The following is a 1,153,433-nucleotide window of genomic DNA, read 5'->3' as shown; positions in this document are numbered from 1 at the left end:
TCAAGATTACTTTGGCTATTCGAGGTTTTTTGTATTTCCATACAAATTGTGAAATTATTTGTTCTAGTTCTGTGAAAAATACCGTTGGTAGCTTGATAGGGATTGCATTGAATCTATAGATTGCTTTGGGTAGAATAGCCATTATGACAATATTGATTCTTCCAATCCATGAACACGGTATGTTTCTCCATCTGTTTGTGTCCTCTTTGATTTCTTTCATCAATGTTTTATAGTTTTCTGTGTATAGGTCTTTTGTTTCTTTAGGTAGATATACTCCTAAGTATTTTATTCTTTTTGTTGCAATGGTGAATGGTATTGTTTCCTTAATTTCTCCTTCTGTTTTTTCATTGTTAGTATATAGGAATGCAAGGGATTTCTGTGTGTTAATTTTATATCCTGCAACTTTACTATATTCATTGATTAGCTCTAGTAATTTTCTGGAAGAGTCTTTAGGGTTTTCTATGTAGAGGATCATGTCATCTGCAAACAGTGAGAGCTTCACTTCTTCTTTTCCTATCTGGATTCCTTTTACTTCTTTTTCTGCTCTGATTGCTGTGGCCAAAACTTCCAACACTATGTTGAATAGCAGTGGTGAGAGTGGGCATCCTTGTCTTGTTCCTGATTTCAGAGGAAATGCTTTCAATTTTTCACCATTGAGGGTGATGCTTGCTGTGGGTTTGTCATATATAGCTTTTATTATGTTGAGGTATGTTCCTTCTATTCCTGCTTTCTGGAGAGTTTTAATCATAAATGAGTGTTGAATTTTGTCAAAGACTTTCTCTGCATCTATTGAGATAATCATATGGTTTTTATCTTTCAATTTGTTAATGTGGTGTATTACATTGATCGATTTGCGGATATTAAAGAATCCTTGCATTCCTGGGATAAAGCCCACTTGGTCATGGTGTATGATTTTTTTAATATGTTGTTGGATTCTGTTTGCTAGAATTTTGTTAAGGATTTTTGAATCTATGTTCATCAGTGATATTGGCCTGTAGTTTTCTTTTTTTGTGGCATCTTTGTCTGGTTTTGGAATTAGGGTGATGGTGGCCTCATAGAATGAGTTTGGAAGTTTACCTTCATCTGCAATTTTCTGGAAGAGTTTGAGTAAGATGGGTGTTAGCTCTTCTCTAAATTTTTGGTAGAATTCAGCTGTGAAGCCATCTGGTCCTGGGCTTTTGTTTCCTGGAAGATTTTTGATTACAGTTTCGATTTCCTTGCTTGTGATGGTTCTGTTAAGATCTTCTATTTCTTCCTGGTTCAGTTTTGGAAAGTTATACTTTTCTAAGAATTTGTCCATTTCATCCAAGTTGTCCATTTTATTGGCATAGAGCTGCTGGTAGAAGTCTCTTATGATCCTTTGGATTTCAGTGTTGTCTTTTGTGATCTCACCCTTTTCATTTCTTGTTTTGTTAATTTGGTTCTTCTCTCTTTGTTTCTTAATGAGTCTTGCTAATGGTTTGTCAATTTTGTTTATTTGTTCAAAAAACCAGCTTTTAGCTTTGTTTATTTTTGCTATGGTCTCTTTAGTTTCTTTTGCATTTATTTCTGCCCTAATTTTTAAGATTTCTTTCCTTCTGCTAACCCTGGGGTTCTTCATTTCTTCCTTCTCTAATTGCTTTAGGTGTAGAGTTAGGTTATTTATTTGCCTTTTTTCTTGTTTCTTGATGTAAGCCTGTAATGCTATGAACCTTCCCCTTAGCACTGCTTTTACAGTGTCCCATAGGTTTTGGGTTGTTGTGCTTTCATTTTCATTCGTTTCTATACATATTTTGATTTCTTTTTTGATTTCTTCTATGATTTGTTGGTTATTCAGAAGCGTGTTATTTAGCCTCCATATGTTTGAATTTTTAACAATTTTTTTCCTGTAATTGAGATCTAATCTTACTGCACTGTGGTCAGAAAAGATGACTGGAATGATTTCAAGTTTTTTGAATTTTCCAAGACCAGATTTATGGCCCAGGATGTGATCTATTCTGGAGAAGGTTCCGTGTGCACTTGAGAAAAAGGTGAAGTTGATTGTTTTGGGGTGAAATGTCCTATAGATATCAACTAGGTCTAGCTGGTCCATTGTATCATTTAAGGTTTGTGTTTCCTTATTGATTTTCTGTTTAGTCGATCTATCCATAGTTGTGAGTGGGGTATTAAAGTCTCCCACTATTATTGTGTTACTATTAATTTCCTCTTTCATACTCGGTAGTGTTTGCCGTACGTATTGCAGTGCTCCTATGTTGGGTGCATATATATTTATAATTGTTATATCTTCCTCTTGGATTGATCCTTTGATCATTATGTAGTGTCCTTCTTTGTCTCTTTTCACATCCTTTATTTGAAAGTCTATTTTATCTGATATGAGTATTGCGACTCCTGCTTTCTTTTGGTCTCCATTTGCATGAAATATTTTTTTCCAGCCCTTCACTTTTAGTCTGTATGTGTCTCTGGTTTTGAGGTGGGTCTCTTGTAGACAGCATATATAGGGGTCTTGTTTTTGTATCCATTCAGCCAATCTTTGTCTTTTGGTTGGGGCATTCAACCCATTTACATTTAAGGTAATTATTGATAGGTGTGGACCCGTTGCCATTTACTTTGTTGTTTTGGGTTCACGTTTATTCAACCTTTCTGCATTTCCTGTCTAGAGAAGATCCTTTAGCATTTGTTGAAGAGCTGGTTTGGTGGTGCTGAATTCTCTCAGCTTTTGCTTGTCTGTAAAGCTTTTGAATTCTCCTTCGTATCTGAATGAGATCCTTGCTGGGTACAGTAATCTAGGTTGTAGGTTATTCTCTTTCATTACTTTCAGTATGTCCTGCCATTCCCTTCTGGCCTGGAGGGTTTCTATTGATAGATCAGCTGTTATCCTTATGGGAATCCCTTTGTGTGTTATTTGTTGTTTCTCCCTTGCTGCTTTTAGTATTTGTTCTTTGTGTTTGATCTTTGTTAATTTGATTAATATGTGTCTTGGGGTGTTTCGCCTTGGGTTTATCCTGTTTGGGACTCTCTGGGTTTCTTGGACTTGGGTGGCTATTTCCTTCCCCATTTTAGGGAAGTTTTCAGCTTTTATCTCCTCGAGTATTTTCTCATGGTCTTTCTTTTTGTCTTCTTCTTCTGGGACTCCTATGATTCGAATATTGGGGCATTTCACGTTGTCCCAGAGGTCCCTGAGGTTGTCCTCATTTCTTTTGATCCTTTTTTCTTTTTTCCTCTCTGCTTCATTTATTTCCACCATTCTATCTTCGACCTCACTTATCCTATCTTCTATCTCCGTTATTCTACTCTTGGTTCCCTCCAGAGTGTTTTTGATCTCATTCATTGCATTATTCATTTTTAATTGACTCTTTTTTATTTCTTCTAGGTCTTTATTAAACATTTCTTGCATCTTTTCAATCTTTGTCTCCAGGCTATTTATCTGTAGCTCCATTTTGCTTTCAAGATTTTGGATCATTTTTATTATCATTATTCTAAATTCTTTTTCAGGTAGATTCCCTATCTCCTCCTCTTTTGTTTGACTTGGTGGACTTTTTTCATGTTCCTTTACCTGTTGGGTATTTCTTTGCCTTTTCATCTTGTTTAGATTGTTGTGTCTGGAGTGGGCTTTCTGTATTCTGGAGGTCTGTGGTTCCTTTTTATTGTGGAGTTTTTACCCAGTGGGTGGGGTTAGATGATTGGCTTGTCAAGGTTTCCTGATTAGTGAAGCTTGCGTCAGTGTTCTGGTGCGTGAATCTTGATTTCTTCTCTTTGGAGAGCAATGGAGTGCCCAGTAATGAGTTTTGAGATGGGTGTATGTGTTAGGTGTGACCTTGGGTAGTCTGTATGTTGACGTTCAGGGCTATGTTCCTGCGTTGCTGGAGAATTTGCGTGGTATGTCTTGCTCTAAAATTTATTGGCTCTTGGGTGGTGGTTGGTTTCAGTGTAGGTTTGGAGGCTTTTGGACGGTCACTTATTACTTAGAGATCCATGTAGTCAGGAGTTTTCTGGTGTTCTCAGGTTTTGGGCTTAAGTCTCCTGCCTCTGGATTTCAGTTTTATTCTTCCTGTAGTCTCAGAACTTCTCCAACCATACAGCACTCCTTTCGAAGACAATGGGCTGCTTTTCTGGGCACCTGATGACCTCAGCTAGCGATCAGAATTTGTTTTGTGAAGTTTTCTCTGTGTTCAGTTATTCTTTTGATGAATTTCTAGGAGAGAAAGTGGTCTCCCCGTCCTACTCCTCCGCCATCTTGGCTCCTCCCCCTGACGTACTCCTTTTCCTATTTGGAACCAGTCTGTCGTTCCATGCCCAGTTCTAACTGTTGCTTCTTGACCTGCATGCAGGTTTCTCAGGAGGCAGGTCAAGTTTCTCCCTATAGTCTACTCTCAACACAGCAGCCACTCCAGTCCACTTGGAACAAATCAGATGGCAGTCCTCCAGTGGCTTACTCAGGGTCACAGCCACGGTCTCACATCATTTGGCCTCTTTACTTGCTGACTCTTCTCCTACTGTGTTCCCCTTCTTAATTCTACTGCAGACACCTTGGACTTCTTGCTTTTCCTCAAGCACCCCAGGCAAGCTCCTACCTTAGGGTCTTTGCACTGGATATCCCTTTTGCCTGAAATGTTCTTCCCCCTAATATCTGTGACAGATCTTTCGCCTCCTGTAAGTCCTTGCTGAAATAGCACACTCTAGATGAATCCTACCTGACCTTCCCGCTTAAAACTGAAACTTGCCCACGCACCACTCCTGGTCTTCCTTATCTTGTTCTGTTTTTTTCCAAAGCACTTATCATCTTCTGACTTGCTATACACACACACACACACACACACACACACACACACAATATAATTAATATATGTGTTATTTTCAGTACCTATTGTTTATTGTCAATCTCCAGCAACCCATAGAATGTAAGCTCTTATAAGGTGGGGTGGGAGTTTTAGTCACTTTGTATTCAGGTGTCTAGTGCAGTGCTTGGTATTTCCCAGGGGCTCAATAAATAGTAATTTATGCCTAGTCTATTATCAGCTGTTTTCACTTTTTACATTGTGAGCAGTTTCTATGATTAACACTCTTATACTTGATTCTATGTCCAATCCGATGTGTATAGTGACATATTGAAGACCCTAATTCCATGACTTTATCGTTATCTTGTGAATAAAAGAATTCAGATTTTCTCTCCAAATGGAAAAGACCTTCAAACCCCGTCTCTCCAGGCCCCATCCTGAGGCTTCATTTCTGTATCAGAGTACTGTAAGGACATTAGCAAGGCATAATGAAAATCAGAGCTAAGACAGCAATCTGTTGTCTCTACAAATTCCAGAATGAGTAAATCAAGCACTTTTGCAGTGGCATAGTGGTTAAGAGCATGGTCTCTGGAGTCCTTGACTTCTTATCATGGAGCCAAGATTTGCTGGGCCTATATTTTGTCATCTGTAACACTGCCTTACTATTTTAATCATTGCTGTTGTTGTTGGTCCCATAAGAGTTGAACAGGTGGTATGGTGGGCAGCATAATGGCTCCCCAGAGATGTCCACATCCTAACCCCCAAACCTGTGCATATGTTACTTTACATGGCAAAAGGGGGCTTGGCAGATGTAATTAAGGTTACAGACCTTGAGGTGGAAAAATTATCCTTGATTATCTGTGTGTCCAATGTAATCACATGGGTCATTAAAAGTAGAGGAGGGAGAGTCAGTAAGAAGAGGCAAGAGAGACACAAAGCATGAAAGCGACTCACCCCACTGTTGCTGGCTTTGAAAATGAAGGGACAGTGAGCCGAGGAATGTGGGCAGCCTCTAGGAGCTGAGAACAACCCTGGCCAGAAAACTAGCAAGGAAACAGGACTTGGTCCTAGAACCATGTGGAGCTGAACCCCACCAGCTGAGCTCAGCCTGCATGAGCCTGGATATGCCTTCTCCCCTAGGCCCCAGGGAGACAAACACCTTGATTCTGACCTCGTGTGACCCATGGCCAAGTCCACTGAACTTCTGACCTATAGAACTGTGAGATAGTAAATTGAAGTGCCAAATGACTAGGAACATGAAGGACAACCAGGTCACTATTTATTACTCAAATTCCCCATATAATGCTGCAGAAAAGCTTTCCAGTGAGATGGAAATTAACATGCTTGCCTTGTGTCACACACCATGCTAAGACCTTTATGAATTTCATCTCATTTCAAACACAGAGACTGGGGCATATACATTGCAAGACTTCTACAATGAGGGTAGAAGGTCAAGTGTTGGATCATGAAAGGGAAAGAAATCCCTTTGCACTTTATGTCTTTCCTGTCTCTTCCAGAAATCATGGCTGGGGTTACTAGATTTTCTAATTGTAGTAGTTTTCAGTGAAGTATATTATTTTTGTTACAAAAAATTAGAGAATATGACAATTATCAATCTACCTGTCATCTAGATTTCACTAATGTAAATGCTTTTGCCATATTTGACTCAAATCTATTCTTTTTTTTTTTAATCTATTCTTTTTATTATAAAAACAAAGATGACCCAGGTTTACTATAGTCCTCCTGTGCCTGGCCAACTCTCATCCCCTCTTGGGCCTAAGAGGTAACCACTTCTATTTAGGAACAGAAAGCAGAATGCACATCCTTTCTGTCCAGGTTTCTATACTGGTACTACATATGCATCTACCCATGTGACATAGTGTATTGTATTGTATGTAATGTATTATTGTAACGTATTGTTAGTGTGTTAGCCTTATACAGATGGAAGTGCACTGTACCTTTTATCCTGCAGTGTGCCTTTTCCATTCTATATTGTATTTTCACTGTTTTATGTTGATATGTATAGATCTAAGTTGTTTAACTGCTGAATAACATTCTAATGAAAGGAGCAACTAGTTTATTTACATATTGATAGACACTGAGTGAGTTTCCAAATTTTAGCTACTACAGAAACCGCTCTAATGAGCTCTCCTGTGCATTATCGTTGCATGCGTGTGGAGACTTTGCATAATATGTAAGTAACTTACATCTAGGAGAGGACTTTGTGTAAGATGTAAATACCTTTTGTCTAGGAGAGGACTCACGACACGTAGGCTGTGCACATCCCTGCAGCTGCGCCTTCTCTTGACATTGCCAAGGGGCTCACCTGACTTGTACACCTACCAGCAGCACACCAGAATGTCCCCAACAATAATGATCATCAAGCTTTTAAAACATTTCCCTATGTGATACATGTGAAACTGTCTTTTTGTCCCCCTAGGTTTTCTATTATTTCCACTTATTGTTGGAATCATTATGTCTTTTTTTTTTTTCCACTTAAAAAGTTTCTGTTGGAGTACAGTTGATTTACAATGTAGTTTTAGTTCCAGGTATACAGGAAAGTGAATCAGTTATACATGTACATACACCCACTCTCTTTAAAGATTCTTTTCCCATACAGGCCACTGCAGAGTATTGAGTAGAGTTCCCTGTGCTATACAGGAGGTTCTTATTAGTTATCTATTTTATATATAGTAGTGTGTATATGTCAATCCCAATCTTCCAATTTACCCCTACCCTCTTTACCCACTAGTAAGCATTTGTTTTCTACATCCATGCCTCTAGTTCTGTTTTGTATATAAGGTCATTTGTACTCCCTTTTATTTTTTTGGATTTCACATATAAGTGATACCATATTTGTCTTTCTTTGTCTGACTTGTTTCATTCAATATGACAATCTCATGTTGCTACAGATAGCATCATTTTGTTCTTTTTATGGTTGAGTAGTATTCCACTGTGTATATGTACCACACCTTTTTTATCCATTCCTCTGTTGATGAACATTTAGGTTGTTTTCATGTCCTGGCTATTGTAAATAGTGCTGCAATGAGCATTGGGGTGCATGCATCTTTTCAAACTACAATTTTCTCTGGTATCTGCCCAGGAATGAGATTGCTGGCTCATATGGTAGTCCTATTTTTAAGTATCCTCCATACTGTTCTCCATAGTGGCTTTTTAATTATAATGTCCTAATTAATTGTAAGGTTGATCATCTTCCCATATCTTAACTAGCCAGTCAGTTTCTTTCTTCTAGATATTACTTATTTATAACTTTGTCTGTTTTTTAAAATTGGTAGGTTCATCATCTTCTGGCTCATTCATAATTCATTATATAATCCAGAAACACATTTGCTTGTTATAAGAATTGCAAATATCTTCTCCCTGTTGGTTGCTAGGTACTATAATTTTATTTGGGGCGGCTTTTCCAAAAAAGTGCAGAAACTCATTTAACACAGTCAAATGTATGGATTTTTTCTTTCATATTGTGTACTTTCTGGATTGTGTTTGAGAAACCCTCATTACCCTGAGAGGATACTTAGAGGAGACTGAGAGGCCCCCAAGGGATGAGGGAGATGAGAAGGGGTCATTTTTGTGGACTTTTCTGTCTCTGCTCTCCTCATAATAGTACCTCATATGTCTATTTTATGTTTGGACTCCTACATAGCTTTGCGTTGAAATAGTTGTCTTGCTATTTTAAAAAATATATATTTTGAATATTATTATATTTGCTCTGAGATCCATGTCTATTGAGACCAAAAAAAGGTGAGTGACATTACTCAGAAGAGAAAATAAAGAATAAATATAATCTGTCAGTTTTTGTTTGCTAGGGAAAGGAGGACTACCAATTTGCCTGGAAAGGGAAACTCTTAGCACTGAGTCCTAGCTGTGATATATCACATGAACCCTCATGTCAAGGAAGGACCCAGTGGGCAGTATAAATAGTAAATATAAATAGTAGGTTCAGTATGTTCAGAAAGATTCTCATGTGGCCTTGCTTATAGAACTAGATGGAGACAAGAGATTCGTCTTGGAATACAGGGTACTTTCGGGACTCTATTGAAATGGGAAACTCTGTGTGTTCTGGCTATGTCCCAAGTCACATATCAGCTTTGAGCTCCACCTAAGAGCTCTGATTGGTGCTGCAGTATCTGGTGAATCACAGGGTCTGGAGGAGGGAGCTATTCCCCCTGCTCAGGTGTTCGTTCTAGTTTTCAGCCTCTCCTCCTCTTTGTCCTTTCTCTAGCAGGCATTAAAGGGTTTATTATTCAGTGAACTCAGATCCTTTCTGTTTTGAAGGCTCTTCATATTCAGCAGCCTGCAAAGGTGAAATAAACATGCACAGACCACTGCTAACTTCCAGTTTATAAAACCTTCTTACCCACAGCTCTGTATTTGTGAATTTAACGCTTTTCACCAGATGGGTAAATCTAGCTCATTCTTTATTGCGGTGTTGGCTGGATAGCTCAGATTAGCTGGAATATCTTGTTTTGAATTGTGCATCTTTTCAGAGGTACTCCTATCTCTAGCAAAAGTACGAAGGCAAAAGAAAAGATCGTTTTACTTGATTACTTTTTTCTTTTTTATTGGAATATAATTGCTTTACAATGTTATGATAGCTTTTGCGGTACAGCTGTAGGTATACATATATCCCTTCCCTTTGGAGTCTCCCTCTAACTCCCTGCCCCAGCCCTCTAGGTCATCGCAGAGCATTGAACTGAGGTCCCTGTGCTATGCAGCACCTTCCCACTAGTGATCTCTTTTACACTTGTTGGTGTGTATATGTCAGTGCTACTCTGCCAATGTGTCCCACCTTCGCCTTCCACAGTGTCCACCTGTCTGTTCTCTACGTCTACATCTCTATTTACATGATTATTAACTTGAATTTTTAAATCTCTTACTCCTCCGCACAAATATATTCCCCCCACCTTTTTCTCTTTTTCTTATTTTAGTTTGTATTATAGTCTCATTTTAAATTCTGTCAGTTAGGGCTCCTCGGTTATGCTTCACTTTGTTTTTTTAAGTAATCTGCTTAAGTTTAAAATGATCTGTTTTCTTAAACAGGGTTAGCACACATGATAATATGTTTCCTGGCATTCTGCCACTGTCCTGTCACCCAGCTCTCTGGATTTATGCTTGTTTCTTCAGGAATGTGCAGAACTGTTCTGAATAAAGATAAAGAAAGGAATTCAAAACTCTTGTCCCAAGAAAGGCATGCAGAGTGATTTTTTTCATACTTATACAGTAAAGAGGATGACTAAAGCTTTTCCTTTGAATAGTAAGAATATAAAATTAATACTCAGCTGGATTTTTCTACCCCCACCCTGGAGTATGTATTAGTGGAACTTCCATAGTGTGCCAATCCATAGACATTTCTTCAAATAGTCTCCATTTCACAGGTCTGGGGGTTGAATCAAGTAAAAAGAATGCATGGATTGTTCCTCAGATTGTGAAAGATCTCTAGGTCCGGTTCTAAACCACTACATGGCTTACATACACACACACACACACACACACACACACACACACACACACACACACTGTCTCAAGTGTTTACTCAGAAAGCATCACGTATCTCGACTTACATGCCTTTCAGAGTACAAAGGAACAAGATCCGCTCATTGCTGTCAAAGTACTGGCAGACAGAATGCAGAATTCCACTCATAGGCTTTCATTGACAAGACTTTAATAAAGGAATCATTTATAGGGTAAATGAAACCAAAAAGGATGTTGAAAGTTCAGGGACCAGCAAGAGGAAGAAGGCATTTTCACCTCTGAAGCTTAAAAGAAAGGATGTCCTGGGAACCCAGTGGAGCTAGAGCTGGGGAGGGCTGCCTGGCAGTTGCTGGGGCCACAGAGGAGTGTGGCCAGAAGACAGTGAAGAGAAAATAGGGAGCAAGGACAAAATATGCCAGATCTTCTTGCTTCCTGCCCTTCATCTCCAGCTTCCATGGACCAAACCCAACCAGCCAAGCCAGAAGGCAAGGGAGCCCTGATGGAGTGGTCCATGGGCCAGCCTCTTTAGGTACAAAGTAGGGAGGAGGAGCAGATGTCAGATAAGAGATGGTTGCACAGGGGTTAACAGTGAGCAGGTTTGAAATTTGTTCAAGACTGTCTTCTTAAGGGTAATCTGATTCGGTTCATGAAACTTGGGTGGGAGGTGTGGGGATGTTGGTAAATGGCTTAATTTGTTATGAAGAAGAACTCTGGTCTTCTGGGTGACATGACTTTGCTAAAATATATGAGCTAATTGATTGGACTTTTCTGACCTGATAGAGTGATGAAATGTTTGACCTGGAGGGGTCATTTAGAGAGTATCTAACCCAATCACTGTTCTTTGGAGACAGGAAAAATGAAGCTTCTAATGGTCCTTCCTTCCTTCATAGTAAGACATAGAGTATACCTATTGTGTACATAGTCTTCAACAGTGAACTAAACAAAATCCTATGCTGATGGGGCTTACATTCTACTAGGAAAGAGAAGCAATAAATAACAACAACAGAGTATATGATAGGTCTGAAGGGGACATGTGCTATGAAGAAAAATAAGACAAGATAAATAGAGTAAAGAAGGACAAGGGATGTGGTTTCTCCTTTATGGAGTAGATGTGGAAGACCTCTTTGATTAGCATCATTTGAGCAGGGAGGAGAAGAGGGTAAGGGATGAGCCATATGGATATCTAGGGCAAGAGCGTTCCAAGCAGGAAGAACAGGCAGTATGGAACCATGAGTGGGAGCATGCTTCAAGTAGAGTTCATTGAGAAGCATTAGGGTGATGGGAGATCACCTGTGAGCAAGGGCCAAGGAACTTTGTGGGCTGCGTGGAACTTTGATTCATTCTCAGGGTAATGGGAAGCCATTAGGAAGTACTGAGCAGGGCAGTGACGTGACCTGACTTAGGTCTTAATAACATCCCTTCAGTAGCTGTGTGAGAGTAGATTGCGGGACGCCAAGGGCCAAAGCAAGGAGAGCAGGGAGGACACTGTTAATTTAACCAGGGGAGGTAGGATGATGGCTCGGACCAGAGTGGATGTGGTGGCAATGACGATGTACTCAGATTCTGGGTCTGAACATCAAGTCCATGGGGTTTACTGACATAGGAGATAAGAGAGCCAGAGAAATCAAGGGTGACTCCCAGCTTTTTGGATTGAGTATCAAGAAAGGGGGGGGGGGGGGCTGATATTACTGAGCTGGGAGAGGTTTGGTGGAGTAGGGGTATAAACAAGAATTAGGTGAAGGACTTAGAGAGTGTTAAAGGCCTATTAATGTCTATGAAAGAAAAAATTTATATATATACACACATGTATACACATACATAAACACAGACATGTATACATATACACATATGCATTCACTGGTGTGTGTGTGGGATGAGTATGAAGCTCAGGAAAGGGATGAAACCTGAGGTATAAATTTGGAGATAGCATTTAAAGTCAAGAGAGGATGAGGTCATCCTCAGAGTGAATGGAGCTGTAGTGGTAGTGGTTTAGTCACTAAGTCATGTCTGACTCTTTGTGACCCCATGGACTGTAGCCTACCAGGCTCCTGTCTGTGGGATTTCCCAGGCAAGTATACTGGAGTGGGTTGCCATTTCCTTCTCCAGGGAGTGGATCTGTAAAGGAGAACAAAAGTTAGCACAGAGCCCTGGAACATACTAATGAGAATATTTACACATTTTAATTTTTATTATTCTTACTAAACACTCCTTCAGCTCTAGCTGTATGCAAGGTACACTGTTAAGCACTTCACATGCATTATCCTGTTTAATTCTCCTCACAACTCTGTGCGAAACTGACTAGTATCCTTCTTGTGCAGAAAACAAGACTGAGGCTCAGAGGAATTACCAGCCTGCCAAAGTCACACAGCTAGTCTGCGGCAAAGCTGGGAATCAAGCCCAGACAGTCTGACTCCAGCTGAAGCAGCCAGTCCAAGCTGACATAGCAAGTTTGTGGCAGAAGATGTCTGATAAGCTGCTCTCTTGGCTATGCTGTATCTGCTGATTAAGTTTTTTTCGCTTCCATGCAGCTCCTCAAAGTGCAAAATCAGACTTGCACATAGAGCACCCTGATAAGGTGCATACTCCCAGGCCAGCCCCAGCTTACACATCCAACCTCATCTCTTCTCTCAACAGTGGCAAAGGTTCTGAATTTTGTATCTTTAGTGTCTCTCTGGTGCTCAGTGTAGGACCCGGGCCACAGATACACCCAGTCATCCTCATTCCTAAAATAGGAATAAGACAGTTCCTAGTTAGTAGGGTTGTTGTGAGGCTATAAACCCAATAGATGTGAAAAGTACCAATATCAGTATAGGAGCTGGGACATAATATATGTGGTGAGTAATAGCTCTAGAGATGATGATGATAATGGTAGCAGTTGTGGTGGTGATGATAAAGATGACAGTTATGATGGTGGAGGTGATGATATTGTTCATGATAATAATAGTGATGATGACAGTGATGGTAATAGTTATGATGGTGGAAGTGATGATGTTGATAATGATAATGGTGATGGTAATAAATATCATCATCCTGCAGTTGAGGACCTGGGCTCGGCCCATGACTCCGAAGGGTATACACTAGAAAATGAGAAAGAATTGATGCTTCAAAGAAGAATGTTTGGTAGATTAAATTAAAATGCTTGGAAAAAGTTAACTACTCAAAAGCTTGTTAATAATTATTAACAGTGATAATATTTAACATTTATTCAGTGTTCACTGATGTGTCAGGCATGGCACCAAGTAGTTTATATATTTCATTGAATCCTAATGATACCCCTTTGAAGAATAAAGTGTAGTTGGCTCCATGTCAGATTAGAAATCCAAGGCTCAGAAAGATTAAGTGTCTGATCTGCAGTCACACAGTAGGAAAGTGATAAAGCAGGAATTCAAGCCCAGGGCTCCAGAGTCCAAGCTCATAACCCCTGCACCATAATGCCTCTGTGCCAGCTAGACATACAGTAGCTTTTCTAAGAGGGAAAAGGTCAGCGTGCTCTGAAATAGTAGCAGGTTCATAGAGCTTATGCTGATGGTTCTTATGAGAAATTCACACAAATAAATAAAAGTGTGTTTGTGATACAGTTGAGACTCCAAACAAGCAAATCACGGATACGTCTTCTTGGCCCCACACAATAATACTAGCTTAAAATCAGGAGATCTCAACTTGGAAATCCAGGTTTCTTGCCTTTTTTTTTAAACAAGTTGGCTGGTTTAAAAAACTGGATCATATGCCAGAGTGGCTTCATTTAACTGGAATGGCTGCTACTTTTAGCTCAGGTATTTGTTGCTGAGCTTGTCCAGTGCCCCAAACTCCCTATTTCTTTTGCTTGCAAACTTCCCTTGTTTGCACACCTGGCCTGGTCCTATTGATCTGCAAAGAGGACCCTGCTGTTGAGGCTCACATGCAGGACCAGGATACAGTTAAGGTCACAGTTAGCTAAGCAGAGGTCCTTCCCCATTAAATGCCAAAGCCAAAGAGAGGAAGACCTGCCCTATGATGGACCAGCTATCTCCTCCCAGGGAGGATGGTCTGTTTTTGTAGCAACTGGAATTCACTCTGATCAGCTCCACCATCAACCAAGGGCTCCTGATCACCCAGGGTAGGAAAGGAGGATCTTTCCGACCCTCCTTGCTGGCTGCTGATCATTAGTTCCCTTTTCTCCCTTTCATAACAATATTCTTACCTCTCTTGTGACCCATTATTTTTACTGTGGTCTTTCCCCGGAAAGGGTTTCAGAAGGTTATTTTTCTCTTGTTTTCATCTTTACATAAATAGTTCCCCAAGAGAACAGGAGCCTAGCAAGCTAACAAAATAATGTAAGACTTCCTTGTAAGTCTTAGTTGAAAAGAGGTACGGATAAATAAAGAGATAAGCAAACATCTCATTTGTATTGCACACACATCTACTATCTTGTCTGATCTTCAAAGCAGCCCAGGCAGGTGGGCAGAGTCAGAGATACATGTTCACTTCTTGGAGACTACAGCTCAGAAGTGAAGTCATCTCAGAGGTTCAGTGATCAGTAGGACAGAGAATGTGGACTGGTGCCCAGGTCTGGCCTGGGATGAGTCAGCACAGACATGGCTCAGCTCCTGCCTCACAGTTAGTGTACCATTATGGACCTTTGTTCTGGGAGAACTGAAACCAAAATGCTAAGGCCAAGAATCTGCGTGTTATAATGCCCTTCTTTCCATGAATGTGCCAGATCCTGTGCTGATCCCAGGCCACATAGTAAAGTCCATGTGAATAACGCCAAGAGAGGAAGAGAGGATGGCTCAAATGCTACAAGAATACCACCTTGTACCTGTATGGATTTTTATGATTTTTAAAGACTTTTTAAAAATTATTATTTTCTGTTTTTGGCTGCGCTGGTCTTTGTTGCTGCGTGCGGGCTTCCTCTAGATGCTGCAAGCAGGGGCTACTTTTCATTGCAGTGCATAGGCTTCTCATTGTGGTGGCTTCTCTTATTGCAGAGCACAGATTCTCAGTGCACAGGCGTCAGTAATTGCAGTATGCAGGCTCATATGCTGAGGATATTCCCATTTTACAGATGCAATTGAGGCTATGAAAAGCTCAGTGACATAACAACTAGTAATCTGTAGAGCTGGGACTCAAACCCAGGTCTGAACACTTTGGGATCAATGTTCTTTTCACTACTGATACTTCTAGCACCTAACAGTATATTAGCACATAGTAAGCGCTCAAGGAATGCTTACCCAACCTAAATTAACACCTTGAACCTAAATTAACCTCTTGAAATGATTCAAACTACCTAACATCAACATTTCTGTTTTATGACCAAGAAAACAATGCACCTCAGGAATCTTGCAAACCTATTGCTCACAGTCAATAGTGCCTGAAATTAAACACTATTATTTTCACCTAAAGCGATATATGAAGCTAGAGAGATTAAAAAAAAAAAAAAAATACCTCTACAGAGGCAGATAACAGCAGATAAAGCTTTTTCTTAGGTTTTGCCCAAGGACAATCTGTTAAGAAGAAAATATTTTTCTTCAAACCACATTCCAGACTCAAAGTTCAATATTGAGTAGTAAGTAGAATTGCTTAATCTTCTCCTATTCTTCCCTGCCCCCAGGTGAGTTTCCAGGTCTTCCAGTAGATAGGGAGAGCCTCTTCCTTGGTTATTGTTCTTCTTTGCAATTCAGTGGGAAACACATAGAGAGCAGTTTGATAGGAAAACTTTGGCTTAGTTTGGCTCATGCATCAGTACAGAAACAAGGGTGAGTGATTCAAGAGCCAGTTCTGTGGCTTGAGTCTCCTGTGTTGGAGGCCTGGCTGGTCCAGGAGGATCTGCTACCTGATAGCATTATCTGACCTGATCCAGCCATCCTTGCAGAAGGCCACGCCCAAGTCACTTCTCCCTCTAGAAAAGGCAGCTTAGACCCTGGCAAATACTAGAGCTTCTGGTACTAACTCACGAAGTTCACAACCTCCTCTGCCTTCTCTGCTAGTTGGCCCTCCCTCCTTGCCTCCTGTTCAGTCATCTCACCACCACTCTCAGAATTGATAGGCACATGGATGGGTGATAGAACTGAATAGACAACAAGAGTGTGAAATCCAGTAAAACAAAGGAGAGGGTACTGCAAAGGAATAAAACTTTTTATATTTAATTTTTATTTTATATTGGAATATAGCTGATTTTACAAGTTTCAGGTGAAGAGCAAAGTGATTCAGTTACACACACACATGTATCCAGTTTTTCAGATTCTTTTTCCATATAGATTATTACAGATTAGAGTTCCCTATGCTATATAGTAGGTGCTTGTTTTTGATCTATTTTATATATGTATACGAAGTCAATTCATATATAATAGTGTATAAATGTAATCCCAAACTCCGAATTTATCCTTCCCCCCTTCCCCTTTGGTAGCCATAAGTTTGTTTTTGAAGTGAGTCTGTTTTTGTTTTGTAAGTAAGTTCATTTGTATCATTTCTTTAGATTCCACATATAAGTGATATCATATGATATTTGCCTTTTCTCTATCTGACTTACTTCACTTAGTATGAATATCTCTAGGTCCATCTATGTTGCTGCAAATGGCATCATTTCATTCTTTTTACAGCTGAGTAGGATTCCTTTGTACCATGTACCACATCTTCTTTATCCATTCCTCTGTGGATTACTTCCACACCTCGGCTATTATAGACAGTGCTGCACTGAACATCGGAGCATAGATATCTTTTTGAATTACACTTTTTTCTGCAGACATATGCCCAGGAGTGGGGTTGCTGGATCATACGGTAGTTCTAGTTTCAGTTTTTTAAGATACCTCTGTACTGTTCTCCATAAATGGTTGTTTCAGTTTACATTTTTTGATGAAGTACATTCCAATTGGTCTGAGGTGATATACCTCATTGTAATTTTGATTTGAATTTCTCTAATAAGTAGCATTGTTGAGCATCTTTTCATGTGTTATGTCTTTTTTTTTTTTTTTTTTTTTGAGAAATGTCTGCTTAGATCTGCTTATTTTTTATTGTTTTTTTTTTTTTTTTTTTTTTTGAGCTGCATGAGGTGTTTGTATATTTTGGAGATTAACCTCTCATCAGTTGCTTTCTTTGAAAATATTTTCTCTTAGTACTAGGTTATGTTTTTATTGTGTTTATTGTTTCCTTTGCTGTGCAAAAAGCTTCTAAGTTTAATTAGGTCCCATTTATTTATTTTTGTTTTTATTTTCATTATTCTAAGAGGTAAATCCAAAGAAGATATTGCTATGATTTATGTCAAAGAGTGTTCTTCCTATGTTTTCCTCGAAGAATTATATAGCATCCAGTCTTAAATTTAGGTCTTTTGTCCATGTTGAGTTTATTTTTTTGTATGGTATTAGTGAATGTTCTAATTTCCTTCTTTTACATGTAACTGTCCAATTTTCTCAGCACCAGTTATTGAAGAGACTGTCTTTTCTCCATTGGATAGTCTTGCTTCCTTTGTTATAGATTAATTAACCATGGACATATGGGTTATTTTGGGGTTTTCTATCCTGTCCCATTGACCAATATTTCTGTTTTTGTACCAGTACCATACTATTTTTTTTAACTTTTTATTTGGTATTGGGGTATAGCCGATTAACAAACAGTGTTGTGATGATTTCAGTTGAACTGAAGGGATTAGCAATTCTCCCCCAAACTTCCCTCCCTTCCAGGCTGCCACATAACACTGAGCAGAGTTCAACACACTATACAGTAGGTCCTTGTTGGTTATCCATTTTAAATATAGCAGTGTGTACATGTCCATCCTAAACTCTCTAACTCTTCCTTTCCCCAGCAACCATAAGTTAATTCTCTAAGTCTGTGAGTCTCTCTTTGTTTTGCAAGTAAGTTCATTTGTATCATTTTTTTTAAGATTCCACCTATAAGGGATGTTGTATGATATTTCTTTTTCTCTTTCTGACTTACTTCACTCAGTATGAGACTCTCTAGGTCCATCCATGTTGCTGCAAATGACATTATTATTCCTTTTAATGGATGAGTAGTATTCCATTTTATATATATACCACATCTTCTTTATCCATCCTCAGTAAATGGACATTTGGGTTGCTTCCATGTCTTGGCTATTGTAAACAGTGCTGCGGTGAACATTGGGATGTATGTATCCTTTTGGATCATGTTTTTCTCCAGATATATGCCCAGAAGTGGGATTGCAGGGTCATATGTAGCTCTATTTGTAGTTTTTTAAGGAAACTCCATGCTTTCTCCATAGTGGCTATACCAGTTTACCTTCCCACCAGCAGTGTGGGACGGTTCCCTTCCCTCCACACCCTCTCCACCATTTTATTGTTTGTGAATTTTTTTATGATGGTCATTCTGGTTGATGTGAAGTGATATCTCATTATAGTTTTGATTTGCATTTCTCTAATAGTTACCGATGTTGAACATCCTTTCATGAGTCTCTTGGCCATCTGTATGTCTTCTTTGGAGAAATGTCTATTTAGGTCTTCTGCCCACTTTTTGATTGGGTTGTTTGTTTTGATGCTGTTAAGCATCATGAGCTGTTTCTAAATTTTGGAGACTAATCCCTTGTTGATCACATCATTTGTAAATATTTTCTCCCAATCTGTGGGCTTTCTTTTCATTTCATTTATTGCTTCCTTTGCTGTGCAAAAGCGTTTGCATTTAAGTAGGTCCCATGTATTTATTTTTCATTTTATTTCCATTGTTCTGGGAGGCAGATCAAAAAAAGATATCACTGCAATTTATGTCAGAATGTGTTCTGCATATGTTTTCCTCTAGGAGTTTTATAGTGTCCAGTCTCACATTTAGGTCTTTAATCTATTTTGAATTTATTTTTGTGTATGGTATTAAAGAATTACCTAATTTCATTTTTTAACATGTAGCTATCCAGTTTTCCCAACACCACTTATTGAAGAGACTGTCTTTTCTCCATTGTATAGCCTTGCCTCCTTTGTTGTAGATTAATTGACCACAGGTGCATGGGTTTATTTCTAGGTTTTCTATTCTGTTTCATTGACCTATATTTCTATTTTTATGCCAGTACTATACTGTTCTGATTACTGTAACTTTGTAGTAAAGTCTGAAGTCAGGGAGCCTGATTCCTCCAGCTCTGTTTTTCTTTCTCAAACTTGCTTTGGCTATTTGGGGTCTTTTATGTCTCCATACAAATGTTGAGATTTTTTTTCTCTAGTTCTGTGAAAAATGCCACTGGTAATTTGATAGGGATTGTGATGAATGTATAGATTGCCTTGGGTAGTACAGTCATTTTTGGCAGTATTGATTCTTCCAATCCACAAACATTGTATATCTTTCCATCTATTTATGTCTTCTTAGATTTAACAGTGTCTTTTAATTTTTCATATACAGGTCTTTTGTCTTCTTAGGTAAGTTTATTCCTCGATATTTTATTCTTTTTGATGTGATGAGTGCCATACTATTTTGATTACTGTAACTTTGTAGTATAGTCTGAAGTCAGGAAGCCTGATTCCTCCATCTCTATTTTTCTTTCTCAGTACTACTTTTGCTACTTGAGATCTTTTGTATTTCCATACATATTAAAAAATTTTTGTTCTAGTTCTGTGAAAAATGCCATTGATAATTTAATAGGGACTGCATTGAATCTGTAGATTTGCTTGGGTAGTAATTAGTCCTCTGGTCCACTGTCTTTTCTATTCTTGTTCCTTTCTCTCTCGTTGTTTAAATCCGCCAGTTCTTTTTAAAGTGTAATGACTGTACCAGCATTATCAGTACTACCTGTGAATTTGTCAGAAATGCAGATCTTCAGGTCCCACTCGAGACTCACTCTCTCTCTCTGGTAGGGCCCAGCAATGTGTGGTTTAGCCAGACCTCCAGGTGAATCTGATGCACACTCAAATATGAGAACCACTAGTTTAAATAATTTCCTTCCTCCTACTGAGGATCATTCTCCTGAAACTGCTCACAGCTCTCTGTCTTCTAATCTTGATATACATGGAGATGGATTTTGTGATCATATTAACTGCCACAAAGCCAAACTATCATTTTTAAGATGAGGTCAAAAGAAATGTCAACCTCTGAAAAATCAGCTAAAATTAGTCAATTGGGTGTGATGGAGAGAACATGGATTCTCATACTAAATGGCTCCAGGTTCAAGTCCACCAAACATTCAAATCCACCACCTGGTGGGGTCTCAGGCTAGTTATTTACATCTCTGTAGCACTGTCCATAAAATGTGGGTAAAAGACCAAAGTTACAACGCCATTTTAAAGACTAACTGAGGGTAGCATATGTGAAGTGATAATACACATCAATCATTCTGGAAACATTTCCTTCTTCCTCTTCACCCATCTCCAGTAAAATCACAGTCAAAATAGACATGTCTGCCCCTGGGTGCTCCTCCTGACCTCTCCCAAGGCTTTACCACAGAAGTTAAGATATTTTCTTGGACCAATCAAAGTATCTCTCAGTCTGTCATCTAATCAGGATGCCCAGCTTTTATTCTCAGGGGTAGCATGTGCCCAATATAAAAGTTATGATGTAGTCCTTTTATTTGAGCTAGTTTTATAGTTACTGCCATCAGAAGAGGATAGAAGTAGGCAGGAAATCTAGAGAAGGAAGATTCAGTGTTTAAGAATTGTTAATATTCATATAGAACTATCCAACAAAAAGAAAGTGACAGATACTTCATCAGAGAAAGCAAATAATTTTGGAGAGGAAACAGTTTAAAGCTTTTCCATAGTCTGGGCAAAGCATCTCTTAAAAGTGTTCTATTCCTTTTGTGCTGAGTCTGTACTAATAATTTATCATTTATTGACTTTTACTATGTTCCTGATTCTAAACTTTTAAATGATATATATGCATTGAATCCTCAGAAGTAATTGCTATTACCACCCTCACCTCCACCCTCAATATACAGATGAGACAACTGAGATTTAGAAGCTAAAGACAACTTGTCTGAGATCACCAAGACCTAGATTCAAATGTAGAATTCCACTCCAGAGCCTTAGTCCTTAATCACTAACCCTCAAATTCCTAATTCATTTTCCTGGGTAGCTCAATGTGAAGGAGTGAAACCTGTATTCTACCCATGGAAAAGTTTTATGTTTCTACTACCTATCACTCAGTTGCACACTGGTTTATAAATCTGTCTCTAGTTAAGTTTTCTTATGAGTCAGTGCCTGGGAACTTGATAAACTCAGAGACAGCTGATAGAATAAAGTATCTAAAACTACAAAGTTTAGGATTAGGTCTTGTCCTGAGATTAAATTACCAAGGAATTTCCTACCTGAGCAGGCCTGCTAGAGGTATCTAGCCAACCAGTCAGTTCTCTTCTTTTCAGTTCAGTCACTAAGTCATGTCCAACTCTTTGTAATCCCATGGACTGCAGCACACCAGGCTTCCCTGTCCATCACCAACTCCCAGAGCTTACTCAAACTCATGTCCATCAAATCAGTGATGCCATCCAACCATCTCATCCTCTGTCATCCTCTTCTCCTCCCACCTTCAATCTTTCCCAGCATCAGGGTCTTTTCCAATGAGTCAACAAACTCTTTGCATGAGGTGGCCAAAGTATTGGAGTTTCAGCTTCAGCATCAGTCCTTCCAATGAATATTCAGGATTGATTTCCTTTAGGATTGACTGGTTTGATCTCCTTGCAGTCCAAGGGACTCTCAAGAGTCTTCTCCAACACCACAGTTCAAAAGCATCATTTCTTTGGCACTCAGCTTTATTTATAGTCTAAATCTCACATCCATACGTGACTACTGGAAAAACCATAGCTTTGACTAGACGGACCTTTGTTGGCAAAGTAATGTCTCTACTTGTTAATATGCTGTTTAGGTTGGTCATAGCTTTTCTTCCAAGGAGCAAGCGTCTTTTAGTTTCATGGCTGCAGTCACCATCTGCAGTGATTTTGGAGCCCCCCAAAATAAAGTCTCTCACTGTTTCCACTAGTTCCCCATCTATTTGCCATGAAGTGATGGGACCAGATGCCATGATCTTCATTTTCTGAATGTTGAGTTTTAAGCCAGCATTTTCACTCTTCTCTTTTACTTTCATCAATAGGTTCTTTAGTTCTTCTTCACTTTCTACCATAAGGGTGGTGTCATCTGCATATCTGAGGTTATTGATATTCCTCCCAGCAATCTTGATTCCAGCTTGTGCTTCATCCAGCCCAGCGTTTCACATGATGTATTCTGCATATAAGTTAAATAAGTAAGGTGGCAATATACAGCTTTGACGTACTCCTTTCCCTATTTGGAACCAGTCTCTTGTTCCATGTCCAGTTCTAACTGTTGCTTCTTGACCAGCATACAGATTTCTCAGGAGGCAGGTAATGTAGTCTGTTATTCCCATCTCTCTAAGAATTTTTCACAGTTTATTATGATCCACACAGTCAAAGGCTTTGGTGTAGTCAATAAAGCAGAAATAGATGTTTTTCTGGTATTCTCTTCCTTTTTAATGATCCAACAGATGTTGGCAATTTGATCTCTGGTTCCTCTGCTTTGTTAAAATCCAGCTTGAACATCTGGAAGTTCTTGGTTCATGTACTGTTGAAGCCTGGCTTGGAGAATTTTAAGCATTACTTTTCCAGCATGTGAGATGAGTGCAATTGTGCAGTAGTTTGAACATTCTTTGGCATTGCCTTTCTTTGGGATTGGAATAAAAACTGATCTTTTCCAGTCCTGTGGCCACTGCTAAGTTTTCCAAAATTTTTGCCTTCTTTTATGCCACCTTAAATGCAATACAATTCAATCACAGCTGAACTCAGAGAAAAAATTTAGAGTGATTATGTTGAAAAGAATAAGTTCCTAGGAGTTTTAAGGATTAATGAATTTAAGGGCTATCAGAAATTCTTTGTTAAAGATGGAAAATGGGTTTCATTTCAAGACTAAAACTGGACCACTTTCTTAAAATATATACAAAAACAAACTCAGTAGATTGGTGGTGGTGGTAGTTGAGTCACTAAATCATGTCCTACTCTTTTGCAACCCCATGGACCGTAACCTGCCAAGCTCCTCTGTCCATGGGATTTCTCAGGCAGGAATACAGAAGCGGGTTGTCATTTTCTTCCCCAGGAGATCTTCTCAACCCTAGGATCAAGCCCATGTCTCCTGCATTATAAGCGGATTCTTTACTGCTGAGCCACCAGGGAAGCCCCCAAAATGTATTAATGGCTTAAATATAAGTCCCCAAACCATCAAATTCCTAGAAGAAATCATAGGCTGTAAGGTCTTTGGCACTGGTCTTAACAATATCTTTCTGGATCTTTCTCCATAGGCAAGGATAATAAAAGCAAAAATAAACAAATGAAACTATATCAAACAAAAAACTTTTTCACAGTGAAGAAAATTATCAACAAAATAAGAAGGCAAAACTGCTGAATGAGAAAAGATATGTGTAACTGTTATCTGTTAGGGGGTTAAAATCCAAAATATATAAAGAACTCACACATCTCAATATTTTTAATAATCTGATTTTTAAATGGGCAGCAGACAAAAACAGACTTTCCCCAACGAAGACACACAGATATCCAACAGACAAATGGAAGATGCTCAACATAACTAATCATCAGGGAAATGCAAATCAAAATACAATGAAATAATACCTCACACTTGTCAGAATGGCTGTTATCAAAAACCTGACAACTAAGTGTTGGGGCAAGAATGTGGACAAAAGGAATTCTTGCGTTATTATTGCAATGTATTATTATTATTGGGAGTGTAAATTAGTATAGCCAATATAGAAGACAATATGGAGAGTCCTGAAAAACTTGAAAAGACAACTGTTATGCAATCCAGAAATTCCAATTCTGGTATTTCTCTAAAGAAAGTAAAAATGAGTTAGAAAAGATATCTGCATCCCTATGTTCAAAGGCATTATTTTTTATAACCAAGATATGGAAATAACCTAAGTGTCCATTGATTAATGGATAAAGAAAATGCGGTACATATATATAAATGGAATACTACTCAGTTGCATTATTCATAATAGCAAAAGAAAATAACTGGAAATAGTACAAATATTCATCAACCATAAAATGGACAAATATTGTAGAATATTTATTCAATGCAATACTATACAGCAATGAGAAGAAATGAATGTCTGCTCCATGCAAGAGCATGGATAAATCTCTCAAGTAAACATATGGTTGAGTAAAAGAAGCCAGACACCAAAGAGCACATACTGCACAATCTGTATAATTCTATTTATATAAATTCAGAAACATTTATTGTAATAGAAGTCAAAAGAGCAACTCTTTTTGAGTGAAATGGGGATCCATCTGGATGGCTGAAAATGTTCTATATTTTTTATTTGCATGGTGATTAAGACAATAATTTCACTTTTAAAAAGTCAATCTATAGCAATAGAAGTCCGAATAGTAAAAATAATGAATTTGAAGGGTCCCAGGAAGCTTCTTGGAGCTAGTGATGTTACATATCTTGATCTAGATGGTGACTTATATGGGGGCCATTTGCTTTTTAAACATTCATCAAACTGCTCACTTAAGGTTTCTGGCCCTTTGGGTGTAGATTTTTTACCTCAGTAAAACTTTACTCAAAAAAAAAAATTCTGTATTTGAGAGAGAGAAGGCAGTTAAATCCCTGAATAATATGATCTGACCATCTTCATTGGTGATAACAGTAAAAGAAAACATTTATAGTATGTGTAATATGTGACAGGCACTATGTCACATACTTTATGTGGATGTTCTCATTTCATTCTCACATGTGTTATGAGGATTGGTCCTATTATTAGCCCCAATTTACAGATGCAGAAACTGAGGCTTGGCAAGACCAAGGGACTTGCCCAGAGCTCCCCATTAGAAATAGCAGACCTAGGCTGTCAGTCCTGGCAGACTGTCAGATGGAAAAATGGGATTAAAATAATGTTTCTTTAAAAAGAAGCAAAAAGACAGGAGTGTGTGTCCCCAATTACCTGGTCATTTATGCACTCTGAAAGCTGCTCACTGTCCACCTGCCCACCCAGCAGATTCACTCTCAGCCTCTCAGGCCCAACAGAAGGATACTGTGAATTGGCTTTTTCTCTGAACATTGTCAGCCTCCAGGACTGAGGAGGAGTGGCTTGTTTGCCTTGGATCACAGGGAACTGCTGTGGCTGGCACTCACTGGATTTCCTGTAACTGGAAAAGAGTGATGTCATGGTGTTGGACCAGGGTGGAAAACAGGCCTCACTGTGAGAAATGTGTGAAACTCCCCCTCTATCCTGCCAGCCCCACACAGGCCCTCGTGGCTCTACACACACACCTTGTCACACCCCCTCTCCAAGCCCCCCGAGACTGTGCCCTTATGCAAGCCCCATGACTGAAAGCATGAAGGCTGGGGCCATTCTCAGGCAGAACTTTCCCCGAGAACTCAGAGCAGCTCCTCCACTGCAGTCCACTTCCCTGGTCTGATTTGGAAGGACAGATGGGGAGTTCTGCTTGAGGAGATTCTGCAGAGGTCTTCTGGAGGCCTCCTGGCGAGTGACTAGATGCATTACTTTAAACACACCCCAGGGGCATTCTAGCATTTGCTAGAATGTTCTAGCTTTTGCAGATCATGCTATCTGAGCATATGAAGAGGCAGGAGCCATACTCAGGAACAGAAACCTTCAGCTCCCCTCAGGAACATGGACATGACTTAAAAGCAGCAGGAGTAAACATGGTAACAAATGAGGAGACCCCTACCAGCCTTCAGTCACGTATCTTCCTTGCACTGCCTTCCAGACAGATTCCGTGCCATCCTGCTCTTCTCAAAAATGCCTCAAGTGCTTAATGTACATTTACTGATATTTTTAGAAAAATCACCAGCAAACAAAAATTCCTTCAGCCAGTATTTTTCCTCTGGGTTCCCTGCATTTATACTCCATTGACTCATTCTTATGATTGATCCACTCATACATTTTATTAATCCTTTCATTGGCTTACTGTCTCACTCACCATATAAATATACCTACTATGCACTCTGGGAACTCAGCTATGAAAAAGAGACATTCTTCTCTTTCCTGAGACACACAATTAAGTGTTCCCAACTCAGTTTTATATATTATCTTATACCTAGATAACATTTATTGAGTACCTACTGTATACTAGGTACTATCCTAGCCATTTTACATATATTATCTAATTTATCCTTGCAATACTTCAGGAGAATTGCCATTTTATAGATGAGGAAACTGAGACAGAAGAATGAAAAGCAATTCTTTAGGCCTTCTCCCTAATAAGTTATACAGCTGGGATCTAAGCCAAGAGGTCTTATTCTACCAACTTTCTCTTCCATTCAGTTCAGCTCAGTCATGTCTGACTCTCTGTGACCCCATGGACTGCAGCACGCCAGGCTTCCCTGTCCTTCACCATCTCTGAAGTTTGCTCAAACTCATGTCCATTGAGTCAGTGATGCCATCCAACTATCTTGTCCTCTGTTGCCCTCTCTCCTGCCCTCAGTCTCTCCCCAGCATCAGGGTCTTTTCCAGTGAGTCAGGTTTTCACATCAGGTGGCCAAAGTATTGTAACTTTAGCATCAGTCATTCCAGTGAACATTCAGGATTGATTTCCTTTTGGATTGACTGGTTTAATCTCCTTGCTGTCCAAGGGACTCTCAAGAGTCTTCTCTACCACCACAATTTGAATGCATCAATTCTTTGGCACTCAGCTTTTTTTATGGTCCAACTCTCACATCTGTGGGCTTCCCTTGTACCTCAGCTGGTAAAGAATCTATCTGCAATGCAGGAGACCTGGATTCAATCCCTGGGTTAGGAAGATCCCCTGGAGAAGAGAAAGGCTACTCACTCCAGTACTCTGGCTTGGAGAATTCCATGGACTGTATAGTCCATGGGGTCGCAAAGAGTTGCACATGACTGAGCGACTTTCACTTTCACTTTTCTCACATCTGCACATGACTACTGGAAAAACCACAGCTTTGACTATATGGACCTTTGTCAGCAAAGTAATGTCTCTGCTTTTTAATACTCTGTCTAGGTTTGTCACAGCTTTTCTTCCAAGGAGCAGGTGTCTTTTAATTTTGTGATCCAGCTACAGTCTGTGGTGATTTTGGAGCCCAATAAAATTAAATCTATCTTTGTTGCCAAATTTTCTACATCTATTTGCTATGAAGTGATGGATAACATGATCTTAGTTTTTTGACTGTTGAGTTTTAAGGCAGCTTTCTCACTCTCCTCTTTCACCTTCATCAAGAGGCTCTTTAGTTCTTCACTTTCTGCCATTAGAATGGTATCATCTGCATATCTGAGGTTGTTGATATTTCTTCCAGCAGTCTTGATTCCAGTTTGTGTGTAATGCAGCCTGGATTTTGCATGATGTACTCTACATATAAGTTAAATAAGCCGGGTGACTGTATACAGCCTTGTCATACTCCTTTCCCAATTTTGAACCAGTCTGTTGTTCCATGTCTATTTCTAACTGTTGCTTCTTGACCTGCATATAGGTTTCTCAGGAGACAAGTAAAGTGGTCTGGCATTCCCATCTCTTTAAGAATTTTCAGCACTTTGTTGTGATCCACACAATCAAAGACTTTAGCATAGTCAATGAAGCAGAAGTAGATGTTTTTCTTGAATTCCTTTGCTTTCTCTGTGATCCAATGGATGTTGGCAATTCGACCTCTGGTTCCTCTGCCTTTTCTAAATCCAGCTTGAACACCTGGAAGTTCTTGGTTTATGTACTGTTGGAGCCTAGCTTGAAGGATTTGAGCATTACCTTGCTAGCATGTGAGGTGAGTGCAACTGTGTGTTAGTTTGAACATTCTTTGGCATTGCCGTTCTTTGGAATTGGAATGAGAACTGACCTTTTCCAGTCCTGTGACCACTGCTGAGTTTTCCAAATTTGCTGGCATAAGATGTTACAGAAAAACATCTTTCTGTAACATCTTACCAAATGTCAATCAAAGTTATATTGTTGTTTGGCAACCTAAATTTCCATCAGTAGATGAATGAATAAAGAAGGTGTAGTACATATAAACAATTGAGTACTACTCAGCCATAAAAAGAATGAAATAATGCTATTTGCAGCATCATGGGTGGACTGGAATTATCATACTAAGTGAAGTAAGTCAGACAGAGAAAGACAAATACCATATGATACCATTTACATGTGAAATCTAAAATATGACACAAATGAACTTATCTATGAAACAGATACAGACTCACAAACCTAGAAAACAATCTTGTGGTTGTCAAGGGGGAGGGGGAGGAAAGAATTGGGAGCTTGGGATTAGCAGATGCAAGCCATCATATATAAGATGGATAAACAATAAGGTCTTACTGTGTAACACAGGGGACTATATTCAATATCCTGTGATAAACCATACTGAAAGAGAATGTGAAAAAGAATATATGGATAACTGAATCACTTTGCTATACAGTAGAAATTAACACAACATTGTAAATCAACTATACTTCAATGAAATAAATTTTTTAAGTTATATTGCTGTTTGGAAGTAGAGAGAAAGTAGAATGACTAGTGACCTGTATTTTATTCTTGCCATATATTTTATATTCTCTTTCATTGTCTCTCTCTCCCCTAATCCCTGCCACTCCCTCCCTCTCCCCACCTATATGTCTAATTCTGTTTTACTTGTATAATGAGAAAAAATTGATAAGGTTATAAATCATTGAAGGAATAGATTGAAGAGGTTAAGCAGTGGAGGTGGTGACTTGGTGGGGCAGGAGCTTGCATTTGTGTCAAAGTCTGACAGATGAAGACATCTTTTCCTCAATACTACACAAGAGGTAGATTCATCTTGACTTTAGGTTCCTTTCAGCTTCTCTGTCCAGCTGTAAACCTTTTTGGTGACACTGCCTGGTATTTGCAAATAGGAAGATTCTAAGTAGGTAGAATTTTTAGTGGCCATGCTAGCTGTGTGAGAACAGTATGTGCTCTGGGAACAAACATGTTGCATAATCACCAGCCCAGAGAAGGTTAACTGCACAAAAATACCTGCTTCGGAGTAAGGCTTGGTGTCAGCTCAGTCACTGTGACAGCTTACCAGTGACCTGCGTTACAGATGCCTCCTTGCCCCAGCTTTCACCATGTTGTGCAGTCAACAGTTACTAAACAGCTATTCAGTGACGTCCTCTTATTCCAATGTCAGTAAGCTTATTTACAACAGTAAAGGATGTGTGCTGTTTCATTTGCTCACAGGAAAGGATCCATAATTCAACATTCCTATTGTTGCAAGTATTTTGCTCTTTAGATAATTTAATTTTCAAAGCAATGCATAAAATAAAACATGACCATCCCCATCTTACAGATGAAGAAATTGAACCTCAGAAAGCTTCCTAAATAACTCATTATACAGCAGTTTTCCAGGAGATGATCTGATAATAAAAAAAAAAAAAAAAAAAAAACCCAACCTTTTAAAAATTAGATGAACTTAAGAAAAGTGTTGGTACAAAATATTGTGAATATTGAAAATGAGGCCTGGAAAAGGACACCCTTCCTTTTTAGAATTCACTTTGTTTTCCTAAAGTAGACCTGAAACCCTATATGGTCCCCTAATGATATATTCAGACCAAAGTACTCTCTTCCATGGCTTTACACAGGTTATGTTGGGGTGTTTTATTCTAAGTACAACAAGAAGCCATTAAAGGTTTGGGGAGAGGTTTGGCCTGAGCTGGTTTGTGTTACAGCTCATTTTGTGTTGAGTGCTGAGTGCTGAGGGAATCATGGTTTGAATATCTGTCTTCCTCATTGGATGCTGGCACCATTGTTTTTTGCTGTTTGTTCACTTATACCTATCTATGCACATTAAGTGTCAGCTCCCTGGGAGGAAGGACCTTGTCTCTCTCTCTCTCTCTCTCTTTTTTTTTTTTTTTTAACCACACCACTTTGCTTGTGGGATCTTAGTTCCCGGCTCAGGTATCAAACCCAGAACCACAGCAGAGAAAATGCTGAGTCTTAACCACTGGAGCACCAGGGAATTCCCAAGACCTTAGTGAAACATGAAAAAATGGGTGAATAAATGAATGCAAGAACAAGTGAATGAGTGAAGTGCCACACAAATAAACAAAAAGGGCAGTGGGTGCTATGAAAGAAGAGCATGGAGGGCCATGAAAGCATCGAAGAGAAAATGATTAAGGGTAGGGAGGACGATAATGGTTGTAGCTAGGAGGCAGAAGAGAAGTGGGTTCAAGGCATGCTGATGACGTAAGATGAGTGGGACTGGCTGATGTACTTGATACGGAGGCTGGGGGAGGGCACAGATGGGAAGGTGAGCTTCATTTCTTCAGCCCTCCAAGCCAGACATCCTATTCAGTTCAGTTCAACTCAAGATGAGAGAGTGTTTTCCAAGATGTTTATTAGCTATTTGTGGGGAAACGCTGCAGAACAGCAAGCATGATATTCTAAATAGTGAGATTTCTCTCACTGACAATAGGGAGATAAGAGAGTTTATTTTTGTAATATCTACAGGAATAAATTGGTAGCAGTCTCTGTGATGCTTTTTTCAACACTCTCTCCCTTAATCTCCTGATATTTCTATAAGGTTTCCATGGATAGGTTTCCATGACACCATAACAGTCTGTTTCATCCATTCTGTCAAAAGAAAAAAAAAAACCTTTCCTGTACCTGAATGAATGCGCCTACTCTCTATCCCTAAGAGACACACACAGTGGTGCTAGCAGAGAAATAGGTACACAGATATTTACAACAACTATCGATTGATTTGTTTAGTTGGGTTAAAATAGCTTCCATACCTTATGGACTTTTGTGAACCATCAGATTAATATTTATAATGAGCAATATCCAAGTTAAGTGTTCTTCCATTCTGAAAGTGATTCTCTTAAGATTAGTTGCTGAAGGCAGACACTATTGTTTATAAATTACAAATACAATTCCTCTCTTCTTACTGTCCTCCAAGACTTGCTGTTATTTTATTATTTTTATTTCAAAGCTAGTAGCAGAGGAGATGATTTTCATATATATATATGAAGCATAGATTTTCCTCTTCCCCTAACTTCCTTGTTCAGAACTTGTTGGCTAGACAGCCCTTCTGAGCTTGCCCAGTGATGGGTTTTAGTTGCTATTTCTATTTCTTTGACATGAATGCTGTGGATGAGCTCACAGAAGGTTTATTCACAAGTTTCAGGAGGCTTTCATTCTCCAGATTCAAGATGCATCCTTCTGTGACACAGGGGGCTGTCAGAGCACTGCCATGGTGACTGATGGATGCATATCTCTGTCGATATTTCCAAGTCATAAAGGTAGGATGACTAAATAAACAGAATGTGGACTCCACCACATCAGGCTTCCTCCTTTGACTGTAGCAATAACTTTTCTTGGGTGGGCGCACCTATAGATGGTGGACAGTTCTTTGTTTTTCATTTTTTTAAAAACTTGTTTTAGTGGGCGATTCTTATGATGAAAGCAATTGAGAGGCTGTGGTTATCTTCTCTGGAGAAATGCTTTGGCAAGGTGTCAGCCAATAAAACACCTCTTAATCATCAGTACTCTTTGGAAGTAAAATAATAGAATGAGCATACAGTGGGCTGTCTGACACCAAAGATATTGTTCTGGGGTTTCTTAATGCCCGTACTCGTAGCTGTTGTCCTAACTCCATTTGTAGCACATCCAATTTCTATTGATTTTCCCATTTGTCTCCATGAAGGTGAGATTCTACCAGTTCTAAAAGCACAACAAAAGCCCAGAGCAGGCATTTAACTAGCCTTATGGGTCCAGCTGGGAATTTTGTACCTTCTTGATGTCTACAGGGTGGTCATATATATTTATGTGTCTCAGTTTTATAAAGGAGCTCTGTGATGGAGAGACCACAAAAATAAATGAAAGTTTCATTTATAAAAAATGTTCCTTGGGACTTGTTCTGCTCTGGTTGTACACAGAACCCTGAATGAGAATATGAGTCAATTTTAATGGGCAGTTGTCTAGAATACAGCACAGTGCCCAGTGAATTTTGGCTATAGATTTTCTGTTTATCTTATGTGTAATGTATATTAGAAATGGGGGAAGGGAAGCACTCTTTATTACCCTTAGACCTCTTAAGATTTTTCCTATTTCATCTGTTTCTTGCTATAACTTAAAATGCCATGCATGATCTCCCTGCTTTTTTCTCATTTCATGCTCAGTCACCTGATCCAATTTCTTTGTAGTCCAGTCACCTGTCATTTTTTTCAATTCCTTGATACCATCATCTTCCCTCCTATCCCAGATCCTTTGTACATATAGTTCCCAGTGCTGGACAGCTCACACATATGTGTGTCGACACACACACACTCACCAACCTCACACATTCATTAGTCACTAATCCTCTTCTCCCTAGTTGACTGTCACCCTTCACACCAGTACCACTTCTGCAGGAAAGCCTACCGTGTTAGATTAGGTTCTTAATACACTCTTACAAACCCTATTTTTTCCTTCAAAGTAGTTGACTCAGTTGGCAATTATATAACAATTTGGGTAATTCTTTATCATTGGCAGTCTCCACCCCAGAATTTGTAAGCCCTGTGGGAACAGAGACTGTATCTATTTTTGCTCAGCATCGGGTCATCAACCTTGTACAGAGAGCCTGGTACATTCTTGGCTTGCAGTTAGTGGTGGATGGATAAATACACATGACTGCATGTGAGTGTATGTGTGTGTGAGAAAGAGTGTGTGTGTATGTGTGTGTGTGGGTAAATGGAAATATTGTTAATGTAACTTGCTGAATATATTTTTTGGTTTTCTTTAAGGTTATTCTGATCAACGAAAAGTAGAAATACTAGTATTCTTCATATGAATCAACTTCTTTGCTAATTCTACTTATGGAATCAGCATTCATTCAGTCACATAAACATCATGAATGATTCATGTGCCTCTAGTTAACATTCAAGGAAGAAAACTCTATTTATACAATTCACAAATATCATGTAAATATCACATCTTCTTTTAACTATGTGTCTGTGTTCATTTCCACTTAATCACAGAAACAGCAATTACTCCTCTCTAATACCATTGACAACCTTCTAATGTGCCACAAATAAATTACTCAATAAATAAACATTTAAATACATTAGTAGTGTCCGATGGAGTGTTACATTGCACATTCAGCAGCAGTCACTTCTCTTCATTTCCCCCTTTCCTCTCCACCTCCCCACAGTGGAGCAGCCTGTGGAATTTGGGACAGCTCCAAGTAGATAGAATGAAGAGCCCAAATATGATGCTGAAGCTTAAAGAGAAATGATATGGGAAAGCCCTGTCATTCTCTACTGACTGGTACAATACAGCTGGGAATGCATTTTTGGTTGTGTACCAGATAATTCAAATAGATGTAGAATTGAGAAAGGTTGAGAAAAAGCATGTGGGGAACCAGAGAGCTTAAAATAGTCAAGACTGCATACCAAGGCCAGGTTTGAATTCTAGCTACTAATGGTTCGTGCCCATTCAAAATCTGGCTTAGGAAGAAATCGTCATAGTATTATAATTCTGCTGGCAAAATTACATTTAAATATAGAAACCAAGACATTTTAGAATTCCCTTATACTTTGGCTTCCAAGTTTGTAAATAGTCATGCCTGAAGGGTCCAACATCCATGGAATCATGGTAAATGGGTTTTGTGTCTCATGAAATGTGTCTTTTCAAGGACATATTCTATGAGGAATGTTGTGGTGAGTTCTGGGGCAAGAGGCATCAATCAAATGCCCATAATACAGTTCTTAATTGTAGCTTCCATTTTTTTTTTAATATGACAAACTTAGAGTCACTGATTTTTTTAAAGCTTGATTTAATTTGCATGGATTTGCATCAGAGAAATTATTCTCCTAAATATATTATTTAGGGTGTTTTTTTCAAACACCAAAGCAATATATGCTCATTGAAACATATATCTATATATAGATAAATGGACATCTATATAGATGTATAATGCATCTACACTAAATAGTACATATATATCAATTAAAACCTGAAATTCATTTTCTCCTGCTGCTGCTGCCTATCATATCTCATACCCAGAGAGCACTAACAATCCAGGGCTAACAATTGATTTTTTTTTTTTTTTACATAAATAGAATTCTACCATATATGCCATTCTTTAACCTATTTTGTCTTTAAAACGTATTTAAATATACCATTGGGGGAAACTGGATGAAGAGTACATACGACTTATTGCACTATTTTTTACTTCTCTTGAGTCCATAAATATTTCAGAATAAGATGTTTTTTAAAAACCAGTAAAGTTTTCACTTTTAAAAAATGTATCTATCCTAGCTAGAGTGTCACTTCAGTACAATGCAACTACCTCATTCTGTTGAATGCTTTACTAGCATTTTTTTAGAATATACAGTACTTGTTCTAATCAGTCTCCTATTGATAGACATTTAGGTTATTTTCCAGTTTTTCAGTATTACGATAATGATGCCATGGAAGGCCTTGTCCATTTACCTCTACCTGTGATTCAGTTGTTTTTCTATTTGTGTCATATATTTAAACTTTACAATCACTGGTAACTATGTTCAGGAAAGTTTTTCTATTAGTAGATTTGCATTTTTGCTTCCCTCATAGTTCAGTTGGTAAAGAATCTGCCTGCAATGCAGGAGACCCAGGTTCGATTCCTGGGTCAGAAAGATCCCCTGGAGAAGGAAATGGCAACCCATTCCAGTATTCTTGCCTGGAGAATCCCATGGACCGAGGAGCCTGGTAGGCTACAGTCTATGGGGTCACAAGAGTCGAACATGACTTAGTGACTAAACCACCAGCCACCACAAGAAACGTATAGTCAGAGCAAACATAAGCAACTTACTGAAAGGTTTGCATCTCCTCCCCTGAAGCTGACTCTGCTTGTAAGCTGTGGTTTCTCCTGGAGGGAGCACGTGCTTATCAGATCCTTCCCCTGTGTTGGGAGGAGAGTCTTAGGAGGACTGCATGACTGAGCATCCTTCATCTTTGATACAAACAAACTAAAGCATCTGAGAGTTCAACAGAGAGGGCACTGTGACACAGACATGGGAATACAAAGATAAGTAAGACACTTGTTGTTGTCTTAATTGCTAAGTCATGTACAACTCTTTTGCAGCCTCATGGATGGTAACCCTCCACGCTCCTCTGTCCATGAGATTCCCCAGGCAAGACTTCTGGGGCGGTTTGCCATTTCCTTCACCAGGGGATCTTCCCTACCCAGGGATTGAACCTATGTCTCCTGTATTGGCAGGCAGATTCTTTACCACTGAGCCACCAGGGAAGCCACCCTACCCCCTCCAAATGACTGTCTAGATCAGCAGTTCTTAACCTCTTGCAGCCATGGACCCCTTTGAGAATCTGATGAAAACAGTTTTGTGTTTCTTTCCATTTCTTGGGTGCCCATCAAGGTGCCTGGCATAGTAAGTGCTCATTGTCTATTCAATGAAAAAAAGAGGAAATACATGTTTATGTTTGGCTGATTCACTTTGCTGCACAGCAGAAACTAACACAACTCTAATAAAACAATTATACTACAATAAAAATTAATTTTAAAAAGAAAGTTTATTGCAAAAGGAAGAGATTAGAGAGCTTCTCTTCTACCCAGTGTGTTCTTCAGTTCATATTCTGCCTTCAAAGATGGCAAGTAGCATCAGTTCTTTGATATAGCTCTCTTTGTTTCTCCTCCATTTTTTGTTTTCCCTCCTATCCTCCCACCCTTCCTCCTTTTCTTAACTATCTGTGATATTGGATAAGTGGAACCAAGCTAGTGTGAGTCTAAACACTCAACCTAAGTGGTCTTTAACTTTATATAATCAAAGATTTTCCATGCTATATGCCAAAATAGAAAAAACTTTAAGCAATGATTTAATTATTTAAATTAGTTGCAGGGTTTGGATACTTTTTAGCTGAAAGCTTATGAAAAAATATAAGGAAAATAACTGTAACTTACCACCAACCCAAGCCAAATAACAACTTTGGAAGCAAAATGGTTGCTGTAACAATAAATCAGTGGTTCAGCCCCTCTTGAGTCTTGGAAACTTATACCTACCCTTGCCAAGAAGCAGTGAAGGAGTAAGTCTATCAGTGAATTCCTTGAGGGCAGAATCTATTCTTGATCCATCTTTGTATCCTAGATAATTGTCTTGCACACAGTGCATTTTTACTGGACTAAATTGGATTCCTGCAAAAATGTATATGTATTTTAATATATGCTTATGTACATGTACATATTATATAAATTTCCTATAAGGGTGGATATCCTAAAAGGACAGGCCATGCCCTGTATCTTCCCACATGCAAACTATAAAAAGCCCATAGTACTCATTTGTGTGTGACCACAGCTAAAGTCAGTTGTGTAATAGAATTCCAGCTACGATATGCATTTTCTGGTTAAAGCCACTGTGTATAGTACCAATTCTTTGTAATCCTCTGGAAACTTTTCCTAAATGAAGAGGTAAAATGATCCATTACAGTGTATACTTAATGTACACTTTTAAACTCAAGTCAGAACTGGAGATAGTATTCCCCCACTTTAGCAGTTAAATTCCACTGCACCACACAGCCTACCCTCTCAGCCAAATGGAGCCCCACTGCACCATCTTGAGCTGAGTGTGGTCCGACCGGGTGGGTTGTTATCACACATGAATGGCCTCTTCCTGTAGTTCATTTAAGCCCTGGTAGACAATTCTGACTCACAATGACTCACAAAGGTTGGCAGATAATGGAGCTGGACTCACAGAAAAGAAATTAAGGAAGGTAGAACATGATGCTAAAATGCAAGTTTTATGAAGGCTCAATGTGTTTTTGAGGAAATGGTTGACAAAACAGAGGGCTACATTCAACAGATAATTGGGGATTTATGGAAGTTATGCAACAATATCTAGAATATAGAAAATGTCACTGTCACCTGGGAGGATGGCCTGCAGCTGGAAGCAACTGGAATCCACAGTAAGTCAGGACTTGGAGATTTAAAGGAACTAGGAAAACACATGTGAAAGCACAATCCCAGGACCATACTTTAACAGCTCCTTTTTGAGCAGAATCAGGTGTAATTCCCATTTTCAGGAATGCGTGGCAAGCTTATACCATGAAGTTATTAAGTTTCCTACCACTTAGAAACACCTAGTCATTCCAAGAACAGAAGGTGGCCCAGAAGAATGTCCCAACCTACTTTCTTGTCTAAATAACTTTTGCAACAAGGAAAACTGAACTGAGGCAAAACACTTGGGGCTACTGTAACACTCAACCTACAATAATTGCATTCTCTAAAACCATCTCTCTGGATTCAGGGGCTTGAATCCTGAAGGCTCTGAGGAAGGGAGCCAGGCCAACTCCACAGCTCTCTTCCCTGTGTTCTCCAGGCCCACACTAGCTGGATTGAAATGTGATCACTCTCCAACATTACCTAATTTAGCACCCTGGCACTTAATAAATATTTAACCCTATCAAATTACTTGCAGGAAACCACTTGGAAATGAATTGCCTCATTTTTAAGCAGCTGCTAGGAAATGGTACATTTTGCAAGGACCAAATTGACCCATTAAAAAAAATTATTCCATGTGTTACATGATATTCTTTTAGTGTTAGTTTCTAAGCCACATTCCCCAGAATATAACTCCCTTCTAAAAGAAAATGACTCAATTTTTTATTAAAATGATAGTGATATTCATCTGTTGATTCAGCAAATATCTGAATACCTATTTGTGTGCAGGACTGTTCTAGGCATTGGGAAGGCAGTGGCAAACAACACAGACACACTTTCATAGTCATTACATTTGAGAAAGCAAATGCACAAATAAGTAGATATATAAGGCCATCTACTGTGAAGAAAAACAAAGTAGAGAAAGGGGATAAAGAAAGATGAGAGATGATAGAGATACAAAAGTAGAAGGCATCTCAGGAAAGGTGCAATGAGGTAAGAAACCAAAATGAAATGAGAGTGCAAGGCATATGAATATCTAGAGAGAGTTCCAGGTGGCTGGGAGAACAGGGGCAAAGGCCCTATGGCAGGAATATCCTTGGCCATACTCAAGGACCAGGAAGGAAGTCAGCATGCTTGCGTGAATGTCGAGGAAGTGAGAGAAGATGAGGTTGGAGGAGCAGTAGGAAGTCGGATTTTACAAGCTTTGCAGGCCACAGTGCGGACTTTGGGTATTGTTCTAAGTATGACAAAGTCATAGAGGCCTTTGAATAAGGCATGATCAGGTGGAACTTTGGACTAAACACCCCCTAAGTATTAAAAACCTTAATTTTTTCATTTTTAGAGTATATAGAATTATCTACATAGACTGTACCAAAACATTTACCAGCAAATTCTTGAAATTTATGAGAGAGTTTAGCAGTGTTACTGGATATAAGATCAGTATACCAAAGTCAATTGCAAATGTAATAACAAACTATAAGCAGGTAGAAAATCTATATTTTAAAAAAAGACACCACTGTAATTACTTCTGAAATATAAGGTATTGAAGAGCAAGTCCTACAATGGATGTGTAAAGTTTTATGTAGAAAATTACACAGATGCATATAATTGATTTACTTTACTGTACAGCAGAAGCTAATACAAGATTGTAAAGCAACTATACTGCAATAAAAGTTAATTACAAATAAAAAAAGGAAAATTAGAAACATATTTAAGGATATTTTATTAAGTGCCTACAGTGTGCTAGGACACTGCTGCATAGTAGAAATAAAAAAGCTAATAAGACGTGATTTTCCCAGTGTCCTCTGCCAGCTGGCTGGTGGAAGAAACTAGTGCCCAAGTAAATGGATGTGATATTGCAGGAACATGAAAGCTGTTCAGTCATGTCCGACTCTTTGTGACCCCACGGACTATACAGTCCATGGAATTCTCCAGGCCAGAATACTAGAGTGTGTAGCCTTTCCCTTCTCCAGGGGACCTTCCCAACCCAGGAATCAAACCCAGGTCTCCAGCATTGCAGGCATATTCTTTACCAGCTGAGCCACAAGGGAAGCCCAAGAATACTGGAGTGTGTAGCCTATCCCTTCTCCAGCGAATCTTTCCAATCCAGGAATCGAACCATGGTCTCCTGCATTGTAGGCATATTCTTTACCAGTTGAACTATCAGGGAATCCCAATACTACAGAAGGTATTTTTAAATACAGTGAGAGGGATGAGCAATGTTTGGGATGGTCAGAAAAGGGTCATTCAAAAATTGGAGATGCCCGTGCTTGAGGATAAACAGGGATTTTCTAGGAGAGCAAGGAGGAAGAAGGAAAAGAATGGGTATAGGACAAACTATGGGACATTTAACAGACCACAGCTGTACCAGCTCGACAGGGATTTGCTGATAATACCTTCAAGTACCCCATCTCTGACCTCTTAGGTGGTCATACAATCCCATCCTGCCTATTCCCTCCATCTGTTCCTTTTAAACTGTTTCCTAGACCTAAGAGTCCAACTCAGATTATTTTCCCTACTCTCCCACTTCACATTGTGATCCATCTCTCTCCTCTGTTTTGTTAGCACCTGGTACCTCTAATTGTAATGGAATATACCGGCTGTATTCTTCTGCTTACCAAATAGCAATTGAAGTATTTCTGCTACCTTTGCAAAATACCACACTGATAATTGAGCAGGTACTCAACACATGTGTCTTAAATGGACTGTTACTTCTCAGCATAAAGTCTTCTATAAAGCTGCTCTTTGCAGTAGATCTGAAGGAAACCTGTATTGTTGTTGGGTTTGTTTGACATGACATCACAGTGAATGATCTTTGTCTAACCCACAGGGGAACCAAAAGACAAAAGCTGTTAACACTTGGCCTCTCAGATAAACTCCACCCTGTGTGCTTCAAAACAATATAAAATTCCCACCATCTCTCACCTTACTCTCCAGCCAAAATCCCCTGAGGGAATGCAGAAAAGTTATTAACTATTGGACTTCATTCTGCTGGTTAAAATGCTTCTTTGCACATCAGCTTGCTATACCTATGCACTACACAACAGGCTCATGTAAACAAGCACAGAAATCAGTTCTGATATTTCCTGCCACTGTACATCCTCTACATCATTTTTTAAGTTAATAAGTTTGTACAATTCAACATAAGTAATGCTGTTCCCTTTCAGGTTCAGGGAAGTATGCAAGTATTGGAGTAGTAAGAAGAACACTAGACTTGAAGTTCCTAAGAAAATACTGCCATGAACTTGGGGACATCTCTTAAATCTTTAGAGCCTCAATTTCCTCATCTTCAAGAAGGTGGTAATGTCACATTCCTGACCTATTCTCATTTGACTGTTGTGAGGATCAGATGGACAAGTGCCTGTGCTAGTTTGAGAAGTGTAAAGATCTGTTCGAATGTAACAATGTGGTGTCATTATTACAAAGAATAACCAGCACAATCTATTAAAATACTTCTCTTCTCGTGAGCTTATATCCTTGAGAAGAATAAGCTCTTGTGAGCCATGCCCAGAAAATTCATTGAGGACATTATTGTTTTTAGACTGCTAAAATTAACCCACATGACTGAAATTTATCATCTTCCTTCAGCATCTTTCAGCATCACCCAAAAGTCTTTTTTTTTTTAAATTGGCATGTAACTGACATAGAACAGTGTGTAAGTTTAAGGTATACAACATGTTGATTTGATTCTTGTATATTACAGTATGATCAGCATCATAGTGTTAACTAACACCTCAATCTTGTCACATAATTATCCTTTCTTTCTTGAGGTGAGAGCATCTTAGATCTAGTCTCATAGCAACTTTGAAATATGTAATAGAGTATTATTATCAATAGCTGTAATCACAATACAGCTTTGTACTGTTTATTCATCTTTATACCATTTGACCAACATCTTCCCAATTCCCTTACCCCAACCCCTGGTAACCACCATTCTGCTTTCTGTTTCTCCAAATCTGGCTTTTTCAGATTCCACATGTAAGTGATATCACACAGTATTTGTCTGTCTTTTGTTTGACTTCTCTCATTTAGCACAATACCCTCAAATTCCATTCAGGGTGTCACAAATGACAGAATTTTCTTCTTTCTCGTGACTGAATAATATCCCATTGTTTGTGTGTATACATTTATGCCTTCTTTATCCATTCATCCGCTGATGGACACTCAGGTTGTTTCCATATCTTAACTACTGTGACTAATGCTGCAATAAACATGGAGTGCAGATACCCTGTTTTCATTTCCTTTGCTTATATACACAGAAGTAGAAGCACTAGATCATATGGTACTTACTCGTATTTTTAATTTTTTGAGGAACCTCCATACTATTTTTCACAGTGACTGCACCAATTTATATGCATTCCCACCTAGGGTTCCCTTTTCTCCACATCCTCACCAAACTTTATATTTTGTCTTTTTTATAATAGCCATTCTAATAAGTATAAGGTGATATCTCATTTGGTTTTTATTGCATTTCCCTAATGATTAGTAATATCAAGTACCTTTCCATGTATCTGTTGCCCATTTGTATGTCTCCTTTGGAAAAATGTCCACTCAGTTCCTCTGCTCATTTTTTAATCTGTTTCTTTTCCTGTTAATGAGTTGTATGAATTTTTTCTGTGTTTTGGATGTTAATTCCCTTTCAGATATATGTCTTGCAGGTATTTTCTTCCCTTCTGTAGGCTGCCTCTTCATTTTGTTGATTGTTTTATTTGCTGTAGAGAAGGTTTTTAGTTTGATGTAGTCCCACTTGTTGACTCTTGCTTTTGTTGTCTGAGCTGTTGGTGTCATATTCAAGAAATCATTGCCAGAATCAATATCAAGGAGCTTTTACTCCATGTTTTCTTCTAGGAGGTTTACATCTTTCAGTTCAGTTCATTTCAGTCACTCAGTCATGTCCAGCTTTTTATGACCCCATGGACTGCAGCACGCCAGGGTTCTCTGTCCTTCACCAGCTCCTGGAGCTTGCCCAAACTCATGTCCATCAAGTCGGTGATGCCATCAAACATCTCATCCTCTGTTGTCCCCTTCTCCTCCTGCCTTCAATCTTTTCCAACATCAGACTCCTTTCCAATGAGTCAGCTCTTCACATCAGGTGGTCAAAGTATTGGAGTTTCACCTTCAGCATTAGTCCTTCCAATGAATGTTCAGGACCGATTTCCTTTAGGATTCACTGGCTTGATCTTGCTGTCCGAGGGACTGTCAAGAGTCTTCTCCAATACCACAGTTCAAAAGCATCAATTCTTTGGCACTCACCTTTCTTTATGGTCCAACTCTCACATCCATACATGGCTACTGGAAAAACCATAGCTTTGACTAGACGGATCTTCCTTGGCAAAGTAATGGTAGAAGGGGTGAAATTGCAATTAGGATCAAACCCCATACCCGCCAGAGACACTCAGAAGGCTCAAACAAAACCTTGTGCACACCAGGAGACCCCACAGAGACTGAGCCAGACCTGCCTTGGTGTGTTTAAATAGCTTCTCTGAAGGTACAGGTCAGCAATGGCCACAGGGGCAGGGGCTCTGAGTGCAGCAGACCTGGGTGGCATAAGCCCTCTTGGAGGGCTTTAACCCCACCTTAGAGGCACCAGAACTTACACAGGACTGGGGAAATAGACTCTTGGAGGGCACAAACAAAACCTTGTGTGCACCAGGATGCAGGAGAAAGGAGCAGTGATACCACAAGAGACTAATCCAGACTTGCCTGTGAGCGTCCAATAGTCTCCATCAGAGTCATGGGTCAGCGGTGGCCAGCTGCAGGGTCAGGGGCACTGAGTGCAGCAGAGCATGCAGGGGACCTTTCAAAGGAGGTCACCATTTTCTTCATTACTTCTACCATAGTTTGGTCTCAGGTCAAACAACTGGGAGGGAGCAAAGCCCTGCCCATCAACAGAAGACTGGATTAAAGATTTACTGAGCATAGCCCCACCCATCAGAACAAGACCCAGTTTCCTCCACAGTCAGTCTCTCCCAACAGGAAGCTTCCATAAGCTTCTTACTTCTTTAAGTCCTATGTTTAAGTTTATAATCTATTTTCACTTAATTTTGATAAGTGTGTAAAAGTGTGTTTAATTTGATTTTTCTACATGTGGTTATCCAGTCTTCCCAACATCATTTATTGAAGAGACTACCCTTTCCCACTGAGTATTCTTGGCTATCTAGTCAAATATTGGTTATCCATATATGGGGAGGCATTATTCTATTGTATTCTATTTTACTTTTCTATACACCTAATTCTACGCCAGTACCATAGTGTTTTGATTTCTAAGGCTTTGTATTATAGTTTGAAATCAGAAAGTATGATGCCTCAAACTTTATTTTTCTCCACAAATTGGGTATAGAAAGTACATACCTCAATATAATAAAGACCATGTATAAGAGACCCATAGCTAATATCATACTCATTGGTGGAAGGTTGAAAGCTTTTTAAGATCAGGAACAGACAGATGTGCCCACTGTCACCATTTTTAATCAACATAGTACTGGAAGTCCTGTTACAGCAGTCAAGAGAAAGAAAATATAAGGCATTCAAATTGGGAGGGAAGTAAAATTGTCTTCAGTTGCAGATGATGCAATCTTAAATATAGGAAATCCTAAAGACTCAACCAAAGAACCATCAAAACTCAGCAATGAATTTAGTAAAGTTATGGGATATAAAATCAACATACACTAATAAAGTTGCATTTTTACATAAAAATGCATTTTACATGCATTTTACAGTGAAATATAAAGTAAAGCAAATAAAATTCCCCCATTCACAATAGCATCAAAATCAATAAAATACTTAGAAATAAATTTAACCAAAAAAGTGAAAAATCTATACAGTAAAAAAACCATTAATACTAGACTTTGGTGAAAGAAATTGAAGAAGATGCAAACAAATTAAAAGATATTCCAAAAGAACTGATATTGTTAAAATATCCATACTACTCAAAGCCATCTATAGATTCAATGCAATCTCTTTAAAATTTCTCAGATTACTAACGATTTGAGGTACTACTTCTTTCCTCATGTGTAGCAGTAATTAAAATTTACTCTTCTGTAAATTGCCTTTTTGTATCCTTTGCCTACTTTTCTATTGGTGTTACTGCCTTTCTTTAGTTAATTTTCAGGAGTTACTTGTATTACTCATGTAGTGGGGTTTAGAAATTTTGAGTATTCTCATACTGCTTCTGTGTGATGAATGTGTCCATGATGGCTTTGAAGAGGAAGCCTTGATGTAAATGGACTCAAGTCATCAGTACTTTGCCTTATGATTTGTGCTTTTGAAATTTTGTTTGAGAAGGTTTTCCTTGCCCTTAGATCACCAAGATATCCTCTTACATTATGCTCCATTAACTTTATAGTTTTACCCTTTTCTCTTAGGTCTTGAATCCATGTAGAGTTTGTATGACATATGAGACAAAGATCCAATTTTATTTTGTCTTTACAGTGAGCCAGTTTTCCCATCGTGAACTGCTAGGTACTAAATTATGATATTCTTTTCATCATATTTAAGTTTCCACATATACAGATCAATATCTGAACTCTGTCATATTTTATAGGCCTACTTATCTGTTGTTGTTGTTTTACCAAGGCACCACTGTTTCTGTTATTACGGCTTTGTTTTGTGTTTCTTGGAGAAGGAAATGGCAACTCACTCCAGTATTCTTGCATGGAGAATTCCGTGGGCAGAGGAGCCTGGTGGGCTGCAGTCCATGGTGTCACAAAGCATCAAACATGACTGGCTAACAGTTTGTGTTTCTACGTCCAGTAGGGCAAGCTTCGTTTCTATTCATGTTTTTTTTTTAATTAGCCATTCATAAACTCTTATTCCTCCAAGTAAATTTTAAAGTAAGTTGTTATCATGTTCCTCAAAAAAGTCAAAGTAGAATTTTTGTTGGAGTTGTATTAAATTTATCAATTAAATGGGAGAATTAATACCATTAAGAATCCAGATAGGAAAAGAAGAAGTGAAACTCTCGCTGTTTGCAGATGACATGATCCTCTACATAGAAAACCCTAAAGACTCTTCCAGAAAATTACTAGAGCTAATCAATGAATATAGTAAAGTTGCAGGATATAAAATTAACACACAGAAATCCCTTGCATTCCTATACACTAACAATGAAAAAACAGAAAGAGGAATTAAGGAAACAATACCATTCACCATTGCAACAAAAAGAATAAAATACTTAGGAGTATATCTACCTAAAGAAACAAAAGACCTATACATAGAAAACTATAAAACACTGATGAAAGAAATCAAAGAGGACACAAACAGATAGAGAAACATACCGTGCTCATGGATTGGAAGAATCAATATTATCAAAATGGCTATTCTACCCAAAGCAATCTATAGATTCAATGCAATCCCTATCAAGTTACCAACGGTATTTTTCACAGAACTAGAACAAATAATTTCACAATTTGTATGGAAATACAAAAAACCTCGAATAGCCAAAGTAATCTTGAGAAAGAAGAATGGAACTGGAGGAATCAACCTGCCTGACTTCAGACTCTACTACAAAGCCACAGTCATCAAGACAGTATGGTACTGGCACAAAGACAGAAATATAGATCAATGGAATAGAATAGAAAGCCCAGAGATAAATCCACGAACCTATGGACACCTCATCTTTGACAAAGGAGGCAAGGATATACAATGGAAAAAAGACAATCTCTTTAACAAGTGGTGCTGGGAAAACTGGTCAACCACTTGTAAAAGAATGAAACTAGAACACTTTCTAACACCATACACAAAAATAAACTCAAAATGGATTAAAGATCTAAATGTAAGACCAGAAACTATAAAACTCCTAGAGGAGAACATAGGCAAAACACTCTCCGACATAAATCACAGCAAGATCTTCTATGACCCACCTCCCAGAATATTGGAAATAAAAGCAAAAATAAACAAATGGGACCTAATGAAAATTAAAAGCTTTTGCACAACAAAGGAAACTATAAGTAAGGTGAAAAGACAGCCCTCAGATTGGGAGAAAATAATAACAAATGAGGAAACAGACAAAGGATTAATCTCAAAAATATACAAGCAACTCCTGAAGCTCAATTCCAGAAAAATAAACGACCCAATCAAAAAATGGGCCAAAGAACTAAACAGACATTTCTCCAAAGAAGACATACAGATGGCTAACAAACACATGAAAAGATGCTCAACATCACTCATCATCAGAGAAATGCAAATCAAAACCACAATGAGGTACCATTACACGCCAGTCAGGATGGCTGCTATCCAAAAGTCTACAAGCAATAAATGCTGGAGAGGGTGTGGAGAAAAGGGAACCCTCTTACACTGTTGGTGGGAATGCAAACTAGTACAGCCACTATGGAAAACAGTGTGGAGATTTCTTAAAAAACTGGAAATAGAACTGCCATATGACCCAGCAATACCACTTCTAGGCATACACACTGAGGAATCCAGATCTGAAAGAGACACGTGCACCCCAATGTTCATTGCAGCACTGTTTATAATAGCCAGGACATGGAAGCAACCCAGATGCCCATCAGCAGATGAATGGATAAGGAAGCTGTGGTACATATACACCATGGAATATTACTCAGCCGTTAAAAAGAATTCATTTGAATCAGTTCTAATGAGATGGATGAAACTGGAGCCCATTATACAGAGTGAAGTAAGCCAGAAAGATAAAGAACATTACAGTATACTAACACATATATACGGAATTTAGATAGATGGTGGCGATAACCCTATATGCAAAACAGAAAAAGTGACACAGAAGTACAGAACAGACTTTTGAACTCTGGGGGAGAACGTGAGGGTGGGATGTTTTGAAAGAACAGCATGTATATTATCTATGGTGAAACGGACCACCAGCCCAGGTGGGATACATGAGTCAGGTGCTCGGGCCTGGTGCACTGGGAGGACCCTGAGGAGTCGGGTGGAGAGGGAGGTGGGAGGGGGGATCGGGATGGGGAATACGTGTAACTGTATGGCTGATTCATGTCAATGTATGACAAAACCCACTGAAATGTTGTAAAGTGATTGGCCTCCAACTAATAAAATAATATTTAAAAAAATAAAAAATAAAAAAAAAAAAAAACAAAAGCAAAGGATTCTCTTCATTTATTCAGATCATCTTTTATGTCCTTTATTAACATTTTAAAGTTTTATGCTTTCTCTGTTTATACATTGTTCATTAATATAATTAAATCCTAGATGTTTAACAGATTTCTTGTTAGAGAATGATATATTATTATTTGTTATATTTTCTGATGGCTGTTTCAAATGCTGAAAATGTTGATGTTGTAGTCAGTGATCTTACTTAGTTCTAGACTGGTTCTAGTAGTCTGTCTTTTGAATCTGTTGGCTTTTCTAGATAAATGATCATACCATATGCAAATGAAGATAATTTTATCCCTTACATTCTCTATTGGGTTTTCCCTGGTAGTTCAGTTGGTTAAGAAGCTGCCTGTAGTGCAGAAGACCCAGGTTCAATCCCTAGGTCAGGAAGATCCCCTGGAAAAGGAGATGGCAACCTACTCCAGTAGTCTTGCCTGGAAAATCCTATGAACAGAGGAGCCTGGCGGGCTACAGTCCATGGTGTCACAAGAGTCAGACACAACTTAGCAACTAAACCTTGACCTTGATTCTCTATTAGTCAGCTCTCACTAAGTTATACTATGATAACAAATGTTCCCCAAATCCCAATGACTTATAACAGCAAAAATTTATTTCTCACTCATATGATGTGTTGAAATACATGTTGGCTGCAGCTCTGCCTAATCAGGAATATGCAGAGGAAATGCACAAGGCAGCCAGCTAATCCACACAATGGCTATTAAAGCTTCTGCACAGAGCTGGCACAGCATCAAGTCCATTCATATTCATTGGCAAAAGCAAATCTCATGGTCAAGGCTGATGACAACAGGGTTTAAAGTTTCCTCCACCCAGAGAAAGGCTCTGCAAATTACATGACAGAGAAAAGGATAGTAAATAATTGTGAACAAGACTATAATCTACCACCCTTTCTAACCTTCATTCTTATTATTTCTTTGTCTTTAGGTTTTTTTCCTCTTTAGCCAAGACTTCTAATGATAGTATAAGCATCTTTGTCATACTTTTATCTTAAAGAGAATGAATCTTGAACTTCTACAGGTAGTATAATACTTACTATAGGTAAGTATAATACTTACTATAGGTAACCTATACTAATAGGTTCTTAGTATAAATAGTCTTTATCAAGTTAAGGAAATTCTCTGCTATTTCTAGTGCTAAGAATTTTAGACATAAATTTGAATAGACTGTTACCAAATGTATTTTTAATCTTGATTGATATAATTTTACAATTTTTTCTTCATTAGTATGTTAATATACTAACATATATAAATACATTTTCTCTGTTGAACTATCCTATATGTCTGAGATAAACTCTACTTGATCTTAATGTGTTATTATTAAATTTATAGTTAGATTAGCTAATATTTTATTTAGGGTTTTTGAATCTATGTTAAAATAAGTAAAGTTGGCCTATTATTTTCTTTTATGTATTGTCCTTATCTAATTTTGGAATAAGACTATGCTAGCTTTGTAAGGTGATGTGCATAGATATTTCCCTTTTTCTATTTTCTAAAGCTTTGTATGAGGTAGAAATTAATATTGCTTAAAAATTAGGTAGAACTTTCCATTCAAACTTTCCATCTGAGCCTAGAGTTTTTTGAGGAAGACAAGTCTTTGTTCATCATTTCAAATTATTCAGTACACACTGATGTATCAAATTCTATAGTTCTTCTCTATACTGATTTTGGCAGTTCATAGTTTATGTAGGAATTCATCCAGGATGTCATCCATTTAAGTAGGTCATCAAAATTGTTGGATTATAACTGATCATAAAACTTACTATGATGATAGATAGAAATATAGCAAAAGGTTAGAAATTATCTCTGAGGGTAAAATTAAAGATAGTTTCTATGTTTTAATTTGTTCCATGTTCTTTTCATTATACTTTATATGCATAGGGTATGTTGTATATAATCAGAAACAACCTAGGCATTTTCATTTTCCATTGAAATTAATTCACAAAACTACCTAGTTTCAGAAAATATTTTCAAACACTCATGCCCCATTGGGAGGTGGATCTTAATGAAACCTCAGGCACTAAATTTATCTGTAAACAAATACAACACCACCAAGGGGAGACTATAACCTCTACATGGCCCTTAATCTCCCTGTGCACTTCCAATGTTTTATAAATAATAATAATTAACAAGTGCTATTTGGCCTTCTTGAGTTTAAGCCAGTTTATTTTATATAAAATTAACATAGTTCATATTAACATAGTTCAGTTCAGTTCAGTCGCTCAATCGTGTCCGACTCTTTGCGACCCCATGAATCGCAGTACACCAGGCCTCCCTGTCCATCACCAACTCCCGGAGTTTACTCAAACTCATGCCCATGGAGTCGGTGATGCCATCCAGCCATCTCATCCTCTGTCGTCCCCTTCTCCTCCTGCTCCCAATCCCTCCCAGCATCAGGGTCTTTTCCAATGAGTCAACTCTTCGCATGAGGTGGCCAAAGTACTGGAGTTTCAGCTTCAGCATCAGTCTTTCCAATGAACACCCAGGACTGATTTCCTTTAGGATGAACTGGTTGGATCTCCTTGCAGTCCAAGGGACTTTCAAGAGTCTTCTCCAACACCACAGTTCAAAAGCATCAATTTTTCGGCGCTCAGCTGTCTTCACAGTCCAACTGTCACATCCATACATGACCACTGGAAAAACCATAGCCTTGACCAGATGGACCTTTGGGTAATGTTTTTTTTTTTTTAATTTGCAGTTGAACTCTTGGAACAACAACTGTTGGTCCTGTTTGTCTTTTTACTGCCTTTACTCTCTACCCAGGGAGCTTCGCAGGTGGCTCAGTGGTAAAGAATCTGCCTGCAATGCAGGAAATGCCAGAGACATGGGGTTCAGTCCCTTCATTGGGAAGATCCCTTGGAGAAGGAAATGGCACCTACTCCAGTATTCTTGCCTAGAGAATCCCATGGACAGAGGAGCCTGGCAGGCTACAGTCCATGAGTTCACAGTCAGATGTGACTGAGCATGCACACATTTTCCACTCAAGTATGTTTTATTAAGTTTTATTAAGCAGTATATATTTCACCTAAGGCCTCAAAAATTACTTTTTGAGGAAAAACCTTTGATTTTGGAGTGAATGGTACCTTATTCATACTTGGTTTTTAATGTGTGTTGTGTGTAGGTCCTGAGGAGTCAATGAATCTACCTCTTTTGTTTTTTGGAAAAGCTGTTGGACAACATATCTTAAATCTAATTTGAATAGACACAGACAAACAAATTCAGCTAGTTAACATACACTTTAAAACAAATGAAAGAGAGACGTAGAGAGAGTATGTGTAAGGGGGGCATTTGTACCATCCTCCTTTTTCAATTAAATGTCTTTAGTTCTCTAGACATACATATTATATATGTGCATGTATGTGTATTATACCTATGTACATATGTAGTATACATATTTTCCATATATGTATGTGTATGTATACATATAGATACATATATTTGTGTGTATGAGAGATACCCTCTTTACCTCCATCTTTGTCTTTCAGTCATACTGAAATAAGTCTAGGTGCTCCAGTGCTTTTTCTTGACAGTGACAAAGGAAGCCAAATGCTCCTTTGTGAATTAATTTGGATGGGGCTGAAAACCACACATTCACAGAACTCTCTGCCCTCATCTTCAAAAAGAGAACATGGTTTGGGAATGTGGCACATGACAGATGTGTCCAACTCACCATTAGATGGATATACAAAATGTTAAAGGAGGAAGAGTCTGAAGGCACAGGCTCAGTCAACTTTTAGTTCAGTGACCTTGAGCAAAATACTCAGTCTCTCTAGCTTAGGTCTTCTAATCTACAAAATGAGATAATAACAGCACCTAACTCATGTGGTTGTCATAGGGATTGACTGAGATAACCTGTTTTCTTAAATTTTTTTAATTGGAGGGTAATTTCTTTACAGTGTTGTGTTGGTTTCTATGATACAACAATGTGAATCAGTCATAACTATATATGTATATGTGTATATGTATGTATATTCCCTCCCTCTTGAGCCTCCCTTCTAGCTGTTTTACAGATGGTAACGTATATATGACATTGCTACTTTCTCAACTAGTCCTACCCTCTGCTTTCCCTACTATGTCCACAAATCCTGTTCTCTATGTCTGCATGCTCATTCCTTTCCTGCAAATAAGTCAGTCCCATTTTTCTAGATTCTATATAGATGTGTTAATATACAATATTTGTTTTTCTCTTTCTGACTTACTTCACTCTGTATAACAGACTCTAGGTTCATCCATTTCAATTCAACTCATTCACATTTGTTCCTTTTTATGGCTGACTAGAGAAAACCTATTAAGGCACCACATTTTATATGGTTATAGTGCGTAGTTATGTATATAATTTTGTTTGTTTTCCCCACTAAACTGAGCTTCATCAGGGCAAGGAACTTTATTAGTTTTGTTTACTATCATATCACCAGTGACTGAAATAGTGCCAAGGATATAGTAGGCTTTCAACAAAAGTATCATGTGTTGAATGAATGCTGAATAAAAAGAAAGAGCATTTACTAACTGAAATGTACCTGGTAAGTACCTAATAAATAGTACAGGATGACAGTAATTACAGGCAGCAGAAATGGTGGTGGTCAAGTTGACAATGATGGTGATGTGTATGGTGGTGATGATGGTAGAAGGCTGATAGTGAAGTGCAGTGGTTCAGATTAAAGGCTTTAGGAACCTGCTGTACATGTTGACTCTTATAGCACTAGCTCTGAACTATAACCACTTTCCTCATTGTAAGATGGGTATAGTAATAGTATCTACTTTATATGGTTGTTGTGAAGATTAAATTAGTTAATATTTTAAACATACTTAGAATAATTCTAGCTGATATTGTCATTATTACTACCACATCTGTTACTTACAAAACTGATCAGTAAATATTATGGATTATCATTTTAAAGGAACACATTCAAAGAAATTACCTTATCAGTATGGTTCTATGTGAAGGAAGGGCTGACCCAATAGAAAAATCAGTAAGAGAATGGAAGATACAATTATAAATGGCCAGAAAATATATCAGTTTGTCTACCTAAACCGTTATTAAAGAATGGTAGTTAAAATAATGAAAAAACATATTTGGTCTTTTAGAATGGCAAAGATGCAAGCAGTGATAACACACAGTATTACCAAGGAATTGGAGAAACAGGCACTTTTGTATTAGATTGACCAAAAGTTCTTTCAGATTTTTCTATAACATCTTACCCAAACGAACTTTTGGCCAACTCAATATATACCTGGTAGGAGTATATTTTAGGATGTTTCTGAAAGCCAATTTAGCAATATATATCAATATCCTTAAAAATCCCTTTGCCTGGAAATAGCGGTTTTAATAATGTAGCCTAAAGAAATAATCAGGTTAATGTTTTGTAATACGTATATATAAGTTATAATCATATGTTGTATATAAGTAGCATTAGAATTTGCATAAGTGTGGAACTAGTTAAAATACCTTATCCATACACTGGAATAATTTTGTAATCATTAAATAAGTTTTTGTTGACATGGAAAGATACTTGTGTTGTTATATGAAAACAATCATACTAGAAGACAATTGATATCACATTTTTATTTTACAAGATAATGTGCACATTGATAAAAAAAAAAATAGCCCAGAAATCTGTATCTTAAATGTTGAGCTAATGTTAATATGTTTACCTCTGGGTTATAAAACTAAAGGTGACTTTCATGTTCTTTATTGTTACTTGTATTTTCTGAAATTTTAAAAATAAACATCTATTATTTTCATAATAGAAGACAGTCGAAAGATCATGTCCAAATTGTGAGAAAGGGAGATTAATCAAGTGTCTGATTAGTTTGATCACTGAGGTCAACCAAATTAAAAAATTTGAACCTCAGAGTCAATTCTATGACCTGAAACAGCAGCAGCTAACAAGAAGTCACCATTTCTGTGACCATTAAACTGAAACTGTTAGTCACTCAGTCGTGTATCTTTGCAACCACATGGACTATAGCCTGCCAGGCTACACTGTCCATGGGAATTTCCAGGCAAGACTACCAGAGTGGGTAGCCATTTCCTTCTCCAGGGGATCTTCCCTACCCAGGGATCAAACCCACGTCTCCTACGTTGCAGGCAGATTCTTTACCATCTCAGCCACCAGGGAAGCCCATTAGTTAGTGACTATTAGTCTTGCTCTGCCCCAGATAAGGAGGATGTGGTGGAATCTTCCAATGCATTTCGTACTATGATTCATCTAAAATAACAGCAGAACCACATGAGAATATGCATGGACAAAGGCTGGACTTGGCCAAAATTACTTGAGTACTTTCAGAGATGACCAAAGAATGAAATGCATTCTGCCAAGGGAAAAAACTAGCAAAGAGGTGCCCTCTGTCTTTTCTGTAAGTGCCACCTTTTATTAATACCTCTTCTCCCTTGGATTGGTATGTTGGTTCATTTGTTTGTTTAACTCAGTGATTTGAAAACTTCTGTACATCAGAATCATGTAGGAAACTTGTGAAACCACAGATTACTGGGCCCATTCCCTAAAGTCTCTGATTGCTTAGGCCTGGAGAATTTTAGTTTCTCACAAGCTTCCAACTGATGCTAATGCTGCTGGTCCAGAGACCATGCTTTGAGAACAGAAATGAGCAGCTTGCATATCACAGATGTAACCATATGGATTATTCCCTTTAAAAATTACTACATGGTCAAAACAAAACTAAAATAATCAGTTAAATCCAAAGTTGAAATTGCCATAGCCTAATTTCCTGTCAAATCCAAGCTTTCATTTATTTCCATTCCCATCTGAACTTTGTCCTGTGGACATTAGGTGTTTTGTTTTGTTTTGTTTTTCATATTTGCAGTAATCATAGATAACAGTAGGAAAAAATCATGAAGTTTTAGCATATTGTTGGAGAATACATTCTGCTTATCTCCTCCAGCTAACCACGGGTGGCCTGGTTTCTGATATAAATCCTTCCACAGCTTCCTCTGTGCACATACAAACATATGTGAGAAACAGTACAAGAAGAGGTCAAGAGCTCTGGCTGCCATCCAGATTCAAATTCTGGTTCATCTCTTAGCAACTCTGTGTCCATAGGCATCCCTAGGCCTTAGAATCTTTCTCCTGTCTGTATCAGAATAACAATAACACCTGCGGTCAGATGGCTGTGAGATTCAAATTAGTTAATACGTGAGAAGCACTTTGCATGCTCCCTGGCATACAATAGATACTAAATGTAAACCATTATTATTTGTGCACATATAGAGGTTATTCTTACATGTATTTCTCTAAGCATTGTTTTCTTTGCAGCACTGACCTTCCTCTGGGTAGAAGGATAGAGCTATGACTAACTCTGCGAACTGGGTAATATTCTCCAATAGCAGGGATGCATCCCTTCTTAGTGAGCCATTCCCAAGTTGATGAGCATTCTGCTTGGGTCCAGATTTTTACCACCACAAATGCTTCAGCAGCATCCTCATCCCCCTCAGCCCTTCAAGGCAGCCTGTTCTGCCCTTCCCCTTTTGCATGTTAATTGCCCCTTACCCCAGACCCCTCCTCCGTCAAGGGTTTCCTCCACAGGTCACCTCCACCTTGCTGCCCCCTTCCTCAATCCCTTCCCTGTCAGACTGGCCAAACCAGAACAACAGCCCTCTGAGTCCTGAAGAGAACCAACTGGCCGCTGAGTTGCTGAGGGCAGAGCCCCTGAGACACCATCATCCTGAAGTTATGCTGCTGTTATGATGCCAGGGGTGGGAATGAAGGTGGAACCAGCAGAAATGTGCCAGGAAGGCATTTTGACTCTGAGGAGGAAACAAAAAATACCCAGGCAATCAGTTTGTGGATGTAGCAATCAGTTTGTAGATGTAGCAATCAGTTTGTATATGTAGCCCAGATGTTTTAATCCATGACCTGGAGAACAACTCTGGCAAGGACCCCAGCCACAGATTTAACCTGTTTCAGGAATGAGCTGTTTCAGGAATAAGGATGCTTCTTATGGGCAGAGGACTCATGCATTGTCGGAAGAATATCTTGCTCTGTTGTGTCATTATGGGTATTTTGACTGGGTTAAGGGACCCCCATGGCTTGGATCAACTGAACTGTGATTTAGTAGTGGTGTTAAGCTTTGCTGAAATACTAGATCCAGCCACCTGTGAGCCAGGTATTCATGTTGTAAGGCAGTTCAAAATGCTCCCTTAAAACTCCCATGATCTCATCCAGGTCCCCCTGGAAATGGGAACTAAAAGTGATGGAACGTGGGTGTGCTTGAATTTGCCATTCAAATGTTATCTGACACATAATTCTCCCTGAAGCCCAGAAACCATTATCCCCATTTTGCAGATAAGGCCACTGAGGCTCAGGGCAGTGAAGCAAACTGCCCAGGGTCACTTACCTGCTCAGGAGTAGAGCTAGAATTCAGGCCCAAGTTCATGAGAATAAAAAACTGTGTCTTCCCCTCTATACACCCACCTAAACCACCAAACCATAACTTAAAAAAAAAAAAAAACCATTTCTGGAACATAATAAGGAAAAAGCCACTGTCCCATAGTTGACTAGGCTTAGATCAGTTTGGAACATCTATTCAACAGTTCTGTCAAACTAGTTTGTACTCCTATCCAGGCAGCTACTTGTGAATATGGTTACACGATGATAATGATGATGATGATGTTGGTGATGGCAGCAGCAATGACTCCTTTTGTTTCGTGTACCAGTCATTTGGATGAGCACTCACTCTGTACCAGTCACTTGAATGTTCACACTGACCCTTGTCATTCTTTCAACAAGCCATGGGTTTTGTGTTGTAAGGCAAACACACATAGACATGCAAATCCTGCCCAAGTATCCAAGCATGCACAGCCAGAACATGGCAGACCTGAGGAGTGGCCTCAGGTCCCTGACTCCAGAGCCTGCTTGGAACCACATCTCTGCACATCATCTAACACAGAGTACTGGTAAAAGAAAACAGACATTGGAAATCTGCCACAAGCTCCCACTGCCCTGATGGCCATTCTGAGATTTACATATTGTATTCTGCAAGGTTCATATGTATTTAGACACTTTGTGTTAATCACAACCTGTCACACTTTATCTGAGCTGTTCATTGTCAGCCAGCAGATGCAGACTTCAGGATCCAGGCATTCTCTGCTTTATATCATCGTTTTTTATTACACAACCGTCACAGTAATAGATGAGCTCTATAGCGAGCAAAAGGCCATTTTTATGGAATTGAAGATAATACAGGTGCTCAGCCTAAATTAAATGGGTATTTGCCTCAGTCTTTTTGGTTATTTGTCATCATGGGCTCCCATACAGCTCAGTCGTCAGTCATGGCTAAAATGACAGTGTCCAACAGGAAATTAAGAAAGAGCAGAACTGAATTCTGCTCACGGCCCACAGGTTCTCAAACTCCCAAACCTGAGCTCTAGATCTGCCCATGACTTGCTTCCCTGAGTGGAACAGAGCTGCCCACTTGGCTACCCGATTCCTCACCTCATGATCAGAGGCCAGGAGTATGGTTGATGAGTGCCCGCCACGTGCCAACCATGTTGGCAGCAGCTGAGCATACCAAGAGCCTCGTATTTCTGCTGTCCTTGACAGCAGGCTTTTAGACAAGAAGAATTGTAAGTTCTTATTAGCAAAGTTTCACACAGTCTCAACTCTTATCTCACTAGAATCAAAGTGGGAGCCAGTTACCAAGACCAGGAAGTTTAACTTTTAGTTGGCAATTTGGGAACTTGACTTTCACTGAGATGAGATCATCCTTCTTGATTCTGCCTTTTACCAACCTGTGCTCCAGAGGTGCTCTCTGCTATAGGATGAGGCAAGGAGCCAGGAGAGAAAAGGTCAAAAGCAGGTGGAAACTCACTGTACTTGCTGCTCCCCTCTTAGAGATTCTTGGTGGAAGCTGACATATCAAAACCTCTGAGGAGACCTGCAGTGTGACCACGCAGTAAATTTGTTTTCTCTGGTGTTGCCCAACCTTATTTGGGTACTCAAATCTTTTGCAGAATGGAAGTTCATGTGGCTCTAAAGCCACATTCTCCCAAGTGTCCATGGCCCCTGGATTCTGGGATCATGAAAATGAAGAAGACACCACTCAGACAGAGGCCAGCGGAATTGGGGAATTGCAAGGAATTCCATTGACTTCATGGCACCCCACCTCCTTCTTGAGATTCCCGGAACATACTGACCCAGAAAGGTTTTCACAGTGATCCAGGATGAAAACAAATGCCCACAGTCTCCTCCACCAGTTAGTTCCAACCTGCTTCTAACTGACACTGTCATGATGACATGAAGCTGGGGAGGAGGAGCCAAAGCTTACCAAGAGAGACTGAATCCCTCTCCTGTTAGGTCTCGTCTCTTCTTTTAATATTGGCATGCAGGCCACGGCAAGGTTCCTCAGAATGTTTACTAGATTTCAGAATACTGAGTTTATAGGTAGATGGTGACATGCATTCTTTTTACCTTCCTCACCCATATTTACAGAGGCCTGAAGTCCCAACCTCTAAAGAGGAGTTTGTTTAACAGAAATATTCTAAGGCAATTAAAAGAAAGGGAAGCTGCGGGAACCATCAGAATCATCCTGGCAGGGATTAAAGATGAGAGGAAAGTTTAAGAATTTTCTGCTTCCTCTGAGTTTACTGCTAATTCTATTTCAACTTCTGATTTCTGCTGAATTAACAACATTAAATCTCAACAAATACCTGCTGACCCCTGACAGAGCACAAATGTTTCATAGAACCCAGTTTGGGGAATGTTATCTTACCTTATCCAGGACGTGTTTAAAGGTGGAATGTTAAGGATTCTTTAAATATTTAAAATTATTTTTATTCCTCAAGTAATACACAGGACTTAATTCTCCTTTTAAAAAATGAAAGTGTTGCCAATAAAGCTAACATCCCCTTTGGCCAGTCTCCTTACTCCCAGTCCCATCCATCTCCCTTGTCTCAGAGGAAACGAGAGTGTTTTGTCCCCTATTTGTACATATACGGCACACCTATACACTTGTATGCACACAGTTATTTATAATTTTTATAAAATATATAATATATAGTTGGATTTTTTTATAGTAATGGTATCATATGTTTCCACCTTGGTTTTTTTTTTAGTACAAAATGTGGACCTAGAGGTTATTTCCACAGTGGGACTGTTCTAGGATATTCAGTGCTGAGCATCCTTGTCTATGGTCCCCTGGGCACAATCAAGGGCTCCCTGGGGTAGATTCCTAGAGGTGTTACTGCTGGGTCATGGGTCACATATTTATTTTTAAATGGTGTTACCAAGCTGTGAGCAAAGCATTCTTATTTGCAAGAGGGTCAAGGGAAGGGCTCTCCACAGGGACTCAAGAAAGTCAAAAAGGAGATGAAGGATGTGGATGTATTAGCTGATTTTGAAAATTCTCTGAGATTTTTTTTTTCATGCCAATAGACCCCCAAACCAATTCACTGTCAAGATTAAAGCTATGGTGACTTTTTCTCAATCCAAAGGCTGCCTTCTACCTTTCTGGGTTTTCCTCTTTCCTTCCAGGCTCTCCTTGGTATTCTTCTTAAGTTGGTATCTTGATCTAACCTGCTATAGACTAAGTGTTGTACACACATGTGGGTGAGGAAGACAGACGTGTATTATCATTGAATGTTTACCGTTAAATTGAAACATGACATTGAATTATGTTTGAGGGAAACTAAAGAATTCTTATTTAGTAAGAAAGAAGTGGATAAGTGACAGCCAATCCATATACTGTTAAGTTGAGTAAAAAGAAAAAAAAAAAGAATATGCATGTCACAATGATGAATTTTCACAGAAGATAGATTTGCACTGAAGAGCAGTAGGATGTTTACAAGGAAGAAATTAGTAACCTATTTGTAATCAATTAGGTTTTCTAAACTCAAGAACATTTAAACCTCAGACTTTAAATTTTTAAATCTAAATTAAAATTTTTAACTCTATAGATAATTGTAAGCCCACCACTCATGATACTTGTCTCTTGCAAAATGTAGGCACAGAGGTCTTATGATGATGATATTATGGAACTTTAAAAAATGGGTAACCAAAAGATAGACATCTATAGGTGCTGAAGGCTCAAGGAGACCAAGAAGGACTAATGCCTCCTCTTTAATAATACAGTTGTTTCTGTCTACCCGCCTCCCATACCACCCCTTCCACTCCCAACTCCCCCCACAACTCTGATCCCAAACTAAAATGAAGGAGTAGAATTGTGACATAAGCGTGTATCACTGAAATTAGAGCAGGGGACTTTTTGCAATTATACCTTGGAGTATAATTTCCTAGAGGATGGAAACTTTTAAGATTTGGTAATAGAAGTCAAAGAGGTAGGAACAATGGTTTATGACTTTTTTACTGTCAGCTGAGAGTATTGTTTGTGGTCTATGCTTTGGCACACCCAGCCAGCAAGGATGGCAAATGGTATAATTTAAGGGGCACCAAAGGGCCTAAAGTATGACAACATATCAGTGTCTGCAATTCCCGCCATTAACCTCACCACCTACGGGCCTCGTAGAGACATGCTCATGTCGTTTTAGTATTAGTCTTTAATTTTTAATTAATGCATACACAAGATTATAAAGAAAAATATTTAACCTTACAGAAGCTATATGATTAAAGCTAAAATTCTTTCTTCACTTTTTTCAGCCTGGAGTTCCATACTTTAAAAGCTACCACTGACCTTTCATAAACCATATATCCTTTCAGAAATCAGATAATGTATAAAGATAGATATATAGACAGACGTATAAATGTTAGTGGTAGCTTAAAATAGTGCATAAAAGCCCTTGAAGCAAATAATATCATCTTATCTATACTGTCTATACCTTACTTTTTCACTTAATACATTTTGGACATCTTTCTAAGTCAATACTTTTTTATCTCCCACATTCTTTTAAGCAGCTGCATGGTATGTCAGAGGTCCATAGACCGTAACTTAGAAATCTGGTCCCCTACTTACAGGCATCAGAATACTTTTAATTACTTTGCTATTATAAACAATATGGAAATCAACATCCTCAAGTGTATGTAATTGTATCTAGAGCTGAGTATGTTTATAAAATTATTCTCAAACAGTGGCATTCCTAGAGCAAAGAAAATATGCATTTTAAACTCATAAACATTACCAAGTTTTTTAAACGTTTATACCAATGGTGTTGGAAAAGGCAATGGCAACCCACTCCAGTACTCTTGCCTGGAAAATCCCATGGACGGAGGAGCCTGGTAGGCTGCAGTCCGTGGGGTCGCTAAGAGTCGGACACAACTGGGCGACTTCACTTTCACTTTTCACTTTCATGCATTGGAGAAGGAAATGGCAACCCACTCCAGTGTTCTTGCCTGGAGAATCCCAGGGACGGGGGAGCCTGGTGGGCTGCCGTCTATGGGGTTGCACAGAGTTGGAAACGACTGAAGCAACTTAGCAGCAGCAGCAGCATACCAATGGTGTACAAAAGTACCAATATACCCCTGCATCTTCGCTGATACTGAGTTTCATCAAGCATTGTATTTATTGTCAAGTTAGTAAAAATGATTTTGTTTGATACTTTTTTTTATCAATCTCCTGAGGTAAGTTGCTTTGCTTTGTGTTTCATTATAATGAGGTTGAACATCTTTTCATGATTATTAGTTACTTTTTTCCCATGAGCCTCTTGTTTGTAATTTTTGCTCATTTTGAAATTTTTCTGTTTTGTACAGTGTAAGCTATCTCTATACAAAGATAACCTTAGTCCTGTGTGCAGCAAATTTGTATTCCTAGTTTGTTATTTATTTTTTTTAATTTATGGTATTTTTATACTACAGAAGTATTTCATTTATGTGGTTTTCCTTTATAAATGCTGGGATATATTCATTTTAGTCAGATATTTGATGATATCTTCTTTTTGTGACTTCTGATACTGGAATCAGAATGTTGTGATTATTAAATCAAAATCAAGAATTCAGAATCCTCAAATCATGTGATTCTTAGCCCAAATTTGATACTTTTACTGACTCATATTTTAGTTAACATCTATGTATGTGTGTCTGTGTGCATATTAATCTCTCGAACTATATAAAAAACAACTTGGATGGCTGAAGGAATGAATTGCTTTTTTACATTCCCCATTCCACAGTGTCCAGTATCTAGAAAGGGAAAAAAATTAAACCTGGGGGAATTTCAAATGAGAATACTGCCAAGAAGAGTAGTATGGGAATCTAAAAAGTTATAGGTCCAAATTGACACACTGGCCCAAAGAAGTAAGATTTCCCCAAAGTAGGTAGGAATGATTCCAAGACAAACCCAGCCTTCTTTCTCCTTCTGCCTAGAATAGAGGTCGTTCTTAGTTTTTCAAGATCTTGCTCCACCTAACTTCCTGATTTCTCTTGTACTATTCTTTCCCTTATTGATTTTATCCTATTACTCTTGGCTTTTTAGATGTGATTCAAATATTCAAGTTACCTGTCACTTAGGGCCTTTGCCTGGTACGTTCTTCTCCTTGACTTTCATGTTCCTAACTCCTTCTTGTCATTCAGACCTGTGGCAGATTAGATTTCCCAAAGACGGCCACACCACTGTATATCCTACAATGTACGGATGACATGCCTCCTTCAAGAGATGGGGGTCTCTGTTGCTCCCTGTTGATCTTTTTAGTCATCTTAACCAATAGAGCATAGCAGAAGAGACTTCCAAAGCTGGGCCACAAGAAATGATAGTGCTTCCACCTGGCTTGCTCACTCACTGTCCTGGGACACTCACCCAGGACAATACGGTGGCTGGAATGCAGCCACCATATTGTAAGGAGACCAGAACATGTAGAGAGACCCTGTGCAGGTGTGCTGGCCAGTAGACCCAGTTAAGCACCCAGCAACCACCAGATATGTGATTGAGCAAACCCTGAAGTGGTTCCAAACCCAGACTTTGGGTCCTCCAGCTTGGCCCCAGACATTATGAGGCAGAAACAAGCTGTCTCCACTGTGCCTTCTGAAGATCCCTGACCCAGAGAATCCATGTGTGCAATAAGCTGTTGTTTTAAAGCTACTGAGTTCATGGTACTTCCAAATGCAGCCATAGTAGCTGAAATAAGACTTCAGCTTAAATGACCTCAGAGTGGTATTCTCTGGCCACCCAGTCAGTCTAAAGCAGTAACCCAGTTATCTCATCACCTTCTTTAATAACATTAAATGATGCATGGCACACTCTTATTTGGTTGGCTTGCTTGTTGTCTGTCTCCCTCTACTAGAAAGTAAACCCCATGTGTGCAAGGACCTTATCTTTCTCATCCACCTCAAAGTCCTCAACACCCACAACAGTGTCTGGTTGTAGGTAGGTGATCAACAAATATTTGCTAAGTTAATAAACGGATGAATGAAATGTTCCTAGGTAAATAGATTCCTCCATTAGACCTTATTTTTCCTACTTGATATAACAAACTTTTACTGAGAACTTCCTCTGTTCTTAGGGGATATGTTATGATTTCCTATTCTGTGACTATAAGTGTGCTTCAAAGAGTGATTTAATGCTAATAGAAGTAAAAATAGTCATAAACATAGCAATTCACATAATTAAATTTTTTAAATTGGGTTTAGAAATGACAGAAGTAGGGAAGAATAAAATAAAGGGAAATAAGGCAAGATCTTTGAACATTAAGAAAGGAAAATAAACAGAGCTTGCCAAAGAAAGTGATAGTTTTCAGTCACTGCACAACAGAACACTACCATTTTTATATGATTTGCAATTCCCTAAAAACAACTCAATGCTTTTTTATTTATTCAAAGAACACCACCATGTTGGTCAGAGAATTCACTGGACAATATGGGGAAAGTAAACGCCTTGAAATCTGATTCTTTCTGGCCAGGCAGGATGGTAACCAAAAGCTTCCTTTCTCTCTCACTTAACATTCTTTGCCCAAAAGAGGTTGGAACCAGTGACCAAACCAATGGAACAGTGAGAAAATCTATAGTGCATGCATAGATCTGAGGCTTTTAAAAAAGTTTAAGTCTAGAGTGCTCTTAGAAATTGTTCATGAAGTAAGTCTGCTTTAGCCAGATACTTGGAAGTTTCTTCCTAAGATAGTGAGTTTTCTTCCATTGGACAAGTATATTTACATTTTTTTTTTTCAAAATCAAAACCACCTTTGCTGTTTTATAAAATGTTGGAGCCAATTTAACAGTTCCATTGGCCTTAGAGAAAATATTAAAATATCATAAGGGAGCATAGAACAGAGCATTATGAAGAGTTGCTAGGGTAAATATGTATTTTTTATGACATCCTTGGGAAAATGAACACCTAGCAGCCGTAAACCTGCAACTTGTTTGTATCTGTTATAACTTACAACTTATAGTGATGACTTCTTGTCACTAAAAATGTTGAAAGTTCCTTGGCTAGACAAAGCGTAGGAGATGAGGCATGGCCTGTTTGAAGTTAACTATCCTTCTAGAATAATCATATAGTGCATAACAGATAATACTTTCCAGAGGATGCTAGGGTTGAAATGTGAGATGCTGTAATCCTCTTCATCCCTTACCATCCAACAATTAACTATTATTCCATGGCCTTTCATTATGTACTCACAGAAATACCCATGTTGATATTATAGTTGACCTTTGAACAACACTGGGCTTAGGGGTTCTGATTCTCTTAACAGTAGAAAATCTGTTTATAGTTTATAGTAGACCATCAGTATTCAAGGTCCCTCCATATCCTCAGGTCAGCATCCACAGATTCAGTCATCTGCAAATTGTTGGAGAAGACTCTTGAGAGTCCCTTGGACTGCAAGGAGATCAAACCTGTCAATCCTAAAGGTAATCAGTCTTAAATATTCATTGGAAGGACTCATGCTGAAGCTCCAATACTTTGGCCACCTGATGCTGAGAACTGACTCATTGGAAAAGACCCTGATGCTGGGAAAGATTGAAGGCAGGAGAAGGGGATGACAGAGGATGACATGGTTGGATGGCATCACTGACTCGATGGACATGATTTTGAACAGGCTCCAGGAGTTGGTGATGGACAGGGAAGCCTGGTGTGCTGCAGTCAATGGGGTCGCAAAGAGTCAGACACGACTGAGCGACTGAACTGAACTGATAGTAATTACTGCTGAAAAATTCTGCGTGTAAGTGGACTCACAGTTTAAATCCATGTTGTTCAAGAGTCAGGTATACTTACAACCACCTATGCCTTTTCTTCTGATTTGGTACCTGTTCTGTAACTTTTTTCATGAATTTCAATTTAGGTAAAATTCTTCATAACCCTCTTTTCAAATACCAGTTGAGAAAAGTGAATTCAAAGATTATAAAGTAAAATTGCTTACCCCTTCCTCCCTATCATCTTCTGTTAAGTCAGAAGGCAGCTGGGGCTCTGACCTGAAAACAAAGCTATAACCAATATTTAGACCAAGTCTTAATGAGACTAAAACTGTAGATTCAGCTCTGCACATGGGTTAATTGTACTTACTTTGCAAGATACCAGAATTCCTCTAGTCTTTTTATATGTCCTTGAAAAAGCAATTAAATGAGGAGAATGTAAAAATTCATCAAAAAACAGCAAATGTCCTCTAAACAGCCTTTGGAAATTTGTGCTCCAACCTGAATTTACTGTCTTAGCTTAAGCCAGGTCCCTATTCCCTCTTATGCGTTGAATGTCAAACAGATGGTTGCTGCATAGGAGTTAACCCAGTTGCTGCCTTCCCAACCTTGGAGCTTACCTTCCAGCAAGGAGACTAACTGAAAGCTCGTAAGATACTTTTTACTCAGGAAGTCAATTCACAGACTAGATTTTCTGCCTTCAAACTTAATGTTCCTTATGTGAGCTATTGCTTTTAGCCCAACCATCCCTGACTGTTTCTTAATTTTCCCTTCCAGTTCTTATGCCTGTTCTATTTTTACAGCATAATTATTAGGAAAAACTTGTTCCAGGAACAATCAGAAAATAATCCAAACCCAATCAGTTGAATAACCACAATCATCATCATCATCATCATCATCCTTATAAGATGGTGGCAAAGGTCAACTTGGTTTTAATAAACAGATTCCAGCAATTCTTGAACCTTCTTTCTGAGTTAAATTCAAACTGAAAATTTTATATTCTTTTTATTCCTTTTACCAAACTCCATACCCTAACTGAATAAAATAAGCTTTCAGGAGTGATTTTTTTTTTATGATTTAAATGGCAAGTTTAAAAATCAAATAGTTCTGATACAACACTTAACTGATGCATTAACGGTCAGTGAATATACCACATGGATGAAAATCTTCCTGAAATGCATGTGGGTGTGTCTGAAGGTAGAGAACTTGAGGCAAAAGACTTTCCAGGCTTTTCTAAAATCCATATATTTGCAAAATTCACTTGTTGCATTTTAAAAACTGATTCCAAATCTAGCCTATTTCAAGGTCAAAGAACTTCTGGTCTTTTTTAGGCACCTTCCTTTTTTGTTTCTATACAAGTTCTTTCTTTCTTTCTTTTTTTTCTTCTTTTTCACGTTCCTCAGTGAGAGAAAATGTCCAGCTTCAGAAATAAGAAGCTTATCCATACTCTCAAATCTACAAGCAAAGCAGCAGGCTGAGGAAAAGAGAAATTGAAATTCATTTCCAGTGGAGTAGCTGATATTGGGCTACCCTGTTCAACTCTAGCAGCCCACCATTGCTCTGGAAATTTTTTGTAGTCATCCTATCGATTCATATGGAGTTTAGGGTTGAGTCTTTTCTCCTGAACTGCTATCAAGCCAAATTTCCCCAATCCTACAGTGGAAACCATCATTGAATTTTGAATTTAAATACAGGTCTATATTGTTATCCTCATTAGCCTTCATCTTGTTGGTTTTGATTCATTGCTTTAGTGTATTAAGATTATTCTGAATCCTAACTCAGTCAGACATTAGGAGGAGATTACATTTTATAAGAAGATTTGAGTCTAATATCCATGCATTTAGTGTTTAGTTGGTTATCAGTGATATTCTAGATAAGACTCAGAATCCTTCTCAGTGTTCCAGTGCCTGCTACTAATCATTCTGAGTTGGCATTTGAGAGCATATCTATTCACTGTGCCTGATTTGGGTATTCACCTTTCTCTTCATTGGAATTATTCATAAATAGACAGTCAAGATTACAGTCTTTAGTAACCTGTGTCTCTTGATTTAGATTTCTTGGACTTTCTGCCATAACAAGCCTGCTTCAGGTCATTTGAAATCTATCTCCAAAGCCTGGGACACACAGCTGAGTCCTTCGAATCACCGCATTTTAACGGCAGGTTCACCTTCTCCCAGGTTCTTATCCTTTCCACATCACCAATCAGTGGTCATTTGCTCATTGGAAAAACAGTGGGAACTTCTTGTGGGGTTTTCCCCCATATTTTTTGACTGATAAAGCCCAAGCAAATCAAATACTTGTCAAGAAAAAATAAAAAGCAGTAGACATTCATTACCGTTTCTATTGACAGAAAGCTAGGTGAAAAACATGAAAAATACTTTCCTACCCATAGACTATATAGACCAAAGGCAAGAGACGACTCTGTTTTATATTCCATCCAAGAGTCTTATCCATTGCATTATCAACATCTGTGAGATAGCTCTTGCTTTCTTATGTTCCACTGTCAACTTGATCTTGTTCATCACCTCTGAGTATTTGTATACAGACAGTAAATTTAGTGAAGGTGGGAATTTTGACTTAGCTCCACAATCCAAGACTGAGTGTGGTACCTAGTATATACTAGACTGCCAGTAGTGGTTTGAATGAGTGAAGGAACATGAGCGTTACACAGTTATTTATTTTTTTCTGAGTAGTATTAACTTTTTCCTATGTTATAGTTTTATATAAAAGCAATTTGAATAAAAATGAACAAGTTTCTATGTTTCAGCTCAGTAGCTCAGTTGTGTCTTACTCTTTGCGACCCAGTAGACTGTAGCACGCTAGGTTTCCTTGTCCATCAGCAACTCCCGGAGCTTGCTCACACTCATGTCCATCAAGTTGGTGATGCAATCCAACCATCTCATCCCCTGTCATCCCCTTCTCCTCCCACCTTCAATCTTTCCCAGCATCAGGGTCTTTTCCAATGAGTCAGTTCTTTGCATCAGGTGGCCAAAGTATCGGAGCTTCAGCATGAGTCCTTCCAATGAATATTCAGGACTGATTTCCTTAGGATTGACTGGTTTGATCTTTTTGTCCAAGGGACTCTCAAGAGTCTTCCCCAAAATCACAGTTCAAAAGCATCAATTCTTCAGCGCTCAGCCTTCTTTATGGTCCAACTGTCACATCCACACATGATTACCGGAAAAACCATAGCTTTGACTAGAGGGACCTTTGTCAGCAAAGTGCTGTCTGCTTTTTAATACACTGTGTTGGTTTGTCATAGCTTTTCTTCCAAGGAGCAAGCATCTTTTAATTTCATGGCTGCAGTCACCATCTGCAGTGATTTTGGAACACAAGAAAATAAAGTCTGTCTCTGTTTCCATTGTTTCCCCATCTATTTGCCATGAAGTGATGGGACTGGATGCCGTGATCTTGGTTTTCTGAATGTTGAGTTTTAAGCCAACTTTTTCACTCTCCTCTTTCACTTTCATCAAGAGGCTCTTTAGTTCCTCTTCACTTTCTGCCATAATGGTGGTGTCATTTGCATATCTGAAGTTTTCATGTTTCTCCCGGCAATCCTGATTCCAGCTTGTGCTTCATCCAGCCCAATATTTCGCATGATGTACTCTGCAAAGAAGTTAAATAAGCAGAGTGACAATATACAGCCTTGATGTACTCCTTTCCCAATTTGGAACCAGTCTGTTGTTCCATGTCCAGTTCTAACTCTTGCTTCTTGACCTGTATACAGATGTCTCAGGAAGCAGGTAAGGTGGTTTGCTGTTTATCAAATTTAATTTTCTGGATTTGTTGAGTCAGAAAGATTTACTTTGAAATCAAAGATTGGAGTTACTTATTTTCAGTTTCTCTCATCTCCTTTCATCTCTCTTCACCTTGAAACACACACACATACACACACACACACACACACACACACACACAGAATGGAAGCGGTTTAATGAGTATGTCAGAGTACTTTGTTCAGTAACAGAAATGGAACTATCCAGACTGTCCCTTGGATCCCTCTCATGTATAAGAATATTTTGGGGCTAAATGGATGGTATATGTTAGGCAAGAGCTCTGGATCAAAGAAGAGCAAAATGCTTCCCATAAAATACAATCATCAGATTAATCTTGCTTAGCCAGGTACCAGTCCAGCTAACCATCCATTGACAATCTTATAACTGTCTGCATTCATCCACAACAAACAAAGCAGTGCCTGATTCCAAAGGAAGACAAGGGGAAAATGAAGTATTTCTGTCTCATTTACTTTTCAAACAAAAGACAAAATGTAAGCTAGGATGCAATATGAAAAGCACAGGTTTAGTAAGATCACAGAAGCTAAGTCACTTTGGGTACAAAGTGTATATTTTTGAGTGTACCTGGTGCTTTCAAATCAGGACATTATAATAACTGAAAATTATAGGTCAGTGATGGAACCTCATGGTTAAGAGTACAGCCTTTGAGGTTTAGCAGAACTGAGTTTGAGTTCCTGTTTTGTCACTTTCTTTCTATGTGCCTTGAACTAATTATTTAATTTCTCTGTGCCTCAATTTCCTCAGTTGTAAAGGGGACACTAGTAGTTTCTATAATATTTTAAAGGATGGGTATAAAAATTAAATGAGATAACCCAGATAGAGTCCTCCCAGACTGCCTGGCACAGAGAAACAATGAATGTTTGTTATTATAGCTATGTGTCGTACATTAATCCGAGAGGAATTAATTTGGTAGGAAGGTTGATAGATTGACTAGAAATAGCACAGAAGTGTCTTATCACTGAGAACATAGCCTTTCTGAGAAATCAGCTGCCCAGCAAGGCCAGTAGCTTAATTACAATTCATTTTACATGAAAGGGAGACAAATACACCATTGTAAGAATTGAGATGGAGAATTGCTAATGAGGATTGAGACAGTGGTTTGAGGAAGAAAAAAAGGCCAGTCAATCTATTTGCTGTGGACAGAACCTCTGGCCAGTGGCCCAGAACAAGAACATATATCTGAAAATCTTCATGACTCCCTCTAAAAGCTGAATTGGAGTCCTTAGAAGCTAGGTCTTTGGTAGCCAACCAGGTGTGCCCTGGGAACTGACGAACACCCCTTCTACAACATGCTGTGAGGGAGGGTCATGAGGCACATTGCACCGGGGGTCTCTGGGGTGCCTGGGATAGGGGTCCAAAGTAGCAGTCTTGCTGGTGGAAGCTGATCCCACTTTCATAAATTCCTTTCATTTGAGATCCCCCAGAGACCTCCATCTGGCCTCATGGAGCTCACAGCTTAGTGAGAGGGTGGCTGGGTTAGAGCAACAGTACAGAGTAATGGGTACCCTGGCAGAGATACACGCGGGGTATTTGTGGAGCTCAGCAAGAACCATGTAGCCAGTTTTCTTGGAGAAAATATCTCAGATGGGACATGAAGAATGAATACAGTTAGAAAGACAGTAGGGCTCACAGTTGGGGAAGAGGAGAGAGGAAAGCATGGGCAAAGGGCCAGATGAGGAGCAAGAGTGTGGTATATTTGAAGGATTAAAAAATGGTCTGTGCAGCTGCAGTGGGGAGCACATTCATTTTGGTGATGGATATCCAACATTAATTTGCACTTACTCTGTGCCAGGCCCTGTGACAAGCAGACCCATTATGAGTATTGGCTCATTAAATCTGCACAGCAACCCTCTGAGCTAGAGACTGTGGTTCACCTCGTGTTACTGAAGGGGAAACTGTGGATCCGGAAGGTTAGGATTCATGACATTAAACCTGAACCAAAGATCCCACCTTTGTAAGTAAGCTGAGATTTCTACCTAGGCTTTCTGGCATGCACACTCACACTCTTAGCCACTGTACCTCCCCGAAGGCATGGGTTTCTGCTACCACAGGCTCCCCATCCCAAGGGTGTCCAGATACAGAGGACTAGAGAGTGCTTTTGTGTAGAAGTTTATGCCTGTGACTGGCCTGAAGTTAAATTGAAGTAGTCCACCCTCCCACCCCCAAATCTCTCCAAATATGTTTCTGAATGATAGAAAGTATGAGCACAAGTTTTCAATTCTACACAAGTTTTACTTCTGCAGACTGGAGTTCCTGCAAAGTCTTGATTGAGACTATTTTTAAACGCTTTGGGTTAAAAAAAAAAAAATGCCTCATCTGAGAGGGTTATTCTATCTGGGACTCAGGCAGAGTTTCTGAGTGTGCCCAAGGCTGGAGTTCTATCCATATCCCAAAGGAAGGAGCTTCCGGGTAGCCTTGTGAGAAAGAAGAAAAGTCACTATTTAAATAAAGTCACTATTTAAAGTCACTATTTAACTTTTCTACACTATACAGTAGCCAACTAGAATACTGGCCACTGTTGGAGTTCAACAGCACCTAGCACATACCTTACTATGTAGGAGATGACCAAAGAAATGTTGGGAATGAGTAGATAAGAGCTTGAGTAAATAAGTGAGAGAAGTTTTTGTTATTTGTTTCTCAGCTTTCTCCTTTCTGTTGATGTATAACAGTGTAAAGGAGAAACATCTCTAACTAAGGTCAGAAGTTATAAGAACAGATACAACTTCTTTGACCACAAAAGTAATACCATCGTGAAAAGATTTTGCACACCCATGTTCATAGCACAATTATTCACAATAGGCAAAAAGTGGAAGAAGCAATCCAAGTGTCCATTCATGGATGAATGGATAAACAAAAATATACATATGCAATGGAATATTGTTTAGCCTTAAAAAAGAAGGAAATTCTGACATACTGCATACATACTACTACAGGGCAGAACCCTGAGGACATCATGCTAAGTGAAATAAGGCAGTAACAAAAGATAAATACTGTATGATTCCACTTATTTGAAGTACCTAGAGTAGACAAATTCATAGAGACAGAAAGCATGGTGGTGATTGCCAGGTACTGTGAGGGTTGGGAATAATACAGATTTATTGTCTAACAGGTACAGAGTTTCAGTTCTGCGAGATGAAAAAAGTCCTGGAGTTAGATGGTGGTGATGATTGAATAGCATTGTGAATGTACTCAATACCACTGAACTGGACATTTAAAATGGTTAAGATGATAAATTTTATGTTATGTGTATTTTACCACAGTTGAGATTTTTTTGAATGAAGATAAGATATTTTCAGGCAAAATAATGCAAACTATTACAGTTAAATCTATGATACTATTATAACACGTACTTTGTATAACATATGCATTAATTATCATCATAGCTAACATCTACTTCATACACTATATTATAATGTAATGATAATCTAACAATAATAATAATTGCTATTATTCTTTTTGTTATGCAGTTGCTAAGTCATGTCTGACTCTCTTGTGATCCCTTGAACTGCAGCACTCCAGGCTTCCCTCTCCTTCACGATCTCCCATATTTGCTCAAACTCATGTCCATTGAGTTGGTGATGCTATTCAACCATCGCAACATCTGTTGCTCCATTCTCCTCTTGCCCTCATTCTTTTCCAGAATCAGGGTCTTTTCTAATGAGTTGGCTCTTTGCTTCAGGTAACCAAAGTATTGGAGCTTCAGCTTCAGTCCTGTCAGTGAATATTCAGGGTTGATTTCCTTCAGGATTGCCTGATTTGATCTCCTTGTTGTCCAAAGGACTCTTCAAGAGTCTCCTCCAGCACCAGTTTGAAAGCATCAGTTCTTCGATGCTCAGCCTTCTTTATAGTCCAACTGTCACATCTGTACATGACTACTGGAAAAACCATAGCTTTGACTAGAGGGACCTTTGTCAGCAAAGTGATGTCTCTGCTTTTTAATATGCTATCTAGGTTTGTCATAGCTTTTCTTCCAAGGAGCATGCATCTTTTAATTTCATGGCTGCAGTCACCATCTGCAGTGATTTTGGAACACAAGAAAATGAAATCTGTCACTCTTTCTACTTTTTCCCCATCTATTTGCCATGAAGTGATGGGACCAGATGCCATGATCTTCATTTTTTGAATGTTGAGTTATAAGCCAGCTTTTTCACTCTTCTCTTCCACCTTCATCAAGAGGCACTTTAATTCCCCTTTGCTTTCTGTCATTAAACTGGCATATCAAAGGTAGTTGACATTTCTCTGGGCAATCTTGACTCCAGCTTGTAAATCATCCATCATGGCATTTTGCCTGATGTACCCTGCATATAAGTTAAATAAGCAGGGTTACAATATACAGCCTTGACATACTCCTTTCTCAATTTTGAACCAGTCCATTGTTCCATGTCTGGTTCTAACTGTTGCTTCTTGTCCTGCATACAAGTTTCTCAGGAGGCAGATAAGGTGGTCTAGTATTTCTATCTTTTTAAGAATTTTCCAGTTTGTTGTGATCCACACAGTCAAAGGCTTTAGCATAATCAGTGAAGCAGAAGTAGATGTGATTTTGGAATTCCCTTCCTTTTTCTATAATCCAGCAGATGTTGGCAATTTGAACTCTGATTCTTCTGCCTTTTCTAAATCCAGCTTGTACATCTGGAAGTTCTCGGTTCATGTACTGATGAAGCCTAGCTTGAAGGATTTTGAGCATAATCTTGCTAGCTTGTGAAATGAGTGTAATTGTACAGTAATTTGAACTTTCTTTGGCATTGCATTTCTTTGGGATTGAATTGAAAACTGACCTTTTCCAGTCCTGTGGCCACTGATGAGTTTTCCAAATTTGCCGGCATATTGGTATTATAGGTAACATCTATTAAGCACTTCAGTTCAGTCCAGTTCAGTTCAGTTCAGTCACTCAGTCGTGTCCAACTCTTTGCGACCCCATGAATCGCAGCACACCAGACCTCCCTGTCTATCACCAACTCCCAGAGTTTACTCAAACTCATGCCCATTGAGTCAGTGATGCCATCCAGCCATCTCATCCTCTGTCATCCCCTTCTCCTCCTGCCCCCAATCCCTCCCAGCATCAGGGTCTTTTCCAATGAATCAACTCTTCACATGAGGCAGCCAAAGTACTGGAGTTCCAGCTTCAGCATCAGTCCTTCCAATGAACACCCAGGACTGATCTCCTTTAGGATGGACTGGTTGGATCTCCTTGCAGTCCAAGGGATTCTCAAGAGTCTTCTCCAGCACCACAGTTCAAAAGCATCAGTTTTTCAGCACTCAGCTTTCTTCACAGTCCAACTCTCACATCCATACATGACCACTGGAAAAACCACAGCCTTGACTAGATGGACCTTTGTTGGCAAAGTAATGTCTCTGCTTTTTAATATGCTATCTAGGTTGGTCATAACTTTCCTTCCAAGGAGTAAGTGTCTTTTAATTTCATGGCTGCAGTCACCATCTACAGTGATTTTGGAGCCCAAAAAAATAAAGTCTGACACTGTTTCCACTGTCTCCCCATCTATTTCCCATGAGTGATGGGACCAGATGCCATGATCTTAGTTTTCTGAATGTTAAGCTTTAAGCCAACTTTTTCACTCTCCTCTTTCACTTTCTTCAAGAGGCTTTTTAGTTCCTCTTCACTTTCTGCCATAAGGGTGGTGTCATTTGCATATCTGAGGTTATTGATATTTATCCTGGCAATCTTGATTCCAGCTTGTGCTTCTTCCAGCCCAGTGTTTCTCATGATGTACTCTGCATATAAGTTAAATAAGCAGGGTGACAGTATACAGCCTTGATGTACTCCTTTTCCTATTTGGAACCAGTCTGTTGTTTCATGTCCAGTTCTAACTGTTGCTTCCTGACCTGCATACAGGTTTCTCAAGAGACAGGTTAGGTGGTCTGGTATTCCCATATCTTTCAGAATTTTCCACAGTTTGTTGTGAGCCACACAGTCAAAGGCTTTGGCATAGTCAATAAAGCAGAAATAAATGTTTTTCTGGAACTCTCTTGCTTTTTCGATGATCCAGCGGTATTGGCAATTTGATCTCTGGTTCCTCTGCCTTTTCTAAAACCAGCTTGAACATCTGGAAGTTCACGGTTCATGTATTGCTGAAGCCTGACTTGGAGAATTTTGAGCATTACCTTACTAGCGTGTGAGATGAGGGCAATTGTGTGGTAGTTTGAGCATTCTTTGGCATTGCCTTTCTTTGGGATTGGAATGAAAACTGACCTTTTCCATTCCTGTGGCCACTGCTGAGTTTTCCAAATTTGCTGGCACTTACCATGTGCCAAATTCTCTTCTAATTATTCTCTATTTATATGCATATAATAATGCTCGGAGTCAGCTGCTATTATTTTTCCTATCTACAGATCAAGAAAGTGAGGTACACAGATGTTAAATAACTCTCAAATTACACATAATAAATACAACTGTGATTAAAGGAATAGCTGAAGGGTGGTAGCTGTGTTGACATCTTAAGACTAGGCAAGGATGTAGATCAGACAAGCCAGAGGTCCTAGTAGGTTACAACCTCACCCCAAATTTCTTCAGCTACAGCTGATTAGTAATAATAACAGTAAAAGGGGCTCCTGGATGCCTGTTACCACAGTAAGGAGTTTAGATGCATCATCTTATCTGATCTTCCCCACAACCATAGAAAGTAGCTGCCACTATTTTCCCCCATTTTACTGATAAGGAAATGGTGGCATGGAGAGGTGAAGAAGCTTGCCCAAGGACACACAATTAATCAGTGGTGGAGTCAGGATGTAAATCCATGCGATCTGAAGCTGAACTTTGTGTGTTGACCACAATGCCGTTTCTTAAATTGTGACTCAGCTTTAACTTCCTGGTACTTTTCATGACAGTGATAATAACAGTTGATATTAACTGAATACTCACCATATATGGGGCTAAATGCTTCCACTGTGTTACTTCCTAAGTGCCCCAAAAGGACCCTGTGAGAAAGTTGCTGTTACTGGCTCTACTTTACTGGAGAAGAGAACGTCCCAGGGCTTCCCCACTAGCAAGAGGTAGAAGCAGGATTCAAATCCAGGGGGTCTGACCCTGGTTTATAATCTGAAAGATGCCTCCCTACCTACTCAGAGTGGTGACCTTGCATCATTGCCAAGGAGAGTTGAAATGCATGCTCTTGGACCCTACTGAACCAATGAGAGTCTGCCTTTTCATAAGCTGGCAGGTGATTTGTGTGCCAGTCGAAGTTTGGGAGATGGTCGATTGCATTTCACTCTTTTCCTGAAAGGCAACCCACAAGAATATAGTAGTAAACAGCCTAGACAAAGTCCTGCCTTCCAATAGCCACCACACTGGTTGAGGGAGGTGAAACAGATCACAGATAAGGAAAGGATTTCAAAAGTGGCAAACCTGGGTTGCTTCTCAAGATGCAGTTTCTGGTCTCGCCCCAAGACTTACTGAGCATGAGTCTTGTGGGTGGAATCTTGGGAATCTGCCTTTAACATGGTGATTCAGATGCTCTCTGAAGTTAGGGACCACTATTCCCCCTGGTAAAGTGCAGAGGAAGAATCAGAGGAGAACACCGGCATCTTTCCTACTTTTCTTATGGCCCCAGTCCTGAGGACCAGAGAGAAACATCTCCAATAGGCTAAACAACTGACAGTCAGACAATGAAGAATTGAATTTGGCCCCTCTCTGTGCATTAATTTAAAATATTGAACTTCAGCGATCCATTGATGCTACTTAATATGGTGCACAAGGCTGCAGGCACTCACAATTGACCCTGGGTGGTATTGACCTGTTCCTATGGAAACAGGTCTTGGTTCTGAGCCTGCCTTTGCCTGTCTGCTGTATAGCCCCACCACCCTTGGGTCAGCTCGAACATGACAGTGGCAGCCAGGACCTGAGCAGACACTAACCATGCTGTGAGCATATCCAGCCAGGAACCAAGTCTCATGTGAGATGCTGGCCCAATGCAAGGCTCCTAGGGTGTTCAGTTCAGTTCAGCCTTTCAGTCATGTCTGACTCTTTGCAACCTCATGGACTATAGCCCGCCAGGCTTCCCTGTCCATCACCAGCTCCCAGAGCTTGCTCAAACTCATGTCCATCGAGTTGGTGATGCCATCCAACCACCTCATCCTCTGTCTCCTAAGGTGTCTCATACAGAAATATTTTATTAGCAGCTCTGCTGCCCTCCTGCTACTGAGAACCACTAGCAGGCCTCAGTGGAAAGAACTAGGGAAAGAAATACAGGCAAATTATTCCCAAGACTTGGAGTTTGAAAAGACAAAACAGAAGAACCAAGAGGAAAGAAATAATATAGGCAACCTGCTTTTTTTCAAACAGTGATAATCTTGACCAACATGTAGAAGGGCTTACATGCTAGGTCCTGCATTAAGAACCAACATGCCTCATTTCATTCTCCCAATAATCCTGTGAAGTCATTACTATTTTAATTATCCCCATTTGACACAGAGATGCTAAGCTGTCACTTTGGAGGAAGAGAGAAAGAAGAAAAGAAAGGTAGGGGGGACAGTGGAAAAAAGGAAGGAGGAAGAAAGAAAAGAACAGAGGGAGGGGAAGGGAAAGGAGGGAGGAAAAGAGGGACAAAGCTCTCAGCTTTCTTCCAAGATAGAAGGAAAAATGACCATGGAAGACCTAAAGCAAAAGAAATTTCCCTGAAGATCAGGAATAATATGAATGCAAACTGACTTTTTACCTTAAATTGGAACGATGGAAGTACTTAAGCGATTGGCTTGTTTCATGTTCTATAAACTGAAACCAAAAAGTTGGCTGAATTTTAACCACCACCAAATAACACACACACACACACACACACACACACACACACACACACACACACACACACACACACACACACAGAGTGTTTGTTTTCCTAATTATGACTTCTTGGGAATGAATGGAAAATTTGGCAATCCGATTAGCTGCGGCTTACAATAAACTAGCACTAAATGGGTGTTTTATATGCCCTTTGTTTCCCATTCTCCTTGGAAGATTGTCAAGGGTTTAATGAAACTAATACTTGGGGATTTAAATCTCTCATAACAAGAAACCAGAGCCTGTCCAACACTAACAACTGGAAGGAACTCAAGCTCTCTGAGCCTGTGGGATGTGTCAGGCACTGAGCTAAGTGCATTGTGTACTCTGTCGCACCAAATCTGCTCACCAAACTCACAATGAAGATATGATGCATAATTTTGTTTTACAGAGGTGGTAACTGAGGCTCAATAAGGCTGTGTAATTTGCCTAGATGTTGAGTCAAGGAGCTAGAAAGGGTACCTAGGCTTGGCTAATTGTTTTCAATGGCTTTACAGATAATGCCTCAGAAAGTCATCATCCCCCACTTAACAGAGAGATTTGACCTATACCCAGGGTGCCGGGGGAATGCCTGTGATTCCAGAATGTTATTAAGGAGTCATTGAGCCACTCAGTCACTCAGCCTTCTCTGCCCAGCTGCCATGGGAAGTGCACATTCCTACACAAGTCCACTGGGCATAGCAGGTGCCCCATAGGGCTGATGCATTCATTCATTCAGTAGATTTTAACCAACTAACTGCCATGTGCCAAGCACCAACCTGGGCATTTTACAAGCTACTACTATTCTTTAATTCTCAAAAGAGCCCTTAGAAGCCAGTACCATTATTATCTCTATTTCATAGATGGGAAAAAAGAAAGTCAAAGCTGTTAACTGTAGCTGGAATTCTCACCAGGTCTGTCTGTTGATTCTGGAATTTTCTCTCTCAAGTGCTATGGAATAGTGTGCATGAAAATATAGACACAATACCCACCCCATAGGATCTCACAACAGCAGAAGAGATGTACAGTAAGCCACTGATTACCCAAATGATTATTTCCTACCATTATAGAGCATACTGGGGGCTTCCCTCATAACTCAGTTGTTAAAGAATCTGCCTACAATGCAAGAGACCCAGGTTCAACCCCTGGGTCAGGAAGATCCCCTGGAAAAGGAAATGGCAACCAACTCAAATATTCTTGCCTGGAGAGTCTCATGGACAGAGGAGCCTGAGAGGCTACAGTCCATGGGGTCGCAAGAGTAGGGCATGACTTAGCAACTAAACCACCATAGAGCATACTACCCAGTGGAAGTAGAGGACCCCCATACACGTGTTGACAGGAGGAGTTGACCTGAGGGAATCAGGGTATTTTCCCTGACAAAGTGATGGTTCAGTTGAGAACTGAAGTGAGAAGGAGTTATTAATGAGGAGAGAAGAAAGGGGAAAACTATTTCAGAAAAAGGGGAATAACTATATTTGAAGACCCTGACTTATTAAGAAATAGTAGTATATTGGAGGGGAAGAGGACAGAAGATACAAGAATCTATTGAAACAAGCACATAATGTCCTCATCCCTTCTCCTTGTCTGGAGACCAAGAGAGGAACTAGTCTCAGGCTGAATCCACCCACTGTCACATTCTTCACTCTGTACCCACTGATGCCTAATACACATTCAGCACATCGCTAATGAATGAAAAAAGTGGGCAAATGTGTGAAAACTGTTTGATCCAATGTCAAACAAATGTACTAGAGAGGGGAAAAAAATCCATAAAATCAGTTTTTCATATCAATATTCAATCTGTGGTTTGTTGAATCTGCTGTGAAGTTTATAAGGATTTTCAACTGTACCCCTAGTCCCCACCCCTCCACCATTGTTCAAGGATCAACTGTATATGAACTAATGAGGAAAGAATTTTGTTTAGTCGCTAAGTCACATCCAACTCTTGCGACCTCATGGATTGTAGCCTGCAAGGCTCCTCTGTTCATGGGATTTCCTAGCCAAGAATACTGGAGTGGGTTTCCATTTCCTAGTCTTTTCAACAAATGATGATAGAAAAGCTGGAGTGTTACATACAAAAGAATGAAGTCACACCTCTCCTTTACATTATACACAAAATTAATTCAAAATAGATCACAGACTTGAATGTAAGTGCTGAAACTGTAAAACTCTCAGAAGAAAACATAAGTGCAAATCCTGTGACATTAGAATACAGAACAGTTTTTTACATATGGCATCTAGAGCACAAGCAATCATAAAAATAGAATTTTCTCAGAATCTAAAATGGTGATGCCTCAAAAGACCCTATTAAGAAACCAGAAAACCAGCCCTCAGAATAGAAGAAATTATTTGCAAATCATATCCATCTAACAAGGAACTTGTATCCAGGTTATAAAGAACTTTTACAACTCAATGATTAAAAAACAAATAGCCCAGTTTTAAAGTGGACAAAAGTGGAAAATGTAGAAAGTGCAGAGAAGTGGAAAGTGTTAGTCACTCACTTGTGTCCAACTCTTTGTTACCCCATGGACTATAGCCCGCCAGGCTCCTCTGTCCATGGGATTTTCCAGGCAAGAATACAAAAGTGGGTTGCCATTTCCTTCTCCAGGGAGTTTTCCAGATGCAGGTTCAAATTCACATCTCCTGCATTAGCTGGCAGATTCTTTACCACTGAGGAACTAGGGAAGATCACGCAAGTGGACAAAAAGGATTTTAATAGATATTTCTCCAAAGAAGATATACAGATGGCCAAAAGCATGAAGTGATGCTTAACATCATTAGTCATTAGGAACTAGAAAATCAAAACCTCAGTGATGCTACTTCATACTCATAAGGATGGCCATAAAAAAATAAATAAATAAATAACATATGTTGGGCAAAGATGTGGAGATTGAAATGTACATTGCTGGTGGGGATATAAAATGGTGAACCACTTTGGAATACAGTTTGGCACTTCCTTAAATTGGTAAACGTGGAGCTATCATATGACTAAGCAATTCAACTCTAATGGAGAGAAATGAAATTATATGTCACATAAAAACTTATACACAGGGACTTTCCCAGTGGTCCAGTGGTTAAGACTCTGCACATCCACTGCAGGAGTCATGAGTTTCATCCCTGGTCAGGGAATTAAGATCCCACATGCCATGTGGCATGGCCAAAAAAGTAAAATAAAATAAACCTTGTATACAGATGTTCATAGAAGCATTATTTTTTAATCTATTTTTAATTGGAGGATAATTGCTTTACAGTATTGTGTTGGTTCTGCCATGCATCAGCATGAATCAGGCTTAGGTATCCACGTCTGCCCTCCCTCCTGAACTTCCCTCCTAACCTGCCCCCAGTCCCACACCTCTAAGTTGTCACAGAGCACAGGGTTGAGCCGCCGTGTTACACAGCAACTTCCCACTGGCTATCTATTTCACATGTGGTAATGTACAAGTTTCAATGCTACTCTCTCCATTTGTCCCACCCTCCCCTTCCCCCACTGTGTCCGCAAGTCTGTTTCCTATGTCTGTGTCTCCACTGCTGCCCTGCACATAAGTTCATCAGTACCATCTTTCTAGATTCAATATATATGCATTAATATATGATGTTGTTTTTCTTCTTCTGATTTATATCACTCTGTATAATAGGCTCTAGGTTTATCTACCTCATTAGAACTGACTCAAACATGTTCCCTTTTATGGCTGAGTAATATTCCATTGTATATATGTGCCATAACTTCTTTATCCATTCTTCTCTCAGTGGACATCTAGGTTGCTTCCATGTCCTAGCTGTTGTAAATAGTGCTGTAATGAACACTGGGATACATGTGTCTTTTTCAATTTTGGTTCCTTCAGGCTATATGCCCAGTAGTGAGTTTGTTGGGTCATATGGTAGTTTGAATAGGAATAGGTAGTATTCCTAGTTTTTTAAGGAATATCTGTACTGTTCTCCATAGTGGCTTTATCAGTTTATATTCCCACCAAAAATACAAGAGGGTACCCTTTTCTCTATACCCTTTGCAGCTTTTATTGTTTGTAGATTTTTTGATGATGGCCCTTTTGACCGGTATGAGGTGGTATCATTGTAGTTTTGATTTGCATTTCTCTAATAATGAGTGATGTTGAACATCTTTTCAGGTGTTTATTAGCTTTGTGTATGTCTTCTTTGGAGAAATATCTGTTTAGGTCTGCCCACTTTTTGATTGGATTGTTTGTTTTTCTGGTATTGAGCTGCATGAGCTGCTTATATATTTTGGAATTCAATCCTTTGTCATTTGTTTCATTTACTATTATTTTCTCCTATTCTGAGGGTTGTCTTTTCACTCTATTTATAGTTTCCTTTGCTGTTCAAAAGCCTTTAAGTTTAATTAGGTCACATTTGTTTATTTTTGTCTTTTATTTCCATTACTCTAGGAGGTGGGCTATAGAGGATCTTGCTGTGGTTTATGTCAGGGATTGTTCTGCCTGTGTTTTCCTCTAAGAGCTTTACAATTTCTGGCCTTACACTTAAGTCTTTAAACCATTTTGAGTTTATTTTTGTGTTCGGTATAAGCATATGTTCTAGTTTCATTCTTCTACACATAGCTGCTCAGTTTTCTCAGCACCACTTATTGAAGAAGCTGTCTTTTCTCCACTGTATATTCTTGCCTCCTCTATCAAAGATAATATGCCCATAGATGTATGGGCTTATTTCTGAGCTTTCTATTTGTTTCATTGATCTATATTTCTTTTTTTGTGCCAATATAATACTGTCTGGATGACTATAACCTTGTAGTATAGTCTGAAGTCAGGAAGGTTGATTCCTTTAGCTCCATTTTTCTTTCTCAAGATGGCATAGAAACAGTATTCTTAACAGCCAAAGAGTGGAAATAATCTAAATGTTCATCAGCTGATAAATGGATAAATAAAATATATTCTATCCATCTACACTTGTCCCTCAGTATCCACGGGAGACTGGTTCCAAGAATGCCAGCAGATATCAAAATTCTGGGATGCACAACTCCCTTATATGAAATCATATAGTATTTTCGTATAACCTACACACATTCTCCTGTATACTTTAAATCATCTGTAGATAACTTATAATACCTAATACAGTATATTGTTCAGTCACTAAGTCATGTCCAACTCTTTTGTGACCCCATGTACAGTAGCCTGCCAGGCTTCTCTGTCCATGGGATTTCCCAGGCAAGAATACCGGAATAAGTTGCTATTTCCTTCTCCAGGGGATTTTCCCAATCCAGGGATCGAACCCACATCTCCTATATTGGAAGGTGGATTCTTTAGCACTGACTGAGCCACCAGGGAAGCCCAAAATATAGTATAAGTGCTATGTAAATAGTTGTAAATAAAACATATATGCTATGTAAATAGTTGCCAGCATGTCACAAACTCCAGTTTTGCTTTTTGGAAGTCTCTGAATTTTTTTTTAGAATATTTTGTATCTACAGTTGATTAAATCTGTGGATATAGAACCCAAAGATATGGAGGGCAGACTATAAAGTCTAACATCAGTTAGAAAAATGAAGTACTGACACATCCTATGACATCAGTGAAACTTGAAAATATTATGCTAAGTGAAAAAGGCAGATCACTGAAGACCACATGTTGTACGATTCTATTTGTGTGAACCCTCTAGAAAAGGCAAATCCATGGACATAGAAAGTAGATTAGTGGTTGCCTGAGGTTGGCACAGGGATGGGGAGTGGCTGCTAATATTAATAGATTTCTTTCCAGAGTAATGGTTGCACAATTCTGTGAATATATTACAAATCACTAAGTTGTACATTTTAAATAGATGAGTTTTATAATATGTAAATTATATTTCACTAAAGTTGTTTTTTAAAACTTAGAACTAGAACTACTGTCATAATCCTCAAATTTATAACTGCCTTTTTGAAGTATAATTGACTTACAATGTTGTGTTAATTTCTGCTGTAGAGGAAAGCGACTCAGTTTTATATATATATATATATATATATATATATATGCTAATCACTTTGGTTGTGTCCAACTCTTTCAGATCCCATGGACCATAGCCTGCCAGGCTCCTCTGTCCATGGGATTCTTCAGGCAAAAAAACTAGGGTGGGTTTCCATTTCCTACTCCAATATATATTTTGTGTAGATATATATATATATACACATATATATATACGCACACACATTCATGTATTCGTTTTTTATATTCTTTTCCATTATGGTTTATCACAAGATACTGAATATGGTTCTCTGTGCTGTACAGTAGGACCTTGTCGTTTATCCATTCCATATTTCGTACCTTATATCTGCTAATCCCAGCCTCCCACTCCATCCCTTCCTCAAGCCCCCTCCACCTTGGCAACCACCAGTCTATTCTCTCTGTGAGTCTGTTTCTGTTTTGTAGATAGGTTCATTTGTGTCATATTTCAGATTACACATATAGGTGATATCATATGATAGTTGTATTTCTGAATGAGTTTACTTAGTGTGATAATTTCTAGGTCCATCCATGTTGCTGCAAATGGCATTTCATTCTTTCTATGGCTGAGTAGGTGCCACGTATTTTTTATACATTCATCTGCCGGTGCACATTTGGGTTGTTTCCATGTCTAGACTATTGTGAATAGTGCTACTATGACCAGTGAGGTGCATGTGTCTTTTTAAATTAGAGTTTTGTCTGGATATATGCCCAGAAGTGAGATTGCTGGATCACATGGTAACTCTATTTTTAGTTTTCTGAGGATCCCCCATACTGTTTTCCACAGTGACTATACCAATTTACATTCCCAACAACAGTGTAGGAGGATAGAATTGCTTTTTTTCCCCCACCCTGAGATAATAAGCGGAGACTTTGGTATTGAATGTCTTTCTACCCCTCCACCTCCCATAGAAGCACTACTTCCAGGACTGAGGGGGCAGGTCTTCTAAACTTTCTACGTTTCCGTCCTGCCCAGTCATCACCTTCCTCCTGATGAGCCCTGAGGCCCTGGAGAGTCCGGAATTATTCAAAGAGGATTAAAATTATACAAAAGTACAGAAGATTCTCTCTACTGTATCTCTAAGCCTTCCCCCTGACTCCCAAAAAGTCTGTGAACAGAAAGCTTGAAATAAATTTTCTTTTTAGTCCAAACTAAGCAGAGCAACTAAAACAACAATAAAACCAACCCATTCCCCAGGAATTCTAGCTATGTGGGTTTTTTCTATAGTTGCAGCAGCATCTTTTAGGCAGATGTTGGCTACAGGGTAAGGAATTTAGGTTACACAGAAGTCATTTTCTTAGGAGTATTGCTGAACAATGGGTTATTGAACAAACATGTAAACTTTCCATCTGTGGACATCTTATTTGCTTTTTAGTTTCTTTAAAGATTTTTATCTGTTGAACTCCAAACTGCAGTAGGTTTAGCATTCCCATAAAGTAAGAAGGCAAACACAATTTCTTATAGTCCACCTCCATTTCTACTACCTAGATATTTAATGGTTTCTCTTCAACTCCATCAGGCCTTGCAGTCCCTTCTCTGTTTTACTGCTGTTCATTTTTAGCTTAATAGCCACCTTATTCTATGCATCATCTCTCTGAAAATTTCAGAGAATAGCCATGTTAGAGAATTGAGCTCTGAATTTAGAACAGTACATTATGTGTATACTTTTATATTACGTTCCATTTGTGCTACTCCAATGGCATTGGGCAAGCTCAATGGCAAACTGAAATGACTATGATGTTTTCCATTTTGAAAGGATGGCTTATTTAGCAGATACATAATAGCATTTATTTTTCTTTACCATTAAACATAGTTTGGTGTCTGCCTCCTAAATCAGTTCTAGGCATCAGCCTCCCAAGTTTGAACTATTTGTCATGACTGAGAAGATTATAACCTCAATGTTTTTGTTTTGCTTTAAGCCTCTTAACCCCAAAGACTGATAACCTATCAGAAAATCTCTGTCTTTAAGATTCATAGCACTCCTATTTTTAATACCAATTACAGACCCTAGGTGGGAGTAATAATTATAGCTAATATTTATTGAACTCTTACAATGGCCTTGGAGAAGGAAATGGCAGCCAACTCCAGTATTGTTGCCTGGAGAATTCCATGAACAGAGGAGCCTGGTGGGCTCCAGTCCATGGCGTTGCAAAGAGTCGGACACAACTGAGCAACTATCACTACAATGGCCTAACCACGCTTAAAAGACATAGAGATAGAGATCAATTATTAATTTACTTAACCCCAACAACAACTCTATGAGACAGGCACTATTATTAGCCCTATTTTCCAGGTGAGGACATTGAGATACAGAGAGATTAGATAACTTGCGCAAGGTCATATAAGTTGTAGTGGCAGAACTGGGATTTAAACACAGGAGTCTAGCTCCCAAGCTACTTGGGTGTGTTGCCTGATAGCGGGACCTGAATAAACTTCTTTGAGTAAACAAGAGTATGTAGTGCAACAAAGAAATCTATGACAGTAAAATTCCATCTGTTCATCTCTACCCATCTTTTCCAGGCATATGCCCTCCAGGAATCCTCCCCATATTACTAGAACAGAAGGGACATTGTTCTGTTGTCCCTCTTCCTAGCTCCTTCACTTCCTTCCTAGTCGTGGAGAGACCTTTATAGGAGATATGTTTATAGGGAAAAACGTGTACTTTGCAAAGCAAACTAATTCCCAGGAACCCAGTTATGAGTGTGCAAATGCACAGAATAAATCTATTCTTTGACTCATTATCACTGTAAGATAAAACAGAATTCTAGTACAGGAGAATATGGAGAGCAAAAATTCTGCAAAAACCTAGAGCTGTGACACTGTGTTTTAACCTTATCTATTTCCAGCATTTACATGAGACCAAGATGGCATGGCTGGAATTGGATTTTATTTGAAAACCTCTCTCTGATTTCTTGCTAATGAATCAGACAAATTAACCAGGCTGCTCTTTCTCAGTTTCCAAATCAGAAGTCAAGAGTTCAGGTCAGAAGCACTTGGCGCCTATAAAATTTTATAGTGGTTGCAACCCTCTTTGTGCACTGAACATGTCATAGCTGCCTCGATCATATATTCAGAAGTGACAGTTAGACATATGATAGCTGAAGGTCCTGACAGAATGGCTAGACCAACACTTTTAAAAAAGTGAAGAGAAGGACTTCCCTGGCAGTCCAGTGGTTAAGACTCTGTGCTTCCACTTCAGAGGTCATGGGTTTGATCCCTGTGCAAGGGGCACAGGTTCCATTTCTGGTCAAGGAATTAAGATCCTATATACCATGCAGCATGGCCAAAAAATAAACAAATAAGCATAAAAAATAAGAGAGATGAGATCTCCCTCTCCAAACCTGGGGATTAGAGTAAGAAAGTGTTCACGCACAAGCCAGGAAGAGGTCCCTCACCAGGAACCAACTCAGTCAGCATCTTGATCATGGACTTCCCAGTTTCCAAAACTGTGAGACATAAATTTGTAATGTAAATAAATAAAATTAAATTTAAAAGTGAAGAGGAGTTAGACTGAGACAACTGAGATCACAATTTAAGAACAAACCTTCCCTCACCTGTTGGGAAATTTCAACTAAGGCTAATTTTTAGCCACACCCTGAAGGGGATGCTGCTTTATATACATGAGCTCATTTAATCCTCCCAACAATTGTCCTACATGATTATCTTTTTACCCTCAGTACAGAGAGGGAAGTAGAGGAAGATTTGAACCCATCATCAAGCTCTAAACCCCTTCCTATAACCATTTTAAGTTTCATAACTTAATGTACATCTAAGCATGAAGACAGAACCTTTGGAATAAATTCCTTTCTTGTTCAGTCCCCAAGTCATGTCCAACTCTTTCTGACCCCATGGACTGCAGCATGCCAGGCTTCCCTGTCCTTCACTATCCCCCGGAGTTTGCTCAAACTCATGTCCATCGAGTCAGTGATTTTGTCTAACCATCTCATCCTCTGCCATCCTCTTCTCCTTTTGCCTTTAGTCTTTCCCAGCATCAGGGTCTTTTCCAATGAGTTGGCTCTTTGCGTCAGATGGCCAAAGTATTGGAGCTTCAGCATCAGCATCAGTCCTTCCAATGAATATTCAGGGTTGATTTCCTTTAGGATTGATTGGTTTTATCTCCTTGCAGTTCAGGGGTTTCTCAAGAATCTTTACTAGCACACAGTTCAAAAGCATCAATTCTTTAGTGCTCAGCCTTCTTTATGGTCCAACTCTCACATCCATGCATGACTACTGAAAAAACCATAGTTTTGACTACACAGATCTTTGTCAGCAAAGTGCTATCTCTGCTTTTTCAATACACTGTCTAGATTTGTCATAGATTTCCTTCCAAGAGCAAGCATCTTTTAATTTCATGGCCTCAGTCACCATCCACAGTGATTTTGGAGCCCCAAAAGATAAAATCTGTCACTACTTCCAATTTTTGCCCATTTATTTCCCACGAAATGATGGGATCAGATGCCATGATCTTAGTTTTTTGAATGTTGAGTTTTAAGCCAGCTTTTTCACTCTCCTCTTTCATCTTCATCAAGAGGCTCTTTAGTTCCCCTTCACTTTCTGCCATAAGGGTGGTATCATCTGCATATCTGAAGTTATTGATATTTCTCCTAGGAATCTTGATTCCAGCTTGTGAGTCATCCAGCCTGGCATTTAGCATATACTCTGCATATAAGTTAAATAAACAAGCCTTGTCATATTCCTTTTCCAGTTTTGAACCAATCCATTGTTCCATGTCTGGCTCTAACTGTTGCTTCTTGACCCACATACGGGTTTTTCATGAGGCAGGTAAGGTGGTCTGATATTCCCATCTTTTTAAGAACTTTCCACCATTTGTTGTGATCCACATAGCTAAAGGCTTTTGGATACTCAGTGAGGCAGAAGTAGGAATAAATTCATTACTGGAACCAATTTGACTCATTTCAATAATCTTCTCAGTAGGATTTTATAGACAGTAGAAACCCATGGACCTAAACATGTTTCTCTCAAGAGCAATATGGTTTTCTCTGTTCTGCCCTCTAGGAGTAAGGTATTATCTCTAAAACACCCCAATGAAATATGGATAGGAGATAATAAGATACAGGTGATGACAAATTTAAATATAGATGTTGGTAAATTATTTTATATTCTTGTGGTCTTGATATTTTATGACAACTCTTCTGTAATATTACACTTGGGTAATAAAATTTGGTTGTTGGTGTTCCAATGTTGCATAATCCATCAGATTTCAAAGTCTTTTCAGCAACATTATTTCATTTAATCATTTTAACACCCTGTGAGGTAGGCAGCTGGGAGACCATTATTCCACTTTTACAGAAGGAAAACTGAGGCTTTGTATTTGGATGTGGCATAGTGACTAAGCAGCTGAGTGGGTGCTGCAATCCACCGCATTTAACTCCCAAATCAGTGCTCTATCAGTCGTCACTATTCCATACTGCTTCTCATAAAATCCACTGATACACGCTTTCACTCAAACATAAATTGGGTTGTTCAATTATCTGTCTCATATAGCTTTCCATGTCAGTTTTGACAGGTAAATACTGAAAGATTCAGTGTATTAAATACCACAGTGCTATCTGAAAGAATAACATTGCAAGTAAGGATATTCATGGCATTGTGGTATAGATAAAACTTAGAAAATAATCCACCAACAAGAAAGCCGATGAATATTGGGGTAGTCATACAATAGAACGCTACACAGCAGTGGAATAAATAATCTCTAGCTAAATTCAACAGTGTGAATGAATCACAAGAACTTGAAAAATGCCAGTTGCAGAAGAATACATATAACACTTACATAGACTACAAAAACACACAAAATAATATTATAGGTTTGCATATGTGTGTAATGAAAGTACTAAGAAATATATGGAAATAGTAACTAAATTCAGACTGCTAGTTGCCTTTGAAGAGCAGAATGTGATCAAGAGGTGATAAGCAGGGATTTAAACTTGCAGCTGTAGTGGATACCTGAGGGTTGTGATATTTTTCTTTACATATTTCTGTGTGTCTTAAATATTTTGTAATATCTTTTTCAAAAAGGAAAGTGAAAAAGGCAATTGTTCACTCTACAAACACTGACTGAGGGCAATAACTATGTCAGGCATTGTGCTGGGTGTTGGAGTCCATGGTGACAAAGGTAAATGCTGCACCTATTGTCACAGACCCTCTAATCTGGTAGAGAATGTAGAAGAAGCAGGTTTTGTATTAGGAAGCACAGGGAACTATGGAAGTCTGTGACATAGAGACCAAATGTAGTTTAGATGACCTAGGAAATCTTCCAAGAGAGAATGAAACTTAAGCTGAGACTAAAGAATGAAAAGATTCAGTTATTAAGAAAAGGAAGAACAGCCTAGATTAGTTGTATTCTAAATGTCCATGTCTAAAACTATACATTGGAGCAAACACAGCAGAAAGAAGCATAAGATAAAGCTGGACAGTTAGGAAGAAACCAGAGCATGCAGGGCCTCATATTCATTCCTTATTGCCATTTCAACTTCTTTTCTTTGTCTTTTTCTACTGAAGTTGAGTTGATTTACAATGTTGTATTAGTTTCAAGTGTACAGCAAAGTGGTTCACACACACACACACACACATTTCTTTCTCAGGTTCTTTTCTCTTACAGATTATTTTAAGACATTGAATTCCCTGTGCTATACAGTATATCCTTGGTTATCTAGTTTATATATAGTAGCGTGTTAATCCCAAACACCTAATTTATCTCTACCCCTTCTTGTCCCTTTGGTAACCGTAAGTTTTTCTGTGAGTCTATTACTGTTGTATAAATAAGTTCATTTGTACTTTTTTAGATTCCACATAAGTGATAGAATATGATATTTGTTTAGTTCACTTAACATAATCATCTCCAGGTCCATCCATTTGCCACAAATGGCATTATTTCATTCTTTTTCATGGCTGAGTAACATTCCATTGTGTATATATATCACATCTTCGTTATCTACTCATCTGTCAATAGACAATTATGTTGCTTCCATGTCTTGGCTATTGTTAATAGTGCTGCAATGAACATTGCCATTCATATATACTTTTTTGAATTGTGGTTTACTCTATAAATGCTCAGGAGTGGGACTGCAGGATCATATGGTAGTTCTATGTTTATTTTCTCAAGGGATCTCCATGGTGTTCTCCATAGTGCTGCCATTTCAGCTTGATGGAGCCTGGTGTGGGGCTAGAGGCTAACAAGTATAGAGTGAGGGTGGGGAAGGGTGGGGAGGGAAGCAGAGAATCCTAAATGTTTCAGTGACTTCACTTCCTTGCTAGATCCAGAACAGTTCCCATATTCTCTGCTAATACAGAAGCAGTTTCAGCGGTTGTGGGCAGGGAGCAAAAGACAGGGAGATAGAAAGTATATGTGAGCTGGAATAAGGCTTTCCCTCCCCTTCCTACGAAAGAAGGCTCTGGCAGATTTCCACATCTGTAGGTGTTTTACCATTTGTCATAGGCAAGTTACACAACTCAGTGATTAAATTATCAACAGAGCTGCTATTTGAGGAGGGAAAGTTCAGGGTTGTTTCTTGCTCCTGTGCTTTTGTTTAAAGGGAATTAAATTAACTCTTTTTTAATCCCCTTGGTTAGAAGGAACATAAAGAAATCATGTCTGGTCTCCAGTTGATGGTGTAAGAAGCAGCATTCAAGCTCATTCATCAGCTGCTAGGGTCCCTGTGTCTAACCCTGGTCCCATGTTTAGATTTATAAAGTGTGAGATCATTGTCAGTTTCATTTATCTCTGTTATTAAATTTACTGGGCCTTCTTCAAATGACATTATATCTTCTTATCTAATTCAAATAAATGTCTCACTCATAGCTAGAATGTAGATGGTGAAATCTCATGGTTAACTCAATAATTGAGATAATCTCATTGTTTTGTTTTCCTAGGAGAATCTTAAATGCATTGCTCATGTCTGGGACGCCACACAGTTGTACAAAACTTTTCTTAAAACTGCTGCTCTTGTGCATTCTCTCTCTCAGAGTTTCTATACAAATGGAATATCTTTGCCCTATTCTTTAACATTTATCTTGGTCTGGTTATCTTATACAAAATAATCACTCAATTTGGCATCTGTGTTTATTTCCATGTATTGAAATAAAGCATACTGATAGTATATTAAGTAAAGGTACAAGCTTTAGGATAAGTCCTACATGTGACCAGTTCTGTGACACCATGGTGACTTAACCTCAGTTTCCTCATCTGTAAAATGGGAATAAAAATAGCTACTTCATAACAGTGTGGTGGAAATTAAGTGAGAGGATTTTCAGTGCATTGCCTGGGCTAAAACCAATCTATTTAGACAAATAGATTAAGATACTGTACTCTGTATTGACTAGAAATACAATTTGTTATTTAAAGATTTGAACCAGCCTTTTGAATTGTGAGTTTTGAAAGGGAGTTTTCTCTTTGCTTTATACCATCCTGTACTTAGGGCATTTGCATCTGAATCATTAGTGTTCCCTGGGTCATGTATGCAAACCAGCATCTAAGGTCATTTTTTTTTATTTGGTTTCATTTTCCTGGTGACTTTCCTAGCCGCCAAAGCGGGCCTCTTGGTCTGAGGGCAGTAGTTGATGGTCCTTCAACACCTTCTTCAGGTGACTACCCTAAAACAGCATTCCAAATTCCCAATCACATCCAGTGCTGCCTGCTTCCCAGGGACAACAGCCTGCAGCCTGAAAATAGTGTATTGGGACTACCACCCACACTCAGCCTGAAACAACTATGGCTGCCACCCTACACCCATGCACTTTCTTACATTTGGAGCTTTATACCTACATTAATCTCTGCCCAGAACAATCTTCCCTATGCTCCTCCTTTGTCAGATTAATTTCTATTTATTTATCAAGTCTCAGCTTGTGTGTCACCTTCTCCAAGTAACCTTCTATGCCGCTACAAGTTGGGGATTTCTATTACGTACCCACCATGACATTCTCTAGTTACCCCTATTATATGTCCTCATTTTACATAGTTCAGGTGCACGAACTTCAGTACCATGATTTAGTTATATAACATCAGTCCTCCAACAATACAGTTGCCTTGGTATATGAACTGTGAATAATTATGCACAGTATAAACTTCCCATCTGGGTTTTCAGTCCACAGATCACTTCATGAATAACAGAGTCAAATCAGTAACAAATTATGTTACTGTTATTATGATCAGTAACAAATTATGTCACTTCTTCAAGTGACATGGTGAGTGGTCATTGCACTTTTGTTATTCATTTTACATACAAACAGCAAAAGCAGCACTTGTGTTGCCCCTTGTCTCCTGGTGATAAAGCCATATGGCATTTTATGAATATGGATAATTGAAAGAGGGAATTAGCCAGAAAAAAATAAAGTGCAGCAAAGAAAGGAAGAGTGATTATCTTGGAAGTCAAACTTAAATCAAATGTAAATATAGTTATAGAAGAAATAGCTGGCCGTGGACTGTATGACGTCTTTCCCATTGGACATGGTCTAGATTTGCAGCCAGAGGAACTTGGTGAAGGCAAATTTACTGACATAAATAAGCAAAGTGTTCATGACAAAAGGGAAGATGATGTCCCAGGAGAAGTGATTCTGCAAACCATTTCACGTGGAAGGAACTCTCAGAGATACTTCACAATGATATAAAGAGAGCAAAGGGTAAAACTGTTAGAAGCTGATCCAAATTTTAAAGGAAATATGATCATTTGCCAAGACATAGAAAGTATGTTTGTTCTGTGTTGTTATATGATGAAAAGAGAAGGCAAGCACTGTTCGAATGACTCTTGAGAAGTTTTTTATACTAACTCTCAAAGTTTCTAATGTTTTAAATTAGAGTACTAACAAAATAATAGTCTTAATGATATTTTTTTTTCATTTCCTTGTACATTTATAACTAACAGTAAGAGAATTTTAAAGGTCATGGAACAGTCATACTTTCCTCATTGATTCCAATGGTCACTTTGCAAATTTCAGTTTGCAGGGTAGTTTTTATGGTCCTGCACTACTGTACAGAGTGAGCACTGCTATAGTATAGTTAGTTTCTGTACAAACACTCACAGATATAATTTTGAATCTGGATGAGTGAGGGAATGAGTGAATTCTATATAAATACTAGAGATGAAAGAGAATATTCCCTTCCTCCCTTGCCAATTCCTCCCCATCTAGATGCATGGCCCATATTCCAAGGAGTAGGTCCACTCTTGTGCCCAAATTAATTCTGCAGGCCTAATAATGGCCCTGAAGCTAAGGGTCAACACTTCAACCAGCAGGTCAGTGCAACCACATGTGAGGCTCCACCAGGCCCAGCCCCAGTCAATCACAGCCACAGCCACTGCTGGCTCATTCTGGAGCTGGGTTTATAATGCAATACTCCTAAATCTTAGAACATGGTCATGGGGCCTAGGAATATCCAAATAAATGAAACTTACACTCTAATATAAACTTCAGTCTGGCCAATAGCTTTTATACCCTCTCCTCCCACGTCTTGACTAGAATTGTTAATAACTATCCAGATTTCATGTTCATTTTTTCACTCTGAGAAGTGGTTAAGTGGCCAAGATGACAGCATTGCCACGACGGCCCTTCAGATCCATTATTGTAATCCCAGGATAATGGAAAACCTAACTCTTCTGGTATTTCTAGAACTTGTATCATGATAAACATGTTGGAAATAAGACTGAGAAGAGACAGACTCTGAAAGGGGCAGCATTCCCGTAGCTTTTGGATGCCAGCTAAGCGATCTCATCAAGACACTCAGGAAATACCACAGACCAACTTATGTGGCTTTTCCTCCTGGGATTCATCTCTGAGGATACCTTAAAAATTGAATTAAGCTCTTTATGAAGGTCCTTAATAATCCCTTACTCCGTGGCTGCACTGAAATTTTCTTCCAAATATGTTGGGGGCAGTTGGGAGCAATTTACTTGGCAAACATTTATTGAACACATACTCTGTCTCCAGCTCCACACTCAGCACTGGAATCAACAGTGAGCAGTCAGACATGCCCTTCTGGGACTTACAGACTGCTGGCAGAAACAGACAATAAACAGACCAACAAAAAGATGTGGAGTTCGGCTCACACCACGTGCCATGAAGGGAGCCTACAGTACACGGAGGAGAGCAGGGAAGACCTTACAGGGAAGATGGTCAGGGAAGACCTGTGAGGAGGGGAGACCTGGAACAGGAGGAGTTGAGGAAAGAAATTCCCTCTCAGAGGAGATGCAAGCCAATAGCCACTGAGATAGCAAGCGTATGACGCGCTCAAGGAAATGTAAGGGAGGAAACTGAAAATCATGCGCAGAATTGTACATAATGGAAGCCGTTTAAGGCCAGAGTAACTGTTGTGACCCTCTGGAGCTGGCCTTTAGCCATGGTGAGTCTGTCACCTCCTCTGCAGCCCTGTCCTCTTAGGGTCAACGCAGTCCACCAGGATGACAGGGAGCCTGGGCTTCACCCCCATCTGTTTGTTATTTGCAGCAGGCTTGTCCTGATCTGAGTCTCTATCCAAGCTGGCTTCTCTGAAACTTGCTGACCTCAACTTAGGAATCACCATAAAGTTCTTAGTTCCAGGCTAATCTTTTCCCAAGTGCTTTTTCTTTTAACAACTTAAAGGGCGTTTGTTTTCTTCATCTTCCCTCACTGCCCACAAGCAGGAGGCTGAACAGTCCTGCCGGCACAAACACGAGGGTAGGGGGACTTATCCTAAAGGGGTCTTCCTGAGTTTGTGGGAGGGGAGAGTGGCCCTGGGCCAGCTTCACACAGCAGGAAACCTTGCTGAGTTAGGGGCACAGAGACTCAACAAATGCATTTCAGGATTTCAAAAGAAGCGTAGCATACGTGGTTGAAGCTCATTATTGCACATAATTGAGAATGTCTGTAATTTGAACTAAGCCAAGAAACTATTTATATGTCATCATGTCATCTAATAAAAACTATATGTAGGATAATTTTTAAATAATCCATTATAGGACTCTTTGGACTGTTTTGTTCCAGTTACAGGGACTTCATAATAGGTATATCTGTTATGATAAGGTTTTAGGGAAACAAGATAACAGAGAAATGGGTATATCCAGTGAGTCACTTCTCTCTGAGACCCTCAGCTTCTTTATTATTTAAGAAGGAAAAGCTATAACTCTTGACTTTGCAGGACTGTTGGGAGGACTGAATAAACTGATGAGTATCAGGCACATGGCCCAGGCTGAGTCATAGGACTCATAAACAGTGACTATTATCATATCATGATGAAATAATATTTCTCTTTTTTAAAAAAAACTTCTGTAACTCACACTTTTTCCCCCTAAAACAAACTCTTCCATCAGTAAGAGCCAAGCAAGGGTTTATTCTATGGGCTGGGTGATTATTTTTAGAATTTTCTTTAGGTTTCTCAGTTTTGTTATGAAATTAGAAATTATATTTGAATCTTTAGTCTGTGGATGGCACAATTGAGTCCCACAGAGGGCAAATTCTGAAACCACATGGAGTCTGGCAAGTTGCTGGTAAAAATAGTCAATCCATAACTGTCATCTTGAGGTCATTAGAACTAGTGACATATGATCTATGCTGTATCTATTTTACTTTCTGAGCAAGAGACACTTTGATACTCATTACAGTATAAAATAGTTACAATCTATATATAAAGGGCCTAATCTTAATCACTGTGATTTTTGATACCAGATTTTTAAAAAAAGAAGCAGAAGAAGAAATCTGTATATTCTGGTTCCTAATGTATTTCTCAAGTGTACGAGTACCGTGTACCAGTACCAGTCCCTGACCATGTACCAGTCACCGTGTTCAGTGTTCTATATGAATACCCTTATCTATCACTCCACCTGTATGCTGGATACCAGATCTATGCCCACTTTATAGATGAGAACACAGAGGCTTGGAGCTGTGAGGTATGTTGCCCAAGGTTACCCACCTGGACAAACCCCCGTCTCTGTTGTCTTGACTGTGCTCTCCTTATGACAAACATGTACCTCTTCTTCAGGCTAACTGTGATCTATAAGAGCACAGACTCCAGGCTAAGTCACATCACCCCTTTGTGCTTCTGTTTCTTCATTGATCAAACTGGGACAATAATCCCATTTGCCTCAGTTAGCTGCTATGAGAATTAAATGAAATGATGCATGTAAAGCACTTAACCTGGAAGAAGCAGCCTCACCCTTTAGGAACCCCGCCCACCCTTTCTGGAATATCATGCTTCACTTGATAGGAAAGAATTTCCCCAGATGGTCTGGCCCAACAGTTCGTTGTTCCCAGCCAAGGTCATGTTCCATAACTAGTTCCACCCCCCAGTTTTGGTTTCCTCGGACAGCAGGTTAATTTTTTATAGTCAATACAACCTCCTTAATCTTCCCAGTCTAAAAAATATACATATTCCAATGATTCTGTTGCTTCCTGGACTAAAAGATTTAACAGATTTCTGGAATAACATGCTTCTCCATTCCCAAGCTTCCTCTTCCTAGAAGTGAAATCTTAAGGAAATCCATGAAGTCAGCTCATCTATTTTTTCTTTTTTGAAGTGTAGGTGATTTCCAATATCTTGTTAGCTTCAGGTATATAGCACAGCAATTCATTTATATATATATATATATATATATATATATATATATATATATCTAAAATTCTTCAGATTCTTTTCCTTTATAGGTTATTATAACACATTGACTATGTTACCTGTGCTATGCAGTAGGTCTTTGTTGGCTATCTATTTTAAATATAGCAGTGTGTACATGTCAATCCCAAACTCCTGATCTATTCCTTTTTCCCACCCTTCCCCCCAGTAACCATAAGTTTTTTCTCTAAGTATGTGAGCCTGTTTCTGTTTTGTAAATAAGTTAATTTGTCTTTACTTTTACATTCCACATATAAGCAATATCATATATTTGTCTTTGTCTGGCTTGTTTCACTTAGTATGATAATCTCTAGGTCCAATCCATGTTGCTGCAGATGGCATTATTTCATTCTTTTTATGGCTGAGTAATATTCCATTTTATATATGTACCACATTTTTATCCACTCATCTGTCAATGGACATTTGGGTTCCTTCCATGTCTTAGCTATTATAAATAACCTGTAATAACTATTGGTTATTATTATTTTCAAACTATGGTTTTCTCTAAACACGTGCCCAAGAATGAGATTGCTGGATTGTATAATTCTATTTTTAGTTTTTAAGGAACCTCTGTACTTTTCTCCATAGCAGCTGTACCAATTTACATTCCCACCAACAGTGCAGAAGGGTTCCCTTTTCTCCACGCCCTCTCTAGCATTTATTATTTGTAGACTTTTTGATTATGGCCATTCTGACTGGAGTGAGGTGCTACCTCATTGTGCTTTTGATTTGCATTTCCCTAAGTTAGCAGTGTTGAGTACCTTTGCATGTACTTTTGGCCATCTGTGTGTCTTCTTTGGTGCTGGTGGTTTAGTCACTAAGTTGTGTCTGACTCTTGCAACCCTGTGGACTGTAGCCTGACAGGCTCCTCTATTCAGGGGATTTTCCAGGCAAAAATACTGGAGTGGGTTGTCATTTCCTTCTCCAGGGGATCTTACCAACCCAGGAATTGAACCCGGGTCTCCTGCATTGCAGGCAGGTTCTTTACCAACTGAGCTACAAGGAAAGTCCATGTCTTCTTTGGAGAAATGTCTATTTAGATTTTCTTCCATTTTTTAATTGAGTTGTTTATTTTATACTGCTGCTTATTCATTTTTTTTCATTTATTTTTATTAGTTGGAGGCTAATTACTTTACAATATTGTAGTGGTTTTTGTCATACATTGACATGAATCAGTCATTGTATTCCCCATCCCAATCCCCCCTCCCACCTCCCTCTCCACCCGATTCCTCTGGGTCTTCCCAGTGCACAGGCCCGAGCACTTGTTTCATGCATCCAGCCTGGGCTGGTCATTTTTTTAAAAAACATTTATTTTTAATTGAAAGGTAATTGTTTTACAATATTGGCTTAATTTCTGCCATACATCAACATGAATTGCCCATAGGTATACATATGTCCCCTTCTTCTTGAACCTCCCTCCCAGTCTGTAGATTGTTACAGGGGGAACCCCAGTGTGAGTTCCCTGAATCATACAGAAAATTTCCTTGGCTATCCATTTTACATATGGTAGACGGGAAGGAAGGAGAGGGTGAGATGAATGGAGAGAGTGGCTGATGGTCCGTTCTTAAAGGATGTGCATTGCAGGAGGAAGGATTGGTGTCACATCTCTGCTCTAGCCAGGCCACATGAATTCATTGAGGGCTGCATATCATGCTAAATCCATTCTCTCTCTCTCTCCCACTCTCTCCATCTATTACCTACCCACCTACCTACGTATTTTCCCATATTCTTCTCATTGTCAGTTCTCATTATCATATGCAAATCCCCTATAAGAAAGTATTTAAAAGACAGGCTCTGGAGCCAGACTTTCTGGGGATAAGCCTGGCCTCACTATTTACTAGCTGTGTGACCTTGGACAAAGTGTGCAGCCTTTCTGTGCCTAGGCCCTCATCTGCAAAAGGAGATACTAATAGAATCTTCATCGTGAAGTTGAGAAGTAATGAGTGGAGCACTTAAAACAGTACCTGGCACATGACTCCCTCAATGTGTTGTTATTGTTAGTTCACTTAATAGATGGTAAACCCTGGTTTTGAAAGGCTGAATAACTTACCTGAGGTCACACAGGCCATGAGTTGCAGAGCTGGCACTGGCTGGTCACAGAGCCGATGCTCCAACTGCATTGCTGTACTGCCTCTTGTTAAGCACAGGCCATCTGTCCGTTACTCGGCAAGTGCTGCTGGGCATTGTGGAGTATTCATGAGACAGAAATGGACTTTGATCATCACTTTCACTTCTAAGAATGGTACTGAAACTGGAACAAGTACATAAAGGCACAGGGATAATGCTCGTTGCAACATTATTTGTGATGGCATCAGACCAGGATATACATTTTCAGCAAAAAGACTGGAATATAAAAAGACTGTTAAAAAGACTGTTAAATTTAGGACAAACTAAATAAATAAATGTTTCTCCCCATGGGATCTTTTAAGCACAAATTTTCATGGAAAATTGACTCTTTAAATATTGTTGGGGAACAGGCTGTGGGAAATATTCAGAGACTTGAGAGAGAGAATTGGGACTTACATGTATCTCTCCCTCTCAGTCTCTTTCTCTCTCTCCTTTCTTTGTAATTTTTTTATTTTATTGAAATATAGTTGCTTCATAGTGCCATATTAGTTTCAGGAGTACAGCACAGCGATTCAATTGTATGTGTGTGTGTGTGTGTGTATATATATATATATGTAATCTTTTTCAGGTTGCTTTTCCTTGAAAGTGAAAGAAACTGTTAGTTGCTCAGTCGTGTCCAACTCTGTGCCCTTTGGGCTGTGGTCTACTGGGCTCTTCTGTCCATGGATCCTCTAGGCAAGAATACTGGAGTGGCTCCTCATTCCCTTCTTCAGGGGAATCTTTCCAACCCAGAGACTGAACCTGGGTCTCCTTCATTGCAGGCAGATTCTTTACCGTCGGAGCTACCAGGGAAGCCCTGGTATAGGTTATTACAAAATATTGAATAGCGTTCCCTGTGCTACACAGTAGGTACTTGTTGCATATCTGTCTCATATATAGTAGTGTCCATGTGTTAATTCCAGCCTCCTAATTTATCCTCCCCCCTTCCCTTTGGCATCTTCCTGTCACTTGATGGCTATCCAACTCTTAAGTACCAAAGTGCCAATCATGTCAGAATACACCAGGTCTAAGAATTCAACTCTGTCTCCAAAAGGAAAGAGAGTTCCTCCCTCCTGGATCAGATTAAGAAGTACCAGGGTTCGTGTCTTGCCCACCTGGGCCAGGTAGGGTGAAAGCTCTGCGGCTGGGTCCCACTCATATAACTGCAGAAGACACTGCTGCAAATTCCAGACTCTCACCCTAGTGAGGACCTACCATATGGAAAATAAATACCTGGATAGTCAGACAAAGATTTAGGCTTTTTTTGTGTGTTTGATTTTTTTAAATTGTTGTGCTGTTTAACACAGCGCACTATGTACTTCCCTTTGCATGTGTAGACACAACTCTTTTAAAATTTGTATTAAAAAATAGATTTGGCAGTGGCTTTTGCTCCCACTTGAGCTTGCCAAAAAGGTTGGAAGTGAGCATGCTTCTTCCTGCCTGTCTTGGCTGTGTTCCCTCTTAGAAGTTGGTGGAGACAGAAGTCTTCTCTTCCATAACTTTCCCTTAAGCATTGAGGGACTGGGGTGGGGTGGGGTCCAGGAGCAGGGCCCCCGCCTTTGATAATCAAGGAGGTGGTGATGTAGAAAGATCAGGTGCTGGCAATGAAATTTTGGAAATTCTGATCAAGTTCCCATGCTGTTGTTTAATCCTTAATCATCCTTCCTGGCACACTTCCCACTGCTACTGCTTGTTTAAAATTGGAAGGGACTAATTGCCTCAATCTGTATTTTCTATATTTTCTGTAAAGCTATGCCCAATGCAAAACCCACTAGGGCTCTCTGCATGATCATCTTGACCTAATAGGCTGTTTTATTTGCTTCCAATCAGTCTCTTCTGTCTTCTCCTTATAGTCTAAAATTTTCTTAGTCCCAAGTGACAGTGAGAAGTATGGGAGATATTTAAACATTTCCTGCAGAAAAACAAGATGTTAGCTGAATTCCACATTCATCTCTCTGAATGGGTTTAACTATCAGTGAGGTTTGCTGCCATGCACAGGGGTCTTTATGGAAATTGCTTTAACTATTTTGTTTTTCCTAAAGACTATTCCAGAGACAAAGAATAATCATTATTCTTCAAATCTTCTATGCCAAAAAATGTCAGATTACTTCATCTAATTGAAATTTGAGGATTGTTGTGATCTAAAACATGCCATCCAAATGTAGGCTTTCTGAGGAGAAAAAGTTCATTGCACTCCTCAAGATTGAAAGTCCAAGATCCACCCAAGTTATTACATAAACTTTTGGCTTATACTCATGGCTAATCACATGCACAAGCAGGGGAGGCCAACCCATAGGTGCTGTCCCTTTGTTGCCAGATAGGCTCTAAAATCTACTTTCCTCTAATGCTTGAATTCTACCTTCTGTGAAAGCTGCCTTAAAATTCCTAATAACCACAGGAGGAAAAATATAATCAATCCCTAATTACTCACAATTTGTTTGTTAAATCTTTCCCTACATTGACATTAACAGTGTTTTCTTTCCATTGCTTTCTTTTTGTAGATGTGACTATAGGTAGATATATAGAGGCAAAATAAGTATACATTATTTAAGAAAAAATGTGAATTTCTTACTCCATGATAAAAGATGTGATAGCACACAGTTGTTTCAAGAAAGGAAGAGAGGAAAATGTTAGGTTGGATGTGGAGAGGCAAATAGAAGAGGAGATAGAAAGAGACATGGGGTACCTAAACCACAGTGATGCTGGGCAGGATGGACATGCTCACCAGGGCTGGGTCAGGTGAGATGTGAGGACAGAATAAGAGACGCACACTGATTTCTGCAGAAGACATTCTTCATTTCCATCTCTGATTAACTGCGCATACCAGCTCTGTAAGATTAACATGTCCTTAAAACAAAATTTGGACTTGTGAGTCTCACTTCATATTCATTGCAGTGAATTCTAAAATAACCAAAGCCAGTTTCCAATCCTGAAGGCATTCTAAACAGATAATGTAAGTAGTCCAACTTCAGTCAGGTATCCATTCCTGAGCCAAATAACTAGGACCAAGAATGCAAGCATGGGTACCTGGAGCCCACCCAGGTGACTGAAAAGATACTCTCAGAGGAAAGAAGGGTTAAAGGAATTATGTCACTTGTGTGACCTCAGGGAAAGTAATTTCACCTCTGTGAGCCACGGCTTATCAGTGAACTAGATTGAACTTCCTATTGTAAGGATCACTGCTCTGTAAACTTTAAACGACTAGTCAAGGATTTGAGGACCTAAGTTGACTATAAGTTTAAGATGAATCACGAGTCTTATGAGGCTGCCAAAAATAGCAAGCATCATCTTGGCTCATAATAAGTATATATACTAAAATGAGAGTAATAACAACCTTCTTCCATTGGATAAAAATCTGATTCCCCTGGAATAGAGTCTTCTGTTTGAGATACCTCACTAAAATAGATATTGGCAAATTGAAATAAGATATGCTGGGATTGGGGCTTTCTGGGTGGCTCAGTCGGGAAAGACTCCACCTACAGTGCAAGAAATTCAAGTTCAATCCCCAGATCGGGAAGATCCTATGGAGAAAAAAATGGCAACCCACTCCAGTATTCTTGCCTGGGAAATCACATGGACATAGGAGCCTGGTGGGCTACAGCCCATGGGGTCACAGAAGTCAGACACAACTTAGCAAATAAACCGCCACCACCACCATGGTGAAATTTAATAATGCTACTTTACAGCATACCTTCATATGAATTAGAAAAGCTTTAAAAAAAAGAAAAAAAAAAAAACCTCTAATCCACAGGGTCTTAAACAATTAGAAATGTATTTATTTATTTAGTTTACATAGCAAAGAGTCTAAGAAGGTTGTTTCTGGCATTGGGTCATTGGTCCATTGATGTTAAGACTGGCATCTCTGTGATTCAGCTAACCTTTCCTTGTGGTTGCAAAATGTCTATCAGCACTCCAGACATGTCATCATGTTCACAGCAGGAAAAAGTGGAGAAGGCAGACTATTGACTTGATCTGTTCACAGTATCAGAAAAGCAAAAGCTTTCTCTGAGAAAATTCCAAGAAGATGTTCCCTTATATCTCATTCATTAGAACTGTGTCTCATGGTCATCTTTAATGCAAGAAAAGCTGGGGATATGTTGAGTGGAAGGCAGCTAGGAAGAATGAGATCTATAAGAGCTGTATTTCAGCCAAACACTGTTATTTGTGACAATTGCCATTATTTCCTCTCCCTTTTTGGAAAAAAAAAAGGAAAGAAATTTTTCAAGTATACACAAAAGAATCATACTGATCTAGCTTAGTCAAGTATCCTCCCTGATTCATCAGCTATGGCTAAGATACAGACACAACTGCAGGTTTGTTACTACAAAAAAATGTTTTTAATGTCACCCAAACAAGCATACCCAGCTTAAAAAAAAAAGAAACATAGCTATCCAGTTGAAGCCTCCTGTATATCTCTCAGTTGCACTTCCTTACTCTGACCCCATAACCAATCACTATCCTGAATTTGAAATCTATTATTCCCACACATATTTTCACTGTATATAGATACTCTCATAATCTTGCTTGGGCTGTTTTAAAATTTGTGCAAATACTGTAACTTAGCCTGCCCTCTTCAACTTCCTTTCTTAGCTAATTAGATTCATGTTTATACATATGATCTAGTTCATTCAGTTTCACAGCGGTATGATAAGTTTTTGGTGAATATAGCACAATTTATTTATCCATTCCTTTGTTGATAGACATTTGAATTATCTATAATTCTTTGCTACTCTGAAAATGCTTCAGTGAATTTCTAGTACATGCCTCTTTCTGCATATATGAAATTATTTCTCTGAGGCATATACCCAGAGGTGGAGTTGCTGGGTCAAAGGTTCTCTCAACTTTTAATTTTACAAAACAGTGCCAAATGGCTCTCCAAACTGGTCTCTCAGTTAGCCATCCAACACAGGGTGTTATTGTTCTAATTGCTTCACATTCTCATCAACTCTTGGCATTGTCAGAGTTCTCAGATTATGCCAATCTCATGAGTGTGGGTGTACTATCTTTAATTTCCCTGATTGCTAGTGAGACTGAGCATTATGCCAGATGTTTATTGGCCATTTGGTTTTCCTCTTCCTTTAATTTCCTGTTGATGTCATTCGCCCATTTTCCTGTGAATGTGTTATCTTTTCCATATCTTTCACATCTTTCTATATCTCACTGCCCCAACCAGACTAGTGAGCATCTCTAGTTGAGTCAGGGCTTCCACCTTTCATTCACTTAATACCCACTATGTATATACCAGACACAGTGGAAGCATTGGAGATTCAGATCCTTGCCCTGAAGTTATTATTATGTCTTTATGTTCTTCGGGTATGTCTGGCACATAAAGAGAGTTGTTGAATGAATAACCAATAAACACAGTTCTAAGGAATCTGAGAGCTGTCTCTGTGGTCTTTGTGTGGACAGGTCCTCAAACTTACTCTGTATCAGTCTAAAGGGAAGAGTAATTTTAGATAGATAAAAGCTACATGGAAAGATATGGGCTCAAACATAACAGAAACTTTCTAATAATAAGATATGTTCAAAGATAGAGTAGTGAATACCCCCACCACTGGGGTATTCAAGTACAGACTGATTAACTACTGAGCAAACCTATTGTGTAAGGAATAGAATATCACATAAGGAGTTGCACCGGGTAAGGTCTTTCTCTATTCCCTGAAATTTTATAAAATGCAGTGCATCATTTTAGTTAACTCAAGATTCCACTTTTTAAAACTATCCCTCATAATTAAATATAAAATTCATATCTGTCCATCTGATGATTTTCATATTCAGCTACCTGAAATTATTCACGAAATGCCATAAATCTGACCTTTCTTATGCCTGTGTTGTTTCATAAATCATTTTCTTTATAGCCTTTTCAAGTGACTTAACTCTTCACATTATAACAGAATGGACTCAACCTTTTATTTCATGCAGCTGACCTACTGTGTTACACCGTAATGCTTAAGAAAAGGTGAAGAAAGACTGGCTTCCTACCCCAGCACTCCTTTAAAAGGAACAAAGTTATTGCTCTGAATCCAGACTTTCTATTACCATACGTGCATCTGAAAACATAGAAGCATAAAGCTTGGAATTAGGCTCCCCATCAGTTTAAAAACACAGTTTCTCCTAGAATCACAGATTTTAAAGCAGGAAGCGACCATAAAATGCTTTATGTTAACTTGAGTCAGGCCTCTGGCTTGGGCGGCACTGAAGAATCAAAGAGCACTTCTCCTGTGCCCTCTGAACATCCTCCTTGTCTGCACATTGCAAATTGCTCTATGGCCACTTAAGTGATCAGTAAACACTTACTGGAGTGCCTGCTGGGAATTTGACAGTGTGCTGGAGTTAGGGCCTGGCAGGATCGTAAGAGAGTCACTGCTCTCCAGGAACTTTCAATCTTAGTGGAGAGAGAGAGGACACATATATAGAGAACAAAGACACTATCAAAGATATGAATGGAAGCCAGAGTCTGGTCCATAGTCAGCATCAGTAAGTGTATCTGTAACAAGAGAGCCCAGAAAGGACTCCAGAGTTCTGGCTTCTGTGTCTGGATGGATGGTAAAGTCATTCACTGAGAGAAGGGACTCTGGCAAGGTCAAGATGGACAGCAGAGGCAGTGAGCAACAGGAGGAACAATCCTAAATCTGTCTTGGCTGTACTGGGGATAAGATATGATTGAGAGTCCAAGAGTTGGATATAAGAGTTTATTGCTTAGAGGGAATATCTGGGATAGGATACTAATTTGTGAGTTGTTTGTACATATGTGGCAAATGAGAAGAGAGAGCCTAGGGCTGTACTTGGGGAAAATGCTGGATAGAAAATGGTATATCCACAGAGGAGGACGGGTGGGTATCACAAAGAGGTGGGGGGACAGGAGAGGTCAGCAGAGTTGAATGCTGCCAAGATGCCAAGTAAATGAGGATGTAGAAGGGGTTACTAGCTTTAGTTTGAGATGGTGAAGTCAAGGCTTTTGCTGATTCTGAAGTGCAGGGTGGGGATGGTATCCAGACATGGAAAGGAAGAGCACAGGCATTCTGGGAAGGGGAACAGCACCACCTAAAACCCAAACAGCAGAGTAGCCATTGGGGTTTGACATGTGTCACAGTGGAACTTTCCCATTTAGTCACCTTCCAGAAGGGGACACTGGAGAGGAAGCCTGGGCTAGGAGGGCCTTGGGTGTCTGGCAAAGAACTTGGATTTTCCTTTCTAACCAAAAAGACCCACCATTGGTTTCTGAGCCTAGAAGTGACTCTGTAAAGCCGTGACACACGCTTGGTAGTTATGGGAGATGCAGCCCTTCTCACAAACTGGGTGGAGGCACACTTCCAAAACACAACATCAAGCTAAGATTCAGTTAACAAAGAACAAAAACACTCTTGAGTGGGCAGATTTGTTGTACCATCCCATGAGCTCATGAATGGGGAACTCTCCACCCTCCGAGGGAGGCCCTATTTAGAGATGTTGTTATAGTAATAGCCACTGCCTCTCCCTCCAAGGGAAAGAGTAGAAAACCAGAGCTCCAGGCAGAAAGTAGGAAAGCAGTAACGACTCTCCTCTTATAATTTCTGACTGAGTGAGTTACATAAGGAGGGGCTCTACTGGGCCCACAGCGGGGCTTTCATCTCCTCTGCCTCCATGACCTTGGCTCATTTGACTACGGCGAGGTCTCTGCTTGCTCTGGTGCACTCAAGGCCCTTAGAGCAATTGTGAGCAGGGATTCACATATGTGTGTTTGAGAAACAAAATGCTGTGGTCCTGACCCCTCTGCCTCTTGCCTCCCATTTCTAGCGGGAAATAGAGGCAGAAAGCAAGATAAAGGAGTTTGGAGTCCTTTCTAGGGGATTGTGGGCAGAGGAGCTGCCCCAGCAGTCAAGAGAGGCAAGAAGAGAGGGACAGCCGTTAAGCAGCGTTCTCTCTGTGGGCCACCTTCCTCTCCCAACGTTCTTCCTTCCTTCATTGACTTTTGAGAACTTACTACGTGCTCAGCTCTGACCTGGGCACTAAAGATCACCCAGTGACTAGCTCAGATGGTCTCCCTACCCTCATGGAATTTGCAGTCTAGAGGAAGAGACAGAGATTCAGGCAATTACATTGGCTGATGTGCATTTGCAAATATAATGCGGGCAGACTGACTGCTAAGAGTGAGGAAGAAAGGCCAGCCCACAGGGTCAGGTTGGGGAGGTCTTCAGGCCAAACCACCAAGTGTGCCACCCCCCACCCCACAACTGATCAGGATACAGGTAGCTGTCCAGGAGCACTGAGCAGTCAAGGAGCATTTTAAGCAGGAGGTGGATTGCAAGGTCAGATTTATATTTGAATCCTCAACAATAACAATAATCATGAGAAGGTTACTGCAACTTGCATGTCATACATATTTGAGTTACCAGGATGCTTCCTCCTCTTCCTTTGCCTAGGTTTGCCCCTGACCCTGGTCCTGGCCCTATACTTTTTCCGGGCTATGATAAAAAAAATCCACCTGCAATGCAGGAGACAGGGGTTCCATTCCAGTGGGAAAGATCCCCTGGAGAAAGATGGAAACCCACTCCAGTATTCTATACTGGGAAATCCCATTGACAGAGGAGCCTGATGGGCTACAGTCTATGGGGTTGCAAAAAAGTTGGACATGACTTGGCGACAACACCACCACCACCATGTGGATCACTTGGCTGCTGCAGCAGGAGAAAGAGGCAGCAGGCAGATGTTCCCCTGGAATGGTGGCCAAGAGAAACTGCTTTCAGGCAGCTGGCACACACTTAGAAACGTGGGAGTCAGATAAGGGCATCTTGGAACTGTTTGGAGGTTAAATGAGCCCGCTTAAGAATGCCATGCATATGAGGGAAATGCCCAAGCTATACTGTGCAGTGGAAAAAGCCAGAGGCAAAGAAACAGAGGCCGCATCCAATGCTCTGGGCGTCCCTGTGTGCTCCAGTACTTAGAGTATGCATCAATATGTTTGCATAGAAAAGAAGCATAGAAGTCAATACACACAACTCTTAACAGTAGGTAGCTTTGCGTAGTGGGACTGTGGCAATACTTTTATTCTTCTTTATGCCTTACTGGGTTTCCCAGACTACTCTGCTCCTTAGAATCTCAAACTGCACCTTAGAGGGACCAAGGAAAGAGATCAATCAGTGATGCCTTCAATCCAGCAGTCATCACTGAGTGGCTCCCTCAGTAACCAGAGCTGTGACTCATGCCATGGAACTTGAACTCACCATGTAGGGTCTGAAAGTTAGGGATGTAGAAAGTGTTCAGAAATGTTTCTTGATGTATTTGTTAGGAACCTTTGAATAGCTAATGAAGCTGAAGTCAACAAAGGGATTTGCATAACCGAGAAGTCTTGAGTATCACTGAGTCTCTTTGGTCTGGCCTAGTCACATGTCCATCACTGACCCAGTCACTTTTCTAAGAGGACAGAATATATTGAGTAGGTTGCTCTGGGTCAGGTACCAGTCTACAGAGCCTGGGCCTCCCGTGGAAGCCCAGATTGAGTTTGGGATGGAAATAGTTCCCCCAAAAGGAAATTGAAATACTGTTGCCATAAGAATAAAGGAATGGATGCCCATCAGGCAAAAATAACAGGTGCCCAGAAAACCAAGAGAATCACTTAAAGGCTTTCTGGAGATATCTGCTTCCAGCTGAGTCCTTGGAGGCAGCATGGTGTAGTAGGTGAAACCCTGGACTCAGAAGGAAGAGACCAGAGTTCTAGACTCACCAATCCTCCTGCCTCTTGTCTATCCCCAGATTCATTTCCATGGTGTTACCATAATGATCCAGCTAAAACACAAATCTAACCATGTCTCAGCTTGAAATTCTTCATTGCTGCCCACCCCACCCCTATCTCCCAACCCCAACCCCACAGCCTGCCAGATCAAGTACAAAGGCTCTCCACAGCATGCAAAACCCTCTACCTGCTTTTCAACATTACCTCCCTTGGCCTCAGACTGTCATCCCAGCACCCTGAGTTCCCTGTAGCACACATACACACATACACACACCAAGCTGAGTCTGTTCATGAATTAATCGTGCCTTTCCCTATAGTACCCGCCACCTTTCCTCACCGAACTTTTGCCTTACCCATTCCATCTCATCCTTGATAACTTGGCCTAGATTTCATCTCCAAGAAGCCCCCCCCTCTGTCCTTCCATGAACACCATCTTACCCTAAACGTACCTCTTTCTTTGCACTTATTATAATTACTTTTTTGTGATTCTATTCCAACAAAAGAACTGTGATATCCTGTCTTTCTTATATGAACCACCCAGGTGCTGGCATGCTCACTGGCCCCAAAGAGATGCTTATTAAATGTTAATTGAACTGAACGTTTCAGGATTCCTTTCCCCCTTACCTAAAATGAGAACTTTGGACTGTATGAGCCATGAGATTCCTTCTAGCTCTTAACGGTCACAGATCAGTCTAGCTCTTGTCACTAGACAGAAAGATCAGGAGAGGATGAGACACAGAGAAGGTGAGTTTTGATTTAGGAGCAGAGATTCAGAATAAGTAATCAAGAGACAATATCATGGCCCAAATTGGGCAGCACATGAATTCTGTATACTTAAGAGAGAATAAGATTAGTGTGCATCCAAAACAAAGTGATGAAAAATAAAACTGTTTTATCTCTAGATGTAAGATCACCACATAGAGCATGTGGCCACTAGAGACACAGCATCTAGTGTGCACTGGTCACAGAGTAAGCACTCAACAATTTTGTTGAATGGAATGCCAAAACCCACCTTTTTCTGCTTCTCCACCTGGAAAATGGATTGGTATTTGCCTGGTAAGGGGAGAGTCAAGGGAACACGTATTTGTGTCATACAAACACCCACAAATAATGCTGACAGATTCCCACCGGACCTGTAGTTTAGCCTGTGAAAAAGTTTCTGCTAGCCAAAAGGGAAAGGCAAAAACTTAAAGAGTGAAAACTTAAGTCCCGTAAAATGCTGAAAGCTTAAGAGCAATAACATAGTCCCACCAGACTATAAACCACTTGAATATTTCCAAGGAAGTCTCATCTACTGTTATCACCCACTTCTTCAGATTTCTTTGCTGTTCTTTGGACATCTGATACAGATCGAATGAGAGACAGATAGAATTTATGATTAGTGGAAAACCTACTCTGAAAGAAGGACAAAAAGAGTCAGTATATCATCCTTGTTAGGCAGAATGACAGGCGGAAGAAACTTCCCAAATTTTCAAAAACTGCATGTCAGTTTCTTGAGGAGGGGGGAGTATAAGTTAAAATTTTAAGAAGATCACATATTCTAGGATTAAATGTAATCAAAGCATTAAGGATGCATTTGCATCAAAATAAAATTAATTCTATTTGATTGATCCATCACTGATTTTCTAACACTGAAGCGAGAGTTTATTTTCAGGAGCATTACCTCATCATCTGTGTTGCTGGTTTGTGTTTTTAATCCGTATTTGTGCCAGGAGATGTGTTTTGTCTTATGACCAAGAGTTGTGGTAGAATAAATGCACTTTGCTTTGTTTAATTTATTCATTTAATTTCTTCTTGGGTGATAGTTGTCTGTCTTTTCCCCCCTTCTAAATCAGACTTCCTGACAATTTTATGTAGAAAATTAAAGTCATATTCTTTCTGAACCTGAATTGATTTTGCCCAGGTCTTATTTCAGAAATAATAGCAAAGAGAAATAATAGACTCCAGGACCTTGAATTTCACAGATTCCTTCTTTGCAGTCTGGTTTGAAGCCATCATATGAAGTCAGAGCTTTTTTTTTTTTTTTTTTCTGTCTCTCTCTTTCTCCTCCTCATCGCCCACATTTAAAGAGTAATCACTTGATTTGTGTCACTGGGTGGTATGACTTTGTTGTTACTGCTGAAAATAAATCAGTTCAAGGACTGGTAATTAAATCATCTGCTTATATATTTTTTTCTCTTTAAAAATCACTCAGAAACCAGAACCTTCCCCTCCTAATTCTGGGAGGCAAGATCAAACAGATCTTAGATTCTTAGGCTCTTAATGTTGATGGGAACCCTCGAGGTTTTGAAGTCCAACAAAATGAGATGGGAAGGAGTGGCAGTCACCTGGCTTTTTGTATTAAAAAGTCACAATCTTTTTTAATACAGTTTTTAAAGATTATGCTCCATTTACACTTATAAAATATTGGCCACATTCCCTGTGTTGAACAATACATCGTTTGAGCCTATCTTACATCCCTTAATTCGTGTCTCCCACTCCCCTATCCAAATATTGCCCCTCTTCTCATTGGTAACCATTAGCTTGTTCTCTGTATCCATGAGTCTACGCCTTTCTTTACTATATTCTCTAGTTTGTGGTATTTTTTAGATTCCATATCTAAGTGATGTCATATGATGTTTGTCTTTCTCTGTCTGGCTTACTTGGTATGATAATCTTAAGTCCATCCATGTTGCTGCAAATGACATTTCATTCTTTCTGTTGCTGAGTAGCAGTCTGTTTGTGTGTGTGTGTGTGTGTGTGCGTGTGTGTGTGCATACCACATCTTTATCCATTCTTCTGTTGATGGACACTTAGATTGCTTCCATACCTTGGCAATTGTAAATAATTCTGCTATGAGCTGCATATTCCTCCAATAATGTTTCATTCCTAACATCAAGTGCCCTCATGATACAGGGCCAACGTGCCTTTATTAAGGTAAGGATTTGAAGGAACTAAGTCTTACACCCAGCATTGTGTCTCCCCTGCTGTTGGCTAATAACGCCTCTTAAATTCTGTGGCTCTCAGTATCCAAACATGTAAATTCAACCTCAAAGTTTCTTCCAGTTCTAACATTGTGGAGTCTTTGATCTCTTCTGAATATCTTCTCTAAACACCAGTATTGTTTGTGGTCCTCTTACGATCTCCAACTTTAAATTATTCTTAAAAGAAGCAAAAGCTCCATGAAACATATATTTTTCACTTTAATCACACACTTTTTTATCATCCATAGAAAAATATGTGATTTTGATTGGCTCTTTCAATTGCCAGTTTAAAGACATTCCCTTTTTTTTTGGAGAGGGCAGTTCCTGCTACTCTAGGACATGCTCTGTAGGGGCTGGTGTGAAAGTGGGTTTTCTCTCATCCCACCCCACTGGGACCCCTCCCCACCACAGAAAGGGCTCAGCCACCAAAGTAAGAGAAGTGTTTCCAAACCCATCCTCTCAGCTTCCCTGTCGTGACCTGAGGTCACATTGAAACCCGAGCTGTCAAATAGAGGTGCTACTATCCCCATGTGGCTCTTGAACACTTGACATGTGTGAATTAAGATGTGTTACTAATATAAAAATGCACACTAGATTTTGAAAACTTAGTAGGAATATATGGGTATAATATATCTCATGAATAGTTTTTCACGTAGATTCTATCTTGAAATGGTAGCATTTTGGGTACATCTGGTCAAATAAAATCTATGATGAAAATTAATTTCCCCTGCCTCGTTTTCAGGGATGTGTCCTAATGTAGATATTAGAAAAGTTTGTTTTTATTTATGGCTGTTTTGGGTCTTCGTTGCCGCACAGACTGTTTTCTCTAGTTGCAGTGAGCAGGGGCTACTCTCTAGCTGTGGTGTGCAGGCTTTTCATTGCAGGGGCTTCTCTTGTTGTGGCGCACAGTCTCTAGGTATACCGGCTTCGGTAGTTGCGGCTTCCAGGCTCTAGAGCACAGGCTCATTAGTGGTGGCTCTCAGGCTTAGCTGCTCCACAGCACGTGGGCTCTTCCAGGACCAGGGATTGAACCCTTGTCTTCTGCATGGGCAAGCAAATTCTTTACCACTGAGCCACCAGGAAAGCCCCAGAAGAGTTTATATATGTAACTCACATTCAGACAAAAGAGATGCATATCTGAGATCCATATCCATTGGGCATATCTGACTCACCAAGAAAGGGGCTTTGATCAATCAGAAAATTCTACCATGGTTGAAGGGCCAGGAGGAAGGCATGAGGCCCATTCTGGGAGCAACTCAGATGAGCACATTTCTTCACACCAGGCAAAGAGGAGAGGCCCAATACCCCCAAGAGGAGAAAACAGTTCTCAAAGTCAGCTTACGTAATTTCTGATGTTTTTAAATTTCTTTGTAAGAAATTCGACAAATTTACACTGATTTCAGCACCAGGAAACCTGCCAGTTTGGCAGTCCCATGATTAATTTTCTCTCTGATCTGAGGTACAAAGTTCCTGAACTGTGTGAGTTTCCCTTCCTGCTATAGTGCCTCTGACCTGCTTGGAGAGGTTACAGTCAAAAACATAAAACTACAGCAATGAGACTGTGTTATGATGTAGGACAAAGTTTGTTCAAGTGGAAACAAAACAGAACTCAAATAGCCTGTGACACTAATGCAAAGAGGGAGGGAAAAAAGATCGACTTTTACAAACTTGGTTCTAAGAAGTTTTTAAACAACTTGTAAAACTCTGCAATCAGATGTATGCTGTAGGCCCCACTTTACTTCCTACACCTTACATCTGATGGATTCCTCTCTGGTTGCCCTCCTTACTAATCTCCCCTGACTCAATCTATGCTGAGCCTTGCTCCAAGTTGCTTGCAAAACTTGCTAAACTCCTTCTCACACTTTCCTCAATCCCCTTCCTCCACCTGGGAAAAAAAGTTACATATTTTTCAAAACTCAGTTACAGCTTGGTTTTCTTTCTGAGCCCTCCCTAAACATCAGACTAGGCCTCTATACAAGCTTCAAGCCCCACACACTTAACACCTGCATTGCATGCTGTGTTTTCCTCCTCCAGTTTGCAAGGTGCTTTAAGCTACAAACCAAATACTATTTGTGTTTCTTTCAGCAGTGCCTGTATAGTTTCTGGCCCATTGTGTGCTGAGTTGCTCATTTGTCTTTGACTCTTTGGATTCAACCCCATGGAAGCCAGCCCTCCAGGCTCCTCTGTCCATGGGGATTCTCCAGGTAAGAATACTGGAGTGAGTTGCCATGACCTCATCCAGGGGATCTTCCAGCCAGGGGTTGAACCTCAGTCTCCCACACTGCAGGTGGATTCTTTACTGACTGAGCCACCAGAGAAGCCCTGGAAACCCACACCCAATTGGAGTGGGTAGCATGTCCCTTCTCCAGGGGAACTTCCCAGCCCAGAAATCAAACCAGGGTCTCCTGCATTGCATTTACAGGTAGGTAAAAAGTGCTTGTGGAAAGAATAAGTCAGTGAATGAAAGAACAAATGAATAGTGAGTTCTATTGTTTCAGTATAAAATATGGGAATTATTTTAATAACGAAATGGAAATGTCATGTTCTCTAGTGCTAAATATACTGTCTTCACTTTTGAACTTTGAAACCTCTGCATGAGACTTAAGTTTAACTCCAAGAGACATAGAGAGATGATCTATTTCTCCATTATTTAGTTTATGTTGAATTCTGTTTATTAGCAAGTGTTCAGGAGGCATGATGAAGAGGCAATCAGATGGCATTTGATGATAGATAAGCCATCTGGATGCATTATCAATCAGTCCATAAGACGCACACTTTGATTTCTTGGTCTAGGAATCAGGATAAGGGCAGAGTCATCTATCTATGTTCTATTATGCAGGCCCTCTGTGATCAATAGAATGAATTTTGCAAAAGGTTTGCTAGGTGAGAGATTTATTTATGTAAGCACAGAAAAACTGACTGAAATCAGCTAACCCAAACTGAAATGGAGGCCATTCAATCCTTACAAAGGTTCAAAACAAAAATGCTTATTCATTCTCTTATTGATTTAGGGCAAATCATAGTATTTGTCAGTAAAGAAAATTGAAAAAAAAAAGTTCTTCTGTTTTTACACCTTCTGTGATATACTGTTATCTTCATGAAGGCGAGGATCTTGTCTGCTTTGTTCACTAAGCAGTGACAACTTCCACAGAAGTACTCCTTAAATATTGCTGACCAATTAGATAAAAGAAGGAACTTACATGTGAGGTAGAAAAAGGCATGCCACCAAATTGCTCTCATAACCACTTGGTGTTAAGAATGGCTTATTTTTGATAAATATGTTCTCTATTCTAAAAGCACTGTGATGTGGTGATTTTGTTAGACTGTAGTTTTCTCCCCACACAGTTCTTGAATGTAAAATTAAGAGAAGCATATTTTACGTTGAGAGGAAGCTAAATAAATGATGGAAACAATTTTTCATTCTAGAAACATCAATAACCAAACATTTCCAAACAGGAAAACATTTTTCTGCAAAGTTACCACATTGGCAGATTCTTCATTATATAGGAAAGGGGGTACTGGTACCATGAGGGAGATAGCAATCCATGGGGACTTGATACATGACTAATTCCATCTCTCTTCCCATTGTATCAGCACAGGTTGGGAAAAAGTCACACAAAGTTTCTGGGTTTCTGAGTGATTTGAACCTTTCAGAGAATGTTGAAAACAGAACTTGGGAATAAAATGTTTCACAGGATGGAAAGTTACAGCCTTAAGGGGACTTGGTGCCAGAGTTATGACTGGTTAAAAATAATTGGTTTGCAAAGAGCAGTTGTTGTTCTGTCACAAAGTCGTATCCAACTCTTTGCAACCCCATGAATCGCAGCAGACCAGGCTTCTCTGTCCTTCACGATCTCCTGGAGTTTGCTCCAACTCATGTCTATTGAGTCAGTGATGCCATCCAACCACCTCATCTTCTGTCACCCCCTTCTCCTCCTGCTCTCAATCTTTCCAAGCATCACGGTCTTTTCCAATGAGTCAGCTCTTTGCATCAGGTGGCGAAAGTATTGGGGCTTTAGCATCAATCCTTCCAATGAATATTCAGGACTGATTTCTTTTAGGATTGGCTGGTTTGATATCCTTGCAGTCCAAAGGACTCTCAAGAGTCTTCTCCAGCACCACAGTTCAAAAGCATCAATTCTTCCACACTCAGCCCTCTTTATGGTCCAACTCTCACATCCATACATGACTACTGGAAAAGCCATAGCTTTGATTATAGACTTTTGTCTGAAAAATAATGTCTCTGCTTTTTAATATGCTGTCTAGGTTTGTCATAGCTTTTCTTCCAAGGAGCAAACATCTTTTAATTTCATGGCTGCAGTCACCATCTGTACTGATTTTGGAGCCCAAGAAAAATTTTTGTCAAGATTAACTTCACCTTTACTGATATTACTCTAAAGGTAGCCTAGTATGGAAGGAAAATTACAGAAGAGACACATCTTACTCAAGTATGAGTCCCCAGACTAAAGTTTTGTCCAGTTCACTAAAGTAGCTTATTCTCCCCAGGATGCCTCCCAGACATGCTCAAGTTTGTGAGCCTTTTCCCAATACCACAGTGTTGAGCCTATTTTCTGGGTTTGCTTACGAGCCATCTGCAAAAATTCACACTCACCCAGAGGTGGGCCAGCTATGCTTGCATAGGAGGCACCAGAGAATTGGGGGTGTCTGAGGGCCATTCAGAGACTCCTTGAGAAATCTAGCCTCCTGATGGAGTCTGTAAAGCAGTTAATAGAATCCATAGCCCTCTGTTGATTTCTGAGCCCTGGTTACTATGAATCCCTACTTCTCTTCTCCACTCTCAGTCTCTCCCAACCACTGAGCCATGCTAATCCTCTCAGTGTTTAGGGTGAAGAGAGAAAGAAGTGTACCTCTCGGTTTACAGTCCACACAGCTGGGGGAGCTGGCCTCTACCTCCCCTCTCACTCCTGTGGGGGAAAAACTGGGGCTGAAGATGTCTTTCTTAGCATTAGACTAAGCCACTTTGGTGTGAGGAGTTGATGCTATAAAGGGAAACTATTCTTATGCTCATCAATGTGTGTATTCTTGGATTACTTTTTTCCTCCAGTGGTGTGATGGAACTTCTCTGCTGTATTATCAGACTCGCACAAAGGTACTCTTGACATGGAGGTTGTCAAAACTGATGTTTGGTCGGGGGGAGGGAGGGGTGTGAGGTGACAGCTGAAAATTCCACTTCCACCATTTTGTTGATGTCATTGTTCAATGAAAGTTTGAGAAAACTTTAAAAGTATTGTATATAAATTATTTTCTGTCATCATTGTTGTTAACATTGCATCAACGTGTATAGCCCTAGCACCTAAAGAGTCGCTAGAGATGCTGTAGTCATTTGGAGATGTAACGGTCCAAAGTGGGGTCTATTGTACTATAGAGTCAAGCTAAGTCTTCCATTTATTACCAGTTGGACTTTAGGTGGGTTATTTAACCTCTTTGAGAATGGGATTAATAATAATATCTACCTACTTCGCAGAGCTGATGTGAGGGTTGGATAAAATAATGCATGTGACATGACTGACACAAGGCAAACACTCAAAATTATTGACTTTTATTATTATCATCATAATCACTGTCATCACAAAAATTAGTAAGTATGGTCATTTGGGGCCAAACTGAAATGTTTATCTTTTACAGACTATGCAAAATAATTATCCTATTAACAAAAATCATAACATAAACAAGGTTGTAAAGGAGGAGTATACTTTTATAATAAAAACAATTTAAGACATTTGATTTTTATAAAACACAATTTACCAGAAATGGTGCATTCAAACTAATTATAAGTTTGCTCTTCTATAATGAAGTTTGCTCTTCTACACTTTGAAGAATCTCATTGTTTCAGCATCTCTGACAATATGTTTCCAGCTTTATTTGTGTCATTAAATATAGTTGAAAGCTGTAAATTATAATTCTTTTAAAAAATATTCTAAAATTCAGATTTTTATCTATTCTTTCAGTGTACAGAATTCAAACAAATGAGTTTTGTAAGTGTAGAAGGAGAGAAGGGAAAGGAGGAAAGAAAAGTCTTTAATAAATTTACTTGTAAAGAAGATGTTTTCTAGAAAACAGGTTTACTGTAAAATCATCTTTGCCTGTGGAAGATGAGCAAGGCCACATCCCTAAGTGACTTTGGAATAGCTCTAAGGACTGACAGATTATACCCTGTTACCTCAGTTCTTTGTTCCCAGCAGTGTATTTCTAAACCACAGCACGGGATGAGGGAGCTTCAAATAGATCATGACCATTGAGACTAGATGGACTGCATAGTTATCAGACTCTGAACTGTTGCTTTAAAATTTGGTTTGGCCCAATTTAACCTTGTAAAGAAAATGTAAAAGTTACAATACTGAAAAGTTGCCAGCAGGCTCCTCTGCGGCAGTTTGATCTCTCTTCAGTTTCATTTATGTATTTTAGTTCACCTATATGTGTACCATGGAAGGAGATATAGGTTCTGGCAGAATGTTTAACCATTCAAATATTACAGATTGACTAGAGATTCTGTATTTCATAGATGTTCCAAAATTAGATTGCAGACTGTCTGCTTTGGCTTTACTGGCTTACTTTCTTCAGGGAGAGGATATCAAATATAAGATCTATAGTTCCCGTTCCAGACATTCTGAAATCACATTTCTAGAGTGGAGGTTGGGGGAAGGACTCTATATACTAACAGGTGATTCCCGTGGGCAGTAGTGTTTAGGAATGGCTGCTGGAGGACTCAGACCATGAAAACCTCCCCTGGATGACCTGCAAGGACCCTGTGACCCTGTTTTCCCTATATGATGCTGTCGATTGTAACCAAAAGAAAGAATTCTAAGTAGGAAGTGGGAAGGACAGAGGTCAGAGGACTTCACACATCCTACAAGACATCCTCTCCATATCTCTTTCTATTCATTATGTTCAGATATTATCTGTGTTTTTAAACAGAATTCATTCTTTGTTTATTGAGCACCTACTAGGTGTGCTAGATGAGCAACAACAGGGTAGCTGATCAAGCGAATGTTAACTGACTCCAACATATGCTGGTGCTATTAACTAGTGCCATGGGAGCGTGGAGGAAGAAACTAACTGATGAGGGAGAGGAGAGGACATCACAAAGGAGAAAACTCACAGAGTGCACCAGGAGCTACTTCACTGAACAGAAAAGTGAGGGAGAGCTGTTTAAAGCAGTGAGACTACCGGATGTTTCTGCTATTTTCAAGAAATGATGAAAGTCTCCTGAATCCTTACTGCTCTCCAACAGAACATAGGAATAATAGCTACCTTAGCTGAGGGGGCCTAGGAGCAGTGACCTGCCAATGCCTAGATCTCAGTTTCTAATATCATCCTCCAGTAAAGGGAACCAGGGCTGCTTGGAGAAATGACTAGTCCCAGGACAAGAGCAGGAAATTTATGGGGCAAGCCAGTGGAAGGAGCATAGGCGCCATTGAAAAGGCTTGGGGCTGGTGCACTGGGAAGACCCAGAGGGATCGGGTAGAGAGGGAGGTGGGAGGGGGGATCGGGATGGGGAATACATGTAAATCCATGGCTGATTCATGTCAATGTATGACAAAACCCACTACAATATTGTAAAGTAATTAGCCTCCAACTAATAAAAATAAATGAAAAAAAAAAGAAGAAGAAGAAAAACCTCCCTGTGACCCAGGTTGAAGCAGTTTGAGGGAGAAAAAAGTAGTATTTGAATTAGAACCCAGGGCATAAAATAAATACTCGTAAGTCCACACTGATATAAATGATGGACTGAATAAATAAATGGAGGCAAAGAATCAAATTTCCCATCCAAGTTCAGTTCAGTTCAGTTAGTCATGTCCGACTCTGCAACCCCGTGGACTGTAGCACGCCAGGCTTCCCTATCTATCACCAACTCTCAGAGCTTGCTCAAACTCATGTCTATCAAGTCAGTGATGCCATCCAAGCATCTCATCCTCTGTCATCCCCTTCTCCTCCAGCCTTCAATCTTTCCCACCATCAGTCTCCCATCCAAAAAATTTCCAAATAACTTAAGTATATGTTTTCCAGAAGGAGGGCATCACTCCCTGCCACTGGGTGTGCTATGCATAGTGACTTCCTTCCAAACAGTACAGTGTGAAAAAGGAAGGGGAAAAGCTCAATTTACTGGAGAGAAACCTGACAAACACTGTCTCAGCCAAGTGACCAAAACTGGCATCAATAGTGATAAGCCATCTTTTTTTTTTTTTGAAGTATAGTTGATTTACAGTTGTGTGTGAATTTCGGGATGGGAGGTCCAGCAAAGTAATTCAGTTTTATATTTTTTCTGATTATTTTCCATTATAAGTTATTACAAGATACTGAATATAGTTACCTGTGCTACACAGTAAATCCATGTTGCGTGTCTATTTTATATATAGTAGTATGTGTCTGTTAAACCCATACTCTTAATTTCTCCCTAATTCTTCTCTTTCCCCTTTGGTAACCACGAGTTTTTTTGTTTTTTGTTTTTTTTTTTTTTTCCTATGTCTGTGAGTTTATTTCTGTTTCACAAATAGATTCATCTGTATTACTTTTTTTGATTACACATATTCAGTGATACCATGTAATATTTGTCTTTCTATATCTGACTTACTTCACTTGGTATATTAATCTCTAGGTCCATCCATGTTGCTACAAATGGCAAAATTTCATTCCTTTTTAAATCTGAGCAATATTTCACCGTATATATGTTCCACACTTGATCCTGTGAACCCTTAGAATATTGAGATAAGAAAGGCACTTCTCTGGAATCTTCCTCCTAAAAATGCATCACCTCAGTATAATCAAGAGGGAAAAAAAAATCCCAATTGAGGGCCTTTCTACAGAATACCTGATTAGTACTCCTCAGAAGCTCTCAAACTTTAAAGGTCATAAAAAACAAGGAAAGTTGGAAAAATGGTCACAGCCAAGAGAAGCCTAAGAAGACATGAGAACTAAATAGTCTCATGATGAGATCCTAGAACAGAAGAAGGACAGTAGGGAAAAAGTAAGGAAATCTGGATGAAGTATGAACTTCAGCTAATACCAGTGATCAATACTGGCTCACAAATGTGTCAAATGTACCATGTTAATGCAAAATATAATAATAGAAACTGAGTGCAGGATGTTAGGCTCTCTCTGCATTGTCTTTAAACATTTCCATAAATCTAAATCTATTATAAATTAAAAGCATATTTTAATAAACAGAGATGCTCATCGGCTTGCCTGCCCATATGGTTATTATGAATATCAGATGGCTTAATGTGAGTGTACTTGCTAAATTCTGATGTATACCATGAATATAAAATGGATTTAAATGTGTTATTATTTCAATAAAATTATTATTTAAATTTTTTATTTAAATTATTTTTAAATATTTAAAATTATTTGTGGTGTGAGGATGGATAGAATTGATTAGGCAGGCTGTGAGCACACTATGAAGAGTCCCAGAAGATGTGTGAAGGAGTTTGAATTTGATCCTAAAGACGATGGATCATTAAGTTCAGTCGCTCAGTCGTGTCTGACTCTTTGCGACCCCATAGACTGCAGCTTGCCAGGTTTCCCTGTCCATCACCAACTCATCTCCATTGAGACAGTGATGCTCCTCAACCATCTCATTCTCTGTTGTCCCCTTCTCCTCATGCCTTCAATCTTTCCCAGCATCATGGTCTTCTCCAGTGAGTCAGTTCTTCGCATTAGGTGGCCAAAGTATTGGAGCTTCAGCTTCAGCATCAGTCCTTCCAATGAATATTCAGGACTGATTTCCTTTAGGGTGGACTGGTTGGATCTCCTTGCTGTCCAAGGGACTCTCAACAGTCTTCTCCAACACCACAGTTCAAAAGCATCAATTCTTTGGCACTCAGCTTTCTTTATAGTACAACTCTCACATCCATGCATGACTACTGAAAAAATTATAGCTTTGAATAGATGAATTTTTGTCAGCAAAGTAATGCCTCTGCTTTTTAATATGCTGTCCAGGTTTTTCACAGCTTTTCTTCCAAAGAGCAAGCATCTTTTAATTTCTTGGCTGCAGTCACCATCTGCAGTGATTTTCAAGCCCCCAAAAATAAAGTCTTTCACTGTTTCCATTGTTTCCCTATCTATTTGCCATGAAGTGATGGGACTGGATGCAATGATCGTAGTTTTCTGAATGTTGAGTTTTAAGCCAACTTTTCCACTCTCCTCTTCCACTTTCGTCAATAGGTTCTTTGGTTCTTCTTTGTTTTCTGCCATAAGGGTGGTATCATCTGCATATCTGAGGTTATTGATATTTCTCCCAGCAATCCTGATTCCAGCTTGTGCTTCATCCAGCCCAGTGTTTCTCATGATGTATTCTGCACAGAAGTTAAATAAGCAGGGTGACAACATACAGCCTTGACGTACTCCTTTCCCTATTTGGAACCAGTGTATTATTCCATGTGTGGTTCTAATTGTTGCTTCTTGACCTGCATACAGATTTCTCAGGAGGCAGGTAAGGTGGTCTGGTATTCCCATCTCTTTAAGAATTTTCCATAGTTTGTTGTGATCCACACAGTCAAAGGCTTTGGCATAGTCAATAAAGCAGAAATAGATGTTTTTCTGGAACTCTCTTGTTTTTTTGATGATCCAGTGGATGTTGGCAATTTGATCTCTGGTTCCTCTTCCTTTTCTAGATCCAACTTGAACATCTGGAAGTTCACGGTTCACGTACTGTTGAAGCCTGGCTTGGAGAATTTTGAGCATTACTTTGCCAGCGTATGAGATGAGTGCAATTGTGTGGTAGTTTGAACATTCTTTGGCATTGCTCTTTGGGATTGGAATGAAAACTGACCTTTTCCAGTCCTGTGACCACTGCTGAGTTTTCCAAATTTGTTGGCATGTTGAGTGCAGCATTTTCACAGCATCATTTTTCAGGATTTGAAATAGCTCAACTAGAATTCCATCACCTCCACTAGCTTTGTTTGTAGTGATGCTTCCTAAGGCCCACTTGACTTTGCATTCCAGGATGTCTGGCTCTATGTGAGTGATCATACCATCGTGATTATCTGGGTCGTGAAGATCTTTTTTGTATAGTACTTCAGTGTATTCTTGCCACCTCTTCTTAATATCTTCTGCTTCTGCGAGGTCCATACCATTTCTGTCCTTTATTGATCCCATCTTTGCATGAAATGTTCCCTTGGTATCTCTAGTTTTCTTGAAGAGATCTCTAGTCTTTCCCATTCTATTGTTTTCCTCTATTTCTTTACATTGACTACTGAAAAAGGTTTTCTTATCTCTCCTTGCTATTCTTTGGAACTCTTTCCTTCTCTCCTTTTACTTTAGCTTCTCTTCTCTTCTTGGTTATTTGTAAGGCCTCCTCAGACAACTGTTTTGCCTTTTTTATTTCTTTTTCTTGGGGATGGTCTTGATCCCTGTCTCTTGTACAGTGTCACACACCTCCATCCATAATTTTTATGCACTCTATCAGATCTAATCCCTTGAAACTATTTTGTTACTTCCACTGTATAATCATACAGGGTTGGATTTAGGTCATACCTGGCTTTCTCTACTTTCTTCAATTTAAGTCTGAGTTTTACAATAAGGAGTTCATAATCTGAGCCACAGTCAGCTTCTGGTTTTGTTTTTGCTGATTGTATAGAGCTTCTCCATCTTTGGCTGCAAAGAATATTATCAATCTGATTTCGGTATTGACCATCTGGTGATGTCCATGTGTAGTGTCTTGTCTTCTCTTTAATGGATCATTAAAAGTTTCTAAGCGGAAGAGTACGATTAGACCTGAATTTTAGCAGTGACAATGGAAGAAAACTGAAATACTGGAAACCACAGAATTCTGGGCACAGGTACTCAGAACAGGGCAGAGGTGGTACAGGGAGAAGTCAAGTGGCAGTGGCAGCCCTCAGATAGGCATGACTTCCCCTCTGTACCCCACACCAGTCACCCTCCAGTTGAGACTTTCCAAAGACAGTTAATTTTATATCATTTTAATATTTTCAATAAAAATGATTCATTATTGAATAAGTATATACCAATGTTTATACCTTGGTTATAACTCTTATAGATACATAAATCATGGTCAATCACAATACCACATTCCTTGATGTACAGTGATAAGGTCAGAGAAGATTATGTGACTTAAGTAGAGCAAATCAAAATCTGTAACTCTGCCAAGCTGAAAAAATACAGCTCTGGGGTTTCCAGAAATTATTTTTTTCTGCCAGATAGGGAGGGTCTACCTCCAGCTGACTGAGGGAAACCAACAGACAAAGAGAAACAGAGACAAACAGAGAGGAGAGAAAGACATAGAGAGGCTTAACAGCATTGTTTAAGCCTCCAGAGGCAGCATTCTTAAACTTTTCGTTCATGAAAACTGATACATACCTGTCCTTTCTCCTTTGTTTTTAGCTTGAGCAGTTTTACTTGGGTTTCTTTAACTTGCAAAAAAGAGTCCTGACTCTGTTTCCTCTTCTTTCTGCTCTGTCAACACTGTACCCCCTTGATACTCTGTAAGCAGTTACTTAAAAATTATGCTGTCAGTGAGGTCATAAGCATGTCATTTCATGTGTCTGATTGGGGTTTGAGAATATTTTACCCTTATTGTGGCAGTCTAGCACATGTTACTGGTTCATTCCTTGGCCTCTGCTTCCTTCTCTGTAGCATGGGCATCATAGGTTGTTATGAGGGATAAATAACCAATATAAAAGCATGTGGCTCATTGCCTGGCATGTAGCAAGCCCATGGCAAATGGTAGCTATTATTAATGGTGGTAATAGAAGAAATAATAGGCTTCTTTGACATTGCTCAGGAGAATGAATAAATATAGTGAAATAAATAAATTCCTGTTGCTACTCACCCTGGAGCCCTGTATGTATTTGCCCTAGTGAGAACAACTAGGACATTGCTAATAAGTGTCGACAGTTGGGAACATCCGCTGTCAGTGACTTTCTTCTTGAGGTTCACATAAAACCATTGTTTCTGATCTTTATCCACTTCATCTTAACAGATTGTAAGCTCTCAACAAGCATTAGTTCTTCTTAGTAGCATTATTACTATCAATAGCACCATACTTCTCCCCGCCACAAACTTGTTCTATCCAGTTTCATGTGCCCTGGAGGGCAATTGCCCATCTATTTGAAATGTCCTCCTTGGCCTTCAAAGTTAATTTTTGTCTACTCCATAGAACCTATGTTTTATGTCAGACTATCCCACACATACCCCCTGGATATCATAAAAGTCTATCCAACTGTTTCCTGGGATGTGATGACAGGCAGATTGACAGAAACTTTACTTTATGAGCATAAGTTGTGAAGGTTCTCTGTGCCCTGCTATAATCTGTGACTGAGCTTTCATCACCAGTTGAGGGCAGGGTCCTTTCCCACCCATCCACATAGAGTGCTTGGCCTCCCATGAGTCTTCATCAAAGCTGGTGACAGTCTCTTTTGGGGAAAACTTCTGGGAAGCACTGCCTCTCTTCCTAAAAGCCCCTGGCAGAGAGGCAGGGCACCACCAAAGCAAACTTCCTGCCATGCACAGTTTTACCTGGGGTTAATTCTCCTATGAAACTCCAGTGCCTGAGCCACCTCCAGCAGGCCCACTTACTTTTAAAAGAAACGAGGCTATTTTCTTCCCTACTCTGCCATTCCAGGAATCCATCTGTGGATTATTTTTAAGGCAAGAACTATCTAATAATGAGTAATTTCACTGGTCTATATTTGGTGTCAAGGAAGATTTTTTTTTTTTTTTTTTTTTTTTAGGTCATTGAAGGGAAGTTCTCAGAAACTTCAAGTTGGAAAAGCGGTGACAGAAGGTAGATGTCATAGATATCTTTTTTCCTTCTAGAGCAGAGGAACTCACCGTCAGGAACTAGGCCTCAGAAAGTTGACAGTAGGAACTCAGTTTTCTCATCAACAAAATAGGTGGTATAGAACTTCCCCAATAGGGCTTTGGTGAGAAATAAAGAAGATAGCAAATAGAACACTTAACTCAGTTCTCAGACACTCTTGGGCCATCTCCATCTGTCAGCCATCACCTCTGTTCCCTCCTCTTTGTTGGACACTCTCCCGGCTGTTTCCATACTTTAGGCTCCTCCTTCTGTCCTCCCAGTTTTCCCTTGTCCTTCCTGAAGCCCAGCTCTTAGGCATCTCTCTCCACCTTGCTGTCATTGTAGACCTTCTTCGGCCTTGTGCTGGTATTCTTGGCCTCCATCACTACACTATGTCCTGTAGTTCTAGACTTGCCTCCCACTACCAGCCTGCACAGTCATGCTGTGTACTGTCTAATAGATAACTAATATATTGATTAAATTAGATGACTTACGTAAAGTCATTACCTGAATGCCCTGGAACACAGTCAATAATATTGTACTGATAGCTGTTGGCATTGTCATTTTGAAGTGTTTTGAGCATACAGAAAAGTTGAGCATAGGAAGTAACAAATATTCATCCAGGCACTCAACTTTGTCAGATCATATTATGCCATATTTTTTCATATCTTTTTTTAAGAACCGAAACATTCCAGGTGTTACTAAGTTCAAGTCCTCTCTGTACTCCTCCCACCTCCCATTCCCGTCCCTCCCATCAGAGCAGTATCTACAGTCCCAAATTTTTTATGAATCATACATTTTTTTGTACTTTTATCTTATATTCTGGAAATTTTATTTAAGTGATATAGTACTGTCTATAGCCTTCTTCAAGTTGCATTTTTGGTCAACATTATGTTTTTGAGATTTACCCTTGTTAGAATATGTGATTTTAACTCATTCACTTTCACTGTCGTTTAGTTGCTAAGTCGTGTCTGACTCTTTGTGACCCCATGGATTATAACGGCCAGGCTCCTCTATCCTTGGGATGTCCCAGACGAGAATACTGGAGTGGGTTGCCATTTCCTTCTCTAAGGGATCTTCCTGACCCAAGGCTTGAACCTGTGTCTCTTGTGTATCCAGTACTGGCAGGTGGAGTCTTTACCACTGAGCCACTAGGGAAGCTATTTTCATTACTGTGTTGTATTTCATTGTATGAGTGCTTTTTAAATTTATTCATTCCATTTCATAGACATTTACATTGCTTCCAAAGTAGAGATAGAATAAATCTCAAAGATCATTATATGAATGAGAAAAGGTAGCTAAGCAAGGGAAGTGATTTAGCTAAAGTCATAGAGAAACTAGTGGAGAAGGACTTTAAGAGATTATATTAATAGTACTCTGCTTCTCTGATGGCTCAGTGGTAAAGAATCTGCCTGCAATACAGGCAACACAGGAGACAAGGGTTCAATCCTTGGGTCAGATAGATCCCCTGTAGGAGGAAATGGCAACTTTTCCCAGTATTCTTGCCTGAATACAACCCCAAGGACCTGGTGAGCCACAGTCCAAAGGGTTTCAGAGAGTCAGCTGGACATGACTGAAAACTGAGCATAGCACAGCACACATAGAAGCCTTCAGTGGCCAGTTTTTTTTTTGTTTTTTTTGTTTTTTTGTTTTTGCCCAACAGATGTTCCCATTTGCCTTCTTCAGATTCCTTAGAGGAACTCATCCCTCATTCCATGGGACCCTGTTGGGAATATCAGTTATTCCGTGACCATTGAGCATGAGAGCCCATGACTCAGTCAAAGTCAATTACAACACCACATTCCTTGGTGTACAGTGATGGGGTCACAGAAGATCATGTGACTTAAGTGGAGCCAGTCAGAATCTGTAACTGCCAAGCCAAAAAAATACAGCTCTGGGGATTCCAGAAAATATTTTTCTGCCAGGTAGAGAGGGTCTACCTCCAGCTGACTGAGTGACGCCAACACACAAAGGGAAGCAGAGAGAAACAGAGGGGAGAGAGGAGAGAGAGAAAGACATAGAGAGGTTTAACAGCATTGTTTAAGCCTCCAGAGGCAGCATTCCTAAACGTTTTACTTATGAAAACTGATAAATACCTGTCCTTCTCCTTTGTTCTTAGCTTGACCGGTTTTACTTGGGTTTCTTTAACTTGCAAAAAGGAGCCCTGACTCTGTTTCCTCTTCTTTCAGCTCTGTCACCTCTGCACCCTCTGGTACTCAGTAAGCGGTTACTTGAAAATGATGCTCTCAGTGAAGTTGTCAGAATATCACTAACACTGGACTTAGCAAACACAGCAAGACTAACTGTGGTCAAAGTTATAATGAAACATTCTCTTCTCTTAGATATTTTGCTCTGATATGCCATCCATTCATTCAGAACATGTTCATCATTTTCCTACTGAGTGCCAGATGGAAGAAGCAAAACAGGAATAGCACGAAGGACATAGAGAAAATAAAATAATTTTCTAAGTATTTTGTAGGAAGTAGTACAATATTAAATCTAAGTAGACTGCCATTAGGAGATAATACCTATTTAAATCCCAAGAGAAAAAAAACTAAAATGCCAAGAAAAGAATTAAATGGAATACTTTAAAATGTCTGATTAGTCCAACAGGAAATAGGAAAGAACAAATAAAGGAACACAGAGGAATGGACAAATGAAAGACAAATAATTAGATAGTAATATTAAATCCAACCTTATCAATCAGTACATTAAAAATAAATAGCCTAAGCCTCCAATTAAGAGGAAGAGACTTTTAAACTGAAAACAAAAAACTTTTAAACTGAAAACAAAGGCAAACTATTTGTTGTCTATAAGAGACATGCTTTAAATATCAAGTTATATTAAAAGCAAAAGGCTGGAAAAATTTTACCATGCAAACTGTAAGCACAGAAAAGCCAACATGGCTATATAATATCAAAGATGACTTATCAGGAGTAACACCAGAGATAAAGACAAACATTTCATAATGACAGAAGGGTCATTTCAGCAGGAAGACATAGCAGTTACAAATGTGTATTAACCTAGAAATAGCAAAAGCTGATGGAACTAAGGAGGGAATTAATATAAAAATCATAATTATAGTTGGAGATCTTAACTTCCGTCTTTCATTAATTAATAAAATAAGTAGACAAGTAGACAATAACTATTAGAGCAAATGCTGTATATAGGGTATCCAAATTCTGTTAATCATTTTGACCTAAATGATATTTATGGACTATATGAAATCACTGCAGAACAGATATTACTTCCAGGTGCATGTGGAACATTCACCAGAATATACCATATCGTCAAATGTGAAATAAGTCTATATCACTTTTTAAAGATTGAGATAAAACCATAGTCTCTGACCACAATGAAATTAAGTTAAAACTTAATACCAATACAATATCTTAAAACTCCCCAAATATTTTAGAACTATACAATGCATTTTTAAATGATACATGAACCAAGGAAGAATAAAGAAATATTTCAAAATGAATGCTAAAGACAATACAGCATATCAAGATGTGTGAGATGTTGGTAACTGCATTTAAAAGGAAAATTGTGAATGTAGATGCTTATATTAGAAAAGAAGTAAAGGAGCAAAGATCAGTGATCTATGTTTATACCTTAAGATATTAGAACAAGAAGAACAAATCAATACCAAAGTAACAGAAAGAAGTAATAATAAGAGCAAAATTCAATGAGATGAAATAAAAAGCAAGCAATAGAAAAAATTTAACAAAACAAAAAGGCTATTCTTTGAAAATATTAATACAGTTGATAAACCCATAGCAAGCCTGATTAACAAAGAAAGAATGAGAACACAGATTACAAATATCAGAAGTAAAGGAAGGCATGTCATTACAGATCCTACAAACATTAAAGGGTAATGAGAAAATATTATGAACAGCTTCATACCAATAAAACTTGACAACCTAGATTAATTGGACAAATTCCTTGAAAGACATCCAAAGCAATTCCAGTAAAAGTCAAATTGGCTTTTTGAGGAAAGTGATAAGATAATTATAAAATATATGTGGAAGTGCAAAGAACCTGAAACAGCCAAAACAGTTTTGATCTAGAAAAACAAATTTAGAGGACCTCACATTATATGATTTCAAGACTTTCTATGAAGCTATAGGAGTCATGACAGTGTGGCATTGGTATAAGTGTAAATAAATCAATTAATCTGAATACAGAGTCCAGAAAAAGACTACACATATTTTTCAATTGATTTTCAACAAAGAATCTATGGCAATTTACTGGGAAAAATACTCTTTTGAGTGATTTGTCCTGGAAAAGCTGGATAAGTATATAGGAAAAACAGAAAGAAACAACTTTGAGACTTATCTCGTACCATATACAGAAATTATTTTTAAATGGATCCTAGAGCTGAACATAAAAGCTTGAACTTTAGACCTAAATGTGAAAACTTCTAGGAAAAAAAGAAAAAACCTTAGAATACTATCTTCATGAGTTTGGGATAAATGAAGTTTTCTTAGATGACACAAAAAACACTAATCATAAATGATAAATTAAACTTCATAAAAATCTAAAACTTCTGCTCATTGAAAGATAGGGATAAACTTTTTGTAATGTGTAGATCATATACAAAGAGTTTGTATCCAGATATATAAAGAGCTATTACAAATCAACAACAACCAAACAACAGTAAAGATGAACAAAGAGACTTGGATATCTCACAAAGATGTGTGAGGGGCCAATAACACATAAAAATGCTCAATACTTTTTTTTTCAATTATTTTTGTTAGTTGGAGGCTAATTACTTTACAATATTGTAGTGGGTTTTGTCATACATTGACATGAATCAGCCATGAATTTACATGTATTCCCCATCCCAATCCCCCCTTCCACCTCCCTCTCTACCCGATCCCTCTGGGTCTTCCCAGTGCACCAGGCCCGAGTACTTGCCTCATGCATCCAACCTGGGCTGGTGATCTGTTTCACCCTAGATAATATACATGTTTCGATGCTGAGCTCTCGAAACATCCCACCCTTGCCCTCTCCCACAGAGTCCAAAAGTCTGTTCTGTACATCTGTGTCTCTTTTTCTGTCTTGCATATAGGGTTATCATTACCATCTTTCTAAATTCCATATATATGTGTTAGTATACTGTAATGGTCTTTATCTTTCTGGCTTACTTCACTCTGTATAATGGGCTCCAGTTTCATCCATCTCATTAGAACTGATTCAAATGAATTCTTTTTAATGGCTGAGTAATATTCCATGGTGTATATGTACCACAGCTTCCTTATCCATTCGTCTGCTGATGGACATCTAGGTTGCTTCCATGTCCTGGCTATTATAAACAGTGCTGCAATGAACATTGGGGTGCATGTGTCTCTTTCAGATCTGGTTTCCTCAGTGTGTATGCCCAGAAGTGGGATTGCTGGGTCATATGGCAGTTCTATTTCCAGTTTTTTAAGGAATCTCCACACTGTTCTCTATAGCGGCTGTACCAGTTTGCATTCCTACCAACAGTGTAAGAGGGTTCCCTTTTCTCTACACCCTCTCCAGCATTTATTGCTTGGAGACTTTTGGATAGCAGCCATCCTGACTGGCGTGTAATGGTACCTCATTGTGGTTTTGATTTGCATTTCTCTGATGATGAGTGATGTTGAGCATCTTTTCATGTGTTTGATAGCCGTCTGTATGTCTTCTTTAGAGAAATGTCTGTTTAGTTCTTTGGCCCATTTTTTGATTGGGTCATTTATTTTTCTGGAATTGAGCTTCAGGAGTTGCTTGTATATTTTTGAGATTAATCCTTTGTCTATTGCTTCGTTTGCTATTATTTTCTCCCAATCTGAGGGCTGTCTTTTCACCTTGCTTATAGTTTCCTTTGTTGTGCAAAAGCTTTTAAGTTTCATTAGGTCCCATATGTTTATTTTTGCTTTTATTTCCAATATTCTGGGAGGTGTGTCATAGAGGACCCTGCTGTGATTTATGTCAGAGAGTGTTTTGCCTATGTTCTCCTCTAGGAATTTTATAGTTTCTGGTCTTACATTTAGATATTTAATCCATTTTGAGCTCAATACTTTTAATTAAAACCATGAAATACCATTTCATGTTCACTTGAGCAGCTAAACTGATAAAGGCAATACCAAATTTTGGTAAGCATTGTAGAGCAACTGGCATTCTTATACGTTTTTGATGGGATTGCAAAATGGGATAGCCACTTTGTAAATCTGTTTGGTAATTCCTTATAAGTTTAAAGATACACTTATTCTATAACCCAGCAATTCTACTCCTAGCTTTTTATCCAAGAGAAATAAAATCATATGTCTACACAAACCCTATACAAGAATATTCATACCAGCTTTATTCTTAATATCCAGAACCTGCCAACAAATGTCCATCAGCAGGAGAATGGATAAACAAATTGTGGTATGTTCATATAATGGAATACTATTCAGCAATAAAAATGAACACAGTACTGATATGTCCAACAATATAGACAAGCTAGGCTATTGTGATAGAAATCAGAGCAGTGGTTTTCTTCAGTGGATTGGGATTGATTGGAAGGAGGCACAAGAGAGCTTTCTAAGGTAATGAACTAACAATGAAGTAATGAAAGCATTCTGTATCTTGATTAGAGTATTGGTTACAAAAGTGTATACATTTGTCAAAGCTCACTAAATTGAACAGGTATTTAGGATTTTTGCATCTCTCATATGTAAAATTTACCTCAGTGAAAACAATGATCTCTTTTCCATTAAAGGGGGAACAGGGTACTGCTGAAGGAAGATGTACCTATGAATCCTGGCTTTACCACTTACTAGCTAGGTGACCTTCAGCAAATTACTTACCCTTTCATAACTCACATTCCTCATCTAAAAATGGAAATGATGATGGTACCTGTCTCATTATGGTTGTTGAGAAGATTAAAGAATGTAGCCCCTGAAAAGGGTTTTGCACTGTGCGTGGTCTGATCTCCTGCCTTCCCAAATAGTCTGAGCCCTGAAGAACTAGTTCCTTGTTTCTTTTCTATTAATTCACCCTCTTGAACTCTAGTTTTCACCACTTTGTTCTTGAGCCTTCTCTTGCTCAGCACTTTGTTTCTTCACCTCACATTTTGATAAAGTTATTATCTTTCTAGCACTTTCCTCTTTTTCCTTGTGTCTAAATGTGACCCCCACAGTAGACTTCAGGTTTCTTTTTTTTTTTTCTCATTTATTTTTATTAATTGGAGGCTAATTACTTTACAATATTGTAGTGGTTTTTGCCATACATTGACATGAATCAGCCATGGATTTACATGTGTTCCCCATCCTGAACCCCCCTCCCACCTCCCTCCCCATCCCATCCCCCTGAGCACTTGTCTCATGCATCCAGCCTGGACTGGCGCTCTGTTTCACTTCAAGCTTTTTGAGACCAGAGCTCTCTCTGCCATTTCCATGCCCTGGGAGAACAGGAGGTACCCAGGTAGTATTCCATAAGCGCTTCTCCATGTTATTATTTACTTTGTGAATAGGTAAAACAAAATTTTATGAAGGAATTTCAGTAATGACTCATGTTGTTCAAGAATTTAAAATAATAAAAATTATTCAATGAAGAATCTCCTCCCAATCTCTTTGCAGTCTCTTTTACCTGGTTCCCATGACCCCAACACCACCAAAAAAGAAAAGAAGAAAAGGAAAGAAAAACTATTATTCCATGTATTTCTTTATGAAATTATGATATATATCCTTATTTCTCCCTCTTTGTTATGTAAAAAGTAGCTACCATCACTTGTGCATTTGTGGGTTTTTCTTTCCCAACTAACAAGACATTTTAAACCTCTTTGCACATCACTACTTAGAGATCAATTATGAAATGTTCCATTGATTAATGTGCTATAGGTTATTTCCATTCTTTTAAATAATAAAAAATGAGTGATCAAACACTTGGATTTCTGCCAAAATCATAAGCAGAAAATGATGTCTCAATGTAGTTTCTCTTATAGGAAACTGAGACCCTTGTTATACATTTATATACCATTTGTTTTGCCTTCTTTGTGAATTGTCTGTACCTATCCCTTGCACATGGTCACTGGTCGTTTTTTTTTTTTTTTTAGTTTCCAGTCATCACTTATATATCAGAAAGAGAAATACTTTGCAGTATGAATTGCAGTTTCTTGGTATGTCCTTTGACTTTTTTCTCTGTTCTTGTGATTTCTACCACACAAAGTGGTTTTAATTTTTACATACTTTATTAACTTTTTGTTTTATAGCTTCTACATTTTGATTCATAGTAAAACATTTTTTTCTTTTTGAGTTGGTTGTTTCTTTGTCCAACAGCTCACATTCTAAAAAGTTTTCAAGATAAAAATGGAAAATTTGGAAATATTAAAGAAAAGACAGATGCTTCTTGAATTGAGTCCAATTTAACTGACACGCTTTCCATGTTTGGGGACACATTTAACTCGACATTAGACCCAGAGAAAGAATTTTGCTAATCCTGCCTGAGGACATTATACTTTGATTGTCCTGTTGGCTAAAATATAACTTTAGCCCTTACTGGGAACTCTTGTTTCTCACTCTGGATGTGGTCCAGACACTTTTTCTAAGTTGCTGCTTTTGTTTCTTTAGTTGCATTGCTCTGTTTTCTCATGAATAGGAAAAACAAGCAAGTGTCAGCCACAGTTATTCAGAGATCCTTATCACTGTCTTTTCCTACCTATCACTGTGGTCCAAAACAAAAGAATTAAATCATTTACTCACTCACTCATCCAACAAATGAATGTATTAAGCATCTATTAAAGGTAGGGCAGCATGCTCTGTTAAGCAAACATGATGAAAAACAGCCCGCAAAGTCACTACATGCCTGAAGTTTATATTCTAATATGAAACGTTGATCTTAAAGATAACAACTAAGTTATCTTAAAGATAACAGCTAAGTGCCAGGAAAAGTTATAAAGTGTCGTGAGAGTTTGTAACAGGAACCCCTGCCCTAGTCTGACAGATCAGGGATGAATTCCCTGAGGAAGTCTCTTTGGAACTGAATTCTGATGGGGTAGGAACTAATCAGGCAAAAAGCAGACAGGGGAAAACCAGAACAGCAATGACTCCAAGGCCAGAAGGAGCATGGTGCCATAGAGAAAGTGAAGGAAGAGTGAGGTGACTGAATTGGAGGAGGAAATGGCATACAAGTTATACACAGACTATTGTCAGTTGAGTTCCCTGACTCTTGGGATCACTAATTAGGAGAAGAGGAAGGAGTAAGACGAAGTGGATGGAGAAGTGGAGCTGTGGTGCAATGGCAGGAAGACCTCAGCCAACCCTGCAGGGAGCTCTGAACTGGGATGGCCCTTCAGTGATGGGCCAAGGGGACAGCCTTCACGTCTCCGTGTTGAACAGTCAGTAGACGTGGGCTGCTCTCTGCCAGTCGGTGCTGTTAGGTCAGGGCTGTCAGGTAGCAGCACTGCCAGCAGAGGTGAGGATCAGCTCCTCGTCCCGGAAGGGAACCTGGGCAGCAAAACACAGTAGGAGTAAATCCCTCTGGGCCTGTTAGCTTATGGTAAAGAGTTTTGATTTTATTCCCAGTGCAGGAGGATGCCAAAGGAGAGCTTTAAGCAAGTCATAAATAATCTGATTGACCATTTTGAAGAGTGGTCTGGCTGCTTTATCTGGGTTTTTTAAGTGTGGGAGAGTGTGGAGGAAGAGAAGACACTTGAGAGGCAATTGTAGGGGTGGCATGGACTTAAGTGGTGGCAGGGGAGACAAGTGGGAGGTGGAAAGGATTTGGCCATAGTGACAATATGATTTACTGATGGAGTGAATGTGGGTTCAGTTCACTTCAGTCGCTCAGTCACGTCCAACTCTGCAACCCCATGGACTGCAGCAAGCCAGGTCACCCTGTCCATCACCAACTCCCAGAGTTTACTCAAACTCATGTCCATTGAGTCGGTCATGCCATCCAACCAACTCATCCTCTGTTGTCCACTTCTCCTCCTGCCTTCCATCTCTCCCAGTATCAGTGTCATTTCCAATGAGTCAGTTCTTCACGTCAGGTGGCCAAAGTATTGGAGTTTCATCTTCAGCATCAGTCCTTCCAATTAACATTCAGGACTGATTTCCCTGAGGATAGACTGGTTGGATCTCCTTGCAGTCCAAGGGACTCTCAAGAGTCTTCTCCAACACCACAGTTCAAAAGCATCAATTCTTCTGCACTCAGCTTTCTTTATAGTTCAACTCTCACATCCGTATATGACTACTAGGAAAACCACAGCTTTTGCTAGACAGACCTTTGTTGGCAAAGTAATGTCTCTGCTTTTTAATATGCTGTCTAAGTTGGTCATAACTTTTCTTCCAAGGAGTAAGCATCTTTTAATCTCATGGCTGCAGTCACCATCTGCAGTGATTTTGGAGCCCGAAAAATGAAGTCTGTCACTGTTTGCATTGTTTCTCCATCTATTTGCCATGAAGTGATGGCACCAGATGCCATAATCTTAGTTTTCTGAATGTTGAGTTTCAAGCCAACTTTTCACTCTTGTCTTTCACTTTCATCAAGAAGCTCTTTTTAAAAAAAATTTATTTATTTTAATTAGAGGCTAATTATTTTACAATATTGCAGTGGTTTTTGCCATACATTGACATGAATCAGCCATGGGTGTACATGTATTCCCCATCCTAAAGCCCCCTCCCACCTCCTTCCCCATCCCATCCCTAGGGTTGTCCCAGTGCACTGGGCCCTGAGCGCCCTGTCTCATGCATTGAACCTGGACTGACAATCTGTTTCACATATGATAATATACATGTTTCAGTGCTATTCTCTCAAATCATCCCACCCTCGCCTTCTTCCACAGACTCCAGAAGTCTATTCTTTACATCTATGTCTCTTTTGCTGTTTTGCATATAGGGTAATCATTACCATCTTTCTAAATTCCATATATGTGCATTAATATACTATATTGCTGTTTTTCTTTCTTGACTTACTTCACTCTGTATAATAGGCTCCAGTTTAATCCACCTCATTAGAACTGATTCAAATGCACTCCTTTTAATAACTGAGTATTATTCCATTGTATATGGGTACCAAAACTTTCCTATCCATTCGTCTGCTGATGGATATCTAGGTTGCTTCCATGTCCTAGCTATTGTAAACAGTGCTGCAATCAACACTGGGGTACACACGTCTCTTTCAATTCTGGTTTTCTCGGGGTGTATGCCCAGTAGTGGGATTGCTGCATCATATCCCACTTCTATTTCCAGTTTTTTAAGGAATCTCCACACTGTTCTCCATGGTGGCTGTACTAGTTTGCATTCCCACCAACAGTGTAAGAGGGTTCCCTTTTCTCCACACCCTCTCCAGCATTTATTGTTTGTAGACTTTTTGATAGCAGCCATTCTGATTGGGGTGAGATGGTACCTCATTGTGGTTTTCATTTGCATTTCTCTGATGAGTGATGTTGAACATCTTTTCATGTGTTAGTTAGCCACCTGTATGTCTTCTTTGGAGAAATGTCTGTTTAGTTCTTTGGCCCATTTTTTGATTGGGTCGTTTATTTTTCTGATATTGAGAAACATGAGCTGCTTGTATATTTTTGAGATTAATTCTTTGTCAGCTGCTTTGTTTGCAATTATTTTCTCCCATTCTGAAGGCAGTCTTTTCACCTTGCTTATAGTTTCTTTCATGTGCAAAACTTTTTAAGTTTAACTAGGTCCCATTTGTTTATTTTTGCTTTTATTTCCATTACTGTGGGAGGTGGGTCATGAGGATCCTGCTGTGATTTATGTTAGAGAGTGTTTTGCCTGTGTTTTCCTCTAGGAGTTTTATAATTTCTGGTCTTACATTTAGATCTTCAACCCATTTTGAGTTTATTTCTGTGTATGGTCTTAGAAAGTGTTCTAGTTTCATTCCTTTAAGTGGTTCACCAGTTTTCCCAGCAGCACTTGTTAAAGAGATTGTCTTTTCTCCATTGTATATTCTCGCCTCTTTTGTCAAAGATAAGGTATCCATAGGTGCACTTATCTCTGGGCTTTCTATTTTATTCCCTTGATCTATGTTTCTGTCTTTGTGCCAGTACTTTAATCATGAGGCTCTTTAGTTCTTCTTCACTTTCCACCACAGGGGTGGTGTCATCTGCATATCTGAGGTTATTGATATTTCTCCCAGCAATCTTGATTCCAGCTTGTGCTTCATCCAGCCCAGCGTTTCTCATGATGTATTCTGCACAGAAGTTAAATAAGCAGGGTGACAATATATAGCCTTGATGTACTCCTTTCCCTATTTGGAACCAGTGTGTTTTTCCATGTACAGTTCTAACTGTTGCTTCCTGACCTGCACACGGATTTCTCAAGAAGCAGGTCAGGTGGTCTGGTATTCCCATCTCTTTAAGAATTTTCCGCAGTTTGTTGTGATCCACACAGTCAAAGGCTTTGGCATAGTAACAAAAGCAGAAATAGATGTTTTTCTGGAACTCTCTTGCTTTTTCAATGATCCAGTGGATGTTGGCAATTTGATCTCTGGTTCCTCTGCCTTTTCTAGATCCAACTGGAACATCTGGAAGTCCACGGTTCATGTACTGTTGAAGCCTGGCTTGGAGAATTTTGAGCATTACTTTACTAGTGTGTGAGATGAGTGCAATTGTGTGGTAGTTTGAGCATTCTTTGGCACTGCCTTTCTTTGGGATTGTAATAAAAACTGACCTTTTCCAGTCTTGTGGCCACTACTGTGATTTCCAAGTTTGCTGGCATATTGAGTGCAACACTTTCACAGCATCATCTTTTTAGGATTTGAAACAGCTCAGCTGGAATTCCATCACCTCCACTAGCTTTGTTCATAGTGATGCTTCCTAAGGCCCACTTGACTTTACATTCCAGGATGTCTGGCTCTAGATGAGTGATCACACCTTCATGATTATCTGGGTCATGAAGATCTTTTTTGTATAGTTCTTCAGTGTATTCTTCCCACCTCTTCTTAATATCTTATGCTTCTGTTAGGTCCATACCATTTCTGTCCTTTATTGAGCCCATCTTTGCATGAAATATTCCCTTGCTATCTCTAATTTTCTTGAAGAATCTCTAGTCTTTCTCATTCTGTTATTTTCCTCTATTTCGTTGCACTGATCACTGAGGAAGTCTTTCTTATCTCTCATTGCTATTCTTTGAAACTCTGCAGTCAAGTGGGTATATCTTTCCTTTTCTCCTTTGCTTTTCACTTCTCTTCTTTTCACAGCTATTTGTAAGGCCTCCTCAGACCATTTTGCTTTTTTGCATTTCTTTTTCTTGAGGATGGTCTTGATCACTCTCCTGTACAATGTCATGAACCTCTGTCCGTAGTTCTTCAGGCACTCTATCAGATCTAAGCCCCTGAATCTATTTGCCACTTCCACTGTATAATTGAAAGGGATTTGATTTAGGTCATACCTGAATGGTCTAGTGGTTTTCCCAACTTTCTTCAATTTAAGTCTGAATTTGGCAATAAGGAGTTCATGGTCTGAGCCACAGTCAACTCCCGGTCTTGTTTTTGCTGACTGTATAGTGTTTGTCCATCTTTGACTGCAAACAATATAATCAGTCTGATTTTGGTATTAACAATCTGGTGATGTCCACGTATAGAGTCTTCTTTTGGTTTGTTGGAAGAGGGTATTTGCTATGACCAGTGCATTCTCGTGGCAAAACTCCATTAGCCTTTGCCCTGCTTCATTCTGTACTCCAAGGCCAAATTTGCCTGTTACTCCACGTGTTTCTTGACTTCCTACTTTGCATTCCAGTCCCCCATAATGAAAAGGACATCTTTTTGGGGTGTTAGATCTAGAAGGTCTTGTAGGTATTCATAGAACCATTCAACTTCAGCTTCTTTAGCATTACTGGTCGGAGCGTAGACTTGGAATACTGTGATATTGAATGGTTTGCTTTGGAAACGTACAGAGATCATTCTGTTGTTTTTGAGATTGCATCCAAATACTGCATTTTGGACTCTTGTTGACTATAATGGCTACTCCATTTTCTCTAAGGGATTCTTGCCCACAGTAGTAGATATAATGGTCATATGAGTTAAATTTATCCATTCAAGTCCATTTTAGTTCGCTGATGCCTAAAATGTCGACGTTGACCCTTGCCATCTCCTGTTTGACCACTTCCAATTTGCCTTGATTCATGGACCTAACATTCCAGTTTCCTATGCAATATTGCTGTTTACAGCATCGGACTTTGCTTCTATCACCAGTCACATTCCACAACTGGGTGTTGTTTTTGCTTTGGCTCCATCTTTTCATTCTTTCTGGAATTATTTCTCCACTGATCTCCAGAAGCATATTGGGCACCTACCGACCTGAAGAGTTCATCTTTCAGTGTCCTATCTTTTTGCCTTTTCATACTGTTTATGGGGTTCTCAAGGCAAGAATACTGAATTGGTTTGCCATTTCCTTCTTCAGTGAACCACATTTTCTCAGAACTCTCCACCATGACCCATCCGTCTTGGGTGGTCCTACACAGCATGGCTCAGAGTTTCGTTGAGTTAGACAAGCCTGTGGTCATGTGATCTGATTGGCTAGTTTTCTGTGATTGTGGTTTTCTGTCTGTCTGCCCTTCTGTTGGAGAAGGATAAGAAGCTTATGGAAGCTTCCTGATAGGAGAGACTGACTGAGGGGAAAACTGGGTCTTGTTTTGGTGGGCAGAGCCATGCAAAGATGGATTCAATAAAGGACAGAAATGGTATGGACCTAACAGAAGCATAAGATATTAAGAAGAGGTGGGAAGAATACACTGAAGAACTATACAAAAAAGATCTTCATGACCCAGATAATCATGAAGGTGTGATCACTCATCTAGAGCCAGACATCCTGGAATGTAAAGTCAAGTGGGCCTTAGGAAGCATCACTATGAACAAAGCTAGTGGAGGTGATGGAATTCCAGCTGAGCTGTTTCAAATCCTAAAAAGATGATGCTGTGAAAGTGTTGCACTCAATATGCCAGCAAACTTGGAAATCACAGTAGTGGCCACAAGACTGGAAAAGGTCAGTTTTTATTACAATCCCAAAGAAAGGCAGTGCCAAAGAATGCTCAAACTACCACACAATTGCACTCATCTCACACACTAGTAAAGTAATGCTCAAAATTCTCCAAGCCAGGCTTCAACAGTACATGAACCGTGGACTTCCAGATGTTCCAGTTGGATCTAGAAAAGGCAGAGGAACCAGAGATCAAATTGCCAACATCCACTGGATCATTGAAAAAGCAAGAGAGTTCCAGAAAAACATCTATTTCTGCTTTTGTTACTATGCCAAAGCCTTTGACTGTGTGGATCACAACAAACTGCGGAAAATTCTTAAAGAGATGGGAATACCAGACCACCTGACCTGCTTCTTGAGAAATCCGTGTGCAGGTCAGGAAGCAACAGTTAGAACTGTACATGGAAAAACACACTGGTTCCAAATAGGGAAAGGAGTACATCAAGGCTATATATTGTCACCCTGCTTATTTAACTTCTGTGCAGAATACATCATGAGAAACGCTGGGCTGGATGAAGCACAAGCTGGAATCAAGATTGCTGGGAGAAATATCAATAACCTCAGATATGCAGATGACACCACCCCTGTGGTGGAAAGTGAAGAAGAACTAAAGAGCCTCTTGATGAAAGTGAAAGAGGAGAGTGAAAAAGTTATCTCAAACTCAACATTCAGAAAACTAAGATTAAGGAATCTGGTTCCATCACTTCATGGCAAATAGTAGAGGGAACAGTGGAAACAGTGAGGAACTTTATTTGGGGGGGGCTCCAAAATCACTGCAGGTGGTGACTGCAGCTATGAGATTAAAAGATGCTTACTCCTTGGAGGAAAGATTATGACCAACCTAGATAGCATGTAAAAAAGCAGAGACATTAACTTTGCCAACAAAGGGCCATCTAGTCAAAGCTATGGTTTTTCCAGTAGTCATGTATGGATGTGAGAGTTGGACTGTAAAGAAAGCTGAGTGCGGAAGAATTGATGCTTTTGAACTGTGGTGTTGGAGAAGGCTTTTGAGAGTCCTTTGGACTGCAAGGAGATCCAACCAGTCTATTCTAAGGGAAATCAGTCCTGAATATTCATTTGAAGGACTGATGCTGAAGCTGAAACTACAGTACTTTGGCCACCTGATATGAAGAACTGACTCATTTGAAAAGACCCTGATGCTAGGAAAGATTGAAGGCAGGAGGAGATGTGGACAACAGAGGATGAGTTGGTTGGATGGCATGACTGACTCAATGGACATGAGTTTGAGTAAACTCTGCGAGTTGGTGACGGACAGATAGCCTGGCATGCTGAAGTCCATGGCGTTGCAAAGATTCAACCAGGACTGAGACTGAACTGAACTGATGCTCAGTAAAACTTAATCCTATTTTCTGTTGATGGGTGGAGCTGTGTTCCCTCCCTGTTATTTACCTGGGGCCAAACTATAGTGGAGGTAATGAAGATAATGGTGACCTCCTTCAAAAGGTCCCATGTATGTACTGCTACGCTCACTGCCCCCAACCCTGCAGCAGGCCACCACTGACCCACGCCTCTGCTGGAGACTCCTGGACACTCCGGGCAAGTCTGGGTCAGTCTCTTGTGGGTTTCAATGCGCCTTTCTCCTGGGTCGTGGTGCACACAAGTTTCTGTCTGTGCCCTCCAAGAGCCTATTTCTCAGTCCTGTGTAAGTTCTGGCAGCTCTCTCGTGGGGTTAATGGCCACCTCCTCCAAGAGGGCTTATACCTACCCAAGTCGGCTGCACCCAGAACCCCTGCCCCTGCGGCAGTCCACTGCTGACCCGTACCTCCACAGGAGATACTAAAACACAGTTTTGTCTCAGTCTCTGTGGGGTCTCTGGATACTGGTGCACACAAGGTTTGTATGAGCCCTCTGAGTGTCGCTGGCAGAAATGGGGTTTGATTCTAAATGCAAATTTTCCCCTCCTACCATCTTGCTGGGGCTGCTCCTTTGCCCTTGGACGTGGGGTATCTCCTCAAAGTCGCTCTAGCACTGCACAGCCACCACTCCAGCAGCTACCATCTTGCTGGGTCTTCTCCGACCTTGAATGTGGGGTATCTTCTCAAAGAATGTGGGTAGGTGGGGAAAAAAATAGAGGAATCATAGACACTGGCTTTGGATTGAGGTTTTGGATTAAGCGGTTCCTAGTTGGTTGTTGTTGTTCAGTCACTAAGTCATCTCCGTCTCTTTGTGACCTCATGAACTGCAGCACACCAGGCTCCCCTGTCCTTCTCTATCTCCTAGAATTTGTTCAAATTCATGTCCATTGAGTCTGTGATGCTATCTAACCATCTCACCCTCTCTTGTCCCCTTCTCCTCTTGTCTTCAACCTTTCCCAGCATCAGGATCTTTTCTGACGAGTTGGCTCTTCCCATCTAAAGTATTGGAACTTCAGAATCATTCCTTCCAATGAATGTTCAGAACTGATTTCCTTTAGGATTGGCTGATTTGATCTCCTTTCTGTCCAAGGGACTCTCAAGAGTCTTCTCCAGCACTACAGTTCTTTTATTATTATTATTATCATCATTATTATTAACTTATTTATTTATTTTACTTTACAACATTGTATTGGTTTTGCCAATACATTGACTTGAATCCGCCATGGGTGTACATGTGTTCCCCATCCTGAACCCCCCTCCCACCTCCCTCCCAATCCCATCCCATCCCTCTGGGTAATCCCAGTGCACCAGTCCTGAGCACCCTGTATCATACATTGAACCTAGACTGACGATTCATTTCACATATGATAATTTACATGTTTCAATGCCGTTCTCCCATACCATCCTGCCCTCGCCCTTTCCAACAGAGTCCAAAAGACTGTTCAATACATCTGTGTCTCTCTTGCTGTCTTGCATACAGGGTAGCACCACAGTATTAAAGCATCAGTTATTCAGTGCTCAGCCTTCTTTATGGTCTAACTCTCACATCCATACGTGACTACTGGAAAAACCAGTAGCTTTGACTATACAGACCTAGGTCGGCAAAGTGATGTCTCTGCTCTTTAATACACTGTCTAAGTTTGTCATCATTTTCCTTCCAAGGAGCAAGCATCTTTTAATTTCATGGCTACTGTCACTGTCCACAGTGATTTTGGAGCCCAAGAAAGTAAAATCTGTCACTGCTTCCACTTTTTCCCCATTTATTTGCTGTGAAGTGATGGCACTGTCTGCCATGATCTTAATTTTTTTAAGGTTTAGTTTTAAGCCAACTTTTCACTCTGCCTTTTCACCCTCATCAAGAGGCTCTTTTGTTCCTCTTCACTTTTTGCCATTAGGGTGGTATCATCTGCATATCTGAGGTTGTTGATATTTCTCCCAGCAATCTTGATTCCAGCTTGTGATTCATCCAGCCCAGCATTTTTCTTAATGTACTGTGCATATAAGTTAAATAAGCTTAGTGACAATAATCTTGTCATAGTCCTGGATGCTGGTGTCATTTAATAAGATGAGGAAGACGAGAAAGAACAGTGTTGTAGGCCATCTCATCACATATTCTAGGAAGTCAACTTTATAATACAGTTGTCAGCTATTTTCTGATTTTGTGCTATTTCTAAACACACACACACGAACACTTTACCCATCCTTTGGGCCATAGTTTTCTCTTGAAACACACATCAAAGACCTTTTCATCCTTCAGTGTCCAGGTCCAGTGCTACTTCCTGTTTTAAACCTTCCTTCATCATAAAACTGTTGGTATACATATAAATCCTGATATTTTATAACTGGGGAAACTAGAAACAAGGAAAATGAACTGATTTGCCCAAGACTGTACTGAATACCAACAGAACTGTGACTGGACATTAAGTCTCCTGATTCAGTGGCTGAAAACTGCGTTAAATCAAGGGAGAATGGAAAGTCAAGAAGTACGGGCAGAGTGAATGCCAGATCAGTTAGGAAATTATTATGGAAGTCCAGGCAAGAGGTGGTAGTAGCCAGCCTATGGTGAGAGTAGGGATAAGAAATGAACATATCTAAGAGGCTTCTAGGAAGTAGAATGGCCATGACTTGGTGTTTGTTTTGGACAGAGTGAGGGAAAGGCAGATGTCAAGAATAACTCCTTGGATAACCTGTCACTCCCCAAGTTTGGAAGCACTAGAAGACTCCGTATGGGGAGAAAGATCATAAGTTTGGTTTCATTTCCATTCAGACCTGAACTCATACTCTTGGGTTAGGGGCTTGGCACTAGGGCTCCTTGGTGGGATCACGAGATGGCTAGTACTTGGATCTCCAAAGGGACACTACAGGGCGGGTGCTCAGAACTCTGACGAGAGCTGCACACTGACTCCTCTCCCTGCCTCCTGCCTAAAAATTTCCACCACTGCCTCTCACTGGCAGGACCTAACTTGGAAACTCAAGTGTCTGGGAAATGCAGTGTCACAGAGCAGATCATGGAGAAGTGGGCTTGGGGCTGAAAGCCGTTATTAGATAATAACTTGTACAATGGGTTTATGAAATGATCCCTGGCTTAGGAATCAAAACACTGGGTTTTGTTTCCAGCTCTGCCATCAGTCGGATGTGACCTTGAACATGTCACTTCCTATCTCTGATTCTCTTTTCGCTTCCTTCAAATGTATAAACCTCTCTTTGATGTTGCGTGTAGTTGGGTTTCTGTCCTTTAAGAAGCCTTCTCTGACATCCAACACTTAGGAGGATTTGGTGCCCCTCCTGTTGCTCATATAAACACCTCTTTTTTTTTTAATTGTCTTTTTAATTGAGAAATAACTAATATACAATTAAAAGCACAGATAAAAAAATATTCAATTTGGTGGGTTTTGACAATTGTATACACCCATGTAATCACCACCTCAGTAAAATTTGCCATTTTAACCATCACTAAGTATACAGTTTTGTGGCATTAATCACATTCACCATTACCACTACCTACCTCTTAGTATCACACTGCATTTTACTTGCCTATTGATAAGTCTGAGTCCACTTTGTTATTGCTGCTTAGTCGCTAAGTTGTGTCTGACTCTGCAACCCATGGACTGCCGCACACCAGGCTTCCCTGTCCTTCACTATCTCTCAGAGTTTGCTCAAACTCATATCCATTGAGTTGGTGATGCTATCTAACCATCTCATCTTCTGCCTCCCCTTCTCCATTTGCCTTCAATCTTTCCCAGCATCAGGGTCTTTCCCGGTGGCTCAGACAGTAAAGAATGCGCCTGCAATGCAGGAGACCCAGTTTTGATTCCTGGGTTGGGAAGATCCCCCAGAGAAGGAAATGGTTACCCACTGAAGTATTCTTGCCTGGAGAATTCCAGGAACAGAGAAGCCTGGCAGGCTACAGTCTGTGTGGTCACAAAGAGCCGGACATGACTGAATCCCCTAATAGAGATTAAACCCTTATGGCTAGAATCATGTCTTGTCCCAGTGATTGGCATTTAGTCAATACTAGTATTTGTTGGTTGATTGAACAAATGAATGAATGTCTAAAGTCTCACTGAATATGTCTTTTTATCTAGTTAATATAATAGTCATCTAAGTACTCCTTTATTTCTCTTCCCTTTCTCAAATGTTTATTGTATCAATAGGGTATCTGTGCTAAGCTCTAGAAATTAAAAGACAACCTGAACAAAACTCCTGCCTACAAGTCCACAGCCACGTTAGCAAGCCCAGAGAAGTAAATAACGTATAATTAAATAAGGAGTTCTTAGTAGAAAGATGATCAGGGTGGGAGTTATGGTTGCAGAAATGAGATTATACCTTATGCTGTCTTGAAGAATCAAGGACAGCTTCATAGAAATTTTGAAAAACAGGCTTTAGTGGTTTTGAGTGACAGAGTTGGGGTGCAGAGAGTCTAGGGGAACCACAGGGAATTCTTTAGGGCTAGAGTCAGAGTCCTTTTACCTCCTGGAGTCCTACTTTCTGCCTCAATGTCTGAGACTATTTTTGGCAGAGAAGTAAGAGAGCTATACTAATTTTTTTAAGCATGATAGGTTTTGCTTACCCTCTTCCTACCCCACTTCCTCTTCATTAAGGTTCTTCCTTATTTCTCAATGGCCTCCCTATTTCTCAATGTTTCCTTTGAGTTAGAGTCTCCTCTTTGTGCATGCTTTCTTTAAATGAGTGGCTTTTATTATTTGTGGCTTCTCATAAAAGGTCTTTGTTCAAGACCTTGGGGTTTTCCCAAGGAAAGCCATACAAATCTCCAAAATAGTTTTACATATTCATTGGTCTCATTCAAAAGTAGCTGATAAAGAAACCTGTACCTACTTGCTACTAAGTATACTCATTTTCACACACACACGCACACACACACAGTTCTCTGATGTCCCCCACTCTACTGCACTCTCCCATTATATGTAGCTTAAGAATGTAAACCACTAGGAAGTAGTTGCCTGTGGTCAAAATGGTGCTACCAGCCTTTAAATAACTTCAGAACCAAGACATTCTTACTTAAAATGCTCAGTGTTTGGATGATGGACAGACAGATGAATGAGCAAGACAACCAAGCTTCAGTACACATGTTAAGGTCGCCCTTAATAACAACTCTTACTAGACAACTCAGAGTGAGTGTTGGCAATGATGATGACGATAATAACAATATTGATGATGCTGTAATATAAACACTACAATGGAAGAATGACAAAAAATAAATGTCCTGGAAAAGAATGTCTATGAGATCCCAAAGAGCTGGACAGGTCTAAGACTTCATGTTCTCCTGCTTCTGTTCATTGGACTGAATATTTACAGTGCAGTCTTCTCAGGCATCACCATTTGTTCAACCCCTACTGTGTGCATTGTCGTGAATACCAAAGAAGTATCAGGTGGCACCCCTGCCTGTTTTAGCGTAATTCATGGCCTAACATAAGAGATCCCCTTCTTTTTGTCAACCCTAAATTAAGTAATTTGGTGAAAGGTTGTGAACTCTAAAGGGTTGGAGTCATCCAAAAGCATTTTTCAATGAAGTCATTTTATTTTCTACTCAAGATAATATTAAATAATAATATTATCTACACTGCTTCTCTGGTTCTAACTATAAGGCTTCTTACTTGAATTATCTGAGAAATCTGAACAAGATCATACTCTGTTTTCAGTAGCACAGATAAAAAAGTGCATCTATAGCTGAGCTCAGTGGAGATGTAGAGCAAGGACATGCCTCTCTCTTTTGTGCCCAAAATGATCAATTTAGAGAAAGACATAAAGATGGAGAAGAGTGTTTCATGCTTTCCTTTCCACCTCTCATTGTCACAAGGGAAATTACACATGATATTGGAATAGCCCAAGTGTTGCATTGCCATGCAGTCCCAAACTCCCTCTTTGCCCATGTGAAAGAGGGATTGTCATATGGCAAGGGCCAGGAAGATTTCCAGAGTACACAAAGTTTATCTGAAGACCCTGGCTTCTGCCCACGAAGAAATCTGACGCTAGTTTCAGAAATAGGAATAACTTGAAAGTCCTACATGCCAAGGGAAAAAGTGAACTGACCTAGTCAGCTTCCCTTATGAAGTGAAGGCAGAACTATGCAACAGTAAGGCTATATGTGGAAGTATTAATAACAGGAGCCAAAAAGGCATGAAGACCTGTGTGCGTGGTAAATTTACATTTGAGCCAAAAGTATAAGCAAGTAGAAGCTGTGAGGTGGCTTGTGGTGCTTGGAACACATTTTCCCCAGACTGCTCATTAATCCTACAGATTTCAGTTTAAACATCATCTCCAAACAAACCTCCCTATCCTCCTTCCCTACTCCTATCCCCAGATATGGAGACTTGGTCAGGGTCCCCTGCTGTGTGCCTTCATCAAATCCTCTGGTATCTACCCCATCACACTTAGCACATTTGTAGTTAAAGGGTCATTTATGAGATTTTCAGTTGCCTGTCTTTCCCTGGCTGGGCTGTAATCTCCATGTTGACAGGGGTCACATCAAGCATTTTCTTATTGTATATACTCTCAGTGTTCACACAGTGTCTGGTTTGCATCAAAAAATGTTTCTTAAAGTATTTAATGAGAAGAAGTCTTCACTCTGCAGAGGTCACAGCCTTGAGAAGCCTAAAATGAGGAGGCTGGCTTCAGAAGACAGGTGGCTGTACCAATTTACATTCCCACTAACAATATACGAGAGTTCCCTTTTCTGCATGCTCTACCCAACACTTGCTATTTGTGGCCTTTCTGATGATAGCCTTTCTGACAGGTGTGAGGTGATATTTGATTGTGGTTTTGATTTGCATTTCCCTGACAATTAGCTGTGTTGACAAACTAGTGGTTACCAGTTGAGAGGGGGAGTGGGGAGGGTCAAGATAGGCAAATGGGATGAAAAGGATGCAAGTTACTATGTATAAAATAGATGAGCCACAAGAATATATTGTTAAGCACAGGGAAAGTAGCTACTATTTTGTAATAACTTTAAAGGGAGTATAGTCTATAAAAGTATTGAATCACTATGTAATATATCTGAAGGTAATATAATAATGTAAATCAGCCATGCTTCAATTTTAAAAGAAGAAAACTGGTTACTATTGCTGTCCCTGGAGAGATCCCACCCAGTCTCTGAGTTTCAAGCCTTCAGCCCAGTTACACTGAAGGCCCTGAGCAGCTTCAGCTCTGGGGTCCCAGTTCCTATCGCAGGATACTTAAAAGGTGAATTCTTGGTAACCCACATATATCCGCAAAACAAATAGCAGAGGGAAAAAAACAGACTGTGTGCCACGTAAGTGGAATTATTGCTAAACGGAATGCTTCTCAAAGTCCCAGAAAGCAGTCAGTGAATTAAAGGTTTATATTAACCTCATTTCACATTTCCCTTCGTTTACAGGAAATTATTTTAATTTTCCATGACCATCTGTTTGATGTTTACTTCACTGACTGTATTAAAAAGTAGCTTCATCATTCTGTTTTGTTCTAGGTTATTTAGATAGAAAAAGGATCCCAATTAATATTTTATTAGTTGCTGTATAATAATTTGTTTTCAAAATACAGGAGTTTAAAAAAATTAAGGATACTATTACATGTCTGTCATACTGGAGAGTGAGAGAAATATTTTTAAAGAACGTCATGTTCAAAAATAAATAAAACATCTCCCTTCTCTTTAGTGGGCCTCAGTCAGCTTCAGTTCAGTCACTCGGTAATGTCTGACTATTTGTGACCCCATGGACTGCAGCACGCCAGGCTTCCCTGTCCATCACCAACTCCCGAAGTTTTCTCAAACTCATGTCCATCGAGTCAGTGATGCCATCCAACCATCTCATCCTCTGTCGTCCCCTTCTCCTCCCACCTTCAATCTTTCCCAGCATCAGGGTCTTTTCCAATGAGTCAACCAACTCTTCGCATGAAGTAGCCAAAGTATTGGAGTTTCAGCTTCAGCATCAGTCCTTCCAATGAATATTCAGGGCTGATTTCCTTTAGGATGGATTGCTTGGATCTCCTTGCTGTCCAAGGGACTCTCAAGAGTCTTTTCCAACATCACAGTTCAAAAGCATCAATTCTTCAGTGTTAAAGTTTTCTTTATAGTCCAACTCTCACATCCATACATGACTACTGGAAAAACCATAGCTTTGATTATACAGACTTTTGTTGGCAAAGTGATGTCTCAGCTTTTTAATATGCTGTCTAGGTTGGTCATAGCTTTTCTTCCAAAGAGCAAGAGTCTTTTAATTTCATGGCTACAGTCACCATTTGCAGTGATTCTGGAGCCCAAAAAAATAAAGTCTCTCATTGTTTCCACTGTTTCCCCATCTATTTGCCATGAAGTGATGAGACTGGATGCCATGATCTTAGTTTTTTGAAAGTTGAGTTTGAAGCCAACTTTTTCACTCTCCTCCTTCACTTTCATCAAGAGACTCTTTAGTGCTTATTTGCTTTCTGCCATAAGGGTGGTGTCATCTGCACATCTGAGGTTATTGATATTTCTCCCGGCAATCTTGATTCCATCTTGTGCTTCATCCAGCCCAGCATTTCACATGATGTACTCTGCATATAATTAAATAAGCAGGGTGACAAAATACAACCTTGACGTACTCCTTTCCCGATTTGGAACCAGTCTGTTCCATGTCCAGTTCTAACTGTTGCTTCTTGACCTGCATACAGATTTCTCAGGAGGCAGGTAAGGTGGTCTGGGCCTACACGGCATATTTTATAGGATTAATTTAGATATCCTGGCCGTTAAACTGTCTGGATTTTCTGTGCATTGTAGGATGTTTAGCCTCTGTCCATGAAATTCCAGTGGCACACACAGGCTACAGTTAAAACAATCAGAAATGTCCCACCACATTGCCACATGTCCTAAGGGGCAAAATCATCACCACTGAGAACTGTTGGTTTAGAGGGCGGGAGACGCTGGCAGGCAGACTGTTTCTACATCCTTTAAGAAAGGCAGACCTAGATGAGATAAGACCATCTTTGGCCTTTTAGGTCATGTATTTTTCTTTTTTCTTTATTTTTGGCTGTGCTGTGTCTTCATTGCTGCCTGAGGACTTTGTGTAGTTGCAGTGAGCAGGGGCTACTCTTTGTCATGATGCTCTGGCTTCTCATTGCAGTGGCTTCTCTTATTATGAGGCACAGGCTCTTGACACGTGGGCTTTAGTAGTCGCAGCATTACAGCTTGGTCGTTGTGACCTGTGGGCTCTAGAGCTTGAGCTCAGTAACTGTGATTCATGGGCTTAGTTGTTTTGTGGTGTGTGGGATCTTGACAGACCAGGAATTGAACCCATGTCCCCTCCACTTCCAGATGGATTCTTAACCACTGGATCATCAGAGAGGTCCAAAGGCTTTTTGTTCTTCTAACTGGGGTATAGTTGGGTAACCAAGTTGGGGTAGTTTCTGCTGTACAGTGAAGTCAATCAGCTATAAGTACACATATATTCCCCTCCCTCTTGGATCTCCCTTGCACCCCTCATCTCCGTCCCACCAATCTAGGTCACAACAGAGCACTGAGCTGAGCTCCCTGTGCCATACAGTAGGTTCTCATTAGTTATCTATTTTATATATAGGGGTGTATATACATTAGTCCCAATCTCCCAGTTTATCCCACTCACCTCCACCTCTCCAGGTCCACACATCCATTCCCTACATCTGCATCTCTATTCCTATCTTGCAAATGGATTCATCTGTACCTTTTTTCTAGATTCCACATAGACACATTAATGTGCAATATTTGCTTTTCTCTTTCTGACTTCACTCTGTTTGATAGACTCTAAGCATACACCCTAAGAAAACCGTAATTCAAAAAGACACATGCACTCCAGCATTCATTGCAGCATAATTTACAATAGCTAGGACATGGCAACCTAAATGTCTATCAACAGTTGAATAGATAAAGAAAAGATGGTACATACAATGAAATATTACTCAACCATAAAAGGAAATGAAATCACACCATTTGTAGAGACGTGGATGGGCATATATTTTTCCAGTCACCAATTTGGTCTCCTTGAACTACTCTGGACCAGATGCAAAAATGCTCCATGGAGTCCCATCCCTGGTGAAAACATGGAACAGAAAATCTCTTCCTAAAATACCCAGAGGCTTTTCTCCTCATACAGTAGAAAGAATACTGTAAAGTGATCTAGTCAGACCTGCTGTCTGCTGCTTGTTCCCCGTGTGACCCTGGAGAGTCCCAGGTCCCTCACAAAGTATAGGTACAATACTTGGTCCCCATACAATAAATATTTAGAAGAATCAAATCAAAAAGTACCCAGTTTTGTTTTCCACAAGGGACAGAGTTATACCAAGTAATTCCTGTCAATGTATTTCCCTTTTTTGAAAATATTACTTTATTCTTAAGGAAGGAGTGGGAGGCAGAACAGAGCATGGTTACAGGTCTGGTCTTTGAAATCTGACCAGGCAGGGCTGAAAGCAACTGTCTCCACTTACCAGCTGTGTAGTTGGTATACTGACTGGGACACATAACCTCTCTTAGCCTGGCTTTCCTTATCAATAAAATTATCATAACACCTACTGTTAACATATAGGATGGATTGTGAGAATTATAGAATATATGTAAGGCACTTTGTACAAGTGTCAAGCACAGTAAAGGCATCCATAAGTTATGTTTGCCGTGACTGAAATCATTTTGGGGGGGCTGTCTATTTTATAATTACATTTATTTACTTGGTTTTGGCTATGCTGGGTGCTCATGGCTGCACAAGCTTTTTTCTAGTTGTGTTGAGCAGGAGTTACCCTCTCATTGCAGTGTGTGGGCTTCTCATTGCGATGGCTTCTCTTGTGGAGTATAGGGCACACGGGCTTCACTAGTTACAATTCCCTGACTGTAGCTGCTGCTGCTGTTAAGTCACTTCAGTCGTGTCCGACTCTGTGTGACCCCATAGACGGCAGCCCACCAGGCTCCGCCATCCCTGGGATTCTCCAGGCAAGAGTACTGGAGTAGGTCGCCAGTGCCTGCTCCGCCCTGACTGTAGAGCATAGCCTTAATCATTGTGGCATGCAGGCTCATTTGCTCTGCGTTATATGGGTTTTTCCTGGACCAGAGTTTGAACCCATGTCTCCGGCACTGAGCTGTCAGGGAAGCCCTGGTTTTGTTTTTAACATTTATTTAGATGTGCCAGGTCTTACTTGCGGCATGTAGGATCTTTAGTTGAGGCATGTGAACTCTTAGTCAGCATATGGGATCTAGTTCCCTAACCAAGGATCAAACCCAGGGCTCACGCACTGGGAACTCGATGTCTTAGGCACTGGATCACCAGGGAAGACCCTGTCATTATTGTTAATAAATGCAGAAAATATCATGAGTTGTCTGGCTCATGGGAGAGACATTTGGGAGCAGAATTTCCTTTAGAATCCCTAAACCAGAGGTTTAAAAGGAATTTCCACTTAAATGGTTTTGCTCAAGCGCTGAAAGACATGTTGGAAAGATTAGCCCTGTGTCAGGTTTTGATGGCAAGAACTGTGTCTTATATGTATTTATATTCAAAGCACCTAGGACAGTGCACAACCAAAGTAGATTCATTCAGTCCTCTACTGGACAGGTTAAGTTCCTGATCATCTACTGGATACCCAAATCAGTGCAAGGGTCTGAAAGGAGGAACAAAGATAAGCAAAAACAGGTGCAGTCATAGCCCTCATGGAGATGGTAGTCCCATTACAAGACTGCAAATCAAAAATTCCCAGGGAATAGGAAGATGTCAGAAAAGTCACATAATCTTTTTGGCCTCTTTAATTTTCCCACTTATGATAGACACGTAGTCATGGAGCAATCATTCTCAGTTTTAAGAAAACCAACATTATAAGACTTACTAGTTAATGGAGTAGATGGCAGATGCTACAGTCTCAGTCTCGGAGAAGTGCCTGGTAAAAAGTGTGGCGCACTGCGGGGGAGAATGTCCCTATTGAACAGGAAAGGTGACACAGTCTCCAAATAGATTTGAGATTTCTGACTCAGATCAGTCTGAAGAGAACTGAGTTCCAACAGTGAGGTACTTATAAAGGACAGCGGATGGCAGGCAGTTGTGAGGGCCGTGAGTAAGGGATATGATCCCCACAAGCCTGGGTTGTAGGAGCCAGATCCCCTAGTCTTTGAACCCATTTGTCTCAGCCAGGTACCTGACAGTGTAGGTCATATTGCGCAACTAGGAGGAAGGTAACAACTGGCCTACCCCTTTATAAAGATCTCTTTTAATATTCACCCAAATTATAGAGATGGGAAAGAGGGAAAACACATTTCATTCATCTTGAGAAGACTGTCAGAAATTTCCTCTCCAGGTGATTTTCAGCACCTTGTTCCTGCAGGAAGAAGCCTGTAGTAGGATCAAGCATTCCTCTGCTAAATTAAATCCTAATGCTTTTAGAATGGTTAATATCAGAAGAACTTGTTGAATGCCTAGGGTTGGGCTTAGCCTCTTGAATGCCTATGATTAGAATCTTCATAGAGTCACATGGGATGCCTCAATCTTGAGATTAGGACCAGGCTGCACTCAACTTCGCTCTTCTTTTTTGTGATTTTGGTCTTTAAGCTGAAGCATCACAGAACTCTGGAAAAGGAACAGAATGAAGGTAGGATTATAAAGAAAGGCAAAAGGAACTAAAGGACATTGAGAGAGGAGATCTCAAAAAGAGTTTGAGGTCATCATAGTTTTAAAATAGATGTGAAGAAAAATTCCAGACTGCATTATTTACTTCTAAATAGGACAACAGCTGGGTCATTTTTAATTAAAAGGTCTGCAACATTTTACACATAAGAAAATGTGCAGTTTTGTGGTCTGTATCATATAGGTTTCAGACTTGTCTGGTTTTCTCTTGGCACAGTTATAAAGGCAAGTATAAATTGAAAGCTATTTTAATAATCTTTATGATGCAGTATTATATATTAGATCCAATTCATTGTTTCTTACCCCATATTTATTTCCCACAGCATACCACTGCTTTTACATTAGATGTCTACCCTGTAGGGAGAAAAATGGGCCTAAAATATAAAGCTAGCCCTTTCTTTTTACAGACATCCTGTAATTAGCTTAAGTTTTCATCTCTTCACAGCAAGATCCTGCTGCACAAAAGTTCTCTTTTCTCAACATGTTTTTGCCAGATGTTTCCACACAAAAAGTGTAAAGGCAAAGTTTTTTTGTGCATTGGTGCATATGACTTCATCCTTAATGACTCCCTCAAAATGCTCCCCCTCCTTAATTAAGAGAATTAGTTCCCCCTCCCCCCACCCCTCCCCACCCACCAGTTCCTGTGTCAAGAATATCTATTGTCTCTTGTCTTCACAACCTCTCAGCATTTCAGCCATGTGTGAGTGTCCTGTGTGTCCTCAGAGGGAATCAAACTTAGCTCCACTCATACTCATCCTGTATGTTTAAAATCCAAAATAAACACTTAAGCTCTTTGACTGACAAAAACTCATTCATGGCAAGTTAACATGTGAATTGCTATTCTCTCTCCAGTTAACCGTACAGTTTTGTCTGATTAAGGGATGAGTCTACACTCTGTGTTGAAATACTGTAATAAGTTTGCATCCATATTAGCAGTCATGCTCTATTTTATTTCAGATAATAAGGTCTTCAGCTTTACTAGAGAATATTTCTGAGTATTCTAAAATATGTTCCATACTTATGATCTTACCTATCTCTGCCATTCATGCTGAATTTTGTAAGGTCAGTAGTGGAGATAACCTTAGGAAATCTGATTCAACCCTTTATTTGGTAGCTAGCAAAACAGAGGGAGTTGCCCCAATCATACACCTGATTAGTAAAGACATCTTGACTCTCATTCTCTATTCCACATCTGTTAATAACAGATGGCACTGAATTTTCATGTGGAAACCCAAAACTAAACAACAAAATTCCTTCATCTTTTATTAATATCAATGACAGAGGCACTGAAGATGATGCCTACATACGCTTCCAACCAGTGGCAAGTCAATGTTTTGCTCCAACTATCTCATGAGTTGGGTTGATGTAGCCACACTTTCATTTAATACACTTGGAATACAACACAACTGTAAGCTCCCAAGAGCAAGAGAAAAGTCTTTACAGTTAGATATGAGTCCAGATCGTGACTGTTACCCTTTATAGAAATGAACTTGGGCAAGTTATTCCACTTCTGAAAACCTCAGTTTTCTTATTTAAAAACCGAATTAGAAATGGGAACTTTTGCAGAGAGCTGTTGTGAGGAATGAATAGACACGTTGATGAGCGTAAGTGTAGATAGTGTAACACCTGACATAGCAAGCATCTGACATACAGCTTTTGCTATATTTGGTTAAAATCCCAAGGTTGGCAACTTCCTGAATTAAAGAGCGGGGGAGAGAAGTGGAGCAGCAGGCAGCGTCACATGTGAAACTGAGGTTTCAAGCCCAGGTTACTAGATATTTCTAGTCTTCACCAGTATCCACTTTACCTCTCCCTCCCAGATATGAGAGACACTGCATTTCCTAGCCTCCTATCTGTTAGGTGGGGCCACCACCCGGACAAGGGTGAGACCAGTAAGTTGCCTAAGATGAAAAATATAAGGAGCTGCTGGCTTTCGGGGTCACACCAGTGCCAGTCCTGTGCTTGCATGACCCAAAGAGCCTGTGCCTCCTTGGATGTCACACTAAGGGCTTCACTCCTCTCAGCCCCACCCTAACCCTGAGTAAGACCATGTGATGAGGGCTGGCCAGTGAGCTGCACGTGGAAGTGACCCTTAGGAGCCAATACCAGATGATCTCCATGCCCTTCTCCTCTGCCTCTGCAGCCGAGGAGGCCACTGGGTCCAGGAGGCAGGGCTCGGTGGCTCCATGTTGTAGGGTCCGATGCAGGCCTACACAGACATGCAGCATGATCGGGAAATGAGGTTGTGTTCAGCCACTAAGGTTTGAGGCTTTTTTTTTTTAATTAGTTGGAGGCTAATTACTTTACAACATTTCAGTGGGTTTTGTCATACATTGACATGAATCAGCCATGGAGTTACATGTATTCCCCATCCCGATCCCCCCTCCCATCTCCCTCTCCACCCGATTCCTCTGGGTCTTCCCAGTGCACCAGGCCCGAGCACTTGTCTTTTTTTTTTTTTTTTTATGTTGCTGCTGAAACAAACCTAGCCTATTTTTATCCTCATTATTACCACTATCCCAATCAAAATAAATCATTTTATTTTTGTCACTCTCCTCCTGAGAATTGAACCTAGGCAGAATGAAGTTGAAATGTTAGCCTTGGCTCTTTCTAATTGTATTTTCTCTGAACTTCAGTTTCCTTGGTCAATAAAATAACACTAATAAGCCAAAGCTTGCAGGGGCTCTGGGTGGTGTCGGGGACAGGGGTTGGGGGTGTTGGTGCTTTTTAGTTGCCTGTAAATGGGAATGTCCTTCTTAAGCTTCTCGTGGGCGGGGAATATCTCTGTATCCCTTGCACAGCGTCTTGGCATGTTATGAATGTTTAACAGATGTTTATTGATGAAGTTAAAAAAAGATTGATTTACTAGTTGTAGCAAGTTTTCTACAGAGTAAAAGCTACGAGACATCAGTCAACCAAGAAAATGGCCCAGATTTTCTTCTATGTCTCCCTGCAAATCTCTTATTCTTTCAGCCTGCATCAACTGGGTTGTCAAGATTACCTCTTACCATCTTTGGGACATTATTAGATATTGACCCATATTGTGCCAAATTATACATGGACCTGGATGTACATTTGCCTCCCTTACTGTTCTGACTACTATCACTCTCCTTTCTCATCTGTTTCCCTCATTCTACTGTATTCAAAAATGGTGAAAGATTTTAAAGCTTGGCTCTTCACCAGAATGAGATATCACTTTATACTATACTGACTCAGTGGGATTTCAGTGGGATTATATTCAAACCTTGAGTAAATTGCAAAGCTCTTTTCTTAGCATTTAGGTGAAAGTTCACCTTTTCCTTCTAAATGAAGCAGATACAACGTGGAGTTTCTTGCATAGTTCTGATGAACTTTCTCACTTTCTTAAGTTGTCATTATCACCATCATTGTTCCAGCAACGTATTTATCTGGTCCTGTTACTGTGTCTGCTCTAAGTCTCCACACGCCTTGTGTCATTTATGCCCCACCACAGCCTTGTGAAAGACACGCCTGTGTTAGTCCTGCTCTACAGATGAGAAAATTGAGGTTCAGAAAATAAGTAACTTGGACATAGAGTAACTAAATACCAGAGCTAAGTTTAAGCTCAGGTTCAATTTGACTCCAGGTCTTATGATCTTACCTTGCCGTTGTACTAAGCAAAAGAGAAACATGAAGGGATCTCAAAGGTAGCCCAGTTCTTTCCTGTTTCATGAAGTTTTAAAGCGTATATTTGAAAAATGGCAGTGATACCTAATATTCTGAGAATGTCAGTAAGGATGGGAAATGAGGAAGAAAAATTAGTGACCCAGTCTGAAGAATTAGACTTAAATAAAGCATTACTTGGAAAAATACCCCACATTTCTTTATAACCTACATTTTTAAGAGAACAGGAAGGGGAGGAGATTTGGTGAAATCATTTATTAAGAGAAAGTATTTTTTAAAAGCTATGTTTAAAGAGGTACAAGAGCATTTTATATATTATGAAAATTAGATCTTTTGACTCATATTATACTCTATTTCCCAAGTCTTTTATATTTTCTTTCTTTGTGCATTTTCTGTATAAATTTATTTTTCATTTTTATGCTTAAAAAGGTAACTTTGGTGCTTCCTGTAACAGGGAAAGAATTTGGATGTTAAGCCTAGTTTCACAAGTCTGTTTTGTGCCAATCAAGAAGGCAGGGAGCCACTGTGTAATTTGTGAGGCAATTTGCAGAAGGCTTCCTGTTAGTCTCCGGGCATCATTAAATAATAGCCATGTGCTGATTTGGCTGCTTTCCATGCAAGGCCTGGAAGCCACACTATCAGCACTCAGTTCAGTTTGCAATCCTGGTTGGTTAGAATAGGTGTTAACACCAGCCCGTAAAGCCACCGCTGCTTTATGAATTTGTTGAAATGTCCAGTGATTTGCTGCTGAGAGAAAGAGTTTAAGAAAGAGAAGCATGGTGAAGGCTGAAAAGAGGGCAGAGGGAAAAATAAAGAAAAAAGAATAAAAGAAAAGAAATAGGAAAAAGATAAAGAAAGTTATTGAAATAAAATGGAAAAATAAAAAGGGGGAAGAAAGAATAAAAGGAAAAAAAGAAGGGAATCAAAATATAATGGATGGGTGGATAGATGGAGAGATGAGAGGAAAGAGAGGGACTAAGTGGGGAGAAATGATGGCGGGAGAGAGGATGGGAGGAAAGAAATCAAAATATAAATCCTCAGGCTAAATTTATTTCAGCCATGCCAAGAATCAGAAATCCTAGGGATGAAAGAGAATACAAAGTTCCTTTAAAACTCTTCTTTTGCAGGAGTTAAACCTGAAGCCCAGAAATATTGAGCAAATTACCTCAAGCTCACACAGCATGTCCATAACAGAATAAGAATCAGGTTCCAGCCCAGTCTCCTGACTTCCAGTCTAATATACCTTCTCGCACACCTTTGCTTCACTGGAAACTTGCTATTGGTTTGAGTTGACTTAAAACATAAATGATATTATAAATATCATTTATAAATAATATAAATATAAATAAGTGATATTATAGCCAAAAGTGGGCCTTTTGACAGACCAGAAAATCCAACCTCATGTGATTTTTTTAGGTTGTAACATATTGTCATAACAGAATTTGACCTATGATGTGTAAACATCAAAAGGCAGATGAGCTAACAGTTCCTCCCCACTTTAAAAAAATTAAAAGGGAAAGTTGTTTGCAAACTCTAATAGAAAAATGTGTTTCAAAGAAAATGACTTAAGACAACTTAGGAAAAGGCCAGAGTCTTCAGTACTGTTTGGTAGAATTTTGATTTTGTGCCATAGATACTTGAGGAACATTGTGCTTTTTTCTATTGCTGTTTAGGGCCAGATAATCAAAGAGAAAGGGAAGCAGGAGGCGGATGTAATTGCAGTTGGCTTTTCATTTCAGTGAGCGTGATTTCAGTTCAAGATATGACTTTTCTAAGAAGGGGAGGGAATGGTGAGTGGTTGAACATCAAAAGGAAAAATTGTGAACAACGGGAAAACCAAAGTATTTCTCCAAATGCCCTTAAATACAGAAAAGATCCCCTTTCATGTGATGTAAATGTGCCCCTCATTCTTGCTGTCAGGAGCAGGACTGGATGAGAGCTGCCTATGACTCTATATGATCCTCTAACAGAAAAAATTAAAAGCCCCTTTGCCCTACTTAACTGGTTATTGCTTTAACTTTCTATTTTACTTTGACAGTGGGGAGCTTGCTCCATCCTATTAATTTATTTTGAATGGCACTCTGCTATATTATCTTAGCTGTTTAAGATTTGTGCCAACAAGTTCAGGGTGTTTCGTTTCATCCATTCATTCAACAAATACGTATTGAGCTAAGTGCCCACTGGGCACTGTTTTAGGTATTGAGCATACAGCACAAACACCAGATTAAAAACTTTGCCCTCACAGAGTTGGCACTCAAGTGAGTTGTTGGTAGCCAGAGATAAACCATAAGTAAATTGGTATGAACACATAGGGTGTGTTAGGAAGTAGTAAGGTAGTGCAAAATGAAACAAAGGGCTAGAGAGGGCAGGGTTAGTGGAGGAGCCTTAATTTTAGGTAGAATGAGAAAGGGTCAAGGCAGGTGGTCTCTCTGATGAGAAAAGGCTTGAGCAAAGGCCTGAAAAAATAAGGAGACATGGGTATACAGCCCCTTGGTTGTAGTATCCATGGTGCACACCAAAATCCACAGATGCTGTAGTCCCTTATGTGAAATGATCGAATTGCAATCAAATATGGAATCTGCGGATGCTGAGGGCTGACTCTGAGGCATTGTTCAGGAGAAGGGAACGACCCTGAGGACAGGCATTCAGGTTGCATGGCAGAAGCACTGTGAGTGAGTGAGCGGGGAAACTCAGAGAGGTGGTACCCAGAGTTTGTAGAGCTGAGTAGCCTTTGGAAGGACTTCAGCTCTGTGAGTTAGATGAAAAGACAAGACACTGGGGATGCTTGAGCAGAGGGCATGATCCACATTTTCACACTGTGGCATTGGCTACTGGGAGGAGAACAGCAAGAAAGGCAAGGGGGGGACCACCAAAAGGGACCAAGCTAGAACAGGCAGGAGGTGATGATTCGTGTCATGGCAGTACTGGAAGTATGTGGCAGATCCTGACATCCTGATATCAGAAATGATATAATCTGTTAACAAATTACATGTGAGGTATGAAAGAAAGGGAGGAGTTGGGATGATTCCAAAATGGATCCGGCTGTCTTCATTCCATTACATAGTCACATAAATCTTCCATGTCCACCACAACCCTCTTATCCTCTACCTCCACCCACCCCAGGCCCAGATGTTAGCACAAGTTGTCTGCCATTTGGACTTATATAATCTATTCTGATTTTCCCTTTATATGAATTTACAGACTCCAAACTGAGTTTGAGACTGTAGTCATAACTACATGTGTTGTATGTGTTTATTCTTCTTTTTCTATGGTTTCTGGAATTTTATTTATGTTTTCATGGCTTGATTGTGTATGAGCTTTTGTTGTTATTTTTAAGCTAGAAAAGACCTGGGTTCAACCCCTGGGTTGGGAAGATCCCCTGGAGAAGGGATAGGCTATCCACTCCAGTATTCTTACCTGGAGAATGTCATGGACTGTATAGTCCATGGGGTCACAAAGAGTCAGACATGACTGAGCAACTTTCATGTTCACTTTAAACTAGAAAAGCATATACAGGAGGAAGGGAGAGAAGAAGGAAAGGAGGGAAAGAATGGATGGATGGATGGGGAAAGAGATAAAGGGATAGTACAGCCACCATGGAGAACGATATGGAGGCTCAGTAAAGAATCCACCTACAATGCAGGAGACCTGGGTTCAATCCGTGGGTTGGGAAGATCCCCTGAAGAAGGGAAAGGCTACCAACTCCAGTATTTTGGCCTGGAGAATTCCATGGAGTCCATGGGGTCACAAAGAATCAGACATGACTGAGCGACTTTCACTTTCATTAAAAAACTAAATGTGAGGCTTCCCTGGTGGCTCAGTGGTAAAGAATCCGTCTGCCAATGCAGGAGACATGGGTTCAATGCCTGATCCAGAAATATCCTACATGCCGCAGGGCAATGAAGCCCATGCTCTAGAGCCCGGAAGCTGCAACTACTGAAGCCCACATGCTCGAGAGTCCATGCTCCACAGTAGGAGAAGCCACTGCCCTGAGGAGTTCATCACTGCAACTGGAGAGCAGCCCCCACTTGCCACAGCTAGAGCAAGTCCGTGCAGCAATGAAGACCTAGCACAGCCAAAAATAAATTCAATAAATAAATAAAATTATTTTTAAAAAACTAAGTATGCAGTTACCATACAACCCAGAAATCCCATTCCTGGGCATATATCCAGAGAAAACCATAATTCAAAGAGATATATGCACCCTGATATTCACTGAAGCACTGTTTACAATAACCAAGACATGGAAACAACCTTAATGTCCATCAGCAGAGAAATGGATCAAGAAGGTGTTGTATATATATGTGGTGGAATATTAGTCAGCTGTAAAAACAAATGAAATAATGCCATTTACAACAGCATGGAAGGACCTTAGAGATTATCATACTAAGTGAAGTAAGCCAGACAGAGAATGACAGACGTCATATGATATCACTTATATGTGGAATCTAAAAAATGATACAAATGAACTTATTTGCAAAACAGAAATAGACCCACAGACATAGAAAACAAACTTATAGTTATAAAGGGGAAAGTGGGGGGTGACTAAGTTAGGAGGTTGGGATTAACATATGCACACTATTATGTATAAAATAGATACCCAACAAAGACTTACTATACAGCACAGGGAACTACAGTCAGTACTTTGTAATAACCTATAAGGGAAAAGAATCTGAAAAAGAATATATATATATGTGTGTGTGTGAATATATATATATATTTGTGGTACACCTGAAACAAACACAACATTATAAATCAACTATACTTGAATTAAAAAAAAATAATAAAGAGATAAAAGGAGAGAGCTGAAGTGGGTAGGAGAGAGAAAGAGAGGAAGAGAGAAAATATGAAATAGCCAAATAATAAACAGGTAATTTGAGTTGGAAAGTAAAGAAGTAAATGCAAGGAGACATCCATTGGGCAGACAGAGCAGAAGAATGTGATGGCTCGGGATAGATTCATCATTCCTCTTTGAGCTATCAAAAATACTAAGATACTCACTGCCAGTGCAGCAGTATTGTGTCCCTAAGTTGATGATTAATAGAACTTAAGGTAATAGTTCACGTGAACTTATTTTGAGGCAAAGCACAAAAAAAAGAAAGAACAAAATTTAAAAGACTAAGAGGAACACCTGAGTTCAGTATATGCTAATTCAGGAAAATGTTTTTATAATTTCAAGAAGGAGAACAGCATTTTAAATGTTCTAAAAAGATAGCAAGAGAGGATAAATAGTAGCACCAGGATGATGATTTTGGATGTCTTAAGTTTATCACATTGAGACCAGATTTACTAATATTTATATATTCATGCTCCATATCCTTGTATGATAGCTTTTAAGAATGTATATAGTAGAAAAGCAGAAAAGTAACAAGTGAAGGAATCACAGCAAAGAGAAAATATTGAGAAGAAAATAAAGCCAAGGATAAAATTAATGAACAATCACTAATTTCCCTAAGAAAAAGAGAAAAGAAATGCAAAGATGAAGGTCACAGTCATTAGAGATAATCAGTAAGTTTGATTTTGAGCTCCCTACCAACTAAAGCAAAGAGGAAAATATGTATAAAAACCTACAGTTTCTATAAGATTAAAACAAACCAGCACTACTGCAGAACCTAAGAGTAAAATCTGAAGAAACTATGTTCTGAAGAGCCACATAATATGGATCAAGACCTTGACAATAGTCTTTCAACAAATACAATAACACGTTTTATAGAACCAGTTTCTTCTTAGACTCTTAATAAGTTGTTCATCTTTTCTACTTCTTAAGGAAAACATCTTAATTCTGATAACTTTCATTTCATATCATTTTTATCATATTCATTTTTAGAACAATTACAAATATACCATAAAATAATCCTTGACACTATGGTAACCATTGGAACTGGCTGTTTTGTATCCACCAGTTAATGGGATAAAAGGGCAACAGTTTCTGGGCATAATTTCTGCAGATATTTTATGTAAAACAACGTTTCTGCAACTTCTGCCATTTGACCTGTGTCAAGCAAGTTTGGAAACAAATCCATTTGACAGATTCTGCTATGATTAGGACTGAATGAAAACCTCCTGATTGGTACTAAAGCCAGGGCTGTTGGTTCCACTGTGGGTGTTCTTGGGCTGGGACAGTTTTGGAGGTCACCCTCATTAGTATCAATATGGCCACCTAATTGGTCCCTCACTTGTTCAACCATTACAAATGTGCTTGAAACTGAGCTCATTTACAACCTAAATGCGTGTGTGGGACAGCGGGCAGAGCACAGTGCTAATTTGGGTATTGTGTCTTAGGGGCAATTAAATGGTATGTTAATATTTTATTCATCTTCAAATCAACTGTAAATTGTGCATCCTCGTGTAGCTCCTCCTCAGGCAAATGAGGAAGTCTCAGTCATTAAAATGAATGTACAAAAATCAAAATGACAGTTATTTTCCTGCAAGATATCATCTCTTTCCACTGGATGGTCATTATGTGGGGGGGTGGGGTTGCTCGCAGCCCCTCCAAAAGTCGCCTCATCCTCTGCTCTTGCTCCCTCTCCCCCTTTCTTGTGCCTGTGCAGACATCTGAGTTGCCCGCGAAAGCACTTTCACTTCTGCTGGGGAAATTACAGCGTGCTTCTTTAGAGGGTAGAGAAAAAAGAGAAAACTTAGATCTTCTGACACCAAATCACTGGACTTTGAAAGGTCAGTAATCTGTCAAGACCAACAAAACCATAAAATGCCCACGTATCTCAGAGAAGCACCGAGGCATAAATAGGGGAGGGATCAAAAGAGTCAGAAGGGGAAGAGAAGGAAAGACTAAGAGGTGATGACAAGCCAGTAGAGTGGCGTGAGTATCCATGCACTCATCTATTCTAGAAGTCCTTGTTGAACATCAGGAAGTGCCTGGCACCAGATTTCACATATATTAGTTTCCACTAGGGTCTGACTCTGGGAATATCTGCTGAACCAGTAGCTCTGAACTGAACCAGAAAATTCACCCAAACTAAGAGAGTAATGGTATTAGTCAGGGTCACTCCAGAAACTTATAGCCGAGAAGAAGAATCCTCTGATGTGAATTTTTCTCATCTTGTGAAATTCCCTGCTCCATGTTCAAAGCAAAGACCACGTGGACAGTCATGATTTGTCCATCAAGGGCTTTACAGTTGTCTTCCTCTAGAAAAAGAGTCTGCATTACCTCTAAACTAGACTTCATTCTCCTGCTGTTTCAGAGCGTTAGCCCAGAAATGGGCCAGCTTCCGTGAGCAGGGCTGCAGAAGAAGGTGTAATTGATGTCCCACAGATCCTAACTTGGATAAGCAGTTAGTGAATGCCTACTTTGTGCAAGAATGGAGAGAAGGCACAGCCCCTACCCTCCTGGGACTTTCATTGCAGCTTCATGAGGAGAATTTTCTCGGGGCTCCTTCCCTCTCAAAACAGAGAAGGCTTCTCAGAGCCTGCTCCAGTCAAGTGTCAGGGAAGGAAGGTAGGTAGTCTTTTCATTCCCATTCCACAGCTGGCTAAAGTGAGTTCTAACAAAGTCAGGTTACTTGCTAAATGTCACCCAGAGGTCAGAGCTTCAGAAAAAAATTATCACAAGATTGATGTCATGTGCTGGGGTAGTTTAAACTAAAAAGGAAGAAAACATTCGTATCTAAAAAAGAAATGGGTTGCTCTGAGCTTCTCAGTTTCATTTATTCAGCAAGTAGGTGCCAGGTACTATTCTAGCAATGGGGGATATAGCAAAACTCACGTGGTGCTAGATAAGAGAGCCAGACAAAGCATTTAAAAAAATATTTAATGTGTCAGATGAAAAATACTATGAAGAAAGCAAAAACACTGGGGATAGAGCGTGCTGGGAGGAGGCTGTGTATAGAGAGTAGGGGGTGGTGCTTCTCTGAGGAGGTGACATTTGAACAGAGATCTCAAGAAAGGGAAGGAGTTCATTATGTGGTATCTGGGGGACTCAGAGCAGGGGAAGAGCAAGTAGAAAGGAAGGTGTTTGTCAAGATTGAGGAACAGCAAGAGGAGCAGCATGGCAGGAGCCCAAAGAACTTGGGGCGGTGGGGAGAAGCAGCCAACATGGCAGCCGGGGTCTGGCTTTGATGCTGAGTGAGATGGGGAGCCGTTGAGAGTAGTAAGCCAAGGAGGACTTGCTACGACCTGGGTTAGTTTAACAGGATCCCTCTGGCTGGTGTGTGCACAGACTGTAGTGAGGCAAGTGTGAAGCAGGGAGGTAGTCAGGAAGCCAGTGCTGAAACTGATCCTGTAAATGAAAGATGGTGAAGACCCAGGTGAGGGTGGAACAGAAGGGCTGGTGAAGGTGGTCATTTCACTGTGGATTCCCAACATGATGTCTGTAGAACTGGCTGGAGGGTGGAATATGGGGTGTGAGAGAAAAAGAGGCTTACAGATCAGAAAACTTAGATGAGCTGTTAATCCCTTACAGCTTCATATTCCATGATACCCATCAGGGCCAAGGAAAACACCCTCCTCTTGGATGCTGGGCCTTTTGGCCTAACAAGATGACTGTTTAGTCCTGGTTCCACCCATTACTAGGTGAGAGACTAGGGCACATGAAGGACACTCTCTGCTCCTCAGGATCTTGGCTGAGAATTAAGGATGGTCATTTCTGCTCTCCCTACTTCAAAAGGAGTCATTGAACAAAACTAGAGTTTAGGCAACTCAGGTTTAGAGATTATTAGTTACGTCATTAGCACCTGCAGAGTTAATTTTATGAGTCAGCTGAGTTACCTTTGGGGTATCATTAATAGATCCCAGGAAGCTCCCCGGCCCAGAAAACTCCTTCTAATACTGCCTCTCGGGATGAAAAAATTTCACAATTAGCCTGATTCTTCTCTGTTCAGGCATCATGGACCCCAGACATCCTCCTTTAAAACAGAAACTCTTAAGCTACCATCAGTCACTTGCCATTTTAGGTGAATTTACATCACGTCTCTGCCATGATAGCTGGCTTAAGTTTGAATGGGAGGAAGGAAAGAAGAAATATGGGGCAGAGATGTGACAATTGGGGGTTGCTGAGTATACTGTGGGCAGATTGAGAAGATCCCTTGTGGGGACAACCTCTGAAAATAAACTCTGTCAATGGTGAAATATTATCCAGACTTGCCTCACATCATAGTGTTTGTCTCATCTAATAAAAAATGAAGTTCTACAAGGACACCATCTTGGAACAGTTATAACAAGTAGCCATGGCAGCCAAATTGCTTTAGAAAAATGTTGAATTTGTGGAGAATAACATGCCATTTGTTAAAGAATCTGCCTGCAATGCAGGAGACCCTGGTTTGATTCCTGAGTTGGGAAGATCCACTGGAAAAAGGATAGGCTACCCACTCCAGTACTCTTGGGCTTCCCTTGGGGCTCAGCTGGTGAAGAGTCTGCTTGCAATGTGGGAGACCTGGGTTTGATCCCTAGGTTGGGAAGATTCCCTGGAGAAGGGAAAGGCTACCCACTCCAGTATTCTGGCCAAGAGAATTACGTGGACTGTATAGTCCATGGGGTCGCAAAGTGTCGGACACGACTGAGCCACTTTCCCCCTTTCACTTTCACTTTCAACATGCCTCAGTGGCCCCTTTGGCTTGCTTTGTTTAAATAAACTTGCCCCAAGCACCTCACACTTCTCTAATTATGAATGTCCCTGCTTTACCTCAGCCTTTTAAAGAGCCCTTTCGCTCTAAGTATTTCTGGAATTGCCAAGGGTACTGAAATGTGACCAGAAATAATTTGGTTGAGTGTCCCCATTGTGGCGGGAACCCATGGATCCAGGCTTCAGTTCTTCCACACAGACTCCCCCTCAGGACTAGACATCTGTCCCCAGCCCCATGGCTGTCACAGAGGCCACCGCCTGCAATCCTGGTAAGATTGAAATACCTGCCAGTTCCCTAAAATGGAAGCGATTGTCACCTGCCCACTCAGCAAAGTGAGAGGAGGACACACGGAGCGACATCCAGCTAGAAGTTCCACAGCAGATTTGCTGAGCCTCAACTGTCATAGTAGCCCAGGGCAGGGCTTCCTCACTGGAGGTGCGGAGAGCCAAGCAGGGCACCGCTCAGCCCACACCCTGACGGCTCTCCCTGGGCGCTGTGTCTCCAAGCTTGAAGCTCTGCTGTCGCCTTTGCGGCCACTGTCATCTTCTCAGGGAGAATCATCTCTGTGCCCAAGCCAAGATAAGTGAGAGTCAAAGGCAGAGGACGTCATGGCTGTAGTGCACTCATCTAGGGCCCCCTGCAAAGTTGCTTGAGTGCCAACGTGTGCCTATCATTATAGGGTATCATTCCTCCAAATGATAGAGAAACACTATGGCATGAGGCAAATCTGGATAATATTTTACCCACAGTCCCTTTCACCAAGGCTGCAGATAGGCCCCGGCAGCCCAGGTCAGGACAAGTTCTGGGCTCAGTTGAGAGACTAACTGTAATCCCCGCTTTCCACACCTATCAACCTTTACTCCTGGAATTGCAGCGCTGGTTTCATTCTTCTCTGGAGGCGCCTGTTCCTCCACATCTGTCCTCCACCTGGGAGCACCTCATTTTGCAGAAGTCAGTTTGCAATTGCATTGGTAGGCAGGATTCCAGTCTTTTCTCTGGACATTCCTAAGTCCTCCTGTTGAAAAGTAGTAGAAACAGATGAAGGTGTTGGGGAAGAGAGTGGACTAACTCCCTCTGAGAAGCTCCAGGGCCACAGTTTATGTCTGGTCCTGAATTATTGTTGTTCAGTTGCTAAGTCATATCCAACTCTTTACAACCCCATGAATTGCAGCACACCAGGCTTCCCTTCCTTCACTATCTCCTGGAGTTTGCTCAAACTCATATCCATTGAGTTGGTGATGCTATCTAACCATTTCATTCTCTGTCGCCCCCCTTCTCCTTTTGCCTTCAACCTTTCCCAGCATCAGGGTTTTTTTCAGTGAGTCAGCTCTTTGCATCAGATGGCCACGTCTGGTCTTGGATACTGTGGTCCTAAACTATGTCTGAATCTTTTCCCTCTTCTCCTCTGAAAAGACACCAAACATTACATCCCATGAAGACACAAAGACTAAAACCTCCTCTCTTTTCCCCACATCTCTGCTCAAGGAACATTGTACATGATTGAATTCAAGACACACTTAGCTGTTACTAATGAATGGTCAACTGGAAGTTCCTAACTGGAAGTCAGAATTATTTACAAGTTCAAAATGGGGATGTATTTTTAGTGGTTGCATGTAAATGTTCAACAGCACTAAACAGGATGGGACCTGGCAGTCCAGTGGTTAAGACTGCACTCCCACTGCAGGAGGTGTGGGTTTGATAACTGGTCAGGGAACTAAGATCCTATGCACAGAGCAGCCAAAAAAAAAACCAAAAGAATTTAGAAAATATTTGTAGTAGAATAAAAATGAAAAGATAATTTACCAGAATTTGTTGCATGCAGCTGAAGCTGCTCCATGCAACTGAGTAGAGTGTAGAAAAGAAAGCAAAGTCGCTCAGTTGTGTCTGAGTCTTTGCGACCCCACGGACTGTAGCGTACCAGGCCCCTCCATCCATGGGATTTTCCAGGCAAGAGTACTGGAGTGGGTTGCCATTTCGTTCTCCAGGGGATCTTCCCGACCCAGGGATCGAACCTGGGTCTCGCTCATTGTAGGCAGACGCTGTTACCGTCTGAGCCACCAGGGAAGTCCTAATAGAGTGTGGAGTCTTAAATAAGATGTGAAAACAAATAATGGACACTAGCATAAAATTTTCTAAATTTGAACAAAATCTGTACTTTAGTTAATAATACTGTATCACTTGTTAATTTCCTGTGTGTTTTTAACAATGTAGTGGTCATGATTTTTGATGGCATCATTCAATCTTATGGATGCAACATAATTTATTTAACCATTCTCCCATTGGTTGAGTTTAGGGTGCTTTCTAGTTTTTATTAGCACACAATGCCCCTCTTATTCTTAGAGAGGTAGGATGTATTGTTAGAAATGGAACTTCCAAGGATAGGTATTTGGCATTTGGGAGTATAATGCCGTGCAGACAGCCAGTTGTGATGTGGCACCAGGTTCTAGGTGGGTGACTGGCCTGGAGAATGAGCAGCTACACATGGTTCGGCTTCAGCTTTTGTTTCTAATGGGAGGAATCCATTACCCAGTTCTTAATGTTCTTCTACCTTAAGTCAGGTACATAACCTTGTCAAATCACAACTTACCTGCCTTGGTTCCCTTTTTTAGAAAACAAGGTTAACCTCATCAGTTTTGTAAACTATAAACTATTGCACAAGGATAAGGTATTAGTTTAATTATGTAAGGTGCTTATAGGGCTAAGGGAAATCATTAGTGCTCTGCATCAGATGGTTGGTTTTGACTTCTGGATCCTTCATTGATTACTTATTATTATGTAACTTAGGGAAGTTACTTCTCTTTTCCTCCATTTCCTCATCGATCATATGAATGCAAAGCACCTCACAGGTGAGCATTAGGTAAGATCATGCCTTTAAAGTATATAGCAAGTTACTATTATCATTGTTGCTTATTATTAAGCAATGAATTTAGACTCAGTGTATTTGAAGCTCTTTGGAAGTCCCTGGCTTTCTGTTGAATGTCCTTAAAGCACTGACGGTGTGAGTACATCCGTATCATGTAATTACAAATGTTATCAGAATACCAAGGTTACTTTATTCAAAAGGCTTAAGCAAATTAGTAAAAACAGTGTTTTTCAAAATGTGTGCCTGAAAGATATCAGTTCTGCAGGGACCTTACGGGAAACAGTGTAGTTATCAGAATGGAAAGGGCAATTGGGAATTTCAAGATTGCCACCACCACCACCACCCACCCACCCACCCACCCACCCACCTCTAGCCAAGAACATAACTTTGCTTTCATGGTGAAAAATTGTTTGCCATCATCAGTTAAAAATTGTTAGCTGATGAGCAAAACCATTTCTCCACAGACCCAAAAGTGGACCTCATTCCCAGGTCCATGCAGTTAGGTGTTACCATGTGACCTTGTAGGCATTGTGGTCTCTGTCTCAAGCACCCACCTCTGCCCTGCTGCATGGGAGCAGCCCTCAGCAGGACGCAAACAAATGTGTGTTCTTGTGTCCCCTACAGCCTTCCAGAAACAAATGTGTGTGGTTGTGTCCCCATACAACCTTCCAGAACTTCACCGTAGCTTGTCAGCCCCTGGACTGGAGCACATCAAGCGAGGAAGGGTTGTACCACGGGGCGGAAAGGGCAGAAATTATCAACAGGAAGGATCTTGTGTACCCTAGCATTAAGTTTGCTTTTTACCCAAAGAGTAGAAGGGAAGCCTTCATGGAGTTTTGGAAGAATATGACCTGGCATATGTAAGCCCTGCCCTCAGCTGACAAGTATTTCAGCTTTCAATCACCATGTGAATCATTGGTCCTATCTGGTTAGTTTCTCTGTAGAGTCTCCTCCTATGGAAATTCACTCCTGATTGAGATGGTATCTTCAGGGTATGACCAGCAGCTAACCCCAAGGCACCTCATGAGGCAGCACTGATAACCTTGGTGAATTTACTGTGGCTTTTAATGCTAATCCAAGCCAGGATCAGAACCTTGAATCTGTCAGCCCACATATCTTTCTCCCTGTCAAACTTACATCGAGTTCAAGTGATCAACATATGAAGTCAGAAGCTCATCATAGTAACTGTCAATGAAAAACATAATTGCCACATGTGAGCTGTCTCCACTGATATACTTACTTTGGAATAACATAACAATAATTATGATGGTTGTCATTTATTCACAATGTGCTGAGCATAGCATGAAGCACTCAGCGTGATAACCTTGTTTAGTCCTCACCACAAGCCTATCAGGTCGGAACTGTGGTTAAGCCCCTTTTACAGAGAAAGTCAGAGGTTATGTAACTTGTAATATGACAAATCTAGTAGGCAGTAGAGCCAGGAACTGAACCACGTGGTATAAACCAGAGTTGGGGCTCCTAACTGCTACACCATAATGTCCCATAGAAGGCATATATGCTCAGAAGGCTGCTAGTAGACAAATCCATAGAGCAAGGATAGCAGAAAATCCAGTTTTCGGGTGCATCCATTTCACAGAAGAGTGATATCACCAGCAGATCCTCAGCTCACAAAGTCCTTTGGTTACAACCCTCCATCCAACTCCACACTGACTGTGGCCTTACCACTCAAACGGGAATTCCCAAATCCTGTTATCCCCTAGATGGGGCCCAAGAAAGCCCTACTGAGTTTTGTTTTATCAACACTTTTCCCTCTGCATCTGGTCTTATCTGACATTCTTTCCCATTAGATGACTGCATCTATTTCATGTAAATTTCATAGTCAAACTATGAGGTGTAATTCCTTCCACCCCACCCCACCATCAGGGCAGTCCCCAGATATGATTAATCATCCCTATCTAGTAAGATGCAAAGTGTTTCAGAATCTGTATTTGTATTCTCACTTTAAAAAAATTTTTTTTAAAGGAAAGAAAAGAAATAAGCCATATCTGGAGTAGAATGGTCAATAAGAACACAGTTTGTCCCATTAAATAGTGAAAAATTCTTAACTCCTTAACTCAGTGTAGACTAGGGCTCTTCCTCAAGGGTTAGACATGTTCACTGGGGAGAGTGTCTCAACTTTTGAACTCCTTCAAAGAAAGCAGAAATGAAGGAATACACCTGCTTTAGTAAACAAGACTGGGTCCTTATGATTTATGAATTACATGCCCAAGAACAAGTCAGATCCTACATCCACTAACACACATGCTCCTCTATCCAAAGAGCAAGCAAGGTACTATTGGTGGAGGCTTCATGGTGAACCAAGCTGAGGGGAGGCAGTAATCACAGGAACCCCACAGGTTAGCCCCAGATACACAGCCATTCAGTACCCTCCAAGAGCTTGTACATCTCTAAGAATAACTCACTTGGCCCTTTAAGACAGTATTTGACCCACGAATTAGTGTACCATAAAGTTCTAATAAAATTTGTTTTTTCAAAGTGCTGTTTTAATGAACAGTTGAATTATCACATAGGAGTTTAAAAATTAGAAGAGCCTTAACAATCAAGTCCTTTAAACTCTGCTCTCCCTTGCTCACTTGACTACTCTTGGTAAGAATCTAAATGAACTTCTCACCTACTATGGAACACATGTATTCTTACAAAACAAATAATAATGAAATAACTCTTCTGCTTTATTATTTTAGCTGATTTGTATCAATGTATCAACATTCCAAAGAAAATAGAAGGCATATGTTATTGGTTTCTAATAATTTTTTTTCTTTTTCATTATTACTGTTGACATAATTCACATAATGTAAACTTCACCACTTTTTAAAATACAAGTCAATGAGTTCCAGTATATTCATAGTTTTGTACAATCAGCCCCACTATCTATTGCCACAGAATTTCCATCAGCCCAACAATAAAACCTGTACCTTTTAACAGTCACTCACAATTCCCTTCTTCCTAATCCACCTGGCAACCACTAATCAACCTTCTTTCTCAATGAACCTGCCTATTCTGGACATTTAATATAAGTGGAATCATATAATATGTGGCCTTTTATGACTGTCTTCTTTCAATTAACATAGTGTATTAAAGATTCATCCATCTTATAATATTTATCAAGCAGTAGTATATTCTCTTTTATCACTGAATAAACTTCTGTTGAATGGATATACTACATTTTGTTTACCCATTCATTGGTTGATGGACATTTGGGTTATTTCCACTTTTTGGCTAGTCTGAATAATTCTGTTCTGAACAGCAATGTGTAAGCTTTTGTGTGAACATATGTCTTTATTTCTACCAAGAAGTAGAATTGCTGGGTTATATGGCAGCTCTATGTTTAACTTTTTAAGGAACTTCCACAGTGGGTGAACCATTTTATAATCCCATCAGCAAAGTTTGAGAGTTCCAATTTCTCCACATCCTTACCAGCACTTATTATTTTCCTTTATTTCTTCTTAATTCTAGCTATCCTAGTGGGTTTGAAGTGATACGTCTTGTGTTTTTTATTTGCATTTCCCTAGTGACTAATGATACTGAGCATCTTTTATGTGTTTATTGGCTATTTGTCTGTCTTCTTTAGAGAAGTGTCTATCAATTCATTTGGCTATTTTTAACATAAAATTGTCTTTTTATTGTCCTGTGCTGCTATGCTGTCGTGTCTGACTCTTTGTGACCCCATGGACTGTAGCCTGCCAGTCTCCTCTGTCCATGGAATTTTTCAGCCAAGAATACTGTAGTGGGTTGCCATTTCCTACTCCAGGAGATCTTCCCAACCCAAGGAGTAAGCCCTCATCTCCTGCACTAGCAGGCAGATTCTTTACCACTTTATCACCTTTACTACTGAATTGAAAACACATGATTTTCAAATATTTCTTCCACTTTTGTGAGTTGTCCTTTCATTTTCATTATTTTCTTCAAAGCAGAAAAAAAAAGCTTTTATTTTGATGGGCTCCATGTTATCAATTTTTTTTTCCCATTTGTTTACACTATTGGTGTCATATCCAAGAAACCATTGCCTCATCCAAGGATATGGAGATTTACACTTGTGTTTTCTTCTAAGTGTTTTATAGTTTTAGCTCATATAGCTAATTTTTGTTCTATTTTGGGTTAATTTTTGTATACGATATGAAGTAGGGATCCAACTTTATTCTTCTATACTATATATGGCTATCCAGTTGTCCTAGCACCACTTGTTGAAAAGATTATTCTTTCTTTATTGAACAGTCTTGACATTCTTGGCAAAAATCAGTTGTTCACAGATACATAGCTTCCTGGATTCTCAGTTCTATTCCATTGATCCAACTATCTCTCCTTATGCCAGTCCACACTATCTTGATTACTGTGACCTCATAGGAAGTTCTGAGTTCAGGAATTATGATTCCTCTAACTCACTCTCCTTTTAAGATTATTTTGCTACTCCTGGTTAATAACTTTTTAAAACATTAAAAATGAAGCTGCAACTCACTAAAGAAAGAAAATATCAAGCAAGCCCTGTGACCTGTGCTTGTTATATACAACTTTCAGAAATGTTTATTCCACATGCTGAATTGATTTAATGTGAAAGTCACTTCTTCTTTGGAGCCTTTCCTCAAACTCTTTTTCTAAGAAAACTAGTAACTTCTTCATTCATACACTGTATATATATCTACCAGCACCTGGAACCGGAACACTTTACTTGTTTATATGTCTATTCCACCACCAACCCCCATTAGACTATAGCCCCATGGAGGACTAAAACCGAACTTGTCTAGTTTGCCTCTGGATCCCCAAAGTCATGTCCTAAGTAGACGGCCAGTATGTATTTGTTGTAAAGAGAGAAGACAATAATGACAGAAGGGTGGATACTTAAGAAGGTTAAAGGGAAGCAAGAATGGCAGAGAAAGAGAAAAGAAATAGGTGCTAAGTCGTTTCAGGCATGTCCAACTCTTTTTGACCCTTTGGATTGTAGCCTGCCACGCTCCTCTGTCCATGGGGATTCTCAGGCAAGAATACTGGAGTGGGTTGCCATGCCCTCCTCCAAGGGGTCTTCTTGACCCAGGGATCAAACCCGAGTCTCCTACAGCTCCTGCTGCTCCTGCCTTGCAGGCGAATTCTTTACAGCTGAGCTATCCGGAAAGCCCAAAGAAATAGGTAACACTTACAAAATGTTTATAATGTTCCAGGTATTGTTTTAAGAGGCATTATTTCATGTGTTCATTCACACAGCAACCCTGGGAAATAAGTTACTCTTATAATCCCCATTTCACAGATGAAAACATGAGTCACAGAGCTCAACAATTTGCCCAAAGTCACACAGCTATCAGGTAGCCTAGGGTAGTCTAGCTCCTTGGCCATTTTCTAAAATACTGTGCCAGGCTGCCTCTCAAATAAAGACTAATAAAACAGAGATCCTTGAACTCTGCCTTTAGATTTTGATTCGGTAGGTTTTTGGTGGTACCCAGATATCTGTACTTTTAAACAGATTCTCAAATAATTTGGTGGAAAGCTCAATTGGAAACCAATGCTTTAAGAAGTGGCCAAAAAAAAAAAAAAAACAAAACACCACACACACACAAAAAGAAGTGGCCAAATAAAACACTGGATTTTGTTGAGAGCAAGGAGGATTCTGTTGAGATGTCACACTTGGGAGGAAACACTAGGAAAAGTAAGAGAAACCTGGGTATGAGTAAAGATGAGGGAGGAAGAAAAATACAAGCTACTGGTAGTCTAACCAAGAAGTAGAACTAACCAAACATCAACCAACCCTCCCTTGGACCCAGCTGGCCCTTGACTATGACTGTAAGGCATATCCTGCAATGACATGTACCTTCTACCACGTCCTTATCATACCTAGAATCATAGGATTTCAGAGTGTCCTATGAGCAAATGAATAAACCGTAAGGGCAAATAGGAACAAATAGTAAGAGAAAGAACTAACATTTATTTACTGCTTATTATGTGCCAGGCTGTGTTCCAGATGCTTTATATATAAGAACTCACTTTGCATAACAATCCTAGAAGGCAGGTCCTTTTGTCTTCCCTCATTTTACAGGTAAAGAACCTGAGTTACACACAGCTTAAGAAGCCTGTAAAAGTCACATGGTAAGAAATGGCAGAGCCAAATTCAAACCTAGGCAGTTTTGCACCAGAGCTCACACTCTTAGACTGCTTCCAGAAGAAAGAGAAAAAGAAGGAATGAAAGATGAGACCATTAATGGGATCAAATTTCCAGGAGACATGAACACACAGGCCCTCTGAGGCCCACTGATGCTGGCCCCACTCTGGCAGGAATGTTCAGAAGACCGAGGGAGCCCAAAGGGCACTCAGCCCCCTCCCCTGAGACACTGGGAGCCACCACAGATGGCTGGGCATTTGGACCTCCATGGCAATGGAGACGAGCCAAGACTGTTCCAAGTTTCTAAGACTCCCAAATAAGGGCTAACTGAGTCTCTTTTTGGTAAATTTCATTAAAGAAACAGCTATCACAAAAAGGGTGTATTTGTCCTGAGTTATCTCAGTAAGGGAAAATGACTTTTTAAAATTACCATTACTTTTGTAGTGAGGAAAGTCTGAATGATGCTACCAGGGTCTCTGAAGGACTTTTATTTCTGCAGATGTTGAAACATGTATGATGTCTGGAGGATGAACTTTCACATCTGAAATTTGGGTCTTTAGAAACACTGCTTTGCTGTGTTTCCTGATGGTGACTGAGAGCCAGCTGCAAGTGGGTTACATCAAGGGCAGGGATTGTTGAGCTCTGCACTGTAGACATTTTAGGCTGGATAATTCTTTGTTGTGGGGACTGTCTTGTGCACTGTGGGATGTTTGGCAGCATCCCTGGTATCTAGCCACCAGATACCAGTGAGATTCCCCCTTCCACCTATGATAACCAGTCTTTGCCAACTGGGCAAAAGTTAGCCGCAGATGACAACTACTGATCTAGGAGAAACCATTATAATTAATGGCTCCTCCATGATCTCTTCAAGCTTTGCATGAAATGTTCACTTTTTAATCACAGTGCTTCAAATACTTGGGTGTTATCCCTAAAACAAATTTGTAAACAAAATATATTTAGTAGTGGGATATGAATATGTTTGTGTCCTTGGAAGAGAGAGAGGAGGCAATATGTTCTTGGTGATAGTAAATTGGTAATACTACTACTATTATTATTATTAGCTATTGCTAACTGTAATTAGTGTCAAGTACTGTGCTAAAATTAGCATAAGTAATCTCAGTGAATCCTCACAACAGCCCTAAGAAGGAATCTAGTCATTATGCCTATTTAATAGACTGGGAAACTGGGTAATTGGGTCAAGATCACCCAGCTAGAAGCAACAGAGCCTGTGTTCTTTGTAGTTCTGCCCTAATCGAAGCCAGTTTCTTTCTCTTAGCATGATCTTTGTCATCTCACAGGAAGCTCAGACTATATCTATCTGCCCCACCCGACACCAACTCTTGCTTATCCTTTAAATCTAAACCTCCTTCCTCCAGGACTTTCCCTGTCCCCTGACTTCACCCTCTGACTTCCTATGCTCCTGTCATACCCTGTACACATCTTTATTATTGCATTTACTGTATTATGTCATCTCTTTGTGTTTCTGACCCCTCTTCACTGGGGGAGAGCTTTGAGGGTCAGAAGCTTCCTTTATTTATCTCTATCTCCAGTACTTTACAGATAGGCGTACAATAGGAGCCAAATGGCAGAAAGTGAAGAGGAAACTAAAGAGCCTGTTGATGAAGGTGAAAAGAGAGAGTGAAAAAACCGGCTTAAAACTCAACATTCAAGCAACTAAAATCATGGCATCTAGTTCCATCACTTTAATGGCAAATAAAAAAGGGAAAAGTGGAAGCAGTGACAGATTTTATTTTCTTGGGTTCCAAAATCACTGCAGGCTGACTGTAGCCCTGAAATTAAAAAACACTTGCTCCTTGGAAGAAAAGCTATGACCAACCTAGATAGCATATTAAAAAGCAGAGACAGCACTTTATCAACAAAGGTCTGAATAGTCAAAGCTAAGGTTTTTCCAGTAGTCATGAATAGATATGAGAGTTGGACCATAAAGAAGGCTGAGCACTGAAGAACTGATTCTTTCAAATTGCTGAAGAAGACTCTTGAGAGGTCCCTGGATAGCAAGGAGGTCAAACCAGTCCATCCTAAAGGAAATCAATCTGGAATATTCATTAGAAGGACTGACGCCGAAGCTGAAGCTCCGATACTTTGCCCACCTGATTTGAAGAGCCAACTCATTGGAAAAGACCTTGAGGCTGGGAAAGATTGAAGGCAAAAGGTGCAGAGGGCAGCAGAGGATGAGATGATTAGATAACATCACTGACTCAGTGAATGTGAGTTTGAGCAAACTCTGGGAAATAGTGAAGCATAGGGAAGACTGGTGTTCTGCAGTCCATGGGGTTGCAAAGTGTCGGAATCGACTTAGCGACTGAACAATAGAAGGAGCCAAATAAATGTGGCTGTCTAGTAAAAACTTCACAGTCTGTTTGGGTTGAAAGACAGAGGAAGTAAAAGTCCAGGGACCTAATCAAAGAAAGACAGTTGAAAAGATGAAAAGAAACCTACCCAAGATCATGTAGTTGGGGGTTGGGTGAGGCAAGAAGGGGTCCCCAAAACCAAAACCCAATCCCCTGCCCACCACTCAGTGCCTTGTCCACTTGCTATACAAACACTGACAGTGAAGTGAAAGGGGTTTTTATGGCACTGATAAAAGTAAACAAATGAATTTGTGGGTTGACACATGGCCAGCAATAAACTCATAAAAGGTAAATATTGACATATGAAGATTATATATCACTGTATTTACTGAGTAGAGAACTCAACCAGGAGTTAGGATAGCTTGTGTGTTCGTTTTGGTTCCTTGGCAAATTAGTGAGATTCCAGTCAAATTTTTCCAGTTCTTTGTGCTTTTATTTCTTTGGCTGTAGGATTTTGCTGATTAAAGAACATATGATCCATTTCTATGCTTTTAAATGTCTTTCTCTATTTAAGCATGCTCAGTTGGAAGTGGAAATATGTGGGCTTCATGGGATAAAATCCCACCATGATCTGTAACTTGTGTGGTTTACAGAATTATTGAACCCCAAAGCTTTGAGGAGCCTGATAAATCATACAGTGAAAATTTCCAGCTAGTGGCTGAATTTCTTTTGCAGAATCCCCAGCAGGTGTTTAGTGAGTCTCACCTCACAATCTGTGATGTGAGGAGGAAAGTGATTTAGACTGAAGGACGCTGGGGTAGTGTGGATGTATGTGTGTGTCTTTCTGATTGACGTATGCCTACATGTCCATCTCACTTTCTGCAGGGGTTATGATTTGTTGATTTCTTTACATTACTAATCTTTAGCACAGGGCTTAGTAACAACAATCATCATGTAACATAACAAGCACTTATATCAGAGACTGTGCTAAATGTTTGACATAGAATAGCTTATTTAATCTGTATAAGAACCTTATGAAAAAAACACTATTATTACCTTTATTTTTCCAATAAGGAAATTAATATTCAGAGAGGTTAACTAACTTGGCTAAAAACACATGTCTACTAAGAGCTAGAGTCTCAAGTTTATTTCCAACAGAGCTGGAGTTATTAATAAATAAATAAATATTTACTGAGTCTAACTAATGAAATCCCCATCTACCACCATGCCATATTTCCCTGCTACAGATGAGAGAAGAATATAAAGCTTACATACACCAAACAGTAGCAATATTTGTATAAATATTGTAGGTTTAATTCAGCTGAGAGATTGGTTTTTCATATTATTGGAGGTTTTCCTTTAGCTATCAAGTTTGAGTTTCAAAAACACAAGTTAGAAAATATATAAAAATACTTATTTTTTTAAAGATATAAAAATATATATATTTAAAGATATAAAAATATATGAAAGATATAAAAATATATAAAATATTCTCACATATACTTCACTAGGCCATATTTACAAATGCTGTATTTAAGTTAATATATTATCAAGTCTACTATAAACAAAGCAGTAGAATATAAGGCTGGATCAATAAAGAAAGCAGAGTAGTAACTTAGGCTTCCCTAAAGAGAAACTGGGGCATCCCTGGTGCCTCAGCAGTAAAGCATCCAATGCAGGAGATGTGGGTTCAGTCGCTGGGTTAGGAAGATCCTTGGAGAAGGAAATGACAACCCACTGTAGTATTCTTGCCTGCGAAATCTCATGGACTGAAGAGCCTGGTGGGCTACAGTCCATGAGGTCACAGAGAGTCAGACACGACTTAGTGAGTAAACACAACAAAAGACAAACTAGATAAAACATTTTTTTGGAAATATTACCAGTCTTTATTTTTTCTGTTAAAACACAACCTAAAGTAGAGAAGTAATTTCTATATTAATTTTAAACAATGGAAATCTAAGGCAGATATAGCCAAAATGAGTAAATTAACTGAAGGTTGATGTTCTCATTTATGGATATATAAATAAAGAAGTTTGGCCATTTCATATAGTTAATTATTAATGGGGAAATGCAAGCCAAACTCACGAAGCACATAAAGTTTATTTTTAGACATTCGGCTGGCTTTTCTCTCTGGCTTCTCTTTTGGGGTCACCCTAGATGCCTAGTAACCTTAGCCTGCTTCTGTCTTCCAGAAGAAGCAGTGCCCTGTGTTTTAGACCTTTACTTCTTCTGTCAGGATCCTTTCAGATGCCAGTGTTACAGAGCTAACACCAACTGGCTAAAGAGAGGAAAAATAATTTATCAGAGTGTGTAATTGTCAAGTCTAGGGGTAGCCGTAGCCTGAGAACCTAGGTATTCGAATTACATAACTGAGAAGCTATCTCCAGCTCCCTTTCCTTTTTCTTTCTTTCTTTTAACCTCTTTCTGATGGAGGTTCTAAGTGGTAGAATACAGCTGCTCCACATAGGCATCTTACCAGTTTAGCTATTCCTGTTAAAAAAGGGCGAGTTTCTGAATAATCCCTGCAGGCCTCGACAGGCTCATTTGTGCCTGTCACATGCCCGTCTCTGACCTAAGGCCAGGCCTGTCATCTCTATAGAGTTTGGGATGGAGTTAAGCCCATCACAAACACATGGACTTAAGTTGGAAAGAGGATAGTCTTCCAAAGCAAAGTTGAGGTCCTAGTACCATATGTGGCGAATGAGTGTGTGGCAGTCACAAACAATATCTACACCCGTCTGGTTATCATAGAGAACATAACAGGTACCCTCATAGGATGGAGACTGATCATCAAAAGCATTGTGGTATCCCTAAGGGACCACATGCAGGTGACTCTTCACAGTTCATATGTAAACCAATCCTCTTGAATTTATAATATAGTTAACATAAGGATGAATATAGCAAAACTGGATCCATAGCAATACACAAGGAATCTTAGGTAGTAGCCCATTCTGCATAGCCACCTGTGACTCCTGCTCTAATTGAATCTTACTGTAATATCTCAAGGAAGATGAAAGTAGAAAATGAGCTGGTAATGGACAAGCAGTTTTCTAATAAGCCCACTAGTGTGCCACACTTGGGTGCTTAATGATTGTTATGAATCACATTTGTCTGAGTAATTTCAATTATATACACAGAAATACTTTCACAATGGTGTGTAAAGATATACAAAGATATTCATAGAAGCATAGCTGACAATTATGAAAAATTGGGAATGACTTAAATATTTATCAATAAGGTAAAGGTTAAATAAATTATAGCCAAACAATAGAAAGCTCTGCTGGTGTTACCTGAAAATGTTGACATGGAGTGATGTCCCCAAACATCTTATTTGATGAATAAAGTTGAAAAAAATATATAGTAAAATCCTAGCTTTGTTTTCTTAAGAAACTATATGTGTGTGTATGCATAGACACGAAGGAGGTCTGAAAGAATGTACACCAACTTGTTAAAATTGTTACATCTGCAAAATGGGATCATATGGAAGAGAGTTTTTACTTTTTCATTTATGCATTTCTCTCTTCTATATGTTTGAATTTTTAAAAACAAGTATGTGTTTTAGCATGTATATTTTAAAGTTTTTTAAAAGACAGAAGTAATATCTAAAATTGTGTCATTCTTCTAATGCCATGCACACAAAGACATTCGTTTTTCTTGAGAGCCCCCAATCTTCTCTCTGTAAAATCTTTCTGTACTTGTCATTTTCATAACTCATACTGTCACTCTTCACTGCTCTCCATTTTGTCTATAGAGGGGTCCCCAACCTCTGAGATCTAATGCTTGAAGATCTGAGGTGAAGCTGATATAATAAGAAGAATAGAAATAAAGTGCACAGTAAATGTAATGCACTTGAGTCATCCTGAAATCATTCCCAGTCCATGGAAAAAATGTCTTCCACGAAACCAGTCCATGATGCCAAAAAATGTTGGCGAGTTGGGGACTGCTGCTCTATTGAAAGACCCAGTCAGGACTTACAGGCTTATTAGGCATTATTTCTAATAAAAAAAGATTGACTTGTAAGGTGTATGTGGAATGTACTAACAGAGTAGCCATTCGGTATCCTTTTCTTTCTTTCCACCCTCACAATGTATCCCCTCACTAATCCAAAGAATACTTAAACTCTTTATAATAAAACTAATCTAGATAGATGGATGGGCAGATGGATGGAGGGATGGATAGATGGATGGATACATAGATATTTCATATGTGGAATAAAATTGAGCAAGTTGAAACAGATCAAGGAGGCTCTGTTGGTAAAATCACAGGGAGGTGAAATAGGGAATGAAAATCAGGACCAAGGAAAGAGGAATAAAAATATGCTGGACATCATTCAATAACTATTTGGTGATGGTAATTATAGGGATGGAAAACCCATCAGGCCTATGGAGTTAAAATTAATCAGCAAGTATTCATGGAGTGCCTCCTGCTTCTTTTACTGGTTCTGGCTTCCTGCCTGCCCAGCACCCAGGCTGGAGACAATTGCATGACAGTCAGCTTGTCAGGACAGAAGGAGCAAAATAAGCAGGCAGAGGCTCACAGCAGCCTTCTATAACCTGTCATGTTCACTGGAATCATATGCAAGCAAGATTAAGTCCTTCTGTGAAAGACTACAAACCTAGCCTACAAATTGTGAATATCACTACATCAACTGAAAAGGGCCAATTAGCAGAGGTACTATTTCTGCAAAGTAATAGTTAATTCATTTGTGCACTATTTGAAATGTTTAAAACAAAAATCCTTATGCATTTCCTATTAAAGTTGGGAAGGGGAATCAGTAGGATTTATAACAACTATACTTAATTTTCAGCGTTCATTGCTGGCAAAAATTTTAGGTCATGATTGTAAAAATTTTAGGTCGTGATTAATTCCCCTAAAATGTAAAATATGGTATTTGTGCCACTGTTAATATTTTGATAAATAGCTGTCGAAGTAGACATCTGTTGTTTTCTGCGTGGCCTTTTCTCCTACTTTAATTTAAAAACCTAATTATTGGAAAGAGCATCTCTCTTCTCTCTTTTTTTCCTTCTCATTCTCTCTCATTTGTACCCCACTATGAAGTATCAATGGTGGGCATTTCACCTAGGCTTTGCCAGTCAGAGTATAATCCCAACTAGACCCAGCGAGATCCATGGAGCTACTCCCAGGGACATCCACTAAAATTTTTGGAAAAGAGCTTTCTTTCCACTGAGGTTACTAAATCCAAGTGCTATGGGCCACCAGGTAGGGGTAACCTTCCCAGGAATAAAGCCAAAACAGAGGAAAGTAAAGCTAAGAGATAGGGGTCACGTCCTTTTTTGAAATAAGTTTTAAAAACTTATTTATTTATGGTTTTGCTGGGTCTTCGTTGCTGCAAGTGGGCTTTCTCTAGTTGCAGTGAGCAGACTACTCTCTGTTGTGGTATGCGGGCTTTAAGTGTGCAGGCTTCAGTAATAGTGGTGCTTGGGATAGATTGCCCTGTGGCATGTGAGATCTTCCTAGACCAGGGATGGAACCCATGTCCCCTGCACTGGGAGGCAGATTCTTAATCACTGGGCCAACAGGGAAGTCCTCAAGTCATTTTGTTATCATTTGCGCCCTTGAATCCAACCATACCTAAAACTAAATTTCCTCTTGATTTTTAAGCAAATCAGTAAACTTTCTTTTTGCTTTAACAGTTGGGTTTCTTTTAAATCCATCAAAATAAAAGTCTTGATAAAATACTAATGGCAAGTTTTCTTTGTGTTATTTCCATGAGAAATAACCTGGAGGAGAACTTTCATAAGTTAAACAAGACCTGTTCACCTCCTGGAAATTCTCCCTGACCACCACCTCCAGACCCACAACTACCTCCCTGTCCTTAAACATCTAGGTGACTTGATGGGTATGTAGAGCTCTATGCAGCTATCACCACATTTCTACACATCTTCCTTGTTTGATAATGACTTGTTACTCTGTCTCCATTTCTTCCTGAGTCCAGGCTGTATCTTAATCATTTTTATGTCCTTGCAACCTTACACTGGGACCTAACATGTAATAGTTGCTATTTTGTTGAAGAAATTATATTTTCCTGAAGAAATGAATGGGAGAGGAAAATAGTTGGGAAAAAATCCCGTCTATTAATGAAGATTCTATGATTGATTGAAATTGTCAATAAAATAACTAGCATCAGAAGGCCAGAGTAAACCAAATTAATATATCCAAACTGAATCCTCAAACTGTCAGTCACTAGGGGGTGTCTAGTTGAGAAATTCAGAGAAGGCAATGGCACCCCACTCCAGTACTCTTGCCTGGAAAATCCCATGGACTGAGGAGCCTGGTAGGCTGCAGTCCATGGGGTCGCTAAGAGTCGGACACGACTGAACGACTTCACTTTCACTTTTCACTTTCACGCATTGGAGAAGGAAATGGCAGCCCACTCCGCTTTTTGTTCTTGCCTGGAGAATCCCAGGGACGGGGGAGCCTGGTGGCCTGCCGTCCATGGGGTCGCACAGAGTCGGACACGACTGAAGTGACTTAGCAGCAGCAGCAGCAGCAGTTGAGAAATTGTCCTTTCTTTGACAATTAGGATTCAGAAGCTGGGTGAATGTGGAGGAGATGGTCCTTTTTTTTTTATTGACTGTTTAAAATTCTGTAAAATTTCACAACCTCTTGCAATATGTTTTAAAACTGAAACGTACAACCTGCAATGTGGAGTACAGGTTTTATGCTGTAAGGGAGGAAGCAGGGAGAGCAAGAATCTTGGTGACCAGAATCTTGCTGCTAACTAGTAGGCAATACAATAGGTGGCTTATAGTAGGGGTCCTCTGTGACAAAGCAAAGAATAATAAGTTCCTGAGGAGAATAAAGAGAGGCAGCACCATCTCTGTAGCACAGGGTGGTTGAGTTTTACAGTTAATATGGGCAAATGATGGGGGAAAAACTCTACTGTACATTGGGATAGGATCAAGGCATTGGAATAACAATCCCTTTATGTGGGCAAAATCTCTTTTTAATTAATTTTTATTGGAGTAGAGTTGGTTTATGATGTTAGTTTCTGCTGTACAGCAAAGTGAAAAGATACACATATATCCTCTCTCTATTTATTTTTTTATTAATTAATTAATTTATTTTACTTTACAACATTGTATTGGTTCTGTCATACATTGACTTGAATCAGCCATGGATGAACACGTGTCCCCATCCTGAACCCCCCTCCCACCTCCCTCCCCATCCCATCCCTCTGGGTCATCCCAGTGCACCAGCCCCGCGCATCCTGTGTCATGCATCGAACCTGGACTGGCGATCCATTTCACATATGATAATATACATATTTCAGTGCCATTTTCCCATATCATCCCACCCTTGCCCTCTCTCACAGAGTCCAAATGACTGTTCAATACATCTGTGTCTCTTTTTCTGTCTTGCATATAGGGTTATCATTACCATCTTTCTAAATTCCATATATATGCGTTAGTATACTGTATCGGTGTTTTTCTTTCTGGCTTACTTCACTCTGTGTAATAGGCTCCAGTTTCATCTATCTCATTAGAACTGATTCAAATGAATTCTTTTTAATGGCTGAATAATATTCCATTGTGTATATGTACCACAGCTTCCTTATCCATTCGTCTGCTGATGGGCATCTAGGTTGTTTCCATGTCCTGGCTATTATAAACAGTGCTGCGATGAACACTGGGGTGCACATGTCTCTTTCAATTCTGGTTTCCTCAGTGTGTATGTCCAGAAGTGGGATTGCTGGGTCATATGGCAGTTCTATTCCCAGTTTTTTAAGAAATCTCCACACTGTTCTCCACAGTGGCTGTACTACTTTGCATTCCCACCAATAGTGTAAGAGGGTTCCCTTTTCTCCACACCCTCTCCAGCATTTATTGCTTGTAGACTTTTGGGTAGCAGCCATCCTGACTGGCATGTAATGGTACCTCATTGTGGTTTTGATTTGCATTTCTCTGATAATGAGTGATGTTGAGCATCTTTTCATGTGTTTGGTAGCCATCTGTATGCCTTCTTTGGAGAACTGTCTGTTTAGTTCTTTGACCCACTTTTTGATTGGGTCTTTTATTTTTCTGGAATTGAGCTGCAGGAGTTGCTTGTATATTTTTGAGATTAATTATTTGTCCGTTGCTTCATTTGCTATTATTTTCTCCCAATCTGAGGGCTGTCTTTTCACCTTGCTTTTAGTTTCCTTTGTTGTGCAGAAGTGTCTAACTTTAATTAGGTCCCATTTGTTTATTTTTGCTTTTATTTCCAATATTCTGGGAGGTGTGTCATAGAGAATCCTGCTGTGGTTTATGTCGGAGAGTGTTTTGCCTATGTTTTCCTCTAGGAGTTTTATAGTTTCTGGTCTTACATTTAGATCTTTAATCCATTTTGAGTTTATTTTTGTGTATGGTGTTAGAAAGTGTTCTAGTTTCATTCTTTTACAAGTGGTTGACCAGCTTTCCCAGCACCACTTGTTAAAGAGATTGTCTTTTCTCCATTGTATATTCTTGCCTCCTTTGTCAAAGATAAGGTGTCCATAGGTGCGTGGATTTATCTCTGGGCTTTCTATTTTGTTCCCACTCTTTTTTTAGATCCTATTTCCACATAGGTCATTGCAGAGTACTGAGTAGAGTTCCCTGTGATACACAGTAGGTCCTTATTAGTTATCTATTTTATATACAGTAATGTGTATCTATAAATCCCAATCTCCCAATATTCCTCCCCCACCCTTTCCCCCTTGGTAACCATAAGTTTGTTCTACATCTGTAACTCTATTCTGTTTTGTAGATTAGTTTATTCGTAGCCCTTTTTTAGATTCCAACTGTGAGTGATAACATATGATATTTGTCTGACTTACGTAGTATGATAATCTTTAGGTCCATCCATGTGGCTGCAAGTGACATTACTTCATTCTTTTTTATGGCTGAGTAATACTTCATTGTGGGCTTCCCTGGGTGGCTCAGTGGTAAAGAATCCACCTGTCAATGCAGGAGATGCAGGAGATGAAAGTTAGATTCCTAGGTTAGGAAGATCCCCTGGAGAAGGAAATGGCAACCCACTCCAGTATTCTTGCCTGGAAAATCCCAGGAACAGAGGAGTCTGGTGGGCTACAGACCATGGGGTCACAGAGTCAGACACTGCTTAGTGACTGAACACACACGTAATATTCTAATGTATATACATACCACATTTTCTTATTCATTCTTAAATCAGCAGACTTCTAGAGTTCTTCCATGTTTTGACCATTGTAAATAGTGCTGCAGTGAATAATGGGGTGCATGCCTATTTCCAATTAAGGTTTTCTCCAGATATATGGGCAAAAATCTTAATGAAATTACTAGATGAGTAAGAAACTTCCGAGTATTTGAGTTCTGGTTAGGACATGTTACTGGTATTTAGGGTTTTCCCTCCTTTCTCCCACTGCAAGGCAGTCAAGCCTAACTTTCTGCATGTGCCTCAAAGAAATGAATTTGAGCTGACAATTTACTTCTGTCCTTCCACATGCTGCTTCCTCCAGGCTGCTGTCAGGTGCAACTCGTAGAAGCACTCACTTCCTCCAACCACTGAGCCTTCTCAGTCTTTGCCAGACAGTTTGCCTTTAGCACGGGTAGTTCTGCAAGTCTGTCTCTTCCATGGAGCTGCCAAATGACTGGTTTGCCTTCCTTTGCCTCCAAAATGCTTCCCCTGTCCAGCCATAGCGTCCCACCTCCACTGGCACCACCCCAGGGCAAATCTGTATGTTTCCTTGAATCCTGTGTGCCCGCCTCCTCACTGTTCCCCCTGCTTCCTGCCTTAGCTCCTACAACCCAGGCTCCACATGACAGGTGGAATGAGCTTTCAAATAGTAAATTAGATTACACCCATAATCAGTGTGCTGATAAATGTCTAACAGCTGCTGGGAGGGAGTATCTCTGTATCTGTTATACAGTTTTACTGATACAAAGAATGCATAGCATACAGTTTACCAAAAAATAATAAAATACACTTTTTACAGTAAATTCTATATAGCCCATTGATTTTCAGATTGGTTTCAATGGTTTTTCCCAAACTCTTGTACCCATAGTCAGCCTACAGCTGCAATTATGTTTTGCAAAAGCAGATCATATTTGGTTAATATTCAGTTCAGCAAAGAAGTCACTCATGCCACTGAAGTTCAAATATGAATGTTGATGATTTTTTTTTTTTTACATTAATGAGAAAGATGAAAGTGAAACAACAAAGATGTATGTTTGGACTACACTTTGGCAATGATGTGAGTGCTTCTCTGTTGATCAAATAGTAGTTTTCAAGTACTGGAAAAATATTTCATCAATTTTTTGTGTTATTCATGAATGAACACACATTGAAGTCCAATCTTTTTTGCTAAATTTTCTTCTATCACTTTCTTAAGTTTAGACAATCAACACAATAAATCAAGGTCTGATTTGCAGTGTTTTCCAATTTCTATAGCATACATACTCCATCACAATTGATTTCAAACTACTGAAATAACATTTCTGAATGCAAAGTTGGGAAGAGATGTTGTATCACACCATTATATGGGATATGCATTATAAAGAATGGACTGAAACAACTTTAAAGCATAGATAATGGTAAAGCAATTAAGAAGTGAAGTTTTGAGCATTTATTACCTTGTTTTTTTAAGTATTTTGTTTAATTGTAAGTTTCTAAATGGTCTAGTTTTGAATCTTGGCCATGATGAACAACTGACTTACAGAATTCCTGAAAACTTAGCAATCAGCTCCCCAGGCAGGTGCACCTGGCTCCAGCACTCATGAGTTGCCTCTCCTCTGAGGGAACTGTCAGGTCACCCATTGCACTATCTGGGAAGGGAGTGAAGAGAGGCGATGATGATTGTCAATAAAATTAATAATTACTTTTGTTGTGGTGAACTAACAATGAAAAATTATACACACCCCTCCTTGTTTTCCCAAGCTTAGTGTTTAAAAACTCCTTTTGTACACACCACCCAGTTTGACTTACAGATTCCTGTGAGGTAGGGGGTTGATATCACCCTTCTTTTATGAATAGAAAAACAAGACTGAGAAGAAGTGAATGACTGGCTGCAGATGATTCAGTTAAGTAAAGGACAGAACACGATTTCAAAGTCAGGTCTCATATTGACCAACAAGAGGCTAGAGAAAATTAATTGACTAATATTGACATCAGGTTTAAAAGTTGTAACAAATGTTCTTTTTAACACTTAAGAGTCTGTTATAAAGTACATTCATATCTTATTAAGGGACCCTATACCAAGGATGTTTTGATCTTTCAACTCCACTATTTCTAACAAAGCCCCACGTGACCTAATAAATAAACAAGGTGTAAGCACCAAAACGGAAATGTAAGTTTTTGAAAATGAGCTGACAGGTCCCGCCTAGAAATGGAACCGATTGAGACAATCTCTACTAAAGGTACATGGAATAGAAAAGGAGATTAAATCAGAAAGAGGAAGAAAGCTAATGACATAATGGCCAGCCACAAATGCCACAGATGAAAAACAAGGTACATAATACTTGTTACAGTTATTCAGTGTGCTTGCTCTAATGTCTGCAAACACTAAAAAACATTAGGTTCCTGCTCACTGCAACATTTATCTCATTTATCTGCTGATATTTACCTCGTCTTTGAATCAGGTATTGCTTAAACTAAGTTCTGCAGCATAAAGAATATAGACTTAATAGGACACCCATAAGCATATCATGCATATGAGTATAAATTGTGATATTTTAGGTAGCTTATGATGAAACCATTGAAAGCATCATGAGAATCAGCAAAACACCAGGGATGCCAGTAACAATTTAGCATTTCCCAGTTCATGTGGGAATGTTAATTCCAATTACAAAAAGAAGTACCAAAATGGAATTCATTATGAGTAAGAACTTGCTGTCCTAAATGTGCATTGTTTATAAAAAGCATGTCTGGTGTGAAATGCAAATATTGAAGCAAAGAAAGATGGGGCTTTTGGAACTCAGCTGGGTTCCGCTGAAATTCTGACCTTACAAAGTTAAACAAGAACAAAAGTATTTCCTAAAGACAGGATACTGTTTTAAAGAGGCATCTAATACCTATGGTAGCTGTAGAAGTAATCTTTTTAAATAAGTTCCAACAACCCATGAAATCTGCTTTTGCTGGCTTCATGTAAAATTAACATATTCAATGAACTGCCATACTCCAAATTAATACATATGAGAATGATAAAAATTTATTGATTCTAATTTACATTTAATGTCATAGATTTAAAGTGAGGTGGGGGGATAAAAGGATAGAATAACCAGAAAGTACATCCATGACAAGGAATCATGGGCTGTAGGAAAATAAGTTACAAGGAGGTCTCTTTAAATAAAAGGAAATACATGTGGTAAACAATGGTAAAGGTAGAAATGAATGTGGTATGTACACTGTGCTCTTTCTTCATCAGGCTCTCTCTTAACTAAAACTACTAAAGGCATTCATATCAACTAATCCAGGTTCTCCATTCTCCCTGGAAACATACTGATTAATGCAGGACAGGCTGAACTCTGGGGCCATGGTTACGTCCTATGCTCCACATATTTCTGTTTCTACCAGTTATGCTCTCCAACAGTTCCTGTCAGTTTTCCCCCCCAAATTATGTTTATTCCATTTGCATCGTTCTAGTAATTACTTGATTTAATTAAATATTAAGTAAAATGATGAAACATGAGTAATGAAACTTTTTGGTTTATAAAATCCAAATGGAAAAACACCCTATAAATAATTGCTGTCAAACTGGGTGAATGTAAGACTGCTTTAAAAGATTGGGGTGAGGACAGAGAGGATGAATCATAAAAATTTAGAAATCTATACTCATATTATTTTTAAGTATTTTTAATTTCTTGCTCTACTTTAAAGAAAACTGGAAAAATAGTAATACCACATATTAATAATAACTGCTAATGATGACTGAACATTTAATATACCCCAAGAATTAGTCAAAGCACTTCAAATATATCACATTTGTTTAATCTTTATCATAATTTGAATTAGTACTATTATCGTAATATCTTATGGAAAAACCCAAGTGAATTTTTTGGCCAACCCAATATCATCCCCATTTTACAGATAATAGAAACTGAGGCACAGAGAGTTAGGTTGCCCAAGGTTACATTATCCATAGAGGTGGAGGCCAGCCAGCCAGTCTGGCTTTTAACAGCTATGCTGATGCAATGCAGGTGTAGTTTATACATGAATGAAAACACAAAATGCCAGTCACTGGACTCTCAAAAGCTTTAGACCCTCATCAAAGGATTAACAACTAAATATTGCCATAAATTCTAGGTTTTAAAGCTTCAAATTTACAACTATAATTTTTATGATTCCCTTGCTTTAACTGACTTTAATACCAGTGTGATCACATTGGTGACAAAGTTTTGCCTTCTACAAAGGTGAAAGTCGTAGTCTTAAATACTGACCAGAATGAGAGTTGAGGTCTATATACACTGGAATAGGGATTTATTGTAGATACTTAAGCAGGAGTGTGACAGGATTTAATTGATGATTTGGAGGAGCATTCTGGCAGTGAGGCCTGGATTTTTTTCTTTTTTTTTAATTGATATATAATTGCTTTACAATGTTAATTTCTGCTGTACAATGAAGTGAATAGGCTAAATGTGTACATATATCCCTCCCTCTTAGATCTCCTTCCCACCTCCATCCCCCATCCCACTGTGCATCCAGGTCATCACAAAGCACCAAGCTGAGCTTCCTATGCTTTATATATAGCAGGTTCCAATTAGCTATCTAAAATGATACAACAGATGAACAGAATTGGAGAATTCACTCTGATAATATATCAATTGCTGTATAAATGTAAAAAAGTGGTTTAGTTACTGTTCAGGTTTAAGGTTTTATTGATTTTAGGGTATAGTCTCAGACCCATTCCATTTCTTCCTTCCTTCCCTCATTTACTTATTTATTTAACAGACAGCCACTGGGTACCTACTATGTACTAGTGATACAGATGGAGAAGGCAATGACACCCCACTCCAGTACTCTTGCCTGGAAAATCCCATGGACGGAGGAGCCTGGTAGGCTACAGTTCATGGGATCATGAAGAGTCGGACATGACTGAGCAACTTCGCTTTCACTTTTCATTTTCATGCATTGGAGGAGGAAATAGCAACCTACTCCAGTATTCTTGCCTGGAGAACCCTAGGGACAGGGAAGCCTGGTGGGCTGCCATCTATGGGGTCACATAGAGTTGGACACACTGAAGCGACTTAGCAGCAGCAGCAGCAGTGATACAGTGATGAAAAAGACAAGACACAGGCTCTGCCATCACAGAGCTTTTAAAAAAATTTTTAATATTTATTTGACTGTGCTGGATCTTAGTTGTAGCATATGGGATCTGGTTTCTTGACCAGGGATCAAACCCAGGCCCCTTTGCACTGGGAGCCTAGAGTCCTAGCCACTGGACTACCAGGGAAGTCCCAGAGCAGTTTATATTCTAGAGGGGGAGACAGAAATTTAACAAATGAATCCAGAAGTAGCAAAGTATCACTGTAATATGCTACCAAGGTAAAGTACAGGACACTATAGGAACAAACAGTAATGGGTCTTTGTTGTTTTTTAAATTTTTTTAGGAAGGAGTACTCAGGTGTTTAAACATAAGTCAATTAAAATGAAGATCTAGAGTGATATTTGGACACATTTCATTAACTCATTTGGCCTCCACAACAATGCAGCAATGCAGTAAAACTGATATTATGTCTAGTTACCCAATGTTTGATTCTAATGTACTGGACTGTATTCTAGGAGTGGAACATACAGCGATGAACAAGACAGAAAAGGTCCTTGCCTTGTTGTAGTTTGGATGTATCACCTCATTGCCACCTTTACTTCTGAGACAATCAAATATATTCCCCCTTAGATAGGGATTCATCCTATTTCTTCTTTTTTGGTAATTATAACTTCCCAGGGTTACAGATTAATAATTTTTTATCTACTAGTAATTTTTCATATTTAAAGATAAGATCGTATATATATGAAACACTTTCAGTGGTGCCTGGTTAGATAGAAGTTCAGTAACTGTTAACTACTGTTAGAATTGCTGTTATTATTACAATGCTTAATCTCATGTCCTTTCTGGTACACAGGATTTCATTTCTTGAATTAAATTCCATACACGTTTATTATAGGCATATCACAGGATTTGCAAACTCTTTTGCGGAAATTACAAGATCAGTGAAGAAAAATCTCTTTAATATTGTCTATTTCTACCTTCCATGCTTAGCTATGTGATCTTGGATAAACCTCAAGCTCTGCAAGCCTTGGGTTCCTCATGTTAAATATATAGATATATAGATATATACCTATCTATTCAGCTGTTGTCAGCAGAAGTGGACAGCAGACTGTGTGTGTGTGTGGGGGGGGGTGTTGGGGGAATCAATAAATGTTAGCCACAAAGAATAACAATTCTAATACTCTAAAAAGCAGACACTGGGCTAATCTAAAGTTTATGCATGCTTTCAGATAAACATGAAAGACTAAAGACTGAGAGGTTTCCCATCAAATTAAAAAATTAACAGGCATACTTAGACCACTGAAAAGAAACAAATCAGGAAAATTTAACATTTTGCTCCACTGAAAGTGTTTTCAATGGTGATTGTTAATTTGAAACAACGAGTCCTCTCCCTCTTTAAAGTGATTCACTAGACCTGCAAGAAAAAAAATGAGATGAGAGAGTTAATTGGGAACTCTTGTAAAAGCAGATGTTATATAAATGCAGGGTGCCAACCACCTGCAATATGAACGGGTAAGAGGGATGAGGTGTTTGTTTTTTAAGAGCAGAGATTCAACTATGAAACTGGATTATGGTATGGGAAAAGACACTTGATTAGATAAGTTAGGGTCCCCTTACATATGTTTTGTTGTTTAGTTGCTAAGTCGTTTGGGACTCTTTTTGCAACCCCGGGACTGTAGCCCACTAGGTTCACCTCTCTATGGGGTTTCCGAGGCAAGAATACAGGAGTGGGTAGCCATTCCCTTCTCCTGGGTGTCTTCCCCACCCAGGAAGTGAACGTGCATCTCCCACATTGGTAGGCAGACTCTACCACTGAGCCACCAGGAAAGTCTGCCCTCCCCCCCTTTATATATGTATATGCTTAAATACTTAAATAATTCCTAGTATGACTTCTAAGCAAATGTACAAGGATATTCATTTCAGTGCAAGTTATTTAACTCACTTTTGAAACAGTAAGGTAACATTGTAGATTTGGGTCTTGACTTTCTTTCCACGAAGCTGTTGGTTGTTTAGGGACCCATCGGGTAAAGACATGTGATTCTAGTATTTGAACTTGGAAGGTAAGAAACCTGGGAAGTAGGCAAAGCAGCATTCTTGGAGTCAATTCTCATTTAGAGGCCACCGTGAGCACCCAAGACAAGGGCGTCCCTCCCGTTGACTACTGCCAAGGAAAAGAAAAGAGAAGTCATTTCTTCTGGATCAGAAAAAAAGTTGCTAACAGAAGGGGTTTTGTTAGCAACTGGCTTGCTCAGTGCCCTTCATAAAAATTCTCCTGGCTGAGGGTTCTACACTGGCAAAGGTCTTGGTTCCCTTCTTTCTCCGGCGGTGAGCGTCTTTTCCTTTGCCAAGATGGTGGCCCTGGCATCATCTGGAGGCGGCCAGTGCAGATCGCCTCCGGACAGGTGGCTTGCTAGTAGCCTAGTTCTCCCCTGTCATCCTCGGACAACACACGGGGCAGCGTCCACCACCTCAGAACCAAGGATGAGCGACTTGGGCTGCCGGGTAACGAGAACCTTGGCCAAGATGGTGGACGCGCAGCCAGGCGGCGTCAGCTGCCTTTACCAAGATGGCGGCGGGCGGCTTCCGGCACGCGCTTACCCAATCCTCTGCAAATGTCAGGGCAGAGCAGCCGCTGCCAGTCTGGGTGCAGCCGGGGGAAAAGTAGCTGCAGCCGAGCGCCCGGGCAGGGCTAGGTGGAGCTGCCGCAGCCTCCGCCCCCGGCAGCAGCAGGCAAGCGATGTCACCTGTAGGGGCGCAAAAGTTACCTCCCCAAACCCTAAAGCAACACAAACACAACCTTTCCCCAAGTCACACAAATGGTAGTATGTGCGGTCCAAGGTAGGAGGTTAGACCCCGGCGTCGCCGTAGCCCCCCCGAAGCGGCGAGCTCGGGGAGAGGGCGGGGGCTGGGGCGTGGGCCTCCCGCGCCGACTCCCCTGGCCCCACGCCCCTCTCTTTGGGGACAAGCCACGTGTTTCCCTCGGATGGAGGGGGAGGTGCGTAACGGGAACAGCTGGAAGGAGTTTAACGCTGACATTTTAAAGCTGCGTGTGTTCAATTTTATTTGGAGGGACTGGGGTCCCATGAACACGAAATAGTGAGCAACGCACTGAGGCGAGTGCAGCAAATGTCAAGATTCTGGGGAAGGGCCTCCGCGGGAAACTTGGACGTGGGCCCCCGAGGGGGGTAGAAGGAGAGGTCAGGAGTTGGGGGTGGCGGGGGAGGAGGGCGTACTTTGCAAGCAACTTACTATTTCGCTTGCAACTTGCTTTTAGGTCTGCCACCTCCTGCTTTCCTTAAAAATAATAAAAAGTGCAAAGAAATCTAGTTCGCCGGAGGTTTTGCATTTGGCGTGCAACTTCCTTCAAGTGTGAGCGCGCTAGGAGGGAGGGAGGGATGGGGGTTGAACTTGGCAGGCGGCGCCTCCTTCTGCCGCCGCCGCCGCCGCCTCGCAGACTCGGAGAAGAGGGTGGGGGACGGTCGCGGCGCGGGGGTGGGTGGGTTCTGCTTTGCAACTTCACTCTGGGTGCAAGCGTGCTCGGCGGGTGCAGACTGGGCCGCCCAGACGATGCGGGGGTGGGGGACCGGCCGGCACGCGACTCCCCGTGGGCCAAGAGTACCTACGAGCCGACCCCCTTCCCTGCCCGCCCCTCCTTGAAGCCTCCCCAGAGGGCGTGTCTGGCTGTCCGGTCCCGCGAGCGGCCGAGACGCTGCGGCACCGTTTCCGTGCAACCCCGTAGCCCCATTCGAAGTGACACACTTCGCTCAACTCGGCCCGGGGGCGGAGGCGCGGACCGGCCCCGCGGCTCTGCTGCGGCCGCGCCCCGGCTCCCCCAGCCAGCCCGCTGTCATCCGCAGGGGCGCTGACGGCGTTTACCGCCGAAGGACCGGGCGAGCTCCGGAGTGGATCCGGAGTCGCGGAGTTGGGCGGGGGCGGGAAGGAGCAGCAAGAAGAGAAACTAGAGAGAAAACTCGGCTTCCCTCCGAAGCCTGCCCCAGAAAGGCCAGGTCGGCCCCGCCGGCGCCTCCTCTCCTTTTGCCTGGTGGGTGGAGAGGTGGGGGGCTACGAGGCGGCCTGGGCGGGAGCCGCGCCTGGGGGCCGCGGGCGGGCAGGCGCCGTCGCGGCCGGGGTGGCGGGGCCCGCGCGGAGGGCGTGGGGGCGGGGGCCTCGGGCGCTCCTGCAGTTGCCGAGCGTCGCCAACAGGTTGCACCGTTCCCCGCGCCACCGCGCGGCCCCTCAGGCGGGGAGCGGCCGGGGGTGGAGTGGGAGCGTGCGCGCGCGCGTGTGTATGTGTGTGTGTGTGTGTGTGTGTGTGTGTGTGTATGTGTGCGCGCCGTGGCGCCGCCTCCGCCCGCCCCCCTCTCGGTCCCGTTCGTTCGCCGCGGCCAGGCGGCCCTTTCGCGTGTCCGCGCTGCCTCCCCTCCTCCTCCTCCTCCATTTTGCGAGCTCGAGTCTGTGACGGGAGCCCGAGTCACCGCCCGCCCGTCGGGGACGGATTCTAGTGGGTGGAAAGAGACGCCGCAGCCGGAGCGGCGGAGCGCCGGCCCGGAGGACGCGCGCCGGAGAGCCCCGGCCCGCGAAGACGTGCGCGGGGCGGGGGTCTGGCTTGTCAGCCGGGAAATGGGAGACTTTCTCAAATAGGGGCTCTCCCCTCCCCCTCATGGAGAAGGGGGCAGCTGTTTACTTCCTTTTTTTTTAAGAGAAAAAAATCTCTCCCTTCTGCTGCTCCTGCTTTCACACGCTAAGTTGTTTATCTCGGCTGCGGTGGGAGCCGCGGACGGTGGCGGGTGAGCGGCGCAGCCGGCAGAGGTAAGGGGAGGGCCGGGGGCCGGGGCCCGGGCGGGCGCTTGCTCCCCGAGGTGCGGGCCGGGGCCTGGAGGCTGGCTCGGGGGCGCCGCGGTAGCTCGCAAACTTTTATTAGCCTCGGGGAGTGGGGGTGGGGGCGGACGAGGGCCGGGTGGCGGTGACGAAAGGGCAGCGCGCGGGTGACAGCGCTGGCCTCTTCCTCTCCCTGGGCCGCAGTCCCTCGGACGGGCCGAGGGGGAGGAACCCGAGCTCCCTGCGAGTGGAGCCTCGTCGAGCCGCCCCAGGTTTCCAGGCTCTCGCTCTCGTTCCCTGGCAAGGAATCCTGATTGGTTTTTTTCTTTTTTTTTTCTTTTTTTCCTCTTTCCTAGTCTCTTTTCTTTTCCCTCCCAGGGGGCCTCCATGACACCCATTTTTCTGGTGAACGTTGAGCGGCGTCTGAATTCTCGCCTGAATCTTTCCACTCCACCCTAGTGCGCCCGAGCGCGAGCAGGGTTTGTGTCGAGGCTCCAGTGCGTCTCCTTTCTGGCGGGCGCGCAGTGTGTGTGTGTGTGTGTGTGTGTGTGTGTGTGTGCGCGCGCGCGCGTGTACACACGTAGGGGGCTGACAGTCTGCGACTTGGAGACTTCGGCCAGGGCTGGCGTTATCTGGTGGAAGTGGGCGTGTCGGAGAAAGAACTCAACAGGTCTGGACACATTTCTCTCTTAACCTCGCACTTTTTCCCCCTCTCCCCTCCCTCGGCCCTGGGTTTGTTCTTTAGCGCTGGGCATCACTTCGCGCCTGAAGGTTTGAAGTAGCCCCTTTTAGAAAAAAGACCCTCGCTAACCATAATAGTTTTGAGGTGCAGTTTTTGACAAGCGCTAGTTTGACGTTTTGAGATTGCAGACTCGACAATTGCAGCCTTGTAATGCCGCTTAAGACCCCTTGGCATGGTTCGTTAAGGCCGATTACTGTTACAGGGTTATTCGCAACTTAAACGGGGGATAAAGTCGTTTGAGGTATCTTTTCGTTTTATGAAGTTTTGTTTTGGTTTCGAGTTTGAAGGTAGCTGTCAAAGCGGCGTGGATATTCATTAGGCTCCTTTTGATACCTTGTGTTTAGAGATCGTTATCAGATAAATACAGCAGAGGGGCGGGGAGAAAAGCAGTTTACCCTTGAGATTTATAGAGGCGGGTACCCACCTCTGCCTGCCTTCATCACATTCCACTTTTAGAGAGGACCAGTGAAGTTTGAGCATCTTAAAGTCTCCGTACAGGAAAAGTTTTCTTTCTTTGAACGGGATTTGACTATAATGTCGCAAATAATGCTTATCGAAGAATACCTGCCTCTTAAAAGATCTGGATTGTCAATAACCTATCAACCTAACCCTCTTGAAAGAAGGCTCAGAAATAGGATAGGTTAAGCTTTAGAATGCGGAGCAAATTTTTTGAGCATTTTGCTTGGATTTATATGAATGTGATTTTACAGGTCTGGGGTGGTTTTTGTTTTTTTGTTTGTTTTTCTTTGTTTTTTCAATATTTAGATATTCAGAACGGAAAAATTTAGAGATTATAGTAGTATTTCATACTGAGGTCGTAAGCAGCTTAAAAACATGTAGTTTCATCAATAGATTCTATTGTGTTGTAAGGGTTTGAGAGAGCTATAGTTCTTGTACAGTATTTAAATAAGCTAAAATTGTAGTGTGAAGCTACTACACATTCTACTTTTTTAAATCTAAATTTTGATTAGCCTGTGTACAGTGCCTGTCATTTCATACGTCCAAAATTTGAAGGCAGGCACTATTAGGCACATTCAGTAGGAAATATGGGTTAAAATAAGAGCCTTTTCCTACTCTATTGGAAGATAAGCAGACCATCATTGTTTATTTTTCAGATCAAATACATGGTTCACCAGTAGGTCGTACTAAAAGGTTTGGATGTGTGACCAGCCAGTAGGAGGGGAATTGAGGAGTAATTAGAAACAGAGAATTCCAGCATAGTGTTTATCAAATTTTACGTTTATTGGTTCTCAGAAAAGCCGATAACCTTGATTAGTTGAAAAGAAATGATCATACTTCCTTTTTTAAAATTAAATACTTTGACATCAGCTGGAACCTTTAGAATAATCAGATGTCATGAATTATGTCTCTGATTAACAAAGTTACCAATTTGTGAGTGGCAGGATGACTAGCCAGGCTTAGTTTGATACAGTATTGTTCAGAGCTGTACAAATGGACTGCATTGTACTTTTAAATGGGGTGACTGAATGGGAGCAGGAGCCTCTGCTTTTGTTTTCTGGAAGGCAGAATCTATCTACTCTTTTGATAATAGGAATTAGATGCGGTGTTAACTAAAAGGTTCACTTAACAGGCTCTTAGTAATCGGATCACAGAGATAATGTGATTTTGTAGCTTATTATGTCCCCTTCTTTTTTTGTAGCTGATACTCACTGATGGACCCCAAGGAGTCATTAAGCACCCCCAATAGAGAAGAAATTCCCAGCAGTGTGCTTGGTCGAGACAGGGGAAATGTGATGGACTTCTATAAAACCCTAAGGGGAGGAGCTACTCTGAAGGTTTCTGCATCTTCACCCTCACTGGCTGCTGCCTCTCAGTCAGACTCCAAGCAGCAAAGACTTCTGGTTGATTTTCCAAAAGGCTCAGGAAGCAATGCGCAGCAGCCAGATCTATCCAAGGCAGTTTCACTGTCAATGGGACTGTACATGGGAGAGACAGAGACAAAAGTGATGGGAAATGACCTGGGATTCCCACAACAGGGCCAAATCAGTCTTTCCTCTGGGGAAACAGACTTTCGGCTTCTGGAAGAAAGCATCGCAAACCTCAATAGGTCAACCAGTGTTCCAGAGAACCCCAAGAATTCGGCATCTGCTGCTGTCTCTGCTGCCCCCACAGAGAAGGAGTTTCCAAAAACTCACTCTGATGTGTCTTCAGAACAGCAGAATTTGAAAGGCCAGAAGGGCAGTAACGGGGGTAATATGAAGTTATATACCACAGACCAAAGCACCTTTGACATTTGGAGGAAAAAGCTCCAGGATTTGGAGTTTTCTTCTGGGTCCCCAAGTAAAGAGACAAGTGAAAGTCCTTGGAGCTCAGACCTCTTGATAGATGAAAACTGTTTGCTTTCTCCTTTGGCAGGAGAGGATGATCCATTCCTTCTGGAAGGAAGCTCAAATGAGGACTGTAAGCCTCTTGTTTTACCGGACACTAAGCCTAAAATTAAAGATAATGGAGATTTGATCTTACCAAGTCCTAGCAGTGTGCCACTGCCCCAAGTGAAAACAGAAAAAGAAGATTTTATCGAACTCTGCACCCCTGGGGTAATTAAGCAGGAGAAACTGGGCCCAGTTTATTGTCAGGCCAGCTTTTCTGGGGCCAATATAATTGGTAATAAAATGTCTGCCATTTCTGTTCATGGTGTGAGTACCTCTGGGGGACAGATGTACCACTACGACATGAATACAGCATCCCTTTCTCAACAACAGGATCAGAAACCTATTTTTAATGTCATTCCACCAATTCCTGTTGGTTCAGAAAATTGGAATAGATGTCAAGGGTCTGGAGATGATAACTTGACTTCCTTGGGGACTTTGAACTTCTCTGGTCGATCTGTTTTTTCTAACGGCTATTCAAGGTAAGATTAATGCTTTCTATTTCTTGAAAATGGTATGTTTAAGATCCATTAATAGATTTAAACATTTATTTGAATGTATTCGACTGCAATTCAAGTGCTTTTTTATGTGAATAAGTTTAAGTGGTCTTTTGAAAGTAGGCTTGGTAGACAAACTACATGATTTATCCATATGGACAAAACCCATTCAAGTTTTGTGTTTGCTTTTTCCGAAATAGTGGTATTTAGTATCCCATTGGGCATTGATTGAAAATTTTATGTAAAAATTTAAAATAATATTGCTCATTAACAGCTAACTTTAGTAAAAGTGACGTAAATTCAGAGGGGGATAATGTGTGGAAACATATTTATTGTGCATGTTTTTAAGTTGTCCTAAAATATGCTCTTACGTGACAATGAAAAACACCTTTAATACTTACATAATCAAACCTTGTGCTATATTTGTACATCTGTGAAGTGTTAGCCTGGGGAAAATTAGAAGTACTAACAATAAACCCTTTTCTTCAAACTGTGAACCTTCCTGTTGAAGATGCTGAGTTCTGAGATTACTAAAGCAATGCAGTGAACAGTTTACCTGACCTGAGTATTAGATGTGGGACAGAGTTCCTGACCCAGAGTAGATAAGTTATGTCTGCTGATTGGTTTCTTTAAGAAAGAAATTGGTGCTGAGTTTACTTTAAAATGTTCCTACAAATTCTCAGATATATAACTAATGGCCAATGTTGTTAAGCTTCTGTCTCGGCTATGTTTAATTTGTTTCTATCTTCTTTATTCCCCATCATTTATAAGTGTACTGACATTTCTGTTTGACTCAAAAAGGTCTATAAAAATGTAATTACCAAGAAAAAGTTTTAAATGTAGGTGAATCTGTTGGTAGGGGTTAAATGCTCTGTCCTGGACACCCATTGCCAATTCAGATAAATATGTATCACATTTTAGGTGTGAAGGAAAATATAAAAATTAATTGTAGAGAGACAAGACTGATTAATCAGTGTGACTTCTTGAGTTGGGAGGAGGGCATAGTAGACACCATGATTTTTTGTATTTGTATTTTTTGTACTTCAAGTTCTAAGATGTTAATAATGGTAGTCACTTTCCACTAACAAGTCGTTGAAAACTTTATTTAAAATTTTAAAAAATACTTTATTAATGATATACCCGAATACTGAGGTGACTCTTTTCGTTCCTCTTTAATTAGGAAGCTTTGCTCGTTGGGGAAAAATTTTAGACTTAGACTTAGGCCATGTTCTATTCCTTTTAAAAGGCTTAGATGTTTCTTATAAAAGAAAAAAAAAAATCCTTGGTTCTTGTGTGTTTTAATGTAAACTACCTACTAATCTGTTACTTAAATAATAATTATCTTTTACTTAGAACGTTTCAACTTTTTATTGCTGTCATTCTGAACTGAAGGTTTAAAATGTTTTTAGTAAGAAGATTTGAGATGTTACTACATTAGCTTGTTGTGCTTCAGTCTTAAAAGACATGCTGTGTTTTAAATTTTTCAATTCAGTTTTTGGTAGTGGAATTCATGATTGTGCTTATTTGTCTTAAAAGAATAAGTGCATTTGATTTGACTAAGGTATTTGTAGGAAACTGCTACATTGATTTATAAAACATTTAATTGTACAAGGAAAAATAATATATCTTAGGAAACACTTGGTGATTATTAATGCTTTTTGTTCTGATACTCAGCATAGTATTGTTTTCATTTTCCTTACTGTAAAAAAGGCGTGGAACAAGAACTTCTCATTTTCTAATCACTTAACTTTCATTAAGCGCTATAAAATCTAGGATCTGGAGAATAAGTCTTAAATGAATATAGTTATTCTTTAATGATTTAAGATAGTTTTAATACTTTTTCAGGTCGTTGATAACATTTAAGGTATGTCAGCCTCAACAACCATATGATCGTAGGCAAAACGATCATGTGGCTCTTTCAAGATTCTTTAATGTTTAGTGAAATGATTATTCTATGCTGATGTGTGGTTTGGAATTATAATCGGTAGTTTGTGTCCTAATGAAAAGATGTAATATCTTTACAGGATAGTTTGAGAAGGTTTGAAAATTTTGTACTTGGTGGCATTATTTAACATTGGGAACTGTGATTACCCTGAACAAAGCTTCTTCCAAGTAAATTGAAACAGTGTTTCTTTTTACCATCATTGAATTAGCCTATTGTTTCCAAACAATAACCCTGATATAACTAAAATTGGTTGCTTTCTCTTCTCTATATGTTACATGGTTCTAGCCAAACTTTATGACTAGTGACCTTGAGTAATCGGCAGATAATTCAACATGATAAGACCACAACTATGTTAAATAATGACTTTCTGACTTTAGATACAGAAATATTAAATCCACTAATAACTTCACTTGCACTCTGTTTAAATTCTTTTAAAGCGTAAATTGTAATTTGACTTTTTAAGATGTCACCTAAAATTGCTTTTTCTTAAAATGCTTAAAAACACTTTTCACTCTCTTTTATGAGGGAAGGCAATTCTTCTGATGTATCAGCATAGTACAACATCCAGTTATTACATTGCTGTAAAATTATGAGTATCACAATGGGCCGTAGTAGACTATTTGAAGATTTAAGTTAATTGATAGTAAAATGAGAGGAACCTTATTGATACTCAGATACATTCTTTAAGTAAAATGCAGTAGCCATTCTACCTTAATATACTTTTTAAATACTGAAATTCAAAAAATTTACCATAAACTTGTAACATTGATGAAGGCACATTTCTGCATAATTGATTTTCAACGCTGTTTCACTTGAGCATTAATGATGCAACTGCTGAAAGGAGGCATAGAAATAAATGGTTTCTGGTGGAATTAAGAGGTTTTATTGGGACTGTGTTGAAACTTTAGTATGAAAAAGTTGATCATTTTCTGAAGCGTTTGGTTATTGGAGAGAAAGAATGATACAAGATGAATTGGTAAACTAAGTCATAGGTGGAGTTTAAGGCTCTGTTGATTGGCATTTAATGAAGCTATGAAAATTTATGTAGATTTTAACATCTCATCATTATTTGCATCTGTGCCTCACTTATTAACATAATGGGATTGAAGACCTGTACAAACACAGGATGAATGAAGCAAATTGTGTCCCCTTTACATTTTTCTCATTAACATTGTGTTGATTGTTTTCTCAGAGAGAGAGGAGGCCTGAGGAAGAGATTTTTACTGATTTCTCTCCTTTTTTAATTGGTCCTTTATTTGTACCTTTTTTCTCTCCTTCCAAAGGTTCTGGCAGTGAGTATTTCAATCAGTGTCTTTTTAAGCTTAATATTTCTGATACTCATAAAATGATTTCTGAATGTTAAAGGAGGCTAGCTTTTGACCCTTTGCCTTCATTTTTTAAAACCCTGTACTTCATTATGGCTTTATTATTAGTAAAAGAAAAAAAAAGATAAACACAATGTGTATTCAGGTGTGTTAGTTTAGTTTGGAATCACTACGATACAGAGATGTGTGATTAGCGTGTGGTCAGATTTCATTGAAATTACTTCTTATGATGTTTCTTTGACTGTTCCATTATATTTTTATAGTTGATAAAAATAATTTGTATTACAATGATGTTTTGGCTTTATCTATTGATGTTACAGATATTTTAGTTAATCTGGCCACTTTCACTATTATATAGACTGTTTATAAATTTTATGAACTATAAAAGACCTATTCTGAAACATACCTTGCATAAATATAGGTTAAATGCATGTTGTAACAGCAGTAAAATTCATATGTGTGTAGAGATCATATTAGTGGCTTTTTGAGATTTTAGCAAAGGAAAGATTGGATCAAAAGTGTTTAGTATGAGTGATTAATATAAAAGAATATCTGTATTAATTGGTTGGTTATATAAGTCTTAATCCACTCTGGGCTGCAGGTGATTTGAAATAGCCTAGTTGTTAGGAACTCTTAATTTACATTGGGTTTAAAATTAGCCTGGGGCATATTTCTTAAAACATATTTTTTCTTACTTTTTCTTACATCATACCTAATTGTAGTGAGCAAAAAGTTTTCATTATGCACCACTGTTTATGTGAGCAAATTAAATACACAAAATAGGTTTGTGCCTGATAGCATATCAGGACATCCTGATAATTTTGTAATGCAATATTTACAGGTGTTTGCCAAATTAATGGGCACTTGCTTCCAAATTTCCAAGTCATGAAAAATGTATATTGATAAACTGTGTTGCAAAAGAATTTTCAAGAAATATTTTGTTAAATTTAACTATAACTGAAAAAAAATCAATTACTTATTGACCTTTATAGAAAGGTTTAAAAGGCAATATACTCCTTATTTCTGTAATTTCAGAGAGACTTCCATTTAGGGGAAAAAAACAAAAGATCTGTTAAGTGTTCCTCTCTTTTTGAATTGTGCATGATCATTTTTACGCTAAACTGGGTTAGAGTGTGAGTTTTAACGGTAAATTTTTGTACTGATTTTTACCCATGAAGGTATATTTTAGAAAATATAGTAGTTCAAAATTAGTTGGAAAGAGTGGTTTCTACCCTCAAACACCAGATTTTGATAGATTGCCTTTTTATTCCTGACTACCACTGTCACATATATGCCTTGAATACAGGCTTCCAGTGGAGTTTGTGGATTAACAGGTGTTGGGGGAAGGGATGTGAGAGGGCGAAGCAGTAAAGATGTGGAAAGGTGGAAGATAAGTTTAGAAACATTCCGAAAACCAACAGTTTGGATCAGCTGTCATGAATTCAGAGGAGTGAAAAAAGAGAACTTTGGAGCTGTGTTTGCACATCAACTCTTTGCACATAAAGCAGTGCATTAACAAGGATTACAATTTAGTTTCTTTTATTTGACATAAAAATCTAAAGCTAATTGTGGCAATACAGCCCTGATGTTTATAGGGATCCTTGTTGTCTTTTGCTATTCTTTATTACCAAAAAAAAAAGGATGGAATGGAAATTTTAGTTTCTTTTAGATTATTTCAGCTAAGACCAAGTTTGTATTTTTCCCATTTTTATTTAGACTGCTATTTACTCAAAAAAGTCTAATTACTGGCATGCAGTTGAAACAGTGATGATATATGATGTGGATATAAGCACTTTATATTTCTCAGTGCATTTTGACATACACTGTCATCTGACCATGTCATACACTTCAGGAGTAGAATCCTCTTCTTGAGTAGTAATGTATTTCCATGGGTTGTGTATTTTTCTACTGAAAAGTAAGGAAATGGATTCTTGTTTAATCTTAGCAATTTATAATAAATTATGTGTGTGTGCATGCTCAGCCATGTCTGACTCTTTGCAATCTTATGGACTGTATCCTGCCAGGCTACTCTGTTTATGGGATTCTTCGGGCAAAGAATATTGGAATTGGTTGCGCTATTTCCTTCTCCAGAGGATCTTCCCTACCCAGGGATTGAACCTGAGTCTCCTAAGTCTCCTGCATTGCAGGGATAGTTTTTACCGCTTGAACCATTGAGGAAGCCCATAATAAACTATGGAATTCTCCAGTTGCTAGATGGTCATTTAAGCTATTTATATTGCAATATATTCCTTAAAGCCAATTATTTTGAATGGAAGTGTGTCATCACCTAATTTTATCTCTGGCCCAGCTTAAATATTAATGACTTATCTTAGTAGAGCTGCATGCTTAAATATACTTTTTCAGAGTAACATATTAATTTTGAGTGCCTTAAAATTTTTTTCATTTGAGCAAGTTTCAACAAGATTAATAATGTCTCTAATACAACAAATTTAGTGAAAATGTCTCTTATTTTAGAATTTTTTTCATTTGCACTGTAGAGCTCCAAATATATATATTTCAGGGGAGAAAGGTTATTAATAATATGATTAGCTATAAATATTTAGCACATTATCTTACATTGAATTTTTTATTTTTTAAACAAGTTCAACTTAAGTATGTAGTATTTAGGACATACAGTTTGTGGCAATGTTAATTTTTCTTTTTATAATAAAATTAACCTTTATTCTGGTTGATTTCATAATTGTCCTTAATATTTAGCTGTGGCTATTATGAAAGTATATTTGATAGCCAATTTTTTAAAGCTATTGTGAAATGACATCTAATTTAGTACATGATTTATTATTTCATGCTGGTTGGGGCAGTGTGTGACTTATGACCTTATGACTGTCACATGTTGAACATTAAAGCTCTACTGGTTTGCTGTGGACACTTTTTTACTTTGCTGTTGTTTTAATGTTTTGTGCTTTTGTTTTGTAATTATTGGGGATAAGGGTTTCCTTAATTTTAAGATGACATAAATGGCAAATTTGTTGGATTTAAAAGAATAATAAAACTTCAATCCCTTCCAAACAATTTCGTTACTTAATAGTAGAAGTAGTAGAAAGAAATAGACTAAAAATCAGGAGACTTGTGTTCTAATGCTGAGCTAAACTGATCTGTGACCTTGAATAATCAGGTGTTTTAGAGTAAAAATATTTTCTTTACAATTATACATGAATTATTTTCAAAACATGTGTGTGCTTCTGTCTCTAAAATCCTACAGTCCTCTTATTATTTTAGTGAATGAGGCACCTGGGGTAGGGAATGAAAAACTGAAATTGATTCTTTGTACACTGTCAAGTATAAGACAAGAATGAAACCAGGTTCAGTATTTTTACAAAATAGTAATTTAAAATAATGTAGTTGGTGGTACATAGAAAATAATATGTAAACACTGTTGTTGGTAGAGCCTGAGAGTTGGGGCTCAAGTTCTCAAAGCTTGCTTTTCCATGTTAGGTACAGTGATTTTAGATTAGAAGTTAAAGGGACTTGAGAGCTCATTTACAGCCCACTTATTTTTTCAGAAGAGGAAATGAGACCTATAGAAAGTGTTTAGAGAAACAGCACAGGATTAGTTAGTGGTATTATCAGAAACGATTTAGCAACTAAACAGTAGCAGCAATTACACTTAGAATAACTAATTCTCAGTAGTCTAAGCTCCCCAGCAGGCCTCTCTTAACATCTGGTCTCTAGAGATCTGAAACAAAATACAGATTAGTCAGGTATTTTGTAAAAGTTATGATGATGTTAACTACTTCAGATTTTTAAAAAATGTATATTATCCATATTCTTTCCTGTATATTTTAAACTTTTTTCTAATAATTTTTTCTATAATTTTCTGTCACCAGTATGCTCAAGACTTTATATGCATTCATCTCATTTAAACCCCTAAACAACCCTATGAAGGCTTTTAATTCTGGTTTCTGTGTTGTTATTGACTCTGTCAATAACTTTGTAGTATAGAAGACAGCTGTTATTTACCTTAGTTTTACAGATGGGGAAATTTGAGACATTTATAGAGAAAGAGAAGATAATAGGAATACTTAATTGTGATCTGAAGGGGAGATATTTAATATTGTCTTAGAAATTCCTCTTGAAGTGAAATGAAAGTCTCTGTGTCATGTCCGACTCTTTGTGACCCCATGGACTATACAGTTCATGGAATTCTCTGGGTCAGAATACTGGAGTGGGTAGCCTTTCCCTTCTCCAGGGGATCTTCCCAACCCAGGGACTGAACCCAGGTCTCCTGCATTGCGGTTGGATTCTTTACCAACTGATACTTTCTATTTGTCATAAGTGAATTTTTAAACAATATATGAAGGAGAAATGGGATCAAGCCACTTGTCTCTCTTGTGTATATTTGTGTAGTCACTTTCTGCTCTCTGTCACAGTTTCAGCTTCTGTAAAATAGAACACCCGGCACTCTTGCTTGAGGGATTTGTGCATGGTTGTTTACTTTGAAAATTAAAAAGTACTATAAAAATTCAGTGTGGCATTCTTAAAGCTCTGCCAAGTCTCCTGAGCTCAAACCAACATGACCCTCACTGGCTTAAGTACATTGGGACATCTGTGCCTGTGTAGGTGTTTCCTATTTATGAAGCATTAAGACATTTTCAGTGCCATTGTGTATAACCCCTGAAGGGTCATGGATCCCGGTTTTATAAGGACGAAATATATTTAAAGCTTTCAAGGGCCAAATCACTGTTTTATTGCATTTTTTTCTTTTTAGTTTGGGTTTTTTGTTAGCTTTTCAGTGTGATGTAAATTTAATAGCCATGTTAATAACTTCAACCACATTGTTATCCTTTTAAATAAATGCTAGAGTATCCCTCTTTCTGTTTTATTGTCTAGTATTCTTCTAAAATCAAGTATGCAAAGATTGTCATTAAGAAACTTTGATCTGAAAAGCTGTGTGTGAAAGAACTTCTGACTATAATGAATACCAAAATGTATCCTCAGGGCATAAGTCTGGGAGAATTATGTAGTTCACTTAACTTTATTTACTAACATTTTTCTTTTTGATAAAGTGGTTGAAAAAATTTTCAGAAAAGCAAAAATAGTGGATGAAACCAATCTCTTTGGATAACAAAGCGTCAAGTTCAGAAACAAGTGACAGTTTAAATGGGTAAGCTGTTAAAATTGATAATATAAAACTGATAATTTAAAATGGTAATATGCTAATTTAAATTGGTAATATAAAAGAATAACTCAGTTTGTAGGCAGCTTTCTTATAGGGAAACTAAAATTTTAATTAGAACTAAATGTGAAATTTGTCATCTGGAATCCAGCTGAGTTTACTAAGGACAAAGTGTGACTATAAAATACCTAGATTGATTTTTTAAAAACAGGAAACACAAAATGAATGTTGTCTTTTTAAACCTCTACCTTGGGAGACTATGTATATTCTTCTTTTGAAATTGCCTTGAAAACCACCTTATAAGACTTATTACACTATAGTAGCACCTAAATGTTCTCGCTTAATCAGAAAATGTGTTTATTCCTGAGCTTGATCATTTACCTTACTTATGTGATTCCAGATGATTTGAGTATTTCCAATAATGTAAAATTTAATCCTCTGCCGAGTTATAACATTTGTTTTCATTGAGATTATTATAAGAACTCATTTAGGTATTTCTGTAGAAGACTTAAATTTAAAAGTTTGTGGAATACCCCTGCAATAAGTGCCTAGCCTCCCAAGATAGGGCTTTCCTGGTAGCTCAATGGTAGAGAATCCTCCTGCCAATGCAGGAGACAAAGGTTCGATCCCCAGGTCAGGAAGATCCCCTGGAGAAGGAAATGGCAATGCACTCTGGTATTCTTCCCTGGAGAATCCCATGGACTGAGTCTGGTAGGCTACAGTCCATGGGATCACAAAAGAGTCTGACACCACTGAGCTCCTCCCAACATTAACTAATTTGAAATGAATGTGGCTCGATTGCTAAATTCAGATTGCTTTCTTTAAGCTATCAACTTATGCTAGCTTTATGCTAGCAACTTATATACTCCCTTTTCTTGACATAGTGTAGAAAAAAATAGATTTACTCACCTCTTAGCCTGATTTTTTTTTATAGATATTAGTGTTTATTTTATGTTCAAGTAAAGTGGGCCTGTCTTTGCCTTAAACTTGAAGGGAATCTGATGTTAGCAGATGTACAGCAAATATAAATTCCTTCAGCAATACATTTCCTTTTCCAAAATCCAAATCCAATCTCATTTCCCAATCCCAAACAATTCATTTCCCATTCCAGTCAGTATATCAGAGAATTAACTATTTGAGGGTAGTTATAGGAAGAACAGGGGCTTCCCAGGTGGTGCTAGTGGTAAAGAACCCTCCTGCCAATGCAGGAGACATGAGAGATGTGGGTTTGATCCCTGGGTCAGGAAGATCCCCTGGAGCCAGTCATGGGAACCCACTCTAATATTCTTTCCCCTAAATAATCCCTGGCGGGCTACAGTCCACAGTCTGAGGGGTTGCAGAGTCAGACATGACTGAAATGACTTAACATGTATGGGAAGATTAACCCAAGTACACTAAACTTATTTATATCCATAAAATAATTTAACAGATAGTTACAGTTACATGTGTTTTCTACTTTTATTCCTTATGACCTGAAAAGAAATGTTCTACTCCTACTGAAAGTACTTTTAAAAATTTAGTAAATTTTGGTTGTCACTACTCTTTTTTTAATTTAGCCATGTTTATTTTTCATAAAATGCTAGAATTGGAATGGATCCCAGCCTTTGAAATCATAAAGATACATGCAGTGGCATTAAAAATACGACATACCTTTTGTATATGGTTACCTTTTGTAACCATTCTGTTAGTGCTGAAATTCTTTGTGAGAATCTCCTTTTTGAGATGATTCTGCTTAATAAGTTTAGCACGTTTCCCATGTCTGTATTGAAAACAACTTGTTTTCTCAAATAGTTATTCTTTCTCCCCCTCAAAATGATCTGTAAGTTTTTGATGGCTAAGGAAAGGAAATAAAGAGCCATTATAATGTGGCCAATGTGCTCTTCTAATAAATTCACTTTTATGTCTTTACTCTTTTATTAGACTGGCATACTCTAGCTTGTTCTTTTAGCTGGGAGCCTGAGTGATGCTTCTATTCAGTAGGAAATGCTTCTTATCACTAAACATATACAATGGACTGGTGTAGGTGCAGTCTGTGGGCACTAGGTTTTTAATATAAGAAATAATTTTAGAAGAAAGGTAAGAAAAATAGGTGAAATAATCTCTAACTCAATATGTTAGGGATGAGTAACCTTTTAATTGAGAACAATCATTTAACAAGGCTGTACAGTACTGTGGGGGTACCACAGACATATTTAAAAGAGAAAGTTAGTAAGTGAAGCCAGAAGGAAAAGTTAGAACAGAAACCGATGGAAGAAGAAAATGAAAATTCTAAATGCCAGTACCAGGGTCTGGTTAAATCTGATTTTTCTATGCCTAAGTGTTTCTGTACGAACACTGGGAAATACATAAGCTTCCAGTTACATTGTGGTAATAGGTGGAGGAGCCACAAAGGCATGTCTTAGGAAGGGAATTCTTGAGATGGGTGGAGTGGGAGGTTAACTGCATCTCAGAGTGCCTCCCAACAGCTCTGGCCGCAGCACACACTTAACGAGCTAGGCACTGGGCATCTGGAGGTGAAGATAAATATCTCCAACCACGAACCTCACAGATCTAGAGATCTTCATGCCTCTTCCACTCTGCCCTGGACTCCAGCTTCCCCCATCACTTTCTGCACCCAGTTTGCTTTTTGAAATGTCCACTTTCCCCAAAAGGCATAACTGAAACCTCATGGAGTACAGTGTGTGGATGAATGGGAAGTAGGAGTTGATTCAGCTATTTGAAATAAAAAGATGGCAACAAGGAGTCTGAGAGAGGCGGAAAGAATGAACTAATCGGATAAGCAGTGGGTAGCTGGGAGTGAACCAGCGGGAGACTTCAGTCATGAGCACAGTCACTCAGTCATGTCCAACTCTTTGTGACCCCATGGGCTGCATCCCTTCAGGCTCCTCTGTTCATGGGATTTCCCAGAGGAGACTACTAGAGCAGATTGTCATTTCCGTCTCCTGGGGATTTTCCTGACCCAGGGATTGAACCCATGTCTCCTGCATTGGCATGTGGATTCTTTACCACGGAGCCCCCAGGGAAGCTCAGTATATACAGTACTGTCACTCTATACATTGTGTGATATAAGAAGGAGGAAACATGACTTGCACCCTTGATGTTAAGACTATTTTCTTTTCTTCCAGTCCGTTGAGAATATCTCCTTACTCTACAAGAAGCATAGCCCTCTTTTTAGGTCCCCTGATGCATTTTATGCCTGGAAACATTCTCCCCCCCCCCGCCCCCCCCCCCCACACACATATCTACACAGCTCTGTCTCTCACTTTATTTAGGTCTCCACCTAAATGTCAACTCCTAAGAGAAAACTTCTCTGACTGCTTTATCTGAAATAGTAGCATTTCTTCTCAACATTATATATCTAATTGTTTATGTCTTATTATTCACCTACTGAAATCTAAGTTGCTTAAGGGCAGTGATGCTGTTGGCCTTGCTTACTCTTGTATCCTAGCAAGTCACAGAGTGTATAACACATAGTAAGACATCAATAAATGCACATTGAATATATGAATAAACAAACCTGACATACAAACTAAGATGTGTGGGGATGGACTGCACCTCTGTCTTTCCAGAGAAAAGAAATGTCAGCAGATAGTATCACTGAGAGAAGACAACCCAAGTTATGTTCTCCAGATAGGAAGTAGATTTTAAGATGGATTAGTGCTTATGCAGACAATGTGTACATAAAGAAAATGTGTTTTTAGTTGCTGTCAGCCTTTAAACTTGCTCTGAGACTTTGAAATGGATTGCTTTTTCACAGTGTCTTAGAACAGTGCTGGTACATTTCTTATTGTTGTTCACTCAGTCGTGTCTTGACTCTTTGCGACCCCATGGACTGCAGCACACCAGGCTTCCCTGTCCTTCACTATCTCCCAGAGTTTGTTCAAATTCATGTCCTTTGAGTCTGGTACATTTACCATTGGGCAAATTGAGGTAGCCAAAGCTTTGAAAGTAAGAGTTTTGGATCTGGCTTTTTGAAATTTATCTTGCTTTAGATAGTACCTTTCATAGCTTTCATCTTATTTCTCACTTGTTTTAGAATTGAGATTACACTTGCAGACATGTAATACACACATTTGTGTTGATTTATCTAGAATAAGTCAGGCAAGAAACCAATTTGCCCGTTTTTCAGATAAGTATGTGTATAATGACTGAATACTCCCAAGAGAGAAGGTGTCTTATTTTTGTCTGAATTTCCCAATTATCTTTCTTAAGCTTATTTAGAACTTAACTTGGGTTGTCATCTCTCAGTCATACTATCTGCTGACATTTCTTTTCTCTAGATTTGACTTACTCTGTTTTTAGTTTTGACTTGCTCTATCTATAGTACATAGCAGCAATTCAAAGCTAGTAAGATATCCCTTCTACCAAAAATGGTAATAGAGTTCAACTTAATATGGTGAAGGCAGTCATAGAAAAGAGAAAATGTAAGGTAAGTAGGCATAAACTAAAGCAAGAAAATCAGATGAGGTCATTTAAGAACGAACTGCTTTAGCATTCAGGAAGAAAGAATGGAGGACCAAGGACAGGGCTCTGGAACGCATCCAGAGAAAGCAGCCACAAAAGATAATGAATAGCTGTAGAATTAGGAGACCAACAATTTTAAACTGGGGTGGGAGAGAGTAGCATATACTGTCAAGTCAACTAGGGAAAAAGAAAAAGAATAGATTATCATAAATATGAGAGACTGCTGTTGAAGCCAATCTGTAAAATATATAAACATTCTCAAAAAGTTAAAGCCAGAAAAATCAGTGAAATCCTAAGTGGAACAGCAATATAACTAGATTTAATTTGATTATCCCTAAGTTTGAGAGCCTGATCAGTCTTCCAAGTTTAGGTGAAAATACTTCCAAGTTTAGGATAATGATAGACACACTTGTGACACCATTGGGACCCTGGCACTGGGTTAGGAGTAAGAGACAAAAGGCTGGAAACCAGGAGGGAATTAGGTTTCTGTTTCTGGAGAAGCCAGTACAGCAGAAAGAAAAAAACAAAAACTGACCATACCCTAGTGCAACGCTGCTCTTACTATTATTCCTCTAATCAAAACATGTCTGTGGTTCTGTTGCTCGTAGCATTGTGGTTTGCCGTCCTCTTTCTACCACAGCCTGTATCCATATAGCAGCCATGTGGATGCTCCGGAACCCTTGGAGAATGTGTATTATGCACAGCTCATGCAGCTCTGTCCTGACCTGTAATATCCAAGAAAGCATATCTGAGTGTAGGATGAGATGGTAGGAGAGTTTGTGAATTGACTTTTTTAAAATTGTTTTTACTATTGTTATTTTCACTAAAGCCTTCTCAAAATTTACAAAAATGTGTTCATTCCCTTCAGCAAAATTATACCAAGAACATTTAATAAACTTCTTCCTCATTGCCTCTCATTTCCTCTTTCTTCCTTTCCTTTCCTGTCTCTCCTTATCTTCTACATTTCTGCATAATCATATAAGCATACATATATATAAGGCATCCTGGATTGTTTTAGATAAAAATAGGATCATCATATACCAGTTTCTCTGCAGCTTGCTTTTCTAACAGTACACTCTGAACATCCTTCCAGATCAACAGGGGTAGATCCCATTTTTTTTTTTTCCATTTATTTTTATTAGTTGGAGGCTAATTACTTTACAATATTGTAGTGATTTTTGTCATACATTGACATGAATCAGCCATGGATTTACATGTATTCCCCATCCCGATCCCCCCTCCCACCTCCCTCTCCACCTGATTCCTCTGGGTCTTCCCAGTGCACCAGGCCCAAGCACTTCTCTCATGCATCCAGCTTGGGCTGGTGATCTGTTTCACCCTAGATAATATACATGTTTCACTGTTGTTCTCTCAAAACATCCCACCCTCGCCTTCTCCCACAGAGTCCAAAATTCTGTTCTGTACATCTGTGTCTCTCTTTCTGTTTTGCATATAGGGTTATCGTTACCATCTTTCTAAATTCCATATATATGCGTTAGTATACTGTAATGGTCTTTATCTTTCTGGCTTACTTCACTCTGTATAATGGGCTCCAGTTTCATCCATCTCATTAGAACTGATTCAAATGAATTCTTTTTAATGGCTGAGTAATATTCCATGGTGTATATGTACCACAGCTTCCTTATCCATTCATCTGCTGATGGGCATCTAGGTTGCTTCTATGTCCTGGCTATTATAAACAGTGCTGCGATGAACATTGGGGTGCACGTGTCTCTTTCAGATTTGGTTTCCTCAGTGTGTATGCCCAGAAGTGGTATTGCTGGGTCATATGGCAGTTCTATTTCCAGTTTTTTAAGAAATCTCCACACTGTTCTCCACAGTGGCTGTACTAGTTTGCATTCCCACCAACAGTGTAAGAGGGTTCCCTTTTCTCCACACCCTCTCCAGCATTTATTGCTTGGAGACTTGGATAGCAGCCATCCTGACTGGCCTGTAATGGTACCTCATTGTGGTTTTGATTTGCATTTCTCTGATGATGAGTGATGTTGAGCATCTTTTCATGTGTTTGATAGCCATCTGTATGTCTTCTTGGGAGAAATGTCTGTTTAGATCTTGGCCCATTTTTTGATTGGGTCATTTATTTCTCTGGAATTGAGCTGCAGGAGTTGCTTGTATATTTTTGAGATTAATCCTTTGTCTGTTGCTTCGTTTGCTATTATTTTCTTGCAATCTGAGGGCTGTCTTTTCACCTTGCTTATAGTTTCCTTTGTTTTGCAAAAGCTTTTAAGTTTCATTAGGTCCCATTTGTTTATTTTTGCTTTTATTTCCAATATTCTGGGAGGTGGGTCATAGAGGATCCTGCTGTGATTTATGTTTGAGAGTGTTTTGCCTATGTTTTCCTCTAGGAGTTTTATAGTTTCTGGCCTTACATTTAGATCTTTAATCCATGTTGAGTTTATTTTTGTGTATGGTGTTAGAAAGTGTTCTAGTTCCATTCTTTTACAAGTGGTTGACCAGTTTTCCTAGCACCACTTGTTAAAGAGGTTGTTTTTTTTTTCCATTGTATATCCTTGCCTCCTTTGTCAAAGATAAGGTGTCCATAGGTTCGTAGATTTATCTCTGGGCTTTCTATTCTGTTCCATTGATCTATATTTCTGTCTTTGTGCCAGTACCATACTGTCTCTATGACTGTGGCTTTGTAGTATAGTCTGAAGTCAGGCAGGTTGATTCTTCCAGTTCCATTCTTCTTTCTCAAGATTACTTTGGCTATTTGAGGTTTTTTGTATTTCCATACAAATTGTGAAATTATTTGTTCTAGTTCTGTGAAAAATACCGTTGGTAGCTTGATAGGGATTGCATTGAATCTATAGATTGCTTTGAGTAGTATAGTCATTTTGACAATATTGATTCTTCCAACCCATGAACACGGTATGTTTCTCCATCTGTTTGTGTCCTCTTTGATTTCTTTCATCAGTGTTTTATAGTTTTCTATGTATAGGTCTTTTATTTCTTTAGGTGGATATACTTCTAAGTATTTTATTCTTTTTGTTGCAATGGTGAATGGTATTGTTTCCTTAATTTCTCTTTCTGTTTTTTCATTGTTAGTGTATAGGAATGCAAGGGATTTCTGTGTGTTAATTTTATATCCTTTACTATATTCGTTGATTAGCTCTAGTAATTTTCTGGTAGAGTCTTTAGGGTTTTCTATGTAGAGGATCATGTCATCTGCAAACAGCAAGAATTTCGCTTCTTCTTTTCCTATCTGGATTCCTTTTACTACTTTTTCTGCTCTGATTGCTGTGGCCAAAACTTCCAACACTATGTTGAATAGTAGTGGTGAGAGTGGGCACCCTTTTCTTGTTCCTGATTTTAGGGGAAATGCTTTCAGTTTTTCACCGTTGAGGGTAATGCTTGCTGTGGGTTTGTCATATATAGCTTTTATTATGTTGAGGTATGTTCCTTCTATTCCTGCTTTCTGGAGAGTTTTTATCATAAATGGATGTTGAATTTTGTTAAAGGCTTTCTCTGCATCTATTGAGATAATCATATGGTTTTTATCTTCCAATTTGTTAATGTGGTGTATTACATTGATTGATTTGCAGATATTAAAGAATCCTTGCATTCCTGGGATAAAGCCTACATGGTCATGATATATGATCTTGTTAATATGTTGTTGGATTCTGTTTACTAGAATTTTGTTAAGGATTTTTGCATCTATGTTCATCAGTGATATTGGCCTGTAGTTTTCTTTTTTTGTGACATCTTTGTCTGGTTTTGGAATTAGGGTGATGGTGGCCTCATAGAATGAGTTTGGAAGTTTACCTTCATCTGCAATTTTCTGGAAGAGTTTGAGTAAGATAGGTGTTAGCTCTTCTCTAAATTTTTGGTAGAATTCAGCTGTGAAGCCATCTGGTCCTGGACTTTTGTTTCCTAGAAGATTTCTGATTACAGTTTCGATTTCCTTGCTTGTGATGGGTCTGTTAAAATCTTCTATTTCTTTCTGGTTCAGTTTTGGAAAGTTATACTTTTCTAAGAAGTTGTCCATTTCTTCCAAGTTGTCCATTTTATTGGCATAGAGCTGCTGGTAGTAGTCTCATGATCCTTTGTATTTCAGTGTTTTAAAATCACTTGTACAGTATTTCATTTGAAATCACTTGTACAGTATTTCATTAAGGTTGTTTCATGATTTTTACCACTACAAACAAGGCTCTAATAGACATCCTTTTTTGTGTATTCTTACACATAGCAACTTTGTTTCTAAACATAGATTCCTCCAAGTAGGGTATATACCCTGAGTCAAGGGTATATACATTTACATTTTTCAACAGGTATTTCCAGATTACTTTCCACAAGGATTATAGCAGGTCAGTATAACCTGGCAGTGTTTATACTTTATAATGAAAATACATAAATCATTATTAATAACAAATTCCTTGCCACAATATGATCACAACATAGCAGTGTGCCGTATGATTTATAAATGATTTAATAAACTTAAATTTTAAGTTAAATAAAACTTAAAGTTTAAAATAAAATTAAGTTTAAAATAAAAGTTTTAAATAAAACTTAGTTTTAAAATAAAATAAATTTAAAAATTAACTTAATAATAAAATAAATAAACGTAAATAAATAATAAACTTAATAATTAAATAAACAAAATAAATAAATTAAATCAACTTAATATTAAAATAAACTTAATAAATAAAATAAATAAATAAAATAAACTTAAAAATTTTAAATAAAATAAAGTTTAAAATAAAAGTTTAAAATAAAATTTAGTTTATTTAAGTAGCTGAGGACTACTGTCGTCTGGGATTCAGGCTCATCCTTTCTGCTTTTAGCACTGTGTCACCTTCTAGATCAGTGTGATGGCCACTCACTTTGTGTACTTCCCTTTATGAGCCCAGCCCATAGCAACCACGTTCCTCATCTGATGGTATGCAATGGCAGCTGCTAATCATGCAGGTTTTTTATATGTAGCTCAGTAATAGAGGACCTAGTAGATGCCCCATAAATATTTATTGGACTAATGCTGTTTTCTTTATATATTTCTTACCTCCTCAACTAGATCCATTCTTCTTGAACACAAGTTTTCACTATAGCACTTAGCACTTAAGATACTCAATTTAGGTTGACTATTTAAACAAGGAACCACAGAGAAAAAGAGCAAATGACATGACTCTACCTTTAATCATATATTTTACCCAGGGCAAATTGGAACTGTAAGACTCCAGTGCCGGCAGTAACAATAAGTACACTTGTGTTCAGCAGTTACAGTATGTGAGGCATAAGTCAGATTGCAAAGGATGCATCAGTGAGCAAGGCTGATGTTGTTTCTGTCCTTGCGAAACTTATGGTCTTACAGAAATTATCTTTAAAAGGTTTGTAGGAAACATTGAAACAGCTGTGTCCAGTTTCGGGCTCTTCCCAGCAGAGGCTGTGGAGTATTTATTCATTCAGCATTTACTTAGGGTCAGTTCTACCAGGTGGCTCTGTGGCAGAGAATCCACCTGCCCATACAGGAGACGCGGGTTCGCTCCCTGGGCCGGGAAGATCCCCTGGGACAGGAAATGGCAACCCACTCCAGTATTCTTGCCTGAAAAATCCCATGGACAGAGGAGCCTGGAGGGTTACAGACCACCAGGTCGCAAAGAGATGGGTGTGACTGAGCGCACACACGCACAACTCTGCCAGGCACTGAAGAGAAAGCCCAGGGGCAGCCAGACCTTTGCTGGAAGGCAGCAAACCAACCAGGGTGACTGGCGCTGGTGACAGACCTGTTCCCAAACTAGCTCTGCCGCTTCCACACCTGTGTATGAGAAGCAAAGGAACAGACCAACTAATGAATGTTAGTGTGTGCTCCAGGGCATTCCTTGTTCAGGAAAGGTGCCAATCCCCGTCACTACTCAAAAGTACAAACCATTAGGGGGTTACTCCTGACATTCACTCCAGTGGAAGCCAGTCTTGCTGTTCAGTCCTCACTTTTATGTGAGGAAACTAAAGCTGAGTACAGTTAGTACAGTACTGTGCATAAGAATTAGGACTCTGTAGTCAGATTTTCTGGGTACAAATCTGTTGAAGAGCTGTGTGCTCTGTAAGCCCTCACTTCCCTCACCTTTAAAATGGGCACAGTGGGATGACGGGTGTAAACTTCTTAATACGGTGTCTGGCGGTTGTAAAACATTCATGAACTGTTAGGTGTTGTTTTTAGTGATGTGGCTGAGATTAGTCAGCTCCTTAAATGCCAAAGGTTCCTGCTTGAGAACTGTGTCCGCTGTGCCATACCATGCTATTCATAAGCCGTTTTCAATTAAGATAATTCTTCAACTAGCTTCATTATGATCTTAACTTTCAAACGAAGTAATTATGGTTGCATAGTGGAGACTTTAACCCCTGGTACCGTTATCAGATTTTTTGCCTGTAGTTTGAAGAGGAACTGAAAAATGTATATACAATGTGTGTTGTGTTCAAATGAGTGCTGAGTGCTCCCTTTCAGGTGCTCTCTCCAATCTGTCCTCCCTCCCCCCACACTTGTCTATTCTGAGTCACTCTTCTACTATTTGAACCTCTTAGGAACTCAGTTAAGCTAAATCAAGGTAACTGAGGAAGAGCAACCCTCTCATGTCTTGACATTCTTGTGCTTTTATAAATAAGTTCATTGCTTCAGTCATTTGATCTCTATATATCTTTAGCTCCTTATTAAAGAGAATATTAACTCTCTAAAAATCATATTGCAATATATAAAGTTTCTATTTCTTCAAAGACAGATTTTAAGAAAATAGTTTCTTAATGATTCAAAGTGAATTGGCTATCACAATTACAAGGATTTTATTTTCCAGATGTAGATTTTACCTAATTGTTTATTTTGATGTCTAAATTTATTATAGATCAACAACATTTTCCATGTTGGAACCATCTTTTGGAAGCAGGATTTTTTTTTTGTTTTGTTTCACTTCTGCTTGCTCAAAGTTAATTTGTTTGATAGTTGTATCAGGTAGTACTTGCTCTATAACAAACTGTCCCCAAATTCAGTACCTTTAAAATAATAACCATTTTTTTTGTTCCTCCTGAGTCTTCAGGTCAACTGGACAGTTCTGCTGATCTGGCCAGGCTTAACTGATCTCAGCCGGGCTCACTCAGTGTGTCTGTGGCAGCCAGCTGGTTGACTGTGGCCATGAAGACTGACAGTCGTGTCTCATCCAACAGGCTCTTCAGAGCTTGTTGAGTGTACCAACAGAAGCGTGCAAAGCTTCTTAAGGCCTAGACTGACTTCTCCCTATTGTCAAAGGTTCTGTTGATCAAAGCAAGTTAGAATGCCCGGCCAAGATGCAGGCAGGAGGTGGAGGAGCTGGGAAGTTATACTGCAGAGAGCATGACTATATTGGGTGTGGGGGTTGGGGGGGGGGGTTTACATTATTTTCCAGTAGTTATGGGAAATGGGTGCATTTGAAATTGTGATCCTTCTGTTGGTGATACTCTAATTGCTTATGAAGCTTGCCCATGGTGGAAAGACAGAGTCACTGCAATCAAAAGGATGAAAGCCTGGAATTAGAGACCAACTGAGGTTCAAACTCCAGCTATCACTTATTTCTACAGTCCTGCACAATTTACTTAACCTTCCTAATAGGCACTCTGTAATGGTTGATTCACTTGATTCTTTATGTGTAATTTATTATAAAGAAAGGGTTAGATTGGATGTCTACTAAAGTACTTAGATAATTGTTTTTATTCATGGAAGCTAAAATTGCTTTTACTCCGGGCTCCCATAGTCCAATCAAGGTGCCAGATTCAGTTATTTCTTTGGAATAAAAGGGAAGGGAAAGTGTGTTAGGGAAGGAAAGAAGAATATGTGACTAGCTGTGACCTCAAAATGACTAACTGGGGAATTTCCCTATAAGAAAAGAATGGCTGAGACCCACAGTTAAGAGAGGAAAATCTATAGGTCTCTTTGGGTAGAATTCACTGATCCATGGGGTGAGAGTTGGAACATTAGACACAGTCCAAATCTACATTTTTAGAAAGAATTTTGGCCTCTCTTAGACACACTGGGTGCCTTAACATTAGATTTGGGAACTGTCATACCTGAATCAGGTATTACATGTGATATGAAAAGAATAGTACCATCCCACATTACCAGTTTTAGGTTGGCTGCTTTTAAAAAATTAAAGGTGCCACACAGAAATAAAACAACATGAATTTATTTTCCTTGTGCTGAAAACAGTTGTCAAATTAATTAACTAGACACAAATCTCTGTCCTGCTAGTGGGAAATAGAAAAGTTCTGGCTCTCTCACACACGCACATATACATGCACATACATACATATATGGTAAAAGTAAAATTAGCTCAGCTCAAACAAAGAGTCAGGTATTTCAGAATCCAAATAATCAGAAATGTTAACTTCTTCTAGAAAAAGAACCAGGTGCATGTCCTCAAAGATCTGAAAACTGAGGCTGAACCACCTCTAGTTTTAGCTGAGAGTGTGAACACAAGCAAGTAGGTGATTTGTCTGTACCTTAGCCACCTTTCATCGAAGTCCTTGGTAGCTCAGCTGGTAAAGAATCTGCCTGCAAGGCAGGAGACCCCAGTTTGATTCCTGCATAGGGAAGATCCCCTGGAGAAGGAATAGGCTACCCACTCCAGTATTCTTGGGCTTCCCTGGTGGCTCAGCTGGTAAAGAATCCTCCTGCTATGCAGGAGAACTGGGTTCAGTCCCTGGGTTGGAAAGATCCCCTGGAGAAGGAAAAGGCTACCCACTCTAATATTCTGACCAGGAGAATTCCATGGACTGTATAGTCCATGGGATTGCAAAGGGTTGGACGCGGCTGAGCAACGTTCACTTTAGCTATATTTCATGCTTAATAATTACATGTTATTCTAGGAAAAGAACCTTTGAGTATACAGTTGACCCTTGAACAATACAGGTTTGAACGTTGGGGGTCCACTTATGTTCTTGAAAAAAAATCTTGAGTGTGTACTACCATATTGCACAGTTCACCAAGTGCAGAACCAAGGGTACAGTGGATATGCAGGGCCAACTCTAAAGTTATAGTCAGCTTTTCACTGCATGGGGGTTGGCACCCTGTTATTCAAGGGTCAGCTCTACTCATTTGATTAACGATAATAAAATATTTTACACTTTCACTGTTTAGAAGCCGTTGTTTTTTAAGGCTAAGCTATTGGATTATGGATTTCAATCTTTGCTTTTCTTTTTTTTAAAAATCATTTCCCAATTTCATCCTTTACTGAGACCATTTTAAACCATAAACCAGGGGAAACTAGCTTCCCCAAATATATTTAGGATCCAGAGATATTTTCCCAAAACATTAATGCTAATTTCATGTCAGTACATGTTTGCCAAACAAACAAAAATAGACTGTGCTAAGGAAAGAACCTTAGTTTGGAAGAACAGTGACTTGGAAAGAAGAAATTTTGTGAGGCAAGTAAAGTTGAGTGCTCAGAAGTGGATGGTCATAAAGAAACAGCAGCAGAAGAGTTTTTCCTCCCTCTGCTGCCTGCTGATCATGTGGGTCAATATATGTATTACTGAGGACCTTCCCGCCTGCTCACTCTTGCACAGTGTGCTCCAAAGAAGTGGTGAAATCACATTCTTGCTGATCTCAAAGGCGCCTGCATCCAGTGGGGGAGACGTGATGTATATCCACAAAACAGTTAAGGAGCAGTGAGCTGTAATAAGTGCTGATGCGTGCTCCAGGGCCAGATGGGAAGGTGTGATGGACCGAGCCCTGTAGAGAAGGCTCCCTCGTGTCTCAGGTCTGTAGGGCCTCCAAGTCCTTATCTGAGAACTTACCTAAGGTTCTTTCCCCTTCTCAGCAGTCAAGTTGTTACTGCGTTTGGGGGACCGAGAGAGACGGCTTTTTTAACCTGCTTAAGTTTTTTCAGATTGTTTCTCTCACGGCTCTTGTGTGTGAAGTATGAGAACTTTTTCAGCTTCCTGTCATCATCTAAGTTTATTCTTCTTTCTGTACACCTTTCAGCTTTCTAATGGGTAGCGATTTTTGCTATTTTGCCTTAGAAAAATTCTAAGTGGCACAGACCTAATTTCAGGAAGACTCACTTGAAAGCTAAATAAATAACATTGAGGGTTTCTGAAAGTGTGGTAGAGCATGTGTCTCCTTTAAAAGGGGAAAAACAGCGAAAAGTTGCAAGATACCAAACCCTGCCCTGTGTTTTGCATCTCTCAAATATTCATCCAGAGACTATTAAGAAATTAACATGACTTTTTTAGGATTTTTTCTTAGCTTTTTAAAAAAGCACTTCACATTTTAACTCGTTTCTCTTTCATTAATCAATTGGGCAAATGATAGAAACTGAAACAGTCAGTTCTCAGAGAAGTAGATTGACAGAAATTGTTAAGTGACAGTGTGCTGTTATGTTAGACGCTGATCTTTTGATTACTTTTGGTATTTTTTGTGCTTTCCAGAAGTTGATGATTTACTTGTAAATAAAAATACATGATCTTCAATTCTTTAAAATATTTTAAAATTTGAATAACATTCTAATTTGTAAAATACGTGTGTGTGTGTGTGTATATATATATATATATATAAATTGTCTCTTGAAAATGTGTAACATATCTGTCAAGCAAATCTACTTTTTAAAAATTACTTTTGTTAGAGTATAGTTGATTCACAATGTTGGTTTCAGGTCTACAGCAGAGTGAATCTGTTATGCATATGTATCTACTTACTCTTTCTTATAGTCTTTTCCCATGTAGACTGCTGCAGAGTATCGAGCAGAGTTTCCTATGCCTTACAGCAGGACCTTGTTTATCTGTTAATTATTTTGGGCATAGCAGTGTGTGTGTCATTCCCAATTTTCCAGTTTATCTCCTGCTTACCCCTTGGTACCGTGTGTGTTTTCTACATCTGTGACCCTGTTGCTATTTGGTAGGTAAGTTCATTTGTACCCCCTTTTTTTAAATTTCACATATCAATAATACCACATGATATCTGTCTGTCTCTGTCTGACTTCAGTCAGTATGATAATCTCTAGATCCATCCATGTTGCTGCAAATGGCATTACTTCATTTTTATGGCTGAGCAATATTCCACTTATATACATACCCCATCTTTATCCATTCCTGCTGATGAACATTTACGTTGCCCCCATGTCTTGGCTATTGTAGATAGTGCTGCAGTGAACACTGGGGTTCATGTTTGTTTCCAAATTATTATTTTCTCTGATATGTGCCCAGGAGTGAGATTGCTAGATCATATGGTAGGTCTGCTGCTTTCTTTCTAACAGCTAAATGGATATACTGTACGTACTAGACCTCCATTGAAGAGAATTTAGATTAACTTACTTGTTGCTATTCCCGTGTTGCAATGTACATCTCTGTGTTTGTGTGTATGTATGCATGCATTTTCACTCTCATTCTTTCAAGTGTTTCTGTAGGTTTGAGTCTTAACAAAGGAAAAGTTCTGAAACTGCCTTAAGTAACATCAGAAACATTAAATAGCTTCTTGTATTTTTCTTTCAAAATTGTATCCTCTATATAATTAGTTTTCACTAATATGTTCTGCATGAAATTCCTGAAATCTTCAGTTTAAGAGCAGGTGAGATGACTAGACTTTCTTAGCTGCAAGAGTAAGGGCCTGAGAAGGGTTTGGGAAAAGTTCAAATATAGGGGCTGACCTGATGTCAGCCTGGAGCCTGACAAGGTGCTTTGTTGAATCCAGCATCTGCTCGCATGCCAGCATCCCATTACTGAGATGTGTGGGTTTCGTCACTCCATGATAGCCATCATAAGTTATAAGATGGGGCCTTTGAAAACAGGTAGGATGTAAAGGACCTTGGAGAAAAGCAGCATAATCTAGCTACTAAGTAAGAACGTGACTTGAGAATTCAAGTCCCTCCTCTCTTTCTTTTTGATTCACTGTAAGTTTTCAATCCTAGTGCTCTGTAAAACATTCTCCAGGCAGGTATGAGGCCGAGGCAAGTTATTAATGATTTAGAACATGGGAAATTAAGCAATATAAATCTTGAATAGTGAACAAACATCAGGAAAAGACAATAAAGGCAGTGGCATATTTTATATATTAATACAGTGGCTTAAATAAAAAAGTTATAGAAGCTGAAAGACAGGAAAGAAAAAAAATGAATTTATGTGATATCTCAAAAACACATTTTTCTCTTTTACCATAGGTACCTTTTTAAGTGAATTATTTCACACATACTGGAAAAAATATGTTATATGTATGATTTACAGAAAATAAAGCAAGTACCTCTTTACACCCACTCCAACATAAGAGACCATTACTATTCTCTCTTAAGCTCACTGCATGTCCCTTCCCGGTCATTTCACCCTCCTTCCCAACCTCTGGTAGCTATAATACTGAATTTTGTGTTTTTGCCTTCTTTTGCTTTGTTTTATGATTTTATTACCTAATTATATATCCCCAAATGATAACATTATTTAGTTTTAGATGTTTTTAACTTTATGCAATAGACTCATATTGAATGTAATCTTTACAACATTTTTTAAATTCAACATGGTAAAGATCATCCATGTAATCTGAACTATATTAATACAGATATATGTTACATGTTTGAATGAATATAGTACATTTATCTGTTCTACTGTTAACGGACATTTGGTTTTGTCTCCAGTTTTCTGCTTTTTGAACAATATTGCTGTGAAAATGTCTCTTGGTGTATATAGTGTAAGAGTGTTCTCCTAGGGAATTCTGTCTAGAAGTGGAATAACTTGCTCAGAAGATATACACACTTACAACCTCTGGAGAATGCCAGATTATTTCTGAGCAGTGTTATAAGTAACCTTTTTGCCCCACATGCTCACCAACATGTGTTAGCGCTGGTCTTTTGTGCCAGTTTGGTGTATGCAAAATATTTACATTTTAATTTTTCATTTTACCATATAAATAGTTTTTTTTTTAATACAAAGAAATCAAGGAAGGATTTTTGTTTGTTTTGTTTTCTTTTAATGCAGAAGTTGAGATTACAAAAAAGGAAATCTTTTTGGTATTCTGGAACTCCTCTGCCTCACTGAATAAAACTAGTATGTTAAATTATGCATGTATGGTTTAAAAGTCAGAGCAATAATTTTGCTTATTGAACAGAATGATAGTAAGCTATTCTGAGTGACTGTACTAAGGTCTCTTGCTGTGGGTCTGTTTCGGCCTCCCCAACTTTTATTGGCTAAAAGTTCCCACAAGTTCTAAAGACTTGTCTTAGATGAGAATGGTGGTGATCTGCTGTGTGAAAATACAGGAGACTACTTCAGGAAATTTTGAAATTTACTATAAAGTGTTAGATGAAGGCTGAGAAAGAGGTACGAAGAAGGTTGGAGAGGATCAGGTAGGCAGTTTGGGGGTAGACAAAGCAATTATTTGAGAAAGAAAAAAAAAAAATGTGATTAGTATTTTACCCTAGCAACAGTGGCAGAGAAAATGGTGAGTGATAGTAACAAAGAACTCCTATAGTATATAGAACATCCCTGTTTTTATCTCATTTAGTGATAATGCTAGAAGGAAGTACCCTTTACCACTGTTTTACTGATAAAGAGACAAAAGATAAGAGAGTTGAAACAAACTGACACCCATCTATCAAGTGACAGAGAGGTGGAGTCCTCAGGGCTCAAGCTCACTGTTCTTTTGCGTCATCCTTTTGTGACCCCTGAGCATCACAGCTGCAGTTTCTGTTGTGGGTGCTGTCTGTCAGCAAGCACTGCTCCTCTGCCTTCGGAGCAAGCTCATGTCCTGCAAAGGTCCAAAAAGAAAAAGCCAAATTCCTACCCAGGAACTTAGAATTGTGGAATGATGAAAAAGAGTGATATGAAACAAGAGATCAAAGTAGTATCTGATCAAGTGCTAGATTGTGCAGTAAAATTCTGCTTTAGTTATAAATCAAAATCAAGGGCACTTTCTACAGTGGAATAAAAAAGAATTGAAAGTTAAAGTTATTTTCAAAATTCAAATTGACTTTTAAGAAAAATACTTTTCATTGTTATTTAAGGTGATAATTATTTGTCTGGTACTTCAGGTAGCCACCCAGTGTAACAGGGGTGTACACATAATGAAAAAAAAATTTTTTTAAAGACCACTACCCAAATCTAAAATAACGGTTTTCCCCTTTTTTGGCCTTTGGTCAGTTGACATATTTAGTTATGAATAAGACTCATAGAAAATATTTTCTTGTATTTCTGTACTTTTGTTAATAGCCTTCCATACTTTGCACTTGACTTTTCATTTAGCTGTGGTCTAAAAATTCATGGACATTTAAAGAACAAATTTTAACAGGTTTTCTAAAGATGAATTGATACATCTTTAGCGTCAGACTTGGATTAATGATCTCAGATACTAAGCTTCCAACTAATTATAGTTGATACAACTATCAACTTATAGTTGATAATATGCTTTTATATATATACCTAATTTCATTTTTTTAAACTTGAGCTTTATATTCTTCAATTGCTATTTTATGAAATTCTTGGAGTCAGTAAAAACTTCTCAGTGATAACTTTGGGGCTTCTGCACCTGTCGGGTTGCAGATAAAGCTGCTCAGGCAGGCAGGTTTTTGAGTAGGGGATACAACCAGTAATAGTCTGAAGTCAGTATAACCATTGCTAAAGCCTGGGAAGACCAGTGTGTTGTAATGTACAGATCTTAGCCAGAGTCCTTAATGTACTGGCTTCATGTCTCAAGACTCCCTTTCATAAATATGCAACATATTATCATTTTGCCCCAGAAGAATTTCAAAATTAACTTATTCCCTCATTTTAAGTCAAGTCAGCTAAATAATAAAGGTATATTTATAATTAGTGATTTTTTATAAGGATGACAGTAATGCATATTATACCTCAGAGTTACCATTTTGCAGGTCTTTTAAAAACAAAAAGTCAATAGGTTTCCTCTGCCTGGAGACTGTGCGGGTGTACCATTTTGCCATTGGCTCCTGGCTGCCAGCCCAAGATGACATGAAGTCAGCTAAAGAGAGTGAACTTAATCAGTTGATAGCATCTGTAATGTGTTTTTGAGCTATTATTTTTTAGTAAATTTCAGCACCATCTTTTTTGAGAGTTGGAGGAAGAGGGTTTGAAAGATCCCATTGAGCTGCTTTAGTATTGTAATAGTATCTTAAACTAAAGAGCCATATTCCATCTTAGTCTCTTTTTCCATAAATTTTTAACTTTGTTCATTTAAAAAAAAAAAAAAAAACCTCTCCATTGAAATACATTCTTTATTAGGCAAGTGATTATAACACCTTTTACAAATTATATTATTGCTTGATCTCATAATCTGATGAAGTACTTAGAGTAAATATAAAATTATCCCTATTTTTTTAATAAGAAAATAGGTTCAGAGAGATTGTGACTTGGATGTTAATTCAGCAGTGCCAGGATTTGAAACTGGGTCATTACTTCTGAATCTGTGCCTTTTCACACTATAGTTCAGTGCTTTCTGCTTCACAGAATTGTAAGCATAATTTACTTCTCATATTTTTCATTCATAAGTGCATTGATTTGGTAAACTAAGCTATTTCTGCCCATGTTCCTGGTTTTCAGACACTCAACAATAAAGAGCTCCCTTTGAAAGTTTTCATGAACATCTTTTATCTCATCTTTCAAAGAAGGAAAACTGACTAGTGATTGGTCAGATTCCAGTTCCAGGGAAAACACTAGAAAAGACACACGGGTATTAGTGTGAAAGCTTTCTTACAGGTTACACACATAATTGTGCAGCACCTCTACAGCAGTATGCACACCTGACCTGAGGTGAGGTGTGGATCCAAGCCACTTGTGAGGTCCTGGATCCCAGCCTCAAAACCAATAATCTCTTCTTCTTTAATGAGTGGAGGGTGAATGCCCAATAGGAAGATTTCTACAAATGAAACATCCTTAAAGCAAGTTCTAAAAATACTGTGATGACTTTCAAATTTCCCAAAATTCTCATATACAATATGGTTGAACTCTTCTCAGAAAAAGAAATTTGAATTGCAAAATCTTAAAGATGTCTTAAAATAGGTGACCTTTAAGGTACACTCTAAACTTGAAACTGATACTTGAACACTCTTTCACCATCTAATTTGATATTGTCAAAATGAATGAGGAATTACAGCTCTACCAAGTTCAGACTTCAGTTCAGTTCAGTCGCTCAGTCATGTCCAACTCTTTGCGACCCCATGAATTGCAGCACGCCAGGCCTCCCTGTCCATCACCAACTCTCGGAGCTTCCTCAAACTCATGTCCATTGAGTCAGTGATGCCATCCAACCATCTCATCCTCTGTCATCCCCTTCTCCTCCTGCTTTCAATCTTTCCCAGCATCAGTGTCTTTTCCAATGAGTGAGTTTTTCACATCAGGTGGCCAAAGTATTGGAGTTTCAGCTGCAGCATCAGTCCTTCCAATGAACACCCAGGAGTGATTTCCTTTAAGATTGACTGGTTGGATCTCGTTGCAGTCCAAGGGACTCTCAAGAGTCTTCTCCAACACCACAGTTCAAAAGCATCTGTTCTTTGGCGCTCAGCTTTCTTTATAATCCAACTCTCACATCCATACATGACTACTGGAAAAACTATAGCCTTGACTAAATGGCCCTTTGTTGGCAAAGTAATGTCTCATCTAGCTTTTTAATATGCTGTCTAGGTTGGTCATAACTTTTCTTCCAAGGAGCAAGCATCTTTTAATTTCATTGGAAATTATTTAATTAGAGAAGGGAATGGCAAACCACTTCAGTATTCTTGCCTTGAGAACCCCATGAACAGTATGAAAAGTTCAGAGTAGTTGTCTCAAATAGTATTTAATGTAGTTTTACTTGGGGGCTTCCCTTCCCTTGTGGCTCAGCTGGTAAAGAATCCACCTGCAGTATGGGAGACCTGGGTTCAATCCCTGGGTTGGGAAGATCCCCTATAGAAGGGAAAGGCTACCCACTCCAGTATTCTAGCCTGGAGAATTCCATGGACTGTATAGTTAATGGGGTTGCAAAGAGTTAGACGAGACTGAGTGACTTTCACTTTTCACTTTCCCTGGTGGCTCAGTGGTAAAGAATTGCCTGCCAATGCAGGAGATGTGGGTTTGATTCCTGGGTTGGGAAGATCCATTAGAGAAGGAAATGGCAACCCACTCTGATATTCTTGCCTGGGAAGTCCCAGGGACAGAGGAGTCTGGCGGACTACAGTCCATAGGCCCACAAGTGTCCAACAAGACTTAGTGACTAAACAACACCACAATTTTACATGATTGATTATTTCTTCCTATTTAATAGATTAAGCTTCACCTTTAGAACAGAATTTTTCCGCCTTAGCACTACTGACACTTGGACTGGGTAATTCTTTGTTGTTGAGGATGTCTGCTCATTGTAGGATATTTAATGTTAACCTTACTTTTTTTGTCTCTGTGGATTTACCTGTTTAGGAAATTTCATATAAATGGTATGCAGTAAATGGCCTTTTGTATTTGCCTTCTTGCAGTTAGAATGTTTTCAAGGTTCATTTGTGTTGTGTTCATTTAACAGTATTACATTCCTTTTTATGACTAAATAATATTGCATTATATAACACATTTTTATTGTTTTTATTTCTCTTTCATAGATACCTAGTTAGGGGTATTAATAGATACCCATGTTTAACCTTTTGAGGAACTGCCAAACTTTTCCACAGTGACTATACCATTTTCCATTTCCACAAACAACATATAAGAATTCTAACTTCTCTGTGTCCTTGCCCATACTTGTTACTGTCTGTCTTTTTCATAATGGCTGTCCGAGTGGGTGTGTCTAGCTCATTGTGGCTTTGATTTGCATTTCCCAAATGACTAATGAAGTTGAGCATTTTTTCAAGTGTTTCTTTGACATTTGTATACCTTTTGAGAAATGTCCGTTCAAATCCTTTGCCTGCTTAATTGGGTTGTCTTTTTATTGTTGTTTGTGAGAGTTGTTATATATTCTGAATACTAGACCTTTACCAGATACATGATATGCAGACATTTTCTCCCATTCTGAGGGTTCTTTTCATTTTCCTCATAGTGTTATTTGAATCACAGACATTTTTAATTTTAATGAAGTCCAATTTACCAATTTTTTTCTTTGCTTGTGTTTTTCACCTTTTTTTTCCTTCTAGGAATTTTTATAGTTTCAGCTCTTAAATTTAACTCTTCGATCCATTTTAAGTTAATTTTTGTATGAGGCAGGGACCAAACTTTATTCTTTTACATGCTGGTACCCAGTTGTCCCACCACTATTTGTTGAAAAGACTAATTTATCCTCTGAATGATTTCAGTACCCTGGTTGAAATCAATTGATCATAAATGTATGGTTTTACTTCTGGACAATCAATTCCATTCCATCAGTCTACATGCCTAATTGTATGTCAGTACTACACTGCTTGATTGCTCTTTTTTCATACTAAGTTTTGAAATTGGGAAATATGAGCCCTCGAACTTTTTTTTTTTTTCCCAAAATTATTTGGCTACTCTGTGTTTCTTGCAAGTCTACATGAATTTTAGGATCAGCTTGTCCATTTCTGAAAAAATGGAAGCTCGAATTTTGATAACAAAATTGCATTGAACTTGTAGATCACTTTGGGGTATGTCGCCGTCTTAACAACATTAAAGTCTTCCCGTTCCTGAACACAGGATATCTTTTCCATTTCTGTAGATCTTTAATTTCTTTACAGTGTTTTGTAGGTTTCAGTATACAACTCTTTTCCCTTCTTTGGTTAAATTTATTCCTAAGTATTTTATACTTTTTGAAGCTATTGTAAATGTTTTCTTAGTTCCATTTTCAGATTATTCATAGCTGCAGTATAATAAAGCAACTGATATTTTGTGTTATTTTGTATCCTGCAACTGCTGAATTTATTGACTCTAGTTTTAAGATTTGCTATAAGTAAGATCCTGTCGTTTGCAAGGAAAAATATTTTTCTTTCTTTCCAATCTGGATTATTTTTACCTCTGTTTCTGCCTCATTGCCCTAGCTAGAACCTCCAGTGTAATGCTAAGTAGCAGTGGTGAAAGTGGGCATGCTTATATTGGTCCTGAATTCAGGGGGAAAACTTTCAGTTTTAAGTATGTTGTTAGTTGTGGGTTTTTCATAGATATACTATATCAGATTGAAAATATATTCCGTCTTTTCCTAGTTTGTTAAATGTTTTTTTACTATGAAAGGGTGTTGGATTTTGTCAAATGCTTTTTTTGCATCTATTGAGATGATTATGTGGTTTTTCTTTCAGTCTCTTGTATAGTTTATTACACTAATTGATTTCACACATTGAATCAACCTTGTGTTCTTGGGATTACTCTTAACTTGACTACGGTTTATAATAGTTTTTGTATGCATCTAGATTCAGTTTACCAGTATGTTGCTGGGAATTTTGCACTTGTCTTTAAAAGGGATAGTGTTCTATAGTCTCATTGTAATATATTTTTCTGGCTTTGATACCATGATACTAGCCTCAGACCAAGTTAGGAAGTGTTCCCTCCTCTCTCGTTTTTAATTCTTCTTTAAACATTTGACTAAATTCACCAGCTGAACCATCTGGGTTTTGTTGGAATTTTTTTTGATTACTGAATTAATCTCTTTGTTATAGGTCTATTCACATTTTCTGTTACTTTTTGAGAGTTTTGGTAGTTTGTTTCTAGAAATGTATACATTTCATGTGGATTATCTAGTTGGTTGGTATACAGTTGTTCATTTGTTCCTTTATAATCCTTTTATTTTCTCTAAGGTCAGCAGTAACTATTCACACTTTAATTTCTGATTTTGGTCATTTAAGTCATCTCTCCCCTCCCCCCACCCCCCCACTATTGGTCAGTGTAGCTGAAGTTTTTATTGATTGTTCGTTGCAGCAACTTTGGGTTTTGTTGATCTTTTCTATTGTTTTTCTATTCTCTATTTCTTTTTCTCCACTCTAGTCTTTATTATTCCTCTATGCTTTCTTCTTCTGGTTTCTCAATGTGAGAGATAAAGCTATTGATTTCAGTACTCTCTTCTTTATAAGATAAACACAGCTATAAATTTCCCTCTTAGCACTGCTTTTGCTGCATCCTCTGAAGTTTATTTTTGTTTTCATTTATCTTAAGGTATTTTCTCGTTTCCCATGTGATTTTTTTTTTAATGTGACTTTTTTTCTTTCTTCCACTGATTATTTGGAATGTTTGTTTGATTTATATGTGTGTGTGTGTCTGTGTGTGTGAATTTTCCAAGCTTGCTTCTGTTAATTTCTGACTTTATTCTCTTGTGGTCAGAGAATATAATTTGTATGATTTCGGCCTTCTAAGTTTTGTTTTATGACCTAATGTATCATCTATCCTAGAGAATGTTCCATGTGTACTTGACAAGAATTAATATTCTTACTTTGTAATTTGGAGTGTTTGATAGTTGTCTTTTAGATTTAATTGTTATAGGATGGCATTCAAGTCTTCATTCCTTGCCAGTTTTCTGTCTAGTTCTGTTACAGATGGAAAGTGAGAGTATTTAAATTTTCAACTACTTTTGCTTCATATGTTTTGGGACTCTGTTGTTAGGTGTATATATATATTTGTTATTCACTTTTATCTTTATACAGTCATCTTTGTCTCTGGGGACAATGTTTGTGTTGTCTTATTTTGTCTGATGTGAGTTGCCGCTCTAGCTCTCTTGTATGGAATATCTTTTTTCATCCTTTTATTTTCAGTTTATCTGTGTGTTTAAGGTGAGTCTCTATAGACAGCATATAGTTGGATCATTTTTTAAAATCCCTTCTGCCAACCTCTGCCTTTTGAGGATTTAATCTATTGCTACTTAATGGAATTACTGATAAGGCAGACTCATGTTCTTCAGTTCCTCATTATGACCTTCTTTTGTAGTAAAGTTTTCTGGTGTGATCATTCTACCTCCCTTGTCATTTCTCTTACTATGTTTTTGGGGTTATTTTCTGACTGGTTGCCCTGGAGATTACGTATTGTCTCTGTATATCTCTGTATCAGATTGTCTGTTATTGTTATAGATTTCCTCTTTATATATTGTGTGCCTGTCCACTTATAAGTATTGTTGATGCTGTTGCCTTTTCAATAAGAAAGGGAAAAGGATTTACAAACAAAAGATACATTTACACTCTTCTGTGCATTTACGTGGCATTCCCTCCTAGCTCAGTTGGTAAAGAATCTACAATGCAGGTGACCCAGGTTTGATTCCTGGGTTGGGAAGGTCACCCCCTAGAGAAGGAAATGGCAGCCCACTCAAGTACTCTAGCCTGGGAAACCCTACGAACAGAGGTTATGTAGTTACCTTTCCTGGTGCACTTTAATCTTCATGTGTATTTGACTTACTGTCTACTGTTTCTTCAGTCCAGCCTGAAGAACTCCCATCAGCAGTCGTCGGAGGGCAGGTCTGCTAATGATGAACCGCTTCAGTTTTTGTTACTTGAAAATGTAGTTTCTGCTTCATTTTTGAAGAACTGTGTTGCTAGATATAGAATTCTTGATTAATTCTGAATTCTTAGAGCACTTTGAATGTGTCGTCCTACTGTTTTCTGACCTGACCCTGCATAGTTTCTGTTGAGAAATCACTTTGGTAGTCTCGTTAAGAGTCACTTGAACATAATGAGTTGCTTCTCTCTTGCTGTTTTCTGTATTTAACTTTTGATAGTTTATGATGTGTCTGTGTGTGGATATTTTTAAGTCTATTCTTATGTAGTCTGTTGGGTTTCTTGGATATTTTTCTTTTTTTCCATTTCAAGTCTGATTCTTCTGCCTGCTCACATCTGCTATTGAGCCCCAATAATGAATTTTTCATTTCAGTTATTATACTTTTCTGCTCCCAAATTTTGATTCAGTTTTATAATATCTCTTTATTAATCTACTCAGTTTAATGACACATTCTTGTTTTTACTTTCCTTTAGTTCTTTAGACATAGTTTACCTTATGTCATGGAACACAGTGAAAATAGCCTTCTCTAGAAAGATAAACATCTGGGCTTCCTCAGGCAGCTTCCTGTCTGACTCTTTGAACTAATTCTGTAAAGGTTGCATTGTTTGTCCATTGTGGACCCTGAAGTCTCCGTTCCCTTAGCTTGGTATCAGCTAATGGTTGAACAGTGATTTTATTAAATATCTGCAAACAAAACCATCTTCCAGTCTGCCCAGGGGCTCAGTGTGTTTGTTAGGATGAACCTTTTAACTCTCACTCCTAGAGCTTACAGCTCTGCCTTAGCCTTTGTCTCCAGCTTCCATAGAGCTTCAAGGTCAATAAGAGGTGAGATTCTAAGGGCCTTCCTAAAGCCATGCTTGTGGTCTTCTAGATCTCCAGATTTATGTCAGACCTTTTCAAAGCTCTAGCTTTGAAGCTTGTAAGTCTTCTGGTTCGTTCTTTGTGTGCCCCCAGTTGTTATCCATCACCTCAAACAACAGCAGCCTAAGACATCAGCATGAACATTGCCAACAAATCATTTCCTTGCCCCCATAGCAGGACTTCAGCACTAAGCTAGGTCCGAGTTAGGCAAAATAAAGACAAGCTTTTTGAGGCAGTCTTCCAGGGAGCCACCAGAATGGTCAGAACAAATAATTAGAATTCTTTGCAAATGAAGTTTATTTTGCTATCGCTGGTGCTAGGAATGAGGCCTGTTATTTTCATGACGACTAGTAAACTGGAGAGTAGGGGGCGGGGCTGGGTAAGTTAAAAACCCTGCAAAGTTTGCTGTTCTTACCAAGAATCAGGGTGGCGGTGGGAGGGGGAAGGGTGTTGGAATAAGCATCGTCTCGGTTGCTGCAAGCCTTTGAGGGTTCCAAAAAAAAGTGGATTCGACAGTTTATGCCTTCTTTCTTTGCTCTTATGTGGGGGTGGTATCTGGAGTTCCTTACTCCACCATTTTTCCAATTTCATTCTTTAAAAAAAAATTTTTTATTGGAATATAGTTGATTTACAGTGTTGTTAGTCTCTGCTATGCAGCAAAGTGAATCAGTTATACATGTTTCCACTCCTTTTTAGGTTCTTTTCCCATATAGGTAGTTACAGAGTACTAATTCCACTTTTATATTAAAAGCACTTTTTGTGAAACCCAAATGTTTGTTTGTTTTTCTGAAGTCTCTCCCAGTTCTGAATAATGGAAAATACTATTATGATTGGGAAAATGAATTCACATTCGCCAAAAGTCAGCATCGGAGCTCTTGCAAACTGTTTTCTATTGGTCTTAACTTTACAGTCTGTTGTCTTGGCTGTTACTGTATAAGTGGTCCTGAACCATTGTAAGTTCAACTTTGGAACAAATGAGCTTTGAGCTTTTTTTGTAAAGCAGTTGCAGTTGTTTGAAAGGTACATGTTTATGCCTTCTCCACCGAACTGTCGTATAGCAGCTGATAGACATTCAAGCCGGTCTTCGGTGGCACTTCCCGCCGTCCAGCAGCTGTAGCAGTAGTGCCGTCTCTGTCTGTATGGTGGTATCTGAGAAGCTGACTGTTTTAGTAATATTTTCCAAACTACTCTGAAGAACTGTCAGGAACTATAGTGATAACTCCAGAAGCTGGGGTTTAGCACAGAGAAACCTACCCAGCTTTTATTACATACTTCATTTCCAGTGATGCTTTTCTTGAAAAAAGAATTCTAGGGTTTTAAATTTTATTTCAAGTGCTATTTGGCATATTATGTTTTTATGTGAATTTAGTGAAGTTAACTGAAAATAGAAAAATTACAGTGCTGATAGAAGGATAAAAATGTTGGGTTTCTATATTTAATAAAATCAGGACAGTTTTAGAAATTGTGAGTATGCACCAAATAGTCGATCCCTGGCTTCATCTGCTTGCTCCTTAATCAGATGTACATTTTGTTCAGTAAAATAGGGAGAAAAATCAGAGAACATGTGTAAGGTATGGGAATATATCACTGAATACAGTATCTTTAGAATGAAATACAAATAAGAATTTTGTGTAGTATACTTTATTTAGCTTTCTTGCAACAGAACATTACCCACCTCATCTCCACAATCCCTTGTAAAATATAAGTCTTTTCACTTGTCACAAATGCTTTTAAAAGGCATTTGTACAGAAACAAGAAGTGTTATCACTGAATCAAGACTCTCCATTGTGACCGATAGAAAACTTTTTGACAACTAACTTACCTTTCATTTCCTTTTCTAATTCTTCTAAAATTTAGTATTTTTGATTATTCCATAATCCAGATGAAGGTTTTAATTCAGTGACATCAGTTCCTGTATTGCTGCTATTTTTTCTGTCATTCAGCAGTGCTTTTCAGCAGTGCTGCCTGTTTATTTCAATGAAACTAAGTTAATCTAACAATCAAAAAATAAAGCTATAAACTTAGTTTAGAAAAACAGCTCTAAACTGTTTCCACACTAAGTATTCAGGACCCTCCAGGTGCTGAAAGGAAAACACTCCATCCAGAGTTGTTCTGCAGTGTGATTACTTTCCTTCATCCCCGCTTTTCCTTCTGTGGGAAGGTTACCTTATTTTAAATTCTCATCAGTGTATCATAATTTCAGTGTGCTCTGTTTTTATTTTTCGCTGGAGAGACTCAAGACAGAACTTTCTAGGTCCTGTGCAGCAGTAGCCGTCAGCTGATAGTGGAGACAGTTTACAGTGTAGCTAGGCTGTGTGCTTACATGTATTTAACTTGGAAGCCACTCTGCTTGCCATTTAGCAGCTGCTTTTCCCTTAAGGAGATAACAGAAACCATAGAAACCTCAGTAGGTGGAGCAATGTCATTAATGTTGCATTAAATGTTACAGTAAGACAAAACCTGGTACCAATTTTGGCAATTATGTGACTAAATATATTTCTTTATTCTTATATTGACATTGTTCCTTTTATGTGGCAGTAGTACATTTTAGGTTAGTCTTAATCAGCAAAGGAAAAGTCTGAGAGTATCCTGAATATCTTGTTTCTAAATAATTTAAGTGATCTAGTAAGCTACTCCTATAGAAATGTAATTGGTAAGTTTGAAAACTTCATCTTCTTTAAAATTACCACCTTGAATTTTACCCGTCTTTTAAAGCTGACTCAAGTCTGAAGCTGAAACAAGGCTGGAATCTTTTATCAATTTTTTTAAAAAGTAGCTTGATAGTAGACAAAGATGTGGAGAAAAAACCTAAACATCTTTCAAAACTGAATCATATATGATCCACTAGAAGTAGTTTTACTAAGTTTGCAAATAGTAAACTCGTGCATTTAGTATATTTAAAAATTTTGATCCAATATTGTGTTTTAAAAATACCTTGATAATTATTCTTTGATCATGTGTGTAAAAACAGTGACTTTTCCTTTGCAACCTAGTAGTTTTCCACAGTGTCACACTTTAAAAATTTTAATTATTTAACCGAATAAGCTGAAACCACACATACCACTTAAACTATGCATTCATGTATGCTTTTTCTATATATATAGGAATCAAGTCTTCATTTTTGAAATTCAGAAGTCATTTTAATAGAAATAAAAGTTTGATTCTTTAAAAATCCAAACTGAAGAAACAATTGTGTACTTGGTACATTTCTTGGTATGTTTCTCTATTAGTCTTGACTATATATCAGGTGGCCCATTAAATTAATAAAGGCAATCACTTCAGAATTCATGAGTGGCAGAAATCACTGAGTACTTTGGGAAATAAGAGGAGAAAGCTTTTGTTGAGGATCGTACCTTGGGAAATAAGAGGAGGAAGCTTTTGTTGAGGATCGTACTTTGGGAAATAAGAGGAGAAAGCTTTTGTTGAGGATCGTACTTTGGGAAATAAGAGGAGAAAGCTTTTTGTTGAGGATTGTTGAGGAAGATTCTAAGGCAAAAGGGGCAGAATACATGAAAATCTAGCTCATTGTAGGCACTCAGAACATTACATTAAGTAAATGAATGAAGGAATGAAGCTGGTCTATTGAGGGGTGCTGAGAAAACATACTGACTGGAAGACAGTCCCTGCAAAAATTTGGTGAGAACACCAGAATGGCTGCTATCAAAAAAGTCTGTAAACAATAAATGCTGGAGAGGGTGTGGATAAAAGGGAATCCTCTTACACTGTTGGTGGGAATGCAAACTAGCACAGCTACTATGGAGAACAGTGTGGAGATTCCTTAAAAAAATGGAAATAGAACTGCCATATGACCCAGCAATCCCACTGCTGCGCATACACACTGAGGAAACCAGAAATGAAAGAGACACGTGTACCCCAGTGTTCATCACAGCACTGTTAACAATAGCTTGGGCATGGATGTGACCTAGATGTCCATCAGCAGATGAATGGATGAGAGCTGTGGTACATATACACCATGGAATATTACTCAGCTATTAAAAAGAATGCATTTGAGTCAGTTCTAATCAGGTGAATGAAACTGGAGCCTATTATATAGAGTAAAGTCAGTCAGAAAAAAGCACCAATACAGTATATTAATGCATATGTATGGAATTTAGAAAGATGGTAATGATGATCCTCTATGCAAGACAGCAAAAGAGACAGAGAGATAAAGAACAGACTTTTGGACTCTGTGGGAGAAGGTGAGGGTGGGATGATTTGAGAGAATAGCATTGAAGCATGTATATTACCATATGTGAACTAGATCGCCAGTCCAGGTTCAATGCAGGAGACAGGGTGCTCAGGACCGGTGCACTGGGATGACCTGAGGGATGGGATGGGGAGGGAGGTGGGAGGGAGGGTCAGGATGGGGGACATGTACACCTGTGGCTGATGCATGTCAATGTATGGCAAAAACCACCACAATATTGTAAAGTAAATAGCTCCAATTAAAATAGAAAAAAAAAGAAGTTGGTGAGAGTTGTTACAGTACAGATTTTGGTTGGCCTTGTTATTACTCGGGCTTTATTTTTATAACAAAAAGGCAGTTTGATAGAGATGTGGAAATGTGGCTCGGGGCTGATAATGGAAACAATGTGAGGTTTTAGGGCAGTGGTTTCCAAACTCTGTTTAAATACAAAGTTTGATGGTAAGCCTGGCATTCCAGTTTCAGTTTTACTGGTTTTAGCAAAACAGCTTCACTGATTCGATTGCTTCCTATATAGATTAATATTATGACTCCAAATGTATAAAATATGCTTTGTCAGCATAATATCACTTTTACCTGTTTTATGTATCGGGTGTTCTGCCAAAAGTTTAATTTTTTAAAACAGGATTTTGCTGCTAAGGGCTTGAAAATTCCTTTTTTAGGAAAATGAAGTAGATCAGGTTAAAACTACAAACAAAGAGAATAGTTTTGAGGTTCTTGTGTTCAGGTTTCTTTGGTAATATTACACAGTAGAATTCTTTTCATAAATATTTAATGATATCAGATATTAGATGGCTGTAATGGCTGAAGTGTTCAAAGGATGCTCCAATATTCATGACTCATGATTGAAATGACATTAAGACTATCTCTCCAAAATTATACCATTTATTTGTTTGGAATCCTTGTTGTTAATGCAGGTGTCCCAGAGCCTTTCTTCCTTTCTTGTCCTCTTGTGACCTGTCCACTGCAGGACTTCTGGGGGGGGTTCCCGATACACTGTGTGTGTGTGTTGCTCAGTCATGTCTGACTCTTGGTGACCCCGTGGACTGTAGCCCACCAGACTCCTCTCTCCATGGGATTCTCCAGGCAAGAATACTGGAGTGGGTAGCCATTCCCTTCTCCAGAGGATCTTCCCAATCCAGGGATCGAACCAGGGTCTCTGCATTGCAGGCAGATTCTTTTCCATCTGAGCCATACTGAATGATACATAATAATGTCTTTTGGAAAATGGATGAATAAAGAAGTAAAAAGAACAAAACTTAACAATTCTATAAATGTTTTGTTTATTGAAGTGGGGTGTAGGAAGAGCTGCTGGTAAAAGAGGATGTGAAGAGGAGAGATATTTGCCTTCATTTCCTTGTAGCCAAACCCCATTCAGCCAGATCCTAACATACTTCACTGAAAACAAATTTCCTATTCAGTAACACATAATAACCTAAAGATCAAGGCATCGTAACTGGCCTGTTTTTAGATGAAAGAGCTGTTCATTTGACTTGAAAAGATACTTGTTCCAGAAAATATCTGCTTAAGTTTTTTCTTATTTACCTCATGTTTTTGGTTAGCTATTAACCAAAATTTCAGAACTCATTTTAGTTCTTATGTCTAACAACAATGTAAGGAAAAGTGAGGCTTGAGGGAAGATGAGAAGATACTTAGGGACAGATGTACCACCTTAATACGAGACAATTAAACTACAATTATGAAGGTATGTACTTTTCAGTGAGGATGACTAGTATAATATCACAGAATTTTCTTTCTTAGTGTTAAAAATGCTAACTTAAAGGCACTAGTCTGAAAAACATATATAAAAATAGTGGGGGAGGTGAAGAAAAGGAGGGAAAAAAGCCCATGGACCCTATCTGTAGTGCCCAAGTCACCCTTTTCCAGTTCAACTGTACAGTGAAGATTACAGAATTCATTTAAAATGTTTTAACTGTGGAACTGTTTTTCACTCTGTAGGTAAATCGTGCACCTTCTGATCTTCTTCAGTTTCAGCTTTCTCATGGCTTGATGCTCAGTTCTGTACAGAACAGAGTTGTTAACAAGAGTAATTTTTAAAAAGCTTTCCCCATTGGTTAAAATTGAAAGGGAAATTGAGGTTAGAAATTTATCTGAGAAATGAAATTATAGAAAATTTATATTTAATTATCAACCTATGAAATTTGAATTTTGTCAATACTATGCATATTCTTCAAGATATTTATCATTGACAAACCAATTTGCTGTCCTATAGCAAATGTACCAGGAAATATAGTGCCCATATAAAATAAAACTTTCAACCTATTTAATGAATAGTTGATGATCATTAGTCCTTTGGGTTTAGAAGTAACTGAGGAAGTACCACTCTTGCCTCGGCATTATTTCGAAATCTTGATTATAAACCATATAATTTCCAAGGCCATGAGTCTGGCACCTTTCCAGGTATTAACTATTGTAACAAAGATAGAATTTGGTTTTATTTACCTACTGATTAAAGTCTAATTTAAACCTCACCCCCAGTGAGATATTAGAAATAACATGTACTCTGAGCCATACCTCATCCCAGAACTCTGTGCATATCCTTTCTTACGTGAGCTCCTAGAGGAGAAGTTTAACAACTATGATGGTCATTAGCACTCAGTGCCCCCTCAAAGTTTTTTTTAGAAAGTAGTACGGGATAATTTATTAAGTTATTTTACAGAATTTACACATGATTTTTTTTTAAGAAATGAAAATTATGAGAAATACAAAAAAGTTAAAGATAGGGCAGAAGAATTATTACCGTAGAACCAAAGGTTGCAGGAACTAGCACTCCACATTTATTGGGCATAACAGACTTAGAACAGGAAGAAACAAAAAACAACCCATTCTAGCTCCGAGGGCCTCGAAAATCCTACATTTAATAAAATTATTCATGCTACCCTTTGGGCTTGGGAATTAGGTAAAATTACCAAGATAACTAGAAAATGGTTGTCATGAAATTATTTCCTTAGGGTACTCTGATAGTAAAAGATACGTTTTTAGAACCTATGGAAAAGTTGGCCCAAGAAGCATATAAGGAAGAAGCCAGAGAAGCAGTCGCCTACAAAATTGTGCTGTCTGTTTTATAGTAGCTAGCTTTGGATGTTTCTGAAGTCTTATCAGCTTACTTCTCCTTCCACAGAGGCTGTTGAAAGTATCTGTCATTTCTGTGGTTGGTCATCTTTTTGCTCCAGATACATGATTTTAAAAGTACCTTTGGTTCCTAGGGCCCTTTGAGCTAGGGTTTATTCCAAATGCTTGGTGACTTGATTCTAGGATTATGTGATGAGACGTTCCCTTTTTATGTCTTATCACTCATTTTAACATTCATTGAACACACTGAGTGAAAGACATGTTCTGAACTTTCAGTGGCCATAGATACCAGTGATGGCAGATAACCTTGGGGAGACATTTAGACAAAATCGATAGTAGACAAGTTTGATCTAAAAGAAAAGGTTTATTACTTACTTACTGGTTTTCTCTAAACTAGCCAGTGTGGGTGGGGAGAGGCTCTCCAAGTGCCAGATAGCAAACATGATTCCTCAGGGCAGACCAGGAATCACTGTTCAAACCATTGTGTCATTCTAACCCACTTCTCACTTGATAATAAGAGTTCACTTTTTCTATTTTTTACTCCTCCTCTGGACATTCTGTTTCTCTTACGATTCTCGGTTTTCATGTTAAGCACTGCATATTTAAAGGTTTCAGTCTTGTTAAGTTCAAAGCCACTTTATAAAAGTTATATTTAAAAGGTGGTTTAGTCACTAAATCATGTCCGACTCTTGCAACCCCATGGACTGTAGCTAGCCAGGCTCCTCTACTCGTGGGTTTCTCCAGGCAAGTATCCTGGAGTGGGTTGCCATTTCCTCCTCTGATATTTAAAAGGTACTTAAACTTATTAGGTCTTCCCTAGTGGCTCATAAAGAGTCTGCCTGCAGTGCAGGAGACCCGGGTTCAATCCATCGGTCGGAAAGATCCCCTGGAGAAGGCAATGGCAACCCACCCCAGTATCCTTGCCTGGAAAATTCCATGGACGGAGGAGCCTGGCAGGCTATATAGTCCACGGGGTCGCAAAGAGTCGGACATGACTGAGCAACTTCACTCACTTCACCTAACTTATCAGAGGACACCACTCATTCCACTGATGAACTGTTAAGATTGTTTGTTTTTGTGTGTGTATTAGTCACTCAGTTGTGTCCAACTCTTTTCGACCCCATGGACTGCAGTCCGCCAGGTTGCTCTGTCCATGGAATTCTCCAGGCAGCAATACTGGAGTGGGAAGCCATTCCCTTCTCCAGGGATCTTGCAGACCCAGGGATTGAACCCAAGTCTCCGGCGTTGCAGGCAGACTCTTTGCCGTCTGAGCTGCCGAGGAAGCCCAGAAGTGTTAGTTGCTCAGTCAATTACTTGACTTTAAAATGCTGAGGTTATGGAAACTGGATTGGAATATTTCAAGCAGTATTAAAAGTAATACCTCTAAGAATTTAATTAAGCTTATAAACCTCTCCTTCTCTGTTGCTCTGTCTGGAAAGGACAGTCTGACTCTGTCTGTAGGCATTCATTCTGTGTGGTGATTGGTGGACAAGGAGTAAACAACTTACTGTAAACGGGCACCACGCCAGCTGGATTCATGCAGCATCAAGCTTGTGATTTGCAGTCAGGGTTAGGAAAATGCCTTTTAACTTATTCATTTCCGCTTCTTTTAAACAGGGGAAAAAGGAACAACTGTACTGATTCATTAAGTACCTCATAAGATCTTTTAAGGCTTACAAGATCTTTTAGGAATTCCTCGGAAGTTATTAGTACTCTTTCACAGGATCTGAATATGTCCCACATAAATAACAATAATACATTTTAAAAGGCAGTTTTAATCATTAAAAGGAATTTTTCAAATTGGTTTGTCCTCACCTTGTGTATTTGGGATTATGTTTGGGAATTTCTCTGACCTAGTTTGAAAAAATTCAATTTACTGGCCAACACTATTTTGGGAAAAAAATATGATATAAAAAACTGAGGGTTTTTTTTTCCATTTTATTTTACTTAGATAAGATAATCCCAAAGATACCTTTCCTCTAAAGGTGTATTATGCCCAAAGCAATTGTTTGGAGCTGGTGAATCATTCAGCCACATGAGCCAACTGAATGTCATCCCTACATGAAAAGTGGAGGCTCCTGAATTCTGTACAATTTTTTACTGATAAACTAGTCAAGGCCTAATGGTATTCTTGAATATTCTATTATATTGTATCCACAATGCAAAAGATGGTTGTGGTTAGTTTTTGGTTTTTTTTTTTTTTTTTTTTTAATTAAGATTAGAGCTGTTTTGTGGAATCAAATTACTAATTTGGAGGTTTTTAACAGATTTTTGTTTACTTGTAAATTTGATGAAAGCAGTTTTGTCTAAATTGAAATTTATTTTAAAAATTAAAGCATTAAGATCTAAAAAAATAATGTTTTGGACAATAAAAATTAACTGCATTATAAAAGTTTTCTTTGGGTGAAAAGACATTTATTGAGTTGGCATATGTTTCCCTTTCTAAGAAATTTCATAGAAATACCTGTCTGTCCTTTCAGTGCCTTTAAAACTAACATAACTGCAAGCTGGAAACAGAAAGACATTTGATTGTCAATAGCCTGCCTTTCTTTCACTGTTAAAGTAGGAAAAAAAAATTTTTTTTTTAGTGTACAGTGTGCTTTAGTGAATGTTTCAGTTCTCCCTGAATTGGTATTTTTAAGTTTTCTTGGACCATAACCCCCTTTGAGAATCTAATGAAAGTAACTGACCTTCTCCCAAAGAAAAATGAAACATACATACATACAATATTTTATCATTTTATCAATGAGGAAATTCTTGGAACAAACTCAAGCTCATTCATGAAACTCAAGTCAATAAGCCCTATGGGTCTGTCAGCATTGCAGACAGTACAATCTAGAAGGCTAGGTTTGAACATCTCTATTGTTAACAATGTTTAAAGAAGTCAAATAATGTGAAACTTTTTTCCTCTTGAAAACTAAAAAAGCAAGTCAAAACTAGGATTGGCATTTGTCATTTCATTCAATAATGCTTTACTTATTTTGAACTTAAGCATTAGGCTAAAAATTAAGATAGTTGATGCTGTAAATAATACTAAGAAATTGACCATTAGTTCTAAAAGTATTCATGGCAGTTTATCAAAAAAAATTAAGTCAAGACATTTATCTTAATATGAATTAAGCTAAACAATTAGCACTAACAGAGGCACCAAACAGATTATGTGCCCCAAGTATGTAAAATATAAATTACATGTTCTGTCACCTCTAACTGGTGCAGAGACTGTGATGAGTAAAAGATAGCTAATCATCAAATCAGAATCCCCTGGGAAATTCTCAGGCTACATACCAGACTTAATAAATTAGAATTTGGGGGCTCTGGATTGGTTATTTATGTATTGCAAAAGCCGTCCGAATGCTTCAGGTATTTCTTCTGAGAACTACTGGCAACATAATAGTGGTGGCCATTATAGGAGTATAATATCATCTTAGATATTATTAGTAATAATATTTCCTGGCTGAAAGATAAAACTAGCATGTTAAAAAAGACATGTTGTAGAATATGTTGAGATGTTCAGCAATATGAATGGAAATTTTTTTCTCTGATTCAGAACATGCTAAATTACAGTAAGTAGGGGAACATACTGCATGGCATACTTTATACTTCCTCTATAAAAAAAAGAAGATGTGTCCAGGATAATCAATTCATGGCAATAAGTGAAATTTTAAGTTCACAATAATAAATTCTTACTATATCAATCTCAGAAAAAATTTTCATAAATATTATTTGGGAATATAAGATAAAGTGCACATAATCTTCTGATTGATCTGAGGATTATTTCATTTATATATCTTTATATATGTGAACATACACATGCATTTATATTTGTTTATCATTTATTTCATTAACCGTGTAATCTAGTACCAATGCAAGCAGCATAAATTATAAAAGGGCAGCACTTTGCTAAGCATTTTATCATCACTGCACTGCATTAAGTGTGTTTACCCATGTATGTGATGGTGCAGAATCTTAGAAAGCTACAAAGAAAAACAAAAGAGAATGGGAATGTTGTGGGGGAGTCAGCTATGCCTGGAATTACATAACAAAACCCACTTGGTCTTTTAGGTCATCTTTAATATTTCCCTTCGATGTGTCACAGGCCTCGCTGATCTGTTTGGATTAAAATTGGATTAAAATTAAAATTTGACCCATATAATTAGTTCCTACTAAGCCTGTGGTATAACTGGAAAGTATGACACTTGCTCGTCTAGGGCAGTGTGTACAAACTACTATCTTCCAGTTAGAAACCACTGGAGAGGTTCTCCAAGACTGGTAAGGGGAAAACCTTTGAAAAGAAAGCCATTATTTCTTTTTCTTGTCATTTTACTTAGCTGAGAAGGTAGTAAAATGAATGAACTGATAATAGGGTGGAAATGTTTTCTAAAAAACAGAAAATGCATTATTAATTGCTAGAACACCACCATTCCCCCTTCTTTAGGCTTTATGTTTCAGGCCATAGCGCAACAGGGGACATTTGAGTTAGAAGACTTTGATTGTTGTGTCAGGTACTGTTTGTTCACTGGGTGGGATAAACAGAGCCCTGGACCCATCTGCCCCCAATCCTTTTTTTTTTCCCCCATAAAAGAAAAATTACTCTCACATCATGCTTATAGTTAAAAATTTGACTTTTTAAAGTGTTTTATAATTTTTAAGGTAATTTTTTAAGTCAGGTGTGTGGAGTGTAGGCAAAATGACTGGACACAGATTGGTACAAAATACTGGAAGTCTCTGAACATCATGCTGAGTAAGCAGTTTGGATTTTATCCTGAAGGTAGTGGAGAATCATTGTGTTTTGACCCAGGATTGATTTGCTCTAAGCTGTACCTAAAAAAGAAATTACTCTAGCAGTTGTATGTAAGATAAATTACATATTGCTTTGTTCTGAGGAAGGGAGAGTTGTAGAAGAGGACTAAATAGAAACATGGTTACACAACCCATTGGTAAAGATCAGGGAAGTGGTAGTAAAAGCAGGAACTGGAGTGGTGGCAGTGGAGAAGGAAACACGTGGACAGACGTGAAAGTCACTTGGGCATAGGACTGACCTTGGTTTCTGTCTACGCTACGGACATCTTTCCAAAGTTACCAGTTAGCTTCTTTTGTTAAATCCAGGCGACACATTCCAGTGACGTACAGTGTACCAGTCCTATGCTAGATACCAGGGTCCTGCTTGTAAAGGAAGGCTTCTGTCCATGCGTTTTCGTAACAATACTCTTTCTAGTTTTCACTCCTCCTACCTCTCTGGCCTCCTCTTTTCCAAGTTCCTCTCCATTGTAGTTTCCCAGAGCTCCGTCCTAGGCCTTCTCACTTTCTCCCTCCCTCTCAGTAATATTATCCTCTTCTGTTGTTTCAGCTACCACCTGTCCATATTCAGTGGACACCTGTATTTTCTGTATCTCCAGCTCAGACACGTTCTCCCAACCTCCTGACCCTTATTTCCAGCTACCTGCTGAGTATCTTTTCTTCGATGAGTTATAGTCCTCTCAGACTCAACATGTCCAAAATGACAAATCAGCTTATTCCAGGCCACGCTTCCTTTTGCCTCCTTCTTTGATCCATACTGTATCCTGTAGTTGCAGTATTTATACATGCAGATAATGATCAGATCATTCCCCTGTTTATAATTCCTTAGGGTCCCTGCTGCTTCAGGACAGTCTCACAGTTTACGATTGCTTCAGGAACTCTTATGATCTAGCAATAACCTTTTTAATGTGTAACTTTCCAAACTAATATCATTTCCCTCTTTCTTTGCATTATGCTATTTCATATACTTCACCCCACCTCTAACCACATATCCTTTCCACCTGGCTAGCCACCTCTTTCTCCTCGGTTGCCAAAACCTAGCTAAAATTCACATCCTCAAGCACACCAATTCCTGATCCCCTGTGGTGGGTTAGATGTCCCTCCTCAGTACCAGGCATTTTCTCTATCCTAGTGTTTATCTCACTGTATTACAATTACCTGTTTACTTGTCTCTATCTGCCATTAGTCTAAAAGTTCTGTGAGAAGAAAGGACTATATCTGTCTTCTTCACTGTGATATACCTAGTGCCTGGTACATGACGGGTGCTCAATAAATATTTAATAAAATTAATATTAAATAAATATTAAAATATTTATGCAAAAAGTAAATACAAATAAATGAAAAATTGAGCAGTAAGAGAGGAAGTAAGAAGAAAACAAGTCTGTGAAAGAAGTAGGAAAGGAGCAAGATAAGAGGTGGAAGAATAGTTGGATTTGTTTTAGGAAATACTGTTTAGACCACTACAAATGAAGCAGAAACTGACGCCTGGGTGTGGGCAGAATCATCAAACAATGGATAGTAGTAGGTGACAGGATGGGGAGAAAGAGCCAAGCTCCCAAGTAGACCTTCAGTTTCAGTTCAGTCACTCAGTCATGTTCAGTTCTTTGCGACCCCATGGACTGTACAGCACACCAGGCCTCCCTGTCCGTTACCAACTCCCAGAGTTTATTCAAACTCATATCCATTGAGTTGGTGACGCCATCCAACCATCTCATCCTCTGTCATCCCCTTCTCCTCCCCACCTTCAATCTTTGCCAGCATCAGGGTCTTTTCCTATGAGTCAGTTCTTCACATCAGGTGGCCAAAGTATTGGAGTTTCAGCTTCAGCATCAGTCTTTCCAATGAATATTCAGGACTGATCTCCTTGGGATGGACTGGTTGGATCTCCTTGCTGTCCAAGGGACTCTCAGGAGTCTTATCCAACACCACAGTTCAAAAGCATTCACTCTTCAGCACTTAACTTTCTTTATAGTCCAACTCTCGCATCCATATATGACTACTGGAAAAACGATAGCCTTGACTAGATGGCCCTTTGTTGGCAAGTAACGTCTCTGCTTTTTAATATGCTGTCTAGGTTGGTCATAACTTTCTTTCCAAGGAGTAAGCATCTTTGAATTTCATGGCTGCAGTCACCATTTGCAGTGATTTTTGAGCCCCCCAAAATAAAGTGTCTCACTGTTACCACTGTTTCCCCATGTATTTCCCATGAAGTGATGGGACCAGATGCCATGATCTTAGTTTCCTGAATGTTGAGCTTTAAGCCAACTTTTTCACTCTCCTCTTTGACCTTCATCAGGAGGCTTTTTAGTTCTTCTTCACTTTCTGTCATAAGGGTGTCATCTGCATATCTGAGGTTATTGATATTTCTCCCTGCAATCTTGATTCCAGCCTGTGCTTCATCCAGCCAGGCATTTCGCATGATGTACTCAGCATATAAGTTAAATAAGCAAGGTGACAGTATACAGCCTTGACATACTCCTTTCCCAATCTGGAGCCAGTCTGTTGGTTGATGTCCAGTTCTAACTATTGCTTCTTGACATGCATACCTCAAGAGGCAGGTCAAGTGGTCTGGTATTCCCATCTCTTTCAGAATTTTCCACAGTTTTGTGACCCACACAGTCAAAGGCTTTGGCATAGTCAATAAACAAAAGTAGATGTTTTTCTGGAACTCTCTCACTTTGTTGATGATCCAACAGATGTTGACCATTTGATCTTTGGTTCTTCTGCCTTTTCTAAATCCAGCTTGAGTATCGATAAGTTCATGGTTCATGTACTGTTGAAGCCTGGCTTGGAGAATTTTGAGGCTTACTTTGCTAGCGTGTGAGATGACTGCAATTGTGCGGTAGTTTGAGCATTCTTTGGCATTGCCTTTTTTTGGGATTGGAATGAATGAAAGTATACCTAGAGAAGGAGTAAAATGATAAATCTACCAAGAAAAGGATTAGGGGAGGGAAAGATAAGCCTGCTCCATGTGCATACAGATCTCACACATAAGGGCTGATTGAGTCATGGTAGTGAGTAACAGCAATGATGGAGTGAAAGAAGAAGTTTCTGACTCTTCTTCTTGGCCTTTAATCTGAAATGGAAACAGAGAAGCAGCAGCCATCATCAGACAGTATTGTAAGGAAAATGGTGTTAATGGGAAAGCATGAGTTTTTGTAAAGCAATGTAGCTAAGGAAGATTGTGTTACCATTTTAACCACCACCTTTACAAAAAGACAATATGATCACCTTTGACTCTCTCCATTCTTTCTCAGAGACTTAAGAGGGCTAAGAAGAGAAAAATCCTTTGGAGTCTAAGAGTCTTCTACCCACCCCCATCCCTTACTTCAGTTTTTACCATATATTACTCAGCAGTAATTAGGAATTTGTATAAAATTTCACTCAGATGGCATGCATGGAGAGAAAAGTAATTATTTAAATGTTTTCCTCTGCCAATAATCCATTTCTGGAAAAATATTTACAAATATAGTAAACATACCAAAAACCATTCTCTGTTTATATTCATATAGAAACTTTCAATTGAGCCCTTAGATTATTTTTAAAAAGGAAAAGCAATTAGTATATTGAAAAAAGTATACTCATATAATAATCTGTTGAATGAAGGAGTCATCCAATGTATATAAATGGATAGGTGGAGAGATATACATAATGGATGAATAGATGGATGTGGATACTACATCCAGATTACATAAGAGGTTGGCAAGCCTACAGCCCACAACCCAAATCTGGCCCTTCTAAAGCCATGAGCCAAGAATGGTTTTTACAGATTTGAAGGACTGTAAAAACAAACAAAGAGAGTATGTGACACATGGTCCACAGAGCCTAAAATACTTATTGTCTAGCCCTTTACAGAAACAAATAGCTGACCCCTCATCTGATCATCCTTTCCAGTGGGTGTGTAATACTCATCCTGTGGATGTCTGTCCTCATTATTCCCTCTACTTAGGTTCCACAGTAGCATCAATGTGAATTAGCAAATATTGAGAGGCATTTGCTACTAGGAGAAATACAGGATTAGGTTTCTATGAGCTTTTATTCACAATATTGTAACCAATGTATCAATGTGTAACCCTGTTATGTGTGTGTTCCTATTTAAAAATACCTTATTTAATAAATATCACTGATTCATTTACATTGAACTCGTGGCCAGTAGCACTGTAAATCAGGCCTGATCAAAGCTTTCCTGATACACATCATTCCTCCCTAATGTACAACCACTTTATGCTTAGGAATACTAACCACTTCATTTTAAACAACAAAGTCACCAACAAAAAGCACAAAAATGCAAAAACATGGCATTAAATATACCACAAAAAGGACACTTGTTTGCAGTATGAGAGCTGAAACAAAAAGTGTTTCATAGTGTCAGTTTGACATCAGCTGGGAACTTATTCATTAGGCAACTCAAAATTTTCACTATTCTCTGCTTATCCACAGAAGGCCAGGAAAGCACTGTGAGCATTTACTTTGGAGTTAAAAATAAATTTTAGCAAGTAGGTGAATTTGCAAATATGGAAACTGCAAATAATGAGAATCACCCCTACCAGTTTATTTGATAATTAAATTAGTTTTTAAAAGTAGTGTTATAGTACCTTATAACTTGCCCTGGTTCTTAGTCACTTAATGTTGTAGTTTATAGTTTGAGTGGGCATTTTCAGTAGTTTTATCAGAAGTCCCATTTCAAATCTTACAACTGAAGTCCCAAAGTATGCTGTAAGGAAAGGTGAGTTGATGATGTGAGACAAAAGCAACAGATAATCTATCATAACTGTGGGCTGGAATAATTTTAAATCTGCATGGAGACTCTGAGATTTTAGATGAATACTGAAGAATTGTGTGCAGAGTAACTCTGTCAGACTACTTGTATTTTGAGGGTCAGTGCTCAAACCCAGAAGACAATAGTGGACAGGAATTCAGATAACCTGGCTGGAGGACAGAGTTTGGAAGCTAACGCTGGGGTGTGTACTTAAAGGAGTAAGAGCTCAGCCTGGATAGGAGACTGGGCACAGTCTGTGGAAAGCTGTCCTTGCTAACTGAATAAATTTGGACTTTGTCTTCTACAAAACAAAGCTGTTGGTTTTTAAGGGGTTGCATAAAAGCTGCATTTTAGTAGCATATATTTGATACAGCTTTTACCTGCCTGAAAGTATCAGTGTCATTTCACCAGATATTCCTCCATGTACAGTTTGGTTTAAGTTTCTACAGTGGGAATGTGATTGCACATTCTTGCCTTGGGAGAGGAAGTGGCCTTTTTAGGCTGAAATCCTTGGGCACCAAAAGATCCTGCCTAATTAAACTTTTGGCAGTCTCTACTTCTATGCATAGTAAAATAGTTTTCCCAAAAAGTCTTTGTGTATACCCTCTGATGTCTATAACAGATAAAATTGTCATGTAATTTAAGTGGGACTTACAAGTGAAGAAGAAGACCTTTAATTCTTTAACAGTTTGATAACCCTGTAAAAATAACTACTATAATAAGATTTGGCGCCTACAAGTAGTGACACTAGCTTAAGTGGTAAGGTTTCATGTGCAAGTTTTTCTTTTTTTTCTCTTTGTTTTTTAAGTAAATGCCAGTACTAGTTCCAGTTTCATTTTTTACAAATGGTAATGACTGCAGTTTATAAAAATGTTCTCTTTTGTACCAGATGAGAGTATCTCGAATTTTAGTCTCTACTTTCTTAGCATTTTATAATAAAAGACAATTAGAATATATTGAAATTAAACAGTTTGCAAGAGATTTTTATATTTATGGGTATGTGGATATTTGGTATTTTATCATGTATACATTTTATATACTGTTACATGTAGGGATCAGAAAGAGAGTCTGTGGGGGTAGGAGACTTGCCATTAAGAGCTTCTCTGAAAAGGGATGTCCTTTATGGCGCTGCTTACTGAATGAAGCCTGTCCTGTAAATCATGAAACACTGAGCACTTATAAGGTCACCCTCTTATTGCTGCTTCAGTAACCTTAGAAACCAGTTTTCAGTAACTCTTTAACATTTACTGTGTTTCTGCTTAAGCAGTCTTTAATTACAGAAGAATCTTATTTGATTTTCTGATTCAAATTTTTTCTCCCTAAATTTAAAAACTACTTGCTACCCTTTTAATTCCAAAAAAGTATTATAAAGCTTCTCATCATTTCACTTTTGCTGCTATACTTTATTAGTATCTTTTAAGAATGTTTCACTTTAACTGCTCCTGGGATCTGAAAATTATTTTGGTGGCAATCTTTATAATCTAGAGAGTATCCAAATATAGGAAATTTTAATTTTCTAGATATTTAATTTTATTATAAAAATACAAAAATCCAGTTTCCTATATATTGTTCAAGGCCGCAGGCCTTTTGTCAAATTATTTTAAGGTATTGATGGCATAGTAGATAAGGAAATCAAACTGATGTTGACTTTTTAAGTAGTTGAATAGAGACCTATTTTCCTATTTCCCTTGTCTCACCTTTTCTTTGAGAGACCCACTCTGTAAGGATTGAGGGTTTGAGGTCTCTAGGACCTCGCTCTTGTTTCATCGCTAAGTTGTGTCTGAATCTTTGCAAGCCCATGAACTGTAGCCCACCAGGCTCCTCTGTCCATGGGATTTCCCAGGCAAGAATACCGGAGTGGGTTGCCATTTCCTTCTCCAGGGAATCTTCCTGACCCACAGATCAAACCTGCATCTCCTGCTGGCAGGCAGATTCTTTACCACCTGGGAGGCCCCTGTAGGACCTGGGTGGGAACAAATTAGGAGACTTCCATACTTAAAATGGCAAATGCCCAGGAAATCAGTTTGTTGTGTGGAAGGGGGAAGAAAGGAAAACAGTGGGATAGTGACCCTAACATAGCCCTCGGCTGACCACAGCTGCTGTTTCATTTAACCAAGTGGCTATCAGCTTAATCTTTTGTCAATTATCTCTAGCTTTCCAGTAGCTTACTTTGATAACCTAGATTTAGAATTCTGATACCATGCAATGTATGCTTCCTAAATACCAGCTGTTTATTAAAGGTATAATATTGTATCACTGTATGTTTAGCATAGTGGTTAACAGGGGCATCTGGAGTGGTTACCTTATTTGGGATCCAGATACAGCTATTTTCTGGTTTTATCTCTTTCTCTGGGAAAATTACCTGACCTGAGTCAAATTTCTTCATCCATAAAATGGAGCTAATGATAATAATGTAGGTGTAAAATAAGGAATTTGGCTACACTGATTGCTGGTTACAATACCTTGAGCAGGTAGAGTTCTCTGAGTGCATTTTCCTTGTCTGCTTCGGGGTAATAATAATAATAATATCCACCTCATATGATTGTAGTGAGGACTGAATAAGGTCAGGGTTTTGTAAGGATTAGAAAGAGCTGATATTTATGAAATACTTAGACCAGTGTTTAGTACATGGTAATTACTCAGTGTTCACTGTTGTGCTATTATTTTGAAGTGGTTCTATTTGGTTGACTTGTGTGCTAACAACATACACTGAAATAAAATTTAAGAACTGACTTCATGTTAGAGAAAAGCAGACTGTTGTACAATGATGATAAGTTATGGAAGACTGTAAAGAGTATGTTTTTCTCTTTCATGGCTAATTTATTTCAGTCCTTTTAAAGTCTGGATTCCCCAAACTAGACATAGTAATATATAATATTTAAATGCTAAGCACTGTATCACAGTAAAGTAACTTAAAGATTGCTCCATGTTATACCTTACAGGAACATAATTAATAGAAGTGTAATTCAGAAAAATAATGCTCACCTAAAATTACTGATTTATAAAAGTAAAATCTTTATTAATCATCCTTTTATAAATTAATTAACCACAATTGAGAACATATGCAATTTATCTTTCTGTGATTTTGGCTTTTTAAATTTCTATAATTTGCAGTATTTGAAAGAGCACAGAGATAGAGGTTATAAAACCTGAATTTTAGTCCTAGTACCATCACTAAACCCCTTAGCACCTCGCTGAGCCTCAGTTACCTCACCTCTAAATAGGGATAACACTCTTTAGCATTGCTAATGTGAATAGACTTTGCAGAGGTTAAGTGTACTCAGTGTACACAGAGTGACCCTAGTGAGCCTGCTGCTCTAGCGGTGCGTGAAGAGAGGCAGCACCCAGCACGTGCTGCTGGCTGAGAGCACGCCCTCCGTGGCTGGGATGCCTGGAAGGGAGATCTGGCTCCGCGAGTAGCTAGTTGTAGGATCTTGGACAGGTAACGTCTGAGTTTGCGTTTTCCTTGTCTGTGTGGGGATAGTAATAGTACCTACCTTAATAGTACCTACTTCATACGGTCTGATTTAAGGTAAGGAATACTGAGTTCACTCACACTGCTTGGTCCTTAACACACACCTACTATTACTGGTTCTCGTTAAGATGGTGGTGGTGGTGTTCATCTCTGGTTGTCTGCCATTTTGTGTCTTAGAGAATCATGGATGTTAGAACTGAAAGAATCCTGAGAAAAGGATCAGGTTCAGCTCCTGCCACCTGCAAGAGAAGTGGCTTTATCTGTCACAGAAGAGAGAGCTTCAAATTCCAGGGAAGCTAAATAGCTTACTGGTGTCACCCCGTGAGTGGGTGACAGGACGTCTGGAATCTCTCTGGCCGCCCATTCTGGGAGGGGGACGGGGATCTGCTTTGCACTAACATGCTCTGCCATCCTCAGCACGAAGGTGCACTGTGACCACTGTGTACTAAGATTTCTGTCGTACCACCTTTCCGTAGACGCTAACACTCGCACTTTATGACTTCCAGATCTCTCTGGGCCTTGGGTTGGACAGTATTTTCTAGTGCTCTTTAGTATTTTTCCTAGTCCTGTTCTGTTGTCTTTCCATTTCCCAAAAGAGCCATACTCATATCAAAAGACTTCTGCACATGCTATCTTTTCTCCCTCGATCCCCTTTCTCTCTCCTCCTTACCTTTCCAGCTCTTAGCATTGATGTCATCTCCTCCAGGAACACTTCCAGACACCTGTCTCTACCTAAAGGTCCTTCCGTATTCTCCCATGGCAGCATGACTTACAGAGTATTATAACTGCCCATCTCCTTGCATGTCTCCTATAATGGGCGTTCATGAAGTGTCATGAAAACAGAACTTGTGTCTAACTTCTCATTGTAATCCTGAGTACAAGAGCACATTTCCTGGCTCTGAGCTCCTGTATAAGAATTCAGTCATCCTTCCTTCCTTTGCTCAGGACTTTGATGCCATCTCAAAACATACTGGGGTACCTCCTCCTCTTGGTTTTGGTAACATTTTTCTCTTACTGCCTTTTGATGACTTTTTCAACTTCTCCTAAAAATTGACTCTTCAAATGTTCAGTAAATATTACTGATATGTCATCAAAGTATAGAGAAGCAACAGAACTCAATAAAGAGACTCCTCAGCCAGATGTCTGAGAATCAGTTCTAGTTCTCAGAGAGCTACCACCTGGGTGATATGATCCTTGACAGTTGACCCTCTGGGCCTGTTTGCTTATTTTCAAAGTGAGGATATTAGTAGAACCCATTATGAAAGATGTCACCAAGATAAAAATAATCACAGTAATTCCTATACTGCATTTGGCACAATGCTTAACACATATTAAGTGAAAATTAAGAATTAGTTGTAGATTAAAATTAGTAAATTAACAGATTAAGTGAGATAGTACCAAAAGGAAAGAAATTCTATTAAAACGTGTTTCAGAGCTTTTCCGTGAAACACTTGCAAGGTACCTCTTTGTTATTCATACTGTTCTGACTGTGGCTGTCCTGGATTCCTGCTGAAGGTCTGAGAGACCAACTAGTCATTTTTGAATGTAGCGTCAGTAGCAGAGCTTACGATTCATCAATCATGTCATCCCTGACAAGCATCAGATGGGTTTGGACCAGGGTTTGATGTGATGAAAGACATTCATTTCTCCTTTCTTCCTTCTCTGTGCTTTCTTTGCCAAAAAATTCTAGTCATGTCAAGCCCAAATTTTCCATAGTAACAACAGTTCAGTTCAATTCTTCATAAAAATTGAGGGCATCTGTGTGTATTATCTGTTGTAAATTAAATAATTCTATATTCATTCATAATTTATTTCAAATAGATCTTTTCTTTCCCAAGGATTATGAAAGAATCCTCTAAGAATATTTAAGGACAGGTTTATATTAAGTATTTAATGTCCTTTCACTTTGTTGTGAAACAAAATAACTATATTAATACTAAAGGATATGAAGCATGTTAAAAGAGTTGAGGCAGTTAGAAGACTTGTCTGCTGGTATTGGAAAGGCATGTTCCTGGGAACAGCTGTGAACAGTGTATACAGATGTTCCTGAAAAGACCAATCATGGATATAGTTCTTTGTCCTTCTGTCATTGTTGACTGGCAGTCTGGTTTTTTGAGTGATTCACTTCTGTTTTTAACTCTTGTGTTCAAACTCACTATTGTTCTAATGACTTTGCTTAAGTAGAGAACCTCCTTTTTACTATAAGTCATCGGAGAACTTACCTTTAATTTTTTTAAAGTACTCAATTAAATCCTGTTCAACTCTTGCGACCCCATGGACTGTAACTTGCCAGGCTCCTCTGTCCGTGGGATTTCCCAGGGAAGAATACTGGAGTGGTTTGCCATTTCCTTCTCCAGGAGATCTTCCCAACCTAGGAATCGAATCCCGGTCTCCTGCACTGCATGCAGATTCTTTACCAACTGAGCTACAAGCGAAGTCCATGTACTCAAATGAGAACCTCATAAATTAAAGAACAACAATAATTCCGAGTTAACACATCCATCCAAGCTTTTGGCAAGAGGAACTTCTCTCTTAAGGAAAGTTGATTTGCTTTCCTTTAACATTCCTACTATCATTTTTTTTCTGATTTTTTTCCTTTAGAGCAGTGACTTAATGTATTTTAGGCGTTTGACTAAACCAAGTGATATTGGTTAATATTTTGAAACTTTAAGAGCATATAAAATATCTGAAAGAAAAGTTTTGTGTACATTCACACACTGACAAATCATTTCACTAAAAATATCTGATGAATGATTTGATCTTTTTATTAGTAACCTTTTCTCAGAAGGTAGAACCAAGGTTTGAATCTTCTGAATTGCACATTTCCATATACATTTGAGAATCAGCACACACACACACACAAAAACCCAGCTGAGATTATGACTCCATTCAATTTATAAATCAATATGGCAAGAACAGATGTAAATGACATTTTATATCCTTCCATCTAGTTATATCTTCTTTAGTTTCCTTCAGCAATGTTTTCTAGCTTTCCCTTAAGAGTTCTTACCTTTTTTCCCACTTATTTTTGTTGTGTGTTTATATGTATTTGTTTTGTTCTAATTATAAGTGATGGGCCTTCCCAGGTAGCCCAGTGGTAAAGAATCCACCTGCCAATGCAAGAGACACAAGAGGTGTGGGTTTGATCCCTGGGTCGGGAAGATTCCTTGGAGAAGGAAATGACAACCACAGTCTGCAGTCTTTGCTGTTGCAAAGCGTCAGACACAACTGAGTGACTGAGTATGTATGCACACAATTATAAGTGACATTAATTTTAAATTTCATTTTTTTGTTTTGAAAAATACTACTTTTTATTATTTTTTATTTACTTTTTTTTCCATTTATTTTTATTAGTTGGAGGCTAATTACTTTACAATATTGTAGTGGTTTTTGCCATACATTGACATGAATCAGCCATGGATTTACAGGTATTCCCCATCCTGATCCCCCCTCCCACCTCCCTCTCTACCCGATCCCTCTGGGTCTTCCCAGTGCACCAGCTCCAAGCACTTGTCTCATGCATCCAACCTGGGCTGGTGATCTGTTTCACCCTTGATAATATACATGTTTCGATGCTGTTCTCTCAAAACATCCCACCCTCGCCTTCTCCCAGAGTCCAAAAGTCTGTTCTGTACATCTGTGTCTCTTTTTCTGTTTTGCATATAGGGTTATCGTTACCATCTTTCTAAATTCCATATATATGCGTTAGTATACTGTATTGGTCTTTATCTTTTTGGCTTACTTCACTCTGTATAATGGGCTCCAGTTTCTTCCATCTCATTAGGACTGATTCAAATGAATTCTTTTTAATAGCTGAGTAATATTCCATGGTGTATATGTACCACAGCTTCCTTATCCATTCGTCTGCTGATGGGCATCTAGGTTGCTTCCATGTCCTGGCTATTATAAACAGTGCTGCAATGAACATTGGGGTGCACATGTCTCTTTCAGATCTGGTTTCCTCAGTGTGTATGCCCAGAAGTGGTATTGCTGGGTCATATGGCAGTTCTATTTCCAGTTTTTTAAGAAATCTCCACACTGTTCTCCACAGTGGCTGTACTAGTTTGCATTCCCACCAACAGTGTAAGAGGGTTCCCTTTTCTCCACACCCTCTCCAGCATTTATTGCTTGGAGACTTTTGGATAGCAGCCATCCTGACTGGCGTGTGATGGTACCTCATTGTGGTTTTGATTTGCATTTCTCTGATGATGAGTGATGTTGAGCATCTTTTCATGTGTTTGATGGCCATCTGTATGTCTTCTTTGGAGAAATGTGTGTTTAGTTCTTTGGCCCATTTTTTGATTGGGTCATTTATTTCTCTGGAATTGAGCTGCAGGAGTTGCTTTGTATATTTTTGAGATTAATCTTCTGCCTGTTGCTTTGTTTGCTATTATTTTCTCCCAATCTGAGGGCTGTCTTTTCACCTTGCTTATAGTTTCCTTTGTTGTGCAAAAGCTTTTAAGTTTCATTAGGTCCCATTTGTTTATTTTTGCTTTTATTTCCAATATTCTGGGAGGTGGGTCATAGAGGACCCTGCTGTTTTTTATATCGGAGAGTGTTTTGCCTATGTTCTCCTCTAGGAGTTTTATAGTTTCTGGTCTTACATTTAGATCTTTAATCCATGTTGAGTTTATTTTTGTGTATGGTGTTAGAAAGTGTTCTAGTTTCATTCTTTTACAGGTGGTTGACCAGTTTTCCCAGCACCACTATAAAGAGGTTGTCTTTTCTCTGTTGTATATCCTTGCCTCCTTTGTCAAAGATAAGGTGTCCATAGGTTCGTGGATTTATCTCTGGGCTTTCTATTCTGTTCCATTGATCTATATTTCTGTCTTCATGCCAGTACCATACTATCATGATGACTGTGGCTTTGTAGTATAGTCTGAAGTCAGGCAGGTTGGTTCATCCAGTTCCATTCTTCTTTCTCAAGATTACTTTGGCTATTCGAGGTTTTTTTGTATTTCCATACAAATTGTGAAAAGACAGCCCTCAGATTGGGAGAAAATAATAGCAAATAGCAAACAAAGCAACAGACAAAGGATTAACTAACTCTTGGAAATTAAAAAGGTGATGGCATAGATGCAAAGCTCAATAGAAGGATTGGGAGATTAAGCCAGAAATGAGACAAACAGATGGAAAATAAATAAAATGCAAAGACCAAGGAGTTCCAGAAAGAGAAAATGTAGACAATAAAAGAAATTATCAATGATTGAAATAAGAAATGTAATATAGGAGTTAACTTGTGTATTTGCTTGTTTTATTTAGAATTTTTAAGAAAGTTGCTACAAAGCAAAGCATACATAAGAATAAACAAAACATATATGAATGCAATTTAATAATTATAAAACTAGCACTTGTATAAATGCCAGCCAGGGAAAGAAAAAGAACACTGCCAACACCTTGGAAACCTGCAGCATGAATGACCTTCCAAGATTACAGTGTCATGTTGCTCCCTGCCCCCAGAGGTAACTACTGTCCAGACACTTAGGATAATTACATTCTTGCTTCCCTTACTCAGTTCAGTTCAGTTGCTCAGTCATGTCCGACTCTTTGCAACCCCATGAACCTCAGCACTCCAGGCCTCCCTGTCCATCACCAACTCCCAGAGTTTACTCAAACTCATGTTCATCGAGTCGGTGATGCCATCAAGCCATCTCATCCTCTGTCGTCCCTTCTCCTCCTGCCCCCAATCCCTCCCAGCATCAGGGTCTTTTCCAATGAGTCAACTCTTCTCATGAGGTGGCCAAAGTATTGGGAGTTTCAGCTCCAACATCAGTCCTTCCAGTGAACACCCAGGACTGATCTCCTTTAGGATGAAATGGTTGGATCTCCTTGCAGTCCAAGGGACTCTCAAGAGTCTCCCCCACCACCACAGTTCAAAAGCATGAGTTTTTCAGTGCTCAGCTTTCTTCACAGTCCAACTGTCACATCCATACATGAACACTGGAAAAACCATAGCCTTGACCAGATGGGCCTTTGTTGGCAAAGTAATGTCTCTGCTTTTTAATATGCTGTCTAGGTTGGTCATAACTTTCCTTCAAGGAGTAAGCATCTTTTAAATCCATGACTGCAATCACCATCTGCAGTGATTTTGGAACCAAAAAAAGTAAAGTCTGACACTGTTTCCCCATCTATTTCCCATGAAGTGATGGGACCAGATGCCATGATCTTAGTTTTCTGAATGTTGAGCTTTAAGCCAACTTTTTCACTCTCTTCTTTCACTTTCAAGAGGCTTTTTAGTTCTTCTTCACTTTGTGCCATAAGAATGGTGTCATCTGCATATCTGAGGTTATTGATATTTCTCCCAGCAATCTTGATTCCAGCCTGTGCTTCTTTCAGCCCAGCGTTTCTCATGATGTACTCTGCATATAAGTTAAATAAGCAGGGTGACAATATACAGCCTTGACGTACTCCTTTTCCTATTTGTTACCAGTCTGTTGTTCCATGTCCAGTTCTAGCTGTTGCTTCCTGACCTGCATACAGGTTTCTCAAGAGGCAGGTCAGGTGGTCTGGTATTCCCATCTCTTTCGGAATTTTCCACAGCTTATTGTGATCCACACAGTCGAAGGCTTTGGTGTAGTCAATAAAGCAGAAATAGATGTTTTTCTGGAACTCTCTTGCTTTTTCGATGATCCAGTGGATGTTGGCAATTTGATCTCTGGTTCCTCTGCCTTTTCTAAAACCAGCTGGAAGTTCACGGTTCACATATTGCTGAAGCCTGGTTTGGAGAATTTTGAGTGTTAACTTTACTAGCATGTGAGATGAGTGCAATTTGTATAAAGAGTGTGTGTGTGTGTGTGTGTGTGTGTGTGTGTGTGTGTGTGTGTGTGTGTGTGTGTGTGTGTGTGTGTGTGTGTGTGTATGTATGTGTGTTAGTTGCTTAGTCATGTCTGACTCTCTGCAACTCTGGTTTGGAGAATTTTGAGTGTTAACTTTACTAGCATGTGAGATGAGTGCAATTTGTATAAAGTGTGTGTGTGTGTGTATGTGTTAGTTGCTTAGTCATGTCTGACTCTCTGCAACTCTATAGACCGCAGCCCACCAGTCCCCTCCGTCCATGGGATTCTCCAGGGAAGAACAGTGGAGTGGGTTGCCATCTCCTTCTCCAAAAGTAACTATAGAAAGAAAGAAAGTGAAGTTGCTCAGTTGTGTTCGACTCTTTGCGACCCCATGGAATGTAGCCTACCAGCCTCCCCAATCCAAGGAATTTTCCAGGCAAGAGTACTGGAGCGGGTTGCCATTTCCTTATATATAAATTATATATATATGACACACACACTCTGTTAACACTATAACTTAATCTGCATGTTTTTTTAACATTAATGAATAGAATAACATAACGTATTATTTTGTGTTGTTTCTTTCACTCTACATTGTACAATTCATCTGTGTTGTTATATTTAGTTTGTAGTCCGTTGGTGTTTAGAATTGTACCACTGTTTATACATCTCTTCCATTTTTTTATGAACATTTGAGTAGTTTCTAGTCTTGCTTTACTACCAAAAAATGCTATTGTCAGCACTGTTATACATTTTACTGTATATACACATTAATTTCTTGGTATATTGCAAGAAGTACAGTTGCTGGGTCTTAGGATATTCTTGTCTTCATCCTTACTGAGTAATGCCAAACTGTCTTTAAAAGTGATGTACCAGTTAAACACAGTTCCTTCTTCTCATTTAACATTTGCCAATCTAGTAGGTATGTAATGGTATTTCATAATGATTCTACTTTCCATCTCCCTGATTACTAACAACAGCTGATAAAATGTTGGAGTTCCTATTTTATAAAGTATCTGTATAAGTTTTTGCCCATTTTTTTCTAGCAGGTTTTCTCTTTTATTTGAAACCCAAATTTGCCTAAATTTTTGTAAATTAATCTCAGAGTACAAGTGGATCTGGTTTTTTCCCTTAGATTTTAGCCTAAGTCCTGTATTATTTTGTCAGCTCACTCTTGCTGTTAAGATGATTTTTCAGAAATGTTTTTTATCCAGCAGTTTGTTTCTGTCAGGCAAGTTGGCCCCATAACCTGGCCTGCCATTTCTATAAAAAGAAACCTGTATGTGTTCTTCACCTGACTTTGCACCATCTCCTGATTTTGACCCTACCTTTATCTGGAGTTTCTGAGCCTTCTGGAATTGCTGTCATATTAATGAGGTAGCTTCTTAGCTTTTCCCACTGGTAACTTAACAGACCCCAGACACCCAAATCCAGTATAAAATGTTGTTGTTTCTGTGATGGCAGGTTATTACAAAAGTAATGGTGGTTTGGCATTGTTGAACTTTGCCATTTGATATTGGAATACATTCTTAAGTAAATGTGGTTATGTTATTTATACATTATTTTAATTCACATTTCTCGCTTTATGTATTTTTACTAATGACTTACTACTTGCTGTTTAGTTTATATTTATTTTAGACTAGGGAAATGTTAGACAAAAAGCAAATTTGAGCAATTTTTTTATTTAAGTTCAAAATGGGCTGTAAAGCAGCAGACAACTTGCAACATCAACAATGTATTTGGCCCAGGAACTGCTAACTAACATACAATGCAGTTGGTGGTTCAAGCAGTTTTGCAAAGGAGACGAGCGCCTTGAAGATGAGCACAGTGGCCAGCCGTCAGAAGTTGACACTAACCAAGAAAAGCATCAAAGCTAATCACCTTAACAACTATCCAAGAAGTTGCTGAAGAACTCAGTGTCAACCATTCTGTGGTCATTTGGCATTTGAAGCAAACTGGAAAGGTGAAAAAACTCACTAAGCTGGTGTCTCATGAATTGATCGAAAATCAAAAAAACTTAATCGTTTTGAAGTGTCTTCTCATCCTATTCAACATCAACGAACTGTTTATTGATCAGATTAGTGATGTGCAACGAAAAGTGGATTTTATACAACTGGTGATGACCACCTCAGTGGCTGCACCAAGAAGCAGCTCCAAAGCACTTATCACAACCAAAATTACACCAAAAACGGGTCATGGTCACTCACTGTTAGGTGGTCTGCTACCTATCTGATCCACTGCAGCTTTTTGAATCCCAGCGAAACCATTACATCTGAGAAGTATGCTCAGCAAATCGATAAGATACACTGAAAACTACAACGCCTGCAGCCGGCATTGGTCAACAAAATGGGCTCATTTCTTTTTTCCACAGCAACACCCAACTACACATTGCACAACCAGTGCTTCAAAAACTGAATGAATTGGGCTACCGAAGTTTTGCCTCATGTGCCATTTTCCTGACCTCTCGCCAACCTCACTAGCACTTCTTCAAGCATCTCAACAACTCAACAGCCTTTTGCAGGGAGAACACTTCTCCAACTAGCAGGAGGCAGAAAATGCTTTCCAAAGAGTTCATTGAATCCTGAAGCATGGATTTTTATGCTACAGGAATAAAAAAATTTATTTCTCTTAGGCAAAAATGTATTTATTGTAAATGGCTTCTATTGTGATTAATAAAAATGTGTTTGAATCTAGTTGTTTTTTTTTAATCTAGTTTTAATGATTTAAAATTCAGGGTCCGAAACTGCAATTGCTTTTTCACCAACGTAAATATAACAAAATATTATTTTTTTGGTCTTTATTCTTAGAGGTTTATGCATTTTAAAAAAATGTCATTATTTTCATTTTACTGGGCTCCAGAGGGAGCTGAAATGAAAGCTTGTGTTAAAAATACTGTCTTTAAATCAGAACTGTATCTGGCTGATCATCTTATTTTCAAGCTCACAGACACTTTAAATAATGATATGGCTAAAAGTAGTATCAAGTGAGCAACAGTATGGGATCTGATCATCATAGACTCTACAATCAGACTTGAACAATTTTAAAATTAGGGCTTTATAGATATATCCTCATTGGACTAAGTGTTAAATACCTAATGTCTAAAACACTTTTATAAATCAAGAGAAGACAAACACCCTAGTAGAGGAATCGGCAGTGATGGTCACTTGACAGTGAACCAGATTTGTTTTCTATTAGGAGTGGATGTGGGGACATGCCTGTGCCTGCTTTCCTGGAACAAGGGAGAGTAGGCAGTTTAACACTTGAAAAGCCCTACAATTATCCATTGTCTTTCCTTGCCCTTTGAGGTATGTAAATTAAGTGTATCATCAAAGATGTTTGCAAAGGTTTATGCAGTGGTGTTTATTGATCATTTCTTTCTTCAATATTACAATAAGGGAATGGCTAAGTTAAACTTTGCAACTGTCAAAGAATCATGTAATGAAATATGTCTATTGTCATATAGGATGTTTCCTCAAAAATGTTCAGTAGCAACCAATGAACCATGCCTCACATATAAAAAGCTGAGCCATTTATATGTTATACCCAAAATAAATAAGGATTTGTATGGAAGTGTTTGCTGGGTTTTCTCTAACAAAAATTAAGATGGCTTTTTTCTAATTTAAACTTTCTGGTGTTCTCCAAATTTGTTAACTGAATATCATTTTTACAATGTTTATTATACATTTCTACATGAATGTAAAGCAATAACCTTGGGGTAGATTATAGAATAGATATAAAGAAAGGAACTAGGAAAAAAACAGTTTGGGCTTTTTATGAATGGACACTGTAACAAGTTTTTCTGGTGTGGGGATCATAGTTATATTGAGTTTATTCAGTTTTCCTTTCCCACATGAATGAAAAAGGGGCAAGTCCACACCTAGAACTGCCTTAGCATGTAACACTCTACTGCACATGATGTTTATTTGTTGATGCTAGCAGGTAGAGAACCAATTTTTTTTTTTTTCTCCTATTCCAAATGAGAGCTTCAAGTCCACAAGTAGACTTGAAGTCAGCCAGTCATTTTAGCTACTCACTGCAGTGGCAACAAAGTGTGAGCCTTTCATATTCTTTATCCTATAACTATCATTTTTTTCAGGCTTATACTATATTTCAGAAATAAAATTCTTTCCTTCATATTACTCTTTTTGGACACTGTGAGAAAAATTAAAATTTCAAACAAAGTTGTCAGATCTGCACTGGTATTCTGTTTCCTGTATACAGAACTAGCTGCTTACATAAGAACTCAATTTTAAAACACTCTCTGATGGCTGACTATTCATATTCTCTTAAGGAAGGGTTAGTTAAAAGAACGGTTTTTGTAATACTCTGTGAAGGTAAAAGTTTTGTTAAAATGTTTAAGATAATTCTGTGAGAATACAGTGTTGGTTTTTAAATCTTCTGCAAAGGATTTTACAAAAAGAATTAATTATTGACTCATAATTACATCTCAAATTCAGAGCTTGCAGACTGCAAGATTCCTACCACAGTAGCTACCATTTATTTTTTCTCAAAAAAGTGCTGCTCATGCCCTTGAAATTTTTATACTCCTAGCATTATCCCCAAAACGTAAGGCAAAAATCACGTCACCACTTGTTTTCAAAACCATCCCCATATGGTCTCTGAAATGTTAGCAGACACCATTTTAGAAGAAACAGAAGTTACTTTTATAATATTCTAAATTGAACTGCAATAATCTACAGAAAACAAATCAAAGCTTGCTTGTTCTTTATTGCTAAATTCAGCAAAGTGAAACTACACGATAGCTAATGTTGCTTATCACTCTTATTTATAAAATTCTACTGAGAAAATCTGTATATAGACAAACACTGAAGTCATAGTAATATGCATTATATACAGTACCACAGTACATTATATTTTCAGTTTGTTTTGATTATGTTTAATTTTATAATTTACCAAAGTGAAATGAAAGTGGAAGTCGCTCAGTAGTGCCCAACTCTGTGACTCCATGGCCTATTACAGTCCATGAAATTCTCCAGGCCAGAATACTGGAGTGGGTAACCTTTCCCTTCTGCAATAATTTACCAAAGGATCTTGCTAAAATTAAGGAAAGTACTGAATTTTAAAACAACTCACATATGTTTTCAAAATGTAGTCAGCCTTTTTTATCTATGTCTGGAGAATGCATGGCAAATAGATAATAAATGAGTATGGGCGAAAATTAATAATTCTAGATTGATGGTAACTATTACTTTGGGCATCACTTGACCTTAGTTTCATAACATCCTATTATTACTATAATGTACTAATTTAATCTACCATGTAGTTAGATAGCCAAGTTTATATTGTATATGCTAAAAATTTAAAAAGCAGTAGACTTTTAAAATAAATTGAAAATACATTTAAATAATTTTTTATATTAGAATTTAGATTCAAGTTTTTACTTTGCCTCTCAGAAGTAGTACTTTTTATTTTATATTGAAGTATAGTGATTCAGTTATTCTATATGTATCTATTTCAAATTCTTTTCACATGAAGGTTATTATATAGTATTGAGCAGAGTTCCCCTGTGCCCTACAGTAGGCCCTTGTTGGTTATATATTTTAAATATAACAGTATGGACATGTCAATCCCAAACTCCCAATCTATCCCTTCTCCCTGCCCTTCCCCCCCCCCCCCTCCTTGTAACCATAAGCTTTTTCTTTAAGTACATGAGTCTGTTGCTGTTTTGTAAATAAGCACATTTTTATCTAAAAAAGATTCCAACTATAAGCAATACCATAGGCTGTTTGTCTTTCTGTATCTGACTTGACTTAGTATGATAATCTCTGGGTCTATCCAAGTTGCTGAACATGACATTATTCATTCTTTTTAATGACTGAGTAGTATTCCATTTTATGTGTGTACCACATTGTCTTTATCCATTCTGTCAGTGGACATTTATCTGTCAGTGGACATTTAGGTGGCTTTCATGCCTTAGCTATTGCAAATAGCTCTGCAGTGAACATTGGGGTGCATGTATTCTTTTGAACCATTTTCTTCTCCAGATATATGCCTAGGAGTGGGATTGCTGCATTTTATGGTAGCTCTGTTGTTAGTTTCCTAAAGAAATTCCATACTATTCTTCATAGTGGCTGTACCAATTTGCATTTCCACCAGCAGTGTGGGAGGGTTCCCTTTTCTCCATACTCTCTCCAGCACTTACTGTTAGTAGACCTTTTGATGACCACTCTGACAGTATGAAGTTTTGATTTACATTTCCCATTCAATAGTGATGTTGAGTATCTTTTCATGTGCCTCTTGGTCATGTGTATGTCTTCTTCTGGGAAATACCTATTTAGGTCTTCTACCCACTTTTTTTTTAAGCCCCATGAGCTGTTAAATTTTGGAGATTAATCCCTTGTCAGTCACACTGTTTGCAAATATTATCTTTCATTCTCTGGGTTGTCTTTTCATTTTGTTTATGGCTGTACAAAAGCTTTTCAGTTTAATTAGGTCTGATTTATTTTTGTTTTTATTTCCATTACTCTAGGAGATGGATCAAAAAAGATATTGCTGTGATTTATGTTCACGACTGTTCTGCCTGTGTCTTCCCCTAAGAGTCTTTTATAGTACAATCTTACATTTAGGTCTGTAACCCATTTTGAGTTTATTTTTCTGTATGTTGTTAAAGAATATTCTAGTTTCATTTTTTTTTTAATGTAGCTGTCCAGTTGCCCAAACACCACTTATTGAACAGACTGTCTTTCTTCATTGTATAGTCTTGCCTCTCTTGTCATAATAGATTAATTGACCACAGATGTGTGGGCTTTCTATCCTGTACCACGATCTATATGTTTTTGTGCCAATACCATACTGTTTCGGTGATTGTACCTTTGTACAATCTATTCCTCCAGCTCTGTTTTTCTTTCTCAAGATTTCTTTGGCTACTCAGGGTCTTTTGTGTCTCCATACAAACTTTAAGATTTTTTTGGTTCTAGTTCTGTGAAAAATGCCATTGGTAATTTGATAGAGATTGCATTGAATCTGCAGATTGCCTTGGGTGGTACAGTTGTTTTGATGATACTGAGTCTTCCAGTCTTAAGACCACGATATATCTTTCCATTTGTATCATCTAATTCCTTTTATCAGCATCTTACGATTTTCAGAGTTATAGGTCTTTTGCTTCCTGAAGTAGTTTTATTCCTAGGAATTTTATTCTTTTTTTTTCTTTAATTTGTTGTTCTGATCTTTTATTGTTAGTGTACAGAAATGCAGATTCCTGTGTATTTTGTATAAAAGGGTCCTGTAGTTAGTTCTCTAACTAGCTCTGTTTTAGTTTCTGAGTTTTTAGCTTTCTGTTTCTACACAGTGGGATTGGTGACATCAACTTTCAGATACTGATGAGAATTATAGAGTATTTCAAGTGTTACATAATCCAGTTGAATATATAATTCTGCTACCTCAGCACTTTTAAAGTAAATAACTACAGTTTTTTGGCTCTAACAGTTGACCTCTCTAGTCAACAGACATAAATCTTTGATCTGTAAAACTGTTAGTGTGACTAGACAACTCCTTTCTAACTAAGGCTAAAGTGTTATGCATTTTTCAGAAGCATACAGAAATTAATCACATCACTATACAGTCCCAACTGAAAACTTTGGTGGAGCAGTATATTTTAGAAAAATTAAATGCATTTCAAAAAATTCTATGGTCTACTATGGTAGTCGCGTAATAACTACAAAGCTCCCCTAAGGGCAAAAATGATATTTTGAGTATGCAAGATACTAATTTCTATTTTTGTATTTTTGATACAAAGTCTCCATGCTATTAACTCAGTATTTAATGGCTAGTGTGACATTGTATTAATAGTATAGAAGTGAGTATGCTAATTTAAGATTTTAATCAGTATAATAAGAATCTAAAGGAAAAATGGAAGTGACCAGAATAGTTTCATATCTTTTAATTATAGATAATTTCTACTTCACTGTGATACCAAGCATAATCAGAAGAGGGAAAAACAAATTATTTTTATATTTACCTTTATCAAGACTCTGATATTTAATGAATCCCACACTCTTATAAGAATTCTGTCGAGCTGAACAAATGTTACCCTGCAGGTCCCTGCCAGATAAACAGTGATGAGGGTAAGGAGCATGGATTTTGGAATCAGACAGTGCTGAATTCAAATTCAATTCCAGATTGTGCTAATGTAACTTTGGGCAGGCACATGGCTTAATTCCTATATTCTGGTTTGTAAAATGAACTAGTAATAAGGATTATTTGATATAATCCATTTTTTAAAGTACCTAGCCATCGATCTTGGCTTGTAGAACTAAGAAATCAGTGGGTGTCACATTTTATTATTACTGTGAAGGAAGTGTTTTGTTCCACCTATCAGAAAACCTTCCTAGTCTTAAATTTTTCATCTAACTGCATGCATTGCAAGCATCCGTAGAAGAGGAAGGAAGAAAGAAGTAATTTTTACGTCATTGCAGATGTAATGTACTTTCTTGTCCCTAACAATTTAAAGGAATAATTAAAGTATGTAATATATGGTAAGAACATCAGTAAACTTGTCCCTAGAAGAGGAAGACAGGGATGTTTAGCGATGTACTTACCATATATTACATACTTTAATTATTCCTTTAAATTGTTTCAATGTGTATCTAAGAACTAGGGTGTGAAGTGAGGGCATCATTATCAAAACCTGAGGAAAATACATATAAGTAAGGAAGTTCTCATACTAATTTAAGAATCTAACGATTGAAGAATCAAGTCTTGGCTTTTTGACTAAGGAAAGTGAAAGTCCCTCAGGCATGTCCAACTCTCTGTGACCCCATGGACTGAATTCTCCAGGCCAGAATACTGGAGTGGGTAGCCATTCCCTTCTCCAGGAGATCTTCCCAACCCAGGGATCGAACCCAGGTCTCCTGCATTGCAGATGGATTCTGTACCAGCTGAGCCACCAGGGGCTGAGGAAAGAGAGGGAGCATGTGGCTTTAGACCAAGTTGAGGCTGGTGTTGGAGAAGGCAATGGCACCCCCACTCCAGTACTCTTGCCTGGGAAATCCCATGGACGGAGGAGCCTGGTAGGCTGCAGTCCATCAGGTCTCAGAGAGTTGGACACGACTGAGAGACTTCACTTTCATGTTTCACTTTCATGCATTGGAGAAGGAAATGGCAACCCACTCCAGTGTTCTTCCCTGGAGAATCCCAGCGACAGAGGAGCCTGGTGGGCTGCCGTCTGTGGGGTCGCATAGAGTCGGACACGACTGAAGCGACTTAGCAGCAGCAGCAACAGCAGGTTGATGTTAAAGGTTTTTTCCCCTTCCTTTATAGACACAACTGTTCTGCCTTTTGTTTGCATTTACATCTTAGGAGTTACTGTGCTAAAACTGTGGAGTATGAGGTAAACATTAGTTTGACTAAATTTCCAAATGTCCCGTAGACTGTCACACAGTTCTAAGGCAGTAGTTTTACCTGATGACCTGCTCTGGCAGGGCTTATTGCAGATCATGTGTGGAAGAAGTCACAGAACATTTGCTTCCTTTTGCTGTACATCACTGAGACACCTCAGCCCTTAAAAGCAGAGGGCAGTTTATTCCTCAATTTGAAACCCTAGCTCTACCTCAGATTCTCAGGTAGTCATGAGGTAGAATACTGGTTAAGAACGCTGATTTTGGTATCAGAAAGATAGGCCTTTGAATCCTGTCTGTACTAGTTACTGTGTCACTGTAGGCAAGTCAGTTTCTCTAAATCTGTTTCCTCATCTTTAAAACATGAAAACAGTACCCACTTTGTAGGTTTGTAGAGAAGATTAACGGGGTTAAAGAAAGGGCTTGCACAGCAGCTCCTAGTAGTAGTGAGGTGATACCTGTAATCTGGGTGCAATCTCATAAACATGTAACATGTGAGTTGCCTCAACTTCTTCTGCAGAACATATAAAGATATAATATATAAGTAAGCTAAATACAATAACATATACTGGACACAGTACAAGATGCTGGTGATATAAGAGACCTAGACATGGACCCTACCTAAAAGGAATTATTGACGGAAAAATATTAATACATCAGAATGTGTCATGTGTAAAGTGCTACATGGCATCGTAAAGGAATGGGAAGACATATAATTGGGAAAGAAAGAGGAACCAGATTGAAGACCACATTGAGCTTGTAATGCTTACATGGAAGAGCCTCGGAGAGGTAATCACTCTGCAAAGAATGAGTTTTAGCATCGTGCGAGATAGGAAAGAAAAGCAGCCAGAGCTGGGAGGAACTACTTAGTGTAAATCATTGCAGTGGTTAAGGCAAGCGGTGAGGGAAGACATGTATGAACATGGAGGCAGAGTGGACAGAAAGGGAAGCGTACAGGGTACAGTGTCATAGAGAATAATAAACAGGATGTGTTAAAGGGACTGGAATTGGGAACAAAGTACTGTTACTAAGTATAGTGAGAGGAATTCAACTCTGAGAAGGTAATAAGGTGTTTAGAAATATGTGGTGGTTGGGAAATGAATACGTTTTTGTCAAGTATTTCACAGCTTTATATTACAAATTTCAGTAAATAATCAAAATTTCAGAATCCAAAAATTAAATAATTTACTTCAAACTAATGTAAAATGAAATAAAATACAGTCAATGCTATTCTAAATCAAAGTACAAACCTAAAACAGACCACAGTTGATGAAATCTACAAAGTAAACATAGATGACTAAAACCAAAGAGGACTCCCAAAGTCAAATAAGTGAAGGTACAAAATACAAGATGTAGGTACAAGCCCAAATTCAAGCTTCTAGTGGAATTACAAATAATTACAGTAACAACAGCATCCAGCAGTAAGACTTGACTCTGAAGTTAACCTACTGAGTAGCACCATAGGAAGATAAGATATTACTACTCTACTCCCTAAAAATAAAACCAAGTAAAACTATAAATATATTGGTTTATGAGAAAAAAACAAGTCTTGAAAGGACATTTTTAAAAATTAATCAAAGATTCAAGCTCAGAAACACTCCACAGCCACTGGTTTCAACCCTAGATACATACACACACACACACATATGAAGAAAGCAGTGAGTGTAATGTTGTCTCAAACCTGTTACTGCCTTATTTGAAGATGTCACCTTTATAATTCTGCATGTACCAAATCATAGTTATTATCCTTGTGTGCTCTTAGAAGCAAGAAAGCATCAAAACAAAATCAGGTCTTCATTCTAGAAATAACCATGTAATGAAGAAAGTTTCTCCTCGCCTAAGAAAGTTTTTTCCTCGTAGTTCTTGCTACTTACTCTTGGTCTTAATGTTCTGTCACTAGAACACCATTACTCCTCCTTGGAACGCATGGCCCTCAGTGCAAGCCTAAGCAAACAGAACTGAAAACATGAAACAGTATTTCTTCTGTTAGGGACTAAGCTGTGCAGCACAGTCACTCGACCATGGACTGACCCTCCTAAAGAAAAAGAAACACACAAGAAAACATGTTATGAGTTTAAGAAAGAAACATAGATAAGGTGACCATATTCTCTCTTCATATAAATAAATGTACAGGTCCAAAGAAGCCTTTCACAGACCCAAGGGTATTCTTCCCTACTTCCTACCTCTACCTTGGGATATATGGACAACTTCTTTGGAGTTTTTTGATTCAGCACCTTCATTTTTACAGACAAGGAAACTGAGTGCAGAGATTGTAAATGACACGCCACTGGTGTCTCAGATCTGAAAAAAGACATCTCCTCCATCACACATCCTTTACTGAAAATACTCCTGAACCTTACAGTACAGGGTTACAGTACAGACTTTGTTCTCTAATCTCCTCCATAAGATGAGTAAGTATAAATGATGCAAAGTTGGAGGAAACTGTCTTAATATGCACCTGAAGTTAAAACCAATAGAAACTTCTGTCAACAAATGCAAAAGCAGATTAATCAGTCTTTCTTTGGTTTGCTAAATAAGATAAAATGCACTCTGCTAAAACCATTTAACAGAAATACTGTAAAAGCCTTCCCCCAGAGTATTTTTCTATTTGATTTGAAAACTATCCCATAGCTTATTATCAAACAACACAGTAATCCTTTAGCTAATGCAGGGATAAATGGGCAGTTAGAAAATATAATCACCTGGTGTGTGCAGCTGAGTATTTACATTTTACCTAATGAACAAAGATAAGAAAAGTGCAGGTGACATTAATGTGTAAAAACTACCTCTTAGGGCTAGAGCTAAAGGAAAAAATAAAATTACTCACTCTAGCTAATCATTAGACCTGTATAGTCCCCTGGCTTTAGGTCTGTTTTGAATCTCATTTTGGACTTGTCTTGAATCAAAGAATATTTGCAGCTGCCTCAGTTAGGGCAGTTGCTCTCCTTTAAAAGGTAGTTTAGAAGGTTTTACAGTAAATTTCTGGTCCTTGTTGAATTTTCTTTTTCTCCACTTTATGTTGGTTAAAGATTTATAGCAAAGATTTCTTAATCCTCAGCACTACTGACACTGAAGCTGGATAATTATTTGTCATGGAGACTGCTGTGCGGTGTGGGAGGTTTAGCAGCACCCTAGCCTCTTCTCACAATGCCAGTAGCACGTCCCAAGTTATGACAACCAAAAATGTCCCCAGACTAACCAATTGTCTCTTGGGAAGTAAAACTGCTGCCAATTGAGAAGTTTCTGGAGGATTTAACCCTCCCCTGGCTCACAGGCAACATTCTTCAAAGCATTTCTCATTCTTTGAGATCGTCCAGAAGGGAAAGAAGAGTCAAGGGAAGGAGGGAAAAAAAGTTAATGCCTGAGTGTTAAGGAAAAACATACTGTTTGATTATCAAGTGTTTACCAGTACTTTATATAATTCAAATATATAATCTACCTAAAAATTCCTGAAAAGGTACCAATAAGGAAACAGAGTCAGGGGTTGGGTCAGCTAGCCACTGTCAGTCGTCACAGTGCTGTTTGTCTACATTCCCTAGCTCCATCTCTTGCAGAAGTACTACCTCGACACCAAAGCAGCCAAAAATAATTCTGCTCCTCCTACCTAGATCGAAGTTGCTAAGTCCACTATGATTTCAGTAACACATTTTCATGTATGAGACAACTTCCATATCATATATAAGACTTCTGTATCCTCACAGTGCCAGGAATTCCTCATCCAGATATCAGGAATCATCTGCTGAGTGAAAGGGTGTAATCTGCCTGCACATTTCACCTGTTCTTCAAGGTGTGTGAGGAACTTTCATAATCCATCCATGATTCTCCATCCATGGTCCTCCTTTCACTGACTGCTTTTTTTCTGCAAGACAACTAAATAGAAAATTCTGCTTTATACTTACTTTGTTTTCTCTCTCAAATGTAAACTCGGTGACCTCAAGAACAGCAATGTCCAGTATACTTTCCATTCTGAATGGGAGATAGCATTCAAATATTCATCTGAAACAGCAATTTTGTTATTTTGGGTCCTCACTTAAAGCACTCTGGATACAGTCAGTTCCTAATAGAATCTCTTAGCATCTTCAGAATGTTTGACACAGCTGTAACACACATTAAGCAAGAACTAAGACATCTTCGCTTTCCTATTCAGAATGAGTGTGATATACACTCTTATTATGTTGTGCTTTTTATTTCTTTCTGTCATGTATCCTTGTTAAAATATGGTGATTTCATATGGTTTTCCCTTGAGTTCTAACCATTTTCTTGAACCTTAGCCTTTTAAAGCAGTATCATAGGGTCATGTTTGCAGTTGAAGACCACTTTGCGTTCATCCATTTCTCCCAGTGGTGTTCACTATAGGCCATCTTGGTGCTCCTATTTGTGTGACAAAAACTGGTTTTTCTCTACTGATGTTTGTGGTATGCTTGGTAGCTTTCCATGAACTCAATTCTTACCTGATGTAGCCTAGAATAACTGCCTGAAGGGATGGCAAAAGCCTGAATAAATTTCCAGATTCTTAGTTGTGGTTCGATCAATCCATTTGTCCATTTAGTTTTAACTTTCCTTTTTGTCATCTCTAGCTCACAGTTGACTGGCCTGAATGTATTTTGCATATGCTCTAATTATAACTGAGAATTTGGGAATACTGTCCTAGATTTTAGACTTAATACTACTTACATAATACTTATACCAGGCTTTCTCATAAAATCTCCAGTTTTCCTGAAAAAGAATGAACATTTATCGAGTGCCTACTAGATGGAGGAATTAGACTTTGAGTGTGTTCTCTTATAACACACAGACACAGATAATATTCTTTCACTGTACTCATGAGAAAACAGAGGCTCATGGTAGTAAATACGTATCAAAGGTCACACAAGCTATGAAATGGTAGAACTGAGATCTGAAACATGTGAGTTTGACCACAAACAGGCTCCTTCATCAACCTCTGACAACTGAGTAACCTCATCTAGAGGTGATGACATCCTTTTCACAGGGTCGTTGAGAGGACAGATGAGACTGTATTCATGAAAGTGTTTCAAAACTATTAAATACTACACCTAAGTACTGTGAAAACATTTTTAGTATATACTAGTGTGTGCAAATATATCATGTACATATATATATTTTATTATATATATAAAAAACCGGCTGAGGAAACAGTACAGAATTAATGTTTGAAATCATTGAATATTGCACTTATTTTCCATAAATGAAATATACAAACAACTGGTTGGTCCCTAAAAATAGATGTCAGATGACAGAGATTGGCTGAACCGGAGTAGAAGCATCTTCAGAACAAAAGCCAGACAAGTTTTTGCTTCCCTAACACGTTGCTCTGCTCACTCACTCCAAGACCTTCCTACTTCTCTGTAAAACTCCGGCCCATAGCAGCTCTGCTACATTAGTCACAAGTTTCCATTAATTAGACATGACTTCTGCCAGACCTACAGCAGAGTCATTTCAGGTTATTCTCTTCCATTGTAGGCTTTCAATATGCACTCAGTCAATTCTCCCAAATCTAACTGGGATCAATACCTTGTGATACAGAAGCATCCAGAAGTTCTCCTTAACAATGTTGAGAGAAAAATATGAAACCCTGGGGCCTATTCCCAGAGCTGGGCTGGTAGGAATGCTGTCCTATTCACTAAGCCTCTAGATAAACATAGGTTTGGCTAAGTCCAGTATGCTTCATTTAAGGACAGAATTTAGGGGGAGCTTTGGAGTTTATCAGCTTAACTACTTAAAAGTTAATCATAAAATAATAATTTGTTACTTTAAGTTTTATTCCTAAAACAAAACAAAAAGATGTTACTTAATAAATACAATTTCTAACCATGTTGACAACCCAATTTCTTTAGTTTGTTCTGTGAATTAGTTTAAGCATATTTATAATTAAGATTAAGCATATTTATAATTGAGATTTAATCATATTATTAGTTGCATTAATAAAGACACACCTAATACCCAATCAAAGTTTATTCCTAAATATTAGAGAATAGGCAGATTAAGAATATTGCAGAGAGAAATTTCTTACATAGGTGGAATCTTTGGGGGGAAGATGGATAATACAGTATCTCTTGATCATGGTGGTAATTACACAATTATTCCTTTAAAGATGATTGTAAACAGATGCTAAGCAACTAAAAACTGTATCTAAGCAAAGCACAATTTCACCACTCTTCTTAAAGGATTTTTTTTGTGTTGGTTTTTTTTTGCTATGCTGCGTGACTTGTGGGATTTCAGTTTCGACCAGGGATTGAACCTGGGACTGTGGAAATCAAAGTGCCAAATCCTAACCACTAGACTCCAGGGAACTTCTAAGGGATACTTAAAAATAAATGACCTCACTCTTAATTTTGTATAGAAGAATAATAAAACATTATTTGACTACGTCTTGGTAGGATTTTTTTTAATTCTTGCCAGTATTTGAAATACACACGTTCAGTGTGAACATGTTTACTGTGGAGTGAAAGAGGTAAGAGAACTGTGTTTTGATACTTGACAGTCCTGACAGGTAGACCCTAACACTGCTTTCTTCCTTCCTAGCCCGGGAATGAGGCCGGATGTGAGCTCCCCTCCGTCCAGCTCCTCGGCGACTGCGGGGCCGCCCCCCAAACTCTGCTTGGTGTGCTCGGATGAGGCTTCGGGGTGCCACTATGGGGTCCTGACTTGTGGAAGCTGTAAAGTATTCTTCAAAAGAGCAGTGGAAGGTAGTGTGTGTTTTGAAGAGTTTTATTTTTCCTCTATTTGGTTTCTGTTTCTCAGACTGGATTCTGTATGCAAAGCCCATTAACAGTGGAAGTCATTAAAATCTGGGATAGGAGGGTGGCTCCTAACTCTTCTAGTGGGAAAAAGATACTTTTAAAAGCAAACTAAGATAAAACAGACAAGTAAAAATTGAAGGGAGGGAGTATGGTCAGAGAACAGAAAATAACCGTAAGAAAGTGCTATGGATGTGAAATGATGGTTTTAGGTTTCGGCAGCAACTACTGCTCATTGTATTAGTATTATCAACTTTAATTCCCATCAGTTAGCTAGTTTTAGAGCCACCCACTATTCTAGTCTGGCAAAAATGAGTGATAATGAGGGGGAAACATGTTTTGTTTTCTTATAAGCCAGGGTTGTGCTATGTGATATAAATGTGATGTAAGGACCTCCCACTGTCCTCTGGGAGGTCACAGTCTACTTGGAAGTGAAAGATGAGTTCACAGTTACAAGGTACAGAGATTATAATACAGAGGAGCAAGTGAAAAACTGCCTGGGGAGGTCAGGAAAGGTGTTTAAAAGAAAGTGATTTCACTTGACAAATATTATATTCACATAATGTTTACCCTTGTTACAGACTCAGTCTGCCCATCACCTCCTTAAAGGTAAAATTCATTCCATAAGCAAACTACTGGAAGTCACACTAAAATTTTCTAATATTAGCAGTGAATCCTCTTGGGAAAATTTAGTTTTTGTTGTGTAATTTAGTTATTTGTAAAGCAGTTAGAAGGCAATGTGGCCTGAACGGATTACCTAAAGCTCTGATTAGATAATTATATTTTTAAAAATTAATGTATTTATTCACAGTACATGAAGTATTATTATTTGGCTTCAGTTATGTTTGCATATGCTTAAGGGTTAGATGAGTCATTTTCTTTTGTTTGGATTGCTTTTAATACATTAGCAAACTATAAAATTACTTAAGTTATTCCACAGAGAGCACAGGAATTGAGGCTTTAACCAGTTTGGTTATCACCCAACAACTGAGTAGAGTCATTAAGTTAAAGCTCATCCCTAATTAATGCAATGCTGCTAACAAAGTGGATGTTATCTGCCCAGATGGAAGCTGCTTCTTGTCCTCACTTAACTTTATTCAGCACTTTCTTCACTGATTAGTTCTGTCCATGGTGTAAATGTGATAACACTGTTACAGTATTCCTGTATATAATAAGTAATATTGACAGATTTAATTCTGAAAGTGAAATTCAGAATGAGACAATGGAGCCTTAAAAGAAATACAGGAATTAAAAAAAAATTTTTTTCTTTTTACCATTTCCCTCATTTTAACTAAAATTATTTCTTAAAACAGGGCTAAAAATTCCAGTTCCAGTGCCTACAGGGATTGAGTATGTGTCATTCTGGCCAAATACAATACCAAATGAGTGAAGAAGGGCAGTCACTGATAGAGGGTGCAAGCATGCCTTACCTAAAAGCGTCCAAATGCAATTTAAAAAGAAAAGAAAAGCTAAATATATTACAAATAAGACATTACTGCAGGCCATATGCCCCCTATGCTTTAGGATTAAATTCTCTGCTTTAGAATTAAATTCTTATGCATGTTTTTAGCTATGAATATGTGAATATTAGCTATGTTCTTTCAAAATATATATATGTATTTCAGTTAACTATGAGATAGCTAGATTACATGATAAATAAGAAAAGGTTAAAATGTAAACTGTGTTAAGTAAATCCTTTACTTGGATTTAAATTTTCTCCATGGTCCCTTCCAGCTCTAAAATTCTGTCGTCATTTGCTATCCTAACTTGAAGCAGCTCTTCCCAATCCAGGGGTTGAGCGTGGGTCTCCTGAATTGCAGGTAGACTTTTTTCCCATCTATGTCACCAGGGAAGCCCTAAGTAAATCCTTTATTTGGATTTAAATTTTCTCCAGAGTCCCTTCCAGCTCTAAAATTCTGTAATCACTTGCTAACCTAACTCACAGCAGATCTACTTTTCTCTTTCTAGACATGATGGGAATCTGTTTTAAGCCCATATACAGATTTTAGAGCACTTTCTTGAACAGTTACAAAGATGAAGCTTGTGTGATTTTCATTACACTACATTCATTCCATTTTTAATACTTGCCAGAAATTATAGGTTATCCACCAGACATAGTATCATAAAGACCCAAAAGTTAAATATTTTTAGGAAATTTGTACAAGTTTTACTTGTTCATACAAGCCAGATCAAGGATTGAGATTTTGAATTTTATTCATTATTTTGGGAGTTACTTTCTGTGTACAGAAAATAATTTGGGTAGCTTCATTTCTTTAGATGTATACTAGTTCAGTGGTCTTTTTTCACTGAGTCCCTTCTTCTTATGCTCCCTTTGCACAAACCATATATTCTTTGTTGGTGGGTCATATTGGAGACAGACACATGCTACTTTTATTAATAATTTACCAAGTACTATGTTTTATGTATGTCATACTACCCTGGGTCAGGAAGATCCCCTGGAGGAGGGAATGGCAACCCACTCAGTGTTCTTGTCTGGGAAACCCCATAGAGAGGAGCCTGGCAGGCGACAGCCTATGGGGTATCTAAGAGACACAGCTGAGTGACTAGCACACCCAAGTATTACGCTTTATGTATGTCATACTACTTACTTAGCAGCTCTATGAGCTCTTAAATGCTCTTATTATCCATATTTGATACACTAGGGAACTGACGTGTCACAGCTTAAGCAACAGACTTAGGATTCAAGCATAGCTGTCTGCAAACAGGCTCTTAATCTCAATGCTACACTGACTTCCTGAAAGGATAAAAATCTCATCTCCTGGCAGTTTATAATCTAGTTACATACTGAGATGAAAGCAATAACAAGGGAAATATTCATAGTGTTCACTGAGTGCTTACAATGTGTTAGGCACTATTTTAAGAATGTTCTTCACAACTGCCTTTAACCCTTGCAGAAGCACAGCAAGGTAGATGCTAATTTTCCAGCTTTACAGATGGAGAAACTGGGAGCTCGGAAAGGTTAATAAACATTACTGAGATCACACAGCTAGGCAGCAGAGCTGCAATTCAGACCAAGGGCTTCCTAGCAACCTTGATACGACACTGGTTTTGACAGCAGTAGAAGCTTTCTTCAGTGTGAAGCTGTCGCACTCAAGCTCACAGTCACAGTTCACATTTGAAACTTGGGTACTTCCAGCAGAGTATGTACAAACTACAAAAAATCCTAGATGATGCCGTTTGCTGTGTGGCCTGTTTCCTGTACTATGTTAATTAATTAACTTGATCATGTCCATGCATCATTCTTCTGTTTACTACCTAGTATTTTTCTTGGATCACTCTTTTTTATAACTTAAATTTATTTAAAAAACACTTTTACTATCCCTACTGTATTAGTTATCTGTTGATGTGTAACAAATTACTCCCAAAATTAGTGGCTAAAAGCAACAGATGTTAATTATGTCACACAGTTTCTAAAGAGCCAGGAATTTGGGAGCAGCTTATTAGCTGGGTAGTACTGAGTCTCTCATGAAGTTACATTCAGACTGTTGGTGGAAGCTGCAGACTCCACTTGGAGCTCATTAACACTGCTTTAGCAGGAAGCTTTGGTTCATCATCATATAGGCCTCTTCTAACGCTGCTCTCAACATAGCAACTGGCATCCCCCAGAACAAATGATCCACAGGGAGAGACTGTGGTGAATATGAGAACGTATTTTCTTTATTACTCAATCTCAGATGTGACATAGTCACTTTGGCCCTATTTTATTGATCACATGCTAGTCCTGGTATAGTGTGGGAAGGGTAATCAGAGTGTGACTACCAGCAGACAGAGACCACTGGGGGTCAACTTGGAGGCCGGCTACAACTCCTACCAGAAATAATCAGTTTTTGGCATTTGATCCTGAGTTTTTAAAAATTTATTTATTTTAGTTGGAGGCTAATTACAATATTGTAGTGGTTTTTCTCATACATTGACATGAATCACATGTCACAGGTGTACATGTGTCCCCCATCACCCGCCCTCCTACCCCCCCTCCCCATCCCATTCCTTTGGGTTGTCCCAGTGTACTGGCTTTGAGTACCCTGTTTCATGCATCAAACTTGGGACTGGTCATCTATTTCACATATGGTAATATACATGTTTCAATGCTGTTCTCTCAAATCATCCCACCCTCACCTTCTCCCACAGAGTCCAAAAGTCTCTTCTTTATATCTGTGTCTCTTTTGTTGTCTCGTGTACAGGGTCATCATTACCATCTTTCTCAATTCCAAATATATGTGTTAATATACTGTATTGGTGTTTTTCTTTCTTGACTTACTTCACTCTGTGTAATAGGCTCCAGTTTCATCCACCTCATTAGAACAGATTCAAATGCATTCCTTTTAATAGCTGAGTAGTATTCCATTGTGTATATGTACCAAAACTTTCCTATCCATTCATCTGCTGATGGATATCTAGGTTGCTTCCATGTCCTAGCTATTGTAAACAGTGCTGCAATCAACACTGGGGTATACGTGTCTCTTTCAATTGTGGTTTCCTCAGTGTGTATGCCCAACACTAGGATTGCTGGGTCGAATGCCAGTTCTATTTCCAGTTTTTTAAGGAATCTCCACACTGTTCTCCATAGTGGCTGTACTAGTTTGCATTCCCACCAGCAGTGTAAGAGGATTCCCTTTTCTCCACACCCTCTCCAGCATTTGTTTGTAGACTTTTTGATAGCAGTCATTCTGACCAGCGTGAGATGGTACCTCATTGTGGTTTTTGACTTGCATTTCTCTGATGATGAATGAAGTTGAGCATCTTTTCATGTGTTTGTTAGCCATCTGTATGTCTTCTTTGAAGAACTGTCTGTTTAGTTCTTCAGCCCATTTTTTGATTGGGTCATTTATTTTTCTGGTATTGAGCTGCGTGAGCTGCTTGTATATTTTTGAGATTAATTATTTGTCAGTTGCTTCGTTATGCCATTATTTTTCTCCCATTCTGAAGGCTGTCTTTTCACCTTGCTTATAGCTTCCTTTGTTGTACAAAAGCTTTTAGTTTATTTTTGCTTTTATTTCCATTACTCTGGGAGGTGGGTCATAGAGGATCTTGCTGTGATTTATGTCAGAGAGTGTTTTTGCCTATGTTTTCCTTTAGGAGTTTTTTTAGTTCCTGGTCTTATATTTAAATCTTTAATCCATTTTGAGTTTTTTTGTGTATGGTGTTCGAAAGTGTTCTAGTTTCATTCTGCTAACGGTAGTTGACCAGCTTTCCCAGCACCAGTTGTTAAAGAGATTGTCTTTTCTCCATTGTATATTTTTGCCTCCTTTGTCAAAGCAAAGATGTCCATAGGTGCGTGGATTTATTTCTGGGTTTTCTATGTTGTTCCATTGATCTATATTTCTATCTTTGTGCCAGTACCATACTGTCTTGATGACTATAGCTTTGTAGTGTAGTCTGAAGTCAGGCAGGTTGATTCCTCCAGTTCCATTCTTCTTTCTCAAGATTGCTTTGGCTATTCAAGGTTTTTTTATATTTCTATACAAATTGTGAAATTATTTGTTCTAGTTCTGGGGAAAATACCATTGGTAGCTTGATAGGGATTGCACTGAATTTGTAGATTGCTTTGGGTAGTATATTCATTTGCACTATATTGATTCTTCTGATCCATGAACATGGTATATTTCTCCATCTATTTGTGTCATCTTTGATTTCTTTCATCAGTGTTTTATAGTTTTCTATATAGAGTATTTTAGTCTTGGTGAATGGGACTGTTTCCTTAATTTCGCTGTTTTCTCATTGTTAGTGTATGGAATGCAAGGGATTTCTGTGTATTAATTTTATATCCTGCAACTTTATTCATTGATTAGCTCTAATAATGTTCTGGTGGTGCCTTTAGGGTTTTCTATGTGCAGGATCATGTCATCTGCAAACAGTGAGAGCTTTACTTCTTCTTTTCCAATCTGGATTCCTTTTATTTCTTTTTCTTCTCTGACTGCTATGGCTAAAACTTCCAAAACTATGTTGAATAGTAGTGGTGAGGGTGGGCACCCTTGTCTTGTTCCTGACTTGAGGGGAAATTCTTTCAGGTTTTCACCACTGAGGATAATGTTTGATGTGGATTTATCATATATGGCTTTTATTATGTTGAGGTATGTTCCTTCTATTCCTGCTTTCTGGAGAGTTTTTATCATAAATGAGTGCAAAAACTGATTTTTATTGTAAAAATAAGGACAATACAAACAAAACGATATTGAGAAATCCCAGCTGGCCTGAAGGATTTTCTCCTAACATCTGCCCTCTTTCTAGTAAGAAGACAAATTTACCAAGTGGTAGAAGACAGAAACTCCAAACTAAAATGTCTTATTCTCTTATCAAATATATTGACAGGGAGTACATGTCCATGCCTTGTAAACAGTGACCACTAGTTGAAACTCCTCTTTTTTAGATACGATACCCACATACTTGTCCAACTTCATACTAATAACCAGATAGAGCATTTGAACTTATGAAGGTAACAATGCCTGATTCTGTAGCTCAGATTCTTAATTGTGCTCAAGATACACCTGGGATAAAGAAAACATTATTAGGGCTTCCTTGGTTGCTCAGTGGTAAAGAATCCATCTGTTAATGCAGGAGACACAGACTCAATCTCTGATCTGGGAAGATCCCATATGCTACTGGGCAACTTAGCCCGTGTGCCACAACTGTTGAAGCCCAAGCACTGCAACTAGAGAGTAGCCCATACAGTAAGGAAGAACCAGCACAGCCAAAAATAAATACTAGCTTAACATGCACATTCTGAGCTTTTGGTTAAAGTATTGAAACTTTCTCTGTGTTTACTATAATTTTTTTAATTGTCCTTCTAGTTTACTGAAGAACAATGATTCAGGGGTAGTCTTATGGGTTAAAACGTTTTCATTATTATAACTGCTTCAACTATGATTTTATTTGTTGTTCCTTTTTAAATTCTGTATAACAGAATTATTGGGCTACAGCTTCCATATCCTGTCCAAGAAAAGAAGCTAGGAAACTTACACAATACAGAAAGGAATAGGAATGACTGGTACAGACACTTGGCACTGGATAACAACTCTGGAACAAAGCTGAATTGTAGACCAGTAGTCAAATTCTGTGGCCTCAAAGAACTGAAACTGATGTAGTTAACCATCTACCCCAAACTAATGCTTACAAGCCCTATGATTTAACTTGTTAGGAAGAAGTGAATTTAGTTTGTTTTATCCAAATCAAGTAGATTATTCTATATACATAAAGGATCTTTTCCTAATATGAGAACTAGGTATAGTCAACCTAATGAATTGATCATTATTATTTTTTCTCTTTTCTTTGAATATGATTTATTTTTGAGAAGACAAATGTCCTGCAATCTTCTGAATACCACCCCCTCTAGTGTAAGGACGTGGAGTCTTAACTATCCAGTGTATCTGTTTAGATATGTTTAGATATGCTGGTCTTGTGTAGAAGGAGCCTTTCAGTTTTTGCCAGGCTAGCAAATCCTGATAGTTTTCTTCAACAAAAAAGAGTACTGAGGATAGAGGGAGGTTTTAACAGGTAAAAACTAGATTTCTGCCTCTTAACACATTTAATACTGGGTCCCAGAAGATTTTAGACAGTAACAATCATCAATATCTGGTGTCTAAAAACATGTGAAATAATGAACAAATCTCCCTAAGTTACATATACAGTAGTTTAGTTTGCCAAGTCTGTGATTCACCTGACTAATTGCTGGCCACCTTAACATAATTAAGATTGATTCACCTGACTAATTGCTGGCCACCTTAACATAATTAAGATTAAACCTTTACCAATAACTTCATTTAAAATTTGGAAGGGAAGCATCCTTTATTTGCATGTGGTGGTGCAATGCTGAATTAAAGTAACTTTCCCTTTGGTACTCTCACCATATTTTTAAACCAGTTTCCTCTTTCTTTAATCCTGCTAAGCATTAGATTCAGTTCAGTTCAGTTCAGTCGTGTCCGACTCTTTGTGATCCCATGAATTGCAGCACGCCAGGCCTCCCTGTCCATCACCAACTCCTGGAGTTTACTCAAATCCATGTCCATCGAGTCAGTGATGCCATCAAGCCATCCCATCCTCTGTCGTCCCCTTCTCCTGCCCCCAATCCCTCCCAGCATCAGGGTCTTTTCCAATGAGTCAACTCTTCACATGAGGTGGCCAAAGTACTGGAGTTTCAGCTTCAGCATCAGTCCTTCCAATGGACACCCAGGACTGATCTCCTTTAGGATGGACTGGTTGGATCTCCTTGCAGTCCAAGGGATTCTCAAGAGTCTTCTCCAACACCATAGCTCAAAAGAATCAATTTTTCGGCACTCAGTTTTCTTCACAGTCCAACTCTCACATCCATACATGACCATTGGAAAAACCATAGCTTGGACCAGATGGGCCTTTGTTGGCAAAGTAACATCTCTGCTTTTTAATATGCTACCCAGGTTGGTCATAACTTTCCTTCCAAGGAGTAAGCATCTTTTAATTTCATGGCTGCAATCACCATCTGCAGTGGTTTTGGAGCCCCCCAAAATAAAGTCTGACACTGTTTCCACTGTCTCCCCATCTATTTCCCATGAGATGATGGGACCAGATGCCATGATCTTAGTTTTCTGAATGTTAAGTTTTAAGCCAACTTTTTCACTCTCCTCTTTCACTTTCATCAAGAGGCTTTTTAGTTCCTCTTCATTTTCTGCCATAAGGATGGTATCATCTGCATATCTGAGGTGATTGATATTTCTCCCGGCAATCTTGATTCCAGCTTGTGCTTCATCCAGCCCAGTGTTTCTCATGATGTACTCTGCATATAAGTTAAATAAGCAGGGTGACAATATACAGCCTTGACATACCCCTTTTCCTATTTGGTACCAGTCTGTTGTTCCATGTCCAGTTCTAACTGGTGGTTCCTGACCTGCATACAGGTTTCTCAAGAGGCAGGTCAGGTGGTCTGGTATTCCCATCTCTTTCAGAATTTTCCACAGCTTATTGTGATCCACACAGTCGAAGGCTTTGGCGTAGTCAATAAAGCAGAAGTCGATGTTTTTCTGGAACTCTCTTGCTTTTTCAATGATCCAGTGGATGTTGGCAATTTGTTCTCTGGTTCCTCTGCCTTTTCTAAAACCAGCTTGAACATCTGGAAGTTCAAGGTTCATGTACTGTTGAAGCCTGGCTTAGAGAATTTTGAGCATTACTTTACTAGCATGTGAGTTGAGTGCAATTGTGCAGTAGTTTGAGCATTTTTTTGGCATTGCCTTTCTTTGGGATTGGAATGAAAACTGACCTTTTCCAGTCCTGTGGCCACTGCTGAGTTTTCCAATTTTGCTGGCATATTGAGTGCAGCACTTTCACAGCATCATCTTTCAGGATTTGAAATAGCTCAACTGGAATTCCATCACATCACTAGCTTTGTTCGTAGTGATGCTTTCTAAGGCCCACTTGACTTTACATTCCAGGATGTCTGGCTCTAGGTGAGCGATCACACCATTGTGATTATCTGGGTTAGAAGTCATAATAAAATAGTGATTACAGAGGTCTTCTATAATGGTTAAGAAACTGTTTAAAGCACAATTTAAAGAAAACTTTATCAAGGAAGAGGTAGTGACTGTAAAGGCGCAAAAAGAGGGTTTGAGGGGTACTTTCTGCTTCTTAATAAGTTTCAATTTATTAGGTGACAAATTTATGACTTGTGTACTTTTCTGTATGTATAGTGCAGTAATTTTTTTTTTTAATGAACAATATGAAAGAGTTTTTAAGTTGACTGTATTGGATATACATTATACCTGCCTTAATCAGTGCCTTTGGTCCTTGGCTATGTTCCACCCAAAACAACAAAAAAGAGCCTCCCCATAAAAATATTATTTAAGGACTGAGAAATTTTAACAGTGCCTTTATTTTCCATATAGGACAGCACAATTATCTTTGTGCTGGAAGAAATGATTGTATCATTGATAAAATTCGAAGAAAAAACTGCCCAGCATGCCGCTATAGAAAATGTCTTCAAGCTGGAATGAACCTGGAAGGTAATGTAAATATTGAAAATGAATTGTCTTTGCATCATATAAAAATTTATCACTTTACTTTTAAAAAATATAAATAAGCAGATGTAATAATTAAAAGTAGGATTTTTAAAATGAGTATTTCATATTCTGCTTATTACATAGACTGACTTCATTATAGCCAAACTATACACGAAGAAAGAAATCATGTAATAATGAAACTTGTAAGACTTGAAGAAACATTACTTTGGTTTTTATTTCTTTTTTCAAACTCAAAACTATTTGCTAGGGTTAGAAATGTAAATATATCTGTTATAGAAACATGTCAGAATTACTCTGTTATTTACCTTTTACTTTGCATATACATGTATATATCAATCTTTTATTTCAAATCTACAGTGGGGAAAAAGTGAAAAAAGCCTTTGATGGGTTTTTTCAAGCAAAGATGAAATCTGAAACTAGTTATGAATGAGTTTCATATTCCTGTTTATATAACAAGTATAATTAACATTGATCTCATTATTTGAAATCTCTTCTCTGGGGGAAAAAGTTTCAAATTTTGCTTTAGTTAAAGGTGACAGTGGTGCACTACAATTCATCAAGTTTTCACCAAAGCAGGCATTAGACATAAAATGAATAAAACAGTGTTTGTATTCAAAATCAGTAAAATAGTGCCTGTACTCAAGCACTTTACTGTGTAGTTAGGTTGCAGAGTCAATCACAAAATTGTACAACACACTATAAGATAAGTAGGAGCAAGAGGATGGTCACCTGATTATGTCCTAAAAGGCAAAAAAAAGCAACACTGAGTTTTAAACCTAGAGAAGTTGAGTAGGAGTTAGATGGAAAATCGGGGCATAGACAGGATCAGACTTGAATTTTGCAAAGACTAATCTACAAGCAAAGCTAGTGGAGGTGATGGAATTACAGTTGAGCTGTTTCAAATCCTGAAAGATGATGCACTCAATATGCCAGCAGATTTGGAAAACTCAGCAGTGGCCACAGGACTGGAAAAGGTCAGTTTTCATTCCAATCCCAAAGAAAGGCGATGCCAAAGAAGGCTCAAACTACCACACAATGGCACTCAACTCACACACTAGCGAAGTAATGCTCAAAATCCTCCAAGCCAGGCTTCAACAGTACGTGAACTATGAACTTCCAGATATTCAAGCTGGATTTAGAAAAGGCAGAGGGACCAGAGACCAAATTGCCAATATCCACTGGATCATCGAAAAAGCAAGAGAGTTCCAGAAAAAAACATCGACTTCTGCTTTCCACAACAAACTGTGGAAAGTTGTTCAAGAGATGGGAATACCAGACCACCTGACCTGCCTCCTGAGAAATCTGTATGCAGGTCAAGAAGCAACAGTGAGAACTGCACATGGAAGAACAGACTGGTCCCAAATTGGGAAAGGAATACTTCAAGGCTGTATATTGTCAGCCTGCTTATTTAACTTATATGTAGAGTACATCATGGGAAATGCTGGGCTGGATGAAGCACAAGCCAGAATCAAGATTGCTGGGAGAAGTATCAATAACCTCAGATATGCAGATGACACTACTCTCACAGCAGAAAGCAAAGAACTAAAGAACCTCTTGATGAAAGTGAAAGAGAAGAGTGAAAAAGTTGGCTTAAAGCTCAATATTCTAAAAACTAAGATCATGGCATCCAGTCCCATCACTTCATTGCAAATACATGGGGAAACAATGGAAACAGTGAGAGACTTTATTGGGGGGGGGGGTGCTCCAAAATCACTGCAGATAGTGACTGCAGCCATGAAATTAAAAGATCCTTCTCCTTGGAAGGAAAGTTATGACCAACCTAGACAGCATATGAAAAAGCAGAGACATTACTTTGCCAACAAAGGTCCATCTAGTCAAAGCTATGGTTTTTCCAATAGACATAAATGGATGTTGAGAGTTGGACCATAAAGCTGAGCGCTGAAGAATGGATGCTTTTGAGCTATTGGAGAAGACTCTTGAGAGTCCCTTAGACTGCAAGGAGATCGAACCAGTCCATCCTAAAGGAGATCAGTCCTGGGTGTTCATTGGAAGGACTGGTGCTGAAGCTGAAGCTCCAATACTGTGGCCACCTGATGCAAAGAACTGACTCATTTGGAAAAGACCCTGATGCTGGGAAAGATTGAAGGCAGGAGGAAAAGGGGACGATAGAGGATGAGATGGTTGGGTGGCATCACCGACTTGATGGACATGAGTTTGAGCAAGTTCCAGGAGTTGGTGATGGACAGGGAAGCCTGGCGTGCTGCAGTCCATGGGGGTCACAAAGAGTCGGACACAACTGAGTGACTGAACTGAACTAAATCTTGTATATTGTGCTACTAGAGGAAGGATGAAATCCATGTGCTGCTTCTGACATAAAAGACACTAACTGATGGTGCTGTCCAGTACACACTGCATACATGTTTTAAAACATAAAGTAGATTTATGAGTGTAACTACAGTCTAATTCCCCGATCCACACTCACAAGAACATTCTCAGTTCTTCATATTACTTTGATAGCAAAAAAGATGAGTCTTTTCTTCACCATATTTACAAACATTCATGACACATCAGTCACTTAGCCCAGTTTTTTCCAAGTATGCCTACAGTCTTAAACTTTACTACAGAGTGCCAGTATGTTAAACATTGATTTAAAGAAAATGATAAATGCCCATTTTCCTATAGGTGTTAGAAAAGCCACAGAGATTGACTACAAATTCATGTAGACGTTCAGTGCCAGGATAATTTATTACCAAAACCAGATAGTTATTCCTCATTTTTCTTTACATCTCTGTGCATATTTTAGTTTCATCTTCCTTCTCTCTGATCATTTAAATAAAATGGAATTGGTTTATATATATTGTCCTCCAGCCCCAGTTTTACTGCTTTCCTTTAATTCCCCAAGTATTCATCTCAGATATTTTATATTAGAAATAAGTTCATTCAAAGAATAAACTCAACATTTGGTCCTATCACTAAAATACAGTGTGGCTAGTTACCCAGTAACATTTTTAGATGCTTTCCCGAATACACACCAAGCTTAACTTTCATCTTTGGAGCTCTAAGCAGTGTTAATCATCTTTTCACATGCCTATTGGCCATCTGTATACTTCTTTGGAGAAAAGTCTCTTTATGTCTTCTGCCCGTTTTTGGGGTGTTGCTTGGTTTTTTTTGGAAAGTTGTATGAACTGTTTCTATGTTTTGAAAATTAAACCCTTGTTGAATCATTTGCAAATATTTTCTTCCTATCTGTAGATTGTCTTTTTATTTCTATTGCCTTGTGAGACTGACCTAAGAAAACATGGGTATGATTGTCAGAAAATCTTTTGCCTGTGTTCTCTTATAGGAGTTTTATGATAAGGTGACAAGACTTTAAAATCCTCCAGTTTGTCATTATCCTTTCTTCTGCTCTAATGTAGAGTGTAAGAACACATATTCTAGACAAATTTAAAGTTATGGTTAATAGTAGTTTTTAAAGTACTTTCAGTGTATTTATTTGGGACATGCATGTTCTCATTTGTCAACAAAATACATTTCATGATTTTGAGGTCTGGGTGTAAGATACAATACCTTTGGTTGTTTGAAGAGCTTCCTTAATGTATAGGAGCTCTTCCATTTTTAACTTTGTCACTTCTCTATAGACTTGGACTATGTGAATTCAGAATATTTTCCAACTGTATTTTACTACCAGTTGAGACAGTGATCATTCTTCCATAGCACTTAAGGTGTGCCAAGAACTGTTTCATGCATTTTATATATTCTAACTGATTTAATTATCAACAGACCCTATAAGGGTAGGTACTGACATTATCCTCATTTTATAGAAGAGGAAACAAAGGCCCAGGAAATACCTTGCACAGATACCCAGCTACTCAGTGGCAGAGCCAGGATTATATTCCAACATGTTGGTTTCATATTTATGCTCTCTACTGCACCATACTGTGTCTTCAATAGAGCATGGTAAAATAAATTAGAACATGTCTGTCATGATCGTGTTTCTCTGTTTTGAAACGTTAACTAAAAATTCTTAAATGTTTGAGCACAGACCACAATAAGAAATGGGATCATTCTACTCAATGTAAACGACAGGTTTTGGTTTTTTTCCCCCCCTTTCTAACACTGCACATGGATATACATAGTTCTTGCCCCCACATCTGTCCTCTGCAAACTATGTACTTTGTCATTTTAGGGACAGAAGATATAATAATTACTTTTAAATGTGACTATCATTACTTTTCCTTAGCACAGTGGTCTGCATACCTGATAACTGAGACAGGCACACTACTGCTTTCATACAACTTACATTCCTTGTCCCTCCTTGGAGTTCTGAATAATTTCTCTTTAAGAATACTGTAATTTGCTTGCTTTGGCCCCACATATAACCAGAAAAGAATATTTCATTTGTCACTTGTATGAATATGTCTGCTAAAAAAACCTACAGAATCCATCTTTTAATTTAATTATACTGTTCCAAACTAAGTCAAAAATAAAAGTGAAAATGGAAAATATATTTCAAAAATGAAAATAGATACTTTAGGTTTATAGAGTCATCAGTTAAAATCTCTTATAAAAGAAATTATACCGAGTGGTAATTTATATAAAGAAATGGTTTTCTCTGTCCACAAAGATTTTAAATCCCATATAGTATACATCATATAAAGGTGAAATGTGGATCTTTCTGCGTGCATGATCTCTTGTGCAAGACGATAAACAGCATCACTGTCTTCATTATACCCATAATTTAGATTAACCCTAAGCCACCACAGTTACTGGTATTACAAACTTAAATTCTTCCTTTCAGTTGATAGTATTTGCCTTATAAAACTAATAAAAGTTTTTACTTTGGAGTGAAATTGAGACAAATTACTTTAATGGAAGAATATGTAAGTGATATGTTTATATTGTTTTAACATAGTAAGATTTAATTTTAACTATAATGAAATAACTGTCTTATTTGTAGAGGAAATTAAATGAATGGGTTCCTCTTGATTCTTTGCTGTCAGGAAAAAAATGTGTTTTTCTCTTCTTTCATGTCACTTTATCATAACTGCTACATAAAAGATTTCTCCTCTTTCAAATTAGTTTCAGCAACTGGAATAAACTATGCTGCCCAGACTTTCCCATTACAGCTGATTTCTGTGTATTTTTTTTTAATATACCCACAGCTCGAAAAACAAAGAAAAAGATAAAAGGAATTCAACAGGCCACTACAGGAGTCTCGCAAGAAACTTCTGAAAATCCTGCTAACAAAACAATAGTTCCTGCAACATTACCACAACTCACGCCTACGCTGGTGTCACTGCTGGAAGTCATTGAACCTGAGGTGTTATATGCAGGATATGACAGCTCTGTTCCAGATTCAACTTGGCGGATCATGACCGCACTCAACATGTTAGGTGGGCGGCAGGTGATTGCAGCAGTGAAATGGGCAAAGGCAATACCAGGTAAGATGCAAAAGATACCACCACTAAGGTGTAAACCTTAGAATTTTTTACATAAAACACTCTGGCTCTGTATCACCCTGGTCCCATGGCTTTCTGTCATCCCTACTTAATCTAGGGGTAAAGAGGTATAAATATCAGGAGCATTTTTTTAACTTAAATCCACTGAATGAGTAATGTCTGCCAGGACTCTTGGCTTTCTGTTTTACTTTTTAATATAGCATTTTACTATTTAGTCCATATTTACTCAAATAAGCAAAAGGTGACAAAAACTGGCTACTCTTTTTTCTTCTAACATTGAATACTATTAAAAAATTACTCAGAGCTTTGGTCTTACATGTCAAATAGCAAAGGAAAACTGTGTCCACTTAACACTTTATTTCTTCTATTAGAGTCTTCCAAAACTGTCTTTGGCAGTTCCCAGAGAGAGGATCTTCTCTTTGGCAACGAGAGTGTTTCCTCATACCTTTTATTCCTCTTAATTCAGGATTCAGGAACTTACATCTGGATGACCAAATGACCCTACTGCAATATTCATGGATGTTCCTCATGGCATTTGCCCTGGGGTGGAGATCATACAGACAATCAAGTGCAAATATGCTGTGTTTTGCTCCTGATCTGATTATTAATGAGTAAGTCATTTGTGAGTCTTTTTCCCTGTATTCATATTCCTTCAGGACTGAATCAATCCTGCCAGGTTATCTTGGAACTGGGCAACCAACCAAGTATCTTGAAGCAGAGTTTATCAATGCTTAAGGCAGGCCAGAATGTACTACAGAGCAAATTACATGTGGCGCTATTACGTACCAGGACATACTGGAGGATATTTTTTAAATAGCATCTCTTGGGGTCAGTAAAGTCTATAGCAAGGGAAAAGGAAACTTACTGTGGCATTGTTTTAATTATATGATCGTTTTTCAGAAAGGAAACAGCATAATACAATTCATGTTGATCTTACTTTCAGCAGGGACAATGAACAGATGAGGACAACTAGGATGAAGGGCTGACAGATATGGACCCAAAGACAAGAAGCATCTCTTTGCATGGCAAGGCTCACTCAATGTCTATGAGTTGTAAAGAAAATGGGAATAAGATTTTTTTTTAATTTGGGAGAGAACCAACCACACTAAGATTTGATAAATCAGCTATCCTCTAGTCCTCTAGGTCTATGCTGTGAAATATTTCAGATACCTATTCCCCCTTACCCATTGCACTTGTTTTCTAACCAGCTTTCTGCTGCCCGTGTATCCTCCATCATGCTAAGATTTTCTTCTTAACGCACAGGTGTCTTTACTGAGCACTCAGTGCATACTCAGCATGGTTTCTGGCTTTCCAGAATCTGGCCTCACTTTCTCTCTTGTTATTCTCCTTCACATATTCTTTTTCCCCTCAGATGATCAGTTCTTCAAACATACCCCTAGCTCATGATGGTCATACCACCAGGTAAAAACATCTCTGTTGTATATCCCTAGCGTTTATCACGTTCTACCTTTTATTACTACTTTTGCACTCACAGCTTATCTCCTTTATTAGATAGCAAACAGGGAAGTCACACACACTGACATATGCATACCCACTGATCTGGGCAGAAGGAGATCTGTATTCATGTGAAAAAAAGATATAATTGTGAGCTCTGGGTACTGTCGACTATGGGGTCCAAAAAAAATTTTAATGAAATCTTCAGCCATGTTATTAGAATAACAGTCTCACTATACTCAATGTGAGTTGATCCATCATTAGTAGTTCCTGTTCAGAACTGGATGCCATATTAAAAAAAACTATGTCCAGAGTGGCAATAAGTTTAGAAATTAACATCTATTGATGAACAGAGGATGTGTAAAGGAGAAAAGGAATGATGAGGACTGCCTAAAAAGATATCCTGTGAAGATCAAGCAGACATATTGTTTTCACTGTTGGGTGTACCAACCACAAAAATAATGGGTAGAAGTTATTAAAAAAAAAAAAAAAGCATCTATTTGAGCTGAGTGTTAAACAGCAGGGCTTGCCTCATGACACTGTAAAGGTCAAATTGTATCTGTTTAGTAGAGACTAGATGATACTAGCTCTAGATATTTTAAGAGGCTTAACTGCTGAGTAAAACTTGGCAGTGTATCTCTATTGGTGATACTTATTTTCCAGCACAGTATTCATTTAATCATATCTGAGTACTTAACAAGTGTCAGACACTGTTTTTAAGAGCTTGAGCTATAATACATAAGGCTCTGCTAACATACCAATAAGGAAAACCAAATAAATGACCAAATTTATTTCAGAGAGCCATAACATAATAGTGTGGGGTACCATAGAAGACCTCTCTAAATATCTGAGAACTGAATAGTACAAAAGAACAAGTTTATAGGAAAGGTAGGGCATTTCAGGCAGAAGAGATGACTACAAAGGCTGAAAAACAACCTTGGCATATGTGAGGAACTGAGAGAAAGTCAATAAGGACTTTCTATGAGTTTAGAGAAGTGGACAGGGACCAAGTGAAGCAGCATCTTGAAAGCCATGAGATAGAGTTGGTTTTAGGAGCATGAAGAAGCCAGCACTGGGAGGAGAGAGGGGCAGTTTCAAACAGGAAAACCGATTACAGGGGAACATCAAATACTTACCATACTCCTAGTATGTGCCTGCTACAGTATTAGCAGAGAACAAGACAAACAAGGTTCCCTACCTTTATTGCTTACACTCTAGTTAGGGAGACACAGATAACCATCAAATAAAAAAAAAATTGAGTTTTTACTAGACAGAGGTCTTTTTCAGATGAGTTACTAGTGGCTTCTTGGAGGAGGAGTAACTGAATGAGGCGTGAAAGAGAAAAGCCCAGGCTTTGTGGTTAGAAGCAACATGACAAAAGGCCTGTGAAGGGTGTGCTGTAATCAAACTCTGCCTTCTATTAATTATATCCTTTTTCAGTTAGTAGGCACCGGCATGTGCTTGACCAGGCCAGATCTCCACACATACTTTCAAGTGTCTACTTCAAACACAGACGTCACCCTGACTATCTATTGCCAAAAAAGGACTGCTCAATCCACTGTGCTGTGGCTTAACAAGATTTAAGTTTTTTTATTAAATTTAACTAATTAAGCTTACATATAAGCTACTTATTTTTAAACACCTTTGAAATCTCTTAAGTACTTGCTGCTCATTTCAGAATCTGACCATGCTTACTTTAGAAGTTAAAAACATGTTGACAATGTCTATAGTCACTGTCTAAAAAGAAAGTTGAAGTCATTAATTGGGAATAAAAGTGTGAATAGATGTATGATATGAAACACCAACATATCTTCTTTTATAAAGTTAATCTGACTCAGAGTATTTATTTGGGAGGATACTCAAATTTAGATTTAAACCATCATAGCATAACCTGGTATATTAAAGTAAGAGTTACAGAAATTTTTTCTCAGTGTTTGACTTTATTTGAGGATGGATGGCTTACAGAAACAATAGTTTTTAAGTGGGGATTCTATTTCCCATTCTTGTCTCCTTATGCCTTTGTGATAATAACCTTTTATTTTTTTCTTAAGTCCAAGGTCACTTTTTGTCAAAAAATTTAAAAGCAGATCTTATTTTAAACTATGAAGAGACACAGTTTCAGGCTCTTTGTGTCATTTTAAAAGTTAAGAAACTTGAGAGATCTACTTGAAAATCGTAGATGTGATCATAACTGTTGAGAACCCTAACTGAGAATTCCTTTTGTAGTACCTTTATTTGGAAGAATATTCAGTCACATAACATTGGTCAGAGGCAGATTTTGGGTATCAGAAAGCCTAGAGTCAAGTTTTATTTCTAACCCTCTACATAACTATAAACATTATCACACACAGTTGTCTTTAGAATGCAGTGCTATGAAAAAAAAACTTGATTTTCAACTGGGTAGGATTTAAAACTCTGTTGCCTAACTGCTCATATTTAAATACTACAATAAAAGCTTGATTTAAATGAAAGACTGACAAAAGATTCTCTAGGAATAAATTCTAAATACTTAAGGAAAGCTTTCCAAAATTCAGATCAGAGGGAATTCGCATTAATTGCAATAGTTAGATGAGTTAATAAATGCTTTGCAAAATAGAAAAGTACTTTTTGCGGAACAAGAATTACTTCTCTTTAATTCAAACACTTGATATTTGTCTTTCACAGGCAGAGAATGGCTTTACCCTGCATGTATGACCAATGTAAACATATGCTATATGTTTCCTCTGAGTTAAACAGGCTTCAGGTATCTTATGAAGAGTATCTCTGTATGAAAACCTTACTGCTCCTCTCTTCAGGTTGGTAGAACATCTATTCTCTTCTAAAATGGACTTCTAAAATATGTCAAAAACATAAAACGTAGAAGTCTAGAAATAAAGGTTTGTTTGTATACAAAGCACTAAATAATTATACCAAGTCTACTATTTTCTGGTACTTTAGATTTTCATAAATGTAAAATTTTAGAAAGGCTAAGATTAATAAGATTAGATAGGTATCATGGAGAAATGGAGAGGTATACGAACCACATGGCAGGGAGGAGGAAGTCACTGCTGATCTGGAATATCTATAGCCTTCTTCCTTCCTACAACTTTTTACACTTCCACTACAGAACACACGCCAACTTGAATGATTTTTCTCTACAATACTGTTCAGTTCACTCACTCAGTTGTGTCTGACTCTTTGTGACCCCGTGGACTGCAGCACACCACGCTTCCCTGTCCATCACCAACTCCCGGAGCTTGCTCAAACTCAGTTACTTAGTCAAAAATTTTAGTTATACAATGACTAATAATACATTAGTAATAGTAATACAATGACATATTTCATACTGTATAGAAGAAATTATGGATGGGACCTAAATTTAAAAGCTTTTGCACAGCAAAGAAAACCATCAACAAAACAAAGAAACAACCCATAGAATGAGAGAAAAAATTTGCAAACGAAGTAAACAAGGGATTAATCTCCAAAGTACACAAACAATTCATGCAGCTCAGTATCAAAAACGAAACAACTAAATCAAAAAATAGTCAGCTATAAACAGACACTTTTCCAAAGAAGACATACAAATGGCTAAACAGCACATGAAAAGATGCTCAACATCACTGATTATTAAAGAAATGCAAATCAGCAGTACAATGATGTATCATATCTGTCAGAATGGCCATCAAAAAATTAAGAAATAATAAATGCTGGAGAGGGTGTGGAGAAAAGGAAACCCTTTTACACTGTTGGTAGGAGCATCAATTGGTACAACCATTATGGAGAACAGTATGTGTTGTACATGCTGAGTTGCTTCAGTCTTGTCCAACTCTGCAACCCTATAGACTGCAGCCCTCCAGACTCCTCTGTCCATGGGATTCTCCAGGCAAGAATACTGGAGTAGGTTGCTATGCCCTCTTCCAAGGGATCTTCCCAAGGCAGGAATTGAACCTGCATCTCTTACATCTCCTGCATTGGCAGGTGGGTTCTTTACCACTAGCACCACCTGGGAAGCCCCGGTATACAGCTTCTTTCAAAACTAAAAATAGAACTACCATATGATCTAGTAATTCCACTCCTGGGCACATAACTAAAGAAAATCATAATTCCAAAAGATACATGCAGCACTCCAGTGTCCACTGCAGCACTATTTGTAATAGCCAGCAACCTAGAAGCAACTTAAATGTCCATCCACAGAGAAATGGATAAATAAGATGTGGTACATATATACAATGAAATATTACTACTCAGCCATAAAAAAGAACAAAATAATGAATATAAAATGTTTTGTTCGTATAATAATGAACAAAAGAACAAAATAATGCCATCTATAGCAACATGGATGGACCTAGAGTCTGTCATACAGAGTAAGTCAGAGAAAAGATAAATATCACATGATATTGCTTATATCACTGTGGATGGTGACTGTAGCCATGAAATTATAAGACAACTGCTTCTTGGCAGGAAAGCTAGAAAAACCTAGACAGTGTGTTAAAAAGCAAAGACATCACTTTGCTAACAAAGGTCCGTATAGTCAAGGCTATGGTCTGTCCAGTAGTCATGGTACGACTGTAAGAGTTGGACCTTAAAGAAGGCAGAATGCCAAAGAATTGATACTTTCAAACTGTGGTGCTGAAGAACACTCTTGAGAGCCCCTTGGACAGCAAGGAGATCAAACCAATCTTAAAGTCAACCGTAAATACTCATTGGAAGGACTGATGCTGAAACACCAATACTGTGGCCACCTGATGTGAAGAGCCAATTCATTGGAAAAGACCCTGATGGGAAAGAATGAAGGCAAAGGAGAAGAGGGCAACAGAAGATGAGATGGCTGGATGGTACATTACATGTACCAATGTAATGTACATGAACTTGGGCAAACTCCAGGAGATGAGGAGGGACAGGGAGGCCTGGCGTGCTGCAATCCATGGTGTCAGAAAGAGTGAGAAATGATTGGGCAACTGAACAACAGTAACACTGCTTACATACAAATGAAGTTATTTACAAAACAGAAATAGTCATAGTTGTAGGGAAAAAAACTAAGGTTACCAAGGGGGAAGGGTGGGAGGGATAAATTGGGAAACTGGGACTGATATATATATACACACACTACCATATATAAAATATAATAAGAACATACCATACAACACAGGGAACTCTACTCAATACTCTGTAATGACCTATATGGGAAGAGAATCTGAAAAGAGAGTGGCTGCCTGTATAACTGATTCACTGTGCTAAACAGCAGAAACGAACAACACTGAGTGAGTCAACTACACTCCCAGTGAAAACTACTTCAAAAGAAAGCAGAAAGGACGACTTAAAAAAAAAGTGAGCTTGAGTACTATTAAAGAATTAGTCAATGCAGCATTGGAGCTGGACTGTTGGACAGAGGTATCTTATCTAGAAAGGAGCAACGCTATCTTGAAAGTTTACAAAAGTAAATTGGTATATGAACTTCAGTGAGACTACTTTCAGCAAGCAAAGGCAAACTAGAAAACTTCTGGAAAATACAAAGTATCTTGTCTATATTAGTAAAAATGTAGCATTATCAACAACTAATGAAAGAAGGTCTGTGAACCAGTAGGCATTATAAGCTTTCTAAAATGCGGAGTTGATGGCTATGTACCTCTTCCATATAAGCAGCATTCCAATTTTTTTAAAGCCTTCATTCCATTAGTAACTGTGGTTTCAAAGTGGCTAAAAAAAAATCTATGGATGGTACATGACTGTGCTTTATCGCTCAGTCATGTCCAACTCTTTGCTTGGACCCCTTGGACTGTAGCCCACAAGGCTCCTCTGTCCATGGGGATTCTCCAGGCAAGAATACTGGAGTCAGTTGCCATGCCTTCCTCCAGGGGAATCTTCCCAACCCAGGGATCAAACCCAGGTCTCCTGCATTACAGGCAGATCCTCTGCTGTCCGAGCCACCAGGGAAGCTCCTTACATGACTACATGACTGTATCTATCTAAGCTTTTCCAAAGCACACATCAACCTTAATGCTATTTTTGTTGTTTAATGTCACGGGACTTAAGGAGTAGTAGTAATATTCCAAAATAAGAAAATTTTCCACAACCCATTTTTAAAAAGTTAATTTTTAAAGGTTACCTGTAGCAGTACCCTTGTTAAAGCAGTGAGCTTGTTATTGTTGAAGTAAACAGTTAAAATTCTGATAATGAATTATTTGGGTTGATAATATCCAGGTACAAGTCAATGCCAAGATACTAACCTTTTGGTAAAAAAAAAAAAAAAAGGATGAAAATATGTATCTTAAGATTTAATTAGACTGCTACCCTGACAGAACACTATAAGAAGTGTCCTAACCTTCCATTAAGAAATGCTGGACTTAAAAAATTTAACACTACATGCAGGCAGGTACCTAAAGAGGTGAGCTGCACTTGAAGCTAGCTTTCTCTTAGAGGGTAGTTGCCAAGACTGGTAAATTAGTATATTCAGTAAATTTAAAGACAAGTGTAATTGTGGGTGGTGGGGGGAGATGGATCTAAAGGCAGATTAGACATATTTGTAGAGACATTTAAACTGAAATATACATCTAAAGAATTTAGCCAGAATACATTTTTAATGTGCGTTTGTGTATATGTAAATGAACAAAGATAAGAGGCATGATTGAGAGAGAAGGTCTACAACAGTACTTCACAACTCTTTTCACGTCATAATAACATTAAAAAAATAGCATTCATTCATAGCACAATGAGGTAAAGGAGTAAGCGTCCTGCACCCAGTGGTGACCAGCATAGCAGACCATTAGCAACACATGAGTAACCCACTCATACGGTGGTCTTATAATCAAAGATCCAAAATGAAAGGTGAAAAGATACTACACAAAGAGATAATGGCTGGAAACTTTCCAGAACAGCAGCAACTGAAGAAAGGGAAATAATTTTTTTCAAAAAGCTTAAGGGGGAAAATTAAACAACTAGGCAGTTATTGCTCCCATCCTCACAAATAAGAAAAAGCCAGGCAAACTGACAATAACTTTTTTAAAGATCCATCTGAGAAGAAAGGTCACAGGACAAACCACTAACATCAAAATCTGGAGAAACAGGCAAATACAGAGGACCACAGCCAAGATCAGTTTCCTGGAAACAGAAGCTACTGGACCCAGTAATGCAGAAACACTTATGGTATCTTTGATGAATTTCTGAAGACCAAGTAAGGAATAGCTGGAGTGTTAAGAACCCTGATATCAGGGCTTCTCTGATAGTTCAGCTGGTAAAGAATCCACCTGCAATGCAGAAGACCCTGGTTTGATTCCTGGGTCCGGAAGATCTGCGAGAGAAGGGATAGGCTACCCACTCCAGTTTTCTTGGGTTCCTTTGGGGCTCAACTGGTAAAAGATCCACCCACAATGCAAGAGACCTGGATTCCGTCCCTGTGTTGGGAAGATCCCCTGGAAAAGGAAACAGCTACCCACTCCAGTATTCTGGCCTGGAGAATTCCATGGACTGAATAATCCATGGGGTCACAAAGAGTCGGACATGACTAAGCAACTTTCACTTCACTATATAAGAACTCTGGAGACCCAGTCTTCAGGGGTTTCCCCTCACAGTTCTCTGGGGTTTACCTTGAGAAAACCCACCAAATTCTAATGATGAAGATCAGAGAAGAGCCCCTTTCTACCCTAGGGGAAAGGGCAAATAGATAATTCCAGTCCCCTTTCCTTCCTATCTCACGTTGAGAGAGATAGTAAAAGGAAGAGAAGACATATTTGAAGCAATAAAGGCTGATACATTTCCAAAATTAATGACAGACACCAGAATACATCCAGGAAGCTCAGAAAATATCCAGAAAGACAGATAAATACCAAAAAAGCTGCACCTAGGCATATTGTACTCAAACTACAGGAAACTAAAGACAATAAGGAAATCTTGGAAAAGGCCAGAGGGGAAAACAGTTTACCTATTCCTTATAAAGGAAGGATATTCTCATTAGAAATCATGCAAGCAGGAAGGTAGTGAACTATTTACCGTTAAAAGAAAAAGATCACCCATGTTAGATTCCACATCCACTGATGATGTTTTAAGGTACCAACAGTACCTATACAGTGTTATTTGAAGGAAGATGTAGATTAGTTGTAAATGTGTATTTCAAATTCTAGGGCAGCCACTAAAAAAAAACTTTTAAATGAAGTCATAATTGATACACCAAGAGGAAACAGAATCACATAAATACTCAGTAAAGACTAGAAAAGGCAGAAAAAGGAAATAAGAAAAATGAATATAAGTTAAAAACATGGTAGAGATTAATGTAGATATCTCAAACAATCACTTTAAATTTGAAAGGCCTAATATACAGTCTTTTTTTTCTTTTTTAATGAAGGTCAAAAGAGAATTTGCCACCACAGATTCTCAGTAAAGTAATATAAAGAATATACTCAGGCTAAGGGAAAACAGAATAAAGAAAGTGGTAAATATTTAGATACATTTAAGCTAACTGTAAAATAACAGTAATAATGTCTTTGGGAAGTTATAAAATAGAACTAAAGTACACAATAATTACATATAAGCAAAGAAGAAAAAAGGAGCCTTTGAAAAGTTAAAGATGAGTATTTAAATTTCTTAAAGAGTATACAAAGTACATTATCAAATCATGAGAGTTTTGGGGGAGAATATGGTAAGAAAAAACAATCCAAAAGAATAAAAGAAATGAGAGGAAGTTGAGGGCAGAGGGGAAGCATAAACAAAGGCATGATAGGAGGAAGTAACAAATACACTGATTGTACAAATAAGTTCAAACATATCAGCAATTTCATTAAATGTAGATGGACTAAATGCTCCAAGATAAAAATATACAGAAAGTGCAAGACTAGTTTAAGAAAGCAATCGAACTCTGCTATTTATAAGATATATATCTAAATAAAGATGTTGAGTAGCTGAAGTAAAAGGATATACTACACATAGTGTAGCATAGGGCATCTACATGCCACATGGTATATGGCATTTGTGGCATACTTTCTGTAAAAGGCCAGATGGTAAATGATTTCAGTTTTGCATACAATCTCTGTCAGAGGTACTCAATTCTGCCCCTTGTGACATGAACATGGTCATTAACAATGCTTAAAGAAAACAGGCATGGCTGTGTTCCAATGATATTTTATTTACAAAAAGAGGCTACAGGTAGAAGGGGCCATTGCTGACCACTGTTTTACCCAAAAGCAATCTGAGGCAGCTATATTACTATAAAAATAAACACTAAGGCCCCCCAAAACAGCTCTATATTTAAAGATATTCACTACATAAAGCATTCTAACACCAGAAAAATAATTCTGAATATATGGCCCTAAACAACATAAAGCAAAAATCCCAAGGAATATTTGTGGTAACTTGGGATGGATGAAAGTCTTCTAAATATAAATACTGAATAGGTTTCTCACATAATTATTTTTACAATGAGGAAAACCAGCACAGGGAAAAAAGTTATAAATAAGAAATCATTATTTTAAAAATTAGCAATAACTAGATCACCTGTAATATAATCATGTGTAAAAATTAACCCACCACTCTTGATTAAATGACCTTCAATTGCACACTAATACTGGTATCCTAGAAGTGTCAAGTTTGCTTTATGGAATCAAAATATTTTGATATGTAGTTTTTGGTCTAATCCTAATCAAAATCCAATGAGAGTGATCTACTACATTAACCAAATGAAGGATAAAAATCTTAAGTGCAGAAAAAGCATTTGACAAAATTCAACATACATTTATGATAGAAAATATCAATAAACCACATATAGATAGGGTACCTGACCATAATAAAGGACATATATGACAAGCCCACAGCTAACATCATTACTCAATGGTGAAAAGCTGAAAGCTGTTCCTCTGAAATAAGGAATGAGACAAAGATGTCCACTCTAGCCACTTCCAGTCAACTAGTTCTGGAAATTCTAGCCAGACCAATTAAGTAAGAAAAAGAAAGAAAAGGCATCTAAATCAAAAAGGAAGAAGTAAAAATTCCAACTGGGGTCGGCACATCCTGAGTGTTCTGATTATTACTGCCTGTTTAACTGGAAGTAAAACCATTAGGAAAAAAACATTTTTAAGAAGTAAAACTCTATTTGCAAATGATCTGATTTTATATAGAGAAACCCTAAAGATGACATCAAAAAATACTGTTCGAACTAGTAAATTCAATAAAGTTACAGGATACAAATTCATTTTACAAAAATCTGTTGTGTTTCAACACATTCATAACAAACTAGCAGTAAGGGAAATTAAGGAAACAATTCTGTTTACAACTGCATCAAAAAGAATAAAAAACCTAGAAATAAATTTAACCACAGAGGCAAAAGACTTGCACAATGAAAACTATAAGACACTGATGAACAAAACTGAAGAAAACAAAAAATAAACGGACAGTCCATGCTTACGGATTAGAAAAATTAATAGTGTCAAAATGTCCTTACTATTCAGAGTAATCAACAGATACAATGTAATCTCTATAAAATTCCTATGGCATGTGTCACAGAAATAAATAACCCTAAAATTTGTATGGAAGCATAGAAAATCCAGAATAGCCAAAGCAAACTTGAGAAAGAACAAAGCTGAATTTACACCTTGGTTTCAAACTGTATTACAAAGCTGTAGTCATCCAAACAGTATTGTACTGGCACAAGACCATTCACAAAGATTAATGGAACATAATTGAGAGCCAAGAAGTAAACCCACAATATATGTATTGTCAATGAACTAATGACAAAGTAACTAACAATATACAATGGGAAAAGGGCAGTCTTTTCAATAAAGATGTTGGGAAAACCAGATCCAAGAGAATGAAACTAGATTACCATCTCACACCATACACAAAAGTTAACTTAAAATGGATCATATGGACCTGAACATATGTTCTGAAATCATAAAAGTTCCAGAAGAAAATATAGGCAGTAAGCTCCTTGATGTCAGTCTTGAGGTGATTTTCCGGCTCAGACATCAAAAGCAAAGGCAACAAAAGGAAACAAATGAGACTATATCAAACACAGCAAAGGGAACCATCAACAAAATGAAGAGGTAGTCTGCCAAATGAGAGAAGTATTTGCAAATCATGTATCTGATAAGGGGTTAATATCTACAAATAAAAGAATTCATACAACTCAACAGCAAAAGAACTAATACCCGGATTTTTTTAATGGGCTTAGACCCTGAACAGGTATCTCACAAAGACATACAAATAATCAATATGTATATAAGAAGGTGCTTTACATCATTAGTCATCTGGGAAATGCATGCAAATCAAAAGTACAATGAAATACCACCTTAACATCAATCAGGATGACTATTATCAAAACATCCAAAGACAAAAAGTATTGGCAAAGGTGTGGAGAAAAAGGAGACCTTTGTGCACTCGGGAATTTAAACTGGTGCAGCCACTACAGAAAACAGTTTGGGGGTTCTTTAGCAAACTAAAAATAGAATTACTATATGACCCAGCAATTTCACTTCGGGGTATTTAACCTAGAAAACAAAGAAATTAACTGGAAAAGATAAGTGCACCCTCATGTTCACTGCAGAATAATTTATAATAGCCAAGATATGAAAACAACCTAAATGTCCACTGGTGAATGAGTCAATGAGATATTATTCAACCATAAGAAAAAATGAAACTTCACCATTTGCAACAACATGGACGGACCTTGAGGGCACTGTGCTAAGTGAAATAAGTCAAAGAAGACAAATACCACATACATCTTACTTGTATGTGTAATCTAAAAACAAAAGCCCATGGATACAGAGTACAAATTAACAAATACCAGAGGTGTGTGTGTTTGGGGGTGGGGGGTGTTGGGGGATGAGAGAAATGAGTGAAGGGTTTAGAAAGTATAAACTTCAGTCATGGAGATGTAATGTATAGCATGGAGATGTAATGGTGTCTATAGTTAATATGATATTGTATATTTGAAAACTGCTAACAGTAAATTTGAAAATTTTCATCACAAGAAATAGTTTTGTAACAATTTATGGTGACAGATGTTACCTAGACTTGCTGTGGTGATCATTCTGCAGTATATACAAGTATTGAATCATCATGTTGTACACTTGAAACTAATACAATGTTACATACTAATTATATCTAAATTTTTAAAAATAATTTTTTTAAATTCACTGAGAAAGAAAGGAGTAGGAAACAGGGGCTCAGGGAGGTTATACTGAAGTCCACCTGGCAAGTAAGAATTAAAAAGACTTATCCTAAACACACTGCTTTTCCTCTGTTCTAGCATTTTCTAAGACGTCAGTAGAAATGAAGCTTAAGTCTGGAAAAGGATTTGCTCCCCTCCCTGGAGAGTGGGCTTCCCTGGTGGCTCACACAGTAAACAATCTGCCTGCCATGTGGGAGAGCCAAGTTCAAGGCCTGGGTGGGGAAAATCCCCTGAAGAAGGGCATGGCAACCCACTCCAGTACTCTTGCCTGGAGAATTCCATGGACAGAGGAACCCAACAGGCCCCAGTCCATGGGATCCCTGGAGAGTGCATAATTATAGCTCTAAGAAGTCCTGAAATCCAAAAATCTGCCTAACTTGGTATTGAAACATCAAGTTTTATTAAATTCTGATCATCAAATCCTTTTCCCCCTAATCATTATTAACACAGAACCAGAGTTCCTTGGAGCACACTTTAAGATATATAATATCCACAAGTTATAGTCTCTGCAAGACCAAGTGAAACCATGATTAATCTTAATCCTCTGTTCACAGTCCTTCTTCCTAGTATTGTTTCCTGAGGAGTACTGTGAAAAATTGATTTTTTTTACTAATTTTATGATCCATGAGGTATTTTCTGTATTTCTATACAGAAATATAAATCTAAAATCAAGTTTGTTTTTAGATTGGAATCATATCAACTCAGTATGTTAACACATTAATAAAATGTACTGCATGCTGATTTGAAGGTCCTAATTGGTTATATCACAGATATTCCAAGATGTAATTGGTGGCATAAACACTATTGTTGAAGTCATCTATGTCTGTACTAGAATTAAACTCAAGGGCAGAATGATAATCAGTGTATTATTTGTTTGGTCTTCAAACTAGCTTCGTGAACTAAGGAGGAAGGTGTTTACTAGATCCATTCACAGATGAGAAACAACATGATAAACCCAAAGTTACATCCTCCAATTTTCTATTATCCCATATTCTCATGTGGCTATAGTTTCATAATCCTTCAAAATGCTTATATTTTAAGAATGCATTAAATGCAGTGTAAAACATGATCTATTACTGATAATGTCCTACTTGTATATATGAAAAGTTATCACAAGAAAATTCTTTAATTGATTACAATTAACCTTTTAGTTCCTAAGGAAGGCTTGAAGAGTCAAGAACTATTTGATGAAATTAGAATGACCTACATCAAAGAGCTAGGAAAAGCCATTGTCAAGAGGGAAGGAAACTCCAGTCAGAACTGGCAGCGGTTTTATCAACTGACAAAACTCTTGGACTCCATGCATGATGTAAGTGTCAAACAAAAAATCCAAGTATCAAAAGAATTTCCTGAGACATGAAGTATGTCCTGATTTTTGTATATAATTATATACCAATAGTTTTGGGGTCCCTCCCATTCATCGATTTTGATGATTTTCAGGCTGTGAAGTTCAGTTTGGCACACAATTCTCCTAAAGTCAATTGTGAAATACCATTTCATCTAGTCATATGCATCTAACATCAAGATACTAATACAGAATGTAATGGCACTGTTTTTTAAAAGGTGGAATTCCCTCTTTCTGTATGAATTTATCCAGTAAGTTTGAATGTGCCCTTCATATACTACGGTACCACAATTCATCATGAAACACTTAATTCCATATAATTCTATATACTATTTAAGAAATTCAAAATGTCTGTGGTAACTGAGTGCTCATTTTATTTAAGTAAGCTTCTTTCTTACCCGGGGAATTCCAACAGATTGGTATATTCCAAGTCAGAAAATAAAAGGGGGGGGAGGCCAAAAACAAGCATGAGATGTCTCTACTGCTAAGTTTTTAAGACTGATCATCACTGTATCTTCTCTTGCAGGTGGTTGAAAATCTTCTTAACTATTGCTTCCAAACATTTTTGGATAAGACTATGAGTATTGAATTCCCAGAGATGTTAGCTGAAATCATCACCAATCAGATACCAAAATATTCAAGTGGAAATATCAAAAAACTTCTGTTTCATCAAAAGTGACTGCCTTAATAAGAAAGGTTGCCTTAAAGAAAGTTGAATTTATAGCTTTTATTGTACAAACTATCAATCTGTCCTGTAGCAGTTTTATTTTTTTTTTGTTTTTGTCTAGATTTTGTTTTTGTTTTGAATACGCACTACATGTGGTTTAAAGAGGGCCAAGACTTGGCAACAGAAGCAGTTGAGCTATCACTTTTCAGTGATGGGAAAAGTAGAAAGTGAGAGTTGGTGGATCCCAGAAATTAGAGCCAATAATGTGGGTGTATAAGCTCCACTTTCAGAGAAGGATGGCACCTAAACCACCAGTGCCCGAAGTCTGTGTGATAAACTTTCTGCTCATACTTTTCACAGTTGGCTGGACAAAATTTTTTAGACTTTTTGTTGGTATATTTTCCCCTGTATAGTTAGGATAGCATTTTTGATTTATGCATGGAAACCTGAAACAAAGTTTACAAGTGTATATCAGAAAAGGGAAGTTGTGCCTTTTATAGCTATTACTGTCTGGTTTTAACAATTTCCTTTATATTCAGTGAACTACGCTTGCTCATTTTTTCTTACATAATTTTTGTATTCAAGTTATTGTACAGCTGTTTAAGATGGGCAGCTAGTTCATAGCTTTCCTAATCAGACTCTAAACATTAATCTTCTGTGTGAAAATGGGTTGGTGCTTCTAACCTGATGGCAGTTAGCTATCAGAAGACCACAAAAATTGACTCAAATCTCCAGTTTTCTTGTCAAAAAAGCTCATATTTTGTATATATTTGCTTCAGTGGAGAATTATATAGATTGTGCAAATTAACCGTCCTAACTGGTGTAGAGCACCTAGTCCAGTGACCTGCTGGGTAAACTGTGGATTGCAAAAGACTAATTAAAAAAAAAAAAAAAAAACTACCAAGAGGCCCTGTTTGTACCTAATGCCCTACCTATCTCTGCAATGGTTAGATGGGAAGAAAGTCAGTAAACTGTCTTTCAGGACCTTTTGCTGTAGTTTGTAAAATGTCCTAAAAGTTATAATGCCAGATAACCAGCTGAAACACAGTTGAAAGTTTTTAACCAGTCCAAGTAATTCCTCCCACTAAACTTTACCCCCTCCCAAAAATCTCTAATATGGCAAAAGTGGCCAGACACCCATTTTCACATTCCCACTTGTCACCAATTGGTCTTTCTTTCCTGGGGATACAGGAAAGCTCAGCTACTGATTTTTCTGATTTAGAACTGTATGTCAGACTTCCATGTTCATAAAACTATACATCCCTCACAGCCTTATGTGTGCCATAGAGTTTAATGAAAGTCATGTGAATTTCTCCTTCTCACTGTTGAGAATTATCATTTTAAACAAGATAGAAGCTGTAGTAGCCCTTTCTGTGTGCACCTTACCAACTTTCTGTAAACTCAAAACTTACATTTACTAAGCCACAAGAAATTTGATTTCTATTCAAGGTGGCCAAATTATTTGTGTAATAGAAAATGGAAAATCTAATATTAAAAATATGAAACTTCTAATATATTTTTATATTTAGTTATAGTTTCAGATATATATCATATTGGTATTCACTAATCTGGGAAGGGAAGGGCTACTGCAGCTTTACATGCAATTTATTAAAATGACTGTAAAATAGCTTGTATAGTGTAAAATAAGAATGATTTTTAGATGAGATTGTTTTATCATGACATGTTATATATTTTTTGTAGGGGTCAAAGAAATGTTGATGGATAACCTATAAGATTTATAATGTGTGCAAGCATTCATACAGGCAGCAATGGTCTCAGAAACCAAACAAGTTTGCTCTACAGGAAAAGGGAAATGGAAACTGGCCCTGTGCACCATGAAGGTTATTGAGGCTCTGTCCCATTCATATCAGAGAGGAAGTAATCCTCTGCCTCCCAGAATGACCACCCTTCTCATTCCAACAGTGCGTCTGTCTGCACAGGTTTAGTTTACTAAATCTCCCCTTGCGCTAAAGTATGTTAACAGGACAGAAAGGTGGTGCTTACACATTTACAGGCACCATCACATACAGCCTCCCCAACAGTTTAACAGTTTGGCAATAATACGCATAGAGGTACCAGCAATATGTAAATAGTGCAGAATCTCATAGGCTGCCAATATTACACTAATTCCTTTCTATCCTATAAGAGTTCATTTCCTGATAAAATGAGGACATGTTTATGTTTTCTTTGAATGCTTTTTGAATGTTGTTATTTTTCAGTATTTTGGAGAAATTATTTAATAAAATGTAATCATTTGCTTTTTGAATGCTGTCTAAAAAGGGAATACTCCTTTTGTAATTCTTTAAATTGATCTCAAAGTATTTTAAAATGATTTGTAACCCAGCTGGATGTGAAATTCTTGGTGCCTAAGAAATATCACTTGAATATTATCAGTGATAGTGTTAAGTTTCAAAAATAGCTTCTGAAAGATTAATAATTTCATTTATAGAGTATTATATGGTTAAAACCAGAAGGTGTACCATACATTAACCTTAATTTTAGCCCCAACAACCTTGGCTCCCAAAAAATCGAGCTCAATGAATAAAGACAAGTGCACTTTGTTGTTAAAAGGAAATGGACTGACATTCATGAAACCATAGGAAGCTGTACATTAAATGGAAAAAGAAGCCGTGACCTTTTAGAAAATGTGGGAAAGAAAAAATTTACCTTAATTATGTGTGAGTGTAATTATGGACTTAAGTGAAGAAAGCTATGGTGCTATCTGAAAGGAACTTCATTTTCTATATATCTGGTATGTTGCCATCCCAAACTATTAAAGTGTGTAGTAATTTTAGTGACAGGTGATATGCGTAGATGAGTCACAACAAATCCTGAAAAGTATTTTTAATTACGGGTGGAAAAAGAGACCCTCTCTGTGTTTTTAGGCCTTGCTATAGGATACAAGAAAAGTGTTTTGGGGATATATATATATATACCCAATCATCTAAAACTATGTGAGGGGAACCTAAAAGTGCACCTGCCTTCTCCTGGGGAAAAAAAAAAAAAAAAGAAACGACACAGCAAAAGGAAAACACATAGAAGAACTCAGTATTTAGCATAGGATGAGCTGTGGATACATATATAAAGGAAAGCCAGGCTCACTTCAGAATTGAGGAATGGAAGAATGAGCAACTCCAATTTTACCTATCTACCAATACAACCAATTATCATTAAGTCTTATCATTTTAGTTCTCTGTTAAATATCCTAAAACTACATCACCATGTAATGGACATTATTATTACACTTTGATCTGTCAAAAGTTAAGAACTGTGACAGCCCTCAGTAAGATTTTGGTCTTGGTAGATCACTGAAAGGACTGCAGCTGTATATGAATGTGTTTTTCTGTGCCTGGTTTGAGACTAAGAAGAGAAACTAAGAGTGTAAGGAGGACATGTTAACCACTTGGAATGGAAGTTTATCGTTTTCCAGACAATGGTCAGTCAGCCTGGTCCACCAAGGATTAGTGACCAGGTTCTTGGGAAAGGATTAGCTTCTCTCTAGCAAATGCCTGAAAGAAGGATTTTATTTTCTGATGAAAGGCTGTATGAAAATACCCTCCTCAAATAACTTGCTTAACTACATATAGATTCAAGTGTGTCAATATTCTATTTTGTATATTAAACAAATGCTATATAATGGGGACAAATCTATATTATACTGTGTATGGCATTATTAAGAAGCTTTTTCATTATTTTTTATCACAGTAATTTTAAAATGTGTAAAAATTAAAACCAGTGACTCCTGTTTAAAAAATAAAAGTTGTAGTTTTTTATTCATGCTGAATAATAATCTGTAGTTTAAAAAAAAAAAGTGTCTTTTTACCTACGCAGTGAAATGTCAGACTGTAAAATCTTGTGTGGAAATGTTTAACTTTTATTTTTCATTTAAATTTGCTGTTCTGGTATTACCAAACCACACATTTGTACTGAATTGGCAGTAAATGTTAGTTAGCCATTTACAGCAATGCCAAATATGGAGAAACATCACAATAAAAAAAACAAATCTGCTTTTTCATTATATGACTCCAACATGCTTTTGTAGAACTCATGCAGTTTCCATTTTCCTGCTGCTTTTCTTCCCTCTTCTATTGAAGGTAGAGTTATCACTTCAGGGAGCTTAAGCTGCTTAAAGAGGACATTTAAATGGCAATGTGGCAAGTTTACATGCTAATATGGCATAAATTCAAAATGAGCTTAACCCTGGCACCAAAGACTGTCCCAACTGTGCCTCAAATGGTCATGTGCCAACTACTGCAAAGGGTACCAAGGGAAGGAAGAACTCATTCAAGCCTGTTCTAAACCTAATAGTCTTTACCATGAAAACGCTATTTTATGTAAACAAACTGATTAGCTCATCAAGATTCTTACCTTACTTAAAGTCATCAATTCTTTCTCCAAAAAAGGACATAAACATTCAGTAAACACAGCAATATTGCATATTATAGACAATAAAGGCAAAAGGGGTAAAATGGTAAACCAGTTATTCTATACAATTTACACAGTACTTCCAAAAGCACAATGTGTTCAATCATATCCATAAACTGGATGATCTAACAAACTTCCCTATAAATACTCTTCTCTCCACATGTGGCCTCCATCCCTAAGGAAAAGGCATTACGATTTTAAAACCAAGTCTCTTACCTGTCATACGTATACCAAGTAGTTGCTATGTACCCACTATATGATAAATATTGAAGTTCAAATATGAACAAGAAAATTACTATTCCTACCTTCAGTCATTTGCAAAAGTATACAAGAAGCCTCCTTTCCCAGTGTCTTACTAGTATGTATACATATTATTGCTTTACTATTCATTTCAAGTATTAGTCTTACATTTGTAGAACACTTTGACATATAGCAGTTAATCCTCACCTACCCAATAAACAAATGAAATAAAAACAAATGCTAAGGAACATAACTCCATTTCATAAAAAGGGAACAAGTGCAGAGTTTAAACACCTGATTCATAGCTGCTAACCCATTTTATTGAAATCTGAATGGAAAATCTTTGTAATGAGGCTATTTACCACGTCAGAGAATATGGCTTTAGTCTACAAATTACCAGGGAACTGGGGTTGCTTTTCTGTTTTTAAATTTGTGTTTTACATTTACTGAGCACTTACTTCATGCCAGGCATCATGTTTCAACATATTATCTCATTTAAACTTAGAAACTCTATAAAGTGCTACTATGAACCTCATATAAGCTCACTGTATTTATATGAGACAAGTGTGGCTTAAACAACTAACTTACCTAGGTTACAAAGCTTGGAAATGGTTAAGTAGGACTTCTTTGTTGTTTTTTGTTTGTTTTTAAATACTGGGCATCTGGCTCCAGAGTCCATGCTCTTAAACGTTACTGAGAAATTATTAATACGAAGCTCCTAACTAGATTAAATGAGCCAATGTTGACCATTCTATGTCAAGCCTTTGACCTAATCTCATTTAACCTAATCGTTTTAATTTAACCATATTAATTTTGACTTACACATTTAACAATGATAATTCCTTCTCTTAAAAACATGTGTTCTACCATGTGTCCAATATCCTTTGTTTTTCAAATATACTGTACAAGGAATCTGTCTCACTTAACACCCACAGGAAAATTAACGTATTCCTTCAAGCTATGTAGAGAATATAGGCTACACTCAAACAGAGGAAGAGAGTCATTTATAAATGAAAACTGATGTAGTCAAAATTTTATTAGTTTGGCAAGTAAAATAAGAGCCTGAATTTTGAGTGTATTTTTTCTTAGACCTTCAGCTAATTTCTATTAACTGGCAGTATATGGCTATCAACAGCATTAGTAATTTTATAGCATTTGCTTTAGTGCAAAGAATCCAGTCTTCTTTTCTTATGTCAGGCTTCCATTGCCCAGTTAAAATGAAACCATACTTGTGGTAGGGAAACATTTTTTACTTTATTTGGTCACAGACAGGCTAACATCAGAACAAAACAGTTCATACAGAACACATCAGACACCCAAAAAACTTTCCACACTCTATCCAACCCACTTGAATAAAAGACAGTTTATATTATTCATCTTTTATACCCTGTCCATAAATCAACAGAATAATATGTATACACAGTGTAAATAAGCCATAGCTTTTGTTACTATTAATGTGGCATTGTCTTAGAAAGTACTGTCTTTGAGTATACATGGAGTTATGCTAGAAATAAAAATCTAGATCATCCAAAACCATTAGGATTGTTTGCTAGCTTTGCAAAGAATAGAGATAAAAATAACTCTTTCCAAGTGGGTGTAACAGGAGATATAGTGTGCACAAAAACCAAACAAGGATTCACAGAACATGAAATTATGTCATAAATACCTCTTGATCAGTTGCCTGACCCACTGTGCGGCAGGTGTGCTAGAGGAGCCAATTCAAAGACCAACAACTAAGCGAATACTAAAAACTTCAAGGTGATATTCCTGCCTTCAAGGAATCAAAGATGAGAGACGTGGTTCAACAATTCCACTGCTATGTATCCATTCAAAAGGAATAAAAACATGGGCATACAATGACTTGCATGCAGATACTCACAGCACCATTGTTTGTAATAGACAAAAAGCAAAAAGAACTCAAATGTCCACCAACATAAATACATGACAAATAAAACACTAACAAATGAATCAACACATAAAAAAAATGTGGCATAGCTATATTTCAGTTCTTATGTATAGCCATACAGTAGAAAAGAATAATTGTAAGCAAAGCAGAGTAGAATACTACACAACAATAAAAGAGATAGTGGTGCATGCCATAATATGGATGAACCTCAAGCAAAAGAATTCACACAAAGAGATCACAAATTACTTGATTTCATGTATATGAGATGTCCAGAAAAGGCAAAGCTATAGCCAGAAGGCAGGTCAATGGTTTCCTATGACTGGGGGTGGCGTCAGGGCTCAAGTGAAAATAGTATGAGGGAACTTCATGGGAAGATGGAAATGTTTTAAAATTGGATTATAATGATGGCTATACAACTCAGCAATTTTAATAAAAATCATTAACATTTACACTTAAAGTGAGTAAGTTTTATAGTATGTCAGTTATATATATACATACATATATATATACACACACACACACACACACACACACACACACACACACACACTACATCTAAGAGTGAATGTAAGCAAATGTGTTAAGTGAACTTTCATTCACTGTATCAGCACCTGGTACAAAGTACTTTGAATACAAAAGGCAGGTGCAGCTGATTCTCAGGAAAGCCTATAAGAAGGTATCTTCCTTGTCATGATACTATACACAGACAACCCTAAAGATAACTATTAGAAAATTACTAGAGCTAATCAGTGAATTTAGCAAAGTCGCATAATACAAAATCAATACACAGAAATCACTTGTATTTCCATAAACTAACAATGAAAAATCAAAAGTTAAGGAATCAATCCCATTCACCATTGCAACAAAAAAGAATAAAATATCTAGGAATAATCTACAAAGAAGACAAAAGAGCTGTATACAGAAAACTGTAAGATACTGGTGAAAGAATTCAAAGATGACAAACAGATGGAGAGATATTGCATGTTCTTGGGTTGGAAGAATCAATATTATGAAAATGACTATATGACCAAATGCAATCTACAGATTCAGTGTGATCCCTAGCAAATTACCAATGGCATTTTTCAACAAAACTAAAACAAAAAATTTCATAATTCACATGGAATAACAAAAGACCCTGAATACCCAAAGCAATCTTGAGAAAGAACAGAGCTGGAAGAATCAACTTTCCTGACTTGAGGCTATACTACAAGCTACAGTCATCAAGACAGCATGGTACTAGCATAGAAACAGAAATAATAGACCAGTGGAACAAGACAGAAAGCCCAGAGATAAATCCACATACCTATGGTAACTTATTTTTGACAAAGGAGACAGGAATACACCCTGAGGCAAAGACAGACTCTTCAATAAGTAGTGCTGGGAAAACTGGACAGTTACCTGTAAAAGAATGGAATTAGAACACTTCCTAACACCAGACACAAAGATAAACTCAAAATGGATTAAAACCTAAATGTAAGATCAGAAGCTATAAAATTCTTAGATGAAAACATAAGCAGAACACACTCTGACATAAATAACAGTAAGATCCCTCTATGACCCACTTCCTAGAGTAATGGAAGTAAAAACAAACAAATGGGACCTACTTAAATGTAAAAACTTCTGCACAGCAAAGGAAACTACAAACAAACTGAAAAGACAACCCTCAGAATGGGGAGAAAATTATAGCAAATGAAACAATGACAAAGGATTAATTTCCAAAATACTACCAGCAACTCATCCAAATCAAAAAGTTGGGAAAAGACCTAAATGGACATTTTTCCAAAGAAGACATATGGATGGCTGATAAACACATGAAAAGATGTTCAACATCACTCATATTAGAAAAATGCAAATCAAAACTATAATAAGATATCACCTCACACAAACATCAGCCAGACTCCTCAAGAAAAAAAAGGGAGACGACTCAAACCAATGAAATTAGAAGTGAAAATGCAGAAATTACAAAAGGCAACAAAGAAATTCAAATGGTCATAAGAGACTACTATGAGCAACTATATGTCAATATAATGGAAAACTTGAAAGAAATGAACAAATTCTTAGAGAACTGTAACTTTTCAAAACTGAACCAAGAAGAAAGAGAAAATTTGAACAGGTCAATTGACAAGCATAGAAATCTAAACTATAGAACAGGTCAATTGACAAGCATAGAAATCTAAACTATAATCAAAAATCTTACAATAAACAAAAGGCCAGGATCAGATGACAAATTCTACCAAAATTTTAAAGACTGGCTAACACCTATCCTACTCAAACTCCTCCAGAAAATTTCAGAGGAACAAAAGCTCCCAAACTCATTCTACAAAAGCCACTATCACCCAGATACCAAAACCAGACAAAGATGCCACAAAAAAGGAAAATTACAGGCCAATATCACTGACCAACATAGATGCAAAAATCCTCAACAAAATTCAAGGAAACAGAATCCAACAACATATTAAAAAGCTCATACATCATGATCAAGTGGGCTATATTCCAGCAATGAAAGGATTCTTCAATATTCATAAATCAATGTGATACACTATATTAACAAAGTGAGAGATAAAAACCATATGATTATTTCAACAGATGCAGAGAAAGCCTTTAACAAAATTCAATACCCATTTATGATAAAAACTCTCCAGCAAGTAGGCACAGAAGGAACATACCTAAACATAATAAAAGCCATATACAACAAACCCACATCAAACATTATTCTCAGTGGCAAAAAATTGAAAGCATTTCCCCTGAAATCAGGAATAAGACAAGGGTGCCCACTCTCACCACTACTATTCAAAAGTTTTGGAAGTCTTAGCCACAGCAATCAGAGAAGAAAAAGAAATAAAAGGAATACAGATTGGAAAAGAAGTAGCAAAACTCTGTCTGCAGATGACATGATCCTCTCTATATACAGAAAACCCTAAAGATGCCACCAGAAAATTACTAGATCTAATCAGTGAATATTGGAGCTAATCAGTAAAGTCATAGGATATAAAATTAATGCACACATATACACTGCATGACTATACACTAACAATGAAAAATCAGAGAAATTAAGGAAACAATGCCATTCACCACTGTAATGAAAAGAATAAAGTTCTTAGGAATAAATTTACCTAAAGAAACAAAAGATCTGTATACAGAAAACTATAACACACTGATGAAAGAAATTAAAGGTGACACAAATAGATGGAGAAATATACCATGTTCTTGGATTGGAAGAATCAATAGAGTAAAAATGAGTATACTACCCCAAAGCAATCTACAGATTCAATGTAATCCCTATCAAGCTACCAAAGGTATTTTTCACAGACCTTGAACTAATAATTTCACAACTTGTGTGGAAACACAAAAGACCCTGAAAAGCCAATGAAATCCTGAGAAAGAAGAATGAAATTGGAAGAATAAGCTTTCTTGACTTCAGACTACACTACAAAGCCACAGTCATCAAGACAGCATGGTACTGGCACAAAGACAGAAATATAGATCAATGGAACAAAATAGAAAGTCCAGAAATAAATCCATGCACCTATGGACACTTTATGTTTGACAAAGGAGGCAAAAATATACATGGAGAAAAGACAGTCTTTTCGATTGGTGGTGCTGGGAAAACTTGTAAACCACGTGTAAAAGAATGAAAACTAGAACACTTTCTAACACCATAAACAAAAATAAACTCAAAGTGGACTAAAGACCTAAATGTGAGGTCAGAAACTATAAAACTCTTAGAGGAAAACATAGGCAAAACACTCTGACATAAATCACAGCAAGATTCTTGATGACCCACCTACCAGAGTAAAGGAAATAAAAACAAAAATAAACAAATGGGACCTAATTAAACATAAAGGCTTTTGAACAATGAAGGAAACTATAAACAAGGTGAAAAGACAACCCTCAGAATGGGAGAAAATAGTAGCAAATCAAACAACTAACAAAGAATTAGTCTCCAAAATATACAAGCAGTTCATGCACCAGAAAAACAAACCCAATCAAAAAATGGGGAAAAGATATAAACAGACATTTCTCCAAAGAAGACACACAGATGGCTAATAAACACTATAAAAAGATGTTCAATGTCACTCATTATTAGAGAAATGCAAATAAAAATCACAATGAGGTATCATTTCACACTGGTCAGAATGGCCATCATAAAAAAGTCTAGAAACAATAAATGCTGGAGAGGGTGTGGAGAAATAGGAATCCTTTTACACTGTTGGTGAAAATACAAACTGGTACAGTTGCTATGGAGAACAGTGTGGAGAATCCTTAAAAAATTGGGAACAGAACTACCATATGACCCAGCAATCTCACTGCTGGGTATATACCCGGAGGAAAACAGAACTGAAAGAGACACATGTACCACTATGTTCACTGCAGCACTATTTACAATAGCTAGGACATGGAAGCAACCTAGATGTCCATCAGCAGATGAACGGAAAAGGAAGGTGTGGTACATATACACAAGAGAATATTACTCAGTTATAAAAAGGAACACATCTGAGTCAGTTCTAATGAGGTAGATAAACTGGAGCCTAACATACAGTGAAGTAAGTCAGAAAGAGAAAGACAAATGTTGTATATTAATGCATATATATGGAATTTAGAAAGATGGTATTGATGAGTCTAATGCAGGGCAGCAAAGGAGACACATATGTAAAGAACAGACTTTTGAGCTCAGTGGGAGAAGGTGAGGGATTTGAGAGAACAGCACTGAAACATGTATATTACTGTATGTAAAAGAGATGATCAGTGTGAGCTTGAGGCATGAAGCAGGGCACCCAAAGGAAAACCTAGAGGGATAGAGTGGGTCAGGAGGTGGGAGGCGGGGTTCAGGATGTCAGGGGACAGGGGTGTGGTGGGGAAACACATGTATACCTGTGACCAACTCATGTTGATGTATGGCAAAACCAACACAATATTGTAAAGTAATTATCCTCCAAGTAAAATAAACTAATTTAAAAAACAAAACAAAGACAGCCAATAGGAATTTGCTATATGACTCAGGGAACCCAAACCAGGGCTCTGTAAAAACCTAGAGGGGTGGAATGGGACGAGAGGTTCAAGAGGGAGGGGACATATGTATACCTATGGCTGATTCATGTTGATGTTTGGCAGAAACCAACACAATACTGTAAAGCAATTATCCTTCAATTAAAAAGAAATAATTTTTTTCAAAAAGGAGCTTTGCCTTGTGTTGGGTGCTAAAGGAAGAGCTGAAGCACAGCACAGACATAGGTTGACTCGTTTAATTTTAACAGATTTCTCCCCCAATATTTAATTAGTTCCATGTTGTACTCACCCTGAGGTAGCAACTATGTACAAACTGACTACCAAAATGACAGGTGGGAAAAACGTGCTCATTTTAAATATATATATATAAAAGAATGCATGGCACAAATATTGAAGTGTTTGTAAGTGTTGAATAGTTAGTAGTTACAACTTCATAATGAGGCAAATCTGGGTTTAAGTCTTACTTTTGTCCTTCACTAACTTTGTGAAGTCTTGGGAAAAGTTCTATAGCCACTTTAAACCTGTTTCTATATCTGAAAAATGGAAAGAACACCAGCATCTTAAGGTATTAAGAGAATTAAATGAGATACAACCTATTTAAGCTGCTTTAGTTCAGTTCCGACCATACACCAAGTACTCAAGAAGTGTTAGATATCAAGGAAATCTAAGAGGAAAATCTAAGAAGTCTGAGGAAAATCTAAGAAAATCCAAGAGAAAAGGGGAATTTTATTTTTAATGCTATCCCCCCAAAACATACAGAAAAAACCAAGGTGAATCAAATTAAGAGTGATGTGATGAACACAGGAACTGTATATAAATTTCCAACCTCACATATTCTAATTAATAAAAGTCAAGCTGTTCTATCACTGGCCTGCATTTTCATTTTCCTGTACATTCCCAACTATCAGACCTCAGCAAGGGTCACTCAGAGGCACTCAACATTCTTACAGAAACAGCCTTCAATTTCCAATCAGTATCTCAAAGCATGAGAAGAACAGTGCCAAGGCAGTAAGGTCAAAAGAGAAGTGGGAAGTTATAGGTCTTATCTAAGTTTTCTGTGCAGACTTTTTTCCTGGTCAATAAGAAGTCTGACAAAGAGGACCAGCCTGTTTACCTCACCTGGACAATTTCTCAGGGCTATCACTGTAATGATGAATATAAATATGAATTAAATTTCATTAAATGTCATTAATGAGCAGGACAATTTGAGCCAAAAATCAAAATTGTAAACTTTTATATAGTCAACAGAGATGAAAACATGTCCACACAAAAACTTATACACAAATATTCACAGGACTATTGTTCATAATGCCCCCCAAAGTGGAAACAATCTAAATGTCCATCAACTGATGAATGAATAAATAACATGCAATATATTTGTACAATGAAATATTATTTTGGCAATGAAAAGAAATGAAATACTGATACATACGTTTTTTGGATGAACTTCACAAATACCATGCTATGTAAAAGAAGTTAGTCATAAAAGATCACATTTTATAAAATCACTTACATTAAATGTCCAGAATAAACAAATCTATAGAGATAAAAAGTAGATTTGAGATTTCCAGGGGCTGAGGGAGGAGGAGGGGATATTGAAAAGTGACTGCTTATTGGGTGCTGCATGTGTGCTAAGTCACTTCAGTTGGATCTGACTGTTTACGACCCTATGGACTGTAGCCCACCAGGCTCCTCTGACCTTGGGATTCTCCACACAAGAATACTGGAGTGGGCTTCTGGGTCAAGATGGCAGAGTAAAAGACATGTGCACATCTCCTCCTGCAAGAGTACCAAAATCACAACTAGCTATTGAGCAACCATCAACAGGAGGGTGCTGGAACCTACTAAAATAAGATACCCCACATCCAAAGTCAAAGAAGAAGCCTCAGCAAGACAACAGGAGGGGCACAATCATGATGAAATCAAATCCCATACCTTCCAGGTGAGTGATCCACAAACTGGAGAACAATCATACCAAAGAAGTTCTCCCACTGTTGTGAAGGTTATGAACCCCATGTCAGGCTTCCCAGCTTGGGGATATGACAAAGGGACTGGGAATCCCTGGGGAATCTTACCTTGAAGGCCAGTGGGATTTGATTACAAGACTTCCACAGGCCTGGGGGAAACAGACTCCAGTCTTGGAGGGCACAAACAAAACCTTGCACACACCAAGACTCAGAGGAAAGCAGAGAACCCACAGGAGACTGAACCAAATCTACCTGCTAGTGTTGGAAGGTCTCCTGTGGAGGCATGGGTTGGCAGGGGCTCACCACAGGGACAGAGGCACTGGTAGCAGCAGCCTGGGAAGGTCCCCCTTGCCGTAAACCCTCTTGGAGGACTGCCTTGGGGCAAAACACTACCGAAGATGGAGCGTGAAGAACTGAAGTGAAGTGAAAGTTGCTCAGTCATGTCCGACTCTTTGCGACCTCATGGACTATACAATCCATGGAATTCTCTAGGCTAGAATACTGAAGTTGGTAGCCTTTCTATTCTCCAGGGGATCTTCCCAACCCAGGGATCGAACACAGGTCTCCCACACTGCAGGTGGATTCTTTTTTTTTTTTTTAATATGGAATGCTTCACGAATTTGCGTGTCATCCTTGCACAGGGGCCATGCTAATCTTCTCTGTATCATTCCAATTTTAGTATATGTGCTGCCGAAGCTAGCACTGCAGGTGGATTCCTAATCAACTGAACTACAAGAGAAGTCCAAAAATACTGGAGTGGGTAGCCTATCCCTTCTCCAGTGGATTTTCCCAACCCAGGAATTGAAACAGGATCTCCTGCATTGCAGTAAGATTCTTTACCAACTGAGCTATCAGGGAAGTCCATAATATATAAGGAGAGTGAAGCCAATCAGCAGAAAATTGGATTAAAGCTTTCCTGAGCAAGACCCTGCCCACCAGAGCAAGACCTAGTTTTTCCCACTACCAGTCTATCCCATCAGGAAACTTACACAAGCCTTTTAGCCTCCTCCATCAGAGGGCAGACAGAAGAAGCAAGAAGAACCACAGTCCCACAGCAACTAAAAAAAAAAACTGCATTACAGAAAGTTAACCAGCATGAAAAAGCACAAAGTTGTGCCCCAGATGAAGGGACAAGAAAAAAAAAATCAGAAAAACAACTAAATAAAGTGGAGATAGGCAGTCTTCCAGAAAAAGAATTCAGAATAATAATAATGAAGATGATTCAGGACCTGAAAAAATAATGGAGGCAAAGATTGAAAAGATGCAAGAAATGTTTGCCAAAGACCTAGAAGAACTAAAGAACAGAGAAAAATAATACACTAGAAGAAATCAATAGTGGAATAACTGAGGCAGAAGCACGGATAAATGATCTGGATGACAGAATGATGGAAATCACTGCTGCAGAACAGAATATAGAAAAAAGAATGAAAAGAAATGAAGACAGCTTAAGATACCTCCTGGGACAACATTAAACACACCAGCATTCGCATTATAGTAGTCCCAGAAGAAGATAGAAAGGACCTGAGAAAATATTTGAAGACACAATAGCTATGACTTCCCTAACATAGGAAAGGAAATAGTCAACCACGTCCATGAAGCACAGAGTCTCAGGCAGGACAGACCCAAGGAGGAACACACCAAGACACATAGTCATCCAACTGACAAAAATTACACATAGAGATAAAATATTAAAAAAGAACAAGAGAAAAAAACAAATAACATACAAGGGAACTCCCATCCAGCTATCAGCTGATTTCTCAACAGAAACTCTATAAGCCAGAAGGGAATGGCATGATATATTTAGAATGATGAAAAGGAAAAACCTACAACCAACAATACTCTACCAAGCCAGATGCTCCTTCAGATTTAATGGAGAAATCAAAAGCTTTCCAGACAAGCAAAAGTTAAGAGAATTCAGCACCACCAAACGAGCTTTACAACAAATGCTAAAGGAAATTCTCTAAGCAGGAAACAGAGAAGGAAAAGACCTACTTACAAAAAATGAACCCTAAACAATTAAGAAAACAGTAATAAGATCATACATATCAATAATCACCTTAAATGCAACTGGATTAAATGCACCAACCAAAAGACATACACTACCTGAGCAGATGAAAACATGTGCATGCATGCACTTCCACTTACCACATCACTCTGCTTGACCCCACAATTTGCATGTAATTATTCTATATTATGAGGTTCATCATGGTCCCATTACAGCTTGCAACTGTAATTATCTTTTATTTTTTATCTGGCTATTGATTGTGAAAACTGATAAACATCTTTCACTATTGTGATTATGTAACTAGTACTCACTTAATACCAATACATCATGTTTGGTCAACAGAAAAATAATATAATTCTATTACCACCAAAACTACCATTTAATAGAAAAACTTGTAATCACTTTTTAAAATCCAGATACATATCAGAATTATCTTGTAATTTTTTGAAAAATACAAATGCCCACATACTGCTTTTTCTCGTCAGAGCTCCAGATATGTTTCTAATGAGTAGCCATGTTTAAAACCATGGTTCAGTTTAAAGCCAACTGAACTATATGAGGATCTTTCATATTTTTCTACTTTGTTTCACTTTTTCTGTTTCATATTCAGTGCTCCCATTTCATGTAGTTTATATTTTCCAATTTCTCCATCTTTTTTAATGTTCTTTCTCAAGCCTTTATCCAACATAATACAAAAGCTCTTGTATACTAATATAAATACTCTGTATAATATATTTTTATAAAACCTATGAATTTTTGCCTAAAAAATTTATGATATTTTGATTCCACTTATTTGACTTAGTATGAATAGAATGCTAGATTTCTAATCTAAAAAAACAGGTATGAAACAAGCAACAAAGGTTTACTGTATAGCACAGGGAATTATAGTCAATACCTTGTGATAACATATAATGGAAAATAATTTCAAAAATAATATATGTGTACATGGATAACAGAATCAGGCTTCCCTGGTAGCTCAGCTGATAAAGAATCCATCTGCAATGCAGGAGACCACGATTCAGTTCCTGGGCTGGGAAGATCTCCTGGAGAAGGGAAAGGCTACCTACTCCAGTATTCTTGGGCTTCCCTGGTGGCGCAGACGATAAAATCACACACAAATAAAGAATTCTACTTTTTGAAATTTAGTAATGTTTATCTTATTGCCAGTTTTTCTAAATGTCATATGGACATCTAATAACAATGTGTGGGATACAAAATTTGAAATATACTTATATAGAATATGAGATTAATATAAATTAATATAAAATAGAAATCTACTATAGTTAACTTACCAACATCACTCAAGAAGCTCCTATTCTTATTTTTTCTGCATTTTATAAAATATTCTCAGGGAAATGCTAACATGCCTCACTATTATATATTTTTTTCTTTTACCTTAGATTTCTTCTGCTTTTTGCTTCATATATCTTTGTTTCTTTGTTATTAGGTGTCTAACCATTTATGATGTCTATCTTCTTTGTGAATTGTACCTTTTATCATTAAAAATATTCATCTTTGCTTCATTTAAAAATATAAGTAAAAAGAATACTGGAGTGGGTTGCCATTCCTTCTCCAGGGGATCATCCCAATCCAGAGATTGAACCCATATCTCTTATGTCTCCTGCATTGACACATGGGTTTCTTTACCACTAGCATCATCTCAGAAACCCTTAGAGGGTACCAAGATTCTTTTAAAGGTAACAAAAATGTTCTAAAATAAAACTGTCTTCATAATTGTACAATTCTGAGTATACAAAAGGTGTCTGAGTTGTACATTTTAAATGGGTACATTTTTTGCTATCCAAATTACAGCTCAAAAAAGATGCTTTAAAAAACAGGAAAGAAACATAACCTTATTAGTCCTATCATTGTTGTTGTTCAGTTGCTAAGTCATGTTCGACTCTTTTGCAACCTCATGGAGGGTAGTCCGCCAGGCTCTTCTGTCCATGGGATTTCCAAGCCAAGAATACTGGAGTGTGTTCCACTTCCTTCTCCAAGGGCTCATCCTGACCCAGAGATCATACCCATTTCTCCTGCATTGTAGGTTGATTCTTACCACTGAGCCACCTGGGAAGCCCCAAGTTAGCCCTCTATCTACTAGTTAAGTTGAATTTGTAGTTAAAAACCTTTCCATAAAGAAAACTTCAGGCCCCAGATGGTTTCACTGGTTATTTCACCCAAACACTTCAGAGAGAAATAATACCAATTCTACAGAAACTCTTCCAAACAAAAAACTGCACAGGAGGGAATATTAGTCAATCCATTCTAAGAGACCAGAACTATGCTGCTCTAGATATCAAAATTAGACAAAAACTACAAGAAAAGAAAACTACAGACTAATATCCCTAATGAACATAATGGGAAAACTCTACATATAACTTTAGCAAACAGTATTTAACAATTTATTACAAGGATGACACATCATGACCAAAGGGTTACCTCGAGAACAAGGGTTGGATCCACATATCAAAATCAATCAATGCAATTCACAACAGTGAAAAAATGAAAACTCCATATGATTACCCAAACAGATACAAAGCATTTGACAAAACCCAACATACAGTTCCAATTTAAAATAAACAACCTCTTAGCAAACTAGGAATAGAAGGGAATTTCCTCAGTTTTATAAAAGGTATTTACCAAACACCACCTCCTTCTAGCATCATACTTAATGGGAAAATACTAAACACTTTCCTCCTAATTTCAGTAAGAAAACAACCAAACAGGAATGTACCCCTCTTACCACTTCCATTAATACTATACTGCAGGCCCTAGCCAATGCAACCAGGCATGAAGGAAATAAAATGTAATTAGATTAGATGGAATGAATAAAACTGTTTTAACACATAGACATCTATGCAGAAATTCTATGGAATCTATAGAAAACCTACTAGACTTCAAAAAGTTAAACACAGAATTACCACATGATCCTGCAATTCCACTTCTAAGCATAAAACCAAAAGAACTGAAAAGGGGTACTCAAGTAAATACATTTACACATGTTCATAATAGCACAATCCACCACAGCCAAAAAAATATAAATACTCCACATGTTCATCAATGAGTGTGCAGATGAATCACTTGTAGTATATATAAACAACGAAATACTATTTGGCCATAAAAAGAAATGGAGTATGAATTCATGCAATAATGTGGATGACCCTCCAAAACATTATGTTAAGTGAAAAAAGCCAGGCACAAAATGTGGTATTTTACATAATTTCATTCACATGAAATATCTAGGACAGAAAAATCTACAGATACAGAAGGAAGATGGTTGGTTGAGAGGGTCTGGGGGAAGGGAATAATGGGGAGAAATCCCTAATGAGTAAGGGTTTTACTGTGGGTTTACAGAAATATTTTTAAACTAGATATGGATGGTGGTTCCACAACACTGAGAATATAATAAATGCCACTGAATTATTTAAGTGGTAAACTTTATGTTTTATTAATTTCATGTCAATGAATTACTATTTTGGAAAAATCTACTGGAAATAATACAGTTTAGGAATGTTGCAGGATACAACAGGGGTCAGCAAAATATGATTTATAGCCAAACTCAACCCATTTCCTATTTTTGCTAAAAAAAAAAAAAAGTTTCTGACACACAGACATGCATTTATGTGCTATCTATGCTGCTTTCATACTGTAAAGGCAGAGTTGAGTAGTTGTAAAAGAAATATATAGCCTACAATGTGTACAATATTGGCCCTTACAATATCTGGCCCTTAACAACAACAAAAAAAACTTGCCGACACCCAGAATACCAGATCAATATTTAACAATTAACTACATTTCTATGTACCAGTAACAAACAATTAGAAGTTGATTTTTTTTAAAATACCATTTGTAATTCCTCCAAACAATATGATATAGAAATAATCCTGACAAAAATATGTGACAAACCTATAAACTGAAAGCTACAAAATGCAAGTTTGGCCTTGGAGTACAAAATGAAGCTGGATAAAGGCTAACACAGTTTTGCCAAGAGAATGCACTGGCCATAGCAAACACCCTCTTTCAACAACACAAAGGAAGACTATACACACGGACATCACCAAATTGTTAATACCGAAATCAGATTGATTATATTCTTTGTAGATGAAGATGGAGAAGCTCTGAACAGTCAGCAAAAACAAGACTGGGAGCTGACTGTGGCTCAGATCATGAACTCGTTATTGTCAAATTCAGACTTAAATTGAAGAAAGTTGGGAAAACCACTAGACCATTCAGGTATGACCTAAATCAAATCCCTTATGACTATACAGTGGAAGTGAGAAATAGATTTAAGGGACTACATCTGATAGACAGAGCGCCTGATGAACTACGGACAGAGGTTCGTGACATTGTACAGGAAACAGGAATCGAGACCATCCCCAAGAAAAAGAAATGCAAAAAAGCAAAATGGCTGTCTGAGGAGGCCTTACAAATAACTGTGAAAAGAGAAGCAAAAAGCAAAGGAGAAAAGGAAAGATATACCCATTTGAAGGCAGAGTTCCAAAGAACAGCAAGAAGAGTTAAGAAAGCCTTCCTCAGTGATCAATGCAAAGAAACAGAGGAAAACAATAGAATGGGAAAGATTAGAGATCCCTTCAAGAAAATCAGAGATACCAAGGGAACATTTCATGCAAAGATGGGCTCAAAAAAGGACAGAAATGGTATGGACCTAACAGAAGCAGAAGATATTAAGAAGAGGTGGCAAGAATACACAGAAGAACTGTACAAAAAAGATCTTCAGGACCCAGATAATCATGATGGTGTGATCACTCACACTTACCTACAGCCAGACATCCTGGAATGTGAAGTCAAGTGGGCCTTAGGAAGCATCGCTACGAACAAAGCTAGTAGAGGTGATGGAATTCCAGTTGAGCTATTTCAAATCCTAAAAGATGATTCTGTGAAAGTGCTGCACTCGATATGCCAGCAAACTTGGAAAACTCAGCAGTGACCACAGGACTGGAAAAGGTCAGTTTTCATTCCAATCCCAAAGAAAGGCAATGCCAGAAAATGCTCAAACTACTGCACAATTGCACTCACCTCACATGCTAGTAAAGTAATGCTCAAAATTCTCCAAGCCAGGCTTCAGCAATATGTGAACCATGAACTTCCAGATGTTCAAGCTGGTTTTAGAAAAGGCAGAGGAACCAGAGAACAAATTGCCAACATCTGCTGGATCATCAAAAAGGCAAGAGACTTTCAGAAAAAATGTCTATTTCTGTTTTACTGACTATTCCAAAGCCTTTGACTCTGTGGATCACAATAAACTGTGGAAAATTCTTAAGGAGATGGGAATACCAGACCACCTGACCTGCCTCTTGAGAAACCTGCAGGCAGGTCAGGAAGTAACAGTTAGAACTGGACATGGAACAGACTTGTTCCAAATAGGAAAAGGAGTATGTCAAGGCTGTATACTGTCATCATGCTTATTTAATTTATATGCAGAATACATTATGAGAAATGCTGGGCTGCAGGAAGCACAAGGTGGAAACAAGATTGCTGGGAGAAATATCAATCACCTCAGATATGCAGATGACACCACCCTTCTAGCAGAAAGTGAAGAAGAACTAAAGAGCCTCCTAATGAAAATGAAAGAGGAGAGTGAAAAAGTTGGCTTAAAGCTCAACATTCAGAAAACTAAGATCATGGCATCTGGTCCCATCACCTCATGGCAAATAGATGGGGAAACAAGGGAAACAGTGAGAGACTTTATTTTTCTTGGCTCCAAAATCACTGCAAATGGTGACTGCAGCCATGAAATTAAAAGACGCTTACTCCTTGGAAGGAAAGTTATGACCAACCTAGATGGCATATTAAAAAGCAGAGACATTACTTTGCCAACAAAGGCCCATCTGGTCAAGGCTACGGTTTTTCCAGTGGTCATGTATGGATGTGAGAGTTGGACTATAAAGAAAGCTGAGCCGAAGGATTGATGCTTTTGAACTGTGATGTTGGAGAAGACTCTTGAGAGTCCCTTGGACTGCAAGGAGATCCAACCAGTCCATCCTAAAGGAGATCAGTCCTGGGTGTTCATTGGAAGGACTGATGTTGAAGTTGAAACTCCAATACTTTGGCCACCTGATGCAAAGAGCTGACTCATTGGAAAAGACCCTGATTTCCTGGAAAGATTGAGGGCAGGAGGAGAAGGGGATGACAGAGGATGAGATGGTTGGATGGCATCACCAACTCAATGGACATGGGTTTGGGTAGACTCTGGCAGTTGGTGATGGACAGGGAGGCCTGATGTGTTGTGGTTCATGGGGTCGCAAAGAGTTGGACATGACTGAGTGACTGAACTGAACTAAAGGACATTCGAGCAACCTAAAAGAGGCATGGATAAAGAACATGTGGTATATATATTTAATGGAACATTGATTAGTCATAAAAAGGAATGAAATAGTGTCATTTGCAGAAATATGTCTCTAGTGTATGACATCCCAGAGACTGTCACACAGAGTGAAGTAAATTAGAAAACTATCATGTAACCTTGTTTATATGTGGAATCTAGAAAAATGGTACAGATTAACTTCCTGGCAAAGCAGAAACAGAGTCACAGATGTAGAGAACAAAATTACGGTTAACAGGGGCGAAGGGAATTGAGCGACGGGACGAACTGGGAGACTGCAAACAACATATATACACTACTATGTATAAAGCTAACGAGAAACCATTTCTAAGCACAGGGAACCCTACTCAATGATCTGTGGTGACCTAACGGTAAGGAAATCTGAAAAGGAGTTATCTGTATGTGTGTAACTGATTCACTCTGTTGTACAGCAAAAACTAAAACAATATCGTAAAGCAACTTTACTTCAATAAAAATTGACTAAAAAATAAATGGCCTTTGCTATGTTGAGATATGTTTCCTCTATGATCACTCTGGTGAGAGTTTTTATCATGAATGAATACAGAATTTTGTCAAGTGCTTTTTCTGTATCTATTGGGATAATTCTGAGATTTTTAGCTTTATTTTGTTAATGTGGTATATCGTGTTGACTGATTTGCAGATATTGAACTGTTTGAAGTATTCTCTTATGATTGTTTATACTTCTGTGATAAAAAGCTATATTTTGGATTCCATAATAGGGACCCACAAGGGAGGCCTATAGATTAATAAACCTGTAAATCTAAGAAAACAAAAAACAAACAAAAATCACGGTATTGGCATATAAACAAATAGATCAATGGAACAGACTAGAGAGTCCAGATATAAACACATTTATATAGACACTGGTTCTGTTTTGTTTTTTTTTAAACAAAGTTGCAAAGACAACATAACAGAGAAGGAGCCTTTTCAACAAATGTACTAGAATAATTGGCTATGTGTGTTTAAAAAACAACCTGGATCCATATCTTGAACCATACACAAAAACTAACTCAAAATGGACACAGACATATATAAATAACCTAAAACTGCAAAATTTGCAGAATAAATGCAAGAGAAAATTTTTGTGCCCTTGGGCTAGTCAAAGATTTCTTAGATGTGCACCAGAAGCACTATCTATTAATTTAAAAATTGATAAAAATGTATTTTACCAAAATTTAAAACATCTACTCTTCAAACATACTTCCAAGAAAATGAAAATACAAAGCACAAATTGAGAGAAAATATCTGTAAACACAAAGATGATAAAGAACTGGTGTCCAGAATACGTAAAGAACTCTCAAAGTTCAACAGAAAAAAGAGGGGGGAGAGGGGACAGGTACATCATGAGTGCAGTTGGAGCAGTTCTTGACGTGCCTGATGGGCATTGATGGAGGGCTTCCCATGCCTAGAGGGATGGGAGGAGGCTCTGCGCAACCAAGTAGGCCATGAGAAGGAAAGAGGGGTAGATGAGGAATGAAGACTGAAGACAGTAGGGAATCAGTGCCCATGGTAGGGAGTTGGGGAGAGGAGAGGCTCCCATACTCAAGAAACTCTGCTCATGGCTGGGGGAATCAGCAAGCACGGGGGGGACCTCTGGGGGACCGGGGGATTAGAGGGGAATGCAGTGGCCAGGCTATGGAGGGAAGGATGGAGTGGAACCTGTGTGTATGGTATGTGTCACAGCCCTGGGCACTTCAGCCTCAGTTGTGTGTCTCCTGGTGGGGAGAAGGGGGGTTTGGGGAGTGGACCCAGAGAGAGGACAACTGTTGGTGGTGGTAGGGGAGGGGCTTCTCCACCAGGGAGGCTGGTGGAGGAGCTCCAGGACACCACGGAGGTGAGGCACCATTGTACAGTGGTATACAAAGCGTGGGGCCACCATTGTGCCACTCCTTCCTGTCTGCCACCCTGGCCTCCTGGTGCAACAATAGGGGCACACACCTATACAGGCTCACATGCCCCTCCAGGTAGGGTCGCCCATCTGCTCAGGCCCTGGCAAGCCTGTTGGGGTCCCAGGGCTTGAGACCCACACCTGCCAGAGTCCCCTCTGGCTGTACAGTTCCCAGGTCTGAGCCCTGTTCCCACAAAAAGTCTTCAAGGACCGTGTAGATCCTGGGCCTGAGCCCCACCCCACCAAGGCCGCCTCTTCTAGACCCAAGAGTCCCAGCGGTCCACCTGTCACTCCTGATAAAGCCTCCTTTAGATGCATGGGTCTCAAGGATATCCACTCTTGCCACTATAATTCAACACAGTTTTGGAACTCCTAGACAAGGCAATCAGAGAAGAAAGAGAAATAAAAGGAATCCAAATTGGGAAATAAGAAGTAAAACTATCACTGTCTACAAATGACAGGATACTTTACAAAAAAAATCCTAAAGAGGTCACCAGAAAATTACTGGTACTAAATCAATGAATTTGGTAAAGTTGCAGGATACAAAAATAATTAACAAAAATCTCTTGCATTTCTATAATCTAAAGATGAGAAAGAGAAATTAAAGAAACAATCCCATTTACCATTGTAACACAAAGAATAATATACTGAGGGATACTCAGAAAACTATAAAATACTGATGAATGAAATCAAAGGTGACAGAAACAGATGGAGAGATATACCATGTTCCTGGGTTGGAAGAATAAATATTGGCAAAGTGGTTATACTACTCAAAGCAATCTACAGATTTAATGAAATTCCTATCAAACTACCAATGGCATTTTTCACAGGATGAGATCAAAGAACTTTACAATTTGTATAGAAACACAAAAGACCCCGAATTGCAAATGCAACCTTGAGAAAAAAGAATGGCACTGGAGGAATCAGGTTTCCTGACTTCAGACTATACTACAAAGTCACAGTAATCAAGACAGTACAGTACTGACACAAAAGCAGAAATATAGATCAATGGATCACGACAGAAAGCCCAGAGATAAATACATGCACCTATGGTCACCTAAACTATAACAAAGGAGTCAAGAATATACAACAGAATAATGACAGTCTCTTCAGTAAGTGGTGCTGGGGATACTGAACAGCTACATGTAAAAGAATGAAATTATCTCGCTCTCTAACACCATACACAAAAATAAGCTCAAAATGGATTAAAGATCTAAACATAAGGCCAGGCACTATAAAAATCTTAGAGGAAAACATAGGCAAAACACTCTTTGACATAAATTGCAGCACAATCTTTTTGACCCACCTCCTAGAGTAATGAAAATAAAAATAAACAAATGGGATTTAATTAAACTTAAAACCTTTTGCACAGCAAAGGAAATCATAAACAAGTTGAAAAGACAACTCCCAAAATGGAAGAAAACATTTGTAAACAAAGCAGCTAATAAGGGATTAATCTTCAAAATATACAAACATCTCATACAGCTCAATGTCAGGAAAACTAACAACTGATGCAAAAAACGGGCAGAAGACCTAAACATTTCTTGAGGGAAGACATACAGATGGCCAAGAAGCACATGAAGAGATGCGCAGCATAATTAATTATTGTGCTGTGCTGTTTGTCACTAAGTCATGTCTGACTCTTTGAGGTCCCTTGGACTGCAATCTGCCAGGCTCCTGTCCACAGAATTTCCCAGGCAAGAATACTGGAGTGGGTTGCCATTTCCTTCTCCAGGGGATCTTCCCAACCCAGGGATCAAACCCGAGTCTCATGTGTGAGAGGCAGATTCTTTACCACTGAGCCACCTGGGAAGCCCCTCATTAATTATTAGAGAAATGCAAATCAAAACTACAATGAGTTTTGTGAATGCAATCCTGCATTCACACCAGTCAGAATGGCAACCACCAAAGAAATCTACAATTAGGGCGTCCCTGGTGGTTCAGTGGTAAAGAATCTGCCTGCCAATGCAGGGGACATGGGTTCAATCCCTGGTCCAGGAAGATCCCACATGCCACGGAGCAACTAAGCCCTTGCACCACAACTACTGAACCAATGCTCTAAAGCCTTGAGTCACAACTAAGTCTGCAATGCCTAGAGTCCATGTTCTGTAACAAGAGAAAACACTGCAACAAGTCCGCCTACCATAACCAGAGAGCAGCCTCGGCTCACCGCAACTAGAGAAAGCCCACACACAGCAATGAAGACCCAGTGTAGCCGTAAATAAATAAATCTTTTAAAAAATATACAAATAAATGCCAGAGAGGGTATAGAGAAAAGAGAGCTCTCTTACAGTTGTTGGCAGGAATGTGGATTGGTGCAACCACCGTGAACAATGTGGAGGTTCCTTAAAAGACTAAAAATAGAGCTACCATGACCCAGCAATCCCACTCCTGGGCATATACAAAAAAACCTTAATTCCAAAAGATACATGCCCCTCCATGTTCATTGCATCATTATTTGTAATAGTCAGGACATGGAAGCGACCTGAATGTCCATCAACAAAGGAATGGATAAAGAAGATGTGGCACATATATACAATGGAATATTACTCGGCCATAAAAAGGAATGAAATTGTGCCATTTACAGAGATGTGGATGGACCTAGAGGCTATCATACAGAGTAAAGTCAGAAAAATAAATATCATATATTAACACATATTTGTGGAATCTTTAAAAATGTTACAGATGAACCTATTTGCAAAGCAGAAATAAGGATACAGGCAGAGACAACAAATGCATGGACACCAAGGGGGAAAAAGGGGAAGTGGGATGAATTGGGAGATTGTGATTGACATATATACACTACTATGTATAAAATAGATAACTAATGAGAACCTACTGTATACACAGGGAACTCTACTTAATGCTCTATGGTGACCTAAATGGGAAGGAAGTCCAAAAAGAGAGGGGATATTATATATATGTATGGCTGATTCACTTTGCCACACAGCAGGAAATAACACATTGTTTTTGCCAACTATATCCAATAAATTTTTTTAAAAAAGAAAATGGAATATTCAAAACAAAAGAACTGTACAAACTGTAAAATTTAGGGGGAAAAAGAAGAAAATCAGTCATAATCTCTTCATTAATTACCTCTATTTACCACCACTGTGATATATTGTTAATGTATTTTTCCTGAGCATTTATGTTATATGTCTGTATATCTTTCAAATACATTTTACAATGAGAAGAGGAAGCTTAGGGGAATAAAAGCTGCAATATAAAAAAAAAAAAAGAAAGAGGAAGAGCAAAATATCTGAATAGATGCTTTACCAAGGAATAAATACAGATGGAAAATAGATACATTTTAAAAAATGACCATCATTAGTTATTAGGGAAATACAAAATAAAACCATAATAAGGTAACACTACAGATCTGTGAGTATGCTAAACAAAAATGAACAGATACAGGCATTAACATGGATGAATCTCAGAAGCACTGTGCTAAATGAAAGAAGACACACAAAAGGCTTCATTCTGTTCGGTTCTATTTATTGCATAGGGCATTTTGTAAAGGCAAATCCATAGGAAAAGAAATGAGATCAGTGGTTGCCAGGGGCTGGGGATAAGAGAAGGTGTGGAGGGGTGTGTGTGTGTGCGCGTGTGTGTGTTATATGTGTGTCTGTCCTACTCTTTGTGACCCCATGGACTATAGCCCAGCAGGTCCCTGTATCCATGGAATATTCCAGGCAAGAATTCTGGAGTGGGTTGCTATTTCCTTCTCCAGGAGATCTTCTCAACCCAGAGATCAAACCTGGCTATCTCACAATAATGGACAGGGAAGCATGGCATGCTGCAGTCCATGGGGTCGCAAAGAGTCAGACACGACTGAGCAACTGAACTGAACCCTGAATGTGGTGACAGTTACATGTTTACATGACTGTGTATTAGTCTGTCAAAACTCTGAACTGCACACTTATTTTTACTGTAAGTATATTATACTTTAATAAACTTGAAGTGGAAAATAAACTTCAACTTACAGAATCAAATATAATTGCTCTTAGAAACAATAAGACAGAGACTTAATTGTCCTTATTTCTTTTTTTTCATTTATTTTTATTAGTTGGAGGCTAATTACTTTACAATATTGTAGTGGTTTTTGTCATACATTGACATGAATCAGCCATGGATTTACAGGTATTCCCCATCCCGATCCCCCTCCCACCTCCCTCTCCATCCGATTCCTCTGGGTCTTCCCAGTGCACCAGGCCTGAGTACTTGTCTCATGCATCCAGCCTGGGCTGGTGATCTGTTTCACCCTAGATAATATACATGTTTCAAGGGTGGGATGTTTCGAGAGAATAGCATCAAGAAATGTCCTTATTTCTTAAAGAACATTAGGCACTTGAAAGAAGTTCAAATAAAGACTCTCAGAAACTGTGACTATCACTAACATGAAAATTCAATTTTTCAACTAAAAAACCTGGTTTAAAGTCCTTTTTTAAAGTCCCACTGGCCCTGCTATGCAGGCCCTCATTATGGCCCACCTGAATTGCAACAAAAATTTTCTAATTGATCTCCCTGAACACTCCTCCATACTGCTTTCCATACATTCTTTCTAAACCAAATCTGACCACACAGGTCTCCCATTCAAAAGTCTCTGATGCTTTACCGTACAATAAATTTTAAAAACCCAAAGGTCAGAAGACCCTTCCCAACCTAGTCTTAATGTAACCTCTTCAGACTAACTTTCAGTTCTGCCTCCTGAACACAAATTTTTAACTCAATATATCAAACTACACATTAAGATCACATTACCTAGTCTACTTGAAGTTTCCACTTGATACCCCTCTGGGCCTCTGTACCATCTAGCTTATAGTATTCCCTCTACCTTAACTGCCCTTCTCTTCAGGTTCTCCTACACATATGTCATCTTGGAGGAGGCTTTTCCAGGTCTTCTCCCTCTCCTATGTTCCACAGTACATACTTTTATAGTATTCACTTTTATAGTATTCAGTACACAGTTACAATGTTTACTTGTTTGAACTCCCTAAAGTAAGATCTCCTCAAGGAAAGGTATCATGTCTTAACTTAGCTCTGATTCTCCAGGGCCTAGCTATATTCTAATCCTAACTGAATTAGGGCTTTGGTAGGCCAGACACTTGTAAAGGCAGTTAATGAGAATTTCTTATTCAAGAAAAAGGATATATTTTTTCATATCACTAAAGCAGTGTGGAAAAAGCAACTGCTGAGAACCTACAAATACCATTTTCTAGTTGTTAAAACAGCATTCTAGGCTGATTCATGTTGAGGTTTGACAGAAAACAACAAAATTTTGTAAAGCAATTACCCTTCAATTAAAAAATAAATAATTTCTTAAAAACAGCATTCTATATTTAGATGAGAATGCTGTGAGAGGGAAAAAAAAGTCAAGAAATGAAATCAGAAAGCCCACATGAGCTACTTACCAGCTGTGTGATTTGGGGAAATTGTTAATCTTTCTGTATATACTTTCTTGATACATAAAACGTGAATATTAACAATGGGGTGATGTAAACCTTCACAATGAAATAACACACTGTGAAAAGGCTTTTGTGAATTTAGAACATAAACTGTAGCAATAATAAGAAAAAAAAAAAGTATTATCTTTCAGAAGTCACCAAGATGGCAGAATAAAAAACCCTGTTCTCATCCCACAAACACACTAATTCAACAATTCACAAAATTGCTCATGAGAAATCTAGACACTAGCTTTTTTGAAAAGATAAACAAAATTGATAAACCTCTAGCTAGACTAAGAAAAAAGAGAGAACACTCACAGTAAAATCAAAAATAAAAGAGGAGACATTACAGTTGATGCTACAGAAATTAAAAAGATCCTACTTTTTAAAATTTTTATTTTTTTGGCCATGCTGCAAGACATGTGAGATCTCAGTTCCCTGACCAAGGATCAAACCCACATTTCCTGCACTGGAAGCACTTAACCACTGGACTGCCAGGGAAGTCCCAAGACTCTATTTTTAATTTAATAAAAAAATAATTGTCTACTATGAACAATCATACACCAACAAATTGGATAACTTAGGAGAAATGGATAAACTCCTAGAAACACACAGTCTACCAAAACCAAAGCATAGAGAAATTTACCTCAACAAAATAAAGGCCATAAATGTGAAGGGCACAGCTAACATCATACTCAATGATGAAAAGCTGAAAGCTTTTCCTCTAAGATCAGAAACAAAGCAAGGCTGCTCATTCCAGCAACTTCTAGTCAACCTGGTACAAGAAGTCCGAGCCAGAGTATTTAGGCAAGAAAAAGAAACAAAAAGCATCCAAATTAAAAAGGAAAAGTCTATTTGCAGATAACATGATCTTGTAGAAAACTACACCAAAAAAAAAAAAGTTAGGATAAACAATCTATTGCTGTACACAAAATCAACATGCAAAAATCAGTTCTATTTCTACCCACTAACAAACTATCTGAAAAGGAAATTAGGCTAACAATTCCATTTACAATAGTGGCAAAAAGAATAAAATATTTAGGAATAAACCTAACTAAGAAAATGAAAGAAAAAAAAAGAAAATGAAAGATCTGCACACTGAAAGGTATAACATATTGATGAAAAAAATTAAATACATAAACAAATGGAAAGACAGCCCCTGTCCATGGATCAGAAGACTCAATACTCTTTAAATGCCTATACTTAAATGCCTATAATTAACAGAGTGAGAAGGTAACCTACAAAATGGAAGAAAATATTTGCAAACTATACACCCAATAAGGGGATAATTTCCATAATATATAAGTGGCTCCTACTGCTCAACAGCAAAAACACTAATAACCTGGACAAAAATGAGCTAAAGTGTTAAATAGGCACTTCTCCAAAGATACACAAATGGTTAACAAGAATATGAACAGATGGCTCAGCTTCAGTAAGTATCAGGGAAAGACAAATTACAACCACAAACCTTGTACATGTTAGGATGGCTATTATCAAAAAGTCCAAAGACAACATGTTGGTGAGGATATGGGTAAACTGGAACTCTTGTATAATGTTCACAGGAATGCAAAATTGTACTGTTGCTATGGAAAACAGCATAGAAGTTCCTCAAAAGATTAAAAATTGCAGTACCATATGATCCAGCATCTCACTTCTGGGTATATATCTGAAAGAATGGAAATCAGGATCTTGAAGAGGTATCTGTTATTATACCCCCAAGATCACAGCAGTCACTATTCACAGCAGCTACAATGTGAAAACCTAAAAGTCCATCAGGGGATGAGCAGATAAAGAAAATGAGGTATACATACACAATGAAATGTTATTTGGGCTTTAAAGAGAAGAAAATTCAGAAATATACAACAATATAGATGAACCCAGAGGACACTATGCTGAGGGAATAAGCCAATCATAGAATGACAAATACTGCAAGATAGCACTTAAATGAGGTATCTAAAATAAGCAAACTCGTAGAATCACAGAGGTGAATGGTGGCTGCCAGGGGTTGGTGGGGAGGGGGTTAGGGATAGGAAGTTGCTAACCAATAGACATAAAATTTCAGTTATGCAAGACTAATTAGACCTGACAATCTACTGAACACTGTGTATAGTTATACTGTATTGTACACTTAAAATTTTGTTAAGAAGGAGGAAAAAAATTATTATTATTTTTTTTTTGGTTCACAGAACCCTCCTTTAAGATAAGAGGTTATAATGTTAATAAATAGTTTGGAAATACCTTCAAAGTCAAAACCAGGGTGACTGATAAAGTAAAGAAGTTTTGCCACTCGATGAATTTGGAGCATTGAAAACAGTCTGGGAGTGTTACAAAAAAAAAAAAAAAGACTGGGGCATTAAAACAGACTAGAGCAGGGGAATGTACTCAAAAGACTAAAAATAATTTTAGTTTTTATCTAAATTATGGGATTTTTCAATTATAGCTAGAACTTTCAATAAAACCCAAATGAGAGCCAAGAAATCTCAAGCCATAATGAAGAATTTTCAAAGATTAACCTATACAAGAGAGTAAATAACACAACAGTAGAAATATTTAAACAGAAGCATTCAGGAGGTCAAAAATAAAAGATTTAGATAAAAATTCTGATTTTGCAGTGAACAGACCTCTAATCCTAAAAATGTGAAAATATACCTCCTACCATCGACAACTGTGTGTCAGCATTCTCTAGGATTGTTATAATTAAAAAGACAGACAATAAAGAGTGTTGGCAAGGATGTGGAGAAACTGGTACTCCTATACATTGCTTTGAGAATGTATTAATAAAATGGTGCACCCACTCTGTAAAACAATTATCATATGTCCCAGATATTCCACTCCTAGGCATATATTCAAGAGAACTGAAAAAACATTCTTACACAAAAACTTGTACAGGAATGTTCAGAGCAGCATTATTCACAATAACCAAAAGATGTAAAAAACCCAACCCAAACGTCCATTAACTGATGAAAGATAAATAAAATGCTCTTTCTCTATATATACATATACACACATATGTATATATATACACACAAATCTATACACACACAATGTAGTATCATTCAGCCATAAAAAGGAATGAAGTACTATTACATACAACATGGATGAACCTTGAAAACATCTCAACTGAAAGAAACCAATTACATGAGAACATATACTGTATGATTCCATTTATAAGAGATGTCCAGAGTAGGCAAATCCATAGAGAAAGAAAGTAGATTAGTGGTTGTCAAGGGCAAAGGATGGAGGGAGAGAGGGAATACTTGCTAATGGGCAGAAAGTTTCTTTTTCAGCTGATGAAAATGTTCTGGAATTAAGACAGTCCTAAAGATGCAGAACTTTGTGAATATATTAAAAATCACTGAATTGTACACTTTGAAAGAGCAAATCTATCTCAGTTTTTAAAAATACAGTGCATCAGAATAGGGTGATCCATCTGATTAAACAAGGCATAAACTTTGTGACCTGGGGACCATGAACAGTTAGCTGTTTCCTACTTAGATATATCACAAATTACACACCTTCTTGTAGCCAAGAATCAAAAGACAGACACTGTCAAATCACAAACAAGAATCAGAAAGCTGGTATGATACCACCTTTCGTATACAAAGCAGCCAGACAGTCAGCTGAAAGCCTGATCTGCTGAAACCTTTTTTCATTGTTGTGCCCCAAGAATTCATAAAAAAATACAGTTAAGTACAGAGCTGAAAAAATGTTCTTCCCAAGAGCTCCTTGCTCTAGCCATATCCATTTTTGGTCTTCAGTACCACAGGAAGAACATCTCAGCATTAATTTTACCTTGAATACGATTGCTTCCAGAATATACTAAATTACTGAGTAAAGTGTCTTGGAAGAAATGGTGTTCTCTGTGTCTATAACATGGGAATAAGGCACTGTAATAAATATCCTAAAAGGACTCTCTTTCCCTACCAGTTATGGGAATATGGGAAGAAATTTGTCCCAAGCATAATAATTAATATCACCAACAGTATTCAATAATCTAGAAAAGAGCTGTTGACTTCAGAGAGTCAACAAAGGGTCAATTAACCAGAATACTAAAATTCACTGACAAGAGCTTTTAGCACTCCATTTTTAAAGAGAAAGTATTATGCCCTTAGTATTCACACTCAAAATCCAAAATTGTAAGAAGTTAGCAGGGGCTCTTACAGTCAACACAGACACTCAAATCAAGCTTGTAGTACAGAGCAGATGCCTATGTTTGTGTTGATCACCTAACTCCAGGGCTTAGCACATGTGGCTGGGTCACTTCAGACGTGTCAGGTTCCTCAGTTAAAGGGATTTTCCAGGCAGGAATACTGGAGTTGCTATGCCCTCCTCCAGGGGATCTTCCAGACTCAGGGATCAAACCTGCTTCTCTGGTACTGGAGGCAGATTCTTTACTGTTGAGCCGCATTTTATTAGCAATATTTCTTAAACTAATGTTTGATGAAATTCAATCTAAAATAATGACTTTAAGCCTCTGTAAATCAGGAATTTAAAAAATATTACCTGTCCACCTTATAGATCTACTTAACAAACACAGGAGAACTTCCAGAGTGGTTTTTCAAGCTCCCTTTTAAAGCATGACTACACTCACTCTTTCAAGAGCAAATTAAGAAAGTACAAAGAAATTTAAAAAAATTTGACTATCATGTTTGCATCTGCGGCAAAGGATGGGCTGGGATAAATTAAACACTTTATTTGCCAGGCTACCCACAGGAAGAGACTGATTATTCGCCTCTGATCCTATAAGGTTAAGATGAAGTCATTTGTTCTCAGGTTCTACTGACAAGCTGGTCATAGATGTTTACAATGAAACTCCCGTATAAACACCAAAAGGATGAATCCTAATTGTTTCGTTAACAGATTACACCTGTGGTGAAAAGGGATTCCTCTGGCTTGGGGCCAACCACCCACTTTCCAATAATGAAGGCTCTATTAGTCAGCACTACAGTACCATGTTCTAACCGTGTAGCGTCAACAGGCAACCGTTACAAGTTGTGTAAAAAAGTCTAGGCTTTGGGCTCTTAGGTAAAAGATGGAATCATCATTGCGGTTGGCTTCTGGGATGAGTGCAAGGACGAAATTAACTTATGTATATGAAAAATACCTGGCACAAGAAAGCTGCTACTCAAAAACGTAAATCGCCTCCCGGAAGTGGTCACTACTATCAGAGGCACACACACAGATACTCCATAAAGGTTTTCCACAAAAGTTTATCAGCACATGCATCCAGGATGCCAAAAAAAAAAAAAAAAAAGGTGTCCCAGTACTCAGGGAACCTACAGCCAAGATCAGGAGCTGGGCAGCCTGAGTGGCTGTACAGAGTTACAACTGGGCAGGCCCGGCCACCCAACGCCTGCCTCACCTGTGCCAGACACCACCCACACCGAGGCAACTTTAAAAACTCGACTACAAGGGCTAGAAACGCGACTCAAACCAGCTTAAGCAATACTAAAAGAAAAACTGTACCTCACAGAGGAAGATGTTGAGGCTCGAAACCAGCTTCTTCCCTCACTCTCCTCTGCACACATATGCCTTCTGCCAGGACGGGTTCTCCCTCGGGCTGCAACATGGCGCCTATCAGTTTGCCTGCTGTGGAGAGGTGGGGCTTCCTCCCGAAGACTTTACGTTAGTACAAAGACTGACGTTTGTACTCACTTATCATTGGCCCAAACTGGCTTGGGCCTGCCCACCTGTCAACCAATCAGTAACAAGAGAGCGCCAACTAATCATGATGGACTGAAAACCTACTCTATGAGTGGAAGAGACGCTTGAGCGTCAATTCCAAGTGTCTATTACAAGCCACTCAGTAAATGACTATTTGGTGAAAAAAATAGATGGAGTAATGAATGGCTGAATCTACAAATATAATGGAACTTGTGCTCCTTTTGAAGGATTTCCGCCCCTCTGGGGAAGGATGTGAGAGTGCTGCTTTCAGTTTGAGTTCCACATAATTAGACTCATGTGAGTATACCCAGAATGATTTCCTTGGAAAGCTGTCAGCAATTAAGCATAGACCACCATTAATATTACTAAGCAAGTAATACAAGTCAGGCACTACATGTAGTGTAACTTGGGTTTGAGAGCATAGGATTGGAGTGAGACAGGCCTGGGTTCAAATCCTTTCTCTACCATTTATTAGGTATGTAATCTTGGACAACTTGCTTAACCACTGGACCTCTGTTTCCTCATATGCTGAATGGAGAAATCATATTTCCTACCTCACAATGTTTTTGTGAGAATTCAATAAAACATAGGTGAAATGGTCAGTATACTGAATGTTTAATAGATGCTAGCCATAATTATCATTCATAATAAATTCATCCCAAATCACCTTTAATTTCAATATAAACTACTCAGAACTAGGAGAGGAAAGGCACCTGTTCTCTGTCTCATAAAGCATTAAAATAGTCATTTTATTAACTGGAAGGACTCAGAGTAGGCAGGCTGTTCTCATATAAGATATACCTGGTCCTATTCTGTGATAATGCCATTCTGAATGCCGTGCCCCAAAGAAGGCATGTCACTACTATGTTTCTCTGTTTAAAATCTATATATTTACCCAAGAGAAATTAAAAATCTATGCCCTGGTACTTCCTTGGTGGTCCAGTGGTTAAGAATCTGCCTGCCAATGCAGGAGACATGGGTTTAATCCCTGGTCTGGGAAGATTCCATATGCCATGGGGCAACTAAGCCCTTGGGCCACAACTACTGCATCCACAGAACTCTAGAGCCAGCATGCCACAACTAGCGACCCTGGTGTGCTGAAACTACTGAAGCCCATATGCCTAGAGCCCATGTTCCTCAACAAGACAAGCCACCACAATGAGAAGCCTGTACACCGAACAAAGAGTAGTTCCTGCTCGCCAAAAGCCCCTGTGCAGCAACAAAGACCCAGACCCAGCAAATATAAACAAAAATTTGTTTAAAACAGAAAGAATATATATGCCCTCACAAAGGCTTGTACATGAATGTTCACAGAAGTCAAAAATTGAAACAAACAAACAAACAAAACCAGTAAAGAACAAGTACTCATTAACAGTGAATGGATAAGCAAATTGTAGTATGTTAATAAAATGAAGTGCTACAGGTAATAAAAAGGAATAAACACTGAAACATGCAACAACATGGATGAATCTCAAAACCATGTTGAGTGAAAGAAGCCAGACAAAATAGCACTTATTGTATGATTTCATTTATTTAAAATTCTATAAAAGGCAAACTAATTTATACTAACAGAAAGCAGATCATTGGTTTCCTGGGGCCAGGTGTAAAGAACAGGTGGAGACTGAGATGAGGCAGAAGGGAATTTTGAGGGGGTTATGGACATTTCCATATCTTGACTGTGGTGCTAGTGGTAGTTATAATAATGTGTATATTTTTCAAAACTCAAACTGTTCACTTAAAATGGATGTATTTTATCACATGTAGATCAGCTCTCAGCTGACCACATCACTGTTTGAATTCTCTGTAGACAAGGCACCTCTGTATTGCTGGCCCCAGTGCACACTACCACTGTCCCCTCCCACCCCATCCCCCATCCCCATCTCTGTCTTGGTCTGATACAGTCAATGAAGAGAAAGCATAGATTCTGAACTGCATATGACTGCAGAAAAACTAACAACAAAAAACTAAAATCATGGTATCCAGTCCCATCACATCATGGCAAATAGATGGGGAAACAATAGAAACAGTGACCAACTTTTTCTTGGGCTTCCAAATCACTGTAGATAGCGACTGCAGCCATGAAATTAAGACACTTGCTCCTTGGAAGAAAAACAATGGCAAACCTAGACCTCATATTAGAAAGCAGAGACATTACTTTGCCAACAAAGGTCCATCTAGTCAAAGCTATGGCTTTTCCAATAGTCATGTATGGATGTGAGAGTTGGACCATAATGAAGGCTTAACACTGAAGAACTGATGCTTTTGAACTGTGATGTTGGAGAAGACTCCTGAGAGTCCCTTGGACTGCAAGGAGATCCAACCAGTCCATCCTAAAGGAAATCAGTTCTGAATATTCATTGGAAGGACGGATGCTGAAGCTGAAGCTCCAATACTTTGACCACCTGATGGAAAAAGCTGAATCATTGAAAAAGACCCTGATGCTGGGAACAATGAAAGCAGGGAGGAGAAGGGGACGACAGAGGATGAGATGGTTGGATGGCATCACCGACTCAATGAACGTGAGTTTCAGCAAGCTCCAGGAGATGGTAAAGGACAGAGAAGCCTGGTGTGTTATCTGCTGTAGGGGTTGCAAAGAGTCAGACATGACTGAGCAACTGAACAACAACGACTGCAGAGAGACTCTAATTCAATCATTCCATTTATCAGTGAGGAACTAAAACTTGGAGAGCAAATAAAGATGGACAAGGTCTGACTTACATTGGTTCACAGAAACAATAAAAAGGAGCAGCAGAGAACCTGAGTAACCCTTAAAAGATGACCTACAAGAAATAAAAATCCTTCATGGGCCTGGGGCATTTCTGAGCCAGTGTTCTCTGCTATCCACTGGGTGTGGGTATGGGTGGGGAGATTTTTCTAGCCCACTGCTTTCATGCTCAATGATTCAGCCACATCCATCGGCTCAAAGGACTAGTCTATTTTTATCCAGGCAGAGATACTGGCACTTGGACCAGGTTCTTGTTTCAAACACAGTTGAATAGCTGGGTTGGAGAAGCAGAGACCTCACTAAATGCCTTGTACCTGCTCACACTGGCTTATGTCTTAAGATCAGGAGTTCTCAGGAGGGCTTCTGTGGTTGAAAAGCTAAGAAACTCCCTAAAATAGTCTACAGATACCTCTGGATTACGGGTCCACCAGCAGTTTTAGTTTTGCATATGTTGATAAGGGACAAGATTTAGATCCTAGACCTGACCCTCCCTGATCAAAGTTAGATGACTGTTTTGGAGCAATAAAATTCCCACTGCATTACCCATCCCTCTCCCCATCCCCTTAGTCACTCTTATCCTGGGTTAGTTACAAACAAACAGAAAACCTGCTCTCTCCATTTCTGCACACACCCTTCATTTGGTCTTGCTGGGCAGTGAATTGCTGAAACAAGAACCTTGGATGAGAAGGAAGGGGTAGAGAAGGACAAACTTACTGTGCTATTACATTTACTTTCTGTTGGGGGGCATTTGTCCCTAGATGACTGTTTATAAGTGAGATCTGGTGTCTGAAGGTGTCTGGGTTCGAAAGCCAGCTCCATCAATTCCAGGCTTTGTGAGCTTAGACGAATCATTCTGTGCCTCAGTCTGCTCATCTGTAAAATGGAGCCCATCATACCAGTTTCACAGGGTGCTAAAGTGAAAGGCAGACCAGTTCTCTCTTTAGTGTTCATGGAACGACAGTTATCAGGTCACATTACTGCCTGCCAAGTTCCTTTCCCACATCTCCATACTCACACAACCCAGCAACACGGCCCAAGGGCACTCACTGGGTCACTGACTTGATCAGTGGTACCACTTGGGCTGAATTCCAGGCATCCTGGGTCCCAGATCTGTACTAATGTCTTTAATGGCTCCGAGCTACACTCACATTTACCAGAAATACATAAATTAGATAATTATGGTTGGCACAAAACAGGGCCCGAGGAAGGTCAGGCTGAAGCACACAGAAAAACTCCTCTCCAGTGCCACTCCTGCTCTGGCTGAGGCAGAGGCCAGCAGGCCCTCAGCAGCCGGGCGTTAAGCGAGGAGAAGCATAAAGCTAGGCCTGCGGAGTTAGCAGCTGTTCTGCCTGGCTGTGGCCCCCCAGCTTCACGCAAACTTAATTGCTTTCTTTTCTAACAATGGAGTAGAGGCCAGGTTTTCTAAGTCTTTTCCCAGCTGGAAGAGCTCCATCCTGCAGCAAACAGTCCTTCATTCATCCTGGAAGAATCTTCCAAACTCTTCCTGGGCCAGTAAATTCCCTATAGAAGGCTTCTGCAGCCAGAGCAGTGAACTGTCTTCCAAGGGAATTTTTCTCCTTTATGGCTGAAGTCTGGAGCGGCTGGGGAGGGAAGGGTTTATATCCTACTTTGCTGATCCCAACAGGACGACCATGGGATGAGGCCCTTTCAGCCACTCTGTTCTTCACAGATGGAGCTTTTTTTGAGTCATAGCTTAAAAGGTGACTCCTCCTTGGAGCTGTCCCTGACCCCACACACCCTTCCGGCACCATGAATGTCTCCTTCACAACTCTCACAGCTTTCATTTTTGTTCATTTCTTTATTGGTGCACATTTGCCTAATGCAATTCATTTGTTCACAGCTGTCTTTTCTACAGGACTGTGAGGAGAGCAGAGGTCGGATCTGTCTTAATTACAACTGGAATTCCAGGATTTAGCATCATGCTAAATCAACACCTGTAGGTGGGTGTTGAGTGAGCCTCACATACATCACTTCTTTGGGCTTCAGCAATTCTCTGGCAACAAAGGACAAGCTTCTGGATTTCCTTACAATACTAAACCCTGTGAGTCTATGAGGAGAGGGCTACAAAGAGTCAGACAAGTTAACCTACATGAGTCAGGCTCATACATATAAGCAAAAACCGAGGGAGGGCTTCCAAGTTTCCAGCTGGCAGTTATGTTCAAATGCTGTGCCATGCTGTTGTCGGATGACTGACTGCAGATGCCCTCACACCCTCAGCAAGGTTAGAGCCCTCACAGGAATGGAAATTCCTGGCCGAAATGCAACTGGAGGTTTAGCATTCCACAGCAGTTGAACAGAAATGGTACCAGGGAGAAAGAACAATAGCGATTGGACACACTGAGCCCGCTCTTCAGCTAAAGCATCTTCTTTTGTGTTTGGGGCTCTACCTCTGCCCTCCAGTCCCCCATGCCCCTTGCCCCTGCCCCCAGAGCCCTAGACTGAAAGCTCAGGCAGGCAGGAGTCCCTGGACCCAGCCCCAGTCTCTGGGCTCAGAAGGAGGAGATAGTCTTACTGCAGACTCAGAGAAGTGTCTGTTCATGGCACAGACTAAGGATGTCATTTCCAACTGGTGGTTCACAAGTGCCAGTTTTAGAAAGGTCCTCCTCCCTCCTGTGGGCTCTTTCTAGTCCTGTATTTTAACCCAAAAGAGATCCACTGTGGCATTTAGCTAATCAAATAAACCCCTCTCTTCTGCCCTTTGTTGTGCAATTCAAAGCAGTTTACACCCATACCGAAATCAAAATCCACTGACCCTTTGAATTGTGTAAGAATCCCTATTACAGCTACACTTGTGTTTAAAGTATGAAAGGACAACTTCAAGAACATTTAGTGTAAACTTGTTGTAATAACAAAAGATTGAAAGGAGCTTAATGTCTATCACCAAGAGATGTTAAATAAGTAAATAACTACTTCCACATGTTGATGCAGTCCTATGAACCCGTTAAAAAGAAAGGTCTCTGGAGCAATCAACCATCCTGACTTCAGACTATACTACAAAGCTACAGTCATCAAGACAGTATGATACTGGCACAAAAACAGAAATATAGATCAATGAAACAAGATATAAAATCTAGAGATAAACCCAAGCACCTATAGGTACCTTATCTTTGACAAAGGAGGCAAGAGTATACAATGGAGAAAAGACAGCCTCTTCAATAAGCGGTACAGGGGAAACTGGACAACTACATGTGAAAGAATGAAATTAGAATACTCCCTAACACCATACACAAAAATAAACTCAAAATGGATTAAAGACTTAAATGTAAGGCCAGAAACCATATAACTTTTAGAGGAAAACATTGGCAAAACACTCTTTGACATAAATTGCACTTTGACCCACCACCCACCTCCCAGAGTAATGGAAATAAAAACAAAAATAAATAGGGCCTAAATAAGCTTAGAAGCTTTTGTGCAACAAAGGAAACTATAAACAAGATGAAAAGACAACCCTCAGAATGGGAGGAAATAATTATAAATGAAGCAACTGACAAAGGATTAATCCCCAAAATATAGAAGCAGCTCATGAAGCTCAATATCAGAAAAACAATCAATCCAATCAAAAAATGGACAGAAGACCTAAACAGATGTTTCTCCAAAGAAGACATACAGATGGCCAATAAACACATGAAAAGGTGTTCAACATCATTCATTATTAGAGAAATGCAAATCAAAACTACAATGAGGTATCACCACACAATGGTCAGAATGGCCATCATCAAAAAATCTACAAACAATAAATGTTAGAGAGGTTGTGGACAAAAGGGAACCCTCTTGCACTGTTGGTGGAAATGCAAATTGATACAGTTGCTATGGAGAACAGTATGGAGATTCCTTAAAAAAAACTAGGTAAAACTACCATATGACTCAGCAATCCCATTACTGGGCATATACTCTAAGAAAACCATAATTGAAAAAGATACATATACCTCAATGTTCACTGCAGCACTATTTATAACAGGCAGGACATGGAAGCAACTTAGATGTCCATCAACAGATGAATGGATAAAGAAGCTCTGGTGTATATATATACATACAATGGAATATTACCCAGCCATAAAAAGGGATGAGTGTGAGTCAGTTGAACTGAGGTGGATGAACCTAGAGCCTGTTATACAGAGTGAAGTGAGTCAGAAAGAGAAAAACAAATATACTAATACATATATGCAATCTATAAAAATGATATGAAACTTTGGGGGCAGGAATAGAGGAAATAGTTCAAGGGAGAGACAGATCATAAATCCTGAATGCCAACATGTGACATGAAGAGGGAGAATCCAGTCAGGAACAAACACACAGAGAATGAACTTGTGGACACAGGAGGGAAGGAGAAGGTAGGATGAACTGAGAGAGAGCACTGAAACATACATTACCATGTGTAAAACAGATAACTGGTGGCAAGTTATTGTATAACACAGGGAGCTCAGTCAGTGCTCTGTGATGAACTAGAGGGATAGAATGGAGGTTCAAGAGGAAGAGGATATATGTATACCTATGGCTGATTCATGTTGTTGTATGGCAGAAATGAACAAAACATTGTAAAGCAATATCCTCCAATTAAAAATAAATTTTAAAACCCATCTTGGTTACCTCCAATTTAGCCAATTAAGGTTAAAGCTGCTATATACATTTAAATAAAAACAAAGGCCGCTGTATTGATATAGAAAAATTCCCAAGAATATTAAAGAAAGCAGGATACAAAAGAGTGTTTAGAGCAAGGTTCCCCAGTAGTTCAGTGGTAAAGAATCCACCTGCAGGAGATGTGGGTTTGATCCCTGGGTCAGGAAGATCCCTTGGAGGAGGAAATGGCAACCCACTCCAGTCTTCATGCCTGGAGAATCCCATGGACAGACGAGCCTTGTGGGGTACAGTTCATAGGGTTGCAAAGAGTCAGACACAACTTAGCAATTAAGCACAAGATCATTTACTTTAAAATTAAAATATGTTAAGTGCCTGCTACATGTGTTGAATTATGTCATCCCCAAATTCTTACATTGAAGTCCTAACCCCCAGTATCTGTAAATGTGACCTTACTGGGAAGACAAGGTAATGAATTAAAATACGATCATGAGATTGTACCCTAATTAAATATGGCTGGTATCCCTATAAAAAGGGGAAGTGTAGACACAGACACACACAAAATAAGAACACCATGTAAACACAAAGGCAGAGATTGGGGTGTTACATCTATAAGCCAAGGAACGTCAAAGATTGTTAGCAAGACATCAGAAGTTAGGAACAAGGCATGGAACATACCCTCCCTCATAGCCTTCTGAAGAAATCTACCCTGCCGACACCTTGATTTCAGTCTTCTAACCTGCACCAGCCTTGGTAAACTTATACAGTCTCTGTGTGTGTGTGTGTGTACAAATATACACACAAAAAGTCCAATGATATGGGTTGCCTCTAGGGAGGGAAACAGGTAGAACAGAAAATTTTCACCTTCAAAATTCCTCCAAACTCCCCTTGCCCACCAATAAGTCATTATATATACAAGCGAATAAAAGTAGCTTTCAGGAGACTACATTCATCACTGAGAAAATCACCAAGTCTTGCCAATCTAACCTTCAGGTATCAATATGCTTTAACCTCTGGTGCCAAATCTGACCTCCATGAGGGGTCGTTTCTATGAGTGCTGTCTTGACAATGATGTCCAGGCCCCCACTGGGCTCAGAGGAGGGGGGTTCCACAGTATGTTAGCATTTCTGCCAGGTGCAGAGAGGATTGCCAGCCCCGACCTGTCCCATTATCGGTCCAGGCTGGGAATTTCAGCTGGTTTGGGAGTGTAGCATGTAAGTCACATTCATCTTCATGTAATGGGAAGCCTTATTATTATGGAGATCTACTACAGTGTATGGGTCAGGACAGGTGGCTCTGGAACATGTGACAGAATGACTCAGCTCATGCCTGAATCTGGGCCAACTGTGTGTGAAGAAATCCTTCTTCCTTTTTGGAGTAAATGGGCAGATGGATAGTCACTGTGTGAGTCACGAAGCCTGAGGCCCCAAATGGTTGTACAGATGGAGAAAAATGAGATCCCGTGCAGGAGGCGCCCACCTCCTCAGACGGTGGGGTCTGCCCCCTGCATGTACTGCATCTGCCAGAATGCACACACTCCAAGAAGTAGACCAGGCCCTGGGAGCAGAGGGGCACAGAGACCTGGCATGACCATAGGTACTCCCTGGACCTTGGCCACCTCCCAAAGCAGAAATGCCCAGAGACTTGGAACAAAACTCAACGTGGAAGAAATTAGAACGAAGGCTGTTAAGTGAATGTCAGGGTCAGTCTAACCCTGCTCTAAATATCACAGGAAAACATAACCACGTGTCCAAGTTGACACCTCAGGTGTAAGCATTTTGTACCATTTACGTATTATTCTGTCTCTGAGGGATAATAGCTAAAGCCTTTCTAACAAGTTCAGCTCTTTCTCTGATCCCATAGGAAGTAAATTTCCCCAGCCAGCAAATCCAGAATACATGTTTTTTTGGTTTTGGTTTTGGTTTTAGGCCAGAGACATCCCCTCAGAGATATGCTGAGAAGGCAGGAGATCAGGAAGACAGGTACAAGTTCACTTGAAAGAAGGTTGAGATCCTTGGACTGTACCTTTCATAGAACCAACATTCTAGCACATAGGCAACAGTATAAAGCAACATCAAAACGGTGACACAGTGGTGCTCTGACTGTAGATATGTTATGCATGTTTTTTCCCCAAACCAGGCAAGTCCAGCTCTGAGAGTACGGAAGCCAATAATGCAGAACCCTTGATCATGAAGAGCGTGCAGTATAAATGCAGAAACAACCAACTGCAAGGCAGACTTGAGGGTTAGACTAACAAAGGCACAGAAAACATGCTCTGGGAGCAGAGAAGAGGAAGAATTCCTTTCCAGAAAAGGTGACTTTTGGACTGAGTATGAAGGGTAAGTAAAGATTTTCTGGGTTAAAAAAGGAGGAGAAAGTAGAGTACAGACAGAAGGAAGACCTCATTCAAAGGTTTATTCACTAGTGAATAAGGAGCAATCTGGGAACAAGTAACCAGTCTGGTATGCCAGAGGGCAGGCTTCAGGGCAAGAAGAAGCTGGCTAGATAGGCTGAGTTTTGCATGCCCACTCGAGAGTCCACACTCCCTCTTTGAGTTGCTGGGGGAGCTAGCACAGGCTTCACCACTGTGGGAATTATCACATTCCTGCTTTAGAAGGTAACTTTGCCCTTAATGTGAAGACTGGACCACACTGGGGTGAGCTTATAGCAGGGAAACTAGGTAGGAGGCTACTGACATAGTCCAAAGGAGGGAAGGAGAAATCATAAAGGCTGAATGTCAACCTGTGATGTGAAGATGGAGAATCAGGTCTGGGCCATTTAGGATTTGGGATAGACCAGATAGTTCAGTTGGTAAAGAATCTGCCTGCAATGCAGAAGACCCGGGTTCAATTTCTGGGTCAGGAAGATCCCCTAAAGAAGGAAATGGCAATCCACTCCAGTATTCTTGCCTGGAAAAATCCCACGGACAAAGGAGCCTGGCGGGCTACAGTCCATGGAGTTGCAAGAGTTGGACATGACTTAGCGACTAAACCACCACCACCAGCCCTCCTAAAGGAAGGGTTCGGGGAAGGATGATTTTGAGATTTCTGACTTGTTTGTGACATCACCCAAAAGAGAGGGCATAGGGGGAAGTGGGGCGAGGTGTCACTTTGGATGTGCCACATCTAAGGTGCCTGTGGGTCATCTGGTGATGTCCAGTAAGCAAGCAGAAATATGGGTGTGGAGCTCTGGAGAGAGGACTCTGGTGGAATATCTTTCTTATGACACATTCCTATTAAGCTTCCATTCGTGGGGTTTGGCTAAGGCCACTGTGGACAGATTTGTAGGGGGAGTGCTGTTCTGCGATCCTGGGTGTAGTCTCCCAGCCCTAACAGTGACACAGCTTTCTTCCTCTACCTCTGTGTGGGGACCAAAATTTTCATAGGATCATCGTGTGCCTGGCAGAGAGTAGAAGTGAAAACATATTCCATCATTCTGGGGGTCTAGCACTGAAGTTCCATCTTTGGTCACACATTTTCTGGTTGACCTTGTCATGCAGGATAAATTCCTGCAGAATCATAGAAGTCTCCAGAACTCCAGGGCTCAATGAGCAAATTGGAACTTTGAGATGGGAGAAGCAGAGGGAGGAGGCATGTCCCATCCCTGGGTGCCCAGTAAGCATCAGGAGAAAATCAACATGAAAAGCAGTTGGTGACTGGCATTATCAGAAGATAGGCTGGCCAGGGCAGGCAACAAAGAAGGAAAGAAGTCCCAGCATATTTTAATGGATTGGCTCTGATTCTAGATAATTTCAGGATAATATCATAATAACATTATTTTATACCTAAAGATGTGCTAGGATGTATGGGCATAAGAGCTCTGTCATTTGCATTATCTCACTTACTAGAACTATTCCTGTGAGTTGAGCTCTGTATTAAAGTTATTATCCCCATTTTGTGGATTAGGAAAATTGGGGGCATGGAGGTTTAATGACCTTCCCCAAATTGTCTGTCTGATAAGTGGTGTATCTGAGGTCTAGAAGCAGTCTGTCTGACTCCAGAGACTGCCCTCTTAACCACAAAGCCACAGTCTCCCTAGTATGTGTGTGTGATTGATGTATTTTATGGCACTCTGTGCTGTTAAAAGCACTGCCACATATTTAAGCCTCCAAATTGACAGCAACAGGGCCAAGACTAAACCTTTAACCTGCAATGGCTTTCTACAGAGTTCTCTGGGGGATGGAAGGTAGACCCAGGATCTGGTACACCGCTGTCCCTTCTATCCGTAAGAGCCTGAGTCACAGCATCAGTCAACCCTAGTGGCCTCTACCTTAGGCAGGAGGCACTGAACCTTCATTTCCTGTAAGACCATACAGGGATCCCAATCCTTCAACCAAGCTGCCAAGAGGAACTGAAACAACGGGAGTCACAGAAGGCAGAAGGGGAGTCACGTTTTGTACTGCCGATCCAAAAACTAACCTTCAGGAAATCCTCGTGCTGGCTTGGTACTCATTTTCCTCCTGGCTTCTAAACTCTTTAGACCACACTGAGAGTTTCATTATTGTTGTTAATTGATTAACAAGACAAACAGCTGTCAGTTACTTCATATACATGGGATACTTAAAAAGAAAACCAGAAATTTCAGACTTACAAAATGTTGCTAAAATAGTGAAGAATTCCTGAACACCCTTTCCCTCACACCTCAGATGTTAGCATTTACTATATTTGCTTTATCTATCATTTTTTCTATTATCATTTCAGATGCTATAGATCTGATGCCCTTTAACCCTTACGACTTATTTCCTAAAAGTCTGCCTACAAATCCTGCCTCTCAAAACCACAATGCAATTATCTACATCATATTAACATTAATGCACTACATTAGTTACCTAATCAATAAATCTTACTCAGATTTCACCAAATGTCCCTGTGATGTTCTTTTTAGCCCAACTCACTGTTAGGCGTTGCATTCACTTGTCATGTGTCTTGATAGCTGGAACAATTCCTGAGTCCTTCTATTTCATGACATTGACATTTTTGAAACTTTTGGTTTGTCTTTCTCATGATGAAACTCAGCTCATGCACTTATTTTTTAGGAATTCCACAGAAGATATGAGGTCATATCAGTGCCTCATAGAAAAGACGTGTTATGAATTAGTCCCAGTAAAAGGCAGTGTCCACTGGTTTTTCACTCATGTAAAGTCACTATTCTATCCTTTGTGATCAATGGGTCTGTTGTGAGGAGATACTTGAGATTATGCAAATATCCTATGATGAGACATCCATAGGTGATTCTCAATTGACTCAAATATTATGGTTGCCAAATGGTGGCATTCTAAATCAATTCTCTCTTCCACCATTATAAGTTGGCTTTCAACTGTAAGCAGGAGTTTTTCTTACACGCCATATTTATTTCTAACGGATGGGTTCATAAATTCTTACTTTATTCAGATTGTTATAATTCTTTACTACCATCTTTTGACACTCAAACTGTCCCAGATGTTTGTCAGGTACTTCATGTAAAATATTTCATATAATTCTCAAAACAACTTTATGTAGTGCAGATTATGATTATCCTTATTTTGCAGACAAAACTGAAACTCAGAGATCAACTTTCATCACATTTAATTGGTGGAGTTTCCAATCTTCTGATGATAAATGCTTGACATAAATGTACATACATACATACGTATGTAAATTTCCCTCCCAATTCTCCCTATCTGTCTGCCATATAGGAATTATCCCCTCCCTCACTTTTTAAGATGGGAAAATAGGCTCAGAGATGTTAAGTGACCAGTCACAGAAGCTGTGATGAGAATTTGGAAGCCTATTTGAAATCCCATGTTGTTCTTCAGCAGATCATGTTGCTCCTTTAAGCTGTTTCCCTTTTGTAGATGAGTTCCTTAAGCATCTAGTCTTATCTAATCCTATTCAAGACAGAGGCGTTGAAACTGTGGGTATTCTTTTATTTTTTCCCCCCAAACTGATAGCCTGTTTTTGTAACTGTTTTTGCTTTGGTTAAAAGCTACCCTGATCTTAATCAGCACCTAAGTCAGGGGAAGTCGAGGTGATTTAGATCTTGTCGTAATCCTTGGTGTTCTTGGAAGATCATGGCAATTCAGTTACTAAAATATTTAATCTTTCAAGATGAATGGGTTCATTCCAGTTTTTCAGGAAGACTGGTGACGTCTTTCACCACATAGTTACCCTCAAATTTACTGTCTATGGATTTTTCCATTATTATGTTTGTGTTAATCACAGCACAGTGAAGAAGCTTCTCAATCATGAACCTGTGGGCCAACAAAAGTTGCTAATAGCTAAATAAAGAGAACCCGGACATTTCTGATATTTAATTGAAAAGGAAGTGTATGTATTAAAGCATCAGTTATGTCTAGCTTTGATCCCAGGTGACCTTAAAATGACGTTTGAGGACCACCAGACTTATAGTCACCCCAGATGCCCATTACAAACAGAGTCTGTTACTCTAGGAGGTGGACTGAAAAAGATATTACTGTGAGTTATGTCAAAGAGTGTTCTATGTTCTCCTCTAAGAGTTTTGTAGTGGTCAGCCTTACATTTAGGTCTTTGATACTTTTGAGTTTATTTCTGTGTATGGTATTAGACAATGCACTAATTCTTTTACACATAGCTGTCTAGTTTTCCCCGCACCACTTATTGAAGAGACTGTCTTTTCTTCACTGTATATTCTTGCCTTCTTTGTCATAGATTAATTGACCATAGTCATGTGGTTTTACTTCTGGGCATTCTATCCTATTCCCTTGGTCTGTATTTCTATTTTTGTGCTAGTACCATATTGTTTTGACTACTAGGTTTTTTAGCATAGTCTGAAATCAGGGAGCCTGATTCTTCCAGCTCCATTTGCAAATGGGACTTAATTAAACTTAAAAGTTTTTACATTGCAAAAGAAACCATAAACAAAATGAAAAGACAACCTACAGAATGGGAGGAAGTATACACAAACAAAGCAACCAAAAGGGATTAATCCCCAAAATATATAAATAGCTCATGCAACTCTATGTAAAAAAAAAAAAAACAAAAAAAAACCAATAAAAAAATGGACAGAAGATCTAAATAGACATTTCTCCAAAGAAGACATACAAATGGCCAAAATGCACATGAAACAATGTTCAACAGCACTATCAGAGAAATGCAAATCAAAATTACACTGAAGTATCACCTCACACCAGACAGAATGGCCATCATCAAAAAGTCTACAAATAATAAATGCTAGAGAGGGTGTGGAGAAAAGGCAACTGTCCTACACTATTAATGGGAATGTAAATTTGTACAATCACTATGGAGAACATTATGGAAGTTCCTTAAAATACTAAAAATGGAACTACCATATGATCCAGCAATCTACTCCCAGGCATATATTTAGAGAAAACGATAATTTGAGAAGATACATGCATCCTAGCACTATTTACAACAGTCAAGACATGGAAGCAACCTAAATATCCATTGACAGAGGAATGGATAAAGAAGATGTAAATCCATGGCTGATTCATGTCAATGTATGGCAAAAACCACTACAATATTGTAAAGTAATTAGCTTCCAACTAATAAAAATAAATGAAAAATAAATAAATAAATAAAAAGAAGATGTGGTATCAATACAAATATACAATGGAATATTACTTGGCCACAACAAAGAATTTGATAATGCCATTTGCAACAACATGGATAGACCTATAGATTATCATACAAGGTGAAGTAAGTCAGACAAAGAAAGACAAATATTGTATGATATTACTCATATGTAGTACAAGGAACTATACCCAATATTCTGTAGTAACCTATATGGAAAAAAAATCTGAAAAAGAGTGAGTATATGTTCACGTATAATTGAATCATTTTGCCATATACCTGGAACTAACACAATGTTGTAAATCAACTATATGCTAGGAAACTTATAAAAACAACAACAGCAAAAGAAACACAGAATCTGTGGCTTTGTCCCGATCTACTGAATCAGAATTCTTCAGTTTTAACAAATTTCCCAGAGACCCCTCACTAAAGTGGAAATGGATGCTAGGACCTCTGACCCAGCGTAATTCCTCTGGGCTCACAATGATGCTGGCTTTCTACCAGCAAAGTCAGCCTTCCTACTTGACCTCTTGCCTAGAGCATTCATCAAGGGAAAGGTAATTCATCAGTTTCACTGCCCTTGGGGAATGAGCCTAGGGTGGGTTCCCATCTCCTCCCTCCTGCAGGAAGTGGGCACCAGAAGGAATGCATCATCCTCCAAGTATTCTGATGTACAGAATCTGTACACTGTTCTTGGCAGCCCCAAGCAAAGTTCTGATGAGTATTTTTGAATGTGGTGAGGAGCTAAACACCTTTTCTAGGCTCTGGTTAAAACCAGTGCAAATAAATAAAAACCAGTTGTTGATCCACAAAGCAGAGTCCTGCCTGTACTTAGGAAAGGTTACTTTATCCCCAAACCAAGATCACTGGAAAGTAACTGACAACTCCAAGTAGGGTACTTGTAGCTTCTCTCAGCTCTACCTAACCCCACCCCTACACCCGTCCCCCTCTCTCAGGCTGCAACCAGTCCAGGCTGTAAATGGAACCAAGTGCAGAAGTCACCTGTCACGTCAAACACACAGTGGTGTGCTGGTCAAGGCTTAACAACCAGCTCTTTGTGGGAGGGTCTGGTTGGTAGCATTTGGTTACTTCGCTGCTGTAAATATTCCCATCACAGCCAATTTTATGCTGTCAGCAATTTAACAACCAGCTCACAAGATTTCTGTATATTTAACACTTGGCTCTTGTGAGCTGGATCCAGGACACGACAATCCTAAGACCAAGAGATTCACAGGCTTAAACTGGGGCTTGTGCAGGGAGGGGCGATGGAGGAGCACATTGTTTTCCGTAGTAAAGGGGATGAACTGGGCAGTGATGGATGGTCAGCAGTCGTCTCAGAGGAGAGGAAATCCGTCTGCTCTCAAGATTTCTACCTTTCTTCCTAGCATCTGAGAACAGCAATGTGGCTGAGGGCCTGGGATTTTTCACAGACTTCAGGGCACTCAGCTTTGCCTTTAATGGAAAACCAACCTGGGTTATACCAATGGAAAGAGATAATACCAATACTTCTGCCTATCTCCAATGGGCCGAGGAAGTAGAAAGTAGCTGTTTCTGTTTGGATCTCCCTGCAACAATACTGCTGAGTGTGTATGTTTTAAGACCAATGCTTAAAGTTAACAGTAAAAAGAGATCAAGTGGAATGAATGAGCCCAACTCATGCCAGTTTCTAAACCCATCCTTCCTAACTGGCTGGAAAGGGATGTGGGTACAAGATGCACATACCACCCTCTCTCCTGGTATAAAGAAACCTCAGAATGAGTTCCCTAGTCCAAGAGTTCTAGACTGAGTAAAAAGCCCAGAGGCTGTTTACTCTGTATCTCTATATGACCTGGGGCCACTCTTTCAGCTGCCAGAACCTTGGTTTCCCCATTGCCAGCTGGGACCCATCATGGTTTTAAGGAGGGCTCTTCTGGTTGCAAGGAACAGAAGCTACTCAAATTGAACCAAGTATAACAATGTGTTGTAAGAATGTAGGCTCATTTAGGATTCTAGAGCAAGGCATCAAGTACACGAAGGAGCTCAAGAAAAATACACTGCTGCCAGGATTGAGGCAGTTTTTTTCTTTCTCTGCTTCCAAAGAGACTGCTCTTTGCTCCAGTCTCCTCCTCTGAAGACAGACTTCCTTGTGTCTTTAAACTTGTACCCAACACAACATGGTCACCAGTCATAGCTCAACATCAGGAGTTCTCATCTCATGTTCTCAACTCTAAGGGTGACTTCCCTTGGAAATCAAATTTATAGGACTGAAAAACTAACTGACCTACATCATGTGTTTAAGCCAACACATGTGTCACAGGACACTGCATTCTGAGAATCTTTAGCTTTGGTGTCTGCCCAGGTATGTTCCTTTTGGGTATGACTAGAGAAGCAAGTGGGCAGAAACACATGATATGCAGGATTGTCCTTTACAGGGGCAACGGGCAGAGCCCTAGGGCCTCCCAAGACTGGTAGACTGGACACACTAATGAATATGAGACAATGTAACAGATACCTAGAAACTGCCAGCTTTTTGCAAGGTGTTGAAGAAATTCATAGTGTAATACTATATTGTTGATTTCTGAGGATGGCAAGTTTTATAAAGTACATGAATAAGTATCATGTAATTTCACTGAAACAGCATTAAAAGCATACTTAGATCCATCTTACAGATGAAAACATGGATATGCAGAAAAAATAAGTAGTTACCTCAAGTTCCAGCTGTTAGGCAATGGCAGAACCAGACTTCATGTCAGATTTTCTGACTACAAAGCCTATGCTCTTTCCTCCTGGGAAAGGATCAGACAATAAAGGGGGGCGGGGGTTGGAGAAAGGACTGTACAGAAACACTATGAAGGTTTATCTAGAGCTCAGGACTTAAGTTGTAAGTGAAAGAATAAAAAAAAAAAACTGTTAGAAACAAAATGAGTTTATTGGTTTATGTAACAGATTTCAGGTGTATCTGAACTCATGACATGGATCACTAGTAATCTTTTAAATTTTTATTCATTGGAGTAGAGTTGATTTACGATTTTTTGTGTTAATTTCTGCTATACAGCAAGGCGATCCAGTTATACATATACACACACATTCTTTTTTTAATATTTGCTCCCACTATGGTTTGTGTTAATGGAACATAATGGAAAATAACATAATACCACAGGATATTGAATATACTTCCCTGTGCCTTACAGTAGGGCCTTGTTGTTTGCCCATTCTGTACACAATAGCTTATATCTGCTAATCCCAAATGCTCAGTCCCTCCCCCCATCCTCATCCCCATGGCAATCACAAGTCTGTTCTCTATGTTATGAGTCTGTTTCTGTTTCATTAGATAGGTTTGTTTGGTCAGATTTTAGATTCCACATGTAAGTGATACCATTCCTCCTTACTTAGTATGATAATCTCCAGTTGAATCCATATTGCTACAAATCACATCATTTCATTCCTTTTTATGGGTGAGCAGTATTCCATTTTACACATCTACCACATCTTCTTTATCTCTTCTTCTGTCAATGGATATTTAAGCTGTTTCCCTTTCTTTTGACTGTTGTGAACAGGGAACATTGGTATCATCTGTCTTGGTATCACGTCGAGGCTTCCCATTTCTTTGGCAGACTTCCTTGACAAAGAGACAAGAGGGCCACTAGCAGTCCTCATGGTTTCAAATCCAGAAAGAAAAAAAATCTCTCATCACAACAGTCCAATAAGAAATTGGTTCTCAGACTTCAGAATGTCCTGGGCCCATTCCTGGATCAACCCATCACTTTGGCTTGGTAGCTTGGATGATCTCATAGGTCTGTCTAGGGTCACAGGTTCATCACTGGATGCAGGGTTGGTGTCTGTCTACCCCAAATCCTGGGACCTGAGATTAGGGGAGGGCTGGGTCTCTAGAGAAAAACTGAGGTGCTATTACCAGAATAAGGGGTAATGGCCGCCAAATAGCTATCTCCCTTGCGGTAGAAAAGACGAAGAGCATTTGAGCCTGAGTGAACCTCGGGGGCGGGGGGGGGTGGGGGCACAAATGGGAGACAGCACCCCACACTTGAATGTGGACAGAGAAGGTGCCCAATAAATACTGACAAAGAAATGAATGAATGTTGGTACAGACTGTCATAGAATAATGAAGACTGGGACCCTCTGGAGCATAGGATACGTAAAGGAATATTGAAGAAAAGATGCTAGACCCATACTGGGAAGCACCCTTTGAAGCACCATGCTGGTTTTTTTTAGGCCATGAGAGTTTTTGAAGGTTTTTTGATCAGGGGTGTGCCATGATCAAAATTTGGAGGAAAAAAACCTGGAAATTTTTTAAGTGTTATACTAAGTGAGAGCATTAATTTTTTGTGGGCCAGGAGTGCTCTCCTTGCCTGTGAAGATTTTTGCTTGATCTGAAAGTCCTTGAGAAAAGAAAACCATGAACATGTCACTCGGAAGAGTAGCAGCAGGCTATCCTATCGGAGCCTGATTAGATATACCCTCTCCCTTTCAGGGCCTCAAAGTATGTAGCCCCACCCATATGAAGGTGAAGGTCTGAACTCCAAGACACTGGAGTTTCTCAGACTCACATCTGTGGGATGGTTGAACAGGTCTGGGTGTGGCCCCTCGGGTGTGTGAACATCTTTCTTAACCAAGGAGCACTTGATGGCATGCAATTTTGTATCATGATTAGGCATGATTTATGGGCATTCTTTATTACATCTGACTGGGGGGTCTTCGATGAGAATTGCAGGGTGAAATGTCTCAACACTGATGCATCCCCAGGATGAGTCAAATCATCAACTGATGACTTGAATCAACTGGGGATGGAAGAGTATGGGCAGAGGGCTCTAAATGACACAATTTCATCCTATTCTTATGTGGAGCCGTGGCTTCTTCTGATCCAAAATGGAGAACAAATGTCAAAATTGAAAAAAAAAGAAAAGATGTACTTGCTGAGCTCAGGCATCAAGGTTTCCCTTTTGGTGAACTTATTCCAAGAGTGATCACAATACAGTAGTCTTGTTCATTTTATATTGCTGTGAATATTTAAAATCTTCTGCTTGTCTTCTGAAGCAACTTTTCTAAGAGGTGCACTACTAAAATCTTTATAAATACTCAACAAAAGTATGAGGGCTTTCAAATAAAGAGAAGTGGCAGACAGAGCTCATGGGAGTCATTTGAGGATGGGGCAGGGGAGGGGACATTTACTGAGCTTCCCTGATACAATGACTTCCCCTGCTATGACCTGGAGGCCTTGTCCCAGGACAAAGTCTTGGGATTGTGGATCTCACTAGGTCCTGGACTTGTTCCTGAACCAACCAGTCACTTGGCTGGGTGGATGTGATGATCTCACAGGCCCAACAAGGGCCACAGGTTCACCACTGGATCAAGGATGGATGCCAGCCCACCCAAACCCATGGAACCTGAGTGGGGGACTCCCCAAAGAAAAACTAATCTGCTGTTAGCATTAGAAGGGGTATTGGCTGCTAAGGAGGCAAAAACAACAAGAAAGTCCTCAGGTTGAGAAGAACTTAAGTACATTTGAGGGCTGAAGCTTCTGAAACCTTCCCCAGAGTTGGGGTAGTGTAGGTATCTGCCTTTTGAGGTTGAAACTCTGCTCTGTTACTCATTAACTCAGTGACTTTGAACAGATTACCCAATTTAATATTTGGCTGCCGTTTCTGCAGGAGGGGGTACCAACAGTATCTATTTGATAGGATTGATTTGAGGATTAAATGAAATGATGCATGTACAACAATTAGTGTAATAGAAGTGCTCCCTAAATGAAACTGACTAGGTCACTGTCATCTTGATATGTAACAGGTCAGCCCTACTCCCTAGAGGAGACTTGGGTGAGGGTCAATAAGCAGATCTTAGTGGAACTCAGGTATTTTCCGTCTCCTAAAAGCACTCACCCATTGTCTGCTTTTAGTTCTCATGCTCTTTCCTCTCTCTGAATTTTTTAAATCTTGTGAAGCTTAAGAGGGGGGTTAAAAATGCCCAAAACTCTCTATTTTGGTGCATTAATAGAGCAGGCTGGAAATACTGGTTCTCCCACAAAAAGACACATGCTCCTGGGATTTCCCTGGCAGTCTCAGAAGAGCCTGAAGGTCTGTCGTCAGCAGCTGGATCAGGGTGGGAAAAGGGACCGTTTTCAAATTGTTAAATTTTTTTTTTTAATTTGCACATTATTTATTCTTAGCCAGGAAAATATGGCTGAGCCCTCTAGCAGGGACAGCTTCCTTGCTGTGTCCTCAAGGATGCTGGAACCAGCCAAAGACTGCAGCTGGAGTCCCCGGGGTTGCCCAGAGAACCGGGAGTGTCTGCACAGGACTCCACAAGTAGAGAGGGGAGCAGTTCACCTAAGATCAGTGAGCAAAGGGCTCCCTGGAGGAAAGGTTTTAACACCAAAACACCCTGTTATTACTCCAGCCACTGAAAAACCAAGCTGTACTTTCTGAAGGGCTCACTATTGCAAAGGGCGTAAAGAGGAGGTTGACATAGTTCTAAGGAGGGAGGGGGGGTGATACGGAGAATTGAAGAACCAAGTCAAAAGTGGAAGGAAAATCTTCCACCCCATTAAAAAAGTGTATGTATTTATGTAAAATCACATGTATCTATAAGGAAATTTTTAAAAAATTAAGAGCATATAGGCTCTAAAAGCAGACCCATGTTGGAATTTCAATTTCACCACTTCCTAGCTTGTGTGATCTCCCTGATGCTCAAGTTTCCTCATCTATAAAATTATAGTATTTCAGTTCAGTGCAGTTCAGTCACTCAGTCGTGTCCGACTCTTTGCAACCCCGTGGACTGCAGCATATTAGGCCTCCCTGTCCATCACCAATTCCCGGAGTCCACTCAAACTCATGTCCAATGAGTCGGTGATGCCATCCAACCATCTCATATCCTCTGTCGTCCCCTTCTCCTCCCACCTTCAATCTTTCCCAGCATCAGGGTCTTTTCCAGTGAGTCAGCTCTTCGCATCAGGTGACCAAAGTACTGGAGTTTCAGCTTCAACATCAGTCCTTCCAATGAATATTCAGGACTGATTTTCTTTAGGATGGACTGGTTGGACCTCCTTGCAGTCCAAGGGACTCTCAAGAGTCTTCTCCAACACAACAGTTCAAAAGCATCAATTCTTTGGCCCTCAGCTTTCTTTGTAGTCACATCCATACATGACTACTGGAAAAACCATAGCCTTGACTAGGCGAACCTTTGTTGACAAAGTAATGTCTCTGCTTTTTAATATGCTGTCTAGGTTGGTCATAACTTTTCTTCCAAGGAGGAAGCATCTTTTAATTTCATGGCTGTAGTCACCATCTTCAGTGACTTTGGAGCCACCCCAAAATAAAATCTCTCACTGTTTCCACTGTTTCCCCATCTATTTGCATGAAATGATGTGACCAGATGCCATGATCTTAGTTTTCTGAATGTTGAACTTGAAGCCAACTTTTCATTCTCCTCTTCCACTTTCATCAAGAGGCTCTTTAGTTCTTGCTTTCTGCCATAAGGGTGGTGCCATCCGCATATCTGAGGTTGTTGATATTTCTCCCGGCAATCTTGATTCCAGTTTGTGCTTCATCCAGCCCAGTGTTTCTCATGATGTACTCTGCATATAAGTTAAATAAGCAGGGTGACAATATACAGCCTTGATGTACTCCTAGTACATATAGTATTTCATTCACATATTTTAAGGATTCAGTGAGTCACTACACGTATAGTAGTATCTGGTACCTAGTAAGACAGTGGTAAATGTCAGCCGATATTGTCACTTATTGAGAGAAGACAGAAGCCTAAAGGTTAAGTGAGTAGGAGTACAATTCTCAGAAAGCCCTTATCTCCTCATGTTACAATCATAGCGATCTCACCTCTCTGTTGCTTTATCTTTCCTTCTCTCCCTTTCATGCCTTAGTCCTTACTGTCCTTGTGCTTGGGGCACTTTTTCATTTGCCTAAGTAGCAAACTTCTATCCATCTTTCAAGATCATCTCCAATGTCACTTGAAGATTTCTCTGGTATCTCTTTCTCAAAGAGAAAGAATCAATCTTGCCTGGGGCCCAAGACTACCTGCCACACACAGCAAGTGCAGCAATAGCACATGGTAAACTCTTTGTTTCTTGTACACTAGTCATCAACAAGCCAACTGTGAGTTCCCTGGGGACAGAGATCATGATTTATACCTCCTGGTCTAAATAGCTCCTGGCACATAAGAGATCATTGTCAAGTGTGTGTTGAATGGGAGCATGAAAATGAGGGGTGACTGCTCTAAAAAGATGATGGCCCCTCTCTAAAGAAATACAGAAAGGAAATGGATCAAAGCTGCATCCTGGGAAACTTCAGTTGGACACAGAATTCCCTTGGTGAGAGTGTTAGATACCAGGCCAAGTTCCCATGGGACTGTATGGAATTTCCTCTAAGGGTCTTGAAAAAGGAAGACTTCTTATTTTAGGGGTGATTCTGATGTGGGTTTGCTTGAAGACAGGTCTCCAGTCTGATCTGAAGTTCATAAAACCACCCATAAGTAGTTCAGATGACCGAGAAGGGTCTTGGCTCTTGGTCAGCTGGTCATCCAGATGGTTTCCTGTGTTAAGCACTAGCAAGGAGGCTGGGAAAGAATGTGGCTGCATGTGTCTGAAAGGAGCCTGGGAAGTCTCTCTCACAAGCCTGAATGCTGGAACACAAATGAGTGGAGTAACTTGCCAAGGGCCACAATATTACCGTGTGCTCAAGCACCCATGTCTAATGATCCAACTTCTTTCTTTCAACCAGAAGTGTAGAGAAGACATGAAGAAGGGATCAGAGTCCACAGCAGTGCTCTCCTGCCTCCTGTTACTAGGGTCAGTTCCAAGGGCCATCCAGGATCTGCCACGTGCCAGGTGCCAGGTCCTGTCCTCGTGGAGGTATTAAGAGGGTGACATACAATGCCAAATATCTGATGACAAATAATGAGTTCACTTTAGGTTAAAAGTACTTTGAAAGGGCAGAATGGTGTGATTAGAAGAAAAGATAGAAAAGAAGGCTGGTTCCCCTTCACTGTCATCCCTTCATCTAACACTGGCAAGGCAGACCTTACCCACATTTTTTAACAGATAAAGGTTCAGAAAACACAGAATAAAGCTAATAATAAAGTATTTTCAATAATCTACTCCCCCAAATGCGAAAGAACATACAGCTATAGTGTTAAAAAAAAAAAACTTTTAGTTTTAGGATGCATAGAAGAACAAGAGGTCATCAAATGTGATTTGGTGCTTAGAGAAAGGACCTATGAATTCAAATCTTGTCTGATTTGCTGGCTGGCCTCAGGAAGGCCTATTGGTTATCTGGGTTTTAGAGAACAGAGGCTGGGGCAGGCCTCCTGGAGTCAATGACACAAGACACTTTACAATACCCAGTGTGACAGGAGTTGCCAAGTGCTGTGGGATACATAAGTTGAGTTTGATCATTTGAACCAAAAACCATCCTGCTTTGGTCCCCACTGGCTGACAATGGCCAGGTAACACAGGGTGACTTTCTGAAAGATGCAGCCTGGCTGGGCATGGCTGCGCACTCTCCCAGGCGATAAGCCTGACCCACCCCGAGCAGGAACTGTGTTGGTTAGAGGCTCCCTTGGCTGCTGTGCAGGATGAACTCAGGCAATCCTGACTTGCCCGGCACAGTTAATGAATTGCAGCTTAGCACAGTGCTATTAAAAGCAGGGTGAGCCAAAGACATTGACACATTTGGGTAAGAGAGACACACGGTATGAGTGGAGGTTGAGAGAGAATCGAGAAAAGGAGGAATGGAAACACTGATTTAACTCCCCAAAGTGCAAATGTGTTTGAGATCGAAGAAAATCTTTCATTTACATGTTTTCAAGTGTCAATCAAGTCCATGTCTAATCAAGGTGCTCTTAGGATCAATCATATGGCTGGAAATAATAAGTGAAAACACCAACCACAAGACATGACACAATTTGAGCTCTGTTCTGAGTGGGCAGTTAAAAGCAACAAGAAAATGAAAATCTTTCCCATTAAAGAGATGTGAAAGTAGAAGTGAAGAGAATCTGGTGGAAAAACCAAGCACATAGACATAAGATACAAATCTGTACATTCATTTCATTCTCCACATGTTGGCAACAGTTGTCTACATGTGCCACTCAAAAGGTCTCACCCAGGTACCCTGTGACCCCACCCATGTATGATGCTTCAGATGCTGGGCCAGTTTTCCAGGGCAGGGTATGAGCTCAGTGAAGGAAGAAGGTGCGGTGAATCTGTGTTGTTGCTGTGGTAAACCAGCCCTTACTAAGTGGCAAACAAGGACAGGATAAACAATTCACATGTGACTCACATATTCAAATAGGCATCCCTCAGAACCAGGCACCTACTCACTCACCTTCTGCTTGCCCAGGGCAAGCTTCTGGAATCAGAAGCCTTGCCCTCCATCCCCAAAGTCCTGACCCCTTGCCCTCTCCTTCTGGCTCCTCTGCTCTCATAGCAGAAGCTGGGAGTGCACTGTAAACCTGGCTCCCAGGCTGCAACTCAGGATGTACCTGGAGGGGATGCGATGAATGAGACAACTCAGTAACACGAGCTGGCCCGGGACAACAAGTCACAAGTAACTGATTTATTAATACAACCCTGGGAGACACACCCAGCTTTGTGACAGGACTGTCTACATTCTGGCTCTTTGGTTATTCCAGACTGTTAATGGAAGTTCCAGAAAATGGTTGATTTGACAATTGAATTTAGGAAGAATAAAATATGTTTCCCAAGAGATAAATTCAGAAACAGTCATTGGAATGTGACTCTGCAGCTTAATTGTAGTTCACGAGCAGTGGACCTCTCCCTAAAGGAAGCCAGAGCTACCCAGAGCACATCAGAAATCAGCACAGCGGTTGTCGCCAGGGACCACAGGAGACCACACGTGTAACTTCTGATCATGGTCTTTGCTTATTTGAAACAAATATTAAAATATGCATCACGTCAAAACAAAACTTTGTCAGAAATTCAAGAGACAAACATACCACCAAATGGAAAAGTCATTTAATGCAAAAATCATACTTCCACTCATTTCACAGAGATTGTCACATAAACCAACCAAATGTAAGAAAGCCAAGTTTCAGAGGTCACTCAACAGAAACTGTATTTTCTTTATAGATATGCTTAGTGACGCGAAAGCACAGTTTTTTTTGTTTGCTTGTTCTAAAGCCCGAACATGGCAAAATTGTTTTATGAATAACAGGGGAAAAGTTCTATTCTAGTCACAAGTTACTTTTTAATTAAGAAATAGGATTCTACACACCAGTCAATATTCAATACTGAATTGAAGTTTAAAACAGTGCATTTATGGTTTTTTAAAAAAAACATTAAAGTGCCATTTTTAAGTACTTTATTGATATTATATCACACAGCACTTTATAATATACTCAAAGGTAGCCTAAATTATGAACTAAACATGCAAATATTTTCTTCAAAGTAATGGACAAAATGTCTTTTAGAGTGCTTGTGAACACTAGCCTAGTATGAATGACTTACTGTTTATAAGTTTGATCTTTTTTTTCAACATGACTCTTAATAAGTTAATAAGGAATATAGCTGTAGATAGTAACCATCTGATAAATATGAACAAAATTTCAAAATGGCACTTAATTTACATCTTTGATCATTCTGATCGTCTATCAACAGCCTCTCTTGTTTCTGTAATTCTCAACCTTTAAATCTTAAAGGCTGTCAAGGCTCAGCAACTGCCAGCTTATGTGGGTTTCTAGAAGAGAGTCTGTGTCGTTATATATGTAAATGTGAGCTGTACACACACACACACACACACACACACACACAAACACATACTAATACAGATACACTTAAGAATAACCAGATGAACCTCTTCTCAAAGGTACAAGGTTGACCCTGGCATCTGGATACCCAAAGAAGCTGCATGCAAGGTCCGTTTGGACAATTCTATAGAAATGGTTGATGTGGAAAGGTGCTGAATGTCTTGGCTCCTCCAGGACTGCCCAGGTAATTCTGACACTTTATCACTACTCTTGGTTCTCACTGACTACACTCAGTAGAATTCTGATGTAACAGTAATTGCTTTACTTACATGGGTCCAGGATTGTGCTAAGGTCCTTAGCCTTGCTTGCTAAGGCATTCTGCCTTGAAAGATGTTTTCATCTTGTAGTGCCCTGTAAAACTTTTGTAAAATATTAGTTGTGACCTTTTCATGTGATAGATTTCCCCCCCTATGAAGAACTACATTTCTTTCTTTAAAAAAATCCGCAGTTCTTCAGCATGGTTTATCCCTTTCTGCTACTAGCATTACTTTACACCCAATCTTTTTTCTTCTAAGAATACAAATGCTTCCATTAGGAGGCCACATTTTAGCCAGGGCTGGCTCTAGATGATGTGTGGATTCTCTATATGGCCTCTCCCTCTGCTCTAGGAAGTTCCTTAGTTAGATAGGTACTGTAGGCAGTAAAAGGAAAAAGCTAATTATGACTTGGTGGAGTCTGGTCTCAGGTATGCTCAGGTTTGTTTAAGGTCTCAGGTTTGTGCAATAATGGAATCCATTATTCCATGGCTGTTGTCATTGGGAGGCTACACTTACAGAAAAGTGATTCTGCACCCAGCACATCAGCCTGTCAAACACATTTGAAGCACAAGAAGATACATTTTTTAAATGCCGACACAGGGTGTGTGAGAGGACTCACAGCTGACTTAAAAGAGTGGGGTAGGTTGTCTAGGTAAATAATCACTGTCAAGTTTGCCAGATATGACAGATAACTCCCTAGAAGAACACCCAGGCCTTTCCTTTCAAAGTCAGGTAGTCAAGAGGCTGTTGATTTTCCTCAACGCTGGCTACCTACTTGGGTAACATGATTGCTCATAAAACATTCAATGCTAGGGGAAACTGTGAGTGCCATGACAGCCACTGTTGTACCTAGGAGTTTTATGTCTATAAAGCTGAGTGCTCCAGATTTTTCTTTTGGAAACAGGAGCCAGAAGATGAAATGTGCCAATAGACAGTCATGAGTAGTTGATCGTGTTACTTCAGTCAATTATTTTGGTCTCACTACTCCTCAATCATGGATGTTTTTAGGATCTATACAGTCAAAATAGTTTTTGGTATCACTGGGGTTGCTGCTTTCAAAAGATACAAGCTCTCATGGCAGAAGGACCTCCATCTGAGCTATAGGCATGCACACATAACTGCAGAGTCTTGGTAAACCTGAAATGACAGTCACTAGCATGACTTCGTGTTGCTAATACCAGTTGGCCAATACCTGATTGTTCTATTTTCTCTCTTTCTCTCTGCCTCTCTATCCAAAAAGGACTCAGCAAGAGGACATGAACTGGAATTATGCTGGGAAAAAAAACAAAACCCAGTTTGGTCTGACATAAGGAAATACTTATCATCTGTAGAAATACTGAAAAACCAAGCTAAAACCTGGCTCCAATCCTGGGACACCATGGCTGGCAGTGCTATACAGGATACACGCCTCTATGTTCAGATTTGAAAAGAGAAGAGAATATTATCAGTCTTGAGCAAGTCAGGACTTCACTTGCCTGGGGAGTTGGGGGAAGACTGTGAAACTAATTGTCTTCTCAACACATGGTATTCTGTAGCTATGGAATTCTGGGAGTACCTGGAGGAGGAGTGAGAGACTGATCTTGATGCCCACAGAAGACTCAGGCTATGTCTGCCCACCTGATCCCAGGGCCTTCCAAAAGCAACATGAGACTCCTGGGAAAGCTCGGAGATTTTGGTCCACAGTATTCCACTCTGTTACCCAGTTTACTCCCCTAATCTGCCCTAACATCCCTTCTTCCAAAAGACAAGAGTCAGAAGTGAGGAGCAAAGGTAGTGGAGGGCAAAACCCATTTTCAGTCTTTAAGTTCCTTCTTTATCATTGGCTCATATTCTGAACAGTGTCTCCAGTTCTGTAGCTGATGGGGAGGAGGGGAGCCTGGCCAGGGAAAGGGAAGCAGAGCAGCCATCTGTCAGGGCCCAGCATTGCCCAGAGAAGCCAGGAAGGGCTCTACCTAAAATTCCCATTGGCGCCAGTCCAATTTCCCTCAGCTTCAAATCAGGGCTAACTGAGGAGGCAGAGACATGTTTCCAAAGTGGTCAAGGTGGGGCCAAATGTCTACAGGTACGCTTCGGTAAGGAGCTCTGAAAGCCAGGGTCTGGACCTTCTGGCCTCCCCCACAGTAGCTCCAGTTAAGGTTCTGATGGGGCAGGTGATCTAAAACGTCAAATGTATTAAAAGCATTATGTTGCACTCTAGTTAGAAAGCACAGTGGTACAGAGTGTGCTGGTCCCCAAGCTGTTCAAAGTCTGCAAGGAGTACATGTATGCTGCCCCTATGTGTCTTTTCTTCTTGGGTTTTCAATAGTAGCTTCCCTGTGTCCTATCTCAGTCTTCTCCAATCTTAATTCTTATTCCCTCATCCATTGGTAGTGTCTCACTTGCTCTGGGTTGGGTAATAGCTATGTCATCCCTGAGCTGATGGAATGAATCACAACAAACTCCTATTACCTTTAAGTCACCTAGAAAGCTATAATAGCACAATCTTCATCCCTCTTTGGAGTTTTTTTCTTATTTTGGAGCCAGAGGAAATCTGAGATGAATAAACATGTTTAGGAAAAAAGGAAGAAGCAGCATATCAAGAACTAAATATCCAAGCCAGTTTTTCTTAGAACCTAGACACACAACATTTGCAAATTTTAGCTTGGACTTGGTTATAAAGCCTTATAAGATGTGCCAGAAGAGTAAGATACAAGGAGCACACAACTATCCCATCTTCTGTCCTGGTACTTTGGGGTACCAAGAAATACACCTGAGAAGAAAAATGAAAAAAAAAAAAAAATCTAACCCTTGGCCTCACCTGTTTAAATCCTGAGCTTCATCTTACTACTGGGTAGGAGTTCTTGGAAAAGTTAATTGCCTGAAGATGCTCTTTCCATCTCCAAAACCAAAGCCCAAGAAATGCTTAAAAAACCACATCTAGATAAAGAAGACTGAACACCATTCAGGTGCCATGTCCACCACCAAGAACCAGCAAGAATATGTGGAAATATCTTCTTCCTCAAGGCAAGAGAGGGGCTGACCTTGGCTCTCTCTGACCATGTGTCCCCCTCTCTGCCTCATATACACACTTGTTCAGCAATCAAAGCTTAAATGTGTGAAGCAACTAGCTTAAAGAATATCAAATATAAAACTTTGCCATATAGTATTTCAAATCACTCTATTTACAAATTTATCTTTTCAAAAAAATGTAAAAGATACAGTAATTCAACACAATTCAAGTTTTTCTTTTCTTCTTTAAAGTTCCCTCAAGAGGAATTCCGGAAGCAGGACACACTCTGGAACTTGGCTGCCATTCCTGTAGGGCTCCCAGGGAGCTTGACAGTCCCTCACTTTGGAGTTGGTCTGCCCAGAATCACTCTTGCAGGGACATTCAAGTGTGGAAATACTGGGACTCTCTTCTTTGGAAGCCAAGTGGAGTTGAAATGTCCAGGCCAAACTTCCCCATCCAAGGCAGTCTTCCACAAGACCCAGCCCCTTCTGGTCCAGGAAATCCTCTTTCTCAGAAGGTACCCATCCCACCTTCCATGCCCCAGCCTTGTGGCATCCTCCTAAATCACAATGGCTTCTGATATTAGTCTCACACCCCAAAAGCCTGAGAAACAATTCCCTTTTTCTGAGTGGCAGTGAACATGTATGTCCTTTTAAACTGGAGGCCACGGGGTTATTAGATCAGGAGTCATGCCTGAAAACCTCCAGGGGACCAGTGCTGAGCAACCCAGGGCATGGCCAGGGGAGCTGGTCAGTGGTAGGCTAGATGCAGGTAGGGGCAGGAGGAGGGACAGGTGAATGGGAGGGAATGAGAGAGAGAGATAGACGGTGTCCCTCTTTAGGAGGCAGCATGTTGCCCTCTAGAAAACAGACATGAGTTGCATGCAAGAACAGAAATATTAAGCCTGTATGTAATTTAATCTCAAGAGGTTACTAGAGTTTGCTCCAAATATATCCTGGTGCTGCTGAAATTCACCAGAAAGGGAATGGTTCTCGGCTGCTATTCCATCTGCCCCCAAATAGACCTGGTTAATTAAAAGTCACTCAGTTGTGTCTGACTCTTTGCAACCCCATGGACTATACAGTCCATGGAATTCTCCAGGTCAGAATACTGGAGTGGGTAGCCTTTCCCTTCTCCAGGGGATCTTCTCAACCCAGGGATCAAACCCAGGTCTCCTGCATTGCAGGCGGATTCTTTACCAGCTGAGCCATCAGAGAAGCCCAGAACTTGACCAGGTTGTTGGAAAACCATTCAAAAAATGACTGAAAGGGGGAGGAGGCAAAAAAATATGTCATGCAAAGATTTTGTGTCACTTTTTGGTTTGGTTTAGAGTAGGCTGGGTCACCATGATTATGAGGTGATGGCAGCCCTCGGTGGCAGAGAAGTTCCCAGCTTGGGAGGGGGGCCCTGGAGTGTGTGTGTTCTCTTGCATGAGAGGACTGGACAGAATTCTGCTGATGCTGGGCTAATGGCTGCTAAAGAGATGGTGAGATTTGATCTTGTGTAACCAGTGCTGTGACCCCTCTCCATCCTTCATGCAAACAAACAGACCCAGCAGCCTGGAGCACTGCGGGGCTCAAGTATTCAGAGGTGGGGTAGAGTGAGTGTCTACTGTAAACAAAAGCAGTGGACCCAGCCTGGATCTCAGGCCACTGCCCAGCCCTATCAGAGCTGGCTACACTGCATGCTCTTGGGGACTACTTGTATCTCACTTACTTCCTTTTTCAGAAGGTTGGGGTTTGGATGACTGTGAAAACAAAATGAGCACACCCCATGTAGGGTGCTAAATAAGAGACATGGCTCTGTAAGCCTTTCTCGTGGTTATCAAAATCAAATGGCCTCCTCTGCTGATTTCCTTCTCTTTCTTGCAGTATCACCGCATGTCAGCTGAGATGATCGCGGGGATGTGTGACACCAGAGTTTATGAAAACGTTCGTGCTGACAGGTAGCAGCAGAGTCAGTCACCCTGTATTTCTCAGCGGCAAAGAGCAATGGCCCACAACACTGGAATCAGCAGTTGTCGTGGATACCGTGGAAAGCTCAGCAGTTCTGCCAGGGCTCCCGGTTAGAGGAACTCCACGTAGTTCTCGGGTATGAGGCCTGTCTTTCCATTCAGAGTCCCCTCCAACCAGCCAGGCTCCTGGGACGGATGCACTGTACGGGAAGTGAGCAGAGAGAGAAGATGACGTTACACATAGGGCAAGGGGTGGGATACGGACCACGCTGGTGTGGAGGAAGTGTACAGATCAAGTGCCGTTGCTCGTTAAGGAACATAATTCTTGAATTTGTTTAAACCAGAGGTTTTTCACCCATTGGGGGGACCTGGTGAAGGTCATTCTGAACTTTCTCCATAATTAAAAGGAGAAAAGACACAGACACTCAAATTCTACTTACAGTTTTAGGAGTTTCATGGACTTTGCGAAGTTCCTGGTTTTAACTATAAAGAAGTAACATTTCAATTTTTTAGGCTAGAGGTCACAGTCATGATATTCCCTCTCCGTATTTACCTAGGTATCCATCCATCCATGTACTCATCTACCCACCCAGTGCTGACTATGTACCAGACAAAGTACCCATGGAGGACTGCTGAGAACTAGTCCTTAAAGATATCTAGCTCCTAATCATTTTACTTCCCTTCAAATCCTGACCCTCTGCTTCCAATTTTCTTGCAAATTCCCTCTGCATTTTTAAAAAGTCTTATAGTCTTTGAATGGCCCTCTCTTGTTTCCAACCATACCCTTCCTTAGTTTTCTTTCCTGTTCTCTACAGTTTTCCTCTTTCCTATATACAAGTCTGAAAGCTGTCTTCTCCCTCTCTATTGCAGTTTAGAAAATTTCTACCCCTTTGATTTTTCCATATCCAAAGACTACATACCCAATGTTCTGTGATATGACAATTCATCTCCCTGGAAACCACTGTGACATTGTAAAAATTACACACACAATCCAGCTGAGTCCGCAAAGCAGTCAACAGCAGGAAGGGAGAAAGAAGGGATCATGGACTTGGGAGAGGGGGCTGTTCATGTTTGTGAACTGGGAATATACAAATCACTCTTGGGTGAGGCAGGATATTTGCTCCTAACATTTTAGGAAAACACCAATTTTTCCAAGATTGTTTGGAGAGAATGAATTCCCCCCCATTCCCTTCCTAGGCTAATTAAATGACTTTCTGAGTTCATCTTAGAAAAGTATTTCCGCCCCCAACACTACAATACAACTCTAGTTTCGGTCTGTAGGGAAAGAAGGAAGAACAGAGACCAAACAGACTAAATGTAGAAGCAGCAAGAAGGATCGCCACTGAGGCTTACAGAAGATCAGTGTCAACCTTGGCTAGATTTTGAAGGCTTTTGTAGGTAAAGACAAGGTCAAACACCTATGAGCTGGCTTTCAACATGTTTGCATGCTTTTGTTTCTCTAGGAATAGATCCAAGTAGCAAGGGTACTTTGGATTCATGACACCACACAGGGAGGAGTCTGGGAGAGAAGTTCCATGGAAGAAAGAACACAGCACAGCTTAAAAGCAATGCAGTGTCTCCAATGACCAAGCTCTCTCAGCCCACCACTGAAATGCTAGTACCCAAATATCCCAGCCTCCTGCCCATCTATCCAGCTGATACTGTCAAGATTACTTCAGTTTCTTCAACCTATTAAGTGGTGATTAAAAAAAAAACCAAACACTCTCTTCCCCTCAGTGGACTCTTTTGGAGGTTCAGGAGCCAACACGGAGAAAGCACAGTAAATGCTCAGCATGGGTGAGTCAGTAGGGAAGCCTGCATCATTTGACCAGTAATTTGGACTGGTCAGCAGGACTTTCCTGGTCAAACTTGAGCCTCAACAATCTGGTTTCAACAACTACCTTAGCTGGGGGAAATCTCAAATGTTCAGAACCCAAACCAAACCAATCAAACTCACTCCCATAAACAAAAGACCTAGAAAGAATAAATCAACACACAAATTACAAACCCAAAAAAGTCACCTCTTATTTAACAGCAAAGCTCCTCGCTGAGTGGCTGTTCTACTGGATGCACTGAGTCCATCTCTTTCAGACTCTCTCCGTTCCTGTGTTCAAACACAGTTCGGGTGCAGAGAGGGTAATGTGTGCAAACATTAGAAATGGAATTTGCAGAATAAGGGAAGAATCAGAGGGGACAAAGGAGGCCCTCCAAACTAAAGAACGAGGGGGATGGCAGAGGATGATTTAGCCTTTGGGCTAGACTGCTGACTCAGTGCAGTCGGCAAGCTAGGCCTCACTAAGGCATGGTACCAGACCAGGTGCAACAGAACCACCTGCACAGTTATTAAAACTGCAGATTCCTAGGCCTCATGGCATATCGGTTACAGCAGAATCTCGAGGAGGGGGCCCAGGGATCTGTATTTTAACTCATTCAGAGAAAGTTATGACTTCTCTGTGCCAAAATGCCCCTGCAATGAAGTGATAGTAAGAACTGGCAAAGAAAAGAGGCCGCCCCACAACCCCCAGGTTTCTGTCATCTTTTGTTTCCCTTCCTCGCACTTCAAGGCTCAGTTGAAGCCCCACCTCATCCATAAATATCATCATGGAATGCCATCTACCTGCTCCCTCCCTTCCCCAGGTTCCTGGAACGCTCATTATATACACCGCATATTATTCATAGGTCTTACTAATGCTGTTGAAATGTGTTAAGCTTGTTTTCCCTAACTAGTTTTTCAGTGCATTTTAGTTTGTATTCTATCATTCAACATACTTTACTGACTCTCTTCTGGTGAACTACAATGAAAGAAGCTAACACCTACAAATTGTGACTGGGAAACAGCCATGGACTCAGAGACGGACTCATTTAATCTTAAGGATCCTACCTTGTACTACTATTATCGCTATTTTATAGCTGAGAAAAAATTAAGGCTCAGAGAGGTAAACTGATTCATGCAGGGACACCACGTTAGAACCAGGATTTGAACCCAATTTGTTTGATCCCAGAAACCAAGCCCTCTTCCACTTTATCACACCCCTAACCAACCAGAGGAGGTGATCCTTGAGAATAAGAATGATGGTGTCCATGGAGACTAACTGGTGGGCCCTTTGCTAAGTGCTTCCCCTGCAGGACCTCTTTTCATCTTCACTATGTCTACAGAGTTGCTCCTGCTGTTATCCTCATGTTACTAATGAAAAATAAAGACTCAGAGAAGTTAAACTTCTAGTCCCAATTACAGAGCTGGCAGATAGTGGAGATGGATCTGAACTCAGGATATCTGACCCCAGGCTCTGAGGCATTAAGCACTACCACTTTGGCCTAGCCTAATGCTCCCAGGGCATTGAAGATGCTTGTAAGTACTTGTTGGGTTGAATCACACCAACATCCAACCTTCTGAATTGTACCAGTGTCCCCTATGCTATATAAACACACTAGGTGTTGCAGTGAGCTGCCTGGGCAGTTCTCCAGCCCAGCAGGCATTATAACAAATAAAAGCTGCTGCTGACATGGCTGTGCTTACTGCCAACTACTCTCTCTCTGCTCGGTCCATATTCACATCATACACCCCTGCTCGGGCAACTCACGCTCTCCCAGCTCCTTCACTCACGAAGGACAAGGAGCAACTGTGTGCCCAAGATCCTGACAGCAGGCTGCCCCAAGGCGAAGCAGCACTAGCTGGAGGAGTGCAGACCCCTGTGTGGTTGAATGAGTGGACTCATTTAACAAATGTTACTTCAGCACCTGCTGCGTGCCACATTCTGCACGCAGTACAGAACAAAAGAGGCTCTGCTCTAGGGGAGAGGCCATCTATAGTAAGTAAGCACGTAATTTTAGGTAAACTGATGAGGAGAGAACAAGACTAAGATAGGGATATGGGTGGAAGGGCAAGAGTTTGAAGAGTTAAAACCTAAATAATGCAAAGTGGATGGCCACGCAGTGGGTAATGCAAGTGAGAGGCCCCAAGATGGGGAGAAGCTTGCTGTGATTTCAGAACAGTGCTGTGTAAGTTTCTCTTAAAAAGCCAGATCATCAGTGTCAAACTACTCAAATTTGTCACTGTTGTGCCACAGATAATATGTAAACACAAGGCGTGGGTGGCTGTGTCCCAGGGAAGACTTATTTACAAAAACAGTCAATGGCAGGTCATAGTTTGCCGACCCTATTTAAGAACATAAAGAAGGACTCAGAGGCTGCTATGTATCAAGGGAGGGGAAGAGGGGGCCAGAGGGCAGGGGCGGGACCTGGAGGACTTCGTCAATAATTCTAAGAACAACACGAGGCTACTGGAAGCAGGAGAACAACATGATGTGACTTCCATTTTTAAACGATCATCTGGCTGCTGCGTAGCACATGGGTAGTGGGGCAGGAGTAGATGCAGTAAGACCAGTTAGGCAGCTGGTAGAAACGCCCGGAGAGGCTGGGGAGGCTAAAAGACTCCACTGAGAAATTCTCTTGGGAACCCCACTGCCTGAGATGTCCTTTATCAGCAGAGGAAATCTGGGGCGGCCCTGCCTGCACTCACCCCTGCACTCTAACCCAGGAAGGAAGGATCCGACCCATCTCACATCTGGATAAAAGCATCCCAAGAACCCAATTTTAGTGAATGCCATGTGAATTTCCAGGTATCACTAGTTGTACTGCTTCTAGATGACTAATGTTCCTGGGAACACCAGTTATTTCTCTTTCCAGTTACTGTCTGAGGTGCTCTTGGTGAAACGCACAGTTTCCTAGTAGACTGGCAAGGGCTGCCACTGGAGTTACTTCCGAGTATTGCACAGCCGTTACCCACTGCACAAAGTCCAAGAGCTGACTGGGCAGCCGCTCCAGATTCACAGGGGGCCCCTGGAATCCAGAGGCCTGGAGATTAATCATTAATAAACAACTGACTTTCCCCTCAAGGAGCCCCTCCCTCTTCATCCTCTTTTCTGCTTCTTGATCCTGAGAAAGACAAGACACACACACAAACACACACACACACTCAGTCATTTATTCTAACGCTGTCATTAGAAAACTTCCTTCTCATTGATCTGATGATTTAATCTGACAGCTACAGAGCTTGCCACTCACACTGCTAAGGCCTTGCCTAGGCTCTTCAGCAACAAATTGCTGAGCGAGAGAACAAGGAAAAAACCTCTCTGACATGTGAATAGTTCTTTTCTTTAATGTCTACTTTTTTTCCTAAAAAGGCAAAGGGATGGAGCAAGTAGGGTCTAAATAGCATTTTCTAAAAATTGGAAGTCATAAAATATTACCAACCAACTAGATTAAAAACTAGATCGATATTTTGTCAGATCCTTCTTTGACTGCAGCTCAGTGAACACTGAGAGGTGTTGTCTTCAGGGCTTACTGTGGCCTTCTGCCTTTCAGGGAATTGGAAAGGTCACTGGCATTGCTGGTTAAAAATAAACTAGTGTCAGTAATGCTGTTGGGATCCCCGGAGACCACAGGAAGGCCAGGTAAGTACTCTGCCTCTCTCCTGCTATCATTGGCCCTTGTGGGGTGAAGACAATTACTGAGTCGATGGGCAGGAGCAGTCACAGAACCTGCTGGGAAGGGAAGGACATGGCAGTTAAAAATCAAGTATCATTTCTTTTTTCAGTTGGCTAGTTAAACTACTTCAAAAAGGAGACTTAAAAACTAAAGAAGCAGGGAATGCCAAATGTATAACCCTGCTGGAGATCAGTTGGGCAGTTCCTTCAACAGTTAAACATAGAGTTACCATGCGACCCAGCAGGCCCATGCCATGGTATATCACCAAAGAGAGTGGAAAATCTATGTCCCCACAAAAGCTTGTCTGAAAATGTTTATAGCAGCATTACTCATAAAAAGAGCCAAAAAGTAGAAATAATAAAAATGTCAATCAACAGATAAATGGATAAACAAAATGTGGTATATCCATTAAAAGGAATGGAGTTCTGGGGCATACTACAACATGGATGATGTTGAAACTATAATGCAAAGTGAAAGAAGTCAGTTACAAAGACCCTGTATTGTATAACTCCGTTTACATGAAACATCCAGAGCAGGCAAATTTATAGTGTCAAAAAGTAGATGAGCAGATATCTAGGTGGGATGGAGGAGGCTTGGGATAAATGGGGCATGACTGCTAAAGGGAGCAGGGTTTCTTTGGGGGTGATGAAGATATTGTGGAATGAGATAATGGTGATGGTTGCACAACTCTAGATATACTAAAACCCACTGAAATGTACATTTTAAAATGGGTAAATTACATGGTATATGGCTGCCTCAATAAAGTTGTCTAAAAAAAAAAAGGAAGAAGGCTGAACTCAGGAAGAGGAGTCCCAAACAAGACACACATGCTTACACAGACCTTTTGTGAGCTTAAACCCACTCTGTCCTGGGATCAGGGGTCCACTGTGTTGTCAGAGTGAATAGCTGATAGGAACACACCAGGCCCTTGTCCATCGGGGTACTGTAGTGAACTGTGGTTTAGAAGACAGACTTTTAAGCTCTGGATTTACTGTCAGATGTGGGGATCTCTAAATTCTTGCTCAGGTACATACAGAAGCCCCTTCCCTGCTGACAGCACAGCACCAGAGCCCATGCATGCAGCCCACTGATTTGTCTGCCATGAAAACTGTGTCATATTATGGCTGGGCTGTGATTCCCCCGCACATGGGCCTATTCACAAGGGACACTCGCCGAGGACATGGCTTTAGACAACCTTCAGTGGACTCACTTCATCTACAGGTGTGCCAGAACCTAAAAGCTCCAGCTGCTGACAGGAGAGATGGCTTGGCTTGCTGTCTGTACACCTTGATTTTTAAAGAACCCAAATGAAAGTTAATAGAGCAAAGGTTTAAGGACAGTGCTCTGGGGACTTTGAGAACCATACATGAGGAGCTGTGGGCTCACTCCCAGCCCTGCCGGCTCAGATCAAGGGCCACCAAGTGTGACCTGGGAATTCCCCAGGTGCTCTGTGACCTGTTTCCCATTTTATCTACTCAAGCCTGATTATTATCTCTGCCATGCTGAAGGCAGGATCTGGCCACATAGTGGGGAAGCCCCCTTCCATACAGATGCACTCAAGGCTGGTCCCCAGGAGCCCATCTCTGCTCTGGCTGGGACCTCAAGGCCCTTACAGAGAGCCAGGATCTGGGGTGTTGAGGTGCAGTACCTACTGCCCAGTTGAGCAAGCCAGAGCTGGGTTGTATTAGCAGCTAAGAAGGAAAACTATCATTGTGAATGATAAGAGCATCAGGGCCTTTCTCTAAAACAGACCTAGTGAAATGATGATCATCATAACAAAAGCAAGACACGGAGAGCTCACTGTGTGTTGAGTACTACTTTAAACATGTCATGCACACTATCTCAATCTTCTCTCACATCCATCTGTTCTCTCTCTATGACAGAGAGGACTGAAGCATAGAGGGGTTAAGTCACTGCTTGAGGCCACACAGAATCACGTGGTCAAGCCAGGGATTGCGCTACAGTGGCCTGAATCTCAAGTTTAGGCTGTCCGGTGCTACATGGGAGCCCTGGCATTCCCACGTTTCCAGGTCTCAGGCAGGTGGTAGAAGGTGTGGTCCAGCTCTAGGCAGGACTGCGCTATCAGGACGGGGAAGGAGCAGTGCGCAGTGTTAACTCACCCCTGCCAGGGAACTCTGCCCCTGCCCCACCTGAGGTCAAGGAGGGAGGCCCAGAGCATGTCCAGTTCCGGAAACCAGGCAGCTGGTTTTTGCTTCCTCCTTTGAGCAAAACAAACAGACCCTTTCACCCAGGCATCTAGAGGGATTAACCCCCAAGGAGAACTACATCTGGGGAAATCTCAGTCGCAACAGAAACTTGGGCCTTTCTCCAGAATCCTGATTTTTCTCTCAAGGCCAATAATAAGTTATGACACATTGGGACATCAACTCCACCAATTTTCATTTTTAAAAATATTCCCTTTTTTTGAGGGAGGAATACAAATAAATGGAACAAGGAAATGTTGCATCAAGCAAGCCCAAAGCCCTTGGGGCAGGTGCCTGAATCCATTTTCCTGCAGGAATGCCTGTGCAGGACAGCTGGCACTTGGCAGGGGTGGTTTGACTCTGGGGTCAACTTCCCACTCCGGGCAACGGGGGAAGGACGAGCAGGGATGCAGCACAGCTTATCTACCTCGAGCTCACCCAACGCCCTGAGCTCACTGGACCATCTCAGAAACCGGCCTCACCTGCCGTGGACAGTGAATCCCCTGGAACCCCAGAAGACAGGCATAGACCCTGCGGCCACAGGCCCCACCCAAAGCTTCTGCCCACTTGCAGGGTTCCTGTTCTCCACTGCTTTGTCTCCCCGCTCTGTCCAGCCCCCTGATGCTCAAAGCCTGTGCATGGACCATCGCATTCAATGCCCATGACATCTCCACAACACTGTCCTGTCACAGTGAGGAGGTGACTCCATTCGTCCTCTCTTGACAGTGATTCCTTGAGTTCTGCCACTGCTCTCTCATTGTGGGAAAAGACCACTCCCACACACACACATATACACAGTCCTTTTCAGTCTTACCTGTTCTATGGAAATTTTCCTTAGGTGGAAAGCAACTCTGACAACTCCAGTTATTTATTTGAAAAACTCACCATTATCGAAGACCGTCCCTGCTGTGAAGGAGAGCTCAGAGTCGTGTTCTGCTTTGCAGGCATACAAGGCTTTTGCCTTCCGGAATGGTGTGCTGGGGGAAAACAGTTTAATGAGCATTTTTAAAAAACCTTCTGCAAGATATTTCATCTCTCTTCCTCTCCTTCCCTGCAAGCGGCCTAGCCCTCTCTTGTGGGAAGAGCCTGACAAGGCAGCCAGATAGCAAAACATGAGGTAGGAAAGTCACAAAGGTCACCAGAGTAAAAACGAGAACTAGGCAGAGAATAGCCATAAGCCCAGGAAAACCACTCTTCTTGTGGGGTCATGTTGTGCCAAGTCAAAACTTGATCTGGGAGTCATAAGAGCTGAACAGTTGGGGGGGCAGACTGGGCCCTGTATGGGGAGCAGGACTAGCTGGGGAGTAGGGAAGTGAAGGCAGGAAAGAATTTCCAAGTTGCTCTTGAGGACACTCCCAGCAGACCATGCTAGAAGCCAGCAATGCTCAAGGAGTTGAAAAGGAGAAATTCAAGCAAAGATGGGTCTGGGCTCCAGGCCCAGGGCTGACGTTAGCTTTCGCAGATGTTACTTCTTTCTCATTGGGCTGGTGGAGCAGGATTCCAGAGTTGGAACTCCCGGACCCCCAGGGCAGGGCAGGGCAGGGTGGGGAGCAGTCAAGGTGTGGGCATGATCGTGTGTGTGTATGAGCATACGTGTGTACACGTGTGTGGGGACGAAGAAGGGAGAAGGGACACTGTGGCAGTTTTTTGTGCCTTTCTCATTCAAGGAGTGCTGACTTTCATTGTGAATCAGAAGCACTTCAAAAAATGCAGATGTCTGGGTTCCACCCTGACTTGCAGATACCAGCATCAGTATTTCTATAAAGCTCGCCAAGTGACTCTCATGAGCAACGAGGGCTAAGAACCATTCTTCTAGAGTATGGGTTGGCAAACTCCTTCTGTAAATGGCTCACAGTAAACATTTTAGGCTTCGTGGGCCATACGGTCTCTGCTGCTTTTACTCAACTCTGCACGGTAGCATGAAAGCAGCCACAGACAAGATATACATGAAAGAGTGTGGCTATGTTCCAGCAAAACTTTATACTTATCAAACACAGGAGGCAGGCTGGATTTGACCCAATGGCTACAGATTATGAGCCCAAGTTCTAAAGTACAAGTTGCAAGCACTGCTAAATCAATTTTTGTCTTGATATTCAACCAGTTCCAACAGATCTATGATTTCTCAAAGGTTATAAGAAAATGGATGTTTAGCGGTCAAAGGCTGGCTCTTCGTTTGCTGAAAGCAACCTCTCTCTTCTCCTAAGCTATCTGAGGAAGCATATTTAGGGGCTCCAGGGTAGAGTAGCTGAAGAGCAAGTAGTCCTCTGGGTTAGACAATTATTCAAGAGATACGTATTATTTGCTTTACCTTTATTTGGCTAATGGAGGGCCTCAAGGACCCAGGGAGGCTAGACCTCCATTTCAAGTGGCCGAGTGAGATTTAGTAGAGGAATGGTCTTAGGTAAATCCAGACATGATCAGAAGGATCAGGGTACTTTCGATCACTACAGAACTGTTACTCTTGGAGTCACCAAGTCCAGCTTTCCACTGGGAGGAGGCATCATGGATGTTTGGAAACCTGTACCATGGTCAGGTATTTAAAACTTTTAGTCTTGGTTCCATGAAAATTGAAGGAAAGGTGACGTAACGGGCCTGTTGTGCGGATAAACGGCTATCCAGAATTTGTTGCTGAGGTGCAGTTTACTGGTGTTTTCCCTGGTCTTCTAGTAACCAGGAGATAATAACTGCATGGGAGAAAACTTGGCAAGTGGGAGAACATGAAGTGGGTTTGCTGGAAGTGAAAGGAGGAAGAGCCTTTAGAATGTATCAGCTCCAGCTGAAAACCAGCTCCTCCTACATAATGATCATTAGTATTAGGATTAAGTTCAGGACAAGGGGCGCAGACTGTGATCTAACGAAACCAAGTGTATGTGTTGACCACCAAGGGCCAAACAGCCAATGTGAGATTAAAGTTCTATTGCTTTATTTTGTTGTTGTTTGTTTGTCTGCTTTTGACAGAATGGGGAGCAGAGAGCATCTGCTTGTGAAAAGTGTTAAAACAACCAAAATTCTCTACAGACAGGCAAGTGAAGCCCGCAATAACATGAACGTGGAAGGAGAATGCAGTGGCCACGAGCCAGGGTCATTGTCCCTGGAGGACGCGGTAGAGCAGTTGCAGGGAGAGGACAGGGACCAGGGAAGGGAGATAAAAAGTGAGGCAAAAATCATCTGAGGCAAGGGTTCTCTGGCTGGGTTTTCATAGAGGTTACTTATTAACCTCCTCAAATACAAGGAATGGGACAAAACAGGGACAAGCTAGGGAAATCAACTGGGTGTCTGGCAGGAAGGAAGCAGGGGGAATACCTCAGACGCCCAAGACTGTCTTTCAAGAGGAGTAAATTTTCCACTAATATCTGGTTTGGGAGATTTAACAATGATAACATTCAATAAAACAGCATATTAAATATAAGAACAAAGGTCAGGAGAGAATCTTGCTTTTGTTTCAAATTAAGAGGTGACTGACAGTCTACAAGAGGGCTTCCTCCTACCTCCACAGCATGTGAGCCAAGAATGGGAGAAATGATACAAGGGCTGCTTCTAAAAGGAACTACTCCTGTTCCCCAGGACAAGGACTGGCAAATAAGACACAAGGCAGCTAGTTAAATCTGAAGTTCAGATCAACGAGGAATACTATTTTAGTGTATGTCCCAAATATTGCACAGGATATACTTAAACAAACATTTGTGGTTTACAATTCAAATATAACTGGATATTCTGAATCTTCATTTATTTGCTACATCTGGCAGCCCTACCCAGGGGAAAGCTTCCTCTTTGTAAGAATTTGCTAGCCTGAGTCCCACTGAGTCCCACAGAGTCCCATGTCACTCTCTCCTTATCAAAAGCCCTGAGCGGTTTGCATTAGGTAGGGTTTCTACCAAAACAGATCTTGTTGGCACACAGGTTTTATTTGTAGGTTTTGGCTCTGATTAAAGAAACAAAAGATCTCCACTTTGGTTCTTCTGCTCCCTATTCTCCACAGAGCACCTCTACCCTGGACACAGAGAGCCTGGGGTGCCCGTGACCCTTCTGTGATGATGCCCTTCAGACCTCAGTGGGGTTTTCAAGGGCACAAACAAGCTTGGAACCTTCTGCTAGTTCATTTTAATTTTTGCCTCTGAGCATGGCACGGGGCCAGGAAAGCACTCAGAGGAGTTTCCCTCAACTGTCCTTGCAAGCTCTGCAAAATGACAACCCACTGTCTGCACTGTCCAGGGAGGTGGGCTCAGCTAGACTGGCGAGATGCAACAGTCTGATCATTTTGGCATAATTTCCAGGAGCCCTTGTGTGATTCCAAGTTAGGAATTTGGGGTGGGGTACCCCTTTTCTAGGGGTACAAGTGAAAGGAAAGGGAACACTCCTCCAGTTCCCTCTCGCTGCCGTGCTGTGAAAGGCACCTCCATTCCTGAGCCTTGAACTAACAAGCAAAGCAATGCTTTGAAGACGGGGGACCAAACCTCTTCCAGAGAAGACGTTTATATAGAAGTTCATGGGCCCATTAATTAGGTATAATTAAGTTTTTATTTTTAAAAGCTCTGTCTAGGGAAGGAAATCTGAAACTTCATGTTCTGGAAGTGGATTTGGGGGAATGGTTCATTGGACCTGAATAATGGGTATATGCCCCCACCTCTTGGCTGCATACTGCAACAGCAATTATGGGATTTTTGCCTTTTGTTGGCTGGCTCCCCAGCTGTGTTCCCATCCATGCTCGCTTTGGCACACATGGTCAGCTCAGTGATAGCCAATTGTAAGTCCTACTCTGTCTTGCCTATTTCAAAATGGCAGCATCCTACAGGGTTGTGCAACAGCATCATCCAAATGGCGCCATTACAACGACGGCCGGAGTGAATGGTCCTGAGTAATCATGAACCCAGACACGTGGGGAGTACAGATTCTGTCCTCTGCCAATCTGGAAATACTTTGGAAAATGAATAGCTAAAAGCGTTAAACCTGGAAATTTCTGGGTGACAGAAATGGAGAGGTGGAGATACTGGACAGGCAATAGGGTTCCAAAGCTTAGAGATATAGAAAAATGAAAACCGTCAAAGCAGAGCACATTTCAGTTTTGTTTAGCTAAATGATTCTACTGGCTTGGGTCCCCCAATCCATTCTATTCAAGGGCTAATGTTCTGAAGATTTTACTTTCTTTTGATCAAAATGAAGGATCCATATTTTGGCTCTGGTTCAGATCTTCATGGGGCAATCAATCATCTAACCAGAACAATTCAAGCCATATATCTGCTGTCCTTGAAAGTTAACATCTCCCAGAATGTACCTAAGAAATAATTAGGAGATAATCTGAGTGTCAAGAAAAGTATAATCTGTATTTTTACCTTATTCCCAGGGTGAGGATAAAAGGATATAGTGAAAAGCTCTCTCTTTCCCATTTTCAAGGAAAAAGCTAGACATAAAACCTAGAAAAGCAGGCCAGGCTATTGGGCTGGGAAGCATGAAAACTCAAATTTGGGGCTACCCATGTATTTGGAAGAAAGAGTGCTGGTTGAGGGCAAGAAGTCCTGAATTCTGGATTGGATCTCATTAGTCATGTGGCTGTATACAAGTCACTTCTCTGTGCCTTAGTTTTCTTTCTCTGTAACAGGGTTCAGGCCATTTCTTCTCTCATTCTCACATGCAGATACAACAAAATGATGGATATGGAAGTGCCTGGAGGAGAATAAAGTAATCTCTGTGTGTGTGCACACGCGCTCAGTGTCCAACTCTTTGTGACTCCATGGACTGTAGACTGCCAGGCTCCTCTGTCCATGGAATTTTCCAGGCAAGCATACTGGAGTGGGTTGCCATTTCCTACTGCAGGGGATCCTCCTGACCCAGGGATTGAACCCGCATCTCTCACACTGGCAGGCGGACTTTTACATTGTGCCACCTGGGGAGCACCCATGTATGTATGTACATATGTATAAATAGCATGGTGTTTCTTTTTTTTAAAGTGAGACACAGCTTTATTGATTATTTAAGCCTCTCTGCTAGGGAGGCTTTCTCCTTTGGAGAAAAGCAGCTATGAGTAAAAGATGGATGAGAAAACACTGCCATGGCCTGAAGTACTGATGAAGCTTATAACTAGGCTCCGTGTTTTGGCTGTCTGAAAGCAGAGACTATCAGTGCAAGACACACACATGCTGGGGACCTACGCAGCGGAGGGACTCTGCAGCAGCATCATGAATTCTTTTGTAGGATTTAAACAGCTTCCTTTTTCCAAAGAACTCAAATGCAAATTAAGTCTGCGTGTCATCAAAGCAGGGAAAAACTACAGCCTGGGCCTTGGATGGAAGAATTAGGTCAACCCACAGAAAGAGGTGTCACCTGTTCCCATAAGAGCTAAGGGTTCATGACACCTGGAGACAGACACAGGATGGGAGCACAAGGGTTCCTGGGACTGCATGGAAGGTAAGGAACAATTTATTCTGTATTATATTTGTCTCTCTCCCAACTGGTCTGGGTCTCATCATCTATTTTTTTTTTCATTTATTTTTATTAGCTGGAGGCTAATTACTTTACAATATTGGGTCTCATCATCTAGGTGTCAATATTCATGGCCAGAAACCCAACTCCACAAATAAATGTTGCCTGATGCTATCTGATAAAAATGAGGGGAGAAAAGGCCGGCACGTGTCTCAGCACTGTTGCCTTTGAAATTATCTTGTTCTAAAGTGCAGAGAGCTTCCTGATTCAGAGAGCAATCTAAACAGGAGCCCTTTCAAGAAGCACTCTCTCCCCAAACTCTAGGCACCACAAATAAATTCAGAAACTGGAGGAAGGGTTCAGAGGGGCATGAAAAATGCCATGCTGGTTCATGCAAATGGTCCCTCCCAGCTTTGGTCTCTGAGGCTGGAATCCCTGACCAGCTTTGGATAAGCAGGAACAGAGTGATCATCATCCGTGATTTTACCTGGAGTCTTCGCGAACTGCTTCTTCTGGCCTGTCAAAAAGCAAGTGCAGGTTTGGATGGCAGGGAACAAAGTTGACGAGGAGGCTGAACACTGCATGAAGAGAGGACCAAGCCAATGAGAGAACAACGGCAGCAACAAAAAAGCAAACAAACCCTGCAACAGACCTGATGGGGGATGAGTCGCTGGACGTGGATGAAGTGGGCATAGGGCTGGATGGCGCCGAGAACATGGGCCAAGATGGCGAGAGGGGTGAAGTTGGGCTTGGATTCGGGGGGCTGCAAGACATAACCACCAAAAAACTCGTCAGCACACAGGGAAACCACAGCAGGAGCACAGGAGGTTCAGGCGAGGCCGAATGACAGGGAGCTGGAGAGACTGGAGGGGCACTGAACCCAGGCTGTGTCTTCAGTGCCAAGTCACATTTCTCCAGACCAAACCTCCGTGTCTTCCAAGTAATGCCTGTTCTGGAATTCCTCGGATAGTAACATGTCTCTTTGCCCTGCAGAGCAACTGCTTTCTAGGTGACAGGAGCTTCTGCGGTTGTCTGTTGTGCCTTTGGCCATCAGTGAAAAATGTCCTGAACCCACATGCACGGGTTCCCACACCCACATCCTATCACTGACCTCCATCTGGGGCAGGGCTAGCTTACAACCAGCCTCCAGCTTCCACTGCTATGTGTTTAGAAAGTTGTGTCTCAGCAAAAATGACCTTTTTGGGGGGGGGGTGCCACACAGGCCAGTCCACCAGAAAACGATTTCCTGTTTACATTTTTAACTAAACGGGCTGTGTGCCATTGGAGACCCAGAGAAGGACTGCATTAGGAAAGTGATCGCAGGTGGAGGATGGGTCTGGACACACATCTCCCAGGAGAGGGCACACAACTGTGTGCAGCACCCACTTGTCCCCCTGAGGTTTGCTTTCCAGGCTTATTCTTTCTCTTTTCAAGGATTTTGGGCATCTTGATACTCAAAGAAAAAGTCCAAGATGGAAGGCAATGAAAAAATGAACTTAACGCTTAAATCTGTCAATTTGTTCTTTGATGGGTGGCTGATCAAAAAGCTGGACAGGAAAGGTTGAAATCACTCACTATAACATACATGGTTGGTGGCTTTTAAGTAGTCATGCTAGCCCTTTGACTTATTTCACAAATTATACAAACAAACATCTCAGCAACTCTGTGAAATTGGATTAAGGCATAGATAGCGCAAACACCAAAACAACGCATAAACCACCCAGCCACACCACCTGCAGTCCTGGACGGCGGCTGGCCTTTCTGACCCAAGCACTGTATGAATCCAATTCCAGGGAACACACTGTCTAAACATTCCAGGATTTAGCAAGAACACATAAATGTTCTACTTAATGAGATATCTTCAACTCAGATGAGAGACTCAATAATGGCCTTAATTATCTACAGTTGTAATATAAATTCCTACAAAAGTGTACAGTAAAATCCCATTGCATGAGTTCGTCAAATATCCTCAGACTAACTGAATGAAACATTTAGTAAATGCCACTATAGTATTGTATTTCTAGAATATAAATTCTATGAGCAGGGATTTTTGTTCGTTTTGTTTACTGCTGTACCTCTAACTTCTAAAATAGTGCCTAAGAGGTTTTCAGGAAATAATTATTCACTAAATTAATGAATCTCATTTAATCCAACTATCTAGCCAAGAGGTGTTACTATAATTCCCATTTCATAGATATGGGAACGTGGGCCAACTTGAGGCTTACCTGAAGATACTCAGGCTCTAAGTGTCAGGGCCGAGTTTTAGACCCCAATCTGTTGGCTCCAAGCACAAAGCTCTTGCTGCCACAGTGCAATGCCTCTGGGTAGTAGGACTTGCTTTGGTTCTCTAGGCTATGTCAAGTTTCCTTATAGATCCACTAGAAACCTTCTTAACCACTGATTTATGAGTTTCCTTCAGATGCCTACCACATTTGCAAGGGAAAATGGGAATGCAGCAACAGACAGACCCAAATAGACTCAACACATTGTAAATCCCAACAAAATACTCAATCCTGCCTCCAGTCTTCCGTCTGGTAGATTCATACAGCAGATGGAATTCATATAATAGAAGAGATTACATTTGAAGAGTATGGCTCTTCTCTTGTCAATTATTCCAGCAATGACTAACTTATTGGACACACAGTGTGATGAAGACAACAAATGAGATACAATTCAGCATTTACCAAGGGGTCTGACTTGCAGAGCATACAGTGTATTTCACGAGATGAGACAAACCAAAAAACAACTATAAGATAGTAAGTAAACTTCATTAGTTAAGGGATCAGTTACTCTATGATTAGTTTAATACCTGTTCCCACACTTGATTCTGTCTTGGGTCCTGGGAGGAAGTGCTACCTTATTTCCACTGGGTAGTCAGTCCTTAATTAATCCATAGAGCAGCTGGTAAGAAAGGCCTTGCTTTCCCTAGTCCTCCCACAACCACCCACCCTTCCACAAGGTAATGACCCAGTCAGTGAGCAAGGCCTGGCTATTCCAACTGCAGCCCAGCCTGGGAACTCAGGTTCCAACCAGGGACAGCCTGGAGGTTTATGAGAGCAACCCAGGCCCAGAGGCCTGAACTAATCCGTTCCTTCCAACAGAGGATAATTAAAAAGTTCTTAAGACTTTTTTTTTTTTTTTGAGTGGTTTCTATAAGTAGGAAGGGCTTCCCTGGTGGCTCTGTGGTAAAGAATCTGCCTGCCAATGTATGAAATGCAGGTTCAATCCCTGGGTCAGAAAGGTCCCCTGGAGAAGAAAACAGCAACACACTCCTGTATGCTTGCCTGGGAAATCCCATGGATAAACGAGCCTGGCAGGCTACACCCCATGGGGTCACAAAAGAGTTAGACATGATTCAGTGACTAAACAACAATAAACAGGAAATCCCTCCAGTTTCCTACCTCAACTGTACCAAGAATCATGCCTTTGGCTAAAGGCATAGCTGGGAACATAGTCTAGTCTATGAACACAACGTGGGCTGTGAATGTTTTTTTTACAACCCTGGATATCTAAGTGGCTCTTGGCAACCTAGTACATGGCTGAAATTATCTGGGGTTATGGTTGATCTTAAGGGAGATCAACCCTGAATAGTCACTGGAAGGACTGATACTGAAGCTCCAGTATTTTGGTCATCTGATGTGAACAGATGACTCTCTGGAAAAGTTCCTAATATGGGGAAAGATTGAGGGCAGAAGGAGAAGAGGGTATCAGAGAATGAGATGTCTGGATGGCATCACTGATGCAATTAACATGAACTTGGGCAAACTCTAGGACATGGTGATGGACAGGGAGGCTTGGAGTGCTGTAGCCCATGGGGATGCAAAGAGCTGGACACGACTGGGTGACTGAACAACAATAATGGTTGCAATGCAGGACACTTGCAATGATTATAAGAAGTTACTCTTCAATCTCCATGTCTACTGCCATAGTATTACTAACTGTGCTTTTTAATGACTAACAGATTTTCATTTGTTGGCTTGCATTTTAGTTACAGCAATAACATTTATTTGCTATAAAATAACTCTAATTTACAGCTTATTACCACTACATTTTAGTGCAACAATAAAATGTACACTCCACAGTACTTCTATGATTTCTAAACTGATTGAAATTATACTTTGCTTGTGCTCCAGAGTCACATTAACAAAACCAAATGTCAACAATACTACTGAACACTCTTATATACCACAATGATTGATGCTTGTAGCAACAGAATGACGTAAACATATAAACGTTCCTCCGAGAAATATAGAGCACATTATATATCAGTTTTGATGCAACCCAGAGAACACACAGGTGGAAAATAAGATGCACAGGGATGACGATAATGGCCAAAGACTATTTATATAATCTTAACCTCTGACCACAGAAGTGTCTGGCTATAAGTTACTTAAAGTGACAACAGCAATGGTAAAAAAAATCCAAGATAAAACAAACTAAAAAAGGCCAGCTTTGGTATTACTGGCTCTGAAATCTCCAATATTGAATTCTCAAACTCTATTCCCATTAATGAGGCCAAAGATAACAAATAATTGATGTTAGGATAGAAGAAAATAATTTTATAACTACACTCTGAGCACTTGACCCATGAAGGCCTCTCCACAACCTCAGAGTCCAGCTGAATGCCCTAGCACATTTTTCACCCTAAATACTCCTGGGGTCCTGCCAGGCCCCCACATCAAGGCCCAAGTACAGCAACAACAGCTTAAACTTTAAGGAACATTTGCTGGTCTGGTTTTGATTCAACTGGGAGACTTGCATCAGCTTTAGTCTGCTGGTCCACAGTGTCCTCAAAAGGAGTCACACAGCCCAACCAGTCCCTGTGACATTCTGGACAAGGAAGAAATAATGATTTAGGAAGATAAGGCTCAAAGGCCTGGCATCATGCTGGGATGTGGCTGAGAGTTCAAGTACAGTTGTGTGGCAATATCATCAGCTTGACACCCTTCTGTGGTGACTCACTTGACTGATGGGGCATCTGATGTACCAGCCAGGGCATGCCTACTGGGCTGTGGACAGGGCTGCCCCAGCAGGCTCACAGTTTGATCACGGATGTGGCAGACCCTCTTGTGGCTCCACAGCACAGGAGTGGAAAATCCTGAGCTGCTACAAGATAAGCAGCCAGCTGACCATTAATAAGAAAGCTGATCTTCTTTAATTCTGATATGCAAAATTATAGATGATGAAGAAATGAAAAAACATCAAAAGAAAAGCAGTAAAATCATACATAATTTACGCCACCGATAATCACTGATAATATCTTGACAAATTTCTTCACTTTTCTGGGGGGAGGGGAGGGTTGTGGATAATACTATATACATAGTAGCATGCTTTTTTCATGTAAGCATTTACTGATGTCATTAAATAAACTTTGATATATTCCAAAAATCATAAAACTCTTTCCTCATTAATGAGGCTAAAAAGCAACTGATGTTAGGATAGAAAAATAATTTTAAAACCACAATCTTAGCAGATCACCCCCTGAAGGCCTTTCTACAACCCCCCAGAGTATTCTCAGACCTAAAGGGGAGTCTACTGTATGGTATAGCCTGATTTATGTAACTCTTTTCTTATTGTGTACATTCGAACTATTATCCCCCCTCAGCTTTAAGAAATAGTGCTGCAATTCACATTCTTGTAGCAGACCACTGCTTGTCTCCAGTTGTTTCCTTAGTATAAATTCCTGGAAGTTAAATTAATGGGTCAAAGGCTAGGAGCCTTTCCTAAGGGTCCTGATACATCCTAGCAAACAGTTTTGCAGAAAGTTTAGACTAAATTGCATTCCCCGCAACAGCGAATGGGGGTTGCCCCTTCCCTCTCACGATGGCCCCGCCAGCACAATCACCAATCTGAAAAATCAGATGGATTTCCCCACCACCCCTACCCAGTCCGCAAAGTTACCTTGGACTCTTTTCTTTCCTAGCATTTCCAGAAAAATGAATACAATTCCTCTCCTGTGTTGTTTCTATCTGAAAGCAAAGTTTAATTTTCTAAAGGGCATTCTGCCAAGAAGGACGAGTGGGAAAGGAGACAGGCAGATGGATAGAGTCAGACTACCGCAGCCTGGGGGGTGCTGGACCCCTGGCCATGTGGTGTGGCTCACCCAAGAGAGACAGGGAGTGGTGGGTGGTTGGTTTAGTGTAGGATCCTCAAAGACAATACTAACTTGGAGAGATGAGGTACACAGGGGAGCCAAAGAGTGTCTCGCTGGCAGCGTACTAGGGAGAGGTCACAAAACCGACACTGACATCTCTCTGCCAGGCAGCGGTCTGTGATCTATCAGCCAGGTTCTGGGTCATGGATCTCAGGCCTGGACTGACTGCTCCCTCAGTCCCCCTTCCCCATTAGGCTTGGAGCAGATGGTGCTATTAAACTCAAGGCAGGAGGCCTGCATTTCTTTCTCTTTCCCCCTACAATGAGAGACAAGAGAAAATCCCATGAAAACTTGTAAAGTCTGATCTAATCTAATCCCAAATTAGGGAATTTTTCTTCCTTGGAAAATACCTCTTTATGTCCTCAGTTAAAGTGCCATAAAAACAGAAGGAAAATCAAACTTCAGTTGGAAAACAGGGTCAAAAGGAATACCAGTAAACTGGATAGTAGTGAATCAGAGTAAATGATACAAAGTGCTCAGATGCTCAGTTGTGCCCGACTCTTTGCAACCCTATGGACTGTAGACTGCCAGGCTCCTCTGTCCATGGGATTCTCCAGGCAAGAATACTGGAATGGGTTGCCATTTCCTCTTCCAGGGGGTCTTTCCAACCCAGAGATCAAACCCATGTTTCCTGTGTCTCCTGCCCGGCATCACCTCCTCCTGTAGGCAGATTCTCTACCACTGAGCCACCACCTGGGAAGCCCCAGATGACACAAAAACCAATTTCTATTTGTTGGAAATTTGAACATATTCTTCACATGTATCTTATCTATGTCCTGAATGTTCAGTATGTGCTAAACAACTTTACAAGAGGAAAACCACAAGCCCCCAAGATGCATTGTTCTGTATTTTTTTCTGACTCTTACAAACATGCACAGTATTTACAGATTCTTTCCCTTCGTCTAATATAATTTTTTTTCGCCTATTATAATTTAATACATATTTTTATTCAGACAATAACAGAGTCCTGATTCTTATTTTAATGAGACTGGCTGGTGAAATCCCCTTAAGGCCTTAGCAATTATATACAATTGCTTTTAGAATGGTTTTTAAATAAGTTGCTTTTAAAATAGCTTGACTAGTCTACAGGGCAGCAGCACTGTTTTCTAGCTTAAAATTTTTTTTTTTCTAAAGTTCCAAACAAGTGTCAAATCCAGATGGAGTATTCTGGGAAAGACATAATTCTGCGATTAAATAAAATCTAAAATCTTAGAATAGGGAATCTGTTATCCTTAATGCTCTCCGAAGCCAATCATTTGAACCTTCTTCTCACATAGAATAATAAAGAAATACGAGGTAGAGGGCAAAACTCTGGATTGTAAGTAAAGATGCAATGCTAAAGTAAAAAGACAATGATCTCAGTTCAATTACTCCATGCAGCGGAAAACCCCCAAGAGAAAACAACCAGCAGGGGAAACAGAACGGTGTGCTCTACGCTGCAGAGTACTTACCAAGGGGATTATTCTTTCCTGTTAAAGCCCCTCAATCTTTTTCAAAATCACATTTCAGCTACATCAGAACTGGTTCTTAAAATCTTCCTTTCAACTAAATAACCTCACAATTTATGAAGCGATTTTTAAGGAAACTCAGAAACATTTTGGGAGCACTTCAAAGGATCTATAAGGTAACATTTGCTATTTCATAAGACTGAAGTGGTTGCAGAGAAATCCAAGTATCTCCTTACCATCTTAAACTGAGTGCAATACAACTGTCATTCTCTATATAATGAAGATATTACAAAAACAAATGCATTCACTGTAACAAACAGAATGATAGTGACACTAGATTCAATCTTCTCCTGTCCTGAGGCATAACTTAAGTTTGCTTTAAAGTCACCATTCTAATGCTAAGGTTCTTTAAACTATTCTTAAAATCTACAGGCAAGAAACTGTAACTGCCTCAGGGGATTAAGAATGGGGACTGAGTCCACAGGCATGGACTGGACATTCACTTTTTAAAATTTTACATTTGTTTGTACTGTTTTGAGTTTTTAAATCATGAGCCCATATTACTTTATAATACTAATGGAAAGCACTCTTCCACTAGGCGCTAGGATAATCAAATATCTATACGGAAAAAATGACATGACCAATTCCACATATCATACCTGATAGATGGTTTCCTAGCAGATTATAGGTCTAAATGCCAAAGGCAAACAATAAAACAGGGAATAATTCTGGGAATTTGGGATTGAAACTTATCCAATAGGGCATAAAAGGCACTAACCATAAAGCAAAATATCGATATATGTGACTATATTAAAATAAGAACTTTTATGTATCAAAAGACAAAGTTAAAAGACAGCAAAAGATGGCCTACAACATATAAATACACTAAAAAAGAACACATACCAGACTATACAGAGAACTCCTACTGATCATGATCAGTAAGAAAAAGCAGACAACCAAGTCAACAATGGACAAGACATTTGGGCAGGGATTTCAGAAGAGAAATTGCAAGAGAAAGGTGCTCACACTTTCTGTAATGCAAGAAGCATATATTAAAACCACAGAGGGATGATCCTGCTCACCTACCAGAACAACTAAAACAGGTAACATCAAAATGTTGAAAATACCAAGTGTTTACAAGAAGTGGAATAACTGGAATTCTTATATGTTGTTGGAGAATGGCTGTAAACTGCTCTACTCACTTTGGACAACAGGTTGGTATTACTTAGCAAAAATGAGTAATTTATCACGGTCTGTGACTCAGCAGTTCATTTCCAGATGTGTACCCTAGAGCACAGTGTGTATGTGTACCAAAAGACATTTATGAGAATGTGTTGAGCAGTTTATCTGTAAAAAACAAAAATTGGAAACAAGCTAGTGGGTGCATACTCAGCTGCTTCAGTCATGTCCAACTCTGTAACCCCATGGTCTGTGGTCCCTGCTCCCTACCCCCCACCCCCGAGGCTCCTCTATCCATGAGATTTTCCCAGCAAGAATACTGGAGTGGGTTGCAAGAATACTGGAGTGGGTTGCCATCTCCTCCAGGGGATCTTTCCAACCCAGGAATCAAACTCACATCTCCAGCATTGCAGGCAGATTCTTTACTGCTGAGCCACTCACTGGGGAAGCCCCAAAACAAGCTAAAAGTTGAGCAAAAGTAGAATGCAGAAATAGTTTTAGTATATTAATACAATTGTTCATTCTACTATAATGAAAATAAATGAATAAACTACAGCTATTATACAGGAATGACTTTTAAAACTATTGAGCAAAAGAAGCCAGACTCAGAATAATAAAACAAAATGTTGCATTTTAGGGATGCGGATGGATCTGTAGTCGTGAATTCGCCTATTTGCTAAAATTTATTTGTAAGTCCAGAATCAATACTCAAGGTGCTTTCATAGTCATTTGTGGACACATATGGAGTGATGAAAAACTTCAGTCACCCAACATGCACATTCCCAGCTGAGGCTGAATAAAGGAAAGCTCTGCCTTCTGTTTCAGCTCTGCAGGGTCCCTATGTGCAAGAAGGCTGGGATATGCCTCACAAAGAAAACATGTGCTTAATAAGCTTTACTCAGGCATAACTTACAGTCCTGCTGGTCCCGAGGTGAATGTTAATGAATCAATAGTAATATTAAACAAAGTGTCTTTAAATAGAAATCCATGTAAAACAAGGTTATGGATTAATAAATTGACAAAAACATTGTAAACAGAGGCTGTAGGAACCTAATCCTGTATTTCCTGTAGGAGCAATAGTTAGACACTTGCTAATCCAGTGTTTGCAGTGACTTCATGGGACCTTACTATTGCAAATAACAATTGTCATTCCCTTCTCCAGGGGCTCTTCCTGACCCAGGGATCAAAGCTGGGTCTCCTGCATTGTAAGTGGGTTCTTCACTGTCTGAGTCACCAGGGAAGCCCCCTAGAATTTGTACTGAAGAGCTAAAACATAAATAAAAACAAGGAATTGATTACTATAAACATCAGACTAGTAGTTATCCACAGAGAGGGAAAGAATTGTTAGAGGGAAGGAGAAAATGAGAGTTGTGGGTTCCGCTGGGGTCCCAGCGACATTGTCCTTCTTATCTGGGGGGCTTAGTTTCATGCCGTGTGGGGCCACCCACACGGACGGGTCCTGGTGGAGAGGTCTGACAGAATGTGGTCCACTGGAGAAGGGAATGGCAAACCACTTCAGTATTCTTGCCTTGAGAATCCCATGAACAGTATGAGAAGGCAAAATGATAGGATACTGAAAGAGGAACTCCTCAGGTCGGTAGGTGTCCAATATGCTACTGGAGATCAATGGAGAAATAACTCGAGAAAGAATGAAGGGATGGACCCAAAGCAAAAACAATACCCAGTTGTGGATGGGACTGGTGATAGAAGCAAGGTCCGATGCTGTAAAGAGCAATACTGCATAGGAACCTGGAATGTTAGGTCCATGAATCAAGGCAAATTGGAAGTGGTCAAATGGGAGATGACAAGAGTGAATGTTGACATTCTAGGAATCAGCGAACTAAAATGGACTAGAATGGGTGAATTTAACTCAGATGACCATTATATCTACTACTGTGGGCAGGAATCCCTTAGAAGAAATGGAGTAGCTATCATGGACAACAAAAGGGTCCGAAATGCAGTACTTGGATGCAATCTCAAAAACGAAAGAATGATCTCTGTTCGTTTCCAAGGCAAACCATTCAATATCACAGTAATCCAAGCTATGCCCCAACCAGTAACGCTGAAGAAACTGAAGTTGAACAGTTCTATGAAGACCTACAAGACCTTTTAGAACTAACACCCAAAAAAGATGTCCTTTTCATTACAGGGGACTGGTATGCAAAAGTAGGAAGTCAAGAAACACCTGGAGTAACAGGCAAAGTTGGCCTTGGAGTACGGAATGAAGCAGAGCAAAGGCTAATAGAGTTTTGCCAAGAGAACGCACTGGTCATAGCAAACACCCTCTTCCAACAACACAAGAGAAGACTCTACATATGGACATCACCAGATGGTCAACACTGAAATCAGACTGATTATATTCTTTGCAGCCAAAGATGGAGAAGCTCTATACAGTCAGCAAAAACAAGACCAGGAGCTAACTGTGGCTCAGATCATGAACTCCTTATTGCCAAATTCAGACTTAAACTGAAGAAAGTAGTGAAAACCTCTAGACCATTCAGGTATGACCTAAATCAAATCCCTTATGACTATACAGTGGAAGTGAGAAATAAATTTAAGGGACTAGATCAAATAGACAGAGAGCCTGATAAACATTGGATGGAGGTTTGTGACAGGAGACAGGTATCAAGATCATCCCCATGAAAAAGAAATGCAAAAAGGCAAAATGGTTGTCTGAGGAGGCCTTACAAATAGCTGTGAAAAGAAGAGAAGCCAAAAGCAAAGGAGGAAAGGAAAGATATTCCCATTTGAAGGCAGAGTTCCAAAGAATAGCCAGGAGAGATAAGAAAGCCTTCCTCAGCGATCAATGCAAAGAAATAGAGGAAAACAACAGAATGGGAAAGATTAGAGATCTCTTCAAGAAAATTAGAGATAACAAGGGAACATTTCACGCAAAGATGGGTTGGATAAAGGACAGAAATGGTATGGACCTAACAGAAGCAGAAGATATTAAGAAGAGGTGGCAAGAATACACAGAAGAACTGTACAAAAAGATCTTCATGAGCCAGATAATCACAATGGTGTGATCACTCACCTAGAGCCAGACATCCTGGAATGTGAAGTCAAGTGGGCCTTAGGAAGCATCACGACAAACAAAGCTGGTGGAGGTGATGGAATTCCAGTTGAACTATTTCAAATCCTGAAAGATGATGCTGTGAAAGTGCTGCACTCAATATGCCAGTAAATTTGGAAAACTCAGCAGTGGCCACAGGACTGGAAAAGGTCAGTTTTCATTCTAATCCCTAAGAAAGGCAATCCCAAAGAAGGCTCAAACTACCACACAATTGCATTCATCTCACACGCTATTAAAGTAACGCTCAAAATTCTCCAAGCCAGGCTTCAGCAATACGTGAACTGAGAACTTCCAGGTGTTCAAGCTGGTTTTAGAAAAGGCAGAGGAACCAGAGATCAAATTGCCAACATCTGCTGGATCATTGAAAAAGCAAGAGAGTTCCAGGAAAACATCTATTTCTGCTTTATTGACTACACCAAAGCCTTTGACTGTGTGGATCACAATAAGCTGTGGAAAAAATTTCGAAAGAGATGGGAATACCAGACCACCTGACCTGCCTCTTGAGAAACCTGTATGCAGGTCAGGAAGCAACAGTTAGAACTGGACATGGAACAACAGACCGGTTCCAAATAGGAAAAGGAGTACGTCAACGCTGTATATTATCACCCTGCTTATTTAACTTATGTGCAGAGTATATCATGAGAAACGCTGGGCTGGAAGAAGCACAAGCTGGAATCAAGATTGCTGGGAGAAATATCAACAACCTCAGATATGCAGATGACACCACCCTTATGTCAGAGAGTGAAGAGGAACTAAAAAGCCTCTTAATGAAAGTGAAAGAGGAGAGTGAAAAAGTTGGCTTAAAGCTTAACATTCAGAAAACTAAGATAATGGCATCTAGTCCCATTATCTCATGAGAAATAGATGGGGAGACAGTGGAAACAGTGTCAGACTTTATTTTTGGGGGCTCCAAAATCACTGCAGATGGTGACTGCGGCCATGAAATTAAAAGATGCTTACTCCTTGGAAGGAAGGTGATGACCAACCTAGATAGCATATTAAAAAGCAGAGACAGTACTTTGCCAACAAAGGTCTGTCTTGGTCAAGACTATGGTTTTTCCAGTGGTCATGTATGGATGAGAGTTGGACTGTGAAGAAAGCTGAGCACCGAAAAATTGATGCTTTTGAACTATGGTGTTGGAGAAGACTCTTGAGAGTCCCTTGGACTGCAAGGAGATCCAACCAGTCCATCCTAAAGGAGATCAGTCCTGGGTGTTCATTGGAAGGACTGATGATGAAGCTGAAACTCCAGTACTTTGGCCACCTCATGCGAAGAGTTGACTTGTTGGAAAAGACCCTGATGCTGGGAGGGATTGGGGGCAGGAGGAGAAGGGGATGACAGAGGATGAGATGACTGGATGGCATCACCGACTCAACTGGCATGAGTTTGAGTAAATTCTGGGAGGCCTGGTGTGCTGCGATTCATGGGGTTGCAAAGAGTCAGACATGACTGAGCGGCTGAACTGAACTGAACTGACCTGGGGGGCAGCTGCCGAAGATAAATTTATGAAGTTGTATATTTCTCATGCACTCTTCTATATAATAAAAAAGTATGTACACATCTATCTTAAGACATACCTAAGGACAGTAAGCATATTAATAGTATTCTCTGGGTGATTTTTATTCTTTGTGCTTTTAAAATGTTTTCCATATTTTCTACAATTAATACGTTACATTTAAAACCAAAAAATTGAATCATGTTAATAGAAGAAATGCTCTCCCTAATCATACAAATAGATACTTTTATTCTCTAGAGGAGGGATGCTTAAAAGGGGCAAGATGACCATTTTGTCTCTGTTACACCAATCCGTGGTTTAGGTTGCATAATACAGTTGGCAGTTCCCCACTGTTTTTACTGTTTCTCTTCTTTTTCAGTCAAATACAAGCAACAAATATTTACTGAGTGCCCTTCCATATGCAAGGACTAAATTTTCCATCCTCTGTCCTCACTGAGAAATTGTGTTGACTGCTCTAGAGACCTTTTTTTTAGGTAAAGTTATTACAGTAAATCAACAGTGTCTTCCTTCCCCCTAGGAGGGGGACATCTCCAGTGTCGCATTCTGAGTTGGCTGGACAACAAGTTAACAACACTGCCTCAAGTCATTGGCCATCTGGCATCCCTTTCTATACAGTCTGCTTTCAGGGAATATTTCCTGTTTGGACTAGGGAGAGGAAAAGGAGGTAAAAGGACTTAATAAGAATCTAAATGTTCACTGACGAAAACAAAGGAATATCTAAAATTAGCAGAGGTGGCCCAAGATACTTCAGCTTAACAGTAACCCTGGGGAAAGAGGATTCCTTGGAAAAGGAGCCTAAAATATTTTGCTATGTTCACAATTCTCAGCAATAGAAAAAGCACTTCTGCTGAAGATAATATCCAGGAAAATTAAATTAAACTACACAGTACAATGCTTGGTCTGGATACCATGAAAGGCACATGAAACAGAGAGATAAGGAGACATAGACTTTAATGTGAAGGCCACTGGCGGGGCCACTGCCCCACCCCCCAAAGCAAATAGCTGGCTTCTCTCAAATTCTAGTGTTTATTCTTTAGTCTAAACACGTGGCAAATTGCCTCTGATCTGATTTTAACCTCCCCAAATGTCTTCCTACTCCATTTATATTTTCCACCCCTGGCCTTGCTTCAGAGATGTGAGCATGCACAAAACCCACTTTCTCCCTTCGACCATGCTCACTTTCCACAACGGCTGGTTTGGGCTGCAATGAAGAAATGCAATCTCACTGGGCTTCATGGTGATTTTCACCCCTTGTTCATTTGCTTCTGGGGAGCTTACTGACTTGACTGGAAAAAACTTTAAATGATTTTCCAGCAAAGTCACCCTTTCCAGTGGTGAAAAAGAGATTTAACATCTGTGAACAAAAACAAAGTGAAGGAAAATGATTTTTATATTCTCTAGTTCTTAGACTCCAAAACCAAACACCCACTGAGAAGTCAATGAAAACAGACACAGCAAAATACCATTAATTCTAATCTCACAAAATTGAAATTTCTATTTTTTCAGATCTGAGGTAGATCCAAATTTATCCTGAACAGTTTATGAGTGACTAAGCCAACTAACAATGTCAACAAGATTTTCAATATAGATGTTTAACCCAAAAGAACCATTTCTAGTGATCACTTCAAAATGCAAGTCTGATCATATAATTTCTTTACATAAAACACACAATGATTCCCCACTGCTTCTAGGGTGAAGACCACAGCCTTTCCACCTTGACTGTTATAAAACCCCTAGCCTGGTTTCTTTATTTTTTACCATTTCAATCCACCCTATCTAATCTATCCTAACCACACAAACCTCCTAAACACATAGCTTAATAACAACTTGCTGAATGTTGTTCAATGAACACTGCTTCCCACTCATTAACTCTCCAATACCTACTGTATGTAGAATAAATTGCTTGCTCTACTAGAGTGGAATATGTAATTATAATTTACTTGTGTCCACCAGTTTTCCATCTCCTTTTCTTCTGGTTCATTTGGAGAAGTTCTTCTAGACCCCAAGCAACACAGGAAGGTCCAGTGTCCTACCGACGTTACTGCAGGGGCCGGCATGTGATCCAGGCTAGTCAATCAGGGGACCCCCTTCCTTCTGGCCACAGTGAGTGAAGAATGGGCAGGTAACTGATCACAGTTCATCCATGGGGTCTAATACATGAATGCTCTTCTTTATGGATGCAAAACCTAAATGTATTGGCTAAGGATGACCAGAGAGTGCTTTTTTCTATTACATGGCAAACATCTTTCTGCAAATGAAGTTTTTTGTTTTGTTTTTTACAAGAGGGAAAAGGAGCCAACCAAAATAATAATTTGGGCTCCTGGATTCAATTGTGCTCAAAGTTAGATTCACTCTGAGATTTTCCAAAATTGTAAGCTTGTGATTTCCACTTTTTCCCTAAGCTACTTGGGTTCCTGTCATTTGAATGTCTTTCAAAAGACATCCTCAGTGCTCTTCTTTGGAGTCATTACTTGCTCCAAGTCAGCAAACTTTCTTAGGGGTCATATAGTAAATATTTTTTAGACTTTGTGGAACAAGAGGCAAAATTACGGGTATTACATAGTTACATAAATGTTCTAAATGTAGCTGTTTGACAATGTAAAAACCATTCTTACTTCATGAGCCATAAAGTAAAAATAAGAACAAACAAAGAAAAACAAGGTAACTTGTTGGATTTGGACCATGGGCCATCATTCTCCAACCCCTGTTCCAGTCAAACTGGTTTATTTGTGCCATGGGCATGCTGTAAGCTTTCTATTGCCATGTTCTTTCTTGCTGATGATGTTTTTATCCCCTGGAAGGTCTCTCCCCTTGCCTCTAACTACTGCCCATCTACCATTCAAAGCCCATATAAATCTGAACTCCCACCTGAGGCTTCTCTGTTATCAAAACAAAGGGAGATCTTTCTCTTTTGAATCCTCAAGGACAATGTCTCTTTGGTCTTGACCCCATTTTGCACTGTAGTTTTGCTACTATTCTGGTAGCTCTTGTATACTGTGAGTGCTTAGTCAGTTTCTTTGGAATTGATGATATCTAAAGGCTGAAAGTTTGGAGAAGACTCTTGAGAGTCCCTTGGACTGCAAGGAGATCCAAACAGTCCATCCTAAAGGAGATCAGTCCTGGGTGTTCACTGGAAGGACTGATGCTGAAGCTGAAACTCCAATACTTTGGCCACCTCATGTGAAGAGATGACTCATTGGAAAAGACCCTGATGCTGGGAGGGATTGGGGGCAGGAGGAGAAGGGGATGACAGAGGATGAGATGGCTGGATGGCATCACCGACTTGATGGGCATGAGTTTGAGTAAACTGTGGGAGTTGGTGATGGACAGGGAGGCCTGGCATGCTGCAATTCATGGGGTCGCAAAGAGTCAGACACGACTGAGCAACTGAACTGAACTGAACTGAATTGAAAGGCTGAAAACAGCAACAAAAAACCCCACAGGATCAAAGCAATTAGTAAAGGTTTGTGGATCTACCAGAGGTGCAGGGTAAGACTTCTGGTAGCCAAGGAAGCCAGACATCAGAATATCACAAAAAAAGAACAGCTCTCACTTCAGTGTTGTCATGACAGCTCTATGTACAGCTACTTGTTTGCTTGTCTAGGGTGGTTATGCCCAACAAGTACCACATAAGGGGTATTTCGGACAGTTTGTTCCTGGAGGGGAGGGAGACAGGCATGTTGGTCTAGACTTGAAGGATTCCTGTGTCTCAGTCTGTAATTCTGGTTGCTCACTTGTGGTGTTTTTCCTTCTGACTACTGTGTAGTGCTGCCTAAACTCAGTCATCTGTGACCCAGCCTCCTATCTTTTCACCATAGTATATATTTTAATTTATAATGTAGCATATATAATATTATATATGGGAAAGATTGAGGGCATGAGAAGGGGATGACAAAGGATGAGACGACTGGATGGCACTGTCGATTCAATGGACATGAGTTTGTGCAAACTCCAGGAGATAGTTTGCCAGGACACAGACTTCCCTGGCATGCTGCAGTCCATGGGGTTACACAGAGTCAGATACAATGTAGTGACTGAACAAAATATAATACAAATATAAAATATTTTAACATTTTTCTCTACATTGTTCTTTTTAATAAAACATGAACAACTGTGTTAATCCACTCTAAATAATAAACCCTCATTATGGTTAAAACGAAGAAGAAAAAGTTGTCCAGGCACCGTTTAAAACTTTCAAAGCACCTCAGTGCAACAAGGCTCACATTTTGAACATTTCTGTTCTCAGTTACCAGTCTTTTCATTTCCTTTTGCAGAAATACAGCATATATTTTCCCAAGACCTACTCAATTACCCCAAAGAGCAAAATCAGCTAATACAAAATGTGTACTTCCATTTTAGGCAAGGTGGTGATGGTCATTTAATATTTTTCCTCTCTTAATTTTGATTATCACTTGTCTATACTATCGTCATCATCAAGTCAACATTTACTTACTGTGTTTTGCATTCCTGGGAGAGCAGGATTTTTAAAGGTAGTTTTATTGAGGGATTATTCACATACTATGAAATTAATCCATTGTAAATGTACAACATGGAGAGAGTTGAGCAATAACCACCCGTAATCCAGTTTTATAATGTTTCTATCAGCGCCCAATAGTCCCTCCTGCCATTTGCAGCCCAAGCCCTGCTCCTGTAACCAGCCACAGGCAACCTGATCTACTTTCGATCTCTAGACATTTGCCTTTTCCAACATTTTATAAAAAACTGAGTCCCACAAGGTGTGATCTTCTGTATCTGGATTATTTCACCTGCAGATGTTTAAAGTGAGCCAAAAGGAAGGTGAAAAGAAGATGGTAACAAATACTAAGTTTAATTGAATACTTAGTATATACCAGTAATTCTGCCAAGCTTTGGGAGGCATGACCTTATTTAATTTTTCCAAACAACCACAAGGACAGGTACTATTATACTCATTTTTCAGATGACGAAACAAAAGTTCATAAAACTGAAGGATCTTTGCCTAAAGTCAGTTAACTAATTACTGGATGAGCTGGGATTTGAAACTAGCCCTAAATCTTGGCCACTGTGCCATCTGCCTGGTGTTTCTAAAAAAAAAAAAAAAAATCTTGAGATGAACCAACAGAGATTTTCCTTTCAAAAAAAAAAGATATTTCCACTTACAGGAGAAGGCAATAAATAATACAGTTCATGGTGCTAGAGGGAAAAAAAAACAATCAAACATTTAAGGGTGCCTGGATGGGGAGGCTTACCACAGTGGGCACTCTGGCACCTTCTCAGCACAGTGAGCCTCCACGGGGCACAGAGTCCCAGTCGTGCATCCCAGGCTCACTGCTCCTGCCACTCAGGCAAACCGAAAGAGGCCTGCTCCTCACAGCATCCTTCATAATATGTGCTCTTGTCCTCAATCTTCTGCAGCCTTTTCACTTTATTTAGAAAACATGTGTTGGAAAACATTAAAAAAAAATAATATATTTAAGGCTGTTTATGAGCAAGTTTCCTCAAAAAGCCTCAAGCTGGTCCATTTGTGCCATCTGTTATAAGGGAAACTCAAAACCACCTGTCTGCCTGCCTGAGCTCTGCTCTTATCAAGGAAGCTGTAATTACCTCTTTGGTGGAGGATTTGAATCATTACAGTAAATCCCTTATTCAGCACATATTGTATCAGGAAGGCATTCTGACTCTAAAACCCAGGGTTTTTACCACTTTGCCCTGCACAGATGCAGTAAAACCACAGTTATTCAAAGCCTGGCAGAGTAAATTGTGACTTAATCTTGTTTGTTATCCAATGATAAATATTTACTAAACAAATACTTCCTGCACACTTACTACATGGCAGGTGCTTTTGCAGGCACTGGGAACAAAGCAGAAAACAGGGGAGAAAGGTTTCTGCTCTCAGGCACCTTACGTTCACTCACAGCGAAGGTCAAGGCAGGGTGTGAGAGCACAGGCTGGGTGGAGGAAAATATCAAAATTTCCACTTGCATTCTTCATCTGATCCTTATAAGATTTTTATTTTATATATGCTTTCTGATGTGTGTAAAACAATTAGTAAGATAGGTAAATACTTTATAAATAAGTAAGTAAAAACAACAAATACATGTTGGAGGTACTTACCCCAAATACTTTTTTTAATGACAATATTTTGATCACTTAAGTGATTAAAGTTGTTTAGGAAACACTATTCTCATGTGTGTGTGTTAACAGACAAACAAGTAAACAGCACATACTTTCTTCAAGAGCTATGAAGAGAATAACAACCAGTGTGAAGACGAGTGCCAAGTGAGAAAGAGTGGGTGGGGTGATTCAGATTCCAAGGATGGGGCTGCTTCTTTCAGGAGGAACATCTCAGCTGAGACGTTCACATAGGAGAATGTTCAAGGCTCCTTCTCTTAAAGATCAAGGCATCTTTTTATTTTAACCATTTAGGATTAAAAAAAACCAAATTCCATTTCTTCCTAAGCACCCTCACAGTCTCTTTGCTTAAATCAGAGAGCCTTTTCCTGAAACTCCGTGTGAACTTAATGGAAAAGGTCCCATTCTGAAGGGAAGAACTACTGAAAGAAGATTAGCAGTAAATCTAATGGCCTGGCTGTAGCAGCAATCCCAGTGAAAGTGAAAGTGTAAATTGCTCAGTCGTGTTCGACTCTCTGCAACCCCATGGACTATACATTCCATGGAATTCTCCAGGCCAGAATACTGGAGTGGGTAGCCTTTCCCTTCTCCAGGGGATCTTCCCAACCCAGGGATCGAACCCAGGTCCGCTGCATTGCAGGCGTATGCTTTACCAGCTGAGCCACAAGGGAAACCCAGCGGTGGCTAGTAACAGCAAGACACAGTTTTTCTGCAAGAAATTGTTTCCCGGTAAAGCTAAAAAGTCATTCTGTTGGGGGAAATAAATGTGTGCCTTTTCAATGAAGTCTCTACGTACCCTAAAGAAAGTATGTTGCTTGTTCCTTTTCAGAAGACATAAATCCCAAACCAACCAACAGTCAGCCTGGAGATGTTTCTTCCCTGGTGGGAACTGCCATATCTCCTAGGTCTCCACAGGACCAAGCACGAAGTTAGACACCCTAGTTATTATGCCTCATTTTCTGGATCTCTCTTCACTACCTGAGGTATAACACCTCTGAAGTTCTACTCACTTTTTGTCACTATATTCATGTTAATTCACCTGTAAAGGTATTCGTGGTACGCTCTCTATAACATCATCCCCCGAGGCCCACACTATACCTCTGCCAGCTCCCCTCCTTATCGTTACCGAGGCTTATAGGGACAAAATGGTATTCTGCATAGACTTATCCTTTTTCTCATCCTCCCAGGAATTATTTTGTTCCTATAAAATTTTCGATTTATTCTCATGGAATTTATTTTTATTATTTTTGACATGGCAAATATGTCATGTATAGTTAAGTATAAACTTCTTAAACAGGGTATTAACAAAATGTCAGTGCTAATCTGTGATTTGGTCAAAAGAACTGAAAGGGTTCTGGAAAGAGAGGGATCAGTTTAAGCTGGATGAGTTTGAGAAAGTTTCCCTTGAGTTGGAGTGTTTCCATTTTTCATTTCGGGGTTTCAAATTAGGTGGGCTATGTGGTCAGCCTTGCAGCTGGAAAAGGAGAAATCAGTGTCAAGGGCAAAAAAAGCCCCTTTGTCACTCTCTGCTGAAACAAGATGCAGCAACAGCATACACAGCCTTGCTTCAAAAGTAACAACTCCCACTGGTGTAGGTTGCTTACAACCTGCCAGACTCCAGGCTGAACACTTTTGGTCCCTGACTGTCCCAATAATCCAAGAGACTGAGTTGCTACCCTGACTTTGCAGAGAGGTATGGGGAAGGTTGAAGAGGTTGAGTCATTTTCTAAGAGCCAGAGAATGGTGGTGCTGGGACTGAAGTGAGACAGCCTGGTTTTAGAACAGCCTCTTCTGAACACCTGTGCCTACTGCTCCCCCCGCTACTGCTCCCCTCCAACCTTCCCCAGCTCCTCACAGAGTCCCCAGCACACTTCCTACATGGGCCTGGTGCACAGAAGGGCTGGGAGACGCCTGATGCAAACACAGTGAGCTGAATTATAGGAAATTTGCCTGGAGCACCCTAGAACCTGTTGAAGCAGGTAAATCCCAGTTCCAAGATTTTACAAATAACATTACACAGAATATGAAAGAAAAATGGTTTGGAAGCTTCTCAATATTTCCATAGTTTATCCGTTTGATAAATGGACTTCTAAATAAAAACACTATTCTTAAGAATGGTGAATTAACCATTAAGTGTAAGAGTCTGGAGTCAGAGCTCCAATACACTTTGAATCCTGGTTCTGCCACTTAATTCACAGTGTGACCATGGGCAATTGAACCTCTGTGCTCCTCATTTTCCTCTCCTGTTTAAAATGTGGATAGTTAATAATAACTCTATCTGAGAGCATTGGTGAGAATTAAAAGGGATCATACATATAACACATTTAGCATACTGAAGCTTGGTATGCAGTAAACACACACTAAATTATAGCTATGACCAAACCAGTCAATCCTAAAGGAAATCAACTCTGAATATTCATTGGAAGGACTGATGCTGAAGCTCCAATACTTTGGCCATCTGATGCGAAGAGCCGACTCACTGGAAAAGACCCTGGTGCTGGGAAATACTGAGGACCGGAGAAGATGGGGGTGACAGAGGATGAGGTGGTTGGATGGCATCACTAACTCAATGGACATGAGTCTGAGTAAACTCCAGGAGATAGTGAAGTACAGGGAAGCCTAGTGGGTTACAGTTCATGGGGTTGCAAAGAGTCAGACATGATTTAGTGACTGAGCAACAACAATTATGATGATTAGGATATGCTTGACTTCTCCTGAAAGAGTGGCTCCTCTATTTCAAAGTGAAAAGTAGACTTAAGGACTCAGCACTTGTACCATCTATAAATCTGAAGGCATTGATTCAAACAGAAGGGAAAATGACAAGCAAACAGTACCAGTTCCTAACCAAAAGGAGAGAAGTAATCTGCCTCCAGTCCTAGGGCTTTCATCCCAGGATCATTTGTCCTCTTAGCACAGCCCTGTCACTTGTGTCTGCACAGCAAAGCCCCCTGTGGAAAACACACAGAGACGAGTTCACAGGCACTCGGGTCGTGTTACCAGGGACAGATCGGTCCACAGTGATCAAATAACCAACGCCTAAAGCCCAGAAGTGCATGTTCAAGAAGAGGTGTCAATGCCGAGCTCTGGCACATCCATGAACCTTAATTAAGCCCCAGACTCTTTTTTAGGGGAGGGCGGCAGGAGGTGTCTGTTTTTCCATTGATTCTCATAGAAAAGCTGGTGGTGCTGAGGAGAGTGGGCCTGGGGAAGAGAGGAGGATAAGCACTGTCCACCTATCTACACTCATTCTCAGGGTGTCCAGGAAGAGAATCTGAATTCCTGGGTGCACCGCTGACAGCGTCCCGAGAAGCCCACATGGAGAGGGCAGGCGGAGGGGCAGAATCGTGGGCAGTACTTCTTTCTTGGGGTAGGCCATCCCCCAAGGATGACTACAAGCTCTAAAGAGCAGCACCACACAAAACTCCCGGAGATAGTGCTGCTCATTCTTACAATCTCTCTGCAAGTTGGGCAGCCAGGGTCGCCATCATTAAGTGGCCAAGGTAGGCTGAGTCAGACCCTCGGACGTGAGGACTCAATCAAAGGCTTAGTTTCTTGGGGGTGGCAGGGGGGCCACTGCAGCAGCGTTCTTTTCATCTTTTCCTTCTAAACCACGGGCTTCTCGACATCTAACTTCCCCTCTCCCTGTCCTCATCTCTGCCAACAGACTAAATGCTGGGTCTTTAAATAGGGAAGGTCTTTTAAGAACGGTCTAGGAAAGAAGCATTGAGAAACTTCCCACAGGAAATGCAAAGCTGAGAGGGAAGAGTAAGGGCTGTGGGGGCAGCCTGTGTGAGGGTGGGAATCCCTACAATTCCATCTCACTCTCATTTGAAAATCATTCGAAAATCACTCTCATTTGAATATCAGACCCTTTTGTTATCCCAAAGGGTCTTAGTAAGGACTGTATGACTCTATGTCTATAAAGGGGCAGGTGCCATCTCTGGCACCTGGAAAGTGCCCTTGACACAACAGCAAGTATTAATACTTTCTGAGCTTGACAAAACAGCAGAATTAAGGAAGGGAGTAGATGACCTAAGGTTCTGGGCAGTTATATCTGCCTTTCCCAAACTAAAACTAACCAGGACCAGGAAGAAGGATGCCAGGGCTTTGCTTAATTCAAATACCCAAAGCCAGCTCACTTTCTCTCCTTTTCCCCACCCCCTTGTTTTGGTTTAAAAAAAAGGGGAGGGGCATGTCCCCCAAATATGTATTTTTAACACATAAATACTTATTTTTTAAATACAAAAAGAAAACCATCATTTCTGTTTCTAGCAATTTGTACTCAATATAGAAATGAAAGAAACAATAATAGGTAAAACTCCAAACTAAATAAACTCCCCCCCAAATTAAAAATAAAACTACCAAATGATCCAAGAATTCCACTTTGAAGAAAATGAAAACACTAACTTGAAAAGATAGCTGGACCCCCGTGTTTACTGCACCATTATTTGTAACAGCCAAGATACAGAAACAACTGTCCATCAACAAATGAACAAATAAAGAAGTTGTGGTACACACACACACTATTTGGCCACGAAAAAGAAAGAAATGGTGCCATTTGTGACAACATGGATGGATCTTGAGGACATCATGTTAAGTAAAATAAGTCAGAGAAAGACAAATACCATATAATCTCATTTATATGTAAGAATCTAAAATGAAAACAACAACAAAAAATCCACTGAGCTCACAGATACAGAGAACAGACTGGTGGTTGTCAGAGGCAAAGGGGTGAGGGAAATGGTCGTGAAAGCAGTCAAAACGTACAAATTTCTAGGTATAAAATAAATAAGTCATGGGATGTAATATACAGCATGGCAAATATAGTTAATAATTTATTGCATATTTGAAAATCACTAAGAGAATAGAGCCTAAAAGTTCTCACCACAAGAAAAAAATTTGTAACTATATATGTTAACTAGACTTATTATGGTGGTCATTTTACAATATATATTAATATAAAATCATTTTATTTTACACTTGAAATCAATACAATGTTACAAGTCAATTATACTTCAAGAAAACAAAAAACTTGGCAAATGAAACAACTGACAAAGGATTAATTTCCAAAATATACAAGCAGTTCATACAAGTAAATATCAGAAAAACAAACAACCCAATCAAAATGAGGGGAAAAACCTAAAAAGACATTTCTTCAAAGAAGACATACAGATGACTCATAAACACAAGCAAGCATGCTCAACAGTTTTTGCTCATTATTAGAGAAATGCAAATCAAACGACAATGAGGTATCACCTCACATTAGTCAGAATGGCCATCATCAAAAAATCTATAAACAATAAATGTTGGAGAAGGTGTGGAGAAAAGGGAACCCTCTTGCACTGTTGATGGAAATGTAAATTGATACAGCCACTATGGAAGACAGTATGGAGATTCCTTAAAAAAATTAGGAATAAAACCATCATATGACCCAGCAATCCCACCATTAGGCATATACCCTGAGGAAACCAAAATTGAAAAAGACACAGGTACCCCAATGTTCACTGCAGCACTATTTACAATAGCTAGGATATGGAAGCAACCTCAATGTCTATTCACAGATGAATGGATAAAGAAGTTGTGGTACATATATACAATAGAATACTACTCAGCCTAGAAGGGAACACATCTGAGTCAGTTATAACGAGGTGGATGAACCCAGAGCCTATTATACAAAGTGAAGTAAGTCAGAAAGAGAAAAACAAATATTGCATAATAACATATATATATATGGAATCTAGAAAGATAGCACTGATGAAATTATTTGTAGGACAGCAATTGAGACAGACATAGAGAACAGACTTATGGGCACGGAGGGAGAGCAGAAAGGAGAGGGTGGGATGTATGGAGACAGTACTATGGAAACTTACATTACCATTTGTAAAATAGATAGCCAAGGGGAATTTGCGGTATGGCTCGGGGAACTCAAACTGAGGCTCTGTGACAACCTAGAGGGGAGGCACGGGGAGGGAGGTAGGAAGGAGATTCAAGAGGGAGGGCACATATGTATATCTATGGCTGATTCATGTCGATGTGTGGCAGAAACCAACACAATTCTCTAAGGCAATTATCCTTCAATTAAAAAACAACTAAAAAAATGAAACAAAACCAACCTGCCAAAAGGTGCCATGTATTGTTGACTGGTTCAGAACCTTTGCAGGTACATAAACGCATTCATATGTATTTGCTTTGCCCATTAAAATGGCACTATAACCTACATGCTTTTTTATTCTGCTTTTTTTTTTTAACAAAGTGGTTTATTATAAAAATATTCTCATGCTAATAAAGTTTATCAGCAGCAAGATTTTTAATAGCTACACTGTAGGCCATGGCTGTGTGATAGCTACCAAATCATCACCACTGTTGGACATTTAAATTATTTTGTTATGATAAGTAATACTGCAATGAAAGTTCCTCCACCTTTGCAAATACCTGTGATTGTTCCCTTATGATAAATACTAGGAGTGCAATGACTGAGTCAAAGGGCTAGTCCATCTGGAGACTTCTGACACCTATTTCCATACTATTCCCAGCAAAGGTTCATGCTGCTTCAGAATCCCACCCACAGAGGGCCATTCTGACCTCATACACAGAACTCCCCTTCTTCATCTCTTGGGTATATGAATTTTGTTGCTTCTGTCAAACGAGCCCATCAAACCACTGAGACAAAAACAGGGTGATTTCATCTAGGTTCAAATCATTATTCCAAAGTAAATGAGAGTTCTAAGAGGAGACTGCCCTGAACCACTGCAGGGTTTCAGAGTAAGGGGGTGGTGAGAGAAGGGAGGGGAGGTTTGTTCTGCCTTAGTCTCTTCTGAGTTGAGAATTACTGGCTTCCTCCAATCCATCAATCAGCAAGCTGAATCTGAACACTGAATTACAGCAAGGGAATGAATGAGCTTATACATAGTAGGGACACACATGTTGAGAGCAAACAAGCCCACAGTCAGCCCCATCACACCTCAGCTGCAACTGACACTGGAGATACTCCGGCAGGTACGGTGTCCTTAAGAGGGAATGTTCCTCATGTCCCTTTTTAAAAGGGGAGATAAAAGGATATGTGATTAAAAAAAAATAATCTGGGTTGGAGGCTCAAATATTCATAATGAGTATTTCAGTTAGTGAAAAAGAAGCATTCTCCTACTCCCAATGGGCAAGAAGGGACAGCTGGCATTTTGGAGTTGGCAAATTGCTCTTGAAAGATCAATGTTGTCTCTGTATTTGATAGACTGATCTGGTCTAAAGTTTATTTGTTGAAATAGATAATGTAATATTCAGGCCATCAGTGTGTGCACACACATGCTGTTTTCCCTTAACCCCTTTCCCTCCGTGAAACTTTCAGAATCTGAATGCCTTACCCTCTTACCAGACCAGGGGCAAAGGTAACTTCAAATGACGTGGCTCCCTTGGGGAAAACAGACAGAATAAACAGTCTTCAAGAACTACAAGTTATCCAAAATTCTACTGAAACTAAGAAAATGGAGTCCTTCCCCAAATGCCTTCTACCATCTCCCCAATCAGAATCTCTGCCTGCTTAGAGGGACCACAAAGAAAGGCTTGTTTTGATGTCTGCGAGGGGCAGGGTTACTGCTGTGGAGCCTCAGGGCTGCCACTGGTATCTGGGTGCCTGTGCTGGACACCTGGGAGTGGGAGAGGGAAGCCATTCCCCTGGTGTGCTCTGCCCAGTACCAGAGGCAGTGAGTGCTCTGGGGGAATTTCCACTGGGGTACAGCTGTTGCTTTCTGGGTAAAATGTGGTACGTGTGGGCAGAGAAGAGCTCAAGAAATGAGTTGCCTAGAGCCAACTCATTCTGCAAGCTGCTCCTCAGAAGATGACAGACTGTCGGTGTGTTTTGCAATTGCTGAGGGTGGGGGGGCAAACTCCTGGTGGTTTCACCCCAGAGCCTAGGGTCATATGTCCTTCCAGAATAGCAGCTGAGATGAGTGAAAAGTAGGAATAGTTAATATTTACTTAGGGCTCATTACAAGGCAGGTCATAGAGAGCTCTGCACTCATTAGCTCAATTCCCCACCAGAAACCACTGGCAGATAAGGAGCACAGATACATGAATCTGGTGTTCTGGAAAATCACAGAAAATCTTCCAGGACATTTTTCACTCTGGGCCTAACCCCCAACTCACCTCTTGCCCTCATCTCCAGAAGTACAGGGCCAAGTACTACGTTTATTTGAGAGGTTATGTTGCCACAAGGAATAGCCCAAATTCCCTGATAGGCCATATCCAGGAAAAGAAACAGGCTCATGCGCCACTTTTAAACTGCACAGGGCATAAGGAGAATAACTCTATACTAGCCACCCTGTTGCCGATATGTTGTGTTCAGCTGGAGTCAAAACTAGAGAAACATACTTTCAGAAAGTGGTAGCATCAACTTTCCAAAGGACCTGTGTTCTAAAGGATCGGGTGCCCTATGATTAACTGAGGGCCATACCTTGCAAAAATAGTTTCTTTGACATGATTTATGGAAACAACTACTTACAAAGGATCTGAATTTGAGAATGGAGTGGCTAAAGATAGAGTGACTATTTACTTAAGAACTGCCACAGCCAGGCCACCATCCAGAGAGCAAAGAATTTGTCTCTATTTCTAGGAAACTTCAGGACATTCTGGCCTGATACAACTGGTGATGAGTCTACAAAACCTTAGTTGCTATGTGGATAATTTGGTCAAGTACTTCAGGCAGGTGAGAAATTATGTTGTACATCTTCTGTGTGAATGACTACCTCTGGATAAAGGAATTCTTAACTCATGAACAAACAAGTTTTTGCTTTTTTTCCCCCCAAAACTAAAATGGTTTCACTCAACAAATATTTAAGAAGTAGGTACTGTGAGCCAGGACTGCTGGGGATCCTATGTGATATATAATATAGTATGATGCTTACTCTCATGGGGTTTAGAGTGTCTTGAGGAGAGATGGACAACAAGCGAGTCAGTTAGGAGGCAAGATGAGATTTCAGAGGAAAAGTGCTATAAAGAAAATAAAACAAGGAGACAGTGATGGTAGACAGTGATGGGTGGGGTTTAGAAGGGTCAGGGAAGGCCAGGGTGTGTGTGGATCAGGGAAGATCCTTCTAAGGCAGCAGGAACAGGTGTTGCTAAGGTCCTGAGGCAAGAATGAAGTGTGTTTTGTATGAGGAACAGACTAAGCACAGGAGCATGGCAAGCAAGGGAGATGGTCATATGAAGAGAGGCAGGAGAGGTCAGGTAATGTAACCAGTCAGGCCAGGATAGACAGTTGAGATTTTATTCTATGTTCAACTAGAAGGCACTGGAGAGTTTTAAACAATTTTCTGAATCTGAAGCATTGCTAAACATTTGATGTGTTTATAGAATTAAAAAAAAAACCCACTGAAAAATCTCAAAGATGAGTGCCATTTCCCAAGTAGAGGGAAGGGGGTGGGGTGGGGCACAAGTTCTATTTTCTGCAAAACTGATTGTTCAGAAATCTTTTTCTGTACTTACTCATTCCTATAAAAAGCAAACTTGTATTACTAAGTTCTAGGCACTGTGCTGGGTGCTGAGGAAATATGATGGAGAAGACATCATTGGCCCGCAGAGTATGAGACAAATAACCAAGCAATGACAATGCACTGTGATTACCCCCTATGCGGGGGTGGGTAAGTGCTTCCCTAATACGCAGGGATTCTCTACATAGTCTAGGAGAGAGAATAGGGGCAAGCAGGGAGAAGCATGGAAGGTTTTCTGAAGGAAGTGACCTCTGAAAGAGAATAACACAACGTTCTCCAGAGGTAAAAAGGCACAGGGCAAGGTTGAGGAAGTGAAACAAGTTCAGTTGGCCCAAGTGCAGGGTTTAAACAGGGTCAAGCTGGGGTGTATCACCCAGGGCCTCTCAGTTAACAAGGATTCTAGAGTTTATGGTATCAATGGTGGGGGAGGGGTATCAAGACTGTAAAGAAGCAGGGGAGTTCAGGTTTGCACATCCCAATGGTTGCAGTATGCAGCATGAGCTGGAGGGACCAGTCAAGGGTGTTCTTTAGAACACCAGAAGGTCTAGGGGTAGGGTGGAGGCGGGAGGGACAGAGACAAATGGGCTGGTATGAGAAAGCCAGAAATGACAGGTCTAGATAACTGATGCCTCCCTGATGGCTCAGGCGGTAAAGAATCCGCCTGCAACGCAAGACCTGGGTTTGATCCCTGGGTTGGGAAGAACTCCTGGAGCAGGGCATGGCAGCCCACTCCAGTATTCTTGCCTAGAGCATCCCCATGGACAGAGGAGCCTGGTGGGCTACAAAAAGTCAGACACAACTGAGCGACTAAGCACAGCACAGATGATTGATGAGAAGTCAGTAAGAGAAGTAAAGGAAGCTGGCCAGGTTTCCAGGCACCCGATGGAGAGTGGTAAAATACATGGAAACAGGAAACGCAGGATTATGAGAGGAAGCATTCGTGCATGAAGTCAGCTGGTGCTGGGGCCTGGCAGACAGTTGGACACATGGGTCTAAGGCAGACACACGGAAACAGGCAGAAGATCGGGATAGAGAGTCTTCAGCATGCTACTGGCAACTTGAACCACAGAAAATTATGTGATCCGTTGAAAAGTTAAGAAGAAGAAAAAATTTTTAGGAGAAAAGGAACCCTCAGAAGAGACAGGCAGAGAGCGAGCAAGAAAATCAAGAGACTGTGGTGCCACCCAAGATAAGCCAAGAGAGGACTTTAAACAGAGGGGTCCATTGACCATGTCCCACACTGCCAGCAGTGAAGCAAGGTGGGGGCTGAGAAGGATCCTTGAGATTTGACAGGGCAGACGCTGGTGACCTGGTGAGAAGCAGTGTCAGCAGGGTAGCTGGGGACAAAGCCCAGGCTGAGAGGGGAGGGTGGAGTGGGGGGAGGAAGTGGAAACAGGAGGGACGCCTATATTTAGTCTCAAGAATAGGGGTGAAAAAAATTCAGCACAGAACTTTCCCCACATTAACAAATCAAATGTGAATTTTCCAAACACTGGAAGTAACTCCAGATTTTTAAAAATGGGAAATAAAAGGGCTATTTGGGGGCAAAAATAGAAGAAGAAAAAAAGCTGAAGAAACCTCAAGATGTCTCCCTCTGAATCCTTTTGGAGGGGCCACCTTACAGCCTGGGGGTAAGGCCTGGCCTCCCTCCCGTGAGCTTTGCCTCAGGTAGAGGGGAGGTGATGCCAGGAAACCTGACTCCAACCGCAGCTCACTGTCTGTTCAGAGTCGCAGGGCAGCATGCAGGGGAGAAAGATCGCCAGAAGATGCGAAAGCCACGGTCACGAAAAGCATCACACGTGGTCACGGGCTGGTCTGAGAAGCTGACACGACTACTGTTCACACTTGGGGTCACACAGTTCTCTCCTTGCTGCCTCTCCTGCTTATCTACCCAACAACTATTTACTAAACACCGCCGTGATGCTGGGGAAGATCGGATGCTGAAAAGCAGTAAGGTCCAGCCCAGTGAGGTATCTAAACAGAAGACTATTCTGCAGTTAGATAAGGGAGGTGTGGTGGGTTCAGCAACCAGGAGTCATGGGATGCATTTCTTGGTCTGCCCTGTGTACACTGTGTGACCTAGTGCAGGGGAGACAATCTTTCTGAGCCTCAGTTCCCCCATATGAAAACTGAGGTCATAGCAGGCTGCCTCCTGGCTTGTTGCTGTTTAGTCATTGGGTCCAACTCTTTTGCAACCCCATGGACTGTAGCCTGCCAGGCTCCTCTGTCCATGGGACTTTCCAGGCAAGAATACTGGAGTGGGCTGCCATTTCCTTCACCAGGGGATCTTCCCAACCCAGAGATCAAATCCACGTCTCCTACACTGCAGGCAGATTCTCTACTGCTGAGCCACTAGGGACACACAGGGGGCTGACAGTGAGAAAATGTGAACATCTCACTCAGCTCGCTGGCACCACTGGAGCCCTGGAAGGATGGTGGCAGCTGGCACCATCTGTTAATGACAGAAATTGGCCCTGGCTACTTTGACAGCTTGGGAAATCTGTGTAGTCAAGGGCAAAGGGGTCAGGGAAGGCTCTCCAGGGAGCTCACAATGGATCCTGTGAGGGCCAGCAGATGTCAGCAAGTGCAGGTGCGGTGGAGGACACCAGGCAGGGGGAACTGCAATCTCCTGTCTTTCTACGTTACTCACAAAGGTGTTAACCCAACACAATAAGCATGATGCTATTCCCACCCCCCACCCCGGTGCTGATTCCATAGGAAGGGCACAAAACTTGGAAACAGAAGGTCCAGGCTTGGAGGGTAGTCTTCCAGCTGAAGACCCATGTGAACAGGCCACCCAGACCTCTCAGCCTCAGTTCCTCTCATTCACAAAATGCAGGCGCTAGCTGCCCTCATTCCTCAGCCAGTCAGTCCTTATTTATCAAATACCTACTAACAGCACTGCCAAGTGCCAGGGACACAGACACGAACCAGAAAAAGGCATGGGTGTGAGGTATGGTACAGTTTAGTGCAGGAGTCAGAGGAGTAAATGGGCAACTATAATATAGTGTGCAAAGTGCTGTGATTGGAGTTAATACAAACATCAAATGAAACAGGCTCTGAAAAGTGGGAAACCCTATCAGTGTATTTTATAGTACTACTCTAATAGCACCAGCCAGATTCTAAACCTCCTAGGAAGTTTTCTAAACCTGTAGTCTGCTGATGGCACCTTGTTTACAAGCTATGGGTCCACGTGCACATAAAATACATGCATATGTCGACTCCCTACACACTGCCACGGGCAGGCTTTCAGTCTGGTCATCAACTGTGACAGAGCATCTTGGCATCTTGATAAGGCCTGCCCACACTGGGTAACATTACGGTTGGTGATTTCACATACATTTCATGGACCCAAACCCTACAGGCTTGTGATGGCATCTGATAGGCCGATTCTTTCATTCAACACCCACTTCGTGGCAAAATGTCAGCCAAGCAGTGCTCTGACAGGCTGCAGGTACAAAGACAAGTAAGAGGGTTCCTGGTCCAAAGGCAATCAGTTTAGTCAGAAAGACATTGGGCAATAATGTGAAGAGGTGTTATGATTAGTGCTATGCTGTATCCAACTAAAGTGATAGTATCATCTGTCACTTAAACCAGGACCGTGAAAGAGGGGTGCAACTACTAAATTTATACCTGGGCTATAAACATGAATTGAGCTTTACGGTTCCTAGACAGATTACAGATGTCCAATTTTTGCTCAAAGTAATGGCAGATAAATGTCAGAACCAAAGCAAGTTGATACTGTAGCCTGATTCAACGTAACTAATATTTTTGCTCTCCAGGAAACTAGTTACCTCCTTTTCATGCTTCCTTGCAATATACTATATCTTTTGCGTATTGGGCCCTAAAGGCGTCTGTGGATTTCACGATTATGGGCTGAAAATTGCACAAGGACGATAATCAAATACTTACACCTTTTTTTTTTTTTAACAGCAGAAATCTACATTATGGCATTTTAAGTTTCCACGTCATTTCTATGCTTCTGCCTAATGGCCTGCCACTTAGGCTTATGTTAAACGCTCATCTAAAGGATTTCCCTCCTCAGGCTCCAAAATGAACAGTCTTTCTAAGTGCTTTTTAATATTAGCATTTAAAATCATTCTCCAAGTTACCCTAGGGCTAATTCAATTCACTTTCTCGGTTTTAACTCACTCTCTATATATCCAGGTTTTTATATATCCAGGGCTTCTACTTTAATGTATGTGATCATAGAGGGGACATTCCCAGAAAGACGAGCTGGGGGAAGGACCAAACATATGCTGGAGACATCCACAGAGTACAGGGTTTGGAAGTCACTCTCCTGCCTAAAGAGCTCCCTTGCCAGCAGAAGTAATTTCCCAGGTGAAATTCACTTTAAAGAAAAAGCCCCATAGACTGAAAGCCCACAATTTAAGAAGCAAGCTTATGTTTATAAATACACAAGTAGACTTGATGGCCTGATATGTTGATAATCAGATTATCTGTAATTGACTAAGCAGCAGACATCTCACTACACAGATGACATGACTTTTCATCTTTCTTAAGGGACAAATGAAGAGCCAATCTTTGGCTTAGAGATGACACATATCTCATAAAGATGATTCTGCCTTCTTTTACAGTTCATATTTCAGATGAGAAACTTAAAAAAAAGAGAGGAAAAAAGTCAAAGTTGGTTAAAAAAACTCCTTATGCCAGTTCTCTCTCAAACCTAAGAATCAGAAAAAACCTAAGCCTGTTTTTGCAAAAAAAAAAAAAAAAGAAAGAAAGAAAGAAAAAATGCTTGCTCCTCCCTCCATCAAGTATACTAGAAAGTATATAGAATTTCAGGACCAGGTATGTACTAGGAATCGTCTACATTTTGGTATCCATAATCCTTCATAAGAGGAAGTGTATAATTTTTTCAGCCTCTTCTAATAAACACTAAAAAAATAATAAAAGGAAAAAAAAAAAGCTGTTCTCCTAAAACATTTCTGAAAACAAATATTTACAAAAGAAAACTATCATGCAAAGCTGCAGTATGGCAGACATCCTTTCTTGATGACAAGATGACAGCAAACAGGTTTTCCCTTATTGTCACCAGAGCACCACAGTCCCTAAGCATTTTGCTTAATGTGTTCCATGGGTTGCCTCTCAGAGTGTTTATCAATCTCTCCATTTACAAATTCTGCCAGCTGTAAGCACGACCCTAGAGGCCTGAACTTTTTAAAATAATACAACCACTGAGGTCACTTGTGAAGCACTAGAAAGTAAGAGTTAGCTCTTATGTCACCTAAACAGCCATAAACAGGAGACAGACTCTGGGGCTCCTTTTACATAGAAAAGGAAAATCTTTTTAAAGAGTTGGAGCAACAGATGTATTCTGAGCACATGAGTTCTCTGGCATTCTTCCTGTAGCTCTGTATCAAATTTGAAATGTAGTTAAATCACAGGTTTACACTTAAGCTTGCTTATCTCTGATAATGGACTTGGACACATATCAAAGAACCTGCCCAGGGGTACTTATCAGTCCCTGACAGGTATGAGGCTTAAGAGTTCAATATAGTACTTCATTGCTCATTTGTGCAGAAACTCAGATGTAGTGTATCAGCCAGTATTTAGATAAGGGCTCCAATTACCTCTGATCCTAGGTAATCCTATATTGCTCCAAGGTTGCCTGGTTATAAACTACAGTTTTAAAATACTCTCATGATGGATAATTCATAGCCATGGGCTAGAGGTCTATCGCTATATCTATAAATAAAACATATGAATATCCTAAAACTTGTTTGGAGAATGGGGAGGTTTCTACCTTTAATTTTTATATTAATTTATTGCTTTGAATGGATATTACCTCAGTTGATAAAATTTCTGAACATTATAAAAGGGTATGAATATTAAAACACAGATAGGGAATAGTAAGTCTGTCTTCCCACTGACCCCCTCTTCAGAAGTAACCATCATTATGAGTTGCTTGCATTTCCTTCGGAGATATGAACATGAATATACAAGCTTATATGTGTGGATGTGCCTGCATGGGTACCTGTGTGTGACTCCCCCTTCTTTTAAAAAACAAATAGCAGCAAGTTTTTACATTATTCTGAACACTGCTTGTTTTCTTTAATATATCCTGCAGACTGCTAGCTCCAACAGCCCCTAAAGACTTGCACCTTTCTTCTTTGTAGTGGCCCTATACTATTTCACTGCAGACGCAGGTCTTATCCAACTACACCTCTACCCCAGAACACACAGGTTGTTTCCTATCTTTTGCCTTCTAATGGGACAGCATCTCCGAGCTGTAATAGGACAGGAAAGGCACTGTTTAAATACTGATGTTTTGTCCTACTTACTGCCATTTTTTCTTTTAAAACACAATGATGCCTAAACAACATGGAGAGAATGTTCAGAAGAAATGGATGATAGCCTCCCTGGTGCTACACACAGGAAGATGAACCCTCTCCTCTCTTCTAGAGCTAACGGCTGGTTTCCGAAGCTGAGGAAGTTTTGGTGTTGCCCTTGAGCAAGAGCTGAATCCTGGGAAGAGGAGGTATTTAGCTTTGCCAGAACCCAATTCATCCTGTTGGAGAGAACAGACTCGGCATCCAAGCTGCCTCCACCAAACAAAAATTCTCTGTAAGGTAAAACCTCCTAGTTTAGGGAGCCTAGTGTAGAATCTAGATCAAGGTCCTCCCTCCCTTCTACACAGTGTCTTGCAGGAATCTCATTCTATGGGGGCTCTAATTTTGCACTTACACAAGCCTTAGACAAAAAAAAAAAAAAAAAAATCCCAAACTCCCAAACAAGAAGTTGGTGAGAAGTTTCTGGAGCTGAACTGCCTGGACTCTGGGCAAGTTATTTAACTTTTCCACAGCTCAGCTTTCTCTCTATAAAATGGGAAAACAATACCTACCTCAGAGGTTGATTGTGAGGATTAAGTAAAATAACACATAGGTAAATCGCTAAGCAAAGTGCCTGAAGCTAATAAGAGATCAAGAAAATGGTAATTACTATTAACAAAACAATCCAAAGCCACTTCCTTTTTTTTTGAGAAACATCTTGACCCCATCTTAAAAACACATCTGTTGTGAGTTTTGGCCCTGGGCTGATGCTCCAGTCTTCTGACTCCTCTTTCTCCCAGGCCCCATGTTTCTTGCACAAACTGCAGAATGGCTTGCCATTTCTTGAACATTCAGTATCTTTGCCTCCTTTTACGTGTTTGAGCATTTTTGATGGTTTACAAGGTCTCCTGAATTCACATGGGTAACTTCACTTCCCAAGATGCAGCCCACAGGAATCCAGGATTCCTCTGGATCCCATGGCGTCCTGAACCTACCTCCCTCACAGCACTGCCAGGCCATCTGGAAGGGACATGGGAGCAGGTCTTCTTAGGAACAGAATCCTAAATTCCAGGCACCCAGCACAGTATTAGCACACCATAGCTACTTGGTAACTGCTTGCTGAATTCAGACAAACCCCATGGTGACAAGGACTTCTATCAGCCTGCTTCATTTCCTCAATAAAACATAATCTGTGCCTCTGGTATGTTCTTTTAATCAACACAGTTATCTGCACTACGGGTGGTTATACTCTTAAAAACTTCATAGAGTCACCTGTCAAAGCAGGGCTGAAGCGACACAGGACAGCCTTCTTCTAAGAGAGCTCCTGCCTTCTCATCATCTCTGCAACCAAAAAACCACATGCTTTGTCAAGGCTGTTCTCCTCTTGATGCCAAAATACAAAGGACCTTTCAATAGTTCAGCTTAGCTTTTACTCTACAGTCAGTCAGAACCAGTGAGAGAAACAGCTGCATGACTTATACATTGATAAAACTGCTAGCGAAGATGTAGTCTACCTCTTCAATTAATGATTGAAAATCATTTAATTCATTCATTCAATTAATGATTCAAAATCATTAATGCAGAAACTCATATGACAAATTAATATCAAAACTTGCAACTCAATGAACACGTATGCTTTCTTTGAAGAGAAAGCTGAATTATACATTCTGTCATATTTTCCCCTTCTTCATCATGGCTGCTAGATAACTCAGGGTACTCAGATGGTGAATAACCCCCTTCTTCTCTCAGCCTTTGTTAAACCGCTATTCTCCAGTCTAAGTTTACTCTATTGTGTATGTATTTTGAGAAGGAGTAATGAGCCTCATGTTTTGTTTATCACCAATGCTTGGAGGGTACGTGTCACCAAATACCTGACACATGGAACACATTTGCCTGCACTGTCACCCAACTGTGCTCTAAATGCACAAACATCATACAGAACTTGTTGGCACACAAAGACCTGAAATAAAAAACAAATGCCTGCACTTAGTAAAGGCTTGTGCATCATGAAAAGCTGGTGTTAGCTGGCAACAGGAGCCAACTTATGTAATGGTTACTGCAAAGATTTCTGAAATGGATATGATGCCCAAGTCATAAAGCCCTCCTTTGATAAGTGTACCGAAATCTCTCCATTCTTAGGGGCATATTTATACCTTCCAAGCAAGAAATGGAAGGGAAGGGAAAAAACTGGAGAGGAAGTTCAATCCCTGAATCACAAACTTAACAGCATACTGGAACTGCAATCAGTAGGTTCCGGGATGGTGTCGACACCAGAGATGGACTGAACTTGCAAACACCATGCTGCCTCCTCTTCAATTGGAGTAAAGTGTAAGTGACAACAGACGGTCAGCTTCTGAAGGAAAGCTAGCTTTTATTGTTGTCTTTAAAGGGAAGAAACGAGCAAATGTAAGGAAATCTCATGACTATGAAAAATCACTGCTTACCTGAGATTAGAGGTTTATGGAATGCTTAAGGAGAGACGAGCACTTCTGCCAGCATACTTGTGGTCTAAAGAGTTTGCCCTAGAAAGTTAGAAACTTTGGAAGAAAGGAGGCATGTTCTGAAACTGTATTCCCTTCCTCTCCCTTCCTTGCAAATGGGAGAAAACAGCCAGTGCCTTCCAGCCAAGGATGGGCTCTATCAGTCTTATCTCCCAGTATCTGTCAGAGCTCCAGATCCGAAGTGGGGCTCACATCCAGGCTACAAACCACCGCCAGGAATGATTAGTCTCTCTCCTGTGCCCTTGACTGATCCCCAAGACGATGGAAGACCTGCTGGCCTGCGGCTCACACAGGCCTCTTTTTAACATCCTGGCTCTGCTTCCTGCCAGCTCTGTGACCTTGTGGATGTCACTTCATCCACCTGAAACTCAGTTTCCCCATCTGTAAAAAGTGGTTGTTTACTTTGCTAGGTTGTAAGGAAGGTTAGATAATGTAAAATCTCAAGACTAGTGCCTGGCAATAGCAGATGACCCCATTTTCCGAACTCCCTGGAATCCCCCATTTTCATCTTTTATATTTTCTGTCCTTTGTTACAGCTTATCCCATCTCCTTCCTGTTCTCCTCTCTCTCCCTCCTTCTCTTAAACTTTGGCCTGAGCTCTTTTTTCAGGCACTCATTCACTGCAACTTATTCTTCTACGTCCTTCTTAACTTCTCAAACTTGCCCAGCCCTTGAACTTCAGTCATACAGGGAACAGAGGTGAGAGAGGGAGAATGTGGTGGGGCTGCTTTGCGTGCCCAACCTTGGAAGCCTGTCCTCACCTAATCACCTCCAAAAGAGCATTTTAAGCATAGAATTGAGGGTGGGGGATACTAGAATCTGATGGTCTGGGTTCAAATTCCACCTCTACCCTCAGGTAAGTTAGGCAATCTCTCTGTGCTCTTTCCTCACATGTAAAATTGGGGTGATAACAATCCCTCATGCATTAAAACAATATAAGTAAATACATGTCAAGAACCTGGTACAGCCATGTTTACTGAGTGTTACTTAGCAACACCACCACCACCATCATCCTAAATTCTTTGGAGACTTCACTTGCCATCATTATATTTTCAATCTTTGAAAGTAAAATTTGTTCTCAGGAATATGAATCAGGCCCTGAACGATCAAACTAAGGTGGAATTTTCCAGCAGCTCAATGTGATCCTGGCAGAAGATTCAGTTCTTATCCACACTCGTAGGCTTTGGACAACGTCACCACAAGTTGGAGACTGGTGCATAGCTCAGTGAGTTGGCTGATGGCTCCCCAGCCATTTCTGGCAGGCCACCAGAAGATGCCACCACCCAGGGGCCTGGCCTGAGGAGCTCCCAGAGCCGCTGAGCCAGAGGATACACTGTTCCCGTGTGTTCACGGCTCTCACAGAAGAGAAGGGGCCAGTGCTTTGAGGTACCTTTCCCTCCAATTACTCACATGCTCAGATGCACTCCTCCCAACACTGTCATCAAAACTAATGGATACTGGGCCCAGGCACACTGGTGTCTGCCGCGTGTCCTCTAATGATCTGTAATGGGCTCTGATAATGAAACCTTTTCCCAGAAATTTGTTTTTTAAGTGAATCAATTTTGTCCAGAGCTAAGTAAGAAGATGATATTTTCTTCATTTTTTAAAACTATAAACTATGTTCTTCTGGAAGGAGCCAGTCAGTTAACTAGGACTAAAATAAGACATTCTACAACAAGCATTTAGACTAAAAAAGTGACATTTTCAGAGGACATGTGAGGAACTATTGGGGACAACAACAAAAAGCAGTATAGATTTGCCTCCTGGCATCTAAAGACACCAAATCCTTCACCAAATCCACGTCAGAAAGGCCTGCAGAGTAGACATTTGTGGTCTGGGTCACCTCTCCTCTGGGGACAGTGCCCCACCCCACCCCCAATACTCACAGTCCTTGTGCTTGGAGTGTTGATCCTCCTCCTTCCAGCCAGGCAAGGAGGAGCAGGAGACACAGGCCCTGCCCAGCAGATGCGGTATGGACCAAGAGAAATCAGGCACCATTCAATGCCTGATTCAAATGCCTCATTCAAACTTTTAAGGAAGAGAGTTTCTCTCTTTTTTCCTGAAGTTGGGCTTTTAAGGAAGTCAGTCCAGCTGGTAGCAACCATCTTACAATCAAAAGGGAAAGTGCTTATCTAAGAGAAGATCAACACAGAGGGAAACTGAGCTGAGAGATGGCAGGAGCTGGGTCCCAACAGCAACATCTGAGTGCCTGGATCCACGCATGTGTGAAGTAGAGGTTCCTTGTTTATCAATTATGTAGGTGAACCAGTAAGTTCCATGTCAGCCTACGGGAGGTGGGCTGAGTTTTCTGTTACTTGTATCAAGAATCCTGATTGGTGGATTTGCCTAAGTTGGCAGATAGGGTCTTCAATATAATGAATGCCTGCTCACTGAAAAGATGTCAAATTAGGGAAGTTTATCTTAGTGCTCAAGTACCAGAAACATGTGAGGACAGAAATGGTCACCTTTTACGAGAACTCAGAAAGACCCTGGATAGATAGAAAAGCAAAGATTCCAAAAGCAAAGGCTGCACAGTAACTTCTACAGAGCATGGTGCCTTGTGACAATGTGTCAGCTAGAGGTGAACAGCTGGGATGCAGTTTCCATCATTCACTTACGATTTGAGAAAGAGAATGGATGTTACTGATCCGAATGAAAATAAATACCAGGCTTACTTTAGTGAGTTTAGCACAGTAACTGAAGGCTAAACATAGCATCTCTGTCTAAGGAGTAAAAATAAGCAGGAATTTTCTGTAAGGCTATGCGATCCCTATTTATACTCTCTCCTTATTAAGCCCACTAAGAGTTTAGCCTGTCCCAATTGTCTCCAGGCTGCTTTCCCCATTCTGAGCTCAGAATTCGTCTCTTACAACTATAGCCTAACTCCAAGGTAAGCAGCCCCTGCTGAAAGTTAAAGGTGTCAGAATGTGTCTGATGTGTTTGGTGCTGGATTGTAGCACAGACAAGAAGAATATAACTTATTTTCAGACCATTTTGCTTACTTTTTACAACAGAAAACTCAAAGCAAAGAAGGAGCAGCAGAACATTGTAGGGCTTTATGTGACACTTAGAAATGAAAATAAGCCCTTTGTGAAAGAGAATTTGGCCTTAAAAAAAAAAAAAAAAAAGACTTCTAGATGGTGAGGTCTATTTGACTGTGAAGCAAAACTGTGATGAAAGTAGGGAATGTCTCAGGCAAGTCAATTACACAAGATAAATCGGTAGAAGATGTTCCACTGGGATCCAGCTAGCACAGAGTTCTGGAATGGGAAGACAACATTACTAGGCTTTCCCAGCTTTAGCGCCTAAAGAAGTAAAAAATCATATTGACATAAGAAGCAAAACAACTATAATACTGTAGATGAAAAGCATATGCTCAGACAGAGTCAATTATGAGCTGCTCCCCACATGTGCCTGGTACATTTCTGCCTCTGAGCCTTCCCCTACTGTCCCTCTTGCCCAGAACACCCCAGTCCTCTCTGCCTAAACCATCTCTCAAGACCTAGGTTCAAGTGTCAATTTGATCACAAACCCGTCCTTGATCATCCTGTTGGGGAATTCAGCAGCACTTCATCCTGTAGCATCCAGACTTTTTGGTCCTGGTTTACAGTTACCACATATTTTATATATTAATAATATGTATGATTATATATAAGGACTATATTTTCTTATTTTCTCTTTTAACTTCGTTGAAGTCACCATACTGTACTTTATATCCCTGGGACTTAATAAGTTTGTACTGGTTGACCACCTTCACCCATTTTTAAACATGTATGTATATATATTTATGGGCTTCCCTGGTGGCTCAGAGGTTAAAGCATCTGCCTGCAATGCGGCAGATGGGGTTCGATCCCTGGGTCGGGGAGAACCCCTGGAGAAGGAAATGGCAACCCAATCCAGTATTCTTGCCTGGAGAATTCTATGGATGGAAGAGCCTGGTGGGCTACAGTCCACAGGGTCGCAAAGAGTCAGACATGACTGAGCGATTTCACTCATATATATTTATATATATAGAGAGATTATATATTTATATATATTGATGTATTTTATATTTCTGCAGACTCTTGTTTTAAGGGCACTATCTCCAACTAACTCATCTTTAAGGTAATGTGCTTACATATTGAGGACATTCAGTAAACACTGCTGAATGACTAAGGAATATTTTGGCTGCAGAAGACTGAAACACCATAAACCAGAGGAATGAAAAGGGTACAGGAAGCCACCTCTATAGTGCTGCTCCCACTATCTTCTGTTTCTCTCTGCACACTGGAATGACAGCAACTGGACTTTCTCCTTGTGCAGGAAACATGGCTGCTCACCATTCTGGGGGCGCAAATCAGACTCTAACTGAAAATTTTTTAAGTTTTAAGTGAAAATTAAAAAAAAAAAAAAACCAACACATGAAAATATTAGGGTGGGTCTGGTTTGGTCATGTGTCAAGATTTCCCACCAAGTAACTCTATAAATCCTTATGGCAGAAAGTGAAGAGGAACTAAACAGCCTCTTGATGAAAGTGAAAGAGGAGAGTGAAAAAGTTGGCTTAAAGCTTAACATTCAGAAAACTGAGATCACGGCATCTGGTCCCATCACCTCATGGAAAATAGATGGGGAGACAGTGGAAACAGTGTCAGACTTTATTTTGGCGGGCTCCAAAATCACTGCAGATGGTGATTGCGGCCATGAAATTAAAAGACGCTTACTCCTTGGAAGGAAGGTGATGACCAACCTAGATAATGTATTAAAAAGCAGAGACAGTACTTTGCCAACAAAGGTCTATCTAGTTAAGGTTATGGTTTTTCCAGTGGTCATATGTGGATGTGAGAGTTGGGACTGTGAAGAAAGCTGAGCGCCAAAAAATTGATGCTTTTGAACTGTGGTGTTGGAGAAGACTCTTGAGAGTCCCTTAGACTGCAAGGAGATCCAACCAGTCCATCCTAAAGGAGATCAGTCCTGGGTATTCACTGGAAGGACTGATGCTGAAGCTGAAACTCCAGTACTTTGGCCACCTCATGCAAAGAGTTGACTTATTGGAAAAGACCCTGATGCTGGGAGGGATTGGGGACAGGAGGAGAAGGGGATGAGATGGCTGGATGGCATCACCGACTCAATGGGCATGAGTTTGAGTAAACTCCAGGAGTTGGTGATGGACAGGGAGGCCTGCCGTGCTGTGATTCATGGGATCACAGAGAGTCGGACACGACTGAGTGACTGAACTGAACTCTATAAAAAAAATCAAATTTAATTATTTAAGCACCCATGTTTTTTATTATAACCAGTGGACACCTTTCTAAGATCCAGCACATGTATGTTTCTACTTTTGAAACCAGAATATATCAAGCAGAGTTTACTTTATTAAGAAATCAGGATTATAAACGTCAATTAGTGTCTTGTGTGTTCACACAGGTGTGACCCAAAGGACTGCTGGGTATGATGAAGGGTGTCTTGCTCTTTATGCAGACCTCTGTACTCTTACCATCTTCGTGTATTTTTTTCTCCTAAGTACTCTGTGCATTGCCTTACCGGTAATTATTAATTTCTGTTCTGTGAATGAACAGAGTGGACTGTTACATTCCAAAGTACTAGATGATGAGAAATCTTCAAGCCCAGTTTGTTAGAACTGTGTGCAAAATAAGGTATACACGTCGGACAGGGCAACTTTAGAAACTGCTCTCCCCTCTGTTTCTGCTAAAAAGTTTTGTAACCCAGTTCCTCTGGCCTCAGATGACTAAGTAGTAGAGGCACCTGCCTCAGGGTCTCCACTCCATAGTGATCACCAGCCAAGGACAGGGTCCAGCAGAAAGCTGGACTTAGTCAGTTTTACTCTTAGGAAGTCAGGATGGGAAGCAGAGAATTAGACAGAAGTAAAAGATGAAATTTTGTATAAAAAAGCTATGAGGCAGCACCGAAGTCATGAAAATCCAAAGCTATGAGTGTAGAAGCCATAAAGGGGAAAAAGATGCAGACACAAAATGACAAAAAGAGTAAGCCAGGTGTGAACATCAAGCAGAAACAGTTGGACACAATGAGGGCCAAGACACCTGGCAGTGAAGGTGGTGATGTGGAGTAAAAACTCCTACTTGGCTTCCTTTTGGTCCTGGCCATCCTCTAAGTGGCTTCACCTCTCTGCAGCCCCAGCTTTTTCCAGCCTTGCCTTAGTTCCTGGCTTGTGTTTCTCCCCATCATACTCCTTCACTCCCCTCAAGTGACCGAAGGGTGTCCAACCAGGTTAGAAACCAGGTGAAGGTATGGACCCTCCCGATCACTCAGAGCACTCTGGGGCTCACTGCCATGTGTGCACTGGGATGGGTCTAGGGGGAGGGGCTGTGCTACTTTCTAAGTCAGATATGCGGGATCCCTCTTCACCCCATGCCTACCAGAAAGCAGGACTCAGGACCTCAGTACAACCAACCGAGACATTTCGTGTCCTCAGTGATTTTTAAAATAACAACTATGACACTCAGCAGGGCAGGTAACTTCTACTGAGCACTTATTACATGATAAGAGCCATACTAAGGGCTTTACATGAACTAATTCATTTAAACCTCACAAACTTAGGAGGTAAAGAGTATTATTATTTCTATTAAACAGACAAGTTTTACAGATGTCTAGTAACTTCATGGCAACACAGCTGATAAGCAGCAAAGTTGGGACATGAACTCAAATAAATCTGTTCGAGAGCCTACACTCTTAACACTGTGACAGGCTGAATAATGAAAACCTGTAGACTTTGTGAAATGACATGAAGAGGATTCATATCACACACCACTTATGAGAGACTCCTTACATTTCCCTTGAGACAGTTCTGCTCCCCCAAAGCGCCCCACCCAACTGACAACACCCCCATCTCTCCTCTCTTGTCTCTCCCCAGCCTCTAAAACTCTGCATCTAGATGCCCCTTCAACAAAATCAAAGCCTGGCCCTCGTGAGTTTGGACTCCACCTCCAGCTGTGCACAAATGCGCACGCTAGTCTCTAAGCTTCCACGTGTAGCACAGGCAGGCCCACAGTGATGCATGGGAAGAAGTTCTGAAAGAATCACATTCTCTTCATAGAAAAGGGAACATCTTGAGAGGTGGTGAAATACAGGTCAGCTCACCTGAGTAGAGATAACATGTTCTTTCTCTTCTTTACTACAGATTCTTGCATTTCTCAATGAACCTGGAATAAAGCTAAGCATGAGGCTACAGCAACACACATCTAAGGTTCTGCTGGAAATCACACCACTCTTCTATTTTGGGGAGCCCCACATACTGATTTCCTGGGCTCCAAAATCACCGCAGATGGTGACTGCAGCCATGAAATTAAAAGACGCTTACTCCTTGGAAGAAACGCTATGACCAACCTAGACAGCATATTAAAAAGCAGAGACATTACTTTGCCAACAAGGTTTGTCTTGTCAAAGCTATGGTTTTTCCAGTAGTCGTGTATGGATGTAAGAGTTGGACCATAAAGAAAACTGAGTGCCAAAGAATTGATGCTTTTGAACTGTGGTACTGGGGAAGACTCTTGAGAATCCCTTGGACTGCAACAGATTCAACCAGTCCATCCTAAAGGAAATCAGTCCTGAATATTCATTGGAAGGACTAATGTTAAAGCTGAAACTCCAATACTTTGGCCACCTGATGTAAAGAACTGACTCATCTGAAAAGACCCTGATGCTGGGAAAGATTGAAGGTGCGGGGAGAAGGGGACGACAGAGGATGAGATGGTTGGATGGCATCACCAACTCAATGGACATGAGTTTAAGTAGGCTCCAGGAGTTGGTGATGGATAGGAAAGCCTGGTGTGCTGCAGTCCACGGGGTTACAAAGAGTCGAACACAACTGAGTGACTGAACTGAGCTGAACATACTGATCACATATTCATATTCTAGAGGAGTGTCTTAGGTTTCTGCTGAATACTTTTAATACAGACGTCCAATGCTTCCTGAGCTATGCCAAGTTCAGTGGGTTACTTGGTGAACTGCTTGTATGAGGCACACCAAGAGTGAAGTGTAAGACAGGAAGCTGGCTTGGACTGTGTTTCAGCCAGGAGCATTCAGGTATGGTTAACAGAGCTCTCTATGGCCCGATTCTGAGCAAGCCCTATTCAAAATATCAACTCAGCTCAGGTTCTATTAAGCCCCCCTTTGTACTGCCACTGGAATTGGTTACTAAATTGTACCTTGAAAAGGATAACTCCAGGAGCTGACATTTCTTTAAGCAGAAGAAGAGCCTGGAAAAATCATCCGAGTTTGCAAAGAAAAATACTCTAAGAAGAGTTTCTTTCTTTGCAATGATGAAGCTGGGTACTTACTTTTGGTCATATTACCTAATTGATTCATACTGAAATTAAAGGCATAATTAATAATTGGCTTGTGAAGCAGAGGAAATTTAACTTAGAATTTCCTAATAGACAAAGACACAGAAAAAATAGCCCTCACCCCTACACAGAGATTTGGATGTTGCGTGAAATTTTACTAGCAAAGCTTCTCTTGACCTACAGCAAGGCATAGTCTCTTCTTACTTATTTTTCCTGGCTACTCTAATTCAGAGATTAAAGTACTAATAGTTCTCAAGAACTTTCCTTTTCCATGTAAGGTCACAAAATAAACTTTCAAAGTACGAATTAATTTTCAATTTAATAGAACATTTGGTGTAGGACTTTACACAAGAAATTGTTACTGATTTTTGCAACAAGTATTACTGAACTGCTAGTTTTTTGGCAAGAAAAAAAGTGTAACTGTCCTAATGAGAAAGTCTCGTTCAGGTCAGTTCAGTCACTCAGTCGTATCCGACCCTTTGCGATCCCATGAATTGCAGCACGCCAGGCCTTCCTGTCCATCACCAGCTCCCGGAGTTTACTCAAACTCATGCCCATTGAGTCGGTGATGCCATTCAGCCATCTCATCCTCTGTCGTCCCCTTCTCCTCCTGCCCCCAATCCCTCCCAGCATCAGGGTCTTTTCCAATGAGTCAACTCTTTGCATGAGGTGGCCAAAGTACTGGAGTTTCAGCTTCAGCATCAGTCCTTCCAGTGAACACCCAGGACTGATCTCCTTTAGGGTGGATCGGTTGGATCTCCTTGCAGTCTAAGGGACTCTCAAGAGTCTTCTCCAACACCACAGTTCAAAAGCATCAATTTTTTGGCGCTCAGCTTTCTTCACACTCCCAACTCTCACATCCACACATGACCACTGGAAAAACCATAGCCTTGACCAGATGGACCTTTGTTGGCAAAAGACTGTCTCTGCTTTTTAATACATTATCTAGGTTGGTCATCACCTTCCTTCCAAGGAGTAAGTGTCTTTTAATTTCATGGCTGCAGTCACCATCTGCAGTGATTTTGGAGCCCCCCAAAAATAAAGTCTGACACTGTTTCCACTGTCTCCCCATCTATTTCCCATGAGATGATGGAACCAGATGCCATGATCTCAGTTTTATGACTGTTAAGCTTTAAGCCAACTTTTTCACTCTCCTCTTTCACTTTCATCAAGAGGCTTTTTAGTTCCTCTTCACTCTCTGCCATAAGGCTGGTGTCATCTGCATATCTGAGGTTATTGATATTTCTCCCGGCAGTCTTGATTCCAGCTTGTGCTTCTCCCAGCCCAGCGTTTCTCATGATGTACTCTGCACATAAGTTAAATAAGCAGGGTGACAATATACAGCGTTGACGTACTCCTTTTCCTATTTGGAACCAGTCTGCTGGTCCATGTCCAGTTCTAACTGCTGCTTCCTGACCTGCATACAGGTTTCTCAAGAGGCAGGTCAGGTGGTCTGGTATTCCCATCTCTTTCAGAATTTTCCACAGTTTATTGTGATCCGCACAGTTGAAGGCTTTGGCATAGTCAGTAAAGCAGAAATAGATGTTTTTCTGGAACTCTCTTGCTTTTTCGATGATCCAGCAGATACTGGCAATTTGATTTCTGGTTCCTCTGCCTTTTCTAAAACCAGCTTGAACATCTGGAAGTTCACGGTTCACGTATTGCTGAAGCGTGGCTTGGAGAATTTTGAGCATTACTTTACTAGCGTGTGAGATGAGTGCAATTGTGTGGTAGTTTGAGCATTCTTTGGGATTGCCTTTCTTAGAGAAGACTCTACACATGGACATCACCAGATGGTCAACACCGAAATCAGACTGATTATATTCTTTGCAGCCAAAGATGAAGAAGCTCTATACAGTCAGCAAAAACAAGACCGGGAGCTAACTGTGGCTCAGATCATTAACTCCTTATTGCCAAATTCAGACTTAAACTGAAGAAAGTTGGGAAAACCACTAAACCATTCAGGTATGACCTAAATCAAATCCTTATGACCATATAGTGGAAATGAGAAATAGATTTAAGGGACAGGATCTGATAGACAGAGAGCCAGATGAACAATGGATGGAGGTTCGTGACATTGTACAGGAAACAGGGATCAAGATCATCCCCGTGAAAAAGAAACGCAAAAAGGCAAAATGGTTGTCTGAGGAGGCCTTACAAATAGCTGTGAAAAGAAGAGAAGCGAAAAGCAAAGGAGAAAAGGAAAGATATTCCCATTTGAATGCAGAGTTCCAAAGAATAGCCAGGAGATATAAGAAAGCCTTCCTCAGCGATCAATGCAAAGAAATAGAGGAAAACAACAGAATGAGAAAGATTAGAGATCTCTTCAAGAAAGTGAGAGATAGCAAGGGAACATTTCATGCAAAGATGGGCTCGATAAAGGACAGAAATGGTATGGACCTAACAGAAGCAGAAGATATTAAGAAGAGGTGGCAAGAATACACAGAAGAACTGTACAAAAAAGATCTTCACAACCCAGATAACCACGCTAGTGTGATCACTCACCTAGAGCCAGACATCCTGGAATGTGAAGTCAAGTGGGCCTTAGGAAGTGTCACGACAAACAAAGCTAGTGGAGGTGATAGAACTCCAGTTGAGCTATTTCAAATCCTGAAAGATGATGCTGTGAAAGTGCTGCACTCAATATGCCAGCAAATTTGGAAAACGCAGCAGTAGCCACAGGACTGGAAAAGGTCAGTTTTCATCCCAATCCCTAAGAAAGTCTCTTGTTAGGGACGGGAAAAAAAATTTAACTGCAACATATTCAAATGATCAAATTTCAACTTTTCATTTCTTTTAATATTTTTTCTCCATATATCACTCTAATGGTGCAAATTTTAAATTTTAGGTCATCTAGGATGTTAGATCCATAGACCTTTGAAAAAAAAAAACAACTGGGAACTATACTATCTTTTCTTTTATAAACCCAATGCTTGAAAATTGGCAGATTCTGAGAGGCAGAAAGTCTCCTGGCTAACAGGATAAAAATGTTGGATCATTAAGCCAGAACTCCTCCCCACTCCACTCTCAGTAAACTGAACCAAGGCAGACAAGGAAATTACAAATCTAAAGCAGATCTAGAAGATGAAGGAGGGAGATTATTGGAAACTCTGTCTGTACAACATAAACTGCAAAGGCACTTCATTCAACCACAAATATTTCTGAATGAATGACCAGATCACTTACTCATTTACTGCTTAGAATCTGTCTCTCATTGGCAGTAATGTTCCCCTTATGTCCAAAGTTCTGATTTTCACCCATGTGGACTCTGAGAGATTTTAGCAGAGAGTATTGTTAAGTCTCTTTCCTATTGCCTGAACAGAAGGTATTTATTATGTGTCTGTGGGCTGATGGGGAAGAGACTGTCCCTCAGATCTGGTAGTTCTGGAGGCTCACACTGTGCAGGTAGGCTACGCCAGCAAGCACTCAACTGGTGGTGCCATATAACCATATGGACACATAAATTGGAGCAAATCTCTGTTACACTGAGATTTAAGAAAGGGTAGAAGCTCAAATAAGAGCAGTCAGTGGTGTTCCTCTGCTAACAATTATTTAAATTGCAGTCTTCACTTGGGATAGTGCTGGGTCTAATGGCTATCTGAAATGATCATTGTCTGTGTTGGTCACTAACACGTGGACCTTCTGGTTCAGTGTGTTTCAAATACCTATGACTCTACTTCTTGATCTTCTGCCAGTTTATTTTCACTGTGACAACCACACATCACAAGTACCGCCATGGATGGCTCAGGGAATAAGTCCCCTAATTCCACTTTTATGCAAAGGGTCAAGAGAATGGTAAAGAGGATGTGTGTGTGTGAGAGGCTTCTGCTTCTCCCCCAGGGGGAGCAGAGACCTACGTGGCACTCCTATCATGAGGTCTATGCTACAAGGCACAGTGTATGGAAGCTAGGGGAGGGAAGGGTATAGATTTCCTCCAAGACAGGGCTGAAGCCAACACACTTACTTGAAGATCAGAAATCTCTCTCATGCTTCAGCTTTGGATTTCCCAACCTTCAAGCAGTACTCTTCAAGTCTAAATGCTGAAGTTCGTGGGCTATAATCATTTCTGTCAGTGATATCTGATGTAACATGACAACAGCCTTGCCAACTTCCTTCTCCCATCCTATCTTTTGGGTGCCGCTGCCCTCAAATTCTAACCTGCATGTTTCACCCGCTTAAATCGTCAAAGGTTTTGAGTACAGTGGTAAGCAAAATAAACTGAACAGGGCTTTCCAATTTTCTCAAAACCCAAGATGATTTCTCTCTATGTCACTGCTAGAGTCACCAGAAACTACATAAAACACTTACTTTCAGTGTGTGTAATCACAAACGGTGTCACTTCTATCTTTTACAAGAGGAGCTGAGAAGAACAATAAAAGTACTAAATTATTCCTTTTCATTAGCAGGAAACACGTGATCTTACTATCCAGAAGGCAGGGATGGGTAGTGAGGAACACAGGTGACTTATGCTGTGTGTGAGTTTCCAGAGCAACTGTTAATTAAGATGGAGTAACTCTAGCGTATGTCCATAAAGGTCAGAAGTTAAGGTTTTTCCATTATATACATATATTTTAAATGGGGCTTTTAAAGGAAATTGGGTAGCTGGAGAAAGACAAATGAATATCAGGTGAAAGAACTATATATAGCTCAAGAAAATGGAACTCCTGAAATTTCACAATGTTGGTTGATAGGATGGGAGAGGAATTCATGAACAGCCAGCTGACTTTCTGGTTTCCTAAGTTAGGGCTTCCTAATTTATTAAGAAATCTGAAATCAGTCCAGACATAGAGGTCTAACTGGATCCATTCTACTTATCTGCCTGAGACAAATTTCCTCTGCTATCCTAAAAGAGTTATCATTTACTAAACTGACCTGAAGTCATGGACAGACCAACCTTGGGAGAAGTCATTTGGTCACTGCGTGAATGATTTAAATACCACTAATTTCATTGAAAACAAACCAAAAGCAACACCTTCCTGTACAGCCCTTATTCTTTAATCAAATGGGAGGTGTCTCACTCAGATTACTAGTTACTGAGGATATAAATGATGTTAAAAAGAAAATTCTTTCTCGCAAAGATGTATAGCATAACTTAAAGGAGCAAATAAATAAAAGAATGGCAATCACAAAACTGAGTATATATCTATTTTAAATTGAGTTTTCAAAACAGAAAAATACAAGCATGTGCTTGTAAAAAAATTCTAAAATGATAAAAAGGGCGGTATTGAAAAATCAATGTCCCTTCCAGCACAAGTCACTGTCCGGTCTGCCTTCATTATAGAAAACCACCCTGATTCATTCTCCTGTATCTTTCCAGAAATACTACAAACACATACACATATCTGTCTGAGTATATACTCCTGGATTCATATATATAAGTATGTACTCTAATGGTTTTCAAAAGTAGCTGCATATCAAATCACCGAGGAAGTTTAAGAAACATACCAAAATTCAGATCCCACCCAGATCAATGAACTCTGAGGTTCCAGGGAAGGGGCTTATGTGCTGGAATTTTTCATTTTCAGTTCCCCAGGTGCTAAAGTGCGGGTGGGCTGAGAGCTGCACACCACCCTACGCCTTGCTCTTAGCATGCTTCATACATGCATGTACAGAATGATCTCATTCCTCTGCTTACACTATGATTTATTTTGGCAGCCCTTTACTGACAGTTATCCCTTCTGATCCCACGGTTTGGCTTTTATAAATGGCACCACACTATACCTCTGTGCTGGAGAGCATCCCCTCCTCTCTGGGAGGAGCATCTGCCCTCCTCTCTGGGTGCTAACCAGCATGGATTTCTTGTTGGGTTTACCAGTGGGGAGCTCTGGCAGGAGATCAGCAGGAGGAAGGAGAAAGCCAAGGTATTTATTCCCTAGTCTCCCTTTCTGAGAGATCACCTCCACTTGGCTGAATCCCTTGACCAAAGGTCCTTTCAAAATGCTGACTTGGTAGAAGTCTCTCTCCTTCTGGGTTCTGGTAATCACTTTCTACTCATATTCCTTTGGCCTAAGGATGGTAATTAATTGGTTGCTACTAGCCCTGGTTTACTGTACTAATAACTCTTCTGATTCTCCTGTTCCCACCCCTTTGTAAATAAATTCTCCTTGAATAATGCTATTTTCATTGTAGACTGATGTTTCTTCTTAGGATTCCAGCAGGTCAACCCTGGACGGCATCTATGCCTTTATTTCTCGGTGGACAATGCTGTTCTGCTTACTTCTGAGAACACTGGCTTCTTCACAAAGGGCAACAAGAGGTAACAAGGTTACTGTAATGCAGCCATTTTATCCCTTTTTCTGAACGTTTTTGACAACAGCCAAGAAACAGCCCCATTACCTCTACAATGTGCAAAAAGTATTGGAACTATTCTGAAGCAATGGCTTAGGGAGAACCTCACTGCTTTCTTGGGAAGGAAGCTGACAGACACTGAAGAGAAACAGAACAAAGGCAGTGGATGACTAAGATGCAGAATTTCAGGATGCTTTCTTTTCAGAAACAATTTTTCTTTTTGCCATATGACAATCAAATTGACAAAAAGTTACAGGCTGAAAAGGAATCCCTGAGGCTAAATTATCACTCAGTGAAAACTCAGAATTGCAACTGTGTTGCAGTCTAATTAGTGTTGTTCCAACTGGCTCCACCCAATGGAGAAACAATAGGGTAGATGCCTGAAAAGGCTCTCAAGAGCAAATAGGTAAACCTCAAGACTTTGAGCAAACAGCTTGTAACTTGACTTGTAAAGGGAGTGCTTCTACTGATTTCTATGTATTTTATTATTTGTAGTTCATTTAGTTTTAGTTCTTTTATTTTAAAATTATCTCAGTATTTTTAATTGGGTTGTTCTGTGTTACACAAGGATCGAACAAATAAAAATAAACATTGCTGCTAAAACTGAAAGGAATCAACACTAGGGGTTTGTTCACTGGTGGTGGGAAGACAGTCTAAGAGCCAATAAAGATAAGGTAATTTTAAAAATTACAGAAGTAACCAATTTATATTGACCACTTATTAGGAACCTGGCCATTTACTAAATGTTATAGTTATGACCAACCTAGATAGCATATTAAAAAGCAAAGCGTTACTTTGCCAACAAAGGTCCATCTAGTCGAGGCTATGGTTTTTCCAGTGGTCATGTGTGGATGTGAGAGTTGGACTGTGAAGAAAACTGAGCACCGAAAAATTGATGCTTTTGAACTGTGGTGTTGGAGAAGACTCTTGAGAGTCCCTTGGACTGCAAGGAGATCCAACCAGTCCATCCTAAAGGAGACCAGTCCTGGGTGTTCATCGGAAGGACTGATGAAGCTGAAACTCCAGTACTTTGGCCACCTCATGCAAAGAGCTGACTCATTGGAAAAGACGCTGATGCTGGCAGGGATTGGGGACAAGAGGAGAAGGGGACGACAGAGGATGAGATGGCTGGATGGCATCACCAACTCGATGGACATGAGTTTGAATAAACTCCGGGAGTTGGTGATGGACAGAAAGGCCTGGCGTGCTGCGATTCATGGGGTTGCAAACAGTTGGACACGACTGAGCGACTAAACTGAACTGTGATATCTCATCTGACTCTCACAACAAGTCTTGAATGCAGGTATTATTCTTAATTGGGGCTTCCCTGATAGCTCAGTTGGTAAAGAATCCACTTGCAATGTGGGAGACACCTCCATTCAATCCCTGGGTCAGAAAAATCCTCTGGAGAAGGGTTGGCTACCCACTCCAGTATTCTTGGGCTTTGTTTGTGGCTCAGCTAAAGAATCTACCTTCAGCGTGGGAGACCTGGGTTTGAACCCTGGGTGGGAAGATCCCTGGAGAAGGGAAAGGCTACCCACTCTAGTATCTGGCCTGGAGAATTCCATGGAATACAGTCCATGGGGTCACAAAGAGCAACTTTCACTTTCAGTATTATTCCTTACCATTTCAAAGAAGAGGTCTAACTCAGACAGGGCAAATAACTTGCCCAAGTTTACACAGCTAGGATATAGCAGAGCTAAGGTTTCACTGCCCAGGCCACATTGGCTTTTCCTTAACACTGGATCCCAAGGCTCACTGATGCTTTGTGCATGACAGAGCCACTTATGTTATGATAGAGCCCATTTCAGTCTTCAGATACCTATGTGCAGCCATATATCTCTATATAAATGGAATCGCTATTTGTTTGCAGGATCTCTGCCATAATGATACCATCCATTATGAGAAACATATTTCCCCCCTCAAAAATAGTGTTTCAGAATAGCATTTTCTTAAACTGTGGAATCCTGTTTTAAGAGGCTGAAGAGAAATACTGTAAAACCATCTTCTGTGGTCACATACATTTAGGAAATGCAGCCTAAGACATGCCCCTTGGGAGATTCACAATGGACATATTAAAGGCACAGAAATCCTCTTGTTAAGAATCTGTTGAACTAACCTAACTCCACTCTTTGCACCTGTCTCCCATTCCTGCATCAGTCTGGTGAATGGTGATCTACAAGCCTCACATCTTTCATACATGCTGATGCTGACCCAACACTTTCAGTATCACATACCCTGAGATCTTTTTTTCTTTCAAGACCCAGTGGAAGGGTCTTGATTTTCTTGGGTTACATACACAGTAGATGCACAGTAGGAATATCTATCTATTGGCTTGATTGATGAACCCATCCTGTATTGATTTATGACCAAAAGGCAAGCATTTGCAAGGCAGCTGGCTGGCTTCCTTGAGGAGCTTTAAAGGAAAGCACTGGTGAGCTAATTGGATTCCCCTGAGGGCCAAGGGCAGGACGCTCTTAAGCTCCACTACTGTCATCACTGCAGGGACAATCCAAGTGCCAGTGATGACATAGGTATGGCCCTGAGAGCTTTATATTGGTGTATATCCAGATTTTATTCTTGTGGAAGTCAATCAGCCTAAGGCACTGTGACTATGGTTCTCAGACTTGAGGACCACGTGTCAAAATGACCTGCCGGGCTTGTTAAACCACGACTGCTGGCCCCCTCCTCCAGAGTTGTCCATTCCGTAAGTCTGGGTGGGGCCTGAGAACATGTATTTCTAACAAGCTTCCGGGTGATACCAATGATGGTGGTCCCAGGACCACATTCTGGGAACCACTGTACTGAGCTAAGACCCTGCCCAGAAAAAGCAGCATGCAGAGACCAAAGCAGCCTACAGTACAAGGTTTTCTAGATTCTTAACTCAAAAAGAGACGTTAAAAATAAGACCTCAAGGCTGTTTCCAACTAGAAATGTGTTCCTAGCTAAGTAAGCATCTGCTTTCCAGACTGACTAAAAAGATTTAAAAGTAGTTCCTGAATTCCAATATGCTTTTAATTTACTTAATTTAGGATCTGGATCGCCCAGCAAGATTCCTCCAAATTATATACATAGGGAGGGAGACAGACAATCCCAGTTCTAATCCAAATCAAGAAAAACAGCCATTTAGTGTTCCTTCCAAATCCACTTACAGGCATAATAGTGCTGAAAGCCATGCAAAATCTTAAGCCTACTTCCTTCCCTAAAGGCACTACCAAAAAGTGAAGATTTAAAATGCTTAACACCTACTTACATATACAAAATACAGCTAACTCCAGAATAAAACTTGTTTATCCATATATTTAATTAAACTCCAAGGTTTCAGCATCTACCATGCCATGGCAAATGGGGGAAATTATTTAAGACTATTTAGCAAGATTAATTAGTTTATAGAAGAAAATGCAGACCCTTTCCATGATTTTAGCTTGTAAAGGGGAGAAGACAGTCCATATGAAGGAAAACATTGTTCCCTTTTTGACTTCCACTCTGTCAGGGACTCCGGCTAAGCACTGAACAGTGTTTGGTCCCCATCTCCTCCCATACCCCCTCTGCCGACCGGCTGGAGATATCCAAGCCCACAGACAGTCCTGGTGCTTGGGAAAGAAATACTGTGGGTCATGAACAGTGAGGCCTGCCTTGAGCAATTTTGTCTGCGGAAAAAAAAGAAGAACCGCTAATAACCAAACGCATCTATCCAATAAAAACCGGATGGGTCACCAGGCAGGATCGCCACCCTCGACCAAGTGAGATCTTGGCTGGGCAATGGGAAAAGCTGACAGGAAGCCTCTCAGAAAACAAGAATGTGGGTGACATCAGTGACAACCTCTGAAAATGCCAAGGGAACCCAGCCTGGTACCAAATCGAACCTGGCTAGGTATCCAACCTAGCCTTGGAAAAGCTGTGGCTATGGTGGACACAAGAGCCTGAGATGTAAGAGGGATGGTTCAGGGCTTGTCCAGGAGATGACCACGATTGAGCAGGCGGGAACTACTGTGGGGGTGGTGAGGAGTAACGAGAAAAGGAAAAGGATTCCTTGTGAAAATCATTGTGCTTTCAAGCTATTTTGCAAGGTGGGGAACACTGCCAAATTCTCGGGCAAAACAGTCTGAAGAGATCTTTTATGTTTGGAGGCAGGTGAGAAAAAATATCCTCAACCTAACAGGAAAGATCCTCTTCCCACAGAAAGCTGATTCAACCACAGAGGAAAACTTCCTCTTTCAAATCCCTGCATTCCAAAGAAAGACAAATAAAGATCACTGGAGCAAACTCATAGCTGCCTGTTTGGGTATAACTCTTTTGGCATAAAATAGCATTTAGATGGTAAAATTACTTTTAAAAATATGCCATTAGTTATCACTTGTCCAATGCCTCTTATTCATTTAGTGATTTATCTGGACCCAATAAATAACAGTGAGGCATGCAGCTTATCAGGTACCCCATGGGGTGTGGAGGTTTCCTATGTTTTAGGAACAGGCCTGTCTACCCCGGTGGGTCTAGGTTTAAGGTGGGGCAGTACCTACCTCTAAAGTAGAAGTTCCTTATTTCACTAGTAACTCAAAGACTGACCTGACAGCTTCAGGCCATCAAGACAGGAGGCCAGTGTGGAGAATGGTCAGAACAGCCTGGGACATCTCTCTGCGCCTGAATGACACACACCAGAGATGAGGGAATAAAGGGACAGGAAGGACAGTGTAGAAGAGGACCCCTGACGAATTACTGATAATTTGCCATTCATAGTGCTGAACACGTAAATGACACAACAAAAGATAATCTCATTTAAACTTCACAAAACCTTTTCATGGAGGGTATGATTACCCTATTTTACAGATGAAGAAACTGAGGCAGAAAGTCCTAAAGTAACTTGCCTCCTTCCCCTCCAAATTCATACCTGCTTTTCTCTATTTTAATTTTCTCCACAGAACTTTTCAACATTTACTACCTGAGATTCTGATGTTAGCTCTCTAGAATATAAAATCCATGACAGCAGAAACAATCTTTAGGATTCAGAACAACACCTGGCCCACAGTCAGTGTTCAAACAATATTTGTTGAGTGAATGTTGACTGAATAAGTAAAACAGAAGTAAACTTTTAGAGATGCCTCTCTTGGTGAGCTTTTCCCAGGTTTCATGTGAGAGCAGCTGAAGCAAATTCAGTAGGAGCCAACAGTGCTTCAGAGAAACAACTCGGCCTGGAAGCAGGCCGTGTTTATCCTCTGAATTCCAGGCACTGTTCTCTTGCCTCTCACTGGCCACTAAAACTGGAGAGGTTGACTCTGGCAGAAATTGAAGGCATTTGGCATGCACACATCTTTTAGGTCACCAGAAATAACTTGGACATGCATGTGTGTGTGTGTTAAGCGGAAAGGACAAGAAAAATCAGCTTTATTTATGGGGCTACTGGGCAGTGAGTTAGTTTTTAGGGGTGGGGACCACTTAGGCAGGGAGAACTCTCAGGTTAGGTTGTTCCATTACCGGAATCATCCCCTGTCCTTCTCTCTATCCCTACCCCAGTGGTCTGGAAAAAAGCATTTCCTTGGTCAGTTTTAATTTGGGGGAGTTACTGCAGTATCTTCAGTCCCTAGTGGGACATCCCCTGACTTCTTTCTCAGCATTTGTTTACTTCCTCCTTAAAAATCACTATCCTACAAAAAAGCAGAGGCATGAGGCCAGTCCTGTTGGATACTAGGAAGGAGAGAGATGAATTTCTGCTGTCCTTTGTAAGCACCCAGCGAATGACCTCTCTTCTTAGGACAGTTCACCCCACTCTGTCCACCATCAGGAGTAGGGGGATGGGTGCAATCAGGGACACATTCAGGGCCAAGGACAGGCATTGGCCAGCTGATGTTGGTGCCAGGATTAAAACCTAGGTCTTCCTGCTTTCCATGTCAGTGATAGAACTATCTTTCTTTTTACCTCTGCCATCAGCTATGGGTTTGGTTTTGTTTCTTAACTTCTTAGAATCTCATTTATGAGTCATTTTCTTTCAAATAAGATTCTGGAAATGGGAAGCTCATCTTCATATGCCACTGTGGCAGGGTAAGAACCTTCCATCCCCTCCTACTGACCCAGGCAGCCCAGCTCCATCCCAAGGTCATTGCTCATGACTCTTGACTTCTGTCAGTTAACCTTTGCTGAAAAAACTGGCCCATATTCAGTAGCTTAAAACAATCACAATGTATTACTCCTCATGAATCTGTGAGTTAACTGGGCAGCATTTCTGTTGCTCTTTCCTGGACTCACTCATGTGGCTACACTGGCTGACTGGTGGCCCAGGTTCTGGGCTTAGCTGGGATAGTAGGCCTTCTCTCTCCAATAGTCCTTCATCCTCAAGGAGGCTGGACTGGGCTTTTTTACATAGTGACTGGGTTCTAAGAGGATGAGACAGGAAACTGCAGGGCCTTGTGGCCTGGTGTGGAAGTCATATGATGATCAAATCAAGTCAGAGGGTAAAGGCCAGCCTAAGTTCAACAGCTCCACCTCTTACGGGGAGGAGCCGCAAAGACTCTTGGGCCATATTTATCATAGGCCTCCGAGACAGAAAGGAATGAACTGGGACCATAAGAAGCTAGGGATTAAAGAGTCTCATCTGTCACCAGAAAACATATGGATTTAAAGTGGCCAAATCTTTTAACTTTTCAGAAGCTGGAAATCTAGATTTTAAAAAATCTATTAATAGCCTATTTTTTAGAGCAGTTTTAAGCTTATAAAAAAATTGCTCAAAATAACTTAGAATTTTCATATAACTCTCCCCTTTCCCTAAGTTTCCTCTATTATTAACACCTTTCATTACTGTGGTACATTTATAGCTACTGATGAACCAATTTTGATAAATTATTATTACCATTATTAACTACCAACTAAAGTCCACAGCTTACATTAGGATCCACTCTTTCTGTTCTATGGGTTTTATGAGTTCTGAAAAGGCATAATGTCTTATATCTACTTTTGGATTATCGTATAGTAAAGTATCACTGTCCTAAAAAAACCCTGTGTCCTTCCTGCCTTCTTATCTTTTTACTGATTTTGTAGTTTTCTGTTTTCCAAAATGTCATGTGGTTGGTATCATACCATACTATAGTCTTTTCAGAGTGGCTTTATGCATTTATGATTCATCCATGTCTTTTCATGACTTGATAGCTCATTTCCTCTCAACATCAAATAATATTCCATTATTTGGATGTATCATAGTTTGGTTATCCATTCACCTGCTGAAGAATGACTTGGTTGCTTCCAACTTGGCAATTATGAATAAAGCTGCTATTTATATTTGTGGGCAGGATTTTGTTGTGAATGTAAGTTTTCAACTTATTTGAGTAAATATCGAGGAGTGTGGTCGCTTGATCGTATTGTGTGATAAGTCTATGTTTAGTTTTATAAGAAGCAATCAGCTTGCTTTATAGTGGCTTTCTCAGTTTGCGTTCCCACCAGCAATGCATAAGACTTCTGTTGCTCCTTATCCCCATCAGCATTTGATGTCAGTGATTTGGAGGCTAGCCGTCCTAATAGGTGTGGAATGATATATCCTTGCTTTAATATTGAGCATACTGGTCCTTTATCAGATATGCATTTTGCAAATGTTTTCTTCTAGTATGTGGCTTGGCTTTTCATTTTCTTAATGTCTTTTGCAGAGGAGAAACTTTTAGCCTAAATGAAGTCCAACTTACCGATTTTTTCTTTCATGGATTATGCTTTTGGTGCAATATTGAAACAGTCACTGCCAAACCCAAAGACACCTAGTTTTTCTCCTATGTTGTGTTCTAGAATTTTATAGTTTTGCATTTTACACTTAGGCATATGATCCATTTTGAGTTAATTTTTGTGAAACTTGTAAGGTCTATGTCTAAATTCATTTGTGTGTGTGTGTGTGTGTGTATGTGTGTATGTCTAGTGGTTCCAGCCAGTAAGAAATCTGGATTTTTTTGTGAAGTGACCTGATCTTAAAGGTTGGTTCAATTTATTTATTTATTTTTTTTGGTGGTCATGCTGAGATGACAACTAAGTTCCCCTTCCTCCAATACACATTTCCGTAGAATATTTTTCTCCATCCTGGATCACCTCTGCCTCCCTCATCCCCTTACCTGAAATGCTCTTCCATCCATTCGTATCATCTTACCTAGTGCCCACCTCACATTTCGTCTACTCCACCTTTCCCAACACTAGACTGGCTTGTGTACCTAACAAATAACCAATTAAGAGTTGTTGAACTCTATATGCACTTCTGAGCTCTAAGTCGCACTTAGCACTGTCGTTTACCACCGTCTCTCCTCCTCAACCAGAGTATAAACTTCTGGGGAGGCCCAGAATTCTCTCCTTCTCCTTTACCACAGGAAGCTCAGCAGAGGTCTGAGCACAAATTTGGTCAGTGATCTCCACCAACCATTTTAGACAAGCTAAAGTGCTCTTTCATCTTTAAGAGAGATGGCTGAGGACCTTTCAAAGACAGGATCCCCAAAGTCTTGCCCTAGCAAGGCTGAAATGGTAGCATCTCTGATTCTTATGCCAGCTTTAGCATTATGTTCACACAAACAAGGGGGCACTCATCCCCTTGGAGAATTAGGAAAGATTTACCAATGAGACAGCAAAATATGGCCTCCGAAGTACCAAAGATGCCGAGTCACAAATGTGTTTCTTTCACTATGATTGTTATGTGGTCAGAAGGATCATCCCAGTCATTATGAAAACAATGAAAAACAAATGAATGAAATAAAAAAAAAAAACGGACAGTTTTCTTATGCCTAATTTATAGTCAACGTAGTGGAAATCCCCCACCCCTTGATTTGGTCTTGTGTCCTCATCTGCATCATTAAGTGTTCCCCATTCAAGGAGTTTGGTGCACCTCAAAGTGAGCAAGGATGGAAAGAATCAAAGTGTTCAGTGCTGAGACCCAAGTAGCCTGAACTGGTTGTGACAGACCCCAAGCACCACAGCAGAAGGTGCTTCAGACTTTTCAGAATTCACAGCCTCAGGGAAAAGCTGCGGTTTGCATTTGCCAGGGTAACCTCGAGTCTGTCTGTGTATGGTTCATCCAGGCCAATCCCAGGCAGAAAAAAACAGGCAGACACAAACTGGGTGAAAACCTCTCCTGGCTCTGGGTTTCAGAAATGGGTGGTGAACCAGCTGCAGTGTGGAGCCACTGACATGGCCCTCATCAGGGCTGAGGCAAACCCCAATGTCAGCACTGCTTCTACCTCAAGGGCAGCAGCCTTCTCGGAGCTCAGGATTCCCAGGTATCACTTAGCTATTCCCTTGAATGGAAGACAACAGCCCAGCAAGAAACATACCCACATTCCAGCCTCCCATCCTCCGCCAAACAAGGAGACTGTTCTTGGCCTCACACTCCCTTCCCTGGGAAAGCCCCCAAACCTATAGCAGGTAGGCATGTGTCCCGTGGATGGCATGAAGCAGGTACAAGTGATAGCTAGTGTTTTACATAATACAAATCTAGCTTACTTAAAATATGACTTTTGTACATTTCATAGCATATGACAAATAACTGGGTTCTCAAAAAAAATCACATCTAGACATCAAAAAATAAAAAGTCACAAGCCCCTTCATCCATGACCTGTTTAAAACACATAACCCCCCATTTCCATGTAACTGCTGAAGCAGCCTCTTTGGACACACTATACTCAACAAAGTCTCAGGGGTCCCCAGACACCAGCTGCTGAAAACAGAGCTTAAAGACCACTAGTTGGTGCTGCTGGTGAAAATCAGGGAGTGTTGAGCAACTGTGCTCATGATGAGCAACAAATAACCTCAGCAACTGCAAGGTACAGAGGCTTAAACAAAATGGAAGAAAAGGAACCAGAATCTCCTTAAAGTCTAGGAAAGCAGTGTTAGGAGTCCCTGAGGGAGCCATCCATCAATGCAGGGAGGTTCCATTGGCTGTGGAGAACCAGAAGCGACTCACTGCCCAAAAGCTGAACAAGTTACATTATTTTGAACATCTGAGGATACTTCTTGGTAAACAAACACATCATCTACCTCATAACAGGTAAGTAATTAAACTTCTTGAATATCAAGGTAGGATTTAAAGCTGTCAACAATTAAAAAGAGACCTGATTTTCTCAATGTACAGTTTCATCTTACACTGTGGCTGCATTTTCTAAGCACCTCTTACCCATTTTAGAGTCATTTTTCATTCCAACCCTTAGTATCCCTTAGTCTCTTCTAAGGAAAAAAAATGTTAGACCCATTTTGCGGGTCTGTAAATATGTTAGTGAGATAGAATGGCGGGGTACGATCATGCAACCACAGCAAGGAGAAGGGTAGGAAAAGGTTCTAACATGCTGGTGTCTCACCAAGAGAAACGACTGCCCTGAAGCCAATTTGTGGCTGAACCTCAAGCTATTTTCACCAGAGAAAGGCAAAGTCAACTCTGCTCTTCCTGAGTTTCATACAACTGTGACCGGAGGGTCCAGTTGTTCTGGTCATGGCCTCACATTCTTTCTGTAAAGGCTCTAGTGGATAAGATTTATGGGGTGGTCTGAAGAAGCAAGCTAAGTAATGTGGGATGCAACCACAAAAGAGAACTTTCTGGCCCAAGCAGAGTAGATCTAGTTTCCGTGGAGGATTGGACAACCAGCCTCAAAATTGCCTGTCTCAGCTGTGGGTGCTCAACGCCCAAGAATGAAGCAAAAGAGGTTCTTCTCTTTTAGAGCATCTACTCTGTGATCATGGTCATGCTAAGGTTTCAGGAGCTAAAGACTCAAAGGGCTCCTGGAGCTATTCTCTCTAGCAGTGGAGACAGATAGCACTGAACATACTCAACAAAGTTGGGGAGAAGGGGGAAACTGTGACAACACAAATGAGTGAAACAAATGTAGCTACTGATCTACTGAGCTACTACAGTGCCCGGATGTTTGTAAAACTAAAAGAAATAGTTTTTCATGCCCCAGCAGCCAGCACAGGCAAGGAGCCATCACCAAAGCCATCTCAGCAGGATGGCAGGTCAAACGTCACCAAGGCCAGGAAGCAGTATGTTCCCCTTCGAGATGATGATGCTTAAAAAATGTGAAATAAACTTATTAGCCAAGCTTCCAAGTTGAGGGAGAAGGTTTACATTGGGCTCATGGGACAATACTCAAAGTCAGGCCGGGCCAGAGAGCACATTCTGGGTAGAATGGCTGACAAGGCCCCCCTGTGGCCGGCAGCCAGACATCATACTTACAGTGAGTTGGGCCGGGTGGGTTTGAGCACATCCAGGTCTGGGTCACTGGAGTTCATGTTGGGCTGTAAGCTGCTGCTGGAATTGAGGATGCTGTTCGCATTTGAAGAGACGACAGATTCCAAACTGGAGTTGATGAGGCTGTTTCTTTGTTCCTCTGGGGGGGACAAAAACCCACAAACCCATATTAATATTATTCCATTCGATTCCATTGGGATAGTCTGTTCCTACCTATCCAAAAGTTTATAAATAATAAGGTTACATGGCGCTCTCTGGTGCTGATGAAACTAGGAAAAGGACATAGGGAAGAATCACAGGACAAATAAGAATCACAAGAGGGAGGACTTCCCCATGGACCCTTTGGTTGGGAAATTGCCTGCCAATGTAGGGGACACGGGTTTGATCCCTAGTCTAGGACAATTCTACATGCTGAGGGGCAGCTGGGCCTGGGTGCCACAACTACTGAGCCCACATGCTGCAGCCACTGAAGCCAGTGTACCTAGAGCCCATGTTTTGCAACAAGAGAAGCCACCACAATGAGAAGCCTGCACACCACAACTAGAGAGCAGCCCTGGATCGCTGCAACTAGAGAAAGCCCACAGACAGCAACAAAGACCCAGACAAAGACCCAGCACAGCCAGAAATAAATAAATAAATGATTTTTTTTTCAAGTAAGAATTACAAGTGAGAATTACAAGGAAGAACCTAAGAGTAACAGGTGATGCGAAACTTTAGAGCAAAAATCATTCCTCCACTTGACAGGACATATCTTCTCTTTCACATGACCAGCCTTTTCCTGAGTGGCTCAACCAACCACACCATAAGTTGTGTCTTCTTTGGACTGGCAGATGGTCAGAACAGAGAGAACCTTCAAAGTCCCCTTGCAGTCAATCATATCCTTTTGGCTTCTGTGACATTCACCCTTTATTCTAAAACTCCTACCCCTAAAACTGTCTTACTTGCCTAAGCCATTCTTACCTCTGACCCTATGGTACCACACCATAAAATATTTACTCTTTGACCATCTACTTCCTTATGGCTCTGCAATCTAACCCCCTGATCATTCCCCAACCAGACCCTTCTGGGTTGCCTCTAACTCCAAGTATTTGATGCTGAGCTTCCATTGAAAGTTTTCTGAGCAATAGACCTGTAAGGACTACAGAGGAGTCTACATATATAAATCTGAGTCTACGTTCCAAGCAGTCAGATTAGTGTTTGAAGAATATTACCAAGTCAGAGGGGAGAAACCCTGAGTTCCCTCCAAGACCACACTCCTGACTGAGTATGTAGAGTCAGGCAATATTCCTTGGCTCTCTGTTTCTTGGTTAATGCAGCTATACAATGGGGAGCCTGAGAAATGCCTTGCACAGCTTGGGGAGCTGTCATGAGGATCAAGTGGGATCACATGCAAGAATGCATTTTGTAAACTTCAGAACATTACTCAAAGAAAAGAACTTTCTGTTTCTTCCCATCTTTAAAAACGTGGAACCATGTGCTGAAGAAAACATTTTGGATGATTTAGACAAATGGCATGGGCACTACTGTAGGAGCAGAACATCAGAGACATAGAATATCTTTCTTGTTCCACATTCCTTACAGATACATCATATTGGAATCAACTGATGTTTTGGGCAATCAATTCATGTATCAAGAAATATCATATGTGGGTTAATCCTCACTGGATCTTTCTGAAATGAGCCAGAGGTATATCATATCCCTAAGAAGAAAGACTAGGCTCACTTCCATGGTAGTTCAGAGTCAACATTTGAACTCAGGTCTCTTTAGGCAAAATAGGGGGGGAATGTTATGATAAAAAATGCTCTTCCTTTGCATTTCCTTGCTCTTCCTATATATACTTCCTTTATATACTTTATATTCCTATATATATACTTTATATATATATATATATATATATAATGCTCTTCCTTTATATACTGATGTATATAAAAATAAACTTATGAAATGATGCTAGAGTAATATTCACATTAGGTACACAAATGCAAAAACATACAAACACACACATACACATCAATAACACCTAGCATCTTGGCAAATTCTCAAGACCATATTGAAGCCTCTCAGAATTCTGAGTCAAAAAAACTCATGAAGCTTATGGGATATCCTTGAATTCTAATCAGATTTTGAAAAAAACAGATTATTAAGTTGATTCCTGAGGTTTAGAACAGTTCATATTTCAAAAGCTTGAGTTCCAAAGAGAAACAACAAAGAAACAGAAATCAAGAGTTACATCGAGCCAAGATGTGGGAGGACTAATAGGGCCTGCAAATGGGAGCTTGCTACCAGGAAGAAAAACAACTCCAAAATTACATAATTAGGGGATCATTGAGAGAATGGATATGCCATTTATCAGTATGAATCAGTTCATAAGTAAGTAAAATTTTCCTGTGCACAAAATCCTCGCATCAAGACTCCTGAAACAGTATGGGGAGCCCAAGACTACCTCCACTCCATGGGGAGCAAGGATGACACTTCTTTGGGGCTCTAAGGATGTGTGTTCTGCTTCATGAGAGGAGAGATGAAGAGTTTTATTAACTCTAGTTTGAGGCTAAGTATGTAGGACATAATTATCTGAATTCATAGGAAAGAGAAGAGAATAACTATAGCTCATATTTCTCTGTGATTATATTTACTTGTCCATGAGAGGGGTATAATTCTATGAATTAAAATAATGCCTTGCTAAAAGAATATTAGCTTTTCTAAAATTTTATCAGGACCTTTTTTTCCTATCTCACTAGTCATTAGAAAACAGAGTATCTGAAATGAAACATTTTTTAATTTTCACTTATTCAATAAATATTTATTGAGCTCCTCCTGAGTACCGAACCTAGGCCCCAGACAGCAGACTCTGACACTAATTCATTCGTATTTTAATCAGATGAATATTAGAGTACTGACTGGTTCATATGTCTACCTTTCTCAGTAGACTTGGGCACAGGACAGACAACATTTTGAAATCACAACTGAAAAAAGTCACAGAAAGATGCTTTGCTTTATAAAATATTTTATCAGAATCCTAATGCTCATAAAAAAGATTTGTTTGTAAAAAATGGATTTAGGTAAAAGTTTTAAGAACCTAGCTCCCACTACAGTATTATAGACTGGGTCTCTCTCATGAGCTAACAAGGAAGGCTGCAGCATGTGGAACAATGATAATTTTGGTTTTTGAAAATTTTTTTATTTTTTAAAAATTTTATTTTGGGGTATAGCTGATTTATAACATTGTTAGTTTCATGTGTTTGACAACGTGATTCAGTTATACATATATCTATTCTTTTTTTCAGATTCTTTTCTCATATAGGTTATTACAGAGTACTGAGTAGAGTTCCCTGTACTATATAGTAGGCCTTTGTTGATCTATTTTACGTATAGTACTGTGTGTTAATCCCAAACTCCCATAAACCCATAAGAGGACGGGGGTATGGATAGATAACGAGGACTCAACCTTCCTTGGACTAGCAGTTAATAGAATAAAACAGGTGGCTACACCCTAACTGAGCTTGAGGAGGGTTTCATTTACCGGAGGACAGAGGATTCTTTCTTAAAACAATAAATTCTTTTTGAGATTATATTTTGACTTATATTCAGGTATCTAGGACCTGTCACATGCGGTGGACCTGTAACAAAACAACAACAAAAGCAAAAAATCAGGGAGAGGAATTCTTTGTCCAAGAAGAAAATGCCAAAAACTTAATCAATAATATTTCGCAGTTTTGCAGCCAAGATAGACAAATATGCATCCCATGAGGGAGACTCTTTACCAACATCCCCCATGGGTCACGTGATATAGAGACCTGAAAAACCTGGCACTCTCTGACTACAGGAACACTACAATTTTCTTTGACACAAGACCTCACATAATAAGACTGAGAGCTTCTAAGAGGACAGACATCTAAGCTGAAATGCTGACAATCCTTTCTGAGGATGAGTAGGAAGGTGATTATTGCAGAGACTGAGTGGGGAGTAAAATCAACAGCAAATCAAATGTTTAGTGGTTAAGGAAACTATACTACAACAAATTCTAATTTGCAGCTTCAATGAATTAAGGGAAAAAAAGAGCAAATGATTCAGTAATGTCACTCAAAACAGGAGGACGTCTGTCAAGTGGGCAAAGGGACATTTGCTTCTGACAGAGAAACATGAGAACAAGCAGTCTAAAAGATTAAAAAAAAAAAAAAAAATTAACCAGATCATTCAAATACCAGAGCTGGACTTTTTTGAGTCACTGATGAGTCAAATGAACTCTGGCATCCACATCAGAAGGTAGAAGAAGGACTGACGGCAATTATATTGCTGAAAAAAAAAAAAATCACAGGCTAGTGGGCTGAAAAAAGGAAAACAGCAACCAGCTATGAGTCAAATCAACAAGATCAAGTGACCAAAACAGAAAGAATCCCCACAATGCAGGAATTTTCCTGAACTGGTTGAAGGCAGTGAGAACACTTGCTTATTTGTCAACAAGAATCTCTTTTCTTATTACTCACTGGAAAAAAGAGCCCAGAGACAAAGAAATGGTAAAATAAAAGCTCAAACAATTGCAAATGTGCACAGGTAACATGTTGGATGCTTTCATTAACACGTGTTGCCTGAGGAGCGACAAACTGGATGTGGATCTGTGCCTTAAAAATGTGCCTTGCAAAAATACTCAAGGGCAGGGCCATGTCTGTCCACACAGACTACATCAAGCAGCCATGACAATGGCCAGTGAGGTGAAGGTTAGTTATACACTCCTGGTGCCCAGGCCATGCCCAGTAGAGATTAAGGCTCTACAGTGGTCCTGACATAAATAATAAACATCAATAAGGCAACCCTAACTACCAGGCTGTGTTTTGCTAGCACACAGGAGGCAGTTTTGTGTGACTTAATTTTTCAGGTGCTTCATGCAGGGACCACTAATGTCCTTGAAACCAAAGTACTGGTTACAGTGGGCAGTCTCTGTTTTCTGTACAAATCAGGAGCGGAAAAACATGAGTATGCAACCAAATCACTGCAACTAAAAAAAGCAAGCCACAGAATAATTTTGGTGATATTGTATTTCTTTTGGGGGTTGCCATGGAAATTTTGGAGCTAAGCTCCTTCACTTTCCATATTTATCAAGTGACTCCCGCTCGTTCTGATGACAAGCGCACCACATACAAGAGACAGGGTCTCTGCTGATCACAGAACCCAGAGGCGAGACAAGGAACGCACATGCAGAGCCCAGCCAAATTCTCCTGGCTTGGCAGGCCTGAACACGTCTGGCCCACTGAATACTCAGAGCTGAAGGATAAACAGGAAACAAAGACCTCTGATAACACTTTAGGGGAGCTTTCCCACCATGCACAACAGTATGTCATCATACAGGCTGGTATTTTAGCTTTCCACGAGGTCTTGGACTAGTTGTCAAAAAGAAGAGGTAAGATGACTGATCTGTAACAGCAGCTCATAACGTCTCACAGAGCCCAAAGGAGGGAACTGTCTCTGCACATGATCAAACAGGGAGAAAAGGGAGTCACCAGATGGAGGTTCTGCAAAGACCCAGGGCGTTACACGAAAAATACTAAAGCAGAAGCAAATGCCCAGAGGCTTTCCTGGGCTATGTTGGAGCAAAAGGTGTACTTTCTCCCACTTGTTAAAATTTTGCAATGAAGCCTGTTATGTATCATCTTGACAAGATAGGATGATAATAGCAAGGCAGCTTAATGAATTTTGCAATAAAAAATGATGAGTACACAGCAATTTTGGAGTCTGCCATCTCTGGGAAACACCCAAGTACACAAGAAGCTTGGAATCAAGACTTTCCGAAGCAATTTTTCTCCCCTGTAGCTTTTGCTCCTGATAAGGGTGGCATGCCAAGCCCCACTAAAATCTGAGCTGGTCTGATTACAAGCTTGCTGACCCAGTCTCAGTCCCTATGATAAAAATAATCTTAGGAAACAGTTTGGGCAACACGTTTGAGCACATGAAAACAGTTTGGACAATGTTTTAAAAAATAATCTTAAAACATAGTTTGGGCAATATTGTATTAAACAGGGAGGTGACAAGTGAAAAATGTCAATGGCGCTTGGACCACAGATACAGGACATGCGATCACAACTTCTGGCAACTTGTCTTCAGCAAAACCACCACCGATCTCGGTCCCCTATGGACTGGCTGACATACTCTCCCTGTGGTGCCCATAATAACCCTCTGCTTTGCAAAGGGAAAGAATGCCAGTGAAAATGGGTTTCATGAGAGAATGGGGAAGTCATTGTGGCTGGTCCCAGATTGAAGAGATTCACAGGAATGAGATGCCGAGGTACAACAGGGAAGCCTGCTCCTGAAACAACATTTCAAAAACCACATTTTAGAAATGCACCTCTAATTAACGGCTGAACAGGGACTTGAATGTTCAGAGTTAAAGAGACACTTTGCTGCTCACAACATAGCCTTCTTTCCTCCCTGAGAACTTACTTTTGAGGAGGGACACTCCCTCTAACCTATGGTTCCCCGATAACTGAGAAAGCCCACACACAGACTGCTGACGTATTGCTGACAATGCGGTTTCTTCTTTCCCACTACTTATGGGAAAAGAGAAACTGATACAGTTACTTATTTTTATACCATAACTCATTGCAAAATGGGTTGAGATAGTAAATGAAATGTAAGATTAGAGTGCTTTTAATAACTTAAAAATTAGTTAATACATAATAAATATGCATTTCTCTCTAGTTTAAAAGTAACAACGGCATACAAATACTCCAGATATATTCTGGTGCATAAAAGTCCAGTTGGTTTTCTATATGTAGAAATAGGTGCTTATATAAATTTTTTTTTCTTTTAACAAAGCAGGATAACATAATGCCTAATGCTGTGATACCTGTTTTGCTCATATAGTGATAATGCCAGAGATGGCAGCCTGGAATATGTTCTTTTTAATTTAATCTTTTTCCTGCCATTAGCTTTCCACAGCATCACTTTCTAAGGGCCACATCAACTATGCAGGTCTCAGTCACACTGGTAACCACATACAATTAAGACCAGAGCCACATTACACCTTACAGTGTGTGTGACAATAGGAATTCCTGTGGATACACACGCTGTCTGCCAAAACAAACAGGTGTGTCCAGAGTACCCAGGCTCTGCAGAGGCTACCTGAGAAAAGACACATGCCGCAGGTTCGACAGCTCCGAGAGAGGCATTACGTAAACCTCTGAATGGTCACAGTTATTTTTCAGCAAGGGAGACACACGTGCGAAGTACATGAGCTGAATTCTCAACTTTTCCCTGGGTCTGTCTGGGAGAGGGTCCAGGATGAACTAACTGAACTAAAAGAATTAATCAGAGCTATAATCTCAGCAGATATTTAATAAGATCTGTGTAAAACAAAGCCCAAGAATCCATTCCTAGACCCACCAAGGCTGCACAACCCACCCCTGGCTGCTGATGCATGGCACTCTAGCATTGAACGGGCTCTCTCTGGGCCAGGGCGACTCTGCATTACTTTCACGTATGGGCCTCTCCTTTGGAATCTGCAGGCTCCAGAGAGGGGATATTTTCTTAGTCAAACATAAAGTAGGACTCCTGACGGTAATCATCATAATCGGAGCTAACATTTATTAGGTGCTTACTATGTTCTAGGCCTGCTGTCAAGTATGCTACATGCACTGGCTCACTTAATCATGGCAATTGCCCTCCAAGGAAGCGATTATTAGTGATCGGTTTTACAGATGAGCAAATGGAGGTTCACAAATGAAAAGTAATGAACTCCAGGCTGCAGAGCTGGTGGCAGACAGAGATGGCACTTTTAAAATGGCAGAGGCCTGAGCTCCAGCCATTACCTGATTCAAAATGTACTGGGGAGACCAGGCGTCTGTATTTTCAACAAGCTCCTCACATGATCTTAATGTATACCCAAGTTGAAGAACCATACTTCCAAGAAACATATTTGAGAACCTGGAACAGCTGTACTTTGGAGACACTGTGGCTATGGTTCCAGACCACTGCAATAAAGCCAATATCGCAACAAAGCAAGTCACATGAATATTTTGGTTTCCCAGTGCATATAAAAGTTATGTTCATACTACATTATTGCCTATTAAGTATATAATAACACTATGTCTTAAACAACAATGTACATACCTTAATTAAAAAAAAACTTTATTGCTAAAAAATTTATTAGCTAATCATTATCTGACACCACGGGGTGTCACACAGTATCTTTGAAGCACAATAAAGTGAAGTGCAATAAAAAGAGGTATGTCTTTGTAGATACTAAAAAGCTGGGACAAAATGATAAATGTTACCTTGCAACCTCATGGAAGAAATCTTAAAAAGTACAAGGCCCATGTGCCTGGTTCCCTCCAATCCTCTGGCTCTACCTTCTACAGTTGTCTGAAAAAAGTACAGCTGTGTGTCAGTACCGTTCACCTAGACACACCAGTCTAGTCTCTGCTGTATGATGTATCTGCATGGAAACTTGGAGATTAAACAGTAATCTCCTTTGCTACCATTCATCTGGCAGTACAGATGAAAAACCTTTTATCTGCTCTGAGGTGATCACAAACAAGATTGCCTCAGCCCAGCATATTAAGCGACTGCTGAATGCACACAGCTCACTGCAGAGTTGCTGTGAGATGCGGGGTTGGGGAGGGGGGTGGCCATGGCGTGGCTGCTGCCTGCTACCACACGTAGTGAGGAACCCATTCAAAATGGTCCAAGCTGCCTCTGTGGCAGCGCTGGGCACTGGACAGATAGCGTTTCTTCCTTCTTTAACTCAGTCTAGAAAGGTTTTCACTTCTGTGGCTCGAGAAGTGACAGAGGCACTCTTCTAGAGACAACAAGGGATGGGGAAGGGACATGGCCTGGGTCCAAATTCCTCCTCTGCCATTTACCAGTTGGATGACTGCTAATCCCCTAGAGCCCCAGTTTACTTGTTTGTAAAATGTGGATGATGAGAACCTATCTCATGGGGTGATGACCAATTATAAGGATGAGATGAAGTAACACTGGGAAAAGGAAAAAACCACCTGGAGAAGACTCCAGTAACTACTCTCAGATTAAAGCAGAGGAGTCTTACAGACGTGCCCAGACACACAACTGGTCTACCCTCACAGAAGGAAAAACTCCTGGAAAATAAGACATGCATCTGTGAATATCAACAGGTTAGATACTTCCATGACAACCTGAGACCAGAGTGTTGGCACAGATTCACATCTAAGAGAAAAAAACAGGCTCCAACTTCTGCACAGGCTGGGGACACTGCAGTGAGGAGAGGGGAAAACATGTGTCAATGGAAAGCACCTACTCTGAATTTTGGGCTCATCAAGCATTTCAACTGGGGGCTGAAGAGAAGGCTGACCCACAACCACAGGAAATATTAAATTGCAACTGTGCCAATGAGATTGAGAAAAAACATAACTCAAACAAGAGCAGGCACATCGACATAAGAGAAATGAAGTTCTGGCAATATCATATGAAGTTTGAAGGTACAAGGGAGGGACATGGAGATATTGTGTAGGGGTAGATTTGTGTGTCCTCACAGATGTCATCCCTGTAACAAGAATCTGAAGAAAGGTAAGGTCACATCAAACCCGGAGAGGTGTCACAATGAACCCAAAGTTTTCAACATGAAATTGACGGATGATTGGTGAGTGTCCACAATGATATAAAAACCAACAGGCAACATCTGTACCTGATTCCAGTTGACTGGACAGAAGAATCTTGAGTTAGTGTATGTTAAGAGGAAGGATCTGAGTCAAAAATTTAGAGCAAGATCTGTGGACTACAACTGTGGTACATGTTCCACAGTTGGGACATATGACAATTCTAGGGTTTGATGTGGATGAACATTCTTTAGCTTAACAGTTACTTATGTTTTAATATTTAATATTTAAAAATCCATGTATTTACCAGGCTGGTTCCAAATAGGGAAAGGAGTACATCAAGGCTGTATATTGTCAACCTGCTTATTTAACTTATATGCAGAATACATCATGAGAGATGTTGGACTGGAGGAAGCACAAGCTGGAATCAAGATTCCGGGGAGAATTATCAATAACCTCAGATATGCAGATGACACCACCTTTATGGCAGAGAGTGAAGAAGAACTAAAGAGCCTCTTGATGAAAGTGAAAGAGGAGAGTGAAAAAGTTATCTTATACCTCAACATTCACAAAACTAAGATCATGGCATCCAGTCCCATCACTTCATGGCAAATAGATGGGGAAACAAAGGAAATAGTGAGAGACTTAATTTTTGGGGGCTCCAAAATCACTGCAGATGGTGACTACAGCCATGAAGTCTTTTAATTTAAAAGACGCTTACTCCTTGGAAGGAAAGTTATGACCAACCTAGATAGCATATTAAAAAGCAAGATGCTTGCTCCTTGGAAGAAAAATTATAACCAACCTAGTCAGCATATTAAAAAGTAGAGGCATTACTTTGCCAATAAAGGTCCATCTAGTCAAAGCTATGGTTTTTCCAGTAGTCATGTATGGATGTGAGAGCTGGACCATAAAGAAAGCTGAGCACTGAAGAATGGATGCTTTTGAATTATGTGTTGGAGAAGACTCTTGAGAGTCCCTTGGACAGCAAGGAGATCCAACCAGTCCATCCCAAGGAGATCAGTCCTGAATATTCATTGGAAAGACTGATGCTGAAGCTGAAACTCCAATACTTTGGCCACCTGATGTGAAGAACTGACTCACTGGAAAAGACCCAATGCTGGGAAAGATTGAAAGTGGGAGGAGAAGGGGACGACAGAGTATGAGATGGTTGGATGGCATCACTGACTCAATGGACATGAGATCTGAGTAAGCTCTGGGAGTTGGTGATAGACAGGGAGGCCTGGCGTGCTGCAGTCCATAGGGTCGCAAAGAGTTGGACACGACTCTTCGAGTCGTGACTGAACTGAGTGACTGAACTGAACTGAATGTTTTCATGTATATTAGAGAGTAATACGGTAAGATAACAAAACTGATATTTTAGAAATTTTATTTAATAGGATGAGGCAATGTAAAGAAGTAAGGTTCTTAAAAACTGATTTAAAGAAATGTATCAAACAAACAACAGTGGAAAAGTTATACGGTTGTGGCCCAAAGAGTAGATGAAGGATTATGTACATGATGCCAAGTTTGGGAAGTACTGTGCTAGGCATGGATAGAGGCCTTAAACTGAAAGACATCACTGTATGGAAATATATGTTTTTTTTCACAGATTACCTGCAGAATCTTCACCAGTACTTTGATCCCAAAGTGTAAACTCAGCGACGTGCTTTGATAAAATCTTCCATCTTTACAGAGTGAAGTAAGCCAGAAAGATAAAGACCAATACAGTATACTAACGCATATATATGGAATTTAGAAAGGTGGTAATGATAATCCTATATGCAAAGCAGAAAAAGAGACACAGATGTACAGAACAGACTTTTGGACTCTGTGGGAGAAGGTGAGGGTGGGATGTTTAGAGAGAACAGCATCGAAACATGTATATTATCAAGGGTGAAACAGATCACCAGCCCAGGTTGGATGCATGAGACAAGTGCTCGGGGCTGGTGCACTGGGAAGACCCAGAGGGAGCGGGTAGAGAGGGAGGTGGGAGGGGGGATCGGGATGGGGAATACATATAAATCCATGGCTGATTCATGTCAATGTATGGCAAAAGCCACTACAATATTGTAAAGTAATTAGCCTCCAACTAATAAAAATAAATGGAAAAAAAAAAAATCTTCCATCTTTGTTCATAGATCAGACAAAGGGGAGGGTTTGGTGTGTGGCAATAGTACCCTGTCACCTGCTCATGTGACAGTGGTGAGCAGCTGCACTGCAACCTAGGAGGAGTGAGTGCTGGCAGAACCTTTCAGCTCTGGGCCAGTCTTCCTCACCCACTTCTCCTACAGGCCAGCCTGAGTAATTACTCTAATTTCTCGGGGAACTGGGGGTTCCAAAGCAAACTCTAAAAAGTATACATACACCCCTATATACTTTTCAATGACAATGTTTCTCCCAAGGAAAGGAGGAAAGCTGAGCATCCCGCAAGTATCCTCACATACAAGCATGCAGCCCTGTTTCCAGGGAGGGTTTCCTTCTGCTCCCAGGGAAGATCTACTGCTTCACTGTCTTCCTGTCTCACATCCTCCTGTCCACCGTGTTCAGACAGGGACAGCTTGATCTGCAGCTTAAGCACGTCTGCCTTCACACATCCTTAACTTTCACTCGCCGCCTCGTGTGACAGAATTAATCTTGAGAAGAGATCCAATTGATTTTCTCCTGATCGCCACCTTCTTTCTTACATGCTCTGAGAATATGCTTTAAGACCTGATCCATGTATGGCAAAAACCACTACAATATTGTAAAGTAATTAGCCTCCAACTAATAAAAATAATTGGGGGAGAAAAAAAAAAGACCTGATCCATAGCTGCCTCTGTTCCCATCTAAGCATCAACTTGGCACTTTTTCAAGCTTAGAGGAATTTACCAATATCATTTGATCTGTCCTGAGCCGCAAACGTACACTGCTTAGCACAAAACCTTAGGTGACCGTGGCTGTCCTGGAAATATGAGAAGCTTCTCACCCCACAGCCAGATACTGTGTTCGTGGCAGATGAGGGTGAGGCCAGGCCTGTTGCAAGTATTCTCTGGTACAGACCACAGTGAGAATGTCCCTAGCTAGATACTTAAGGGGAACACAGGCTACTGTTTGAAGGAAAGCCAGTTGCAGTATGGGGTCAAAGCCCTGAAACTGTGCCTATCTGCTGACCCAGGGACTCTTCCAGGAATTTATCTTAAGGAAATAATCATGAATATGAACAGATTCAGCTACAAAGATGATATAGTGGTTTTATTCATAAAAGCAAGGTATCTGAAACAACCCAAGTGGATACACCAAGATGTGGCCACATTATGGGATACAGCAATCTCTTTAAAAGCAGTGATCCTCCAAGGTGGGGCAGATTTGTTCTCAGGAATAATGATAGAAAGGCTGTTACTTCTGGAAGACAAAGGGATAGAAAATATTTTCTGTAACAAAGAGAAAGATGCCAATCCAGATATAGAATGTCTTCCCTCCTCAAAACCAAGACGATCATTTTTTCTGATTTGTGATTTTACTGTAACTCAGAGAATATTGTTATTATCACATAATACATAACAGATATATCATATTTGTATAAATATATAAAACCATACAGACTACATATTAATATATTAAATAAAATATATAATAATTATATACTAATCTAGCACTTTCACACCCCCAGCATTTACAGAGCACCATCTGAAGTGCTTTAATCCTCACAACAAACCTGTGAGGCAGAAAACCATTACCCCCGTCTTGCAGAAGAGGAGCCTGAGGCCCTGCAATAGTAGAGAATGGGCCCACGTGACACAGCCAGGGAGCTGTCGAGGAGGGCTCTCACCCAGGCAGCTGTGCCCATGAGCACTTTCAACCACCAGATTCTCCTGCCTCCCCAACACACACTTCTCTGTGAGAGCAGCTATATGCCGACTTACTGTTACCTATTCACTTGTCTACTTCCTTTACTCAATCGTGAGTTCCTGACAGACAAGGTCACGTTTTTATCCTCCTCGGTTCCTACGTGTGATTAAACAGTAACTAATGATAACAGGAGCAGCTGTCAGCCGATCACCCTTGCCACGTCCTGTGCTAGTTGCTTAACTGCATAAATCCCATCACTTTCCTCTGAGTTAGGGCCTATTAACCCTACTGTACACACAAGTAAACTGAAGCTGAGAGAAAGTAGGAGGCTTGCCCAAATGCTGTTACTGGTACAGAAGCCCAGGTCTGCCTGCCCATGGGCAGTGCTGGGGCCTTCAAACCCCTTCCTCCACCGCTGGACTCCCTCATTACAGGAACTGACGAGAAACCACACTGGAGATCTGAGAGCCCAGTAACCCGATTGCTGCAAAGTACTCAGAAATTCAGAAGTGAAAACAAGATTTGATACAGTCATGGTGAGAACCTTCTGCTATTTGGAGCAAGGAAGGCAGTGCTCTCTTATTAATCCATTAATTAATCCACACACTTAGTAAGTATCTACTGTGCGCCAGGCCTGGAAGAAGTGGAGGGGAAGGAGAAGCAAGCCAAACAAGGTCCCCAAACAGAGAGAGCCCCATTCCAGTGGTATGCGTGTCTCGTGCTAATAAGCATAGAATTACAACCTGAGAAAAGGAAGGGAAACTGGTTCCAGCGGAGCCAATAACAAAGGAGGGGTTGAAGAAGCAGTGCCTGAACTAAGTTTTGACTGTGTGAACTGGGGGAAAAGAGGCTCAGCTATCTGCCCACAGGAGATCTAGAAAGTGGATCCTGGACAGTGTGGCTCCTTGCCTTTCATCCTCAGCACCCCTGCTTCCCGTCCTGTCGAGGTTACTCAGTCACAGAACCTGGGAGGGCATGATGGTCAATACACTGTCCTCAAGGTCACAAAAGGCAGCAGCTTACACACAAAGGTAGAGGTAAGTTTCTCCGGGCAGTGGGGAGGCGGCCGAGGTATTCTTAGGCACCCTAGGCAGTGACTCACGTTTCTCTGTTGACTGCACGGTGTGGAAGAGCGTCAAGGGCCTCTCGCTGCAGGACGGGGGTTTGGAGTCACTGCTCTTCTTCCGAGACAGGTGCAGTTGGGCATTGGTGAGGGGCGTGTCTGGCACGGTGTTAAATATCTGCAAAATAGTTTCATAAAAAGGTTACACACTAATGTGAACCCAGAAGAAAGCACAAGTCTGGACCTGTATGATTAGAAAGTCTGGTGGGGTCTAAGAACCAGCTAGAAAAAGATTGAAAAAGACCACCAGCATCTGCTCAGGACTCTATTGTAAGCATCTCTAGGAACTGGCAGGAAACAGTCTCCTTTGGAAGTATACCCCAAGGGTCAGGAACCATCCACTTCCACTTCCCACCCCTTCTGTTATCATTTCCATGGATTTTCTTTCTGTTGTTCTCTCCAGGGCCAATGGAAAGTAGCCACTGTCTGTGAAAAGGACTCAAATTTTTTTTTATTACCTTTATCCAGAACTGATTAATCAAAATCACTTTCCTGTTCTTCATTGTGCATGGGTCTATTTCCTAGTTCTTAACAACTGCTTCACAATTTTCTGAGGATGTTAAACATGCATTTAAATGACATCCCCCAAAGAAGCCCAGAACAGGGCATCATTTTCTCATCCTCAGTCATCTCTAGCTGGACCATCTTTTCTACTTCAGCAGCTTTGTTTTATCTTTGAGCTGAAAAAAAAAAAAAGGCTGTTTCTCCCAACTCTTGATGAGAGAAGTAACATACATACTACAAACTGTTTGGAAAAAGTAGAAAAGCTTCAAGAAGAAAACAGAAAAACTCTCCCAATTCCACTATTTAGATATAACCACTGTTAGCATTTGAATTTTATTTCCACATGAGCTTTTTTGTTTTAAGCTTTCACTGCAAAAAACAAAACAAAACAGGTCCACGGTAAAAAAAAAAAAAAAAAAAGAAGTGAGAAGAAAATGACAGATAAAATTCATGACAATGCCTATCTTTTTTCCTACAGATCCAAGTATGACAGTTACCACTGTTATAATAGTTATACCACTGTTAAAATAGCCACCACTTACATGGTGCTCACCATGATCACAGTCACCACCCTGCAACATCAGCTCCCTAAGGACCAGTCGCTGCATGTGTTTCCCGTGTAGCTCACTCAGCTCCATGTGACCCAGAGCATCAGGTGCTGTTCTCACCACTTATAACGAAGGACTGAGGCAGAGAGGTTAAACTGCCACAATTACAAACATAATTACAGATGATAACACAGAAAAACTGTGTCCCTAAATTTTCTATATTTCCTTTTTAAGAGCATATGATAACAACACTAATTCATTCAGCCTGGAGAGATCTTTTTAGCATCTCCTTTCTACCAACATTCTGGGTACAGCATGTTTCCTGTGGTTTAGAGAGTCTGCATCTAGCAGCTGTGATTTACTGAGTATCAACCATGTCAGGAACCATCTCAAGTGCTTTGTATGAGTTATCTCACTTAATGTTAAAATACACTTCTCCATAATTGGGATCCTATTCTTTTTACAGTTTTGTATCCTATATGTTTCTTCTAACATTGTATTGTAACATTTCCCCCTTCATTAAAAAATCTTCAAACCTTATTCTTCTTGGCTGCATAATATACCCACTGTATTACGATATCAACATTTATTGACCCATTCATTATCATCTCATACTCTGGAGTCTTCTGGATCATCTGTTTCCCAGTAATCACAAGTGATGAGAGGAAAGTGGTGGCACCCCCATGCCCCTCACCTATGGGTGGCCCTAGACACAGGAGAATCTTTCCCACGGTTTTCTCCCCTTTGTGCGTGCATTAAAAAGCAGAACTCAGAAGCTGAGATATAGGAAGCAAAGTCATAAGAATGATAAGAATTTCAGCCAAAACAGCTGCTCTCCATGAGTTGGCAGGTCTTTGGGTTCCAATGATGCCAGCCAGCTGGTGCAGTCAGTCTCCCTTCCAAACACAGCTGTCTGAAAACAGCATTATCATATTTTCCCCAAGGGACTGAATTTTCAGCAAAATAAACTGAATCACTACATAGCTGAGTTCATTTGGGGCAAGGATGTAAGGAGAGAAGGGAACTTAAAAACAACAAAAACCCCCAGCTTCCAGAGGAGCTTGAACCCCCAAAATAAGTACCAGTGCTACACATGTCACCAGGATCCCTCTGAGGATCTCCAAGGAAAGAAAACAGAAACTATGCTTGTTGCTGAGCTCAAGGACCACAGTGCTAAGACCTAAGAAGCTCCCTCCCACTTTGTTCTGCACCCCAACGATCCAGCCAGGGGTGCCCCTAGGTGACACCCTGTGCACCAGTAACACTGGCACTTGCTCTTATATATGAGTGTCTGCACCTGCCAGTCACTGTGCTAGGTCAACTCAGTGCAGCCAAGCAGGAGGACCATTCCACAAGGAGAGATTTCCTGAACCACATGGCCCAGCAGGAGAGGGGCTTGGATGGAACCCTAGACCTGCAGTTTCCAACTCCCCTCCCCATCTCCACAGCAGTTCTCAGCATTCAGCTCATCTTCTCCAGCCAACCTATACTACCAAAGCTGCTGCCCAAACTTGCAAGTACAGATTTCAACAAATAATGATGTCTCTTAACACCCTCCTGCCTCTGGCCTTAAGTACAGCATGTTCTGCAATTCCAAGCAAAAAATATCTGAAAATGAATTCAGACTAAGTGATAAGCCCCCACCTCCTATGTCTGGCTTCCAAATTTTGTCTTTCTTTTTCTAATGAGCTACTGAAAATGAAATCCTTGTACAACCACAATAAGAAAAATGATAATGCATATGCAGCATTTTCATTTCAACTGTCACCAGAAAAGTGAGCATTTCCTCTTTCCTAAAAACTGTACTACATGCTAGAGAAACAAAGAAGAGTGAGTCGTGAGGAAGAGCTACCGATTTAAACAGAGGAGTGGAAAATTGCTTCCCAAACTGTGTTTATACACTGATAAATAAGAGGAGACATAGGAATTACATTCTGCTTATTGGCTGTTCTCTCTAAAAGGAAAGCTATTGGAGCATACTAGAATCATTCTAGTTCTAGAAGATTTTCTCCATGGGCCAGAGCTATAGTCCTGAGGTCTAGCTCTCTCGGCCTCAGTGCAAGCCAGGTCCAGGCTTTTGAAGAACTTGGACAGGGCTATTTTCAGGATCAAATGGACACATGTGCAAGTGGGCCTGCTATGAAATGTGGAGTGCCAGACATAAGACTATCATCATTATTATTACATGGTTTTTTTTGAGGCATAAGGACGTGCAAATCAGACCAATTCAGAACAGAAGATACAAACTTTCACTAAGGAGTCTGGGCAATCACTCCCCAAACTACTGTTGTTCCTTTAACTCTGCAACTTGAATACATACAAGTTGTTTAAAGGCTGCTCACTGTTGAGCCAACTTCTCAGCCAGGCCAAGAGATGCCTGTGTGCTAAAAGTGAGCTGGAATTCTAATGAGTATTCAAATGATTCACAATTTTGCTGTTACTCCAATCCTAATTTGTTTGGAAGCGATGACTTCAAGAGAACCCTGTGCAGTTTCCTTCATTCTAATGAGTAGAATCAGTGTACCAACATATCTGCCGAACAATGGAAGTATGAGCTCACGTAGTCTCTGAGCAATAGATTTATGAAGCTCTACCAGGTAGCTGAACAATCTACTCATCTCACGGAGACTTTCCAAATTAACAGAAAAGCGGGGGGGGCGGGGAGGTTATTCTATACCCCAAGTGTCCCATTAATTCTGTTCAAATTTACAAACGAATTCTGACTTAGGAGTGCCTTGGAAATAACAGTTATTAGGAAGGCTCTAAAGGCTTCTGGAAGCTAACAGGGAAAAGTGAAATCACTCAGTTGTGTCCGACTCTTTGCGACCCCATGGACTGTAGTCTACCAGGCTCCTCTGTCCATGAGATTTTCCAGGCAAGAATACTGGAGTGGGTTGCCATTTCCTTCTCCAGGAAATCTTTCCAACCCAGGGATTGAACCCGGGTCTCCCGCATTGTAGGCAGACACTTTACTGTCTAAGCCATCAGGGAGGAGAAGACCATAAAATAAAAATATGATTCTAAATAACTCTCCCAAGTATCCCTAATTTCAAGATTCCTACAAGTAGAATGAGCAGACCTGTAAATACCAAGCTACTGTTTCCCCTTCAGCTGTGTGGCAGAATGGTCAGGGATGGCTTGGCCTCTGCAGTCACACAGAGCTGGGCTAAGTCCTGGTCTGGCTGCTCAGTGGGCAGGACTAACATCACCAACACATAGTGGCATCATTGCCATGTAACGGATGCAACTTATACGTGGAATCTAAAAAAGTAGTATTATACAAATGAACTTATTTACAAAACAGAAACAGAGTCACGGATACCTAAAATAAACTGTGGTTACCAATGGGGGTGTGGGGTCGGGAAGAGTGGGGAGACTGAGACTGACATATTACTAGACAGTCCGTCCTGAAGGAGATGAGCCCCGGGGTCCACTGGACGGACTGGTGCTAAAGCCGAAACTCCAGCACTTGGGCCTCCTCATGTGAAGAGTCGATTCATTGGAAAAGACCTGATGCTGGGCGGGATTGGGGGCAGGAGGAGAAGGGGACGACAGAGGATGAGATGGGTGGATGGCATCACCGACTCAATGGGCACGAGTTTGAGTAAACTGTGGGAGTTGGTGATGGACAGGGAGGTCTGGTGTGCTGCGATTCATGGGGTTGCAAAGAGTCGGACATGACTGAACGACTGAACTGAACTGAACTGATACAGAAAATAGATAACTAACAAGAACCTACTGTATAGCACAGGGAATGTTACTGAATACTCTATAATGACCTATATGGGAAAAGAATCTAAAAAAGGGTGGATATATGCATAACTGATTCATTTTACTGTATAGCAGAAACTAACACAACAATGTAAATCAACAAGACTCCAATAAAAATTAATTAAAAAAAAACCTAAACATCATACAAAAAATAAATATATACGAAAGGAATTTACCATCATTTTATGGGGAGAAAGCAAATAGGCATTGGAGCCATACAGACTTGGGTTCAACTTGGGCAAAAGCCTTAACCCCTTTGAGCCGTTTCCCTTGTGTAAATGGGAATCTAACACCTATCCTTCAGAGATACTGAAAAGTTAATGCACATTAAATGCTGAGCACAGAACCTGATAAAGGGTGGGCAGGAGGTAGAGTTAGGGTAAAAGACAATAAAAATATCCCGTTTGTTGAGTGCTTATCATGCTGTTATTCACACGGATTATCTCAGGACTTGGGCTTCCCTGGTGGCTCAGACAGTAAAGAATCTGCCTGCAGTGCAGGAGACAAGGGTTCAATCCCTGGGTGGGGAAGATACCCCAAAGAAGAGAACGGCTACCCACTTCAGTATTCTGGGAATTCTTCAGAATTCCATGGACAGAGGAGCCTGGTGGGCTACAGTCTGTGGGGTGGCAGAGAGTTGGACACAACTGAGCAACTAGCACTTTCACTTTCTCTCAGAATTTACCACTATTCTTGGGGTTTCCCAGGTGGCGCTAGTGGTAAAGAACGCAACTGCCAATGCAGAAGACACAGAAGACACGGGTTCAGTCCCTGGGTCGAGAAGATCCCCTGATGGAGGGCATGGCAACCTACTCCAGTATTCTTGCCTGGAAAATCCCATGGACAGAGGAGCCTGGCGGGCTACAGTCCATGGGGTCACAAAGAGTTGGACACGACAGAAGCAGATGTTAAGTTAAGCATTGTCATCTCATAGGTGAGATTCATTGAGATGAGCTGATTTGTTTAAGGTCACATGGATGAGTACAGCTGGACTAGGACTTAAGACAGCTTAGCTGGACTGTCTGGGTCTTAATCACCTGTGGCCTTTATATCTGTTATTAATTTGAGAGACAAAAAACAAAATGCAAAGATCATAGTTGTGGAGTCTGATGGATCTGATTTTAGTCACTCACTAGCTCTGTGACTTTGAACAAATTATATAACTCTGACCTTCAGCTGCTGCATCTATAAAAACTTCTGGGACTGAGGTGACGACAGAAGCACCTAACACAGTTTGACACTCAGTGCCCAAAAGCCATGATTGTATCCAATAAAAAAAATATAAGAAGGAAAATAACTGGAGACTCAACAATGAATTATCTGCAGAAGATTTAATTTATAAGTGCAAATTTAATTACTGTTCTTTGCAAAACATCGATCTTAAATGCTTACAGCAATGTTAGAATTTGCTGTTCTTTTCCCCTTGTTGTCTGCAAAATTCAAATTTCACTGCTGCCCCCCACCCCTCCCTTGGGCCCATCTTGACACTGGAGACCATTGACACTTGTGGGATTTATCCTTAGCCATGTCACATATACATTTTTATATCTATTCTGATTCCACCTGTAATATGCTTCTGCAATTTACAAGGATTAGAAGCCTCCCCATAATGTGTGTGGTGTACTCTTTATTATGTGCTGTGATTTTTATGGGAGGAAAATTAGGTAATGATGAAGAGTTCCTGGTCTGTAACTGAAAAGTAGTTGAGACAATAAATCAACGACAAAGGCCTGGGATTACAAGGCAAAAGAGAAAGGCTTCTAGAGAGAGGAGACTAAGCACTTTCCTGAGACACGGTGCGTCAGGGTTTCAAGTAATAAAAAAAATAACAAGTTATGGGCTTATTTATCTGAGGAGTGTCTGCTTTGGAGCTGAAGGACTAGGCCTACACATACCGGCTTACATACTGCCCACTCTTTCTATCAACAGGCTGTAGAGCAGGATTGCTCAGGGTACGGCAAACCATAAACCCAGTGCCTTTCTGCTGGAAAGCCAGGCAAGTCTTAGCAGGGCTCATTTAATATAATAGTTAAGAAGCCAAATTCAGAGGCTACAGGCACAGAGAGGTTTTTTAAGGACAGTTGGAAGTTCAATGTCCTTTTGATATCAGCATTTTGGCCCAGAGAACAGCAATTTGGAAAATAGTTTGTGGAGTTTTATTAAAAGTTCCTCAAAAGGAACCAATTCCATTTAGTAACTGGCCATATATATAGCCAGCTGTGATTTTCCTTATCTCCAAAATGATTCTATTTCCTATTATCTTTGCTGACAGAGAGGAATAGAGTATAACATAACAAAGCTCCATCGTTACTTGAGAACCATTAAAGAAGCTTCACAATTCAAATATGCTTGGTTTTTCTGGGGCTTTACTGGCGGGGTGGTGGGGGGAATACACATGTTCAGATCCACAACCTATGAAACTAAGGAAGAACAGTTTACATGGCATTAGACACAACAAATAGAAAAAAGGTCTGTGACAGAACCATTCTGGCCCAGCATATAAGTAATTCCAGCTTATTTCTAGACCTAATTGGATAGAACCAAAAAGAAGGTGGCACAGTGGTAAAGAATCCACCTGCCAATGCAGAAGACACAAGAGATGCAGGTTCGATCCCTGGGTCAGGAAGATCCCCTGGAGTAGGAAATGGCACCCATTTTAGTGCTCTTGCTTGGGAAATCCCATGGACAGAGGAACCTGGCAGGTGACAGGCCACTGGGTCGCAAAGAATCGGACATGACTGAGCACGCATGCAAAAGAATGTCCTTGGGGGCTAATGTAAGGAAAGGTAACAACAACAACAAAATCAATAAGCAAATGAAAAAAGTCATGGCCATGAGACATAAGATTAGCTTCCCAAGCAGGCCATAGTGACAGGCATTATCTCCATGGAATAAAGAGTCCAGGTATTCTTCTTCATCATCACCATCATCCATTCTGCATACCATCAGCTGCTTGAAATGCCAAGAAAATGAAATACAACTGCCCAACACTTGTCAGTTGACTGAAACTATTCAAATCAATTGCATTCTATTAATTGATCTACATTTTGTGTACAAACCCCAACAATGAATACAACAGATTTCAATGCCATCAGTATTTTGTTAAAAGCAGATCAAGGCAATTTGGTGGCCCAAATCAACTCAAATCAAGACAATCTTGAAAGAAACACTATCATTTTAATGGAAATGCAAGGTTGTTTAGGCCTTGCTGCTTTTACACTAGGTGTTAAGTGAGGCCATCCATATTTGCTCACTCTTTCCCTTGACTATAAGATTAAAAGTTAACAGGTATGAAAAAGGGGCACTGATCTTTGGGCACTTCTAGGAATTAACAACTCAAAGCACAACTCTCCTACCTCTTCCAAAGCCAACTGATGGACTGGAAAAAGGATCACGGTAACTTACTTTGTAAAACATCAATAGGCATTAAAAGGGGCAGTACTGATAGAAGCACAGGTGCCTGGGCACCTGTGCACACCCACGCCCAGCTTCACGTGCAGGAACCCTTTTCAGTGTTATGGCCAAAAGAAACATCATGGACTGTTCAAGAACAAGCCAGTCCCATCCTACTAAATATGTGTCAGAAAGTAACAGGAACATGAAGACATACACATAACCTGAGATTTTACGTTTAACCAAAACCCTGAAAAGGTGCAGTTTGTTTCTTGACAGGGTTGTTCTTTCAAGACATTTAAATTTTTCAAAGTTACTGGCAAGGTAACCTTTAAAAAGAGGAATGGAAAAAACTTTCTAAGAAATTGCAGAACTTCTGGGCTTTCAGGTATCTTGGACAATGACAGTATTCAGTATTTTGAAATCTTAACTAGACGCATATAAATATTGGTAACTTCCACTATAACCCCAAGTATGCGCCAATTGATGTCTTAAGGCTCAGGGTGACAAGGAATGAGCTGTTTAACTTAAAATAACTATTACCTTAAACAGGCATGGAAACAGCCAAAGTCTTTGCCCTCTGAACTTTCAACTCTGAAATCTAACCACAAAAAGAGCCAGACTCTCAAGTCTGTTCTTTAGCTTTCACATAAACCAAGCTGAGTACAGGGTATAGAGTTGTTGATGAGAAATGATGCCATGAGCTAGTATTTCCCTTTAGGAAGTCTGGCAAGACAACTCAAATAAAAGCCATTAGGATCCTACCCTAGCCTATAATAAGTAAAGGCTGTAGATTAAAAGTTACAGTCTCTGAGTAAGACTTTTAAACTATATAGTCCCAAGTTTACAACAGTATGGTCAGCACTATGGCTTTGTTATTTATCTAGCGAGTGATTTTGATATCAGCAACCAAAGTACAATCTGGTTCTGCTTCAGGGATGTCTTTCTCAAGTGCTGATACAATCATTTCATTCCTCTACTTGGAATCCCCGAGAGCTCTCATTTTTCTGGAGCAAATGTCAACCTTTTTCCCATAGCTTTCAAGACCCCTGACAGAGGGGCTCAGTCCAACTGTCTGGCATCATCTCTGACCACTTGCTAACATACAACCCAAGATTCTTTCACACCCATGTTGTAATACATATGAGTTGATTAATGTTGATTAATTGATTAATGTTCTTCTGGAAGGCTGTCCCCACTGTCTCCACTGTTGCTCTGCCTAGAAAACCTCTATTTATCCGTCAGAAGCCAGTACAAGAAGAATGAAATTATTTCTCCTCGGTGGTACCATATAATTTAGTCATTTTATTGAATGTCACTTGGCAAACTATATTATGCCACCTTATGAGAAGAGCTGACTCGTTGGAAAAGACCCTGATGCTGGGAGGGATTGGGGACAGGAGGAGAAGGGGACAATAGAGGATGAGATGGCTGGATGGTATCATCAACTTGATGGACATGAGTTTGAGTAAACTCTGAGAGTTGGTGATGGACAGGGAGGCCTGGCATGCTGCGATTCATGGGGTCGCAAAGAGCTGGACACGACTGAGCAACTGAACTAAACTGATATCCTGAGAAAACAAGAAAGCCATTGGAAAAAAGATCTTGTCTCATTTATCTTTGGTTAACAGTAGATGCTCAATAAATGCCATCGTTAGAGATGAACAAGAATAGATTTTAGTAGCTTGAGTTGTGAAAGGAGTCCTAAGTTCAACCTTAGTTCCTCTACTAACAAGCTGTTTCTTCAACTATCTGGACTTCAGGTTCAAAATTTATAAGAGAGCCAACAATATTGGCCTTATAATGTTGCTATGGAAAGTAAATGATATGATAAATATAAGGCTGCTTACCACAATGTCTTGTGAACAATAAGCTGTAAGTAAAAGTTAGCTATTAATATCACTATTCTCATTACTGCTAGACGATGTACATTAAAAAGACCCATTACCTTTAACTGAGCAAATAAATCAGTATGTATTACCAGCATGGAAAAAGAACAAGTACCATGAACACCCATGTATCTTCTGGCTTTTTTCTCTCTGCTTTCACTTACTATGGGATATCTATTTGGTACAAATTGTTCCAAACATTGCTCCCCTACCCAGGGCTGTGCAGGAGGTGAACAACAAAGTTTCTGGAGCATCACAACAAGGTATGTAGTTAGTGAACTTAATCTGACCAAACCATATCTGTGAGAAACACATCATGAAGGCTCCCACAAACAAGAAACAGGTTAAGTTCTCGAGATGAGACGATGATGCTAAGCAGGGGATGTTTCTAGACAAATAGGTGCTGTCCTGAGGCTGTGCAGATGTGCCAGAGATAACATAAAGGAGTCCAGGAGTTCATTTTAATTTTTAACCCTTTGTCTGAATGTCTAGTGTTAATCCTCAGTAAACAACGAGAGAGTGGGAGGCAGCAGTGAGGGGGGCGGTAGTGGGGAGTAGAGAGGCAAGGCCCTATGCACGAAAAAATATGTTTTATAAGGAAAAAGAAACTGAGTTTTCTTGTCAGGAGAAAATTCTCCCTCTCTTCTAAAGGTCAATTTTAAAGACAAAGATGTTTTCCCCAGTTTAGACATTAATGAGTTCGTACCCCATACCGAGGCTCACAAAGGGTATGTGAGGATTGAACCTGCCACTACCACCAAATGTTGGATGCTCCCTGGTCATGTAAAAATGACCACTACTGAGGAGAAACGGAAGAGCATTTCCCATAAGACATGCCGAGGAGTTGCAGCACTAATAAGAAAAGGAAGCATTTTCAATGGAGCTACATGCAAACCTGCCAGTGATGGGGAGTGAGGCATTCTGGGAGATGGTCTGCAAAGACAGCACCCCACAACTCCTCCCACATCTGTGCCGGCACACTGCTCTTCCCATGGTGGGAGGGGAGGTCTCTTTCCTGCCCCTTCAGTCTGGCTGGACTTGTTGTTTTGACTAACAGAATGCAGTCAAAGTGATACTTTGTCTATTCTATTCTAGGCCTAGAACTTCTGAGGCCTTGCTGCTTCTGTGTTTGTCCTTTTGAAAGTCTGGCCTAGACTACTAAATGATGAGAGAGCACCTGGAGAAAGAGGACAAGTGGAGGAGGACCAAGGTGTCCCAGCAACAGGTGGTACCAAGGTCCTACTAGACATGTGGAGTAGGTCATCTTGGATCTACCAGTTGCACCAAAGCCACTCCAGCAGATATTATATAGAACACAGGTAAGCCCTCCCCAAAGTTTTGGTACACAGAATTATGAGCAAAAAAATTATTGCTGTTTTATGTCACTAGGTCTGCAGATGATCTATTATGAAGCGATAATGGAAAGACATATCTTATGGTTCCCCCCACCAAGTGGCTCCAAAAAGGCTACATGCCTGGGTTTCTATACCCTCTCTCTGTGCTATCTTCCAACACTTATTCCTGGGTCTCACTCAATTTTATTCCAAGGCACAAACTACACATCTTATATAAAATGCCCTTAACAACATGGGAGAGCACATTATGCCACTAACTGAGGGGACATACACTTAAGACCTGTGTGATGGCTTGTTTCAAGCAAGAGGACATATGCTATCAAATGCATGTTGGGGGACAGGTTGAAATGATGCTGTTAGACAGCACTTCTTCCTGTGGTTCGGGATTTTGTGCAGCTTCTGACAACAGTTAGAAAAGTGGTCACTCAAGAGATTTGTGTGTGCGTGTTTATGTTTCTAGAAAATTATAGCCAAGCCAAGCTTTCCTCATAGCTCAGTTGGTAGAGAATCTGCCTGCAATGCAGAATATCCAGGTTCAATCCCTGGGTCAGGAAGATCCCCTGGGGAAGGAAATGGCGACCCACTCCAGTGGTCTTGCCTAGAGAATCCCATAGACAAAGGAGCCTGGCAGGCTACAGTCAGTGGGGTCGCAAGAGATTGATATGACTTAGCGACTAAACCACCACCATCAAGGGAATGTTCATTAAATACTGTTAACTAACATCTTCATACTGTGAATTTTAAAGAAAGATGACAATATTTATCTGAGGACATAAGCAAGGTCTGTTGATGAATAAAATGAAATTCCCTTGGCAGTAAATTCATCCAAAGCATTGTCTCCAAAGCTAAGGGCTCTCAGAGCATGAGTTCCTGTGAGGTGAACATCACAGGCTTCCAAAGGATACTAACACAGCATCTGCTGACTTTACACCAGACCAGGACTGAAGCAACATTTGAAAAGGAGTCAAACTGCCTTATTCTAAGTTGCTTTTATCAGAAAGACAAGCCTGATAAATGTTAAAGACTTTCTCCCCAGAATCATGTACAAACACAGGTTGTGCACATAGCTTTGGTCCATCACAGACCCCAGGTTAAAAACCTCCATCTAAGTGGCAAGGGAGATCCCTCAGGACTGGAGACACACACTCCACTGTAGCCTTCATCCCAAGAATGTTTACACTGACACTCCTGCACTGGTTCCCACAAGAACATAACTCTCACTGTGATTCATCCCACTCTCGGGCAGAAACTAATGAAAAAGAACATATAATAAAGCACTGCAATGCTCTTTTAATATGTGCCTCACCAGATACACAGTAGATAGGAACATAATTTATAATCCAACAAACCAGATGAGTATTTGCACCAGTTCCTGCCCATATACTTACAGGCCTGGCCCTGCATTTCATATTTCATTTCTATTTCTGCTTTTTGCACTCAAGTCAAGCAGGATGGCACTTGTTGACAAAAGTTTCAATAATGTTATTAGCAGTATCCAATCTTTTTCCTATCATGTAACTTTTTAATGTTTCCTGGCTTTGAAGGCCCAAAGACACCAAAAACTGTTACAGTTCAAAACCTACTAGATGCTGCCTGCTATAAGCTCAGACATGAAACATAATCAAAGTACTTACTCCGTAGAGCTCTGTCTCAATATTTAATATTATTTGAGAAAATATTATGCTTAAAAAGTATTATTTTGAGCAAGCAGGCACATTTGATACTCATAGATGTATTTATGCTCTATCTTCAGAGAAATCTGTTCAGACTGCTGAAACAAAGTTTACAGTTAGTGATACTCCTTGTTAGATTCTTGGCTAAGACCTTTACATAAATCACCTTATCTCACCCCCACAACAAACCAACTAAAGGGATGTGGCCCACTGGCTGATTGTTCATCAAATTTCTTTCCCTTTGCTCTGCACGGTTAGGGGCTTTCCCAGTCTTCCTTGCAGTTAGAGGTGGCCACATGACTGAGTTCTGGCCAATGGAAAGCGGAAGAGAATAAGGAAAGCATCTTCTAGGTTTGACCCACAGAATCTTACCCAATCTTCCATGCCCTCTCATTTCCCTCACCAACTGGTTGATTGCAGAGATCTGCAGAGCAGAAGGCAGAACTACAAGAGAGAAGGAACCTGGATTGCTGAATCACAGTGTAGGATCCAACCAACAGAATACCCACAGTGAACTGGTATGTGAGGAAAGCAGAGATTACTCTTGTCCTGAGTTACTGATTTGGGGGGTTATTTGTCATAGCAGTCACACTGTACTGAAAGTATTTTCATGAGCATAGAGAGGTTGAGTAATCTGTTCATGGTCACACAGCTGACAAGAGGTAACAGACTTACATCCAAGTGGTTTGCTTTTAGAAATCATGTTATTAACTTGTTTAGAAACAGGTTATTCAATTATATTTCATTTTTACAAGTTTGTTTTAATCATACAGAACATAATCATCTATATCTGACTTTATATATGAAGGAAGTGGCTGGACAAAGTCCCAAGGTTGAGACAGAAGATAATTTCTTCAAGTAAGTTATCTGACCTCAGATCTCTTTATCAACCATATAAGAAAAAACCTATGTTGTCTACACAATTTTCCAGGATACCTCAATTACTCCGTGAAAGTCTTTATTCAGAGGTTCTTTAGTAGTTACTAATGCTGTGTAACAACTTACCCCTGCTCCCAACTTAGTGAGTTAAAATACTTAATAACTCTCCCACTTTCAATGAGTCAGGAATTCAGGATAGGCTTAGCTCAGTGGCCTCTTACGAGGCTGTACTCAAGGTGTTGAGTTGGGGCCACATCATCTGAAAGCATGACCAGGGCTGGAGGAGTCACTTCCAAAATAACAGGGTCACATGGCTGGCATGCTGGTCTGGTTGTGGGCAGGCAGCCTCACTTTCTCCCCACTGGGCTGTGTGACCATCCTCACAACATGGTGGCTTGCTTCCCCCAGAGTGAGAAAATCCAGACCACAGCAAATGCTACCAGGTCTTAGGACTGGTCTCCAAAGTCAAGTCCGTTACCGTCACAGTTTCTTATTATCAATTCCTACTGATCACACTGGGATCCGTGTTGATCCCTTATTCACAGTTGGAAGAGAACACACAAGGGGGTGAATACCAGGAAACAAGGGTCACCGGGAGCCAGTCTGGAGGTCAGCTACCATCCGTTCACCCAATACTCATGTACTAAGCACATACTTAAGAACTATGGGAACAAAATAGCCCATATTTGTCTGCTTTCGTGATACATATATTCTAGAAGAGGTCAGAAAGGTAACAGATGTAATCAACGAGTAAATGATACACAGTATACTAGAAAGTGGTAAGTGCTGTGGAGAGAGAGAAAGCACCCTCAAGGGCAGGGGGAGTGCTGGAGTTGCGGCTGTCCACAGTTTCACAGAGAGATACGGGTGGGCCTCACTCAGGCTTGAAGGAGGAAGAGTGTTCCAGGCACCACAAACAGCAGTTGCAGAGGCCTTCAGGTGTAAGTGTGTGCCGTGGGCAAGGAACAGTGAGGCGGTCAAGGTGGCTGTAGGCAGGAGCAGGAGGAGAGGGCTGTAGGAGATGACATGACACAAGTAGCAGAGGGGAGAGCAGAGACCGTGGAGGACATTCCAGGCTCCTGTAAGAGCTCTGAGTTTCACTCTGAAATGTGAAGCCTCTGGACAGTTCTTAGAAGACAACGGATATGCTATAATCTAACACTAAAAGCATCTCATTCTGGTGGCTGACATCAGAACAGACAGGCCAACGGCAGACGCAAGGAAACAAATTAGGAGGTTCCTATAAATCCAGACAAGAGCTGATGATGACATATGGTATTGTGCTGTCAGTGCAGGTGGTTACTGATCAGGTGTTAGATTCATCTGGCAGGTAATCTAGCACAATTAATTCACCATTCTAAGTAAAGGTTTTATTTAGGATTTCATTATATCTCAGCACCTTGGACTGTCAAATGGTGCCCTAGCGGCTCTTGTGGATGCTGAGAAGATTCATAGGGATTTGCTACCAGAAACGAGGTGGGACCAAGGGGTGCATGCAGCTTTCTGTCTCCTTAGCCCAGCTTTTAAGGGCAGCTCTGTTGACATACATCATTATGCAGGGGTGAGGGCAACCCTCTTAATACAGACTAGAAACTTCAGTGCCCTAAAGGAAAAAAACTGAGCATGCACCCAGCCACATACACAGTGTAAAACAATACAGCATTTGTAAAATTATAAGGAAACTATGTTAGGAAAAATATTTGCAATGCACATGAAAATTGTTTACTATCCCTAATATTTAAAAATTCAAAAATTCATAGCAAAAAAAGTAAAAAAAATGGCTAAAAGGCATTTTCAAAATGAGGCTCCAAGTAGTACCTCCTTCACCAGATAGTTGTGAGGTTAAAAGGACAACATATATAAAGTGCTTAGCACAGTTCCTATTACAAAAAAAATGCTCATTATGTTGCCCACTGTTACCACCACCACAATCACCACCGTTGTCACTGCTGCCATCCCAAGATGACTATCACCACCACCATCACCACCACCATCAGCAACTTCGTCACTGTCACCACAGTGTAAGAGCCACCAGCAACACAAACCTGAGTCAACCCTGTAGACCAGTTCTAACTCAGCTCTCCCCAGGTAAATTCTCCACTTGCAATGATAAACAATATATTACCTTTTCATGATTTTCTATTAGGATCTCAATGACTATGTTCTGAAACTTGATATCCATTATGGCTGCCACAGTTTCTTCCTGAGGACGCAGCAGGGTGGGTCCAAATACCACGCCGAGGTTTGCCACTGTCATCAAATTCTGCTTGTGGTTGTTAGCAACACTGAGAGGAAGCAAAAGAAATGGCACAAATGAGAGAAATAGTAAATGACAGACAACTGACTTCCTATACCCGTCTCATCTTCAGACACCTGATCTGGTAGGAGCCAGACCTACAGGCATGTTCAGATGCTGCTGGAGTCCAAAGAGAGACTTTTTTATTCACAGTTTCATCTACCAAAGTTTCAGAAATCTCCAGTGTTAGGCTATTTTGCTATTTCATGATATGACACTCTTTACAATTTCCATTTTGCCTAAAAAAAAAACCAATAACCAACCAACCAACCAAAATGGCTTGCCTTCCAAAATGTGAACCTTTGCACATTTGAATCCTTGTTCTGCAAACCCAGGTTAACCGATAATCCCTCTTAGTTACAACTTTTATCCTTGGCTGCTGCTTAAACCACTGTGATCATTTTAGCATTTTCTCTAGTGCAAATATAAAAACTCCTGATGGCTTTAATACATTTGCAAACACAGGCTCAAAATAGATCTAATTTTTTAAATGAGTAGATCTCAGTCAGGAAATTCAGCACTTTAGGCTCAAAGTATTTAAGTCCCATCACATCAGCATGTGGCTTGTATTAAGCCAAACACGTGGCATGAACAGAAATAAAAACACACTACTTATATTCACGTATATAGCTGTTTATATTATCACTTATACTCAAAATCCAAGAAGCACACAGAGCCAGAAGTAACAGCTCTGAGTAAGCTTCTAAACACATATGCATATTTTTGTATAATCAATTAACCAAAACATGTATCTGAAATCCACACCCAGGCCACCATGACCTAGTCATAAAACTTCATTGTTCATTTGTTAGCCCCACGTATAAAAATATACAAAGTTATCTACTGACAACAAGTTAAGTTAAAAGTTAAGACCATTCAATATTGTTAAGAAAATATTAGGGGCTTCCCTAAATCACCTGTTGGAAGAAGGAAACTATTCATTACTAGAAACTAGAGAGAAATTGGGCAGAGGTGGCAGTTTGCACAGACATACCTCCCTAGCATTTAGTGCTATTTATACAGAGGTGTTTTTTTTTTTTTTTTTTTCCCCCATACAATTCTATAAATGTTTGCACTGTTTCTCTTGGATACTTCTATTTTGTAGGAGGAAAAAGAGATTTGACTGCTTTAAGTGCTGGTTTTGAAACTGAGCCTTTACTGAATACTATATTAACTGATTTTATCACCAGAAACGTATTTTTCTTTCATTTTCTAGGGCTAAAATTCTAATTTCATTAAAAAAAAAAACCAAAAAAAACTCCTCCTCTGAGAGAGATGGTTACATCTGTGAAACCTGAACCGTGGAACAGCCCAATCAAGAAGGGAATTTGCTTTTTCATTGCTAAGTAACACCTGTAGCAAGGAGATTCTGCCACTGATGCCTTGTCCTGTTTTCTGGTCCACATAAGACTATTTTCATTTTCTGAGATCTAGCTGAATTTCCTGATATTACTTATAGTTTTCCATTCTACCTAGAACTGTAACAGGTTTCTAGTCTGAAAGTGTTAAAGCAGATGGTCAAGGTTTTACCTAGCAAAGGGGAAAAGATTTGGTTCTGGGTCTCAGAATCACCATGTCTGCATATTTACAAGTTGCTTGTAACACCACTACTTTCAACATCAGCTCCTTTGTGCAGGAAGTGAATTCCACGCTCTTAAATTTCCCCTGCCAAATGAGCCAAGTCAGTAGACTTACCCTCTTGTCACAAAAGTCCCTTGTGTATATGAATCAACAAGCTATTTATGTATGAAAGCACTTTTAAATTGTAGACCAATATAAAAATATAGGGTTTGGATAATGATCACTTTCACCATCACGCTTTTTAACACAGCATCTGACTAAAGCAACTGCGTCTTAACAGGGCTCTCAGACTAGACTCTCTGGGTTCAGCTGCATCCTGCCTGCCCCCACCAGCTTCTGTCTGCCAATTCAGCATCGCTCAAGTCAGTCCTCTGTTGAAAACTACAATGGCTTCACACCTCATTTGGTCGCTGGGAGAGAACACAGTGACACAGTGTATGTGTATGACACAGTGTATGTTCAGGAATGCTTCCACGGTTGGAATGTTCTGATAATGGTGACTGTAAACCATTGATGGGCTCCATTGTTTCTAATGTCAAACTCCTATGACCTAGCACAGATTTTTCCAACTCACTTCTAAGCCTTCTGCCTCCTCCCAGATCTGGTCCCTGGAAGAGGGACTTAATGTTTAAGCTTTGGGTTCCTCATCTTTTAAAAATAGGGTGAGTTTCATTTCTAATCTACTTCATGAGGTTGCTATGAAGATTAAATGGATATAATGTGGGAAGTGCAGTGATGATGATTCTATTAATCATTCACTACCCATCTTCTGTCTACTTTTATACCTATCTGCCTTTGTCAATCCTCGCCCTAGAATGTCCTCTCACCCTTCCTTCCTTTGCTTGGTAAACTGCTGATCTGCAAGGCACAGTTCCAATGGCGCCCTTTCTTTCCGAAGTCTCTGACTAGTCTCTTCCCAACCCTCCACGGCTCGATGAAGGCAGGCGTGTTGGCCCTGGATTTATTACAAGTTATTAGTGTCTCAACTTTTGCCTTAGGATAGAGACTGTTTTTATTTTATCACCAGTGGTTGGTAACACCAGTGCTGAGAGCAGTGCCTGGCTCAGGAGAAACACAACAAATGTTCACTGTGGTGTTAAAAGATGATGGGAGCTTCTAAGTAGACATTAAACAATTATTCACAACTCAGCTACTTACTTGGAAAACCTCAAATTATTACTGATGATTTTGGGGGAATGTCTCTCAACTTTTCAAAGTGTGGAACTGTGTTCCACTCTTTAGATTTAATTAATGAGCAATAATTACTCTGATTAGCAGAGCCCAGTGACCCAAAGGCATTTGGAAAAAAGGTACGGTAACTGAATAAGCATTTGTTAATATAAATAAGCTTGAGGCTACCTAACATCATTCATTTCCTTTTTAATGATCCATTTTATTTTAGAACTTACAACACACTGATCTAAATTATAAACTTTTGGGGGAAAAGGCTGCACCTTTTACAACTAACTACCATTATCTTCTGGTACACTGAAGCAACAAATTGATTTATCACTTGGTTATTACTGCTCACAACTTGGTATAGCTATGTTCATTACTCAAGAATGAATTATTAATGGCTGGAGATCACTCTGCATCCCAGAAAGAAAGGCACAGACCTCAGCCTCTGCTGGCACCAGCCATCCATTACAGCTTGATGCATTTACCTGTGAGTGGGAGGTGGGCTGGCAGAGTGCTGGGGAGCCTGGTCCAGTTGAGGCCACAGGACTCATTCATTAGTGAGGTCTATAAAACATGGAGAACTTGCTTTCTGGGCTGGTAACTGAGGTGCTTGAGCTCTTCCTCACAGCCCAGAATGTCATGTTGAGTCTTGACTTAAAATTCACACACAAAAGTCTCTTTTGCATGACTGCACATTCCACCAAGGAAGTCTTTGATAGGTCTTGCCTAGGTCCACAGGGACTCCTTTGTGAGCCTTCTTGCATTACTGCCAGTTCTACAGACTTCCTTTGCAGGCAGCAGAGAAACAGTTCCACATGTGATTTTAACCTAGGAAAGGCCTGCTTCCTTTTGTGACCCATAAGAGTTTGCCACAATAGCTGAAAACAGGGCATCTCCTGAGGGACATGATTTCAGGGCAGTTGGTGGGGGTCGACACCCCATGTTCCCTGTAGTTCCCTCAGGAATTATGGTTAATGAGGGAAGAGCACGTTCCAAGGGACATGGCCATGGCAAAGTGGCCTCTTGCTACCTTTGCTTCCAGGGAAAATGGATGAGGGCTCTGGATTGGTCTGACATCCTTTGAGACGCAGAAGATTACTTCCAGATGAAGATGGTGATGGGGGAGTATTAGTAGGAGAGAAAAAGGAGCCAACTCTTTTGGGGCCAGAAATGCAGAGACGCCCATGCTGTCTTAAGGATCACATCTGTTTTTCTAGCATTTAAATGAGAGTTGGAGCTCTGGAAGTGCTGAGTGGTACTTTATAACTACAGACTGGTCCTGATGTACCAACAATACCTAAGCCTGTTGCTAGGTTTGCAAACAGGTTCCATCTTGAGGCTTGCAGTGCTGTGTCATGGAGTATCAAAGCTGCAACCTGGCTCCACAGGACACAATATGTTGACAGAGGAGCACTATCTGCGATGGACCAGATGGGTGGAGGTTACAGCACAGCAACACTATCTGCCATGCTTTATTTGTTTGCTTCAGCTTCCAGTGTTAAGAAATGGTAACTTAGACTTGTAAGGTGCTTTAGAGTTTATAAGGAGCTCTGCAACACGTTTTTATGTTTGCTTGAACTTCATATAATATGTCTAGAATAGTAGCTCTCAAACCTTCTGACAAGGACCCATGATAGGAAATAGATTTTTCCATGTAACATTTCACCAGCACATACATACGGATATATACACAGAGAGAGGTACACACACATACACACGTGCATATCAGAAACACAAGTTTCAGAAATAGTGTGATAAATCCTGCTAGTTTTGATTCTATTCATTTTTATATCTACTAAATTAATTTCACAATTCACTAACGTGTCATGACTTACAGTTTGAAAAGCTTCCTTCTACAGGTAAAGAGTACAAATATTATGTCCAATTTATAAATACAGAGAAATAAAGGCCAAGGGAGACAGTACAGTACAGGGGTTGGAGTCAGACAGAGATTCCCAGCAGGATGAGAGTAGGCAGGTCACTGGGCTTCTCTAAATCCCTTTCTTCACCTGTAAAACATGAGCAACAATATCTACTTCATAAACTTTGTTGCTGTTCAGTCACTAAGTCATGCCCAACTCTTTGTTTAAGGCCAATAAAGTAAAACTAGGTGAGTTGATCTCTTGGGTTGAAATAATGGCTTAATAAATGACAGCTGGTATTGTCCATAGGGGCTGTCAAGACAGTGGAGGTGACAATGTGGAAGCAGCAGCAAGTGCCAATTTAAAGTCACACTGTAAGTTGGTGGTGTCACCTGGTGTCACGTTCAGGAATCTCTAGTGGCCTACTTCTACCTGGGGCAAGGAACCTGTCTCTTCCACCTGTATTTCAAGGGCTAATTTTTTCTTCTGGTTATTCTTTTTTCTTTTCATTTCTACTTTAAAAAAATTATGATATACTTCAAATCTACAGATAAATTCAAAATAGACTGTTACTTAATTTCTATTATTTCCCTACAAGCAACTCTGGGTATGACAGGTTGAGAGCCTCATTGGAAACTATAGCAAAACTCACCACACTCATTTGCTTCCAAGGGTTAGGCCTGCCTGGCAAGTCCTCCCCTAACCATCCAAAGCTCACCTGTCTGCAAGGCCAGCTCTAGACACCCCTCTGACAGAAGGCCACACAGAACTCTCTCCTCTAAATGATTATGTTCACAATCAATCCATGGAACATTTCTACACTGACTGCTTCCCTTCTCATGAGTGTCTCAGGACTATGAGATGGATCTGGATCCTGGAGTGAGTCCCCTGCAGCACACAGGCAGGGGCTGGAAAGCCCTCAGGTTACCAATTAGGAAAGTCATTGTGTGAGTGGGCACCCAAGCTGCAGTGAATATCACTTATTTCTCTACCATCCTCTCAGGGTTAGAGAAGCTCCAAGCCCTGGTGCCAAGAAGGGTTAGCTAGAAACGAAGTTGCTAGAACTATACATTTTTTGTGGTTACCCAAGGCAAGTTAAGTTTCAAGAGTTGTCAATGTGGTTCCTTCCACTGGCTTCAAATTCATCTTTAGTACGGAGTCGGGAAATGGTGAGGGGAATCCCCACCACCACTGGCCACGAGTTTTCTACTAAGTTGGACTGTGTGTGCTGCCTGGATACCACCTGAACTCAGTGAGGTGGGACCAGTCTGGATGGTGCTCAGGAGGCCTCTACCAAGGAAACCCATCAGAGCCATAAATACATCTTTGCTGGACTGTACCAATGGCTGGCAACAGAATGAGAGTTTAAATTTTTCAGTGTACTGACTGGGGTCATGTTCACCAACCATATTTAACATCTCTCTGGGAATGGCTATCCAGTGAGAGGTCAGATTTGAAACTTTGGAACACTAAGTGTTTATGATGGATACTTTTTACAGTGTAATCTTCGAGAGAAAGCCCTGAGACAAGCAGGTAAGGCTATCACTGTCATTTTACAGATGAGGAAACTGAAGCACTGAAAAGTTAAGTAATTTGCTTGAGGTCACACTCTAACAAAGGACAGAGCCAGGAAAGGAACTCAAGGTGGCTGCAGAGCCCATAATCTTCACTTCAGCACTCTGCTGCTCCCACGCAAGTAAGGGTCAGTTCAGCTAGGCTAAAAGACAGTTTTCTTTAACCCACTCAGAAAATCCAACCACAAATGAATATCTTGAGGCTTGAGCATGTGGGAGAAAAAGCAACGGTTACAATAGAGAAAAAAAAGTAAATAAAAGCTTCTCCCTCAATTCACCACCCAAATTACTAAACTGGAAGAAGGGGCAAAAAAGCAAGAGAGAGGAAGAAAAAGGAGAAGAGCCTATGACAGTGCTATTGGACTAAACGCCATTTCTACTCCATTCTTGCAGTGAAAATGACTTCATGCTTGACAAAAACATGAAAGTGGCAAAATGCCCCTCATATATGATAGCATTCCATTTGTAGTTGGCTGGCAGAGTCAGATCAAAAGAGTGAACACTTTGAGAGAGAAGAATGAATTAAAAGGAAAAAAGAAGGAATGGCTAAATGGATGGTTTTCAGAGCAGCCCCTTCCCATCCCCAAGACAATTATGGCCATACGTGCATCCCTGCAGGCTGCCCTGCTTTCATCCAAGGGCCTCAAAGTTCTGTGAATAACAACAATGCCTTCCCTACTTTCAGTGAAATGTATAAACTATATTTCAGATAGGTAAGCATCACTGCTAAGATGGTAAGTATTGACCAATATGATACACATCAGGGCTTCCCTGATAGCTCAGTTGGTAAAGAATCCGCCTGCAATGCAGGAGACCCTGGTTCGATTCCTGGGTCGGGAAGATCTGCTGGAGAAGGGAAAGGCTAGCCACTCCAGTATTCTGGCCTAGAGAATTCCATGGACTGTATAGTCTATGGGGTCCCAAAGAATTGGACACAACTGAGTGAATTTCACTGTCACTTTTCATACATGTCAACTTTAATGCCAGTTACAGAGGCCCATTTGGTGCTGAAAATTCTTTAGAGAAAAGGAAAAGGGATTCGGGTGAATTTTAAAAAGTCACAGTACCTCTGGCATATAGCTTGCAGTCTAAAGTGGAGACTGTTCCAAAATCTGAGTGTGCAACCAACTCTATTTCTACTCTGGTCTCCTCCAATCCAACTCCACTACTTATTTAAAACCCACCAAAGATTACTGTTTTAAATTTCAACTTGAAAACCCTTGGCCTACAAGTTCCTGCCTGATCTAGACCTTCCTCCATCGTCTCTCCCTTAGCTCATGGATCTCTGGGCTAAAACTCTAGTTAGGTCTGGGTGCCTTCCTTTCTAATGCCTACCCCCTGACCAGGGAAGCTCTGCAGTCCCTCTTGATCTGGCTCTCTCCTAACTCATCACTCTCTTTTCCCAAAGAGGTCTCTCCTGGACACCCCAAGCCAGGTCAGATACCTCATTACAACTCTTAATTCTGCAATTCTCCTTCCTAGCACTTAGTGAATTATGTCATTATTCATGGAATTATCATTGTCTAGTCTCCTCCACTTAGTAGAAGTTCCAAGAAAACTGGGATGGCATTATCCTCCCTTACTGCCCCATCACCAGGGGTTGGCACAGAGTTTGCTTGTATTAGGTGTTGGGGGAAAAAAGAACACATGCATGCTTTAGGAGGTCACCTTCCTTTGAGCTTATCAAGGCTCAGTTGCACTAATTCAATTCAATTCGGTCGCTCAGTCACGTCCGACTCTTTGCAACCCCATGAACCTTAGCACGCCAGGCCTCCCTGTCCATCACCAACTCCCTAAATGTCTGGCTTAAACTGTCATGTAATCTACTAATGTATTGCTACCTTTGTCAAGGGGGGGCAGCAGTCAGGGGAGTGGCCAGAGCATCTTACTGCAACATTGACAGCATGTAACAAACCAGGCGGCTCTCCTTGGCCACAGTGCTAATCCAAAAGGTATCAACGCCATAAAATACTCGTAGGGTATAATTACCATTATTACATGACTGCTCTAATATGCACTATAAAATACAGCATAAGTTCACAATGTTATATCAGGCTCTTTTCAATACACTTAAACCTTCTAGGACAGTGTCTCCTGTGGGGGGAAAAAATAATCTCACTTTGCCTTTTCTTATCCCTTTCTGCAATTTCATTATTTCCTACCTGCCTTAGATTATTAAGATCATCATCAACAATAACAGCTACTGACACTGACCAAGCACTTACTGTGAGACAAGTATTAAGCATTCCATTGATTAACTCATTTTATCTTTACAATAACCCTAGTGGCTCAGTGGTAAAGAACCCGCCTTCCAGTGCGGGAGACATAAGTTTGATCCCCAGGTCAGGAAGATCCCCTGGAGAAGGAAATGGCAACCCACTCCAGTATTCTTGCCTGGGAAACCCCATGGACAGAGAAGCCTGGTGGGTTACAGTCCATTGAGTCACAAAGAGTAGGACCCGTCTCAGCGACTAAACACCACCACCACATATTGAATAAGTCGTAAGGCGGGAATTTGATGCCAGGCAGTCTGCAGTCCAGAGCTACTGCTACTAAATGCTCTCTGGTACAATGCAATGCAGGTGTGTATGTGTGTGTGAGATATAACATATACAGTATATGATCTGTCATTTTTATCTCACTTGCCTCTCTTCTACATAGCCTAGCCTTAAAAAGAACATGGGTAAAAGGAGAACCAGATTATTTTTAAAAGGATGTTTTGAAAGCAAACAAGAATATTAGGTTCATCTCTGCCTACCAACAGTATAAAATCCCTAGGCTTTTCTTCTGGGAGAAAACTAATCTGGGTCATGGGAATTACTGGTCCCCTCCAGAATAGGCCAAGTTTCATTAACAACAAGAATTATACTTTTGCTGCTAAGCTGTCTAGTTTTCCTAATAGTCACTGTCATTCAGAGACTAACAACAGGCTAACCTGCATTCTACTTGCCTTGCATGGTTCTCAGCTACTTGGTACCCGAATAGTTTTGTGCAGATGGAAGGCACATCCCTTCAGTCTAGGGGTTAATGGATGAACTTCCCCTCTCTGGCCCTGGCTAGATCAGGCTCTGGCCTGCAGCTGTATTCTTGGACCCAGTCCACAGGCCCAGATGAGGAAGCATAGCACTGACATACAGAAAGACCTGCAGAGAAGCTGGCCCAGGGAACCCTGCTTCCTGGAAAATTACTTAACTATTTCAAATTATATAATAATCCATTCTCAAGTTCAGTGTTATTATCATTTTCAAAGCATTCTACAGTTTTTAAAGTCCTTTCACATTATCACTGATTGACTTATTTTGAGGCTTCTGTTCTCCAGTCTGGAGAGAGATGCTGGAGCACAGAGGAGGCATATTAGATGCTCCTGTGTGTGCCAACCTGATGCCACCAAGCACTGTGAACAGATCAGTTTCTGCTGGTGGTGATGCTTCCTTCAGTGGTTCACCTGCCACCTTTAGGCGAGCACTGTCCAAAGAAGGCAGGCCCTGGAGAAACTGCCTTAGGACCTTCTACTGCCTATCATGCACAAGGGACTGCTTTAAGTGCTAGGGATAAGGCCATGAACAGGATGGATGATCCTACCCACAAATTCCCTGCTTTAAAAGCTTATATTCTTTTGTGGTCAAACAGACAATAACCAAATAAAATCTACAGTGGAAAGAGAGCACCGGGGGGCTGTCTGCAGTTTGAGGCATGGTGGTGAGGGAAGGAGCCACTGGGAGGGAGGCATGTGCCAGCAGCCTGAAGGAAGAAGGAAGCAAAGCCACGTGGGTCTTTGGGAAGAGTCCTCCAAGGAAACAGCAGATGCAGGCAGCTGGCAGCACCAGTGAAAGCCAGTGTCCCTGATGCACAGCCAGCAAAGAAGAAGGTATCAGGAGAAGTCAGGTCACGGACTTGGGGGCAGGAAATCCTGGAGGACTTTGCAGGCCACTATAGCTTCCCCTCGCCATCCCCCCTCCACCCCACTCAATGAGATGATACTCCAGGAGAAAATTCTGATCAGAGGGATAAAATAATCAGTTATGCTTCTCTGTAGACTCAGAAAGGTCTCAACTACTAAGACTTAAATGTCTCTATTCCATGAGATATAAGAGCTTTGCAAACGAGCATAAGAAAGCCCTGTGAGAGGATGAGTTCAAGACAGGCGAACACCAGAATATACTACTTTTCATATTTATTTGAGCAACTGAAATGTGTCAGCACTGTACTTTGTATCTATGTCTGTTAACATGGTAGGTCTCTGAAGCTATTCCACATTTTCCCCTTAGTCATTACGCTAAGTCTTTTACCGACTTCTCTACAGGCGCATCCATGAAAGATCAGAATGTTTAGCCAATAAGCTGGAAATCTAGAGTACCTAACAGCCTCTAGGTGCTAGTTACCTGCTACCTAGCTAATAGTCACCCACAAAGAGCACCAGTATTAAACATGGCATGTAAACATTTATAAAGCCCATTGAACTGAACCATCTTAACAACCTTTAATTAATTAAAATAACAGATCTGTATTACTAGATCTATTTTACAGATGAAAAGTCAGGGATAAAAGGAACTACATCAAAGATTAAGGGATTGGCCCTTTTCCATGTGGCTTAGCTCCAACAAGAACAATGGCTCCAAGACTGAACAGTCAGGGGTTCTCAGTTTCTGTGAAATGCTAAGTTTGTTGCTGCATCTATAAACTGACCATAATCCTTTCATGAGGTGCACTCAAGATTTCAAATCCACTGATGGGAGTACGGGTGATGTTACTGAGAGAGAAACTGACAAATTGAGAGCAGGCGAGAGAGAGAGAGAGAGAGAGAGAAACAGGTATGCATATATGTGAATATGGACACACACTTATGCACTGGGTAATCTATTTCTTTTCATGAAGATTTTTTAAATGAAAGAAATAGCCCATCTGAATGGCATAGCTTTGAAAAAGAGTGTACTTTCACCTCAAAAAGGATACAGACAGAAAATTACATTCCTTGCCATGAACCTGATACAAATTGAGAGACTTAGGCTGAAAAAACTGGATTACTGGTACACTGGGCCAACATACCAAAATGACTGAAATTTATAAACCTACATGTGCTATCAATGAACTTATGAACTACATGTGGACAGGCAATTAACAGAGAAAATAATTATTTCAAGATGTCCTGAAAAATTCATGCCTCGTCATATACAAGAGCTGACACCCCCTGGAAAAGTTCTGGAGATCAGTTATTATGATCAATGAAAAATGAAACCCCAGATCTCTAACCTCCATGAAGAACCACATGAGTAGAAATCAACATTTTTATATATGTTTACATTTCTGATGCTAAAGAATACAATTCTTAAAAAAAATGCAACAACATATGTTTCACAACTCATAAAAATTAGAAAAAAAAATCTGAGTGAATTACATCTTTATACAACTCCTCATTCCTGAAGTTCTACACCAACATCTAGCTCCTTGCTACACCTAAACTGTTATCTCCTAAAACGTCAATGTAGTCCAAGCTGAAGTGAAATAGCAGCTCATCTTATTTATCTATACATATAAAATGTGTTTATATATAGTGGTACATGTTAGAATATGAGTGAATACACAAATCCTTCTGTTACATTTATCGCCTTAATCACAAAAATAGATTCATCAGGGAATTATGCCAGAAGAGTCCCTACTTCAACACATGCCAGGCAAAACCTGGTTTATCCTCATAGGCAGCGCCAAACTGAATTCTGCTACTCTGGAAGCAAATTCTAAAACCAAGTACAGTGTTGACAAACAGGAATTACAGATTCAAAGTGTGAAAACCAACAATATCATTAGGCAGAGAATAGCAAATAAGGCCTGGGAAAAGAGACACAAATGACTCAAACAGTGCAGTTGAGATCTGGGCACCAATCCCCCACCCTTCAGGCTCTTGGTGAGTATCATTCATAAAGCCCAAATCCAGTACTTTTCGATGAGGAAGTCAAGGTGGTTAATGACAAGCTTCTGGAATGCTTCCAACTGTGCAAGCAACAAAGCCTAACACCTGAGCTCTTGTCATCCTGTTCTACCCAGCTTGTTGGAAAATGCAGGTGAAGAATGAACGCCAAGCTGCTGGCAGTGGAGACGAGAAGAGAATGTGGCACAGGTTAAAGAAACACTCTGAGGACCCAGGGGCACACAAGCCCCAGGAGAAATGCCATCAAGAACTGACTTCAGCAGACAATCTGGATATGTGTAAACCCACAGAGATGAATCAACGTAATGAACATCAGATGCTTAGGTAACTCCAAACCCCTCACTGTGGCCCATGTGATTTAACCCTGCCTATCTGTCTAACCTCAGGTCATATGGTTCTGCTCTCACTCTCAACTCCAACTCCCCTGGACTCCTGCAGGCTCTTACACCTACCATGTGTGATTCAACAACCAGGAGAGTTCACAACTCCTTCTAAGCACTGAAGCAGGGAACCAGAATGGCAAGATCCCTGTTTTTGGCATGCTGGCATTCTATTCCAATTGGAAAGACAGTACATAGTACATTAGTAAGAATATCTGACTGTGAAAGTGACAAGAAGATATGAAACAGGAGCATGTGATAAAAAACAGTGAGGAGCACCAATCTAAGTAGACTAGGGAAGGCCTCCCTAAGGGGAAGATGTGTGAGCTGGGCCTGTTCATCAGAGTGTAGTCTGTAAGTCTACAGATGAGGAGACTACAAAGCACATGTATAAACACACAGGCAAGTAAGAAGAACTATCTTCAACCACAAATATCAGAGACTGCCTGAGACCTCTTTAAAAGTTATATGCTAAAGGAGTCTGGTTCCTTTTCCGCAGGAATTCCGAAGTCTTTGTCAACAGCTGTTTAACCCAAGTGGAAGCCCTGGGATCTTTGCTACTCCTATGGTTTCCCACACAATGATGGGAACGCCCTGTGGCTTTGGCAGCTCACCCCACCCCACCCACCTCTGTGGCCCCAACCCAGTTCGGAAACGGCTCTTCCTGAAAACATGTCACTAGCAGATCTACTGCTTAGTCTTGCAAACAGAAGATCACCTTCCAGAAATTTATATGGAAGGAGAAAATCACATAGAAGGAGAAAGTCACATAGAAGGAGAAAATCCTGGTGACAGGTCCCAGCATGTGGTTGGGCTACGTAAAAAGCTAAGTAATCATTAAACAGGGGCAGGAAATAAACAAAGGAGTAACCCATTAGAAAGATCAAGTGTGTGTGGGAAACTTGAGGGGGGAAAGTAGCAAGGTTCAGGGTGTCCTGCTACTCTGTGGAAGGTAGGATTCCACAGAAGGTAGGAGACAGTTCACTAAATAAAAGTAAAAAAATATAAAAAATCACTTAAACTCACCAAAACAAGTCTTCTCTATGAATTGGTATTGGTGCTTAAAAAAAAACAAATAGCAAGGGGCTTTAAGAAGTCAGAGCATCAGTCCTAGATGTGACTGTCTCCTGAAGCCTCAGTGCAACTGTAAGTTCTTTAGACGCCTGACCCACAGAAGGCAGGATGCCTGTAGGGGCACCTTGGGCATCAAATGAGTGAGCTCGTGGCCAAGGAGTCAGGGGTGTGAGCCACAGTGGTCAGCTCACCACAGGCAGTATCTTTGGATATGCAGATCTAAGAGCCTCCTGCAAGGATGGTGGTCCTGTGAGGTTATGACAGCTGGCTACATACACACAAACACACACACATACACACATGTGTGCACATATACACATGCATGCATACACACCCCTACCTGGATGTACACTCCCTTAAAAATGCACATCCCCACAGATGACTCCCCCACCCTCAGCACAGACACAGGGTGTGAAATTTACAAAATAAAACATTTTTATCTCCCCTAATACAAATCAGTAAATGTCATCAGATGTCTTTAACGTGTAGTGACCATTTAAAAATGGCTATCCTTTATTCTTCCTCTTGGTATTATCATCAGGGGGAAAAAACTAAGACTTAATTCCCCCCTCCGCCTGCTTTTCTGGGTTGTTTGGGGGGTTTTTTTGGTATTATAAGTGAAAAGCATCCATTGTGGTATAATGAAAAGGATAGCAAAACACAAAGAAAATAAAAATCACTTGTAATTCCACTGATTAGAAATAACTAAGTTTTACCCAGTTTTTAAAGACTTACATGTTATGTCCTATGCTTTTCCCAGGCACACACACATACATGGATACACACATGTATGTTAATACAAGCCAGAATCATACTGTATGTACACAATTTTATAACCTGTTGCTATTGCTCTACTATGAATTTTTCACATATCATTCACTGTCCTAGTCTACATATTTAAGGTTTATAGTATTCTACTGTATGGATATTCTATAATTTATTTAACAAATCCTCTTTTATTGGATAATCCAATTGTTTTCAATAGTGGCACATCTTTCTTTCTCTAGAATAAATTCAGAGAAGTGGCATTTCTGGATTAAAGCGTATAAATACTTTTACTATACACTAGCAAACTGTCATCTAGGAGACTTCTATCCATTTACACTCCCACCTAGAATGTTTTAGCTCTCTGAACCCTAAGGCAATACTATTTTGAAATTTTTAATAAGTAGTAAACAATATTGTACCTATTCCATTTTAAGTTGCATCTTTGATTAGTTACAGTATTGAATTTTTTCAAATTGTTTATTGACTCAACAACTTTGCTAAGGGTCCAGATAAAACAATTAGTCTTCTACAGAGCAGACCAAAAGTCTCAGGTAAAATAATAACATACACCAGGCAAGGATGGCACCTTACTATATTTTTAAAAATAAATACAGTTCTACATCTATTAAAGCATTCCTGTAATTATAATTCATCTATTGTTCATGAAATTTAAAGGGCAAGGGAAAAAAATTAACATCAAATTCCTCTCTATGAGGCCAGGCAAGGGAGAATTTCCCTGGCCCGGCATTTGGTGCAGGAGAACAACTGAGTCTATAGGAGGAAAGTGTTCATCAGCGTACGCCCAGTTCATCAATGCATGCCTTATTCATCAATGTATGCCCAGTACCTGGCAGGACAAGCACTTAATATTTGAGGGCTATTCTCAGGCTGGTGGTCAAAGGACTTGAAGGAACTCAAGCTTCAGAATATCAGCCCTGCTGATTTCAATACATTGCACCCATGCCAATGGATACCAGGGCACTTGGGAGGCAGCATATAAATGATGTGGCTGCCAAAGAGGCCAAAAAAGGACCATCGTCGCCCTCCAATCTACTTCACAGGGAGGTTGTAAAGACAGAGCAATAAAGGGAGGCGAAAAGGGTTCTGAAGACTATCTGGTGCTGTGCAAAGTGGGATGAGGAGAAGGAGGATGCAGAGAACAAATTTAAACAGAAGCCTCGAGGAGGCAGGATTGATGGGTATATGGAGAGACTGCGTTATAATGAAGCAAGTCCTGGTATGAAACCAGCCTTTCTGCTCCGGTATTCTGTGAGCTGGGTATGGGGACAGCCTGTCTCCATGGACCCTGGGTGGGTGATACAAACAACATGGAGTGTAACTAGGGCACAAAGTCCTGAAAATAAATTTTTAACTGTGGGCTCTGGCTGTTGGGCTCTTATTTATCATACAAAGGTTCTTCTTTATAGATTTTTCTTTCCATCTAGAGAGTTCTAAAGCTTCTCTAGGACGTGCATTTGTGTGGAGTTAGTTTTATTTCTCCTTTTGGAATTTGCTGTGACTACTGAATCTGATGTTTCAGATCTTTCAGTTTAAGGTCCAGCAGGAAGTCAGCAATTAGCAGAACTAAGCATGGTTATGCACATTTTATGAGGGTCAGCATTTTGAGTCGGGAGAGAAAAAAAAAATCCTATGATAAGAACTTATTCTAGGGAAGATTAAAAAAAAAAAACCCACACAGTTTTTGTATGTTTGAGGTTCAACATAGAGGTCTTTGGTGAAGGTAAAGCTCTTGAAACAGCTGGGTAGCATTTCTAAAAAGCCCTGAAAGAAAGATCCACACTCTGGTAATTTCTGATCAAGATTGGACTTCACCAGGCAGGAGCCCTAGGCCTGAGATGCAGGAAGGTGGTGGGGGGAGAGAGTGGATGACAGTCTGGAAGGGATCCGGCGCACAGCAGTGCCCCAACCCAGGCACTTGCTAGAGGGGGACAGAGAGGAGCTTAAAGGTCCATGCCCTTGTCTCCTAGTTCCACTGTCTTCCAGCTTCATGAACAACCTGGCCATGTATATATAACAGACACACTAAATTATGAAACATGGCAGTAATCACTAGAAGTGAGCCTGCAACTTTAAGCTCCTGTTGGAAAGGCTACTGCTGCTCCTGATTTCTGTTCCCCACCCTTCAGACTCCTGTACTACCAGTGCCACTGAAGCCCTCCCAGAGACTAGAACCTGTTGCCATGGTACCTGCTTTCCCCACTCTCAGGGAGGGCATGCTCCAAGCCATTATGAAAATAAAAAGCTTTTATGTTTCACCTCACCTCCGGTTTCTCTCTGTCTTGTCCAGATAAATTTTGAGTAGTGCTCACAGCAGAAATTGAAATGTGGGCATTTCAATTATAGCAATAACAAAAAATTAATAATCCAGTTTCCACAAAGAGGGAAGGTACAAAATAACTGTTCAAAGGAACAGTGTATATATGTTTGGGTTAGGTAGAGGAAAAAAAAGAAAGAATGAAAAGTAATTAAAGAAAGACATTCTCTGAAGATCATTAGATCATTAGATCTTCAGACACCAAAGCACTGTCTGGACATTTGCTGAGGAAAAGAGAGGAAGAAAAATCAGTAATGGTAACGGCTGATGAGAAAGAGTCCCCTAGGGTGCTGAGAAAACAATCCCCCTTTGTTAACAGAAACCAAAAGAAGGAGTGAGAGCTGTCTGGAAGCTCAACCAAAGACACATTTAAGGACTAGACCCCTGGAGAGAAATCCAAGGTGATGTATCAGTCACAACCCTGCATTACGGGACTTATTGGTCCCCACCACGGAATGCAGGATGAAAAAATAACGAGAAAGCAAGAAGGACAGCTGCACCATGAGTAGAGAGACCTCCTGTACTGTCCTTATCTCTAAAAAGGCAGCCCGCCTACCAGCACTCATTCCCATTCTCTTCGACTCTGAGGTTACTGTCCATGAGGGAGCTGACCTGGCATGTGACTCCCTTCCAGGGATGGTTCCCAAGTGAGGGAAAGCTTCAGACCTCTATTTAAGTTCAGAAAACGGAGACAGATGCATTGATCCACATGCAGAAAACAGCAGCAAAGGAGAAGCTTAGTTAAGTCCAGACTGCACCAAAGATGTTGAGGTTTCTTCTCCTGCTCACAAAGCTAGAGAAGTCCCTAAGGCAACTGCCAAGCAGTAACTACTCTAGTTTGGTGCCTGGAATAGCTAAAGACAGGAGAAAGAATGCTAACCCTCCACACTAAGACCACTGGAGGTGATTAAGCTTAAAATTAGAGGTGATAATAGGTAGAACAAATAATGTTCAGCTATAAAATGCTATGCCTAATGGTTATCAGTCTAAAAGCACTTTCACAACAGAGAAGTTCAAGGAGAAGAAAGTCAGCATCACTGAACTTGCTCGTGCTGTACCAGGACTTATGTTGCCAAGCACAAGGCTAGAGACAGAAAGTTCATTCACTACTTTCTAACACCATGTGGGCCATGGCTGTGTGGGCTTTTCTTTTTAAGATCTCTTTATTTTGAAGATATAAAGAGATGTGGGATCTCTTTATATTGAAGAGATCATTACAGATTCTCTATTTCTAGAGTGTTCTGCAGCTTCACTAAGATATCTATTTCTGTAGACTTAGTTTTATTTCATCTGCTGGATGTGCGATTACTGAACCTGATGCTTCATATCTCTCAATTTAAGAAAATTCTCAGCCCTAAACTCTTCAAATATTACATTACCTCTTCCTATTCTCTTTAGTCTCACCTTCTAGCACATCTTAAAGACATATTCTCATTCTGCCTTCCATGTCTCTTCAATTATTTTCTGTTTCATTATCTCTCTGAACTGCAGTACAGCAATCTTCTAAAATCTATATTTCAGTTCATTAACTCTCTCCTCAGCTTTGTTTAATTTGGTGTTTATTTGGAGTTTTGTTTGTTTGTTTGTTTGTTTTTTGGAGTTTTTACTTTTAATGATCTTTTAAATTTCTATAAGTTCTATTGATTCTTCCAATGCTGCCTATCCTTTTGGGCTTAGTCCTTTCCTTATGCTTTTGGTTGTTGTTCAGTTGCTAAGTTGTGTCCAGTTCTTTGCGACCCCATAGACTATAGCACACCCGGCTTCTCTGTCCTTCACTATCTCCCAGAGTTTGCTCAAACTCACGTCCATTGAGTAGGTGATGCCATCTAACCATCTCATCCTGTCAGCCCCCTCTCTTCCTTCCCTCAATCTTTCCCAGCATCAGGGTCTTTTCCAAAGAGTTGGCTTTTCACATCAGGGGACCAAAGTATTGGAATTTCAGCTTCAGCATCAATCCTTTCAATGAATATTCAGAGTTGATTTCCTTAAGGAGTGACTGGTTTGATCTTCTTGCTGTCCAAAAGACTTTCAAGAGTCTTCTCCAACACCACAGTTCAAAAGCATCAATTCTTTGGCATTCAGTTTTCTTTATGGTTCAACTCTCACATCTGTACGTGACTACCGAAAAAACCATAGCTTTGACTATATGAACCTTTGTTGGCAAAGTGATGTCTTTGCTTTTTAATATACCATCTAGGTTTGTTATAGCTTTCCTTCTAAGGAGTAAGCATCTTTTAATTTCATGGCTGCAGTCACCATCTGCAGTGATTTTGGAGCCCAAGAAAATAAAATTTGGTACTGTTTCCACTTTTTCCCCTCTTATTTGCCATGAAGTGATGGGACTGGATGTCATGGTCTTTGTTTTTTGAATGCTGAGTTTTAAGCCAGGTTTTTTACTCTCCTCTTTCACTCTCATCAAGAGACTCTTCAGTTCCTCTTTGCTGTCTGTCATGAGAGTGTGTCATCTGCCTATCTAAGGTTGCTGATATTTCTCCCAGCAATCTTGATTCCAGTTTGTGATTCATCCAGCCTGGCATTTTGCATGATGTACTCTGCATAGAAGTTAAATAAGCAGACTGACAACATATAGGCTTGGTGCACTCCTTTCCCAATTTGGAACCAGTCCGTTGTTCCATGGCCAGTTCTTACTGTTGCCTCTTGACCGCATACGTTTCTCAGGAGGCAGGTAAAGTGGTCTGGCATTTCCATCTCTTCAAAAAGTTTTCACAGTTTGTCGTGATCCACATAGTCAAAGGTTTTAGCGTAGTCAATGAAACAAGTAGATGATTTTCTGGAATTCCCTTACTTTTTCTATGATCCAACAGATGTTGGCAATTTGATCTCTGGTTCCTCTGCCTTTTCTTTTTCTTTTTTTTCCTCTGCCTTTTCTAAATCCAGCCTGTACATCTGGAAGTTCTTTTAACTCCTTCTATCCTCAAGCAGCCCCCAGGTCTCATCTCCATCCACACAAGATTTTAAAATCCAAGGTAACTGGCACTGATTACCTGACATTCCTCTAACTTCCCAATGCCTAGCCCCACCTTCCTAGGACAGTTACAGAGTTAGCAGGCTCTTATTAAATAATTTTCTAGGGAAAAGTAGCTTTTGCTTGACTTTGTACTTACTACTGATGAGGACTCAGTCTCTGGAAAGATAGATTTCAACTTGAGTTAAAATGGGTAAGTTTGCATATATTTTTGTCTGATAGAGAGGCATATAATTTCTGTCCAGGAGACAAAATAATCTCAAAAGTTAAGATTTTTATTGTCCTACTGAACATTAACCAGTTACCAGTTATGACTCTAACTCACTGATCTTATTTTCAGTGTTTTTTTCTTTCACCAACTATATAAATAAGTTTCTCCTATTCTCTTTTGAGATGCTTTATATTTCTACTGGGAGCCTCACAAATCTTTGACATGTGCTCTTTTTATACCTTTTAAAAAATATTTTTAAAATTTTTTGAAAACTGTACACTAACTCTATTGGGAATCTATCACATGTAAGGCAAAGCGTTAACTTCCTTATACATGTTGTATGATTAAATTCAATTCCATGAGGGAGGGGTGATTATTCCACTTTGACAGATGAGGAAACTGTGGCCCAGAGAACCTGATTAATTTATTCAAGGTCACCAGGCCAAGAAGGAACTGAGCTATGATCTCTTTTTTTTTTAAATTTATTTTTTAATAGGAGGAAAATTGCTTTATAAGTTCATGTTCTTTTGTCTTCATAATGTAATGAAGTGATATTTTCCTATAACATCTACCCACTGGTGTTAATACCACAAGGAGTTATCCCTTCCTTTTCAAGATAAAATATTCTAGCTAATGTAAATTAAAATCACACTAACTTTTAATAACAAGAAGATAATTTGAAGGTAGATAATTCAATCTGTATTTCACATTTACCTTACACACAACTTAATCTCCTACTGATTATTCCCATGAACTGATTTTATGTTAAAGTTGAACTCGCCACTAAAGGTAACATAATTATTTAAAAAATAACAGGTATGCTACCCAATGCAAAGACCAAAGAAGTCTATATGGTTTGTACTGTAACACTTTAACTTATGGTGAAATATACCAAGCACATTTGCAGAACAAGAAGAGTCTAAAAGGGAATTTAAAATGAGAATTCTAAACTTTGAATTCCAAATCATTTAATTATATAGGCTCTCAAAAACAGAAAACAAGAAAGAGTTGCAACCAGCTCTTCTCAATAAGTAAAAAGGTATAGTATAGAATTCTGAGAAGTTAGGAACCTGAGTTTGAGCTACTTTTTAAAAATTGAAATTCTACAAAAATCAGTTTTCAAAAATCTCCAGATTTTTGTAATCTTAGAAAAAAAAAAAAAAGCCCCACTGAAACTGTCATCAAACAAGATATACTGAAGATATCTGAATCGAAAAATACTACATATTAATAGGCAACACAGGGAAATTTTCAGATAAGTTCTGCAATCATAGTAAAAGCAAAAGTGTTAGTCACTCAGTCATGTCCCACTCTTTGTGACCCTATGGACTGTAGCCCGCCAGGCTCCTCTGTCCACAGAATTCTCCAGGCAAGAATACTGGAGGTGGTTGCCATTTCCTTTTCCAGGGGATCTTCCCTGACCCAGGGATCGAACTTGGGTATCTTGCATTGCCAGATGGATTCTTTAGAATCACAGAATCCATTCTTTAGAATCATAGAATTCCTCAAATTCTCAGGATATTATTTCTATAGAAGTAAATTTGCTTTAACATACAAGGAAATTTCTTCAAATTCTTTCCTTGTTCTTCTTAAAGGAAGAGGCTGGAATACTCATATTTAATAGAAGGTGATTTTGGTTTTAGCTGGGACAGGGGTTTCCAAAGTGTGGTCCATGGACTCCTGAAGGATCTCCAGGACCTTTTCAAGGCTTCCATGAGATGCAATAACACGTGTATGTAAAACTGCTCATGCCTTAGCACTAATCTAGCAGTGGCACCAAGCTGCACCAGTAATCACTGTACTCTTCACCACCACAGACTCACATGTTAAATAAAAAAACAAACAAACAAAAATACCCTAGAGAAAGTAGCAGCAATTATTAATTTGATTAAATCTTGACTGTTTACTTAGCACACATTTTTTAAAATTTATATATATATATTTAACTTTCTATCTTGTACTGGGGTACAGTTGATTAACAATGTTGTGATGGTTTCAGGTGAACAGTGAAGGGACTCAGCCATACACATACATACATCCATTCTCCCCCAAACAAATATTTTTTATATTGCAATGAATAGGAAACAGGCACAAAGTACTTCTATTACATACCAGAACTGACTTGAGGGAGAGCAGTTGTGCAATTATTTGAGCTGCAACTAAACTAACCTCTTTTCTCATGAAACACCATTTTAGCTTGAAAGAACAACTGAGAAACTGCAAATATTCAGACTTCGGTATTTGGTAGACATTTTCTCAGAAATGAACCAAGTGAGTCTGTCACTGCAAGGAAAACAACTGACAGTATTTGGTATAATGATAAAATTCATTCTTTCAAGCAGTAAGTATAATTTTAGAAAATTTGGATTTGACACCATGAGTCTGACAGGTTCCCAATACTTAAGGACTACTTGAAAAATGCAATCAGTGGTGATACTAATAAATACTATTTTTAAAAAAGTATTGTATGATGAAATATGTCCACACTGGGAGATTTTAATCAGTATTTTTCAAATGACCAACGTACATTTAAAAAATCATGCATGGGTAAAATCATGCATCCTGGGTTTTATAATCTTATGAATCTCAGACTAATAAATTTAACCTTTCTGTCAAAAGCCAGGACGACACAATGCACCCTATATGCCATACTGTGATAGGTCCTGGGAACAAAGGGGTGAGCAGAACCAACAGGTGGTCCCTGAACTCTGCACTCCTGCAGGGTTCATACTTTAGTAGATGATAAACATTCATCAGACAATGGCTCACATTAAAGAAACGGTACAGTAGTTGAGAGTCCTCTATGAAGGAAAGGCTACAACCTCAGAAGCATGAAAAACAGAAAGCTTGACTAAACTGAAGATGGAAAGAAGTGTTCCAGAGGACCAGTTGCACCAACTTCACCTGGGAACTTGTCAGAAATGCCAGATCCCAGGCTCCTTCAAGAACTGCTGAAGGAGAACCTGCATTTTAATAAGCTTCCTAAGTCATTCCCGCTTTAAAAGCACTCACTCACTGTTCTAAAGAATGTACAGGCATTCATTCTATGAAGGAAGAATACTTTTGAAGAGGTAACAGTCCCAGGCCCTATGGTCAGAGGAGGGTGTGTTTGAAGAACTCAAAGAAAGCTATAGTGGCTGGAACAGAAAGAGCCTGGGAAGGATGGTATGGGAGCTCTCAGGGGCTGGCAGACACTGAACCTGGGCATGAGTAAACAGGGGTTAGACTGCTTTCTCCTGAACTCCACCAGACAGGCCTTCTGGCACTAAACTGATTTTAAAACAAACCCAACAGTTAGATTCTCATCCTTTTAGAGTTGCTGAAGGGCAAATTCCTTTAATTCCAATGAAAGAACCAAGCTCTTATAGCACAAGTGGCAACAGCTCTGGTTCCCCACAGTGAAACAACAGGGCAGCTTTGCAAAGCCTTAATTTGAATGTGTGTAAGAGATCATATTAACTTCTTGATGCGTCAGAGGTCCCTCATTACTAGCAAGGTCTGAACTCTTAAGAATGAGTGACTGCGCTCTCAATTCTGCGTAAATCTTTATTCTCCATGTATTTGAGCTCTCTGATATCAAACGTGGGTCACAATGCCACTGATCCTGGTGAACACTGTATCTAGTCCTTGGGAAACTGAATGGAACATGACCCAGCAGGACAAACGCTGAAGGCTGTACTGCAGGAGCTGTACCAAAGAGATGCAATCAATATATATTTAAGAGATGGAGAGATAGAGACAGAGAAAAAGAGACAGAAAGAACATGACCCACAGCTTTGTAGCTCCAGGTATTCATGGATGTCTTAGCACGGAAGGAACCAATTATGCCCAGCAGTCTCCTCTGTACTGACTAAAACAAGTCATATGAAGACCCCTAGGAAGGAGGAAGACTCCTAGTGTGGATGTAGGCTACAGAAGATAATTTACACTGGAAGCATCTCAGCAGAAGCCTAAAGTGCTAGGAAGGTCAGGAAATACCTTGATTAAAACAAGGAAGGTTGGCTCAATCTCCATCTAATAAATCCTAAAATAATGTCCAAGGTGAAGACAACCCAAGGGCAGAATTTACACCTCTTTGAGGCAATTTCTTACTTTCTCATTGTGGAGCTCTACACTAAGGTCACAGGTGTGGATTTAGGTATACTGTCAAAAGTTGCAGTATGATAAACAAAAAATAAAAATGGAGGCCTAGGTTCATTTCCTCCATAATCAAAATTCTAAACAATGATAGATAAGGGGTTTGTGTCATTTTAGCAATACCAGAGGGGGCTGGAAGTCTTCTAGTTCTTTGAATGGCTGCACCCAGATGTACAATTCTTTTTTCCAGATACTCTGGAGAGAAAAAAATTCTTCCAACAAAGATCAACAACCTCATGTACAGTCAGTGGAAGCTGCGTTGCCACTGTCTGGAACCCCAGAGAGTCAGCTCTGACAATCAAAGACTGGAATAAAGACTCTTGCTTCTTTGTGAAAATCCTTGATGAACAATATATCAGCTCTAAGAGGTTGGAAGTTTCCTTGTGTAAAAGGGATCAGTGCAGCCAAAACTATTTAAACATTAAAAATGTTATAATATGATTTTAAAAAAATAAGAGAGAATCTCAACAACCAAGATAGGTTTCCATCGAACCTGAATTTTAAGGGCATTCTTTTGGCTAAGAGGTCTGCTTCCTACCTTGTACTTACCAGCTACCTCAGGGCTGGGGCTCCTCAGCTAACTTTTGGCACTCTCTCAACTCCAGCTGGAAGGGATGAACACTTGGTCTAGGTGAACAAATGCTTTGGAGCACTCTGCATCTGTCACCCCCAAACTCAAAGTCTAGGACCTTCTAAACAGGATCTGGCTTTCAGTGCTGCCTGTCTAATTATGAAGCTCAGACTAAAGACTTCACTTAAAAATTATTCATTAGACACAATTATTTTATCATCCCTGCCTGCACTTCCTAAGCTAATCTCTACCTTGGCCTCTTCCTCTTGGTACCCCAATTACACTGCTCACATGCTATTATCTGGGAGCCTCTTCCTTCATGTCCTTTGTCTTTATCCATCTAACTTCTAGTAACTCTTTGGTTCTTGGCTCAACCCTAACGCCACCTGATTCCTCATCACCAGGAACTGAACTCTGCTGCAGCTTGTTATCATGTGTGTTTATGGGACTAGCTGGTGAAGGCCTCCCTCACTTTCTCCCACCAGAGGCTGCTCTGTGAAGCACCTACAGCAGGCCAGGCAGAGTGGGACCAATGATGAGGCAGATACTGGGCCTATCATCAAGCAGCTTGTCCTATAACAGAGAGGAAGAAAAATTGGTGAATTAAGTGTTTCAGAGGCTGTGACCACGGCATGCACAATGCATAGGGTTGGGCTGGGGACAGGAAGCTTTACCTGCGCAGAAAGCATCTGGTGGAGATGAGGGCATAAGCAAAGGCAGAGAGCTGCACAAGTCTGTGGGCACCACAAGCGGCTGATGGCTCCCAGAGCATCAGGTCTTTGCAAAGGAGTGGTCAGGGCGAGGCTAGAGGGGAAGCAGTTTCCAGAGGAAGCTTGCCTTCTTATGCCATGTTGGGGAGTGCAGACTGTGGCTTTAAGTAGGGCAGTGAAAAGGGTAGGGTTCCCTTTTGGTTACAAACATGTCTCCCTCCAAATCTGTGGAAACTCGGGTCATATTCCTTCCCCTGCTCTCCTGCCAGATTTCCCATCAGCACTCCATGCATTCCACTCAAGGGAGCAAAAAGGAGTGAGCAGTTTTTCCGTGCATTCCAAATTCACTTGCATGAGCCATCACAAATCAATCACTGCAGCGAGCTGAGAATCCAGAGCCCACGGCAGGACTCAGACAGCCAAATTTGCTTCATTTTCATTTTCTTTTCTTTCTCTATTTTAGCAGCATATGATAAAGAAACCTTAAAATTTTTTTTTAACATGGGATTAAGCAACCGGGAATATACTGTGACTGTGGTTGTGATCCCAAATCTCCTTGAAAATTAATCAGCCACCTACAGTCAGGTCACTAAAAGTAAAATCTTTCTCAGACTATTAACTTCCCCCTCAATTATAGTATGGACGCATTTGGATGGACTGGGCTGGTAACACTACATAAAGGTCAACAACATGGATGGATGGATCCTGCCAAGGTATCTTCAATAAAGTAAACGTGGGCAGTGCTAAAGTGTCTTGGAGACTATTATCTGCTCTAAAATCATGCTATAATTTTTATGTGTAATGATTTAAAATTGGCCCTCTGCAAATGAAATACATCAAATACTTCGTATGAGAGAGAGGAGCTCAAAGATACAAGACAGGATAAAGAGTTACTGGATTTGAGAGATACTGGATAAAGAGAGGATAAAGAGATACTGGATTTGAGTTAAGATGCAAAGAAGTTAAGAGGACATAAAAAGTAAGATTCCTCTCAATTCAAAAAATTTTTACTGAGCACCTACAATGTGGCCAACAGACTAGATGCTGGGGATATTCAGGCAAATAAGACTTGATCTCCCACTCCACCTAAAATATTTGAGTGGAAAGAAGTGAGAGACAAAGGTAAATTTGGTTACAGTAGAATTGGATCAGCTATTAGAGTATACACTTGAGGTGAAAATGAAGTTAGAACTTCAGATATATTTCTAAACAGTAGACCAGCTTCCTCAGGAAGGTGGCTACTGCCCATAGCTTAGATTACTAATAATTTAAATGAGACCGCATCTAGGAAACAATGCCACCTGGGTCTAGGGGACAAAAAAATAAAAAAAACTCAAGGTGCACTAGGGACTGCTTTCAACTGATGAATATACTCTACTGAGATTCTTCATAAGTATAACCTACTGGTATGGAAAATTTACACTCAACAGTAAGGAACAATAATGACCTTTTATCTTGAGGAATGCAAAAAACTAGTTATGAATACCACCCCCTCAAAGCAACATCAACCTTTCCTTCCATTTTTTAAACTCATCAAAACTCAAGAAGTTCTATAGAAAAAGATCATTTAAATAGCCACATAGGAAAAACTAAATCACTTAAGACTTTTATGATCTTAAAAGGAATAATATTGTGTTACAAAATTGGAAAGGAAATAAAATAAATCAGAAGGAGAGATCTACTTAAAATGAGTTGTAAACCATATTCCTATCATTTTGGTTTCAGATCCGCAATTAACACTTATGTGCAGGTAGAATGTAGTGAGGAAATTAAACAGGCTTGGGATTCAGGTAGGATCATGGGTACAAATCCTGACTTTGAAACTTGTAATGTAGCTTTGGGTAAAATATGTGACTCTTTGAATTTCAATGTTCTCTTCTGTAAACTAAAAATTCCAGTAACTGCTTTTTTATATCTTTGCAATGATATCAGATACTGAATAAAGATCTTCAACAAATGCAAAGCAATTTTAATGTTCTTACATTCTTGAGCATGAATTCTGATCCCTCTTAACTCTGAGCAGGTACAAAGAGTGATAAGAGCTTTTCTCCATGGATGGGAAGGGTTAACACAGCTCCATATTGCCGTGACAATCCAGAGAGATCACAGCTCAGTCACCCTGAAGGAATTTCTCCAAACCCTTCCAGGGTGACATCATTATTGTCTTAAGTGTCAGGGCAAGTGTCAGTGCTGAAGCAACTGAGGCATTATCACAAGCTGAGAGCCAGCAACAGATACCAAAAAGCCATTATAGCAAGTGAAGACCCAAAAATTTAAAGTAGAAAAGACAGTATCCCACAAAGCATTACACATTCACAGCAAAAGACCTTAACAGAGGTTAATGAGGTAAATGCTGTCATTTTTGAGTGCTGACCCCGTGCCAGACATACACGCTGCAAGCATCAACTTTGATGATGTGCTTTCCATGCATCGGCTCACTTCATCTTCACAACAAGACTCAGAGGTAGGTCCTATTGTCCACCCCCCCCCCCACTGCCTTTCATAAATCAGGACATAGAGACCCTGATAACTGCAGATAACTGTAGGACGTTCCCCAGCTTAAGTGGTGTAACTGGAATTTGAACTCAGGTCTGTCTGATTCCAGGGCTTCACTCTTAAACAATGTGCCATTTCCATTTCCAAATACATCAATGGTAAACCAGTTACACAGTCATCACCTTAAACAAGTCAAGTAATCTATTTCCCAAAAGGTAGGCTTAGTCTTCCTGAGTTCCATTTTGGTTCATTGTGTAAGGTGTGAGTCCTAACTAGGACACATCCGGGAGCTTCTGATCTGATTGCCAGCTTCTCCTTCCAGTTTCTGTTGCTAGATCTTTCTTTCCCCACTTCTAACTGCTGCCATGCCTGGGACTCTGTTGTGGGACCGCTCTTCTCCCTCTATTGATCTCCTGAGTCATCTCATCAGTCCCATGCTGATATGTATGAAAGAGAAAGCATCTGTATGATGAGAGCGCTAAACAGAACTCTGGATGTGTTCATTCCTGATCCCTGCCCACCCCACCACACCCATATAACAAAACCAGACCCCCTTCTTCCCTGCAGAAGGTCAAAATCCAGGAGTTATCCTTGATTCTTCTCACAAGCCACATCTAGCTCATAAATTAATCCTGTTGGCCCTACCTTTAAAGTATTGATAGATCCCAAATTTGACCACTTCCACCACCACCATCCCAGTTCAGGATTACTGTGCTAGCCTTCCAATGGATTTCCCTGACTCTACCCTTACCCTAATTCAGTTCATTTTCTAGAGACCAACAGGGCAACACTGGAGAAAACAACAACAACAAAAACAGATCATGTCACTCTTCGGAATCATCCAGTGACTTCCTATTATAATTAGAATGAAATTCAAGCTTCTTCCCATGGCTCCCCCGAGCCTTATCTAGTCTGTTCCTTGCTTAGTTGTCCAAATTCAGCTTGTGACACGCTGACATGACTCTCTGAATAAACCACATATGCTTCCCTGTCAAACAAGTGTCCTTCAAAGGGCGTTTGTACTTACTATTCCCTCTGCCTGGAAGAATCTCCCTCCAGTTCTTCACATGGCTTTGCTCTCCCACATCATTCATGTAGGGACTTACATGTCACCTCCTCTGACCATCTGGATCTAATAGTTCCTTGCCCATTCCCACCATTCTAATAGCATTCCCTTCCCTGAGAGCACTTAACACTTTCTAAAATTATATTTAGTCTATATTTTTATACCATACTTTAAAAAAACTTAACTGCTGTGTTCACAGGACATAATAGTGAGTAGGTGTACCTAACAGGCAGGACCTTCTCATATGGCTCAGTGGTAAAGAATCTGCCTGTCAATGCAGGAGACGCAAAAGACGCAGGTTTGATTCCTGGGTCAGGAAGATCCCCTGGAGAAGGAAATGGCAATCTACTCCAGTATTCTTGCCTGGGAAATCCCATAGACAGAGGAGCCTGGCAGGCTACAGTTCATGGGGGTCTCAAACAGTCGGACACAGCTGACCAGATGAGCACGAGCACCTGACTAGAACTCCCTTAGTGGAATGGCCATCTGAACTCACGCCAGAGTAGTTCAAAGTGCCCCATTATCCAGAGTTATGTTGTAATCCTGGGGCTTCACATTAGAACTTCCCCATCCAGATGTCCTCAAACCGGGTGACAGCTGGCTTGGTCATTCAAAAGGGGATAAGAGTGTGAGGCAATATGAGCCCAAGTTTTGACCATCAAGGGAATTCTGTATCTCACCCCTATCTTGAGACCCCACCCAGGCCTTGCAGAGCCTGCATCCAACAAGCTTATTTTCCCCAGACAGGCTGCACCATTGGGTCAGTTCCCACAAACACTACTTGCTAAGACTATAAGGTGGTGGTGAAGTTGCTTCACTTATGTCCAACTCTTGCAACCCCATGGACTGTAGCCTGCAAGGCTCCTCTGTCCACGGGATTCTCCAGGCAGGAATACTGGAGTGGGTTGCCATTTCCTTCTCCAGGGGATCCGCCCAACCTGGGAATCAAATCCGCGTCTCCTCCAAATCAAATCCATGCCCTCCTCCTCAGGCATGAGTCCAAAAGTAAGACAAGTTCTCAGGGCATCTGAGCTCTACCCCAAGGAGCAACCAAAGTGATGCAAGGACTTGCTCCACGGCCCAACGTAGGCAGGTACACTTACGAACACGTTCATTTAATTCAGTCTGACAGTGAGAAGGGTATGTACGGGGCCCACACTTAGAGGCTGGCTATACTCTGACAGTCCCTACAGATGTTTCCAGTTAAACGTGACAATCAAGCTAGCTGCACAGCACAGTGAGCTCTGAAGCAGCAAGCCGAGCTTCCTGGGTGACCGCCCATCTGTTTTACTACCAGGCTAAGTGCAAAGAGCAACGGCTGAAGTGAAGGGCACAGAGCAGACGTGCTTTTGGACATGTAACGTGGAAGGAGAAAGGAAGAGAGGGTGAGAGGTGGGCTTCTGCTACAGCAGTCCCAAAAGGAGAAGGTGCTTATTTCACAGTGAGGCAGGATAAAAAAAACTTTTTTTTAATTTCACAGGCTCACCCTTGTGCTACAGTTGGATAACTTGTCTTGTTATCCAACTATATAGATCCTCCGGTCTATAAATACAGATTTACTCCTATATTTCTACTATGTATTACTCCTATATATTTCCTATATAGTAAATATAGATTTATCCCTGTCAGGTTGACTTGGCACTTAGATGGGGCTAAGCTTCTCAGTACTCCCCACAGAGCATAAACTGAAGGAGGGAAAGGTCTTCTGCAGGACTGGTTATGAGAAACCAAAGAAAAAGTTAAAACTGTGAAAAGATAATCTGATAATCCCAGAACCTTCTCCATGGCCAATGTAATTCTTGCCCACTTCAGCTGGAAACTGTCTTTGGGGTCCAAGTTTGTAGGGTATGGTGAGGAGATGATGTGCGTGACTGGAGGATTGGTTCCTTGAAACAAAAAGGCGGTATAAATTTTGCTTATCCTATTACCACTAATTTGCTTAAATGGCTCTACGACCACCACCTGTTTCACCAGCAAGCCAGGGACAAAGTACTCAAGAAGTCCAAAGAACTTTGATGCTGCAGAAGTCTCTAATGCGGCTTTTCCAGTTCCTAAGCAAATCAAACCCACCTGTTCCTACTTTGCCACACAACTTTCAATTACTGATGTTAACAGAAGTCGGGGGGGGGGGGGGAGGTGGGAGGGAGACAACTTTCAATTATCCATGCTAAGCCACAACACATCCACTCCTGAAAAGGTCTCTCTAAACTGAAATTCTGTGTCTGAAACCCCCTATTCCCTTTCACTGCTATATAATTCCAGATGTAGTCTGAGATGGCAAACTAAGGACACACTGAACCAATATCTATTCTCTATCATGGTCAATAGCTGAGGGAAGAACTATGGTCTGGAGGCTAACAAAAAAGCCCAAAAGGGGAATTTAAATCCAGTCAGAGCCAAGACTAGGGTAAGACAAGAGAGGCAGGTGGGATGCACGATTTCAGGAGGTGAGGTCCTGAAACCAACCTGAGAAGGAACATCTCACAGTACTTCCAAATTTATTTTAAAACACTAGGATTAAAACTCTTAGAATTTCCCTGCTAGCACAGTGGATAAAGAATGTCCACCTGCCAATGTAGGGGACATGGGTTCGATCCCTGGCCCAGGAAGATTCCACATGCTGTGGAGCAACTAAGCCTGTGCACCGCAACTACTGAAGTCCACACATCTAGAGTCTGTGCTCCACAACAAGAGAAGGCACTGCAATGAGAAGCCTGTGCACTGCAAAGAGCAGACAACAATAAAACTGCAAATAAAACCTCTCTTCTCACTAAAAAATAAAAAAACAAAAACAACTTTATTTGAAAATACTTTAGTTTTTCCTTTTAACATTTGTTATTTGAAAAATAATAAAGGAGAAAGTGGAAGTAATGATTATTCATAATTTTGTCACATTTTTGAGAAATAAAATCTCCCCCATTATAACTACTGTGAAAATCTAGTCATTGTTACTAACCATTTGGTGCATGCTTCAGGCCTTTTTCCTTTCATACACACACACACTCACTCACTCATTCATATATATTTTTACTTAAAAAACTGAATCATCTTTAGCACTTACTTAAAGAAGCACTCCCTTCAGCAATGTTAAGGGTCATCATCTCCTTAAATTGTACACCTCAGGTGTCTCTCTTCCCTCATCCTGCTCCCAAACCTGTTATATACATCATCTTGGTGTCCTTGCTTACTTTACCTGCTGATTAACATTTTTTTATTGAGTCACCATAATATTATTGTCTGGATAATATAGGAACCAAGTTTCTGTTAAGACTTGTCTTTCCCTCATCAACTTCCTTGCTTCCTTCACTTCTTGTTCATTCACAAGAAGTAGGAAACAGTAGCTGTGTGTTGGCTCACTTGAATGGTGGTAGAATAAACAAGGCATACAGACACTAATTGGCCTTTAGAGGCTGGCAGCAAAGGTGAGCCCCCTCTCAGTACTCAGAGGTCTAAGGATATTGCTGGCAATCAGCACTGGGGACGGAGAGGTGCTCTCGAACTGTACCCCAGAAGACAAGAGCCAAGGGCTAATAGTCAGAGCTCCTCTCCCATCACTGGAGAAGTCAAAGAACTGTGAGGGGTCCTGGCCTTACATCCTTCTGGGTGGTCCAAATGGCTAACCAGACCCAAAGTCTGAACAGTTTGCTGTTACAAATTCCTCACCCCAGTTAGAAATTTTGAACTCATCCTCAAAAAAGACTTCCACAAAGAAGTTGGTGGGGCCTTATTGCTACTGCAAACAGAAAAGATGGCTCCCGTATTTTAAGCCAGGAGCCCCTGAAGCCCACTCACCTGCAGTGAGGCTGTTATGATTTGTAGCTGCTTGGGCCCCTGGGGTGCTAGGGTTATTTTATGAAGGTGGTGGCACAGGTTAAAAGCCTTTATATTTGTGGTTCAGATGGTAAAGAATCTGCCTGCAATGCAGGAGACTGGGGTTCAACCCCTGGGTCGGGAAGATCCCCTGGAAAAGGGAATGGCAACCCACTCCAGTCTTCTTGCCTGGAGAATTCCATGGACAGAGGGGCCTGGCAGTCTACAGTCTATAAGGTTGCAAAGAGTTGGACACGACTGAGCATCTAACACTTTCACTCTTAAGACTGCACTTTTAGGGATCATTTCTATAGTTTCCTTATAGAATAAGCAGGACCTGCAAAGGTCCCAGTGAGGACAATGGTTAAGGGCAAGTGCTGGGGTGGTGCTACATCAGATCTCTGCGTGATTCAACATCAGTTGGTCCATAAGCCTATGAAGAGATTTGCCCCTTTGGTTCACTGGTTCTTTTTTCTTCCCTGATACTCTAGGCCTCCACTCCAACTCTGTAGCCTAGTTAACTTCTGCTTAAATCTTTTACAGTTCAGGTTAATGGTAATATATCAGCTCCCATATTTTTTCCAGTGGTCATGTATGGATGTGACAGTTGGACTGTGAAGAAAGCTGAGCACTGAAAAATTGATGCTTTTGAACTGTGGTGTTGGAGAAGACTCTTGAGAGTCCCTTGGACTGCAAGGAGATCCAACCAGTCCATCCTAAAGGAGATCAGTCCTGGGTGTTCATTGGAAGGACTGATGCTGAAGCTGAAACTCCAATACTTCGGCCACTTCATGTGAAGAGTTGACTCACTGGAAAAGACCCTGATGCTGGAAGGGATTGGGGGCAGGAGGAGAAGGGGACGACAGAGGATGAGCTGGCTGGATGGCATCACCAACTCGATGGACATGAATCTGAGTAAACTCCAGGAGTTGGTGATGGACAGGGAGGCCTGGCATGCTGCGATTCATGGGGTCGCAAAGAGTCGGACACAACTGAGCGACTGAACTGAACTGAATACACTGCATGCATTCAAAGGAGTCAGAGCACTGCCTGGGACCCAAGATGTGCCACCTGCAGCATTCTGCAACTATATGGACCCACTGTTCCAAATGAAAACTGTGAGGCAGCAAAACAAATTCAATCACTGTGGAAAATGATTTGGTGATATCTAAAAACAGTGAAGCTGCATATATGTCTGGAATTCTAGTGTTAGGTATACATCATGCCAAAATTCACATGTATACAGAAAGGTGTTTGCAAAGATGTTCACTGTAGCACTGCTTACAATGGCAAAAAAATGAGACACAATTCTAAGTGTCTATTAGTAGGGAAAAGAGATAATAGTATGTGCCATTTTTACATAGCATTTAGAGAATGAATCAGCATTTATCTCAAAGAGATAAAACTGAGTAGAAAAAAATGTTGAAAAATGTGGGTGCATGCTGAGAGTCTTTATGGACACACACACCAGATGGCCATATGTGGTAATAAATAGAATTGGGGAGAACTCCAAAGAGGATTTCATTGTTAACATGAAGAAGACAGAGGTCAAATAAAAATGTTAACTGTCACATAAATACATATACATGTCTATATATACACATGAAAAATTACAGCAAAACATACAAAATGTGCATTCCAAATATACACATTTTTGCCCTAATTCTTTTTTTTAAAAAAAAAAAAAAAAAGGAAGAAAAGAAGGAAAGAGAAGAAAAAAAGAGGAGGAGAGAGGGCACGTTTTAGGAAATCAGAAGAATTCCTTCACATTGTCTTAAGGATCCTGAAAAAGCTCTGTGTATGTCAAAGGCTGATAGCAGGTGATAAGAAACAGAAAAGAGTTTTTAAAAATGAAGTTAAGAATAACGTTTATAAATGCATCTTTAATCAATACTATCCTTAAAAATATTCCCAGACTTTAGTGTAGATGGAAAACTTGGGAGCTTATTAAAAATATAACTCCATATACTGTTTACCCCAGCCCGCAGCATTCTGAATCAGGAAATCTTAAATGGAGCCTAGCAATCTCCTTTTCATTTTCATTTATATATATATATTAATAAATTTATATGTCATTTATATATATAAATGAATTTACTATCATTTATATGTAAAATGAATTTATATCTCATTTATATATATATCCTGAGTACAGTAGAGTTAAGCCTTTTACATTAGTATAAAAGCCTTCTACATTGGTGAACGTGTAACTCTATGGCTGATTCATGTCAATGTATGACAAAACCCACTGAAATGTTGTGAAGTAATTAGCCTCCAACTAATAAAAAAAATTAATAAAAAGACAACTGTTATTTTATATTTGAACATAGTGGTAGCTCAGATGGTAAAGAATCTGCCTGCAATTCGGGAGACCTGGGTTGGATCCCTGCTTAGGAAAATCACCTGGAGAAGGGACTGGCTCCCCAATTCACTTTAAAATGTATTGAGAAGCATTTAAAAAGAAATGTAAAGTAAATGAAACTTGCAATTTTAATGTAAAAGTCTATTTCCCTTTGCCCAAAAGTGAATAGCTAACAGTGGCTCTATAAAAGAAAATTTTATATCTTGATGATGATAAAGTCACTTTATTCAATGTCTATTTACAAAGCTCTATAAAATGCTGATCCTGGAATGGAACAATTACAATGTACAGCTGAAATGTTAAAGGCACACTTGCTGAACTTATAAAACTCTTAATCTAGGTAATAACTAACTTCAGTGGAACAATTCCAGTGTTTTAATGGAAGAATTTGAAAAAGAATAGATATATGTAAAACTGAATGCTGTATACCTGAAACTAAACACAATGCTGTTAATCAACTGAAAGTGAAAGTGAAAATTGTTCAGTCGACTTCGACTCTGCGACCCCATGGACTCTAGCCTGCCAGGCGCCTCTGTCCATGGAGTTCTCCAGGCCAGAATACTGGATTGGGGAGCCATTCCCTTCTCCAGGTGATCTCCCTAACCAGGGATCAAACCCAGGTCTCCCGCATTGCAGGCAGATTCTTTACCACTATGCTCCAATATAAAATAGAATTTTTTTAAAAAGTCACCAATGTAGAACATAGTTTTAAGCTATTAAGACTTTGTAATCCATTATCTAATGATGCTATCCTTTCTATTTTGCCAAGCAGAGTCGGGGTACCCCTTCAGGGTTCCCATAGCCATTAACTCATACTTGAGATTAGCACACAGATCTATGCTGTTGCTTACCTATAGTCACATCCATGCCCCCCACCCAGGCCATCAATTCCTCCCAACAGGGAAGGGATCATGCTCTCTTTGATACCTGTATCTAGCACAGTACCTGGCAAGCTGCAGGCACTCGATAAATAATCCTTTGAATGAGTTAGCATAACCAAACAAGTCTTAAACTTGAAGACATCCAAAGAAGAGAGAGTTTCCAGCGCAGAGTTGGCAGACTTGTCTCTAAAGGACCAGATAGTAAATATTTCAGGCTTTGAGGGCATACAGTTTTTCTTGCAACTTCTCAACCAGCCAGTGTAACTTGGAGGGCTGCCATAGATAATACATGAATAAAGAAAAGTGCCTCTGTCCCAATAAAACTTCGTGAACACTGAAATCTGAATTTCATTTAATTTTCACGTGTCATGAACCATTGTTCTTCTTTTGATTATTTGCAGCTATTGACAACTGTACACAAGTGTTCTGAGCTTGAGGGCTGTATAAAAATTAGCAGCAGGGTTTTCCCACTCCAGCTCTAGCAGATCTGGGCAGATAAGCAGGAGGAAGAAGCTCAAGATACCAGACAAGCTAAAGTAGACTGAATCTAAGAAGAGAAGAAATGGGTCTATGTTGAATAAAAACCCAGTGGACCTTCATAGCTCCTAAAATGGGACAAAAGGGCACAATCCAAAAATAAAAACAGTGCAGTTTTTTGTTGCTGTTCTTTTTAAAAAAATTTTAAACAAGTTCTTTCATAACAATAAAGCTCATATACAATGAACTAATGCCTAAGGAAGTCGGGAAAAAAACGGATATAGTTAAAAGTCATTAGTAATACTAATTAGGGGAAAAGACCAAAGCTTCTTGGGTTAGAGCTTTACCCCTAACTCAAGCATTGCTACGGTATAGTCTAATGTATATTCTCCTTTCTCTCTGATCCCCATTCTCAGGTAGAAATCCAAATGAGCAAGAGAAGTGGTCAAAAGATGGGAAGCAAAAGCTGAGAAAAGGGATTCTGCCTCAGAATACCCAAAGATTGATTGTCCTGTCCTGTTTTACCAAGTCTTGTGCATAAAATCATAGATGTCTTCAAAATTAAAAGAGGCTCAGAATCAGTCTGCTCCATTCATCAAAAGTAATTATAACTGTAAATAGCATACAAGGTCATTTTACAAATATAAAGAAGGCAAGAGAAGAAAACACAAGCACCTAGAGATAACAACAGTTAAGACACTGCTGGCTATCATGTTTTCCTTAACTACATTGTGTGTATATATATATGTGCTTTTTTTTTAATTGCAAAAATAATCCTCTTTATTTTGTAGGTGGAGGCCTTGTATACCTGAGGTCTGGCACACTTGCTCAAGATCATGAATAAAATGACTTTTACCTATTGTGCCAACACTCTCTCCTACCACCTCCTAATAGAAATAAATCATCAGCATCTTGGATAAGTTAGTGCCTTGTTACCACAGGTGCTCAATCAATTAATATATGCTGGCATGAATGAAGCCAACTGGGCTGTCCTGTTTATCTCAGTCAGGCTCTGTCCAAGTCAGCTTCATCATAAAAGCTGCTAATTGTCAAGCAATAGAAAAGATCAATAAAGGAGATGGGATTTGAAAAGATTTTTTAAAAAATAATAAACTGTTAGCCAGACTCATTGGGGAGGACCAGAATAAATAAAATCAGAAATCAAAGAGAAATTAAAACTGATACCAAAGAATAATAAGATTACTACAAACAACTATGTGCCAACAAATCAGACAACCTAGAAGAAATGGTAAAATTCCTAGAAACATTCTATCTCCCAAGACTGAATCAGGAAGAAATAGAAAAAATGAAAAGACCAGTCACTAGTAATCAGTAATCAAAAAACACCCGCAAAACCAAAGTCCAGAGCCAAATAGCTTTATAGGTAAACTCTCTCAAACATTTAGAAGAGTTAGTATCTATTATTCTCAAACTATTTCAAACAACTGAGAGGAAAGAATACTTCTGAACTCATTCTACAAGGCAAGCGTTCCCTGATACTAAAACCAGACTAAGACACTACTAAAAAAGAATTACAAGGCAATATCCCTGACACATATAGATGCAAAAAATCTCAAGTAAAAACTAGCAAACTGAATTCAACAATACATTAAAAAAGGATCATACACCATGATCGAGCTGGATTTATCCCAAGCATGCAAGGATGATTTAACATCCAGAAATCAATCAAAATGATATATGACATGAACAAAAAATGAAGGATTAAAATCATATGATCATGTCAGTAGATGGAGAGAAAGTATTTGACAAAATCCATCATGTATTTATGATAAGAAAAAAACTCTCAACAAAGTATAGAGGGAATGTATTCAACATAATAAAGGCCACATATGACAAACCCACAGCTAAGATCACACTTAATAGTGAAAAGCTGAAAGCTTCCCCCTAAGATCAGGAATAAGACAAGGATGCCCACTCTTCCCACTTTTATTCAATGTAATATTGCAGATGACATGATACTATACAAAAACCCTAAAGACTCCACCAAGAAAACTTTAGAATTAATAAGCGAAATCAGTATAGAGTTGCGTGATACAATAGAAGCATACAGAAGTCTATAGTGTTGCTACATGCTAATAATGATTTATCAGAAATTAAGAAAAAACTCCACGTACAATTACATCAAAAGAGTAAAATAAGAGGAATAAACCAAGAAGGTGAAAGATCTGTACTCTGAAAAGTATGACATTGATGAGAGAAATTAAAGATGACACAAATAAGTGGAAAGATAGTCCACGCTCAGAGATTAAAAGAATTAAAATTGTTGAAGTGTTCATACTAGCCAAAAATCTTATCTATTTATGGCAATCTCTACCAAAATATTCATGGCATTTTCCACAAAACTAGAACATATAATCTTAAAAATCTGTATGGATTCACAAAAGATCCCAGTTAGCCAAAGCAATCTTGAAAAAGAAAGCTGGAGATATCACACTCCCTTGTTTCAAACTAAATTACAAAGCTACAGTAATCAAAACAGTATGTTACTGGAGTAAAAGCAGATGCGTAGCTCAATGGAACAGAATAGAGATCCCAGAAATAAACCCACATTTATATGATCAATTAGTCTACAACAAAAGTGGCAAGAATATACAATGGGGGAAAGACAGAGTCTTCAATGAATGATGCTAGGAAAACTGGACAGCTATATGCAAAAGAATAAAACTAGACCACTTTCATAGACCATATACAAAAACAAAACAACAAACAAAAAAACACCTCAAAACGGATTAAAGACTTAAATATAAGATCTGAAACCATAAAACTCCTAGAAGAAAACATAGGCAGTAAAGCTCTTTGGCATCAGTCTTAGCAATATTTTTTTGGATCCATCTCTTTAGGCAAGGGTAACAAAAACAAACAAATGGGACTACATCAAACTAAAAAGCTTATTAATAGCAAAGAAAACTATTAACAAATTGAACAGGCAACCTACTAAACAACAAGATATTTGCAAATGGTATGTCTGATAAGAGATTAATATCAAAATACATAGAGAATTCATACAACTCATTATCAAAACCCAAAAACTCTGATTAAAATATGGGTAAAAAACCTGAATAGACATTTTGCCAAAGAAGATATATAGATATCCAACAGGCACATGGAAAGATAGTCAACATCACTAATCATCATAGAAATGCAAATCAAAACCACAATGATATATATCACCTCACATATATGAGAATGGCTATTATCAAAAAGACAAAACATAAGTGTTGGTGAGGATGGATAGAAAAGGGAACCTTTGTGTACTGTTGGAGGGAATGTAAATTGGTACAACTACTATAGAAAACAGAAAACAGTATGACAGTTTCTCAAAAAAGACAGAACTACCATGTGATCCAGCAATTCTATTTCTGGGTATTTATCTGATGACAACGAAAACAGTAATTTGAAAAGATATATGCACATCAATGTTCATTGCAGCATTATTTACAACAGCCAAGATATGGAAGTAACCTAAGTGTCCAATGATGCATGAATGGATAAAGAAGGTGTCATACACAAACACTGAAATTTTACTCAATCATAAAAAATAATGAACTTTTTCCATTTGTGACAACATGGATTGACCTAGAAGGTATTATGCTAAGTGAAGCAAGTCAGACAGAGAAAGACAAATACTTTTGATTTCACTTACATTCAGAATCTAAAAAACAAAACAAACGAACAAACAACAAAATAGAGACATGCATAAAAACAGAACAAACCAGTGGTCACCAGACGGGAGAAATGGGGGTGGGGGTGGGGGAAACAGGTGAAGGGGATTAAAGAGTACATTATTCTAGTAATAAAATAAAGTAAGTCACGAGGATATACTGAACAGTATAGGTAATACAGTCAAGAACATTACAGTAACTTTTGGTGACAGATGGCAAGTTGACTTAGTGTGGTGAACATTTAGTAATATTTAAAAATAGTAAACCACTACGTTATACATATGGAACCAATATGGTATTTTTAAGTCAATTATACTTCAGTAAAATTTTTTCAGAGTCACGACACATTAATGACATGATATGGAAAGGAAAACCTATGGTTTTGCCCAGGTTCTCTTCCTCTTTAACCATCTGGTCTGGCCAGGGAGATGGACTGTGTGAGACATGCAACAATGCTGGGAGAAAAACTTGTCCATGTGGCATGCAAAGCAGTTTAGGTGGTAATTCAAGTGAGAAGGAAAGTGTGGCTCTTAAAGCAGCAACATGGTAAGGTTATCTTTCAATAGTGAGAAAAAAAAAAAACTCGACTAGCCTGCTAGACTAAGAGGCAGGTTTGAAATGGGAAACCCCCATTTGCTTGGTGACCTAAGGAAATGTGTTCAAGTGTGTCTAGTTCTGGGACTTGGTTAACCAAGCTCACACCTTCACTCCTTCAACCACCCCTGAAGGTGATTATGGGCCCAGGGTATGTATGAAGACATGCTCTGAAGAGACCACAGTCTCCTGTCAAGAGCTAGCTCATGAAAAACAGAATCAAGCATTCTGGGGAACTGAACCGTGCAACCAGGTATTAGAGAAATATCTGAAAGCAATGTTTGTTTTTTTCTATTTATCATTATGATGGCCCCACCAACTACAAAACAGTGCATAATAGAGTTATCCAGGCATTTACAAGAATTGTGTTTCAGCAAACACAACTCTTGTAACTACCTAATATTTTCACTTGCCTGGCAACCTTTGAATGATAACCTCCAATTTTTGCTTAGACTGCCCTCTCCCGTGACATGCGATTCTAATAAGAATGTTAGCTGAGTACCTGGCTACCGCCTCACCACAGAAGTTGAGTGCATTACACAAGGGAGGTCACTGTACTCTCTTTATTAGAAACATTAACCTGTAGTGGAACCATAAGAAGAAAAAGGTGGTCAGAGGTGAGACATTCAAAAAGTAGTGCTCCAGGGCCAGCATGAGTTCCCTGGACATTTTCTACCTTTTAGTTCATTCATTAGTCGACAAATATGCAAAGCTTTGTTGTAGGCAGTGTGGTGACAGACAAATTTTCAACCTCAAACTGTTTACACTTCAGTGAGAAGAAAACAACAATAAATAAGTCAAATATCTAGTATATTAGACGGTGATATATGCTATGGAAAAAAAATCAGCAGTGTTCATGAGTAGGGAGCACTGAAGCTGGAGGCTGCAACTCTAGAGCAAGACCTCACTGTACAGAGAGAGGAGGGAGAGCAGGCAGAGCAGTTCTAAGGATTAAAGGACAGAATGAATCCTGCGGTACAGAAAACGAGACTGAAAAGGACCAGCCAAGGAGACAGAGGGAAAAACTACTGGAGCCAAACCCCTCAGGACACAATTGTGGATCAGCTCTTCTGCCCCAATGATGGAACAACCTTTAGGGAGGAGCACCAAGTGTTCCTCTAGCACACATTGGAGGGAAAGAGGACACATGGGCACAGGTGTCATGGACTGTAGACATTCTCCCGTCGTACCTATTCTGTCAATGAAACAGGAAGCATCATCTCGGAGAATCACCTAGAGGAGAAGAGTAACACGGCACAGGGACATGGAGTAGGGTGCAAGGCACGTAACTGCCCTGGAGGTTGCATTCCAACATCTGATAGCTCAACTCCGTTTTCAGTTACTCCCAGAAGACTGCCAGTAAATTCCCTTCTTTTTAAAAACTAGCCACAGTTGACATCTGTTGTTTACAACCAAAGATCTAATACACCAGTCCTTCCTTGAGGCCTTGAGCTTACCCCATTTTCTCACTGAAAGTCCAACTTTAACAAAACTGACTCTATCCTATCAGACTAAGCATCTCCGAGTACATAAGAGTCGCTTGCAATGGACCAGCCAGCCAGATATGATGGGTTCCTCTACCACTTACTGAAAGAACCAAGACATATTGGTTCATACTTACAATACCTAACTGGTAACACTAAAGCAGCATGTTAAACTCCTTAAAGAACAGCATTTCAATATATGGGAGAAAGCAGGAAGCATTGATACCGAAATTCAAATCGCCTTACTATTTCCTCAAACCTTCTCTTGAATTAAACCGTCAAAGGGTCTACCAAGACAGAATGAAGACAAACACATATACAACTGTCCTTAGAGCTTAACAGATTAACAGTTCATTACAGATTTCAGTGACTCAGGGAGGGAAACCCACGTGAAGACTGCATAGAGGGGGAAAATGGAGGCAGAGAGAACCATTCTCACACTGGAGGAGACTTTAATCTGGGAATGGCATCTGAGAGGCAGTCACACTAAGAAAGACGATAAGTCAGACTCTCCCACAAAGAGAAACATTTCGAAGATCACAAAGAAGACTGGGAATTTCCAGACCGTGTAGACTAAGATGAGTCCTCATGATAGAACGTGTTGTTCCCCCTCCAGGAAATTAAGAGTTATTAAACTGCAGCAAAGACAGCTGCTTCTGAGATGAAATCAGCCTTGCAACACCAAGAGGCAAGAGACTGAGGGTGAGGAGTCTATAACCTCCCGCAGAAATCAGCACCACACAGCTTGTTCTTTCAAACAGGTGCGCTGCTCCACAGGACGTCTGAATCATGGAAAGCTCCAAACACTCACAGGACACTGTAAGGCTTGGGGTAAAGTCTGACCTGAAAGCAGATATCAACAGCTTTCTCCTGGCTGACCCCTCGCCGGCTCACCCTTTGCTAGGAAGAGTGAGAGAGATGCTTAGTCCTTTGGGCCAAACATACCCAAACTGCCAAGAAAACAAGTAAAAGTAAACACATATACACATGCAAATCTCCCAAGTGGATCAGAGCCATGTGTGCTACTTTTCAGCATTCAGCCCTAAGGATTCTGCTTGCCAAGAACAGAACTGTGGAGAAAGCCCCATCCCATCAATAAGAACGCCTTGCTTGGGTTTAATCATTAGAATAATTTCACCATCTTCCCTCACCTTAAGGTACAGCTCCATGACCCTTCTTCCTCCATCCCCTGATTTCTCACATAGACTTTTACAGTCTGTGGATATACTACTTGCCAGATGCTCTTTGGACGAGTTAACTAAATTCTCAGAAAGACTCTAAGAGCATACATGCTATTATTGTCTTTAGTTTTCCCAGAAAAAAGAGACTGAGGTGAAGGCATAGATGATTCTATGCTACTAGGGGGCTTCTCAGGAGGAACAAGGCAGAGAAGTTAACCCCTTCTTGGTTCAAGCACCAACAGCTGCTCATCTCTTGGGATCATCTCCCAAGAAGCTACCTAATGACTGCAATTCAGGACACCCAGCTCTAACCTTCTATTGGTCAAAGGCTTCCCCTTAGAGGTGGTCTTTTTTTTTTTTTTTAATACTCCTTTGCTTCCAGGCCATATGCGTGTGGATGGCAGCTTGTGTCATGTCTCCTGGGCTGGCAGGTAAGAGGCAGGGGCACACAGTATGGGCACGAGGCTATAAGCTATCAAGCTGCACCTGCATGAAATGAGCTGGAGGCTAGACAACCAGTCCCCACAGTGCTGGCTGAAATATGCACAGGAGAAGGCAGAAGAATCAGATATGCTGATTTAAATGTTTCTGATACAATTATTATGTATCCTTATTCAGATGAGAAAACTTGGGCACAAATCAGTGAAGTAATTCACACAAGGTTTCAGAAGAGATGGGTAAAACTAGGTAGTCTGGCTCCAGAATGTTCTCTCTTCACCACTGTGCTCAAGAACCTATAGATGAACTACAATTACCCCAAAGTCTGCCGGTTGCCTCACTGCAGCTGCCCTGTCTGAGCCACAACAGTCATGGGTTTGTTGAAAACCCAGTCAGTGTAAGAAAATAAGTATCACAGATAATGTTCACTGTGCAATGCAAAGAGGATGCGGTGAGAGAGGGCTTCAGTACACAAAACAGTGCCCGTGAATCAGCCACTGATGCTGAGACAAAGAGAGACCTTTAATGAAACCACCCCTGGGGCCAACACATAAGAAATCTGGCTCATAAGAGTGGAGATAAATGAAAGAGAGACTAAAATGACACAGAAAAAAGATCGATGAAACCAAGAGCTGGCTTTTAAAAAGGCAAATAGAAAAGACAAACCTTTAGCTAGACTCATCAAGAGAAAGAGAGAGAGGACTCAAAATTAGAAAAGAAAGGAAGGGAGAAAGGAAGAAGAAGGAAGGATGGGAAGAAATCTGGCTCTGGTGAGGGCTGACAAAAGAGAAACAAAGTTGTGTTCACGCTTGATGATACTCTCACTTCTGTAAGATCCTGAAACAACAGGGGCAGCCACCCGGGGAAGACAGCATCCTTTCCTTTGCTCCTCCCCGAATCTGAACTGGGAACTCCATAGGTGACTCCAGGGGTTCAGAAGAGGAAGCATCAGAGATGTATCAAAAACTAGGAAAGTCTCTGAAAAAATTAACCCAAACAGAAGTGGAACAAATCAAAACAAACAAGAGACCTAAATCAAAGAAGCTCTAAGATTACTGAGCATTAACAGCTTGAAGCCAAGCATTTCCCCTTTCAGAATGGTATTTCTTACAATGTGAAAGATTCAGTTCCTTGAATTCAGAAATTTTGTTGATATATATATATTTTTAAAGCAATTTGAACTTGTGTCTTTCCTTCTCTAACCCTGAAGGCTGGAAGGTCACAAAAAAGAAATTCCTGGGTTGAAAGTAAGTGAAGGTCTGGCAAGTAGGCTGAGTAAAGCTTGAGTTCTGATGTCACCTGCATTTCCATTAATTTAAAGTGCTAAAGTGCTAACGCCTGTTTGCTTCAAAATATGTGCTTGTCCTCTTTGTAGTGGCCCTTTAAACAGATTTTCCTTTGGCTCCACCAAAAATAGCTAGAGAAGGTCCTTTGAGAATTCCATTCTTAGTCTTAAAAAAATGCATTCTCTTCTCTGCCCCATACATATAAACAGGCCTGGAAGCAGTATCTCCTACTTCTTCCAGGAATCTCCAATCTATCAAAAACAATAAATCTTTCAGGACAAAAACAGAGCTGGTCAGGGAAATAATTTTCCCAGCCCATTTCTGCTTGTTCATTATGGGATTACCAAATATCAAGACCCTCTTTTGGGATAAGCAGACAGTCAGGCCAAGGGCTGAACATCCAAATGTCTACCCAGGGTCAGGCAGGTAGGGGGCAGGAAAGAAATAGGCCAGGCACAATAGGGACTATTGTTGTTTGGTTGCTAAGTTCTGTCCAACTCTTTGACTGCAAAGTTGCAACTCTTTGCAATCAAAGAGTTGGACACAGCCGGAACTGTAGCACGCCAGGCTCCTCTGTCCTCCACTATCTCACAGAGTTTATTCAAACTCATGCCCATTGGGTCGGGGATGCTATTTAACCATCTCATCCTCTGCCACCAGCTTCTTTTGCCTTCAACCTTTGAACTAGGCAAACTGAAGACTGCATGCCCAGGGGTATAGGGTGTAGCTCTCACTCAGTTCCAGCAAATTGCTCGCAAGAAGATCTGAAGTTTTCCAAGTAAAATGACCCATTAAAAATGCTGGAAACCTGTTCAAATTTTAAAAACAGCAATGTGTGGGACAACAATACCAAACAGAGCACATGTGTGGGCTGCTCTGGCTGGAGGCCCTTGTTTGCAACTTCTAGGCAAGACACAAAGATAAAGGAAGACAGACTTCCTGTCCCGACAGCTTATGACCCAGTAGGAGTGAGAAGCTGCACACCCTGTAAACCATCCCCCAGGGTGAATGCGATACATATTAAAAGAGGAATAAGCAGAGGCTATAGGAGTTCAGGACAGCAAGAGGGCACTTGAAGCAGAAACGATTCTTACAGGCAGCAGCATGGGAGATGAGGCTAAAGAAAAAGGGAGACTCTGGCTGGCAGAAGCTGGGGAGGGCCCTTTCCTAACACAGGGCAGAGAAAGGGAAGGTGGAGATGGGTAAAAGGTGCTTCATGCTTCTACCCAACAAACACTCATGCATGTTCGCTGTGCACCAGGCAGTAGAGGTGCAATGTGATCACAAGCAATGAAGATGAGGCTATGAAGTCTGAAAGGTCCCAGTCCACACAAGGCCTTAGGAAGCCATAACCAGAGTTCTGTCTTGAGAGCAGGGGGGAAGCTGCCTTTGAAGTCTTTTTTAAGCAGAGGAATCACATGTTGGGATCTGCAGTGTTCCAAGTTTCCCCAACCACAGAGCATGCATTCTGTGGTCTGGCAGGGCGCCAGAGCTCCACCAGCCAGAGCAAGCTGGGAAGCAGTCTAGGGAAGAGATGATGACCGCTTGACCTAGGCTGGCAGTAATGGAGGAAGCTGGATGAATGCACAAGATAGTGAGGGGTTAAAATCACCAGAACGATTCGCTCAGGATAGGAGTCAGTGAGGCAAAAGCCAAATAGGCCTGGAGAGTGTGGCCAACGTGGCTCTGCGGAGTTCTCAGGCCACACCACCCGTGGCCCAGCAGCCAAGCAATTCTGTGCCGGCAGCAGTGGGTGTCTAGCGGTTACTAGAGAGAAGAAGGTCCTGAAGCCAGGGTCTATGGCTGAGGAAACGCTGCCAGAGAAGTTCACAGGAGATTTCCATCTTAGAAAGCCATCATCTCAAAAGTACTGTTTTCTTTTAAATGTGCTTTATAAAATTCCACGCCTATTTTGTTTGGACTAACTTTGATGGCAAGGAAATGGAAAGTACTATTCATGTGTTCAACAGCTCTTCAAGAAGCTAAATCTTCTAGCTTTGGGGTGAAAGAAGAAGGAATAGCAGATTAATATCTGTAAGATATATGCTAATGTCAAGTATCCACTTCTTTACATTTTAACCTTGAGACTTCAGAAATTCTAATTAACTACCAGGATCGGGCTCAGACGGTAAAGCGTTTGCCTACAATGTGGGAGACCTGGGTTCAATCCCCGGGTTGGGAAGATCTCCTAGAGAAGGAAATGGCAACCCACTCCAGTATTCTTGCCTGGAAAATCCCATGGATGGAGGAACCTGGTAGGCTACAGTCCATGGGGTCGCAAAGAGTCGGACACGACTGAGCGACTTCACTTCACTCACCAGGGTCCAACCTCCTTGGTGCTAAGGCCTAGCAATGATTTTCTTTATAACCACAGGCATCTTTACAGGAACCCAAATCACTCTGCATGTAGATTAAGGAAATGTAAATAAATCCTTCATAACTTGCAGGGATGCCTGGAGGTAATCACACTAGATGGTCAACCCTTGATAACTTGTGGCAATGGAGTCTACATATTTTGATGAAGTCTCACTTGTATGCCAAGCATCTGCCCCACAATATTGCATGGATTCAACCATATTGCATTATGTGTATAAATAGTGCATATTTAATGGAAAAAATCCATATATAAATGAACCCACACAGTTCAAACCCATGTTGTTCAGGGGTCAACTGCAATGCCTTTCTGCCTCTGGACAACCACTCATACTCATATGCGGAAAAGCAACGTAACATCTTATGATCTTGAGAGGGGCTAGCCAACAAAATGAAGTTGGCTGTGAGCAGGGCCATGGAAATAACGCAAGCACTTCATGAGTCAAGAAATTAACCAACCCTCTGGACTTATTTTGTGTAATGAGACAACAGATCCCCTTGTAATGTATAAGCCACTGTAAACCGTTTTTCTGTTTCTAGAAGCCCAAAGCATCTCAAATGATATAGTACTCCTTTGGAGAAGCAAGAAAAGGGCTCCCTGACAACACCCTAGGAATGAAGGAATAGTTGCTTCAAAAAAGAAAAGAGACCAAGATTTATCTCTCAATAAATGTTTTGGGAAAACCAGCTGTGAAAAGGTATTGTTAATAGCCACTCCGGATGTAAGGAGAGCACTTTGGAATCCTCCCATGCAGCATAAACACTGTAATAAAGTTCCAGTGAGCCACTGTGAATGGTATGTGTGGGGATATACAATATACTTGGAGTCATAATAATATGTAAACATCAGGGAATGACCATGAAATTAGTCTTTATTACTCATCTACTCTTATTTCCTTCTACATTTATAAGACTGGGGATTTTTTTTTTCTTTTTTTGCCCCCTTCCTACCTGATGAAAACAGAGACTCACATGATTGGAAGGGGAAGTCAGGAAACCAGGCTTAAAGAGGTTTAAAGATTTCCATAAGGTCCCAAAGCCAGACGGGGGCAATTTTCTTTATTATTAAAAATTCTTTGTGTGCAATTTTAGAACAAAATTATTTGCTGAACACTCAATTTAGTGAAAGGAGAATTGCAGCGACACAGGAAATCAAAACTGAAATTTTTTTTTAGTAATTACATTATGCAAGTAAAATCTACTTTTTGAACTTGTTGCTTTGAGTTTCTTCTTCCTTATTTCTAATATCCTCCTAAATTCCAATCCATTCCTCCCAAAATCATTTATCCCTCCTAGAAAACCCCTTCCTATGGCCATTCTTGAGCCCAGTGATTCTCAAAAGATTGCATCTGGTTTACCCAGGAAGTAAATCATAAATGCAGATTCCCAGGCAGAGTCCAATTTAAAAGACTAAGGGTGGGGCCCAGCACTGTCCATGTAAACAAGCTCCCCAGGTGAGTGTAAATGTGCTTTGAAGCTTTATTCCAGGTTCCAAATAGAAAACATCTAATTTTTACAGTAGATTTAAGCTGGAACAACAAAAATATGTGCAGAGCTGCCTATAATTTCTAGGTTCCCTCTGAGGTCTGAAACTGACCCAAGAGGTCTGTGATTTGGATGAACCCTGGTAATCATTTGCGTGGAGGTCTGGAGTTTCTTCTTTTCCTTCCAAGACTTTTTCCCCCCTCGAATGCATTTCTAGTTGGGATTAAATATAAAATGTCTTAACTCTTCCTCCACAGCTAAAGGAAATCAATTTTAAAAAGTGTTTCAAGAGTGCTTTTAAAAGTACACAAAATATCTTCCCTTTGAACCAGACACCTGGGACACACAGGGCAAACAGAGTAGGTAATAAGAGAAGTAAACACCAGGTTTTCCAGCAGAACCAACCCCGAAACTAAAACTTAGAAAGGAAGCTGACTATTAAGTAAGTGGACCAGAGGAACAATAGCTCAGGCATATCCTCGGATAAGTTTGAACCTGAGAAAACAGGAATGAAACAGACAAATCTCTTGTTCCAAGTTAACTTTCCCTTCTTGTTAGATTTTAAGACAGGACAGCGTTGTAAATGAGAATAGAGAGTTTATGTAGAATCTTAGACCTCCTCTGGGTGCCAAAAGATTTTTTCAAACCTAAATGAATACTCCTTACTGGATTCAGCATGCATGCAGGCTAAGTCGCTTCAGTTGTATCCAACATTTTGCAACATATGGACTATAGCCCACTATGCTCCTCGGTCCATAGGAATCTCCAGGTAAGAACACTGGAGTGGGCTGCCATGCCCTTCTCCAGGGTATCTTCCCAGCCCAGGGATCGAACCCACGCCTCTTATGTCTCCTACATTGGCAGGTGGGTTCTTTACCACTAGCACCATCTACTCATTTCCACAAGAGATTTTAAATCTAGAGCCGCCAGAGACCAAGAACACAGCACACTGAGAACAGGAGTCTGTATGTCCTACCACCAGCTCTAACCAACTCCCACTTACAACAGGTCTATACGTAGATTTCTTAATGATTACATGAGCAAAGAACTGTCACAGAACCTCACAGGACCAGAAAAAATCATTGTTAAGTATCAAAGATAATACACAATGCTCCAGAAATGCCACAAAATAAATAACTCCAGCAACAAAACTGGTTTAAATTTGTTAGAAGGCAGAAAGTCAAGGTCACAGCTTTAACATACATATTCCAGCTGTACTTCTCCTTGGTTTAGGGATAAAGACCGAACTTCATGGGGTGGGGAGAGAAGAGGGTGGAACCAGAGGGACAAAGTGAAGCATCCACCAGAGATTAATAACCTCAATGATTCAATACCCATCTTGAGGGCTTTAGATTTTTAAAATTTCTACTTATTTCTCTTTGAGGATCTCTAACAATCCTCAGGGCATTTTAAAAATGGGAAGATTCAGTTCTGGCTCCACTGGATCACCACTGACTCTTGGTCTCTCCCAGTCCAATTAAACTCTCATCACAACTGCACAGCTTGAAATGCCTAACTTCTTTCAGCTGCTTCCTATCCTTTCTCCAGCTGCTCCCAGCAGGTATGGAGGCCTTCTAACAGCCAGGGGCCATAAAGCAGTCACAAACGAGCATCACCACACATATTTGGCCAGAGGGTGTACCTAGAACTTTCTCTGTTCTGGTGCAGGCCATTCAAGTGTATAACTAACATCTAAACTAGCTTTTCCATTTCACAAATGCCTGACTGGGTTATGTGGAACAGGCACCACACCGTCATCTGAGAGAATCTGGAACTACTTTTTAAAGCCCAGTTCTCATTATTTTCAACACATTTCATCAGGATTCTTTGACAAGGGAGCCGGGGGTGGGGGGGCATTTCCCTGTTCTCAGTTATGCTTAAATGTTTTTGAACACACAAGTTTAATGTGATAGGGCAAGAAAAAAAATGTGACTCAAAATAGAATACAGCAACCCTTGACTCTGCCTGATTGCATCTCAGCAGCATGCAAACCACTCTTGCTTATTCATCATTAACATATGAATAAATCTTATGGTAACATCTATACTCTCTCCAAAATATCAAGTGCTCAGTAGAAATATAGGGTTTCCTGGTAGCTCAGCTGGTAAAGAATCCCCCTGCAATGCAGGAGACCCCAGTTCGATTCCTGGGTCAGGAAGATCAGCTGGAGAAGGGATAGGCTACCCACTCCAGTATCTGGCCTGGAGAATTCCATGGACTATACAGTCCATGGGGTTGCAAAGAGTCGGACACGACTGGGTGATTTTCAGTTTCAATTTTCACTAGTAGAAATATCAAAACAAGCCATCATAATCTCCCTCAGCAAAGTATTTACCCAAAAGACATGACTTAATGGCAGAACAATGCATGCATAAGGGCTGGATTTACAATGTATCAGTTCCACAGAATGTAGATTTATCAATTCAGGTTAACTGTTACAGTCTGTCTTTTCTTAGACTGTAGTCTCCAATCAAGAATTGTCCATCAAAGTTAAGAGAAGGTTGGAACATACACATATGCAGTGACTGATACAATAAGGGGTATCAGCAAGGCCAATCCAAAACAGGTCAAGTAACAGTAAACACACAAGTTTTTCAAAAAGTTCCAAGACTATAAGTATTCCTAGCAGGAAAATCAAGTCCCCACTGATTTCCTCAGAAGGCAAATGGGCATTTGCCAATTCCTCTATTTTTTATACTACTTCAAGGGTTTTAATACACATAACTTTTAAATTCAATGACATTAAAGAGAAGGGGGAGACTACCACCCATATTTGACAGATGAAGAAACTAAGGAATTGAGAGGTCAGTGGCTTGTCCAGGGCTAGTTAAGAACAGAATTAACTTTAGAATTCAGGCCTCTTTATTCCAAATCCAAGGTCTTTAAACTTGTAACATATTCCTGTTTGCCCTCAATCATCACTCCTGTTTGCCCTCAATCATCACTCCTGTTTGCCCTCAATCATCACAAGAACATGTAACTCCTAAAAAATCTGCTTTGTGATCTGGTAACATGGAAGACACACTTCTTGACTTTGATCATCACAAGAGCACAAAGCATCCTGCAAACTCTACCCAATGGCCTGGCCATATGGGCGCCTCCTCAGCCTACCCTGCAAAGCCCACCCAGTGTGTGCTGCTGTTACCCACTGGAGTTAACATTTCACACATTTCTTTCCTATGTCTTCAGCATACCTGATGCCAACAGTAAGAAAGGGAAACACAAGCAGAACCAAAATCAGTTTCTGTGCTAAGATAAAAACTTTCCAGGGCTGAAGAAAGGCCAGCAATCAGTTTCAAACCTACTTTGCCAAGTGGTTCATAAGCAGCTGTAACATCTGCCTATTTTTCTCTGGGAGCCGATGAACAAGGCTGTGGATTTCAGAGACCCGAGACTCCTGGTTCTCCAGCTCTGCAAAGGAAGGAGGGAGGTAACACTGGATCAGAGTTACAGCTAAATTAGTTTGCGAGACAAAAATCAGAGGAAAATTAAGGTGAGGCACAACACAGAGAAGATTTCTCACAGATAAGACCCTGTCCTGTGTACTCATGACTAGACTGACTGGATCTAGAAGTGCTTTTAATAATGCCTTCCATGACAAAGTTCATGAAAAAATAAGACTGTCCAAAAAATCAAGCCAAAATGATGACGTAAGGAAATGGAAACAGTCACCTCCTCACTCAGGAGTGGGAATAAATTTGAGAGTAGTTGGCTCCTTAGAGTGGCAGCTTTGTTTCAAGGAAGGAAGGAAGGAACTTTATGCACTCATTAAGTGATGAACAAATTATACATGAACAACACTGCGAGGGTCTCAAATATCAAAATAACATCTCAAGACTGCATCAAAGACATCAAAGGAAATGTCCAGTTATTTCCAAGTCACATGAAACAACCAGCCAGGGAGAAGAAAGGAATGGCAAATAAAATAAAGAAATGTTTCTGCCAACCTGTAACCTAAATCATGATCTGTCACATTCTAATGGTTGCACTTGGGTACATGGCTTCATGTCTCTGGGAAACAGAGTGATGGCACTCACCATACCTATTTATAGTTCTGAGGTGAGTTTTAATTAAAGAATGGTTGCTATCGGTTTGGAATTTCTCTGAGAAAGAAATCACATAAACACCATCTTTACTTTCAGCTTTCTCTCAGGTCTTTCTCCTGTTTTATGGGGACCACTCTGCATGGATAAGGCCACCAGAACATGAGGTATTCCTTAATGAGGTCAGTAGCAGCTACTAGGGTAAACTAACTCAGATGGTTTAAAGGAAGCAGGAAAAAGCACATACTATGGACATAACAGCACGGTGGGGATTTGTGCCAGATTTAAATTTGATAGAGAATCTTACTTCCCCTTACAGAAGGCCTGCCCCACGTAGAAAGATTCCAGTATGCTTAGGGTAGCGTGCACCTAATCCCTATGTATTTTAATACCAGTAATATGACGCCCAGGCTTGCATGATATAGCTGAAGACTGACCAGAAGCTGTAAATGCCAGCCATGATGGAAAAGAGGACTGAGAAGTTATATAAACTACGATGGAAAAGAGGACTGAGAAGTTATATAAATGGTGTCAGATTCAGGGAAACATCCCGAGCTCAATTTAGGTAATGGGCAAAGTCTGAGTCATTCCGAAAAATGTTACCTCCAGGGCCGGCAAAGGCCCAAGGAGTTAGAACTCCAATAATCAAAACTAGAAAGTCAAATTTGCTTTTTTCATCTCTCCCCTTCCCTGTATCACTACCCCCCAACTCACTTCTGAAGCTTCTCCCCTCTACTGTAAATTCAGTATGCTAACAGGGTCCTTAGCAGAACCCGACTTGGTTTTGCTCTCATTCTGTGGCAGTCTTGTGAGTATGAATGTGGGCAGCTTACACATAGAGTACAAGGGGTTAGCTAATACTTATCTGGGGACACTTTTCATGGCTCAGATGGTAAAAGCGTCTGCCTGCAATGTGGGAGACCCGGGTTCGATCCCTGGGTTGGGAAGATCCCCTGGAGAAGGAAATGGCAACCCACTCCAGTACTCTTGCCTGGAAAATCCCATGGACAGACAAAGGAGCCTGGCGTACTGCAGTCCATGGGGTCACCAAGAGTCGGACATGACTGAGTGATTTCACTTTTACTTTTCTTTGAAATAGAGAAATCTATTCCCTTTCCCTTAAAACTGTAGCAAATAGAAAACTTACTTGCTGCTTTAATGAAACTTCTTTGAAACTGGTACATCATGAGTGGTCCTGGAAGCATTCTGGAATAAAAGGATATACACTAGTCAGTTTAACAAAAGCAATCCTATTCTCACTACCCAGCAGCCTCCAGATGGTGAACTGTGTTACATTTCTCAAAGACAAAGAATATGGATAAACAAGAGCAACTCAGTTTAGTCCAACTTAGCTTCCCTTTTGAAAGGGTCCTGAGATTTCACCTGAAATGTTCATTCTTTCTCCTTTTTTAAGGGAATAGACAAAACTTACATTTCATAGTCACAAACCAGAAAAGTGCTAATGTAGAAGTCTAGCACAAACTCAGAGATTTCCTTTTCAGTCAATGACTCACCCACAACAAGAGCATTTTAAGATGTGCCTGAAAAACAGGCAACTAACCTAACATTTGCAATCATCAGCTCTTAAACTCTTGTCTTCCTGGCAGCTTGTTATTAATCACTTCATCTGGAAACACTATGAGAGACTTTTGTAGGTGTTTTTATAGCAAATTCACTATGAAGTATTGTTCCAGTATGCCAAAGGGTTAGAACCTTAATATTAGGCATGACACAATCAAATTTTACCTGCTATCATAAAAAATGTATATATTTTATACATACTGTCTATTAGCTAACCAATATCAAGCTGCACAGATAAGTACTAAATACAAACCTCTAGTATCTAGGTTTTATGTAATCTATTATGCTAATTATATGGTGTATGAATAAGTTTAACTATTAACTTGAGTATTTTTACTGACAGTCCAAATAATAAGCTTCTCAACAGATTATCTATGGTCCTTGGTTCAGATTTCATTTTATTCTCATTGGATCCCCTGATTCAACTCTTAGTCATCACTTACATGACATCTTACTCTTGATACCAAGAGCCTTCCAGCAATTCCCCAACAGCCAATAAAACCGGCATCACCAACTCCTTTTCTGTGGCTTTCGAGCCAAGTAAATCTTAACAAACTTGTACAAATGCTTATGTAATTCGCGATTATAGTTCTCCTCTTTGTTTATGACTAGACCCCCACTTTCCTCTTCAAGAGGGACCACAGTGGAGAACTATAGCATCCCTATGCTTCACATCTAGCATGCCTTTCAGTCCACTTGGAAACTGGGATGTGAGCAGCTAATCAATCACCCACTCCCTTAATAACCAAGGGAAGGGTAGGAGGCAGCAGGAGTAACACATGTACTAATACAAAAAAAGCAGTCTTCTCTCCAATGAAGTCCTATTTTACAATCTAAGCAGAAGGAGTTAAAAAGGAGTGCCATTAAACTTCTCATTTTTAAGGAGCAACATTAGCAACACACTCTATCTGTGCAAGGTGCAGAACTCTCAGGATACATAGGGTATATAATCACGCATTCTCAACACAATGGAGTACGTGAATCCTTGTTTTCTTAGCTGATTACCCAAGCATTACAGGAAATACCATATTTGAGGTTCTGTTAAAGGCTGATCATCAGAGTAGCTTCTCGAAAAGAGCAAAGCTTCCTAAATCACTCATGGCACCATTACACAATGGCAATCTATCAACTCTGTATGACTTATAATTGGTTTGACCAGCTGAGCTAATTGCACCCACACATAAGCTGTTTCCACATCTCAAACTCCCACCCAACAGTCCTCTGGAAGCTGAAAATAAAACTGCTTTCTTCTTGATTGCATGATAACAAGCTGGCACCAGGCCCTGCAAATGGAAAGTCCCTACCTTAGGTAGGTCTTCAAAGCACTAGTGATGGTCTTTATCTCCCACTCAGCGCAGATATCCACTTCTGTTTCAGAGGCTGTTTTGGGGTCTAAAGAGAAGAAAAGACAATGGGTAAAACATAGGAGAAAATATAGCTAAAAAACAACCATACATAAAAGCATTCAACCTCCCTACTAAACAAAGAAATCCAAAGTTAAAAAAAAAAAAAAAAAAAAAGACAGCCAGTTTTTCCTGATTGAATTAGAAAAATGTTTAAAAATCCAAATATCTACTGCTGGCAAAAATGCAGTGAAACTGATCCTCTCAGAAACTGCTGGATGCAGAAGAATTAATGCAAGAGATGTGAGAAGAAATTTGGCAATATATATCAAGTCCTAAAAATGTTTATACACTTTGAAACTGTAATCCCACTTCTCACAACCCATCCTCAGGAAATAAGATAAGGCATGAGAAAGTTACATACACTTGAAATGTCCAACCTACGCTACTCTTGATAACACCAGAATACATTTTAAAAGGACAACCTAAACAACCAATTATAGAATGATTAAATTAATCATGGTGTATTCCTGATGGAATAGCATGCTGCATTTACATGAAAATGATAACTACATAGCAAAATGGAAAATGCCTGAATTATCATGTAGTGTCAAGCAAAAAAAAAAAAAGAAAGATTTAAGGTTTTGTGAGAAACTCAAATTAATGAAAGCTGAAAGGAAATATTTTAAAAAGAAAAGAGTGGTTGGTTGGAGAGTAGCAGAATTGTGTTTTTTATTTTTTTTAAACTATGACTTGATTCCATTACTTATATATTTTAAATTGCCCTAAACCAAGATGTGCAAAAAAAAAAGCCACCATAATTATATCAAGTCCTGATCATTTTCTTCATTTCCTCTGTGTATACTTCCAAACAAATGTGTGTATTTCAGATAAATGTATACTGTAAAAGAAGAGATAATTATTGTAGTCTTTCTGAGCAGCACATAGGCAGGCAAGGAGAGGCAGAGGTTGGGAAACATGAACTGTTTCATAAACCAGCAGAAACCTGGATTCTCACTGGCAAGAAGTCAGAAGCAGAGTCTCTCAGTGCATTGAATGGACAATCCAACTTCTAGCAATTTGCCTCCCAGCTCCCATTCCCATTTCTTTCTGCACAGCGGTTCAGTTCATTTTCAGCTGGGCTGCTACCCTTTTCTCACACCTACTCCCCATGCTCAGGTGAGGCCCCACCCTTCCAGGTTGGGGTGGGGAGGATGAGATGTCTCTGAACCCCGGGACTGGTTCGGCCCAAGACCTAAGCCAGGCCAGTCAGCATGAAGTCCAGGACTTCTCTAGGAAAGAAGGCACTTGCTGAGCACCTGGGGGGGGTGATACTGCCACTCTGGATGCCACCATGTGGAGCCTGAGAGTACAGTCTGACAGACAAAGCCACAGGGAGAGGCTGAGAGTCCGGATGACATGGTTTGAGGCCCTGTAGATCACCATGCCTTTTTAATCAAATAAGCCAAAAAAGTCCCTTTTTGCTTAAGCCAGTTAAGGTCAGGTTCTCTGTTCTTTATAATCCAAAGAGGTCTAAATGTTGTATCAGGTAAATGGAGACAGCAACCAGACTCTCTCTTTCTGGACAGTCTCAGAAGAAAGAGGAGCCTCCTGCAGGGCCCACAGCCTTGCAGCTGGAAATGAGTCCACAGGTGGGCATGACACATTTTCCATTTACTTTCATTCTAGTAAGAAGAGGTCAGAAATCATGAGTGGCTTAAGGATTTAGGCCCTAGTCCCCAAGTAAGGGCACAAATCCAGTTGGTATCTACTGCTCTCAGTGTGTTCTCCTGACAGGGCCCTGATTCAGTAAGTGTTTGGCTCCGAATGGCATAATATTAATTCTTTTCTGGCTTTGCCATCTCACACGCCCTTAACGGTTTGTTTCTTCCTGTGCAAGTGTAGGTACCAAACAACTTCACTAACCATGACCTTCCTCCCTCCCCATCCCCAAGACACGTGGAAAGTTGCCACAGTGCATGGCTCTTGGATGCAAGACAAATGTTACTGTACATTTTTCTGAGGAACAAACCGACTTCTACCCAAGAAGGGTGAACATGACACTAAATAAGCAGCAGTTGGCAGGTCTGGGAGTTGTGAACTGCTCCATGAACCACATTTAGCAAACTAATGATTAGCTTCCACTTATTCGGCCTCTGTAACCATAGGAATATTGTGTAACATTACAGAGAGGAGAGTCAAATTACAGCCAGGCTAAAGGGCTTTTTATAGCACTGATGAGGCAAAGTTCATAACTTGAGTATGTTCATTTTAATTTATTTAATCTCCAAACTAAATTGAATACAGCCTCCCAAATGACCCTATTTTCAGAAAGTACTGCCAACTGACACCCCTCCCTACCAAAATTCCCCTCACTTACAGAAGCTTTCTGGCAGCACCTGCATATGATACAGAGACATAATTGACAATTTCCTTCATAACTCAGTACAATTCCTCCCACCAGGTCACTTGACGATTGTGGCCTTAGTAACACTGACCTAAGCTAGAGGAGCAGTCCAATGTACAGAAAGGCATCATAGGTAGAGTAAAGCGAGTGCATTTCCTCCTCAACCTACTCCCTGCATGAATTCAGAAAAACAGGAGATTTGGGCTGGAAGTGATGGTTACAAGGGGGAAATGGTCTTAGAAATGTCACACTGGATCACAGAAGATCCAGTGATCCACTGTTGTGCTGTTGACAAAGTCACTAGGGATCTTCTGGGTGAAGATATTAGAAAGTCACCAATACACCCCTAATCTCCTAATGCTACATTATAATGTATGCATATTAAAATATTTTCTCTTTAACTGCGAAGGAAGTACATGCATAGGGTAAAAAAAAAAAAAAATCACACAAAACAAATACGTATACATTAAAAGTAAAACTTTCCTTGCTAGAGGTGACTCAATACCAGTTTTGTCACCAATACAGTATATTAACATATATATATGGAATTTAGATAGGGTAATGACAATCCTACATGCAAGACAGCAAAAGAGACACAGATGTAAAGAACAGACTTTTGGACTCTGTGAGAGAAGGCGAAGGTGGGATGATTTGAGAGAATAGCACTGAAACATGTATATTACCATATGCAAAACAGATGACCAGTGAAAGTTCAATGCATGAAGCAGGGCACTCAAAGTCCAAAGTTGGTGCTCTGGGACAACCAAGAGGGACGGGATGGGGAGGGAGATGGGAGGGGGGTTCAGGTTGGGGGGATACATGTGCACCCATGGGTGATTCATGTCGATGTATGGCAAAAAAAAAAAGCACAATATCATAAAGAAGCTATCTTCCAATTAAAATTAATTAATTAAAAACACGATACCAGTTTTGTGCATGTGTATGCGACCTCTAACAGTGTGTACACGAACAGGCAGTTAAGTGACTTTCTACAGCTTTCTAAAACCACAAATGGAAGCACACTCTAGATGCCATGCTGTGCACTGCTATTTTCATTTCATAATATCTTAAGAAATAGTTTCCTATTAGTAGACAAATGTATCTAACTCACAGTACTTCACTGTACCATACTTAACGCCCCCATTCAAAGAGATTCAGGTTGTTCCCTAGTTTTTGCTATGGTAAACAATGATATAAACCATTGTTCCTTTGTAGATTATCTTACCTACAGAAAAAATTCCTCTAAGTGGAATTTCTGAGTCAAAAAGAAAGTGCATTTTTAATTTTGAAAGATACTGTTCAACGACCTCTCAGAGGTTTTACCCTTACATTTAAGAATGAGTGTGACTCCCTCCTCAAATCCTTGACAACAATGAAGAATCAAACAATTTGATCTTAGTCACTCTGATAGGTTAAAGAAAAACAGGTCATCTACTTTAATTTGCGTTTTTGTCTGAGGAGGAAAATAGAGAATCCTCTCCTGCGTGTAGTGTTTTAAAGTCAAATTTACTGAAGTATAACTCACCTTTTTAAAGTATACAGTTCCATGATTTTTGACAAATATATATATAGTCATGTAACCACTGCCACAATCAAGATAAAAGTCATTTTCCTCACACCTTCTCCAAACTGTCTTGTGCCTCTTTCTCCACAGTCACTCCCCTCCCTCCATCTCCAGCCCCAGCAACCCTTTTCCATGGAATACTACTCGTGAAATCCACCATGCTGCTGCATATACAAGTAGTTCAATCTTTTTATTACTGAGTGGTATTCAATTTTATGGGCATATCTACTGACTACTTGAGGGAATTTTGGCTGTTTTCGATTTTTGACTGTTATGAATAAAGCTGCTACAAATACTTGCAACGGGTCTTATGAACTACTTTTTTGACTCCTGAGTAGATACTCAGGGGTAGAACTGGGTAAAATATGTAGGTCATATGGTAAATATGTTCAACTTTATCAAATCTATCAAAAGGTTTCCAAAACAGTTGGGCTATTTTGCATTCGCAGTAGCCAACAGGAGAACTCTAGTTGCTTCATATATTTGTCAAAGCATGATACAACCATGTGTTTAATTTTGAAATTTTAGCTCTATTAGGTATGTAGAAATAACTGATTTTTAAAAGTTGATTTTCCTTAATGACTAATGATGTTGGTCATCTTTTCATGTGCTATTTTGGTCATCTATATATTTTCTCTGGTGAACTATTTGCTCAAATCTTTTGTCCATTTTAAAAAGTGAATTGCAAGTTATTTTTAATGCATTCAGGTTATAAGTCATTATTCAGATATATATTTTACAAATATTTTCCCTTGATCTGTAGCTCATCTTTTCTTTTTCCTAACATATTTTAAAGAGCAGATTAAAAAAAAATTGGATAAGGTTCAGTTAATCAGATTTTTCTTTCATGGTTCCTGCTTTTGTGTTCTAGCCAAGAAATCTTTTCTAAAACAAGATAGCAAAGATAGATTCTCTCTTATGTTTTCATCTTGAAGTTTAACAGTTTTACCTCTTAGGTTTAGGACTACTAGTCTATTTTGAGTCAATTTCTGTACAGAGTTTAAGATAAGGGTTGAATTTATTTTTCCTCATATATATGTCCAATTACACTAGTACCATTTGTTGAAAGGACTGTTGTTTCCCCCACTAAACTACTTTGACACCTTTATCCAAATTAATTGACCCTATTTTTGGATTCTCTTGCCTATTTCACTGATCTATATGTCATTCCTTGCCATACAATCTGAATTTCCTGCATATAAACATTAGTTGTATTTTGTTTTTTGTCTTTTTCTAAAATCTTGAGTCTTTCACAATATTCATTCTCCATTGCATCTTTGAGAAAGATATTTATGTAAATATACTATCTTCTCTAAGAATACTATCCTTTAAGTCTAAAGAATTAAGACTTTTTTCTGTTTATCCTATAGGCAATTTTTTCAAGACTAGATTCGATGCTCAGCAACTTGATAAGCAAATCTGTTTATCAAATTATTTTCTGATTATAAAAGTTGTACCTCTTAAAAACTTTAATCGTTTTCCACATCTAGTGCTTAAGAATCCAGAGTATCTATAGCCACTTCTAAGCCCCAAACGCTATTGCTGTCTCATGTCTCTGTCTCAGGAGAACCTGCCTGAAGCATCCCTGTAAGCAAAGCTGACGGTGGGAAGAGCAAAGAAGAAGCGGAGTGTCCATATGTGGTCTCCATTCCCTAGAACTCGGGACTGTGGTGAATAGTGCCCTTACTAGCTCTCAGATGGGTCAATCCTCCATCCAAACATTTGTCTGCTCTCCTTTACTGGTAAGTAAAACTGGAAGTGCACAATGTACAGGGCTTCTCTGCTCATCTTCAAAGATTTGGGGCCATTTCTGCAAACCTTTAGGTCTTAGAAGTTGAAGTAAGAATATCTGTTATTTGAGTGTTTCTTGAGAAAGAAGCTTTTGCTTGCTTTTATTTATGTTATTCTGTAAAGGGTGTGAGAAATGAAAGGCACAGAAAAAAGGTCCCAGAGGAGTCAGAAGGATGGCTTATGGTTGTATCAGAGATTAGTGAATGAGGCATGCTACTGTAACCTGGTGCTTTAAAGCACAGCAATTTAAACCTTCCATGTGTTCTCTGTAGCACTAACCTTAAATATTAGTTTAAAAAAAAAACCCAAAGACAAAACAGGATAAAGTTACAGGATAAGAAGAAAAAAAAGAGCAACACTAAACTTGCATTCCTTCACCACCACTGTGAGAAACTATAAAAACACACACACACAAAGGGACAGAAAGTTTCAATAGCACAGAAAATAAGGCTCACAGTCAACATTCTACTTGTCCCTACAGGATCATCCACCAGGCAGAGTTCAGAAGCCCAGAGGAAGACCCACATGGAGAAACTGTGTGATAGGTGACTGCTTTCCGCCCACTCTGAGGTAGAGCCCACGCTACCCCAGGGAGGGGGCCACGCTGCACTGCGCCCATCCCACCACAGCACAGCTCAGGGTCTTGAGACTGCAATCCAGACAGTGAGATGAGACTGTGACAGAAGTGGAGGTGTGTCTGCTTATACAAGGGGAGGTGAATTCAGGAGGGGAAAGTTCTAGAACAAATATGGGAATGACAAATGAATAACCACAGCATACTTCAGATTAACCAGGAAGTAACTCCACTTCACCCACAACCATGACCACATAGCAGAATCAGGAGAAGTCTTTTCATGAGTACAGGTAGGTCCCCACTAAATTAAAAAACTTCAGAGTACCAGAAACTTGGATGGAATCATGTATAATAGTGCTCTAATTTCATGTGACAGGATGATTCTAATAGGAATCATGAAAACAGCAGCAGAATAAGGAGAGTCTACTCACAATGAATTCAACTGCAAAGGTTTATAAACCACTTTGTGTTCTGGTGGATTTAAAAAGAAGATTAAAAAGCTGATAAAATACTTGTTCACATAAAACACAGAAACCAAAGCACTCAAAAACATTTCAGAAAGCATCTGTTCTGTATGATAAATAAAATTCAGGAAAACACAGATGCTGTGAAATAAGACATCAAAGTAAAATAAAGAAACACTGAAATAATAAAGGTGAAATGTAGAAGGCAGAAAGGTAGAAATGAAAAGAGCTAAAGTCAGTCAGTAAAAACACTGATAAATCAATAACCAAATTAAAATGTGCATTATAAATAGCAAAAAAAAAAAAAATCAGCCCCAAAGAAATTAAAACAAATGGCATGGATATGGGATGCAAATTTTAGAATGTTTGCTTATGATGCAAAGAATCAAGAGAGAAAGCAACATTAGAAAGATGAAAAATGAAGATAATTTATGTTTTTAAAATATTAAGAATTGAAGAATAACAAATAGAAAGAGACTTTGCTTTTTTTTAGAAAACCATGTGTGAAAACTCCTTGACTGGACCCCAGTATGTATAAGAAAATGACTAAATGGTGATAAAGCAGTGGAGGGACTTCCTTGGTGGTCCAGTGGTTAAGACGTAAATGATTAAGGGTGTGTGGGTCTGATCCCTGGTTAGGGACCTAAGATCCCACATGCCTCTCAGCCTAAAAAACCAAAACACATGTCAAACAGAAGCAATATTATAATAAATGTAATAAAGACATCAAACAAGGTTCACATCAAAAAAAACATCTTTAAAAAATAAAATAAAGGAAAGAGAAAAATTTCCTCCTCATATGGTTATTTGTCAACTGGGTAAGTATTTGAGGAAAAGGAGGGTTAGTTTTCATTTTTCATGGATATATTCCAGATGGATTTTAAGGAAAACAAAATTTTTGCAGTCCTAGAATGGGGAAGGTCTTTTAGGCATGATCCATCTATGAAAAAGACTAGGGCTTCATAAAAATATTATAAATATTCATAAGACAAAACAAAAACAAAAGTACCCATATAAAGTTCAAAATAAATTATAATCTGAAAGAAAATATTGGTAACATAGCTTCCATATATAAGAATGTCTTAAAATCAAAAGATGAATACATCAATAGAAAACTGGCTGACAACACAAATAGGCAATTCATAAAAAAATAAATATCAGCAAAAAACCTAAAAAAAATGGCCAATCTCACCCAGAATATTTTTAAAATACTTATACTTTATATGCAAAAAAGTAACAGAGAATGGTGAAAAGATACTCTGAGAGCAAGTTTGGGAATATCAATTAAAGGCCTTAAAAACATGTACATACCTTGACCCAGAAATTCAACGTCTTAAACTCTAAGGAAATAATTAAATATGCATATAAAATTTAAAATAACAACAGCTAATATTTATCGGGGGCAGGAGGAGACGGGGACGATAGAGGATGAGATGGCTGGATGGCATCACCGACTTGATGGACATGAGTTTGAGTAAACTCCGGGAGTTGGTGATTGACAGGGAGGCCTGGCGTGCAGCGATTCATGGGGTCGCAAACAGTCAGACACAACTGAGCGACTGAACTGAACTGAACTGAACATTTATTGACTAACATGTAGAGGCTTTGGGCTCAGCAACCCACATGCATCTTTTCTTTAATCCTCTCTTTATTACAGAGACAGAGGCTATTATTACAGATAATGAGACAGAAGACTAGATGGGCTTAAATAATTTGTGTAAAGTCAAATGGACAAGCAATTTAATTATAACTTGCTCAACTCCAAAAGGCATGCTCATAACCTATGCTATCCTGCTTCTGTCGGGATGTTCACCTGAGCACTTTCTAGAATCATGAAGAACTGAAAGTAATCTAAAGATCTGAGAAGAGGAGGCTAATTAAAATGTTATGGTACATCTATACAATATATGATCAAAAAAAAAAAAACCACGACACTTTAGAAGAATGTAACAGAAAATAGACACTATACTGTTATGTGAAAGAAGATTGCTAAAAAGCAGCATATATGCACCATGTGATTTCTAAGCATTTTCTGTTATATGATGGAATGCTACATTTAAAAGGTGACTGTAATATGACAAATAGTCAATAAAGATAATCTATACACTGAAAGACGTTTATTTTCTTCTTTGCTACTATAACTTTTAATCAGAAAAAAGGTATTTAAAATCTGTACATGAAGAGACAGACATATACTGAACATGCATAGACAGAGCTACCTATATTTTTTAAATGCTGAATGTAACTTTAGAAAGATTTACCATCACTTAACATTCATGGGGAGAAAAAACCAAACAGTACACACATGGAAGCCACTCTATTTCTAGGAAGCTGTAAATCTTCTTCCTCTTCACACTCTTCAAAGACATGGATCAAGGGCAGCTCTTGGGATGACACTAGCAGAAGGCCACATAGCATATGCTATGAGAAATTCTGGCAAGCATTCTTAAGAAATTCGATTCTGCAAAATACAATGTTTTTGAAGTCTGGCTCTTCTATTCCTCCTCCCACCTAACTTGCCCCCCAACTTGAAGCAATCAAAGGAAGCTTCTGGTTTTGCTTAATTCTAACTCTCATTTTCAATAATAAAAATGCACTCTTCCACTTTGAGAGACTCTGACCAATAATCCAAATCTTAGTACCTGCTACATAATACAGCATCCAGTGAATACAGAATGAAGGAATAGTGACTGAATGGTTCATACTCAGCCCAGCCATGTCAGGGAGAGGTTTTGGAGTATGAGTCATATTTTTTTTACACTCTTGGCTAACCCAGTCTGGTACCAGTATGAAGAACTGATGAAGATGAAGGGAGACATGACTCTGCCTTCAGGTCTGGAATTTCTCTGGCCTAATGGTTCAGTTGGCCTAATCCCTCAGTTCCAAGACCCAAACAGTTCAACTTAACTGACGGTGAGAATCTCAGATATCCTTCTCAACACTTTTGATTAGATCTTGCACTATGGTCACCTCTCAGCTCTGGTTGAACCTCAGTTTGGAACCCAGTCTATCTCTAATGTCCTCCTGGCAGAGACAGCTGGCCTTGTGACTTTCAGCTGTTGGTTATTAGTTTCTCATGACATTTCTCAGATGTTCATGATTATTTTGTCTGTCCCTAGGAAAACTGACAAAGCAAGCAGGACAAATATCTTGTTCAAAGGTCACTAAGAGAAGTGATAAAAACAAGATCTTTTCATACCACTCTTTGCTTAGCACACATAAGCTAAGATGGTTGGTTCTCTTTTAAATTAGCAACCCCGTCTAAAATGTCGTATTTCTTTTCAGTAGTGTCATCTTACACAATCATCTGCTGCCTTTAAAATCTCTCTGCCCCTTTGACATGTATTTAGTTGGCTACATGGTCCCGTTGATTCTCTTTCTCCAGTCATTTTGAGGTTGTCCTTTCTTCCTGATCTCAGAGCAGCTCTCTGGTTCAGCAGGTGATCATGTATGCTCTGCCTAATCTATCCCAACTGTCTTATTCCTCCATGTGTTTCCAAGATCACATGCACGCTCCATAATGCTGCCAGCATTATTCACCTAAAACTAGCATCTGATAAAGTTATACCTATGTTGACCATAGACGTAAAAAAAAAAAAAAAAAAATCACCCAAAAGCATTATTCCGGAAGGCACTCCCCCATCATTCTATTAATAATCCTGCTCAATCCCCAGGATTCTGTGGACCAAACCCTTTCCCACCCCACCCCTGCACACCCACCAACCTCCCAGAGGTGGTATGGGATCAGAGACAAGCAAAGGATCCAGGTCATTGGGATCTATCTGCTGTAGGCCATGCAACTGGCCTGAAGACTGTGAAATGAATCACACGCATGGCCCCATATGGATCAGTCAAAGTCCACCCTTGGGACTTTCTGTCAAAATAATCAAGAAAGACACTCTCCACTCAGTGATGCAAGTTCCAAGGACCACTGAGGCTGGTTTATCTATGAATCTTCCTGCAGAGAATATGGCAGAGAATATAGGAAGACAAGGGCTCACAGGTAATGAGACACCAGAAAAAAGGAACGGGAAAGGCTGCAATGAATGTGGAGCCCCCAGACCACGCCATGCTCCTGCCATCTTGGACCCACCAGTAATGTGAGCAAATAAACACCTGTTCTGAATTGTCTTCCTGACACTTTTGTGTAAAAAAAGTACTCAAACAACTCTATTACTTTGAAAATTTAATAGCATCTTACTTCCTACAGAGAAAAAAAAAACACCCTGAACTCCTCAGAACAATATTCAAGTTCCTCAATCAAAGGGGCCATCTCAGATTTCCAGCTTTAATTCTCCTGTTCCAGTCTCAAGTATTTTCAGATATTAAAATAATAATAATGAAATCAATACTCTTGGTTCATAACATTTCCTGAATCTGAGTTATTCTTCTGTTCTCCCTCTACTACTCAGACCTTCAGACCCAGCTCCTACTGGGCACCACAGCATATCTTACATAACAAGTTTCATATGCCAGCATAACTGCCCCCTAACTGGACACTCTGCGAACAAGGAGTGACTCTATAAAGTTCCACCTCTAGCACCTGACCATCTCTTTCAGAGAGCAGACACTCCACAAATGTATGCAGCTCTGATAGGAAATGAGACACTAAGGATAGATACCTGTGAGACTCTTCATTCTTTCTTACACTAGAACTTTCCAAAAATTAACCGTATTACTGTACAATCCAGCAACAGCACTCTTGGGAACTTATCCTACAGAAACAAATTAATCTTCATTACTTTGTAATTTTATACACTGTACAAAAACCTGTACAGTGTTTACAGCTGTTTTATTTGCCCCCAGACTAGAAACAATCCAGTCATCCTTCATTGGATGAAAGGCTAAACAAACTCAGGTGCATCTACACCATGGAATATTACTCAGCAAAAGAAAAGAACTCTTGATACACAAGACAACTTGAACAAATCTCAAAGGAATTTTGCTGACTGAAAAAAACCCAATCCCAAAGGTCAAACAGTATACGATTCCATTTAAATAAAAACTTTGAAATGACACATTCATTCCTATTTTTTGGGCTTCCCAGCCAGTAAAGAATCTTCTGGAAATGCAGGAGGCCTGGGTCTGGAAGATCCCCTGGAAAAGGGAATGGCTACCCACTCCAGTATTCTTGCCTGGAGAATCCCAGACAGAGAAGCCGGGCAGGTCCACGGGAATGCAAAGAGTTGGACATGACTGAGTGACTAACACCTTCTTTGAAATGACAACAAACAAAGAAACAGAAAACAGATTAGTGGCTGCCAGGAGTTAAGAATGGAGGTGAGGTGGGAGGTGAGGCAGATGAGGGCAGCCATAAAAGGGATCCTTGCGGTGACTGACCTGTTCTGTATCTTGATCACATCAATATCTTGGTTGTGATACTGTATTATAATCTACTATTAAAGTGGGTTAAAGTACCCAGGATCGCTCTATGTCTTGTAACTGCAAATGAATCTCAATTTTCTCAAAATAAAAAGTCTAGTTTAAAAAAAAACACACACACACACAAAACACTAGCTATATCTCAAATCTGAACCAAAAATTAGATTCTTAGTGCAAAAGTACCTCACAATCATAGTTTCCAACAAAAGATCTCACGGCAACTATCATACATTAGAGTTTTGCTAAAAAGAGGTGAGAAGAAAAGAGAATTTTCCTGATCAATATGAAAGAAGAGTCTTCTTTACACATAAAAATTATTTTCAGAAACTGGGATGGCAGAAAGAAATGACAAGTACTAACAAAGAGAAGTGTCCCTGCCCAAAACACTGAGCGTGGACCCTGAGCAAGTCTATCTCTAAGAGTGCAGGGCTAGACTTCCATAGGAATGAGTAAGAGCCACCAATCTATGAAATCTGATCCGTTTGCCATTTAGAGCCATGTGACTCACCAAGGCTGCCTGCATTCATATCTAAAAATACAGGAAATCTGCAGCCTAGGCAAATTTGGCTCATTGGCTCAGGGCTTTTTGATTCAAATGCTGCACATTTAGAGATAGTGGTTTTATATTTATACCAACCAGCTGCAAAGGAGGTTCTGCTGCTCAAATGACAGAGACTAGGTGGAAGTCTAGAAGGAAAGAGGATCAGAAGACTTATCTGCTTCTATACATTTATCTGGAAGTCACAGGATGATACTTTCTCAGTCACTGGGAACATGAGATCTGAAGTTCTCTACAGGCTAGAAGGATGAGCTTTCTTAGGCAAATGGGTGTGCCCCATGAAATGCTGATCTTCAAAGAGGACAAAGGGAGTGTCATGAGCTATTAAAGACAGAGTAGGGTGTGCCAGTCGCACGCAGTAGAGCATCACTTGGACTGGTGGCAACCAACTCTACAGACAGAGAGGGTGTGCTGCCTTGGATCTGCCATTTTTTGTTTTATCTAGTTCCACTCAGTGTCTCCTCCAGTAATGCCTCAGGCCATGACCACTGGTGAGGAGGACAGTTGATATTTGTGAATTACCTCTTGGTAATTCCTTCTTAGGAGGCTCCCCCTTCAACCCTTGGGAACTGCTTGGCAGAGCCCCTGCACTCACCCATCAAGACGCTCAGCAGCTTCTGCACTCTGGAATTGACCCCCACAATTCGGTAGAGTCCTTGCTCATTGATCCCTGAGAAGAGAAACAGTGAAGATTTAATTAGAGGCACGTCAGAACACTAGTCAGGCCAGCCCAGCCAAATGCACTTTTTTCATTTTCTCAGGACTTCTAAAAGCTTCTCTAATTAAAATTCCCTGTCACTCAACTCTGCTCTTAGCGAAGGAGTGGGATTTGGTACAGCTGTCTAGGATTTCATGGATGTGCTGCACACTTTAGTCCTCATGTTAGTTCAGTCATCACAGGGCACGAAACTGCCCTCTTCCCTTGCCAAAGTAGCATCTGAGGAGTTTTGAAAGATATGAAATATACACTTCTACATATGTCACATTTAACCAGTTTTTTAATTTAAAAAACCAAAAATGAAACGATAAAATAAGTTCACACTACAGACAAGGATAAACACTTTATAATCAATTTTTGCATACAGAATGCAAATACTGAGCTGTTGGGGCATTTTAAATTAGTCAATTCATTCATCTGTGGTGCAAATTGCTCTATAAAGAAAAAAGTCGACCACCTTTATTGTACCCAAGGAAACACGCAAATAGACTACAAGCGGTTCACTTTCAAACACCCAAACGAACCAAAGCTAACCAGCTTCAGTGCTTTGTTCATTTAACTGCAAGGATTAGATCACCACTGCATCCTTTACATCCAGACCAAGTGGAATGACATGGTGAAATGACTTTTTTTCTGCTGGTCCCAAGCCCATTATATCTGACACTTCTCAACTAACTGGTCTCCTGCTGCCTCTTATTCCCCTGATGGCCATCCTCTACTTAGTACTCAAAAGGAACTTCTCAAAGTGGCAGTCAGTTCAAATCATCTCTTTTCTTAAAATCTTCCAATGACTTCCCACTGCATTTGGATCACAATCAAAATTTACCATGGCCTGTAAGGCCCTACACAGTTGAGCTTAGGCCCCCCTCTGAATGTTTTATCACACATGCCCCCAGCCATGTGTGCCTGCCTGTTACTCCAGCATGCAAAGCTCATGCCCCCAAACCACAGCCTCTGCACAGGATTCCCTCTACCTGGAGCATTCTTCTCCCAGATCTTTTCACCACTGAGGTGTCAGCTTACATGCCACCTCTTCGATCAAAAACATCCCATGACCAGCACTATTCTCCACTGCCTTATCCAGTTTTCTTTTTTTTATAGTAGTCAACAGTATCTGAAATCATCTTTATTATTCAATTTCTTGTTTGCTTTCCCCATACAATTACCACGTAAACTTTAAGTACAATGAGTCTATCTTCTTCACCATTATATCCCCAGTACCTAGGTAAGTCTACAATTTAGGACAGAATGAATAGAGCATTCATCAGGGCCACTACTTTGGGACCAAAACAAAATTTCCTGGAAGAAATCTGGGAAAATGCTGACTGCAGTGTCTTCAACAAGGCCTTCAGAGAAATGGAACTAATAAACAAAAGGAAGTAGTCCAGAATGGTAAGATTTTACAGCTCAAATGGACTATATAAGCATGTACATTATCCTGCATGGTTCGTGGGCTAGGAGACCCTGGGTCTCTTGAGGGATGGGCCTCAAGTGACTGAGTAGCAGAACCATTATTCAATCATGTGGTGGCTTGAAGGGCTTATCATTTCTGCAACATCTCCACCCTTTCTGTCCCTGTGCTTTCCTAGAGCTTCACACTCTTCTAGCTCCCAGTGGATGACTGCCGAACCTCAGCATGCATGAGAGGTCTGTTCACTCACCTCTGGTCACCACCAATGGTGGTGGTGTGCACATACATGCACCGCAGTAAGGAGATAACCCACTTCCTCCCAAGCATTTATGAGAAAATGGCATTTAACTCACACTGTCCTTGTTTCCTCTTTGTGTTAAAACTTCTTTAGATGTTAAAATATATCACATTCATTCTCATTTTAGAGGGGGTGAGGATGAGGAGATGGAGGCTAAAAGATCAAACCAGTTGGTGACCCTCTTCTTCCTCTACTACTCAATGCACATATTTTCTGGTTTTACATCAGGAAAAAGTCACCCTCTTGAGCTGTGGGTTTGCATTCATCACATAGACTATGAAGGAGTTTGAATGATTAGGAGATGTTGCTCTCAGTTTTGGCAGCTGAAAACTGAGAGACAAAGAGGCGGCCCACCTCTGCAGGAACTTGAACTTCATCATGGAGAGGAGGGGAGCTCACTTTTGGCTCCATTTTTATACTTTTACCCTTGTTAATCCTGCCGTGCTGCAGTCCATGGGGTCACAAAGAGTTAGACACGACTGAGTGACTGAACTGAACTGAACCCTGTACTTCTTATTTCTCATTCCTTTAAAATGACAAGCAAATCAAAACGCCTACTGAAAAAATTACCTTAGTAACACCCTTTAAAAAGTGTCGAAAGTGCAGTTATGGAAAACAGACAAATCCAAGGAGGACAGTGAAGGACAGCAGAATCTGCCACTCACAACACAAGCTGCCCATGCAGGCATGATCCTTCCTCTCCTTGCCGTCCCCAGGATGGGTTTAGAGTGGACAGCCTGGTTCAGAACTTGCATTTTTCACTTAATATACATTAATGAAAACCTTAAATTTCAATAAATACATTTCTACTGCATTTTTCACTAAAAATTTTCACTAAAAGTTCAGAGTGTTTTACTGTATGGACGTAGCACATTCTTGGGTTTAACCAATTTTTGAGACATTTGGCCAATTTCTGTTTTTTGTTTTGTTTCTTACCTTAACACTACTGTATAAACATCTTTATGGCTCAACCTGGCCCATGACCTTATTTCCTCAAGATCAATTCCCAGAAATCTCACTTTCTTCTATTTTATATTCTCTGGCTATGTTTTACAAATCTTTGCAACTCTTTATTAAAGGAAGGTATAGCAGAAATAAGCAAACTTAAAAAAAAATAGCACACATTATAATGATTACTTTGGAAAGAATAAATTTGGACTAGATGCACAGGAGTAGAGGTTTATACGGTTAGTCAGTTTTTTTTCCTTCTTCCCCTCTACTCAATGCTTCATAGCCTTTAATAAAATGCTTGTATTTCTAAACTTGTAAAAGTTATGGATCCTGTTTTAGAAGACAGAACTTCCTCAGACAAAGGGCTGGAGGGTTGAGATGTTGGAAAACCAATAAGATTCCCATCTTTGACAATGGTTCAAATCAAATCCAGTGGAAAGACAATGATCAGCTTTCCTCAGGAATATACACAGACAATGTACTCAAAGCTTGAAACTGCCAGAATTGAGGAATCTCCTCTGCAGCTGTCTCCTCTAAGACAGAGACCACTGACAAACCAGCCTCTCTGACCTCAAAGTGCTGCTCCTATGGACCCAGGAAAGGTCAACATGTGAAACAGCACCACTGCAGAAACCAGGGGCCTGACCCTTTCTCCTTACCTAGATGGTGCTCTGGGCTGAATTCCTAATCTGGGGCCCACAACCCCAAGAAGCCCACTAGAGAATTCAGGGTGTCTATCAAATTAGGAAAACTATCACAACTTTATTTCCACCTATAACTGAAATTAAACATTTCCTTCCATTACAACATAAGCAACAAATCACAGCTTTAGCAGTATATGCAACTTGGTTGGAAACCAAAGATATTTTCCTAACATGTTACAACTGTCACTGACATCCTGAACTATCACTATTTCTGAATTATGCTAGCTATCAGACCCACTGCCGGAAGCTGGTGTGTAAACAAAGAATCACATACATTATTATATCACAACCATGGTTTTTAGTATTTTAACCGAATTTCAGTAACTTCAGTAGCTTCCCTGGTGCCTCAGAAGGTAACGAATCTGCCTGCAATGCAGGAGACCTGGGTTTGACCCCTGGGTTGGGAAGAACCCCTGGAGAAGGGAATGGCTAGCCACTCCATTATTCTTGCCTGAAGAATTCATTGGACAGAGGAGCCTGGTGGGCTACAGTCCACAGGTCCACAAAGAGTCAGACATGACTGAGTGACTAACACACATCAATAACTAGATTCCTTATAATTCTATGTATTTGATATGCATGCATTTAAAACAGTCTTTTGATTAGCTGAAAAGGTTGATGACACCAAATGAACCAAATCAGCTGAGAGCCCCTATGCTTCAGAACAACACAAGCTGTGGAAACACACTGCCAATGGCGTTTGGGGAGTTAATGAGTCACTAGAGGTTGGGAAACAGCAGGTAGCAGGTCTGCCACCTCACCAGATGTGTGACCTTGGCTGAGAACAATGCCATCTGCTGAACTATTTTACCTCTGGTTTCCACAGCATGGATGCATTTCCTGATGATGCTGAAGCCAATGCTGTCCAACTGTGCAGCTGAAAGAGGAAGAAGAAGGCAGTCAAGTTGCTGGCCACACACATACCAACCCCGGAACAGGGCTTGACCAACCCAGCATGACTCAGTTCCATGGTGTTGCCAAGGATTCTTTTCTTTTTTTCCACTGAAAGTACAGGAATGATTCAAAATTTAAAACTGCTAGCATTCACAGAGAGCTTACCATATGCCAGGTACAGTTCAAAGTGCTTTGCATATATTATCTCCTTTAATTCTCATGGTAACTCTCTGCAAGGTTATCGTCTATTAACAGCAGAAGAAACACAGCACAGAGTGATGAGTACTTTACTGAAGGAGTAACCAGGCAAACTTTAACTTGTTTGGCTGTTGTCAGGAGCTTTAGGACTAACTGTGTGCTGGTCTCCTTCAAAAGGCATTAAAAAAAGACTATACTACCCAAAGCAATCTATAGATTCAATGCAATCCCTATTAAGCTACCAACGGTATTTTTCACAGAACTAGAACAAAAAATTTCACAATTTGTATGGAAATACAAAAAACCTCAAATAGCCAAAGTAATCTTGAGAAAGAAGAATGGAACTGGAGGAATCAACCTGCCTGACTTCAGGCTCTACTACAAAGCCACAGTCATCAAGACAGTATGGTACTGGCACAAAGACAGAAATACAGATCAATGGACCAGAATAGAAAGCCCAGAGATAAATCCATGAACCTATGGACACCTTATCTTCGACAAAGGAGGCAAGAATATACAATGGAAAAAAGACAACCTCTTTAACAAGTAGCGCTGGGAAAACTGGTCAACCACTTGTAAAAGAATGAAACTAGAACACTTTCTAACACCATACACAAAAATAAACTCAACATGGATTAAAGATCTAAATGTAAGACCAGAAACTATAAAACTCCTAGAGGAGAACATAGGCAAAACACTCTCCGACATAAATCACAGCAGGATCCTCTATGACCCACCTCCCAGAATATAGGAAATAAAAGCAAAAATAAACAAATGGGACCTAATGAAACTGAAAAGCTTTTGCACAACAAAGGAAACTATAAGCAAGGTGAAAAGACAGCCCTCAGATTGGGAGAAAATAATAGCAAATGAAGCAACAGACAAAGGATTAATCTCAAAAATATACGAGCAACTCCTGCAGCTCAATTCCAGAAAAATAAATGACCTAATCAAAAAATGGGCCAAAGAACTAAACAGACAGTTCTCCAAAGAAAACATAAAGATGGCTAACAAACACATGAAAAGATGCTCAACATCACTCATTATCAGAGAAATGCAAATCAAAACCACAATGAGGTACCATTACACGCCAGTCAGGATGGTTGCTATCCAAAAGTCTACAAGCAATAAATGCTGGAGAGGGTGTGGAGAAAAGGGAACCTTCTTACACTGTTGGTGGGAATGCAAACTAGTACAGCCACTATGGAAAACAGTGTGGAGATTTCTTAAAAAACTGGAAATAGAACTGCCATATGACCCAGCAATCCCACTTTTGGGCATACACACTGAGGAAACCAGATTTGAAAGAGACACGTGCACCCCAATGTTCATCGCAGCACTGTTTATAATAGCCAGGACATGGAAGCAACCTAGATGCCCATCAGCAGATGAATGGATAAGGAAGCTGCGGTACGTATACACCATGGAATATTATTCAGCCATTAAAAAGAATTCATTTGAATCAGTTCTAATGAGATGGATGAAACTGGGGCCCTTTATATAGAGTGAAGTAAGCCAGAAAGATAAAGAACATTACAGCATACTAACACATATATATGGAATTTAGAAAGATGGTAATGATAACCCTATACGCAAAACAGAAAAAGAGACACAGAAGTACAGAACAGACTTTTGGTCTCTGTGGGAGAAGGTGAGGGTGGGATGTTTCAAGAGAACAGCATGAATATTATCTATAGTGAAACAGATCACCAGCCCAAGTGGGATGCATGAGACAAGTGCACTGGGAAGACCCAGAGGAATCGGGTAGAGAGGGAGGTGGGAGGGGGGATTGGGATGGGGAATACATGTAAATCCATGGCTGATTCATGTCAATGTATGACAAAAACCACTACAATATTGTAAAGTAATTAGCCTCCAACTAATAAAAATAAATGGAAAAAAAGGCATAAATTAAATGCTCAATAAATGTCAGGTAAGTGCTTCACAGAGCTCACCTTGTTTAATCCCAGCAAGTCCTCTAGGTTGGTACTATCATGAACCCCAAATTATACAAGAAGAAACAGATTTGGCAAAGCTAACTATCTTGACCAAAGCTGCAGAGCTAATATGTGGGAGACTCACTCCAGAGCCAGTAGAACCTTAATTGCCTTAGAGGTGATGCTGAGAAATAAAAAAATAAGTGACTCTGAGTTAAAGCGAAGAATAAAATTCTGCTCAGATGACTAGAAAAAGGGAAAAAAAGGAAAAGTGATTGGGGGCGGGGGGTGGGGGGAATTAAAACAGCCAATGACAAAGAAGATATCTAAGGGAAAAGCACTAATGTGGAAGACCCATCCTCTATGTGGTGACAGGGTTCTCCATCTGCTCCAAAACACCCTCTTGTCACTCAGAAAATAAATGACAAGCAGCACCAACTTTTCCACAGCACAGAATCAACTGCAAACCTGGCAACAGGGCTGAAAACCCAACAAAATTCATCCCCATGTTCTGATTCCCCAATGATAAGATCTGCGGGGTAATCTTTAAGAATCTTTGACCTCCTTAGGATATCAGGACAAGATGTTCTACAAACCAGTGTTCTGAGTGGAGAAGGGAATGGTAGGAAGAAGGAAAGTGAGTATTTATAAATGATTTGTTGTCATCCCAGGGCAAGAAATACACTTATAAAATAGGAGAACTGAGAGGAACTTGAACTCATCTTGGATCTCATCCAAATGGAATCTCTCCATTCTTAATGTATATGGTTGACTATAGGTCCAGTGAAGGAACAAATCCTTTAAAAAATCACTGAAAATTCCCCAAATCAAACCAAAAAGGAATGGCAACTTCCCCAAACTTCTCTTCCCAAAGAGAACCAGCTTTAGCTCTTACATGTGTACATATCACTTCGTGGCACTTATTATTAAACATACTTACTATCTCTAGGATAGTAAATAAAGTGCCGGAAAGGGGGAGGAAATGATGTTTTTCTTCCTGCAGAGCACTTGCTATACAAACCATTGTTCTTGTTCTCTTAAAGCTACAGAGTCTACTAATTCAATCCCTTGCTTCTTCTAATATGAACCGAGTGTTTACTCTGCAAACTGTGTTGTATATAGCTTTCTGACTCAGAAAAGGATCATTCTTCCAAATAAAGCTCAACTCATAGCATAGTTTTCTCAAATTTTATGACAGACTATAATACATAGTCTAAATATCTACTGGATTCAAAGCAAGATTTTTTAAAAATGATAACTCACTAAGATATAATTCACATACTGTAATGTTCACTCATTTAAAACTTACAATTCATTAATTTCTAGTATATTTCAAAGTCATGAATCAATCACCATTCTCTACAAAACATTTTCAATATTCCCATGAAAAACCTTATACACATTAACAGTAACTCTCTATTCCCCTCCTCCCTCAGCTCCTAGAAACCAGAAATCTATCTTCTGTTTCTATAGATTTGCCTATTCTGGACATTTCATGTATAAGCAATCATATAATATGTGGTCTTTTGTAACTAGTTTCTTTCACTTAGTATAATGCTTTCCAGATTTCTCTACAATGCAGCATCAATGCACTTTACTCCATTTTATGACTAAATAACATTTCATTGCCTGGATATACCACATTTCATTTATCCATTCATCAGTTACCATTTCTGCTTTTTGGCTATTATGAATAATGCTACTAGGAACACACTGGTGTACAAATCTTTGTGAGATTTTTTTCTGTTCATTATGTGCCCAAGGTTAGAAGTGCTAGGTTATATGGTAACTCTATGCTTAACTTTTTGAAGAAATGCCAAACTGCTTTCTAAAAGTGCTAGACCACTTTACATTCCCACCAGTGACATATGAAAATTCCAATTTCTCCAGGTCCTTATCAATGTTTGTGATTGTCTTTTTAATTACTGCCATTCTGGATGTGAAATGGTATCTCACTGTGGTTGTTACTTGCATTTCCCTAATGACTACTGGTGCTGGGCATCTTTTCATGTGTAGGGGAGAAAGTTCACTCCTTTATACAGTAGTCAAAATAGAGCCTACTGGCAAGTATTTGTCAGAGGGGAAATTATTTTCTATAATTAAGGATGTTTCATAAATGTCCATAACATGATTCAATAGTCAGTTGAAGCCTTTTGGTTCTTCTTTTGAGAGGTGATTAGGAGGATTCCTGCACAGGGATGATAGTCAAGGAAGTTTGGGAGAGAAAGGACTGAAGTTGTGGACAGTGCTCTGGGGAGTTGCTGAGATGGATTCCAAATTTGGAAATTTTAAGGGCAGGTTTGTGAACATGGTCATGTTCTAGGCATTGACGAACTTCTGTTCTGGACAAAGACTATTTTGCTTCCTTACCCCGTGAACATGGTTAAAATTAGAAATAACTTGGCAGCTGACAGGGATGACCCCAGTGGCCAGAAGATACATGCTCATAAAGCCACTAGCCCAACTACTGGAAGAAATATGGACAGAGCTAGATATAACCCTGCAGAGACAAATCAGTCCTTGACCTTTTCTCATGGAACTGTGGGAAGTTGGCTCCTTCTCTAAGTAGGTAATAGCTAATGGAAAAGAATACAATGCTATCCCCCAAGCATATTCAGAAAGAAACTAAATTCCACTAACCCACACTAGTTACACTTATGTCTTTTGGAAAATGCCAAAGAAAAATGCCCCCCACCCAAAATCTCTGAACAAATGTTCCTTTGTTGGTTTTCCCAAAATTATAAGTTCCCCAATTTGTTTTATACCAGCAAAACCCTTTTCATGAAATAAATCTTACACAGATGTTACACATAAAGTCATTACACATGTAACAATATTAGTATTACTAGTTGTCTAAATTCAAATGCATATAACAAATTCATATATTGCCAAGTCTAATACTAAGAGCTCAAGGTAACACTATAAGCCTCTAACGTGTTCAAGCTGCATAGTTACTACAGTTTCATAAACAAAACTGTGTTAAGAGATGGAATTAATATGAAACAACAGTCCTAATAAGGAACTCATGAAAAACACTTTAATTATCACTGTTGTAAACCTCTAAACTGTAACTGGTATAAATTATTACACTGCTACCTACCCTGGCACTTCTCTATATTTCTCTATCTCTGGTGTGCACACACATGTACACACACACACAGACAGACACAGACACATACATAGGTTTGAATTCTATTCTCACCAGTCTGAGTTTCCTGCTGACATCGTGATTAGGTTACTGATGAACAATTTCTTTCCTATTTAACATGTACTGAGTACCACTGATGTGACAGGGACTACAGTGAATCCATAATCAGATCATTAGTCCTGATCACTGTCCAGCAGATACATAATCTAAGTTAATTGAGATCTCCTATTCGAAAAATCCAGTTCCCACCATCAGGTTTAGAACACCATCACCACTGAGCAGAGTTTGCTAATGAAAGAAAATGTCTGAGCAGCCCGCCAGATGGAAGCGGCTGTCCTTAATCCCTTCAAGCAGGTGATTCAGCTCTTTTACTGAGCCTAGGCTCAGAAAAGGTCAGGGATTTATTTGCAATTGCTGTATCCTTATAATCTCCAGAAATAATCTCTCATTAAATATCTACTAGGCTTGCATTATTCCCTTAATTTGACTGGCAATGAGTTGTTGCAGGGCCGGTACCTCCTGGGCCAGACACTCACGGTTTGGCAGCTAAGGCTTGCACTGGCTTACCTTCCTCTCTCAGCCATGAGTTTAGCTCTGCCCAGGTTTAAACAAAGGGCAGGCCAAATAGTTGTCAGATAATGAATATTCACAGACCTCACACAAACACCCAGGCTGACCTGCCAAGTTAGAAAAGGGTCATCGTCTTAACTGTCATGTCAATTTTTGAAGCATTATTTGTCTGTTTTTAGAGGAAGTTAAGGGCCAGCGTCACACAAAGCTATTTTCTCGAAGTTTTATGGAGAACAGAAGGACATGGGACAGGCAGTTTGACTCTCAGTCAACCTGGATATTCTTAGGGCCAAAGAGGGAGGAGGATGCCTAGCAGACTATTTGGTCTTTGTTTACCATGCCCAGGGTATGACCTCTGAGAGGAGGGAAGCAGGTGAGATCCAGGAATTGACTGCTTTACTGCAATGGGCTTAAAACAGCAATATACTTTAAGGATCAGTCAAATTGTTTAAAAGAAGGAGACTGGTGGGTCAGGTATACACATGGATTTTAGCATAACCTTCAATGCCTTGTTCTGCAGCTTCTGGTACCTCATGTTACCTCAGATGAAGCTTTCCTTGGTCTTTAAAAAAAAAAAAAAAGCAGCAGCAGCCAGCATGTAGGTGATGGTAAAGAGTGAGAACTACAATAAAATCATGAACTTAACCCTTAGCACTTCCCTTCTTTCTTATCTTCCACATCCAAATTATTCACCTCAGTTTTACCACCTAATGCATCTCAATTTTACCTAGTTCTCGCTGCCTTCACCACACCACCCTGGTCCCCTCGTCTGTTACTAGGACAGCTGCAAGGCCCTCCTAACTGGTCTCCTTGGCGCACACCTCCTCTGACTTCCTCCAATCTGCCCTCAACCCTGCAACCCCCATGACCTTGACAAAACCAGACCACATCACCTCTCTGCCTAAAATCATTTAATGGCACCCTACTGCTCTTAGAAGCATAACCCTGGCCCCTAACAAGGTACACACAGCCCTGCATGGTCTGGCTCCAGCTTCATCCCATGGCCCTCCCCCAGGTCTCAGCATCCCAACCACACTGGCTTCCTCTCAGAGTGTCCAATTGACCACACTTTCTCCTCAGCCTTTGTACAAGCTATGTTTCACCCCTGGGAGTCCTTTGGCCCATGTGACTCCAAATTCTCAGGTCTTCCCCTTCAAGTATCATCTCCTGTAAAGAAGCCTCTCTGACCCCTCCACCTAGGTTGATGCCTTCCTCAACCTCTCCATCAGAGTATGGAACCTGAGTACAAACCTAAATTTATTTGTACAATCCTGCAAAAGATGTCTGTCTACCAAGCTGGATATGCATTCATAAAGACAATGGTCCATATATAACTTTACTCATTTATTGTCATTATTACTAAATCTCTGTCATCCACCGTCCACCATAATGCTGGAAATGAAGTAGAGCATGTAACTTTTCATTTGGTGTAATTTTTCATTTTGGATACATGGATCTGTAAAGTGGTGACTGAATGGTAGTAAGAGCTGCAGAGGGGCAGTGTGGTAGAGTCAAACTGACCTTTCAAACTTCAACTGATGTAAACTCTATGAAAGCAGATAGGTTATCTAAGCTTCTGCTCCTCAGCTTTTCCATCTTTTGTGAGGATAAAAGGTTAAATAAAGAAATGAATGGCTTAATCTAACCACTTCCTTCCTTCCTGTATCAATACAAACAGGTATTACCAAGCAGTACAACCCTAAGAATCAGGGAAAAACAAAAACTATGCAAGTCAAGACATAGAACAGAGGAAACAAAACCAAGTTTAGGTTTCCTGGACACTTTTAATAATAGAAATCCTTTGCTTGCACATACTAACTAGGCCTTCTAAACAGTCAGACAGGACTTCCCTGGTGGTACAGTGGATAAGAATCCACCTGCCAATGCAGGAGACATGGGTTCAAGTCCTAGTCCGGGAAGATCCCACATGCTGCGGAGCAACTAAGCCCGTGTACCACAAGTACTGAGCCCTCACTCTAGAGCCTGTGCTCTACAAGAGAAGCCACCATAATGAGGAGCCTGCAAACACAATGAAGCAGTCCCCACTCACTGCAACTGGAGAAAGCCCGAGAAAAGCAATGGAGACCCAGTGCAGCCAAAAATAAAGATAAATAAATAAAATCATTAAAAAACAAACAAACAAAAAAAAACAGTCAGACAGGCCTGAGGGTAGAGAAAGCTCTAGAAAATAAGAGCATTCACCTCCAGAATTCTGTGCCACTCACTCTTGAGGTCCCAAAGTCCCTCTTATAAAAATCACTGACTAGGTGCTGCCTGTCTCCAAAACCTTAGTATTCAAAGCACCCAGAAACTAGGTAAGAAGTGGCCAAATCACCAGTTCTGAATAGAAGGGACCTTTTCACAGCATAGGCTGATTGATGGACATATAATCTGGAAAAAAAAAAAAAATGACACTTTGAAATATGTCCCAAAGTTATCCCAGACATGCCTCCCAGGAATTCTAATAGACCTCAGACCTCTCCTCGAAAGGAGAGGAACTGACTTACCTGAATTAGGCTCAACGTGAATTAGATGGAATTAACAGTTTCCTAAAGCTGGTGTTCGACAGATTTTTTCTTTATTCAACTTTTCTTTGATTAAAAAAAAAAAAAAACTTTTCAAGGTTTTTTTTTTTCTTTTTTTATGGGAGAAATGGAATTTTCTGGAAATAAAAGCAAGAGAACTGAGGTAAAGGAAGTCCTTGCTGTGTTTCCAATGCTGATGGATACAGGAAGTTGTCTGGAGTTGCTGAGACCAGCCCACCACTTTATGGACAGTTCCTGGGGCACGTTCTCACCACAGAAATTTACTCACTTTCCCTATGTGATTTGCTCTTTAAAGCCTGGCCTGCCTCGCTCCTTCTGAATTTAATCAATTTCAGCACCATTAAAAGCCATGAAGAAAAACGCCCACACTGAATTGAATACAAAATCCCATCTGGAGAAGAGATTTCCAGTTGGCTCACACACTCAGAGGGGCTCACATCCTTTTCCTAAGCATGTGAAGCCCCAGAGTTGCCAGGGCTTCCTGGCTGTGAAGCTTCCAGTGGGGTCCAGGAAAGGTGTGAGTTCTCTACTTGGGCAATTACCCAGAGCCAGTTTTAATCCCAGATCAGCTCCCCACACCTGTGACCCATTTCACTTCACTGCCAACTGCCCTTTATTCTGTTCCCTGGCTGGTAGGTACTCAGGGAATGTGAATGAACTTTAACATTAACTGAAGTAACACTGACAGAAGTTGTATGTACTGGAAAGAGAATAATGAATTTTAAGGCCAGACAGACCTGGCTTAGACTCCTGTCTCTGCCACCTCTGGCCATTATGCTCTTAGGCAAGAAGCTTCACCTTCCTCACCTGTGTGGTATATGGTAACTCACCTTAATGCTACGAAGGTCAAATGAAATGCACAGCAACTGAGACTTAGCTAGTATTCGGTAAATGGTCATTACCAGTACTATGATTATTAGGATATAGTAACTACACTGCAATACTTGAATCAAACTTTCCAGTTGATGAAATACTCTTCACATCCAAGTGCATGTTAACCTTACTGTAATCTCATAGGGGTACATATTGCTACTATTCTTACTAAAAACATCTTGCTGTTTCTCCACACTAGTAAGTATAATGAAGAATAATACAACACTATTTATAGAATAAATTAATAGCTCATAGTTTATTTGACTTTTCCAATATATCTGTTAAGTTTTTATGATGAGAAATGCCAGGCTCATGATGTTAAGTGGTACCAACCATGATGATGGCAGTAGCAACACTTCGCACATGGTATTGCTCTGGAGTAGGCACTTAATTGCACCATATCATCACCATTATCATTATCACCAGCCCTACTTTGCAGGCAAGAAACCCTGGATCAAACAAGATTAAGGAACTTCTGTAGAATTATGGTGTTCATGAGTGGTGGAACCAGGATTCTAACTTGGTCTGGCTGCAGAGATCATCCTCTTCTATTCCCTGTTCCTGTGCTGAGGTTCACACAGTTAGTTAGAGAAAGACCAGGGCTGGAGTCCTATTTTCTGGATACTGCCCTTTCTACTCCAGAAGTAGCTCCCAAACCTAGGGGACAGACTCAGGGGGATGCTTGCTCAATGCAGATTCTGGGTGCCTCCCAAAGGATATGTTTCAGCAGGTATGAGAATCACATGTGGGACAGATAACACTGTACTGTACATCAAGGGACTAAAATTATTATCACTAAAGACCACTATAAATGGTTATTGACTACTAGTTAATGGGTGATATCTATTCCACATTCCTCATCCAATAAAAAAGATTCACCAGTGCTGTGTACCTCAAAGTGTAATGTTGGCTTGTGCCATCAGGGTATATGAAATGATTCCAAGTAGTTCACAAATAAATATTTGCAATTGTTACACACTTATTTTAATAAGTACTAGAAATTTATTGTTTTATCTCACAAAGTATGATGCATTTTTAAAATGTAGTTTAAGAAGAGCGAATTGATTTTAAAAAATAGTACATAAATAATATTACAGGGGGCATATACACATGTTAAAAAATAATGAAGGTGACAAACAACACATTTGGGAGCTACTGTCCTAATCTGTAGCAGCCCAGGCACCACTTTCAACCTGGCTGAAAGGACAAGATGGGAGGGTACCACATTCTATCAGCAAGTTGTCCTATTTGAACAGTCATCCTTGATTCCTTGCCATCTCTCACACCCCACATCCAATCAATCTGTTAGCCAGTCCCATCAGCAATAACTTAAACCTAGAATCCAGCTACTTCTCGTCATCTCTGTTATTAATATGTTGGTCTAAGCTACCATCATCTTTTGCCTGAACTGTTCCCATAGCCTCTCAACTGTTTCTCCTTTTGCCCCCTACAGTGTATTCTCTGCCGGCGGTCAGAGTCATCTTTTAAAAATATACATTGGCTCATGTCACTCGCCTGATCACAACCCGCCAGGGACTTCTTATGACACTTAGAACGCAATCCTACCTCCTGACCACAGCCTCACATGGTTCAGTCTACCTAAACACTCTCCCTCTGGTCTCTGCCAACCCAGTCACAAGGGTCCTTCCTGATACTCCTTGAACATGGCTAGTTCAGCTTCTCCGCTGCAGGGGCCTCTGTATGTGCTTGTTTCTCTGCCAGTTCCTGACATGCCACCCTCCCTAGGTTTGTTCAGGTTTCTCCTTAAATGTCATTTCTTCAAGGAGGCCTCCTCTGTTCCTGGTATCTAAAACAGCCACCCATCAAGAGAGGGACGGACTGGGATTTTGGGGTGAGTAGATGCAAACTGTTATATATAGAATGGATACACAACAAGGTCCTCCAGTACAGCACAGGGAACTATATTCAGTATCCTGTGATAAACCAAGTTGGAAAAGAATATGAAAAAGAATGTGTATCGGTGTATAACTGAGCCACTCTACTGTACAACAGTAACTAACACAACATTGTAAAATCAACTATACTTCAGTAAAAAATAAATTAAATATAAAATAGCCACCCTTCCCTTGTAACTCTCTATCCCTTTGTTCTTACTTCCTCACAGCCCTTCTCTCCACCTGGAAGCCTCCCTTTGTTTGCTGGCTTTCTGTTTGGTGTCCCTGTTCTCATTCAGGGACTATATCTGCCTTGTTCACTACCGTAGCTTCAATACACATCTCCTGAAGGAAGCAACAACTACAACCCACATTTTCACCAGCAGAGACACCAAGAAATCAATAGGTGAAGCAGTTCCGACACTCCAGGAACCTCAGTGGGGAGCAGCTAGCTGAACCCTGGTACCTTCCAGAGTGCAGGCTCTCCTGCGGAAGCACAGGACAGCACGAATAGGAGTCTCATTCACCCCCTGGCCTCTGTGCACAAACACCACCAATCAGAATTTTCTTCCCTAGCCAACCACATACCCAGGAACCTATCTTCTTTTCTCATGGTTTCTGGAGACACACATTAAGAAAAATAAGCCGAGAAGGATGGAGAGTAAAGCAAGCAAAACAGGCAGCAGAAGAAGAGATGACAACCCTGCCTGGCTTGGAATAAACCTGCCAGTCTCAGAAGTCCCAGTTCTCAGCCAGACAGAGGCAGCCAAAGTGGCAGCAGTCGGGTTCCTGCACAGTACAGGCTGGGAGCTGCAGGCCAGCTTGGGGTGGGAGGACGGAGGAAGGACTGTTTCCTTGTGGGTTTTTACATCTGCAGTCTCCTAATCTACCTTAAAATTCCTAATCAGGACAGCTGTGAAGAAGGAAGGCTTCACACACGCCTTGGTAATGTGAACCATCTTAATCAGAACTATTTGTCTCCTACCTGGGACTCTGGGCATCCCAAGAATGACTTACAGTTCAGTGGCCTCAATTCCTTTCTACCTCGAGGCCTGGGTGGCTGTGCACTGATTTCTCAACCAAGAGAGATCAGTGCCAGCTTTCCGAAGGTGGACGTGTTTCAAGTGGAAAACCAATCTCCTCTATCCAGCTAGATCCCTTCCCTGCCTCTGACTACGCGTCCTCTACCTTATCTGCCCTAGAAATGGTTTAGCTATTTTTCAGACACAACAAATCTCAGGGCAGTAGAAGGCAGGGAAGGAGATGCCATTCAGAATCTGAGGCCTAAGATTTGCACCTGGAGTCACCATGATACTGTATGATGTGGGAATACCTCACCTCTCGGACCCTTTTTCTCATCTTGAAGATCAAGCATAGTAGAAATCAAAAAAAAGCAATGCATGTGAAGGCACTCCGAGGAACTCTGAAAGAAACTACACAGTGTCAGGCTTTATATAAATAGCCTCTGGTTTCAGCTAATGATGATGTTATTGATAATAACAGCAGAGGGCAACATTTATTGACTGCTTAGAATACCAAGCACCACTGATTAAAGAATTTCCAGTTTATTCTCATTTGATACTCTCAAAAAAACCAATGATGTAGACAGTAAGACTATCCTCATTTTACAGATAAAGAAACTGAGGTCTGGAGAAATTAATTTCCCATGGTCACACATTCAATAAGCCATGAGGCTGGGATTGCAAACACATGTGTAATAATACTCCAGAGCCAACATTCCCAACCACTCCTCAACACCCCCCCCCCCCACCCGCTGCCGCCCCCGTGGCCAACAGGACTTGACAGCTTTCACTAAATCTCACATGCTGAATTACAGGTGCATACTCTGAACACTGATTAGGGTGGGAAGGAATGATCTTGAGTAACCACAAGTTTGCACTTAGTATGAAGCCTCAGTTTTCTCATCCGTAAATGGGGTCAATACTACCATCTGCCTCACAGGGTTCTTACGAAGATCAAATAATATAATGTAGGCCAGACACTAAGCACATTGCCTGGGACACAGTATGTGCTAATGATAATGTTTATCACTAATGATATCATTGATCAAGAGCCTGCATTCTTAGCCAGTGAGATAAATCAGTCTCTGTCTCCACAGCCCCTTGCCCTGGGCTTTAAGAGTTAAGGATGTTGACACGGACCTGCTTGCTGTTCCTTGGTTGAAGCCCAAACTGGGACGCCAAGGGGTGGTGGGCACCTGCCAGGCGGCAGCCTGCTGTCTGTCCAGAACCCATATGGCTGAGGGGAAGGGGATATCAAGCCACAGCAAAGTCACGCACTGGCTGCATTTGTCAGTCTAAAGCTGGCTGAGGAGAGGACAGATTTGAGGACAAGCCGAAAGTCTTCAGACTATACAGGCAAGTCTGAGGAGTACCAGGGTCAGCCATGTCCATGGGGGATGGGGTGTCACCAAACCAAAGGGCTGGGAACCCAGAGAATAGCATCTCGGAGGAAACAATCCATTCCTTCTCCTTCCTCTCCTGCTGGCCCCCGGCACTCATGCTGGGCTGTTGCCACTCTACACAGGCCACACCAACCAGCTGTGCCATGCTCACAACTCAGAAGGAAAAGCAGGCTGCAGAGGGTCAGCACTTCAGTGAGATAGCATGAGACCATCTTATCCCACCACGGCTCAAGAGAAGAAAGTAGTGGTGACAAAAATCTGCCATGGAGGAAACAGGGAAAGAAGAAGGTCCAAGAGGGGCTGGGGGCAGCAGGAAGGGAAAGGACGCCTGTCTTCTATCAACTCTGGCTGGCAGGCGTAGAGAGAAAGCTGGAGGGGAAGAGGCACTCAGCTGACTCCCTTGTGGGCCAGCACATAGGAGGCCAGGCCACCATCCCCACTAATGCATCCATCCGTCTCAGGTTTAAGAGGGGAAATGTTCTATTTATAAGACACCAACCAGTGGAGATCTGGCAGCCACTGGATGACTCTGATCCTACAGGGATCCTGGCTACTCGCGGCTGTCTTCTCCAGTCTCTCAACTGTGGGTGTTCTCAAAGCAAAAGGCCAAAGATGATCGGAAGCAAAAGAAAAAAGAAAAGCTGCTTTCTTGTCCTTCACTGCTTTCGTGAGACTGCTAGCTTTTTAGTGACAGCTGAAGACTTCAGAACATTTTAAAAACAGTGACCCATGTGGTCCCATCAGACCTTCTTCCCCTGCGAGCCTCAAGACTCAATCTCTTTCTGTTTTACAATCAATGGAAGCTGAGGCAGAGAGATGAAGGGAATGCAGAAACCAGAGGCAGGGCAATGGGCAAAGAGAGAAAGGTAATGATGCCCCTCCCATCTATCTCCTTGTCCTCAATCTTATCCTTATGAAACAAGAAGTGCTTTGATCCAGCACCATTATGGAGTCTAATCTGAATAATAGCCAAGAGAATGAGTGTACATAACAGAAACAACATATAAAGCAGCTGTGGCTGTGTTGTCAAAGTCCGTGGGAGAGTAATGGGCCATGTTACAGCTCTGCACCTGGGAAGCTTGAGTCACTGCAATGTGTGACTCTGGTTCTCCCAGCATCCTATGTGACGTGTGAGGAGCAGCAGATGGCTCTGGGGGAGGCTCACTAAGAAGGAACAAGGGGTGGCCCCTCAATGGCAAACTGCTGGGTGGGTTAGGTATTGGAAGTTGATGATGAAACTCTTTCCAGTCCCACTGGGTTGCCCGCATAATAACAGACGGCAGGGCAGAGCAAAGATCTCATGCACATCAAGAATGGTAGGGGAAATGATCTTGGCAATCCGGGAGACTCAGCTCTGGTACCTTGCCGTCTTTAAGCCTATTTGCTCACTTGTAACTCGCTTGCTGTGAAAAGTATTTCTGCAAATGGTACCCATCCACACACCACATTCCTGCTCGCTGCCATAACCCCATGCTGTTTTGAAGAGATGAATATTTAAAAACCTATCTTTGTATCATGCTGAGTTAACAAACTTGTAGTTAATGGGCCAAACTCACCATTGCCTGTTTTGTAAATAATGCCACCCCCTTCGTTTCCATATTGTCTATGGCTGCTTTCAGACCACCAGAGCAGAGTTAAATAGCACCACAAATCCAAAAATCTGTTCCTTTCCTGAAAAAATGACCCCTGTGCTAAGCAGTAACATTTAGAAAACTGGGTGGGGCAGGGGGTTTTGTGGGCCAGTCCCCAGTCAATACACATTAAATAAATATATAAATTTAAAAGGCAATTGAAAACATTTGTCTGGTCCTATACAAAATGATCTGGGCTGTTGCCAGCAGTGTACATCCCCCAGTTTGAGAAATGTAGTCATGAGAATCCAGAGGGTTCACTGAATTAACACAGGGTGGCCTCCAGCCCCCAGCAACAGGCGTGTTGGCTTCTGCCCTTTGTTCTCTTCCCCTGCTCAGCTCAGAAGCGGTTCCCCTGATCCAGTGACTTCTTTCTTCCTCGTATGGGAGAGTAATTGGTATGACCAGATAACAACAAGGATAATAACCACAGTAATTAGGCACTTATTCACTAATAGGCCAGATATTGTGCTGGGCTTTTATGCTCACAGCAAGGTTATGAGGTAGGGTTGTGATTTATCCTCATTTTACAGACAGGGAAACAGAAGCTTAGAGAGGCCCAGCACTGACCCACGGTTTCATGGCCAGTGGGCCTGCAGGATAATCTGCATCATTCATACGGTACCCTCCCAGTTCACCAGGAATTGTATTCACCAGGAAACAGCTCTCCCAGTTCACCCATTAGGACTTTCCCATGTGAAGTTAGGTGAAATGTGTATAGAGACGGATGTACAAGGATGCTCACCCTGATGTCGTTCACAAAAGCAGAACTCTGGAAAGGACATTCAAGACCAATGACAGGAAATAGTTCAACAAATTAGGATGCACTCTTATGACAGAGCATGCAACCACCATTACAAATAATATTTATAAACAACTTTCATCATCTGAGAAAAAGCTTGTGAATTTTTAAAAGCAGAATACCAACAATTATGTTCAGTATAATGTCAATTAAGTAGAAACACATACTGACATTGGCAAAATAAACATAAGACATCATGAAAAAAGAAAAAGCAAGGAAGAAGTATCTCTAGAGATGAAATTATAGATGATTCTTATTGAATTTTTTAAAATCCTTGCTATATTTCCTTAATGTTCCACAATGAGTTCATATTATTTTCATAATAAGCAAAAATACAAATCTGTCAAACCTTTGGAATGAGGTTCAGAGATTCAATGTCCACACCCTACAGATCCTAATTCCAAATTTGCAAACTTTCTCTAATCACTGCTCTTCCCTTCACCTCTAGTGTGAATGACAAGTTGGCAACCTGAAGTGGGTTCTTAAGCATTATGCAGATAAAAAGGATTCTTGTTAAAGTATTAAGTTAAAAACAAACTGGAAGGAATTAAGGGATTAAAACAAGGAAATAAAAGACGAAGAACTATATTTCCTTCTTCTGGGGAGAAGGGAGGGTACTTTTTAAACTCTTTCTAGCCTAGCTGGAAGTCCATTTCAACTGGCTGCGGGCACTTGCCTGCACATTGGTATATCTGTAAAAGTACAGATATTAAGTCTAGTGAAAGGTTCAGGTTAAAGCACAGGAACATATTCAACAAGAGGGGGAAGCAAGAAAATGGCTGCAATGTCCCTCTGAAAAGCCAGTTGGGGTCAGAAGTGCACAAGAAGGCACACCTAGGGCAACTCAGGCATATTCCTTTGAAACCACCCGATTGGCCCATGGGATCTGAGTTAATACACTAAGGGACACGTCACTAGAAGCCAAGCTTAGGAGACAGCCCTCTCTATCTCAGTCTGTCGGCTTCCAAACAGCTGGCAAAGCAGCGGGAGAGCACATTTCCACAAACAAGCTAATCTTTCCACAGCTAAGTAGGCAGTGACATTTATTATTTAAAACTTCAAAGCTGGTAAAGACGAACTCACACTGGAACAGCCTGCCTTTCCCTGGATCTCTTGCACTGGAATGTGTACTCTCTGTGACAAGTTCTCAGCTTTCCAACTGTCCCTCCAGTGGGACGACAGGACAACAGGAAGGGGGCTGAGAACAGGTTCCTTCCTGGCGCCTCCTCCTGCTTCTGACCTGGGCTCACTTCAAAGGAGAATGAACCAGTTCTCATAGAGCCTTTGGGGAGTAAATCTCACAACTATACCAAACGCAAGATGTGAAGGGACATGCAGACTCAGGAGATATGGATTAAGGTGGCAACATTCCTGCCCAGGGAAGACTCTTGTTCTTTGTAATAACAAAGGGGAAAATCAGTGACAGTCATTTGCTGTCCAGATGACTGACCCTGGTGCAATTACCTCCTCAGTAAAGAAGCATAGGGAGCAACAAACAGGACTTCCTTCTTGTCTACTATTCTTACTCCTGTTTTTTCCTTCCCTTCACTACTGGTTACAAATTTGACTAAAGAAAGAAAACTCAGTGTCACTGCTGCATATTCTTCACATTCCAGGAACAAACCCAGGTAAGGTTCCTGATGGCAGCAGGATCCATGGTTGAGCAGCCCATAAAACTGGCAAAAAAAGCAGATTGGGATTTGAATTTAGTATGTAGGGCTTAACTTAACCAAGAATACAGAAGACTTCTAGGCAGAAAACTAAAACGCTAACAGAGGTGTGAATAAAGGGAAAGACATTCAAAGCTCTTGAAGGAGGTGACTTAGCACTATAAAAGTGTCAATTTTTTCAGCTGCATGTAAATCAATGCAGCTAGAACTCTCCCTCACACCATACACAGAAATAAAATTACTTAAAGACTTAAATATAAAGACATGACACCATAAAACTCCTAGAAGAGAACATAGGTAAAATTATTCGACATAAATTGTAGCAATATTCTCTTAGGTCAGTCTCCCAAGAAAAAAGAAATGAAAGCAAAAACAAATGAATGGGACCTAATCAAACACACAAGCTTCTGTACAGCAAGGAAATGATAAACAAAACAAAAAGACAACCTATGGACTAGAAGAAAATATTTGCCAATGATGTGACCTACAAGGGCTAAATTTCCAAAATACACAAGCAGCTCATATAACCCAAAAGCAAAAAAAAAAAAAAAAAAAAAAAGGCAGGGGGAGGAGGAGAGAAGACCTAAATAGACATTTCTCCAAAGAAGACATAATTTCTCCAAAGAAGATATACAGGTGGCTAAGATGTATATGAATATATGCTCTACATCACTAATTATTAGAGAAATACAAATCAAAACTACAATGAGGTATCATCTCACACCAGTCAGAATGGCCATCATCAAGACTCTACAAATAATAAATGCTGGAGAGGGTGTGGAGAAAAGGGAGCCTTCCTACAGTGTTGGTGGGAATGTACATTGGTTGCAGCCACTACAGAGAATACTGTGGAGGTTCCTTACAAAACTAAAAATAGAGTTATCAAATGATCCAGAAATTCCACTCCTGAGGACATATCCAGGAAAGACAAAAACTCTAATTCAGAAAGATACATGTACCTCAATGCCCACAGCAGCACTGTTTACAATAGCTAAGACATGGAAGCAACCTGAATGTCCACTGACAGAAGAATGGATGAAGACGATGTGGCACATATTTACAACGGAGTATTACTCGGCCATTTAAAAAATCCTGCCACGTGCAGCAACATGAATAGACCTAGAGAACATCATACTAAGGGAAACAAACCAGAGAAAGAAAAATATTACATGATATCACTTACATATGGAATCTAAAAAATAATACAAATGAACTTATTTATGAAACAGAAACAGACTCACAGACATAGAAAACAAAATTATGGTTACCAAAGGGAAAAGCTGGAGAAGGGATAAATTAGAGGAGTATGGGATTAATAGATACTATTATATACAGGCTAGATAAACAACAAGAATTTACTGTATAGCACAGGGAACTATATTCAGTATTTAGTTATAAGCTAAGGAATCTGAAAAAGACTGTGTGTGTGTATACATCTATACATATCACCTATATATATATATATATATATCACTTTTATACATATATATAAAACTGAATCACTTTGCTATACACCTGAAATTAACATAGTAATATAAATCAACTATTCTTCAATAAAAAATTTTTCAATTTAAAAAAGTATTTGTTACTTGTAAAGCATACTGTGAGAAACGACATTGAGGAGTAAACCATTATTAATACTATTTTTAGGTGTCAATTTCCTGCCAATCAACCTGTACACTTCAATGCAATTCCAAATGAAAATTTCAAATTTTTGAGGAAACTATCATTTATGCTATAATTTATATAGAAGGATAAAGGTCCACAATCAGCTAAGTAAACCACTGAAAAGCAAAGAGAGGAGACTTAAACTACCAGATATTAAGACTTGCCTCAAAGTCATCATATTAAAACCAGAGAGGTATTAGCACAAGAACAGACAGAGCAGATCAAGGAAATAAAGAGCTCAGAGACAGAGCTCAGATATGCAAACATAATACACAAGAAAGCTGGTATCACAAGTAAAAGAGGGAGAGGATAGATAGCTTCACACATGTTGTTGGGAAAACTGGCTTTTTAAAACAAAATTGAATCCTTATGAAACACCATATACAACAATAGATATCAACTGGGTTAGAAACCTAAGTGATTTTGAAAGACAAAATCACGAAGCCAATAAAAGAAAATGTAGGTGTAGGTGCACATCTTTGTAACATGGTCAGGAAGGCCTTTTTCAAAACACAACTTGAAAATCACAAACCAGAGGCAAAAAAAAAAAAAAGAATTTATAAAAAGTAAAGCTTTACACTCAAGGGAAGATATCACACATAATATCAAATGTCAGATGGCAAAATACGAAGATGTATTTAAAATCTACAGCAAGGAATTAATATCTGGAATATAGAAGGCATTTTATAAATCATCAATAAAAAATGGTAACTGCAATAGAAAAATGGGCAAAGGACACAAACAGGCAAAAAGCAGAAGAGGATACCCAGTAAAGTCATCAATTATCAGAGAAGTGCAAATTAAGACAACAATGAGTTACCATTTAATATCTACTAGATTGGCAAAAAAATTACAAAGCTGAATATAATGGCAATAGCTGACAGGAATGAGGAAATCGTGTTGGGCTGGGGGAACTGTGAACAGGCTACTCTAGGTCACAAAGGTGAGAGCCTTCCTTCAAACCAAGTACACACACACCCTTTGACTGACCAGCAACTCTCCCAGAGGGTAAACCCCAAGGAGATTCTCCCACAGGGGGACCTGTACGAAGACGTTCACTGTGGTACTGGTAATGGTGATGAGGAGTGGGAGGACGCACAGGTGGAGGGCATCTCTGCACAGTCACATACTGCGGAGCATGCAGCAGACAGAAGCCACTGTGAGTATACAGAGGAATACGAACGGCTCCCAACACAACACTGAAGGAGCACAGTTGGAAACAGAACACGAGAAACTTTTGTAAAACTTAAAACACAGCTAGGTAAGAGACTAACTGCCCAAGGGTACACTTTAAGGACATACATTAGAACAGTGTGAGGCAGGACAGGAATAGGAGGCGGGAAAAGAATTCCAAGGGAATGAGTGAATGAGTGGACACTCGAAGGGAGGGAGGGAAGGAGGGGTCTGGGATGACCACGTATGACAAATCGGGGAGAATGATCAAATCATTCTCTCTGTACCTGAGATCCAAATAGAGAAGAAAGAGGAGGGGGAAAAGGCTCTGCAAAGAAAGGTGCATATATTTGTCTGCTGGCAACCTCTCCCTGGCACCGGGCCACTTGGAAAATACCAGCAGCTGCCAGACATTATGTATGTCTTATATCCCACAGACACAGTAAGCACTGAGAGAAACTTCAAGAGAAAAAGCAACAAATTCAGCACTGTCCCCAAAGGAATTCCCTTTTGCAACCTGTCTTTTCAAACATTCTGGTTCTGTGATAAAAATGTTGGCACTCAAACTCCCACCAAAATATTTTCTAGAAAGGAAAATGCTAGACATTTGGAAGTTGGCTATTAGAGGTGAAGAGCACGATGTCCAGCTCTTAAACTCCTGTCAGACTGACTTCTTTCCTTTAAAAAAGCTTTGATGGTCCTATAAACAGTTGCAGAACAACTAGACCCTGGGCAACAGTGCTTCCTGTGGCGATGAGCGCTATGGGGGGTGTGCAGATTACTGCAGAAGCTGCAGATTACTGCCAGGAGGAGTAAGAAAGGGACAGCGCTCTGGAAGGGAGGCGAGGCGAGGCAAAGCCAAGGCCCGTGTGATGGGAAGAGGGGATCCTAATGTCAGAGGACGGGAGGAAGCACCAGTCCAGAACACTCCTCTGGTTTTGCCAAGAACAGAACATCTCTTAGGATAGCAATACCCTAGAAAAACAGTTTCTGTGAAAAGTGCTCCTGAAAAAGTGGTCAATATGTTTAACATCTTTTTCTCTCCCACTTCCTAAATGAAAGCGTAAGCAACTGAAGAATCATCAGAGACTCGAGGCAGCCAACTCTCTGTGCCCTGTGGGCAACAGGATGCCAAAAGCGAAATGTTCAAGTGTATCTGTTTCCCAAAATGGAACTTTCTGCATTGCCCTTTTCCTAGGGAGGTAGAAAATCTTTTGTGGACAACAGCAAAGACATTAGAGTCAGAGAGCACTCAGATTAAATTACATCTCCTGAGTTTACCAACCTCAACTTCCTAATCTACAAAGTAGGTCAAGAGCACCTACTTCACTCAGCACTGTGAGCATCAAATAAGCTAATGTGCATAAAACACAGTGAAACACTGTAAGCAGTTGATAAATGCTACCTATTAATAGCTATTATTATAAAACACATACCCTCTGTCGACAATTCAAAGTCTAAAGAATATTTAAAGTAGGTCAGTGTCTTGTGGTAATCTATCCTCTATCCTGTGGAGAAGGCAATGGCAACCCACTCCAGTACTCTTTTGCCTGGAAAATCTCATGGACGGAGAAGCCTGGAAGACTGCAGTCCACGGGGTCACGAAGAGTCAGACTCGACTGAGTGACTTCACTTTCACTTTTCACTCTCATACACTGGAGAAGGAAATGGCAACCAACTCCAGTGTTCTTGCCTGGAGAATCCCAGGGATGGCAGAGCCTGGTGGGCTGCCATCTACGGGGTCGCAGAGTTGAACATGACTGAAGCAACTTAGCAGCAGCAGCAGCATCCTCTATCCTGAGTAACAGCTTGCTGATAAATGCACTTCCAGACTTCTGTCAATATATCTGCTGTTACTGCTACGCTGCCGCTAGCAGTAACATTTGGATTGTCTCCTACTGAACATTTGGATTGTCTCCAGTTCTTCTCCTATTATTATCAATGCTCTGGTGAACTTTTTTGTTTTTTGTTTTTACAGAAACATCTTTGCACTTCAGTCTATTCTTTAGGACAAATCACTAGGTTGAACGATATTTGCTTTTTTTTTTTTTTTGGATTATTAATAGTTCAGGAGTTTTTCTTTTTAACTTATTTTATATTGGAGTATAGGGCTTCTCTGGTGGCTCAAATGGTAAAGAATCTGCCTGCAATGTGGGAGACCTGGGTTCGATCCCTGGGTTAGGAAGATCCCCTGGAGGAGGGCATGGCAACCCACTCCACCATTCTTGCCTGGAGAATTTCCACGGACAGAGGAGTCTGGCAGGCTACAGTTCATGGGGTAACAAAGAGTCAGACACGACCGAGTGAATAAGCATAGCACAGCACACAGCTGATTAACAATGCTGTATTAGTTTATACAGTAAACTGTGTACCTGGGGAGTACAGTGCATAGTATAGTACTGAGGTTTACAGTAAAGTGATTAAGTTATACATATACATGTGTCCATTCTTTTTCAGCATATATTCTTTGGGCTTCCTAGGTGGTGCTACTGGTAAAGAACCCGCCTGCCAGTGCAGGAGATGTTTGAATTCTTTTTCAAATTCTTTTACCATTTAGGTTGTTACATAATATTGAGCAGAGTTCCCTGTGCTATACAGAAGGTTCTTGTTGGTTGCCCATTTTAAATACAACAGTGTGTACACATCAATCAAGGGATGTTTACTTTTTAAAGGTTTTTGGTACCTATGCCCTAAAGGCCTTACAGAATGGTACAACCAGCTGGCATGCCCACCAGCAGAATCCTAGTCATCTTTCATATCTATTGGCACTTATCTCAAGGAGAGACATGCAGATTCGTAAGGTCAAAAGTTACAGGCAAGCTTCTGGTATAGGGGTGAGGGCGGGGGTGGTTCTCCATTCATATGCGTCTCAACACCCACAGTTCTGGGTCCTTTATAACAGACATGCACTGTAGGCTGGGGCGTGGGGTGGGCATCTGCTCTTTCAGCCTGCAGGGCATCTACTCTCTCATGTCCAGGGAGTTCGCTGATCTCCCTGCAAGTAAACCACCATGCTCTCATTTTATGAGCACTTTTGAAATCATCAGTCAAGGTGCGTTGTTATCCTCTGGGTGGGCCAAAGCTTGATGCTATCTTTCCTGGCGATCTAGACCTTCAGAAGAGTGAGGCAAGGACTGAAAAATTGTAAGGGCTTTATGACCCTCCAAGTATCATCCAGAGGACCCTTTCTCGTTGGTTCTCAGGTTTCCAGAACTGTCCGGCTTTCAAGCCTTGGTTCTTTAGCTCTTCCTACCTTACTTTGAATTGCCCTGAAGATTTCTATATTCCTTCATTATTTTTAATATTGTTTTTGCTATTGCTATTTTAGGACAAGTTAGTCAGAGTTGATTTCAGATATTCTAAAGCAATCCCACCTGATACAGAGGGGGAAAAAAATGACTTGTTTCTTTGAATATTTACTTGAAAAAAATTTTCCCTTGTTCAATTCCTGAGGGGAAAAAAGAAACAAAAAATAGTTTTCCTCGCCTAAGGCCTCTGAACTTACCAACAGCAACCATTCCAAATTACTTAATATTTTATTTAAAACTTCTGATAAAATCTGTATTTTGGAAAGAATGAAAGAAGGAAAATCTCTGCTCCATAATGGATTTCACACACACATAAAATGGCTCATCCTCTGTCCACAAGAAGAGGCACTGCTTTACTGACTTTTCTGACAATAGCAGAATTCATGGGAGGGTTACCTTAGAACCTTTTCCCAAATGGATTTTACAAAAGCGATTCTGAGGCAAGGGGACAGAATTTCCTTTGTACTCTGGTAGCAACGTGGAAGGAATTTGTTTTTTCCCCTATGTACCAAGGAGATAATCAGCCCAAACACTTAGCAAAAGCAGTTCCATTTTAATCCCATCATCTTTACAAGGCTACAGGTGCCCTTGGAAACCACAATTAACCAGAGTACTCAGAGCCAGTGGCAGGAAAAACGTGCTGTATAATGCTACAGAGGCCACCCAGGGTCACTCCCATCAAAACGGAATATTATTACAGAGTTCACCATCTCCACTTATAACTCTCCAGAGCAGCAACAAGGAACACAGAGTTAGTTACTAAGTGATCACTAAGATGGTTCTTGCCTCTTCAGGCCTCTGAGTGAGACTGTGTGGGAGGCAAAGTCAGTTCTGGCTTCCCACAGGACAGGGCGCTGGGGGAGCTGGGTATTATTGGATTAAGTGACTTTAAAGTGGTGATTGGAGCTACATTCTTAAGACAACACAGGATTAACTGAGATAATGTACATAAAAATTCTTTGCACAGTGTGAAGGGTTATACAGTGCAAGATGTCATCACAGCCATGCCCATCAGACTCATTGACCGTCCAGACATGGTATATTAGGGCAGAAGCACTGGGTGAATGGGGCCAACCCAATGTGCCCACAGCACCTCCTGGTGGTTCTTCCCCAGAATGGCAATATCACCAGGCCCAGGCCCACACCCAGCTGTAGGAAAAGTATCCAAGTAACATACTTACTCCCTTCGCTCTGGCTGTCTTTGTTTGAGTTGTAGACCTGGAAAACAGAAATAACATTTACTTCTGTGCACTTTATACCACCCAACAGGTTCACTATAGAAAACCATTACCTTCTCCTTTTGCCTAGTGTGTGCTAGAAAATGGAAGGCAATTTCTAGCCCCCAAATGGAAATTCCTTCTATTATTACTTACTTCCTAATATTTACTTCAGCTGTTCTTAAGTGTGTGCACATCAGAGAATCACCTCTGGAGCTTTACTGTTAAAAAAAAAAGTCACATACTTCCTTTAAAAAAAAAAACCTAATATGTGTATATAAACTAAAAGGGAGAAAAAAATTAATTAGTTACAAATCATTAAGCATTAACTGCACAGCAGGCAATGGCGCTAAGCAATTCACATGAATTATCTCAAATTATCTACGCAACAATTCTGTTGGGTAGGAACTGTTAATATCACTGATACACAGATGGAGAATCTGAGGCTAGAGAGGTTAACTAAGGTCTCACAGCTAGTACATGGCAAAGTCTGGACAAAGATACATTACAAACTGTTAAGTATTAACACTGGGGAATGGGACCAATAACTTTTTACTGTGAATTTAAATGTTATAAGGAGAACATACTACTTTTACAACAAAAAAATTCTTAAATGATTTATACAAATCATAAAAGGGAATGTGTCCCAACATAAAATAGACAATGACACAATGCAAGAGTTGGCAAGCTTTTTCTTGTAAAGGACTAGATGGTAAGTATTTCAGGCTTTGCAAGCTAAGAGGCAAAAACCAAACCAGTGATTATACAGGGACTTGAAAAACAAGAGAGACCACAAATTTTCATAATTTTTCCCTGAAAAAATTCAAATAGAGTAAGTTTTGAAAATACAGGTATAATATTCCTAGCAGGTGAAAATCAATCTTCTTGTTTCATGGCTGGCTTTTTGGGGATGCTTGGCTTGGTTCTTCCAGGGGTTATATAGCTGGTTCTCAACTCTAAGAGTGGCCATCACAACCACCTGGAGTATCTTTTCTCAGCAGTATAACATTCTGAAATACAGATAAGACTAATGAGAAAAACAGAATTTTTATAGAGGGAGGATAGCATTTAGCTTAAATAGATTTCAAAGTGCTTCCTACCACTGAGTCAATGGCAAATGTTCACTTGTAAATACCATGTTGAGCTCGTGGGCTACAAAAAACAGGTAGACAGTTGGATTTGGCCTGCAGGCCAGGGTTTGCCAATCCCTGATATGCTGACATTATTAAGATAATAAAGCTTCTGATTTAGAAAAACAACATCATAGCTCCAAAATCTTTCTTCGGTGCTTATGATCCTATAGATATGAAAAGGCATAGGATGAAGTTGGTGATAAAAAAAAAAAAAAAAAGAAAGGATATTCCCGTGATTGTAATGGCCACTGTTGGTTGAGAACCACTTATTTAACCCTTAGAGAAACAGAGCCAAGCAACTCTGAAAAGGGAGCCATGATATCCTAAGGGGGCTTCTTATCCGCTAGTAAGTATCCGTGAGACTGATACTGATACTGCTTGTCAAGAGCTAAGCAATAATTCCAACATGGCCCCCAGCTGCCTTGTGTCACTGGGTAAGTCTCTCACCCACTCTGCATCTCAGCTGCCCCATCTATAACCTGAAGGAGTCAGCCAAGAAGGTCTTTGAATGATCAAATAGATAATTTGACAAATCTCCCATTTTACGGTTATTATTCATTTCTCCAAGACTGTACAAAAATAGGCACATACTGAATGAAGGTCAGAAAGATGAGGATAAAAGGGGTTTCTATATTTCAAGCACCACTGTCTGATGAATGAAAAGGCATCAGACCAGAGGAGATAAGAATGGGACAGAGAGAAGCAGAAACACAATCCTGCAGAGCCAAATGGGTATAGGTCAGACCAGCGAGCCAGAGTCAATGGCATGCACTACAATGGCACAGGTAGCTAAGGCAAGCTCAGGGGAAGAGACCACCCTTGGGCAAGTACTTCTTCCGGCCATCCCTGCTCACTTCATTCCTAGTTCAGAGAATCCTGCTCCTGTTTCTAACTGGCAAAATCCAGAAGGAATAGTAAAATAAAACAGAGCTTTCAGCCCTCCTTAATTAGGAGGTGAATTTGCACCAAATTACTTTCCTTTAAATGTCTCCTAGGGCTCAGGAGGCCCCTGCCTAGAACACTGAGGTATTCCCCAAACTGCAGAGGCGCGATCAATGAGCCAAAGGTGCCAGGAACATGTGCCGCCCGGTGCTCTGAGGCCAGGCCATTAATCTCTGTCTGGGTTGGGTAAATGAGCCAAAGAGAATGAGTTTGAAATGAAGCTAACAAACCATGCCTGCCAGAATGGCATGACTACATGGCCCGACAAGGCAGGCCCAGGTAGGGAAGCAGCCTCATCATCACACAAGCTGGATGGTGGTATGGGAACAGTGCTAAGTGGAAATGGCTTTGTTCACTGGCACTTACCAAGTTCCATGCATGACATCATCAAATCTTTTTAACCACCTTGTGGGTTAGGCACTAGTGTTGTTTGCATCTTATGGATGTGGAACTGGAGGCCAGAGAGGTTACATAGTTTATCCAAGAACAGGGGGCTGGAAGGTGGTATACTGGTCTATCTTGCTGCTGCAGGGAGGTTCCAACTGTCCTTTACTTTTCTAGGCAGTGGCAAATGCACACAACTACCAAGCTGTAATAGTAGTCTGTGGTTTATAAATACCTCCCATTCTGGCAGACGCAAAGGGCATGCAATTCACCCCTTCAGAAATGCTCGGTCTGTTCTGGAAAAACCGTGAGATCTCACAGTTGCCCACTAATGCCAGACTGAGGTTCAGAGACAAGGGCAATTTCCCCAACTAAAAGGTCCCTTTGGCAGTGGTTTCTGCCTTAGGATTGATTAGTAGAGTTATCTCCGGTTTGTGTGCCTTCAAGTAAGTCTAAGAGACTGTGTCTTAAAAGGATAGAACTCAACTCTCCAGGACCAATTCAAGGTGACATGAGTCACTCAACAATTCCTGAGTTATGACTCCAACGAAGAATGAATCACTCAACACACAAACACAACAACCCAACTTAAGCTAAAGTTCATCAATCCTGCTTAGCCAGAGTGCTCTAAAACCTGACCCCCATAATCAAGTCTCTTTTGGCCCTCTGGCTTTCTATAGTACTTTCATTCAGGGATGCACTAGTTTCAGCTGAACTCTGTACATGAGGATTTGTTAAATATCCATATCACTGAATATTTGTTTTCAAGTGTACACTTCTAGAGAATACAAACTACAGATTTACTTTATGTTATGCGGGTCCACCTGAGACTCATTATAAAATAATTACAATAGCAATAATGGATTAAACCAAAGGATGATGACAAAAGACTTATCCCGTGTCAGACACCACTCTGAGTACTCTAAAATGCATTATCTTGTTTAGTCCTCACACCAACCTAATTATTCCTAACATATAGATGAGAAAACTGAGGCATTAGAGAGGTTAGGTCACTTGCTCAAGATTAGGCAGCTAGAATTGGGCAGAATCCAGACAGAACTCCTATAGTCTGTCTCCAAAGCCCAAACTCTTAATAACTAACCACGTGATACATTAAGACATGATGATGAGAAATGTCTGTTTAGTTCTTTGGCCCATTTTTTGATTGGGTCATATACACCATGGAATATTACTCAGCTGTTAAAAAGAATTCATTTGAATCAGTTCTAATGAGATGGATGAAACTGGAACCCATTATACAGAGTGAAGTAAGCCAGAAAGATAAAGAACATTACAGCATACTAACACTTATATATGGAATTTAGAAAGATGGTAATGATAACCCTATATGCAAAACAGAAAAAGAGACACAGATGTACAGAACAGACTTTTGAACTCTGTGGGAGAAGGCAAGGGTGGGATGTTTCGAAAGAACAGCATGTATATCATCTATAGTGAAACAGATCACCAGCCCAGGTGGGATGCATGAGACAAGTGCTCAGGCCTGGTGCACTGGGAAGATCCAGAGGAATCGGGTGGAGAGGGAGGTGGGAAGGGGGATTGGGATGGGGAATACATGTAACTCCATGGCTGATTCATGTGAATGTATGACAAAACCCATTGAAATGTTGTGAAGTAATTAGCCTCCAACTAATTAAAAAAAAAAAAAAAGACATCATGATGATGATGATAAACATGATGAGATGTCATGGGCAGCTAGGGAAGGTGAGTCACTGGCATAAAGAATTTGCCATGAGTCAGAAAATGAAACTGGGAATTGCCTTTTGATTCCAGACTGAAGCATTCACCACTAACCCATGTGACCAGCTGGCATCTAACCCAGAAGTAACACTTCATATTCTTTGAACCACAGGGCTCAATTCTGAAGATAAACACCAGGGCAGGAAAGTAGGTCTTTGATACAAATCACAGGATACTGCAATTCTGTGAGACCTCACCCAGAAGCTACAATGGGAGTACAATTTAATTAAATCAAAGGAGGGTGAGGAAAGCCTTCATATGCTCCTATTGCACTAAGATATGATTTTGCAATCAGTTCTGTTCACTGATGAGCCAATTCAATTTACGTGTCCCTAGAGAATTAAGAGAGCAGAGTTATTTGGGTTCCCAGAATTTTTTCACAGCTGTCCTTTATCACCATTATCCAGGCCTTACCAAGAAAGCACAGAAATCTTTTAACTTATAAATTAAAGGCATAAGTAAAGCAAGAATTAGCCAAAGCAATCTCACTTTTCCCTCTGACACACAGCTGCATTAACACTTGGCCACATCACATTTTGGATCAAAATCTGCACAAAAGCAAAGTACTGAAGAAATAGGTTCATGGGAAAATTCACTTAAAACTGCTGTTGCTGTCTCAGCTGCATGTGAACTCACATTTAAGCTTTGTCATTCTCAGGTCTCTTCCAAGTAGCTTGGAACATCTAAACCCCTCCCACCTAGTTGTTCCCCTTACGCGTCCATGTGGAGAAATACAAAACAGAACTACCTGCCCATACTCCAAAATATTGCCCAAGCTGGCTACACCATCAGAGACAATTTTTGTCCCTCCTCTCTGTGCGACACAATGGATCCACCATCACTAGGGATTGCTCTTTTAAACTGTCAGGGGTGACAGATTTATGCATATATGGTGCATAGGTTCAAAGTCCAGCTCTACCAGTTACCAGCTATAGAGTTCAATCACTTCACATCTCTAAACCTCAGTCTTACCTAGTCTAAAAGAGGGACATTAATATTCCCTGTCTGTTAGGGTCATTGTGAAAATTAAATAAGACAATAGACAACATTTAACATAGAGGGTAGAATACAAATTCTATGGCCCATAGAGCATTCTGTAAAGATGGCCTTTCACCACTATCACCACCCCTCCCCTTTCCTTCTCTTCAGACTTATCCTCTATGGGATAAATGGCTAAGCACAGGTCTGTGGTTTGAGGGGTACAGTGACAGTGACCTCATTAGCCATGCAATTTAAACAAATGAAACTAATTAAAGGACTAAAGGAAACGAGACCATCTAAAGTCAACTTGCAGAGCAACAGTTGTCAATGTTTTTTAAAACATCAGTTAAACATAAAGGTAATTACTCACCACACTTATTCACCACCAATTATGTGCCAGGCACCACACTCAGCATTTACATGAATCATTTTATTTCATCTTCAAGCTTATGGGGTACTACTACTTCCTCCACTTTATACCATCATGTAGATTAAATAAATTTCCAAAAGTTACAAAGGTCAACAAGCGGGAGAGCTTTCTAGCCTAGATTTGTACTCAATCACAACTTCATACGACTCCTCCACCCAGTCCAATGGAAAAACAAGTTTGGCAATCAACAAAGAACTCAAAAGAAGCTAAGCAGTAATTAAAATGGCAATAACACAACCATTATGTAAGAACAGAATTTCCACCCAATTTAAACATAACAGTAATTCTATAAACTTCCAATTAATACAAGTACGGCAGTAACTGAAAACCACAACCAGCTGGAGACACTTTGTGATGCTCAAAAAACATCCTTCACAAAAGCTAACAGCACAGAGAGCCGGCAGCGGGGCCCAGGATGGTGTGGTGGACAGATTCGTGAGCAGAGCACCACATCTGAATTCAAACAGGCTTAACATAGGGGCTGTCAGTAACACCCACGAGAAGTTACTAGTAAGACACCCCTCAGGTGTGCACCACTAACCAATAGTGGACATATTGGTTGTCCACTATTATGGACAATAATGGACATGAATTGTTGTATCAAGTAGACCTTCTTTTCTCATAAAAATATTTTCATAGGTCAGCCTTCCAAGGCAAAAGAAATAAAAGCAAAAATAAATAAATGGGACCCAATCAAACTTATTTTTCAGTCACTAAGTCATGTCTGATTCTTTGCAACCCTATGGACTGCAGCATGCCAGGCTTCCCTGTCCTTCACCATCTCCTGGCATTTGCTCAAACTCATACCCATTGAGTCAGTTTGCCAAACTTAGAAGCTTGCACAACAAAGGAAACCATTAACAAAACAGAGAGACAACCTATGGGAGAAGATATTCACAACGGACAAGGGCTTAATTCACAAAACATACAGACAGTTCATACAATTCCCTAACAACTACAACAATAAGCAACCCAACTGAAAAATGGGCAGAAGACATTTAGAAAAGAAGAGAAATAGACATTTCTCCAAAGAAGACATACTTTGGCCACCTGATGCCAAGAGCAGACTCAATAGAAAAGACCCTGATGCTGGAAAAGATTGATGGCAGGAGAAGGGGACGACAGAGGATGAGATGGTTGAATGGCATCACCGACTCAAACTACATGAGTTTGAGCAAGCTCCTGGAGATGGTGAAGGACAAGGGAGGCCTGGCGTGCTGCAGTTCATGGGATCGCAGAGTTGGAAATGACTGAGGGACTGAACAACAAGAAGGCACATGAAAAGACGCTCATTACTGCTAGTTACTAGAGAAATGCAAATCAAAACCACACTGAGTTACCACCTCACACCAGTCAGAACGGCCATCATTTAAAAACATCTACAAATAACACATGCTGGGAAGGGTGTGGAGAAAAGGGAACCCTTCTACATGTTGGTAAGAATGTAAATTGGTGCAGCCACTATGGAAAATAGTATGGAGGTTTCTTTAGCAACTAAAAATAGAGCTGTCATATGAGCCAGCAATTCCATTCCTGAGCATATATCTAGAGAAAACTCTAATTTGAAACAATATACGCACCCCAAGTTCACAACGGCACTATTTACAATAGCCAAGACATGGAAGCAATCTAAAGTCCACTGACCAGTGAAAGGATAAGATGTGGTACATATATACAATGGAATATTATTCAGCCATAAAAAAGAATGAAATAATGGCATTTGCAGCAACATCTAGATCCATTTAGAGATTATCATACTAAGTGAAGTAAGTCATAAAGAGAAAGACAAATAGCATGTGATATCACATATGCCTGGAACCTAAAATATGACACAAATTAACTTCTTTACAGAAGAGAAACAGATTCAAGATACAGAGAACAAATATACAATTACCAAAGGGGAAAGGAGGTGAAGGGGATAAGTTGAGAGCTTGGGATTAGCAGATACAAACTGCTATATATAAAAGAAAAACAACAAGGTCCAACACTATATAGCACAGGGAGCTATATTCAATATCCCGCAATAAAGTATAATGGAAAAAAATGAATTGTTTGAATCTTCAGTCTGTGGGGATAAAATCAGTTTAAAGAGCTTGGAATTAAAAAAAAAAAAAAAAAAAGAATTAAAATAAATAAATAAATAAAGAGCTTGGAATAAATGAGGATATGTCTCAACTCGAGGTGCCAGAGCTGGGGAGCTACTATTGGTTCCTCCTTCTCCCATTAGAAACATGCCTCTTGTCACCACAGTCTGAGTGGCAGAAGGCGACCAGAGAAGGAAGTAAAATGGCTGCGGCTTTGCTAATTCTCACCTGGCGGCGCTTCCTCTGGCTTGCCCTTTCCACTGCTACCAGTATTGCTGCTGTTTTAGGGAGGCTCTTTCAAAAGTGAAACCAATAAACACATGTCTGATGGCTCTTCCCCGTGACCTGTTCCTAAACAAACATGAAGACCCTGCTCTTGCCCTCTTACATGCAAAGAGGTTTAGTAACTGGAATATAGTAGGCCACTCAATATTGATTGGATGAATGTTTGTGAGTAGAGCAATAAAAGAGATGTAAATTTTTAAACAATCTCCAAGTTGAAGCAACAAGGACAATGCATTGATGGATCAACCAGACAGAAAGTAAGCCAAATCTATCATTGCCAGGTTGAGTATGCCTCATTCTTCTCAACACCTGGCAAATTCACTTTACCTTAGAGAGAAAGAGAAATACACAATTCAGGTCTTATTACGAGACAATATAAGGTAGATTTATCTTACCTGGCTTAACTTCAGGCTGTCAAAACCCTTCACAAAGTCATTAATTTTCTATAGCACACTGATGAATGCTAGCTCTACACCCAACAATTGACCACAAATGCTGCTAATGCTATGTGGCGTCACCAGGAAGGGGTTATTGTAGATCAAGGTACTGAGGCTCCCTCCCCCATGCAACAGAGGCACCTTAGGAGGAAGGCACTCTCTTGGAAAATGGCCCAGCACAAGTGACTAAATGGCCATGCTCCCAAAGTCAGTTGAATAGTCTTGGACTCCTGTAGACTTGCTCAGCAGCACACCAGCTCACTGGTGACCAAAAGTGACTACCTGCTCTTCAACACGACTATGACAATGATGATGAATAGAAAAACATACCTTCTGTTCCATTAATTCAAGCATTGTCTGCTGCTTGAAATAAAGCCTCTAAAAGGGCTTATCTCTTGTACAGTTCCTCAGGAACACCACAGGGGAAGCAAAGTACTCAGAACATCTGCTCAGTACCCATGCTTTCTATATCCAGGGATTCTGCCCTCATTTTCCTTGGGAGCCAGTCCACCACCAAGTCCTTGCTGTTTGGGGCAGGAGGCGGGGGGTGGGCGGCTGAGCCTAATTCCATCTTTGGGTGTGGCCAGAGGATCCAGACCTGGCATCCCAGTGTGCATGTGAATCTCCCCAGGCCAAATGCAGTCGACAGGATTTGTGTTTAAGTTTCTTTATTACACCAGAAGGAATGAGGCCTTGTTGGGACAGGACACTTGCTTGGAGCTTCTGTAGCTGACTCTGCCACCACAGGCACAAAGATTGAGTACAGGCCGAAGGAAAGTGGAGTGAGGACATGGAGGGAGACCAGACTCTAAGGGCACTACCTGAGCTACTGAGAATGCAGTTCACTGTCATCCCTGCTCTTTCCATGAGTGAACCAGCAAGATTCTTTTTTTTTTTAATTGTGTTTCTATTGCTTGCAGCCAAGAGTTCTAGCAAAAAAAAGAAAAAAAAAAAAGCTAATGAGAGAAAAATCTAATTAAGCTTTATAGGGAACTCTTAAATGAAGAACAAAGAAAAATACGCAACACAGTAGAGAGGGAAAGTAAACTTATTCATCCTTGATTTTCCCCCTTCCTTCTCTTTCCTTCTACTTCACATATCCAGACAGTGAAAGGATTTATCACTGTCCTGCATCCTGACTCTATCCCTCATCCCACTTCTCTTTCACTGCTCAAGGTCAGGCTGTGTCTTCTCATTTGGATCTCAACACTGGCCTTCTCCCTGGTCTGGCTGCCTCCTCTCTCTGCTCTAATCTATCTGACACACTGCTCCTGGAAAATGCGTTGCCCTAAACCACAGCTCTGACTAGAGAACAAACTTCAAAACATCACAATACTGGTCCTTCAAATACTCGGAGGGCTATCATGTCCAAGAAGAGGAAGACTTACTGCTGAATAGAGATGAAGGTCAGGGTGGAGTTCCAGGAAAGTAGATTTCAACTGGACAAAAATAACTGGCAGTTAGAAGCTCTCCTTGGTCCACTGAAGTAGCTGAATGTCATTCCCATACATCAGACTAAGCCCCGTTTCATCCAGAAGGCAACCCTGGGCATTCCTGGGCTAATACAGTCAGCCTAACTCATTATTGTTAGCCCATCCTTTCACCTGTACAGAACTGGATGAAATCCAGAACAAGGGGAAATGGAGGTGGTTGAGGCAAAGTGGAGTGGTGGATAGAATGGGCTGTGCGCCCTGGAGACTTGGCATAAAGGCCTGGCTCCATGGGCCTTTCTGGCTGTGGGCCTTCAGATGGTTATTTAACATTTGAGACTGTTTTTTTTTTCTTAAAAGTACAGCTAAGTAATAACATCTATAGGAGTAATGGGAGAATTAGAAGTAGTTTCAAAGTGCCTGCAAGTGCTCAAATGTCATTTCCCTTTCTTCTACCTTCATGAAGAATTCCTACCTTATTTAACGGCTGCAGACCTCCCTCCTATATCCTCTCTCTGATCTCTCACTGCTCGAACAGGCTACTCTATAGAATTTAATGCTTCAGGATACAACTTAGCATTTTTCATTATTTCTCATCTCCAAGTAACTTCCCAATGGCTAGTTTTGCCTTACCCTTCCATGGGGGATCACCCGGCTTCTAACACAGGGCTAGGCATACAGTCCAAGAAATCACCCCTGACTGAGGGACAGGAGCTTAAAACACGGGATCCACATTCTTTTGTCTGAGTCTTCCTCAGTGGGTCAGGAGTCGGTCATAATGACCTTGATGAGCAGATTATTCTTAAAGCAGCACTTCCCACTTTGAGTGTTGCTGGCATTTACTACCCTTCCCTGTCAGAAATCACGAATGAAGCCAACAGAATTTCAGGAAAAGGTGAAACAGCTCCTCCTGGAGTATACAGGTGGCAGGGTCCAGTCAGATAGCCAGTGGAGGGATAAGCTAACTACTTTAACCAGTTTCATGAGCAAAATGTAGTCTGGGACTATTAACACTGAGTGTTGTCAGTGGGTGCTTCCCCTCCGCCACAGAACTTTGATTTGCATGTTATATAAACACTGTTGTCATAGTTATAATTCAGGAAGCTTTGTTGCTTGACCTCAAGAAAAAAATTCAACCTCAAATCAGGGTAACACTGACTCTTAAGACCACAATAGACCATCAGTGGGTAAGACCTGCCAAATTCCTTTAAGCTTCTAGAAGGAACTACTATATTTGGGGTAATAAGCAAGCAACAAGAAGAGGAAACTCTGCAACATTATGCAACTTCCTTGCATTTCATATTCAGAAATCCTGAAAACCCCTATAAGCAACTTCCCTAGCTTTCAACCCAAGATTGGAGTCACAGCCAATGTAAACAAAAACTGAACACAATAGGGGAAAAAAGAAATCCAAGTAATGTACAAGTCGGAAAAATGTTTCAGGAAATTTTTAGAGGCAACAGAAAGCACACAAGCTCACTTGATATCAAATGCACGACAGTTAAACAGATGGCGTGTGAGCTGACAGGTATGTAGGATGTGGCTGGCTCATAATGTGAGGAGTCTTCTGGCTTTAAAATTTCCTGGCTCCATGCTCATGTAACACTTAAAAGGCTGTGAACCCATTAGTCCATCAGCCTGGCGTCTCTGTGGGGAGAGGGAGGATCATCTCCCCCTTCTCCAAAGACAGTGGTCTTTAAACAGAGGAGGTCTTTCTGTGTTCCTCTCTCTCCCAGCTCCTCTCTTTCTCTGTCTTCAGAAATAGTGACACAGCACCATCAGCATTAGAGGGAATCTTGTTCTTTTGTACTTTGGAAAACTGCAGATGACAAACTCCTTGGTCCCGTACACATGATCCCAAAGTGGGAGCGTGTGAGGTCCTGCTGCCAGAGCAGGGCCCTGCCCAGGAGGAAGGACTGCCAGAGGGTGAGACAGTGGACAGAATCCACTCTTTTCACCTTCCAGTCCCTCTGTTCTTCAGAGGACTTAAGCAAGTGGCTTTTATACTGAGCTCATTAATCTGCACAATGCATCTTTGTGAGGCAAGAGGTGAATTTATCCGACATAGACACAGGTGACTTCTTTCTTTGCCTCAGACAACTCCGGGGTCGGAGTACCGCATTTCCAGACAGATGACTGACTCAAAACCAAGCTCCCTTAGATGCAGGACCTCTCCTAAATTTATAGGAATAATCCTGATGCCAACCCATGGGTATGCAGCAAGGAGTTCTGGGAATAGCCACTCTGACTTCCTTACTCTGAAGCTGGTAGACAGAGGATCCCTAACTCTAAACATGAGGAATCTCTGTATTTTCCGACAATCTCCAATGAATGGAATGAGGTTTGCAAAGAAAAGTAGATTCTATTGGGTTGGCCAAAATGTTCATTCAGAGTTTTCTGTAAGAGCTTACGGGAAAACCAAAATGAATATTTTGGGCAACCCAATAGAATTCTTTCTGGTTCTACAGAGGCTAAAAGTTACTAAATTGAGCCTTTCCTCAACTCCACATAGTGTGAAAGGGAGGAGGTTTATCAAGATTCCATAGCGCTTCCCCCACAGCAATGGTGTTAAAGGGTAAGGGTGGGACCTTGGAAAATGACCTCCATTCCTCAGGTGTTAACATATTGTTACATCTGCCTTATCACATATCTAGCCAACTCTCTCATCCACCAACACAGCTTACTTCTTTAATAAATTTTAAAGTAAGTTGCAGATATCAGGTCTTCCCTTCTAAACACTTTGGTAAGCTTATCACTCACTAAGGTTCACTATTACCAGTATTTTAAGGCAAAACTTACCTACAGTGAAATGCACAATTCTTAAGGGAGCTGTGACAAAGTTATGCATGAAGGTGTCCTGAACCCATATCAAGATAGAGACTTTTCCATCACTACAGACAGTTCTCTCAGGTCTCTCCATTTTACCGTCAAAACACAGACACAAAACACACAGACCCATGCACACCCACTGTGCTAAGTTTTCATTTGCTCTCACCATTGGCTTTGCCTGTTCAAAAACATCATACAAATGGCACCACACTGACCATACTCTCTATGGCTGCCCATTTCACTCAACATACAATTTGCGAGATTCATTCACATTGTGGCCTGAATTAATACTCGGACATTTTCACTGTTGAATAATATTTTATTATTTGACTATATTGCTGTTGATTAACTCTCCTGTTTATAGACATCTAGGCTGTTCTCCCTCTTTGACTATTATAAATAAAGTTGCTCTGAATGTCTGCATAAATCTTTTTGAAGACCTACCTCTTCATTTTCTCTTGTGTATACATCTCAGGGTGGAACTGCTGGATTATGAGGCAGGTTTTTTTATTTGTTGTTAAATAAGAAAATGCCGAGATCTTGAACCAATGTTCATTTACAATCCCACCAATAATATATGAAAGTTCTAAGTGCTCCACATACTCATCAACATGTGGTATTGTCAGACTTTTAATTTTAGCCATTTTGGTAGCTGTGTAGTAGTATCTCACCATGGTTTTAAGATGCATTTCCCTGGTGACTAGTGGTGTTGAGTAGTTTTTTCTTATGCTTACTAGACATTCTTAACCCTCCTTCATGAGGTGTTTCTTCAAGTCTCTCCGCCATCTTTTAAATGAACTGTTCTTTTTATTATTGAGTTTTATGAGCTGTCTCTACATTCTGGACATAAGTCCTTTGTCAGATGCATGTTTTGCAAATATTTTCTCCCCTACTGTGGCTTGCCAATTGACTTTCTCAATGGTGCTTTTTGATAAGCACATGTTTTTAATTTTAATTAAGTCAAAATTTTCATTTTTGGGTAGGACTATTGCTTTCTGTATCTCATTAAGAAACCAATGCTAAACTCAGAATGCAAAGATTTTGTCCTATGCTTTCTTTTGGAAGGTTTATAGTTTTAGTTTTTATGTTTATGTTTCATCTTGAATTAATTTCCCTAGTTTGTAAACATAATTTACAGCTGCTTCTGAGTCACAGCCTAGATTTGGAACTCACTGGTTTAAAATACAAATTTAGGACAAGGAGCCCTAACACACTTCACTCCCCTTTTCCCCACCCCCAGAAAGCTATCATGTAAAATTGATCCACATCACTTTTGGGAGTCTGTACATTGTTAGAAAACTAATACATGCTCTGTACCCCCAGCTCACGACAGGGCATGTAAAGACCTATATACATGCTCAAGACTAACATTCAGGGTATACAGCTAACCACACGGCTGTCATCTGAATAGTCAGGGAGCCTGAAGCTGACAAGTAGAGTGGTCTTGACCAGCCACTGACTTCCTGTGTGACCCTGATCCGGCCTCTCCCTCTCTCTGGACTTAATTTCCTAGTCCATCAAAGAGGGGCTATAAACAGAGCTGCTTAAAAAAATTCAACTCCCTTACTATTACTACTTCACATTTTTAACACACCACCATCAAAAGTAAACTTCTTTGGCCTGAAGGGCTCATGTCAACACTCCACTCTCTTTAAGGATTTCCCATTACAACGGAAGGGGAGCCACCTTATATCTTATCAGCAACCTGCTAAATTGGGATTTGCTGACAATTAAGAATGAGGTCCTGGAAGTTTAGAGGAACAGGGACTAAGGACTGAAAAGGAAAAGGAGGCAGGGTTGGAAGGTTGCTGATCAAAGGACAGCTTAGCTTACTGAACAATATGGTTTAAAACTGACCAGGAAGAAAGAGATTGTTATTAGTGTTCCCATCAAAAGCACAAAGTGCCCAACCCAAGATTCTCTTGCTTCTTCTGGCAGAGAAAGCCAAAGCACGCTGTACACAGAGCCACGGAGGTGGTTATGAGCACAGCAGCTGCCAAAGTCAACTGGGAGGGCTAAGCTCACTTGGTCCCCTCCCCAGAGTGGCGGACAGAGGAGATTAGGACATGCTTTACTTCTGATCTGAATTTAAGAGCATGGCAGGTAAACACACAAACCAAAGGCTGCTTCTGGGCCCTTTCCTACAGCACTTGATATGGTTAGTAGGCACTTGATAGCCTGTGTCCTTTAAAAATTCATCTCTTCTGAACCCTTCCAGCCCTGCTCCACAGGCAACACTGCAGGTTCTTCTACCCTGTGCTAATCTTTTTTAACTTGGCAGGGGGAGGGAAGTATTTACACATCAATATTATAAACGAGTATAAAATCATCACAAATACAATACATAAATATAAAATAGTAGAAGTAGTAAAACATGGAATGATACACACCATCTATGGGGTACAAGGAGAAAGGGGTAGAGATAAGGTTAAGGGACTGTTAAGAGACAAATACATAAATATAAAACATACTGATACACATATATTTACACACAGTCGATTCTCATTATTCACAGTAATTATGTTTTTTAAAGTCACCACAAACACCGAACCAGTGATCATAGAGAAAATACAGGGTTAAATTTCTACAAGCCTCTGGTGACAATATTTTCATCAACTGATCAGTATATAATCCTGTTTTATGCGTTTTTGTTTCAAGATACCTTATCTAACATATACCACTAATTCATTACCATTGAACTCACAGTACAGCACTGTAACTGATGCCTGAACGAAGCTCACCTAACACTCGTTTGCTCAATAAGGGACACCACAGCCTTCCCGTGCTTAGGAACAGTAGTCAGCGCCTTCAGCACTGTGCAGAGGGCCATTTCACTGTGCAGCGAAATCAACAGCAAAGAGCACAAAAACACAAAATATGCTACAATATTAAATGTACTAAACAGCAAAAAGAATACTTATTTATGGTATGATGACTGAAAGAAGCCAGAGGGTCACCTTGTCCACCCTCAGCTGGGAACATGTGTATTGGGCAACTGAAGTTTTTCTCTGCTCTGCATACATGTACAAATGACTGTGAAAGCACCACGAACATTGATTTCAAGGTATAAGGAAATTTCAGCAAGTAGGTGAATTCACAAATACAGAATCTGTGAATAACAGGGATCAATTGTATGTACATACACATACATACACATGAAATATTTTGAGCATAAAAGTACAAAAAAATGATTTAAGTCATGATGCAGATTTTATAGATATTAGCAGTTTTCTAAATTTGTTTCTGAGATCTCAAAGAAACTGAATATCATAGTTCCTTAACCTTATCTCTACCCCTTTCTCCTTGTACCCCAAAGATGGTGTGTATCATTCCATGTTTTAATACTTCTACTACATATGCACATGTTTACAGACAACACTTTTAAGTTTTTAAAATATACATAGATAGCTTATACCATATCATATATCTGATCTCGCAAATTGCTTCTTCACTTACCATTACATTTGTAAGATTTATCCACATTAATACATACAGATCAAGCTCATTCATTTTATCCACAATAAATTATGCTATTACTAGTCCACTGTATATATGTCCGTAACAATATAGGTTATTCTCATTTTTTCACTATTACAAACCACACTGCAATGAACAACCTTTTACGTGTCTCCTTTTGTTACTCATGTGTGTTTCTTGGCAACAGAATCAGTAAACCACAGCTGGTGGGTCACATCCAGTTGGTCCCGTGTAAGTAAAGATATTTTGAAAACAGCTCTGCTCAATCACAGATGGCCTGTGGTTGCTTTTGCGCTACGACAGCAAGGCCAAGTCATTTCAACACAGATCACTGGAGGGTATGTGCACGTTCAGCCTTACTAGGTTTTGGATGGATTTTCCAACTTACATTCCGCCAGCAGTATATTTAAGAATTCCTTGGCTTACTCTAAAAATTCCCAAAGCTCCTTTCTTAGCTCTCTTTATCACACTCTCCTTCCACACACAACACCTGGAAATTTCATCCATTTCTGCAGCTTCAACAAATGACTCTATGCAGATGGCTCCCCACCTCTAAACATGCAATCTCAACCTCACCCCTGCTTTGTGAGGAGCACATCTCCATTTTTTACTACGTGTCAGTCATCTCCACTTGGGAATTTCCCTGAACCTCAAACCCAGCACCCATTTCTCCTCTCACCACCAAGAAAGGTTTCTTGAGACAATGAGAGGAGTAACACCTTAAAACTTGTGAATAGGCAGCTAAATGAGAACTGGTTTTCAGTTGACTGACACAAGGTCATTTAATAGGGAAAAGAATACACAGACCTATTTTCTTACAGCAACTCTGCTCCTTTCTAGTTGTGACACCTCTCTATGGCTCAAATCTCCCATCTGCAATATAGAGATTATTCCACACAAATTGAGGGATGAGACATCAACAGGGAAGCAGCTGGCACAGTGCCCAGCACACACAGTAGTTAATAACCACTGTCTTGGTTAATGGCATCACTTTAATCTCAGTAACTTGAATCTAAAACCTAAAAATGCTGTCTTTACTCCCACATCTCAACAGGTGACAATAACTATATTCTATTTTCAAAGTGATGATCATATCTATTCCTTCCTTTTCAGTCCCAAGACTACTTTTGAGGAGTTAGTACCTCCTATTTGTAATGACTTCAAACTGGTTCAAACTGGTTTGACTTTTGCCCTTCCCCTTGCCAATACATCCTTCATGTGGCCAAAGCTCTGAAATCACTTCTGCTTCAAAATCTTTGTGGTCAAATCACTCCCTGATTGTACAATGTTCAAATTTCTGTCCCAGGCCTCTGGCAAGCTGGCCCCAGCATTTCTTACTTCCTACTTTCTCTTCCCTAACCTCACGTCCAAGCTACACTCAGTGACTGGCTATTTCCTACGCCTGCCACAGGCTATTCTGTCTAAGAAATCTTGTTCCTGTATTTCTGGCAAAGAAAGGCTTCCTATCCATCTCTGCCTATGTATAGCCCTCAAAGCCCTACTTATATGCGCCTGCTCTCCTAAGCTGTCCTCAACTCCCTTGTCTAAAATCATCTCTTCTATTTCAAAGACCTGTGTTTACACCTCACATGCATCACTTTCACTCTGAAATAAAGGAAAAGCAATAGATTTATCTTTGTAGATCCCAGAGGGCCTTGTACATAGCTGGCATTAAAAAACATTTGATGAATGACCTTATGAATCAAAGCCATGGAAAATGCTGTTAATGCACATCCTAGACTCAGTTTACATTAACTTAGAAAGTGCCAATCAAATCACTGAAAGAAGTTAGGAAATTACAAAAGATTTTAGTATTTAGAGAACGTTTTAAACCTGGAAAGAGCAAACTGCCATCTGTCCATCAGCAGTTTAAGTATCAAACTGCTCATTTACAGCTTTGCTCACACCAAGGTTAAGCAGTGAGCAGCAGGCCCAGGCACAGAACATAACCTTCTCACTCCTGGAAGCCCGTCAGCCATGGAAAAAAACAGGGTGACTTAAAGCATGGCAACTTATCTCATTTCTTCTATGGCAACTAAACTTTACAAATTCCGTGTGCTTAAAAATCACTGCTGCCTTTCTTAAACTGTCTTGGAGCATTTCACATCAGTTCAGAAATAAAGGCTTGTGAGATAATAATTTGAAGGGAAAAAAATGAAGGTAGATCCCCATTTTACTCCATTTTGATGCCAAACCAAGTCTCCAGAAGATATTTACCTTAGAATGGGATGCATTCAAGCAATGATAAAATGCATAAAATAGCTTGAGGCCTTAATATATAAAAAGCTCTTATAATCAATAAGAGAAAGGTAAATAGAAAAACAAATGGGACAAAGGATAAACTATTCACAAAAGGAGAACAAGTATTCAATAAACATGGAAAATATTTAAACTTGACAGAAAATAAACTGAAATTATAACAATGATATTATTGCTTATCTTTTGAAAAAATTTAAAAAAAATTAAGATGGTATCAGTATAGATGTGGGCTCAGGGAAATAGATACTTCAATATGTGAATTATAGAAGTATAAATTGACAGTCTTCATTGAAGAGCAAGTTTCAAAAATGGATCCATGTGTTTATCAAGTATGGTACTTCTAGGAATCTATGGTAAGGAGAGAATCATAGACAGTAGCCCAAAGAGGGATTTTAGTGAATATATAAAACTCCCTGATATTATATGTGAAATTTTATTTATTTAATTGTTTAAAAAAATGTTATTTATTTATACATTTTTCTGAGGCGAATGCACATGATTTTCTTAATATCATCAAGGAGTTTGTAAGTCACCCAAGAATTTTTGGCTGAGAAATAATATACCTAGAAATAAGGTGTGACAGGCACTGCTAGTTGTCTATAGAATGTCCATCTTCCTTTGTCTTCCTTAAGAACTGACCCCCTGATTATGTAGAAGCAAAACCTCATTTAGCTGAAAACACCACCATTCTTTTAGGCAGGAATGTGAGTCAGGTCCAGCCAAGGAGACACAAGTAGATGCAAACTGCAGATTTCTGGGAACCTTCTGTTCCTCTCACACATATTAACTCTTCTTTCCTTCTTCCATCCTTCTCCCTGCCTGATCCCCAGACACAAGGCAAGGAGATGCAGCAATCATCTTGCAATCATGAGGTGACAAGGAAGACAAAAGCTTACTCCCTAAGGATAAAGGAGCATAAATATAGAAAAAAATCTGGGTCCCTCAAGGCTTCTCAGAGCCACCTCTCTGTCCCATACTGTCCACCCTATGTCTTAATGCCTAAACATCTCCCATTTCTTTTAAGACACTGTTTGGTGGATTTTCAGTTGTTAACACTAAAATTCATGACTAAACTAGTACATATGTTAAAAATATAATAAATTAAATGAAAATCCTATCAATAATACAATATGTGTAAAGTGATCCATTTTGTTTATAATAGAAAAAAAGGTTGAAAGCACAAATGAAAAATTAGCCCCTATTCTCTGTGAGAGAGATGAGTGATATTCATTTTCCTCCTTATGGTTTTGATTATTTTCCATATTTGACCATTTTCAAAACAATAGAAACAAAGGATTAGTATCTCTGAGCCTGATTTACCATTGAGTAGCAAGGAGGATCAGCCTCAGACATCAAGGACAAACACAACTTTTTCTGTTTCAGATGAACTTGGGTAGCAGACAGTCAGGTGACCCATCCTAGCTCTACCCTACCTGCCAAAAGGGCGCAGTCTAGGGTGGGAGCAGGGAGGGAGCTGGGCAAGTTCTGTAGGGCTGCTCTGGGAGGCATGGCAGTCCCAGGCAGTACTCAGGCCACCTGGACAAAATAATTCTGATACAAGGCCTGTATGAGGTGCTGTAGGTGAGCAACCACCTTGAACAACTGCTTCCAGGTCACATCAAGGCAACGCAGATGAGGAGGACCAGAGATGGCCTCCCTGCGAGCCCACACCTAGCCACCAGGAAGGATGATCCCACAGTCTCTTGGAAGCCTCTGGTATATCTTCTTCCTTAAAACATCAGGCTCAATAAACAGAGCTTGAGATTTAAAGCCAGGTTAGCCAACTGAAGACATGCTGTACCTCAAAGCTGAAGGAATGATGTCCTTTCAAAACCTTTCAAGAAAAATGGCATGCAGGTGTACCTCATTATGCTTTGCTTTATTGCACTTCCCAGATAGTGCATTTTTTAACAAATCGAAGGTTTGTAGCAACACTGCATCAAGCAAGTCTATCAGCACCATGTTTCCAATAGCATTTGTTCACTCTATGTCACATTTTGGTGATTCTCACATTCAAACTGTTTCATTAGTATTATGCTTGTTATGGTGATCTGTGATTTCTGATGATACCACTGTCAACATCTTGCTATTTTTTAAGCAATATTTTTAAAGTATGTACATTGTTGTTTTTTGACATAATGCTACTACACACAATAGCCTACAGTATAGGGTATGTGTAACTTTTGTCTGCACTGGGAAACCAGAAAATTCAGGTGACTTGCTTTATTGTGATACTTGCTTTATAGAGGTGATCTGGAACTGAACCTGTAATATCCCTGAGGTGTTCCTATACAACAAAGGGTAAGCTCAGACACAAGCACACAAAACAACAAGGCTGGAACCGACAGGACCCTGCAGTGAAACTGTTCCTTCCTTCCTTTTCAGATCCCTTCCTTCTGCTCCCCAAAGGATTCCACAGGGCTGCCAGGCTGTATACCCAATACTCCTGCCCTGCTATGCCCCTCTGTTCACTGTTGAAATAGCAGAGTTTCCCTGTAAAATCTAAATAGTAGAGACAGACCCCTTCCCCTGGGAGACAAACTCTCTCCTGGCCCAGAGGGGAGGCAGTAGACAAATTTAGGGGATCCCTGTTCTGACTCTGCTCCATTCTTCCAACTCACACAGCTAAACGAAATAATTATTCTCATTAAAAACGAACCCACCTCTTACTGCCAGTGCAGGCATTCCCAAACTGCTGGCTGAGTCTCCTGGGCCAGCAGCCAGCCGTCTGCACTGCTCCAACAGCTTATGTAACGTGCTGGGTTTCCACCTTTGGCTTGGGGGAAGGGGACAAGTGTGTAAGGCAGGAAATGGACTGAGATGGAGCTGTCACACCATCATGTCTGAAAGGCCTGCTAAATACTTGGTCACAAGAGCTGCTTTAGCCTTTGAAAGCAACATAAGGTAAACTGGATTGAGCTAGCTTACATGCAACAACAACAAAAAAGGAGCCTCAGGTCAAAGGGACTGGAGAAGAGGCTTCTGAGTGGGTTAATACAACTGGAGCCACCAAGGGTCCCCTTTATGTATTAACAGGCTACAGAGCAAACTTTCCCTTAGCCAGTAACTTCTGAAGTTTAAAAAGGAGGTGGTGTATGAGCTGTTTATACTCTTTGGAGATTAACCCTGGCGCTCTGGGATGACCTAGAGGGGTGATGTCGGGGAGGGAAGGGAGGCAATGTATGTATAGTTATGGCTCTTTTATGTTGTTGTATGGCAGAAACCAACACAACACTGTAAAGTAATATTCCTCCAATTAAAAAATAAATTTAAAAAGTAAAAAATAAATAAAAAGAAGGAGGGGGAAGTGCTGAACTAGCCCTGAGCCAGTAGTGGTGTGCTGACACCATGTGTGATTCAAGTAAATTTTTCTCCCCATGGACAAAGGCAACTCCAGTTTAACTCTGGCCCATAGTGCTGGAGACGTAAAGGGGGAGCTGAGCAGGAGGAAGCAATCAGTTCTTTTAAGTAAAAAGTATACAGAAAGACCAAGGCTTCCCAGATGGCTCAGACGATAAAGAATCTGCCTGCAATGCAGGAGATTCAGGTTCAATCCCTGGGTCAAGAAGATCCCCTGGAGAAAGGAATGGCTACCCACTCCAGTATTCTTACCTAGAGAACTCCCTGGACGAAGGAACCTGGCAGGCTACAGTCCCTGGGGTTGCAAAGAGGTGAACATGACTGAGCAGCTAAGCACACACGCACAAAGAAATACCACTCACCTGAACATAACTCTGCCCTGGAAAAGAGCAGACAACCCACTACTTATAATAACAATGGTTATCTAATTCCTAGGAATTAGGTGCTTAATAAATGCATTATCCACCTTACTTGAAGAGGAAGAAAAATAAAAAAGCTTGGGTCAGAGCTGGAAAGAGAAGTTCAAGGGCTGAACTGTCCACAGAATCAGGGTGATAGCTCAAGGCCCTGCCAGTAAGTGGCTGAGACAGGCCCTAGCAGGAATGGACAGTGGGACAATCAGATCCTGACCAGACAGATGGAGTGGGAAAAAGGGGTTGGTTGACTACTGGTGCTAAAAATGACTGAATGTTCACACACTTATAATACCCTGAGCTCCCAAAGGAGCCCTCCTGCCTGCCCACCCTCATCACCACCAACATGGCTATTCATTTACAATATTTACTAACCACTTACTATGTGTCAGGCATCACTCCATAAGTGACACATATCTAATCTTCCTAACCCACTGCTGAGATAGGTACTGTTATTACCCACATTTTATAGTGAGGAAAGAGGCTGAGAAAGCTACTTAATCACCCAGCTAGCAAGTAAATGAGGCTGGGGCTGGAATTCATGGTGTCAGACACCAACAACCACACCTGTTATCACTAACCAGGTGATGCTGCCTCCACATACAACCTGTCTACCTGAATTTTTCTCTTCATGGTAACTACTGACATTCATATTTGCCTTTATAGAAAAAGACAAGTGTGCACTGAAAAAAAAATGGCCAAAAGACAGTACATCCATTTCACAAAAGTAGATATCCAAATGGTCTCCACATCATTACTCATCAATGAAATGAAAATACACACACCCAATGAGATACTACTATACACACCTAACTGGCTACAGTTAGAAAGATGGACAATTACAAGTGTAGATGAGGATGTGGAAAAACTAGAACCTTCATACTTTGATGGTAGAAATGGAAATGGGTTCAGTCCTTTTCAAGACTATTTGGCAATATCTACTAAGGTAAACAGACATCTACCCCTATGATTCACAATACTACTTCTAGGGATATACTTCAGAAAAATGAGTGTTTATGGCCATCAGAAGATATGTAAGAGAGTATTCCTAGAGACTTTACTCATAAAAGCCCAAGTTTAGAAACAACCCTACATTCATGAACAAAAGAATGAAAAACTTGTGGTATATATATTCTCCATGATGAAATGCTTTACATCAACAAAAAGAACAAACTACCACTACATGCAGGCTTCCTGATAGTTCAGACGGTAAAGAATCTGCCTGCAATTCAGGAGACCTGGGTATGATCCCTGGGTCAGGAAGATCCCCTGGAGAAGGAAAGGGCAACCCACTCCAGTGTTCTTGCCTGGAGAATCCCATGGACAGAGAAGCCTGGTGAGCTACAGTCCACGCGGTCACAGAGAGCCGGACATAACTGAGAGGCTAACACACACGCTACTACAAGCATGTGCACACTTCACAGACAAACATTGAAGGAAAGAGGCCACAAAAGAGAGTATATAACAGATGACTCCACTTACATGAAGCTCAATAGGGAAAGTAATCGATGGTGGCGGAGTTAGAACAGTGGTTCCCTAGAGGGTGGGGGACGGAGGGAGGAACTGACTGGGTTCACTAGGAAGTCTTTTGGGGAGGTGGACATATTCTGTATCTTAATCTGGGTGATGAGATAGTTGCATATTTGGCCTGAAAGTGACAATAGAGCATGATCCCCCAGTTGATATTCCTCTCTAGAATACCTTACTCCGGAGTTTCTAACTACTTACTGGATAGGCAGATAGGACTCTGCCAACCTCCCATACTCTTCCTTACCCTCTGACATGCCTAAAACAGGGACTGCAGAAAGTGAACTTCACAAGGGATTAGCTGCTGGGAGTGGGCTCACAGTAGGGGTAGAGGTTTCCCTTAATTCTCATATAAATACCTTCTTTGACCCCAATATACATAATGCAGTCTGAATACAAACTTAGAGACTCAGTCCCCGAATTTTCCTTTTCAATTGTGTATGGAAGAAATGTTTAAATCTTCCAAAAGCTGTAATTCTGTTCCTGCTATTCTCTTCTGTGGGGCATGACAGGGCAGCCTATCACTGGCATTCCTGATCCTCGAGGCGGTTACATGGCACATATAAGTGAAGACACTGAGTCAAAAGGAAGACCCCAGTCCTTCCAGAGGCACCGTGATTCCTACAGGAAAGAATCTGCTTTCTGAGCAGGCTCACTCTGGCTGGAGACACAGACTGAAGCAAGATGGAGGAAAACCTAGACAGCAGCTGGGACCTCAGAACTCAGTTGAGTCAAGAGGTGGGGAGAGAAGAAAGAAAGAGCATCTAGAAGAAATCGCTAAAGTGGCTGTTATTTATTAAGGGGAAAAAAAAAATAGGAAACACTAAAAAAAACTTCTCATAAATCCCCTCAACCTTTACTTTTTTCCATAAATAACAACCATCTATTATGATATCTAACAAAATTAATGATAATTCTTTAATATAATCTGATAATCCACACCGAAACTTCCAGAACTGCCTCAAAAACTGTTATAACTGTTTTGTGCAAACCAGCGTACAACCCTGGCCCACACACTACATTTACTTAGATGATAAAAGTCATTTTTGCCTTTTACAGTCTCCCCTCCCTTTTCCTTTAACATAGCACTGCTTTACTGAAGAACTTTGATCTTCAATGCTTTAACTCTTTTAAAAAAACTAAAGAAACTTGGTAAACATTTTGATTTGAGAAAGCTGACTGGTCAGGCAGGCTAGCCATTATACCACTCAATATGCCTCTTTGTATTTTCTCCCAAATTTCAACCCTTACAAAAAGGGAAAACTCCCTTATTTATAGAGCTCCAACAATAAGATCATAATACTTATAGGGGGTGCACTCATGGCAAGTACTCTGCCAGGGAATTCTGAAGCATTAGCTTATCTAACTGTACAAAGAACTATATGAGGTTAGCGTTAAAATTATCCTCACTTTAACAGACTGGAATCTGGGACACAAGATAATTCAAATAATACATGATGAGGCCTGAATTCAACCACAGGTTGTCTAAAATCAGACCACACACTTCATCATCACTCTCTACTAGTGTTTCAACTTTGAGTTTGAATAGCCTAGATCAAGGTTGGGAGTGTCCACTGGCTAACCCTGGCCAGCAGACAGAGACACAAGTAAGTGGAGAGAGCGCCTTCCTCCAAAGGGAACCAAGGATTTCTCAGACATTATCTCATACCTCCTCATAGTTGAAGAGAAAGAGAAGGAAAGAAATGGTAAAACAAATTTGAGGCAGCATTCCTATTGAGAGCAAAGGCATCCACTGATGTACCACCACTGATGACATTGAACCTCGGGTGTGCCACATAGCCCCTCTGAATACAGTTAACACCTAACAAGACAAAACCTGACCCCCTGCAATTAACGCAAAATGGAAAAATTTAAGACTAAATGTGCTTATTCATGGGAAAGTCTGCAAGAGCCCAGGAATGAAATGGAAAATGTTGTCAAGATGTCAGTCACTGAAAATAAAGTCAGAGTGGTCAAGAGGATCACCTTCCTGTGCCTCTGTGGGTGATCCATCAATCACCTGGCCGTGGGCCTGAGGAAACCTTTCAAGGTACCATTCGTGTTTTTTTGTGCTGGTGAATTTACCCTGGAAGGGAAGCAGTAATGGTAAAAACAGAAAAACACAGGATACCAGAGGTTTGCTGAACTATGCTAAAGATGTCCAGCCTGATGCATCTCTGACTCACCAACTTCCTCAGTGAATTTTTGTGGTCAGGGGAGGATAACAGATCTGTCTCTGGGGGGGCCAAGTGTGAGCTGTTTCTGCTTCCTTTCCCTACTACCTTCCATTTTCTTTCTCAACCAGGAGATAGGTAGGGACTTTTGGACACAACTACATCAGACCGTGCCAAGTGGAGAAAGTCAAGCTCACAAACATCAACTCCTTGCTCAGGACACTGCAGGATTCAGCACAAAGACCTGAGGTTAATATTCACAGATCAGCATCATACAGTGGGGAAAAAGAGAACACATGGGCTGACCTTTGGCAGCCCCATGACCTCTAATCAAGTCAATCCGACAGAAAATTTGCCTACCTTCTATGTGCTTCTGAAACAAAGAAATCAAAAGAGGATTCTTTCTTTGCAACATCAGTTAACTGATGAACTGTGTTAACTGATGAACAACAAAGGGTTATTCATCTGTCTGAAAACCCCTTAACTGGCTGAGCAGTGCCACAAGATAAAAGGCATACATTCATGAACCAAGTAAAACCAGAGGATCAAGAATGAACCCCGGGCTCAGGTGTTACTTTTATAGAGCTTTCTTTACCTATCACCTCCAAGAGCCCCCTCTGAAGCATATCTATACAATCCCTTTTAATTGCTCATATCACAAGATGGAATCAAGAATGCCAGAAGAAATATACCCTCAGACATACAGATGATACCACTCTAATGGCAGAAAGTGAAGAGGAACTAATGAGGCTTTTGATGAGGGTGAAAGAGGGAAGTGAAAAAGTTGACTTGAAACTCAGCTTTCAAAAAACTAAGGTCATGGGTGGCATCTGGTCCCATCACTTCATGGCAAATAAAAGGGGAAAAAGTGGAAGTAGTGACAGACTTTATTTTCCTGGGTTCCAAAATCATTCGGACAATGACTATAGCCATGAAATTAAAAGACACTTGCTCCTTGGAAGGAAAGTTATGACAAACCTAGATAGCATATTAAAAAGCAGAGACATGGACCAACAAAGGTCCATGTGGTCAAAGCTATGGATTTTTCAGTAGTTATGTAAAGATGTGAGAGTTGGACCATTAAGAAGGCTGAGTACCAAAGAACTGATGCCTTCGAACTGTGGTGCTGGAGAAAATTCTTTTCTTTCTTTTTTTTTTTGGAGAAGACTCTTGAAAGTCCCTTGGACAGCAAGGAGATCAAACCAGTCAATCCTAAAGGAAATCAACCCTGAATATTCAGTGGAAGGACTGATGCTGAAGCTGAAGTTCCAATAATTTGGCCACCTGATGTAAAGAGCTGAATCACTGGAAAAGATGCTGAGAAAGACTGAAGGCAAAAGGAGAAGGGGATGGAAGAGAGTGAGATGGTTGGATAGCACCACCGACTTAAAAGGACGTAAGTTTGAGCAAACTTTGGGAGACAGTGAAGAACAGAGGAGCCTGGTGTGCTGCAGTCCATGTGGTTGCACAAGTTGGCCACGACATAGTGACTGAACAACAGCAGCAATGTGGACCATCAATCTGTTGCTTGGTCTGCCCAGAATCTAGTCCCCTTTCTGTCAAAACTCCTCGGTTTTCCTTCGAGGAACTACCCCTACCCTCATCTCTGTGTGGTCAGGAGGAGCCAACCCCAGCGCTGTATTAGGACTCAGATCTGGCCCATCCATCGCAGTGACCACTTTAGGGAATGGAAGCAGTTCAAACTAATGAAACAGTCATCCCTGGGGCTTCTGCTTGAATTCTGACTCTTCTGTGCTGAGGGTGCTGAGTTGGCAGAGGATAACCAGGAGCTGCTGGTGTACAGAGGCCTGTGACACAGTCAGAAGCACCTATCTGAGAAGATGCTAAGTCGCTCAGTCATGTTCAACTCTTTGTACCCCAAAGACTGTATCCCTTCAGGCTCCTCTGTCCATAGGAGTATTCAGGCAAGAATACTGAAGTGGACTGCCATTTCCTCCTCCAGGGGATGCTGCCGACCCAAGGATGGATCTCGCATCTCCTGTCTCCTGCATTGGCAGGCAGGTTCGTTACCACTAGTACCACCTGGGAAGCCCCAAGCAATGCTAAACAAAGAAAAGCCGGGGCCGACAGGTTCAGACTCTAAATCTCTGTAGTTCACACACTACCTAAGTTGACATGCCTTGTTTTAAGAGCTGAAATTCCACCTACAACGAACCAGATGTCTCTATGAAACTGTCTATCCAATCTAGTTTAGTAAGGTCTCAATTTCTATCTCTGGCATGTCAAAAATATCTTCTCCTGGCAGGATATCTTATGAACCTTGCATTTTTTCAGTCTTATTGGGTGTGCTTTTATTCCTTGTCTGAATGTATGTTAAATGGATATATTAAAGATTTCATGGTGATGATATGAAAATATAATGATAATGACTGGGTCAAACATCCTGGAATGACAGACAACTTATCCTTGGGCTACCTTTAGGATCAGCAAAAGCACAGACCAAAAGGATCTGTCCTTTCCTCAGTCAAAAGCCCCTGCTCCTCAGAAGCAGAAGCCACTCTGCATGGACCGCTAGTATAACATCAGTTCACTTATTTTCTTTATAAATGTACAACTTCCTTAAAGAAGGTGCTTTTTAAATATTTTCATATTCCTATTTCAGGCAGATTTTTCAAAAATGCTTTTAAAAAGTAAAGCAGTATTGTGAAATTACCACCATACAATAAAAATCTATAAACTCCTTCATGAGTAAGAACTGTCAGTAAAATGAAACAGAATACGGTGACATCATGTTTTATCATGTTATAAGATCCTGAAGCTAATGGTTAAGGCAAAACCCAGAACGAGTGGGAATCTCTCCTGCAAAGCCCTTAAGCTGTGCACACAGCATACTGCACTCTTCTTCGTTTAAACTGTACTGGGCTGCAAGTCAGTCAGTTCCACCGAGAGGCTTGTTACCACTTGGTGGCTCCTTCAGCTGAGCACCTGCCAAAGCAGGTGCCGGTGTTCAGAGGCCACAATGAAGTGGTGCGGCACGCAGGATACTTACAGTTTAAGCATTTATCTGAGATAAATGTACGCACCTCAACTAATGCTATCATGCTTTCCTTCACTACTATCCAAGTCACCCACAACACAAAGACTGATGCTGCTTTCAGCCTATACAGTCTGTTACTCCGCATCTCAGGTATCTGGGATAATGAAGTTTTACACTGTAAGCAGGGGTGTGGGGTGTGGGTTGTGCACATGGAAAACATCTAAAGCCCAAATGAAAAGTATTTTATGAGTAGGAATTAATTGTGGTAAGAGACAGGAATCATATTAGGAACATGTAATCTGGTGGTTTTCAACCTATTAGTACAGAATTCTTTTTATCAAAAAACCATGAATCCCAACAATGGAAAAGTCAAATGTGAAACTTCTACACACTAAAAAGATAAAAGCAAGGCAGCTCTAGGAGAAGCTAAGAGAAAATCTTCTTTTCCACCCCAAAACCCACAGAATCTCAGATGTTCCTGAGACATAATGTGAAAAACTATCCATCTAGAGACTACACTGCCCCCTTTCATTACAGCTGCATAATCCCAGGCTGAGAGGAACTTTTCCAAGGTCATGCAGTTAATGCATCAGTGAGCAAGTCACTACATTTCCTGACACAGTGTGCCAGCACTTTCATTACAAATCTGGTCCCTCCACCACCCACCAGTCCATCAGATGTGAACTTTCACAACTATGTGCAAAGGGCTAATGGAGATTTGGAGAGAATGAGGCTGGCTGTAGCAGGTCAGGCAAGACTTCTGGGAAGAGGAAAGTTTGGTGCTGTATCTTATAGGAAAAACAAGTCACAACTGAACTAGTGGAAAAAGTCATGGGGGTGAAATGTAGAGTGTGAGAGTTCAGATAGTGTTGGGGAGAAGGCTGGCAAGTGAAACGGAACAGAAGTTCTCGGAAAGGGACAGAACCTAAACCAAGGAGAGAGGGGAGAACGGAATAAAAGGGGAGTATGTCAGTCATTCTAAATAGCTGAGGGAAACCTACTTCCGAAAAGATATACCAGCTTCCCTGAAGATATGCTTGGTGAATATGGTCAGTAGTCCTCACGGGTAAGACAGTGTGGAGCTGGAGAGGAAAGTACAGGCCTGGGGCCTGCATCACGAGGCCTAGATTCTAGAGGTGGCCTTGCCTCCTCATCCACAGTGAATGAGGGTGAGTATAACTACCAATAAGTTAAATGAGCTAATGTTTAAAAAAAAAAAAACTTCACAAACATTAAACCAGTATATATAGTTAGTATTTAAAAACAAAATACTAAGTAATCGTTCCATGTGAAATAATCCATTTCTAAGAAAAGCCAAGGTAAAAGGGTTCTTCTTCCAATTCTCCAACATTAACAAGGCATTTGTAGGCATTAATCTGCCAAGATTTCGAAGTCAGGTGAACAGACGACCGACACAGAGAACAGAATCAGAGGTCTGCCCACCCCGGGGTTCTTGGTTATACCATTTCAGATACCGCAAGGAAGGAATCCAAGAAAAGCTCCACTGGTTATTTGGGTCAGAGACACTGAACTAGCCTGATATTCAAAAGCAACCACTGATGTACAGACATAAGAAAGGAGAGGGATAGTAGGGGAGTCTCAAAACCAGACCCCCGCCCTAAACTATGCCAGAAGCAATCAGGGTAAGAATAAAATACTGCATACAAAATTTGACGTAACTGATCAAATAGAAAATAAAACAAAAATACAGACAGTAAAAGTTACAAGTGCATTGCCTTGTCTAAATAGTCGCTTCAAACTGTATGTGGAAAAGGAGAGGGAAGGGATTAGAAGCCAGCAACAAATGCAAAAAGCCAAAGAGGGTCAAGGAAGCAAACTTCACATCCTCTGCCAGCTCTCTCCCCACCACCACACAAAAACCGAAGGAGAGGCTTTTTCAGTTTTGTCACTGACCTACTTTTGAACATCCAAGGTATAAATAAGCAGTTCCATAAAGCCTGAGAGGAAGGAGAGAAAAGAAGAGAAATGTCCTGGGTCTCAGTGTCAGTGACAGACCTTGCTCCTTCACAACACACTGATGGTTTTCATTAAGGAGTTCAAAGGGGAAGTTCACTTTTACTCATTCATAACCAATGGGTGTTTTCTCTTTTTTTTTAAACACAAAAGTAATACTGGTGCATGGAGTAAAACCATGAACTATACAGAAAAATTAAAAGCTATATCCTCTAAACACTCCCAAAAGATGTAACCTTTACATTTTTGAGTATCATCCCTGGAAAAGAAATTATTTATATACTAGGAAAGGCATGTGCACATATTTTTATTTATTCAAATGAGATCATATTACTCAAAAAGTTTTGGACACACTGTTTTTCCCATTAGTACAGGCAGGCCTATATCAGGTCAAAAGCACTGCACAGTAATCTGCTGTATAGACCCATTGTAATGGAATAAACCAGTCCCATGCTAGTAAGACGTGTGAGCAATTCCTTTTTGTCTTCCTGTCTATCTATCCATCCACCCATCCATCTGTCCATCCAGTATATTCTTTGGTTATTTCAAACAAGCTGCAGTAAACATCTTGATCTGCATCCGTAGCATTCGCTCTAAGCCACTCTGAGCTGTGAGGATCTGTTCTCAATCTGCGTTAACTCCCAGTTAACCAGATGCACCAAAAGGTTTGAAATACTACTCAATAACAATCCAAAATCAATTCTTAGTGAAAACTTACTAAATTATGGTATAAAATGGGATAAATGAAAACTTACTTGAAAAACCTGATATCCAATATATAGAAATATTTATCATTTTTAAAACATTATAGAAAAAAATTAAAACTGCACCATGCAAAGATTTGGGATCAAGCCTTTCTCTTTAAAAAAAAAAAAGGGGGGGGCCCCAAATTGGTAACAATCTTTTAAAGCAGTCCCTTGTTATCGCTAAGGCCCCTATGGAGATGAGTTTTCTTTTCCTCCAGTGTTAGAAGGGAGCCTACGGACCACAGTTCATCTCTGAGCAAACCACCCTCTTAGAAGGATCTGGCAGCAGAGGCTAAGAGAGACCAGGCCTCTCAATGACTTAAGGGTCAGCCAGCCAGTGGCTCTCACTGCTTCTTACTTGTTCTTCTTCTCTGTCAAGTGACCTCACCACCGTGTATCACTGCTTAGTATCTTAAACCTCAGGTATCGCATAATCAGGGAATTAAGTTAACCTGCTTAATGTCAGTCCCCTCAAAGTCTCTCCCAGACATGACACGCACATCTATTTGTCTCAAATGTCAGTCATCAGAGAGGCCCCACAGCTTCCCCCAGATCAGCCTGGTGCTGAACTTAAAGAGATTGCAAGATACTGCCTCTCTAAGCTGCAATTTCCTCAAATGCAACATGGGAACAGTACCTGTACTGACTCGGCACAGTCAAGGACCATGAGATAACACATGCGACACTCTTGGAGAGAAGAATGATACAAAATAAGGGCTCAAGAGGTGTCGGTAATTTATGACATCACAGTCTCAGTTTTGAAAAATGAGCTGGCACAGTAAAGAGTACTCTGGCTAGATCTACCAGAAGAAATAGATTTTTGCTCAGAGATATGATTAAACCTGTTCAAGCTACCCAAGGTACAGCCATTATTTTTACCCTGGGAATGCCTCAGACTAGGAGACAGTAGCTAATCCAGGGCTGCAATGAGGCAAGGATACAGCTAACCAGAAAGACTGTGAAGGGCGTCTCCACGATGCAAAAAATGGCGTGTGACACTTACTGACTGTGGCCAAGTTCCAGACAAATCACCACCTTTATAGATGTTTTCCTTTCTCTGTCATTTCATTTTCTTCATAAAAATTCTGTTTTCATCTTATTTAGCCACAGTTATTCTATCCTACCAAGTAATCAAGAGTTTATACTGTAGTTCCTAACACAGTCCCTTGCAAAGAAATGCCAGGTGCCAAAGAGAAACAGTTTTAACTCAGGCTCTCTTCCTTCCATTCAGAATATGTATCAAACACCCAGACCACCACACCAAGTATTAATCTAATGTGTATCTCTGACAAAAATAATTTGGTTCTCAAATTCATTCAAACTTTTAGTGTCACCTGAAAAACACACAGAATCTTGAATTTCACCAAAGTGGGGCTGAAATTTGAATTTAAACTAACAGAATCACACAGTTTCATAGAATTCTTATCCCGAGAACTAGCCAATTTAGTCTTTAATTCATTCTTTCATTCCCTATTTGCACATTCATTCATTCATTCATTCATTCCAGACTTGATTAAACACCACCACCCTCCCCAGAAAGCCTTTCCTCCCTTGCCCACCCATAACTTACAGCAACTTTTGTGTAGACTACTGTGGAGGTCCTTGTTCTGACTTGCCCCACATCACTCCCACTGCTGGTAACAGCACCTCAGTGTCCTCAAATGTCAGTCAGATGGTTCCCTACCTTTCCACCAACATGATCCAGCCAATCAATATAATCTATCCTTCCTTTCTGTGACTGGCTGAGCATTTAACATGTGACCCAACTCCAAGATCTTTATCACAACCTGAGGGGGTGAATATCAGGTCTTCTCTTTAGGGTTGCTGGTGGTAAGGATGATGCAAGACTGGGCCCACCAGGAGCAGATGGCTGTTAGGTTGTATCTCTGCATGTATGACCTAAGAAAAAAGTCAACAGAGAGGAAATGGAAACAGACCAAGTATACTCCTGAAATTTTCAGAAATACATATGCCTAAAACTTCTCTTTTCTGCCATGGGCCAGTTTCTGGTATTTGGAAACAGACATGCTAACAAATACAGCTTGGCTCTACTCATTTCTACTCATGGCCAACTTCCTCCACAAGACTGTTAGCCCATGAAGGGCAGAAACTATGTTTCACTGTCTTTCTCTGCCCACAATTAGCAGAAGGCCTGAGTAGATATGTACAGTAGCCCTGGGCTCAGGGGGAATTATCCTACAACCACTATCCTATTTCAAGAAAAGGTGCATATGCACCCAGCTCATTAGCCTAATGTGAGTAACAAATTGCACAAAAGGGATCTGATTAGGGGTTGTTCAAACACACTGAGAGAAAACAAAATGCTGCATTCTTCCTTTTTGCTATACAAGAGCAAAAGGGAAGAATTCTTTCAAAAAGAAAGAGTATTCTTCCTTTCTCTACAAAAGAGTCATTTATTAACTCTCTATATGTACCCCCAATCTCAAACTATTATCATCAACAACAAAAGTCACAAAGTTTCCAAAGCAGTGTCACTGAGACACCATCACATGAAAAGAGCTAAGCGACCACAGCAGGAAGGCAAGGAAAGCAGGGTAGGAACAGCTACCTTGGGACCCCCGCTTATCAACCTGTAAGCCTCACCCTTGGGGCGGTCCTGCTCTGAACACCCATCTGCAATCTTCTTCAGAGATGATATACAACTGGGGTCTGGGATGCCACAGAGGTGGAGAGCCACTGCTCTTAAGGGTACAAGTGGCTTTTTGGGAGTTTTGTTTCTCTTCCTTTGCTAATTCAGTTAGGAGCAAATGCCCATAACTCACAGAAAAAAAACAGGAAATAGTTGAACTAGAGCTCTTTTACCCATAAAAGATAGAATCTCCAAGGAAGAGGCCAACAAAAAGTCAAGGTTTATTTATGTGTTTGTTTAAATATGGCCTCTGGTAGAAGAGGAAATGATTTCTCAAGATTCACTGTCTCTAATGGGAATGATCAGTGGCAGCTTGCAAATGCCCAGCTGAAGGGAGTTGGAAAAGAGGTAGATCCTCACCCTGCCCAAGAGTCTGCTAACCTTATAAAGGTTTCTTTAACAAAAAAACACTGGCCTACCTGAAATGAGGGAACAGTGTCATTTACCATAGTGAAAACCAGGAAACAAAGTATATGTTCGTTAGAAAGAAGACCAGTTAAACATTCTGCATTAAGACAATGCAATCAACACGATTCATTAAACAAAGATTTACTGAACATCTATTATCCACCAGAGCTTCACTGGGAAGTGGAGAGACAACTGCAAACCTAAGAGCTCTACATCTAAATTCATTAACAAGGTAAGATCTCAGATGGCCATTCAAAAAGCACACAAACCAAAAGAGCACACAAAACACAGTCCCGGCAATTAATACATATTCACACAGATAACCTCACGCGTGTAAAGATACAGGTACAAAACACTGGATGCAGTGCAATTCCAGTTTTCATTAAAGAAAATTTATATTTATATCTATGAGTGCAAGTATCTTAATAATCATTAAAATGTTACTTGCAGTCATCTCTAAAAGGTGGGGATTTGGGTAATTATTATCATCTACATACTACTTTCATCATATCATTGGGAGTTTTAAGAGTGTTAAAAATTGTGCATTAAAATTTTATGGCCCCATCTAACAAGATATAAGAGAACTGGCTGTCATACCAGATAATCTGGGCTCAAATTTTACTTTTGTCACTTATGCGCTATGTGACTTTAGGTAAGTTAATCTCTCTGTGCCTCAGATCACCAAATTGTAAACTAAGGCTTATAGGACTGACCTCACAGAGTTGTTAGAGGCTTGCTGTTGTTCAGTTGCTAAGTTGCGTCCAATTCCTTGTGACCCCACGGACTGCAGGACACCAGACTCCTCTGTCCTCCACTATCTCTTGGGATTTGCTCAAATTCAAGTCCACTGAGTCGGTGATGGCTTCCAATCATCTCATCCTCTGCCATCCCCTTCTCCTGCCTTCAGTCTTTCCCAGCATCAGGGTCTTTCCAAATGAGTCGGTTTTTCACATCTGGTGGCCAAAGTACTGGAGTTTTCAGCTTCAGCATCAGTCCTTCCAATGAATATTCAGGGTAGATTTCTTTCAGGATTGACTGGTTTGATCTCCTTGCAGTCCAAAGGACTCTCAAGAGTCTTTTGAATGTTCAGTTTCATGCCAGCTTTTTCACTCTCCTCTTCACCCTCACTAAGAGACTCTTGTTCCTCTTAACTTTCTGCCATTAGAGTGGTATCATCTGCGTATCAGATGATATGCGAGATTGTTGATATTTCTCCCAATAATCTTAATTTCAACTTGTCAATCATCCAGCCCAGCATTTCACATAATATAGTCTGCACAGAAGTTAAATAAGCAGGTGACAATATACAATAATTCTGAACCAGTCAGTTGTGTCATGTCCAATTCTAACTGCTGCTTCTTGACCCACATACAGGTTTCTCAGGAGACATGTCCTCTCATCTCTTTAAGAATTTTCCACAGTTTGTGGTGATCTGCACAAAGGCTTTCGCATAGTCAATGAAACAGAAGTAGATGTTTTTGTACAATCTTCTTGGTTTCTCCATGATCCAACAAATGTTAGTAATTTGATCTCTGGTTCCTCTGCCTTTTCTAAATCCAGTTTGTACATCTGGAAGTTCACGGTTCATGTACTGTTGAAGCCTGGCTTGGAGAATTTTGAGCATTACTTTGCTAGCGTGTGAGGTGAGTGCAATTGTGCAGTGGTTTGAGCTTTCTTTGGCATTGCCTTTCATTGGGATTGGAATGAAAACTGACCTTTTCCAATCCTGTGGCCACTGCTGAGTTTTCCCAATTTGTTGGCACATTGAGTGCAGCACTTTCACAGCATCATCTTTTAAGATTTGAAATAGCTCAGCTGGAATTCTATCACCTCCACTGGCTTTGTTCATAGTGATACTTCCTAAGGCCCACTTTACTTCACATTCCAGGACGTCTGGCTCTAGATGAGTGACCACACCATTGTGGTTATGTGGGTCATGAAGATCATTTTTGTATAGATCTTCTGTGTATTCTTTCCACCTCTTCTTAATCTCTTCTGCTTCTGTTATGAGGATTAGATGAATTAATAACAAAGGGGGAGGAGGCAATGATGATGTTGGAGAATAAGGAGATCAAGCTGCTTCAGACATACTATCCATGAACATGCCACCCTGCTTGAAACATCTCTGAGCACAAGCCTACCTGAAGCCCTTCTAGCCTTTCTGTGATCTATTCCTCTAATAACAGCAAGGACCACCTTTCCAAGGGTATCAGGAGCTTTTAGCAAACTCCTGCTCATCATTAACCCCATCAGTTGACTTCCCTCCCAGCCAGTATGATCCATATCCATGCACTACCCTCTCCTGTCTCCATGGCTACAAGTATGTTACTTCTCCAGCCGTGAAGTTTCTCTGTTCTCCAATAAACTGGATTCTTTCCATCTCTCTGTGGTGCTCATTAAGGCTTATCCAAGTAGATCCTCTTGGTTCTGTTATTGTTTTATTTCCTTTCCCTTTCCATCCCTTCCCACTCTACATATTTAAGTGCCTAGATTGATTGGTCTTTAAATATACTGATGTTTGAGGTATGTTCTTCTTCTTCCCTACACCTTCAACCTTAAACTCTAATTTCAATTAATGTTCTTAGAAAACGATCCTCCCACTCCCTCAGCCAGCCATCCATTCACCTACCCGTCCTTTAGTGATTAACAACAACAAGCTAATCATTGTGCTGGGTGCTAAGTCAGGGTGGGCATCTGAGACTGGGAACACCATCACACAATAAAAAGTTAAATTGATTCTATACATATCTTCTAACAACCGTGCAGTTTAATGGCTCTATTAAGCCCAGGGAACTCTACTCAGTACTCTGTGATGACCTATATGAGAAGAGGATCTAAAAAAGAGTAGATACATGTATATGTATAATTGATTCACTTTGCTCTATAGCAGAAACAAATAAAACACTGTAAATCAACTATATGCCAATAAAAATTAATTTAAAAAAAGATTCCATTATTTGACTACCCTATACAACTGGAGTTGACTGTGTTTCAGTGTCACTTGTTTTAAGTTGTGGTCAAGTTGTATCTTTCTATTTTCTTCTCCTGAATTTTATTACACACAAACGATTGTAGCACTAAAGTAACATTAAGAAGAATAATTAAAAAAAAAAAATTCACCACCCTAACAGCAGCTATTTTATTTTCTCGTGTCTTCTCTCTGCTTTTGTACGTGTGTGTCAGTTTATGCATTTGTAATCATAACACACATAAACTCTCATATTACTTTCCTACTCATTGAGAAAGCATTTTTCTGCATTCAATATTTATGGTTTTAAGAGCAGTATAAAGATTCAAAGGGTTGTCACACCATACTTTACTTATTTACTCTCCTACTGATGAAAACATAACTTATTTCCATTTTACAAGTTAACTCATTGACAGGTGATCTTCCTGTATACACTCCTTTTCTTCTTTTTAATTATGGACTTGGAACAAATTTTTCCAGTCCTGGGATTACTAGACCCAAAGCTATGAAAAAAGAATGTAAGGCTTTTGACAGCCATAGGCTATTAAACTGAAGAGTTTTAACAATTATGCCTACAGTCAACACTATTATCCGCACTAATAGAAGAAAGCAGAGTTGAGGATAACTCAAGTTATTTCTGTTTGCAATTGAGAGACCAAATATTTACACATACTTTTATAGATTATTTATCTTCTTAATTACACTTCATACGCCAACAGAGGACATGTAGAAAAAAGAGATCAGGTATGTGAAAGTACTATGCAATATTAATAGGCCAATACAAATTTGAATGCTGCTGAGAAGCCAGGGGACACCAGTCCAAGAACTGCAAGAAGGCCAGAAGTCATCTACACACAGATACCTGAGAGCTGCCTGTCTCCATACAGATGCCCTCTCCCACAGTACACTGTGAATGCCACTGGAACAGCCTTCCTATTTGTGGCTCCACTTGGTTCTGAGTCCCCAAAGAGAAAAAGGAAAGTGTGTGTCAATATCTGACTCCCTTCTGTATTCTTTTCTCCATCATCCCAGCCATAGAGTCATTGCCATTCTGTATGCTGCAAAGCAAATCCCTAAAAACAGAAATCAAACTGTCTAAAATATAAGGGGGAAGGACTGGGAGAGAAAATAAAAGTCCTATATTAACACTGTCTACTAAAGATTAAACTAAACTACCCATTTTTACAAGCCCTTTAAATTACCATGCTCCTCCTATTTACCTTGGATGGTTTTCAGAAGCTTGCCTCCACTCCCAAGCACACATAAAACTGAAAAAATCCACCCTGTCTGGATCTCAGCATCATCCTGCATTCAGCCTGCATCCCCACATGTGGCACCTATGCTCCTGTGTGAGATGTGATTTCATCTGGCCCAGGGCTGCATCCTTGATAAACACTGTGTCAAAGCATATGAAAGATATTCCCTTCCTATTCCCTTTTAAGGTTTGTGATAGATCTAAAAGAAGTGTCTATCTGGTATTGGCAAGTCTTCAACATTTAACAGTTGCTAACATACTCTCTCTTTTTTTAACAGAAAAGCTGGGCATAAAGGAAGAGGTTTTAGCAAGTAAACATATCTAGTTAGAACTTACCAATATAAGTGTGTTTCCATTTTCTTTATCTTTAGGATATCCTTATACAGTAAGTGATACTAGCTTACATGGTTTTGCTAAGTAAAGAAAGTGAAAAGAATCAAAAAGACAAACAGAACAAGTGTTATGGGAATATGACCAAAATCAAGATGGATATCGAGAAAGATTGAGGTTTGGAAAACTGCATTAGGCCTTGGTACATTTTATACTTGTCATCTTTTGTACCTCTTCATCCCCTCAAGCCTCAACATAACTGTTATATCCTTAAGGGGAAAGGGTTCTATTTTAATATCATGTTTTATCTCAATTGCCAGGAATCCGACATAGAAACAAGTTATCGAACACTTCTAATTTCTGTCAGTTAAAACAAACAATTAAAACTAGACACTGTGAGTCCAATGAAAGCACTGTAACTTCAGATTTGTTTTTTCTTGATTTCTCATTGATCTTTTTGTCCAATTAAAAAATCATTATAATTTAACTCTGTTTATCTTGACTTCTGATTGCTTTTTGGTCATTAATGACAGAACCCTTCAGATTTCAGGTTTTCCCCTTGTTAATTATTTGATAATCTATAAAGAATATGGCAGACATTCAGGTGATCCCTTTATGTGTGACTACGTGGAATCCTTTTGACCCTTAATTTACTTTGCTCCCAGTTTATGTTTCCAAGATATTCAGACATTAAAAGTTAAACATCTCTATGGTTATGTAAAAGGTTGTGTCTATTCTCTGTTCTACCCCAAGTTCATCTGGCTTGCTTGGTTTGGGGGTTCCTGTTGTTTCTCTTACCACTCAAGTAGAAGCAATGTTTTGTATATATATAGCTTTATTAACCAGAGGTTTTTTTTTTTTAAAGAAAAGGAAGAGAAAGAAAAACTGTCACCATTCAGTCTTGTTAGTCAAACAAGGAAAACTCTTGTGGATCTCCTGGCTGGCAGCCCATAAGCTGGGAATAGATTAAGACTATAAAGATACCAAATATAGGTCATCATATCACTGCCCAACAATGCAGATGATCTGGAAACTTGGCAAAAAGGGTCCTGGCTTTTCCTATTCTTTACCCCCCCCCCCCCCACCACCACCATTCTCCTACACAGGCAAGAGCCAAAAGCAACCCCACCCAAACAGTACATTCCTGTTTACTCAAGAAACTCCACAGAGGAGAGAGCTGAGGGGCATTAAAGGATGCAATAAAAGCAAAACAAGCAAAAACCCGAAAGCATGGTTTCATATTTGCCAGGGTAAAATTCATGTGGAGATGCCCAAATGAAAGAATCCTCAGAAGAGAAAGAAGTATCTGGCATCATCTGCAGAAGAGAAGCACAGAGAAAGTTTTATTTGGAAAATAATTTCTATGTACTTTTCTGCCACCAGCATCTCCCCTGCTTCGCACCAACATTTGAAGTTTCTCATTAATTTACTCTCGATACCAACTGCACAAGTATCTTAAAGGGTAAAAGATATTTTTAACAAAGCCAGGAGTGCTAAGGGTTAGGAACACTGGCCAGAGTTCAAAAGATGTGTAATTTCCACTGGGAGATGAATCTGCCATCATTTTTGTTTAACAGACACTGAAAATGAAAACAACATATCTGGAAGAGAATCTACAAGCAGAAAAAATATGAAAAGAGTAAGGAGGGTAAAATGAAACAGTTCAAACTGGACAATAGAAGACTATCAGTAAAAGACTTTTGTTTGAGAAAGAGAAGACCTCTAAAAGTTGAGTATTTTCAACACAGACCAGTTCCATATGGGAGGATGGAAAACATCAAGTGTTGAAGAAGTCAATCTTAGTTAGCTGTTTCTCTGATTAACTGTATGACCTCAGGCTAGTCATGAAGCCTTTCTTATCTTGACTGCCAAAATGATCACCAGGAATACCAACAGGTCCAGGGACATGCTGACAGAGCTACTCATGTTACAACATGACTTCCCTTTGTGACAAAAGAACATTTAATATCTTGGGACCCGTTTAACATTCAACAAATAGTGACTGAGTGTCAACTCCATGCTGGGCCCCAATCTAGACACTGGGGAGACAAAGGTGAGTTAGAGAAGGCCTATTTCAAGGAGTGCAATTCTAAATGTGGCAAACAAATCATAAACAAGCAAAAGGAGTTGACTGCACAGAAGACAGAGTGATGAGACAGAAAGTACCAGAGGTTAGGAAGAAGCAAGATGGTAATGCTATAAATAGGGCAATCAGGAAGTTAAGAATGTACAATTTAGGCTGAGAAATGATGAAAGGGTAAGCTATGTAAAAATAAATAAATAAATAAAAGCACATGAAAAGCTGATAGGCAGAAAGGCTTGTGCAAAGGTCGTGAGGAGGGAAAGAGATTAGTGAACTTGGGAACATAAAGATGGCCAATGAAGCTGGCCTTTCTGGCCACACCAGGAGTTTTAGGTTTTATTTCAAGTGAGTAGGAAGCCACTAGGGTGCCACTAAAGCAGAGTAGTTTTCTCATTAAGTTAAAACTTAGCCTTTTTAGGTATCAAAATGTTAAACCATTTTTTGATAGGAATTCCTTTCACATTAGATCACAGATTTTCTCTTCTTAAACTGAGGATATGGAGCTTAACTTTTTCTTGCTGACTTAGGCTCAATCAACTACTCTTTAGTACTGTCATCCATGAGGAGAGCAGAGGTGTTTGAACCAAGGTAACGGGGCTTTTATAATCCAGTTTCTTTCTTCTTCCTCTGCTACCAGAAGTCACTCTTGCTCCATAAGACTGTCCCAGCTGTCCTACTGGCAACAATTTCAGCTATGACCATCAGGCTGTGCAAGACACTGCCTCTTCTATGCAATCAAGGGCATGGATTTCATGAGTTATTGCTGCCCAAAGACTATCACCATCACGAGGACCCTGGAATACATAGACAGATCAACCCCAAATAGTTGTCTTTATTTCAAGGTTCATAGAAGTGCCACAGATTTTGGGGTTTGTCCAAAGTGGGGCCACCAGATAAAGCGGATATGGTAGGTAGAATTCTAAAGACAGCTTTCCTAAAACTTCAGTCCTGTGGTTATTCAAATGTTAGTCCAGGTACAACTCTGAAGAAGCTTTCTCAATTAAAGTCCCAAAGTCAGCTGACCTTAAGACAGAGATGATCGGAATGGGTTTAATCTAATCACACAAGTCCCTTAAAAGAAGAGAGTATTCTCAGGCTGGTAGCAAAATAGGGAGAGAGAGTCAAAGCACAGGAAGGCTTCTACATGTTGCTGATGGCCTGAAAATGGAGGCGATCACGTGGTGAGGAATGGGGGCTGCCTCTCGATGCTCGAGTGGGCCTCGGCTGATGGCAAGCTGGTGATTGTGGACTCAAGTCCTACAAACACAAGAAACTGAATTCTGCTCATCACAGGAATGAGTTTGGAAGAGGACCCTGAATCCAGAGGAAAACACAGCCAGCCAGCCGCCACTCTGATTTCAGCTGAAGAAGAGAACCCAGACACACCCAGCTGGATTTCTGAGCTGACAAATGCCAGTTAAGCTCAGTTTGTGGTGATTTGTTACAAAGCAACAGAAAATTAATACACTGGGTGGAGCAGGTATCCAATTTGCCAAATAATGATAAAATGAATAAATAGATGAGCCCTCACTATACCATTCCTACAAATGTCCATCTAAGAGCACAGGATACTCAAAGTGCATAAAATTAAGAGCCAGCAGCACTGAGGTCTAGTCCTGGCTCTGCCACTAAGTACTTGGGCATTCAGCGAGGTAGTCCTTCTCCTCCTCAGCCTGTCTTTTCTACAAATGAGGAAGATGCTCAAACTGACGGTTAGGGTCTCCTCCAGCTCTGACATTCTGCGAGATGAGTCATTCCTTATTACGTAAGAAAAGTGAACTAAAACCAAACATGCATATTTTTCTCTGTATATTATCTTCAAATGATACTCATCATTTCCTGTGTACTAGTGTACCTGTGTCTCAGGCTGTAATATTTACGGAAGGGTGCAAAACAAGAATCTGCTAATACTTCTTATTTTAAATATAATCAATACATGATTGCTGCATTTATTTCTATCACAGGATGTAACAACATCTCAGAGGCTTTTCAGTCTCACAGTTAACTAAATATTTAGGCAGTCTACACAGTTTATCTGCACGTAAAAGCTGAGTCAACATAATCCTAAACCTATGTAAAACACAATCTAGGTGTCAAATTAGGAGTGAAGGGGGGAGGATAATTATCTAAAAACATGCCTTAAAGCCTAAATAAATGTTCTCTGAATAAAAAATGACCATACATGTTTGGGGGCCTTTGTTCAAATTCCCATTTCTACATTTGGATTTTTCACAACTAATTTGTATTTTAAATCAAACAGAGAGAAGGGCCCTTACATACATTCACCTCTGTTATTTCAAAGGTGCCATTGCCATGTGAAAGTTGCAAGTCATTCTGAACTGAAACATTATGAAATAAAGATCTCTCTACAAAAACTATGTGGAGCTTTTGTCACAGTTCAAGTACTTTTCCAGATTGGAAACCTGAGCATGTGCAAATGAAAAGATAATGTGTGAAAGTGGGAGGAATAACTGTGGGGAAAGGATGCGGACAGAGCAAGAGGGTGGAGTGGGTGGGAAGGGGGAGGGAGGGAGACAGAAAGAGAGAAGTTTGCCATGTTTAGACAGGCACAAGTTTCCTAAGCAGCTCAATCGCTAAATTCTCTGTACTTCAAGTTGAACTCTGAATTGTCACATAAGAGTGCTGGAGGGCTTCCTATAAAAAGTATCATATGCTGCAATAAAAGAAGATACTTTTTAATACAGGGCAGCAGGGAATAAGAACAGGACTGCACAGAAATCTAGATCAAATCAGAAAAAACACCATTCTTAGTAAGGAGGACCTGCCTGCCTCTGTGTACTGTGTGCATGTATTGGAAAGAAGGACTTGTTATCACAGGATGATTGGTACAAAATCAAAGACACAAGGTGAATATCCCTAACAAGAAGACCAACATTTGATGATCAAATGGGGGGTCTTAGGTGAAGGTGAAGGGACTGAATAGGACTTTATCTAGAAAACGAAATAACAATCAAAATAAGGTTCCTTTATATAAGACTGAACTTCATATTTCACCAGTGCACAAGATATTAATAGACTAACAGCTGATAAGAAACAAAATTTTTCCTACAAGATGTTATGATAAATGCCATAAGTTTGATTTTAACTGCACAATTAAAAAATGGTCATTATTGCATTTAAGAGCCTCATCAATTTTCCCAAGGTCCATTCTTAATCCTTTGATTCAACTCATTCTCATTTCAAGCGTCAATCAAGTTGCCATCCTCACGTATTTTGTCCTCATCAGCTGCTAACTGTTTTAACACCCAAGGTTCTCCTTTGTCCATGACCAGGCACACAACTCAAGAAGTTCTCCAATACCACTTCCAAGGATTTACAATTTCCCTGTGCTCTGCTTTTGAACATTTATCTGCCATTCAGGGTGAAACCAGGACACAGACAAGATGTCTCACAATAATTGAAAACATGAAGAGAGGAGGACAGTGGGTTAAGCTGTGACTAATTTTATTAGTGTCTGTTATCAGCTGATATTTTCAATGAATTGTAACCTCTGCTTCCATAGGTAGGCTCCTAACTTCAGAGACTGAGATAATGAAAACACAGAGAAACAAATACTCCCACCCCTAAAGTCAGACCTAAAATCATGCCTGGCTTCATTACATAGTGTGGGTCTAAGCATTCCCAACTAATTCTTAGCTGTCTTCTAAAGTCCTGAGTACACGAACCCTTCCAGAGACTGCTCTAAAGAAATAGTTGGGCTAGCTGGATTCCACTTCTCACAACAGCCAGGATTCTGGCATTTCGAGCGAGTCAAGCCAAGGAAGCAGCAGTGTAGAAGGATTCACTCTGAGTCTGCTGCATGCTGCACGGGGACAGCCTGGGACGTGTCCTGGCCAGAGAGACAGGTTCCAAGGACACTAACATATGGAAATGGCCATCGTTTACTCTCTCTCTTCCCAGTAGAGGCCTGTGGAGCTTTTAGTGTTAGTAACCGAAGTAAGGTTCCTGATACAAAACACTGCAGGATCTCTTCTTCAGTCATTCCTTGGAAAGTTTCCCCAACAAGGTCAAACTAGGACATGCTAGTCCACAATGTGTGATGCTGGAGATTTGAACCTGGGCAGACACAGAGGGTCTATAAACATAAATGCTCATAAATATTATGCCAAACTTACTTATTTGGATACATCTATTGTTCACATAGACCACAGTATCCACTGGATTTTAAAAACAGTCTCTCATGCCCCTCCTCCCTCCAAAACCTCCTGTGTACATAATTTTCCTCCAGATCAATCCCAGTATATCACCAGGAGTTTACATATACACCTCTTCCTCCAAAAGCTAAGTTGTGTCTGAGGGACTGCAAGACTGTGGCCCACCAGGCTCCTCTGTCCATGGGATTCTCCAGGCAAGAATACTGGAGAGGGTTGCCATTTCCTTCTCCAGGCCATCTTCCCAGGGATTGAACCCATGTCTCCTGCAGGGCAGGCAGATTCTTTACAACTGAGCCACCAGGAAAGCATAAATACATCATATTTCCTCAATTCTAAACACTTTCCCCCGAAACTGGAATGCACCTCATAATCCTTGTTTATATTTAATGTTTCCTTCATGATCAACAAAAGTGATTATTAAACTGACAGTGTACCTTTGAATCGATGTCACCAAAGCCATAAAGGAATTAGCCCTGTATAAAATACTTCAGTAAACAGGCAAATTGCATGTCCCTAAACAAATAATAAAACAAAAAGCCTAATATGGATACTTCAGTGACCCCATGAGAACACAGGGTGGGCATCAAAACACCTGAAACACAACTGAACTGATGCTCTATCACCAATGGACCCTAGTCAAGTTTCAAGCTCTTTCCCAACATATCCTGAGTGGACCCTGTGCCAGATACTGTACTACTGGGACAAGTTACTCATCTAGGCAAGAGAACCAGACAAGTTCCTAAGAGGGAGGATACAGAGATCCCAATAGGAAGCAGGTAGGCTGGCCTAACAAGGAAGCTGAGCATCATTAGGACAGAAAGAAAACAGAGAGCTGGAGAGAAACAGGGCCAAATGAATGACTCCAAAAGGGCTGGGGTTGAGTAAAGGATAATTCATCAGCTTATTATAGAAAACATATTCTAACACAGAGGAGAGGAAACCTTGGGAATTTTCAATTATATGACAAAGGGATTCTACCAGAAGCCAAGAAAGTGGATGTAGGGACTCTGATCACAGGAGTGGAGAAAAAAAGCATAGCCTGATCTGAGCTCTAAATTGGGTGAATATTATAATAAGTGCTCAGAAAAAGTCCCATTCTTCTACCTCCTAGGAAGAGTGCAATTAGCAGATTTCCTTGACTACAGTCTAGTGCATGTATGCGTGCTCAGTTGATCAGTCAGTCGTGTATGACTCTTTGCAACCCCATGGACTGTAGCCTGCCCGACTCCTCTGTCCATGGGATTTCCCAGGCAGGAACGCTAGAGTAGGTTGCCATATCCTTCTCTAGGGGATCTTCCTGACCCAGGGATTGAACCCTCTTCTCTCAAGTCTCCTGCATTGCAGGTGAATTCTTTACCCACTAAGCCACCTAGGAAGCCCCACTGTCTTAATGGTCTGCAATAATCACCCCTAAGTCTAGATGCCCTTTCCCAGAGATGGAAAGCAGAACTAAAACATGCAGTGTTTGCAAATCCCTTGGGAAAACCCCTTTGTTTAGACACTTGCTGGCCTTGCATCATCTATAAAATGATGGGCAGAATCATGATCCTCAGTGGTCCAAAGGTTCTGCAGGAATCTCTGTACCAAACTGAGACAACTCTGCAGCCTCATGGACAGTTCAAGCTCACCTGTCAGGCAGAGGGAATAAATACCTAGTCAGCACATCTTATAGGAAAACTCTTGGCTGATCTCTTGTCAACTGGTACTCCATTAAGTCCCACCTCACCAAAAAAAAAAAAAAAAAATCTTGTCCATATAAGACAAGCTGCCTTAATTTTGGCAAGTCCTGAAACACTGAACTAGCAGGACACAGACCGGTATCCTCTACGGTCAGGACTTGAAAGGTCAGCCAACTAATAGGACAGAGCTGGTGAAATCAGCAGGTGTTTCAAATAGGCTGGTGAAAGCTCCCAACTTATGGGAAATGAGGCTCTGAAGCTACAAAACACCACATCCATAAACATGTGGTGCACAGGGACTCTCTTGCATGGAGGTTTTAAAAACAAAAAAGTCCTTACGTTTAAAACAACTAACTACTGTAGTGTGTTCAGGACTGGAAAAAGGTACAACAAGAGACGGGAAAAGAGAACTATTTACGGCACAAGGGCAGGTGTCTTAATCTGTTGGCTTGTTAACTCTCTCAAGGCCTACATCGTGGCTGGTACGTATTTTATACCCAGTACATGTTCACTGAGGTAAACTCCAGAGGCTCAAACTGATGAAGATCAGCGTATGCCCTCTCATGTGTCAGTGAAGGAGGGGGACAGTGGAGAAGGGACATCCTGGGTGGTGCGGGGTGCTCGATTTATCATGCCACACCACACCAGGGCTTCAGTGCACTGGCTGGGCCAAGGGGATAAAAGCTACAGCCTCCATTTGGCTGCTACCATCTTAATAAAAACAAACAAGCAAGCACAGTAACAGCCAAGGGCCAGAGCTCCCGCACAGCAAACATCTGTATCTGCCTTTGAATCACCAGACTGGCTCATGGATGGAGACAGGATCCAGTTTCGTTTTAATAACTTTTCTCCTTTCTATCCACAGTTCCCCCCTCCACCTCCACCCCCTTCCCCCACTAAGGAACCAAGGCTTTTATCCGCTTCCAGTCAAGCCACAATGTCTAGAGAGATCACAGGAGAGTGAGAAGCCTACCGCCAACAAACACGAAGACAGAAGAGAGTGCCTCTGACACAGACAACAGAAAAGACACAAGACAGAAACACACCCACGAAAGAAAGCGCCCCAGGCAAAGGCCTCCCTCACAGCTGAACACTGGCAGCGAAGATGATGTATGTCACCTCTAAACACAGAAACCAAGAAAGGAAGTTAATCTGCTCTAATGAGTTGGATGGTGTCCTAACCCTCTGAACCCGTGAATGTGATCTTATTTGGAAAAAGGATCTTAGCAGACGTAATTATGAAAAGATAATCCTGGGCTATCCGATGGGCCCCAGGTTCAATGACAAGTGTCCTTATAAGAGACAGAAGAGTTCTCAACACAGAGAAGAGGAGAAGGCCATGTGGAGACAGAGGCAGAAACTGGAGTGATGCAGCCACAAGCCAAGGAGTGCATGGAGCTAACAGAGTGGTGAGAGGCAAGGAAGCACGCTCCCCGGGGCATTGAAAGGGAGTACAGCCCTACTGATATTTTGCTTTAGGACTTCTAACCCCCCAGAACTGCAACAGAACACCTTTCTATAATTATAAGCTACCTGGTTTGTGCTAATTTGTTTCAGCAGCCCCAGGAAACTAATATACCTGCCCTACCCTCAGGATTCCTCTTACGGCGTGTTCATCTCCAGTCCAGCAGACACAGAAACATTTCCCACATGAGTAGCCAGAGCAGCATGGAGACCCTCTGGGGCAGGATCCTCAGCTACTCTAAGTGGTCAGATGTTGACTGCTTCTTTAGCCAGAGATTTGGATTCATATCTCAGAGATGGAAGGACCCCCTTAAGACTAATAAGATCCTGAAGACTGATATGCCTATCATCCTTACAAGTCCCTTTATTCTTCAGGTGAGGTAATCAAGCCCTGAAAGTTAGCTAACTTGCCCAAAGTTCACAGCTATGGAATCGGACTGGACTCCAGCCCAAATCTCAATGTGATTCTCCCCCCTAGGAATCCAAATGATACCAGAAGGGCTAGGACCCCAAACAGCTAGTCCCCAAAGGTGTGGGGACACAGTTGGTGCCTCCCCTCTCTCCTCACTTTACATCTCCAGCCTTCCTCAAGGGTCTTCTAAAGGCAATGAAAGTTGAGTTTACACTTCCCGAGCACCTACCACCTCGGAACTACTTCACCAAAAGGCACCATGGAAGCAACATGGTCTCCATGCAGGATGTGCTCTCCTCACCCTGTCCTTACACAGGACCCAGCCCACATTCCCAAACCAGAGTTTCTTCTCTTCATGAAACTCAAGTTGCCATCTCTGTGCTCTACGCCACGTAAGAGAGGGTCTTCTCTTACCTAACTAGATCTCTACCATAACTCGGCCTAGGATGAGCTGAACTGAAACAAGAGCAGATTCAGACATCTTATAATCATGAACTTGACTTTCTTGGGCAATGACTCAGATTGGCTGTCATTGCCAGAAACATAGCATTCTCCTAACAATAACACAACCAAACAAGGAATGACAAGCAAAAAAGAAAGGTTCACTTTAAGGATTTCTTGTTTGAACCAAGAATAGAAACTGAAAGGAATAGAGTTGTTCAGGAAAAAGGAAATGAGATGGTGATTCTATTTTTCGTGTAAGAAAAACTTTCTAAAATTATTAAAAAAAAAAAAAATCACATACTACCTTGAGTTTAGTTGTGAATGTGGCAGCTAAAAAAGGAAAATACAAGCACTAACCCAAATGAGGTAAATATCACTGGTATCAGCATGACACAGAAAGCCAACGGTGAGACTGAAAACTCCCCCCAAATCCGTGTGTGCACATTTCTCCCTCTGCCTCCAGCTCTCGGCCTGTCCTTCCCTGCCCTCCCTCCCTCTCTCTCACACAAACACACACACACTCACTTACTGTTTAAAGTTTGTCCTTTGTATAACTCATCTATAAAAGAAATGTGATTATATGTTATCTCTGAGCAAACTCAAAATGCAAGCAGACAGCAGACAAATGCACTTAGCAGTAAAGCCTTCCCAAGTCTCCTTCGTGGACCCAGACCAAACAATATGCCATTTCCTTCACTGGGTACTAAGGGGAGAAAGCTAGGACTTCCCTGGTGGTCCAGTGGTTAACACTTTGCGCTTCCACTGCTATGGGCCCAGGTTTGATCCCTAGTGGGGAACTAAGATTCCACAAGCCACACGGCACAGCCAAAAAAGACACAACTACAAAAAGAAAAAAGAGAGAGAGCCCTCCCTCAAATGTTCTCATGAAACAACCAGGTCCACACGAAATGACCAGGCCACAGTGGACCACAGCGCTCTCTGACAGACTAAGAAATACTGAGTGTTTTCCTTAGCAGCCCCATACACAGACATCTTCCATGCCACTTCAGAGGGTTCACAGACATCATCATTACACCCCCTCCTCCAGTCCATCTTCAGCTTCCAGAGTGAGCAGCCCTTGTTCACCACATCAGTAGAAGTGATTCAAGTGTCAGTTACCTCCTTACCCTTCAAACTTAACATTTTGTGTCTAATTCCTCCACTTATACCAATTCTCTATGGATTGTGATGAGCATACAGACCAAGTCAAGTACACTGTGGATGGAGTTTAGAACAACCTATTAAGAGTCCTGAATCCAGTAAGAATTCTGATGGATACACCTAACCAAAGAAATAGCTCATGTTCTGTTCAAGGTGAGAGTGATAAGGGCTCTGGTCCCAAGCCTGTTCACAGAGAGGAAGGTATTAACCACCAGGCCTCTGAGCCCTTTGCAACAAAGACTGGACAGTAGTACATCATAAGTAGCCCCATCATTCTGTCAAGATACTTCAACAGCATCTGGGAATTAGACCTCAGTAGATCATTTCTGTGCTTGCATAATGTACTGTTTCCATATGGGCATAAATTAACAAAACTGGCCTGACAATTTGAGAATCACATTTCCCTCCAATTTTTAACCCCAAAGTTTGCTTTTTAGGATTACTACTTTTGCTTTCTTGCTTTATATCATATTCCAAACTCTGCTCCAAATCACACTGATAAAAAATGCATCATGCTTTGTGTGCATGCATTCATGCTAAGTCGACTCAGTTGTGTTCAACTATGACCCTATGGACTGTAGTCTGCCAGGCTCCTCTGTCCATGGGCTTCTCCAGGCAAGAATACTGGAGTGGGTTGCCATGCCTTCCTCCAGGGGATCCAGGGATTGAACCCACATCTCTCAATGTCTCCTGCATTGGCAGGTGGGTTCTTTACCACTAGTGTCACCTGGGATTTTATAAATCATTACAGTTCCACTTACCTGCCTCCTGAGAAATGTATGCAGGTCAAGAAGCAACAGTTAGAACTGAACATGGAACAACAAAGTAGTTCCAAATCAGGAAAGGAGTATGTCAAGGCTGTATATTGTCACACTGCTTATTTAACTAATATGCAGAGTACATCATGCGAAATGCCAGACTGGATGAAGCACAAGCTGGAATCAAGAGTGCTGGGAGAAATATCAATAAAAGGTATACAGATGATACCACCCTTGTGGAAGAAAGCGAAGAAGAACTAAAGAGCCTTTTGATGAAAGTGGAAGAGGAGAGTGAAAAAGTTGGCTTAAAGATCAACACTCAGAAAACTAAGATCATGACATCTGTTCCCATCACTTCATGGCAAATGGATGGGGAAACAGTGGAAACAGTGACAGACTTTATTTTCTTGGGCTCCAAAATCACTGCAGATGGGGACTGCAGCCATGAAATTAAAAGACGCTTGCTCCTTGGAAGAAAAGCTATGACCAACTTAGACAGTATATTAAAAAGCAGAGGCATTACTTTGCCAACAAAGGTCCATCTAGTCAAGGCTACGATTTTTCCAGTAGTCATGTATGGATGTGAGAGTTGGAGTATGAAGAAAGCTGAGTGCCAAAGAATTGATGCTTGTGAACTGTGGTGTGGAGAAGACTCTTGAGAGTCCCTTGGACTACAAGGAGATCCAACCAGTCCATCCTAAAAGAAATCAGTCCTGAATATTTATTGGAAGGACTGATGCTGAAGCTGAAACTCCAATACTTTGGCCACCTGATGCAAAGAACTGATTCATCTGAGAGGACCCTGATGCTGGGAAAGATTGAAGGCGGGAGGAGAAGGGGAGGACAGAGGATGAGATGGCTGGATGGCATCACCAATTCAATGGACATGAGTTTGAGCAAACTCCGGGAGTTGGTGATGGACAGGGAAACCTGGCATGCTGCAGCCCATGGGGTCACAAAGAGTTGGACACAACTGACAGACTGAACTGATAGTTCCACTGACTATAACTAACCCAAAAGGCAGTCAGTATAGAGTCCGGATAGATCCTGCATCTAGACAATGGCATAATCTATACACAGGCACATATAAAATCTAAAGGTCTCTGGAATTCACATTTAAGAGGACAGCTAATCTTTATAGAACTGATGTGAAACAATGTGTTATCTCCTCGAGTCTCATAAGTACTATTATTCTCCCCAGTTTACAGCTCAGTAAACTGGGATTTGGAGATATTAGATAAGCTGCTCAAAGGTCCACGGTAGAAGCAGAATTCAAACTCAGGTTGGCTGACTTCAAAGCCCATGTATTTAACCCTTCTCCTATCACAAATGAAGTGAACTAGGACAGCAGGAATCCACTTGAATACAGAGTGAAACCCACTTGTGAAATTATAATAAATGACCACTGCCAACTTCTATACTGTACCTAATTGTTGCAGGTATGCGTGTGTATGCACATGTGCATATGTGTATACAACACACACACACATACTTTCTTAGGGTTTATATTTTTTATACTCTTAAATAAAGGGTCAAAGTAAAGGAATCATCTTGGGAAATGGAAGGCTGAGGTCAGCCCTCACCTATCACTCTTACTTCTTCAGCATGGCCACAAGGATACTGATGGTCACAGAGTCTCCTACAACATGGCAACCTGACCACTAAAAACACACCTGTGACCATAATTATGCACTTTGCATACATTCATGGAAAACCAGCAGCAAGAAGATACACACACAAGCACAAGTACATACTAACGTTATATACTGCTGTTGTCCTTCAGTCACTAAGTCGTATCTGACTCTTTGCGACCCTGCAGTCTGTAGCCCACAGGCTCCTCTGTCTGTGGGGTTTTCCAGGCAAGAATACTGGAGTCGGTTGTCATTTCCCTCTCCAGGTGATCTTCCTGGACCAGGGATCAAACCAGTGTCTCCTGCATTGCCAGGGAGATTCTTTACCACTGAGCCACCAGGCAAGCTCCCTAATATTGTATATACATATATGAATTCTAACTTTGTTGTCAGTGCTGCAGACAGCATATAACAGTCAGAGGATTACAAACTTGTCAACCAATTCCAGATTTTTGGTCTCTAATAAGCCTTCTAATCTGAGACTTTCTCTGGTTCAGGACACTGATTTTGGCCACATACCAACAATGACTAAAATATGGAGAAGAAACCCTAAGCCACATGGAAGTAAATGTAGTTAAATTCAAAGCCTGTGACTAAGAACAGAAAAAAAGTCCTGGGTATCATTTCCTTTATTCATTCAAAAAATATTTACTTAACATAGATTCTCAATCAATATGCTACAGTGATCTTGGCCTGGGGCTGTTCTAGGGCTAGAGATGTATGGAAGAACAAGAACACCAAGGTCCTTGCCTTCACGGATTTCTATTCAGAGTGGCCCAATAGTGACCAGAGGGATTCCCTGGTATCTCGGCTGGTAAAGAATCCACCTGCAGTGCAGGAGATCCCGGTTTGACTCCTGGGATGGGAAGATCCCCTGGGGAAGGGATAGGCTACCCACTTCAGTATTCATGGGCTTCCTTGGTGGCTCAGATGGTAAATAATCCACCTGCAATGCGGGAGACCTAGATTCAGTCCCTGGGTTGGGAAGGTCCCCTGGAGAAGGGCATGGCAACCCATTCCAGTATTCTTGCCTGGAGAACCCCCATGGACAAAGGAGCCTGGCGGGCTACAGTCCATGGTGTCCCAAAGAGCCAGACACAACTGAGCAAATAAGCAAACACACAGTAGTGACCAGAATCAAAGAATTCAACAAATGAATTGAACTGTAGAGTACATAACAGAAGCCAACTCAACTCACTGTCCCCAAGTTAATTTAGTAAGTCGCGAGTGCTTATTAGGCACTCCAAAACCAAACACTGGACAGAAAGAATATGGTCAATCCCGGCCATGAGCACGTCAACATCTTTCCGAGATGACAACATACAGAGGTGTGAGCTAAGTGGAGAAATTGCCAAAGTCAGGTATTATAATCCATCCAGATGTCTGGCATAGCCAACAACAACTAGGAGAAATATGACATTCATTTCCACAAACCAGTTCAAGAGGGAAAGTTAAAAATTGCTCCAATATACTTGAATACTAGGCACCCCTCTCCCAAATAAAAAGACAACATCAAAAAACCCATGTTCATTTACCCCAAGAATGTGGATGATTTCCTTAGTCTGGCAGAAGTAAAGCTCTCTTAAGATTTATAGAAAAAACCAAAACTAATTATCAATGATTAATTATAAGAGAGCATGTTTCTAATCTGAGGAATCTTAGCCCAGTTTCTGGTTCCCTTCGCCTCCTTCTCTTCTTTGCCTTTAAAAATAGAGGTAAAGATAGGGGGAACTCATTTTTCTGGGCATTGGGTCAGGGCCACATAGCATGCGGGAGCCAGAGGAGCTGGCTGGCGGCTGGTCAGGGCCTACTTCCTTCTGCTCAGCCTTTGGCTGTAACCACTAGGCCACACGTCTGCACTCTTTTCCTGATGACCAAAAGGAAAGATTTTTAAAACCGTATTAGAAAACGGCTTTGCTTTTCAGATTCTTTTATTTGTTCTTGTGATTTCTTCCAGGATTGTGGGCCAGGATTTTGGGGAACACACCTAAAAAGAATGTGGTCACAATGGTATCATGAGACTTCCTAACTTGACCACACTGCACCCCGATTCAGCAAACCCAAAGCTAATCTCGCAAAAATGCTTACCCTGTTCCACACCTCACCACAACCTAATTCACAGTCCTCCTAATAATCAAATTGCTGTCTTCTGTCCATATATCTTTAACATTACCACCTTTGACTTTTATCACTAAAGAGATATGACCACTTTCTAGCTTTTAGGGTATAAAAGAAGGCTGCAGAAAAGGACCTAAGAGCCATTCAATCATTCTCCAATGAACAAAGTCATTTGAAAAAGATCTCTCTTTTATCGACTGCCTTTCCTGCAGAAGAATAAAAAAATCTGAAACTACTTCAATCATAATCTCCACTCCCATGAATCACTGCCATGATATCTGAGAGAAGACCAACAGTAATTGATGCTGCTGCTAGAGGCAGAGCTTACGCTATGGAATGTCTATTAAGACCACGCTACAGCATCAGTGCCTTTAAACCAGCAACTACAATACAGATAATAAACACAGTCAATTGCACAAGGAAGAATATATGATGTGAGCAGATATGCTGGAAGACAAAATGACCAAAAGAAATAAATGTATTATAAGAAAATCTACGAACATAAGATGAACTATATATCAGAGAATCTTCAGAAGACAACAGAAATTTAAGTAAAAGTTATAAATTATCTCAAGGGAGAGAGGATATTGACAACAGTCCTCCAATCCACCCCAAGATGGGAACAGAGACAGGATGATGTCCTGATTTCAACTATTTGGATGTCTGCTGATGGTAATATTCCTTTAAAAAGCCCAGCCTCTAAAGTTCCAGATTAAATGAAACTAAGGAGATGTGACAAGGTAGAATACTGGATTAGAAAAAAAAAAAAAAAACTTTTTTTAGTGGGATAACTGGCAAAATCTGAGTTCTTTAAAATAGTTAATAATATTGCATCAATGTGAATTTCCTGGTTTGGTAACTATACAGTGGTTACACAAGATGTAACATTCAGAATACCTGGGTAAAAGGTACTCTGGAATTCTTTGCACTATTTCTGTGACATTTTTATAATTCTGAAACAATTTCAAAACTAAAAGTTAAGAAAAAAGCTAATACAAACACACACATACACATACAAAAGTATCAGTTCAGTTCAGTCCAGCCGCTCAGTCATGTCTGACTTTGCCACCCCATGAACCACAGCATGCCAGCCCTCCCTGTCCATCACCAACTGCCGGAGTCTACCCAAACCTATGTCCACTGAGTCGGTGATGCCATCCAACCATCTTATCCTCTTGTCCCCTTCTCCTCCTGCCCTCAATCTTTCCCAGCATCAGGGCCTTTTCAAATGAAGTCTCTGATAAATTCCTGACTTGGAAAAACATCATCTTGTAGGTGGAGGAAACAAAATAGGGAACTCTTAATTGGCCTTAATACTGACTCAAATGAACAACTAACTGGTGACAAAAACCTTCAGATTTATAGCCTCACCTATGACAACCTCTGCTGAGGTCAAGCAGAAGCTAACCTAGGACAAAAAATGGAGGATTTTCCAGAAAATATGAAATTATGTGTGTTGCTGTTGCTATTGTTCAGTCGCTAAGTTGTATCTAAATCTTTGCGACCCCATGACTGCAGCACGCCAGGCTTCCCTGTCCTCCAGTATCTCCGAGTTTGCTCAAACTCATGCCCATTGAGTTGGTGATGCTAGCGAACCATCTTATCTTCTGTCACCCCATTTTCCTTTTGCCAATCTTTCTCAGCATTGCAGTCTTTTTCAATGAGTCAGCTCTTTGCATCAGGTGGCCAAAGTACTGGAGCTTCAGCTTCAGCATCAGTCCTTCCAATGAATATTCACAATTGATTTCTTTCAGGACTGACTAGTTTGATCTCCTTGCTATCCAAGGGACTTTCAAGAGTCTTCTCCAGCACCACAGTTTGAAAGCATCGATTCTTCGGTGCTCAGTCTTCTTTATGGTTCAGCTCTCACATCCATACATGACTACTGGAAAAACCACAGCTTTGACTATCTGGACCTTTGTCAGCAAAGTGATGTCTCTTCTTTTTAATATGCTGTCTAGGTTTGTCATAACTTTCCTTCTAAGGAGCAAGTGTCTTTTAATTTCATGGCTGCAGTTACCAGCTGAAGTGATTCTGGAGCCCAAGAAAATAAAATCTGTCACTGCTTCTACTTTTCCCCCTTCTATCTGCCATGAAGTGATAGGACCAGATGCCATGATCTTCATTTTTTTTAATGTTGAGTTTATAGAATGATTCATGAGCTAGACACTGCTCTATGTACTTTACATACATTATTATATAAAAATAGGAGAAATATGTATGGCTGGGAAACATGAGAAGAGACTTTCAATTTCATTAGTAATTTGAGAAATGCAAATGGAACAATTTTCTACCATCAGAAACACACATGCAAATACACAGCTCTGTGTGTACTCATACTATGCAGTACTTGCAAAGGTGTGGAAAAACTGGGTATCCTCACAAGTCACTAGATGAAGTAAAATCTAATACTTTTCTGTGGAGAGAGCAATGTGCCAAAATTCATTACAATATTAACTGTGCATATACCATTCAACTGGCGACTCCATTTGGTATGCATCCTAGAAAAAATGCTCAACTAGATAGACAGTAGAATACAGATGAGGATTTCATGACATAATTGTTTATAATGAAAAGTTGAAAACAACCCAAATGTCAAAGACTGTCTACTAATCCACAGTAAATCTATACTAACTCAAAAATTCTACAAAATAGAAGAGTTTATTTCTAAATGTACAAGTACAGGAATAAATACCCAGAAAAAATTCCAGAGACACACACACCATACATTTAACTTTAGAGAGGGGTTTCTCCCTTCCAATATGTCTAGAGATAGAAGGTCCCACAACCAATATGTCTAGGGATAGAAGGTCCCACAACTCAAATAATTAATGCCAATGACAAAGGAAGAGTGAGAAACGACTGAAAGAATAAATGTGACTCACAGGGGCAGTCTCTATTATTACTTTTATATAATAACAAAATTAGCACATGCTGACTCTGAAAAATTCAAACCATTGAGAAGTCCTTCTCACAGCCAGTTCAATGCCCCTGCCCAAGGTTAAGCTAAAATAATAAAGACAAAAATAACGACAGGAGCATAAAGGGGGACATGTTAGAACAGGGGCTCAAGTCTAGAAAGGCAGTGATGTGAAGATGAAGTTGACAGTGATCTGGGACTTGCAGAAAATGCTAAAGACAATCTAATGGGCCTTTATGTTCTATGTAGACCCCAAAAGTGAACAAAGAAGTGAGAATATTAAACAGTGTGTCTGTGCAGATCTATAAAGGTAGGTGGGAAATCACCAGGAAACAGAATAATACTTAGGACAAGTCACACCAAATCAATATTGTTGTTTTTCCTAGGCTCATTCATCTGATTATTTGACAAGTGGATACTGAACTCTTACTCTGTGTCAGACACTATGTATAAAAGATTAAAAAAAAAAAAAAAAAACTTTTGAAAAAGTGAAAATGGTCATGTCCTCTGGAAGATGGCAATCTAAGCGAGAGGACTGATATTAATCAAACAATCACATTAATTGATGTACAACTAAAAGCTGAGACAAGTGTTTGGAAGTCAGAAAGAAAGTCTCTCAAAACATCTTTGCAAAGAAATGGAGTAGTGGGGTGCACAGAGAGCACACAAGGGTCCGTGAACTTCACCAGCAAGGGGAAAAAAAATAAACCTTTATTTACCTTAGCCTCTAACTGAAATTTAGCATTTTTTTGAAATATGACTGTGGGCAAGCACCACATTAGTAGTATCTGTGACTTTGTCACCAATAGAAATCACAGATATTTCCATATAACATTATTGTCATTGCAAGTAACTTGAAATATTATTTATAGGAGTTGTTAGACCTACCTTTGTATCTTATTATTTACTGTGGTAATAAAGAAGCATATATTTTATCACAAATGGTTTTAATATTTGCATAACTATTTTTCTATATTTTTCCTTTGTAAGTCATATATTTTATATGTTTAAAAACATTAATCTAAGAAAGATGTGATAATATATACAATGGAATATTACTCAGTGATAAAAAGGAATGAAATTGAGTTATTTGTAGAGATGTGAATGGACCTACAGTCTGTCATACAGAGTGAAGCAAACTAGAAAGAGAAAAATCATATATCAACACATATACGTGGGATTTAGAAAAATGGTATGGACAAACCTAATTGCAGAAAGGAATAGAGACACAGATGTAGAGAATGAATGTGTGGGCATGGAGGTGGGGTGCGGGTGGGATGAATCAGGAGATTGGGATTGACGTGTGTGCACTACCATGTATAAAACAGCTAGCTAGTGGGAATCTGCTGTATAGTACAGGGAGCTCAGCTCGGTGCTCTGCGGTGGTCTAGATGGGTAGGACTGCGGGAAGATGGGTAGAAGGGGGCCCAAGAGGGAGGTGGTGGTAGCTTAGTTGCTAAGCCGTGTCCAACTCTTGCAGCCCCATGCACTGTAGCCTGTCAGACTCCTCTGTCAATGGGATTCTCCAGGCAAGAATATTGGAGAGCAATACTGCATAGGAACCTGGAATGTTAGGTCCATGAATCAAGGCAAATCAGAAGTGGTCAAACAGGAGATGGCAAGAGTGAACGTCGTCATTTTAGGAGTTAGTGAACTAAAATGGACTGAAACGGGTGAATGGGTGAACTGATGAACTATGGACAGAGGCTTGTGACATTGTACAGGAGACAGAAATCAAGACCATCCCCAAGAAAAAGAAATGCAAAAAAGCAAAACGGCTGTCTGAGGAGGCCTTACAAATAGCTGTGAAAAGAAGAGAAGTGAAAAGCAAAGGAGAAAAGGAAAGATATACCCATTTGAATGCAGAGTTCCAAAGAATAGCAAGGAGAGATAAGAAAGCCTTCCTCAGTGGTCAGTGCAAATAAATAGAGGAAAACAATAGAATGGGAAAGACTAGAGATCTCTTCAAGAAAATTGGAGATACAAAGGGAACATTTCATGCAAAGATGGGCCCAATAAAGGATAGAAATTGTATGAACCTAACAGAAGCAGAGGACATTAAGAAGAGGTGGAAAGAATACACAGAAGAACTATACAAAAAAAATCTTCACAACCCAGATAATCATGATGGTATGATCACTCACCTAGAGCCGAGACATTCTGGAATGCGAAGTCAAGTGAGCCTTAGGAAGCCTCATTACTAACAAAGCTAGTGGAGGTGATGGAACCCCAGTTGAGCAATTTCAAATCCTAAACGATCATGCTGTGAAAGTGCTGCACGCAATATGCCAACAAATTTGGAAAACTCAGCAGTGGCCCCAGGACTGGAAAAGGTCATTTTTCATTCCAAGCCCAAAGAAAGGCAATGCCAAAGAATGTTCAAACCACCGCACAATTGCACTCATCTCACCCGCTAGTAAAGTAATGCTCAAAATTCTCCAAGCCAGGCTTCAAGGTATGGGAACCGTGAACTTCCAGATGTTCAAGTTGGTTTTAGAAAAGGCAGAGGAACCAGAGATCAAATTGCCAACATCCGCTGAATTACTGAAAAAGTGAGAGAGTTCCAGAAAAACATCTATTTCTGCTTTATTGACTATGCCAAAGTCTTTGACAGTGTGGATCACCACAAACTGTGGAAAATTCTTAGAGATGGGAATACCAGACTACCTGACCTGCTTCTTGAGAAATCTGTATGCAGGTCTGGAAGCAACAGTTGGAACTGGACATGGAACAACAAAGTGGTTCCAAATCAGGAAAGGAGTACATCAAGGCTGTATATTGTCACCCTGCTTATTTAACTAACATGCAGAGTATATCATGAGAAATGCTGGGCTGGATGAAACACAAGCTGGAATCAAGATAGCTGGGAGAAATATCAATAACCTCAGGTATACAGATGACACCACCCTTATGGCAGAAAGCGAAGAAGAACTAAAGAATCTCTTGATGAAAGTGAAAGATGAGAGTGAAAAAGTTGGCTTAAAACTCAACATTTAAAAAACTAAGATCATGGCATCCAGTCCCATCACTTCATGGCAAATAGATGGGGAAACAGTGGAAACAGTGACAGACTTTATTTTCTTGGGCTCCAAAATCACTGCAGATGGGGACTACAGCCATGAAATTAAAAGACACTTGCTCCTTGGAAGAAAAGTTATGACCAACTTAGACAGTATATTAAAAAGCAGAGGCATTACTTTGCCAACAATGGTCCATCTAGTCAAGGCTACGATTTTTCCAGTAGTCATGTATGGATGTGAGAGTTGGACTACAAAGAAACTGAGTGCCAAAGAATTGATGCTTTTGAACTGTGGTGTAGAGAAGACTTTTGAGAATCCCTTGGACTGCAAGATCCAACCAGTCCATCCTAAAGGAAATCAGTCCTGACTATTCATTGGAAGGACTGATGTTGAAGCTGAAACTCCAATACTTTGGCCACGTGATGCAAAGAACTGACTCATTTGAGAAGACCCTGATGCTGGGAAAGATTGAAGGTGGGAGGATACGAGGACGACAGAGGATGAGATGGCTGGATGGCATCACCAACTCAATGGACATAAGTTTGAGTAAACTCTGGGAGTTGGTGATGGACAGGGAGGCCTGGCGTGCTGCAGTCCATGGGGTCACAAAGAGTAGGACACGACTGAGCAAGTGAAGTGAGCAACACACAGCTATAGCTGATACACTATATAACATTGTTGTATAACATTATAAAACAACTATACCCCAATTAAAAAAAAAATAAAAATATTACTCTGAGAAATGATTTAAAGGCTTTACCGGATTGCCAAATGTCTTCCTGGCACAAAAAAGATTAACTGGTCCCTCAGCTAAATTCTGTTGCAAGGAAGTAGATATGTATCTAAATGAAATATACAGTCAAGGAATTAAAAAATCTACCCACACAGTCTCAAGTAACAGAAGCAATACAGTTTGTGAAGAAAACAAGGTTTATCCTCAAATCCTCCCCTTAGTTTTGACTCCAGTTTTTCAACAAGTATTTACGGAGTACTTATGGTGGGCCAGCTGCTGTGCTAGGAAATGAGGAAATTGCAGCAAACAAATGAAATTTCTATTAATATGGGCCTTCCTCATATTGGTATCCTCATTACTCATCAAGATAATTGATGGACAATGTACACGTTTGCTAAATGCTGAAAGAAGAATGTTTAAGACCTGAGTAAGCACCACCAGTGTGTTATTAAATCGTAAGGTTCAAACCAAAAGTCTTCTGGCTATCAAAATTTCCATTTCTTAGAACAGTTTCATCAGCTCTCTATCATAAAACAATTTCACTTGATCTCCTCTTTTCTCCCAACTCACAGCTCAGACGCCTCAATTAAATATTCTATGATTTTCACAAGAAACTGTTCTTCTAAAGGACATCTAGCCAAAGAGAACAAGGAAAGACATGACGAGTACTACAGTTCTTTTAAGACTTGAGCACGCTGGTGATAGAATATGCACTAAGTTATACCTATATAAAAACACTGATATGATTCAAAGATGAAGCTTACAACCAGTTTCTTAACTCAGTAAGAGAAAAAGAAACAGAAACAAGTAACGTGAAGGTTTAATACAGTTTCCCAGCAGGTAGGGGCCAAGTGGGGGGCTGAGGTGGGGAAATGGAAAGTAAATTAGGAACCTCACTTTCAGACGATTTATCAGTTCACACTATGTGATGTTACAAAGACAGCCTTCACAAAATGGACAGAAGTAGTCTTCCAAACCACCCTTCCACTCATAAAGAAGACCTGCATCATTACACAGGAGCTCAGCAATTCCACTCCTCACCTTCTTAACCATCCATACTCCTTTGATCACTTATTTTATTAAGAAAGGAAAATGTAAGTTTCAGCAGTAGTGAGCTGAGCTGAGCATACAGCTGGGATTACAAACTGCCAGGCCTGGGCCGCATCATAGCAAATAAGGCTAAACATTACTGCATGCTCCTCCAACTCATAGCCTGAGAGTTCAGACTGACTGCTAAATGAAATCACATTTTCCATACTAGTGAAAACAGTTCCTGCCTGCACTTTGGTGAGCCTGGCCAGGGTGACTAAATAAACTCTGTGTTCAAATGAGATGAGTAATTTAGAAAAGGAGCTAGAAAGAGAATCCAGGTGTCTGGCTATCTGTCCCTCCTCTCCAAAAAGATAATGGTATGAATTAACATTTAACAAGCACTTCACCACACAGAGGCCTTATCTAAGTACTCCACATAAACGTTGATCCTTATAAAATAATCTTATAGGAGGATACTACTAATATCTCCACCTTGTAGGTAAAGAAACATGCTCAGAGAGACCAGGTCATTTCCTAGTGTTAGAGAGCTATTTGTGGTGAATAGGGATTTGAAGCCTGGCTGCCCAAGCCCACATTTTTAACCACCATGACATTCTGTCTCTGATTATGAGATCTCATCTGAATGGTCATCAGTCTCACTTTCGCCTTTAAAGCACAGCTCAGTCTTTTGGATACAGTCTTTTAGTACAGAACATAAGATCCAATGCAACTGCTGCTTCCTATGAATTCTTGAAGAACTCAGGGGCTGGAACTTGGGCTTAGCAGAAATAGGCAAGAGAAGGGCAGACCGTTCAGTCTCAAAATCCACAAGGACTAAAATAGAACATTTCTTTAAACTGGAGGTCACCAGGAGGAAGCCGCGCTGTCTTGTCCACTTACTAGACAAGTGGTTTTTCCTTAGTCCCTGATGCTTTTTCCTTCTTCTGCAGCAGCCTCAACAGAGGAGCTCCACTTAAAAGGGAGAGTAAAAAAAAAATAATGAAAATAAAAGGGAGGGTAGACGCTATTCAGCTATGTGCTTGTGCTTAACGGCTTAGTCACTCAGTCACGTCCAACTCTTTATGACCCTTCGGACTGGAGTCCACCAGGCTCCTCTGTCCATGAAATTCTGTCTGGCAAGAATACTGGAGTGGACTGCCATTTCCTCCTCCACGGTATCTTCCCAACCCAGGGATTGAAGCTGAGTCTCCTGTCTCCTGCACTGCAAGTGGATTCTTCATCCGCTGAGCCATCAGGGAAGCCCCCATTCAATTTTGGCTTCCTAATAATTCATCAGTTTACGAGTTGTAGTACTTAATAAAACATCACAGAGCTGAAAGCTAGGAGACCTGGATTATCCTCCCAAGATCAACCATTGACTGGCCCTTTTGAGCAGTGTTCCCACTTAAATAAATAAGCATGTGATACTGGTCTGGGTGTGGGCTTCTTTATGTTCCACAAGTAGGAGCCTGCGCCATAAGAAATCACCAATATCTGGCCATTTTGACTTTCAAAAGTAGCAATTTCATGGTTTCAAACTAATACGTGTATTTACACACAATCTTTGATGCTACGCCACCTGTTTCTTCTCCTCCTAATCTAATTCCACATAATCCTGGCATCTCCCAACTATTGAACTTTCTGGCTATCAAAAGAGATTCAAGTACTGACTCAAAGTGGATAAACATTTAATTTTACTAAAGAATCCTTGGCTGTGAAGGAAGACTAATACCTCTAAAATAAGGAGGTGAGGGAAGTGCTTCCAGAGATACCACTAATCACAATTACGGGGAATATGTAGGAACACAGTTCAGAGAGGTCTAAGTTCTAAAACTCTGGGTTACCCTATTAGTTCCACTTATGTGCTGAGTCATCTTTCCATTGGGCAGAAGGTTGGATGTATGTGCTGGTAATGACTGTTCTGAGTCTAATCTGCTTGTTTAAATGTACTGAACATACTTACGAGCAATATACAAAGAGAATGGGAGAGAGAACTTTAGTTATAAGGAACCGAGAAAAAAGGAAATTTGCTGTCTCTAAAATTTCTCCTCGTTGCAATATTTATGCAACTTGCACTAAAGTTCTGTGTCCCGTTTAATATAGAAAGTCTACTCTCAAGCTGAGACAGTGGCCATAGAATATTAAAATCAAAGCTTATGTGGCTGGAATGTTGACTCTATAGCTTGTCAACCCACATTTAACAGAAAGTGAAGAAAATCCAGCAAAATCATTTCAAAATTTTATCTGACTAGCCAGTTGCTGAGTTCTTAAAAAATATCTATGGGTCTTTTCTTTTCTTACCCTACTGCACTGGCTAGGACTTCCAGTACCATGCTGAGTAAGACTGGTAATGAGAGTGGACATCTTTGCCTTGATCCCACTCTTAGGGAAGAAGCATCCAATCTTTCACTTGAAGTATGATGTTCATGGTAAACGTGTGGTTTTCATTCCCGGCCAAGTATCAAAGAACAAGCTCTCTGAATAGAAAATTTAATGGAATATAGATATCAGAGTTGGATAAATTGTGTCATTTTTGCCTATTTCATGTATGTCTACAACCCTTCTTCATAACAGTGCTTTGATTTACCCCAGGGGAAGCCAACCTTCCCTCACCATTTATACAGTTCTCATGCAGTGGGAAGGTCAATTCACTGTATGACAGTTCTCATACACTGTCAATTCACCTGTTCCACGCTCTGGTCCAAGTATTTAGCCCACTAAAATTCAAACATGGGACTTCCTGGGAATTATTAAGCAAAGCTCTCCTTCTACCAGACTTACAGATCAGGGATTGCAGTCCATGACTTGAAATTTGGCCTTCTACTTGTTTTTATAAATAAACTTTTATTGAAATGCAGCCCCATGCATTTATTTACATATTGTCTATGGCTGCTTTTGAGCTCCAACAGCAAAACTGAGTAGCTGCAATAGTGACCCCTACAGCCTCCAAAGCCTAAAATATTTATTAATACTATCTAGCCCATTACAGAAAAAGTTTCCTCTCTCCTGTTCTTGATAATAACATCCAGAAAGCATATCAGCACTACATAAAAAGAACCTCTTGGAAATGAAGCCAGTACAAAAGAAGAAACTGACTCCAAATATTATGGAAGCCCCTGGATTCAGACGGGCCAGAGCTATCATACCCCAAGATTTTTCAGTTATGTAAGCCAATAAATTCAGATTTTTCTCTGAAAAGTTTAAATTTTCTTTCCTTCATCTGAATTAGAATTCATTACATAAATTAAAAATCATAATGCTCATTATTGAAACACAACTCTAATTTCTTTCTCCATTATATATCCATCAATAACATAAAGACATTCAACTCTTCTTTAGACCAGCATGTTACTGGTTGGTAGAAACTGTAATTTATTTAACAATTGGCTAAAACATTGTTTAAAAAAAAATAAAATTGACTTGGAGTTTAAAAAGGTGTTACTGAACGATAAAAGAACAAAAAGATGGAAACCAAGATTATCAACCCCTTCAATAAAAAAAACCAAAAACCAACTCTGAGTAATCAATTACAGAACCGAGCTCTAAGAATAAAAACTAAAGATAGGTGCTGTTATTAACATCTCCCTGAAGTAAAGGAAATATTTGAAGATCAGCTAGAGAAAAAGGTTTCTGCTCCCTTACCAAAGCCAAAATTCCCAAGGGGACAGACCTAACTAATTAGGGAGATGGTGATTAAAGTAGAGCTGCTAATTGTCTACTGAGTATATAGCTCCTGTAATGCTCCCCAGAGGCTCTCAGCAATGGGAGACAAAATTAGGCTTAATATTCTTGCCAATTAAACTGTCATCACATGCCTGCATTTATGTGTCTCTTCAGGAAACTTAAAAGCACACAGAGGTGTGGTTTTCAATGCAAGCTATATGTTACTGAGAGGAAATAAATTTATATTATATTTGGAAAACAATTATTTTGGGCTTAAGCTTGTTTTACTATGCACATTCTGGAGCAAGGAGATGTGTCTTTCAGAAGGACACAACCAGCAGAGGCCAGATGTTCATCTACGGGGAAACTAAGGTGGTTTATAAGAAAACCAAGTATATGCAGACAGAGAACAAACACTGAAGGGTGGGAGAGGGAGGTGAGGAGACTTAAAATGCAGTGCGTGAAGCAATTTAAGAACTCCAGCTTATTGGAGGGAACACACACACACACACACACACACACACACACACACACACACACACACACACACACACACACACACACACACACAGTTTGCAAGACCAGTGTATTAAATGTACTACAAAGACTTATCTTCATTTTAGGAGATTATTTTCAATTGTGCTGATGATTGGTATAAGTACAAGAATAATGAGGAAATATAAAATGGATGCTAGTTGCCCAATAATAATGAAGGGGTGTTCAACTGGCTGTCCTCCAATTCATGTGAGTGTTAGCAGGTCTGCTACTAGAATTCAGAATAAGCATTGACTGAGCGGTCGAAAAATTATGCTGCGTTGTTTAGATGTATGAAGGAGGGGTATGAGGATTAGGACTAGGATGGATGAGATTAGAGCTAGAACTACACACACACACACACACACACACACACACACACACACACACACACACACACACACACACACACACACACACCTACCCACCCCAAAGTGGGTTTTTTGTTCATACAAAGAACACACACACACACACACACACACACACACACACACACACACACACACACACACACACACCCCTACCCACCCCAAAGTGGGTTTTTTGTTCATACAAAGAATAGTATGCCCCGACAGGATTTTTCTTCCTGGGTATTTCCTGCCCTATGAGTTAAGAATCATTCAAGAGAGTCACAGAAAGTAATGTAAAAATTAACTGTGTAAGGATTCTTAGAAGGCAATTTGACATTTTATCTCTATTAAAAATGAAAACCAAAGACATTTAGGGCTAGATATAGGTTCTAATGCTAGCTTTGCACTGTGGTGGAAACTGTTAACCACCCCACAGTTTCTGTTCTTCCTCCTTGAAGTGGTAAGATCTCCTGGGCACTGGCTGGAGCCATGGCTGCCTATGTTTTCTCAAGCTCCTTTGTAGATCAATGTGGCCATATAATTATTTGGGGGGCAGTGGAAGCAGGGTATGCATCTTCTGGATCCTAGATGCTCTCATCTCCATTATCTGGCTGAAAAATGGAAATGAATGGAACATGGAAAGCCATGGATTGAGGATGGTACTGACACCAACCAGGATTCATAGCCTTTCCCAATCAACAGAAATTGATTAGAGGCCAGACAAGAAACTCACGCAAGGTCTTATGGGCCCCAGTGCAGCTAGCAGGGGAACAAGAACAAGTAACAGCTTCCCTTACTTGCTCCCTGAGGAGGTGGGAGATTGCTCCTTATATGCAGTGAGGGTAAAGGTAAAGGTGCATTTAGGGATTGGGCTGGAGGGGTGGTTTAGGTGGTTCTCTCACCCCTTAGGTGGTAGTGTGTGCAGGGTATGTGTAGTACCCTGCTTTTGCTCCCAAATCCCTGCTTTTGCTAGTTGCTCTTCAAAAGTTGCAGTTAGGTCTTCTGGTCTGTTTGTATCTTTTGTCCAGAATCTGCCCCAACTGAGCCAGTACTCAGTTATTTTTAGTCCCTTATAGTTTCTTTGTATTCTGTTGTTGGAGCACAGGTTTGTCCAGGTGCAAGCATTGCAGCAAAAGGTCCCAGGTCCTAGTCTGTCTCAGCAAAATGATCCTGTCAGGCATAGACTGCTCACTTCTGAGCTCCATGAGAGAAATAAACTTCTATTTTATTTAAGCTTTTGCACTTTGAAGTCTCTTTGCTATAGCAACCTAGCCTGTGCCCTACAAATACAGCCACTTACTATGTGTACAACTTGGGGTAAGTTATTTAATCTCTTCTAAGCCTCAGTTTCCTCATCTGTGAAATCAAATCATAACATTTAGTTTGTTAGGTACTAAGAAGAATAAACGGGTTAAGAGATGCTATGTGCCAAATCTGTGCCTTACGGATATACACACACAGAAGCTCAATTAATGGTAGGTGGTAACAGCAGAGATGAAGACTACTTAGGAAACTGCTCTGAAAAGCCTGTGATATCAAGCACCTATTGTGCTCACAAAGCCCTGAAGGCAGAAATGTGTATCTGCTTTTGAGAGAACCATCAAAAGTTATCAGTAAGAAAGTATTCAGGGAAAATAAGGGGTATCCTGTATCTTAGTCCAGGAGAAGAACTAAGATATGTTTATTTAATTAACTAGGTTTAGCAAACTGCACCTAAATCTTTAAACAGTGCTTCAAATCTTGCTCTGTATTATTAAATGTGCTACAAATACCAGTTATTTGTCTATGTTGACTATAATGAGTTCCATGTCTGGACACAAAATACCTCAGTAGAAAATGACATTAATCAATACAGATCACCTAATCAGAGCAGGCTGAGAAAGAGACTCACAAATGAACTGGAATCATCTATATTGCACCCCCCGTGTGATGCACAGTTCTATAGTCAATGGAGGCTATGCCTGCCTCAAGTTCCTTGCACATATTTCCCTTTTTTGACAGTGCCTTTGTATGTGATAATTATTGGCCCAATTACTGGCCCTCTGATAGTGTGGATTCTTTTTATCTTTTACTGGTGGGACATGGTTAGACCATACTCTTACAACTTCTATAACCTTGATATTTGCTGAGTACTGGAGCTGAGATCCTTGGTCGCCCCAAGTTAAGATGACTACTCTGACTCTCGGGACTTCCCCAAGGTTCTTCCGTGGGTTTTACATGTCACAAGATGCAGGAAAACCACAAGATTACATCACCCATCAGAGAAGACAAGCACCTCTGAAACGGGAGGATGGATCACATTTTAGGCTTAAATCCTTTCGTGGACCCAGGTAATCTCATCAGTTATAGTGGGATGTGAGCCAAGTATAGCAATGGGAAGCTGAACCAGAGGGTGATGACAAGATTCTGCATCATCTGTACACACTTTTATCATCATTTACTCTGTTAAGATGGATCTGAAGTAATGCTCTGCACTGCACTTTGTGGAGGTTATCAATGAGTATTCTGTAAGTCAGACTGATGGTGCCTCCCTCTAAAAGTCCTCTGGGCGTTACAACTGCCTTGGTGAAGGGTGGTGGTGGTCCCTGGTCTGATGTGGCATCATACAGGACCCATACCTTAGACTGACAGGCCAAAGCTCCAGAACTGCATTCACACAAAAGCAATATCAATATCCAGGAACATTAGTCCAGGAATAAAAAACAATAAAAATAAAAAGCCCCTCTGGTACACTGGTCTCACGAGCCCAAGGTTTTATTTAGAGCAAAAGCAAAAATTGCTGCACTAAGGAAGCAAAACAACTCGAGACCTTTATTCTTGCTCTACTTCCCTGAATTGTTACTTACAGGTTCCCTGCCATCCATGGCTTCCATCCAGAGCCTTCGGTCCTCTTCAGACAATGCCTGCATGGTGATAACCCCGGGCCTACGGAGAAACAAGGACATGTAAACCCAGTGCCACAGACGAAGGTGAGTCTTAAAGAAACACCCACGGAACTGAGTGAAAAGCTACCAGGGTTAATGGCATGCAGAGAGAGAGGCACCCCTCGGCTCCTTAGAGCCACCTTCTAGTGTCAGAAAGCAAAGCCATCACCCCAAATCCCTCTCAACCCACTTCCCTCAGGAAGGTGGCAGGAAACACAGAAGACAGGACTCTACATACAGCTAAGTACACAGAGGAGTCAAGTGATTCCCTTCGGCCTTGTTTGTTCTTTGAGATCATATTCGTTCCTCTCCCCCAAAATGCTACCAGAGTGCTTGACTCCAAGTAGGGGTACAGTAAACATGTGCTAAAGTGAAGACAGGGCTTCCCTGGTGGCTTAGTGGTAATAAATCTACCTGCCAATGCAGGAGACTTGGGTTTCATCCCTGGGTCAGGAAGATTCCCTGGAGAACAGAATGACAATCCACTCCTGTATTCTTGCCTGGGAAAGTCCATGAACAGAAGAGCCTGGCGGGCTACAGTCCATGGGGTCGCAAAAGAGTTGGACATGATTTAGCGACTAACCAACAACAAAAACTGAAGAGAATTATTGGACTCAATAAAAAGAGACGGAACATACAAGTGGAGGGATCCTGGTCTAATATCTAGTCCAATGCTTCCAAACTGCTTTTGACATGAAAAAGTTTTATGGGGTAATGGGCATTATACTTATGACTATGTTAAATGTACACACTAGTTTTAAATGAATCTTTAGCACAGCAGGAACTAAGTTCTTTATATGCATTAGCTCTTTTCACTCTTTGCCTGAAATATTCTTGCTCTTTCAAACTGAGCAAAGACCCTCCAGAAAGCATGCACACGATATCGAATAATGTTTGTTGTGTACCCCTAACAGATGTCACACAAGAGAGGTGCACCACAAAAAGGAACTTGGGAGAAGGGACTACAAGCCCTCTATGCTCATTAAGACAGGAATTCTTCACTTAGGGTCTAAGGAAGGGCCCCAAAAAGTCTATGAGCCACCCTCCCTCCTCCAAATGTTTGTGCCTTTTTTTGGACAAATAATTCAAACTGCCTATCAGATTATGAAAGGAGACTGCAACCCACAAAAAGTTAAGAATTAATGACTCAAATCATCTTTAAAGTTTGAGAAAGTCTAAAACGAAGGCAGAGATCCACTGAGCAAGAATTAAGTCTGCAGCACTGCTCAGGATCACAGAAGGTACAGTGGACACACACACGAACTCCATGATGCCTTGCACAGAACAAGTCTGGGCCCATAAACACCTAAGCCTATTTATTCAATCCACTTATAGTTGCTGCTCTAGCTGCTCCTGGCTTATTTCCACAGTTTCAATGAACATGCTAGGTCTACTTATATTGAAGATATTTTAAATATCACATTTGTTTTCATTCATCCTTCCTCAACATCTCCAAAGGAAAAAAGTTCTCAAAGATGGAAGCATGGAGGCTTACCTGGTGGCTCAGAGGTAAAGAATCTGCCTACAAATGCAGGAGACATGGGTTGTATCTCTGATCCGGAAAGATCCCATATGCCATGCAGCAACTGAGGCCACGCACCACAACTATGAGCCTGTGCTCTAGAACCAGTGAGCTGCCACTACCGAGCCCACATGCAACAACTACTGAAGCCTGCGTGCCTAGAGACTGTGCTCAGTAACAAGAGAAGCCACCACAATGAGGAGCCCATGCATTGCAACTAGAGAGCAGCCCCACTCTGCAACCAGAGAAAAGCCCACACAGCAATGGAGACCCAGTGTACGCACATGCGCGCACGCGCGCACACACACACACACACACACACACACAAACACACACACACCCCATATCTAAGAGAGGCTGGGAATGAGGGGCACTGAGGAGGGAGTGTGAGTGTGGGAGGTGGTGAACGAGAGGGTGGGGGCAGGGAGAGGAAAAAAGACCAGGAGGGAGTAGCAGCGGTGGGAGAAGGGGGTGTGTGTAGGTGGCTGGGGGTAAGCAGGTGGATGACAGGTGATGGGACAGAGGGCGGTCACTCTCGTGAAGCTCACACTGGGTGCTAGTACCTAGACCCAATGACTCAAAAGGGACAGTGATACCCTGCACAGGCCAGGGAACTCCTCCTCCTTGTCCCACCATTGTCAGCCCATCTAGTGTGCCTGACCTGCTGGGTATCTGCAGCCTGCTGGCAGCTGCGGCCCTGTGGCTGGGGGCTTGGTGGACTGATTCTACTCCCAGTTTAAAGCCACATACAAACCTTTAATAGCTTTGAGATGAAAAGTCTACGAAAAGTCTCTCCAGTCCCTGAGCCTGAAACTCTTTTTTGAGTGTTGCTCTCAGTGTTGTTGTGCCTAGACATCAGCCATCCCCTTAGTACAGAGGTACCCAGCCCAGCCCTGTCTCACTCAACCTGAACTTCTGTGCTGTGCCTGAGAACTTGAATTTTAACCATCTTCTCAGGTGATCCTGAGGCACAGTTAGCTCTGAAGTCCCTCTGCCCACCCAGACACCCCGTTTTTCCTTCATGTTCTCCCCACACTGGAGAGCAAAGACAGCCTACTCTCCACACTGGGGTAAAGCTACTCTCTACAACCAAAGTGTCTCAGTTCATTTCCTGCTAGGTGTTCATCAGCAAACAGTGAAACCACAATAGCTTCCTAGCAGACCAAGATGTCAGGGACCTCACAGATGTCACATCAACTTCATGGCAAACAGTGTGAAATTTCCACCCAGTCACAAAGAGGAAGTTCAAACAAACTCAGAGGCTATTAAGGGTGGGCCACTTGGCATTAGTAACCAGGAAAGTCAACAGGATTTGTTTTTATTTCACGAAGAAATATCAAAAGATAAATTCTTTTCCACGTGTGATCTTATTCTCCTATTTTGGTTTTTTTTTTTTGGAGGGATGGGGTGATAGAGAACTGAATAGATGTAACACACTTGATACTAGTCCTATCACCCCAAGTTCAGAAAACTTTCTCTCAGCCTCATGTATGTTAACATCTGGATCATAGTATTATACTATCGTTTCCAGACATCTAGAAAACACTCACTTGGCTTCAAGTTTTCTTTTCCCTTATTACAATTTAAACCACATAAATCTCTTATGTCTGTAATTCTTAGAACCAAGGTAAATGGGTCAACTTTATTTTGGAATCAAGTAGTCACTTCCTTTCCATATTCTATGCCCCTGCTAGCCACCATCCCTCAAAACCAAAGAAACTGAGCAAAACTCTCAATGACCTTACACATTCCATGTCAGTCCCTATAAGACAGTACACTTTCATTCAGGTATCAATTTAGTTCATGTGTGAAATGCATCTGGCTTTTCATAACAAAAGTGGAAAGACAAAGAGGGAAAGAGACAGAGGACTCATGAGGTAGGAGTGTTGAATGAGGGAAAAAAAAAATATGACACAATAAAAGGAAAACCCAATAAATGATCAGAGCTCTTTTCAGCTCTGCAAATAACTGTGGTCCTCAGAAACAGAGAACAAACTAGTAGGTACCAGAGGGGAGAAGAGTGAGAGGAGGGACAAAACAGGTGAAGGGAATCAAGATGTACAAGTGACCAAATAAGTCATAGAGATGTTATATATAGCACCAGGAATATAGTCAATATTTCATAATAACTTTGTATGGTGTGTAGCCTATAAAAAAATCACTGTGTTGTACACCTGAAACTAATATTTTAAGTCAATTATACAACAATTAAAAAAAAGAATTGTGACCCCCATCAAACAATAATAATAAAACTACAATAATAATAACCCAACTCTGTGTGCCAGATAGTGTGTTAAGCACTACACAGTAATTAATTCATTTCATCTTCACAACTACATCATGAGGGAGGGATATTCTCATTATCCCATTTAGCAGCTGAGAAAACCAAGGCACAAATAGGTTAAGCATTTTGTCCCCAGTTACAGAGCCAGGAACCAAACCACACAGTCTAATGCTTTGCCCTCAAGCACAAAGCTGTGGGAAACATGTAGATCCTGCAGCTCCCAGAGAGCTTCCGTTGGCCATCAGAGGGGACTAAACCCTCCTGCAAGGCCTTTAGTGAGCTCCTGCCTAGGATCAAATGAGGTCGAATGATTAAGAGTTCTGTGAAACCTAAAGTGCTTTATATATGAGGGCCCAGAACACCACTCTAGGCAAACAGTCAGTTCAAAAACAGGAATCCAATAATGACCAGTGTGACTGTGGTTTACATTCTATAGCAGTGGGTCTCCACGTTTTTTTCTGCCTAAAAATATCCAAGAGATGGAAAGGCAATAAGTTTCATGTTTTGCAGAAGAACACAAAAAGCACTAATCATAAAAAATAAGGATAAATTTGAACTTCACCAAAATAAAAGAACGTCCAGTTATCAAAAGATACTAAGAGAGTCAAAAGATACTACTAGGAGAGTAAGAGGTGTTTGTAATTTTTCTCTCTAATGAGACAAACATCGAGAATATGCAAACAATGTCAACAAATAAGAAAAAAAAAAGAACAACCCAATTAATAAAATGGATGAAAGACCTTCATAAAACAAGACACACAAATGGCCACAAACATAAGAAACAGAAGGGAACGTGATGACATATCAGGGAAATGCAATTAAGACCACAATGAAATAAACACCCTTCTGAATGGAAAGCATTCAAAAGACCACCAATAACAAGCACTGGCAAAAATGCAGAATTCCTGGAACTCTGCACTGGAACATACACTGCTGGTGGGAGAGTAAAGTGATAAAACCACTTTGGAAATATCTATTAAAATTAAATCTATGCCTTATGATCTAGCAATTCTTCCTCTAGACATATACCCAAAAGAAATGAGCACATGTCTACCAAAAAATACACTTAAGAATACTCAGGTTTATTCATAATGGCCAGGTTTTGCAAAGAAGACAAATATCCATTCACAAGACAATAAGCTGTTGCATATTTAAAACAACGGAACACCACAAACAAAAACATGAATAAATCTCATAGAAATAATAACGAGGGAAAGAAGCCAGATGCAAAAGACTACCAACAGTGGGATTTCATTTATAGAATGTTTAAATTCTTGCAAAAGTCATCTGTGCTGATAGAAACCAGAACAGTGATTTTGTCTTGGAAAAGAAATATGGGCAATAATTGGGAAGGTGCCCAAGAAAATCTGCCAGAGTGACAGAAATGTTCTATAACTTGACCTAGGTCGTCACACAGGTATGTGGGAGGATGTGTCTGTGTGTGCACAGTCATTAAGATATAGACTTAAGATTTACGCATTTTATTAATCAATAAAAAAATGTTTTTAAATACTCATGATATACCACCTATCATCTAAGCTTACTTGTCGTTCTGACTTTAGTGCTTCCTGGCAGACAAGTAACTGAATGACTCTATGTTATTCTTTAAAAAGCAGACAATAAGAGTACCTACCTCATGGGGTAGTTGTGAAGGCTAAGTGAACTATGTATAAGGCATTTCAAAATGTCAGACACAAAATAAGTGCTCCAAAAATTAGTTGTTATCACAGGAGCAAATGAGCAGCAGGTCAGTGAAGGGAAGAGATGACAAGTGTTGGGTAGTGTCCAAATTATGGAAGGAGAAGGGCAGATTAAAAAGGGAAAGAAAGAGTCACAGGTGCTTCTGACACACAAGATCCCCACCCCCCAAACACTGTCACACACCACTGAAAAATCACACCTCTACCACAAAGCAAGCCAGGCCAAGGGCTGACATACAGTCTCTGAGATCATGGCCATTTCCTTTTTCCTCCTGAGTAAAACATCAAAGTGGCCTACTTCCCCCTTTTGGAATTAATGTCTGATCATTGATAAGGGGTCTTCAGCAAATCCTAGAAAACCTGCCAGAGTGTTCCCACTACCCACCGAAGGAGAGAAGGAACAAATGAATTACAATCCTTTCTAGAGCTCAATCCTAAAATTCTACTTCAAATAGAGTACCTCCTGTTCACTCTGAACAAGTCCTTGGTTGGTGCTCTACCTGGATCCTCTTGAGACGCATGAATAAGGATCTGCAATTTTCTAAGCACCTTGCCTCTCACACTACTGGGGTGATGCAGAAAACAGTTATTCACCTATCAAAAGGCAAACTGCTACCCACCACCTTATCTCCTTTCAACTCTAGTCTCCACAAAGGGTTCACATAAAGTAATATATGATTTATTAGCACATCCAGGAACCTGGGACCACTCATGTCAGCTCACAGCTTTCTCACCAGCCAGGAGCAAGCAGAATCACAACCAGCCCTGATTCCAGGGTTGCTTGACAGCCCTCCTACTCTAATCTTATTACTGAATCTGAGTCAACAATGGTGATCTCAATGGCTTGGCAATTCACCCACTTCCTACTGGACCAGGAAATGCTATTACTAACTGACTCCACCCCGCTGAAACACACTCAGAATCTAAGAGTACTTTTCTTCTATACTGACCTCCAAAGATCTAGGGCTTGCTCATTCATAGCACGGTAAATCTTCTGCTGGCAAGAGTTCATTCCCCAGGTTCTATTCACAGTACTGCACATATAAGGGTTAAATTCCGAGTAAAAGAAGGACTGCAGCATCCACAGAAACGCGTTCTCACAGCCTGTGCACAAAACCTGCCTCACTGTTCTTAGATAGGAAGACAGAGGAAAATGATGAAAGTCTAGAGAATAGGTTGCCAGCCACAGGTAAAGAGACACACATGAGTGCCAAAGGAAGTGGCCCTTTGCTTTTAAAGTGCTACTGGCAAAACTGATCCTTAACTGTTCCTTGGCAATTACAAGCAGGCAAGGTTTCAGCAGATCTTCATGTTACCAAACAAATGGCAGATCTTCAGTACACAAACCTATGGACAAAGCAGAATAATCCTGGAGAATGACATCTCTTCCGTGTATATGTGAGATTACAGAGTCAAATATCTACAGAGACCAGGCAAGTAAGCAAAATGAGGAAAACTGGATAAGATTCTTCCCTGCCCCAAGGAAAATAGGTGTGGTCTCATTTACCTTAAAATGTGCAGCTCATTATTTTTTCTTTTGCACTTTTGCTTTCTGATAAAGTCACAGAAACAAAAGGGGTTTTCTTCTATGGGAAAAACAACAGTACAAATGGAAGGCAAAATGGCAGCTGTCCCCTGTCATCATGGTGGGGGACATCAGGGCATGGTTGAGATCGTCGCAAAGTAGAAAGCACATGCCCCACCTAAAGGAGGCATCTGCCATTCAGCTCGATAGACAGCTGGCACGTGGGAAGTCAGGGTCAGTGTTTACAGATCTTCCCCATTTTAAAACGCTGCCTCAAACACTATTTAAGCCAAACTGAGCATCTATAGACTGCCAGGCTACGATGCCGGGGTCTGTGTTGGTCCTTCTCTGCCTCTCCCTACCTGAGTTCCATCCCAAGGTACCACCACATGTTACAATGTCATCTGGTGCACTGGGACTAACAACGATGCTAGTCTGCATTCTTGATGTGCCTCACTGTCCAACTGAGCAGTCTTTCCAGTTCATTAATGAAAGGGGAACTTGGGATACTTGCCCATTTTTTTCCAATATTGAGGACTCAGGGTCATTACAGAAGGGCAACATTCATCTCCTATATTCATCTACCATTCAGAAACTTATGAATCTGTACAATTTGCATGTTCTGAGATAAATAACCATTGGCGGTCCTTGTGCATTACATATGCTTGCACATGAGAAAAATACACATGCCACAGTAACCTGCAGTGGGCTACAGGTGAGAAAAAGACAGACCTGAGAGAGAAAACAGACATTGCAAACAGTGGCCCACCAACTGCAGCTAAGGCTTATTGAGTGTTTATTATGGGTCAAGCACTGGGCTAAGGATGTGGCTAGCATTATCATTTGTTCCTCGCAATGAAGTAGGTACTTTCATTATACTTCTTTTAAAAAACTGAGGCTCAGAAATGACTTGCACAATCTTCAACTGGTAGGCAACAGCAAAGCCTCAACTGGAACCCACTCTGCCTGACTCTAAAGCAAGGCCCATACGCTAAGCACAACACCATACTGCCCACACCCCAAGCAGGGAGCATCTGTGCCCTGGGACCCAAGGTGACCATTTCCTTACAAGGATGGAGGGAAGAGGGAGAAGGCACTTCTTTCTTTCTCTCTCTCTCTGGAGAAAGGCAACGGGAGAAGGAGGAAAGGACTTCCTCTACACCCCCCCACCCCCTCACACACAAATACACATACAGCCCTTGAGAAATTTTCAGAAGCAGGCTTCTAATCAATTATTTAGAAAGGATATGATCCTAATGAGTGAATGAATCATAACCTCCTATAGCCTATAGCACTGAGCTCCTGGGAGGAGAGGTCCTAAAATAATCATGACTATAGCAAAGATAACAGTCTAAAGAGGAATACTGCTAATCGCTTCAGATAATTTCCTTACATTTTTACTTTAAAGGAGAATGAAGTCATGAAACATCAGGAAGCCCAGACAGAGACATCTTTGGCACAGTAAGTTACATGGTCTTTAATGAAACATACTGACTGAGTGCCAGTTATGCACCACAGGCACCAAGGACCGAACAGTAAGCAGATTTCAACAGACACCACCATAAGAAAGCATTATGCATCGCCAGGACGAGTAACCCTCGGGGGGAATGCAAACACTTGTTATTTTGATAACAACCTATGAAAAAATATTCTAATTCTAAAAATCTTCTAGGTCATTTACCAATCCTTCTTAGTATTCTATCTCATGATGAACAGACATGCAGGTAAGTGGAGTTTACACATTGAATTGTCTCCTTTCTTCAGACTCATATAATAGCAAAATTTTGGTTTTGATTTTTAAAAACTAAACTAATTTTATACCTAGAAATTAGCAAATAAACTGGTATATTCAATCAATAAAATTCCAAATTTCACAATGTAGACCAAAGAACAGAAACAGGATTAAGTAATAGAAATAAAATAAATATGGTTGCCTTATTTCACACCACAGTCCATTAACCAGCACATCCCACTCTTACTTAAACCAGAATCAAACAGCAAATATTCTCTCATTTAACCATTTAACTTTTTAAAAAGGAAAAGAAAAAAAAATCCAGCAATTTAAAAAATACACGAAGACTAAAGATTCTAAGAACTTCTCAACTAGCTTATTTTATGGAACCGTCAAGGAGCAATTCAGAAACTACAAAATTTCTCCCCACTCTACCCCCACCCAAATCATGGAAGTCAGAGCAGGAGAACACCCTGAGGAAGGAAAAAGCCATTTCCTCCCCAAAATGTCAACGGCATTGAGACCAGCACTCTAACCAACCAGCAGGAAGGCAAAATCAAATATTATTGAAACAAGGGGTGAGAAGGGGAGGGGAGGGGAAGTTTGAAACCAGGAAAAATGGATTCATCTGCTGCAGAAGATAAAGGCAGACTGCACCAAGAGGGAAAAGCAGAAATGCCGGGTTCTCAGCACACACTGGACAGTCCCAATCACTCGTCTGTTTTTATCACCAGCCTCGAATAAGCTGTCCCTGAGGCAAAGAGCCTGACACTTGAGAAAGTACTTCTTTACCGTACTTCAGAAAGTACGGTAAAATGCAATGTTTAAACAGAGGCTGCACTAACTGAGGATGCTTGCTTCTGCAGGAAAGTGGGTATGAAGTGATCCATCATAGAAGGGTGGGAAGGAAGGAATTTCTAGGGAAAGAATGAGTCATTTAGAATGCCTTTCCTTTAAGAGGTAATATTCACATGATGGTTTCTTCTACAGAAACACACGTCACACACACCACTGACTACTAAATGTCAGTGTAGTAAGGACAGCTAATTTTCCACTAGACCAGCTAACAGTTATAATACGTATACAACACTGCCATCTAGAGGCTGAGCACTGAAACAGAGTTTGTTACATAAGATGATCCTTTTTGGAAAACAGTCTTAAACACGCAAAACATCACAAAGACACACAAACAAATGCATGCACACACACCACATACCAAACTAGAAGAGTATTATTTTAACTTAAAAGTAGTATGCTATGGTTTCCTTTTGAGAGCATAAATTGGAAGGAGAGGCTTAAACCTTTTATCTTGTATAGAAAATATATATAAATAATAGATTATCACATATGGTTTGAAAAAAGATTCTTCCTCCTGTACACATATACCCTTAAAGCACCTGTATTCACTCTCAACTTATAGATGACTTGAAAAGTCACAACACTAGGGAAAAGGTGTGCCATCAAAATGAAACAGGCTCAAAGAAATTCCTTCCAACACTAAGGTACACAGTAAGAACAATGAAGTCCCAGGTTTTAGGATAGAGAGCAAACTTCAAAGAAAGAACCTCTTCCAACCAAGAACTACATCAGGGAAGAATATTACAGTATTCCATTTTCAAAATAATCTTGCAAGGTAGGTATGATTAGCCCCATCTTACAGAAGTGGTTAATCCACCGGTCCAGATTCACACAGCCAGTAAGAGGCAGATCCCAAATTCAAACTGAGGGCTGCTTCGACCTTTTACCTGCATCATGCAGCCTTCTATAAAAATATACTAAGGGTGGTGACTCATTGGAGGGTTGGGGTAGATTATTCAGATCTTCCATTAATCTTTCTAGCTGTCACTATTCTTTCTTTAACCAATTTCCCATTTTTCTGGCTTTTTGTCCTACCTATGTAGAAATGGAGATTATGTTTAAACGTGCCCAAGCTTCAGTTTAAATATCAACTAACATGATTCAGTTCCCATAATCTCTTACACAGTAATTCACCAAAGTCCCAAAGGAAAGAATAAAATAATCTAACTCAGAAAGTGCATTACTATAAAAAACAAAATTGAACTACAAGCACACAGTACTGTACTAAAAACTGAATGAAGTAATGTTATTCTGCCTCTGGGAGCAAATTACCTGAGACAGATATTTAGAATTGAACAGGGTTATATAAAACATAACTAATTGAACAACTAACCAATACAAAGGAAAGCCCGTACGATGTGCAAACACCCCGTACATGGTGGGTCATGAAGATAGAGTTCACAGTGGTTGTGACATGCCAGGCTAGGACTGGTTCACAGGAAAGCTGTCTCTCTCTCCCTATTCATGAAAGCTCACAGAAGGAGGACTTTGAATGTGGTTTGCAAGAAAAATCAGATGATGACTCTTAAGAAGGAAAGTCCAATAGATTCACACTGTTTCATTAAACTTTGTATCTCCAAGGTCAGTACAGTCTCCGGCCATTAGTTATGGCTAACAAATTAGGAAGGGGAGAGGGAGAATAGAGGAAATGAAAATTCAAAGCATTCTAATTATGCCATCACTCTCTGTAAGACTGGAAAGATGAAGTCCCCCTGTGAGTTACACTTTCCTCATAGCATTTTGATCCTCCAAGTCTGCTGAATACTCAATATACTGGTGTTTATACCTCCAGTTGCATGAATGTGTTTGCCATTCTACAATCAATGCTAAGTAAGACCCATGAAGGCAAGGACTATGCTTGTCTTGGTCCCCATGACACCCCTAGCATCAAGTAACCTTGTGATCCTAATAAGTCCTCCTGCTCTGCCCACCTCTGGAGAGTACCAAAGGTGGGAATGCGGCATGCAACACTCCACACAATATCTTCAAATGTATGGACTTCTGTTCGGGTGAGCTAGTCCTGGAAAACATAAAGCATTCTAATTGTTTCCTTTCCTCCAAGTATAAACACCACTCCTCAAGAGACTACACTGATTCAGTGCATCAAAAGGAAGTCTTTTGTTTCGATTATTTTCCATATGGTTTATGGCTCCTCCTGGAAAACATTTGTGAGAAAATACCCACGTGTCACATACACTTGTGAGACATCTCTTTAAAATAAACAAATGCAGAGATGCTGAGAGATGACTACCACCATGATTCTTCAGCTTAAACAAGTATTTTCCCTACATCTGCTTATTAATTTCCATAAGATGCTGCATGGTAGAGTTAATTATTCAAAGTGACTAAAGACAGACAATGGCAAGTATCACATGCCACTACCCCTAACAGCTGCTTTTAGATGAACTCTCATTTTTCACTCAGGAATTTTACATTAAACTCACTCAAAAAGAGTTAACACAATTCAAAGAAAAAAAAAATCTATTTTTTATTATATTAACCAATGTAACATATAAACTTTCAAATGTTCAGTTCTACAGCAAGGTAATACAAAGGCACCAAAGAATGCTTCTTTATTAAGGTATAAGAAATAATGATTTTTCAAATACTAAGGAAGATAATGTATGTCAAAGGGTGGCTTTGTGAAGTGGGGCTCCTTATCAATGGGATTATTCAAGGAATGTGTACTGGGCCACCCATCTAAAAGGTTGCGGGGGCCTTTCATGGCTGCTTCCTTGAGAGAATCCCTTTTATCCAATACTGTATTGGTTTGCTCCGGCCGCTATAACAAAGACCCCCAAAGTGAGTGACATGAATAACAGAAATGTATTATCTCACGGAGGCTAGAGGCTAGAAGCTCGAGACCAAAGTGTCAGCAAGTGGGTTCCTTTTGCGGTATGTAAAGGAGAAGCTTTTCCATGCCTTTCTCCTAGCTGCTGGTGGTCTGCTAGGAATCTCTGGCATTCCCTGGCTCGAAGAGACATCACCCTGATCTCTGCCTTCATGTTCACAAGGCATTCTCCCTGTGTACATATCTGGCTCTGTGTCCCCTTTCTATCAGGACACTAGTCAGACTGAATTAGAGCCCACCCTAATCTAATCACCTCATTCTAACTTGACTACCTCTACAAATACTCTGTCTCCAAACAATTTTTGTTGTCAGGCACTGGAGATCAGAATTTTAGCATTATGAAGTTGTGAGGGTAATACAACCTAACCCATAACAAGTACCTCCTGGGAAAAGAAAATATTCTCTTCAGAGCAAGTTGTAGTAACACCCACAACTACTACAAGCCACACAGATTCTTAGATGTAAGAATTAAAAGCAGCTTTCTGAAACGTATTCACAGTATTAAGGAGGATCTTTGACACAAAAAGTTCAAGAGGTATAAATCTAAATCCCTAAACTCTGAATTAATCCTCAATTTCATTTCCAACTCATTCATGGGTCAGAGTTACAACAGTTCTTCCTAGAGGACAGAAATGTCAGGGATTAATCCCTTTTCGGCAGAATCTGAGGATTAACAAATTGGCAGCAATGCACTGGGATACAGTGAAAACAATCTACTGACAAATGGCACCGGTGCTTTGGTTTCTTACTCATGCCAGTCTCCTTAGATGAACAGAAATGTAAATCATCAGGAATAAAAGGCAAAAGAGTACAAAAGGTAAAAAGTGTACAAAAAACACACAGCATTCATGGAACACCTACTATGTGCCTCTTTAAACTGTTAGCCATGTGAGGACTTCTGAAGAGTACAGGGTAGGAAATACAGGAACAGAAGTGTGTTTGCTGCTTTTGTTCAACCACCATTAGTTTACACACCAAGCGCCAACGATGAGAATGAGAAAGCACTCCTCAGATTTCACAGGCGGCAAGGTGACTGCTCAGCAGCGGCCCCAAGACCCAAGGACAGACAGCACTGGGCTCATCACTCGAAAACGCTTCTAAGACAGTTCAACTAACTCCCACCTGAACCTTGGGTAAGACTCACCCTCTAAACTGCAGATTCCTCCTCAGTAACATGAGACACTTGGAGCACAAGTCTCCCTAGGCTGGGTGAGGATTACATGAAATTACATGAACTGTTCGGCTTCCACAAAGTCCTCTCTAACTGCTGGTCTCCTCCATAGTTAACTAAAAAACTGGGTTTTATTGTGGGTTTTACTGTTGCTTTATTCCTACTACTCTATATCAGAGACTGGTGATCATCTTTTCTACTAGCTGTATTCTCCTCCATCAAGCTAAGAATTAAGCTCCTTAGTAAAGGAGCCTGAGTTTTTAACAAGGAAAATGCTTTGGTGCACTCTGAGAACACTATACTAGGATATGCCTGCTGTTTAATACACGAATTGTGAGCAAGAAGAGAGGACAACAGAAGACCTTATTCAAAAAGCAGATTTCAGGGTCCCTCTTGCATAAAGGCGGACTATGTAGGTCTGGAGCAGGAACAAGAAGCTGCAGTTCTCACAAGCACCCCTGTGGATGTTGAGAGTGGGTGGTTCTCATCACACAGTAAGAGACACTGGTATCTTCAATTCACAACACTGACCTCCTAGAACATCACTTCCTAAAGGTTACAGTTTCAACTACACAATGACATGAAATATCAGCACTGAGCCTAAGGGATAAAAGTATTCAATCTTCAAACTCCACAACTTCACATATTCTAAGTCAAATAAATCACACTTTCGCATGTATTAATATCTTCATAGAATAAAACATTAATAGCTACTACATAAATGTTAATTGGTGCTACATACTCTGGGAACATTCTAAAACTTCATGCTGTTAAATATAACCATTCCCTCTTTGACTTTCACATTTCCTAGGTGATAAACTTGCATTTCACCCCTTTGCTTCTCCAACTCAGCAGGCAGAAGCTAAGAAGTTTGTGGAAGGTTGCAAACACAGCAGGACAGCTAGCAACATCCGTGCCTTGCTAAAGCACACTGGTAGAAAAAGAGGGGTGCAGTTGTCTTCCAGAAAACAGGACTCTATGCAGAGTTCCCAGGGATGTCTCCCCTGAGCACATGGAAATGCCTTTCCTCTCACCTCAATTTCTTCCTGGACGTGGGAGGAAAATATAGAAAGATGCTCAAGAAAATAGTGCCAGTGGTAACCTCATCTTTGAGACCAAAGATGATAACCTGTATAGAAAATGGAAAGAAGGTGGTTCATGGATGTTCTGTGTTCTTTCAGGTGATGGCCAGTCAAGTGTGACCACAAGAGGAGACACAGAAGGGACTCAAGTAAACCAATTTTCTTATACTCAAGGGTGCTGGAAACAGGATGCCTGGAACACCACATAGACCACGTGGGAAAACACCAGCATCATTTAGGAGGCAGAAGTGGCTGGAGAGGAGAGTCCAGACCCTGACCTTTGTTAGAGTTTCTGCAGCAAAGGCAAGGCAGGGCCAGCCAGGTCAACTGTTTAGGACTGGCTAGTTTGAATAACTTCACAAGTGCTAAGCTGTGACAGCGGTCCCTGGGGGCCTGGTTCCTGGCGCTGGATGGTTCAGGCAGAGGAATATTGCCTCCTGGGGTACTGGGGCCAGTGGAGGCAGCATGGCTGTGGACCAGGAGTCCACATATCAGTGGTACTCCCCAGGTTCAGCCCTCAAATGACTCCAAAAACTGGCCAGCCCTGAACAGGGCAAGCTCTCCCCAGGCAGAACGGCATCACAATACACAGAACATTAAAAACACAAATAATACAACAGCTTATTAAGAGGAGATTCAGAAGCCTTATTCTGAACCACAGCTGAAACCTCTCCATGTCACGCCAAGGAAACCAGAGTCGATGACTTAAAAGAAATGGACTTCCCAAATACACTCAGTATGTTGAATGTGACACATTTGCTCTCGGCTTATAATTGGGACGTGCAAAGCTTTTCTGGCCTAACACAGGGGGAAGGTGGTAGGAAGTGTTGGCAAGGGTGGAAATGAGATAGAGGAACCATGGTGAGTTTTAATTGCCTAAAAAGCAACTCTTTACAACTTCTGGGAAACTTCTAAAGAAGAAAATGACTCATCTTCAGAAAGTGTCATTGACCTCATTTCCAAAATAACAAGAGCTGCAATGCAGGGCATGCCCTCCTTCAAAGAACCCTGCATATAGATGAACATCTCTGGGAACTATTCAGCTGACCAGCATCAAACAACTGGGCTCCATTTCCACACAAACACATCCACTAATCCATTTTTCATGGACATCAACAAATATGAATTCTTATAAATTCCAAACTTTAAGAGAAGAGAGATGCCTACAAGGGCTCAAAGCATCCAGACTTAGGATTTGCTTAAAGTCAAGAATAATCTCAGTTTGTGGTGCACTTTTCGCAATCTCCCTTTGCTACCCCAATTCAACCTACTCCTCCATACAGCCCTTCTCCATTCTCTTCCCCTCTCACAACCCACACACAGCAAACGACTAGGGTACTTGCTTTTCTTTACAAATTGTATTTCTTCCTCTGCACTCAGATGCTAGCTTTTGAAATATCAAGTGAGATAACCATGAGGGACATGCTAATTAATAACTAATAACAACTCACTGATGAACACTTATTATTTGCTAGTCTGCCAAGCAATTTATATGCCTTCTCTTCTTGAATCCTAACCATTCTAGGCACTAGGTACTATGACCATCTTCATTTTCCAGAGAAGGAAATCAAGGCCCCTCAAGATTAAGTGACTTGCCCAGAGTCATATGGCTATTAAGCAAAATTTTACTAAGTCAAAATTTAGATCTGAGTTTCCTGACTTGAGAGCCAAAAGTATAACAACTAGACTGCTAATAAGACATGGTTAGTTTCCACAAATGTCCAATTTAGACTACATGGGCATGCTCTCTCCACAGGCACACTATCAAGCCTCAGGGGCCACACTGCGGGGACATGTCACACCACAAGAAGGCATTTCACCCCTGGCAGCACATGGAGCAGCACACGCCAGGTGGTACCCTCGCTCCGGACCCTTTAGAGCTGTCACGAAGTGGCCACAGGTAGACGTCTCAGGGAAGGTAGAAATACTGGCCTGACAAAATGTGTGTAGCTTTTTCTTCTTTTTTTTAATAAAGGGGAGAAATTAAACAGCATGACAAGAGAATCATGCTGAGATCTAAGCATCTTTGTGCTAGCACTGCTGATCTTGAATAGACAGCTTAAATAAGCTTAACTCATGGCGTTCATTCAAAGAATTAACCTGTTGCCAAGTAAAGTGTCTCAAAGAACTGGAATGCTGTCAAACCAGCTTAACACCATGAAATGGTACAACTTAATGAGATTCTATAAATCTCGAGGAACACAACACAGAGCTCCCTCTCCAAAGACTGATTTCACAAGTGGTGTGTTTTCTTTCTTGGGTGCATACACACAATGGTAGGCGAAATGCTGTAACTAAAAGCCCCTTTTTGAAATGAGTAGAACTTCTACTTTTCCCTTTACCTAACTCATTTTGAATCATTTCATAAAAATTTTTAAGTAAAAAATCTCAAATAGCTGATACAATTGTGCTAAATAGATTTTTTTTAACATAAATTCACCCTCCTGAGACCTAATACACATTCCCAAGAAGGAAGCCCTGACATTAAAAGAAAACCAACCAGGGCCTCAGTGCCGAATGTAAAGTACGGGGGTTGCTACACAGATTCCTGCAAACGAGCAATTGGCCTCTACTCTAAACGAAGGAATGGAGAAGGGAAAGAGGGGATAAAAAAACAGAATGTTATGACTGGATGGGAAAGGTAAGAAATTAAAATTCAGCAATATTTGTTTCTAAGAAAAAGTGTGACAGCTGCTCACCTGTCTACTGCTTCCACGTCAAAGCAAAACCTCTTCTCAATGGAGTCTGTTTTCCGCCGTGTGCAGGATTTGAGGGTGACTGATTCATCTTCTCCCTGTTGCAAAGACACAGACAGTCAAAATGAGGCCAGAACTCGGGCCAAGCTCCTCTCCTGGACAAAAATGCCACATAAACAGGAATGATCATTTCATCTTCTAAGACCTAAGTATTCAGGACCACAGGAGGTTGGTCACCAACTTCCTCAGGCCAAAGCCTCATGCAGATAAAATCTGTGAGCCATGTTCTACTTGGAGCCCAGCATCCTAGTATTGATAGATCATGATAGTATAGCAGCAACACATGCTAGATTAAACTCTTGTTGGTATTGTTTTAAATAAGTTTAAACTGCAGGTTTGATAAGAGTTGAAACAAGACGACCTTGAGGTCCTCCTTCCAATTCTGAGCTTCTTTGATCTTGGTTCAATGGTCACTTCTCAGGAAAACATTCCTGCACCAGGTCAAATACACCAGACATGCTCACATAACACCATGTATCCCCCTCCTTCTCTCATAGCACTGATCACAGCTGAGATCTGCTGCTGCCCTAAGGGATGATGCAAATAATGTCTCTCTCCTCATTAGGCTGCAAGCTCCCTGAGGGCACGTACCTAAGTCTGTTTTTTGCTTGCCCATGGGTCCCTAGAGACCAAACAGTCCCTGGAACAGAGTAGGTGTGCAATGAATGTGTTTTAACAGCTTTTTGAGTATATATATATATATATATATATATATATATATATATATATATATATATATATATTTAAAGTATGTACTTTCTTATTGAAGTATAGTTGATTCACAATGTTGTGTTAATTTTTGCTGTCCAGCAAAGTCACTCAGTTATTTGCATACATATTCTTTCTCAGTTCTTTTCCATTATGGTTTATCACAGGATACTGACTATAGATCCCTGTGCTATACAATAGGACCTTGTTGTTTATCCATCCTATCACTCAGTCGGGTCTGACTCATTGTGATCCTATGGACAGTAGCCCTCCAGGCTCCTCTGTCCATGGAATTCTCTAGGCAAGATACTGGAATGGGTAGCCATTCCCTTCTCCAGGGGACCTTGAGTATAATTTTTAATGTATAATATACTGCATATGTTTAAGCAAACAACTTATGAGTTTTGACATCTGTATACATCCATGAAATCATCAACACAATCAAGGTAATGAACATTTCCATCAGTCCCCCCACAAGTTTCCTCGTGAGTCCCTCTGTAATCCATCAGCCCTCCATGCAGTCCATTCCCAGGCAAACACTGAATCTGCTCTGTCACTACAAATTAGTTTGAATGCTCTGTAACTTTATACAAATGGAATGCCCTTTTATGCCAGACTTCTTTCACTCAACATAATTCATTTACTGTTCACTCACACTGTGCGAATCAAGGGTTTATTTCTTTTTGCAAATGATATGATCAACAAGGGGGTAATACCCAAAATATATAAACAACTCATACAATTCAACAACAACAAAAAAGCTAACACCTCAACTTAAAAATGGGGAGAAGAGTTAAACAGATATTTTTCCAAATAGGAAATGCAGATGGCCAACAGGCACATGAAAAGCTGCTAAACATCACTAAACATCAGAGAAACACAAGTCAAAATCACAATGAGATATCATCCTACTCCTAGCAAAAATGGCTATTATCAAAAAGCCCACAAATAACAAATGTCAGTGAGGATGCAGAGAAAAGGGAACCCTTGTACACTGTTGGTGGGAATGTAAATCGGTGTAGCCACTGTGGAATACAGTATGGAGGTTTTTCAACCAAAAGAAAACAAAAACACTAATTCACAAAGATACACATACTCCAATGTTCATAGAAGCATTATTTACAATTGTCAAGATATGAAAGCAACCTAAGTGTCCATCAACAGATGAATGGATAAAGAAGTGGTATAGGGCTTCCCTGGCAGTTCAGTGGTTGAGAATCCGCCTCGCAATGTAGGGGACACCGGTTTGGTCCCTGGTCAGGGTAGACCCCTCCTGCTGTGGAGCAGCTAAGCCCACGCGCCACAGCTACTAAGCCAGGGTTCTAGAGCCCACGAGCCACAACTACTGAAGCCTGCACTCCTAGAGCCCGTGCACCAAAACAAGAGACGCCACCACTACCGCAACTAGAGAGTAGTCCCCACTCCTTACAACTAGAGAAAGCCTGCGCACAGCAACAAAGACCCACTGTAGCCAAAAGAAACCATATATGCATCCATTTTTAAAAAACAGAAGTGGTGTGTGTGTGCGTGACACACACACAGACACACACACATACAACAGAGTACCACTCAGCCATTAAAAGAGAATTAAACTCTGCCATTTGCGACAACATGGATGAAGTGAAGAGTATTACGCTTAATAACGTAAATCAGAGAAAGACAAATATAGTATAATATCACTTATCTGTGAAATCTAAAAAGTGAAACACATGTGAATAGAACAAAAAAGAAACAGACTCACAGATATATAGAAAAAACCAGCGGTTATCAGTGGGAAGAGGGAAGGAGGGAGTAGCAAGATAGGGGTAAGGGATTAAGAGATACAAATTATTATGTATAAAATAAATAAGTTACAAGGATATACTGTACAGCACAGGGAATATAGTCAACATTTTATAATAACTATAAATGGAGTATAATTTTAAAAAATTGTGAATCACTGTTTTATATCTGAAACATAGGTAGTATTAGAAATCAACTATATCTCAATAAAAAATAAACATTAATATTAAAACAATGCAGGCAATTTTTAAAATCCATGATACAAAACAAAGGAGCTTTTTTCTTTCTACTATTAGGTAATATTCCATTGTACAAACGGAATGCAACAGTTTTGTCACACAGCACAGCACTAATTTACTGCTTAGAAACATAGAGGTTTCTCCTGATTTCTTCTCTTCCAGTCACATAAGAATTTTTTAGGGTTCCTTTTTCTCCTTATCTGCCAATGTTTCTTCCTAAACTAGGGGGAAATTAACAAACTTGCCTAGTCTGTTGAATAATAGGAAATGTGACTGCATATGGTAAAACTTAATCACCCACTAATATCAAAATAACATATAAAACACAGAAGACCTAGGAAGAGACCGTCTATATTCACAAGTCTTACGCTATTGTCTTCTACCGAATGGCAAAGATTAACTTCTCAGATTGAGAAATGCTCCTTCTGCAATGCGTAAATGTATGACCATAAACACACAAGCATATGTACTTCTGACCATGTTAATATCTAACTCTATTTCTGATTTAATGGTGTTGGACTGCTTCCCATTTTGAAAGTTTAGGGGGAGGGTGGTTTAGTCGCTAAGTTGTATCTGACTCTAGCGACCCCATGGACAGTAGCCTGCCAGGCTCCTCTGTCCATGGGATTCTCCAGGCAAGAATACTGGAGTGGGTTACCATTTCCTTCTCCAGGTTAGGGGGAGATGTCCCTGAGAAATAGGAGAAAACAGAGGATCTATACAAAACTGGCAAATATAAGCAGAAATAAGAGGAATATAAGAATCTGTTCCAAAAATGACCATAACACACCAGGAAAAATCTATAAAGACAATCTGTTCAAGTACTCATGGTTTTTAAAAATGGGGGCTAGAGATAACAATCATTTATACAAACAAATGAAGAGTTATAACCATGACAAACAACAAAAAAAGAAGCATGTTGTGCTACAAAAGCCTAAATTAAGGGGGTGTAACCTGGGCAAAAAGGTCAGCAAAGGCTTTCTTTAACTGAGACCAAAGGATTCATAAGAGGTAAAACCAAGAACACAGATCAGGGTGGAGAACAGCAGGTGAAGAGGGCCCCACAGCCAGGGTCCATGGAGCCCTGCAGGAACTGAAAGGAAGTCGGTGTGCCTGGAATCCAAGAGCAAGAGGGAAAGAGGACTGAGAAAGGGTCTGAGGAAGACAGGGACCTGATCATGCAGATTATGGTCTGTATCCTGCAAGCAGTGGGAACATAATGAAGGGTTTCAAGCCAGGGAAGGGACAGGGTCATCCCTGGGCTATTCCAGGGCTCCCGCAGAGAGGGGCCTCATCTCACAAGGTAGAACTCGGGTACTGTCTTTCACCACGCACAAGCCCAGTCTCCAAGAGGATGCAGAAAATCTGCTCACATCTCCTGGACTGAGATGAAGAGAAAAGCGGGTACTTTCAAAGGAAAATAACCCAAATGCAAGGGGATAAGGAAGGAGAGAAGGGGTGGATAAAGAGCATGTTAGAGAAAGAAAACACCCTATCACCTATTTATCTGCACCTCCTAAGAGAGCTTTGCATAAACACGTAACACAACAACATCACATGTTTCTCCTGTATAAATTAAGAAGATATCACCTCTGGACAGTCAGTTCATGTCTCCTCCACCCTGAGGCTAAGAAAACATAGAGGTGTCGTGGAAAGCTCTTATTTTATATTTACATATTTGCCTCAGAATCAGGAGATGCCAGCTCCAGAATCAGGGTTTGAGTACTGGCTTTGGTAACTCACTGATCATATGGCCTTAGAAATCACTTTCTCTCTCTGATCCTCAATTTCCTCTTTTGTAAAGGAGGAAAAATGCATCAAACAGGATGAGAAAGGACAATATTTTAGAAAATGTAAAATATAATATAAATATAAGTAATTATTACCAGAGAAATGATTTCATATAATACCAATCTCCCAATACGGCAGCATTTATTATGTATCAGCCTCTATTTTCTGTCCCAAGAAGTTTATATACACTAATACATATAAACTTCTTAACAACTCAGTGAGGTGTTTCCTTTTATCTCACTAAAGTCTAAGGAGCTCCAAACACTCACCGTAATTGGTTTCTGCTTTCCACTTTCAATGTGGTAAGAACAGAGTAGAGAAAATACAAGAGAGTTCCTTCATTCCAGGTTTAGGAAAGCACCACATAAACAGTCCCAAAATAAAAGTGAGAGAATAACTCAGTGAAGTTGATTTCAGGGCTTCCCTTGTAGCTCAATTGGTAAAGAATCCCCCTGCAGTGCAGGAGACCCGGGTTCGATCCCTGGGTTGGGAAGATCCCTGGAGAAGGAAACAGCAACCCACTCCAGTATCCTTGCCTGGAAAATCTCATGAACAGAGGAGTCTGGTGGGCTGCAGTCCATGGGGTCGCAAAGAGTTGGGCACGACTGAGCGACTAACACTTACTTACTTAACTCCGTGAAGTTGATTTCTAGAAGGACTAGAAATTAGAAAAGAACTGACTTGACCTAAGAAAGGCAGACCTAACTCTATTTCCATTTCATGATAATAAGGAACTCCTACTAACAGAGATTGTTAATACTCCTTCTAACTCTATAATTTCTCTATGTTTGATCATTTCTCATGTCTATTTTCCTGGGATTATTTATAAGTCAACTCTACCCCTAACAAGAAACATTAAAAGTGCCTTGACTTTTTTTTATGCTTTGATACAGGGAAGGACAGAGATGCTGACCAACTCCAGTGTTATGGCCCAAGAAAAAGAAAGTCAGGAAGAGAAACTGGAAGTGGCAGAGAGCAAGGGGGCAGCTTGGGGGAGCAGCTAACAATAATGACAAGAGGGTCACGCATCACTGACCTGGGCAGTCTAACCTCAAAGTCAGGGCTCTTCGCCTCTACACTGCAGTGCCTGCACACATGCAAGCAAACCCGACAGGATGCACAAAATGCACCACAGAGAAGGCCATGGCTGGAATACTTACAGAGGACTGCCTCATCACCAATCAGACACAGCGAAAAATTCTTTAAACCAAGGATAGAACCAGAGAAATTTTCCAGAACACAGCCCAGAGATTCAAAGAAATGAAAAATACAATTTTTTTTAAATTAAAAGTATTTAAATATCTCCAGTAGGAAATAATAGAAAGAATGGGGAGGTGGGAAAATTCAAAATGATAATTGAAAAGAATTTTCCAAAATTACTAAAAGACACCAATCCGCAAATCCAGAAAGGCCAAAATGCCTAAGCACAACAAATTCTTTAAAAAAATTCACAGACGGGGACCATCATAAATAGAATACTGAAAGGAAAAAGAAGATGATGATGTAATGTGCAGCCAGAGAGAAGACAGATCAGACCTAAAAAGGCAATGGAGACAGGCAGAGCGCTCCCAGAAGAAAGGTGAACACTAGGGCACGGCAAGGCACTCCTAGCAGCAGTCTCCCCACAAAGGCAGCCTGGCTCTTCTAATTCTTCTAATGATGGCCACAAGAATATCTTTCACTCCACACACTCTGCAATGTAATGTGACTGTGCTGTTCATCCCAGCAAGACAGGGTCTGCATCCTCTCCCGCTGCAACTGGGTGAGCTTAGGTGGGCTTTTATAACTGCTTCAACCAACACACAGGGCCAACATAAGTCTAGATCATTAAAAGGCAATGCAGTGTCTGCTTTTGCTGCTGGAAGATTCACTCCTAAAAACTTTAGCTGTCCTGAGGCTGCCATGCTATGAGGAAGCCCAAACCAGCCCACATAGAGAGGCCAGAGAACAGGCCTTGGAACTATAGAGAGCAAAAGAGAAAGAGGGAGGAGAAGAGAAGAGGAGGTCATATCTGAAGAGAGCTATATCTGATCAGCTCAAAGTTGCTTCAAACCCTTATAATCCAGTTCCAGTCACTATCTGATTGGAACCATTTGAGAAACTCTGAACCCAAACCACTGCTCCACATGCTCCCCAAAGTCCTTACCCACAGAAACTGTAAGAAATAACTAAAATGATTGGTGCTGTTTTAAAAGTCACTACATTTTTTAGTGTTCTGTTACAATAAATAACTGGAATAGATATCTGGAAAACCGAAATGATAGATAGATAACTGGAACATCTAAACTGCCAACTGGCAGTCCTCTAGGTATCAGGTGAAAGTGATGAAAATCAGTTTCACAGGATGAGGTCATCCAAGAATTTCCAGTATCTAAACACATTAACACACTTAATATGGCATATATTGAAATACAAGAATATGTCTTAATTACAGCTTCTAACACAGCTTAGAACTAAAAATAATCATATTATTTATTTACTTTATTCAGATGTCATACCCCCTGAAACTACTATATAAAAATGAAGAAAATTACAGTGAACATTGAAGATGTTACTGCAAACATGCATTACACTCATCTTGTGTTAACCAAACAAATCAAACATGAAATTTAAAAATGAACTCACCCCCTTTCCTCCTGACTTTTGGTCAAATGGTACCATGGTGATTTGTTTGGAATCCCGTTGATATGTACAGTAATGCTTCACCCAGGAAGTTCCAAAATGACCTGTAAAGTAATATTCCCCATTAAACATCTCGACATGTACACTGCATACTGGACAACACAGAACATGTAACTCACAGTGCTCACCTATCCTTAAACTGTTTCTAGGGACAATATATTCTCCACATCAGCTGGACAACCACAGGCAGAAATCTAATCTCACACACTGGAAGTGGAACTAACCCAGGACTTTTCCCAAGGACCAAGAAAGACTTTTTCCCACTAAATGCTGCATCTGATGGGTCTTAAAATACAATGGAAGTAGAGGTTCTCTGGGGAAATTAATTCATTTTTCCATCATCAATTTCCATCTGAAGCTTCCTTTCTCTCCCCTGACAGGAGTAAGATGACTGAAAAAGCACACAGAAAGGTTCCTCAAAATGCCTGTCACCGTCCCCATCTGGTGCGATGACGTCATGCTTCCCACACAGCTGCTCTGTGATCACGTGCACAGATATACAGGGGTGCTGACCTACCTTCAAACTCCTAATTTTTATTTCAGCAGAACTCAAGAAGATCTGAAAAGCAGACAAGGAAAACCCAGAGACACTAGACATGTGGAACGGAAGTAACTATAAATGCTCAAATGTAATCTAAGTGTTTGTCCCTCAAAATTATCCCTCGGCAAAGAGGCAGATGCCCTGCAGACAAATTCTTAGTTTCTTATTCTACTGGTGCCTGGCCAATTACTTTATTTCAAACAAAGTACTATTAGGGGAAGAAAGCCTAATTGGCATTGTTAACCTGCAAAGACCTCAATCAATATGAGTTATGGATGCTCATAGAGATTGCATAGAAGATATGATTTAAAAAATAATAATGATAACATGAAAAAAGATTCAGCAGACACTTAATAGGTATTTTTCAGGGTATGAATACCCATGCAAGTGTTAGATGTCACTTAATACACTAAAAAAGCAACGGAGTGTTTATATTGCAGCATCAAGGACAAATGAAAACAGCAACTATTCTCCTGTGTTTTTGCGGTTTAGAGAATATATTCCAATGATGGCACAAAGATTTCAAAAGTGCTGTATATGTAGCTTCTGCTTCTTACAAGCCTTAACAAGCTCATACCTGTAAGAATAAGGGATATAAAACTCTCATCACAACTGATATTCCAACTTCTAATCCCATTACTACACCATTGTCACCAGGGAACAATTTTATGCCCAAGCAAATTTCTGAGTAATTACTACATGGAATAATCACTGTAAGTATTTTCTTTCATAAGAAACTTCTAGGAGTGAAGACATTTGACAATCCTAATCAACAGTGCCCAGATAGGAGACTATAAGAACTATCCATTAAAGAAAAACAATGTCCTTTCTTTAATCTCTAGTACTACATGCAAGAATTAAGTCTGGGGGTGCTACAGCCCAATGCATAAATCTGAGTCATCACTGAAAACCCTAGGTTAGCAGCACCTAGCATTTCTTTCCTTGACGTCCTATGTGCAAGTCAATGGCCCTTCTCCCTGGCTTGTGAAGTGAGCTTTTGTTTCTACTTTTCATAAAATTTAATTGTTGGAATGACAGGAGTTGAACTGAAGAAGGAAAGGGCCAAAGTCATGGTAGTTTAGGCCCTGCTGAAACAAGTCTCAAAAACAACTATTATTAGGTCTACCAAAGGATATGACTATAAAGTCCAGCCAGTTAGACCTCTTCAGGGCCTCTACACCAAGGCTGTGGTATGGAAAGCTATACTGAGGGTATACAGACACCTCAAGGGGAAAGGTGGCACCACAGAGCCTATGAATTCCAGGTTGCAACAGGATTCCCAGTTACACAGAAAACACAATATATCACGAAGATAGATAAGACCTTGCGGACAGCATCTTTCCCCTAGAAAGCTGAACTATAAAGTCATTCTCCCTTGACCAAATAAATGCTCCATGTCAGGCACTACTGGACACACCCCCTGGGGAAAAAGGCATGAGTACACCCACGCTGCTGGTTGGCCTGGCACTCACGTTTCTCCTGGACGTAGAGGTACCCTTCCATAGTGTAAGGACTGATGGTCTTGTGCTCAAGGGGATTCTCCTTCATCTTCTTCATCAGGGATTCCACTTCCGACCTGGTGCCTTCAAAGCGATTTCTTGTCTAGGATGAAAGGAATTTTATCCAAATCAAAGAAATGAAACCCTCTTTGTTTCTTCAGCACTTCAGAGTATCAACCTACAGAATCCTAGGTCTAAAACCAAGTGAGGAATGTTCAGCTATCAAGAAATAAGGCAAACATTCACTTTATTGAAGTATACTTCGGCCTGAAAGCCCTATTCAAGAATGACTCTCAAGCTCTAGGGACCATCAAAATCACGTGGGGAACTGGCAGGAAATGCAACTCACCAGTCCTCACCCCCAAAGATAAACTCATCACCTCTCAAACCAGAAACGTGCGTTTCTAGCAAGTGTCCCGGCAACTCCGAGGCAGAGGGCCCACAGCAGGGCAAGCCCTCCACCGCCCTCTAGGACAGAGCTGCTCTCACCCTGGCTGTTGGCTGACAGTTTCCTCCTCAAAACCAGCTGCTTCACGTAAGGTTCTCCCTCCCCCAGGACAGCCTGCACCAGCACCCAGGGGAGCCCAGGGACCACTGCAGCTCCAGGGGGCCTGTGGCATCAGTTGAGGCCTCACAGCTCAACTTCTCCCTCTGCAGGGCCTGCTGCCCGCAACTCTCTCACAGGTGTTTTTGCCGACACAGCCTCCTGGGAACCTGCTCTGTGTAAATCTCCGCTTCAGAGCCTGCCTTCTGAGAAACCCAGCCCAACGGGAGGCCATGCTTCGTGAAAGCTCGTCCAAGACCTTGCAACTTCCTGTTCTCAGAGGCACCACAGGGAACAATGAGAGTCGGGCTTCCAAAAGCATACAGCCCAACCCACTAGGACACACTTGGGTTTATTTGGACACAGGACCACCCAGAGACAAAGACAACATGCAGACTAATGTGATCACATTAGGGAAGAGAGGGGTTTAGTTCCAGTGAGACTGATTAGAGGCCTAAGCAGGATTCTGTGCACCCAAAGGTCCTGCTGCTTACAGTTTGGGAAAGGAGATTGGGAGTAAGGCGCACTGACTTGGATTTCGTCACCGCGACTTGAACAAGAGCACATCCTTTGAGCTGGAGGCCAGCATGTGTGCCCCACCCCCTACTCCTAAACACACACAGTCTACTGTTTCAAGTGGCCAGGCAGCTGGACGCGCAGAAGGGAGGCCGGGTGGGGTTGGGTGGGGCTGGGACTTCCACTGCCAAAGGAAATCCTGATGCCGGTGCTACAGATTTAAAACAGCAGCAACAGCAGCACTTCCGCAAACAGAAATAATGGAGCTTTGAAATGACGGAGGTGAGGATGAACTCTGGGACCACCAAGCACCCTGGAAATGACTGCCCTCTGCTGCCCTTTGAACCCAAGCAAGACCCATCCTCCCCATCTGCATTCCTATCCATTTAAGAGATCTCTATGCAACCAGACCCATATTTTGTTTCTTCCTCCCCTTAGCAAGGGAAGGAAGCCCATCCCCTCGCCCACTCACGTTCTGTATGCTGATAGTCAACTGTGTCTTGAAGTCGTTGAAGTCCTTGGCCAGTTCATAACCGTGGTGATAAAAAGTGAAGAGTCCTTGTAGGAACGCCAGTAGCTGTAATGAAGGCAGAAGGGAAGACCTCACATAAGCAGGTTCAGGAGGTATTATGGAGCTGTATCTGAGTTCCCAGCCCTGGTTTGAATGTAATAATAATGACAAAGTAATAATAATGACTATCATTTACTGAGCTCTTCTTACATGCCAGGCACTTGGGACTTCATATGCCCCATCTCACCGAATAGTCCTAGCAGTAGTATTCATTTCATAGGTTGTTATCTCCATTTTAACAATAAGGAAGCAGATTCAGAGAGGTTAAGTAACTTGTCCCCAAACACACAGTATAAAGCAGCTAGGATTTGAAACCAGGTCTCCTTGGCACCAACACCCAAGCTTGTATCCTGTGAGCCTCATCACTTCCTAAGAAAATCACTTCTTCAGAAACTGAAGACAAGGGGTCCCACTTAGTCTCCTTCTATTAAATTCATAACATCAGGTTATCATGCAAAAGGGTATGGTTATACTGACAAACAGCAAAGAAGAGAGAAAAGGAAGCTGGTGTGTCCTGAGTCTGTAGCCTAACAGGCAAAGTCAAATCAAAGAAAATCATCCAGATTAGACATTAGTTCAAGTGTGTTTCTGCACTTGCCATAAATTATCCAAAAGTCAACACCCTGGGTCCCTTTATTAAAATAATCCCATGTTCCCACATTTTCAGTTAAGATGGTTTCCCTAAATTCTCATTTAAAGTGCCTTGGGCTAAAAGGTAAGGGCATTCCTTGTTTAGTTTTGTCTTTAGTGAAGACTGAAAACATCTGTTCACCATGATTCTCACAACAGGCCTTCATATACTTAAAACCACTAATGTCCCCACCCTGAGCCTTCACTTCTTCAAGCTAAATAAACGAATGTCCTGCCATCTTTCCTTTCATCGCACACATGGAACCTCATTGCTGTTACACTTCCTGGCCCTTTCCCAAGCTCTACATATCCTGCCTCGGTCCCATATCGCAAGCTGAAAGAATTATAATTAAAGCCTGAACACAGTTTAGAATAACCAGGACCCCAACTCTATCACCAGCTCAATTCTACTACATTTGGAGATCAATCCCATTCTAACGTGAACGTCTCGATGCTGACTCACATCGTTTGAGTTGTTCCCTCAGACCTGCCTCAAACACGTTATATCAAGACCCAGCTGCATCACTTTATACTGTTGTGTTTAATCTTCTAGTCCTTAAGTGAGCATAGCTTTACTTATTACACGCAATCTCATTTGGTTTCACCTAACTCTCCCCTTCTGAGAAGCAGCCCTAACAATGAGAGTAAAGGAAACCCTTACACTTTGCCTGTGGCAGGAACGGTAAACACCAGGGTATATACTGACCTGCCTTCAGGCAAAGCCATGTGTCCAGCCCACTTTATCAAAGAGCTTTAGACTGGAAAGTCAGGCAAGGTGCAGCTTATAACAACAGGGTCCCTTGACTTCCTGTTGCCATTGTCCCTGGAGCATCTGTTCCCTTACATCTTCACAGGAGGTAAGGAACAGGCATTGCTGGGTCCTCTGGCTAGAAACATATCTAGGGGCCCATTTATACATCTCTAACCTAAATTAAGGAATGGGAGGTAAGCCACAGAGAGTCACTAAGGACTAAAAATGAACTCTCTTTCTCAAGATGACCACAGTCTTTGAACGTCCTCTATTTCTGTGAAGAAGGCCCATACTTTTTCTTCTAAACAGCTCCAGTAATGGAGAAGAAGGGGTTCTCGTGCCAAATCTAGTGCCAGTGTTCAAAGGACAACTGTCCTTCCTTAGCTCTTCCCTCCCTGTTGTCCTTGAACGCTGCTGCTCCATCAACATTTCCAAAGCACTGAGTCACCCTCTACTGGAGAATAATGCAGAAGATAAGCAACTGATGCTCAGGGGATTCCTCCTATCAACTCTGAGTTATCCTTCACTTAAAATCAACAGGGCCTCTCTTACTCGGGGTAATTATCTCAAACAGCTCGCTAAGATGTCACCTTCATATACACACAAGCACTCCAAAGGCAGAGAGCTGCTAATAATTATTTTGGTTTTCACTTCCTTTGGTATCATGCCTGGTTGTCCATTTTTCCACAGGAAATGATGCCTTAAATATTGTTATCTTTGGACCACTTTCCTTCCTTCTCCCCTCACAGCATCTTTCCTCCCCTCCCCAACCTCCCACACACTGTATGCATCTCTGAACCTATGACCCATGGGAAATGAAAGTCAACTGCTCAGGGGGTGGGCAAGGCTCACAGAAAGACTCCAGAAAGGACAGGTCCACTTCAAAGAAATGCTTCTCCTCATGCAGAGAGAAGTGTGGCTGTGGCCTTAGCTGGTTATTAGGTAAGAGAAGCCTCACGTGCAACCAGGATCCTCCCTGGACACCAGACACACAGCCACAGCACAACAAAGGAAACGCCAAGGAGAGACCTCACCACTGTCCCCCTCCCTTCCTCCCCATCCTTGCTTCCCTCTGAGAATTACTGTAAGAAAACTCTATTTCTATTTCCTAGCTGATTACATAGATTTTTTAAAAAATGAACAAAAACATAACTGCTTTATTAGGGATGGCTGCATCATTCTGGACTCTGATAAATTTAAGTGGTTTCCATTCACAGAACAGAGCTACTGTTTTGGGTTGAATTTTGCCCCTCTATATCCAAAAGATATGAAGTCTGAACCCCTAGTATTTCAGAATGTGATTTTCTGTAGAAACAGGATCTGTACAGTGATAATAAAGTGAAAATGAATCCATTAGGCCCTAATCAAAAATGACTGGTGTCCTTGAAAACTGGAGGTGGGGGGCAGAGTTTGGACATAGTAACAAACACAGAGTGAAGACAGACCTGTGAGGATGAGGAACTGAAGTGACTGATCTATAAAAGCAAGGAATGCCAAACACTGCCAGGAAAGCACCAGAAGCCAGGAAGAGGAAAGGAGGGATTAGTTCTCTAAAGGTTTCAGGGGGAACAGGGCCCTGCTGACCTTCATCTCAGACTTCTATAGCCTCCAGAACTATGAGTCAGTACACTTCTGCTGTTCTGAGGCACCCCGTTTGTGGTACTTTGTTACAGAAACCATAGCAGAAAAATACAGCTACTAAGAACCATTCATGCACACAGTGAAGAGAAGGGCTGCCGGCAGAGAGATGAAAAGCTGGGATGCGGAAGCCAAGTAACTCCCTGTTACTCATCCTTAACCTTGATAGGCACACTGGGCCACGGCAAAGACTTCGATCAGCTACGTAGCTGATTTAGCATGGGAGTGCTGGCGGCGCCACTCAGCAAGACAGACAGACGCAGACCAATGTATCAGAAGAGACGCTGAGCTGATGGGGTCGGGACAGGACGCCACTGACCAAAGAGAAAGAAGGACAACCTGCAATGGAGCAAGAGCCGTGAGAAAGGACAGAAAGGCAGAGCACCGAGAAACACTCAGGAGGCGAAACTCAGAGGCTGCAGAGCCTGACAAATGTGGAGAGTGAGTTCTCTGCAACACGAGGAAACCGCCAATTATGAAAACTCAGGAACAGACGGAACAAGGCTTTACCTTCAGGAAGCCATTAAGTCATTATCTATGATCTCAATCTCTAGAACATTCAGTACCTCAAAAGAAAATTAAGGTTTCCGGGGCACAAAAAAAAATAGAGGGTTTAGATCCCAGAAGTCTGACTTTTCTTCCTTGGCATGCTAAAATTTTGTTTTTCCAAAGGTACTTGAAGTTACTTTCTAAGAAACAAATGAACATAGTGGATGTGCATGGAGCTTCCCTGAATGGCTACAAGATTCCTTTGACTGAAACCAACTCAACACATGAACACTTATACCAGGCACCCCAACAATTTAGTTCAACTGATTTTTTGTTGGTTTCCTTTACACCTGCAAATAGTCAAATGTTGTTTCAAATAGAAATTAAGAGTCAGACCATTACAGCTCTGCCATTTACTAGGTGTGACCTTGCAGAGGTAAATAAACATGCTTCAATTTCTTTATCTGAAAACAAAAACAGGACCTACCCTTATATAATGATTGAATGACATGATGTGGCAAAGCACTTATTACTTACACAGAACATAACGGTTTCAGCTGGTATCATCAAGTGTTATGCTCTTCTTCTGTACAACCTAGGCCAGTAGCTTAAACTTTAATGTGCAGCAGAATCACCTGGAAGGCTTACAAAAGTATAGTTGACTAGATCCCACTCCCAAATTTCAGGTATGGGTTACGGCTTGAGAATTTGTATTTCTAGGACTTTGAGAACCACTAATCCAGTCAGTAGCTTTTTTGCTATATGACTCTCTTCTCCCTACTCACAGCTCCAGCCACTCACCTGCTTGTCTACTAGTATGCTCAGAAACAAGAACTTCTGTGGAAAAGTGAAGGTTACATATCTATATCCAACCTCTCAGCCAACTCATTTTTTAATATTCATTTATTTGGCTGTGCTGGGTATTAGTTGTGACATGCGGAATCTTAGTTGAAGTCTGTAGGATCTTTAGTTGTGGTGTGTGGGATGTAGTTTCCTGACCAGGGATCAAACCCAGGGCCCCTGCATTGGGAGTGCAGAGTCTTGGCCATTGGCCACTCAGCCAATTCTAACACAAGGCCAGACATTTTTTCATTAGCTTTCCAGGTGCCTCACTTTATGAACTCAAAAACATCTGCAATCCACAATGGTTTTCTACTTTTTAAACCCCTCTGTCCATCCTGGCACTCACCTGAACGCAACTTTGGCTAGCTCATTACTATACATGTTGCTTCCCCAAGGAGGCTGTGAGCTCCTCAGACACAGCAGCTGGGTTGTCAGAATTTTCTATGTATTCAGAAAAAAATGCTTTCAGATTTATCAAGACTGTACTAAAAAAAGCAGACCCTGTTAACACTGCCACTTGACTCATTCACTCATTTGAGGAGACCCTGGGTGGCCAAAATTGATATAGTCCTCTGTCTCAGAATTTAAAAAAAAAAACTGTTAACTGGGTCCTAATAAGCAACTATATAATAATTGAGTGCTAATTAGGTTAGCACTTTCCTGGTGGCTCATAAAGAGTCCACCTGCAATGCAGGATATGCAGGTTCAATTCCTGGGTTGGGAAGACCCACTGGAAAAGGACATAGCAAGCCATTCCAGTATTCTTGCCTGGAGAATCCCATGGACTGAGGAGACTGGCAGGTTATGGTCCACAGGGTCACAAAAAGTCAGACACAACTGAAGTGACTGAGCACACACGCACACAATTAGGTTAGCTGTATTCTAAGCATGTTACCTGGATAAACTCAGGTAATCTTCCTAACATCTTCATAAATGGTATTGTTATACCTATTTTGCAGATGAGAAACTGAGGGTCACAAAATAACTTCCCAAGAACATGCACCTGGAATATGACTGAGCTGAGATTTAAAAGCAGGCAATCTGGTTCTAGAGCCCTTGACAATGATGCTACACTACCTCTCAAAAAGCTCAAGACACTGATATATTACACTAGAATGCCAGGAAACAGAAAGGTAAATCCTTACAGATTTCTTTTAAAAAAGAGGAGAAAGAAAGGGAGGAGGAGCAGGAAAGCTCACATAGATGAACAGAGCCATCCAGCTGAGACCAGCCTAGACTGGATGAACCCCACAGATGTGTGAGAAATACCTACTGTTGTATAAGGTTTTATGGTTATTTGTTACCCAACAAAAGCTAATAAATACAGTATCTGATTTACTATATGGAGAAATCAAAATGAACAAGGAAAAACACCTCCAAAAAATAGGATGGGTCAATTAAAATGCAACTCATCAAAATCAGGCATTTATAGAATAATAGCAATTAATCTGTACATAAAGGTTATTAGAATCATACTTCTGTTTTTCTATAGAAATTCTAGCAAAAGCAAGTAAAAATGCCAAAGGCTAATTCTTCATGACAGCATTTGAATTCCTGCCCCAACCATGAGAGATGAGACTGTAATTGAATGGCTGGTTTTAACACCTCTGGGCCCCAAGCAGGGAAATCAACAAGCTTGCTTTCTCTGACAGATGGCTTCCCCATCTCACAGATCCCACAGAAAGACAGGGATTTTGAGATCTTGGTAGAGATCACTGCTAGAAAGGAAGATGTCTCTAAAATTTCCAATATTCAAGTAAGACTGAGATAATTAACTACTTTGAAGAATTTGCCAGATGACATGGCTGGGAGGAGATCCCAAGAACATAACAGTTTCAGCAAAGTAAAAGACAGAAGCATCAGATTTCAAGACCAAACAGAGTCTTAAAATCGCCTGCCAGTCTACACGCCTAAAAAGCACCCCCAAAATTTATAAATTAGAAAGGGGGCACAAAACACTCTTAACCAAAAAGGGAGGTCATTTTCTTTCAGTTTCTTATAGTTTTATTATTTACTAAAGAAAATCACTCTTGCTTAAGTTTAGGTAATCTTATTTGTAAAGAGACTCAAGGCTTGGGTCTAAATCAGAGGTTGCATTTGGCTGAAAAGTTCAAGATCTGCAAGTCTTAAACTGAGGCCCATAAGCTCATTTGGTGTCTCCATGGATTCTGAACACTAGTGCCACAGCAGTGTTAAAGCAGTACCCCATCTCCACGAAAGCACAACCACACTGGGGTGGCCTAGGCTACAGCCAGACTTGTTCCCACACTGCAGCCCTACATGCCCAATGGGATGTTCCACCCAAGTCCAAATCCCATCACAGTCCCCTCAGGGCAATCTCCATACCTCTTGGTTATAACAAACCTAGAGAGAGAAGTTGCTTCCTATCCCATCTTTTTAATACATGCCTGGGATAAGAAGGTGCTTTGAACTTAGGGGACAAAAAGAGAAAGGTTTCCTTGGGTTACTGCTACCTTTGGGTTATTTGAGGGAGAGAGGAAGCAGGGGCGGGGGTGGGGCTCGGGGGCAGGCAGAGGAAGGAGAAATGCTAAGAGGTCATCACTACTGTCTGGCAAGATGAAAACTCCCCCTCCCTTACCCCAACTTGGAAAGCAACCAGCCCAACACAGAGTGGCTAGAGGCAGGAACCACTGCGGAACATTCTCCGTCCGTGTCTATGGTTGCACTGGGAAGAATCCAGGGTACTCAGGTGACAGCACTGTTACTAGCAGAAGGCACAGCATCAGGGCTGGTCAGTCTCTTCACTAACAACTTAGAGCACTTTGTCATCTAGGTAACTGGAATGAGGGGTGGGGATGAAAGTCTGGCAAAACCCTAAGCATCTACTTACAGGCTCCACGAACTCAAACATCTTCCTCTCCTGGACTTCCTGCACCTTGAAGACATACTCCAGGGATACTTCATAGAAATGCTGCCGAACCAGGTCCACTTGGCTGTCTGCCTACAAGCAAAATGGGATTTCAGAGAAAAAGCAGGTCACTATCTGAGAAAAGAATTCAGTAAGCAGCTCCCCACCCCCACCCCCACCCCTCACCAAGAAAAGATCTCCAGAGATGGTTTTTAAAAACAAATCCAGTAGCATGAAGCAGAAATCAGAATAATGTTCATGGTTACCTGAGCGCTAAGTTTGGGCCAGGCACCGTGCCCATAGCTGTACATCATTATCGTATTTAATCCTCACAAATTTTAGTTATTTAATCCTCATTATAATCCTAAAAAGAAGATAGCATCCTTACCACTAACTTACAGGAAGTAAATGAAATTGGCTAACATTAAGGAACCTAACAGAGTTGGTACAAGACAGAGCTGGGACTTCTGTCCTGGCTGCTCTTTCTCCAAGACCGCTATACATCCTTAAACCTCTAGATTCTACCACCTTCCCACAGTGGGGCAGACCTATGTTCCACGAAAGACAGAATTTTAAAGAGAAAAAGAAAACGTGCAGGACCATCCTCATCCATCCATCCTAATGAAGAAAACAAGCTGACAGGAGACAGGAAACCTCAGAACAGAACATTTTCACTCATCCCAAACACCTTCTTTGGACAAGGATGAACTACTAGTTAATAGCGTAATTGGGCTTCCCTGGTGGCTCAGTAGTAAAGAATCCACGTGCCTATGCAGGAGACCTGGGTTCCATCCCTGGGATAGGAAAATCCCCTGGAGGAGAAAATGGCAACCTACTCCAGTATTCTTGCCTAGGAGATCCCACGGACAGAGGAGCCTGGCGAGCTACAGGCCACGGGGTCGCAAAACAGCCAGACATACTTACACTAGCAGTTGGATTTGTTAAGTCCCTGCAGTCCTTGATTTCTCATGGTCTAAATCCAACACACTTATACCAGGGACCCACCTACTTCTCCCCACACCCTGGACGAACAACAAAGCAGAGTAATTACACTGCTCCCTCAAAGCCTCACCTCCAACTCTTGCAGGTCATGAGACCTGGAAAGACCCACAACTGGGTACAAGGAAGCCAGTGATCTGGGATCCAGAACCCAGGGGAGAAAATGACTGTGTGGAGCAGCAAGAAGCTGTGTTGAGAAGTGCCTCAACTATCACTACAATGCTCTTAAACTGTCAACAGTGTGGCGGAAGTCAATTCATTCTTTCCAAACAGGTAATTACACTGAAAGCACATTTCAATGACAAAAGAAAAATATGATTTTTTAAAAACAAAAATGGACATCCTGCTAATAGGAAACAAAACACCCTTTTCTTTAGAAACAAAGGTGTCAGGTGTCATTCGATAACATACTTTACAAAGACAAAGCTCCCAAAGGAGTATTTCTTTCAGCGTTCCTTTGTCAAGATTCCTGCAGAGCTAACCTGGGACAGACCTTTCACTTCATTAAGTACTGCTAACAAACATATGGTATTGCTAACCTTGTATCTTAAGGACTTGGTAAATTGTTCATTCATTCATTGGGGTGCACAGCTTAATGAGGAAAAGAGATAAATAATCATGTAAATTAAAAAAAAATTTACAAACTCTGGAAAAGGACGAGGTGCTATGAGACAATCCAAAAAATCCATTCAAGTCTCCTGCTAGTGACTTCCTCCCAGGGCAACTTCCATATTAATATAGAGAAGGTCCCAGCTCCCTAAGTTTAACTGCTGCACAAAATCAACATGAAGGGCTAAGCCTGTGGGCGGGCATTTCCTAAGCCTCCAAGCAGGAGAGTTGATGTCTGAGCACTGACCGAGCTTTATTTGGAGGACAGAGTTCAAAAAGTGCCGTACTAAGCCCCTCTCCAGGGTGGCCAGCAAGTGTCTACACACTTCCGCCTGGGCTCCTGCCAACTAAGGTCTGTAAGTCCCTGCAGTTCTTGATTTCTTGTAGTGCAAATCCAACACATTTACACCTGGGGACACATCTACTTCCCCTGACTTCCCCCACAACCTGAATATATCCTCCTTGCTTGGACTTGCCAAGTGAGGCTGCAACAGAAAAAAGGGCCTTTCTGAAAAGCCACAAGTTAGGCCAGGCTGGAGGAGCCAGGAGGAAAGTCCTCCAAGAAGAGTAGAGCCCAGCATCAGTGAGAGTGCCAGGAGAGCAACCACTTGGATGGAAATCACAGTTCTATCATTTTCTAGCCGGTGGGACCTGCTACAGCCACTTATCCTCTCTGGGTCTCTTCCCCACACCTGGAGACTGGGGATGGTATGACTTGCCCTTGCTCTAAGCAGAGCTGTTTCGAAGAGAAAATGAGTTAAAGGATGTAAACAATTTGAAAACCAGGATGTGTCCTGTGTACACTGAGTGTTACCACCAGGGAAGTGGAAGCAGATGGGCTTCAAGCCCTGCTCCTACCCTAAACCAGCCACATCTTCTCTGGGCAGTGGCAATCCTCTCCTCACTGGCCTCTCTGATTTCTTTCTCTGCCCCCACAATCCAATATCTATCCAGCAGCCAGAACACTTTCCCTAAAATCTCCATCAGATACTTTCACAGCTCCTTTGATGCCTTCCCCTGGGCCCTACTATGGTCTGAAGACCCTGAGGAGCCAGCCCACCCCTCTCTCTCCCCCTCAATCCCTCCCTCTCCTGTTCCAACTGGGGCTTCTAGCCACCCTCCAATACTCTAAACTCTTTCTTTCCATGCAACTTCTGCACTTGTTGTTCCATCTGCCTGAAAACCCCTCTCCCTAGATAGATGTTCAATTTTTTTCGAACTTTAATGCATACTAAGAAATATCTTTTGCACATGACTCAATAAACATACATATATAAGTAAATGCAACACACTTTCATCTTTTTCACTCTATTCCATCCTACTATACTCTGTTTCATGATCCAGTACTCAGATCTTATGACACACGCACAATCTAAAGAACACTGTCCTAATTTTAACCCATGTTGCTCCTTTCTCTTCCCCTGGTCTCATTTCAAATGTCCCCTCTTTAGAGAAGCCTGAGTTGACATTATTTTAGGAAGGTTGCCCCGAGGAGTTTATATCCTATCTCCCAATTTATTTCCTTATCACTACATGAAATTCTTATTTATTCTTCTTTCATGTACTGCCAAGTAGAATATAAAGTCAATGAGAGTAAAGACCTTGTTCCACTTTTCCATTTCAGACCCCAGAAAGGGGCCTGGCCCATAGCAAACATTCAACTTGATGCTTGAGGAACAAAAGAATCGATCTCTATGTGAACACCAGTGACCCAGCACTAAGAAGTAAATTGTAACAGAATGCATTTCCAATGGAAAAGGAAAAAAAAAAAAATCCCAAGTGGAATGGTATGTTTCTCCTGCCAATGACCCTCTCATCTGGGCCACTGAATTCACCCACATCCTTAGCGGCTGCTACAATGGAATCAAAAGCCGGATTCCAACCCCTGAGTAGGCAGTTCTGTTACTCGAGAAGCCGTAAACCTACCAGCTTGTCTAAGACCCACCAACCACTCTGTGCTTCCTGGAAAAGAGACATTCTCCTAGATTCTAAGTTCCTGCCATACATTTCACTCCCCACAACACACTCAACTCCTGAACAGACTTTTCACAGAAGCATCCAATGAATAATTTGTCCAAGGAATGATTTATCTTAAAAGCCAGCTTCTGAGCCACTGAAGGCACTGACATTTTAAAGTCATCCACTAGATGGCAGCATTGCTTCACATCACTACCCTGTTATTTCAGCCAAGACAGGGGATGGGCTAGAATTTACAAGTATTCAGGTCAGGCCTACAAGCAAGGAACAATTCTGGATCATCAAAGGAAATAGATTTCATTAAATGTGTAGCAGGAGATTAATAAGATTGTTAAAAGTTGATTTTTTAATAAATGGGAGGAAAATCATCACTAAATAGCTGGAAGACATTGAGCAAATCACTTGACCTCTGCAAGGACCTCAGTTCCTGCAAATGGAATTCTAAGAGGTTTAACCAGAGGATCACCACGGTCCCTCCTGCTCTCCATTTCCATTATCTTGACACTCACATTAAATAACAATGGCTGGCAGGCAGCCCAGCAACATCCTTCCTTTCCAAGACTAGAGACAAGAGCTTACTGGGTTAAGGTCTCCAGAGTCAGGAGCCAGGGTTCAAATCCTTGCTGACTAGCAATGGGCAAGCAATTTAACATCTTTGAGCATCAGCCGCCCCCTATGTAAATGAGAGGGAATCCATCTGTACCTCATAGGGTGGCTGTGAGAAGCTGAGCAGATTCCATGTGAAGTGCTAGTATATAAATATGTATTCAGTAAACAACCGCCACTATTATTGTTGCTGTTGCTAGTAAAAACATTATCATCATTATTATTATGAGATTTTTATTCAATTTAATTCAGTTAAGGTATAAAAAGCAGTGCTTGAGAAGAGACCAGGACTTGCAACAAAGACCTGCAGCCTAATCCTTGCCTTCAAAGTATTTAGGAAGTGTAAATGGGCAAAAGACAAGGACTGTAACAACAAAAAACATAAATGCAAAAATATCCACTAAGATAAGCAGATAAATACTGGCAGAGTCAGAGCTGCAGACAGAATGTTTGCCCTCCTCACCACTACATTAGTAACTAATCCCCAGTGTGATAGCATTTGGGGTGGAGCCTGTGGGAAATAATTATGAGCTTAGAGTCTTGAGCATAGAATCCTTTTTTTAAAGTCTTTATTAAATTTGTTACAATGTTGCTTCTGTTTTATCCTTTGTTTTTTAGGCCAGGAGGCATGTGGGATCTTAGCTCCCCAACCAGGGATCAAACCCACACCTCCTGCACCGGAATGTGAAGTCTTAACTACTGGACCACGAGGGAAGTCCCTTTGTAGAGTTTCTACACAAGTTCCCAAGGAGACTAGCTCACCCTACCCACTTTGCCTTGTAAGGACACAGCCAGAAGATAGCCATCTATGAACCGGCAAGCAGGCCTCACCAGACACCAAATCTGCCACCACCCAGATCCTGGACTTCCCAATATCCAGAACTGTGAGAAACAGATTTCTGTTGTTTGTAAGCCACCCAGTCTATGGTATTCCATCACAGCAGCCAGAACATAAAGCATCAGGAAAAATGCCATCCAATGTGGGAACAGGGTAGGGGGAGGATCAGGCCAGTTATAGGAATAATACTTTACATTTGTGTGGCAGCTATAATTTACCTTCTCATACATGAAGTAGTCAGGTGATTTATGAGTATTTCACAAAAGAACTAGAGCTCAGAGAGACCAAGTACTTTCCCAGGTCACACAGTCAACTATGTGGTAGACCAAGCCTTGAAAAGAAGGTATCTCTGTCAGTCCAGTGTTCTGGTCCCCATGATGCTATCTCAGTTCAGTTCAGTCGCGCAGTTGTGTTGGACTCTTTGCGACCCCATGGACTGCAGCACTCCAGGCCATGGACTGCAGCACTCCAGGCTTCCCTGTCATTCACCAACTCTCAGAGCTTACTCAAACTCATGCCCATCAAGTCAGTGATGCCATCCAACCATTTCATCCTCTGTCATCCCCTTCTCCTCCCACCTTCAATCTTTCCCAGCATCAGGGTCTTTTCCAATGAGTCAGTTCTTCGCCATCAGATGGTTGAAGTATTGGGGTTTCAGCTATCTCAGGGGGAAATGCTATTGGCATGGCCCTAAAAGAAAATGTGGGACTTGTCCCAGACCAACTCATCAGGGTCCAAGCATGGGCAGAACAGCCTGGGAGGAGAAGCAGTCTCACTCTGGGGACGTCATTCATGTGCATACGTGTGCATCTCCCAATGTCAGTAGGTGCCAGAGCAACTATTCACTCACTCATTCACTCATTTCAAAGCAAAGAGTTCTGAGCACACCACTTCCTAACTGGGATATGAAACAAATCCTAGTGGGGAGGGGAGTGGCCTCTACCATCTGCTGACTATTCCTGATCTTTCAACCTTTAACCCCATCACCTTCATGTGAACAGAAGTACTGGCATGGAATTTGCTCTAAAAGAAAGGAAACCGAAGAATGCAAGCTAGCTCAAAAGCCTCAGGTTCTCTTTTAGCACACACCTGAGACAGTTCAAGCAAATTTTTAAGAGTTAAGTAGGAGGATATTCATGTAGCCAAGCATGGAGTTACACTAGCAAACTGCCCTGTCTCTCCAAAACATATACCCCCTCCCCATGCAAATCTCCAGGAACTAAATAAAAATGGTCACAGCTCCAAGGTCACAAAGCCAACTTTTCTTTCCAAGTTAACCACTCTTTAAAAAGACCTTATGCAAAAAAAAAACAAAAAAAAACAAAAACGGGCATATCAAAGAATTTACTTTTTTAAACAAGGTAACCTCTACACAAAATATATGAGAGACAACAAAATACTGCTTTAAAAAAAAAAGACTAATGCCAAGAAGTGGTTGGATTTTTTTTTTTTTTTTCCATTTCACATTAAGGAAGGATGACCAAAGGGTTTCAGATACTAACATTTCAAATCAGTGATGTAAGGAGAAAGTCAAAAGGCAAGGTAAGGGAGTACAGAATTAAAGTCAAGGGTGAGAGAAACAGGAAAACAGATCTCAGTTTGAAAAGAAGAAGCAGAGTCTAGTGATTAGAGTGATCTTGACCAGCTGCATGTTCCTTGCCATGGACAGGATGGACAGCACACAGTGTGAGCTGCAGTTTGAGAAGGGACAAAGGCCATGTAGGCAGCAAGCATGGAAGGAGGGATCAGAATGAAGCTCCTGGCTTCTGAGATCCCTTGCAACCCTAGGGTGTTCCAGCAAAGAGTAACCAGCACATATCCACAGTACCATGGAAACATTAAAACACTTTATTCAGGTCACTAGTAAAGTCACTTACCTCCTGAAGCTGAGATTCTTTCTTCTTGGAAGACAAATTCAAGTGCTTTTCTAAGATGCCACAATACTTCTCTGTCTCCTTGTCATATTTCTTTTTGGCCTCCTGGCAAAAAAAAAGAGGAAAGGAAAAAGAAAAAAGAAAAATAAGATGTTCCAGGGATGGAAGCAACCCGGGTCAGACTTTTCCTGTTCATCTTCATGGGTTCATCATTCCCTTAAACCCAGAAATGTGGCAGACCACCCAGCTCCTACTCTTCCAATAATGCCCATGAAACCAAACAACCACACATCAATATCCTGACCATTTTGAGGGTCTACAATAGAGGACTCACTACAATACCAAAAACGAGGTAAATGCCAGTATTTCAAAGTGGCAGAGTCAGGACTCCACCTTCTAAAAACTTCAGTTGTAAGATAGAAATTTCTAGTTTATAACTCACAAGGATGTTCAAAGCCAAAGGAAGAAGGAAAGTTATCTGTAAAGCTAATCCCCAAACAGGAAGGTGTAAGTACACCTTAAAGGGGACAAGTCCGAACTAATGGTAGATCAAGCTTTAACCATGTTCAAAAAGCACTGTTTAATTTGGAGATCTAAACATCCTTGATGCAATAATAGCACATGTGGGCCTTCAAGGTAAGGAATAATTCAAAACAAAGAAGATGCTATCTTCCCAGATGTGTTCACTGCAGCAGCATTTATATTAACCAAAAAAAAGCAACAGTAACAGTGCTGCCTAAGAATAGAATCTGGGATAATTAAAATATGAGGCAATCATTAAACATAACTTAGAAGGCTAGCTAGTCATATGGAAGGATGCTCACAATGTAATGAAAAGTAGTGACAGCATGATACAAACTTGTTGCATCCTACAAACAATGTGTCTACCTAGAGACAAACATTAGGTGGGAAAATACTTCAGTGAAAATACTTGAGATAGGAAATGGGATAATGAGTGATGTTTTCCTCCATTAGGGAGATGTCTATTATCCTATATGATTGCTTTCAAAATAAAAAATATACATGTACAAAAAAGATCTTCACGACCCAGATAATTACAATGGTGTGATTACTCACCTAGAGCCAGACATCATGGAATGTGAAGTCAAGTGGGCCTGAGAAAGCATCACTACGAACAAAGCTAGTGGATGTGATGGAATTCCAGTTGAGCTATTTCAAATCCTGAAAGATGATGCTGTGAAAGTGCTGCACTCAATATGCCAGCAAATTTGGAAAACTCAGCAGTGGCCACAGGACATGGAAAAGGTCAGTTTTCATTCCAATCCCTAAGAAAGGCAATCCCTAAGAATGCTCAAACTACCGCACAATTGCACTCATCTCACCCGCTAGTAAAGTAATGCTCAAAATTCTCCAAGCCAGGCTTCAGCAATATGTGAACTGAGAACTTCCAGATGTTCAAGCTGGTTTTAGAAAAGGCAGAGGAACCAGAGATCAAGTTGCCAATATCTGCTGGATCATCAAAAAAGCAAGAGAGTTCCAGAAAAACATCTATTTCTGCTTTATTGACTACGCCAAAGCCTTCGACTGTGTAGATCACAATAAACTGTGGGAAGTTCTGAAAGAGATGGGAATACCAGACCACCTGACCTGCCTCTTGAGAAATCTGTATGCAGGTCAGGAAGCAACAGTTAGAACTGGGCATGGAACAATAGACTGGTTCCAAATAGGAAAAGGAGTACGTCAAGGCTGTATATTGCCACCCTGCTTATTTAACTTACATGCAGAGTACATCATGAGAAACGCTGGGCTGGAGGAAGCACAAGCTGGAATCAAGATTGCTGGAAGAAATATCAACAACCTCAGATATGCAGATGACACCACCCTTATGGCAGAGAGTGAAGAGTAACTAAAAAGCCTCTTGATGAAATTGAAAGAGGAGAGTGAAAAAGTTGGCTTAAAGCTTAACATTCAGAAAACTAAGATCATGGCATCTGGTTCCATCACCTCATGGGAAATAGATGGGGAGACAGTGGAAACAGTGTCAGACTTTATTTTGGGGGGCTCCAAAATCACTGCAGATGGTGACTGCAGCCATGAAATTAAAAGACGCTTACTCCTTAGAAGGAAAGTGATGACCAACCTAGATAGCATATTAAAAAGCAGAGACATTACTTTACCAACAAAGGTCCGTCTGGTCAAGGCTATGGTTTTTCCAGTGGTCATGTATGGATGTGAGAGTTGGACTGTGAAGAAAGCTGAGTGCTGAAAAATTGATGCTTTTGAACTGTAGTGTTGGAGAAGACTCTTGAGAGTCCCTTGGACTGCAAGGAGATCCAACCAGTCCATCCTAAAGGAGATCAGTCCTGGGTGTTCATTGGAAGGACTGATGCTGAAGCTGAAACTCCAAATCTTTAGCCACCTCATGCGAAGAGTTGACTCATTGGAAAAGACCCTGATGCTGGGAGGGATTGGGGGCAGGAGGAGAAGGGGACGACAGAGGATGAGATGGCTGGATGGCATCACCGATTCAATGGGCATGAGTTTGAGTAAACTCCGGGAGCTGGTGATGGACAGGGAAGCCTGGCGGGCTGCGATTCATGGGGTTGCAAAGAGTCAGGCATGACTGAGCCTCTAAACTGAACTGAAACATTGTATTAGCTCTCCCAAAGTCACTGAGTTTCTATTCCCTATTTTACAGATAAGAAAACTTAGATTCAGGAGGTTAACTTCTGTAAAAAGTTCCAGAGAGTGACAGAGCTGGAGTCTGAGCCCAAGACAAGCTGCTTTTAAGCCCACACCTGGACATACTGTCATAGGTGGTTTCTCTTCCCTCCACATTTCAGTGGAAATGGTAGGTAAGGGGGCTGGAGGAAGGTCCACCGTGGCCTGATAAAAAGGATCAAATGCACTAACTGGGTGCATCACTCCTGCTTTTGACTTTCGGGGATTCCACGGGAGATATTTTTCTGCAACTCCAAGGCTTATAGGAGGAGAAAAAAATTTGTTGCCAGATAAGGAAGCTGAGACCCCTCTTCATTTAATGATGATGTAATGAGCAAGCACTCTGTGTAAGGATCCTTCAGGCACTGGAAATACAAGGCAGAAAAGGCCCCACCCTCATGGTAGGGGTGTTCAAGCAGAAGGAGAAACACAATTAACCAGTAAACAAACAGCATGATTTCAGACTGCCACAGGTCCATGAAGGAGACAGGGTGTAGTCCCAAAGATTCTTGCAGACAAATGTTCTGGAGAGGCCTCCCTGGGGAGGGGAAGTATGATCAAAGATCTGCTCACCTAGTGAGGGGGAGGGGACTGATAAATGCAGATGGGCAGAACACCCAGAGCCTAAGCGTGAAGGACACACCAAGAAACCATCACCTGAAGCGCTGACAAGCACCCGTGGCATCAGAACACCATTTATCTGGTCAGCACCAAGACTCTAAGCCTCAGAAAAAGGGCAGAATCTTCATTTACCCATTTGAGCTGGCAAGTGTCCATGTCTACAAATCTGAATTTTGTTTGAAAGCCTTACATCCATGAAAAAAAACATGCAGAAGCAAGTGGAGACAAAGTCAGAGGACACGTTACTCCTTCAAACAAGGAAAGGTACAGACAAGACACTTGACTCAATGCTTTTCCTTCATAGAAATCTAGTGACTTGGAGCTGCAATTCCAACTCTAATTAATACTCCTACAGCCCTTTCATCAGCCTTGTCAACAACCCCCCAAAGAGAACCCTGTGCCAGCACAGTCCAGCTGACCAGAGGTGAGAAGAGGCCTGGGAACATGAGTCATTGACATTCTGTGACTTTCTGGCAACTTGAGCCTCCACATTCCATGCTCAAGAGGACAGCCAGAACTCAAGGGAACAGGAAGCAGTTCCTGTCCTGAGAAAACAGCAACAAGATCTCTGGGGGCATAACTCCACTAAGATTGAGATAATGTTCTTTAGACAGGAAGGTAGTAAGACTCCCTCACTCAGGTACCAAGATGCTATTCACTGACTTCCAGAGGGTACACAGTATTTGGCAAAATGGATCCAAGACAGAGTTAGGATCCTAGTAATGATTCCCAACTCCGTACAAACCACTGTCCCTCCAGGACTCAGTTCCCTGATCTATAAATTCAGGATGACTAGCCCAGATAATGCCTCCAGTTTTCCCTTTCAGCTCAGAGACTAACAAAAAAGCATTAAGAACACCCACCCCATTGTAGGACTGTCAGGAATAAATGAGATAAGGCATATCCAGTGCCTGGCAGAGCACGTGGCACATGGAAAGTGCTTGATAGAATTCCGTGCTGATGATTGATGGTGGTGGCAGTGATGATGAGATCCAGCATCTAAACCTACCTCCTTCTTATCAAAACACCACTCACTTTCCGGGTCCCACATCCCAGGAAGGAAACCCTTCACAGCACCCACCGCAATGTGCAAGATCATATGCTTATTTATACCATTCTGTACAGGGCCTTTCTCCCTGCATGCCACAAGCAAGGCAACTACATCTGCATTTATTCTCCACCAAACAGCAAAGTGGAGCACAGTGCCAGGCATGCGGCAGGCTCTCATCGTATCTTATGAATGAACTGTGCATATGGAACAGAACAGCTAATACCAAATGACCTTATGACAGCATTCTGAGCACTTTATAGGGGTTCACTGATTTCTTCTTCATAATAACTCTGTAAGGTGAGCACTATCCTGATCCCTATTTCTCAGTTTAGGAAAAAGAAGGTCAGTAATCACCCCATGTTTATATGTGAATAGCACAAACGGGATTTGGGCTCAAGCAGCCCCACTCTGAACCACCTTCTCTGACGTCTATTGTAGTTTCACTGGAGAACCCAGCTTTGGCTGTAAGAAAAATCAACTCCCCCAAACTCAGGTATCTAAAAATAAGGCCATGGCTAAGCCAAGCCCATAGGATCTGCCCTACCCCAAAGCAGCCATATTAGCACAAGAATGCTCCTTCGTTCATAACCTTCACTCCCTGCCACCAACCCCAGCACTCTAACTTCTGCTTCTTCAAGTAGCAACAGGCTGTTATAGCAACCGAACTGGCACCAGAGTGGGGAGGAGGATGGGTAATTTAAGCATCACATGGGCAGAGCTGGGAAACTTCAACTTGGCCGCTACAGAGAACTTGCTGGCTCTGAGGTATCCCTGAATTTGCTCCCTCACAGCCTAACAGAGGGAATGTTGTTTCTTTGTGTTCTTGTAAGTGTACAAAATTCTGTGATATACATGTACAGTGTGGAGGTGGGTACGAGGAACAGATATATAGAAAAAAATAAATAACAAAGGGGGAGGTATGGGAAACCATCCACAATTTCACCACACGGTTCTTTGACGAGAATGAGAGAGGAGAGTGTGTGTGAGGAGAAACATGTTTTGGTGAGTGACTGTTTTCTACAAATTTTTTTATTCTTGTGTTTCTCACCATCTATAGCTCTCTGAAAAGGACCTGCTCCTGTCATGACCATCACTGACATCAGCCCAAAAGAAGCGTGCTCAGACTTCCCCTCCTCCTCCATGGTAACCATGGTAATCCCCAAAGCTGCACCGAGGGAAGAGGCCGGAGTGAGAGGCGTCTGTGCTTGGGATTTGGAGAAGTGACTACTGGAAAGATGACTCAATACATGGGTCTGCTCTGCCTCTGCCTCAAAGCTCTTTAGGACCCTCCAGAGCCACTTCCGTGTTGGTAGGACTGGGAGGCAGAGGCCCCAAGGCCACAAAAGAGAAGGTGCTCATGGGGTCTGCATCAGTGAGAACTCAGGGAGGGGCACTCGGCATTTTCCCGTCTGTCCCTGGGCCTGTTCAAAGGCTTGGACAAAATCTTAGCAGAATAAGAGTTCCTTTAAATTATACATTCCTGAACGTATGATACAATACCAATGAGCTCCAATTTCTTCATAAATGAAAACTGTAAAATTGGATGGGAAGTGCTGGAAAACTGGAAGAAAAATCTTGGCCACGGTCCTTCCTTCAAATTAGGATCGTCCATCCCTCTGAATAACGGTGACTGACCAGAACGTCTCTTTCACGCCCTAATCATATTCATTTTCAGAAAGCAGATGCACTTAGTTGGGGGTGGAAGAGACCACCCCTAGTTATACTTCGGCTCTGTTTTTCCTACCTACAAGCAGGCACCTCTCAAGGCCATTTCACAACTGAGTAAAATCCACACCGTCTCAACAAGAGGGTGACATTGCCCAAGATCCCCTGCAGGTGGCGCAAGGGGCTGCAAGCCAAATGACTTCAGTTCCGTTAAAAAAAAAAGGAAGAAAACCTTGAAAATCCTTTTGCTTTCATTGATTCCAATGAAAACATCTTGCCCATAGGTGGCCTCTAGCACTCTACTGAAGGTCAACCTGGCTAGGGCTGTCTAGTGATTTATCAGAGGGCGGGAAACCCGGGAGAATCCACCTTTAAAAAAAGGAGTAACAGGTTAGAATCAGCCAAGTTTCAGCGACCATCTTTCCAGATCAGTGGTAACAAATGCTGATCTCTGGGTTGAAGCAGTCCCACTTTTTGACTTGCACAGCATGCAATATATATTTTTTAATTATGTGCCCCAATTTTTTAAAGCCAGGAAATTTCACATAAAACTTTGACTTTTCAGTTTCTCTTGAAAAAATGCAAAGATCTAACAACAAAGGGCTCAATTTCACACACAGTAGAAGTGGGCTAAGAAGAGGGTCCTCACATACATAGGCGCCTATTTGCAACCCCTGTCCTAGGCCTCAGTCCTGGACCTCTGCAAACAACACAATTCCATAGTGTCCAAACACACAGGTAACTACTCACGCAAAGGAGGCACGGTTTCCACCTCTGGGTGATTTATGAACTAGCACAACACAATTAGATCTCAAAACACTACAATGACTGATCTGAGGTTGACCTCTCAGTCTTATTTCAGACACTAGGTGTTGTATTTTCCAGACCTCCTGTCCTGAAATCCAAGAAGGCTTGCAAAATTCTCACCTTGGCAGCCCCAATCTGCTCCTTTCGAAACTTCTCCAAGGGAGTGATGAGCACTTCACTGGCATTCTCAATCTGGAGAGGAAAAGCAGAGGGGTGAGGCAGGGGGGAACAGAAGCAGTATCTCAGTAAAGAAGCAAAGCAGTTCTGGCACAAAAAACTACCCCATGCCTCAGTATAAAATCTGAGTTAGCACAATGGTGCCTGCGTCACCTCTTCATAACACTTGAACCAACAGCATGCGAAATCAAAATTTAGTCATTGGTTCAAAATACAGTATTCTTCCTATGCATGAGTAAGACAGATTCTTTAAAAACAAAAATGAGAACCTTTAAAAATGTAAGCAACCACACTGAAGGCAGAGCAGAACTGGTGACAGAGTAGGGTCTAAATTTCAAGCTTCAGCGGACATCTTCTTGTAAATGCTCATTCAGCCAAGTTATATTTAAGTAGATATATTCAACCCTAAGGCTATGTTAACACTCCCTGCAAAAAAATCCCACCTTTGGTGACATAAAAACCATCCAAGACTGATTCTATGTAGCCCTCCCTACCAGTTCTGGACTGGGATCAGGACACTTGTGCTTCCTGGCTGCCTATCAACTTCATCTCACTGTACTCACCCCCTCAGGTCCTGCCCTCCAACCACACTGTCACCTGAAAGTGAAAGTCGCTCAGTCCTGTCCGACTCTTTGCGACACCATAGACTGTAATAGTCCATGGAATTCTTCAGGCCAGAATACTAGAGTGGGTAGCCTTTCCCTTCTCCAGGGGATCGTCCCAACCCAGGGACTGAAACCAGGTCTCCCGCATTGCAGGTAGATTCTTTACCAGCTGGGCCACAAGGGAAGCCCAAGAATACTGGAGTAGGTAGACTATCCCTTCTTCAGCGGATCTTCCCAACTCAGGAATCAAATTGGAGTCTCCTGCAGTGCAGGCAAATAGTTTACCAACTGAGCCATCAGGGAAATTTTATTGTCACCTGAAGGCACCTCAAATGGACCAAACCTTCCCCACTTCCAAAACTCTGCATTTGGTTGTTCTTTTAGATATTCTGTTTCCAAATTCTTGTGTGGACAACTCATTACTTCTTGCAGTTCAGTTTTCAGCTTAAATATTACCTCTTTAGGGAGACTTTCTCTACTGCCAAAGTAATCAAAGAAATTTCCCACCACCTGACCAAGCATTTTCTTCAGAAGATACAGACTAGCTAAAATTCTCTATTTCACCATTATAATATACACACATACACGGCACTCATAAATGCTCACTTGTCCACCACCATCCCCAAAACACAGAAGAGTGCTGAAACAAAGGAATACTCAAACGTTTTCAACAATTAAATAAATGAATGAATTGATTCTTGGTTGGCTGCCAACTGTGTGACCATGGGCAAAACATTTAACCTCTCTAGGCTCTAATTTCCTCATCTGCAAAATAAGTGGGGTGAACTGTTCCAGCTCTAAGATTCTATATTCTTTTCTAAGGCAGCACGATATTTTACAATCTTTCCTTTTAAGTCATTCACTGCTCACTCGTCACTCAACTAATTATTTCAGGAATCTCATCGCAACAAAGCATTATTTTTCTAAATCACATGCCTATCCATCGCAATGAAACTAACAGAGTAAATGCCAGAAGCCATAGATGGAGACAGCAAAGAACTAACTAGACAATGTGAAGGGGAGAAGGTGGCAGGTCTCCAAATTTATTGCCGTTTGCCTTTTTCTCACTTTTGAGAGCATTTCTGTTAGAATATTTTAACTCTAGAGTGCTGCAATACTGTTTAACTTGCTTGATTTATACTGTCATTTGGCTCACTTATTTCATCTTTTCCACAAATCAAGTATAAATCTCAAACACAATGGTGCTCAGAGCCCCTAAGTCAGTGGTTCTAAATGTTAACTGAAAGCTAGGCTCACCTGAGGAATTTTTAAAATTCCCAATCTCCAGGCCAGGCTCCAGACCAATAAATCAGAAACTCTCTACCTCATTCCACACATAAGTATCTTTTAAACTCCCCAAGTTGTCCCAGTGGGCCTCCATGGGGAGAATCAAGCCCTCACTAGATGCTAAATACACAAAAGCCCTAACTTCCCACATGGGAATCAGGACGCCCAAGTCCTTGTCCCAGTACCTGCTACTGCAAGCTATCAGTCTTCAGGACATCTCACTTTTCTTATCTGTCAAATAAGAGGCTGTACACAGTAAGGAAAAACGTCCATACAGGTCTAAGATTCTATGACTATATGATTTCCACCCAGTTCCAAGTACTAAGCTAATATGGGAACACAGTAAACCCTTCTTCACCCTTCAAGAACTTAAACTTCCAATGGGACACAAATATATGCAGTGACTATCAAGACACTCCACAAGCAGAGTAAGAGGCAGGAACTGGACGTTCAGAAAATACAAAGGATGGCCAGGAAGGCTTCCCAAGGAAGGTACAGCTTTACCAGGCTAAGCTGAACTGAATACAAAGTTATCACAAGGGAAGGAGGTTAGGGAAGGGGCTTGTGATGGCCAGACACTCATATGCAGACAGCAGAAACTAGATTCACTGACATTAATAATAAAATTGCAGAGGCAAGCTGAAAAGTATAATCCAGTCATTATTCCCTTACCCCAGACCATAGCAATCTGCAGAGTATTCATCATGATTTGCTTGCCACACACCCCCCCACCCCCAAATAACAACTCCGCCAAGCACCAGACTCAAAAGAATCACTTCCCTTTCTGAGGCACTAGCACGTGCACACACACACAAGCTTTGCTCTGCTTCCACCCACCACCCTCCTGATTCTGGCTCAAGAACCCAGCAGGGAGCAATCAAGGCAAACAGTGCCTCTCTCTACAGAGCTGAAAGTGACAGACTTCTGCTCTGGTTGAAGTTTTAAAGAAACACCTGCTTCTTTGATATCACTCACACTTGGGTTTGAATTCAGACTGTGCCACTTATTAACTGGGTGATTTTGGTCATATTACTTTACAGATGTAAATCTCAGTACCTTCATCTGGACAATGGAGATGATGAAGGTCCCACTTCATAGAGTCATCATGAGAGTTAAAATGGAAAATGCATGCCTACATAATGTCTTGGTAGAGCTTGTGAACTGAACTGCATCCCCTCCAAAATTCACATATTGAAGCCCTACTGCTGCTAAGTCGCTTCAGTCGTGGCCGACTCTGTAAGAGCCCATAGACAGCAGCCCACCAGGCTCCTCCATCCCTGGGATTCTCCAGGCAAGAACACTGGAGTGGGTTGCCATTTCCTTCTCCAATGCGTGAAAGTGAAAAGTGAAAGTGAAGTCACTCAGTCGTGTCCGACTCTTAGCGACCCCATGGACTGCAGCCCACCAGGCTCCTCCGTCCATGGGATTTTCCAGGCAAGAGTACTGGAGTGGGGTGCCATTGCCTTCTCCTATTGAAGCCCTAACCCCTATTAAATTAAACAAGGAGGCCATTAGACTGAGGTGGCTCTAATGCCTTAGCAGCCTACATAAGCAAACTAAAACCCAAGGCTTTAAGTTCCTCAAGGTGAAGAAACTAAAATCTAAGAAAATGAAACCAATCACAAACAACTAGACTTTTCCAAACAAGGAAACCACTTAAGCTATATATATATAATTTCCTTCCTTTGCTTCCACATCTGCTATATAAAAATCTCTGCCCTATCTCCTTTAGATGGGGTGCTCCTAACCATTTATGGGTTGGTTCCACCCAATTTGAACCAATTTTTATTCAAATAAATTTAAAAATTTAACAAGCCTCAGTTTATCAACACTCACAATGTGATAGTACTGATTAAAAATTTTAGAGATGGAGTCTTTGGAGATAATTAGGTCATGAGGATAGACTCCTCATTATAGGATTAATGACCTTGTTAGAAGAGGCAGGAGAGCTTCTCCGACCTTTCTCTGCACTGTGAGGAAACAGCAAGGAGGAAGGAGGTGGCTGTCTGCAAGCCAGGAAGAGGGCCCTCACCAGGAACCAAATCAGCCAGCATCTTAATCTTGAACTACCTGTCTCCACAACTGTGAAAAATAAATGTTTGTTGTTTAAGCTACTCAGTCTGTGGAAATTTGTTATGGCAACCTGAGCAGGATAAGGCGGTACTTAGTCCTGAAACAACTGACTGTCAGTATGGGAAGAGAAACCAATGCTCATGGATGACTGTCCTCTGCGGCACTGCTGCCTAGAAACAAGCCCACCTGGGGACAAAGCAGCATGCAGTTTCACTCCTAATATCTTAGGAATAAGAGGGAGGCCCACAAGAGCTTCTTGTGAACACAAAATCCCTCATCTGTGAATGCTGAACGACATCAGAATAAATCCTCATACAAAAGATATCTCTTAGAAACCTGGAGATCAGTGTTTAGATTCTTGAATTTGCATACTGCCTCTCTTTGAAAAGCTTCTTATAGTTCCTATCATTTACTAAGTACCCCTTGACTGGGTGCCTACCAACATGGCAGGCACTGTGTTAGGTGCCTTAGAATTAACAAAAGAGAGCTCTTAGATGAGTTTAGTAAGGTGAGGAGAAGGGGAGCAGGGCAGGGCACCTTCATTCCCATTCTGCCAATAAGGGATCTGAGTTAAATTCAAAAGATTTATTCCATCTAAAAGCTAAGTAATTCAAATGATCCACCCTAAGTCATATACTCTATATACATACATATATATATACACACACCTTATAGTGAATCTTTAAGAGGGTAAGTACGTGGTTCTAAGTTACACATGGTAAACCTTTAAGATTTACAAAAGGCTTCAAAACCCAGCAAGGATGAGAAGATGAGATCTGCTCACGAGCCCAGAGCAATCAAGTGGCAGAGCCTGGACTCAACCCCATTCTTCTGATAACAAACCCTGTGCCCCTTCAATGATCACACTGTCCATGACCAAGGTCAACCCAGCCATACTCACCATTCGTATCCGTTCATCTTCAAGATTCCTGAGGACAGTGGCAAACTCCTGTAAAGACCTTGCTGGAAAAGAGAAAGGGGTCGTGAGGTGGAAGTAGAGTGAAAGGCCCTTGGAAACCCTTCCAGATACAGCTATTATGTTACGGACTAAAATCCCTTGGCATGTGCAGAAGCCCAAAGACAACTCTTCCCAAGGCTCCCCTTGTCTTTTCATCACTAACCATTAAGGATGACCCCAAAATGCAGGATAATCCACTGGGAACTCAAGCTGGGGAAGGATTTCCTTCAAGGAAAAGGCCTCCCTGTTCCTGAGAGTCCCCAGGACTGATGGGATGCTGGCCAGCTCCCAGGCTGGATGGGGTAGAGCTCTTCTCAGGAGTTCAAGGGTTTCCTGCCCAGGATTCAACCTCTGCAACCTTTGTTGTGGGGCTGCGTCAGAACCCAACCTTTTCTTTGCACCAGAGTTAAACAAACAATGCCGCTGGCATTGAAAGCCATCTCTCTGCCTTGGGTTCCTCCTCTCTGAATCCTCAAGCCCCTTATTATTGCAACACAGTTGGCAGTGTAGCAGTAAGACGTAGACAGTCTCTTTCATTGAAATTATTCCAAACGCAACAAGCATTGCATACAATAGCCCTAAGGATATTGGAGACATTCATGTATTGTTGGGAAAAGCATTCACATTTTCAGGCATTACAACAATGATGTTTTCACTGCTCTCAGCTGTCTCCCAATTCCCCCTGCTCATCCCCAGATTCTGATGCTCTGTAAGCCAACAGGGACTCCATAAGCATTTAGTGACTGAATTAATTCAGTGTAACTCGCTCAACTCCTGCTCACTGAATGGAATCAACCAATACGCCCAATGGAAGGATATGGTGTAAAGACTAGGATCTGGCAAAGACAGGTGTCTTGACGTTGCAAATCCTCTGTGCTGAGTGTTGCCCACAAAAGATGGACAGGAGACGGTGAAGGGAGACACAACGCAGTGAGGTAATAAATGAGAACCTCCATCTGTTGCTAAGGAAAATCCAAGGGGTAGGTGGGGGTGGGGGAGCGGTGGGCAGTGAATAATGCAGACACCCAGCTTCTCTCCACATCCAAAGGCAATGACAGTACACAGCCACAGCCAACTGCTGCCAGGGCAGAACAAGAGGTCGGCTGCTCAGGCTCCCCAATTTTTAAAGAAGCTGAAAAACTGGAACTTGACACAAATTCAATTTATACGTTAATTCAGTTTTTAAAAAATGAGTGTCCAAGAAAATATGTCTGCATTAGGAACTCTGATCTAGCTCTTCTCCCATCTCCCCATGTTCTACTTTTGCTCTAATCCTAAGGTACCACGTTTGGAATTGGGGGAAGAACATCATGAAGCCAGCCAGAAGCAGCATGCCTAGTGGAGGGCGGAGACAGGAGCCCCACCGCAAACCTTCCCGTGCTCTTCTACAGGCCAAAGGGGGGAGAGGCAATCGCAGAACTCTGAGGAAAAGCCCAGGAGAGCCCCAGGGCCCCTGATCCTCACTTCACTCTGCTGGGTCTACTCTTAATATCGACTTAATTTATGACACTTCCATACTCGCTGTTCCAGGGGAAAGACCCAGTGAGGACGATGAAAGTGTGGTGAACAGTGCACTTTTTATATTCTTACATGTGGTTGTGACTTACCTATACACATTTCATCATCTGTTTCTGCATCTCCTATGCACTGAAATTTAAATTCATTTAAGGAGTCTGCAAATTTCCGCTTCGCTGAAGACAAATCTAGCAACAACAAAAAAAAGAGTAAAAAATGTGAATTACTGAAATAAATTTGCTTTCATATTTACTGAGCTTTTTAGTCCTTGTACTACAAAAAGCAGCTAGATCTGTTCCCGAGTCCAGCTCAGAGCACAAAATAATGTAAATTCAAAATAGTAAGTAACTGTTTATAACATGAAATAGCTGCTTCACAAGTCAGTACTTTTGCTACATTTGCTTTAAGGAGTCTGGCCCCCTCTCCCTTAATTCCTCAAACTACACAGAGAGTCCTGCCATCTCCACTTGATACACATGGGAATCCACTTGCCTAAGAATGTCGGGGTCAGAGCCCACATTAGGATCTGTTCAGCCCTGCTCTGTCATTGACCCTCCACATGGGTCAGTGAAGCTGCCCCCATGTCAGACTCAACAATACGCACCCCAATCTAACACACACGACAAACAGGCATTAGGTGGGAGCTGGCAGAAAGGGCTTGGAACTACACAGGAGCACCCCAACCTCCTCTTCTGACTCAAGGACACACAAGTCCTGAGTTCTCAGAACCCTCTGGGCTCCCCCCAGAGGAGAGCAGCCACCAGCCTGACAAAGCTCTGCCTGAACCAGTTAGTTCCCTGGGTGACCTCGTTCCACCACCGCCACGAGAACAAAGCCCTGGCAATGTTCTGAGCTGGGGTAAAAAGCGCACCCCACACATGGTATCTATAAGAAAAGCTCTCAGAGGCCCTTGTCAAATTTTAAAAACAAGCTTTCATTTAAGACAGTAATAAAAACCAATGACCCTTCCGGAACCCTCAGCTTCTGTTAAGGGTATAAACCACCGAGGTACCTTTAAGTGGCCTGACAGACGAGGCTGCTCGGCACAAATGTGCTTAACTTAATTCCATGTGCAGCCTTCCTGCAGATTAGGCTAATCATTCAAATTACCCTCGGACATGTTTCCCTCATTGAAGGGGAAATGGCATTATGTTCAAATTCCCAGAGGAGGGAAATATGAGGCATAACTGGCAGCGAGGTCTGGCTTTCATAAGGTACTAGGGGGAGTTAGGGGTGAGGGAGGATTCTGGCTTCACAGATCAACAGAACCTTTTGGAATAAAAGCATCCATGATACTCAGCACTTCTTTTTTAGTTCCTAAATTTGTCCCTTGAGGTTAGGGGTCATGTTTTTTCCATGTGCTGGCTTGGTTTGTTTCCTCTCCATGTACTTGGCACTGTACCCTGCTCAGTACGTGCTAAATAATATGTGTGTGGCAGGGACGGGGAGAGCTACATACAAATCCAACCCCCAGTAGTGAGCTCGCCAAAGCGAGTGTTCACTCTTCTTGGGTCTGAGGCTCAGACCACTGCACGGTTTCCAGGGGCTCCTGCTCTGGGACTGCCCTCCCAACCTCAGCTCATACGACGTGGGTCCCAAGCTCGCTATGCCTTGTGCAAGGCCCTCTACCTGTCACCAGCAGAGGAAGGCACTTGGAGCAGGGGAGAACAAAGGAGCCAACGGCCAGCAGTCTCTGATTCAGTCACTTTAATGGAATGGTTCTTGGCCAAAAGTATAGATTCTGGCAGAGAAATCTCTCAGGGCATCTCTTAAGATTGGCCAACCCAGGCTGAGAATATCCCCAAGAACACACATCACTCCCTGGCAAGTCAAGAAAGAAACAGATGCATCTGAAAGAACACTGTGGGGAGAAGGACAGGGGTGGCAACTGTCAGGCAGGAAGAAAATGAGGAAGAATAATGTTTCTAAGTAGAAGACAAAGCTCTTCCTACAGTGCATGAAATGTGGACAGGTGGTACTCAAGTCTAGGCTTTGCCAGAATGTTTCTCTGATCGGGATTCACAGATAGAGGCCTGAGCAAACAGTAAGAACAGGAGTGCTTCTCTATCCACTCAGCAACCCTCCTGTGCCTCTCCAATGGGGCAAGTAAGACTCAAGCTGGACCCTCTTCTCAACAAGGTAGAAGAAAGGAGAAAAGTCAGCCAGGCTTGGGAAAGCTCCCAAACAGGCACCTGAAAAGTCGTGCTGCCAACAAAGATTGAGCAGTGGCTAATGATGCACAATGGGGCCTTTGTGGGGTCTTCCTCGGGAGGCCCATGGAACCAGAAACAAACCTGTAAGCTTACAACCAGAGTGTGACCCGACTTCCCTATGTGGTGACACTCAGCATACCCCGTGAAGCACTGTGGGCCCCAAAAAGCTGAAAAAGAGGCTGGTCCCCTGGATGGGAGATTAGGTGATGAGTTCTGGTATGGAGTCAACACTGGGCTGTGGGCCAGGAAGGACAGCTGGGTAGAGTGAGCAGCCCAGCCATTGGAATCTGAAAAGAAACTCACCATGGGCTTGAATGACACGTGCCTGAGAGAGAACTTTCCATGTAAAGGTATAGTGAACACCACTGTTTCCTTGTTCAGCATCTACTCCCGGCCTTTGGAATAGCATTTTCAGCTCAACTATGAGAACCTCCCTTCTCCACTGGCATTACATGGGGTCCTGGTTCTATACATTGGTCAATCCCTTCCCCAGGCCCTGGCCCTCACCTCAACCTCCGCCACTCCTGGATTCACGTTTTAGCTCCATCATTAATCAGCTATGCAACTAACCCTGGGTTAGTCATAAAGCCTCTAACATCCCAACTAATGTAAGTCATCATCCTCTGGGTGAGGGGGCCTACCTAAGTGGTGGGGCTGCCAGGAGACCCACTGAAACACACGGGGTAAGCGCTCTGTAGGCTGTCAGCTTCTGTTCTAGGCAGGGCTGGGCTACCCTTCCTTAATACATTAGTCTTTCATAACAGGGCCCAGGAAGCGAGGCACAATTACCCGTACTGAAAGTCGGAGACGTGAAGGGGCTGACATAAGCGCACACAACCTCTAAGACGTGGATCTGCAACTCTACCAAGCCCTCTGAACTGAGGTCCCTGGAGCACACTGCACTGGTTCACCCCATTAAGATCCACTCCTCTCTGTTACTTGGGACAATGCAGAGAACACCAAAAAGAGAACACCCAAAAGCCACTGCTGCTTGGCTACTGCCACCCAGAAAGAGTGCTGGCCTCTTATGTAGGTGACCACGCTGGATATGCAGCTGCACAGACACTTCTTTCCGGTGCCTTCATTTTGATGCATACAGGAATCTCTCACACACATTTCAGTAAGAGAAGAGAAGGCAGGGAGGCTGGTGTTGGCGCTGGGTGCATGCCAAGCTTCGTGGCACCCTGCTCATATAACCCCACTGTTTCATGTTCAGGCAGCGCGAGACACAGCAAGGAGCCAAGCAGAGGCAATAATATTTACTTTTCAGAAACATCTGTTGCTAGAAAGGCAGAACGCTGGCCAGAGCAGAGGGAAGGCGTGACTGGCAGCCTCCAGGGAGGACAAGGATCTGCTTTAGAGTAAGTAGGCTCTGCCGCTGAGTGAGGAGACCAGGCAGTGAAGGGACGAGGAAGCAGCTGGGAGTCTGGGCCCTGCCAGGCTGCTCCAAAAGCTGCTGCTCACTCGAGAACCAAAGGACACTGCCCTTCTCTTCCTGGAGATGCCACAGCAGATACTAACTCCCCAGAGATTAACAGAGTAAGCCAAGTATAATCCTTTCTTTCACTGAAATAGATAGGTTTACCCTAATTTCTTAAATTGGTTTATACAAGTTTTACCAGTAATAGCACAAATCAAGCCATTTCCTTTTGCTCCTTGGGTAAAACAACACACATGTGCAAATGAACACAGGGGCTTACAAACACGTACATAATGAAGAACTCAAGGTAACCTCACAGTTATGTTTATTATCGGTGCATCTGATGTCCAAAGTTAGCAAGACTGGATATAACTATGCTTAAAATTCTTTGCTACTCTGTCACTGTCCCTGGATCTAGAAACTGGCCACAGTTAATAAAGACCAACGGCTGAGGGAAGCACTTGCAACAGGATTAGCCTCTCGGCTGCTTACAAGTGGTGTTCTTGTGTGTACAAGAACACCAAAGGCCCCAGGCCTTGTTAATCTCTCCCTGCTCTGAAAGCCAATTATACTTACTCTCTGCACCCCATCATACTGCATTTAGAATGATTCATGAGTGATTCTGAATTACAATGCACAATGAGTGTGTAGGACAGGGCTGGACAAGGTGGCCCTCAAAACCTGTTACATTGATCTGCTTGGCCAAAGAAACACAAGTTGGTTTGTGTGGAATGTCAGATTCTTTAGATAAGAGGACCAACATTGAGAGCTGAGAGGAGGACATGAGCCCTAGAGAAGCTGAAGCTTTTCCTCAGAAGCCCCACTCTCAGGTAAAGCTCAACACTCTCAAAATGAAATTCTCTCTTCTCTCCTACCAGCTCCCCAAAGAGCCAACCACAGGTCCCGTCCTGTGTCCCTATTTAGGCAAAGGACATCACCATTCAACGTGCCACAGAAGTCAGAGACAGACACCCATGCGTTATCTTTGACAGCAAATGCTCTCCTCCTCAAGTCTGTCCATTTCGCTTCCTATGCATTTCAGTTCTGCACACTCCTGCCTCAATACCAGCAACCTATAAACCAAACCCCCTCATTGCCTGGATAACTGAAACTGCCCCTTCCTGGTCTCCCAACTTTGTCCCTCCAATGGCTCTCCACCCAACCATGCCAGCTCTAGCAGTGAACCCTGCAATGGCTTTCCAGAGCTCTAAGGACACAGACCAAAGTCCCCCGCAACCTCCCCGAGGCCTAAAAGGTTCTGCAGGGTCTGGGCCGCCACCTCCCAGTGGGCTCTGCAAGCCCTGGCCTCTGCCAGTTTCTGGAATGGACCCTACTCCTGCCAGCAGCCCTCTGTGCAATAGTTCCTTCCTCCAAGAAGTCTTCCCTGACTCATCTAACCAGGCCAAACCCTGCCCCAATTTCACTCCCAGAATCCTATGTACCTCTTCTTCACAGCAACTTTACTTCGTTCAGATAATTATCTGATTAGGGTCTCCCAGAATGGTAAGTTTCATAAGAGTGACGACTGTGTTCCTGCATGTTCACCACTGTATCCAGAGAACCTAGCACAGTGACTGGTTGAGAGAAGGTGTCACTGAAAGAACAAAGGGAGAGAGGAAATTGGCCACTCCATAGTTCATCACACTCATCAGAGGTGATATTCCTGATTTTATGCTTGATGAGTGAAGAAGAAAAAAAAAAAAGATAAGGTACACTAGGTGAAACTTTCCAACTACGCAAGTCTGGTCAGAGCTTACCACGTAAGAATGTGGTTACTATTAACATACAGCCACTTGCCCTGACACTGTGCATTAAGGAAGATTCCCACAGAACTGAAGAAAGAGACGCCCACAAGCTCTCTACCAAGTGACCAGGAAAATGAGCTACAAACATAGTCACTGTTGGTCACAGCCAGGTGTCCCTCTTCAGCCACAGCACATCCCCATGCCTGGAGCTAAAACAGATGAAAGCAGAATTCCCAGTGACTCTTCTCTTTCCCCATATGTGGACAAGCTGAGAGCACATTCTACCAAAAACTGTGCTTGGAGAGAGGCATTTCCCCAAGTCACAAGTGGCATCTTAAACTGAGTTCTATTGCTTAATTTGTAAGAAAAGCAAGTGATGTCTCCTTGTTCAATGCCATTCTACAGCCTGAACTCTATATTATTACATAGGCAAAAGGAAACAGACCATGTTCAAATACATTTGACTAATTTCTGTGATGTGCAGTCTTGCCTAAAGCTTCTAGATGACAACTGACTATGTCAGGGAAGGTGTGCCAAGACTCACAGAGAAACAACAGGGTCAGTCTTCATCCTGTCCCACTGATGAAGATACCGTCGAGAGGAGGGAAATGTCCAGTGGATGCTCAGTCAGCAATGGAGAGAGGGACCCTAGCCTCCATGGGGGAAGAACTGTCCTAATACATTCCAAGAACCTCTGTTGGTCTAATCCATTCAAGCCTGAGACATGGAGGGGAAGGGTGGAGGGATGAAGTCTTCTGCATTCTTTCAAACATGGCTGGAGAAGACTCGGAAAACCTCTCAGCTCTCCAGACGATGATATGCCCACCAACCACATCAGTCACAACACAGCTCACAATGTGCACTCTGAGTACACATCTGAATGTTTTTCCTAAGGCCATTTTCCCTAAAACTGTATTTCTTAAATGAGGCTATAGCCAGCACTGACTCTGGAGAATTTGTTTTTCTAACTAGAGTACCAAAGCTAATGAAATTTTCGGGGCTGATTTTAAAATGAAATAAACCAGAACAAAGAAAGATGTGTCAACCTTTTCCAGATGAGGTTTCTAATTACATTTACATGAAAATATCCTTCAAAGAAAACGTGGAAGATCCAAACTCACCTTTATGTAAATCAAAACAACTTTAAATATATTATTTATTGGATACTTTACTGCGTAATATGTACCTACTAAGCAATTTAAATCATTTCATCCCTACAACCACTGTACTAAGGACGCGTTATTACTCCCCTTTTCAAATGGGTAAATGGATTCAGAGAGGTTAAATAACCTGTCACAATCACATAGTTAATAAATGGTAGTCTAAGAACCTGGTTCCTCTGATGCCCAAATTCTTAACTATTATACCATAATGCCTAATTTACTCAAATAGTTGAGAATCTGATAGCAATATACTCGAAGAAATAAAAAGATGACACATATATATTCTATATCCTTGAGGAGAATACAATTTAGAAGGGTCTACTCAGTGCTAGGGTACAGAATCCACCTGCCATCACAAGAGACACAAGAGACATGGGTTCGATCCCTGTGTCAGGAAGATCCCGTGGAGAAGGAAATGGCAACAAGCTCCAGTATTCTTGCCTGGAAAATTCCACGGACCCAGGAATCTGACAGGCTATAGTCCATGGGGACACAAAAGAGTCAGACACAGCTGAGACACTGAGCATGCATACATGTACTTTATGTATACAAACTTATCAATTAAAGCAGTGCATGCTAAGGTGAAAAATAGCCACAGAAGTGTAAAAGGGATATTATTTCAGCTGGAGCCATGGGAGGAGGCTCCCCAGGAAAAAAAAAGAAAAAGAAGTGGCATTTGAAGTATACTTTAAAACTTCAGTACTATCTGAATCTCTAGAGATGGGAAGAGGTACAGGGCAGGGGAGAGAGGCATGCAAAGGTATTCTAGAAGTAAGAAGGGGAAGCAAAGAGATGCAAAAGCAGAGGACCTACCCAGAAACAGCAGGAAGCTCAGCCTGAAGGATATAAGACTAGGAAGAGAGGTTTGAATCAAACTCTGGAAGAAACTGAATGCCAAGCTAAAGAATTTGAACTTCATCCCCAAGAAAATGGAAACCAGATTTTTACACAGAAGAGAGACTAGATCAACTTAAACACTGATTAACCCTTTCACTGATTAACTTAAACACTGATTAACCCAGCCTAGAACTTAGTTTGGGAATTTCTACTCTGACGTTCCATCCCACTTCACTCAAGAACAAGCAACCACAGTCAACAGGCTTTCTCCCTGTGGTGTGACACCTCTCAAACTGGACACTGGTGCACAGGCCACCCAGTCTGGAGATAACGAGACCATGAGGAATTCAAAGAAACTCTGCTCCTTACTAAAACCTCCAAGTTCAGGTCCAACTATGAGGGATCAGTAGCATCATCACTCCATATACATAATAACAGCTGACCCTTGAACAAGATGGGGCTTCTTTGATAACTCAGTTGGTAAAGAATCTGCCCACAATGCAGGAGACCCGGGTTCAATTCCTGGGCCAGGAAGATCAGCTAGAGAAGGGATAGGCTACCCGCTCCAATATTCTTGGGATTCCCTTGTGGGTCAACTGGTAAAGAATCTGCCTGTAATGTGAGAGACCTGGGTTCGATCCCTCGGTTGGGAAGATCCCCTGGAGAAGGGAAAGGGTACCCACTCTAGAATTCTGGCCTGGAGAATTCCATGGACTGTATAGTCCATGGGGTCACAAAGAGTCTGACACGACTGAGTGACTTTCACTTTCGCTTGAACAAGATGGGGGTTAATCACATATAACTTACAGTTGTCCCTTCATATTCACATCTCTTCCACATCTGCAGATTTCAAGCAACCACAGATCATGTAGTACTGTAGTATTTGCAATTGAAAAATATCCACATACAAGTGGATCCACACGGTTTAAGGGCCAACTGTATATACAAAAGATTCATACAAAGATATCTGTATTTCCCAAGTGCTAATTAGCTTTACCTCATGAAAATATTGAGAGTTTAAGTGACAGGAAATTAAGGACTAACTGAATAACAGTGCATATCACATGGTAGGTGCTCAATGGACATTTGCTAATCAATTACCATTATGTTAAGTGATTCAGCATCAGATCTACAATGTGCAAAAATTAATAAACATTAGTAAACTCTAATTAAAATAAAGTCAGAAGGCCAGAAGGGCAAACTCTCATGCCCTACAAAGTTAGCAAAGCTCAAGAAGAAAAAGACTTCCCATTCTTGCTTGGCAAAAGCTTAGCCAACAAGAGACTGTCACAACTCGGCCAATGAAAACCCAGTATACTTTAAACTCTCAATTCCTCCAATGGATTCTCTGTTTACTACAGCCCTCCCAGCTTTCTTTTCCCCTCTTTGAAAAAGTTCTCTTCTCCTTGCTGTATTGGGGCTCGCATGTAGCTCACCATGGTTGTAAACTCCAAATTGCAAATCTTTGTTGATTGCAAATAAACCCATTTTTGCTAGAGAAGTAACTGTCAACCTATTTATGTCAAGATTTTGGTGGCTTGTATGGGGATTCAGAGAAGACCCCAATGACTCCAAGTCTGGTGAGCAAACAGATGTGGTACCCACTTAAAGTCCATTGTTGCTCACTGATTTTCTCACCAACCCTGGGATTTAAGGCTGTTTTTCCTCCTCTGTTCATCCAAATCCAAGCTTCTGCTCCCTTTGTGTTTTGAAGTTCTCCAGGTTTTATTTGAAATCTATTTTAAAGCCTCATCCTTTCTTATTAGGTCTTGTTTCTGATAGGCCTTATTCTATCAATATACTCAAGTACTAACCTGACACTTCAGCCTGATTTCTAGGTTGTTACAATTCAAACTGTGTTGGTCTTCTATTCATTTCTTTTGGAACAAGAGCTGCTTCATTGGAGCTGTGCCACTTGAGCCGTTGGCCTTATTCCTTTTGAAGCAGGAGCTATTCTACTGGGACTGTGCTGTTAAGCCTTTGATGTAACTCCTTGGGGACTAAACTGCTCTAGTGGAACTATGTGTTATATCTTTGGCTTGACTCCTTCAGAATTAGGCTGTGTCATTAGAGCTGTGCTGTGCGGCCTTTAGCCTGGCTCTTCCAGGACCAGACTGTTCCCCTAGGATTGGCTGGTATTAGGACTGCAGGCTAATATTTGAGCTGTTTAGGAAATATTCAGGGCAAGAGGAGAAGGTGGAGACAGAGGATGAGATGGTTGGATGACATCACTGACTCAATGGACAATGGACATGAGTTTGAGCAAACTCAGGGAGATGATGAAGGATGGGGAAGCCTCACGTGCTACAGTTCATGATGTCACAAAGAGTCAGACATAACTTAGTGACTGAACAACAGGCTGTCTGAAAATTACTGATTGCTCAAGAGAAAAACTTCTGAGAGATGGGAACCCAGTTATGTTTCTATTTTTAGGGCATTCCCCACACCAGGATTCCTGCCAATTTTGTTTAAACACACAATCCTTTCTCACACATTTCGAACTAAATGAACCTACCTAACAAAAGGCAATTTAAAATATCAAAGCCATTATGAGGAACTGTTAAAATCCCAAACTTTTCTTAGAACCAAACTAAAAACCATAGCTCAAAACTTTCAAAAACTGAATGATATGCCTATTTTGACTGGTATTTTGAGGCTTCCAAACATTATTAGGAGACAAAATTGCCTTTCTGCAAAATAAGATTTAAAAATAACTAAGACAAACAAATGATTAAAGAAATATAAAGTGGCTTCTGAAGCTTCCAGCTCCTCTTCCTGGGCTGTCTCAGGCTCTGTCTCCAGGGTCAACTTCTTCCTTTTCTTCTATGCTGTCTACACCTCTATACCCTCAAGTATCCCATGCTAATTCTCTGGCCCAACTTCTCCTAAAACTCTTCACTCCCTTTTCCTCTAAACTTATCAGAACTTGAGCCTCTAAAATTAACCGCTCTGAGGATCCTGAGGCCAAACTCTTAATTTCTTATGTTTCCAGGACTAAAGCTGAATTGCAAACCACAAAGATTATTTTCCCAAAGTAACCAAAAATCCTCATATATTTGCTGAGAAATTTAATAAAGCATTCAAATTTATCAACCTTACTGCTCTAACTTGTATCAGCTAGTTCATATGCTTGTGAATGAAGGCCAGAACCAGTACTGGATGAAAATTGCTAATGGGAAAAATCCTGAAGGTCTCTAGGATTACAACCGGGCGACCAGCCCACTGATTTCTGTTATTAACAGGCTCAGACAATCACTAGGCAACTTCATCAGGCAATCCCTAGGGCTTTTCCAAAGTCTGTTGACAGAAACAAAATTAAGGCATTCAAACAAAAATCTGATGAGCCTATTCATAAGTATTACAATTTATAATGTTATTTTTAAAAGAAATTCTGGTCTTCCTTCAGATATTGATTCCATTTGCATAGCTTTTAGCTATGCATTTACTAATGGGCTGAACTGAGACCTTTCCCTTCTAGCAAAAAGGACCAGGATAGAATGAGAAACTGTGTCCACTCCAGATTTAGTTCATCTGGCAAACTAGCTCTCTCACATTGTGAGTGAGTCACCTTAAAGACTGCTATAATTCTTAATCTTCAATTACAGCAAATTAAGGTCTCAAAGTGAAGCCCAAACCCTCCTAGTTTCTATTCTCACAAAGAGCCAGGACACTGAAAAAGAGATGATAAGTTTTAACGTTTCAGGTACCTTCTGCTGCCTAACCACCCTTTCCAATGTCCTCCCAATTCTCAATCGCAGAACTTCAAGGAACTATAGAGGCTCTTTCCAATCCTCCCTCTTAACCGGCTTGGAGAAACATTTCTCCAGATTATGGATAAATCTCGTCCAGTCCTGACACTGGGGCTATACTCTCAGGATTCAACCCCACTATAACGAAACAACCCCTGCCTCAGGACACTAAATCAATTTAAATAATGGGGATCTCCGATGAACCTCAGAGATTCCTGTTTTGAGCCTATCCTCTTTTGTGTAGACTCTTTGAGAGATAAATACCTTTTTCTCTGCGGTTTCTCTGCCCCATCCATTTAATAGACTTAGACTTCTTAGAAAAGTATCATGTCAAAATTTCTTTCTCCTAAAAGGGGAAAATAACTCTAGAACTTAACAGCAGTCATCAAAGCAACCAACCAGGTGAATTAAATGACCCATTGAGGTCTTCTATTTGCTCCATTTCTGACAACACTAGAGTAGGGTCTGGAAACACAGATCATCTGTTTCTATTGAATCAGCTACCAACCCTATGTGCAAAATCTCCAAAATGATATTGGCAAAATTCATAATGCGCCTCCTATCAAGATTCAAAGAGACCCCTCAAAATCCTTCCCCAGAATTACTCAATACTTTATAAGAAGCCCTTCAAGGTACAAAGTCCATAACAGAAGACTGAAAGTCCTTGCCCTCGACACTACTTCTTGTAATACTCTTATTTTGCTAGCAAGAAAATCTAAGGGCCGCATATGAAGGTTTGTCCAGGATCTCTGAGTAAGAAACATTATCACTTGACACCTTGTTGTTCTTAACCCTCATACATTACTAACATTCATTTCCATGGAAGCAAATTCTGTGTTGTAACCGATCAACATAGAGCATTCTTTAGCATTCCAGTTTAAGTTAGTCAACACCACTTTGCCTTCACTTGAAAATAAAAAAGAATTCACCTTAAGAGTAATGCCTCAGAAATTCATTTGTCACAAAACTTGAAGGCTGATTTGGATGATAAAAAGTTCTTGGGAGGTTCTACTTTGCTGCTATATGTTGATGATTTACTTCTTTATTCTTCTCAAGCCTCCTCACAGGAAGGTAACATCAACTTGCTAAATCATTTAGCCTTAAAGGGACATAAGGTCAACAAGGAAAAACTGCAGTTTACCAAACTCCAGGTTCAATATTTAAGGTAACTGATTCAGAACAAAGGTTCCACCTAGATCCAGATAGGATTCAAGGTGTCTTAAGTTTCCCAAAACCCAAAACTAAGGACCAACTGCATGCAAGGGTTTCTCAGGCTGGTTAGCTACTGCTGATTCCAAATTTCTCCCTTATGACCAAACTTCTATGTGATTTACTAAAGAACTACCACCTTGGCTTAACTTTATAAGAACTCATCCACACAGCCTTTAAAGCACTGAAGGAGAATTTGGTTAACCCATTTGCCCTTGGGCAGTCCAATTATCAGATTGCCTTTTTCCTTTTTGTATAGGAAAATGAATGGAAGGGAATGTCCTTGGAGTACTCACCCAAAAACATGGGGACCACCACGAACCACATGGTATTAGAGCCAGCAACTGGGCACCATCCATGACACAGGGAAAAATCTTGCCTTAGAGTCAAAACTGCCACTGCCCTTTTCGTTAAGGCCAACAAGAGTATCACTGTGGGATCTCCTTTAACAATTTCTCTACTTCGTGTACTAGAAACCCTGCTGAATTTTCATCACACTCAACTTTTCTCAGTCACCTTACCTCCTATGAAGTCCTTTTGTTAACTGCTCCTCATTTAACTATAATATTACATTATAATACACTTAACCTAGTTACTCTTCTCCCCTCTGTCACCGAAAAAAAAAGTCCTTCACAGCTGCTCAATGCTGGCAGATCACCTCCTGACTCTGTGAGATCACCTCCCGACTGATATTCTGCAGTAAATTCCTTTGGGTAAGGCTGACTTCTCATGGTTCACTGATGGTTCTTATTTAAAAGATGACAATGGTGAATACTGGACTGGATATATCGCAATTCCTTTTAATACGTTGAGGCAGCATCTTAACCTATGGTCACTTCAGCTCAACAGGCTGAATTACACGCTCCTACACAAGCTGATACTTTAGCTGAGGGCAAAACTGCCAATACTTATACTGACAGTAGATATGCTTTCAGCAGCTCATGACTTTGCAATGTTGCGGAAGCAACACGGTTTCCTTATTTTCAGCAGAAATAAAATTTAAAATGGCCCATGTATACAGAAACTATTGGATGTGATACTTTAACCCACCGCTTTATAGCTGTTAAGATCCCAGAGCATCTAAAATTGATTCTCTGGAAAAGTGAAAGTGAAAGTTGCTCAGTCGTGTCTGACTCTTTGCGACCCCATGGACTACCAGGCTCCTCTGTCCATTAAATTCTCCAGGTAAGAATACTGGAGTGAGTTGTCATGCCCTCCTCCAGGGTATCTTCCCGACCCAGCGATCAAACCCAGGTCTCCCTCATTGTAAGCACATTCTTTACCGTCTGAGCCACCAGGGAAGCCCAATTATTTGGAAGCTAAGGGAAATCACTTCACTGACTTTTCTAGAAGAAATGCTGCTCTAAAAGAAATCAAGAACAGCCAAACCTCTGTCATGGTTCAAATAAATTTTTCCCCAAATAGGAATTTAGAAAAGCTGGCTACAGAAGCATAATAACTGGACTCAAAAAAGGAAAGACAAGATTAAAAATTCAACAATTGTGTGATTAAAAAGATAAGGTGCTAGTTCATACCAAATAACACCCAGTCATATTGGAGACTCTAAAATTCCCACTCCTCACCATTGCACATCCATTCAGCCATTGGTCTACTAATAAAATGGCAGCATTTGTGAATCAATATTGGCAGGAAACATTAACAAGACTGCTTAAAGTGCCTACCTCACTTGTCCCACTTGTCCAAAGTACAACCTAGAGAAAGCTGATACCACTCTCTGATGTTTTAAACTGCCTAACAGGTCATTCAAGATATGGCAAATAGATTCATACAACTTCCTCCCTCTTGTTGATATAAACATATTTTGATCATTGTATGTTTTCACATTGGACTGAATGAAGCCTCCCCTTGCAGACAGCCTCTTCTGTGGCTAGAGTCCTTTTGGAAAAGATTGTCCCTACCTGGAGAACTACTCTCAGTCTTCATAATGATCATGCAACCTACTTTATTGGTCAAGTACTTCAACAAATCTGTGCTATCTGGCCAATGTAATAACACTTTACCTTTACTCACCACCCTCAGTTCTCTGTTTTAGTTGAAGGCACTAATGGCACTAAGGTTCTGGCAAAACTGGTTCAAGATGGTGGAGCAGAAGAACGTGTGCTCATCTCCTCTTGAGAAAGCACCAAAATTGCAACTAGCTGTGGAACAACCATTGACAGGAGGATGTTGGAACCCACCAAAATAAAAAGAGACCCCACATTCAAAGACAAAGGAGAAGCTGCAATCATGATAAAACCAAATCCCACACCCACAGGGTAGATGACCCACAAATTAGAGAATAATAATACCAAAGAAGTTCTCCCACTGTTATGAAGGTTCTGAGCCCCACATCAGGAATATAGCCTTGAAGGTCAGCTGGATTTGAATACAGGACTGGCAAAAGCAGGGACTCCATTCTTGGAGGGCACAAACATACCCTGGTCTAGTGCATACCAGGACCCAGGGGAAAGGAGCAGTGATCCTAGAGAAGACTGAACCAGATCGACCTGCCAGTGTTGGAGGGTCTCCTGTGGAGGCATGAGTCAGCAGTGGCTTGCCACAAGGACAGGGGCACTGGCATCAGCAGTCCTGGGAGGTACCCTTTGGCAGGAGCCCTCTTGGAGAACACCATTAACCCTACATAAAGCACACAGACTCTGGGGCTGGACTGCCTCAAGTCAAACAACTAACAGAAAGGGAGCATAGCCTCACCCATCAGCAGACAAACAGATTAAAGTTTTTACTGAGCCCTGCCCACCAGAGCAAGATCCAGTTTCTCCCACTGTCAGCCCCTCCCATCAGGAAGCTTGCATAAGCTTTGCCCTCTTTGCCTCATCCACCAGAAGGCAGATAAAAGAAGCAAGAACTACAATCCCATAGCTATCAGAACAAAAACCACATCACAGAAAGTTCAACTGTCAGTTCAATATGAAAATACAGAGAATTATGTCCCAGATAAAGGGATAAGATAAAACCCCAGAAAAGAAAAAAAAAAAGAAAAAAACTAAATGAAGTAGACATAGGCAATCTTCCAGAAAAAGAATTCAGAACATTGATAGTGAAGATGATCCAGGATCTTGGAAAGGAATGGAGAAGATGCAAGAAATGTTTACCAAAGACCCAGAAGAACTAAAGAACAGACAGACAGAGATGAACAATACACTGGAAGGAATCAATAGCAGAATGACTGAGGCAGAAGAACAGATATGTGACCTGGAAGACAGATGGTTGAAATAACTGCCACAAAACAGAATATAGAAAAAAGAATTAAAAAAAAAAAAAAGAAGATAGCCTAAGAGACCTCTGGGACAACATTAAAGGCACCAACATTTGCATTATACAGGTCCCAGAAGGAGGAGGAGAAAGAAAGAACCCATGAAAATATTTGAAGAGATAATAGCTGAAAATGTCCCTAACAGGGAAAGGGAATAGTCAACCAAGTCCAGGAAGCACAGAGTGTCCCAGGCAGGATAAACCCAAGGAGGAACACACTAACACATAATAATCAAACTGAGAAAAATTAAAGACAAAGATAAAATATTAAAAAGCAACAAGGGAAAAACGACAAAAACCATACAAGGGAACTCCCATCAGGTTATCAGCTGATTTCTCAACAGAAAATCTACAAGCCAGAAAGGAATGAGATGAAATATGTAAAGTGATGAAGAGGAAGAACCTCCAACCAAAAATACACTACTCAGCAAGACCCTCATTCAGATTTGATGGGGAAATTAAAAGCTTTCCAGACAAGCAAAACTTAAGAGAATTCAGACCACCAAACCAGCAAATGCTAAAGGAACTTCTCTAAGTAAGAAACATGAGAAGGAAAAGACCTACAAAAATAAATCAAAAACAATTAAGAAAATGTTAATAGTATCATACATATCAATAATTACATTTAAATGTAAATGGATTAAATGCACCAATCAAAAGATACAGACTGGCTAGGTGGATGAAAATATTTGCATGTATGTACTTCTACTTATTACCTCACTCTACTTAACCCCCCATATTGTATGCAATTATTTTATCTTTTATATTGTTAGGTTAATCATATTTCCATTATGGCTTATTACTGTAATTATCTTTTTTTTTTTCCTGGCTATTGATTATGAAAACTGATAAATATCTTTTGTTATTGTGATTATGTAACTCTTCTTCATTTTAAAACCATTGTATCATGATTGGTCAACAGAAAATAATAGAATTCTATATTACTAAAACTAACATATAACAGAAAAATCTGCAACCACTTTTTAAAATCCAAATGCACAGTAGAACTATCTTGGCATTTTTTTTTTTAATACAAATACCCAGGTACTGTTTTTTCCTCCAAAAATCCAGATGCGACTCTAATGAGCATCCATGTTTAAAAACAACTGGACTATACGATGATCTTTTACTTCGATCTAGTTGTTTCACTCTTTCTATTTTATAGTTAAGGCTCCCATTTCATTTATTTTATGTTTTCCAATTTCTCCAACTCTTTTTGTTGTTATTATTTCTCATGCCTTTATCTAATATAGTAAAAAAAAGTTTAGGTATACATATATATAATATTTATAATCTATATTTTAGAAAACATGATTTTTTGCTTAACTAAAAGGCTTATGATATTTTGTTTCCATTTGTTTGACTAAGTATGAATAGAATGCTAGATATCTAATTCATATTCACTCAAAACTTTGGTATTAGTTCCATTTATTCTGGCATCTGGCATTACTACTAAAAGTCTAAACAGCTTATTATTTTAGTGATTTTTTTAAAAAATAATCTGAATGAGGCTTGAAACTTCTAATTCTGAGAATATAAAGAAATACTATGTTGTAAAATAAACAGGAAATTAACATGTGATACAGTATTATTAACTAAAGCATAGATTTTGTTCAAATTACACAGAATTTTATGCTAGCATCTGTTATTTTTCATACCTTTTAACTGTACTGAGTAGCTTCAACTGCATGCAACAAATTCTGATAAGTTCTCTTTTTATTTTTATTTTGTTACAAATATTTTCTAATTTCCCTTATTATGGCTTCTTAGATACACTCACCACTTAAAAGTGGACATCTAATTTCTGAATACATAGGTTTTCTTTAAAATATCTTTAATATTAATTTCTCACTTTGATATTAATTTCTCATTTAAACTTTCTTCTCTGCAATTACCCTCTGTGTTTTTTCAGTCTTTTAACTTTATTGAGGCTTTCAATGGCTAAGTCAAAGATCTCTTTTGGTAAATGTCACATTCCACTTGAAAATATGTGAGTTATTTTCAAATATCTCTTGATAATGATTTCTAACATAATTCCACAGTGATAAGAGAACAGACCCTGTATGATTTCAATACTTTTGTTGCTATATTTCAGTCACTAAGTCGTGTATGACTCTTTGAAACCCCACGGACTGCAGCATGCCAGGCTTCCCTGTTCTTCACTATCTCCCAGAGTTCACTCAAATTCATGTCTATTGAGTCAGTGATGCTATCTAATCATCTTAATACCTTTAGACCATGAAATTTTTGTCAGTTTTATGTCTCTGAGTATGTTCCAGTGTCTCTTGGTTTAGAGTCTATGAGAACTTGAACAGAATTTGTATTCTGCTGTTATGTGAAAACTGAATAAATCTTAATTATGTTGAATTGGTTCATAGTGCTTTTTGGGTCTACTATATCCTTCTACATTTCTATTTGTTCTATTAATTTTTGAGAATTTGAAATTAAAACTCCAACTAAAAATCTTAACTTCTCTATTTAAAAAAAAATAATTGCAACAACTAGTGCAACTATTTGCAACTTTGTTCTATATTTTCCAAGTCTCCTATAGATGAGTTATCATACTTTCATAATTCAAAAAATAAATAAGAAGAAGACTCAACTGGCAAAACTGGAGGAAAGAGGCCCTCCAAATACCTTTGCAAAAAGCACTTTTTTGTATCAATCCTTCTAAAGGATTTGCCATCAATTCTTCTAAATCTCATATCCACCCCTTCTGGAACTCAAACTTTCACCCTTTAAAACAGTCACAAGATGTTCAATGCATTTGATTCATCATTCTTCTAACTCACAAATGATAAAAGGAGAAGTATTCCAATATTGCAAACATCTTACAGCTTCTATCAAAAATAACCATTTTGGTAGAGCAATCTTTTCACAGAGCGCTCTTGGGAGATGAATACCCTAAGCATCACACCTTGCAACCTGGAGATTTCGTTACTGGAAAAGACACCTCCAGAAAGACTCTCTTCAACTTCACTGGAAAGGACCCTATCGGGTACTACTAACCAACATTTCTGCAGCCAAAATCCAGGGAACAGACTCTTGTATTTACATAACACAGCTAAACAAAGCAGCAAACCAAACCAGATCTGCACATCATTTGGTAACTTGAATGGAAAGATTCCTGGAACTGAAGGAGACAACATCCAATGAAACAGCCTTTCTAAGATACCTGGATCAAGTGTGTCTGTCAAACCTTTGATGATGACCTAATATTTCAGATGATTTCCAATGACTAGGATATTAATGATATATGGACTTTAGATAAAAGAACCTGAGAGTTACTTTTAGATGTGATCTCAGTAGGTTTCTGTGTATTTTCCCTCCAATGTGGGACACTACACTCAGAAAAGGTCCTTCCTGGCACCAAGGGACAAAAAGCTGCTAAAACAAGAACACCTAACTCTTGACCAATGATGCTTTCAGAGAAGGATCCTAATCAAAAGGAGGAAATGTAAAAATTAATAAACAAAAACCTCAATTAAAATAAGAGTTGGAAGGCTGAAGGGAGAGCTCTCACACCCTACAACAATAGCAGAGTCCAAGAGGAAGTAGCAAGACTTCCTCTTCTAGTTGGCAAGAGCTCATCCAATGAGACACTGTTACCATTCAGCTGATGAAAGCCACTGCACTTTAAACACTCGATTCCTCCAATGGACTCTTTGTTTACTATAGTCCTCCCAACTTCCTTTTTCCCTCCTTAAAAGAGTTTGACTCTTCTTCCTGGGCAAGGGACTCACACGTGGCTCGCCATGGTTGCAGAACTCATAGTGAGTGCAGTTCTTTGTTGATCCTGACAATCCCATTTTTGCTAGAAAAATAACGGGCAGCCTATTTGTTTTAGGTCAGCAGACGAAAACTCAACCTCTAAAGACTCTAGCCCTAAATTTGAATTGCTTAGCCCTGACACAAAACAGAACCAAAACACAGAGGTACAGGATTCAGAACAATTATATTTAAAATGTCCCAAGATCTTATAAGACAGTAGGTCAGCACAGGAAAAACTCACTCAACGAAAGAGTGATGGTTTGCTTAGTTAAAACAAAGAAACCTATTTTGAGAGGGACTAATCAAGTGAAAGAGAAAAAAGGGTATTTCCAGGCCATCCAAGTACTAATGTACACATACACACAGAGCAAAGTCAGGGGCAATTCAGAAGACTGTGAAGCACATGGACTCCACAAACAGGGGTTCAAACCCTGGATCTGCCAATTACTAGCTGTCTGACTTTGAACAAATTACTCAACCTTTCCATATGTTCATGTAATTATGAGGATAATATGTACCTCACAGGGTTGTCATGGGAAAGATGGGAGGGAGAAAGAAAGAAAGAAAGGGAGGAGGGAAATATAGGGAGGAAGGAAGGAAGAAAGAAAACATGTTGCTCCTACTACTGCTAAGTCGCTTCAGTCATGTCTGACTCTATGCAACCCCATAGATGGCAGCCCACCAGGCTCCTCCGTCCCTGGGATTCTCCAGGCAAGAATACTGGAGTGGGTTGCCATTTCCTTCTACAATGCAAGCATGCATGCTAAATTGCTTCAGTCATGTCCGACTCTGTGCAACCCCATGGACAGCAGCCCACCAGGCTCCTCTGTCCACGGAATTCTCTAGGCAAGAATACTGGAGTGGGTTGCCATTTCCTTCCCTAAGAAAACATGTTATGAAACAGCAAAGCACAGGGCAAACCTTAGATATTAGATGCTGCCAACTTAGATGCTCATAAGCACTGGCTGAGTGGAAGTTTACTTGCAGGTTAAAGATAAGAGAATTAACAAAAAGAGAATCTTAATTAGAGTAAGAATTAAGAAACTTTTGCCTCACTGATTCACCAAGCTAATCAAAAAACCTCATTCTAGTGAACTATGAAAAACACATTTGAGATTGTAAGGGTTTTCCTTAGATGCTTAGAAAACCCCAATGCATCTACAAATTAAAAGTTTCCTTTCAGAGCTGAAAGCAAAAGCAAAAATCCTGGACTAAGTAACAGTATTTTTTTTTAAATGAACTATAACTCAAAGCAGTATGGGTTTCTTCATGAGTTTATTAACCTCAAGTGGTACCTTTTAAATGTACTGGGGAAAGAGTGGTATCATCAAACCCTTTTTGTCAATTGCCTGGGGGAAGGAGGCCAGTCCCAGATGAAACAGATAAAAGAGTGAGCATGCTAACATGACATCCAAGATAAATGGGATCCGGGGTTTCACAGGCCTGTAGTGCCTGGCTTTCTGAGAAGCTGACATTTGTGCTTTGCCCCTAAAACAGGCATGTTTTAGAAAAGAGTGGGAGGGGGATGTGAAGAAGAGACCACACAAGTCAAAACAAAGGATCTGCGGGAAGACTGAGTCAGAGCAGTACTCAGAAGACCAGGAGGGGCCAGAGTGAGACAGAGCTAGAGTACAGGCTGAGTGAGTGAGTGTCCCCTAGGTCAACACCACTGCATGAGGCTCAAGAAGCAGCAGAGGAACAAAGTGGTGGAGGGGCAAATGAGCCCAGCTTGGGCCTCAAGATTTAGCTTTTGTTTCTAGAACATTCTCCCTACTTAGAGCAGAGCTTCTCAAACTTTAATACACACCAGAAGATCTTATCAAAATGCTGATTCTGGTTCAGTATGCCTGGGAATCTGAGACTGCATTTCTAAGAAGTTTTTAGGTGATCCCAGTGCTACTGGTCCAAGCACTACACTCTCCAAGGCAAGGGCTGTGATTCCCACCCGAGACTCTGAGATCAAAAATCACAGTGTCTTTATCCTTCCAGGACAGTGCTTAAGGTATACAGGATCTCAAAATCTATATACTGGAAGAATGGATTACTTAGGAGGACTTAAACTGTAACAGAAGCAGAACAAAATCTAAAACAACAACCAGAAATGGACTGAATCCTTGCTCATCCACCAATCATGTATGTGAACCTAGGGAGAGTTACTTAACATGCTTGGCCTTAGGAAACTCATTTCAAAACCTGGAGAATGAACCACTTGATCTCTAAGGACTTACTTCCAGCTCTAAAACTCCACCCAAAGTATTTTTTTCTGTGTCTTTAAAAAAAAAAATCATTTTAATGGTGAGGATATTTGCTCGATATTCCTCCAGCGATGCACACCTCTGTCATTCTCAGTCGTTTCCAAAAATCCAATTGAGAGAACACAGATTCTGTTGGTCTCAGCAAATAACCATAGCAACTAATACCCCCCCCCCAAATAAAATGATGTCTTCACAATAATGTGCTGGCTCAATTAGATTAAGAGGGTGACGTGTACCATCTCAAAATTTATGGTCGTAAATTTACAGTGAAAGCCAGACCTTCTTGGAAGAGGTTTATAAGTAAAAGAGAGGCCTTGCCAATAAAATGAAGACAACACAGAGAGCCAGAAAAACTGAGTTGATGAGAAACTGGAGCAGGGCCACCCTGCCTGTCCCAGGTCACACAGACACAGCCATCACCCAGACGTGAATCCAGAAGGTGGTTAAACAGCTGCAGATCTGAGTGCCACTGCTTCTACCAGGGAATCAGCAAGCAGTTGTCTTCTCTCCATGCCTCCTTGACATGTATAATCAAAGGAAACAAATACTTCTCCCTCAGAAAAGGTTTCTAAGAGATTCAGCAGAAGACTTGTAAGGCTCTTAGGTAAAAAAGAGGACAACTACAGAATAGTAAATTACGGGTGGTATTGGATTTCCAGCTCATCATGGGATGCAGACCTTCCAGCTCCAAGGTCTTTAGATTGGAGTTAGAAAAGGGAAGGGAAAATACAGCATCTGTAAGTTTTATAATTTACCATCTTCCCACACCCTCAGGCCTGCCTCTTCCAGGATTTGGGCAACCATGCCTGTTCTGAACAAATGCAGGCAAGCAAGAGTATCACCTGAAAGGTAAGAAAAGGGAAGCCAAAGTCCATTACCTCCCTATAACCTTCAAATCTTTTCCAGCAAAGGACAAAAAGAAAAAACAACAACAACAAACCAAAAACCCAGCCTAAAGAATTAGGGTTCAATGTCCATTTAACTGTTATTAACTCAGAAAGTCATGGGCAGCAAAACCTGGAACTGAAACACAAAATCTGCTACATCACCGGTGGTTCTCATCAAGAACTATAATAGTTTAAGAGTAGTTAAAGCAAAACAAGGCACGGTGAGTAAAACAAGGCCTTCCATCAGCCTTATAAGCCAAGAACAGTGGGTAAGGAAACAAACCTGCAGGGTTCAAAAGCCCACTGCAGCCCCCTCCATGGTCTCCGTACTGAGTTTCCACCTGTATGAAACTGAGAAGAAAGCAAGCTGCCTCTGGGGGTTTCTGTGAGGAAACAATGATGCTCAGAAGCACTTAGCACCAAGCCTGGCTAAGCAACAGGCAATAAATGATAGGTGTTTGTAGTGTAGAGTTTTACGCAGTAACATAATAAAACGCCAGGCTGATTTATTTTGGGGTAAAGATGAAAGGACAGCCAAGCCACTGGGTCTCCGTCCACCCACCTTTACACCCACTACCCGGCTGACTTTCCACATTACTATCTTCTAAACAGAATCCACCTAATCCCTGGGCACAACTCAGACTCTCCTCCTCACTAACACCACAGGAAGCAGGACGGCCACTCCTCAGCACCAGAAAAGTTCAATTAAAAAGGGAAAATCTGCCTGTTGCTCCTGGATTAAATTAACGTTTCCTGAAGGAAAAAAAAAAATAAAAGTATCTAGCAATTCTGAACATAGCCACACCTAATAATGTTCTCAGAAGTTAGTTTCACTTTCTTTTATCCCGTTTAATGAACCACTTCCTTGCTGCCCTCAGGGGTAGCTGTGCCCCAGGGCCAAGCAGCGAGGTCCAGGTGGGCACCATTCGGCCTCACAGGTTCCCCACTGAACCTGATTCCCTGCCTCCTTCCCCAACTGTCCCCTCCTCAGCTCCGTCCCCCAATCCACATACGAAATTAGGCTTCATCTAGTTCTCAGAGTACCCCCTTCTCCCCACACCATCACAGAATTTGAGGGACCAAAAAGACTATTGTTTGTCAAAAATATGATGGGACATCACCTGTGGTGGACTCTCCCAGGGGAGCCCACACCAGCCACCTGAGTTCAACCTTGGGGCTAGGGTCCAGGAACCTAGGCTTCCCCAAAAGTTTTTATACATGCACAAGTTTGAAAACTCCTACCAACTGAGCCTTCAGAACATCTCATTCCAGTACCAAGAATGCAAACCTCTCCAGATCACAAAGGTGGGGCTCCAAAGAGCAAGCCGGAAATTCTGACCCCAGACAGAAGATTTACAAATGTCTCCAAAGCAGGAAATCAGAGCTCACAGTGGAAGAAATCTAAGTGACAGCAGAGATGAGAGGAGGGAACACCACAATTCAATTTAAAAATCACAAATTCTAAACACTGAGCCTTTTCCCAAAAATGTTCTCAATCACATCTTCTACTGTGAAGCCCACACAATCCACTAGGAAAGCTGCTCTATTTAGGACCTGATTTGCACAGACCCGGCTCATGGCACCTGGAACTGACGAATGCCAGTTGATTGCCTAGAAACCCAGCCAAATCCTGGCATCCCAAAGAAGTGGTAGCTGCCTTTAGTGCCTGGGGAGCCAAATACTCTTGGACTAGGCAAGGATACGGCTGCCAATACAGGCTCTGCCCGGTTAATCTTCTCTGAGCCTGCAAATAATAAATCTGACACAGACTCCACTGAATCTGGGATACAGGCCCACAGGTACCCTAGGAGAGAGAGTACCTAAGGTGCTTCTGGGGTGTGCAACCTTCTTCAAGGACCCACACCCAGAAGGACCTACCTGGTTTAACGCTCTCCTGTCACCATTTTGAGATTCTTAAATTTTCCTCTTTGAACTTGAGTTCTACAAGTGAAGTCTGGTGTGATGGTGGAGTATACATATGAGCTGAGGCAAGACCTATAACATGAATGTCATGTTGGTCCACCAGGGTTCCTTTTGGCCCCATGTGCACAAGTTGTGATGCCCCTTAAATAAAGGATTCTGGTGGACCCACAATATGTGGGAGTTGAGCCAGACTAAGAGTGAGTACAAGGTAAGTCTGTGATGTCTGAATAAGCAGGGATACTGACAGCCCTGAGGGGCTACACTTTCCTTTCAGACCAGAACTTCTGAAATACAAAAGGAAGAAAGCGCATTCTAGAAATATGAATGACTAAGGAACCCTGCAACAGTCATTCCTATTCATGTTATTTCCCAGGATAAGTGAACTACTTCTGCTGACCATGACAACACTGGGCAGTAAAGGACGGAGCAACCCATAGTCACATTTCCTTTCAATCCTTCTTCATTCATCAGTAAGTCAAAGAGAGAGGCTGTTAGTAGGACGTGCAAGTATCAAAAAGTGAAATAACAGAAACAGCTCTGTTAGGGCACTTTTCATAGAAATAGAACAACCCTAAAATTTGTATGGGACAAAAAGATCCCAAATAACCAAAGCAATCTTCAGAAAGAACAAAGATGGAGGCATCATGCTGTCAGATTTCAAACTATATTACAAAGCTATAGCATTCAAAGCAATGTGGTGTTGACATAAAACAGATCACTAAAACAGAACAGACAGCCTAGGATAAACCCAGAACATACGGTCAATTAAATTACAAAATATGAGCTGGGGAAAGGACAGCTTCTTCAGTAAATGGTGCTTGGAAAACTGGACAGCTACAAGCAAAAGAATGAAACTAGCCCACTCTCTTACACCATACACAAAAATTAACTCAAAATGACTTGAAGACTTGAATATAAAACCCAAAACCATAAAACTCCTAGAATAAACATAGATGGTAATCTCCATAACATTAGTCTTTGAGGTGATTTTTTGAATTTGATACCAAAAGCAAAGGCAACAAAAGTAAAAATAAACAAGCAGGACTGCATCAAACTAAAAAACTTCTACACAGCAATGGAAACCATCAACAAAATGAAAAGGCAACCTACCAAATTGGAGAAAATATTTGCAAATCATATATTTGATGAGGGGCTAATATCCAAAATATATAATGAATGCATACAAGTCAACAGCAAAAACCCAAACAACCCAATTTAAAAACGGGCAAAGGATCTGAATAGACAACTTTCCAAATAAGACAAACAGCCAACAGGTACATAAAAAAGAAGATCAACATCATTCATCAGCAGGAAAATGCAAATCAAAACTACAAAAAGATTATCTCACATCTGCTAAAATAGCTGTTATCAAAAAGACAAGAAACAACAAGTGCTGGCAAGGATACAGAGAAAAGGAAACACGTGTGCACTATTGGTGGGAATGTAAATTGGTGCAACCACTATGCAAACAGTGTGAAGGGTCCTCAAATGATCCAGCAATTCCCCATTTGGATATGTATCTTAAGAAAACACATCCATGGCTGATTCATGTCAATGTATGGCAAAAACCACTACAATACTGTAAAGTAATTAGCCTCCAACTAATAAAATAAAGAAAAAGAAAACACATGTGCACCTGGGGGTGCATGTCGATGTATGGCAAAAACCACCACAATATTGTAAAGAAATATCCTCCAATTAAAATAAATAAATTTTTTTTAAAAGAAAAGAAAAACACCACAGACAGTCTCTGACTTACAAAAGTGCAAATGCGTTACCCTCTCGGGAGGACTGGACTTCAAGTTTTGAATTTTGATCTTTTTTCAGGCTAGCAGTATGCACTATGATACTCTCACATGATGATGGGCCGTGGTAGGGAACCACAGCCCCAGTCAGCCACTCAATCACAAGAGTAAACAACCGATACACTGACAACCATACTGTCTCTCACATTCAATACAATATTCAATAAATTACATGAGCTATTCAACACTTACAAAATAGGGTTTGCATATTCTGCTCAACTGTAGGCTAGTGTAAGTATTCTGAGTATGTTTAGGTAGGCTAGACTAAACTACCATATTCAGTAGGTTAAATGTATTAATGCATTTTTAATTATTTATTTATTTGGCTGTGCCAGGTCTTAGTTGCAGCAGGTAGGATCTTTGAACTTCATTGCAGCACGTGGGATCTTTCAGCTGCGGCATTCAAAATCTTGGTTGCAGCATGTAAGATCTAGTTCCCTGACCAGAGATTGAACCTGGGCCCCCTGCATTGAAGGCATGGAGTCTTAGCCATGTCTGGACTACCACACGTCCATTAATGGATAAAGATGTGATGTATGTGTTGTCTGTGTGTGTGTGTGTGTGTGTGTGTGTGTGTGTGTGTTGAGAGATGGAGTATTATTCAGTTATAAAGAAGAAAGAAATCTTGCTATTTGTGGCAACTTAGATTGACCTTGAGAACATCATGCTAAGTGAAATAAGTCAGAGAAACACAAATGATGTGTGATTTCACTTATATGTGGAAACTTTAAAAACAAAAACAAAAAAACCCCCTCATAGTACAGAGAACAGATTGGTGGCTGCCAGGGGCAGCGGGCGGCAGACAGACTAAACGGGTGAAGGTGGCCAAAAGGTAAAAATTTCCCATTATAAAATAAAGTCATGGGTTTGTAATGTAGAACATGGTTACTATACTTAAAAATACTGTATTCTACCTTGCTGCTGTCACCCTTAAAATTCCGCTTGGAGGGTCACTTCCTCAGGGAAGTGGCCTCCTCTCATCCCCCACCCACTCCCAATGGTCACTCTCCTACCTCCTGACAACTTCCTTTCCCGTCCCTTTACAAGACAGGCAATTTCCTTTGATTTTCATGGCTGTTTAATGTGTACCACCAAGGATATTAGGACAGTTGTCACAATTCTAGTATGCAGTAAGTAAGCCTCCAATAACACTTTTAAATATATAAATGAATTTACGTGACTCCTTTTAAGAGTTGAGCCACTAAAAGGAATCCAGATAGGAAAAGAAGAAGTGAAACTTTCGCTGTTTGCAGATGACATGATCCTCTACATAGAAAACCCTAAAGGCTCTACCAGAAAATTATTAGAGCTAATCAATGAATACAGTAAAGTTGCAGGATATAAAATTAACACACAGAAACCCCTTGCATTCCTATACACTAACAATGAAAAAACAGAAAGAGAAATTAAGGAAACAATACCATTCACCATTACAACAAAAAGAATAAAATACTTAGGAGTACATCTACCTAAAGAAACAAAAGACCTATACATAGAAAACTATAAAACACTGATGAAAGAAATCAAAGAGGACGCAAACAGATGGAGAAACATACCGTGTTCATGGACTGGAAGAATAAATATTGCCAAAATGGCTATTCTACCCAAAGCAATCTATAGATTCAATGCAATCCCTATCAAGCTACCAAAGGTATTTTTCACAGAACTAGAACAAATAATTTCACAATTTGTATGGAAATACAAAAAACCTCAAATAGCCAAAGTAATCTTGAGAAAGAAGAATGGAACTGGAGGAATCAACCTGCCTGACTTCAGACTCTACTACAAAGCCACAGTCATCAAGACAGTATGGTACTGGCACAAAGACAGAAATATACATCAATGGAACAGAATAGAAAGCCCAGAGATAAATCCACGAACCTATGGACACCTTATCTTTGATAAAGGAGGCAAGGATATACAATGGAAAAAAAACAACCTCTTCAACAAGTGGTGCTGGGAAAACTGGTCAACCACTTGTAAAAGAATGAAACTAGAACACTTTCTAACACCATACACAAAAACAAACTCAAAATGGATTAAAGATCTAAATGTAAGACCAGAAACTATAAAACTCATAGAGGAGAACATAGGCAAAACACTCTCCGACATGAATCACAGCAGGATCCTCTATGACCCACCTCCCAGAATATTGGAAATAAAAGTAAAAATAAACAAGTGGGACCTAATAAAACTTAAAAGCTTTTGCACAACAAAGGAAATTATAAGCAAGGTGAAAAGACAGCCCTCAGACTGGGAGAAAATAATAGCAAATGAAGAAACAGACAAAGGATTAATCTCAAAAATATACAAGCAACTCCTGAAGCTCAATTCCAGAAAAATAAATGACCCAATCAAAAAATGGGACAAAGAACTAAACAGACATTTCTCCAAAGAAGACATACAGATGGCTAACAGACACATGAAAAGATGCTCAACATCACTCATCATCAGAGAAATGCAAATCAAAACCACAATGAGGTACCATTACATGCCAGTCAGAATGGCTGCTATCCATAAGTCTACAAGCAATAAATGCTGGAGAGAGTGTGGAGAAAAGGGAACCCTCTTACACTGTTGGTGGGAATGCAAACTAGTACAGCCACTATGGAAAACAGTGTGGAGATTTCTCAAAAAACTGGAAATAGAACTGCCATATGACCCAGCAATATCACTTCTGGGCATACACACTGAGGAAATCAGATCTGAAAGAGACATGTGCACCCCAATGTTCATCGCAGCACTGTTTATAATAGCCAGGACATGGAAGCAACCTAGATGCCCATCAGCAGACGAATGGATAAGGAAGCTGTGGTACATATACACCATGGAATATTACTCAGCCATTAAAAAGAATTCATTTGAATCAGTTCTAATGAGATGGATGAAACTGGAGCCCATTATACAGAGTGAAGTAAGCCAGAAAGATAAAGATCATTACAGCATACTAACACATATATATGGAATTTAGAAAGATGATAATGATAACCCTATATGCAAAACAGAAAAAGAGACACAGATGTACAGAACAGACTTCTGGACTCTGTGGGAGAAGGCGAGGTGGGATGTTTCGAGAGAACAGCACGTATATTATCTATAGGGAAACAGATCACCAGCCCAGGTGGGATGCATGAGACAAGTGCTCGGGCCTGGGTCTGGGAAGACCCAGAGGAATCGGGTGGAGAGGGAGGTGGGAGGGGGGATCAGGATGGGGAACACATGTAACTCCATGGCTGATTCATGTCAATGTATGACAAAACCCACTGCAATGTTGTGAAGTAATTAGCCTCCAACTAATAAAAATAAATGAAAAAAAAAAAAAAAGAGTTGAGCCAGGAGTGACAAACCCTACAATCCTCTTTTTACAGAAAGGGAAGACGTCAGATCACCAAAATGAAGATCAGCCATCCCTTTAATTACTTGATTACACTCACGAAATCAAATGGGAACCTCATCTCCTAGGCTTAGCTTAGCCTTGAAGCCACAAGACACACTTTTCCTACTCTCTTTTTTTTTTTTTCTCACTCCTGGAGTTTATTGTCCACTTGGTGCAAGGCACAGCATTACAGGATGTGAGGAAGGTGCACTCGTGTGGCTCAGATAGCAGAGTGGGATTCTCTCAACTTCCTTTTTGGTGTTTTGCTGTTTTGATATTAAAAACCAAACCGTTTCCCTTGACTTTAGCCTGCTTGGTCTTGGGGAGAGAAGCAGGAGGGAGGGTACAGGGCGGGGGGAGAAGAGGGCTCTGATGAGCCTAGTGCCTTGGAAGGAAGCCTGGAAGCTGGTGGTGGTCACTCAGGATGGGGACCTGCAGTTGGTTTTGCCAGGCTGCTGCTTCCCCATAGATTCCTGAGCCAGGTCATAGGTGATCGTGCTGGTGGAGGCCTGGGCAGAATCCGAGTGCTCTGGGGACTCCAGCACCATGGCCATGAACGGGAGAGTGAACTTCCCTCAGAATAAGCTAGCCCACCAGTGTCCTGGGGTCTTCTTTGGGGAGACCCGGATGGTGGGGGATGGCTTCCCCAGGGTACTCGGCACTTGCACAGGAACTGTTACTGGAAGTGGAGCCCAGGCGGCACCGTTAGTAGTCGTGGGTGACCATGAGTGAGCTGCTGGAGGGGATTGCTGCCATCCTCTTGCTTGCGGGCTGGTGGAAACGTCGGCGGCAACCCCTCGCGGGCCTCGGCGTGCGATCACTGATGGTGGGCACGGGGGCACTAGGCCACGGAGCCCATCTGCGTAAAAAAAGGCAGGCGGCCACTCCACGGACCAGACATGCAGGCCCTACTCTCTTTCTTGTCCCACAGTCCTACAATGTTTTCAAGGTACCACTAACTCAATCTTAAAATCACTTTACCTACAAGCAACCGATAGGCAAAGAATTGGTATCTGTATACCTAGACAGCATACCTAGGTCAGAACTTTAAAAATATAATCTGGTGTCAAACTGTGTCATGCAAATACAGAAGCCATCCCTTTTAACACACCAGGTACTACTTGAGGGAAAACAGAGAAACCTAACTTCGGGGGCAGTATTTCTTGATCTGTCTTTGAAAGGTCACCTGAACCAGATCAACCCAGACTTTTTAAATCTGAAATTCTGGGAATCTAATCTGAAAATTAGATCTGGAAATCAAATTTCCAGATTGGCAATCAAATCTGGAAATCACAGCAAGTTTAAGAACTGCTGTTATAGGAAGACATTGTTGAGTCATTTGTTTAAACGCCAAGGGACGGCAGGACACTACTGACATTGAACCTGAGAACGCAGGGACACAAGAAAGAAAAGGAAAGCCATGTCCCGTCCCGGACCCAGAAAGTCCCTGGCAACATGCCTCCAAGAAAGAAGCAGGAAACTGTTCCCAGAGAAGAGGAGGAGCCTGGAAAAACCCTGGGTCATTGTCGGCTAGGGCTGCTAATTATTCTGGCCGTTTTATTCTTGAGGACACTTCCTCCTTTTCAAGGTGCTCTGGGGACAGCCAGTAAGGGACCCTCACGTCTGTCCCCTCACTGCAAGAAGGACACAGAGAACGTGAGCCAGGGACTGCATAAGCAGGGCCACCTCTTACAGTCTCAGAGCTTCCTTTAGGCTGAAAAGGATCCAGCAGCCAGGAGCCCTCCCTAGAGATTGGAATTCCAGCCACTCCTGGCCCACCCTCCTCACCACCTGTCTCCTGCCTGTCAACCCAAAAGCCCTGAGAAATGAGAAGATCCATAAGAAGTCTCTCAGCACACCCACACCAACTTCAATATCCCCTCCTAGAGTGGGCTAAATGATGTCTCCCAAGTTCATGTCCACCCAGAGCCTCACAGCATGACCTTATTTGGAAACCAGCGCCTTTGCAGATGTTCTTAGATGGGATAAGGTCACAACAGATTAGAATGGGACCAAAACCCAAGGACTAGTATCCTTAGAAGCAGAGGAGAAGACATGCACACACATGGAGGGAGGGGCCAAGAGTGTAGTGATGGAGCTACAAGTCAGACACCACCCAGGATTGCTAAAAGCCACTGACGTCAGGAAGATCCAAGGGAAAATCCTTCAACTGAGCCTTCAGAAGGAACATAGCCCTGATTTCAGATTTCTAGCCTCCAGAACCACGAGAGAATAAATTTCTGTTGTTTTAGGCCACCCAGACTGTGGAAATTTGTTACCACAGGAAGCTAATACACCTCCTTTCTTAGGAAGCCAAAGCCTTTAAGTCACATTGCAACCAAAATCTAGAGGTTCTGAAACAACACTAAAAGGAATGCTTCCAATACTGTAGCCGGCCCTGTCCTGGCCTCACTGAGGGCAGTCCTGGCTTTCCTCCTGATCAGTGCCCTCACAGGCCTGCTTTCACCCTGTCCAACAACACTGCACCTGTTACCCCTGCCAGCTACATACACTCTGCCCGCCATCCTGCACTGGCCCAGGCCGCCCCCCAACGTGCCCAGGGCACCTGGATTTCTCTCCCTGAGCACTTTCCACATTCAGTGTGGCAGCTCTGAGAGGCCAGAGACCTTGCCAATCCTGTACTCAATCACAGCCTGCTGCCTTCCCACACAGCTCACTACAGGGGAGCAGCTCAGCGGGTGCATGAGCCAGTGCACAAACAGCAAACTCAGCAGCATGCTCGGCCAGCCCTTGTTCTTCATTACTCAGCCCAGAAATGGGGTCAGTGTGAGTAATTCTGCCTTCTGTGTGACTACTCACAGCGTGTCCCACACTATATAGATCACTCATTAATTCTACTATTCATTCAAAAACCTATGCATTGAGCATCTATGTGCCTGATATACTAGTCTGAGAAACAGAGGAAGGAAAAAGCAGACACAGCCTGTGTCTTCATAGCACAACATGGTGGTGATGGGGTGTAAGTCAGTAATTAATAACCTCACATTAAAGCTGAAAAACAACAGAACAATCTTGTTCATGGGCCTGTTTCCTATGGGTTCCTAGAGCCTAGAACAGCACCTGGTACATAACAGGATTGCCAAAATTCTGTATGGCTAGAGGATGAATAAGTTGAGAATGGGTAGATGGATGGAAGGAGGGCAGGGAGGGTGCCTGGTATATAACAGGGAGTCAATAATAGGAAAGGTGGATACACAGACGAAGGAAGACAGATGAGTGTATGGATATAGCCTCATACATAACAGGCAGTCAATGATGATGAACAAATGGAAGGACAGAGATGGATATTTAGGGAGCAAAGCACCTGGGATGAAATCTGTACAGAATACAACTTAACAGTATAAAAGGTTTCAGAGCCTTAAGTGGTACCTCTGGAATCACCTCATTTCTTCCCAAAGCATCCCAGCTGCCTCCTAGCATCTGAAAGAAATGATAATTCTAAATGAATCTGGTATCCAGATCTTCTGTAAACATTTAGTGGAAAATCAGCTTCACCAGCACAAATATGCTCTCTCTCACTCCCCCCACCCCTTTCTCTCTGTAATGGGGGTTTTAAAAGCCTGTTTTGCTCATTCTTCTCTACCACAGTCAGTATTTACTGCTTTACAATGTTGACTCTTGCCAAAATGCACACCACAGACCACTTACCTGGTTGTGTCATGCTTAATTATTATTTTTATGATTCTTCAAGTACCTAAGAGAGACTTTTCTTTGAGGGAATCAGAGCTGACTCTGAAAATTTACTGCCATTTACAACTGAGGGGTGGGGTGGGGTGGGGTAGAAATACCACAACTGGAGAAGAAAAGGATGGGGGGGTGGGGGTTCTGAGAGCATATCCAGTCAAAGCCCCCTTCTATGGCAACCTGAAGTAGAGAAACAGTTTGCAATTAAAAAAAAAAACCTAACAGAGCCCCAACATAAATGTTTACTCCTGCATAAAACAGCTAGACTCAGAACAACAGAAGAGGTCCCCACGTTCCTCATCTTTGGGTCTGGCTTGTATCAGGTTAAATTCCCTGCATTTCCAGGATCTCCTTGGTCTCACTCGGTAATGAAGTTAAAGTCATTCAGACCCTAGGAGGCCTTTTTTCCCTTTGATTTCCCTCTGCTAAAGATAAGAATAACTTTCTGAGTCTCAGAACAATTGTTTCCTATGCTCTCAATTCAGGTCCCAAAGCACCATGATTCATTGATTCATACTTTACCTCTCCACTGAACACCTCCCGTGTGGGGGACTGTGGGAGGTGATGAGAATTAAACACTGAACAAAACTGATACAGGCCTCGTGCTCCCAACCTGCAACCTGGTGGAACAGACACTCAACAAAGACAAAAACACACACAATGATCATCTAAAAGCTCACTGGCAAGGATATAAAAATGCAGACGGTGGCTCGGAAGGAATGATGTCAAGGGGAGGAAAGCAGACCCTCCCTCTATGTGAGGCAGAGAGCCACATCAAGGCAAAGGAGGAAGTGGCTGATCAGCTACCCAGAAACAAAAGACTTTTGAGACAGGCATTAAGAATTGCCCTAGCATTGTGGTGATGGCTTCACAGGTGTATACAGATAACAGAATTTATCAAGCTGTACAATTTAACAAGTGTAGTTTTTTGTATGCCAATTGAGTTGTTTAACAAAGAAGACTTTCCCCCTAAATTTGCTGCTTACCTCTCAGGATCTCCAGGACAAGGCAGGTTCCTATAACTACAAACTAATAAAAAAGACTTGGCTACACCAAACATCCCACCCAGCCATATTCCTGTTCTTGACTGGCTCACAGCTTCATTCATTCATTCCACAAGGATTTATTAAACACCTACTACAGGTCAAATACTGTCTCGTGTGTTTCCTATTATACTACAAATAAAAACATATATACATAACCCAGTTCTCCTAGAGCTTGTAGCTTCCTACAAATGTATGCCCAAGTAGAATGCTGTCTACATACTAAGAAGGACTTGCAACATTCTCAGAACATGAATTTAAGGCTATTCAGAAGGACTTTCAACATCATGACAGACAACAACTTATTGAAAGCGTGCTATGAACCCAGCCCCTAAAAGCTTTAAAGGTATTATGTCATGCAATTCTCCCCCAATCCCTTTAAGGTAAGTACTATTGTTTAAATCCAGTTTACAAAGAGGAAAATGTTCAGTTAAGTGGTGGAACCAAGATATAAACCCAAGAGCCCGATTCTAGATCCCACAATTTAAAAATCTATGGTATAGCACTGTAAGGATAAGCTGCCCATCAACTGCCTCAGAAAGCCACTTCACAGTCTAAGCAATTTTTCCAGTACAAATTTTGCTGAGCACATTCTCTGACCCTCCCCCATCAGTACTTCCACCACCTCTGGAGCTTGACAAAGGTAAGTGTGAGAAGTAAGGGAGTTCACATGTTTCAGAGCAGCAAGACTCTGCACGAGAGAGACTGACATCTCTCTGGTGCCAAAAGAAGCGCTCAACAGGACACGGAAAGACAACAGTTCAATTCCCTGACTGCAGGCAGAGTGACACCCAAGGTTCTGGCTGACAAACTCTTCTGCTCTGCTGGTCTTTTAAGATACAAGTAAGATACAAACTTTCTGGGAGAGATCATGGTTTTAACCACAGAGTGCAGAGGAACACAGAAATCCTCTGAATCAAAGAACCTTTCCACCAGCTCCCATCCAGGACACTCAACCAGATTGTGTAAAAATCAATATGACTGCTGGCAGTTTATATGCAGCAAGGAGCCAAAATACAACAGCATGTGACAATTTATGTGCAAAATGATAAAAACCTCTGTGACAAGCCATGGACATCTGTATTAATAGCACAACTCCTATCATTAGAGTCATTCAGGGAAAACTAAAATAAACCTGCCCTAAGACAGCCTCCATGAAGAAACCAACTCTGAATGTCACAAGAGATACAAGAATGATTTTAAGAATGCAGATCCTGTCATACTTTCTTTCCCTAGAAGGCCTTTCACCTTGGACAGCAGACACATGGTCAAGAGGAGTCTGGCGATGCCTGCGCTGGTCCCAGGCCTCCAAAGGACAATGGGATCCTCATTACAATACCCACTAACACCCACAGTGCCTTACAGGCTAAATGACTCCCATCTAAGACCTGCCTCTTCCAAACCACATACAGCTGCTCAGAGCCCCTACCTGGTAAATAGTTCCCTAACACTTAGCCCTACTGCTTACCTCACGTACAATACTCTTTCTTTTTTCATTAACATTTCTCAACACAGCATTCCCTAACTCTTCACAGAAAACCTGTAGAACCCTTTAGCACAAGTGCTTATCATAACTTTATCAAGCTCTGAAGGGAGGACAACTAGCAAATCCAAACTACTGCTAGAGTTCAGTTTCATTTCTAACTTTCTGGTCAAAGTGAACTACCTTTCCAACGTTGGGGAGGGACAGTGTGCCTATGAAGCAAGGATTCTAGAAATATACAGACCTTATGAACAACCTGCCATGACTCAGGCAGACTTCCTGACCTCTCTGGCCCTCAGGATGATGAAGAACAGGAGAGGGGCAGGGACTGTTGGACAGAAGTCTGGGAATCACGTCCAAGTGGTGATGGTTGAAGCCAGGGACAGGAGAGATTAATGATGACAGAAAGAGACAAACCCTCTGGTCTGGGAGGCAAAGGTGGCCTGGAACCTTGGGAAGAGCCATAGGACAAAAACGATGAGCTAGGAAGGGATGCTCAGAAGGGGTGAAGAATGCTTGGAGAGTACACCATCGATGAAGGCAAAGGAAGAGAGTCTCGAGAAAGAAGAAGGCCAAGAACAACCACTGGTTTAAGTAAGTGGGCAGCCCCAGGACCTCTGAGACAGAGAGCAGGTCCAAAGAGAACTATGAGCAGAAACTAGACCTCAGGGCTTTCGATGGTAAAGGCAGTAAACACAAAATACGCTCTCAAACACTCTCACTATGAAAACAGCAGCAGCACAGGATAGCACATAAGTGGTAGAGGTACAAAGGGAAGTTTTGCTGGGATTGGTTTTTTGTTCCCTCTTGACTAAAAGACAATAAAGACTTCAGCCTGTTTGCAGATGAAAAGGAAAATGTGCCACTAGTAAAGGAGGAGAATCTAATGATGCGGTGTGAGGGGAAGGAGGATGCTCTGGGCCCTCAAGTAATCAATCATGTGTCCAGAGAGAGAGGAGGATTGCAACAGGGAGAGAGAGCTTTAAGAGCATCAGTAGGTTTTCCCTGGAGAGAAGGCTGACCAGTCTCTCTACTGATTAACTGTGTCTCCAACCATAGTGCCTATGATACTCAGACACCACATGCCGAGTCATATTTGAAAATGAACCCACATTCCTTCCCAAGCACCATTCATCTTTCTGGAAGAAAAGCCAACACCAATGTGAGTGTTTGGGGAGGGAAGAGAAAAGACAAGGCTGCAGTTGCTTCACTTGCTCTGAAGTCTTGTGACTTGGGGGCTGCTGTATTTGGTTGTTGTTGCTCCTTCTGTTTTATATGAGAACCTGTCTCACTCAAGGGTGAGGAAACTACAGAGTGGACAGAGTCCACACCTACTCATCATGAAAACCTATTTGAACTGCTTCTTCAGCTAAGATGAAAGTTCTCCTGTTTTAATGGTTTCAGTCTTTCATAACATTATTCAAAACTGCAGACCTTCATTCACATCCTTTGCCTCCTTTTAAAGTGCTGTTTGTGGCTCAGAGAGGATGGTGATAAAACCATTTTTTTAGATCAAGTTGCAGTTGGGAATGGAGTTAGCATGAAAGAGATAAATAGCATGGCAGAGACAATCACTAAAAAGATGATCTGGATCACTACCTCCAGTTTAAAATCAATTTAGTGCAAAGACAACTAATTGCTCCTGGAATCTATACAGTACACCAATTATTTATCCTCTGACAGTCATTTTTTAGTAAGGCCAAGAAACCAAACAGGAGGGAAGGAAGGACTACCTGGCCCAGAGATCAGAAACCTACTGGTTAATTCCCACAAGCAAAGGCTGGACCACATATTGAGAGAGCAGATCCCTGTTTCAAAGAGCTTCCAATCTTGCTCCAGGAAAATCCAATGACGAAAATGCTAAATAAATTGTGTCAGAGCACAGGTGTTCAAAACTAAAGCAATCTTTTACCTTGCAAAGCAAGCACTGCAGGCAAGATTCACTTTCACAAAGTGCTCACCTTGACAGCATCCACCCTGCACACACAATAGGGATTTATTTGCGCACGACATTCTCTAACCCCACGTTATAGGAAGTGAGAAGCATTTGCCTTGGCTGATGAGCTAAGACTTGAGAACTACCTATGGTGAGAACTTGACCGTGGAAAATAAGGAAAAACTGCGAGAGAGTAAAGGAGGGAAACATGATTGGGGAAACCACAGGGCCACCCACGATATTTACTTCAAACAAGTTTTTACTTGGCTCAAGGTCCGACGGTCTCAAATTTAAATGACCCCAGGGACAGAACTGGCCACCCAGTCTTATAGTCTCCTATTACTATCAGAATGCTGACCAAAAGCTCAGGGAGCACAGTCTAGGTAAAACCAAAACTAGTGTCTAGAGTGACTTACAGTTTAAGGAAGGCAGCTGAGAGAGAGGGATGGTGTTCCACAGATGAAATAAACAATCCCAGGAGGCACTGTGGGCAGAAATCAACTTCGCCAACTGAAGTTCAAAATTCCTTTCCATCAAGTGAACTCCCCTTCACCAACTAAAGCTTTACCCCTCTAGACACTGCCTTTCAACTGGGCTAACCTCTGTATAGAGCCTTAGCCCAGGCTCCACACTCCTGAGGCTTACACAGCTCTGCTTCTCCTCTGAACCTAAGGGTTCCCAGCGCGAGCACACATGCCACCCTATCCTCCTGACTGTGCCTTTATCCCTGCTGTTCCCTCCATCACAATATTTAGCTTCCTGGTCTCCCCTTGTCCAGATAGACCAATCCTTCCAATGCCATCTCCTCCATGAAGTCCTCCCAAAGCCATGTCACCCAGCCTGCAGCATCTCCTGCCACTCACACAAACCAAGCACCACTCCCCTCCCTGGAATCTCTTCATGGCACTCTGTGCATTCAATGGCAGTTAATATGCTATTGTCCTTTGCAGTGTTCGCTGTAACCTGGGCTGAGACAGCCTCTCCAAGGCTTGGTTTCTGGATCTTTAAAACAGATCCTAAAACATTGTTTGTAGAAATGCCTACAAACAATAAAAGGAAAAATAGACACCTTTTAAGAAGTTGTTACTACATACCAGAGAAATGGTGTGAAATTTACAAACACTGTCTCTTTCAATCCTCGAAATCCTATGAAGGCAGGCACCATCATCCTCATTTCATAGATGAGAAAGCAGATGATCAAAAAGGCTGAGGGATTTGCCCATGTCCACAGCCGGCAAGCACCAGAGCAGAGGTTCTCTCTCTGGCAATCTCCCCCCCAGGACCTCTCTCAATCACCAGGCCCTGCTGCCCTTCTTTTCTTCAGTCCCCTGCCTACCTCACAGGGCGTCTCTGAGATAATACAGAGAAAGTCCTTAGCACACTGACTGGTACTGGGTCTTTCTGTTCCCAGAAAGGTCACATTCTTTAACGGAGAAGAATTACTGGCATATGTGCATGCTTTAATCATACTAATCAACAGAGAATGGATAAATGCATAAATGAATGAATGAAATGAAAAGAATGAAGAGTATCAGCTAAACTAAATTAAGAGAAGGACGTATTTTTAAAGCAGGTACAGAACATTCTATATACAGATTCTCACAGGGCAGCACAAAACGTAGCCTCTTTCTCCACAGTGTCTTTCAGACGCAGTGCTCACTCTGAGTATAAAGAGGAAGGGTGTGGGAGGTCATAGCAGTGGGGTGGGCAGGAATGACACAGTGCCTCCCCAGAGCACCAGGTCCAGTTCTACAACTCTCACTAAGACAAAATCCTCACTGGAGGGAAATCCCATCCAAATCCTCTTTGTCAGCGCCAAGAAGGTCAAGGAGACTAATCCTCCAGAGGACCTGAAATTCTGGCTCACCTGTGCCACACCAAAGGACAGCCTCCCGGGAGCAAGGATGCGGGCCTCAGGGTGGCCCACCCCACGGTTCTCCCTCTGAGCTGGTTCAGCCTCGCCTCACACACGCACCTCAGCTCCCAGCTCTGAGTGTAGGCACCACCCCGGCATGGCAGGTCACAGGCCCGCCCAAACCTCAGTCTTCCCATCTGGAAAATCCAGACAATCCCACAACTACCCTTAGAATGCTGATGGGAGCAGTGGCCAGATAATCCACGGAGCCACTGCCTGGTACATAAGGAGCGCTTTGTGTGTGTCAGCTCCAAATGTGGGCAGACAATGGGGACACAGAGGGACCCCGACATCACCGTGCACTGTCCTGGCTTCCAGGGGTAGCAGCTTGGCCCCATGAAACCAAGAAACCAGTTCTATATAGGAATTAAGTGGTCACTCTCAGTGTGGTACATAAACACCTCTTTGACAATAACAAGAACTTAAAATGCAGTTGGTCTTACATGGGGGAAAGGCCAGTGGGTGGGGAAATAAAAAGGAGAAAACGCTAATAGGAAAACGGAAGAGAAGGATGTCGCCTAACCAGCTGCCAACACTCCGAGAGCCACGCTAGGGGCAAGTCCAGACTCGGCAGGGGAGAGCAGACACAGGTCCCTGTGGGGACACAGCACTTAGCCTATTAAGAAAAGAGACCTGACCCTTAAGGGTCAGTCCTGCCCCTCAGGCCATCACAGCAAATATCAGCCAGCCAGGAGATCGGCCATCGGCATTTGGCCATCAACCATGGCAGACATTTGGCTGCTTCAGCTGGCCTTAGTCTTCAGAAACTGATACAGCTCTGTACATAAACAGTAGACAGAGAAGTCTCTTCCTTTTCTAAAAATACACATCTGCACTTCAGCACTGCAAAGGCCATCTAGAGCCCATAACAAAGCTGCCATCTGCGGATGTCTGGGTCCCAGGAGGAAAAGCATTTCCTTTATCAACAGCAAAGGGTGTGAAGCTGCTGTTCACCTCGCAGGATCCCTCTGTCTCAGGAAACAGCATGGCACAGAGGCGTTCTGTGACCGAGACAGACTGGTCCTGACTCCCACCGCAGCCTCTCATCCTGCTCAGTTAACTTCTCTCAGCCTCAGGGTCCTCATCTGTAAGAGATAGTGAGGGCCACATCCACCCAACAGGCTTCTTGTGAGGATCAGAAATGACTGCAAATCACCTAGGACAGTTCCTGGCACAGAGCAGGCCATCAACACACAGGAGCTTGGTCATTCCTGAGATCCCAGGGTCTCCCTCCTCCTTTATCCCTCTCTCATTCCTAAAATAACCCAGCCAGGAAGACAAAGACTGATCTTCCCTACTCCCAGGGCAACTCACCCCTGAAGAACATTCCTGCTGTGTGTTCTGGACACCAACACCAGGGCCAAGCAAGTAGGAGGCTGCATGTTAGTGAATGGAGTGGAGGAAGAAAATAAAACCCATCCCACAGTCCTCAGGAGGGCTCCTCCACGCACCCTGGCCTCAGCTAAAGGACAGCAGGGTGCAGAGGGAAGATAAGGCAGGGTCTCTGTAGAAAGGAGGCCACAATCATCTGGGAGGGTTTCCTCCTGGAGTTCACAGACAAGGAGCTTTAGAAGGTCCTGAGTCCTTTGAAACTGAATACGATTTGGGGTGAACATTCCCTTTTTTGGGAAAGAGTCCAGAACATCCATCAGACTCTCAACAAAGTCTGTGACACTTCCCCAAGAAAAAGACTTTAACACCACCAATTCATTAAGGGAAAACAGAGTGTCTGAGAAAGAGAGTAACATAAAATGATCTCCAGTTTTAGCTCACATGTAACGATACTCACAAAGCGCTTTACCATGTGTCATCTCACTCAGTCCCCATGACAGCAGAAGGGGACAGTCACCATCCCAAAATGAGGAAACTGAGGCTCACAGGAGGTCACCACTTCCCAAGGCCCCTGGATGAGCAAACGGCCAAGTCAGGATGCAACCCCAACAGAGTCTGAAGCCAGGCCTCAGGATCCTCATCATCACGTCAAGAGTGTTACCTCCTCCAGGCCAAGCCCCCAATCTTACAAACCAGAAGGAAGGGTGGGAGGAAGAGGGGAAGGGAAAGGGGGAGGGGTCAGAATGTGACTTACAGTTCAACACTCTTTCCACTACACCCATCCTGTCTGTCTTCACACACTGACACTGAGAAATTTTCTAGACATCAGGAAAGAAACAAGACGTCATAAGGAAGTATACAGAAAGCTGGGTATGTTACATCAGTACCAAAAGCCCCAATTTCCTTGGTGGGAAAATGAGGGTTATAAACGACTACTCCATGCACATTTGACATGTAGCAAGCATTCATGAATGGTAGGCATCATCGTTAATTAGTAAAATCTAATGAAATCACATGTCCTAGTGATCAAAGTGAAAGTCGCTCAGTCGTGTCCAACTCTTTGCGACCCCATGGACTATACAGTCCATGGAATTCTCCATGCTACAGTACTGGAGTGGGTAGCCTTTCCCTTCTCCAGGGGATATTCTCAACCCAGGGATCAAACCAGGGTCTCCCACACTGCAGGCAGATTCTTTATCAACTGAGATGTCAGGGAAGCCCAGTGATCAAAGGTGCCATCTCTATGTCAATGAACCCCAGATTGCTTCGGTGAGCCCACCTCCCTGCATCCCTGAACTCTGCTCAGATGCTGGTGAGAGAGGCCTCACTGTGGCTCCCAGAAGTGATCACACTCTCCCCCGCAGCTGCCTGCTTGGGAAGCCAGTGGTGGCAGCCAGCAAGACTTGGGAGCAAGCCTAGGTCCCAGAGCCAACTATTCGACATCATCTGAGGTGCAGAGAGGTCTTGGAAACCTCCAGGGTAATTACAGGAGGTGGGGAATATTCATGGCAGGCTTCTCTAGATACAGAAAATAAAAACAGAAAATAAGTATAAGAAGTTCTCAAAGGTGAGGCAGGGCCACCTGAGACAGATATGCAAACAGATGAAAAGGCCAGGATTTTGGTGGACAAGGTTTTGGGAGGATAAAAGTTTGAGAGACCTCTGACTCACAGGCCCTTCATCCCTACCAAAAAACACATCTAACTAATGTGATTCTCCAAGAATGATAATTTTTATGAGTTGGACCCACTTTTCACAGCCAGAATATACCATCTCTAGCACCATCAATGAAGTCCCCACACAGAAAATATTTACAGTAACAGCTGTCATTTATTTATTAAATATTTACACTCTATGCTGTCTTTTACATATATTATCTCATCTAAGTCTCAAAATGGAATTTTGAGAAAATTTCCATCCCCATTACACAGATGGGAAATTGGCACCGAAAAGGTTAAACAGCCTGTCTAAGGGCTAGTAAGTGACAAAGAGAGATGTCTAATTTCCATGCTCTTACTACTATGTGTTTTCACATAAAATATTGGGTTCCACCCATTAGGCCTCTAGACAGGTTTTTTCGTAGTCCTTCCAGAAAGTGAGGGACTTACTTATTCACTCTATCCTAATCCAAAATACTTTTTATGCTAGGTACTGAACCCAAGATAAACCCCACTAAGTCAAGCAACAGTTATGCTCATAAGCACACAAGACAGGGGTTTAAATAACACAAAATACATGTGAGGTGAGGAATTAACAGGTAAGGGAAAAGAGGATGTGACCACGAACCTTTTATCCCATAGACCAACATACCCAGAGCATTCCACACTCCTCTCTTCGCAAGAACAATCTCAAGAAAAGATGCCTTCTTCAAAGAGAACAAGATTCCAGAAAAGTTAGTGAAGTGTCTCTAGAATAAGGAGAGGTGACCAAAGAAACGTGCATATGTGCTAATTCATTTCAGTAGCATCCGATTCTGCAACCCCATGAACTATATATAGCCTGCCAGGCTCCTGTCCATGGGGTTCTCCAGGAAAGAATACTAGAGCACGTTGCCATGCCCTCCTCCAGGGGTTCTTCATGACTCAGGGATCGAACCCATGTCTCTTAAGTCTCCTGCACTAGCAGGCAGGTTCTTTACCACTAGCACCACCTGGAAAGCCTAACCAAAGAAGAATGCAGAGGACATATCGCTTAAAAACAAAATAAAAAAAGCAAACACATAACACCCCACAAGTGTTCTCCATTAGATTTCCCAAAGCAAGTCATGACTTTGGAACCAACCCATTAACACAAATCAAAATAATCTGAACCAAATGTTCCCATTTAAAGGTCTGTTCCCCCCTTGAAGAGTTCTACAATGTTCTACCAGGGTAAATGTACTTTCACACACCAGGCCACCTCACTCCGGTAATTACCACCAGACTTGAGGTTTGCATGGCTCTAACCAAGCCAGCAAAAGTCTATGAATCCCAAAACCAATAGCAGAGGTCATAAGAGAGACAGCAAGAGGTAGACACAACGGACGTGGGAAATTCCGCAACAGGACCTCCCTCTGAAAATGAAACACTCTCTCTCTGGATTTTTTGTTCCTAGAAGTCATCCTTCACAGGACTCACACCCTCTTCAATCGGCCATCTCCTTTGCTCCAGCCAGAGGAACCTGTCACTTAGCAACTACTCTCCAACAAAATACTAAGAAAACTGGGAAACCAAAACCAGGAAGCCAGGATGAAGTCAGGCTTTTGAAAACTCTTGCTCCCTAGCATTCATGGGATAAGCTTCAAGCAGAGCAACAATTTCCATCAGACCTGGGCTCAGAGCAAGAGAAGCTCTGCAGAGGTGCCCTCACTCGATGTCACTGAAGAGTCACCCTGAACCACTCAGACCAGGGCAAAGGTTCTTATTAAACTTCAAGGACTCAATACACTGCAGAAACCACAGGATCTCCCAGCTCTCACCCAATCTGTCCTCAATTACAGTGTAAGCATGATGCCAATGAGGTCCTGAATTAGGCCCAACATGTCTTCCAGCCTAGGCAACTGGCTTAGCACCACAATAACTGACAGCATTGATTACAGCCTCAGGGCCCTTCCTTAAAGCCTCACCTAAAGTCAGTCCCTGATTTGTTTCTTTCCTGGCTTACAATTACTTTGCCTCATCGTTTTTTGTTGTTGTTGTTGTTGTTGTTATTGTTTGCCTCCATGAACACAGGGACCCTGATTACTGCTGTTATCCTTCAACCCCAGAGATGGGCACAAAGAAGGCACACAACTAATACTTACTATGTAATGGGGATAAGATGGTGAGAGGAAAACCACACAGAGGCCCTCGTATATCGTCATGTGGTAAGAGATATATCCTAACACTACTAACTTGCCTAAATAATCTATTACGGATCCAGTTTTCACAAATTTATTCTAATGACTTTTCACACTTTCAGTCTCAAGGAAAATAAATGAATTACATGTGTTTGCTATCTACTGTGTGAAAGTAACATTTCTTTTTATGTTCCTAAATTACCTCTATTGAACCTTTTCTTAGAGGGGTAACGGAAGGGAAGAAACTTGCAGGACAGATATTAAAGGGGTGGCTAAATCCAACTGTTATTCTAGAATGTGAATAAGCAAGCCCACACTTCCCCTGACCATTCCTTGATAATTTTCTCTCAGTTATGAAGGGAGTACGCACATGGGAAGTCTGAGAAAAAGGCTACATAAAACTCCACAGATAACTTTTCTGATGACTCCACTGCCCAACTAACTAGGCTCAAAAACATCATGGCAACTACTACTGACCCCAGGCTCTCTCATCTGTTTACCTACGAATCTTACAACTATCTGAAATTTCTATCCATCTACTTGTTTAAATGGATCTGTCTTTTCCACATGAATCTGAGTTTCATAAGAGCAGAGCCTTGTCTGTCTTGTTCCCAAGAGTGCAGAAAATTTACGCCCCATAAAACAATTGTCAAAGAAACTTAACAGTAACTACATGCTTTGTGAGATTGCCTAGGCTTCTGAACAAAGACAAAGAGCCTGTTCCTTCTTGAAAGAAAAAAAATAATCTATGGATTATTCCTCCATGATGAGGTAAGGCTTTGCCAGCCCCTCCCCATCATATATTCACAAGGCTCTGAGTAAACTCAGTTCAGGTTCCACCCAAAAACTGTGTAAACTTAGCTTTTTTAACATCTGCAAATTCATAAATCACACTAATCATGATGATACAGGGACTCAACAAACTACCCAGGCCCTGAATGAACCTATTCAGCAAGAGTAGAATCAACAAACGTGGCACATTATATTTTCCAAAAACAGCCCCACAACACAACCCATCCCACATGCTACTCTTACAATAAGTGAGACACAGACACTCCTCCATCAAGCAGTGGGGCCTATGTTCCCCTTCCCTTGGACCAAATGGGCCATTGCAATGTCCTCACCTGAAAGAACACAGTGGGAGTAACACTGCAGGACTTTAGAGGCAAGATCAACAGCCAAGATGGCATTTGCCCAGTGTGCACTCCCTCCTGCTCTTGACACATGACTCTGGAGCCCACAGTGACCTTGTAGAGCTGGAAAGACCGTACAGAGAGACCACACAAAGAGGTACCCACTTGCTCCCACCTGCTCCCACGGCCAGCTCTTCTGGTCCTCCCAGTCCAGGTGCCATGCGAGTGGACCAGAGAGATGATTCCAGCCCCAGCCCTCAGTGACAATAGGCAGAGCCGAAACAAGCTGCCCCTGATGAGCCTTGCCCATAATGCAGATCCATGAGTAAAATAAATCCTGTTGCTTTGAAACCATTGAGTTTGGATGTATTGTGTTTTTCGGCCACCAAAGCTGCAACACATACAAAATCAGTAGTAACAGTCCCTCATCTGTAGTTGGGGGTGGTTCAGTCCATACACAGTGTATATACACACACACACAAATATACAACCCAAAAATTTCTGGATCAATGAAAGTCACAAAACAAGAAGCAGGAAAAAAAAAATACAAAACCGCACAGCACACAAAGTTTTTCCAAGTTCTCCAGTCTCTGAGCTCTTTAGACTTGAAGAAGCTGCTCTTTGGCCAGCTGCCACTTTCCCCCTTCACTGTACATTTCATTCCCCCAAACAGAGACTGGAAAGTAAGAACATTCCCTTTTGAACAAGCTCTTTTTACCAGCTTGTTCACTCACTCTCAGGAAAGTCTCACTCTGGAACTTCTTTTGTTTTGAATAAGCTAGAACAGGGGTTATCTACCTATGTAAGAGCGCTCTTAGATCTCTTTTGGCAGACATTAATCAACCAAACTTGGAGGGATATTCTTCTAATCTGGAGAATCCTTCAAGTCTCATATTTGTTGAAAGAACATTTCACATGCACATGATTATGATCCTACATGGTGTCAGCATCAGACACTCACGAGTCCAAATACAAGCTCAACCACTCAACAGCTGTGGGACCTCTGGCAAGTTATTTGACTTCTCTGTGTATCAGTTTATTGTACCTGTGATGGAGACAAAAATAACCCTCAACGGGGTGTTGTGAGAATTAAATGAGGTTACTACAACTAACAATTATAAAGTGGTTACCATACGTCAGACACTGTTCTAAGTGCCTGAAGGCACTCAAACCATCCCTGGCCCACAGTGGGTGTCCATAGGCAGTGGCTGTCATGAGCATCATTATTACTAATGTAACATCATTAGATGACGATATATTCCTTTGACTGAAGCCATAACCCTTGGGGTAACTCTGTAAACATCAACTCTTATTACAGCCCAAGAGCCATGAGCCTCAAATTTATAATCAACTCATAAAGCTGTAAACTCATAAGATGTATAAGAATCAACTGAAGTGCCTGTTAAAAAGAAGATCCCTGGCTACATCTCCAGAGATTTTGATTTAATAGTCTGGGTTGGAGTCTAGGAAGTTGCTTTCTTAACACCCCCACCCATCCACAGGTGACTCCAACAAACCCTGCCCTAAAGATGCTGGTGCAAATATTTGGACTGAATCAATCCTGATGCCATAGAAAGAGCATATATGCTCACAGTGAGAAGTTCTGACTCTTATCTTAGCTGCACCCCTAACTATTTCTACAGCTGGGACACAGACCCTTAACTTCTCTGGGTCTTAGTAAAAGGTAGGCTTCAGATTAGATAACCCCAAAGGTGCCTTCTTTTCAAACCTGATTCCAGAACCTGACTACTAGACCCAAGTCCCTCAGACCCCCCGATTTTGTGCATTTGTAGCAAATGAACTAAGAGTACCCACTTTTATTAAGCCCCCACATTTATTAAGTCCCTACTATGTGCAAGACCACTGTCCAAAATGCTTCATTCATTTAAAAATTTCTAATGTTCACAACCACCTGCTAGACGTTTAATGATTGTCTGAAGTAACACGGCCGGTAGTGGCACAGCCTTGACCCTGTGCCAGGCTAACCGGACCCGACACCTGTGTTCTTACACCATTATGCCTCTGGTCGTCTCACTGCAAAGTTTGTTTTCTCTGCATTTCTTGTTTTGTTTTGTGCCTTTGAGATACAAGGTAAATGCCCAAGCTCCTCAGCTCTGCAAAGAACCAAAGGACAGAACAGCGCAAAGAGGGAGAGAAGTGGGGCAGCTGGGAACCAAAGCCCAAAAAGGAAGCTCAAATGAAGCTGGAAAAGCAAGCTACCGTAATGTCAGAATGATGACTTTGTACTACAAAGTACTGAGGCTGGTCAGCAGGAGGGAGATGGAAGAAGAGAGCAGAGAAGTGAAGACAGAGTACTGAAGTCGGTCAGCAGAGGGGAGGTGAAAGGAGATAGCAGAGAAGTGAAGACAGAGTACTGAGGTTGGTCAGTAGGAGAGAGGTGGAAGGAGATAGCAGAGAAGTGAAGACAGAGTACTGAGGTCGGTCAGCAGGAGAGAGGTGGAAGGAGATAGCAGAGAAGTGAAGACAGAGTACTGAGGTCGGTCAGCAGGAGGGTGAACAAACAAATTTCCGGAAGATCTTCCCTCCCTTTCTTAATTCCTCCCCTGGGAAGAACTGGCCTTTTCAAGAGAGTATCTTCCACGTGCTTTGCAATACAATGGTTAAGTTTCTCAAGACATCCACTCTTTTGTTTTCTCTTGCCAAATAACTTAAAGGGAAGCTAATCCCAGGCCTCTTGTCCCCAAACCTCATTGCTTCATCCTGCAACTCAGAGGGAAAAAGGAAAGCCAGCCCAAAAGAGGAGAAAGAGCATTCACTATAGCAAGTTCCAGAGAATGGGTTTTAAATAAAAATTGTTTGGTTTTCCAACATTGTTCTGTGAGAGATTTAAAGGGGTCTTGAAGGACAGGTGTCCTTGGTGGCTCAGATAGTAAAGAATTCACCTGCAATGCAAGAAATCCTTCGATCCCTGGGTCAGGAAGATCCCCTGGAGAAGGGAATGGCTACCCACTCCAGTCAGTATTCTTGCCTGGAGAATTCCAAAGACAGCGGAGCCTGGTGGGCTACAGTCCGTGGAGTCTCAAAGAGTCGTACATGAATGAGTAACACTTTTACTTTCACTATTTTTTTTGAAGGACAGGCAGCCCAGGGTAAGTTGCCAGGAAAAACACAGGATTTGAAATCAGAAAACTCAACCCCAGCACTGCAAGAGATACTTCCTATCTGACCTGGGGCAAATTATACCATCTTCCTCCAGGTTCCACATCTGTAAAATGGGCTCAATAACACCGACATCATTGACCTGTTTTAAAGAAGAAATGGATTAATGTATGTGAGATGCCTATCATGGTATCCAACCCAAAGTTTTTCTAAATTGGGAAAGAGGTAAGCAAAAAATGACTCATAACATCTTATTTATATTTGTTTAGTTTCAGATATCTTCAAACTACTCTGTGGCACCCTGCAGTTCTCTTCCAATCTTCACTCTTCCAAGCAACCGAGGGACAACTTCTCCTGTAAAAACAAACGCTTTCAAGATGTGTCAAAACACCCACTGGTGACAATGAAAACCATGGTGATTACTTCAGGCTGGTACATAGGAGGCTCAGTATCATCCAAAGCCCAAAACAGAGCAAAGAGAAAAAGGTGGCCTAATAACACATGCGAGTCAGGGCATTTAGCTCTTGCTTTACAAGTTATACTGAATTTTAGTATTGGAAGAAGGGAAAATTTCTTTAAAGTTGTAAATGATTTACAGGACTGTTTCACTACAGAGGAAAAGGCTGTCGGGCTTTAAGGAAGCCAGCATCTTTCTCCAGAGGGGAAGCATGAATGCTAGATTCAGGAGGAAGTCAAAACCCTACAGAGATCATTAACCGAGTGAGACAGGGACTTGGCACAGCCAGTTCAGAGCCGCTGTGATGGCACCACCACCGAGGGTTCCTGGCCCTGGAACTCCAACAGAGGAGAGTGGGGCCTGTGAAAAGGGGCAGCAATCCTGCCTTTGCTCTCTAACAACCCAGACATCACATCAACATATACTCAAGAGCTCCATTCCTGGGTGAAGCAGGCATGGCAACCAAGGCACTGGACTCAGACAACATGGGTTTAAATCCTAGCTCTTGCCATTAACTAGCTCTGTGATCTAATGCTCTGTGTCTGGATTTCCTCATCTGCAAAATGGTTATAATACCAGAAGCAATCTTTTGTGAGTTTTGCAAGTACTGTATGAGTGAACACAAATATAGAACACAAATATAGATCACAGCAAGTGCTCAATTAAATGAAAGCTATTACTGCCTACCTCACTGTGTTATTAGCCAGCCATTACTGGGCTTTTCTTCTGTACCATGTGCTAACCATAGGTTGCCAATTAGGCCTCCAAAGCCCTGTGAGTCAATGAATGTAAAGTACTGAGCTCAGTGCCCTCAGAAATATAGAAAATGCTTGATAAAGGGAACCCACCCTTGCAACTATCATTATCAAATCAAACTCAAAACACCCCTTCACTCAGTTCTGCAAAGATATCTGGATAATACAATTTGAAGAAAATCACATATTAGGCATCTATTTTGTAACACATAAACCAGATCTTTTTGATGGGTCAGAGCCTCTAATTGCAAACAGCCTTGATTATTACCTTGAGAATTTCACTTTAATACAGATTTCAGGACCCAGAAATTAAATGAGTAAGGCCTACTAGATGCTCTCTTACACAAGGATTCTATGGCCTAGAGGGAAGAGAAGGGGCTTCTATACCACAAATTTCTCCTCTGATGGTTCAAAGTGCCATGCACTTTGAGAATACCCATTTAAATTCCAGATAAGTGTGTGTGCTGGTAAAGCATGTGCTTTATATCACTTCATGTGCTTTATATCACTTCATGAGCTAGGCAGAGTCACCCAACCATGAAAGAAATATCAGGAAAAGAAAAAGATACAGTACAAACTTAGTTCCAAAAAAAAAGTCAATCCCTAAAAGTACTTCTATTTCTGATCTAATTCTTTTCTATCAGAGGTAGATAAAATTGATCCTCCACCTGCTCCAGGCTACTTTGCTTTGACAAATGACAGTGTTCACACTGGACCAGGTAGAGTATAGCCTCAGTATTGTTAAGTAAAGTTATATTATTAACGATAATCTTGGTCCACATAGTAAGAATAGCACTTTTCAGGTGGTATGGCACATTGGGTAATGGTCACAGATCTTTAATGTAAGCTTTGCTGCAATGTGACTTTGCCATTCATCACTCTCCACTCTCTTGAATCTTGGCTGGCCTTGTGACTTGCTTTGGTCAGCAGAATGTGGTAGAAATGATGCTATGTGAATTCCAAAGCCTGGGCCTCAAAAAGACCTGAAGCTTCCACCTCTGCCATCTTGGAACACTGTCCTGAGACTGTCATTCCATGGAGAAGCCAAGGAAGAGAGACCACATGGGGAGAGAGAGGGGGTCCTATGCCCCAGTGAAATGCATCTGCATGAGCAAGCCCAGGAGAGGCAAGAGTAGCATCCAGCCAATCCACTGAGTCACCAGAAGAGACTCTAATAACTATTGCCACCTTCAGTCTCAAAGGTTTGGGGTGACTGGTTATATAGCAAGAGATAAGTGATACAGGTAGACTAACTGGAGTTTAACTTTTGAAATGAGTTTTCAAAACAATCCTAAACTTACCTAACTCAATAACAGGCAAAATCTAGGTTACTGGAACTCAGGAATAGCAGCTACCTTAGGATAGGAGGAATGGGATGGGAAGGGAACTTTATGGGATGCTGATAATTTTATTTCTTGGCCTGAGTAGTGATTACATGGATACATCCACTTTGTGATAATTTATCAAACCCTGCAATTCTGGGCTGTGGACTTTTCCAGATATATACTAAACTTACATTTTTAATAGTTTAAAATAAGCCTCTCTTGGAAAAATCTCTTTGAGAAACATAGGTATGTGGCTAAAGGTATGTGGAAATAAATAATCATGCTCATAATTTTTTTTATTGATGAAAATTTCCTCATAAAAGCATATAACACACACAAGTCCAGTTTTAAAAACTCAGCCTCACTTGTTAACTATGAGCATGTTTCTTCCTTGCCAAAAACATAACCCATTTATGAGTCTAAAGATATCTCCCAAAATCCCAGGAAACTCTATAATGCCTAGATCAAGATATTTAAGTCCTGGTTTGAAATTTTCATGTCATTTCAGAAATACTGTATAAATCACTTACAAAGTAAAAGGTCCTCAGAGCTTCTGTATACACAGGTATGTCTCCCTTGGTAGGTCACATGATTAGGACACATTTGATCCTGTACAAAACATCTACTGAGACACTTGGGCCACCCCAAAAGTTCCTCAAAATCTGGTCCTATCAAAAATATCCACAAGTGAACTTCCCTGGTGGTACAGTGGATAAGAATCCACCTGTCAACATGAGTGACAGGGGTTCAACTCCTGATTCAGAATTCCACATGCCACAGAACAACTGAGCCTGTGTGCCATAACTATTGAGTCCACAGGCTGAAACTGCCGAAACCCATAGACCTAGAGCCTGTGCTTCGCAACAAGAGAAGCCATCGCAATAAGAAGTCCGTGCACAGCCCCCACCCTCTGCAACTAGAAAAAGCCCGCATGCAGCTACAAAGACCCAAAGCAACCAAAAATAAACAAATTAATTTTTTAAAGGCAGGATATATAAAAACAAAATTATATCCATGAGTATACTTGGTCCATGCCAAATGGTCCTTGATATTCAGGGTCCTGCCAAAAACATGCACATTTGGAAAATGTTTGAGTTCAAATAGCCCATAATACTTACACTTTCAGTTTACAGAATTAATATATTAAAAAATATTACCATCTTATTGGTCCAATAATTGTATTGAGGCTATACACCAATAATAACCATTCTTGCCTCAGTAGTCTAGCTGGGGTTAGGTAGATGGGTTAGGGTTCGAATCCCACAGAAGAGCAGAATTTACATTAACTATGTATGCCCAGGAAGAGTCCTGCAGTTAGAGAAATGTACAGAGGACGACTGACAAGTTGAGGATGGAGTCTCACAATGCATGCATGGTGCATTAATACGTCACTGGGCATTTGGCTGAATGTGGCTGGGTCCTTCAATAAGGGCAGAGTTTGAAAAGAGGAGCCTGGTCAAGTTGCTGTGTAAAACACGCAGCGAGTGTAATGTAAACACTTAACAAAGTTATTTTGCTTGTATGGGAGGAGAGAGAATAGGTGTGGCTCTCCTACCACGTAAGAGGTCTGGTGTAAGAATCACCATGAAGAGAGTATCAGGCATCTAATTAAGCCCCATACAACTATACCAGTGCCCAGGATTAAGGGGCAATATCACCCTTGCATCAATGCTCTACACGGTAATACTGCAGTATCCACAAAAATGTCTGCCACTATTTGGAAACGTTTTTGTGGGTATGACTCCCACACTTAACTGTCAATCAGCAGCGACCACCACACCCTCAGCTAGTGCCTACCTACTGGCTGATTCAGCCCACCCAAATCAGGATTCAATACATAAGACATTAATTAGGTTTCCCCTACCAGGGACCACTGGACATATAGCTACAGAAGAAGTAAACAACTCTTTTTCTGTTGCTTGGCAATGTGTTATCTTTGAAAATTCCACCAGAGTGTGGTGGAAATAGTAAACTCACAATAGAAAAGCCAGTGCTGCATTATAATGGCTTTTATTACTATTTTCATTGCTTTAAAAGAGAAAGAACTAAAAGGCACTGACACTATGAAGAAAGGAGAACCTGTAATGCCCGATATACACAAGTCAGGATTCGGATAACATCATCATCAGTCAAGATGGAACAAGAAAACAGCAGCACAGCACTGATGGCAAAGAAAAGGAAAGAAAACCCCAAATAGGTTAAAACAACACACAGAAGAACCAAATGCAGCACCATCACAGGCACTTCTGAGAACTCATCATGATACTCATGATGATGAGGTCCTGTTAAAACTACCAGAAAGAAACTCATTAAAGAGGTAAGTAAAGAGAACTGAAAGTAGACCTCAAGCTTCAAACCCAGCTTCACCACATGGAAGTCAAATTCTAGAAGAGTATAAAGTGACCACTTTTCATGCATGATGCCTATGCTCAAGATGACGACAGATTTCCTATTTACAGAACTCATGACAATATTCAATATTTAAGAACCAGTTCCACATTATTCCATAATGGCATCTTAAAGGTGGCACCAATGCAGTGTAATTATTTACTGTGCGTGGTGTCTCACTGGTTTAGACCATGCCACTGGTTCATACACTAACAAGCTCAGTTATTTACTGTGCATGGTGTTTCACTGGTTTAGACTATGCCATTGGCTCATACACTAGCAGTGAAAGGTGAAAAGACACTTATACATATAAGAAAGTATTGCATTTGCAAGGGAAAGAAATCTCATCAATAACTGTACATGATGGATTTCAAAACTGCAAATATAAATGTGATCAGACTACTTCTAACACGTGCACAAGTGAGAGGATGCTTGTTTCATTTTCCACAATCACTGTGACAAAAAAATACCTTTTGAGTCTAATGTGTGAGCATATGACAAAGGAACCTAACACCCATAAGTGTCAACCATCTTGTTTGGACTGCCATTTCTGCCTTTGGAAGATGTAAATGAAACTTTTAAGCATTATGAGGAATGCAAAAGAAAACTCAGATGACCTAACAGATTATGTGGAGAAAACGCATGCCCATGGAAGACATGGCAGAAGTTCCAAGATCTCCCCCAGAAACTTGCAATGTTTATACATCAGGGCTGAACATAGATCACAGAATGAACAATACAGTGGACGGCTGGCAGAGCAAATTTCAAGAGCTAATGGCAGTGCACCATCTTTAATCTGAAAATTTACTGACATATTAAAAGATGAACAACAAAGCAATCAATAAGTTAGCACCCAAGTTCTTGGTGGTCACACACAAATATAGCCATCAATTATGCAATAATACGAACAAAAGCAAAACCATATTACTGAAATTGTTTACAAATATAATGAATATAAAACCAGTAATCAGGTCAACATATACCTAAAAGACTGCTCACTGACTTAAGAGTAACCTTGACAAACTTTATCATGAGGACGAACAAGAATAAATGTGAAAACCGAAATTCATCATGAATTACAATAAAAATAATGTAAATAAAAATTTAACTAAGTTAAATGTTTGCAACATTGAACGAATCATGGATCAAACATCTCAATGGATATTTGGAAAAGGACCAAATTTCAGTGATCTCTTGGCAAAATTAAATGTTTGTATTATTTAATGAATCACAGACTAAATGTCTCAATGAAAGTCTCAGACAGGACCAAATTTCAAGGACTTTTTGGCATGGACAAAACAGCCTGTAAAAGATCACACAAACTCTGTAAGACCACATTTCTCTCATCTCACTGTCCCCCAACCCCAGCATCTTCATCCTAAAGATAAGCAGAGTTACTTGTTCACAAAGAAAGAACTCAACACATGTCTGTGGTTGTTAGGACACCCCAAAGCCCTTAACAATGTTTATATCCCTTGACTAAGTAACTCCTCTTCAAGGAGTCTGTTCAAACGAAGTAATTTTATTAAATGGACACAAAGATTTACATTTGATATTGTCAAGTTCTTTAACATAGAAAAAAATAAGAATGGAAATCCTTCAAATGTTTAAAGTTAGGCGATTAGATAAGGAAATGCTATACGTTCATAGAGTAGAAACATAAAGACGTTTAAAATGACATTAAGAAAGAGAAAAAAAGGAATTCCCTGATGGTCCAGTAGCTAGGACTCGGTGCTTTTACTGCCAAGGGCTCAATCCCTGTTCTAGGAACTAAAGTCTTGCAAGTCACATGGTGTGACCAAAAAAAAAGGAGAGAGAGAGAGAGAAAAGAGGTTCTCTCTTTGAGTGTCCTTCTTCCTACTTCTTTACAGCTTTCAGTACTTCTCAGATTTTCTACAAAGTGCAAGTGTTCTTCACTTCTTTCTTTTACAATCAAAACAAAAGAAAGAAAAAAACCGGAAAAATGCATTGAACTGAAGGTATTTAACATTATAATCTTTCTCTTTTAGTAACTGTTTGTGATTTTATCCATTATTTACATTCCTTGTCTGGAATCGTAACTTCAGCTGTTTACATACCTTGAACATTCTACCAGTCAACTCCCAATGAATCACAATAATCTATCTTTCTTTCTTCTCCTCTAGGCTCTGAGTTCTTCATTTTCTTTGTAAACCCAACGCTTAACATAGTGTCTTTGCCTTAGTGGGCACTCAATATATTTTGACTGAAAGCTGCTGGATGTCAGAGTAACGACAAGAGGATTTACCTACTGCGTGGCAGCAAGGGCCATGTTTCCCTTCATATCCCATGCCTGGCGCACATAAGATCTAAAATAAGTATATGCTATTTGTCTTAGTCTGAGGTGCCATAAGAAAATTTGAGACTGGGTGGCTTAAACAATAGACATTTATTTCTCAAAATTCTGAAAACTGGATGTCTTGAGATCAGGCTGCCCGAATGGTTGGGTTCTGGTGAGGACTCTAGTCCTGCCTTGTAGGCAGTCACCTCCTTGCTGTGGGCTCACATGACATCTCTGTGCATGTGCACAGGGTTGAGGAGCACAGAAAGCAAGCAAGCATAAGTGCACACACATGTCTCTTCTTTAAAAGACACTAATCCTATGTAACCCCACCCTTAAGATCTCATTTAACTCAATTACCTCCTTATAAGCCCTATCAAATAGTCACATTGGGTATAAAAGCATCAACATATAAGTTGTGGGGGTGCACAATTCAGTCTATATCATTAGTAAATGAAAACCGATACCGTTTCACCTCACCAGTGGATCACTAAAGTGATACCAAAAATAGATTATTGCCTATGACCAGAACAACATCTGATAGGGTGCACCAAAGAGAAGTATAAGATTTTGGTATGTCTTCCTAATTTCATGCAGAACAGCAAGTCAATAAAGAATATGGGCAAACACAAAACACCCCAACAGCCTAAACAATATAAAGAAGAACAGAGATGGAGGAATTATGTTCCTTGCCTTCAGACTATACTACAAAGCGATAGTTATCAAAACAGTATGATACTAGCACAAAAATAGACACACAGATGAAACAGGATAGAGAACCAAGAATAAACCCACACATTCATGGTCAATTAATCTACAACAAAGCAGGCAAGAATATACAACGGAGAAAAGACAGACTCTCTTCAACAAGTGGTAATGGAAAAACTTGATAGCCACATGTCAAAGAAAGAAATTAGAACATTCTCTAACATCATATACAGAAATAAACTCAAAATGAATTAAAGACCTAAATATAAGACTGGATACTATAAAACTCCTAGAGGAAACATAGGTGGTACACTCTTAGATATAAATTGCAGCAATATCTTTTTGGATCTATCTCCTAAAGGAAAGAAAATAAAATAAAAAATAAACACATGGGACCTAATTAAATTTAAAAGCTTTTGCACAGCAAAGGAAACCATCAACAAAATGAAAACATAACCTACTAAATGGGAGAGAAGATATGCAAATGATACAACCAATAAAGGACTAATAGCCAACAGATATAAACAGCTCAACATTAAAAAAAAAACAACCTGATTAAACGATAAGAAGAACCAAACAGGCATTTTTCCAAAGAGAACATGTTGATGGCTAGGAAGTACATGAAAAGATGTTCAACATTGCCAATCATCAGGGAAATGCAAATCAAGACCATAGTGAGCTATGATCTCACACCTGTCAGAATGGCTGTCATCAAAAAGAACACAAATAACAAATGTTGGCTGAGATGTGCTGGAAAGGGTACCCTCATACACTGTTAGTAGGAATGTAAATTGGTGCAGCCACTGAGAAAACAGTATGGAGGTTTCTCAAAAAACTAAAAATAGAACAACCATATGACAGAGTAATGCCACTCCTGGGTATATATCCAAAAGAAAGCAAAAATACTAATTCATGAGATGCACACAACCTGATGTTCACAGCAGCACCATTTAAAACTGCCAAAAAAAGACCCGGAAGCAACCCAAGTGTCAATCAACAGACAAGTGGGTAAAGGAGATGCGTTACATATATACAATGGAACACTACTCAGCCGTAAAAAGAACCTAATTCTGCGGTCTGCAGCAACATGGATGAATTTGGAGGACATTAAGCTAAAGCGAAATAAGTCAGACAGAAAAAGACAAATACTGTATGCTACCACTTACATGTGGAATCTAAAAAAACATAAAAAACTAGTGAATATAACAAAAAAGCAGCAGACTCACACATACAGAGAACAAACTAGTGGCTACCAGTGTGAGAACTGGAGGCAATAGAAGGGGGTGGACTGGGAGATATAAACTATTGGGTGTAAGATAGGCTCAAGGATGTACTTACAACACAAGGAATATAGCCAGCATTTTGCAGTAACCGTAAATGGAAAGTAACTTTTAAACACTGTATAATTATTTTTTTAATTTTTTAAAGAAAGAAGGAATTTAGATATGGGTGTGATATGTCCAAACCTGTTGTGCTTTAGAAAGATTAATGAGAAGACAATTGAATCTGGATATAGATGTGAAATAAATATATAGGAGGTGAGAATTTATTGGTAGATGCCATTTCAGGACTCAGTTGAGTGCTGTGATGCTCGTAGTAAGGAGAGAGGGGGAAGATCAGATGCAAGGGGTATCACCCAGGTCAGATCCACACAAAATAGTTACCAACTGGATGAGAGACACAGAGAAACAAAAAGTGGCAAAGGGGAAGAGAGGAGATAGGGAGAGGAGAACTGATCATCCAAAGACCTAGGGATGGGAAGAGGTGGATACGCTTTGAAGAAGGAAGGTGGTTTGCATATGAGATATATTGAATCTGGGCTGCCAGGAGATATCCAGGCAGAGATGCTAGTCAATCCATCGGAAATGGATGCAGGGAACCCCAGGAGAGAAATCAGACCAGAGGTGGGTAGCTGAACATCATCCACAGAAGTGAGTAAGAGAGCTAAGGAAATTTAAGTGAACTGAACACAGAAACTCAGAGACTATCTTCTTTGGACAGCAGAGAAAGAGGTCAAAAAACCAAGGAAAGGAAATGAGGAAAGGTCAGAGAGGCAGGAGGAGAATTAGGATAACACAGTGCCATGAACCAGAAAAGCAATGTCTCCCGGTTGGACGGAGTGCTCAGTATCAGCAGGGGCCAGAAACATCGAATGGCCGAGACAGAGCATTTGGATCTGGCTCCTATGTGATCAGTAGGACGAGGTGTTTCAAAAAGGTGGGGAGAGCAGAGCAGGGAGCCGCAAAAAGCAAGAAAGAGGCAGCCACTAACAGGCTGAGTACAAACCTGTGTGCCAGGCATCATGATAGGAATTTTGTATGGATTTATCATCTTTAATCCTCACAAACATTCCTTAAAAGTAAGTGCTATGAATAATTTGTATCCAGAGCATTTTGTGTATAACTTAACGAAAGAAGCATATCTGTCTGGGGAAAAAAAAAAACCTCAAACATATTTTGATGTGGCTATGGAGATTTAAGAGCAAGCATGTAGCTGGAAACTGGTATCAGGGAAAATGATACAAACTGAGAGGAGCTGAATATGGAACGGTCTGGCTGGGTGACTAAAGCACATGATCAAAATGTTTGTAATGGCAAATGGATGTGTGTGTGTGTGTGTGTGTGTTTCTCTGGCTCCCACAAGAACTGCTTGGGAGAAGAACATGCTGGGGTGTGTGTGTGTGTGTGTGTGTGTGTGTGTGTGTGTGTGTGTGTGTGTGTGTGTGTGTGTGTGTGTGTGTGTGTGTGTGTGTGTGTGTTTCTCTGGACATGCTGGTGTGTGTGTGTGTGTGTGTGTGTGTGTGTGTGTGTGTGTGTGTGTTTCTCTGGCTCCCACAAGAACTGCTTGGGTGTGTGTGTGTGTGTGTGTGTGTGTGTGTGTGTGTTTCTCTGGCTCCCACAAGAACTGCTTGGGTGTGTGTGTGTGTGTGTGTGTGTGTGTGTGTGTGTTTCTCTGGCTCCCACAAGAACTGCTTGGGTGTGTGTGTGTGTGTGTGTGTGTGTGTGTGTGTGTTTCTCTGGCTCCCACAAGAACTGCTTGGGTGTGTGTGTGTGTGTGTGTGTGTGTGTGTGTGTTTCTCTGGCTCCCACAAGAACTGCTTGGGTGTGTGTGTGTGTGTGTGTGTGTGTGTGTGTGTTTCTCTGGCTCCCACAAGAACTGCTTGGGGGGGTGTGTGTGTGTGTGAGTGTGTGTGTGTGTTTCTCTGGCTCCCACAAGAACTGCTTGGGGGTGTGTGTGTGTGTGTGTGTGTGTGTGTGTGTGTGTGTGTGTGTGTGTGTGTGTGTGTGTGTGTGTGTGTGTGTGTGTGTGTGTGTGTGTGTGTGTGTGTGTGTGTGTGTGTGTGTTTCTCTGGCTCCCACAAGAACTGCTTGGGTGTGTGTGTGTGTGTTTCTCTGGCTCCCACAAGAACTGCTTGGGAGAAGAACATGCTGATGTGGTCAATTAGTCCCAGTGCAAACTTATACTATTAGCAACAATTTTTGAAGGCTGATTTTCTTGCATGCACCTGCACAGCTGTACTAATTAAACTCTGAGTTCAGCAGGCCACTGATTGAAAAAAAAAAAAAAAATCAATGCAATGACTTACAGGTCACCACAGCTATGAAAAATGTGTTCAAAAATTATACAGAAAAATGGAGTATAATATACTCTTGGAAATATTTCCAACTTGTAGAAATTTAACACAAATGGGAAAATTAGGAGGTTTGGAAATCTTTCACTACTTCTTTCTACCCTCTACCACAACTCATTATCTACCACAAAATAATTTCGCATCATCACCACAGCTGTCTTCAATGGCGTGAATTAAAAGATCCAAAAATCAGCTTGCTTTTCTCAGCCAGATACTTAAATCATACTTGATAGTAATGAGCGGTTTTGTTAGAATTGATTTTTTTTTAACGTTAGCAATTCAGAGCTTGTAAGAAGCCCCAATAATAGCAGCCTCTTTGGATTTAGAAACCCATAAATCTGTGGAAGCTGTTTGACATTTACTGAACATGAATAACATCCCCACGTGCTGTGTTTCTGAGGTTTGGCCAGCATTCTAGGGATATGACTTGATTCACATAGATAGGCTCAAAGAGGTTCACCCTGGACCAATATCCTAATTGTCCCTTTCTACTATTCTCCTCAGGCCAAAAGCATCTACCAATTGTACCTCTCCAAGGTAACAAAGGTATAAAGCCCTGAGGGTGAAAGTTGCTTCTGCCACTCCCAAGTGAGAAGTGGCTCATGGTTGGAATCAGTTTCATCCCCTGCTTGCATGATGGGAATATCAGAGCCATGAACTGAAAATGCTAGGTCCACAGGGCACACAGCAAAGGGCAGCAGAAAGAGTCAGACACCCTGGCACCCCTCTGGATTCTCCCTTACCTACTATGCCTGATGACACTGGGTAAGCTCATCATTCATTTCCTTTAGGTTTCATACTCTCCCCACTGAGCATATCGGGTTTCGACAATTAGCGTTGAAGTTTTGCTTTTTCAATCCGGAGACCCCAATCCCATCATGTCATCCCTCACTCTCTCCCACTGTAAGGATCTAAAGCGCCCACCGCTCTGCAGATCTGTAGCTTTTTGAAGCTAGTCAGGATGGAACTTGTAACAACCACTTCCAGAACCATTCTTTTCTGCTGACATGGGTGAAGAAGGAGGTGGCCTCACTCTTATTATCATCTACTGGAGAAAAACCCCTCAGGAAGCTGATGTTCATTCCTATTGACAAAGATTTTCAGAGGAACCCGATGTGACCCATTCACAGGGTGACCACATCCAAAGCAAGGCAGTTTTGAGAAAAAGGGGACTATTAGAAATCATTCTGAGACAGGAGCTGTGACCCAGGACATACAGTCCATCCTGGCCGCATCCTCGGCCGGGAGGAAGAGGGTATACGACCTTTCTTCTCCCTTCTACCAGGTTTCAATCAAGGAAATCCAGAGGTCAGAAAGTCATGGCAACCTCAAAGCCTCCTCCCCTCCCTTTCAGGACCAGCCCTTTCCCTGACTCAACAAAAGCACATGCCTAACCAGCACTTACAACCTACACAATCAAACCATCCCTTTCCCTTGAACACGGTGACCAACTTCCAACAACAGCAATAGTGAAGACCTGAGCACAGAAGCGTTTAGGTAGGTCAAGCAGAAACACAGTCAGACAAGCTGGTTTGGGCTGAGGACAAGGTCAGGCTGATGGAGGTGAGAGGCACCTGCTATTTGCTACAATCACCTAGCACAACAGTCTAAGTCTTGGTAGGGGAGGCAAAGACCAGATTTGGGCAATACTGCATAAGAGTGCTGAGGGTGCTGCCAAACCCCAGAAATACAAAGACTCCCCTACATGACAAGTCCTGGTGAAATCAGACCTTCCCCAGGCTCACAACAGCTATCAATAACCAGTCCCCTGCATAGGAGAGCAAAGCCTTTCTTCTTAACCTAACCCAAAAACAACAGTATTTCAGTTACAACTAATCATCAGGAAAAGGAAAGCAGATTCACGTCAAAACAAAAGCCTTTGGGAAAAAGATAATGTATATGCTTAATTTTCATTTCCCCAACCGCTGATAGAATTATCCAGGAAGGACCCTGCTTTATGTGTCACTCTTAGAAGAAACAAAAGGGAAATAAAATAATCTTAATTCATAATGATGTGTTTTATGATGCATATTCTATAAGCCCAAGAAAAGTCTGTGACAAGAAAAATTAGATCAGTAAAAGTGGAATAGTACAGGGTGTAGGAATAATCCTTCCATTAAAGTGCACTCCAATTTTTTCCCTACAAAAGGGCAGAGATGTCGAAGAAGACAACATTTTTCATTTTTAACAGACACTTGTCTTCAGAGTATCTCCAGCATTTCATACAACCTGGTAGAGCTTCCCAGGGACTTCCAGGCTGAGAACCCAATACGGAGATAACGCCTACCCATGAAAGAACTTCCCAAAGCAAACCATCTATTCCCTCAGGAGAGGGTGTGTAACTGTTCCCAGAACAACCCATCTACCAGGCCTACTTCAATCCGTGGTAGACCAAGAAAAGCCAAGGGAACAAAGACCAGGAAGAGTGATGTTGAAAATTAACTACAGTGCTGGGAAAGAGAACATAAACTACAACATGTAAGGAATAAAAACTGTATCAACACTTCCTGGAAGCCAGGGTAGCCACAGCTGGTAACAACTGATACTGAGATCTTACATGTGCAAGACACCATGTGAAGCACTGTACATATGCACTAAGCTCATCCCCCAACAATCCTGAGAGGCAGGTTCCATTACCATCCTCATTCTGGAGGTGAGAAACCGGAGGCAGCTTCTAGATTTCGGTCAGCAGAGTGAGAAATGGGCCCCCACATTAACTCAAGTACCCACACTGGTGACCTCTACACTATATTCAATATGTAACTTTCTATTATTGGTCACTCAGCTGGTGAAGGGGGGAGGTAAGGACTGGATCCCAGGTCTTCCTGGTCCTAAAGTCCCATGCTCTTAACCCACACTCTACAGTAACCTGAACGCTATTACTAGACATCCTGCCCCGAACTACATGAGTATGACAAATTCTACTATCACTATTAATAACAGAGTACATCATTTATGGAGGGCTTGTTGGGCCAGGATAAGAAAACTTTCGCTTAGAGATGTTAAGTTGACTCAGATTCCACACATGCAGAGGAGCCAGGATTTGGGCCGGGTCCCTTGGACTTCAAAGACTGAGTTCTCAATCCCTCCATCAGAGGCCAGGGCTATAGCAAGACCATGACCACAGGCTGGGGACCGTAATGCAAACAACAACGGAGGCCAACTCCAGAGGCAGCTGTCACTAAGTCCCTGGCTCTCATTCTTCAAGTCTCACCCAGCAACTTCCTGTTTTTTTATTACACACACACACACACACACACACACACACACACACACAAACACACAGAATAAAAAGCCCAGATGCTCAGTATCCTCATTCATGCAGGTTAGAAACAATCCAAAGGGAGTCAGAGGCAGTTACTGACAATCTCAGTAACTGCAGGTGAGGTGACAAATGACACAGAGAGGGGAAGAAAATGAAAAATTGAAATCACAGATGCAAAATTATATGGTACATGAATGAAACACATAACAAGAGTCCTGAGTCACCGTGAAAAAAAAAACTGGCCTCTGCTTAAGCGTCTTTAGCCTCTGTCTTTAGAAGGAGGGAAATCCCTAACATTTACCAGGTTTTGATCAGGTATTTAAATTTTTCAGGACTTGGCATTTGACATAGTAAGAGGTAGAGGGGCTTGGGAGAAACAGGCATAGAGGACAGTGCCCTGCCCTGGGCTCCACTGCTGAGAGCTGCAGAACGCCCAGCACTGTGGCTGGGGACCCAGGGAAATCCCCATACCCTGGGGGCTGGCCTCAACAACAGGGTGGGCCTCCCTGTCCCTCCCATCACTAGAACTCTGTTAAAAAGAACACAGTGTACGGACAAGCCATGTGCCTTGAAGCCAGGCAATCCTCGGGTGAGTCCTAACTACCCAACTAGCAACTCCTGTCTAGTTTGCTTATGATGATAATCTTGTTACCTGGCACACATCAGAAATCCAATAAATGATTATTCAATAACTGAATGAAACCATACAACCTTGAAAAGATTACTTCACTGTCTCTGAACTGCATGTTCCTGCACTGCCAAGTAGATCTGACAATTCCTATATTACGGAATTGTAAGGATTAAATGGGTTAATTCTGGAAAAGTGCCTCATCCAGGGTGTGGAGAGGAGCTTACTGTACTGTGACATCTGTACAGCTCATCTTCAGTTATCTGGAAATTGGACCTATGAAGCAATCCCCATTCCCCTACAATAATGGACACAGGAAGCACAAATACCTCAGCGTGTCAAATATGTGAACTGCAATTGGAGAAAATATCTACACCCTTCCTCAAAAACTAATCCCCAAATTCAGTACTGTCTCACTGGTCATTAATATCCTTGTGAATTAGAAAGATATTCTAATTTTACAAATAAAGACACAGGGCACAGCTGTAGGCTTCCTTGTGCTAAGTGCCTGCTAAGTGCTTCAGTCGTGTCCCACTCTTTGCAATCCTATAAACTGCAGCCCACCAGGCTCCTCTGTCCAAGGGATTCTCCAGGCAAGAATACTCGAGTGTGCTAACTAGCAAGTCCATAACAAAACTTCTGCTTCCTCCTCCTCTTCATTTCTGCTCAGCCACTGGAAACTAAATACCCACAGGCATCCTGTGCAAATTCCACAAATCCCAGCCCAGATGAAATGCAGGAGGAAAAGCAACACTGTCATAAGCAGATTTTAAAACTGTGTTTTGAGCACTGATTCCATCAAGGACACCTATAAATGATACTTTCTGGCTCAAGAAAGTTTCCTCCTTTCTGATCTTGAATCTCTGCTACAGAGAAAGGCCTTCTTAGAATACTGGCTCTTAAGTACTTTTCACCTTATCCTTCGGTCAGTGTTGCCAATTTTGCTTTTCAAAAAAAAGAATAAATGTCCTGAATGTCCCAGAAGGAATTCACCGTTCCTCTAAAGGATTACAATAGAAAAATAAGAATTCTTTGAACTTTCTGTGGCCTGGGGACAGAGAAGAGGTTAAATCAAAGAAGCCAACACTGCTCCAGGCTGTCTCCAGGAAGAGGTTGTTGACCTGGGCCTGTTCGCTCCCTGTCTGGACAATGGGAAGGGACCAGGCTTCGGTTCCTCCCACTCAGATACTGCATTCACATTCTCACATCCACCTTCAGCAGGAGGGACAAAAAATGAGACCTCCAGAACTTTTGGCAGTGGGGTGGAAGCGACTGACAACCCTCTTCTTCTGGAATTACTCCTTCATTCAATGATGATGATAATAGTACTACTACTACTAACAGAATTATTATCACAGAATCTGCACTGTGTGTTAGGATTGTGTGCAACACACTGTTGCAAGCATTTTAAATACACCTTTGTTCTTCAGTTACTCAGTCATACCTGACTCTTTGTGACCCCATGGACTGTAGCACACCAGGTTTTTCTGTCCTTCATCATCCCCTGGGGTTTGCTCAAACTCATTTCCATTGAGTCGGTGCTGCCATCCAACCACCTCATCCTCTGTCACCCGTTTCTCCTCCTGCCCTCAATCTTTCCCATCATCAAGGTCTTTCCCGATGTTGTCAGCTCTTCCCATCAGGTGGTCAAAGTATTGCAGCTTCAGCTTCAGCAACAGTCCTTCCTATGAACAATTCAGGGTTGATTTCCTTTAGGATTGAGTGGTTTGATCTCCCTGCTGTCCTAGGGACTCTCAATAGTCTTCTGGGGCACCACAGTTCAAAAGCATCAATTCTTTGGCGCTCAGCCTTCTTTATAGTCCAACTCTCACATCTGTACACAACTACTGGAAAAACCAAAACTTTGACTATCTGGACTTTTGTCAGCAAAGTGATGTCTCTGCTTTTTAATATGCTGTCTAGGTTTGTCACAGCTTTCCTTCCAAGAAGTGTCTTTTAATTTCATGGCTGCAGTCACCATCTGCAGTGATTTAGGAGCCCAAGAAAATAAAGCCTGTCACTGTTTCCATTTTTTTCCCCATCTATTTGCCATGAAGTGATGGGACTGAATGCCATGATCTTAGTAGTTTTAATGCTTAGTTTTAAGCCAGCTTTTTCACTCTCCTCTTTCACCTTCATCAAGAGACTCTTTAGTTCCTTTCGCTTTCTGCCATTAGGCTGGTATCATCTGCACATCTAAGGCTGTTGACATTTCTCCTGGCAATCTTGATTCCAGCTTTTGATGCCTTCAGCCCATTTCACATGACACGGATTTAAGTTCTCACAAGTATCCTATGAAGGAGGCCATGTTAGTATACCTAAGATCACACAACTAGGGAACCACTCTTCATTCAAGCCCACTTCCCAGGCTTGAAGGAGAGAGAAAAGAAGCCTCTCGTTCTTGTTAGAAGGAAGGTGGAACAAAGACCTCATACACAGGAGGCAAGGAATACACATAAATAAATAAAAAGAGCAGTTGGCCTGTGTTCCCACTAGTTATTCCAGGAAAAGGTACCAGCCCACTTTCTCCCTTCTCAGCCTGAAGCAGTAGAGAGCAGAAGACCCTCAATAAATATTTGTTTAACATAAGCCAGATACTCCCCTAACTCCTGGGCTTGCCTGGTGGCTCAGATTGTGAAGAATCCTTCTGTAATGCAGAAGACCAGGGTTCCATCCCTGGGTTGGGAAGATCCCCTGGAGGAGGGCATGGCAACCTATTCCAGTATTCTTGCCTGGAGAATCCTCATGGACAGAGGAGCCTGGAGGGCTATATTCCACGGGGTTGCAAGAGCTGGACGTGACTGAGCGACAAAGCAGAGTCCCTAACTCCTAAAACATTGTTCCTATATATAAAGCCTAGCCCTTACTATGGCACTCCTGATGCCCTGTCCCATTAGCAAGGCCTCCTGGGAAATCCTTTTCTAGTCAAAACTTTGTGCTTGGATCTCTCATTTATCATATGCTCTGAAATCCCACAGAGACAGAGCTGCTGGGACCATTTTCTGTGGGTGTCTCAACGGTTAAGCATGGTGACAGCCAGCAGTCTCACCTCCCACCTTTGCTGGCTGTGTAATCAGCCTGCTTTTAATCCTGCCAAGCTCCGCGCTGCCTGGCACCAGAGGCTAGAAGCTGCACATGGGTACTAATTTAACAAATCACCTGTCTGGCTCTCTTGCCAGGACACCCACCCTGGAGATTATACAGCTGCTGATGCTAGGGCTGCAACCCTGCAGGACAACAGGTAAATGGCAGAGGCCAGGAGCTCAGGGCCCACACACTTTCCAGTTCTGTCCTGCCAAAGAAAGCCCAGGTGAGGTGTTTGGTACTAGGTGACCCTCAGAGACTAGGCCTCCTACTCCATTCCTAACTCCCTGGGAATTTTTAAAGTTCTATTTAGCCAAATGCAGGACTAACAGACAGACAGAGTTCAGCTTTAGAAGCACTAACACATACTCCCAGAAACCTGGAAGACAGGAACATCCCAGGACACACCCATAAGATACAGTAAGAGGAAACTGCAACAACACACACACACACACACACACAAACTATACAGAGTTCTGCAACCAACCAAAAACTGTGATGTGAAACTAACCATAGAGCTTGTTCCAAAATGAATGAGTCATACTCAGCCCAGGACCACAGGAAAATAAGTGAAATGGTCCACAAACTATTTACAATACTCACTCGTTGTGTTGGCTGTTTATCTATAACCACTGAAAAGAAAAGATCTTTTTAGGGTGACAAATAAGATGCCCACTTTTAAAAAGTGACAAATGTGCCATGACAGACCTTACAAAAGGACAAATCACTTTGCTCCCTGCAGTGGAGGGGGAAGTTAATCTAAGGAGAGACTGACTTTAAATAACCATCAGCAAGCTATAAGCTGTCATAAGCAATTACCGCCGTCAAATACTTGTCAACATGCACATTATGACATTTACATTAAAAGACAGCAGAGCAAAAAAAAAAAAAAAAGACAGCAGAGCACAGATTTTTAGCTTAATCTTTAAGAGATGTTTCAAACTAGATTCTCAATCCTATGTCTTAAGAAGGCTTAAAAAAATATCACAATACTTGCTTCCAACCAGTGCTTTAAGATTGGTTTGCCGCTAAAACTAGGTTAACGTCAGGGTGACACGATGGATTCTAAAAACAAAGAGAGCAGTGTCTAAGGTCACAGAGGCCCTCCAACCAGGTTTCAGGCTGGACAGTGAGAGAAGAGGGGCCGCACTGACCAGTCTGCAGCTTTACTTCTGCAGAGAAGAAGGTAAGTAGCATGCTGAGTGCGGACTTCCACCAAGCACCTGCGCAGCCAACATTTTCTGTCTGTAACTGTTCACCATTTTAAAGGAGCCAAGCAGAAGCCACAGCCCCACATACCCCATCATTCTCTGCAAGTCAGTGTCCTTACCTAAAAAGTTAAATGCTCATGTACAAAGTTAGACTTTAACAGTACATGAACAGAGAACTTTCAGATATACAAGCTGGGTTTCAAAGAGGCAGAGGAACCAAAGATCAAATTGCCAACATCTGTTGGATCATGGAGAAGGTAAGGGAATCACAGAAAAACATCTATTTCTTTTTCACAGACTGGCTACTAAAGCCTTTGGCTGTGTGGATGAAAATAAACTGTGCAAAATTCTTAGAGATGGGAGTACCAGACCACTTTACCTATCTCCTGAGAAACCCATATTTGGGTCAAGAAGCAACATTTAGAACCAGACATGGAACAACTGACTGGTTCAAAATTGGGGAACAAGTACAAGAGGGCTGTATATGGTCATCCTGTCTATTTAACTTACATGCAGAGTACATCATGCAATATGCCAGGCTAGATGAGTCACAAGCCGGAATCAGGATTGCCGGGACAAATGTCAACAACTTCAGATATGCACATGATACCATTCTAATAGCAGAAAATGGACAGGAACTAAAGAGCCTCTTGATGAAAGAGAAGAATGAAAAATTTGACTTAAAACTCAACATTTAAAAAAACTAAGATTATGGCATCCAGTTCTACCACTTCATGGCAAATAGAAGGGGGAAAGAGGAAGCAGGGACAGATTTTGTTTTCTTGGGCTCCAAAATCGTTGCCAACAGTGACTACAGCCATGAACTTCAGAAACGCTTGCTCCTTGGAAGGAAAGCTATGACAAACCTAGACAGCACTTTGCCAACAAAGGTCCAGATGGTCAAAACTATGGTTTTTCCAGTAGTTGTGTACAGATGTGAGAGCTGAACCATAAAGAAGGCTGAGCGCCAAAGAATTGATGCTTTCAAATTGTGATGCTGGAGAAGACTCTGTGAGTCCCTTGGACTGCAAGGAGATCAAACCAGTCCATCCTAAAGGAAATCAACCCTGAATGTTCATAGGAAGGACTATTGCTGAAGCTGCAATAGTTTGACCACCTGATGGGAAGAGCCGACACACTGGTAAAGACCTTGATGCTGGGCAAGACTGAAGGCAGGAGGAGAAGGGTGCAACAGAGGATGAGATGGTTGGATAGCATCACCAACTCAATGGACATGAGTTTGAGCAAACTCCCGGAGATAGTGAAGGACAGGGAAGCCTGGTGTGCTACAGTCCATGGGGTCACAAAGGGTTGGATACGACTTAGAAAGCGAACAACAACTTAGCACAAGCTTCAAAGTCAAATGGCCCAATGTCCCATCCCTGTTCTAACCTCACCAACCATGTGATGCTGGCCAAGTTACTTTATAAGTTCCCTCAGCTGTAAAATGGACATACTGATACTACCTGCCTTGTAAGGTTGTGGAGAGAATTATATGACAGAAGGTACTATAATTGCTTAGCGCAGGGCCTGTCTCAGCAAGAATACTCAATAAATGACAGCTGCTCTTGTCAACATCATCAGTATTTCCATAAATGGGGGCTCACCCATGAACTAGAGCAATAAAAGTAGTTAATCCACTTGCTCATTTAGCAAATATTTACTGACTGCTCCCCCAAGGGCCAGGCACAGTGCCAGAGGTTAGAGATACAACAGTGAGTAGCACGGGGCTCAAACTTCAACAACTCTAGTCTGAGGGGGAGACGCGCACATAACTGATATGGTGACCAAGTTTCCAGAGTAAAACAAAGCATAAACACAATAAAACAGTTCAAATGCCTCTTCATAATTTAGAATTTTATTTGTGACACTGGTCAAAAGTACACATATCAGATACCATATGATATCTGTTCCTTACACAGGAACTACGCTAAGATTCAACCAAGCACTGCTTTTGCCAACACACCCACAGAGAGTAAATGTTCAACAGTGGGTTAAAGTTCAGCAGGAACTGGAGGAGCTGCCAGATCGATACACACCGAAATGAAGATCGCCTCCCCCTTCAGAGATGAACAGAGTCCAGGGTGTATGTCACCAGAAAACGTACAATCACAAGACTAAAGATGCATGGACATCCAGCTGGCTGCACTTATTAACTGTGAGTATGAGTCATCAGGCAACTCTCTAGGCAAATGTAAGACTAAACGGGCTTATTGTTGACAATTCATCAAAAAGTACAACGGAAAGATGAAGAATGAGCCAACTCTAGAAGAAAATGAGCAAGCATAACCATGACCAGCTGAAAAGTCAATCCAATTATTTCTTTAAAGCCCAAAATGACACTCTTTGAAGAAATTCCTAATGGGGAATGGAGTTTGTTCAGCAAATCAATAGTTTATCACCTCCAATTTATTGGCCTCAAAGGGCTGGGTCAGATGCCACATTATGGCCAACATAAAAGTTCACATGAATTAACCAACGCAGGTCAAAAATCCCCTTATCTAGAGCTAACTCAATTTACAATCAGCTGAGCACCAATAACCAAAGGACAAAGATGAGAAATATTATGCATAAAGGAACACTGTTTCCTAAAAAAGATTTTAAGGAAATATGGCTTTTTAACAAACATTCCTCTCAGCACACAGCTGGCATTGGAAATTAACTCACCAGATGGAGAAGGTTACCCGGGCCAGTGCTTCTCAAGTTTTCATGTTCCTATAAATTACCTGGGATTCTTGTTAAACTGCCAATTCCAATTCTAGGTACCCAATATTCTGCATATGTAAACAAATTCCTAGATGCCATGGAGGCTACTGGTCCACAAACTATACCTGGAGGAGAGGCAGAGAGCTAGACCAGCTAGCCATGGTTCATCAGTGAACATTCCCCTTGCAGTGAGGCATCTGTTCAGGGTCACAGACAGCTCAGGGAGTACAGAGGAAGTCAAGGGCTCCACTACCTAGAAAAATGCACGTGCATACCTGCAGGCAGGGGCTCACTGTTGCTGTTGTTCAGTCACTAAGTCGTGTTAGACTCTTTGCGACCCCCACGGGCTGCAGCACACCAGGCTTGCAGGTGGATTCTTTACCCTCTGAGCCACCACGGTAACCAGGGGCACATACACAACAAATTTCAGAATTCTCCTATAGGCAACTGAAGAGCCTCCCCACCTCTGTAAGATGGTCCATGGAACCCAAGACAAGAACCTCTGCCTTAGGAGCATGCCTGTTACTGTTGCCAATACCAGACAAGCCGGGCATAGGGTAGAGGGAGGCATCCCAGTGAGCCCTCTGGCCCATGTGTGAGCAGCTTGCGCTCTCTTCCCTCGGTCAAAGGTAACACAATCAAGATGCCATAAAGATGATGGATAATAAGTAAGAAATGAAGATAGGATATCAGGAAACTCCATAAACTGCCTCCAAGATACGGGTGACTCACCCTCAGCCTGAATTTGCCTCAAGGAGCCCTCCTTTCTGGCAATCTGTCTGTCCCAAGCAAAGCAGACACTACCTGAATCCAACCATCATATGGCACTGCCTTCCCAGATGATTTGACTTCTGGTCTAGACCCAGGAGCAGAAGACTCTCCTCCCTACTTATTCTTAAAGTCTCAGTTTCCTCACCTGTAAAATGCAATTAGGAACAGATGCCACTTCATAGCATGCTGGGGGAAAATAAAACAATGCATACAAATGTGTTTGGAACACTGAAAGAGCTTTAAAAATGTTTCCTTATTATTATGCTTTGATTACTATGGCCTTTATGAACATGCAGAGATCAAGAACCATTCCTAAAGAGTCTTTTCTAAATGGAAGAGCTTAAATGCTATGTTGCATCTCCAGGGCAAAGGCCAGCTCCCACCATCCTTCCACACATACACACAACTATCATAGAACCATGCTGTGGCTATTGCTGCCACTCACAAACCCTGTGACTGTCTTTTCTGCTTCTGTTTTTATTGTAGTAAAATACACTGTGATGGTCATTTAACAACCACTGTGGCCAGGCACATGTTTCTCTACTACTAAGTTCAAGATCATATCCAAAGCCTCCAGCTCCAGGCTGGCATGGCTCAATATGAGCCTTAGTTTTTATTAGCATCTTGAACTAACAAGGCCAAACCCAAATATGAAATGGCTGTTCAGAGAGAAAAGAGCCACAATGCTAACAAACCCTTAATAATTTGTGATGTGAATGTATCCAGCACCCTTTGTCCACAGACCTCAAAAATTCTTAACAAGAAAGTTATACCAGTTTGCACAACAATCCTAAGAACATGGGGTGAACAAAAACTGGATACTCAAGTTTTGAGCCTCCTGTAGCTCTTTAAGTTCCAGTGTTCCTCAATGCAAGATTAGTCACCTAAATGGTTATGAAAATACACATTCCTGGGTCCCATTAAAACCCACTACATCAAAATTTCTGAGGAAGGAAACTGCAAGTTTTAATAAATCACCTCCAGAAAGTTCCAGCACACACTAAATTTTAAACAGAGCTAAGACTTAACCTCCCAGGGAAAAAGGCAAACAAGTAAATGCATTCAAAATTTTGCCTACAGCTTCAAGGGATTCACAGACCTCCTGATGTCTTCCCTTGGATTCAAGGGTAAAAACTCTGTACACCAACAGTCACTGCTTCCCAACCTCAATCATTCATTATACGACCTCCATACTTTCTTTTTCCAAATCCATACTATTTAAACTTTCTAAACAAACTCACTTTTATCTACATATTATGTGTAATAGCTTGTAATAGCTTTGAATCTATTGGTTTGATCTTTAGCTATAAGTTTTCCTAGTAAAATATATGATTAACAATACAAAAAATGTTTGGTACTGCATATCCTAAAGCCATCTCCTGTGTCACCTAAGAGACATTAAGTATTACCCCTCTTCATGAAATACTTAGTGTTGTTCAAAAATCCGAACCCACTGGGGATTTTATGAGGCACTCATGCTCTTTTACGTGAGGGGCTGTCTATTCTGGCAAATCCCAGATAACCTCAAAACCTCAGTCTACAAATGCCTGGCAGAGCCAGCCAAGGAAGAGAGAGGGCTTTCCTTCCGAAGAGAAGGACTGGAGATATGACATATTTGGAGGTGACTGGCTTGTCCATATGCCCTTTCTGTGACCTGCCTGCCCCCATCAATGAGGTGACACATGCCCACCCTAGCCCCAGCCCTGCCTCCTCAGTACAGGGACAAAGGTGGGCATCTGACCTAGCTGGGCCAATTTGTTTCTCTTCTGGGCATTTGTAACTGGCGCAGAGAGGAGCCTGTTCTTGATGCTGAACATTCAAACTGAGGAGTGTTTCGGACCTGGGCAGGGGCAGCCTCCTTCTCCCTTGTGTGCACACAGAACAGAGAAAGCTGGTCTGTGGAGGCAAGCGAGAGGGCACATTAGCAGCCCCAGAGGGAAAGTACACACAACTTGGCTCCAGACTCCCCGTTCCTGGTTCCCGGCCAGCTGCACTTCCTGCCCTCAGGGTCCCTGGGACGTCCCGGCATCCCAGCAATAAATCTCTCCCCTTGGCTTCAGCTGGACTGAACAGGCAGCTGCTCCTCGCAACCCAATCAGCACTAAATTAAGACTCCGTGTGCCGCACAGCCCTGGCTCAGATGACCAGGTGGAGGGGAAGAAAGGCCAGGCGCCAGGAGCCAGAGCCAGGGTGGGCGCCCTTCCAGACACACCCAGAGAAAGGGTAAAGCTGGAACCCTATCATATGGACACGGAAGAGGGGTTCTCATGGGGGTCCCCTCCACATCACTCCAGGTGAAAGGTTCACCAGAAGCAGCTGACACAAGGGTACACGGAGCTCCTCCCCCCACTGATAGTGGACAGAGAATAAAAAAGATGACAAATACAGCTGACATTTACTGAGTGTTGGCATATGAGCTAGACTCTTTACAATTATGATCTCATTTATTCTTCCTGAGAGCCCAAAGAAGGTGGTGATGTTGTGTTCCCAATTTTATACACGAGGAAACTGAGAGTCAGAAAAGTTACGTGTTTGCCAAGGTGGGCTTCCCTGGTGACTCAGCTGGTAAAGAATCCGCCTGCAATGTGGGAGACCTGGGTTCGATCCTTGGGTTGGGAAGATCCCCTGGAGAAGGGACAGGGTACCCACTCCAGTATTCTGGCCTGGAGAATCCCATGGACTGTGTAGTTCATGGGGTCGCAAAGAGTCAGACATGACTGAGTGACTTTCACAAAGGTGATAAAGCTAAGGGAGGATCCAAACTCCAGAGTCTGAGCTCTTACCCATCACGCTATATTGATTTATGAAACAATACTAAAGGACAACACAGGGACCCCAGGCAGAGCTGGCACCTGAGTGACCAGCCCCTGACCCCAGCCGGCAACAGCACACCTGGGGCACAGCACCGAGAAAACAAGGGGGTGCTAAAGAAGTCAAGGGAGGGGTGCCACCTGGCTGAGGCGGGGTTTGGCTGACCCAAGTGAGACCCACTGGAGCTGGGCTTGGACCCAGATCACAGACACAGGGTTAAAGTAGAATGGTGCCTGGCGTCCCCTCTGTGGTTCCACACGGAGTGAAAGGGAAGACACACTCCCAGGTCAGACGGGTCTAAGCAAACCTGCCCAAGGGCCATGCTGTCAGAACTACTAATAAACACCAGGACAGACATCACATGTCCAGCTTGGGACTGGATGACATGGTCAAAGAGAGAAAACAGAACCTTAATCATGCCCCCAGAGCCTGCTCTGATAGATTCCCCTGGTTCTCATCTCTCATTTCTAAAACCTGAAGCCCAGAGCAGACAACTAACCTGTCACAGTTCACAAATCAATTACAACTAAAGCACTGGTTCCCCAAACTCCAAGAAGATCCCAAATCTGGTCGGGAATCTTAAATAAGGCACCTGAACTTTTCAATGTTTGTGCAGCGAGTTTTCCTATGAAAACAGCACTGACACATTCACTTCTCACCATCTCTGTCAGAGGAGTGAACAGTGCGATTCGACAAGACTGGATGAAATGCCAGTTCTGGGCAAGGCACTGAGCCAAGGGCTGAAGTCACGCCAAGCTGTCCTCACCACCTCGTCAGAAGTAGGCACTTACCAGATGGCTGCCAGGATTTGGGGTTGCAACCTATGGTCAGGGAACCAGAATGACAAAGATGCTGGCTGAAATGGCATCCGACCCAAGATCCAATGCCACCCACAGACCACCTAAAATCCTCTTAGCCTTCGTCATGTCGACAGCAGGAAAACCCATCTTATAAACCAAGGCTTTCAAAGCACCATCCCCTCAGGTTTTCACCTGTTGTATCTCTGAGTCTTCCTGGCTCCCTTCTCTTATCCTCAGAGGGAGATGGTCCCCAAAGTGCTGCCCAAACCCTTGCTATAGACTGAATGTTTGTGTCCTTGCCAAAATTCATACATGGAAATCTTACTCCCCAACGTGATGGTTTTAGGAAGTGAGGCCTTCAGAAGGTAATTAGGTAATAAGGAGGTTATGAGGATGGAACCCTCATGATGGGATTAGTGCCCTTAAACACAAGAGAGCTTGTTCCCTACCTCTGCTTCCTGCCAGGGAAGGACACAATGGGAATTCAATAGTCTACAACCCAGAAGAGGGCCCTTCCAAGAAACAGACCATGCCAGCACTCTCATCTTGGACTTCCTGCCTCCAGAACTGTGAGAAATCAATCTCTGTTGTTTATAATCCGCCTGGCCTATGGTCACAACAGCCAGAACTCACTAAGACACCCCTTCTCCCTTGGTTGACTGCAGCAATAACTCTACAACAGTGGCATACGCTTCTCTCCCTGGCCAGCTCCACTCCTGCTTTACCAGCCACCGGCCCAGATTCATCACCTGAGTTTTGGGCTGGCACTTCCATCTGGCTCCCTCCTCTTCCACCTGTTTCTCTGCCTGAGCTCCTTATCTCTGGCACAGGGAAGAGAATTAGCATTTACTGAAATTCCAAAACTTGCTAGGCACCATGCTGGGTGCTCTCCACATTCCTGCATTTAAAAGAATCATTACAACCTCCCAGAGTCACCTAGGTCTCTGGCCACTAATCAGTGATACACCCAGTAAATGTTATCTCTCACCTCACTGTCCAAAACCCCCTTAAGCCTTCTTCTTCCCACTCTGTGAGCGTCTCCTACTCATCCTCCCTATCACGGGCTTGCCTCCTGGCACAAGATAATAGACACTATCCTCTTGAGACACAGTGCCCACATCATCAGTAACTTCTAGGACATCTCCTCTTTTCTTCCATGCCAACCCAAGTGCCTTGCCTGGTCCTGGAGCCTGCCACAACCTGGCTCTCACATACCTTCCAACATACTACCCACTGCTTCCCCACCAACCTTGGAGGCTCCAGCCAAACCACGTGACTCCAGTCTCTGAATCCAGGCTGTGCCTTCCAAGCCTGGGCACACAGGTCCCTCCATCCAATGTGCCTTTTTCTCCTGTTTCTTCATGCTCAACCCCTCTTTCTCCAAGGCCCAGGGCAGGCTTCTTCTCCTAGAAGATGCGTATGCTTCTTCTCCTCTGGAGAATGACTCTGCCCTCCTATGAACTCAAGCATCACTGGTGTACTCCTCTGATGGCACCACTGAGTTCTCTGTGAGACTCAGAGTTTAAGAGTAGGGACTGAATAGGATTATCTCTGCAGCTCTCCACTGTGCCTAACACAGCTCTTCCCACCAAAACAATATCCATTCAGTCATTCAATACCTATTTACCCAGTGTCTACTATGCCCCAAGGTGCTACAGGGCACTCAGTATACAGTGTAAGCCAAAAAAGACACGGTTCCTCCCCTCACAGGATTCCTAGTTAGTAACAAGACGAACTTTAACCAGGCCTTACCTAATTGAGTGTGCAATCAAAAATGGCTCTGTGCTACAGAAGGCAAGAGCCAGGGTCACAGAGAAGCACAAAGGAGTCAGGAAGGCCAGCTAGAGAATTGAGGCTGGGATGAGTCTGAAGGATGAGTGGTGAGAAGGGGAAGTGGGAAAAGTGCTCCATGGTTAGGCAAGGGCATATGCAAAGGCCCTGTGGTGGGCAAGAGCACCTCAATCAGAGACTGTGAAGGAAGCAGGGGAAGGATGCACTGTGACTGGGGAATCTCAGCAAATCTGTGGAATGAATATGAATATATGACCTTCACCTAATTAGCATACAATTTTTAAGTCAGTAAGACCAATATACCTTAGCTCTACAGCAGAACACCAAAGTCAATTTTAAAATATCTATATCTATATATATACATATATTTTCCCATTTGAAAGAAATTTCCTCCTTAAGCATGAATGCTATTCTCAGAAAAAGATGAAAGTAAGTTCTCTTAGCTAGAAACGGAAATGCAAGCAAGGCTAGAACCTGATAAAAATCACATAAGACTCTTAAGTTATATAATGCTGTTTTTTTTTTTCATAATTAACAGCTAGCCACTGGACTGAGGAAATAAATAGCCTGTCAATCACTAAGCTAACCACTGGCTAACATGCAGTCTCTCATTTGATCTTCACAACATCCCATGAAGCAGGTACTAGTATCACTCCCACCTTACAGAGAAGGAAACTGAGGCTCAGATTAGTAACTGGTTCATGGTCACTCAGGTGACGAATAGTAGAGCCAGGATCGATGGGACACCAGAGCTTTACCCTTAACCACCACGCTACATTGCCTCACAAGCCAGCTATAATGTCAGAACTTCTGGAATTGTGTTTATCTTTAAACCCCCCTCCCTACACACACACACACACACACACACACACACACACACACACACACACACACACACACACTTAAGCTGCTAAACACAGACAATGGAAACAAGATGAAATAATTTCTGAAGGAATGCAAGGAAACTTCTAGTGTCAGCTCCCTTCCTGTTGTAGGTCTCCCTCAAAACACCCCAACTCTCCCTCCAATTTTAATAAAGAAAAGTTTTCCAGTTCTTTGCAATACTTAATATCCTGAGAGAACAGGAATTGGAAACCGATGAATCTTCTCAGGCCACATCGCAGCCAAAGTCAACAGCCTCCAAACCCTCTTGTAGGCAGTCGCTGTTTACAGGACATCTAACAGGAAGGAGAGGGGGTTTCAGATTACTGGAAAGCTCCTGCCATAGTTTTCCCAACTCTTGACAAAGTTCTGAGTCTTGTCTATGAAGGACAATATCATGCTTCCTCTGTCAACAAATCCTTCCCCAAACTATTTCTACTCTTCTCTCACAAAGTTTACCTACCTGTTACGGATAACGCTAGCCACCTACGTGAGGCCTGGCCGACCTCTGAGGAGGGTGCTGGCCTAAGTCACCAGAAAGATCTCATTAAATCAGTGTCGGCGGCCACCACAAAGCTAATGCCCAACTCTAAAGCTGGCTGGCCTGCTGAGCCTCCCTAACACCCTCAAACACTCATCTGAGCAACTCAAGGCATAGGAAAGAGAGGTGTTTTTAGAACTGCATTCCTGAACCACAGTGTTATGGGCTGAACCATGTCCCCTCTCAAAATTCCTGTGTTTAAGTCCCAAGTCCTAGTACCTCAAAATGAGACTATATCTGGAGATAGGGCCTATAAAGAGGGGATTAACGTAAAAATGAGGTCATATGGGTGGCCCTCATCCACTATGACTGGATCCTTATAGGAAGATATTAGAGGGCCTCCCTGGTGGTCCAGTGGTTAAGACTCTGGGCTTCCAAGGCAGGGGGCACAGGTTCGATCCCTGCAGGGGAACAAAACTCCCACATGCTGCACAGAGCAGCTAAAAAAAAGAGAAGACGATACCAGGATTCAGACAATTACCGAGGGGAGACCACGTCAGGACACAGAAGGAAGACGGCCATCTACAAGTCAAGAAAACAGGCCTCAGAAGAAACTGACCCTGCAGACCTGGATCTCAGACAGCTGTGAGAAAATTAATTTCTGTGGTTTAAACCACTCAGTCTGTGACACCGGGTAATGGCAGCCCCTGACAACTAATGCGCACACTATTCATGTTGCTCCAAACTCCAAGTCACTGCCCATCACCCACTCTTGACAGGGCACAGGCAGACTGGTTTCTCCTCGGAAGCAGTCCCTCTGGGCACACAAATCACAATCAGACAGACCACTGAGTGCTCCAGTCAGGGGAAACTTTTGCCATCAGGGCTGGGGACCCAGGACAAAACTATACTTGTGTGCTTAATTACAAAGGTGATCATCAGTATTCTGGAAATGAATGGAATTCAAACGTAGTCAAATCCCTTCACGGACAGGTGCCAAGGCCTACCTCTGATACCTCTGTTTGAGTCCAACCATGCTACGGAAGGTTTTTCCCATGTGCGGTAACAAAGAATTGCATTAAACGATTGCTTACAGCACACTGCAGGGGGAGGATTTCTGCCTAAATAACCCTCCTACTACAGGAAGAGAGGAGGCGGCTCTGCAGGAAAAAGCAGCAGAGAAGGATCCTTTCTCGGTTAACAAAAGGGCAAAAGAGCCCGTCCCAAAAACGTCATCTAGGACGGCAGTGAGGTGATGACTAAGCTTATTTCAGGGGGTGACCAGGATACATGAAGTCCTATGATTAGGTGAGGAAGCTCCAAACCAGGCAATTCTACCAGAGGCTCTGGGGTTTCGAGAATTACTTAAAGGCCAAGAAGTAAGGAGAGAGTATTTCAGTTGGGTGCTGCTGAAGCTGAGGCAGGCAGGAGTGGGCTCAACAGGCTCAAAGCCTGGTACGATGCTGCTGCTGCTGCTAAGTCGCTTCAGTCGTGTCCGACTCTGTGCAACCCCATAGACAGCAGCCCACCAGGCTCCTCTGTCCCTGGGATTCTCCCTGGAATACTGCTGGGCACCTAATTATCATAATGAAACAACTGCTATTTACAAGGCAGCCACTGAGCCAGGCACTGTGCAAGCACACTTCTCACACTGGCTCACTAAAACCTCAAACAACCACAGCAGGGAGAACTATTATTAACTTCAATTCAATACATGAAAATAAGGCCAGAATATAAGCTCTGCGAAAGCTTAGTGTTTTTCCTGTTTTGTTCACTAGGTTATCCCTAGAGCCTAGAACAGTGGTTGGGATACAGTAGGCACATCGTGTTTACTAGCTGAATAAACAAAAAAAGAGGTTACGTGTCAATGTTACAGAAGGAGGGGGCCTGGGATTTGAGCCTGTGCTGTTGGCACCAGATGCCACACTCTCAGCTTCTGCTCTGCCACACAGGATGGAGAATACTTGTTAAAGAGCTGGGGGAAATGCCTGGTGTGAAAACAGCTTGGTCCACTGCACTTTTCAATGTCTGCACCTCCTGCTCCTCAGCAAGATGTTATCTGCATCCAGAGTACAGAGCAAAGTGAAACAAAGGGCCAGGGCCTATAGATGACAGGAAAAGGGGCAGTCAGGAATGTGCCCTTCCCTCACACCTGTGACACTCCCTGAGGCCTCACACAACAATGTGTGTTGTATCCAGGAACTCACCTGAGAGCGGACAGGTAGTTGGAGAGACAGCAACTGGAAGCAGGGAGACTAATTCATCTGACTCGCCAGGAATAAGTTGAACAGAGCCAGTACAATCTCCGACAGAACTTCCCAAAGCGTGGTGTGCACACAACTTTGCAGGGTGCAAAATCATCTTACATGGCACAAAAATACTCACTAGAGCTGATGGATTGATTGCTAAGCTTACTTTCTATTTTGACCGAAGTATACTAGTGCTTTATTTATGGTCAACTTACAAAATACCCTTTTAAAACAAAGGGTAACCTTTCAAAAAGAACAGTACTCCCATTTACATAAACACATTAGGTAAACAATAGAATAGGTTGCATTGATGTGACAGAAAGTCCAAATGGAAGTACATGAGTGACTAAAGTTTGGGAACTGCAGCTTCCTGGAACATTCTCCATTCTCTGTGTCAAATGTTCCCATCCCTGCACCTCATGCATTCACCCAGACATGCCACAGTGCAAAAGGAAGAGAACCGACAGAGATGAAATTTTTCCATTTCCATCCAAATCCCTTAATAAATGACTACATGTGAGAGAGAGACTGAGAGAGACAAAGACCAAAAAGAGCGAGAGAGAAAGCACAGACACAAACACAACAGGCGCGTTCACTAAGATATTACCAAGTTCACAGCAGGGCTTGACCTGGAGCTGAAGCCCTGCCCTCTGCCTGGGGAGAGCAGCAACACAGAGCTCCCTTTGATACTATCCTGAATTCCACACCGGTTCTTTCGGCTATTATTTTATGGCATGGTAGCTGAGCTCAGCCCTGTCCAAAGAATTGCACTGAGGTCTCTGGGACCTGTTCCAACAACAACACACAATGAGGCCTTCTCTCTCTGATAAAGCCAGGAACCCCTCCCTCTGTGATCTGCTCCCCTGCTCCTCCCAGACAAAAGTAAAGTCCCATTTTGAGCAGAACCCTGCCAGCCACACGCAGCCTTCTCCTCCTCACCTTCCCTGTTGGGGATGGTAAAGTTTCAGGCTGGCTGTAGGTGGAAGGACAAGTTGAGCTTCAGGTCAGACCTAGGAGTCCAATCAGCTCTTGGAGAGAGAAGAACACCTTCAAGGCCATGGAAGTAAAAGCTGAAATGGAAGCAATGGTACCACAAACTGCTCCAAGCCAACGTGCTCCAACAAGTTCGTGAGCTCCACGAGCGCAGGGGCTTGTCTGATTCTACAGCCGAGCGCAGTCAGTGGCTGGTGCTCAGGAGGTACACAGTAAACAGGTATTAAATAAACAGATGAGTCAATCAATCTATCTATGTATCAATCAATGTATGAATGGATGGATGGTCAAGGCAGTGAAGGGAGGAGGAAGTGAAGAAGTGTAACTGTAAGATTATCTCTCCCCTTTCTTCCTGAGAATTAGCAACTGTATAAATAGGAGACCCCAAAAAGGATACTTTTTCCTTTTCACAGCCACCCAGAGCAGGTGGTAAATTAACAGCAGAACCTTTGATCCCTGAACTATCTGGCATTATAGCAGAATGCAGCAAACCGAAAGCAACCCTGACTTTCTCCAGGGCATGCTCAGACACTCCAACTCCAGGTCTTGCTCCCTGGATGAAGGAAGAGAAGAATGATTCTGAGAATGATGACTTGCACCAATGGACTCAACTCCTCCTTTTAAAAAGTTCAAAGTCCTTCACATCCTGGTTTCTCTCAAGGGACTTCTATTTAGAGTATATATATGTTTCTCCTTTCCTTTTGCTCTTTCTCTCTTTGCTTATCTGAATTTTCTAATCATTTTACGATGAACATGGATTACTTGAGTTATAAAAATGTCTAACACAGGCTGATGAAACACACAAATAAGACCATTCAAAAAGGATACTTTTTTAATATTTTGAAGTCCTGCATATTTTACAGGACTTCGTTTTAATGTTTCTATTGATACACTGCAAAACTTAACACTGCTATGTCATGTAATTGCACTCAACTAAGTCCTCTGAAAAGCAAATTGTAAATTTCTGATTAAAGTCAAAGTTCTTGACTTAAAAGCGGAACACCCGGTCATACAGGCACTTATCTTATAATAGGGCAACTAACTGATGGGCAACGTGCCAGAGAATGAGACAAGTACAAGGACACAAGCTTAATAAGCAATGTGCCATATATGGATAAAACATATGTTCTAATTCATTCATGCTAAGAAAAGCTGCTTGGCAACTCTTTTCTGGGGCAGAAACCTCCAGAAGTTAATAGTGAGTGGCCAGGGTACCCTCTGCAGGGATAGAAGAGCTTTCCTTTCTTCATGGAGCTGGCTGATCCATCTTGGAGCTCACCCCTGGTCCCAAACTGATGGGCCATACTCTAAACAGTCTGTAACCACCAGCTAAGAGCCTCTGTTTCTGTTAGGTCCTTGGAACTCACTGTCAATGGCTCGTCTGTCCCACAAAGTGGTGACAGGAAAGCAGCTGGTCTGGCAATCAAAGACCTAATTCTGAAGTCCGATTCTCACCAGACCCTGTACAACTCAACCACTGCATGCCTTGGTCAGTCCATTCTACCAAAACTTAGTAAGATCAGTCATATCTTACAGGCTATTGAGCATAAAAACTAAGGCAAACATTAAGCTGCGAGGGGGTAGAAAGGGAAGGAAGAAATAATTTAAGAACCACTAAGCAAAATCTGATACCACTTAGATGGATGGGATTTCACCACCTCAAACTATAGGGCTAAAGTAGAACAAGCAGAAAAGAGATTCAACTGTTGTTCAGTCCAGTGTTCTCCTAAATTATAACATTCTTAAAAATAGAAGAGAAATGGATAGAACTTTGCATTTTCTCATTTTCTAGCCACGTTCTTCCTCACTAGGAAATGGCAAAGTATTTAAACTATGGCCTGAAAGAGCTGCATGAAGACAATTGATAAGAAGCCCCTAGTTCCCAAGGTCAGGCAAGGGGGAAGCCACTTGCATGTGACCCAGCAGATGCCTATGAGCACCAGGGCAGGTGCTCACATCCTGTCCTCAGCCCCAGGAGCCAGGGCTGCAACTTGGGTGTGAACTTGAATGTTCTGGGGATGTATCAACAAAAGGGGTGAGGAGGGCAGCCAGGGCAAAGACTTCCCAAGGCTGAATCAATAGAGCTGTCTATAGACAAAGGGGCAGCAAACAGAGTGTTATCAGACACACCAGAGCTGTGTGGGCTGCCCCAGGGAGAACTTGCTAAGCACCGCCCACAGCAGCCATCTTCAGCAACCTTTTCACACACAAGACCCCCACAGTGAAGGGTGATCAAAGTGAGACTGGTTTCTGAAAATGAGATTTGGAGTAGAAACTGCTGAACTGAGGAGCTCGGGTTTTTAAGAGAACAGGCGAGGTTTGACTCCTGAATCCGTGTCTCATTCAGTGGCAAGTTAAACGAACAAATTACTAAACGTTCCTGACCTGAAGTTGTTTCACACAAAAATGGATTAACCGTGCCTCTTTAACACAATTGTTGCTAGAGTCAAATTACACCATGCCTGAGAGCACTGAGCACAGTGCACGGATCAGCGCATTTCATTCTTATAATTTCATGCAAAGCACCAACAGTATTGTTGTGGTTAGTTGGAAAAAATGGCTACGTGTACTTCAGGATCATGTTACAGAAAAATTCCACTCCCAAACCCCAGTCAAGATAACAGGCACTGTAGAGCAAGACTAGGGGCTCCCCTCACACCCTCAAGACCCAGGGCTGCTGTTCTGTGCCAGAGTCCTCACCACAGTACTGCTTCTGCAGAGCCTCCAGCCTCACCAGAAGATCCAAAGAAAACAACTATTGCCCTGAAGAGAATCAACTGTTGGGTAGCCTCAAACATGCCTAAGAAATCCAACCTGAGCTTAGCCTGGCTTCCTTACCCTACCAAAGCAATTGCATATATTTACAGAGTCAGATGGCTAAGGAAGGAAGCGGGTGACGTGCTTGGGAGAGTTCTTTCTTGGTTTCACTAATCTTTTATTTTGGTCTTACCCAGGCATCACTCCAGAAGCCTACAATCCACAATTATGTAAGAAAATCAGGAAGGAGGCAAAACACAAGGGCTACCATGGATGCCAACAGCCTCCTTCCCAAAACCTTCTCTGAAAAAGTTGTTCCCAGATTTGGGGATTTCAACAACCAACTTAAACTAAACAAGAATTGCAAGGAGGCAGGCACACACACATTTGGGTGCCAGTAACATTACTTGAAGCACAACCATTATAAAAAACTTTATCACCATCACTGAATATAAAAAGAACAGTCTTAACTATTTCAAAATAATACAGATACACTCTCAGAATAAGATAATTTAGCTTTGTGAAAAAACCCAATATATAGTCTGCAAAAATATAAAGTCTCAGCAATATATAGTCTCAGCAAAAATTGTGGGACTGGGATTTTGAGGAGGACATACTACTTTCCTATAAAGGACTATCACTGCAAAAAGATTATAAAACGAATTCCAATACCTATGTCCAAAAACAGCAAGGGCAAGAGAAGGCTTTTTTGCCCACTCTGCCAAGTGTGCAAAGAGAAGCAGTATTAGCCTCCATGGACACCAGGATCTTTCTAGCCAACTCCAGCTGCCCTTCCTAACTCTCCTACTTTAAAATATGTCCAGCTAACCTTTCTGGGTTCTGACATTTTACTCCAGGTCATCCTTGCCTTGCTGTCTAATCCAAACCTCATTTCCACTTTTGAGCCTTCATGTAAACCCATTTTTCACTCTCCTTCCTCAGAAATCTGCTCCTTAAGGAGAAATTTACCATATGACCCAGCCTACCTGAAAGAAATGAAAACAAGGCCACACAAAGTAGAGAATGTTCATAGCAGCAATATACATTAACAGTCAAACAACAGGAACGATCCAAGTATCTATAAACTGGTGAATGGAAAAACAAAATGGTGTCCATCTGTACAAGGGAATGAACTAGTGATACATACTACAACACAGGATGAACCTGAAAACTGGATGCTGAATGAAAGAAACCAGTCACAAAGACCGCATAATGTATGAGTATGACTCCATTCTTATGAAATGTCCAAACACCCAGCATACAGAAAACAGATGAGTGGTTGCCTAGGGGTGCGTGCAGGATTGACTACAAATGTGCAAGAGGGAAAATCTTCATAATATATATTTTAAAAAACTTGCTCAATTTTATGCTTAATATGATGCTTGGCAGAATTTTTTAGTGAGATTCTCAGTGAGCCACAGAGTGAGGGGGTGAGTGAATGAGTGAATGAATGAAAACTAATTTCCCAGAAGCCTCCCTGGTAACCTGAACCAGGTCTACACACTTCATTCGCTCCTGTCAGCCTCAACAAGTTATGTATATTAGTTATATAACAATGAATTGTGTTACATATGTGTGTGTGTGTGTACGTTTATCATCAACTCTTTGGATTAGGTTGAACTATATGAAACTGTCATTTCTGTAGGTCAAAAATGGTTGGTATAAAAGTGGTAATTTCACGTGATTCAACCTATATACATGCAATTTTTGATGCAGGAGACAGGAGAGAACAGACACTTCTTTTTTCATGTGAAACTCCCCCAACCAGCAGTTGAACCCATGACCCCTGCACTGGAAGCACAGAGTCTTAACCACTGGACCACCAACTAAGTCCCAAGACCAGAGGCTTTTAAGTCAGACCAACCTAAGTGTGGCTCCAGGCTCCATCCCGTATTTGAAGCTTCAATTTCCTCAGGTGGAAAATGGAGATGATCGTAGGATCCAGCTCCTAGAGCTGCTGTGAGGATTACTAGGACAATGCATGGAACACACCGACCAGCGTTGAGGCAAAGTCACCAAGGACAGGCTCAGTGAATTACAGCAACTACTGGTACGTGCTGCTTCTATCTGTCTATGAAACTGCTCATTCCTCAGCTATCAAGGACTGGGATTTTTCTTTTGTATTCGTGTGCTCCCTAGACCTGCAGACAAAGGATGATCATTGCTGAAGTCCTGCACAGGGAATGCTTCCAAACAGCTCCTGAAGCCTGACAGCACAGTTTCCTGGATGCCACTGCAGTGTCTGCCTGCAGACCCCCAGGTTCCTCCAAGGTGAATAACCAACATCACTGCAGGACTGTTACGATGTCATTCCCAATGTCTCCTCACCACAAGCTCAGCAATACCATGCAGCAGAGGAAGTGCCATCAGAGATAGTTCCTTCTGGCTTATTTCTCAACAAAGATGTTTGGCTGCTACGCAACCAGTGTTTTAGTGGATGTTGTGTCTATTAGGGAAAGGCCAGGTTTCTACTGGCAACTACAAAGGATGCGGACAGCAGGGGAGAAGCAAATAAAATCCTATCCTTACATTCTACTCAAAATTCCTCATTTGTAGTACTCATAAAGTTAGCCCATGATTCCAAACAGGGAAACTGAGATTAAATTAGGGTGGTCAGATTTCACAAATAAAAATATAAGACAACCAGTTAAAGTTAAGGTAAACAAATATTTAGGGGCTGATTGACACTACAAAATTTTCATTGTTTATCTGAAATACCATTTTAACTGGGCATCCAAAGCTTTATCTTATAACCCAAGATTAAATTGGTACCAAAGTCAGTTCAGTTGCTCAGTCGTGTCTGACTCTTGGCGACCCCATGTACTGCAGCACACCAGGCTTCCCTGTCCATCATCAACTACTGGAGCTTGCTCAAACTCATGTCCATCGAGTCAGTGATGCCATCCAACCATCTCATCCTCTGTCGTCCCCTGCTCCTCCTGCCTTCAATCTTTCCCAGCATCAGGGTCTTTTCTAATGAGTCCTCTCTTCACATCAGGTGGTCAAAGTATTGGAGCTTCAGCATCAGTCCTTCCAATAAACATTCAGGACTAATTTCCTTTAGGATTGACTGACTTGATCTCCTTGCTGTCCAAAGGACTCTCAAGAGTCTTCTCCAACACCACAGTTGAAAAGCATCAATTGTTCAACGCTCAGTTTTTTTTATGGTCCAACTCTCATATCCATCCATGACTACTGGAGGAACCATAGCCTTGACTAGATGCACCTTTGTCAGCAGAGTAATGTCTGTGCTTTCTAATATACAGACTAGGTTTGTTATAGCTTTTCTTCCAAGGAGCAAGCATCTTTTAACTTCATAGCTGCAGTTACCATCAGCAGTGATTTTGGAACCAAATAAAATCTGTCACTATTTCTACTTTTTCTCATTTATTTGCTATGAAGTTAGTTTCCTGATGCCATGATCTTAATTTTCTGAATGTTGAGTTTTAAGCCAGCTTTTTCACTCTCCTCTTTCACCCTCAACAAGAGGCTCTTCAGTTCCTCTTCACTTTCTGTCATTACAGTGGTATCATCTGTATATCTGAGACTGTTGATATGATTCCAGCTTGTGATTCATCCAGCCTGGCATTTTGCATGATGTACTCTGCACATAAGTTAAATAAGCACGGTGACAATATATAGCCTTGACATACTCCTTCCCAATTTGGAACCAGTCCCGTTGTTCTACATTCAATTCTAACTGTTGCTTCTTCACCTGCAACACAGATTTCTCAGGAGGCAGATAAGGTGGTCTGGCATGCCCATCTCTTGAAGAATTTTCCAGTTTGTTATGATCCACACAGTCAAAGGCTTTAGTGTAGTCAATGAAGCAGATGCTTCTCTGGAATTATCTTGCTTTTTCTATTATCCAATGGATGTTGGCAATTTGATCTCTGGTTCCTCTGCCTTTTCTAAATCCAGCTTGAACATCTGGAAGTTCTCAGTTCATGTACTGTTGAAACCTCATTTAGAGAATTTTGAGCATTAGTTTCCTAGCATGTGAGATGAGTGCAACTGTGTTATAGTCTGAACATTCTTTGGCATTGCCTTTCTTTGGGATTGGAATGAAAACTGACCTTTTCCAGTCCTGTGGCCACTGCTGAGCTTTCCAAGTTTGCTGACATATTGAGTGGAGCACTTTCACAGCATCATCTTTTGAAACAGCTCAGCTGAAATTCAGCCACCTCCACTAGCTTGGCTCCTAGCAATGCTTCCTAAGGCCCACTTGACTTCACACTCGAAAATGTCTGGCTCTAGGTGAGTGATCACACCATCGTGGTTATCTGGGTCATTAAGATCTTTTCTGTACAGTTGTTCTGTGTATTCTTGCCACATCTTAATATCGTCTGCTTCTATTAGGTCCATTCCGTTTCTGTCCTTAATTTTTCCCCATCTTAGCATGAAATATTCCCTTGGTATCTCTAATTTTCTTGAAGAGATCTCTAGTCTTTCCCATTCTATTGTTTTTCTCTATTTCTTTGCAATGATCACTTAGAAAGGCTTTCTTATCTCTCCTTGCTAGTGTTTGAACTCTGCATTCAGATGGATATGTCCTTCTTTTTCTCCTTTGCCTTACGCTTCTCTTCTTTCTCAGCTCTTTGTAAAGCCTCCTCAGACAACCATTTTGCCTTTTTGCATTTCTTCTTCTTCTTGGGGATGGTTTTGATCATTGCCTCCTATACAATGTTATGAATCTCCATCCATAGTTCTTCAGGCACTCTATCAGATCTTATTTCCCTGACACAAGAAAATGCATCTTTGATTAACTGTTCTTTAACCACAGTAAAACTATGCAGGCTAGAAAGATAAAGTTCCCAAGGTTAGTGAGAGTCTGTGTATGAAGCTAGATTAAGAGGAGTCTATACCAGCCACTATTTATTGCGGTTGTAACCAGCACAGTATTAAGCACCTTTTAAGCAATATTACTGAATCCTCAAAGTAGCCCTACATGGTAGGCACATGTACAATTATCTCTGTATTAAGAGTGAGGAAGCTGAGGCTTAGGAGAGGTAGAATCAAACTCAAGTTTGGGCCTTCCAATTTGAACCTAAAATTTATTTCATCTTGGGGCCTCTCACCAGAGTCCCAGACCCAGCCTACTATCTATTCAGGTGTCCCTGAGCTAACTCGACATTTCCAATGCTCTGGTAAGTGAATTACATCTCAATAAGGCTGTTAAAAAAAAAAATGCTTTCCAATATCTACTTCTCCATCAATAAAACTGAGAAACTTCAAACCATAAAACACTCTAGATCCACTTCAACTGGTAAATATAATTGCTTTTCCTCTCTTCCATTCTATATCAGACCTCAGCAATTTCAATTCTCATGAGCCTTTCCACTAAAATTAAGGACAGAAAAAACAAAGGGTAACCAAACCTTAAACAAGTTAAATCATTTTGATGGGGTATAGCTCTGTTAAAGGATACACTGAAAATAAGACTAGAATCAAAATGAAATCTGAAAAGTGACAACCCATCATATCCATTTATCTCCTATACTGCCAGTGATCATGAGACTGGGCCACAATGAGAAAATGGTAGCCATTACTGTAAAAAAGAAAATTCCCTGGACAGCTGTCATAAACAAATGCTTTATTCTTATAGAAGGTACCACAGAAGAGTTTCTCTCATCTCAATGCTTACAGCCTCTAGAGCTGCCAGGGGTTTAAGAGGGAACAGATACTCTTTGATGTTCTTCTTTTCAGTCTAGGGTTTTTTTTTTGGTTTTTTTTTTTATTATTATTTTTTTTTCAGTGGGTTTTGTCATACATTGATATGAATCAGCCATAGAGTTACACGTATTCCCCATCCCGATCCCCCCTCCCACCTCCCTCTCCATCCGATTCCTCTGGGTCTTCCCACCCCACCAGTCTAGTCTAGTCTAGTCTAGTTTTTATCCACTTTCTCCAAGGTTACTGAATCTGACCCACGCCCACTCTAGTCTCACCAGATTGAAGGCAACTGCTTATACGGATACTCTAACCAAAGGCTTGCATTACAAATAAGCATGAATGGCATGGATTTAATTCATTTTTAAAGAACACAATGTTTCCCTGAGACGTGTGGGTTACTCTAACCACGAGAGTTCAGGACAAGGCCTTTCATCCTTATTCTCCATAAGGAAAACAGTTGGGTATGGTGACAATCTTCAAACACAGGAGTAGCCAAAAGCAGGGGGAATTCGTCATCATATTTGCCTTTCAGAGGCAATATATCTCCTTGGTAACAATTCTAAAAAAGAAAAAAGGAAAAAAAAAATCCTCTACTAAATCTTACACCTTAGCAGGCAGTCTAGAAAATATGCCTGTGATTCAGGCAAGACATGCAGTCCTTTCTCTAAAAGGGATGCTTAGTTTATTTTGTCTGTTTTTATCAAAAGGGGGCATCTAATATCTTTCCAAGGGGATCTCACAGCTTTCCTCACTCATGAAACAAAGACAGTGGCAAGGGTGATAATATCACTACCTTCTAGGGTTGTTTTGAGGGTTTACTGAGAGTGTGTGTAGGATGTACAGAAAGGTCTGCCGCACAGGGCGTCATCGATGCATGTTAGTTATGACTGTCGCTATTCCCCAGCACAGTACCTGGAGCACAAAGGTTAACTTGGAAAGACAGGAGATAGAACTGGATGGTGTGCAAGACACAAGGCAAAGGTTCTTGTGGAAATTCTCCAACTCAAGACCAAAGAAAAGAACCAAAGCCAAAAAACAATTTAAAAAAGAAAGAAAAAGCTATCAGCCTGTGCCCCAACCAACTAAACCACACAATTAAAGGTGCCTCCAGCATAGGAAACAGCACCTACTGTGAGCTGACGACTGAACTGTACATACACACACACACACGCTTGCCTGGAGCCTGTCTGTGCCCTTATATTCCTCATAGGAAGGGGAGGTTTGGACACTACTTCTTTTTTTTTTTTTTTTTAATTTTATTTGGGCTGTGCTGTGTGGTCTGTGGGATCTCAGTTTCCCGATCAGGGACTGAACCCAGGTCTCTGCAGTGAAAGCACTGAATCCTAACCACTGGACCACCAGGGAATTCCCTAGACAGTTGCTTAGACTGAAATAAGACATGAGCCCGACATCATTTCAATCTACTCTGCCACTGCTCCTGCTTTCCTCCCACCTTGACGCCAAGACCCTCCCGCTTACAGACAGATGCCATGTGACTAGGAGGCTCACAGCACACATGAACACTGGAAACATGCTGCTGGGTTCCCAAGAAGGACTGCAGAAAGCTGGGAAATCACTGAAAAACCACCACCAGGTCTATCAATGAAGCACAAATAATGGGATTAGACAAGAAAAAAGAAAACAGCTTGGCCTTCTAAAGGTAGTTTAATGGAACAGAAGCCCAAAATAAAGGCAGGGAAAGGGGATTCCAACGAGTCAGAAGGAATCTATGTGTCTCTCTGGTCCTCCCCAGCTCTGCACCCCAACATTTAAGTCAGGACAAATATATTCATCATTCATCCACTTAGTCTGTGTTTTTTATAGTTATTTATTCTACAGCCAATGCTTTCTGGATAGCCACTCCAGACAACAGCAACATAAGCATGGCTCCTCTCAGAGCTTGCATTCAAAGAGAGCAGGAGAACGAGCTACTCCCTGTACCTCTGTTCCGATGGATCACTCATTTAATACTGTGCACCGCACCGCATCAGGCCAACGGGTCAAGCAGGTCAGTGAGCAGCGGTGAGGCCAATTACAACCACGCAGCTCATGTCCTTCCCCACAGCCGGCAGAACAAGGCCTCTGCAGGAATTCACAGGGATAAATACTCCCAGCCTCAAAGCATCACTGGCAGGGCTGCTAAAGGATCAGATCGGTGTGGGAAGGATGAGGCTGGGGTGTCTCATCATATTGCAAATTACTAAGTTCCTCCTTATGACCATTTGTGGAGCGGCTATCATATGCCAGTCACTGTGTGAGCAACAACAAAAGATACAGCCCCAGAGCCAGTCCTCCTGAAGCTTAGAATCTAAGTGCACTTTTCAGTCTAAATCATAATAATTTATGAGAAGGATCCAAAATGCAGAGGACAAACCTCCAAAGGGAGAGGAGGAGATTAAAATATGCCTGTAAAACACCCATAGTTGCTGTCCATCAACAAAGAATGGATAAAGAAGATGTGGCACATTGTGTATAATGGAGTACTACTGAGCTATAACAAAGAATGAAATTCTACCATGTTGCTGCAGCAGCATGAATGGACTTGGAGGGCAGTATCCTAAGCAAGATACGTCAGCCAGAGAAAGCTACTGAATGATACTGCCTATATGTGGAATCTAAAAAATACAACCAACTAGAGAATATAACAAAAAAGCAGCCAACTCACAGATATAGAGAACAAAGCACTGGCTACCGGGACGGGGGTGACATAGGGGTGGTGGAGTGGGGGACACAAATTCTTAGATGTAAGATACGCTCAAGGATGTTATTGTACAACACGGGGAATATAACCAATATTTTGCAGTAACTGTAAATGGAAAGTAAACTTTAAAAAAGTATATATAAATTTAAAAAAATTTAATAGGATAATAGATGACAGCTCTTACCTCAAAAAAAAAAAAAACAAAAAACACACACACCACACACAGTATCACAGTTGTTACTCATGGTAACAGTCACTGGTGTAAGAGCTGTGACACAGCAGAAAAGGTGACCACGTTACCGAGGTTTGTTAGGTTTGCCACAGAACACTTTTGGGCATCCCTTCAAGACGTTCCAGATTGGGAAGGAAAAGCCTCACCTCAACAGGGCTGTGTGCAGGCCCAGAAAGCTGTCAAAGGTCTGCTGGGCTTTAAAGGGAACCCCCACATGCACAGCAGCCCAGCTCGGCAGATGACGAAGCCCAGCAGCAATCCCACCTGGATTCTTCTCTCAGCTCAGCCACATGTCCTATATGCCTGAGCTAGGCAACTGCTTTCTGGAATATAGTTTCTGTAATTTTAAGAACAATAGAAAAAAGGAGAAGCAGTGGGGAAGAAAGAGAGATACACAGGACCATTTCACCAAGTGCATGGACACCAATAAAAGCGCTGAAAGCAGACTTTAGATGACATGATTTGGTTTCGAGTGGAAGCTGTGCCCTTCCTCTTCCTCCTTCACACTATGAAGAACACTTTCACCATCACCACCCTTCCAGGCAGACAGCTTTTGAAAGCTCTTGGGCAATCTACAACTTCCTAAAATGATGCATGACACTTGAACTGAGTGGATTATTGGAACACAATATCCAGCAAGCTCCCAGCTAAATCTCCCACTTCCTTGCTTCTGGACCCCAGCTAGAGACCAGAGGGGACAGGCAGTGGCAGAAGAGGCCAAGGTAGAAGGTCACAGAACAGGGAAGCCTAGAGCAGTTTTCAGAGCAAGTAGCACTTGAGCTGAGATCTGAAGTAGTAGTTAGGGGAAGGGAGGCAGAGGAGTGCAGCATCAGAGGGAACCATGTGTGCCAAAGCCCTGTGATGGGAGCCACATGAGCATCAAAGAGAGCAGAAGAGAGGCCTCGAAGCTGGAAAATACAAAGATGGTGCAAGATGAAACCAGACTGGTAAATAGGCCAGACTAGGATACGAAGGTATACACTGGGGTCCACTAAAGGGACTTCAACAGTATGTTGACATGCTCAGATTTTCACTTTGCAAAGATCATTCTGGCTACAAGCTAAACAATGAGTCTTGGTGGCAAACACAAGCAGCCACTGAAGAAGACAAGTATCTGAGACACCAAGAAGTAGAAAGAGTAGGGCACAGAGGAAAGGAAGAAAGTTCAGGTGAAAGGAGATCCAGGCGTTTTCCTTGCAACTCGACAGCACCAATAATCAACTGGGAACTTGTGAGAAAGACACAGCTCCAAGCCCCATATCAGAACCTGATTTCAACAAGGCCCCAGGCAACTTGGATGCCCATTAAAGGTTGAAAAGCACTGCTCCTATACAGAGGGGGACCTAGTCTTTGAAGATCATTAATTTATACCACTGAAGTCTTTTAAACACAGCTTTAAACATAGTCTGTAATGAAGCTGAAAAGCCCAATACCTCCCTTAAATCTTAAGTAAAATGGAATCACAGACAACACCTGCTGTGAAAAAAACTCTTCCTAAACCAGCCAGGAGAGGAAATTGGCATTTCTGCTCCTTGACTTTGCTAAATCTGCACATATAACAACCACACAGGGTGACAATAGCTATGATACAAAGAAGCATCCTCTACCCACCCTCAAAGGATCTGGTTAACACACCTAAACAGAATCCAAGCTTCTGCCAAAGCTTCCAGAAGCATCTATGAGTCAGTCACCTTTGAGAGATAATCTTAAAATTCACACAACTACTCACTCTGCTATCCACTTTGAAAAATGAACGAAGTCACTTACAACACTCATCAATCTTGCAGATCACAATGCTATCTAATTATAAAGACGCTTGATGGCTCAATCACTGCTTTTCTGTGACGCCTAAAATAAGTCCTTTAATCATTACGTGTCCCAGCTTTTTTCCCAATTGCAAAACAGGAACCATAGCATTTACCCCTCCAAGTATGCTTTAGGGATTAGGGAAATTATGTTTTCAATGCTCTTAGAGGTTCATCTGTGCTATTCAGTTCATAAAGCTTTGATTATGTCACAGTGCTACTCACAAAACTTACACTGGCTTCCCAGTACCCACTAAATGAAGACAGTCTCTTCACTGTGGCATCCAACCCTTCTACAGTCTAATCCCCCAAACCCTGGCATACTTACTGCATAGATGCTCCAGCCAACCCAGGCTAGTGACGGTTCCTGAGCAAACTCAGGCCTTTTTTGGTCTATTTAGCTAGTGAGGTTCCTGGTAGAACTGGAACCCCACTGCCAATCCCTCCTAAATCCATACCCACTGTGTGTTGAGACTCAAAGTATGTTTAGGCACCGGCCAAAGGGGGATGAGGAAGGCACCAGGGATACCAGGTAGAAGAAGAGAAACACTCAGTGGGATGAACCCATCTTCCATTGGAGGAACCAAAATAAATTCAGGAGGACCAAAACACAAAGTATAGACAGGAAGATAATGTGTAGCTGGAGCCACAGGCAGGGGCCGGAGTACGGAGGCTCAGAAAGCACTATCAAGACATGTGCGCTTTCTCCTAAAAGGGCTAGCGAAAGGGCTCTTAAATGAAACCAGACTATAATGCTTGAGAACTGTTTTAGGGAAGGCAGAAGGTACCTCTAAAAATGTTTTCTGAGTCTCTTTAAATCCACTTTGCCCACCAATGAAATCCAAGCTGTTTTTAGGAAATATCTGTGGCAATTTTAATAGTAGTACACCGCCTCTTTTAAGCAGAGATTATAATCACAGAACTACAGACCTAGTAGGAACTTTAGCAATCATTTACTCTAACCCCTTATTTTAAAGATAAGAAAACTATAGTCCTGAGGGATTAAACGATTTGCTCAAAGACACAGGCAATTTGTGGTAGGGTCAATATTCAAACCCGTCTCATGGATTTCTAGGCAAGAGAGAACAGGATGTAAACATTCCGATATAGGAATCAAGGCATTCATTCATTCAACAAATATTTATGTACCAGATGCCATTTAAAACATAGGAAGTACAGAAGTGAACCAAGACAAACATACTTGGCGTTGTAGAGTTTTCATTCTAGTAGGGACAGACAAAAAAGAAACCATAATAAATAAATTATATAGTATGCTAGAATGAGAAATGCACTACAGAAAAAAGTAGAACAAAGAAGTAGGATGGGAGGGGTGGCCAGCTTAGATCTCACTGAGGAATGTCAGCTGAGCAAAGACTTGAAGGTGAGTGCTTGCAGGATATTAAGGATTTGGAAAGTCATGTGATTTCTATCCATTCCATCACAATTTGCCTGTACAAGTAAGTGCAGGTAATAGGCTGACATCCATCCACCAAGTTCAACAACAAAAAAAAAAATCCACAATTCTAACATTCTCTCTGATAAAACAGAAAAAAACAATTCTCCTCCCAGCTTTACTAAGAGGTCATGATGGCTGATGAAGTGGAATGTAGTGAAAAAGTGGATAAGGAGGGAGTTTCAGGCTGGAAGGAAAACAAGTACACATTCTGCATTTTGACAATGAACCAAGCCAATTTATTTCAGTTACTGCCAAATATGGATTAAAATGTGGGTCACTTCCTGAACAAACCAGAAATGAAACTGAGATTGGCACCAAGTTCCCAAAAGCTGGTAGACTTGTCCAGAGCAGAGAAAAAGTGAGCACAAAAAAAGAGGAAGAAGAATGGAAATTACAAAAACTCTTAGACCTCAACCCCATCTTCCCCTCAGAGTACATTGTGCAGTGGTCTAAAGGGTCAACATCATGATTCCAAGGAGCCAATACTTTCTGAGCCATCCCCACAATAACCCAATGAGGTGGGTACTTTTACCAGACTCATTTTTACATATGAGAAAACTGGGACAACTGAGTCTCTGAGATGTTAAAATGCCCACAGAGACAGAACAGGAACCCAGGACCACCTGATTCCACAACCCACACTGGCACTCAGCAAACTGTGGTCCTTGGGCTATGATGGGTTTTTACACTACTAAATGGCTGCTTTAAAAAAAAAAAAAAAAAAGCCTAAGAAAGAATATGTGACAGAGACTCTACGTGGCCCATGAAGCCTAAAACATTTATTATCTGGCTCTTTAGAGAAAAAGTTTGCTGACCCTGGTAGTCTAACCTGCTACACTGGCCACCAGCAGGTTCAAATACCACAGGATGTATTATGTTTCCCAAATTTTAAGTGTCATTAGGGGAAACAGGCTCTGAAAGATGGAGAACTCGTTCTCATATTGGCTGGGCTGCAAGATAATCGGTGGCTTGGGGTTATGGATCTGCCGCATTACTTAACAATTCTCATACAGCATTTTGTATTTTTAAAATTTTATCCCAACAGGGACAGTCCCCTCTCACCCTCCTACCCACCAGACACCCCACCCCCAGCTTACTAGGCTCCTAAACACTATTCTCAGGTTGCCCACCATCAGCCCAATCCTAGAGGTCCTCAAGGCTTCTCTAAACTGTCTCATTTCCCCCAAATCTGAATCTCCAGGTTACCTCATTTAAAAATAAGTCTCATATCCCAAATTAACTCACCCAAATGTGGCCAAGAACTATGAGGTATCTGAGAGGCATAACCCTTTCTCTTCCCTGGATGACCCTGTTCAATCTTAACCAGGCCAGCGGAGGAATTTGGTTGCCTTGGCTGCCAGGCAGCTATCCCCCCTTCTTCTGTATTTATAGCACCTTAACATTCCTCTGGGAGACCATTCCTCCCTGACACACAGAACATGTATTTCATATGCTGTTGACTCCACTCTGGGCTCAGGTCAGGCAAGCTTCAAGGATTATCTCAAGGATGTGCACATGATTCAATAAAAAGCCAAAGAGAACCACACTCAGGGCTTTGGTTCAAACTCCTGGCCACAGGTTGTCTTGCCAACATAAGGGAAGAGGCTGTTTGAAAATGGCACCAACCTACAGAAAAGCAGCATGGAAAGATGCAAAAACTGGGGCCTGCAGACACTGTGTTAGCTACGGGACCCGGTATGGTGAGAACTCAGAACATCTCTGGCCTTTCCAGCTCCACACCACAATCAATTCTCTGTTGGCTTGGACTGTGTCTTCACTCCTTCGCAACAGAAAGTGGCCTGTCTGGCACAGTCAGAGTGGAATCATCATGTCCACCATGTACTTTCTGAAAACCTACCAAGAGGCTAGTGATAACAAAAGCTGCCTTCACAGTCAGCAAAGGTCCAGACCAACAGGCCACGTCCATGCAGACACTAGAGGAAGCTCACCTCTCTTCTCCCAACTGTTCCGGGAATGTGGGGATCCCTGAGAATGATCGTTCTCATTTAAGGCTCAGTTATCTGACTAGAGCTGAGACCAGTGGGGTTAAAACAGTAAGACTCTCACAATCAGTCTTTCAAATTAGTGTACTTGATCTCCTCCCACCCAAAACCAGTATCCCTCAAGCCTCCAAGGGAAAACAGAGAAAAAAGCAAAGGGAATTTAACAGTCAGTGGGCGAGTTCTCTTGCTTCTATTCTCTTGCTTCTATTATGTCCAGGGTTGCTTGGCAACAAGCCTCAGCCTGGTCATTCCCGTGGACAAGCAGAGGAACGAATGTCAGACCTCCAGGTCACGCAGCATGTCCTGTTTATGCCCCGTGACTCCAGGGCAGGGGTGGGTTCGTGCTGTTCTACAAAACTGGCCAAATCCAGCCCACAGAGCACCTGCTGTCTTTAGGGGTTCTCCCACACTGCCCTCGAACCTTCGCCTTCAATGAATGTAAGCTGTGGATGTCTCCTCAAAATAGATTAAAAACATTTTCAAAAACAGCTTGTCAGAAGAACAGAGAACAGCTTCTGACATGGAAAGAACTCTAATACTATTTATGAAGATAGTAGAAACCAGCAGGGAGCAGAGGGCATGGTGCACACTCAGGAAAAAATGGACCAGTTTGTGTTTCAGGTTCAGGATTTTATGGAATCTTCCTTGACCCTGTATACTCTAAGGACACCTCCAAGGATCTGGGTGCTGAAAGTTCGGCCACTGTGCTATGCGACTCTAGGTCATGAGTTCCTTTCCAACAACTAAGAAGTCAGTGGGGACGGAGATTTCTGCATTTGGCAACACATTTTAGAAGTAACTGTGGCAGCCGATCCCTGCCCGGTCAGTACACTGCAGGGGGGTAGGGAAAGAATGTGGGTCAGTGAGTCTCCAGTGCTTAGATGTCTCCAAGCAGGGCATCTGTGTGCACAAAGACATGACGCTGCTCCTTCTCTCTCTTCCCGCTCCTAAATTAAATATCTAACTAAGGACAATGGCTTTCCACACAACACAGAGACAGAGCCCAAGAGAGACAGGGACAAGAAACTCACACTTGTGCTCAAATTCTATTTAGCAAGACAGAAGTCCTAAAAAGCAAGGGGCTTGTATGGGAAGCACTGTCTTTAGTTGGCTGATCACTGTTAACACCCATCTGTCCACATGAAAATACCCAAATGAACTGATATTAAATCTTGTTTAAAAAAAAATTACTACTAGGTTTCAGGAAAAAAATTTGTACAGAGGTTATGCCTTGGGGGAGTGGTGTGTATCCTTTGGAAGGACACTGGTTCCAGCTGGAAACAATGTCAGCAACATACAGCCTGCAATACGAACAAAAGAAATATTTTTTAAATCTTTTTAGAGGAAAATGAAAAATAAGCCTTTTATGATTATGAGGCTTATCAAGGATGCTTTTTCCATTTGTGTTACTTTAAAATGATCATTAAAACTTAACAGTTTTATTTAAGATTTATTTATTTACTGATGTCTACTCTGAGTCTTGGTTGCAGCATGCAGGTTTGCCTCATTACAGCAAGCAGGGGCTCCTTTTCGTTGTGGGGCACAGTCTTCTCATTGCAGTGGTTTCTCCTGCTGCAAAGCACAGGCTCTAAGCACATGAGCTCAGTAGCTGTGGCTCCAAGGCTCTAGCGTACCGGCTCAGTAGTTGTGGCACACAGACTTTAGTCACTCGGCAGCTCACGGGATCTTCCTGGACCAGGGCTCAAACTGGTGTCTCCTGCACTGGAAGGAGATTCTTTACCACTGAGCCACCAGGGGAATCCAAAACTTAACACCTTTAAATGAGAGGTATGGAGGAGAACATCCTAATATTCAAATCTCTCTTTTTAAAGAAAAACAAAAATTAAGCAAACAGCCTTATTGATTTAAGAGTCAGTTGTAAGTCACTTTCTTCTAGGTGTGAAGATTATGAAAGGAGTCAAGTCATTAACTGGCCCAGCCAACTACTTACACAGATTTTAGAACGTCAGACTTCTCTTCCCTTTCCTCTGCATGATAAACATAAAATAAAGATAAAATATGACAAGCATAAAAATAAAGAGGTGAGAAAGATCTAAGAGAGAAAGGGCAAACACAGCAAAGGGATGGGCAGCAAAGAGATAGCTGGTGAAGGCTCTTTGATCTGACTCTTGCCTTTTCTAAACCATCATCATTTCCTGTGCTACCCCAAAAGTAGACTGGACTGCCACCCCATCAGAGCAGTAACATTGAATCTGTCCAAGAAAGAATCTTTAAATAAAATAAAATCTAAAGAGAACCAAGGGATACCTGAGGCCATAAGCACTTAAGAGTGACTTTTAGAACACAAAGTGGTTGAGTTGGGCTCTCTGAAGGGACACTTGACATAATTCATTCAACATGCACTGGGGAGCTAATGCCTATCCTTCTAAAACTCTTTCCAAAAATTGCAAAGGAAGGAACACTTCCAAGTTCACTCTATGAGGCCACCATCACCCTACACCAAAACCAGACAAAGACAATACAAAAAAGAAAACTACAGGTCAATATCACTGATCACCATAGATGCAAAAATCCTCAACAAAATTTTGGCAAACAGAATTCAGCAACACATCAAAAAGCTCATACACCATAATCAAGTTGGGTTTATTCCAGGGATGTAAGTCAATCAATGTGATATACCACATTAACAAATTCAAAGATAAAAACCATATGATAATCTCAATAGATGCAGAAAAAGCCTTTGACAAAATTCAGCATCCATTTATGATTAAAACTCTTCAAAAAATGGGCACAGAAAGAATCTACCTCAACACAGTAAAGCCCACATATGATAAGCCTAGAGAAAACATTATTCTCAATGGTGAAAACCTGAAAACATTCCCCCTAAGATCAGGAACAAGACAAGGGTGTCCATTTTCACCACTATTATTCAACATAGATTTGGAAGTCCTAGCTACAGCAATCAGAGAAGAAAAAGAAATAAAAGGAATCCAGATCAGAAAAGAAGTAAAGCTCTCACTATTTGCATATGACATGATACCATACAGAGAAAACCCCAAAGACAGTATCAGAAAATTACTAGAGGTAATCAGTGAAAGCTGAGCACAGAAGAATTGATGCTTTTGAACTGTGGTGTTGGAGAAGACTCTTGAGAGTCCCTTGGACTGCAAGGAGATCCAACCAGTCCATCCTAAAGGAAATCAGTCCTGAATATTCACTGGAAGGACTGATGCTGAATCTGAAACTCCAACACTTTGGCCACCTGATGGGAAGAACTGACTCAAAGGAAAAGACCCTGATGGTGGGAAAGATCAAAGGCAGGAGAAGGAGACGACAGAGGAGGAGATGGCTGCATGGCATCACTGACTCGATGGACATGAGTTTGAGTACACTCTAGGAATTGGTGATGGACAGGGAAGCCTGGCATGCTGCAGTCCATGGGGTCACAAAGAGTTAGACACGACTGAGCAACTTAACCAAACTGAATCAGTAAATTCAGGAAACTTGCAGGATACAAAATCAATACACAGAAATCACTTGCATTTCTATATACTAACAATGAAAAATCAGAAACAGAAATTAAGGAATCAATCCCATTCACCACTGCAACAAAAAGAATTAAATATGTAGGAATAAACTTGCCTAAGAGACAAAAGAACGGCACACAGAAAATTATAAAACACTGATGAAAGAAATCAAAGATGACATAAATAGATGGAGAGATATTCCATGTTCCTAGGTAGGAAGAATCAATATTGTGAAAATAACTATACTACCAAATGCAATCTACAGATTCAGTGTGACCTCTATCAAATTACCAATGGCATTTTTCATAGAACAGGGGCTCTGTATCAACCTAGAGGGGTGGAATGGGGAGGGAGATAGAAGGGAGGTTCAAAAGGGAGGTGATATATGTAAACCTATGGCTGATTCATGTTGAGGTTTGACAGAAAACAACAAAATTCTGTAAAGCAATTATCCTTCAGTTAAAAAATAAATTAACTAAAAAAAAAATGCACTGGGGAGTTTAAAGGATGGAACAGGCACGTTACCTATAAACCAGGGTAATGACATAAAGGAGAGGGTCAGATGGTCAGGGGAAGACTCTTTGAGGGAAACTTCGGCTGAGTCCCGAAGATGAGATGAAGCCAACCCTATGAAGAGCTGTAGCAAAGGTGTTCTAAGCAATGGAAAGGTCCTATGGCTACAAAGAGCCTTGTTCTGGATCCCTAGATAAGTCAGCCTAGACATGCTCTCAGAATGCCGTGTGAGAACCAGCACTGTTTTCCTTAGAAGTGCCCAAGTGTTCATGGCTGCTGAGAGGCAGGAGTGATTGGGGGGAGGGGAGGGAGAGACAGGAGGGTATGTGCAACAAAACAACTGGAGTTGGAAATGGGGATAATTCATGACCAGAGGACAGAGATCACTGACCTCCACTTAACACCAACACTTACCTAAAACACCACTTTTGTCCAGTCCTGAAACAGATACTTGAGGTTAAACTCAAGGAAGAATTCCCTGTTAGAATTCAGTTGCCCGCACAAGAAAGTGAAGGTGTTCACCTCTGGGTAGTGAGGCTGGGGGTGGGATGAGACCAATGCTCATGGGATGTGTTACTTTTAGAATGGTTTTGGACAAGTCAGCATCAGAATCTTGTGAGCAGACGTGTATAAAACCAAGCCATCAAAACATCAGTGACCCGAGTATGAGACCCAGTTTAACTCTTAAGAGATAATCCCCAACACATGGATTCATCTCCAGTGAGAAAGTTAGAGATTCAAATGTAGACACTGCACAAAGACTATTTTTATAGTATCTATATTATTCCTACCTTACAAAAGGTGAAATAGTCATTATAGTAGCAACAGCTGCAGTGATTTGGGGCCAGATGCTGTTCACAACTAGCTCATTTAATCCTTACAATGTTCTCAAGCAAATACTGTTATTCTTACTTTATAAAGGAAGAAAGGGCTTCCCTCGGGGCTCAGCTGGTAAAGATCTGAGACCTGGGTTCAATCCCTGGGTTGGGAAGATCCCTTGGAGAAGGGAAAGGTTACCCATTCCAGTATTCTGGCCTGGAGAATTCCATGGACTGTATAGTCCATGGGGTCACAAAGAGTCAGACATGACTGAGCGACTTTTACTTAACTTCACTTCAAAGGAAAAAACAGAAGATTTAAGGAATTGGGCTAAGATTATAGTTAACTGTCCACCACTGGTTAAGAGCAAAAGAGCCCACATTGGCTCAAAGTTCTAACCCTGAGTCTAATACTTTTTCTTTGGATGAGTTATTTTTGCTTTCTGTGTCTCCGTTTTCTAGTCTATAAATTGGGATATTACTACATACCTCATAATACTACTGTGAAGGTGCAATGAAACAGTTTGTAAAACAAATAATAAAAGGTTCTGACATATTAATAAACAGTTAAATGGTGGTAAACATGTTACTAGTTATTATGTTCAAATGAATGCAATCATATGCATTCAATATATGAGACTCTTCATTCTGTGGCACTCAAAAAAGACATCCACTTTCTGTCTCCAAGGTTCTGCTCAACCTGTAGGAAAAGAAGGGAACAAGTAGAGAGATGAGAACCGAATCTTAAAGACAGGCAAAGAAACGGGGCAACCTATGTAAATACTCCTAAGGAGCTAATGATGACATAGCTCTAAGAACACTCATTATAGATTGGTTAACGAACATGAAAAAGAGAAAAACCACCTAACTGTCCAAAAGTAGGCCATTGGTAAGTCTTGACAGGGCATACCTGGAATATTACATAACCATTAAAACAATCTCAGAGAGTGTATAATCACAAGGAAAGATGATCATAACCTGAGTAGAAAAAAATGACAAAACCAAAATGAGTATCTCTGATCAGTACTATTGGTGTGGTTTGCATTTTCCTCTTTTATTCATCTGTAATTTCTAAGTTATATCTAATTGGCATGCATTAAGTGGCTTCCCTGGTGGCTCAGAGGTTAAAGCATCTGCCTCCAACGCAGGAGACCCGGGTTCGATCCCTGGGTCGGGAAGATCCCCTGGGGAAGAAAATGGTAACCCACTCCAGTATTCTTGCCTGGAGAATCCCATGGACGGAGGAGCCTGGCAGGCTATAGTCCACGGGGTCTCAGAGTCAGACACGACTGAGTGACTTCACTTTCACCTTCATTGGTATAATCAGAAAAAATACAAGCTTGTTTTTGGATTGTTTCATTTTTTTTTTTTTAAGAATCAGCTTATGTGATGAAAAAGGCAAGAGATATACACCTCAGAAGAAAGCTGAAGGGGCGTCTTGCTATTTTCATAGTATCATGCCATTTAATAACTTTGTGGGTTGTTCAGCTGGAGGGAGGAAGATATAAACCATCTGATCCAGGTCTCATTTAATTATGTCCAAAATATATTATTTCCAGAGATTATACCAGTAAAGACTGAGATGTCATTCCCAGTTTCCTGACCTATCCTAAATAGGTTTCTAGGTCTCTAATCAGCATTATAAATATACATAATTATATCTGGATCTGTTCAACTAACCCAAATAACATGCTCTCCTTCAGTGTCCCCAAATTTATCTTCATGAAATATAAATCACTGACCTACTTTTGTTGAAGATAATCTTAACAGCACCCCCATCTCAATGACAAAAAAAAAAAAAAAAAAAATGGGGCTTGCATCAAGTCCCATTAGGAGAAGAAAAAAATATGCTCCTCATCAGAACAGCTAACCAGGGGCCAGGCATTTTATACCCTCACTGGTTCTGAGCAGTTTTCACCTCTGGAACCTAACACAGGAAGTTTAACAGGAAACGGGACCCCACACAGTGCTGTCTACAACACAGTACCAACTCAGAGCCCACATTTCTTCCTGGTACTATAGACTCATAATCACCTCAAATCTAGAAGTCTTTTTAAGTATAACCCTAGAAACTCTGGAAATTGATTTCAGGTCATTCCCACTTATAAAAAGTTTTGCTTTTCAAAATCAAGAGGTCAGAGATCAGTCACTTTTTTTGCCCTTTGGCAAGGCAAGATGTGGGAAGGGCACAGGGAAAGAATGAGAAAGGGGGGAAAAAAGCAAAAGAAAAAGAAGAGACAGAAAAAAATGAGAGAAAGAGAAAACAAACAGACATAGAAAATGTGCTATCTACATCTCGGCTGGCATTTCCTAGAACAATGCAAGGTCTTTTGTAGGGAAGAAGGACTTTCATGTTAAGACCTTAGACACCATCATTTTAGCTCAGGAAACTTACTTCTTTACCAACATTCCTAAAATAAAGCTAAAACCTTCCAAATGTGACTATCCAAATCAGTGTATCACTGAAATCTTTCCCACTCTAGAAATAAATGTTCTTCTCTTCTGCTCAAAACAAGGCATCTACCTACTGGATACTGGGTATTCCTCCCAACTTACACCAGATTACCCTCTCCAAAGCAAGATCAAAACAGAGAAAGACAGGATAAAAGAAGTCCTAACGAGAGACGTACATGCACTCAGGGATGAGTGTGTATTAGTCCCTGCCACAATAGCACATTTGTCAGGAGGTGAACAGAATACAGAAAAACTGAGTTCCAGATCCAAACACCTTGGTGCTGAAACTGCAGCATTCTGGAGAAGTGCAAATTATCTGGATGCACCAAAGGAAACATCTGCTGCTGCTGCTGCTGCTAAGTCGCTTCAGTTATGTCCAACTCTATGTGATCCCATAAATGGCAGCCCACCAAGCTCCTCTGTCCCTGGGATTCTCCAGGCAAGAATATTGGAGTGGGTTGCCATTTCCTTCTCCAATGCATGCATGCATGCAAAGTCACTTCAGTCGTGTCCGACTCTGTGCGAACCTATAGACAGCAGTCCACCAGGCTCCTCTGTCCACAGGATTCTCTAGGCAAGAATGCTGGAGTGGGTTGCCATTTCCTTAAAGGAAACAGATCTATAGTTTAAAACGATCTAAGGACAAAGCAGACAGGTGAGCACCACACTTTGGGCCCTGGGTTAAAATCTTAAGTGGCTGACTAGAGCTGGGGAGATGGGGGTGCTGCCTAAGGAATGCAGGATTTCTTTTGAGGATGAACACCAAACGTATTCTAAAATTACTTGTGGAGATGGGTGAAAAATTCTGTGAACATACTTAAAGTCATGAACTGTACATTATAAATGAGTGAACTGTGTGGTATGTGAACTACATCTCATTAAGTTACTTTAAAAAAATCCTAAGGCAGGACCTCCAAGGTCTCTGCCCACCATTGCTTAACTCCATGCCAACACATTTGAGGAGCTCAGTGATCTGACTGCTTGAGGTGTCACAGTAAGAAACATGAGTCATCCTTCTCCTCCGTAACATTTCACAAGTCTCTCATTTAAGATAACCACCAAAAAACACTTCAACCTTCTTTTTAAGGGGCTCAGTTCTCCAGATTAGAGGGGAGGGGGGGAAGATGAGACCCCAATATTCGAAACTATGACTTGTGAAAACAAGCCAAATATAGGTTCTTGTCGGCTGATAACCATCTTCACGCTTGAACTCTGCACCTCAAGTGCAAAATCCCAAGCCCTGCTGGGATTCTCTTTTCATCACAGCATAATGTGATGCCAGCCAGAATAGACAGGGGACAGGAAAGCAAGCCAAAGACAGAACCCAAAAGATACGGGGGCCAAAAGCTCAGTTCCACTCCAATTTTCTAAGCACTGGAGCAGAGCTTCCCGCTGGGGAACTGATTTCAAACATGCTAGCTATATAGAGAGAAACAGAATTTCTTTCCAGAAAGAGAACCATCTTGTTGCTCTACACAGAGTTGACAATACAGTGGTTTGCTAACCTTGCACAGTGAGCTCAGGGTGGCTTCGGTCAGAGGGTTGGGAAAAGGCAGCAAGCAAAGTCATCTGTGGCTTCCAAGGCCTGGCCAGCAGGCCAGACACCTCCGGGTGTGGCTGGGGCTGGACGAGGGTGCAGATGCCAAAGTGCCCATCCCCAGGGCCTGCCTGATCTCCGCACTGCCCACAGTCAGAGTCATGAGGCTGATGCTCTGCTGGGTACCGGCCCAGGGCAGGATTTGTGTCAACATCTCAAGGTACCAGTCAGATACAAATGCAAACCCCCTTCCCTCTCTTTGGAAGAGCAGCCTACAGAATTTCTTCAGAAGCAAATCACAAGGGGAAAGCTGCATGGGTCAACACCCCAGGGCCCCAGCAGCAGTAGCTGTTGTCTGCTCTGTCACCCAGTCCTTCCTAGGAGGCTGAGAACCCACTGAGATCAGAAGAGAGATAAGGAGGAGCTGTTGCCAGAACTGAGTTATCCAAAGGCACCTTTGAGGCACCCCAGTCCTCTCTGGGTTTGGTGCACAACCTCGGCCTCCAGAGCCATCAGTCAGTCCCTCTGCGTCTCTCCCAGAGACAGAGTTCCCCCCACCAGCAGTGCAACAACAGCTCAGTCAGCTCATTATGCTTCTTCTAGGTTTCTAAACAGAAAAATATGCAGTATAATCACAGGCTCTGACCCCAAATGACTTTAACCCTGACAGGACTCACTGTGGGTAAATGTGTGCCCTGTGACGGTATGAGCAGAAAGTTTCCCTTCAGGAGCTTCCCGGCCTCCCCAGGCTCATGGGACAATTTAATCCCAGGCGTGGAGCCACATGCTGAGATGTTCTGAAGCGGGAGAACCTGTACCCTTTGGAGCCAATTCCCCATCATTCCTTGACCTGGTCTAACGGCTCCTTCCAGAGACAAAACTAGAAATGACAGTAGTGACATTCCAATTACAGAGGACTTACCATGGGCCTGCTCACCCCCCTAGTCACGATACCTATGATAATCTCATTTACTCCTCACAATAATATTGGATGGTGGATATGTATCACCCTCGTACTTAAACTGCTTTCTCTGGTTTCAAAGGGCAAAATTCAAAGGCTTTAGGCAAGCCCTCGCCCACACTGCCCAGGAAGACACACCTCATACTTAATCAGAACAAATCTCTCCATCCCTATTCCACCCACCTCTTCTGCCGAATGCTGATACTGCCCACAATTTCGGCCTCCACTCTCCTCTCACTCCATGCCAGTGGTTCTCCAACTGTGCTGCACATTAGCAGTACCTGGGGCACTTTTAAAATTGCCCAGGCACAAGCTGCAACCCAGACAAATTACGTTAGAATCTCTGGGGTGAGTCTCAGACTCCCAGTGATTTCGATGGACTGCTTGGGCCTCTAATAGCACCTGGTGAGACCCAAACCCACAGCAGTACCCCGCCCTCTCTCTGGGGCCCCTGGCCTGTTTTTCCCTCCACCTGGCAGGTGTCTCCACCTGTAGGTCCCATGGAAATAACTCAGCAAGGACACTTAGCCCCATGTCCCCCACCACACACTGCAGCTCGTCTCCGGCCATGCACAGTTCAGCCGGGGACACCCCTGGGCCCCCTTCCTCTGCTCTCCTCCTCTTCAGTCACACCAGCAGGTCTTCCGTGAAAAGTGCCATGGTATCTTGATTTCTCTTCCATAATTTATGGGTGTTTGTTTGAATATTCAAATAATGATTCCACGGAGTAAAACAGATTTTCAAGAAGTGCACTCCCTGCCACTTCTCTGCATCCCCCCTGGCACACTGCCACCCACCCCGACACCAGCCCCTGAGTCTGCGAAGCACAGCTCTGCCCCTCCCTCCCCTCCCGGCACAGGGCCACACGGTGTCTGTTCTCTGACACACGGCTGCTTCGGGACAGCGCGAAGCAGAGGGAAGCTCAAACCACTGATAAAATATAGTTCTATTTTAGATCATACAACAGCAAATACTTTTCAAAGTACTGATTATGAATTAATGACCACTTGAAGATACTCTAGGAAAAAATATTACTAACCAAACATCAAACCCATGATTTCAGAACGCTAAAGTTCCCTTCTAAAATAAATGTAATTTTTAATGAGTAGACTTTTTCAAAGTAAATAAACTGTGGTAAGGTGGGGCAGAAATGACCTAGGTGATTTTAGAAGACTGACAGTTGGGAACACTGCCTCCCTGGACTTGCCTCTCCCCAAGTCCTCTGCTAGCTCCCCAGAGATCCTCTTAACCTGCCAGGAGTCACCATACTGTGGACGGTCTGTGTTTCCCTAGCCTCCTGAAGATGCCAAGCACCCAGAGCAGGGACTGTGCCCGCCCCGTCCCAGAACCCCACTACTAGGAGACTTCCACCCAATGTGAGTGGTCCTGGGCACTGAAAGAGACACCACAGACAACACATGCCCTCCTTCAGGGCACGTGCCCTCCTCAGGGCATGTGCCAAGCTCTGCTGAAGAGGCAGCCAGAAGAGAGAGGTCAGACAAAAATGCCCAACTCCCTTGCCACTTCCCAGAGAAGCTTCACAGACAGACAAGCTGTGCCTACTGGCTCAGAATAAAAGTCTCCAGTCAACAGAGGTGGGAGCCTGCCCTCCTTCACACCTGACAAACTTCCAAAGTAAAGCACACACTGCACCAAGATACAACTCAACAGCACCCTCACCAGAAGCACAGACAAGTTCTCCGGGGGGCCCCACATGCAAATGATCACCAGTCCAGCTCTGGCTCATTTTAGGTAACAATTTTGTTGTCACTTCTGATCCCAGAATGAACTACACACAAACTAAGGAGTAGGAAATGGACAAAACTCTAAGGATTGCTTTATTGCAGGCGCCACTTTATGATAGACCAAATGATGAATTTCCCTTCCACTCCAAAAATGTGATTTATAAAATTCAGTTCACTCAGAACTTTTCAGAAGCACTCCTATGAGATATCCATTGAAATGAAAAGTGTATGTACCCTCTGGCCCAGCAGTTCCATTTCCAGAATTCACCCTACAGATCTACTCACTCATCTGCCCAGGACAGGTGGTACCAGGAGGTTCACAGCAACATTGCTTATAATGGCAAAAGGTTGGAAATTATCTAAATGTCTATTATTTGGTGGTGGTTTAGTCGCTAAGTCATGTCTGACTCTTGCAACCCCATGGACTATAGCCCACAAGGCTCCACTGTCCATGGGATATCCCAGGCAAGAATACTGGAGTAGGTTGCCATTTCCTTCTCCAGGGGAACTTCCTGACCCAGGAATCGACCCAAATCTCCTGCACTGCAGGCAGAGTCTTTACCGGTTGAGCCACCTGGGAAGCCTGATTAAATAAATTATGTCCATACAGTGCCATACAATGCAATGCTAAAAATGAATTTGCTCTATATGTACCAAAGTTGAATAATATTCAAAATCCATTAAAATAGTACAAAATGCAAATATATGCAAAACAGTGCATATGGCTTGCTACCGGAGAAATATATAAATATGTATTTGCTAGCACATGCATAAATTATATCTGAAAAATACTCAAGAATGGGTGAAATGCTGCCTCCAGTAGAAGAACCAGGAATCTGGAGACAGGAGGCATTTAAGGATGCTTGCATTTCTTCCTGTCCCTTCTAAATTGTGTACTATTTACAGATATTACTTACTGACATAAACTTTTTAAAAAGAAACATAGGTATGAATTAAAGTAAAAATGCCTTTTTCATTTCATCTCACTTGCCCAATAGATAATCATCTTCTACACTTGATCCACCAGTGTAATAACAAGATACAGTCAGGAATCTGTTATGCTTTGGGCTCAATCTGCTTGACAGTCTCTGTGGCACAGAAACAGCCTCAAGTTCAACTCCATCTACCTGGAAACCTACCTAAAGTTTCACGGGAGAAGCCACTTCATCTTTTCAAAGTGTTCAAGTCAGCCTGGAATAAACTTAAAAGTACATCTGACAGCAAGATCAGATGAGCTCTGAAACCAACCTGTGGTGTCTTTACAAACCATGTAAAATGGGGTTTATTTTGGCTTTTCCTGTGTGGCAGCAGCGGGAATCAAACCGTAGCTACTGGCTTGGCCAAAGGAAGCCAGCCAGTTAGCAAGGTTTGATCCAGAATTCCCAAGCCCCTCAATCCTTTATCCATCTGGCAAAGAAAACACACACACACACACACACACACACACACACACACACACACACACACACACACACACACCCCTCCAACCCCAGGAATCTCCTCTTTCTAAATATAGTAAGCACTGCCCAAGTCTCCAAGCTCACCCTCTGCAGCATTCTATGCCTTCCAACCAAGGTGAAATGAGCCAGATATAAACATGCCGTGACAGCTTCTGGACCACACTACCAAGCTGTTTTCCTTACTATTTCCTCTCTTTCTCCACTCTGGGTTTCTACAAAATGTGTAAACTCCAGTGACTCTAATTTGTAAATATTCCTCTGGCCACTAAGGCTATTTTCCTCACCCTAACAAATGTGATTTCTCTGAAATTTGAAGTTGGAACAGCCTATTAGATATGGGCAAAGCCACATCCCATGTCCCATTTTATCTGTACGAACTTAGAGCTCAGAAAGGATATCAAACAGGTCCAACATTAATTAGGACATAGCCAATTAACTGTAATCTCTCTCTCTCTCTTCTAGCCCCTGATTCCTTCAGAATACATGCCAGCGCCTAAAAGAAGAACTTGTCCAGTTAAGGACACTTCCAATTAAAGCAAAACATTAAGCTTCAGAAAGAATCTGACAACACACTTAAAACAGTGCCAGATAAATACCAACTAGACAGAGATGCCAAGGACCTAAAGAATCAATGTCAAGGAGTTTGTTTAAAAAAAAAAAAGATGGGAGCTGGCAATAATTCCACTTTAAGGAATCTACCCCCCCGGAACTACTAGGACCCACACAAAAAGGAAAGTGTGCAAACCATCACTGTAGCACTTTCTCTGATAGTGAAAACTGAGGCAATCCAAATATCCCTCAACAGGAGAAGGCATAAATCAGCCACGGTGTCGCCACATAGCAGCGCTCTCTGCAGGTGTTAAAAAGAATACACTGTATATGTATACTGACATGGAAGACCTCTAAAACATAATATCAACCAGAAAAGAAAAACAGACTAATTTATACCCTATAATTCCACTTATGAAAACAACAAATATGCACAGAAAAAGGACGAGAAAAAAAGTACATCAGTGGTTAACTCAGGCAAGGGGGTGCTTTACTCTATATAGTTCCACACTCTGTCGTTCTTTCATGAGTGTATTCATGAAGTGTGTAATTTTTTGTCTTTGCACTATAAGATTAGGTCACCCATTTACACTGTTCATCTTCCCCCAAACCTAATCCTTCCCAAGGCATCCTTATTTCAGAAAATAGCACCATCATTCACATAACGGCTCTAGCTAAAAACATCTGAATCATTCTTGATTTTTAGTCTCAAAGCCTATTGCTGCTGCTGCTGCTAAGTCACTTCAGTCGTGTCCGACTCTGTGCGACCCCACAGACGGCAGCCCACCAGGCTCCCCCTCCCTGGGATTTTCCAGGCAAGAACACTGGAGTGGGTTGCCATTTCCTTCTCCAATGCATGAAAGTAAAAAGTGAAAATGAAGTCGTTCAGTAGTCTCAAAGCCTAAATCCAATCAAATAGTAGATCTTGTGGGCGCTACTTCCAAAAACACCCAGGATCTGACCTATATCTCCAATGCTGCCCCCTAGCCCAAGGTGCCACTGCCTCTTACCTCACCTATTATTCAGCCTCCTAACTGCTCTCTTTGCCTCCATTCTTGCCCCACTAAATTATTCTCTACACAGTGCTCCCCATAATCTCTTAAAGTACAAGAAGGATGATGTCACAACCTTCTCCTGACTTTCCATCACACTCAGAATGAAAAAGTCCCTTTGGGAGTCAAGACCTCGAGGACTTGGCTCCTAGCCTCTCTCCTTGTTCATCTGCCATCGCTCTGCTCCAGCTACACAGGCCTCCCTGCGAGCCCTTGGACACCCCATAATTCCTCTCACCTCACAACTTCTGCATCTGTTACCACAACCTTAAAAGCCCTTACTCGAGGCCAGGCCTTGGATGATATGGTAAGAGCAAAGCAAGACTCCGTATTTGTTGAATGAAAGTCTTCCTCTGATGGCCTAAGATATATAATTTAAAACATACTGGGTTATAATTTTAAAAATTAAAACTTGAGTCAGTCAGAAATGTATGACACTTAGTTTCGTACTGGCATCTCTCCTTTGGCTAACTTTTAAAAATGCAATGGCCTAGACAGGGTAACAAAGTCACCTTCATGAACTGCTTTCCCCAATAGCTCCATGGTGACAACAGCCTCTCCCTGACCCATTCTCATTTTGTCAATTCATGGGGTTTGCGATCATTAGCTTACACTGGCCAGCATTAGGAAGTTCAGCCTGGGGCCTCTGCCCAGAGGGACGCTGACTGGCCTAACTAGAGCAGAAATCTGAACCACAGCCTTGTCAGAATCACCTTTCAAGCCCTGGGATGTGAAACTGATCAGTCAAGTGCATCTGAGGTTGAAGCAAGTAGAAGCAAAAAGTCCCCAAATGAGGACAAATAAAGTATACCCCATGGTGTTCACTTACTCATCAAAAGTTTTACAGAAAAAGTAAAAGAATTAAGGGCTTCCCAGGTGGCTCAGTGGTAAAGAATGCAATGCAGGAGATGCAGGTTTGATCCCAGGGTCAGGAAAATCCCCTGGAGAAGGAAATGGCAACTCACTCCAGTATTCTTGCCTGGGAAATCCCATGGATGGAGGAGCCTGGCGGGCTATAGTCCACAGGGTCACAGTCAGATACAACTTAGAAACTGAGCATGTACACACAAAAGGATTAAAAAACAATCCGAAATGTAAACGGTGCCCATCTAAAAGATCTGAACAGACACTTCAGCAAAGAAAATGCACCAGTGGCCAATGAGCTTATGAAAACATGCTCAGCATTGTAAGTATCACAGAAATGCGAAGTAAAACCAAGAGGTACCACTTCCCATCCACTGGGATGGCTACAATCAAAGAGACAGACAATAGCAGGTATTAGTGATAATGTGGAGAGACTGGAACCCCTGGATGATGCTGAGGGGAATTTAAAAGGATGCTTCTGCTGCAGAATAGAGTTTGGCAGGCTTTTACAAAATTAAACTTAAGTTTATCTATACAACCTAGTAACTCTACTCCAAGGTGGGAAATTAAATAAGAAATGAAAACATATGTCCATACAAAGACATGTATTTCACAGGCTGAAACTATTCTGCATGATACTGTTAAGGTCAATACATTTGTCAAAACTCACAGAATATACAACACAAAGAATGAACCCTTATGTAAACTATGGACTTGAGTTATAACACTATGTCATTATTGGAACAAATGTACTATCTGAGAGAAATGGGTGTGAGAGGCTATAAAGGAACTTTCTATACTTTCCACTCAATATTTCTGTAAACCTGAAACTGCTCTAAAAAATAAAGTCTATTAATCATATTTTTTTTAAAGAAGGAAAGGGGGAACTTAAGCCTCAAATCAGTGGGCTGAGTGCTAGAGATTATGGTTGTTGTTTAGTCGTTAAGTGGTGTCCAACTCTTTTGCGACCCCAATGACTAAAGACTTCCCAGGCAAGAATACTGGAGTGAGTTGCCATTTCCTTCTCCAGAGGATCTTCCCGACCCAGGGATCAAACCTATGTCTCCTGCACTGAAGGCGGATTCTTTACACTGAGCCATGTGGGAAATCTTGTACAGATTATAGATGCAATTTATTCAGTCCAATCCAGAACTGAATAACTGGATTAAAGTGGAAGGACTTTTTTTTAAAGCCAGTGTTATATAAAAACTACAAAATCTTGTTTGGATATAATTTGCAGATGTTTATATTTGCATGAGTAATATTCCAAATGCCAGTATTGCAAATTACCACCATTTACAAATAATTAGGAAATGCTTTTTCTTCTTTTATTCGAAAGGTGCTAAAGCAAAGCAACAGAGCTGAGAAAAAAACTTTTTGTTACCTAACTCCATATGCATTTGATCCTTTAGGATTTGTTAAGTAATATAATTGGTCCTAAACAAAGAACGTTGGCACTGAAGAGCCTTTGGGAGTTTATACTATTAACGAAGGACTCATCTCACTACTGCAAAAACCTACATCAAACCCTAAAGAAGTACAAAAGAGTGACGTGTTTTAAGCACACAACTCTTGATGATTTTTTTTTCCACTCTTGTTTTAATGAGCAAAAAGGACGAACTATTTATCTTAACAAATCAGACCCAGGAACAAGTTTTTAGCCCCCATGTTCAACGCTTTACTACCCAGTTAAAACACAATAACTTTCATCTACAAAATAAATAAGTCGTGGAATGTGATGCATAGCATGGTGACTATAGTTAATAGTACTATCATTTGAAAGCTGCTAAGAGAATAGATCTTAAAAGTTCTCATCACTAGAAAAAAAAATACGTAATAGATGTATGGTGATGGATGTTAACTAGACATACTGTGGCGACCATTTCATAATATATACAAAATAGCAAATCATGACATTGTACATCTAACGCTAAAAAAATGTTCTGTGTCAATTATATCTCAATTTTTTAATATTTCAACTGAAAAATATTTTAAAAAAGTATGCATTTTCTAAACAACATTAAAAAAAAGAGAGAAACTCACTGATAATCAGTGCTACCCCCAAAGAGCAACTCTATTGCTTCAAAAAGCCAAGTAGTCAGACACCCTTACTTATGCCTCACTAGCCTACAATGGTTCTTTAATCCTACGATGATGAGAACACAAAACTTCAGAGCACAATACAAATCTTAGCTATTCTTTGCAACCAGGACTCAGAGACTGAAAAACAATGGGCACAATATTCTCACTTAATCTAACACCTGCTGCACATTTCTCCTTTCTAGCGTCTAGCTCTCTGAGGAATGTGTATCTTCACTGCCAAAGTGTTTACTGAAACACTGATGGGTCATGTTTAAGAGAAGCCCTGCAGTCCGTTGCCAAGTTCAAAACTTGCCTGCACAACTTCCTAGCTCTGTGACCTGAGACAAGTTACCCTAACTGCAAAACGCAGGTGAATTCACCTCGCAGGACAGGGTAAAGGAACTCATGAGACGATGTGTGCACTTAGCATAGGGCCGGGCCCTTGGTGAGTGTTTCGAAAACAAGAGCTGCTGGCAAGGTTCCAGGTTTTCTGTTTGCTTGTTTGCTGAGAAAACTGACAGTGCTCCCAAAGTCTTAACAGCGTGTATGTGCTAGAGCTTGACTGAACATCAAGTCTGCCTGATAACAGAGGCCTGGCTCTCTGAATTGCACTATGCGCCCCAGGTCTGGGTCTCCTCAGCCTGCACATTACCAGTTCCAAGTTAATTCTGCAGAGTTCACTTCTTAAATGAACTTAATGCTGAGATATGTTTCCCATCTACATAAAGGGGCCAGAGCCACATCCAATGTATTCTTGGAAGGCAACCTGTGGAAGGACTTCTATAAAGAGAATGCCCTCTAGTATTCAGTTCAGTTCAGTCGCTCAGTCGTGTCCGACTCTGCGACTCCATGAATCGCAGCACGCCATGCCTCCCTGTCTATCACAAACTCCCAAAGTTTACTCAAACTCATGCCCATCGAGTCGGTGATGCCATCCAGCCATCTCACCCTCTGTCGCCCCCTTCTCCTCCTGCCCCCAATCCCTCCCAGCATCAGGGTCTTTTCCAATGAGTCAACTCTTCGCATGAGGTAGCCAAAGTATTGGAGTTTCAGCTTCAGCATCAGTCCTTCCAATGAATATTCAGGACTGATCTACTTTAGGATGGACTAGTTGGATCTCCTTGCAGTCCAAGGGACTCTCAAGAGTCTTCTCCAACACCACAGTTCAAAAGCATCAATTTTTCGGTTAGTGTTACTAATGTTCCAAATCCAGATCATTGTGAAATGCAGAAGAGCAGTTACAGACCGAGGATTAGAAACAATTTTCAATACAATGAAGACATATACGCTTCTTCTGGGCATCCCTTGTGGTTCAGCTGGTAAAGAATCCACCTGCAACATGGGAGACCTGGGTTCCATCCCTGGGTTGGGAAGATCCACTGGAGAAGGGAATGGCTACCCACTCCAGTATTATGGCCTGGAGTACGCAAAGAATTGGACACGACTGAGCAACTTTCACTTTCACTTTCTTTTCATGCTCCTTCTAAAACACATCTATCAGACTGGATATTTAGACTATGGCAATTAATAACAGCTTGCATTATTTAAGAATGTAGATATGAGATAAATTTTACTTTATTTCCCCCCCATAATATGAGGTCAGGGCCCCACTGAGCCTCATGAATGCTGTCTAGCAAATATTATCAAAACTATTTAAATCTCATTCTTTTTTTTTCCCCCTTAAGTAACGCACTATCTAAATGTTCTTTCTTCATGCCTTAGCAAAAAACCTTTTAAGTATGACCTCACTTAAGTAAATCAGACTTTTTATCCATCTCTCCATTCGGTTCAAGTTCCAAAATACAGCATTTTGCTTTGTTCATATACAGTTATGGTGACAGATTTCTACAACTCTTATTTCTGTTAAAAGAAAAATGTCCCTTGAATTCAAGATTTGATATTGACAGACAAATACATAGCAGCTAAAATTTACTGTTGTGTTTTTTACTGGCATTCTTATTCATTTATTTCTGTTAAAATTCACTGCGATTGCCTTGGAAATGTGATGCAGGTCAGAACTACTAACCTCTGAGAACACATTGATAAAGGCATATCATACCCAAAAAGTCTCACGAAAACTACAGGCTGAACTAGAGAAACACAGATACACTCATTTCACTTTACTAAAAAAAAAAAAAAAAGTGTCACCCAATAAGATATCAATCCCAGAGGAAGGCTTTTTATTCAGTATCACACTCTCTGCCCCAACTTGACTGAAAGGTGACTGACAGAAGGGGTTGGATCCTTGTTCTAGTTTTGGTAGTCTCTTCCCTGGTGGCTCAGATGATAAAAAAAAATCCACCTGCAACGCAGGAGACGGGTTCAATCCCTGGATTGGGACAATCCCCTGGAGAAGGAAATAGCAACCAGCTCCAGTATTCTTGCCTGGAGAATTCCATGGACAGAGGAGCCTAGCAGGCTAGTCCATGGGGTCACAGAGTCAGACACAACTGAGCTACTAGCACTTTCACTTTCTGTATCCTTGAAAGTGCCAGGAACTAAAATGAATCCATCTTTCCATCTCATGAGACAACTGGGTTTTCCCCTAGGACACAGTTCGGTCTCTGAGACCTCACCCCTACTTAAACCCCAGTGTAGGAGAGCAGCTTATGGTTCAAAGTTTCCCACCTGAAATTCCAATCAAGAACTCAGTGCCTCAAGTTGCCCACCACCATCTAAAAGAAAACTATTAAAATTACACTTCTGATATCCAGAATAGGAAAATCAATAGAGACAGAAAATATATCAGTGCTTGACTAGGTTTGAAGGGCATGAGAATGGGGAGGGAGGACTTGGGAGAAAATGGTGGGGGATGACTGTTTATGGGAATGGAATTTCTTTTGGAGGTGATGAAAAATGTTCTAAGATTGACTGTGGCGACAGCTGCACAGCTCTGTGGATGTATTAAGAACCACTGAACTGGATGCTTTAAGAGGGTGAATAGATTATATCTCAATAAAGTTGATATTCTAAAATGTGAATTCCTGCCCCACCCCTCCCACCTATGACTCTTAAAGTAATAGAAATCACTCTATCTTAGAAGTCAAATTGAAAGGGGCATATCCCCAGGAACAAGTCCATAAACCAACTCTGAAGGTGGAAAGAAAACAGCTCCTGAAAACCACCTCTCAAAACCAACAGCCTAATTCACTTTCAGTTCTATGAAATCACAGTTGGTTTGCCATCAAGTCCATGAGACAGACAGAAATGAAGTTCAGTGCACTTGTGCAGACAATTCTGCTCTGAGTGACTCTTGCTCTGAGTCTTGACATTCTGGAAGATAATAATAGCTACCATTAACTAAGCAGCACTACACGCCAGACTCCAAGCTAAGTGCTTTCTTTACATGCACTGTTTCATTTCATGCTCACAACAGCCCTAGGAGGTCAGCGTGGCTTTTCCCATTTCACACAGGAGGAGCTCAGACTTAGGGACTTGCCCAGTAAGTGATGAGGTCAAGAACCGAACACAGAAAATCCTAAAACTCTTCATTCTACAAATCTGAATGTCGTTGCCAGCCTCTATTATCTCTCCAGAAAGAAAAAAGGACCAAAGCATACAGAATCCTCTAGACTGAGACAGATTAATCAGGTCAAGGAAAGAGTGCTCACAGAAAATGCCTAGACAAATTAGCACAGAAAAAATTGACTGGGAGTCACCACATCAAATAAGAACTTTCTCCAAAGGCCGGAGTTTTCGAAATGCAGCAAAATTATTATATTGCTTATCTGCCATGTGTCCAGCCCAGAGGTTTGAGTTCTAGGGAAAGACTTCAAGGAGTTCGTTTGTTTACCAGATTCTCAAGGGTATTCAATAGACAACAGACCTACACAACATTTCTACTTCACAGTTAAGTGCACAGGCTCTGGAATCAGATAACTTTTGTTTAAGTACACTTAATTGCTGTGATGCCTTGGGCAGGTTACTGATCTCTCTGATCTTCAGTTTCCTCATTCATAAAGAGCAATGATCTAGCTGAACTTCAGCAATCCCTGGAGGCCAGTATTACTGCCTCAAATTAACACACAAAGGAAATCTAAACCCAAAGATCTGTGCATATTAATTATAAAATAAAGCCATAAAATTTTAGAGATGGAAGAGCCTATAAACCAATGTTACTTACATAATTATGTATTTTTACATATATATATTTTTTAAACGCTGGCTTTACATTTTGCAGAAGTGATAAAGATGATCCAAAGAAAATGAATACACACAAACTAGCATAGTAATACACAATGCAAGAAGGACCTAATGATAACACAATGCCTGAAGTTCAGGAAATAATAATCACCTCCACCCTCTTTAAGAGGGCATGTGGCACCTGTTCAAGCACTAGTAAGAGCAGAAGAGTACAGTTAGTAAAAGAGCTGGATATTAAGAGATTAGAACACCTAGCTCTCCCCCAAGTTATACACTGGTCCATTCATTAGACAATGTAAAAAACTCTTTAATTTTATCACCTGTACTGTTTCCTCCTACCCAAAGAATTCTTAAACCCCCGTTCCCCACCTTAAAAATAGTGGCAAGCAGATAAAAGATAAATAGCCAGTCACATAAAGGCATCCTCCTCAGACTCAAGGTTAAGATATAAAATGCAAGTCCAAATTCCAACGCTCTTGGTCCAGGGGCTCCAATCTGGGCAAGAGGAATGAGGCAGAATTAAGAGCTCAGCATCAGCAGGAACTTCATCTCTGGCCCAGACCCTGCGGGGCTCAAAAACAGCCCTGCTCTTAGAGCGGTGCGACTCCCAGCTAGCGAGGCTTTCACGCCTGCTTTCTCATTTGTAAGATGAGTTATAATGTGTGAGATAATCTGTGGGTGAAGCAGTGCCTAGTATGGAGTAAGTCTCCACAGCCATAGGGACAAGAGAACAGTCACTACTACACCCTCAGTGCCCAGGGTAATATCGAGCACACAGCAGGCACTCCAAATGTTTGCTGAATAAAGCAGAGGCCCAATTAAAGCCAGTTTGAGATTCAAACAAAATTTGTGGGTCCAACCTGTAAGTGAGACCCTAACTTACTCCAAACTAGGGATCACATATTCCAAGGATGGCCCTGGTCATCAACAAAAGAAGAGTCTATTCATTTGCTTCAGGTCACAGCCTCCAACAGAGACCCTGCCTCTGAAGAGCCTGAGCACACCAAAGTTCTACTTTTATTTCACCTCAAAAGACTTGCTGCCCTGGGGCTCCACTGTCTTCTTCATCTTTAGAAGCAACAGGCTCACAAAATGACATCTCAGGCACTTGACTTTAAGTCTCCTTTAAAGAGACGTGGTGACAATTCTCAGACCCATGGCTGCACTCTGCCAAGGCAAGCTTTCCTATTTGAAAGATATCACCTATTAAGAAATGCAGCAAAGAGAAAGGGAAAGTCAAGTCAAAGACAATTCCACTATCTGCTTTTATGTTATTCCTGATTCTTAAAAATAAAAGATGAACCAAATCATTCTTAAATGGGTAGACAGAAAAGGCACCCAAAAAAAGGAGCTCAGCAATCCAAGGCATCCATCCCTAGAGCACTCGTTTGGCCAGAAGGAGACACTCTCTGGCTCTGCAAATGACAAGGGAAATCATACACAGAATGTAAATTTCATTTCTCCCCTGCCAAAGGGAAATTTGCAAAAATGGTTTTACAAAAGGTTCGAAAATCTCTAAGGATAAGTTTAAACTTCTTTCTGAGCGAAGATCGAGGACATTCCTTCCCAGACCTTTGAGTTTTCAAGGATATTGGGAGAGGTAAGAAAGGAGAATGAGGGAGCGGGGAGAGGATGTGTTCGTTCTATTTTTAAACCCTCGCCCACAGTTTAGAGTAAAGGAACACTCTGATTCTGTACTCCCACCCCTATCACCTTCTGCTAAACACAAGAATCAGAACCTGCACATGTACGTGGTCCTGATTCTAGATCTGGTGGGTTACAAGCTGCCACTGCTCCAAAGAATCGCGAGCTGACCAACCACCCTACCCAGCCCTTCTCTGGGAAGGGAAGGAGACCTCTCGGAAATCCCGGCGGCCCTGAGCAGGCTTGAGCAAAGGGAGCGAAGCAGGCACAACCCGCCTTTTCCTGAGGGGAGGCAGCGCCCCCTTGGCGGGGCACGCTCCATTCCCACGGCTGGGCACTCAGGGGTGAGCAACTCTCCCCCAAGGAAGCCGGAGTCGTGGACGCGAAGGGGTTTCCCAATATGCTACGGTGCTCCAGGTACGCCAGTCCCACTCCTGGGACACCTGTGTGTGCCGCGCACACCCACCCGCGGCGCCCCAGAGCGCTACTCACGCTCGGTCACCTCCCAGTCACCCCGGAACGCAAACGGCCGGGTGACGGGTCTCTTCCTTCACTGTCTTGTTGCTAGCTCGCCCCTTTTACGTATCCTTTCCGCCTCACGACAAGGGTCTACGCCCGTCCCTCAGCGCCCGGGGGCAGAAATCCAGCCGGGCGCGGGACCCCTAGGTCTCAGCGCCGCCCGACGGCCCCTCCCGCCCCGGGGCACCGTCCCCACCAGGCTCCGGGGCACTCACTCTTGAGCGCGCTGATGAGTGACTTCCCGTCCTTGATGAGCTCCTTGATGAATTTGTTGGTCTTGTCTAGCTCCGCTTCGTGCGACTTCAGCGTCTCTCGGAAGTGAGGGCTGTCGAGGCAGCAGTCACTGAATTCGAGCGCGGGCAGCCCCATGGTGTCCGCGGCGCCCAGTCGGGGGGCGCGCCTCCCCCGGGGCTCCGGCGGCCCGCAGCCGGGAGCACGCACGCGGTGAGACCCTGGCCGGCACCCCCGACGGCCGCCGGCTCCACAGGTGTGGCGCCGGCTCGCTCTCAGCGCGGTGTCCGCGGGCGCGCACGACTCCTGAACAGAGCCTGGACGCGAACGAAGAGCGGCTGCTCCAACGGCGTGTAACCGAGAGGCCGCGGAGCAGGAAGAGCAGCGGCGGACCCGCAGCGGCGACGGGAAGGGAACGAGCAGTCGAGCGAGTGCAGCAGCCGCCTCCCCGCCTCCTTCTCCAGTTCGCTCTCCTGCAGCTTCGAGCGCCCTCTCACAGTAGCCTCGGCCGCCCAGCCGGCGTCCGGGCTGGCCGAACCTGCTAGCAATGACCTAATCCCAGCCGAGCCAATCAGAACCCCGCCTCAGCCCTACCCACGGGCCTTCCGAGGATGCCCGGCCCTTCCGCGACCATAACCCAATCAATGGGGCCCAGAGGCGGGGTCTAGGTCGGGGGGCGTGGCCCACGCCACCGCCTAGGTCCGCAGCACAAGCTCCGCCCTCTCCCGTCTGCTGTGGGTTGCGGAGTCCGAGCCGGGAAGCAACGGTGATCGCTGCCGCAGGGGCCCGCGCAGCTGCCGGGATCCGAGCCGGAGACGGTACGTCTGCATATCTGGGGAGCGGAGGAGCCTAGATGTGCCGAACATGAAAAATCTAGGAATTTAGGGCTGCAGTTCCCCTAAGACTGAGGCAATCGTGCTTACACTCAAAATGCATTCCCCATTCGAACACGACTGAAGCGACTTAGCACTCGCGCACGCCCCAGGAGAACCCCAAGCGTACCAAGCGACCACGTCGCCCCTAGACACAAGCTCCTTCTTCCACTCAAGCAAAACATACTTGCATCTTAAAATTACCAGCTCTTCTGGCCTGCAGTCTTCCCGCCCCCTACAGTCCGGCCCCCTCACGGCCACTCCTGCTCAAAACCCGCCCACGTCTGCCCCCAACCGAAGGATCTAACATCCTTTCAAGAATTTCAGCCGCCTGTTTTCCTGATGGGCACCTCACACAATTTTAGATAATTAGGTCCACTGCCTGTAGCCCTTTGCTACACTGTACGCTTCAAGAGTAAGAAATAAGCCACCGCCGCTTTCTTGTGCGCTGCGGCAACCCTAACGCCTAGAACAGTGGCTGGCACCTAGTAACAGATGTTGAGCACTTACCTTGTGCTATATGTGCTACGGCGATTGATAAGTGTTTGTGGAATAAATGATGGATCCGTTCCCGTGTCCTTCTCCACTTTTGTGCGATGTGTTGCCCTATTGCCCTTGGGTTCCACCCCAGTAATCAATCCAGGCAGCTCACTAACTGCACCTGTCAGGCTGGATCCCACAGTGTCCAGTGCTGAACTGTGAAGTGCTAGAGGATAGGAACTGTCTTTGAATAAATTATTCGTATGTCTAGGAAGGAGGAGCCCTCCAGTTAGGTGGTTTTGTGTGTGTGTGTGTGTGGCTTTTTTGTTTTTTGTTTGGTTGGTTGTCTTTGTTTTTGTTTTTACATAGGTCTGCTATGTGCAGGCACTAGACTAGATACTAGAGATGCAAAGATAAATAACACAGAATGAACCTGTCTGCTACTGGTTAGTGGGATAGAAAAGCGACACGCAATAGCAATCCTGCATAGTAAGTTGGGAACATTGAGAAGGGGATGCTAACTCAGGAGCTAGAGAAGTCATCTAGGTGGAGGTACTGATTTATTAAATGCATAAATGAATGAATGAGCGTGATCTGTTTGCCAGTTGTAGCTACAGATTTAGACTTGATAGCAGGCCCAAACAGTTATCAGATGGATAATTAAAACTCTGAAAATAGTTGTTCCTCAGTTGCCAAGAATGAGAAAGATGTGGAATAGAATTCCATGAAACTAAATCTACTTAATGCTATATCTTGAGCACTTAAAAGTAAGTGTTCTGGCTCTTAAGTAATACATAACAAATGACACCAAAACTTAATAGATTAAAGCAACTACAATCATTGTATTTTCTCTCCTAATCTCTGTGGATCAAGAATTTGGGGGAGAGCTTAACTTGGGTTAATCAAGATTACCAGGAGAAATATCAATAACCTCAGATATGCAGATGACACCACCCTTATGGTGGAAAGCGAAGAAGAACTAAAGAACCTCTTGATGAAAGTGAGAGAGAAGAGTGAAAAAGTTGGCTTAAAGCTCAATGTTCAGAAAACAAAGATCATGGCATCCAGTCCCATCACTTCATGGCAAATAGATGGGGAAACAGTGGAAACAGAGGCTTTATTTTGGGGGGCTCCAAAATCACTGTAGATGGTGACTACAGCCATGAAATTAAAAGACGCTTACTCCTTGGAAGGAAAGTTACGACCAACCTAGACAGCATATTAAAAAGCAGAGACATTACTTTGCAACACAGGTTCGTCTAGTCAAGGCTATGGTTTGTCCAGTAGTCATGTATGGGTATGAGAGTTGGACTATAAAGAAAGCTGAGTGCTGAAGAATTGATGCTTTTGAACTGTGGTGTTGGAGAAGACTCTTGAGAGTCCCTTGGACTGCAAGTGAGAAATTGAGGCCTGGAGTTGTTAAGTTGAACCAGGTTACCTAGCTATGAAATGTGTCTGGCACATACACAAATGTATATTAAGGTATACATTTGTGTATGTGTAAGTATAGGGATAGCATGTAAATTTCTTATGAATTTTATCCAGAATTTCCACAAAGACCTCTCACACTTTTGATAATATTATCAGAAGAAGAGAATCAGAATGCAGTAGTATTGAGTACAGTAATTGGCCCCTGGAAGATGCAGCTGTCTCTCTATTTCTAGAATGTAATCTTCATGAAATGCAGTTTCTGTGTTATTCACTGTACAGCCCCAGCACCTAGAACAGCAACGGGCACTTCAAAGATGCACAATGCCAGTGGGAGGGGCACTTATTTAATAAGGAAGAAACAGTGACTCCTGTAACAACATAGGCTGTGGCCATGAATGCAAATAGAATAGAACAGTTAAAGCCCAGAAATCAGTTTCAGATGAGATACAGAAATTATTTAGGCAAAATGATCTGGCCTAAACATTTTGGATGAATATCTGAATTCCTTCAAATTAGCCAGTTAGTCCAAACAGTTCTACTTTTGATATCAATATATTTTAAATCCATAAAATTTCTGACTTCAATTGTCCAATTAACTTTAAATCTGCAATACAATTACCTCCCCTTTGTAGAAAACAGGAAAGCACTCTCACAAATGTTATCTCCAAGCCCACACAATCAGAGATGGGCAAGGGCCACTCACCCATGATTCCTAAACACAAGCTATAGAACACAGCTGGTCTATGATAAAAGCTCACTGGTCCTCATGTAACAGGACCAGGGTAGTACAGCTTCAGGACAGTTTCTAACAGTTTAGCTGATGATATCAGCATAAGATCTCTCTCTCCATCACTTCATGCGACCTTCCTCTGTGATGCCGTCATTTTCAGAGGTTCTCTCTACTTCTCCAAACTTACATCAAGCAGTGTTAGCAGTAAGAAAGTTTTGTTTGTTTTTTTCCCCCAAAAATCTAGCAGAAACCCAAGACTATAAAGTCAGAGATGAAACAGTCTCATTCCCAAAACATAAAGCCTTGGGAGGAGTTGCTCCCCCAAAGGACAAGCAAAGTGCTGTTAATGGGAGAAGAGAGAATTGCGGCTAAATAGGCAGACACTATAACATGCAGTACACCTGACCAGTCCCCCACCCACCCCTCAAAACCAGTGCTCCTACTGCTACATTCCCCAGGTTTCGTAATTCTAGTTAGCATTCATTCAAGTTTTTTTTATAGTTGATACCATATATTTCCTTACACATGACTTCACCTTTGTGTTCTTACTGGATAAGACATCAGTTATCCTATTTTAAAACAACGATTTGGGGATAACAGAAAATCTATTTCTCAACTGTGGCACAAAGGCATCAATATTTGTGGAAATCCATGAGTGCATTTTTGTCTATATAAATTACACCTCAAAGTTGGTTTTAAAAAATGATGATGGTGGTGGTAACATTAACAATGACATTTATTGTTTTTGCTGAGTAGTAGGATTCATGCTAAGCATTTTTTTTGGGGGGGGGGGGTACTTCCTCACTTAACCTTTAGTAGAATTCTGGGAAATAGGTGCTGTAACCCTCCCTACTTTATAGATAAGGCAGCTAAAGCTTGAAGATGTAAGGTGCCTAAGGTCACATAGTTAGTGGTGGAACAATGCTTATAATTCAAATCTGTCTGCCTTCAATAACTATCTCCATGAAAAGTGAAAGTGTTAGTTACTCAATTTTGTCTGACTCTTTTCAACTCCATGGACTGTAAACTGCCAGGCTCCTCTGTCCTTGGAATTCTCTAAGTCAAGAATACTGGAGCTGGTTGCCATTTCCTTCTCCAGAGGATCTTTCCAAACCAGGGATCAAACCCGGGTTTTCTGCATTGCAGATGGATTCTTTACCATCTGAGCCACCAGAGAAGCCCAACTACCTCCATAGAAGATGTCTATAAGAAAGGCACTTTATATATGTAAATAATAATAGCCAAATACCTAAAAATGGAATAAAGATCACACATGAATGAAAAAGGAGGTATCTCATTCTGAAGTGTATGTGTTTTCCCTTTGCTGGTATGTCCCCGATACATCAATCACTATACAAAAGCCTCTAATTTGTTTTGGCTTTAAGTCTCAGGCCCTGTAATTTGCGTAGAAGCAACTGACTGAAACAGAGGTAAAATTTTCATTTTCCTCCAAAAGAAAAAAAGAGTAATATATCCTGATAAAACCACTGGCTTGCAGTTCTTTAAGGGAAGAGAGAGAGAGAGAGAGAGAGAGTGTGTGTGTGTGTGTGTGTGCATGCGCGTGCGTGCGCGCACGCTTAGCTATGTCTGACTCTGCGACCCCACAGACTACAGCCTGCCAGGCTCCTCTGTCCATGGAATTTTCCAGGCAAGAATACTGGAGCGGGTTGCCACTTCCTCCTCCTGGGGATCTTCCCAACCCAGAGATCGAACTCGTGTCTTTTTTTTTTTTTTTTTTAACTCGTGTCTTTTGCATCTCCTGCATTGACAAACGGATTTGTTACCATTATGCCACCTGAGAAGCCCTGTTAAGGTAGGTAACAGCACTTAATTAACATTCTTTCATGCAAGAAATCAATAAAACTCATTCCTTGTACTACATAAGTCTGCTGTATATGTTAGCAATATTTTTATTTCCATTTTTTATAATTTATTTATTCCATGCCTGCTACTTTTCTACCCAAAGTCCATTCCCCCATCTTCCTTACTCATTTAATGAGAAAGTACTTATATAACATTTACTATTTATCAAATACTCTTCTAAACTCTTTACACAACTTAATCTCATAACAACAAGATTATTATCTTATCTCCATTTTATACAAGAGGAAACTGAAAAGGAATCATCTACTGTGAGATAACCACTAGGCTACAGAGCTGAGATTCTAACTGGTAGTATAGCTCCAATCTTAGGCTATGTAACTAGCAGAACCTCAAGGGCCCAGCTAAAGATTTCAATTCCTCTGACTTTCACACAGCGACTCATGACCATGGCCACTATACTGGCCATTGAGATATAACTAGAAATCTACTATGTAGGGTTTGGAAAAGGGTGGTTTTTTTTTTTTTTTTTTAAATAAGGAGACAACTGGCACACATCTTTTGCCCACCTTCCTTCCTCTTCTTTTTGCCTAGAATGTGGGTACAAAGCATGAAGGAGGAGCAGCTATCTTGCAACTATGAAGAGGAATACCACATGCTAGGGACTGATGGATGGGAAGATAGTGAAAGCCAGATGCCATGAAGCCATAACTCTTATCCCCAAAGTCCCTTCCTCTCAACTACTCATCACTTGAAGGGGAAAAAAACATAACCTGTTTAAGTCCCATTAATAGGGTTTGTTGCTACTCAAAGCCAAACACAACTCTAATTGATAAAATGCACTAATCACAAAACCTACTGTTTCACTTCTGCCTGAATTTTGGTCATCTGCATTAATACATGGTTCTTACATAGCTTCCAAAAGGTAAATTATTAGTTTTAAGAATTTTTCTTTTCCATTCTGCTTTATTAAAGAATATTGAATATTAGTTCCCTTTGCTATACATCAGGACCTTCTTGTTTTAAATATTTTATGTGAGTAGTTTAGATGTGCTAATCCCAAACTCCCAATGTACTCCCCCTTAAACCATTTCTCCTTTGGTTTACATTTCTCCTTAAGTTCACTTCTATGTCTGTGAGTATGTTTCTGTTTTTTGACTGTGCTGGGTCTTCCCTGTGGTATGCATGGGCTCTTCACGGTGGCATGCAGGCTTAGTTGCCCAATGGCATGAGGGATCTTAGTTCCCTGATCTGGGATAGAACCCAAGTCCCTGCATTGGAATGTAGATTCTCAACCACTAGACCACCAAGGAAGTCCCCATTTGTGTCATATTTTAAATTGCACATATAAGTGATATCATATGGTATTTGTCTTTTTCTTTATGACTTACTTCACTTAGTATGATAAATTCTGCATCCATCCATGTTGCTGCAAATGGCATTATTCTGTTCTTTTTATGGTTAAGTAGTATTCCACTGTGTATATATACATCTTCTTTATCCATTCATCTGTTGATAGACATACAGGTTCCTTCCATGTCTTAGCTACTGTTCATAGCGCTGCTATAAACACTGAAGTCCAAATATCTTCTCAAATTAGAGTTTTTCTGGATATATGCTCAGGAATAGGATTGCTAGATCATTTAGCAACTCTAGTTTTAGCTTTTTGAGGAATCTTCATACTGCTGTCCATAGTTGCTGCACCAGGTGCACCAATTTACATTCCTACCAACAATGCAGGAGGGCTCCTTTTTGCCACACTATCTCCGGCATTTGTTATTTGTAGACTTCTTAACGATGGACACTCTGAATGATGTGAGGTGGTAACTCACTGCAGTTTTGATTTGCATTTCTCTAATAATCAGTGATGTTGAGCATCTTTTCATGTACCCGTTGGCCATCTGTATGTCTTCTTTGGGGAAATGTCTATTTAAGTCTTCTATCCATCCACTTTTTTGATTGGGTTGTTTTGTTGCTGTTGTTATAACTATTGAATTATATGAGCTGTTTGTATATTTTAGAAATTAAGCCCTTTCAGTTGCATCATTTGTAAATGCTTTCTCCTAGTTCATAGGTTGTATTTTCATCTTGTTTATAGTTTCCTTTGCTGTGCAAAAGCTTATATATTTAATTAGATTTTAATTTTCGCTTTTATTTCTATTGCCTTAAAAAACTGACCTTGTATAATTTATATAAGAGAATGTTTTGCCTATGTTCTCTTCCAGGAGTTTTATTATGTCTTATATTTAAGTCTTTAAGTCATTTTGAGTTTATTTTTGTGTATAGTATGAAGATGTGTTCTAACTTCATTGATTCACATGCAGCTATCCAACTTTCCCAACATCATCTGCTGAAGAGACTTTTTCCCATTGTAAATTCTTGCCTCCTTTCTTGCAGATTAACTAACGCTAGGTGTACAGGTTGGGCTTATTTCTGGCTCTCTGTTCTATTCCATTGATCCATGTATTTGTTTTAGTGTCAATACCACATGGTTTCGATTACTATAGCTTGTAGTATTGTCTGAAGTCTGAGAGTGTTATGCCTCCAGCTTGGTATTTTTCCTTCAGAATTGCTTAGGCAATTCTAGGTCTTTTACAGTTCCATATGAATTTTAGGATTCTTTGTTCCAGTTCTATGTAAAATGTCATGGGTAAATGTACGGGGATTGCATTAGATCTGTAGATTGCTTTGGGTAGTATGACCATTTTAACAATGTTAATTCCTCTAATCTAAGACTATGGGATATCTTCTTTTTCTTTGAATCATCTTCTGTATCCTTTATCAGTGTTTTATAGTTCTCAGAATATAAATCTTTTACCTCTTTGGTCAAGTTTATAAGAATGTTTTCTGAAGCATTTATGGTAAAGATAGTATCTGATTTACAGGGCAGGAGTGAATATTAAATAAGAAACAATAAAAAAACAATATTTAAGAAAAACAATAATCCATTAATAAAAATAAACTTATTCAAAAGCTGAGAGGATACCAGAAAAGTGTCAAAATACAATTTCACTACACACTCAGGGTTATTCAGGTCAATAAAAGTAATTGGCCTATTTCTTACCATTGTTGCTACTAAAATGACAAAATGAATCAGCTTACTTATGAAAAATAACTTAAATTGAAGTAGCTCTCATACATTTGCTATCTTTCTTGCCTCTGGATCTTCCCATACATGTGTATACTTTAAATGTTCAGTTCAGTTCAGTCACACAGTCTTGTCGAACTCTTTGCGACCCCATGAATCGCAGCACACCAGGCCTCCCTGTCCATCACCAACTCTGGAGTTTACTCAAACTCATGCCCATTGAGTCAGTGATGCCATCAAGCAGTCTCATCCTCTGTCGTCCCCTTCTCCTCCTGTCCCCAGTCCCTCCCAGCATCAGGGTCTTTTCCAATGAGTCAACTCTTCACATGAGGTGGCTAAAGATTTGGAGTTTCAGCTTCAGCATCAGTCCTTCCAATGAACACCCAGGACTGATCTCCTTTAGGATGGACTGGTTGGATCTCCTTGCAGTTCAAGGGAATCTCAAGAGTCTTCTCCAACACCACAGCTCAAAAACATCAATTCTTCAGCACTCAGCGTTCTTTATAGTCCAACTCTCACATCATACATGACCACTGAAAAAACCATAGCCTTGACTAGACGGACCTTTGATGGCAAAGTAATGTCTCTGCTTTTTAATATGCAATCTAGGTTGGTCATAACTTTCCTTCCAAGTAGTAAGTGTCTTTTAATTTCATGGCTGCAATCAGCATCTGCAGTGATTTTCAAGCCCAGAAAAATAAAGTTTGTCACTGTTTCCACTGTTTCCCCATCTATTTGCCATGAAGTGATGGGACCAGATGTCATGATCTTAGTTTTCTGAATGTTGAGCTTTAAGCCAACTTTTTCACTCTCCTCTTTCACTTTCATCAAGAGGCTTTTTAGTTCCTCTTCACTTTCTGCCATAAGGGTGGTGTCATCTGCATATCTGAGGTTATTGATATTTCTCCCAGCAATCTTGATTCCAGCTTGTGCTTCTTCTAGCCCAGCATTTCTCATGATGCACTCTGCATATAAGTTAAATAAGCAGAGTGACAATATACAGCCTTGACGTACTCCTATTTCTATTTGGAACCAGTCTGTTGTTCCATGTCCAGTTCTAACTGTTGCTTCCTGATCTGCATATAGGTTTCTCAAGAGGCAGGTCAGGTGGTCTGGTATGCCCATCTCTTTCAGAATTTTCCACAGTTTATTATGATCCACACAGTCGAAGGCTTTGACATAGTCAATAAAGCAGAAATAGATGTTTTTCTGGAACTCTCTTGCTTTTTCGATGATCCAGCAGATGTTGGCAATTTGACCTCTGGTTCCTCTGCCTTTTCTAAATCCAGCTTGAACATCTGGAAGTTCACAGTTCACGTATTGCTGAAGCCTAGCTTGGAGAATTTTGAGCATTACTTTACTAGCGTGAGAGATGAGTGCAATTGTGTTGTAGTTTGAGCATTCTTTGGCATTGCCTTTCTTTGGAATTGGAATGAAAACTGACCTTTTCCATGTCCTGTGGCCACTGCTGAGTTTTCCAAATTTGCTGGCATATTGAGTGCAGCACTTTCAACAGCATCATCTTTTAGGATTTGAAATAGCTCAACTGGAATTCTATCGCCTCCACTAGCTTTGTTCGTAATGATGCTTTCTAAGGCCCACTTGACTTCACATTCCAGGATGTCTGACTCTAGGTGAGTGCTCACACCATCATGATTATCTGGGTCGTGAAGATCTTTTTTGTATAGTTCTTCTGTGTATTCTTGCCACCTTTTCTTAATATCATCTGCTTCTGTTAGGTCCATACCATTTCTGTCCTTTATCGAATCCATCTTTGCATAAAATGTTCCCTTTGTATCTCTAATTTTCTTGAAGAGATCTCTAGTCTTTCCCATTCTGTTGTCTTCCTCTATCTCTTTGCATTGATCGCTGAGGAAGGCTTTCTTATCTCTCCTTGCTATTCTTTGGAACTCTGCATTCAAATGGGTATATCTTTCCTTTTCTTCTTTGGCTTTCACTTCTCTTCTTTTAACAGCTATTTGTAAGGCCTCCTCAGACAGTCATTTTGACTTTTTGCATTTCTTTTTCATGGGGATGGTCTTGATCCCTGTCTCTTGTACAAAGTCACGAACCTCCGTCCATAGTTCATCAGGCACTCTATCAGATCTAGTCCCTTAAATCTATTTCTCACTTCCACTGTATAGTCATAAGGGATTTGATTTAGGTCATACCTTGAATGATCTAGTGGTTTTCCCTACTTTCTTCAATTTAAGTCTGAATTTGGCAATAAGGAGTTCATGATCTGAGCCACAGTCAGCTCCCAGTCTTGTTTTTGCTGACTGTATAGAGCTTCTCCATCATTGGCTGCAAAGAATATAATCAGTCTGATTTTGGTGTTGACCATCTGGTGATATCCATGTGTAGAGTCTTCTCTTGTGTTGTTGGAAGAGGGTGTTTGCTATGAACAGTGTGTTCTCTTGGCAAAACTCTATTAGCCTTTGCCCTTCTTCATTCTGTACTCCAAGGCCAAATTTGCCTGTCACTCCAGGTATTTCTTTATTTTCTACTTTTGCATTCCAGTCCTCTATAATGAAAAGGACATCTTTTTTGGGTTCTAGTTCTAAAAGGTCTTGTAGGTCTTCATAGAACCATTCAGTTTCATCTTCTTCAGCATTACTGGTTGGGGCATAGGCTTGGATTACCATGATATTGAATGGTTTGCCTTGTGAACAAACAGAGATCATTCTGTCATTTTTGAGACTGTATCCAAGTACTGCATTTCGGATTCTTTTGTTGACTATGATGGCTACCCCATTTCTTCTAAGAGATTCCTGCCCACAGTAGTAGATATAATGGTCATCTCAGTTAAATTCACCCATTCCAGTCCATTTTAGTTCGCTGATTCCTAGAATGGCGACATTCACTCTTGCCATCTCCTGTTTGACCACTTCCAATTTGCCTTGATTCATGGACCTAACATTCCAGGTCCCTATGCAATATTGCTCTTTACAGCATCAAACCTTGCTCCTATCACCAGTCACATCCACAACTGGGTATTGTTTTTGCTTTGGCTCCATCCCTTCATTCTTTCTGGAGTTATTTCTCCACTGATCTCCAGTAGCATATTGGGCACCCTACCAACCTGGGGAGTTCCTCTTTCAGCATCCTATCATTTTGCCTCTTTGTATTGTTCATGGGGTTTTCAAGGCAAGAATACTGAAGTGGTTTGCCATTTCCTTCTCCAGTGGACCACATTCTGTCAGACCTCTTCACCATGACCCGTCTGTCTTGGGTGGCCCCACATGGCATGGCTTAGTTTCATTGAGTTAAACAAGGCTGTGGTCCATGTGATCAGATTGGCTAGTTTTCTGTGATTATGGTTTCAGTGTGTCTGCCCTCTGATGCCCTCTTGCAACACCTACCCTCTTACTTGGGTTTCTCTTACCTTGGACACCTCAACATATTAGAGGTCCTGAGAAGCCCTGAAGTAAATAATACTGTAAGATTTTGCCTAACCCAGTATTTCCCATATTTCTTGGAACATAGAATCCTGTTTTTTCCCCCAATGTTACATCCCACATAGTGCTCTAGGAAATACATTCAGAAAATGAACAAGATCATAGACAATGGAATAGGAATAAGGAGAAAGGGTTAATTGCTAGTCTTTTGGTTGCCATTCAGTGGTTGCAAAATAGAAATTTTGTCATGGGCAATAAATAAACTTTCTAAAGCAATTAGAAAGCTATTATATCCAACTTTAAAACCTTATTAATGGATGGACTTTTCTTCCACAGGAATTCACATTCTGTTAGATGACTCTGGTTTTGAGGTGATGTGGTTTTTAGTGGGTTCCTGGGTCTATTGAAGGTGGCACTGTTGGGGCAGAGGGCAATATTTCAAGAGAGAAAATTATTCCATCACTTTTTTCTAGGGAAAAGCCAGTATGAAAAATCAATATTAAGCACAGGGCAAAGAGGATATAATATCTGCTCTTTCTACAACAGTGGATGATGGCAGATTTCTTTCATTTTCTTCCTTACTTCCCTTTGTATTTCTTTTCCAGAATTTCCCATTGTTAAATTTCTATTACCCAAAATTCATGTATAGAAAAATTTTACTTATAAAACTTGAGGCTGTAATACTCTCAAATTAAAATACTAGCATTTTTCCATGTACAAACTAGACATTTTTAAAAGGTTGTTTTGTCTAAAAAAGTAACAGTGTGAACTACCCCTCTGCTTTCCAAAGCTGGCCTGATGACCTGGACCTGCCTAGAATGAAGTTTTCTGTGTTCTGTCATGAAATGAAAAAAAAGTGACTATGTAATGAATTTTTTATGAAGCTACATGTATTCCATTTAAATAAGTGCTTTTTGAGATATGTCCTTCCCACATATTTGGTATTGGTATACTCATTTTTTTTTTAGTGATAAGCAAAGATAGTAACTGTAGTCTTTTTAAACATCCTTTGGGAAATTAAAATTTGGAAATATGCCCCACCAGCCATAGGATACTGACCTCTGGACTAATCAAATGCAAGAATGAGTGACTAAACAGAGTAAAACTAGAAATTTCAGCAACGTAGGTCCCAATCCTTCCTTGTCACTGAGTGACCACGACCTCAGAAAACCCAAACTAAAGCACTGGAATAACCTGTTTCCCTAGCTATAAGTTGGTGAAAGCAATTGGAATCTAGTTTTTAGGGCTATTGTTACTGATAAAGTATTATAAATGACAAGGAGGAAACATTTTGCAACAAAGAAGAGTCAAATAGTATATCCATGTATATAAAAGAGAAAATAGTAGACAGATCTACTAAATTGATTTAAAAGATATAATTTCCTACTGTTTTCAATTTTTTTAATTGAAAAAATAAAATCAGAAGTCCCATTGAACACCATTGAATTATCTTTGAACTGAGCTATTTATAGAGTCACAGAACCATGGAGCTTTAGAACGAAAAGAGATTATGGAAAACATCCAATGCAATCACACTGTTTTAAAGGCAAGGAAACTGAATACTAGAGAATAAAGATACTTCCCAAAGGTCACTTATTTAAAGAATGAAAACAGTCTAGTAAGAAAAGATACCTTCTGAAACCTGAATAAGAAATAAGATCTTTTTTTTTTTTTTTAATTATTTTTTTTTAATTTTTCAGGGGGTTTTGTCATACATTGATGTGAATCAGCCATAGAGTTACACGAATTCCCCATCCCGGTCCCCCCTCCCACCTCCCATGGGGTTTCCATCCCTAGATTTTAATGCTGGCTTTGATACATAGTTTTGAATCTGTTACTTAACTGAGACCCAATGTCTTCATCTTTTAAATAGCATTGATAATTAATAGCTCATAAAAGTATAGTTAAGAACAAATGAAATAATATACACAGTACACTGAAGGGGCACACAATGAATGCTCAATAAATGATAACTATAATTTCTATTATGTGAACTTTAAAAACCTCACAATTTACCATACCTGCTAAAAAATATTCAATTTGTGGGTTTTAAATGAGCTAAGTAAGAAATAAGAACTAAATATCTGATGTTCTACCAAAAATATTATCTTTATTAGTTCAGATAGTTCCCTTCAATTTCTATTCATAGCATTCCTGAAAGAAAATGTAGGGCTTTTTCAAACTTGAAATCACCAACTGACACACTTTCACTTTAGGATGGAATTTGCTTGACACCGCTTAAAACAAGGTTGTCACTGAAATATCCCAAAGATTATTCAACTATGGAGAAATCCTAGCACCTCAAAGCTTGTAATTTTCTTTCTTATCTAACAAAATTTTATGAAGATAAGGATTGTAGTACTTAAAATCTAATTAAGAATGTCTTCAAATCATCTTTTTCAAAGTTATGCCGCAAGCAAAATCTTGAACACTGGACAGACATGGGTTTTAACTGAAGTCCTGCCATTTGCTGACTGTGAGGTAGTTCATCCAAGCCTCAAGAGCTTTAAGTGTAAAATGGGAATAATAATAGTATCAACCCCAAGGTAGTGAGGTAGTTCATCCAAGCCTCAAGAGCTTTAAGTGTAAAATGGGAATAATAATAGTATCAACCCCAAGGAATTTTGTGAAGATTAAATGTTAGGATGCATATTAAAAGCTTACTTAGACCAGTGTCTGCACTGTATTAAGTGTTCCCCAGGAAATTTTAGCTAAATTAAATGGTAACTAGGAAAATCCCATGGACGGAGGAGCCTGGTAGGCTGCAGTCCATGGGGTTGCTAAGAGTCGGACACAACTGAGCGACTTCACTTTCACTTTTCACTTTCATGCATTAGAGAAGGAAATGACAACCAATTCCAATGTTCTTGCCTGGAGAATCCCAGGGATGCGGAGCCTGGTGGGCTGCTGTCTATGGGGTCGTACAGAGTTGGACACGACTGAAGCGACTTAGCAGCAGCAGCAGCAGCAGGGACTTCCCTGGTGGTTCAGTGGCTAAGACTTCGCACTCCCAAGGCCAGGGTTCAGTCTCTGGTCAGGACACTAGATCCCACATGCCGCAACTAAGACCTGGTATAGCCAAATAAATAAGTATTAAAAATTAAATGGTTACTAACGTCTTTGTTGGAAGATGAACTTTGATAAGTCTCATTTTTATAATCTTCTGTTTCTTCTGGCAGATGTTACATAAAATTGTAAAAGAACTGATTTTTCAGCCTACTCCTGTAAACTGTCGAGGGCAGATGCTCACGTGAAGATGGAACTGGAGGTAGGCTTCCTCCCTTGTTCTAACAAGAGCCTCAAGTTCAATTCAGGACTCTAAAAAGAACTAGATTTGCTGGTTACTTTGGAACCATCAGGATTTTAGAGTTTAGAGAAGTTTCCCTGCTGTCCTAGTGGAAAATAGTCCCCAAACTTAGTCTGCACTGTTATTCTACGTCTCAGACTCCTGATTATTTCCTTCAGTGTAGACATAACAATTTGAAACTATTTTGTTTATTTGTTGACCCCACACACATTATCCCCCTCTCTTCCACTCCTATCCCCTCTGCTAGAATGTAAGCTCTTTGTTGGCATAGACAGTGCTGGGACTCAGTGGTTCACAGCTATAAATCCAGGGCCTAGAACAGTGCCTGTGTATCGTCAATTCCCAGTAACTATTTGGTGAATGAATGAATGATTTTATGAATGGGAAGCCCCAGCAGGTGCTCAGGGCTTTAGATTATCCCTAGAAGTGTAGAAACGAAGGTGAACTGATCTTGCAGTTACTGTAAGAGGAAAAGAGAACTAGTAAAATTCATGACCACACAGACTCAGTAATGAAGTCCACAACTACATGGGACTCAGAATCCCTGCAGGGGGTTGCGGGGGGGATAGGGGTGGGGAATAAAGGAAATAAATGGTAGCTGTGTGACCTCAAACCAAAAAATTATACACACACACACACACACACACACACACACACACGTGTACATATACAAAAAGACACTATCCACTGAGACTTAGAGTAAATTAGAACTTGGTAGGTTGTTTTTTATTTCAGGCACAATAATCTTTCTTCACTTGACCTCTGGGTCACCACCCACTCACTGCCTCTTGGATCTCTTTTCTCATTGGTCCCTCCATCTTGGCCTCCTTTGCTGATTCCTCCTCATTTTCCCAACTTCTGAACACCAGACCGTTCCAAGTTGGTCCTCAAACCTCTATTCCTTACACACTTCCTAGATGACCCCTACCTGCCTCATGTCTGCAAATACCATCTGTAGGCTAAAACCTCCAAGTATCTATCCTCCCTTTGATCTCCCTTCTGAACTCGATAGGTACCCACAACTCAGCTGTTCAGTATTCCCCCCTTGTACACCTAACAGACATAAACTGAAAAGGGGACCAGAACTGAACTCCTAATTTTTACCCCTAAACCTGCTCCCCCTAATAGCAAATCCATTCTTGCAGTTGTTCAACCCCAAATCCTTGGAATTATCCATTTTTTCCCTCTCTACAATCCATATCCAATTACTGGCAAATTCTTTTGACTGAGTCTTTGATATACACTTATAGTCTGACTACTTTTCTGCCTCTTGGCTACCACCCTGGTCCAAGTCACCATCATCTTTTGCCTAGAATCACAACAGTTCTAAAACTAGTCTCTTGGCTTCTGCCCATGCTGCCTATATATGGTTAAAGCCTCTTCCAAGCAGCCAGAGTGATCCTATCAGAGTATAAAATTTCATCAATAATCTCCTCTAATCAAAACTCTCCAACAGTTTCCCATCTTACCAAAGTAAAAACAAAAGCATGATCTGAGCCAGAATACCTCTTCTCACCTTATTTCCATCTTTTCCCCACAATTCACTCTGCTACAACTGGTGGACAATCTGAATGGATTTCAGATTAATTTAGAACGTATTAGTCTGAAAATTCAGGAAAAGGTTTAAAATGTCTGACTATAAGTAAATAAACTATTTAAGTTAGAGAAATATCTGATTTTTTAAAATCTGCCATTCCCTGATCCCATGGTATGAAATCAGCATAAATATTAATATTTTAGGGTCTTTAGTATTTGCCTGGAGTTAATCTTTTGGGCCAGAAAATGCAAATTAGATTACCTCCAAGTTTCTACTGATAATTCTTGATCTCGGTCTTGGATAGCATATCCTCTAGCTTTTAGTATTTTATGGAGTGCTTTTTTCACACTATAAAAGTACCAAGGCTAATATACCTGCTCTACTTAAAATGTAGTCCTTCAGCAGACATGAAATCCTACTGTGTTTCAGGTAGTGGGTAGGCATTGAGGAATCAAGGATGAACAAGACATGCCCATATCTTCAACTCACACAGGAGTCCAGGTTGCAGCAAGAGGATTTGATGTTAATAGTGTAATGACGGAGGGATGGCCACCATGCTATGAAAGCCAGCTAGAGGGCACCCAGAACAGTCTAAAGAAAGTTGAAATGTTTTCTAAAGGATATGATATCTTATTGGAAGCATAAATGATGTGCAGATGGGAATACCAGGTAGGTCATATTCCAGACAGGAAGTAGAGCATGAGCAAAGCCATGAATCTGGGTGCTGGTGTGCAAGAAATAACAAACATTCGAGCCAAGCCTTCTTTAAGATGAGACTAGAAAGAGAGGCAGAGAGCAGGACACAGGGAACTTTATTTGGCATTTTAAGGAGTATGAGCTTTGTTCATAGGAAACAGAGAGTCACTGAAGAGGAGAGTGTGATGCTATATGGATACATTTAGAAGCAGACAGATGAGTAGGGAGGCTGTGGCAGCATCCAAGTAGAGGGTGCTACAAGTCTGAATTAGGACAGGAGGAGTGGAGATGAAGGAGAAGGAGACAAATAGAAGAAATATTGAGTTAAAATTAGTAGAACTTAGTGTGAAGGAATCAAAAACCCAAAATCAAAGAAACCAAAATCACTGCAGATGGCGACTGCAGCCATGAAATTAAAAGACGCTTACTCCTTGGAAGAAAAGTCATGACCAACCTAGACAGCATATTAAAAAGCAGAGACATTACTTTACCAACAAAGGTCCATCTACAAAGGCTATGGTTTTTCCAGTAGACATGTATGGATGTGAGAGTTGGCCTATAAAGAAAGCTGAGCACCAAAGAATTGATGGTTTTGAACTGTGGTGTTGGAGAAGGCTCTTGACAGTCCCTTGGACTGCAAGGAGATCCAACCAGTCCATCCTAAGGGAGATCAGTCCTGGGTGTTCACTGGAAGGACTGATGTTGAAGCTGAAACTCAATACTTTGGCCACCTGAAGTGAAGAGTTGACTCATTGGAAAAGACCCTGATTCTGGGAAAGATTGAGGGCAGGAGGAGAAGGGGATGACAGAGGATGAGATGGCTGGATGGCATCACCAACTCGATGGACATGGGTCTGGGTGGACTCCAGGAGTTGGTAATGGGCAGGGAGGTCTAGCATGCTGCAATTCATGGGATCACAAAGAGTCGGACATGACTGAGTGACTGAACCGAACTGAACTGAGTGTGAAGGAGCCAAGAAGGAGGTGGCAAGCATAAACCTGAGGTTTCTATCCCTTAGGGTATTATGAAATAAGTAGTAACAGGATCAGGCATGAAGAAGATTTCATTGTGATGTATGTTGAACTTGCAACATTAAGGGAAAAGCATTCATTCATTTATTCATTGATCAAGAATTCTTTATAAAGTACCTACCATGTGAATGTCCAAATTTGAATCTGAAAGGAGAGGTCTGGACTTCAGAGAGTCGGGTGTCATTAGCTTGTGGGATGATCCTTCAAGGATGATTGGTACTGTACCTGGCACAAAGGATGCTGTCCTTGGGCATCTGTTGAAAAGCATGGATGAAGAGCTACTCTGCGAGACTTTGTAAGAAGAGAAGAGTTGGAAATCAATGATGAAGCTCTAGAAAATACCAATGGTTCGGGCCTGTATAAAGGATACGGAAATGGAAAAGTCAGAGATGTAGAGGACTAGAAGGGTATGGTGTCATGAACATAAAGTGAGGTAGATATAGGACCCAAGTACACACACATTATTGAATATTAGAAGGACTTCATGAAGTATTTCTAAGTTGAAGGTGAAACATGTCTTGAGACAAATCTAAATAAGAATGAGCATTTCTTGTTTTCTAGAGTTTTGTCACCTTGTAATCCAAGGGCTACTGGGCGGACAGTAGCTGCATTTCCAATCACCAAATTTAATTACTAAGTTTATGCTATTCTGTGCTTTTGCTTTAAATCACTTTGGATAATGTTTTCCCCCATTTATGATGATTATTTTCTGTCCATGGTGTTAACTCCCTCAGTCGCTCAGTTGTGTCTGACTCTTTGTCATCCCGTGGACTACAGCACTCCAGGCCATCCCTGTCCATCACCAACTCCCAGAGTTTACTCAAACTCATGTCCATTGAGTCGATGATGCCATCCAACCATCTCATCCTCTGTCATCCCCTACCCCTCTTGCCTTCAATCTTTCCCAGTATCAAGGTCTTTTCAAATGAGTCAGTTCTTCACATCAGCTGGCCAAAGGATTGGAGTTTCAGCTTCAGCATCAATCCTTCCAATAAATATTCAGGACTGATTTTCTTTAGGATGGACTGGTTGGATCTCTGCTGTCCAAGGGACTGTCAAGGGCCTTCTCCAACACGACAGTTCAAAACCATCAATTCTTTGGTGTTCAGCTTTCTTTATAGGCCAACTCTCACATCCATACATGACCACTGAAAAAAACATAGCTTTGACTAGATGGACTTTTGTTGGCAAAGTAATGTCTCTGCTTTTTAATATGCTGTCTAGGTTGGTCATGACTTTTCTTCCAAGGAGCAAGCACCTTTTAATTTCATGGATGCAATCACCATCTGCAGTGATTTGGGAGCCCCCCCAGAAAAAATAAAGTCTGCCACTGTTTCCCCATCTATTTGCCATGAAGTGATGGGACCAGACGCCATGATCTTAGTTTTCTGAATGTTGAGTTTTAAGCCAACTTTTTCACTCTCCTCATTCACTTTCATCAAGAGGCTTTTTAGTTCTTCTTCGCTTTCTGCCATAAGGGTGGTGTCATTTGCATATCTAAGGTTATTGATATTTCTCCCAGCAATCTTGATTCCAGCTTGTGCTTCATCCAGCCTGGTATTTTGCATGATGTATGCTGTATGTAAGTTAAATCAGCACTGTGACAATATACAGCCTTGAGGTACTCCTTTCCCAATTTGGAACCAGTCTGTTGTTCCATGTCCAGTTCTAACTGTTGCTTCTTGACCTGCATACAGATTTCTCAAGAAGAAGGTCAGGTGGTCTGGTATGCCCATCTCTTTCAGAATTTTCCACAGTTTGTTGTGATCCACACAGTCAAAGGTTTTGGCATAGCCAATAAAGCAGAAATAGATGTTTTTCTGGAATTCTCTTGCTTTTTCAATGATCCAGCAGATGTTGGCAATTTGATTTCTGGTTCCTCCGCCTTTTCTAAACCCAGTTTGAACATCTGGAAGTTCACGGTTCATGTATTGCTGAAGTCTGGCTTGAAGAATTTTGAGCATTACTTTACTAGTGTGTGAGATGAGTGCAATTGTGTGGTAGTTTGAACATTCTTTGGCATTGCCTTTCTTTGGGATTGGAATGAAAACAGACCTTTTCCAGTCCTGTGGCCACTGCTGAGTTTTCCAAATTTGCTGGCATATTGAGTGCAGCACTTTCACAGCATCATCTTTTAGGATTTGAAATAGCTCAACTGGAATTTCATCACCTTCACTAGCTTTGATCATAGTGATGCTTCCTAAGGACCACTCGACTTTGCTCTCCAGGATGTCTGGCTCTAGGTGAGTGATCATACCATCGTGATTATCTGTGTTGTGAAGATCTTTTTTTGTCTATCTCCCTAAGGCTGATTTTTTTTTTGTTTTTATTTATTTATTTTTCTTTCTTTTTTATTTTATTTTATTTATTTATTTTGTAGTGGTTTTTGCCATACATTGACATGAATCAGCCATGGATTTACATGTGTTCCCCATCCTGATCCCCCGCCTACCCCCGCTGCCTCCCTCTCCATCCCATCTCTCTGGGTCTTCCCAGTGCACCAGCCCTGAGCACTTGTCTCATGCATCCAACCTGGGCTGGTGATCTGTTTCACCCTTGATAGTATACTTGTTTCAATGCTGTTCTCTCTGAACATCACACCCTTGCCTTCTCCCACAGAGTCTAAAAGTGTGTTCTGTACATCTGTGTCTCTTTTTCTGTTTTGCATATAGGGTTATCATTACCATCTTTTTAAATTCCATATATATGCGTTAGTATACTGCATTGGTCTTTATCTTTCTGGTTTACTTCACTCTGTATAATGGGCTCCAGTTTCATCCATCTCATTAGAACTGATTCAAATGAATTCTTTTTAATGGCTGAGTAATATTCCATAGTGTATATGTACCACGTCTTCCTTATCCATTTGTCTGCTGATGGACATCTAGGTTTATTCCATGTCCTGGCTATTATAAACAGTGCTGCGATGAACATTGGGGTACATGTGTCTCTTTCAGATCTGGTTTCCTTGGTGTGTATGCCCAGGAGTGGGATTGCTGGGTCATATGGCAGTTCTATTCCCAGTTTTTTAAGGATTCTCCACACTGTTCTCCATAGTGGCTGTACTAGTTTGCATTCCCACCAACAGTGTAAGAGGGTTCCCTTTTCTCCACACTCTCTCCAGCATTTATTGCTTGTAGACTTTTGGATAGCAGCCATTCTGACTGGCATGTAATAGTACCTCATTGTGGTTTTGATTTGCATTTCTCTGATAATGAGTGATATTGAGCATCTTTTCATGTGTTTGTTAGCCATCTGTATGTCTTCTTTGGAGAAATGTCTGTTTAGATCTTTGGCCCATTTTTTGATTGGGTCATTTATTTTTCTAGAATTGAGCTTCAGGAGTTGCTTGTATATTTTTGAGATTAATCCTTTGTCTGTTTTTTCATTTGCTATTATTTTCTCCCAATCTGAGGGCTGTCTTTTCACCTTGCTTATAGTTTCCTTTGTTGTGCAAAAGCTTTTAAGTTTCATTAGGTCCCATTTGTTTATTTTTGCTTTTATTTCCAATATTCTGGGAGGTGGGTCATAGAGGATCTTGCTGTGATTTATGTCGGAGAGTGTTTTGCCTGTGTTCTCCTCTAGGAGTTTTATAGTTTCTGGTCTTACATTTAGATCTTTAATCCATTTTCAATGCAATCCCTATCAAGCTACCAACAGTATTCTTCACAGAACTAGAACAAATAATTTCACAATTTGTATGGAAATAGAAAAAACCTCAAATAGCCAAAGCAATCTTCAGAAAGAAGAATGGAACTGGAGGAATCAAACTGCCTGACTTCAGGCTCTACTACAAAGCCACAGTCATCAAGACAGTATGGTACTGGCACAAAGAGAAATATAGATCAATGGAAAAAAATAAAGCCCAGAGATAAATCCACGTACCTATAGACACCTTATCTTCGACAAAGGAGGCAAGAATATACAATGGAAAAAAGACAACCTCTTTAACAAGTGGTGCTGGGAAGACTAGTCAACCACTTGTAAAAGAATGAAACTAGGACACTTTCTAATACCATACACAAAAATAAATTCAAAATGGATTAAAGATCTAAATGTAAGACCTAACGCTGATTTAAACCAGAGGATAAAATTCTGTCAGTATGAGAACAGCTGAATATCTAAGACCTGATGATAGCATTTAGTTAATAATATATTCATGTGCTGATGATAGATGGTAGCTTCCAGCTCAATTTTATATGAGTGTGTAGATTATTGGTTGTAGATGTCTGTCATCTGGTTTTTATTTTCATTTTATTTTGTTTTGCCTACCCAGCATCCATACTGAGTCTCATGATGATGGTATCTGAGTTTTTCTTAGGGAACCACTTCTTCCCCACATCTAGTCCAAGTAATCTGGTTGGAGCTGTTGCACCAGACTTCAAGGAGAGGGAATGTGACTCAGAGTTGATCAGTAAAACATTGTAATCCCTGGGTTTGAAGGATGTTCACATGTCCAATCAAAAGCAATGAGATAGGATCCTTGCACTTGCTAGAGAAAATAGGCCAAATAAACTCTTTACTGAACTTAAAGCTGGATGGGTATATACTAGGAGCTGGTCATAGGGAGAGCCAATATAGAGGAAAGAGGAATTGAGAGATGAAGAAAGACTAAAAGTTACTAAAGACATTATTGGTGGTGGTCCAATGGTTAAGAATTTACCTGCCAATGCAGGGAACATGGGTTTGATTTCTGCTCCAGGAAGATTCCACATGCCATAGGGCAACTAGGCCCATGTACTGCAACTACTTAAGCCTGCATGTCTAGAACCCATGCTCTGCAACAAGAGAAGCCACCACCATGAAAAGCCCGCACACCACATCAAAGAGTAGCCCCCACTCACTCCAAGTATAGAAAGCCCATGTGCAGCCAGAAAGACCCAGTACAGCCAAAAATAAATAAATCTTTTAAAAAAATTAAAGATGCTTGAAATCCTAGATCTGGGCATACCTAAGGCCATACTTCTCAATTATGTGAAGTAATAAATTCCCTTTTTAAACTCTGGCAACATTTTGTTAGCTTTTCCACCATTTTAAACCAAAAAGTCTACATGAGAGACAAAATTCCATCTTTCTTCTTTCTGCTTCATCCCCTGAAAATGGAGTCAACTGTCTAAAGTCACAGTTACTTCCTTTGGCAAGTCATCCTATGAACACAGCCCACACTATGCTCAGCATTCTCAGATTAGCCTCTTGTCACCTTCTTTATCAGTCTCTCTATTTCTACTTTGTGTCCTAAAGCTCTATTCATCACCTGAACTCAATGAACTCAGAAAGTCCTAAGTTCTAATATCCACTAGATTGTAGCCCTCACTGCTTCCCATGGATACTTCCTGTTTACTGTATTCACCTGCAGCAGGCTCTTTCTCCTCTGTCAATTGTTTGTTTTAATAAGTAAAGGCAGGACTGGATGGAAGCCACTTCTGTCCCCAGGCTTGCAAAACCCACTGCCAAGTGGCTGGGCTCTGACCACCACCCAACACCACCTGGTACACTTTGTTCAAGCTCAAATCTTCTTATCCCAAATGTTGTACCTACTGCTTTTTCCTTCTCTCTCCAGATGACAAGTTTACCCTGATGTTATTCCCAATTCTGTCATCTCGATTGTTGCCATGATGTCAAAGACCTTTGCCATTTTCCCTCAAGGATCTTAGGAATTTCTGGGAAATCATACCTTAGTAGTCTAGAAGAATCTAGCTTCCAAACACTATTTCACAACTACCAAGACGACACTCTCTGTCCTCAAATAAGGTGGTTTCCCTTTTCCCTGCCTCTAAACAGGCAAGGTATCTATTTGGAAACACCTGCCAAGAGAGGAAAACAATTTATTTTAGAATTATACAAGAGGATAAGAGTTTTTCCTTTGGCATTTTCCTGAAACACAGGGAATAACAGAGGGACCAGTGCTTCTCCGAGTGCAGGTGATGAGGTGGTCTCCTTCCGCTTAATCATCTTTCTCTCATTCAGTCCATAGGAATTCAGTAGGCGTCTATGTTCTTGTCAAGCCCCAGAGAACTGCGCTGTAACCATTCAATACAAATTCAATGAATATTAAATTGAGCATCCATTACGTGCCAGGCACTGTACTAGGTAAGGGGTATACAAAAGAAAACAGGACAGGCTTCATTTAACTCCTACTCTACTGAAGGTTAAAAAGAGGTAGCAAATAAACATATGACATAAATGAACAAGACATCAGACAGTGCTATCTGATGCCTATCATCAGACAATGAGAAGTGCTATCAAGAAAATAAAAGGGGCTAATATAAACAGTTAGGGAACAATTTCAGATAGAGCGATCAGAGAAGGCTGTTTTGAGGAGGTAATATCTGAGTTAAAACCCAAATGAAGTGAAGGTACAAATCACATGAGGACCTTAGAGAGGAGAATTCCAGACAGAAATTCAGCACATGCTAAGGCCCTGAGCTTGGATCAAGCTTGCTACATTACAGCTGGGGTAGGTAAAATGTGGTCTGGGGATCAAATCTGGGCTGCCTTCTTTATTTGTACACTCCAAACACTAAGAATGGCTTTTACATTTTTAAATATTTGGGAAAAAAAATGTTTCATGATGCATGAAAATTATATGAAATTCAAATTTTGGCGATCATAAGTAAAAATTTTTTGGAACACATATCATTCATTTAAATATTTCCCATGGCTGGTTTCATGTGTCATTGGCAAAGCCAAATAGTTGCAGAAGAGATTGTGTGACCTGTAAAACTTAAAATATTTACTATCTGGCCCTTAACAAAAATGTTTGCTGACCTCTATATTGTAGGAACAGGAAGAAATATCTTCCCAGGCTTGAGAGAACCTTGAATTTCTTTAATTATTTCTGACCCCTTTAACTGTAAACAACAAAAAACCTGTTTCCAGTTGATTTATGTGACGTTCAGGACTTTTCCCCTCATGCGATGGAATCTGTCATCTCTCTTTGAACCTGGGTGGGTTTTGTGCCTGCTTTGATCCATAGTACATGAGAAAAACGGTTCTGTGCCAGTCCAGTCTTGGGCCTAAAGAGACTGGCATCTTCTGCCTCTGCCTCTTACAGCACTTTGAGAGCCCTGTGCTCCTTGTGAAAAGTCAGACTACCTTGGATGGCCATGCTGGAGAGTTCACATGGACATGTTCTGGCTGAAGATGTCAGCTGAACTTAAATTTCAAGCCACGGGACATCGCTGGTGATCCAGAGGTTTAAGAACTGGCCTGCCAATGCAGGGGACACAGTTTTGATCCCTGGTCCAGAAAGATCCCACGTGCCAAGGAGCAACCACACTGTGTGCCACAACTACTAAGCTCGTATGCCTAGAGCTGGTGCTTCACAACAAGAGAAGCCACCACATGCAACTAGAAAGTAAGCCCCCACTCACTACAACCAGAGAAAGTGCACATGTAGCAGCAAAGACCCAGTACAGCCAAAAATTAATTAAAAAACAAACAGAAAACCGTCAAGCCATCACCACCAAGATGCCAAGTACGAGGAAGCCATCCTGAACTTTTCAGTCCAGGCCATCAGGCAGCTGAGTAGCACTGAGCGACTTCCTTGTTGAGTTCTGGTTGGCTTCCTGGCCCACAAAATTGTGAAATATAATAAAATGGATGCTGTTGCAAGCCCTTCCATTTTGGGATAACTGTTTCATAACAATAGACAATCAAAATGAACAGCACAGAAATCTTATTATCTCACATAATAAGAAGTTCAGGGGTAGATTACAGGCTATCCACAACATATCCTGATACTGCTTTCCTGAAATCCCTTGACGTCTGCTCTCTGCTTTGAGTTTTTGTTGTTGTTGTTGTTGTTAGACTGGCAGATGGCTACAGCAGGTCTCCTTCAAACCTGACAATGTCCAGAAAAAAAGAAAGATTGTTCTTAGAAGAAAGAATACATAGACTGATCAGGATTTACCCTGGAATTAGGGATGGGGTCTCCTTCTCCGAATCACTGGGGAAGAGATGGACACAATCAAAACTGGTGGAAGAAAGGTAGGAAGGAAGAAAGTGGATACTAGGTGAGCAACTCACTGTGTTCGAGGTATCTTTCTTCTTTCCATCATTCATTTATGCAGTCACTCAGAATATTTTAGGTTGAATCACATGAATGTTTTTTAATAACTCAAACATAGTCAAATAACAATAATTTCAAATGATTAAACCTAATATTTATCAAATCTATACTATAGTGGTAGGCATAGAATTAGATGCTAGAGCTACTGAAATTAAATGATGCTAAGTTTAAGGAAAGGAACGAACAGGACCAGCTATATGATCATCAGAACTTAGTCAAAATGATAATGGAGAGCCCTTTGTTCAAAAATTATGAAGAATTGCAAGATGACCACAGCAGAGCATCCAACCAACCAAGCTTAGTCCTCCTAAGTACAGGGCCCTGTGATTTGCTCAAGCTGCATGCCCAAGAAACTGGCCCTGGGAAAGAACAGGTGTCCACAAGAAAGAACAGCAGGAGGCCTCGTTAGATTCGAGGGACCAGGAAGGAGGATAATATTTAAGCAAGGGACTGAAGGATGGATGGGAGTAGCCAGGTGAGAAGTGGAGGCATGCAGCTTCTCAGCAGAAGAACAGCATTCCCCCTTCTCCTCCATGCTCCAAGCTGGTTAAGAGATTTGGTGTGGCCTGTCATCAGTTGTGATGAAACAGAAAGATAAAGGTAACAGATCCTTTTCCTGTCTGTGTCAGCTCAGGCCTTTTTTCCCAACCCTTTCTACACTCCAGATCTTAGCCCTTGGGTAATCTATCCATATAATCTGATCCTCCCCCTTCAGCACTACAGATGGGCAGGACAGCCCCAGAAGGGCCCCAGCCCCCTCTCCACAGAGCTCAATTGCAAGTGCTTCCTGGGACAACGGCCTAACCTCCTAATCTACTTGGCCCAGGTTAGTCATAAACAAGGAAGAATTCTCCCTGTCCTTACCTTCTCCAAACCCCAAACCACGTAGACAGCTAACACTAACTGGACCTTAAAAACTTTTATCACCAAACCTGAATCTTTTCCCTAAAATCACATTCTTCCATTTTTAGCTCTATAATGCTCTTTTTCTATATTGGAGCCTGTGAAGATTTGGTGTAATGGGCCTCCAAGTTAGTTGTAAACAGCATCAGATGAGAAGCTTATTAAAAATACAGAGGTACCAGCCCCATGCCAAACCCAGCTCCTCTATTTTTAACAAGCTCCACAGGTAAGTAATCCTGATGCACTGCCAGGTCTCTGAACCACTGCTTTAGCAAGCTGGACAGAATAAGGGAGAACTGCCCGTTTGGCTCTTAGGAGTCAGAACGTTTCATTTCTGCTGTTCAGTGTGACCCCTCAGGAAAACTATGTTCGTTCAGTGACTCAATTTCCCCCACAAAGTCCTGTGGTGGTGACTCCTCTGTCACTTCTCTTCTCCAGCAGCTCGCTCGATCGTGAAATTCTTATTGCCTTTCTATTAGCTTTCTATTGCCACTCCCTGGAGGTGGCCAGACTCCTCTCCCACTTTCTCACTGCAGGTAGGCTAGATAGAAATATCAGTCAAGGAGCTCTGATGTCCCCCCTGCTGACTTGTAGGCACAAGACCCAAGTTTGGCCAACCAGACTTTCTCTCCCAGGAAATAAAATCATGGGACAAATGAAGCAGAGACAGAAAAAAAAACAAAGTTGATTCATCTGGTACAGGTGACCAGGGACCTTGCTCCCTGAGCTATCTTGGTTCCCGTGCTTTCAGAAACCTGTTGGGGACTGCTCTGGTGGTCCAGTAGTAAAGATGCCACACTCCCAATGCAGGGGACCCAGGGTTCAATTTCTGGTCGGGAAACTAGATCCCACATGCCACAACCAAAAAACAGGAAAAAAAAAAATCTCCCATGCCACATGAAGATCCCACATGCTGCAACTAAGACCTGACATAACTAAATAAATAAATGGAGAAAAGAGAATAGAAATCTGCTTTACCACCTTTTCCTTGGGATCTATGAGCAGATGTCTTCTTTTTTTTGGGGGGGGGGGAGGGGGTGAAGTATGGGAGGGGTTAAATGAGCCAGAATTGGTTCTGTTGTTTGCCACCAAGGAATCCTGTTTCTTAGAATCAAGATCTTTGATAGTGTTCCACATGATGATGATGTCATAGCTTCCATTCTTATAAAACCATTACAAATAATGCTCTTTTAACTAAGGTGACAATTCTTTAGGAAGCCAAGAGTTTATTTTAAAAAGACATCTTTGTTCCAATAATAACAGACAGTGAAAATTCCTCAATAGAATAAAAGATTAACTCTTCTGCTGAAATATCCTAAATGGAAACAGGCTTTGGGTAAATACTCTTTTATCTAAAGGAGGTTCATTGTTCTGGACCTCAGGGAAGGAAAAGACAAGAGAAAAAGGAAGATCTTGATTTCAGTTTAAACTATCTCCCCTTCAGCTGTATCTCAACCTTTACACACAAATTTAAGAAAAGGCCTACACTTTAACTACTTAAAAGAATGCTGGAAATTGCATTCTAATATGCATTTTAAGGTGTGACTACTGCAGAGGAAAGAGCTTTAGTGGTTGAACTCTTTACTCTTTCTAGCTTTTATTTTCTTTCCACCCCATCTCACTGTTACAGTTACTACTGTCTCTTGTCTTTTGCTGACATCTTCATTATTATGATTCTAGCTAACAGTTATTGAGTACTTTGTGTAAACCAGGCATAATGTTGGATGCTTTACATGCATTACCTAATTTAATCCTTATAATGGTCCTTCAAAGTCATATTATTACCCCCATTTTACAGAGGGGAAAACAGAATTTAGTGAGGTTAAGTAATGGGACTAATGGGCAATAGAATCACTTAATCATTTACTATAACTATGTCCCCATCTGTCTCCAACCCTTCCTTCCACTCACTGTGTGCTATTGCCTTAAATGGAAGGTGCCTGCTTAGTCCAAAGTATCACTGGAAAGAATATTAAATGTGTCACAGCATTTCAGATATAGTGGCAATTGAACTCACTGTGCATGTCATGTTCTGTTTCCTGGTTATAAATTACTGGAGGACAGGAATTATGTTTTTTCCACCACAGTATCACCATACACGTCTAGCATGAAGGAAATGCTCAAAAAATGCTTGGGAAACTAAAAACAATTTTGTAGGATCCTCAGACCTAGGGACCAGCAGAGAGTTTCCTCTTTCGGAAAACAGAAATTTCAGGTACTCCTAGAAAATTCTCTGGTGGCTTCCCTGGTGGCTCAGACGGTAAAGCATCTGTCTGCAGTGCCGGAGACCTGGGTTTGATCCTTGGGTTAGGAAGATCCCCTGGAGAAGGAAATGGCAACCCATTCCAGTACTCTTGCCTAGAAAATCCCATGGATGGAGGAGCCTAGTAGGCTACAGCCCGTGGGGTCATAAAGAGTTGGATACAACTGAGTGACTTCACTTCCACTTTCACTTGCTAGAAAATTCAGCTGATGTGAAAGTTTGATTAAGCCTTTAAACAGCATCAGATGATTCTGAACTTGGGACATTTGGAAGCTCTTTTTCTTCCATCTTTTATGCACAACACAGTCATGCTTTGGCTTGAGTTTATAAGGAATGGAAGCTTCTAAAAATCGGATTGTTGTTGTTATTTAGTCACTAAGTTGTATCTGACTCTTCTGTGACCTCATGGACTATAGCCTGCCAGGTTCCTATATCCATGGGATTTCCCAGGCAAGAATACTAGAGTGGGTTGTCATTTCCTTCTCCAGAGGATCTTCCCGACCCATGGATAGGACCCACATCTCCTGCATTGGTAGGCAGATTCTTTACCACTGAGCCACCAGGAAAGTTGGCAAAAATCTGATAGGGGAAGTATAAACTAAAACCTGAAGTATCATACTTTTTCCAGTGCTGGTTAGCTCACAAAACCCTCAAATCCAGCTATCATGCTCTCTGTTGAGGACTGGAAGCATAACCTTATTTTATTATTAATACTTTGAGAACTAAAGCTAATCTTTGGTTGATATAAGACCCATTGTATATCCTTTTTTTTTTTCATTTATTTTTATCATTGTATATCCTTTTATGCCTCAGTTCCTCAAATGTGGAAAACAGCCAAATAGGGACATAAATAACCAACCAAATTTCACATCAAGTCTACAGGGTTCCCTCGGTAGAGTCTCATTCAGTCTCTGCTATTAATTCAGTTTGGCCTTTGGATTCAGGCCTTCAGCTGGGCCCTGTACCAGCTGAGTGACCTTGGGCAGAACAGTGTAAACTCCCAAAGCTTCAGCAGTCTTGTCTGCTGTTGAAAGAATGGCAAAACGTGATAATGTGTATAGAATGATTAGTCCAGTGCCAGGCACGTGACAGGTAGGCAATAAACTGATGATTTAGGAATAGTGATATCTCTGCTGGCTCCACTTACACATTTTATTCAAAACAGTCCAAAAGTCCAGTGTGTTCTCAGTGTTCTGAGTGGCAAGTGTGATCTGAAGTCATCCTTAAAGCATGTAGATTACTTTCTCTAATTCCAAATTATAAGCAGAATTAATCGGAAATAAGGGAATGAAGCTACATGGATTTATTTATCATAGCACTTCTTACTAAATTCTCCCTTGGAAAAGGTTCAATAAACTAGATCTATTACTCTTACAAAGATGGTTTTGATCATTTCTCAAGGAAAATAACTATTGATATTACACAAAACTTGACTGTTTTATGGTCCATACGTTCTGTCTCTATTTCAAGGTTCAGATGAGAGGCATGAAACAGGTTTAATTTTGAACACAGTATGCAGGTGAAACATTACTACTTTCTCAGAAGAGACTCTTAACAGGCATTTCAAAACCCCTATCCTGTCTCATTTTCATTAGATCTTTAGTCAGTCCTTGACAGTTTCAAGCCGGTTTCCTTGATTTCAAAGGATCAAGAAACCCACCAGATCACATTGGCTACAGGTAGGCTCATTTGAATGGGGAAAATCCTAATACAAAGATGAGAGAATTTTTTGCTGAGGTTAGGTGTGGCTACAAGGACTGTGGCCTTTTGAGCTATGGAAAAGTTGGCAGTAGTCTTTAAGATTCAGAACATGTTTTTTATATGTCTCCCTTCTCCCTGCCAGGGTCAGTTGAGGTTGCTCTGGATGTACAATGTGTATAAAATAATATTTTTATTGTTTTAAGCCACAAAGATTTTAGGACCACTAAATTTTAGAGCATAATCTAGCTTATCCCAACTGATATAGCAAAAATCTAAACGCAGGTGACATAGAAAATAGGCACACTCATGGTGCCATGCTTAAATTCTCTCATTTTGGTCAATAATTAATTTCCAGAAGCTACTGGTTTGGTGGGATGGAGAAATGAAGGTGTGAATCACAGTCAATGTTAGAACAGTTTTAACAGACTAGTGGAAAGATTCAAAGAGATCTTTCTAAAAGTGATCAAAGAGATTTCTGTGCCATCATGAGAGTAAGAAACACAATTCCTAAATCTGTATTCCCAGCTGGAATTTCATCTATATACAGACTAGGCCACTGATACCCTGGAGAGAACCCAGAGCAGGTTGTTTCTCTCATCCACAGGCACTGCTCAGGAAAGTTGGGTAGCTGACTGACCCCAAACTGGGAACACATTCAGATACATCATCCATGCCAAGCAGCCCTCACTCTAAGGAGTTTATAATAAAGAAAGGGCTAAGGGTTGATGCCCATCTTACACATGTCATCTATTCCCAAGCCAGTCTCTCCATGAAGGAATCAGTAATCTTCCATATATTTTCTTCTCATTGCTGGAATCAATAGTAATATTTTAATTTAAAAACACACATGATCTAAATTTCACTAGTAATAATGATAATCATCTGGTGAATACTTCCAATGTGGCATTCAACAAGCATTTTACATTCGTTGGCCTATTTAATCCTCACAACAACTTGATTAGATAGGAACTATTATCTCCTTTTCTATTGTACAAATGCAAAATAACAAACTTTAGAGCAGTCAAATAACTGGTTAGAAGTCAGCCAGCCTAGAAATGGGAGAACTTACACAAACCCAGGAGGTATTCTCTTAAATGACGCACACTTTACTCCCCACTCCTGGCCATAACTGTTAGATCTCAATTCCCACACTCAAAATAGAAAACCCTGCAGTTTTCCTTGTCTTCATTTGTTGCCAGTGACTTGATTACATCATTTTTGGTTTGAAATCAACTTTGCTCCAGTATATTCCCCAGGAGGAGCAGGCCCTCAACACCTGCTTTGTTTCTTCCTGGCTTTGCAGAGAGGAGTCTGGGAAATTAAGCTAATGAAAAAAACAAAAAAAAAAAGATCCAAGGGGCCGGGGTGGGGGGTGGGGTGGGGTAGAAAACAAACTTCACAAAGGGACAGAAGTTGTTTTCTACTTTGATAATTCTGTGTGACTAACTAGTAACCGTGGAAGAGAAAGAGCTCTGTGAGCTTGTTTGAGAGCCTGAGGAGGAAATAGACACTGTGAGACTAAGAAGGGGGCAGAACCAGAGGCTGCAGCCAGGAAACAAAGGACAGGAAGCAGGATTTCTTTCTTTCCTACGTCCAAAACAAAGCTGACAAGAAGTTTGGCAGGAAGAAGGATCACCGCTTCATACTTTTGGTGGGAAAAGTACTAAGTGCTCAAAACTGAAGATATTTGGGAAGGCATGAGTCATGGGCGGGTGATGATGTATAATACTCTCTTTCGAACAGCAGTCACTGAATATTTCTGCTCAGCAAACTTTTACATTCTGACTACACTCCTCATGGCTTTCATTGGGAATTCGGAAGAGGGCTGGAATCCTCTCACCTTGTTCATGATGAGATGCTCAATCTTGAAAGCTCGCTCTTTCCCCCTCCCCTTCTTTCTCTCTCCTGTATTACTGGTCTCCCTTCCTGAAATGCCTCTCCCACTACTAGCATGTTACTTAGCATGTTAGCTTCCTCAACAGTCAGCAAAAACAAGACCAGGAGCTGACTGTGACACAGACCATGAACTTCTTATTGCCAAATTCAGAATTAAATTGAAAAAGTAGGGAAAACCACTAGACCATTCAGGTATGACCTAAGTCAAATCTCTTACAATTACACAGTGGAAGTAACAAATAGATTCAAGGGATTAGATCTGATAGACAGAGTGCCTGATGAACTATGGACGGAGGTTCCTGACATTGTACAGGAGGTAGGGATCAAGACCATCCCCAAAGAAAAGAAACGGAAAAAGGCAAAATGGTTGTCTGAAGAGGCCTTACAAATAGCTGTGAAAAGAAGAGAAGTGAAAGCCAAAGGAGAAAAGGAAAGATATACCCATTTCAATGCAGTGTTCCAAAGAATAGCAAGGAGAAATAAGAAAGCCTTCCTCAGTGGTCAGTGCAAAGAAATAGAGGAAAACAATAGAATGGGAAAGTCTAGAGATCTCTTCAAGAAAATGAGAGATACCAAGGGAACATTTCATGCAAAGGTGGGCACAATAAAGGACAGAAATGGTATGGACCTAACAGAAACAGAAGATATTAAGAAAAGGTGGCAAGAATACACAGAAGAACTATACAAAAAAGATCTTCATGACCCAGATAATCACGACGGTGTGATCACTCACCTTGGAGCCAGACATTTTCAAGTGTGAAGTCAAGTGGGCCTTAGGAAGCATCACTACGAACAAAGCTAGTGGAGGTGATGGAATTCCAGTTGAGCTATTTCAAATCCTAAAAGATGATGCTGTGAAAGTGCTGCACTTAACATGCCAGCAAATTTGGAAAACTCAGCAGTGGTCACAGGACTGGAAAAGGTCTGTTTTCATTCCAATCCCTAAGAAAGGCAATGCCAAAGAATGCTCAAACTACCACACAATTGCACTCATCTCACACACTAGTAAAGTAAAGCTCAAAATTCTCCAAGCCAGGCTTCAACAGTACCTGAACTGTGAATTTCCATATGTTCAAGCTGGATTTAGAAAAGGCAGAGGAACCAGAGGTCGAATTGCCAACACCCATTGGGTCATCAAAAAAGCAAGGGAGTTCCAGAAAAACATCTACTTCTGCTTTATTGACTATGCCAAAACCTTTGACTGTGTGGACCACAACAAACTGGAAAATTCTTCAAGAGGTGGGAATACCAGACCACCTAAACTGCCTCTTGAGAAATCTGTATGCAGGACAGGAAGCAACAGTTAGAACTGGACATGGAACAACAGACTGGCTCCAAATAGGGAAAAGAGTACATCAAGGCTGTATATTATCACAGTGCTTATTTAACTTACATGCAGCATACATGATGAGAAACACTGGACTGGATGACGCACAAGCCGGAATCAAGACTGCTGGGAGAAATATCAATAACCTCAGATATGCAGATGACACCACCCTTATGCCAGAAAGCAAAGAACTAAAGAGCTTCTTGATGAAAGTGAAAGTGGAGAGTGAAAAAGTTGGCTTAAAACTCAACATTCAGAAAACTAAGATCATGGCATCTGGTCCCATCACTTCATGGCAAATAGATGGGGAAACAGTGGAAACAGTGAGAGACTTTATTTTTGGGGACTCCAAAGTCACTGCAGATGGTGATTGCAGCCATAAAATTAAAAGACACTTGCTCCTTGGAAGAAAAATTCTGACCAAAGTAGACAGCATAGTGAAAAACAGAGACATTACTTTGCCAACAAAGGTCCGTCTAGTCAAAGCAATGGTTTTTCCAGTAGTCATGTATGGATGTGAGGTTTGGACTATAAAGAAAGCTGAGTGCCAACGAATTGACTCTTTTGAACAGTGGTGTTGGAGAAGACTCTTGAAAGTCCCTTGGATTGCAAGGAGATCCATCCAGTCCATTCTAAAGGAAAACAGTACTGAATATTCATTGGAAGGACTGATGCTGAAGCTGAAACTCTGATACTTTGGCCACCTGATGTGAAGAACTGAATCATTTGAAAAGACCCTGATGCTGGGAGGGATTGGGGGCAGGAGGAGAAGGGGATGACAGAGGATGAGATGGTTGGATGGCATCACCGACTCAATGGACATGAGTTTGAGTAAACTCTGGGAGTTGGCAATGGACAGGAAGGTGTGGCATGCTGCAGTCCATGAGGTCCTAAAGAGTCAGACACAACTGAGCAAGTGAACTGAAGTGTACTCCTCAACAGAGCTTACTCCAACCTTTATTCTGTAGCAGAGATTGCTAGCTGCCTATTCAGGATCCATTCTTCCTTCTTCCTTATTAACTGCATCCTTTTGATTTTGTTGGTGGTAAAGTTCCCAGTAAAACACTACATTTCCCAGCCTCCTTTGCAACTAAGGGTGGTCACATGACAAGGTTCAAGCCAATGAGGTATGAATAGAAGCTGTTAAGACTGTACTTTTCAGAAGATTTCCCTAAAAGGGAAGCCAATTCAACCAGCAAGCAAGCTAACCCTGTTTATATTTGACACTTCCTCCTTGCCTGTAACTGGACCTCTGTCATCATGAATGGCACTCCAGCAGCCTTCTATTAGGGATGAGGTCAAGGACCATACTCTGATGATGGCAGAAATTTACAAGGAACCTAACATCTGAGGGAGACCTGGATTCAATTCCTAGATTGGGAAGATCCCCTGGAGAAGGGAAAAGCTATCTACTCCAGTATCTGGCCTGGAGAATTCCATGGACTGTATAGTTCATGGAGTCACAAAGAGTCAAACACAACTGACCAACTTTCACCAACACCCTGATGACACTGAAGAACTGCCATACCAACCCTGGTCTACTTACATCCAGACTTCTCATCACCCAGTGGGAAGGAACCAACCCTAAATTGCTTAAGTTACTGTTCATTGGACTTCTATTACTTCTAGGTAACTACAACCTCCATTGATAATCCTCACAGGAGTAAATAAGTATTTCCTTGATTTCTCTCTAAAAATCTATTGTCCTCTTCCAAATAATTATTTGTTTGATTTATAGTCTATAAGCTCCAGGAAGAGTGGGACTCATTCTGCATTGTTCACTGCTATATTATTAGCACCTAGAAATCTGGACAACTAGATTTTGGGGTGACCATTGTACTCCATTGCTAATCAGCCCCACCAATAGCTGAATGTCAAGAAAGCACATAGGAGTCCTTCAAAGGGGTTGTAGTAATGTTGGCATCTCTGAAGACCAAAGTGGAATATCAGCTGAACATCTAGATCAACAAAGCAGAATAACCTTGTATTCCAAGCTGTCTTGTTATTCCATCACTTGGAGCAAGTTTTTTTTGTTTGTTTGTTTTGGTTTTTTTTTGGAGCAAGTTTTTGCAGGAGACATTGGTAGAGTTTTACATAAAGGGTTCCTTTAAAAGAGAGCACAATGTTCATCGCAGCACTGTTTATAATAGCCAGGACATGGAAGCAACCTAGATGCCCATCAGCAGATGAATGGATAAGGAAGCTGTGGTACATATACACCATGGAATATTACTCAGCCGTTAAAAAGAATTCATTTGAATCAGTTCTAATGAGATGGATGAAACTGGAGCCCATTATACAGAGTGAAGTAAGCCAGAAAGATAAAGAACATTACAGTATACTAACACATATATATGGAATTTAGAAAGATGGTAACGATGGCCCTATATGCAGGGCAGAAGAAGAGACGCAGAAGTACAGAACAGACTTTTGAACTCTGTGGGAGAAGGTGAGGGTGGGATGTTTCGAAAGAACAGCATGTATATTATCTGTGGTGAAAGAGACCACCAGCCCAGGTGGGATGCATGAGTCAAGTGCTCGGGCCTGGTGTGCTGGGAAGACCCAGAGGAATTGGGTGGAGAGGGAGGTTGGAGGGGGACCGGGATGGGGAATACGTATAACTCTATGGCTGATTCATATCAATGTATGACAAAACCCACTGAAAAATAAAAAAAAAATAAAAATTAAAAAAAATTAATTAATTAAAAAAATAAATAAATAAAAGAGAGCACAAGTGATAAAATTATGAGAATTCTGAAATTATTAACCATAGTCACTATTGTGATGATTCTACTATTTGATGAACATCTCACTCAACTATTCTCTTTAAGTAATTATTTGCAGTTATCACCAATTTCTCTACTGAATAGCACCCAGGCATTTAGACATTGACTTTCCTCATGGAAGGACATTATCCAAATAAAACTTTTGTCACATGTTTACTTGTGTTATTGTAAAGAGCCATTGCTATTAGAAACTGTGTAGATGTAGTTAATTTTTTTTCTTGGGAAATATTTTCAAATTATTACTTTGGTTAGAAACGTGTTACCTGGATAAATATTTGTCGAAATGTGGTCACGCTTCTTCACTTTTGTGATTTAATAAATTTGCATAGAGAGTGCATAGTCATGCAGAGCATAAATGCAAATGCCAACTGGGGAGTGCAAACTTGATCATCGACTCCTGATTTGCAAGCAGCCCTTGACATAGTTTGGGTTCACTTAGAAAAAGACCTGGATTTGAGAGAAACTAGCTGCTGTGGGAGGTGCAGAGATTCAGGTCAAGGAGATAGAGGGAAGGAAGGCAGCCAACAAGAGATGTTGGGCAGCAACTACAAGTGACTGGAACTTAACCCTCCAGAGAAACTCTGGGGAATAGTATAAAAGACATGCCTCAGAAGTATCCACCAGAGGGGTAAGGGAGCTAAGGCACTTGCACACTAATTCCCTGCAGTGACTGGTAGATGCTACTCTCAGGGATGTAATTTCCTGACAACCCACAGAACAGGGCAGCGGCAGAGGGGCTCTCAAGCACAGAGGTGCAGACCTTGGCAGTTAGAAGGGTCTAGAGAGCAAGAAAGCAGTAAGGCTTTCTCTAGTTGCCATGAGTGAGTGCTCCTCTTCATTGCAGTGCATGGGTTTCCCATTGCAGTGGCTTCTCCTGTTATGGAGTACAAGCTCTAGGCTCACAGGCTTCAGTATTTCAGTACACAGGCTCAGGAGTTGTGGTACACAGGCTTAGCTTCTCCATGCTATGTGGAATCCTCCCAGACCAGGGATGGAATCCATATCCCCTGTACTGGCAGGCAGATTCTTATCTACTCACTACCAGGGAAGTTCAAATTTCTCCTATAATAGTAATAAATTAAGTTTAAAGTTCCCTTTTACTTAATGCATAAGATGCTGACTTTCCATTTGTGAAGATAATAAATAAATTGCAAAAATAAATCAGGTAAAGCAAAAGTGACCCATGGATTTAAAGAAAAATAGTGGGGGAAAAAAATTATACAGATGGTACGAAAATACGCAAAGGTAATGAGTAAATGGGAAACACTGATGAGTATTTGATAGGCAGTGCACAGAAACATGCGGCTAGGTCACTATTTAATAAATACCTATTCTGTGTCCAGCATTCTTCTAGAATATAAGAGACTTAGAAAGCATGGACACTGAATCGGGGATTTCACCAGTGGTAGTAGCAGTGGTTAACCTTTAGTGAGAATTTATGCTTACCCTCTCCTCCCTTGTCTTCCTTGGGGAAGCTGTGCCAGTCTTCATAAAATACGTGAAACAATTAAAAGGCTGTCTATTCAGAGAATGAGGGCCAGATTTAGCTGGAGGATGGTTTCAATAAGATTTCAAAGAAGAGAAAAGAAGCTTCCATGGTAGCCTGAGCAAAGAGACAGAGAAGAATCCTGGCCCATCTGTGGTCACAGTCAAAAACAAGGAGGGCACAGCCTTGGATTCTGTGTACACTGACCTATCTCCTACCCTACAAGCTATAGAGCTGGACTCAGCAGCTGGGAGCAGGAAGGATGGAGAGGAAGTAAGCTGCAATGATGCTGCCAAGCAGACCCCAAAATGTGCTATCTTGAGAGGCAGCCTTATTGTGTAAGAAGACTTAAAATCTAAATCCAGATGGCAATTTCTGGACTTTTTTAACTTCCTATACAGAAGTCACATTTTCCAGTACATCCTAATTCTATTTAGTGTGTGTTTGTGTGTGTGTCATGGCCAAATGTCATTAACAATGGCCAGGCACAAAAATGAACAGTCATTAGGCTAGGACAGGCTCAGCAGCTGCATCAGCTCCGTGCTCTTGGGGGGAAGGCAGAGTGGGCAGGAGCCGTTGCTGGGCTGCATCTAAGTGCTGTGCAGCCTCTAGGGACCTGCACACATGTGGAAGCACAAATCTGGACTGACAGCAACATCACATTCAATCAAGTCCTAGTCTGACCCAGAGAGCCACTGACTTGCTACAGAAAATGCTTGAATAGTTGACTCGAAAAACAAATAGATACTAATTTGCATTAGAATTTGAATTTGCATGTTGTTTATTTCACTTAGGTGCAGAGAAAGGAACTGTAGTGTATGTTTACATAGCTCCACATTCTTCTAATTTCAAACTAGGTGCATTAGCCAAGCATAAAACAACCAACCTCGGGGCAGGAAGGTGTGAGGGGGTTAATCAAGAGGGCACTTTGGCATCAGACAGCCTGAGTCTGAATGCTGGCCCTGCCACTTACTCTGGCATGAGACCTGGGGAAATTGTGCTTAGTTTTCCAGAGCTTTTCTTTTCCTGTAAAATGGGGATAATACAACCACTTCACAAGTTGCCATGAGAAATTAAATGAAATAAATTTTTAGCTTGGTGCCTGACATACATGTGTGCTACCCTATGGACTGCAGCTCAGAATCTGGTGGTAAAGAATCTGCCTGCAGTGCAGAAGACTCAGGTTTGATCCCTTGGTCAGGAAGATGCCTTGGAGAAGGGCATGGCAACCCACTCCAGTATTCCTGCCTGGAGAATCCCATGGACAGAGGAGCCTGACAGGCTACAGTTCATAGGGTCGCAAAGAGTAGGACATGACTGAATTGACCTAGCACGCACGCAGCCTGACATACAGTAAGTGCTTAAGTAATGTATGATTACAACTAAGTAGGGCTGATTCTTATTGTAACAACCTTTATTACTACCTTTGAAGTCCTGCTCCCCTACAGAACATCAAAGCATACTGTTAAATTAATTAAACAAGGAGGTCATTAAAATGAGATAGTGCTAATGCCATGATGTGGCGGCATATGAATGCAAACCAAAATCTAAGCCTGGAAGTGCCTCAAGCTTACAAAATCAAAACCTAAGGACAATCAATCACAAACAGTCAACTACACTTTAAGCTACAGCCAATCAAAGAACTTCTTTTCCTTGCTTCCACATTTTCTCTATGTAAGTCTTTCCCCACTCCCTGTCAAAGGAGCACTCCTAACCACTTCTGGATGGGCTCTGACTGCTCTGAATCAATTTTTGCTCAAATAAACTTAAAAATTTTAATATAACTCCATTTATATTTTAACAGTACAAAGAGGATTGACACAGAAATGGGGCAAGATTTGACCAAATCCATACCTTGTAAGAAAATAAGAGAGAAGAGGGGAATGAATGAGTAAGTCTCTGAAATACCAAGCAGGAATGGAAGATGGAGGAGAGAAAGAGCCCAGTGTAAGAATACATGTCTACCCATCAGTACAAGTTTATCTATCTGTGACAGAGGATAACATTTAAAATAACTTAGACTTCCCTGGGGGCCCACTGGTTAAGAATCTGCCTGCCAATAAAGGGGACACAGGTTTGATCCCTGGTCCAGCAAGATCCCACATGCTAAGACCATAAGCTGCAACTGGAGAGTAGCACCCACACACCACAACTAGAGAAAACCCACATGCAGCAACAAAGATTTAGAGCAGCCAAAAATAAATAAATTAAAATTTAAAAATTAAAATAATTTGGCAGGAGGAATAACTTTTTCGGCTGTCCAGTGGTTAAGACTGCCTTTCAATGCAAGGGACATGGGTTTGATCCCCAGTTGAGGAAATAGGATCTTGCATGCTATACAGTTAGGCCAAAAATTAAAACAAAACAAAAAACTTGGTAGGAAACTGTTTGTGTTTGTTCCTAAATAAAAAGGGAAATAAGAAGAAGCAGAATTAAAATGTCTACTGGCAGAGGGAAAGAAGGCCAGGCTGCTTCAGCTGTAACATCAAAACACTGAGGCAGCCCCAGTGGCCAGAGAGCACTGCTTCCACTGCTTTATTGCAGGAGTCTTCATCTCCCCAGCACCACAGAGGCAATCTCTTTATGATTTCTGTTCCCACTTATGCTCCCATATAAACTATTCTCTGCCCAGCAGCCAAAGTTATCTTTTAAAATCATAAATCAGATTATGTTACTGCTCTGCTTCAAATCTGCTCTAAGGGCTTCCCAATGGACTTCAAATCAAATGCACTCTCTTGCCATGGCCTGAAAGGTCACCATCTGGCCACCCACTGCTTCTGCACCATCATCTTGCTCATGATTCCTGAGCAGGCCAAGCATGTTCCCACTGCAGGGCTGTTCCCTCTGCCTGGATCGCCCCTACCACATCTTTGCAAGTGAGGCTCAGTTCAAAAATCACCTTCCCAGAGAGGCCTTCCTCAACGACCCAACCAAATGTTCATTCTCCTGCTCAATTCTCTATTCTGTTGCTTTCTAGCAGATTACCACCACCACCAGGCAAAATCACAGTCTATGTTTGTTTATGTTTACTTATCATCCGACTCCTCCTCCGCACACTAGAATGTGAGCCTCTGGAGAGAGGGAACTTGTTCATAAATCAGTCTCAGGGACTAGAGTGATACCTGACACATACAGAATTTCTTGAATAAATAAGTAAATAAATGTGCATTTCACCATTTTAAACCCTCCCCTGTCCCCACCTCCCTGCCGTGGAGGAATATGTGATGTGGAGTTATAAGCAGAAGCTGCCTGAAGTCATCCTGTCCTCCTTTTTATGAAGATCTTACCAAATTGAAGAGCAAATAGTAGAGGAGGGGTGAGGGGCTTGGCTTTGATGGGGAGAGGAGGAGCAGGACTGCAGGTTGGTGAGTGATGAAGCCTTGGAGACATTCCCTGGGGTCACATGGAGACCTGAGAGTTATAGGATAGTGTAGAGGGGAGAGCTTCATGGTGGGCTCAGGAAGACAGGCATGAAGCCTGCTTTGGAAATTCTATGCCCTGGAGGCCTACAAGAGCAGGGTCAGCGGACTTCAGGTACATCAGTCCCTTAGCCCCCTATAGGCATCTCCCCCATGTCTGGGCATGCTGTGAAACCCAGAATAATAGCTGAGACCAAGTTTCCTGAAAACCTGATGGCTTAGAGTTGGATTTCATTTGATTTTTTAAAAAATAAGTAAGTGTTGGGACATTTCAGATGCATCTGAGTTCTGGAAAACACTCCATGCACTGCTCCAGTATTGACTAACAAAACACCCATATTTACAGCAATCTTCATTTATTAAGATTTTAGAATGCCAGGCCTGGCCTGGGCACTTTACTCCCCTTAAACCTCAAAACGAGGCTATGAGAGAGGTGCTATTGTTAACCATTATTTATCTATTTGTCTACCATCATTATCTAGTTATCATTATCTGTCACCAGTATTATCTATAATTTTCTATTATCTATCTAATCTATCATGTTATCTATCAGTCAGTTACCTATCTATCTATCTATTCAACAGATTTAGAAGCCAAGAGATGCTTGGCAGCCAGCTTCAGGTCTCTCTTCAGCACGTGGCAGAGAATGGGGCTCCCTACTTCTCATTTTGCAGAGGCGGCTCCACTTTGAGGTCAGTCCCCTTGAGACATGTACTTCCTTACCACCTTCACCTGTCAGGTTTGTGAAGAAGTCCTGACGAAAAGCCAATCCCTGGGCTAGGCCTTTTTGCATCAGCTCTTTGTCTTATTTACAGAAACAACCAAGGGCTGCCTGCCCTTCTGTGGATGAGAACAATCCCCGCATCAGCTCTCCAGGCTAGAACGAGGTGTTCAGTCCCACATGGCTGTGGGGTAAGGGAAGGGGGTGGAGATCGCTTTCCTCTAGAGATTTGAGCTGGAATAATTTTCACCCTGAAGAGGCTACAACACGAAAACTCTGAGGTGGAGTGAGGCAGCTCTGAATCCTCTTCTCCCTCACCACCTGCTGGAGGAACCCAAGGAAATAGAAACACTGCCTGATCTTAGCTTTTTCTCACCCACCCACTGCATGATATTAAAGGCTGTTTTCTTGCCTCAAAAACACACTAGAATACTTGGAGATAGGTGAAGTAGGCAAATATCACATAGAAATAAATATGATCACTTGACCTTCCTAGCAAGGATCAGCAATCTATTATGCAGCATATCATTAAAAGGAAAAAAAAATGGGGGCTTCCCATCTGCTGCCCTAACCACATCCCTCACTGCACCTTCAGTGCCAGGGTTTTTCCTGGACCGAGGAAAGGCCCAGGAAAATGAGTTCATATGGGAGCATTTGAGACTTAATCACTTACTTCTTGGGAAATGAGAGAAGGATGGGAATGAGGATACAGAACATCATTTAAAAAGAGGAGCCTGAAGAAGATCATGTTTTGGACAAAGGAATGACTCCAAGGGTGGAAGTTCAGCCACAAAGGCAGGGCAGCAAACAGCTGGGACCCATCACAACACAACGCAAGTCTCTGGCTACAGCCTGAGGAACCCACTGGGCTGTTGAGATGGCTTCCCTATCCCAGCTTTTCTGTGTCTGACCAGTAAACACTAGAGAAGATTCTCCAAGGATGCCAAATGTGCCCCACTGTCTCTGCCTGACTCTCCACAATTCCACACACAACCAGTTTTTTACCCCTGAGACCAGGTATGCACCCAGGGCCAGTGAGGGGAGGTGAGGGCAGTCCAGGAGGCCCTGAGCTTCTAGAACAGAAGTGGCCTCAAATTCAGATACTTAGAGGCTCAGAGTTATTACATCTTCTCACCAGGTTCAGTTAACAAGCTGTGTGTACACTGGAGTTCTGGATAGTCAGCACATTTGCGGACTGGAAGCTATCAAAAGTCTGTTCAGTATCCTACCACACAGCACAGCACAGCACAAGGAACTCTACTCACGACTCAGTAACGGCCTATATGAGAAAAGAATCTAAAAAGTGGACATACATACATATATATATATATAATTGATTCTCTTTGCTGTTATCAGTTCAGTTCAGTTCAGTTGATCAGTCATGTCCAACTCTTTGTGACCCCATGAATCACAGCATGCCAGCCTTCTGTCCATCACCAACTCCCGGAGTCCACTCAAACCCATGTCCATGTACCTGAAACTAAAAAACACTGTAAATTAGCTATATTTCAATAAAAATTAAAACAAGCAAAACAAGGTTGCTCAGTCCTCCTGCAGCTTCCAGAAGCTGGGGAAGGGGTGGAGTGTGTAGCTGATCGACAGCCCCTCTGAATCCCTCGGGGTTGGTGCCCAGGTACTTTCCAGAGCTGCTCCCAGCAATGACTGAGAATGATGAGGTCTGAGCACACGACTCCTCTAACTCAAGTTGAAGCACTCTTCGTTGTCTGGCTGAAGCTTTCTTAGAACCGCATTGTGGCCTGAGTCTCTTTCTCAATCATTCTTCCCAAGGTTTCCTTAAACAGCTATCAGAACAGCAGAACAGTCTGAAGACTCTCCTTGTCCAATCCTGCTCCCTCCCTTTCCCGCAAATAATCGCTCACACTTCGTCACATCATGGCATCTGCTTCTCAGAGAAACCAAACTAGCACAGGAACAGTTGGAGAAGGCAGGCAGAAAGGTGAGGCTTGGGATCTGCCTTGTTTACCACCAGGAAGACTGAGGACGTCATCCTGAGTGGGATGGGGGCATAGAGAATCCTTGGCACAAGCTGGTGGCCTAATGGCTGATGTTTCATTGGTGGTGGCCTGGGGAGGCATCCAGCGACCTGTCAGATTGAGGAATTTGAATGATACTGGGGGTGAAGAACAGGTTTGGGATGATGTCTACAAAGAGCTCAGAGTTAGCTGGTTATTGCTAAGCTGTCCTGAAGCCCAGCCAGGGAGAAGGAACAGAAGATCATTAACAAATAGTTAAACAAACAATTAAAGGGTAAGTGTGAGAGCCACACGGTTTATTTGGTAGTTTACAAAGAGGTCCTTATTTCCTACAGTAGAAAAGCTAACAGAGCTGAGGAACTGAAGAGGACTTGATTGTTTGAATTTCAGAGTTCCAGAGGCATTCAAAAACTCAGCCTAGACCAGCTATTGTGCTAAGGTCAAACCCTGGCTGGAAAATCTGGTCCCTGAAATGTGGGATGGGGACATCTGGACAGATGCTCTAGGCTTCTTTATATCCATGGCAACACCCCGCTTCCCCAGGAGGCCTCCATAGGGGTAGCCCATTTCTTTCTAGTAAGAGCACTTGCCCATGCAGGATGGTCCTGCACAGATTTCTCTCCTGACAACTCCTCTTGAGAACTGCTCTCACCTTCCACTGCTGCTGCTGCTAAGTGGCTTCAGTCGCGTCCAACTCTTAGCGACCCCATGGGCTGCAGCCTACCAGGCTCCTCCATCCATGGGATTTTCCAGGCAAGAGTACTGGAGTGGGGTGCCATTGCCTTCTCCGCTCACCTTCTACTAGTAAGGATTAAATTCCAGCATGTGCTAGGCCTGACAAGGGAGGAAAGAGGCCATACAATGGGAGCTATAAGAATTAGCTAAATATGTGTCAGCAGGAGCTGAAGACCTCAGGGATTCGCTTTGAGGGTTCTTGATCAAAGAGTAAGAATACACTACTCAAAATACTTCGACTTGGAGGGATTTTCCTGATACATGGAAGTTAATACCTTGCCCAGGATCCCAGGGTCCAAGGCCAATTTGCTGCTACGGGAGCTATGCAGGCAGTCTCCAAGATGGTCCTCCTGGTACGCATGCCCATGTGTAATCCCTTCCCACTGACTGTAGGCTGGACTTATGACTTAGTTCTATGAAGAACACAGCAGAAGTGATGAGATGGCTCTTCCATGATTAGCCTGGCTTAAGTTTGGGGCTCTCTCTCTCTCCTTCAGGTTCTTTCTTTCTGTTTCTGGGGTTCTTTCTCTTTTTTTGAATGCACACTTCCTTTTTCTCCCATAGTTCAGTCATCATGTAAAGAAATCCAGACTAGAGAAGCCACATGGAGAAGAGAAGTCCTGGAGGACACAAGATCACGTAGAAGAAAACCGAGGCATCCCAGCCAGGACCAACTGCCAGCCAGGTGAGTAAGCCTTCTTGGAAGCTACCTCTCCAGTCCAACCATGGCTTCAGATGATGTGGACCTGGCTGATGCCTTGACTGCAATCTAAGCCAGAACCATTCAGCTAAACTACTTCCGACCTGACCCACAACAGCTGTGAAATAATGTATGTTTGTTGTTTGAAACCATCAAGTTCTAGGGGATTTGTTCTATAGTAATAGACAAGAAATCCAATAACTCTTAGAAGCCTAGACAGTGATGAGCCATGCAGGACAAAGGGGAAATGCCTGATTTTCTCTCAAGACAGGCAAGGGAGGAATGAAGAAGCTGAATGCTGGAGTGGATCCATTATGTGCGGCCAGGGGATCACAGGACCCTGTTTCATGAGAGGGTCCAGGGGACACATTATTAACTAAGACCATCAGGACCTTATTAACTTACGTGTCAGTAAGAAGTTTAGTGGCTGCTTTCCTCTGCAGGCCAGAGGGCTAGTCACAGAGCTAGGCTTGCTAGTATCCATAGCGAGCCTATGACTTGCTATGACTTGCTATGACTAAGCCAATAGACTCCTCATTCTCAAGTAACATAAGCCAAATGTCAATCATCAGAAGCCAGCTCTGCTGGGGACCCACAGAGAGACACCAGGGATACACAAGAACAGAGGAAAACCACATGAGGGTGCATGGAGAAGGCGGTCTGCACCCCAAGGAGGGAGGTCTCTGAAGAAATTACACCTGTCAACATCTTGATCTTGGACTTCCAGCCTCCAGAACTGGAGAAATACATTTCTGTTGCTTAAGTTAGGGGTCCCCAACCTCCAGGATCTAATGTCTGATGATCCATCAGGTGAGGGCTGTTGTAATAGTAATAGAAATAAAGTACACAATAAATGTGATGTGCTTGAATCATTCCGAGACCAATCATTCCCCTCCCTCCCTGTTCCCCCTCCCCATCCTGGTCAATAGAACAATTGTCTTCCATGAGACTGGTCCCTGGTGCCAAAAAGGTTGGGGGACCACTGGCTTACGCCATCTAGTCTGTGATATTTTATTATGGCAGTCCTAGACAGCTAGCCAAACATCCCTCTACTACCCATTTTTTGCATAGCAGCCCAAGATATCTTTGAGAATCATATCAGTTCTCTGTTCAACACTCTCGTTTGCTGCCCATTTCACTCAGAGTAAGAGTCTCAGTCCTCACATAGCCTGGAATGTCCCATTCTCCTTCTGCCTTCATCACCTCCCAGGGCTGCCAGGCCACACCACTCCCCAGGGCATCCTGCAAGTCCTACTCCTCCCCCTCACTGTGCTCCAGCCCCACTGATGGCTCAGAAGTTCCTCAGACACACCACTGTCCTTGTGCCTCATGGCCTTTGCACATGCTGCCCTCTCTGCCCCAGACCTTCTCCTCCCACATCTGCGTGACTCTCTTCCTCACTCTTCAGGTTGCCACTCAAACGCCACTCCTTAAGAGGACCTTCCTAGCTGCTCTCTCTAACTAGACTGCTGTACCATAGTTTCATTTTTCTTTTAGCACTTAGTAGCACCTGATATATTATCATATGTTTCATTGTCTCCTTGGATATTGTTTAGTTTTCTCAACTGGCAAGTAAGCTCCTTGAAGACTGGGGCTTAATTTTGTTCACATGGCTCTATCTTCCATGCCAGTGACAGTGCCTGGCATAGAGAAGTTCAGTGAAGGGTGTGCTGTGTGCTGCGCTTAGTCGCTCAGTCATGTCCAACTCTTTGCGACCCCATGGACTATAGCCTGCCAGGCTCCTTGATCCACAGGGATTCTCCAGGCAAGAATACTAGAGTGGGTTGCCATGCCCTCCTCCAGGGGATCTTATAAGGGTGAAGGAATTAAGGATATTTGAGTCACCTTTAAGACTGATCACTTTTCTTGTTAGTAAACTCAGAACCCATCTGTGTGCTGTCTTTACTAAGTGTACTCAAGCATCTATACAAGAACCTGGTTTTGTCTGTTTCCCATCCTGTTTTCCCTTTGCTTTTATTTCTTTTACTGAGATATATTGTGTGCATTGCAAGCTGCCTTAGTTTCATAAATGGCATTGAGTATAATGCAATGACCTTGAGAACACATTTAAAATATTTCTTCAGTTTCTGGCCTTCTGGGATGGCTGTTTGATCTCTGGCTGTCTTGGGAGTGGGAGTGGTCCCAGTCCAAATCGCTGGACATGGGGTCCCCTGGTCACAGGAATTTCTGGGGGAATTCTTCTGAAGTTCAGTGAATGCTCCCAGGGACCATCAGCTTCAGCAGAAGAAAAGAGACTTTTGAAGGGCTGATGGTCAAAGAGTGCAGAAAAACTGTACTTTGGGGTAGAAAAGTGCATCTTCTTAGCTTATGAGATGTCAGGCTAAAGTTGAAAGGAGAGCCCTTAAATATGTCCACCCCCAAAGGGCGCAAGGGCAATTTCTGAGTTAACTATCTAGGTGCCAGGGAACATGGGGACAGAGTGAACACTGTCTGGCCGACTGGGTTCCCAGAGAACACCCGCACTGGCTGTCATACTCACAGGGCTCACAGTGACCACAGGGACAGGAAACACAGGGGTAAAGGTTCCCCAGCCACTGCACGGACACTTGGCCTGTGTCCCTCTGTTCCCTGGGGGTTGGACCTTGCAGGCTAAGCCCAGGGATAGTGCTCTGATCTCTGGTATCTAAGTCGCCAATCGCTCTGTTCACACAGTCCTGCCCGCAGCCTGTGGCAGAGGTAAAAGCCACTCAGGTCTGAAAGCAGCAGCAGCTTCTTCTCCCGGAGGAGGTTGCAAACTACCATGAGCCCTTTCATCAAAGAATTGAGTGGTCTGCACACCAGTTAGAATGTCCATCATCTAGTGGCCATCAAAAAGTTCATAAATGAAAAAAAAAAGTTCATAAATGATAAGTGCTTGGAGAGAGTGTGGAGAAAAGGGAACCCTTCTACACTGTTGGTGGGAATGCAAATTGGTAAAACCACTGTGGAGAATAGTATGGAAGTTCCTTAAAAAACTAAAAAGAGGAGGAGGAGCCAAGATGGCAGAGGAATAGGACAGGGAGACCACTTTCTGTCCTACAAATTCATCAAAAGAATAACTGAACGCAGAGCAATCTTCACAAAACAACTTCTGATCGCTAGGTGAGGTCATCAGGCACCCAGAAAAGCAACCCATTGTCTTCGAAAGTAGGTAGGACAAAATATAAAAGATAAAAAGAGAGACAAAAGAGCTAAGGACGGAGATCCATCCCGGGAAGGGACTCTTAATAGAGGAAGTTTTCAAACACCAGGAAACCCTCGCACTGGCGGGTCTGGGGGAAGTTTTTGAATCTCTGGAGGGCAGCCTGACTGGGAGGGGAACAATAAATAAAACTCACAGATTACGTGCCTAAAAGCAACTCCCAGTAGAAAAGTACCCCAGATGCCCGCATCCGCCACCAGCAAGTGGGGGCGGAACAGAGAGGAGTGGGCGGCATTGCTTAGGGTAAGGACCGGGCCTGAGTGCCCTGAGGACAATTGAAGGGAGCTTTTGTGAGTTACCAACTTAAACTGTGGGACAGTAAAAGAGAGAGAGAAAATTAACCGGCCCGAACACACTACTGGCTGTTCGCAGAACAAAGGGACTGAACAAGTCCAGAGAAGAGTTTGCAGGCTGCGGACCAACCCAGCCCTGCGGGAGGCTGGAGGCAGGGGGCGGGGAAAGGGGCAGGCTCGGTCCCAAGGACCGCATCCCCTACCCCACTGCAAACAGGCCTCCACTTTCTAATCAAGGACCTCCTGAGCCGGGAGGGTCTTGAGGAGACACAGAGGTCAGGCACCCAACCGGCAGGCGGGGACTGGGACTGGGGACGCGGAGGGGAGAAGGCGCGCCGCACCCGGGGAGAGTGCGCCTGTCAAGCGCCTGGCTGCCTGAGCCACTCGGATGGCGTAGGCACAAAATGCAGGCGTTGCTTTTTGTCCCGCGCTTTTGTGGAACACCGGAGGGCTGGAACCACGCGCAGCGCAGGGCATGCTCCATGTAGAGCAGCCGGGAGCCTGAGCAGCGTAGACGGGGAAAGCAGCTCTAGCCCCTCTCCGCAGCGCGACAAAACTAGCAACCTGAATAAGAGACCACCTCCGCCCGCCTGTGTCAGGGCGGAAATTAGGCACGGAAGAGACCGGCAAACAGAAGCCAAATAAACAAAGGGAACTGCTTTAGAAGGGACCGGTGGAACAGATTAAAATCCCTATAGGTAAAACCGACTACACCGGAAGGGGCCTGTAGATATTGAGAAGTGTAAGCTGGAACGAGGAGCTATCAGAAACTGAACTGAACCAACACTGACCGCAACAGCTCCAGAGAAATTCCTAGATATATTTTTATTTCTTTATTTCTTTTTTCTTTTTTCTCTTTTATTTTCTTTTAAAATTCCCAATTACTCCCCCATTACTCCTTAACTTTCATTTTCATAGATTTTTACAATTTTTTTAATTAGGAAAAAAATTTTTTTTCTTGTGTTTTTTTTCTCTTTTATTTTCTATTTTTCTTTTTCTCTTATTTCCTTTTAAAGTCCTCTATTACTCCTCTACTACTCCTTAATTTTCATTTTCATTACACTATAACCTTACCAAAAAAAAAGAGAAGCCCTATTTTTAAACCGAACTTCATATATATTTCTAAAGTTTTTCTTGTGTTTTGGTTTTTGTTTTTAATGTAGTATTTTTAAGAGTCTAACCTCTACTCTAGATTTTTAATCTTTGTTTTGCAGTGTATGATATAAATTGTGGACATTTAAGAATCCAATATTCAGTTCCCATTTTTATTCAGGAGTGTGTTGATTATTCTCTCCCAATCTTGACTCTCCTTTTTCTACCTCAGAACACCTCTATTTCCTCCTTTCCCCTTCTCTGCCCAATTCAATTCTGTGAATCTTTGTGGGTGTCTGGGCTACGGAGAACACTCTGGGAACAGACAATTGCATAGATTGGTCTCTCTCCTCTTGAGTCCCCCTTTTTCTCCTCCTGTTCATCTCTATCTCCCTCCTCCCTCTCCTCTTCTTCATGTAACTCTGTGAACCTCTCTAGGTGTCCCTCACGGGGGAGAATCTTTTGCCATTAACCTAGAAGTTTTATTATCAGTGCTGTATAGTAGGAGAAGTCTTGAGACTACTGGAAGAATAAAACTGAAACCCAGAGGCAGGAGACTTAAGCCCAAACCCGAGAACACCAGAAAACTCTTGACTACATGGAACTTTAAGTAATAAGAGACCGTCAAAAAGCCTCCATACCTTCACTGAAACCAACCACCACCCAAGAGCCAATAAGTTTTAGAGCAAGACATACCACGCAAATTCTCCAGCAACACAGGAACATAGCCCTGAACGCCAACATACAGGCTGCCCAAGGTCACACCTAACACATAGACACATCTCAAAACTCATCACTGGGCACTCCATTGCACTCCAGAGAGAAGAAATCAAGTTCCACACACCAGAACACCAACGCAAGCTTCCCTAACCAGGAAACTTTGACAAGCCAATCGTCCAACCCCAACCACTGGGTAAAACCTCCACAATAAAAAGGAATCACAGACCTCCAGAATACAGAAAGCCCACTCCAGACACAGCAATCTAAACAAGATGAAAAGGCAGAGAAATACCCAACAGGTAAAGGAACATGAAAAATGCCCACCAAGTCAAACAACAGAGGAGGAGATAGGGAATCTACCTGAAAAAGAATTTAGAATAATGATAATAAAAACGATCCAAAATCTTGAAAATAAAATGGAGTTACAGATAAATAGCCTGGAGACAAAGATTGAAAAGGTGCAAGAAATGTTTAATAAAGACCTAGAAGAAATAAAAAAGAGTCAATTAAAAATGAATAATGCAATAAATGAGATAAAAAACACTCTGGAGGGAACCAAGAGTAGAATAACAGAGACAGAAGATAGGATAAGTGAGGTAGAAGATAAAATGGTGGAAATAAATGAAGCAGAGAGGAAAAAAGAAAAAAGAACCAAAAGAGATGAGGACAACCTCAGGGACCTCTGGCACAATGTGAAATACCCCAACATTCGAATCACAGTAGTCCCAGAAGAAGAAGACAAAAAGAAAGGCCATGAGAAAATACTTGAGGAGATAATAGCTGAAAACTTCCCTAAAATGGGGAAGGAAATAGCCACCCAAGTCCAAGAAACCCAGAGAGTCCCAAACAGGATAAACCCAAGGCGAAACACCCCAAGACATATATTAATCAAATTAACAAAGATCAAACACAAAGAACAAATATTAAAAGCAGTAGGGGAGAAACAACAAATAACACACAAAGGGATTCCCATAAGGATAACAGCTGATCTATCAATAGAAACCCTCCAGGCCAGAAGAGAATGGCAGGACATACTTAAGGTAATGAAAGAGAATAACCTACAACCTAGATTACTGTACCCAGCAAGGATCTCATTCAGATATGAAGGACAATTCAAAAGCTTTACAGACAAGCAAAAGCTGAGAGAATTCAGCACCACCAAACTAGCTCTTCAACAAATGCTAAAGGATTTTCTCTAGACAGGAAATGCAGAAAGGTTGTATAAACGTGAACCCAAAACAACAAAGTAAATGGCAACGGGACCACACCTATCAGTAATTACCTTAAATGTAAACGGGTTGAATGCCCCAACCAAAAGACAAAGATTGGCGGAATGGATACAAAAACAAGACCCTTATATATGCTGTCTACAAGAGACCCACCTCAAAACCAGAGACACATACAGACTAAAAGTGAAGGCCTGGAAAAAAATATTTCACGCAAACGGAGAACAAAAGAAAGCAGGAGTCGCAATACTCATATCAGATAAAATAGACTTTCAAATAAAGGATGTGAAAAGAGACAAAGAAGGACACTACATAATGATCAAGGGATCAATCCAAGAAGAGGATATAACAATTATAAATATATATGCACCCAACATAGGAGCACCACAATATGTATGTCAAATGCTAACGAGTATGAAAGAGGAAATTAATAGTAACACAATAATAGTGGGAGAGTTTAATACCCTACTCACAACTATGGATAGATCAACTAAACAGAAAATTAACAAGGAAACACAAACCTTAAATGACACAATGGACCAGCTAGACCTAATTGATATCTATAGGACATTTCACCCCAAAACAATCAACTTCACCTTTGTCTCAAGTGCACACGGAACCTTTTCCAGAATAGACCACATCCTGGGCCACAAATCTGGTCTTGGAAAATTCAAAAAAATTGAAATCATTCCAGTCATCTTTTCTGACCACAGTGCAGTAAGAGTAGATCTCAACTACACGAAAAAAATTGTTAAAAATTCAAACATATGGAGGCTAAATAACACGCTTCTGAATAACCAACAAGTCATAGAAGAAATCAAAAAAGACATCAAAATATGCATAGAAATGAATGAAAATGAAAATACAACAACCCAAAACCTATGGGACACTGTAAAAGCAGTGCTACGGGGAAGGTTCATAGCATTACAGGCTTACCTCAAGAAACAAGAAAAAAGCCAAATAAATAACCTAACTCTACACCTAGAGCAATTAGAGAAGGAAGAAATGAAGAACCCCAGGGTTAGTAGAAGGAAAGAAATCTTAAAAATTAGGGCAGAAATAAATGCAAAAGAAACTAAAGAGACCATAGTAAAAATCAACAAAGCTAAAAGCTGGTTTTTTGAAAAAATAAACAAAATTGACAAATCATTAGCAAGACTCATTAAGAAACAAAGAGAGAAGAACCAAATTAACAAAATTAGAAATGAAAATGGAGAGATCACAACAGACAACGCTGAAATACAAAGGATCATAAGAGACTAATACCAGCAGCTCTATGCCAATAAAATGGACAACTTGGATGAAATGGACAAATTCTTAGAAAAGTATAACTTTCCAAAACTGAACCAGGAAGAAATAGAAGATCTTAACAGAACCATCACAAGCAAGGAAATCGAAACTGTAATCAGAAATCTTCCAGCAAACAAAAGCCCAGGACCTGATGGCTTCACAGCTGAATTCTACCAAAAATTTAGAGAAGAGCTAACACCTATCTTACTCAAACTCTTCCAGGAAATTGCAGAAGAAGGTAAACTTCCAAACTCATTCTATGAGGCCACCATCACCCTAATTCCAAAACCAGACAAAGATGCCACAAAAAAAGAAAACTACAGGCCAATATCACTGATGAACATAGATGCAAAAATCCTTAACAAAATTCTAGCAAACAGAATCCAACAACATATTAAAAAAATCATACACCATGACCAAGTGGGCTTTATCCCAGGAATTCAAGGATTCTTTAATATCCGCAAGTCAATTAATGTAATACACCACATTAACAAATTGAAAGATAAAAACCATATGATTATCTCAATAGATGCAGAGAAAGTCTTTGACAAAATTCAACACTCATTTATGATTAAAACTCTCCAGAAAGCAGGAATAGAAGGAACATACCTCAACATAATAAAAGCTATATATGACAAACCCACCGCAAGCATTACCCTCAATGGTGAAAAATTGAAAGCATTTCCCCTGAAATCAGGAACAAGACAAGGGTGCCCACTCTCACCACTACTATTCAACATAGTCTTGGAAGTTTTGGCCACAGCAATCAGAGCAGAAAAAGAAGTAAAAGGAATCCAGATAGGAAAAGAAAAAGTGAAACTCTCGCTGTTTGCAGATGACATGATCCTCTACATAGAAAACCCTAAAGACTCTTCCAGAAAATTACTAGAGCTAATCAATGAATATAGTAAAGTTGCAGGATATAAAATTAACACACAGAAATCCCTTACAATCCTATACACTAACAATGAAAAAACAGAAAGAGAAATTAAGGAAACAATACCATTCACCATTGCAACAAAAAGAATAAAATACTTAGGAGTACATCTACCTAAAGAAACAAAAGACCTATACATAGAAAACTATAAAACGTTGATGCAAGAAATCAAAGAGGACACAAACAGATGGAGAAACATACCGTGTTCATGGATTGGAAGAATCAATATTGTCAAAATGGCTATTCTACCCAAAGCAATCTATAGATTCAATGCAATCCCTATCAAGCTACCAATGGTATTTTTCACAGAACTAGAACAAATAATTTCACAATTTGTATGGAAATACAAAAAACCTCGAATAGCCAAAGTAATCTTGAGAAAGAAGAATGGAACTGGAGGAATCAACCTGCCTGACTTCAGACTCTACTACAAAGCCACAGTCATCAAGACAGTATGGTACTGGCACAAATACAGAAATATAGATCAACGGAACAGAATAGAAAGCCCAGAGATAAATCCACGAACCTATGGACAGCTTATCTTTGATAAAGGAGGCAAGGATATACAATGGAAAAAAGACAACCTCTTTAACAAGTGGTGCTGGGAAAACTGGTCAACCACTTGTAAAAGAATGAAACTAGAACACTTTCTAACACCATACACAAAAATAAACTCAAAATGGATTAAAGATCTAAATGTAAGATCAGAAGCTGTAAAACTCCTAGAGGAGAACATAGGCAGAACACTCTCCGACATGAATCACAGCAGGATCCTCTATGACCCACCTCCCAGAATATTGGAAATAAAAGCAAAAATAAACAAGTGGGACCTAATGAAACTTAAAAGCTTTTGCACAACAAAGGAAACTATAAGTAAGGTGAAAAGACAGCCCTCAGATTGGGAGAAAATAATAGCAAATGAAGCAACAGACAAAGGATTAATCTCAAAAATATACAAGCAACTCCTGAAGCTCAATTCCAGAAAAATAAATGACCCAATCAAAAAATGGGACAAAGAACTAAACAGACATTTCTCCAAAGAAGACATACAGATGGCTAACAAACACATGAAAAGATGCTCCACATCACTCATTATCAGAGAAATGCAAATCAAAACCACAATGAGGTACCATTACACGCCAGTCAGGATGGCTGCTATCCATAAGTCTACAAGCAATAAATGCTGGAGAGAGTGTGGAGAAAAGGGAACCCTCTTACACTGTTGGTGGGAATGCAAACTAGTACAGCCACTATGGAAAACAGTGTGGAGAGTCCTTAAAAAACTGGAAATAGAACTGCCATATGACCCAGCAATATCACTTCTGGGCATACACACTGAGGAAACCAGATCTGAAAGAGACACGTGCACCCCAATGTTCATCGCAGCACTGTTTATAATAGCCAGGACATGGAATCAACCTAGATGCCCATCAGCAGATGAATGGATAAGGAAGCTGTGGTACATATACACCATGGAATATTACTCAGCCGTTAAAAAGAATTCATTTGAATCAGTTCTAATGAGATGGATGAAACTGGAGCCCATTATACAGAGTGAAGTAAGCCAGAAAGATAAAGAACATTACAGCATACTAACACATATATATGGAATTTAGAAAAATGGTAGTGATAACCCTATATGCAAAACAGAAAAAGAGATACAGATGTACAGAACAGACGTTTGGACTCTGTGGGAGAAGGCGAGGGTGGGATGTTTTGAGAGAACAGCATGTATATTATCTATAGTGAAACAGATCACCAGCCCAGGTGGGATACATGAGACATGTGCTCGGGCCTGGTGCACTGGGAAGACCCAGAGGAGTCGGGTGGAGAGGGAGGTGGTGGGGGGGGGACCGGGATGGGGAATACATGTAACTCCATGGCTGATACATGTCAATGTATGACAAAACCCACTGCAATGTTGTGAAGTAATTAGCCTCCAACTAATAAAAATTAAAAAAATTTTTAAGAAAAGAAACTAAAAACTAAAAATAGGGATACCATATGATCTAGCAATCCTACTCCTGGGCATATAACCAGAGAAAGCTATAATCTGCAAAGATACATGTACCCCAATATTCATAGCAGCACTGTTTACAATAGCCAAGACATGGAAGCAATCCAATGTCCACTGACAGGAACGGATAAAGATGATGTGGTACATGTATACAATGGAATGTTACTCAGTCATTAAAAAGAAAGAAAAATGCCATTTGTAGCAACATGGATGAACCTAGAGTTTGCCATGGTAAGTGAAATCAGAGAAGACAAACGTGTCACTCATGTGTGGAATCCAGTTTTTTTAAATGATTCAAATGAGCTTATTTACAAACAGAAACAGATTTAACAGATATTGAAAACAACCTTATAGTTATCAAAGGGGAAGTGAGGGGGTGAGGGATAAATCAGGAACTTGGGATGAATGCACAAACTCTACTTTATATGAGACAGATAACCAATAGGGATCTACTGTATAGCACAAGGAACTCTACTGAGTGTTCTGTGGTAACCTATATGAGGAAAAAATCTAAAAAGGAATGAATATATGTATACTGAATCACTTTGCTATACACCTGAAGCTAACACAACACTGTAAATCAACTATATTCCGATAAAATTAAAAAATAAAAATAAAGTAAAATAAAATAAAAGACTACTTCTTATTTTTAAAAAATAAAACAGGTGATGTGGACAGTTTTCTGAAGGTTCTCAAACACTCCCCTTCGCCACCCCCCTCAAAGCTTTGTCACAGGCCAGGTGAGCTGTGGGGTTTCTCCATCATAATTTCTTGGCCTTAGACTCAATGTGGCCTCAGATTGTATCACTTTTCTTTCTCTGCTTCTTTGTGCTCTGTTGATCAACACTTCCCCTCAGTTGCTGAGGGAAGTCTAGTTGAGTCAGGAAAAAAATTAGGGTCTATGGGACAGAAATTCAAACTTAACTGTTGTAAAGCAGTGGCTTCCTGAGTGTCCTGGTATATTAGCATCTTTTACGCAGCAGTTTTTAATGTAAATGTGTTCAAATTGCTGAGAGATCTGTGGTCAAAGTCACCTGTTAAACAGGAAGTCATCATACCCAGTCTATTTAGTGAGTCTGGGGTGGGAACAAGGAGCCTGTATTTTTCAACAAGTACCCAGGAGACAATGTAGGGAGCCTATGGACCACACTGTGAGAAACAGCCCCTAAGGACCTGGTCAATGAGCCCAGTGTCTGGGTCTGGCTACTCACCTACCAGAACTTATGGTGCTATGTGTGTTCTTCTCCACAGAGGAATCCAGCTCACTCTAAGTTGAGGATCCACTGCCACAGGAAGTACTTCATTCAGAAAAAAGCAGACGGACTTTCACTTTTGAGATTCCTTCCTCCAGGGGCATCCAACACCACCTGAAAATCATGGTACAGTGCTTGTCAGCATAGAATCTCTGAAGAAAAACTCCGATGTGCCCCAGTCATTGAGATCTTTAACAAAAATGACTACAGAAATGGAAAGTATGAGTATAACCATTTTACAGAGCTTTTCTCTCTTTTCCTGGGTCTCGTGGAATCCCTGGGGTGAAAGTGGCCACTTAGGGTCACCCACCTGACTGGGAGACCGGCCGCTCCACTGTCTTCAGGAGCAAGGGAGGTAGCGGCAATAGCTGTATCCGCCCATCATCCAGAGTCAGTGAGGCTGGCACACATCTTGAACAGCTGCATATGAGCACTAGTTGGGCTCTTCCATGCCGGGTGCCAGGTTGCTGCAACTGCCCGGGAGAACATGCTCTGTGGAGGGGCTAGCCACACCTGGAGGGAATGATGTCACCTTCAGGAATGCTAGATTCGCCTGCAGGCAGACAAGTGCACTGGGGAAAATCAGCACCCTCAGCACCCAATTATGGCTAATTCAACTGCAGAACTTGTGGTTAGACTTGCCTGTCCAAGCGGGAAGCTTCTCAGGGGGACCAGATGGCTTCATTTATAGTTTATGATAAAGCTGAAGTCTCATTCAGATGAATGTAACTCCCATTTTCCAGTCAAAAACAATGGAATCATGGGGCTAGCCTTAAGCTTAGCTCCTCTCCTGATCTCCTGATACCTCTAGTGGGTATCACTGGGGCTGCTTAAGCCATTGTTTTCTCTCATTCATTCAACAAACATTTACCAAGCGCCTACTATGATAATCACAACTCACACTGTCTAAGTGATTGCCCTGAGCCAGGCACTGGTCTAGGGTTGGCACGTCCATCTCATACAATTCTCATCAAACCATATGAGTGAGAGATCCCATTTTACAGATGAGGAAATTGAGGATCAAAGAGGTGAAGCTGCCTGCCTAAGATGCCACAAACAATAAGAGATAGAGCAGGGACTTCCCGGGTGGTCCAGTGGCTTAGACTGAACTCCCACTGCAGGGGGCCTGGGCCTGGTCAGGGAACTAAACCCCACACGTCGCAACTAAAGATTCCACAAAGATCGAAGATTCCGAGTGCCGCAACTGAAATCCGGCACGGTCAAATAAATATATAAGTAAATACAATTTTTTTTTTTTTAAAAAAAGGAGATACAGAACAGACTCCCAGGCAGTCAGCCCTTCCTGTGTGCCCAGCTGAGCTGAGGCAATGTCCTCTTTGTGCCTTGCCATGGATTCACTGATCTATTCATACTACAAATCTTTATTCTTACGCGGTGTCCCCTCAGCCTATCCACCTTACACACTCTGACACTGGCCCTCCTTTCTATCTACTAGCCCTCCCAGGTAGATTCTCCTCACTCCTCCTGATGCTTTGTCACCACTCTCCTGATCTTCCCTCCACCCTGCGGCTCTCCCACTGGTTGATCTCTTGAACCCTGGTATTGTTCAGAGTTCTCTGACATTCAGCCCCACAACCTTTACCCCAGGAAGACACTCCTGACCCATCCCTTCCCCATATTCACAACTCCACAGTGTGATCTCGCTGCATACTGGAGATGCCTTTATCCCAACATGATATCCCATGACAGGTGGCACTTCTATTTTTCAGAATCCCCTATTAAAATGACTTCATGAAGTTGGACTGGTGTCCACCTCCCTACATGGTACATGATTGGTTTCCAATAAATGTCTGTCAAACTGACCAGAACTGACTCACATGCTTTATATACCAAGAGTATGAGCAAAAGAAAAAGCAGAAATGGTATTTTAATACAAGATGGTAAATATAACCTCATGAATATCACATGCTTAGAAGAGAGAAAAACAGGACAAAAATATGCTAACAGAACTATACAGGAAGGGCCATAACACATAGGATAAATGCATGACTAAGGAATCTGACCACTTGAATTTGAATCCTGGCTCCCAACTTGGTAACTATGTGATGCAGAGTCAATGACTATATCTCTCTGATGCCGAGTCCCATCCATAAGTGGAACTAACTCATCTTACAGGGTTGTGGGAGGATCAATGAGGTAGTCCCACTTATAGATGAATGTTGTATTTATTTTTTGTTCATAATGTACGTATTTGATAATAAAAGACTGAGGGAGGAATAAACAGTATAGTATTTTGAGACTACGGTACAAACCCCCAAGTCAGACAAAAAATGCATGTGAGAACTGACCAATCAGAGGTCCAGATTTTTAAATTTTTAATTAGCCATATTTAGTAATGAAGAAACTTCATATTAAGGAAAAAATCCAGAGTTCTGACTTCTCTTGAGAAGTTAGAAGAGTTGACTGCTATGGACTTCTATCTCTCCATGGCAGTAATTGTCTGGATTTGTATACTAACTGCTCATTTTGGCAGACATCAGCTCTCTAGCTTCCCCAGAACCTCCCATGCCCACTGCTTCTTACTTGGCCTACTTCACATTATAAGTATTTGAGTTTGCAACCCCTGTCATATGTGATGCCTTCTCAATTCAATATAGTTTATTATTATACACAGTTCTCCTCTGTTCAAAAATCTAGTATAGCTCTCTAGCACCTCCATCATCGAAGTCAAGCTTTGTCATCTTCTCAATCTGGAGACCCACCCAGTCTCACTTCTCATGACCCCCGTCACACCTTAGCTTCTCCCTGCTATGGGGCTGGCATGGCCCCTCCCTCCCTCCTGCTCACCTGCCAAAGCTAAGCTCAGGTACAGCCACTTCTCCACACTCTGCAGCCTGGGGTGCTTTCCACCCCCCAGACTTGCGTGGCATGATGGACAGGAGCAGCCACGATTCCAGTGCAGTCAGGGGTTCTCGGGCTTTACCCCACAAGGAAATCTGCCTTTGTCCACTCTGTTCTCTCCTTTCCCCCTGCCCCCCTGGGGTCCCCATCCTTGCTGGACCTAGCCCTGAACTTTTGTGATTTTAAACAAAACCAGAACAGGGTGGGAGAAATAAGACAAGAGCTGTGAGAGGTTAGGGGAAAAGGAAGAGAAAATCAGGGCTAACCCAGGGGGGTCAGTTGCACCAGAAGGAGAAAGGGAGGGGCTGCAGCAGCATTGGGAAAGAATGGAAGTCCAAGGTCAGGAAGGGAATTTGGCATAAGGGGAACTTCCATGCTGTTTCCCCCTGTAGCCAGAACCACACCCTTCGGGACTCCCTCGGTCTTTGGTTTTCTATGGCAATCCTATCTTCTACAGGAAGAGTGGAAGCTCCATGAGGACAGATGTCCAACTTAGCACTCCTTTCTATCTCCCAGAGCCAGAGATTCCGCAGGTTAATGCAGAGTGACAGACCTCAGTATCCTCAGGTATTCTCAGGTAAGTGACCTGAAGAAGATGTTGGGCATCAAGAAGGTGGGCTCTTAGATTTCACTTCCTGGCAAAAGTGTGATGAGATCAGATAGCAAGGTGGTTTTGCCTCCCAGACAGTAGCCAGGGAGATGCTTTGGACTGGAGAACAGTGGTGCTCAAGCTAGAGCCTGCAGAGCAATCATCTTGGGGGAGAGTGGGAGCTGTTCATTAAAAGAAATGGCTGCCTCGCCTCCAGGGCATTGGATACAGCTATCTGAGATGGAGCCAAGAATTTGCTTTTCCAACTACTTCCCAGGTAGTTGGACCAGGGATTACACTTTTGAGAAACCTAGCTCTAGAGTCCAAGGTTGTGTGGTGTTAGTCGCTAAGTCTCATCTGACTCTTTGCGACCCCATGAACTGTAGCCTGCTCGGCTCCTCTGTTCATGGAATTCTCCAGCCAAGAGTACTGGAGTGGGTAGCCATTCCCTTCTCCAGGGCATTTTCCCAACTCAGGGATCAAACTCAGGTCTCCAGCATTGCAGGCAGATTCTTTACTGTCTGAGTCACTAGGGAAGCCCAGAGTCCAGGACTGAAGTCTAACTCTGAAGCCACATCATTCAGCTACTTGATGGAAGAAGAGTAACTGCTCCCGGCTCCATTCTTCCCTGCCTAGGTCACTCAACCTTCCTGCCTTCATCCAGACCATGAATGCGTACGACAGTGTGGAGGGTGTCTCCTTGTGGCACAAATGGAAAATTACCTGAACTGAAATCTCACTTTTACCCCTGGAAACTTGAGATGCTTATCATTCACTAGATCTGGTCCATGAGGAAGGGCCAAGGGTCCATTCAGATGGGTAATGAGTTGACTACTTGGCACAAAGTTGCCTGAGGACAGCAGAAATTATTTATTCTCTTGGCTTTGGGATTTTACAGGGTGAGAAGTATTTTAGAATAGTCCAAACCGGATTACTCGCTAAATTCTCTGTTGGAGAAGATGCCTTTGTAACAGATGTTAGAACTGGACAATTTCAAAGTCCTGGAAACACTATGTGACCAAGAAGGGACCTTAGGATGACTATGAACCATTTCCCCTATGACTTCCCTAAAATTATAAAGCTGGCATTATTAACTGTGATCTAGTGTGAAAACACTCTGGTGTCCAACTCTGTTACCAACTGATTTGGCAAAAGCACAAGCTTCTTGCAGGAATTACAACATCCTTATAGGCTTTGCTGCCACCTGCTGCTCGGGCTTGGGATGTGCAGGAAATGGTAACCAGGAAAATGTCAGCTGAGCAGGCTTCTCAGCCTTTATAGTATATTACCATCTGCTGGAGGGCTTGTTAAACCATAGATTTTTGGGTTCCACCTCCAGGGATTCTGATTCAGTGGGACTGAAATGGAGCCTGAGAATCTGCATTTCTAATAACTTCCTGGATGACGATGCTGCTGCTGGCTGGGAGGCATGCAACTGATGGCATTTGTAGTTTCTCTTCACATCATACTTACGCTAGAAACTGACCATCAATCAGTGTAAGTTGCAAGCAACCAAAAGTCTCTAATTTAGGGTTTCTCACCTTGGGCCCTATTGATGTTCTGACCTGATAATTTGCTGTGCATGTGTTTTGGGGGGCGGCGGCTATTCTGTATGTTGTAGGATGTTTAACAGCACCCCTGTCCTATACCCTCTAGATGCCGGTAGCACCCCTGTCAGGCATTAGCGCCTGAGAGCCGCTGCTCTAAACGGCGGGTACATTTTCCTCTCCCACTTGATAGACTGTGACAGTGTCCCATAGTACTGCCTTTAAGACAAGGTGCCACTGACCTACAGTAAATTTTCAGTTCTATGGGTTTAACTAACAACAAACAAAAAAACAGCTTACATTCGTTGACTACCTACTCTAGGCAAGGCACTCTACTAATGCTTTTTAATTACCCTCTTTAACTCCTATAACCACTTTCTCACTAATGAGGAAAATGGAGCTTCCATGGATTAAATAACTTGTCCAAGGTCATGGTTAATACCAGTTAGATCTGACTGGGACAGGGGAGTGTGGGGCTGAACCAACCAGCACAGTCCCATAGAAGTATAAAGCAAGTCACAAATGCAAGCCATATATATAATTTTACATTTTCTAGAAGTCACATTAAAACAGAAAAAACAGTCAAAATAATTTTCATATCCTCTATATGTGAATTAGACCATAAAGAAGGCTGAGTGCCACAGAACTGATGCTTTCAAACTGTGGTGCTAGAGAAGACTCTTGAGAGTCAGTCCCTGGACAGCAAGGGATCAAAGCAGTCAATCTTAAATGAAATTAACCCTGAAAATTCATTGGAAGGACTGATGCTGAAGCTGAAGCTCCAACACTTTGGCCAGTTCAGTTCAGTCACTCAGTTGTGTCTGACTCTTTGCAACCCCATGAACTACAGCACACCAGGCCTCCCTGTCCATCACTAACACCCAGAGCTTGCTCACAATCATGTCCATTGAGTCAGTGATGCCATCCAACCATCTCATCCTCTGTCGTCCCCTTCTTCTCCTGCTTTCAATCTTTCCCAGCATCAGGGTCTTTTCTAATGAGCCAGTTCTTTGCATCAGGTGGCCAAAGTATTGGAGCTTCAACTTCAGCATCAGTCCCTCCAATGAATATTCAGGACTTATTTCCTTTAGGATTGACTAGTTTGATTTCCTTGCAGTCCAAGGGACTCTCAAGAGTCTTCTCCAATACCACAGTTCAAAAGCATCAATTCTTTGGCACTCAGCTTTCTTTATGGTCCAACTCTCATATCCATATCTGACTACTGGAAAAAACCACAGCTTTAACTAGACAGACCTTTGTCGACAAAGTAATACCTCTGTTTTTTAATATGGTGTCTAGGTTGGTCATAGCTTTTCTTCCAAGGAGCAAGCGTCTTTTAATTTCATGGCTGCAGTCACCATCTGCAGTGATTTTGGAACCCAAGAAAAAAAAGACTGTCATGGTTTCCATTGTTTCCCCATCTATTTGCCATGAAGTGATGGTACCGGACGCCATGATCTTAGTTTTTTCAATGTCGAGTTTCAAATATCTACTTCTGCTTTATTGACTTTATTTGACTATGCCAAAGCTTTTGACTGTGTGGATCACAACAAACTGTGGAAAATTCTTAAAGAGATGGGAATACCAGACAATCTTACCTGCCTCCTGAGAAATCTGTATGCAGGTCAAGAAGCAACAGTTAGAATTGGACATGGAACAATGGACTGGTTCCAAATTGGGAAAGGAGTACGTCAAGGCTGTATATGGTCATCCTGCTTATTTAACTTATATGCAGAGTACATCAAGTGAAATGCCAGGCTGAATGAAGCACAAGCTGGAATCAAGATTTCCGGGAGAAATATCAATAACCTCAGATGTGCAGATGACACCACTCTTATGGCAGAAAGCTAAGATGAACTGAAGAGCCTCTTGATGAAAGTGAAAGAGAAGAGTGAAAAAGCTGGCTTAAAACTCAACATTCAAAAACTTCGGCCACCTGATGCAAATAGCTGATTCACTGGAAAAGACCCTGATGCAGAGAAAGATTGAAGGAAGAAGGAGAAGAGGGCACAAAGGATGAAATGGTTGGATGGAATCACTGATTTAACAGACATGAACGTGGGCAAGCTCCGGGAGACGGTGAGAGACAGGGAAACCTGGCCTGCTGCAATCCGTAGGGCTGTTAAGAATCAGACATGACTTGGCGACTGAACACAATCTTCTATTTTGCCCAACATTTATGTCTAAACTGTTACTATTTTAACATGCAACTAATATTTTTTTACATTGCTGATATATTTTACATTTTTTTATGCCACCTTTGAGAGCTGTGCTTGCTTTATACTCATAGCACCTCAGTGCCCACCAGCCACAGGTCAGGTGCTCTAGGGCTGTGCAGAATCACCCTGGACTAGACTTGCACCTCAGCCCAGCCACCCTCCAGCCTCCATGTGTGGAACATATGTGTCAGTTTCACCTCAATGTCTTTTAATTTCAGTCTATACTTCAGCCATTTTATCTGACCCCTATACCTATTCATGGACCCTGCAATCTCTTCTAGGAATATCTCTACTTACTTTAAAATGAGGGTTACAGTTTTGTGAAATTCATCAAACAGTAGATTCCTCATCTGGTGGTCCTCCTGTTACTATCTTCTAATTTTAGTTCCTACAGCTTTTCCACTGGCTGTTTTTCCACAGTCTGTGTTTGTATTTGCATCACAGAGAACATCTTATCTGTCACTAATTACTGAGGCACACATTTCATCACACTCTCCTATCTTTTGGTTTATCTCCTAACATCTAGGAATGTTCACCCTCACTTAGTGACCGTGCCTTTCAGTAGCTCCTAGACAATGTTTCTCCCTGTAGTTCTCATGCCATCTTCAGTAAATGTTTCTGATCTGATCTCTTTGGAAAAAATTATTCGCTAGATAATTCTGCAGTAAATCCCTTAGTCTTACCAGATTTGTGCGTTCAAATTTTACAGGTATGAAAATTAAGACAGATATAAGTACTAACATCAACTTACACCAATAAAAAGTTGTAATAAGAGCTCATCCTTATGAAATATTTTCCTACAAGCCATATGCTGCACTCAGCACTCGACACACGTTTTCTTATTTTTCCTAATAGTTCTACAAGGTAGGTGTAATTACAATTGCCATCCAGAAGTGAGGAGAAGAGACACAGAGGGTATAAGAAGCTTGGCCCAAGGTCTCCCAGCTAGCAACTGACAGAGTTGGGAATTGCATCAAAGTTCGTTTGATGACAAAGGTGATCGCCTCATCACCATGCTCCATTGTCTGAAAGGTGATTTGCAAGTATCAACTTCATTTCTGAATTTATAAGGGTGCAGGTCTAGATTATATCCCTTACCTCTTCTCTTTTTTCTTTCCAACTTTTAAATTTTTTTAAATTGGAGGATAATTGCTTTAGAATGTTGTGTTGGTTTCTGCTGTATAACAACATGAATCAGCCATAAGTATACATATATCCACTCCTTCTCAAACCTTCCTCCCACCCCCCACTCCCATCTCACCCCTCTAGTTTGTCACAGAACACCAGGTTGAGCTTCCTGTGTTACACAGAAACTTTCCACTAGCTGTCTCTTTTACATATGTCTTACCTCTTCTCTTGATGGGGAGTAGAAATAAATAAATAATAGCAGTATCATTTCACTTGCCAAGATATGGAAGCAATGTAAGTATCCATCAACAGATGAATGGGGGATTTCCCAGGTGGTCCAGCGGCTAAGATTCTGAGCTTCCAATGCAGAGGACCCGGGTTCCATCCCTGGTCAGGGAACTAGATCCCACATGCCTCAAGTAAGATCCAGTGTAGCCAAGTAAATAAACAAATTCATTTAATCAAAAAAGAAAAAACAGATGAATGGATAAAGAAGATGTGATTCATATATACAATGGCATATATTATATAGTATTAAATATATACTTTATATAGTTGTAAAAAAGAATGAAACATTGCCATCTGCAGCAACATGGATGAACTTGGAGGGCATTATGCTAAGAGAAATAAGTCACACAGAGAAAGACAAATACTGTATAATATCACTATACAACAAACTAGTGAATATAACAAGAAGCAGACTCACAGGTCCAGAGAACAAGCTAGTGGTTACCAGTAGGGGGAGCGGAGGGGCAATATAAGGGTGGAGTAGTAGCTGATACACACTATAGGGTGTAAGATAGGCTCAGGGATGTATTGTACAACGTGGGATATATAGCCAGTATTTTGCAATAACTGTGAATAGGAAGTAACCTTTAAAAATTGTATAAAAAATTTAAAACAATTTTTTAAAAGAAAGGATTTGGACATAGACGTAATCTGTCCAAACAGCCAATATTTTGTAATAGCTGTGAACAGAGCGTAACCTTTAAAAACTGTATAAAAGGTTTTAAATTTAAAAACATAATAAAATATGAAATTCTTGGTGTTCTAAGGACTGCCTCTGAAGCAAGATGCCAGGACTATTCAAGATGCAGTGCTCTTGCCTTGAACAGAGGGCTGAGACTCAGGTCTATCAGGAGTTCAAACCAGGAGGCCCAGCAGGGCATATATCATAACCCAGAGCTAGAAGAGTGTGGGCACCAAAGTGTGATGGGTTTAGGAGTGAATCGGGGTGGGGATGTGGAAGTGAGAGTAAAGACAGGTCTCTTGGAGAAGACAGGGAGAGAGGGTGAGAGAAGAAATGTGATAGGGCTTAGGGTGGGGGCAAGGTGAGGGAGGTTATGATTTGCTTTGCAGTTTTATTAAACATGAGCATGTTGCAAGGCTAACGGAAAATTAAGAGCTTGGGGTGGGGGTAGATGTAAATCAGCAAGGACCCTAAAGAGTCAGAACAAGGGAGGTGTTTGAAGCCCATGTCAGGGATACATGTTTGCTGGTCTGATGTCAAAGCCTTCTTGCACCTATATTACCCTATCACCTCCCACCATCACTGTCTGCCAATCAACCACTGTCAAGAGTCCCATGGCCAAATGGCTTCAGAAGTTATGTGTCTATAGTCAGAAACATGTTCCCCTCACTGGACATAATTTCTTAACCCTATCAGTAAGGAAAGCACACAACACATGAAACCAGAATACAAATCCCCAGGCAGCCTTATATGCATGTGACATAGTTGTGTTTTTTTTGCAAGAAACATCAAGTCTGTCTAAAATAGCTCTCAAGGGTTGGCCTCAGATTCCTGAAATAATGCATCATTTGGATAACTTTCCTAAAAAGTCTTGTTAAAAAACAAATGGGTCAAAATAGTCAGGAAAAGAGCCTCCACATTCACTACTGTGTTACTCACAATGGCCAAAAGGTGGAAGCAACCCAAGTGTCCACTGATGGATGAACAGATCAACAAAAGGTAGTATGTTCATGCAGTGGAATACTATTCAGCCCTTTTGAAAAAGGAATGTCATTCTGACGCATGTTACAACATGGATGAACCTTGAGGACACTATGCTAAGTGAAATAAGCCAGTTTCAAAAGGATAAATACTGTATGATTCCACCAGTATGTGGTATCTGGAGTAGTTAAATTCATAAAGACAGAAAATAGAATGGCAGTTGCCAGGGGCTGAGGGGGTGGCGCATGTGGCGATGTTGTCTGCTGGGTACAGAGTTTCAGTTTGGGAAGAGAAAAAGAGTTCTGGAGGTGGATGACAGTATGGTTGCACAACAATGTAAACGGAACTGTACACTTCAAAATAAGATGGTAGTTTTATGTCATGTGTATCTTACCCACAATTTTAAAAAGCAATTTAAAAGGGGCCACTTGATCCCTTGTTCTTATTTGTTATTAGATTGGCTCAGCTTTGCTTCTCAGTAAAGGAAGCTCAGCCAAGAGCGGGATGTTGAGGAGCTGGGATCAGGAAGAGCTGATGAGAGGCGACAGTTCTAGGGGTAGTAATTCTCTGGGCTGTGGGATGTGCTTTGAAAAAGGACAAGTCTTGAGTTTCAACCTGACTGAGAGGGATAGCCTTGTGGGGTCCTCAGGAGCAAGAGGAGAATCTGAGTCTCAGACACCTTCAGAAGCTGATTGCTACTAACTGCTGCTAAGTTGCTTCAGTCGTGTCCGACTCTGTGCCACCCCATAGATGCCAGCCCACCAGGCTCCTCTGTTCCTGAGATTCTCCAGGCAAGAACACTGGAATGGTTGCCATTTCCTTCTCCAGAAGCTGATTGAGGGGGAAGGAAAACAGCAGCCTTTATGGACTTGCCTTTACCGAGGCCCGCCTGGGCAGTGCCTCTCTAGGGGAGTAAGACTACTATTCTTCAGGCTCCTAGCTTGTTTAGAAAACTCTCGCACTGGGGGAAGGTAGACCTGACACTGCACGTCAAAGTCAAGGGTGGGTGTGAGGGTGGTGGAGCCACACCCATGGCCCACGACCCTCTCAGCCTTGTGCTTTCTTTAATTGAGCCAGCACCTCCTCCACCATCAGACCCTGGGAAAGGAAGCTGCTTGGCCACAGAAAACAGCACTTGAACCCTCATTAATGAGAGAGACAGAACTGTTATACTAGCATGGGAACATACAAGGAAGGAATAAATTTCATTTCCATGCATCTCTAGCTTAAGTCCCAAGCTCAACATATGCTATTTTTATCAAATACTTTGTATTCTGTGACATGCTTTGCCAACTTTCTATTATTAGACACATCAGAAAAAGTCCATGTTTGAGTTCTCTTCCTTCTAACTTCTCCCTCCCCATTTATGGGAGGGGTGGTGGCTTGGGTGGGGGCCCTGTCCTTTCAATAGAGAGTAAGTGACAAGGAGATGGCAGCCATCTGAAAAGTCACCTTGCTGCCAAAGCAGCCAGGATATGGGCTCTGCCTCCTCTGCAAATCTTGTCCTTGATTCACCCTGGCCCAGATGGCACAGCTGATGGGATAGGAAAACATACGTATTTTAGAGTATTTACAGCACCATTTCTTGCCACCCCGATTTCCTATGAAGGAGGATTTAGTCTTGACCAGCTAAGTTTTGGAGACTTTCTTGTACAGACTGTAGGAAAATAGGGGAGGGGTTCTGAACTGTGTGATGCTGTGGGTTGGATGAGTTGATGGGTTCACTGAAGCAAAGACAGGAGAACCTATTGGAGAACGCAGAACAGATCAGAAGGTGAGAAGGGGGACGAAGGATAGGAGCCAGGGATTGCCTGAATTGGGAGGAATTAAGAGATAAATTAAGGGGAAATGGAGTGGCTGCTAGGTTGCTATGAGGAGAATTTGGGAGAGAGATGGGAGATTGTTCAGAAATTTTGTTGGTATTATGATTGGAATCCATTCTCCCCTTGGCATTTTTAAGAGATTTCAGTAGAGACATAAAGTGGTTTTAAAGCTATTTTTTATATGAGGGCCTCAAGTTTATCTGGGCTTCCCTCATGGTTCAGCTGGTAAAGAATCCGCCTGCAATGTGGGAGACTTGGGTTCGATCCCTGGGTTAGGAAGAAACCCTGGAGAAGAGCGAGGCTACCCACTCCAGTATTCTGGTCTGGAGAATTCCATGGACTGTATAGTCCATGGAGTCACAAAGAGTTGGACACAACTGAGTTACTTTCACTTTGATTAACTTATGGACTTCCCTGATAGCTCAGTTGGTAAAGAATCTGCCTGCAATGCAGGAGATCCCAGTTCGATTCCTGGGTTGGAAAAATCCACTGGAGAAGGGATAGGCTACCCACTCCAGTATTCTTGGGCTTCCCTTGTGGCTCAGCTGGCAAATAATCCACCTGCAATGTGGGAGACCTGGGCTCAATCCCTGGATTGATCCCCTGGAGAAGGAAAAGGCTACTCACTTCAGTATTCTGGCTAGTCCATGGGGTCACAGAGAGTTGGACACAACTGAACGACTTTCAGAAGTTTATCCAAGGCAGCCTGAACCACAGCAAGCTAGTGTCTAATGGTGCAGGAGAGCCACCCTTCACCCCACTTCTCCCATCAACACACTATAGTCTAGCTATTTCAAACTGGTGTCCTATGGGCTGGGTTTGGACCACAGATGGGTTTTGTTTGGCTCATTGAGAGTTAATTTTTTAACCACCATTGAAAACTGGAATTTCACATTTAAAAAGTCTGCATTTCCTACTTCTCTTGAAAAGCAAAAAACTGGAAAATCTGGTAACATGAGACTTTCATTCTCCTAAAATAAAAATAGGTTCATGGGCTCACCACTCACATAATGTATGCACATGTACATACACATGGACAACTTCCTGAATTTATATTTCCTGCCATCTGATCAGAGCAGACTAGATCATTGGGCTCTCCTTTCTTCCTGAGGACAATTAGAAAGTCTGGACAAAACTAGAATAAAATCAGCCTGAAGGCATCAAAGACAATAAGATAATGAAGAATCACCAAACCAAGTTTTGGGAAAAGATGGCCGTTCAAGGAGACAAGCCCAACAACTAGGGGCTCTTTCCCCCATGGGACACTTACTGCTTCAGGAAGAGATAGCTAAGAAGCTGAAAAGTTAAGCAGCACCTAGGCAATTCTGCATGTTGAATGGGACAAAAGGTGGAATCCAGTGCCCACCAAAGAAGAGAGGGCACTGTAACTCCCCATTTTAGGCAAAGACCCTGAAGGACAACACCTTAAGTCTAGGCAAATCAGAAATAACTAGAGATTTTGTAGAGCCTCAATCCAGCTTTCAATGAGTTTAATTCTTTAAGTTGGATTAAGGCTATCCCAAATTGCTATCCCAGGTGTCTAGCAGAAGCAAACATTAAGTACTCTCTGGAGGAAGATAACACCATAATGTCACATGTTACTTCTACTAGCAATTTTTCACATACAATTTCAGCCTGAAAATACCCAGACACCTAAGGAAATAAGACAACATGAATGAGATCGAACAGAAACAACTACAATAGAAACAATCCCAGAGAATTCTACTTTTGGAGTTACTGGACACAGACTTTGGAGATGTAAAAATACAGTAGAGAACTGTAACCCTAAAGGTGGGGGGGGGGGTGTGCAATTTTGATTTGAAAAATAACCAAGTAGAAATTTAGAGTTGAAAAATACAATAACAAAAGTGAAGAGCTCGGTGGATGGCTTTAAAACAGATTAGGCACAGTCACAGGGAGAACTGATGAACTGGGAAGTCAGTTGGAAGAAAATATTCAGTATGAAACATAGACACAGTGATGGAAAATACTGTGGAGAGAATAACAGATAAGGAAGATAAAGTGAAGACTGAAGTTCTAGAAAGAGATGAGAGAGAATAGGGCAATAGCAATAATTTGAAGAGAAAATATTTGAGAAACTGCCAAAATTGACCAAAAGCAAGCCACAGTTTCCTGAATCCCTGGGAACCCCAAGCAGGACAAATAAAAAGAAAACTACACCTAGGTAACCTGCCAACACAGGAGACGGGGGTTCAATCCCTGTTACAGGAAGATTCCCTGGAAAAGGAAATGGCAACCCACTCCAGTATTCTTGCCTGGAAAATCCCATGGACAGAGGAGGCTGGTGGGCTACAGTCCATGGGGTCACAAAAAAGTCATTCAAGACTTAGTGATTAAATAACAACAACACCTAGGTACGTCATAGTAAAATATATGAAAACCAAAGACAAAAAAAAAAACATTAAAAGGAGCTATCACTACTTGAGAAAATGGAATAGACTGTTAGCTTACTTCTTGACAGAAACAACAGAAGCTAGAAACTAACAGAATTTAAGTATCTTTCAAGTGGTGAAAGAAAATAAATGCCAACCTAGAATTCCATGCCCAGTGAAAGTAGCCTCTAATAAGAAAGGTTAAGACATTTCCAGGGTTCTTTAATAGTTGTAGATACTAAAGCATCTTTAAACAGAAGGAAAATGACTTAATATGATAGATATAGGTGCAAGAAGAAATGAAGAACAAAGAAAAGATTAATTTGAGGAAACCCAAATGAAGTAGACTCTACAAACCAACATGGCAATGTACATTGGGGATTTAAAAAGTTAAAATATATAATACACATAGTAAGGAGGGAGGGATGAATGGAACTAAAATGTTCCAAAGTCCTTATATTACTATGCAAGAAGACTGAAATGTTAATTAACATTGTTATTGTTGATGGTTAGTCGCTAAGCCACACCCAACTCTTTTACAACCCCATGGACTATAGCACGCCAAGCTCCCCTGTTCATGGAATTTCCCAGGGAAGTACCCTTGAGTGGGTTGCCATTCATTGCCTTCTCAGGAAGTCAACCCGACCCCAGGAATGAACCTTTGTCTCCTGCATTGGCAGGAGAATTCTTTACCACTGAGCCTGGGAAGCCCCATTAATTAACATTGCTGCTGCTGCTGCTAAGTCGCTTCAGTCGTGTCCCACTCTGTGCGACCCCAGAGACAGCAGCCCACCAGGCTCCGCTGCCCCTGGGATTCTCCAGGCAAGAACATTGGAGTGGGTTGCCATTTCCTTCTCCAATGCATGAAAGTGAAAAGTGAAAGTGAAGTCGCTCAGTTGTGTCTGACTCTTTGCGACCCCATGGAGTGCAGCCCACCAGGCTCCTCTGTCCATGGGATTTTCCAGGCGAGAGTACTGGAGTGGGTTGCCATAGACTTTGATAAATCCAAGATAATATTGTGACTGCCATGATAAGTTTTAAAAAGAATAGTAAAAAAGAATATAACTTGCAAGGTAACAGAGTGAAAAAAAAGAATATTTAACCACTCCAAAGGCAAAAAAGAAAGGAGCATAAAAAGAATATAAAGCATGTGGGACAAATGAAAGCATTTAACAAGATGTAGATATGGACCCAAATATATCAATAATTACATTAAATATAAATGAACAAAATACTTCAATTATAAGCCAAAGAGTACTGAACTGGATTTAAAAAATCTATATACTGTTTATAAGAAACACATCTAAAATATTAATTTAAAAAATGTTGACAAAAAAACTCAGTTGGGGGGAGGAGTCAAGATGGCGGAGGAATAGGACGGGGAGACCACTTTCTCTCCTACAAATTCATCAAAAGAATAACTGAACGCAGAGCAAACTTCACAAACAACTTCTGATCGTTAGCTGAGGTCATCAGTCGCCCAGAAAAGCAACCCATTGTCTTCGAAAGGAGGTAGGACAAAATATAAAAGATAAGAAGAGAGACAAAAGAGCTAAGGACGGAGATCCGTCCCGGGAAGGGAGTTTAGTTTCCAAATACCAAGAAACCCTTGCACTGGTGGGTCTGGGGGAAGTTTTTGAATCTCGGAGGGCAACCTGACTGGGAGGAAAAATAAATAAAACCCACAGATTACGGGCTTAAAAGCAACTCCCAGCAGAAAAGTACCCCAGACACCCGCATCCGCCACCAGCAAGTGGGGGCAGAACGGAGAGGAGCGGGCGGCATTGCTTAGGGTAAGGACCAGGCCTGAGTGCCCTGAGGACAATCAGAGGGAGCTTTTGTGAGTTACCAACTTAAACTGTGGGACAGCAAAAGAGAGAGAGAAAATTAACCGGCCGAACACACTGCCGGCCATTCGCAGAACAAAGAGACTGAGCAAGTTCAGAGAAGAGCTCGCAGGCTCTGAACAGGCCCAGCCCCACTGGAGGCAGGAGGCAGGGGGGAGGGGAAAGGGGCAGGCTCAGCCCCAAGGACCGCATCCCCTACCGCACTGCAAACAGGCCCCCAGTATCTAATCAAAGACCTCCTGAGATTCTGGATGGTCGACATCCGCTGGGAGGGTTGCGGCGAGACACAGGGCGCAGGCACCCGACCGGCACTGGCGGGGACTGGGGCTGGGGACGCGGAGGGCAGAAGGCGCAGGCACCTGACTGGCGCGGGCGGAAACTGAGACTGGGACGGCAGAGGGGAGAAGGGGCGCCGCACCCGGGGAGAGTACCCCATCAAGCCCTTGGCTGCCTGAGCCGCTCGGACGAGGTAGGCGCAAAAAGCAGGCGCAGCTTTTTGTTCTGTGCTTTTGTGGAACACCGGAAGGCTGGAACCGCGTGCAGCGCAGGACACGGTCCATATGGAGCAGCCGGGAGCCTGAGCAGCGTAGACGGGGAAACAGCGCCAGCCCCTCCCCGCAGCACGACGGAACTAGCTACCTGAATAAGAGACCACCTCCACCCGCCTGTGTCAGGGCGGAAATTAGGCCCGGAAGAGACCGGCAAACAGAAGCCAAATAAACAAAGGGAACCGCTTCAGAAGGGACTGGTGCAACAGATTAAAATCCCTGTAGAGAACACCGACTACACCAGAAGGGGCCTGTAGATATCAAGAAGTGTAAGCTGGAATGAGGAGCTATCTGAAACTGAGCCGAACCCACACTGACCGCAACAGCTCCAGAGAAATTCCTAGATATATTTTTACCTTTTTTTTTTTTAAGTAATTAAAAAATTTTTTTTTCTTTTTTATTTTTTTTCTCTTTTATTTTCTTTTAAAATTCCCTATTACCCCCCCCCCATTACTCCTTAACATTCATTTTCATAGATTTTTATGATTTTTTTAATTAGGAAAAAAAATTTTTTTTACTGTGTTTTTCTTTTTTTTCCTTTTTCTCTTTTATTTTCTATTTTTCTTTTTCTCTTATTTCCTTTTAAAGTCCTCTATTACTCCTCTACTACACCTTAATTTTCATTTTCATTACACTATAACCTTACCAAAAAAAAAAGAGAAGCCCTATTTTTAAACCGAACTTCATATATATTTCTAATAATTTTTTTGTGTGTGTGTGTTTGTTTTTAATATAGTATTTTTAAGAGTCTAAAATCTACTCTAGATTTTTAATCTTTGTTTTTCAATATATGATATAAATTGTGGACATTTAAGAATCCAATATTCAGTTCCCATTTTTATTCAGGAGTGTGTTGATTACTCTCTCCCAATCTTGACTCTCCGTTTTTTACCTCAGAACACCTCTATTTCCTCCTTTCCCCTTCTCTGCCCAATCCAATTCTGTGAATCTTTGTGGGTGTCTGGGCTACGGAGAACACTCTGGGAACAGAAAACTGCGTAAATCTGTCTCTCTCCTCCTGAGTCCCCCTTTTTCTCCTCCTGCTCATCTCTATCTCCCTCCTCCCTCTCCTCTTCTTCATGTAACTCTGTGAATCTCTCTGGGTGTCCCTCACGGGGGAGAATCTTTTGCCATTAACCTAGAAGTTTTATTATAAGTGCTGTATAGTAGGAGAAGTCTTGAGACTTGAGACTTCCAGAAGTCTTGAGACTACTGGAAGAATAAAACTGAAATCCAGAGGCAGGAGACTTAAGCCCAAAACCTGAGAACACCAGAGAACTCCTGACTACATAGAACTTTAAGTAATAAGAGACCGTCAAAAGGCCTCCATACCTTCACTGAAACCAACCACCACCCAAGAGCCAATAAGTTTTAGAGCAAGACATACCACGCAAACTCTCCAGCAACACAGGAACATAGCCCTGAATGCCAACATACAGGCTGCCCAAGGTCACACCTAACACATAGACACATCTCAAAACTCATTACTTGGCACTCCATTGCACTCCAGAGAGAAGAAATTAAGTTCCACACACCAGAACACCGACACAAGCTTCCCTAACTAGGAAACTTTGACAAGCCAATCGTCCAACCCCACCCACTGGGTAAAACCTCCACAATAAAAAGGAATCACAGACCTCCAGAATACAGAAAGCCCACTCCAGACACAGCAATCTAAACAAGATGAAAAGGCAGAGAAATACCCAACAGGTAAAGGAGCATGAAAAATGCCCACCAAGTCAAACAACAGAGGAGGAGATAGGGAATCTACCTGAAAAAGAATTTAGAATAATGATAATAAAAATGATCCAAAATCTTGAAAATAAAATGGAGTTACAGATAAATAGCCTGGAGACAAAGATTGAAAAGATGCAAGAAATGTTTAATAAAGACCTAGAAGAAATAAAAAAGAGTCAATTAAAAATGAATAATACAATAAATGAGATAAAAAACACTCTGGAGGGAACCAAGAGTAGAATAACGGAAACAGAAGATAGGATAAGTGAGGTAGAAGATAAAACGGTGGAAATAAATGAAGCAGAGAGGAAAAAAGAAAAAAGAGTCAAAAGCGATGAGGACAACCTCAGGGACCTCTGGGACAATGTGAAACGCCCCAACATTCGAATCACAGGAGTCCCAGAAGAAGAAGACAAAAAGAAAGGCCATGAGAAAATACTTGAGGAGATAATAGCTGAAAACTTCCCTAAAATGGGGAAGGAAATAGCCACCCAAGTCCAAGAAACCCAGAGTCCCAAACAGGATAAACCCAAGGCGAAACACCCCAAGACACGTATTAATCAAATTAACAAAGATCAAACACAAGAACAAATATTAAAAGCAGCAAGGGAGAAACAACAAATAACACACAAAGGGATTCCCATAAGGGTAAGAGCTGATCTATCAATAGAAACCCTCCGGGCCAGAAGGGAATGGCAGGACATACTTAAGGTAATGAAAGAGAATAACCTACAACCTAGATTACTGTACCCAGCAAGGATCTCATTCAGATATGAAGGACAATTCAAAAACTTTACAGACAAGCAAAAGCTGAGAGAATTCAGCACCACCAAACCAGCTCTTCAACAAATGCTAAAGGATCTTCTCTAGACAGGAAATGCAGGAAGGTTGTATAAACGTGAACCCAAAACAACAAAGTAAATGGCAACGGGACCACACCTATCAATAATTACCTTAAATGTAAACGGGTTGAATGCCCCAACCAAAAGACAAAGATTGGCGGAATGGATACAAAAACAAGACCCTTATATATGCTGTCTACAAGAGACCCACCTCAAAACAAGAGACACATACAGACTAAAAGTGAAGGGCTGGAAAAAAATATTTCACGCAAACGGAGAACAAAAGAAAGCAGGAGTTGCAATACTCATATCAGATAAAATAGACTTTCAAATAAAGGATGTGAAAAGAGACAAAGAAGGACACTACATAATGATCAAGGGATCAATCCAAGAAGAGGATATAACAATTATAAATATATATGCACCCAACATAGGAGCACTGCAATATGTACGTCAAACGCTAAAGAGTATGAAAGGGGAAATTAAGAGTAGCACAATAATAGTGGGAGACTTTAATACCCCCACTCATAACTATGGATAGATCAAATAAACAGAAAATTAACAAGGAAACACAAACCTTAAATGACAAAATGGACCAATAGACCTAATTGATATCTATAGGACATTTCACCCCAAATAAAAAATGTTGAAAAAAAATTTTTTTAATGTTGAAAGTAAAGGGTGGACAAAATACAAATATTAAACAAAATTATATTAATATTGATAGTACATATTAATGTAAGACAAAACATATTTTCAGGCCAAAAGCATTACTACAGCTAAAGAAGAATATATCAAATAATAAAACGTTCAATTCATAAAGAAAATAGTGATTATAAATCTTGATTATAAAACTTGTACATCATACAGTTTATGATGTAACTTCAAAAAATATGTAGTTAAGATTGACAAAAACCACAAGAAGTGACCAGATAAAGAAGGTCAGTATTAAGGAAGTAGATTATTTGAACATGATTATTAAACAATCAAGTTTAGTGCAATATTATGTATTATACAGCAATTACAGAATTCCCCAAGTATTTATTTTGGGGAATACAGGTTCCCCAAGTATTTATGATCTGTGACCTTCCAAGCAAATTATAGGGCTAAACTTCTCCGTCTCATTTTATGTTAGGTGTGGCTCTAAGACTCATTTTGGCCAATGAAATGTGAGTAGGAGTAACTTCCAGGTGCTAGTTGTAATAGCAAAAACCTCTCCCCTTTCCCTCCTATAAGTGGAGGGTTAGAGTTCCTTCAGTCTGGACCTTCATGAGGATGACATGGAGCAGAGCTGCCTAGCCAACCTACAAATGGACATGCTGATATTGATGTGTGAGAACCAGACCATTGCTACTTCATGTGTGTGCTTAGTCACTCAGTTGTGTCCAACTCTTTGCCACCCCATGGACTGTATGCAGCCCACCAGACTCCTCTACCCATGGGGTTTTCCAGGCAAGAATACTGGAGTGGGTTGCCATTTCCTTCTCCAGGCAATTTTCCTGACTCAGGGATCAAACCAGCATCTCTTATGTCTCCTGTATCGCAAGCAGATTCTTTACCCGCTGAGCCATCATGGAAGCCCTTGTTACTTTAAGTCACTGAAATTTGGAAATTATTTATAAATGTCATGTAACCTGGTCTATCCAGACTGATACAAGTAGAAAAAGCAAAGGACTGTTTTACAGGCACAGAGGTGAGCCTGTCTTGTACGAGTGTGGTCTGATAAGTCCTGGTGAGGTCACCTGACTTAAGCTCTGGGGAGGTAGGGTGGGAACAGGGCCGGGGCAGGAAGAGCAGCTCCCAAGAAGGGTCCATGAAGACTGTCTGGCAGCAAGCTCTGAAGGATCTTGGATTAACAGTACGGAATAGATACTGTGCTGGAAGTTAAAAGTAACTGAGAGGATGAAGTAGGGAGAATCTAGCTGGTGTTAAAGGAGGGAATCAGATAGGGAACTTTTCCCGATGAACATGTTAAACATTTTCCCCCACTTCCTTGAAAGGGACATTTAAAAAATTTGGTGAGAATTTCCCCGGCAGTGCATGCACAAGCAAACACTCATATAAACCAATTTTTAAAAAAATCAAATCAATTACATTCAATCTGCTGTTCAGAAAAAATTTTCCAGTTAATATCTTCACGGCTATTTTCTGAGTCATCTCAAAGAAATTTACCTCTTTTCTTTTTTTTGGCTGCCCAGTATTCCACTGTATGAATGTACCAAATTATGAAGCTATTTCCCTGTTGACAGACATATAGTTTGTTTTCACCACTACCTTATTGCAGTGACCAGATTGTGAATAATATCCATAGATTTTTGTCTTTTTTTCTACAGGCAACCAGACCAGTTTTGCCCACCATTTTAACAGTGAAAAGTTTAGGCTGGGTAAGAGGAACACAACCAGACAGGCCATTAGAGGTGACAGTTTTGGTTAGGGAGTGCCTGGTATGCCTTGATTACGCCCAGAAGAGTGTCTCAAACATAGTGGGTACCCAGTGAGCACCTGTTGAATGAATGAATGGATGAAACCACATCCACAGTAGACACTTATTGGGCCTTCCCTGCCCTCTTAACATCACCATCACTGACTTTAGGGCCACCCTGACACTTTGTTGTGGGGTGCTATCCTGAACATTGTAGCATGTTTAGCAGCATCCTTGCCTCCACCCACTAGATGCCACAAGCACAATCCCAGTTGCAGCAAGCAAAAATGTCTCCAAAAATTGCCAAATAGTCCCTGGGGAAAATTTGCTTCCACTGATTTTCAATATGGACTGTTTTGCATAAGAGTAAATGCCCTTTCTAAAAAACAACTGACTCAGCAAAGGTTGATCCTACTTCTTGCCAATCCTGCCTCATTAAAATGCCCTTTCTTCCTGGATTTTCATATAGATTGCTGAATACCTTTTTCTGAGTTCAGATCTTATTCCTGACATCTTCACCATGAGTTAGGTCAATCTTCATTGTATAGTGTCATTATACATTATGTACATATATATGTTAAATACATTAATACATTAACGTATATATACATTAATATATATATATCAGTGTTTATATGTGTATATACATTATATACATATAATCCTCATTATACATTGTCTCATCACTGGATACCCTTCCTTGGAAATACTTATCAAAGGTGAATCCTTACATTTATTTGAGAAATTACTAAATTAATCTGTTTCCCTTCACTCAACTCCCTAGAGGGACTCATAAGTAAGAAGTTGGCATATCACATGTCAGTTCTTACTCACCATTTTTATATCTAGTGCTTAAAACAATGCCTGACACATAGTAGATGCTCAATGGGTATTGGATGGATGGGTGGTAAGATAGATGGATGGATGGATGGGTGGGTGGATAAGAGCAAATTATCAGTCAACAAGGGCCACCCTAGTCTACAATAGTCTTCACCCATTTTTGCCCCTGTGCCTTCTAAAGCAATTATGAAAAATTATGTTACCTATACTCACATTTAAAAATTGATGTTAAATGGTCACCACCAAGTTCATAGGGAATTAAGATAATAACTTCCAGCATATTATAAATATTGGATTAAAAAAATTAAACTGTGATATAATTCTTTAGATGTACCTATTAACCTATTGTTATTATTTCTAATATCCTCTACAACTTTCACAGTACTCTCCTTCAAATTCAAGGAGTGGAAAAGAAAAATCTGTGAAATTTAAAATTGCCTTAATCAGTTATTGTAGGAAGTTGAGTTAAATTATTAAAGGAACCTTTCTGTCTGGGAACTTGGACCTGGAAATTTTCACATTTGGGGCTATGGCTCCGGAGTTAAGATTTGTGAAAAGTGAGGGGTATGCTTTCCAGTAAGGATAGGATTATTATGAACACAGACATTGTCCTCAGGCTAACCAGTTTTAGGAAAAGATACCTTATAAAATCTGAGAAGCTGGAAACTGGTTCTCTAGAAATATTCCTGGGTGTGCCCATTGGAAAGTCTTGAAGACCACCATCCCGGGGGTAATTCATACCAGTGGCCAGCAGAGGGCAGTATTGTACAACGTGCTTGGCTCTATCTCCCTGGCTCTCATAACGGAACGAAAGGGCAATTCACCTTGGATGCAGTGGGGACCACGGCTTGGGCATTCCAGCCCAGTCCTTTCTGGTGTCTTGTGTTTGCACAGTGAATTATTCATAGGAAACTGGCTCCACAGAGAATGGAGGCCCGAGACTCTCCATCCTGCACCTCGAATCAGGGCCTGGGACTGTAAAAATTATTCTTTCTCCTCTTCAAGAACTGAGTTTGAGAAAAGAAATTGAGGAGTGAAGTCATGGATCTGAATCAAACGTAAGGGTTTTTGTTATTCTTATGAAATGAAAACAACAGTGAAATTTCAATGATTTATAGATTCAGGAGGCAGGGAGCAAAGTGACTGAAAACTCCTGCTCTGGAGTCGGCCAATGTGGCTGAGATCTCTCTTCTTGGCAAGCTCACCTTCCTGGCCTCTGCTTCTCTGGCTGTCACATGGGAACAGGATTACCTTCTCCACAGAGCTGTTGTGAGAATAAATGAGACAATGTGAAAAAAGAGCTCAGCGTGGGAACGGCATTTTGCAAGGGCTCAAGAAATAACTGTGGTGATGACGAAGACGATGATATGGAACTGGCATTTTGTCAGGCATGAGCATTTCAGAGCTTCCCATTCAGGTCTGAAGAGGAATAATCAGAAGTGAAAAAAGCAAGCTATTTACATATTGTAAGTTTTACAAATCCAGGAGTTAGAAGCGGAAGCAGCCAAAGGAAACAGGCAGAATCAGAGATTCAGAGTTACAGTCTTGCTCCTCCACATCACTCACAAGTGCCTTCCAGGGCTGAGGTCCCACCCAGTGCTGCTAACAGGGTCTCTGTCTACAGTACTGTGTAGATGATGGCTATACGTGTAGCCTCAGACATAGAAACAGTGACTTTGTTCATTGGCTAGATCCTCTGTGAAACCTTAAAGGGTGGGAATGAATTGGTTGAAATAAAGTTAGTAATTTAGACTAATTGCTCAGATATTTAAAGTAAGGTTCAGAGCAAGCCCCGCCTCCCCCTTCTGCCTTACATGGGGAAAGGTAACAGGAACAGTTCAGAGAGAGGCATGGAGACAAGTTGGATGAGATAACTGTCCTTTCACCTGGCAGCTGTCCAGCCCCCAAATAGCTTTTGTGTTTGGTCCAAAAATAAGATCACATGAGAAGGGGAGAAATAAATACACAAGTATTCGTCCTTGGGCTTTCTGTGGGTCCACTAGCTGCTCTAGTAGGGGCCCCAAGAGAGTGGCTTCACGACACACTCTGCTGCCTCCCTCCCCAGGCTCCCCAAGGCTGGGGAAACAAGCTGGAGCAGGGCGAGTGTGGTGTGTGGTCTGCATGTAGCCCTCCTCTGGGGGCTCCCCTGAGCTCCATACACATCAGAGAGAGAGCAGGGGAGGACAAGCAGATCCAATCATCTGGACCCTAGGGGAATAAGGGCATCGCCTCCTTTGGTGAAGGCCACTCCCTTCTGATGGAGGATGGGAACTCCCTTCCTCCCACTGAGGCCTGCCTGCTGCAGTCCTGCTAGGACAGTGTGGACGCCGTAGGCTGCCGCAGCTGCTAGCACCCCAGAAAGAAAGTGCTCCAGAGCCAAAGCAGAGGTGAGTACATTTGTCTCTCCAAGGGGCTCAGATTACTGTGGACTTTCTGCTTGATTTCAGGCTTTTGCTCTGCTCGAATGCTCTCCACCACCCTCTTCTCCCTGACCTCAATTGGTGGCAGGCTTGAGTCTATGTGATGGATGCTTGACTGAAACATTCCTTGTACTCCCCTCTCTCATTCAGACACTAGCTAGATTCCGGAAAGAACTGGGTGAGCTGAATTCTTAGCAGGGAAGCAGGAAAGGGCTGCTACCAAGTGACTTATTTTTGCTGAGATTCAAGAAGATATTTCCCAGAAAATCATTAACAAATGCCATTACAGTAATGTTAATGCTTAGTTGTTTGTTTGTTTTTTTAAAAAGCTCTGCATAAAATAGAAAATAAAAAAAAAGATGCCAGCTGATTCCTTGTAATTGGGCAAAAGGGAAGAACGCAAATGAGATCTAAGAGCATCTGCAGAGTTTCCCTTCCCCTCACCTCCTCCTGTCTCCTGACATCTTGGAACCCTGCAAAATACACTCAACAGATCCAAAATTCTTTTCTTCGGAAAAAAGGCAAGGGTTTGGGGGAGAATTGCTCTGTAAACAGAGTCAAGGGAAGAAGAAGAAAGACATTTTTTCCAGAGTCTTGTGTTCTCTTCCTAATATTTCTGCCTCCCAAGCACGTGACATGTACCTGGGCCTGTTTGGAGGTACAGAGAGATGTCTCCATCGCTTGCATGTACATACTGTTCTTCCTTGACACAGTTCTTGACTATGAATATCTATGGTAAGGGTAAGCCAACAAAATGCTGATGGGAACAAGATAAATCCTTGAATAAATCAAGCTTCTTTGAGTGACAACGGGCTAAAATCCAGTTTAAAGAGACTTACACAAAAAAAAGAAAGAGAGGGGATGGAAATGTTTTCTTCATGTAACTGAAACAGCCAGGGTTTTGCTTTGGTGGGATCCAGGTGTTCAGACAATGGTACCTGAATCTCTCTCTCTCCATTTCGTGCTTTGCATCCTTGGATCATTCCATTTCCAGCAAGACCCATCCATCATGGTAGAGGATGGCTGCCAGCAGCCACTGGTACAGCTGCCCTACAAGAATGGGTGCTGTCCTTTCCCAAGAGTTCTAGCTGGGATCTCATTTCACTGAACCAATGTGGGAACTGTGTCTAGCCATACCACAGGGGTATAGTCATCACCACCCAAAACCAAATGACCTGAAAGCAACAAAAGGCTGGTCCCCAAAGACAAGAAGGGGTCTGGATGCAGGACGGCTAGGGTCAACAGTTACCACTTTGTACTGCTTTTATGGTGACCATTCAGAGTAAGAGCCAAAACACCTCCAACATAGCCCCTCCTCTTTCCTCCCTCTTAAGAGTTCACAAAAACATATAAGTGACAGAAAGTCTCATAGAAAGGATAATTAGTAGAACAGGTGACTAAAAGATCCTACGGTATACCATCCCTAGAAACTCCTGAGAGTGGGAAAGACATCAGAAGTCTTGTCTCTGGCTCAGTCCCCAGACCACCCACCATGCCCAGACCGACGGGAGCCTCAACCTGGCTGTGCTCACATGGGTCTCCCCTTCCCCCCACCTACCCTTGTCCACTTCTGCCTCCCTCTGCTCTGCTGACGGGAACTCATCTTGCCTTTCAAAGGCTGGCCTCTGCACTGCCTTCCCTCCGATACCTCGTCTGGCCCATCCAACCTTCTCTGCTCCTCTCCTCTCCTCTCTGAGCCAGGGCAGTGCTGACTCTCAGCATTCCGTCACTGTTTACTTGCTCTTTAAGAGCTGCATGTATCTTAGTTTCTCTCCCAACTTGAATTCTATATCCCTGGGGAAAATTAAGTTTCATCCCCAGCCCTACCTGCTGTGTCTAACACATATTAGGTGCTTCCAATTAGTAAAAATAAATAAAAACAGCCTCCCTAAATAGTTTGCAGGGGCTTCCCTGGTAGCTCAGTTGGTAAAGAATCCACCTGCAGAGTGGGAGACCTAGGTTCAATCCCTAGGATGGGAAGATCCCCTGGAGAAGAGAAAGGCTACCCACTCCAGTATTCTGGCCTGGAGAATTCCATGAACTGTATAGTCCGTTGGGTTGCAGAGTTGGACAAGACTGAGTGACTTTCACTTTGTCACTTTGCCACTAGATAGCTTAGAGAGGATGGCTATATTACTTGAGAGCCTTAATTCTTATTTTGCAAGTAATATAATAACTATGACAAACATTGACAGAGCTCTGAATATAGACTAAAGGCCCTATGGGCATCATCTCAGCAACTCCCCACAGTGACCCTGTGAAGTAAATACCACTACTATCCCAACATTTACCTTAGTCTCAGAGAACTTAGTCACTTGTCCTAGATCAGACAGCTAGTAAGTTGTGGCCTGGGAGTTAGAACCCAAGCAAACCTACCATCTTCTTTCCTATTAAACTCATCAATTCCCTGTTTATCAATAGCACTTTCTGCTGTCTGATTTTAAAGAGTGAAGGATATAGGCGATTGGCCAGAGACCATGAGGAAGCGCAAATATTTTAGCCTCTTCTCTTGCCACCTGGGCTCCCAGTGCCTCTACCGAGGGGAGGGGGTGCGGGGGTCTTTATTAGACTGTATCCAGGGGTGAGGGGTCATACCCCAACCCTAGAGCCAACAAGAAGGTCAAGTGTACAGGAATTTTACACAAGGAGGTACTTCTGGGACTCCACAGAAAGCAATGTGCTTTTTGATTAAATGAGGTCTCTGATTAGAGTGGTCTTTGGGAAAACATTAGCTGGAGGGTGGGCTTTAGAATTTGCTTGCTCACCAGGATGCCCATCACTGAGCATGGCCCTGACCTTTCTCCTGCCTTCTGAACAGGGTGACCAGGCCAGGGCCTCCTGCAGAGGGTGGTGGGAAGGATTTAGAATGCAACCAAATTCAGATCGCAGAGGAAACCCAAATCTCAAGTAAACAGTATTTTTTTTATACCATCTGTGCCTCTGCATTCACCCACTGGCCTCTTGGCTGAGGCCGTCACCTATGGTGCTGGGAGCCCCTGCCTGGCCTGAGGGTGTCTTGTTTCCCTGATGCACAGGAACCTACTCCTGTGGGATAGTATCTTCTCAAGAGCAAATCCTACTGGGTATATGTCATTAATCCTCACAGTATCCCTGAGAGGATCAGAGAGCTGGTTTTCTCACAAGTGAGGCTCAGTGAGATGAAGTCACATCCCCAATTACACAGAAGCAAGGAGGGCCCAAACTCATGGCAGAGAAGTTCTGAAGTCCTTAGGATACAAGCCTTCTTGCTTCCCCAAGTGATCATGATAGAACAAAACTAAAACCAAAAGAATTATGTAAGTTAAGTAAAATGTTTTGGGTAAATCTTTAAGAGAAAAACCATTGCTAGACTCAAGAGAAATAAAAACATATGTTCACATGAAAATCTGGACCCCACACATTCACAGCACCATTACTCATGATATCTAAACAGAGGAAACAAGCCAAATATCCTTTAATTGATGAACGAATAAAATGGGACATATCCATACACATGAAATACTCAGCAATAAAAAGGAAGGACATTCTGATAAATATGAATCAAGCTACAATAAGGATAAGCCTTGAAGACGTTATTCTTTTTAAGGAAAAGAAACCCATACTATATGATCCCATTTATATGAAACGGCCAGAACAGGAAAATCTATAGAGACAGAAAGTAGACTGGTGGTTGTGTAGGCCCAGCGGGAGGCGGGGAGGGGATGACGAATGACTGCTAATGGGTATGGGGTTTCTTTGGGGGATGACAAAAGTGTTCTAAATTAGACAGTGGAGATGGTTGCACCACTTTGGGAACATGCTAAAACCACTTAACTGCACACTTTAAATGGATGAACTGCATAATATGTGAATGATATCTCAATAAAATCTCTCTCAAAAAAAAAAAAAAAAAAAAACCCAAACCATGGCTAATGAAATAATCAACGAAGTGACAAAATGGCCTTGTTGAAGGACATAGTCTTACCCTGTCTGCTCTGATAAGCTTATGTCTCCTCCCACTGAGCTTGGCTATAGGTCCTCCAGACAATTCAAGTGGAAAAAATATATATGGAAAACATAGGATGCACAGACTTCTCCCCGGAATTTAGACTAGAAGGATCTTATTCTCCTCTTTCTTGTAAGGATCATTTTAAGTTTTATGGAATCAATCTAACTACTCTATTTTTGTTTCTGGGTTTCAAAATATGCTTCAAAAAGCATTCTCCAACCTAAGATGGAAAACCTTATTACTTACTGATTTCCTCTAATGCTTTTCTCTAATGTTGTCCTCTAAGGTTTGTCTGATTACATTTAATAAACTTTTATTCATCAGGAATTTAACAAATTGAGGATCCAGGTTGTCTTTGTTTTGCCAAGTACATAGCCAATGATTAGATAAGAAGTTTTTAAATTTTAGATTAAAACAGACTTGAGGCAACTTGTAACTTCCTGAAATTCAATATGAAAATGTGTGTGTGTGCATGTGTGTGGGTGTTGTATATATTCCAATGCACCAAGGCCTAAGTAAGCCAAGTCAACAGGATAGTTGTTAAACAAATACAGGGGAGGCCTGAGTACTTACCCACAGGGAAAGTACTCTTCACATGTCAAGCGAGAATCCCGCCACCTTTGGCTTTGAGGTGTTACTAAGGCAAAGAACGATGAATGCCTCTCACTGGTTCCCCTGGACCTGTAACACTTCAGGTTTCTAATCATCTGCTGACAAATGAATGGAGCTAATACATTATTTTAGCTGACAGAACTTGGAGCCTTCCTGTCACAGAGAATTGGAGGTTTATAGTCCAATAAATATAAATAAATGATAAACTGAAAATAAAACTGCCATTCCAAAGAAAGTAGAAGATTTTTCTGTGCAGACTTGTGTATTCATGTAATAAATGTATAAACAACACCCACCGTGTACCAGGCACTGTGCAGACTGGTGGTTCTCAAAGTCTGGCCCGTGGACCAGCAGCCTCAGAATCACCTGGAACTTGTTAGATATGCAAATTCCCAGGCCCACTCCAGACCTTCTGAATGAGAAATTCTGGAGTTGAGGTCCAGTTATCTGTGATTGTGATGCACATTCAAATGTGAGAACCCTTGGTCTAGGTACTGGAAATATAAGGGTGAAAAGACAAAATCCCTGGCTCTTCTCATGGACATTACATTTTAGTGTGTGTGTCAGGAGGACACACATATAAGTCAACAAATAACTGAACATGATAATTCTCAGATAGTAATAAGATCTATGAAGAAAAAGAAAGATCTATGAGAAGCTAATTTAGAACAGGTGGTCAGGGAGGAAGGTCTGAAGTAAGACCAGAATGATAAGGAAGAGCCAGCCATGTAAAGAATCAAGGGGCAGAAAAGAAATCCACACATTTCAGGTGGAGGGAACAGGAAGTGCAAAGGCCCTGAGGTAGGACCACACTTGGCTTGTATGAGGAGCGGGGAGGCTAGAGCACAGTGAGAAATGCATCAGGGATGGACCTGAAGACACAAACGACGACAGCAAGCTTAGCTTTTGTTGTGCCAGAGAAAAGCACTGGGCAGTTCTGTTCAAATAGAAACACAATTCCATTTACCTTTTAGCAGGATGCCTCTGGAATGAACTGTAGGGGGTCAGGGCAGAAGCAGGGAAGTCAACAAGGAGGTGCTGCAACAAGCCAGGCAAGGAATACTGGCGCCTGGATAGACCAGACCTATATGCAAAGATCTGGTATTAAGTGAAAAACAAAGAATGCAGGACACTCTGCCTAGTAAATTGCTTTTAAACAAACACATTTAGGTGTATAAAGACAATTTTGCCCCTCAAAGGATCCAGAAAAAAAGTGAATAGTGATTATTTGGGAAGAAGGGGGTTAGTGACAGTCATTTTGTTCCTCTCTGTATACTGTACATTTTTTATATATGCACAAAGCATTCCTTTTATTTAAAGATAAAATATTTTAAATAAAGTTGAAAAGCTGAGATCGAGGAAAACATTGACTAGGCAATGGATACCAGTATCAGAAAAAGAAAGCCTACTTCTCATGGGTGTGACTCTCTCCAAGCATCCTCTTCTGTAGTCGCTGAGAGTCAGGCTGACAAACTGGAACAAGTTCCTGCTCTTGGGTTACAGTGAGATTTGAGCAAGGCATCTTCTCACTTGAGAACCTCTGGACCCCGTTTCTGTCCTGTAGCTCTGGTTATGTTTGTGTCTGTTGGGTTTCCTTGGGCAACTAATACAATTTCCTGTGAATGTCTGCTGTGTTTCCCTGTGCCCTGTTTGTCAAATTGCTTCCCTCCGTCATCTTGGCAGCTGGTTCACCAGGAGGCCAGCGTGCCCTTCATTTAATTGCATGATTGAGCATAAACAGAAAGAAATACTTTGCTGGGGGGAGAGAGAGGCAGGCAGCATCTGATTTCTCCTGTCAGCTGATTAGGATTTGTTGAGTCCAAAGAAGGTCAAACGAGATTAGAAAGAAAATGTAGTGTCTGGTATGCATTTCATATAACTGCATTGTTTATGTAAACAGGATGAATGACGGGGAAACTTTAAAGCAAATATTGAATATCAGCCTCAAGACTCAAAGACAAGAAGCCAGGGCTCATGTGTTATGCTGGGAGAGAAAGAAAATTTATTTCCTGCAGACATTTGGAGTCCTGTTGAATCTATCATGCTCTGATTCCTCTTTCATGTTGGGGCAGTTAAAAAGTGATAGTTTTATGTCTGATTTTCAGAGGCACTGAACACAGAATAAGAAGAAATATATAGAAATGTCACATTTTACTTTTCCTGTCCTTCTAAAGCTCTTATAAGAGGTTTAGAACTACTTTCTGTAATAGCAACTGATGAAGTGCTTGGTAGTAAGTCAGTCTCTCAGGTCGGGGAAGGAAAAATCTCACCTCCAGCACCAGCCACAACATTGTAGACATGGCTGACTCTGGCCAAGGCCATAGCTCTGTGGATAAACCTACCAGACTTCTACTAGGACTTTTGTTGGTCCTCCAAATCTGTCATTTTCTTCTTTTCTCAGACCTACTCTCTGTAGTGCTAGTAAGTGCACATATGAAGTTTTAATTACTTCACAACCTTAAATGGTTTTAATGGCTTTGAAAGTGATCTAAGAGCTTTGAAGGAAGCTATGGTTTCTGTTACATACTCTCTATAGGATCTAGTGGCTTGTGAATGCTTAACAAGAGGCTTTGACAGCTATTATTTCCATGAGCTCAGAGCTAGGAGGCTATTCTGAGGCCAGACTTTTAAACTAGGAAACCTCCCATCCTTTACCATGCTAAATAACAGAAGGGCCAGGAAGCATTAACATTTCATATCTCATGATTCCAAGCATCTGAATATATACTATTTAAAAGATAAATCTAGGTTTGGTATATATACACAATGGAATACTATGAAGCCAAAAAAAAGAATGAAATAATGCCGTTTGCAGCAACATGGATGGAACTAGAAATTATCATTCTAAGTAGAATAAATCAGAATGAGAAAGACAAATACCATATACCACTTATATGTGGAATCTAAAATTTGGTACAAATGAGTGCTCGCTTCGGCAACACATATACTAAAATATGGTACAAATGAACCTGTCTATGAAACAGAAACAGACTCACAGACATAAAGAACAGGTTTGTGGTTGTTATGGGGAAGGGGAGGTGGAAGAGGAATGGAGTGGGAGGTTGGAGTTGTAGCAGCTACAAACTATTATATATAGATAGAATGGATAAACAACAAGTCCTGTTGTATGGTACAGGTAACTATATTCAATATCCTATGATAAACCATAATGAAAGGAATATGAAAAAGAATATATATATATGTGTGTATATATATGTATATTAAACTGAATCCCTTTGCTCTACAGCAGAAATTAACACAATATTATAAATAAACTATATTTTAATACATTTTTAAAAAAGATAAATCTACATACTTGACATGGAAATTGAAACAAATATGGAACTTGAGAGATGTTAAATTAAAACATTAAAAACTCAGTATTGAGAAGAATTATGTTAAGTACTTTAAGGAACTGAGAAATCATGATTTCCCAGTATTTGGACAGGAGCACTGCCAAACAACACCTGTTAGTAGTAAATTAATTGGTTTATATCAGTAGCTAGGGATTGCATTTGCCTATATTTGCCTAGAAGCTGTGTGGTTTTTTGGTTTTTTCTCCTTAATAGCATTTGACGACTAGATGTAATGAAGAAACAACACTAAAATAATGACTTACACTTGCGTTACTGGTGTTCGAGGTGTTGTCACACACGTGGGCACATTTGAATGTCACCATAATCACAGTAGCTTGCAGGGAAGACTTAGGGTGCTCCCTAGCCTTACCACCTATCATTCCATGTGGCTAAAAACAGCTCACATGCACCCTGGAAGCAGTAAAGCAATTCTCCAATATTAAGAAGATGACTATCTAAAATATCTTCATCTATGATCTGGAAGGTCCTTTGGAATCGTGCAGATGCTTAAGAAGATTACTATTTTTGTAAAAGCAAATTTTAAATTTTGTCAAAAGGACCTCTGACAGTTCATTGAGGTCCCTGTTAATAAAGTTTAGAAAAATCAATTATTCCTGTACCTCTCAAGTCCCTTTTAGCAGAGCTGTGCTTCAACCATAATCAGAGTTATGTTTGTCTGTGCTTCTAATTCTTTGTCACAGGAGGTGAGCTTTTCCGAGCTCCTTCCTTCAGAGGCACATGAAGTCTCCCTGGCTGCTCCCTGATGACTTTAGAGAACAGTTTTCCATCTCCACCTTCCCAGAGGAGGGAGAAACCAGCAAATTATTTCTAGTTCCAACAGGTCAACCTGTACCTCCTATCTGAATCACCAGGTGGGCAGGCTTGTATGCGTGTGCGCACATACACACACTCTCTCAGTGACACCTCCCAGGCTCAAATGCCTGCATCAGGAACAGGACTCTTTGTCAGTTACAGGAAACTATTAATCATGCTTCCATTTGGTCTCTTCAGAGATACCTCCTGATCCATAGCCTTTCAGTCCAGGTTCATTCCTCATGTTGTAGCCAAAAGTCATTTGTACAAGCAGCTTTCCCTCTTCCTTACCCCATCCTGGCCAGGGGCATAAAGATGATGCCCGTGGCCACTGAAGAAACCCCACCTGATGATTTGCTTAGTTCAGCAGGGACAGGTTTGACCACTGGTGAGAAAGGGCAGAAATATTCTCTCTGAAGCCCCTCTCCAGCTCTAAACTGCATGGCCATTGCCTCGAGTGGCTTTGTAAAACAGGAACAGACAGACAGACAGACAGACAGGCAGACATCTACACCCTGTGCAGAGATGCCAGAAGTCAGAACAGAAAAGGATTCCTTTTCATCCAGCAGTCTTCTGATTGCAGAGGAGTGTCTCTGAGCCATGACCTGCTTTTTCCCTGCCAACTGAGGCCTCAAAATAAACAGGAATCTGCTCAGACGGGCTAGTAGTCCATTCAGTGCAGCCATTTGCCCCAAGACAAACCACGTTAAAATAACACCCAGAAGAGCTGCCGCCGCTGTCTGCTGTCTCTGCCTCCCTTCGCCGCTGGCCACGAGCTCTGTGTCCCTGGGCCTGCTGTTGGCTGCCCAAGGCTAGGGGTACTCCGTGTGCATCCCTGTGGGCAGGGTCAGTGCAGGCAGCTGTCTAAAGGCAGGTCCCCTCTGCCGATCAAAACGGGGCTGGAGAGAGACCTACAGGCTGCACGCTCACCCCCCTGCCTGCCTCCCCGCTTCCCACACAGCCCTGCAGGACTGGGAGCCGGCTCTGGAGTACGGTGTTTGGAGGCGGACCAGCAACCTGATGTACATGCCACGGCCCGTCCCCTCTCCCCACACAGAGCCGCAGTCCCCGGGAGGTGCAGAGAGCCAGCTTGGGGCTGCTGGAGAAGCAGTCACAGCGCAGTGACAGTGACAACGCAGGGCGGATGAGACTGAGAGGATCCCCTTTCACTTCGACTGGAGAGGAAAAGCCTGCAAGCTGTTCAGGTAGGAATCAGGGTTTCTACTCTTGGGAGCAGAGAGCAGGTTATACATCCAGTGCTGAGGTAGAGAGAGAGAGAGAGAGAGTGTGTGTGTCTGTGTGTCCGAGTGTGTGTGTGTGTGTGTCGGAGTGCAAGTATAAGGCTTCTTGGGGAAAAAAAGGCTGGCTAACATCACAGACATGTAAAAAAATAGCACCTGGAGTGCAGAGCCTGTGAGAATAATCATGCAGCATGCTTCCTCCTGTATCTTCATCCCCCACTGCCGGCCATGAGGACCGGAGGGGACAGAAGGCTCTCATTCACTAAAACCTTTGTGGTTTGGCAGGATTCTGTGGCCCTACTGAGCATGGCTAGCATTATTTTGCTTGTCATACTCATACTTAAGTGATTAAGTAGCCTGGAAATTCAGCCGTCTTAGAAACCCTGTCTACTGGGTGGGCACCTTAGATTTAGTCAACATTCTGATATGTTATGCTGAAATATGCAATTATCTGAGTATGCTTGAGAGGCTGGGATTCCAATGGCCCCGCTGGTCACCTGGATTACATCCTACCATCCTTATAATCTTCTCTGAAAATCACACTGTCATCTCAGTGCCCCTCCAGATAGGCACCGGCAGAGAGGGAACGGGAATGGCTAGCCACTGGGTACATTCTCTGGCACTGATGCTATCCACGCCCACGTCACTGTTACATGCTGAAAGTATGCAAGGCTTCTAGATAGAAAATTTGAAAAATCCAGACCTAAAAAAATCAAGGACACATTTTTCAAGAGGGCACACACCTATCTCACCTATCAGGTACAACAGCTCACTCTGTACTCTCTCCAGTTGTTTAAATCCACCCCCACCTTCCTGCTGTGGTGACTAGTACTCTCCCTTTCATTTGCTCTAGGGACACAATTGTTCATGATTTAGCTCCACGAACACCAGTGGGCGGACACAAGCATCCGGGTTCTGACTGAGGGTGACCCAGCCCAGCGGTGGCAAACGGTTAGAGAGAAATCAGCTAGGCTAAGTGGTGTCTAGCAAAGAAGCTGTCTGGGTGAATGAATGTGGATTTTGGTGGAGACTGTGATTCACAGTCACAAACTTCCTTTGTTTTCTTTGTGTTGGTCATTGAGGGCTCTCAAGGAAATTCCCCTTTTGAGATCATGTATCTGAAGGCAAATTTGCCAGATCTGCTGCTAAGGGCAATGGGTAGACTCCGGGAAACTGTTTTCTATTGATGCTGCCTTTTTAGCACAAAGAACAGGACTTGCAAATGTAGTATTATATCAAAAGCAAAGTTAACACACAAAAAATTAAGGGAGAAGACATAGTTACTTATAAACTTCCTCCCAGACCTGGTGTGCACATATGCATATATGACTTGCCAGCTTCCAAAAAGGATTCAAGGAGGAAGTATCCTGTTAAGTGGCTTGATTTCACAGGCAGGGAGCACAAACTCTGATGATGATATTTCCATGGTAACAGTGGACAGACACCTATATGCTCCATCTACACCCAGAGAAGGGATATCTGATGCCAGGACAGAGATGTGGTTGCTCACTCTGCTGATGTGCAATCTGTGGATCCTGAATAAAGGGTTAAGGATCGTGGAGCTGCCAGCCTCACTATGCCAGCTTCCAGCAGTCAGGGACCATGCAGAGGGGAAGGCACACCCCTTCCACATCATCAAATAGGCACTGCTTGGCTAATGAAATACTCCCTGATTTAAGCTACTGGAAAAATAATCTGCAGTCATTTGGGCTACAGACATACCCTGTTTTAGGTAATTCTAACAACTATCCATGACATATAAAGTATAGGTCAATGACTATTTTTCCTTAAGAAAAGTATCACTCATCAAGTTCATCAAATACTATGGCAAGGTGTCCCATGGGACTGGATCCAGCCTATCCAACCATAGAGAAAGGTGGGGACTTAACTGGGTGGGCAGGTAAGAGTAAATGAACCTTGGCTGGCAGGATGTCCAACTCAGCTGGAAAGTAATGGAGTCTGAGGTACAGGAACAAGGACAAGCATCTGGCCTACAGCAGGAGAAGAGGGAAGGATGGGAGGGTAATTACCTTAATTCCTAAATGTTACCACTTAAGAGAGGCCAGCAGAACAGTGGTTAAGAACATAGACTCTACAGGTAGGAAGAAGCCAGGGTTCAAATTCGGTCTGACATTTACTAGTCCTGCGACCTTGTGCCTTAGTCTTCTCATCTATAAAATGGGGCAATAAAGTACTATCCTTATAATTGAAAGGCTCAAATGAGTAAATGCTCTTAGCTCAGTGGCTAGTTTATAGTGAGCAAAATTGAAGTATCTGTTGTTATTACTATATTGAAAGGTGAGTTCTGAAAAGGCTGCTCACAAGTCCATTTGTTCCAAGGTCCAAAGTGACACTCTTTGTGACCACCAGTGCCACCTTCTGGGCAACACGGAGATGCTTTTGCTTGGTGTGGTGTTTTACTTACACTTCCGAACTTTCAGAATAGAGGAGCTTCTGTGCTGGTGGCCAGCATTTCCTGAGCCTTTACATGAGCCAGGCACCATTCTCAACCCTGTTATGTAACCTCGCCAGATTCTGGTAACAACTCCGTGAAGTGGGGCTCTCATGGCTGCAGGAATTGAGCTTGGTGGGTTTGGTCATTTGCCTATGGTCACACAGTTAAAAAGCAGCAGAGCCGAACTTATACCTAGGTTGTGCTCCTAGCTGGTGTGTCATCTACATTTTGGGGGATCATTGGAGGTGTTCTGAGAGGCAGGTAGAATTTGGTGACAGATGGACTTCAGGAAAAGATGATTCTTGAAGGCCCTAGAAAGTAGGCCAGGAATTGGAAGCTCTGTCAAGAGATGGCAAGACCCTGGATTGGACTGGAGACAGAATCTCAGCCTTGAGGACATGACCTTTGCGATTGGGTGTTCAGGAACAAGACATGAACGCAGGCCCTGGGGGACTAGGTGGGCCACAGGCTTTCCTGCAAGAGGATGATACCAAGAAGAGAGAAAATGGTGCCTAACAACAGAGACAAGGACACAGAGAGGGTGCTGGGCCAGGGCTCTTGACAAACTTCCAACCTAAGGTCAGAGGTCATCTTGAGCTAAGCCTAAGGTCAAGACTAGGTGACTCCAGCCATGGAGAGAGGAAGAATAAGCAATAAAGAACTTAGCATCTGGGCACAGTGAAGTTTATAGTGATGCAAAAGGCTTGATTTGCTAATGTAATCTCTCTAAACTGAATGTTTAAAACATGACACAGATTTGTTTTATGCACAGTTGCTCAAGTCTACCTCTCTAACTTCACCTAATGCTGGCGATGGGAAGGTATGCCTATCTTGTACCAGAGCTGTGTAGATGTGGGGATTACTGATGGACAAGACTCACCCTTGCTGCTCCAGAACCCGTAGTCTGGCCCAGGCATTTTCAAACTTTAATATGCATAAGAATCACATGGGAGCTTGTTTAAAACACCAGATTCATAGAGAACAGATTTTTGGTTGCTAAAGGGAAGCTGAGAGCCCAAGAATTGATGCCTTTTGAACAGGGGTGTTGGAGAAGACTCTTGAGAGTTCCTTGGACTGCAAGGAGATCCAACCAGTCCATCCTAAAGGAAATTAGTCCTGAATATTCATTGGAAGGACTAATGTTGAAGCTGAAACTCCAATACTTTGGCCACCTGATGCAAAGAGCTGACTCACTGGAAAAGACCCTGATGCTGGGAAAGACTGAAGGCAGGAGGAGAAGGGGATGGCAGAGGATGAGATGGTTGGATGGCATCACTGACTCGATGGGCATGAGTTTGAGTAAACTCTGGGAGGTGGTGGACAGGGAGGCCTGGTGTGCTGCAGTCCATGGGGTCGCAAAGAGTCAGACACAACTGAGCAACTGAACTGAAAGGGAAGCGGGAGGAGGAATGGAATGTGAGTTTGGGATTAGCGAATGCCAACAATTATATATAGAATGGATAAACAACAAGGTCCTACTATATATATATATATAACAGGGAACTATATATATATTATATATATATTATATATAACAGGGAACTATATATATTATATATACTATATATTATATATATAAATATATAGAATGGATGAACAAGGTCCTACTATATATATATATATATATATATATACACACACATATATATATAACAGGGAACTATATTCAATGCCCTGTGATAAGCCATAATGGAAGAGAATATTTTTAAAATGTATATACATATATAACTGAATCACTCTGCTGTACAGAAGAAATTAACACATGATAAATTAACTATATTTGAAAAAATAAGTTAACTATTAATAAAAAAAAAAAAAAACCTGTTGGAGTTCTCTGGTGGGGCAGCAGATAAGAATTTGCCTGCCAACACAGGAAACATGAGTTCGATCCCTGCCCCAGGAAGATCCCACAGGCTGTGGAGCAGCTAAGCCCGTGGACCACAACTACTGAGTCTGTGCACCGCAACTACTGAAGCTCATGCACCTAGAGCCTGTGATCGCAACAAGAGAAGACACCTCAGTGAGAAGCCTGTGCACCACAAGGAAGAGTAGCCCTCACTCCCGGAAACTAGAGAAAGCCCACGCAAAGCAACAAAGACCCAGAGCAGCCAAAAATCAACTTTAAAATGTTAAAACATCAGGTTCCTGGGAACTACCCACACAAGTACTAACGTAGCTGGGTTCACAAGGAGCCCAGGACTCTGCATTTCCTGGGTAGGGCCCAGCTGGTTCTGATGACTTCGGTCGACAGGTTACAGCTGAAGAAGCCCAGGGCTCACCGTTGCTCTGGTTCCGTCTTCATTGCTTTTAATGAGAACAGAGTCGTGTGACCTGAATCAGTGGCGATTAGCCTCTTTTTTGACTTGGCCTTCTTCCTGAACCACCATTGTACTTAGGCTAAACCTACACTGTGGGAACAACAGTAACAGCCCACCTACTGCTACTAAGTTATCAGGTGCTGGGCACAGTGCTAAGCCCTTCACAACCATCCCATAAGTTAGGTACTATTATCATCACATTTCACAAGTGAGGGGAAAGACCTCACTGCTGGTATGTGGCAGATCTCGGATAGGAACCCAGGCCCCACAGATCTCCATAGCATAGCCATGGAGCCCCTCACAAATGTGTGAGGGTAGTTTTAGCTATTTGTCAGTTCAACCCTCTTTTTTCACCCTTCAGTGTCTTTCTCCTCTTCATATTCCTATCTTGTCCTCCCCCATCCCGAGACTCCCACATAATTTCTTCAGAAGATGATGTATCCTTGTTGTTCCCTATTTTTATCTCATTCAATAAGCCAAAAAGGGTGGGGACAATGGGTAGTTGGAAGGTAGTAGTTATGGGCTGAACTGTGTCCCCCCAGACATTCGTAGGTGGAAGTCCTAACCCCCAGTATTTCAGTATGTGACCTTATTTGGAGACAGTGTCTTGACAGAGGTCATCAAGTTTAAATGAGGTCATTAGGGTGGATTCTAATCCAGTATGACTGGTCTCCTTTTAAAATGGGGAAATTAAGCCACAGAGACACACACAGAGGGAAAAGGATATGACAAAACACAGGGAGAAGATAACCCTCTACATGTCAAGAAGAAAGGCCTGGACCACATCCTTTCCTCACAGCGCTCAGGAGAAACCAACCCTGCAAATACCTTGAATTTGGACTTCTGGCATTCAGAACTGTGAGACAAGAAATTTCTGTGTTTAAACCACCCACCCAGTCTCTGTAACAGTCTTGTTACAGCAGCCTTAGAAAATGATCACAGTAGCAATCAGATCTCCTCTCGAGGCCCTGGGTCTGGGGTGATCTAGTTGACCAATACACCCTGCCAAGTTGTGGGAACTATTTCTTTAACTCTGAGTGCTTTTCTGTTGACTTAAATAGTGTTCTGGGGAGCCACAGGTAAGCCCGAGGCCAAGGAAGGAAGAAGGAATGGATAGAAAGGATGGAGAGGAAGAAGGGAAGGAAAAGCAAAGGAAAAAAAAGACAGGAGGACACAGAGAGAGGAGAGGGTGCAGACTAGGACAGGCAGCCTGGAGTCCACTCCTGAGCAGTCCAGGTCAGGAGGTTCACTCGTGGGGCCCTCCTGTGTGCCAGGAGTAGGCCACAGAGCCTGGGACCAACAGTTCCTACCTGCATGAAAGCAAGAGGCTAGGTGGGGCCATCGACATCCACCCTGCATGAATTCTTGTGAGTGTTCCCCCTGAAAGCATAGGGCAGCATGCTGGACCAAGTCAGGGTGTCTGGAAAAGCTTCAGTGACAAGGTGACGCTTGGGATAAGATCTGGAGGATGGGCAGGGGTCTGATGCGTAAGGGCTGAATGTTTCAGGTGGAGAGAATGTTACCAAAAATGCAAGTCCATGTGCCCGAACTACAGTGAGGCCAAACAATACCAAAACGTCAGTTTGGAACAGAGAAAGATTTATTGCAAGGCCATGCAAGGATATGAGTAACTCATGCTTTAAAAACCCCAAATTCCCCAAAAGCTTTCAGCAAAGCCATTTTCTAGGAAAGGTGAAGGAGGGTCATGGTTAGCTGTTGCAAATTTCTTGGTGTCAGATCCTCTGTTCTGGAGGTCAGGTCATTGTCAGGTAACCATGTTCCTGTAAATCTCTTAACAAATAAATATTATTCTCTGTTCTGACAAGGGCCAGGTCCCAACTTTCCTCTTCCTCCTCCTCCAAGGTCCAGATATTGGCTAAAAGGAGGCAGAACTGAGTTGCAGCTCCCTCAGGGCCAGGTGCCCAGACCTTGTCCAGCCATCATCACTGCGGAAGCCTGGTGCACAGGACCCAGCGACCCTCAGGCTCCTCAGGCCGCCCAAACCGAGGGGGTGGGAGGTGGCGGCAAGGGCGAACCCACAGACTGTCCCATGGAGACCGCCATAGCCATTCCTTAACCAGAGGTGGGGGTAGAGGAGAGGTTCACGGTTGGCTGCCTCACAGCCAATGGGCGGCCCTGGTGAGGACACAACTATTCCCCGAGACCCCAACTCATCTGCTGGACCAAGGCTGGGTGAGCCGAAGGGCCTCAGGGAGGAGGCCGAGATCCTCTTCTTACCTCACTCTACACCTGACGACAACCACTCCACCAACCGCTGAATTGCTTCACTAACGGCCGCTCAACGACAGTTGACGGCTTGTGGGCGGGGCCCACTGGCACCAACCAATGACTGAACAGGACTACTAAGGGTTGCTTGTTGCCAGTTGGTTGATTGGGGGAAGGGCCCACTGCCCCGCCAACCAATGGCTGGGCAAGACCAATGGGCCATGGTAACCCTTGCCTGGTAACAGGGTGCAGGGTAATAGCACAGAGGGTTGGCTGTGTGCTAAGGGCTGCACTCAGTCCTCGCTCTATTACAGGCGGAGCATGAGGGAAGATCACATGGTGTGAGAAGTGTGGCTTCACCAAGGAGGGGAGGGGAGGCTGTGTGGCTAGAAGGCAGGGAAGAAGAGGCACAGACGGAGGCTGAACCATGGTGGCCATGTTGAGGATTTAGGTCCTTTGCTGAGAGCCACAGAAAGTCAGAGAAGGAGGCAATCCTCTGCAGGGTAAACTCTGATTTCAACAAAGGGCAGAGAAGTTGATGGCGTGATTTAACAGTGGGTCAGCCCCAAAGGAAGACAGCAGGCTTCCTGAGCTCATAAACTTAGTGTTGGGTACATCGCCATTAGGGAATAAAGTTCCAGACCCTTCCCCAATAGTGTTCTAGCCATGGTCCCCTCAACAGCATGTTTTAGGTGTTCATCATGGCCTCACTGTTTCATTGTTTGTTTGCTAAGTTCTGTCTGACTCTCTTTGACCCTATGGACTGCAGCACGGCAGGTTTCTCTGTCCTTCACTATCTCCCTGAGTTTATTCAAATTCTTGTCCGTTGAGTCGGTGATGCTATCTAACCATCTTATGCTCTGCTGCCCCCTTCTCCTCTTGCCCTCAATCTTTCCCAGCATCAGGGTCTTTTCCAATGAGTCGGCTGTTCGCATCAAGTGGCCAAAGTGTTGGAGCTTCAGCATCAGTCCTTAAAATGAATAATCAGGGTTGATTTCCTTTAGCATTGACTAGTTTGATCTCCTTGCAGTCCAAGGAACTCTCAGGAGTCTTCTCCAGCACCACAATTCAAGAGCATCAATTCTTCGGCACTCAGCATCCTTTATGGTTCAACTCTCACATCTGTACATGACTACTGGAAAAACTTTAGCTTTGACTATATGGACTCTGTCAACAAAGTAATGTCTCTGCTTTTTAATGTGCTGTCTAGGTTTGTCATAACTTTCCTTTCAAGGAGCAAGAATCTTTTAATTTCATGGCTGCAGCCACCATCCACAGTGATCCTGGAGCTCAAGAAAATAAGCCTATCACTGCTTCCACTTTCCCCCCTTCTAACTGCCATAAAGTGATGGAACCAGATGCCATGATCTTAGATTTTTGAATGTTAAGGTTTAAGCCAGCTTTTTCACTCTCCTCTTTTATCCTCATCAAGAAGCTTTAGTTCCTCTTGGCTTTCTGACATTACAAGTGGTATCACCTGCATATTTTAGGTTGTTACATTTCTCCCAGCAATCTTGATTCCACCTTGTGATTCATGCAGCCCAGCATTTCACATGATGTACTCTGCACAGAAGTTAAATAAGCAGGGTAACAATATACAGCCTTGTCGTACTCCTTTTCCAATTTGGAACCAGTCTGTTGTTCCATGTCTGGTTCTAGCTGTTGCTTTTGCTTCTTGACTTGCATACAGGCTTCTCAGGAGACAGGTAAGGTAGTCTGGTATTCCCATCTCTTAAGAATTTTCCAGTTTGTTGTGATCCACATAGTCAAAGGCTTTAGCATAGTCAATGAAGCAGAAGTAGATGTTTTTCTGGAACTTCCTTGCTTTTTCCATGATTCAATGAATATTGGCAATTTGATCTCTGGTTCCTCTGCCTCTTCAAAATCCAGCCTGTACATCTGGAAGTTTTTGGTTCACATACCGCTAAAGCCTCGTTTGAAGGATTTTGAGCATAACATTACTAGCATGTAAATGAGCACAACTGTTCAGTAGTTTGAACATTCTTTGGCATTGCCCCTCTTTGGGATTGGAATGAATACTGACCTTTTTCAGTCCTGTGGCCACTGCTGAGTTTTGAAAATTTGCTGACATACTGAGTGCAGCATTTTAAAGTCTAAATAGGGATCATTGTCTCCCACTGATAAGGTTAATTCAAGACCTTGGGAGCCAGGCCAGGTTCAGACTGGAGTTGACCAGGCAGCCAAGCCTAATCTTCTTTGGCATCACTTAAAGGATACACAGAGGTCTCATGAATGTAACCTCTCCTTTGCCTGCTGAACATTTCTTGAAGCTACAGGAACAGGTCAGCAGTCAGCAGGCTCATTCAGCAGGGCTGTGGAGAATGGTCGAGATTCAAGTTGTGAAGGAGCAAGAAGTGGGGGCAAAGAAACCCAAGGCAGACCCTTTGTGGCAAAGGGTGTAAGTAGGCAGACACAGGTATGAAAATAGGCAGAGAATATAAAGGAGTACAAAGGACTTAAAACCAAAATGTGCCTTATTCAGGATTTCACATGAGAAGCAGAAAGATAGGTCTGTGGCAATGGGAATTCCAGTTTGGAGTTTGTAGCCCTCTCAAATGTCTTTCCTACCAGACACACACACACACCATTCCCATCATTCAGAAACTTCTCATCGATGCCAGCCACTGTTGACATAAACCATGAGTCCTGATGTCAAACTAAACGCCATGCCTTTGCCATGTGTCCTGACAGACACAAAAGAATTCCCTTCCTTTTCCTTCCAGCAGAGGAGATAGACTTCGCTTAGCAAGAATGAGTCCCTGGGGCAAGTGGAGTCCACTGTGGAGAAGAGAGGAGACTTTCAGGAAGGTGAGAGCAGCTAGGGGGCCTCGTGGGGACAAGATCCTCCCACTCCTCTCATATTCCCCACAAGCTGTAGCCCCACTGGCCTCTCTTCCATGCCTCAGTCATTCCATGCCCTTTCCTGCCTCTGGGACTTTGCAATTGCTGTTCCATCTGCCTGGAGTACCTTCCCTGCTGTTCTTTACATAGCAGACCTTGTTGTCCTTCAGGTCTCATCTCTCTGGTCAACTCCTTAAAGAGGCTTTCTCTGCTGTTACTCCCTATTCTATCTCTATTTCCTTCATGGCATTGACCCAGTCTGTATCATCTTGTCAATTTTTTTTTAATGTTTGCTTTCATCCATCCTCCCCACTAGAAGGTAAGCCTCAGGAGGGTAGGCCTTGTCTCTCTTTTTCTCTGCTGTATCCCCAGTGTCTAGAACAGAGTTGAGCCACATAGTAAGTTCTCAATAAATGAGCGACTGGTTCAATCTTGGGAGTGGAAAAGCCACAACCAAGGACAGCAGTGGGACCGCCCAGTCTCTGTCACTCCTCATAGCTCTAGAAAGGAGCACATTACATCTGAAAGCAGCGCTACCAAGTGTGCTTCGGGGCCTCAGACCCTGACTTGGGTGAGCAGGCCCCTCACAGCCCCCAGAACCCCATGCTCTGTGTCAGCTGCTCTGGCCTAGGGTGCATAATCTTGTCTCTTCAGAGAACTCACTTTGGAAGCCTGGAAAAATCCAGCCTGTTTGTGTTATTCATGCTCAGAGATGAATAACTCCTTTTGGCTGATGGGCATCAAAGGCAAACAAGTGATGTCAGGCACCTAGAAGAGTGACATTGATCCAGCACATTCCTGCCCTCGCACCCAGGGAGGAGTGGACAAAGCCACTCACCCCCACCTTGGCCACCAGGCCCACGGGGGCGGAAGCAGTGTCTGCACCGATTAATCAGTGAGCACAAAGCACAGCTTCAGTACCACCGGGGACACAAAGAGCCGTTCGAAAACCAGGCTGTGCTTGTTCTTCCTCAGAATCTATGTCAATATTTCGAAATGGCAATTGGAGGAAAGCTGGGAATGACCACTGCAGAGTCACTCCCTGGAGTCTACACGGCAAGCTGCAGTCCCGGGAGAGCATGTCCCTGATTCAGAGTTCAAGGCTGGCATGGCCCTGGCTCCTTTCTTTGTCTTCAGGGCTAAGGTGGTGTTTACGTTCAAGGAGCCAAATATTCTTCCTTAAGCCTCCATTGGTTTTTCTTGTTTGAAATGCTAATGGGGATGTTTCTGGGACAGAGATGCAGGTCAGCCTCAGGATGGTTTCCTCCCAAGGGTAAAATCCCCGCTTGGTTGGCCACACAGAATGAGCTGCCGTTTTCCAAGGCTGGTCCTGGGATGTCTCTGCCAAAGACTCGGGAGGCAGTGTCCTAAGTTCATTGGAAAGGGAGCTGAGGTGGTAGACCAAGAGTTCTCCTGATGCCTCCATTTCTGGGCCATCTCTCTCATCATCCTTTTCTTATTTCAGAGTGACAGTGTGCAGGGCATGAGGATAGGAGTATACCAGTTGGGGCAGGCAGGACTGCTTGGGTTTGGATTCTGGTTCTGATACACAAGATCTGCAAGGCCCTGATCCAATTCTGTAACCTTTCCACTTCTGAAATAGAGACATAACAGCACCCACACCTGAGGGTTGTTGATGGGACTCTGTGAATTTATACCGGTGAAGTCTGAGAAAGTGTGTTTTATTATCAGCATTAGCTGTTACTCCCTCACAGAGGTGATTTAAGATGTCAGTGAGACAAAAATGTTTCAGTACATAATGCAGAGCACACAGTGTTTGATCAATAAAATATTAATTATTATTGCTACCAACACTTTGCAGTCTGGCTAAGGTTTTCAGGAAACCTAAGAATGTAATTGAACTAAAAAAAAGATCTGGGAACATTAAGGTCATCTGCTGTTCCCCTGTCAGTCTTCTTTGTTCCAAGGGACAATTATCACCCTGTGCTCTTTCAGCCCTTAAAATTCACATGTCAGGAACCTAGAACTAGCCAAGAAAGCAATAGCCCCTTTAAAGAGTTCAAGCATGGAGCAGACAAGCCTCTCTGTTCAACAGTTTTAAGCTGTAGGAGTTTGCAACAAACAATTAAAGAAGCTTCAACTTTAGCAAGGCTCCTTTAGCACCATTCCCAAAACGCTGTGGGATCCCCACCCCTCCAGGGTACCTGCAGTTCCTTGGTGCTCAGGTGCTTTCAAACTTTTCCTCTATGTCCCCTGACCCTGGGCTTTGAGTTTAACACATTTGAAGACTAAACGCAGAGTGAACAGAATGGCCTGCTGCAGGCTGTGAACCACACAGTTCTCTTGCAGCTAGGCTACCCAGTGCTCCAATCTTGCCTCCTGAGTGACTGTGGGTGAGAACTGGTCCTCTCTGGGCCTTGGCTTCCTTCTTTACAAGAGTTCATCTCTAGAGGGCGGAGCAGAGGTTATGAGGGGACATTGAATGCTCCATCTGTCTCTCTCTATATTCGCTAATTTCCTTCATGGCCCTCCTGACCATCACAGAGCAGGGATTATGAAAACCCCCCTCGTGATCAATGCTGTAGAGGCCTGCAAACACTCCCTTGCACTAGGTGACCATGAGCACATCACTTGGCTTCTGGAGCAGCACAGAGAGATGGATTACGGGAAGGGGTCCAGGCCACAGTCTGGAGGAGGGGATGCTGGCAGACCCCACACTCAGCCCGGCCCATTCTTGCACCACAGAGACCAGGACTGGAGTATAGATTTTCAGCCCATGGCTCTCCTGGGTCGTCAGACCTCTCACTAAGACCCGAAGATCGATGGTCTCCCATCACAGAGGTGGACCCCTTCCTGACACACTCTGACCTTCCTCCACATGACTACCTCCCACTGCGGCCAGAGGATTTAATACACAGCTGGTTCAGGGTGGATCCAAACGCACACAGTGCAAGTGGGGGAAAAGGGTTTCCAAGGCAACGTCCGAGTTGTTTCTAGCGACCCATTGACCTGACCCTCCCTGCCTTGCACATCCCCAGAAGTGAGCCAAGACTGTGGAGGGTGGCTATACCTTGGGTTGTCTGGCCGGGGCCCGACTGTGGTGGGAGGTTCAGATCCCACGCTGGGAGGGGCCCTGGGGAAGGTCACGGGGAGAGTGAGCCAAAGCAGGCCTCATCACCTCCCTGTAACCTCCTGCTATTCCTTCTTCTGACAGCATGGCAGTCAGAAGTGGGGTGTGGAGGCCTCTGTTCTAGAAACTGTAAAGAGTAGCTCTTAAAAAAAAAAAAAGACTCTAAACACGTCTTGCTCTGGGATGGAAGCTCAGCCTGAAACAGTTAAAGTCTTTCATCCACTGTCGACTAAGAGGAAGACCTCTAGTACCTAATGCAGAGTCCTACCTTCATCAGACTCTTGCAGTATTTTCTTGGAGTCAGGGTCCCTTTCTCTTCCTGGCCAGTCCCACATCCTGCTGGGCCTGTGTTGGCCAGCTTCTGTTTCTCATTATCTTTCCCCCATCCTCTTTAAAGGTTTCTCACTCCACCCAGGGATTTTATTTTTAAACTTGCACAGTAATGCTAGGGCTGAGCAGCACACGCTGCCCACGTTCACGGGAAACTGGGCTGCCTGGAGAAGCATTCCACTTTTCAGAGACTCCCTCCCTCTCTCCCTTCCCTATATATTGGGTGCCTTCTCCATGAAGGGCCCTGCCTCAAGGATACGAGGAGGAGACAGACATGGTCCCTACCCTTGAGAAGCTTACATTCTAATGAGGCACAGGAATGGCAAACAGTATACACAGACACACACACCCCAAGTAAGTCAACAAAAAGAAATAAGTAAAAACCGTGTTAAGATCTAAAAATGGAACGAACAAGGTCCCGCAACAAGAGAAGCTGCTACAAATTAGGTAGATAGGGAAAGTCTCTCCAAGGTGACACAGAAGCAAAGACCAGAAGGATTAAGGGGCTCCAGGCATGCCAAGAGGAGGGATGAAGACTATTCTTCATGGAAGGAAGAACCTGAGATAAAGCCCCAAGGTGGACAAGAACTCATGTGTTCTAGACTCCAACAGAGGCCAAGATACCTCAAGAAGAACAAATAGTGGAGGAATGGATCAATATGAGGTTGAAGAGGTGTGCAAGAACCAGATCATGTACAACCTGGAGTCAAGCAAAGAGCTAGGGCTTTATTCTAAATGCTTTGAAAATAACTGGGGGATTAGCATTAGAGGTGACATGCAACAATGGACAATTTAAGACCCTCACTTGATCCTGAGTGGAGATTTGATTCTGAGATGGGTGGAGGGAAGGCAGGGGTCTGAGTTAAGAGGTCTGGGAGTCATGTAGAAAGGAGATGGGGGAGGCTGAAACAGGGCCACAACCAGAAACAGGCTGGCTCCCCAAGGAAATAGCCCACTACTAGACATCCTCTCTCCAAAGAGCTCATACAATAACAGAACTGATAAGACAAAACAGAACACCAAGGCCCAAAGTCACAGGGTTGGTGAGTTTAGCTATCGTAATACCTATACCGAGCCACATTCATGAGGTTTCCAAACACAATTAAGTAAGATCTTTGTCCAACATTGGCTCCCAAGATTTTCTGAAAGATATAAAAATACTCTGGTTTTTCTTTAAACCATGGCAGCTCCTCTGTCCTTTATAGCTTTGCCTGAAAATGGCTTGGACTGAGTGATCTGACCACAGACAAAACTCAAAGGTGACTTTATAAGCCTTGAAAGAAAGTGAAAGTGAAGTCGCTCAGTTGTGTCCAACACTTTGTGACCCCATGGACTGTAGTCTACCAGACTCCTCTGTCCATGGGATTTTCCAGGCAAGAATACTGGAGTGGGTTTCCATTTCCTTCTCCAGGAGATCTTCCCAACCCAGGGACTGAACCCGGGTCTCCTGCATTGTAGGCAGACACTTTACCGTCTGAGCCACCAGGCAAGTCCTAGGTCTTAATGACCTAAAAAGAGGGAGATGGGAGGGGGCTTTGGGTTGGGGGGGACACATGTATACCTGTGGCCAATTCATGTTGATGTATGGCAAAAACCATCACAATATCATAAACTAATTATCCTCCAATTAAAATAAATAAATACAATTTTCAAAAAAGACCTAGGAAGTGGTCCCTCTCTCCAAGAGCAATACAACTATGTTACACTCTTTGGAAGAAAGGAGATGGAGAACAGAAGAGCAATGCAGCCATTCTACACAGTAACAGTAGTAAGAGCTATTAATTGTTGTCTACTTCAAAGCACTTGCTTGTAACTCAGTTAATCCTCCAAAAGGCTGATGACGTAGGTACCACTCTCCATCCTTTTTACTGATGATGGAGCTGAGACTTAGAGGGAAGTGAAATGATGTCTGGTGGTAGAAGCAGCCGAGTCAGGGCCCAGAGGCTGTTCAATCTCTATTGGCAGGACTCCTAACTGTCCAGGGCTTGGTAGCTGTCTGCTTTGGTCACCATTATGCTTTAAATGCAGCACAGAAAACAAGCTGAAGGAGATCATCCAAAGAGCCAGTGAACAAGGGTATGAGTAACTTTGCTTTCTTTCTGTTTTTCTTTTTTTTTTTTTTTTTTAATGTTTTGAGTCTAGGACACAGTGGATTCTCAAAAACTGTTTGTATAATGAAGTTGTTGAGTTAACGAGTATGCACTACTTAAAAAATTATTCTTAGATAATTAAGTAATATATTTCAGTATAGGAAATGGAAGTAATACCAGAAAATACAAGTTAAGAAAATAAAAGTTTACCCATCATCAAGAGATAATCACAGTTAAAATATTGATAATTTCCCAGTTCTTTTCTTGTGTTATATATATGTCTGTGTTGGTGTGTCTCTTTGTGTGTTTGTGTGTCTCTATTTGTCTTTTTCTCTGTGTGTGTGAAACAAAATGGGATCATACTGTCTTTACAGACTTTTAACTTACTTTTTCATTTAGCAACATATCATGGGTGCCCTCCACTCAAGACTGTTCTGAAACAGATTTTTTAATGGTGGCAGTGTACTCCTCTATAATCTAACGAGTCCTTTATTATTGGATATTCAGTTCATTGCCACTATTATTAATAATGCCATATTGAATATCCTTCTACAAAAACATTTAAGCATAGCTCTATTACTGTTAAGGAGGAAACAGCGATACATATTGAAATAGAAAAAAGAGAAAGACCCCTATTTTTAGGGTTCTTTTGTGCAGGGCAACCACATTTCTTACATCTGTCCTTTGGAATCATTTAAAGATGGGGAGAAGTCATCTGGAATGTTCCCCACTTCTCCAAGTCTGGTCATTATTCACCTCTCAAGCATGTTTTGGTGCTATTCTGCCACAGTGGGGATGGGTTAAGGAAAATCCCAGTTGTGGCTAAATGTGGGCCCTAAAGTTAGACAACTAGATTTTAATTCCAATTCCATGCCTAACCAGTTTTGCGACCTGTTTCATCATTCTGAGCCTCATTTTGTGTGTGTGGACACACCTCAGAGGATATAATAAAACAGGTAATGCTCTTCGAACACCTGCCTAGCACAGGACAAATGCTCAGGAGAAGGTGATTTTTATTATTACAAAGGCAGAGGAAGACTTTCCTTAGAAGGTTAGTTCTTTGGGAAACTCCTTCCCAGCCTACACTGCAAGATCCATGGAAAAAGAATTTTAAAAGCACTCAACAAAACAAAAAACAAAAAAAAAGCACTCAACATACCCTCTAGCTTCACTGCCTTTTTACTCTTTGGATATGCATGTGCACACATGTGTGTGAGTGTGAAAGCCTAAAGTGGTAAAAAACAATTAACTCTTTTTCCTTCCCTTGCCAAGAACCAGGTCTGCTGGATTAGAGATATTTAAATTCTGTTGTTCACAGCTGCATGAAGAATGTAGCTTTTCTTTCCATTTTGCCAGCTGTGTTTTGTAACTGTCTATCCTAAAATAAAAACAAAGCCGACCAAAAAAAGCAGGACTGTCTATATCAGTCCTAAATTGCTCTCAGTTTTATATAACAAAACAGAGAATATCTAACCCCTAAAACACAGACTACAGAAAGAATTCATCCAACTCATACACTAAGAAATACACACGACTGGCACATAGTATGTGCTTGTTGAACCTTGTTGAATATATTTATTGAATACATGTTTTTCTTACAAATAACAAGCTGTTGCAAAATCATTATACTCATTTTATCTAAATACTGTCAGAGCCTATTCAGAAGGGCTGAAGATGACAGATGATGAAATGAACAGATGCTTTCTGAGTCTGTAAATTGAGTGTTGGGAAACTTTCTCCTCCTAATTCATGGCTCTTGAAATATGTTTATGATCCTCATGGAATTGTGTAGGGATTACTCTTAATCGCCATCAAGGGGAACATAAGTGATAAAGCACTTCTGATGACCAGGCCAAGTTTTTCCATCTTTGTCTAAATATGGGAAATGCTCAGGAAAATCTTAAATGTATCTGTAATAATGTATCCACAATATCAAAATGACTGTAGAGATCACAGATAGCACATCTGGTTGTAAGGCAACCTAATGCTGGGCCAAGATTTTAATAGCAGGGCCAAGCCCTGAAGTCAAACAACTCCTAGGCCCTGTAACAATTTTCAAGTGGAACAACCAGCATCTACTGTCCTCAGACATTCATTTCTCCATATGTTTTGCTGGCATTGGCTGAGTCCCTTCTGTGCATAAAAGATCAAGCCACAGAATGTTCAAAGACAAGATACATCTTCTGCTCTCATGATGTCATAATCCAGTGAAGGGGAGAGACAAGCCAACAACTGGATGGAATCTTAGAAGGAACAGAAGAATCGCTAGGCAAAGCACTGCACCATGGGTCCTCAAAGGAAGAACCCTTTCTACTGGAGATACTAGTGAAGGCTTTGCAGTGGAGGTGCAATGTGATGTAGGTCCCGAAGGGTAAGAATTTTAGCTAGAAGAGACTGGAAGGGAAGGCCCTTCCAGGCTGAAGGAATAGCATGAACCAACTCAAGAAGGCCTGGACGTGCAACAGCGAGGTGAGGCTTCCAGGCAAGATTAGGGGGTCACAGAACCCTTTGCCAAGGACTTAGGGCCTTAATGTTTGGGAAGTGGGAAGCAATGGAAGGTTCTGGTAATGGGAGGGTTGGTGAGTATGTATCTTCCTTTAGAAGACTGGAAGAAGTGACTGGCACAGCAATGCCACAAGACCAGTCTGAGGTTCTGGCTTCTGTTTTCCATCTGTTTAACCTCTCAGCAGCTTTGAACGGTGTGGCCCAAAGCCAGCTTTCCCGCTGAATGTTGTGATCCTGTACCCTCTGGCCTCCAGTCCCCTGCGACTTTTCATCTGAGATCACTGGCTGCACTAGGGATCTCTTGAGAATGTGGGATGTCCCCCAGGGTAGCTGCCTCTGTCCACCTCTCTTTTCAGGCTCTGGGTCCTTCTCCCTTGAAGATTCCCATCTCTCCCCTCATCTCTGACCCTCTCGCATCTGCCTCCAACTCTGGCTTCTCCCCAGAGCCCCGTGTCCAAGGCCTGCCCGACACCCAGCTCTGAATAGATGGTGTCGCACCCCTGGGAAGCAGCCCACTCTGTCAGGCACTTGGTACCTGCCTCACTGACCAGGCTTCTCCTGATTCTGTCCATTCTCCCATCCATTCATCCATCTTCCCCACCATATTCTATGCTATCTCTGATTATTCCTTTGCTGAGTTCCTGGCATTTGCCAGATCTTCTTCATGCTCCTCCTCAAGTGACTTTAGACCATCCCTTCCCTCTACTCTCAAGGCTCGAGTTTCAGATCTTTTATCTATTTCAATTCAACAGCTATCTATGAAGAACCGGGGATTGTGCTGGGGGGTAAAGCTGTGTGAAGGAAGCATATGGCTCTTGTCCTAGATGACCTTGTAGTCAAGTAAAGAAGATGAATATTAAGCAAGGACTAGAAGACTAAATTTTCAGAATTTAGTGAATTTTCAGAGATGGAAACACAGAACAAGTGTCCCTCAGCCTCAGTGCCCAGCCCTCCCTGCCTCCACCAAGATTTTCCCATAAAATGTTACCAGAAACATCTTTCTAATTTCCTTCTCAAAGATCTCCACTGACTGCCCATCACTTGCAGATAGAAGTCTACACTATTCAGGTGGCACCATGCGGGGTCCTCTCTGGTTTGACTCCAAACTAGTGTGCATGCCCTGGCCCCGCAGCCCCACTCACTCATGCTGGGACCAGACCGCCTCTACCTGCCCACACTCAGGCCTCTGCTGAAGCTGTTTGTCCTTGTGTCTGACCTGCCACAGCTTCCACTAAATCCTCCTGAACCTCTTCCCCCTCCAGTCTCTGGCACCTTCATCATAGCACTTACCAGTCTGCCTTACTTATGATGTTCCTTCTCACCCTCCCTCAAGGACAGGGAACTGGTCTTATGTATCCTGAATAACGGTAACAGAATAATAGCTACAGAGATCAGATGTGCCAGGTGCTGTGCCAAGTGAGGTTACTCATGTTACCTTGTTGCACCCTCATAATGAACAATGTGGGGTGGGGGCTACCACAGGTCAAGTGACCTGATGCTCCGAGAGGTGAACTGACTCTCTGGACTTAAGTCCAGGAAGCCAGACTTCAGAGCTTACGCTTTGACCTTTATTCCCTTGCAGTGTCTGGTCAAGTCCATGTGCCTAATAGTAGTATGTGTGGGCCCTTAGTAGGTGTAGTGCAGTTAAGTGAATGGAGACAGCGAAGCCCAGAGCAGTCTTCTCAAGGTCATTACTGCAAGTCACAATCTCTGGGCAAAAGCACAATGCTGAGTGGCAGCATCTTCTCTTACACGTATTAGCTAGGAAATGGAGGCCATTTTCAAAGCAAAGTAAACATTTTTTACTGACTCAGGAGCAAAGGATTATAAGGCAGCTTGTTGAATACAGGAGCATGTACTCTGACTTGGCTTGGGTAGTGACGTGCTGCACTCACAGCCCTCTTTTGCCCAGACATCCAAAGCAGAGAACTTCCCATTTACACACACCCGCTGCCTCTGCTGAGCCTGAGAGGAGGTATTCCACAAGGGGAACACCCTCTCCCCTGGACTAGACCTGTCCGTTTCCGTAAGGAAAGGGTGTGGTGTGGAGCACCAGCCCTACCCGTGGGCCTGCCCTGCTTAGCTCCAGACAGACCTGCCTTTGTGAGCAAGGCAGGAGGTGGGGAGTGAGGGGAGGAGGCGGGCACCGCTTGGCATTCCACATCCTGGGAGCTGGGCCAGAGGGGAGAGCCACGGCGGGAAGGCTGGGGAAGCGAAAGGGCCACTTTCCCGGACGGCTGGACACGCAGCGCCACCAGTCAGCTGGGAGCCTCCTCTATTCCTTTCTGGGATGAGCGAGTTAGGAGCTAACCCCACAGAACCTTCAGGAAGGTTTGGAGCCCTGGGCTCTGAAGCCTGACAGTATTAGACACTTTGACCTCTCAGAGCCCCAGAAGGACACACACACTGCAGTGTGGGATGTTCGATAGTGGGAGGGCATCACTCCTGCCTTCTTATTGTCTGCCCCTCCCATGGCCTGGGAGGGACTCCGGGGAGGGTGCTCTTGAGGCTCCTCATCTTGATATCCTACAGACACCTTTATACACCACCCTCAGCTTCATTCATATCCTGGCTTATACGCCACATGTCTTTCTCTAAACATATCAGAGGACGTACAGACAGGCAGGCAGACGGACAGACTGATAAAGAGGTAAACATGGGGACTTGTGTCTAACGTGTTGTGCTTTCTCCTAACTCAATGGCTGCTGCTGCATTTTGTGAAATCTGCCCCATCCCTTTCAGCACACGGCACCCTGTCCAGAAGATTTTTAAGGGAGCAGAAACCAGTTTTGAGAAGCCAGGACATTTGGGACACACTCCTTAAGACCACGAGAGTCATTCTGTTACAAATGCAGTGAAGACTAGAGATTCCACAGCTTCCCCGAGGGGCAGGCCCACCATGCTCCTCCAGATCCAGCCCCCTGATAAAGATCTTGAGGGGGAGCCAGTGGCTGTTTCATTGACAAAGTCTGAGGTTTTTATCAATGCCATTCCGTACCTGAGAGGCTTGTGTTACCCTGGAGTCCCCCAGCCAAGGTACAGGCACAGGTCTTGAGTTTCCGGCCCCTGGGTTTGGTGCAAAGAGGCAGGCACAAGGCAGATGGCAAGGTAGGGGCAGGGTTAGAGCGGGGAGTCTCATCTCAAAAGAGAAGGGCTTGCCAAAGAGCTAGCCTGGGGAAAAGTCATTAGTTCTATCTTCCGTGCTGAAAAATGATGAGGAAGATTAGGAGGGCTCAAAAAAGGAACTGGCCAAACCTGTCTCTCCATGAGGCTCTGTAGCCGCCCCCACAAGGAAAGGCTTGCTTGTGGCACTTGAAGAGGAAGGCTGTGCGATGCCCTCAGGACCATGGAGAGCTGTGAATGGGACAGACCAAGTGGGGATCTGAAGACCTGGGGAGGCTCTGGGTGCATGAGTTACAAACGTTATAAATGTAAAGCATGATTGATTCTGATACATAAGACTCATTAGGCAGAGGTAAGAAGCTTGAGAAAAATATGGTATTTACATTTAGGGTAGGGGACGCCAGCAAGGACAGAGGCAGACAGCTTTGTGAAGTGAGTCAGGGCACTTAAGAGGAGATGGGAAGATGAAGCCACAGAGAAGAGCCTTCTTGGGGGAGGTCTCGGGTGATTAACTGCCTCACAAAACCCCAGCCAGGGTTTGGGGTGGTCTTTCCCAAGGAGGGAGCGAGTCAGCCCACTTCCCAAGAAAAACAGTTCCTGAAGTAATGAGTCCAGAGTCCTGAGGGCAGTGCAGGGGAGTGCTGAGAAAGGAGCAGGGCAGGAAGTGGGAGCAGGGTTCCAGGTGAGGCAGTGGGAGGTTGCAACCTCAGCCATCATCACAGGGCAGGATGGATTTGGGTTCTGAGATCTGTCCCATTGAGAGTGAGATGAATGTTTGTGTGAGGCTCCCAAGATACCTCAGGAATACTAACACTTGTAACAGAGTATAACTTTGCTACCTAAGGTAACCTTGTTTATTTGTATCATCATCTAACATTTATCCAATGTAGTACTGTGCTAAGCAAGCAATTTATATAAACTTTGTCTCCTCTTATCCTCACCTGATAACCCTATGAATGTAGGTAGTATTTCTCCCTTGCAGAGCAGAGGAAACAGGTTCAGAGAGGGAATGTTGCTTAGCTTGGGTCGCACAGAGAACAGTAGCCAAGACAAGACTTGCCTTCAGTAGGCCTGACTGCAGGGCCCAGGTTCCCGTCCCCCAGGTGCGTGCGGTGTTAGCCGCTCAGTCGTGTCCAACTCTTGCAACCCCCTCGACTGTAACCTGCCAGGCTCCCTGTCCATGGGATTCTCCAGGCAAGAATACTGGAGTGGGCTGACATTTCCTTCTCCAGGGGATCTTCCCAAGCCAGGAATCGAACCCATGTCTCCTGCTTTGCAGGCAGATTCTTTACCGACTGAGCTACAAGGGAAGCCCAACTGCCCTCCAGGGAAAAGGCTCAATCAGTCCAGAGAGAAGAGGGGACCCCAAGATGTGGACAGAGCCATGAGTCTGGCCAAGGGGGAATGACACAGAACACCTCCACTGCCACTGACTGGCTGTCTGCTTCCAGATCAAATCTCAGGCACCATAAACTGCATTTTATGTACCACTAAAAAATCAGTGCTGCACATCCTAATATCAGAGATGTTAAAATACCAAAGGAAAACTGCATCTGAGGTTTGAGAAAGGGTTCTAAGTGCCATGATGCACCAAAAGCCTCGCCTAGGCTATTTTATCTCAAGCTAACAATAGCCCTTTATCACCCCCACTGTGAGGGAGGGGGACACACCACTTGGAGCAGCAGAGCCTGTGCCATGGTCAGTGACACAGCACTATGGAGCCTCGAGCCCAGGAGGGTCCTCAGCAACCCCCGGACCCCCAACCCCTGTGCCTAACCACCAGGCAACACTGCCTCTGAGGCAGATGGGCCATCTTTGTCATTTGTTCCGTCTGGTGGGCAGCCAGCTAAACAAACCAAAAACACAACAGAGGCACTTTTCAAGAGAAAAGAAAACTTTGCTTCATTGCTCTCCACAGGCTCATCTGTGCCTGGACACACTCCGAGTCTCAAGCTCCCCCTGAACCCTGGGGATGCATCAGCCTCTGGTTGCCAGCTCAGGTGACCCATTCAGGAAGACCTTTCAGCTCTGCCCTTTCATCTCTGAGTTCATAAACCTCCTTAGTCCTGGGTCTTTCTCTGACCCACATCTCCTTTTCCCCAAACTCCAGCTGGTGATCTGTACCAGATTTTGCAGCATCATCCTTGACCCTGAACTTTATTCTTCCCACATCTTCCTTGCCTCCTCCCATCTTCCCAAGTGTCTTAACTCTTTGGCCTAGCCCTGCCTTGTTCAAGAGCCTTATTCACATATTAATCACTTCCTAGCCCTGTTTCATAGCTCCTTTTCATTTAAGGCTTTCTAGAATCCCTGCATGTCATAATGAAAACACAAAGAAAAGAGACGTGGAACGAGATGGTTGTATGTGGAAAAAGCCAACTGGACAAGGTTCCTTAAATTTTATTGCCAAGACCTCCATCACCTACCACGGGCTGTGTAGCTATAACCTGGCCTCTTGGTTTCCCAGCCTGTGTCATTGTATATCTGCTTGCCAGGTGTCCTGACCTCCTGGCTGTCCTTCCCACAACTATCCAAAGTGAAGGAGGCAGTCGCACTTTAATGAAATCTCCGCCATCTCTTTGAAACACCCTAGTTCCCTCCTCTCCTGGCCACTGAGTCACTCTTTCCCTGCACATTTCTTCTCAGAGCTTTCCAGACACAGGAGATGAAGGAGGGTACTTGGCACTTTCCACTTTCCGGATACTACTCCCCACTTCAGTGAGAAATTAAAATCACAATGTGGACACGCCTCCTAACTGGCAGAATCACTGTACTGAAAAATGCCCATTTTCTTTTTTTCTGATTAAGTTTCTTCTCACTCTGCCTCTATCCTTCAGAATCTCTCTTTTCTGCACAGCTGTCTCAAGTCAGTCTAACTTCCCACAAAGACCCTTTTAACATAATTTCCACTTTCCGTCTATGTACACTTTTACTGAAGGTTCATTATTATTCATTTTCAGTGGTTTTTTTTTTTTTAATAATTTTTTTTTATTAGTTGGAGGCTAATTACTTCACAACATTTCAGTGGGTTTTGTCAAAGCATTAACCCTGCTCAGTACAGATTTCCTTTGCTCGGAGTCCCTCCAGAGCAAAGACCTGTCTGCTTTGTACATTTACTCCATCCATGGGTCATGAGGACACAGTGAATATGTGCCGAGGGAATGGATGACTCGCAGCCAATGCTGGGTTTCTGCCTCCATTTAGGATACGAGCACCATGAAGCATCTGTTCATCTGACACACCTCTGTGGTACCCTACCATGTGCCAGACCCTGTGTCAAGCATGGTGGGTATGAATAAAACAAGTCTCTGATCTCTTTTTTTTTAAATTTTAATTGGAAGACAATTGCTTTACAACACTGTGTTGGCTTCTGCCATACAACAACATGAATCAACCATAAGTATATATTCGTCCCCTTCCTCTTGACCCTCCCCCTCCCCTTCCCACCCCTCCAGGTTGTCAGAATACTGGCTTGAGCTCCCTGTGTTATACAACAACTTCCCATTAGCTATCTGTTTTATATATAGTAATGTATATGTTTCGATGCTACTCTCTCAATTTGTCCCACCCTCTCCTTCCCCTGCTGTGGTCCCTGCTATCCTGAAGCTTCACTTTTTTTTTCTTAATAAATGTTTATTACTTATCTGGTTGCACCGGGTCTTAAATGTGGCGTACCAGATCTTCTTCTATCTTCGTTGCAGCATGAGGAATCTTTAGCTGTAGCATGTGGGATCTGTAGATGTGGCATGAGGACTCTTGGTTGTGGTATGTGGGATCCAGTTCCACAACCATGGATTGAACCTGGACCCCCTGAATGGAAGCGTGGAGTCTCTGCCACTGGGTCACCAGGGAAGTCCCTGAAGCTTCACTTCTAATGAAAAAGGACAGTTTGAAAATCATTAAACTGAAGTCTAGTCACCAAGTACTGGACTCTAATAAGTGTGCTGGAGAAGGTCTTGAATTCATGCTTGTTCTAGGAGGGCTAAGAAACTGGGAAAGGGAGAGTCAGAGAATGAGATGAAGACATTTTTTTTAACCGCTTAATTAAGATTTAATTTACATACCATACAATTCACCCATACAAAGCATACAATTCAATAGATTTTATTTATTTATTTTTTTAAATTTTATTTTAATAGTTGGAGGCCAATTACTTCACAACATTTCAGTGGGTTTTGTCATACATTGACACGAATCAGCCATAGAGTTACACGTATTCCCCATCCCGATCCCCCCTCCCACCTCCCTCTCCACCCAACTCCTCTGGGTCCTCCCAGTGCACCAGGCCCGAGCACTCGTCTCATGCATCTCACCTGGGCTAGTGATCTGTTTCACCATAGATAATATACATGCTGCTCTTTTGAAACATCCCACCCTCACCTTCTCCCACAGAGTTCAAAAGTCTGTTCTGTACTTCTGTGTCTCTTTTTCTGTTTTGCATATAGGGTTATCATTACCATCTTTCTAAATTCCATATATATGTGTTAGTATGCTGTAATGTTCTTTATCTTTCTGGCTTACTTCACTCTGTATAATGGGCTCCAGTTTCATCCATCTCATTAGAACTGATTCAAATGAATTCTTTTTAACAGCTGAGTAATATTCCATGGTGTATATGTACCACAGTTTCCTTATCCATTCATCTGCTGATGGGCATCTAGGCTGCTTCCATGTCCTGGCTATTATAAACAGTGCTGTGATGAACATTGGGGTGCACGTGTCTCTTTCAGATCTGGTTTCCTCAGTGTGTATGCCCAGAAGTGGTATTGCTGGGTCATATGGCAGTTCTATTTCCAGTTTTTTAAGAAATCTCCACACTGTTTTCCATAGTGGCTGTACTAGTTTGCATCCTCACCAACAGTGTAAGAGGGTTCCCTTTTCTCCACACCCTCTCCAGCATTTATTGCTTGTAGACTTTTGGATAGCAGCCATCCTGACTGGCGTCTAGTGGTACCTCATTGTGGTTTTGATTTGCATTTCTCTAATAATGAGTGATGTTGAGCATCTTTTCATGTGTTTGTTAGCCATCAGTATGTCTTCTTTGGAGAAATGTCTGTTTAGCTCTTTGGCCCATTTTTTGATTGGGTCATTTATTTTTCTGGAATTGAGCTTCAGGTGTTGCTTGTATATTTTTGAGATTAATCCTTTGTCTGTTTCTTCATTTGGTATTATTTTCTCCCAATCTGAGGGCTGTCTTTTCACCTTACTTATAGTTTCCTTTGTAGTGCAGAAGCTTTTAAGTTTCATTAGGTCCCATTTGTTTAGTTTTGCTTTTATTTCCAATATTCTGGGAGGTGGGTCATAGAGGACCCTGCTGAGATTTATGTCGGAGAGTGTTTTGCCTATGTTCTCCCCTAGGAGTTTTATAGTTTCTGGTCTTAAATTTAGATCTTTAATCCATTTTGAGTTTATTTTTGTGGATGGTGTTAGAAAGTGTTCTAGTTTCATTCTTTTACAAGTGGTTGACCAGTTTTCCCAGCACCACTTGTTAAAGAGGTTGTCTTTTTTCCGTTGTATATCCTTGCCTCCTTTGTCAAAGATAAGGTGTCCATAGGTTCGTGGATTTATCTCTAGGCTTTCTATTCTGTTCCATTGATCTATATTTCTGTCTTTGTGCCAGTACCATACTGTCTTGATGACTGTGGCTTTGTAGTAGAGTCTGAAGTCAGGCAGGTTGATTCCTCCAGTTCCATTCTTCTTTCTCAAGATTACTTTGGCTATTCGTGGTTTTCAGTATTTCCATACAAATTGTGAAATTATTTGTTCTAGTTCTGTGAAAAATACCGTTGGTAGCTTGATAGGGATTGCATTGAATCTATAGATTGCTTTGGGTAGAACAGCCATTTTTACAATATTTATTCTTCCAATCCATGAACACGGTATGTTTCTCCATCTGTTTGTGTCCTCTTTGATTTCTTTCATCAGTGTTTTATAGTTTTCTATGTACAGGTCTTTTGTTTCTTTAGGTAGATATACTCCTAAGTATTTTATTCTTTTTGTTGCAATGGTGAATGGTATTGTTTCCTTAATTTCTCTTTCTGTTTTTTAATTGTTAGTATATAGGAATGCAAGGGATTTCTGTGTGTTAATTTTATATCCTGCAACTTTACTATATTCATTGATTAGCTCTAGTAATTTTCTGGAAGGGTCTTTAGGGTTTTCTATGTAGAGGATCATGTCATCTGCAAACAGTGAGAGCTTCACTTTTTCTTTTCCTATCTGGATTCCTTTTACTTCTTTTTCTGCTCTGATTGCTGTGGCCAAAACTTCCAAGACTATGTTGAATAGTAGTGGTGAGACTGGGCACCCTTGTCTTGTTCCTGATTTCAGGGGAAATGCTTTCAATTTTTCACCATTGAGGGTGATGCTTGCTGTGGGTTTGTCATATATAGCTTTTATTATGTTGAGGTATGTTCCCTCTATTCCTGCTTTCTGGAGAGTTTTAATCATAAATGAGTGCTGAATTTTGTCAAAGGCTTTCTCTGCATCTATTGAGATAATCATATGGTTTTTATCTTTCAATTTGTTAATGTGGTGTATTACATTGATTGACTTGCAGATATTAAAGAATCCTTGCATTCCTGGGATAAAGCCCACTTGGTCATGGTGTATGATTTTTTTAATATGTTGTTGGATTCTGTTTGCTAGAATTTTGTTAAGGATTTTTGCATCTATGTTCATCAGTGATATTGGCCTGTAGTTTTCTTTTTTTGTGGCATCTTTGTCTGGTTTTGGAATTAGGGTGATGGTGGCCTCATAGAATGAGTTTGGAAGTTTACCTTCTTCTGCAATTTCCTGGAAGAGTTTGAGTAAGATAGGTGTTAGCTCTTCTCTAAATTTTTGGTAGAATTCAGCTGTGAAGCCATCTGGTCCTGGGCTTTTGTTTCCTGGAAGATTTTTGATTACAGTTTCGATTTCCTTGCTTGTGATGGTTCTGTTAAGATCTTCTATTTCTTCCTGGTTCAGTTTTGGAAAGTTATACTTTTCTAAGAATTTGTCCATTTCATCCAAGTTGTCCATTTTATTGGCATAGAGCTGCTGGTAGAAGTCTCTTATGATCCTTTGTATTTCAGTGTTGTCTGTTGTGATCTCACCCTTTTCATTTCTTATTTTGTTAATTTGGTTCTTCTCTCTTTGTTTCTTAATGAGTCTTGCTAATGGTTTGTCAATTTTGTTTATTTTTTCAAAAAACAAGCTTTTAGCTTTGTTGATTTTTACTATGGTCTCTTTAGTTTCTTTTGCATTTATTTCTGCCCTAATTTTTAAGATTTCTTTTCTTCTGCTAACCCTGGAGTTCTTCATTTCTTCCTTCTCTAATTGCTTTAGGTGTACAGTTAGGTTATTTATTTGGCTTTTTTCTTGTTTCTTGAGGTAAGCCTGTAATGCTATGAACCTTCCCCTTAGCACTGCTTTTACAGTGTCCCATAGGTTTTGGGTTGTTGTGTTTTCATTTTCATTCATTTCTATACATATTTTGATTTCTTTTTTGATTTCTTCTATGATTTGTTGGTTATTCAGAAGCGTGTTATTTAGCCTCCATATGTTTGAATTTTTAACAATTTTTTTCGTGTAGTTGAGATCTACTCTTACTGCACTGTGGTCAGAAAAGATGACTGGAATGATTTCAATTTTTCTGAATTTTCCAAGACCAGATTTATGGCCCAGGATGTAATCTATTCTGGAGAAGGTTCCGTGTGCACTTGAGAAAAAGGTGAAATTGATTGTTTTGGGGTGAAATGTCCTATAGATATCAATTAGGTCTAGCTGGTCCATTGTATCATTTAAGGTTTGTGTTTCCTTGTTGATTTTCTGTTTAGTTGATCTATCCATAGTTGTGAGTGGGGTATTAAAGTCTCCCACTATTATTGTGTTACTATTAATTTCCTCTTTCATACTCATTAGCGTTTGCTGTACATATTGCGGTGCTCCTATGTTGGGTGCATATATATTTATAATTGTAATATCTTCTTCTTGGATTGATCCTTTGATCATTATGTAGTGTCCTTCTTTGTCTCTTTTCACATCCTTTATTTGAAAGTCTATTTTATCTGATATGAGTATTGCGACTCCTGCTTTCTTTTGGGCTCCATTTGCGTGAAATATTTTTTTCCAGGCCTTCACTTTTAGTCTGTATGTGTCTCTGGTTTTGAGGTGGGTCTCTTGTAGACAGCATATATAGGGGTCTTGTTTTTGTATCCATTCAGCCAATCTTTGTCTTTTGGTTGGGGCATTCAACCCGTTTACATTTAAGGTAATTATTGATAGGTGTGGTCCCATTGCCATTTACTTTGTTGTTTTGGGTTCACGTCTATACAACCTTTCTGCATTTCCTGTCTAGAGAAGATCCTTTAGCATTTGTTGAAGAGCTGGTTTGGTGGTGCTGAATTCTCTCAGCTTTTGCTTGTCTGTAAAGCTTTTGAAATCTCCTTCATATCTGAATGAGATCCTTGCTGGGTATAGTAATCTAGGTTGTAGGTTATTCTCTTTCATTACCTTAAGTATGTCCTGCCATTCCCTTCTGGCCTGGAGGGTTTGTATTGATAGATCAGCTGTTATCCTTATGGGAATCCCTTTGTGTGTTATTTGTTGTTTCTCCCTTGCTGCTTTTAGTATTTGTTCTTTGTGTTTGATCTTTGTTAATTTGATTAATATGTGTCTTGGAGTGTTTCGCCTTGGGTTTATCCTGTTTGGGACTCTCTGGGTTTCTTGGACTTGGGTGGCTATTTCCTTCCCCATTTTAGGGAAGTTTTCAGCTATTATCTCCTCGAGTATTTTTTCAGGGCCTTTCTTTTTGTCTTCTTCTTCTGGGACTCCTATGATTCGAATGTTGGGGCGTTTCACATTGTGCCAGAGGTCCCTGAGGTTGTCCTCATTTCTTTTGATCCTTTTTTCTTTTTTCCTCTCTGCTTCATTTATTTCCACCATTCTATCTTCTACCTCACTTATCCTATCTTCTGTCTCTGTTATTCTACTCTTGGTTCCCTCCAGAGTGTTTTTGATCTCATTCATTGCATTATTCATTTTTAATTGACTCTCTTTTATTTCTTCTAGGTCTTTATTAAACATTTCTTGCATCTTTTAAATCTTTGTCTCCAGGCTATTTATCTGTAACTCCATTTTATTTTCAAGATTTTGGATCATTTTTATTATCATTATTCTAAATTCTTTTTCAGGTAGATTCCCTATCTCCTCCTCTTTTGTTTGACTTGGTGGGCACTTGTCATGTTCCTTTACCTGTTTGGTATTTCTCTGCCTTTTCATCTTGTTTAGATTGCTGTGTCTGGAATGGGCTTTCTGTATTCTGGAGGTCTGTGGTTCCTTTTTATTGTGGAGTTTTTACCCGGTGGGTGGGGTTGGATGGTTGGCTTGTCAAGGTTTCCTGGTTAGGGAAGCTCGTGTTAGTGTTCTGGAGCATGGAACTTGATTTCTTCTCTTTGAAGAGCAATGGAGTGCCCAGTAATGAGTTTTGAGATGTGTCTATGTGTTAGGTGTGACTTTGGGCAGTCTGTATGTTGACTTTCAGCGCTATGTTCCTGTGTTGCTGGGGAATTTGCGTGGTATGTCTTGCTCTAAAACTTGTTGGCTCTTGGGTGGTGGTTGGTTTCAGTGTAGGTATGGAGGCTTTGGACGGTCTCTTATTACTTAAAGTTCCATGTAGTCAGGAGTTTTCTGGTGTTCTCAGGTTTTGGGCTTAAATCTCCTGCCTCTGGATTTCAGTTTTATTCTTCCTGTAGTCTCAGGACTTCTCCAACTATACAGCACTGATAATAAAACTTCTAGGTTAATGGCGAAAAGATTCTCCCCCGTTAGGGATTCCCAGAGAGGTTCACAGAGTTACATGAAGAAGAGGACAGGGAGGAGGGAAATAGAGATGAGCAGGAGGAGAAAAAGGGGGACTCAAGAGGAGAGAGACAGATCTACGCAGTCGTCTGTTCCTAGAGTGTTCTCCGTAGCCCAGACACCCACAAAGATTCACAGAATTGGATTAGGAAGAGAAGGGGAAAGGAGGAAATAGAGGTGTTCTGAGGTAGAAAACAGAGAGTCAAGATTGGGAGAGAGTAATCAACACACTCCTGAATAAAAATGGAAACTGAATATTGGATTCTTAAATGTTCACAGTTTATATCATATACTGAAGAACAAAAATTAAAAATCTAGAGTAGAGGTTAGACTCTTAAAAATACTATATTAAAAACAAAAACAAAAACACCCCCCAAAAAATTTTAGAAATATATATGAGGTTCGGTTTAAGAATAGGGCTTCTCTTCTTTTTTTTCCTTTCTTTTTTGTAAGGTTATAGTGTATTGAAAATGAATAATTAAGGAGTAGTAGAGGAGTACTAGAAGACTTTAAAAGAAATAAGAGAAAAAGAAAAATAGAAAATAGAAGAGAAGAAGGGAAAAAAAAGAGGAGAAAATAAAGAGGAAAAAAAATTTTCCCTAACTAAAAAAAATCACAAGAATTTATGAAAATGAAAGTTAAGGAGTAATGGGGGAGTAATATGGAATTTTAAAGGAAAATAAAAAAGAAAAAAGAAAATTAAAAAAAAATTTTTTTTTTTACTTAAAAAAAAAATAAAAGTAAAAATATACCTAGGAATTTCTCTGGAGCTGTTGTGGTCAATATGTGTTCGCCTCAGTTTCAGATAACTCCTCTTTCCAGCTTACACTTCTCGATATCTACAGGCCCCTTGCGGTGTGGTCAGTGTTTCCTACAGGGATTTTAATCTGTTGCACCAGTTCCTTCTGACGCGGTTCCCTTTGTTTATTTGGCTTCTGTTTGCCGGTCTCTTCAGGGCCTCATTTCCGCCCTGACACAGGCGGGCGGAGGTGGACTCTTATTCAGGTAGCTAGTTCCGTCGCGCTGCAGGGCGGGGCTGGCGCTGCGGGGCGGGGCCGGCGCTGCTTAGGCTCCGGCTGCTCTATATGGAATGCGCCCCGCGCTGCGCGCGGTTCCAGCCCTCAGGGTGTTCCGCCAAAGGTCGGAACAGAAAGCTGCGCCTGCTCTTTGTGCCTTCCCCGTCAGAGCGGTCCAGGCAGCCAGGGGCTTGACGCTTGATGGGCGCACTCTCCCCGGGTGCGCGCGCCCACTCCTTTCCGTGGTCCCAGTCTCAGATTCTGCCGGCGCCAGTCCAGTGCGTGCGCCTTCTGCCCTCCGCGACCCCAGCCCCAGTCCCCGCCCACGCCGGTCGGATGCCTGCGCCCTGTGTCTCGCCGCGACCCTCCCGGCGGATGTCGACCATCCAGAATCTCCGTCCCTTTGTTCTGCGAACAGCTGGCAGTGTGTTCCGGCCGGTTAATTTTCTCTCTCTTTTGCTCTCCCACAGTTCAAGCTGGGAACTCACAAAAGCTCCCCGATTGTCCTCAGGGCACTCAGGTCCAGACCCTGCCCCAAGTAATGCCGCCCGCTCCTCTCCGTTCCGCCCCCACTTGATGGTGGCAGATGCGGTGTCTGGGGTACTTTTCTGCTGGGAGTTGCTTTTAGGCTCGTAATCTGTGGGTTTTATTTATTGTTTTCCTCCCAGTCACGTTGCCCTCCGAGATTCAAACACTTTCCCCAGGCCCGCCAGTGCGAGGGTTTCCCGGTGTCTGGGAACGTCCTCTATTAAGACCCTTCCCGCGACGGATCTCCGTCCTTAGCTCTTTTGTCTCACTTTTTATCTTTTATATTTTGTCCTACCTCCTTTTGAAGACAATGGGCTGCTTTTCTGGGCGCCTGGTGACCTCAGCTAGCGATCAGAAGTTGTTTTGTGAAGTTTGCTCTGTGTTCAGTTATTCTTTTGATGAATTTCTAGGAGAGAAAGTGGTCTCCCCATCCTACTCCTCCGCCATCTTGGCTCCTCTCCAATAGATTTTATTATATTTGACAGAGCAGTGCAACTATTGCCACTATTTAATCTCAGGGCATTTTCATCGTGCTAACACCTCCACACTCACTAGACTATCACTGCCCCATCCCTCCTCTCCCAGGCCCTGGCAACCACAAATCTACTTCTTGTTTCTATAAACTTGCCAATTCTGAACATTTTATATAAACTAATCAGATGCTATATAGGTGTTTGTGACCAGCTTCTTTCACTACCATATTGTTTTCAAGATTCATCCATGTTGTAGTATTTTATCAGTTCAGTTCAGTCGCTCAGTCGTGTCTGACTCTTTGCGACCCCCATGAACTGCAGCACGCCAGGCCTCCTTGTCCATCACCAACTCCTAAAGTCCACCCAAACCCATGTCTATTGAGTGGTTGATGCCATCTAACCATCTCATCCTCTGTTGTCCCCTTCTCCTCCTGCCCTCAATCTTTCCCAGCATCAGGGTCTTTGCAAAATGAGTCAGCTCTTTGCATCAGGTATCCAAAGTATTGGGGTTTCAGCTTCCCTCTTGCCATCTCCTGCTTGACCACTTCCAATGTTCCTTGATTCATGGACCTAAGATTCCAGGTTCCTATGCAAATGGCTCCTTACAGCATCGAACCTTGCTTCTATCACCAGTCCCATCCACAACTGGGTGTTGTTTTTCCTTTGGCTCCATCCCTTCATTTTTTCAGTACTTCACTCCTTTTTATAGTCCAGTAATACTCCATTGTATGAGTATACCACATTTCATTTATTCATTCATTCATGATTTGTTGGACATTTGAGTTGTTTCCACTTTTTGGCTATTATAAACAATGCTGCTCTGAACATTATTATATGTTTTTGTACGAACACGTTTCCACTTATCTTAGGTATGTCCTTAGGAGTGGTTTTGTTGGGTCATATGGTAACCCTTGGACAAACATTTGAATAACTGTCCAACTGTTTTCCAATGTGGTTCACCAATTCTACATTTCCACCCAAAATGTTTAGGGGCTCCAATTTCCCTACATCCTTGTCAACACCTGTTATTATCTGTCTTTTGCTTACAGCTATCCTAGTAGATGTAAATGGCATCTCATTGTTTTGATCTGCACATCCCTGAAGGTTAATGATTCTGAGTATCTCTCCATATGGAGATGAGAATATCTAAATTATGTTTGTGAGACAGCAACTGACTTGAGTCCCAGAACAATGCATGCCTGTCACAGGTGTTCAATAATATCACTGAATGAACTCAACTCAGAATGTAGCAAAGAAAACTGCCTTAAAGGACGCTGGCTCCATGAGCCACAGCAGGCCTGGAAGAGGAGTGGTTGGATAAAGGATTATATTTTGCAAAAACAAAGCGATGTATTTTGATCCCCCTCATCCCATCCTGCTGCCTCTAAACCATGTTCCATTTGGACCCTCCCTTCCCAGAGGCTGGGTCAGGAGGCCTGGCACCCAGTGCCAGGGAGGGAAATTGGAATGCTGAAAAAGAGGGCAGGCAACCCAACTGCCAAGATTTGCGAAACTGCTTAAGCTCCCTTTTACCACAGGGAGGGCCAGGCCTGGCAGACAGACTATAGAGTTTCTGTCACTGTGGAGGGGGCTGCCCGCCTGCCACGGGGGGTCAGACTTGAGGATGATCTGCCTGTGTGTGTGTGCAGGGGGTGGAGGTAGCTGTGGCTCTGATAATACCCACAATAAGTTGAGAGGAACCCTGGGCCTGCAACATAGGGAGGCCTGGAAGGTTGAGAGGGTGGACAGGTCTGAGCCCCTGGAAGGTGGATGCAGACTGGACTCCAGACTTCCAGCTGTCCCTGGGTGATGTAGACACTGACATGAGGGCCAGAGGCCATTGTATGGTGACCTTTAGCAGGGCCAGGGACAGGCCTCCTAGGCTGGGAGGCAGACAACCAGAGGGGCCACGGCCAGCAAGAGCCACTCAGCCAGGGAGTCACCCTGGGCCTCAGCAAACCGAGTGAAGCCAGGGCCTCAACTCGAGCCGTGAAGGCCATGTTGGGCAGTTCAAGAGCAGGCGGAGGGCTCCACACCGAGACCTCAGGCCCCAGAGGCCCTGAGTGAGGGTCTTGACACTTCCAATAAGAGGCTGAGTGACATCCGCTCCCGTTACAGCTAGATGATGCTTCGGAGAGGGGCAGGTAGAGTGGCCAAAGATGAGGGGCTCTCTGGGTTGGGGCATCACCCAAGAGGGCTGTTCGGATTCCTATTCTGGATGAGACTGATGTTGCTGCTTTTCAGCCACCTAACCCGTGAGGTCTTGGGAAGAAGCCCAGATTACAGACGAATGAAGACACGTTCCAGTCACATTGTGTGATGAAACTGGTGACATGCCACCTGGGGTTGGAGGGCTAATTCACTCAGCAGTGACCCAGTCTGGACGGGCAGTGGGCATGGGACATGTTCGGAATCCGACCTCAGCCTGAGTGTGGCTGTGTCTGCAGTTGTTTCTGAGGGTCCACCGTAGCGTCTAGGAGTGTCTAGGCAACTCTCCTCTACAACCAGAAAACCAGCTCAAAGTGCATGGCCTTTGTCATGTTTGGCTCAGATCCTTTAGAAGCTTTTGGAGGCATGTGGATGGGCCAGGCTGAGAAAACATCACCCCTCGAACAGTGGCTCCTCTGAGTTTTTGAGCCCTTCCTTTATTATAGGTACTGCACTAACACACATGTCATCGAGTCCTCCCAGTGACACTGTGAAAGTAAGGACTACTGGTGGTTGTGTTTTATAAAGAAATTGGGGGCTTAGTGAGGTCCCCTAGGATCTCATACACAAGTGTTGGCATCAGTATTTGAAGCACAGTGATCTAGCTGCAGAGGCTGAAGACTGACCACTGGATACATGGTCTCTCACTTTTCTATCTAAAAATTCCCCTTAAGATTTGAGGCAAAAGCTGTTTATTGAAGAAAAAATTTTAATGTTATTGTTTCATATTTGTAAAAAAAAAAAAATTGCCCCAAAAAGTGACCAAAGTGGACTAGTGAACAAATTGGTAGAGAACCCGAGTAAGCACTCTTTAACAGTGACTCTTCGCCCAGTATAAATCACCTCCAGCAAACCCAAGACCTCAGCTTTGTCGGTCATGTAACTGTACTCAAAAGACACTACACCCAGCTCAGCTCAAAGCATGTGTGCTCCCATCCATCTGCCCATCCACCCATCCATCCACCTACCCATCCATCCATCCATTCACCTACCCATCCATTGATCTATCTACTTTTTCCTCTCACCTCAGCATTTCATCTCACTTTTCCCTCTCAGCCTAGTATGTATAAAGCACCAGGGGCCCAAATGAACAACAAAGTTCCTCCTTTGAGAGGTTCACAGTTGGGGCAGAAGCACCCCCGCAGTACAGTATATACAGGTAGAGATGGTGGTTTAGCGTGCATGGAAGAGAGGACAGCTTTTTTAAAAAGAGAGTGTAGATAGGCAGGCATGAGAAGGAGGGGTTTTGATAGTGAGCTACCCCCCAATCTCTGCACCTTCTCCTCCTTCAGGTCTCAGCTTAAATGTCACCTCCTCAGGGAGTCTTGCCTGACTGTTCTAAAGTTGGATTTACTCTTTATTCTCTGCCTTTGTTTCCTGATACTGAATTTTTCTTTCTCTGTCGTTTAAGTCGTGTGTGTGTGTGTGTGTGTGTGTGTGTGTGTGTGTGTGTGTTAGTCTCTGTAAAGTTCCAGGTAAAATGTGGTCCCATAAAGACAGAGAAAAGGACTTACTTTTTTCACCAAAGTACCTCCAAGGCCTGACATGCCATCGATCCTCAGTTTGCTGCCTGAACAAACAAAGGCTAGAACTAGATCATAAAGAGCCTTGAATGCCAAACTAAGAAGTTTGGGCTTTGGCCTGCGGGCAGTGAAGAATATGGAAGAGTATTTGGGCAAGGATGCTATGCAGGAGGCACAGGAGACCTGGGTTTGATCCTTGGATGGGGAAGATCCCCTGGAAGAGGGCATGACAACCCACTCCAGTAGTCTTGCCTAGAGAATCCCCATGGATAGAGGAGCCTGGTGGGTCACAGTCCATAGGGTCGCAAATAGTCGGATACGACTGAAGCGACTTAGCACGCATGTATGCATACATGAGACATCAGATTTGTGGTTTGGAAGGACAAGGCTGGAGGTGTTGTGGGTGAGGTAAGAGGAATAAGCTACAGAGAGAAAAATTAGAAGCAATCGCCTCAAATTGGGGTCAAGATTTCACCATCCTGGCCCAAGACACTGATGGTAGGGAAGGAGAGGAATGAAGATGTAAGGCATACTTAGGTCAAATCATTAGAAAATGCCTGTGGGAAGCGAGGGAATGGGAATATGACCAAGGTCTATAGTTTGGGTTACTCTGTAACCACTGTACTGTCATTCATTAAGGCAGAGGCAATTTGGGATTTTGGAGACATGGGCGGAAGCTGACGCAGACAAGGTTATGTTGGGAGAGGAGGAGAGCAGGCACATAGTTGAGAGAAGACATGTGGGGCAGACCCCTGAGGGGTGATGAACATCCAAGGAAGGGCCAAAGGACAAAGCCATGAAAAGATGCTAAAAAAACGCAGTTAAAGAGGAAGACCTGAAAGCCAGAGCAATGGCTGAAACCAGACAGCATGGTTTAGAACGGGACTGGAAAGTTCTACTGCCTATGGGGGCAGGAGAACCCACGGGAGGGAGCAGTGGAGACCCTGGGTCAGGCTGCCCCTCAGTCTGACGGTGGGTGCAGCGGTCAAATCTTCAGATGCCAGGTCCAGGTGTAACCTCCCAGTTGGTACATGTCGAACCGACCGAGAGCAACTACAACCAAAGCACAGCTCCAGCAAACTACATGGCCTCAGGTCACCTCTGGCTCGCGGGCCACCAGCTTGCAGTCCTGGTTTTGGAGAACATCACGGGCGAGCTTTTCCAGAGGCAGTTTTGGCGGAAGGAGGACTCCAGAGGGCTGAGGGTGACTGAGGGGCTGGAGGCAGTGACAGTGGTGGGGGAGGGGGGAGCTTGGCCATGGGGAAAGCTAAGAGAGAGGTGGGAGCAAGAAGGCCCCAGGGAGGGTGGGAAGAAATCTTTAGGTGGAAGACATCGAGCAGGTCTGGGGTTGAAGGGACAGGCTGAGAGCACAGCATTCTTGCTCTCTTTCCAGAGGGCTGTACAAGTGTTATTATTTTTACTTTAAATTAGAAGAATATGCCTGATATACTTTCACCAACTCCATTCCACAATCCGAGGTAGTCATTTTTTCAGGTTTCTATCTATGTATCTATACTTACACATATAATTTTGAAAACCAGTTATGGGATGATCCCACACATACTGTTCCAGGGCTTTCTTTTCCCCATATGTCTAGCTCTCTTTTTATGGCTACCTGGTATCTGCTTGACTATATAATTTGTTTTATCATTCTGTTATTGATGTAGCATGGTTTCCCAGGTCTTGTTATGGGAAACAGTGCCTCTATGGACTTTATACATTGATCTCTGGGTCCTGGGGTGAATCCCTCCATAAGACAAATTCTTAACATTGGACTTACCAGTCAGAGTCTGCACACAGTGTGATGTTTCCTTGAAGGACTTGTTGGATTTGTTTGCTTTCTCCTTAGGGCCTGGGGATGAAAAAGGCAGGGAAGAGGTATATTTCCAAGGAAGCTATACAACTGAAAACAAGGCTTTAATGTATTCCAGTCTGATGACTGTACAGATTTCTTTTTAATCAAGATGCTGCAGGTAGAGTAGTATTCACATATAGGTAACTTTTATTCTTTAACCTGATAAAGATGGAACAAACATAAATAACTTGTAGACAGAGAAAATGACAGTCTACTCTTCTTCGTTTGAAAAACCATCTTCTAGGACTCTTGCCTGGAAAATCCTGTGGATGGAGGAGCCTGGTAGGCTGCAGTCCATGGGGTCGCTAAGAGTCAGACACGACTAAGCGACTTCACTTTCACTTTCACTCATTGGAGAAGGAAATGGCAACCTACTCCAGTGTTCTTGCCTGGAGAATCCCAGAGACAGGGGAGCCTGGTGGGCTGACGTCTATGGAGTCTCACAGAGTCGGACACGACTGAAGTGACTTAGCAGCAGCAGCAGCAGGACTAGAGTCAATATTTGAAAAATATACTGATTCCCAAGGGCCCACTGAAATAAGTTAGAAGAGCTATGATGTGGAAAATTTGTTCACAGATTTCAGGGAGACCAAAGGTTGAAGGCCATTAAAAATTTTTTTAAACATAACTTTACACCTAGGATTTGGTATTTAATCTGTGAAATCACCAGTTTAATTATATTTTTGGGATATCATTCTTTGGCAGAGAAGAGGGAAAACCGTCTGTCATTTCTACAGAGAACACAAAAACAGGCAGGACAAAGATGAAGCATCAACAGCCTCTTTCAAAGGCCCTGAGCTCCCAGCTGCAGTCAGCACCCTTAGCTCCGAGCGCCCTCTTCTGGACTTGGGCTCCTCTGCACCAGTCTGTACCCAGCCCACCAAAGACTGGACAAGTCTGATTTTCAGTTTGGAAAGCTCCAATTCTAACTTCAACACATCTTTGAGTTTCCTCTGCCTAAGCCACTGAAGCCCCAGGATGTTCTTTTTCAATATTTGTGCTATTTTCAGGTTACACAGGACTCTGTCTCCTCTTTAAGAATGATTCCTTGGTGACTTAAAAAAAAATACCCTCCTTAGATCTGAGTTAAGTCTTGGGATTCCTCGTAAGTTTGCTGTCAGGAATACATTCCTAATTTTGAATGAGTGGGAACTAGATCTAGAAACCCAAGGAGAACAGCAAGCAGTTGGATGTGCCATTACCCAATGCATTTGGGCAAAGTCTATTCAAGACCATGGGTTTCTGTCCCATTTTAGAAAGTTCTCAGAACTTTAGATCAGCCTCATATTTCTTCTATTCCTTTAACAAATACTGCTGAGCACCTGCTATGTGTCAGAGGTATTCACACGGAGATAAGAGGATAGTGTCACTTTAATCCCTCACAGATGATAACCAGGTGGTGGTGTTATTGCAAAATAGTTGAAAATCTATGTGCATCATAATGGCTTACTGGAGCCTCAATCATGTTCTTTCAAATTATCTGCTAATCTATGATGTGCCGCCACTATTAAATTTAACTAGGTTAATCCTCTCAACTCAGAAATGGCTTCTAACTTCTTAAAGGGTGCTATTCAATCCTCCAAAGAACACACTCATAATCTGTTTTGATAGGAAGGTGGAGGCATGATGAATGAAAACAGCTTTTCCGAAAAACTGCCTGTTTTCTTTGGAGCCAGGGTGGGCAGAGCTGAGGCCAGGTCCTGTCTGGATGCGAGAGCCCGCAGTCACCTGGCACTTTCTTCATAAACCCTGCTAGGTCAGCACCAGCCTCTAACGGGCAGCTCGCCCCTGGCCCTGCTCATCCTCTGGGCAAAAGGGAAGCCCCCTTTCCCTCTCTGCCTCTCTTATTCACATTCAAGGAGTCCCCAGGGACCATCCGCCAGACTAAGGGGCATCAGGTCACAGAAAGGACCAGCTCCAAAGATGGGAATGCTTCCTTGCAACCAGACCACAACATTTATGGAGTCAAAGACAGCAATAACCGCACTGGGAAGCGAGCCAGGCAAGGTCATCCAGGAGAGATAAGGAAATGACGCAAGGCCGAGGGCTTGAGGAGCCAAATCCCAGCACAGCGTCCATGAGATTCCACTTGTTATTTATGCTCTGACTTTTACTAAACTTCAGATGAACCTCGGACAGGCAGACACCCTTTCGTCCTCACTTATCTTGGATTTATAACCGTAATATGATGCTTCTTTAGGAAAGTCATAGATCCTCCTGGTTTGCTATCCAAATTATAAGTGAACTTGGCTTCTTAAAAACACTAACCTTCTCTCAAACATCACTCCAGACTTCCACAGGGGGTGATTCTGAGCGAGTATTTGTGGGCTTGCTCCATCCAAAGTTCTGAACTTTCAGGTGCCCTTTTCCAAGTTATACTGTTCAGTTAAATCCCAGTCATTCAATTCAATTCACCAAGTAGTTACTGAGCTGAGTTCTGTGTTAGAAAAAGACCTGGATACTGCCCTTAGGAAACTCACAGACCAAGGGGTGAGAGAGATGAATAAACAAATCATTTCAGTTCAGCATGGTAAGTGCAATGACAGAATTACAAACAAGGCAGCACTTTCAAGCTTCCCCTCTCATGGAGTCACAGTCTGGAAGGAGAGCCAGACATTGACTGGTAAATTACACAAATAAAAGTAGAGTTTAAACTTTGACCAGGACCATGGAGGAGAGGCAGGCAGCACCACGAGAGCTGTAATGGGACATGTGGTCAGGGAAGGTTGAGTAGGACATCCTTGATTAAGGCACAGTTGAGATGTGAACGATGGTTCAGGGTGAATTAGTTGTGTAGTGGAGGGAAGGGGGGTCCTGGCAGAGGGAAAGCGTGTGCAAAGGACCTGTGGCAGGAGGTCATGCCGTGTATCTAAGGGATGAAACCAAAGCTGGTGTGGTTAGATCAAAGGGTTGGAGCAGGGTGGTAGGGTGGCTGGGCCAGAGAGGTCAGCAGGGCTGGATCCCACACACCCCCTGGTCAGCCAGGACTGTCACTTCTGGGTGATTATTTCCTCACCTCTGTAGAGGAGGTCCAAGCAGCACCTATCTCACAGGAATAAGGGAATCCCTTTCAGCACTTAGAGGAGTGTCTGTGAGGATTGGCTGCTATTATAATGCTGTAATTATCATCCGCATCATCTCACCAGGATGAGCCTGCAGATAAGGATCCTGCTGGCCCAGATCAGATATTTCTTAACACTTGGCTACATAGGCACAGTTCCATAGACGGCTCAAAGGCCACAGAAATCAGCATAAGCTCTTGTAAGCGTAAGTGCAGGCTTTCTGAAGACACTCTGAATGAATGACTGGCTGGACTGCTGACCACAGGGCTCCAAAACAACCACCAGGAGTTTGTCCCCAAACACCCAGAAAAAAACTGAGACAGAGGAAGGAGGACAGTGCCTCCTGCGAGAAGGCTGTCTATAAACGGAAAATTACACTGAAAGAAAACAAATCTTATTTGATGTGAACCCATTTTGGACTCTGTCTGGAAATCCAGGGCAGAAGGAAGTGGAGGGGACAGGGAGTGAGCAGGTGTGCCCAGGCTGAGGCACCCTGCAGGGACCAGCATGTACTGTGGCCAGGGTGATGATGAGGAGCTGGGGCTGGCTGCCAAGGCACCCACACCTGAGGCCAGACCCCAGGCTCTCAGGCTGCTTCTGTGCTCTGATATGTGCCTGGGCTGCCGACATTGGTCCCTGGGCTCAGATGGGAAGAAGTGGCGTGGGATGGGCAACATGGAAGGAGCTTCTGGGGAGTAGGGGGAGCAAGGCTAGGCTCCTGGGCACCTGTTTTCTAAAATGGTTGTCTTAGCATGGAATGGGATAACCTATCCAGTAAGTGCTCAGCTTACAACTCAATTAGCACTCTCTTCAGAGCAGCCTGGAGCCTCCGTTACCCACAGCTTTTCATTTCAGTTCTGTAAGCCCTTGGCAGCATGGCACTAGGGGATTTCCAAACATCTCAGTGCTCTGTATGTCTCATTAGAAAAGAATTGCAGCCTGACCATTTAAAAGGCTCCATTCCAAAAATATTTACAATAATAAGAGGTAACATGAGCATGTTTTCACTACATGCCAAACACTGTTAAGAACTTTTCAGGGAGGTAACAGCACTACCAATACTAACATCTGAAGTCAGAATGTCTGGGTTCAAGTAACAGACCAATTCTTTCCTGGATCTGTGGCCTTGAGCAAAGACTTAACCTCCCTGGGCTTCAGTTTCTTCATCTGAATGAAGAAGAGGGGTTCATAATACCTATACATTCTAGGGTTCAGGAAGGACTAGATGAGGTGGTATGGAGAACCTGGACCTAAGTACTTAAACCTTCATGCTTATCATCATTATGAACACATTACCCCTTATTACATGATACTTTTGAACTGTGATGTTGGAGAAGACTCTTGAGAATCCCTTGCAAGGAGATCAAACCAGTCAATCCTAAAGGAAATCAGTTCTGAATATTCATTGGAATGACTAATGCTGAAGCTGAAGCTCCAATACTTTGGCCACCTGATGCGAAGAACTGACTCATTTGAAAAGACCCTGATGCTGGGAAAGATTGAAGGTGGGAGGGAAAGGGGACGACAGAGGATGAGATGGTTGGATGGCATCATCGACTCAATGGACATGAGTGTGAGTAATCTCCGGGAGTTGGTGATAGACAGGGAGGCCTGGCGTGCTGCAGTCCACGGGGTCACAAAGAGTCGGACATGACTGAGTGAACTGAACTGATAAAATATATATATTGATTATAAAGGGGGTTGAATAATCACAGTCGTAAGCATCCTTCTTGCCACCAGTGTCTTTGTTTAATAGCCATGGAAGAAGTCTCAAGTTCTGAGTAGGTTATTCACCCAAGTCATTTGATCTTTACCTCTGAGGTAGGTAGTATTACTACGACCATTTTACAGATGGAGAAACTGAGGCTCACAGACTGTTTTAACTGCCATACTCACCTTTCCTGACCTTTTGTACACATCATCCTGATAAATCCCTGTGGATTCCCTCTCCCTCCTACTTCAAATGTCAAACGCAAGCCCAGCCCCTGGCACAGGGGAGCTGTCGATCAATGTTATTCTCCACCTCTACCCAAGCAGACCCTTTCTCCACCATCTATCTGCCCCTGCCCTTGGAGAAGAGAGGACAAAAATGTTAAGAAAAAGGGAAAGAGGAGGAACTTCAACTTTCTAATGTTTTCTTTTATATATAAAAAATCTAAGGTAAATTTGAGAAAATGTTAACATTTGTTAAATCTGGGCAGAACACACACAGGTGGTTTTTTTTTTTTTAACTATTATTTTGTTTTTCTTAAATAAAAAAGAAAGCCACCCTGCCTCTCTAGTCACCCAGTCTCCTTCCCTGAAGGTGGCCTGCTGTTTATTTCGTGCCCATCTAGGTCAGTCTATGTATTAACAAGCGTAAGAGTCCAATGTGACTCCCTCCTACCTGCTTCAAGACCCAGTCTCATCAATTAAATTCTCTTCTGATCTTTAATCTACTCAGTCCCCTTCCCTGAAGGTTTCTTCTTGACAGCATTCCCAGGTCTCCCATTTGAGAAAAGTTTCTCTCCATTCCTGCTCCTTCAAGGCACAATTCTCCTCTTGGTGAGACCACAATCCTTCCTGGGCGGGTGGTGTGGACTGGCTGCTTCCAACTGCTCACCACTGACTCAAGCCTCTGCTCCCCTCACTTGGTTTCTCTTATCACCCACCTCTGGGGACAGAACTCCATGGCCATTTCTCAGTTTCTATGTTCCTTGATGTTGCTGCAGAATCTGATGCTTGGATCACTCCATTCCTGACCCTGCCTCCTGCCCTCACCTGAGCCATCATTCTCTTTCCCCACTTCCTCATCTCAGCTCCCCTTCTCTTGTACCCTTACCGGGACTGCCCCTGTGGTCCACCAACTCTGTCCTCTTCTCTCCACTCATGACCTCACTACAGCCTGCACTCCGACCCTTAATGAGCATTTTGGTGAAGATGCCCATTTCCTTTTGGGTTCTCTTTCCATGACTTCAGAACCACATTTCCAGCTGTCTGGGAGACATGCCCATCTCACTGTCCTGCAAACAAAGCAAACTCAACCTGCCAAATTCAAGGTTCTTACTCTTCAGGAATTCTGTATTTCTGCTAGGTTGGTGCTTCTCAAATTTAATATGCATACAAGTCAGCTGGGGCATCTTCTTACAGTGCAGATTCTGGTTCTCTAAGGTGGGGGTGGAGCCTGACAATCTGAATTTCTAACAAGTATCTGGTGGGTACCAGTCCAAGGCCCCCATTTTGAGTAAAAGATGCTACAGAGATTTCTGTTCTCTATGTCAAGGATTCTTAACTATCTAAAAATCAGAACCACCTGGGAACTGTACTAGATATAACATGGATAAAAATATGCATATAGTAAAAAAAAAAAAAACACACCTCAAACAATTTAACTTCTCTTTAACTCCTAACCCAGACTAATCAGAATTTTTCTGGGCATGGTCTAGGCATCTGCATTCTGTGAGTGACTACTGAGTACCTAGTTGGGCTGGATTGTGCTAAGGACTAAAGAGGTGGTAGTAAATAAGACAAAGTCTTATGGAGCCTGCAAGTAATAGAAGTAATGGTGATAAAAGAGAAAAGTAAATACTGAAGAGCATTTCAGATAAGTGCTGTAAGGGAAAAATGGGGTTCTGAGATAGAAAAAAAACTGAGAAGGGGCTACTTCAGTTAGGATAGTGAGGGTGACCTGCAGAGGTAACGTTCAGGCTGAGATATAAGCCATGAGGAGGTGGACAAGCAGAGGTCTGAGGAAAGAGAAGCATTTCAGACAGAGGGACCAGTAAACATAAAGATGCTGGAGCAAGTCCATGCTTGGAGAGTTCAAGGAAGAGAAGGGAAGCCTGTCGTGTGGATGCAGCAGGACAAGCAAGGGAGGAGAGGAGAGGACGAGCCTGGGTCTAATCACGAGCCTGTAGGACACAGTCTTCCCACGGATAGACACAGCAACAGGAAGCTGCAAGGAGGTTTCCAGCAAGCAAGGGCATATGATCTGACTTAAGCTACCTGCTGTACGAGGGCAAGAAATGAAACAAGGAAGTGGGTAAGAAATGATGGTGTCTTGCAACATAGGGACAGTATTGGAGAAGACAGAAGAGGTCAGACTGAGGATACATTTTGGATACGGAGCTTGCTGATGGACTGAAGGGGGCTAGGGTGAAGAAGAGAGAAATAATAACTGGGACATTTACGAAGATTTCAAATACTTGAGAAAGCTGGGGGGTTGGGTGAGGGGAACCAATTTTTCTGTCGAGGTCATCTTAAGAGTTTTTCTTTTTTTGGTCTTATTTTATTTATTTATCTTTTCCCTGGTACTGAGCAGTCTGTGGAATCTTAGTTTCCCAACCAGGGACTGAACCAAGGCCATGGCAGTGAAAGTGCTGAGTTCTAACCACTGGACTGCCAGGGGATTCCTGAGATCATCTTTTTTAAGATAAATACTAGATATTCAAGTACAGATCTGGCTATGAATTATCTTTCCAGACTTACCCCTTCCCCATGAGCTCATTATACATGGGCCATGCTTAATTCAAAGTGTACTGTTTCTCAAGACTCACAGACACAGAAAATCTTACGGGTACTAAAGGGGAAAGTCTGGGGTGGATAAATTAGGAGCTTGAGATTAATGGATATATACTACTATACAGAAAATAGATAAAACAACAAGATCCTACTGTATAGCTCAGGGAACTACATATAATATCCCATGATGACCTGTAGTGGGAAAGAATCTGAAAAAGATGCATATATCTTCCCTAATATCTCCATCAGTTACGGGATTTGTATCTCCTCATAACACTGCCATGGTATCCACAATGTTCCTAGAACATAAAAGGCTATTCATTCATTGTGTTGAATAAATAATGATCAGGACACATCCTGGGATGACAGCCTGTGGTTAATCTAGTCATTGGAGATCAACGGTGGAAGGTTTTATTAATCATGGAAGAACTGATGTTTGTGGAGTCCTCAGACCATTGGTAAAGAACTACCTAGTACAGTGTTAAGAGTCTCAGCTCATGTATATCATTGCTTATCTCTCAATAGTAATGCATGTAACCTGCTTAGGTCAAAAGTGTACCCCTTAAAAAAAACAGAATCCAATTTAGAACTCACTAAAGAAGGCTATTAATAGAAAAGCTGGTATGTGATCTTTTAATACTGCCTTTGTGATCATCACCACTGCTGTGCCATGCCCAGCTTTGGTAAGACTGGACTTTGGTCCACTGTACATTCTATGGGGACACGTTCAGCATGCTGGGGCGCTGGAAATGGGCACTGAGCTCTGACCATTTTATGACCTTAGGCCCAATCTGTTCATGAGGTGTCACTAAAATCAGACTGATTTATTTCAGTGTCTTTTGCTTCACCATGTGCCAGGTCATAGATTCTGAAGAGGAGAAGAGACCAAATGATGGGCCGAACATTGGGTCTGGGGATACAAGCTGACAGATTCCGAGAAAGTGAGAGAAAGATGAGCTAGAAATGGAGAGGAGTGAGCATGTAGGGATGCTGGGTGGTGGCCTCAACTCGGAAGGGTTTGAGAGGTGAAGGAGGGCTGCTGGAAGGAGCAGGGATATGAAGGCTGAGAGACATTAAAAGGGGATAAAAATATAAAGAATGGAGAAATATGGAGCTGCTGAAGCAAGATGGTAAAAGCACAACCTCAGTCATCATCTACTGAGTGTTGCTTGCAAGCCAGGCATTGTAGTAAGGACTTTATATAAATTCTCTGACTTAACTTTTCTCATGATCTTGTAGTCAATACTATTATTCAACCCATTTTACAGCTGAAGGACACAAAAAGAAGAGAGGTTAAGTAATCTACTTTGGGTCACAGACTTAGCAACTAGAAGAGCTAGGATTCAGGCTTAGCTCTGTTGCATGTCAAAGCCTCAATTCATAATTGCTGCTTGCTATCGCCTTCTGATATTGATTCAGGGGCATTTCTTCTCCCCAGGCCTGATGCAGGCTGAGAAACACAGCGCCTTCCAACATCCCAAAGAGTGAGGTGCTGGGTGACGAACTAATTTGGAGGTGTAGTTCAAAAGCCTTGCTATGACTGAGCTGTCTGCCAGGGCAGTGAGCCCTCAGAGCAGAGATGCTCTCATCCATCAACAGGGAATATTCACTCCATTGTGTTGGGCCCCACCTCAATGTTTTTTTATTGTCTGCTCTCTGCCATGAGTAATGCCACTTTCCATTTTAAGCTGGGAGCTTCAGGAGATGACCATGATGTAAGCCAGGGTTGCAAGCTAAGTGCTGCCTGGGGGATTACTCACCCACTGTAAGATGCGGCCAACATCTCACCCGCCCACTCAGGATGCTGCTGGAATAGCCTCTTCCTTGCCAAAGCCTAAAGGAAATCTGGTTTCTCCTGGAATCAGGCTAGGAATGGTGCCAGGTTATCAGAAAGTTGGCAAGTTAACAGGTTCTCCAAGTGGAACTACTGTGGTTGTTCTGGTCCCCTCCCAAGTGGTTGCTTGTTTATTCATTTGACATTTGCAGAGGGCCTACTATGTGCCAGGCACTCTGCTCCATGATAGAGCATCGCTACAGTGATCTAGATGGCTTTAGTTCTTGTCTTCAGGGAGCTAAGTCTAGGGGAGAATAAGAAGGTAATTCCAATAAAATGTCACAACCAGGAGAATGTAATAAATAGTATGCCATAGGAAACTCAGAGAGTTTGGAGAACTAACAGCTGAAGGATTTATGTCAACGAAGGACAAGCAGGAGCTGGCTAAGCTCCTTAATTGTAAGCAACCAATGACTTTGACAATTGGAGAATATGGAGAACCCGCAGTTGCACAGAACTAATGGGAAGGTGTGGTACCCCCAAATCACACTGCAAGAAGGGTCCATCAAGACCTGTGTGCTTATGTTGGGGCTTTAGATACTGCGCAGTCAAAAAGGATGACAAATGTCCAGGACAACAGGTACAAGTGGGGAAGGTGGGGAGGAGAAGGCTGTCTCAGAATGACCTAAGACACTGAGTCAGAAAAGCAAAAGGAACAGCTGAAAGGGAGCACTGACTTAACCGAGGAGAGCAGGCACTGGGGCCACAGCTAGGCTCTCAGGGTTTCCTGAGTGAGTTAAGTCTGCTGCTCAGAGACTTCGAGGCTCTGTGGGGGAAATAAGCCTATTGCCAGCAGGTAAGTAGGAACTATATTGGATTTAAAAAAATTTTTTTTGGTGTTCCTGGGGCCATTCTGGAAGGTCACAGTTCTGAGTACTTGCTTGACATAGATTATAGAGACCAGCTAAATCAGAAAAATATTCTCTGTGAAATAGTTAGAAAAGATGACTGGGACAAGCCAATGGGATCATGACAATAACTGGCCTTTATTGCTTGTGCTATCACGCACTTACATGCATTGCTTCATCTAATCCTCATTAGAAGCCTATTTAGAAACCAACAGACAGAGGCACAAAGATTATAAATGGCTTGGCTGAGGTCCCATGGTTAGCAAATTGTGGAGTTGGGATGCAAATATAGATTTACTTCACTATAACCAAGAGTGTGTTGACAGAAAACACAAAGTGAGTGTCGATGAAGAAAAATTGTCATCATGGAAGAAAACACTTTGTTTTCTATGCTAAGAGGTTGGAAGTTTCATTCCTTAGGTATTGCTTCTCTCATGGGTACCATTTTGAATCTAAAGGTCAGTTATTGCTCCCTACTGAGAAATTTTCAAATTTTATCCGAGGGGAAAAAGACTGATTTCCTAAAGGAACACTTTAGTGAGGTGCCTTGTAGCAGTAACTCAGGATATTAACCTCTAGGTTGTAGTAAGAGGTATATATAACAATTTGATGGGTTTTTTAGAATTTAAAAAGTCTTTATACAAATAATACATGTTACTTATAAAAAACTAGGGAACTATGGAAAAATATAAATAAGAAAACAAAAATCATCTATAACCTTGACACCCAATAATGGCTATGGTCATACTCTGGGGTCTGTGTGTGTATATAATCTGTAGTCTCTCTTTAAACTGCATATATATATGTATATATAGGTATTATGTTTTTAAATCATAGTTCTTAATATCTTAAATAATTGTTATTGCCTTGATTTCACCTTTTTCCTCAAGGGAGAATTGTATCAGAGTATTCAAATTGATAAATCTACTAAATGAATATCAGTGAACAGAGTAGAACATGATCTGGAATGCAAGGTCTTTTATTCAAAGGACAGAAGACATGGGGGCCTCCTGGGGTGCCTTGGATCTAGCATATGTGCCTAGTTCTTTTAGGAGGACTTGGGTTTTCATTATTTATTAATATTTCTAGTTGGTAAGCATTACCTGAAAAATGTTTAATGTAATGATTAACCTAATCAGATAATGATTTATTAATTAGGAAAGATTCATTGCACAATCTACCTATCATACAAATGACGTTGATTATGCTATACAGACAAAAAGTAGAAGAGTAGCTTTTAGGACTGAGCACCAAGTGGAATCCTGGTTCTGATCCCACTTCCCCTTTTCTGGTCTAGGGGACCCCAATCTCTTTCCATGCCCCAGTCACAGGCAATTCAAACTCCCACAGTCCAGCATACACAATAATGCAGCCTTCTCAGGCAGGAATGCGGCTTGGCCTTTACAGCCCCCTCTGAGCATCATCTCTTGGAGCCCATGTGGCTCAAGCCAGCACAAAGCCAGGTCTATGTGGTCACTGCTGTTGTCAACTCTGCACGCCCACTGCCACCCATCTCCTGCCCTTTTCCCAGCTCATCAACACACAGTTCTACCAGTTGAGGAGCCCTGTGTGCTCACTCTGTGCAGCCCGGACATCTGTTTTGTGTTGGGAGTCACTGGCCGGTCAAGGGCTTGCACGCTGCAGCTGGATTTGCTGATGTAAACAAAGCTGCCTTCATGTGAGTTTTCTGACCCTGAAAAGACCCCACAAAACTATCCCCTCAGGCCTCCATCAGCACTTTGCTCCCAGTCCAAGGGGACAGAGAAAATGGACTTGGTTTTAGTTAATTGGTAACAGTCAAGAGGGAAGAAAGCACCTGGTCCCTCTGCTTTCTTCGCATCTCCATTAACCCTTTGCTTATTGAGCCACCACTCCTCATCCTGGACTGAGGGGACGGCACTGCCAAGGACATCCACGTGGTGGCCCAGCAGGAAAAAGGTCAGCTGGCTCCTCTGACAACAGCAGACACTCTACCTCACTCTTCCTGGGAGAGAGGTCTTTTCTGTTCTTGCTTTTTTTATTTTCTTGTGCTTCATTAGATTTTATTTTTAGTTACAAAAGTAAACAGCTAAACAGTACTTAAGAATCCTCTTTAAAAGTTAATCATATCAATGCATGACAAAACCCACTGAAAAATAAAAAATAAAAAAAAAATAAAGAAAAAAAAAAGTTAATCATCTTTAGGCCCACCTTCTACTTTTTAGCTCCATCACTCCATTTGTAAACAAAAAACTAAATGGTAATTTATATTAAAACACCTCATAACTCTAGGAGCTACTTCACTGCTCAAAATCTGATTTTTCCTCTGAAAATGAGAATAACAATGTTCATGCCACTTCAGCTCCTACATGGAACCATGAGATGACCTCTATGAAATACTGGGTTGGCCCAAAGGTTCATTCGGGTTTTTCTATAGCAGCTTATATAAAAACCCAAACGAACTTTTTGGCCAACTCAGTACTTAAAATGTGCTATGAGCTGTGCTAAGTCACTTCAGTCATGTCCGACTCTTTACAACCCGATGGACTGTATCCCACCAGGCTCCTCTGACCATGGGATCTTCCAGGCAAGAATCCTGAAGGGGGTTGCCAGTTCCTTCCTCAGGGGATCTTACTGACCCAGGGACTTAACCTGAGTCCCCTGCATTGGCAGGTCTATTCTTTACCACTGAGTCACCTGGAAAGCCTCAGTAGTGACACTAAGTTTCTATCTGATCTGAATTCCAGATTGAACACCAGTTCAACTTCAAAAATACCAATTATAACAAAGCTGCACAAAGCTGTCTATATCCAGATTATTCAGGACAATACATTCTGTACATAGAGAAAATAAACTCACTCAAAGAAGGAAATGATAAAGAGAACACAAGAAGACATGAAACCCCAGACTCCAAATTAACCAACAAGCCAATCAGCATAACCTCAGAGCAAACACGTATAAGTGTGGCATAGCAAGGTGATTTTCAATAGCTTTTTATCAGCATCAAGACCAGAACACCACAATGGCCACTTAGTCCTCATTGCCCCAGCCCTTTTTGGGCTTTCGTCAGCTCTTTTTTTCTTATCCAGCCGACCCCACTGCAAAGCCTTGAGGCACTGAATGGTCTCCACTAGAACCATCCAGGTGTGAGTCTCCTACATGATCCAAATTATCATTCCCATCCCCCAAATCAAACTCTTTTAAAAAATTTATGGTTCCAAAGTATTAGTCAGAAATTTCAGTTACTCAATTTAATAAATGCCAACAAATATCACCAAGCATCTATTAGATGCAAGTCAAGAGTATGTATCTATGAAGGAAAGGAGTCCCTAAGATCCAATCCCTGCCTTGAGGAGGTGAAAATTCACTACGGAGGCCAACTGGAGGATGCAAATAACTCTAATTGCAGGGTAGAACGTAGTAACTGCCACAAACAGCTCCAGCCAGCTAGGTGCAGGATGCCGAGGGAGGAAACAATCAATTTCGGCTTGGTGAAGATTGGGAAGGTTCAGGAAGGAGGTAGCACTGGCCTTCTGAGACGCATCTATCCTCTAAAAGATGACATGAATTCCTATGGCCCCTAAAGGCTGAATTATTTTGAGTCCCATGCCTAGACTGGGCTAGCTACTGCAAGAAGGCTTAGCATCCTGACACTGCTTTCCTGAAACGAGCCAGTTCCTTACCCAGGAGGATCACACAGTCGCCTCCAGATGAGGACACGTGGCTGTGCACACATGCCTGGGCCTGCGCACTGAACTCCTGCCCACCCCCAAAGTCTCAGCTCAGTCACTTCCTCAGAGACACCCCAATCACCCTCCATCTACCGGTGCCCTCGCCACCTCCAGCCATCTGCTATGGGATTTCAACAGGGAGATACAGGAATTAGCACTGAAAGATGTTCTCATTTGGCTGTTCACTTTTTACAAACTTACTATCTCCCCCATATGAATAAGAACAAGACAATGAAAGCAGGGACTGTGCTGTATCCTCAGGGCCTGAGAAATCACAGTATATAGTTAGAATGAAGTAATGAATAATAACAGACTGACTCAACCTCATCTCTCCCCACAGTCTCTTCATCTTCCTGGCTGACTGGGTTTGTTTTTGTGGGATGGGATCAATGGTTTCAGAAACGTATAGGATGAATTTCTGATTGATTTGATCTATTAAAAATACTAATATCTCGGTTCAGTATGGCAACTGGCAAATTAGTACAGTTTTTCAGGCTTTGATTCACAAGGGGTCTTCTAAGTGGAGCATGTGACTTTTCAGGAAAACTGATACCATACACATGTCCAAACCATCATTCTCTCCCACTCCTCTTTCTTCCAACAAACACTATTACTCACGTATTATGTGCTAGTCTGTGCAGGATGCTAAACAGCTGAGCAACAAAATCAAGGGCTCTGCCCTGATGGAGCAAAGTTGATGGGAGGGACAGTCAGTAAGCAGCTGTAGTGAAATACAGAGGGGCAAGGACATCCGCTGGGAGGCTGGGCCTGGATCTGGGGCGAGTGAGTGGTCAGGGAAGGCTCGTCTAAGGAACACCTGAGGGTGTGGCTGAGAAAGAAGCAGGAACACCCCGGGTGGCAGCGGGCAGTGGACAATGTTGGCAAAGAGAGGCGCAGGCCACAAGGAAACAAGTTCAAAGGCCCAGAGGTGATCGCCAGCTTGGAACCAAAAGATCGTTACTCCTGTTAGAGGTCACTGAGGAATTCGAGGCCAGGGAACTCTTGGGCTTCGATATTCAATACCAAGACCAGGAGAGCTGAGGGGCACCTCGGACTACCAGTTACACCTCAGGAAATGACTGAAACATAAGCTCCCCGGGGGAAGCCTCGGCCACTTTCTTCACCATCTGAGGATGAGGCCAGAAGACTTTAACCATTTCCTGAGAGAATGAATGAAGTGCCCTGAAGGTGGCCCCAGCCATTTCCTCTGGTGTCACCAAGCCCCACAGAATCATAAGACCAAGAGTCATCTCGAGAGCCAGGTGGTCCACTCTGTTCCCTCCAGGCTGTCTGACCTGCCCTGAGCTGATACAATCTTGTAGATTTTATAGTTAGTAGCATGATTCAGAAACTCAAGTCTCTGAGCTCATACACGTACAGTCAAGGGATGGACGACTTGTCCAGTCACCTGGTGAGTCAGGGGAGGATGGAGAAAAGCAAGGACAAGGGTCCTAGTCGGCAGGTCAGGTAGCAAGGCCTTCTGGAGCCCTGGATTCTGTGTCATTTACTAAGACACCAAGGTGCCTCCCTTCCCAATCTGCTCCTAAAGATCAGTGTGCCCACATTTCCCCAGCAGCACCATCTCCTGTGGAAATGACATTTCCTGGTATACCTGATGGTGAGTTTTTTCAGTCCAACTTTAGCTCATCTCATGATACCATGTGCTGGCTGGATGCTGCTGTCCCTCTGAGAGAAGGCTAGTGGTTGGGTAGCTGTGAAGTGTGTATACTGGAGTACATCACGTCTGTGTACATCACGTCTACCTGCTGAGTCCCTATCACCTCTCACCAGTGCATCTAGTTTCCCTGAACTCCTCTCCAGTACTTTTCCACTCAGCAGCCAGGGTGACATTTTAAAAAGGCAACTCTCATCATGTCAACCTGCAACCTGCATTGTTTGGTGGTCTTGAGACAAACGCCTGCAGGGCCCTGCATGACCTGACCCCACCAGCTTCCCCATCCAGTCTTCTCACCTCACCTATAGTGGACTAGTTTCAGCTCCCTAAATGAAAAATGCCCTTTGTGGGCTCAGGATCTTTGCACACACTCTTCCTGCTGCTTTCTTCCCCTTGTTCACTAGGAATATAAATGCTCCTTCTTCCAGGAAGTCTTCCCATCTCCCAGGCTCTGTAAGTTACCTATTATGTAGTTTGGAAGGTGCCCTGGACTTCGCTGCTCTAACATTCAGTTCACTGGGAATTCCTTTTATGGTGGGTCTTCCTCACTAGAATGCCAGGTTCAAGAGGATTTCATTGCATCTGCCTTCTCCATTACATTCCTCATGCCTGATGCATAGTAGGTGCTCATTAAATATGTGTCAAGTGAATGAATGAGTACTCAGATCTTAGAACAACTGAGAACAACTTTACCAAATAAATTAAGAAGCAGAGGGAAATGAGAATACAACAGAACTGCATTGCAATTCCAAGCTGCACAACCTCCCTTACTCTGGAGGCCTGATTTAATCTTACTCTGGCTTGTACATTGTGATGAGGTCCCACTTAATTCTTCAGAACTGGTTTCTGACTGAGTTCAGAGAAATCTGGGCCTCTCCACCAGGCCCTACCATGATCAGCAAGCCAGAACCTTAGAACAAACCAGACCGAGGGAGACACATTGCCTGCTGGTGGCCTATGGCTCCCACAACAGAGAAAGGAAGGCCTCCCTCCCATCCCAGCCTCTCAGAGCAAAAGGGTTGAGAAGTACCTGGAGCCCTCACTCATTTCACCTTACCTTCTGTCTTATTCTGCCCCCACCCCCACCCCCAGCAGGCACAAACAATAATTCAGCAAAGGAAATATGAGTAATGGAAAGAAAGAGAAAAAATAAACATATCAAAATGGCAGTGTCCTCTGAGCCACTGCTTTTAAAGAAAACAACGTGAGTAGATTTAGAGTTATTTCAGTGACTTTGCTAAAATGAGAAAAAGAACCGAGCTGGCCCTTCTAGGCCGAATTCCTTTCCTCTCTCTTGATGCATTAAAAAAAAAAAAAAAAAGAAGGCTATCCCAAACTAGTGGTTCTCACATCCTGGTGTGCACCAGAATCCCTAGGGGAGGTCTGCTGAACTTGCAGGTGTCAGCCCTAAGCCAGGCCCAGTGAATCAGGACCCCCGGGGAGGGGACCCTTACTGCAGTGAAGCACCACCACCTTGAGGAATAACATTCAGGATGTGAAGGCGATGTCATGCCCCGTGCTTGCTTAGTAACACAGGGTCCACGTAAGAGACTCACATCTGCTCCTGGATACTGACAACCTTGTTCATAGTACAACACCACAAACTATAGTTAAGTTTGGTAGGACAATGAAGATTGTTGATTTTGCCTTCTGGCAGAAGGCATATTCTATTCATTTCATTCACTTAAGTTCACACGGACTGAAGGGACCTCATAGGCAAGGACCTGTGCCAGGTGCAAGGGCAAAGTGATGACAGGGATGGAATTAAGCATGAAAATGATGGTAACTCACAGGTATTGGCATCATAGAGTGTGCTAGGTGTTTTACATGCATGATCTCATTTAATGCTCAACCAGTCTATGGAGGTATTACTATTACTGTTTCCACTGATGGATGAGAAAACCGAGGCATGGGCAATGACATGACTTGCCCAAAGTCACCCAGCAAGTAAGTGCAGACCCAGACTGAAACCCAACTCTTCCTCACTGTGCAATCTATCTCCCATTTTAACTGTTACCACATAAGCGCTCTTGAGATAGTCAGCCCCTGGTTAATTACAATTAACAGGAAAGGCAGAAGACAATCAAAAGAATAGATACAAACTATATAGTTTCATGAAATAATGAGCCATCAACCTAGGGACACTGGATGAGTCTTATCCTGTTTTAGCTAACCACTTGTCTGAGGCTCTGTTCCCTGGATCTCAGGAGTCACGAAAGGCAAACCCGGAAAGCAAAGCAGCTGTTTTCCCTCCTCTGCGGAAGGATGAAGTGAGGGGATTTTAGAGAAAACCAAGTGGCCTTCCCAGCCTATTTCTGCTGCACACAGAAGGGTATGGCAGCGGGAGACCACAGGCCAAACTCAGAGGGAGACTGTATCATTCAGTAAATGCCCTAAATACAAAGGATATTAATGATGTCATCCATGGTGAGCTGATCACGGGCTGCACACATGCTGTTCACTTTTCAGCTTCTTACCAAGTTGGATCTTTGCAACAACCCCACAAGCAGGCATCATTCAGGAGAGCAAACAGACTCACAGAGGACAAGACACTGGCCTGGAATCACACACCAACTATGGGATTACACCTGCTGGTCTGAACTCCAGTGAGTTTCTACCCAGTGCCTTGGCTGTCTCTTACTTAAACACAAGGACAGATACTACTTGGGATACTCAATGAGCAAGAAATCCCAGTTGTCTGCCATTTTGTATTTGGTTATGCCAAGCCTTGCCTCAGTCTGGGAGATGCTGAGTTCTTATTTCAGCAAGTGTTTACTGACTGCCTTCAATACAGTGTGCTTCATGCTACACAAGAGCCCCATATTTAATAAGGTGTGTGTAGTGCCCCACTGCAAGAATTCACTGTAAATTTATAAATTAATAGTGGATAAAATCACTTAGAGGTGATATCACAAGAGGTCTTGGAATTGCTGGATTGAACAGTCATCAATACTAGGTGATTCATAGAGGAGGCAAGCTTTGAAGAGAATTCAGGAGTGGTTTGTCAGAACTGAGAGATGAGTGTCAGTGTAGCAAAGGAGTGAAGTGGCCTGAAGTGTCAAAGAGACAAAGGATGCCTCCAAGGTCGCCTGAGCCAGTGCTGGTCCAGGGCATCTGCTCCCTAGGAGCCCAGGGCTCACTGGACTCTGGCAAGCTCCACAGACCCACGCTGCTGGGAAAGCATTCTTTACGTTGGGTCACAGGCTTGGGAACGTGTGCAGCAAGATCCCATGTGTGGTGCCAGGCACCCTCAGAGCAAGTGGAGGCAAAAGGAGCAAGGGCCCCAGTTTACGAGGGGACTTGGAAACCAGTCAGCAGGTCAGAAGGTTTCAAATTAATTTCTCTACCTTGAAGAGCAGACATAGGAATAAGAAGGGAAATATTGATAATAAGTCAAGGAGTATAAACGGAACCTAAGCACATAATGGGTACAAACTTTCTGAAAATTTTGAGTAAAAAACTTAAAATGTATATGCTTTACCCTAGCAATTCTATTTCCATAAATCCTCCTAAGGACATAAATCCTCCTAAAGGTCTGGTGGGTGAGGCTGCCTAGAGCAATTTTGTTCATAACAGTGACAGAGAGTACACAACCTAAATGTCTAATGATAAAGGCTTAGTTGACACAGTTTTGCTTGTACTTATAACCAAATGCTATAATCCTATGTAGCCATTACAAATGGAGATGTACGTAGATTTATATTTATTAATGAAAAAAAAATCATACATGTGATTCCACTTTCTTTAGACCAAGTCTGAATCAATTTAACAGAACTGAAACCATAAAGAATAAATCCTATGGTCACTGGTAAATTAAATTAGATATCAATAACCATAACATGTCTAGGAAAATATAAATATTTTCAATTAAACTACACATATAGAAAAAAAATCAATGAAGAAATTACAAAATAGCTTAAGCTAAATGATATACAAAACCCAGCATACAAAAATTTGGGGAGGTAACTCAAGACAATTATTAGAAATTTTATCTTTAAGTGCTCACATTAAAATATTTTAAAAGGTTTAAAATTGATGATCCAAGATTCTGCAGGAAAAGGTTTTGAAAAATAAAAGGGGAAAGGAAACTAAAAGTAAGCAGTAATAGGAAAAATTAAAGATAAAAGTAGATAGTAACAAATTAGAAATCAGGCAAACAATGCAGAAAATTAACAAAGCAGAAAGTTTTGCATCGCAGGAAATCTGAGATATTTGTATATATGATTCACATATATGAGTCCACTTTGTAAAATGCTTACATTTCCATGAATGGAAATGTTAAAAGGAGTTCTCTCTGGCTGACAGGATCATGAACAATCTTTTAAAACTTTTTACTGTTGTTTATCTGTATTTTCTAATTTTTCTATCACCTCCTCATATTTCAGGATTTCTAAGGGGACTGACTGGCATTCTCTGCTTCTTTGTTGAACTGGTATAACAATAAACCCTAAGTACTAGCCTTTGTTTCATCAAGTATGGTGCATGTGCCCCTGCTGCTACAGGAGCAGTTCTAAGTGGTGCTATGACATCTCTCAGGACCACTGTAGGGAGACCACTGCCCCCTTTGGAGTCTCCTTCAACCATTTTCACTGTTCAGGGAGAAAGCTTCATCTTGGTACAATTTTGTTTTCAACTCCTCTAGAAGAATTGCTGTTCTCTCTTGATAACCTAAAGAGCTGAGCAGGCAGAGAACAGCACCTAAGCAGAAGCCAGTGACTATGTCCTTTGATTTTATTTGTCTGGACCACTGCCTTCTACTGATGGGATATTTTTGCGATTATACTAGAGAAATAAAGCCTCCTTTACATAAGGACATTGAACTGAAGTAAAACTGCACTTTGGTAATAAATTTTAAGGTAAGCAGATAATGATCAGCGTGATGAAGGTGCACCCCTGTACTGAAGCCCAGGCATAGTAGTGATGACCTCTGGCGAGAGTAACACCACTCCTCAGGGAGCACCAGTGCATAGCAGAATATTCCAACAGGTCCCCCAGGCTTTGACTTCTGTTTGCTTATCTCACCATTTCAATATAAAAACAACAGCATGAAAATAATAAAGGAAGAATTTGCTCAGATGGTGACCCAGGCAGAGGGTCAGAACAGGATTCCACACTCGTCCAGATAAGTCCTGCTGGAAGGATGATGGAAGAGGGAGGCTCCTAAGAGCAGATAGAATTTCTCTGTAACATTTGCCCTGAAGAAAGAGGCCTTTCCACAGGAAGAAGGTCAAGTTCAGTCTATTTTTGTAAGAGCATTTCAAGTGGTTAGTGGACTTATTTCCTGTGGTTCCCAAGAATTCTGCAGCAGGCTCTCAGAAGGATGTTGGTGATAGGGAGCAGCGACTTGATGAGTGAGAATCAATAATTATCTCTATATTTGCTTCCCTTTTTTCTATAAAAATAATCCAAGGGAAAAACACTTGCTTTAGAAGAGCAAAGTTCATGACGACAGAGAGTAGAATAGGACATAAAAGTTCCTCAGTGTGTGGGAGAGTCCTTAGATCAAGATTTTGCAAGCTGAAGACCGATTTCTCCACTCATTCCCTTCCTTCCCTCATTTACTCAATAAAGGGCTGGGTGACTTCTCTGTGCCAGGCATGGTTTAGAGGCTGCAGAGAAGGTGGTGAATAAGCCCAGCTCTGTCCTCCAGGAGCTTACGGTTGAGTCAGGGAGAAAGATATCAAGCAAGTAAACACATGGGTGGATAAACAATGAAATTAGAAATGATGAAAAGTGTTGAAAAGTGAAAGAACAAGAGGCAACAGAAGAGAACAATAGGGGCAGAGAGCGGCAGAACTTAGACCAGAGGTCAGGGAAGACCTCTGAGGAGGTGGCACTTCAGCTGCCATCTGCAAGTTAGAAAGAGGTGGCCACGGGCCCTGCTGAGAGAGAAACCATGTGATGAAGGCAGCCATGTGGAGACCACCGTGGACTCAAGGATCCAAGGGAAGACCGGAGTGGATGGAAAGTGATGGGCAAAGGGAGAGAGGAATGGGAGGTCAGGCCAGGTCATAGGGTCTCAGACCATGGTTAAGGGTTTGAGTTTTACTTTATGGAAATGGAAAGTTACAGGTTTTAAGCCAGGGAGTGATCACCTGAAATAGGTTTTAAAAGATCTTCTGACTCTGTGTATAGTAATGACTTGAGGAGACCAAGAACAAACGAGGGGCTACTTTAGATGTCAAGACAGGAGCTGGTGGTGAACTGGGCTGGGTACTGACAGTGGGTGACAAGAACGTGAATCTGATAGCCCTTAACTAGAGTCGAATGGCTTGATCATGAGAGCTCAAACAGGTCAACCAGCTAAAAGGGCTGATACCAGGGTAGGATGGGGGGGGGCACTTGCATTGGGCACAAAATATACTTAGAAATCAAGAGAAATGACATTTTAATGCAAGACTTTTAAAAAATCAAATTTAATGCAGAAAAGTCCATGATGAACAAAATATCAAGCTTCTTTAAAGAGTACAAGTACTGAGCTAAGCCATTTAAGGAAGCTGGGGCAAAAGGGGAAAATCAGTCACTGATCCTATCTTTACTGAAAAATTTTACATTCTGTTCCTCACTCTTGTCCTGCCGAGCTGACCATCCCTACCTGTAAAATAACAGGCTATATGTAACTCTGCTCTAAAATAGACATAATGGAAGGGGAATTAATGACATATATCATCGAAAGTCCCTGGTGGTTTCGATGGTATCCTTTCTTCCTTACTGCGGAGACTCTGAGACAAATGGTGTAAATAGTTGCTTCATAAATACTTCTGATGGTAATGGTAATAACTAACATTTATCAGGCTCTTAGTATGTTAGGTGCTCAGAAACAGTTAAGTACAATTATCTCGTTTAATCCTCACAGTAATATACACTAGATAGATATTCTATTACCTATTTTACCATGTCTGGCATATATCCATACTTGACAGGCATTTAATAAATACAGTAAGAAAAGATGGATGAGTAGATAGAAGGGAAAATAAGATAAAGAAAAAGGGATGGGCCTTCCACTAATTCCTTCAAAGCCCTATAGGGATAACTAGTGGTTCTAACTCTGGCAAACACTGTTCTTTAACATGCTATTTACCTTGCCTAAAAGGATTCAAAGGAAAAGGAAACTAACCTTAAATATCACCTTCTTCCATAGGAAGAATTTTTGATACATTGGTTTTCTTTACACTTCTTCCCAACAACTTTTCTGGGACCATATTTCCTGAATTCATTCACTCCCATACGTTTATTGAGTAATTACTACTCATCAGGCACAGAGTTAGGCACTGACAATATCATGTAAGCCAAAGGAACCTGACCTAGGCCCTCCTGGGGCTTCCGTTAGAGAGTGAGTGAGTGAGTGAGTGAGTGAGTGAGTGTGTGTGTGTGTGTGTGTGTGTGGTGTTGGAGTGAGACAGACAGTAACAAGTAAGCAAATACATAAATAAAATCATAAATTATCATGAATGTTTGGGTCTGAGATAGAGGATAGCGAAGTGATAGGATCTCCCCTAGCCAGGGTGGGCCCAACATAAGTAGACTCAGGGAGGTTCCTAATGGTCATGAAGTTGAAGATTGCTGTTAAGGAGAATTTTTGCAAATCTAATCACCCAAGCTCCTTACAGAATGTGAAACCTGACAACTTAATGATCTGATCCGGTGCAGGTCAGTTTTGAAAAGCAACATTCATTTATTTATCTATCTTCTCTATGAACAAATCCATAGAAAAGTTATTCATACCATCAAGGATTTAGGAATACAATATCAAGAAAATGTTAGGAAATGTTCAGCCTTCTGACCACTCCATTCCATGGTCCCACCTAAATGTCTAGATTTATCAAATTCCAGAGGAGGCCCCTGAACCTGACAATGTTAAGGAGCCAAGGAATGCAGGCTCCTTGAAAGTTAAGAGGAATTATGTGCAAAAAGATGGCAGCCCAGAGAAGAAAGAAGGCTCTCTGACATTTCCCCTTACTTCTTGTTGCTTAATCTGCTTTCAAAGGTCAGTAACATAGAAGTGCCCCATTTTTCAAACCACTCCACCCAATGTAATGGCGCTTTGATCTCTGAAACATCAGAGGGGAGCAATGGACACTAGAGGATATTAGTGACTTTGAAAAGTCAGTTAGAAAAAAAGAAATAAACAAGGACAGAAACCATGTGGAGTGGGAAGGATGAGAGCAAAGCATGCTTCCAGCTACCCGCCAGAACTAAAGACAACTCTCATGAGGCCATGTTTAACATACGCGTGCACTGCCCTGGTTGTTGGTCCTGGGCTATCAATGTGATTTTCCTGATAAATGGTGTCTTGGTTGCAATGTGCGTGTTCCTGGAGACGCTAGCTATGAGGGGCAGAGTTATCTCTTAGTTGAGTTTCTTGGATACAAATTTCAACTTACTTCCAAGCTTTATCAAACACCAATCATTTCCCAGGGCCTTTGGTGGTGATTTTCTCTTGTTCCGTGCCCTTCCCATAAAGTCCCCCTGGTTCCTGTCAATAGCTGAGCTATGTGTAGACCTGTGTGGGCAATACCAGTGATGGGGTCACAGGGCCAAAGAGCCATCAGACATGATGAAACAGGGCAAACAGTGAAAACTGGACACTGGTCCCTTTTCGACTTTTCATGTGGGATCAAAAAGAGTAGGCGAGTGAAAGGAACTTATAAAGCTAGCTGAAGTCCTTAAAAAGAAATAACACAAAAGGAGACCAATTTCATACTGCCTTGAGGCAAATTCTGCCGGCACCAGGCTCTGGAAGGCTGGTGCTGGGGTGGAGGATTCTTTTCTTCCTGCCCTTTGGCTGTGACACCCACTGGGTCCCTCTGAATCCTGGGCCCTGCTCCCCGCCCGCTTCCTGCTGGACGCCTCCGCAGGAATGTAGCTCTTGGGGCAGAGCTGGGGCCTCCGTGGCCCACTTTCAAGATCCAGAATAGACTCTGACATGTGAAATGAGTTCCATGGGGTTTACATTCCTCTTTCGTATCCAAGCACCTTGCAACACAAAACCGCCTGCCAGGACTGCTAACTCTTCTTCCAGAGACATTTGGAAATCACTGTCTGGCAGAAATGTGAGTTTTGTCTTTTTTATTTTTTAATGTTTCGAGTGAGCATGGGGCCCTTGGAAACGAGGTTGCCCCACAGAGTGGAGGCAGCAGGATAATAAACTGATGTCTCAAGACTGAGGGTTTTAGTCTCGGCTAAGTCATAGGTTTGCTTTGATAAGTCACTCAGCCTCTCTGCACCCCAGGTCTCTTGGCATAACAGTAGGAAGAACAAATATGAAATGATTATTAAGCATCTAACATACAGTCTATGTAACTGGCACTCCAAGATGATAGTTTACTCAAGTAAAATGCTTTGTGAAACCCTAAATGTTGTAAAAAAGTAAATAATCAACACATGGGATAAAATAATGCTCTTACTAACAACAGTCATGATATCTTCCATTTTCAAGGTATTCACTCACTACATGCAAGGCCCTTCCCAGGCCTCACTCTCTCCCATCCTCATGGCACAATAGGATCAGTCCTCTTAACAGCTTCCTTTTATCAATAAGGATCAGAAAAATGACTCGCCAGGTCATGCAAGCCACGTCTATGAGAACCTCCCTTTTTCACGGCCGCTCCAACACAGTAGGAAGGAAGATCTTTCACTCAGTCTGCCCAGTGACCTCAGATCTCACCCAGCCCTTTAAAAGTAAAGGCAAATGACTGTGCAGTGACAAAAGCCAAGAAAGATTTAGCCATTGTTGGGTTATTTGGGGAAAGCATCACGGTGACAATGAGGAAAGTGCTGGTGGGCGCCACTATAACGCTGGGGAAGCCGATAGTCATGTGTCAAAGAACCCGTCAAAGACTTCATTCAAGGAAGAAAAGTACCTCCAGCAGAACACAGTCCAGGGGCCTTTGCAAGCTATGGAAGCTGGTAGGGTAAAACGGGTAGAAAAGCTAAGGATCACTTAATCCAACAGGCATTTTATTCTCTTTCACATGTTTCTTTGGCAATTCAAGTCATGGACTCTGGAGTCAGAACCTAAGTCTTTCTTCAGCTCTCAGTTTTCACATTTATGTAGCTGTGTGACCTTAAGACAAATTACTTAAGCTCTCTGAGTCTCAGGGTCTTCAGAAGCAAAACAGGGGACAAACAAGCAATGCCTTGAGTTCAGGTCAGGGCAGCGTCTCTGTTCTGTTAATTAAACTCAGAGACATCAAACTGACCAGGGTAGCTGACTGCTAGAAAGTATTACTCTATTCATTTACCTCCTAGCCATAAAAACAAAGAAAGAAAAACAATGTGTGTCTAACAGAATTTCTTCAAGATTAATTAATATAATATATACAAAGCATTTTAGAAAGTACCTGGTACATAGTAAATGTTTGAGAAAAGGTCACTATTTTATTATTTATGGGCATATTTTATTATTTATGGGTATGTCCAGGGTAGGCTATTGGGAAACATATGGTAGGGCAAGGCTTCAGCATTTCCAAAGAGATAACAAACACATACTTCAAAAGACTGACTTTGTAGAAGCCAAATTTTCTAGGTCAGGAGAAAAGAAAAAAAAACAACAACTCAGCAAACAGACTCTCTTTCTATGAGCTGGAAGGTCTGTCGATTTCAAGAAAGGAATGTCCCTGCTGGACTGGTCCTGGAGACTGTTAACTTGCACAACAGATTCAAATGATTTTTGGAGACACATCAGTAAGAGGAGGCTAGAGGATGGGTGGAAAGGGTTGCTAGAGCCCCTGCAGAATCACTTTGCATTTGGCTCGAGGCCCTGGGGCTTTAACGTGTCAGTCTGCAGGAAGGATGTTTCCACTGAAGATGTGTGCAGATCTTCAGAAGGGCTAAGTGCCTGCTGTATGCTCTGCCCCGGGGTGTACCATTAAGCCCAGACAGACCTGGGGCCCACAGAGCACACAGCTGCGCCAGAGAGCACTCTGTTTTTCCTCTTGAACAGAGGCCGTTTTCTCTAAGCATTTAAAAGAATTCCTGATGTCTACACAAATGATGCTCTAAGGGGGAAGTGTTTTGGGAATGGTTAAGCCAGACTGCAGAGAATTAAATTTGGGGATCAAGGGAAGGAATGAAGGATATTGGAGGAGATTCTTTGGAAAGTATGTGTCTGCTCATATTTTCTACTCTTCATTGAGGGGTAAAAGACCTAAGGTTGGGACTGAGCCATTTGGGTAACACAGCCCAATTAGATGAACAGTCCCCACTTCCTGCTGGCTACACTTGGTCTAAGCATCTATATCCCTCTTATCTGAAGCATAACTTTATGACTTCATTTCTGGTATGGCCAGATTGTGAATATCTTAAAGGCAGACATTATGATTTCTACTACAGTTTCAGAATTCCTGTTTCAAAAAGACTTAGATATGTTTCAAAATCCAGAATTTGGGAGATTTCAGAAAGGTAGTATGGTGTGTATATTGTATATGATGGAATAATTCCAGAGGTTTCTGGCGTAGTAGCCTAAAATCAAGCATGTTAATAACTCTCCACCAGATTATATAAATATTAACCCAAATGGAATAAAAAAAAACAAAACTTTAAAAAGTCTCAGGACAGTTTCTGTCAGGTTTTGCCACATTTGAATTATGAAAGGACTTCTGGTTTTCAGAGTCTTTTGAATTTCAGAATTATGGATTAGGGATTTCAGGCTTTTTTAAAATTTTATTTTATTTTTCCTTCTTTTCTTTTGCAAATTTTCAGAACATCTGCAGCAACCTGCCCTTGACAGGTGCAGAGTAGAAGTTATCTTCCAAAACATGACATTTTGATATCCCTCATGTAATATCTGATTCTGGAAGCCAGGGGATAGTTTATTCTCAATGACTTTGGGATTCTTAAGGATTAGAACAATATTAAATTAAAGAGTATTGGAGATGAAGACAACTGAAACGTAGATTTTCTATCATCCTGGACAGTAACACACACAAACCCATAGTATATCATAGTCAACACCTAAGCAAATGAGAAGAGAGCATCAATGCATGTCAGTGACATGAAAAATTTCTACCCTATCACTTAAAAAATATTTGCAAATATTGCTAAAATATCAGTAAACATTAAAAATCAACTTTGTTCAATTTTAATAGCACATATAACTGGCAAAACCAAACAATAAGATACATGGAGGCTAGTAATCAAGCTAACATATACTGAATGCTTACAAGTTTTCAAGTGCTGGACTCAGTGCTTTGCATGTATTATTATTTATGGTTTACAGAACTCCATGCAGTAGCTGCTACTATGGGGCCCCATTCTGGAGATAAGGAGTTAAAAAAAAAAACAAAAAAGACACACACTAGTGAGTGTCCAGCCAGAACGCCAACCCGAGTTTGGCAGTCAGAGGGAAAAAAGGAAGGAAGGAAGGCAAGGAGGGAGAGAGGGAAAGGAAGAATAGAGAGAGAGGAAAAGTCTTTTCTTATAGCATTTGCCAATTTCTGTGGTGTAAACACTCTCCCTGGGGCCAACTTACAAGTTACTAATGGTTCAACAACCGGCTAGCAAAATTCATGAATTAATAAATTGGCTTTCACAAACTTGTAGGAGATGACTCCTGCATGTCACTGTCAAGTCCATCCTGTTGCCATGTCCATAGTTTACTGCTAACTTTGGAAGATGGGATTTCAGCTCATGGAACAGATCTGGCTTAGGAGGAACACGCAGAAGTGATAGCCCAAGCCAGTCAGTCATGGCCCCATTCCTTCCTCAGTGCTGGTGCAGACCTGGTACACACCAAAAGTAGAATAGGAAACAGGAGAACACACTTGTGTCCCTCTCCTCACCAGAGGGTGTGAGGTGGGTCCTGCCAACCTGACACGCCCTGGCAGAAATAACAACACCTGGAACTTGTTTCCAGACCCTACCAACTTTCTCTAGGTGAGATAAGGAGGTCAGACTTGAGACCAAAGGGTCTGATCCCTTCCTTTAAGATCTTTAATTTCCTTAACATCTCCTTTGAAGTAGTAAGGAAGTATCTTCGATAAAATGAGAACCAGGTTTTGGCCTGCTTTTAACATAGGATAGGATATTCCAGACCTAATCTGAACCAAATCAAAATACATGTAGGCTCTTGGCTTAGCTACTCTGTTAACACCTTTAGGACACCACCTTCTAATTAGGTGTCCTGATAATATATTTCCATGAGAGGCTCCCAAGAAGGGACTGGCCTGCTATTCAATCAACAGAAATGCACATACCACTGATTATGTCCAGCCATTTGCTAAGTTCTGGGTCTAGAAAGAAAAAGCACAGCTTCTGTTCCAGGGCCTTGGAGACTAATGAAGGAGACAGTCAAGCAAACATAGTCAAATTATATTCATTCACTCTTTCAACAAATATTTATCAAATGCCCATTCAGTAACAGGCATTTTGCCAGGTACTAGGCTACCATGGTGAGCAAGACAGATTGGTTTGCACTCTCATGGAGCTGACAGCTCAGTCATGAAGACACATTAATTAAATAATCTAAGAATGAAGGTGTAATTAAAAACTGAAATGGGAGCTCTGAGGAAATGCTAAATGGTCCTGGGAGAACTAGAGGAACCTAATCCAGTTAATGGAAGTCAGGCGAGGCTCGAGGAAATGAGAGTTGAACTAAGACTGGGAAAAAAAAGTAGGAGTTAATCAGGTGAATAAGGCAGAGGGGAGGAGGAGAAGAACGGTGCTCCAGAGAGAGGGAATAGCGTAAGGAAGCGGAAGCTTAGAGAGAGAAAATGAAGGAGCATGAGCAGGGGTAGAGGCCAGGGCTGGTCCTCACAGAGCCCTGCTGTCCTTGTTCTGGCCTTACTCTTTATCCCAGAGCAACTGGAAAATAATGAAGGGTTAAGTAGGGAATATGTACAGCAATTACACCCAGTGCTATGACAGAGTAAACGGTATGCTGCCATGGGAGCATTAGGGAATCGACTAATCTAAACTGGTGTCTGTGGAATGGAGGAAGAGTAGGGAGGTTAGGGCTGGTGATATGTCCAAACAGGCTTTCTGGAGGAGGGAATATCTGAGATGAATTTTTGAAAGATGAGTATGACTTAGCCAGGTCATGGTGGAAGGGTGGAAGAAGGGAGAGACAGAGAGAATGCAGCTGGGTGAGTGTGAGGGTGTGGGGGGACTCCAAAAAGAGCAGACCAATGAGAGGAAAGGCAACAAGGTTAGGTGGGGACCAGACGAGGAAAGGCTATAGGTCATAGGGTTGGGTTTTATCCTGACGGCAGCAGAGAACACACTGACACGGTCAAAGATCTTCAATAGGAGAGAAATGCTCATTTTCATATGTTAGAAAGGTCACTGGCAGCAGGGTATAAAGTGGACTGGAAGAGAGCAGTGCTGGAGAAGAGAGGCCACTGCTGCCCGTCTCAGCAGCCCAGGTGAGAGAAGGTGTTACACTTGCTCCCAGCAGCACAGTGAAAACGCAAGAGGGAGGGTGATGCTAGCAGACATTGAAGAGGCACAGTTGAAAGGGCTTTGTCATGCGTGGGATGGGTGGGAGTGATTTCTACTCTAACCAAAGAATAGTCTCAACAAAATTCTATTTGTGTTGAGTCTAACTTTATGACCTTGAACATGGTCAATTTTTGTAAACGCTCTGTGTGTCCATGAGAAAAACGGTGTTCACTAATTGTTTGGTGTAGGGTTCTCTTATATGGTTCATTCAATTAAGCATGTTAATTGTGTATTTTGATCTTCCAAATCCATAGTACTTTTTGTCTATTTGCTCTATTATTTATGATAAAAATGTGCTATAATCTCCCACCATCATTGTGGACTGGTCAACAACTTCTCTTCATATATTTATCCATTTTCATTTTTGAGGTTATGTCATTAAGTATACACAGGCTTAGAAGTTTTACATCTCTCTGTTGTAACATCCAGTTACCATTATGCAGTGATCCTTTTTATCCCTGATCATTCTTTTTGCCATAGATCTATTTTATATTATTAATATATTAATATTGCTATACTTAAATTTTTGTTAACTTTTGGTGTCTATTTTTCATCCTTTTCTTTTAATCTTTCTGTGTCCTCATGCTTTTAATGTGTCTCTTGCAATCAGTGTAGATGGATTTTTTAAAAAATCCAATAACTAGCAAATTTAGCCCATTTACATTTATTGTGATTATAAATATATTTGAATTTATTTCTGCTACTTACTTATGAGCAATGTTTTTAAATATATTTGAATTTATTTCTGTCACTTAATTATGAGCAATGTTTTTAAGAGTTTCTATGAGTTTTCTCTTTTTTCCTAAATTCTTTTGGGTAAGAACAGTTTTATTCATTTCACCTCTTTTCCCTTATACCTGTCAGTTGCTGGTTGGAATTAATACATTCTATTTCTTTTAACATGTATATTTGACTTATCAAAATCTAAGGTAAATGAGTATCTCTAAGGAAAAGTTCAGGCTTTTGAGTCACACCATTCAGAGAGATGAGAGAAAGGACCTGGGGTATATTTGAGGCCAAAGGTGAGATCTGTTTTACATATACTGAATTTGAGAACACATACCCAATTATCACCTTAACAGATGCCTATGCACTTACCTTCAATGGCTTAATACACTTTGCAAAACATCCTTCTTCATGGGTATTCTGCATTGCTTAAGCAGTGACAGAAATTAAAAACAAAATTAAAAAAAATAAACATCAGTGGTTGTCTTCCTTTGATTCTTAGAACCATGTCTTCCCTTCTGACCTAGCTCAGGGCCACACTGAACACAAATGTGTCCTAGAAACAGCAAGCCTCATGAACATTCCTTCAATAACCATCAGTAAGCTGAGAACTGAGTCTGAAACAGTGACCTGGATTCTCTCTCACATAACCACGGCTTACCTGTGCCTCCTCCATCTTTTCTACTGTGTTTGTGGCTTGAATGATAAGGGAGGAAGGGCTTAGCTAATTTCTGCCAAATATTAGAGGGGAGAAAAACTCTATTTCCATACCAGCTGAAAAAATTATTTTAAATTAAGCATTCAGTTGCAGCTGACCTAGACCACATTAGGCTTCAACCAGTTCAACATAACCACTTACCCCTATCTCCTAGAGGTCAGGTCACACTTGTAAACTTTCTAAGTAGTGTTATGAATACTGTACTCATTTAACCCTTCAGTCAGCTGAAGGGTTAAATCTGAGGTAGGCAGCAGGGTGGGGATTATTAGAGGAAACATCTTGGAAGAAGTTAATGACTCGCCCAGGCTCCCAGAGCCAATTTGTGCATAGCTAGAGCTGTACAGTGTTCCTTACTCTCCCACACTGAAAAGTGACTGTGGTATTCCCAGCTAAAAGCATATACTTAACATCCTATTCATGTGTCAGAGCCCAGGTTCTCTTCCAGAGGCTACAGCTAACAAATATGTCAGGCTTAATATGAATGTTCCAACACACCTGGTGTTCTCCTCACTTTGGTTGTCACTGGTAAGTCGAGAAAATCTCCCCAGGGCCCCAAATCCCAGAGGGCTGGGCCAAGCACATGACAATGACATCCCTGGGCTTGGTCTTTTCCATCTCCCAACATACACAGAGATAACCCCCTTCCCTGACAGCCAACAAAAAGATTATAGTAACCAGGAGCAGGGCTTATAAATTTCCATTATGCTCTATGCCTGATTTCACATAGTTAATGGATTCATTTATTAGAGCAATTTGTGAAAATCCCCAAGGGCCTGGTAAGGCTGCTGCCTAATGGTTTTATCATGTCATACAGTTTCTTCATGCCTGTCCTTTAACACTTACTGGATTGGCAAGGAACTTTGGACCAACCACTACTGAAAATACAAGTAAACTGTAAACAAAGCAGAAAGGGGAAGGGCATTTTGTGCCTCTGGAGTTTCCTTCAACAACAAAAAATATTTCATTTTTGTATGTTTCACAGCTGATTCATCAAATGCCACTGTCACAGCCTACCAAATTCACATTGAACTCTAGGCTTATTTTCAGGCATCAGCATATCACCTTCAGATTTCAGGTATGGATTTGAACCAAAGGGTGATGGGAGCAATCTTAAGTCAATGCAGCCACACAATCACTGCACCTCTTACTGGGTGGAGCAGGCCCAGAGCAGAAGCAGGGGCTTGTATAACCCCAGGTTGCAATGCAAACCAGAGGGAAGGGGTGCCTGGCCTCTGGCAGAGGTCCTATCTGGGGAGAGTTGCAGTGATAAAGCCCAGGCTTCATGGCTTAACACACACATGAATGTGAGAGCATCAGTAGAATTCTTGGCCAGAACTGATGCCTCCAACCATAGCCAGCCTTTCGGTGCATCTGTTCCCTTCATCCTAATGGAATGGAAGCAACAGTGTAAATGAGCAGAGCCAGATTCACATGCAACACTTAGAAACCAACTTAATGGAGACTCCTAATGGGTGCCAGATCTCGAACGGAGGCCATCCTCACCACTGCAACTGCTGCATGACCAGGGCTCACGGGGACCTCCCTTTGAGAAAATCCAGGGACAGCAAGAAGCAAAATTCTGCCTAAGATGGAGAATACAAATGACTATTTGTATAGTGAAATGGCCACCACTAGTATATGGTTATTGTCTCCTCTACCTAATTAAGTACTAGGTGCTTGAAAAGAGGACTGATAGAACAAAAAACATGGATTATCTCTTAGCTGTAATTTAAGGAACAAGGATCTGGTCAGTGTTGTATGCTGACGACAGGTGATGGGTGAAAATGCCCATGTTTGAAAGCACTGAATTGCTTTACATCAGAGGGGATTCCAGAATTGTGTGGAATGGGGAAGAGGAGGGAGAGGGACATTGACAAGCTGGGAGGAAACAGGGCTGAGCACAGAGATAGAGGGGGGCACAGAGACTCAGAGCCGTGTAGATAAAGAGGGTTTTGGAAAAGAGAGTGAGGTTTTGGGAAGGGAGTGTAAAGAGCTGTGGAAGGTGAACTCTGCCATCTGCCCTGTGGAACTGATACATATGAAATTAATTTTCCATTTGTTATTGTAGTATGTGAAAAGGACCGGACAGTTTTGCCTTATGTGAAGAAGACATTTGGAGGTGGTCTGACTTTAAAGATAGTTTACATGGTCTATGCAAAACTCTGAGGATCCTTGGAGGGACTTCAAACCATAGCCCATGCGGCTGCAGATTGGAAGAGATGTACCAGACACATTAAAATGCCTGAAGCAGAGGAACACGTGGAGGCTTATAACATGAACTCTAATTCCAAAATCACCAGGACAAATCACCCAAATTGCTGTCTTGATTTCTGTTGGAATTACCTTCTATGCGAGCAGCTCCCTGAAGCCACTCCGGGAATGGCTGGATGGCTGGAAGGGGAGAGTGAGGAATGTAGGAGACTGGCTGGCCTTCTATTAAGTTCACAGGACTCCTAACACCTGGTGACATGAGTTCTCCAGGGAATGACAACATACATGGAGGCAAAAGTGGAGGCTGTTGGTGGTGACAGCCAATACCTGGGTTACAGATGAGTAACAATGAATGATCAGGTCATGGAGGCAGATGTACGTGCCAGGCTTTGAGTAAAACTCCCACTTCTGCTAGTAATACTGTGCTATCACTGAAGTCACTTAATACTGTCATGGTAATGAAGGGCAAGGCTATGGTTTTTCCAGTGGTTGTGTATGGATGTGACAGTTGGACTGTGAGGAAAGCTGAGCACCGAAAAATTGATGCTTTTGAACTGTGCTGTTGGAGAAGACTCTTGCGAGTCCCTCGGACTGCAAGGAGATCCAACCAGTCCATCCTAAAGGAGATCAGTCCTCGGTGTTCATTGGAAGGACTGATGCTGAAGCTGAAACTCCAGTACTTTGGCCACCTCATGCGAAGAGCTGACTCATTGGAAAAGACCCTGATGCTGGCAGGGACTGGGGGCAGGAGGAGAAGGGGACGATAGAGGATGAGATGGCTGGATGGCATCACCGACTCGATGGGCATGAGTTTGAGTAAACTCCGGGTGTTGGTGATGGATAGGGAGGCCTGGCATGCTGCGATTCACGAGGTCGCAAAGAGTCGGACACGACTGAGCGACTGAACTGAACTAAAGTGAATGAAGGGCAAGTTGGGGCTTTCTTTCAACAGACCCCTTTAGAGGCTCACTTACTAGCTGTTAAGACAGGCTATGAGCAGCTATAAGCTTTGGTTTCACTTTATTAAAAAATTGAGGATAATATCAGTGTCTGCCTCAATGACATAAGTTAACTCCTAGCCCATAATATGCTAATGACGATGCTGATGATCACTAGTATTATAAGGCCGCTTGATAATCAATGTGTACAATTGACATCTACTCACTCTTATAAGATGAAATTCCCATAGTGGTTTTCTGGTCTCTTCTTCACCTCTTTCTTGTGCAGTCCTTGTAGTGAGCACCGATTCAGTCTTCTAAATGGTGGAGCAAGCAGATGTTTTAAAATACTAAAGTTTATTGGCTTTGCTTTTTAATTCGTAGAGGGCCACTGATGCGTTTGTACACTGATAATACAAACTTGTGTAGAGTGGGTCCACTAATCCATCTGTACACTGATAAGATAAATTTGTGTATAGTGGGTCCACTGATGTATTTCTACCTATATGCATTTCTGATAATATAATTTGTGTACAGTGGGTATACATATCATTAGAGGGTCATAGAAGGTCATACAATGGTCTCTGTGTCATAAGACTTCTCATTAGGAAGTAATTAGGGTGAAGGTAGTCTTTGTACCAGGGATAGACTACCGTCTTCCCTGTGTGATCTGAGGATGTACAGGAAGCTGTGAACACAGGTAACAGCCAGCAGAACCTTCAAAATACTCCACCCCATAAAATGTCCTTTGGCACAGTGATGGCCCTTTAAAAACCCCACCTAACACCTCCACGTGCCTACTTCTCCACTTCTGGTTCCATTCCCACCAGCAAACCCGTAATTTTCCTTTACACATTAACTGTTGGCTAGCTCGGAAACACCCCACCCCTTCCCCATCGGTCTTGCGTGCCCAGGCTCCCTGGGCTATCTCTGTACACGGGCCTCAGCACCTGGGCAAAACAGTGGGAGGGTGGAGGGCACAACCTCGGTGCCGGCCTCTTGGCTTCTGTGGGTTTCAGCCAGACCTTGAATGTTATTTTAGTGCAACTTTGGTGTTTAATTTGAGGATGTGCGTGGATCAGAAGGAGGGACCAAAACATTATTTTTTTTTCCATCCACCAAAATGATCAAATTTGATATTCCAAAAAACGCACAGCCTGGTCCAGAGCTGAGTCCAATTGGGAAGTGGGAAATGACTTAAAATCCCTCCCCTGCCGGGGACCATCCTTCCTTAACCACTGGCCACTGCGCAGGCCCGTTTACTGTGGGCAGCACCTGGGCAGTCTGTGGTTTCCGCCCACCCAGGAGCCGGTGCTCTGAGGCTCTCCTTGCCTTCTTGAAAGGGCACACAGCACCTTCGCTGGAAGAACATCCTACAGGGTTGTTTAATTTCTTACAGCCTTGAAACAGCCACAACCAGCAGCTGCTGAGCCATGGCTGAAGGAGAAACCACGACCTTCACGGCCCTGACTGAGAAGTTTGACCTGCCTCTAAGCAATTACAAGAAGCCCAAACTCCTCTACTGCAGAAACGGGGGCCACTTCCTGAGAATCCTCCCAGATGGCACAGTGGATGGGACGAAGGACAGGAGCGACCAGCACAGTAAGCACCCATCTCACATTTCTGGTATCTTCCTTAGTCAGGGACGGGAGAAGGGAGAATAGCTAAGGGCTGTACCCCCTTCTCCAAGGTTCTTTTCAGATATGACACACTCAGACGCAGGGGTAACAAGGTACAGGGCGTCTGGGTGTGGAGAAGGGGGACTTGTGAGGGCAACAGCCCGCCTAAAGGAGTCTGATTTCAAGAGTTTAAGAGCACTCTCTGTTGACCTAACATACCTGCTGTGAGATCAGGCTGGCTGCCAATGTTCAATTGTTCCAGATTCCTGTAAGCAGCGAGAGGCCTGGTCCCCAAGGCCAGTCAGGGCCCTTCTCGCTCCATGACGGGAAGGGCCACATGAGGCAGGGTCAGTAAACTCCCAACAGACAAGGGCTCAACTTCAAGTTAACCGATTCTCCAGGTTATGTTTCCACTGGGCTTGATTTGTGAAATCCTAGTTCACAGTCGTAGTCTTACACCTCATTAATTATGCTGCTCTCGCTCTGCATATCATGCAGATGTGGCTGCGGTGACTGGGAGGGTTAAAGTCATTCTCCAGACCTTATAGAAACAGGAGAGTAGGAGTGATTTGAGCCAAAGACTGAGTATCTCTTCCGGGCTTTCCTGCCAGCCCTGCTCTCAGATAGTGTTGATAAATGGCGGTATGACTTTGGAGAAAAGACTTGACTATCTAAGAATGAAAATCTCTCCCTCTGCTTTAGTATTTCTGGCAGTGGGGTGTATGTTTGACATTAGGTGTCTGGGTTCTACTGTGATGTCACTGGGGATTCCCTGAGCACCATCAAAGCATTAGATGTTGGAGCGGAGTCAAGAGTCAGATCCGGTTCCTGCTCAGAGGGTCTGAAGGGTCAAACGTGTCATAAGCCAAGGGAAGGAAAGTAGGGATGAAATCAGGAGACACAGAATAGCACAGGTAGAATTTAAGGTTGTGCAGGATGGCTTTAAAATGAGATACAGAGAACACTGGCTTTTATGTGATGGTAGTCTTTATTACTGATTCGATTTACACCAAACGTTAGGGCTTCCCAGGTGGTACTTGTGGTAAAGAACTCACCTGCCAATGCAGAAGATGCAAGAGATACAGGTTTGATCCCTGGGTTGGAAAGATCCCCTGGAGGAGGGCATGGCAAGCCCTCTAGTATTCTTGCCTGGGAAATCCCATGGACAGAGGAGCCTGGCAGGCTATGGTCCACAGGGCCGCAAAGAGCTGGACACAACTGAAGCGACGTAGCACGCATGCACACACACCAAAGTTTGCAAGCACTGAGGACAAATGGTCACCCCAGTGGTGCTCACCCTCCACCCACAGAAGCACAGATGGTGGGGTGGAAGCTAGCATTCACCAACCAGGCGGCACTGTCCCTTCCCTCTCATCCACCAAGCAGACCCTTGCCATGAGAAGCAGGAAGTCTGGGGTTGAGGTTTGGGGCTGACTGCTGCAGGGTCAACTTGGTTTTAATGGCTTGTCTTCAGATGGACTTCCCAATGCCTTATACTTGATGAAAAATAGGTACCAGAGTATAGCAAAAAAAAAAAAAAAGACTACTGAGTATGTCAGACATATACACAAGCAACATTCACTGCAAATAAATGGACTTAGACTTCAATCTGTTGTGTTGTATCAGGCAAGCTACACAATTTGTGTGATCTGCCTCATACAACACAAAGGGAACAAGCTGTAATCTCTAAAAGGCTTTAAACATTTCTAATAAGTCTTATCAGTTTTCTGAACCAACGAGAATGTTCTCTGGTCTTCCTCATCCCAGAGGAAAAGACAACCTTGATGAAGTGTTCTATGGGGTTAAGCTGGCTCTTCTGGGAAACCTTAAATTCTGGGGTCACGGGAGGCTACAATTAGTACAATTCCAAGTACTAGGATTTCTGTACAAAGGGTATGTGACTTCACTGTTAACATTATAGTCTGCACTCTGAGTACAGAAGTGTGGGACAACTTCTGCATGGTGCTGCAAACTGAGCTGTCTGACCTAAGACGTCAGAAGCCCTGGAGGGCAGCATACCTGGAGGGTAGCATATGAGTGTATATGAGGAGGTCGACACAAGAGTGATGGTGGGTTAATTACTTCTCAAGTGAACTTAGGCTAGTTATGTAACTGTTCTCGCCTTACTTTTCTCAATTGTAAAATAAGAGCAATATGACTTGCCTCCCAAGTTTCTTGGGCGGATTACTTGAGACAATGTAGTGAAAATTCTTGGCACAGTCTCTTGACCGAGAGTAACTGCTCAGCATATGTTGGCTCATGTTGCTACTGTCATCACCACTGTCACCACCACTACCACCACCGAGATTTCCATGTACTCAACAGAGCACATGGAACACAGTATAACACTTAAGGACCCTACTACTCTCTTCCCTCCAGTAACACTGCCCTCCAGGAAGGCCAAGGGTTTGGATTCAGGTTTGGATTCAAGGCCTCTCTGGCAACATTCAGAGTTGTTGTGTTGGCCTATTTACTTAGCCGAGAAGTAAGAACAAGGGCCAAGGAGGTCAGAAATGAAAGCAGGGTGAGTAAGCAGAAACCCATCCCCGTACCTGTCAATGCCAGGAGAACCAGGTAATCCACATACCCCCTGTAGAGTCAGGAGGCCTAGATTTAGAGTCAGAAACCTTGAGGTTATATTCCTGTGCTGCCGCTTTCTAACTAGATCAGCACCAGACAATTATCATTCTCTCCATTTGGCATAAAATGCTCTGCAAAAGCAGCTTTAAGTCTCCCAGCCCCCAGACCCTTCCCATCATCTTTTTCTCTACAAAAATGTGGAAGTCTCTAGTGTTCCCAGCTATCTCAACTAGCGGGGAAATACTGAGGCTCAGTTTCCTCACCAGTGCAATGGGAAGAGCAACAGAGCCTTGTGTGCCTGACAAAGCTGAAAACTCATGAGATCCTGCAGCCAAAAGGACTGACTCCCTGCCATGGATGCACCTACTAAATGTGGCTCTGTCGCCCTCTTCTGCCCAGAGGTGGTACTGCCACAATCTTTCTGAATTTCAAGGTTCTTCAGAAATAGAAACAACCTGGGCAGGCATGGAGTGGATGATCCCTGGGTGGTTAGCACAATGGTTTGTATTCTTGATCATTAGTTTTAGCATGACTAGAGACCACGATGGAGAAGACAATGGCACCCCCCCCCACTCCAGTACTCTTGCCTGGAAAATCCCATGGATGGAGAAGCCTGGTAGGCTGCAGTCCATGGGGTCGCTAAGAGTCGGACACAACTGAACGACTTCACTTTTACTTTTCACTTTCATACACTGGAGAAGGAAATGGCAACCCACTTCAGTGTTTTTGCCTGGAGAATCCCAGGGACGGGGGAGCCTGGTGGGCTGCCTTCTACGGGATCACACAGAGTTGGACACGAGTGAAGTGACTTAGTAGCAGCAGCAGAGACCACTTATCTTTAAGTGGAGAGCCACACTCAAAAACTTCCTCCAGGGAGAGTATTTCTAAAAGCCAATCAAATATTTAAATAAATCTACATAAACCATGCAAAATGGAACTATACGCCTTCCAGCACTATAAGGCATAAAAAAACACCAAAAACTCAACACCTTTCACAGCTTCTCTTTGTCCCCAACCAGTTGATTTACCCTGGACATGACTGAGAAGTCTGCAAAATGTATTCCCTTCCTACCTCCAGGAGAATAAGTTTCCCAGAACCTAACCCAAGGTCTTTCTTGGAGTGGAATAAACCCACGGTGGATGGATGTGCATGGGCCACTGTCCTGTAGACCTGAGTCAGAGGTCTCCACAGGTGGGAATTTCTGGCTGCAGAGAAGATGTTTTTGGTTCATCCCTTTACAAAGGCTCAAATCATAGCTGGAGGCAGTTAGCAATGCAGACTATAGACATCTATTACTTTGCCACACTAGGGAGGCCAGGCAGGACCAGAGAGGAGAGTGGCAGACTGCAAGAAGGGGTGCTGGGGGCAGGGTGTGAGAAGATTTTCGTTGACTGCTAGGGTGTGGCTTGGGGGGCTGGTAAGTGGCCATGTCACCAGGAGAGGTAGGCTCCTGGAGGAGGAACAGGGGCAGGGAAAGAGGACCAGCTCCACCTCAGACACGGGGCGTCTGAGGAGTGCCTTGTGTATCAGGGCAGCCCTCCTCGGGGTCATACTGCACATTTCCTTGTGCGATTATCTAATGGTCTTCTGCCCCGGTGGGCTCCCTGAGGACGGGGACTTCATCTCTCACAGTTCAACACTGCAATCTGTGTGTCAAGCACATGGCTGGGCGGTCAGGTTCGTGGCCAATAAATATTAATTTGATGAGTGAATGAACTGTGTTGCAAGCAAATAAATTCAAATTCAATAATATATTCCATAAATATCTATCGAGCACCTAATATATGCCAGGCGTTGCACTAGACTATTTAATTTCCTCTTAGACACGGTCCTGATGAGGTTATTAATTATCATTCATAATGAACTGCCCTGTGAACTAACTCTGTGAACACTGAGCCCTGGGAACAGCCAGTAACTGGGAAACTTGGCACCGACCCACAGCTGCATCTTCCAAAACGAAGGCTCTCTTATAGCACACTTCCACCCCTGACACCAACACCACAGTGGTGGCTTCACCCCACACACTGATTAAATGAACATATTGGATTCACACAGCCCATCTGTGGACCCAGTAGATGCAGGACCCATCGCTGCGGTTTACTGGCTCCCTGTCAGCTTCCCTGTCAGGAAGTTCCTTTTCCTCCACGTGCCTCAGTTTCCTTGTTTTAAAAACAAGGATGGCAACAGTACCCACACTCATAGGAAAGCTGGAATTTTAAGTGTGACAGTTTGTGAATGTCTTTAACAGCCTGCCAGGCACATGATAAGCGCCTGGAACATGGTATCTATCAGCAGCAGCAACCTGAGGCTTGCTGGGCCTTCCTCATCTAACCATCTGATCTTTGGAGTATGCTGAGTTAAACCAATGCTACACCAGCTCCCTGCATCTCAGCATCTCTGGGACTGTCCAGGCTTGGAGCTCTTGAGACCTGGCATGTAGGTACCTGTGCCCAGGCACCAGCAGCTCCGCAAGTCCTGCCCTGTCTCGCCTCTCTGCACAGCAAGCTGTCTTGGGCAAAGCAAGGAGGAGCTCTGTGCCTGATTCTGCTCTTTCTGGGGGAGTTCACTCTCTGTCTAAGGGGGCCATAACCTATTTCTGGAGCAGTAACTGGAGGATAGGAAAAAGTTCACGAGCATCCCAAACCTGCAGCCCCCTCCTGCGGCATGCACCCCTCACCTCCCCAAGCACGTACGAGGCTTCATGGGGAGCAGGATTACTGGCACCACTGACCACACAAATGGAAATGTTCCTGAGCAAAGTGTGTGCCAATCAAATATTTATAAATCAAACCACATCCTAAAGGCACTAGAGGAGTTCACTGGTCCCCAGAACCCTGCTTTGCAGCCCTTTAGAAAGGGCAGGCTCCTTCCCTTCAGTGAATCCCTCCTGCCCACAGTTCTGGGAGCAATCCAGATTCCCCATCCTGCTACGGCTCACCACCTGACAGCGAACCCACTGTGCTCCCCACTGCACTGGTGTGCTCTTCAGGTGACCACAGTGGGCAGAGCCAGGCATCAGAGAGAGCAACTGGTCTTCAGACAGGCACGCTGCCCCTGGTGCGACGCCCTGCCGAAGGCCTCCTTCCCTCTCCTCCCTACCAGCTCCTTATCTGCTTATACAGGAGGGATTTTTCTAGATAGACTATTTTTTAAAAAAAAAATCACACAGTCCATGGACTGTATCAAAATTTTCCAGGCACCTTTTTCAGACCCTAGAGGAGAAGCAAACGCCTTTACACATTCTAAGAAAAGTCTTTTTCATATGCGCGCGCGCACACACACACACACACACACACACACACACACACACACATATCCAAACCACTGTAACTTTTTTTTCCCCACAAACGCCATTTTATTTCTTGTCCGTCTTTCTCTAATGTTTTACGGTGCCCGGCTTGTGGCTACATTTTAATTATAAATGCCACTGACATAAAACAACCTCACTAAGTTCTGAATGGGGCTGACCTCATTTTGGATAAACACGGCAAAGGACGGGAAGTCTCCAACCCAGAATAAACCAGGCACGTAATCTCTCTGGGCCTCTCTCTGGAGAGCAGAGGTGGAAAGCAGGCTTAAAGGCCACGGAGGAACGTGCTGCAGAAGCAGGACCTCCCTCTGCAGCATTCATCCTGCTGAAGGCAGCAGCTGTAGTCTTACCTTTCAAAATTCCTAGGGAGGGACAGAGCTCATGTCCCCAAAGCTCATGTCTCTTGGCACTGGCAAGTTCTAACTCCTGTTCCTTCTTTCTATCCTTGGAATGTAAGGGATCATGTGTCTTACTGTGACTAAACTACTATGAAGAGCTAATGGAAGGCTCTGAGGAGCAGAAGAGAAAACCAGAGATATCGGCTTATAATTCCTCAGGAAAAGAAGGAAGACCTCTAGACAGGGACCAGCATAGCCACTCAGATCCCTGGCTTCCCCCTTACCTAGGTTCCCCTAAGACCCCTGAAGAGTCCAAAGGATGAGGCAGGAGCATGGGCTGCAAAGGTCATCTTGTATATTTCAGTTATTTGACATTTACTTTTGATAAATTGGCCATTCCCAAACCAGCACACCCTAATGCATTCCTAGACAAGGAGCAGGACTCTGGATTTCACTGGGGACACAATGGTTACTAGTCTATGAGGCAAATGCTTCCAGTCTTTCTGTAGCACATTTTTAAAGTGCTTTATAAGTTTGAATTTCTCTAAGAAACTTGTAACTATCACTAGAATACCTATTTTAAAAATTGCTTTTCATTTCTTCTGCTGAGTCAAAAGTCGCTGTCCATATTTCAGAGATGGGGAACAGTGACTCCCCTGAGGGCTGAGTGATTTGCCCTGTTTTTCAAAAAGTACTTGCCCCTTCATCCTTGGGATGCTACAGAGCCACTGACCACCCTGCTCACAGAGAGCAAGTCCTAAATTCCCCATACGGGAGAGAGGAGGCACTCCCTCCACCCCTGTGTCCTGGGTGCTAACCTGGTGGAAGGTGCTGGAAGGAGACAGTGAACAGAGCAGGTGTGGCCTGAGTGGCCCTTCACCAGCTTTCCGGGTTCCCTGTCTGCCCTTAGGTTGTTGTTCAGTCACTAAGTTGTGACCCCATGAACTGCAGCACATCAGGCTTCCCTGTCCTTCACCTTCTCCTGGAGTTTGCTCAAACTCATATCCATTGAGTTGGTGATGCCATCCAACCATCTCACCCTCTGTCGCCCCCTTCTCCTCCTGCCCTCAATCAGGGTCTTTTCCAGTGAGTCGGAAAGGTGTGTCTGCCCTCAAGATGACACACTGCAGATACCTGCATTCAGGTCTAGTTGGTCCCCGAGGGAAAGTCTCTGTCGGGTCACAGAGCACCGCAGGGGTCAGCAGCAGCAAGAAACTCAATGCCTGCCCAACTACAAACCAGGCTTTACACATCAGCCACCCAGCCCCACCCGGAGCAGGGCAAAACCATCAGCAGCCCCACCACCCAAAGCTAACCACGTTACCAACTTGCTGGCTGTTCTTGCCTCAGTATTGTCTTTTGAAAGGAACGAAAAGTTAGGATGAAAGGCAACTTCCCTCCACTCCCCTCCCCAGTGTCATTTTCATCCTCCCTAGAGCAGCCACTGCTATGAATTTGGACTGAATCAAGTGCACACTTTTATCTTTTACTCCCTATCTATTCATGAGCTATGTGCATTGGTTTATGTTTTGGTGTTTTGTTTTTTTTTTTTTTTACAAAATTTTCATCAAGGATTTACCATAAATATTCTTTTGCAGTTTGCTTTTTTCTCATTGTACATTATTTTCTGCTTTTCTTTGAGAAAGAAAACAACTATAGAGAGGGAGAAACAAAAAGAGGGTTTTGGTTTTGTTTGCTTTTAGCTCAAAAACAAGTGGAGTTTTCGCTATTGTACTGCTTGATTACTCTGGGTCCTCTGACCCTAAATAGGTGTAAGCCCCTGAAGGCAGGGACCTTGCCCACCCTGAGCAGAGCACCCAGCATGTGATGCCCGGACCATGAACATGTGGCGACTCAGTGGCTTCCCCTGAGGCCCCTGCTCCCTCCAAGAGGGAAGGGCTGCTGCTTCCGCCAAGGCTGTCGGCCAGTCCCTCCCTCTCTTTGTAAGCCCCCCTCTCCCGCTTACTCTCCTTCCCTCCCACCCCTCAGCAGCAGCTGCAGGAGGATGTAGGTTTGGAAAACTGGAATGAAGTCACACTAGGCAGTTGGACACCTAGTCAGCTATGCGAGCAACGCGCTGGGTGTTACTCCTTCCTGCCAGCTCTGCTTGTAGAAGGATATATGTTTAAGCAACTTAGCCAGAAAGAAATCCAGTGAAAATGAGCTATGAAACTTGGACATCCTGGAGAAATAATATTTACAGAGGAAACTCTTGAGACAAACTCTCACCAGTGCAACAACTTGGTGCTGGGGCTCAGGGCCGAGGGCTGAGTCGTGCACCAGGCAGCTCTGTCTCATGTTTACCTCCACGGGGCGTTTACACGGCCAAGACGGGGCTCCTCAGACGGCAAAGTCAACTCTACCTACCCCCACAGTGAGACAAGTGGGAATTATTTAAGGCGCAGAACAGAAATGGACTAGAAAATAAAAAGTTAAAAAAAATAAGTCTTCCTAGGTGATCACGATGTGCTGGTGTAGGTTCGTCATTTATAACAACGGTACCTCGCTGGTGGGGGGTGACGACAATGGGGAAACTGTGCCATGCAGGGGAGGGGGCACATGGTAAATTTCATACTTTCCCCGTATTTCTGCTGTGAACCTAAAACTGCTCTACCAAAGGAAGTCTATTAAAAAACATTTTTCTTGATTACCCAAAAGGACTTGCCCTTTGGGGTTTCTGTTGCAGCTATAATGTGACTGACTTATAATAATGTGACCTACTTATATAAGTGTGCGTCGTAAGTCACTTCAGTTGTGTTTGACTCTTGAGACCCCACGGTCTCCTTTGTCCATGTGGCTCTCCAGGCAAGGATGCTGGAGTGGGTAGCCATTTCCTTCTCCAAGGGGTCTTTCCCACCCAGAGATCGAACCCAGGTCTCTTGCACTGAAGGCAGATTCTTTGCTGTCTGAGCCAAAAGTCCCAGGTAGCTAACATCATCATGGCTTCTGGATGGTAATCCGACATCTTGTGCAAGTCAGATCTTGAACATAAGGGGGACTAAGGAGGCAAGTGAATATGGCTTGATTTGGACCAATCTTTCTGGTAACTATTCAAGGTACTGTATGAAAGAGAGGAAAAAGCAGGATATTTAAAATAGTCAAGTCCGGATTCTGGTCATGGTTTTGTCTATGATTCTAAGTACAATGTCTGGTAAAAGGTGCTCTTACCAAGCTTCAGTTTCCTCACCTGTAGGACAGAGGCAGTGCCACCTTCCTGCAGGGATCCTGTGAGAAGTGATGATGTCACCTAAACACAATAAAAATGATAGCAATTTTACTGGACACTTCCAGGTATCAGATCATTAAACCTCACAACTCCAGGGAGCAGACACTATCATTACAGATAAGGAAACAGAAATAAATACCATGCCCAATCATTACACAGCTAATACACAGCCAAGCCAGAATTTAAATTCATGCAGTTTGCTTCTTGAGTTCAAACTCTTTAGTTTTACACTATTTATACCAAGATAGAAACTAGCAAGATGCCTGGCACATTGTAGATGATCAGTAAACAATTATTCCCTTCCTTTGGTCTCTCTTAAATATAGAGGATTATGCTGAGAAACTGATAGAAAACACATGTGAAAGTTCTCTGCAAATCAGAGGTCAGTGAAAATACTGAGCACTGAAAATTTTTTTTATTGAGATACATTCACATACCTTATAATTCACCCATTTAAAGTATGCCATTCAGTGGTTTTCTTAGAGGTTTGTGCAACCATCTCTACAATCAGCTTTCATCACCCTAAAAGAAACCCTATACCTCTTAAACATAGTTTCCCTTTCTCTCTCCAACCCCTTCCTCAGCCCCTGGCTACCACTAATCTACTTCCTGTCTCTATGGATTTTGCCTATTCTGGACATTTATTTTAAATGGAATCATATAATATGTGGTCCTTTGTGAGTAAGCTGCTTCACTTAACATGCTTTCAAGGTTCAGTCATCTTGTAGCATGCACCAGTACTTTATTCCTTTTTATGGTTAAATAATATTCTGTTGTATATAGCACCATTATTGAATTTATTCACATGCTCCTGAGGCTACTAGTGCTGGGAAAAAACCTCTAGAAATTGAATCTAAATCATTCCAATTTTACTAACAAGGAGACTATGGCCTGAAAGTTAAACAACCCAGCCAAGGTCCTGCTCATAAGTGGCAAAGCCCAGCCTTGAACCTTACAACTCACAACTCGGTCGCATCTTACTTCACTTCACAAAGCATTATTGGAAACACAATTCAAAATGTGCAGCTTCCTAAGGATGGGCCAACAGAATCATCTCTGCAAATATTAGTCTAACATTGTCCACTCAACAAATACACGCTGTCTCTCCCCAGGGTGCAGAGCACTATGGGAGGAACTGGGGACTGGAGAGGAAGCAGGAGAGATAAAATTCCTGCCCTTTCTCCCAAGCGTACACTCCCCTGGGAAGGCAGAGATAAATGCGTAAAGCCCTAAACAACAAAATAAGTGCACACTAAGTGCCATGAAGGAAATAAACCAGGAAGCAGAAAGACAAAGATGCAGGGACGAGGGTGCCAGGGCTCCCGGCGTGGGAGTGAAAGGACTTGCTGTGCAGCGTTGCGGGGTCCTTGTGGGGGGAAGGCCGCTCTGAGGAAGGGTTTTGGGGCTGAGGCCAGGAGGAAAAGGACCATCTTTGTGACTACTAGGGGAGAGGAGATACCAGACAGAGGGCAGAGCCTGTGCCAAGATTCTGTGGCAGAAGACAGGCTGGTGTGGGAAAGGAGTGGCGTGGCTGGAGCAGTGGCTCAGTGAGCGAGTGGTGGGACCCGAGGCTGGAGAGAGAAGGCCTCCGGCCTGTGCTCTCACGACTGCCTCTCAGAGCTAAGCAGTCAGGAGGCCTGGTGGCAAAGGAGATTGTGGCTTCCGGTTTTCTTCTTGTGAGTTAAATAAACTCTGCTCACCAGAGGAAGTGAGTGGAGGTCCTGAGTCTCTGCAGCAAAGACTTTCAAGGACAAGAGAACTGAGTCGTCAATAAGGGTGATGTAACTACGTATCACCCTTTGGATGAATCAGAAGATAAGGAAAACAGAGGAAAATGAGAAGATACAGACATACTAATAAGGAAGTGGTAAAATGATTACTGCACATCCACATAAGGGGACACAATTCAATTGGCAAAGATGGAGGGTAACTCCTTCACTGCTTCAGTGGAAAGATTTCCAGTCAGTTTTAACTGAAAAACACAGGTACAGGACTGTAGGGTATCTTACCATTTGCATAGGAATAAAACAAAAGCCAGGAGGGATACAATCAATGTCTCATACATAAAATTTCTCTAGAAGAACACACTCAAAATACACCTAGGAAGAGTTTACTTGTTTGTCTCTGTCTACCCAGGAGAATGTATCCCAGGGGAAGGGCAAGGATCCTTGTCTGTCTTAACCCCCATCAAATTGGGACTGAGAGGTTGGAAGGGGCAGGAGGAGGACATTCACCACCTCCTCTTCTATGTTTCCAAGTTTGAAACATGGGAATACATTTCTGATTCTAAGAAATTAAATAAAAAATGAAAACAAGGAAAAGCAATGAGGGGCCTAGGGGTACAAACTGAAGCCCTGTGTTCCTTCTAGCATCCCCTGCATCTCAGCTTCTGACAAATTTGACCCTTAGAGAGGTCAGCTGACTCCCAAAGAACTATTGGATGCTCAGTGGTCCCTAGTCCAGATTTCACTCCTAATCGTAACAATGGTTGGGACCAATGAAATTGTCCCAAAGTAGGCAAGGCGCCATGGGAGTATCGGTCAGTGTAATTGGAGAGGGGGTAACTCAGAGCATCTCAGTCTTTACCCTTAACCTCAGTGTTTCCCAACCTTGGTACTACTGACTTCTGGGGCTGAACAATTCCTTGCAGTGAAGGGGCTCCCTGGGCACTGTAGGATGTTGAGCCGTGTCCTGGCTTCTACTTGCTAGAAGCGAGTAGCACTATCCCACCCCAGCTGGGACAACCAAGAGAGTCTGTAGACATGGCTACCTGTCCCCCGCAGAACAAAATCATCCCCATGTGAGAACCACCACTCCCATCCCAGGTACCTTCTTCACTCTCCCTGCCAGAGGTCAGGATTTCCCCTCTATCAGTACCCGAGTGGGGTTGTCACAGAGGCAGGGTCTTGACTGAACTTCATCGTGGTTGAGCTCCTTGAGTTTCATACATGCCAAGTGATCTAACTTCCTGGGAACCTCTTCCATCTGGGAAAATAACACTATTAGGTTTTGAAAAATAACAATCTGTCCATGAAAAGCACCCATGAAAGGAAGGCCCAGGCCATAAAATGCACTCCTGCCAAAGCAGGTTGAGAACTGAAGCTGAACAGCCTCAGGCTGGCCAGCTGCCGACTCTATGGTACCCCAAGATCTCTCGCTGGGATGCTGGATCCAGGGAAGTGAATGAGGTTCCTCCCCTGACCCTGCCCTGTAAAGTGCATGTGGGGTCACTTTGTAACAAACGAGGCAGAGACGGGTGGGCGAGCCTGCCACCACCTCTCCTTCCCTCGAGAACATGACTCCCAACAGACGGCTTTCTTTGCAGGGCAAAGAAAAAGGAACTGTATTTCTATGTTTTGATTAATATGAGGCTCATCCTTGAGGGCTCTGTGAGATGAATGAGCAGAATTTTCCATGGCTAACTGTCCCGGCTGCCAGACTCTATCGGCAAAAGCTTAGTGTTTATTTACTTTTGCTCATGTTATTTTTATTTCAGTTCAGCTGCAGCTCTCTGCGGAAAGCATAGGGGAGGTGTATATTAAGAGTACGGAGACTGGCCAGTTCTTGGCCATGGACACCGACGGGCTTTTGTACGGCTCAGTAAGTATGAGGCTGACATGCTTCCAGACTCAGCCAAGGTTTGAGGTTTCCAGAAATCTTGTTACATGGAGTGATGCAAACTATAAAGCATCAATTAGTCTGTTTGTTATTTTTTCCAGCAGGATTCCCACCCTCCACACAGCCTTATTTTAGGCACAAACATAAAAGAGTTTCTTGCGGTATTCTCTCAAAATACTCCAACATATTATCCCATAGACAAAGAGAAAACATTGATTGAAATTTTAGTAACTCATCCAGTCACTTGCTCCAGAATACCCAATCCCACTTCATTCACTCATTCATTCCAAAAATGCTTCCTGAGCATGTGCCATGGGTTATATAGGTATGTCTCTTATGCTTTTTATAAAAACTGCAGAGCCCAGACTCTCGCAGTTGATACGTCATACATAAAACTTTTAAAACAGTCCTTTTATTCTGGAAGAGTCACCTAAAAGGATAAAAGTTTAATAAGTTAATTCAACAAACATGTAGCAATGCCTCCTGTGTCAAAGTGCAGTTGGGTACAGGGGTGAAAGGAGGGTTGGGATTGGGAATGGGGAGGGTAATGAATAGACACATCCCTGCCCTGGAGAAGCACAGTCCAAGAGCTTATTCAGTGGCTAAAATCCTTCTCCATCTCCTGCTCCTTCTCTCTTTTACTTAAGGCTTTATACATGTCTGACTCAGTACATATTGATCTTTGTGAGAAAGGAAGGAAACAGAGGTAATCTGATTTTGTCCCTATTTGTATCTCTGGTAAACGATTTGAATTGAAAGATAGCTAAAGTCAATGGCTGTACGTTTTGGAATTATTTCTGGATTTCAATAATCCCTTCTCTGTAGCCTAACAACTGAACATTAAGGCTTCACCAAACCCCCTTCTTCCCTTTTAAGAAGATATCTATCAAAAGGCAGCCAGCAGGAGAATTTCAGTCCGGGGCTCCCTTTAACTTAAATCAAATTGCCAAGTGGCAATGGGAAACTTTTTCTTGAAGCGGGAATTTCAGCCAGGGCTTGGGATCTGAACACAGTTCATCTTTTTCATGCTGCCCACTAGGGCTCAGCAGATGAGACCACTGGAGGAACAGCTGACTCCTGTAGCTGTTTGCTGAAATACAGATTGATTGGACAACTTGAAGGTGTGGAGCTAGGCAGTGACTGGAAGTGAGAGTTGATTTTTTTTTTTTAAGGCAGATCTTCCAATCTGTAATGAAATCAATAGACCAACCCATCAATCAGTGTCAGACTTGTAACTTAATCTCATATCTCTGCCAGTTTGGCAAGTTACTCACCTACTCTGAGCCTTATCTGAAGCAAGGATAGTAATGAACAGTAATTACTGCATACTTACATAGGTCAGGAGAGTCAGAGAGACAACACTCAGAACCCACACACACGTAGCAATGACAGCTATAAGGCAACTGGTTTACAAATTCCTTACATTCATTATCATGTTATATGTTACAGTTTTGTGACTTTTCTTCCTTTAAGTCAATCCTGATGTTTATATACCTTCTCTTACTTGTATAAAACTCTGATGGAGAATGCCCCTAAATTCCATTTCCTCTAGGATTGAAACACCCGCTTCTCTAACCACGGTCTTGGATGTCACTGATTCACCTGAAATATGCACAGGGTGATCTTAATCTATCACTATTTTCATATCCCTAAGAATATGAATTTTCATCTGCCTTCATTGATGAAGGAAAGTTCTAAAATATCTCAGAGCTTGCCCCATGCTCTTAGCCAATAGTAGGTATTCATTTATCCAGATACAAATTTTTATACGTAGAAAGTATATATTTGTTTTTTTTTTAGAAGTTTGAAAGGCTCTAAAACATTAATATATTTATCTTTGGGAATGGTGAATGGATGACTTTACAATACGTGAATGCTTTTTTGTATTTTCCAAATTTTCTACAGTGGGTATCTGTCGCCTACATAACTGGGGGAAAGCATGACATGGGGTCGCAAAGAGCCAGACATGACTGAATGACTAACACTTTCACTTCATTCTTTTTCACGCTAAATATAAAAAATTAATTAGAACAACAGGCATGAATCAGCTGTTAATCCTCAGGCCCGTGGCATTGCACGAAGTGCACAGTAAGTGCTGACAAATCCTGGTTGAAGCACAGATACAGCATCTCCAATTTGGGCTCTGACTCAGCCTGTGACTCAGCATTTCTGTGTGTGTCAACTGCTCTGGTGTAATAGACATATCAGGTGGGGGACGTGGCCGTCCTCAGCTTCATCATAGCACCCAGGCCTGACACCCACGGAGGGCGGTCATAGGGTAAGTCCTCCTGGCAGGAGAGTGGATAACCCACCTGGGTCCAACACTGCCAACCTCCTCCTACCCCGATAATGTGCATCAGACAGCAATGTCTGGGTAAGTTCCTCCAGAGGCAGCAGAGTCACCTAATCAAATATTACATCTATGTCCTATCTTGTTCCAAAGTGGTCTAAAGTTTCTCAGCCAGCTGTCACTGCACTAGACTACAGATGAACAAGCAGCAGAACACCTCCTGTTACACTCTTGCTGTTGTTCAGTCACTCAGTCGTGTCCGACTCTTTGCAACCCCATGGACTGCAACATGCCGGGCTTTCCTGTCCTTCACCATCTCCCGGAATTTGCTCAAACTCATGTCCATTAAGCCAATGATGCCATACAGCCATCTCGTCCTCTGTGGCCCTCTTTTCCTCTTGCTTTCAATCTTTCCCAGCATCAAGGTATTTTCCAATGAGTAGGCTCTTTGTATCAGGTGGCCAAAGTATTGGAGCTTCAGCTTTAGCATCAGTCTTTCTAATGAATATTCAGGGTTGATTTCCTTTAGGATTGACTGGATTTCCTTATGGTTCAAGGGACTCTCAAGAATCTTCTCCAGCACTACAGTTCAAAAGCACCAATTCTTAGGCACTCAGCCTTCGCTTTATGGTCTAACTCTCACATCTGCATATGACTACTGGAAAAACTGACTTGACGGACCTTTGTTGGCAAGGTAATGTCTTTGCTTTTTAATATGCTGTCTAGGTTTGTTATAGCTTTTCTTCCAAGGAGCAAGAGTCTTTTAATTTCATGGCTGCAGTCACCATCTGCAGTGATTTTGGAGCCCAAGACAATAACATCAGTCACTGTTTCCATTTTTTCCCCATCTATTTGCCATGAAGTGATGGGACCGAATGCCATGATCTCAGTTTTCAGAATGTTGAGCTTTAAGTCAACTTTTTCACTCTCCTCTTTCACTTTCATCAAGAGGCTTTTTAGTTCTTCACTTTCTTCCGTAGTGTCATCTGCGTATCTGAGGTTATTGATATTTTTCCCAGCAATCTTAATTCCAGCTTGTGCTTCATTCAGTCCGAATTGCACATGAAGTACTTCTTTATAAGTAAAACAAGCAGGGTGACAATATACAGCCTTGATGTACTTCTTTCCCAATTTGGAATAGTCCATTGTTCTATGTCCGGTTCTAACTGTTGCTTCTTGACCTGCATACAGATTTCTCAGGAGGCAGGTAAGGTGATCTGCTCTTCCCATCTCTTTAAGAATTTTCCACAGTTTGTTGTGGAACACTTTAGCAGTCAAACACTTTAGCACAGTCAATGAAGCAGATGTTTTTCTGGAATTCTCTTGCTTTTTCTACGATCCAATGGATGTTGGCAATTTGATCTCTGGTTCTTTTGCCTTTTCTAAATCCAGCTTGTACATCTGGAATTTTTTGGTTCACGTACTGTTGAAGCCTTGCTTGGAGGATTTTGAGCATTAGTTGGCTAGCACGTGAGATGAGTGCAACTATGAGGTAGTTTGAACATTCTTTGGCATTGCCTTTCTTTGAGATTGGAATGAAAACTGACCTCTTCCAGTCCTATGGCCACTGCTGAGTTTTTCAAATTTGCTTACATATTAAGTACAGCACTTTCACAGCATCATCTTTTAGGATTTGAAACAGCTCAGCTGGAATTCCATCACCTCCACTAGCTATGTTCGTAGTGATGCTTCCTAAGGCCCACTTGACTTCACACTCGAATATGTTTGGCTCTAGGTGAGTGATCACACCATCATGGTTATCTGGGTCATGAAAGTCTTTTTTGTATAGTTCTTCTATGTATTCTTGCCACCCCTTCTTAATATCTTTTGCTTCTGTTAGGTCCATACCATTTTTGTCCTTTATTGTACCCATCTTTGCATTAAACGTTCCCTTGGTATCTAATTTTCTTGAAGAGATCTCTAGTCTTTCCATATTCTATTGCTTTCCTCTATTTCTCTGCATTGATCATTTAGATAGGCTTTCTTATCTCTCTTTGCTATTCTTTGGAACTCTACATTCAGATGGGTATATCTTTCCTTTTCTCATTGCCTTTCACTTCTCTTCTTTCTCAGCTATTTGTAAGCCTCCTCAGACAACCATTTTGCCTTTTTGCATTTCCTTTTCTTGGGAATGGTTTTGATCACTGCCTCGTGTACAACATTATGAACTTCCATCCATAGATCTTCTGGCATTCTGTCTATCAGATCTAATCCCTTGAATCTATTTGTCACTTTCACTGTACAATCCTGTTACATAGCTCCTTACTAATCAGAGATAACTTAACTGAATACTTTAAATGAACTCAAGCATGAAAGTACATTCATCACCTACTTGGTGAGCACCTCTTATGTGCAAATGTTTTGTGTTGGGGAGGAGACACAAGGCTGACAAGATTCCATCTCTTTCCTTAGTAAGACTGACAGTCCATACAGACAAACATGCTCACCAATAGAGAATAAACAATAGAATTGGAAACCACCAGAAAGGGACTTGCCAACCACTGTTGAGTGAAGAGATAATATAGACATCACATGACTTGGAATTGGAGCTAAGTCAATACAGAGCACGTGTATTTTAAAACTCCTGTCTTATGTCCAAACATAATAAATGTATTCTAAAATTTTGACAAATAGAAAGTGCCAAGAACTGGAATTCCTCCCATTCTAACATACATTTTAGTAAAAAAAAAAAAAGAAAGAAAGAAAGAAAGAAAGAAAAGTAATTGTTGGTAGATATTTTCAATGTAATTGCATAGTTTAAAATGTTTTAACTATCTATCCAATTAATAAAGTGACAGTTGCATTGGATCCTTTCATGTGGATATACCACTCTCCACTTAACCAATCACCTTTCTATGGGTATTTACATTGTTTCCCATGTTATCATTATAGCCAATATTTCAAAGAACATCTTTTGAAAATATAGTTTCACACTGGCTCAACTATCTCAGAAGTGTCAATTCCTAGAAGGGAAATCACTGAGTCAAGGGTAATGCATACTTTAAATTTTGATGCATATGCAAGTTCAATTCAGTCACCCAGTCGTGTCCAACTCTTTGCGACCCCATGAACTGCAGCACGCCAGGGCTCCCTGTCTATTACCAACTCCCAGAGTTTGCTCAAACTCATGTCCATCGAGTCGGTGATGTCATCCAATCATCTCATCCTCTGTCATCCCCTTCTCCTCCTGCCTTCAATCTTTCCCAGCATCAGGGTCTTTTTTAATGAGTCAGTTCTTTACATCAGGTGGTTAAAGTATTAGAGTTTCAGCTTCAGCATATGCAAAAGTCCCCTCAAAAAGTTTCCACCAATTTATCTCACCAACAGTGTGTAAAGTACCTATTTCCCACACTCTCCCCAATACTAAGCCTTGTAAATCCTTTTAAGATTATTATAACCAACATAAGTTAAAACATTTTTTTATTTGCATCTTCTTGCTAGTGAGATTAAATATGTTTTCACAGGTTTATCACCCATTTTTAAAACAGCAGAGATAACATGCCATTTTGATAACATCCTAAGTCTATATCCATATGGCATATCCATGTCTCTGTATGCTCATACATAAAGATGTATGGAAGGAAGTTCATCAACTGTTAACAGATGCCTATATCTGAATGGGTATGCTTTGGGGTGATTTTTTTCTTTCTGTTTTTTTTTTTCTTTTTTATTTCTTTCTGTTTTTAAAGTGAAGCTATGATCTTTTACAAGGATCATTCTTTTGATAAGTAGCAAAAAATAAAGTTATTTTCATTAAAAAAAAAAAAGAGAGAAACCCTTTACGTTCCAGGACATGTTTTGTACTTAGGACATATTCTGTGTACTCATGTTCATGATGGAGAAGAAAATGGCAACCCACTCCAGTACTCTTGCCTGGAAAATCCCATGGACGGAGGAGCCTGGTAGGCTACAGTCCATGGGGTCGCGAAGAGTCAGACAGACATTGACTGAACAACTTCACTTTCACTTTTCACTTTCATGCATTGGAGAAAGAAATGGTAACCCACTCCAGCGTTCTTGCCTGGAGAATCCCAGGGATGGGGAAGCCTGAAGGGCTGCTGTCTATGGGGTCGCACAGAGTCAGCCACGACAAGCGACTTAGCAGCAGCAGCAGCATGTTCGTAATAGCACTAAAGTAAAATCCTGAGGTTGTTAGTGAAAATCACAAGGGGATAAAGTAAAACTGGCAGGTTTTCATTTACTCTTCAGGATCACACTTAAGAACGTCCCACAGCATCACAATCTGATTTCACTTATTTTGGATGTTTTTCACAGTCAAACCTAGCTGCCAGGTCTCCACAGAGACAAAAGATTCAGCCTTGTCCTTGGGGTACTTAAAGTCTTTTAGGACTTCCTCCATTGGAGAGTGTAGGGTCCTGAGCACAACAGATGCAGGAAGAGCTTACATAACAGCAGATGTACACTGAAGGCTCACTGAAGTCCTCATTTCTATCCTCAGACACAGGTCCCATTATTTTCCCAGTATTTGTTTCACTGAACAAAAAAGTGAGGCACAGAGAGCCTCACTGACTTGCCCAAGGTCACACAACTAGTAAACAGAGGAACCCCATCTAAAGCCACTCACTAATTATTCTACTCTCTCTGGTTTTATTGGTTTTTTTAGCAGACACCCAATGAGGAATGTTTGTTCCTGGAAAGGGTAGAGGAAAACCATTACAACACCTACACATCCAAGAAGTATGCAGAGAAGAATTGGTTCGTTGGCCTCAAGAAGAACGGAAGCTCCAAACTCGGTCCTCGGACTCACTTCGGCCAGAAAGCCATCTTGTTTCTCCCCCTGCCAGTCTCCTCTGATTAAAGAAATCTGTTCTGGGTGCTGACCACTCCAGAGGAATCTGAAGGGGTCCTCACCTGGCTGACCCCAGATTGTACCCTTTACCATTGGCCGTGCTAAGCCCTGGCCCCCACAGCCTAAACCTGTAATGTGCTTCTAAATGCCCAGTTCACTATTTTTTAGAGCCCTTTGCCCCGGCACAGTTTGGAACTGAGGAACCAAATGGCTTTTAGGGGCCAGCTGGCTGGCCAGTCTGGGTCTAGTTTGGAAGTCCAGTTGCCTCTGGGCATCTGCTGCTGGCTGAGCCTCTCAATGAATGGGTGGGGCCAAATGAAGTATGAGCAGGGGCTGCCAAGTGGGTTGGGAGTAACTGCATGCAATTCCCTCTACAGAGTAAACCCTGCCTGTGAGTCCCCCGAACATCTGGCATGACGCCCCTTCACCCTTTCAATCCATCACGAATGTCAGCAGAAAAGTCGATGGCTAGGTTGGAGGAAGGCAGCTTTCCATGAGTGGAAATATGGATGAAGAAATCCCCTCTCAAGAACAGAAGGGACTCCAATGGCAAGGGGAGGCTGACTGGATCCGAGTGGGATTTCAGCGCACAATCCCACTGGGAGGATTGTGGGAGGCTCAGGCACAGGAGGGCAGAATGAAGGCACAGCCTTAGGAGCTGTTACAATGCCTTGACTTCCCCCTGGTCATTCAGCAGCAGGAAGCCCTTGGATGATGTCAGGTGGAGAGCAGAAGTGGGTTCTTGATAAAAATCAGGTTGTCGGGTGTTGGGAAATTCATTTGGGTCTGGGGAGTGGGTGTGGGAGTGATAAGATAGAGGAAGCATGGGCTGAGAGGATGTTATTCTGCAAAGAGGACACTCTAGAAATGAGAAGGAAAAAGAAAGGGACACCATGACCTGTGTGTGGGCACCAGGAAGTGCAGGTTTGGAGGTCCTGGGGCACTGCTTACAAACCACAGGGCATCTTGTTTTGACTGCAGATTATGGTTCAGTGGGTCTATGGTGGAGTTTTCCCATTTCTTTCAAGCTCCTGGGTGCTGCAGATGCTGCTGCCTATCCACTCCACCTCCACACATTAAATAGCAAGGTCCCTAAAAGTGTTATTCAAATATAAGGGGGCTCAAACCCAGACCCCACCCACCACACCCTTAAAAATGCATGCTCCATGGATCTTTCTGCACTCAGGCAGTTATACTCGAGTTAAGGATTGTGGGTCTAAAGCACTTTGGCCAAGTGCCTATAAAATGCCCATTTAGAAGATATACAAAAGCATACTTCAAAAATGTTAAACCCTCACAAACAGCTTTTCCCAAAAGGCCGTTTGTGTGACGATTACTTATATAAATATGCTTCCTGCTTCAAGAAAACTTGACCCAAGTGGCTAGCAAATTAGAAACACCATTCATCTCTGACATGACACTGTTGCCATGTAAAGGCCTTTAATAAGCCATTTAAATTTACTGTGAGATTGTACCTTTTAGTCATATTTAAAAATATATAGCTCAAAGGCAGTTAAACCGATTAGTATTCAGCCATTGGAATTATAATAATAGCATATGCTATATAAGCTCCTTAATTATCTACTGCTTAGACTACTACAATTACCTTAGAAAATGAGATTTCTCTGTTTTTCACTGTGGTGTTATAAATTTTCTTTTGAAAATGGGGACTCTTGAGCAATGATATAATTGTGTATAAAAACTGATGTCTTATAATGATTTTTAGTAATTATTCATTGAAAGGTAATTCCTTAGTAATTGAACTATTCTGAATAAGAAAAACGGCAATATGTGAAAGTTCAGCATGAAACAATTGAGGAACTAAGTTAACACTATACTACTAATATAATTCTGCATTTGTACAGCAGAATATTTCATAACTTTTTCTGTTTTTGTAATTTGGATAAGACAATTTTATTTTATTTTAGTAAGTCTCTGCAGGCAAGTTGGGGATAGTGCAGTGTGGCTTGACATCTCTTGACTACGAAGATTTGGCCAGAAAAAGGTACCCAGAGAGGAAATCTAAGATATTTATAATGGTCCATAATTTTTAGTTTATGAATCAAATTCAAGCATAACATGGGCCATGAAAAATTAAAACTGTGGCTAAAAGGTGAGACAGAAGTCTGTGGTTGCAAAGACCCAAAGCATTGAGAAGAAACATTACTGTGAACTTGACAAGCTCAGCCCAGTCGTTATTCGTGTATTCACTCAGTAAGTAAGTGCCAAAGGTGTGCCAGGCATTTTACTGGGTCCTGACACCCCTGGAAACATTGTCTGACTGGTTTGCTGCTGTATTCTCTCCCAGGGCATTATATAATGTTTATAATGAAAAATGCTGAGGATTCATTTCTTTCAGTCAAGTAAAGACCAGAGAATCTGTAGATTACTGCTGAATAAACAACTCCCAGAAACCAAGATTTTTGGAAGAATTAGCAACCCCTATCTTGAGATAAACCTCTATCAAAGAGTCAGGATATGGCCAGGTAAACCTAACACTGCAACTGCAGAACCATGTCAGTTCAGGCAGATGGCCTTCAAATCAATAAAAAAGGCCTTCTGAACTTATATGGAGGAAGTGGGTGGCAGTTTCCTGCACTGTTTTGAACATGTTCTCGTTCCTCAAATATGGAGCATTCCTGTTGCTCTCTCCCGCGAGAAAGCTGCGGAGCCATCTGCTTGTCAGATGCCTGTCGTGTGGATTCATTTTCAAGCCAACTGTTATGAGTTGCCTGACATTCTGTACAAAGCATCAGGAGCGTATACGCTTCTGATTGTTTTCAATGTGATGGTGGAGGTGGTGGAAATCTGTTTCCTTGGAAGGGGTGATAATTAAAGCCTCCTATGGCTAACCATAGAAAAAACTGACTAGAGCATCCCACGTTACTGAAGATAAGGGTCCGTGCTTTGTGCTGGAGGAGATGGAGCCCAGGTCCTCAGCCCTGTAAAGCATAGTGCTTAAACCAATCAAGTTCCTGGGCTGCAAAGCAGACCTCAAAAGGAGAAGATGCCTATCATTCACATCACTGTCTCTCTTTTTTTTGCACCTTTAAAATATTAGTAAATGTTACACTTACAGGCGAAAACTTTTCTCTCGGTTTGTGACCGTCACCGCGTCTCATCTTCAGGTGCAAGGACTTAGTTGGCATTCCTGACCTCTGGCTGCTTTGTTTCCTACACTTAGCTTGTTACCAGATACCAGACTTTGAAGGTTGATAGGAAATACATTTTTTTCATTTTGTTTGGAAACCTAAGTCAATAACAGTGCTTTTCCAGGGATCCATTAGGGAAATATATGCAGGAAATTTGCCCCCCCGAAGGGCCAAGGACCATGACTAACTTGCTGTTGTTGTTGAGTTGCTAAGTTGTGTCTGACTCTTTGTGATCCCATAAACTGAAGCACCTCAGGCTTTCCTGACCTTCACTATCTCCCAGAGTTTGCTCAAACTCGTCCATCCATGATACCATCCAACCATCTCCAACCATCTCATCCCTCTGTCACCCCCTCTCATCCCTCTGCCGACCCCTTTTTCTCTTGCCCTCCATCTTTCTCAGCATCAGAGTATTTTCCAATGAGTAGGCTCTTTGTATCAGGTGTCCAAAGTATTGGAGCTTCAGCTTTAGCATCAGTTTTTTTAATGAATATTGAGGATTGATTTCCTTAGGATTGACTGGTTCAATCTCCTTACAGTTCAAGGGACTCTCAAGAATCTTCTCCAGCACTACAGTTCAAAAGCACCAATTCTTAGGCAGTCAGCCTTCTTTATGGTCCAACTCACACATCTGCACATGACTACTGGAAAAACCATACCTTTGATTATATGGATCTCTGTCGGCAAAGTGATGTGTCTGCTTTTTAACATGCAATCTAGGTTTGTCATAGCTTTTCTTCCAAGGAGCAAGCATTTTTTAATTTTATGGCTGCAGTCATGAAAGTGACTTTCATGAAACTTTTATGAAACTGTTCAAGAAAATAAAATTAGTCACTGTTTCCACTTTTTCTCATCTATTTGCCATGAAGTTAGTTTTCTGATGCCATGATCTTAGTTTTTTTGAATGTTGAGTTTTAAACTAGCTTTTTCACTCACCTCTTTCACCCTCAACAAGAGGTTCTTTAGTTCCTCTTCACTTTCTGCCATGAGAGTGGTATCATCTGCATATTTGAGATTGTTGATATTTTTCCTGGCAATCTTGATTCCAGTTTGTGATTCATCCAGTCTGGCATGTGTATTCGCATGAGGTACTATGCATGTAAGTAAAATAAGCAGGGTTACAAAATACAGCCTTGATGTACTCCTTTCCCAATTTGGAGCAAGTTCATTGTTCTATGTCCAGTTCTAACTGTTGCTTCTTGACCTGCATATAAGTTCCGCAGGAGGCAGCTAAGATGGTCTGGTATTCCCAACTTTTTAAGAATTTTCCTCAGTTCATTGTGATCCACACAGTCAGAGGCTTTAGCATAGTCAATGAAGCAGAAGTAGATGTTTTTCTGGAATTCCCTTGCTTTTTCTATGATCCAGTGGATATTGGAAATTTTATCTCTGGTTTCCGTCCTTTCTAAAACTACTTTGATATATCTGGAAGTTTTCAGTTCATGTACTATTGAAGCCTAGCTTGAAGGATTTTAAGCATTACCTTGCTAGCATGTGAAATGAGCACATTACATGATGGTTTGAACATTCTTTGGCATTGCTCTTCTTTGGGATTGGAATGAAAATTGACCTTTTCCAATCCTGTGGCCACTGCTGAGTTTTCCATATTTGCAGACATATGGAGTGCAACGCTTTCACAGCATCATCTTTTAGGATTTGAAGTAGCTCAGCTGGAATTCCATCATCTCCACTAGTTTTGCTTGTAGTAATGCTTCCTAAGGCCCACTTCACTTCACACTTCAAAATGTCTGGCTCTAGGTGGGTGACCACACCATCATGGTTATCCGGGTCATTAAGACCTTTTTGTATAGTTCTTCTGTGTATTCTTGCCACCTCTTCTTACTATGTTCTGCTTCTGTTAGGTCCTTGCTGTTTCTCTCCTTTACTGTGCCCATTCTAGTATAAAATGGTCCCTTGGTATCTCCAATTTTCTTGAAGAGATTTCTAGCCTTTCCCATTCTATTGTTTTCCTCTATTTCTTTGCATTGTTCACTTAAGAAGGCTTTCTTATCACTCCTTGCTATTCTTGGAACTCTGCATTAGGCTGGGTATATCTTTCCCTTTCTCCTTTGCCTTTCACTTCAGTTATTTTTAAGGTCTCCTCAGACAACCAATTTGTCATCCTGCATTTCTTTCTTTGGGATGGTTTTGGTTGCCATCTCCTGTACAATGTTACAAACCTCCAGCCACAGTTCTTCAGGCACTCTGTCTATCAGAGCTAATCCTTTGAATCTATTTACCACCTCTACTATATAATCATAAGGGATTTGATTCAGGTCATACCTGAATGGCCTAGTAGTTTTCCCTACTTTCTTCAATTTAAGCCTGAATTTTGCAATAAGAAGTTCATGATATGAGCCACAGTCCACTCCAGGTCTTCTTTTTGCTGCCTGTATAGAGTTTCTCCGTTTCCAGCTGCAAAGAATATAATTAATCTGATTTCTGTACTGACCATTTGGTGATGTCCATGTGTAGAGTCATCTCTTGGGTTGTTGGAAGAGGGTGTTTGCTATGACCAGTGTGTTCTCCTGACAATACTGTTAGCCTTTGCCCTCCTTCATTTTGTACTCCAAGGCCAAACTTGCCTGTTACTCCAGGTATCTCTTGATTTCCTACTTTTGATTTCCAATACCCTATGATGAAAGGATCTCTTTTTTTGATGTTAGTTCTAGAAGGTCTTATAGGTCTTCACAGAACTGGTGAACTTCAGCTTCCTTGACATTGGAACCTGGTTAGGGCATAGACTTGAATTACTGTGATGTCAAATGACTTGCCTTGGGAATGAACTGAGATTATTCTGTCATTTTTGAGACTGTACCCAAGTATTGCATTACGGACTCTTTTGTTGACTATGAGGGCTACTCCATTCATTCTAAAGGATTCTTGCCCACAGTAGGAGATATAATGGTCATCTGAATTAAATTCACCCATTCTCATCCATTTTAGTTCATTGATTCCTAAAATGTCAATGTTCACTCTTGTCATCTCCTGTTCCACCACTTCCTTACCTTGATTCATATACCTAACATACCAGGTTCCTATGCAATATTATTCTTTATAGCACTGAACTTTACTTTTACCACCAGATACATCCACAACCAAACATCATTTCCTCTTTGGCCCAGACTTTTCATTCTTTTTGTCCTTATTTCACTCCTTCCCAGTAGCATATTGGACACCTACCAACCTGGGGGGCTCATCTTCTGATGTCATATCGTTTTGCCTTTTCATACTTTTAATGGGGTTCTCAAGGCAAGAATACTGGAGTGGTTTGCCATTTCCTACTTCAGTGGACCACTTTTTGTCAGAACTCTTCACCATGACCTGTCTGGGGTGGCCCTGCATAACTAACTTAGCTGACACTAACTCTTCATTGTAGCATGCAAAATTATGCTACTATTGGAAAGCTAACCAGCTTGCACTTGGCAAAGATACAGTAACTCGAAAAAAATTTTAAGGATATACTTACAATTTTCAGTCAATGGAAAGAAGAGCATCTCTTGCATCTTCCAGAACCTTGATGTGGAGTTAGAGGTCTGCCCATCAGATTTTCTGAAATTAACACATTATAAAACATCTCCTTAAATAAACTCCTAAGTCCGTATAGTTGAAACTATGATTTTTCAGTAGTCATGTAGGGACATGAGAGCTGGCCCATAAAGAAGGCTTAGTGTCAAAGAATTGATGCTTTTGAACTGTGGTGTTGGAGAAGACTCTTAAGAGTCCCTTGGACTGCAAGGAGATCAAACCAGTCAATCCTAAAGGAAAGTAACCCTGAATTTTCATTAAAAAGACTGATGCTAAATCTGAAGCTCCAATACTTTGGCCACCTGACGCAAACAGTTGACTCATTAGAAAAGACCCTGATGCTGGGAAAGATTGAGGGCAGGAGGAGAAGGGGGTGACAGAGGGCGAGATGGGTTGTATGATATCATCAACTCAATGGACACGAATTTGAGCAAACTCCAGGAGATGATGAAGGACAGGGAAGCCAGGCTTGCTGCAGTCCATGGGGTCGTAAAGAATCAGACATGACTAAGTGACTGAACAACAAAATCTTATGACTTCTTATTTTTAGAAGGAAGGACACTGCTTCCTGGACATTGTGACAGAATCAGATCACACACACACACCCTCACACATATGCAAACATATGCATATACTCGCACATGCATGCATGCTCACATGTAACTATAAAAAAAGGTTGGGTGGTGTTTGCTCACTCTTTGAGTTATGTATCATGATCAATCCCTCCTTTTCCTTCTAAAGTTGCCTAAAGCAGTAGTTTTGTACTTTTTGGAGCTTAAGCAACCATAAGAACTACATTTTCTATCCCATTTTCTAACATAGTACATATATTGCTTTTAGCATTCACATAATTAAAACAAAAAAAAAAAGTAAAACATTACATATATGAAATGCACACTGAGATTTTCCTATTACACTCCCCTAAAAAATGCTGGTCAAACATCAATTAAATGGGGTCACAACATTCAGGGTCACAACCACAGATTAAGAAACACTGGCTTAATGCAACCAATCTCCTTCCCAAAGATGACTGGACCCTACTAGCCTCGTGTATTTTGACTTTAGTGTCTTCAAAGACATGGTATGCTCTTCGCTCAATGACATAAATCAAAGCAAGATCCTCCATACCCACCTCCTAGAGTAATGGAAATAAAAACAAAAGTAAACATGTGGGACCTGATTAAACTTAAAAGCTGTTGCACAGCAAAGGAAACTAAAAGCAAGGTGAAAAGACAACCTTCAGAATGGGAGAAAATAATAGCGGATTAAACAACTGACAAAGGATTCGTTTCCAAAATATACAAGCAGCTCATACAACTCAATACCAGAAAAACAAACAACCCAATCAAAAAGTGGGGTAAAGACCTAAACAGACATTTCTCCAAAGAAGACATACAGATGACTAACAAACACATGAAAAGATGCTCAACATCACTCATTACTAGAGAAATGCAAATCAAAATGACAATGAGAGATCACTGCATACCAGTCAGAATAGCCATCACCAAAAAGTCTATAAACAATAAATGCTGGAGAGGGTGTGGAGAAAAGGGAACGCTCTTGCACTATTGGTGGGAATACAAATTGATACAGCCACTATGGAAGATGGTATGGAGATTCCTTAAAAAACTAGGAATAAAACCACCATATGACCCAGCAATCCCACTTCTAGGCATACATCCTGAAGAAACCAAAACTGAAAAAGACATGCATCCCATTGTTCAGGGTAGCACTATTTACAATAGCTAGAACATGGAAGCAACCCAGATGTCCATCAACATTCATCCAGATGAATGGATAAAGAAGCTGTGGTACACATACACAAGGGAACATTATGCAGCCATAAAAGGAACACATTTGAGTCAGTTCTAATGAGGTGGATGAACCTAGAGCCTACAGGATGAACCTACAGTGAAGTTAGTCAGAAAGATAATTATAATATACTAACGCATATATACAGAATCTAGAAAGATGGCACCAAAGAATTTACTTGCAGGGCAGCAATGGAGAAACAGACAAAGGGAAAAGACTTATGGACATGGGGAGAGAGGAGGAGAGGGTGAGCTGTATGGAGAGAGTAACATGGAAACTTACATTACCATATGTAAAACAGACAGCCAAAGGGAATTAGCTATATGACTCAGGAAATTCAAACAGGGGCTCTCTATCAACCGAGAGGGGTGGGATGGGGAGGGAGATGGAGGAAGACTCAAGAGGGAGGAGATATATGTATACTTATGGCTGATTCATGCTGATGTTTCATAGAAAACAACAAAATTCTGTAGAGCAATTGTCCTTCAATTAAAAATATATATATATATATATATATTTATAAAAAGACATGGTTTGCTCTTGAATAAACAATACAAAGGGACATCCTGTTACCCAGGAACCATCTGTTTTAAGGGCATAATGAAATTTTTTAGCTGGTTTGCTACTAATCATGCAAAACAAATGCAGTGATACAGATCCCATGGGCACCCAGTGCTGCCTCCAATGCTGGTCTCAGCAGATTTCAGCTCTCAGAGCTACAGAGACTCTGACCCTCTCCCCTCCTGTGTAGGCTGGTGGGCGATAGTCCACGGGGTCACAAAGATTTGGACAAGACTTAGTGACTAAACAACAACAACCTCCTCCTATGGAAATCTCATGACTTTGGGGTTTGAGGTCATCCCCTCCCTAACTCCCACTGTCTTCACTTCATGCCTCACTCTTGACCCCACAATTCCTATTTCATAACCATTTCTGAACAAGACATGAAAAGTGGACTAAGTGAGGAAAAGGCTAGAAACCCAGGACCTCTAAGCATCCTCCCCAGTGCCCATCACTTTCTAGAAATGATGCTGTTATCTATTTTATATAAAAAAAAGTATATACCATTCATGACTCAGTCATAAGATAAAACATCACTACTACTGGACTACATCTTATTCAGAGATTCAAAAATTCCCATCCTAGCTGAACCAACCAGAAAGTGTAACCCTATGCTCTAAATATTTGAGGGGTTTAGGATGGTTGATAATTGACCTCTTATGGATGCTTCTTATGGGTGAACTGGGCTGCAAAGAGAAAAATATAAATGAGGTCACCTTTCACATTTCTGGCAGGACAGTGATGTCCTGTCTGCCCCGTGGTGAAGAGAGGAGGGAAATCCCAAACCTTAATTGCTTTTGGGTTGTCAGGATATTAACAAGCATGGTAAAAGTGACACCTAAACAAAGATGTGCCCCTAACTGGACTTTTGCAAATTAAAAAAAAAAAATCTTTTCAGGAGCATTCGTGCAAAGTAAGAAGCCCAGCCAAGCAGTGGGATTTGTATGTTTTCCTTTTCACAATTACTAAGGATTCGTTTGACAAGTATTAAAGTTGAAATGATGGTTCATAAAAAGTGGCACACTCCCCCCCTTCCGACTTGGCTCCCTAAACCTCTTCTTCACCCCCAGAAAGACTCCCTTTGCCACTGTACATACAATTAATCTAAAATCGAGGCAGACAACTGAGTGCTTAAGGTGTTGGGATCTGCCATCGGGTACTCTGAACCCCAATGATTCATCTAATACCCTCTCAAGTTACAAATGATACTAAGTGACTATTGGAATCTTTCTGTAACATGGTACTCACTCTGTGGTTGACATATTGACCATGACATACTATATTGTTAGCTTTCCACTCTAGCTATAAAATTAAAGAGAGAAACCAGGTCACACACAGCCTGAAGCTAGAGAGTGGATTTGCTTTATAAAATGCATATAACTGAAAAAAAAAAATGCATATAACTGTAGGACCTTGTTTCGGTGTTTTGGGGTCTTCCAAGAAGTCTGAGAATATTTGTGATGTGGGGAGGAGTATTTCCCAAATTGCTTCCTTCCTTCTTAGCTTCCGACTGTCACACAGGCTAAATTTATACACTCAGCAGCTAAACACTGGTGTCTATTTTATTACATAAACAAGCAAAACCTCACTGCGTCCTTGACGTGCTTTTCTATCAGCCTTAATGAAGGGTTGGGCATTACCTCTTTGGAATGGTATTCAATTTCAGGATTTAGTTCACTGGGCTGCAGTGTTTGGGGATGTAGCTGTAGGCAGGCAATTTGTACAAATCACAGAAACACACTTCATTGTGATTTCCACATTTCATGTTTTCCTGCCTCAGGAAAAACATTTTTAGTCTAACCTAGAGATACATAAGAGCAAGACATTAGATTACTTTACTGAACTTTCTTCTCCACAATATGTAATAGTAATATTATCATATGCTCACACGTTTTGTGTAAATTGTAGACACAGGACTGTTCATAGCCTGGGAATATCAACTGTGTTCAGAATTTAGTAATTTCCTATAGAAATGAAACCTGTATGTGGGTCAAAGAATCAACAGTTAGAATCTTACATGAAACAACTGGCTAGTTCAAAATTGGGAAAGGAGTACAATTAAGCTGTATACTGTCACCCTATTTATGTAACTTATTTGCAGAGCATACCATGCGAAATGTGGGCTAGACGAATCACAAGCTGGAATCAAGATTGCAGGTAGAAATAGTAACAGCTTCAGATAAACAGATGATACCATTCTAATGGCAGAAAGTGAAGAGGAACTAAAGAGGTGAAAGAGGAAAGTGAAAAAGCTGGTTTAAAACTCAGCATTCAAAAAACTAAAATCATGACATCCGGTCCCATCACTTCACGGCAAACAGAAGGGGAAACAGTGGAAGCAGTGACAGATTTTATTTTCCTGGGCTCTAAAATCACTGCTGACAGTGACTGCAGACACGAAAATAAAAGACGCTTGATCCTTAGAAGGAAAGCTCTCACATACCTGTTGTGTTAGTCGCTCAGTCGTGCCCGACTCTTTGCAACCCCATGGACTGTATAGCCCACCAGGGTCGTCTATCCATGGGATTCTCCAGGCAAAATACTGAAATGGGTTGCCATGCCTTTCTCCAGGAGATCTTCCTGACCCAGGGATCAAACCCCAGCCTCTTGGGTCTCCTGCACTGGCAGGCAGGTTCTTTACCACTAGCGCCACCACCCATCTAGATAGCATATTAAAAAGCAAAGACATCACTTTGCCAACCAACATAGGTCCACATAGTCAAAGTTATGCTTTTTTCCAGTAGTCATGTATGGATGTGAGAGTTAAACCATAAGGAAGGCTGAGTGCTGAAGAATTGATGGTTTTGAACTGTGGTGTTGGAGAAGACTCTTGAGAGTCCCTCAGACAGCAAGAAGATCAAGTAAGTCAATTCTAAAGGAGATCAAACCTGAATATTCATTAAAAAGACTGATGCTGAAGCTCCAGTTTTTTTGCCACATTATGCTAAGAGCCAACTCATTGGGAAAGACCCTGATGCTGGGAAAGATTGAAGGCAAGAGGAGAAGAGGGCAACAGAGGATGAGATGGTTGGATGGCATCATCGACTCAATGGACATGAGTTTGAGCAAACTGAGAGATAGTGAAGGACAGGGAAGCCTGAAGTCCTGCAGTCCATGGGTTTGCAAAGAGTCAGACATGACTTGGCAAACTGAACAACAAAGAAATGGACGGTATGACATTCTCAAAATAAGAATATCTACATGAGGATCCCCAAATCACCTGGGAAATTGTGCTTGTTTTAGAACTGACCAGATTATTTCTGATAATACAGGATAAAAACCCAATCCAGGGTGGCAGTGCAGAGAGGAAAAATGAGGGAGAAATTGGTTTATCTTTGGGGCTATCAGAACATGTCACATCATATTTAATTGGTATGAAGAAGAGAGATGGTTTTTACATAACACTTGAAAATGTATAACTCCCAAGCAACTGAAACATCTGGGAAGAATTCGATGGGGCAGAAGGCTAGTCAATCCAGTCCAGTCCACAAGATAAACAGCAGCAATAAGCTGAAAATGAAGCATCTTTCCTCAATTTCCTCACTAGTTCACCCATTACCTACTGAGCGTTTGGGACTAGATTAGTCAACGTCTGATAAGAAGACAGAAACCACACCAATAATTTAAATAGGAAAATATCAATGGAAAGAATTTTTAGCTAGTAAAAAGGGACTTACTACAAAGAGGGGTAAAGTGACCTCTGAAGATAACTGAACAGCAGATGTAGGGAGCAGTTGCAACCCCCAAGATTGAGGAAAGTATTCAAGGAAGGAACAAATAAGCAAGAAGCCCTTCTCTGGAGGATGACACTCAGACTTCATGGGCAAAGGTGTGGCTGGGGCACATGGGGACAGAGGCTCTCACCATGCTGCTTCACGGAGCTTCCCACAGGAGTATTGGCAAAACTCTGCAAGCAACTTACTGGGGTGCCAATGGCACTCACTGGAGCTTGTGCATCACCAGGTCTGCAGCAGGAAGCTGCCCACTGGCCACGGCCATAGGAGCAAGAAGAAAAGAACCCTAGAAAAAAGCCCCTTCCTCTCACAGCGGCCCTCCAGTGCCCTCTACTGACAAACCTTATGTGGCATCCGCGGGTGAAGGAGAAAAGATTATAGGGTCCAGCTCCAGCATGAAAAGAAAGCAGAGAAGAATGAAAATGGAGCAGATGCACTGGTAACTAGCATAAACATGACTTAGATACTGTGCTAGACACAGTGTTAGAAGATGAACAAGTATGGTCCTCACCCTTAAAAAGCTTACAACAGCAATGAAGAAAGTCCTTATCTGAAAGCGTCAAGTGTTTTGGCTTTGTCCCCTATAAAATGACATCTTTCTAAGCCCTCTAAGCTTCCCTGAAGCCCATCATGTATGCTCAAGGTCCTTTCTTTAGACATTGTTAAGTCAGTCACTAATTTAAGTCAACTCAAACCAATATAATATCCACATACAGGAGAAGGTAGCTCTGGGGTCAGACTGACAGAGTTGGAATCCTGGCTTTTCCATTTACTGACTTGGTGACTTAGCACAGGTTAGTTAATCCTCTGCCCTATGTTTCCTCCTCTGCAAAATGAGGATACAAAGAGTACCAACCTCACAGGTTTGTGGAGAGGATCCAATGAGATGGAGGCATGCAAGAATTTTTGAGCCAGTATCTGGCATATGATAAGGATTGAATAAACATTTGCTATTATTTTTATAAAAATATAATTATACATACTATGTAATATGATAGAGCTTAAGATGATCTACTAGATTCTCCATTTAGGTTCCTAGTGATTGTTTTCATAAGCCCACATTTGGAGAGAGCTTGCTTCATAGCAATTCATTTGAAAAAGACAGAAGAATCTCAATTGCCTCCAAGCTTACTTCTATAAGGCACAGATGATGTTATGTAATTGTCCCACTGTAGTCTGGGCTGGTTAGGCCACATCTGGATTACTATATCTCATTTTAGATGCTACACATTAAATGAAGTTTTGCAAATGGAGGCTAAAATATGAATAGCAAGGGACCAGAAAAACATACACCAAAAAACAGCAGAAGAAACTAGGTGATTCAGTCAAGAGAAGATTTGACCTGAGATATCACAGACTTCCCTGGTGGCTAAAAGCGTCTGCCTACAATGCGGGAGATGTGGGTTCAATCCCTGGGTTGGGAAGATCTCCTGGAGAAAGAAATGGCAACCCACTCCAGTATCCTTGCCTGGAAAATCCCATGGACAGAGAAACCTGGTAGGCTACAGTCTATGGGGTTGCAAAGAGTCAGACATGACTGAGCGACTTCACTTTCACTTTTCATCATAGCTCTACTCAGATCATTCAAGGGTCATTTTCCTTCTCTTGCTCATAGTCAAAATGAGTACAGGTATTTGGAACTTGCTGAGAAAGTGGTTTCAGTATAAAGCAAAAACCATCTCTAACAACTATAGCAACTCCATGGTTGAAGCAAATCCACAGACAGTGGCTGCCATCTGCCACTCCTGGAGATTTTCACATGGATTCTAGATGGCCATCTATGATTGACTCTGTGAGGCATCCCTAAGGTCTCCCTTCAGAAATGATCCTCCCAGCTGCTAAGAGTATTACCTGCAGGTGGCCTTGGGGAGGAGAGCTGCCTTGCTCAAGAGCATGTCCCTCTTAGGCAGTTTGTGAAGCTACCAGCTTTAGGCAGCTCTGAAGGATCATTCCAGCTTCAGACCTTCTCATAAAGTCAGCTGAGGCCTCTATGCTGAGATGGCCTCAACCTCCCCTTCTGCCCTGTCCTGCTTCCTCTCCTCCCACAGGTGTTCATCCCAAGATCCTAATAAACTTTCTGCATGTTAATTTTCATCACAGAGTCTGTTATCAGGGAAGCTTGTCTGTGACAGTACCTACCCAGGATGCTAGAAAGCACCACTCTGAGCAGGATAACTGCAGAGGTCTCCTACATCCCCAAGACTCTACACAATCTTTCGGCATCCCAAGCTGAATGTTCTAGGTATACAAAGTCCCAACTTGTCTCTACTGTGTGCATCCATATGGATGATCCTCAAGACAAATCTTGACCTTCTTTCTAGTCATCTGACCTATGGCTCCCTGATGTGCCTGGGAGGGGCACACACTGAGTCATTAAATTGTTCATCTACTCATGTACCAGGCTTTCTACAAATATTTATGAAGGCCAAAATACACACCAGGCCTAGTGGGTACAATGGTGCACAATGAGGCTCTCTTCTGCAGCCCACGTTCTAGTGACAGGAAACATATGAAGATACTATTTCCCAAATTTCAGTTATTTGCATACTGCTTCCAAAATTTCTCTCTCTATGCCCATTGCCTGATCATGGCACTTCTTTATTCATATGGCTTATGAAAGGTGGATTCACAGTCTTATCTATTTTAGGTCTACTGTAAGCAGAAATACTCACAAAGGGACAAGTTACTACTATATAGATTTTTTTTCTAACATCTATTAAACACAGAACTTTAAAGGAAAAAAAATGAAAACTTGCATATCATCTTCCCCATATAACAATGCCACACCCTAGGAAACAATCTACACAAAGGACCATACAGGAGAACGTAAAACTCCGACTGTGACAGGTGCTTACAAGGGAGAAGTAGTCAGTGTCCTCAAAATACATAACGGAGGATTTATCTCACTCATAAGTATCTCAGGGACTTCCCTGAGAAAGTGAGTTGTTACATGCGAGAAGAGTAAGACCTGACTAGTTAAAGAGGTGGAGTATGGGCTGTGAAGAAATTCCAGACAGGGGCAGTAGCATGTGCTAAGGCCCTGTGGCAGATGGGAGCACAATGCCAGTGAGGCCCAAGAGTGGAGAGCATGGGATGGGGAGCATGGTGCAAACCGAGGCCAGCCAGCAACACAGAGGCCAGTGATGGAAGAGGGAATCAGGTGGATTCCACTGTCCAGCACATATAGGTAACCAAGTGGACACTCTATCTACACGATCATTTTCTCTCCCGCTTCCCTTTCCCACACAATTGAATTAAATCACTTCTCTAGACCCTCTGCCAAAGAACACAAATAATCAGTATCAGCATGCATGTCCCTGGCCTGGGTTCAAATTTAGACTGTAAAATGTATTCCAGATTTAAAACTTTGGGGGTTGAGGTTATATTTGTTAAATATTTAGATCTTACCCTGAGGCTTTTATTCATTCCATCCAGCAGGTGAAGTACAGGAAAAGGATTTTTGTTCCCAACAAATCCTCTTACAGCTAAAAGGAAAAGCAAGGTTTGCCAGCACAGTCAAGGGTGAGAGATAAAACAAGGAAGCAGTGATCGTGTACTTGAGTCTCATTCATATGGAAAACATGAACTAATTAGCGTCTTGGTGCTGTTCCTTCCAGAGATTCTGAATTTGACGTTTCTGTCCAAGTTTGGGTAGCTATGCTATTAATCAGTCCAAAAACAAATGAAGCAGCTTAAAAAGAATCACACAACCAAAGACCACATCCTTCATAAGATAGAAAAACAGAATGATAACTTGGAAACTCTTCAGGGATGGTGCCAGTCTCAGGGTTGGGGGGAGGTTGGCTGTCTGATGGAAATGTCTTAATTTGGGTATGAAGATAGATAACAAAAATGTGTTTTCACAGATCTAACAAGAAAAATCCGATGGACCACATTACCCTGCAGTAACTGGCTTCTTAAAGATCTATGATCAAATAGCAACCCCACAGAAAGAAAATAGAAACCAAAGAGAGAGAAGAGACAGAAAAGATTATTTTCGGTCTCCAGATTCTGTAAGAACGTGACTGATTATGATAAGCATTCAGAACTGATCTCCCTCCTTTCTCTAGAAGGCACGGAGACCTGCCTTGCTGACAACCAAGAGAGTTCTCGCTGCTATGGAGAGGAGCCTGTAGCAGATACCGGAGAAAGAAAAGAGAAGGGGGTCCAATGAGGAATCTACTGCCTGGCTGGGGAACGTGGTGTATAAACAAGTCACTGGAAGGTCACACGGGACGGCACTGAAAGAAACGTGTACAGGGGGCCACAGAAGCCCGGGCGGGAGGAGAGGCTCTTCTCAAAGGAGATGGAGAAAGCTTACCAGAGAAGGTGCTGTGGAAGAGATGAGCAGGTGTCTACCAGGCGGGAAAGCGGGAAAGGAAAGCAAGACCACAGAGTCTCACCTCGTTCTTGGATCAGGCTGTGGAGAGTCAGCCTGTAACAAGTCACACATAGTCAAAGGCAGCCCTGAAAAGCCTGCAGGGAGAAGGATATACTATCTCTCGGAAGTCTTAGGCAAGGGTTTAGGCAGCTATGTCATAGGAATGTTGTGAATAAGTAAGCACTCTAGTCACACTCACTGGCAAAGCGCCCCCAGGACAATGTGGGTAACAGCAGAGTCGTGCCTCACCCTTTCTCCCCTGGGAGCACACATGCATGGAGCAGACAGGCAAGCAGATCACCCACTCTCCCCACGCCCAAATCTCTCTCTCCTGGGTGAGTAAAGTTGATTTCCTCTAAGTAAACTATGCCTGTGTCATGTCACTTTCCTGCCAAACACAGGATATCAGCTTGGTATTACCAAACTCTGCTATTAATAATGTGACTTCCCTAAGCCTGGGTTTCTACATCCCTAATACAAGGAGAACATAAAAGCTTTCTTTATAAAGTAGGATTAAAGAACTCATCTGTGCATACTACATATGGCTCTGCTTGGTACAGAGTAGGTGGTTAACAGCTGTGCACTGCAATTATTATTACTCCAACCAGAGAAGACAGCATGTGTTCAGACACAGTAGTGCAAAGGAGAATGGTATATTGAAAGGGTGGTGTACAGCAAGACTAACAAGAGGTAAGGCTATAAGGTAGGCTCTAGAGAATTTGTAAAAGTTCTTCACTGCAGGACTAAGTTCAGTCTCCACCTGCGGGCAAGAAGGAAGCATTCGAGTCTTTAAGCAGTTAAGCCATAACTCTACATTTAAACTGAGATAGCTCTGGCTATAATATGGAAGAGAAGATGGGAAAACAAGCCAGGAAGCTACTATAAGAGCTTGGCTTTGAGATAATGAGAACCAGAATTGGTGGTGATGGTGGTAGTGATGATGATCGACTGTCTTAGTGTGGGTTCCACCAAGGTTGGGAGCAGATCCCAAGAAGCACAAGTAAGGGAAGGAGAGTAAAAAGAGGAATGGGAGGAAGGTGAACAAAGGCACATCACTGATCACATCACTGCTGTAGAATAGGGGGTGGGGGTGGAGGACTCGGTTTCTCTGGGAGCCTCTCAAGGATTATGGAGAAGACACCTCAGAACTGCCCCAATAAAGAAAGTGGGTACTTTCCTTCTCTGGTTGTGAGCTTCCACTAGAGGTATAATCCCAGCATTTCTGGGCTTCTCTGCCTCTCACCTGAGCAAAGTCACATAACACCCAGGGAAGTTCTCAGACAGAGAAAAAGAGGGAAGCAGGCCTTGAGGTGAGAAGCTGGCAGCTTGAAAGGAGACTGTCCACCAGGACTACATGTGAGCTCAGAAGTGGCTGAAGGGATATGCAGTAGGGCATGATGATGACAGCAGTTACACAGATAAACCTATGAGTGCTTACTGTGGGCCAGGCATGGTACTAAGCATTTCATTTAAATGCATTATCACAGTCTTTCCTTACAACCCCTAGAACGTGATAATGCTATTAGTGTCCCCGTTTTATAGATGGGGACACTGAAACACTAAGAGGTTACGACATGTTCAAATTCAAACAGCTAGTAAGATATGAGCTAATGCAGTCTGACTCCAAAGCCCACACCTTCAATGCTGCCTACAGATGATGGCAATGAGCTGGGAAGAGGTGTATTCAAGAATGATTTAGGACAGTGCAGTGCTGTCCAATATGTTAGCCGCTAGCCATATAAGGAGAAGGGGCCAACAGAGGATGAGATGGTTGGATGGCATCACCAACTTGATAGACATGAGTCTGAGCAAGCTCCAGGAGTTGGTGATGGACAGGGAAGCCTGGCATGCTGCAGTCCATGGGTTGCCAAGAGTCAGACATGACTGAGCAACTGAACTAACCTGATATGTGGCTACAGAGCATTGGGAAATGTGACCAGTGCAACTGAAGAATTGAAGCTTAAATTTAAATTTAAACAGCCATGCCTGGCTAATGGCCACTCCACTGAACAATGCAAATTTAAGAGTTGGAACACCCTGCCCTTGAGAAAAGCGAGTATGACTTAGACCTTTATCAACATGGCAATGTTACAATGCATCATGAAATGTGTCACAGTTAGTTACAAAATTACACAATTCTGAAATTGGTGAATTTTGATTTAAACAATATTTTAAAAAATCAAACTAACACAGGTACATAGCTTTAAAAATCATATAACACTACAAGATGTTAACAAAAAACAGTTGTCCCTCTTCCCATTGTACTCCTGGTTCCTGCTTCCCAGAGGCAAGCACTTTCATCATAGCTCAGTTGGTAAAGAATCTCTCTGCAAAGCAGGAGACCCTGGTTTGATTCCTGGGTTGGGAAGATCTGTTGGAGAAGGGATAGGCTACCGACTCCATATTCTTGGGCTTCCCTTGTGGCTCAGCTGGCAAAGAATCCATCTGCAATGTGGGAGACCTGGGTTCAATCCCTGGGTTGGGAAGATCCCCTGGAAAAGGGAAAGACTACCCCAGTATTTTGGCCTGGAGAATTCAATGGGGTCGCAAAGAGTTGGACACGACTGAGTGACTTTCACTTTAAATTTTTCTGATGCTTCATTTTTCTAAACAATATGCTGATGCTTCATTTCTTGATTTTTCTTCAATATTAAATAGTGTCTATTGCTTTCATTCTGTGGGAGGTAAGGATTTAGCTTTTTTCTCTACCTGGCAGCCAGCTACGTCATAGCCTCCACCCCATCCCAGTGACCTTCCATAGTCACACGGCATCACTGCTTAGTGCAAGATTCAATGTTTATACTTGTAAACTGCGTAACTGTTACAGATAAGTCATGGATCACTGCTTGTCTTTTCTTATGTAGGTATCTGTTTTTCATTTCTTTCATTTTCAACTTTTTCATCACTAATTGAACCCCAAAATTTCTGACAAAGCTCTAAAAAGACTCTCAGTACAATCAACCACATTGTTTATCAGTTCAATTTTCATTGAGATGCCATCTCTGGAGCCCATGGGGCAGTCACCCTATGACTTCCTCCGTATTTTCCTAGGATCTCTTATGCCTCTCTCCTGTTTTAGCTATGCAATTCCAGGATCTATACAATCCTCTGTTTTTAGTTAGCCCCACAATTATAAATACTTCCTCCAGCAGCTTTCTTACAACTTGTTACGCAAAAAGTTACTTTAAAAGTCCTTTGTGTCTGAAAATGTCTTCATTGCAATATGACACTTGGTTGACAGTGTGGCTGAGTAAGAAAGCCTTAGAAATCATTCTCACTCAGAAACATGAAGGAACTGTTCTTCTGTCCCACAAGTGTATAGTGCTTATAGGAAGAATATGATGCCATTCTGATTCCTGATCAATTGTATATCACCTCTTTTCGTCTCTGGAAGTTTTCAACATCTTGTTTCAAACACCTCCAGTGTTTGAAAGGTTATAATAATGTGCCTTGGTGCGGGATCTTTTTATTCACTGTGCTGAGTTTATGGTGGGCCATTTTAGTCTAGAAATACATGACTTTTTGTCCTAAGGAATTGTCTGGTAAAACTTAATTTTCTTCTTCCCATTTACTCAGTTCTTTTTCTTCTGTGCCCCCACCCTCCACCCCAGCCACAAACACACATTCTCTCTCTCCCTCTCTCACAGTTCTATCTCTTTGGAGACTCCTAATTAATACAGTTTGTTAGACATGAAAACAGCAATATGATTGTGTAGAGAAAAGCCTAATTTTTTGTAGATGCATACTAAAGTGTATGCGTCTGTGTGTGCTCGGTCACTCAGTCTGATTCTTTGCAACCCCATGGACTATAGCCTACCAGACCCTCTGTCCATGGGATTATCCAAACAAGAATACTGGAGTGGGTTGCGATGTCCTTGGAAGAGGATCTTCCCGACCCAGGGATTGAACCCATGTCTACTCCACCTTCTGCACTGGCAGGTAGATTTTTTACCACTGAGCTATCTAGAAAGCCCACATGCTAAAGCATTTAGGGGTAAAATGTTATGATGTAATATATAATTTACTTCACAATGGTTCAGCAAACACAGACAAAGCAAATATGGCAAAATGTTAACTAATAAATATATGTGATGAGTATACAGGTCTTTATTATACTCTTCTCGACACTGTTCTGTTCCAAACTTCCCAGAATAGAAAGTCAAATCAAATAAGAACATGAAATATCAGAGAAGTAAGTAGGAATTGGCAGTGCTAGGGATTCATCTGATCCCTCTGGTAATCAAGTAGATGAAGTCTTTAAAGTTTCTATAGAGAAGTGGGTACACAACAGACTCTTGAGTGGGAGGTAGGCAAGAAACTATTATCAAGACTACTGCTGACCAGAAGTTTTGAAGAGCTATATTGTCAGTGAAGAAATGGATCAAGAAAACTCTATCCACTGGGCTACGGATATGGCTTTCCTTAGCTCTGTATTAAGAGACAGAAGAGCTTCCCTGTAAGAATTTATTATCATGAGCCTGTGCTCAAGTAGACTTAGACTCAAATTTTTACTACATGACTGACCTCTAAAAGCCCCTAGCCATAGAAATTAATAAAACAATGGTCCATAATATTCTCTGGACACCAGGAAAAAAGAAACAAAAACCTCTTTGCAGATTCAAACCCTCAAATCAGAATGTACTACTTTTCCATGTTTAATGCACTCCAGATCATTGGTTCATCATCCAAAATCTACTTAGAAAAAGTTGAATGAGAGAGAGACAGTATACACAACAACTCATCAACAGCACTGCTCAACACCCAAGAACTTCAGATGCTGGAAATACTATTAGATGTTAATTTTACATAGACCATAAAATAAATATATTTATAAGGAGAGAAATAAAAAGACTACTATAGACCCTTAGGCAGATTTAATTCAGAAAGGAACCAAATGGGTGAACTATTTCCAGGAACGTAAGAGGACTGAAATGATCATGAAACCCTCTTACAGATAACAATGATAAAAACACAATTTTAAAGAAGTTTGTTGCTTTTGTTTTTTTTTAAGAGCAACCATTTCAAAACCCTGGAGAGAGTCTGAAAGGAGGATTTACTCTCCAAAAACTGCCACAGGAAAGGGTAAGAATTGAGAGTTTATGTCTTCCTGGCTGGAGGTAGTGTCCAACTCTACAGCTTTAACTGTAAAAAAAAAAAAAAAAAAAACAGCAGTGGAAAATCACACCCTTACTAGCCAAAGTGCCAGAGATCAAACTTCAATGCCGAAAAAGTAGCTAGAAGTCTAGAGGAAAAACACTGGCAGCAAAAATAAAAAATTAAAAAATAAAACACCAACAAAAAAACCCACAGAAGGAGTATACAACTTTGAGTATAAACTCTGCCCAAATCCCAGGCCAAGCACTCAACTATGCATGTGCAGGAGGCGGCACTAAGGGGCCTGGTGAAAAAGTGGATAGGAGCCAGAGACGAATCAGCTCCTTAATGACAGAGTTGTGTGTGCAGTCCTATCTGTAAGTCTGCTGCCTTTTTTTAAACTGAGTAAACTTTCCAACCGTGCACAAGTGTCAGAAAGTTGGAACTTATAGGCTTGAAAGATCTGGAACAGAGCCCCCAAATCAGCCAAACAGCTAGATATTAGGACAATTGGAATCCCGAGAAGAAAATAAAAAAAAAAGAATGACCAACAAATTATACAGAAACAAGGAAAAAAATCTCAAAGGATCAGGAAAAAAAGTAGCAGTGGGAAGTTGTAAGAATAGAGATTCTAGTTGCTCCATATCAGAAGGGTGACAAAGTTTGCAGTTGGAGTCCAGAAAAGTTAACTGCCTACTAGAACTAAATACATACACACACACACACACACACACACACACACACACACACACTCAGAAATATACAACAGAATCTACAGTTGCCATAATGTACTATCTGCAAGTTCCAATTTTCAACCAGAAATGAACATTCAAAGAAATAACAAAGTGTGCTCTATACTCAGGGGAAAGGGCAGCCAATAGAAACAGACCCTGAACAGTTCCAGATATTGCATTTAGGAAACACAGAGAAGCAGTAATTATAAATATGCTCAAATAACTAAAGGAAACTAGGCTATAACACTGAATGAACAGCCAGGAATTCTCAATAGAGAAATGGAAACTAAAACAAAACAAATGGAAATTCTAGAGATGAAAAGTAACTGAATTTTTAAAGTTCACTATATGAGTTCAACCACATTTGGTGGACAACAGAACAAAGAACTGGTGAACTTGAAGACAGAGCAATAGAAATGCCCAAAGATTGGCACAAAGAATGAAGACTGGAGAAAATTGAGAAGCCCAGTCACCTAAGAGGACAATGTACAAATGCTCAATACACATGAAATTGGATTTCCAAAGGACAAGGAGAAAGAAAAGGGGCCAGAAAAACATATATATGAAGAAATAATTGTTGAAAATGTATCAAAGGATATCAAAAAAATTCTTAAAGGTGATGAAAATGTTTGTTTTTTTGATTGTGGTGATAGTTCTCTGTGTGCATACATTTAACAATATGCATCTAACGAAACAATTTAAATGATGTGCTTCACTTAAGATACATATATTTTAATAAATTTCAAAAATATAAATGATAAAATATATTTCTCCCTTCCACTAAAAAAAAAAAAATCCTTACAAATGGGCTAAATATTATGGACATATCTGAAGAGAGAATCTGGGTAAAAAGAAAAATAAGTCTGAAAAAATTAACCAGAATGTAACATGGTAAGATCAATAAGAGGTCAAGAGACAAGGAAAACAGAATGAAAGGAAGAGCTGTAGTATGAGAGATGAGTGGAAACATGAACTGAGGGTGTCTGAAGAGATTTTCACTGAGAATTTTCCAGTTTTGATGAAACATGTGCATCCAAAGATTTAGGACACATATGAAGTCCTATGAAGGATAGAGAAAACTATATCCACATCTACCTGTGAATATGGAGAATACCATTGAGAATATCTCAAAAATAGTGGGAGGAAAGAGCCATTACCTACAAAGTGGCTTTTAGACTGACAGCAGACTTTTCAGCACAGTAGTGGCAGAGAAGAGTAGAATCGGGTCTTCAAAGTGCTCAAAGAAAAAAATATCAACCTACTCCCTACTGGTACCTCATAACCAGTGGCAGAGTCATTTCTACACAGTACCTTGAGTTATGAGCATTCACTCCCAGTCCATCAAAATACATCCAGTCTCTTAGACTATTAAGGGACTTTATTTAAAGTAAACAGTGTTAATGTGTTGAGGGTGTTAATGACTTAATACTGTGGACTGCCAGTGTTGACTTAAGTCATTTTTATTATAAAATTACTTAAATACACACAAATATATAAAACTCGGTATAAACTCTTATGCTTATAGTTCTTACATGACTATTAAACCAAATTTATAAATAAGTATATGTGTTTAGCATGTGTGCATGCTCAGTCGTGTCCCACTCTTTGGAACCCCATAGCCTGTAGCCCGCCAGGTTCCTCTGTCCATGGAATTTTCCAGGCAAAAACATTGGAGTTGAGTTGCCATTTCCTACTCCAGGGGATCTTCCTGACCCAGGGATCAAACCCGCATCTCTTGAGTCTCCTCAATTGGCAGGTGGATTCTTTACTACTGTGCCACCCTGGGAAACCATATGTGACTTATTTAAAAAGAAATTAAAAATAAGAATTGCAATGCCAATAAAACCCAAAATACAGAGATAAATGTGACAGATGATATGAGTTTCTGAGACAGTGAACTGAAACTGTAAAGTGCTTAATAGCAGAAAGATACAGTTGTGTGTCTTCTCTTTCACAAAATGAGGCTTAGTGTGATAGATCTAGAGTCAGGCTGCCTAGGCTGAATGCCCTTGATGACATGGGCAAGTGACTTAATCTCTGTAAGCCCACCACTCCCCTGTAAAATATGGTGAGTATCAACTCAATAGGGATGTTGTGAGGATTAAATAGAAGCGAAGTACTTAGTCTACAAAAACAGCTTTATAAATTACTGCTTTTGTTGTTGTAATTTGTTCTTTTAAATAATAAAACAATTGGATCTTCTGTTCCATTATTTTGAAAGGCTAATGAATTTAATGTGGTACCCTAAAATGCAATATCAAAAACATCCCATACAAGGAAAAGAAATTCTAATGAACTTGGGACTTACAAAGTTGGCTCTTTGCTGCATCTTTGACTGCAATAAAAATAAGGTACCAACCACACCAAGCTTTAGAGATTGGAATGACTCTGTCAGTGGGAGCCACCTGAGGACTCAATTTGGATACCATGTTTTATCTTTAGTCTACTCTGCAACAGGATGTCAATGGCCTTCCCTTGGTCCCACTGTGAGCAGAAACACCCATGCAAACCTTGGAATCAAAACAAAATAGCCAGGCTGAGTCACAGGGTAATCACCCAGGTGATCCAAAATAGATTTACAGTCCTTTTTAAAGAACCTCCCAGAAATAGAAAGACACATACACACTACCATCACCTCTACAGATTTAACAGCTTCCAGTAAATGAAGGGATTTAAGTCAAAAAAGTCCCCCCAGGGGTGAGAATCCTAGACTTGGTGGCAGGCTGCAGCAGAAGGCTGGTTAAAGAGAGAGCTTGGCATCCTTTAGGGGTAAAAGAATGCTTCCACATTAAAAACAAAACACACACACACAAACTTATGATAAGAAAGGCTGGACTAAACAATCTCTACAATATTTATCAAGGGAAATTTAACAAGCAAATTAGTAACAGGAGGAGAAACTTTTCACTACTTAAAAACACACCCATTTTTAAAAAATGACTTTAGCTCCTATCATACACAAATGAAGTTACTTAAAAGTAAATTATAGCTATCTCTTAATTAAGGAAAGTCTATTAAGCTCTTGGTCTCAAAGGTACATCCTTGAAGGTAATCAAAATCTATCTATTCCCCATACTTACAGTTCAGGCTTGCCCTACTGCCAATTATTCTAAATGAGGAAGGAATTTGCTGAGTTGTCTGAGTCTAGGCAGGTCCAGATATATTTTACAAATAAAAAGCAGATTATTCTTAAGGAGAAAGCTATTTCTCACTTGGCATTTTCTGCCCCTATCTTTAAGTGCTCGCCTAATGGTATGGCAAACACTGGTGAAATATAGCAAAGACCACGCAAAGTAGATCTCACGAAATATTTAACAAAGACCACTCTGACCCATTTTATTTTCAATGGAGAAATAACTCCAAAAAGAATGAAGAGACAGAGTCAAAGCAAAAATAACACCCAGCTGTGGATGTGATTGGTGATGGAAGTAAAGTCCGATGCCGTAAAGAGCAATATTGCATAGGAACCTGGAATGTTAGGTCCATGCACCAAGGCAAATTGGAAGTGGTCCGACAGAAGATAGCAAGAGTGAACATCGACATTTTAGGAATCAGTGAACTAAAATGGACTGGAGTGGGTGAATTTAACTCGGATGACCATTATATATACTACTGAGGGCAAGAATCCCTTAAAAGAAAGGGAACATTTCTTACAAAGATGAGCTCAATAAACGACAGAAATGGTATGGACCTAACAGAGGCAGAAGATATTAAGAAGAGGTGGCCAGAATACACAGAAGAACTGAAAGGAAAAAAAAAAAAAAGATCTTCATAACCTGGATAATCACGATGGTGTGATCACTCACCTAGAGCCAGACATTTTCAAGTGTGAAGTCAAGTGGGCCTTAGGAAGCGTCACTATGAAGAAAACCAGTGGAGGCGATGGAATTCCAGCTGAGCTATTTCAAATCCTAAAAGATGATGCTGTGAAAGTGCTCAACTCAATATGTCAGCAAATTTGGAAAACTCAGCAGTGGTCACAGGACTGGAAAAGGTCAGTTTTCATTCCAATCCCAAAGAAAGGCAATACCAAAGAAAGCTCAAACTATGGCACAATTGCATTCATCTCACACGCCAGCAAAGTAATGCTCAAAATTCTCCAAGTCAGGCTTCAAAAGTACATGAGCCGTGAACTTTCAGATGTTCAAGTTGGATTTAGAAAAGGTAGAGGAACCAGACATCAAATTGCCAACATCCGCTGGATCACTGAAAAAGCAAGAGAGTTCCAGAAAAACACCTATTTCTACTTTACTGACTATGCCAAAGCCTTTGACTGTGTGGATCACAACAAACTGTGGAAAATTCTTAAAGAGATGGGAATACCAGACCACCTGACCTGCCTCTTGAGAAATCTGTATGCAGGTCAAGAAGCAACAGTTAGAACTGTACATGGAACAACAGACTGGTTACAAATCAGGAAAGGAGTAAGCCAAGGCTGTATACTGTCACCCTGCTTATTTAACTTATATGCAAGAGTACATCACAAGAAATGCTGAACTGGAAGAAGCACAAACTGGAATCAAGATTGCCAGGAGAAATATCAATAACTTCAGATATGCAGATGACACCACACTTACGGCAGAAAGCAAAGAAGAACTAAAGAGCCTCTTGATGAAAGTGAAAGGAGAGTGAAAAAGTTGGCTTAAAACTCAACATTCAGAAAACTAAGATCATAGCATCTGTCCCATCACTTCATGGCAAATAGATGGGGAAATAAAGGAAACAGAGACAGACTTTATTTTGGGGGGGGGGGTTCCAAAATCACCACAGATGGTGACTGCAGCCATGAAATGAAAAGACGCTTGCTCCTTGGAAGAAAAGCTATGATCTACCTAGATAGCATATTAAAAACAGAGACATTACTTTGCCAACAAAGGTCCATCTAGTCAAGGCTATGGCTCTTCCAATAGTCATGTATGGATGTGAGAGTTGGACTATAAAGAAACCTGAGCACTGAAGAATTGATGCTTTTGAACTGTGGTGTTGGAGAAGACTCTTGAGTCTCTTGGACTGCAAGGAGATCCAACCAGTCAATTCTAAAGGAAATCAGTCCTGAATATTCATTGGAAGGACTGATGCTGAACCTGAAACTCCAATAACTTTGGCCACCTGATGTGAAGAACTGACTCACTGGAAAAGACCCTGATGCTGGGAAAGACTGAAGGCAGGAGGAGACAGGAACGACAGAGGATGAAATGGTTGGATGTCATCACCGACTCAATGGACATGAGTTTGAGTAAGCTCTGGGAGTTGACGACGGACAGGGAAGCCTAGAGTGCTGCAGTCCATGGGGTCGCAAAGAGTCAGACACGACTGAGCAACTGAACTGAACTGAACTCTGACCCAAGCAAGACATTACACCATGGCCTGAGAAAGCTGCACACAGAGGCTGGCTCCAGCCTGTTACCTGGAGTTCACTTCCCCTGTACCCAAATTGTGACTGCCTCCTCCTCCTCCCAGGATCCTGAGGAGACCGATGGATAAAAAATTGCTGGAATTCCTCAAATCCTTTAAGTACAAAGAACAATGACTAGATTCAGACCAAACACTTCCCACCCCACCAATTTAAACTAAAAAGTGGGAGTGACTAAAGAACTGAAAGCAAAGACTCAAACAGATACTTGTACACCCAAGTTCACAGCTGTACTATTCACAATAGCCAAAAGGTAGAAGCCAGCCAAGTGCCCATCAACAGATGAATGGATAAACAAAACGTGGTATATACATACAAGGGAATACTATTCAGCCACAAAAAGGAATGAAGTACTGATATAGGCCACAACAGAAATCAATCTTGAAAACGTTATTCTAAATGAAATCAGCCAGACACAAAAGGACAGTTATTGTATGGTTCTACTTACTTGTGATAGCCAAAATAGGCAAATTTACAGAGACAGAAAGTAGGCAAGAGGTTAGTAGAGGTTGGAGGGAATGGAGAATTATTGCTTAATGGTTAGAGTTTCTGTGTGAAGTGATGAAAATGTTATGGAACAAACAGTAGTGATGGTTGCACAACACAGTGAATATAATTAATACCATAAAACTGTACACTTAAATATGGTTAAATTGGCAAGTCTTATGTTATATGTATATTTTTTACCACACTTCTAAAAAATGAGAGACTCAAATCACTGAAAATAACCCAAATGTCCTTCACAGGTGTTGTATATCCCAAAGCTGTAATAAAATGGAACAAACTACTTATACACACAACAACTGGGATGAACCCCAAGGGCTTCATGCTGAGTGAAAGAAGCCAGTTTCTGAAGATGACACACGGTAAGTGTCCATTTAATGACATTCTCAAAAAGAAAAACTCGAGGGCTAGAGATCAGACCAGTGGTTGCCAGGAGCTGGGGATGAAAGGAAGCGTATGCTTATAAAGAGATAGCACAGAGGTTTTAGGGGCGTACCCTGACTGTGGTGATAGTCATATACATCTAAGCACATATTAAAATCCATAACTACTCTTCACAAATTTTTTTCAAGCTAAGTTTAAAAAAACTGTGGGGTACAAGGAGAAATAGCACTCCCTGCTATCCAGTTCTCGTAACCACCGATCACGGCTTCCTTGCTCGTGCCTCCCTGTATTTTCTGTGCATTTCTCTACCTCTTAAAATATCCAAAGATCACAGACTGGAAAACACGCTTTGTAAAATTATAATGAAGGGTCCATGCTGCTATTCCTAGAAGGAATTCTTTTCCCTGCATCACATCCATCCACATATAATCACCCCGTCTGTCTTTCTAGCCTTGATACCTTTCCTGGATGAAATTTGATTCACTTGGGAAAAGAAGTGTGGCTGTGTCCCACTGCTGCCGGCCACAGGGTCTTGGAAATGATCAGATTACACATCTGTCATGACATGATGGGAATGCTCAGAGCACTTCTTCCGAGGTACAAACTCGACAAATTCGTGTTCTCGCAGTGGAGCTTCCCAGGTTGTTTAACAGTGATAGCCTCCACCACCACTCCCTCTAAAAAACATTTCTGGTTCCATGACTATGAGTACCTGGAAGGAGCCAGTCCCACCAGAGCCCACATCTAAGGTTCCATCTAATAAACACACCAAAAAGCTGTGGGAAACTCTGGATCCAAACCAATGGTCTGCAGGAGAAAAACGGAAAGAGAAAGCTCCCAGCTAGCTCATGTTTCCGTGGCAATTCATGCTGCACTGGCAGCCTTGGCCTTTGGAAGCCTCTGAAAACCCCTGGGGCATTATTTATGACAGTTAAAGGCACTGGGTGGGAGTCAGGCAGATGGGAAAAAGCAAAGAGGAGCTGGCCTGCTTGATCTCATCATGCTCTTCCTCACCTCTCCTGGCTGAGCAGGGGTGTCACCCAGGGAAAGAATACTTTACAAGCAAGCCATTCATCAGGGTTCCTAATTTAAAAGTTGGAAAGCGTAACACTGGAGCTGGTTTTGCCATCTTCCAACACCTCATTAACCTCCTCACTGTTCTTCTGTTGAGGGCAAGAGCCTCAGGAGTTACTACAGAGGTTCCATCCTGAACAGTTGAGAAGAAAAAGAAACAGTAACACTTTGCCTGATTAAAAAAAAAAGAAAAGAAAAGAAAACCCATATGACCACAAGAGTTGTGCCAGATCATGAATAAAACAGGAAGGACGTGACAAAGAGATCATCTACCTAGACTTTACCAAATTTAGGAACATTCCTGTTTATCCAGAGAGAAATAGAGGAGGAATAATAAATAATAACTAATTTCTCATAGGCCTTTCATGTAAAGGGATGCTGTCACCTCACTTCTCTTTTAAGCAAACAGCTGAGAATAAATAGGAATTAGAGCCATACTGTGTACCAAGAAGCTGGATATTCTGTGAATTTTGAACTGAACCCAAGCACTCCTTTTTTTTTCTTCTTTCAAAGGCAAAACTAAGATTTTAAATATATCAATAAAGCCTCGGAATATAGTTCAAACTGAAACCATGTCCATTTATTTTCTGAACTGGTAAAATGAAATATAAAAACATTCACTCAACCAAACCAGTATTTCTCTGTGTTTGAGTCTGTCTCTGGTATCATAGACACAGGAGGAAACTACTAGACTCTTTCGGGGCAAAGCATCCATCTCATCACTGGTGAGAATGTAGCAAGACTGAGGGAAAAAGTCCCAAGTGTTTACACGAAGCCCAAGGGCAGAATCCAAAACTCTAGGTCTCATCTGAATCTCAGGCACTCTTTCTTGCCCATAAGAACCAGAAGCCCTTCCTTTCTTGGCCCCCTATAAGAAAAAAGTTACACAGCCCAGTGAAAATAAGAGATCAAGAAGCCAGGAGACGAATTCTAACACTCACTGATTTTCTTGGGCCTAGAGCAAATCACCAAGGCTGTGACACTGCTGTCCAGCCTCTTGGATCCCTTCCAAAAGGCTTAATGGATATCTTCATCAATCTGAATGGATCAGAAGGGATGGGAAAGGTGGCAGACACAGCAAGGCCAGATATTTTATCTTACCTACTTAGGAATTAATGGTGCATGAGGACAGATTGCTAGACAAGCTGGAACACTAATATATCCTGGAAATGTTGACATTCTAGACACAAAGCATCGAAAACTGGTGATTTGTAGAACAGACATAGGACATGTGAATGAGCCACGGGCTATCTCCTCTGAGAGCAAAGGACAGTGACATAGGTCTGGCCAACAGCCGTAACCATCTTTCAACATCTCTTTCAGTCCCGTCTTTTCCCTTTTTGTCAAAAGGGTCTGTTCTTGGCCTCTTCACTCTCCTTGGGTGACTATAGCTCTTCCTGCAGCTCTTCCCCTGCTCTACACACCTGCCCACCCTGAGGCAGATGGGTAATGGGGAGGTGTGTGTGTTTGCGGGGCTGGACAGGGGTGGGAGTTAGGGAGCATGTCCCAGGAGTCAGAAATGTTTTCTTTAAAGTTGCAGAGTTTGGTCAAATAATCCACTGCCAACTTCAAGGCTTTTCTATGTTTATACTCAGTATGATCATTTACAGGACCCATCTTATTGTTCACAAGTAAGGAAAATTACAAGATTTCTGTGGGGTTTGCTTAACTCTTTGGATATCAGAGCTTTTATAGCTTCCTTTAGCAAAGTCATCCTGCACTTTCATAACACAAAATGATTGAAAGAATAAGAGAAAAATCTTCTAAAAGGAGTGAATCTTGAGCAGTCTCTGATTCTTGCCCCCTCTTCAAGAATTTTTCTGAAAAACACTGGGTTTTCTGCTGTGCCTGGCCACTGCCTCTAGTTGGAGGTAGAAACAAAATAAACTTTGTTTCCATTTATAAGTCTCAGACCAGTTGATGACTTTATCAATAGCATCACACAACAAACAAGCAAACATAAATAAAGAACACTTATGTCCTCATAGACAGTTTTAGCGCTTGAAATCTAGACACAGTCTAATCACCAAACTCTTTAACTTTCTTTTTATAAATAAGGAAACTAAGGCCCAAAAAGAGTAAGTAAAGGGCCTAGGGCCACAAAACTGTGGTAGTGGTGAACCTGATGAGTTTGAGCACTTACCTCTCCATCTTATGCCCTTGTCAATCTCCTAAGGTACAACTCTTTAAAACAAAGTCCTGATTCCCTCCTCCATTCTGAAGTTTTCTCCTCCTTGTCTCGACTACATGGCCTCTCTGTACCTTCTTGGTTCTGTGGCTCGTGGGAACCGCTTTACCCAAATATGTTACTGTATTCAAGGTCAAACTCCAACCACCCCAGCAAACCAATCCTTTTTTCTTGTAAGCTTCCATTCAGACCTGGTTTCCCATCTAAAAAATATGTCTAGTCCACAATGGAACTGCCGGTAATGGGGATGAACTACCTTGAGTCTCTGTGAATGGCCGTGGTTCAGATAACTTGCTCTAGCCTATTTATTAGTCTACAGTGAATCTCCCAAACAACAAAGGCAAACAGACTCTCAAAATGTTAGGTACTGGACTTGCCTGGTGGCACAGCATATAAGAATCTGCGGGCCAATGCAGGAGACATGGGTTTGATTCCTGGTCCTTGGAACAACTAAATCCATGTACCACAAGGTACATATACTTTAATTTTTAAAGATGCAATTTTCCAGGCATAATCAAAATGGTTTATTAGAAATTTATAAAACACCCTCCTTGGATTCTTCACTAAGCAGTGGCAACTTACTAATAAATGTCCTTTTTCCCCTTAAAATTTTTTGAATGTAATATTTTGCTTAGAAACCTGACATTACACCAGCATAATACCCAGGGAGAAGTAAGATGGACACATGCCTCCTTGGAAATCACTGGAGTCATACCAATTCAAAAGCTCCTTTTGAAACTATTTTATAATAACCTGCTCAAAGGTTTTCTTTTTAATTTTTTATTTTACATCCAACTTTGTGAAAAAACCGAAGTGGTACCAGGATGTCCCGCTGATCACTCTGTCAGGGGTTCGCTTGGGGCAGGTTTGTATTTTTAGTCTTCACTACAAGAGAAATCATTTTCAAAAGCTGAGAGGCTAGAAGTTCCTATTCATCCCTAATTCCAGATGATAGTTTCACTTTTCCTATTTCCTATATTTCTATCCACTTCTTCGTATCTGGGATTATTTCCAAAGCCCTCAGACATTTCATTTTTTCTAAGGATTCTTGCATTTGACTATTTATTATAAGTTAATTAGCTATAGAACTTTCAGATCTTTAATTTTGCTTTCTCCCTTCTTCTAGCTGCCTTAATTGCAACTGTCAACCATGGTTTGTTAAAAAGACAAGCTGCCTCTTGCTTTTTTGTTTTGTTCTATCTACCACATTGCACGGCTTGCAGGATCTTATTTCCCTAACCAGGGATCAAACCCAGGGTGCAGGCAGTGAAAATGCCAAGTCCTAACCACTGGACTCGCATGGAATTCCCAAAAAGCTGCCTCTTGGAACACTGCTCTTAGGACATCTTTAAAGAAAACAGTCTTAGCAATTGGAGGATGTAAAGCCTCCACAGGACACAGGAGATGCCCAAGCCAGCAGCCCTCATCAACTACAAGACATATGAGTAAGGCCAACTTGGATCTTGCAGCCTAGATGCAAATAGTCAAACAAGCACATGAGTGAACTAACATGAATCCAGCAGAGGAACTACCCAAGCAGTTCACAGAATGGTGAGAAAGAATAAATCATTATATTAAGCCACTCTGTGTGTGGGGGGGAGGGGAGGTTCATCCAGCAAAGGCTACCTGAAATACTAGTCAAATATTGAAATCTCTTTATACTTGAGAGCTGGAATAAGACCAAGAAACCTAATTTTGACATTTTATCAGAGGGCCTTCTCAGAATAATAATAACAATAAGGTGGCAAATACAAAAAAGGGGGGGGGGGTGGGCTAATGATTAGAAAGAATAAAACTGTCCTTATTTGGAGATGACATGATTATACATTTGAATATTATGGAAGAATCTACTAGGTTTAAAAAGCAAATCTGATAAGGTCACTGCTTTATGGTTGATACCAAAAACCTTTTTTTCTATATACAGTTCAGTTCAGTTCAGTTCAGTCGCTCAGTCATGTCTGACTCTTTGAGACCCCATGAACTGCAACACGCCAGGCCTCCCTGTCCATCACCAACTCCCGGAGTCCACCCAAACACATGTCCACTGAGTCGGTGATGCCATCCAACCGCCTCATCCTCTGTCGACCCCTTCTCCTCCTGCCCTCAATCATTCCCAGCATCAGGGTCTTTTCAAATGAGTCAGTTCTTCGCATCAGGTGGCCAAAGTATTGGAGTTTCAGTTTCAACATCAGTCCTTCCAATGAACACCCAGGACTGATCTCCTTTAGGATGGACTGGTTGGATCTCCTTGCAGTCCAAGGGACTCTCAAGAGTCTTCTCCATCACCACAGTTCAAAAGCATCAATTCTTTGGCATTCAGCATTCTTTATAGTCCAACTCTCACATCCATACATGACTACTGGAAAAACCATAGCCTTGACTAGACAGACCTTTGTTGGCAAAGCAATGTCTCTGTTTTTTTATATGCTGTCTAGGTTGATCATAACTTTCCTTCCAAGGAGTAAGCTTGACTTACAATTTCATGGCTGCAACCACCATCTGCAGTGATTTTGGAGCCCCCCAAAATAAAGTCAGTCACTATTTCCACTGTTGCCCCATCTATTTGCCATGAAGTGATGGGACTGGATGCCATGATCTTAGTTTTCTGAATGTTGAGCTTTAAGCCAACTTTCTTCCTCTCCTCTTTCACTTTCATCAAGAGGCTCTTTAGTTTTTCTTCACTTTCTGCCATAAGGGTGGTGTCATCTGCATATCTGAGGTGATTGATATTTCTCCCAACAAACCTGATTCCAGCTTGTGCTTCATCCAGCCCAGCGTTTCTCATGATGTACTCTGAATATAAGTTAAATAAGCAGGGTAACAAGATACAGCCTTGACGTACTCCTTTTCCTATTTGGAACCAGTTTGTTGTTCCATGTCGGATTCTAACTGTTGCTTCCTGACATCCATACAGGTTTCTCAAGAGGCAGGTCAGGTGGTCTGGTATTCCCATCTCTTTCAGAATTTTCCACAATTTATTGTGATCCACACAGTCAAAGGCTTTGGCATAGTCAATAAAGCTGAAATAGATGTTTTTCTGGAACTCACTTGCTTTTTCAATGATCCAGCGGATGTTGGCAATTTGATCTCTGGTTCCTCTGCCTTTTCTAAAACCAGCTTGAACATCTGGAAGTTCACGGTTCACGTATTGCTGAAGCTTGGCTTAGAGAATTTTGATCATTACTTTACTAGCGTGTGAGATAGTAAACTGCTGAGTTTTCCAAATTTGCTAACAAAAAGCAGAGATGTTACTTTGCCAACAAAGGTCCGTCTAGTCTAGGTTATGATTTTTCCAGTAGTCATGTATGGATGTGAGAGTTGGACTATTAAGATACCTGAGCACTGAAGAACTGATGCTTTTGAATTGTGGTGTTGGAGAAGACTCTTGAGAGTCCCTTGAACTGCAAGGAGATACAACCTAAAGATCAGTCCTGGGTGTTCACTGGAAGGACTGATGTTGAAACTGAAAACTCTGATACTTTGGCCACCTGATGCAAAGAGCTGACTCATTGGAAAAGACCCTGATGCTGGGAAAGATTGAGGGCAGGAGGAGAAGGGGACGACAGAGTATGAGATGGTTGGATGGCATCACTGACTCAATGGACATGAGTTTGGGTAAACTCCGGGAGTTGGTGATTGACAGGGAGGCCTGGTGTCCTGCGGTTCATGGGGTTGCAAACAGTCAGACATGACTGAGAGACTGAACTGAACTGAACGCAGCACTTTCACAGCATCATCTTTCAGGATTTGAAATAGCTCAACTAGAATTCCATCACCTCCACTAGCTTTGTTCATAGTGATCTTCCTAAGGCCCACTTGACTTCACATTCTACAAGCAACAAATAAATAAGAAAACTAAAATGATGCCACTTATAAAAGGATCAAAAAGCATGAAACACCTGGAAATAATTAAAGATCTGTATGACTGCTGCACTGAAAACTATAAAACTTTACTGAAAAAAATAAGACCTAAAAAAGGAAGAGATACAATATGTTCACAGATAGGAAAGCTCAATACTCAATATGACAAGTCTCCGCACACTCTTCTATAGATACAATGCAAGTATCTCAGCATAATTGTTTCTTCTTTTCCTGGAAACTGACCAGCTGATTCTGAAATTTGTATGGAAAAACCAGGAGGTAAAATAAAACAGCAATCTTGAATTCAGAATAAAATTGAAGGACTTAAACTACTGAATATTGAGACTTACTATGAAGTCATATTAATGAAGGCATTCATTGGCTATACTAATTCATGCAAAAATAGACTGCCTAATGAAACAGACCCAAACAAGAGTTTGTACTACTCTGAGAAAAGATACTCTTTTCAATAAAAGGATCTGAGTTGACTGAATATCCATATAGAAAAAAATGAACACTGACACTCCAAACCACACATCAGTAAGTTTCAGACAGATTGAAGATTTAAATGTGAAAAATAAAACAATGTAGACTTTACAAGAAAACTAAGGAGAAAATCTTCTTGATTTGGGGGAAGGCAAAGATTTCTTATATAGGACACAACCATTCTACCATAGAGGGGGAAAACTGACCAATTGGGTTATACTGATCTACAAAATTAACAGTTCTGTTACTAATACAAAACTAATTATTCTGTTCATCAAAAGACACTATTAGTAATGTGAAAACAATTTTGACATTCTATTCATTGTGGATTTAAAAAATTTTTATCATAGTAAAATATACATAAAATTTGTCTTTTTAAATGTTTTTAAATGTGCAATTCAGGGACATAAAGATCATTCACATTGTTGTGCACAGACTAAAACTCTATACCCACATAATGGGTGGCATAAAAGGCTCCTGACTTTCCCTCTTCCCATGGGTGCACTGAATATACAGGAACGGGTGGATCAATTCCCTCTGAAAGAAATTCAAAATCTGGTTGAGTAACTCCTACACATTGGTGAATGAGAAAATACCCACATTAAAATCGGTAGGAAAGGCTGAGACACTCTCCCCATAAATCCAACCCCTGGCATAGTACCTTACAATTGGGAGGGAACTCCTAGCTCCAAGTTTCACCCAGGGAATGAAGAATCTGGATCACAAATCTAGTGCCCCAACTCTTAAGGCTACCAACTGAAGTATGGTCCCCAAATCACCTAGTTCTGAGAGCCAAAGGGGCTTGCATTCACAAATATCCTACAAAATTATAGCGAATAAACAAACAGTTGTTAAATGAGTACATAAGGACTCTCTGGCAATTACCACTCCCCCAACACCCAGCTCAGCTCAGAGGGATCAAACAGAAATGCCCATTCCTCAGTTTCTCGCTGGAAGAGATCTGACTGCAAACTTCTCCAGCTCCTTTCTGAGGGCCTGGCTTCTAATCAGTCTGAAGATAGGAACTGACAAGGATCCTCTTGGAAACCCAAAAGAGCTGGTGGGCACATCCTCCGCTGCCTACCCGTGGCTTACTCCAATAGTAAAACTAAGTTACCAGTTTCTCCTTGGAAGGAACTTGTCCATACATCTAGCACCCCAACTATTATAACTGCTACCTAAGAGACTCACTCCCAAATTACCTAGTTCTGGCAACTAATGGGGCTCAGCATTCATGAGTCCATGAGGACCACATGAACAAAAAGAGATGGTTCTAGTCTGTGGGAGTGCTTGTGTGCCTAAAGTGTTCTCTCTGGCTCAGCACAGAGTAAGTAAACAAAAACACCCAGATCTAAGTTTCTCCCTTACAGAAGCCAGACTGCATATATAAAGTCCTCATTTTCCCAGCTGCTGTCTGAATGTCAGGCTTCCAATTAGACTGCAGCGGGAAGTTGAAAGGGGAAGCAATTAGTAGTACTTTGGGAATGTCAACAAGCATATGGGCATTTCCCAAGTCTTTCATACACTGACAGATCTTGGCATATCCTCATCTACTAGGAACCACTAAGAACAAAGACGGTGACTTGACTACGGAAAACAGTTTGGAGACTCCTTAAAAAAATAAAGCTAGAGCTACCACATAATCAAGCAATCCCACTCCTGGGCATGCATCCAGAAAAGACGAAAACCCTAATTCAAAAAGATACACACACCCCCATGTCCACAGCAACACTATTTTCAACAGCCAAGACACGGAAGCAATCTAAGTTTCCATCAGCAAATGAATGAATAAATAAGATGTGCTATGTATATGTGTGTATACACACACACACACACACACACACACACACACACACAGTGGAATATTACTCAGTCATAAAAAAAGAATGAAATGATGCCGTTTGGAGCAACATGGATAAACCAGAAATTATCATGCTAAAGGAAGTCAGACAGAGGAAAACAATTATAAAATGATATCCCTTACATGTGGAATCTAAAAAAAGATACAAATAAACTTATTTACAAAACAGAAACAGATTCACACAGAAAATAAATGTTTGGTTACCAAAGGGGAAAGGAAGAGGAGGAGGAAAAATTAGGACCTTGGGATTAACAGATACACACTACTAAATATCAATAGATAAACAACAAGACCTACTATATAGCACAGGGAACTATAACCGTACTTTATAATAACCTATAATTGAAGAGAATTTGAAACATATATATAGTTGTTTGGCTTGGACAATCACAAAGATTTGAGAGGCAACTAAGAGTTCAGGCTGGGCTCTTTTACACAAGTACAGTCTGTCAAGGCTGAGTGAGACAGTTGTTTTATCTGAGGTGTAGAAACCAAAACAGAGAGTCAAGGAAAATAAAGAAACAAGGAATATGTTCCAAACAATAAAATAAATCTCCAGAAACAATCTTAATGACATGGATATAAGTGATTTATCTGATAGTTCTAAATAATGGTCATAAAATGGTCACAAAGGTCAGGGCTTCTCTAGTGGCTCAGTGATAAAGAACCCGCCTGCCAATGCAGGGGACATGGGTTCGATTCCGGGGTCAGGAAGGCCCCTGGAGAAGGAAATGGCAACCTACTCCAGTATTCTTGCCTGGGAAATCCCATGGACAGAGGAGCATGGCTGGCCACAGTCCACGCGTCTACAAGAGTCAAGCACAACTTAGCAGCTAAACAACAACATAAAGGTCAGGAGACCAATGCACAAAGTGAGAATTTCAGAAAGAAAAGTGTGTATGTGTATATATATATATATATATGTATGTATAAAAATACCAAAGAGAAATCATAGAGCTGAAGAATAAATAACAACTTAAAAGTTCAATAGAGAAGTTCAAAAACAGACTAGCTAAAGCAAAAGAAAAGATAAGTAAAGTTTAAGATAGAATAGTGGAAATCACTCTATCAAATGAACAAAAAAAGAAAAAGAATAAAAAAGAGGGAAGATAGCTGAAAAGACTTATCATACTATTAAGTGGGTGCATATATGTAATGAAATGGAGATAAGGTTATGCAGATAAATTATTTATCTCCATTTCATTAAATATAAGTGCATTTTCAGTTTTCACTCCAATCCCAAAGAAAGGCAATGCTAAAGAATGTTCAAACTACTAAACAATTGCACTTATCTCGCACGTTAGCAAAATAATGCTCAAAATTCTCCAAGCCAGGCTTCAACAGTACATGAACCAAGAACTTCTAGATGCTCAAGCTCGATTTAGAAAAGGCAGAGAAACCAGACATCAAATTGCCATTTGTTGGATCATCAAAAAAGCAAGAGAGTTCCAGAAAAACATCTACTTCTGCTTTATTGACTACGTCAAAGCCTTTGACTGTGTGGATCACAACAAATTGTGGAGAATTCTTCAAGAGATGGGAATACTAGACCAACTTACCTGCCTCCTGAGAAATCTGTATGCGGGTCAAGAAGCAACAGTTAGAACTGGACATAGAACAATAGGTGGTTCCAAATCAGGAAAGAAGTATGTCAAGGTTGTATCTTGTTACCCTGCTTATTTAACTTATAAGCAGAGTACATCATGTGAAATGCTGGGCAGATTGAAGCACAAGCTGAAATCAAGACTGCCAGAAGAAATATCAATAACCTCGGATACACCACCTTTATGGTAAAGAGCCTCTTGATGTAAAGTAAAAGAGGAGAGTGAAACAGTTGGCTTAAAATTCAACATTCAGAAAACTAAGATCATGGCATCTAGTCTCATCACTTCATGTCAGATAGATGGGGAAACAATGGAAACAGTGACAGACTTTATTTTTGGGGCTCCAAAATCACTGCAGATGGTGATTACAGCCATGAAATTAAAAGACGCTTACTCCTTGGAAGAAAAGCTATGACCAACCTAGACAGCATATTAAAAAGCAGAGACATTACTTTGCCAACAAAGGTCCATCTAGTCAAAGCTATGGCTTTTCCAATAGTCATGTATGGACATGAGAGTTGGACTATAAAGAACGCTGAACGCCAAAGAATTGATGCTTTTGAACTGTGGTGATGGAGAAGACTCTTGAGAGTCCCTTGGACTGCAAGGAGATCCAACCAGTCCATCCTAAAGGAAATCAGTCCTGAATATTCATTGGAAGGACTGATGTTGAAGCTGAAACTCCAATACTTTGGCCACCTGATGTGAAGAACTGACTCATTTGAAAATACCCTGATGCTGGGAATGACTGAAGGCAGGAGGAGAAGGGGACAACAGAGGATGAGATGGTTGGATGGCATCACCGACTTGATGGACATGAGTTTGAGCAAGCTCTGGCAGTTGGTGATGGACAGGGAAGCCTGGCATACTGCAGCCATGTGGTCGCAAAGAGTCAGACACAACTGAGCGACTGATATACATAATGCAGATGTCTCAGAGAAGAGAGAAAGAGAGAGCAATAAAAAGCTATCCAAAGAAATAATGACTAAAAATTTCCCTAAACTGGAGAAAGAAACAGATATGCAGATTCAGGAAGCTCAAATGATACTTTAAAAGAATTCAAAGAGATCCATAACAGCACATAAATCAAATTGTCAAATGTTAAAGACAGAGAATCTTAAAAGCAGCTCAGAAAAGGCTAGTTATTATGTACAAGGGAACCCTTGTTCAGGGTATTTTGCAGGGAAACATTTCAGGCCAGAAGGGAGTGGATGGTGTATTCAAACTGATGAAAGAAAAAAAAAAACTGCCAATAAAGAATAGCCTACCCAGCAAAGCTGTCCTTCAGAATTGAAGAAGAGAGTTCCCTAGACAAACAAAACTTGAAGTTCATCACCACTAGACTTGTTGTACAAGAAAAGTTAAAAGAGTTTTACAAGCTGAAATAAAGGGACAATAATTACGTATGGTGCAGTCCATGGGGTCACAAAGAGTCGGACATGACTGAGCAACTGAACTGAATTAGTAACATGAAAGTGTGTGTGTGTGTGCGCGCGCGTGCACACATGTGTGCACACACACACGCATGCTCAGTCGTGTCCAACTCTTTGGAATCCTTATGGACTGTAGCCCGCCAGACTCCTCTGCCCATAGAATTTTCCAGATAAGAATACTCAAGTGGGTTGCCATTTCCTAATACAGGGGAGCATCCCGATCCAGGGATCAAACCCATGTCTCTTATGTCTCCTATATTGGGAGGTGGATTCTTTACCACTTGAACACCTGGAAAGCCCCGGTTCAACATATGCAAATCAATAAATGTTACACCAAAGTAATAAAATGGAGGATAAGAATCACAGGCAGACAAGAGAACCAGATTTACAGATGATTCCAATTTCAGAGCTAGCTGATAAGTACTTTAAAATAATTATGCTTAAAATGCAAATTAAAACCACAATGAGATATTACCTCACATGGGTCAAAATGGCTATCATCAAAGAGAACACAAATAACAAATATTGGTGAGGATGTGGGGAAAGAGGAACCCTTGTATACTGTTGGTGGGAATGTATATTGATGTAGATGCTGAGGAAAACAGTATGGAGGTTTCTCAAAAAACTAAAAGCAGAACTACCATATGACCCAGCAATTCCACTCCTGGGTATATATATCCAAAAAAAGCAAAAACACTAATTTGAAAAGATACATGCACACCAACGTTCACAGAAGCATTATTTGCAATTGCCAAGATATGGAAGCAACCTAAGTGTTCATCAACAGAAGATGGATAAAGATGTAGAATATAGATACAATGGAATACTCAGCCATAAAAGAAAATGAAATTTTGACATTTGCCAACAACATGTATGGACTTGGAGGAGGTGAAGTACAGGATCAGAGAGCTTTGGGAACATACTCTCAGTATGAGTGGCAGCATTGCGACTTGAACTCAAACCTGTCTGAGACAGTCAGACTCTTATCCACTTTACTACATGGCTTCTCTTGACTAGCTAGCTGAAGACGAGCAGTTTCATCTGAAAAGTGCTTATACTAATAAGCAGGAAAATTTGGAACTTGAGGAAGTGCATTAGCTGCTTCAAGATTCCAGCTTTGGAGTCTTCAGTATCTACCAAGAGAACTCCATATTTTTCAAACTGGAGAAAATGATGGCATTGGTCATTTGATGGGAGTTCTCTTCACTCCTTCAAATTTGGCTGCCAAGGACTTATCATTTAAGAGATGTAAGAGCATTCATCAGAGGTTTGCTGATAGATTATGTTTTAAAACAACAGTAGTTACTATTTCTTTGTTGTTGTCGTGATTGCATTCAGTTTGGATCTGCAAGCCAGTGGTTCCAAAGACTCAATGTACCTCCTTCAGTGTTTAGTTTCTTACCAGGTAGTGCCTTAGGCAGTGAGGAGAGAGCAGTATGCAGTCCTGTAAATTTGGAGCTGTGAATTATCACTACATGAAAATATTGCCAGGCCTTCCAGTGTGAGTTTGGTCTACTCTGCTACAACCTGAAAAGAAACAGCTCAGACACCATGATTGAAAAAAGAGACTGCCCATCAAAACAGTGCAAAGTAGACAAGTTTTCATTTATTTTCTTTGGAGCACTCCTGTTGGCAGCTGCACTCTTTTGGTTAATGGAATATTCTTGACTCATTAAACAGGCTCATTGAGGGAAAGGAGCCATGGGGACTGGGGCAGGATGGAGAGCCACCCCTGCTCTCCTTTGGCACGTTCTCCAGAAGTGAAGCCTTTTCAGACGCCCAAAGATAGTATGTTGACAGGATGGGTGTTAGAATCACGATGAAAGACTGCAGAGAGCAGCATGAAAATAAGACTGAGTCTCAAAGGGAAGCAAGTTAAAGGGTGGGGCCTCTTTTACATGCTAACCTGGCACCTTGGGGTGGGGGATGTGGGCAGTGAGGGGTAACAGTCAGCACCAGGCCCACTTCCAGGCTGACCACTTTTCCACGAGGCCTGGCCTCACCTCCACATACCTCGCCTGCCCCAAGACTGTTTATCCCAAGAGCAATCTGGCTGATCCTCCAGTACCCCTGGGTCCGCAGTCCCATTCCTAGTGCTATTTATGAAGGGAAGCAGGCTGAGGAATAAGAAAGAAGCTCAGAACACAGATTCTCAGAGCCCGTGAAAAGGTCTGTGGCCGGGAGTCATGCCTGTCAACCATGTGCTGTGTGACTTCGTGCCCAGCCTCTCAATCTGTGTCCCTCACCTCTGAAATGAGAACTAGACAATTTTTCATAGCATTCCAAAAATCAACTGTAACTGGCAGTTAAAACCTGTGACAGATGTGTGAATTTTAACAAAGCTGTATTAGCAGGAACTTTTGGATCCAGGTAGACCAAATGCGTTGCAACAGTATAACTGCAACAAAAAATAATTCCAAATTCCTTTCAGGACCCATTTATTTCTAGCAATCTTTTATACCATGTAACTCCAGGACAATCCAAGAGTCTGATAATCCCTTGGAGTTTTTTCAGGTTGAATGTATTAACATTGAAGAGGAAGAAACTAGTCAAGTATTGATTAAATTCTTCCACAAACTATTCTCATCAATGACTGACAATTGTATAGCATTTTGAGATGTTTAATATCAAGACCTACTTCTCTCTCTTAAATACCATGACCATTTGTTATTTACATGTCATCTCTCTGTTCCTCTGATCTCCTGAAGTTTCCCTTCCCTGTGGCCTCTATGTTGATAGCTGGTCCACCTCAAAGTGGCATCTCTTGGCTCAAAGACTCTTTTTAAAAAGATCTCTGAGTAACAAATGTTAACTAGACATCTTGTGGTGGCCATTATATTTTATATCTCAAATCTCAATTTTTAAAGTGAACTTAGGGTGTACATTATATCTCAATTAAGCTGTTAATTTTTTCTTTTTTAATTGAGAATCTCTGAAATTCACTTTAGGAAGGACTGCCTGCCTTCAGGGATATCCCCTTGCTCTGGGTCCAGGTCTGGTTAGCTTAGGTGCTATGACCTGTCAATCCCATAGGCGACCAGAGGCCCTAAGGAGGGGACAGGCACACACGTGCCCAACACACACATGAGTCCCACAGGCGATGACAGACCCTAAGGAGGCGACAGACACACATGCCCGACACACACACCTACATAATGAACAGTTCCATCAAGGTCAGGTTCCCTCCCAAGACATCACACACACACAAGCAATGAAATTAATTTCCCAAATTGAAAGAATAAAGTGAATAAATGGCAAGGAAGGAGTTAGGTTTTCCAAAACTAATCAGCTTCCAGAAATATAAATACAAACAACTCCGTTCAAGAGAAAACAATCTTTCTTTTTTCTTCCTACAGTGTTATAAGCAAACAAACAAACAAAAACAACAAAAAACCTTGCCATCCTTGAGGAGGGAGGATAAACCTACAGAGTTTGCCATTTCCCTGTTTTGTTTATTCTGCCCCAGAAAGAGGGGCATGAAGTCACATAAACTCCTGTACTCTAGGGCCTAAAACTTTTTTAAACTGCAGTTTACATTAAATAAACTTTCTAAAGCACTGTCATTTGTTGGAGAAGAATATAAATCTGGACTTAATGGAACTCAGATGTCCTTTAGGGATGTATGAACATGACCATGAATGGAAAAGTACTAAGCCCCAAAAGGTATTAGTGTGCATGGCTGTGGATCTGCTCAGAGACTTTCTCTTCCCTTTAGAAATTAATTCTGTCCCTTGGACACCTAAGCTTGAAGGGGTGGATAGCTCATTGAATAGAGCTATTCAATGGGGCCAAGGGGATGAGTTCAGGATGAAGGCAGACAGAGAACGCTTCTAATGTCACCCACTTCTCAACAGAAATGAGAAGATATACCAGTTACCAAGCTGACCACAAATACGTCAAAATCTTCCCCTGGGACACTTCACTCTTCAATCTATACATAGAACCCATTTGCAAGTAGAGTCTTCCTAAAGGGACTCCTCCAAAAGCAGATGTACATATACCCTCAGAGGAGAAGGATGCAGTTCACTTCCTTTGATCAGTGTCCTCTGCTCCTGTCTGTAGACCCAGAGAACTCTGGAACAGAAAAGGTACAGGTTAAGGGAAGTAGCATCAGTTTTTCTACTTTTGCTCAAATGTCCAGGGTTCACACCTTGAGACTTTTAAGGTCATGAAAAGCAAAGCAAGACTGAGCAACTGGCAGACCACAGAAGCCTGAGAAGAATTGGATTCTGGAGTTAACAGTAATGTACCCATGTCTGTTAGTTTCTCAGTTTTGACAAATGCACCATGGCAATGTGAGATCTTAAAAATTGGGGAAACTGGGTGAGGGGTTTATGAAAATTCTCTGTACCTCTTTGCAACTTTTCTTTTAACCTAAAATTATAGCGAAAAGTTTTAAAAAAGGAATTCTGAGAAAGTAAAATCCATGATGATGGCACAGCATGGAAACCTTAGAGCAACAGTGATAGGAGATGCCTCACAAGTGTTTATGATACACTGGGCACTCAGCCAAGCCTTTGACTGATAGTAGATATTGAGGCTTCTCAACAATTCTATGACACAAACCCTAATTTCATCCCCATTTCTTAGAGGAGGGAACTGGACCTTAGAGAGGTTAGATAACAAACCCAAAGTCACAAAACTGGTAGGGGGCAGAGTCAGAATTCAGACCTAGACAGAATAATTCCAAAGACTGCTCCTTACCTGCCATGCCAAGCATCTCCTGTTCCACCAATTCTTTCCTTCACAAGATGGGGAAACTCTTCCTTGAACAGAAAACTCAAAGACATAAATAGCATCTAATAAAAGAGCAGATTACTAGGGTGCTCATTTACAAAGAGGAAGATTAAGAGATAGGCTTTGTTTACTGCCCACCTCCAAGTTACCACAATTTGTATTCATGTTTTAAATAATAACTGAACACAGTAAAGCTATAAACAAGGATCTAAAATCAAAACCTCCCTGAACATTCAACCTCTTGCTCTAATCATCAGAGTAAGAAAGGGTATGTTTAAGGTCCATAAAAATCAGAGTTCATGCATAGACAGGATACAGAATTTTTCACCAAACCCTTGAATATGAGAATCCTGAAAACCTCAGAACTTTACAGGAGTAATTTTATAAATACACAAGAGCCACATTTAGCACAAAGTGAATTCCTAAAACTCTCTCTTTGGGGAACTGGTATAAAAGGTAAAAGTCTGGACTTCCCTCGTGGTCCAGTGGCCAAGACTACACACTCCCAATGCAGGGGACCCAGGTTTGATCCTGGTCAGGGAAGTAGATTCCATATGCTGCAACTAAGAGTTCGCATGCCACAATGAAGATTGTGTGTCACAGCTAAGATCCAACACAGCCAAATAATAAATAAAAATCATTTTTTAAAAAATCCACCTACAGATCCAAAGGCACAAATCATTTCAAAGTGAAAAGTTGGGAAAAGACATTTTCTAAAAAGGGAAAAGTTCTCAGGAAGGTTTAAGGTGAATTCTTGGCTGATGAGGCTTTGCAGGCTGTTGAGAGACGTAGCATCCTCATGTCTCAAGATAATCGTGAGAAAGCTGAGCTATGCTTCCCCTGAAAGTAAAGTTCACTGAAGAAATAATGAAGTTACCTGTTAGTTAGGAATCCTTTCAGTTACAAATAACAGAAAATCTAATAATGGCATTACTATTGTCAGGACGTTCATTCTTTATTTAACGAGAAGTCTGGAAATGGATGATCTCACGGTCCATTTAGCAACTCAAAAATCATGTGAAGGTTGCAGTTCTATCTATCCCTCTGCTTAATCATACCCAGCACAGAGGCTTTTTGTGTTTATGTTTTTCAAGTTGTGATGACAAGATAGCTGCCACTGCTCCAAGCATCACCATCCCAAGCATTCTCTTCACAAGGGTCTATTGATCTGGAAAGAAAATCCACTCCAGGAGCATCCAGTATATTTCTCCTTAGGTCTTCATGGCCAATTAGGTTTGGTCCCTTTTATGGGCTGAATGGAGACCCCTTTCCCACCCCCAACTCATAAGCTGAAGCCCAACCCCTAGTATATCAAATGAGATTATATTCCAGACATGGCCTCTAAAAGGTGATCAAGTTAAAACAAGGCCATTAGCATAGGCCCTGATCCAATCTGACTGGCCCTCTTATAAGAAGAGAGCATTTGAATACACTGAGAATACCAAGGATACCTGCACACAGAGGAAAGATGATGTGAGAACACAGCAAGAAGGCAGTCATATACAAGCCAAGGGAAGGGCCTCAGGAGAAAGTGGTCCAGCCAATACCTTGATCATGGATTTCGAGTCTCCAGGCTGTGAGAAATAAATGCCTGTTATTTAAGCCACCCAGTCTGTGGCAGCCCGAGTAAACTAACACAGCCCCTCAGCTGCAAAAGGGTCTGTAAAAGAGAGATTTAGGAAAGGAAATGAGATGGCATGACTGTGTTATGCTGGCACTCCCACCCCATACAAAACCAGTGCTTCCAGCACAGGAAGGGTAGTGGTGGTAGCTACTGGATAGGCAACTAATAATATTTACCACAACTCTTGAGTAGAAAGAGCTGGACTACCTCTGCCACTGAGCAGTGACCATGGGTAAAACACAAAAGTTGGGTTCAGTAAAATGGAGATAATACTCAATAGTTATTCTCCTTTTCACCCCTCAACACTAAAATTCCTAATCTGAGGGGGCTCTCCTCAGAAAGGACTTTGTTTCTACAACAAATGAAAACACAGAGTACCCATTCCTACAATACAGCTCCCTTACAAGATTTTTCAGATGTTCTGTACCAACATCCATTTACTCAATAGCTTATTTCCTAAAAGAATCAATTAAACAAATTTGAATCTCCTCTTTTTACATTTTCAAGGAGCCAGAAACTGAAAGACTCTCAGTGACCTATAAATACATGAATATAGGCACACTCCACAAAATGAAAGGCCCACCACTTTCCAATTAGATTATAAACTTCCTGAGGGCAAATAGTTGTGGTAATCCTTTCTGTGGTCCCATCAGTTCAGTTCAGTTCAGCTCAGTCACTCAGTCGTGTCTGACTCTTTGCGACCCCATGGACTGTAGCACGCCAGGCTTCCCTGTCCATCACCAACTGCCAGAGCTTGCTCAAACTCATGTCCATCAAGTCAGTGATGCCATCCAACCATCTCATCCTCTGTCATCCCCGTCTCCTCCTGCCCTCAGTCTTTCCCAGCATCAGGGTCTTTTCCAGTGAGTCAGTTCTTCCCATCAGGTGGCCAAAGTACTGGAGTTTCAGCTTCAGCATCAGTCCTTTCAATGAATACTCAGGACTGATTTCCTTTAGGATGGACTGGTTGGATCTCCTTGCAGTCCAAGGGACTCTCAAGAGTCTCCTCCAGGACCACAGTTCAAAAGCATCAATTCTTCGGCACTCAGGTTTCTTTACAGTCCAACTCTCACATCCATACGTGACTACTGGAAAAACCAAAGCTTTGACTAGATGGACCTTTGTTGGCAAAGTAATGTCTCTGCTTTTTAATATGCTGTCTAGGTTGGCCACAACTTTTCTTCAAAGGACCAAGTATCTTTTAATTTCATGGCTGCAGTCACCATCTGCAGTGATTTTGGAGCCCCAAAAAATAAAGTCTCTCACTGTTTCCATTGTTGCCCCATCTGTGGTCCCATAGGCCACTGCAAAAAGTGTCAAAGAAGGCTTCTGGACTGAATGAATGAAAAACAGAGCCTCTGGAAATCCATCTTAGGATTTATTCATTTCACAAAGACTCGTCCAATATTAACAATTAATTTGTGCTTCTTTCTTGAAGACAGGTCTCTGCATCCTTATAAGTTAGAAGGATAAAATTACTTTCTTCTTTAAAGAGCTACACATATTGGGAAAACCATCATTACAGAATGGTAAATGTTCTTATATTAAGAAGTTCCATTTTTTTAAAGTGTTTAGAAAATATGCATTCCATGTGGCTCAGATGGTAAAGAATCTGCCTGTAATACAGGAGGCCTGGGTTCAATCCTTGGGTTGGGAAGATCCCCTGGAGGAAGGCATGGCAACCTACTGCAGTATTCTTGCCTGGAGAATCCCCATGGACACAGCAGCCTGGAGGGCTATAGTCCATGAGGTCGCAGAGTCAGACACGACTGAGCGACTAAGCACACAACACAAGAAAACATGCATTAGTTAATGAAGAGTGTGAAACAACTCACTATGCGAGAGTCAACCTCTATCATATCATTTACTGTTCCTCCCTAAATTTTAGTAGGATTAAAATTTAAATATAAAAAACAGAAAACATGGGTGATCTAAGAAAAAAATCTTAGTTTATGTTAGTTTCTAAGCATGTCCAGAAGCAAAAAAGAGAGAGAGAGAGAGAGAGAGAGAAAGATTTGATAAATTTGCCATTAAGATAATTTTCCAAATATTTTCTGAAAAAATAACAAACAAAATCAAATGGCATTTGCAAAGTAAATCCATTACAATTTGCAATGGATTAACCTAGAGTCTCTTACAGAGAGTGAAGTCAGTCAGAAAGAGAAAAACAAGTATTGTATAATAACACATATATATGGAGTCTAGAAAAATGGTAGCAATGAACCTAGTAGAGAATTTGTACTTGTGGACACAGTGAGGGAAGGTGAGGGTGGGACGAACTGAGAAAGAAGCATTGATATATATACACTATCATGTGTCAGATAGATAATTAGTGGCAAGTTGCTAACAACAACTTAATAACACAGGGAGCCCAGCCTGTGATGACTTAGACGGGTAGGATAGGTGAGGTGAGGGAGGCTCAGGAGGGAAGGGATATATAATTATGACTGACTTACATTGTTATACGGCAGAAACCAAAACAAAATTGTAAAGAAATTTTCCACCAATTAAAAAATTTTTTAAAAATTAAAAAAACCAAATAGTAAATGATACAAAGGGGAACCACTGATAATATTTGTGACAGAAAAGGATTATTTTCATTTATATGAATGAGATCCTCAAATCATTAAGCTATAGATAAATAGTACAAGAAAATGGTCAAATTTACATAAGCAAGAAATTCACAGAAATAAATGGTCATTATTTGGAAATAAGGTGGGAAGCCCACTCTGAAGGAAAATTTAATTTAAATAAAAATATACTTATTTTAAGATTAGAAATGTCAAAAACTTTGATTTTACCATTATTTGTAATGTTGCAGCCAATCAGGTATTCTCATACATTAATTCTAGAGTTTAAACTCATTTGGCCTTTCTGAAGGACAATTTGACAACATCTGTCAAAATGTTAACTTCCCAGACACTTTAATCCAAAAAATACACCTCTAAGTGGAAGCACTCTAAGTAGGATATGGATATAGATTTAGGATACTTAGAGCGTTATTTGTAAAAAAGCAAAACAACCTAAATATTCATTAACAGGAAATTGGCTAAATACACTAGACACTCACACAATGGAATGCTATGTTGTGTTTTTTTATGGGTAAATCTACATTTATTGAAATGGAAAACATCCAAAATGTGCTAAGTGAAAAATAGCAAGTTGCAGAACAAGATGTCCAATTTGCTCCCATTTGTGTTAAATATATATATATGTGTGTGTGTGTGTGTGTGTGTGTGTATATACACATATGTATGCTTGTGTATGCTGAGAACATTTCTGGAAGGATATGCAAAATGCTGTGAACTATGGTTACGTCTGGAAACGATTCTGTTTGAAATCACTACCGTGATTGTGTATTGCTTTAGCAATAAAAAAAAAAAAAATACACTGAAAACACAAAACGCTCCATGTTGCTTCCTCTGAAATTCCTCAAGTGGGAAAAATTAAGCTAAAAATGTTAGGACTTATCACTTCCTCTTAAGTGTGGGCTTTTGGAGAGAGAGGGGCATGCCCAGAAGAAGAATCTCCTGGATGAATCTTTCAGGGCTCTCTCAGTATGAGTATTCTGAACGGCTCCCTACCCCACACCCCAATCGGTATGCATGAAGCATGGGGCTGAAGGGCTGAGGAATGAAGCAGGGTTCTCACCCTCCAGCACCTATTATTCCCCCCACTCCCACCCCTGCCTGCCTGCATCTCCAGTGCGCACTGGTTAGGAAAAGCAGCAGGATTTGGTTCCTTAATCTCTTCCTGACCTTAGAATTAAAGTCAGCTTGGGAGGGAAGGAGAAGGGGTAGGTGAAGGAAGGCCCCCTGGGAAAGACATCAAACAGAATGGAAGCATCTCTGACCTCTAGGTCACAAGCCACTTAGAACAAACGCGCTCTCTCCTGCAGCCCACCCTGGGCGCCAGCACTGGAAGCCAATTCCGAGTGATTTAGGAAATCGGCCCAGCCCCGGGGCGGGCAGGAAAGGAGCGATTAAGGGCGAGAGGGAGAAGTGAGGCTTCCTCGGGAATGAGCACATTTGGAAGCGAGGCAGGAAGGGGGCAGGAAGCTGCTCTCATAAAACAATCTGACAATTATGTGTCAGTCTAGGAGAAGGGCTCTGGAAATTATGGGGCTGCTGCGCCGCCCTCCCCAGCCCTCCCCTGGCGACTTCCTCATGGCTGCATTTGAGCTGCAAGAGGAAATTATATTTGGGGCCAGGTGTTGTTGCTCTACATTAGGGTTCAACTTGGGACTGAGAGTCAAGCACAGTGGCTGCACGGATTCCAGCTGGCCTGGCACACTGCGACTGAGATGACCGTACCTGGCATTTACCAAATTCTCACTGGAGCTAAGCGCATCACCTGTATTAACTCACAACAACTTTCCCTGGCTACTGAGAACTAGAGAGGTTCCATGACTCACTGCAGATAACTAGCTAGGGGTGGCAGAACAAGAATCTGAACCCAGGTAATCTGTCTTTAGAGCTCCACACTCAAAATCCAGTTGAAAACATATGCTGTGGGTATTCGCCATTAGAGCATCAGAGTCATTATTTTATATATGTCTCTGGTGGAAAGAGGTTCCTAAGCAGACTCCTAGCCAAACACAGGCGCTGCCTTCTCCATGTCCATCCTTCATTCATTCATCAACCCATCCATCTATCTATTCATTCATTCCTTTCTTCCTTCCTTATATCTATTAACTACTGGTGGTGTGACCAGCAGAGTCAGATACTATGAAATTACAAGACCCATTCCTGCTTCTAAAGACAGTAAGAGGACACATTTTACAGACTTAAAAGTCCAAATATATTTACAGTCTTCTCCTGGGTCTTGATACATACTTTTTCTTTCTTTTTTAAATTATTTTATTATTTTCTTGGTTTCGCTGGGTCTTCATTGCTGTGCAGGTTCTTTCTCTAGTTGTGCAGGCTTCATTATTTGCAGTGCACAGGCTTAGTTACCCCGAGGTATGTGGGATCTTCCCACATCAGGGATCAAACCCGTGTCTCCTGCATTGACGGGTGGAGTCTTAACCACTGGAACACCAGGGAAGCCTCTTGATATAATACTTCTTGGCCCATTCTAGACCCTGATGGTGGGAAAAATTGAGGGCAGGAGGAGAAGGGGGTGACAGAGGATGAGATGGCTGGATAGCATCATCGACTCAATGGACATGAGTTTGCTTGAGCAGACTCTGGGAGATAGCAAAGGACAGGGAAGCCTGGCATGCTCCAGTTCATGGGGTCACAAAGAGTTCAATAAGACTTAGCAACTAAACAACAACAGGCCCATTCTGAGTTTGCCTGGAGCTGACACATTCCATTCCTCTTGCCCACCACTCCCATTTCAGAGGGGGTTCTCTGAGAGGCAGCAGGCCATTTATTTGTTCAGGAGCCAGGGGCAGGGGGGTACAATCTGATCTTTCCCCTATGGGCTGAGAAAGTGAGGCTGCTAGAAGCTCCCTCACGACCCCTGAGAGAAGTTCAGGGGAGCAGTGGTCAAGTGTCCTGACTCCACCAATCACTAGTTGTGTGACCCTAAGCAAATTACTTCACCTTTCTGAGCATGTCCAGTAAAGTGCGACTGTCACAAGAATTAAATGAAACAACATGCCAGGTTCTCAGCGAGAGTACTTCCTGGAATAGAGTAAGCATTCAACTTTTGACTATGACCCTGAAGGTCTGTGCTGGGTGTGTTGTTAGGAGTAAGCCAACTCTGCTCCCACCACCTCCTCAATTACAAAACACGACCCAGACATCAGACATGCTTTACTTCCTCCCTAGCTCAATTTCATGACATCCAAATCACATATCTATGAAATGAACTCTACCTGCTAACATGATTATTTCCTCAATTGCACATTTATTAATCACTTGCAAATGCTATGGTTGAAATATGCACTGTAGATAAAAACAAGGCCTCTAGAGCTAGTCCTCCCTTAGATCCTATCCCTGCCACCTGGGCAAGTTACCCAACATCACTGAACCTTAAACTCCTCATCTTTTAAAAAAAAAAAAGGGGGGGGGGATAATAAAGATAGAACTTATCCCATTAAGTAATTGTGAGCATCAATCAAATCAAAGAATGTAATGTCATTTTGCCCCTGGCTTCAGGTAAAGACCCACTAAGCAACAACTATATTTGTTGCCGTTGCTGCACTGAAAACTGAACATGCAAAACAGACATAATCCTTGATTTACGAGATAAAATGAACAATGTCCATGGTCTTCAGCATGCAGATGGAGTTAGATAAAACAGAACCTATATGCCAATTAGAATATAAGCCTGGGTGAAACAGAAACTAGAACACAGTAAAATTGAGAAGGCACCATCAGAGTCTCTTAGTTTTTTGAAAATTTCATTCAGATATTCAGGGCTAGTGAAGAAAAGAGAAGAATGTAGAAAATGGTGTTAGACGCTTAAGGGTTCTCAAAGGCTTAAAATTTGCAGTCATATTTTAACTAGTTCAGTAAAAGAAACCTCTAGTATATCTATTTCCAGACACTATTTCTCAGGGATGAGGATTTAGGCCCTTCCTTTGGGCAACGACTTTCCTAGCATCTGCCATTTCACAAACAGACTGCTAGGTAACAAGCATCACCGCACCACTCCAAGATTTCTGTCATCAGTAGAGTCTCTTCCATGCTTTTGCCATCTGATAATTGTTTAAAACAGTACTTTGTCTGCATTTAGCTACTCAGTCTTCCTAGTCCATTTCTATACTAACTACAAGCTTTTATTTGTTTACATTCACACCTCTTCCCTGGTGTCCTGCCCATAGTAAGTACGCAATAAGTTCTTTTTTTTTTTTTTTTAAATATTATTTTATTAGTTGGAGGCCAATCACTTCACAACATTTCAGTGGGTTTTGTCATACATTGACATGAATCAGCCATATAGTTACACGTACTTCCTAACAAATCTTACCTGGAATCTCTAATATCCAATGTGAAAGGTGAAAGTGATAGTCGCTCAGTCGTGTCTAACTCTTTGCGACCAGATGCACTGTGGCCTGCCAATGCTCCTCTCTCCATGGAATTCTTCGGGCAAGAATACTGCAGTGGGTTGCAGTCCCTTCTCCAGGGGGTTTTCCTGACACAGGGATTGAACCCAGGTCTCCCGCATTGCAGGCAGATTCCTTGCTGAGTCATCTGAGGCTGCAGAGTATTCAATGTGAGCACCATTCAGATAAAAAATAGCAGGAGCCAGGAGGGGGCAGTGATGGGGCAGAGCTTGCCAGAGAAAGGGAGATGCCAGTTATTATCCTAGATGACTTCGGGACCAACAGAAAACATTTGGATTTAGCCCAGGAGAGGGTGCTACCTACTTCCAAGACAACCTCACTCAGAAAGCTGGGCAGAGACTGTCCCCTGAAGTGAGGCTGGGGTCTGGACTTCAGAGTAGCCCGTTTACCAGTGCAGGGAAAATGCTCTGACTTCCTGTGTCCTCCTCTGATATGAGGACCTCGTCTTCTAAACTAAACCACATTTAGGAATCTAAGGAGCATGAAAAGAAGCAGAACAGATGCAAAGCTTCCCCTTTTGTCCCAAGCATTATCCAAGCAGCTTGCTGGACACTGGAAAACTTAAAAAACACCACTCTATGATCAACACATACTTTGAGGTATACTTTAAAAGACGCATGCTTTAAAAGATCGTGAGAAAATAGAGGAAGTGTTCAATGTAGGGATGGGTGGTTAGAGATCATGGGATATTGAATAAGCCCTAAATTTGAACCTTCTCCCAGCCCTTATATAAAATATCCTTCTATTTCCAGTGATATTCAAACTCCCTTTGTCTTTGTGGTAAAACAACATCTCTGGAGCCTGGGACCTAGAAGGCTGGCCTTTACATTCCTAGCTGCACTCCTGATTCTTTCTCCCCAAAGCTCTTCAGCCATCCCCTTCACTTCATTAGCGCTCACTAGGCCCAGACCTTAAACAAGAATAATGGCTAGTATATTCTCAGCAATAAGGAGGGATTTTTGCTCATAATGCCCTTTAAACAGTATACAGTATTAAGCTGAAGCAGATCACTCACCTGCCTCTCAACTGTCTTTTGACTAGTCACATGTCATGCTTGCTCTGTACAGAAACCCAAATTTTAAAAGTAGTAAGTGAATAGGAAATAAAGTGAATGCTAAATTGTGGCTTATGAGAGGAAACTGAGTACAAAAAGCAGCCTTGCTTCTGTTGGAAGGAGTATAAATGCAGAGGACTGCTTATATCTTAAACATGCCGTCTCTCCTAGCAACTCCATGAATTATCCTAAAGTTATATGGGTTCATACTCACAAAGACAGACATACGAGTGAATCTGTTCAGCAACATTTATCTCAGCAAGAGTCTGGAACAAATGGCCATTAAGAAGAGACTGGTTAAATTAATTATGTGGCATCTACTGTACTGTGCATCAGACAGAAGTCAATGTGTAGATGTTATTGTGGAAAGAAGTTTATAATTATTCAATTTAAAAATGAAGTATATTATAGTACATGTAACATGTTCTCATTTATACATATACATATTTTTTTTTTTAAAAAAAAGAAAGGCTCTATATACATGGGGAAATTCTGTAAGGATGTTCCTAAAGCTTTTGTGACTTTGAGGTGGTGGGACTGGGGACAAGGGGCACATTTTTCCAGAGTTTTGACTTTTTACACATGCTACTTCTGTGATCATAAAGACCAGCTTCTAAGGGTGGTTGGTGCCCCTCTCACCTGTGTTTAGAAATTCTGTTGGTTTTATTCATCTATATCTAGATTCCAAGTGACAGAAACACAAAAGTGGAGGACAGTGGTGTGGGATGGACAAGTTCTTGTGGCTGAGGGGATGTGAGTTCAAATCACATTAGGTGTAACACATTTTTTTCACTTTTTGGTTCTCAGGTAATAAATGATGTCACTACATGAGGCTTTTATAAAAATGATCTTAATGATACAATGCAGTATCTTGGAAAAGTTAAAGATTGGTGACTTGGCAGAACAGGTACATTGTTCCTTCAGCTGAGAATGACACTCTGCCTTGAGCCCTCTTAATTCAAGGAAAGTTTAGTTGTCTGTATGAGCTGGGATCAGGCTCAGCTATGAGGACCACAAAATCTCAAATAGCACCTTAAATATGACTGAAGTTCATTCTCCCCCTCATATAACAGGCCTCTTCCCTGTTGGTCTAGTGGTTAGGATTTTGGGCTTTCACTGCTGTGGCCCAGGTTCAATCCCTAGTCAGGGAATTAAGATTCCCAATAAGCCAATCAGTGCAGCCAAATAAATAAATAAAATTTTAAAATTAGAACAAGGTCTCAAAGACAGGGCACAGTAGGCTGTGCCTTTTCTCTTGCTACTTCATTGTGCATAGCTTCAACCTCATGGTCTGAGATGGCAGCTTCTACATTTCAAGGAGCAGGATGGAAGACGATATGAAGAAGAAGAGCATAGTATATACTCATAGGGTCCCTTAAGTGGAGTTTCTAGAAGCTGCCACTAGACATTTTTATCTATTCATATTGGCCAGAACCACCTTATAGCCTACCTAGCTGCAAGGGAAGCTCGGAAATGACGTCTTAGTGTCAAGGGGGCTATACACACCTTAAAATGGGAGTGTCTATGTTATTACCACAGAAGAACGTAAGAGTGGATGGACACTGGGAAATGCTGAGTGGTTTCTCCAACACTGATCTAACCTACCTTCCCTAGCCCCCTAACCTATTTTTCAAATATAAACATCATTTCAGCGAATGGCATGACTAAAGAAAAGCATCATATTTTGCCATATACCCACATTTATAAGCTTAGAAAAAATGTTTTCCTAGTATTTTAACAATGAAAAAATGGCAAAATGTCCTGGAGTTTCATTCGACTGTTTCTCCCATCTCTGAATCCAGCTCTATAATCTTAAACATGGATGGGATATACTAACTCTGGGGTACAGGATCCATGTCAATCTTACAATACTTCCACAATAAATGTCAACAGAAAACAGCAAAACTGGTCAGTGATGTAATTCAAAGACTATTTCCTGTAAATGAGATAATACACACTGGAATAGAATGCTATTTATACTATGGGAAAAGCCCATGGGGCTTCAGATTTAGAATCAAGGAAAAAGGAGTTCATCAGCTGATTAAACAGTATCCCTGGGGACTATAGATAATACTGTTAACAATCATAAAGCAATTGGGATTTCAGAACTGCCCAAGGTTAAGAAGAACTAATTCCTCTTGCAGAAAAGACAAGCAGCAGCTCTCCAGGCATTCCTATTGAATACCCATCTTCAGAGACACCAAAGACTGGTAGTTCAGGGAGTCTCTTCAACAAAGGACCTGAAGTGTCCCTGCCCTGGCCATACCTGTCACTTATAGCAAGTTCCCAGACACAGGACACCTTTCCACTAGGAGTTCAAGTACAGTGCTTTTGCGTATCCTAGCCTACAGACCACCAGTTAGCAGTAAAAAGCCAAATCTTTAAACCTGAAAGTGAACTTCCATGTGTAGTCTTCTGTCTTATTAAAAATAAGTCACTTTATGGTTCCTTGATTAATAAATAGCATAAGAATATTGAGTCAAAGGAACAGAACAGCGACATAAAGGTTATAGACAGACCCCTGAGAATGACTCAGAGAGGTGGGAATTAGAGGCTCCCTTTTCTGATAACAATGGAGGAGCATCACTCCAGACTTGAGAATTTGGGACCAATTTATTTCAGCATCAGTATCAGCATCTGACACTGGCCCCATGTTTGGCCCCATGCTCTTAGGCCCTTGACTAGTCAAGACTCACTGATCATCAGCCAGAGAATGTGTCAAGCTAGGATGGCACCTACTGCCTACTGAGCCTGTACCCTACAGGTTCTATTCAGGTACTGAACCCCAAGACATGACTCTTGAGTCCCAAACCTTCACCTCCCAGTTTTAGCTCACTCAATGAACAGGGTGTTCTGCCAAGTGCTCAGTCTGAAAGCTCCCTCTCTCACACCCCATTTCCAAACCATCAGTCAATTCTATTGGCCCTACCTTCAAAGCCCATCTGGAACCTGACCACTTCTCACCACTCCCACTGGTCCAGGAGAACCTCTCACCAGAGTTACTACGAAGCCTCCTGACTTGGTGCTCCCTCTCACCAACCCACCCATTCTTTTCACCTTGGAAAACCTAAACCAAGTCAGGACAGCCCTTGGTTCTAGACCCTCTGGGGGCCACCCCATTTCAGGTGGAGTAAAAGTCCATATCCATACCAGACTCCAAGCCTTTCTCTCCAGCTATCACCTCCCATGCCTTGCCCGGCTGTGCTCCAGCCCCCTCCCCTCCTCACAAGCCAGGCAAGCTGACTCCTGCCCACATAGCTTTCCTCCACACATCTGCCAAGTCTGCTCGTACACTCCCCGCCAGGCACTCGCAAAAGCTCCCCAGTCGGAAACCTTCCCCAACTACCCGATTACCCTCTTTACTCTTCTTCATAGTATTTATCCCCACTAAATATATATTTAATTGGTTACTAATATATATTTATTGGTTACTGTCCATCTCTCCCTACTTAATTATAAGTCCCGTGGATGCAGAATACTTTCTCCCTAGAACAGTGCTTGGTATGGAGCAGACAAATACCTGAAAAACAATGGTGCTGCACACTGCCCAGCTCACATATGGCATGAGGCCAAATAGCCCCCAGGATAATAGAAAACCCAGTCATCTATATGAAAATATGTCATGCCTTTTTTTTCACAGCTAACCTTTTTTGTTTTTTTCCACAAAAAACCCATTAAAAGCATAGGAGAAGGGAAGTTTCTGCTTGTTGGCTGAATGGAAGGGAAACCATTTACTGAGCACCTACTATGTCTCAGGCACTATTCTAACTCTGGAGGAGTACAGAGTTAAGATAGGAAAGGCCCTGTTTTGTGGAGTTTGTATTACAGAGGAAACAGGCAGGTGCAGGTTCAAGTTGAAGAAACTGGAAATAACAGCGTCGATCAGCAAGCAAGGTTGTTTCAAATAATAATATATATGTTTTAAGAAAATTTTCTAAAAATTACCAGTAAAAATATATCTTGTTTTACACATAGGGACTTACTTATGAGTCATGGGCTTACCCAACAGCTCAGCAGGTTAAGAATCTACCTGTAATACAGGAGACAGAGGAGACGCAGGTTTGATCCCTGGGTTGGAAAGATCCACTGGAGGAGGAAATGACAACCCACCCCAGTATTCCTGTTTGGGTAATTCCACAGACAAAGAAGACTGGTGGTCTACAGTCCATGGGATTGAAAAGAGTCAGACACGGCTGAGTAAGTACACATTACATAAGAGTCTCTTTCCATCCCTGGGCCCCACAAAAAACCCCGCCCTTAAAATAAATGCATATTTATATTTCATATATATTAATACAAGTTGTCCAACTCAGAGCAGCCACTTTATGACTTCTTTTAAATGATGAACTAACTATACCATGTCAAAGACAGTATCTCCCATTTATGAATTTAGCAATTGATGCTGTACTCTGCCATTCACCTAGAAGGTACCTGTTGAAAAGGAGTTGATTTCTCACAGATCCTCAGAAGTTAATTCTGCAATTCTTTCTGACCTATCATAGTGGCTATTTCAGTACACTGCCGAGAAATTGCACGGTTTTATTTTAGTAGAGTTGGTGAAAATTCCATATGGATTCCTCAGTTCACAAAACTGAATGAAAACACAGAGCCCCTTAAAATAAAAATAGACGCGTTTGGGAATCACAAGGGAAATGTTACTTATTCTCGGAGCTTTCAGGTTCTGCTATCCCCAGTGGTGGGAACCTACGCTGTCATTCCAATTTCCTATAAACTTGGCAGGACTCTGTGTCCATTTGGAATTGTAATAGCCCGGATTTCAGTTTGCGGAGGAAGGAAGGAGTCATTGCATTCTACCAAAGAGTCCTCCAGCTGAATCCCAAGAAGCCAAAGCTTCAATGTCAGTGTTCTCCCAAAGGAAAGAGATGCCTCCATTTAATGACTTTACCTGGTTAGCGTTCCATAGCCAGATTCTGAGCTCTCTTTGCTGGTCTTTCTTTGTTAATGTTGCTTGTTACAGAAAATTCTGATTCCTGTATTAGCTGTTCTCAGCAGGGCAGGGGTTGGGGGGGGGGGGGGGCGGGATGTGGTGTTTGTTTGCAGTTACACACAGATTTTTCATACTAAATACTCTAGCCATTTCAGAGCAAGTTTCAGGATGTGTATATTCTTACTGTTCATTCTTCACTCCTACATGCTTCCTGATTTAGGACATGGGAATTGCAAGGAAGGCCAACCAACCTGCCCTCACCAGCCTCTCCAGCTCTAATCTCCTACTGTTACTGTTACGGTCAGACAAGCCAATCCTATTAAGTGGGAGGAACTCTATGGGTGGGAGGCAAGAGGTGCCTCTAATGGGCTTTGAGTGGCCCAGGTGAAAGGGGTGATGTGGGGCACCTTGCTAAATGCTGACTGAGCCCTGAGTTTGCAGCTCCCACTTTCCTCACCCCTACTTCTGTTTCCAAATAAGTGATTTGCGTGCCAACAGTTACATTCCACAAACAAGCCATTTCCTCTTCCTTGGGGGAAGGCGACTAAGAGGAGAAGGCGGAAGAAACACCTCTTTAGAAAAAGGGGATTGTGTTAAAGCTTTCCTACACCCTTAGGCTCTTCATTTGAGAGCTCCACTCTCTTCCCCACTCCATGTAAATGCATTACAAAACACTCACATACCCTGTTAAAGGATGTGTGTTTCTTCCCTGGTAAAATTACAGAAGGATTTAAAATTTTCACTTTAAAAATTATTTGAGTCCAGGGAACTGATATCTGCACAAATGCATGGGAAATGAAAAAATGTCATGTACAAATTGTTTTCCAATGAAATAAATTACCTAAAGGACACTAAATTTAAGAACTCATTGAGTTGCCATAATGTTAGCTATTGCAGGCATATAATTAGACATTTACTGGTTTATATTTTGAGTTTCTTTTCATATGTTAAAAAATACACTGATATTATGCCATCTATCTCTCATGTACACATGATTAGAAAAATACCATCATATTTTTTCAGGGTTAGATATTGCCTTAGGCCCTTAAAACCTCATGGGATCTAAGCGCTGGGCCTCTTAGAGCCTAACAGATATACTTGGGAGGTAAATAACCCTCGAAAAAACAAAGAAAAAATATTCATGTAAAAAGTTATGGCAAACCCAGGTTAGCAAATGGATACACATGACCAGAAGTTCAGTTCTGTTGGGGCTCCCTTCCAACCCAAAGGCTCTACTAAAACCCTGGACTTTTACACCCACTCCCCTCCAGCCTTGCCATAGGAAGCAGTAATCCCACCACAGAGGTTTCTATTTCAGACCCACTTTCATCCCTTGGGACTCTCCTCCAGGCTGTCCTTCCTAAACCACTTGAATCTCATTTCTCCTGCAGCTGATTTTTTTCTTTTTCAAGATGTTAACAATTTCTGTGGAACCATCTGGATGTTATTAAGAAAGTGTCCCGGGTCCTCTGAGGCAGCTGGCTGCGGCCTCTTGCCTTGTTTCCTGTGTCCTGGATGTCTTAAGTTGACTTTCATAAGAAATTTGGAATATTAGCTTAAAAAAAGAAACAGTCAATATTTTTTAGGCGCTGAGCTCTTGCAGCTTAATTTCCCCGGCTGCGACTTTGCATTTTGAGTTCCCATCGTTGGCCCCAGCTCTGGGAAGGATGAAGCACGTCTGTTTTAAAAACAGAAGGCCCAAGAGCTCCGGGTGAACCAGAAAACCAGTCTTCCCCACCCTCCCCGGTTGGGCTCACAAAACCTACCTAATGGCTGCTGCTGCCTGGCCATTTCCACACCTCCAACCCCTCCTCCAAACTGAGATCTGCCCCCCACCTCCCATGGTGGTCCAAGAATAAACACCAGTTAGTTCAGCTCTAATAGATGCTCTCTTGGCATTCTTGAAGGAAAAAGAACAAAGGCCAAAAAAAGAGCCTACTGATGACAATGTTTCCTTGGTTGAAAGGGGTAATGTGAGTAGGTGGGATGATAGGGGGCTTTTCTAACCAGCATCCAGGAACAGCTGCGACCAGAACAGGGAAGCTCCTGAGAATCAGTTTTACTACTCAGACTCTGTAAATGGGGCCGGGGCACTGGCTCGCCTCCCTTCCTGCTTGTTACTCAAACACAGCCAAGTCTTGGTTGATGGCCTGGACCATTTGCCTTCCCTACTAAATGCACGCATGCCCACCTCCTTCTTCCTTCCGGTCCTTAGGCCATCACTCCCAACCTACTTTTATCTCATCACCCTGTTGATTTCACTGATACAGTTAACACTTCATCTTTGGAAGATCTTAAGACCCCCTAGACAGTGCTAAGTCAGACAACACAGTTAAGATGCTACCACTCTACCTAAGAAGCCCAATGACAGAATGACTTGCTGGAACACACCTTGACCATCTGTCTCTGATGCCGGTGAGACCAAGAAAAGTTTTTTGTTTTTGTTTTTTTCTTTTTTCCTTCTGGCTACTTCACACAGCATGTGAAATTTCCCTGATGAAGGATCCAACTGGTCCCCCTGAAGTAGAAGTGCAGCGTCTTAGCCAGTGGACTATCAGGGAAGTCTGTCTGAGAGAAGTTTTGAAGGGAGACATACAATCCCCTCTCCTTCAAGGATTCTCTCAGGAGGTAGGGCTGTGCCTCTACGTGCCTGATTTCCTTGTCACAATCTGCAAGGGTCTTCATCCTCGGTCTGGTGAGTAATAGAAAAATCATAAGTGGGCCCCTCTTCCAATCTTTTTATTTTGAAAAATTTCAAGATACAAAAAAAAAAATAAATAAAGTTAAAATAATACTTCAATAAACTCCTGTGTACCTTTTACCTGGATCACCAATTGTTCAAATATTACCACACTGGCTTTCTCCCAATACTCTTTTTTCCTGATTACTTTCAAATATCATGACATTTTATCCCTCAGTGAAAGTGAAAGTCGCTCAGTCGTGTCGGACTCTTCGAGACCCCATGGACTATACAGTCCATGGAATTAATTCTCCAGGGCGGAATTCTCCAGGCCAGAGTACTGGAGTGGGAAGCCTTTCCCTTTTCCAGGGGATCTTCCTAACCCAGGGATCGAAACCAGGTCTCCTGCATTGCAGGCGGATTTTTTACCAGCTGAGCCAAAAGGGAAGCCCAAGAATACTGGAGTGGGTAGCCTATCCCTTCTCCAGCAGATCTTCCCAACCCAGGAACCGAACCAGGGTCTCCTGCATTAAAGGCAGATTCTTTACCAACTAAGCTATCAGGTAAGCCCTTATTCCTCAGTACTTCACCCTTAAATACATCCCTAAGTATTTCCTATGAGGTAGAATATACTCCTATACAGCCACAAAACCATTATCACACCTAAGAAATTTAAAATTGAAAAAATATCATCTGACACCTCATACTCAAATTTCTCCAACTGCCCCAATCAATGTCCTTATAGCTTTAACTAAGATATAATCCATGTGTCACAAAATTCACTTCTTTCAAGTGTTCAATTCAGTTTCAATATATTCTCAAGATTGTACAACCATCACCTGTATCGAAAACATCTTCAACATCCCAGGAAGAAACCCAGTAACTAATTATCAGTCATTCCCCATTCTTTCCTCCCCCAATTTCTTGACAACCACTAGTCTATTTTTTGTCTCAACAGATTTGCCTATCCCGGAAATTTCATAGAAATAGAAACATAATGTATGTAGTCCTTTATATTTAGTTTCTTTCCTTTAGCATAATGTTTTTGAAGGTCACTCATGTTGTAGCGTGTATTATTTCATTCCTTTCCTGGTTGAAAAATATTACATTGTGGGGCTTCCCTAGTGGCTCAGTGGTAAAGAATCTGCCTGTCAATGCAGGAGACAAGGGTTTGATCCCTGATCCAAGAGGATCCAACATGCCATGGAGCAACTAAGACTGAGGGCCACAGTTACTGAACCCCTGTGCCCCAGAGCCCATGAACTGCAACAAGAAAAGCCATCACAATGAGAAGCCTTCATACCACAACTTGGAGAGGAGCCCCTGTGCTCAACAACTTGAGAAAAGTCTTCACAGCAATGAAGACCCATCACAGTCAAAAATAAGCAAATAAATGAAATTTTTAAAAAATATATCACATTGTACAAAAATGCCACATTTTGTTTATTCCTTTGTTGAGTGATGAATATTTGGGTTGTTTTATAGCTTTTCAAAAGCCAGAATTTGATCAAGGACTACACACTGCATTTAACTGCCATGTCTTTAGTTTCCTTTAATTTAAATCATTAATCATTCTACATCATTAATTCTAGAACATTAGATTCTAGAAATTCTTCCCCTGTTTTTCTTTTTATCTTTTACAACAGTAAATTTTTTGAAGAGTACAGATTGATTCTCTTGGAGAATATCCTTGTGGATTTTATCTGATGTTTCATAAAATTTGATTTCAGTTCAGTTCAGTCACTCAGTCGTGTCTGACTCTTTGCGACCCCATGAACCATAGCACGCCAGGCCCCCCTGTCCATCACCAACTCCCGGAGTTTACTCAAACTCATGCCCATCGAGTTGGTGATGCCATCCAGCCATCTCGTCCTCTGTCATCCCCTTCTCCTCCTGCCCCCAATCCCTCCCAGCATCAGGGTCTTTTCCAATGAGTCAACTCTTCGCGTGAGGTGGCCAAAGTACTGGAGTTTCAGCTTCAGCATCAGTCCTTCCAATGAATACCCAGGACTGATCTCCTTTAGGATGGACTAGTTGGATCTCCTTGCAGTCCAAGGGACTCTCAAGAGTCTTCTCCAACTTTGGGTTAGACAATTTTGGCAATAATGCCACAGGTGGATGAGGTTGTGTATTTCCTATTGCCACCATATCAGAAAACACATAATGTCAGTATGTCTTAATTTATGAAGCTAAATTTGACCATTTGATTATTTGGTATCTCCCAAGTCTCCCCATAGGAAAGATATATTTTTCTCTTTGTATAGTATTTGTTGTTGTTTAGTTACTAAGCTGTGTCCGACTCTTCGCCACCCCACTGGTGAAAGCACACCAGGCTCCTCTGTCCTCCACGACGTCCCAGGGTTTGCTCAAATTCATATCCATTGAGTAAGTGATGCTATCCAACCATCTCATCCTCTCTTGCCCTCTTCTCTTCCTGCCCTCAATCTTCCCCAGCATTAGGTTCTTTTCCAAAGAGGCAGCTTCTCGAATCATGTAACCAAAATATTGGACTTCAGCTTCAGCATCAGTCCTTCCAATGAATATTCAGGGTTGATTTTCTTTAGGATTGTCCGGTTTGATCTCCTTGCAGTCTAAGGGTCCCTCAAAAGACTTCTCCTGTAAAATTAGAAAGCATCCACTATTCAGTGTGTAGCCTTCCTTAAATGGTCCAACTCTCACATCTGTACATGAATACAGGAAAAGCTATGGCTTTGACTATACAGAGCTTTGTCAGTCAAGTGATGTCTCTGCTTTTGAATATGCTGTCTAGGTTTGCCATAGCTTTCCTTCCAAGGAGCAAGCATCTTTTCGTTTCATGGCTACCATCATTGTCCATGGTGATTTTGGAGTTCAAGAAAATAAAATCTGTCACTGCTTCCATATGTTTCCCAAACAACCTTTAACAAAGATTTTAGCCTCCAATGATGGTCCTACCTGAATACGATTATTAAAAGTGTTATAAAACAGTAATTTTGTGACTTTTCTAACTCTGTAATTCCTTCCACATACAGCTGCTGGAATTTCATTTCTTTTAAAAAAAAAAAAAAAAAAAAAAAGCTTTTCTGGCTCTATTCCACATTTTAAATCATTGCAAACTCACAAATTTTTTCTCTCAAAGTTTTATAGTCAGCAAGCATCACTGTCATTATTTTTCTGACGCTCAAACTGTTCCAAATTTGAGAAGTGGGAGCCAATTCAGGCCAGAGCATTGTCTTTTGGACATGTCCCCAATCTTTAAGCACTTCATCATTTTGTGGCACAAGAAAATGTTCCAGATCAGCTTGTATTTTTCCTTCTCCAGAACTTAAAAGTGGCACTTCTTCACAAATACCTAGTTTCTTTTGTGAATAATGGTATTTAGAAACCAAGATTTGGGTGCTGGATGTGCTTACTGATACTAAGCTGTCTCAGATGTTTTTGCCTGAATGACTCACAACCTTTATTTAAACCTTACATGTGTAACATCTCTTGTGATTTCTATCCGGGTTTCAGTTAGTTGGTAACTACTACACATTCAGTGGGTCGTAAATATTATAGGCTATAGTTTTCCCAGTAGTCATGTATGGACGTGAGAGTGGGACTATAAAGAAAGCTGAGCGCCGAAGAATTGATGCTTTTGAATTGTGTTGGAAAAGACTCCTGAGAGTCCCCTGGACTGCAAAGAGATCCAACCAGTCCATCCTAAAGGAAATCGGTCCTGAATATTCATTGGAAGGACTGATGTTGAAGCTGAAACTCCAATACTTTGGCCACCTGATGTGATGAACTGACTCATTTCAAAAGACCCTGATGCTGGGAAAGATTGAAGGCGGGAGGAGAAGGGGACGACAGAGGATGAGATGGTTGGATGGCATCACCGACTCGATGGATATAAGTTTGAGTAAACTCCGGGAGTGGGTGATGGACAGGGAGGCCTGTTGTGCTACAATCCATGGGGTCGCAAAGAGTCAAGACACGACTGAGCAACTGAACTGAACTATTATAGGCACAATAGCTGTCATCTGTTCGGTATTTACTAAGGACTCAAAAGCTTATACTTGGTGTTTCACAGCAGTGCTTCACCTAATCTTTGTAACAGTTGAATAGTGTAAGCGCTGTTATTTATCCTTATTTAACAAATGACATAACTGAAGTAGAGAGTGGTTTGGCAACCTGTTCAAGGTCACACAGCCATGAACAAACTATTGACCAGAAACATATTAATACATCTTTTGTTACCCAAACATCATTGACCATAGTGCCTCAATTTTCACTTATATAACAAGTTGCTGGCCACAGGCCTTAATTTCTGCAAAAATCCCCAGGTCAATAATGTGTTAAGTGGATGAGCTAGACTAGACTCCAGGTATATCTGACTTCAGAACTGCTGAACTACTAGGTGATACTATGCCAGTAACAATCATGGTGCAGGAAATATGTCTTCAAGCCTGCAATCCACTCCTGGGTGTACTGTACCACATTTGTAAAGTGAGTATCATTATAATCCACTGCCGAGACACAGTGTGGTATGAGAAGGGCACAAGGCTCACTGATGAGCCTGTAAACCTTTTACTTTTCCAGGTTTCAAGTATGTCACCTGTAACCGTGGAATAATGATACTTAGGCTTGAGTATCATGTAAGGTTGCAGTGGGGAATCAAAGAGTGTCATAAGCAGAAACCTTTGTAAGAATTATAAAGCTTCCTCGAAAATAAGGAAGTGATTTTCAAATCAAACAGTGCGGGTAAGAATTACTGGGGGAAGGGGAGTGCGCTAAATTTAAAGTTCAGATTGCTGGGCCCTGCTCCTAGAGATACTGATTTAGTGGCCTGGTGTGGGGCCCAGGAATCTGAATTTTTAACACACTTCCAAGTGATTCTGACACAGGTCGCTCCAGATCTCACTTAGAAAAACTCTCATGTAGTTAAAGACAACGAGACAGCAGATGATGAACCCATGCTTAGAAGCCACTTTTACATCTTTTCACACCCATTCCTTGCAACTGATTGCTTTTTCTTCTTCAGGCTCAAATGTCACTTTTCCTGACCCTCTGACACAGTCAGCCTCTCCTGTTACCTCCTCTCATCACACCCTTTGATTCCTCACAGCACATGACGACCTGATAACTCTGTAATTTCAGTGAGTAATGTGATGCTTAATGTCTGCCTCTCCTGACAGACTGTAAGCATCAGAGGACAGTAAAAACGACCTCCTCAGTATGCCCAGTGTCCCAACACAGTGGAAAGTCAATAAATGTCTGCTGGAGAGATGCACAAATGAAGGAACAAAAAGTAATAACTTTATTACTAAACAAAGATTGGACAGAATGCAGAATTCATAAATAATTAATACAGAATAAAGTTCATTACTCACATGAATAATTGGGTACCCCACTTCCTGTTCTCAGTATCTTTCCCGGGGTCCTTGGAAAGACAGTTTTCATAGAGGAAATTGCACTTTTAATGACAAATTTGGGGACAATCTGCTCAGAATAGGCAGGAATTCATAATGAAATTATGGCCCTCTGTTCTGGCCTCTCCTCCCACTTCCTTCCCCTCCTGGCTCTACTTGTCATCTCGCTCTCAAGCAGCAGCATCTCCTCTTCCTGACTCCTGCCAATTCTCTCTAACCTGTACCATACAGGAGAGCTGCTTGCCCAGGGAGTGGGGGTATTTCCCTCTGGCCATCATTAACCATGTGTGTTCCCTAAGTTCTGTGTATTTTCATTTGTGCATTTATCTCCATCCTGAATGGGGCCTGTAAAACTCCTTTATGGTTTCGCCTTAGGCCAAATAAGCATTGAATTTCACAACCAGAGTTTACGCTCATATATTTATGGCAAGGTGGAAGGTGAGGTTGTTTTGTTTTAAATACTTGTTTCTCCAAAGTGGCTGCTGACTCTTTCTGGGAAAGCTGCAAGAATACATGTGAAGGGGTGAGAACAGGAAACACCTCTATCAAGTGATGGGGTCAAAGACATACTACCCTAGCAGACAGCACTTTGGCATAGTGACTATTTTAAACTGAAGGAGTTTGAAAGAATAGCAGAAGCAGGAAGGTCTCTCTGGCCTTCCCCTTTCATCTTCTTCCCTGAAGCAGGTCATCAGAGCCTCTTGTAGGAGATACCTTCTCTACATCCAGATAAATGAAGCATCTTTATCTCCAAATCAGAGAAACACGGAGAAGAAATCAAGTGAACAGAACTTGAGAAGTTTTCCCCAGTTACTACAGTTACTGCCTCATACTCTGCTCTATCCTATTTCTATAGGGCTGCCCACTCTCCCTCAAACCCAGCATAAACACACTTAGTTTCTTCAAGTCTTCATTACCTTTTGAAGGATCCTTGTGTCATGTAAAAGTTATATTAAATTTGTATACTTTTCTCCTGTTAATTTGCCTTTGTCAGGTTAATTTTCAGACCCAGCCAAGAATCCTAAGAGGGTCAAGAAAAATTATTTTCCTCCCCTAAAGCAGATTTCCAGAACTTTACAACATCTGTGAACCTGAGGCAGCAGCACGGTACTAAACAGGGACCCCGGGGATTTACGTGATAGTTTTCCAGAAACCCAGTTCCCAGAACACTAGGGTGAAGGACAAAGATGCAAAGCATTTTCAAAGCTTCAACTTTTAACTAGACATAAGAGCATCCTGAAACTTGCTGGCCTCAGAAAACATTTAAAAGGAAGGTATACAAAGATTCTTACAAAGCTGGTCAATCTCATTTCTCAGGAAATTCTCTGTGGTTTGAGCACGCCCGAAATTCAGACCTGAGGATGGCCAGAGTGAGACGTGACTTGGCACCAGGTGTGCTCGTCTCCTTGTCTGAGGTAAATGGTGAGGTGGCTCATCTGGTTCAAGGCTACATTGCTTAGTGGAGGAGCAATGTAGGACGCAGTACTTCCTCTTTGGGCCTCAGAATCCTCAGCTGTCAGATGAGGGTGGTAGCCCATACTGAGGACAACAGCAGACTCCTCACAGCAGCGTTGTGAGCTCTAAGTGGAAAGTGCACATACTTTACCAGAGGGCCTGATGCAGAGTGCGTGCCGGCAGCTATTATTTCAATGTCTGGATTTGAAGAGGTTCTCAGGCCGGGGGCCGGGGCGGGGGGGGGGGCAGCGGGGGCTTTGGCCTCTCTATGTGCCAGCGCGGAGTCTTAGTTCCCAGACCTGGGATTGAACCTGTGCCCCCTGCATTGACAGCATGGTATCTTAACCATTGGATTGCCAGGGAAATACCAGGAGGTCCCCAGTTTTAGCCATATACTTATACTATGAGGTCCAGCTGCCGTTCTACAGCAGCAAAATAAATCCACATAGTGCTCAACTGCCCCAATACATGCTGTCACCCAGCATCTTCTGGGCTATTTCCAGTTTAGGGAGTGGACTACATCCTAAGTTCTCTTTCCTGGAGGTAAAAGATGCCTACCCACATATCTAGCTTCCCTTAAAGATGAAGTGCAGGTGTGGGACTAGTCTTCTCTAATTAGAGCCATAGAGCCTTCTCTTCTCAAGAGTAACATGAAAAATCCATTTTGTGGGAGGCTGGGGGCCCAAGCATGTAAGCTTGAGGGGCAGCCCTGGCAGAATCTTAGGTATCCAGGGCCTAGTATCATGGTGTGAACCACACTCTGTGGCTGGCTGTGGCAAATGCTGAACTTTCCCTGGATAGTCTGTCCAGGTGGCTTGGGCCTCCTCCCTGGCCATAGTCTGATACTGCTTAGCCCTCTGAAGAACCTGTGAACCTCAAAATATCCTTCAGCAAATTTCTATTTCTGCTTCAACTAGCTGGAGTATGTTATGGGGCTGGTGACGAAGAACCTGCTCAATCTCCCTGTCTACTGGGTTAGTGAAATACAAAAGCAATGAATTTCAAGAAGCCAATGAAGCTCTTTGATTCAATGGAAACATCAATGTAATGATCCGTGTTTGCAGGGAAATGAAGCAATATTTGGGACTTGGAAATCTTTCTATTAAGGAGATTTTCATATACATGGAATTTGTTATAATTTTGTCTTCTACTTATAACTGAAGAAAAGTTATGACCAACCTAGACAGCATTTTAAAAAGCAGAGACATTACTTTGCCAACAAAGGTCCGTCTAGTCAAAGCTATGGTTTTTCCAGAAGTCATGTATGAATGTGAGAGCGGGACTATAAAGAAAGCTGAGCGCCGAAGAATTGATGCTTTTGAATTGTGGTGTTGGAGAAGACTCTTGAGACTCCCTTGGACTGCAAGGAGATCCAAGCAGTCCACCCTAAAGGAGCTCAGTCCTGAATATTCATTGAAAGGACTGATGCTGAAGCTGAAACTCCAATACTTTGGCCACCTGATATGAAGAGCTGACTCATTTGAAAAGATCCTGATGCTGGGAAAGATTGAAGGCAGGAGGAGAAGGGGACGACAGAGGATGACACAGTTGGATGGCATCACCAACTAAATGGACAGGAGTTTGAGTAAACTCTGGGAGTTGGCGATGGACAGGGAGGCCTGGCGTGCTGCAGTCCATGGGGTCGCAAAGAGTCGGACATGACTGAGTGACTGCACTAAACTGAACTGAAAGCTGAAAGGGGCTTTACAGATAATGTAGACCGACCCATTGGTTTCAGTGAGGAACTGGAATACCAGAGAAGGAAAGTGACTTGCCCAAGGTCACACAGTAACTGTAGCCTAGTGTAAAGATCACACCAGCTCAGAAGTCAGATCCTGGTTCTGCTACTTACTAACTGTACAACCTCAATCTATCCATGTATTCTTTAAGCCAGTTTTCTTAGTCTCCTCATTTCCTAAATGAAGAAAGTAATAGTCTATATCTTATAGGTTCTTGTGAAGAGTAAATGACATAGTATATCCATAGTGTTTAGCATATGCTCAAAAAACAGTAAATGCTAAATAAATGTTAGCTGATATTAACTTATCCTTAAACAAATATTTACCATAACCCACTATAAACCAAGCACTGTGCTGTGTGTGTGCTAGTTGCTTAGTTGTGTCCAACTCTTTGCAACCTCACGGACTGTAGCCACCAGGCTCCTCTCCTCCTAGAGAATCCCTGGTGGGATTCTCTAGGCAAGAAAACTGGAGTGGGTTGCCATTTCCTACTCCAGGGGATCTTCCCAACTCAGGGATCAGAAAGATCCCAACATGGCTAAAGTATTCTTGAGAAAGCAGAACAAAACTGGAGACATCATGCTCCTAGACTTCAAAATATATCACAAAGCTATAGTAATCAAAAGAGTATGGTACTAGCATAAAATAGGTTTTCACACAGATCAGTGAAACAAAATAGACAGCCCCAAAATGAACACATGCATATACAGTCAATTAAATTATGACAAAAAGGCCAAGACTATACAATGGGGAAAGGACATTTTTTTAATAAATGGTGCTGTGAAAACTGGATAGCTTCATGTCAAAGAATGAAACTGGATCGCTCTCTTACACTAGACACAAAAATTAACTCAAATGTAAGCCTGAAATCATTAAACTCCTAGAAGAAAACATAGGTGATAAGCTCCTTGACAACATTTTTCCTGGTGGTATTTTTTTTGGATTTGTCACCAAAAGCAAAGGCAACAAAAGCAAAAATAAACTAGTTTACATCAAACCAAAAATCTTCTGTACAACAAAGGAAATCATTAGCAAAATAAGAAAGCAATCTACTGAATGGGAGAAAACATTTGCAAGTCCTATCTATAAAGGACTAATATTCAACATAAAAAAAGAATTCATACAACTCAATAGCAAATAACCAAAAAAAAAAAAAAAAAAAAACCAAACAATTTTTTAAAGGGCAGAGCATCTAAATAGACATCTTCTCAAAGAAGACATATAGATAGCCAACATGAAAACGTACTCAACATCACCAACCATTAGGGAAACACAAATCAAAACCACAATAAGATATCACCTCACACATTTTAGAATGACACCTGTGTGCTTGATGGTACTATTTCCTGTTGTAAACTAATAAATTTTAAAGTACTTGTAGGAGTGGCTTGGGTCAAGAAGATGGACACCACTTCCTCTGAAACCCATGACAAGAAGGTAAGGATGAATGAGTTTATCACTTTATAGTTTAAGACCCCTAGTCTCTTTTTCCTCTGGATAGTGGGGGATGAGGTGGAGGAAGGCTGAAACAGCTGTTAAAAGCTGTTAAAAACCAGGTGAAGGGATTACTTCCCAACCTTCAGATGCATGCTGGAACCTTCTGTGCTGGCCCACTTGATCACTGAAATGCACTAAATCTGAATCCCAGTTCAGGTTCAACTAGGGCATACTACCATACTTAACAAACCCACCTCATTCAAGCTTAAATATTCACCTACATTTTTTCTCTCACATCCTTGTGTATGATTTCATATTTTAATTTTAAATCTTGCTTTTAGAAGTTGTTTAGATTACCTAAAGCAGTGATATAATTTTGTTTCCAAATATTAGTCAGTTGTGTCAACACCATTTACTGACTCAGTTCAGTTCAGTTCAGTTGATCAGTCGTGTCTGACTCTTTGCGACCCCATGAACCACAGCATGCCAGGCCTCCCTGTCTATCACCAACTCCCAGAGTCCACCCAAACCCATGTCCATTGTATTGGTGATGCCATCCAACCACCTCATTCTCTGTCGTCTCCTTCTCCTCCTGCCCTCAATCTTTCCCAGCATCAGGGTCTTTTCAAATGAGTCAGCCCTCCACATCAGGTGGCCAAAGTATTGAAGTTTCAGCTTCAATATCAGTACCTCCAATGAACACCCAGGACTAATCTCCTTTAGGATGAACTGGTTGGGTCTCCTTGCAGTCCAAGGGACTCTCAAGAGTCTTCTCCATCACCACAGTTCAAATGCATCAATTCTTCTGCGCTCAGCTTTCTTTATAGCCCGACTCTCACATCCATACATGACTAGTGGAAAAACCATAACCTTGACCAGATGGACCTTTGTTGGCAAAGTAATATCTCTGCTTTTTAAAATGCTGTCTAGGTTGGTCATAACTTTTCTTCCAAGGAGCAAGTATCTTTTAATTTCATGGCTGCAATCACCATCTGCAGTCATTTTGGAGCCCAGAAAAATAAAGTCAGCCACAGTTTCCACTGTTTCCCCATCTATTTCCCATGAAGTGATGGGACCAGATGCCATGATCTTGGTTTTCTGAATTTTGAGCTTTAAGCCAACTTTCTCACTCTCTTCTTTCATCAAGAGGCTCTTTAGTTCTTCACTTTCTGCCATAAGGGTGGTGTCATCTGCGTATCTGAGGTTATTGATACATCTCCCAGCAATCTTGATTCCAGTTTGTGCTTCATCCAGCCCAGCATTTCTCATGATGTACTCTGCGTATAAGTTAAATAAGTAGGGTGACAATATACAGCCTTGACGTATTCCTTTTCCTATCTGGAACCAGTGTGTTGTTCCATGTCCAGCTCTAATTGTTGCCTCCTACCTGTATATAGGTTTCTCAAGAGGCAGGTCAGGTGGTCTGGTATTCCCAGCTCTTTCAGAACTTTCCAGTTTGTGGTGATCCACACAGTCAAAGGCTTTGGCATAGTCAATAAAGCAGAAATAGATGTTTATCTGGAACTCTCTTGCTTTTTCAATGATCCAGCGGATGTTGGCAATTTGATCTCTGGTTCCTTTGCCTTTTCTAAAACCAGCTTAAACATCTGGAAGTTCACGGTTCACGTATTGCTGAAGCCTGGCTTGCAGAATTTTGAGCATTACTTTACTAAGCGTGTGCGGTAGTTTGAGCATTCTCTGGCATTGCCTTTCTTTGGGATTGGAATGAAAACTGACCTTTTCCAGTCCTGTGGTCACTGCTGAGTTTTCCAAATTTGTTGACATATTGAGTGCAGCACTTTCACAGCATCATCTTTTAGAATTTGAAATAGCTCAACTGGAATTCCATCACTTCCACTAGTTTTGTTCATAGTGATGCTTCCTAAGGCCCACCTGACTTCACATTCCAGGATGTCCAGCCCTAGGTGAGTGTGAGTGATCACACCTTCATGATTACCTGGATCGTGAAGATCTTTTTTACTGACTGACTAACCCATTTACTGACTAACCCATCCTTTCTCCACTGGTTTAAAATACTGTCATTATCAGGACTGGTCTACAGAAACATGAAACTGACTTTAATATTGAAAAGAGTCTTCCACATCTTTAGTTGACAGTTAACTGTGGCTCTCAAGCAGAGGACCAAAGCCTTGTTTCTAAGAATTGATAGAGTTTGTGCTGCTTCATATACCACATGCAAGCAGAACTACCAGCCTTTCTTTCTTCATCATAAACTACTGGTTGCTCAGAATGAGCGCTCTGGAATCAGAAAACCCAGGTTTTCTATCTTCCTCTTTACTAGTTAAGTGACACTGATTATAATATTTTGTAGCCCAGTCTCTCTTTCTGTAAACTGGGGATACCAGAAGTACTACTGCACAGGCAGTTGAAAGGATTATGGCATTTAAAGTGCCTGAAAAATAATAATACCAATAGAATGTTGTTTATTATTGTCACTGGTGATGTTATGGAGTCTATAATCAGCACCTCGATGGGCTTATGATGGACTGTGGAGCACCTGTGTTTCCTGTTCACACATCCAGCAATTCCTGTTAAGCATCTTGACTGTGTTTTGTCACCATCCTAGCAGTGGACAGTAAACATCTCTACCTTCTTAGAACTTACACACTAGTGGAGGAAAACAGTTAAACCAATGGCCAAACAAGTAAATATCTGGTAATGTGAACAGTGCTGTGGTGAAAGTGAAGCAAAATTATATAATAAAGTTCACTGGGGAGCTTACCTTAAACAGGCAGTCAGAGAAGCCCTCACGAAGGGATGTAAAATTTAAAGTGAAGGTGAAGTCGCTCAGTCGGGTCCGACTCTGCGACCCCGTGGACTGAAGCCTAATAGGCTCCTCCATTCATGGGATTCTCCAGGCAAAAATACTGAAGTGGGTTGCCATTTCCTTCTCCAGAAGATTTTTTCGACCCAGGGATTGAACCCAGGTCTTCTGCATTGCAGGCAGACGCTTTAACCTCTGAGCCACCAGGGAAGTTTTAAGGTGAGCCTCAAATAAGAAAAAGGAGCCTATCAGATTGTGTTGTCTTTCAAATATTTGGAGTTTTCCTAGACTTTCCACTGTTTTAAATTTCTAATTCAATTCTACTGTAGTCAGAAAATATTCTGCATATAATTTTAAGCCTTGTAAATTTATTGAGATGTGTTTTATAGCCCAGGATGTGTCTATCTTGATGAATGTACCATATGCACTTGAAAAAGAAAACATTATTCTGCAGTTGTTAAACTGTTAGTAAATATCCATTAGATTTAAAAAAGTTGATAGTGCTATTCATTTCCTCTATAGTTTTATTTATCTCTTGTGTAGTTCTATTAATTCCTGAGAGAAGAGTTATAAAATTATTATTTTCTAATAATGACTGTGGATATGTCTATTTCTCCCTTTAACACTATTTTTGTCAGGTATTTTGAAGCTCTTATTAGGAGCATGCATACTTATGATTGATCAGTTATGAATTGGCCATTTTATCATTATGATATGTCTCTCTTGACCCCTTTATCTTAAAGTCTACTTTACCTGATATTAAGCCAATCTGGTCATTTTATGCTATTTGCATGTTATAACTAAATCTATCCATTTAGTTTCAACCTGTTTGTGCCTTGATACTTAAAATGGGTTACTTATAGACAGAATATATATAAGAGCTTGTATTTTTATGCAGCTTGTTAATCTCTGCTTTAACTGGAGTGTTTATTCTATTTACATTTCATGATTATTTGGATTTAGGTCTAACATGTTACTATTTTGTTTTCTGCCTGTCCTCTTTGTTTTGGTTCCTCTTTGCCTACCTTCTTTTGAGTTAATCAAATGTTTTTAGAATTCCATTTTATCTATTAGTGTTTTGGGTACATCTCTTTCTGTTTTTTGTTTTACTTTACCTAAGTGGCTGCTGGAGAGATTACAATATATATCCTTAACATTTCACAATCCTCTTAATGTGATACCATTTCACATAAGAACCTTACAGCTGTATATACCCATTTTCTCCTTTCCCATTCTTAACACTGTAGTTTTCTATAAATGTGGGATATTAATAAATCCCCAAACATGTTATAATTTTTCTTTTAAACAGTCATATGTAGTTTAAAAGAACTAGAAGGAAAAACACCTTTCCTATTTATTTACATATTTGCCATATCCAGTGCTCTTCATCCCCTCCTGATAGCCTAGATTTCCCTCTGGTATCTTTCCCTTCAACCGGGAGAACTTCCTGTAGCATTTCTTATAGTGTCGTCAACTCACAATGAAGTCTCTTAATTTTATTTATCTCAAAATGTCCTCTCTGTGCCCCCTCATTCTTAAAAAGTACTTTTGTGGAAAACAGCTTTCTAGGTTGGTTTTCGTTTCTTCCAGCATTTTTAAATTACTGTCATCTATAGAAGCCTGAAAACAACGGGAGAAGTCTCTGGTCATTCATACTCTATTTCTCTGGCTGCTTTCAGGATTTACTCATCTTTTGTTTTCTTCAGATTTATGATGTTTTGCCTTGGGTATAATTTTCTCTTTATTTATTCAATTTGGGGCTTATTTGGTTTCATAAATTAGTAAGTGTATGATTTTAACTAAAGAAAGGACATCTTCAGCCATTGTTTCATCAAATATTTTTCTGTTCCATGCTCTTTCCTCTTCTTGGAAACTTCTGGAACTCCAATTAAATGTATGCTAGACTTTTTTATATTGTTCACAGGTCATGAGATTTTAAAATCTTTTTCCTCTCTATTCTTCATCTTGGATGATTTCTATTGATCTACCTCTAAGTTTATGAAGTCTTTCTTTTGCTATCTTTAATCTTCCATTAATCTCATCCAGTAAATTTTTCCAGATACTTCATTTTTCAGTTCTAGAACTCTTATTTTTTTTTGTAATTTCTCTTTTTCTGCTGAGATTTCCATTTTTTCATTCATTGTGAGAATATTTTCCTACAGGTACCTGAATGTAGCTATAATAGCTGCTTTAAAACCTCTGTGTGCTAAATACTACAAATAGATCATCCAGTGATGGGTATCCAAAGATTGTCTTTGCTAGAGTGTGAGTCACATTTTTCTGTTTCTTTCATGGGCCTGGTAATTTTGTAGTATTTCCTGACCAGAAAGAATGTGCTGTAAAACCCCTGGACTCTGTTGTATTTTTCCAAGTAGTTTTATTATTATTACCTTGCTCACTTTTAGCAGGCCAATTGACTTGACTAACATGAAACCCTAAGCTCTGCTTCCCTTGCAGTGGGTGGCAGTTGATATCTCTGTTGAGTTCTATAAGGCTTATTCTGGGTTCTTTGGGGTCTACCCCACACAAGCATAATTCAGACATCAGCCAGGTCTCTGGGCAACCCATCTTTGCTCTATCCCACTTTTCTTTCTTTTTTTTTTTCTATCCCACTTTTCAAACATAGACTCTTTCCCAATTGTATCTGCTTTCGATAAACAGCTACCTGTTATCTATTTTTTCCAGAGTTTATAGCTGTTATCTACATGAGGGTTTGTCTGACAGGAGTCTGCTAGATATCATTAGAAGTAGTCCACTGTAAATTTTTAAATGGGGGACCACCAAAAATTTTTATTTACTTCTTAAATAAGTAATTTTGGCTGCCATATAGGAGGAATGAATTGTAGCAGGAATCAATAGTGGAAGCAAGGAAAGCTGTTATGAAGCCACTTCAATGGTCTAGAAAAGAGTTGAGGGGGCTTAGGAGAGAAGCAGAAAGATTCACATGTAAAGGTAAAGTCAACACAATTTGCTAAAAGATAAGATGTGATAATTAGAGAAAGAGAAAATGCCAGGATTACTGGTGAGTTTATAGCCTGGGCACTTGGGTAGATAATGGTCTCTCTTCATGATAGAGAAGACTCAGGAAGAAGCAGGCTGGGTGGGTATAGTAAGACATACTAAGTTTGAGGTACTTATGAAATTATTTAAGAAGCGTCAAGTATATATGACGCTTAAGAAGTAAATAAAATTTCTTGGTGGTCTCCCATTTAAAAATTTACAATGGACTACTTCCAAGCTGGATATATGACACAGGAGCTGAAGGCAGAGGTTACACTTGAAGGTATGGAGTTGATGTCTTCAGTTTACATAAGGTATATAACATAATAGGACTAAGGAAAGTGGAGATGAAAAGAGGTGGCTGCAAGAACCAACCCATGGACTTAACAAAATTTAGAGGTTCAGGAGAGGAGAAGAGGCCAGCAAAAAAGAAATCAAAAAGGAATCAAAGAATAAGACAGGAGAAAAACAGTAGAGGGGGAAAAAAAACTTTAATAAGAGATGTTGACACAGTTGTTAGAATGACTATTATCGTAAAGACAAGAAATAGCAAGTATCCAGTGAGGATGTGGAAAAAGGATCCTTTGCACTATTGATGGAAATGTCAATTTGTGCAGCCACTATGGAAAAAATTATGGAGGTGTCTCAAAAATTTAAAAATAGAACTACCTCATGATCTAGTAATTCCACTTCTGGGTATTTATCCAAAGAAAATGAAAACACTAACTCGAAAAGATATATACACTCCCACATTCACTGCAGCATTATTTACAATAGCCAAGATATGGAAATAACCTATGTCTCCATCAGTGGATACATGGGTAAAGAAGATGTGGTGCATATATTTATAAGGTAATACTATTCAGCCATAAAAAAATAATGAAATCTTGCCATCTGCAACAACACAGGCACATCTTGAGGGCATTATGCTAAATAAAGTAAGTCAGAGAAAAACAAATGTAGTATGATCTCATTTATATGTGGAACCTAAAAAAACAAACAAAAATACCTAAGCTCCAAGCCCACTAATACAGATTCCTCTGGAGAAGAAAATGGCAACTGGCTCCAGTATTCTTGCCTGGGAAATCCCGTGGACAGAGGAGCCTGGCAGGCTACAGTCCATGGGCTTGTAAAGAGTCGGACAAGACCAAGCAACTGAGCACACACGCAGCATGCATAATGTACAGCATTGTGACTATAGTTAATAAAGCTGTATTGCATATCTGAACATTGCCAAGAGTAGATCTTCAAAGTCTTCATCACAAGGAAAAAAATTATGTAACTACGTATGGTGATAGATATTAACTAGACCTACTGTGTGATCATTTCATAACATACAAAGACATCAAATCATTATGTTGTACACTTAAAATTAATGTGTAATGTTATGTCAATTATGACCCAAGTTCAAAAAAGAAGGAATCGAGTTGATTGCTGCTGTGAGTTTGAGGAAAATGAAGACAGAAAACAACCTTTAGACTTCGTGTTGGAGGGTATCTGTGAGTAAGGGTCTGAAGCCCATGTGGGTCATCCTTGAGGAGAAAACTGAAGGTAAGGAACATGTTACATTGGTGGCTAGGGAGAATATTTGTAAAAGTTACACAGTGAACAGGAAAGAAATTGGCCAGTGTCTGAAGGGGGATGTGGGTCAAAGAAAGCTTTTTTCAGTTTCATATTGGAGATACAAGACTGTTTGTATACTAAAAAAAAAAAAAAAAAAGAATGTATGTATACTGATAGGGAATATTCACTTGCCTTTACTGTGTGGTCATGGCTGGATTCCACCACTGTCATGTAATTATTGATAGGTACCTTGTGGTCACTGATTCTAACAGTTCTACACTTAAGATCCTATTTAAATGTTAAATATATATATATATGAAAATCCTTGTATAATATGAGAATTTTCTCTGGGTGATATGGGCAGTCAATTCTTTTAGTGATGTATTGCATTGGTCTTTCCTACAATCCCCAGAGGAGCAATGCAAGGTAGTGATGAGAATACAGACTTTGGTATGACTCAGACCCAAGTTTAAGTTCTGGTTCTGCCTCTTTCTAAAGCTCTATTTTTAAAAATAATAAACACAGATCACTAGTCAACTTTCTGTGTGTCTTCTAGACTTCATTTCTATACCTGACTTTTCATTCTTGGATTCAATGACTGCTCTGTCCATGTAACTGTAGGTAATATATCCTGCAACCACTTTAAAATCTACCTTGGTACCAAAAACTATAAGTGCAGGTGACCTGAGCCCTGCACTCAGTATTTGCACTGCGGATGTGAGCTAGTCCAAGAATTTCTGGCCACCAGGGATCACTAAATTGCATAAGCAGTTGTCTGTGCAAAATCCAAGAGGTTAATCATGAACAACTTATTTTGTCTGTGGCTACAGAGGTAGAATCAGTGTTGTCAACACCAGGCAAACACAACAAAGCCTTTCCTAAGAGAGATCCAGAAAGATAAGTCAGACAGAAATGCACCTGTTACAAAGATTATGCTTTTCCTGGGATTTCCTACAGGTTTTCCAACAACTGGTCATGTTTGTCTACATGGTCACTCTTTTCCCCTCTGCCTTATCTGAACTAACAGTACTCAAAACAAGACAAAAATTATACTTCTCCATGAAACCTATTAAAAGACAGGGCACTTTCCACATCAATGGAAAGGATCAGATTTCCCATCTCAAGTCAAAGGAAAAGATCTGAGAGTGGTTATGTTTCATGTCTAGAAATTATATTGAGAGTCATTTATTCAAAGATTAGATTTCCCATTGTTCTCACTTGGAGGTCTGGAATTTGCCTGAAAATGAATCAACAAGAAAAATAGGTATTTCCTAATGATTTGCATATACTTGTTATGCTACCCGGAAAGTCAAAACCACTATAGTATCAAACTAATAGTACACTTCAGAGTGAAACAGAGAAAACAGTGACTCATTGACAAGTAAAAATATAAATGTTCCACCAAAGACTTCTGAGTGTTCACCTAGCTTTACACACTGTCTCAGTAAATGGAGCTCCTGTATTCTTGCATTAAGGAATGCTTCTTCTCCGGCCTCTTTAACATTGGAAATGAGCAGACAAAGCTCTGTTGCCGCCAGTAACTCATCCACATTTCGTTCCACACACATACATGCCAGTCTGAGAAACACAATCTTCCTGCTCCTACAGTATGAAAGGCTGCCTTGGCCCCATGGTGCCAAGGAGTCTAGGTATCCTAAGAAAGAGCTTAGATTGTAGGCTACACAACCTCTCCCCTGGGAAAGCCCTGATGACAGCAGCCATAGAAACCACCACCCAAGATAGAGGCTTGTGGGTGAATTATTACTATTTTAAAATATAAAACTCCTTCCAGGTCCAACCAGAGTTAACAGAATAGATTCGGCAGGAAACAGCAAGATTATGAAGAGAGGAATTAACAAAATGGAATATACATGGTGGTCAAACTGAGCAGCAAATCAGCCTGTGCTATGGGTCTATAGGGCTCCCCTGATAGCTCAGTTGGTAAAGAATCTTCCTACAATGCAGGAGACTCCGGTTCAGTTCCTGGGTTGGGAGGATCCCCTGGAGAAGGAATAGGCTACCCACTCCAGTATTCTTGGGCTTCCCTGGTGACTCAGCTGGTAAAGAATCCGCCTGCAATGCGGAAGACCTGGGTTTGATCCCTGGGTTGGGAAGATACCCTGGAGAAGGGAAAGGCTACCCACTCCAGTACTCTGGCCTGGAGAATTCCGTGGACTGTATAGTCCATGGGGTCGCAAAGAGCTGGACACGACTGAGCGACTTTCACTTCACTTCATGGGTCTCTAAACTCTCTGGACTCCTAGATGTTCATTTTTACCAGTCTAACTTATCTGATTTCCTTAGGAGATTTACTGAGCCCACAGCAATCATAGGAGACTGAAGACTGAAATCCTTTTCATTTTCATCAAAGGGGTTGGTTGGGGCCCTTTATTAATGAGTGTAAGAGTATGTGTGTATAAAAGAAGAGAAAACATAACATTTTCAACTGTGTCCTCTGGAAGATGTGCAGTATGGATATAGATAACTGCAACTTCCTGGTATTAAACTAAAGGCAGGATTTCTCAGCGTGCTCTACAGGCCACTTGTGCCAAACTCAACTGGGGCATCTGTTTAACATATAGATTCCTAGGCTCCTACCCGCAGATATTCTCCTTTAGTGGTCAGAGGGGGGTTCTAGGAATCTGCATTCCTGACATACTCCCCTAGTGATTCTCAGGTGCCCTAGTGTTTGAAACGCACTAGCATAGGGTATGGGAAGAATTATTACAGGATTGGGCCTTGTGGAATAAAACAAATAGATTTCCTTCACCCCTACTTCCAGACAGGCCAAGGTTGTTACATACATAATAAAGGTAAGATTGTTCAAAATATGGGATTAGGACAACTGGCATCTATGTGAAAAGATAAATGTGACTTCTGCCTCACACCATACACAATATTAATTCTAGGAGAATGAAAAAAAAAAAAGTAAATATGAAAAACCAGCAATTCTTTCCCTTTAGAAGGAACAACAAGAAGAATTTTTCATTTTGTGATAGGGAAGGACTTTTTTGAACAAACTACAATAAGATCAAAGGACTTCCCTGGTGGCTCAGATGGTAAAGCATCTGCCTATAATGAGAGAGACCCAGGTTCAATCCCTGGGTGGGGAAGATTTCCTGGAGAAGGAAATGGCAACTCTCTCCAGTATTCTTGCCTAGAAAATCCCATGGATGGTGGAGCCTGGTAGGCTACAGTCCATGGGGTCACAAAGAGTTGGAAACAACTGAGCAACTTCACTTTCACTTTTCACAATAAGATCAAAGTAAAAAAGAATGATTTATCAATTTGCCTACGTGAAATTAAAAAAAAAATCTATATATAAGATTTGAAATATAACAGATAAGAAACCAACTAAGAGAAGATATTTGAAAGACTCAAAGCTGATAAAAGTCTACTAAAACTCCTTATAAACCAGTGGGAAATAGAAAACCCAGTATAGAAATGGATAAAGGATACAGACAATTCACAATATAAACAAACAAATGAAATACCCAACAAGCAAATGAAAAAATGCTCAACTCACCAACACTCCAGAAAATGCGAACATTTTAAAAAATTAAATATTATTTTCATACCTATCAGAATGGAAAAAATATTTTAAACTGATGATATTAAGTGCTTGTGAGAATCTTAAGAAATGACAGCTCCTCCATTATACAGAGTGAAGTAAGCCAGAAAGATAAAGAACATTACAGTATACTAACACATATATATGGAATTTAGAAAGATGGTAACGATAATCCTATATGCAAAACAGAAAAAGAGACACAGAAGTACAGAACAGACTTTTGAACTCTGTGGGAGAAGGTGAGGGTGGGATGTTTCAAAAGAACAACATGTATATTATCTATGGTGAAACAGATTACCAGCCCAGGTGGGAGGCATGAGTCAAGTGCTCGGGCCTGGGTGCACTGGGAGGACCCAGAGGAATCGGGTGGAGAGGGAGGTGGGAGGGGGGATCGGGATGGGGAATGTGTGTGACTCTATGTCTGATTCATATCAATGTATGACAAAACCCACTGGAAAAAAAAAATAACTAAATAAAATTTTAAAAAAATAAAAATAAAAAAAATAAACTCCCATACATCCATCAAAAAAAAAGAAAGAAATGACAGCTCCTGTACATTGCTAACGGTACTATAATTCATTGAATCAGTTTAGAGAGAAATTTCTTAATCTCTACTTAATTATAAAATATACATTACATTATGACCCATCAATTCTACTTACAAGTAAGGAAGTGAGGAAAATCTCCTGTATGTACACAAGGAAATGTGTATAAGAAAGTTCATTTTGGCCTTGCTGACAATTATACATTAAGAAAAAAGGAAATATGGAGAATGCTTTCCTTAAAAGCCAAAATATCCATCAATAGGGCAGTGAATAAACAAACTGTGCTATATCCATATGGCAGATCGCTAACAGCAACTGAATGAAGTAGAGCTACTGAAGTAACAGGGATACATCTAAAAAACACAATATCCAAAGTTAAGCATATTCCAAAAGTCTATGCATGGAATACCATTTACGTAAACCCTTGACATACAAATACGATATACTGTTAGGTGAACAACTAGATAGAGAGCACGCATGCAAACGATGTACATATCATTCAGTTAATCTTCTGGGGATGGACTTTAGTTATTGCATTTCATGTTTTTAAAAACTGATCTGAAGCAAATACAACAAAATGTTAACGTGTTAATCTCAGTGGTGAGTAAACGGATGTCTGCTGTATTATTTGTGTAGGCTAAAATGTTTCATAATGACAAGAAAAATAAAGAATTAAAATAAAAACAAACAAAAATCAACCACAAAGATATTATCAGGTTGTGTAAGACTGGCACAGTCCGTCATAGTTGTGTGATACAAGGAAGGAGGCCAGGTGGGTGGGAGTCCAGGTCACCGTTTTTTCAAAAAAATCTGGTGGGAAGTAGAAGTGAAAAGATTTTTGCAAGTGCTAACTCCTACAGGATTTGGTTAAAGCAAAATCGTAGTAATAGTATTTACTCATGGACAGAACAAAGAGGCTGACAAAAAGTATGTGTGAAATGCTGTCTTGAAACCAAGTATTTTAGCAGATACAAGATAATGTGGTTATGATTTTTCTCAATAAATAAATAAATGTGTCATAAAAATACCACCAAAGAACCCAAAGAGATGATGATACCTGTAACAGTTAGTGTGAAACCCAGAAAACTAAGGTGTCCTTTGTGATATCCTGAAAACATACATTTGGTCACAGATTGGCAGAGGTTGGTCTCCAAGCAAACCATAGCAAGACCCAGAGGGCTTAACTCTTCCCTTGGGTGCACCCTAGGCAAAAAGTTTCCCTTGAAGTCACAGCTGAAAGGCTAGCAGGTTAGTGAGAGCATCTCATGACTGAGTGAAATACTGCTTGAGGAAAGAATCTAATGTATCCTAGATGCCTGGTGAGCATTTGTTGAACTTGCAGAGCTGCCGTGACAAAGAGGACAACCAAGGCAACCAGACAAAGGGAAGTGATACTTCTCCTGATAAAATTCTACCCTCAGGACCACATAAGCTTTCTACTTTATCTTTCCCCTTTTACTTCTGCTTTTACCCACTTTTGGTCCACTCTGTTTCCCTCTAAGCTTTTGTCAACTTGGCCCCAAGGTTTATTTAATCAGGTTTCTAAGGCTGCCTCAAAGCATGTCACTTGCTCATGGAGCAAAGCATGCTTTGAAAAGGCCTTTCAGTCGGTAAAGAAACTTGTCGATGTCAACCAAGCAGCCTCTATCTGACACAGGGATCTACAAGTTGAGTGCACCATGGGAAGTTGGGCCCCTCCCTTATACCAGGAGGTGAATTTTTATTAGTCAAAGTCAAAGATAGTAGATTCCTCTTGCCAGTGACTATTTAAGGAATAAGCATCATTGCCATTCTGGTCAAGAGACAGGAGGAAAAGTCTGCTCAATAACTCATTTTGTCCCTAAAAGGCCACAAGACAGGACCATTTCCTTTTCCTACTTTTCAAGTTGACTGTGTGAGATGATACCCTTAGTGACTGCATCTATCCTATGACATGAGGACAAACCTAAAGGGAAAAGTCATACATGGAGAATGGTGGAATGGAAGATGAAAAGTTAAAGTGTTAGTCACGAAGTCATGCCCAACTTTTTACAACTCCATGGATGCTATGTAGCCCTTGGATGGTAGAGGGAAAGTAAGGCCCTGACATGATCACTATCACCCTGCAACAGCCCTACCCTAGGATTGCTTGTTAAGTGAGCTAGGAAATGCCCTAAAATTTTAAGTTGCTTTTAAGTGGATTTTCTGTTTCTTCTAACAGAAACTACCCCAACAGTTACCTCCAACCCCAAACTGATTTCCAGATTCCCTTAGGTGTGCTCTTGGCCAAAAGCATCTCTGTGAAGACTGTCCACATCTTTTAAAATATAAGTCTTGGGCCAAGAGACATCTGTCACTTGAGAATTTTCAATCTCTCTTCTGGGCAGCATTTCAAAAAGCCCACGATTTTGGTAATCACTCACGTACTTAACAAAAGTCTAAGTACCACCTATCAGCCAGGCACTCTTTTAGAAGTTGGGGATAAACTGGTGACCAAGAATAACACAGTCACTGATATTTGAGGGTGAGGGGCAAAAACAATAAATGAGTTAACAAAGAAGTAAACCAATGATGTCAGGGAGCAATAAGAACCATGCAGGAAAGGAAGCAGAGTGCCAGGATGGAAAGTGACTAGTGGGGCATAGGACCATCTTGGATAAGGTGGCGGCACCGATCTCTCTCAGGAAGTGACATCTGGGAAGCAATGAGAGAAGCAGCCAGCATGTGGGGATCTGGGGACAATTTTCCAAGAAGAAGTGAACACCATGTGCAAAGGCCTGGGGAGGAAATGAGCCTGAGGTGATTCAGGGGCAAAAAGAATGTATGAGTAGCTAGAATGGCATGAGAGAGGCTGAGGCTGAGATTGAAGCTGTCTGCAGGAACCAGGTCAGGTCGGGCCTTGAAGACCACGGCAAGGAGTCTGGGTGCTATTCTAAGTACAGAGAGAAGGCACTGGCACATGTGCAGAAGGGCATGACAAACCACGATCCAATTACCAGGAGGTTTCATTGCAGCCTGCCCTCTGGTCTGACTGCTCAAAAAGGGCATTTTATCAATTTCACAGCAGGGCAGAACCCTAAACACGCATCACGGTGCCCTGGGATGCAGCCTGAGCTGAAGGGGCCAGAGGGAAGGGGCTCACTATGCCAAGGCTCTCATTTCAGCCAGATCCCCACACAGCCCTCTAAGAGGGCTGGCTCATCTCCATGAGGGAGACATGGAACCTGACATATTAAACAGCCCCCCTGCAAAAAGCTTACTTCTTCAAGTTCACTGCCCTGTTGGAGGCCTCACAACAAGAAGCAAAACTTTCTTCAAAAAAAAAAAAAAAAAAGAACAAAAGAAAGGAGAAAAAGTAGGTCAGGGCTCTTCTGCCTGCTAGCACACTGAGCACTGGGCCAATTCCAAAAGGAACTGCTCCACTCGGAGGTCTCTATTGAGCCCTCTGAGTGATGTCAGGACCAAGGGCCTCCGAAAGCTGTTCAGTTTCTGAACCTGACCTCTCCCGTGGTTTTCCTGGTAACTTTTTCAAACCATTACTTCCTGCCCTGTGCTTTATTTATCCCACATGTTTATTTTCTATACAGTCTATTCCGAAACAGAGCTCTGTTTGAGTTTCCAGGTCACCGCGTCTCATCAGGGCAAACTCAACAGATGTGGGATGAGCTGGGAGATAAAACAGGCCAGCACCGCTGATGCTCAGCCCAGGCCGCCACCACAGAGTGGGGTCCTTGTTCCAGGGCCAGCCAGGGAGAGCCAGTGTCTGTGAACTGTGCCATCTACCCTCCTTCTCTGAAGGACATCCAGTGGGTAAGGCAGGGCCTTCCAACTGGCACCCCCGAGAGTGTCTCTTGCTGACAAGTTCAACATGAATATGGAGGTCAAAGAGACGTCCCAGGATTCCTGAGAAGCCTGCTTTAATTTCTCTTTTCTTCTGAGGACACCAGCAATTTCCTTTCATTTAATTCGTTCTTTGGGGCTGCTGGCACAGCCCACTGTTGTCATAGCAACAGGGACCAGCAAGGCTGTTCTCTGAGGTTAATGCACCCTGTGGCCCACTGCCCATGGGCCTCAGCCTTCTCTCCAACAGCCTTGCCTACCCTGGGCCAGGATGCGACCCATGCCATGCCCCCAGCAGATTGCCACCACTGCCAGACCAAGAGCCAGCTGCAGTTTTCAGACAAGACTGATGCTCCTTGCACATCTACCAGATCAAAAAAAAAAAAAAAAAAAAAGGGCTCCCTAGAAAACCAAACCCGAAACCTTTGAACTCAGTTTTGCTAAAACTAAAATTGATCTTTCATGCTTCTGGAACCACAAGCAGAAATTTGGTTTCAGCTGTGGGCTGTCTGTGTTGACCTCTTCCGCCTAGGAAATTCATTCTTCAGCATCTTGCAAGGGTGGTTCAGTATTACAAGACTCGAGTCTATCATGGTGGTAGTGATTGAAAGAATACTAATGAAAACTACCAGAATGTAAAGCACAGTCAAGGAAAAAGCCTTTTTTGCATTCTTTATCCTTTATTATTACTACTAGATATTAGCCTTCAATACCAATTTACTAAGTTAATAACACTCACTGGTCTCTTTACTGAGTACCACACACTGTACAACTTTATACACACTTGTCTGGGGTATTTTGTTAGAGGATGACTGTGAGGTCGGAAAAAGCAGCTATTTCACTCTCACCATCTGTAAGGCACTACCCTAAGCACTTTACATATGGTAACTTAGTTGATCCTCATGACAGCCCTGGAGTGGGTTTAAGGGTGGCCCTAACAAGCTATGTTGATGGTCTAACTAGAAACTATTAACGTAAGCTTGTCCTAGAAAAAGGGTCTTTGCAGATTTGATTAAGTTAAAAATCTCAAGATGAAATCCTCATGGATTATCTAGGCAGGTCCTAAACCCAATGCCAAGTGTCCTCAAAGAAGACATAAAAGGAAAAGACATGTGAAGACAGAGGCAGAGACCGCAGTGATGCAACCACAAGCCAAGAACACCTGGAGCCACCAGAGGCTAGAAGAGGCAAGGAAGGATGCTCGCCTAGGGCCTTCAGAGGGAGTGCAGCCCTCAGACACTTGATTCTGGAGGCTGGACTTCTAGCCTCCAGAACTGTGAAAGAATGATTTCCTGTTGTCTGAAGCCACCAAGTCTGTGGTAGTTTGTTACGGCAGTCCTAGGACACTAATATAGTAAGCTAGGAAACTAATAATATAAAAAGTCAGTAAGTGGCAGAAGTGGAATTTGAACCCTAGGAGTCGGCATGAAGTCCTTGCTTTTAACCATTACATTCATGTCTGAAATTCATTTCTTGAACATCTACTATGTGTTATATATATTAAATACTGGAGATACAACTCCAAAAGGAGGGGGGGGACAAAGTTCTCCACGAAGCTTATGTCGGAACTGAAGTTCAGAGAGGATGAGTTATTTGTCTAAGGTCACACATCTGGTGGAACTGGAATGTGAACTCAAGTACCCTGACTCCTCAGCCTGCCCTCTAAAACAGAATGGGAGTCACTGACCTAGATGCCCTCTGTAAATTTAATTAAAGTAAAAAATGGGCAAGTGTGGTGAACTGCAGTTAGCTGTTCCTTTTACCTCTGAACAGAGTCCTTGTCCATAGGGTTCATTTAGGCTGCCTTGTGATGGCGGAGCGAATTGGTCTACCATAAGGCAGAGATGGTGATCTTTTTCTATCTCTGCCAGCAGGATGACCCAACCTCTGGGGAAAACATCCGGAAGAGGTGGTTAACATTGACATAGCCTGCATGCAATCTAGAGGGACAAAGGAGTTTAACTCTTTCCAACACTAGGGTCAGGTCTGTTCCTAAGTTTGTAATGAAATAATCTGAATTCCACCTGGAGAACAAAATGACTTATTAACTGAAACCAGACATCATTCCCCAGGTCCAGGAGTAAAAGCTCAAAGTGGTGCATCTGTACTTTCAATGAAGCAGAGATGTTGTGCTCTGGGACTTCCGACACCTGAAGACAAACACACATTAGAGGGGATGAAGGTGCCAGAAAGGGCCGGAAACATGCTTTCAATTTTTTTTCTTCCTTGGAGGAAAAAAAAAAAAATAAAGAAAAAGGTAGGTTGGCCTGAATAAATGTGGTGCAATTTCCTTTTCTGAACTGAATTTTAGTAGATCAACTGCAAAGGCAAAGAAGGAGGAGAATCAAAAAAAGAAAGAAAATGGAAGGACAGAAAAAGTAAAAAGATGGGGACAAAATAGGGAAATTCATCCATAAAATGGAAAGAAAAATATGAGGGTGAAGTAGCCAAGAGGGGACAGTGAAAGAAGAAGCTAAGGAGAAAATGAAAAAGAGACAAAACCAAGATAGGTAGCCAGAAGAAAGGCAGGGAAGAAAGATGATGATTTTTCTGTGTCAGATTCCAAACAACCCTCCACCTGGGGCTCTGGCCACCCCCTCCATTCAGCTGCTGCTCAGGGGATTCTCTATCAGTCTATTGAAGAGGCAGGAGGCTATCAGTTTACAAGAAGAGAGGAAGCAGAGGAAGAGGAAAGAAAGCAGACAAATTACTAAATGAGGAAGCCAATTACCCAGCGCACCATACTTCAAGCTGTCAGTGGGCTGCAATTGCTCAGGCACCTTGGGGCAAAGTGGGACTTAGAACTCTAAAGTCCACTGCCATCTGGCCTTTCCAGAAAGATAATCAACACAGACTTCCTCTGGCCACATCCCATGGCCAGCATCCTCAATGAAATCTTTCCAAATCAGAGACTGCTATGACAGTGCCACCGGTTCACAGGATCACAAAAGCAGAAGAGACCTCCAAACACAGCTGCCCTTGAGTTTCCTATTTGTACCAACGACGGGGCTTATTTGGAGCCTTCTGCTGACTTCTCTACCAGCAACCAGCACAAAAGCCAAAAGCAACAGATATTCGCCTCAGTCCAGAGGCTGAGGATGGCGCGGGGTGAAAGATCTTTTGTGTCTGCCAAAGGCCAGTACATGGAAGGCAGTTCGGCACATAAGTAACTTAACTGATGGAGAAGTTTTTATTTTCACATAAAATCCTTCCACAAGTGGACGCAGCACCAAGTAATACCACCTCATCCAGCACATGGGCTGGCAGGGCACCAATGCACAATAGCGGCCCCCACACAAGTTGACGTGGGGAGGTGAGGGCAGAGAAAGGTCAGAAAAGGGATCAAAATGCCTGGAAAAGAATCCTGTTAGTCAGTGGCAGGTTCCACTTTGCAAGAAATACGAGTTCCAGAGAAGAGCTGGGGCACAGGGCAAACAGCACCAGCACTGTTATATAACATCTCCATCTCGAGGAGGCAGCCAAACCAACTCCAGCAAAGTTTAAGCTTATAATATACTACAAGTTCTTGTTACCCGAATAAAGTCATATGACATGGCTGGCCTGAATCTCAAGGGAAGAAAAGAGCCCCAGGAAAAGGAAATGGCCAGGTGAGCAGTGACAAGTTTACCTGTGGGATTAAAGATGATGACATTTCAGTGATTACTACATCCTTACATCCTCTAAAAGATGAAATGGTAAATCAGCCTGTCCCCTCACCAGCATGCTGTGAAACTCTATACACTCTCCTTCTCCATCCAGAGTAAGGACTGTAGCTCTGGGAAACATTTCTTATGGCTGATCCCCCCACTGTCACGCTCCACAAGGTAAAACTGATTAGTCACATTCACAGTTTCTATAACAACATTACTCAGTGTGAGGCCAGTGGCCTACCTGCATCAAAACCACCAGGGAGACTTGTCGAGAACACAGATAGCTAAATTGGAAGTTCACGGGAGCCAGGCTCAGGAATCTGTTGGTGCGGTAGCCCCGCTGGGGATTCTTACGCACTCCCAAGTTTGAAAAACCACTCTTCTATCACATGCTACTGATGGATTCCTTTCCGCTTGCCCTCCGTCTGCCTCATCCATCCTTTCTTTCCTCCCTGCCTCCCGTCCTCCATCCATAACAACCTTCCCATGAGGCACCGTGTTTAATGCTAGAGGGATCTAGAACCCAGAGCTCACACTGAAAACGGCTGCGGCAAGGAAACTCTCACCAACGTACACGTGGTCTAATAACTTGACTGAAAGCTCCTACAGGTCCAGGAGATGAGTTTGGCTCCCTTTTGTGAAGTGTAGGGCTTCTGAGATATTAATATGTTTGAGCAAACTAAAACACACACTAACAATTGCAAGCAAGACCTAGTTACTCTCCTGGGCAATTTATTGTGGGGAAAAAAAGTATAAACAAAAACACACTTATCAAATTTGCCAATAATTCTTTGCTCCCAACACTGACCTGACTTAGTCTTTTGATTAGGACACACAGAGCACAGAGCACTTCATGCAACGTGAGGAAGAAATAAATCCGCTTAGATCAGGGCCAAGGGCGTAACCAGCCAAATGAGTAAGTTCACTGCTGGCAGGAGAGACCCTCTGCAGAGGCCAGGGATTTTTCTCACACAGGCAGGAGTTTCTCTGGGCCTGCATTCTTCACTCCAAGACAAGAAAAGAATGGCAGAGATAGCTGCAGGAAATGGACTTTGCAGACAATCATGAGACAGTTCTGTGTATCCTCTCTTCTAATTACATTAATACCAACATGGTCCATGAGAAAGGAAACACAGTTGTTGTGAATTATATTCTAGTGCAGTGATCCCAATACCTTGTTTCAAGGCAACGTAGACAAGATATTCTGCTGTCCTGGGAACAGTCACTAAATACACTTTATCAGCACCCTGGTGAGCTGAGAAGCAATTTCCATCACTGAAGAGGAACTCATTCCTGAGATTCCCAGTGGGTCTCCATCTTTCTGTTGATACCTCCACAGACACACAGACATGTCTCCCTCTAATTTTGTGTGAGTTCTGTCACTGTCCTTTGTAAATTCACGGTCTCTGTTCCTCTTTTCTACAACAGTGCCCTTCACAGCGCATCTTCCATGCATCTTGTCAACCACAAGAAACTTTGAAATGAGAATGAAACAAACTCTTTGTCCAAGTTTTGCATGAATTTTAATTCTACAAATAAACAGGGAGAAACTTCTCCAAGAATTCCATATCAACCATAAAACAGGCTTGTGAGGAATACTGGTTTCCTCTCAGACAAAGAAAAGGCCAGTACACAGTGCATACCATGGGAGGTTCCAGAGATGGCAGCAGTATGGTTTCAGCTCCACTGAGCCAACTTAAACAAGAGAAAAATGGACCAGGAGGAAACCCTGTCTGATAACTATTAAAAAATTCCACAGCTTGGTAAGAAACAGCTTATTTCCTGTGAGGTGGGAAGCTGGACATGCCATCAGCTGAGTTGTAAAGCAAATGTGCCTTGGAAAAGAATCCATTGGTCATACAGTCAAATGCTATCATATTTCTGCCCATTTGTATTTTGGATAAGGCTACCTACCACACTGGTTCTCAAACTCTTTCTACATTTGTACTCCCCAAGTATCTGTCCTGCCACTTCCAGGCGCTGACTACAGATCGGGGTGTCAGATCAAGAAAAATAACAAACAAAAAACTCAAAAAGCTCAAAAATCACTAGCCTAGCACAATCATTTCCATGGGTTTTCAGGTGCTTGGGCCAAGATGAAAATGGAAAAAAGGAGGAAATCACCTAACCTCAATACCGCTATCGACCACATCAGGTTGGCCTGAAATCCAGCAACAGATTATGTTGACTCTGGCAGTCGCCAGATATTTGGACCAGCGTGGAGTGGGTTAGAGAAATGCCTTTTTCAGGAAGACATTTTTCACACTCTTTCCCTTTTCTTGAGCTATAATAAATGATTTCTCAGAAAACTCACAGAAGCTGATACACCTAATAAGGAAACCCTCCAATGACCGAGACTCTGCATTTTTAGTGTCTCAGGCTAAATTAGAGACGTCAAAGGTCTTGAGTTCTGTCATCACTTGTAACTGCCTGAGCTGGATGTCTCTGTGACCTGTTGTCACATCAACCTTCAGTGAACAGCCTGTGAGTGGACTCTTAAATCTGTTCTATCGAAGCAGATCCAGGAAGCTCCCTTGAAAACAGGACAGGCAATTTCTCAGCAAAAACAAGGGGAGGGTTAGGGGTTTGGTGTATATTCTCTCCAGCTAATAATGGAAATTCTAAGTTTTTAGAATATCTTGTTTATTCTAAGTTTTGGCCTTGAGACTTTCTAGAAAACCACCTAAAAGCATCAGAAGGACAAGTTTGTGGCTCATCAGTTGCGGGCATGAAAAGAGAGCATAGTTATGCAAAATTGGGGGAAAGAAGTGATTGTTTTCCACCCCTATTGCCCACAGCCCCCAGTCCCCTCTTTCAGCTCCTAGACTGGTGATTTCTCTGAAATATTCAACAAAGTTATCTTCATCATCCTCATCGTGTATCTCTGAACTCTTACTGTGTGCCTGGGATTGTTTTACACACAGTGCCCCATTAATTCTCACAATACACTAGCAACATAGACTATCATTATCAGCATTTTCAGGTGATAAATCCAGGGCTCAAGTCTTTTAAATGACAACCCAGGTCACAGTTGGCAAATAATAGAGACAGAATTCAAAGTCCCTCCAAAGCCTGGACACTGAAACAGCACAAAGAGAAAGAAGACATTACCAAAATTTACCCAGTTAAGGTTGCACTAAGGTAGAACAGGGGGGAAAAACAAAAACTTTTGAAGGTTCCTGGGTCTGGCCAGGAATTTGAAAGTCAAATTAAACTATGAGCAGAATGTTAAAGGATTCCCCTGGAAGTCCAAGTTCTTTTTCAGTAAACTGAACTGCCTAAAAGAAGTCTGCCAAAGGTGACTAACAATAGCAAGACAACTGATAAGAATGGGTCCTTTGGTGTCATCTTTGAGGACTTGTAAGAATCCACGGTATTGTTAGAAGTGATCACAGAGGAGTTTTCATTAATAGCATAAGTTTTTCTCAAAAGGAAGAAAATTGAACCTACATTTATTTATCCTAGTCTTTGGAAAGAATCAGTGCAAGGAAAATACTCCCATAGCCAATAACCTCCTTACCCTGTCTGTTCAGCACCAAGGTCCTAGATCATACACAAACGTGGTTAAGAAATGATGCTATCCCTATTTGTTACCTACAGAGAAGACATGTTAGTGATGGGATTATTGAATTGGTCCACAAATGATTTGCAAACCTAACACTGGGCAGCATAGGGCACCAAAGTGGTTAAAGCAATTCGGTGGACAGTACAGAGAATGCTTCAGGATGACAAAAGAAATCACCAAAGAGACATGACTCCTTCTATGTTTAAAACAGATACAGTCTTCATTGCTCAATACTGTAGGTGGGTTGCATCTCATTGATGGAGGCTCCAATCTCAGATCAGATGGAAGGGGCAAAAATAAAATCAACCCCATATCAGATGCAAATGCCATCTGCAGGAATTTTCCCCACCTACAGTTAGGAAATGTACCACAATGTATGTAGCAACCAAAAACAGACAGATTTGGGTTTGCACAGTGACAAATACATACTCACACATATACAAATATAGATACACTTAAATCCTCTACCGCCGAGCACACCTGAAAGAAACAAAGCAAACATATATTGCATGTGTCATCTAGAGAACAGTGGCTTTCCACGGTGGAGAAAAGGCTAGATTGGGGATAGAAGGCAGCCTGCCTCAAGGTAGTAGGCACAGACAAATGTGCCTCTCAAGTCCACAGAGTTTCTTCTGCGGTTTGTTCACAATGAGACTATGTCCCAGACCCCTCAAGAGTTCCTGCAAGACACATGGTTCCCCCAGACTCTAGGAACTTTCTGTTAACACTGCCTGGGGTATATTATTTGTCTCCAGAGACCCTAGTCTTGGGGTATCTATCTTTTTCTTATCAATTATCTTGTCCTGTCCCTTCCCTATAAAAATCCACTTATGGTAGAGCACAGTCAATTGTCAAAGCTCACAAATATTTTTACTATGGATGCCAGACAAACTCCAGATGTGTATTTAATCAGATTAAATCCATATACTTGACGAGAAGGCATGTACGGGAATATTTATTCACAGCACTGTTGGTGACAGCATGAAGTTGGAAACAACCTAAATGTCCATTAACAGGGGAAATGGATCAATAAACTATGACAGAGTCAACCCAAGAACACAGTGCTGCAGGTAGGAAGAGCGAGGCAGATCCATATAGACAGAGCTGGAGAGATTCTAGAGTACTTTACTGAGTGACAAAGGCAACCAGCACAATAATGCCCACCATGATTTACATATCATCATGCCTCTCCTACAAGCAAATTCGTATGTTTTATATAGTCATATATACACACATATCAAGGTCTGCAAGTCTACAGACCAGTCTGAAAAACCTAAGTTCCCATAAAGAATACGGGGGAAGGGTCCTGGGATTTGGGTTAGTGGTTAAAGGAAACTTCAGTCTTACCCTGAAATTTTCTTTTTTTTTTTACTTATTTATTTTTTGGCTGCACTGAGTCTTTGCTGCTGTGCACAGGCTTTCTCTAGTTGTGGCGAGCAGGGGCTACTCTCTAGTTGTGGTACACAGGCTTCTCACTGCGGTGGCTTCTCTTGTTGCAGAGCCTGAGCTCTGGGTGCAAGGGCTTCAGTAGTTGTGGTGCACAGGCTTCGTTGCTCCGTGGTATGTAGGATCTTCCCTGACCAGGGATCAGACTGGTGTCCTGTGCATTGCAAAGTGAACTCATACCCTGGACCACTGGGGAAGCTGTTATATTTTTGTTTTTTACCCCTTATTAACCATATTTCATGACATTATTTCATGTCATATTCAGAGACATATTGGTATTTAATTATTGAATAGTGTTTCATTTTATGGATGTATTGTAATTTATTTAACCAGTTTTTCCTCCTTGGATACTCATATTGTACCTAGATTTTGATATCATAAATGTTGAAGGAATAATTTTTTTGTATAAATCCATGATTAAGTTCTTAGAGTGAATTTCTAGAAGCAGAATTTCTTGGTTAAAAAACAAACATTTAAAAAATTATAACAGCTGACATTTATTGAGCACTTACTATATACCAATCACTTTCACTTTACATGTCACAGTCACAACACACATATAAAGTAACCACACTTCATTATACCATCCTGCAGATGAGGCTGAATTTGTTTATAAAGACAATATATTTGTGCATTGAAAGAAAGTGGAAATCACTCAGTCGTGTCCAACTCTTGGCAACCCCATGAACTATACAGCCCATGAAACTCTCTAGGCTAGAATACTGGAGTGTGTAGCCATTCTCCTCTCCAGGGGATCTTCCCAACCCAGGGATTGAACCCAGGTCTCCCGCATTGCGGACGAATTCTTTACCAGCTGAGCCACCAGGGAACCTCTAATTAGAAATGATATTAAAATGTTTAAATAAATCAGACAGGTCTTTTCGAGCAATGGGGTCCTTCCCCGTGAACACACTTAAAAGAAACAAAATAAAGAACCTCTCCTCCTCTCCGAGAAACTGCCCAATTTCTCCCTCTCAACAAATGTTTCCTGAGGGCCTACTATGTGCAGAGCCATGTTCTGTAAGCCAGTCTCTGTCTTCAGCACAGAGCCACCCTCTCTGGAGTTTCTTCACTCCCTAATACTTCCCACAGCATACCTTCTAAGCCCAAGTCCTTTACCACTGAGAACCCCCAGACTCCTAAGTTCTGGTTCTCCAACTCTGACCCTTGAGTTTCAGCCATCCTTTCAGGCACTCAGATCTTTCCCTGCAAACGTGAACATAACCATCAGCCTCTATATCATTTAACTGCATTTACCCCACTCTTGACCTGAAGGGGAGCATTCCCAAGTCTACAAAGGTTAGACATGGGGAGGGGTGTTCCCCACCAATCTCTCCCCACCCACGTCTCATGATAGGAAACAAACCATAGTGAAATGCAGATCCCACCTGAAAACTGCCACCTACCCCCCACTATACACAGAAACAGCAGATGGTTATTTTGAAGTTTTAGGATCTGCTGACCTCCCTCCTAGACACCCAGGTTTTGCTCTGGCTGAGCTGGACAGAAAGAAGACATCTGACACCAATGAGATTTGGTTCTCATCTCAGTTTTATATAACTTCTGCCAAGGAACACTCTCCAGGACAAGGTTCAGCTTCCTTCTTCCTTGATTTTTTAAGAAGGTCCATGAAACTTGCCCTTGAAGGTCAATATCTATTAACGTGTCTTTCTCCAATCTACCTCCCAAACTAAAAAAAAATGCTAAAAAGCAAAATTCCAAATGTCTGGGGGCGGTTTGGCAAGAGGCAGATTTCTCAGGGAGAGAGAATTTGCGGGTAAAGGGTTAAATATTAACACACTTCCCTGGAAGGTCTCTTCTCCCCTGTTAATGGAGCCCAAGTGCAAACCTTGGCAGGAAATGCACATTAGCTCATGACAGGTGTAGGCTTCATGCTGGTTGCTGCTGCATTTCCAGCAAAAAAAAAAAAAATGGGGACATGGGGACTACTCCATGACACAGTAGACTGGAACAGATTGCTTTGCAGAGATCTCTTCTGGCTGAAATAATTCCCTGTAACAACTTCCTTGACACGCTGTCAGGATGGCCTGTTTCCAAGGTAATGGCTGCTGCACGGGGACATAACAGACATCATCTGTGGTCTTCCAGAGAGAGAGCTGCCAGAACAGCCCCGCTGCACTCTTCCAACAGAGCCATTCATTTATTCAACAATGTTTATGGAATCAGATCCCTTGCTACACACTACTCAGCAACCTCCCATTCTCTCTGCATCACGACATTGCTTACTTTTTACTCTAAATCAGGAGTTGTAAACCCAAATAGCTATGGGAGCCAGTCAGATAACATAACTGACCAAAGCAGGTTATTGACAACCAGACAGACCCTGCATGGACAAAGAGAGAAGCTACTTTCCGCTCTAGTCAATGGCTATAACTTCAGAATGCTTTTCTGGAAGAATTTTTTGCAGATCTCTTCTGATAGAAACTAAGTTCATATAATATCCTGACACACAGTCAGGATAGTCCAGGTCCTGGGCCGAACAGTGTCCCCTAAATCATGTCTACCTGGAACCTCAGAATGTGATTTTATCAAGAAATAAGGGTTCTGCAGATGTGGTCAGTTAAGTAAAGCTGAGGGCATAGTGGATTGGTTGCTGCTGTTGTTCAGTCGCTCAGTCGTGTCTGACTCTGTAACCACATGGACTGCAGCACCCCAGGCTTCCCTGTCCTTCACCGTAATGGATTTAGGTCCACCCTAAACCCACCAAATCCAATGACTGGTTTCCTTGTAGAGACACACAGAGACACAAACACACAAGAAGAATGCCATGTGGAGACAGAGGCAGAGAATGGAGAGATGCATCTACAAGTCAAGGAATGCTGACCACAGGAAGCAAGGAGATAAGCATGGGACAAGTTGGCTGGGAATAGGACCCTAAAGGAATTTGGTGGGGAGGGGGGCGGGCAGCATTTAAAACAGCAAAATCTTTCCATGAAAGAGAACAAAAGTTATATGTTTATGTGCCTCTGTTCTATCTGAACTACCACAACAACTCCACATCTATCGTAACTGCTTTCAATCAACTCTCTACACTGCACCGAAGACATCTTCTAAAAACTCACGTCAGATGATGTCACCCATCTTCCTCAAATCCCTTAATGATGTTCACTGCTCTTCCAACAAAGAGTGAAATCCTTATCATGTCCCACAAGGCCCTGCAGGCTCTGGCCCCTGCTCCCTCTCACTCTCTGCCTTCCAGCCTCTCTGCCTTCCTCCAGTGCCTAGTGCTCCCTGGGTTCTCTTTAACTCCAGGACCTTTGCATGTGCCGGTTCTCAGCCGCAAACATCCTCATCTCCCACCCAACTATGTGCCTAAATATATATACACAAACACGTGTCCACACACATACGTACTCGTCTCAGTTGGCTAATGCTTGCTCATTCTTCACCTCTCACACTGGTCACCATTTCTTAAGGTAAATATTCCCTGACCCCTATTCCAAAGTTAGTCCAGTGTTTTTCAGATACTCTCATGGTACCATATTCCTTTCACATCTAGCATCTCCCACCTAAATGCATGTGATCATGAGATTCACGCCTGCAAGACCCCCGCTGGGCTCCAAGAACCATCCCTCACACCTAGAATGGTCCCTGCCATATAGCTCAGGCTCATAGGAGGCACTATAGTGTTGTGCGCCTAGGGGATCTATATGCTTGATAGTCTCCCACTTGAGGTTTAGCAGTCTCTCCAGCCTTCAGCTCCTCTCCAGGGACCCCACAGAGACTGAGACAGAACTGTGTTTGAACGGATCCTGTGGAGGCACGGGTCAGCAGCAAACTGCCACAGGGACTGGGGCTCTGGGTGCGGCAGACTTGGGTATGGCATAAACCCTCTTGAAGGAGGTCGCCATTAACGCCACCACAGAGCTGCCAGATCTTACACAGGACTGGGAAATAGACCCTTGGAGGGCACAGACAGAACCTTCTGTGCACCAGGACCCAGGAGAAAGGAGCATTGAACCCACAAGGGACTGACCCAGACTTGCCCAGAGTATCCAGGAGTCTCCAGCAGAGGCGTGGGTTGGTGGGGGCCTGCTGCAGGGTTGGGGGCAGTGAGCGTAGCAGTATATGCATGGGATCTTTTGAAGGAGGTTGCCATTATCTTTGTTACCTCCACCATAGTTTGGCCCCAGGTAAACAGCAGGAAGGGAACACAGCTCCACCCACCAACAAAACTGAATTAAAGATTTACTGAGCAAGGCCCCACCCATCAGAACAAGACCCAGTTACCCCCTCAGTCAGTTTCTCCCATCAGGAAGCTTCCATAAGCCTCTTATCCTTCTGCATAGGAGGGCAGACAGACTGAAAACCACAATCACAGAAAACTAACCAATCTGATCACATGGACCACAGCCTTGTCTAACTCAATGAAACCATAAGCCATACCGTGTAGGGCCACCCAAGACGGATGGATCACGGTGCAGAGTTCTGACAAAATGTGGTCCACTGGAGAAGGGAATGGCAAACCACTTCACTATTCTTCCTTGAGAACCCCATGAACACTATGAAAAGGCAAAAAGGTAGGACACTGAAAGATGAAAGATGAACTCCCCAGGTCAGTAGTTGCCCAATATGCTACTGGAGATCAAGGGAGAAATAACTCCAGAAAGAATGAAGCGACAGAGCCAAAGCAAAAACAACACCCAGTTGTGGATGTGACTGGTGATAGAAGCGAAGTCCGATGCTGTAAAAAGCAATACTGCATAGGAACCTGGAATGTTAGGTCCATGAATCAAGGCAAATCGGAAGTGGTCAAACAGGAGATGGCAAGAGTGAACATGGACATTCTAGGAATCAGTGAACTAAAATGGACTGGAATAGGTGAGTTTTACTCAGATGACCATTATATCTACTACTGTGGGCAAGAATCCCTTAGAAGAAATGGAGTAGCCATCATGGGTAACCTAAGAGTCCGAAATGCAGTACGTGCAATCTCAAAAACGGCAGAATGATCTCTGTTCGTTTCTAAGGCAAACCATTCAATATCACAGCAATCCAAGTCTATGTCCCAACCAGTAATGCTGCAGAAGCTAAAGTTGAACGGTTCTATGAACACCTAAAAGACCTTCTAGAATTAACACCCAAAAAAGATGTCCTTTTCATTATGGAGGACTGGAATGCAAAAGTAGGAAGTCAAGAAACACCTGGATAACAGGCAAATTTGGCCTTGGAGTACAGAATGAAGCAGAGCAAAGGCTAATAGAGTTTTGCCAAGAGAATGCACTAGTCATAGCAAACACCCTCTTCCAACAACACAAAAGACTCTACACATGGACTTTACCAGACGGCCAACACTGAAATCAGATTGATTATATTCTTTGCAGCCAAAGATGGAGAAGCTCTATGCAGTCAGCAAAAAAAAAAAAAGACCAAGAGCTGACTGTGGCTCAGATCATGAACTCCTTATTGTTAAATTCAGATTTAAATTGAATAAAGTGGAGAAAACCACTAGACCATTCAGGTATGACCTACATATCAAATCCTTTACAATTATACAGTGGAAATGAGAAATAGATTCAAGGCATTAGATCTGAAAGACAGAGTGCCTGATGAACTCTGGATGGAGGCTCATGACATTGTACCGGAGACAGGGATCAAGACCATCCTCAAGAAAAAGAAATGGAAAAAAGCAAAATCGCTGTCTGAGGAGACAGTTATAGCTGTGAAAGAAGAGAAACATTTGCGAAAAGAAGAGAAGCCAAAAGCAAAGGAGAAAAGGAAAGATATACCCATTTGAATGCAGAGTTCCAAAGAATAGCCAGAAGAGATAAGAAAGCCTTCCTCAGTGATCAGTGCAAAGAAATAGAGGAAAACAATAGAATGCAAAAGACAAGAGATCTCTTCAAGAAAATTAGAGAGGAGGACCCAGAGGAGTCAGGGGGAGAGGGAGGTGGGAGGGGGGATCGGGATGGGGAATACGTGTAACTCTATGGCTGATTCATGTCAATGTATGACAAAACCCACTGAAATGTTGTGAAGTAATTAGCCTCCAACTAATAAAAATAAATAAAAAATAAATAAATTTAAAAAATAAATAAAAACAAGAAAAGAAAGAAAATTAGAGATACCAAGGGAACATTTCATGCAAAGGTGGGCTCAATAAAGTACAGAAATGGTATGGACCTAACAGAAGCAGAAGATATTAAGAATAGGTGGCAAGAATACACAGAAGAACTATACAAAAAACCATCTTCATGAACCAGATAATCACGATGGCATGATCACTCACCTAGAGCCAGACATCCTGGAATGTGAAGTCAAGTGGGCTTTAGGAAGCATCACTACGAACAAAGGTAGTAGAGGTGATGGAATTCCAGTTGAGCTATTTCAAATCTCAAAAGGTGATGCTGTAAAAGTGCTGCACTCAATACACCAGCAAATTTGGAAAACTCAGCAGTGGCCACAGGACTGGAAAAGGTCAGTTTTCATTTCAATCCCAAAGAAAGGCAATGTCAAAGAATGTTCAAACTACCACACAATTGTACTCATCTCACACACTAGTAAAATAATGCTCAAAATTCTCCAAGCAAGGCTTCAACAGTACGTGAACCATGAACTTCCAGATGCTCAAGCTGGTTTTAGAAAAGGCAGAGGAACCAGAGGAACCAAATTGCCAATATCTGATAGGTCATCAAAAAAGCAAGAGAGTTCCAGAAAAACATCTATTTCTGCTTTATTGACTATGCCAAAGCCTTTGACTGTGTGGATCACCACAAACTGTGGAAAGTTCTTAAAGAGATGAGAATACCAGACGACCTGACCTGCCTCCTGAGAAATCTGTATGCAGGTCAGGAAGCAACAGTTAGAACTGGGCATGGAACAAGGGACTGGTTCCAAATCAGGAAAGGAGTACGTCAAGGCTGTATATTGTCACCCTGCTTATTTAACCTATATGCAAGAGTACATCATGAGAAACACTGGACTGGATGAAGCACAAGCTGGAATCAAGAATGCTGGGAGAAATACCAATAACCTCAGATATGCAGATGGCACCACCCTTAGGCAGAAAGCGAAGACGAACTAAAGAGCCTCTTGATGAAAGTGAAAGAGGAGAGTGAAAAAGTTGGCTTAAAACTCAACATTCAGAAAACTAAGATCATGGCATCTGGTCCCATCACTTCATGGCAAATGGATGGGGAAACAGTGGAAACAGTGACAATTTTTATTTTTGGGGGCTCCAAAGTCATTGCAGATGGTGACTGCAGCCATGAAATTAAAAGATACTTACTCCTTGGAAGAAAAGTTATGACCAAACTAGACAGCATATTAAAAAGCAGAGACATTACTTTGACAACAAAGGTCTGTCTAGTCAGGCTATGGTTTTTCCAGTGGTCATGTATGAATATAACAGTCAAACTATAAAGAAAGCTTAGGGCTGAAGAATTGATGCTTTTGAACTGTGGTGTTGGAGAAGACTCTTAAGAGTCCCTTGGATAGCAAGGAGATCCAACCAGTCCATCCTCAAGATCAGTCCTGGGTGTTCATTGGAAGGAATGACGTTGAAGCCGAAACTCCAATACTTTGGCCACTGGATGCAAAGGACTGACTCATTTCAAAAGACCCTGATGCTGGGAAAGATTGAAGGCAAGAGGAAAAGAGGACGACAGAGGATGAAATGGTTGGATGGCATCACTGACTCAATGGACATTAGTTTGAGTAACCTCTGGGAGTTGGTGATGGATAGGGAGGCCTGGAGTGCTACAGTCCATGGGGTTGCAAAGAGCTGGACATGACTGAGCGATTGAACTGAACTGAATTGAACTGAACTTCAACAGTCCTTGGCTCGTACTTTTATTACAGTTCACATTTTGCAACATTCTCTGAGGTTCATTTCTATTTGTGTCTTCTGACCATGGGCCATCCTGTGGGCAGGTATGATACTGTGTTCGTCAGTGCATTACCCAAAGTACAGGATGAAGACCTTGTCTTACTTAATATTTGTTAGACTCTTAAAGGCATATCTAAAACCTTGCCTTGTTATGAGAGTAATGAGGCCTTGTAGAGACGTGGGAGTAATGTATGGCACAGCAGTTAAGAGGGTGCGCTCAGGAGTCTAGATCCAAATCCACTTTGTGCCGGTTCTGTGTGATTTTGAACCTGTTACTTCACTTCACTGTGCCTTATTCCTCACCTAGAAGATGAAGATAGGACGGTACCCACCACAGAATGACACCGTTAAGACGTAAAATGCATATGCTCTATCTATGGTTAGTGCTACCTTTTGTTGATGGATGAGTCAATGTTCTTCTTTACATTAAAAATTCTAATAATGAGAGCATCTATTTTTTTCTAAGATGGAGATTCTGAAACACACTTGAGGGTAAAGGGAAAGGCTTCACTGGAGAAGGAAGAATTCAAGATACAAAAAAACTTAGGAAGTATAATGAAGGGAACTTCCCCAAAAGTAGCAGAAGAAAGAGGGGATAAGATAGATGCACAAGTGAGGGAGGGGAGCTCTGGACAGGAGGGCTACTCCTTTGCAAGGCCAGCTCTACTTTGCAGAAAACCCTTATTAGCAATGTCAGATTCTACACTGCATGGATTCTCCTCTCTTGTAAATGCCCTGCTCAGACGGGGCTAAACTCAGTTCTACCAGTTTTCTCAACGAGGGGCTTTCCCCTACCCCTAGAGACATCCAAGAACATCTGGAGACATTTTCTGATAGTTACAACTTAGGTGGGGTGGGAAGTGGGGTGGAGGAGAGGTGACTACTGCCATTTAGTAGGTGCAGGCCAGGGACGCAGCTACACATCCTATGCACAGAATAGCTCCCTCCCCCAACAAAGTAGCATCTGGTCCAAGGAATTAGGTGTGCTGACGTTAAAAAACCTTGCTCTAGACCCGTGGTCTCCAATCTTCTTGGCACCAGGGGCCAGTTTCATGGAAAACAATCTATCCATGGGCTGGGGAGGGGGGCAGTTTCGGGACGATTCAAGTGCATTAATTTATTGGGCACTTTATTTCTATTATTACTACATCAGTTTTTACCTCAGATCATCGGGCATTAGATCCTGGAGGTTGGGGACTCCTATTCTAGACCATTACACTTTAACATCTAGGGGTCCTGGACCTATACTCACAGACATCATGTCACAGGCTTGGGTAATTTAGTTCCGGCAGCAATTCAACTAGCCCATTTGTCCAAAGAAGAGCCTTCCACAATAATCAGTGTGTTTTAAAACTTTGTAGACCATAAAATAGCTTGCTCTGATCCAAACTAAATCTTTCATCTCTTCCAAACAGACCTCCAAGTTCCCTGTTGTGGCCATCGTTCTTCAGAAGGGACCACGGAGCCCCAAGGAAGCCCAGGCTGTTCAGTGCATGCAGGAAATTTGTGATTAATCACTTCAACCTGCTTGACTTTAACAGAGATTTTCCGAGCCCTGTTTATTGTTCCGCTGCTTGGCTGCTCTGAAGTTATCTATGACTGAAGTCTTAACATTTATTTGTAGAATTGAAGAAGGTATATTTTTACTCTCACATCCCTTCCAAGTCCCTGAATTAGATTAGTGTGAACTTTCCAAAATAAATTCACCTTTGAGCTGAAACTAAGCATGGAAAGTTTCAGCCCAAAAGGATACCTTATTGGAAAGTGAGAAGCAAAGGAAAGTGAAGATTATAATGGATATTTTTGTGTAACTTCAGCACTCCAAGTTACAAAGGATAAAGTATTTGTTATGGAAAGAATTCTCTAACAGAGTTGATGTATGCAATCCAGGGCTGATGTTCCGTCCCTTTTCTTCAGACTCTAAGAAAAAATAACTGGAAATAAAGAGAATGGAAAAAATCAGCAGGCACATGTGGATCTAATTCTGTACCGTGTCACTGGTTAAATCCAAGGAAAGAATGTTTTATCAGGACGAGAAAAAGGCAAACCATCAATAGTAGGAAGGAAGACCTCTGATTCCTTCACTCCACAAACTTAATTTGCTGGACCATGACTGTGGTCTAGCAGTGTTCGTCAACAACTCAAAGTTAACATTTTATGGGGATGGCCATCATGATTTTCTCCTACAGGAAACATTCTCAGAGCTCTGGGTGATTTGTATTATAGATAGATGTTAGGGCATTTGGAACTTGTTTTTTTCTCTTGATACTCAACACAGAAAAATATTTCTCAATCACCTCCAACCTCTGAAAGATTCAAAATCTGAACAATTCTAAAGCATTCACCTTTGCAAAACTCCATTCATAACCCTAACTGTGACTTCGTCCCATAAGACCCAAATAAAACACTGTTAATCGATGCAGCATTAAAACTGGTGCAACAGTGCAACAATTTTTAAAACTGCAAAAAACAAAGAGCTATCCTCTAGACAAAATTGCTAATTCCAAGTAATTTTTAGAAGTAACAAAATGTTTCCTCTCCCACTGCCCCTCCCCCACCTTCTCCCATAAAACAACACACAGTCTTGTGCAGAAGATGAATATATAAAATGGATAAAAGGGAAACTGCTCTAGTAAAGCAGTGTTCTAGAAGCTCAACCCTCTCCCCTGACTGCTCACCCAGTGATCTTCTTTGTCCTCTACTGACTGTCTGGATACATATATACATGAAAAAAATAGTTTCTGAATGAGTTTCTTCATTTTTCAATGAACTGAGTTGGCACCATTTAGGGTCAGTTCTTATTTAGGCCACAGGAGCATAAACTGACATCTCCTAAATTAATTTTTAATAGCTCACATAAATTATTAGGGAGTGTAACTTGGACATGTCAATTTTTGTTTTTACTTTGCTAGATTCTATCTCATTTCCATGGTTATTATTTGCCACCCCCAAACCAGTTTTTACCTTTTAGAAAAAAAATTAATATCTTACCAAGTTTCCTTTTTGTTTTTTGGTTAATATTTCTTTTCAGCTGTCTGCCTATTGGCAAATGGGAAAAGATAAAAGGGATAAAAATTCTTCTTCCTTATCCTTCACCTATAACATGATTCAACTACTAGACATGTCTATGGAATTAGCCATATTGACATATACTATACAGTTATTAAAGGGTCCTACCATTATCTCCTACACATTTTCATTTACACAGTCTTTGTGAATGTAGGATGCTTGCATTATGATATGTGTCACACACTGATGGTCAGGGTTGATCTGTTTCTTTAAATGTCTAGATAGAGATCCTTGCCAGCCATCGTGGCCCTATGGACATACCTCCCACTATCTCTCATCAAAATAACCACATCTCAGGGGGGAGGGATAAACTGGGAGATTGGGATTGACATATACATACTAATATATATAGCACACATAACTAATAAAAACCTACTGAACAACACAGAGAACTCTAGTCAATACTCTATAATGACCTCTCTGGGAATAGAACCTAAAAAAGAGTGGATACATGTGTGTATAACTGACTCACCTTGCTGGTGAAAAGACAGTCTTCAGAATGGGAGAAAATAATAGCAAACAAAACAACTGACAAAGAATTAATCTCAAAACTATACAAGCAACTCCTGCAGCTCAATTCCAGAAAAATAAACGACCCAATCAAAAAATGGGCCAAAGAACTAAACAGACATTTCTTCAAAGAAGACATACAGATGAATAACAAACACATGAAAAGATGCTCAACATCACTCATTATCAGAGAAATGCAAATCAAAACCACAGTGAGGTACCATTTTACGCCAGTCAGAATGGCTACTATCCAAAAGTCTAAAAGCAATAAATGCTGGAGAGGGTGTGGAGAAAAAGGAACCCTCTTACACTATTGGTAGGAATGCAAACTAGTACAGTCACTATGGAGAACAGTGTGGAGATTTCTTTAAAAACTGGAAATAGAACTGCCATATGACTCAGCAATCCCATTGCTGGGCATACACACCAAGGAAACCAGAATTGAAAGAGACACGTGTATCCCAAAGTTCATCACAGCACTGTTTATAATAGCCAGGACGTGGAAGCAACCTAGATGTCCATCAGCAGATGAATGGATAAGAATGCTGTGGTACATATACATAACGGAATATAACTCAGCCATTAAAAAGAATACATTTGAATCAGTCCTAATGAGGTGGATGAAACTGGAGCCTATTATACAGAATGAAGTAAGCCAGAAAGAAAAATACCAATACAGTATACTAATGCATATATATGGAATTTTGAAAGATGGTAATGATAACCTTATATGCGAGACAGCAAAAGAGACAGAGATGTATAGAACAGTCTTTTGGACTCTGAGGGAGAAGGTGAGGGTGGGATGATTTGAGAGAATGGCATTGAATCATGTATATTATCATATGTGAAACAGATCGCCAGTCCAGGTTTGATGCGGTGCACTGGGATGACCTAGAGGGATGGGATGGGGAGGGAGGTGGGAGCGGGGTTCAGGATGGGGAACACATGTACACCTGTGGCAGATTCATGTCAATGTATGGCAAAACCACTACAATATTGTAAAGTAATTAGCCTCTAATTAAAATAAATAAATTTATATTAACAAAAAAACATTATTAATAAAAATATAGCAAATAGTGAATATACCAGAAAAGTAGCAGGCTCATAGAGCTGGCGCTAGTGGTAAAGAACCTGCCTGCCAATGCAGGAGAACTAAGAGATGCTGGTTCGATCCCTGGGTTGGGAAGATCACCCAGAGGAGGAAATGGCAACCCACTCCAGTGTTCTTTCCTGGAGAATCCCATGGACGGAGGAGACTGGTGGGCTACAAAAAAAAAAAAAAAAAAAAAAAAAAAAAAACTGACTCACTTTGCTATATAGCAGAAACTAATACAACACTGTAACTCAACTATACTCCAACTAAAAAAGTAATAATAATTAAAAGACAAAAGAAAGACCCAGATTCCCATAAGAAGAAACACAGATTTCCAATCAAGGCATCTTCCAAGGGCCTGTGTTTGGCACAGGCCACCAAAATCAAAACACTCAAACCTACAGGATATGTGTATACTGGGCAACTCTATGTTTTTTAATAAAAGCATTTATTAAAATTCACAGGACCTTTAATTTATACTTGGAATGGGAAGATATCCTAAATTTTTTTTTTCATCAGAAAATGATCCCCCAAAACACATATATCACCAAAACAATAATCAGCATCTCCCGTCTGTAATCCTGCCAAAGGAACCTGGACAAGAGGTGCAGCAGCAGATGATAGGCCTGTGGACGTTCACGTTCCCTCAGATATCTTCAGTGTTCCTCTCGAAGATACGTGGGGAAACTAAAGCAACTGGAATCGTGGCTTCTTCCTGGCCAGTGCTGGGAAATAATATCCCCAAGGCTATGCATCTTACCTGATGGTCCACATTTCCAGTGAGGCTGAATTCAGACAGTGCACTTGGAATGGCATGTGCTTTGTACTATTTTACTTTAGAGAAAGAAAAAAAAATTAAGCAATCCTGGAAGAACTCCATATTCTTCTTTAAAGAAAAAAAATTTTTAAGTTCCTCTTGAAAACTAGTTACTACTTTGAGCAGGAAGGAAGGGTTTAGAACAGCTGTCCCTGAGTGAGTTAGGACTTTAAGTCTCCTGGACTTAAAGATTAGCTCACATCCCAGGCCCCTGCAAAAGGAAACCACATACACAGAACTTTCGAGACAATCATCAGGAATACTTCTGTAACAGTACTAGCAGGTCAGTCAGATCTAAGAGACACTGGAGTCCGGAAATGTATCCTAAGACAGCAAGAGCCCAAAGGGTCAGCAGTGGCTGACTGGACATTTGATAAAATCATTTGTTTTTTGAGTAAAGCTCTGCAGGAAAAAGTTAAACTTAACAAAAACAGAATGAAAATAAAATAGCCACATAAATGGGCATCCACCACTTGAGTCAGAGTTTTCTCAGGCAAAATGAACCTGTACAGATCATGTGAGGATAAAAATATACTAAATGCAATTTCCTCTGTTAAGTGAAGAAGGCAAGATGTAAGGGAAATACATAATCCATTTTAATAAAATAAACAGCAATCCTCTCAATCCAGGATAAAAGTTTTTTTCCAAATGACTATCTGAGCACCGAACTAGGTGTGAAAAGAAGTACATAATGCCAATCTTCATAAGAGAGAAAAGGTTTTAAAAAAAGAGACTGGCTGTCATTGGATATGAAAAATATACACACACACACAAAAAAGAAAAATATACACAGCCTCATAGTATGGAAAATTAAAACTGAAATTCTGTGGTTTTATTATAAGTGTGCAAAAATTGAACATGCACAAAAACAAGAACTGGAAGGTGACACAAATGGAAACTTGTTTGCTTTCTGGATGAAGCCATGAATAATTTTCATAAAGTCATTGCATTTTCACAACGTGGAATATGAAAGAGTCTCTACCTGTACTTAACATGCTTTATAACACCCAGGCTAGAAAGATAACATCAGGACAAAAATGAGGTACATTTGAAAAGTGTGTGAGGACAGGGTGGTGCACAGGATCGAAATGAATCAAATACAGCCTGAAGAATTCCAATGGTTTGCACAAGGGGACAAGAAATGAAACTGGCCCCTTCTCGTGATTTCCTCAGGCACCTGGTGGTCTGGGGTCTGTGACCTCACAGGAAGCTGAGACCACCACACCAGAGCCACACAGCACAGATGGAAAAAGCCAAATCACAACTAAATTTATATGAAACACGTCCCTAAGTCGGTCAATATGGCAGCAAGATGCTTGCTCTAAATGGTGGATAAGAAACTGATCAGAAAAAAAATAATTTAAGGAAATAAAATATTAAAAAATGTAAATGTGACGGAAATTATAAACAGCCTAAAGGTCCTCTCCCTTCGGGAACAGCTGTGTCTGCTAATCCCTCGAGGAGTCCTCCCTGCGATCGCCCTTCCTTCCTTCCTCCATCTCTCTCTAATAGCTCCCTTGTTCCTGTTGGACAAAACTAGCCCTTTGTGGCTGCTCTCAGAACAACATTAAAAACAGGAATAGGGAAATTGTAAACAGGAGGCTTCTGGTCTACAGGCGAAGACACACACAGACCTCTGAGGCCTACTTCATGCTAAGCAAAGAAACAGATCTTTGTTGCTAAAGGGATTAGGGCTGCGGGATTTCAGAGCCACTGCTAAGGCATTCAGCTGGCCTGAAGTAGGGGCTTTGTAAAGAGATACCTCCATTAGAGGTCTGTGAGCGGAAATCATTCATACTCTTTATACAATCTAGGTAATGTGATAGTATTGGACTGTTAAACGCCTCTGGTGAGGCAGGGTCCTATCTCCTTGAATGGTAAATTCTTCAGCAGCTAAATAGATGGTGGTTTAATTACCTTCACTGACTTTTTTTTTAATTTGGAGGGTTGGAGGGGGGGGGTCTCCCACCTTTAACCCTTAGTGGGAGTAATGTTAATGCATCACCCAGAGCCAAAGAGGCAAAGTCTCCTCAAGTCGGCTCACAGGTAGCCTTCAGACTTGGTGCTGGCATCTTACGTTATCAAAAATGGCACAACTCGGGACTTCCCTGGTGCTTCAGCTGTTTAGAATCTGCCTCCCAATGGAGGGGATGTGGGTTTGATCCCTGGTCAGGGAACTAAGATCCCACATGTCTCAAGGCAACTAAGTCCACACCACAATGAAAGATTCTACATGCTGCAACTAAGACTCAACCTAGCCAAAAAAATTAACATTTCAAATGGCACACTCTGAGGATCACCTGCACAGAGGCAATGCCTACTTTGTCCCTATGTTCACCACGACGATCAAAGTCTCCATCATTGCCTCATTTTCTGCACTAGGCCTAGAATGACCCCAGTCTGCCCATCTAACTCCTATCTACCCTATATCTGCTTCTGCCTTCTGGCCCGTCCTTGCCTCGCCCTCCCCAAGTTGGAATGGTGGCCCACACAGCTCCCATTACATTCCCCATAAACATGGAAACTCTGTGTATCTCTTTATCCCAGTAGATTATGAGCTCCAGAAGGCAGTGGCTTATTTACCATTGCACCCATGACACCTGGCCCTTTGGAGATGCCCAAAGCTGCTGTCCACAGGAAGAGTGAGGCAGCTGGGTTGCCTTGTCTTTAGATCAGTTCTTAAGGTAGCTGGGAAGACTATCTTCGTAAGTTTTTGAGTGGCTTACGATGAATTCATTTTTTAACATCAGTGACCCCTACCCAGGGAGTGCAGAGGGTCTTATAAGACCAGTTAAGTGAACAGTTAGGAAAGAAATACAAGACCTCCAAGGAAGACAGTAAGTGGTCTCTTCCCCACAGTCAGAAGTTTTTTCAGTGACCTCACCAGTCCCAATCCTGCCTCCACATTCTTCTTGGCTGAGGAAGTAGCAGCAGCAGAACAAAAATGTTCTTTGAGTTCATATTTAGAGTCTCTGGATCCAAATATCCATTATGGTATTAGTTTCTATAAATTTCGATAACTTCTCAGACCTGTCTCCAAAAAGTAATGTCAAACTATTTAGCTCTGATGGCAGGGAAGGAACGCTGTCATCAAAGCTAAGACACACTTCCCTCACCTGGTTGTGATCAGACCTATCCCAATGGCCGACAAATGCATTCTGGGAAAAAGACAGCTCTGGGTAGATGTGAGGTTTTGTGGTCATTTCATTTGGAAGGGATTCTGGTTTCTGTTTATAACATGGACCTGCAAATACAACAAGGGCTTTGCAACAACAGCTAGAAGGCTGGTGATTTTCTCCACTGATGCTCTCAGTTCCCTGGGACATGATCCTATAAGAGCATGGCCTTGGCCATCACTAATTGTTAGCTCTTTCCACTGTTCACAATTTTCTATCTGAATCATTTCTCTCCTCACCATCTGGCAGGTGCTCTTACATTATTAACACCACTGTCTGTAAAAAGCAGTTAAATATGGAAAGAAGGAAAACAGACTTACCTTCAATTCTGCCACTTAATCACCCACTCAGCCAACAAATGCTGAGCACCTACTATGTGCCACACACTGTGTTAGGCACAGAGAACAGGAAGAATCAAATGACACAGGATGCAATGTGAAGAGAAAGGAGCCCAGAGAAACAGAGCGGTTAACGCCCTGGTAGCAACATGTACAAGGCATCTGAGAGCATGGAAGAATAGAAGGAGTTCAAGGAAGGCTCCCCAAAACTATGAGAATTTAGCCTAGAAGATTCTGAATGAAAAAAAAGCCACAAACTTTTGGGACAACTGAGGAAATATGAATGTGGGCAACATATTAGATACTGTATTGATACAGTTCTTGGATGTCATAACAGCATTGCAGTTACATAAAATATCTCCTTATTCTTAGGAGATCCAAGCTCAACTATTTATGAATGAGGAGCCATCAAGTCTATAAATTATGTTCACATGGTTCAGAAAAGGACTTATCTGCACACATATAATGTATGTACACAGAGGGGTGGGGAAGAGAGAACAAATATGGCAAAATGTTAGTGAATCTAGATATAAGAATATTCATTGTACTATTCTCTTAATTTACTGTATGTTTAACAATTTTGAAAAACCACTGGATAAACAATTTAAAGTATGCATATACAAACGTACGTGTGTGTGTGTGTGTGTGTGTGTGTATAAAAGAGAGAGAGAGAAAGATTACAAGGGTTAAACACCACACTGGAAAAAGAAAAGCAGAAGTCAGATAAAGACAGAAGGGAGGCACTCCAGGGAGAGGAAGTGGCTGGAGCAGAGGACTGTGGATAGTAGTTGGTATGCACTGAACTGCTCCTGGCCCAGAAATGGCACTTGTACAAATTTGTCAAATGAATGAAAGAGTTAAACAGCATCATTACACAGGGAACTGCAAGCAGATCAGATTAAAGTAGGTACAGAGGGTACGTTAAAGAGAGTGACCTGATTGGGCTGTGGAGGCAGGGTGCCTGTCGCAGAGGCCTTTGTATATTCTGCCAAAGTCCTAAGACTTTATCCTGGGCAATGGGAAGCATAAACAGAAGGTGATGTGGTCAGATTAGCATCCAAAGGGACCACCCTGCAAGTAAGGTGTCACACGGAGTGATGGAGCACAGACCTGGAGGCAGAAAACAAGGGTACCAGTCAGGATGTCTCTGCTGTCTTTGCACAAAGCCCTGACTCTCATCAGCTGAACTAATCAAGAGACTCATTAACCAACATAGCTGCACGCTTTGAGATGACAGACAGCAGAAGTGGTTAACTCGGTAGCTCACCAACATAACCATGGGCCCAGGTGCCCTCTCCCTCCATTCTACCACTTTCTGTGGTGGGCCCTACCTGCAGGCTGCCTTTTCTCATCTTCAGAGGGTGGTGACAGCAATTCCTAGAGTGACATATAGGCACAGCAAGGACCACTGCCAGAAGGGAATCATCTCTTCTTTAGTCTCTTTCTTAGCAAGGAAAATTTTTCCAGAAGCTTCCCAGCAAACCCTTCTTTTCATCCCACTGTTCCAGACTGGGTCACAAATCCATTCCAAAACCAACCACTATCAAGGAAATACGATGAAATATTTGGCTTAGAATAATAATTTATACACAGGAAGAATCAATTACTCTGAGTCATCGCCTGAAACACTCGGGAGGCTATTGGTCCAAGTAAAAGATGCTAGAAGCCTAAACTATGATAGTGGTGGTAAAAGATGGGGGGATAATAACGGATAATAATGAACTTGAGGAAGTTACGTTGTTGGCATTTGATGGTGGATTCAATGGGGGGGGGAGGCGTTGGGGAGGAAGGAAGAAGGATAACCTCCCTCCACATGTCCAGCTCCAGGGAGTTGGTAGAAGCAAGTGCCAGTAATTGAACAAAAGTATGCAAGGGGAGGAGGGGAGGGTTTGGGGAAAAGTTGGTTTGGGGCACATTCAATGTGAAAGGACTGTGGACATCAGAATAATTGGATTGGGTCATGAACCAGTAATTGGAGTATATGAGTCAAACCGTTATCCCAGACAGGTGGTCTGTACTCAGACATGGTTCTCAGACGGGCTTTGGTCCATACAGACATTTTTGAACCAACATTCAATCACTGAGAGAGTCCAAACAGGATTATGTATTTCTGGCTTCTTGGGGAAAACTGGAAAATCTGGCAACACGGGTCCTAAATTCCTACATGTCAACAGTTGGCTAGAGCCCAGTGGCAGCCATTCCCTTCAGTTAGAACAAGAGGTTCTCTGGTCTGCCATACTCACTCAATCCATTTCACTCACTGACTTTATCCATAGATCTTTGAAGGCATTTCCATCTGATGCCTTGCTCAGAACCCCAGGTTGTGGGGAAGGGGGAAGAGGTCAGAGCTGCAGTCAGACATCTGGTACTCACTAGCATTTAGATGGTAGTCAAAGCCCTGGCTGTGGATGCCATCCACATACTGGATGGAAGACATACTGGAAAGAGAAGTGGGTCAAGGAGGTCACCCTGGAGTCATCCATTTTTTATAAACAGAGGAAAAGAACTTCATGGAGGAGAGAGAAACTGGAATGCAGCAAGTGAGCATGAAGTCTCAGGAGTTAAGGTTAAGAGTTTGGAGTTGGAGGCAGTGTTCCCCTGTGCTGAAGGCAAGAGGAGATCCAGGGAGAGAAGGGTCCAAAGGAAACATCACATTGGGAAATGAGTCACGGGTGCCCTGGAGCTGCCTTGGTGGCACAATAAGGGAAGAAGCTGATGGAAATGGGCTGGATAGATGATGAGAGGAAAATAGACACAGTACATATAGATCGCTTAGTACACATAGATCACTCAGGTAGGAAAGGGAGGAGAAAGGATGAACAGAAGCTGGAGAGGTTAATGAGTCAAGGCATGGGCCTTTGGTAGGGTCAGAGAGACTTGGATGTCTTAAAGGGACAAAAGAAGCCAGTAGTGACAGGAGGCTATAGAAGTTAAGCTAAAGGGATAAAAAACAGAACCGAGTTCAAGAGGAAGGAGTGGGGGGAGAACAGGGATGTATCGGTCATGCATCGGTCAGACACAGGTGCCTGGATTCAGTGCACAAAGGACTCAGGGGCTGGAGGATCGGAGGTGAAGATTAAACCTGTCGGCAGATGAGGATGTTCAGAAACATGAGAGCTATGAATGGACCTTTCACAAGGCAGGGACTTAGTAACCTTTAAAAGGGATGCTGCAGGTGTTCATCCTTTCCTATTTAGGTACAAATGCCTAGATGGGGAGCCTGGGAAGGCTTAGTGTCACATGCCCTGACCTACAAGCAGCAATGCTGGAGGGCAGAGCTGGCTTTCAAGCCCTGTAGCAGAAGGAAGGACGTGCACACTAGAAGACAGCACAGTGCTGGGTCCACTCAGGTGCAGGCCCTGGTTTGGACAAATGTCCTGCCCTCTCCCCTGTGCTGAACTCTCCCCCAACGGAGCTGCCATAACCAAGGCAGCAGTAAATATAACTCTACTCAGAGACGCCAGGGGATGCCCAGCCCTCCCCCACAGGTACGTCAATCCATCTGCAGAAGAAGTTTCCATCTGCCTGATGCGGCACTTGATTCTGAAGCCCACCTCCCGTGATCATGGTGGAAGGTCTGAGAAGCAGGGAGAGTTTCCCACAACACCACATGTGGGCCCTGGGCATCCAATATCAGATGTGATGGCCAAATTCTCGTTGACTGTCACCTTAAAGTATGTTCACAGAGGACAGAGGTGAGAGGTGACTGAGCGCCATCAACAAGGCATCCCCATGCCCGCCAGTATACTAACCTCTGCTCTCCCTTTTCCCACATTTTAATGAAACTTCCTAAGCATAATTACCCAGGTTGTCTCTTCTGTGTCTCATTTTATGGTGGAGTTGCTATGAGAAAAAAAAAACCAGATAACTCCTTAAAAAAAAAATGCAAGAAGAGAAAGGTGATGCCTGGAAAGGCCAGTATCTTGATATTCAGCATCTCTAGAATAACTAAGACTTAGTTGATGTTGAATATCTCCATGTCTTAAAGACTATCTCTGATCTTCAAAATAATCTGTTTACAGTCCATGCATTGGACAAACCAATATTCTTTAATTCCTTCTAAAAACAGAGGGCATTAAAACAGAATCAAGGCTCTAAGAGGGAAGCATTCTGGCATCATCTCACCCACTTCAAATTACACGGTTAAACCCAGCACGCATGTCCCTAGAGGGGAAGTGGAGTCTTCTTTCAAGAACATGTTAAATGCCCATCTGTCAGAAATAATTTGGGGGTACTGAGGTACAGAGATGGAGAAGAGAACAGACCATCTCTTGAGGTCCCCATCTGTGTAGAACAGTTCTGCCTCTTAGAGATGATGTACTCACTGTCCTTAGTCAACTGCCCCTGCTTAACAGACACGGTACCATCCATGTCGGGGACACAGCCATCCGGGTATATGAGAAGCTTCCCTTTTCCTGGTAGAGCTGGATGCCCAGACAGAATCGAATGCTAATGGGAACGCACTCCAAACACCACTATTAATTATCTATTCATGTGAAGAAGGCACCATTAAGAGCCAACCTCATGTACTACCGTAGGCTCTTAGGATTTGTTTCTCAATGAGCACAATGACCCTCTGAGGTAGGTGTTCTTATCTTGACACTCTGAGTGATGCCCAAAGTCACCAGAGTGGCTTGGTCCAATTCCAAAGCTCTTCCTCTTTTTATACCAAGCAACATCTCACGTGTGTGCCTGTGTGCTCAGTCGCTCAGTCGTTTAACTGTTTACAACCTCATGGACTGTAGCCCATCAGGCCCCTCTGTCCATGGGATCTCCCAGGCGATAATACTGGAGTGGGTTCCCATTTCCTCCTCCAGTGGATCTCCCCAACCCAGGGATATAACCTGCATCTCCTGCACTGACCACCTGGGAACCCCAACATCTCAAGTACCATTTTTTTTAGATATATCCTTTCCTGACTCCCTTAACTGAATGTTATTTATTTGTACTTCTGTTAAAGGCAACTACCTTCATCTGCAAGGATAGTCATTTGTCTACTTGTCAGTTTTATAGGACTATAAACTTCAAAGGGAGGAATGGCATCTCTTTATGTATTTTATGTCTGTATCATTTTTTTTAGGTAAGAGGTGCCTCTCTGATGAGATGATACTTAGGCAGATCCCTGAAAGAGATAACAACAATCCTGGAGGATGGGGAATGGGAGGGGGACGTCTCAGCAAAGGACACAGCCAATGCAAAGGCCCTTTATCAAGGGGCAGGATTGAGGAACAAAACGTCCACCAACAAAACCCTGTCATTCTGTCCCTCTTCCCTGCTTTATTTTTCTTCAAGACATTTTTTTGCTCTTTGACATCATGTGTATGAGTTTGCCTGCTTATTGCCAGCATCTCAACTAGATTTGAGCTCTAGGAGGACATGGACCTTGTTTTCACCACTCCTCCTTAGAGCCTACAGCCAATCTGACATATGCAGGGGACTATATAAACTTGTTTCACTCTCCTCCTTCACTTTCATTGAGAGGCTTTTTAGTTCCCCTTCACTCTCTGCCATAAGGGTGGTGTCATCTACATATCTGAGGTTACTGATATTTCTCCCAGCATTCTTGATTCCAGCTTGTGCTTCATCCAGCCCAGCATTTCTCGTGATGTACTCTGCCTATAAGTTAAATAAGCAGGGTGACAATACAGTCTTGACGTACTCCTTTTCCTATTTGGAACCAGTCTGTTGTTCCATGTCCAGTTCTAGCTGTTGCTTCCTGACCTGCATATAGGTTTCTCAAGAGGCAGGTCAGATGGCCTGGTATGCCCATCTCTTTCAGAATTTTCCACAGTTTATTCTGATCCACATAGTCAAAGGCTTTGGCATAGTCAATAAGGCAGAAATATACGTTTTCCTGGAACTCTCTTCCTTTTTCGATGATCCCCAGCGGATGTTGGCAATTTGATCTCTGGTTCCTCTGCCTTTTCTAAAACCAGCTTGAACTCCTGGAAGTTCACGGTTCACATATTGCTGAAGCCTGGCTTGGAGAATTTTGAGCATTACTTTACTAGTGTGTGAGATGAACGCAATTGTGCGGTAGTTTGAGCATTCTTTGGCATTGCCTTTCTTTGGGACTGGAATGAAGACTGACCTTTTCCAGTCCTGTGGCCACTGCTGAGTTTTCCAAATTTGCTGGCATATTGTGTGCAGCACTTTCACAGCATCACCCTTTAGGATTTGAAATAGTTCAACTGGAATTCCATCACCTCCACTAGCTTTGTTCATAGTGATGCTTTCTAAGGCCCACTTGACTTCACATTCCAGGATGTCTGACTCTAGAAAACTAAGAAAACTAAGATCATGGTATCTGGTCCCATCACTTCATGGGAAACAGATGGGGAGACAGTGGTAACAGTGTCAGGCTATTTTTTGGGGCTCTAAAATCACTGCAGATGGTGACTGCAGCCATGCAATTAAAAGACACTTACTCCTTGGAAGGAAAGTTATGACCAACCTAGACAGCATATTAAAAAGCAGAGACATTACTTTGCCAACAAAGGTCCATCTAGTCAAGGCTGTGGTTTTTCCAGTGGTCATCTATGGATGTGAGAGTTGGATTGTTAAGAAAGCTGAGCCCCAAAGAATTGATGCTTTTGAACTGTGGTGTTGGAGAAGACTCTTGAGAGTCCCTTGGACTGCAAGGAGATCCAACCAGTCCATCCTAAAGGAGATCAGTCCTGGGTGTTCATTGGTGGGACTGATGCTGAAGCTGAAACTCCAATACTTTGGCCACCTCATGCGAAGAGTTGACTCATTGGAAAAGACCCTGATGCTGGGAGGGATGGGGCGCAGGAGGAGAAGGGGACAACAGAGGATGAGATGGCTGGATGGCATCACCGACTTGATGGACATGTGTTTGAGTAAACTCCGGGAGTTTGTGATGGACAGGGAGGCCTGGCGTGCTGCAATTCATGGGGTCGCATAGTCGGACATGACTGAGCAACTTAACTGAACTGATAGATACTTGCTTAGAAACATATGAATTAAATGCATAGAATATTATACACTTTTAAAAAATTGTTTATTTTTATTACACACATCATGTATTACCACTGAACTAAGTACTTTACATACACTATTGCATTTAATCCTCATGAAACCCCTATTCAGGTGTGTACTCTTTAACTGCATTTTACAGGGGGTGAAATTGAGGTTAGATAAAGCTTGCTTATGGTGACTCAGCCAGTAAGTTGTGGAACTGAGATATGAACCCAGATCTGATCCAAAAGCCTACAGTTTTTAACTAAAGCATTATTCTCCCACATGAGAATCCCAAACAAATGCTCACTGGATGAAGTTAAATTATTCAGTGCAGAGGAAGGGGCAAGGTCAAAGACGATGGTATCCTAGAATCTGGAGAGCAGGTTAAAAGATACCTCATTCCTGTATGGAAACTAAAAAGACCCAACATTAAAGATAGGAGGTTAGCTGAATGTGTACATTTTCCTTCAGAAATTTATCCACCTAAGCAATGATATCTAGGTGCATGACTTCTAAAGTATCTTAGGTTTCATGACTCGAGAGGAAGACACTGATTTCAATGTAGCAAGTGGCAGAGAAGGTCAGACCTCAGAAACTTTCATATGGTTAGGGGAGGAGAGCTATGATGACAGAAGTTTTTGGTGACTCCAAGGAAAGACCAACAGGGTAGGAAGACCCCATCAGAGTTTACTCAGGAGACTCTGCCTATGGTGGGCTGGAGAATTCTGCTCTGCTGCAAGGTCAATGACAAAGATAAAGCTCAAAGGTCTTTGTCCAAAACAGATTAGATAAAATATCCCACTAAGTCTTACTAACTCCGTTGCTTTGATTTCATGCTCACTAAGAGCAATCCAGCTCCTTTATACTGTGAATGCAATTCCCAGACGCATAGCACAGCTACATTGCTAAGTTAGCACTCAGGCTGATGAGTCAAGCTCTGCTTCTAGTACAGGAGCTCCAAGCCTGCTCAGCCCTGAGTGAATTTAACACAGGTTCCCCGGGCGGTAGGTCCAAGTGAGGCCCTGGGCTCAAATGCTGTCAGGCAGCAGTGGGTCCAGGTCTGCCTTCACTGCCTCTACTGGACAGGTCATGAGCATTCCTCTGTCCCACAGCTCCTGACTCCTGGGTGAGATCATGGCCACAGAAACAAGTTCACTGATCCCAGAATCTTGGTTGTCACTAAATAACACATCAGTCATCACAGGGAAATGACGGCTTTCTCCTCCTTCTCTCATTGACATTGGTCTCAAGGTATTTTTTTTTCTTCTATCATAAATACGTAAGTCAGGTTTCCCAACATCAAGCCACCTTTCCCTTCTAACAAATGGTCACTACAGGCAGAAATTAGTGACAAATGATCACTACAGAGTCAGTTTGTGAGCTGAACATCAGTGTATTCACAAGCAACATTTCAAACCCTTACTATGGTACTCTGGACTAGATACTAAACTTTAGATCTCTCAGTTGTGAAATGGAAAGGTGAAGAAAAAATTTTACATGGCATAATACTGAGTGATTTAGAAATTAATAATGAACCATGTTTTTGACTAGCTACCATGTATAGAAACTGTGCTATGCTTCTGGGAATTGCACTGGCCCCAGCACACTCTCAGAGGTGGCTGAACCAGCTAGGCTCACCTCAGGCTGAGTATCTCAGCCCCAAAGACAGAGTGAGTGACTTGGCTTTGTTGGTTCTTTCAGAGTTTATCAGCCTCAAGGTGGGTCGGCCCCTGAACCTTGCAAAGTACCCCCAACCCACCCACACTGTCTCTCAAATTGACCAGAGCAGGCCATGTTAACTGTTCAGCTAGGTGAGTCAGTCATCCTTCCAGACCCTCTGTCTGTTGACTACTCTTAATTGCAAACACATTTTCTTACACCATGCTCCAACTCAGGCAAACAGAAGACAGAAACACATGATAGCCCTCAACGTCAAGGGGCATCAAGGTGCTGGGAGCATGAACTTTTCTGTCCCAGGGGCTGAAAAATAAGTACCTTCACTCAGCTCTTCCCTTCCTCTAAACCAACAGCAGCTCTGCTGACCTAACCTGAGCTGCAAGCACATGCCACACGGGCTTCTGCGGTTCCTGGCTTCTCTGAATCAACGTCTACCTGGCCGGCACAAAGGCCTACCAATGTGGCAAAAACAGGCTGCCCTCCTCCTTCATTTGAAGCATTTTAAGGTAAAACACATGTGATCCATCTAGCAGCCAGCCTCTTGGACTCTCCCGCTGAGCCGTTCCAATATTCCATGGTTGCTTCCACTATGACAGAAGAGAAGCCCCTAACTGAGAGGCCTCACACACTGGTCCCCGGGTGGTCACTCCAGACTGCTTCCTCAGCTCAGAAAACACCATCATGTGTCTCTTAAGACAGAAATACCTGCGAATCATCCTTGTCTGCTGTGCTAAGTCACTTCAGTTATGTCCAACTCTTTGCAACCCCATGGACGGTAGCCCACCAGACTCCTCTGTCCATGGGATTTTCCAGGCAAGAATACTGGAGTGGGTTGCCACGCCCTCCTCCAAGGGATCTTCCTGACCCAGGGATCAAACTCGCATCTCTTACGTCTCCTGCATTGGCAGGCAGGTTCTTTACTACTGGCACCACCTGCAAAGCCCCAGGGAATCATCTTTGATCTCTGTTTTTTCCCTCAACCCTACACGCTCCCCCTCATTCTACCTCCAAACCACATCACAAATCAATCCATCTCTCTCCATCTCCACTGTCTCTTCTTTAAGTTAAGCTATTCTCAACACTCACCTAAGGATCCTGAATAGCCTCCTGACAGGTCTACCCACTTCCCCTCTTAGACTCTGGCACACGGCTAGTCATTTTCAAATCCAGTCTTCTCTTCTTGGGGAGTTGAGAACATGACTATCTGTTGGCCATGTGACTTGACTTGCCTGAGAGATGTGAGTAGAAACGATGTGTACTAATTTTGCATCATTTGTTTAAAAGGAAGCTGCTTGCCAGGATTTCCTCTCTGATCCCCTTTTTGGGAGACAAGGAGCTGTAGCAGCCCTGACCACAGAGATGAACATAGCCACCTAGGAAAGGTGAATAAGAGAGGTGGTGGCTCAGGTCCAGGATGACCTTGTAGAAAAAAGCTGCCCCCGGGGCTGGATCACTCTGGCCAGTGTGTCGGGAAGACACCAGAGGATAGCTTGACTAGAAGCAGAGATATCAGTGTCAAGGCTATTGTAGATTCGAGGATGGAACAGATACAGTTTTGACTAAGGTGCTGGTAGACTACTGAAGACTGTAAGATGTACCCGGATTCTGGATACAGATTGTAAACACAATCAGCTGAATTTCCTGGTAAATTCTACTGGGAGCATGAGATTAGAACTCAAGGATGACTCCCAGATTTTGGGCCTGGGGAACTGGGAGGGTGGGTGACCCATGTGGTAGGATGGAGGGAGAATGAAGGTGAAGCATACATGGAGAGGATGCTCGGGAATTAAATTTTTAATCTGCTTAAGAGTAGAGGTTACCAGAGGCTAAATCTGGAGTCAAGACTACTTGGATGTGAATCCTGACTCTGATGCCTAACCCCATGACACCAGTCTAGTTACTTAAATCCTGAGAGCTTCTGCGTTCCCATCCACAATACAAGGACTAAGAATGGCCCCTACCTCACAAAGCTAATACAGAGAGGAAATGCACGCATTCCAGACTTTCTTTTGCGCTCTTTGTCTTCAAAGACTCAGAACTTCTGAGATCAGGAAGAAATCTTCCCTCATCTCTATGTCTGCTTATCCCATCTCAAATAACACTAAGCCCCCAAGATTCTGAAAGCAAAGATGTGGCTGTTTGCTATGGTCTGGGGACAGCTGTGAGGAAGCTTTCAAAGCAGCTGGTACAGGCATCTAACTAGAACATTCTCTTCACCTCAGATTCCTGGCAAAACAAGGCCTGCAGTTAGAAGGGAAAGGTTTTAATTACAAGGCCACCTGTCCAGCCATCTGAAGCCAACCCCAGCCTTTGGCTGGTTCCCTGTGGGCATTGGCACATTTAGGGGAATGGTGTTCAGAGTCCCTGATGTCTTTCACATTTCACAGCCCTGTATGATCAGGGAGAAAACCAACAGCTCTCAGAAACAGGCCCCTACTACTGCCCCCCTTCCCCATCTGTTACTAAGAATGGAGACAGATAGTGAGGGTTTGAGTCATAGAGAGCCTGAATTCCATCCCCTCCTTTACTGGGGTCAAGATGAGCTGGCCCTAAAATCAAATGATCTCATGCTATCAAAGCTAAGTACACTCCTCTAATTCCCTCTCCAAATGGAGATAAGTGGTTTCTAAATTTTTGTTAATTGTCCACTGAAATATTTAGACTGACAAATATATGAAGACAAGCTGGCTATATTCAAACCTGTAAATTCAGGATCAGAATTAATAGAACCAGGAGTTGGTGATGCACAGGGAAGCCTGGTGTGCTGCAGTCCATGGGATCACAAAGAGTCGGACACAACTGAGTGACTGAACTGAACTGAACTTTCAACACAAGGAGAAAGGAAGAGAGAAAAGGGAGGGAGGGAGGAAAGAGAAAAGAAAGTAAAAGTAATGAAACTTTTTCAGGGGTGTCAGACTTTGGAAGATAGTAGAGGACAGAGGAGCCTGGTGGGTTATATAGTCCATGGGGTCACGAAGAGTCAGACATGACTGAACAACAACAACGTTTTTTAAACCATGTATCAACATACAAAAAGTCAAATATTTCCAACTTCAGCTTTTTCTTTCTTAAAGCAATAGACAAAGGCCATGGAATAATGTGAACCCAAGAACAAAAGGTACCACCAGGATTAATTAAATCGCAGATGGTGGCAGAAACCAGTTTCATTATTCATTAAAACAGTTTTCATTTCCTCTAGGGCCCATAGCTGGACTACATTTCCCAATCTCCCTTGCAGTCAGTGTGACCACGTGACTGAGTTGTGGCCAGTAGAAAGGGCAGAAGTGATGGATGCCATTTCAAGCCTAGTCCATTAAAACCTCCCATGGGTAACTGACCATGTTCTACCCCCTTCTGTGTGACCTTGGAAGCTACATGTTGAAGATGGTGAAACCACGAGATGGAAGGAACCTGGGAACCTGAAGTACTGCTTAGAGGAGCTTCATCTGCTGACCAGAGACATCTGGTAAAAAATAAACTTGTGCATAATAAGCCACTGAAATGTTGGTGTGTATCTGTTCACAAAAGCTGGTGCTCCATGAACTAAGCTCAGATCTTACCCATCTCCTTCAGAGAGCCTCACTTTGGTATTTGCAAATGCTGAGTTTTCATACGACCTTATCAAAGGCTGTGAGTAAAGATCAGCAGACTAACTATAATTGACACTCATATTGGCCCTTTTGGTCTCAACTTCATGACTTAGCTAACTGAAAAGTGATGTTCTCATCAGGAATACATTACTCCAGAACAGTATGCACTAAGAACATGCTGTCATTTCTTTTAAAAGGAAGAAATTACATTTAGCAAGATAAGAGTTCCTAAATAAATAACAGGCAGAAATTAAACAATCCATTAGCTTGCCATAATATTATACAAAGTATTCCTTCTACTGATTAGCTTTGAGCTCCACAAGGGTAGGGACCATGTCCATCTTATTCACTATTGCACCTCAGTGTGCACCTGGAACACAGCAGGCATTTGACAAATACCTGCCTGATAGATGAGAAAATGAAAAGATGAACTTGCCTCTGTTCACCTCCTTCCTCATGGGTTCACACACCCCTCATTCTCTATATACTAAGTACCCATACAATGCTTCTCTCTGCCACAGGGCCACTGCACATGCTCTTCCATCTGCCTAAAATGCCCCACCCCACCTCCCCTCCCTCACTTTCACTTCTTTGCCTACTTACTCCAACCCCTTTTTCAGATCTTGACACAAACATCCCTGCCAGGTCTCTCTGTGTGCCTTCTCTTCTCTGTAATTGTACATTTATGTGTACGACTGTCTCTGCTGCACTTACCTCTGAAGTTATCCTGTTTATCTGAACACATGTTAATTATTTCCTTACAATCTCACTAGGGACTGTAATGTCTCACCCACAAATATTTCCCAATGCCCCCCACAACACTGAATGGCCCATAGAAAGTCCTCACTCAACTGGTAGAATGAATAAATGACTGTCAGATACCATTATTCTCATTTACTTAGTTGACTTTTATCCAGGTAGCCCAGTCATTAGGCTCTTTTCCCTCCCCTATTTTATCATCATATAAAGAGAGATGGTATCTGTTAGTACCGATGAGATAAAAAACCATGAATGCGATCCTAATAACATAGAATCCAAAAAAAAAAAGCAAACCATCACTTATTCTCTTGCCTAACAGCTGTGTATTTAGCACCTCCTCTGTGCAAGCACTTTTTCAGTTACTGAAGCGACATATCAGGATGAGAGAACAGAGTTCCCAAGTCCCCAGGCAGTTTACAAATCATACAGCAGGATATTTGATAATATTAATGGTGAATTTTCCCCCAGGTTTCTTTGTATCCATGGCCCTTGCCCTAATCAGTCTGACAGGCTAGTCAGGGGATGAGAAAGCAGAGAGAAAAAATTTCTTTTGAGCTTCAGAATCTACACCCTGTTGGAGCAGATTCTGGTAATTAACATTCTGGAGGAAAATACGTGACAATATAAGAGTTCACCTGAATCCAACCTTTCAAACTGGATCAACTCTAAGGAAGAAGGAAACATCAAATATTCCAGATAGATTTGAGAGCTCTGAGCACAGGGCTGATTCATGCTTGGGGAAGCACCCAGACCTCAGCTAACTGGCAGAGCTACGTGAGCCACTAAAATGCCAGGCAGCTGTGTAGAGTTGCACTGTTCAAGCATGGTACAGGGCAGAAGAAGGGCCCTGGTGTCCAAGAGAAACATCGATGCAGTAAAAAGTACAGCTGCAGGACCTAAGGAGGCTTCGCAAAGGGAAACATGAGGTAAGGCAGCAGCCACCTATGTGTCCAATGACAGAAGACTTAACAGAATGATGCACATTCCAGTAGATGCCAGCTGGACAGATGGCATCTGAGGACTCAATATACCACCTCGAAGATGTCTTGGCCCCAGTCTTCTAGCATTCAGAATGCTGCCTGGGGCCAAGGGTAGTATAATGGAGAGTGGAGATGGTCTATGTGCAAGCAGATGGGGAGTTCAGAATGGAAAGTGAGTTAAAGAGAGTTGCATTACACTGACGTGGGGGCACTGGGAGTCATACCTGCCCTACAGGCTTGAAGAGTTAAGATCAGTGCTAACACAGCCATGCTAAAAGGCAGAGGACACCACAGTCGGTAGAAACTAAGGAGAGCTATGGAGCTGGGAAGCCACAGGAGGGAAGAAGGTGAAAGGTGAGCATGGGTCTTGGACTGGAAAAATTTTGAGTGGTGGAGACATGAAATCATGAGCTGGAGAGAAGCACATGTCAGAAATGGGAACACAAAAGAAAGACTCGGAGGCAGGGAAAGCTTCGTATGAAATGATGACTTGTACGACTTGTCTACAGCTCGGAGTATAACACAGGTGAGAGGCTGATGTCAGTGACATATGGACAGCCTTAAAGACAGACCAAGGAGTCTGGCTGCTTCATGGGAGGTAACAGAGAAACATACATGGTGACTGAAGAGTGGGTGATATGACCACACTTGTGCCTTAAGAACACGGAACCTTATATGGAATTTAGAAAGATGGTAATGACAACCCTATATGCAAAACAGAAAAAGAGACACAGAAGTACAGAACAGACTTTTGAACTCTGTGGGAGAAGGTGAGGGTGGGATGTTTCAAAAGAACAGCATGTATATTATCTATGGTGAAACAAATCACTAGCCCAGGTGAGATGCATGAGACGAGTGCTCGGGCCTGGTGCACTGGGAGGACCCAGAGGAGTCGGGTGGAGAGAGAGGTGGGAGGGGGGATCGGGATGGGGAATACGTGTAACTCTATGGCTGATTCGTGTCAATGTATGACAAAACCCACTGAAATGTTGTGAAGTAATTGGCCTTCAACTAATAAAATAAAATTTAAAAAAAAGAACACGGAACTTGCAAGGATCCCCTGGAGGAAAGAGAGCCCAGGGAGGAGGCAACAGCCAGCACTCAGATGAGCGGCCTGCAGTGCTAGAGGAGCTACAGGAATCAAGAAGATCTTGATGGAGATAGAGTTGGGTCTATTTTGCAGAACTGAAGTAGGACAGAGTTAGGAAGGCATTAAAGATGGTTACAAGGTCTGTCTGGGGGAATGGAGCACTCAGGAGAGGCCATGTAGCACTTTAGAGAGGCCAAGGTTTAGGCCAAGAATAGATCACCTAGGTTGGAAATATGGACTTGGATCTCAGAAGGAGGGAGAAATACCAATATGTGGCATTAGTTGTCAGAGCTGGAAGGAACTTTATAGATCCCCTTGTTCAATGGCTAATTTGTGGCCAACTGCAACCCCACAGACTGCAGCACACGAGGCTTCCCTGCCCTTCACTATCTCCCAGTTTGCTCAAATTCATGTTCATTGAGTCAATGATGCCATCCAACCATCTCTTCCTCTGCCGCCCCCTTCTCCTCCTGGCCTCAATCTTTCCCAGCACTCCAGGGTCTTTTCCAGCGAGTTGGTTCTTTGCATCAAGTGGCCAAAGTACTGGAGCTTCAGATCCCCTAGACCACTGTTTCTTAAACATTAAAAGAATCTATGTGAATTTCACCTCAGTTAAAAAAAAGAATAAATGACCTCCAAAGTATATCAATAATTGAGGATCCTCTTAAAATGTAAACTCTGAGTTAGAAGGTCTGGGGTCAGGCCTGAGATTCTGCATTTCTAACAAGCTCTCAGGGAACAGTGATGCTGCTGGTCCAGGGGCCACACTTTGAACAGCAAAGGATCAGAACAGTATTTACCCAAGTATGATACGTACATGTCTGACAGTGCACACAGAAATTTAGGTGAGTCATAAACATTCTATTTTAAGATCTACACAGATTTTCACTTACCATTGTGATGTGAAGGTTCTCTTAAATGAATTTCAGGATTAAAAAGTTGACTTTAAACAGTAATAAATAACAAGAGAGGAGGCATGCATATGTGGTAAAAAGTGGGCAGGGGACCTGCAGTTACTGAAGTCTTGAGAAATGCTTGTGGGAAGCATCTGAGGATGCTTGAACTTGTAGGAAGACTAAGAAATTCCAGTTCAGATTAAACAGTGGCAATGCAAGAGGGAGAAGTGTTTCTTGATGGAGCAAGGTGACTAACAGTGAAGTGATTGAATTTACGAGCATTTCCTGGGCCCATGAGCCTAGCACTGATCTGGAGCATGTCATATACTCCTCACAACAGCCCCGTGAGGTCGCTGTCAGTGTTATTCCTGGTGTCCAGATGAGGACACCATGGCTCAGAGAGGTTGCCCAATGTCAAACAGCTAGTAGTTCCAAAGCTAGGACTTGAATCCAGGGCTGGAGGACTCCTTTCTCTCCATCACACCACACCCCAATCCAGCAGGCTGGCTGCTTCTACAACATGCTCCTCCTCCCAATGCTGCTGCTGCTGCTCATTTTTTTTTTTTTTTAATTTATGGCCATGCTACATGGCATGTGGGATCTTAGTTTCTGGAGCAGGGATCAAACCTGCATTCCCTGCAGTGAAAGTGCTAGACATACAAGAGTCTTAACCACCAGACCCCAAGAAGTCCCACTGCTCATTTTCTACTGATGCAGCTCAATGTAACTTTGTTGCATTAATGCCAGCAAGAATGATGCAATTTCCAAATCACTGAATTCTTTTTAGAAATAAGGGATTATCATTCCCATTTTCAAGAAGACAGACTGAGGTCACACTGACAGGACTCAGAACTTAGGTCTTCCTGCCTCTAGATTCAAAGCTCTTCCAACAAACCTACCCCAAAACTCTACCTCTCCTGGGTTTAACTGTTGTTAAAAAG

General features: G+C 41.2%; 3 protein-coding genes, 3 non-coding genes and 1 pseudogene across 19 annotated transcripts; 4 read left to right on the top strand and 3 right to left on the bottom strand.

The window, feature by feature from the left end:
- The first annotated feature begins 196,195 nt into the window (after positions 1-196,195).
- Positions 196,196-314,202, top strand: NR3C1 (nuclear receptor subfamily 3 group C member 1). 5 transcript variants are annotated; one of them, XM_065918824.1, is made up of 10 exons: positions 196,790-197,230; positions 197,596-197,909; positions 199,642-200,853; positions 278,949-279,115; positions 289,033-289,149; positions 294,291-294,569; positions 295,054-295,198; positions 298,707-298,837; positions 309,327-309,484; positions 310,047-314,202. In XM_065918824.1, the coding sequence occupies exons 3-10, from the start codon at positions 199,655-199,657 to the stop codon at positions 310,197-310,199; spliced, it is 2,349 nt and encodes a 782-aa protein (XP_065774896.1). In that variant the 5' UTR covers positions 196,790-197,230; positions 197,596-197,909; positions 199,642-199,654; the 3' UTR covers positions 310,200-314,202. The 5 variants fall into 5 exon arrangements, with proteins under 5 accessions (XP_065774897.1, XP_065774895.1, XP_065774896.1 ...); XM_065918825.1 differs by lacking the exons at positions 196,790-197,230; positions 197,596-197,909 and adding an exon at positions 196,196-196,428; XM_065918823.1 differs by lacking the exons at positions 196,790-197,230; positions 197,596-197,909 and adding an exon at positions 196,196-196,463.
- A 10,126-nt stretch (positions 314,203-324,328) lies between these two features.
- Positions 324,329-324,435, bottom strand: LOC136156688 (U6 spliceosomal RNA). Its single transcript, XR_010661176.1, has one exon. It is a non-coding gene; the product is annotated as a U6 spliceosomal RNA (small nuclear RNA).
- Positions 324,436-375,131: 50,696 nt separating this feature from the next.
- Positions 375,132-1,039,071, bottom strand: ARHGAP26 (Rho GTPase activating protein 26). Of its 7 annotated transcripts, XM_065918816.1 has the most exons (29): positions 1,039,028-1,039,071; positions 1,038,033-1,038,109; positions 1,028,459-1,028,541; positions 1,013,949-1,014,104; positions 1,011,081-1,011,140; positions 965,310-965,381; positions 891,726-891,877; positions 710,400-710,495; positions 708,736-708,797; positions 703,813-703,884; positions 696,870-696,971; positions 689,946-690,056; positions 682,645-682,749; positions 681,086-681,215; positions 679,016-679,116; positions 671,814-671,908; positions 654,312-654,390; positions 584,018-584,054; positions 558,910-558,975; positions 554,612-554,686; positions 541,237-541,324; positions 539,499-539,557; positions 537,614-537,719; positions 485,228-485,387; positions 469,070-469,208; positions 454,559-454,712; positions 391,695-391,805; positions 385,511-385,602; positions 375,132-377,134 (listed from the first exon to the last, which is right to left on the bottom strand). In XM_065918816.1, the coding sequence occupies exons 8-29, from the start codon at positions 710,407-710,409 to the stop codon at positions 377,046-377,048; spliced, it is 2,043 nt and encodes a 680-aa protein (XP_065774888.1). In that variant the 5' UTR covers positions 710,410-710,495; positions 891,726-891,877; positions 965,310-965,381; positions 1,011,081-1,011,140; positions 1,013,949-1,014,104; positions 1,028,459-1,028,541; positions 1,038,033-1,038,109; positions 1,039,028-1,039,071; the 3' UTR covers positions 375,132-377,045. The 7 variants fall into 7 exon arrangements, with proteins under 7 accessions (XP_065774888.1, XP_065774889.1, XP_065774887.1 ...); XM_065918817.1 differs by lacking the exon at positions 1,013,949-1,014,104; XM_065918815.1 differs by lacking the exon at positions 1,038,033-1,038,109 and having other exon boundaries at positions 1,038,946-1,039,064.
- On the bottom strand, positions 740,353-740,799 carry LOC136156303 (pancreatic progenitor cell differentiation and proliferation factor pseudogene; annotated as a pseudogene).
- TRNAW-CCA (transfer RNA tryptophan (anticodon CCA)) lies at positions 815,205-815,276 on the top strand. Its single transcript has one exon. It is a non-coding gene; the product is annotated as a tRNA-Trp (tRNA).
- Positions 916,512-1,028,557, top strand: FGF1 (fibroblast growth factor 1). Of its 4 annotated transcripts, XR_010660914.1 has the most exons (6): positions 916,512-916,898; positions 926,758-926,905; positions 1,001,445-1,001,647; positions 1,014,616-1,014,719; positions 1,021,652-1,026,064; positions 1,028,448-1,028,557. XR_010660914.1 is itself a non-coding variant. In XM_065918819.1 (5 exons), the coding sequence occupies exons 3-5, from the start codon at positions 1,001,479-1,001,481 to the stop codon at positions 1,021,844-1,021,846; spliced, it is 468 nt and encodes a 155-aa protein (XP_065774891.1). In that variant the 5' UTR covers positions 916,512-916,898; positions 926,662-926,905; positions 1,001,445-1,001,478; the 3' UTR covers positions 1,021,847-1,027,735. The 4 variants fall into 4 exon arrangements, 3 of the variants coding, with proteins under 3 accessions (XP_065774891.1, XP_065774893.1, XP_065774892.1); XM_065918819.1 differs by lacking the exon at positions 1,028,448-1,028,557 and having other exon boundaries at positions 926,662-926,905; positions 1,021,652-1,027,735; XM_065918821.1 differs by lacking the exons at positions 1,014,616-1,014,719; positions 1,028,448-1,028,557 and having other exon boundaries at positions 926,662-926,905; positions 1,021,655-1,021,796.
- On the top strand, positions 991,151-991,273 carry LOC136156428 (small nucleolar RNA SNORA36 family). Its single transcript, XR_010660982.1, has one exon. It is a non-coding gene; the product is annotated as a small nucleolar RNA SNORA36 family (small nucleolar RNA).
- Positions 1,039,072-1,153,433: the final 114,362 nt, after the last annotated feature.

Source organism: Muntiacus reevesi, chromosome 1 (assembly GCF_963930625.1).
Source record: "Muntiacus reevesi chromosome 1, mMunRee1.1, whole genome shotgun sequence".
In the NCBI taxonomy this organism is placed as follows: domain Eukaryota; kingdom Metazoa; phylum Chordata; class Mammalia; order Artiodactyla; family Cervidae; genus Muntiacus; species Muntiacus reevesi.
This window is presented reverse-complemented; position numbering and strand designations above follow the sequence as displayed.

Excerpts from the sequence above, each read along its gene's own strand:
- ARHGAP26 (XM_065918811.1), bottom strand. The coding sequence starts at position 833,477 with ATGGGGCTGCCCGCGCTCGAATTCAGTGACTGCTGCCTCGACAGCCCT. Across the intron at positions 679,117-681,085 it reads CCTCTACGTCCAGGAGAAAC|GTCATTTTGGAACTTCCTGG; the intron begins GTGAGTGCCAGG and ends ATTACTTTACAG. Across the intron at positions 485,388-537,613 it reads CTTATGAACCACTTGGCAAA|TGTTGCTAACAACCACAAGC; the intron begins GTAGGTTTGAAA and ends GCTTCCTCTCAG.
- NR3C1 (XM_065918825.1), top strand. The coding sequence starts at position 199,655 with ATGGACCCCAAGGAGTCATTAAGCACCCCCAATAGAGAAGAAATTCCC. Across the intron at positions 279,116-289,032 it reads CAAAAGAGCAGTGGAAGGTA|GACAGCACAATTATCTTTGT; the intron begins GTGTGTGTTTTG and ends TTTTCCATATAG. Across the intron at positions 294,570-295,053 it reads ATGGGCAAAGGCAATACCAG|GATTCAGGAACTTACATCTG; the intron begins GTAAGATGCAAA and ends CTCTTAATTCAG.
- FGF1 (XM_065918819.1), top strand. The coding sequence starts at position 1,001,479 with ATGGCTGAAGGAGAAACCACGACCTTCACGGCCCTGACTGAGAAGTTT. Across the intron at positions 1,001,648-1,014,615 it reads GGACAGGAGCGACCAGCACA|TTCAGCTGCAGCTCTCTGCG; the intron begins GTAAGCACCCAT and ends TTTTTATTTCAG. Across the intron at positions 1,014,720-1,021,651 it reads ACGGGCTTTTGTACGGCTCA|CAGACACCCAATGAGGAATG; the intron begins GTAAGTATGAGG and ends TGGTTTTTTTAG.